Below are 1,153,433 nucleotides of genomic sequence, written 5' to 3'. Positions count from 1 at the left end.
ACCGGTCAGCCTGACATCGGTAGTGGGTAAAATGATGGAATCAATTATTAAGGATGTCATAGCAGTGCATTTGGAAAGAGGTAATATGATAGGTCCAAGTCAGCATGGATTTGTGAAAGGGAAATCATGCTTGACAAATCTTCTGGAATTTTTTGAGGATGTTTCCAGTAGAGTGGACAAGGGAGAACCAGTTGATGTGGTATATTTGGACTTTCAGAAGGCTTTCGACAAGGTCCCACACAAGAGATTAATGTGCAAAGTTAAAGCACATGGGATTGGGGGTAGTGTGCTGACATGGATTGAGAACTGGTTGTCAGACAGGAAGCAAAGAGTAGGGGTAAATGGGGACTTTTCAGAATGGCAGGCAGTGACTAGTGGGGTACCGCAAGGTTCTGTGCTGGGGCCCCAGCTGTTTACACTGTACATTAATGATTTAGACGAGGGGATTAAATGTAGTATCTCCAAATTTGCGGATGACACTAAGTTGGGTGGCAGTGTGAGCTGCGAGGAGGATGCTATGAGGCTGCAGAGCGACTTGGATAGGTTAGGTGAGTGGGCAAATGCATGGCAGATGAAGTATAATGTGGATAAATGTGAGGTTATCCACTTTGGTGGTAAAAACAGAGAGACAGACTATTATCTGAATGGTGACAGATTAGGAAAAGGGGAGGTGCAAAGAGACCTGGGTGTCATGGTACATCAGTCATTGAAGGTTGGCATGCAGGTACAGCAGGCGGTTAAGAAAGCAAATGGCATGTTGGCCTTCATAGCGAGGGGATTTGAGTACAGGGGCAGGGAGGTGTTGCTACAATTGTACAGGGCCGTGGTGAGGCCACACCTGGAGTATTGTGTACAGTTTTGGTCTCCTAACCTGAGGAAGGACATTCTTGCTATTGAGGGAGTGCAGCGAAGGTTCACCAGACTGATTCCCGGGATGGCGGGACTGACCTATCAAGAAAGACTGGATCAACTGGGCTTGTATTCACTGGAGTTCAGAAGAATGAGAGGGGACCTCATAGAAACGTTTAAAATTCTGACGGGGTTAGACAGGTTAGATGCAGGAAGAATGTTCCCAATGTTGAGGAAGTCCAGAACCAGGGGACGCAGTCTAAGGATAAGGGGGAAGCCATTTAGGACCGAGATGAGGAGGAATTTCTTCACCCAGAGAGTGGTGAACCTGTGGAATTCTCTACCACAGAAAGTAGTTGAGGCCAATTCACTAAATATATTCAAAAAGGAGTTAGATGAAGTCCTTACTACTAGGGGAATCAAGGGGTATGGTGAGAAAGCAGGAATGGGGTACTGAAGTTGCATGTTCAGCCATGAACTCATTGAATGGCGGTGCAGGCTAGAAGGGCCGAATGGCCTACTCCTGCACCTATTTTCTATGTTTCTATGTTTCTATAATTTTACTTTAAAATATCTGTTGGAATCTAATGTTCAGAAGAATGATGTCCTGCTTTATCTGATGACACAAGAAGTTAATTACTGAAACAACTGAGTAACTGCAGATAGCAATATTATCCATCACGGATGTTTGTTAAAGAATTTGAACAACTTTAAAAACAAATCTATTTATAATAAAAAGTGTATTTATTTATTATTTAAAAAATCATATGATATAGCAAAACAACCACAGAATATGTTCTATGCATGAAAATAGCACAACACACAACAAAATAAAGAAGTAATTCAATCTGAAAAGATAACAGCTCTATTCTTCTAAATGGAGCCAGTGTGATCTCTGCCTTGAATTCTAACAGAGCAGTCTTTTGTCCACTGTGAGGGGAGACTTTCGCAGTTATTTCACGCATGACTTGAGAATGTTCCAATGGCTACAAAGTATGACTAACAAACAAGTTTTAAGTGTAGTTGAAGCTGGAAAACAATTTATAGAGTTTATTGGGTCAACGTGCTTCATACTTATAAAGATTGAGCAAAGCGGTTAAGCTTACAAAGTGTAATCAATCCTGAAGTGAGCAAGCAGATTGGGTTACAAAGTTTTTTCGCATTCTAAAATATTTATTTGCATCATCTCTTTTTTCACAGAGCAGAAAACCGAAACGCAGACTACAATGGAAATGAAGGTATGTGTGCAACTCCTGTTTTGACAGAAAATGACCTTGAGCAATATCTGTCTTTGTTGAACTTGATAACTTTTACAGGTTAGCATTTGTCGATAATGAAATAACTGGTTTTTTACACTTCACAGGTTTACTCCTTTGTCACGGAATGAGACATGTGAGCTGAGTCTCTAGTTGGAAGAATTTTACTTCCTGATCAGATTATCAAAAAGCAGAAAGTGAAATACTGTGTGGGACCTGTGATATCCGAAAAGTACTGACGGTTGTCTGATGAATGTAGAACAATGGAGCTGCCTTTTCAACAAGTGTCCACAACTCTCTCAAATGAGGAATGTGAGGGCAACTACTGGGATTTTATGATGTCTCAGGTGAAGATTTTGCCATCCAGATCTTTAATGGGAAACAGTAGTTTGGAAAACATATTCCAGTTTCAAAAGACACAAAGAAGAGTCACAGGGGAGTTTAATAAAAGAGCAGCTCCACCAGCTTCACGGACTGTATCAATGCCAGAACTGTCTTGTGAACACATTATACACACACCAAGTCTGAACAACCAGAATGTAAATGGCTACAGAGAAGGACTAAATCAGTATTATTCAGGTTCTACAAAGTGCACGTCTAACCTGAACCACTCAGATACTCCTTTTACAACACATGCCCAGAGAATACAACATTCCCCAGCTTACAGAGCGGCTAATGTTGAAATTGCTTTTGGTGCAAGTATTGAGAAAGTACGAATAAAAGATTCCTGCATGCAAAGGAAAGAGTATATTACCTTAGTCACATCTGATACTGTAAAATACCGTCAATTACCCAAGCGAAGCATTGTTGCAATTTATATCATCGATGAAAACCATGGCAACAGCAAAGTGGCAGTACATTCCACAGAGGTAAGAGAATAACTACAAAATGCAGAAATTACTTCAAGAATATTAAAAATAATCGCAATACACCCACTAATCAGAGCATCATTTAAAACCTCAAGACATTTGCATTTATTTTTACTGCCACTGATTTTGGTTAGAATACATAGTTGCACATTAATGCATTGTTGGCATAGTACACCAAAGTCATGCTGCAATGTACCTGAGACAGAAATGCAGAGTGACAGGGAATAAGTCTTATCTGGAGGCGAATGGATGATCCAGGAGTTGGTGCTGGGGTGTCGTTTATGTGTACTGCTGTGACTCTATTACAGTGTTGTTGATGACCACTGGATGTTTTTGGTCACATTGCAATAGTTTTGTAACCTTCCATGCGCAGGCGGGTTAGTGCATGTTCTATTTGCTTGGAACTGGGGCTGTACAGGAATGATTTGGATATGCTGGTCAGCTGTTGACAGTAGAGCAGAGGTTGGCCTAAATTTGAAGCATTTTCCTGGTTCAGCTTAAGCCTCAGCAAGTGTATTTGCTTTCAGACTGGGCTATTTTCCAAAGTACTTTAGCATACATTGACCAGGTTGGAAATGTGTCTGCCTGCTAGCATCACAGCGGAATACACTTGAACAATTTTTCTAATCACTATCTATAATATTGTAAATGTGTTCATTCAAATGTCTAGCAAAATTGTTCTCATTCTTTCAGCTATCCATAGCAACATTTTGCTGAAAAGACCTACCGAAGAGCATTAATGGGAATTGAACTTAATGGGCTGAAAATCTGTGGGGGAAGCGCATCCCAATGTGAAATCCATTGCTGCCCAAGCAAAGCTTGTAGGGTCAAGAGGGAGAATGCTTGGTTTTAATGCTGCTGGCAAGCACCACACCATAAGGGGCATATCGAAGGAGGTGATACTCAGTAAGATAATGGGACTAAAGGCGGATAAATCCCCTGGACCTGATGGCTTGCATCCTAGGGTCTTAAGAGAAGTAGCGGCAGGAATAGTGGATGCATTGGTTGTAATTTACCAAAATTCCCTGGATTCTGGGGAGGTCCCAGCAGATTAGAAAACTGCAAATGTAACACTCTTATTTAAAAAAGGAGGCAGACAAAAGCAGGAAACTATAGACCAGTTAGCCTAACATCTGTGTTGGGAAGATGTTGGAGTCCATTATTAAAGAAGCAGTAGCAGGATATTTGGCAAAGCAAAATCCGGTCAGGCAGAGTCAGCATGGACTTATGAAGGGGAAGTCATGTTTGACAAATTTGCTGGAATTCTTTGAGGATGTAACAAACAGGGTGGATAAAAGGGGAACCAGTGGATGTGGTGTAGGTGGACTTCCAGAAGGCAGTTGACAAGGTGCCACATAAAAGGTTACTGCATAAGATAAAAGTTCACGGGGTTGGGGGTTATATATTAGCATGGATAGAGGATTGGCTAATGAACAGAAAACAGAGAGTAGGAATAAATGGTTCATTCCCGGGTTGGCAATCAGTAACCAGTGGGGTGCCGCAGGGATCAGTGCTGGGACCCCAACTATTTACAATCTATATTAACGACTTGGAGGAAGGGGCTGAATGTAACATAGCCAGGTTTGCCGACAAAACAAAGATGGGAGGAAAAGCAATGTGTGAGGAGGACACACAAAATCTGCAAAAGGACATAGACAGGCTAAGTGAGTGGGCAAAAATTTGGCAGATGGAGTATAATGTTAGAAAGTGTGAGGTCATGCACTTTGGCAGAAAAAAGTTATTATTTAAATGGAGAAAGATTGCAAAGCGGTGCAGTACAGCAGGACCTAGGCGTACTTGTGCATGAAGCACAAAAGGTTAGTATGCAGGTACAGCAAGTGATCAGGAAGGCCAATGGAATCTTGGCCTTTATTGCAAAGGGGGTGGAGTATAAAAGCAGGGAAGTCTTGCTACAGTTGTACAGGGTATTGGTGAGGTCACACCTGGAATACTGCGTGCAGTTTTGGTTTCCATATTTACGAAAGGATATACTTGCTTTGGAGGCAGTTCACTGGATTGATTCCAGAGATGAGGGGATTGAGTTATGAGGAAAGGTTGAGTAGGTTGGGCCTCTTCTCATTGGAATTCAGAAGAATGAGAGGTGATCTTATCGAAACATATAAAATTATGAGGGGGCTTGACAAGGTGGATGCAGAGAGGATGTTTCCACTGATAGAGGAGACTAGAACTAGGGGGCATAATCTTAGAATAAGGGGCCGCCCATTTAAAACTGGGATGAGGCGAAATTTCTTCTCTCAGACAGTTGTGGATCTGTGGAATTTGCTGCCTCAGAGAGCTGTGGAAGCTGGGACATTGAATAAATGTAAGACAGAAATAGACAGTTTCTTAAACGATAAGGGGAGAAGGGGTTATGGAGAGCGGGCAGAGAAGTGGACCTGAGTCCATGATCAGATCAGCCATGATCGTATTAAATGGCGGAGCAGGATCGAGGGGCGATATGTCCTACTCCTGCTCCTATTTCTTATGTTCTTATGTTATGTACTTGCCCTACAAGCTGCAAGTTACAATGGAGGTTCTTGCTTCTGGGAGTTTGAAACAAGTTTGAAGTGCCTCTAACAGCCCCATTTATAAGAAGGGCTCACATTGATATGTAAGAAAAATAGGTATCCCCATCATCATCGGTGGCATCTAGGCCATGATTTTGGGCTGAATCCTCAAGGGAACCCCACTTTAGTCATTTGGCGGTATGATACACCTGGTCTTATTAGCTGTACCTCCACTGACCCTATGTCAGGTCCATTCTAGGACTGGGAACATGGGACCTCCTGACTTAGTGAGTCTCTGCTCCAGGCTCTGACCCCATTTACACTGATGGCTTGTTTTTGATGGGCGGAGGCTCTACTCTCAACACACCAACATGGAAACTCGCATGTTGGACCGGGACCTGGCATATCGGGTCCTTGCCTTATTTCCAGCACATTCCTGGCAAAGATATGGGTCGAGCGTGCAAGAAGGGTTGTAGATTTTCAGCATCATATTGACATCAAGGACCTGACGTTAATTTCTGTGCAAATTATTGGCAGTTTTTCTGTGCAAATTATTGGCAGTTAGCTGGAGAGTGGAGAGCGAGTTGACTAATAAGTTGTTGAAAGAGATTTTTCTGGCTATGATACCCAATATTGTGGGTTTCCAAGCAATCTGTATTTTCCAACAGCAGGAAGCAACATATCCCTCAGGCTGGAGGTCTTGCAACATTTTTTTTTACTGGCAGTGGGGTTTTTTTAGATTAAAACTACTTCCCCCCCTCAAATATTGTTCATTTTAATAAACCTTTAGTACAGGAATCTTACTAAATTGGACCATGGCTTTGACTGATCCCTTTGTCAGCTTACTTGGCACACAGCCATAATCATTAATATCCCTTAGCTAATCAGCACACGCTCTATACTTCCTAGAACATCTCAAAAGGACAGATTTGTCACAATTATAATTGTGGATATGCTTAAAAGTCATTTATCATTATAGTGAAGTATTGTTTGTGTCCATTTCAACTAAATGCCCAATCTCAGAAATAGAATGTAGCTATCCTAATGTTCCAAAGACTTAGGCAGTGCCTGAAACAAAAAAACAGAAAATGCTGCAATACACCCCAGGTCTGCCAGCTTCTCTGAAGAAAAGGTTATTGCGTTGGGAGTTAATCCTGTTCAGTGGAAATCTTGTTTTGAAAATTAGATTTAATACTGCAAATTAAAATATCCATGAAATGACCTCTTAGCTTACTTAAATGTATTTCTGAAGCTGAAACCCAGTGCAGCTTTCAAAATAACATCCTCTAGACCTGCTTGTTGAAAATGTAATTATAATTTATGTAATTACTTTTCCTGGTGTCTTAGTTGGCAACTCTCTGAAACAGGCACATTTCCAACTCTCCCACTTTAAAGAAAGAAGGAAGAACTTGCATTTATATAGCACATCCTCAGTATATCTCGTATAGCTTCACAACCAATGAGTTACTTTTGAAGTGTTGTCACTGTTGCTATGTAAGCAAATACATCAGATAATTTATTGTATGATTCCATGAACAGCAAGTGAGATACATAACCAGCTAATCAGTTTTGATGGTGTTGGTTGAGGGGAAAATGTTGGCCAGAAAATAACTGGAATTCCCTGTTCTTCCTTGAATGGTTCCATGATTTCTTTTCTGAACAGGTGGGCAAAGCCTTGGTTTAATGTCCAAATCACTCAATTTCTGACCATGCCACACTCCCTCAGTACTGCAGGAAACTAGATTATGTATTTAAGCTGTTGAGTGGGGCTTGAACCCACAACATTCTGTCTTGGAACAAGAAAGTGACCACTGAGTAAAGTAATTATCTAAATAAGGCTGACCCTGGAAATTATGGTGGGGTTCATACTCGTGACAGTGGGTGAATGGAAATCCCACCCCACCACACCACCGATGCCTATCTGGGATCACGACCCCACAAAAAATCCAGGCTCAAGTTTCTGATCTAGGTTGGGTTCCCTAACCCTGTTGAGAATTGGGGATGATGTGATTTCCAAAACCAAAATTTGTCAAGCAAGTTAATTGTGGATGTCTTGTGCACCTCGTAGCCGCTGGTTACATATTTGTCTGTGAAAAGATAACCTCTCCAAATGTGAGGAACGGTTGACAGGAGATGACTGTGTCCTAAAGAGAGGAAGGAAATATTTAAATAGGGAAATATTTATAATATTGCAGGATTTTATTTTAATGAGGGAGTTTCTGTGAAATACATATATTTTCTGTTTTATTTTAATGCGATGTCTAATAACTGTAGCTAAAGCCATAGTTAATATATTTAAAGTGGAATCAAAGTGCTGTATGGATATGCAAAGATACTGCATTGAAATGATTTTAATTTTGTTTTTAACAGAATAAGAAAGTAAATGTTCCTTTTTCATCAGTCCCAATCCAAAGCTTCAAAAACAATAGAATGAGCAGCAAGAATGAAGACCAAGTTGTTCAAGGTAATTGGACAATTTGACCAAGCCTTTTAGAAAACAAAATAGCTGTGCTTGTAGAACCTGAAAGCCTTTGTCAACAGATTTCCAAGGTCAGTAGATTTTGCCGTTAGGTTGGAACAGCAAGAGAGACGATGGCTGAAGCATATTCTGCTATACTCTTATTTGGACTATTTGTATTCAGATATTCTTGTCCCTTTAAAGAATGATGCCATGCATGTGCCGTAGGTTTTGATTTATCTAACAATCTAGTGGTGGTCTGCATCTGGTTGGGAGTCCCTGCAATAATGTAATGATTAAAAATTAATCCAAACAGTCGGCTCGGAACAACAAAAGTTAAGAATTAGGAAGAAAAGAAATAACTTGCATTTTTATTGCCCCTTTCTTGATCGTTGAATGTCCCAAAGCACTTTGCAGCCAGTGAAGTACTTTTGAAGTGCACTCACTGTTGTAATGTAGGAAACACGGCAACCAATTTGTACATAGCAAGATCCCACAAACAGCAATGTAATAAATGATTAGGTTATCTATTTTAGATGTTGGTTGTGGGATATATGATGACCAGGACACAGGGAGAACTCGTTACTCTTCTCGAATAGTGCCATGGGATCTTCTATGTCCACTTGAGAAGGCAGACGTGGTTTAATGTCTTATCCGCAAGATGGCATCTCAGATAACACAGCACTCCTACTGCACTGAAGTATCAGCCTGGATTATGTGCTAAAGTCTCTGGAGTGGGTATGAACCCACAACCTTCTGACTCAGAGGCAAGAGTGCTAACACTTAGCCAAGGCATGATGCCTGAGAAAAATAAAGCCTCTAAAATGTAAAATGGTGGAAAAAGCTAGATTTTGGAAAAATATTTTCAGTTATATTCAATTGATGCTCTGTATTCCTGTTCTCATTATGAAGGATTGTATAGGAGAGTGCAAAAGCCAAGGCTGAAATGTTTGTCACCATCTTCAGCCAGAAGTGCTGAGTGGATGATCCATATTGGCCTCCTCCTGAGGTGCCCACCATCATAGAAGCCAGTTTTCAGCCAATTAAATTCACACCACGTAATATCAAGAAACGGCTGAGTGAATGGCATAGCAACGTCTTTGGGCCCTGACAACATCCGGGTTGTTGTCCTGAAGACTTGTGCTCCAAAACTAGCCGCAGCTCTAGCCAAGCTGTCCTGGTACAGCTACAACACTGGTATCTATACAACAATGTGGAATACTGCCCAGGTATGTCCTGTCCACAAAAAGCAGGACAAGTCCAATCCGGCCAATTACCGCCCATCAGTCTGTTCCCAATCATCAGCAAAATGATGGAAGATATCATCTACAAGATGCACTGCTAAGGCTTCTTCGACAGCACCTCCCAAACCCACGACCTCTACCACCTAGAAGGACAAGGGCAGCAGGTGCATGGGAATACCACCACCTCCAAGTTCCCCTCCAAGTTACACACCATCCTGACTTGGAAGTATATCGCTATTCCTTCATCATCACTGGATCAAAATCCTGGAACTCCCTCCCTAACAGAACTACGGGAGTACCTTCACCAGAAGGACTGCAGCGGTTCAAGGCGGTGGCTCACCACCACCTTCTCAAGAGCAATTAGGGATTGGCAATAAATAATGGCTTTGCCAGTGATGCCCACAACCCAGAAATGAATGTATAAAAAAAAGAAAAAATGTTGAACTTAAAAAATAGACTGAGCATATTGAACATAGTGTCATCTGTGGCTCAGTGGGTAGCACACTTGCTTCTGGGCCAGAAGGTTGTGGGTTCAGGTCCCACTCCAGGAACCTGAGCACATAAATCTAGGCGACACCAGGGCAGTACTGAGTGAGTGCTGCACTGTCGAAGGTGCCATCTTTCGGATTAGATGTTAAACCGCGACCCCGTTTGCTCTCTCTGGTGGACGTAAAAGATCCCATGGCATAATTTTGAAGAAGAACAGTGGAGTTATCTTGGGTGCCCTGACCAATATTTATCCCTCAATCAACATAACAAAAACAGATTAACTATTCATTATCTGTTTGTGGGAGCTTGCTGTGCGCAAATTGGCTGCCACATTTCCCAAATTACAACAATGACTACACTCCAAAAGTATTTACTTGGCTGTAAAGCACTTTGAGTTGTCCATGGTCATGAAAGGTGCTATATAAATGAAAGTCTTTCTTTAAATTAATGGTTTTATAAAATTAAATGAGAGCAGTAACTTACCATTATGAAATATACCCTTAATGTAATGTATTTTTAATTAACGGTTTAAAGTTTAATTATTTTATGTTGAGTTTTACTCAGAACTCCAGGAAATAATAAGGGTTCCATGGCTATGTTCTGCCATAGGTCTGATTCAGAAATTCCACAGCATTAGAGAATCATTCTATACAAATTAGAGGGAGTTAATCAAGCGGATGTTAAGCTGTCAAGGATGGGAGCGTGGCTCATAGACAGTGATATTACTGGAAATAACGAATTTGATATTATTTCAGTGGTTGTTATTTACGGTTGTTAGTTGGTGTTTGAGTGTTTTCAGAGGGTACCCTTTGTATTAATAAGTTTCTCTGTCACATGGTGCTGAGAGAATATGATAAATGTTGGTTGCCGCATTTCCTACATTACAGCAGTGACTACACTTCAGAAAAGGTACATAATTAGATATAAAATGCTTTGTGACATCCTGAGGTTGTGGACATCTTTCTTTTCTTTAAGGAGGTAAGTGAAAGTGCTATTTGTGTATTGGCACCAGTATCTAGACTTCTTTAGTGAGGTCATTGAATCATTTCTGGCACTGTGTGGCAATTCTTGGGGTGTTGGAGGTAGCACTTACTGTCTCTGCCACCTCCCTCCATACAACCTGAATGATTTTTTTCAGAGGCTTCCTGCCCTCAATGCCCAACAGTCTTGCTCTTTCATTACAACAGTGACTACACTTCAAAAATGCTTCATTGGATGTAAAATGCTTTGGGATGTCCTGAAGTCATGAAAGTATAAATGCAAGTCTTTCTTTTTTCCTTCTCTTTTGGCCCTCACTTCAGCCAGCAAAACCTCGACAGACTCATCAGAAAACCTTTGACCTCTTGCTCCTGGTGACATCCTACCAGGCCGCTGCTTCTTGCGATATCTGGCATCACCAGCTGCTGTAAAATGGCTGAGCCCCTTTAATTGGCTTCAGGCTGCATCAGAATTTAATTTCCCTTCCTTCCAGTGGTAGAAACCATTTTACTGCTCCAATCCTGCCCTTCATCCTTAATTGGGACTCCAGAAGGAAGGTTAGTGGCAAATTCACATTGGTGGGCAATATTCCCACTGTACTGCTAACCCGCCATCAGGAGGATAATCCAACCCACAGTCTTCAGGAGGGGCGTAATAAAAATAAAATGTCTAGTTTAATAATGGTTGATTGCTTCCATAGTATTTACAGCACACGTCTCTCTTCTTCCTCTCATTTCTTTGTAGATTATCAGCTTTCCTTAATTCTGTTTCCAGATCTGTATACAAGTATATTTGTATTATATATGAGCATTCTCTCGTATGGAGAGCAGAGTTGATATGCAATGTGTTGCAGTATGCGGCACTCAAGTAGAATTACCTAAGAATCCCACGCCTTACAGAAATAAACTACTGCAGGCACTTTGTCTTGCGATCTGTCTAAACCCAAGGAAAGATATATAACAAACATAACATAATCCCCATACAACGCACTAACATTAAAATTTTATTTATTTTCTTTTTTTTTAATTATGTGCCAGCACGTTAGCCAAGATGTATTCTGTGTCTGTAAGGTCAGCAGTTTGGTCAAGAATTCCCTATCACTGCCATCAATAATAATTTCCTCAGCCTCCCTCCAAGATGGAATGCCTTCCATCCCTTGTCACTTTGTCTCACAGCACTGATAAGAACTGATGAATCTCATCCAATTAAGACAAAGGCGTGAGAGTGACAGGCAGGTTGATGACCTTCTGGTTGGGAATCAAGTGCTGAGCTGCTTGAGTTCCCGGGCCATCTTGATTGCTATAATTTTTTTTAATTGCCATTGCCAAATATGCACAATTCTCATACTTGATGCAGTACTGTCTCTCGTGACTGACTCCAGTTAACCAGAGTCACATATATGGTTGAATTTATGACATAGGGATTAAATTGCACAGAACATTTTTAAAGTACTTTAGTAAAGGCTTGTGATAAATGCCTAATATAAAAATGATTTAAAGATCAATTAGTTCCTTCTTTAGCTTTTGAAAAACATGTAACCACAAGCCATGCTGTTACGATTGGTTATTTTATTTCATAAGGAAATGAGGACAAGAAAATATCAACATTGTGTAATATGTTATTTTTGAAAATATACAAAAATCCATGTTAAAGAATGGAGAATTAATTGGTTTCTGAATTGTAAAGTTACGCTCATCATATTTAAGGGGAGCTCAAAAATTGTATGCTATTATCAAAGTTAATTGCTAATTGTAAATATTTGGAACAGGAGCAAGAACATTGGGGCTGAATCTGTAGCCCCTACGGGTGCATACGAGGTGCATCCATGCCTGTAGGGACCCCACAAGTTCTGGGTTTAGGCATGCACTGCGCAGGCGCAGATAACCCCAAACTTGCGATCTGTCAAGAATCCTCTTGACAAATCTGAAAGAAAAGAGATTTCACGGGTGGAGAGTTAGGCTATTTGCCCAACATATGCCCAACATAAGGCCTGCTTTTATCAGTGTAAGAGTTTTAAAAGATTGAAAAATAAAACGTTATCACTCATTTGTACATTAAAAACCCTGTCCCATAAGGTAAATTTATTTTTAGCCACTTTAAAACATATACGGGCCAAAAACGGGACGCAAAACGTACAAAATTGCGCAGAAGTTAGCAGAGGTGTGAACACTGTACACGCGCCCCAACTGGTAGCGCCCAGAGCTGCGCCTCCGGCGATGACGTCACTGTTATGCACGGTGACCCCTTTTCAGCATCGCAGCTGAAATTGGCTAGCCCGCGAACTGGGCCGGTGACCCGTCGCTGGGCGGACCATAAAGGGGAAGTGCGCTGCGTGCCGCTATCTTGTTTTTTTTCCGAATCACCGGTGGGGCCGATCACCGCTCCTTTCTCAGGGTCCGGGCCGCCATCATGCAGCCCGGCACTCCGTCTTGGTGCCGGGCTCCGGCCACGGCACCCCTTTGCCCTGGTGATCCAGTGGAGGCCTTCAAATGACGTGCTGAGTTCGCAGCATCCCTCCCGTTTAACGGAGGGGGGAGTGGCGTTGAAATGCATCCGTGCTCTGTGGAGAAGCCATGTAGCATTGCCAAACCTGCTTGGCTAGCGCCCTCGAACCCATTCCAAAGAGAAGTAGTGCACGCAACATTGCGCTTCACTTCCTGTGAGGGATGGTAACCGCAATTTTGCGGCCGGGGTGGAACCTCCGTGCCGGTGCAGGATGTCCCGCCCTCATAAGAACATAAGAACACAAGAATTAGGAACAGCAGTAGGCCATCTAGCCCCTCAGGCCTGCTCCGCCATTCAACAAGATCATGGCTGATCTGGCCGTGGACTCAGCTCCACTTACCTGCCTGCTCCCCATAACCCTTAATTCCCTTATTGGTTAAAAATCTATCTATCTGTGACTTGAATACATTCAATGAGCTAGCCTCAACTGCTTTCTTGGGCAGAGAATTCCACAGATTCACAACCCTCTGGGAGAAGAAATTCCTTCTCAACTCGGTTTTAAATTGGCTCCTCCGTATTTTGAGGCTGTGCCCCCTAGTTCTAGTCTCTCTGACCAGTGGAAACAACCTCTCTGCCTCTATCTTGTCTATCCCTTTCATTATTTTAAATGTTTCTATAAGATCCACCCCTCATCCTTCTGAACTCCGAGTAAAGACCCAGTCTACTCAATCTATCATCATAAGGTGATCCCTCATCTCCGGAATCAGTCTAGTGAATCGTCTCTGTACCCCCTCCAAAGCTAGTATATCCTTCCTTAAGTAAGGTGACCAAAACTGCACGCAGTACTCCAGGTGCGGCCTCACCAATACCCTATACAGTTGCAGCAGGACCTCCCTGCTTTTGTACTCCATCCCTCTCGCAATGAAGGCCAACATTCCATTCGCCTTCCTGATTACCTGCTGCACCTGCAAACTAACTTTTTGGGATTCATGCATGGTGCAACGATAGTGTGTCTGACTCCAGATCAGAAGGTTGTGTGTTCAAATCAGGTTTAATGTTTATGTTTATTTTCAGGTAAACTCAAAAGAGTTTCATGCACAAGGACCCCCAGGTCCCTCTGCACCACAGCATATTGTAATTTCTCCGCATTCAAATAATATTCCCTTTTACTGTTTTTTTTCCCCAAGGTGGATGACCTCACATTTTGCGACATTGTATTCCATCTGCCAAACCTTAGCCCATTCGCTTAACCTATCTAAATCTCTTTGCAGCCTCTCTGTGTCCTCTACATAACCCGCTTTCCCACTAATCTTTGTGTCATCTGCAAATTTTGTTACACTACACTATGTCCCCTCTTCCAGGTCATCTATGTATATTGTAAACAGTTGTGGTCCCAGCACCGATCCCTGTGGCACACCACTACCCACCGATTTCCACCCCGAAAAGGATCCCTTTATCCCGACTCTCTGCTTTCTGTTAGCCTCCCCTTGGTTACCGCTGCCAAACAGGGCGCAACTGAATTTTGCCCCCCTTTTTTTTCAAAAATTACATTTTTGTTTGAAATATTTAATTACATGGCATTGTAATTAATTTTAAATATGTAATTAAACATTTTTTAATTTCATCTATTGTTTAAATGATCCCCATTCATACTTATAAGAGCTCCGTACAAATGGAAACCTGATAAGAATGAATGGGAATCCTCCTTCTTTTATTGATTGGGCCAGCCCATGTGATCCCAGGAATGCTTGTGAACTGCATGCGCCCCTGGGATATGTGGGAGAGGCCCAGGGCCGCGAATCTACGAACTTCCTGGACCACCAGGAAAATTCATAAATTTTTGCACGTCGGAGGCATTCATTCATGGGAAGCCTTTGGCTACAATTTCTACCCCATTGTTATCGTTTGGTCATTCATGTGGTTATTGTTTCAGAGATAAATCTTTACCAAAAACCTTTCCAGTCAATCGAGGTTGAAAGATAAAGTACAAGCAATCTCTGAAATACTGGCTGGAATTTTCAGGCATTGTTTGGGCACAATTGGAGGCAGGTCAGGAGGGAACTTTGAAATACCTTGGAACGGGTCGAGAACCTGCCATCATCCTGCCCCCACGTGCCTTTCCCTCGGGCAAGTTTGCCTGCGTGGCAGCGACCTGAATGGCTGAGGCGTCTGAAGTAATTTGAATCATTATTAGGTACTTGTCAGACCCTTTAACCTCTTTTTCACCCTACCTTTCAAATTTTCCTGGATGACCATGGGAATCACATAGCTCGGGAACCACGTCTGTGAGCCTAAGGCGGAAGTTGAACCAGCTGATTAATGCACAGCATGGAAAATACAATAAAAACTTCAACCTCACAGCTGATCACTTTCATAAGGCAGATGCTGTTGCTGACTGGATTGTCAGTGCAGATTTTGCTTTCTAGAGGTTGCAAGTCTTTACAGCAAAGTCGGGATCCACTGTCACCTCATTGCTACAACCTATCACACCATTGACAGATTGCTTCTGTCATCTCTACTTGACCTGCCATCTGGTATATAAGCATAGGTACTGTTTATAGTGTCTCACCTTGGTCCTCAGAATCGGACTACAATGAGCCTCAACACTAACAGCACCAGGCACACCAGCAACACCCACAGCAACATCACTACCTTCTCCTCATCAACCTGATTGATGTGCACAGGACAGAAGGCATTAGTGCAGGGCTGCATCGTGCCGGAGGCAGGGTATATAGGCAGAGGATGAGCTTCCTCAACATGATGGAGCAGCAGTGCCAAAGGGGGCTCAAGTCATTGCAGACATTTGCAGATTACTGGAGCAAGACCTGCAGCCCAGAGGAGCGGGTGGACACACCTTACCAGTGGCTGTCAAAGTCACCAGTGCCCTGAACGTCTTCAGCTCAGGTTTCTTCCAGGGATCTGCAGCAGACATTTGCGGTATCTTGCAGTCGGCTGCCCACAGATGCATCACACAGGTCACCGATGCCCTCTTTGACATTATACCAACTTTGCCATTGATGAAGCCAGTGTTACTGAGTGGATGTTGGCCTTTGCCAGTCTGGCTGATTCCCACAGTTGCAGGGCATCATCGACTGCACGCATGTGGCCATCAGGGCAACCCATCATCACCCAGGAGTCGTTGTGAACCGCAAGGGCTTCCACTCCATCAATGTGCAACTGGTCTGCAACCATAGTGAGATCGTCATGCATGTGTATGCCAGATTCCCTGGCTGCTGTCATGACTCTTTTGCCCTGTGCCATTCCGCCCTCCTTCAACTCTTTGCTACTCCAATCCGAATTTCTGGCTGGTTGCTTGGAGACAAGGGCTATCCACTGAAGATGTGAAGAGGAGGCCAAGTACTGGGGCCGAGGAGAGATATGATGAAAGCCACACTTTCACCAGATGTGTCACAGAGCAGACAACAGGCATGCTGATAATGTGCTTCAGGTGCCTTGACAGATCTGGAGGAGCCCTTCAGTATGCACCAGCCAGGGTCTCCTGAATTGGCATGGTCTGCTGCGCCCTGCACAACATAGCGCAGCAGTGAGGATTAGCGCTGCATGAGGAGGAAGGCACTGAGCACACAGCCTCTTCAGAGGAGGCGGAGCATCAGCTGGAAGATGAAGAGGAGGAGCAGGAAGACCCTGTGGTCCAGATCCCACCAGCAACCGAGCACATTGCTACCCAGGCAGGGATGGCCTCATTATGGCCAGATTTACTTAACTTCACTCATTACACCAATATGGCTGCCACATACTGTGCTAGGTTGGCAACACCCCACAGCAACACCATAAAGCATCCCTACAATGACCAAGCCATTCCTTTCACACTGACCACCATTGCTGGAGGTAACATTATCTCACACCATTCACTCCAACTCACTTCCAAAGTTGCACGCAAATTTGTCCATGAAAGTGTTGAAAATAAATATTTTTATCTGTGACATCACAGTAATGGAAACTTTACATATTTATTAAAACACCCAAGTGGCTACCCTTGTGCATCTGTGTTTCATCTTTTTCTTACGCGTGCTTCTACGATGTGCTACCCCTGTGGTTTCAACAGAGGTAGAGACAGCTTGCTGCGACAGCATAGACATTTTTGGTGGATATCCTCGGGGTTTTGAAGCCTCTGATAGTCCCACCAAAGTCTGCTCCTCTTGCGACTGTGCAGCGGCAGACTCGGCCATCGCGATCTGGGGAGGCATCTGGGGCTCTGACTGAGGAGGGGGCAATGGGGGAGAAGTTGAGCGCTTTAAGAGGAGCCCCCACTTCCATGTCCCCTCTCACCATCATCCCTCTCACGGGCCATCCGCACTTCCCTGCTGGAGAACACCTTGCTGCATAGCAGTAGCATCATGAGGACTCACGTCTATGCTGACATCCCTCCGAGAGGAGGTCTATGACTGTCTGCCATCTATTCTCCATAGAGACCACGTGCTCCTGTGAGTAGCGCCTTAACTGCTCCATGCAGGGGGCCATCCTTTCCATGGAAGAGCTTACAGTCGCCATTGCCTGCGACACGGTGGTGTTCATGTTGGAGATGGACTCCTCCATTCTCTGCACATTTGCAGACATCACAGTCACAAAACCTGTCAAAGCCTCCTGCACTTCTTGCTGCACCTCCAGGGATGCCCTCTTTCTGCATGGCCCTCAAGGCTCAGCATCTTCATGCAGCTGAGCAGGGCTGGGCATGTCCTGCGGTGTCCAGCGAGGAGTCTCCACTGATGTCCCTGTCTTCACCATCTGCTCTTGCTCACTTGTGATTTGTTAGACACCAGGTGATAACAATACTCTATCTCGCGTGGCGCCCACTGAGGTGTGTGTATCTGCGCTAGTGCTGGGTGCACTTATGTCTGGTGATGGTGTGCCCTCAGAGGCTGGAGGCTCCTCTGAGGAGTCATCTTCCTCTTCCTCCTGGACAGTGGGGGTGGGGGATGGGGGGTGGGGGAGTGAGTTTGGTGGGTGGGCGCGGGGGAGTGCTCTGGATGGACCTGTAGGAGAATAAAGAAATGTTAGAAATGTCATACAAATAATATTATGTACATGATGAACATTCACTTGCTGCTGAAATCAGTCCGCATATGAGTGACTGTTGTATGAGATGTCATTCTGTCACCAGGTTGCTGAGAGGTCCCCCTCTCTCTGTCTCCCATTTCCAGCTATACTGCAACTCCTGACACTTCCAAGGCAACCTCCTCTGCTGCAGTTAAGGTGGCCAGTGATGGAGGGCCACCTCCTGTTCTCTATCTCTCCCTCTTATTGTGGGCTCTCTTTTCCTGCAAGGAGGGAAAGAGAAGGTTGAGTGAGAGTGATGGAATGAGTCTAAAAATGGATGGGTTATACCTTTGGAGGGTAATTATAATGGAGTGGGGTGGCAATGCCAAGTAGCCACCTTGTGTGCTGTTAGTTGGTATAATTGCATTAGGATGAGGGTGAGTGTGAGGGGTGGCTAGGCGGTTGGGGATGTGATAATTTAGATGGAGAAAGAGGGATGGGTGGACTTGCAAGGTATGTTGGTGTGAGTAAGGATGTGTAGATTGGGAAGGCAGACTGATTGGGATGTGATGAGAGGCACAGCAGGATGAAGTTGAGTGAGGCTTTGCACTCGCCTTTCCTGATCTAATGAGATAATTGAAACATTTGTGGCACTGCATCCAAGTCCTCCTGAACACATCCCTGCTGTTAACTTCCTCTGCTATTTGGAGCCAGGCTCCTTTGGTCTGCTGGGGAGGTCTGCTGCGCCCATCGGAAGGGAAGAGGACCTCCTTGTGTGCTTTCACTCCCTCCACAAGCATATGGAGCGAGTCATCCGAGAACCTCGGTGCAGCCCTGTCTCTGTGCAGTCATGTTTGCCACTCTTTACAACACTCCAATGGTCCATGGCTGTAAGGAACTCCTCATGCCAGGAATTCCCACTTTCCCAGCTCAGTCAGGGCCTAGCATTGGACTGGTATGACAGTTGTTTGTTATTGCATTTGCTCCCTTGCGCAGGGAGCCAAAGGGTTTGTGTATGAGTCTGGGGGAAGCAATGGGGCTCTGGCTATGGTTGGTAGATGGCAGATTTTCCAGCTGCATGAGGTAGGCGGGTGCCAGAAATGTGCCCATAGTGTCACATGCATCCACCAGCTGTGACAGATTAGGCAGAATCCCACTGACATCGCAGGGTCAACGCTGGAGAGGGGCATCAGACACAATCTGAAGTAATCGCTAAGATTGCATCCCATGGAACATTAGGGTAAATATGTAGCTGGAGAATACACATTAGATGAGCAGTTATTCAAGCCTTCACTACAGCACAGGTTAGATTAGATTAAAACTTTCCTTCTTTTATAAACTGTACAGCAGCACTTGGCTAACTCAGACTCTGGATCATTGGGCTGAATTTTAGTACCCAAAAACGGGTGGATTGAGGTCGTGTCAAAATGTTAAAATTCTAAAAATCTGAAACCCCACCCCAACCCGTTTGCTTCCGGGTTTAATGGCGATGGGACAAGGGGCGGGCCATCTATCCCACTTCCAGGAGGCGGGTTGGCAATGAAAATATTTTAATGAAGCTGGCAGTCTCGGATTTAATCTGCTTTGCAGGTTTTACAGTGGCCAGCCAGGTCTCCCAGGTCCCCCCTGGGATTGGACCCCCCCTTCCCCCCCCCCTGACAAAGTCAGGGATCGGAATCCCTCGCTGGAATTGGGCCGCCACCCCGCCCATGTTCGGGGATCGGACCCCTGACTCCGGGATTGGGAATCGGACTCCCCGGGTCGTGAATTGGACCTCCCTTCTCCTGTGGCCTCCCTCCCCGACTGGAAGCCAAGCCTGTCAATCAGGCTGACTTCTAGGCATGGAACCTGTCAGGTACGAAAGACGCATGGAAGGGAAAACCAGACTTTCTGTCTGAAATTCTGTCTCCCCATCCTCCCCACATAAGCTACCCTGTTAATATCCAGGCCATTGTCTTTGCAAACACTGGAGAACTGAAAAGGGATGAGATCATCAGTAGCTCACCTCATTAATGTCTGCCAGTTAGTTATGACTGTGGCAGATTTAGATCCCATTTATACTGACTGTTGGTGAATCAATCCATACTCCGTACCAAATCCACACATGCCAATGTAAAAACGTTCTCTCATTTGTGCTACTTTCCTGTAGTGAAGGGCAAAGCTGCACCATGTGTCAAGTGCACATGTGTCATTGGATAACACTTTTGGTTTTAGGTTTATTTATCACCTAACTATTATGCAATAGTGGTATTCTGGTGAAGGCATGTATGCAATACCACACTGCAATTTCTCCTCATTTGGATAAAAGTAAGTGTTGATGGAAAGAATGAATGTTAAGGCAGTAAACCATACAAGCACGATATTTGCACCAAGTGTTTAAAACAAAGCAGATGCCAATATTTATTCTCATTCCAAATCCCATTGTCAAAAATAAAACTGGGGCCGAATTTCGATGCTCCATTTTTAGGCAGACAAAAGTAGTTTAAAAAAAATTGCCAATTTACTCCTAGGGGCCTACACATTGCAATTTGGGGGCAGCCCTCAATTTAGACGGCCAATGCTCCAAACTGAGAAGCAATTAGGGCCTTATTAATATATTGCGATGAAGAACCTATAATGTTTTTAGGATCCTAAAACCATTTTCATCTGACTCAGTGCTACTGTTGCTACTTCATAAACCCGCTCACAAATCATGGGTGGTATCAGACAGGGAGCAACCAGTTCCAGCACAACTTAAAGGGGCACTTATAATAACCATTTGGCAGATGGTTTGCTGTTAATTTTTATAGTAATTTTTGGGTGCTGAATTGCTATTTTTTTGATTGTAGTGTCTAGACAGCCTTCAGGAAGCTTAAGGGGCTGGTGGCTATTTCTGAAAATGGGAATCCTTTTGGCCATTCCATTCTAGCTTGAGGAAGAGGGGCAGCAGCAACAGGTGAAAGAACCATGTGGAGCTATTAGCTGCAGAGACATCATAGAGAAGGAAGAGAACTCATAGACATCCTTGCCCTCCCAACAGGGTGAATAGACCCAGAGTGACATAGCTGCTGTTCTCAGAGGAGCGACGCATAAGAAGGCTGCTCTTTTCTCGAAGAAAGCTGTCGCAGAATTGTGCCACCTCCTACAACTAGACTCACAACCCACTGCCAGAACTGGCACTGCAATGCCTATTGCAGTCAAAGTGACTACAACATTCAACATCTTTCCTTCTGGCTCCTTCCAGGCTGCAACAGGGGTTATCAGCTAGATCAGACAATCTGCAGTTCACATTTGCAAAAGCAAATGAGTCTGCTACCTTCATGAACTGCAAGGGCTTCCATTCCCTTAATGTGCAGTTGGTATGTGGTCACCATAGAGGTCTGTGCCATGACACTTTCATATTGTGCCAATTCTCCACTTATCTCACTATCTGACCCTGCACAGCAAGTGAAAGCTGGCTGCTTGTGGACAAGAGCTATCCCTACAAACTTGGCTCATGCCTCCTCAAGGCAGCCCACACTCACCGGCCATACTGCGCCTCAACCAGATACGTGGATTGACTACAGCATTCATTGCGCAGGCCACTGGAGTGCACAAGTTGGAGACAACACATGGCTGAGGACCTACAACCAGACAATGAAGACAACACAGTTAACATCAAGGATGACAAATAAGTGAGAGGGCATCAGCACCAGCCTGCAGCCAGAGCTCTTTGGTACCGTTCACTGAACAGAGCTTCAGCTGAACAATCTCTGCGCAAAGACTAACATTGATATGCATGTATATATTGAGGAGATCATGAGAGTCCAGATGTGCTCTCGTCCTAAGAGTTTGCAACATGTTCCATTTCCAGTGCATGACTGTCCCAGTTATCAGGATGTGGCTCAGCACTCTCACTGATCTGCAGGAGAGCAGACAGGAGGAGATCCATAATCCGACTGAAGCACAGCTGCACTGTGCATTGAGGTGACTACACCAATCCATGGTTAACTGCAGAGTGTTGATGCCATGTGCTAGAACACCACACCAGTTGGTAGCGGACTTCTCCACCATCTCCAACATGGCACATTAGCTCCCTGCAGTGAGTATTTTCTGGTACACATGAAGCACTTTTCTTTCGAAGGCTTAGCCTGAAGTCTGTATCTCTGTCCTCTTCAGCAGAGCTCGGAACTGAAAGCTTGTTCTCTGGTGAGTCCATTCCTGGGCTGTCCTTTCTACTTGTTCATGCTCCAGTTTAATAGTGCTGCATGCATCACCCTGTGCAGACCCCATTAACTCACCCTCTCTTACAATCAGGATGCCGACCTCTGTGCCGGTGCTTGGAAAGGTTAGAGTGAGTGACAGTGCAGCTTCAGGTCAGGATTTGTCCTCTCGTTCTAAACAGTTGCATGGCCCAAGTTATTAGAAGGATCTCAGAAATGAGCAGAGGTGTAAGCAGTAACAGATGAGTGGCAGCGCAATAGAACCATAGAAACATAGAAATTTACAGTGCAGAAGGAGGCCATTCCGGCCCATCGTGTCCGCGCCGGCCAACAAAGAGCCACACTGCCCTTGGTCAGCAGCCCTAAAGATTACATATAAACCTATGAACAATGACGGAAAGGCAAAGAGCACTCAGCCCAACCAATCCGCTTCACCAGAACTGCGACACCCCTTATACTAAAACATTCTACACTCCACCCCAACCAGAGCCATGTGATCTGGAAGAGGCAAAAACCAGATAAAAACCCAGGCCAATTTAGGGAGAAAAAAATCTGGGAAAATTCCTCTCCGACCCATCCAGGCCAGTAGATCACCCAGGCCGTATTCTATTCCTTGCAGTACTTACCATTATATCTGCTCCGTCCAACAAAAGGTCATCCAGTCTAATCCCAATTACCAGCTCTAGGTCCGTAACCCTGCAGGTTACAGCATTTCAAGTGCCCATCCAACCATCTCTTAAAAGTGGTGAGGGTTTCTGCATCAACCACTCTTCCAGGCAACGAGTTCCAGATCGCCACACCCCTCTACGTAAAGAAGCCCCCACCCCCTCAAATCCTCTCTAAACTTTCCACTAATCACCTTAAAACCAAGCCCCCTCGCAATAGACCCCTCCACCAATGGAAATAGACCCTTACTATCCACTATGTCCAGGACCCTCAATATTTTGTACACCTCAATGAGGTCTCCTCTCAACTTTCTCTGTTCCAATGAGAACAAACCCAGCCTATCCGATCTGTCCTCATAACTAAGATTCTCCATTCCAGGCAGCAACCTAGTAAATCTCCTCTGCACCCTCTCTAGTGCAATAACAACCTTCCTATAATACGGCGACCAGACCTATATTACGGCACACAATACTCCAGCTGTGGTCTAACCAAAGTATTATCCAATTTAAGCATAACCTCCCTGCTTTTATATTCTATGTCCCGGCCAATAAAGACAAGCATTCCGTATGCCTTCTTAACCATCTTATCCACCTGGCCTGCTACTTTCAGGGATCTGTGGACAAGCACTCCAAGGTCCCTTTATTCATCTACACTATTAAGTGGCCTACCGCTTAATGTGTATACCCTTTCTTTATTAGCCCTCCCTGCATCATCTCACACTTCTCTGAGTTAAATTCCATTTGCCACTGCTCTGCCCACCTGACCAGTAGATTGATATCCTCCTGCAGCCCATGACTTTCTTCTTCATTATCAACCACACAGTCAATTTTAGTGTCATCTGCAAACTTTTAATCATACTCCCTATATTCAAATCTAAATCATTGATATATACCACAAAAAGCAAGGGGCCCAGTACTGAGCCCTGCGGAACCCCACTGGAAACATCCTTCCAGTCACAAAAACATTCATCAATCATCACCCTTTGCTTCCTTCCTCCAAGCCAATTTTGGATCCAACTTGACACTTTGCCCTGTATCCCATGGGCTTTAACCTTCATGACCAATCTATCATATGGGACCTTATCAAAAGCTTTGTTAAAGTCGATATATACTACATCGTACGCACTACCCTCAACGACCCTCTTGGTTACCTCCTCAAAAAAATCAATCAGGTTAGTTAGACATGATCTTCCCTTAACAAATCCGTGCTGAATGCAGCTTATGTGTATGTGTATGTGTGAGCTCGAGAGTTAAGTGGGAAGAGTACAGGCAGGAAAATGGATCAAATATCCTGCTGGTCATGGTTCCAGCTGTGCCATCACCAAAAGCTGCATGTCGTCCCTCTGCCGATATTATTATTGGAGGTGAATTTCATTGCAGTGTGAGTTTGCAACGTGGCTGCAAATCCCCCTTGCAGTCTCGCTCCTGTTGTGCACCAGCTTGTCCTGCAAGAAGAGTGGTAGTGGGTGAGTGTGCAGCCTGTGAAAGGCTTGTCAAATAGTGTGAGACATCTTAGCATAGTGTGTGTGCTGAGAGGAAGAAGCAGCAGGTGTGTACAAGAGGGGGAATGTCTTTGGATGAAAGAAAGTGTGTACAGTGTGAACTATCAAATAATGTAAAGGAAGCACTGTTTCCTACATGTTTCTGCTGTGCCATTATGAAGAATCAGTCTATTTATCTGCCACTCCCACAACTTCCCTTTTTATGGTAAGATGCAGTCCTTTAAGAGCTGCTGCTTTGACAGATTTAGTGCTTCCCAGCCAACTGTGCTGCATGCAAAGCTCTCTGAGCAATTCAAAATGGGGAGCAGGGTGTGTATTGTAAAGTTTGGTGACCCGCCTCATCTTTCACGGCCACCGGACATCTCAAAGCGTTTTACAGCCAATGAAGTACTTAATCACTGTTGCAATGTGGGAAACACGGCAGCCAATTTACGCAAAGCAAGCTCTCACAAACAGCAATGTAATAATCGCCATATAATCTGTTTTTTTTTGTTATGTTGATTGAGGGATAAATATTGGCCAGGAGACGTGCAGGTGTGCCTGCGCATTACAATAGCCAGAATAACCACATTACTCTTGTCTTGTAAATCTGGGGCTATAATCTAAACAAGCCACAATACTAGCAAGAAGTAATCATTTGGGAGATATATAGTGTTTATGAAGATGGTTTGTTCTGGTATACAGGCTTTTAAAATAGCTGCTAACTGCAGTATTAGTACATTTGTAATTGTGTCACACTTGAGGATGACAGCATTTGCTTGATGTCCATGGGGTAGAAATTGCCCCCCACCTGAAACGAGGTGCATGCACCCCGTTTTGATGTTTTTTTTACCGCAGCTGCGGTTCAGGTCAACTCTTTCGTGAAATGCCGCGCTTTTTTTTTTCATCTGGAAGTTGGTCATATCATCATCATCATCATCATCATAGCCAGCTCTCGAACGAGGATGACTTGCTTCCATGAGTTCACAGGTGTTTCGATGAAGGATCCGATGTTCCAGTCCTAAACTCCAATTGAGGGGGTGGAAGATGCCAGTGCATGAATTTTTTTAACATGTGATGACCATTACACACCAGCCACCACACGGGCTTGACAGAGCTAGGTCTTGGTCCAGTGGTAAGGATTAACCAAGACGGCTGGAGTCCTGTTCTGCTGCATGGACCTAGTGCGCACACATATCGCAGTGTGGGCTGGCCCGTGCAGCCCCTGGGCCCTCGGTTTTTCTGGGCCCCGTACCCTCATCTGTCGCACCTCCGCCACGATCTCTCGCCGCTCCTCCGCCATAAATATTCACCGCATCTCGCCACAAACACTCACCGCTCATCTGCTCTGACCTCCCCACTCCTCTGTACCTGGGTCCTGCCAATGTTCCTGCCCACGCTCCAAAGCGACGACAAGGGTTTTGATGACGTCACCCAGGCGCCCATCTCACAAACGTCGCACACTTGGAGCAGCTCACGCTGGAGGTTGTATGCCGCTCCAGTTCTTTTATAGCCCAATCTGTGGAGCTGTTCTCTTGCATAATGGGGGCTGTGACAACACCTGAGGGGCAAAAACGCGGCAGTGACAACAACTGAGGGGCAGAAGTTGGGGGGGTGTATTACTGCCACGATGATGTCATTGCGGCGCCGCGTCACCACGGCTCTCCTCTTCACTTAAAGGGGAGAGCCTCTGCGCTTTTTAAACTTCGGTCCACTGGGCCACCAGGGAGGGTTTCGGCCAGGCCAGCAGCCGAGCACCCAAGGACTCAATTTGGTTGCCCGCTCGAACCCGCGGGCATAATTGTCGGGCCGACCTGGCAGTCGGCCGACAAAAAAAAAAATGTGGCGGCAGCGGCAATGAAACCTCCCCTATAAGGGAAGTCACACGGCCGCTGCAAAAGGTCAGAGCCTCATTGGACCACCGGGTGAAAGCTTGTTTTGGCACCGCTGGGCCGGCTGAAGATTTTCTGAGGGGAATGTCGCCGTTGGGGGGTTAGATCGGCAGTGTGCAAGGTGATGACATGCTTAATACTGATTGGCAGCAGAGGAGTGGTAAGCGGGGGGCGGGGGGGAGATTGGGGTACCGCCGGGAAAATTCAGGAGGGCAATTGAGCTGGCAGCGGCCATTCCACCGAAAGTCGGCAGTCACGCCACTGCACAGCATGGTCGCCAATTTGCGGTGGTAATAGGCCTTAAGGAAAGGGGCAATTTCAGCCCCCATTGTTGGAAGATGTTGGAGTCCATTACTAAAGAAGCAGTAGTAGGACATTTTGAAAAGCAAAATTCGGTCGGGCGGAGTCAGCATGGATTTATGAAGGGGAAGTCATGTTTGACAAATTTGCTGGAATTCTTTGAGGATATAATGAACAGGGTGGATAAAGGGGAACCAGTGGAGGTGGTGTATTTGGATTTCCAAAAGACATTTGACAAGGTGCCAAATAAAAGGTTGCCAAGATAAAAGTTCACGGGGTTGGGGGTAATATATTAGCATGGATAGTGGATTGGCTAGCTAACAGAAAACAAAGAGTAGGAATAAATGGTTCATTCTCGGGTTGGCAATCAGTAACTAGTGGGGCGCTGCAGGGATCAGTGCTGTGACCCCAACTATTTACAATCTATATTAACAACTTGGAAGAAGGGACTGAGTGTAGCGTAGCCAAGTTTGCCGACGATACAAAGATGGGAGGAAAAGCAATGTGTGAGGAGGACACAAAAAAATCTGCTAAAGGACATAGACAGGCTAAGTGAGTGTGCAAAAATTTGGCAGATGGAATATAATGTTGGGAAGTGTGAGATCATGCACTTTGGCAGAAAAAAAATCAAAGAGAAAGTTATTATTTAAATAGAGAAAGATTGCAAAGTGCTGCAGTACAGCGGGACCTGAGGGTACTTGTGCATGAAACACAAAATGATAGTATGCAGGTACAGCAAGTGATCAGGAAGGCCAATGGAATCTTGTCCCTTATTGCAAAGGCGATGGAGTATAAAAGCAGGGAAGTCTTGCTACAGTTGTACAGGGTATTGGTGAGGCCACACCTGGAATACTGCGTGCAGTTTTGGTTTCCATATTTACGAAAGGATATACTTGCTTTGGAGGCAGTTCAGAGAAGGCTCACAAAGTTGATTCCAGAGATGAATGTGTTGACTTATGAGGAAAGGTTGAGTAGGTTGGGCCTCTACTCATTGGAATTCAGAAGAATGAGAGGTGATCTTATCGAAACGTATAAGATTACGAGGGGGCTTGACAAGGTGGATGCAGAGAGTGTTATGTATTTAACCCTTGTAACCTGTATTACACTACCACCAGAGGGCCTACTTGTTGGAGTCCCAAGGGATCCCAGCATCCCTTGGGAGTATGGTATATAAACAGGCCACCCACGAGGTACCTGCACTCTGGAGTCTTATTAAAGGAGCCAAGGTCACACTTGCTCATTGTACACAGTACTCAGTTTCATCCTTTATTATGAGCACAGCAATTGGTGACGAGGTAAAGAACAACTGCGCAAAAATGAAAAGAACAGTTGGTATCCTGGAGAAGTTCTCAGAAGGGGACGATTGGGAGGCCTTCGAGGAGAGACTCGACCAATACTTCATAGCCAACGAGCTGGAAGGGGACGAGAACGCCACCAAATGTAGGGCGATCCTCCTAACTGTCTGTGTGGCAACAACCTATGGCCTCATGAAGAAAATCCTCGCTCTGGCAAAACCAACAGAGAAATCCTATGAAGAATTGTGTACGCTGGTCCGGGAGCACCTAAATCCTAAGGAAAGCGGTTTGATGGCGAGATATCGGTTCTACACATGTCAACGATCGGAGGGCCATGAAGTGGCGAGCTATGTCGCCGAACTAAGGACATTGTGAGTTTGAGGGATTCCTAGAAGAAATTCTGAGAGACTTTTTTGTACTGGGCATTGGCCATGAGACAATCCTTCGCAAACTATTGGCTGTAGAAACTCCGAATCAAAGTAAAGCCATAACGATAGCCCAGGCATTTATGTCCACCAGCGACAACACCAAACAGATTTCACAGAGTAAAGAAGTTTTGCCAGTACTGTGCATAAAGTAACATCAGTTTCGAGCAGAAATATACATGGCAGAACATACACGCCGGCCCGACCTCAGATGACCCAGAGTCCGCCATCAATCGGTAATGCGAGGCAGTTAACACCCTGTTGGTGTTGTGGAGGTGATCATCGGCCCCATCAATGCCGCTTTGAGCACTAAGCATGCAATGGTTGCAGAACAATGGGACACCTCCAGTGAATGTGCAGACGAGCTGCAAACCCTGCAAACCCTGCAAACCACCACGCTGCAGAGGAAGATTGCTCCACTGTGGATCAGGCTGAATTGGGGACTCGAACCGAGGAGGCAGAAGTGTACAGGGTACTCACATTCACTACGAAATATCCTCCAATAATGTTGAAAGTTGAACTGAACGGTATTCCAGTATCGATGGAACTGGACACGGGTGCAAGTCAATCCATATTGAGTAAAAAGACCTTCGACAGGCTGTGGGGCAAAAAGGCATACAGGCCCAAGCTCAGCCCCATTCAAACCAAACTAAGGACTTACACCAAGGAATTAATCCCTGTAACTGGCAGTGCAGAAGTCAAAGTTTGCTATGACGGAGCAGTACACAATCTCCCGCTGTGGATTGTGCCAGGGGATGGCCCCACGTTGTTTGGTAGAAGCTGGCTGGGAAAAATCCACTGGAACTGGGACAACATCCGAGCGCTTTCGTCCGTCGATGACACCTCATGTGCCCAGGTTCTGAGCAAGTTCTCATTGTTGTTCGAGCCAGGTATTGGAAGCTTCTCGGAGGCGAAAGTGCAGATCCATTTGGTTCCCAGTACGCGACCCATCCACCACAAGGCACAGGCGGTACTGTACATGATGCGTGAGAAAGTGGAAATTGAGCTGGACAGGCAGCAGCAAGGAGGCATCATCACGCCGGTGGAATTCAACGAGTGGGCTAGTCCGATTGTCCCGGTACTTAAAGAGGACGGCACGATTAGAATTTGTGGGGACTATAAAGTAACAATTAACCGTTTTTCGCTCCAGGACCAGTACCCGCTACCCAAGGCAGATGACCTATTCGCGACCCTGGCTGGAGGAAAGACGTTCATCAAGCTGGACCTGACCTCGGCCTACATGACGCAGGAGTCTTCGAAAGGCCTCATCTGCATCAACACGCACAAAGGTCTGTTCATCTATAACCAGTGCCCATTCGGGATTCGGCCGGCCACAGCAATCTTCCAATGGAACATGGAGGGCCTGTTGAAGTCGATTCCTCGCACCATGGTTTTCCAGGACGACATACTGGTTACAGGTTGGGACATCAGTGAGCACTTGAAGGAACTGGAAGAGGTTCTTAGTCGGTTGGATCGCGTGGGGCTCAGGTTGAAACACTCGAAGTGTGTTTTCCTGGCGCAGGATGTCGAGTTCTTGGGAAGACGAATTGCAGCAGACGGCATCAGACCCACCGACGCCAAGATGGAGGTCATCAAGAACGCGCTGAGACCACAGAACGTGACAGAGCTGCGGTCGTTCCTGGGACTCCTTAACTATTTTGATAATTTCCTACCTGGGTTAAGCACCCTGCTAGAACCCCTACATGTGCTACTGCGCAAGAGAGACGACTGAGTATGGGGGAATTCACAAGAGGCTGTCTTTAAGAAAGCTAGAAATCTGTTGTGTTCAAACAAACTGCTTGTCCTGTATAACCCTTGTAAAAGATTAGTGCTCGCTTGCGATGCGTCATCATACGGGGTCGGGTGTGTGTTACAATAGGCTAACAAATCGGGGATCTTGCAACCAGTTGCTTATGCGTCCAGAAGTTTGTCCAAGGCCGAAAGGGTTTGCAGCATGATTGAAAAAGAGGCTCTGCCATGCATTTACTGGGTAAAAAAAATGCACCAGTACTTATTTGGCCTCAAGTTTGAGCTTGAAACTGACCACAAGCCGCTCATATCGCTGTCCTTTGAGAGCAAAGGGATTAACACCAACGCTTCTGCCCGCATTCAAAGATGGGTGCTCACGCTGTCGGCATACAACTATGTAATCTGCCACAGACCGGGCACAGAGAACTGCGCTGATGTGCTCAGTCTGCTGCCATTGCCCACCACCAAGGTGGAAATGGCACAGCCAGCGGACTTGCTCATGGTCATGGAGGCATTCGAGAATGAAAAGTCCCTCGTTACAGCCCGCCAGATCAGGACCTGGACCAGCTAGGATTCTTTACTGTCCTTGGTAAAATACTGTATCCTCCATGGGAGCTGGTCCAGCGTCCCATCGGAGATGCAGGAGGCAATTAACTCGTTCCACAGGTGCAAAGACGAAATGTCCCTGCAGGTGGACTGTCTGTTGTGGGGCAATTGCGTGGTCCTGCCCAAGAAAGGCAGAGATACGTTCATATGTGAACTGCACAGCGCCCACCCAGGCATTGTAATGATGAAAGCCATTGCCAGATCCCATGTGTGGTGGCCTGGCATCGACTCAGATTTAGAGTCATGTGTGCGCCAGTGCAACACTTGCTCTCAGCTGAGCAATGCACCCAGAAAGGCACTGCTAAGTTTGTGGTCGTGATCCTCCAAACCGTGGTCGAGGATCCACGTGGACTATGCGGGCCCATTTAGAAACATAGAAACATAGAAAATAGGTGCAGGAGTAGGCCATTTGGCCCTTCGAGCCTGCACCGCCATTCAATGAGTTCATGGCTGAACATGCAACTTCAGTACCCCATTCCTGCTTTCTCGCCATACCCCTTGATCCCCCTAGTAGTAAGGACTACATCTAACTCCTTTTTGAATATATTTAGTGAATTGGTCTCAACAACTTTCAGTGGTAGTGAATTCCACAGGTTCACCACTCTCTGGGTGAAGAGGTTTCTCCTCATCTCGGTCCTAAATGGCTTACCCCTTATCCTTAGACTGTGACCCCTGGTTCTGGACTTCCCCAACATTGGGAACATTCTTTCTGCATCTAACGTGTCAAAACCCGTCAGAATTTTAAACGTTTCTATGAGATCCCCTCTCATTCTTCTGAACTCCAGTGAATACAAGCCCAGTTGATCCAGTCTTTCTTGATATGTCAGTCCCGCCATCCCGGGAATCAGTCTGGTGAACCTTCGCTGCACTCCCTCAATAGCAAGAATGTCCTTCCTCAAGTTATGAGACCAAAACTGTACACAATACTCCAGGTGTGGCCTCACCAAGGCTCTGTACAACTGTAGCAACACCTCCCTGCCCCTGTACTCAAATCCTCTCGCTGTGAAGGCCAACATGCCATTTGCTTTCTTAACTGCCTGCTGTACCTGCATGCCAACCTTCAATGACTGATGTACCATGACACCCAGGTCTCGTTGCACCTCCCCTTTTCCTAATCTGTTACCATTCAGATAATAGTCTGTCTCTCTGTTTTTACCACCAAAGTGGATAACCTCACATTTATCCACATTATACTTCATCTGCCATGCATTTGCCCACTCACCTAACCTATCCAAGTCACTCTGCAGCCTCATAGCATCCTCCTCGCAGCTCACACTGCCACCCAACTTAGTGTCATCCGCAAATTTGGAGATACTACATTTAATCCACTCGTCTAAATATAAACAGCTGGGGCCCCAGCACAGAACCTTGCAGTACCCCACTAGTCACTGCCTGCCATTCTGAAAAGTACCCATTTACTCCTACTCTTTGCTTCCTGTCTGCCAACCAGTTCTTAATCCACGTCAGCACACTACTCCCAATCCCATGTGCTTTAACTTTGCACATTAATCTCTTGTGTGGGACCTTGTCGAAAGCCTTCTGAAAATCCAAATACACCACATCAACTAGTTCTCCCTTGTCCACGGTACTGGAAACATCCTCAAAAAATTCCAGAAGATTTGTCAAGCATGATTTCCCTTTCACAAATTCATGCTGACTTGGACCTATCATGTCACCTCTATCCAAATGCGACATCCTTAATAATTGATTCCATCATTTTACCCACTACTGATGTCAGGCTGACCGGTCTATAATTCCCTCTTTTCTCTCTCCCTCCTTTTTTAAAAAGTGGGGTTACATTGGCTACCCTCCACTCCATAGGAACTGATCCAGAGTCTATGGAATGTTGGAAAATGACTGTCAATGCATCCGCTATTTCCAAGGCCACCTCCTTAAGTACTCTGGGATGCAGACCATCAGGCCCTGGGATTTATCGGCCTTCAATCCCATCAATTTCCACAATACAATTTCCCGACTAATAAGGATTTCCCTCAGTTCCTCCTTCTTACTAGTCCCTCTGACCCCTTTTATATCCGGAAGGTTGATTGTGTCCTCCTTAGTGAATACCGAACCAAAGTACTTGTTCAATTGGTCTGCCATTTCTTTGTTCCCCATTATGACTTCCCCTGATTCTCGGCAAAATGTTTTTGGTTGTCGTGGATGCTTACTCAAAATGGATTGAATGTGTGATAATGTCTGTAAGCATGTCCACGGCCGATATTGAAAGTCTACTAGCCATGTTTGCCACGCACGGCTTGCCTGATGTCCTAGTCAGCGACAATGGACCATGCTTCACCAGTGCTGAATTTAAGGAATTCATGACCCATAATGGGATCAAACATGTCACATCTGCCAGCCAGAACGTGCAGTTCAGACAATCAAGCAAAACGTGTGTCGGAAGGCTTCCTGCAGACCCGGCTGACCCGAGTGCTGCTCAGCTACTGCACCAGACCCCACTCACTCACCAGGATTCCCCCAGCCGAGCTGCTCATGAAAAGGATGCTAAAAAGAAGGCTCTCGCTTGTCCATCTGATCTCCATGATCACGTGGAGGGCAAGCGGCATCAACAAAGTGTGTACCATGACCGCGCAAATTTGTCACGCGATATTGAGATCAATGATCCTGTGTTTGTGCTCAAATGGCCCGCTGGCATGGTCACAGCCAAAGAGGGGAGTAGGGTGTTTTGAGGTCAAATTGGCCAATGGACAAACATAGAGAAAACATTTGGATCAAATCAAATTGCGGTTCACTAACAGCTACGAACAACCCGAAGAAGACACCACCAACTTTGACCCTCCAACACACACACAAGTGGCAACTGACATCATGGTTGACCACGAAGCCGAACTCACCATCCTCAGCAGCCCAGCAAGGCCGGCTGCCCAACAGCCCAGTGAAGAACTAACCAACTCACCCACACCCGCATTTGTACCGAGACGATCGACAAGGGAGCGAAAAGCTCCAGATCGTCTCACCTTGTAAATAAGTGTTCTGTTGACTTCACGGGGGAGTGATGTTATGTGTTTAACCCTTTGTTATCTGTATTACACTACCACCAGAGGGCCTACCTGTTGGAGTCCCAAGGGATCCCAGCATCCCTTGGGAGCACGGTATATAAGCAGGCCACCCACGAGATACCTGCACTCTGGAGTCTTATTATAGGAGCTAAGGTCACACTTGCTCATTGTACACAGTACTTAGTTTCATCCTTTTCATGAGCATAGCAGAGAGGATGTTTCCGCTGATAGGGTAGACTAGAACTAGAGGGCATAACCTTAGAATAAGGTGCCGCTCATTTAAAACTGAGATGAGGAGCAATTTCTTCTCTCAGAGGGTTGTGGATCTATGGAATTCGCTGCCTCAGAGAGCTGTGGAAGCTGGGACATTGAATAAATTTAAGACAGAAATAGTCTCTTGAACGATAAGTGAATAAGGGGTTATGGAGAGTGGGCAGGGAAGTGGACCTGAGTCAATGATCAGATCAGCCATGATCGTATTAAATGGCGGGGCAGGCTCGAGGGGCCATATGGCCTTCTCCTGCTCCTATTTCTTATGTACTTATGTTCTTATGTGTCATCGGTAGCTGCCACTTGGAAGTTGCTTGGAGGCCTGATGTAGGAAAGGGTCCATCTTCTGTTTCTACTAAATCATATCAATTTACAACAGAATGGAACCAACTCCTGTGTTGCTTTTCCTTCACACTAGCGTAGAATGATTTATAAAATTTAAACAGTTTATATTAAGAGAGGACGTGCCAGTCCCTATTCTGAAGTGGACTTTTGGAATCAATCTGCAGTTTAAAAAAAAAAGCTAACACTGTCTGAAATGTAATCTTCGATAGGGTTTTCAAGGAGTATAATATTTCAGGGCAGAAGCAGCGCTGGATTCATTCCAGCATGAAATGCTCTATGTAAAGAGGATTTATGACTGACAATCTGGAATGATTAAAAATATCTATAAAGTGAGCGAGATCCACTTTTCTTCATTTTTCTGAGCAAATACATCAAGCTGCCAAATAATGGTCCTGATTTATCCTTCTTGTGGCATTTAATTTCTTTTATAAGCTAAACTTTGTTTATACACAACAAGGGAATGAAAATTACCACTTAAAGATTCTATAACTTACAATTAGCTCAAGTGTGGATAAATTCTGTTAATCCCACTCTCAAATTCCATGCTGAATTAGAAGTGTGGAAAATATAGTATTAGTATGGAGGAACATTTTACATTAATTGTGACCATTGAAAGTTATGGAGATTGCTGTAGCACTCTTCATGTCCAGCGGAAGTGGTTTTCAACTGTTACTATCTGATTTTGTTCATCATCTTGAATATGTTTTTGTCGGATTAAAGTTAGAAATTATGGACAGATACGGACCAATTTCATGTTTATGTTATTGATCTTTTAAATTTAACATATAGAATATTAACACTTAGGGGCCGAAATTCGCTTGTTAACGCTGGCGATGGGTGGTCAACGGGCAGCAAAGGCCCATTGTTGGCAGAGAGCAGCATCTGTAGAAATTGAGTTGAGCGTTGGGGGCACCAAGAGGTAACGCCACGTGGTGACGTCAGCGAGCGTGCAATGTCCCCTTGGCGCCACTGCCACGATATTTGGTTTGTACGGCAGCCTAACGGGCAGGCGTCCGTACAGCCTGCAAAAAGTAGTCGTAACATCGGGGATCCTGGGTGGCATCGCCCAGAGAGCAAGGTAAGTTTTTTCTCTTTATTTATTTCAGCACGTATTTATAGTTGCAACAGTGGGGAAGTGTGGGTGTGGGTCGGAGAAGTTTGGGTTTTATTTTTCTCACTGTTTTAGCAGTTCACATGTCAGCAGCCTTCCGTCAGGAAATTGAGTAGGCTTCCTGAGCTCCCACCCCATTGGTGCCTGAGGATGAGTGTGCAACACCACTTTTAGCGTTGCTCTCTCTTTGGATGTAAAAATTGAATTTGGCAGTTTGAGACGGCACCTAACGCCTGCCGCTAAAATCAGCACTCAGGCGGTGACACCGTCTCAAAAATGGCCATAACCAATTTCGACCCTTTAAAATAAAAAAATGTATTCCTGTAATTCTTATTGTAACAGCCATGATCTTATTGAATGGTGGAGCAGGCTCTAGGGGCCAGATGGTCTACTCCTGCTCCTATTTCTTATGTATAATGTGACCCTACCACCAGACACTAGTAATGGAAGCACTCTACTTCCATTGACTTGAAAATATTAACAATTATTTAGATTTTAGTGATATTTACACTGCAATGCATCCTGGAGCTCATGACCAATAAAGCTTTGACTACAGTTGTTCTGACTATTTGAATACAGGGAAGTTGTACAGGTCCACACAGCTGAATAAATGATGCAAAAGAAAGACCATTGGAAAAAAATTTAATCAATTGTCTATGTCCCCACAAGAGTGGTATACAAATATATATTTAGAACTGACATTATTTGAGGATTACCTTTTGCTTAAGAAGTTTTCCGACCATGAACATTAACTTTGGATGTTTCAGTGGCAAGTATGTCAGTCTCATTTATGAACATCACCCTTTTGTTTATTCTGTCCTCTGTTGAAAAATAACTAAGTTTGAAATTAGATTTTTAAGTCTTGACTGGTTGTCAGACATTAATCTTTATGTGTCATGATATTGAGGGGTAAAAACAGCCAGCTAATCTGGCTTGACTCCCAGCTGGCGAACAGATCAGTTCATTACAAAGAAGAAGTCACTTCGATTAGATTTTCAATACCTGAAACTTAAATTTATAAAAGGGCCAGAAGTCTTGTCATGATGAATTGCGATGTAATTGTTGAGTGAGATGGACTTGGCTTACAGTTGATAATGAGGTTTCACACTAAATAATATAGATTAAAAACTGTGATACAAAGCTGTGTGCCTTTAGACTTTGCTATGTATCTATTGTTATTACATTGAATAAGTACATTCATTTTCATGACTAATATTTACATATTTTCTTCGATATTTGCCTACATTGAAAACTACATTAAAATGAAACGCATTGCCTTGTTTGAACTCAAAAGACTGCAAAACTCCATTTCAATCATATTTTTGAAATTACTTGATTTTAATTGCAGGAATCTACTCCTTGATAGTTCTGTTTCCTGTCAGAATGGATTAACAGTGATCACTGCCTGACCGATATTTGTTACATGTTTAAAATGAAAGAATTTGTGATTATCCTTACTGAATATCCCGATCCTGTTCAGAATCTGACAGAATTGTCCCCAGAAAACTCATTACCGGAGTGCTTTGGAGCTTTCTGGCTATTTTTTTGAACCAAAAGGTCACAAATTGTTATAAAGGTATCATTTGCACTGAGATTGTATGGAAAGCTGTGTTTTTTTTAAGATAGGCTTGCCAACAGAATGATGTCATCCAATTTACTGAATGTGTTTCTGAACATATTCTGAAGTGCATTAAAAAAAAACATGGCCTTGGAAAGCCTGCATTACAAAATTCACGATGGAACAGATATTTTATCTACTATTGCATAAACATTCTCGGCAACTAATATGTCATTTGAAAATCAGAGTTGTGCCAACTTTATGGACTGAGGCATCCAAAAACTTCATGAAGGTAAGCATGCCTCTTTAAGAGACACACTTTTTGCTTGTTAATTGATAAATTAATCTAGTCAGTTTGGGTTAAAATTGCTTGTGGCTGAAATTGCCCCTTTTTATAGCTCTGTTAGCGCCTCTGGGCTGTGCTGGTAGCACTCCGGGCTGGTGCACAAGTGGCGATGACATCATTGTCGTGGGCGCCGACCCCTCATCACCTCGCACCGACCCCTTTGCGTCCCGTGGGCCGCGAGGCTGATGCAGGCGGATGTCAACGCTAGCTTCGCAGTTTGTGAAGCTAGCGTGGACATCCGCCGGCAGTAGGCCCCCCTTAAAGTGGAGGCCTTTCATGTCCCAGGCCACCATTTTATTTTGTCGGCCGACTCTTGCATCAGCCCAACAGTGACAACCCTCACGTCGACCAGGCCGTCATTATGCAGCCCGGCACTCCGTTTTGGGTGCCGGGCCACTGGCCTAGTCAATCACATCCCTGGTAACCCAATGGCTGGCCACGAAAGGGCCTGCAGAGTGCGCAGCAGCCCTCCCCTTTAATTGAAGGGGAGGGGCGTTATAGTGTGTCAGTGCTGCGCTGCCTCCCCAGGACCACCCCTCGAAGGAAGCAGAGGGCCGGAGGCAGCGCTCCGCTTCCTTTGAGGGGTGCACATCCCAATTCCACATCGGGGCGGGACTTCTGGGCTGGGCGATAAAAGTCTCAGCCCGGGAAAGTTACCACCCCCAATCGGGGCAAGGGGCAATTTTACCCCCTTAGTTACTGAATGCACGTTGCAAGTTAAATGGAAGTTTGATGATATTACTGAAATATGTGTGCTATTTAAAATAAATGTATCATTACTGTTATGTATGTAAACCTGTAAATACCATGTCTAACCACCCTTGGGAGCAGCTGTATATAAGGAGGCTTCACAGGCTGGAGAGGAACTCTGAGATCTGTAATAAAGGACTCGGTCACACTTACTTTGAGCTTATAATTACAGTCTAGAATCTTTTAATATTTTCATTTCAAGGAATTAGCATTAATTTTATCAATTGAGTTTTGGTATGAATAACAGTTATTAATCTTCATTCTTTATTGCTACCACTTGAAATCATAGAATTTTACAGCACAGAAGGGGGCCATTCGGCCCGTTGTGCCTGTGCCGACTCTTTGAAAAAGCTGTCCAATTCAATCTCACACCCTTACTTTTTCTCCATAACCCTGCAAATTAGTTGTCTTCAAGTACATGCCTTTTGAAAGTTCCCATGGAATCTAATTGCACCACACTTTCAGATAGTACATTCCAGATCATAACAACCCTCTGTGTGAAAACATTTCTTCTCATTTCCCCTCTAGTTCTTTTGCCATTACCTCTATTAGGCCCCCCCTTAACCTTCTCTGCTCTGAGGAGAACAATCCCAGCTTCTCAAATCTCTCCACACAACTAAAGTCCCTCATCCCTCTATCATCCTGATAATCCTCCATTGTAGCCTCTCCAAGGCCTTGACATTATCCTAAAGTGCAGTAATCAGAATTGTGCACAATATGCCAGCTGAATAAGCCAGTTATTTATAAAGGTTTAGCATGAGTTCCTTGTTTTTGTATTCAATGTCCCTGTTTGCAAAGCCAAGTACACAATACGCTTTCTTAATCATCAGTTTGTAAATCGAATTGAATCGAAACAGAGGGTTTTCTATAAAGGAATTACATCATTATTTTTTAATTTGTTCATGTGATGTGACAAGGCCAGCATTTATTGTCCATTCCTAATTGCCCTTAAGAAGGTGGTGGCGAGCCACCACCATTGCTGTGGGTCTGGAGTCACATGTAGGCCAGACTGGGTAAGGATGACAAATTTCCTTCCCTAAAGGACATTAGTGAAACAGTGATGGGGTTTTATGATAATCCAGCAGTTTCATGGTCATCATTACTGATACTAACTTTTTTTATTCCAGATTTATTTAATTATCTGAATTTAAATTCCCCAGCTGCCATGATGGGATTTGAACTCATACCTCTAGATCATTAGTCCAGGCCTTTGGATTACTAGTCCAGTAACATAAACACTATACAATAGATTGCTGCTGGAAACATAATCAAATTTACTGTTTACTTTTGAGTAACATTATTGATTTAAGATATAAAAAGTTGTTTTAAATTCTCTTCACATGTAGCTCTAAAGGAAACAAGTTAGCCAGTTTAGGAGCCAGCTTAGGGATGGAGAATAGGACTGTCTTATTCCAATGTTCTAGTTATGTAGTCCATTATTACTTACCTTCCTAGGGGTCATAGCATGATCACACTGAACATCTCCTCAGATAGAAGATGATGGCTACATGGGGTCAACAAAATGTTTGTGTGAATTCATAATACTAGTAATGTATAATTGAAGCATTAACCATGCTCGATCAGCTCCGATGGACAGGCCACATCGTCCGCATGTCCGATACTTGACCCCCAAAACAAGCGCTCTACTCAGAGCTCCGACACAGCAAGCGAGTCCCAGGTAGGCAAAGGAAACAGTTCAAGGACACCCTCAAAGACCCCTTGAAAAAGTGCAACATCTCCACCGACACTGGGAATCCCTGGCCCATGACCACTCAAAGTGGAGGAGCAGCATATGGGAAGGCGCCGAACACCTCGAGTCTCTTCGCCGGGAGCACGCGGAAGCCAAGCACAAACAGCGGAAGGAGCGCACAACGACCCAAGCACCCCACCCACCTGTTCCTTCAACCACTGTCTGCCCCACCTGTGACAGAGACTCATCAGTCACCTGAGAACTCATTAGTGTGGAAGCAAATCATCCTCGACTCCGAGGGACTGCCTAAGAAGAAGAATAACAAAATGGAGAGTCTATCAAGGAAATAATACAAGGTGAAACTGCACCTTTAAGACCTTGCACGGGTGGCATAATGTGTTGGAGCACCACTGCAATGGGCGACACAGGTTTGATCCTATAAACTGCCAAATTTATGACCTCGTTTGGCAAGATTCTTCAATACATTGGGATGGAAAATTAGAAGCAGAGTAATTCCTGCACTTCTGTCAAGCACCTTCCTCGGGCCAGCTCAGAGCAGTACGGTAGTGCTACTCACCCTCTTGGCTACAAGTTGCGCATGAAGTGAAAAACAACTGGGACTGGACCACATTTTTATTTAAGTTACTTAAAATGAATGAATGCAGCTTTGCAGAAAGTCATAGGTTAGTTTCTCTTAGTGATTTGTTCATGGATGGTTGGATTCATCAGTTGACAAGATCATCGATTTTTATATTCAAGAGTATTACTCTCTCTTTAGTGCATTCTTCAGGACTGCCTGCAACTCCAAAGTGTTTAAGAAAATATCAGTAAGAGTATATCTACCCTGCAACATCATATTAACCTTTTAATTGAATCAATACTCAATGCTAACAAACCATCTCAATTCATTTCTAAAAAGCTATTAAAAAGGCTGTAGTTATCAGGACAGCACATTTCTCTGCTGCAAAAAATAATTTGCTGCAAGATATTAATGCTGATAAGTTTCCTAATCTTTTTAAAAAGAAACTGGTCAGGCAGAACTAAGATCTCATTAATTTTACTGCAGCCTGATTCAAACTAATATACTTTCATCTAACATCAGATGCTTGGATTTTGATAGCTTATGCAAGTCTTAAGCTTTTTTTTTTCATTATGTCAAGAAATCTGACATGAGGCTGGAGAATGGCTCGGGAAAACTAAAATGTTTGTCTCTCATATGGCATACACCTAGATGCCCAGAGTCATACCTCTCAATCTGCAAATTGATGAAAGGGTAAAATTCGAGCTGGCATTTGGGGCAGGAATGCAGTTTGCTATAGAACCATCATATCCGCTCACTTTGTCAGTTTGGGAATCTTGCGCAATTGCTGTTTTCTTTTCAGCAAAGCTCCTGTACGTCAGAAAAACCCAGTTAAACCACAGTGTAACTACAATGGAGTTCAGAAGAATGAGAGGGGATCTCATAGAAACGTTTAAAATTCTGACGGGTTTAGACAGGTTAGACGGAGGAAGAATGTTCCCAATGTTGGGGAAGTCCAGAACCAGGGGTCACAGTCTAAGGATAAGGGGTAAGCCATTTAGGACCGAGATGAGGAGAAACTTCTTCACTCAGAGAGTGGTGAACCTGTGGAATTCTCTACCACAGAAAGTTGTTGAGGCCAATTCACTAAATATATTCAAAAAGGAGTTAGATGTAGTCCTCACTACTAGGGGGAATCAAGGGGTATGGCGAGAAAGCAGGAATGGGGCACTGAAGTTACATGTTCAGCCATGAACCCATTGAATGGCGGTGCAGGCTCGAAGGGCCGAATGGCCTACTCCTGCACCTATTTTCTATGTTTTCTATGTTTCTATAAAACTATTGCAAGTACCATCCAGTGTAACTCCAACAGAATCAATACGAACAATGACGGGCAGGGTAAAGGCCCTCTGGTCCATCGAGCCTGTTTCACACAATTGCGATACCTTGTATATCACAATATATCCTCTGCACCCCACACAAAACCATGTGATCTCCCGGCAGAGGCAGACTGAAAGAGCAAAGATCTATTGTCTCATCCAAGTCCTATTAGCCAGGACTTTAAGCATTTCATCATCTCATCTCAGATGGCCAAAAACATATACATGTGGGCATGGCATGAGGTGTCTGCGGACGATATACTCCTTGGAGAGAGGGTAGCCAGTTTGGTGGACAGGCCAGCTGGCAAATTCATGTGTAGGAAGTTGTCTGGGACAATGCCAACTGCTTCCTGGAATCATCATTCTTCCCTGATCATTTATTGGCATCTCTTCTTTAAGGGGAGGCATTTGATAGCTCCCAGTCCGTTCCCAGCTGTCCATTACCGTCTGCTGCAAGGTGTGCAAGATCATTTCTCATCTCATTTTCTCAGCTCTGGAAAGTGCTTTCCTCACGTTGGAATCTCCCTAAAGTGGCTTGTTTGAGATTGTAATTTACAATAATTGGAAACATTGGTTTGAATCCACGTTTCACCAATTGAAAAGCAACAGATTTGCTTTGCAGCACATTGTGTGACTATATTATCAGTCATAGTGAGATGATTTTTTCCTCAATTGTTCAACTAAATACTTTAATTGACTATTAGCAACTCAAAATGATATGCACTCTGCATTGTATTTCCGCAAATTGAAACCTGTAGCACATTTGCAATAAGCAACATTCCACCAGGCCTCCTTTACATTAACTTGTTTTGTTTTCTAGAATTTCTATCTTTGAACTCAAATTACATGCAGTGCAATGAGGGAAAATAATTTTTTCTGTGCTGAACATTCAGTGTATATTGCAGTGCCTTAATGCAATTGCACCTCATTTTGCTCCATTTTGTTTGGTCCCTACACAGTCATAATTAGCTTTACACCCTCTCTGCTATAACTGGTAACTTCTTAACATCTTAATTAGCTTCTCTTTTACAATCCTCTACAATTTCAAGTGCTGTCAGCACCATGACACTGTTAAATCTCATTTGGGAAATATCAAACTGCACCTTCCTTCTGTTGGGAAACATCAAAGCATTATTACAATGAATTTTCCTAAACAATCACCCAGCAATTAAATTACCACATTATGCAGTTATTCACTGGCTTTATCATGGGACATCGGTAGTCTAGTTTAACAATCTGAATGCAAAACAAAACAAAACCAAAGTAGATTGTTCTATTTTACCAAGTTAAAGAATTTGCTGAAAATCTTGGTATTGGGATTTTCTGATTAACAATGCTGATGTCAGGAATTATTATTGAACAGTACCTACTTAAAAGAACACTGAGATATGATAAATGAAGTGTTTAGAAACAGTTCATCACCATTAGTGATACTGGGCCTTTCAAAGACTTATTGGAGGGCAAACATAGATTTTGTTTGCTAAATTCAGGAAAGTAATAGAAAGGTTCAGGGGTTGAAATTCGGTACCGCCGTTTTTGAGGCGGTGATAACGCCTGAGTTATTATTTTAACACTGGTCGTTCGGCGCAGCCTCAAAGTTCTAAATTCAGTTTTTATGCCCAAAGATGAGAGAGCAGCGCTAAAATGTAGCGTTGCACACTCATCCTCGGGCGGGAGCTCAGGAGGTCGACTGAATTTCTGAATGGGAGGATGCCGCCATGCTAGAAAACAAACGGGATGAAAAAAAACCTAAAACTTCTCCGCTCCACACACCCCCACTCTTAAAACTAATGAAAACATGCAGAAATAAATAAAGAGAAAATCTTACCTTCTTTTCTGGGCGATTCTGCCCGAGATCCGCTCTTTTATGACAACATTTTTCTGAGTGTACGGCCGCCTACCCGTATGGCAGCTGTACAAAACAAATGACCCAACAGAGGTGTCAAAGAGGTGTTGTACGCTGGATGACTTCACCATGCGGGTGGTGTTAGCTGGTGTAGTGTTGCCTCTTAGCACCTCTGCTAAAGAGCTGACTCAATTTAGGTTGCCGCGGCAACGCCGCTTACCGACGCCAGTAGGCCTTTGCTGCCGGTTAGCCGCCTCCCGTACGCAGTAACGGCCGGCGTACAAAACCCAATTTCGACCCCCAGTATCTTAAATTGGTGATCTGATAAATTGGTGTCCGTCAAATATATGTTTTACCATAATGACATTTAACTATTGTGAAAATCTGAGTTATGACCACTGAAATACAGTATTAGGAATCTTTTTTTATCTGTTTTTCTTCCGTAAATTAAAACATAAGGGTGCCATATTAATTGAGGACATGACTATAGCCATGGAAATGAAAGTTGTTATTGATGTTGGTGTTCAAAGGTCTCTTTAGATAGAGAAGAAAGAATAAGGGGTTTGCTAACCTCTGAAAAATAGTGAAAAATTGAGGATGAGATTTTTGGAAACTTTAAAGAGACTTTCACTACCTATCAAAGTAACCAGAGATAGACAAACATTTGATAAAATGGCAAAGGACTTCGAGAGTGCATTTAGGACTGCTTTCACAATCAGTGCTTTGCATGCCTGACAAGCAGGAATAAGACTAATACAAAAGCAAAATAAGTGGATGCTGGAAATTTGAAATAAAAACAGAAAATGTTGGAAATACTCAGCAGGTCAGGCAGCATCTGTGGAGAGAGAAGCAGAGTTAACGTTTCAGGTCGATGACCTTCCATCAGAACTGGAAAAAGTTAGAGATGTAACAGGGTCTAAGCAAATACAGAGGTTGGAAAGTCAAGGAAAGAACAAAAGGGAAGATCTGTGATAGGGTGGAGGGCAGGAGAGATTAAACGACAAAAGGGATGATGGTGCAAGACAAAAAGGAGATGGTAATGGGATAAGTAAAGAAACAAAAGATGAGTCTAGGCGGGGTGTAAATGGGAATAGCAGAATCATCAACAGCTGCCATGTGAAAAAATAGGGGCAGAGATTATGGTCTGAAATTGTTGAAATTGATGTTCAGTAAAGGCTGTAAAGTGCCTAATCGAAAGATGAGGTGCTGATTTCGAGCTTGCGTTGAGCTTCATTGGAACAGCGTAGGAGGCCAAAGACAGAAAGGTCAGAGTGTGAGTGAGGTGGAGAATTGACAGCCAACCGGAAGCTCAGCATCAAGCTTGTGGGCTTAAAGGAGGTGTTTTGCAAAGCGATCACCCAATCTGCATTTGGTCTCCCCAATGTAAAGGTGACCACAGCATGAGCAGTGAATACATTAAATTGAAAGGTGTGCAAGGAAATCGCTGTTTCACCTGGAAGGAGTGTTTGGGGTGTAAGTGATTTCCCTTGGGTGTTTTCGATGCACCCCCACTTTACAATAGTTCTAGAGCTGGGAGTGATTACTGTACTGATCAGATGAATGAGTCAGGGATGAATACCTCGGTCTCAACCGGCAATGCTTTTATTAAAGTTAAAACACACCTGCACCTAGTAAAACCCTGGTGTGTAAAACAAACAAATGCAGTACAATACACAGTCTGGCCCATCTAAACAGGCCCCTACCATGAAGTATCCATGTCTAAAACTTCCCCTGAAAACCCCTAAGATTTGGTTGGGAGAACACACAATACCCCTTCACAACGTGGCTGTGATCTTAAAATTGTGTGTGCAGAGATGATGCTCACTGATTCATTGGCTTACTTGCTGCTTCTCTTGATGAAAATATGTCTCTTCTGGTTTCTTCTCTCCGTCCCACACGGAGGGTTCCGTTCTTGTAGAGGCAAAGCAGCGAGAGCAAGAGAGTGAGATGTGGCCACATGGCTGCTTTTATACCCCCAGTTCGTTTGCCTTTCAGGCCGAATAAAGTTTGTTCTTGTTCCGAAGCTTCCTGTTTGTGTGTCTTCTTCTGGCCCAATAAAGTTTTTTCCTTTGTTTTGAGGCATCCTGTTTTGAGTCCAGTGATGGGTTTTCGCTTCCGATCGGTCTGGGCTTAATGGCTTTCTATTGTTCTGATATCTCATCCAGGTAATGGCTCAATCACTGATCAGTTCATCTGATCTACCTTTGACGAGTTCACATTGCTTAACAATGGACCCTCCATTTACCCATCACCTGTGATGAATTGCCTTATCTTGGCCATTGTCTTCCTGGACCCCCTGCCCATCAGGTGTGGATTTCAACATGGAGAAGTACCTGGGCCCCTCCCACACACAGGCTTCCAGTTTTTTCTGCAGTGAGAAAAATATGTCCAACAAATCCTTGGGGATTAAAACGCAATGTCCAGATAATGTCCAACAAATCCTTGGGGAGCCGATGCTTATAGGGGCCCTAGACAGTGGGAAGCAACAAGGTAAAAGGACAGGCATTGCATCTCCTGCACTTGCATGAGATGGTGCCGTGGGTGTTGGCAGTGATTGAATATGATGCTGGAGAGCGAACTGTCCCTTCAAAATGCAGGGAGGGGAGGGAATGATATGTTTGATGGTGGCATCACACTGGAGGTGGCGGAATTGGCGGAGGATGGTCCATTGAACATGAAGGCTGATGAGATGGAAGGTGAGGACAAGGGAACCCTCTCGTGGATCTGGGAGGGAGGGGAAGGGGTGAGAGCAGACGTGCGGGACACAGTCGAGGTCCATGTCAACCACGGTGGAGGGGACTCCTCGGTTGAGGAAAAAGGGTAGACGTATCGGAAGCACTGGTGCAGAAGGTGGCATTGTCAGAACAGATACGGCAGAGACTGAGTCTAAATTTGATTCGGGATAATAAAGCAGGACAAGTAAGCAACCGGTAGGTCGGAGAAGTCCAAGGAAATACTGACAACAACCTGTGAATCTATTGAAAACAGATGCGGATAAAGACAATGGTATTGGACTAGAAATTAGTTAATTTCAGTGAGATAAAAGTGGGCCAGCCTAGATTAATTGGCAAGAAAAAAGGTCTGATCAAACAGAAGACCAGTACTGGGAGGTATTTTAATAGATGAGATTAAAAACATTTCCTCTAGCATTAAAGAGGTTGCATTAATTTCAAATGCAATTTCAAATGGCAGTTGGCCATCACAGGGTGGGAAAGAAGTGGGTATGTCCCCTGCTCCATTTTAACTCCCCCCCCCCCCGCCCCTTCCCCTTGCCCACTCCAGCCTTCACCAAGCCAGGTTTCTGCCAGGCGAGGGGAGTTAAAATTGACCCCTAGAATTTTAAATGTAGGAGTGCAGCTAAAATAAGCAATAAAGAAGGCAAATAGGATCTGGATCTTTTGCATAGGGCATTGATTATAAAAGCGTGGAAGCGATGCTGAATTTATACAGACATTAGTTAGGCCACAGCTGTATTACAGTCTGTTCCTGTCACTTAATATTAGTTACTGGACAATTCAAAGTCAAATTGTTTTTTTTTAAAAAGCCTTGTGTCATTTTGATGAAATTGCTTAATTCAAATTACTGGATAATTTGATTTACTTGCACAAAAAATAACTTTGAATTATCAGGAGTAGACTGTACCAGAAATGAAAAGCTATATATAAGGAAGGTTAACCAAGAGAGTAAATAGTGAAAGGATGCTTCCTCTGCTTTACAAATTAGGAACAGGCCATAGGGCTCAAGTTTCAGCCTGAGTTGCTCCTATTTTTTTGGAGCAACTAGTTTAGAATGGAGTATCTTAGAAATTGCAATTCTTGGCATTTAGTTTGCTCCAGTTCTAGTGAGCTAGAATAGTTTCATTGTAGAACAGATTTTTTTTCAAAAGGGGGCGTGTCCAGCCACTTCCGCCTGTTTTGCAAGTTTAGGCAGTGAAAACTTACTCCAAACTAACTTAGAATGGAGTAAGTGTAGATTTTTGTACACTCAGAAAAATCTTGCCTACATTTAGAATAGAACGAGAGATGGGGGGTTTACAAACATTAAACACTTCACTTTTACAAATAAAGAGGCATCATCAATAATAAATGATAAATAAATCAATAAATCAACCCAAAAAAAAAAAATCAATCAATAAATAAAAAATTAAGTTTCTACTCACCGACTGCAGCACCGGGAGCCCTCCAACAGCATGCTGGGATGGGGCCCCCCCAGTGTCTCTGTTAGTGTCTCTCTCTTTGTCAGTGTCTCTCTCTCTCTCTCTCTCTCTCTCTCTCAGTCAGTGTCTCTCTGTGTTTCTGACAGCGGGGGAGGAGGGAGAGGGGGAGGGAAGGAAGGAGAGAGGGGAGAGGAGGAGCGGGAGAGGGGGAGAGGAGGGGGAGTGAGGGGGGAGAGGAAGGGGAGGGGGGAGAGGAGAGGGAGGGGGCAGAGGAGAGAGGGAGGGGGAGAGGAGGGGAGGGGGAGAGGAGGGGAGGGGGAGAGGAGGGGGGAGAGGAGGGAAAGAGGAGGGGGAGGGAGAGAGGAGGAGGGGAGGGGGAAGAGGAGGGGAGAGAAGGGGAGGGAGGGGAGGGGGAGAGGAGGGGGTTGGGGGAGAGGAGGAGGGGGAGAGGGGGAGAGGAAGGGGATTGAGGGGGGAGAGGAAGCAGAGGGGGAGAGGAGAGGGAGGGGGAGAGAGGGAGGGGGAGGGAGAGGGTGAGAGGAGGGGGGAGGGGGGAGAGAAGGGGGAGGGAGGAGACGGGGAGAGGAGGGGGAGGGGAGAAGGGAGAGGAGGGGGAGGGGGAGAGAAGGGGGAGGGAGGGGAGGGGGGAGAGGAGGGGGAGTGGAGAAGGGAGAGGAGGGGGAGGGGTGAGAGGAGGAGGAGAGGAGAGGGGAGGGGGGAGAGAAGGGGGAGGGAGGGGAGGGGGGAGAGGAGGGGGAGGGGTGAGAGGAGGGGAGAGGAGAGGGGAGGGAGGGGAGAGGAAAGGGTTGGGAAGAGGAGAGTGGAGGGAGAGGGAGGCTGAATGGGCGGGGTGGGCCCCGTCGAGGACGTAGAAGCCGGGCCGGGCCGCCGAAGACTTTGGGCGGGGCCATCCCACCCCGCACGGCATCTTGGAGGGGGGGAGCGTGAGCTAAATGGGAGGGGGGGAAGGAGGCCTGAGTCTGATCTTCGCCCTGGCAACCCATTCGGCCAGGGCTAGGGGCGGCGTGCTTCGGGCCGCTCCCACACAACCTCGGGTGCCCGGAGCTACTGCACATGCGCCCACACTCTAGCTCCTGGCTCCGCCCTTCACGTGTTCTGCTGCACTGCGCCAAAAGCCTGGGTCGACCAGACGGAGGGGAAAATATCAAGGTAAATAATAGGCGCCGTTTGTGTTCTAAAAAGTCGGCGCACCACACGGAAATGCGCCGTTCTAACCCTGGGGGCAAACTTGGACTCATAGACTCTGCATTGATGCTAGAAAAGAGAAGAGGGAAGTTAAAAGAATTTTCTTCACAAACACTAGCTGCGATTTTGCTGACCTCGTGGACCATGGCGGGCGGTGTCGGTGGCAGGTCACGGCTCCATTGCGGGCTCCATCCCGCTCGGTGAAATGAATTTCCCTTGATTGGGCTTGTTAAGCCCATCCAGCGTGTTTCCCGGCCAATTAGAGGAAGCAGGTCTGGTGACGTCAAAGGGACCATGTCCAAATTTATTTAGACAGTTGTTCTGTCAGTGTTCTGCAACACTGAGGTGCTGCAAACACTGACAAGCACTGCACAGAGGTGCAGGGTTGAACCCAGGCTTTCCCATGACTCCCTCCATATGCTTATGGAGGGTGTCACAGCACGCAGGGAGGTTCTCTTCCCTTCCCATGGGCGGAAGACATCTCTGCAGGAAATCAACGCAGCCTGGTTGCACATTGCACAAGAGGGCACAAGTAGGGATTTGGTCAGGAGGACCAGGTTGCATGACGCAAACCTTTCAATGATCTCAGTATCTCAGTGAATCATGAAACGTTACTGCAAAGCCACACTCAACCTCATCCCACTGTGCCAGTCATCACATCCCCATCACTCTGCCTTCCCTACCCTACTCCTGCACATCCTTACTCACACCAATTTACCTTGCATCTCCACCCATCCCTCTCTATTTATATTATCACATCCCCATCTCACGCGCCACCCCACACACGCAGCTTCACCCTTATCCAATCATAATAACTAACAACACACAAGGATAGGCACCTAGGTGTTTTATGCAATGTTCACGTAAAGTTTCTCTTAATGTGGTGTCAAAGATTGAAATCTTTATTTTCAACACTTTACATTCTGGGACAGATTTGTGTGCACCGTTGGAAGTGACTTCGTAAGTTGCAGTGAATGGTGAGACATAAGGATACCCCTGCAATGGTGATGAATGTGAAAGAAATGGCTTGGGCATTGCAGGGATGGTTTATGGTGTTGTGGAGTGTGCCTACCTGGTGCATCATGTGGCAGCCAGGGGGTACAGCGTCAAGTGAAGTAAATCTGGCCATGATGAGGCCACTCCTGGTCTCCCGGGCAGCAATGTGGTTAGGTGCTGATGCTCTTGGTTGGTGGCATTGTTGGTGCTGCTGGTGTGCCTGGTGCTGTTGGTGTTGGAGGGATTTGGAGGACCAAGTTTGAGAGTATAAAGGGAACCCATGTTAATGGAATAGATGGCAGGCGAAGTAGAGATGACTGAAGCAATCTGTCAATGGTGAGAGAGGTAATGAGGTCAGACTGAATGGAGACTTGTGTAAACACTTGCAGCATTCTGAATTTGTAGTGGAAATGCAGTGAGGAACAGCTTGTGGCTGAGGGATGATATCTCTAAGGTGGGAGCTTTTACTTTACATTTAAAGCTGTCAACTCAACAGCTGATTCAATGGCTACTGAACTCCTGCCTCAGCTTGACAGGAGCTGTCAAATGCAAAAGGTAAACTGCAAATGATTCTTAAGTGGCTCTAAAGAAGCCACTAATTACCTGAATTCAGGTAATTTGTGGCTTCTTTAGAGCCAGGTCTGCTCAGGTCTGCTCAGCACTGACAAACCCGACATTGGGAAAGGTCCATGGTGGTGGGTTCATGGTGGGGTCCTGACCGACTGTCCAAAAAAAACTCTTTCCCACTTGACCTGCCACCGATCCCACCCGCTGTACCCCCCTGCAAATTCAGACCACTGTTATTCGAACATGGAAGGCTTTATCAAAACTGACTAGTGAGGCAGCGATTATAATGTCATTTAAAAGGCAATTCGATCATTATTTGAAAAATTTTAATAAATGGATATGGGGAACAAGCAGTGAAATGGGATTACAGTAGATAGTGCCATATGAAAAGCTAGCACCAGCATAGGTGCAATGGACTGAATGGCTTCTCTCTGTGCTATAATTTTATATTCTGTCTTTCCAGTTCGTAATTTTAACATTGCTGTTTCCTTTCTAACTCTATACAATAAAATACTCAGAGACAATTTGTGGGTATTTTTAACCTCACTTGCCAGACGTGAAACTGACGGGGTCGGGTGGACCTGGCCAATATTACTCTCCATTCACTTCAATAAACAGTAAAGTTGGGAAGTGTGTAAAATTAGCGTTGCACCCGATCTTGTCAGTTTCCCGATGGGTGAGTTAGATTAAAATTGCCTCCAATGTCACACCTAGTTTCTCAAATTTCTAGGACTAACAAGTTGCGTGAGGTACTGACAACTCAACATACGAACGTTGCCAACCAAACAGCTATGACATTGCAGATGATGCAAATAATGGGCTTGACCAATGTTCATCCCTTAGAATTTCTCCTTTATAGATACAGCTACTGGATCTAATTAAGTACGAATTTGTAGTTGAGTAATTGCTTGACAGTTCTTTTCCATTAAAATCTGAAAACAGGTGGCTAGTTAATTTTGATGTGATGGAATGGAAACAAAGACGCTTAACAAGGTTTTGTCATTTATCTTCAAAAGAAAACCCTGAAGCCCAGAATGAGACAATGAATGATGCTGAATAAATCATTTGAGTGTTTATACTGTAACAGTGGTGTTAGCTTAGAATGGTGTTGCGAATTCTGATTCTCTGCATCCCACTTCAGTCTCTGATGGAAGAATGCACTGGCCAAGCAGACGGAAACTGAAATACCAAACTGTGTGTGGATAGTTGGCAGTTAGACATGGCATTTCATTAGCTCAACAAGAGAACTGTTTTGTTGAAGTGGTCAGTTTTAGAATAGATGCTCCACGAATGATACTGACGGCTACTTAGATAATGTAATTGTCTCTTTAAATCAATTATAACTTTCTGAAACATTTGATGTTAAATCATTTTGTGATAGAAGAATCTCTTTATTAATCTCTTAATTGATATGCAAAGCACACACATACACCTGCTTTATGTAAATTTATGAAACCTGGCTGTCTCATATTCTCTTTGTTAATAATGAAAAATACAGCAGCAGAAATTTATGTGGAACAACAGCTGTTCATTTATTATTTTAAATGCAGCGTGTTCATATGAGTAAACTCAGTCTGAATGCACATAGAAAGTACATCATAATTATGGCTTACCGTAAAAATAATCATTGATTGTGATTAACCAAAACTTGTTGAATGCAGGTTAGGTTTACAACAAAGAAAGTATTTTCACACGCTGGAATTATGATTAATGTGTTCAATCACATGACCATAATCCCCAGAGCTTGAAAGCTGGATCAGCATCTTCGTATTTTTCACTTGGTTCAACAAAAAAATCAAAACTCTTACTATGAGACAGAATTAGTTTCCGACAGTCATAAATAAAATCATCACTGGAGTAAGAACAAAAGAACATAAGAAATAGGAACAGGAGTAGGCCATTTCGCCCCTCGAGCCTGCTTCGCCATCCAATAAGATCATGGCTGATCTGATCATGGGCTCAACTCCACTTCCCTGCCCATTCCCTTATAACCCTTTATTCCCTTATCGCTCAAAAATCTGTCTATTTCCGCCTTAAATATATGCAATGACTCAGCCTCCACAGATCTCTGGGGCAGAGAATTCCACAGATTTACAACTCTCTGAGAGAAAAATTCCTCCTTATCTCAGTTTTAAATGGGCGATCTCTTATTCTGAAACTAAGCCCCCTAGTTCTAGATTCCCCCATGAGTAGAAATATCCTCTCTGCATCTACCTTATCGAGCCCCCTCATTATCTTATATGTTTCAATAAGATCACCTCTCATTCTTCTGAACTCCAATGAGTATAGGCCCAACCAACTCAACCTTTCTGCATAAATCAACCCCTTCATCTCTGGAAGCAACCTAGTGAACCTTCTCTGAACTGCCTCCAATGCAAGTATATCCCTCCTTAAATAATGAGACCAAAATTGAACGCAGTACTCTAGGTAGGTGTGGCTTCACCAATACCCTATACAGTTGTAGCAGTACTTCTTTGCTTTTATACTCCATCCACTTGCAATAAAGGCCAAAGTTCCATTTGCCTTCCTGATTACTTGCTGCACCTGCATACTAACTTTTTGTGTTTTATGCACAAGGAACCCCAGGTCCTTCTGTGCTGCAGCATTTTGCAATTTTTCTCCATTTAAATAATAATTTGCTTTTTTATTTTTTCTGTCAAAGTGGATAACCTCACACTTTCCCACATTATATCGCATCTGCCAAATTTTTGACCACTCATTTAGCCTGTCTATATCCCTTTGCAGATTTTTTTGTGTCCTCCTCACAACTTGCTTTCCCACCCATCTTTTTATCATCAGCAAACTTGGCTACATTACACTTGGTCCCTTCATCCAAATCATTAATATAGATTGTAAATAGTTGAGGCCCCAGCACCGATCTCTGTGGTGCCCCACTAGTTACTGTTTGCCAACCGGAAAATGACCCATTTTTCCTGACTCTCTGTTTTCTGTTCGTTAGTAAGAATTGACAATACAAATAAAGTTGTTCAAATGAGAACTAGAGGCAAATAACATTTTGGGAGACTGCAAGAAGTAATTGTATTGAAGAATGGAATCATTTTTTTGACAATGAAACTGAACGATTCTTGATTTGGCTGAGGACCAGTTCAGTAGCAGTCCAGGACTGCAATATGCTGTAGCAGTAGCTAATGATGAGAATACTGCTTAGTTCATTGAAATCTGACCTTGGGATAGTTGTTAACTTAAAACCTCTATTTCCACACAAAAATCAAGAAAAATGTGGCAAATTGACTGACATGAATATCATTCTACTTGAACAACCTCTAAGCTTACTGATCACTGAACTGAGAAAAAACTATTTTGACCTGGCCTATGTGGATGAGGATTTGGATATATTAAATAATAATTTGTTTTTTTATTTTTTCTGCCAAAGTGGACAACCTTACTTTCCCACATTATACTCCATCCGCCAATTTTTTGCCCACTCACTTAGCCTGTCTATATCCCTTTGCAGATTTTTTGTGCCCTCCTCATAACTTGCTTTCCCACCCATCTTTGTATCATCAGCAAACTTGGCTACATTACACTCGGTCACTTCATCCAAATCATTAATATAGGTTGTAAATAGTTGAGGCCCCAGCAACAATCCCCTGTGGTACCCCACTAATTACTGTTTGCTAACAGGAAAATGGCCCATTTTTCCCATTACTCTGTTTTCTGTTAGTTAGTAAGAATGGACAATGTGAATAAAGTTGTTCAAATGAGAACTAGGATTCAGAAAAGTGGATCAACAATTGGATATTCTAAATCCAAATCCCAAATTAAAGATAGGCTGCTACAATGGACTATCAGCATTGTATAATAGAAACAGAGGTCTAGAAATTCACATGGCACAAGGAGAAAGGGGGTGGGGGGGGAGGGGGAGAAGGGGGTTGGGGGGGAGAAGGGGGGTGGGGGAGGGGAGAAGAGGGTGGGGGAGAAGGGGGGGAGAGGGGGAGAAGGAGGGATGTAGGGAGGGAAGGAGAGAGGATGTAGGGAGAGAAGGAGAGAGGATGTAGGGAGGGAAGGAGAGAGGAGGGAGGGAGGAGGGAAGGAGGGAGAGAGGAGGGAGGGAGGAGGGAAGGAGAGAGGAGGGAGGGAGGAGGGAAGGAGAGAGGAGGGAGGGAGGAGAGAAGGAGAGAGGAGGGAGGGAGGAGGGAAGGAGAGAGGAGGGAGGGAAGGAGAGAGGAGGGAGGGAGGGAAGGAGAGAGGAGGGAGGGAGGGAAGGAGGGAGGGAGAGAGGAGGGAGGGAGGGAAGGAGAGAGGAGGGAGGGAGGGAAGAAGAGAGGAGGGAGCTCATGGTGGCAGCTCATTTTAATGAAGGCAGTGTGGGTGTAGTCAATGCCACCTTGGACCCTGTGGAAGCCCGCAATGTGGGCGAAACCTAGTGCTCTCTTGCCCTGTGTTGCTTTGTCGATTGGGACAAGAGAGCACTAAGTTTCTCCTGGTTCAAACAACCTCGGTGACCTCCCTGATACACAGCGGTGCACAGCAAACTGCGATATGTTGCTGATGTCACCTGCTGCAGCTTGGCATGAACCCATGGCATAAATGTGAAGAGCCAGGGTAACCTTGGCAGCCTTGGGCTGTGCTATCCATGCCCTAGTTTGAGGCTCCAGTTGATACTGCAGCCAGTGACATAGCTCAGTGATAGACTCTTTAGTGAAGAACTGGCAACCCACACATTGCTCCTTGATGAAGTTGAGGTATGAGAAGTACTCCCTGAAGACCCGCTGTTGTGGTGAAATAACCACTCTCGAGTCTGCGAGGTCCAAGCAAGTAAAGAGTTTATTTGAGCAAATGCAGGGGAGTAAATCTCAGTTGTCTGAGACACTACACTCAACAATATATGCAGCATATATTTATAGTACACAAGTTACCGTAACTTGGTTTTTGCGACAGTCATAAATCAGTACACACACTATTCCAACACTTCTATCACATGACAAGTTTCACAACCCAGTTAATCTGTTGAGTTATTCAGGCTCCGCAGATGTTCCCTGTTATCTCAACTTTCCAGCCTTGGGCCTCCCATTCCCATGGAAACTCCTGTCTGCCCTTCATTCTCCCTATCTCCTTGTTCTGAACATAACAATGAATAATGGGCCTAAAATTGAGGTCGGAGGCTTTCTTCGTACGAACGCCTCCAACCCGAAAAACATCTACGAAAGCACCTGGTGGTCTCGGAGGAACGTAAGATCCTGGTCGGAGGTCTAGATTCACTGTGTAGTGCATGGAGAGATGCCTTTCAGGTATGTAAGTCCAAGCTGGAGTCACATGGACCTGGTCAACCAATCACGATGCAGTATTCTCATCGATTAAAAATGGGAACTCCATTTGTACGAGTTCCCATTACTATCAATGAGAAAAACCCCTAAAACACCCAAACACAAATAAAATACCTCATATTTAAAATTACTTGAAATTAAATGTAATTAAATGTTTTAGAAAAAAAAAATTGGGGGAATTTTTTTAATGTGTTTTAATAGTGTTAAAAATAAACTTAACTTAATGGACAGGATTTTTAACTATAAAAACCTGTACATAAAATGTAATTTTTATATATTTTAAAAGTCTTACACTGGTAGGCTATGTGCCTGCTTTCACCAGGCGTAAAAGTTTGAAGGTCATTCGCTGGGCATGAGTTGGGCAAATATCCCAATCTCTGCCGCGCGGATGTCCTTCCTGTGGGGATGTGGAGGATCTGTCAAGAGAAATCTTTGACAGTTCGGAAAAGCCGGTTTTCGGCGCATGCACATCGCGCCCTGAAAACTGGCTTTTGCGAGGTCTCGCTAGGCGAGGCTGGAATTTTAGGCTCAATATGTTTTTCCAAAGCTTTTCAATGAGCTAGCTGCCTCTAAAGATACCATTGGTCAAATATCCCATCATGTCTATGCGAGGAACTTTTACTATTAGCTTGTTGTCTAGTCCTACCTACAGAGTTTAATTCAAAGAAATGCACTTTACTAGCAATTCAAGCATTGCTATTATAATGGCCCTGAAATTCCGACCACCCCGGGTCTGTACGGAGTGTGTACGGACCCGGGAAGGCATCAGAAAAGCCAGTTTTCAGCGCACAATGCGCATGCGCTGAAAACCGGCTTTTCCGATCCGTCAAGCTGGAGCTTGACAGATCCTCCGCATCTTGGAAGTGAGGACATTTGCAAGGGCAAGATTGCGGTATTTACCCATATCTTGCCCAGCAAATGTCCTCAAAACTCTTGCACCTGATAAAAGCAGGTGCATAGCTTACTTTTACAGACCTAAGAGTTTAAAAACATACAAAAATCTAATTAAATAAATTTTAAAAACACATTATTTTTTAAAAACCCTGCCCACTATGTTACATTTATTTTTAACCATAATTTTAAAAACTTTTTTAAAACTCAGAAATTTTTTTCCTCATATTTATTAACTTTAATTATGTGAGGTGTGTTTTTTATTTTTTATTCCGTGTGTTTAATGTCTGTTTTTTTTCCTCATTAATAGCAATGAGAACTCGTAGATACAGAGTTCTCATTTCTATTAATGAGAAAGCTGTGGAATACTGTACCTGATTGGCTGAGCAGTCACACGTGACAGCACTTTCTACGTGGGAACCTGGAGGACGGGAGCGCGCTTTGCAGCGCGGGAAGAGAAGGCCTCCCCACCAGAATCATAGGCTCCTCCCGGACCACCGGGTACTTTGGTAGAAATGTTTCAGGTTGGAGGCAATTGCCCGCGGGAAGCCTCCGACCGCAATTTCAGGGCCAAAGTTAGCCTCACTTATCCCACTTCAGCGTTATGGGTATGGCTTCCCACGCTCTGTCCTCCTCTCTACTCTCCCCCCAACTGCTCTGTTTCTTTGCTGCTCCTTCTACCCCGAAGGCAGGACTAACAGCGCACCCATGACAGCAATAAAACTGTTTTCAAAGAAGAAAAAGCCGTCCAGCACCAGCACAAAGTTGTTAGCAGAATTCAGTTAGCAAAACACAGAAAATAGCCAATAAAAACCCCAGAAATGAATTAGCAGTCTAAGACGACAAACCAGTATGGTGAGGCTGAGCCATTTAACTAACACTCCTGCAGGACTCTTGCTGCCTGTTGAAGCCACGATTTGCTGGGTGAGTTTAACACGTGGCAAGTCAGATGCTGGGGTAGGCTAATTTCACAAAAAGGTCATACATCAAGCACAGGACTCCTCTATAAATTTTACAATGAGATACTAGGAGGGGGTGACCAAAATCTTGGTCAAAGAAATGGCTTTTAAGGAGGGTCTTAAAGAAAATAAAGGGAGGTGGTGAAGCAGAGGGGTTTAAGAAGGGATTTCCAGAATGTGGGGCCTGGGCGGCTTGAAGGCCTGGCCTTCTGGTAGGGAAATGAAGGAGGATGCACAAGTGGCCAGAGACAGAGGACTGAAGCGTTTGCAGGGGGAGGGATTGTAGTGCTAGAGGAGGTTACAGAGATAGAGATGGGTGAACAAATGTTAATGAGCTATAGTAATTATTCCTGAAATTCATTTGTTTAAAATTAAAATGAGTGCAAACTGCTCCTTTAAAAGATCCACACCTTTGGGAATTAAATAGAATATGGAAATAATAACTTTTCCTTGACCTCCAGTTCTAAAACATATTTATAAAGCAGCAAAATGATGTTGTTGTAGCTTGCAGTCAACTTCTGCAGAAAATATTCTGAAAAATGTGTAACCAAACAAAGGAAATTTTCCCTCCAGCTTTATATATATTAGAATAGAGTAGAGTTCTCCTTATTATATTTTATAGATGTAACTAAGAAAGTTTTAAGCTATTTTAAACTCAAACCAGCCTGTTGCTGTAGGCACAGCATCATCTGCCGCTGCGATACACCATACTCTGTGTGAACTGGGCTGGAGGCTCCCCAATAGTTACATTCACCAAACAAATAACTGGCTGGTGGCTACCTCAAAATTCCTATTTAAACAAGCAATAGTTCCACAAACGTAACTAAAAAGTCAGCTTTTAAACATGCATGACTAAATTAAGTCGGGGATACTCCACCTAATGACAAGCTAGATAATAGCAAATTCTATGCATGAACTAGTTGGTGTTTTATCATAAACATTTGTAAAACGTGACTGCAATAATCATTTCAGGTTGTTCCACAAGATTAGGGCTCATGAGATTGGGGGTACTATATTAGTTTGAATTGAGGTACTATATTGGTTAATGGATAGAAAACCGAGAGTAGGAATAAACGGGTCATTTTTGGCTTGGCAGGTTTAAAAAGTGGGGTGCCTCAATGATCAGTGCTTGGGCCTCGGCTATTTACAATCTATATCAATTACTTAGCAGAGGGGACTGTATGTGATGATACACCTACCATCAAGAGCGCGACTCAGTGCCGAGCCTGCGGCCAACATCTTTCCGTAGGCAACTAGACCCATATAGTAGTGCCTGGTTTCCAGTCGTCTTGGACCCCCTTGCCACTGGATCAAGACCTTGCTCAGCTAAACCGTGTGGTAGCCGGTGTGCAATGACCATCCCATGTTAAAACAACTCATGCACAGGCATCGTCCACTCCTCTAACATGAAGTTCGGGACCTGGAACGTCAGATTTCAACAGCGACAGGCCGGAACGCCGCATCGCCATAGTTGCCCGGAAACTTAGATGCTTTGATATCGACATCGCCGCCCTAAGCGAGACCCGGCGGGCAGGGGAAGGCCAGCTCAAGGAACAAGGTGGAGGTTACACCTTCTTCTGGAAAGGGAAACCAGAGGAAGAACGCCGCCTCCACGGAGTCGGCTTCGCCATCAAAAGCGAGCTGGTCGACCGCCTCAAAAACTCTCCCTGCAGGGTTAACGAACGCCTCATGACTCTTCGACTCATCTTATCCCAGAATCAATGCGCCACAGTCATCAGTGCGTATGCCCCAACACTCGATGCAAGAGATGAAGCCAAAGAGGGTTTTTACTCCAGCCTCTCAAACTCCCTGTCCTGCATCCCTGCAGATGACAAACCGATCCTCCTCGGTGACTTCAACGCCAGGGTTGAACAGAGCAGATTCTTGGTTTTCTCAAAAGCTCTATCTTGAGTTACACCCCAGACCCAGTTGTCGCCTTTTCTGAGCAGCATGTGCAGTGGCTCTATTAAAGTGCTCAATCTAGGTAAGAAATTACTGAAGTAGTTGAGTAGCCCAAGGAATGAATGCAGCTCTATCACTTTCTGAGGCCTTGGTTTTTGAATCAGTAGGCCTGATGCCATCAGCAGCAATCTTCCCCATTAATTCAACTTCAGATGCCATGAAGACATACTTCGAACGTTTCAGCCTAAGTCCCACTTTGTCCAGATGATGTAGGACTTCAAGATTGTTCAGATGTTCAGCAATGTCGTGACCTATGATCAGAATGTCATCTTCAAACACGACGGTTCTAGGAACGGACTTCAGTAGACTCTCAATGTTCCTCTGAAATATGGCTGCAGCTGATTCCAAAAGGACACCTGTTGTAGACAAACAGTCCTTTATGGGCATTGATGCAGGTGAGTTTCTTTGAAGTGTCGACAAGCTCCTGTGTCATGTAGGCCGACGTCAGATCCAGTTTAGTGAACAACTTTTCACCAGCTAGCATGGCGAACAGGTCATCAGCTTTTGGTAGCGGATACTGATCCTGTTTCGAAAATCGGTTAATCGTAACCTTGTAGTCGCCACAGATCCTGACAGTGCCATCACTCTTTAACACAGGAACGATGGGACTAGCCCATTCATTAAATTCGACGCGTGATATGACCCCTTCACGTTGGAGTCTGTCAAGCTCAATTTCAACCTCCTCACTCATCATGTACAGAACAGACCGAGCTTTATGATAGACAGGCCTTGCATCAGAATCCAAGTGAACCTGCACCTTGGCTCCAGTAAAATTGCCAATGCCTGGTTCAAACAAAGAAGGAAACTTCTTCAGCACTTGAGCACACGAGGGGTCATTCACCGAGGACAAAGCTTTGATATCATTCCAGTTCCACTTGATTTTATTGAGCCAATTCCTGCCAAACAGCGTTGGACCATTGCCTGGGATGATCCATAATGGTAAGTCATGAACCACACCATCATACGATACCCTGACTACAGCACTACCAATCACCGGTATGAGTTCCTTAGTGAAAGTACGCAATTTGGCATTGATTGGACTCAGCTTAAGCTTCACAGCCTCAGTGTCCCACAGCTTGTCAAATGTCCTTTGGCTCATTATCGACTGACTTGCACCCGTGTCTAGATCCATTGATACAGGCACGCCATTCAGCTTCACATTAACGATTATCGTCTGGCTCTTTCCCAAGAACGAATACAAACCATACACTTCCTCCTCGGGTTGTGTATCCGGGCCAGCACTGGACTGGTCATCATCAGCAATGTGATGAGCAGCAGCATGCCTGCTCAGTTGTGGGCACATTCTCTGAAGACGCCCCACTTTCGAACAGCCTTGACAGATGTACTGTTTAAATCGACACTGATGAGGCCGATGATTGCCCCCACAACGCCAACAGGATGAAATCGGATCCGTACCGGTTGGCGGACTTTGAGCAGCTACAGGTTTCACATAAGCAGTCGAGTAGGGCCTGCCATAAGCAGCTCTGCCAGATGACGACACAATCTTGTTTACAGTACTTGCCATGGAGCTCCGACTCTTCGATGATATCTGCCTTAAATTATCATCGGTCGCCATGCATGCCTGGCCTTGCTCAAATCCAGCCTTCCTGCAGCCAATAATTTCCGAAGGATCACATCATGGTTGATGCCTATCATGAAGAAATTTTGCATCATGTCTTCCAATGCGTTTCCGAACTTACACGGCTCAGCCAGAAATCTTAGGTCAGCGACGAGTCCCGACACATCCTGGCCCTCAGCATGAACATGTGTGTAGAAGCGATAGCGTGAGATGATGATCCCCTCTTTTGGCTTGAGATGTTCACGCACCAGAGCACACAAATCCCCATACTCTTTGTCCGTTGGACGTGCAGGTGAGAGAAGATTCTTTATGAGGCCATAAATTTTTGGACCACAAACAGTGAGGAAAACCGCTCTGAGCCTAATGGCGTCACCAGCTTCCTCCATTCTGTTGGCCACGAAATACTGATCCAGGCGGTCGATAAAATTCGCTCAATCCTCGTCATCCACGAATCTCTCCAGAATTCCAATGGTGCCCATTGTGCATGCGAAGGTTCAATTACCTCATCACCAAATGTAATGTATATAATGACTCGAAAGACTTGTTACTGTAAACTCATTCAGGTGCAAACCTGGTTCAACTTTATTCGCACACAAAGTGCGCACATGACATGGTACTCGCTCTTATATACCAGGGCCCGCGCACACAGCCTGATGACCTTCAACAGTGGCGCCCCTGGTGTCTAGTGACATCAAACATCAATACATAACAGTAGGCAGTGTAGATGAAAGCATAAAATCACAAAGAGATACAGATAGATTAAATTAATGGGCAAAACTGTGGCAAATAGATTTCAATGTAGGCAAATGTGAGGTCATCCATTTTGGACCTAGAAAGGATCGAACAGGATACTTTCTAAATGGGGAAAAGCTAAAAACAGTGACGGTCCAAGTACATAGATCATTAAAATTACATGAACAGGTACAGAAAATAATCAAAAAGCTGGCTTTTATATCTCGAGGACTAGAATACACAGGGGTAGAAGTTATGCTACAGCTATACAAAGTCCTGGTTAGACCACACCTTGAATACCGTGAGCAGGTCTGGGCACCACATCTTAGGAAGGATATATTGGCCTTGAAGGGAGTGCAGCGTAGGTTTACCAGAATGATACCCGGACTCCAGGGATTAAATTACAAAGATAGATTACAAAAATTAGGGTTGTATTCCCTGGAATTTAGAAGGTTAAAGGGTGATTTGATCAAACTTATTAAGCTATTAAGGGGAACAGATAGAGTAGATAGAGAGAAACTATTTTCGCTGGTTCAGGGTTATAGGACTCGGAGGCACAGTTTAATAATTGGAGCCAGACCTTTCAGAAATGAAATTAGGAAACACTTTTACACACAAAGGATGGTTACAATTTGGTACTCTCTTCCTCAAATGGCAATTGATGCTAGATCAATTGTTAATTTTAAATCTGAGATTGATCGATTTTTGTTAACCAAAAGTATTGAGGGATATGGACCAAAGGTGGGTATATGGAGTTAGGTTGCATATTGGTCATGATCCCATTCAATGAAGGGGAAAAGGCTTGAGGGGCTAAATGGCCTACTCTAATTCCTATGTTCCTAGAAATTCACTATCTACAGAATCAGGTTATTTTGATGAAATGTTGAAAACTAGCACTAAATGGGTGCTGTGCTAATAAGCTATTTTGGTCCTAATTGCTGATTACCATAATTTGAACTTACATAGAGGTGCTAAAGCAGAGACACCTGCAGGTTTAGCACTCAAGCGCTGATTAGATGCAATTTTCGTGGAGCAGTATATGTGGGCTCCATGCACCCACTTCCACTGAAGGTATGGAGTGGGCTGGCTCAGCCACCATGGCAGGTTTCAGGATGGCTCAGGGACTGAATGAGAGGGCGCACAGGTTCTCGGACATGGCACTGGAGGTCATGGTGGAGGAGGAGGGAGTCAAACTTGCCCTCCTGTCCCTCTCTCCTGCAGCAGCTGGTGCTGCACTGCCTGGCCTCATATCCTCCTTCCATTCCTCCTGAAATCCTCAGCAACAACTAGTTTACTCCCAATCAGCTGATCGCTGTTAGCAGACGGCATTAGGTCAAGCGCTTTCCATCAAAATGCCATGCAGCCTCGTTAATGAGTGCTAGCAGGCAATTTAAGTGACAATCAGCCATTTAACGATCCTCCTGGCTGTCATTCCTTGCACAAGTTTTGACTCCTTTACCAAGATGGTGTCTTGTGCTAAACGTGGGCTAAACCAACGGTTCAGCTTAAGACCCAAGCTTGGCCACCTTGGAGGCTCTTTAGCGCCTAAAGTATCCAAGGAAAATCACCCCCTCAGTTACTGGGTTGAACCCCATGTAAGCACAGTACAATGCTGAGAAAACTTATGGTGATTATAAGCTGAAAGATGTAAAGATAGAATAACCTCTATAGTTGAATAGCTCGTAGTGCACTTGATTAAAAAGTGCACTTGCAAGAATATTCTGTGAGGAGACAGCTGGATTGTGATGCCTAGCCCCGAAGGTGAAATTGTCAACTCCCAATCTCCATGCTCACATATGAAGAATAGTCACTTGGGTGAAGGAGCAAAAGACAACCAGCACCTGCTGAGATGCACTTCAACCAGAATTAACACTTTCAGGAGTAAAGGAAGGGAGAAAATAGTCAAAAAAATTGAATTTTTTCCAAGTCAAAAATGTTAAAATGGAAAATTACGTGTGACCTTTCGAACTTCAAACTTCAATTGTATAGGTTTGATTGGCTTTCAAATCTGACATTTGAAGAGAGTAATTACAAAAGAGTCCAAAATTAGACCATCTGAATCTGACCATAAAATTGCTTGCAAAATGACTGTTAGCTATTTTCATTACATTCCTGCTTCTTAAATTGAATAATATACATTTGTATTCAAATGTGGACTGGCAGTTTGACAATGCTTAGTGTCTAGATTTTAAAGACATGCAAATGTCCAGTACTGTTCTCATCAGATTCCACTCAAGCAGAATTTAAAAAAAAATTCACTAATGCCATTTCCTTTTTATTTGCATTACCTTTTTTGATTTTTCATGAAGTGAATTGACTTTTCATTTTAAAATGCATTATCTTTCAAGCAAAAATTAGCATTTTACAGAGAGTCAGAATTCTTCCATGTATTTCTAAATTATTACAAAGACAATCTGCACAGAATTTCTGTCAACATGCATGTTAATCTAATAACTGATCTTGGTGAGTATCGTTAATATTGTATCTTAAAATTATATTGTTTTGTTTCAAATGTATTTGATTCCCAGAGGCCTTGTTTCACTTTATGGATGTATTATAGGAGATGACTGAATTCCTGATTTAGTTCACTCCACATTACATTAAGAAGTGGCTGAATGAACTGGATACAGTGATATTTATGGACCCTGACAGTTTCCCAACAATAGTTAAAACTCTGTGCACCAGAACTAGCTGACCCATCTCCCCCAAGTTAAGCGATTACAGTGTATTTATGACACTGTCATTCACCAGATAATGTGGAAAGTTACCAGGTATATCCTGTCTACAAGCTCCTATTATTTCTTGATTAATATACTCTATCCAATGGTATAGCTACTGTTAGAGGACCTATAAACTACCTTCACCACTGTTTTCTGCCCCTTGTTATTTCTGATCTCCACCCATACTGATTCTACTTTCTGATCTTTTGAGCCAAGATCGTTTCTCACTACTGTCCTTATGCCACCCTTAATTATCAGGGCTACCCCACCTCCTGTTCCAGTCTGCTTGTCGTTTTGATACGTCATGTACCCTGGAATATTTAGTTCCCAACTCTGGTCACCTTGTAACCATGTCTCTGTAATGGCTATTAGATCATACCATTTATCACTATTTGTGCCACTAATTTGTCTATCTTGTTACAAATGCTCCATGCATTCAGGTAAAGAGCCTTTAGTTTGAACCTTCTACCATTATTCCCTGCTTTCATCTTATTCGCTGATGCACGATTCACCAGGACACTGGTCCCAGCCTAGTTTAAGTGGAGCCCATCCCAACGGAACAGCTCCCTCTTTCCCCAGTCCTCCTTCTCCTTCTTAGACAGCCCCTTGGAATCGAGGATGACTTGCTTCCACACTAATATGAGTTCTCAGGTGACTGATGAGTCCAATGCGGGACCTACAATCTCTGTCACAGGTGGGGCAGACAGTGGTTGAAGGGACGGGTGGGTGGGGGGCCTGGGTTGCTGTGCGCTTGGCTTTCGCTTGCTCCCAGCGACGAGACTCGAGGTGTTCGGCGCCTTCCTGGATGCTTCTTCTCAACTTTGAGTGGTCTTGGGCCAGGGATTCCCAGGTGTCTGTGGCGATGTTACATTTTTCAAGGAGGCTTTGAAGGTGTCCTTGAATCATTTCCTCTGCCCACTTGGGGTTCACTTACCGTGTCGGAACTCCGAGTAGAGTGCTTGTTTTGGGAGTATTGTATCGGGCATGCTGACGATGTGGCCTGTCCATCAGAGCTGATCAAGCGTGGTCAATGCTTTGATGCTGGGGATGTTGGTCTGAGCGAGAACACTGACGTTGGTGCACCTATCCTACCAATGGATTTGCAGGATCTTGCGGAGGCAGCGTTGGTGGTACTTTTCCAGTGCTTTGAGGTGCCTGCTGTACATAGTCCATGTCTCTGAAGCATATAGGAGGGCAGGTACTGCTCTGTAGACCATGAGCTTGGTGCCGAGTTTGAGGTCCTGGTCTTCAAACACTCTCTTCCGAAGGTGACCGAAGGCTGCACTGGCACACTGCATGTGGTGTTGGACCTCGTTGTCAACGTCTGCTCTTGATGACTCCCGAGGTATGTAAAATTGTCCACATTGACCAAGGCCTCATCATGGATTTTGATAATCACAGGGGAGTACTGTGCAGCAGGGGCAGGTTGGTAGAGGACCTTTGTCTTACGAATGTTTAGTGTAAGGCCCATGCTCTCGTATGCTTCGGTGAAGGTGTTGATGATGGTTTGATGTTCGACCTCCGAGTGTGCGCAAACGCAAGTGTCGTCTGCATACTGTAATTCAATGACAGAGGATGGGACGACCTTGGATCTGGACTGGAGGTGACGGAGGTTGAACAATTTCCCGTTTGTTTCGTAGGTTAGCTCCATTCCAGCGGGAAGCTTATTGAGGGTGAGATGGAGCATTGCAGCAAGGAAGATCGAGAAGAGCATTGGTGCGATGACACAGCTTGACCCCGGTCCGTATGTGAATTGGGTCAGTGGTGGATCCGTTGGTCAGGCTCATGGCTTGCATGTCATCGTGGAGCAGGCAGAGGATGGTGACAAACCTTTGAGGGCAGCGAATTTGAGGAGGACACTCCATAATCCCTCACGGTTGACAGTGTTGAAGGCCTTTGTGAGGTCAAAGTAGGCCATTTACAGAGGTTGTTGCTGCTCCCTGCATTTCGCTTGAATTTGATGCATGGTGAAGATCACGTCCATTGTGCCCCTTAGTGGGCGGAATCCACATTGCAACTCTAGGAGAAGTTCTTCAGTCACTGGGAGAAGGTGATTGAGGAGGATTCTTTTGATGACTTTCCCTGTGACAGACAGCAGGGAAACTCCAGTACTGGTGCAAGTGCCCCATGAATCGAAACCCCCTTCTCCCACACCACACTTTGAGCCATGCATTTAACGCTCTGATCTGCTTTTCCATATGGCAATTTGAGCATGGCTCAGGTAACAATCCAGAGATTATTACCTTTGAGGTTCTGCTTTTTAACTTGGATCCTAGCTCCTCAAACTCTCTCAGCGGAACCTCATTCCTAGTTCTACCTATCTCATTGGTTCTTACGTGGACCACGTGGAGCCTCCCCTTCCCACTCCAAATTCTTCTCCAGCTGTGAGGAGAGATCCATAACCCTGGTACCAGGCAGGCAACACAGCCTTCAGAACTCCCGATTGCGGTTACAGAATGTTAAGTTTGGAAGAACTCCACAAGACTGAGTACTGTGACCTAAAACTGATGTGACCTTAGTCTCTTTAATACAACTCCAGAGTGCCTAAGCAGCATGGCAGACAACCTTTTATACTCCTTTGTACGAGGTGTGCAGGTGACCCTTGGGCCTCCAACAGTTGCGCCCTCTGGTGGCAAGTCTTACACAGTTACAATGTTTACATACATAACACAGAGAAGAGTATCTATCCCCTTGACTATATTGTCCCCTATCACTTACAACTTTTCTTTTCACTCTCCCCACTTAGTCATCCTGTACTATGGTGCCGTGGTCAGTTTGCTCATTCACCCTGAAGACTCACAGGTAGCAAGAACCTCATACCTGTTGGATAAGGGCAAAGGCTGGCGCTCCTCCGGCACTGCACCTGGGGTCCCCTTAACTGTCTGCGATGCAGTCACACCCTCCTGCCCCTGACCACTACCTAATCTAAGGGGTGTGGCTGCCTCCTGGATCAAAGTGTCCAGATAACTCTCCCCTTCCCTAATGCCTGGCAATATCTGCACCTCAGATTCCAGCTCAAAAACTCTGAGCTGAGGTTCCTTGAGTTACAGACACTTACTGTAGATGTGGTCGTCTGGGATTGCAATGTTCTCCACAAACTCCCATATGCTGCAGTTGCGGCACACCATTTGCACTGCCATCCTTTTATAACCTTGTTTTAATTATTTAGTTCATTAATGCTTATATATTGAATTAACTTAGCTTACAGTGTCGTTTTTAACTAATTACTAGATCTACCTTAACTTCTAGGTAGATGAAATTCAATATTTAGGTGTAACATAAATCAGTCCAAATATTAGAGGCAAAAAAGCAGCACCTCCTCCCCTTTTGCTGAGAATTCCCACTCTTTCCTAATTCCCAAGTTCAACACTGAGTTTAAGTGCACTCTGTTTAAGACACTCTGTGCAGACCACTCTGTGCAACAGCAGATACTGTTTACTCTAATCCCGGATATCCATCCCCTTTGTGAATCGCATGCATTTCCTGATGGAAGGTGGAAGAAATCAGCGCAGGAATCACCTGTCTGAAACATCAAAACATGTGTTTGAAGCACCAAATATCTCGAACGCTATCACGCTGATGTCCATGCATGTAGGATGCGGAATAATATTTATGACCATGAACAATCATTTAAAAGGCAATGTAGCAAAATTGATTCATCGATTTTAAAGCCATTTATCGAACTTTTTTTTCTGTAGGCTCTAATGAATCTTTTTGTCAATAGTTTTAATTTTTTTTTTGTCTCCTGCACCATCACTGATACCAATAGTTTTTCTGTTAAGAATCCCCCATCTGAGGTATTTTGAAAAAAGCAGTGGACAAAGGAGAGACAACTGCCAGGTCAGTATGCATGAGAGGTACTCTGTGTCCACCCACTGCTAAACACATCTGCAGACTGAAGTAAACTTGATGGCACCAGCAGGTTACATGAATACCTGATTAACCGTAATATTGGAGGCTTGTTCGGAAGCACTCCAATCACAGTATATTATGCTTTTAGTGGCACTGCATGAAAGAAGGCATGCCACGGTGATCAACAGCCAGTATACCCTGATTGACTATAGCTGCCAAGATATAACCAAATATATCTGCAGGTTATGAAACATCTACCTGTCACTAACTATGGGAAACTTGAAGTCTGGGCCAGTAATTAGGCAGATTTGTGCTCTTTGTACCCATATCAGAAAATCAATGGAATTGATATTTTGCGGAAGCTAAACAAAGTACCAACATTCTTTAATGGTTTTAATAATGGTTGCTAATAAGACAAAAAGAAGGAAATGAAAAGGACAAGAATTCCTTCTTTTGACATGTTCCTTGGAAATGCTCACATGTCTTTGTGAATCCTATTATATTGGGCCCAAATTTGCCCAGGTGTTGATCAATTTTTTTTTGGAGCAACTTGATTTTTCTGGAGTATCTTAAATATCCCCATTCTGCACATTTAATTTGCGCCATGGTAAGTGAGTTAGTTAGGATTTTTTTTAGTTTAGTTTTTTTTCAAAAAGGGGTGTTACCAGCCACCTACACCTGTTTTGGCCAGTTAAGCCAGTTTGGACAGCTAATAGTTGCTCTAAACTAACTTAGGCAAGCATATGTGGCCACTTATGGCCGCACAGAAAACCCTTGCGGAGAATTAAGAAATCAGCGCAGGTAGCCAGAGATAGGGGGGGAAGGGAAGCAGAGAGGACCTTGCAAAGCACTAAACACCTTCACAACAACATTCAAGAAAAATAAAAACCATCAATAATAAATATTTAAGTCCTACCTTCATTATAAGAAGACAGCTCGTTTCCATGGAGAATTGTTTTTCATCTGTTGTATGCTAAAAAAGAACTAATTAAAACTCATTAAACTCAATTCTATATTTGCTATAAGCAATCTCCTATATCACAGTGAAAACAATATTACGCAGCAAAACACAATCAAAATGACTGCAATAACACATTTCAAATTTCGTTTGCAAGATTTCAGGATGATGTTCTCCGCTTCAATTTTAATTCCATGACTGTTGGGGATAAACTCATCAGAGAACTGGGAGGGAAATTTGAGCTAAAGGCAGTAATTGCTGCTGCCCATTGATGTAAAAGTTTTCTGGCAATTGGTGCTAAAATTGAAACTATTATTTCAGCTGGAACACACTTATTAAGATCAATTGAGGCTTATTTGATGCACAGCCAGTTTCACAGTGGTGTCCTCCACTGATCACTTATTTTAAAAAAAACTCCAATCATTCATTATTTTCCCTCACTTTGAAATAGAGTAAAACGCTGTACAGTTTAGAAGATCAATGTTTATTTATATTTAATACAGTGAGTGTTCCCAGGTCGATAAATTGGTGCAACTACTCTGGGTGAAGTGGTTTTATTCCTGGTACGGCCACTATCAGTTCATGTTTATGGCCTGCCACTGTATGGCGCCCTTGGCCTGCAACAAGCAGAATAAAGGCAAGGTCACTATGAGGCATATTCATCATCATAGGCAGTCCCTCAAAATCGAGGAAGACTTGCTTCCATTCCAAGAGAGAGTTCTCAGGTGACTGAACAGTCCAATACGGGAATTACAGTCTCTGTCACAGGTGGGGCAGACAGTGGGTGAAGGGAAGGGTGGGTGGGACTGGTTTGCCGCACACTCTTTCCGCTCTCTGCGCTTGTTTTCTGCATACTCTCGGCAACGAGACGCGAGGTGCTCAGCGCTCTCCCGGATGCTCTTCCTCCACTTAGGGCGGTCTTTGGCCAAGGACTCTCAGGTGTCGGTGGGGATGTTGCACTTTATCAAGGAGGCTTTGAGGGTGTCCTTGAAACGTTTCTTCTGCCTACCTGGGGCTCACTTGCCGTATCGGAGTTCCGAGTAGAGCGCTTGCTTTGAGATTCTGGTGTCGGGAATGCAGACAATGTGGCCCGCCCAACGGAACTAGTCGAATGTGGTCAGTGCTTCGATGCTGGGGATGTTGGCCTGATTGAGAACACTGACGTTGGTGCGTCTATGCTCCCAGTGGATTTGCAGGATCTTGCGGAGGCAGCGTTCGTGGTACTTCTCCAGCGCTTTCAGGTGTCTACTGTATTACACATATTGGGGCCGAAATTGTGCCTTTCAATAAGACTCGGTGTGGACTGACCGACGCTCGCGACATTGCCCTCAGTGATATTTCCAACGTGTACGTCACCACTCCGCTCCTGCGTAACAATGTAATCAAACCATGCCCCGGAATCCAAATTTCCCTTAAATCGGCTTCCGGCCGCTTGTCGGGGCCAGCGACAAGTTTTTGGGTCGGTACACACTGCGGGATGAAGACCGCCAGCGGCATTTAAAGGCGAGGTGCGGCCAAGGGACTCAGCTGACATGGGTGAGCAAGATGCTGAAGGCCATGGAGATGGCAACGGTGCACAAAACAGAGAGGTGCACCAGGAAGGACCTCAGGAAAGACCCACCATCAGGAGGTCAGGGACGCAGTCCCCCAGCACCACAGAGTGAGGCAGATAGAGAGGAGGCAGCATGAACAGGAGGCACATGTTTACCAGCATCAGGCTGCAGAGGATGAGGAGCAACATCAGCAGGAGGGAAAAGTCAATCAGGCAGCTGTGAGAGGAAGATGCCAATACAGACGTGGTGGCAGAAGGCCCTATCGACAAAGGGTGTACAGACAGCAGTTCTCCTGCATGGACCTCACTGATGAGTGTCTCTGGAGACTGTGATTCCGCAAAGATGTGTCACGGAGCTGTGCAATCTCCTGCAGCCTCAAACAAGGTTTAGGACAGCCCTGTTAGTGGCATCAAAGGTCACCATCGCTCTGAATTTCTTTGCAACTGGATCTTTTCAAGCTGCAACAGCAGACATATCTAACATTTCTCAATTTGCTGCGAGTAGCTCCATCTGTCAGGTCACAGATACCCTGTATTAGAGGAGGAGGAACTACATATGCTTTACTATGAGCAGGGAGAAGCAGTTGGAGCAGCAGACTGGATTCGTAAGGATAGTGGAATGAGAGATCTGCACAGATATTCAAACCCAAAATAAAGGTGTATTACACAAGAAATAATGATGCAAAAAAAATCTACATTATCAATTCTCACCCTTGAGCAATTCCTTATAACGCCTCTTACGCCGACCTATTTTGCAACTACACTACAGTATCTCCCCTGTGGCTGCATCATGGCTCTGGGAAGGTTGCTGTGTTTCAGGTGTAGAAGCTACAGATGTCCTTCTGCACGCCCTCAACCAGCTCTGGTCCTGGAAGGGCGAGCTACAGACTGGGCCGCATCCTCCTCCGCGCCATCAGTCTGGATTGGCTGGGGCGAAGCCATGGTTCAGGACTGCTGTGATCCTGAGAGAGCACATCAGGAGCATGCTCCAATGACCTGTGCCACTCACCTGGGGCAGAACCTCATTATCCCCACCAATCTGCTGGAGCACAGGTAGGTGGGGTGGTGTGACACCAGAAGATCCCCGGTAGACCGTGGTGGACCCAGCCGCGATGGCAGCAATCAGATCTCGTGTGACATCCAGCTGAGAGAAACCATAATCTCGATGCCACCAGACACGACAGCAGTAAGATGCTCCGTGGCCTGTTGCTGAGAGTGCATGAGAGCATTCTGAGCTTCCAGGCCAGCGGCCATCCACTCCAATACAGCACTGATGTTGGGACCCTTCCGCCCATGCTGTAATGGCAGCTGCCACATTACCCACGACACACCTCATCACATCTGGATCTGCACAGTCACTCTGGAAGTCCACTACCGTCTGCACACTGGCAATGATGAACTTCATGGTGTGTGGAGAGCTGTCCGCAATGCGGGAGGCGGACTCCTCCATGCTCCGGACCACTTGCGAGAGGCTCTCGGGCACCCTTGCCACTGCCCCCAACAACTGCAAATGCATGATCTCCTTGTTTCAAAAGCCGCCACATGGAAGGGCTTATCTGAGTCCTCTCCAGCAGAACTTGCTTGTGACCTTGCCACCCCTGGAGAGCTGGCATCTGAGGTACACTTTGCCCTTCACCATGCTGCAGACTGCAATGTACACGTACTCCCAGTGTGTGAGCTGGCTTGTGCGAGTGTAGGAAGCAGTGCTCGCAGCAGTGTCCCCCCCCTTCATCGCCCTCAATGGACATGCTGCCAATCTCTGCACTTGGCTCAAGGCACTCAGTCTGACTCTGGCTCACACTCGGGGTCTCATCTGCAATCATAAATGGCACAGGCTTCTGTGAGGGTGAGGTAGCGCACTGCACCATCCAGCAAGAACTTGCACACATTCATCACCAATTGACTGATAGGTGTTTGGACTTTCAGGGAGAGTTGGCATTAAAGGAAGGCCTTCACTTACCGATGCTGCCCCCAGCAGGATCCACACAGCCTGCAGCCAAAGGGAAGGCAACATGTGGGCCCACTAGCCGCTGCACCCTCTCTTCTATATCACTGAGCTGCTGGATATCAGCCTCACTCCCACCAGCCCTCTCTTGCTCCAAATGGTTGTGTGACACGTTGGCCTGCAAAGCAAAGAAGGGTTGCTGAGCAGCAGTGTCATGAGGCATTGACAATTAGTGCAAGTGTGAGTCAATTACATAGAAACATAGAAAATAGGTGCAGGAGTAGGCCATTCGGCCCTTCGAGCCTGCACCGCCATTCAATAAGATCATGGCTGACCATTCCCTCAATACCCCTTTCCTGCTTTCTCTCCATACCCCTTGATCCCTTTAGCCGTAAGGGCCATAACTAACTCCCTCTTGAATATATCCAATGAACTGGCATCAACAACTCTCTGCGGCAGGGAATTCCACAGGTTAACAACTCTGTGAGTAAAGAAGTTTCTCCTCATCTCAGTCCTAAATAGTCTACCCCTTATCCTAAGACTATGTCCCCTGGTTCTGGACTTCCCCAACATCTGGAACATTCTTCCCGCATCTAACCTGTCCAGTCCTGTCAGAATCTTACACGTTTCTATGAGATCCCCTCTCATCCTTATAAACTCCAGTGAATAAAGGCCCAGTTGATCCAGTCTCTCCTCAAATGACAGCCCAGCCATCCCTGGAATCAGTCTGGTGAACCTTCGCTGCACTCCCTCAATAGCAAGAACGTCCTTCCTCAGATTAGGAGACCAAAACTGAACACAATATTCCAGGTGAGGCCTCACTAAGGCCCTGTACAATTGCAGTAAGACCTCCCTGCTCCTATACTCAAATCCCCTCGCTATGAAGGCCAACATATCATTTGCCTTCTTCACCGCCTGCTGTACTTGCATGCCAACTTTCAATGACTGATGAACCATGACACCCAGGTCTCGTTGCACCTCCCCTTCTCCTAATCTACCGCCATTCAGATAATATTCTGCCTTCGTGTTTTTGCCCCCAAAATGGATAACCTCACATTTATCCACATTATACTGCATCTGCCATGCATTTGTCCACTCACCTAACCTGTCCAAGTCACCCTGCAGCCTCTTAGCGTCCTCCTCAAAGCTCACACCGCCACCCAATTTAGTGTCATCTGCAAACATGGAGATAGTACACTCAATTCCTTCATCTAAATCGTTAATGTATATTGTAAAGAGCTGGGGCCCCAGCACTGAGCCCTGCGCCCATTTATTCCGACTCTTTGCTTCCTGTCTGCCAACCAGTTCTCTATTCACGTCAGCACATTACCCCCAATACCATGCGCTTTGATTTTGCACACCAATCTCTTGTGCGGGACCTTGTCAAAAGCCTTTTGAAAGTCCAAATACACCACATCCACTTGTTCTCCCTTGTCCACTCTGCTAGTTACATCCTCAAAAAATTCCAGAAGATTCATCAAGCATGATTTCCCTTTCATAAACCCAATGTTGACTTGGACCAATCCTGTCACTGCTTTCCGAATGCGCTGCTATTTCATCCTCAATTGATTCCAACATTTTCCCCCCTACTGATGTTAGGCTAACCAGTCTATAATTACCCGTTTTCTCTCTCCCTCCTTTTTTATAAAGTGATGTTACATTAGCTACCCTCCAGTCCATAGGAACTGATGCAGAGTCGATAGACTGTTGGAAAATGATCACGATGCATCCACTATTTCTATGGCCACTTCCTTAAGTACTCTGGGATGCAGACTATCAGGCCCCGGGGATTTATCCGCCTTCAATCCCATCAATTTCCCTAACACAATTTCCTGCCTAATAAGGATATCCTTCAGTTCCTCTTCTCACTAGACCCACTGTCCCCTCGTACATTCGGAAGGTTATTTGTGTCTTCCTTTGTGTCGACAGAACCAAAGTATTTCTTCAATTGGTCTGCCATTTCTTTGTTCCCCATTATAAATTCACCTGAATCTGACTGCAAGGGACCTATGTTTGTCTTACTAATCTTTTTCACTTCACATATTTATAGAAGCTTTTGCAGTCAGTTTTTATGTTCCCTGCAAGCTTCCTCTCGTACTCTATTTTCCCCCTCTTAATTAAACCCTTAGTCCTCCTCTGTTGAATTCTAAATTTCTTCCAGTCCTCAGATTTGTTGCCTTTTTCTAGCCAATTTATATGCCTCTTCCTTGGTTTTAACATTATCCTTAATTTCCCTTGTTAGCCACGGTTGAGCCATCTTCCCCGTTTTATTTTTACTCCAGACAGGAATGTACAATTGCTGAAGTTCATCCATGTGATCTTTACATATTTGCCATTGCTTATCCACCGTCAACCCTTTAAGTATCCTTTGCCAGTCTATTCTAGCCAATTCACGCATCATACCGTTGAAGTTACCTTTCCTTAAGTTCAGGACCCTAGTTTCCGAATTAACTGTGTCACTCTCCATCTTAATAAAGAATTCTACCATATTATGTTAACTCTTCCCCAAGGGGCCTCACACAGCAAGATTGCTAATTAGCCCCTTCTCATTACACATCACCCAGTCCAGCATGGCCAGCTCTCTAGGCAAGGTCTAATGAGAAGAACGAACTGAAGGATATCCTTATTGGGCGGGAAATTGTGTTAGGGAAATTGATGGGATTGAAGGCCGATAAATCTCCGGGGCCTGATAGTCTGCATCCCAGAGTACTTAAGGAAGTGGCCCTAGAAAGCCATCCCTAATACACTCCAGGAAATTCTCCTCCACCGCATTGCTACCAGTTTGGTTAGCCCAATCAAAATGTAGATTAAAGTCGCCCATGATAACTGCTGTACCTTTATTGCACACATCCCTTATTTCTTGTTTGATGCTGTCCCCAACCTCACTACGACTGTTTGGTGGTCTGTACACAACTCCCACTAGCGTTTTCTGCACTTTGGTATTCCGCAGCTCCACCCATACCGATTCCACATCATCCAGACTAATGTCCCTCCTTACTATTGCATTAATTTTCTCTTTAACCAGCAACGCCACCCCGCCTCCTTTTCCTCTCTGCCTATCCTTCCTAAATGTTGAATGCCCCTGGATGTTGAGTTCCCAGCCTTGGCCCCCCTGGATCCATGTCTCCGTGATGCCAATTATATCATATCCGTTACCTGCTGTCTGCGCAGTTAATTCGTGCACCTTATTCCGAATATTCCTCGCATTGAGGCACAGAGCCTTCAGGCTTGACTTTTTAACACACTTTGCCCCTATAGAATTTGGCTGCAATGTGGACCTTTTTGTTTTTAGCCTTGCAATTCTGTGCCCTCCACTTTTACTATTCTCCTTTCTATCTTTTGCTTCTGCCTCCATTTTATTTCCCTCTGTCTCCCTGCAAAGGTTCCCATCCCCTTGCCAGGTTAGTTCCTAGTTCCATGTTATCCCCTCCCCAACAGCACTAGCAAACACTCCCCCTAGGACATTGGTTCCGGTCCTGTAAGTGTAAGTGTAACTCGCAAATGAAAGGGGCCCTCCATTGTGAGTATGCACACATAGATATAGATGCCTCAGCAATCAAATGGTGCTTCACTGACTATATAATGAAGAAGGAAAATAAGAAAATAAGCAGCATTCGAAATAAAGTAAATGAGTTGACGGCACAAATCATTACAAATGGGTATGATTTGGTGGCCATTACAGAAACATGGTTGCAAGGTGGCCAAGACTGGGAATTAAACATACAGGGGTATCTGACGATTCAGAAAGATAGGCAAGAAGGGAAAGGAGGTGGGGTAGCTCTGTTAATAAGGGATGATATCAGGGCAGTTGTGAGGGATGATATTGGCTCCAATGAACAAAATGTTGAATCATTGTGGGTGGAGATTAGAGATAGTAAGGGGAAAAAGTCACTGGTCGGCGTAGTTTATAGGCCCCCAAATAATAACTTCACGGTGGGGCGGGTAATAATCAAGGGAACAATGGAGGCATGTGAAAAACGAACGGCAGTAATCATGGGGGATTTTAACCTACATATCGATTGGTCAAATCAAGTCGCACAGGGTAGCCTTGAGAAGGAATTCGTAGAATGCATATGGGATTGTTTCTTAGAACAATATGTTACAGAACCTACAAGGGAGCAAGCTATCTTAGATCTGATCCTGTGTAATGAGACAGGAATAATAAACAATCTCCTCATAAAAGATCCTCTTGGAATGAGTGATCACAATATGGTTGAATTTGTAATACAATTGTGGATGAGGAAGTTGTGTCAGACACGAGCGTACTATGCTTAAACAAAGGGGACTACAGTGGGATGAGGGCAGAGTTGGCTAAAGTAGACTGGAAACAAGGACTAAACGGTGGCACAATTGAGGAACAGTGGAGGACTTTTAAGGAGCTCTTCATAGTGCACAACAAAAATATATTCCAGTGAAAAAGAAGGGCGGCAAGAGAAGGGATAACCAGCCGTGGATAACCAAGGAAATAAAGGAAAGTATCAAATCAAAGACCAATGCGTATAAGGTGGCCAAGGTTAGTGGGAAACTAGAGGATTGGGAAAATTTTAAGCAACAGCAAAGAATGACTAAAAAAGCAATAAAGAAAGGGAAGATAGATTACGAAGGTAAACTTGCGCAAAACATAAAAACAGATAGTAAAAGCTTTTACAGATATATAAAACGGAAAAGAGTGACTAAAGTAAATGTTGGTCCCTTAGAAGATGAAAAGGAGGATTTAATAATGGGAAATGTGGAAATGGCTGAGATCTTAAACAATTATTTTGCTTCTGTCTTCACAGTGGAAGACACAAAAACCATGCCAAAATTTGCAGGCCACAGGAATGTGGGAAGGGAGGACCTTGGGACAATCACTATCACTAGGGGGGTAGTGCTGGACAGGCTAATGGGACTGAAGGTGGACAAGTCCCCTGGTCCTGATGAAATGCATCCCAGGGTATTAAAAGAGATGGCGAAAGTTATAGCAGATGCATTCGTTATAATCTACCAAAATTCTCTGGACTCTGGGGAGGTACCAGCAGATTGGAGAGCAGCTAATGTAACGCCTCTGTTTAAAAAAGGGGGCAGGCAAAAGGCAGGTAACTATAGGCCGGTTAGTTTAACATCTGTAGTGGGGAAAATGCTTGAAACTATCATTAAGGAAGAAATAGCGGGACATCTGGATAGGAATAGTGCAATCAATCATGAAAGGGAAATCATGTTTAACTAACTTACTGGAATTCTTTGAGGATATAACGAGCATGGTGGATAGAGGTGTACCGATGGATGTGGTGTATTTAAATTTCCAAAAGGCATTCGATAAGGTGCCACACAAAAGGTTACTGCAGAAGATAAAGGTACGCGGAGTCAGAGGAAATGTATTAGCATGGATAGAGAATTGGCTGGCGATCAGAAAGCAGAGAGTCGGGATAAATGGGTCCTTTTCCGGTTGGAAATCAGTGGTTAGTGGTGTGCCACAGGGATCAGTGCTGGGACCACAACTGTTTACAATATACATAGATGACCTAGAAGAGGGGACAGAGTGTAGTGCAACAAAATTTGCAGATGACACTAAGATTAATGGGAAAGCGGGTTGTATAGAGGACTCAGAGAGGCTGCAAAGAGATTTGGATAGGTTAAGTGAATGGGCTAAGGTTTGGCAGATGGAATACAATGTCGGAAAGTGTGAGGTCATCCACCTTGTGAAAAAAAACAGTAAAAGGGAATATTATTTGAATGGGGAGAAATTACAACATGCTGTGGTGCAGAGTGACCTGGGGGTCCTTGTGCATGAATCCCAAAAGGTTAGTTTGCAGGTGCAGCAGGTAATCAGGAAGGCAAATGGAATGTTGGCCTTCATTGCGCAAGGGATGGAGTACAAAAGCAGGGAGGTCTTGCTGCAACTGTATAAGGTATTGGTGAGGCCGCACCTGGAGTACTGCGTGCAGTTTTGGTCACCTTACTTAAGGAAGGATATACTAGCTTTGGAAGGGGTACAGAGACGATTCACTAGGCTGATTCCAGAAATGAGGGGGTTACCTTATGATGATAGATTGAGTAGACTGGGTCTTTACTCGTTGGAGTTCAGAAGGATGAGGGGTGATCTTATTGAAACATTTAAAATCATGAAAGGGATAGACAAGATAGAGGCAGAGAAGTTGTTTCCATTGGTGGGGGAGACAAGAACTAGGGGGCACAGCCTCAAAATACGGAGGAGCCAATTTAAAACCGAGTTGAGAAGGAATTTCTTCTCCCAGAGGGTTGTGAATCTGTGGAATTCTCTGCCCAAGGAAGCAGTTGAGGCTGGCTCATTGAATGTTTTCAAGTCAAAGATAGATAGATTTTTAAGCAATAAGGGAATTAAGGGTTACGGGGAGAGGGCGGGTAAGTGGAGCTGAGTCCACGACCAGATCAGCCATGATCTTATTGAATGGCGGAGCAGGCTATAGGGGCTAGATGGCCTACTCCTGTTCCTAATTCTTATGTTTTTATGTTCTTCTGAGAAGGTGAAGGAGAGGCTCGCAGAAGGGAGGTCAGGAATTTGGGGAACATGTACTCACTTTCACCATTCGAATGATGTCATTAAACCTTTTGTGGCATTGGGTGGTGGTCCGGTCATGAACTGAGGTCCCCAACACCTCAGCAGCTACCTCTCTCCACACATTCACAAACACCGCACGACTGAGTCTTCCTGTGTGCAGATACAGTACGCACCTCTTTCCTTTCACAGCTTGGACGAGGGTTTCAATTTCCACATATAGAGAAGCGGCTGGCCCTCCTTGAACCTCCTGCATTAGCCATTCCATCAGAAGCACCAACGACAAACTCAATGCTCAGGGCCTACCTGCAAAACCTGCCCTTTAAGAAGGCCAGGAAGCAGCTGCCTCATCATCACTCAATGGGAATCAGCTGAATTTCTCGGCCTAATCGCTCACTCCACCCCCACACCACGGCAAAGAGCCCATTCCCACCACCAACATTGCCCGTTCTTTTTTTTTTGCTCTAATTCCTGAATTTCACTCTGATGTCTGCCCCATCCATTGGGGCAGTAATGCACACAAAAAATCAGTGGGTGCACCCCGTTTTGGGTGAAGGGCAATTTCGGCCCCATTACTTTTTGCATATATTTAGATACATGTCTACTACTGAGACAGCTATCGGGCAACTTCTCATACAGTATTACTTTAATATTTGGAATTCTCTATAGGTCTTCTAGTAGTGCAAAGAATAGCTGCCAACTTTCAAATTACCATTTGTTCCAACAAGTTCAAAAAGCCCTCGGAGCCAAAATTGCCCCTTTTTTTAAGAGCCGTTAACACCTTAAAGAGGCAGTAATGTGGCGGAAAGGAGCTACCACTCCGTCGGGGCGGAGGGGCCGACATTTGGGACATTGACCTCGTCCCTTTTTGTGGTGGTGTAGGTTATCGCTCCCCCCGCCCCGTGTTCCCACCCCGTCGGCCATGCGCCGACCCCTTACTGACCGGCAGTGGCCCTTTTCCACCCCATGAGGGAAATTGCTCCATGGGAGCTGAGCCGCCGCCGGTCAGTGCCCCCAACAGCTTTCCTGGTGGGAAGCTGCCAGTGGCTGGGCAGTGCATCCGCCCTTAAAGGGGAGAGCGCACCATCGCGGCTGCCATTTTATTTTAGTTGTCGGCCCGACAATGGCGGCAATGGGTTCGGCCAGGCAGCCCACCAGCCCCTCTTGGATACATGGGCCTTTATGCACGTGTACACCTGTAGACCCAGGACCACAAGAGTCTGAAAGTACGGGACCAGCAGATAGGTTCGTACTTTCCTTGCAGTTCGGAGGCATTCGCCCACGGGAAGCCTCCAACCGCAAATTCAGGGCCATTGTTTATGGCAGTGTTGTGTTTTAATTATCTACCATTCAAGAAATGACAACAATAGGCGAGTCAGCTTGTATGTGATGCAACATTTCAAGCATCATTAATAGGTTTCTTTCTACTTCTGAAACCACTATAGGTGATGTTGGGGAAGTACCATGCCAGCATTTTCCATAATTAATTTATAAAAGCTATTATACAAGAGTAAAATGTCATAAAGAAATCCTTTTTAATTAAAAAAAATAAATGTTAATATAGACCAGATAGAGAATGGCCCAGACTTATTAACATTGTTCTCTACTTTTAGCGCCACGGTCATCCATGGTGCAAATAATAAAAGATAATTACCCTGTGCCCTTTGGCTGCAAAAATTGCTCCCTATGCCAGTTCTGCTAGCGGCCCCAAAAAAATCAATTAATGAGCAGGCATGTTGTTTGGCGTCTCTTAAGTGCGTTAACAGCCTTAATCATTAAGATAAAATAGCTGAGACCATTAAAGCAGATGTGGAGAGTGGAGGTTTTGATGTGCAACTGGTTCCGAGTCATACTAGAATAGCTCCATGGACAGGTCACCTTTGAGTCAGCAGGTTATATGACCGATAAGGCACCAACATCATGCCTGGGAGGAGTCCACCAAGAGAGTATATTTGGTGCCCTCAAGCAAAAAGTTAGCAAGGTAAGTGAACAGAATGCAAAATGTAATCTCCACTGTACTGCATAATGGAGAGGGGCACCTTCTTTGTTCAATCAATAGAGTTAGAAGCATATAGTATACCTAATGGGAAAAAACAAGTGAATGAAGCTGTCATCTTTATGGCATGCCGTATTACGGGGAAGTGATCTTAAACTGAATAAATAAGTATAGATTATGTAAAACCGTGGTCAAAATTGCCCTCCGCCTAAAATGGGATGCACCAACTGTTTTTTTTTGTTGTTTTACTGCCCCAATCGATGGGGTGGTGATTGGAGAGATTTTGCCCTCTTTTGTCATCTCCAATTGTTGGGGTGGTGTTTCGGGCGGCGGCAGGGTGAACGTCGGTTGGGAGCAGGGCGGAAGGCGGACAGTGTCATGAGCACCGCGCTGAGCACGTCAGCTCGATGCGGATGTGCTGCGTCGCGCTGACGTGTCACAACGTCCCTCCCCTTCAGTTAAAGGGGAGTGCCGCTGTGAGCTCTGCAGCCACTTTAGTGGTGCCCACTGGGCCACCGGGGAGTGCTATTGCAAGCGTCCTTGGGATCATGTGGGCTGGCCCAACCAATCAAAAAGGGGATCCCATTATGCTGATGGGAATTCCATTTAAGTACAGAATCCCCATAAACATGAATAGGAATCATATACACAATACAATTACACACCAGTTAAACATACATAGGATTACATAGGATGTGCGGCACAGAAACAGGCCATTCGGCCCAACCACTCCGTGCCGGCATTTCTGCTCCACTTGCGCCTCCTCCTGTCTTTCCTCATCTAAATCTTTCAGCATAATCCTCTATTCCCTTCTCCCTCATATCCTTGTCTAGCCTTCCCTTAAATGCATCTATAAATTTAAACATTTTAAAGGAGCTAACAATAACCTAGAACTAATTTTAAAGTTTCTATATGTTTAAAAATATTTTGATATTTATTTAAACTCTTACGCTGGTAAGAGAAGGCCCGATGCATGCTTTTACCAGGTGTAAGAGGTTCATGGGCATTCAATGGGCAATCATTAGACAAATAGACCAACTCTTCGCCAGAGAATGTCCATTTCCCAGGGATGTGGATGATCTGTCAAGTTGAAACTTGACAGATCGCAAATTCCAAGTTTTTGCACATGCGCAGCACATGCGGAAACCTGGAACCTGCGGGCAACTTATGGCCACGTATGCGGTCATAGACGCAGAAAATGCGGGCCAACGGATTTTTTGCTATTCATTGTGACATCATGCAATCAAACAAAAAATGGTAAAATCCTGCTCAATGTATGAAAAGTAATTGGAATTATTTTTCAAATGATATAGACACACAATGGGGCCCAAGTTTAAACTGGTCATTAGAACGGCGCACCTCCGAGCCTTGCGCCTATTATTTAGAATTAAAAGTGCGCCTAAAAAGTACCTCGCTATTCTGAAGTGTCTGCAGATCCCCATTCCAGTCGGCGCAGCGCAGCTTGAGCTGCGGGGGGCGGAGCTATCGACATGCTGTGTCTACACAGCCGGCATGGGGGCGGGGCTATGGCCCAGCGTGTCTGTGAGTGCCTGCAACATTGCGCTTGTGCGTTGGAGCGTGCGCGCATGCGCAATGGCACAGAAACATTGGCTGGGTGAGCGCTTACCCGCCCCTAGTCCCTGTCCGAACAGCCGAAAATATGCTGCTGCATGATTTTCTTTGCTGCTGGGTGAACGATTTCCAGCCACTGGCCGAACGGATAGGCGCTGCATACTGCAGTAGGTGAGGTAGGGATTTTTATTTTTTTATTTATTGATTTATTGATTGATTGATTGATTTATCATTTATTATTGATGATGGTTCTTTATTTTTAAAAGTGAAGGTATTTAGTGCTCTCTCTTCCCCCCCCCCCCCCCATCTCTGGCTAGCTGCGCTGATTTATTAACTGTACACAAGGTTTTTCCTGGCATACAAAAGTGGACACTTACTCTGTTCTAATTTAGTTTGGAATAACTTTTCGCAGTTCAAACTTGCAAAACAAATGTACGTGGCTGGACACGCCCCCTTTGAAAAAAAAATGGAACTAAAATGAAACTAAACTAACTCACTAGAACTGGAGCAAACTAAATGTGGAGAATTGCAATTTCTGGGATACACCAAAAAAAACTAGTTACTCCAAAAAAAGAGAAAAAGAGGAGCAAATCCAGTTGAAACTTGGGCCCATTAATGTAACAATTTACAAATCATTTGTCTTTTAAAAGTCCTTAGTATTCATTTCAACTTTTTCTTTAAAATAAATCAGTTTTAGCACATATGGTGGGGCTAGTTTAGAGAAACACATCTGTTGTTGGGATAAGTGCTAGAAAGCAATTAAATTCTGCCTCTCTCACATGTACATGAAATCATACCAGATGTGACTGTCCCAATTAGTATTTTCTCAAGTCACAGTGGAGCCCAGTTACTAAAATTGTCATAATTATGTTTGTAGTGGTACAGCTTTTAGCTCAATAATGTATATCTTACATGGCTGCCATAGGAATGGGTGAGGTAATGATGCATTGCAGTTGTCCCAGTGCATTTTCACCTGTTCCAAACATGTTATTTCTTATCTTTGCATCTGTTAAAGGGAGACCAAAAGGGAAAGTTAGGAAAACATACAGAGAGTGTGAATCAAAAAGTGAGTTGATAGAACCCCATGTCAAACAACATTAGCAATTTCAATTTTAAAAACTGATCTCTTTGATCCTAATTCAGCTGTAAAGCCATCAGTACACATTCTCTGAAGGCACCAGTTTCCCCATTGGTCTTTTGGGCATAGATATTTTTTGCACATTGGCAAAATAGCATTTATTCCTTATTCAAGTAATAAACCTGCTTTTGCACATACTTAGACTTTTTTCCCACTAGTGATTTGTAGCTAATTTCAGGTAAGAGGTTGAGACAAGGGCAACGAACTGTATGCCATGTCAGATGATTTTCCCTTTGGATGTGTGTTTAAATCTAATTCAGACTAAACTGGCACACACAAGAGAAAGACAACATCATCTAGAGTTGGACAAGGAGTACACAGAGAATGAAGACACAACTGACGTGGCAATTTTTATCCCTGTGCCAAATTTCAATTCATTTAAACACACATAATGATTCTAAGCCATTGAAAGAATAATGAAAATGCAAATTGCATAGGATGGTATAAAATATAATTAAGGGAATGGAAACCATAAATCCAGAATACTACTTTAAATTTAATTGTAACAGTAAGACAAGGTGGCTCATGTTCAAACAAGTAACAATAAATTTAGAACTGATAGCAGGAAGTTCTTCCTCACACAATGCGTGATCAACATTTGGGATGGACTTTGGATAGAGTAATGAAGGCAAAACTCCTGGAATCATTTAACAAACAATTAGATGTATTAATGGGAGTATAGTGGGGTCTTTTTGGATGAAAGAATTATGGCCTTCCTTATCTGTAATTCTCTTGTGATCTTGTGAATGCCACTAAATTGACAAAAACAAACTAAATGCAAATGTGTGATTTCCCCCAAAGTATGTGATTTATGTTTGGTTCAGATGTTACAGAGAAGAGCTATGGATGGGTCAGATTACTTGTCACATGTCATATCCTGCATGTGCTTGCCACCATTTCAGCCACTGCTATGACAAATTGAATTGATTAAGGGTGTGCTACGTAAAATATCTAACAGACGGTTCCTGTAAACAGAGGCCTAATTTACAGCCCTCAGGGGCTACGGCAGGAGTGTACTGGATGGGCCACGGATTTTCAGCCTTGTATTTTTTAAATATTGTGGGATTTTCATACGTCATCATTTTCTTTTCCTCCTCTGAACAGCAGAATAATGGTTAAGTTTGCATTGTTGTTTCCCTTTGTAAATTCAGTGCTGCCAGCTTGAACTTGCTCTTGCATGTTGAACTAGAACTGCAGATTTGACTAATATTTACTGATCACAGATTGCTGGAACATGCCGTGAGCAATGGGACAACCATCAGCATGAAATTCATAAGAGAATTATTCTTCCGATGGTTGCTTTTGGATAGACTATTGTTGTTAAGCCACATAAATTTAAATAAAGGACACTCTTCTAAAGGGCATCTTGTATTAGAATGCTATTACAGTATTATATTACTACCACAGCCAAATGTATAGCTGTGGAGCACTGTCATGGGACTGCTATTTTTCAGGTGTTGAGTATACCTGTGGTACATTCTGTTGACCTCGTGCTATAATGCGACATCAAATTACTATGATATATATTTGATGCTCCCAGTGCTCAGTATATGGTGAACTAGGAGTGCCACAGGGCCAGGGGAAATTGTCTCCTGCCAGCAGATCTTAAAGGGCTACTAGTCACTCTTACACCTGTCCTACAACTAAGGCAGACACAGGGTGAAAACTGTTCCATTAATGACACAGCTTTAGAGGTCCTGTAGAAAAGAATGGTTCTTTTTGGTGGTGAGGGTCATCCTGCAACAAAGAGCAGCACCAAGGCATCATGGATTTAGGTCACAGAGCAAGTAAATGCTTCTCTGCCTGAAGCGGGGAGTAGGTAAGTAAGATATTTCCTGGGCTATGCAAGGTTGCCAAGATAAATGTCCTAATACGTGGCTTCCTTGTACAATGTTGGAATACAATGCATTTGAACTGCACTTCAATTTAAACTTGGGACCCCATCACAGAAGGAGACTACACAGCACTTTAACAACTGCTCATCTTTCTAAATGCATAGTGTCATGTATTCAACCAGCATTGTAACCCATGTATAATCTGACCTAAGTTGTACACTGTGAGAACAATGGCCACTAGGTGGTGAACTTGTGGGAGACACTCCTAACCTGGACCTTCAGATATAAAAGGGGAAGCTCCACCCACTTACATCACTTGAGTGCTAAGGAATAAAGGACAGGTCAGAGACTGACCTTCTCTCAAGCATGGGCCTCGTGTGCATTTATACTGTATAGTAAGGACGGATCAATGGCGACGAGAAACTGGGATTTAAACCACGCGAGCATGGCCACTAGCAGAACAGATGAGAGGTACTGTGTCAAGGAATGGTTGGGACAGAGATTCAACATTGTTAAAGCAGCACACAGTTCTCCAGGCAGACAAGGGCAATTGGGCATGCCCCAACATGTAATCGAACCCAGAGGGGGAGTTTGTCAGAGACAATGGCAAGCTGAACAGCGATTCACGCCATTGCAAGGGACAATGCGGCCAGTAATGGGGCCATCAACACCTGTTAATGGTGCACTCAAGGACAATCACAGGGGCAGTGAGGGACGATTGACTGGCAAGGGACCTTTTGTTTCCAACAGCAGCTCATGTTGGAGGCGTGGAGGCATACATTCAGCCGGAGTTTGCAGAGATGAGCAAAATACCTGCAGAAATTGCAGAAATGAACGCTGGGGGAAATCGCTGGAAGCTGAAGTTCAGCGAGTTCATGTGGAGCACGTATACAGTTCATACACCAGGATGCCACCAATAATGATGAAAGTGCTCCTCAATGGCATCCCAGTATCAATGGAGCTAGACACAGGGGCCAGCCAGTCCCTGATGGATATCAAACAGTTCGAAAAGTTGTGGGCGTCCAAGGCCATGAGGCCAAAATTATCGCCGATTGACGCACAGCTACGGACATACACAAAGGAGATCATTCCGGTGCTAGGCAGCGCCATGGAGGTCGTCACTCACAAAGATTCGGAGAACAGGTTGCCACTCTGGGTTGTCCCGGGGGACGGTCCTGTTGGCTTGCTGTCATGAACTGGAAATGGGGCGATGTCAATGCAATTTCCTCTGTGGAGCGATACTCACAGATCCTGGACAAATTTGACTCATTATTTCAACCTGGCATTGGCACCTTCATGGGGGCCAAGGTAGTGATTCACTTAAACCCGGACACCAGGCCAGTACACCACAAGGCCACAGCGGTGCCGTACGTGATGCGGGAAAAGATAGAAGGCGAATTGGACTGCCTGCTGAGGGAAGGCATCATCTTGCCAGTCGAATTCAGTGACTGAGCGAGCCCGATTGTGCCGATGCTCAAGGTGGATGGGTTGGTCAGGATATATGGTGATTACAAGGCCACCATCAATCGGGTGTCACTCCAAGACCAGTACCCGCTACCGAGAGCGGAGGACCTCTTTGCGACGCTATCCGGTGGCAAACTTTTTTCAAAATTGGACCTGACCTCAGCTTACATGACCCAGGAGCTGGCGAGTGAGTCAAAGAAGCTGACCACCATCACGACACACAAAGGGTTGTTTGAGTTCAACAGATGTCCGTTCGGGATTCGCTCGGCCGCCGCGATCTTCCAACGAAATATGGAAAGCCTCCTCAAATCGATTCCAGGGACGGTGGTTTTTCAAGACGACATCCTCATTACGGGTTACGATACTGAAGAACACCTCCACAACCTGGAGGAGGTGCTATGCAGACTGGACCGGGTAGGACTGCGACTGAAAAAGGCGAAGTGCGTCTTCCTAGCTCCAGAGGTAGAATTCCTGGGGATGAGGGTTGCAGCAGACGGGATCAGCCCTACTGCGTCCAAGACGGAAACGATCCAGAGAGCACCCAGACCCCGTAACACGACGGAGCTACGTTCGTTCCTGGGGCTCCTGAACTATTTTGGTAACTTTCTTCCCAAATTGAGCACGTTGCTAGAGCCGCTACACGTGCTCCTACGCAAAGATCGCGAATGGGTCTGGGGGGACAGCCAGGAAAGGGCTTTTAATAGAGCATGCAATTTGTTGTGTTCCAACAATCTGTTAACGCTATATGACCCATGTAAGAAACTTGTGTTAACGTGTGATGCGTCGTCCTATGGTGTCGGGTGTGTGTTGCAGCATGTTAATGCCAAGGGTCAGTTACAGCTGGTAGCTTATGCCTCCAGAAGTCTGTCCCAGGCAGAACGGGGCTACGGGATGGTAGAAAAGGAGGCACTCTCATGTGTATATGCGGTAAAGAAAATGCACCAGTACCTGTTTGGCAGGAAATTTGAGCTGGAGACAGATCACAAACCCCTAACGTCCCTTTTGGCCGACAACAAGGCCATAAATGCAAACGCATCGTCCTGCATACAGAGGTGGGCACTCTCGTTAGCCGCCTATGACTATACAATTCGGCATAGACCGGGCACCGAAATCTGCGCCGATGCACTCAGCAGGCTCCCACTAGCCACCACTGAGGGGGCTGCCGAGCATGCTGCTGAGATGGTCATGGTTGTTGAAGCTTTTGGAAGCAAAGGCTCACCCGTGACAGCCCGTCAGATTAAAGTCTGGAAAAATAGAGATCCGCTATTGTCTCTCGTCAAGAAATATGTCCTGAATGGGGACTGGGCAGCCACGTACAGGGCATGCCCTGAGGAATTTAAACCATTTCACAGACGCAGGGATGAACTTTCTATTCAGGCCAATTGCCTACTGTGGGGAAACCGCATAGTCATGCCCCAGATGGGCAGAGAGGTGTTCATCAGAGAACTCCACAATGAGCATCCGGGCATTGTCATGATGAAGGCAATTTACAGGTCACACGTTTGGTGGCCAGGGATAGATGCAGATCTGGAACTTTGTGTTCGCAGGTGTAACATGTGTGCCCAGCTGGGCAATGCGCCCAAGGAAGCCCACCTTAGCCCCTGGCCATGGCCCGCCAAGCCTTGGTCACGCATCCATGTGTACTACGCAGGTCCTTTCATGGGAAAAATGTTTTTGGTTGTAGTAGATGCCTACTCCAAATGGATTGAGTGTGACATTTTAAATTCAAGCACATCCTCTGCCACGGTAGAAAGTCTACGGGCAATGTTCGCCGCCCACAGTCTACCGGACATCTTGGTCAGCGACAATGGCTCGTGCTTCACAAGCACTGAATTCCAGGACTTCATGGCAGGCAATGGAATTAACCATATCAGAACGGCACCGTTCAAGCCGGCCTCAAACGGCCAGGCAGAACGAGCAGTGCAGATAATCAAACAGGGGATGCTCAGAATCTAAGGGGGTTCCCTACAAAGCCGCTTATCACGACTCCTGTTGGCCTATAGATCCCGACCACACTCGCTCACAGGGGTTCCACCTGCAGAGCTGCGAATGAAAAGGACGCTCAAAACCTGGTTATCCCTTATACACCCCACCATGAAAGAAATTGTCGAGAGCAGGCGCCAGCCACAATATGACTACCATGACAGGAATGCGAGGGCGCGATGTATTGATGTAAATGACCCTGTTTTTGTCCTCAACTACGCTGCAGGGCCCAAATGGCTCGCAGGCACTGCGATTGCCAAAGAAGGAAATAGGATTCTGGTAGTTAAACTTACCAATGGACAAATCTGCCGCAAACATGTGGATCAAACAAAAAGGAGGTTCAGCAACCCCATAGAAGAAGCAGAGGAAGAACACGATATAGAGTTCACTCCACCACAGGTGACCGAACACCGGAACCAAAGGGAGGAGAGCCCAGTCACTGTGGGCAGTCCGGATAGGCTTGAGGCACCGCAAACAGCAGACACTCAGGCCAGCGCCCAACAACCGGAGCCCCAACTCAGGCGCTCTACAAGAGAGCATAAACCACCAGAGAGACTCAACCTGTGATCCCAATAAGACTTTAGGGTGGGAGGTGATGTCATATATTCAACCAGCATTGTAACCCATGTATAATCTGACCTAAGTTGTACACTGTGAGAACAATGACCACTAGGTAATGAACTTGTGGGAGACACTCCTAACCTGGACCTTCAAATATAAAAGGAGAAGCTCCACCCACTTCCATCACTTGAGTGCTAAGGAATAAAGGACAGGTCACAGACTGACCTTCTCTCAAGCATGGGCCTCGTGTGCATTTATACTGTATCATAAGGACGTATCACATAGGCACTGTGTAATGTTGCCATAACAATGTGTTGACTATACAACTCATTAAATGCAGCAAGCATAAAGCATCAAGTAAACAACATGCACAAGAAACCTAAATGCTGCATGCTTACAGACTCCTATAAGGTTGTTGATGGCTTGGGCACTTGGGTGACATAAATATTTCACATTCCTCTTTCCAACATTATAGTTGACTCCATAATGAGCCGTCACCCAACGAATAGGAGTGCTACTGATGATAAGCACCATATTATCAGCCCATATATAATGGAGTCTGTACATGTTTTATCAGAGGAGAGTAGTTTGCAGTTTGTCCATGTTGAAGTCATCAAGTGAAAGAAGATAAAACAGTGACACAGTAAAAATTCGAATTAATCCATCTTCCCCCAAAGAGTAATGCATCTAATAAGCGCTTACAATTCAGCTGCAAACAATTATGCGCCCCTAATGGGGGAATCAACTTGACGTGTAATTAGTCTAATACTATATTCTTAAATTATCTCTGTCCTGAATTTATTGTAATGAACACTCTGCAGGAAATTCCCTGACATTTTTTCACATAATCTAATTAATGTATAGCAGTGGCTTTTCCAGCATTAATAAAGGATGTAGCCTTCACCAAGTTTCAATCTCTTAAGGAATGCTCTAAGCGACTAAAGGCTTACAATAGAGCTTAAAGGCAATTAGCAAATTAAAGATATTCACCTGAATCCCAGTAGAGGAGGTTTCAGTACATTTTACGACGTCCGCCGCGCGGCCGATGCCATCGAGTCGCTAAAAACAGCTCTGGGCCCTGACTCCGTTAGGTGTATCGAGGAGGCTCAAGCACGTGGGGAGATCCCGTCCGAACTGACCCCCGTCCGGACGGAATTCCTCATCGGCGCCAAACCCCGGAACCTCCCTCGGGGGCCGACGCCTCACAACTTGAGCCGCCTCGGGGAAATCCCCTCCGTGCCTTTCAGTTCCGCGCGGAGGGGTTTCCTGTACGGGCTGCTCCTGCACACCCTCAACTTTGCCATCCTCGCCAGCCGTCCGGACACGCCATGGCGCACCATCTTGCCGTCCGGAGGAGGCGGGGGTCCCCGATGGAGGGCACTCTACGCAGGGGTCCTCCCACTATTCATCGGGGACTTGGCCTGGAGGGTGGTGCACGGAGCAGTGCCGTGCAACAAATTTTTAAGCCGGTTCACGGACTCCCAGGCCGCCTGCAATTTCTGCGGTCTGGAGGAGTCCGTGTTCCATGTTTTTATTGAATGCACAAGGTTGCAGCCCCTGTTCCACTATTTGAAGGGGCTGCTCCTGAAATTCTGGCTGCACTTCAGTCCCACTCTCCTGATCTTTGGGCACCCTGTGCGGAGGGGAGCGGGTAGGTCCGAGGGCCTCCTCGTAGGACTGCTCCTGGGCACGGCCAAGGGTGCCATCAGCCGGTCCAGGCAGCGGGCGGTCGAGGGGGTCGTTCAACCTGACTGCCTGCCTCTCTTCCGCTCTTACATCCGGTCCAGGGTGTCCTTGGAGATGGAGCACGCGGTGTCCACCGGTACGCTCGCGGCCTTCCGCGAGAGGTGGGCACCGGAGGGACTGGAGTGCATCATCACGCCCGGCAACCAAATTTTAATTTGATTTTACGTTTTAAAGTTAATTTGTTTTAATTGCCGGTGCTTTTAGTGTCCCCTTCCCTTTTATAGGGGGCACTGGGGAAAAATTGTGATTTTAGTGCCCAAAAAAAAAAACCAAAAAAAGAAAAACACAAAAAAAAAAACAAAAAAAGGTGGGGAAAAAAAGGGCCTTGTAAATGTCTGGAGTGTCACCCAGGTTGGGTGGCACCGTTATTGTTTTATGTTTTCACAGGTAGACTCTAAAAGAGTTTCAGTACATTTTACGACGTCCGCCGCGCGGCCGATGCCATCGAGTCGCTAAAAACAGCTCTGGGCCCTGACTCCGTTAGGTGTATCGAGGAGGCTCAAGCACGTGGGGAGATCCCGTCCGAACTGACCCCCGTCCGGACGGAATTCCTCATCGGCGCCAAACCCCGGAACCTCCCTCGGGGGCCGACGCCTCACAACTTGAGCCGCCTCGGGGAAATCCCCTCCGTGCCTTTCAGTTCCGCGCGGAGGGGTTTCCTGTACGGGCTGCTCCTGCACACCCTCAACTTTGCCATCCTCGCCGGCCGTCCGGACACGCCATGGCGTACCATCTTGCCGTCCGGAGGAGGCGGGGGTCCCCGATGGAGGGCACTCTACGCAGGGGTCCTCCCACTATTCATCGGGGACTTGGCCTGGAGGGTGGTGCACGGAGCAGTGCCGTGCAATAAATTTTTAAGCCGGTTCACGGACTCCCAGGCCGCCTGCAATTTCTGCGGTCTGGAGGAGTCCGTGTTCCATGATTTTATTGAATGCACGAGGTTGCAGCCCCTGTTCCACTATTTGAAGGGGCTGCTCCTGAAATTCTGGCTGCACTTCAGTCCCACTCTCCTGATCTTTGGGCACCCTGTGCGGAGGGGAGCGGGTAGGTCCGAAGGCCTCCTCGTAGGACTGCTCCTGGGCACGGCCAAGGGTGCCATCAGCCGGTCCAGGCAGCGGGCGGTCGAGGGGGTCGTTCAACCTGACTGCCTGCCTCTCTTCCGCTCTTACATCCGGTCCAGGGTGTCCTTGGAGATGGAGCACGCGGTGTCCACCGGTACGCTCGCGGCCTTCCGCGAGAGGTGGGCACCGGAGGGACTGGAGTGCATCATCACGCCCGGCAACCAAATTTTAATTTGATTTTACGTTTTAAAGTTTAATTTGTTTTAATTGCCGGTGCTTTTAGTGTCCCCCTTCCCTTTTATAGGGGGCACTGGGGAAAATTGTGATTTTAGTGCCCAAAAAAAAACCAAAAAAAAAAAAAAAAAGAAAAACACAAAAAAAAAACCAAAAAAAAAAAAAAGGGGGGAAAAAAAGGGCCTTGAAAATGTCTGGAGTGTCACCCAGGTCGGGTGGCACCGTTTATTGTTTTTATGTTTTCACAGGTGAACTCAAAAGAGTTTCAGTACATTTTACGACGTCCGCCACGCGGCCGAAGCCATCGAGTCGCTAAAAACAGCTTTGGGCCCTGACTCTGTTAGGTGCATCGAGGAGGCTCAAGCACGTGGGGAGATCCCATCCGAACTGACCCCCGTCCGGACGGAAATCCTCATTGGCGCCAAATCCCGGAACCTCCCTCGGGGGCCGGCGCCTCACAACTTGAGCCGCCTCGGGGAAATCCCCTCCGTGCCTTTCAGTTCCGCGCGGAGGGGTTTCCTGTACGGGCTGCTCCTGCACACGCTCAACTTTGCCATCCTCGCCTGCCGTCCGGACACGCCATGGCGTACCATCTTGCCGTCCGGAGGAAGCGGGGGTCCCCGATGGAGGGCACTCTACGCAGGGGTCCTCCCACTATTCATCGGGGACTTGGCCTGGAGGGTGGTGCACGGAGCAGTGCCGTGCAATAAATTTTTAAGCCGGTTCACGGACTCCCAGGCCGCCTGCAATTTCTGCGGTCTGGAGGAGTCCGTGTTCCATGTTTTTATTGAGTGCACAAGGTTGCAGCCCCTGTTCCATTGTTTGAAGGGGCTGCTCCTGAAATTCTGGCTGCACTTCAGTCCCACTCTCCTGATCTTTGGGCACCCTGTGCGGAGGGGAGCGGGTAGGTCCGAAGGCCTCCTCGTAGGACTGCTCCTGGGCACGGCCAAGGGTGCCATCAGCCGGTCCAGGCAGCGGGCGGTCGAGGGGGTCGTTCAACCTGACTGCCTGCCTCTCTTCCGCTCTTACATCCGGTCCAGGGTGTCCTTGGAGATGGAGCACGCGGTGTCCACCGGTACGCTCGCGGCCTTCCGCGAGAGGTGGGCACCGGAGGGACTGGAGTGCATCATCACGCCCGGCAACCAAATTTTAATTTGATTTTACGTTTTAAAGTTTAATTTGTTTTAATTGCCGGTGTTTTTAGTGTCCCCTTCCCTTTTATAGGGGGCACCGGAAAAAATTGTGATTTTAGTGCCCAAAAAAAAAGAAAAACACAAAAAAAAACCACAAAAAAAAAAAGGAAAAAAGGGCCTTGTAAATGTCTGGTGTGTCACCCAGGTTGGGTGGCATGGTTTAATGTCTTATGTTTTATAGGTAGACTCTAAAAGAGTTTCAGTACATTTTACGACGTCCGCCACGCGGCCAAAGCCATCGAGTCGCTAAAAACAGCTTTGGGCCCTGACTCTGTTAGGTGCATCGAGGAGGCTCAAGCACGTGGGGAGATCCCGTCCGAACTGACCCCCGTCCGGACGGAAATCCTCATTGGCACCAAATCCCGGAACCTCCCTCGGGGGCCGGCGCCTCACAACTTGAGCCGCCTCGGGGAAATCTCCCCTCCGTGCCTTTCAGTTCCGCGCGGAGGGGTTTCCTGTACGGGCTGCTCCTGCACACTCTCAACTTTGCCATCCTCGCCGGCCGTCCGGACACGCCATGGCGTACCATCTTGCCGTCCGGAGGAGGCGGGGGTCCCCGATGGAGGGCACTCTATGCGGGAGTCCTCCCACTATTCATCGGGGACTTGGCCTGGAGGGTGGTGCACGGAGCAGTGCCGTGTAACAAATTTTTAAGCCGGTTCACGGACTCCCAGGCCGCCTGCAATTTCTGCGGTCTGGAAGAGTCCGTGTTCCATGTTTTTATGGAATGCACGAGGTTGCAGCCCCTGTTTTATTATTTGAAGGGGCTGCTCCTGAAATTCTGGCTGCACTTCAGTCCCACTCTCCTGATCTTTGGGCACCCTGTGCGGAGGGGAGCGGGTAGGTCTGAAGGCCTCCTCGTAGGACTGCTCCTGGGCACGGCCAAGGGTGCCATCAGCCGGTCCAGGCAGCGGGCGGTTGAGGGGGTCGTTCAACCTGACTGCCTGCCTCTCTTCCGCTCTTACATCCGGTCCAGGGTGTCCTTGGAGATGGAGCACGCGGCGTCCACCGGTACGCTCGCGGCCTTCCGCGAGAGGTGGGCACCGGAGGGACTGGAGTGCATCATCACACCCGGCAACCAAATTTTAATTTGATTTTACGTTTTAAAGTTTAATTTGTTTTAATTGCCGGTGCTTTTAGTGTCCCCCTCCCCTTTAATAGGGGGCACTGGAAAAAGGAAAATTTGATTTTAGTGCCCAAAAGAAAAACCCAAAAAAAGGATAAAAAAGAGGGCCTTGTAAATGTCTGGTGTGTCATCCAGGGCGGGTGGCACCGATTAATGTTTTTGTTTTGCAGGTAAACTCCAAAAAGAGTTTCAGTACATTTTACGACGTCCGCCACGCGGCCGAAGCCATCGAGTCGCTAAAAACAGCTTTGGGCCCTGACTCTTTTAGGTGCATCGAGGAGGCTCAAGCACGTGGGGAGATCCCGTCCGAACTGACCCCCGTCCGGACGGAAATCCTCATTGGCGCCAAATCCTGGAACCTCCCTCGGGGGCCGGCGCCTCACAACTTGAGCCGCCTCGGGGAAATCCCCTCCGTGCCTTTCAGTTCCGCGCGGAGGGGTTTCCTGTACGGGCTGCTCCTGCACACTCTCAACTTTGCCATCCTCGCCGGCCGTCCGGACACGCCATGGCGTACCATCTTGCCGTCCGGAGGAAGCGGGGGTCCCCGATGGAGGGCACTCTACGCAGGGGTCCTCCCACTATTCATCGGGGACTTGGCCTGGAGGGTGGTGCACGGAGCAGTGCCGTGCAATAAATTTTTAAGCCGGTTCACGGACTCCCAGGCCGCCTGCAATTTCTGCGGTCTGGAGGAGTCCGTGTTCCATGTTTTTATTGAGTGCACAAGGTTGCAGCCCCTGTTCCATTATTTGAAAGGGCTGCTCCTGAAATTCTGGCTGCACTTCAGTCCCACTCTCCTGATCTTTGGGCACCCTGTGCGGAGGGGAGCGGGTAGGTCCGAAGGCCTCCTCGTAGGACTGCTCCTGGGCACGGCCAAGGGTGCCATCAGCCGGTCCAGGCAGCGGGCGGTCGAGGGGGTCGTTCAACCTGACTGCCTGCCTCTCTTCCGCTCTTACATCCGGTCCAGGGTGTCCTTGGAGATGGAGCACGCGGTGTCCACCGGTACGCTCGCGGCCTTCCGCGAGAGGTGGGCACCGGAGGGACTGGAGTGCATCATCACGCCCGGCAACCAAATTTTAATTTGATTTTACGTTTTAAAGTTTAATTTGTTTTAATTGCCGGTGTTTTTAGTGTCCCCTTCCCTTTTATAGGGGGCACCGGAAAAAATTGTGATTTTAGTGCCCAAAAAAAAAGAAAAACACAAAAAAAAACCACAAAAAAAAAAAGGAAAAAAGGGCCTTGTAAATGTCTGGTGTGTCACCCAGGTTTTGTGGCACGGTTTAATGTCTTATGTTTTATAGGTAGACTCTAAAAGAGTTTCAGTACATTTTACGACGTCCGCCACGCGGCCGAAGCCATCGAGTCGCTAAAAACAGCTTTGGGCCCTGACTCTGTTAGGTGCATCGAGGAGGCTCAAGCACGTGGGGAGATCCCGTCCGAACTGACCCCCGTCCGGACGGAAATCCTCATTGGCGCCAAATCCCGGAACCTCCCTCGGGGGCCGGCGCCTCACAACTTGAGCCGCCTCGGGGAAATCTCCCCTCCGTGCCTTTCAGTTCCGCGCGGAGGGGTTTCCTGTACGGGCTGCTCCTGCACACTCTCAACTTTGCCATCCTCGCCGGCCGTCCGGACACGCCATGGCGTACCATCTTGCCGTCCGGAGGAGGCGGGGGTCCCCGATGGAGGGCACTCTATGCGGGAGTCCTCCCACTATTCATCGGGGACTTGGCCTGGAGGGTGGTGCACGGAGCAGTGCCGTGCAACAAATTTTTAAGCCGGTTCACGGACTCCCAGGCCGCCTGCAATTTCTGCGGTCTGGAAGAGTCCGTGTTCCATGTTTTTATGGAATGCACGAGGTTGCAGCCCCTGTTTTATTATTTGAAGGGGCTGCTCCTGAAATTCTGGCTGCACTTCAGTCCCACTCTCCTGATCTTTGGGCACCCTGTGCGGAGGGGAGCGGGTAGGTCCGAAGGCCTCCTCGTAGGACTGCTCCTGGGCACGGCCAAGGGTGCCATCAGCCGGTCCAGGCAGCGGGCGGTCGAGGGGGTCGTTCAACCTGACTGCCTGCCTCTCTTCCGCTCTTACATCCGGTCCAGGGTGTCCTTGGAGATGGAGCACGCGGTGTCCACCGGTACGCTCGCGGCCTTCCGCGAGAGGTGGGCACCGGAGGGACTGGAGTGCATCATCACGCCCGGCAACCAAATTTTAATTTGATTTTACGTTTTAAAGTTTAATTTGTTTTAATTGCCGGTGCTTTTAGTGTCCCCCTCCCCTTTTATAGGGGGCACTGGAAAAAGGAAAAAATTTGATTTTAGTGCCCAAAAAAAAAACCAAAAAAAAGAAAAGGAAAATAAAAGGGCCTTGTAAATGTCTGGTGTGTCATCCAGGTCGGGTGGCACGGATAAATGTTTTATGTTTTGCAGGTAGACTCTAAAAGAGTTTCAGTACATTTTAACTTACGACAAGAATGAAGCAAATTCACAGTGAAGTCGATGCCTCTAAACAGACCAACTTTTCATATGTGGGTTTTTTTTTAAACTTCAGATAAACATTGACTGAAAATTTGAATAGCAAATCAGTTATTCACTGTCAGCCACTGAACAAAATATAAATTTAAAATGATTGACAGTAAAACTTTTTTTGTTATGACATTTGCCATGTTATGATATGAATATCACTCTTGGTAACATTCTCACTGCTAACTTCTGTATACTGTGTTCAGTGCTACTAAACTACGAGGCGATTCCCCATTGTTTTTCTGCTGAGAATATTTTTAAAAATCAATTTACTTTCATGCTGAATAGTAAATATTAAAAGGGTTGCACAATGCAACATCTTATGAACAGCAAACATTAGTTAAATATCCAGTTAATTTATTTTGGCAGTGTTCATTGAGGCAAAAATTTTGACCAGAGCAGCAGGAGAACTCCCTGCTCCTTCAAACAGTGCCATGCCAGCCTTGACATCCACCTGAACCAGCAGCCTGGGCCTCAGTTTAATGTGTGATCCAAAGGAGGGTGCCTCTGATATGGCAGTACTGTACAGAAGGAGTGCAGCATTGTGCTCAGGGCCCTAGAGCGAGACTTGAAACCTCAATGTACTTATTCACAGACTACCTAAAACACTTTTTCCTGCACAGGCCTGGCCCTTTATATGAGGCTTTCAGCTTTCTATTTGCTCTATTCCCAGAGCTTAGATTTTAAAGATAAGAATATAAGAAATAGGAGCAGGAGTAGGCCAAATGGCCCGTTGAGCCTGCTCTGCCATTCAATAAGATCATGGCCGAACTTCGACCTTAATTCCACTTTCCTGCCCGATCCCCATAACCTTTGAGTCCAAAAATCTATCCCTCTCAGCCTTGAATATACTCAACGATTTAGCATTCACAGCCCTTTAGGATAGAGAATTCCAAAGATTCACAAGCCTCTGAGTGAAGAAATTCCTCCTCATTTCAGTCTTAAATGGCCGACCCCTTATCCTGAGGCTATGCCCCCCTAGTTCGAGACTCTCCAGCCAAGGAAAACAACCTCTCAGAATCTACCCTGTCAACTCCCCCCATCCCCCTCCAATGTCAGACTACCAATCGGGTAGATGGGTCTTGGATCCAATTATTTTAGGGTTTTAGCCTATGCATACCCTCAGCGATATCATACCACACTGAGGTTTTCCTTGCATCATGTCTGGATCTGTTGTAGACTAACTGCTAGAGATTGATAGCTTTGATTGGTCAACAACTCCATTAACATTGTATCATGTGACTATCAGGATGGTGGAAGATAAACCAGATGGACATTGGTCTTTTTTTCGTCTAGCAATTCCGGTGTTCAGGCCTCCAAATATGTGCTTTGTTCCCAGATACCCACTTTTCCTCATTCCAGATATCTGTAACCACACTCTGTTTTCCTGGCATGGCACAGCTTCCCCTGAATGGGAATTAGTGGAAGCCTAATAATAAGTCTAAGGCATTACAAAACAAAATATACGCCTTTGTGCCCTAACATGTACATAAGGTTTCCCAAATCAAGATTTATATTAAATTCAATCACGAAACCAAATGGCTGGTAATGCCAACCAGGCAAGCAGGAGGCAGAAAACCAGCCAAGCAAGCCTTAGACCTGTTTTTCACCTATTGCACAGCGACGGCCATTCTTCAAAAGAGCCCTAAAGAGTACACATAGGTAACTTCATAATTAATGTTTAATGTGTTACAGGTGGCATTATTTCCTCTGTCTCATGCCAGGAATGTTGTTAAGTGCCCACTTCATAGAATCATAGAATGATACAGCACAGAAGGAGGCCATTGATCCATCGTGCTTGTGCCGGCTCTTTGGTAGAGCTATCCAAGTGAACCCACTCCCCTGTTCTTTCCCCATAGCCATGTAATGTATTTTCCTTTCAAGTATTTATCCAATTCTATTTTGAATGTTACTATTGAATCTTCATCCACCACCCTTTCAGGTAGTGCAATTCAGATCACAACAACTCGCTGTGTAATAAAAAGATTTCCTCATGTTGCCTCTGGTTCTTTTGCCAATCACCTTGAAGTTGTGTCCTCTGGTTATCGACCCTTCTGCCACTGGATACAGTTTCTCCTTATTTATTCTATCAAAACCATTCATGATTTTCAACACCTCTATCAAATCTCTTAACCTTCTCTGCTCTGCAACCCCAGCTTCTCCAGTCCCTTCTCATAACTGAAGCTCCTCATCACTGGTACCGTTCTAGTAAATCTCTTCCGCATCCTCGCCAAAGCTTTGATATCCTTCCTAAAGTGTGGTGGTCAGAAATGAACACAATGCTCCAGTTGAGGCCTAACCAGTGTTTTATAAAGGTTTAGCATAACTTTGTTGATTGTTTACACTATTAATGAAGCCAAGGATCCCGTTTGCTTTTTTTTTAACAGCCTTTTCAACTTGTCCTGACACCTTCAAAGATTTGTGTACATACATCCCCAGGTCTCTATGTCCCTGCACCCCTTTAAAATTGTACCATTTAGTTCATATTGCCTCTCCTACCAAAATGTATCACTTCACATTACTCAGCGTTAAATTTCATCTGCCATGTCTGCCCATTTCATCAGTCTGCCTATGTCCTCCTCAAGTCTGTTACTATCCTCCTCACTGTTTACTACATTTCCGAATTTTGTATCATCTGTAAACTTTGAAATTGTGCCCTGTATACCCAGGTCCAGGTCATTAATATATACCAAAAAGAGCAGGGGGACACCACTATACACTGCCTTCCAATCTGAAGAAGAACTGTTCACCACTATTCTCCGTTTTCTCCCCCTTAGCCAATTTGTTAACCATTGTCCCTTTAGTCTCACTGGCTTTTATTTTGTTAACAATACTCTTATGTGGTACTTTGCCTTTTGAAAGTCTATATACACAATATTAATCACGCTACCCTCGTCAACCCTCCTTGTTACTTCATCAAACAACTTGATCAAATTACTCAAACATGATTTGCCCTTAATAAATCTGTGCTGACTTTCATTTATTAACCCATACTTTTTGAAATGCCAATTAATTTTATTCCGGATTATTGTCTCTAAAAATGTTCCCACCAATTACGTTCAATTGACTGGTCTGGAGTTGCCAAATCTAACCTTTTCCCCTTTTTTAAACAGGGATATAGCATTTGCAATCCCCCTCATCATCATCATAGGCAGTCCCTCGGAATCGAGGAAGACTTGCTTCCACTCCTGAAGTGAGTTCTTTGGTGGCTGAACAGTCCAATACGAGAGCCACAGACTCTGTCACAGGTGGGACAGATAGTCATTGAGGGAAGGGGTGGGTGGGACTGGTTTGCCGCACGCTCTTTCCGCTGTCTGCGCTTGATTTCTGCATGCTCTCGGTGTTGAGACTCGAGGTGCTCAGCGCCCTCCCGGATGCACTTTCTCCAATTAGGGCGGTCTTGGGCCAGGGACTCCCAGGTGTCGGTGGGAATGTCGCATTTTATCAGGGAGGCTTTGAGGGTGTCCTTGTGGTGTTTCCGCTGCCCACCTTTGGCTCGTTTGCCGTGAAGGAACTCCGAGTGGAGCACTTGTTTTGGGAGTCCGTTGTCTGGCATGCGGACTATGTGGCCTGCCCAGCGGAGCTGATCAAGTGTGGTCAGTGCTTCAATGCTGGGGATGTTAGCCTGAATGAAAATGCTGATGTTGGTGCGCCTGTCCTCCCAGGGGATTTTCAGGATCTTGCGGAGACATCGTTGGTGATATTTCTCCAGCAACTTGAGGCGTCTGCTGTACATGGTCCATGTCTTTGAGTCATAGAGGAAGGCAGGTATTACGACAGCCCTGTAGACCATGAGCGTGCTGGCAGTTTGGAGGGCCTGGTCTTCAAACACTCTTTTCCTCAGGCGGCCGAAGGCTGCATTGGCGCACTGGAGGCGGTGTTGGATCTCATTGTTGATGCCTGCTCTTGTTGATAGGAGGATCCCGAGATAAGGGAAGTGGTCCACGGGTGCACAGGTCCACACCGTGGATCTTGATGACTGCGGGGGGGTAGTGCTGTGCAGTGAGGACGGGCTGGTGGAGGACCTTTGTCTTACGGATGTTTAGCATAAGGCCCATGCTTTCGTATGCCTCAGTAAATACGTCGACTATAACCTGGAGTGCAGCATCTGTCTGTGCGCAGACGTGGGCGTCGTCCGCGTACTGTAGCTCGATGACAGAGGTTGGGGTGGTCTTGGATCTGGCCTGGAGACGGCACAGGTTGAACAGGTTCCCACTGGTTTTGTAGTTTAGTTCCACTCCAGCGGGGAGCTTGTTGACTGTGAGGTGGAGCATGGCGGCGAGAAAGATTGAGAAGAGGGTTGGAGCGATGATGCAGCACTGTTTGACCCCGGTCCGGACGCCGTCCAACAGTCCTCTGGCACCACCCCCATATTCAAGGAGGATTGGAAGATTGTGGCCAGAGCCACTGCAATTTCCACCCTTACTTTTCTCAGTAACCTAGGATGCATCACATCAGGACCAGGTGACTTTTTTACAATGAAGACTGCCAACCTATCCAATAATGTTACTATCTTCTCCTTTACTGCTACATTGGTAGCATCCTCTTCTCTAGTGAAGACAGATGCAAAGCACTTATTTAGTACCTCTGCTGTGCCCTCTACCTCCTCAACAAGATCTCCTTTTAGTGCCGAACTGGCGCCACCCATCCTTTAACTACCCTTTTACTATGTTTGTGTTTATAAAATACTTTTGGGTTCCCTTTTAGGTCAGGCACTAATCTCATCATTATCATAGGCAGTCCCTCGAAATCGAGGAAGACTTGCTTCCACTCTAAAAGTCAATTCTCAGGTGACTGAACAGTCCAATACAGGAATTACAGTCTCTGTCACAGGTGGGACAGACAGTGGTTGAAGGAAACGGTGGGTGGGGAGTCTGGTTTGCCGCGCGCTCCTTCCGCTGCCTGCGCTTGATTTCTGCATGCTCTCGGTGTTGAGACTCGAGGTGCTCAGCGCCCTTCCGGATCCGCTTCCTCCACTTTGGGCGGTCTTGGGCCCGGGACTCCCAGGTGCCGGTGGGGATGTTACATTTTATCAAGGAGGCTTTGAGGATGTCCTTGAAATGTTTCCTCTGCCCACCTGGGGCTCGCTTGCCATGTAGGAGTTCCGAGTAGAGCGCTTGCTTTGGGAGTCTTGTGTCAGGCATGCGAACAATGTGGCCTGCCCAACGGAGCTGGTCGAGTGTGGTCAGTGCTTCGATGCTGGGGATGTTGGCCTGATTGAGGACACTAACATTGGTGTGTTTGTCCTCCCAGGGGATTTGCAGGATCTTGTGGAAACATCGTTGGTGGTATTTCTCCAGCATTTTGAGGTGTCTGCATCATATGGTCCACGCCTCTGAGCCATACAGGAGGGCGGGTATCACTACAGCCTGTAGACCATAAGCTTGGTGCTAGTTTTGAGCACCTGATCTTCGAACATTCTCTTCCTCAGGCGGCCACAGGCTGCACTGGCGCACTGGAGGCGGTGTTGAATCTCGTCGTCGATGTCTGCCCTTGCTGATAATCGGCTCCTGAGGTATGGAAAGTGGTCCACATTGTCCAGGGCCACGCTGTGGATCTTGATGACTGGGGGGCAGTGCTGTGTGGCGGGGTCAGTTTGGTGGAGGACCTTTGTCTTACGGATGTTTAGTGTAAGGCCCATGCTTTCGTATGAAGATGTTGACTATGATTTGGAGTTCAGCCTCTGAATGTGCGCGGATGCAAACGTCATCCGCATACTATAGCTCGACGACAGAGGATGGGACGGTCTTTGATCTGGCCTGGAGGCGACGACGGTTGAACAGGTTCCCATTGGTTCTGTAGTTTAGTTCCACTCCAGCAGGGAGCTTGTTGAGTGTGAGGTGGAGCATTGCAGCGAGGAAGATTGAGAAGAGGGTTGGCGTGATGACGCAACCCTGCTTGACCCCGGTTCGGACGTGGATTGGGTCTGTGGTGAATCCGTTGGTCAGAAACATGGCTTGCATGTCATCGTGGAGCAGGTGGAGGATGGCGTCAAACTTTTGGGGGCAGCCGAAATGGAGGAGGATGCTCCATAGTCCCTCGTGGTTGACTGTGTTAAAGGCCTTTGTGAGGTCAAAGAAGGCCATGTACAAGGGTTGGTGCTGTTCCCTGCATTTCTCTTGCAGTTGTCGCACCGTGAAGATCATGTCCGACTGCGGCAATTACAGAGGAATCTCCCTGTTATCAGTCACTGGGAAGGTCATCGCTAGAATCCTCCTCAACTGTCTTCTCCCTGTGGCTGAGGAGCTCCTCCCGGAGTCAGTGTGGATTCTGTCCACTATGGGGTACAACGGACGTGATCTTTACGGTGCGACAACTGCAAGAGAAATGCAGGGAATGGCACTAATCTATTCTCATATACTCTCTTAGCCCTCTTATTCACTTTTTAAGATCTCCTCTGTACTTTCTATGTTCAGCTTGAGTCTCTACTGTATTATGGACCTTAACATTGTCGTAAACAGAGAACATAAGAAATAGGAGCAGGAGTAGCCCATTTGGCCCCTCGAGCCTACTCCTCCATTCAATAAAATCATGGCTGATCTGATCTTGGCCTCAACTCCATTTTCTTGCCAGCTCCCCATAATCCTTGACTCCCCTATAGTTCAAAAATATGTCTATCTCCATATTAAATATATTCAATGACCCGGCCTCCACAGTTCTCTGGGGTAGAGAATTCCAAAGATTCACGACCCTCTGAGAGCAGAAATTCCTCCTCAGCTTTGTTTTAAATAAGCAAACCCTTATTCTGAAACTATGCCCCCAGTTCTAGATTTCCCCATGTGGAGAAACATCCTCTCTGCATCTACCCTGTCAAGCCACCTCAGAATCTTATATGTTTCAATAAGATCACCTCTCAGTCTTCTAAACTTCAATGAGTACAGGTCCAACCTGCTCAACATAAGACAAACCCTTCATCTCAGGAATCAGTCGAGTGAACCTTCTCTGAACTGCCTCCAATGCAAGTATATCCCTCTTAATGGGCTCAATTTTGGCCAGGAGTTGCTCTGTTTTTTTTGGAGTAACTTGATTTTTCTGGCGTATCTTAAAAATCCCCATTTTGCACATTCAATTTGCACCAGTGTAAGTGAGTTAGTTCCGATTTTTTAAGTTTAGTTTAATTTTTCTCAAAAGGGGGTGTTACCAGCCATGTACGACAGTTTTGGCCATTTAGGCCACTTTGGCCAGCTAATAGTTACTCCACATCTACTGAGGCCAGCGTATGTGGCCACTTCAGAAAACCCTTCTGGAGAGTTAAGGAATCAGCGCAGGTAGGTACATCGAAGGCTCTTTGGCCTGGGATAGGGGTAGGAAGCGAAGCGGAGAGGACCTGCACGTAAAGCACCAAGACTTACAAAGCACTAAACAAAGCACAAAAAGTAATAAGCATTCAAGAACAAACAAAAAATAAAACTAAATCCTAAATGTTGTGTATGGAGAAAGAGTCAGACTGAATACTGTGAGCTCAAAGTAATGTGTGACCATAGTCTTTTATTGCAGGTCTCCAGAGTGCCTCTTCAACCTGTGAAGCCTCCTTAAATACCTGTGCTTCTAAGGGATTATGGGATCCTTGGGATTCCGGGAATGAGCCATCTGGTGGCTGTACAGAGTAAATACAAGTCCACATATATAACAACATTCCTCCGCAAAGTCAATAGTGTAACTATTTATAATGTAAGTCGAACTGGGGCCCTTCTTGCCCCGGTTGATCGTCTCGGTGTGAAAGCTGGTGTTGTTGAATCATTTGTTGGGCACTCGCTGGGCTGCTGTGCAGCTGGCCTAGTGTATTGGGCCCTGCAGGGCTGCTGTGGATGATGGGTTCTGCTTCATGGTTAACCGTGGTGTCGGTTGCCACTGGTGTGTATGTTGGGGGATCAAAAAAGGTAGGGTCCAAGGTGGATTGCTCAGGATAGTCCGTGAATCTGAGTTTGATTTGGTCCAAGTGTTTCTGGTGAATGAGTCCATTTGAAAGTTTGACCTGGAACACCCTGCTCCCCTCTTTGGCCATGACAGTGCCGGGAAGCCACTTGGGACCTTGTCCATAATTTAGAACAAATACAGGATCATTGATTTCAATCTCGCGTGACACATTTGCGTCATTATGGTATGCACTTTGTTGAAGCCGCCTGCTCTCTATCTGTTCATGTAGGTCAGGGTGAACTAACAAGAGCCTTGTCTTGAGTACTCTTTTTATGAGTAGTTCAGCAGGTGGGATCTCAATGAGTGAGTGGGGTCTCGTGCGGTAGCTCAGCAGGACTCGGGATAGGCGAGTCTGCAGTGAGCCTTCAGTTACCCTCTTCAAGCCTTGCTTGATGGTTTACACTGCTATCTCTGCCTGACTATTGGACGCTGGTTTAAACAGGGCCAATGTGACATGTTTGATCCCGTTACGGGTCATGAATTCTTTGAATTCAGCACTGGTAAAACATGGCCCATTGTCGCTCACCAGGACATCGGGTAAGCCGTGTGTGGCAAACATGGCCCACAGGCTTTCAGTACTGGCAGCGGACGTGCTAGCCGACATTATCTCACATTCAATCCACTTGGAGTACGCGTCTACAACCACAAGGAACATTTTACCCAAGATCGGGCCTGCATAGTCGACGTGTACCCGAGATCACGGTTTGGAGGGCCAGACCATAAACTTAGCGGCGCCTCCTTGGGTACATTGCTTAACTGCGAGCATGTATTACATCTGTGAACGCAGGACTCTAAGTCCACATCGATACCGGGCCACCACATGTGGGATCTGACTATCGCTTTCATCATTACGATGCCTGGGTGGGTACTGTGGAGGTCATTGATGAAGGTGTCTCTGCCCTTCCTGGGGACCACTACTCGATTGCCACACAGAAGGCAGTGTGCCTGTATAGACATTTCATCTTTGTGCCACTGGAACAGCTTTATCTCTTCCTGCATTTCCACTGGGAGACTGGATCACCTCCCGTGAAGCACACAGCTTTTGACTAGAGATAATAAGGGGTCCTGGGTTGTCCAGGTTTTGATCTGCCGGGCAGTGACGGGTGATTGCTCACTCTCAAATGCATCCATAACCATGGCTAGATCTGTGGGCTGCACCATTTCCACCCCCGTGGTGGGCAATGGCAGCCTACTGAGAGCATCAGCGCAGTTTTCTGTGGCAGATGGCGTAGTTGTATGCCGATAACATGAGCGCCCATCTCTGGATGCGGGCCGATGCATTGGTATTTATCCCTTTACTCTCGGAAAACAGGGAGATAAGAGACTTATGATCAGTTTCCAATTCAAATTTTAGCCCAAACAGTTATTGATGCATTCTCTTTACCCCATAGACACACGCTAATGCTTCTTTCTCAATCATGCTGTAGGCTCTCTCAGCTTTAGACAGATTCCTGGATGCATAAGCAACCGGTTGCAGTTTCCCGAAATCATTAGCTTGTTGCAATACACACCCGACGCCATATGACGACGCATCACATGCTAGTACCAAACGCTTACATGGATCATACAATACAAGCAATTTGCTTGAGCATAACAATTTTCTCACTTTTACAAAGGCATTTTCTTGGCTTTTGCCCCAAACCCATTCGCCCCCTTTTCATATAAAGACATGTAGTGATTCTAGCAGGGTGCTGAGACCCTGTAAGAAATTACCAAAGTAGTTCTAGAGTCCCAGAAATGACCTCAGCTCTGTCACGTTCTGTGGCCACGGTGCGTTCTCGATTGCCTCCGTCTTTGCATTGGTGGGCTTGATGCCGTCTGCCGCAATCCTCCTTCCCAGGAAGTCCACTTCAGGCGACAGGAAAATGCACTTCAAATGTTTTAACCTGAGCCCCACGCGGTTGAGTCGACTAAGAATCTCCTCCAGGTTCTGCAGATGCTCGACTGTGTTCCGACCTGTGACCAAGATGTCATCCTGGAAGACCATGGTGTGTGGGTCCGACTTCAGTAAACTTTCCATGTTTCTCTGGAATATCACCGTCGCTGTCATGTATTCAACTGTCATTGTAACCCATGTATAAACTGACCTAAGTTGCACAGCGTGAGAACATTGACCACTAGGTGGTGAACTTGTGGGAGACACTCCTAATCTGGACTTTCAGGTATAAAAGGGGAAGCTCCACCCACCTTCATCACTTCAGTGCTGGCTAATAAAGGTAACTGGTCACAGCGTGACCTTCTCTCAAGTATGGGCCTCATGTGCATTTGTACTGCATAGTAAGGACATATCATTGGCAACGAGAAACTGGGATTTAAACCACGCGAACATGGCCACTAGCAGCACAGACGAGAGGTACTGTGTTGGTGATGATTGGGACGATTTTATTGAGAGACTACAGCAAAGTTTCGTCACTAAGGAATGGCTGGAACAGGATTCGGCCGACAAACGCAAGGCTCATCTCCTGACGGTTTGTGGATCCAGGACGTACTCCCTGATGAAGGACCTTCTTGCGCCAGAGAAGCCGGCGGACAAGACTTTTGAAGAGCTCAGTAAGTTGATCGGGGAACACTTTAAACCGGCGAGCAGCATGCACATGGCGAGACACCGGTTTTATACACATCGGCGGCGAGAAGGGCAAAGCGTTCCAGACTCCGTGGCAGACCTCCGGCAACTGGCGAGCCTATGTAAGTTCCCAGGTGAATGCAGAGCGGAGATGCTGTGAGGCTTTTTTATTGAGGGCATCGGGCACGTTGGGGTTTTCAGGAATCTGATTGAGACCAAAGAGTTGACCCTGGAAAAGGCGACTTTGATGGCCCAGACATTTATCTCAGGAGAGGAAGATACCTGAATGATATTTGACAAAAATCTTGGCTTAAACTCAGAAAATGGACAGGGAATCAACATTGTTAACGCGGCACCTAGTTCTCCAGGCAGACAGGGGCAATCAGACATTCCCGAGCATGGAGTCGAACTCAAAGGGGGAATTCAACAGAGACAATGGCTAGCTGAACAGCGATTCATGACATCGCAAGGGACAATGCGGCCAGTAATGGGGCTATCAACACCTGTCAATGGTGCGCTTAAGGACAGTTACAGAGACAGTCAGAGACGATCGACTGGTAATGGATCTTTTGTTTCCAACAACGGCTCATGTCGGAGGTGTGGAGGCAAACACCCAGCCAAAGCTTGCAGGTATCAGCAATATACTTGCAGAAATTGCAACGTCAGCGGTCACTTGGCACGTATGTGCAGGAAGCCTAAAGCCAGGTTGATGTACGAGGAGGACGGGTCCAATGTAAGCCCTACGAGGCCAAATGAACACTGGGGGATTCGCTGGAAACTGAAGTTCAGCGAGTTCATGTGGAGCACATATACAGTTCATATACAAGGACGCCACCGATAATGATGAAAGTGCTCCTCAATGGCATCCCAGTATCAATGGAGCTAGACCCGGGGGCCAGCCAATCCCTGATGAGTATCAAACAGTTCGACAAATTGTGGGCGTCCAAGGCCAGGAGGCCAAAATTATCGCCGATTTTCACACAGCTACGGACATATACAAAGGAGATCATACCGGTGCTAGGCAGTGCAACGGTAGTCGTGACCCACAAAGATTCGAAGAACAGGTTGCCACTCTGGATTGTCCCGGGGGACAGTCCCGCACTACTGGGGAGGATTTGGCTTGCTGTCATGAACTGGAAATAGGCGATGTCAATGCAATTTCTTCTGTGGAGCGAATATCATACTCACAGGTCCTGGACAATTTTGACTCATTATTTCAACCTGGCATTGGCACTTTCATGGGGACCAAGGTAGTGATTCACATAAACCCGGACGCCAGGCCAGTACACCACAAGGCCAGAACGGTGCTGTACATGATGCAGGAAAAGATAGAAGGCGAATTGGACCGCCTGCTGAGGGAAGGCATCATCTCGCCAGGCAAATTCAGTGACTGGTCGAGCTCGATTATGCCGGTGCTCAAGGCGGATGGGTCGGTAAGGATATGTGGTGATTACAAGGCCAGCATCGATCGGGTGTTACTCCAAGACCAGTACCCGCTATCGAGAGTGGAGGATCTCTTTGCGACGCTATCCGGTGGCAAACCTTTTTCAAAATTGGACCTGACCTCAGCTTACATGAGCCAGGAGCTGGCGAGTGAGTCGAAGAAGCTGACCACCATCACGACACACAAGGGATTGTTTGAGTACAACAGATGTCCTTTCGGGATTCGCTCGGCTGCCGCGATCTTTCAACGAAATATGGAAAGCCTCCTCAAGTCGATTCCAAGGACGGTGGTTTTTCAAGACGACATCCTCATCACGGGTTGTGATACTGAAGAACACCTCCACAACCTGGAGGAGGTGCTACACAGACTGGACCGAGTAGGGCTGTGACTGAAAAAGGCGAAGTGCGTCTTCCTAGCTCCAGAGGTACAATTCCAGGGGATGAGGGTAGCAGCAGACGGGATCAGACCTATTGCGTCCAAAACGGAAGTGATCCAGAGAGCACCCAGACCCCGTAACACGATGGAGCTGCGTTCGTTCCTGGGGCTCCTGAACTATTTTGGTAACTTTCTTCCCAAATTGAGCATGCTGTTAGAGCCGCTACACGTGCTCCTATGCAAAGGTCGCGAATGGGTCTGGAGAGACAGCTAGGAAAGGGCTTTTGATAGAGCACAAAATTTGTTATGCTCCAACAATCTGTTAACACTATATGACCCATGTAAGAAACTTGTTTTAACGTGCGATGCGTCGTCCTATGGGGTCGGGTGTGTGTTGCAGCATGTGAATGCCAAGGGTCAGTTACAGCCCGTAGCTTTTGCCTCCAGAAGTCTGTCCCAGGCAGAAAGGGGCTACGGGATGGTAGAAAAGGAAGCGCTTGCATGTGTATATGCAGTAAAAAAAAATGCACCAGTACCTGTTTGGCAGGAAGTTTGAGCTGGAGACAGATCACAAACCCCTAATGTCCCTTTTGGCCGACAGCAAGGCCATAAATGCAAATGCATCGGCCCGCATACAGAGGTGGGCACTCACGTTAGCCGCCTATGACTATACAAGTCGGCACTGAAAACTGCACTGATGCACTCAGCAAGCTCCCACTAGCCACCACCGAGGGGGCAACCGAACATGCTGCTGAGATGGTCATGGCTGTTGAAGCTTTCGAAAGTGAAGGCTCACCCATGTCAGATCAAAGTCTGGACAAATAGAGACCCGCTACTGTCTTTAGTCACGAAATGTGTCCTGAATGGGGACTGGGCAGCCACGTACGGGGCATGCCCTGAGGAATTCAAACCATTTCACAGGTGCAAGGATGAACTCTAGATTCAGGCCGATTGCCGACTGTGGGGAAACCAAGTAGTCATGCCCCAGATGAGCAGAGAGTCGTTCATCAGAGAACTCCACAATGAGCACCCGGACATTGTCATGATGAAGGCAATTGCCAGGTCACACGTTTGGTGGCCAGGGATAGATGCAGACCTGGAACTTTGTGCAACACGTGTGCCCAGCTGGGCAATGCACCCAGGGAAGGCCCCCTTAGCCCCTGGTCCTGGCCCGCCAAGCCATGGTCATGCATCTATGTGGACTACACAGGTCGTTTCATGGGAAAATGTTTTTGGTTGTAGTAGACACCTACTCCAAATGGATCGAGTGTGACATTCTCAATTCAAGCACATCTTCTACCACGGTAGAAAGTCTACGGGCAATGTTCGCCGCCCATGGTCTACTGGACGTCTTGGTCAGCGACAATGGCCCGTGCTTTACAAGCATTGAATTCCAGGACTTTATAGCAGGAAATAGTATCAACCATGTCAGAACGGCACCGTTCAAGCCGGCCTCAAACGGCCAGGGGGACCGAGCAGTGCAGATAATCAAACAGGGGATGCTCAGAATCCAAGGGAGTTCCCTACAAAGCCGTTTATCACGCCTCCTGTTGGCCAATAGATCCCGACCACACTTGCTAACAGGGGTCCCACCCACAGAGCTGCTAATGAAATGGATGCTCAAAACCAGGTTATCCCTTATACACCCCACCATGAAAGAAATTGTTGAGAGCAGGCGCCAGTCATAATGTGACTACCATGACGGGATTGCGAGGGCGCGATGTATTGATGTCAATGACCCCCGTCTTTGTCCTCAACTACGCTGCAGGGCCCAAATGGCTCACAGGCACTGTGATTGCCAAAGAGGGGAATAGGATTCTGGTAGTTAAACTTACTAATGGACAAATCTGCCGCAAACACGTGGATCAAACAAAAAGGAGGTTCAGCAACCCCATAGAAGAAGCAGAGGAAGAACACGATGTAGAGTTCAATCCTCCACAGGTGACCAAACACCAGAACCAAGCAGAGGAGAGCCCAGTCACTGTGGGCAGTCCGGACAGGCCTGAGGCACCGCAAACAGCAGACACTCAGGCCAGCGCCCAACAACCGGAGCCCCAACTCAGGCGCTCTACAAGAGAGCGTAAACCACCAGAGAGACTTAACCTGTGATCCCAATAGGACTTTGCGGGGAGGTGATGTCATGTATTCAACTGTCATTGTAATCCATGTATAAACTGACCTAAGTTGCACAGCGTGAGAACATTGACCACTAGGTGGTGAATTTGTGGGAGACACTCCTAACCTGGACTTTCAGGTATAAAAGGGGAAGCTCCACCCACCTTCATCACTTCAGTGCTGGAATAAAGGTTACTGGTCACAGAGTGACCTTCTCTCAAGTATGGGCCTCGTGTGCATTTATACTGTATAGTAAGGACATATCAGCCGCCGCTGATCGGATTCCAAACGGGCACCTGTTATAAACAAAAAGACCTTTGTGCATGTTGATGCAGGTGAGAACCTTCGATGATTCCACCAGTTCCTGCGTCATGTAGGCTGAAGTCAGATCCAGCTTTGTGAACGTCTTTCCTCCCGCCAGCGTTGCAAAGAGGTCGTCGGCTTTTGGTAGTGGGTATTGGTCCTGCAGGGAGAAACGATTGATAGTTACTTTGTAATCGCCACAGATTCTGATGGTGCCGTCTACCTTGAGGACTGGGACAATAGGGCTGGCCCACTCGCTGAACTCAATCGGTGAAATAATGCCCTCTCGTTGCAGCCAGTACAACTCGATCTCTACCCTTTCTCTCATCATGTATGGTATTGCTCTCGTCTTCTGATGGATGGGTCGCGCCCCCGAAATTAGGTGGATCTGCATTTTTGCTCCTTGGAATTTCCTGATGCCTGGTTCGAACAGCGAAGGAAATTTGTTTAAGACCTGGACACACGAAGTGTCATCAGCGGGCAAAAGCGCTCGGACGTCGTCCCAGGTCCAGTGTATCTTTCCCAGCCAGCTCCTGCCGAGCAGCGTGGGACCATTGCCCGGTACCACCCAGAGTGGTAGCTTGTACACCTCTCCATCGTAGCACTGCCGATTACAGGAATCAGTTCTTTTGTGTAAGTTCTTAGTTTTGTGCGAATTGGAGTTAAGACTGGCCTTGAGGCCTTGTTGCACCACAATCTTTCAAAAGTCTTTTTGCCCATGATGGGCTGGTTTGCGCCCGTGTCCAGCTCCATTGACACTGGGAGTCCATTTAGTTCAACCTTCAGCATTATCGGGGGACAATTCGTGGTGAATGTGTGCACCCCATGTACCTCTGCCTCCTTGATCTGAGACTCTGTTTCATCATGATCCTCCTCTGCAACATGGTGGTTTTCAGGCTTAGCAGCTCGCCTGCACACTCGTTGGGAGGTGTCCCATTGTTCCACAGCCCTTGCAAATGTATCCTTTGAATCAGCATGAATGGAAATGATGATCGCCCCCACAGCTCCAACAAGGTGTTAATGGCCTTGCATTCATCACCCTTGATGGTGGACTCTGAGACATCTGCGGACGTGTAGCTGCAGGTATGTGTGACCTGCCCTGTACGTTACAATTCAAAAACAACATCACTTTGTTCACAGTACTTGTAGCAGCACTTGTGTGCTGAGAGATTTGCTTAGTATTGTCACTGGTGGCAATGAACGCCTGGGCTATCACTATGGCCTTACTCAAGGTTGGGGTCTCTACAGTCAAAAGTTTGCGAAGTATGGTTTCGTGGCCAATGCCAAGTACAAAAAAGTCTCTGAGCATGTGCTCCAAATGTCCTTCAAATTCGCAATATCCTGCATCTTAGCTCAGCAACATAACGCGCCACTTCCTGGCTTTCAGACCTTTTGTAGGTGTAGAACCAGTACCTCGCCATCAGAACGCTTTCCTTCGGGTTCAAATGCTCTCGGACCAGTGTGCACAAGTTGTTGTACGATTTCTCCGTGGGTTTCGCTGGAGTGAGCAGATTCTTCATGAGGCCATACGTTGGTGCCCCACAAACGGTAAGGAGGATCGCCCTTCGTTTAGCAGCGCTCTCTTCCCCATCTAGCTCATTGGCCACGAAGTATTGGTTGAGTCGCTCCACAAAAGTTTCCCAATCATCTCTCTCCGAAAATTTCTCCAGGATGCCCACTGTTCTCTGCATCTTTGGGTTAACTATCTGTATCTCGTCGCCAGTTGTTGTGTATGGAGAAAGAGTCAGACTGAATACTGTGAGCTCAAAGTAACGTGTGACCTTCGTCTTTTATTGCAGGTCTCCAGAGTGCCTCTCCAACCTGGAAAGCCTTCTTAAATACCTTTGCTCTCAAGGGATTATAGGATCCCTTGGGACTCCAGGGAATGAGCCCTCTGGTGGCTGTACAAGTAAATACAAGTCCACATATATAACACTACCTTCATCTGAAAACTCATCCCGGGAAGGCAGCGGGCCGGCTGGTGCGGGAGGCCACTCAGCCTGGAATTGTTATGGGATGACAACGCACCGGGAGACCACTTGGCCAGGGATAGGGCGGGAGCGATTGAACTGCCAACATCGGAGCACACACAGGCTGCAGAAAGCAAACTCACCGGACAGGCTGCAACAGGCTGCAGCAAGAAAACGGCAAAACACAAGCAGTTACTTCAACAGCGGGCCAGCCCGGTGTGGGAGGCCACTCGGCCTGGGATAGGTGCGGGACGACCTGGAGCCTACTCAGCCAGGGATAGGGGTGGGAACTGCCGACATCGGAGCACACATAGGCTGCAGGAAGCAAACTCACCGGACAGCAAACACAAGCAGCTATGTTTCCTTTTAAAAATGGCTGATTGCTAAGTTTCGCCGCTACTGCGCATGCGCGGACAGCGCGACCCGACTCCAATGCGCGTGTGCAGGCGTCCCGGCACTGCAGAACGCTGGCTCTGCCCCAGACTCGACTGGCCATGCTGAGCGACGACTGAGGAGAGACCGGACAGCGGCCAAAGTGGGGAGCAATTTTTTTGGCGCACCTATGAATGGAGAAAAGTGGCGCCTCTCCGGTAAGTGCGGCGAAAAAAGGGGTGGGCCAAAATTGAGCCCTAAATAAGGAAACCAAAACTGTACGCAGTACTCCAGGTGTGGTCTCACCAACACCCTGTACTGTTGGAGCAGGACTTCCCTACTTTTATACTCCATCCCCCTTGCAATAAAGGCCAACATTCCATTTGCCTTTCTAATTACTTGCTGCACCTGCATACTAACTTTTTGTGTTTCATGTACAAGGACCCCCAGATCCCTCTGTACTGCAGCATTTAAATAATACTCTCCATTTAAATAATAATTTGCTTTTTTTATTCTTCCCACCAAAGTGGATAACCTCACATTTTCCCACATTATACTCCATCTGACAAATTTTTGCCCACCCACTTAACCTATCTATATCCCCTTGCAGATTCTTTGTGTCCTCCACACAACTTGCTTTCCCATCTATCTCTGTATCATCAGCAAATTTGGCTACAGTACACTCTGTCCCTTCAACCAAGTCATTAATTTAGATTGTAAATACTTGGTGCCCCAGCACTGATCCCTGTGGCACCCCACTAGTTACAGATTGCCAACCTGAAAATGACCCATTTAACCTGACTCTCTGTTTTCTGTTAGTTAGCCAATCCTCTATCCATGCTAATATATTACACCCAACCCCGCGAGCTCTTGTGCAGTAACCTTTTATCTGGCACCTGATCGAATGCCTTCTGGAAATCCAAATACACTACATCTACTGGTTCCCCTTTATCCATCCAAACCTCCTTTTTCTGTCTTATTTCAATCTCAATCTTTAGTCATGTAGGGAGCCCTTACTTTGGATGTGTGCTCTGAAACCCAAAGCATCTCCTCTTTGAAGGCCTCTCATTGTTCAATTACTTGGTCTACTAATTTTTGATTCCAATCCACAATTTAAAATGGGACCCCCATTGAAGTTACCTTAACTGATTTTAGAGATTGTACCTATAAGCCCTATAGTGAACCACATCTGGCCAGCAGGATCCCGATTCAACATACCATCAGAATGTTAAATCAAAGGTTCAAAGGTTTGGGTGCTTGTACTGATTACTAAAAAAAACCGTACCAGGATCTCAATGATCATTGTAGTCTGTTTGCCATTCAAAGGGGCATTATCGTTGATCAGGTTAAAGTGGAAGTCCAGCCACAACCATTCACAGAGAAGAACATTGAGAGCATGCCTGCTGAACTCCACTGCTAGCCAGAAGAGTCTTAGGGGCCGAAATTGCCCCTATTTTTAAGACCAGTTACAGGCGTAATGGGGCGGTAAGGCCTTTTCGACCGGGAGCGGGTAGATGGTCCAACCCATGCAGAATTGCCCCCGAGCCGGGAGTGACGGAAACGGGTTTTCACATCGCCCTGTGTTTCTATCCCGCCCGGTGCTCCATCCCGTTGTCGCATGGCGGGAAGCTGCCAGTTGCTGGACAGTGTGTCTGCTCTTAAAGGGGAGGTCGCACAACCGCAGCTGCCATTTTATTTTAATTGTTGGCTGACTCTGCAATCAGCCCAACAATGTTGGCCATGCGTTTGGCTGGGCCGCCAACAGGTGCCGGGCCATTGGCCTGGCCAAAGCCCTACCTGGTGGCCCAGTGGGCGCCAAGTAGGCCTCGCAGCATCCCTTCCCTTTAAATGAAGGGGAGGGACGTTGCTAAGCGTTAGCCCAATGTAGCACGTCCGCGTTGCGCTGACGACACCGCCTTCCTTCTGCCCCGCTCCCGACTTGCTTCTGCCCCTCTGCTGCCCCCAACACTGCCCCGATGATTTTTTCTGGGAAAAGAGGGCAATTTCCCTCTATTCCACACCCCATGGATCCCAACGGTAATTATCCATCTAATTCCAATTATCGGCCCCAAATGGAGAGCAATTTTTACCCCTTAAGATAAAACGCTAATCAATTCCGTGTCTTATCCATCAAATGTACAAAAAATCCTGTCCAAATGTGCCCAATAAAATGACCTCGAAAATCTTCATGAAATGATTGCAATGATAATGTCGGGATTACAGCTTCTCTTGCCTGGCAGCTGTAGTTCATGGGGTCAATGGAAGGACGTCTAATTAGTATGGGACAGGAAGTTGTAATCACCTTTAGGGGTGCATCTCAAGTGTCTGCCTTCCCAATGCAGCTGGAATATCCAGTACCTGCTTGCCATTTCGGAGGGGGGTGGGCTTGGCCAGGCCATGTGCTAAATGTAGGCAAATTTTAGATCGTCTTATCTTTCTGATTCCAGAAAATGTCCTTCTCATCTTCTGCCTACAGATTCAAAGGGCTCAATTTTGGCCAGGAGTTGCTCTGTTTTTTTTGGAGTTGATTGCTTTTTCTGGCCTAACTTAAAAATCCCCAGTTTCTTCAATCAATTTGCACCAGCGTAACTGACTCAGTTACGTTTTTTTTAGGTAAGTTTTTTTTCCTCAAAAGGAGGCGTTAGCGGCCACCTACGCCAATTCTGGCCATTTAGGCAACTTTGGCCAGCTAATAGTTACTCCATTTCTACTTAGGTCAGCGTATGTGGCCACTTGAGAAAACCCTTGCGGAGAGTTAAAGAAATCGGCACAGGTAAGTGCAAGCAGATGCCCGGACAGCAGCAGCAGGAAAGGTAAGAGAGAGGGGGAGAGAGAGGTGGAGGGAGGAAGAGAGAGGTGGGTGGAGGGAGAGGGGGTGGTGGGAAGCCTTTGACCGGGAGGGAGGAGACCACTCAGCCTGGGTTCGGGGCGGGAGAATGCATTGGCAAGCCCTTCGGCCAGGGCTAGGGGTGAGGGAGCAGACCAGGAGGCGGAAGACTGGGTAGGTAGGTGGCGGCGGGGGGCATTTCGGCCCGGGATAGATGCGGGCTGGCCCGCTGCTTATTTCATTGTCGCTGCTGTCTGACTGCGGCTGTCTGATCCTCCGCCGTCGCTTGGTGCAAGGCTCCACATCCTCACTGGCCAATGCTGCATTGCGCTTGGTTTTCTTGCTGCTCTGTACATCCTTTTGTTGCTTTCTGTTGACCTTGAAGACAGCGGGCCAGTGCGGGGTTCTTTCGGCCTGGGATGCCAGCGGTTTCAGTTTCCAGCCCAGCCTCAGCCCTTTGTTTCTTACCTCAGCCCTTCTGAGCGTCCCTTGTTCCCCTCTGGCAACATCAGTTTCTGGCGCAGGCCTTAAGCTCCACCCGCAAAGCGTAAGACCAATCTGCGCTGCTCCAAATTCAAAGTTAATTCCGGCGAAACTTGTTTTTTTTCGGGGGCCCATTTGGGCCACTAAAAAATCGTACGTACCTCTTTAACTGCGCCAAAAATCACCCATGTGGAAAATTGAGCCCATAGAAGGTAACTTTCCTTTTCTGCACCTCTTGGAGTAAAGCATCCAAAACAGCAGCCTGAAAAACAACAGTCTGAAGCCTGATTCGATTTGCTTCCATCTTCCAATACTAGTAGCTTGTCTTTAAATATTTCACTATGCAGTTGTGCTTTAATTGTGAGCAGCAGCCCTTAAAGGGCTGAATATCCTGCCCATGCACCTGTGTTTCCTGCGCAGCATTGAGCTTCAGTCACACCCGCCCCAAATTACCTGTGAGAAGGTGGAGCAGCCTCTAGCTGTTCCTGTTGAGTTGGCCCCAGGCCCTTCTGGGCTAAAGGAAAATTAAAATCCCCGAAATAGTCTTCACTGCCAGTGGAGCATTGACTCCGCAGATTAAGCTAATCGATCTCTTCTGGCACTTATTATCTTAATCCGGGAAAAAAATTGGGCCCTTTCTTAAGACCGCAATGAGACTGCCCCCAGCTCTCAGTTGAAGACTAAGGCGGGATTAATGGACAACATTTCCTGGGGAAGTCTGGGAATTGTGCCCCAAACACACCCCTTGTTATGGGGGGTGGGGTGATGGTGAGGGGGAATGTGTTCAGGCGTTTGGACAGAAGACCCGCCTATGGCCTGTCCAACAGAATATAAAGGGACAGCGCAAATGGAGTGGGATGTCCATGTAACTGGGTTCAGCCTGAAATTCCTGCTCTACTCTCGGTTAACTGGCTGCCAGTAACATGAAAAAAATTGAGTGGAAAATAAATTTTCGATTCCACATTTACAGTAATATATAGAACGCTCATTTTGAAGGCATAATTGATGGCCAGAGTTGGAAAAACCTTATTAAAAATACAGCTTCATACATTAACTATATCTTTCTAAATATTAGAAAAGGTTGCATTTCCAGTAAGAAAGATAAACTGTCTTTTTAACAGTTTCAGCTTTTATAGAAATTTGCTCTTGTGTAACTTTCTGGTTCTGCTCAGTGGCTTCTGTTTTCATTATGCTAATAAATGCCACCATGGATCTCACCATAATATCTGTTCCTAAGCAACAGGTTTTATGTTACTCAGAAATGTTTACCAAAGCATCACATGAGTGACTGTTTCTTAGGTTACAAAAAAAAACTCTTGAAAAAAGTTACTTGCTTTAATTTCTCTTCAAGTAAAGTTTATTTTTACCTTTTATCCTCAGCACTCATGAATTAACAAGTCGCAATATATTAAAAGTGGCAGATAGACCGGTAAATTGCTAAAAAAAAATGTAAAGAATCCGTACCCGTTATTGGTGCTGAAATCATTCAGGCCAGAATTCACAATTAGTTGTATTACCATTTTTCTTACATTATGTCACTTCAGTCTTGCAACCACACTCTGCATACCTAAAGTATAATGGTAAAATTAAAATGGTTAATTTTGGTTGTTAAAAGCATATATTTTACAAATATGTTTGCAACTGCGGACAGTTATAAATCCAATTTATGACATTTTCTGAACCCTGCCGTTATGTCCCTTATTCATGTGTAGCTAATGTTCTATGCAACATATTCCATTTCTCAATAGAGATAGAGAACTATTTCTCTGACCTTACTTTGTTATCATAGAAAACTGTTAATGCAGCAATCATGATCTCCTCAGCATGCGTTTTATAAGGCTCCAGCCTTCTGAAAATGTTCATTCGAATTTTCAAAGAGCTACCTGAAATGCTGCACTGGATATTCTATGAAACTCAGAAGAGAGATGATGGTTGATTACCTGATTTCAACTCTCATTTTATCTGGCAGAAATTGCTGGAGGTCCCCTGCATATTGAAAGACTGGCATGAAAAGAATTCTGTGCAGGTTTGACTACTGAAATGAAACAAATACAGCTTCTTGTACAAATCTCATAACTCAGCTCACAATTAATCCTACATCTGGGGAAAACTGCACTGACTTTCCATTTATCAAATTATTTTTAGTGGATACGTTGTGCTATAGATTGATATCCATGAGATTCATCTGAAGTGTCCAGAAAATCAATGGTGTCATTTGAAGTGTAAGCTGAACCTACTGGGAGATTCCAGGCATTACTTTTACTTGATTTGATTGAGCGCTTGACTGTGGTAAAAGCCACAAAGAGACTGACTCCCATTTTCTGAACATTAGCAATGGCACAAATCTTACTTTGCACCAGTTCATTGCTTGCATACAGCTCTATGTACACAAAAGAAAATTGAAGTTAAATTTAGAATTATATTACCGATTTCTGCACAAGTATTAATGGGTATCATCACAGTATATTTGAAGGGGGATGCGAGGGAGATTCAGAATGGACTGCTGCTCCAGTAAAGGTATTTCATTTTGATTATTTTTGATATCACACATTAAGTTGAATGTTGAGGTTGCAGAGACCGGAATTGTTTTGGGACGCAAGGGACGTAGTTGCTATAGCACAGATAAGTCTCCCATCTGCCAACATTTTAAATACTTTGCTTGAAACAAAAGAGAAGGCCTAACTACAAAACACTTCTTGTGCTTTGAGGGCTCCTGTTTTAATTAAAAATAGTCTGGCAAATCATTTTTATTCAAGGAGAGAAAAGTGCAGGAGGAACCATGTGAAATTTTCGTCATAACTTCGTAAGTCACGTGAGTTGAGGAACTACTGTTAGTAATATTAGTCGACATATGGTTCAGTTATTTGTTTAACATTCCTTTCTCCACTATTTTAATAACGTTAACCCAGTTAAAATAACTGAGTGAGCACCTGCATTAAAATAGAACCTAATTTCTGGGTTGTGATGATTTAAATACAACTTATTTCATCCGATTATGTATCTGCAAACCAATGAAAAAGGCTTCTTAAAACCTTTTCATGAAGATTATGGATGAATTTTTCTGATGCACCTTGGGAGGGGGAATTGGTTGGTAATTGGGGCTGGGGGGAGGGTGGCGATCGGGACTGGTCTGGGAACTGAGGGGTAGGCTGTCGGGAAGGCTACGGGAGAGGGAGGAGGAGGTTATCGATTAGGACTGGGGAGGCTGAAGGCTTCCTTGAGGGGCCTGAGGTGGTGTGTGGTGAGGGGGGGGGGGGGGCGGCAGTAGCACTCCTGCTCCTCCTGGCCCACGAGGAGTTCTGAAACAGCCACTTACCTTGGGGAACCGAATGCCCTCTCCTCCGTTTCGCTGATAAGTTTTCCAATCTCGAGAAATCTGCGCAGCGGCAGTAAATTTTAAAGCAGGCTCCCAAGTGCACTGTGGGAGCCCGATTTAAATATGTTAATTAAACGTCCCGTCATTCCTTGGCAGGACATTCGGACACCCCACTATCCACTGTGTATAAATGGTGGAGACCGCGTGCGCGGCGGGTTTGGATTGCGTTCTGAGCATTTCATTTTTTAACCCCTCCCCACCCTGATCCTCTCTCACCTGTTGTGGTGGGGGTGTGTGCAGTTGGTGACGAGGTGGTGGGCAGGGGTTAATATTGGTTACTATGAGACCTTATACATCATGGATGTATTATCTGAAGATCAGCAGTTCACTGCTTGCAATTTTCTAATAAACTCCACGCTGCAGGCAAGGCCTTACTGGTGCCATGGTGTCTCGGAAAATCTCAGCTGATATGCCTTCAAAAAGAGAAAAAAGTCCAAAAAGTAAATTTGGGAAGTGTATGGAATATAAGTGGGGTAACTTTAAGCTAATCCGCCCTGCGGAAACTGTCTTGGATTGCATCACTCTCTCATTTTATCCCCCTTTTACATCAGTTCCTCTATATTTCTTTGTGTGGTGATGAATGAAAAAGAAGAAGAAAGAAAGACTTGGATTTATATATTGCCTTTCACAACCACCGGACGTCTCAAAGCACTTTACAGCCAATGAAGTGCTTCTGGAGTGTAGTCACCATTGTAATGTAGGAAACATGGCAGCCAATTTGCGCACTGTAAGCTCCCACAGGAATGTGACAATGACCAGATAATCTGTTTTTTTGTTATGTTGGTGGAGGGATAAATATTGGCCAGGACACTGAGGATAAGTCCCCTGATCTTCTTCAAAATATTGCCATGGATCTCTTATGTCCACTTGAGAGAGCAGACGGGGCTTTGGTATATCATCTCATCTGAAAGATGGTACCGCATCCAATATCAGTATCGAGCACTCTCAGCCAATGCTCCCTCTAATTTTTTTTTCGTGTGCGATTCTTTTAACTGGCTGCGTGGCCCATTCAAATTTTCACGCATGCGCGGTTTCTTCCATGTAAAAGCCGGTGAGCGGCCTGCGCAGGACCTCCAGACTGCTGCAGGGTCATGTGGCCACACAGCTTAGCGGGAACGTTGATCCCCCAGCTTAGATATAGCACAGCCAAAGGCAGAGTAAAGGTCCCTGTATTCTGCCCAACAATTTGCCTTCAGGGGTGATTTATCTGACTTAATGTTCTCGGCGGGAGCCTTGTGTGCAGAAATATATATTGGTCCATAATCTCGCGATGTCTGTGATGAAAACTTGAGGTTTCTCGGTGTGCAATTTGGGTATTCCTAGCATAGAGCAGCAGTGACGTCATCAAGCTGTCTAAGCAGCCAATCAGATTGAAGAATTCTCACAGATAGCAAACCAGGAAATAAAAAACAGCTTTTATCTTCACTTTAAAAATAGTGTTACAGAGAGCAAAAAAAAAATGATTGTGACATACACATGGGGTTAAGGTAGAAGCTGAGATATCACGAAAAAACTTTAAAAAAAAAAAATTTTTAAGTGTAATTTTTATTATAATGGAGAAATTTGACATTGCACAAATATAAAAATGAATTTGCAGGGCCAGAATGGTTGTTTATCAGAAATATGCTGTTAAAACCCTAGTTTCAACTATTGCAACAAGGCTTAACATTTAAGGGGTATTTAAAAGTGATATTTGCGCGGAAAAGCTCAATTTTTCATCGGTTCCATTGATTTCACTGATTTCTCTGATTGCCAGCTATGGTGGGGGGTCCACAGTGCAGCCAGTGTCGGAGCAGTGAATGATGTCCGCCACTTCAAGATTTCCGCGTTTAGATGCGCCTGCGCTAAATCCTGAAGTTACGGTCAGTTTCAGAGGGTTTGTTGTCATTACCCACTGCAAAATACGGGCCATTGAAAATTCAGGTGTGATTGAAACTCAATTTAAATGGTTGAGAAAATCATATGCAGCCCCCGAATTTTCAATATGTTTTCCCAAAGGGTGACATTCCCCACTGGGAGTGCAACATTGAAAAATTACCTCTTTACTCTTAGTTTCAGGAGCACATGCCCTGCTGCACCAGTGTGATATAGAAGGAACGACTTGCATTTATATCGTGCCTTTCACGACCACCGGATGTCTCAAAGTGCTTTACAGCCAATGAAGTACTTTTTGGAGTGTAGTCACTGTTGTAATGTGGGAAATGCAACAGTCAATTTGCACACAGCAAGCTCCCACAAATAGCAATGTGATAATGAGCAGATATTCTGTTTTTGTTAGTGAGGGATAAATATTGGCCAGAGAACTGGAGATACCAGGACATAAGAACATAAGAACATAAGAATTAGGAACAGGAGTAGGCCATCTAGCCCCTCGAGCCTGCTCCACCATTCAATAAGATCATGGCTGATCTGGTCGTGGACTCAGCTCCACTTACCCTTAATTCCCTTATTGCTTAAAAATCTATCTATCTTTGACTTGAAAACATTCAATGAGCTAGCCTCAACTGCTTCCTTGGGCAGAGAATTCCACAGATTCACAACCCTCTGGGAGAAGAAATTCTTTCTCAACTCGGTTTTAAATTGGCTCCTCCGTATTTTGAGGCTGTGCCCCCTAGTTCTAGTCTCCCCCACCAATGGAAACAACCTCTCTGCCTCTATCTTGTCTATCCCTTTCATGATTTTAAATGTTTCTATAAGATCACCCCTCATCCTTCTGAACTCCAAGGAGTAAAGACCCAGTCTACTCAATCTATCATCATAAGGTAACCCCCTCATTTCTCGAATCAGCCTAGTGAATCGTCTCTGTACCCCTTCCAAAGCTAGTATATCCTTCCTTAAGTAAGGTGACCAAAACTGCACGCAGTACTCCAGGTGCGGCCTTACTAATATCTTATACAGTTGCAGCAACACCTCCCTGCTTTTGTACTCAATCCCTTTCGCAATGAAGGCCAACATTCCATTTGCCTTCCTGATTACCTGCTGCACCTGCAAACTAACCTTTTGGGATTCATGCACAAGGACCCCCAGGTCCCTCTGCACCACAGCATGTTGTAATTTCTCCCCATTCAAATAATATTCCCTTTTACTGTTTTTTTTTCCCAAGGTGGATGACCTCACAATTTCCGACATTGTATTCCATCTGCCAAACCTTAGCCCATTCACTTAACCTATCCAAATCTCCTTGCAGCCTCTCTGAGTCCTCTACACAACCCGCTTTCCCACTAATCTTAGTGTCATCTGCAAATTTTGTTGCACTACACTCTGTCCCCTCTTCTAAGTCATCTATGTATATTGTAAATATAGGACAGGACAGGACACCCTGCTCTTCTTTGAAATAGTACCATGGGATCTTTTACATCCACCTGAGAGAGCAGATGGGACCTCGGTCTCAAGTCTCATTCAAAAAATGGCACCTTGCCAGTGCAGCACTCCTGCAGTACTGCACTGAAGTGTCAGCCTAGATTTATGTGCACAAGTCCCTGGCTGACTCAGAGGCAAGTGTGCGACCAACTGAACCACAGCTGACATTGCCATTATCTATTGCAGTCAACTTTCTAACCTCTTTGAATGAGATTTTAATTTAAGTCCAGTCAAAGGAACAAGATCCATAGTGTAAGAGGCAACCAAGGATGATAAAACTAAAATGAAGTTGAGGTTGATCAGGAAGTGGTGACTGATGTCAAATGTATGTTTTTAAAGATTGAAGATTTTAGGACGAAGAGAGAGAAAGGATTTCAGTTTTGAGGTCCTGGGAACTGTACAGTGTATCTTGATTGGAGAATGTGATCAAGAATAAGAGAATTTGGAGTAAGTATCTTACATTTAGTGCCACTTATGCCACTTAAGTAGAGACACCCAATTATTTTAATAGATTAAAATCATTTGATCAACAAAGCACAAAATGGCATTCAATCCTAGATTGCATGTATACAATAAGGTTCTCAGATTTTTGGCATAACATGGATTGTCCAATATATTTGAATAGATTGGAGAGGTTGATAAAATGTGTGCAAACCAAGTTTGATCGCATGAGGGGAAATGCTTATGTTTCAATGTCCATAAATCTGATTAAAACATTGGTATTTCCTGAATGTAATGCTGATGCTGAAGTTTTTTCCCTGTATTTCTAGTTGCTGCTATTACTTAGTGTTTTTCGCCTTTTCTTGATATGTCTTCCATATTTATCCATTAGTTATATGTCTGCTTTCTGATCTGTCTATTTGTTCTGTTTCTTTTCTATCTATTCATCCTGTACGTTTCTGTTCCTTTCCCGTAAGGCTCATTAATAATATTGTGTGTATAGTTAACTGTGTTTGTGGACTAGATCGATGGGAATTTCCTTGTGTCATCTCTCACTCTGCCACCATAACTTCAGCAGAAACTCTGTTTAAAATAATTAAACTGAACATGAAGTGGTTGATTCTTATTCTTGGAATATTCACACCTCAGCCTTGATCAGTTTTAATATGTCCTTACTATACAGTATAAATGCACACGAGGCCCATACTTGAGAGAAGGTCACTCTGTGACCAGTAACCTTTATTAGCCAGCACTGAAGTGAAGAAGGTGGGTGGAGCTTCCCCTTTTATACCTGAAGATCCAGGTTAGAAGTGTCTCCCACAAGTTCACCACCTAGTGGTCAATGTTCTCACAGTGTACAACTTAGGTCAGTTTATACATGGGTTACAATGACAGTTAAATACATGACATCACCTCCCCCACAAAGTCTTATTGGGATTACAGGTTATGTCTCTCTGGTGGTTTAAGCTCCCTTGTAGAGCGCCTGAGTTGGGGCTCCAGTTGTTGGGCGCTGGCCTGAGTGTCTGCTGTTTGCGGTGCCTCAGGCCTGTCCAGACTGCCCACAGTGACTGGGCTCTTCTCCGCTTGGTTCCGGTGTTCGGTCACCTGTGGTGGAGTGAACTCTACATTGTGTTCTTCCTCTGCTTCTTCTATGGGGTTGCTGAACCTCCTTTTTGTTTGATCCACATGTTTGCAGCAGATTTGTCCATTGGTAAGTTTAACTACCAGATTCCTATTCCCCTCTTTGGCAATCACAGTGCCTGCGAGCCATTTAGGCCCTGCAGCGTCGTTGAGGACAAAACCAGGGTCATTGACATCAATACATCGTACCCTCACATTCCCGTCATGGTAGTCACATTGTGACTGGCACCTGCTCTCAACAATTTCTTTCATGGTGGGGTGTATAAGGGACAACCTGGTTTTGAGCGTCCTTTACATTAGCAGCTCTGTGGGTGGGACCCCTGTAAGCGAGGGTGGTCGGGATCTATTGACCAACAGGAGGCGTGATAAGTGGCTTTGTAAGGAACCCCCTTAGATTCTGAGCATCCCCTGTTTGATTATCTGCACTGCTCGTTCCACCTGGCCATTTGAGGCCGCCTTGAACGGTGCCGTTCTGACATGGTTGATACCATTTCCTGCCATGAAGTCCTGGAATTCAGTGCTTGTAAAGCACGGGCCATTGTCGCTGACCAAGACGTCCGGTAGACCATGGGTGGCGAACATTGCTCGTAGACTTTCTACCATGGCAGAGGAGGTGCTTGAATTGAGAATGTCACACTCGATCCATTTGCGTCTACTACAACCAAAAAAATGTTTCCCATGAAAGGACCTGCGTAGTCCACATGGATGCGTGCCCATGGCTTGGCAGGCCAGGACCAGGGGCTAAGGGGGGTTTCCCTGGTTGCATTGCCCAGCTGGGCACACGTGTTGCACCTGCGAACACAAAGTTCCAGGTCTGCATCTATCCCTGGCCACCAAACATGTGACCTGGCAATTGCCTTCATCATGACAATGCCCGGGTGCTCATTGTGGAGTTCTCTGATGAACATCTCTCTGCCCATCTGGGGCATGACTACTCGGTTTCCCCACAGTAGGCAATCGGCCTGAATCGAGAGTTCATCCTTGCGCCTATGAAATGGTTTGAATTCCTCAGGGCATACCCCGTACATTGCTGCCCAGTCCCCATTCAGGACACATTTCTTGACTAAAGACAATAGCGTGTCTCTATTTGTCCAGACTTTAATCTGACGGGCTGTCACAGGTGAGCCTTCACTTTCGAAAGCTTCAACAGCCATGACCATCTCAGCAGCATGCTCGGTTGCCCCCTCGGTGGAGGCTAGTGGGAGCCTGCTGAGTGCATCGGCGCAGTTTTCAGTGCCCAGTCTGTGCCGAATTGTATAGTAATAGGTGGCTAACGTGCGTGCCCACCTCTGTATGTAGGCCGATGCATTTGCATTTATGGCCTTGTTGTCGGCCATAAGGGAAGTTAAGGGTTTGTGATATGTCTCCAGCTCAAATTTCCTACCAAACAGGTACTGGTGCATTTTTTTTACCGCATATACACATGCAAGCGCTTCCTTTTTTCCCATCCCATAGCCCCTTTCTGCCTGGGACAGACTTCTGGAGCCATAAGCTACCAGCTGTAACTGACCCTTGGCATTACATGCTGCAACACACACCCGCCCCCATAGGACGACACATCGCACGTTAAAACAAGTTTCTTACATGGGTCATATAGTGTTAACAGATTGTTGGAGCATAACAAATTTCATGCTCTATCAAAAGCCCTTTCCTGGCTGTTCCCCCAGACCCATTTGCGACCTTTACGTAGGAGCACGTGTAGCGGCTTTAACAGCGTGCTCAATTTGGGAGGAATGTTACCAAAATAGTTCAGGAGCCCCAGGAACGAACGCAGCTCCGTCGTGTTACGGGGTTTGGGTGCTCTCTGGATCGCTTCTGTTTTGGACGCAGTAGATCTGATCCCGTCTGCTGCTATGCTCATCCCCAGAAATTCTACCTCTGGAGCTAGGAAGACACACTTCGCCTTTTTCAGTCGCAGCCCTACCCGGTCCAGTCTGCGTAGCACCTCCTCCCAAGTTGCGGAGGTGTTCTTCAGTATCTCAACCCGTGATGAGGATGTCGTCTTGAAAAACTACTGTCCTTGGAATCAACTTGAGGAGACGTTCCATATTTTGTTGGAAGATCGCGGCGGCCGAGCAAATCCGAAATGGACATCTGTTGTACTCAAACAGCCCCTTGTGTGTCGTGATGGTGGTCAGCTTCTTCGATTCACTCGCCAGCTGCTGGGTCATGTAAGCTGAGATCAGGTCCAATTTTGAAAAAAGTTTGCCACCGGATAGCGTAGCAAAGAGGTTCTCCGCTCTCGGTAGCGGGTACTGGTCTTGGAGTGACACCCGTTTGATGGTGGCCTTGTAATTGCCACATATCCTGACCAACCCATCCGCCTTGAGCACCGGCATTATCGGGCTTGCCCAGTCACTGAATTCGACTGGCGAGATGATGTCTTCCCTCAGCAGGCGGTCCAATTCGCCTTCTACCTTTTCCCGCATCACGTACGGCACTGCTCTGGCCTTGTGGTGTACTGGCCTGGTGTCCGGGTTTATGTGAATCACTACCTTAGTCCCCATGAAGGTGCCAATGCCGGGTTGAAATAATGAGTCAAATTTGTCCAGGACCTGTGAGCATGAAATTCGCACCACAGAAGAAATTGCAATGACATCGCCCCATTTCCAGTTCATGACAGCAAGCCAACTTCTCCCTAGCAGTGCGGAACCGTCCCCCGGGACAATCCAGAGTGGCAACCTATTCTCCGAATCTTTGTGGGTCACGACTACCGTGGCGCTGCCTAACACCGGAATGATCTCCTTTGTATATGTCCGTAGCTGTGTGTCAATTCGCAATAATTTTGGCCTCCTGGCCTTGGACGCCCACAACTTGTCGAACTGTTTGATACTCATCAGGTACTGGCTGGCCCCTGTATGTAGCTCCATTGATACTGGGATGCCATTGAGGAGCACTTTCATCATTATCGGTGGCGTCCTGGTGTATGATCTGTATATATATGCTCCACATGAACTCGCTGAACTTCAGCTTCCAGTGATTTCCCCCAGAGTCCATTTGGCCTCGTGGGGCTTACATCGGACTCTCCCCCTCGTCCATCAACCTGGCTGCAGGCTTCCTGCACATACGCACCAAGTGACCGCTGACATTGCAGTTTCTGCAGGTATATTGAAGAATATACCTCTTCTTCAACAGGTATATTCTGTTGAATATACCTCCAACCTGAGCCATTGTTGGAAACAAAAGGTACACTACCAGTCGATCGTCTCTGACTGTCTCTGTAACTGTCCTTAAGCGCACCATTGACAGATGTTGATGGCCCCATTACTGGCCGCATTGTCCCTTGCGATGGCATGAATCGCCGTTCAGCTAGCCATTGTTTCTGTTGAATTCCCCCTTTGTGTTCGGCTACATGCTCGGGCATGTCCGATTGCCTCTGTGTGCCTGGAGAACTGTGTGCTGCGTTAACAATGTTGACTCCCTGTCCATTTGCTGCATTTAAACCAAGATTTTTGTCAAACGCCATTCTGGTCTCTTCCTCCCCTGAGATAAATATCTGGGCCATCAAAGCCACTGTTTCCAGGGTCAAGTCTTTGGTCGCATTCAATTTCCTGAAAACCCCAACGTGCCCGATGCGCTCAATAAAAAAAGTCTCGCAGCATCTCCGCTCTGCAGGTATCTGGGAACTTACATAGGCTCGCAAGTCGCCGGAGGTCTGCCACAAAGTCTGGAACGCTTTGCCTTTCTCGCCGCCGGTGCGTGTAAAACCGGTGTCTCGCCATGTGCATGCTGCTCGCTGGTTTAAAGTGTTCCCCGATCAACTTACTGAGCTCTTCAAAAGTCTTGTCCGCCGGCTTCTCTGGCGCTAGAAGGTCCTTCATCAGGGAGTACGTCCTGGATCCACAAACCGTCAGGAGATGAGCGCTGCATTTGTCGGCCGAATCCTGTCCCAGCCATTCCTTAGTGACGAAACTTTGCTGTAGTCTCTCAATAAAATCGTCCCAATCATCACCAACACAGTACCTCTCATCTGTGCTGCTAGTGGCCATGCTCGCGTGGTTTAAATCCCAGTTTCTCATCGCCAATAATATGTCCTTACTATACAGTACAAATGCACACGAGCTCCATACTTGAGAGAAGGTCACTCTGTGACCAGTAACCTTTATTAGCCAGCACTGAAGTGATGAAGGTGGGTGGAGCTTCCCCTTTTATACCTGAAAGTCCAGGTTAGGAGTGTCTCCCACAAGTTCACTACCTAGTGGTCAATTTTCTCACTGTGTACAACTTAGGTCAGTTTATACATGGGTTACAATGACAGTTAAATACATGATAAGTTGTAACGTAATTGAACTGAATGTCAGCTTCCAATCCTTGAACATAAGGCACACATTCATTCGGCACCATCCAGGATAAAGTAGTCCGCTTGATCGGTAGTACAGTCACCACCTTAAACATCCACTTCCTCCACCATTGGTGCACCGTGGCTGCAGTATATACTATCCACAAGATGCACTGCAGCAATTCGCCAAAGCTTCTTCGACAGCTCCACGAAAGCATGTGACCGTCATAACAACAACTTTATTTATTTAGCACCTTTACCATAGTAAAACGTCTCAAGGCACTTCACAGCAGTGTGAGAAGACAAAACAGATAAATTCGACACTGAGCCACATAAGAAAAGATTATGGCAAATGACCAAAAGCTTGGTCAAAGAGGTATATTTAAAGGAGTGCCTTAAAGGAGGAAAGAGAGGTAGAGAGGCAGAGAGGTTTAGGGAGGGAGTTCCAGAGCTTAGGGCCTAGGCAACTGAAGACATGGCCACCTATGGTTGAGCAGTTATAATCAGGGATGCTCAAGGGGGCAGAATATGAGGAGCGAAGACATCTCGTGGAGTTGTGAGGCTGAAAGATATTACCGCCATCTAGAAAGACATGGGCAGCAGGTACATGGCAACACCATCACCTCCAAGTTCCCCTCTAAATCATACACCATCCTAACTTGGACCTATATTGCCATTCCTGCACCATCGCTGGGTCAAAATCTTGGAATGCCCTAACTAACAGCGTACCTTCACCACACGGACTGCAGGGTTCAGGACAAAGACTCACCACCTTCTCAAGGGCAACTAGGGATGGGCAATAAATGCTTGCCTTGCTAGTGATGCCTGTATCACAAGAATGAATTAATCAAAAAAAATAGTTCTTCTGATCTCTGCAAGTAGGCAGCATGTTTGTTGGAGAACTTTAATTTCCATGAAAATAACTAACAATGTTAAGGCAAGTTAGCTTTTAAAACAGCAATTTTAGGAATATGAACAATTGATTTCAGTTTACAACATCATTTTTCCAATATTTAATGGGAGTCATGCTTTTATACAGTTATGTCCAACTAGGGATCATCAATGTGATGTTTGGCAGGCAGCAACGTCCTGCATAATAGGTGTTATGTATGTAATAACTTGATAGACTAAATACTGTAAACTAACACAGGTACAAACCTGGCTCTGCTTTGTTAGGGTCCAAAATGGTTACATTACATGATGGCTTGCCTTTTTTCCCTGGGCCTCACACACGTGCGTACAGCCAATGACCTCTGACAGTGGTGCCACCTGGTGGATAGTAACCCCAAGCATACATACATGACACTATCCCCCTTTAAGATATTAGTAACAGTCTTTTTACAAATTGAGATGGTCCGGGGCTTTCCGCTCCCGAGTTGATCGTCTCAGTTTGATTCCAACCTTGGGCGAGCGTTCTGAGTCTGTTATGACTGGGGGCTGGGTAGCCGATCTGATGGGAGTGGCAATGACCATGTCAGGGATTGAAGGTCCAGATTCATTGATGACAGCGGAGTCCTCTGATGACTGAGGGTAGGTTGGTTTGTCACTGATTGTGTCTTCCTCAGACTGTTCTGGTTCATCCGTGTGCCGCAGCTTTATCTGATCAACATGTTTCCTGCATGTTTGCCCATTCTTGAGCTTGACAATAAACACTCTGTTATCCTCCTTGGCCGTAACAGTACCGGCAATCCACTTGGGACCTTGACCATAATTCAGTACAGACACAGGATCGTTAACAGAAATGTCGCGTGACACAGCAGCGCGACCATGATTAATGCTGACTTTGACGTCTGTATTCAACATGATCGTTCAAGTCAGGGTGGACAAGAGAGAGCTTGGTCTTGAGACCAGTCTTCATCAATAGTTCAGCAGGGGGGACCCCGGTAAGCGTGTGGGGTCTTGTCCTGTAACTAAGCAATATGCATGACAAGCGAGTCTGAGTGAACCTTGAGTTACACGTTTCATACTCTGCTTGATGGTTTGAACAGCACGCTCTGCTTGACCATTAGATGCGGTTTGATCTCACATGTTTGATACCATTGAGTTTCATGAACTTTTGAAACTCCAGACTAGTGAAGCAAGGTCCATTGTTGCTTACAACGATATCGGGCAGACCATGAGACGCAAACATGACACGATGGCTCTCAATGGTAGCTGTGGATGCACTGGATGACATGATTATACACTCTATCCACTTGGAATATGCATCCACCACAACTAAAAGTATATTTCCCAGGAAGGGACCTGCAAAGTCGATGTGGATCCTGGACAATGGTTTAGATGGCCACGACCACGACTTAGCGGCGATTCCGCTGGTGCTTTACTTAGCTGCATGCAAGTGTTGCACTGATGCATACATGATTCCAGATGAGAGTCAATTCCAGGCCACCATACAGGAGACCTGGCAATGGCTTTCATCATGACAATACCGGGATGAGTGCTATGTAGATCATGTACAAATTTCTCTCTGCCTTTCTTAGGCATGACAACACGATTACCCCACAGTAAACAATCTGACTGAATGGATATTTCGTCTTTGTGACGGTTGTAAGGTTTGGTCTCATCACCCATTTGCTTGGGTATGACAGACCAATCACCACTAAGGACACAACATTTCACAACTGATAATATCAGGTCCTGGCTGGTCCAGGTCTTAACTTGTTGAGCCGTGATAGGAGTTCCTTCATTTTCAAAAACATCCATAACTAACAGTAGATCTGCAGGTTGTGGCATCTCCACCTCCGGTGTGGGCAACGGCAGACGGCTCCATGCATCGGCACAATTCTTTGTGCCCGGTCTATGGCGAATGATATAATCATCGGCAGATAATATCAGCGCTCACCTTTGGATGCGGGACGATGCATTGGTATTGATACCTTCGTTTTCTGAAAACAATTAAATAAGTGGCTTGTGATCTGTTTCCAGTTCAAACCAAAGACCAAACAGGTTCTGATGCATCTTTTTAACCCCATACACACAGGCTAATGCTTCTTTTTCTACCATGCTGTAGGCTCTTTCCGCCTTTGACAAACTTTTAGAAGCATACGCAACAGGTTGTAATTTACCCGACTCATTAGCTTGTTGGAGCACGCAACCAACTCCATATGATGGAGCATCACAGGCCAATACTGGACACTTACACGGATCACAATGTACCAGCAGCTTGTTAGAGCAAAGCAGATTAGTAGCTTTCTCAAAAGCTCTATCTTGAGATGTACCCCAAGCCCAGTTGTCGCCTCTTCTTAGCAGCATGTGCAGTGGCTCAATCTAGGTATGAAATTACCGAAGTAGTTGAGTAGACCAAGGAACAAATGCAGTTCCATCACATTCTGAGGCTTGGGTGCATTTTTGATGGCCTTGGTATTTGAGTTCGTCAGCAGCAATTTTCCTCCCCAGGAATTCGATTTCCGGTGCCATGAAGAAGCACTTCGAACGTTTCAGTCTGAGTCCAACTTTCTCCAGAAGATGTAGAACCTCTTCTAGGTTGTTCAAATGTTCGGCGGTATCACGACCTGTGACCAGGTTGACATCTTGGAACACAACGGTCTAGGGACGGACTTCAGTAGACTCTCCATGTTCCTCTGAAATATGGCTGCAGCTGAGCGAATCCCGAAAGGACACCTGTTGTAGATTAACAGTTCTTTATGAGTGTTGATGTACGTAAGTTTCTTCAATGTCTCGACCTGCTCCTGTGTCATGTAGGCTGGCACCAGATCCAGTTTAGTGAACGACTTCTCCTCCCCGGCTAGCGTTGTAAACAGGTCATCAGCCTTCGGTAACGGGTATTGATCCTGTTTTGAAATATGGTTGATCGTAACCTTGTAGTCTCCACAAATCCTGACAGTGCCATCGCTCTTCAACACAAGAACAATGGGGCTGGCCCATTCGTTAAATTCGAACGGTGATATGACCCCTTCATGCTGGAGTCTGTCCAGTTCGATTTCTTCATCAGGTACGGAACTGCCCGAGCTTTATGATGGATGGGCCTTGCATCCGAATCCACGTGGATCTGCACTTTGACTCCCATGAAATTGCCGATGCCTGGTTCAAACAGCGAGGGGAACCTGCTCAGCACTTGAGCACATGGAGTATCATCCTCCGACGACAACGCTTTGATATCATTCCAATTCCATTTGATTTTTTTCTAGCCAATTTCTGCCGAACAGCATTGGACCATTGCCTGGAACAATCCATAAAGGTAAATCATGAACCGCAATATCATACGACACCTTGACTACTGCATTGCCAATCACCGTTATGAGTTCTTTAGTGTACATACGCAACTTGGCATTGACTGGACTCAGCTTAGGCCTCACAGCCTTATTATCCCACAGCTTGTTGAATGTCCTCTGGCTCATTATTGATTGAGTTGCACCCGTGTCCAATTCCATCGGGACCGGCACACTGTTCAGTTTCACATTAATCATTAGCGGTTGGCTCTTTGTTAGGAACAAATACAATCCACACACTTCCTCCTCTGTTGTCTCGGATTGCATATCCGGATCCGTGTTATACTTTTCATCATCCTCCATGTGGTGTGCCGCAGCACGCTTGCTCAGTTGCGGACACATGCGCTGGAGATGCCCCAGTCTCGAACAGCCTTTACAAATGAACTGTTTAAACCACCACTAAAGAGGTCGATGATTGCCCCCACAATGCCAATATGGTGAAATTGGATTCACTCCCATTGGTGGACTTTAGGCAGCCACAGCTTTCGCATATGCAGTCGAGTAGGCCCTGCCATATGCAGCTCTGCCAAACGACGAAACAATCTTGTTTACAGTACTTGTGAGTTCCAATTCTTCGATGATATCTGCTTTTAGTTTTTGTCCATCATCATGCATGCCTAGGCAATTGTGGTGGCCTTGCTCAAATCAAGCGTCTCTGCCGCCAGTAGCTTACGCAGGATCACTTCGTGGTTGATGCCGATTACAAAGAAGTCTCGCAGCATGTCTCCCAATGCATTTTCGAACTTACAAGGTCCAGCTAGATGTCTTAGGTTGGCAACGAATTCTGACACATCCTGGCCCACAGAATGAATGTGCTTGTAGAATCGATATCGTGAGATGATGCCGCCTCCTTCTGGTTTGAGATGGTCACGTACCAGAGCTCACAATTCCTCATAGTCCTTGTCCGTTGGACTTGCAGGTGAGAAAAGATTCTTTGAGTCCATAGATTTTCGGACCGCAAACCGTGAGGAAGACCGCCCTGCGCCTAACTGCGTCAGTGGGTTCCTCCATTTTGTTGGCCACAAAGTACTGGTCCAGGCGAGCTACAAAATCTGACCGGTTCTCTCCCTCCACGAATCTCTCCAGAATTCCAATTGTGCTCATTTTTCCATGCGAAGGTTCTTAAGTTACCTCGTCGCCAAATGTTATGTATGTAATAACTCGATAGACTGAATACTGTAACCTAACACAGGTAGAAACCTGGCTCTGCTTTATTAGGACCCAAAGTGGTTACATTACATGATGGCTTGTCTTTTATACCTGGGCCGCACACACATGCGTACAGCCCAATGACCTCCGACAGTGGCGCCACCTGGTGGCTAATAACCCCAAGCATACATACAGGACACTAAGGGGCCGAAATTGCCCCTTTCCTTAAGACCTTTTATCGACGGAAATCGGCTGCCGATTTTCCATAGAATGTCCTCCATTTTGAAAATTCCGCTCATGTGGTACCCCGGTGGTGACCCGCTACCCCCACTACCGTTCTGATGCTACCGATCTGTCCTAAGTGTGTCATCAGAGTGCACAGCGCCGATGTTACCCCCCCCAATCGCAAAATTCCGCCGAGAAAATCTTGCTGCCGCCGCTCGGTGCCATCAGCAGCTTTTTCTGCCGGTGCACTGTGCTTGGAGTACTTGCAAAATGGAGGTGCAGCTGCCATTAAAGGGGAGGACTTACTTCTGCGGCTGAAATCTTTTTTTTTGTCAGCCGACTGTCCTGTCGGACCGACAATTATGCCCCCGGGTTCGACCGGCCGCCAACAGGCAGCCTGGCACCCCTTCTTGGGTGCCAGCCCACTGGCCCAGCTGAAACCCTCCCTGGTGGCCCAGTGGCCCAAACTTAAAGAATCACACCAATCTCCCCTTTAAGTGAAAGGGAGAGACATGGTGACGCGGCACCGTGATGATGTCATCAGTGCTACGCTGATGACTGACAGCGGCGGACACTCCACCTGCCCCCAACCTCCGTCCCTCTAGTGTGTGAACTTCCGCTCACCCCCCCACATCCGCCCCCATTATGTCTGACTTCTGGTCCGCTAAAAAAAAGCCAAAGAACGTAATTACCCTCAAGAGGCCACCACATCAACTGCGCCGGTAAAAACACTCAAAACATGGTAGGTGCACCAAGTTTCCAGCGGTGGGCAATTTCGGCCCCTAAGAGTGGAGTTTTTGCATTGCACACTATAATTTGGCCTGAACCTGTGGTACTCAGAGCCTGTGAACCTACTCTGGGTTATGCGTATTTACGGCCCTGGATTTTGTTCAAATTAGGGGATCGCCCCTAATGTGCTTGGAGCACCTGAATAATGCTCCAGACACTCAGTGCCCATATGAGGTTGTTTCCAATATGGTGGGTCCTTAGCTTCACAGGACTGAATTGCTGCAAGTACTTTGTTTGTTTGCAGCTATTTCTGTAGATATTTGTATTTGGTCATTCACTTCTTAATTATATTTTTATATTTGAAAGCTCTATAACACCCCCATTTGCCTCTGCACCATCCTCAGCTTTTTTGAAATGTTTATGCTGTGACTAACAATCCTTAATGAAGTGCTAGCACCCATGACGCTGTCCTTGTCCTATGTACAACACGCTGAATATTAATTTGCTGACTTTACATTATAGAATCAGACCAGCTTCTTGCCTCCAGTTTGCAGATCTGAAGTACTGCATCCACAGTTTTCCTGTCCTCATGATCGTAAACAGTGTGTCTATAAAAGGTTTGATACTGAAGCAAACACTAGCCATACAAATTATATTTGAATCAAATTTTATCTTGCGCTGTATATGGCAAAAGCCACGAGCATTATATAACGCCTTATATAACACCATACCAAATCCTTAGAATATCCCAAAGCGATTCACAGCCAATTAAATTGTTGTGTAGGAAAATGTTATGTAGAGAGCATTAAATGATCATATAAAAATTATTTGAGAAAGGTAACATTGTAATGACCTAATAGAGGTCATTAAAATTATGAAAGGTTTTGATAGAGTAGATACAGAGAGAGTGTTTCCACTTGTGGGGAAGAGCAAAACTAGAGGCCATCAATATAAGATAGTTAGCAAGAATTCCTATCGGGAATTCAGAAGAAAATTATTTGCCTAAAGAGTGGTGAGAATGTGGAACTCTCTACCACAGGTTGAAGCGAATAGTTTAGATGCATTTAAAGGGAGGCTAGACATAGTATGGATGCATTTAAGGGGAGGGAGCATATGACGGAAAAGGGAATAGAGGGTTTTGTTGATAGTTAGATGAGGAAAGAAGGGAAGAAATTTGAGTGGAGCATAAATGCCGGCATGGACTGGTTGAGCCGAATGGCCTGTTTCTGTATCATATATCCTATGTAATCCTACGTAATATATTAGCTACTCATATTGTTTTATTATCCGTGTACCTTTTCTCAACAACTGCAATGTTTTTTCCTTCAGTACACAAATGTAATTAATTCAGGCTGCATAGGCCCATTATCTTAGACCTTCATCAGGTGTAGTACATTTGTAGTACAGCAGATGAAGGACTGAGATAGAAGACCAAAACATCCTGAATCAATCATGTTTCCACCACAGTGAAGACAAAGAGATTAAAATTCTTGAGCTTCTTTAATATACAAAGAAGCTCACTATTTCAATTTTCATTTACAAATTGGAATGCAAATGAATGATGCTTTAGATAAATTTATACAGACTAAATATAAGTCATTTTGGCTATACCTGTACTGTACTACTAATCTTTTTCAAAAGTTGGAACGACCCAATTAGAGCTCTTTTGCTGAATTAAATGGATTTAGTAACGTACTGCAATTGATATATTATATTTGTTCTAAAGACAGTAACACAATACTACAATTAATGTGTTAATTTAAAAATATGAAGTCCAATTTTACAAAGTATGTCTACTCTTTGCTTGCTTTTTGTGTTTGAGTGGGTGTTTGGATGTCAGTTTGCAATGGGACACTAAATAGGGGCCGATTTTGATCAAGGCCTCTGGCCGTTCAAATGCCACCCAAAGTGCCGCCGATGGTTACCGAGGTACCGGACGGTATTTTGGGCGGGATATTCATTGCCGAGGTCCCTTGAAGGTCGTACGCCGCCAATTTGTGCGGCAGCCGGCGGGAGCTCTCAGTCTCGGCGGCAGAGGCGCTTGCTGCCCAAGTGCCACCGAGGATGGAGTCGGGCCCACGGAGGGTCGAACAGCTGAAAAAAAACTCATCAGTAAAAAATTTAAAAACTATCGAAGACCTTCAGGAGACCCCATCCAGGTAAGTCGCTGTGGAAAAAAATATATAAAAAGTTCACTATCGCTAACCTTTTTTTCAGGATCTTCATACTTACTGTCGGGGACATACCAGCCTCCAGCCAGCGGTCCACCCCCATTCTGGCGGCGACTCCCGCCCACATCAATATGGGAGTTCGACGGGCGGGAGGTCAGTTGCACCACTCGACCGTCCGCTGATGTCAGCGGGCGGTTCCCGGCGGCTCTCCCCTCCCGCCCACTCCAGGTCACCTCGAAAGTGGTACTGGCCGGATCATCCAGAGGAATGTCGGCAGCAGTGGGCGGCAGTCAGTGGCAGTGGGCAGTGAGTTGATCAATTTCGGCCACATAGTTCTTTCTATGCCTCTGTACTAAAGGGTTGATTTGTTGAACAATCTAAGACGTTGGCCCTGAAATTGCCGCCTCTCCGGTGTACGCATGTGCCCGAAGAGGCCCCGCAAATTCCGGGTTTAGGCGTGCGCCTGAGCCCGGCACTTGCGATCTGTCAAAATGTCTTTTGCGCACGCATACCCGGGCCTTCACGGGCGGAGATTTGAGCTATTTGCCCAACTTTTGGCCAACGAATGTCTTAAAACTCTTACGCCTGGTAAAAGCAGGCATTACCAGCGTAAAAGTTTTAATAGATAGAAAAAAATAAATGTTATTACTTATTTTTATATTTAAAAACCCTATCTATGAAGGTATTTTTAACTCTATTAAAATAATTTTTTTTAATTTTCAAAAAAATAAATTTTTCTCTGAAACATTTAATTTAATGCAATTTCTATTCATTTGATTTTAGGGGTATTCTCATTGATAGTAATGGGAGATCGGAGCTTCTATTACTATGAATGAGAATACTACTTGTGATTGGTGGTCCCAGGATGCGCATACATTCCTGGAATACATGGGCCTCTATGCTGGGCTGTGCATTTAGGCCTCGGAGTGCAAGTGTTTGTTCCTCCAGGACCACCAGGTATTGTTGTAAAAAAAACTTTGGTTGGAGACATCCCCCTGCGGGAAGCCTCCGACCGCAATTTATGGCACATTATTGAGGGAGCAGCATGATCTGTAGACTCTAGTAGAAGGGTACCTCCTATTTGGTCCACCTCTCCTGTGGTGTAGCCTGAGTCTGCTTTCCTCTGTCATTTCCACTTCCTGCTGCTCCCGATCTGCCTCCATTATAAGGAAAATATGGGAGTGCCCTTGTGAACATAAGAACATAAGAACCTAAGAATTAGGAAGAGGATTAGGCCATCTAGCCCCTCGAGCCTGCTCCGCCAATCAAAAAGATCATGGCTGATCTGGCCGTGGACTCAGCTCCACTTACCCGCCCGCTCCCCATAACCCTTAATTCCCTTGATAAAGCATTTATGTGGCTAATTTTGACTTTGGACAGTGGTGCAATATTGGCTTGACCACCCATTAAACACCCCTCCCCTTAAACACCTCTCTTCTTAAACACCACCCCCTTAAACACCTCTCTTCTTAAACACCACCCCCTTAAACACCTCTCTTCTTAAACACCTCTCCCCTTAAACACCTCTCTTCTTAAACACCCCTCCCCTTTAACACCTCTCTTCTTAAACACCACCCCCTTAAACACCTCTCTTCTTAAACACCACCCCCTTAAACACCTCTCTTCTTAAACACCACCCCCTTAAACACCTCTCTTCTTAAACACCACCCCCTTAAACACCTCTCTTCTTAAACACCACCCCCTTAAACACCTCTCTTCTTAAACACCCCTCCCCTTAAACACCTCTCTTCTTAAACACCACCCTCTTAAACACCTCTCTTCTTAAACACCACCCCCTTAAACACCTCTCTTCTTAAACACCACCCCCTTAAACACCTCTCTTCTTAAACACCCCTCCCCTTAAACACCTCTCTTCTTAAACACCACCCCCTTAAACACCTCTCTTCTTAAACACCACCCCCTTAAACACCTCTCTTCTTGAACACCACCCCCTTAAACACCTCTCTTCTTAAACACCACCCCCTTAAACACCTCTCTTCTTAAACACCACCCCCTTAAACACCTCTCTTCTTAAACACCACCCCCTTAAACATCTCTCTTCTTAAACACTCCTCCCCTTAAACACCTCTCTTCTTAAACACCGCCCCCTTAAACACCTCTCTTCTTAAACACCTCTCTTCTTAAACACCACCCCCTTAAACACCTCTCTTCTTAAACACCCCTCCCCTTAAACACCTCTCTTCTTAAACACCACCCCCCTTAAACACCTCTCTTCTTAAACACCACCCCCTTAAACACCTCTCTTCCATTGAAACAAAAATCAGCAGGTGTTTAATGGGAGCCGATATCAAGTGTTTTGCACTATCGTTTGAAATCAATATTATCTCCAATGACAGAAGAGCAGGAAGAAAAAGATTTCTTTGCCTGAAACTGCTGGAAGGGAGTTTGCAGAATTGTTTCTGAGCAGACAGCTGAGAACAGATTTTTGTAATCACTTCAGTTAAAACTGATGCATCAGACAAAGTGTGAACATTCGAAGAATTTCATCGCTTGGTGCTCATGCATGTACCTTACCCCACTTTTCTATAATCTTATGTTAAGGCAAACAAAAATTCTATCATTTTGTCACATGAATGAATAGATCTAGATTTCCAAGTTAACATAGAAATTCTGAAAGTTATTCGCCTAGGGATGTTCCCCTCATAGCCTATCTTTTGTTATTTGAATTTTTTCCTCCACCTAACTAATGCTGTATTATATTATTCTGCTCTCCTTTTTTGAGGTTAATCAAAATTACCATTCACCTCTCATACAATGGAGGTGAAACACCTCTTTTAATGAAAAATGAGAGAATGCCTGTTTTTCTCTGTAATTAACAACCCATTAATGAAATTACATTCTCAGAAATCAGATTTCAAAGCCATTTGTCTTTGGGATTTCATTAGTTAGGCACTGATTATGGAGAAATCCGCCTTCTCTGGGTTTCATTAAAAGAGGAGATTTACCCTCAAGCAAGCTGGCAGGCTAGTTCTGTTTCAATTTTGTTCTTCAACTGTTTATGAAGAGGTTGGTGAAAAAGGTGTCAGTGAGCCTCTCTGCTTCTTTCCCCTCTCGTCTCAGACAGCTTGACTATGATTAATAGCTCATCATATGGTGGATCATATGGAAAAGCAGTGATGCAGCGTGTCAATGCACCAGTACATTGACACGCTGCACCAGTACATAGAATCATAGAAATTTACAGTACGGAAGGAGGCCGTTAGGCCCATTGAATCCTCGACCAGGCCAACATCCCCAGCACTGAAGCACTGACCACACTTGATCAGCTCCGCTCGGCAGGCTACATAGTTCGCATGCCAAACACGAGACTCCCAAAATAAGCGTTCTACTCGGAACTCCTTCACAGCAAATGAGCCAAAGGTGGGCAGTGGAAACTTTACAAGGACATCCTCAAAGCCTCCCTGACAAAGTGCAACATCCCCATTGACACCTGGGAGTCCCTGGCCAAAAACCGCCCTAAGTGGAGGAAGTGCATCCGGGAAGGCGCTGAGCACCTCAAGTCTCGTCGTCGAGAGCATGCAGAAATCAAGCGTAGGCAGCGGAAAGAGCATGCGGCAAATCAGTCCCACCCCCCTTTCCCTCAACAACTATCTGTCCCACCTGTGACAGAGACTGTGGTTCTTGTATTGGACTGTACAGCCACCTAAGAACTCATGTTAAGAATGGAAGCAAGTCTTTCTCGATTCCAAAGGACTGCCTATGATGATGATGATGATGTGTCCATGCCGGCTGACAAACGTCTATCCAGCCTAATCCCACTTTCCAGCTCTTGGTCCATAGCCTCAAGTGCATATCCAAGTACTTTCTAAATGTGGTGAGGGTTTCTGCCTCTTCCACCCTTTCAGGCAGTGAGTTCCAGACCCCCACCACCCTCTGGGTGAAAAAGATTCCCCTCAAGTCCCCTCTAATCCTCCTACCAATTACTTTAAATCTATGCTCTCTGGTTGTTGACCCCTCTGCTAAGGGGAATAGGTCCTTCCTATCCACTAGGCCCCTCATAATTTTATTCATCTCAATAAGGTCTCCCCTCAGCCTCCTCTGTTCCAAAGAAAACAACCCAGCCTATCCAATCATTCCTCATAGACAAAATTCTCCAGTCCAGCCAACATTCTCGTAAATCTCCTCAGCACCCTCTCTAGTGCAATCACATCTTTCCTGCAATGTGGTGACCAGGACTGCACGCAGTACTTCAGCTGTGGCCTAATTAGTGTTTTATATACAGTTCAAGCATAACCTCCCTGCTCTTGTATTTTATGCCTTAGCCAATAAAGGCAAGTATTCTGTATGCCTTCTTAACCTCCATATCGACCTGTCCTGCTACCTTCAGGGATCTGTGGACATGCACTCCAAGGTCCCTCTGTTCCTCTATACTTCTCAGTGCCCTACCATTTATTGTGTATTCCCTTGCCTTGTTAGCCCTCCCCAAATGCATTACCTCACACTTCTCTGGATTGAATTCCATTTGCCACTGTTCTGTCCACCTAACCAATTGATTAATATCTTCATGCAGTCTATAGCTTTCTTCTTCATTATCAACCACACAGCCAATTTTTGTATCATCTGCAAACTTCTTAATCATACCCCATACATTCAAGTCGAAATCATTGATATATACCACAAACTGCAAGGGACCTAGTACTGAGGCCTGCGGAACCCCACTGGAAACAGCCTCCCAGTCACAAAAACACAAATCAATCATTATCCTTTGTTTCCTGCCTCTGAGCCAAATTTGGATCCAACTTGCCACTTTGCCTTGGACCCTATGGACTTTTACTTTCGTAACCCATCTGCCATGTGGGACTTTATCAAAAGCTGTGCTTAAATCCATATACACTACATCAAATGCAGTACCCTCATCGACCCTCCTTGTTACCTCCTCAAAAAATTCAATCAGGTTAGTCAGACACGACCTTCCCTTAACAAATCCATGTTGATTGTCCTTGATTAATCTGTGTCTTTCTAAATAAAGATTTACCTCAGAATTATTTCCAGAATTATAGGAAGCTGTGTGTGCTGTGCTCTGTGAAGATATTACAGGATCCTTTTCAGAATGGCAGGAAGTGACTAGTGGAGTACCGCAAGGTTCAGTGCTGGGACCCCAGCTATTTAAAATATGCATTAATGATTTAGATGAAGGAATTGAGTGTAATATCTCCAAGTTTGCAGATGACACTAAGCTGGGTGGCAGTGTGAGCTCTGAGGAGGATGCTAAGAGGCTGAAGAGTGACTTGGACAGGTTAGGCAAATACATGGCAGATGCAGTATAATGTAGATAAATGTGAGGTTATCCATTTGGGTGGCAAAAACAGGAAGGCAGAATATTATCTGAATGGTGACAGATTAGGAAAAGGGGAGATGCAATGAGACCTGGGTGTCATGGTACATCAGTTATTGAAAGTTGACATGCAGGTACAGCAGGCGGTGAAGAAGGCAAATGGTATGTTGGCCTTCATAGCTAGGGGATTTGAGTATAGGAGCAGGGAGGTCTTACTGCAGTTGTACAGGGCCTTGGTGAGGCCACACCTGGAATATTGTGCACAGTTTTGTTCTCCTAATCTGAGGAAGGACATTCTTGCTATTGAGGGAGTGCAGCAAAGGTTCACCAGACTGATTCCTGGGATGGCAAGACTGACATATGACGAAAGACTGGATTAACTAGGCATATATTCACTGGAATTTAGAAGAATGAGAGGGGATCTCATAGAAACATATAAAATTCTGACGGAATTGGACAGGTTAGATGCAGGAAGAATGTTCCCGATGTTGGGGAAATCCAGAACCAGGGGTCACATCCTAAGGGTAAGGGGTAAGCCATTTAGGACTGAGATGAGGAGAAACTTCTTCACTCAGAGAACTATGAACCTGTGGAATTCTCTATCACAGAAAGTTGTTGAGGCCAGTTCGTTAAATATATTCAAAAGGGAGTTAGATGTGGCCCTTATGGCTAAAGGGATCAAGGGGTATGGAGAGAAAGCAGGAATGGGGTACTAAAGTTGCAAAAATGATCAGCCATGATCATATTGAATGGTGGTGCAGGCTTGAAGGGCTGAATGGCCTACTCCTGCACCTATTTTCTATGTTTCTATGTTTCTATTTTCACCCCTGCACTTTCTATACTCCACTAGGGTTTCTGCAGTATCGAGCCCTCGTTATCTGTCATAAGTCTCCCTTTTTTTCTCTCCTCGGGTACTGTCCCCCTCTTCCTCAAATCTGCTGTCATCACCCCTCTCTTCAAAAAAACAACCCTCAACCTCCGTTCTTGCAAACTACTGCCCCATCTCCAGTCTTCCTTTCTTCTCCAAATATGTTGTTGCCTCCCAATTCCGTGTCCATCTTTCCCGCAATTCCATGTTTGAATCACTCCAATACGGTGTCCATGCCTGCCACAGTACCGAAATGGCTCTCATCAAAGTCACAAATGACATCCTTTGTGACTGTGACAAAGGCAAACTATATCTCCTGGTCCTTCTTCACTTGTCTGCAGCCTTTGACACGGTTGACAACTCTATCCTCCTTCAACGCCTCTCCACCGTCGTCAAGCTGGGTGAGACTGCCCTTGCATGATTCCATTTTTATCTATCCAATCGTAGCCAGAGATCCCCTGCAATGGCTTCTTTTCCCATCCCCGCATTGTTACCCCTGGTGTCCCCGCCACAAACTCCGTTTCCTAGTCACTGAGTCCATCCCTCTTCCCAACTTCTGTCTGAGACTAAATCAAACTGTTCGCAACCTCAGTGTCATATTTGACCCTGAATGAGCTTTCGACCACATATCTGAAGCATAACTAAGACGGCCTATTTCCACCGTCTCTGCCCTTGCCTCAGTTCATTTGCTGCTGAAGCCCTCATCCATGCCTTTGTTACCCCTAGATATGACTTTTCCAAAACAGTCCTGGCTGGTCTCCCACATTCTACCCGATGTAAACTAGAGCTGATCCAAAACTCAGCTGCCTGTGTTCTAACTTTCACCATGTCCCACTCACCCATCACCCCGTTGCTCACTTCTGTCTGAGACTAAATCAAACTGTTCGCAACCACATTGGCTTCCGGTTAAGCAACGCCTCGATTTCAAAATTTTCATTCTTATTTTCAAATCCCTCCATGGCCTCATCCCTCCCTATCTCTGTAATCTCCTCCATCCCCACAACCCCCAGAGATGTCTGCGCTCCTCTAATTCTGCCCTCTTTAGCATCCCTGATTGTAATCGCTCAACTATTGTTGGCCGTGCCTTCTGTTGCCTAGGCCCCAAGCTCTGGAACTCCCTGCCTAAACCTCTCCGCCTTTCTACCACTCTTTCCTCCTTCAAGATGCTCCTTAAAACCTACCTCTTTGACCAAACTTTTGGTCACCTGCATTAATTTCTATTGAGAAATTTTATTCCTGGTCTACCTTTATCCTTTTCCATAACTGCCCTAAATCTAACTGAATTATGATCACTAGCACCAAAATGCTCGCCCACTGATACCCCTTCTGCCTGCCCAGCTTCATTCCCGAAAACCAAGTCCAAAACCGGCCCCTCCCTTATTGGGCTTGCTATGTACTGGCTAAAAAAATTCTCCTGAATGCATTTTAGGAATTCTGCACCCTCTACAACTTCCACACTAATTCTATCCCAGTTAATAAACTGGTACATCAACACACTGCACCATCAGGATACCAGAACATTGCATCACAGTATAATGGGTCACCGCTTTTATTTTTGATTCTTTCATACCACTAAACAAGAGGGACTCAGGCTATTGTGCTAACATCTGTCAAACTGTCTGTCCATCCATGAATACTAACTCAACATTGGGTTATTTATGAAAACAGATTGATGGGCTTTTTGATCTTTATTAACGTTGCATTATCAGGGGATCAAAAACATTTCAATGGTTTTACAGTTCACTAAGTATGAAACAATTTTCCCCCATCAATCAATGATCTATGTTCAAAAATAGATGTCTGCTGGGAATATGTTAGTTAAGTCAAAACATTTTTAGAAGACAACGGAAAAGTCAAATATGAGAAAATGCACTTGACTTAAGACTCAATCACTTTTCTTAATCTTTATTGTTTTATGCAGTAACAGAACATATTGTGTTGTGCTCTTCATGCTATTCACATGTTCAAGGTTTAAAGTTGAAAATTATAATTTTTTTCTGGAGCAGGGAATGAAGTTGTTAATGCTGCACTAAATAAAGCTTGTAATACTCTGCACAATTTCTATCTTTCAGGTTTGTCTGAAGAAGCTGGGAATAGAGCAAAAAGTTTTTTTTCTACGCCACTTTCTCATTTCAGAGCACCAAAATCTGAGGTAAAAGACTGATAAGAAATTATTACCGTATAAAATATAGTCGGCAACATTGCAATATAATTTGCAGCAATTTGGTAACTTGTGACCTTGAGACTTATTTGATCACAACATCTTATGATATGTAATTACAGGGGGGCTGATCTTTGTCTTGCTACCGCACATTTTTAAGCACAAACAGGGCAATAGCGGGACAAACATTTTTTTAAATTGCCAACTTACCTTTGGTAATCTGCCTATTCCAATTTTCAAGCAGACCTTGATTTAGGTGGCCAGCACTCGTGGCAGAAACAGCCAGCAGCCTCATTAATATATTAAAAGAAGGGTCAGAGGAATCGGTTAACCCAATTCAATTTTGCCTTCGGTCAGCACTGCCACCAATGCTTCCTCAACCTCTCCTACAGGTTGGGACCCTGCGACTCTATAGGAATTGGTCATTATATTTAATAGCCAAATTGCTTCAGTTTATCTCAAATGCTGGAATCAGTATGCACAAGTCCCAATAACCATCATCATTACCTGTGCTCATTAACATTAGTGAAAATTCTCTAATAGCTTTGACTGGAGCTTTTATCTTTAGTAAAGAGTGTGTGATAGAAGTATAAATGATGATATCTGTTGCTTTTTATTATGTGTTATGTCAGCTATATTAAGGAATATTAATAGGATGTGTCACTATTAAGGGATGGCATTTTAATGAAGGAATGAAAGGTAAATAAATATGACTGATGGATAGATGGATAGAGTGAATCATAGAATCATAGAATGGTTACATCACAGAAGGAGGCCATTCGCCTGTTGAGCCCGTGTCGGCTCTCTGCAAGAGCACTTCAGCTAGTTCCACTCCCCTGCCCTTTCCCCGTAGCCCAGGATGTTAGGAACAAGAAATACTAAGTTGGACTAAATATAAGGGATGAAATCAAAATAGAAGAAATATGAGAACGGAATAAAGTTATTGTATGAGACGTGTTTGCTTAGGTAATTGCCAAGTAGGTATATTGGGCCCAAATTTCCCCAGGAGTTGCTCCGTTTTTTTTGGAGCAACTTGATTTTTCTGGAGTACCTTTTTAGTTGCAATTCTGGCGATTTAATTTGTGCCAGTGTAAGTGAGTTAGTTAGTTTTTTTTTTAAGTTTCGTTTTTTTTCAAAAGGGGGCGTTACCAGCCATTTACGCCTGTTTTGGCTATTTAAGCAAGTTTAGCCAGCTAAAAGTTACTTCAAACTAACTTAGGCCAGCATAAGTGGACACTCTTGTACGTTCAGAAAAACTTTGCGGTGACTTAAGAAATCAGCGGAAGCAGCCAGAGATTGGGGGGGGGGGAAGGGGACCTTGCAAAGCACTAAACACCTTCACAACAACATTAAAGAAGCATAAATACATTTAAAGCACAAAGCACTAAACAAAGCAGTACATTTGCACCAAGCACTAAACAAAGCACAAAGAGTAATAAGCAATTAATTAACAAATAAAAAATAGAAGGAACCCTGCACCTAAAGCACCAAGACCAAAGTAATAAGCAATCAATCAATCAGCAAATAACAAATAAAAAATAGAAGTCTTTAGGGAACGCAACGGGCTGCCGATGAGGGAGCCCATTCAGCCAGGACTAGGGACGGCGTGCTTCGGGCTCCTCCCACACAGCCTGCAGTGCGCACTCACAGATTCGGCCTGCCAGGAGCTACTGCACATGCGCGCAGACTCTAGTGTGCATGTGCAGAGGTCCTGGCACTGTTTTCAGCGCTGAGACCTGGCTCCGCCCCCAATCCACTGGGCCACGCTACGCCACCACCAAGGAGAGGCTGGGGAGCGGCCAGAATCGGGAGGAAGATTTTCGGCACGCTTGGAGGCTGACAAAAGCGGCGCACCTTAGATGAGGGTGCCAGAAAATGGGGTTGGGGAAATTTGAGCCCATTGTGTTGAAATATTGTTTACCCTAAGAAGTGATGACAAGTAGAGATACAGGAGCTAATATTCCTCAACAATTCTGAAACACTTGAGTGGGAGTGCAGCAGAAGGCCAAAAAATAGACCAGGACCTGGATATGCCAGTTCCTGTGGAAGTTCCCGTGAGACTTTGTAAGGAGCGGAGCCTCAACCTGCCCAATGGGAACATCCCAGTCCTTACCCCAAGGACTCATATTTTTCATATTTTTCATAATATTTTTCCTCAGTTAATTTGAAACAGACAGATTGCTTTGCTTTTTGAAAAGCAGATATTGGGATATTTAAAGTGCAATTTCAACTATCAGAACTTTACTTATGAGCCAGCAAGGTAAATCTGTAGGGATCAATGCCACATCCACATTGGGAATCTGACATGATTCAAATGGAGGAAAATTTCAAAATTCTAGTTCAATTAAAATCCACTTGTTGCTTTAAGAACGTGTCAGTGCAGATGCACAGTGGGCCAATTTGTGCCTCTTCTCAGTTATGCCTTATGTGTTTTGTGGGTTGGAAGTGAATTACTATCTGCAGGAATTGCCAGCACAGTTGTCTCCGGTGACCTAGTAAAATTGTCTGTTTGAGTTCTCTGGCATTCTAATGAAGTGAGGAAAGGATATGCAGTAATTTCTTGGTGGTCCCTCTTGCAGTTTCTCCTGCTTGCATGTTCAGTGTTTTATTTGTCAGTTTTAATAAGAATTTGGCACATTCTCATTTTAGGGACCAATTTCATCTGAATGCCCATCCCTGTCTATCTGTAATGTATCACATCTGTTCTTTATGAAAACGACTCCAGACTGGACCAGCTTTCTACTTTATCATTTCTCTATTCTGGTCTCCAATCAATCTACTAAAAAGCTGCTCTAGAACCCAAGGGAACTGATTACTTGATAAGAATGGATACCAGATTTAAATTGGTCTTATTCCAATTTCCCATTTGGATCAGCTCTGATTTGAGATGAAAAATCAGCACCTTATTGTGCGCCGTAATCTGAAAATAAAGTTGAACATCAAGGCTAAATTCAACTCAAGCCTATTGACTGATTCTGAATTTCTACCCTAAATAAGTAATTCTGACAATACTGCAGCATTGGGCTGTAAAGTCATCTTACCTGCAGAGATGACTCTGGAGTTTGGTTCTAAACAAATCCCTTTGACTTTCCAGGCTCAGAGTAAGCAGATCACTGTCGATTGACATAGTATGCTCGATTATTTTTTTAGTTGAATATTGCAAATGCAATTTGTGTCATTACATTACAGTTTATCACCTTTTTTTGAATGCTAGTTTCATATGTGCCTTGATTTGTAATTGAGTAAGATGTGGCTTGAATAAAATGCATTATGTACATCAGGGACTGATTAATTTGGAGTGGTATTATTTATTGTTTCTGTACTCGTTCCTCTCTCCACTAAATTGATATTTACATTAATCACCGGTATTAATTAAAAAAAGGGTCATTTGGCATTAATATGGGGTGGTGCCCAAAAAGCAACGAAGTAAACAACCACTACAGATTTCTGAAGATAAATATGAGGCTATTCCTGCCAGGGACAGCAGACAAGGCAACTTAAATAAATTAATTTTGATTGATTTTTAAACCTTAATGAACTCATATGACTGAATTTTAGGATTATTTATTTGGATGCTTTGGTCATTGTTAAATTACAACACAGGCTTGAACAATACTTGAAGTCAGAGCCCTCACTGCATCCGTATAACCCGTACAAAATATTGTAATATATTGACTAGCACTGGATAAGGTGATGCAGCGCTCATCTATTTCCTTTTATCTGGAACCCTTGTGCTACCTGAGTTTCATTCTTACTTGTTTGAAGTTGGGTTGTGGACTGACTTGAAGTTAGTGAGTTTTTTCTCTCTGATAGCATTCTATTAGGGATGGTTTATAGGACACCTGAATACCCTCATGCAAGGTTCAGGAAGATTGAAAGAGAAGAGTTAGAACATTTAGAATCAGTAGAATGAATGGGTTGGATCTGAGATAATACATTGGAAAGAGATAACACACTGGCAAGAGATTTTCCTCTCTGTTGCGCTTAGCTAATAATATTTCCCAGGAACAGCGAAAAGAAAAAAGGGACAGAAACCTGTTGTGTCAGATCTCCACACCCGCAACACTGCATTGGAATTTCCTGGGGTTCTCTCCATCTGGGTCTGTACCTCCAGTAAGTGCAGGTCCAGTGTAAACATGTAACTGAGGTAGGATAGGCAATTCCCACCTCACTTTCTGCTCAGTGCATCCATGAGTTGTTCAAAGTGAGCAACATGTCAAAAAGCTGGGGGTGAGGCTTGTGTCAGGTCCCTCTGCAGACCGGATAGTCTGCAGAGGTCCTGGGGCCACCCTGAAGATCCATGGAAGCAGAAGAGCAGTGAAGGGTAGTGAACTATTCCACTCCCCCCGCCACCCCCTTGATCCCAGTACAATCTCTCAGTTGCTCCCTCAGCAGCCAGATGGCCCTAATGCCAGAGGCCAGAAGCACTGCTGAATGCATTTCAGGTCTGTAGCTGCATGCCTGTTTCTGTACCCATGTTCCTAACACAAATCCTTGCAGTACTGCACCGAGGGCACCCAGACCTTGCAAATGGCATTTATTTTAAGTGCAATATGGAGTTTTGATTGTTGGACCTAAAATGTAAACTTCTACTAAATAAGTAAAAAGAAAAAAAGTAAGACTTGGATTTATACAGTGCTTTTCACGACCACCGGACATTTTAAAGCGCTTTACAGCCAATTAAGTACTTTTGGAGTGTAGTCACTGTTGTAATGCAGTCAAATAACATGTAAAAACCTGTCAATTACCTCAATTCCAGCCCATCACTTGCCACACACTTTGAGACAAACAATTGAATGGTTTCCCTATCAGAGCACTACACCCAGCTCTGCTCAGTGTTACACCATGCATTATGGGAGGCAATTCTTTTGTGGTCAACATTGAATTCCTTTTGAAATTACTTTTGGACCTGAGGGGCTGCATATTATAATGATCATTTTTAGCCTTTCATTCTTTTTATGGAGATTTGGGAGGGGATGAATCATTCCCTAAGATGCAGTTTGAAAACAAAGGTACCTCAATATTTGGCTGTCTGTGCTGTGGTTTACAAATTACAGAAATAAACCCTGGGGCGTTTAAATTTAAATGCAATTTGAATCCCACACAAATATTTTGCTTAGATCTGCATGTGTGTTAATCGCCTGATGCATAACACCACTGCCTCTGGCTGCCAAGTTAAAGAGAAAAACAATAGCCCTGCTGCAATGCGGAAATAGTATTGCTAACATTGCAATAAAAGTACCATTAATGCAGTGAAGCGGCATGTCAGGTGCAATCTGACTGCACTGGAGGTCTTTCCCATGACCCGAACAGTAACATGTTTCACGTTTGCCTTTTTTTTCTTCAGCGCTATGGCCATAGATCTTGTTGCGCCAGTTTGTTTGGTTGATGAGCTATAGTGCATTTTCTCCTCTAGGTTCTAAATAACCATAACTGTGATTGCTAAAGCAAAAGCTAACAGATGCTGTAACATTAGACATTCATTACAGTTCATGGTTATTTCAAAATAGCAAAATCGTGCAAAAAGATTTCCCAGCTAAAGGTCTTTTCGGCTCTTCTCAGTTGGTCGCAAATAAAATCAAATCAGAGAAATGGTAATGTATCTTTCAGATATCTGCAATTTAATACAGGTTAGGTTACCCTTCAAAGATTCAACTTATTAAAAAATATATCAGGCAAAGTCAATGAAGTAAGAATGATTGAAAACATGTAGCGTATATGATATGAAAAATCATAAATCTTGATATTTGCACTCAATAGTTATTGGGTCTATTCCAGCATTATTCAGTTTACAAGAGTAACTGTAAGATATGTATTACTTTATATAATGTACACAGTACTTTAGGCGCTACTTCTCCCCTATTGTGAAATCAATCATTATACACATTTCCCTCAGTAATGCAGGTTTTACATTGAATTGTAACCACACAGTACGATATACAGGAAGGGAATTTCTTGTAAGTGCATGCCACCTAGCTGAACCAAGAGAGCCTCTACAGCTTTATATATGAGCATTAATGTAGCTGTTTGAATTCTGTAACTCAAGCCAAGCCTTCAATATTACATGCATCTTTTTTTTGCCTTATTCAATGAGATTAAAGTGCTAATATTCATTTTCATTCAATTAATAGGGATTAGGCCAGAACATTTTAAGGAACTTATGCATGGTAAACTGAAATAAAGGATCCTAGTACTCAAATTAAAAGGTTCTCACCATAATACTGTAGATACATTTTTCAATTTGTTTTTCTTTTCAGCAGTATGCATCGCCCAGCAAAGCGAAAGAAAAGATTCCATCATCTGTAATCTCACTGACAATCAGAGGAGAAGCAAGAAAAGAACATGCCTGTGCTTTGCCTAATTGTTTACAGCATGGCCAGGCTGAACGCTCCCATCAACCATTAAGAATAAACTTATCTCTCAGTAATACACCACACACAGCACTGTCAACAACACCAGTTGAGGGAAGCATTCTGGAGCCCACTATACATTGCAGAAAGGGTAAAACCTTGACTAAACCCAGGAAAGGGTTTTCTTCCATCACAATTACTGCCCGAAGAATCATGAGCCCAGTTAATAAGCTTTCTAAAACAACTGTCAGTGCTTCTACAGATGAGAAAAATGCAACAAGACATGACAGATCTGTGGACGTTCTGAAAAATTTCAAGAGTTCTGAAGGTACTGTGCACATTCATTCCCACACAGATAACGTCAATGAGTTTCCTTGTAATGGATATACTGTTACAGGAAAGTGTTCTGAGCCTCGCTCAGTGTTACATTCAACAGAAGACAGGCCACGCTCTTCAAAAATTGATAGCAAGCATCCTGAAATCTTGCTGCTAAGCAACAATGAAGACAAAACCCATCTTTTTGTTCAGCAGTTTCACTCTGCTGTTTCCTTTGCACATTTCAAAGTCTCACCAGTGTGTTTTAACAGTGCTTACTACTTAGACAAATCCCTTTCAGTTGATCTTTACTCTCTTATAAACAACAATAATTCTGGGTTAATACAAAAATCAGCTCTATCCTTAAAGCTAAGCTGCACTTCTTCCATATCATCAGCAGATGGTGGCAATGGCACATTTGAACTAATTTCGTTCATTGGAAGCTCAAAACAAAAGGTTGATTTCACCATGTTGGCTAAGAAGCCACTGGATACACCACTGAGAGCCAATGCCTTCATTCAACAACATATGTCAACAGCTCAGAAAGTTTGTAAGACTGAATGTCAACGTAATGGACACTCTCCTTCTGGTATAAAAGCTATTCCAAGTTCACCGAAAGGGTCTGCTCATCTCTTTATTTTTCTTTCAAATACGAATAAAGGAACAAATTCTGCCATAACTGAATGGAAGTATAAACAGCTTCAACATGATGTGCAGTGTCCATTCTCTGATCTTATTCGGGAATCAGGTATGTGCCAACAAATATATTATTTTCCTAAAAGTACATTGGGAGGTAGAGTTTCCATTTTGGGCGCAATTGGGAATTTGGGCGAAATTGCGCTGGTTAGGTTAGACTTCAAGTTATTGCTAAAATTAATTTGCATAATCATAAATGGAAAATCTTCCATGAATCAGTGCAATCTGGCCGCGCTAATAGAATGTAATCATTTCATTTTTTTTCTTTCCATTAAAAAGTATTCCTGCTATTTAAGAGTGGCATCCTGGTACAGTTTTATTAATACAGCTGAAAATAGGTTTAGCATGAAAAATAAACATTTTTAATAAGGATATCCAGTCCAGTCCGCCACCTGTGAGTAACCTGATTTAAAATGGCTTTAAATAACTATGCTGAGTCATTTAATAGTTTCATTGGTGTACACTAGTCAGTTTCTTAGTAAAATAAATATTTTTTATGTGAAAAATATTTTAAAACATGCCTACTGGTGGCTGTGTGTCTGCGAAATTGGGCACAATTTGAAGAGCCTTCCCAAAACCAGCGCAATTGACAGAATCTCACAATTTCGACCTGGGAACCAAGGCTAGTTTTGTGGACGTGGCCTGATCCGGGCGCATCGAATCTTGAACCAACATAAAGGATTGCAGAAAACACACTAGTCAGTGACTTTGGGCCGAACTCACTTGCATTTAAAATTTCCAGATCTTTTGCGCTGGTTCAGGCGACTCCGACCAGATTGCGCTGATATAACTGGCGGACACAATCCCTTTATATTTAGAACACAACCACATCATAACTTCCGCTGAAGAATTTAGAGTTCAGAAGAAAATAATAATAGTGGATATAAAAGGAATGAAAACTACAAATGCTGTAAACCTGAAATAAAAACAGAAAATACTAGAAATACACAGCAGGCCCATCAGAATCTGAAAGAAAAAGACTTGCAAAGCGTTTTACAGTCAATTAAGTACTTTTTAAAGTGTCGTCACTATTGTAATGTAGGAAACACAGCAGCCAATCTTTGCACAGCAAGCTCCCACAAACAGCAATGTAATAATGAGCAGATAATTTGTTTTAGTGATGTTGATTGAAGGATAAATATTGGCCAGGGCACCGGGGATAACTCCTCTGCTCTTCTTTGAAATAGTGGCATGGGATCTTTTACATCCACCTGAGTGGACTGACAGGCCTCATCAGACCTCTGACAGTGCAGTACTCCCTCAGCACTGCACTGGAGTGTCAGCTTAGATTTTTGTGCTCAAGTCTCTGGAGTGGGACTTGAACCCACAACATTCTGACTCAGAGACGAGCGTGCCACCAACTGAGCTACAGCTAATGCAAGAGAAAAGATAAATTAATGCTTCCGATATTCTAACAATTTTCAACATCAAAAATGTTAAATTGTCATTTTTCTTTCAGATGCTAATAAAACCGCTGCATATTTAAGATTTTCTGGTTTTATTTGAATAGCAGTGGTAGATGTTCATTGCATTGGGGATTCAGCACTTTAGCGTTGATGTGAAAAATTAAGCAAAATGTGAAAAAATTATCTGAACCTTTGATTAGTATGTTATAAATATATTATGAACCTAGTTCTGAATTTTAATGAATTTTGGTATTTGAAACTAAAGGCTAAAGAAATCAATTGTTCGAATTACAATATTTTAAATGTAAACTAAATTTAAAGTTGAGTGTGAAGGGTATTCGACTAGTGATACTGTAATATTTTATTATGTCTGGTTACTGCAGTGATTTATATTTTAAATTACACTTTTAAATATTTAATATAAACCGCTGCATTATTATCCCATATATTACATTTAGACAAAAATAATTGAGTTCGGGAACTGCAGCATTAGAAAAATATACTTCCTCTCTTGATAATTGTGACTGAGAATCCGAACTTTGAGTGGCATTTGAAATGATCTGCTTTCACAGCAAAGTTTTGCATGTCTCAAATGAAGCTAGTGGTTACCGCTAGTGGATTTGTGAAGTAGATGGCCAGCAATAGCAGTTACCTCATCCGGAAAAGAGCTGAACAAGTATCTGATTGGGATAGAATTGGAGGTAAGTGGGATAGGTTTAGACAGAGAAGGTCAAATACTTCATTGAATAACATGTTTCCTGTAGCCGGGAAGGAGGTAAAGGGTATGGGCCAGCAGGACAGCGTGTGATCAGTGGGAATGTGGAATTTTTGGTAATTTTGTTTGATTACCTTTGAAAATCAGGAAGCATTCATGCAGAATTTTGTCTCAGGAAATTAAATGGGTATTGTAGAGTTTGTACTGAACAACTAGGAGGTCAGTATTAGGACCACTGCACTTTTTGATTGATATTAATGACCCAGACTTGGGTATTCAGGGCATAATTTCAAAGTTTGCAGATGACACAAAACTCGAGGAGGATAAAAATGGGCTTCAGGGGGACATAGACAGACTGGTGAAATAAGCAAACATGTGGCAGATTCAATTTAATGTAGAGAAATGTGAAGTGATGGATCTTGGTAAGAAGAATGAGGAGAAGTCCAATTTTAAAAGGGATGCAGGAACAAGGAGACCTGGAGGGTGCACATATTCAAATCTTTGAAGGTGGCAGGAAAAGTTGAAAAGGCTGTTAAAAAAGCAGACTGGATCCATGGTTTTATAAACAGTGGCATTGAGTACAAAAGCAAGCAAGTTATAATGAACATTTATAAAACACTGGTCAGCTGGTGTATTGTGTCCAATTCTAGGCACCAAGATTTAGGAAGGATGCCAAGGCCATGGAGAGGGAGTACAGGATATTTTTTTAAAATATTCTTCATGGGCTGTGGACATCACTGGCATGGCCAGTATTTATTGCCCATGCCTAATTGCCCTTGAGAAGGTGGTGGTGAGCCGTTTTCTTAAACAGCTGCAATCCACAGGTACTCCCACAGCAATGTTCCCTTTAAGTTGCAAGTCTGCACAGCAATCTGCAACTCCTGTGCAGCCAGCTCACCGGCATTTGAATAGGAGAAATTGTGCACATGCAGTATTTTGAATAGGCCGTGCAGCCCCTTAAAAGGGAGGTGCACCCAAAAAGTAAGTTAAGGGAAACACTGTCCCACAGTGCTGTTAGGTAGGAAGTTTCAGGATTTGGACCCAGTGACGATGAAGGAACAGCGATATATTTCCAAGCCAGGATGGTGTGTGATTTGAAAGGGCACTTGGAGGTAGGTGGTGGAGTTCCCATGCGCCTGCTGCCCTTGCCCTTTTAGGTGGTATAGGTCGTGGGTTTGGGAGGTGCTCCCGAAGAAGCCTTGGTGAGTTGCTGTGGTGCATCTTGTAGATGGTACACACTGCAGCCACGGTGCGCCAGTGGTGGAGGGAGTGAATGTTTAAGGTGGCAGATGGGATGCCAATCAAGTGGACTGCTTTGTCATGAATGGTGTTGAGTTTCTTGAGCGTTGTTGGAGCTGCACTTATCCAGGCAAGTGGAGAGTATTCCATCACACGCTAGGCTTGTGCCTTGTAGATGGTGGAAAGGCTTTAGGCAGTCAGGAGGTGAGTTACCCACTGCAGAATACCGAATAGTAGAATGGGACTAGGGATGCGGAATTCAGTTACATGGAGAGACTATAGAAGTTGGGATTCTCTTTAGAGCAGGGAAGTTTAAGGGGAGATTTAATAGAGGTGTTCAAAATGATAAAGGATTTTGATAGAGTAAATAAGGAGAAACTGTCCAGTGGCTGAAGGGTTGGTAACCAAAGGATACAGATTTACTGTAACTGGCAAAAGAACCAGAGGCAAGATGAGGAGAATTTTTTTACGCTGTGAGTTGGTTATGATCTGGAATACACTTCCTGAAAGAGTTGTGGAAGCAAATTCAAGAATAACTTTCAAAAAAGAATTGGTAAACACTTGAAAGGGAACATTTTGCAGTGCTATAGTGAAAGAGAAGGGAAATGGGACTGATTGGATAGCTCTTTTAAAGAGCCAGCACAGACATGATGGGCTGAACGGCCTCCATCTGTGCTGCATCATTTTATAATTCTATGAATTCACCTGCACTCAGTGTGAGGCTCACGTGTGAGATTCTCTCTTTTCTACCTCAATCTCTCACAAAGGGATGATTCTGATTCCTATGTTGCAGAGTGGCATCGATAAAGCTCTATCTGTAGCATGGAATCCTTTACACAGTGTGCAACTCAATTTTGTGCATGAATTAAAAAGGATCCTACAACACATAGGCACAAATAGGCCTGTTATTTTCATGTGGGTGTGAAGTGCCTCAAATCTGGCCACTTTGGCTTCTGCCATTTTCCTCTCCACTTCAGCTTCTCTCAGTTCAACCTCTCCCTGCTCTAGCTTCTGCTGCTTCACTTTGAAAAGTTAGTATTCAAAATATCAATTTTATGATTTTCCAGCCAGCACCAGATATTTCTCTTGTGGCCAAAATCAGGAAATATTCCCATAAACAATCCCTTGCTCCCTCCAAATTGAAGTGTGATCTTGTAAGCTTAATAGCTGGTAAAATGGCATTGCTTAGGCCCTAAGCTCTGGAATTCCCTCCCTAAACCTCTCTGCCACCCTATCTCTCTCTTCTCCTTTAAGACGCTGCTTAAAACTATCACTTTGCCCAAGCTTTGGTCACCTGTTCTAATATCTCCTTATGTCAATGTTTTCTTGGTAATGCTCCTGTGAAGCATCTTGAGACGTTTTGCTACATTAGAGATGCTATATAAATGTATGTTGTTGTTGCCAAGGGTTTTAAAGAACACCCTTGTTACTATAATGTGCTCACTGGAAATGACATGAGCCCTCATGTCCTCCTTGTCTTCAATTACCAAAATACCATGTAGTTTAAGAAAGAAGGATATTCTGTCGGATGTTATGTCAGGAGTATTCATTGTTAGATCGATTTGATGTCTGACATCACTTTCAACAGAAAATCCTGGAAATGGCGGTGGGCCTCAGGGCTTTGGCATTATGGCTCCCCATCTGATTTTCCATCTCCCCCGCTGGAGTTACACCAGGAAATCCCAGTAGAAAATCCATCCTATTATCGACTGTGATCCTCCTGAAGGTAGAGTATTGGCAGCAGAAGGAGACCACAAAATGGAAAATAATGAGGAAAGTAAATTAATGAATGAAGAATAGTAGCTCTTGTGGTATTGTACCTTTTACGAAAGTGTTGCATCCATCAATAGGCTCCAGAGGGAGATACACGTGAGTTTCCTGGGTCTGCTCATTCTCATCTCCTATTGCAATTCTACCGTGCCACGTGGCACACACTTGTTAACTGCTAGCCTTACTCTCATTCACTCTGTGGATTACCATGCAGGACAAATTGGCTCACAATGCCCATCAAAAGCAGGCCAGTGCAGGGACATCACCACCTAAAACCGCTCACCCCAGGTGACTGACTGAGCATCTATACTGTTGCTCTGACAGCCTGTGAAGCACTGCGCAGCCACAATCTTTCACCCCCTTCTCTTGTCTCCTTAATTTCAAGAGGGTGATGCTCACCCCTTCTTAGCTTCTGCCCTCCTTTCCTGCAGATCTATTATAGCAATGGGCAGCACACCAGGAAGATGATGATGGTGATTAAAAAATGATGATAACCTCTTGTTGGCTGGTGCAGATACAATCGTAAGTACTGCAGGGAATCGAATATGGCCAGGGTGATCTCCTGGATTAGTTTCGATCGCCTGAATGGGTCGGAAAGGAATTTTCCCAGATTTTTATTTCTCCAATTGGCCTGGGTTTTTATCTGGTTTTTGCCTCTCCCAGGAGATCACATGGTTAGTGTATAGAATATTTTGGTGCAAGGGCCATTGCAGTTGTGTGGGGCAGACTGGTAGGACTGGGTGCTCTTTATCTTTCCCTCATTGTTCATTGTTCATAGGTTTATATTTAAACCTTCAGGGCTGCTGACCGAGGGCCGTGTGGCTCTTTGTCGTCCAGCGCGGACATGATGGGTCAAAATGGCCTCCTTCTGCACTGTAGATTTCTATGTTTCTTTGATGAGGACCAAGCCACCCTGGAACTGCAGCTTCGGGGTGCTACAAAGGCATGCCAGGCCTCCAGCCATCCCCTGCATAGCAGTGGAATGCGAGAGGTAACCCCAAGTTGCCAAGCAGGAAGCTGACAGGAGAGGGGGGCCACCTCACTCCCATGATCCTTCTGTAGAGCATGAGCAGCCAATCACCTCTCGTGATCCTGGTGCTCAGGTAGCATCTTGAAGAAGCATGAGGACATGTGCCTAATCGAGAAGCTCTGCTGGTGGGTAAGGGTGGACAGGGGTCAGAAAATCTGCCTGTGGTGAGGAGCAGTCTGAAGCAAGTCTGCAGGCAGAATGGCAAAAAAAATCAAAAATCAAAAAAAATCAAAAACATTTCCTATCTACAGAAATCTGCATTAAAGCAACTGACCCTGAAGCCAGTGCACCTCGCTGAACTAACCTGTCTAACTTACCACAGGCACCGCAGCAGTCCAACCCCAGGAAACCCGGAGCTCCTCCACCACTTTGACATATTCAAATGGGGCCAGTGGCAATTTGGCATGTAGATTGCCGGGAAGCTGCGGAAGTGCAAGGATACTCAAGGATATCTACTGAAACGCGGAAATCAAGAGGAATCGGCTTCCACTGTCTATCATATTTCATTAATCGCTAAAGTCTGCCGCTTTATGCTGCCCAAAAAATCCTAAAAATAAAAAAAAAACATTTGTTTAGCCATTCTAAAACATTAGAAAGCATTGCTTGTGAAATTAGTATATGATTGTTTAACATGGTTGAATGACCTTCCCTATTCCCGATTCTAATGGAAGCATTAACTCATTTAAAGAAATGGGTCAGTGCCTCCATTAAAATAGCAGGCAAAGGAATTTCAAACAAGCATGTTAAGTATTTGAATGCTAATGTCACAAATTAGAATTTGAAGACTTCTAGAACACAACTGAAAATACTGAACAGAAAATGTGAAATAAACGATGGCTGCGCTATATTGCTATAGGGGTTCACTGCACAATCATAGGGCCCGAATTTGGTGGACTTACTGACGGGACTCGGCGGTCTCCCTGCGGGGAGAAGACCGCTGGGGAGCGTCCGCTGGCGTGCAAGGCCGACAAACGTCCTCCCACCTGCTCCCTCACGAGATTGGTCCGGGCGGTCCTCCGCTCCAGCAGCAGAAGAGATCGCCGCGTGGAGGCAGGTCTTATCTGAACGGTAAGTATGAAGACCTGCAAGAAAAGGTTAATGCACTTGTTTTCTTCATTTCTTTTGCAGCGATTTAGATGGATAGGGTCCTCTGAAGGATTTGTAAAAGGATTTTTTTCCATTTGTTGAGAATTTTTTTTTCCTGCTCCCCCTCTCCCTGGGTCCGACTATATCCTCAGCGTTACTTTGCCGAGGATTGCATTTGCCACCCAGAATCTGACCTACCGCCTGCTGCCGCCCAGAATCAACTGGTAAGGCCCATTTTTTCCACCAGGCGTTTTTTTCCCCATTTTTCCACCAAACCTCCGCCCAAAGTACCGTCAAGATCTTAGCGGTTCTTTCGAAGGTTCATGGGCGGAACTTGGGTTTGACCAAACTCGAGCCCATAGCATTGAAAAAATCTAATGATTTAGAGAAAGTAAACTATGAGGTATATTTTCCTTTGTTCATGGGAAAAGCACATTATGACTACACTGACTTTTCATCAACTTTAATGATTGGAGGAAAATATATGCCCGTATGTCATTAGAATATTAGGACTCACATATATTCAATTAATTAATTCCTAATAATAAACACTAGCCACTCATCATTTTGCAGGTGCAAAGTGTGATTATGCATAATGTCAAAATTCAACTCTGATATGTTCTGCAAAATTATCCTTTGCTTCACACTACTATGACTGTAGACAGATTTTAATTGTTGTATAATTTTCATTGCAATCTCACACAAAACAACCATGTGGGAATTGGTAGGCCTGATGATACTCTCTTTCATTTTCCCTCCTACCCTGTGGGGGACCTCTGGCCTCCAGTCATCATCTTCCCACAGTAGTCTGGTTAAGGTGAGGAATTCAGCAGAGTGGAATCAAACCTGTGACCCTGCATTCTGTGGTACCATGTGTCAACGATTCAACCATATTAACACTTTTTAGTTGATGTGCAGTGGTTTATTGTTTGTGACCTGATATGTACAATAAGATAAGATCCTGCAAATCCCCTTGGAGGACAGATGCACCAACATCAGTGTTCTCGAACAGGCCAACATTCCCAGCATCGAAACACTGACCACACTCGACCAGCTCCGTTGGGTGGGCCACATTGTCCGCATATCCGACACAAGACTCCCAAAGCAAGTGCTCTACTTGGAACTCCGACACAGCAAGTATTCCTCAGGTGGGCAGAGAAAACGTTGCAAGACACCCTCAAAGCCTCCTTGATAAAGAATAACTTCCCCATCGACACCTGGGAATCCCTGGCCAAAGACCGCCTAAATGGAGGAAGAGCATTTGGGAGGGCACTGAGCACCTCGAGTCTTGTCATCGAGAGCATGCAGAAAACAAGCGCAGGCAGCAGAAGGAGCGTGCGGCAAACCAGACTCCCCACCCACCCTTTCCTTCAACCATTGTCTGTCCCACCTGTGACAGAGACCGCAATTCCCGTATTGGACTGTTGCAGTCACCTGAGAACTCACTTTTGGAGTGGAAGCAAGTCTTTCTCGATTTTGAGGGACTGCCTATGATGATGATGACAATAAGATACGAATGGTTGCTCATATTGATCATATCAGATCCATGTCAAATTTCAAACTTTTAGTCACTGAACTCATAACTGCCTTCTCAAGTTTAAGTGAAAGTTTAAATAGGTTTCAGATTCATTTTTACCATCGACAAGAGCAAAAGGAAGGGAATTATGATTGTTTGAGTTGGAACATTGCAAAGCTCAGTTGAATACATATGCAGATAGAACCATTCTCTTAAATTTGAGTGTTACATTAAATGGCCTATTGTATAACCAAAAAGGTATGAGGAGCCAGTTTCCTCTCTCTGTATTCATTTGCCCTCTTTCACTATTCCCCAGCCAGTAGGATGGCCACATAATCTTCTCCCAGAGGCCTAGAGGTTTCACTGTGTAACTGGCTGTCTGGAGGTACTTGAGAGGATCTAGATTGATTTGCCCAAGTCCCGTTTACCCATCACCCCTGTTCTTGCTGACCCACATTGCCTCATGATCCGGCAACATCTCAACTTTAAAATTCTCATTCTTGCGTTCAAATCCCTTCATGACCTCCCCTCACCTATCTCTGTAACCTCCTCCAGAGGTAACAGTGACCTCAGTCTTTATTAAGACACTCCAGAGTGAGGAACAGGCCTTTGGGGCCGGCTTATATACAATGCTCCCAAGGGATGCTGGGATCCCTTGGGACTTCAGGGGATGCACTCCCTGGTGGCGGAACATGGGAGTGCATGCTTTATAGATACACAACGTCACTCCCCGCCAAAGTCAAAGTGAAAACTATTTACAAGGTGAGGTGGTCGGGAGCCTTTCTTTCCCTGGTGGACCGCCTCGGTACAAATGTCTGTTCTGGTGTGTTGGCTATGCCCTCGCTGGGCTGGCATGTTGTTGGCCCTGCGGGGCTGCTGGGTGAGCCTGGCCTTGCTGGGCTGTTGGGCGTGATTGGTTCGATTTCCTGGTCCGGGGTGGTGTCGTTGATCCTTTGGGTGTGTGTTGTGGGCTCGAAAAAGGTGGTGTCTGCTGTGGGTTGTTCAGGGCAGTCTGTGAACTGCAGCCTCGTTTGGTCCAGGTGCTTTATGCAAATTTGTCTATTGTCTCGTTTGACTACAAACACCCTACTCCCTTCTTTAGCTATCACCGTGCCCATGATCCACTTGGGACCATGTCCATAGTTTAGCACATAAACAGGGTCATTCAGATCAATTTCCTGTGACACAGTGGCGCGACCATCGTTTACATTCTGTTGCTGCCGCCTGCTCTCTACCTGATCATGCAAGTTGGGGTGAACCAGCGAGAGTCTGGTTTTAAGTGTCCTTTTCATGAATAGGCACCCCTGTAAGCGAGTGGGGTCTCGTGCGGTAGCTGAGCAGTACTCGGGACAGGCGGGTTTGGAGTGAGCCTTCTGTGACTCGTTTAAGGCTCTGTTTGATTGTTTGTACTGCCCGCTCTGCCTGCCCATTGGAGACTGGTTTAAATGGGGCCGAGGTGACATGTTTGATCCCATTGCGGGTCATGAATTCTTTAAATTCGGCACTGGTGAAACATGGCCCGTTGTCACTGACCAGTATGTCAGGCAAACATGGCCCTCAGGCTTTCAATGGTGGCGGTGGCGGTGCTTCCCGACATTATTTCACATTCAATCCATTTTGAAAAAGCATCCACCACCGCCAGGAACATTTTACCGAGAAACGGGCCCGCATAGTCGATATGAATCCTCGACCATGGTCTGGAGGGCCAGGACCACAAACTTAGTGGTGCCTCTCTGGGCGCGTTGCTCAACTGAGCACACACGCTGCATTGCCATACACAGGACTCCAAGTCAGAGTCGATACCGGGCCACCACACGTGGGATCTGGCTATCGCTTTCATCATTACTATATCCGGGTGTGTGCTGTGGAGGTCCGAGATGAACATCTCCCTGCCCTTTTTTGGTAGCACTACGCGGTTACCCCACAACAGGCAGTCTGCCTGAATGGACAGCTCGTCCTTTCGCTGCTGGAATGGCTTGATTAGCTCTTACATTTCAAAGGGGATGCTGGCCCAGCTCCCATGCAGTACACAGTTTTTCACTAGGGACAGCAGAGGATCTTGGCTGGTCCAAGTCCTAATCTGGCAGGTCGTGACAGGTGATTTATCATTTTCAAACACTTCCATGACCATCAACAAGTCTGCGGGCTGTGCCACCATCAACAAGTTTGTAGGCTGCGCCATTTCCACCCCCGTGGTGGGCAATGGTAGCCGACTGAGAGCATCCGCACAGTTCTCGGTACCTGGCCTGTGGCGGATGGTATAGCTATACGCTGATATCGTGAGTGCCCACCTTTGTATGCGGGCTGAGACATTAGTATTTATCCCCTTGTTTTCAGTGAACAGGGATGTGAGGGGCTTGTGATCGGTTTCCAGCTCAAATTTGAGGCCAAACAGGTACTGATGCATTTTCTTTACCCAAAACACACACACTAGTGCCTCTTTTTCAATCATGCTGTAGGCCCTCTCGGCCTTAGACAAACTCCTGGAGATATAGGCGACAGGATACAACTTCCCCGCAACGTTAGCTTGTTGTAATACACACCCGACTCCGTACGACGATGCATCACATGTTAGCACAAGTCTTTTACATGGGTTATACAATACAAGCTACTTGTTGGAGCATAAAATGGCTCTTGCTTTCTCAAAAGCAATTACTTGTTTTTTTTCCCCATACCCAGTTCTCACCTTTACACAATAACACATGTAGGGGCTCTAAGAGGGTGTTTAACCCTGGTTGGAAGTTATCAAAATAGTTGAGGTGTCCCAGGAATGACCGCAGCTCCGTGACATTCTGTGGCCTGGGCGCGTTCCTGATAGCCTCTGTCTTGGCGTCTGTGGGCCGAATGCCGTCTGCTGCGATCTTTCTCCACTTCTGTTGCCATGAAGATGCATTTCGACCTCTTCAGCCGCAGCCCTACGTGATCCAGTCGCTGGAGGACCTCCTCCAGGTTTTGTAGGTGCTCGACGGTGCCCCAGCCTGTGACCAATATGTCGTCCTGAAAAACCACTGTGCGTGGTACCGACTTGAATAGGCTCTCCATGTTTCTCTGGAAGATCGTTGCAGCCGACCGAATTCCAAACAAGCATCTGTTGTAGATGAACAGTCCCTCTTGTGTGTTGATGCAGGTGAGGCCCTTCGAAGACTCCTCCAGCTCCTGCGTCATGTAGGCCGAAGTCAGGTCAAGCTTGGTGAACGTCTTGCCTCCTGCCAGCATCGCAAATAGGTCATCTGCCTTAGGTAGTGGGTATTGGTCCTGTAGCGGGAAACGATTAATAGTTACTTTATAATCACCGCAAATCCCTGACCGTGTCATCACTTTTGAGTACTGGAACAATCGGGCTGGCCCACTCACTGAATTTCACTGGGGAGATGATGCCCTCGCGTTGCAGCCTGTCCAGCTCGATTTCCACTCTCTCCCTCATCATGTGAGGTACCGCTCGCACCTTGTGGTGAATGGGTCGTGCCTCTGGGACCAAGTGGATCCGTACCTTCACCCCGGAAAAGTTTCCAATGCCTGGCTCAAAAAGGGAAGGAAATTTGTTAAGAACCTGGGTACATGAGGCCTCATCGACATGTGATAGCGCTCGGATGTCATCCCAGTTGCAGCGGATTTTGCCCAGCCAGCTCTTTCCAAACATCGCCTGCCATCGCCCGGGACAATCCAGAGTGGCAGTTCATGCACCTTGCCCTCGTAGTGATCTTGACCATGGTGCTGCCCAGGACAGTGATAAGCTCTTTGGTGTACATTCTCAGTTTCGTGTGGATGGGGCTCAGGGTTGGTCTGAGTGCCTTGTTGCACCACAGTCTCTCAAACATCTTTTTACTCATGATGGATTGGCTAGCGCCAGTGTCCAGTTCCATGGCTACGGATAAGCCATTCAATTTTACGTTTAGCATTATAGGTGGACATTTCGTCAAAAATGTGTGCACCCAGTGTAGTTCAGCATCTGCCTCCTCTCTCTGAGGCTCGAAATTGCTTTGATCCACCATGGACCGTTCTTCCTCTGCACGTGGTGGTTAGCAGGTTTTGCAGAGCTTGCTGCTCGTCTGCAAGCTCGTTGGAGGTGCCCCATTGTTCCACAGCTCTTGCAAACATACCCTTTGAAGCGGCATGAATAGGCTGAATGGAAGCCTCCACAACGCCAACAAGGTGTGAATTGCCTTACATTCGGCCTTTGTTGCGAACTCTGAGTTATAGGGGTCACCTGAGGCCTGCTGGCAGTTGCAGACTCGTGGTTTCTGCCCTGTACATTTCTGCTCACAAACACAGTTCCAGTTAATTTATGAACATTGCTAGCACTTGTGTGCTGAGAGATTTGTTTGATGTTATCACTGGTGGACATAAACGCCTGTGCTATCGCAATGGTCTTACTGAGGGTCGGTGTCTCTACAGTCAAAAGTTTTTGTAGGGTGGTCTTGTGGCCAATGCCCAGTGCAAAAAAGTCTCTGAGCATTTGCTCCAGGTAGCCATCAAACTCACATTGTCCTGCAAGTCGCCTCAGCTCGGCGATGTAGCTCGCCACTTCCTGGCCTTCAGATTGCTGGCATGTGTAGAACCGATACCTCGCCTTCAGCACGCTCTGCCTCGGGTTAAGATGCTCCCGAACCAGTGTACACAGCTCCTCATATGACTTATCTGTGGCTTTCACCGGAGCCAGAAGATTCTTCATGAGGCTGTAGGTCGGTGCCCCACAGACCGTGAGGAGGACCGCTCTCCTTTTTGCAGCGCTTCCTTCTCCGTCCAACTCGTTGGCTACAAAGTACTGGTCTAGTCGTTCGACGTAGGCTTCCCAGTCCTCACCCTTCGAGAACTTCTCCAGGATGCCCACAGTTTGCTGCATCTTTGTGTTGGATTCGTATACTCATCGCCAGTTATTGTGTTCCTAACACAGGTGAGACTGCACACAGGGAGGTTAAAGTAACAGTGACCTCAGTCTTTATTAAGACACTCCAGAGTGAGGAACAGGCCTTAGGGGCCGGCTTCTATTCAGTGCTCCCAAGGGATGCTGGGATCCCTTGGGACTTCAGGGGATGCACTCCCTGGTGGCAGAACATGGGAGTGCATGCTTTACAGATACACAACAAATACTGTGTAGCAGCTTGGGAGAGGGGTGGGGGCCGGCGGTGGGTTGCTATGTTAAAGGCACTATATAAATGGAAGCTGTTGTTGTTTTCTGACCATTTCTTATATTTCTGTGGGAAACTGTTATGGTTGTTTCCCATTGAACTGTATCCGGGGTAGGACACACTATCCAGATTGCTGTTTGCAAAACAATGTTGCAATCAATTTCAGTTAAAATTACATACTCCGCATCAGTTGCAATGTAAGAAAATTCCTGAACCATGCTTATTTTTAATAATTATATTCTTCCAGCCATTCAGAGTAAATGCGTTTCTAGTTTTAAGGATTCTTTTCCTCCATCCTGATCAACAGCTATTCCAAAATAATTAACACAATGTGCCCCCGCCGCCCCCCCACCCCCCTCCCGGAGATAGGATTACATTACATAGGATTACATAGGGGCTGATTTTCAGCAAGGCCTCTGCCCGCTCAAGTGCCGCCCAAAGTGCCGAGGATGGCCGCCGAGGTATCGGACGGTACGTTGGGCGGGATATTCATGAAGAAGGTCCCTTGAAGGTCGGCAGGCGGCAAATGGAAGACGTACACCGCCAATCTGGGCGGCAGCGGGCGGGAGGTCGCATTCTCGGCGGCAGAGGCGCTTGCCGCCCAAGTGCCGTAGAGGATCAAGTCGGGCCCACGGAGGGTCGAAGATCTGAAAATAAAAATCACAAATAAAAAATACAAAAACTATCTGAAGACCTTCAGGGGACCCCATGCAGGTAAGTCACGGTTGAAAATTTAAAAAAAAATGTTCACTTACCTTTTTTTCAGGTTCTTCAGATTTACCGTCGGGGACAGACCAGCCTTCAGCCAGCAGTCCACCCCTGTTCTGCCGCCCAGTCCCGCCGACTCCCACCAAAGGAATCTGGGAGCTCGGCGGGCAGGAGCCCAGTTGCACCACTCGGCCGACCGCTGACGTCAGCGGGCGGTTCCTGGCGGCTCTCTCCTCCCATCCGCTCCAGGCCACCTCCAAAGTGGCACTGGGCGGATCTACAGGAGGAATGTCAGCGGGAGTGGGCGGCAGTTGGCGGCAGTGGGCTGCTGAAAATCAGCCCCATAGGATATATGGCACAGAAACGATTCATTCAACCCAAACAGTCCATGACAGAGTTTATGCTCCACTCGTGCCTCCTCCCATCTTTCCTCATCTAAATCAGCATAACCCTCTATTTCCTTATCCCTCATATGCTTGTCTAGCTCCCCTTAAATGCATCTAGACTATTCACTTCAATCACTCCCTCTGGTAGCGAGTTCCACATTCTCACCATTCTTTAGGTAAAGAATTTTCTTTTGAATTCTCTATTGGATTTCTTGGTGACTATCTTATATTGATGGCCTCTAGTTATGCTTTTCCCCACAAGTGGAAACATTCCTTCTGCATCCACTCTATCAAAAGTTTTCATAATTTGAGATCACCTCTCAGCCTTCTTTTTTCAAGAGAAAAGCGACCCAGCTTGTTCATCCTTTCCTGATATGTATACCTTCGCATTTCTGTTACCATCCTTGTAAATCTTCTCTGCACTCTCTCCAGTGCCTCTATATCCGTTTTGTAATATGGCAACCAGAACTGTACGCAGTACTCCAGGTGTGGTCTAACCAATACAGGTTTAGCATAACCTCCCTACTTTTCACTTCTATACCTCTAGAAATATGCCCGAGGGCTTGGTTTGCTTTTTTTTAATCTGTGTCGCACCTTTAAGTGATTTGTGTATTTGTACTCCGAGATCCTTTTGTTCCTCTACACCACCTAGACTTGCACCCTCCAAGTAATAAGTGACCTCCCTATTCTTCCGACCAAAAAGTAATACCTCACATTTAACTGTGTTGAACTTCATTTAACAATTATATGCCCATTTTGCAAGTTTATTAATGTCCTCCTGTAATTTGTTGCTGTCCTTCTCAGTATTGACTATCCGCCCCAATTTGGTGTCATCTGCAAATTTAGAAATTTAGAAATTTTTAATTCCAAAATCTAACTCATTAATATAGAAACATAGAAAATAGGTGCAGGAGTAGGCCATTCAATGAGTTCATGGCTGAACATGCAACTTCAGTACCCCATTCCTGCTTTCTCGCCATACCCCTTGATCCCCCTAGTAGTAAGGACTACATCTAACTCCTTTTTGAATATATTTAGTGAATTGGCCTCAACAACTTTCTGTGGTAGAGAATTCCACAGGTTCACCACTCTCTGGGTGAAGAAGTTTCTCCTCATCTCGGTCCTAAATGGCTTACCCCTTATCCTTAGACTGTGACCTCTGGTTCTGGACTTCCCCAACATTGGGAACATTCTTCCTGCATCTAACCTGTCTAAACCCGTCAGAATTTTAAACGTTTCTATGAGATCCCCGCTCATTCTTCTGAACTCCAGTGAATACAAACCCAGTTGATCCAGTCTTTCTTATATGTCAGTCCCGCCATCCCGGGAATCAGTCTGGTGAACCTTCGCTGCACTCCCTCAATAGCAAGAATGTCCTTCCTCAAGTTAGGAGACCAAAACTATACACAATACTCCAGGTGTGGCCTCACCAAGGCCCTGTACAACTGTAGCAACACCTCCCTGCCCCTGTACTCAAATCCCCTCGCTATGAAGGCCAACATGCCATTTGCTTTCTTAACCGCCTGCTGTACCTCCATGCCAACCTTCAATGACTGATGTACCATGACACCCAGGTCTCTTTGTACCTCCCCTTTTCCTAATCTGTCACCATTCAGATAATAGTCTGTCTCTCTGTTTTTACCACCAAAGTGGATAACCTCACACTTATCCACATTATACTTCATCTGCCATGCATTTGACCACTCACCTAACCTATCCAAGTCACTCTGCAGCCTCATAGCATCCTCCTCGCAGCTCACACTGCCGCCCAACTTAGTGTTATCCGCAAATTTGGAGATACTACATTTAATCCCCTTGTCTAAATCATTAATGTACAATGTAAACAGCTGGGGCCCCAGCACAGAACCTTGCGGTACCCCACTAGTCACTGCCTGCCATTCTGAAAAGTACCCATTTACTCCTACTCTTTGCTTCCTGTCTGCCAACCAGTTCTCAATCCACGTCAGCACACGACCCCCAATCCCATGTGCTTTAACTTTGCACATTAATCTCTTGTGTGGGACCTTGTCGAAAGCCTTCTGAAAGTCCAAATACAACACATCAACTGGTTCTCCCTTGTCCACTCTACTAGAAACATCCTCAAAAAATTCCAGAAGATTTGTCAAGCATGATTTCCCTTTCACAAATCCATGCTGACTTGGACCTATCATGTCACCTCTTTCCAAATGCGCTGCTATGACATCCTTAATAATTGATTCCATCATTTTACCCACTACCGATGTCAGGCTGACCGGTCTATAATTCCCTCTTTACTCTCTCCCTCCTTTTTTAAAAAGTGGGGTTACATTGGCTACCCTCCACTCCATAGGTACTGATCCAGAGTCTATGGAATGTTGGAAAATGACTGTCAATGCATCCGCTATTTCCAAGGCCACCTCCTTAAGTACTCTGGGATGCAGTCCATCAGGCCCTGGGGATTTATCGGCCTTCAATCCCATCAACTTCCCCAACACAATTTCCCGACTAACAAGGATTTCCCTCAGTTCCTCCTTCTTACTAGGCCCTCTGACCCCTTTCATATCCGGAAGGTTGTTTGTGTCCTCCTTAGTGAATACCGAACCAAAGTACTTGTTCAATTGGTCTGCCATTTCTTTGTTCCCCGTTATGACTTCCCCTGATTCTGACTGCAGGGGACCTACGTTTGTCTTTACTAACCTTTTTCTCTTTACATATCTATACATTGTGAACAACAGTGGACCCAGCACTGAGCCTTGTGGAACACCACTACCCACCTTCTGCCACTGTGAATACCTACCTTTCAACCCTACTCTCTGTTTTCTGTCTTGAAGCCAGCTAGCTATCCATTCTGCTACTAGTCCCAACTCTGCATTCTCTGACCTTGTTCATCAGTCTATTATGGGGTACCTTATTAAAGGCCTTTTGAAAATCTAGATAAATTACATCTACTGCATTACCATTGTCTACTTTCTCTGCTACCTCTTCAAAAAAGTCAATGAGGTTGGTCAATCAGGACTTTCTCTTTTGAAATCCATACTGACTATTCATTATTATATTTTTGGTTTCTGGATGTTCTTCTATTTTTTCCTTCAATAAGAATTCCATTATTTTTCCTACCACCGATGTTAAGCTGACTGGTCTATAATTCCCTGAACATGTTCTATCCCCCTTCTTAAATATAGATATTATGTTAGCTATCCGCCAGTCCTCTGGCACTACGCCGTTTTCTAATTAATTATTAAATATGTATAGTAATGCCTCTGCTATCTCTTCCCTGCATTCTTTTAAAATGCGTGGATGCAATCCATCCAGACGAGGGGCTTTATCCGCTTTTGAGTTTAGTTTATTTATTATATCCTCTCTTTTTATTTTAAATGCACTTATCTCATTACTAATCTCATCATCTAATGTCATCTCCACCTGTTCTATCTCCCCGGTAAATACTGAAGCAAAATAATACTTGTGGTATTATCCTGTCTATCCCTTAATTACCGTATTCCCACCTCAACCTTCCTCTTTGTATTGATATGCCTTTAAAATATGTTACTATTTTATTTTATGTTCCTTGAAAATGTAATTTCATAGTTTCTCTTTGCCTTCCTAATAGTTTTTTGGAATTCTCTCCTAATCTCTTTGTATTCTCCCTTATCATGCACTCCCCTGCTGTCTATGATAGTTTTGTGAGGAAACCTGTGCATAATGAAATCAGCCAGCAAAAGGCAAAATGCTGCTGCTTATGTGGTAAAAAATGGAACATGTTAAGCTTACTATTCAGAATGCTGAGCAAATGACCCTATTTCTGAGTAAACTTTTGAAATTTATCAATTTTTTAAAAAGGGTTGTATTTTCCTTTTAATGAAGTTCCTCCCCTGACACCACGTTTTAAAGATTCTGTATACCAAACAATTTGCAGTTCAACACAGCTAGACATTAAATGACAGTAATTGCATGAATTAATGTGAGATTTTCTTCACAGCTGATATGAAATTTCCCAACTGTCATGTTTATTTAAACGGAAAGAGGAAAGACACTGTGAAACAGGGCAGACAAAAACCCACGCTCAGCATGGCAGCAAAGTCTACGACAGGATCTCCCACTATACATCGAGGGGAAGATATTGAGATCAGCCTGTCGGAGCTCACCACTGAGCATGAGAAAACTGCACTGCAGCTGCTCACATTGCGGGTAAGAGACATCATACCCTATTACTGTTACTGGATACAGGAGAAGTGGTTTGTATTATAGCCTGTGCCCTATTCAAAGTTGATACACAATGGCGGTATGGGGAACATTCAATAAAATCCACAGTGGAATAGTTTTATGATTGAATGTTAGACCATATTCTTAAATGCAGTTTGTGTAGCTAAATTAAATAATTTCTGAATTAGACCCCTTACAATGAAAAAAATAAAATAATTTAGAATCTCTCTTATCTGAAAGAAGATATTTAAATTAGCATATTGAGAAAGTATTGAGAAAGTATACTATTGGTCCATTATATGCTCTTCACCAGGCTTGTTTCACATGATGAAGTTGGAATTATTCTACTCTCGGGAAGCTACATTTTTGTGATCATTTCAGATTGAACGCACTTTCTCCAGGATATGTTTTTTAAGTCCACTATGGGGATGAGTTTGTTAAATGAGTCGTTGCGACTTTCAGATACCAGGTTCTTTCTCCAATCTGTGACCAATCAGTTGATCTCAAACAAGGAAACAGGGTGTTGGTAGTTGCAATACAATTGGCCTCTGTGCCTTTAGGTTAGGAAGATGAAAAGTGGTCAGGGTTATTGCACCTGATCATTATCCAGTGACCCTAACAGAAATGCATGAGTGTGGACAGGATTGGGCTAGGCTGTGATATCCTTCACCCCACATGGTCAAATAGCCTGCCAAAGCTCATTGTCAAAGTTCACACAGAATAATGGCCTCTTGTGTGAAGTACCAGAAAGTACTTGATGCTGTGATCGGAATTTTGCCGGTGCTCAGCGGACAGAATGGGTGGCAGGTTAGCTGTTAAATTTTAAATGATTCACAGCAGGTCAGGAAACTGAGTAGACCCAACAGGCAGCAACGGGAAAAGCAATTAAAATCATTCGTGGCTTGTTGACAACCACTTATCCATGCTTTTATTCCCAGCTTTTTGGATTTGACAGGTCGCCCACCGATTTCCCGCTGTGCCTAGATCTTGTCTGTGAAGCTGAGGTGGGAGTTCAGTAGCTATTGAATCAGCTGTTGAGTTGACAGCTTCAAATGTACAGTAAAAGCTCCCACCTTACAGAGATATCTTCCTTCAGCCACAAACTCTTCCTCACTGCATTTCCACTACAGATTCAGAACGCTGCAAGTCTTTACACAAGTCTCCATCCAGTCTGACCTCAGTACCTCTCTCACCATTGACAGATCGCTTCTGTCATCTCTACTTCACCTGCAATCTATACTATTAGCATGGGTGCTCTTTATACACTCTCACCTTGGTCTTCAGGTATCCACCATGATCAACACCAGCAGCTCAAGGCAAACCAGCAGCCCCAGGCAAACCAACAACAGCATCAACCTTCTCCGCAATCAACTGATGCTGCACAGGACACAGGGCATCAGCACCCGAAGACATTGCTGTCCAGGAGGCCATGGATGGCCTCACCATGGACAGATTCACTTCATTTGACGCTGTATACCCTGGCTGCCACATGATGTGCCAGATTGGCATCACCCCACACCAACACCATAATCATCATCGTTATAGGCAGTCCCTCGGAATCGAGGAAGACTTGCTTCCACTCCTAAAGTGAGTTCTTTGGTGGCGGAACAGTCCAATACGAGAGCCACAGACTCTGTCACAGGTGAGGCAGACATTCGTCAAGGGAAGGGATGGGTGGGACTGGCTTGTCGCGCGCTCCTCCCACTGCCTGCGCTTGACCTCTTCATGCTCTCGGCGTTGAGACTCGAAGAGCTCAACGCCCTCCCGGATGCACTTTCTCCACCTCGGGCAGTCTTCGGCCAGGGTCTCCCAGGTGTCAGTGGTGATGTCGCACTTTACCAGGGAGGCTTTGAGGGTGTCCTTGTAATGTTTCCACTGCCCACCTTTGGCTCGTTTGCCATGGAGGAGCTTCGCATAGAGCATTTGCTTAGGGAGTCTCGTGTCTGGAATGTAAACTATGTGGCCAGCCCAGCAAAGCTGATCAAGTGTGATCAGTGCTTCAATACTGGGGATGTTAGCCTGGACGAGGACACTGATGTTGGTGCGCCTGTCCTCCCAGGGCATTTGCAGGATCTTGCAGAGACATCGTTAGTGATATATCTCCAGCGACTTGAGTTGCCTTGTATACATTGTCCAAGCCTCTGAGCCATACAGGAGGGTGGGTATTACTACAGCCCTGTAGACCATGAGCTTGGTGGCAGATTTGAGGGCCTGGTCTTCGAAAACTCTTTTCCTTAGACGGCCGAAGGCTGCACTGGCGCACTGGAGGCAATGTTGAATCTCCGCATCAATGTCTGCCTTTGTTGATGAGAGGCTCCCGAGATATGGGAAATGGTCCACGTTGTCAAGGGCCGCGCTGTGAATCTTGATGATTGGAAGGCAGTGCTGTGCGGCGAGACAGGCTGGTGGAGGACCTTTGTCTTACGGATGTTAAGCGTAAGGCCTATGCTTTCATATGTCTCGGTGAACACATTGACTATATCCTGGAGTTCAGCCTCAGAATGTGCGCAGACGCAGGCGTCGTCCGCATACTGCAGCTCAACGACAGAGATTGGGGTGATCTTAGACCTGGCCTGGAGACGGTGCAGGTTGAACAGCTTCCCACTGGTTCTGTAGTTTAGTTCCACTCCAGCGGGGAGCTTGTTGACTGTGAGGTGGAGTATGGCGGCGAGAAAGATTGAGAAGAGGGTTGGAGCGATGACGCAGCCCTGTTTGACCCCGGTCCGGACGTGAATTGGGTCCGTAATGGATCCGCTGGTAAGGATCACGGCTTGTATGTCGTCGTGGAGCAGGCGAAGGCTGGTGACAAACTTTTGGGGGCATCCGAAACGGAGGAGGGCACGCCATAGACATTCAAGGATGACAGTGTCAAAGGCCCAAAAAAGGCTATGTATAAGGGCTGCGCTGTTCCCTGCATTTTTCCTGCAGCTGTCGCGCTGCAAAGATCATGTCCGTTGTGCCCCGTAGGGGACGAAATCCGCACTGTGATTCCGGTAGGAGCTCCTCGGCCACAGGGAGAAGACGGTTGAGGAGAACTCTAGCGACAACTTTCCCAGTGGCTGATAGCAGGGAGATATCCCTGTAGTTGCCGCAGTCGGACTTGTCCCCTTTTTAAAAAATGGTCACAATCACTGCATCTCTGAGAACTCCCGGCATGCTCTCCTCCTTCCAGATGAGAGAGATGAGGTCATGTATCCACGCCAACAGCGCCTCTCCGCCATACTTTAGCGCCTCAGCAGGGATTCCATCCGCACCCGTAGCCTTGTTATTCTTGAGCTGTTTTATGACTTTGCCTACCTCATGCAACTGAGTTGGTGGCAGGTCGCATGCTGTGAGATGGAGTCGAGAACACTCGAGTCAACGGCAGAGTTTCGATTGAGGAGATCTTCAAAGTGCTCCTTCCATCGGGCCCTGACAGCCTTGGTTTCATTGATGAGTGTTTCCCCGTTCTTGGCCAGGAATGGGGTGGGGCCTTGAGAGTTTGGACCGTAGGTGCCCTTGATTGCAATGAAGAATCCTCGCATATCGTGGCTGTTGGCCAGTTGTTGTATCTCCTGTGCTTTCTCTATCCACCACCTGTTCTTTAGGTCCCGGGTTTTTTGTTGGACCTGAGGCTTGAGCAGTCTGTAATGTTGCTTTGCAGCTCCCAAGTTGGGTTGTTGCTTGAGGCTCAGAAATGCTCTGTGCTTGCAATCTATAAGTTCTTGGATCTCCTAATCATTTTCATCAAACCAGTCCTGGTGTTTTCTGGTTGAGTACCAAGTGTCTCTTCACAGGCACTGGTTATAGAGGCCTGGAGGGCAGACCAAGCGCTGTGGGCATTCAGCATCTCAGGGTCATCAAGGCATGCCAGATGAGCTGTGAGGTGCTGGCTGTATAGGGCTCTCTTAGCTGGGTCTTTAAGTGCCCCGGCATTTACTTTTTTGCAACACTGCTTCTGCTGTCCCCTCTACTTTGGGGCTATGTTAATATCGATAATGGATCGGATTAGGCGGTGGTCCGTCCAGCAGTCATCAGCTCCTGTATTGGCGTGGGTGATGCGCACATCCTTGCGATCACTGGCTTGGACAATGACATAGTCGAGCAGGTGCCAGTGTTTGGAGCGAGGGTGTTGCCACGATGCCTTGTATTTGTCCCTCTGGCAGAACAGGATGTTGGTGATGAGGAGTTCATGTTCTAGACATTTTGTCAGGAGTAGGGTACCACTGGAGTTGGCTTTCCCTACCCGCTCTCTGCCAATCATGCCTCCCCAGAGGGTTGTGTCTTTGCCGACCCTAGCATTAAAGTTACCTAGGAGGATCAATTTGTCACCCATGGGGACGAGGGACAAGGCTGTCTCGAGGTTGGAATAAAAACCCTCTTTGGTCTCATCCGTTGCATCGAGTGTTGGGGCGTACGCACTGATGACTGTGACGCATTGGTTCTGGGATAGGGTAAGACGAAGAGTCATAAAGCGTTCGTTAACCCCGCAGTGGGAGTCTTTGAGGTGGTCAACCAGCTCATTTTTGACAGCAAAGCCGACTCCATGAAGGCGGCGTTCTTCCTCTGGTTTTCCTTTCCAGAAAAAAATATAACCTCCACCATGTTCCTTCAGCTGGCCTTCCCCTGCCTGCCGGGTCTCGCTTAGGGCGGCGATGTCAATGTCAAAATGCCTGAGTTCCCGGGCAACTATGGCGGTGTGGCGTTCCGGCCTCTTGCTGTTGGAGTTGTCCATGAGGGTCCTGACATTCCAGGTTCCGAATTTCATATTAGCGAAGTGGAAGATGCCTGTGCGTGAGTTCTTTTAACGTGGGGTGGCCGCTGCACACTGACAACCACACGGGCTTAGCTGAGCAAGGTGTTGGCTCAGTGGCAAGGAGGTCCAAGACAACTGGAGACCAGGCAAGCTGTATAAGCCTAATTGCCTACGGCGAGTTGTTGGCCGCAAGCTCAGCGCCGAGTAGCGCCATTGATGGTAGGTGGCCCGAGGCTTGGTGGGGGGGCAAGCATTAGGAAGGTCACTTCCAAGGTTATTTTAGAAGTTTAAAAGTATTTCCAAATTGTTTAAAGCATCCCTACAATGCACAAGCCATTTCTTTCATGCTCATCACCATTATGGGGGTTACCGTTATGTCCCTCCATTCACTGCAACTCATTAAGCCACTTCCAAAGGTGCACACAAATTTATTCAAGAATGTAAAGTGTTCAAAATAAAGGTTTCAATGTTTGACACCACATTAACAGAAATTTTACAAGAACATTGCATAAAACACCTGATTGCACTAGGATGAGGGTGAGTGTGATGGGGGGCTCGTGAGATGGGGATATGTTAATGTAAATAAAGAGGGATGGGAGGAGGTGCAAGGTAAGTTGGTGTGAGTAAGGATGTTCAGGAGTAGAGTAGGGAAGGCAGAGTGATGTGGATGTGATGCGAGGCATAGCAGGATGAGGTTGAGTGTGGCTTTGTACTAACGTTTCGTGATCTACTGAGATCATTAAAATTTTTGCGGCAGTGCACCCAGGATCCTGACGGCATCCCTGCTTGTGCCCTCATCTGCAATGTGCAATCAGGCTGTATTGATCTCCTGGAGAGGTCTCTTCCGCCCATTGGAAGGGAAGAGGACCTCCCTGGAGGGAGTGATGGGGGAGCCTGGGTGCAGCCGTGCACCTCTGTGCAGTACTTCACTGCTGTAGAACATTAACAGCACAACTGTCAAAAGAAAGTTGTTGATAGTCCCTTTAAGGAAACCGGCTGATGACGCATCATCAAATGAAGTCACCAGACTCGTTTCCTCTAATTGGCCGGGAAACGCGCTGGGTGGGCTTAACAAGCCCAATCTTGGGAAATTCATTTTGGAGACATGGATGCAGACAGCAGCGGGGTCAGGACCCGCCACTGATGTCGCCCACCATTGGCCTGCTGAGGTTCGTAAAATCGCAGCCTGTGAACTGTCCACACCTGCAGAGGGAAGGGGAGAAATAGTGTTTGAGAAATTTGGCGTAAAAAAACCTTGATTGTGTTGTGGGTTAGTACATAGTGGGGTAGAAATTCAGTGCCGCCCAAAATGTATCGCACCTACCACTTCTGATATGTTTTCACCGCCGCTGTGGACGAGGTGGCCTCCTGCACGAAATTCAGTTCTTTTGCATTTTTTTGGAATGGACAGAATGCGGCAGTAAGCACTCTAGAGGGGTGGAAATGGAGGCGGATGGAGTCTCCACCACTGTCAGTCATCAGCCTGGCGCTGATGATGTCATGATACGTGTACGTCATCACGTCTCTCACCTTTACTTAAAGGGGAGAGCCGCTGCAAGCTCTGTGACAATTTTAGTTAGGTCCACTGGACCACCAGGGAGGGTTTCGGCTGGGCCAGCGGCCTGGCACCCAAGAGGGGGTGCCAGGCTACCTTTTGGTGGCCCAGCCGAACCCGGGGGCATAATTGTCCTGGCAGTCGGCCGACCAGAAAAATTCAAATGGCGTCCGCGACACTGCGCCCTCCCCTTGAATGGCCCCCGCCCAGCCCATGTCGCACACACTTCGAACACAGTGCACCGACAGGAAAAGCTGTCGGGGCACTGCTCGGCAGCTCGAAGATTTTTGTCGCAGAATTTTGATGGCGGTGCGGGAGATCAGTAGTGCGCTCTTTGATGATGCTCTTAGGAGAGGTTGCCAGCAGCGGGGCAGAAGTGGGGACCACCGGAAAAGTCAACTAGGTGAATTTCGCTGGCGGCGGCCATTCGACCACAAATCGGCGGCCACTTGACTCCGCCGCTTGGCCGCAGCTTGGTTGCTGCTTTCCGATGGTAAGAGGTCTTTTCGGGAGGCTGAATTTCGGCCCCAGCAGTTTCACCTCTAAGAGCTGAGCTTGATTATAGCTCAGATTGATAGGATGAATATTTCCTCTCTTTGCTGGCTTTGATATATGAAATAAGTTTGATCGCATGAAACCACATCTCAGTATGTACAGTACATGTCCATAAAACAAAACCACCGATACATTCAATATTAATTAGCATTATTTGGTACTCCTCAGTGCCAGTTTATGCATGCATACCTTAACTTAGGGCCTTGGACTTGCCTATTCCTTCTTTGACGATACTGGATATTCCTACTTTGCAACTTTTTAATTGAGTTTGGGGAGTAACTGCATGAAACCTTTTGACCAGTCTTAATGATCTCAAAAAATGCACATAATTATAACTTAGGATTAAATTCTCACTGAGCCACTCAGAAATCCAAATGCTATATTTAATATATTGAAGCAACTGACAGCTAATTGGTGTTCTCTGAATTCAAGATTTCAGTGTCCTAGCTGCACATTAATAGAGCCCCTTATTTTCTTATTATTAGTAGACCTTCAAATTATATAATTGACATTTTTTTCAGTGAAGCAAAGTATAGGGGATCATTTTAGCCCTGCCCACCCTGGATCCACCAGGAGCCAACCGGCGGTGGCTTTCATGCGGCAAGGTCACCCACCCAAAGCCAGTGGGATCCTTTCAACTTACGCATGTCGGGACATGATGACATCTTGGAGAACCTAACTGCAATTTTAACTTGGCGGCCTGAGCGGGCTGCTGTAGTGAGATTCTCGCCAGACCACACCAGCAGCAAAACAGATCAGGGCCAATAGAGGCAAAAAAGGTACGTTTAACATTTTTGTTTGCTATCCTTGTCGGGACTGAAGGAACAAAAGTGTTCCTCTGGAAAGCTTAGGCCTCCCCTGCAGCAGACTCACCCCCTCCCCGATTGCAAGACCCCTGCGGAATGGCCCCTGTTAGCGAATGGCCTCCAGGCCTCCTGATGTTCCATCACTTGCCCATGACGCCCTGCCTGGAAAGGGATTTAAATGAGGCGTGGCGGTTAAAATATCCCAGGCCTCATTTCTGGTGCAGCGGGTGAGTTTCTAATTCACACCAATGCACACCCACCAACAACTGGCACGGAGTTAAAAATGAGCCTATAGTTTATTTACAAATTATTGCTAACACCTAAACTTCATGAGATTAGTAAGTTAAATGGCTTGCAGTTTTTTAAAATTAAAATATTCTAAATATAATTTTGAGTTTAATCTTTCATGTTTCTCTCCCAATAATGTGGACTGATTGGTTGGGTGATGCATTTTGCTCTTTTAAAAAAATTGGTTGTATAGCGACTGATGTTTCCTGCCCCACCGCTCCCCATTTTGCTGAGTGCTGCTTGCCCCTAATCCCCTCACTCCCACCTCCTGAATGTTGCCTGATTACAGCTTGCTGAGTGCTATCAGGCTTCATAGTGAAAAAGAAAGACTTACATTTATATAGCGCCTTTCACAACCTCAGGATGTCCCAAAGAGCTTTACAGAATACTTTTGAAGTGTAGTCACTGTTGTAATGTAGAAAACGTGGCAACCAATTTGCACAACCACAAGCTCCGACAAACAGAAATGTGATAATGGCCAGATTATCTGTTTTAGTGATGTTGATTGAAGAATAAATATCAGCCAGGACACCAAGGATAGCTCCCCTGCTCTTTTTCGAAATAGTATCATGGGATCTTTTAGTCTGGGAGAGCAAACAGAGCCTCGGTTTAACGTCTCATCCGAAAGACGGCACATCTGACAGTGCAGCACTCCCTCAGTACTTCACAAGAGTGTCAGCCTAGATTTTTGTGCTCAAGTCTCTGGAGTGGGGCTTTGCACCCACAACCTTCTAACTCAAAGGCAAGGATGCTACTAACTGAGCCACGGCTAACACTAACTATGCTTCTATATATATTTATAATATATATATATAAGCATAGTTAGTATAGTATAATAATACATTGGGCATAACGTATCATATTTTGTCATTACATTTCTGCTTATGTACCATTGAACGCTGACCTCACTTTGGAAGACCTTTAATTAATTGTTGTTCTCAGCACCAACAAAAGGCAGCTGATTCCACAAAGGTCAACTCGGGTTCCATTCAAAGGAGGATTCAGCTCAGTTTTTTCACTGGTATTCCAAGAATTACCACTTTACAATACTTTATATAAATAAAGCTTAAATCTAAGCAGATGTCTGCATGTTCTATCAAAATAGTTTCAGTTTCATTTTACCTATGTGAAAATTAAGAATTTGGATTGTAATGCTAAAAGTGAGAATCTTACTGTAAATATTCGAGAGAAAATTAAAATATTAGTGGGGTGTACTGGCACATGCTGCAGGACCAAACAGCTGAGAGGCAAGAACATTATTTTTTATACAGCTGCAACAATGCATATTTTAAAGCAGCTTAATTTTTTTTCTGCTGTTTGAGTGTGACCTTTTGTACTGTTCTTCAGCCTCTTTTTATTGTGTGTCAGCCTCCAACATTATACACAAGAATAGCTGGGATAATTGGATTTGAAACTTGCCTTCCCTCGCTGTGGGACCAAAGTGTCACCTCTGCTGAGTGCCTGCATGATGACTCAGGCAAAACTGGGAGCTCGTCACATGGGTAAAGGCCAACTAAACCCATTTTTACAATTACATAACACAAAGCTGTGGCTCCCGCAAGTTTGGTTTGTCTTTTACACTGGGTAAAATCCTGACTGAACTTCGCATCTTCCCGATGAAATACGTGAACAACAAAAAAGCAAATTTTCCTACAATAAAGTTTTATTTTTGATTAACTTGAAAAATAATTTGAGGAACTGTATTTGTATGCTGAGCAAAATGTACAACAAATGGAATTATTCTCATGAATAAAATCAATTATTTTCTATCTAACCGTTCTTGCTATTGAAAATAAAATTGCTCAAGTATATGAAAATGACTGTGAAATGCTCACACACTCCATTATCAGTTATTAGTCTTGCAATGCTCAGTAAAGGAGTTTGCATTTCAGTATAGCAAGTAAAATTGCTTTTTAGCCACTTAAGGCAGCATTTGATCACTTTATCAGACTCTACACCACGCTGGAATTATAGCGAATCAAGGAGAAACTGAATTGAGTGTATTAGCAATTTCTTCACATCTTTTAGCTGCAGATCATATAAAGTACCTAAAACCACATTTCTGCAACAATATACATAATTTTACTGGAGAATGGAGGGTGAGGAAGAGGAATTAAATATGTCAATTAAATTCACGTTGTTGAAGAATATAATTGAAACACGTTTGTAATGTAGCTTCAATATAAATCAGTTTAAGGTTATGTTTTTGCTTGGTGCGATCACAAATTCTGATCCACTCCTGGACAACAAACTAAACCATTTTAGTAGGTGGCTCTCCTTTCCTTTATTGGTCTCCATGGGCTTGCATGTTGTGCAGCTAATAGTTTGGATGGCAACGTCCTCTGCCAATGCAACTTTAAAACTGGTCTCTAGGAGACATGGGAAAGCAGCCCAGTATGACTCTTTCTTTCATTTATTTCCATCTTTATGTGTGGGGAAGAACTGAGCTTCCATTTAGCACTGCTCAGAGGTGGTATGATTTAGATTAGAAAATCAGCTTTCTGGGCTGTTGTCTGAACAAATCTATTTCTAGCTATTCTCTGAAGCAGTGTGTTCATTCTTTAATGAACTGTGCTATTTTCTTTAATTAAAAAAATGAGTGTTGCTGATCAACATTCAGTAGACAATTGGCCCAGAAATTGCGGTCAGAGGCTTGAAAAATTTCTACAAATTTACCTGGTAGTCCCAGAGGTACGGAGACTTGTGGTCCTGGGCCTCTACGCAAAGGCTTGCATAGAGGCTCACGTATCCCAGACACGTAAGCACTTCGTACGCATTCCTGGGATCATGTGGCCCAACCGTATATAAAGTACTTACCATAAGTATGAATGGGAATACCCCAAAACACACAAGCACGTAAAATAAATATTTTTAAAAATCACATATTTAAAATGAATCAAAATGAAATTTAATTAATTATTTAAAACAAACATTTAATTTTTTGAAAAATAAATGTATATATTTTAAAGGGTCTAAAAATAAGCTTACTTTACTTAATAGGATCTTAAATGTTTAAATTATTGAAAAATATATATTTTTCTGTCCTTTAAAAGTCTAACACTGATAAAAAAAACAGGCCTTATGTTTCCTTTTATCAGTCATGCTTCAGATCAGGAAGACTTCAGGTTCGGTCCCAGGTCTGTGCTGATTTACATAACAACCTCCCCCCTCCCACTATCTAAACTTCCCCAAGCCCCAGCCCTAGCCCGAATAGTCCCCAATAGGGGGTCTTAAAGACTTAAATCCCCACCCTAACCCCAACCTCTCCAATCCCAAAAGTTCAGGCCTACCTCAGGCCTCCCGCCACAACACGCATCGACGTCTCCCGGCTGGTCCTCCTGCAGCAACCCGACGCGACTTGAGCCTCCCGGCTGGACCTCCTGCGGCGGCTGGATGACTCAACGTGACCTGGACCTCCCGGCTGGACCTCCTGCGGCGGCTGGATGACTCAACGTGACCTGGACCTCCTGGCTGGACCTCCTGCGGCGACTGGGCGGCTGGACCTGACTATCGGGCCTCCACCTCCTCCCGCCCCCCATCTGAACCTCTCCTTCTCCACTGGTGGCCTGGTCCCCTCTCCTCCTCCAGCACGTGGTGAGTACAATGGCTGTGACCCCCCCCGCTCCCGCATTCTGAACCCCAGTGCACCGCTGGCCCCCCCCCCAATGCCTGCCCCCAACCAAGCCTTGGACCACCTACCATCAAGGGCGCCACCCAGTGCCGAGCCTGCGGCCAACACCTCGCTGTAGGCAATTAGGCCGATATAGCAGTGCCTGGTCTCCAGTCGTCCTGGACCCCCTTGCCACTGGACCAAGACCTCGCTCGGCTAAGCCCGTGTGGTAGCCAGCGTGCAACGATCACCCCACATTAAAATAAATCACGCACAGGCATCCAAAGCGAGCGTAATTTCAAATGTGATGCTGAATGGCAGTCAATGGCATTTAATAAAATGATTGCTTTTCTGCTCCTTGCTATAATCATTCCATAAGTTGTTACTATGATTTTTTTCTGAATTTGCTTTCATAATTTTCATAATTAGTTTGTTAACATTACCAATTTCATGCTGGTTTTCCAGCATTCTATTGTAATTTTCTGAACGCTCCACTGTAATTGGACCCACTAAATGATGTTTCAACATTAGCGCTGCACTGACAAAATCAGATAGTGATGCATTTGAAGTCAAAATTCTGCATTTAAATACTAAACAGCTTCGCCAGGTGCGTACGGAACACAATGCACATGCGCCGAGAACCAGTTTTCCAATCTGTCAAAATTTCTTCAGACAGATTCATAGAAATATTGAAACATAGAAAATAGGTGCAGGAGTAGGCCATTCGGCCCTTCGAGCCTGCACCACCATTCAATAAGATCATGGCTGATCATTCACCGCAGTACCTCTTTCCTGCTTTCTCTCTATACCCCTTGATCCCTTTAGCCGTAAGGGCCATATTTAACTCCCTTTTGAATATATCTAATGAACTGGCTTCAACAATTCTCTGCGGTAGAGAATTCCACAGGTTAACAACTCTCTGAGTGAAGAAGTTTCTCTTCATCTTGGTCCTAAATGGCTTACCCCTTATCCTTAGACTGTGACCCCTGGTTCTGGACTTCCCCAACATCGGGAACGTTCTTCCTGCTTCCAACCTGTCCAGTCCCGTCAGAATTTTACATGTTTCTATGAGATCCCCTCTCATTCTTCTAAACTCCAGTGAATACAGGCCCAGTCGATCCAGTCTTTCTTCATATGTCAGTCCTGCCATCCCGGGAATCAGTCTGGTGAATCTTTGCTGCACTTCCTCAATAGCAAGAATGTCCTTCCTCAGATTAGGAGACCAAAACTGAACACAATATTCCAGTTGAGGCCTCACCAAGGCACTGTACAACTGCATTAAGACTCCTTGCTCCTACGCATCCCCGCAGGAAGGACATCCGTACAGCAGAGATTGGGCTATTTGCCCAACTCATGCCCACGAATGTCCTTCAAACTTTTATGCCTGGTATAGCTTACTTTTACCAGCGTAACACTTTTAAAACATAGAAACATTAAATGTAATAATTCATTTTTATGTTAAAAACCCTGTCCATTAAAATAAGTTTATTTTTAATTTAATTTTTCTAAAACATTTAATTACATTTAATTTCAATTAATTTTAAATATGTGGGGTGATTTTTTTATTTATTCTGCTGTGTATCTTGTTTTAGGGGATTATTCTCATTGATAGTAATGGGAGCCAGTACAACAGAGTTCCCATTTTTATCAATCAGTGATTGGTGGTCCAGGCCCATGTGATTCCAGCAGATGCGTTTACAAATGGAAGACAGGTCCTCTTTTGCTGCGCAGTGAATGAAGGCCTCTGACTGGTATCCTATGTTCCTCTGGGACCAGCAGGTAGTTTCGTAGATTTTTTCCGGGTTAGAGGCGTTCGTATGAAGGAAGCTTCCAACCGCAATTTTCGTCTCAATATTGCAGTACAAACAGTTCTAAATGTCCCCTTTCTATTCTGGTTAATTGCTCTAATACAGTGTCGTATGTAATATAACAGGGTAAATAATTCTGTGGAAGTTGCCACTTATGCTGCAGAGCACATTGTCATGGGCTGATGACTCATCTCCCAGATGTAAAGGGAAGAACATCAATAGTGTTCTTTTTGCTAAGTCCATTTCCTTCCAATTATCTCCTTTTGGTTTTGCCTGCACTATTAATAATGTATGAAACAAATCACATGACTTGTACCATGTTGAATTTGAAAGCATTAATACCAGCATATTGAAAAAAACCCCGTAACATATTTTCATCGGTACATTTCTGATATTTTTAATAAGAAAATAATATTCAAACAAAGAACATCTGCTTTCACCTTCCCACTCTGCCTTTATTGCTGCTTAACATAATCTAGGTTGACATTTCAGTGCAGTACTGAGGGAGTGCTGCATTGTTGGAGTTGCTGTCTTTTGGTTAAGATATTGGGCTCAATTTTGCCCAAGCCCGCTTTCTGACATATTGCCAGCGTTACGTCTATTTTTCTAGGCCAGAAATGTGGCAGAAATATTTTGCCAAAGTTTCCCTGATGTATAATTCATATTTGGCGCCACACAACGTGTCCAGTCGCCTTGGGGGGTGGAGCCTGTTGTCTGCACCGAAAAAATGATGCCACACCTTCTGCGTATGCGTGAGAAAAAAAGTGACGTTTTTGACATTATTTCAATGAACGCGCATGCGCAGTACAGCTCCTAGTCGGCAATCGGCCATTTTTAAAGAGCCAGTTGCATGTGTGACAATGTTAAGTGCTGTGTGAGAGCATTGGAAAAATCGGAGCTGCAGTAATACAACTCATTGCAGTCTTATGACTTCTCCCCTTCTCCTCCCTCCCCCAAACTCATTGCAGTCTTGTGACTTCTCCCCCCTCCCCCCCCCCCCACCTCGCCAAATCAATGCAGTCTTGTGTCTAGTGCAGCAGCCTTCCGATCACCACCTCCCTGATTGGCAAAAGAACTAAAGGCGACATAAGAAAAAACTTTTTTATGCAGCAAGTGGTTAGGATCTGGAATACTCTGCCTGAAGGAGTGTTGGAGGCAGACTCAATCATGGCTTTCATTGGGGAGTTGGTTAAGTGCCTGAAGGAAAAAAATTTGCAAGGCTGCGGGGAAAGGACAGGGGAGTGGGACTAGCTAAAATGCTCTTGCAGTGAGCCAGCAAGGGCTTGTCGGGCCGAATGGCCTCCCGTGCTGTAACGATTCTATGATTATATGAGTTATTGTGATCGGGAATGCACTGCCTGAAAGGTGGTGGCAGCAGATTCTACCAAAGAGCCAGCATAGGCAATGCTCCTTTTACGTTTTTTTTTTAGGGTGCGCGGCCTATGTATAAGGCGCTGAGCCGACTACACGTGAGCTCCAGAGAGCTGCGCAGCTGCATGGGAACATTAAAGGGAACATTGGGCACAGGCACGATGGACTGAATGGCCTCCTTCCGTGCTGGATCATTCTATGATTCTATGAATTCAAATTAATCTGTTATGCATTTCCACAGCTTTCTAAATAGGTGTTGTTACAATTTGTGTTCCTAGTTAAGTTACAACACAGTAGATGTTTAGGCCGTTTTGGGGGAGTTCTGTGGCTCTTCCGCCAAAGTTACAGCGGACAAGTGGGTGAATCCCCACAGAAATTCATCCCGTGAAGTATCGGTGTACTGTGCACTGTGCAATGAAGTAGAAAGATGCAATGTTTTGTTAATAATTCTTCCCAAAGTAAGTTTATGATATTATCCAAAACAGCTGGGTGTGACGGTGCAGTGGTTATGGTCCTGGATTAGCAACCCGTAGGTTGTGAATTCACAATCCCACCATTGTGAAATTAAATTCAATACATTTGGTCATTGGTGTGTAATTTATAATTTGATGTAACACCTCAACTGCTTCACTAATGTCCCATCACCCCGACCCTACTCTTGTCCACACTATATTTGGTTGACTCTTAATGCCCTCTGAATATGGCCTTGCCAATTTTGCCTGTATCCTGAGAATAATTTTTTTAAATGATTTGGGAGAGACTGCAAATGGTTACAGAATGGCATTGCAGGAAGGGAAAGAAAATAATTTACTGAATGTATGGAGAAATGGAGAGGAATTAATTTGATGTAACGTTCTCAAGGGCAATTAGGGATGGGCAATAAATGCTGGCCTTGCCAGTGACGCCCACGTCCTGGAATGAATTTTTAAAAAATCATTATGGAGTCGATATTATGCATGCAAATAGAAAGAAATAATTTCACTTGTAATTTATAGCAAGAAAGTGATGTTCCAACTAACCAGAATGTGTTGGCAATAGATATAAGAAACTGCACAGAAAGCAATCTGAGTGAAATATGGACGCAAGATTGAGTAATCAAATGAAAGAACAGTCTTACCATTTAATTTTAGTTCCTCTGTAATGGAGGGTGCAACTGCCCTGTAACTTTAATCTCAATTTAAGTTATGGTCTGAATGAAAGCATACAAACTTCTATCCAGCCATGATGTGGATGTTAGAATCATTTTAAATGATCCACCCATTTGTCCTTTATAGAACAGATGTTGTCACAAGGAAACCTTTATATATTCAGTAGTGTATGACACTGCTACATGAAAATCATAATGTAATTATATTACTCCTGTTTTCTTTTGTCACCAGGAAGCACTGGAGATGTATAAGCCAGATTTTATCGCTCGATCACAAAAGCGTATAAAACAGCTTAAAGTTAAGGCAAAGCAGAGGAGAGTTCAGCTGCTCGAACCGATGAAGCAACAAAGGAAAAGAATGGCACCACCAATACAAAACACGGCATTACTTTCTCCAATTAAAAAGCGACAATGCACCGTACCACATCCTCTGAGTGGTAGGTTCTTTCTCATCACAACCTGACTCACTTATTACAGGGAAAAAGCAGAATATTGTATTTGCGAAAGTGGATCAAGTTTAGATACTCTCTTCACTTGAGCAAAAATCATTTCATACTGAGAGATTTGGTTTATTTGATTTTTAAATTGTCTCGCAACCTCATTTGGTTTTCTTTGTAGGGTAACATTTTTCCCTAAAGTTTCCTGTGTAACTGACAATTTAGATACAGCACTTAAGTTTGATGGAATACTTGTACAAATCTATAGCTAGCAGTGCACTGCAGACATCCAGTAATACTTATATATGGAAATGATTCCAGTTGGTAGGATGTGTGAGTGCCTTCATGAGGTAGGTCATCAGTAGCCAGGCCAACATTTTTTTGAAGGATTTTGGAAATGTTATTTTAGACACACCCAATCGAATGAAATCCAAAATGGGATTTGCTTTCAGGTCTATTCCATGCCACGTAGTGGCTTGTTAACTTATCATAACTGAAAGTATTGCAGACAGATAGTATATAATAAAAACTGACAAACGTTTCTGATTGTGAGTCGTAGTAAATGTACTTTGGTGCAATACAGTAAAAAAAAAGTTGTATGAGAAATAAGTGTTTGGTTCCCACATTGTGGCTGTAGGATCAGTGCACTGTGAGTTTTGTATTTTCATAAGTTAGGAATTGTCAATCTCATCAAATCTTCAGGGTTTGGCCTCATTTTAAATTCATTGCAAGTTCCCCACCAGGATTGAGTCTGTTGAAAGGGGGGACACAGAGGGAGGGCAGGGAATCCAGCACAGCTGCAGCTCATAAATGAGCTGCAGCCTCCATTAAAAAGGGAGGTCATTTTATTGGCAGCAGGAGTATCATAGGCATCAAGTGAATCATAGCAGCAAATGTGTATCATTGGACAGCAACAGCACAGTCCTCACAAAGAGCTCCACCATTCAATAATGCAAGTGTGGAGCTGATCCTTCAAGAAGTGGACCACAGGAAGCTTGCCCTATTTTCCACTTAAGGGCATGATACCTCCCAGAGTAATAGGTGGCCCCCAAGGATCAACATGATGTCTAACCTTCAGCGAAATTGGGAGCAGATAAGGAACAGGTTTGCCAGCTTCAGAAAATTGGCTGAGGTAAAGCTTTTAATTAGACAAAGTAGATGGGTAAAATCTGCATGCTGCAAAGAGTTCCCTCGCGAACTGTTAAACTTTGACCGCGGCTCATTGCAAAGTGTAATAACTCGTATCCAACTTCATAAGTCTACCCATACTGCAGGGGCCAAACTTACCAGCTGTTATTACATGAACATTTGTAAAGGTGAGCCCACAAACCAAGCTTTCAACTGTATGATGAATGTGTATTTACTCACACATGCTGGGATACAGCATGAGTAATTGCATGTCATTATGTGTGCTCCCTTCAAACTTGCAAATCTGCTTGTCGAGCTAATGAGCACACAACAGATGATTTCATGGCCTGCTTTGTACCCATGTTAGGAGGCATTTGGGTTTAAGGATTAAAATATATTTTGTGTGGCCCTTTGATTGAGTTGTGTTGCGGAATGTGACTGATCTTTGTCCAGTTGGCTTCTCAGCTTTACTCTGCTGCAGTGTTGGGCAGAAATGCACTTTCTCCTGGGCCAAAGTAATTTCTCCACTCACTTCTGGGATTTACTGTGACCTCCACCTTCGCCACCACTTCATACTTTTTTTGACATTAATTCTGGGGGATATGGGTGTCGCCAGAAAAGCCAGCATTTATTGCTCAGCCCTAGTTGGGCTTCAAAAGGTGGTGGTGGCTGACTTACTTGAACCGCTGCAGTCCGTGCTGTTAGGTAGGAAGTTCCAAGATTTTTGACCCAATGACAATGAAGGAACAGCGATATATGTCCAAGTCAGGATGATGTGTGACTTGAAGGGAAACCTGGAGGTGATGGTGTTCCCATCTGCTGCCCTTGTATTCTCAGCTGGATTGCCTCTGCTTCAATACCTGGTCTGCTTCTGCTGGAAGCATTTGGTCTACGCTGAGCTAGTTCTGATCTGTCTTTGCTGATTGCAACCCTGCTTTGGAACCTTTTCCCTTGCTAATGAACGATGTCTCCTTTGCTGATTTCTGCTTGCCTTGCCTGGCAGCCTGCTCCACTCAACCTTCAGTACTCCTCCATTATCCTTCACAGGGTTGGACTGGCTCACAGTGCCTGATTTATGTTCACAAATTTCAATGGGAGGAAAACCAAAGTCCATACTCCTGTAAATTTCTGACCATTCTCCCACCAGTAGCACCCAGTCAAGGAATCAGCCCCAGTGTACATACAAAAGCTGCTGTTATATATTTTTTGCATCATAAAGACTTGAAATTAAATTATTAAAATTCCACACACAAACAGTTCATCTCACCTGGGTTGTCACCAGATAGCACCACGTGGAGGCTTGGTGTCCCCCCACAGGGAGAGCGCAGTTCCATTAAAGACACCCAGACCACGCATACATTCTTTAGTCAGAGTCATATTTATTTCATAAGTCCTGAATTTCGATTGGGCAGCTTTAAAGTGCAAATGTAAGTGACTTGGGAGAGAGTTTTGTCCAGGATCAAGCACAGCAGGGAGTGGGGTGGTGGAAGGTCGGTGGTGAGGGAGGATAGGAAGTCAGAGATTGCCTTTGGAGAATAATTGGAGAAGAGGCCACATGAGATAGCAAGGTTGAGGAGATGACTGTATATATGTGCTATGTATTGATGCTTGGGGTCACTAGACACCAGGGGGCACCACTGTCGGAGGTCATGGGGCTGTACGCGCGTGTGCGCGGGCCCTGGTATATAAGAGCAAGTACCATGTCATGTGCACACTTTGGGTACGAATAAAGTTGAACCAGGTTTGCACCTGAGTGAGTTCACAGTAACAAGTCTTTCGAGTCATTAGATACATTACATTTAGCGACGAGGTAATTAAGAACCTTCGCATGCACAATGGGCACCATTGAAATTCTGGAGAGGTTCGTGGATGGCGAGGATTGGGCGGATTTTATCGACCGCCTGGATCAGTATTTCGTGGCCAACAAAATGGAGGAAGCTGGTGACGCCGTTAGGCACAAGGCGGTTTTCCTCACCGTTTGTGGTCCAAACATTTATGGCCTCACAAAGAATCTTCTCTCACCTGCACGTCCAACGGACAAAGAGTGTGGGGATTTGTGCGCTCTGCTGCGTGAACATCACAAACCAAAAGAGGGGATCATCATCTCACGCTATCGCTTCTACACACATGTTCGCGCTGAGGGCCAGGGTGTGTTGGGATTCGTCGCCGACCTAAGATTTCTGGCTGAGTCGTGTAATTTCGGAAATGCGTTGGAAAACATATTGCGAGATTTCTTTGTGATAGGCATCAACATGTTGTGATCCTTTGGAAATTATTGGCTGCAGAAACACTGGATTTAAGCAAGGCCAAGCATGCATGGTGACTGGTGATCATTTAAGGCAGATATCATCGAAGAGTCGGAGCCCAATGGCAAGTACTGTAAACAAGATTGTGTCGTCGTCTGGCACAGCTGCTTATGACAGGGCCTACTCGACTGCTTATGTGAAACCTGTAGCTGCTCAAAGTCTGCCAACTGGTACGAATTCGATTTGACCCTGTTGGCTTTGTGAGGGCAATCATTGGCCTCATTAGTGTCGGTTTAAACAGTACATCTGTAAAAGCTGTTCGAAAGTGGGGCATCTTTAGCGAATGTGCCCATAACTGAACAAGCGTGCGGCTACTCGTCACTTTGATGATGATGACCAGTCCAGTGCTGGCCTGGATATGCAACCCAAGATATCCGAGGAGGAAGTGTACGGCCTGTATTCGTTCCTGACAAAGAGCCAACCGATAATTGTTAATGTGAAGCTGAATGGCGTGCCTGTATCAATGGAGCTAGACACGGGTGCAAGTCAGTCGATAATGAGCCAAAGGACATTTGACAAGCTGTGGGACACTGAGGCTGTGAAGTCTAAGCTGAGTCGAGTCAATGCCAAGTTGTGTACTTACACTAAAGAACTCATACTGGTGATTGGCAGTGCAGTCGTCAAGGTGTCGTATGATGGTATGGTTCATGACTTACCATTATGGATCATCCCAGGCAATGGTCTAATGCTGTTCGGCAGGAATTGGCTTGAGAAAATCAAGTAGAACTGGAATGATATCAAAGCATTGTCCTTGGTGGATGACACTTCATGTGCTCAAGTGCTGAAGAAGTTTCCTTCTTTGTTTGAACCGAGCATTGGCAATTTTACTGGAGCCAAGGTGCAGATTCACTTGGATTCTGATGCAAGACCTGTCTATCATAAAGCTTGGTCTGTTCAGTACATGATGAGGGAGAAGGTCGAAATTGAGCTTGACAGACTCCAACATGAGGGCGGTCATATCACTGGTTGAATTTAACGAATGAGTCGGTCCCATCATTCCTGTGTTAAACGTGATGGCACTGTCAGGATCTGTGGAGACTACAAAGTTACGATTAACTGATTTTTGAACAAAGATCAGTATCCACTACCGAAGGCTGATGACCTGTTCGCCATGCTAGCTGGTGGAAAGTTGTTCACTAAACTGGATCTGACGTCGTTCTATATAACACAGGAGCTTGTTGACACTTCAAAGAAACTCCTCTGCATCAACATCCATAAAGGACTGTTTGTCTACAACAAGTGTCCTTTTGGAATCCGTTCAGAGAAACATGGAGTCTATTGAAGTCCGTTCCTAGAACCGTCGTGTTTGAAGATGACATTCTGGTCACAGGTCGCGACACTGCTGAACATCTGAACAATCTTGAAGAAGTCGTACATCGTCTGGACAAAGTGGGACTCAGGCTGAAACGTTCGAATTGTGTCTTCATGGCACCTGAAGTTGAATTCCTGGGGAGGAAGATTGCTGCTGATAGCATCAGGCTTACTGATTCGAAAACCAAGGCCATCAAAAATGTACCCAGACCTCAAAATGTGACGGAGCTGCATTCATTCCTTGGGCTACTCAACTGCTTCGGTAATTTCTTACCCGGATTGAGCACTTTGTTAGAGCCACTGAACATGCTGCTCAGAAAAGGCGATAACTGGGTCTGGGGTGTATCTCAAGATAGAGCTTTTGAGAAAGCCAAGAATCTGCTCTGTTTGAACAAGCTGTTTGTTCACTATGGTCCGCATAAGCATCTTGTATTGCCTATGATGCTTCATCATATGGTGTTGGCTGTGTACTCCAACAAACAAATGAGTCGGGTAAGCTACAAATTATTGCGTATGCCAGAAAAGTTTGTCAAAGGCGGAAAGAGCTTACAGCATGGTAGAAAGAGAAGCTTTGGCCTGTGTGTATGGGGTCAAAAAGATGCATCAGTACCTGTTTGGTCTTTGTTTTGAACTCAAAACAGATCACAAGTCACTCATTTCATTGTTTTTTGAAAACAAAGGTAGTAATACCAATGCAACGTCCTATATCCAGAGGTGGGCGTTGACATTGTCTGCCTATGATTATATTATTCGTCATAGACCTGGCATTGAGAATTGTGCCGATGCACTGAGTCGTCTGCCGTTGCCCACACCTGAAGAGGAATCGCCTCAACGTGCAGATCTACTGTTAGTAATGGATGCTTTTGAGAGTGAAGGAACTCCTGTCACTGCTCAACAGGTGAGGATCTAGACCAGCCATGATCCTATTTTATCAGTTGTGAAACGTTGTGTCCTCAGTGGTGATTGGTCTGTGATACCTATGGAAATGTGATGAGACCAAACCTTACAACCGTCGCAAAGATGAACTATCCATTCAGTCAGATTGTCTACTGTGGGGCAATCGTGTTGTTATGCCTAAGAAAGGTAGAGAAAAATTTGTATGTGTAGGTGAATTTGCACTCATCTCGTATCGTCATGATGAAAGCCATTGCCAGGGCTCATGTTTGGTGGCCTGGAATTGACTCTGACCTGGAATCATGTGTGCATCAGTGCAATACTTGCATGCAGCTAAGTAAAGTACCAGTGGAATCTCCGCTGAGTCTTTGGTCATGGCCATCTAAACCATGGTCGAGGATACACATCGATTTTTCGGGCCCTTTCCTGGGAAAGATGTTTTTTGTTGTGGTGGATGCATATTCAAAATGGATAGAGTGTATTATTATGTCATCCAGTACATCTACATTTATTATTGAGAGTCTTCGTGTCATGTTTGCTACTCATGGTTTGCCTGACATTGTTGTGGCCTTGGAAATAGCGGATGCATTGACAGTCATTTTCCAACATTCCATTGACTCTGGATCAGTTCCTATCGAGTGGAGGGTAGCCAATGTAACCCCACTTTTTAAAAAAGGAGGGAGAGAGAAAGCAGGGAATTATAGACCGGTCAGCCTGACCTCAGTAGTGGGTAAAATGATGGAATCAATTATTAAGGATGTCATAGCAGCGCATTTGGAAAATGGTGACATGATAGGTCCAAGTCAGCATTGATTTGTGAAAGGGAAATCATGCTTGACAAATCTTCTGGAATTTTTTGAGGATGTTTCCAATAAAGTGGACAAAGGAGTACCAGTTGATGTGGTATATTTGGACTTTCAGAAGGCTTTCGACAAGGTCCCACACAGGAGATTAATGTGCAAAGTTAAAGCACATGGGATTGGGGGTAGTGTGCTGACGTGGATTGAGAACTGGTTGTCAGACAGGAAGCAAAGAGTAGGAGTAAATGGGTACTTTTCGGAATGGCAGGCAGTGACTAGTGGGGTACCCCAGGGTTCTGTGCTGGGGCCCCAGCTGTTTACATTGTACATTAATGATTTAGACGAGGGGATTAAATGTAGTATCTCCAAATTTGCGGATGACACTAAGTTGGGTGGCAGTGTGAGCTGCGAGGAGGATGCTATGAGGCTGCAGAGTGACTTGGATAGGTTAGGTGAGTGGGCAAATGCGTGGCAGATGAAGTATAATGTGGATAAATGTGAGGTTATCCACTTTGGTGGTAAAAACAGAGAGACAGACTATTATCTGAATGGTGACAGATTAGGAAAAGGGAAGGTGCAACGAGACCTGGGTGTCATGGTACATCAGTCATTGAAGGTTGGCATGCAGGTACAGCAGGCGGTTAAGAAAGCAAATGGCATGTTGGCCTTCATAGCGAGGGGATTTGAGTACAGGGGCAGGGAGGTGTTGCTACAGTTGTACAGGGCCTTGGTGAGGCCACACCTGGAGTATTGTGTACAGTTTTGGTCTCCTAACTTGAGGAAGGACATTCTTGCTATTGAGGGAGTGCAGCGAAGATTCACCAGACTGATTCCCGGGATGGTGGGGCTGACCTATCAAGAAAGACTGGATCAACTGGGCTTGTATTCACTGGAGTTCAGAAGAGTGAGAGGGGACCTCATAGAAACGTTTAAAATTCTGACGGGTTTGGACAGGTTGGATGCAGGAAGAATGTTCCCAATGTTGGGGAAGTCCAGAACCAGGGGTCACAGTCTAAGGATAAGGGGTAAGCCATTTAGGACCGAGATAAGGAGAAACTTCTTCACCCAGAGAGTGGTGAACCTGTGGAATTCTCTACCACAGAAAGTAGTTGAGGCCAATTCACTAAATATATTCAAAAGGGAGTTAGATGAAGTCCTTATTACTCGGGGGATCAAGGGGTATGGCGTGAAAGCAGGAAGGGGGTACTGAAGTTTCATGTTCAGCCATGAACTCATTGAATGGCGGTGCAGGCTAGAAGGGCTGAATGGCCTGCTCCTGCACCTATTTTCTATGTTTCTATGTTTCTAACTGATCTTGCTTCACAAGTCTTGAGTTTCAGGAGTTCATGAAACTCAATGATATCAGACATGTAAGGTCTGCTCCACTATATGGGTAGGAGAGTTTATATGGAGACAATGGCTCCAATATTTCTGGGGAGGCAGGGATGGAGCGAGGAGCATGCTTGCAGGGGGCATTTCTGGAAATCCGGGGCCATGCTGAGTTTAGCGGTAGGATCTCATTTCTTTTTTTACTCCTTTACCCACCTAGTTGCCAGGCAGGAATGTCAGCGGTGGAATGTCACAGCCGGGGAATGTTGAGGATGGTCCCTGGCAACCGGGAAAGATCGTGGTTGGTGGGGGCTTGTCGGTCTGGCAATAGGGAGGGAGGGTTGACCGGAAAGATCGGGAGCAGAAGGAGGGTGTTGGTTGCAATTGGGAGAGACCACGAAAGAGCGGGGGGGGGGGGGGTGGGAGCAGAAGAAGTGTGTCAGACTGGCAACTGCGGGGAGGGGGGGGGTGGGGGAGAGCGCTGGGGGGGAGGGGTGGGTGGGGGGGACCGGGAGAGATCGTAGGACAGAAGGTTCGGAATCATGCATTTTGAAGGGGAGGGGGCTGATTTAAATATTATAATGAGATATCCCATCTCTCGAGAGCGGGACACAAGCACGCCATAAAAATGGCAGCAGGCGTGTATGTGGCAGGTTGGGGTTGTATTATGTGATTTTCTATTATTAACCCCCCACTTGAGCACATAATCTAGGCTTAGACTTAATTGCAGTATTGAGGGAGAGCTGCACTGTTGAAGTGCCATCTTTTGGCTGAGTCATTAAACCAAGGTCCTGCCCATGCTCTCAGGTGGATGCAAAAGATCCCATGGCAGTGTTCAAAGAAGAGCAGTTGTATTTTCCCACTGAGCTAGTCAATATTTTTCCCTCAAGCAACACCTGAAGCTGATTATCTAGTCATTTTTCTCATTGCTGTTTGTGGGAACATCTTGTGTGCATATTGGCTGCCACGTTTCCCTACATTACAACAGTGACTACACTCCATTAATACTTCATTGCCTGTGAAGTGCTTGGGGATGTTCTGAGGTCACGAAAGGTGCTTTATAAATGCAAGCATGGGACGCTAAAGGGTTACCGACTGGGCACATCGAATTCACCCGCGATGCCCGCGAACTTCCCTGGCGATTTTGCGCTGGCGTTAACACTTACTGCCTTGGTCCCTAGCACCCCCTTGATCGTGACATCATCAAATGCGCAATGCTTCGTTACCGCCCTGGATCAGAAATTCACTCTCGCCCCCTGCCTGAGCACCTGCCATCAACAACGGCAGGAAGGGGAGGCGGTATGCGTTCGGATGGCCGCTGTAGGAACAGTATTTAAAGGTATCAACTGCTGGTTTCTTTGTAATCGGCAAAAATTGCTGCCTTGTCAGGTTGAGCTAGGCAAACGGCCTCCAGCCTCAGACCAGGATGACAATGACTCTCTCAGTTAGCAGTCAAGGTCACCGTTGCCCTCAATATCTAAGCCAGCGGATCCTTCCAGTGTACAACAGGAGATATATCTAACATATCATAGTTCGCAGTGTATTGCTGCATCTACGAGGTCACAGAAGCTCTCTACAGTAGGAGAAAGGACTACATTTCCTTCCCCATCACCAGAGAGAATAGGACAAGTGTGCATGTGGCTTTGCCAGGATAGCGGACTTCCCTATGGTGCCATCATAGGCAGTCCCTCGAAATCAAGGAAGACTTGCTTCCACTCTAAAAGCGAGTCCTCAGATGACTGAACAGTCCAATACAGGAATTACAGTCTCTGTCACAGCTGGGACAGACAGTCGTTAAAGGAAAGGGTGGATGGGGAGTCTGGTTTGCCGCACACTCCTTCGGCTGCCCGCACTTGTTTTCTGTATGCTCTCAGTGACGAGACTCGAGGTGCTCAGCACCCTCCCGGATCCTCTTCCTCCACTTAGGGTGGTCTTTGGCCAGGGATTCCCAGGTGTCAGTGGGGATGTTGCACTTTATCAAGGAGGCTTTGAGGGTGTCCCTGAAACGCTTCCTCTGCCCACCTGGGGCTCCCTTGCCATGTCGGTGTTCTGAGTAGAGCGCTTGCTTTGGGGGTCTTGTGTCGGGACTGCGGACAATGTGGCCCGCCCAACGGAACTGGTCGAGTGTGGTCAGTGCTTCGATGCTGGGGATGTTGGCCTGATCGAGAACACTGACGTTGGTGTGTCTATCCTCCCAGGGGATTTGCAGGATCTTACGGAGACATCATTGGTGGTATTTCTCCAGTGATTTGAGGTGTCTGCTGGATATGATCCCGGTCTCTGAGCCATACAGGAGGGTGGGTATCACTACAGCCCTGTAGAGCACACGTTTGGTGCCAGATTTGAGGGCCTGATCCTCAAACACTCTCTTCCTCAGGCGACCGAAGGTTGCGCTGGCGCACTGGAGGCAGTGTTGGACTTACGGTGCAGGGCACCATTGACTACACCCACTTCACTTTGTGGGCACCGCATAACAATCCTGAGGTATTCTGTAACCGCAAAGACTACCACTCACTTAATATGCAGTTGGTGTGTGACCACACACAGCGAATCCTCACCGTCAATGCCCGCTATCCTGGCAGCAGTCACGATGCATTCATCCTGCGCCAGACTGGTCTGCCAGCTCTCTTCCAGCCATCACAGCAAGTTCGCAGGTGGCTGCTGAGAGACAAGGGCTATCTGCTCTCCACCTAGCTCATGACTCCCCTCCACAAGCCCAACACTCATGCCCAGCGCTCATATAATGACAGCCATGCAGCCACCAGAAACATTATCGGGGTGCTCAAGCAACGGTTCCGCTGCGTTGACCGGGAGGAGCCCTCCAGTACTCGGCTGAGCGGGTGTCCCTTTTCATCGTCGTCTGCTGCATGCTACACAACTTGGCCATCATGAGGGCACAACCATTGCCACCTGATATAGCCGTACCACCTCAGGAGGAGGAAGAGGGAGGCGAGGAGGACCATGATGAGGTCGAGGATGAGGAGGAGGATGAGGAGGAACAGGAGCACGAACAACAGCAAGGGAGGAGGCAGCCACGCAATCAGCCTTGTGGAGGGGCGGTCCATGATCACCTCATCAGACTTCGGTTCCAATGAATTCACAGCCACTTCCCGGTTGCTCAGCACATCCCCATCATTCCATCAGTTTCTCATTCTATATCACAGCGCGAAGCTGAAATGAGACACAGCACCAAATCTGCAACATTCCATTAATAAATTTATACAAATTCAGTAACCACATAATATCACCGATGGCCACGGCGCCCATCACCTGGTGCCAATGAGTCGCAGTACTCGCTCCTCCAGGTCTGTAAGAACAGGCGTCACCCCCGCCTGTTCTCTGCTGCTCCCTCCTATTGTGGGACATCTTGGCCTACAAGAGAAATGAATGTGTGTGAGTGAGAGTGCAGCTATGTGTTTGGGAGATGTGCATGCTGCAGTTGAATAGCTGTAATTGTACGCAAGGCTTGAGATGTAGATGTGAGTTTTAGTAGGTGCAAATGCTTGGTGGGTGAGGGGTGGGGGTGTGCCGGAAACAGCAATGCCCTCCTTCTTTCCACACCCGCGACCAATGCCTCCAATGCCTGGTCGCTGAAATGGCAAGCTCTCTCCCTGGGACTGGGATCACCATGACAATTACCAGATTCAGTTGCTTGCAAGTCGCATTCACAGCCAGCAATGTTGATAATGAGGATCTGCACAATGATGGAACCTCCCTGGAAGGAGCCAATGTGAAGGATCATTCCCGATTGCATTGTGTTGTATATGTAGACTTGTATTTACTCTATACAGCCACCAGAGGGCTCATCCCCTGGAATCCCAAGGGATCCCATAATCCCTTGGGAGTGCAGGTATTTAAGGAGGCTTCACAGGTTAGAGAGGCACTCTGGAGACTGGCAATAAAAGACTAAGGTCACACTTTACTTCGAGCTCACAGTGTTCAGTCTGACTCCTTCTCCATACACAGCAACTGGCGACAAGATACAGATAGTGAACCCAAAGATGCAGAGAACAGTGGGCATCCTGGAGAAATTCTCGGAGGGAGATGATTGGGAAACTTTTATGGAGCGACTCGACCAATACTTCGTGGCCAACGAGCTAGATGGGGAAGAGAGCGCTGCCAAATGCAGGGCGATCCTCCTCACCGTCTGTGCGGCACCAACGTATGGCCTCATGAAGAATCTGCTCACTCCAGTGAAAACCACGGAGAAATCATATGACGATTTGTGCACACTGGTCTGAGAGCATTTGAACCCGAAGGAAAGCGTTCTGATGGCGAGGTACTAGTTCTACACCATAAAAGGTTTGAAGGCCAGGAAGTGGCGAGTTATGTCGCCGAGCTAAGACGCCTTGCAGGACATTGCGAATTTGAAGGACATTTGGAGCACATGCTCAGAGACTTTTTCATACTTGGTATTGGCCAAGAAACCATACTTTGCAAACTTTTGACTGTCGAGACCCCAAACTGGAGTAAGGCCATAGCGATAGCCCAGCGTTCATTGCCACCAGTGACAATATGATGCAAATCTCTCAGCACACAAGTGCTGCTACAAGTGCTGTGAACAAAATTATGTTGTTTTCGAATCGTAATGTACAGGGCAGGTCACACATACCTGCAGCTACACAGATGTCTCAGAGTCCACCATCAAGTATGATAAATGCAAGACCTTGTTGGTGCTGTGTGGGTGATCATGCTGATTCAAAGAATACGTTTGCAAGTGCTGTGGAACAATGGGACATCTCCAACGAGTGTGCAGGCGAGCTGCTAAGCCTGTTAAACCTGCAAACCACCATGTTGCAGAGGAGGACAGATTCACGGAGGTTCATGATGAACCAGAGCCTCAGATCAAGGAGGCAGAGGTACATGGGGTGCACACATTCACCACGAATTGTCCCCCGATAATACTGAATGTTGAACTAAATGGACCCTGGTGTCAATGGAGCTGGACACGGGCGCGAGCCAGTCCATCATGTGCCCAGGTCTTAAACAATTTTCCTTCACTGTTCGAAACAGGCATCGGGAAATTCCAAGGAGCAAAAGTGCAGATCCACCTAATTCCGGGGCGCGACCCACCCATCACTAGGCCAGAGCAGTACCATACATGATGAGAGAAAGGGTAGAGATCGAGCTAGACCTGCTGCAACGAGAGGGCATCATTTCCCCGTTCAACAAGTGGGCCAGTCCTATCGTCGCAGTCCTTAAGGGAGATGGCATCATCAGAATCTGTGGCGATTACAAAGTAACTATCAATCATTTCTCCCTGCAGGACTAATACCCACTACCAAAGGCCGACGACCTCTTTGCAACACTGGCAGGAAGAAAGATGTTCATGAAGCTGGATCTGACTTCAGCCTACTTGATGCAGGAACTTGAGGAATTATCGAAGGCCCTCATCAAAGACCTGCATCAACACGCAAAAAGATCTTTTTGTTTATAACAGATGCCTGTTTGGAATCCAATCGGCGGCAATATTCCAGAGAAACATGGAAAGCTTACTGAAGTCGGTCCCGCACACCGTGGTCTTCCAGGATAACATCTTGGTCACAGGTCGGAACACAGTCGAGCAAGCATCTGCAGAACCTGGAGAAGGTTCTTAGTCGACTCAAACGCATGGGTCTCAGGTTAAAATGCTCGTAGTGAATTTTCCTGGTGCCTGAAGTGGAGTTCCTGGGAAGGAGGATTGCAGCGGACGGCATCAGGCCCACCAACGCGAAGACGGAGGCAATCGAGAACGCACCAAGGCCACAGAACGTGACGGAGCTGCGGTCGTTTCTGGGACTCCTGAACTATTTTGGTACCTTCTTACCGAGTCTCAGCACGCTGTTAGAACCATTGCATTTCTTACTACGAAAAGGGGATGAATGGGTTTGGGACAAAAGCCAAGATGCCTTTGTAAAAACGAGAAAATTGTTATGCTCAAACAAATTGCTTGTGTTGTATGATCCATGTAAGCGTTTGGTACTAGCATGTGATGCGTCGTCATATGGCGTTGGGTGTGTATTGCAACAAGTTAATGATTTTGAGAAACTACAACCGGTCGCTTATGCATCCAGGAATCTGTCTAAGGCCAAGAGAGCCTACAGCATGATTGAAAAAGAAGCATTAGCGTGTGTCTATGGGGTAAAGAAAATGCACCAATACCTGTTTGGGCTAAAATTCGAATTGGAAACTAAGCCACTTATATCCCTGTTCTCCGAGAATAAAGGGATAAATACCAACGCATCGGCCCGCATCCAGAGATGGGCGCTCACGTTGTCCGCATACAACTACGCCATCCGCCACAGGCCAGGCACAGAAAACTGCGCCGATGCTCTCAGTAGGTTGCCATTGCCCACCATGGGGGTGGAAATGGCGCATCCTGCAGATCTAGCCATGGTTATGGAAGCATTTGAGAGTGAGCAATCACCCGTCACTGCCCGGCAGATCAAAACCTGGACAAGCCAGGACCCCTTATTATCTCTAGTCAAAAGCTGTGTGCTTCACGGGAGCTGGTCCAGTGTTCCAGTGGAAATGTAGGAAGAGATAAAGCTGTTCCAGCGGCACAAAGATGAAATGTTTATACAGGCAGACTGCCTTCTGTGGGGCAATCGAGTAGTGGTCCCCAGGAAGGGCAGAGACACCTTCATCAATAACCTCCACAGTACCCACCCAGGCATCGTAATGATGAAAGCGATAGCCAGATCCCACGTGTGGTGGCCCAGTATCGATGCGGACTTAGAGTCCTGTGTTCACAGATGTAATATATGCTCGCAGTTAAGCAATGCACTCAGGGAGGCGCCGCCAAGTTTATAGTCTTGGCCCTCCAAACTGTGGTCTAGGGTACACATCGACTGTGCAGGCCTGTTCTTGGGTAAAATGTTCCTTGTGGTTGTAGACGCGTACTCCAAGTGGATTGAATGTGAGATAATATCGGCTAGCACGTCCGCTGCCAGTACTGAAAGCCTGCGGGTCATGTTTGCCACACACGGCTTACCCGATGTCCTGGTGAGTGACAACGGGCCATGTTTTACCAGTGCTGAGTTCAAAGAGTTCATGACCCGTAACGGGATCAAACATGTCAAATCTGCCCTGTTTAAACCAGCGTCCAATGGTCAGGCAGAGAGAGCAGTGCAAACCATCAAGCAAAGCTTGAAGAGGGTAACTGAAGGCTCACTGCAGACTCACCTATCCCGAGTCCTGCTTAGCTACCGCACGAGACCCCATTCACTCACTGGGATCCCACCTGTTGAACTGCTCATGAAAAGAGCACTTAAGACAAGGCTCTTGTTAGTTCACCCTGATCTACATGAACAGGTAGAGAGCAGGCAGCTTCAACAAAGTACGCGCCATGATAGCGCAAATGTGTCACACGAGATTGAAATCAATGATCCTGTATTTGTATTAAATTATGGACAAGGTCCCAAGTGGCTTCCCGGCTCTGTCATGGCCAAAGAGGGGAGCAGGGTGTTTCGGGTCAAACTTTCAAATGGACTCATTCACCGGAAACACTTAGACCAAATCAAACTCAGATTCACGGGCTATCCTAAGCAACCCACCTTGGACCCTATCTTTTTTGATCCCCCAACATACACACCAGTGGCAGCCGGCACCACGGTTGACCATGAAGCAGAACCCATCACCCACAGCAGCCCAGCAGGGCCCAACACACCAGGCAGCCCAGCAAGGCCAGCTGCACAGCAGCCCACCCAACGAGGGCCCAACAAATGATTCAACAACACCAGCTTTCACACCGAGACGATCAACCAGAGCAAGAAGGGTCCCAGATCGACTCACATTGTAAATAGTTACACTATTGAATTTGTGGGGGGGAGGGTGGGGGCGGGAGTGTTGTTGTTTCTGTAGACTTGTATTTACTCTGTGCAGCGACCAGAGGGCTCATCACCTGGAGTCCCAAGGGGTCCCATAATCCCTTAGGAGTGCAGGTATTTAAGGAGACTTCACAGGTTGGAGAGGCACTCTGGAGACCTGCAATAAAAGACTAAGGTCACACTTTCCTTTGAGCTCACAGTGTTCAGTCTGAGTCCTTCTCCATACACAACACATTGCACCTGAAATTTATTATTGTTCTGCTGGTAGAGCCCCTGCAGTATCCTACTGAGGTCATTCGCGCTTGATTTCGTGCTCCAGTTCTTTCTTGGAGCGTTAACAGGCAATTTACCAGAAGCTCAGAATCATCAGCACCTAGTGCTAATTTTTCAACATTTCAAAAATTAGCATCCCGTTTTCTAGCCTGTGCTTTCTTCGAGTATGGAGCGCACAAGAGGGCAGTGAATTCAGACGAGAGAGGGTAAGGTGAGTTGAAATGGAGATTGAAATCACCGAGGCTAAGGAACCATTCAGTGCGGAAGGAGGGAGAATATCTTGGTGAGAAAATCCGGTGATGCTTGGGGGTGGGAGGAGATGGTAGAGAAGGAAGATTTTAAAGGAGAGGCACGAGGGATAGTATTAGATGAGGTGCTCTAAGGAGTAGAAGGGACAAGAGAAGTAGGGGGAGAGACCAAGGTTTGGTGGTTTGGCGATGAGGGCCACACTGCCACCACAGCGATTTGGGCAGGCAGCTGGTGGAACGAACAGTCCCGCAGTTTTGTTAGTTTATTCCTTCTGCAAAATGGGAGTATTGACGTTATTGACTGTGAACCTGCCCAGCTGAAGTTGAGCAAAAATATCACAATTTACTAGACTAAACAACTTGTATTGAATAAGATTTTAACTTGCTGATTCATTGGCAAAAACTTGCAAGTAGGTCACCACCTGCCTTCTCAAATAGTCATCTATATTGAACTTAGGGGAAAAAACAGATAAAACAAATATTTATGTGTAAAACTTCAAATTATTTCCTCAAAAAAACTTTGTACCTGAATGTCGTCTGCAGTTTTTCTGCAACAATTCCTCTTCCACTCAACTAGAGAGAGATTGTTTAGTCTGGGAAATTGTCACTCTTATCGAAGTCTTCAGATGGAACTTGTTCAGAAACTCTCAATTCAAGATTCCAATTTAGCAGAACTTCAAAGCAGGAAACAAATCTGCAAACATTGTTTGCTATGAAGAAACTACAATTACACGAGTCCTGGAAGAGGATGCTTCAACAAAATTATGATGATTTGTCATTGCAAAAAGTTGCTTTCATAAAGAATCAGAATTTTTAAGTAAACAGTTTTGGTGCTGACATCGTGCGCAGATTAACCAATATGTACTGTGAAGAACAGAACACAATCCAAACTAAATTTAGCATTTGTGAAATGACAGCAGCAGGGATGTCAGCTTTGATTCAACAATAATCAACACTTTGAGCAAATGGCCTAACAGAATATGAAAAGAACTCGACAAAATGTTAAACATTTAAGCAATCTTGTTTCTTGTCAGTCTGGAAGCTGTCCTGTACAGCTGAGCATTACCCCATTAAAAAGCCATCATGGTTGGCTTCTGTTTGCAAACTATTTGGTTACTGGTTACATCCAGGAGTGGAAGCAAACATTCATTACTTAAACCCAGATCTTGTTTAAAAAAAAGAACAGTTTCCCTACAGAAAAATAATGATGACAGCAGAAGTCTGCCATCCAGAGTTACCACAAAGGATGTACTGTATTTCATTTAACAATTCAATGACCTACGCCCTATACTTAGATGCTCACCATATACAATTTTTAACTTGTGCGGATTGTAAAATTTAGGACCGCTTTTTACTGGCAATGTGCAGCAGCATACCAAGATATCTCATAAAATTAAATGTGCTGAATAAAGTAAAATTGCTGTAATAAAACCATTTAGAGAATCTGATACATTGAATGGTACTCAGTCTATCTTGCATTGTAAGATATGTATTCTCAGGCAATTTCTACCTCCAGCACAGCTGCCCTTCTCAAAAACTCGTTACATTCTTGCATTGTCACACATCTGGGAACCTCTCTACCAATATCAAATATGAAATCAAATAGATTGAGTCCACTGTGAGTTTTATATTAGATATTAGTTTGTTAATCATAAATATAAGTCTCCTAAAAAAAAACGCATTTACGACTGTCTACGTCAATGCTTAATGTAAAATAACTTCCAGCAGATTTTCAGGATATTTTTCATGGTTGTGGTAATTGTAAAGTAAATGCTTTTTGAAAATGTAGCAAAAAGCCAGAGATATTTCAAAATTTTAATCAGGTACTGGGGCAATGGAATTATGCCCGGCCATGTTAGACGGGAGAATGGATCAAGAAAATTATGCAAATTAATGCACATTTTAGTACTTAATTTCAAGACAATACAAACTAAAGCGTGGACCTGGTAGCACAGTGCATGTCCTATCCTACTTGTTATAGGTTTTAATTTTAAAAAACAGTAAAATTAATATCCAGGTAAGAATAAAATCTTGTCCTTAATGGAGCAATTGACCATGAGCAGGACAGCTATGTGAAAAAGATATATGGTGGGAAATGGGACACACACGCACATCATTCCATCATAGCCCTCAGGTTTAAAGTGAAATAATGGTCAGGATCCTTCCCTATGATCCCACCTGCAATAAGGCAGAATAACAGTGTAGATTGATGGAGAATTCAGATGGTGAGACCTATCGCTGGGTCACCATCTGACCTGCATTTCCCCCACCCCCCTGCTCCTGGTAGGACTGTTGCTGGCTGCTCTGTCCCTATATGCCGTATATAAAGTGGGGGTGGAGGGTCCAAGTCCCTGGCAGATTTTTCTTGCCTCCATCTATTACTGCCACTATACAGGGACACAATGAAGAAGAGGGACACAGGAAGTGGTGGTATTGGTCTTGAGGCCACCAATGGAAAGAGAATGCTTCTTCCTCCATTGCTGCTGAGGCTCTTTGGGACACTTCTACCCCTTTAACTCCCTGGCCACCTCTTCCAGTGCTACAGTAGCAGCCCCACTCCAACACCACCAAGATTTCATGGCTGAGTAGTAGTGGGTCCTCTCTTGGTTTTGGAAATACTGCTAGGAGCCGATCATGCATACCTGATGAATCCCGACCCAGGAAACTAGATTGGGGTTGCAGCAGTGTTGGAGAAGCGTGTGGGAATTCCACCTCGCCAGAACACTGCTGCTGGGAGGAGAATCTGATGATAAAATACAATGCATACTTTTTAATACACTTTTATGATGATTAAATCACCATGGGGAAATCATTAGTTACAGAATTATAATATGAAATTAAAGTTGCTGAAGGTTTTAGCAGAACATGGTTGGGTTGTCAGCATTTGATCAGGAGGAATATTACCAATGAAAATGCATGGAAGATTTAGAGTTCAATAAATTCTAAGACACTGAAGTGCAATCACGAGATGGCTCAAGTGTATAATTGATTAGAGCTGACACAGTTATGGGTTGAGATTGGGCTGCCATTTCTAAGATTGGCGATGGGATAGCACCATTTCAAAATGGGTTGTTACAAAAAAATTTACTGCTTCACTGGTCGATTCACTCTTATCAAACTGACAGCAGTTTTACTAAAGCTCCTTTCAACATATTGTTGTCTGTTAGATTTGTCATGTATTCAACCAGTATTGTAACCCATGTATAAACTGACCTAAGGCATTGACATGCTGCAACACACACCCGACACCATAGGACGACGCATCGCATGTTAACACAAGTTTCTTACATGGGTCATATAGCGTTAACAGATTGTTGGAACATAACAAATTGCGTGCTCTATTAAAAGCCCTTTCCTGGCTGTCCCCCCAGACCCATTCGTGACCTTTGCGTAGGAGCACGTGTAGCAGCTCTAGCAGCGTGCTCAATTTGGGAAGAAAGTTACCAAAATAGTTCAGGAGCCCCAGGAACGAACGCAGCTCTGTCGTATTACGGGATCTGGGTGCTCTCTGGATCGCTTCCGTCTTGGATGCAGTAGGGCTGATCCCATCTGCTGCTACCCTCATCCCCAGGAATTCTACCTCTGGAGCTAGGAAGACGCACTTCGCCTTTTTCAGTCGCAGACCTACCCGGTCCAGTCTGTGTAGCACCTCCTCCAGGTTGTGGAGGTGTTCTTCAGTATCGTAACCCATAATGAGGATGTCGTCCTGAAAAACCACCGTCCCTGGAATCGACTTGAGGAGGCTTTCCATATTTCATTGGAAGATCGCGGCAGCCGAGCGAATCCCGAACAGACATCTGTTGTACTCAAACAGCTCCTTGTGTGTCGTGATGGTGGTCAGCTTCGTCGACTCACTCGCCAGCTCCTGGGTCATGTAAGCTGAGGTCAGGTCCAATTTTGAAAAAAGTTTGCCACCGGATAGCGTCGCAAAGAGGTCCTCCGCTCTCGGTAGCGGGTACTGGTCTTGGAGTGACACCCGATTGATGGTGGCCTTGTAATCGCCACATATCCTGACCGACCCATCCGCCTTGAGCACCGGCACAATCGGGCTCGCCCAGTCACTGAATTCGACTGGCGAGATGATGCCTTCCCTCAACAGGCGGTTCAATTCGCATTCTATCTTTTCCCGCATCACGTACGGCACCGCTCTGGCCTTGTGGTGTACTGGTCTGGCGTCCGAGTTTATGTGAATCACTACCTTGGCCCCCATGAAAGTGCCAATGCCGGGTTGAAGTAATGAGTCAAATTTGTCCAGGACCTGTGAGCATGATACTCGCTCCACAGAGGAAATTGCATTGACATCGCCCCATTTCCAGTTCATGACAGCAAGCCAACTCCTCCCCAGTAGTGCGGGACCGTCCCCTGGGACAATCCAGAGTGGCAACCTGTTCTCCGAATCTTTGTGGGTCACGACTACCGTGGCGCTGCCTAGCACCGGAATGATCTGCTTTGTGTAAGTCCGTAGCTGTGCGTCAATCGGCGATAATTTTGGCCTCCTGGCCTTGGATGCCCACAACTTTTCGAACTGTTTGATACCCATCAGGGACTGGCTGGCACCCGTGTCTAACTCCATTGATACTGGGATGCCATTGAGGAGCACTTTCATCATTATCGGTGGTGTCCTGGTGTATGAACTGTATACGTGCTCCACATGAACTCGCTGAACTTCAGCTTCCAGCGATTTCCCCCAGTGTCCATTTCTGCAATTTCTGCAGTTATTTTTCTCATCTCTGCAAACTCCGGCTGAATGTATGCCTCCACGCCTCCAGCATGAGTTGCGGTTTGAAACAAAAGGTCCCTTGCCAGTCGATCGTCCCTGACTGCCCCTGTTATTGTCCTTGAGTGCACCATTAACAGGTGTTGATGGCCCCATTACTGGCCGCATTGTCCCTTGCAATGGTGTGAATCGCTGTTCAGCTTGCCATTGTCTCTGTCGAACTCCCCCTCTGGGTTCGACTACATGTTGGGGCATGCCTGACTGCCCTTGTCTGCCTGGAGAACTGTGTGCTGCTTTAACAATGTTGAATCTCTGTCCCAACCATTCCTTAACACAGTACCTCTCGTCTGTTCTGCTCGTGGCCATGCTCGCGTGGTTTAAATCCCAGTTTCTTGTCGCCATTGATACGTCCTTACTACACAGTATAAATGCCCACCAGGCCCATGCTTGAGAGAAAGTAAATCTGTGACCTGTCCTTTATTCCTTAGCACTCAAGTGATGAAGGTGGGTGGAGCTTCCCCTTTTGTACCTGAAGGTCCAGGTTAGGAGTGTCTCCCACCTAGTGGTCAGTGTTCTCACGGTGTACAACTTAGGTCAGTTTATACATGGGTTACAATGCTGGTTGAATACATGACAAGATTTATGATTTCATTTTTTTGTTTTTAGAATCTACTTTATTTGTTTTCCTATTTTTATGTTCTTGCACAAATTGTTTGCCTTTGTGCAGCCTTATTTACTTTGGACAGCAAGACAGCCTGGTTATAGATGCCTCCATGATTGCTATCAATTCAACTGTATAAATTCATCAACGGGAAATACTCTTGTTTGATCTTAAGAACATAAGAAATAGGAGCAGGACTGGCCATTTGGCCCCTTGAGCCTGCTCCGCCATTCAATATCATGGCTGATCTGATCATGGACTCAGCTCCATTTCCCTGCCCGCTCCCCATTACCGTTTACTCCCTTATCGCTCAAAAATCTGTCTATCTCCGCCTTAAATATATTCAATGACCCAGACTCCACAGCTCTCTGGGGCAGAGAATTCCACAGATTTACAACCCTCTGAGAGAAGAAATTCCTCCTCATCTCAGTTTTAAATGGGCGGCCCCTTATTCTAAGACTATGTCCCCTAATTTTAGTTTCCCCTATGAGTGGAAATGTCCACCTTGTTGAGCCCCTTCATTAACATATAAGTTTCAATAAGATCACCTTGGGGTCCTTAATGAGCAGGTATGGCATTTCCTAAAGGCACCTACTCTTGTGCCACCGGAGAGCCAGGATTGCGGGAAGTGGTGGCTCCTCATGTTGCACAGAAAGGTTACAGGAATACGATGACTCATGGCAGCTGGTTCCTTGCACTGAGCTGCTGTTGGCTGCATCTCAGGAGGATGCTCCTAGGGAGTCTGAACTTGGCTACAGCATTCCACCGTCCTGAGGTACACTAACATCATGCAGCTAGGTGGCTTGGTCCTCGGCATCCTCGTCACCATCATCTTCCTCCTCCTGTTCCACCCGTTGCTTTGTTGGTCTGCAAGAAGGGAGGGGGAGAAAGCAAGAAAGGATGAGCAGCAACCTCTTGAGATTGATCAGGTGGAAGGTTGTGGCTGTGTGGTGCTTCACCAGGATGCCAGGGCAATAGTGCAGAGCTCGGTCAATAACCTGGCAACTGCAAGATGGCTGCATCCATCATTGTATTTGATTCAAAATCTACAGCTTCATTGACAAATCCCTTCATTGCCTCACCCAACCCCACCTCTGCAGCTTCCTCCAGCCCTATAGCCCAGCCATATGCATCAGTCCTCTAGCTTTGTTCTCCTGTGTATCATGTTCCTACCTCTGCTTCAATATTGATGACAATAACCTCAGTCAACTCGACCACACTCCCTGGAATTCTCTCTCTAAAGCCTTCTACCTTGTTCTTTCCCTCCTAACCTTTCAAAGACTCCTCAATCATGTTTATGGTCATCGCACCGTGAAATTTTTGCTATGATGAAGGAGCTATATAAGTTGAAATTTTTGTTGCAAATTTTGGGTCTTAAACGAATTATCTGCTCAAAGGCAGACACAAACTGTACAGTTCCATTTTTCATATGATACTCCATTATAGTGTAAAATCTGATGTATTCGCCATTTTCTCATGCATACGTCTCTTTATTACCTTTTTTAGATAACCTATTTAAACCAAGGGAGAGGATGATTCCAGAGAAAGAAATGCAGATGAGATCCAAAAGGTAACGTGAAGCTGTTTTTTAAAAAGTTTTTAGATATTGCAAAGACACCTTGAACACAAAATCTTTGCTCAAGCTACCCATTCAGCATCACAATGGGGTGAACCTTCAGAGATTCTGCTCCTGACAAAGGGTTTTGCTTGACAGGAGCACAGGTTGCAGAACTGGGAACTCTGACTTTGCAGCCATTCATTTTAGTGATTGAAATTTCTGATTTCCTCAATAAATTAATTGCCACAAAATGAGAAAAGCTGTGACTTGGGTGTGCTAACCTCTGCTCCCAGTCCCTAATCGACAGTCCTATTGAGCAAAGCTCTGTTCCGGGAGTGTAGTCTGCACAAATTTACTCCCAGAGTTGCTTTTTGCTAAGACAATCTACATGTAAGTAATAATCAATAGTCTTGCAATCTCCCTAACCTTAAATCCAGCACATGTACACTAGTACATTCTGCAGATTGAGCATTGATGTTTTATTTTTTGAAACTTATGATGAATAATAGAAAAACATTCACAATCATGCACAGCAACGACAGTACATGTCTTATTTTGGTAGGAAACTGTTCATCTCGTTTTCTTTAAAAAATGTAGGTCCATACTTAATGAAAAGTTACCCTTCATCTAATTTGTTCACTTAGGCCATAATGTTATCCACCCGCTTCCTGTCTATAAGGACAGCAAACTGTCCTCAGATACAAACATTCACATTCTCAGATTGATAATCGTACCCAAAGTATGCTGAGGCAAAATGTGACAAAGGTGGGTGGAAAATTTGATGAGAAGAGTGAAAAAGGCTGGTTCCCTCACCACTGGGACATCCAAAATTTGCTTGTCCTGAACCTGACCTGAAACCACCCGTGTTTGCGGAGCTAGATCATTCGTCTAGTCTAACACATGCCAGGTATGTACACCTTCCTCCCCCCCCACGCCCCCCGCAGGGCTTGGGCCTAGAAATGGCTGTCAGCTTTGGGGCTTCTAGCTCCTGACTTACAATAGTGGCCTGCCCTAAGATTATTCCCGCTTGCTCTAAATAAACAATCATACTTGTGTTTTTTGGCGTGATATCTTTGTTGCTTTCCTTTCTCAGCTATTTCTGTTATGTATGTTAACTGGGTTTTACCTGCCACCAGAGGGCGCGACTGTCGGAGTCCTAATGGTCACTGGCAGACATGTGCAAGCCGTGTCTATAATGTTGGCAGCCATATTGAATCCTCACTTTGAGAATAAATAAACTGGAGTAAGGTCATGCCTGAATGAGCTCACTGTACTTAGCCTCGTGGAGTTATTCGATACTTAACAATTGGCAACGAGTTAAAAATACGAACTTTCAGGCAACCATGTCTGTTGGAATTTTGGATAGATTCTTGGAAGGGGAAGATGAAGGCTTTTACTGATCGCCTCGACCAGTACTTCATAGCCAACGGATTGGAAGGAACCGATAATGCAATTAAACGCAGGGTGGTTCTCCTAACTGTTTGTGGGTCAAAAATTTCTGACCTTATCAAGAACCTACTCTCACCGACTCGACCAATGGATAAGACTTACGATGAATTGTGTACGCTGATTCGGAACCACTTTAAACCGAAGGAAAGCATCATCATTGGGAGGTATCGTTTCTATACGCACAATCGCTCCGAGGGCCAGGACATGGCAGAATTTGTCGCCGACCTGAGACGTCTTGCTGGGCCATGCAACTTCGGAGCTGTGTTGGAGGAAATGCTGTGGGACTTTTTCGTGCTTGGCATTGGCCATGAGGTCATCGTTCGAAAGCTGCTGGCTGCTGAATCTCTAGACCTGAGCAGGGCCATCACGATCGCCCAGGTATGCATGTACATGGACGAAAACTTGAAACAGATATCTTCCCAGCATCGAAACTCACCGGCAAGTACTGTGCATAAAATAATATCATTGGCAGGCAGAGCTGCACATGGCAGGGCCTACTCACCCGCGTTCGTATGCCCTGTAACTGCTCAGAGTCCGCCATCCGGGGTGAATCAAATCTCGCCTTGTTGGCATTGCGGGGGCTATCATCAGGCACATCAATGCCGATTCAAGCAATATGTGTGCAAAGGCTGTGCAACAATGGGGCACCTACAGCGAATGTGTCCATAACTGAACAAGCGTGCTGCAACACACCACGTGGCTGAGGATAATCGATCCAGTGTGGATCAAGCGGCACAGGCAACTCAACCCGAGGTACAGGATGAAGAAGTGCATGGGGTATATTCTTTTACCAAAAGCCCTCCGATAATGCTGGAAGTAAAATTAAATGGGGTTTCACTATCCATGGAATTGGATATGGGTGCGAGTCAGTCAATAATGAGCCAGAGGGCTTTCAAAAAGCTGTGGGACACTAAGGCAAGAAGACCCAAACTGAGCCCAATCAATGCGAAGCTGTATACCTACACCAAAGAGCTCATACCAGTCATTGGCAGTGCGGCAGTAAAGGTATCGTACGATAGAGCTGTGCATGATTTATCATTGTGGATCGTTCCAGGCAATGACCCAAAGCTGTTCGGCAGGAGTTGGCTTGAGAAAATTAAATGGAACTGGAATGATATTAAAGCCTTATCATCAGTGGGTGACGCTTCGTGTGCTCAAGTGTTGAGCAAGTTTCCCTCGTTGTTCGAACCAGGCATCGGCAACTTCACGGGAGCCAAGGTGCAGATCCACCTAGGCCCGGATGCAAGACCCGTCCATCACAAGGCTTGGGCGGTTCTGTATATGATGATGGAGAAGGGCGAGATCGAACTGGACAGACTTCAATGGGAAGGAATTATATCATCAGTCGAGTTCAGTGAATGGGCCAGTCCAATTGTTCCGGTGTTGAAAAGTGATGGCACGGTCAGGATCTGCGGCAACTACAAGGTAACGGTCAACCGAGTCTCGATACAGGATCAGTACCCGTTACCCAAGGCTGATGACCTGTTTGCAATGCTAGCGGGGGGGAAGTCGTTCACCAAATTGGACCTGACCTCCACTTACATGACACAGGAGCAGGTTGAATCTTCGAAAAAACTGACGTGCATCAACACACACAAAGGACTGTTTATATACCACAGGTGCCCTTTCGGAATTTGCTTGGCAGCAGCCATATTTCAGAGAAACATGGAGAGTTTACTGAAGTCCGTCCCGAGAACCGTCATGTTCCAAGATGACATCCTGATCACCGGTCACGACGCCACCGAACACCTGCACAACCTGGAAGAAGTTCTACGTAGTCTGGTCAGAGTGTGACTCAGGCTAAAATGCTCCAAGTGCGTTTTCATGGCACCAGAAGTCGAATTCCTGGGGAGAAAGATTGCAGCAGACGGCATCAGGCCTATGGACTCAAAGACAGAGGCCATCAAGAATGCACCCAGATCCCAGAGTCTGACGGAGCTACGTTCGTTCCTGGGTCTTCTCAACTATTTTGGTAACTTTCTACCTAGTTTGAACACATTGCTAGAGCCCTTGCATGTTACTGAGAAAAGGTAATGACTAGGTTTGGGGCAAATCTCAAGACAGAGCCTTTGAGAAGGCCAGGAACCTGCTATGTTCCAATAAATTACTGGTACACTATGACCCATGTAAGCGGTTAGTACTGGCCTGTGACACCTCATCATATGAGGTCGGTTGTGTACTCCAGCAAGCCAATGTATCAGGCAAACCCTAACCTGTTGCATACGCATCCAGAAGTCTGTCTAAGGCTGAAAGAGCCTATAGTATGGTAGAGAAAGAGGCTTTAGCATGTGTATATGGGGTTAGGAAAATGCACCAATACCTGTTTGGGCTTCAGTTTGAGCTTGAAACAGACCACAAGCTGCTCATTTCATTGTTTTCTGAGAGCAAAGGTATAAACACCAATGCCTCGTCCCTCATCCAAAGATGGGCACTGATATTATCCGCTTATCATTATGTCATCCGCCACAGACCAGGCAGTGAAAACTGCTGATGCGCTTAGCCGGCTACCATTGCCCACAACCGGGGTGGAGATGCCACAGCCCGCAGACTTGCTGCTGGTCATGGATGCCTTCAAGAGCGAGGGGTCACCCGTCATGGCTCACCAAATTAGGACCTGGACCAGCCAGGATCCTGTCCTGTCAAGCGTAAAAAGGTGTGTCCTAAATGGAAATTGGTCTGCCATTCCCAGGGAAATGCAGGATGAAATTAAGCCTTATAGCTGCTGCAACGATGAATTGTCTATTCAGTCTGATTATCTGTTATGGAGTAATCATGTTATTATGCCAAAAAAAGGCAGGGAAACTTTTGTACGAGATTTACACAGTACCCACCCAACCATTGTCATGATAAAGGCCATTGCCAGGTTTCACGTTTGTTGGCCTGGCATTGACTCGGACTTGGAGTCATGCGTGCATCAGTGCAACACTTGCATGCAACTGAGTAACGCACCTGTGGAGGCTCTGCTGAGTCTGTGGTCATGGCCATCCAATCGTGGTCAAGGATCCACATAGACTTTGCCGGCCCCTTTCTCGGCAAAATATTTTTAGTGGTAGTGGATGCTTACTCCAGATGGATTGAATGCGTAATCACGTCATCCAGCACGTCCACAGCCACTATTGAAAGCCTCCGGGCCATGTTCGCCACCCGTGTCCTTGTCACCAGTTCGGCATTCCACGAGTTTATGACCCATAATGGCATCAAGCATGTCAGGTCTGCCCCTTTCAAACCCACATCTAACGGTCAAGTGGAGTGGGCTGTCCAAAACATTAAGCAGAGCCTAAAACGCCTGACTCACAGCTCCCTACAGACCCGCTTGTCCCGCATTCTGCTCAGTTACCGGACGTGACCCCACTCGCTCACCAGGGTCCCGCCTGCCGAGCTGTTAATGAAGAGAGGCCTCAAAAACCAGACTCTCCCTTGTACATCTGGATCTCAAAGATCATGTCGAAACCAGAAGGCAACGGCAGCAATGGTACAACGATCGCGTGGCCTTATCACATGACATTGTTGTTCACGACCCTGTGTTTGTCCTGAATTATGGTCATGGTCCAAAGTGGGTTGCTGGCCAAGGAGGGGAACAGGGTGTTTGTTGTCAAACCGTTAAATGGCCAAACGTGCAAGAGGCACATCGACCAAACCAAACTGCGATTCACAGACAACCCAGAACAAATTGAAGATGACATCATCATCAACCAAACAACACACATCCAACCATCAGTTGACCCTTGAATGGAAGATAAACCTACCATTCCCAACAATCCTGTCAGACCGACTGCTCTGCAATGCAGCAATGGTCCTACTAACTCACCCAAGCTTGGGTTCGAACTGAGAAGATCAACCAGGGAGCGGAAGGCCCCGGACCATCTCAACTTGTAAATACAACCTGTACCAAGGACTTTGGGAGGAATGATGTTATGTATGTTAACTGGGTTTTACCTGCCACCGGAGGGCGCGACTGTCGGAGTCCTAATGGTCACTGGCAGACACGTGCAAGCCGGGTATATAATGTTGGCAACCATGTGGAATCCTCACTTTGCGAATAAATAAATTGGAGTAAGGTCGTGCCTGAACTAGCTCACTGTATTTAGCCTTGTGGCGTTATTCGATGCTTAACAATTTCAATCTGAGCTGGGCTGGGTGCTGGGCTAATAGTTACTTCTGATAGTTGTTCTTCTGGAAAATAGAGCAAGAGGTGCATTTAAGTCCCTCCCATCTCATTTGCATCAGATTAGAATGACCAAGCATTCCATCTCTGCCCTGGGTGAATTCCTGGCTACCTCCAGGCAACACAAAGGGAGTGGAGACCTGGCATCATGGGTCTCTACTTCTTTTTTTGCTTTGCATCGGGGAATTGAGTATTCACTAGGTGCATAACAAAGGAATATCTTCACTAAAATGCTTAAGAAAACTTAGGCTTACATTAACAACTTCATCTATCTACAAAGCTGCTATCTGTTCAAGGATGGAATTTTGTGATCCTCTTAACAGGCTGCAGAAAAAAAAAAGCATAAACTGCTCCTGCATTTGGTGCAGTCCCAAGCTTATTCTGTGCTGAATTTCATCCTCTGCAATGTCAGAGAAATAGGGCTGGACTGTCTTTTTGTTGAGTTTCTAATGATATAAATCTATCTGAGGAGTTCATTGGTGCTGGAACTGATTATGGAGGAAATGAGAATTAGTGCAGCCAAAGCACAATTGTGTTCGACCTAATTGAGTGTGATGAAGTAATAAAGTGTTATTATATTAATATTGCTTTACTAGTTTTCTATTTTTCAGTTTAATATTCAACTCTATGTTGTGAAGGAGAGAGATGAAAATGATATGTGCAGATTCTATACAGGGATATAAGAAGAGCATTTTCTAATACTTTACAATATTCCTAAATCTTGAACATATTATAATGTACATTTTTGCAAAATCTTTAGTATTACCTGTATTAGCAGAGTAATGACTATTATAGCTGATAGCTAAGGTAGTAATATCACAGAAGAACAATATAAAAGTATTGAAGTTATGCTGAGCAAATATTAGTGTGTGAACACTTAATTCTAATAAATCTTTAAAGTAAACAGGTTAATGCCTCCATTAAAATAGAAACAATGGAATTTCATACAACCATTTTAACCACTAGTCCACTAATATCCATTGGCAATATCAACATGTAAACTAAACACTATTGTTATCGACAATCAAACATATGTAAAAAAAAAAATCAGAGGATTGAACCTGCATTAAAGTAGAGACACCTTTGAATTATCAAATAAAAGTACAATCTTGAGAAATTATACTAACATTTGATAGGAAAGTGCCTTGGGTACAAATGAATTAAATGATGGACTGAGATTTATATTGATAGAACTGCGGCTCCTGCCTTCGCACAGCCTTGGCACCCTTCAGCAATTGATATTCCAGCAGTGAAATGCATGCTCCTGGGTATAACATTTTACAGATAAATTACATAACATCAGTGTAACACTACACCATTGCCAACAATCAAATGCTAAGACAAATAGCTGAACCTGTTATTCTACTGACTTATCCTCAACTTTGATGAGCCACAGGTAAAGTCCTGAGCCTAAAAACTCTAGCCCATGGGTGTGAAATTAAGACAGTCTGGGCAGGGGCTAGGATATTAGGGTAGAACCCGCTTCTGTTGAATTTCCACCTTTTTCTAGTTACTCTGAGAATTTTACTTCTGGTACGTAATTTAACTCTAATTTATACTTCCTACTTAATATTTCCTGGTTTAGACTCTGTGAGTCTCATTGAGGATTCTTCAATCTGATTGGTTGAAGAGCCCTGCAGTGGTTTTACCTGTTCACAGATGCCATAGATGTCCAGTAGAGGGCATCCTATTGGATCAGATGCCAGATTGGAGCAAGTCTCCACTCTAAAGCCAAAGAAACCTTTATGGGCAACTGTCAGCGAGGTAAACAGCGAGCACCATTCCTTCGCTGACCACAAAACCAGCCCAATAAATTTATGTTGGCATGTACTGAATATTTTTTGATAACTGATGCTTGAAAAGAATAAGGTTTACAATTTGAAAGGTGAAACATCAGGGCCGATTTTGCTGCTCCCCACCCAGCAGAAATGGGATGGTTGCAAAGTTAAAATAACTGTGGTGAACCTGCCCTGTTCCCGCTCCTTCCACTGGGTGGCCCAGGTGCCAGCCTGAATCAGGCATGAGCCCCATGACTGTATGCAAATTGAAGTCCTATGATGTACATAGGACACCGGTGTAATCTTGAGGGACAGCTGGGTGGATTGTACAATGAGCATGCGCCACTCAATTGTACCAGGCGGTGAAAAAGAAGAGGTGCCAAAAAAGTAAGTGAAAAATTATTTTTGTGGGCCAGGAGAAGCAGGAGCCAGGCCATCCAATATTGCATCAGCCCAAAGTTTACAACTATTTTGGTTGTGCAGCTCACTGGAGGCCCGGCCTTCGAAATCGACCAAGCCACCTGCAGCAAGAAGGGGAAAGTGCTCCACACTCTGCCTACCCATTCCATGTCTGCCGTTTAAAATCTAGCCCATTGATTCCTCCAAGGAATGCAGATTCTTTTTTCCATGTGCTTCATTAATATTAAATGATATATATACATTCTTGAGGGTTTCCATAAATGAACTACGGATTATTTTTTGGTCGATCTATTTTGCCACAATTAAACCGTCATTATGAATTCCGTGTTGCATTAATGACATCAATCCCAAACACTTGGCTGCTTTATTGACATTTAATGCCAATACAAAATCTGGGCGAAAGCAGAGTAAATGTCCACATGTGGCAACCTGGTGCTGCAACATCTTGGAGCATTGATGCAGCCTGGCATTTTGTGATGATATGTGCTCCCCCCACAAACCTCCACTCTGTTTAGTTATTAATTTCAGCTATGTCATCATGTGGAGCCACTGAATGGAGGGCAGGTCCTTCCTATTTTGGGGAGGGAAAATCAATCATTCTTGCATTCCTCTTATTGGCCAATTTTGCAGTATTGGCAAGGACCTGGGAAGCATATCACCTACCCAGGATCTAGGCCGCAGCTGATGTTTGGTCCAAGGAGACCAGAAAGAAGAGGAGAGAATAAGCAGAAGATGGGTTTGTCGCATTACAAGAAAATAGAACATCACATAGAACTGAGGCAGCAGGCGTTATGGATGATGATCGCTCCAGGGAATGATTTCCAGGGCTGTAATTTAATCTTGGTTTTCATTACGATGGCTTTAAGCCACGCTAACTCCAATTTTATGATTTGTGCCATTACTTAAACCTTTTGATGAAATTACTAACTTGTAATCAATCCAAAGTAACCATTATTTCCTATATCAATCAAAAAACCATTTTAAATGAATAATTTACATTTACAAAAATGCCCAGTTAAGGGCAAAAAAGAAGAAAATGTAGTTTTAGGTTATATGTTAAATGTTCAATTATTTTGGCAAGCAATTGAAACGGAGGACATATCACTGTATATCACTGTAAGCAAACAGCTCCATAATCCGTGCCTCAGAATCATTTTTTGTATTTTTAAAAGAACACTTTTATTCTTACCAATATTCTATTTTAATTACCTGCCTCCCAATCTAGTTACTGTACACCCAATAAAGAGGTGTAAGAGAATACCCTCATAGAGTACAAAAGGGTATATGTCAAAATATTTCCAGGAGTTGGCTAACTGGATGGCTTAGAAATTTGATTGCGCCTATGGGTACAATGGGTACAGGCGGTGTGTTCGCATTTATTCTATGCCAGAGGTGCATTGCCTGTCACATTGGCTGCTCACAAGACATGCAGGGCACCTGGTGGAAGTTGCCTAGCTACAGTCTTGAAGGTCCCTTTAGTGGGTGTGCTGTTCAGGATCAATGTGGACAAGTGTAGCCTTCGTCGTATTATATATGGCAGAGAGGTAGTTTCAATGTTTTTGTGAAGTAGGTAATGATGGCAGGGTTGAAATGTCAGTGTTTCTTTGTTTCAGGCCAAATCATGGAATGTTACTAATCTAGCTTCCATTCAGTTTCTGAGATTCTTTGGGCCCAAGTTTCGGCCTGGACACCCATTTTTCGCGCCACAAAGTGCGCCTAAAAAAAACTTCCAGATTCTCTGGCTCTCTGCTGGTCCTCTGGCCCTCGGCGTGGCGCAGCATGAGCTGTGGGGGGTGGAGCTAGGTCCCTGCGCTGAAAACAGTGCAGTAGCTCCAGGCGCCCAAAACTGTGTGGGAGGGGCCCGAAGCACGCAGCCCCTAGCCCTGGCCGAATGGCCTCACTGGGGCTGCGTGAATAAGGCTCCTCCCACACCTAGCTCCTGCTTCCTCCTGATCCGACTCGACTCCCGCTCCCCTGCCCCCGGACCGGACCCGCGCTTCCCCCCCGCCCCCCGACCCGAACTGAACCGACCTCCCTCCCACCACTCGGACCGGACCCGACCCAACCTGACCTCCCTCCCCCCACACCCGACAAGAACCGACCTCCCTCCTCCCGCCGCCTCCCGGCCCCGACCCGACCCGTGCTCCCGACCGCCCCCCCACACCCGGACCGGCCCCGACCCGACCCCGACCCGACCCGCGCTCCCGACCCCGGACCTGACCCGACCCAACCCAACGCCACCTACCTGTAAATCTGGTGCTGGGGATGGGCCCTGCCCGAAGTCTTGGGCCCGGCCGCCGGGCCCGGCCCGTTCAGCCTCCCCCCATTCAGCCTCCCCCCCTTCCTCCCCTTCTCCTTTCCCCCCTTCTCCTTTCCCCCCTTCTCCTCTCTCCCCTTTCCCCTTCTCCTCCTCCCCCCTTTCCCCTTCTCCTTCTCCCCCCTTCCCCTTCCCCTTCTCCCCCCTTCCCCTTCCCCTTCTCCCCCCCTTCCCCTTCCTCTTCTCCCCCTTCCCCTTCCTCTTCTCTTCCCCTTCTCCCCCCTTCCCCTTCTCCTCCTCCCCCCCTTCTCCACACCTCCCTTCTCCCCCTCCCCTTCTCCCCCGCTCCCCCTTCTCCCCCCTCCCCCCCCCTGCCCCCCACTCTCTCCCTCTACCCCCCTCCTCCCCCTCACCTCATGTCAGAAACACAGACACTGACAGACAGAGAGTGAGAGACACACACAGACAGACAGAGAGATAGAGACACTGACAGAGACACACTGCGGGGGGCATCCCAGCACGCTGTTGGAGGGCTCCCGGTGCTGCAGTCGGTAAGTAGAAAATGTTTTATTTATTGATTTAAAAAAAAATTATTTCTTATTCATTTTTTTGATTGATTTATTGGTTGATTTATTGATGTTTTTATCATTTATTATTGATGATGGCTCTTTATTTGTAAAACTGAAGTGTTTAATGTTTGTAAACTTCCCTTTAAACCCCCCCCCCGCTCATTCCCTTTGCCTGATTTGTAACCTACGCCTGATTTTCTAAAGTGTAGACAAGGTTTTTTCGAGCGTACAAAAATCTTCACTTACTCCATTCTAAGTTAGTTTGGAGTAAGTTTTCACTGCCGAAACTTTGAAAACAGGCGTAAGTGGCCGGACACGCCCCCTTTTGAAAAAAAAATTCTGTTCCAAAGTGAAATTGTTCCAACTGACTAGAACTGGAGCAAACTAAATGTCGAGAATTTGAATTTCTAAGATATTCCATTCTGCACCAGTTGCTCCAAAAAATCAGTAGCAACTGAGGCGGAAACTTGGGCCCTTTATTTCTATAAACATTTCAATAAGCTGAAGTAATTTTCAATATAAATGCCTGTCATATATGGTTGTCATCGTGGTGACTGTTATTGGGTAATGGACATGTGCACTTTTTATTTCAAGCAACACATTGAGCTGCTGCGATGTAGAGCTTTGCCTGGAATGGCTGTAGCAGTAATATTTCTTTACATTTGTCATGCATTCAAATGTCATTGCAATCCATGTATAAACTGACCTAAGTTGTACACCGTGAGAACACTGACCACTAGGTGGTGAACTTGTGGGAGACACTCCGAAACTGGACTTTCAGGTATAAAAGGGGAAGCTCCACCCACCTTCATCACTTCAGTGCTGGCTAATAAAAGACTGGTCACAGAGTGACCTTCTCTCAAGTATGGGCCTCGTGTGCATTTATACTATATAGTAAGGACATATCATTGGCGACGAGAAACTGGGATTTAAACCACGCGAGCATGGCCACTAGCAGCAAAGACGAGAGGTACTGTGTTGGTGATGATTGTGACGATTTTATTGAGAGACTACAGCAAAGTTTCGTCACTAAGGAATAGTTGGGACAGGATTCGGCCGACAAATGCAGGGCTCATCTCCTGACGGTTTGTGGATCCATGACGTACTCCCTGATGAAGGACCTTCTAGTGCCAGAGAAGCCGGCGGACAAGACTTTTGAAGAGCTCAGTAAGTTGATCGGGAAACACTTTAAACCGGCGAGCAGCATGCACATGGTGAGACACCGGTTTTACACGCACCGGCGGCGAGAAGGGCAAAGCGTTCCAGACTTTGTGGCAGACCTCCGGCGACTGGCGAGCCTATAAGTTCCCAGATACCTGCAGAGCGAAGATGCTGCGAGACATTTTTATTGAGGGCATCGGGCACGCTGGAGTTTTCAGGAAACTGATTGAGACCAAAGAATTGACCCTGGAAATGGCGACTTTGATGGCCCAGACATTTATCTCAGGGGAGGAAGAGACCAGAATGATGTTTGACAAAAATCTTGGTTTAAATGCAGCAAATTGACAGGGAGTCAACATTGTTAACATGGCACACAGTTCTCCAGGCAGACAGGGGCAATCGGACATGCCCCAGCATGTAGTCGAACCCAAAGGGGGAATTCAACAGAGAAAATGGATAGCTGAACGGCGATTCATGCCATCGCAAGGGACAGTGCGGCCAGTAATGGGGCCATCAACATCTGTCAATGGTGCGTTTAGGGACAGTTACAGAGACAGTCAGAGATGATCGACTGGTAATGGACATTTTGTTTCCAACAACAGCTCATGTTGGCAGTGTGGAGGTAAACACACAGCTAGAGCTTGCAGGTATCAGCAATATACCTGCAGAAATTGCAATGTCAGCGGTCACTTGGCGCGTATGTGCAGGAAGCCTGCAGCCAGGTTGATGTACGAGGAGGACGGGCCTGATGTAAGCCCTACGAGGCCAAATGGACACTGGGGGAAATCGCTGGAAGCTGAAGTTCGGCGCGTTCATGTGCTAGGTGCTAGGCAGTGCCACGGTAGTCGTGACCCACAAAGATTCGGTGAACAGGTTGCCACTCTGGATTGTCCCAGGGGACGGTCCCACACTGCTGGGGAGGAGTTGGCTTGCTGTCATGAACTGGAAATGTGGCGATGTTAATGCAATTTCTTCAGTGGAACGAACATCATACTCACAGGTCCTGGACAAATTTGACTCACTATTTCAACCCGGCATCGGCACTTTCATGGGGACCAAGGTAATGATCCACATAAAACCGGGCGCCAGGCCAGTACACCACAAGGCCAGAGCGGTGTCGTACGTGATGCGGGAAAAGATAGAAGACGAATTGGACCGCCTGCTGAGGGAAGGCATCATCTCGCCAGTTGAATTCAGTGACAGGGCGAGCCCAATTGCGCCAGTGCTCAAGGCGGATGGGTCGGTCAGGATATGTGGTGATTACAAGGCCACCATCAATCGGGTGTCACTTCAAGACCAGTACCTGCTACCGAGAGCAGAGGACCTCTTTGCGACTCTATCCGGTGGCAAACCTTTTTCAAAATTGGACCTGACCTCAGCTCACATGACCCAGGAGCTGGTGAGTGAGTCGAAGAAGCTGACCACCATCATGACATACAAGGAGTACAACAGATGTCCGTTCGGGATTCGCTTGGCTGCCGCGATCTTTCAACGAAACATGGAAAGTCTCCTCAAGTCGATTCCAAGGATGTTGGTTTTTCAAGACGACATCCTCATCACGGGTTCCGATACTGAAGAACACCTCCACAACCTGGAGGAGGTGCTACGCAGATTGGACCGGGTAGGTCTGCGACTGAAAAAGGCGAAGTGCGTCTTCCTAGCTCCAGAGGTAGAATTCCTGGGGATCAGGGTAGCAGCAGACGGAATCAGACCTACTGCGTCCAAAACTGAAGCGATCCAGAGAGCACCCAGATCCCGTATGACAGAGCTGCGTTCATTCCTGGGGCTCCTGAACTATTTTGGTAACTTTCTTCCCAAATTGAGCACGCTGTTAGAGCCGCTACATGTGCTCCAAGCAAAGGTCGCGAATGGGTCTGGGAGGACAGCCAGGAAAGGGCTTTTGATAGAGCACGCAATTTGTTATGCTCCAACAATCTGTTAACGCTATATGACCCATGTAAGAAACTTGTTTTAACGTGCGAGGCATCGTCCTATGGGGCCGGGTGTGTGTTGCAGCATGTTAATGCCAAGGGTCAGTTACAGCCGGTAGCTTATGCCTCCAGAAGTCTGTCTCAGGCAGAAAGGGGCTACAGGATGGTAGAAAAGGAAGCGCTTGCATGTGTATATGCAGCAAAAAAAAATTCACCAGTACCTGTTTGGCAGGAAATTTGAACTGGAGACAGATCACAAACCCCTAACATCCCTTTTGGCCGACAACAAGGCCATAAATGCAAAAGCGTCGGCCCGCATACAGAGGTGGGCACTCACGTTAGCCACCTATGACTATACAATTCTGCACATACCGGGCACCAAAAACTGCGCCGATGCACTCAGCAGACTCCCACTAACCACCACCTAGAGGGCAACCGAGCATGCTGCTGAGATGGTCATGGCTGTTGAAACTTTCGAAAGCGAAGGCTCACACGTGACAGCCCGTCAGACCAAAGTCTGGACAAATAGAGACCCGCTACTGTCTTTAGTCAAGAAATGTGTCCTGAATGGGGACTGGGCAGCCACGTACATGGTATGCCCTGAGGAATTTAAACCATTTCACAGGCGCAAGGATGAACTCTTGATTCAGGTCGATTGCCTACTATGGGGAAACCGAGTAGTCATGCCCCAGATGGGCAGAGAGGCGTTCATCCGAGAACACCACAATGAGCATCCGGGCATTGTCATGATGAAGGCAATTGCCAGGTCACATGTTTGGTGGCCAGGGATAGATGCAGACCTGGAATTTTGTGTTTGCAGGTGCAACACGTGTGCCCAGCTGGGCAATGTGCCCAGGGAAGCCCCCCTTAGCCCCTGGTCCTGGCCCACCAAACCATGGTCATGCATCCATATGGACTACGCAAGTTCTTTCATGGGAAAAATGTTTTTGGTTGTAGTAGACGCCTACTCTAAATGGATCGAATGTGACATTCTCAATTCAAGCACATCCTCTGCCACAGTAGAAAGTCTACGGGCAATGTTCGGTGCCCATTGTCTACCGGACGTCTTGGTTAGTGACAATGGCCCATGCTTTACAAGCATTGAATTCCAGGACTTCATGGCTGGAAATGATATCAACCATGTCAGAACGGCACCGTTCAAGCCGGCCTCAAACGGCCAGGTGGAACGAGCAGTGCAGATAATCAAACAGGGGATGCTCAGAATCCAAGGGGGTTCCCTACAAAGCCGCTTATCACGCCTCCCGTTGGCCAATAGATCCCAACCTCACTCGCTCACAGGGGTCCCACCCGCAGAGCTGCTAATGAAAAGGATGCTCAAAAGCAGGTTATCCCTTATACACCCCACCATGAAAGAAATTGTTGAGAGCAGGCGCCGGTCACAATGTGACTACCATGACGGGAATGCGAGGGCGCGATGTATTGATGTCAATGACCCTGTCTTTGTCCTCAACTACGCTGCAGGGCCCAAATGGCTCACAGGCACCATGATTGCCAAAGAGGGGAACAGGATTCTGGTAGTTAAACTTACCAATGGACAAATCTGCCGCAAACACGTGGATCAAACAAAAAGGAGGTTCAGCAACCCCATAGAAGAAGCAGAGGAAGAACACGATATAGAGTTCACTCCACCATAGGTGACCGAACACCGGAACCAAGTGGAGGAGAGCCCAGTCACTGTGGGCAGCCCAGACAGGCCTGAGGCACCGCAAACAGCAGACACTCAGGCCAGCGCCCAACAACCGGAGCCCCAACTCAGGCGCTCTACAAGGGAACGTAAACCACCAGAGAGACTTAACCTGTAATCCCAATAAGACTTTCTGGGCGAGGTGATATCATGTATTCAACTGTCATTGTAATCCATGTATAAACCTACGTTGTACACCGTGAGAACACTGACCACTAGATGGTGAACTTGTGGGAGACACTGCTAACCCGGACTTTCAGGTATAAAAGGGGAAGCTCCACCCACCTTCATCACTTCAGTGCTGGCTAATAAAGGACTGGTCACAGAGTGACCTTCTCTCAAGTATGGACCTCGTGTGCATTTGTACTGTATAGTAAGGACATATCAAAATTTTTTTTAAATACTCAGCTTGGTTTGATTATGTATCTGAACTTATTGTTAAAAATGATTATCATGCCAATACAGGAAAATATCTGATTTTTAACCAGCTACAGTCACATTATGTTTATTACAGTTTTTCTGCACAAGACTATGGGGCCGAAATTCAATGTTCCTGGAGGGACTGTTAATGTGGGTTTTTGGCGGCCAATCGGAAAAATCAATCAGCCGCCATTTTCGGGTGTTTTGTCCCCTCCGAACCATATTCAGCTCGGGGGAGGGGTTCCAGCGGTGTGCACGTCCGCCGGAATCGGCGGGTCGAATCAGAAGTGAAGGGATTCGGGCCGCCGTGACATCGCAACGGTGTGCGCCGCTGCTAGGCGGCCATGCCACCCATTTTCAGCAGTTAAAAGGGAGTGTTTTTTCAGCAGTGACCCTGCCAGGTTTTGGTGTCGGTCCAATTTGCCGTGGAATGCAACACCGCTGGACAAGGTCAACGTACTATTCCTGCGATGGGGGCGATTTTTGGAGGAAAGTTTAACTTTGTTTTTTGGCTGCATTGAAGCTGAGTGTTGTTCAGAGGTTTTGTGAGACTTCTGAGGACTTTCATCTCTCAGTCTTTAGTGGAAGCCTGTAGACCTCATTCTGTGCTCCAGATGCCCGCTTGGCAGGGTGCAGCCTCAAAAAGAATGGGATCAGTGTTGGCAGGGGAACACCTGGTACACCTGGGCAAACGCAGGGCGGCACGCAGGAGAAGGCGTCACCATCAGCAATGTCTAGAGAGGCAGCGGACAAGGAAGGCAGTAGCCATGGCTGCCCAACAGAGAGAAAGGCCTGCAGATATGCACAGACCTGCAGCTAGAGAGGGTGGCCAGGAGGGAGAAGGTGTCAGGAGGAGGGTGAGGTATGCTGACCCCCCCCCCCCCACCCCACGAAATAATGGGCCAGGAGCTTTGCCAGCAACAACCACCAGAGGTGCCCGACAATCAGGTGGACCAGGGAGATGGGCATCATCCAGCTGCCATGGGAGGTGGAGGAAGGAGACCCTACCTTCAAAGGGTCTACAAACCTCAGTTCTCCTTCCTCCAGCTCAGTGATGAGCAATGCCTGCGAAGGCTAAGATTTAGGAAAAAAGTACTCAGGGAGCTCTTCACTGTCCTGCGAGAAGATCTCCAGCCTCACACAATGCTGAGGATCGCCCGGACTGTAGAGACCAAGGTGACCATTGCATTGAATTTTTATGCCACGGGGTCTTTCCAGTCTGATACTGCAGACATTGGCAACATCTCGCAATTCTGCGCATATCCGTGCATCCGGCAGGTCACTGATGCACTCTATAGGAGAAGGGTGCAGTACATCTCCTTCCCCATGACAAAGGACAAACAGATGGAGTGGCAGGCTGGATTTACCTGAATTGCAGGCTTCCCAAGGGTGCAGGGTGCCATAGACTGCACACATGTTGGGCTGAGGGTGCCACTGCATCACCCCGAGATCTTTGTGAACCGCAATGTGCAGCTCATCTGTGACCACCAGTGTCGCATCATGGCTGTCGATGCGAGGTATCCAGGAAGCATCCATGATTCCTTCATTATGCGCCAGACCAGTGTGCCAGCCCTCTTCACAAGCCCAAATCAGGATTGTAGTTGGCTGCTTGGGGATAAGGGATATCCCCTCTCCACTTGACTGCTCACTCTACTGCAGAACCCCAGGACAGCACCAGAGCATGCATACAATGCCGCTCATAGTGGCACCAGGTGCATCATCGAGCAGTGCATAGGCATCCTCAAGCAGAGGTTCCATTGCCTGAACCAGTCTGGTGGTGCCTTGCACAATTAGGACAGCCACACCGTTGAAAAATGGACTTTGGAAGCGTTCCCTGTCATTGGAAACCATTTTTTCACTTTTGGAGTTGAATATGAATCGGGTCACCGCCGAAATGTTTGGCAGTAATGGCCCCAAAAAGTCGAGAGGAGCGCCAAGTTTCCAGCGGTGCTGAATTTCGGCCCTTATGAGTGCAGCCAATCCGTAGTCAGCGTAGGCAAGTAAATCCAAGCTAAAGATTCATCTGCTTTTTTTGTGATCTGAAAGCAGGTAGCTAATGTCAACAGAGGGGAGCACAGTTTACAGTGGCAGCGAGAACACGCAGTGCTGGTGTACCGAGCAGGTCGGGCTGCAGTGCAGGGTAGGGCGAGTTGGAGTGCAGGGTAGGGCGAGTTGGAGTGCAGGGTAGGGCGAGTTGGAGTGCAGGGTAGAGCGGCCTGCAGTGCAGGGTAGGGCGGCCTGCAGTGCAGGGTAGATGGTGCTGGTGGGGCGGGCTGGAGCCTAGGGCAACATTTTTGGTGAGATGTAGATGTGCAGACTATTGAAGGGAATGGTTAAGGAGAGGAGCAAAGCAAATGGTAAATCATTGGAGCTGATGTTAAAGAGGAAAACAGTGTTAGTGGGAATATAATTAAAGTAAAGGTTGTTGCCAGAGGAGGAGAAACATTGGGCCCAAGTTTCGGGCCGCGCCTAAAACGGCGCAGCCCGGACCTGGACGCCCGTTTTTTGCGCCAGAAAGTGCGCCTTAAAAAAACTTGCCTATTCTCCGGCTCCCTGCAGGCCCTCTGGAGCAGGGCACGGCGCAGCACGAGCTGTAGGGGGCGGAGCCAGGTTCCTGCGCTGAAAACAGTGCCGGGACCTCTGCACATGCGTGCTACACTGGGCGCGCATGTGCAGTAGCTCCAGGCGCCCAAAAATGTGGGAGAGGCCCGAAGCACACAGCCCCTAGCCCTGGCCGAATGGCCTCACTGGGGCTGCGTGGACAAGGCTCCTCCCACCCGACCGGAACCGCACTCTCCCTCCCCCCCACCCCCCCCCCGGAACTTCGCGACTCGACCTCTGCTTCCCCCTGACCCCCCTGCCCCTGCGACCCGACCTCCGCTCTCCCCCCAGACCTCCGCGATTCTCCCCCCCCCCCCGGACCTCCGCGACCGCCCCCCCCCCCCGAGACCCGACGCCACCTACCTGTAAATCCAGCCCGAAGTCTTGGGCCCGGCCGTTCAGCCTCCTTCTTTCCCTTCCCCCCCCACCCTCTCTCCTTCCCTCCCTCCCTCCTCTCTCCTTCCCTCCCTCCTCTCTCCTTCCCTCCCTCCATCCTCTCTCCTTTCTCCCCCTCTCCCCCCCTTTTCCCCCTCTCCCCCCTCTCCTCCTCCCCCCCCTTCTCCTCCCTCCTTCTCCTCGCCTCTCCTCTCCCCCTCCCACCCCCACAGCCCTCCTCCTCCCATTGAAGGGAGAGCTTGATTGGGAAAACTCAAATTGAGCTGTTTGGGCATCAGGTTTGCAGTGGGTTAGTTACCTTTCGGAAAGTCGATGTACTGAATTAGGGGCATTTAGATCATAGTAACAGTGGTGCAGAGAAAATGTTCAATGATGACATTGGCCTGATTAAACTGAGGTCACTTTCAATCAAATGAAACTAAACTAAATCAAATTGAAATGAACTGAACCGCTGAATCTCAGCAATTTACTTGCTCCCCTTGCCTGGAAACGGGATCTTCCCTGCCCTGTAAAACTTAAAAGATGGTCATCATATTAATTTTCTGCAACACACACATGTATAAAGGCTGATAACTTCTAATGTCTGCTTTCATTTCAAAATTGTGTGACAGAATTTATAACATGCTGCCAGAGGTGAAAAGGAAAAAGGAGGAAGAGAAGAAGAAAGTTGTTTCTCAAACAAATCGATTGCGTGCTGAGCTTTTCAAAAAGGTAGGGCGGGGAAAATGGAGTATGAGAAGAAGCTTGCAGGGAACATTAAGACGGATTGCAAAAGTTTCTATAGATATGTAAAGAGAAAAAGGTTAGTAAAGACAAATGTAGGTCCCCTGCAGTCAGAATCAGGGGAAGTCATAACGGGGAACAAAGAAATGGCGGACCAATTGAACAAGTACTTTGGTTCGGTATTCACGAAGGAGGACACGAACAACCTTCCGGTTATAAAAGGGGTCGGGGGGTCTAGTAAGGAGGAGGAACTGAGGGAAATCCTTATTAGCCGGGAAATTGTGTTGGGGAAATTGATGGGATTGAAGGCCGATAAATCCCCAGGGCCTGATGGACTGCATCCCAGAGTACTTAAGGAGGTGGCCTTGGAAATAGTGGATGCGTTGACAGTCATTTTCCAACATTCCATTGACTCTGGATCAGTTCCTATGGAGTGGAGGGTAGCCAATGTAACGCCACTTTTTAAAAAAGGAGGGAGAGAGAAAACAGGGAATTATAGACCGGTCAGCCTGACATCGGTAGTGGGTAAAATGATGGAATCAATTATTAAGGATGTCATAGCAGTGCATTTGGAAAGAGGTGACATGATAGGTCCAAGTCAGCATGGATTTGTGAAAGGGAAATCATGCTTGACAAATCTTCTGGAATTTTTTGAGGATGTTTCCAGTAGAGTGGATAAGGGAGAACCAGTTGATGTGGTATATTTGGACTTTCAGAAGGCGTTCGACAAGGTCCCACACAAGAGATTGATGTGCAAAGTTAGAGCACATGGGATTGGGGGTAGTGTACTGACATGGATTGAGAACTGGTTGTCAGACAGGAAGCAAAGAGTAGGAGTAAATGGGTACTTTTCAGAATGGCAGGCAGTGACTAGTGGGGTACCGCAAGGTTCTGTGCTGGGGCCCCAGCTGTTTACACTGTACATTAATGATTTAGATGAGGGGATTAAATGTAGTATCTCCAAATTTGCGGATGACACTAAGTTGGGTGGCAGTGTGAGCTGCGAGGAGGATGCTGTGAGGCTGCAGAGCGACTTGGATAGGTTAGGTGAGTGGGCAAATGCATGGCAGATGAAGTATAATGTGGATAAATGTGAGGTTATCCACTTTGGTGGTAAAAACAGAGAGACAGACTATTATCTGAATGGTGACAGATTAGGAAAAGGGGAGGTGCAAAGAGACCTGGGTGTCATGGTACATCAGTCATTGAAGGTTGGCATGCAGGTGCAGCAGGCGGTTAAGAAAGCAAATGGCATGTTGGCCTTCATAGCAAGGGGATTTGAGTACAGGGGCAGGGAGGTGTTGCTACAGTTGTACAGGGCATTGGTGAGGCCACACCTGGAGTATTGTGTACAGTTTTGGTCTCCTAACCTGAGGAAGGACATTCTTGCTATTGAGGGAGTGCAGCGAAGGTTCACCAGACTGATTCCCGGGATGGCGGGACTGACCTATCAAGAAAGACTGGATCAACTGGGCTTGTATTCACTGGAGTTCAGAAGAATGAGAGGGGACCTCATAGAAACATATAAAATTCTGACGGGGTTAGACAGGTTAGATGCAGGAAGAATGTTCCCAATGTTGGGGAAGTCCAGAACCAGGGGTCACAGTCTAAGGATAAGGGGTAAGCCATTTAGGACCGAGATGCGGAGGAACTTCTTCACCCAGAGAGTGGTGAACCTGTGGAATTCTCTACCACAGAAAGTTGTTGAGGCCAATTCACTAAATATATTCAAAAAGGAGTTAGATGAGGTCCTTACTGCTAGGGGGATCAAGGGGTATGGCGAGAAAGCAGGAATGGGGTACTGAAGTTGAATGTTCAGCCATGAACTCATTGAATGGCGGTGCAGGCTAGAAGGGCCGAATGGCCTACTCCTGCACCTATTTTCTATGTTTCTATGTTTCTATGTAACCAACAGAGACCTGCTAGTCAGCACCCATCTAAATATTACTGGTGTTAAAACATGTTTTTTTGTTTCCTGCCAGAAATTACTTGACCAAATACTGCAGAGAAACAATGAGAGTGTGCAGGAATCATCATGAAGAACTGTTACCTGAGGCTACCGGAGAAATGTTACCATCGAAGCCATTGCAATTGTTAAAATGCTAATTTCTCAAATACCCACCCCTTCAAGTTTGAAACCATTAGTTTTTAAATTACATTTTCCTGTGTTTGCATAGGGATTCATATTTTGTGACGACATTGCTCATTATTATCATAATGTACTTGCAGGAGAGTTCATTGTACATTCGACATAGCTATAATTGTATCAGAAATGTAATAGTTCAAGCATTTCATTTAATCTTTATCCATTGGATTCAGCTCAACCAGGGATCCTGGCTATCTACTGCTCTTGTTGGTTAGGGTCACAGTCCTGAACTTATTTCTTATCTTGTGTTCGCCTCAGAGTCGGATTAAGAATTCTTGGGGCCCTGTGCACACCCCTTCCCTCTAACCCTAACCCCGTCCTCCGATCCATTAAAGCATAAATATGTAATAAAATGCATGAAGAAATAGCCCCGTAGAATGTTTACATACTGCATTAATATAAAAGCAAATCATATCTCAATATACTATGCTTAGTTTCCTACATTACAATAGTGACTACACTCCAAAAGTACTTCATTGGCTGTAAAGTGCTTTGAGATGTCCGGTGGTCGTGAAAGGTGCTATATAAATCTAAGCTTTTCTTTTTTAAATGAAACTGTTTAATATTACTGAGGGGCCCCATATTTGCACTCGACCCATGGAAGTTGCCCCATGTTTAGTTGGGACCCAAGGCACAGGCCCCATAGGCCCATTCATTGATCCACCTCTGGTTATGGGGAGCCGGCAGGGAAGTGGAGCTGAGTCAGCCATGATCTTATTAAATGGTGGAGCAAGCTCGAGGGGCCAGGTGGCCTATTCCTGCTCAGATTTCTTATGTTCTTATGTTCTACTGACTCATCCTCAGACGTGATTTGGCATGTTGAGTGAGCCTCCAGGAATAATTGCAAATTATTTAGCATTTACTTCATTTCAGGCGGAGGCCAAACATCACTCATTCTGATTGGAATATGTCAAATAAATGTTTTAGGAATATGATTATTGTGGAGAGGGTTGCACCATCTTGCACTTAATGAAATCTGTGCTCACCTGCATGCTAGCGAGGCTAGGCCTCACTTTCATAGTGAACAGGCACAGTAAGCAATAGACTGGGCCTGTAGAATTTGTGATTATCTTTGTGGTATCCTGATTCATCTTCCACAACAGTTGAATGCGGAGACGCAACCAGAATACCCTGCTGGCCTCACACCCTCCAGCAGTGGTCAGGAAGGGATGGTGACATTTATGAAGCATAGCAAACCCAAGAGGGCCTGAGAGCAAGTCTACGTAAAGGAGGAGGAATGCCACGAGATATGGAGACCCACCCTCCTAAAAGAACATAGGTCTCAATGCACATGTATCAACCCAAGGACCAATTATCTTACAGTTTTGCTATGCTTTATCTTTTTGAGAAATACATGCAGCTTTTCTGAAAAGGCCAAACCATTTTGAAATCATATACATTTGAGTTCATGTATTGAAGCATTGCTGCTACTTTTTACCAGTTTTGTAATGCAATAATTATTAATGAATATTCTTTGAATAGGGCTTAGTGTAGCAAACTATAGGTCACAAAGCAAGGCTCAAATTCATTCGCTATACCCTGTAACAATATAAACTGACAGGAGATGTGTAAAAATCTAATCATCTGATTAGATAGTTTAAAATTGCACAACTAATCAAAAAGAATCAACAATTTAGTCACCTAGTTGGATGTTTTGAATTTAAGAGGTTCTACACTTCCAAGGCAAACTGTTACTGTTTAGGATTAAAACTTGATTAACTGCTAACCTTTATTTTTCCTTCTTGTGTTTGGATCAGTCACCCAAAAGTACTATCAACTAGATTCTATTTTTAGCTAATGAACAATACATTATGCTCTTTGCTTTAATGTCATTGTCCTTCTGCATTACAGTGTTATTCTTGCAATTGAAGGATGATTTGCAATAATCATACTGTGAAAGACAAAATGAAGAATAGATTCCGAGGCTTTATATCCAAACATAGCGTTCATTTTACATACTTTATTGAATTATGCCCATTGTTCAGCTAAAGAACTGTTACATTGTTCCATTTAATAAACCATATTTTATTCTGTCATTTGTAATTTTTGAAATAAAAATGATTACACGTTATAAATACAAGGCAAAGCTTTAATTGTGGTACTGCACAACTGAACTTATAACACATTTCTCAGCAAATACAATCGCAACCAATTCCTCCTCCTATTAATGAAGAAACATTTGTATATAGTGCCTGAGGCATTGCCACTAAAATCGAGTACATGACCCTTTCTCCCTTATTATAGATTGTGCTTATTCTAAGTGGCATACAATGAACATATCCACAAGACCGTTCTTTGTTAAAAGAAAATACTCACTCACATAACTCTGATTGCTGTGTCAGAGGTTTTCAATAGTCTTGTGTTTTCTTCCTTTTTCTCCCTTCATTTCTTGAAGGTGTTGAATCATATGAGGTATGGTTCCATTGGTACCTTACCTAAGTGATCTTGCTTGATGTGTGCAGTCAGTATCAGCAAGCTGTTCAACAGTCTGATCCTATCTATATACAATGTCCACACAAGTACACACACATTTCTAGCAGATGTTGCTGAATGGTATTCAAGAGCAGCACCTATTTTTTTTCGGCCTATCCTTAGGGCTTCATCATCATCATCATATGCAGTCCTTCGGAATCGAGGAAAACTTGCTTCCACTCCTGAAGTGAGTTCTTTGGTGGCTGAACAGTCCAATATGAGAGCCACAGACTCTGTCACAGGTGGGACAGATAGTCGTTGAGGGAAGGGGTGGGTGGGATTGGTTTGCCGCATGCTCTTTCCGCTGCCTGCGCTTGATTTCTGCATGCTCTCGGTGTTGAGACTCGAGGTGCTCAGCGCCCTCTCGGATGTACTTCCTCCACTTAGGGCGGTCTTGGGCCAGGGACTCCCAGGTGTCAGTGGGGATGTCACACTTTATCAGGGAGGCTTTGAGGGTGTCCTTGTAGCGTTTCCACTGCCCGCCTTTGGCTCATTTGCCATGAAGGAGCTACGAATAGAGCACTTGCTTTGGGAGTCTCGTGTCTGGCATGCAAACTATGTGGCCTGCTCAGCGGAGCTGATTGAGTGTGGTTCGTGTTTCAATGCTGGGGATGTTAGCCTGAATGAGGACGCTGATATTGGTGTTCCTGTCCTCCCAGGGGATTTGTAGGATCTTGCGGAGACATCGTTGGTGATATTTCTCTATTTCTCCAGCAACTTGAGGTGCCTACTGTACATGGTTCATGTCTCTGAGCCATACAGGAGGGCAGGTATTACTACAGCCTTGTAGACTTTAGTGACAGTTTTGAGGGCCTGGTCTTCAAACACTCTTTTCCTCAGGCAGCTGAAGGCTGCACTGGCACACTGGAGGCAGTGTTGGATCTCATTGTCGATGCCTGCTCTTGTTGATAGGAGGCTCCCGAGATATGGGAAGTGGTCCACGGTGTCCAGGGCCGCGCCGTGGATCTTGATGACTGGGGGGCAGTGCTGTGCGGTGAGGACAGGCTGGTGGAGGACCTTTGTCTTACGGATGTTTAGCGTAAGGCCCATGCTTTCGTACGCGTCAGTAAATATGTCGACTATGTCCTGGAGTGCAGCCTCTGTATGTGCGTAGACACAGGTGTCGTCCGCGTACTGTAGCTCAACGACAGAGGTTGGGGTGGTCTTGTATCTGGCCTGGAGACAGAGCAGGTTGAACAGGTTCCCACTGGTTCTGTAGTTTAGTTCCACTCCAGCAGGGAGCTTGTTGACTGTGAGGTGGAGCATGACAGCGAGAAAGATTGAGAAGAGGGTTGGAGCGATGACGTAGCCCTATTTGACCCCAATCCGGACGTGGATTGAGTCTGTGATGGATCCATTAGTAAGGATCATGGCCTGCATGTCGTCGTGGAGCAGGTGGGGGATGGTGATGAACTTTTGGGGGCATCCGAAACGGAGGAGGACGCTCCATAGACCCTCGCGGTTGACAGTGTCAAAGGCCTTTGTAAGGTCGAAGAAGGCCATGTATAAGAGCTGGTGCTGTTCCCTGCATTTTTCCTGTAGCTGTCGCACTGCAAAAATCATGTCCATTGTGCCCTGGAGGGGACGAAATCCACACTGTGACTCCGGGAAGAGCTCCTCGGTCATGGGAAGAAGACGATTGAGGGGTATTGACACAATGTGTAGTGTTCCGTCATTGTCTGGCAATCAGCTACCTCAGGATAGAAAGGATCAAATAGGACCTCTTGGTCGTTTTGACTCAGTACCACACCATATATACATTTAGACACTGATGATTTGCATTTATATAGCATCTTTAAAGTGGAAAATGTTGCATTACAGAAGGTTGAATACAAAAAGGAACAGAACCATGATGGGAGAGTTAGGAAGGTGACTAGAAGTTTGGTTGAAATGATGGGTTTTAAGAATGCTTTTAAAGGTGGGAGAGAAGTAGAGAGGCTGAGTTTTAGGTAGGGAGTTCCAAAGCCTAGGGCTGAGGTGACTGAGCATTCTGCCATTAATGGATGGGTGAAGTGAAATGATGGGTTAGGAAAGAATTCTAGAGTAAGAGGACTGAAGGATATGAGAGGTGACAACAGGTTGGTTACAAAGGCAGCAGAGGGCAAAGCCATGGAGGGATTTGAAGACAAGGATGAAGAGTTTAAATTTAATGCAGTGTGGGACAGGAAGCCAGTGTAAATCAGCAAGCATAGAGGTTAATACATGTGTCGAAGATGATACGGGCAGGTACGTTTTGCATGAGTTGGAGTTTATGGATAGTTTCAATGGCATTCGGAGCAACTGTGTGGGCGGGGATGGGAAGAGAAGCCATTCCTGAAAATGCTCTGGCTCCATTGAGACAGGTAAGAGTTAAATCACACAGGAGCAGTCCCATGGAACTGGACAAGAAGAAAGGCATTGAAAGAGAATGGTACAGTTTATCTTGTTGAACATTATGGAGAGGTGAAAGAACTGCCATAACAGAGAATATTATTTGTGATATAATTTGTGACCATAGCTGTCTCAGTATTGTGAGCCAGACTGAAAGGATTCAAGTGAGTTTTGAGAGAGATTGGTACAGAACTGGGAGACAACCATGCATTCAAATACCTTACAGCAGAAAGGGAGGTTAGGGATGGGAATATTGAAAAGAAGGGGGTCCATTTTGAAGAGGGGATTGAAGATTGCAGTTTTGAAAGGGAACGGTATGATGCATATACAATTGAGCTATTAACAATGCCAATAAGCATGGGGACACGATGTTGTGTAGGCAAGGAATTGAGGTAGTTGAAGACGGGTTTCATGGAAAAGACGAGCTTGGAGAGAGTGAGGGGAGAAGACAGAGAAACTACAGAATGATAGGTCATCAGGGTTACAGTGAATTGGGGTTGAGAACAGGGAGAAAAGTAGTGGAATGTGGCAGCACAAGCCACTGTATGAATTGTTTCAGTGTTAAGCAATGAAGAAATCCACAAACACTTGGTGGGAATTTTGTGGGGTGTCAGCGGACGCGATTGGGTGGGGAAAGTTTATTTTGACAGCGGGTTGGGAATTTATCAGGTCTCCCTTGGGATCCATGCTGCTTGGGGATAATGTCAGGTAAGCAGGGCGGGGGTTTGAATGGCCATGGAATCACCTCATAGCTGCAAAAATGCTAGAAAAGCTCCCATCACACAGCTGTTCACTTTCCAAGCACAGAAGCTGTTGCTTACTGCATTTGGAAGACAGAGTGAGCTTTATGCAGGTTGCAAGTGTTTGAAGCAAACTCTCTATCCAGTGTCACCTCAATGACCTCTCTCACCATTGACAGAATGTTTTTGTCATCTCAAGTTCACCTGCCATCTATTACATTAGCATCAGTGCCCTTGAAACTATTTCACCTTGGTTCTCAGAATCCCATCACGATCAGCCCCAATACCAGCATCACCAGGCACACCAGCAGCACCAACAATAACACAAACCTTCTCCGCTACGCATGACAGAGGGCATCAGCACCCGACCACAATGCTGGGCGGACCAAGAAGAGCAATGTCAGTGGCAGTGGGCGGTGAGGTGATGAATTTTGACCCCATAGTCTCAGAAAAATGGGCTGCCCATTTAAAACTGAGATGAAGAGGAATTTCTTCTCTCAAAGGGTTGTAAATCTGCGGCATTTTCTGCCCCAGAGAGCTGTGGAGGCTGGGTCATTGAATATATTTAAGGCGGAGATAGACAGATTTTTGAGCAATAAGGGAATAAAGGGTTATGGGGAGCGGGCAGGGAAGTGGAGTTGAGTTCATGATCAGATCTGCCATGGGTAGAGTTGGGAACATTTTTGAGATTAAATAAAGCCAGGAAGGGAGGGAAGCTGGGAGAATTTAGGTTGAGAGCCAAGAGGATGGGGAATTACTCCGTGTAGATGCTGAGAAAGGAGAGAAACATAAGAACATAAGAAATAGGAACAGGAGTAGGCCATACGGCCCCTCGAGCCTGCTCCGCCATTCAATAAGATCATGGCTGATCTGATCATGGACTCAGCTCCACTTCGCTGCCTGCTCCCCATAACCCCTTATCCCCTTATCGCTCAATAAACTGTCTATTTCTGTAAATTTATTCAATATCCCAGCTTCCGCAGCTCTCCGAGGCAGCAGATTCCACAGATTTACAACCCTCAGAGAGAAGAAATTCCGCCTCACCTCTGTTTTAAATGGGCGGCCCCTTATTCTAGTATCATGTCCTCTAGTTCTAGTCTCCCCTATCAGTGGAAACATCCTTTCTGAAAGCCCCCTCATAATCATTTACATTTCGATAACATCATCTCTCATTCTTCTGAACTCCAATGAGTAGAGGCCCAACCTACTCAACCTTTCCTCATAAGTCAAGCCCCACATCCCCGGAATCAACCTAGTGAACCTTCTCTGAACGGCCTCCAAAGCAAGTAAATATGGAAACCAAATCTGCACGCAGTATTCTAGCTGTGGCCTCACCAATACCTTGTATAGCTGTTGCAAGACATTTCTTGCTTTTATACTCCATCTCCTTTGCAATAAAGGTCAAGATACCATTGGCCTTCCTGATTACTTGTTGTGCCTGCATACTATCCTTTTGTGTTTCATGCACAAGTACCCCCAGGTCACGCTGTACTGCGGCACTTTGCAATCTTTCTCCATTTAAATAATAATTTGCTCTTTGATTTTTTCTGTCAAAGTGCATGACCTCACACTTTCCAACATAAGAAATAGGAACAGGAGTAGGGCATACAGCTCCTCGAGCCTGCTCCGCCATTCAATAAGATCATGGCTGATCTGATCATGGACTCAGCTCCACTTCCCCACCCGCTCCCCATAACCCCTTATCCCCCTATCTTTTAAGAAACTATCTATATCTGTCTTAAATGTATTCAATGTCCCAACTTCCACAGCTCTCTGAGGCAGTGAATTTCACAGATTTACAACCCTCTGAGAGAAGAAATTTCTCCTCATCTCTGTTTTAAATGGGTGGCCCCTTATTCTAAGGTCATGCCCTCTAGTTCTAGTCTCCCCCATCAGTGGAAACATCCTCTCTGCATCCACCTTGTCAAGCCCCCTCATAACCTTATACGTTTCGATAACATCACCTCTCATTCTTCTGAATTCCAATGAGTAGAGGCCCAACCTAAGTCAACCCCCTCATCCCCGGAATCAACCTAGTGAACCTTCTCTGAACTACCTCCAAAGCAAGTATATCCTTTTGTAAATATGGAAACCAAAACTGCACGCAGTATTCCAGGTGTGGCCCCACCAATACCTTGTATAGCTGTAGCAAGACTTCCCTGCTTTTATACTCCATCCCCTTTGCAATAAAGGCCAAGATACCATTGGCCTTTCTGATCACTTGCTGTACCTGCATACTATTCTTTTGTGTTTCATGCACAAATACCCCCGGGTCCCGCTGTACTACGGCACTTTGCAATCTTTCTCCATTTAAATAATAATTTGCTCTTTGATTTTTTCTGTCAAAGTGCATGACCTCACACTTTCCAACATTATACTCCATCTGCCAAATTTTTTCCCACTCACTTAGCCTGTCTATGTCTTTTTGCAGATTTTTTGTGTCCTCCGCGTGGCCTAAAGGATAAGGTGTCTGATTTCGATTGTAACTGTGATCTTATCAGATGATTGCATGTTCGAGTCCGGCAGTGGTCAGCTATCGCGCTTTGTGAAATTTTAGGGACTGACCTATCAAGAAAGATTGGATCAATTGGGCTTGTATTCACTGGAGTTCAGAAGAATGAGAGGGGACCTCATAGAAACGTTTAAAATTCTGACGGGTTTAGACAGGTTAGATGCAGAAAGAATGTTCCCAATGTTGGGGAAGTCCAGAACCAGGGGTCACAGTCTGAGGATAAGGGGTAAGCCATTTAGGACCGAGATGAGGAGAAACTTCTTCACCCAGAGAGTGGTGAACCTGTGGAATTCTCTACCACAGAAAGTAGTTGAGGCCAATTCACTAAATATATTCAAAAGGGAGTTAGATGAAGTCCTTACTACTCGGGGGATCAAGGGTTATGGCGAGAAAGCAGGAAGGGGGTACTGAAGTTTCATGTTCAGCCATGAACTCATTGAATGGCGGTGCAGGCTAGAAGGGCTGAATGGCCTGCTCCTGCACCTATTTTCTATGTTTCTATGTTTCTATGTTTCTCCTCACACATTGCTTTTCCTCCCATTTTTGTATCGTCAGCAAACTTGGCTATGTTACACTCAGTCCCTCTTCCAAGTCGTTAATATAGATTGTAAATAGTTGGGGTCCCAGCACTGATCCCTGCGGCACCCCACTAGTTACTGGTTGCTAACCAGAGAATGAACCATTTATCCTGACTCTCTGTTTTCTGTTAATTAGCCAATCCTCTATCCATGCTAATATATTACCCCCAACCCCGTGAACTTTTATCTTGTGCAGTAACCTTTTATGTGGCACCTTGTCAAATGCTTTCTGGAAGTCAAAATACACCACATCCACTGGTTCCCCTTTATCCACCCTGTTCGTTACATCCTCAAAGAACTCCAGCAAATTTGTCAAACATGATTTCCTCTTATTAAATCCATGCTGACTCTGCCTGACCAAATTTTGCTTATCCAAATGTCCTGCTACTGCTTCTTAAATAATGGACTCCAACATTTTCCTAACCACAGATGTTAGGCTAACTGGTCTATAGTTTGCTGCTTTTTGTCTACCTCCTTTTTTAAATAGGGGAGTTACATTTGCAGTTTTCCAATCTGCTGGGACCTCCCCAGAATCCAGGGAATTTTGATAAATTACAACCAATGCATCCACAATCCCGGCCGCTACTTCCCTTAAGACCCTACGATGCAAGCAATCAGGTCCAAGGGATTTAGACCCATTATCTTACTACCTCCATAGTGATTGTGATTGTGTTAAGTTCTTCCGCCCCCCCACCTCCACCCACCCCATAGCCCCTTGTCTATCCACTGTTGGAATATTGTTAGTGTCCTCTACCGTAAAGACTGATACAAAATATTTGTTCAGAGTTTCTGCCATCTTCATGTTCCCCATTACTAGCTCCCCGGTCTTGTCCTCTAAGGGACCAACATTTACTTTAGCCACTCTTTTCCTTTTTATATACCGATAGAAACTCTTGCTATCTGTATTTATATTTTGTGCTAGTTTACTTTCATAGTCTATCTTCCCTTTCTTAATCATTTTTTCAGTCGTTCTGTGCTGGCTTTTAAAAGCTTCCCAGTCTTCTGTCCTCCCACTAGTTTTGGCCACTTTGTATGCCCTTGTTTTTAATTGGATACTGTCCTTTATTTCTTCAGTTAGCCACGGATGGCTATCTTTTCTCTTACACCCTTTCCTCCTCACTGGAATATATTTTTCTTGAGAGTTGTGAAATATCTCCTTAAATGTACACCACTGTTCATCAACCATCCTACATTTTAATCTATTTTTCCAGTCCACTTTACCCAACTCAGCCCTCATACCTTCATAGTCTCCTTTATTTAAGCTTAGTATGCTGGTTAGAGATCCAACTTTCTCACCCTCCATCTGAATTTGAAATTAAATCATGCTATGATCATTCATTCCAAGGGGATCCTTTACTCGGAGACCGTTTAGTAATCCTGTCTCATTACACAGGACCAGATCTAAGATAGCCTGCCCCCAGGTTGGTTCCATTACATACTGCTCAAGGAACCCGTCCCTTAGGCACTTTATAAATTCCTCCTCAAAGCTACTCCGACCAATTTGATTTGTCCAATCAATATGGAGGTTAATGTCATGTATCTTACATTATTATATATAACTGTATTTTAACATGCTATACATGACTGTAATAAGATATGACCTGTAACCACCAGCGTACCTTACCACCAGGGGTTTACTTGCAAGAGACAGGTATATAAGGCCAGGTCTCAGGCAAGTGCAGCATTCCAGAGCTGTGAAATAAAGGTGCAGGTCCAGAGTGACCTTGACTTCACTACATGCCTCGTGTGAATCTGTACTGAGGGGACAGGACTTTACAGTGGCGACGAGTTACGGGATTACAGAATCCACAGAATGGCGAACAATGGATCAGATGAAAAGTACAATGCTGGAGACAATTGGGAGGACTTTATAGAAAGGCTCCAGCAAAGCTTTGTAACCAAAGACTGGTTAGGAGACGACAAAGCAGACAAGAGAAGAGCCCATCTCTTGACCAGCTGTGGCTCGAAAACATACGCCTTAATGAAGGATCTGCTGGCACCTGAGAAACCAGCAAGCAAGTCGTTTGAAGAATTGAGCACACTGGTAAGAGACCACCTGAAGCCAGCGAGCAGCCTACACATGGCCAGACACAGGTTCTACAACTACAGACGCTGTGTGGGCCAGAGTATACCCGACTTCATGGCGGAACTTCAGAGGTTGGCTGGTTTATGTGAGTTCTCCGATGAACTGAGGAGAGAAATGCTGAGAGACTTTTTCATTGAAGGAATAGGCCACACAGGCATATTCCGAAAGCTCATAGAGACCAAGAACCTGACCTTAGAGGCAGCAGCACTGATTGCACAGACATTCTTGGCAGGGGAAGAAGAAACGAGGTTGATTTACAATGCAGGTACGACAACTAACGAAATATCGCAACAAGTAGTTCACAGCGTGAAACAAGCTGCTACCCCCACACACAGACAAAAGCAGGAGAGCAGGCCCTCGACAGCAGGCAGTGGCACCAGAAGTCATCAAGGGCCACAGGAACGGCTGTTCACACCTCATCAACCCACAATGCGAGCAATCAACTACAAACTGAGAGAAGCTCAAGAGAGATCAGCCAGATGCAGCTCATTCTTTGGAAACAATGGAAGCGGTCTGTGCTGGAGGTGTGGGGGTGGGCACTCATCAAGGGGATGTCGATTTCAGCAGGCTGTTTGCAGGAACTGTGAATATACAGGGCATCTGGCCCGCATGTGCAAAAAAACGGCAGCTCGGCTGGTATACGAATCGGATGGGTCGGAAAGCGGACCAGAAGACGGTGGGGACAGTACCCGGGACACCGATGTATAGCGGGTCAACATGATCAATGGCCGCTGCTCCTACAACAAGACGACTCCTATAATGATGAGGGTCCTACTCAACGGGATACCTGTCAACATGGAGCTGGATACGGGAGCGAGTCAATCTCTCATGGGCGCTCAACAATTTGAACAACTGTGGCCGCATAAAAGAGACAGACCAAACTCACAAGGGTCGACACCAAACTAAGGACCTATACCAAAGAAATCGTACCAGTCCTTGGCAGCGCCATGCTCTCCGTCACACACAAAGGGACAGTGAACGACTTCCCCTGTGAATTGTCCCCGGAGACCCCCCAGCACTGCTGGGGAGGAGCTGGCTGGCAAAACTAAACTGAAAATGGGTTGATGTCCATGCCATGTCGTCAGAGGAACGGACCTCCTGCTCAACAGTTATAAAGCGATTTGAACATCTCTTTCAGCCAGGTGTGGGCACTTTCAAAGGGGCCAAAGTCAAAATCTACATCACACAGGATGCTAGACCGGTCCATCACAAGGCCAGATCTGTACCCTATGTGATGAGGGAAAAGATTGAACACGAACTAGACAGGCTTCTGCGGGAAGGCATTATATCACCTGTGGAATTTAGCGACTGGGCAAGTCCCATCGTCCCAGTCATGAAGCCTGATGGATCCGTACGAATCTGTGGGGACTACAAATCTACCATAAACAGAGTCTCCTGACAGGACCAGTACCCGCTTCCCAGAGCGGAGGACTTATTTGCCACATTGACTGGAGGTAAACTTTTCTCACAACTAGACCTCACATCTGCGTATATGACGCAAGAATTGACCGAGTAATCCAAGCTACTCAAAACCATCAACACACATCGAGGCCTTTTCATGTACAATCGATGCCCATTCGGCATCAGGTCGGCAGCTGCCATATTCCAGCGCAACATGAAGAGTCTGCTCAAGTCCATTCCGGGGACGGTTGGATTTCAAGACGACATACCTATCACGGGCAGGGACACCGACTCCCATCTCCGTAATTTGGAGGAAGTACTAAAGCGGTTGGATCGGGTAATCGTATGAGTTAAGAAATCCAATTGCCTGTTTCTCGCACCGAGGTTGAATTTTTGGACAGAAGGATTGCCGCTGATGGAATCCACCCAACAGAGTCCAAAACAGAAGCAATTCGCCTGGCACCCAGGCCCCGGAATGTCTCAGAATTGCGCGCCTTTCTCGGGCTACTCAATTATTTTGGGAACTTTATGCAGAATTTAAGCACGCTGCTGGAGCCTCAGGAAGGATACTCAGGAAGGGGTGCGATTGGTTTTGGGGGGAAGCCCAGGAACGTGCCTTCAATAAGGCACGCAACCATCTGTGTTCCAACAGTGTTTTGACTTTCTTTGATCCAGGTAAAAAGCTAGTTCTTACATGTGATGCATCAGCGTATAGGGTCGGTTGCATTTTACAACCTGTCAATAGTGCAGGCAAATTACAACCCATAGCTTATGCCTCCAGGTCACTTTCGCGGGCGGAGCGCGGGTACGGAATGGTAGAGAAGGAGGCGCTCGCGTGCGTGTACGGTGTCAAAAAGATGCACCAATGTCTTTTCGGGGCCAAGTTCGCATTAGAAACCGACCACAAGCTCCTCACGTCCCTCCTATCCGAGAGCAAGGCAATAAATGCCAACGCCTCGGTGCGAATTCAACGGTGGGCACTCATGCTGGTGTCCTACGACTATACCATAAGGCACAGACCAGGCACAGACAACTGTGCCGACGCGCTCAGCAGCCTACCCCTGGCGACCACGGAAGGGTCTGATGAACAGGGCTGTGAGATAGTCATGGCAATCAATGCCTTTGAGTCCACGGGTTCGCCCATGACGGCTCACCAAATCAGAGCCTGGACGGCCAGCGACCCCACGTTATCCTTAGTAAAAAGATGTGTCCTAACCGGTGACTGGGCAGAGGCTCGCGACGCCTGCCCCGAGGAATTAAAACCCTTTCACAGGCGCATGCATGAGCTATCACTACAAGCAGAGTGCCTGATGTGGGGAAGCCAAGTAGTCATGCCTCTGCAAGGCAGAGAGACATTTGTCCGGGAGCTCCACCGGGAGCACCCGGGGATCATTCTCATGAAGGCCATAGCCAGATCCCACGTCTGGTGGCCTGGTATTGACGCGGACTTGGAGCTCTGCATCCGAAGGTGCACCATTTGTGCCCAACTCAGCAATGCCCCCAGGGAGGCTCCACTGAGCCCCTGGCTCTGGCCTACCAAACCTTGGTCGCGGGTGCACGTAGACTATGCGGGCCCATTCATGGGCAAAATGTTCCTCGTAGTTGTAGATGCATTTTCAAAGTGGATCGAATGCAGCATTTTAAACTCGAGCACAACCTCCACCACTGTGGAGAGCCTCGCAACCATGTTTGCAACGCACGGAATCCCTGACATCTTGGTCAGTGACAATGGTCCGTGCTTCACCAGCACAGAATTCCAAGACTTTATAATTGACCACGGCATAAATCACATCAAGACGGCACCGTTCAAGCCGGCCTCCAACGGCCAGGCGGAGAGAGCAGTGCAAATCATTAAACAAGGCATGCTTAAAATCCAAGGTCCCATGCTGCAGAGTCGCCTGTCGCGACTGCTGCTGGCATACAGATCTCGTCCGCACTCACTGACTGGGATCCCCCCGTGCAACTGTTGATGAAAAGGACTTTAAAAACAAGGCTCTCATTAATCCTCCCAGACATGCACAAAATCATTGAGGCAAAGCGCCGTAAGCTGACTGAGTACCATGACAGAAATTCGAGGAGGAGTTGGAATGAGATAGGGGACAAAGTGTTTGTACTAAACTATGGCAGGGGTCCCAAATGGCTTGCAGGGACAGTAACGGGCAAAAAAGGAAACAGGCTACTGGTAGTACAAATGGACAATGGCAAAACCTGCCGGAGGCATGTAGACCAAGTCAAAAGCAGATTTACCAACAACACTGCGGAACCAGAGGCAGACTACAATGTGGAACTGGTGGACAGACAGAGGGAACAACCTGAGGAAAGGGCAATCCCAACAGACAGCCCAGGCGAGTCAACAACAATCACACCAATCGAAACAGACAGCCTAGGCGAGATACCAGCAACCACACCCAAAGAAAAACAGACACCAAGGCAAACAACTGAACCACAACTCAGACGCTCCACGCGAGAGCGTAGACCACCTGAGAGACTGAACCTATAAAGACAATAAGACCTTGGGGGAGGGTGATGTCATGTATCTTACATTATTATCTATAACTGTATCCTAACATGCTATACATGACTGTAATAAGATATGACCTGTAACCACCAGCATACCTTACCACAAGGGGTGCACTTGCAAGAGACAGGTATATAAGGACAGGTCTCAGGCAAGTGCAGCATTCCAGAGCTGTGAAATAAAGGTGCAGGTCCAGAGTGACTTTGACTTCACTACATGCCTCGTGTGAATCTGTACTGAGGGGACAGGACTTTACAGTTAAAATCACCAGTGATTGTTGCTGTTCCCTTTTTACAAGCCCCCACTATTTCTTGGTATATACACTGACCAACAGAGTTGCTACTGTTAGGGGGCCTATAGACTACGCCCACCATTGACTTTTTCCCCTTATTGTTCCTTATCTCCACCCAAACTGTTTCAACATCCTTATCATTTGAGCTAATATCGTTTCTTACTATTGCAGTGATTCCATCCTTTATCAATAGAGCTACCCCACCTCCTTTTCCTTTCTGTCTGGAGGGGATATTTCTGACAGCATCCCCATGGGACTTTGTCAGATGCCCCGGATGATTTTAAGTGAGTGGCAGGAGGGTTGAAGCAGGAGAAGATGCCAGAGGAATAGGTTGAGATGCAGAAGTGTCATTTGCTGACAGGAGCTCAGCCACTGTCATGGTGATTTGGGCTGGGTAAGCGATGGAATGTGTACCCAAGGAGGCAGGCTTCGGTGAGGAGGAGTAATTGTTTGTAAGGCAGGTTTTTGTCAGCCCCAGGATTCAATAGATTTATCAACATGGATATCGAGGATCTTGTTTGCAACTGAGCGATCACTCTAGATGGCAGTGTTGTGAGGCGCAGTGATTGATAATCCACTGGTGGAATCATGAGCGACACAGTGAAAGGGATATGAGGGGTGGGAAGGAGATTCACAAGGGTAACTACTGATGTCTGAGCTTGGTGTTGTTACGCTCATAATAAAGTGATACGACTGAGTACTGTATGCACTGGGTAAGTGTGACCTTAGCTCCTTTAATTAAACTCCAGAGTGTTGGTACAGCATGGGTGCCTGCTTATATACAGTGTTCCCAAGGGATCCCTTGGGTCTCCAACAGGTAGGCCCTCTGGTGGTGGTATGATACAGGCTGCCAAGGGTTACATACATAACATCACTCGCTCCCAAAGTCAATAGTACACTTATTTACAGGGTGAGACAATCTGGGGCATTTCGCTCACTTGTCGATCGTCTCGGTACAAATGCGGGTGTGGGTGAGTTGGTTGGTTCTTCGCTGGGCTGCTGGACAGCTGGCCTTGCCGGGCCACTGGGGATGGTGAGTTCAGCTTTGCGGTCAACTGTGATGTCGGTTGCCACTTGTGTGTGTGTTGGAGAGTCAAAGTTGGTGGTGTCCTCTTCGGGTTGCTCGTGGCTGATTGTGAATCGCAATTTGATTTGGTTCAAATGCTTTCTGCACCTTCGTCCATTGGCCAGTTTGACCTGAAACACCCTACTCCCTTCTTTGGTTATGACAGTGCCAGCAAGCCATTTGGGATCATGTCCGTAGTTGAGTACAAATACAGAGTCATTGACTTCAATATCGCATGACAAGTTTGCGTGATCATGGTGCATGCTTTGTTGATGCCGCCTGCCCTCGACGTGATCATGGCGATCAGGGTGGACAAAAGAGAGCCTTGTTTTGAGCGCCCTTTGCATGAGCAGCTTGGCTGGGGGAACCCCGGTGAGCGAGTGGGGTCTGGTGCGGTAGCTGAGCAGGACTCGGAACAGGCGGGTCTACAGGGAGCCTTCCGACACACGTTTCAAGCTTTGCTTGATGGTTTGGACTGCCCGTTCTACCTGGCAATTAGATGCGGGCTTGAAGCTAGCACTAATCGTTTAATTGGGTTATACAGAACAAGCAGTTTGTTGGAACATAACAGATTTCTGGCTTTCTCAAAAGCAGCCTCTTGTGATTTCCCCCATACCCAGTCGTCTCCCTTGCACAGTAGCACATGTAGGGGTTCTAGCAAGGTGCTTAACCCAGGTAGGAAATTACCGAAATAGTTGAGGAGTCCCAGGAACGACCACAGCTCCGTCACGTTCTGTGGTCTCGGCGCGTTCTTGATGGCCTCCGTCTTGGTGTCGGTGGGTCTGATGCGGTCTGCCACGATTCTTCTTCCTAAGAACTTGACCTCTGGCGTCAGGAAAACATACTTCGAGCGTTTCAATCTGAGTCCCACGCGATCTAGCCGACTTAGAACCTCTTCCAGGTACTGCAGGTGTTCGATGGTGTCCCGACCTGTGACAAGACTGTCGTCCTGGAAGACAACGGTGCACGGAACCGACTTTAGCAAGCTCTCCATGTTCCGTTAGAAAATTGCCACGGCCGAACAATTCCCATACGGGCATCTATTGTAGATGAACAGACCTTTGTGCGTGTTGATGCAGGTGAGGACTTTCGAAGATTCCTCCAGCTCCTGCGCCATGTAGGCCGAGCTCAGGTCCAACTTGGTGAACGTCTTTCCTCCAGCCAAGGTCGCAAATAGGTCATCTGCCTTGGGTAGCGGGTACTGGTCTTGTAGCGAAAAACGGTTAATCGTTACTTTATAGTCTCCACAAATTCTGACCGTGCCGTCGCCTTTGAGAACTGGAACAATCGGACTGGCCCACTTGTTGAACTCCACCGGTGTGGTGAAGCCTTCTTGCTGCAGCCATCCAGCTCGATTTCCACGATCTCGCACATCATGTATGGCACCGCCCGTGCCTTGTGGTGAATGGGCCATGTACTGGGAACCCAAGTAGATTTGCACCTTCGCCCCCGAGAAACTTCCAATGTCCCCCTCAAACAACGACGGTTAACTGCTCAGAACCTGGGCACATCGTTGACGGACGAAAGTGCTCGGATGTCGTCCCAGTTCCAGCGGATTTTTCCCAGCCAACTTCTGCCGAACAGTGTGGGGCCATCTCCTGGCACAATCCATAGTGAGAGTTCGTGCACTGCTCCATCATAGGAGACTTTTACTTCTGCGCTGCCAATAACAGGGATCAGCTCTTTGGTGTAAGTTCTTAGTTTGGTGTGAATGGGGCTAAGCTTGGGCCTGTGTGCCTTGTTGCACCACAGACTTGCTCATGATAGACTGACTCGCACCCATGTCCAGTTCCATGGATACTGGAATTCCGTTCAGTTCAACTTTTAACATGATCGGTGGACATTTCGTGGTGAAGGTGTGTATACGTACACTTCTGCCTCCTCGGTTCGAGTCTCTAGTTCAGCCTGATCCACCATGGATCGATCTTCCTCTGCAATGTGGTGGTTTGCAAGGTTTGCAGCTCGTCTGCACATTTGCTGGAGGTGTCCCAAGGTGTTAACTGCCTCGCATTAACCATTGATGGCGGACTCTGGGTCATCTGAGGTCGTGCAGCTGCCAGCGCGTACGTTCTGCCAAATGCATTCCTGCTTGAAAACGACATTACTTTATGTACAGTACTAGCCGAAACCTCTTTACGCTGCAAAATTTGTTTGGTGTTATCGCTGGTGGACATAAATGCCTGGGCTATCCTTATGGTTTTTCTCAGATTCGGTGTTTCAACGGTCAATAGTTTGCGAAGGATAACCTCATGGCCAATGCCAAGCACAAAAAAGTCTCTTAGCATTTGCTTAAGGAATCCATTGAATTCGCAATGTCCTACAAGGCGCCTTAGTTCGGCGACGTAGCTCACTACTTCCTGGCCTTCAGACCGTTGACACGTGTAGAATCGATACCTTGCCATCAAAATGCTTTCCTTCGGATTTAGGTGCTCCCGGACCAGCGTACAAAGTTCTTCATAAGATTTGGTTGTTGGTTTCACCGGAGCTAGAAGATTCTTCATGAGCCATAGGTTGTTGCCCCACAGACGGTAAGGAGGATCGCCCTTCGTTTGGCAGCATTCTGGTCCCCTTCCAGCTCGTTGACCATGAAGTATTGGTCGAGTCTCTCCATGAAGGCCTCCCAATCGTCCCCTTCTGAGAATTTCTCCAGGATACCAACAGTTCTTTGCATTTTCGTGTGGTTGTTCGTTATCTCGTCGCCAATTGTTACGCTCAAAATAAAGTGACACGACTGAGTACTGTATGCAATGAGTAAGTGTGACCTTAGTTCCTTTAATTAAACTCCAGAGTGTTGGTACAGCATGGGAGGCCTGCTTATATACAGTGCTCCCAAGGGATGCCTTGGGACTCCAACAGGTAGGCCCTGTGGTAGTGGTATGATACAGGTTGCCAAGGGTTACATACATATCAGGTGTGATGATTACTGTGAACAGAGGATGAATTTGTTGGGGTTGCTGGTCCAGGAAAGTAAACAATGGGAGCCAGGACTGGTGTGGCAGAGAATTCTAAGGTAGGAGAAGGGGAAGCCCAAGGGCTCATTCAAGACGGACCTGAGCTTGGGATGGGAGCAGGAGAGAAGGTATGCTAGGAAGTGGTCATATGTGGGGAGAAGATCAAGGAGAAGATGATGCTAGAGAAGGAGGATATAGAAAGAGCAGAACAGGACCTGGATGTGGCCAAAAAATATAGAAGGAGTGGGGACCGCCAATATATGCAATCCAAAAATATTTGCAATCCACAAATACAAAAGCAGCTGAAAATGCAGTGGTTTGATTTGAACCTACCCCCAGGAAGAGACAAACTGACAGATAGGATCTGGTTACTGTCATGTATGTAACCTTTATATAACAACACTGCAATACTGTATATACGTAAGAAATGCACACCTTGACCACAGAGGGTGAACTTGTGGGAGACACTCCTCACCTGGTCATCCAGATATATAAAGGGAGGTCCCACGCAGGGTCAGGACTTCTTGGTCCTGTGAATAAAAGCTCAGGTCATGGAATGACCTTGTCCATAGTATGTGCCTTGTGTGGATTTGTGGTATTGTGTAAGGACTTTACATTGGCGACGAGAAACAGGAATCAACGACCCACGAGAATGGCCACCGGCAGCACAGATGAACGGTACTGTGTTGGTGAGTACTGGGACGATTTCATTGAGAGGCTCCAGCACAGTTTTGTCACGAAGGACTGGCTGGGAGACGCAGCGGCCGACAAGCGAAGGGCTCATCTGCTGACCAGCTGTGGACCTCAGGAAAGACCTGCTAGCACCCGAGAAGCCGGCGGACAAAACCTTTGAAGAGCTCAGCAAACTAATCGGTGAGCACCTCAAATCGGCGAACAGCGTACACATGGCCCGACATAGATTCTATACCCACCGACGTCGGGAAGGACAGAGCATACCGGATTTCATTGCGGACCTCCGGCGCTTGGCCAGCCTCTGTAAGTTCACAGATGCCTGCAAGGGGGAGATGCTAAGGGATTTCTTTATTGAGGGCATCGGTCATGCTGGGATTTTCAGAAAGCTAATTGAGACCAAGGACTTGATCTTGGAAACGGCGGCGTTGATGGCTCAGACTTTTATGGCGGGGGAGGAGGAAACCAAGATAATATACGCGCGCAATTCTGGATCAGGGAGTCAATATCATAAATGCAACACAGAGTCCCGCAGGCAGGCAAGGGCAGTTCGACACACCCCAGCAGTAATAGACCCAAGAGTAAGTCTCCAACAGAGACAATGGCAGGCTGAATGGACATTTACGCCCCCCCAGTGCACAATGCGACCCGAGATGGGGCCATTGACACCCACTAACAGGGTGCTCAAGAGCAGTCAAAGGGACAATCAGCGAGGAGTGCCTTGTAACAGCTCTTTTGTGCACAACAATGGGAATCTCAGTTCATGCTGGAGGTGTGGGGGTAGACATGCTGCCAGGACTTGCAGGTTTCAACAGTCCGTCTGCAGAAATTGTAACCTCAGTGGCCATTTAGCCAGAATGTGCAGAAAGCCTGTAACCAGGCTAATTTATGAGGCTGATGAACCAGATGAGGCGTCTGCGAGGCAGGATGAAGCTTGGGGCAAATCAATGGATGCTGAAGTTCAGCAGGTTCATGTGGCAAACATTCACAGCTCATGTACCAAAACGCCATCTATGATGATGAAAGTCCTATTAAACGGCATCCCTGTACGCATGGAGCTGGACACGGGGGCCAGCCAGTCACTCATGAGTGTTCAACAATTTGAAAAGCTGTGGCCACTCAAAGCCAGCAGACCCAAACTAGAACGCATTGAGACGAAATTACGGATGTACACCAAAGAAATCATTCGAGTGTTAGGCAGTGCAATGTTGGTGGTCACACACAATGGATCGGTGAACCGGCTGCCGCTCTGGATTGTCCCGGGCAATGGTCCCGCACTGTTGGGGAGGAGCTGGTTAGTTGAGATGAACTGGAAATGGGGGGATGTGCACGCCATGTCATCTGTGGAGCTAAGTTCATGCTCACAAGTCCGACAACAATTTGAGTCACTATTTCAACCTGGCGTTAGGACGTTCAAAGGTACCAAAGTAGTGATATTCATCACCCCGGACGCCAGACCAGTGCACCACAAAGCTAGAGCTGTGCCGTATGTGATGCGGGAGAAAATTGAGAGTGAGTTGGACCGGTTGCTGAGAGAGGGCATCATCTCGCCGTTGAATTCAGCGACTGGGCGAGCCCCATCGTTTCCGTCCTAAAAGCGGATGGCTCGTCAGGATCTGTGGCGACTACAAGGCCACTATCAACCGGGTGTCCCTACAAGACCAATACCCACTCCCGAGAGCAGAGGAACTTTTTGCCACACCGGCAGGTGGCAAGCTGTTCACCAAGTTGGACCTCACTTCAGCCTACATGACCCAGGAACTGGCCGACGAATCTAAACTACTGACCACCATCACCACGCACAAGGGACTGTTTGTTTACAACAGGTGTCCGTTTGGCATTCGATCAGCGGCCACGATTTTTCAAAGAAACATGGAAAGCCTGCTCAAATCCATTCCCGGAACAATCGTATTTCAGGACGACATCCTCATCACCGGTCGTGACACCGAGGAACACCTCCACAACCTGGAGGAGGTGCTACGCCGACTGACCGGGTAGGCCTGCGACTCAAGAAGTCTAAGTGTGTGTTTTTGGCTCCCGAGGTCGAGTTTCTGGGCAGAAGGGTTGCTGCAGACGGGATTCGGCCTACCGAATCCAAAACGGAGGTGATTCGACGAGCGCCCAGGCCCTGCAACACATTAGAGTTGCGTTCATTTCTGGGACTCTTGAACTATTTCGGGAACTTTCTGCCGAACTTAAGCACATTGTTGGAGCCGCTACACGTGCTCCTGCATAAGGGTTGCGATTGGTTTTGGGAGGGACTGTCAGGAATGGGCTTTCAATCGGGCGCGGAACCTACTTTGTTCAAATAAGTTGTTGACCCTGTACGACCCCTGTAAGAAATTTGTTCTGACATGTGATGCATCGTCCTATGGGGTTGGGTACGTGTTGCAGCAGGGTAACGCTGAGGCCCAACTACAACCTGTGGCTTATGCCTCCAGGTCGCTCTCTGAAGCTGAACGGGGATATGGGATGGTTGAGAAGGAAGCACTCGCATGTGTCTATTGGGTGAAAAAGATGCATCAGTACCTTGTTGGCAGGAGGTTCGAATTAGAAACGGACCACAAGCCATTAACATCCCTGTTGTCAGACAGCAAGGCTGTCAATGCCAATGCGTCAGCTCGCATTCAGCAATGGGCTCTCACGCTCGCTGCGTATGACTGCACCATACGGCACCGGCCCGGCACCGAAAACTGCGCTGATGCGCTCAGCAGGCTTCCACTGGCCACCACTGAGGGAGCAGCGGAGCAAAGCGCTGAGATGGTCATGGCTGTCGATGCCTTTGACAGCGCAGGCTCCCCCATCACAGCCCGCCAGATCAAAATCTGGACCAACAGAGATTCCCTCCTATCCTTGATTAAGAAATGTGTCCTGACTGGGGATTGGGCGCCCGCACACAGAGCATGCCCTGAGGAGATCAGACCGTTTCACAGACAGATGGATGAGCTCTCCATCCAAGCCGACTGCCTACTATTCGAGCCGAGTAGTCATGCCCCAGACAGGCAGGGAAGCATTCATCAGGGAACTCCACAGTGAGCACCAGGCATGATGAAGGCCATTGCCCGGTCACATGTGTGGTGGCCGGGGATTGATTCAGACCTGGAACACTGTGTTCGCAGGTGCACGACATGTGCCCAGCTGGGTAATTCCCCCAGGGAGGCCCCGCACAGCCCGTGGCCCTGGCCCACCAGGCCATAGTCACGTATTCACGTAGACTACGTGGGCCCGTTCATGGGAAAAATGTTTCTCATCGTGGTTGATGTGCATCATTTTGAATTCGTGCATGACATCCACCACCGTGGAGAGTCTGCACGCGGTCTTTGTGACCCATGGCTTGCCAGACATCCTTGTTAGTGATAATGGGCCATGTTTCACAAGCTACAAATTCCAGGAGTTCATGTCGGGTAATGGCATTAACCATGTTAGGACAGCACTGTTCAAGCCGGCTTCCAATGGCCAGGCGGAACGTGCGGTCCAAATTATAAAACAAGGCATGCTCCGGATTCAAGGACCCTCCCTTCAATGCCGCCTATCGCGCCTCCTACTGGCCTATAGGTCCCGACCACACTCACTCACGGGGGTCCCGTCCACGGAGCTACTCATGAAACGAACACTCAAAACTCGGCTGTCCCTCATTCATCCAGTCCTGTCCGACATTGTTGAGGGCAAGCGCCAGTCCCAAAACGAGTACCATGACCAAAATTCAAAGGGTAGATGTATAGAAATTGATGACCCCGTATTTGTTCCCAATCACGCTTTGGGGCCCAAATGGCTTGAGGGTACTGTAATAGACAAAGAGGGGAATAGGATCATAGTGGTTAAACTTAACAATGGCAGATATGTGCAAGCATCTGGACCAAGTAAAAAAAAGGTTCAGCATGGACACTGAGGAACCTGAGGAAAATCATGAGATGGTATTCACACCACTGCCAATGAACGAGCAACAAGAACATTCAGCAGCATGCACAGTCCCTACGGTCAGCCCGGACAGGCCGGAATCACCACAGGTGACAGACACGCATACCAAGGCTCAACAACCAGAGCCCCAACTGCGGCGCTCCACGAGAGAGCGTCGACCACCCGAGAGACCAAACCTATGATCCCAATAAGATGTTGAGGGGGATGTGATGTCATGTATGTAACCTTTATGTAACAACACTGCAATATTGTATATACGTAAGAAATGCACACCTTGACCACAGGGGGTGAACTTGTGGGAGACACTCCTCACCTGGTCATCCAGGTATATAAAAGGGAGGTCCCACGCAGGGTCAGGACTTATTGGTCCTGTGAATAAAGGTTCAGGTCATGGAGTGACCTTGTCCATTGAATGTGCCTCGTGTGGATTTGTGGTATTGTGTAAGGACTTTACAGTTACGACTGCTGGTAGCTCCCAGGTCGGTAGTGTATGATCTGTTTTTGGCTATGGAATAAAACTTATAAAGGAACTTTGTGCAGTGCTGTGTTTCAATGCAGGTTCTCAAACTGAAATCATTTAAGACTATAAACCAAATTGTAGAATGGTTCATAACCCTCAAATTCGATAAGTGTAATAAGGTATACCAGAGATGGGTACCTGGCATGCAGGGCATAAAGGTGTGTAACAGCAAATATAAGCAAGAGAAGTAGAGTGTATAGCCAGTGCTAGTGGGCTATGAGTGATAAAAGAATGCAATGGGCGCAGAGCATGACTGAGTACAGGTGTAATGGCCATGCAGGGCTAAGTAGCAGTCGAGCAGATAGAGGTGGTAAGAGAGATTCAGAAGACAGAACAGAGAAGTGCACAACACAAGAGCAATGGAGGATTGCTGCAGATCTGGGCTTGAATTTGATGGTGACAATAATCAGATTAAGAGGATTCCAGTGCACAAGTGTACAGGAGGTCGGCAACAGATAGGACTTGCACAGGGGATGGGAAGAGACCCACTGATCATTGCATCCCACATTTTTCCCACATCCACTACCAGAAAATATAGCTTCCAGCACCTCACTGACTCAGCCACCAAGAAGGAAAGAAACAAAAAAAAACACAGTCAACAGTGGACAGGGCAGGGAGACAGGCAATAAGAATTAGGCAGAGACACAGAGGAGAAGACATAGTAGCAGAATAGTACAGAACAGATGTGGGAAACAGCAACATGAAGATGATAGACTGATAACAGGGACTCCGAGTGAGATTTTCTGCTTCTGTGCTTGGTAGCCTGTGACTTTCCACGCATTAAAATTAATGGTCGGAAAATTGAGGATTGGCGAGCGGATAAGTGATAAGCCCCAGCCTTCACATATCTGATTTAACATGTGCAATGCCATGAGAGAGTTGCTAGTGAATAAAAGATTACTTTGAAATCTCGGTTGCACTGAAGCATGAAGTGCACCTCTGTGACTGCTGAAGTACAATAACCATAATAGGATCCTATTCCTTTTCCTTGTATTTTCAACAATTTCATTCATGGAGAATAAAGTGACACATATACGATAGCAACACATATCATGAAGTGAAATGTGAATGCATAATAAGGTTTATATCATAAGTCCAGTTTTCCATTTTTACACATATTTAAGAGGTAATGTGCATTTCTGGCATGTATTAATAATGAGGTAATTGAAATTACATCACTGTGTGGTTTGGCCAGTCACAGTAATGCAAATTACACACAGGGTGCATGGGGACCGCCCACTGCCATCAATTGCTATCCACTGCCTCGGATCAAACCGCCCAGTGCCACTTTCGTCGTGGTCTGGAGCGGGCGGGAGCGGAGAGCCGCCAGGAGGCACCCGCCGACGTCAGCAGATGGCCAATGCATGTAAATACACTCCCGCCCACCGAGATGTCATATTCATGCGAGTGAGAATCGGCGGCAGGACGGCAGTGGACCACTGAGTACAGGCAGCTCTGTCCTCAATTGTAAGTGTGAAGGTGCTGTAAAAAAGGGTAGTGAAGTTTATTTAGATTATATCTTTACAGGTACTTACCTGGATGGGGTCCCCTGAAGGTCATCGGATGTTTTTTTTTGGTTTTGATGCTTTTTATTTTTAGTTCTTCCACCCTCCTTGAGCCCGACTCCATCCTCGACGGCACTTGGGTGGCAAGTGCCTTTGCCGCCGAGAATGAGAGCTCCCGCCGGCTGCCGCCCAGATTGGCAGCATTTATTGTCCATTTGCCGCCCGCCGACCTTCGAGGGACCTGGGTGATGAAAACCCCACCCAAAGAACCATCAGGGACCTCGCGGCCATTGGCGGTCCTTTGGGCGGGCGGAGGCCTTCATCAAATTCGGGCCCATGTTGTCCCTGATATGTGTCGATCCATCCTTCAGTTGATCATCCTCAGTGATGGCAGAACCCACCTTTTTCCGAAAAGTTCTAACATTTGAAAATTTTGACCCATCCCTGGTTTGTCCAATTTAGTAATTAATTTTCTGAGACCTACTTGGGTTGACCTATAGTCAAATGTATTATTTAGAGGCGTGAAAAAAAATCCTTGTATCATGGTCAACAGCATGTGAAGGAATCTGAAATGACTTTAAATCTAACTCAACAATGTCAATATAATGAAATGAGCTGCTTTACTCAGCACATAAATGCAGGATAGGTTTTATATGTGTTAAACAAATATACTGTGGTATATCAGTATCAACCATTCTACTCACGATAGTCCTTGTATTCCCATCTCTCCATTACTTTCTGCTCCTCCTCAGTAAAGACAATAGCTTGTACTGCCAAATAATGAGACGTCTTACGTAGTCTGTCTCATTTCAATAATTTTGGCTTCAGTAATATAATCTGGTCCATCTGTAGTTTAGAACACAGGGTCTTGTATGCCTTTTTAAACATTGGAATATGGTTTCAGTTACTTGATTTAATTGGATCCGCCCTCTAATAATTGGCTAAGCTGGTGTTTTAGTCTCCTCGCTGTGATCATTTGCTGTTGTGTTAGACCTAGACTGGAAAGTGCTGAGTATGCAAACACAGCTTCAAGTATTTTTAACACCTCAGCTATATTTTTCTGCCTGGTAATAATTAGGCAGTAAAATTACCAATATGCTGAAAATGTGCCCAATATCTAAAGAAAAATTTCCTCAGGAAAGTGATGCATATTTAATTTTCTGCAGACTGCATCACTATTTATACTAAAATAATACAACTAGCTTAAAATGTTTGGTCATTTCCTCCTTCACATAAAATACAGCCTGCTTGAGGTTAATATCAGTTTGCCAGAGTGCGAATTAAATTAATTTGAATGAGGATTTGATTTTTAAAAATCTATATTCTTATTGACTACCAAGCTGCACAAAACCGATCTCTGGTTCCATTAACCCTCCCTCAACCCTTCTCTCTCGCTATCTGTTTCTTGCTTACTGTTCGTAGTTCGATTATGACTGTAATTCAATTTTTTCAGTCTCTGAATGCCCCCAGCAAAGTAGACATGTTCTTACTAATTCATTGCCTGTTATTATTGTGATATCATAACAACAATTGCGGCCATTGGTCGTTCAATCAAAAGTTCACTTGTTAGTGGAGATTTATTTGAAATGATTTTCAGGGAGGAGAATTTTCATAGAATCATAGAAATTTACAGCATGGAAGGAGGCCATTTCGGCCCATCGTGTCAGTGCCGGCCAACAAGAGGCTATCCACTCTAATCCCACTTTCCAGCTCTAGGCCGCTTACAGCACTTCAAGTGCACATCCAAGTATTTTTTTTAAGTGGTGAGGGTTTCTGCCTGTACCATCCTTTCAGGCAGTGAGTTCCAGAAACACACAACCCTTTGGGTGAAGACATTTCCCCTCAACTCCATTCTAAATCTTCTACCAATTACTTTAAATTTATGCCCTCTGGTTGTTGACTCCTCTGCTAAAGGAAATAGGCCCTTTCTATCCACTATATCTAGGCCCCTCATAATTTTATACACCTCAATAAGGTTTCCCCTCAGCCTCCTCTGTTCCAAGGAAAACAAACCCAGCCTATCCAATCTGTTCTCATAACGAAGATTCTCCACTCCCGGCAACATCCTCTTAAATCTCCTCTGTAACCTCTCCAGTGCAATCACATCCTTCCTGTAATGTGGTGGCCAGAACTGCACGCAGTACTCTAGCTGTGGCCTAACTAGTGTTTTATACAGTTCAAGCATAACCCCCCTGCTCTTGTATTCTATGCCTTGGCTAATAAAGGCAAGCATTCTGTATGCCTTCTTAACCACCTTATCTACCTGGCCTGTTACCTTCAGGGATCTGTGGACATGCACTCTAAGGTCCCTTTGTTCCTCTACATTTCTCTGTGTCCTACCATTTAATGTGTATTCCCTTTCCTTGTTAGCCCTCCCCATAAGCATTACCTCACGCTTCTCCAGATTGAAATCCATTTGCCACTGTTCTGCCCACCTGACCAGTTCATTGATATCTTCCTGCAGTCTACAGCTTTCTTCTTCATTATCAACCACACAGTCGATTTTAGTATCATCTGCAAATTTCTTAATCATACCCCCTAAAATCAAGTCCATATCATGAATATATACCATACAAAGCAAGGGACCGAGTACCGAGCCCTGTGGAACCCCCCTGGAAACAGCCTTCCAGTCAGAAAAATACCCATCAACCATTACGCTCTGCTTCCTGCCTTTGAGCTAATTTTGGATCCAACTTGCCACTTTGCTTGGATCCCATGATCTTTTACTTTCATGACCAATCTGCCATGTGGGACCTTATCGAAAGCCTTGCTAAAATCCATCTACACTACATCAAATGCACTACCCTCATCGACCTTCCTTGTTACCTCCTCAAAAAATCCAATCAAGTTAGTTAGACACGACCTTCCCTTAACAAATCCACACTGACTGTCCTTGATTAATACATGTCTTTCTAAATGTCGATTTATCCTGTCCTTCAGAATTCTTTCTAATGATTTTCCCACCACCGAGGTTAGGCTGACTGGCCTGTAATTAATCGGTCTATCCCTTTCTCCTTTTTTAAACAAAGGTAGCACATTGGCAGTCCTCCAGTCCTCTGGCACCACACCTGAAGCCAGAGAGCATTGGAAAATGGTGGTCAGCGCCTCTGCTATTTCTTCTTTCGCTTCGTTTAACAGCCTGGGATACACTGCATCCGGGTGTGGGGACATCCACTTTCAAAGCTGTTAAACCCCATACTATCTCCTCTCTCACTATGTTTAATTCAGCTAATATTTCACACTCCTCCTCCCCGATAGTAATGTCTTCATCGCTCCTCTCATATTTTGTATCGGTCTTCATGGTAGAAGACACTAAAAACATCCCAATAGTGGATAATCAAGGGGCTAAAGGGAGGGAGGAACTTATTACAATCACTATCACTAAAGAAGTAGTACTCGGTAAAATAATGGCACTAAAGGCGGACAAATCCCCTGGACCTGATGGCTTACAGCCTAGGGTCTTTAAAAAAGTGGCTGCGGAGATAGTGGATGCATTGGTTGTGATCTACCAAAATTCCCTCGATTCTGGGGCGGTCCCAGTGGATTGGAAAACTGCAAATGTAATGCTCCTATTTAAAAAAGGAGGCAGACAAAAAGCAGGAAACTATAGATCAGTTAGCCTAACATCTGTCATTGGGAAAATGCTGGAGTCTATTATTAAGGAAGCAGTAGTGGGATATTGGGAAAAGCATCATTTAATTTAGCAGAGTCAGCATGGTTTTATGAAAGGGAAATCATGTTTGACAAATTTGCTGGTGCTCTTTGAGGATGTAACGAGAAGGGTGGATAAGGGGGAACCAGTGGATGTGGTGTATTTGGATTTCCAGAAGGCATTTGATAAGGTGCCACATAAAAGGTTACTGCACAAAATAAAAGTTCACAGGGTTGGGGTAATATATTAGCATGGATAAATGATTGGTTAACTAACAGAAAACAGAGAGTCAGGATAAATGGGTCATTTTCCGGTCGGCAAACAATGACTAGTGGGGTGCCGCAGGGATCGGTGCTGGGGCCTCAACTATTTACAACCTATATTAATGACTTGGATGAAGGGACTGACTGTAATGTTGTCAAGTTCGCTGATGATACAAAAATGGGTGAGAATGTAAATTGTGAGGAGGACACAAAAAAATCTGCAAAGGGATATAGACAGGCTAAGTGAGTGGGCAAATATTTGGCAGATGGAGAATAATGTGGGAAAATGTGAGGTTATCCACTTTGGCAGAAAAAAATCAAAAAGCAAATTATAATTTAAATGGAGAAAAATTGCAAAGTGCTGCAATACAGAGGGACTTGGGGGGTCCTTGTGCATGAAACACAAAAAGTGAGTATACAGGTACAGCAAGTAATCAGGAAGACAAATGGAATGTTGGCCTTTATTGAAAGGGAGGTAGAGTATAAAAGCAGAGAAGTCCTGCTAGAACTATACAGGGTATTGGTGAGGCCACACCTAGAGTACTGCATGCAGTTTTGGTCTCCGCATTTAAGGAAGGATATAATTGCATTGGAGACTGTTCAGAGAAGGTTCACTAGGTTGATTACGGAGATGAGGGGGTTGGCCTATGAAGATAGGTTAAGCCTATACTGATTGGAGTTCAGAAGAATGAGACGTGATCTTATTGAAACTTATAAGATAATGAGGGGGCTAGACAAGATGGATGCAGAGAGGATATTTCCACTCATAGGGGAAACTAAAACTAGGGGACATAGGGCTAGATTTTCCATTATTTTTGCATGCATAATGCCCACTTAACGTCCATTTTACCGCTGAAGTGAGGTGTAATGCCCAGAAATCGCCCAGTTAGCCACAAAATGAAATCTGACGCTCATTTTTCAGACACTTATCGCCGAGCGTTACTTTCACTATGTACATAACGCTGGGGAAAAATAATACCGCACACCCACTTTTTTGGGGTGGAATTATCAGAATGGGTGAAACCAATGCCCATAATATTGCCAGCATTATTTTCGGCACGTAATTAATGGCGAGATTCAATAATTACCGATCGCCCACTTTTTTTTGTTGTAAAGATCAAATTTGCCAAAACTAAAGGCCAGTATATCGCCCAGTGTCACTTTCACCACCTCGCACACATCTCGCCCACAATATCACATGCTCAAAATACCGCTCTGATAAAGTGGAACTGTTCTGAACTAATCACAGCAGTATGGGCGCCATTTTTCAAATCACAGGTCGCTTCATTAAAAAGGCTGCTTCAACTTCTGGGGAGTTTGGATTGACTCTGGAGTTCTTCTCATGTGAAGTGACCATCTCAACAGACATCTTTTCAGGCTATCGATGATTGGGTTTTACTGTAGGTGCCTTTTAGTTTGGAAATTATTGCTTCTGATCAATCGCTATTATACTTTCATTAGAATGGGGCCAGCCATTTCTCAGCCTGCATCAATCAATACGCAGATGCTGTCGAGTGCAAAAGGCACAACGTCTAATGCATACCATTATGTGTCTGTCATGTATCTTACATTATTATATATAACTGCATCCCAACATGCTATACATGACTGTAATAAGATATGACCTGTCACCACCAGCATACCTTACCACCGGGGGTGCACTTGCAAGAGACAGGTAAATAAGCACAGGTCTCAGGCAAGTGCAGCATTCCAGAGCTGTGAAATAAAAGGTGCCGGTCCAGAGTGACCTTGACTTCACTACATGCCTCGTGTGAATCTGTACTGAGGGGACAGGACTTTATAGTGGCGACGGGTTACGGGATTACAGAATCCACAGAATGGCGAACAACGGATCAGACGAAAAGTACAATGCTGGAGACAATTGGGAGGACTTTATAGAAAGGCTCCAGCAAAGCTTTGTAACCAAAGACTAGTTAGGCGACGATACGGCGGACAAGAGAAGAGCCCATCTCTTGACCAGCTGTGGCTCGAAAACATACACTTTAATGAAGGATCTGTTGGCACCTGAGAAACCAGCAAGCAAGTCGTTTGAAGAATTGAGCACACTGGTAAGAAAGCGAGCAGCCGACACATGGCCAGACACAGGTTCTACAACTACAGACGCTGTGTGGGCCAGAGCATACCCGACTTCGTGGCGGAACTTCGGAGGTTGGCTAGTTTATGTGAGTTCTCCGATGAACTGAGGAGAGAAATGCTGAGAGACTTTTTCATTGAAGGAATAGGCCACGCAGGCATATTCCGAAAGCTCATAGAGACCAAGAACCTGACCTTAGAGGCAGCAGCAGTGGTTGCACAGACATTCTTGGTAGGGGAAGAAGAAACGAGGTTGATTTACAATGCAGGTACGACAACGAACGAAATAATGGAACAAGGAGTTCACAGCATTAGAAAAGCTGCTACCCCCACACACAGACAAAACCGGCAGAACAGGCTTTCGACAGCAAGCAGTGGCAACAGAAGGCATCAAGGGCCACAGGAACGGCCGTTCACACCTCATCAACCCACAATGAAAGCAATCAACTACAAACTGAGAGAAGCTCAAGAGAGATCAGCCAGACGCAGCTCATTCTTTGCAAGCAGTCTGTGGTGGAGGTGTGGGGGTGGGCACTCGTCAAGGGAATGTCAATGTCAGCAGGCTGTTTGCAGGAACTGTGAATATACAGGGCATTTGGCCCGCATGTGCAAAAAAACGACAGCTCGGCTGGTATACGAATCGGATGGGTCGGAAAGCGGACCAGAAGGCGGTGGGGACAGTACCCGGGACACCGATGTACAGCGGGTCAACACGATCAATGGCCGCTGCTCCTACGACAAGACGCCTCCTATAATGATGAGGGTCCTACTCAACGGGATATCTGTCTACATGGAGCTGGATACGGGAGCGAGTCAATCTCTCATGGGCGCTCAACAATTTGAACAACTGTGGCCGCATAAAAGAGACAGACCAAAACTCACAAGGGTCGACACCAAACTAAGGACCTATACCAAAGAAATCGTACCAGTCCTCAGCACCGTCATGCTCTCTGTCACACACAAAGGGACAGTGAACCGACTTCCCCTGTGGATTGTCTCCGGAGACCCCCCAGCACTGCTGGGGAGAAGCTGACTGGCAAAACTAGACTGGAAATGGGATGATCTCCATGCCATGTCATTAGAGGAACGGACCTCCTGCTCAACAGTTAAAAAGCGATTTGAACATCTCTTTCAGCCAGGTGTGGGCACTTTCAAAGGGGCCAAAGTCAAAATCTACATCACACAGGATGCTAGACCGGTCCATCACAAGGCCAGAGCTGTACCCGATATGATGAGGGAATAGATTGATCACAAACTAGACAGGCTTCTGCAGGAAGGCATTATATCACCTGTGGAATTTAGCGACTGGGCAAGTCCCATCGTCCCAGTCATGAAGCCTGATGGATCCGTACGAATCTGTGGGGACTACAAATCTACCATAAACAGAGTCTCCCTACAGGACCAGTACCCGCTGCCCAGAGCGGAGGACTTATTTGCCACATTGGCTGGAGGTAAACTTTTCTCAAAATTAGACCTCACATCTGCGTATATGATGCAAGAATTGACCAAGGAATCCAAGCTACTCACCACCATCAACACACATCGAGGCCTTTTCATGTACAATCGATGCCGATTCGGCATCAGGTCGGCAGCTGCCATAATCCAGCGCACATGGAGAGTCTGCTCAAGTCTATCCCGGGGACGGTTGTATTTCAAGACAACATACTTATCACGGGCAGGGACACCGACTCCCATCTTGGTAATTTGGAGGAAGTACTAAAGCAGTTGGATCGGGTAGGCCTACGAGTCAAGAAATCCAAGTGCCTGTTTCTTGCACCCAAGGTTGAATTTTTGGGCAGAAGGATTGCCGCTGATGGAATCCGCCCAACAGAGTCCAAAACAGAAGCAATTCGCCTGGCACCCAGGCCCCGGAATGTCTCAGAACTGCGTGCCTTTCTCGGGCTACTCAATTACTTTGGGATCTTCATGCAGAACTTATGCATGCTGCTGGAGCCTCTCCACGTGCTACTCGGAAAGGGGTGCGATTGGTTTTGGGGGGACGCCCAGAAATGCGCCTTCAATAAGGCACGCAACCTTCTGTGTTCCAACAGTGTTTTGACTTTCTTTGACCCAGGTAAAAAGCTAGTTCTCACATGCGATGCGTCAGCGTATGGGGTCGGGTGCATTTTGCAACATGTCAATATTGCGGGCAAATTACAACCCATAGCTTATGCCTCCAGGTCACTTTCGCGGGCGGAGCGCAGGTAAGGAATGGTAGAGCAGGAGGCGCTCGCGTGCGTGTACGGTGTCAAAAAGATGCACCAATACCTTTTCGGGGCCAAGTTCGCGTTAGAAACAGACCACAAGCCCCTCACATCCCTCCTATCCGAGAGCAAGGCAATAAACACCAATGCCTCGGCGTGAATTCAACGGTGGGCACTCATGCTGGCATCCTACGACTATACCATAAGACACAGACCAGGCACAGACAACTGTACCGACGCGCTCAGCAGGCTACCAACCATGGAAGGGTCTGACGAACAGGACTGTGAGAGAGTCATGGTAATCAATGCCTTTGAGTCCACAGGTTCGCCCATGACGGCTCGCCAAATCAGAGTCTGGACGGCCAGCGACCCCACGTGATCCTTAGTAAAAAGATGTGTCCTAACTGGTGACTGGGCAGAGGTTCACGATGCCTGCCCCGAGGAATTAAAACCCTTTCACAGGCGCATACATGAGCTATCACTACAAGCAGACTGCCTGATGTGAGGCAGCCGAATAGTCATGCCTCTGCGAGGCAGAGAGGCATTTGTCCGGGAGCTCCACCGCGAGAGCCTGGGGATTGTTCTCATGAAGGCCATAGCCAGATCCCACGTCTGGTGGCCTGGTATTGATGTGGACTTGGAGCTCTGCGTCCGAAGGTGCACCATTTGTGCCCAACTCAGCAATGCCCCCAGGGAGGTTCCACTGAGCCCCTGGCCCTGGCCTACCAAACCGTGGTCGCGGGTGCACGTAGACTATGCAGGCCCATTCATGGGCAAAATGTTCATCGTAGTTGTAGATGCATTTTCAAAGTGGATCGAATGCACCATTTTAAACTCTAGCACAACCTCCACCACTGTGGAGAGCCTCGCAACCATATTTGCAACGCACGGAATCCCTGACATATTAGTCAGTGACAATGGTCCGTGCTTCACCAGCGCAGAATTCCAAGACTTTATAATTGACCACGGCATAAATCACGTCAAGACGGCACCGTTCAAGACAGCCTCCAATGGCCAGGCAGAGAGAGCAGTGCAAATCATTAAACAAGGCATGCTTAAAATCCAAGGTCCCACGCTGCAGGGTCGCCTGTCGCATACAGATCTCGTCTGCACTCACTGACTGGGATCCCCCCCGCGCATTTTTGATGAAAAAGACTTTAAAAACCAAGCTCTCATTAATCCTCCCAGACATGCATGAAATCGTTGAGGCAAAGCGCCGTAAGCTGACTGAGTACCATGACAGAAATTCGAGGGGGAGATGGAATGAGATAGGGGACAAAGTGTTTGTACTAAACTATGGCAGAGGTCCCAAATGGCTTGCAGGGACAGTAACGGGCAAGGAAGGAAACAGGCTACTGGTAGTACAAATGGACAAAGGCAAAACCTGCCGGAGGCATGTAGACCAAGTCAAAAGCAGATTTACCAACAGCACTGCGGAACCAGAGGCAGACTACAATGTGGAACTCACACCACACCTGGTGGACAGACAGAGGGAACAACCTGAGGAAAGGACAATCCCAACAGACAGCCCAGGCGAGTCAACAACAATCACACCAATCGAAACAGACAGCCCAGGCGAGATACCAGCAACCACACCCAAAGAAAAACAGACACCAAGGCAAACAACTGAACCACAACTCAGACGCTCCACGCGTGAGCGTAGACCACCTGAGAGACTGAACCTATAAAGATAATAAGACCTTGGTGGAGGGTGATGTCATGTATCTTACATTATTATATATAACTGCATCCAAACATGCTATACATGACTGTAATAAGATATGACCTGTAACCACCAGCATACCTTACCACCGGGGGTGCACTTGCAAGAGACAGGTATATAAGCGCAGGTCTCAGGCAAGTGTAGCATTCCAGAGCTGTGAAATAAAAGGTGCTGGTCCAGAGTGACCTTGACTTCACTACATGCCTCATGTGAATCTGTACTGAGGGGACAGGACTTTACAGTGTCCAATCTAAGATATGCCAGAATAAGGATAAGGTCCAGACCATACACCCTGTACTTACAGGGAGAAGAGGTCTTACCTCAGCGTGTCCGAGAATACCTGCCTTCGGAGACTGCACTTCCACAAAGCGGTGATCACTGAAATATGTCCGCTCATTAGGCCAGATATGCAGCCTGCCATCAGGACATCATTGTCCGTTGACGTCAAGGTCACCGCGGCAATGTCGTTTTAGGTGTCCAATTCCTGTCGGGCCTCCGCGGTCGACATTTCCCCTCTGTCTCATCATGCCACACATCGCTGCATTCGACAGGTCATGGAGGCTCTGTACGTATGTAGGATGGACTTTGTCAGCTTCCCCATAACCTCGGAGGGTCAGACTGACAGGGCTGGTGCATGCTACCGCATTGCTAAGTTCCCCAAGGTGCAGGGAGCAATACAGTGCACTCACATCACCATGCGGGCACCTTCTCAGGACCCAGAGCTTTTTCGTAACAGAAATGAATTTCACTCCCTGAAGATCCAACTAGTTGTCGACCACAACCAGATCATAATGGCAGTGAATGTCAAATGTCCGGGCAGCTTCGATGAGGCTCACATCCTTAGTGAGAGCGCTGTCTCTGAAATGTTTAAGAGTCAGCCACAAGGACAATGCTGGATGCTTGGTGACAACTGATATGGCCTAGCCACCTGGCTGATGATCCCCCCTGCGTGACACCCACACCGAGGCCGAGAAGCAATACAACCAGAGCCGCAGAAACACAAGCAATGTGGTCCAGAAAACAATTACTGTGCTTAAGCAGTGCTTTAGATGCCTGGACCACTCAGGAGGGGAGCTACAATTCAACCCTGAGCAAGCAGCTAAATTCATGGTCGTGTGCTCCATGCTGCACAACCTGGCTATCAGGAGGGGACAAGAATTGCCAGAAGGGACTGATGGTCCACCTCGGGAGAGAGAGGAAGAGGAGGACGAGGGGCTGAACGCTGACCTAGGGCCAGACAATCAGGCTGACTATGCAACCGTACCCACGACCCCTCCAGACCGCAGGAAAGGGCCGTGGTGGCTACATAGCTGCAAGACTCTTATGTCAGGAACTCATAAATGAGTGATTTTCCTCAAAGAACATTGCTGTAATTGACAAAGCTGATACATTGCTGTGTGTATGAAGCTCAGATATAAATGGTGGGCATCACCTTGGTGCCAGTTAAAGTTTAAATTGATTCAAGTTAAGTTTTATTTAACCCTTTCATGTTAAGAAATCACCAGTGTGTAATGCTGCAGCTATCTGAGACAATGCCCAACAAGATTATGTTGAATAAAAAACATTTAATACGACCATTGGTCTGAACTCATAACTATCACGAACAAAAACACCCCACCCCCACCACACTTTTTCGACCATTGACGTCATTCAAATGGTCAACATGTCCAGCAACACAGAATACAAAGGCAAAGCAGGAGGGTGGCCCCCTCCCCCCATACATTGCAACAAATTGCATACACCCAGATGGAGATATAACACAGCCATCACCTGCGGATATGCACCTCACTTTCCTCCCCCCCTCCCCTTCCTCTCCTGAACTCTACCCCTTCCCCTCCTCGCTCCATGCCACCTGGTCGAAGAGCTCCTCAGGTAGTGCCTCATTGGCGGGGGGATGAAGGCAGAGGCGGTGGTTGCATGGGTACGGGAGCGGGGGGCTGCTGAGGTGGGAACATTCTCGGATCCAGAAGCTTGCTCTTGGTCTCGCCTCCCATGTGTCGTTGGCACGGGTGGTGTGGAACCTAGGGGTGGAGTGCCGCGCGCCGGGACCACTGGGAGTCCTGTGCCAGCAATGTTCCTGGCTATCGCCTTCTGGGCTTCCGCCATCCGCGGAACGTATTCAGTCATGGTGCCAGAGATGGTGGCCAGCTGTCAGGATATGCCCCGCAATGCATTGAGGATCTGGTCACCAATGTCTACAGTTCTCCTGGACAACTTAACCATCTCTTCCCTCTCATCTGGCGCTTGTGGACCAGACCTGCTGAATCCACGAAACCTCCGTGGGGTTGGCGCCGACCTGGGGACAAATGAGGTGCCCTGTGGCAAGGTGCTTGGGCCCGGTACCGCCAGAGTGAAGGCGGGAATGGCCGGAGGACCACTAGATGGTCTTGGGGTGGAATGCCTTCTGGAACCTCAAAGTCGGCGCTCTCATCCATAGCGAACAGACCCAGCGGATTGGCAGGCGAGAATCGGAGCTCCTCAGCAGCAGATGTAGGATCGTCCAGCGAGTCCGGCCCCGCGCCCTCACCTTCCGGCCTCTGTGGTCTTGCCTGGGGCCGTGCTGCTGGCTGAGCTGCAAAACACAAATGAGGTTATTAGAGGAGAAGGGGGTGCTAGGGTCACAAGGTGAGTCCAGCGCTACACATAGCATATGCACGACAAAAGCACCACCGCTATCAAAATCATCACAGACATCACATTTCATGACCATCAACACATTGTGCATTGCAATGATTTTCATTAGGCCAGCATTATTTATAGGACAATTTTAGAAACCATCTATCATATATTATTGTTTGGGTATGAGTGGGTGTGGCATCAATTGACTTTAGATCTCGCAATGGTGTATACTTTACTCACGTGGCATCACTTCAGGGTCTGCAGCTGCTTGCATGGCCGTCCGGGTGTGCTTCCCCACGAGTGTGAGCACCCGCTCCTCCATCTCAGTGATATCGCTGGGGACTGGTGGCCCCCCCACCCGTTCGCCTCTGCACGGACCTCATCATCGATAGCTTCTTCTGTAAAAGATGACAGGATGACATGGCATGAGATCATTGCGTGATATCATTGCTAGGTACTGTCACAGAGGCTGATATGACACATAACCGACAGATGTAATCATGATTATTATGATAATTATCATTATTTATCTAAAGACGTACACCATGAACGCAGGCTTTGACTACAACATTTTCGGTAAAAGTGAAAGACCTCACATCTGATTATAGTCACTCATGACTCTTACAAATCAAATTATGTAAATACATAAGTACATGTAAATCAATGTAATACTTACTCTTGCAGATCCAACAAGGTCGTTCCATCGCTAGCGGCATTGGTTGCCCTTGCGCACCCCTTGGTCGCCGACGAGACCACCTCTGCTATCTCGGTCCATATCTTCTGGAAGACCTTTGGGGTGGGCTTCCCATGCCCTACTTGGGTCAAATCACCCCAGCGTAACTCGACCTCCTGCAGGAGGGAGGCATTTGCCTCATCTGAGAACCTCTTCGCTCTTTTGCGCCCTTCAATGTGCTCCTCTCCCAGCTCATTTAAATGGCCACCCATTTAAAACTGAGATGGGGAGGAATTTCTTCTCTCTGAGAGTTGTAAATCGATGGAATTCTCTGCCCCAGAGAGCTGTGGAGGCTGGGTCATTGAATATATTTAAGGCGGAGATAGACAGATTTTTGAGCGATAGGGAAATAAAGGGTTATGGGGAGAGGGCAGGGAAGTGGAGCTGAGTCGATGATCAGATCAGCCATGATCTTATTAAATGGCGGAGCAGGCTCGAGGGGCCAGGTGGCTTACTCCTGCTCCTATTTCTTATGTTCTTATATTTTTATGTTCTTTTGTGAAAACAGATGCAATGTATTGGGTGTTGTGTAATGAGAGAGGATTAATTAGTAATCTCATTTTGCGAGGCCCCTTGGGGAAGAGTGGCCATAATATGGTGGAATTCTGCATTAGGATGGAGAATGAAACAGTTAATTCAGAGACCATGGTCCAGAACTTAAAGAAGGGTAACTTTGAAGGTATGAGGCGTGAATTGGCTAGGATAGATTGGCGAATGATACTTAAGGGGTTGACTGTGGATGGGCAATGGCAGACATTTAGAGACCGCATGGATGAATTACAACAATTGTACATTCCTGTCTGGCGTAAAAATAAAAAAGGGAAGGTGGCTCAACCGTGGCTATCTAGGGAAATCAGGGATAGTATTAAAGCCAAGGAAGTGGCATACAAATTGGCCAGAAAGAGCAGTGAACCCGGGGACTGGAAGAAATTTAGAACTCAGCAGAGGAGGACAAAGGGTTTGATTAGGGCAGGGAAAATGGAGTACGAGAAGAAGCTTGCAGGGAACATTAAGACGGATTGCAAAAGTTTCTATAGTTATGTAAAGAGAAAAAGGTTAGTAAAGACAAACGTAGGTCCTCTGCAGTCAGAATCAGGGGAAGTCATAACAGGGAACAAAGAAATGGCAGACCAATTGAACAAGTACTTTGGTTCGGTATTCACTGAGGAGGACACAAACAACCTTCCGGATATAAAAGGGGTCAGAGGGTCTAGTAAGGAGGAGGAACTGAGGGAAATCTTTATTAGTCGGGAAATTGTGTTGGGGAAATTGATGGGATTGAAGACCGATAAATCCCCAGGGCCTGATGGACTGCATCCCAGAGTACTTCAGGAGGTGGCCTTGGAAATAGCGGATGCATTGACAGTCATTTTCCAACATTCCATTGACTCTGGATCAGTTCCTATGGAGTGGAGGGTAGCCAATGTAACCCCACTTTTTAAAAAAGGAGGGAGAGAGAAAACAGGGAATTATAGGCCGGTCAGCCTGACCTCAGTAGTGGGTAAAATGATGGAATCAATTATTAAGGATGTCATAGCAGCGCATTTGGAAAATGGTGACATGATAGGTCCAAGTCAGCATGGATTTGTGAAAGGGAAATCATGCTTGACAAATCTTCTGGAATTTTTTGAAGATGTTTCCAGTAAAGTGGACAAAGGAGAACCAGTTGATGTGGTATATTTGGACTTTCAAAAGGCTTTCGACAAGGTCCCACACAAGAGATTAATGTGCAAAGTTAAAGCACATGGGATTGGGGATAGTGTGCTGACGTGGATTGAGAACTGGTTGTCAGACAGGAAGCAAAGAGTAGGAGTAAATGGGTACTTTTCAGAATGGCAGGCAGTGACTAGTGGGGTACCACAAGGTTCTGTGCTGGGGCCCCAGCTGTTTACACTGTACATTAATGATTTAGACGAGGGGATTAAATGTAGTATCTCCAAATTTGCGGATGACACTAAGTTGGGTGGCAGTGTGAGCTGCGAGGAGGATGCTATGAGGCTGCAGAGTGACTTGGATAGGTTAGGTGAGTGGGCAAATGAATGGCAGATGAAGTATAATGTGGATAAATGTGAGGTTATCCACTTTGGTGGTAAAAACAGAGAGACAGACTATTATCTGAATGGTGACAGATTAGGAAAAGGGAAAGTGCAACGAGACCTGGGTGTCATGGTACATCAGTCATTGAAGGTTGGCATGCAGGTACAGCAGGCGGTTAAGAAAGCAAATGGCATGTTGGCCTTCATAGCAAGGGGATTTGAGTACAGGGGCAGGGAGGTGTTGCTACAGTTGTACAGGGCCTTGGTGAGGCCACACCTGGAGTATTGTGTACAGTTTTGGTCTCCTAACTTGAGGAAGGACATTCTTGCTATTGAGGGAGTGCAGCGAAGATTCACCAGACTGATTCCCGGGATGGTGGGACTGACCTATCAAGAAAGACTGGATCAACTGGGCTTATATTCACTGGAGTTCAGAAGAATGAGAGGGGACCTCATAGAAACGTTTAAAATTCTGATGGGTTTAGACAGGTTAGATTCAGGAAGAATGTTCCCAATGTTGGGGAAGTCCAGAACCAGGGGTCACAGTCTAAGGATAAGGGGTAAGCCATTTAGGACCGAGATGAGGAGAAACTTCTTCACCCAGAGAGTGGTGAACCTGTGGAATTCTCTACCACAGAAAGTAGTTGAGGCCAATTCACTAAATATATTCAAAAGGGAGTTAGATGAAGTCCTTACTACTCGGGGGATCAAGGGGTATGGCGAGAAAGCAGGAAGTGGGTACTGAAGTTTCATGTTCAGCCATGAACTTATTGAATGGCGGTGCAGACTAGAAGGGCTGAATGGCCTGCTCCTGCACCTATTTTCTATGTTTCTATGTTTCTATTCATTAAGAACCATACCCACGTCTCCCGCCTCCAGACACAAATTACCCTCATGATCTCTAATAGGCCCTAACTTTCCTTAGTTATCCTATTGCTCTTAATATATTTATAAAACATTCTTTATTTAATGCAAGTTATTCAATATTGTCACGGTCATAGTACCACAAACAGACAGGGCAACTTTGCAATGAGTCCTTCCAGACTACATTGAATCAAAAATATTGACACATCGTTGAATTTCTGGCACTAAGTGTGCCTATTGGCCTTGTATCCATCCCCTCCATCACTGGTGCATTGTAGTTACAGTAAATATGATCTACAAGATGCACTGCAGTAACTCACGAGGGTTACTTTAAACCACCTCCCTTCCCACAACCTATACCACTAAGAAGGACAAGAACTGAATTGTCTTGGGAAACAAGACAAATTTTCTCCCAAGTCACACAGGACCTATATCCCTGTTACTTCATCATCACTTGGCCCTTAACCTTAAATTCCCTACCAAAAACCATTGTGAGATAATTAACAACACAAGGAATGTAGCAGTTCACGGAGAAATGCCGCCACCACTTTCTTGGGACAGCTAGGAATGGAAAATAAACATGGCCTTGCTAGCATTGCCCACTGCACAAGAACAAAATACCCCACAGAAAGCCTAAAAACAAAACTTAATGGCTCAGAAATTGCAGTCGGAGGCTTCCTGCGGGCAGTTGCCTCCGATCGCAATAATTTCTACGAATGTACCTGGTGGTCCCGGAAGTTCGGCGACTTGCGGTCCTGGGGCTCTACGGGAAGGCCAGTGCAGAGGTCCACGTATCCCAGGATCATACGGGTTTCGTACGGATCTCTGAGATCATGTAGGATGGCCCAACCTATCAGAGTAGAGGGATCCCCATTCATACTTTTGGTAATACCATATGTACGGAGCTACCGTAAGAATGAATGGGAATACCCCCACATATACAGAAACATTGAAAATAAATCAAAAAGCACATTACATATTTAAAATTAATTAAAATGCAATGTAATTAAATATTTTATACAAAAAATGATTTTAAAACTTTTTTTTTTTGTTTTAACAGGGCGAAAAATAAACTTACCTTAATGAACAGGATTTTTAATATATAAATGAGTGATAACATTTAATTTTTCTATTTTTTAAAACTCTTATGCTGGTAAAAGCAGGAGTAACCAGCGTAAGAATTTGAAGGACATTCGTTGGGCAGGATTTGGGCAAATAGCCCAAGTCTCCGCCTGCGGAGTCCCTTTTCCTATGCATGTGTGTGATCTTCGCATACCTAAACCCGGAACTTGCGGGACCCCATGGGCACATGCGCACTTCATACCTGCCTGTGGGGAACGCGATTTCAGGCCCATTGTTTTTTATCAAAGTCTTGGTTGTGTTTAAATGAGAATGTACTTTATGATAGAATATTGCCTGTGCACGAAATGTTAGGATCTAGTTTAAGATTGGATCATTGGAATAAGTTTCACAAATACTTACATTTTAGAAGAATCAAAGCTGAATCTAAAAACCCATTGAATTCTGTTATCCAGCACTTTCCCAGCTGTACTGACTTGCTCTGATCTTAAAGGAAATGGATACCTTTAGAATGCCAGAGTGATTGCTTTTTCACTGCTAGGAAACTGGCTGTGCATCATATCACGAGGAATTGGATACACCTCACTATGCTGTTATCGATCACACAGTGCATTTAATAAAACCTTTTAAAAAAAATATCTGTTTCCAGCCACGGGGAGTAGTTACTTTCCTAGTATTACCAGTGAAACTATGTATATGCAAAGGAATATTGCTTACCTCTGTTCATTTTTAAAGGGCCAACAGGAATCTAAATTGTCCAAATTTTAACTATTTGTGAATTAATCCGTAATTATATAAATTAGGGTTACTTCGGGTTTTATTAGTTTTGAAGAAGTGAAATATGATATATCACATTTACAATGTTTGTCTTTTTATCGAAAAAAAGACCACAAGAGTGAAATAAATGTTATTCCTGTTCCTAGTGGGATACTTAAAAATTGATGAGCGACTCACAGAATTCAAAAAGATTGGGTATAATTAAAATAAGTGCAGGATTACATATTCTGCATTGAGCAATTAGTCAAAAGCAGTGGACAAGGTAGTAGTTGATTTATTTATTATTGTACAACAGTACTTAATTCCAATTTCAGTTCAATATTATCAACACTTTGTGTGTTATCAAGTTCCATATCATGCTTATAATGTTTCTAAATAGAGCAATAACAGAAATTATTTTCATTTCACGTGTAACAACCATCTACATAGTACTTCAAGGAATCAATGGGACAGTTGCTACACTGTGGACCTCATTACAGTGAACCATGTGGCCGCTCTCAAGTAACATCTCTAAGGAACAAAACCCAATTGAATGTTTTAATTTATTTACTGGTTTTGTTTGTTGAACAATAATTTGCTAAACTATATTTCATCCAGTGAGTAACTGAGCCATACTTACCAAGAACATCCCAGGTTCAATCCCATATCTGTGTTGCTAGTTTATTTAGTTGGGTTGGGGTAGTAATGCTACAGTTGGTGTCCGCATCTCTGGTTTAGGGAGATGAAAATTAGGCAGACTTCTTGCCCTTGATCTTCATCCAATGCCTCTGTAGGACGAGCACATGTGTTGCGTGATGACAGGACTGCATTCAGTTATGATGCTCACCAGTTAGATAGCCTACTGAAACACACTCTCAAAGGTTGCAGACGAATAAAGGCCACTTGCGGAAAGTACCAGAGGGTGATTGATGTCCATGGATCTTACTTTGGAATAAATCAATAATGCTTCCATCGTCTCCCTAGGGAGCATGCTCCATAGATTGACTGTTCGCTCACTGAAATATTGTTTCTGCAGATTAGTTTTGAATTTACTTCCCCCTCCCATTAAGAGCAACCTATACACTACTATGGCTTACACACCAGATTTTTACGGTCAATATTCTTGCCATTTTAGTTAGGTCACATGTCTGAAGTCCTGTTGCATTAGTCACTGTGGAGTTGTTAACAGGCAGAAGCCTGTCAAAATCTGGCTTCAGGTCTCCCAGCTAATTCCTCTTGGCTTTCATACTAGTATTTACCTTGGAATTTGTCCTCTTTACATGTCAGGATTATTACAGCCACAATTTTCAGATTCTGTCTCCCAATGTGACCATTTTGTAGGTTTGAAAAAAGGTAGCTTGGAAACCATCTGCCTCTGTGTATGTGTCCAAGGATATGAAACAATAACATCAACAATGTAAAACTCTATTATTGTCGAAGGATATATTTTTTCATTTCATTTTGAGACAAATATTTAAAGGTATAAATCCAAGTAATATTGGATATTAACTATCCGAAACCGTTGGTTAAGTGCCATGGGGGCAATTGCTAAATTTTGCCAATACAGTTACAAGTATTCTGAATTGTTGCCATATTTCAATTGCAGGATATTGCTGCCGTTCAAATGTTGTTTCATCTGAGCGCTTACTGCCAACAACACATCTTTTGGACTTTTAGTAGGTCTTGCCATTCTCTGTTAAACTGTTTGAATTTATAAAGTAACTTGTACAGAACTATAGGCAACTTTTGCTGTTTCTTTTATATATAATACAGTGTTTAAAATACTTGAACCTTCACGAAAATGATGAGACATGTCCAACATGATGTTGTGTAACTGGGAGTCTAGCTAGCTATATATTGAACCTTGATTTGTGAGTCAGTTGGACATGGTTAAAAAAATTGATTTTATTCAGCTATAAAGATGATTTTATCAAAACCAAACCATCACTACCAGTTACAAATGTCAAATGGATAGATTACTTAGAAAATAGACACATTCTCAGATGTGATGGTGAACTTCAACTTCAGCAGGTGGGTGAATTCAATGAAAAATCAGGTACAGAAAGAGAAATAAAGAAAGGGAAAGGAAGATTGGATTAAGAGAGAGAGAGAGAAAAAATGAGGCAGAATAGAAAAGTTAAAAAAAGTTTAAATTTTACATTTTACATTTTACATTTTTAAAATCTCCAATGGCAATTAAAACCTGAAGGAATGAGACTCCACACTTATAACAGTTCATTTTCAGTGCCCTCCCTCCAGCGGTGATCTGATCGGAACACCTCCAGCGACGGCAGATGGGCCTCTCCTCCAAGACAGAGTCTGGGCCCCCTTGGCGAGGGCTTGGCCTCCCGTGGCGACAAACGACCTCCTCCTCAATGATAACCAGGTCCCCCTCTCCCACATCGGCGACTGGCCTCTCCTCCTCCTTCAGCGACGACTAGAGCTCTTCTCCCCCACTGGCGACCTGACCGCTTCTCCTCCTTCAACACGTGGTGAGTTCCATGGTTATGACCCCCTGCCCTTCCACCCTGAACCCCAATGGGCCACTGACCCTCACAATGCCTGTCCCCAACCAGGACTCGGATCACCTACCACCAAGGGCACTACCCAGCGCCGAGCCTGCGTCCAACATCTCGCCGCAGGCAACTAGGCCCATAACACAGTGCCTGGTCTCCTGTCATCTTGGACCCCCTTGCCATTGGATCAAGACCTTGCTCAGCTAAGCCCGTGTGGTAGCCGGTGTGCAATGGCCACCCCACATTAAAAGAACTCACGCACAGGCATCTTCCATTCCATTAACATGAAGTTCTGGAACATCAGGACCCTCATGGAAAACCCCATCAGTGACAGGCCAGATGCCACATCGCCATAGTTGCCCGGGAACTCAGAAGCTTTCATATCGACATCGCTGCCCTCAGCAAGACCCGGTGGGCAGCGGATGGCCAGCTCAAGGGACAAGGTGGAGGTTACACCTTCTTCTGGAAAGGGAAACCAGACGAAGAACGCCACCTCCGCGGAGTCGGCTTCGCCATCAAAAATGAGCTGGTTGACCGCCTCAAAGACTCCCCCTGCGGGGCTAACGAATGCCTCATGACTCTTCACCCTATCCCGGAACCAGTGCACCACAGTCATCAGTGCGTACGCCCCAACACTTGATGCAACTGATGAGACCAAAGAGAGTTTTTACTCCAACCTCAAAAAATCCCTGTCCTGCGTCCCCACGGGCGACAAACTGATCCTCCTCGGTGACTTCAACGCCAAGGTCGGCAATATTATGTATTTAACCCCTTGTAAACTGCATCACACCTGACCACCAGAGAGGGCCTACCTGTTGGAATCCCAAGGGATCCCAGCATCCCTTGGGAGAACAGTATATAAGCAGGCCACCCACGAGGTACCTAAACTGTGGAATCTTAACAAAGGAGCTAAGGTCTCTCTTGCTCATTACACACAGTACACAGTCTGACCATTTATTATGAGTGTAACAATTGGCGATGAGGTAACGAACAACCGCGCGAAAATGCAAAGAACAGTTTACATCCTGGAAAAGTTCTCAGAAAGGAACAATTGGGAGGCCTTCATGGAGAGACTCGACCAATACTTTGTGGCCAACGAGCTGGAAGGGGATGAGAACGTTACCAAACGAAGGACGATCCTCCTAACTGTCTGTGGGGCAACAACCTATGGCCTCATGAAGAACTTCCTGGCCCCGGCAAAACCAACAGAAAAATCCTACGAAGAATTGAGTATGCTGGTCCGGGAGCACCTGAATCCTAAGGAAAGCATTTTGATGTTGAGATATCGGTTCTACACGTGTCAACAATCGGAGGGCCAGGAAGTGGCGAGCTACGTCATTGAACGAAGGCATCTTGTAGGACATTGTGAGTTTGAGGGATTCCTGGAACAAATGCTCAGAGACTATTTTGTGCAGGGCATCGGACATGAGACAATCCTTCGCAAGCTGTTCACTGTCGAAACTCCGAATCTGAGTAAAGCCATAACGATAGCCCAGGCATTTATATCCACCAGGGACAACACCAAGCAGATTTCACAGAACAAAGAAGTGTCGGCCAGTACTGTGCATAAAGTAACATTGGTTTTGAGCAGAAATGTACAGGGCAGAACGTACACGCCGGCTGTGTGGCCCGACCTCAATTTACTCAGAGTCCACCATTATCTGTAAATGCGAGGCAGTTAACACCCTGTTGGCGCAGCGGGGGTGATCATTGGCCCCATCAATGCCGCTTTAAGCACTATGCATGCAATGGCTGCAGAACAATGGGACACCTCCAATGAATGTGCAGGTGAGCTGCAAACCCTGCAAACCCTGCAAACCACCACATTGCAGAGAAAGATTGATCCAGACGGAATTGGAAACTCGTACTGTGGAGGCAGATATACGGGGTACACATGTTCACGACGAAATGTCCACCAATAATGTTGAAAGTTGAACTGAACGGTATTCCAGTGTCTATGGAGCTGGATACGGGGACAAGTCAGTCCATAATGAGTAAAATGGCCTTCAACAGGCTGTGGGGAAAGAAAGAACACAGGTCCAATTCACACCAAACTAAGGACTTACACCAAGGAACTAATCCCTGTAATTGGCAGTGCTGAAGTCAAAGTCTCCTATGATGGAGCAGTGCACTAACTCCCGCTGTGGATTGTGCCAGGGGATGGTTCCACGTTGTTTGGCAGAAGCTGGCTGGGGAAAATCCGCTGGAACTGGGACGACATTCGAGCGCTTTCGTCCGTCGACGACACCGCATGTACCCAGGTTCTAAGCAAGTTCCCTTCGTTATTCGAGCCAGGCATTGTAAGCTTTTCAGGGACGAAAGTGCAGATCTATTTGGTTCTCGGTATGCGACACATCCACCACAAGGCTCGGGCGGAACCGTACATGATGCGTGAAAAAGTGGAAATCAAGCTGTACAGGCTGCAACATGAAGGCATCATTGCGCTGGCAGAATTTCGATTGTTCCGGTACTCAAGGAGGACGGTACGGTTAGAATTTGTGGGGACTATAAAGTAACGATTAACCGTTTTTCGCTGCAGGACCAGTACCCGCTACCCAAGGCAAACGACCTATTCACGACCCTGGCTGGAGGGAAGACGTGCACTAAGCTGGACTTGACCTCGGCCTACATGATGCAGGAGTTGAAGGAGTCTTCGAAAGGCCTCACCTGCATCAACACACACAAAGGTCTGTTTATCTATAACAGATGCCCGTTTGGGATTCGGTTGGTCACACGATCTTCCAGCGGAACATGGAGAGCCTGCTAAAGTCGTTTCCTTGCACAGTGGTCTTCCAGGACGAAATATTGGTTACAGGTCGGGACACCATGGAGCACTTGAAGAATCTGGAGGAGGTTCTCAGTCAGTTGGATCATGTGGGGCTCATGTTGAAATGCTCGAAGTGTATTTTCCTGGTGCAGGAAGTCAAATTCTTAGGAAGGAGAATTGCAGCAGATGGCATCAGACCCATCGACACCAAGACGGAAGCCATCAAGATCGCGCCGAGACCACAGAACGTGACGGAGCTGCGGTCGTTCCTGGGGCTCCTTAACTATTTCGGTAATTTCCTACCTGGGCTAAGCACCCTGCTAGAACCCCTACAAAGGGAGACGACTGGGTATGGGGAAATTCACAAGAGGCTGCCTTTAAGAAAGCCAGAAACTTATTGTGTTCTAACAAACTGCTAGTCCTGTATAACCCATGTAAACGATTGGTGTCAGCTTGCGATGTGTCATCATACGGGATCGGTTGTGTGTTGCAACAGGCTAATGAATCGGGAATTTTGCAACCAGTTGCGTATGCATCCAGGCGTTTGTCCAAGGCCGAAAGGGCCTAGAGCATGGTTGAAAAAGAGGCTCTGGCGTGTGTTTACGGGGTAAAAAAATGCACCATTACTTTTTTGGCCTCAAGTTTGAGCTTGAAACTGACCACAAGCCACTCATATCCCTATTCTCGGAGAGCAAAGGGATTAATACCAATGCCTCTGCCCGCATCCAAAGATGGGCGCTCACGCTGTTGGCATACAACTATGGAATCCGCCACAGACTGGGCACAGAGAATTGCGCAGATGCTCTCAGTCGGCTACCATTGCCCACCACCAGGGTGGAAATGGCACAGCCAGCGCACTTGCTCATGGTCATGGAGGCATTTGAGAACAAAAAGTCCCCCTTTACTGTCCTTGGTAAAAAAACTGTGTCCTCCATAGGAGCTGGTCCATTGTCCCAGTGGAGATGCAGAAAGCAAGAACCGTTCCACAGACGCAAAGATGAGCTGTCCCTGCAGGCGGACTGTCTTTTGTGGGGCAATCGCATAGTCTTGTCCAAGAAAGGCAGAAACACATTTATTTGCGAACTGCACAACACCCACCCAGACATCGTAATAATGAAAGCCATAGCCAGATCCCACATATATCGACTCAAATTTAGAGTCATGCATGCACCAGTGCAACACTTGCTCTCAGTTGAGCAATGCACCCAGAGAGGCACCGCTAAGTTTGTGGTCACGGCCAATCAAACCGTGTTCGAGGATCCATGTAGACTATGCGGGCCCATTCCTAGGCAAAATGTTCTTGATTGTCGTGGACGCTTACTCAAAATGGATTGAATGTGCAATAATGTCTGTAAGCACATCCACGGCCACCATTGAAAGCCTATGAGTCATGTTTGCCATGCACGGCCTGCCCGATGTCCAAGTCAGCGACAATGGGCCGTGCTTCACCAGTGTTGAATTCAAGTATTTCATAACCGCAACAGGATCAAACATGTCACATCTGCCCCGTTCAAGCCCGCATCCAACGGCCAGACAGAACGGGCAGTTCAGACCATCAAGTAAAGCTTGAAACGTGTGTCGGAAGGCTCCCTGCAGACCCGGTTGTCCTGAGTACTGCTCAGCTACCGCACCAGACCCCACTCACTCACAGGGATTCCCCCAGCTGAGCTGCTCATGAAAAGGGCGCTTAAAACAAGGCTCTCTCTTGTCCACCCTGATTTGCATGATCACGTGGAGGACAAGAGGCATCAACAAAATGTGTACCATGACCGCGCAAATTTGTCACACGATATTGAGATCAATGATCCTGTGTTTGTGCTCAATTATGGACATGGTCCTAAATGGCTCGCCAGCACGGTCACAGCCAAAGAAGGGAGGAGGGTGTTTCAGGTCAAACTGACCAATGGACAAATGCACAGAAAACACTTGGACCAAATCAAATTGCAGTTTACCAACAGCTACGAACAACCTGAAGAAGACACCACCAACTTTGACCCTCCAACACACACACAAGTGGCAACTGACATCACAGTTGACCACAAAACCAAACTCATCATCCCCAACAGCCCGGCAAGGCTGGCTGCCCAACAGCCCAGTGAAGAACTGACCAACCCAACCACACCAACATTTGTACCAAGACGATCGACAAGGGAGCGCAAATCCCCAGATCGTCTCATCTTGTAAATAAGTGTATTGTTGACTTCACGGGGGAGTGATGTTATGTATTTAACTCTTTGTAACCTGCGTCACACCTGACCACCAGAGGGCCTACCTGTTGGTGTCCCAAGGGATCCCAGCATCCCTTGGGAGCACAGTATATAAGCAGGCCACCCACGAGGTACCTACACTCTGGCATCTTAATAAAAGAGCTAAGGTCACACTTGCTCATTACACACAATATTTGGTCTGACCATTTATTATGAGTGTAACAGGCAAGGACACAGACCTCTTTGGGAGGCGTGATTGGCAGAGAGTGGGTAGGGAAAGCCAACTCCAGCGATACTCTACTCCTGACAAAATGTCTTGAGCACGAACTTGTCATCACCAACACCTTGTTCCGCCAGAGGGACAAATACAAGGCATCGTGGCAACACCCTCGCTCCAAGCACTGGCATCTGCTCGACTATGTCATTGTCCGAACCAGAGATAGCAAGGTTGAGCGCATCACCTGTGCCATGACAGGAGCCGACGACTGCTGGACAGATCACCGCCGAATCCGATCCATTATCGACATCAACATAGCCCCAAAGCGGAGGGGGCAGCAGGAGCAGTGCGGCAAAAAAGTCAAAGCTGGGGCACTTAAAGACCCAGCTAAGAGAACCCTATACAGTCAGCGCCTCACAGCTAACCTGGCATGTCTTGACGACCCCGAGACGCAGAATGCCCACAGCGCTTGGTCTGTCCTCCAGGCCTCCATGACCAGTGCCTGCAAAGAGACGCTCGGTCACTCAACCAGGAAACACCAGGACTGGTTTGATGAGAATGATCAGGAGATTCAAGAGTTAATAGATAGCAAGCGCAGGGCATTTCTGAGCCTTAAACAACAACCCAATGCAGGAGCAGCAAAGCAACATTACAGACTGCTCAGAGCTGAGGTCCAACAAAAAACCCGGGATCTAAAGAACAGGTGGTGGATGGAGAAAGCACAGGAGATACAACAGCTGGCCGACAACCATGATGTGCAAGGATTCTTCATCACAGTCAAGGCCACATACAGTCCAAACACCCAAGGTCCCACCCCACTGCTGGCCAAGAACGGGGAAACACTCATCAAGGACACCGAGGCAGTCCGGGCCCGCTGGAAGGAGCACTTCGAAGATCTCCTCAATCGAGACTCTGCCTTTGACTCGAGTGTCCTCAATTCAATCCGCAGCATGCTACCCGCCACCACCTCAGTGAGACCCCAACACTGCACGAGGTAGAAAAAGCCATAAAACAGCTTAAAAACAACAAGGCTACGGGTGCGGATGGAATCCCGGCTGAGGTATTGAAGTATGGCAGCACGGCACTGCTGGCACGAATACACAACCTCACCTCTCTCATCTGGGGAAGGAGAGCTTGCCGGAGGATCTCAGAAATGCAGTAATCGTGACCATTTTTTAAAAAGGGACAAGTCCGACTGCGGCAACTACAGAGGAATCTCCCTGCTATCAACCTCTGGGAAAGTCGTCACTAGAGTCCTCCACAACCACCTTCTTCCTGTGGCCAAGGAGCTCCTCCCGGAGTCACAGTACGGATTTCGTCCCCTACGGGGCACAACGGACATGATTTTTGCAGTGCAACAGCTACAGGAAAAATGCAGGGAACAGCACCAGCCCTTATACATGGCCTTCTTCAACCTTACAAAGGCCTTTGACACTGTCAACCTCGAGGGTCGATGGAGCGTCCTCCAAACCTTTCGGATGCTCCCAAAAGTTCATCACCATCCTCCGCCTGCTCCACGACGGCATGCAGGCCGTGATCCTTACTAATGGATCCATCAGAGACCCAATCCACGTCCGGACTGGGGTCAAGCAGGGCTGCGTCATCGCCCCAACCCTCTTCTCAATCTTTCTCGCCGCCATGCTACACCTCACAGTCAGCAAGCTCCCCAATGGAGTGGAACTAAACTATAGAACCAGTGGGAACCTGTTCAACTTGCGCCATCTCCAGGTCAGGTCCAAGACCACCCCAACTTCTGTCGTCGAGCTACAGTACGCGGATGACAGCTGGGTCTGCGCACATACAGAGGCTGAACTCCAGGACATAGTCAACGTATTTACTGAGGTGTACAAAAGCATGAGCTTCATGCTAAACATCCGTAAGACAAAGGTCCTCCACCAGCCTGTCCTCACCGCACAGCACTGTCCCCCAGTCATCAAGATCCACGGCGCAGCCCTGGACACCGTGGACCATTCCCATATCTCGGCAGCCTCCTATCAACAAGGACAGGCAGCGACGATGAGATCCAACAGTGCACCAGTGCACCAGTGCAGCTTTCGATCACCTGAGGAAGACCAGGCCCTCAAGACATCACCAAACTCATGGTCTACAGTAATACCCGCCCTCCTGTATGGCTCAAAGACATGGACCATGTACAGCAGTCACTTCAAGTCGCTGGAGAAATATCACCAACGATGTCTCCGCAAGATCCTCCAAATCCCCTGGGAGGACAGGTGCACCAACATTAGCGTCCTCGTCCAAGCCAACATCCCCAGCATTGAAGCACTGACCTCAGTCGATCAGCTCCGCTAGGCAGGCCACATAGTTTGCATGCCAGACACGAGACTCCCAAAGCAAGTGCTCTACTCGGAACTCCTTCATGGCAAACGAGCCAAAGGTGGGCAGCGGAAACGTTACAAGGACACCCTCAATATAAAGTGATAAAGTGCAACATCCCCACTGACAGATGGGAGTCCCTGGTCAAAGATCGCCCTAAGTGGAGAAAATGCATCCGGGAGGGTCCTGAGCACCTCAAGTCTCAACGCCAAGAGCATGCAGAAATCAAGCGCAGGCAGCGGAAAGAGTGTGCGGCAAACCAATCCCACCCACCCCTTCCCTCAACGACTATCTGTCCCATCTGTGACAGAGTCTGTGGCTCTCGCATTGGACTGTTCAGCCACCAAAGAACTCACTTCAGGTGTTGAAGGAAGTCTTCCTTGATTCCGAGGGACTGCCTATGATGATGATGACTTAGACTAGACTGAAATGGACAAGACTTAACATTCTGTGGTGAGTTTAGTTTGTATTTACAGTGCAAGTACAGCAACTTCACGCATTTCAATGTATTTCAATGAGGAGCAAGACGGTGAGATGCTGCTTTCATGAAGCTCACAGCAGAGCGATAAATCTCAGACAGCAACTTTTGGATATGTGCATTTAACCGCGCATCTGCCCCTCGCCTGAAGTTGCTGACCATTTGCGCATAAATAAAGGTGAGTGCCATTAGCCTCACCATTATTTTGACAGCAAATTATGGGTCATTAATTTTGGTATATGGAGTATCTGTTTCATTGAAGACTCATTACAAGTACCTTTAGGTGACACTGTGACAGGTTTTTCACCATTAAAGGTGCTGTGCATGACAGCTGCTATTGTTTAGTTGAGTATATTGGAACATGGACCACTCTCCATGTCTCGGGGGCCTCTTATCAGCAAGGGCAGACATCGACAACGAGATTCAGCACCGTCTCCAGTGCATCAGCACAGCTTTTGGCTACCTGAGGAAAAGAGTGTTCGAAGATCAGGCCTTCAAATCTGCCACCAAGCTCATGGTCTACAGGGCTGGGGTGATACCCATCCTCCTGTATGGCTCAGAGACATGGAGCATATACAGTAGACACCTCAAGTCGCTGGAGAAATGCCACCAACGATGTCTCCGCAAGATCCTGCAAATCCCCTGGGAGGACAGATGCGCCACCATTAGTGTCCTCAATCAGGCCAACATCTCCAGCATCGAAGCACTGACCACACTTGGCCAGCTCCTTGGGCGGGCCACATTGTTTGCATACCTGACACAAGACTCCCAAACCAAGCACTCTATTCGGAACTCCTACATGGCAAACGAGCCCAAGATGGGCAGAGGAAATGTTTCAAGGACACCCTCAAAGCCTCCTTGATAAAATGCAACATTCCTGTAGTGTATAGATGAACTTCACGAGGCTAAGTACTGTGAGCTAAACTTAGTGTGACCTTAGTCTTCTTTATTACAACTCCAGAGTGCCTAAACAACATGGTAGCCAACCTTTTATATTGGCCCTGCACATGTGTGCAGGTGACCATTCGAACTCCATCAGTCGCGCCCTCTGGTTGTAAGTATTACATAGTTACATACATAACATCACTCCCCCCGCCCCCAAAGTCTTCGGTACAAGTTATTTACAAGTTGAGGCGATCCGGAGCCATTCGCTTCCTGGTTGATCGTCTAAGTTCAAACTCTGACATGGGTGAGTTGGTCAGACCATTGCTGCACTGCACGGCGGCTGGCCTGACCAGACTGTCAGGAACGATGGGTTCATCCTCGTGATTGACAGTGAGGTCGATTGCTGGTTGGGTGTGTGTTGGTGGATCATCGATGGTGATGTCCTCTTCAAGTCGTTCCTGGTTGTCAGTAAATCGCAATGTGGTCTGATCTCAATGCTTTCTGTAAATTTGGCCATTTAAGAGTTTGATTATAAACACCCGATTCCTTTCCTTGGCCAAAACAGTGCCAGCAACCCACTTGGGACCATGACTGTAATTCAGGACAAACACAGGGTCGTTAACATCAATGTCACGTGAACATCGTTGTACATGTTCTGTTGGTGTTGCCGGGTTTCCACATGATCATTAAGATCCGGGTTGGCTAGGGAGAGTCTGGTTTTGAGGGTTCTCTTCATTAACAATTCTGCCGGGGGAACCTCGGTGAGCAAGTGCGGTTGCGTCTGGTAACTGAGCAGAATGCGAGACAAGTGGGTCTGCAGGGAGCCGTCCATCACGCATTTCATGCTCTGCTTGATTGTTTGGACTGCCCGCTCCACTTGACCGTTAGACGCGGGCTTAAACGGAGAAGACCTGACATGCTTGATGCCATTGTGGGTCATAAACTCATTGAATTCCAAGCTGGTGAAACACGGTCTATTGTCGTTGACAAGGATGTCAGGCAAGCCATGGGTGGCGATCGTGGCCCGGAGGCTTTCATAGAAACATAGAAACATAGAAAATAGGTGCAGGAGTAGGCCATTCGGCCCTTCTAGCCTGCACCGCCATTCAATGAGTTCATGGCTGAACATGCAACTTCAGTACCCCATTCCTGCTTTCTCACCATACCCCTTGATTCCCCTAGTAGTAAGGACTTCATCTAACTCCTTTTTGAATATATTTAGTGAATTGGCCTCAACAACTTTCTGTGGTAGAGAATTCCACAGGTTCACCACTCTCTGGGTGAAGAAATTCCTCCTCATCTCAGTCCTAAATGGCTTCCCCCTTATCCTTAGACTGTGTCCCCTGGTTCTGGACTTCCCCAACATTGGGAACATTCTTCCTGCATCTAACCTGTCTAACCCCGTCAGAATTTTAAACGTTTCTATGAGGTCCCCTCTCATTCTTCTGAACTCCAGTGAATACAAGCCCAGTTGATCCAGTCTTTCTTGATAGGTCAGTCCCGCCATCCCGGGAATCAGTCTGGTGAACCTTCGCTGCACTCCCTCAATAGCAAGAATGTCCTTCCTCAGGTTAGGAGACCAAAACTGTACACAATACTCCAGGTGTGGCCTCACCAAGGCCCTGTACAATTGTAGCAACACCTCCCTGCCCTTGTACTCAAATCCCCTCGCTATGAAGGCCAACATGCCATTTGCTTTCTTAACCGCCTGCTGTACCTGCATGCCAACCTTCAATGACTGATGTACCATGACACCCAGGTCTCTTTGACCTCCCCTTTTCCTAATCTGTCACCATTCAGATAATAGTCTGTCTCTCTGTTTTTACCACCAAAGTGGATAACCTCACATTTATCCACATTATACTTCATCTGCCATGCATTTGCCCACTCACCTAACCTATCCAAGTCGCTCTGCAGCCTCATAGAATCCTCCTTGCAGCTCACACTGCCACCCAACTTAGTGTCATCCGCAAATTTGGAGATACTACATTTAATCCCCTCGTCTAAATCATTAATGTACAGTGTAAACAGCTGGGGCCCCAGCACAGAACCTTGCGGTACCCCACTAGTCACTGCCTGCCATTCTGAAAAGTACCCATTTACTCCTACTCTTTGCTTCCTGTCTGACAACCAGTTCTCAATCCATGTCAGCACACTACCCCCAATCCCATGTGCTTTAACTTTGCACATTAACCTCTTGTGTGGGACCTTGTCGAAAGCCTTCTGAAAGTCCAAATATACCACATCGACTGGTTCTCCCTTGTCCACTCTGCTGGAAACATCCTCAAAAAATTCCAGAAGATTTGTCAAGCATGATTTCCCTTTCACAAATCCATGCTGACTTGGACCTATCATATTACCTCTTTCCAAATGCACTGCGATGACATCCTTAATAATTGATTCCATCATTTTACCCACTACCGATGTCAGGCTGACCGGTCTGTAATTCCCTGTTTTCTCTCTCCCTCCTTTTTTAAAAAGTGGGGTTACATTGGCTACCCTCCACTCCATAGGAACTGATCCAGAGTCAATGGAATGTTGGAAAATGACTGTCAATGCATCCACTATTTCCAAGGCCACCTCCTTAAGTACTCTGGGATGCAGTCCATCAGGCCCTGGGGATTTATCGGCCTTCAATCCCATCAATTTCCCCAACACAATTTCCCGACTAATAAGGATTTCCCTCAGTTCCTCCTCCTTACTAGACGCTCTGACCCCTTTTATATCCGGAAGGTTGTTTGTGTCCTCCTCAGTGAATACCGAACCAAAGTACTTGTTCAATTGGTCCGCCATTTCTTTGTTCCCCGTTATGACTTCCCCTGATTCTGACTGCAGGGGACCTACGTTTGTCTTTACTAACCTTTTTCTCTTTACATATCTATAGAAACTTTTGCAATCCGTCTTAATGTTCCCTGCAAGCTTCTTCTCGTACTCCATTTTCCCTGCCCTAATCAAACCCTTTGTCCTCCTCTGCTGAGTTCTAAATTTCTCCCAGTCCCCGGGTTCTCTGCTATTTCTGGCCAATTTGTATGCCACTTCCTTGGCTTTAATGCTATCCCTGATTTCCCTTGATAGCCACGGTTGAGCCACCTTCCCTTTTTTATTTTTGCGACAGACAGGAATGTACAATTGTTGTAGTTCATCCATGCGGTCTCTAAATGTCTGCCATTGCCCATCCACAGTCAACCCCTTCAGTATCATTCGCCAATCTATCCTAGCCAATTCACGCCTCATACCTTCAAAGTTACCCTTCTTTAAGTTCTGGACCATGGTCTCTGAATTAACTGTTTCATTCTCCATCCTAATGCAGAATTCCACCATATTATGGTCACTCTTCCCCAAGGGGCCTCGCACAACGAGATTGCTAATTAATCCTCTCTCATTACACAACACCCAGTCTAAGATGGCCTCCCCCCTAGTTGGTTCCTCGACATATTGGTCTAAAAAACCATCCCTTATGCACTCCAGGAAATCCTCCTCTACCGTATTGCTTCCAGTTTGGTTAACCCAATCTATGTGCATATTAAAGTCACCCATTATAACTGCTGCACCTTTATTGCACGCACCCCTAATTTCATGTTTGATGCCCTCCCCAACATCACTACTACTGTTTGGAGGTCTGTACACAACTCCCACTAACGTTTTTTGTCCTTTGGTATTCTGCAGCTCTACCCATATAGATTCCACATCATCCAAGCTAATGTCCTTCCGAACTATTGCCTTAATTTGCTCCTTAACCAGCAATGCTACCCCACCTCCTTTTCCTTTTATTCTATCTTTCCTGAATGTTGAATACCCCTGGATGTTGAGTTCCCAGCCCTGATCATCCTGGAGCCACGTCTCCGTAATCCCAATCACATCATATTTGTTAACATCTATTTGCACAGTTAATTCATCCACTTTATTGCGGATACTCCTTGCATTAAGACACAAAGCCTTCAGGCTTGTTCTTTTAACACCCTTTGTCCTTTTAGAATTTTGCTGTACAGTGGCCCTTTTTGTTCTTTGCCTTGGGTTTCTCTGCCCTCCACTTTTCCTCATCTCCTTTCTGTCTTTTGCTTTTGCCTCCTTTTTGTTTCCCTCTGTCTCCCTGCATTGGTTCCCATCCCCCTGCCATATCAGTTTAAATCCTCCCCAACAGCACTAGCAAACACTCCCCCTAGGACATTGGTTCCGGTCCTGCCCAGGTGCAGTAGCTGTGGACGTGCTGGATGACATGATTACGCATTCAATCCATTTGGAGTAAATGTCCACTACTACTAAAAACATCTTTCTTGAAAGCGGCCGGAAAAATCTACGTGGATCCTGGACCACGGTTTGGAGGGCCATGACCACAAATTCAGTGGAGCCTCCCTTGGTGCATTGCTTAGTTGCAAACAAGTGTTGCACTGATGCACGCATGACTCCAAGTCCGAGTCAATGCTGGGCGTCCAAACATGGGACCTGGCAATTGCCTTCATCATGACAATGCCTGGGTGGGTACTGTGTAGGTCGCATATAAATGTTTCCCTGCTTTTTTTTGGCAAAACCACACGATTACTCCATAAGAGACAATCCGACTGGATGGACATTTCACCTTTGCATCGATGAAACGTCTTAATTTCATCTTGTATTTCCCTGGGAACGGCCAACCAGTTCCTATTTCGGACACAACTCTTTACTAATGATTGCACAGGATCCTGGCTGGTCCAGGTCCTGATCTGGCAAGCTGTGATGCGTGACCCCTCGCTCTCAAAAGCATCCATGACCAGTAGCAAGGCTGCGGGCTGCACCATTTCAACTCCAGTGGTGGATAATGGTAGACAGCTGAGAGCATCGGCACAGTTTTCAGTGTTTGGTTTGTGGTGATAACATTGTCATACGCGGATAATGTTAGTGCCCATCTGTGGATGCAGGATGAGGCATTGGTGTTTATACCTTTGTTCTCTGAAAACAGTGAAATGAGCAGCTTGTGGGCAGTTTCAAGCTTAAACCAAAGTCCAAATAGGTATTGGTGCATTTTCTTAACCCCATATACACATGCTAACACCTCTTTCTAGACCATACTCTTGGCTCTCTCAGTCTTAGACAGACTTCTAGACACGTATGCAACCGGTTGGAGGTTGCCCGAGACATTGGCTTGCTGCAACACACAGCCGACCCCGTACGATAAGGCGTCACAAGCTAGCATTAAACGTTTACATGGGTTGTCATGTATCTTACATTATTATATGCTATACATGACTATAATAAGATATGATCTGTAACCACCAGCATACCTGACCATCAGGAGTGCACTTGCAAGAGACAGGTATATAAGGACAGGTGTCAGGCAAGTGCAACATTCCAGAGTTAGGAAATAAAGGTGCAGGTCCAGAGTGACCTTGACTTCACTACATGCCTCGTGTGAATCTGTACTGAGGGGACAGGACTTTACAGTGGCGACGAGTTACGGGATTACAGAATCTACAGAATGGCGAACAACGGATCAGATGAAAAGTACAATGCGGGAGACAATTGGGAGGGCTTTATAGAAAGGCTCCAGTAAAGCTTTGTAACCAAAGACTGGTTAGGCGATGATAAGGCAGACAAGAGAAGAGCCCATCTCTTGACCAGCTGTGGCTCGAAAACATACGCTTTAATGAAGGATCTGTTAGCACCCGAGAAACCAGCAAGCAAGTCAATTGAAGAATTGAGCATACTGGTAAGAGACCACCCGAAGCCAGCGAGCAACCTACACATGGCCAGACACAGTTTCTACAACTACAGACGCTGTGTGGGCCAGAGCATACCCGACTTCGTGACGGAACTTCGGAGATTGGCTAGTTTATGTGAGTCCTCCGATGAACTGAGGAGAGAAATGCTGAGAGACTTTTTCATTGAAGGAATAGGCCACGCAGGCATATTCCGAAAGCTCATAGAGACCAAGAACCTGACCTTAGAGGCAGCAGCAGTGGTTGCACAGACATTCTTGGTAGAGGAAAAAGAAACGAGGTTGATTTACAATGCAGGTACAACAATTAACAAAATATCGGAACAAGAAGTTCACAGCACTAAACAAGATGCTACCCCCACACACAGACAAAACCGGGAGAACAGGCTCTCAACAGCAGGCAGAAGCCATCAAGGGCCACAGGAACTGCCGTTCACACCTCATCAACCCACAATGCGAGCAATCAACTACAAACTGATAGAAGCTCAAGAGAGATCAGCTCATTCTTTGGGAACACTTTAAACAATAGAACAGGTCTGTGCTGGAGGTGTGGGGGTGGGCACTCATCAAGGGGATGTCGATTTGAGCAGGCTGATGGCAGAAATTGCGAATATACAGGCATTTGGCCCGCATGTGCAAAAAAAGGGCAGCTCGGCTGGTATACGAATCGGATGGGTCGGAAAGCGGACCAGAAGGTGGTGGGGACAGTACCCGGGACACCGATGTACAGCGTGTCAACACGATCAATGGCCGCTGCTCCTACAACAGGATGCCTCCTATAATGATGAGGGTCCTACTCAACGGGATATCTGTCAACATGGAGCTGGATACGGGAGTGAGTCAATCTCTCATGGGCGCTCAACAATTTGAACAACTGTGGCCGCATAAAAGAGACAGACCAAAATTCACAAGGGTCGACACCAAACTAAGGACTTATATCAAAGAAATCGTACCAGTCCTCGGCAGCGCCATGCTCTCTGTCACACACAAAGGGACAGTAAACCGACTTCTCCTGTGGATTGACCGCGGAGACCCCCCAGCACTGCTGGGGAGAAGCTGGCTGGCAAAACTAAACTGGAAATGGGATGATGTCCATGCCATGTCATTAGAGGAACGGATCTCCTGCTCAACAGTTATAAAGCGATTTGAACATTTCTTTCGGCCAGGTGTGGGCACTTTCAAAGGGGCCAAAGTCAAAATCTACATCACACAGGATGCTAGACCGGTCCATCACAAGGCTAGAGCTGTACCCTATGTGATGAGGGAAAAGATTGAACACGAACTAGACAGACTTCTGCGGGAAAGCATTATATCACCTGTGGAATTTAGCGACTGGGCAAGTCCCATCGTACCAGTCATGAAGCCTGATGGTTCCGTACGAATCTGTGGGGACTACAAATCTACCATAAACAGATTCTCCCTACAGGACCAGTACCCGCTGCCCAGAGCGGAGGACTTATTTGCCACATTGGCTGGAGGTAAACTTTTCTCAAAATTAGACCTCACATCTGCGTATATGACGCAAGAATTGACCAAGGAATCCAAGCTACTCACCACCATCAACACACATCGAGGCTTTTTCATGTACAAAAGATGCCCATTCGGCATCAGGTCGGCAGCTGCCATATTCCAGCGCAACATGGAGAGTCTGCTCAAGTCCATCCCGGGGACGGTTGTATTTCAAGACGACATACTTATCACGGGCAGGGACACCGACTCCCATCTCCGTAATTTGGAGGAAGTACTAAAGCAGTTGGATCAGGTAGGCCTACGAGTCAAGAAATCCAAGTGCCTGTTTCTCGCACCCAAGGTTGAATTTTTGGGCAGAAGGATTGCCGCTGATGGAATCCGCCCAACAGAGTCCAAAACAGAAGCAATTCGCCTGGCACCCAGGCCCCGGAATGTCTCAGAACTGCGCGCCTTTCTCGGGCTACTCAATTACTTTGGAAACTTTATGCAGAACATAAGCACGCTGCTGGAGCCTCTCCATGTGCTACTCGGAAAGGGGTGCGATTGGTTTTGGGGGGACGCCCAGGAACGCGCCTTCAATAAGGCACGCAACCTTCTGTGTTCCAACAGTGTTTTGACTTTCTTTGACCCAGGTAAAAAGCTCGTTCTCACATGCGATGCGTCAACGTAGGGGGTCAGGTGCGTTTTGCAACATGTCAATAGTGTGGGAAAATTACAACCCATAGCTTATGCCACCAGGTAACTTTCGCGGGCGGAGCGCGGGTACGGAATGGTAGAGAAGGAGGCGTTCGCGTACGTGTACGGTGTCAAAAAGATGCACCAATATCTTTTCGGGGCCAAGTTCGCGTTAGAAACCGACGACAAGCCCCTCACGTCCCACCTATCCGAGAGCAAGGCAATAAACGCCACGCCTCAGCGCGAATTCAATGGTGGGCACTCATGCTGGCGTCCTATGACTACACAATAAGGCACAGACCAGGCACAGACAACTGTGCCGACGCGCTCAGCAGGCTACCACTGGCGACCACAGAATGGTCTCACGGAAGGTTCGCCCATGACGGCTCACCAAATCAGAGCCTGGACGGCCAGCGACCCCACGTTATCCTTAGTAAAAAGATGTGTCCTAACCGGTGACTGGGCAGAGGCTCGCGATGCCTACCCCGAGGAATTAAAACCCTTTCACAGGCGCATGCATGAGCTATCACTACAAGCAGACTACCTGATGTGGGAAAGCCGAGTAGTCATGCCTCTGCGAGGCAGAGAGACATTTGTCCGGGAGCTCCACCGGGAGCACCCGGGGATTGTTCTCATGAAGGCCATAGCCAGATCCCACGTCTGGTGGCCTGGTATTGATGTGGACTTGGAGCTCTGCGTCCGAAGGTGCACCATTTGTGCCCAACTCAGCAATGCCCCCAGGGAGGTTCCACTAAGCCCCTGGCCCTGGCCTACCAAACCGTGGTCGCGGGTGCACGTAGACTATGCAGGCCCATTCATGGGCAAAATGTTCATCGTAGTTGTAGATGCATTTTCAAAGTGGATCGAATGCACCATTTTAAACTCGAGCACAACCTCCACCACTGTGGAGAGCCTCGCAACCATGTTTGCAATGCACGGAATCCCTGACATATTGGTCAGTGACAATGGTCCGTGCTTCACCAGCACAGAATTCCAAGACTTTATAATTGACCACGGCATAAATCACATCAAGACGGCACCGTTCAAGCCGGCCTCCAACGGCTAGGCGGAGAGAGCAGTGCAAATCATTAAACAAGGCATGCTTAAAATCCAAGGTCCCATGCTGCAGGGTCGCCTGTCGCGACTGCTGTTGGCATACAGATCTCGTCCGCACTCACTGACTGGGATCCCCCCCGTGCAACTGTTGATGAAAAGGACTTTAAAAACAAGGCTCTCATTAATCCTCCCAGACATGCACAAAATCGTTGAGGCAAAGCGCCATAAGCTGACTGAGTACCATGACAGAAATTCGAGGGGGAGATGGAATGAGATAGGGGACAAAGTGTTTGTACTAAACTATGGCAGGGGTCCCAAATGGCTTGCAGGGACAGTAACAGGCAAAAAAGGAAACAGGCTACTGGTAGTACAAATGGACAATGGCAAAACCTGCCGGAGGCATGTAGACCAAGTCAAAAGCAGATTTACCAACAACACTGCGGAACCAGAGGCAGACTACAATGTGGAACTGGTGGACAGACAGAGGGAACAACCTGAGGAAAGGGCAATCCCAACAGACAGCCCAGGTGAGTCAACAACAATCACACCAATCGAAACAGACAGCCCAGGCGAGATACCAGCAACCACACCCAAAGAAAAACAGACACCAAGGCAAACAACTGAACCACAACTCAGACGCTCCACGCGTGAGCGTAGACCACCTGAGAGACTGAACCTATAAAGATAATAAGACCTTGGTGGAGGGTGATGTCATGTATCTTACATTATTATATATAACTGTATCCTAACATGCTATACATGACTGTAATAAGATATGACCTGTAACCACCAGCATACCTTACCACCGGGGGTGCACTTGCAAGAGACAGGTATATAAGGACAGGTCTCAGGCAAGTGTAGCATTCCAGAGCTGTGAAATAAAGGTGCAGGTCCAGAGTGACCTTGACTTCACTATATGCCTCATGTGAATCTGTACTGAGGGGACAGGACTTTACATGGGTCATAGTGTACAAGTAACTTATTTGAACATAGCAGATTCCTGGCCTTCTCAAAGGCTGTGTCTTGAGATTTGCCCCAACCCCAGTCATCACCCTTACGTAGCAACATGTGCAAAGGCTCTAACAACGTGCTCAACCCGGGTAGACAGTTACCAAAATAGTTGAGGAGTCCCAGGAACAAATGCAGCTCCATCACATTCTGTGATCTGGATGCATTCTTGATGGCCTCTGTCTTTGAGTCCATGGGCCTGATGCCATCTGCTGCAATCTTTCTTCCCCAAAATTCGACTTCCAGCACCAGAAAAACACACTTGAAGCATTTCAGCCTGAGTCCCACTTTGTCTCGGCGACTTAGAACTTCTTCCAGGTTGTGTAGGTGTTCGATGGTGTCACGACTGATGATCAGGATGTCGTCTTGAAACACAACGGTGCGCGGAACAGATTTCAGCAGACTCTCCATGTTTCTCTGGAAAATGGCTGCAGCCGAGCGAATCCCGAAAGGGCACCTGTGGTATATAAACAGCCCTTTGTGTGTGTTGATGCACGTCAGGCTTTTCGCAGATTCAGCCAGTTCTTGTATCATGTAGGCAGAGGTTAGGTCTAATTTGGTGAACGACTTCCCCTCCCGCTAACATTGCAAACAGGTCATCAGCCTTGGGCAGCGGGTACTGGTCCTGTAGTGAGACTATTTAATCGTTACCTTGTAGTCTCCACAGATTCTGACCGTGCCATCGCTTTTCAACACCGGAACAGTTGGACTGGTCCACTCGTTGAACTCGACTGGCGATATGATTCCTTCACATTGGAGTCTGTCCAGTTCGATCTCGACTTTCTCCCTCATCATGTACGGAACCGCCCGAGCCTTGTGATGGACGGGCTGTGCATCGGGGCCGAGATGGATCTGTACATTGGCGCCTGTGAAGTTGCCGATGCCTGGTTCGAATAGCGAGGGAAACTTGCTCAGCACTTGAGCACACGAGGTGTCATCCACTGAAGATAGTGCTTTGATGTCGTTCCAATTCTATCTAATCTTTTCTAGCCAGCTTCTGCCAAACAGCACAATGATACGATATCTTCACTGCCGCACTTCCAATGACTGATATGAGCCCTTTGGTGTAGGTATGCAGCTTTGCATTAATCGGGCTCAGTTTGGGTCTTTGTGCCTTATTGCCCCATAGTTTCTCGAAAGCCTTCTGGCTCATTATTGACTGACTCGCACCCGTGTCCAACTCCATGGATACTGGAACTCCATTTAATTTGACTTTCAGCATTATAGGATGGCTCTTGGTGGTGAAGATATGTACCCCATATACTTCTTCCTCAGGTTGGGTTGCCTGTGCTGCGTGATCCGCGCCAGATCGATCATCCTCTGCCACGTGGTGTGTCACAGCACGTTTGCACATTCGCTGGAGGTGCCCCATTGTTGCACATCCTTTGCACACGTAGTGCTTAAATCAACATTGATGGGCCCAATGATTACCCCTGCAGCGCCAACACGGTGCTAATGGATTCACATTCACCCCCGATGGCGGACTCTGAGTCATCACAGGTCTTGCAGTTGCAGATGTATATGCCCTGCCATATGCAGTTCGGCCTGCTAGCAACATCATTTTATGCATAGTACTTGCCGGTGAGCTTCGATGTTGAGAAGATATCTGTTTGGTGTTATCGTCCGTGACCATGCTTGCCTGGGCGATCGCGATGGCCCTGCTCAGGTCTCGGGTTTCAGCAGCCAGCAGCTTTCGAAGAATGACCTCGTGGCTGATGCCCAGCACGAAAAAGTCCCGCAGCATTTGCCCCAACACAGCTCCAAAATCGCAAGGTCCCACGAGGCGTCTCAGGTCGGCGACATAATCCGCCACGTCCTGGCTCCCGGAGCGATGATGCGTGTAAAAATGATACCTGGCAATGAGGATACTCTCCTTCGGCTTGACGTGATCCCGAACCAGCGGCACAACTCTGTATATTCCTTCTCCGTTGGTTTTGTCGGTGCGAGCAGATTCTTGATGAGGCCGTATATTTTAGGCCTACAGACGGTGAGGAGAACCACCCTGCACTTGACCGCATTAGTGTCTCCTTCCAGCTCGTTGGCCATGAAGTACTGGTTGAGACACTCGACGAAGGCTTCCCAATCATCACCCTCTATGAATCTCTCTAATATTCCAATGGCAGCCGTGGTTTCGTGAAGGTTCGTATTCTGTTACTCGTCGCCAATTGTAGTGTATAGAAGAACTCCACGAGGCTGAGTACTGTAAGCTAAACTCAGTGTGACCTTAGTTTTCTTTATTAAAACTCCAGAGTGCCTAAACAACATGGCAGCCAACCTTTTATACTGGCCCTACACGTGTGTGCAGGTGACCATTAGGACTCCAACAGTCGTGCCCTTTGGTGGCAAGTATTACATTACATACATAACAATCCCCACCAATACCTGGGAGTCCCTGGCCAAAGACCACCCTAAGTGGAGGAAGTGCATCCAGGAGTGGTCTCATCGTCGAGTCTCATCGCTGAGAGCATGCAGAAACTAAGTACAGGTAGCAGAAGGAGCGTGCGGCAAATCAGTCCCACCCACCGTTTCCTTCAACGACTGTCTATCCCACCTGTGACAGAGACTGTAATTCCCATATTGGACTGTTCAGTCACCTAAGAACTCACTTTTAGAGTGAAAGCAAGTCTTCCTCGATTTCGAGGGGCTGCCAATGATGATGATGATATTACACTGAGATTGCAAAACCTGGCCACTGGGTTCGCACAAAGGTTTCAGTTTCTTTTTTTAAAATCTGTATGTGAGATTTCTAATATCCAAAATAAGGGTTTAAATATAATAGATTTTCACTTTTTACACAATAATGTAATTAACTTTACCCATCAAATTGCCTTTGTGTATTTTAATATCTTCATTAAAGTTTTTACTTGAAGGCCAAAGCCCATCTTAAAAGCCTGTCTTGAACTTAATAATTTTGTCCAGAGGTGTGTTTCTGTGAGTTGAATTTAGGTTGTGCAGACTGAGCATGTGCAGTGTGCCTAATTTCCCATGAGGCATCAGAACTGATCATTCAGCATCACTGATTGAATTAAAAAAAATCTTCTAATACTTTTTACACAAGAGCTTTCCTTCAGAGAATCGTGAGAAACTAAGGTAAAATTTAGATTAATTTTTTTAATTAAAACAGAGAGGCGTGTGTGAGAGAGAAATGAAAGTATTCTGATTACAATAATATCTAAAAATGGAATATTCTGGAAACAGTCAGCATCTGTGAAGAGAAAAAGGTAGAGTTAATGGGGCAGAGTTTGCGGTCAGTATGACGGCGTACTCTGACAGTGTGCTCATACCGCCTTTGAAATGGACCGTTTGTTCGGGATTTCCGCATGCACTTGCGCACGTTCTAAATCCCAAACTTGCGATCTATTAAGTTCAGACTTGACAGATGATCCGCACCAACGGGGAAATCCGAATTGATGGTGCAGAGTTGGGTAATTGCCCACCAACTGCCCAGCAAGTACGCCTGAAAATTTTACAGCTGATGCAAACAGGTGCAGGTCCTGTTTGCACAGGGTAATGGGATACCTCCTGACAAATGCCAAGTAATTTTAAAATCTGTATGAGGGCCGGAAATGGAAGCATTTTCGGATTTTGTCCATGAAAAGTCTTTATTGTCCACGGAAAATTTGGAGGAAGCAGTTGCTACATTGAGGGTTTTAAAAAAATAAAAAACTTACATCTCTGTGGAGCATAAGCTTCAAATAAATCCGTACTAAGAGTGTAGGGGGCCGAAATTCACTCCCACCGGAAAGCTGGCGCATCTACCGTTTTAAAGTTGTTTTTATCACTGCATCATATGAGGTGGCCTCTTTGGCAAAATTCAGCACTTTGGCAATTTTTTTGGAGTGGACTGTAAGTCGGTCATAATGGGGGCGGAAGTGTGGCGGTAAGTACTCTAAAAAGGCAGAAGTGGCGGTGAAACGGAGTTTCCGCCGCTGTCAGTCAATGGCGGAGCGGTGCTGACCTCAGTGCACATGTGCATCACCATGTCTCTCCCCTCATTTAAAAGAGAGAGAACCAGCGATTATTTAGCTTCGGTCCACTCAGCCACCAGGGAGGGTTCAGCCGGGCCAGCGGCCTGGCACCCAAGAGGGGGCGCCAGGCTGCCCACAATTGTCCGGCCAATCGGGAAGTCGTGCGGCAAAAAAAAACCATGGTAGCCGCGGCAGTGCACCCTCCCCCTGAAGGGCTGCCACGCTGCTGTGACTCACAGAGTAGAAGGTGCACCGACAGAAAAAGCTGTCGGGGGCATTACGCGGCGGATCTATGATTTTTCCAGCTAGATTTCGGTGGGGGGTGCCACAGAGGTGTGAGAGATTGGCGGTGCGCCCTTTGATGATACACTTAGCACGGTCGACAGCAGCGGGGCGCAAGTGGGAACCGCCAGAAAACCCCCCAAGCTGAATTCCGCTGGCGGCGGCCATTGGATCGGTGGCTGCTCGACTCCACCACCTGACAGCCGCTTTCTGGCGATAAGAGGCCTTTGTGGGGAGCTGAATTTCGAACCCGAGATATTTGTGCACATTAATCCTGAAAGACTCTAGTAATGAGGGTTTTTTTTTTTACCTTTCCAGAGATCATAAATGAATGAGATGCCTTCTGTTTCCTGTTTGGAGCAGCGGCCCACGTGATCCCAGGTACGTTTCCCCACATGGTGCGCCCCCTGGGATCCGTGGCCCACTACACTGCCCTCTACTATGCAGCGTCAAACAGTAAGTTCGCAAAGGAGTGTCCCTATCAGGCAAGTGCACAGTCGGTTCGGATGCTGGTGGCGTAAGTCTTAACTATGCAAAATCCGAGCCAGTGTTTCAGGTCTTATGAATCTTCGTCAGAACCAGAGGATGATAACCTGCAATATTAATCCTACCTTCCTCTCTCCAAGGATGTCACCTGACCTGCTGAATATTTCCAGTATTTTCTGGTTTTATTTCAGATTTCCAGCATCTGCAGTATTTTGCTTTGTGTTCTGGAAATATATCTACCGTACTTTATGTTTTGTGTTCTATAAAGCAAATTTGAGGGAAACAGGTAAGATGGTAGGGTAGGAGGGAGAGGAGAGAAATGAATCTGGTTGAGGACAAGAGTACTTCTGGCCTCTTGTAACACAGCCTTGGCGGGGGAGCAAGTGGGAGTGGGGTAGAGTGCTTGGAAAGATCATCATCATCATCATAGGTGATCTCTCGAATGAGGATGACTTGCTTCCACATGAGTTTACAGATGTTTCAATGAAGGACCCGATGTTCCAGTCCTGAACTCCAATTGAAGGGGTGGAAGATGCCTGTGTGGTGACCGTTACACATCAGCCACCACACGGGCTTGACAGAGCTAGGCCTTTATCCAATGGCAAGGGTTAACCAGGATGACTGGAGACCTGCTCTGCTGCACGGACCTAATGTGGATACATATGTAGTGTGGGCTGTCCCTTGCTGCCCCTAGGCCCTCAGCTCTTCTGGGCCCCGTACCCTCATTCGCCGCACCTCCGCCACGATCTCTCAGTGCTCCTCTGCCCCAAAACACTTGCTGCACCTCTGCTACGATCAGTCACCGAATCTCAGCCATGATCCCTCATCGCTCCTCCGCCTCGATCACTCGCCGCATCTCCGCCACGTCCTTCCCACTCCTCTGCTGTGCCTGGGCCCCACCAATGCTCCTGCCCAAAGATAAGGCTGAGGTGAATGACAGTGCAGCAAGGGGGAGGGGAGGATATAGGGGTTTATTGGGTCATTGAAAGAGTGGGGTTGATTGATAGGGTTATGGGTAGTGGGAAGGTGAAGGGGAGAGGATGCAGTTGAAGTGAGGTAGTGGGAGGAAGCATGAGTAGGGATGGAATGGGAAGTGGGCTGCTGACGACCATATATACCCTGCAATCACCACTCAAATGTGGTCTGTAGCCCATGGTGGCTTCTTTTCCCACCATAGCACCTGCCATTTTCTCCCCTCGTGCCCCCCCCCCCCCACAAAGGAAAGAAAATAAAGAGAGAAAGAGAAGACAGAATGAAGTAGAAAAAGAGATTAGGCGGAAAAAGCACAGAGAAGATAAAAATAATCAAAAGCAGCAAAGGACCATCAGTGACAATTAGCAACATGAAGACATCAGCGACCTTTAAAATAGTGCCCATATACTCAGTGTTGTGTATGCATGCCTGTTTACCTTGTGATGTCTGTAACACTGTTATGCCACACTGAAGGTACCCTTATACTGTACACACCTTAACTGTACACCAGAGGGTGCTGCTGCTGGAGACCTAAGGGGTACCTGCACACTGCAGGTAACCCAGTATAAAAAGGAACTCACAGCTTGTTGTCCTCACTCAGGAACTGCAAATAAAGGACAACAGGTCAACACAGTTTAAGTATCATACCCTGTCTCGTGGAGTCATTACTAAAGGTGCCTACATACACTACAACTGGCGATGGGAATACGAGGTCACGAACTACATGCTCAACATGTCTAACCTCAGCAACTTCCAGCAATTTACAGAGGGGGACGATTGGGACGCTTTTGTGGAAAGATTGGAACATTTTATAGCCACCGACCTGGATGGGGGATACATCGGCTACACTACCGAACAAACGCAGGGCCATCCTGCTTCGCAGTTGTGGGCCCCCCATCCATTGTCTCGTCAGGGACTTACTAGCCCCGGAGAAGACAACCACCAAGAGCTATGAGCAACTTGTAACAATCATACAGGAACAACTAAAACCGAAAGAAAGCATCCTCACAGCCAGGCACCGATTCTACACTTACCGGCGCCCTGAGGGCCAAGAAATTGCTAATTATGCTGTACACTTAAGAAGACTAGCTGCTCCGTGTGATTTTGGCGACCACCTTAATGAAGCACTAAGGGACATATTTGTCAGTGGAATTAGCCACGAAGGCCTCCTACACAAATTGCTCTCGGCTGACATCACGGTCACCCTGCAGAAAGCAATTCAAGTGAGCCAGGCCTACATAATTTCAGCCAGCGACTCCAGGCTAATACTGACCCAGGACTCCAAACCGGCGAGCGCAGTGCAGCTGCATGGATACTTCTAAAGGCAGAAATGCTGCCCTGAGTCTCGCAACCCTGAGTCCGCCACATGGGGCAAACCGGATGGTCCCGTGCTGGCGCTGTGGAGGAAACCATAGGGTCCACGAGTGCCGCTACAAAGACTATACATGCAAAGGCTGCAAAGAGAAAGGGCACCTTCAGAGAATGCGCAGAAAACGCTTTACTCACCACGCCTCTGATGAGTTGGCTGATCAACCGGGTTCCGACACAGATGAAGAGGAAGTTGTTCAAACCCTGGAAGAAGAGTATGGAATCTTTAACTGTCTCCTGTCCAGGCAAAGCTGCTCACCTATACCAAAGGTAAAATCCAAATCGTTGGCAGCGTAGACGTCCAGGTCTCCCAGGGCGGCGTGTTGAACAAACTGCCCCGTGGATTGTAGCCGGTGATGGTCCCACGCTGCTGGGCAGGAATTGAATGAACCCGATCCACATCAGGCGAAGTGACCCTGTGGAAGAAAAGACCACCACAGCCCACCTGCAGGAAAGCCAGGAAATGGCTGCAAAACCAGCACCACGAGAAGAAAAACTTGTAATCAAAATGGCCGCGGCCGATCCACGAGGAGCATTGGAGGAGCATCACGTGACACCGAGCAGTCAATCGGATTTGAAAGCTCCCTTAAAGGAGACCGGTAACCAAAGAAATTTAAAGGGGAAGTTTCAACTATTTGAGTACTGGACTTTAAAGCTAAAGATGCGATTAAAGGGTGCAAGTATGAAAATGTAGACAATGTAACCATGAATTGTGATGCTAGTTTAACGATTGTGACTAATGAGATGAATGCAGGTGTCAGTAAGGTTAAGAACAAGTTTATTATGCTTAACAATAATGATAGAGAATGTGAAATGCCTAATGTAACCATGTCTGTTGAAACCAGGACACCCAAAAGTGATGCAAATGCTAGAATGTATAATGCAGACTCGACTTTGTGTGGTCAGAGCCAAGGTGTCATGTATACTGGTAGGACACTGCCAAAAAACATTGGGCCCTACAGGGATCATGCCGATGCCAATGGAATCCCCCTGTGGGAGACCCCCAGGTCCAGCAGGCTACCTGACCATGTAGCCTGGACCTTTGGAACGAATGTGATGCCCCTTGCAGGGCACATACACAGCTAGTGGGAGCAGACCCACTACAGGGACAGTGGTCAATGGGCAGCCCAGCCACCACCAATGGCAACCTGCACCAGACCAGCCCTACAACCCCTGGCCATCAAGGCCAACACCAGGAGCATGAGGCCAATACCATCCAGCTTCCCTGGCAAACCCTGGGATAATCTGACCCTCATCCCAATTGGTGGACAAGGAGCCCACCCAGTCTTGTGGCCCTACCCACCACCCCACAACTACCCACATCACAGTGTATACACACCACCCACTGCTGCCGTGGCTACCTCCCCAAGGGATCCCACAACAGTGACACCCACTTGGTTTGTGTGTGAGGGAGGGGAAACGTACGAGGCCAGCCTCAAGCACAGGGGTCACACGTGGCAACCACACAACCCTCACCACAACCTCCCATAGCCCACCACTGATCACCTCCCCTGGTCATGACAATAAGGATATGAAAAATGCTTAGGGGGGAGTATTGTTGTGTATGCATGCCTGTTTACTGTGTGATGTCTGCAACACTGTTATGCCACACTGAATGTACCCTTATACTGTACACACCATACCTGTACACCAGAGGGTGCTTCTGCTGGAGTCCTAAGGGTTACCTGCACACTGCTTGTTGTCCTCACTCAGGAGCTGCAAATAAAGGACTACAGGTCTACACAGTTTAAGTATCATACCCTGCCTCGTGGAGTCATTACTAAAGGTGCCTACATACACTACACTCAGAGTTATCATGTGCAATGCCTTGACGGAATGATTAAAGTAGATAGAGAAAAATCATTCCCTCTGGAGAGTGGGTCAATAACTAGAGGTCGTAGATTCAAAATCATTGACAAAATTTCTAGAGGGGACATAAGAATTATTTTCATTCAGAGTTGTCGGGATCTGGAACATTCTACCTGAAAAGGTGGTGAAAGTTGATTCCAAAAATAGTTTTAAAAGGAAGTTGGACAGGTACTTGAGGATAGCATTAATTAAACCAATGTTTGTGGGGTCAGTGAAAGAGTGCCTGATTAGCATGGGGTATGTGGGCACAAGCAATACTACAGGCACATCTCTGGTGCCTGTCTGCCCCATGCCCTCAGAAACGTTGGTATTTGCATACCTAAGGTAAGGTTGCCAAAGCCCCCTCCCTCCACCTAACCCCAGCCATGTTCCCCTCAGCCCCATGAGTAAGCGGCTGGCTGTAAATGTCTATTTTTAAATCCTCTCTTTATGAGTCCAGGTCACTTTCCTGGCTGGACCCTATTGGTGGAACTCTGTCCTTTCAGAAGCTGGTATACCTTCATGAACTCAATATACTGGCTTCCACAGGTATGCTGGATGCCCATCCAAAACTACAGCCATAGGGAATTCCTATCACTGGCTCCACTTGCTTTGTAAAGGAGGAGGAAGCGATTTTGCCCCTTACGAGGCAATCAGAAATGACCGAGACCCAATTGTGCCAGGTCGCCACCATTTTCCTGGGAATTCTATCAGTCTCCTGCTGGAGTTCCCTCAGGAGACTGGTGGAACACCAGAGGAATTTCCAGCCCAATGACTTGCATTGATTTCCTGTGCAACTTGCCTCAGATAAAATTCCACAGTTCATGCTACATGCTGTTTTTACATTAAAAAACACATTTCAATTATCTTTACAGCTTCTAATAATGGCTTTCCTGTGGGTTTTAGTCCTAATTCCTTAGTCCGTTGTTCATCATTGATAGCAGGGGGAAGAAGTGTTGGAGGTCATTAACAGCAACTCCGGACACTCTTTGTTTTTGACCAGGCTTACCATCAATCGTTTTAAAAACTTCTGTGAGTTGTAGGGACAGATATTTTCTGTGAGTTTTAGTCTGCTTTGTCAGTCCTTCAGCTCGGGTTCTTAGAAAGACACAAGAGAATTTTTTATTAGAGAGATTTCAAACAAACAAAAGGCAGCTGTACAAGTAAGTTAAACATTTTCTTGTAAAAGTTGAATTTTTGGCTCTATTGAGTTACAAATCTTATTTCCAGTATTAAGTTTCTGAACTTAATGAGAAAAAATAGTTTGAGTGATGTTTTTCATGCCCCTTCATTTTTCATTGGTAGCTTTTGCTTGATTGGTTGCTTTCATATATTCTCCGTAATTTTCTTGGAAGTTTATGTACCGACTTTTGGTACATCATCTGTCTTTTCACTGATGATTTATTGCAGCTTTATGAATATGAAATTTGAGTCAATCAGATGCAAATAAAGATGCATCAATTTACATATACAGGTTAGAGTTAGCATAACATGCAAAGTGTGATTGATAAAACATGTCCTTGATGTAAATGTTGTATACATATACATCATTTTTTTTGCTTTCTATGTTACCTCAGGAAAACTTCATCAGCTCATGCTTTACTTTATTTATGATCTTTTATGCAAAATATATTCAAATTACCTTAATAGCTTTTAATAATGATTTCTCTGGGGATTTTTATCTCATGAAGTCCCCACCAATACAGACGAATGCAAAACCAGCTGAGCTTACAAATAGCACACCTAGCACAAGCTATGAATGGAAATTCCCATTATCAAGTTCAAGGTACAGTTGCAAGCTGGGAGCTGTGACCTGTAACTTGGTGAGTCTCTCGGCTGAAAGTGATATCTCTGGGCACCATCATAAAATCTACACAAAAGAACATAAGAACATAAGAATTAGGAACAGGAGTAGGCCATCTAGCCCCTCGAGCCTGCTCCGCCATTCAATAAGATCATGGCTGATCTGGTCGTGGACTCAGCTCCACTTACCCGCCCTCTCCCCGTAACCCTTAATTCCCTGATTGCTTAAAAATCTATCTATCTTTGACTTGAAAACATTCAATGAGCCAGCCTCAACTGCTTCCTTGGGCAGAGAATTCCACAGATTCACAACCCTCTGGGAGAAGAAATTCTTTCTCAACTCGGTTTTAAATTGGCTCCTCCGTATTTTGAGGCTATGCCCCCTAGTTCTAGTCTCCCCCACCAATGGAAACAACCTCTCTGCCTCTATCTTGTCTATCCCTTTCATGATTTTAAATGTTTCTATAAGATCACCACTCATGCTTCTGAACTCCAAGGAGTAAAGATCCAGTCTACTCAATCTATCATCATAAGGTAACCCCCTCATTTCTCGAATCAGCCTAGTGAATCGTCTCTGTACCCCTTCAAAAGCTAGTATATCCTTCCTTAAGTAAGGTGACCAAAACTGCACGCAGTACTCCAGGTGCGGCCTTACCAATATCTTATACAGTTGCAGCAACACCTCCCTGCTTTTGTACTCCATCCCTTTCGCAATGAAGGCCAACATTCCATTTGCCTTCCTGATTACCTGCTGCACCTGCAAACTAACCTTTTGGGATTCATGCACAAGGACCCCCAGGTCCCTCTGCACCACAGCATGTAGTAATTTCTCCCCATTCAAATAATATTCCCTTTTACTGTTTTTTTTCCCAAGGTGGATGACCTCACACTTTCCGACATTGTATTCTATCTGCCAAACCTTAGCCCATTCGCTTAACCTATCCAAATCTCCTTGCAGCCTCTCTGAGTCCTCTACACAACCCGCTTTCCCACTAATCTTAGTGTCATCTGCAAATTTTGTTGCACTACACTCTGTCCCCCTCCTCTAGGTCATCTATGTATATTGTAAACAGTTGTGGTCCCAGCACTGATCCCCGTGGCACACCACTAACCACTGATTTCCAACTGGAAAAGGACCCATTTATCCCGACTCTCTGCTTTCTGTTTGCCAGCCAATTCTCTATCCATGCTAATACATTTCCTCTTACTCCGCGTACCTTTATCTTCTGCAGTAACCTTTTGTGTGGCACCTTATCGAATGCCTTTTGGAAATCTAAATACACCACATCCATCGGTACACCTCTGTCCACCATGCTCGTTATATCCTCAAAGAATTCCAGTAAGTTAGTTAAACATGATTTCCCTTTCACGAATCCATGCTGCGTCTGCTTGATTGCACTATTCCTATCCAGATGTCCCGCTATTTCTTCCTTAATGATAGTTTCAAGCATTTTCCCCACTACAGACGTTAAACTAACCGGCCTATAGTTACCTGCCTTTTGCCTGCCCCCTTTTTTAAACAGAGGCGTTACATTAGCTGCTCTCCAATCCGCTGGTACCCCTCCAGAGTCCAGAGAATTTTGGTAGATTATAACGAATGCATCTGCTATAACTTCCGCCATCTCTTTTAATACCCTGGGATGCATTTCATCAGGACCAGGGGACTTGTCTACCTTCAGTCCCATTAGTCTGTCCAGCACTACCTCCCTAGTGATAGTGACCATCTCAAGGTCCTCCTTTCCCACATTCCTATGACCAGCAATTTTTGGCATGGTTTTTGTGTCTTCCACTGTGAAGACGGAAGCAAAATAATTGTTTAAGGTCTCAGCCATTTCCACATTTCCCATTATTAAATCCCCCTTTTCATCTTCTAAGGGACCAACATTTACTTTAGTCACTCTTTTCCGTTTTATATATCTGTAAAAGCTTTTACTATCTGTTTTTATGTTTTACACTAAGGCTTTCATCGAAGCACAGGCCTCTGATGGAAAACGTTGTAGCAGTCATGTATCGATAAGTGTAAGAATTTCCTTGCAAACTTAGTTCTCCTTCAGGTGTTTATTATTGTACAAATCCTATTTACAGTTTTAAATTCGCAGTTTAGCAGGAAAAAGGTGCCAGCGGAAAGTAATTTTAAAAATATTTTGAGAGATTACATTAGTTTGCCTTCTTTTTGCTAGCTGTTGCGGACAGCCCATTATTGACTTGCAGTGTTTTTATCTTCATGGTTGGTGGTTTTCATTACTGCTTGGTTCTTGCTGATTGGTAAGTTCTCTACCTGCTCAGTTATGATTTGCTGCTGTTTTATGAATAAGAAATTTGAGCTAATCAGGTGAAGTGCAACAGAAAGATTTTCATGCAAAGAGCTATGGCACCCAAAGTGTGACACCAAAGTACAATGAATGAAGTACGGCAGACGTAGGCAAGATTTTTATCCTTAATAGCAGATGTTGCTCAAAGCTGTAGTATATGCTTTTATCTGTCCATGTTGTCTTTATATTGCTGGTGGAGAGAACACCACTGCAGGTCGGGAAGATAAAGATATGGAGCGCGCCACTGCAGCTTCCAGCGCGAACCGCTCCAAGTGTGCGACAGCTTCGAGGTGGGCAACTGGTGACGTCATCAGGACCCAGGTCACCGTTTGGAGCATAGGCAGGAGCATCGGCTGGACCCTGGTACAGCAGAGGAGCAGGAAGGTCGTGGCGGACTTGCAACGAGTGATCGGGGTGGAGGAGCAATAAGGGGTCGTGGCTGAGATTTGATGGGTGATTGTGATGGAGGTTCGGTGGATGTTTTGTGCGGAGGTGCACTGAGAGATCGTGGCAGAGGTGCGGCGAGTGTTTTTGTGATGGAGGAGCGGCAAGAGATCGTGGCAGAGGTACGGCAAATGAGGGTACGGGGCCCAGAAGAGCCGAGGGCCCGGGGCAGCATGGGCCTGCCCACACAGTGATATGTGTGTGCACTAGGTCCGTGCAGCAGAGCAGGTCTCCAGTCATCCTGGTTAACCCTTGCCACTGGATAACGGCCTAGCTCTGTCAAGCCCATGTGGTGGCTGATGTGCAACGGCCACCACACGTTAAAAAAAACATCCACACACAGGCAGCTTCCACCCCCTCAATTGGAATTCAGGACTGGAACATCGGGTCCTTCATTGAAACATCTGTGAACTCATGTGGAAGCAAGTCATCCTCGTTCGAGGGAACACCTATGATGATGATGACGATGGTGGTGTCTCTTTGTCCTGTCCTTGTTCTGGACCATAATTGCAAACATAATTAGCATCCTGAAGCAACTCTTCTGGTGTCCTAACAGGTCTGGGGCATCTGGCAGTAAGTTGCAGGAAAGGTTTCCTACATTATAGTGGTGTGCTGCATTCTCCACAACCTGGCCATTGAGGGAGACATCCACCTGGAGGAGCCCTCAGAAAAGCAGCTGCTAAATGGGGTAGAAGAGGCCGAAGAAGCTTGGTGTGTTTTGGGGTACAGACTCCAGAGAACAACTGTTTCTCTTGTGCCCTTGTTCATAACCCCACTTTCCTTGCACTCTTCCCATTGTCCTATCATTCATCCCCCTAACCCTTTCATTCTTACTCATCGCCATTTGTCACCTTCCCATCTTCCCCCATCTCTCAACCTAATTTTGCCTGTTCTTGCCTGATTATCCCACCCACCACCCTTGCCCAATAATTAAGCAGGCATAACCACCATCACCAGCCCCACCCTTCCCAGTCCTCCCCGCCCCCAGATTTGTTGTATTATTATAAAAGAATATGGAGGCACTGGAGAAGGTACAAAAAATATTGACTAGAATTATATCAGAACTGAGAGGTTATACCTATCAGAAAAGATTGAATAGGCTGGGACTCTTTTCTCTAGGAAAGAGAAGGCTGAGGGGTGATCTGATAGAGAACTTCAAGATTATGAAAAGGTTTGATAGGTTAAACGTGGAGAAGATGCTTCCACTTGTGGCAAAGTCCAATACTAGGAGCCATAAATATAAAATAGTCATTATAAATCCAATAGGGAATTCAGGAGAAATTTCTTTAATCAGAGAGTGCTTCTAATGTATAGTAGTACTAATACAAGGAGTAGTTGAGATGAATAGCATAGATTAATTTAAGGCATGAGCGAAAAGGAATAGAAGGTTATGCTAATAGGGGAAGATGAAATGAGGTAGGAGGAGGCTCGTGTGGAGTGTGGATCAGTTGGGCCTAATGTTCTGTTTCTTTGCTGTACATTCAACGTACATTCTGCAGCAGCATAGAGTGGCATTCGTGAGTTTGGTAAGTGGGTGAGTTTTAAGGGTTATTCTCTTTAAACCATTTAGAGGCTTGAGTAAATTGTTAGTGGCAATTGCCAGTAGCTTCTAAGTAAGTAGCAGTTTAATTTAAAGGGGAAAAGTTAAATAGTTGGGAATCTTTCAGGTTTAAGCAGAGAAAAACAAGGTAACTCTCCAGTAGGAGGCAATTAGCAGCTAGTTAAAACTAGTTCTGTAAACAACTGACCAGTCATGAGTCATCTGACCTAGATACAGTTTAAAAATCTCATACAAACGTTAAAATTCTGACGGGTTTAGACAGGTTAGACGCAGGAAGAATGTTCCCAATGTTGGGGAAGTTCAGAACCAGGGGACACAGTCTAAGGATAAGGGGTAAGCCATTTTAGGACCAAGTTGAGGAGAAACTTCTTCACCCAGAGAGTGGTGAACCTGTGGAATTCTCTACCACAGAAAGTTGTTGAGGCCAATTCACTAAATATATTCAAAAAGGAGTTAGATGTAATCCTTACTACTAGGGGGATTAAGGGGTAGGGCGAGAAAGCAGGAATGGAGTACTGAAGTTGCATGTTCAGTCATGAACTCATTGAATGGCGGTGCAGGCTCGAAGGGCCAAATGGCCTACTCCTGTACCTATTTTCTATGTTTCTATGTTTCTATGCAATACTGGCAAATCTCCCATGACATTGCTCAGCGTGAGACCTGTGTATATTTTCTTTTCTTTTATTATTTTGTCGGTCTGAGATTTCTGCATGTCTGTGTGGAAAAAATGGTTCTGAAATTCCTGGAGCCAAGGAGACCAGCATGGTAGCACATTGGCAGTAGTGGGAGGTGTGGCAGAATCCAGATCTGACAGGGTTCTGTGCCTTTTTGGCCTTATTAGAGATCTAAGTACTTTCAAGGCAGTCGCATAATTCTCTCAACCGTAAAATGTATTCCCCTCATTTACACCCTGACCAATGTTGGATGTCAGGGACAGCCGTGAGTTTCTGGCATACAGTATTGAGAGGGCTGTGGAGAAGAGTTAGTTCCAAATTTAAAGGCTGCTTTGTGTTATATATATCGACTTGTATTTACTCTATACAGCCACCAGAGGACTCATCCCCTGGAGTCCCAAGGGATCCCATAATCCCTTTGGAGCACAGGTATTTAAGGAGGCTTCACAGGTTGGAGAGGCACTCTAGAGACCTGCAATAAAAAACTAAGGTCACACTTTACTTTGAGCTCACAGTGTTCAGTCTGACTCTTTCTCCATACAATATAACTGGCGACGAGATACTGATAGCGAACCCAAAGATGCAGAAAACCGTGTGCATCCTGGAGAATTTTTCGGAGGGAGATGATTGGGAAACTTTTGTGGAGCGACTCGACCAATACTTTGTGGCCAAGGAGCTAGATGGGGAAGAGAGTGCTGCCAAACGAAGGGCGATCCTCCTCACCGTCGGTGGGGCACCAACGTATGGTCTCATGAAGAATGTGCTCACTCCAGCGAAACCCACAGAGAAATCATACAACGATTTGTGCACACTGGTCCGAGGGCATTTGAACCCGAAGGAAAGCGTTCTGATGGCAAGGTACCGGTTCTACACCTACAAAAGGTCTGAAGGACAGAAAGTGGCGAGTTATGTCACCGAGCTAAGACGCCTTGCAGGACATTATGAATTTGAAAGACATTTGGAGCACATGCTCAGAGACTTTTTCGTACTTGGCATTGGCCCGAAACAATACTTCGCAAACTTTTGACTGTGGAGACCTCAACCTTGAGTAAGGCCATAGTGATAGCCCAAGCGTTCATTGCCACCAGTGACAATACGAAGCAAATCTCTTCGCACACGTGCTGTCACAAGCACTATGAACAAAGTGATGTTGTTTTCGAATCGTAACGTACAGGGCAGGTCACACATGCCTGCAGCTGCACGTCCGCAGATGTCTCAGAGTCCACCATCAAGGGTGATGAATGTAAGGCCATTAACACCTTGTTGGCGCTGCGGGGGTGATCATCGTTTCCAGTCATGTCGATTCAAAGAGTACGTTTGCAAGGGCTGTGCAACAATGGAACACCTCCAATGAGTGCACAGATGAGCTGCTAAGCCTGTTAAACCTGCAAACCACCATGTTGCAGAGGAGGACAGATTCACGGAGGATCACGATGAACCAGAGCCTCAGATAGAGGAGGCAGAGGTACATGGGGTGCACACATTCACCACGAATTAACCCCTTAGAATGCTGAATGTTGAACTAAATGGACTCCCGGTGTCAATGGAGCTGGACATGGGCACGAGCCAGTCCATCATGGGCAAAAAGACTTTTGAAAGGTTGTGGTGCAACAAGGTCTCAAGGCCAGTCTTAACTCCAGTTCGCACGAAACTAAGAACTTATAAGAAAGAACTGATTCCTGTAATCGACAGTGCTAGCATAAAGGTCTCTGACGACGGAGCGGTGCACAAGCTACCACCCTGGGTGGTACCGGGCGATGGTACCACGCTGCTCAGCAGGAACTGGCTGGGAAAGATACGCTGGAACTGGGACGACGTCCGAGCGCTATCGCCCGCTGACAAAACTTAAACAAATTTCCTTCGCTGTTCGAACCAAGCATCGGGAAATTCCAAGGAGCAAAAGTGTAGATCCACCTAATTCCGGTGGCGCAACCCATCCATCACAAGGCGAGAGCAGTACTGTACATGATGAGAGAAAGGGTAGAGATCGAGCTAGACCAGCTGCAACGAGAGGGCATCATTTCACCGATCGAGTTCAGCGAGTGGGCCAGTTCTATTGTCCCAGTCCTCAAAGGAGACGGCACCATCAGAATCTGTGGCGATTACAAAGTAACTATCAATCTTTTCTCCCTGCAGGACCAATACCCACTACCAAAGGCCGATGACCTCTTTGCAACGTTGGCAGGAGGAAAGATGTTCACGAAACTGGATTTGACTTAAGCCTACATGACCCAGGAACTGGAGGATTCATCGAAGGTCCTCATCTGCAGCAACACGCACAAGAGTATTTTTGCTTATAACAAATGCCCGTTTGGAATCCGATCAGCGGCGGCGATATTCCAGAGAAACATGGAAAGTTTACTGAAGTCGATCCCGCACACCGTGGTCTTCCAGGACGACATCTTGGTCACAGGTCGGAACACAGTCGAGCACTTGCAAAATCTGGCGGAGGTTCTTAGTCGACTCAACCGCGTGGGGCTTAGGTTAAAACGCTCGAACCTGGCACCTGCAGGGGAGTTCTTGGGAAGGAGGATTGCGGCGGACGGCATCAGGCCCACCAACGCGAAGATGGAGACAATCGAGAATGCACCGAGGCCACAGAACGTGACGGAGCTGCGGTCGTTTCTGGGACTCTTGAACGACTTTGGTAACTTCTTATCATGTCTCAGCACACTGCTAGAACCACTACATGTCTTAGTACGAAAAGGGGGCGAATGGGTTTGGGGCAAAAGCCAAGAAAATACCTTTGTAAAAGCGAGAAAATTGTTATGCTTAAACAAATTGCTTGTGTTGTATGATCTATGTAAGTGTTTGGTAGTAGCATGTGATGTATCGTCACATGGCGTCGGGTGTGTATTGCAACAAGCTAATGATTTCGGGAAACTGCAACCAGTTGCTTATGCATCCAGGAGTCTGTCTAAGGCTGAGAGAGCCTACAGTATGATTGAAAAAGAAGCGTTAGCGTGTGTCTATGGGGTAAAGAAAATGCATCAATACCTGTTTGGGCTAAAATTCGAATTGGAAACTGACCATCAACCACTTATATATCTGTTTTCCGAGAGTAAACGGATAAATACCAACGCATCGGCCCGCATCCAGAGATGGGTGCTCACGTTGTCCGCATACAACTACGCCATCCGCCACAGGCCAGGTCGAGAAAACTGCGCTGATGCTCTCAGTAGGCTGCCATTGCCCACCACAGGGAGGAAATGTCGCAGCCCGCAGATCTAGCCAAGGTTATGGAAGCATTTGAGAGTGAACAATCACCTATCACTGCCCGGCAGATTAAAACCTGGACAAGTCAGGACCCCTTATTATCTCTAGTCAAAAGTTGTGTGCTTCACCTTGAGCTGGTCCAGTGTCCCTGTGGAAATGCAGGAAGAGATAAAGCCGTTCCAGCGGCACAAAGATGAAATGTCTATACAGACAGACTGCCTTCTGTGGGGCAATCGAGCAGTGGTCCTCAAGAAGGGCAGAAACACCTTCATCACTGACCTCCACAGTACACACCCAGGCATTGTAATGATGAAAGCGAGAGCCAGATCCCACGTGTGGTGGCCCGGTAGCGATGTGGACTTAGAGTCCTGCATTCACAGATGTAATACATGCTCACAGTTAAGCAATGTACCCAGGGAGGCGCAGCTAAGTTTATGGTCTTGGCCCTCCAACCCAAGGTCTAGGTTTGCCACACATCGACTATGCAGGCCCGTTCTTGGGTAAAATGTTCCTTGTGGTTGTAGACGTGTACTCCAAGTGGATTGATGGTGAGATAATGTCAGCTAGCACGTCTGCTGCCATTACTGAAAGCCTGCGGGCCATGTTTGCCACACACGGCTTACCCGATGTCCTGGTGAGCGACAACGGGCCATGTTTTACCAGTGCTGAGTTCAAAGAGTTCATGACCCTTAACGTGATCAAACATGTCATATCTGCCCCATTTAAACCAATGGTCAGGCAGAGAGAGCAGTGCAAACTGTAAAGTCCGCTGTCCCCTCAGTACAGATTCACACGAGGCATGTAGTGAAGTCAAGGTCACTCTGGACCTGCACCTTTATTTCACAGCTCTGGAATGCTGCACTTGCCTGAGACCTGTCCTTATATACCTGTCTCTTGCAAGTGCACCCCTGGTGGTAAGGTATGCTGGTGGTTACAGGTCATATCTTATTACAGTCATGTATAGCATGTTAGGATACAGTTATATATAATAATGTAAGATACATGACATCACCCTCACCCAAGGTCTTATTGTCTTTATAGGTTCAGTCTCTCAGGTGGTCTACGCTCTCGCGTGGAGCGTCTGAGTTGTGGTTCAGTTGTTTGCCTTGGTGTCTGTTTTTCTTTGGGTGTGGTTGCTGGTATCTCGCCTGGGCTGTCTGTTTCGATTGGTGTGATTGTTGTTGACTCGCCTGGGCTGTCTGTTGGGATTGCCCTTTCCTCAGGTTGTTCCCTCTGAATGTCCACCAGGTGTGGTGCGAGTTCCACATTGTAGTCTGCCTCTGGTTCCACAGTGTTGTTGATAAATCTGCTTTTGACTTGGTCTACATGCCTCCGGCAGGTTTTGCCATTGTCCATTTGTACCACCAGTAGCCTGTTTCCTTCCTTGCCCGTTACTGTCCCTGCAAGCCATTTGGGACCCCTGCCATAGTTTAGTACAAACACTTTGTCCCCTATCTCATTCCATCTCCCCCTCGAATTTCTGTCATGGTACTCAGTCAGCTTACGGCGCTTTGCCTCAACGATTTCGTGCATGTCTGGGAAGATTAATGAGAGTCTTGTTTTTAAAGTCCTTTTCATCAACAGTTGCGCGGGGGGGGGATCCTAGTCAGTGAGTGCGGACGAGATCTGTATGCCAGCAGCAATCGCGACAGGTGACCCTTCAGCGTGGGACCTTGGATTTTAAGCATGCCTTGTTTAATAATTTGCAATGCTCTCTCCGCCTGGCCGTTGGAGGTTTGGCTTGAACGGTGCTGCCTTGACGTGATTTATGCCGTGGTCAATTATAAAGTCTTGGAATTCTGCGCTGGTGAAGCACGGACCATTGTCACTGACCAATATGTCAGGGATTCCGTGCGTTGCAAACATGGTTGCGAGGCTCTCCACAGTGGTGAAGGTTGTGCTCGGGTTTAAAATGCTGCATTCGATCCACTTTGAAAATGCATCTACAACTACGAGGAACATTTTGCCCATGAATGGGCCCGCATAGTCTACATGGACCCGTGACCACGGTTTGGTAGGCCAGGGCCAGGGGCTCAGTGGAGCCTCCCTGGGGGCATTGCTGAGTTGGGCACAAATGGTGCACCTTTGGACGCAGAGCTCCAAGTCCGCGTCAATACCAGGCCACCAGACGTGGGATCTGGCTATGGCCTTCATGAGAACGATCCCCGAGTGCTTGCGGTGGAGCACCCGGACAAATGCCTCTCTGCCGCAGAGGCATGACTACTCGGCTGCCCCACATCAGGCAGTCTGCTTGTAGTGATAGCTCATGCATGCGCCTGTGAAAGGGTTTTAATTCCTCGGGGCAGGCATTGCGAGCCTCTGCCCAGTCACTGGTTAGGACACATCTTTTTACTAAGGATAACGTGGGATCGCTGGCCGTCCAGGCTCTGATTTGGTGAGCCGTCATGGGCGAACCTGTGAACTCAAAGGCATTGATTGCCATGACTATCTCACAGTCCTGTTCGTCAGACCCTTCCGTGGTCGCCAGGGGTAGCCTGCTGAGCACGTCGGCACAGTTGTCTGTACCTGGTCTGTGCCTTATGGTATAGTCGTAGGACGCCAGCATGAGTGCCCACCATTGAATTCGTGCCGAGGCGTTGCCGTTTATTGCCTTGCTCTTGGATAGGGAGGGACGTGAGGGGCTTGTGGTCGGTTTCTAATGCGAACTTGGCCCCGAAAAGGTATTGGTGCATCTTTTTGACACCGTACACGCACGCGTGCGCCTCCTTCTCTACCATTCCGTACCCGCGCTCCGCCCGCGAAAGTGACCTGGAGGCATAAGCTATGGGTTGTAATTTGCCCGCACTATTGATATGTTGCAAAACGCACCCGACCCCATACGCTGATGCATCGCATGTGAAAACAAGCTTTTTACATGGGTCAAAGAAAGTCAAAACACTGTTGGAACACAGAAGGTTGCGTGCCTTATTGAAGACACGTTCCTGGGCGTCCCCTCAAAACCAATCGCACCCCTTCCTGAGTAGCACGTGGAGAGGCTCCAGCAGCATAAGTTCTGCATAATGTTCCCAAAGTAATTGAGTAGCCCGAGAAAGGCGCACAGTTCTGAGACATTCAGATGCCTGGGTGCCAGGCGAATTGCTTCTGTTTTGGACTCTGTTGGGCGGATTCCATCAGCGGCAATCCTTCTGCCCAAAAATTCAACCTCGGGTGCGAGAAACAGGCACTTGGATTTCTTGACTCGTAGGCCTACCCGATTCAACCGCTTTAGTACTTCCTCCAAATTTCGGAGATGGGAGTCGGTGTCCCTGCCCGTGATAAGTATGTCGTCTTGAAATACAACCGTCCCCGGATGGACTTGAGCAGACTCTCCATGTTGCGCTGGAATATGGCAGCTGCCGACCTGATGCCGAATGGGCATCGATTGTACATGAAAAGGCCTCGATGTGTGTTGATGGTGGTGAGTAGCTTGGATTCCTCGGTCAATTCTTGTGTCATATACGCAGATGTGAGGTCTAATTTTGAGAAAAGTTTACCTCCAGCCAATGTGGCAAATAAGTCCTCCGCTCTGGGCAGCGGGTACTGGTCCTGTAGGGAGACTCTGTTTATGGTAGATTTGTAGTCCCCACAGATTCGTACGGATCCATCAGGCTTCATGACTGGGACGATGGGACTTGCCCAATCGCTAAATTCCACAGGTGATATAATGCCTTCCCGCAGAAGCCTGTCTAGTTCGTGTTCAATCTTTTCCCTCATCACATAGGGTACAGATCTGGCCTTGTGATGGACCGGTCTAGCATCCTGTGTGATGTAGATTTTGACTTTGGCCCCTTTGAAAGTGCCCACACCTGGCTGAAAGAGATGTTCAAATCGCTTTATAACTGTTGAGCAGGAGGTCCGTTCCTCTAATGACATGGCATGGACATCATCCCATTTCCAGTTTAGTTTTGCCAGCCAGCTTCTCCCCAGCAGTGCTGGGGGGTCTCCGGGGACAATCCACAGGGAACGTCGGTTCACTGTCCCTTTGTGTGTGACAGAGAGCATGGCGCTGCCGAGGACTGGTACGATTTCTTTGGTATAGGTCCTTAGTTTGGTGTCGACCCTTGTTAGTTTTGATATGTCTCTTTTATGCGGCCACAGTTGTTCAAATTGTTGAGCACCCATGAGAGATTGACTCACTCCCGTATCCAGCTCCATGTTGACAGATATCCCGTTGAGAAGGACCCTCATCATTATAGGAGGTGTCCTGTTGTAGGAGCAGCGGCCATTGATTGTGTTGACCCGCTGGACATTGGTGTCCCGGGTACTGTCCCCACCATCTTCTGGTCTGCTTTCCGACGCATTCGATTCGTATACCAGCCGAGCTGCCGTTTTTTTGCACATGCGGGCCAAATGCCTGTATATTCACAATTTCTGCAAACAGCCTGCTGAAATTGACATCCCCTTGACTAGTGCCCATCCCCACACCTCCAGCACAGACCTGTTCTATTGTTTAAAGTGTTCCCAAAGAATGAGCTGCGTCTGGCTAATCTCTCTTGAGCTTCTCTCAGTTTGTAGTTGATTGCTCGCATTTTGGGTTGATGAGGTTTTAACGGCCGTTCCTTTGGCCCTTGATGGCTTCTGCCTGCTGTCGAGAGCCTATTCTCCCAGTTTTTTCTTTGTGTGGGGGTAGCAGCTTGTTTAGTGCTGTGAACTTCTTGTTCCGATATTTCGTTAGTTGTCGTACCTGCATTGTAAATCAACCTCGTTTCTTCTTCCCCTACCAAGAATGTCTGTGCAACCAGTGCTGCTGCCTCTAAGGTCAGGTTCTTGGTCTCTATGAGCTTTCGGAATAAGTCTGCGTGGCCTATTCCTTCAATGAAAAAGTCTCTCAGCATTTCTCTCCTCAGTTCATCGGAGAACTCACATAAACTATTCAGCCTCTGAAGTTCCGCCACAAAGTCGGGTATGCTCTGGCTCACACAGCGTCTGTAGTTGTAGAACCTATGTCTGGCCATGTGTAGGCTGCTCGCTGGCTTTGGGTGGTCTCTTACCAGTGTGCTCAATTCTTCAAACGACTTGCTTGCTGGTTTCTCGGGTGCCAACAGATCCTTCATTAAAGCGTATGTTTTCGAGCCACAGCTGGTCAAGAGATGGGCTCTTCTCTTGCCTGCCTTATCATCGCCTAACCAGTCTTTGGTTACAAAGCTTTGCTGCAGCCTTTGTATAAAGTCCTCCCAATTGTCCCCCGCATTGTACTTTTCATCTGATCCGTTGTTCGCCATTCTGTGGATTCTGTAATCCCGTAACTCGTCGCCACTGTAAAGTCCTGTCCCCTCAGTACAGATTCACACGAGGCATGTAGTGAAGTCAAGGTCACTCTGGACCTGCACCTTTATTTCACAGCTCTGGAATGCTGCACTTGCCTGAGACCTGTCCTTATATATCTGTCTCTTGCAAGTGCACCCCTGGTGGTAAGGTATGCTGGTGGTTACAGGTCATATCTTATTACAGTCATGTATAGCATGTTAGGATACAGTTATATATAATAATGTAAGATACATGACACAAACCATCAAGCAGGGCTTGAAGAGGGTAACTGAAGGCTCATTGCAGACTCGCCTATCCAGAATCCTGCTTAGCTACCGCACGAGACCCCACTCACTCACTGGGATCCCACCTGCTGACATGCTCATGAAAAGAGCACTTAAGACAATGCTCTCATTACCCTGATCTACATGAACAGGTAGAGAGCAGGCGGCTTCAACAAAGTGCACACCATGATTGCGCAAATGTGCCATGCGAGATTGAAATCATGATCCTTTATTTGTTTTAAATTATGGACAAGGACCCAAGTGGCTTCCCGGCACTGTCATGGCCAAAGAGCGGAGCAGGGTGTTTCGGGTCAAACTTTAAATGGACTCATTCACCGGAAACACTTGGAGCAAATCAAACTCAGATTCACGGGCTATCCTGAGCAACCCACCTTGGACCCTACCTTTTTTGATCCCCCAACATACACACCAGTGGTAACCGGCACCATGGTTGACCATGAAGCAGAACTCATCATCTACAGCAGCCCAGCAAGGCCAGCTGCACAGCAGCCCAGCGAGAGCCCAACAAATGATTCAACAACACCAGCTTTCACACCGAGACGATCAACCAGGGCAAGAAGGGCCCCAGATCGACTCACATTGTAAATAGTTACACTACTGACTTTGGGGGAGAGTGTTGTTATATATGTGGACGTATTTATTCTATACTGCCACCAGAGGGCTCATCCCCTGGAGTCCCAAGGGATCCTATAATCCCTTTGGAGCACAGGTATTTAAGGAGGCTTTATAGGTTAGAGAGGCACTCTGAGACCTGCAATAAAAGACTAAGGTCACACTTTACTTTGAGCTCACAGTGTTCAGTCTGACTCTTTCTCCATACACTATCGTTTGGACATGCAATTAATGACAGAAACAGGCAGAAGAAAGACATGGACTGTATTAATTATGTTTGCTTTTCCACCCAGAGCCCGGGCAAGATGCTGCAGAAAAAGTCTTCCCATCAGGTCAGGTGGCCGCATAGTAAACAGACAAACAACCAGGGCCCTCGCGATTGAGTGGGGTTGATGATAGCACAGCAGGTGAGGACTGAAATGTCCTTGTGGGACCCAGAGCAAAAAATAATAAATACATTTAAACTTCTATTTTCGGGCCTCATCTGGTCCTGATCCACTCTCGCGTTGGATAGCTCTATCGGGAACTTCGCTGCCATTTCGTGCTTAGGTTTCCTAGTAAAAATTGCAGTTGGATCCCAATGACGACCGAAAGGTCTATACTAAAAAATTAGGAACCGAAAGGCCTATATTAAAAAAGACCCCTCTGGCTTTGGGAGGATGTCCTTGCCGCCTGCTTAGGAAAGCAGGTTAAAAGACAATCCTGTTAGCTCCCAGTAGCTCCAGGCCAGAAAAATAACTTGGGAGATTTTACCTGTCCACTCATCCAGTTTCCACCAGGTGAATAGGGTTAAAATCACTCCCCCTAATATTGTTTGTGCAAATGCTTTTTATATGAGGTACCTGAATAAATAAGATGATTTATAAAAAATGCCTGAACTAGAACCAAGTTATATTTCATAAATATTTAATTGAAGTATTTTCAAACTGCCAGAATTATGAGGCTTCCAATTGCTGGAAAAATTATGCTAACAGACCATTCATTTATGAACATGCAGGAACCATTTTGTTAAATACACTCAGCAGGCCTGCTATAACACTTGACTTTACTGTGTGGTTTTCAGATTCTTGGCAGTATATTTTGTAAGTTGATAAGATGGCAATATTTGTCCTATCAGTGTGATATCCCCAGTGTGATACTAAATTTAAAAAAAAGACTTGCATTTATATAGTGTCTTTCACAACCAGAGGGTGTCCCAAAGCACTTTACAGCCAATAAAGTATTTTTGAAATGTAGTCACTGTTGTGATGTAGAAAACTCGGCAGCCAATTCATGCACAGCAAGATCTCACAAATAGAAATGAGTTATGCCCAGATAATCTGTTTTAGGTGTTATCTCAGGGGTAACTTAGAAACATAGAAAATAGGTGCAGGAGTAGGCCATTCGACCCTTCGAGCCTGCACCACCATTCAATAAGATAATGGCTGATCATTCACCCCAGCTTTCTCTCCATACCCCTTGATCCCTTTAGCCGTAAGGGCCACATATAACTCCCTCTTGAATATATTCAATGAACTGGCATCAACAACTCTCTGTGATAGGGAATTCCACAGGTTAACAACTCTCTGAGTGAAGAAGTTTCTCCTCATCTCAATCCTAAATGGCCTACCCCTTATCCTTAGACGATGTTCCCTGGTTCTGGACTTCCCCAACATCGGCAACGTTCTTCCTGCATCTAACCTGTCCAGTCCCCTCAGAATTTTATATGTTTCTATGAGATCTCCTCTCATCCTTCTAAACTGTGAATACAAGCCCAGTCGATCCAGTCTCTCCTCATATGTCAGTCCTGCCATCGCGGGAATCTGTCTCGTGAACCTTCGCTGCACTCCCTCAATAGCAAGAACGTCCTTCCTCAGTTTAGGAGACCAAAACTGAACACAATATTCCAGGTTAGGCCTCACCAAGGCCCTGTACAACTGCAGTAAGACCTCCCTGCTCCTATACTCAAATCCCCTAGCCATGAAGGCCAACATACCATTTGCCTTCTTCACCACCTGCTGTACCTGCATGCCAACTTTCAATGACTGATGTACCATGACACCCAGGTCTCGTTGCACCTCCCCTTTTCCTAATCTGCCACCATTCAGGTAATATTCTGCCTTTGTGTTTTTGCCACCAAAGTGGATAACCTCACATTTATCCACATTATACTGCACTCGCTTAACCTGTCCAAGTCACCCTGCAGCCTCTTAGCGTCCTCCTCACAGCTCACACCGCCACCCAGCTTAGTGCCATCTTAAAACTTGGAGATATTACACTCAATTCCTTCATCTAAATCATTAATGTATATTATAAATAGATGGGGTCCCAGCACTGAACCCTGCGGCACCCCACTAGTCACTGCCTGCCATTCTGAAAAGGACCCGTTTATCCCGACTGTCTGCTTCCTGTCTGCCAACCAGTTCTCTATCCACATCAGTACATTACCCCCAATACCATGTGCTTTAATTTTGCACACCAATTTCTTGTGTGGGACCTTGTCAAAAGCCTTTTGAAAGTCCAAATACACCACATCCATTGGTTCTCCCTTGTCCACTCTTCTAGTTACATCCTCAAAAGATTCTAGAAGATTTGTCAAGCATGATTTCCCTTTCATAAATCCTTGCTGACTTGGACCGATCCTGTCACTGCTTTCCAAATGGGCTGCTATTTCATCTTTAATAATTGAGTCCAACATTTTCCCCACTACTGATGTCAGGCTAACCGGTCTATTATTATTTGTTTTCTCTCTCCCTCCTTTTTTAAAAAGTGGTGTTACATTAGCTACTCTCCAGTCCATAGGAACTGATCCAGAGTCAAAAGACTGTTGGAAAATGATCACCAATGCATCCACTATTTCTAGGGCCACTTTCTTAAGTACTCTGGGATGCAGATTATCAGGCCCCGGGGATTTATCGGCCTTCAATCCCATCAATTTCCCTAATACAATTTCCCGCCGAATAAAGATTCCCTTCAGTTCCTCCTTCTCACTGGACCCTCGGTACCCGAGTATTTCCGGAAGGTTATTTGTGTCTTCCTTTGTGAAGACAGAACCAAAGCATTTGTTCAACTGGTCTGCCTTTCTTTGTTCCCCATTATAAATTCACCTGAATCTGACTGCAAGGGACCTACATTTGTCTTCACTAATCTTTTTCTCTTCACATATCTATAGAATATTTTACAGTCAGTTTTTATGTTCCCTGCAAGCTTCCTCTCATACTCTATTTTCCCCCTCCGAATTAAACCCCTTGTCCTCCTCTGCTGAATTATAAAATTCTCCCAGTCCTCGGGTTTGCTGCTTTTTATGGCCAATTTATATGCCTCTTCCTTGGATTTAACACTATCCTTAATTTCCCTTGTTTGCCACGGTTGAGCCACCTTCCCCATTTTATTTTTACTCCAGACAGGGATGTACAGTTGTTGCAGTTCATCCATGTGATCTTTAAATGTTTGCCATTGCCTATCCACCGTCAACCCTTTAAGTATCATTCGACAGTCTATTCTAGCCAATTTACGTCTCATACCATCAAAGTTACCTTTCCTTAAGTTCTGAATTAACTGTGTCACTGTCCATCTTAATAAAGAATTCTATCATATTATGGTCACTCTTACCCAAGGGGCCTCGCACAACAAGATTGCTAATTAATCCTTTCTCATTACACATCACCCAGTCTAGGATGGCCAGCCCTCTAGTTGGTTCCTCGACATATTGGTCTGGAAAACCATCCCTAATACACTCCAGGAAATCCTCCTCCACCGCATTGCTACCAGTTTGGTTAGCCCAATCAAAATGTAGATTAAAGTCGCCCATGATAATTGCTGTACCTTTATTGCACGCATCCCTAATTTCTTGTTTGATGCTGTCCCCAACCTCACTACTACTGTTTGGTGATCTATGCACAACTCCCACTAGCGTTTTCTGCCCTTTGGTATTCCGTAGCTCCACTCATACCGATTCCAAATCATCCAAGCTAATGTCCTTCCTTACTATTGCATTAATTTCCTCTTTAACCAGCAATGCCACCCCACCTCCTTTTTCTTTCAGTCTATCCTTCCTGAATGTTGAATACCCCTGGATGTTGAATTCCCAGCCTTGGTCACCTTGGTCACCTTGGAGCCAGGTCTCCGTGATGCCAATTACATCATATCCGTTAACAGCTATCTGCACAGTTAATTCGTTCACCTTATTAGGAATACTCCTCGCATTGAGGCACAGAGCTTTCAGGCTTGTCTTTTTAACACACTTTGTCCCTTTAGAATTTTGTTGTAATGTGGCCCTTTTTACTTTTTCCCTTGGGTTTCTCTGCCCTCCACTTTTACTTTTCTTCTTTCTATCCTTTGCTTCTGCCCCCATTTTACTTCCCTCTGTCTCCCTGCATAGGTTCCCATCCCCCTGCCATATTAGTTTAACCCCTCACCAACAGCACTAGCAAACACTCAAGGACAGTGGAGAGAACTCCCTTGTTCTTATTTGAATAGTGACATTGATCTTTTTCAGGAGAGGGCAGACATGTGTCCAGTGTAGTGGTTTGTGAATTAAGAATAGTGAGAACAACGAGAAATTATATCACATTATGAATGTTTAATTTTTCTCTTCAGAAGGAAAATATATAAATCCATTGAGCTGTGCCTCCATTATTGTTTTTTCCCTAAATTCCTTTCTAAATAGAAGCTCATTAAGATAGTAGTGGATTAAAATATAGTTATTTCAATTCTAGGAATTGATCTTGAATTAAGTCTAGACAGAAGGGATGAAAATATGTTTATAAATATCCTATCTAAAATAAGCTTATACAGTCTCAACTCAGTTCCCAATGGCCAAACCCTTACATAATGGCTGGACACTGGTAAGGTTCTGCAGGAATGTAAGCAGGAAAACTTACTACCTACATTTAAAATCTAACCCAATCAACTATAGGCCTAGTAGCCTAACATCAATAGCAGGTAAAATCATGGGATAATTTGAGTATGCACTTGACTCAATTTGAGCACCTGCCTCTGAGTAAGAAGGTTGAGAGTTCACATTCTACTGTAGACTTCAGCACATAATCTAGGTTAACACTTCATTTCACTATTGAAGGAATGCTGCACTGTTGCATGTGCTGTTGGCTAAGATGTTAATTACCTACTCAAGTGGATTGGAAAGATCCCATGGCACTGTTTGAAGAAGTGCAGGTAGTTCTTCTGGCGTGCTGGCCAACATTCCTCCTTCAACAAAAACACCTAGATTATTCAGTCATTTATTCATTTACTGTGTGTGAGACTTTGTGCAAATTGGCTACCATGTTTGTTTATAAAACAATTGTGGCTGCACTTTAAAAGTAATCCATTGGTTGCAAAGTATTTTGTCATGTCCTGTAGACATGCCAAGGTGCTTTATAAATACAAGTTTTTTCTTTAACAAATAAGACCTAATAGAAAGAAACAAAAAACATCCAAGAGATCAACTGAAGAGAACAAACCGAGAAGTGTACCGATAACCAGATACCATGGGAATACAAAATGGGGATAAAGAGAGAGAAAATATAAATGAGAGGCTGTGGGTAAATTGGCTGAGAAATACACTGAGACAAAAGACGTGAGAATGTCATTGAGAAATTCTGAAAGTATTTATTGACATGGTGATAAAAGCATTCATAAGTAGAAAATACTGAAGTGAAAATTGCACGGACCTTGATCAAAGTGTTACCTACAAATATTACAGATACTCCAAGTAAATTTGGACACTTTTATACTGTAATGTGATTTTCCAGGTTGATATAGGAGTTTTCATACATTTTTGAAATGGAATATTGTGATCCACCTACCATTCCTAATATATAAAATATGTTCTTCCCACAGCTTCTAGTTCTTATGAATTAGTCTTCAGCACTACAGTTGCGATGTTGTCAGGGCCTAATAGCTTTAACTGTGCCCAGTATGTACTAATGTTATGTGACATGAACTCTGTTGCCTAGGCACCAGCATCTCTGATAGTAGAGATTTTGGGAAGAGGTCAAGCAGGATTGTCCACTTGGCACATTTGGCTAAAGACACTTGAAAACACCTGTACTTGTCACATGTTGGGCTCTACCATAGTTGAGGATGGGAATGTTTATGGAGCCTCCTCTTCCATTACTTGCCTGAGTGTTTGCCGCCATTCTCAAGAGGATGTGTTAAGGCTATAGAGCTTTGTTCTGATCTGTTCTCTCCCCAGATGCTCACTGGCCCGCTGACTGTTCTTAACATTTTCTGTTTTTATTTTGCATTTCAAGTATCTGTAGTTTTTTTGTTTGTTGTTTATTCTATCTATAGTTTGCTGGTTTTAGTGCGTAGCATACAATTAGCTCTATGTTGTAGCTTCACTAGGTTGGTGCAACATACGAATGCTTCACTTACATGTTGATGTAAATTAGTTTCAGGTGCACATCAATGTGAAAGTGACAGCATTACCCAAGCGTTAGGTCCCATTTTCACACCCAAGCCCACTAAAGCTAAGTGGTCTGAGACCCCTTTCATGGTGGGCTTCACACTGGGTGGCCTGTCGCTCCATGAACTGTACAGCTGGGTTTAAAATATGCACTAGTGGACCACTGGGCCTTCTGGGAACTTTCTAAACTTAGATAGAGTATTTAGGGGGCAGACAAAAGGCAGGTAACTATAGGCCGGTTAGTTTAACATCTGTAGTGGGGAAAATGCTTGAAGCTATCATTAAGGAAGAAATAGCGGGACATCTAGATAGGAATAGTGCAATCAAGCAGACGCAACATGGGTTCATGAAGGGGAAATCATGTTTAACTTAATTACTGGAATTCTTTGAGGATATAATGAGCATGGTGGATAGAGGTGTACCGATGGATGTGGTATATTTAGATTTCCAAAAGGCATTCGATAAGGTGCCACACAAAAGGTTACTGCAGAAGATAAAGGTACGTGGAGTCAGAGGAAATGTATTAGCATGGATCGAGAATTGGCTGGCTAACAGAAAGCAGAGAGTCGGGATAAATGGGTCCTTTTCAGGTTGGAAATCGGTGGTTAGTGGTGTGCCACAGGGATCGGTGCTGGGACCACACTGTTTACAATATACATAGATGACCTGGAAGAGGGGACAGAGTGTAGTGTAACAAAATTTGCAGATGACACTAAGATTAGTGGGAAAGTGGGTTGTGTAGAGGACACAGAGAGGCTGCAAAGAGATTTAGATAGGTTAAGCGAATGGGCTAAGGTTTGGCAGATGGAATACAATGTCGGAAAATTGACCTTGGAAAAAAAAATAGTAAAAGGTAATATTATTTGAATGGGGAGAAATTACAACATGCTGCGGTGCAGAGGGACCTGGGGTTCCTTGTGCATGAACTCCAGGTCCCTCTGCACCGCAGCATGTTGTAATTTCTCCCCATTCAAATAATATTACCTTTTACTGTTTTTTTTTCCAAGGTCGATTGTGCATGAATCCCAAAAAGTTAGTTTGCAGGTGCAGCAGGTAATGAGGAAGGCGAATGGAATGTTGGCCTTTATTGCGAGAGGGATGGAGTACAAAAGCAGGGAGGTCCTGTTGCAACTGTACAGGGTATTGGTGAGGCCGCACCTGGAGTACTGCATGCAGTTTTGGTCACCTTACTTAAGGAAGGATATACTAGCTTTGGAGGGGGTACAGAGACGATTCACTAGGCTGATTCCGGAGATGAGGGGGTTACCTTATGACGATAGATTGAGTAGACTGGGTCTTTACTCGTTGGAGTTCAGAAGGATGAGGGGTGATCTTATAGAAACATTTAAAATAATGAAAGGGATAGACAAGATAGAGGCAGAGAGGTTGTTTCCACTGGTCAGGGAGACTAGAACTAGGGGGCGCAGCCTCAAAATACGGGGGAGCTAATTTAAAACCTAGTTGAGAAGGAATTTCTTTTCCCAGAGGGTTGTGAATCTATGGAATTCTCTGCCCAAGGAAGCAGTTGAGGCGAGCTCATTGAATGTATTCAAATCACAGATAGATAGATTTTTAACCAATAAGGGAATTAAGGGTTATGGGAAGCGGGCGGGTAAGTGGAGCTGAGTCCACGGCCAGATCAGCCTTGATCTTGTTGAATGGCGGAGCAGGCTCGAGGGGCTAGATGGCCTACTCCTGTTCCGAATTCTTATGTTCTTATGTTCTATGTTAAATTCCCCAGCGCGGTAACTGGCTCAGAGCGGGACTTCCTGTGGTTGGTGCAGGAAGTTCTGCCCCGGCTGCAAAATTGTGGTTACTGCCCCTCAGAGGAAGTGGAGTACAATCTCGCTGCTCCACTTTCTCTTGGGTGGGTTCCGGGATGATGCTGGGGCGCAATCGGCAGCGCTACGCAGATGCTCCATGTAACACTGACGCGGTTCAATGACACTCCCCTTCGCTTTAAGGGGAGGGCCAGTGCGCGCTCTGCTGGGCCTCTAATGGCCTCCACTAGGCATGGTGCCAAGGCCCGGACCATGCAAGGGGAGAAGAAGTTGGGCAGACTGGTGATTTGGCAAAATCGTCAAGATGGCGGCGCGGGGCGCTCCCAACCTTCCCTTTAATTTTCGCTCCGCAAGCGGATGTCTGCCGGGTTCGCGACCTGCGAGGCTGACGCTGATACCACTTGTGGCTGCCTTGTGGGGCTATATTCACCGCGGGGCGGAAAGGGGTCGGCGCGCATGCCAATGACGTCACTTGTTCTCTGCTAGCATTAAATAAATAGCTAGGGGAGCAGGGTCCTGTGCATCCATGTAAGCATGCATGCATAGAATTATGGCAGGCAAAGTACAAGTCACAGCAGGGACAACCCAATATAATAGCCAGCTGCGATTTTGACCATTCTGAGATTGGTAGTGTAATAACAAAAAGACTTGTATTTATATATCACCTCATCACATCTCTCAGAACAGTCCCAAAGCACTTCACGTAGCACGAATGACTCTGAAGTGCAGTCACTGGTGTTGTGTAGACAAAAGTGACAGCAATTTTTCATAAACAGGAAAGACCAGTTAGTTTCTTGTTGGTGATGCTGGTTGATGGAGTAGTGTTGCTCATGACACTGGGGAAACTCCCTGCTCTTCATGGGATAAGTGTTGTTCATCATTTTCTGTTTTTATTTCAGATTCCAGCATCTGCAGTATTTTGCTTTTGTGTTTGCATGGATAGGTGTCGTTCAAGGCAGCAGTATTGTGTATTATAGTCCTAATTTTGTTTTAAATGCTGTAGTTGCAAAATGCTGTATGTAAAAGTGCTGGTTGAATTTCCATAGTGTAGTTCTGCTGCCTTGGACTGCATTTACACCTTTTTGCTACATAAGTTGTTTCAATGAAATAAGAAAATATTGACACAGGCTCTGTTATTAAAAGTGTATCAAGTATGAGTGCTAGTTGAGCAATACAGGCTTTAAACGTATTATACTTTCCTACCTCGTACTGATTTGATTTGCGGGGGGAGGGGCGGGCGAGCACATTCCCTTTGTGTCAGTGAGATTACTGAGCTCAAACTTATCTCTGGTTTTCTCTGTGGAGATTGTAAAAGTTTGTTGTAGAAAGCAGAAGAACGCGCTCCTGCCCCCTTCCAAACTTCAAAAGGTGGACAAAAGCCGAACTTGTGTTATCCATTAAAGTTCGGCAGGTCTGCACACACCCCGCTCACTGCCCACCTTGTGAATGGTTGCAGCTTCACTTGACTGTGTTGAGTTATTGAAATATTACTGTGCATTGCCACCGAACCGGCGCCAACGAGCACTTTTATTTATCTTAAACATGACTGAAATCCCATTTTCTTGGAGTTTGTTGCATGTGGGCTTTGGGGAAATCTAAATCTCCCGAAGAGTTTTCACAGGACACTTGCAGTGTGCAGCCAGCCCATCGTTCTGTTCTCCTCACGGGCTAATACCGAAAGGATTTTTTTTTTGCCCACGTTACCGTTTCAGAGGGTGGCAGAATTTTTTTTTTTTGCTTACGTCAGCAGGATTGGCCCATTCATATTTTCAAACTGAAGTACGAGCAGGGCGGGCGGTAGGACCGCTCGGAAGCCTGCGTTTTGCGGTCGGGCAAGCAGCGTTACTGGGAGGAAAGAAGCTGCTAAAGTGGCATTTTCAGAGCGGGGCTTTTCCGTCTGAGTCTCGAGCACATGAATTGGGCATCTGAGCCCTGCCCAGCTTCTTTAGGAACACATGTCTTTGCAGCCTTTGTCCCAAGTGAACTTTGTGACAGTACCCGAGATCCTGCCCAGTCTGGGAGGGCTGTATGAGGCGAGTGACTGTCTGCCGGAAATCTCCCACGTCCTGATCCCGGCTCCCTCTATATTATGGTGCTGATCTCCCTCCTCCAGTCTGATGAAACGATCGCAAAGTTATCTCACAGTCTGCACAAGATGACAAGAAGACTTGGACGCAATGCTTTGGCAGCAAGACTGCAAATACTGTGTGTTTTTATCAGCGTAACTGATGCCTTTGTAGCATCGAAAGATGGTGAGATTTTTTTTTAATTGGCTCTTAGAACTCTAACTTTTGTGTATTGCTTTCTCTAGTATTTTATGCACAATGCAACCCTCTTGCTGTTGCGCCGTGCCCATTGCTGCTAATTCACTTTACTTTGAGCCATCCAATGGCCGTTAGACCATCTGGCTCCTATTTGAATTAATCAAAATACATTGGGATCAAACTTTGCTTTTGTGCACCAGATCAGTTCTACCGTTTACTGGGTATCCCGGGAGATATGCATTGAATCGACGTGATTCGTGCCCTGGACTGGTTTCCTGTCTCTTGGTTCATTTCCAGCATCAGATTATTGACTGTTGAGGTTTAGATTGCCAGGTCTAATAATTATTCTCCAGTCTAGTCGGCAACGTTTACAGTGCAACGTTTTGGTTTGTTACACTTAAATGCGTTGAATCGGAAATCTAATGACTCTTTTAAGGCGCTAGAAGTTGGAAATATTTAGCACATCGATCTTCAGTCCAACTGTTCTCATTTTAGTGTTTGTCCAGTTAACCCGTGCGCAGTGATAAAACTTGAGAACTATTCAGGATTTGACTTGCAGAAGTAACAGGAGACTTAGCAATAGCGTGACGTTTATGGCACTTTCGGATGGAAGAATACAATATACAGTGTAGACCGTTCCAGTTACTTTTGTTATCGTAATGAAATGTCAGATTAGATCATCTCTCGCCTATGTCTTCCTTCAGTGTGTGACCAGCGTTGATCAATACTTGTGTGTACTAGCCACAAGAGACCCGCCTCCAGACCGCAGTGTAAAATGTCAGTTCTCTCCCCCATCCCTCTGCCTTAATTCTCCAAAGAGAAGGCACGGTCCTTTCCTTATTCACCACAGTAAGAGTGACATTCGCTAATGTTTGAGTCCAGCGAAAGAGTATGACATTGACTTAAAACATCTTCCAGTATCCCGTGAAGTTGCTAAATTCGACAAAAGACTCCTTGTGGCACAGCTTGTTACAGAACAGAAGGCACGTTATACTTTCCTTGCTCACAATTGTATATTAAGGGTTAGCAGGAACGAGCTGGAAGTCTCCTATCTATTGAATTACACAGGCTTCATCTTTTATCAAGAGTCAAATCAAAACCTCAGCCCTCCACAGGCCATTCAGTTCATAAAATATTCCACCTTTCTTTCCTCAGTTGGATATATGATCTCAGGGCTTATCAACGAATTTGGCGTTTCATCTACAAGGCTAATTGCTTCTCCAGATCAAACAGCTGCAGTAATCAGCTGTGTTTTTTTCTTTGCACTGAAAATTAATGTAGGTTTAGAATTAGAATTGTCTCCACTTTTTTCGTCTGAGTAAAGTTGTTCAAATAATTCCACTTTGGACCTCTTTAAAGCAGAGTTCTGGACTTTGACAATATGCATGGTTCTGAATTGTTTGCACATACCCCTTTTGAAGAAGGCTATGGTTCAATTAGTTGCCCGACAAATATGTTTTTAATATTTTGCATTAGGTAGCTAAAGAGAAGGAAATATTTAATTATAGGTCATTGTCCAATTTCATTGGAAATCTACTATTAGCTGCATAGGCAGTAATGGGAACAGATGTTTTTATTTGTGAAATACAATTGGCTTTTCATTCCACTATCAGTGAGATTAATATTTAAAGAGGGAATGCCACTTTAATGTGGGGTGATGGAGCTCCACTGTGTCACAGAAGAATATATTCCCCTGACACCTGAAATGGTTACACACTGAGATAGCAGAAGCCTACCAGCAGATCGGCTGCCTGCTTTCCTAGCCAAAATATGATCTGCTTTGCAGGCATATCTAGAGAATGCAAAATAGAAACATTGGATTGCTTTGGAGAGTGAATATCATCATTTGTATTCTTTTCAACATCTCATGTTTACAAAAGAGTTAATATTAACATTAATACCCCTTTTCCTTTGGATTCTATTTCTGTTGATTTTTGAGGATTGTTCTTTAAACAGAGGATGATAGAAACATTGCCATGACACTGGCTTGTCAAGTTTTGGGGGACTATTGCTCTCTGTTAGTGACAGTTTGTTTATAACTGTGATTGCCCTCTTAAAGAGCACTGGAGAACAAATTTGGCAGAATTGTTCAGAGGGGTTATATATGGAAAGTGTTATCAGTTTTATGAATGTCCAAGATTTTGACGTTACGGCACAGCACTGACAGAAGCAGTATAGAATTTAAGGGGCTGCAGAATGATGGGGGCACTGACATACCCTACCATACTGGACATTTCCTCTATTGCCTGACTTTAGCCTTACTGACAGATCATATCTGATTGTCACTGCCACACCCAAATTGACTCCCACTCGATCAAAGCTTATTATTTGGGCTATAACAAACTAGCAGACTACTTTCATTCATTCTAGTATGGGTGTTTTATCCATAACTTAAAATTATGAATGAAACACACACTCACTCAAATACGCTGAGAGTGAATACTTGGGGACTAGAATAACTACACATAGTAGCTGATGTACGTAAGGTTCACTGAAAGCTGGGTCAGATTGGGGCAGGGTAGGTCTTCTGTTGGGAATGAGATTGGGTCAAGCAGCTGGTGTGTAATTCAGTCTGGCTGTGGAGTCATCCCTTACACATCCCCACATTTGTATCGTATGTAGCAATCACAGGTCCAGTTGAGACTCAGAGCCATTTCTCTTCCACATTCAGGCAGTAATACTGTACTTGTACTGCTTGGCTGTGATTTGGGCTATCAGATTCTGAGAGAGCAGTGTGCTTGTGTGCTTGTGTGCTTGTATGCATTTGCAGAACTCTGCTCCCTGTCTATAATTTGGAATGTTTTGAGAGCACCGGGAGGAATGTTCATGCTCTCATTCATTTAAATACACTCTGAGGTACTTCATTAAGTGTGAACAAGGTCCGACATACTCCTTGGAGTCAATGTGGGGTGGGAGAGGATCCGGGGAGAGGGTGGCAGGGGTTAAAATATTTTTAAAAAATGCATCCCTTGCCTACGTTTGTGTGCCTGTTGTCATTTCGATGGTTGCGAAAACTGTGTGGGACCCGCCTTGGAGAGGCGGGACATTTCATTATAATATTTAAATCAGGCTCCCACAGTGCATTTGGGAGCCTGATTTAAATTTATCAGTTGTCGGCCAGGTTTCCCAGATCCTGGGAAATCCAGCAGCAAAATGGAGATAGGAGCACTCAGCTGCAGAAGGTAAGTAATTTTATTTAAACACTGTTTGTGGGCCAAGAGGAATACAGAGGGCTTCCCCGCCCCCTCAAAGGAAACCTTATGCAGATCGGGTCTCTTCTTGCTGCTGCGATCGGCGATCCCCCCTCTCCCCAATCCTCAATCTCTGGCCTGCCCTGCGATCAGCCAACCAACCCTCTTCCCCACTCCAACCCTCTGTCTGCCAAACCGCCCACCCCCCCTTTCGAGTCCTTGATCTTCAGCCTGCTCTGCTATCTGCCTATTCCCTTCCCCTCACCCCCCACGAAACTACCCTTGATCTTCAGTCTGCCCTGTGATTTGCCAAAACACCCATCCCTCCCCCCACACAGCTCCCAATCTCCGGCCTGCTCCGCGATCTGCCGACGTTCTCCCTGCCCCACACCAACCCTCCATCTCTGGGTTGCCCAGTAATGTGCCAACCACCTTCACCTCCAATCCTCGATCCTGAGCTCTGATTGCTGGGGACTGTCCCCAGTGGTCGATCTGGCCGGCTGAGAAATGGAATAAAAAAATGATAATGAGGTCTTGCCGTTAAATTTGGCAGGAATTCCGCATTCTCGGGATTTCTGGGTTTGCCCCCCAGCTACCTCACTTGCACGTTCCCTCCCTGCAAACATTGGGCACTATGTCAGTTGTAGTTCACTGGTAGTACTCTCGCCTTGGCGTCAGGACGTTGTGGGTTCAAGTCCCACTCTAGAGACAGAAGAACAAATTCTAGGCTTGACATTCCAGTGCAGTACTGAGGGACTGGGGGGGGGGGGCGGGGGGCAGTGCTGTGCGATGGGGACAGGTTGGCGAAGGACCTTTGTCCTATGGATGTTTAGCGTAAGGCCCATGCTTTCGTATGCCTCAGTGAATACATTGATGATGATTTCAGCCTCTGTATGTGTGCAGACGCAGGCGTCGTCCGTGTACTGTCTTGGACCTGCCCTGGAGACGGTGCAGGTTGAACAGGTTGCCACTGGTTCTGTAGTTTAGTTCCACTCCAGCGGGGAGCTTGTTGACTGTGAGGTGGAGCATGGCAGCGAGGAAGATTGAGAAGAGGGTTGGGGCGATGACGCAGCCCTGTTTGACCCCGGTCCGGACGTGGATTGGGTCTGTAATGGATCGGTTGGTAAGGATCACGGCCTGCATGTCGTCGTGGAGCAGGCGAAATATGGTGCCGAACTTTTGAGGGCATCCGAAACGGAGGAGGATGCTCCATAGACCCTCGTGGTTGACAGTGTCAAAGGTCTTTGTAAGCTCGAAGAAGGCCATGTATAAGGGCTGGTGCTGTTCCCTGCATTTTTCTTGCAGCTGTTGCGCTGCAAAAATCATGTCCATTGTGACCCGCACCGCCTTCAGTGCGCCAGTGCAGCCTTCGGCTGCCTGAGGAAAAGAGTGTTTGAAGACCCTCAAATCGGCCGCTAAGCTCATGGTCTACAGGGCTGTAGTAATACCCGCCCTCCTGTATGGCTCAGAGACATGGACCATGTACACTAGACACCTCAAGTTTCTGGAGAAATAGCACCAACGATGTCGCCACAAGATCCTGAAAATCCTCTGGGAAGACATACGCACCAAAGTTAACTTCCTTGACCAGGCCAACATCCCTAGCATTGAAGCACTGACCACACTTGATCAGCTCCGCTGGGCAGACCACATTGTTCGCATGCCAGACACGAGACTCCCAAAGCAAGCGCTCTACTCGGAACTCCTTCACGGCATACAAGCCAAAGGTGGGCAGAGCAAACGTTGCAAGGACACCCTCAAAGCCTCCCTGATAAAGTGCAACATCCCCACTGACACCTGGGAGTCCCTGGTCAAAGACTGCCCTAAGTGGAGGAAGTGCATCCGGGAGGGCGCTGAGCACCTGGAGTCTCATCGCTAAGAGCATGCAGAAATCAAGTGCAGGCAGCGGAAAGAGCGTACGGCAACCCAGTCCCACCCACCCTTTCCCTCAACGACTATCTGTCCCACCTGTGACAGGGACTGTGGTTCTCGTATTGGATTGTTCAGCCACCTAAGGACTCATTTTTAGAGTTGAAACAAGTCTTCCTCGATTCCGAGGGACTGCCTATGATGATGATGATGATGAGGGAGTGCTGCACTGTCAGAGGTGTTGTCATTCGGATGAGATGTTAAACCGTCTGCTCTTTCAGGTGGACACAAAAGATCCCATAACACTATTTCGAAGAAAAACAGGGGAGTTATTCCTGGTGTCCTGTCCAACATTTATCCCTTAACCAACATCACTAAAAACAGATGATCTGATCATTATCACATTGCTGATTGTGAGTCTTTGGTTAGGCCACAGCTGGAGTATTGCTTGCAGTTCTGGTCGCCGTATTATAGGAAGGATGTGATTGCACTAGAGAGGGTGCAGAGGAGATTTACTAGGATGCTGCCTGGAATAGAGAATCTTAGTTATGAGGACAGATTGGATAGGCTGAGTTTGTTCTCATTGGAACAGAGAAGGTTGAGAGGAGACCTCATTGAGGTGTACAAAATATTGAGGGGCCTGGACATAGTGGATAGTAAGGGCCTATTTCCATTGGTGGAGGGGTCTATTACGAGGGGGCATATTTTAAGGTGGTTGGTGGAAAGTTTAGAAGGGATTTGAAGGGGTGGGGCTTCTTTACGCAGAGGGTTGTGGGGATCTGGAACTCACTGCCCGGAAGAGTGGTGGATGCCGAAACCCTCACTACTTTTAAGAGATGGTTGGATGGGCACTTAAAGTGCAGTAACCTGCAGGATTATGGACCTAGAGCTGGTTATTGGGATTAGACTGGATGATCTTTTGTTGGACGGAGCAGATATAATGGTAAGTACTGTAGGGAATAGAATACGACCAGGGTGATCTCCTGGACTCGTTTCGATCGCCTGGATGGGTCGAAGAGGAATTTTCCCAGATTTTTTCTCCCTAAATTGGTCTGGGTTTTTATCTGGTTTTTGCCTTTCCCAGGAGATCACATGGCTCCGGATGGGGGGGGAGTGTAGAATGTTTTAGTATAAGGGGTGTGGCGGATTGGTTGGGCTGGGTGCTCTTTGCCTTTCCATCATTGTTCATAGGTTTATATGTAACCTTTAGGGCTGATGACCAAGGACTGTTGGCTCTTTGTTGGACGGCGCGGACACGATGGGCCGGAATGGCCTCCTTCTGCGCTGTAGATTTCTATGTTTCTATGTTTCTATGAGGCCTTGCTTGTGAAAATTAGCCACCGTGTTTCTTACATTACAACAGTGATTACACTTCATAAGTACTTAATTGGTTGTATGCATTTTGGGATGGCCTGAAGTCACAAAAAGCACTATATAAATGCAAGACTTTCTTTATGTTCATTGTGAACCTAGCTTAACAATGCACTAGAGGTATGCTCCAGTGTCAAACCCAAGTCGTGTGTGACTGTCCCTTTTTGGAGGGGTGGTGCTGGGAGGAGCGGGGTAAGCTCGCAATGCTCTCCTCTCAAACCAGATTGGGACCCAAAGTTAGATTGTGATTGTTGTGCCACTGAATTGTAAATGCAACACTCTCTACTCAGAGTGGTTAGAATGTGGAACCTGCTACAACCTGGAGTAGTTGAGATGAACAGCATAGACCTATTTAAGGGGTAGCTGGATGAGGGAGAAAGGATAGAAGGATATGTTGACAGGGTGAGACAAATTAAGGTAGGAAGAGGTTCTGTGAAGCATAAACACCAGCGTAGATCTGTTGGGCTGAATGGCCTATATCTGTGCTGTAAAATCTATGTAATTCTATGTTAATGCACTCTTTTGAGGATTATTATAGGTTGATTTCAAAGCGCAAAAGATTCAACCTACTTTTCTAGTAGGGCATCCAAAATCCCAGTCAGTGAACCAAAGTTTCAAGTGGAATAATCAAAATATTTGTAAATCATCAGTTTCACACTGCACAATCGGATTAACCACATTTTTCTCTTTTATGCTAGTTACCAGCTTATTAGCTGTTGAAGTGGTGTGAGAATTGGTGTCATATCCTGATAAGCCATTTTTCTTTCATTAATGCTAAAGTATGAGTTTTGTTTTGCACAAAAAAAATGTAAAATCAGGAGCATTCATCATTTTTATGGCTGTTCAAGACAGCCAACAGAAGGGCAATTAAAGCTTTTGTGTGAAAAAGGGGGTAAAACAACAGGCTGAAAGAGCTGAATTAACAATGGGAAAGGTATAAATACTTTTAGCTTCAACACTGGCTGTTAATTCAGCTTCCCATCCTGTTTTCCGAATAATAACTCCCACAATTACACCATGTAATCAGCACTCACTGTTTAACCATAAATATTACGGTACAAAAGTATGGGTCAGACATATGTGCGGTGAAGTATATTACAGTAAATTATAATTGTATGTACTTACATTTGAAAAAAAAATGCATTTTCCAAAATACAGGTTAAGTACCTGAAATCCGGGTAATAAGTAGTATTAAACTTACTCAGTCATTGTAATACAGTGGTTCTGCTTTTTAAGTACTTTTTATGCAGATGAAAATTATCCAAATATAAGGCAGTTGATTGGTCTCATGACTTTTATTACATCATACCATAACTCAAAATTGTCTCAAAAATTGCTTGTTTGTTATCATTCTATCAGTATTCCCATTTCCTGTATAAACTTGACCAATAAATCACTGGCACAGCAATACATTGGAGCACAAAGTAATTCATATCACTATAGATCATTTAATATTTTCATCGCTTTAGTACGTTTTATTGCAAAGGATGAATTTTAAAAAACAGAATACACAATAAAAATGAAAATATTCATGAAGTAAAGTGAAACTTATATGAATGCAGTAGAAAAATTAAAGAATTAAAAATATTTATACTGCATAGTTCAAATAGTTTTCTATAAATGTTTACATCAAGGCAGCACACAATCATTACTGGTAGAGAATGAGACAGCAATAAATGAAACATAGTTCTAGCTTTGTTGGCGTTTGAAGAGGGAATCATCTTTTGCATTTGTTTCTAAGATTAGAATATGCTTCTGAACATTCCTAAATACGCGATGCAACTACGTTAAGCTTGTTGCATTGTGAGATAGAATGTTTTACATAAGTCAGTCCTTCTTACCTCTAATCTCTCTTAAGCTGTCCATTCAAGAAGTCTTCTCGTAACTTAGATCCCGATAGATTATGTTCAAAGCTTTTGGATCAATTCCAGATGTGCTAGATGTTAAACTAAAATACCAAAGTTGGCAAGCATGTTCTGCAGGGTCTAATCACTTTTGTGAAGAATAATAAATCATGAATATTAGAACCAGCCCCCTTTAAGATACTAAAATGAATGATTCTCTTGCTAGTCTTTTCAGATCTATCTTTCTATATTCATATATATATAGATTCCATTTCAAATCATTAGACAGTATGATTCCAGGTAGATCTTAAAGGGGAACTATTCTCAATCAGTGCACTAGCTACTGTTTATCTTGGAATTTCCAAATGATTAAATGTATTATTAGAAGAAAAGTAGCCCCAAATTCTGGAATATTTTGAAGAACACTGCGAATACTTTATATTTTACGTTATTTTTGGTTAAGGTTTCTGAATGGGATCTTGAAAAATATTCAATTATTGAACTTTTTCTGCTGAATTTTTCTACAAAACAAACAATGTATTGTTGGGAGATTCCTGAAATATTGTCGGAAAGTGTCACAACGATTGTGTTCCTATCACAGATGAGACTGCACACAGGGAAGTTAAAGTAACAGTGACCTCAGTCTTTATTAAGACACTCCAGAGTGAGGAACAGGCCTTAGGGGCCGGCTTATATACAGTGCTCCCAAGGGATGCTGGTATCCCTTGGGACTTCAGGGGATGAGCTCCCTGGTGGCGGAACATAGGAGTGCATGCTTTACAGATACACAACATCACTCCCCCGCAAAGTCAAAGTGAAAAGGCGGTCGGGAGCCTTTCTTTCCCTGGTGGACCGCCTCGGTACAAATGTCTGTTCTGGTGTATTGGCTGCGCCATCGCTGGGCTGGCGTGTTGTTGGCCCTGCAGGGCTGCTGGGTGAGCCTGGCCTTGCTGGGCTGTTGGGCAAGATGGGTTCAATTTCCTGGTCCAGGGTGGTGTCGTTGATCGTTTGGGTGTGTGTTGTGGGCTCGAAAAAGGTGGTGTCTGCTGTGGGTTGTTTAGAGCAGCCTGTGAACCGCAGCCTCGTTTGGTCCAGGTGCTTTCTGCAAATTTGTCCATTGTCTAGTTTGACTACAAACACCCTACTCCCTTCTTTAGCTATCACCGTGCTTGCGATCCACTTGGGACCATGCCCATAGTTTAGCACATACACAGGGTCATTCAGATCTATTTCCCGTGACACAGTGGTGCGACCATCGTTTATATTTTGTTGCTGTCGCCTGCTCTCTACCTGATCATGCAGGTTGGGGTGAACCAATGTGAGTCTGATTTTAAGTGTCCTTTTCATGAGTAGCTCAGCCAGGGGCACCCCTGTGAGCGAGTGGGGTCTCGGGCGGTAGCTGAGCAGTACTTGGGACAGGCGGGTTTGGAGTGAGCCTTCTGTGACTCGTTTAAGGCTCTGTTTGATTGTTTGTACTGCCCGCTCTGCCTGCCCATTGGAGGCTGGTTTAAACGGGGCCAAGGTGACATTGCGGGTCATGAATTCTTTAAATTCGGCAGTGGTGAAATATGGTCCGTTGTTATTGACCAGTATGTCACGCAGGCCGTGGGTGTCAAACATGGCCCTCAGGCTTTCAATGGTGATGGTGGCGATGCTTCCCGACATTATTTCACATTCAATCCATTTTGAAAAAGCATCCACCACCACCAGGAACATTTTACCGAGAAACGGGCCCGCATAGTCGATATGGATCCTCGACCATTGTCTGGAGGGCCAGAACCACAAACTTAGTGGTGCCTCTCTGGGCACGTTGCTCAACTGAGCACACACGCTGCATTGCCGTACACAGGACTCTAAGTCAGAGTCGATACCGGGCCACCACACATGGGATCTGGCTATCGCTTTCATCATTACTATACCCGGGTGTGTGCTGTGGAGGTCCGAGATGAATGTCTCCCTGCCCTTTTTGGGTAGCACTACGCGGTTACCCCACAATCAATATGTCATCCAGAAAAACCACCGTGCGTGATACCGACTTGAGTAGGCTCTCCATGTTTCTCTGGAAGATCGTTGCAGCCGACCAAATTCCAAACGGGCATCTGTTGTAGATGAACAGTCCCTTTTGCGTGTTGATGCAGGTGAGGCCCTTCGAAGACTCCTCCAGCTCCTGCGTCATGTAGGCCGAAGTCAGGTCGAGCTTGGTGAACGTCTTACCTCCTGCCAGTGTCGCAAATAGGTCGTCTGCCTTAGGTAGCGGGTATTAGTCCTGTAGCGAGAAACAATTAATAGTTACTTTATAATCACCACAAATCCTGACTGTGCCATCACTTTTGAGTACTGGAACAATCGGGCTGGCCCACTCGCTGAATTACACTGGAGAGATGATACCCTCGCATTGCAGCCTGTCCAGCTCGATTTCCACTCTCTCCCTCATCATGTGAGGTACCGCTCGTGCCTTGTGGTGAATGGGTCGTGCCTCTGAGACCAAGTGGATCCGCACCTTTGCCCCGGAAAGTTTCCAATGCCTTGCTCAAAAAGGAAAGGAAATTTGTTAAGAACCTGGGTACATGAGGCCTCATCGACATGTGATAGCACTCGGATGTCATCCCAGTTCCAGCGGATTTTGCCCAGCCAGCTCCTTCCAAGCAGTGTGGGGCCATCGCCCAGGACAATCTAGAGTGGCAGTTCATGCACCGTGCCCTCGTAGGTGACCTTGACCATGGTGCTGCCCAGGACAGTGCTGAGCTCCTTGGTGTACATTCTCAGTTTCGTGTGGATGGGGCTCAGGGCTGGTCTGAGTGCCTTGTTGCACCACAGTCTCTCAAACATATTTTTACTCATGATGGATTGGCTAGCGCCAGTGTCCAGTTCCATGGCTACGGGTAAGCTATTCAATTTTACATTTAGCATTATAGGTGGACATTTCGTCAAAAATGTGTGCACCGTATGTACTTCAGCATCTGCCTCCTCTCTCTGAGGCTCGAAATTGCTTTGATCCACCATGGACTGATCTTCCTCTGCCATGTGGTGGTTAGCAGGTTTTGTAGAGCTTGCAGCTCGTCTGCAAGCTTGTTGGAGGTGCCCCATTGTTCCACAGCTCTTGCAAACATACCCTTTGAAGCGGCATGAATAGGCTGAATGGAAGCCTCCACAACGCCAACAAGGTGTGAATTGCCTTGCATTCATCCTTTGTTGGGGACTCTGAGTCATCTGGGTCACCTGAAGCTTGCCGGCAGTTGCAGACTCGTGGGTTCTGCCCTGTACATTTCTGCTCACAAACACAATTCCAGTTAATTTATCAACATTGCTAGCACTTGTGTGCTGAGAGATTTGTTTGGTGTTATCACTGGTGGACATAAACGCCATGCTATCGCAATGGCTTTACTGAGGGTCGGTGTCTCTATGGTCAAAAGTTTTCGTAGAATGGTCTCGTGGCCAATGCCCAGTACAAAAAAGTCTCTGAGCATTTGCTCCAGGTAGCCATCAAACTCACATTGCCCTGCAAGTCGCCTTAGCTCGGCGACGTAGCTCGCCACTTCCTGACCTTCAGATCGCTGACACGTGTAGAACCGATACCTCGCCATCAGCACACTCTCCCTCAGGTTAAGATGCTCCCGAACCAGTGTACACAGCTCCTCATACGACTTATCTGTGGGTTTCACCGGAGCCAGAAGATTCTTCATGAGGCTGTAGGTCGGTGTCCCGCAGACTGTGAGGAGGACTACTCTCCTTTTTGCAGCGCTTCCTTCTCCGTTCAGCTTGTTGGCTACAAAGTACTGGTCTAGCCGTTCGACATAGGCTTCCCAGTCCTCACCCTCCGAGAACATCTCCAGGATGCCCACAGTTTGCTGCATCTTTGTGTTGGATTCGTATACTCGTCGCCAGTTATTGTGTTCCTAACACAGATGAGACTGCACACAGGGAGGTTAAAGTAACAGTGACCTCAGTCTTTATTAAGACACTCCAGAGTGAGGAACAGGCCTTAGGGGCCGGCTTATATACAGTGCTCCCAAGGGTGGCGGAACATAGGAGTGCATGCTTTACAGATACACTACAACAACAATATTTCCATAGAAATATGGAGTTGAATTATGAAGAAAACAAAAATGTTTTTGGTCTGCTTTTTTTTTATCCCCAGTGCTACGTTGTGTTTGTTTTTCATGTTTCTGTTTTCTGCTTGTTTTTCTCCCTACCAATTTGAACTTATTGACTCGTTGCTGGGTTGTGGTTCCAAAGGCATGGGGTAGTCTCCAGTATTTCATCCAAGTGGCCATTCTTCATGACTATATGAACCTAGATCATGCCCACAAGCTATTTTAGCATGAGGGCATCACAATCAAGCATAATCCTGTCCCCACCGAATATCCACACGTACATTTCCAACAGAGATCGGTCAATGGCAATCAGCAATGGGAACCCTGGTAGATTTTCTCCACTCCATACCAGGCTCAATAAGATCAATTGTAGTGCCCCATCATCATTCTGGCGGAGATCATCCAACTCAGCATATATAGGGACCAAACCTGCAATCTTTCCGGGACTGGAATTTCCACATGATTAAGCGGAAGTGATTCGCGCACATTAACTTCTTTACACTCGAGTATCCATGGGTTAGAACCTCTACTTTTTTTGCATGCTTAATGCCTAGTTAACGCTCATTTTACCGCTGAAATGACATTTAACACCCATATATCACCCATTTTGACACAAAATGAAAACTGACGGGCATTTTTCGGAAACTTATCGGCGAGCGTTACTTTCCCCATGGGCTTAACGCCGGCAAAAAATATTACCGCTCGCCCACTTTTTTGGGGCGGAATCATCAGAATGGGCGAAATTAACGCCCATAATATCGCCCAGCGTTACTTTCCGCACAGAATTAACGCCGAGATTCAATAATACCGCCCGCCCACTTTTTTTTGTCATAAAGAGCACATTTGGCGAAACTAACGGCCAGGAGATCGCCCACTGTCACTTTCATAACCTCGCCCACACATCACCCACAATATCGCTCGCCCAAAAAACAGCCCAGAAAAAGTGGAACTGTTCTGAATGAACACCAGCGGTGTGGCTGGCATTTTAAAAATTAAAGGTCGCTTCATTCAAAAGGCTGCTTCAACTTCAGGGGAGTTTGCATTGACTCTGGAGTTCTTTTCAGGTGAAGTGAACATCTCAACAAATATATTTTTAGATTCTGGACTATTGGGGGGTTTATGCTAGGTGTATTTTAGTGAGGAAATCATTGCTTCTGATCAATCGCTATTATACTTTCAATGCAATGGGGCCACCAAACAATAACTGTGCTTAAGCAGCGCTTCAGATATCTTGACCACTCAGGAGGGAGCTACAATACAACCCTGAGTAAGTAGGTAAATTCGTGGTCATGTGCTCGATGCTGCACAACCTGGCTATCAGGAGGGGCCAAGAATTGCCAGAAGGCACTGATACTCCATCTCAGGAGAGAGAGGGGAAGCGGATAACGAGGGGCTGGAGACTGACCTAGGGCCCGACAATCAGGCTGGTTATGCAACCATGCCCACGACCCCCTCCAGACCGCAGAAAAGGCCCCGTGGTAGCTACATTGCTGCAAGACTCTACGTGAGGAGCTGATATCTGAACAATTTGCCTAAAAGAACATTGATGTGAGTGACAATGCTGACACACTGCTGTGTGTGTGCAGCTCAGACATGAATGGTGCCCATCACCTTGGTGCCAGTTAAAGTTTACGTTGATTGAAGTTAAATTGTATTTAACCCTTTCATGTTACGAATCACCAGTATGTAATGGTGCAGCTATCTGAGACAATGTGCAACAAGGTTATGTTCATTAAAAAAAATGTTATACCAACATTTGTCTGAAATCATAAGTGTCACAGGCAATAACACCCAACCCTCGCCCACACCCCACATTTTCCACCATTGACATCAATCAAATGTTCAGAATGTCCAGCAACACAGAATACAAAGGCAAAGCAGGAGGGTGATCCCCAGCCCCCATACATTACAACAAATTACATACACCCAGATGGAGATATAACACAACCATCACCTGCGGACATGCACCTCACTTTCTTTCCTCCCTCCCCTTCTTCTCCCCACCTCTACCCCTTCCTCTCCTCGCTCCATGGCGCCTGGCCGAGGAGCTCCTCAGGCGGTGCCTCATTGGGGGGGATGAGGTTATTAGAGGAGAAGGGGGTGCTAGGGTCACAAGGTGAGTCCAGCACTACACACAGCATATGCACGACAAATACATCACCGCATTCAAAATCATCACAGACATCACATTTCATGACCATCAACACATTGTGCATTGCAATGATTTTCATTAGGCCATCATTATTTCTATGACAATTTTAGAAATCATCTATCATATATGATTGTTGCACGGGTACGGGAGCCGGGGGGTGCCGAGGGGGCAACATTCTCTGATGCAGAAGCAGGATCTTGGTCCTTGCTCTCATCTGTCATACGCAGTGGTGGTGCGGAACCTCGGGGTGGAGTGCCGTGCTCGGGGACCACTGGGAGGCCTGAGCCAGCAGTGTTCCTGGCTATCGCATCCAGGGCTTCCGCCATCCGTGGAATGTACTCGGTCATGGTGGCCAACTATCGGGATATGACCCAATTCCGTCGATGAGCTGGTCACCAATGTCTACATTCCTCCTGGACAACTGTACCATCTCTTCGCTCTCATGTGGCGCTCGTAGAACAGACCTGCCACATCCACGAGGCCTCCGCGGGGTCGCCGCCCTCCTGGGGACAAATGGGGTGCCCTGTGACGAGGTGCTTGGGGCCTATACCTCCAGAGTGGAGGTAAAAATGACCGGAGGACCACTAGATGGCCTTGGGGTGGAATGGCATCTGGAGCGTGGCGATGCAGGTTCCTCGAAGCCCGTGCTCTCATCCATGGAGAACAGACCCAACGGATTGATGGGTGAGAATCGGAGCTCCTCAGCACCAGAAGTAGGATCATCCAGAGAGTCAGGCCCCGCCCCCCACCTTCCGGCCTCTGTGGTCTTACCTGGGGCCGCGCTGCTGGCTAAGCTGCAAAACACAAATGAGGTTATTAGAGGAGAAGGGGGTGCTAGGGTCACAAGGTGAGTCCAGCGCTACACACAGCATATGCACGACAAAAGCACCACCGCTATCAAAATCATCACAGACATCACATTTCATGACTATCAATACATTGTGCATTGCAATAATTTTCATTAGGCCTTCATTATTTCTATGACAATTTTAGAAATCATCTATCATATATGATTGTTCAGATATGAGTGGATGTGGCATCTATTGACTTTATATCACGCAATGGTGTAAACTTTACTCACGTGGCATCATTTCAGGGTCTGCAGATATGTCCATGGCTATCCGGGTGCACTTCCCATGAGTGCTAGCACCCGCTCCTCCATCCCAGTGATGTCGCTGGGGACTGGTGGCCCCCCCACCCGTTCGCCTCTGCACGGACCTCATCGTCGATAGCTTCTTCTGTAAAAGGTGACAGGACGACATGGCATGAGATCATTGCTTGATATCATTGCTAGGTACTGTCACAGAGACTGATACAACACATAACCGACAGATGTAATCATGATTATTATGATAATTATCATTCTTTACCTAAAGACGTGCACCGTGACCGCAGGCTTTGAGTAAAATACTCCCAGTAAAAGTGAAAGACCTCACATCTGCTGATAGTCACTTATGACTGTTACAAATCAAATTATATAAATACATAAGTATTTGTAAATCAGTGTAATACTTACTCTTGCGGATCCCACAAGGTCGTTCCATCGTTTGCGACATTGGTTGCCCTCACGCACCTCGTTGGTTGCCAACGAGACCACCTCTGCTATCTCGGTCCATATCCTCTGGTAGGCCTTTGGGGTGGGCTTCCCACACCCTCCCTATGTCAAATCACCCCAGCGTAACTCGACCTCCTGCAGGAGGGAGGCATTTACCTTGTCCGAGAACCTCCTGGCTCTTTTGCGCCCTGCAATGTGCTCCTCTCCCACTTCACTGCTCTCTCCAGCGTCAGTCTCCACAGCGTGCTGTGATATCTCCTCCTCTCTCTCCATTATAGGCCAAATTCAGCCAAATATGTGGCTGGTAACAGCTAATTTTTGTTTTCCTACTTGCTGTGAAGCTCTAAAGTCTCCCTCCTTCCTCCCAAAGCAGCCACACCACACCCAGACACGCCTTCGGTCCCTCTGAGCTCCCTCTTTCTCTGTCTCCTCTTCTGCGCATGTCATGATGACCCTTGACCTCCTGAATCACGGGAATCGAGCGTTGCCATGCCATTGCTAAAGACGGCGACACTTAACGGCAGAAGGTCAAAAAAATTTAGCGCTACCACCCATTTCATATCACTCGCGGTAACGTCCATTTTCAAAAATGGAGACTAGGTGAATGAAGAATGGGTGAGAAGTCGGCGATCTGAAAACCCTTTTTTACCACCCACGCCGGAAATAATGCCCATTTTTGGGCAATAAGCACAGAAGTGTAAAATCTAGCCCCATGTTTTTTACGCTCGTTCAACATTCCCTTTGCCCGAAGCAGTCCCTGCCTAAAAAACTAGCCAAGCCCCCAGATCGGAATGGCAATTTTCTGCCGATTGCGCTCATTTGCAGTGGGGGGTTCATCACATTGCGCCCAGATTCTCGGGCGCACTGGCACCTAGATCACATGAATCCAGCATCAACCACCTGACCAGCAGGCAATTGAAGCCACTGACCAGGTTTGCCCCGCTGCTGCATAAATAATCAATTGGTTCAAAAAGTTTTTTCTGTACCTTTTATACTACCCCACCTTGAGGCCCCATTGGCCCTGTTCCAGTCACAAATCAATTATGTTCAATTACGCTGCTTGGTTGCACTGTTCTTGGGAGATTTAATGATGGGGTTTATGCTAATGAGTTTGCATGGAAACTTGAGTGCAACTTCACCTCAGTAAATCTAGCAGTGTCCAGCACAGTTTGTCAATTGCACCCCGAGCGGAAACTCCAGGCCCTGGTTTTTGTGGCTCGTGTACTGACTGTCTTAACCAATTGGGCCATCAATCAACTCCAATTTTAAAATTTTATTTAAGCCACTTTTATATCTATGTAATGGTTTGTTTTACTTAGTGAACTCACAGTCCCCCAATATTCCCATTAAAATCATATCCAGCTGATAAACTGGTTTAAATCTACAAGAGTCTCCAGTTACATGAATATGTGATGTTTTCAGGTTTTACTTTAGGCACAAATCTAAGGCAGGAAATTAAAATGCAAAAATGTGTGTTGAAAATACTTGTGCTTATTTTATCCATCAAGTAGCAGCTTGGCTCAGTTGGTAGTGCTGTCATCTGAGTCAGAAGCTTGTGGGTTCAAATCCCACTCTAGACCATAAGGATATAAGATTGGTTGAAGGAATGTTGCATTGTTAAAGGTTATCATCCTTTGGGTGTTTGCTTGTTCAGGCAGATATAAAAGATTCCATGGCACCATTTGAAGACGAGCAAGGAGTTCTCTTAGTGTCCTGCCTAACATTCTTCAGCCAATTTCACTGGCACAAAAAGCAGATTAACTGGTCTATCATCTAATTTGCTGTTTGTGTGGTCTTGCTGCGTACATCTTGGCTGCCACATTCACTCACATATTAACGGTAACCAGATTTTTAAAAGTAATTCATTGGATGTGAAGTACTTTGGGATGTTTTGAGCAATGTGTTGAAGCTGCTGTATAATGCAAGGACTTTCTTTCTCTTTTCTAATATACTTGCATTTATAAAGCACCTTATCATATTGAAATGTCCGACAATGAACTACATTTGAAGTGCACTGATTGGAAAACCTAAATTAAGTTAGTACTGCTTGTGGTTCTACATAGACAAGCAGTGCAAGAATGCTGCTAGAATTTATACTTCTGTAGTCCAGCCGCGCCCCCCCCCGCCCCATCCAATCTTGTTAGTTTTATAAGTCATATATACATTTCTGTTCTTGGTAAACGTTGGCCATAAACAAAATAAATTGTCTTATCTGTCCCAATGTCTTAAGCAGCTGCTTCTTGCAGTGGGCTCCAAATTTGACAGAATCATTTATCGATCCAGCTTACTGATGGGAACCGTTAGAGATAAGAAAATGGAGCTAGTGTCTAAACATTTTAAAACCACATATTACCATTTGTTTAAAAAGATAAAGCTTTGACATACCTGGAATCCGTCTATCCTTCCAGAGTAGGCACCTTAGCAGGTCTGTTTCTCAGATAATTTTTCAGTAGTCTGCCAAATTTCACTGAAAGAAGCACCCAGATTATTGGGGGAAAGTCTTTTGGGGGGGGGGGGGGGAAGAACATTTGTTCTGGGGGCAACTTGAAAATATTATTCATCAACAAAACCATTTCATAACCATGAAATGCCATCTATCTTATATTAAAGATCACTTTCCAAAAATCCTCTATGAATTTAAAGCCCGAAAAAGTAATCAAATAACTTTAACCAAACAGAAATTCTTATTGCTATTTTGCTAGCCTGCCAGTTAGCAGAGCCAGTAATAAACGTTAACCTGATACCGTGATTTCTATGTAACTCTTAAATGACAAAACATGGCTGCCCACAATGCACGTACGGATTAAATGGTGCAAACTAAAATGCTATTTCCTTAAATAAAAGATATTAATCGCAAACATTTTTTAAATTCTGTATCGCAAACAAATTTATTGCTTTAAAATAATTAATGTACGTGTAGCTAAAAGTAATGGTAAATCGATTTCCTACTAACTAAGTGTTGTAATTATCAAATCTCATATTAATGAAGGAACTGTTTGCAGCTTCTCATCTGGAAACCTGGCAGCAGTATTAGAGTAACATACTTCTATGTACATCGCATTTCTAAATGAATTTAAAATTTGAATATTAGTGATAAGAAGAGAATGTAACAATTACCAATAATGGTTATTTGTTCAAGAATATGGAAACAATACCCCAGATCGTTTGGGACAGTTCTGATTTGATTCAACCTGCCACAATGTCTCTAAACGTGCGTTGACACCATAAATATACAGGAAATAATATACATTAGGAACTTTTTAAATAAGGAGGCCAAACAGATGGGTTTAATGCTGCACATATTCCTTTGTGGATTAGTTGCAGTTTAGTTGCCAGCATTGGGTGTGCAAATTACATATTGTGTTATGTGTATTTAGAATGGTTAGAGTTTCTATTCCAACAAAATATTAAAGAAATCCTATTACGTTTCATGCCTGTCTTGGCTTTAGAGATAGTAACTGTAGTTAGTTTACTATATAAAGTGGAACAATTTATTTACTGTCACTGGAATGTGACCATCGCTGGAGCAATACAAGGTCAGAGGGTAACATCTGTAAGGAAGTCATTAGGTACATATTGCTGTCATGAACAGTTATGGTGTGGAGGGCGCTCTCAATTAAGGCTTGCTTACAGGTTTGTAGAGCTGTTACTCGCCTCACAACTTGAGCCTCCTCGGGGAAATCCCCTCTGTGCCTTACAGTTCCATGCGGAGGGGATTCCTGTACGGGTTGCTCTTGCACACTCTCCACGTTGCCATCCTTGTCTACCATCCAGACAAGCCATGCGCACCATCTTGCCGTCTGGAGGAGGCGGGGGTCCCCAATGGAGTGCTCTCTACGCGGGAGTCCTCCCTCTATTTATTGGGGACTTGGTCTGGAAGGTGGTGCACGGAGCAGTCCCGTGCAATCGGTTTTTAAGTCGGTTCACGGGCTCGCAGGCCGCCTGTAATTTCTGCGATCTAGAGGAGTCCGTGTTCCATGTATATGTTGAATGTGTGAGGTTGCAGCCCCTATTCCAATATCTGAAGGGGCTGCTCCTCAAATTCTGGTTGCACTTCAGTCCCACACTCCTGATCTTTGGGCACTATGTGTGGATGGGATTGGGCAGGTCGGAAGACCTCCTTGTAGGACTGCTCTTGGGCACGGCCAAGGGGGCCATCAGTCGGTCCAGGCAGCGGGCGGTCGAGGGGGTCGTTCAGCCCAACTGCCTGCCTATCTTCCACGGTTATATCCGAGCAAGGGTGTCCCTGGAGATGGAGCACACGGTGTCCACCGGTACGCTCACGGCCTTCCGCGAGAGGTGGCGCCGGAGGGACTGGAGTGCATCATCACCCCTGGCAACCAAATTTTAATTTGAACCATGTCTAAAGTTTAATTTGTTTAAGTTTGCCAGTTTTAGTGTGCCCCCCCCCACCTTTTAGCCAGGGGGCATTTGTATAATTTGTGTATTTTGGTGCCCTCAAAAAAAACAAAAAGAAAACAACAAAAAAAAGGGGGCACTTGAAAAGTTTTTGGAGTGTGACCCCCCCCACACTTTAATCAGGGGACACTTGATTAATGTTTACAACAAAAATAGTTGGTAGAGCTGTTACTCGCCTCACAACTTGAGCCTCCTCCGGGAAATCTCCTCCGTGCCTTTCAGTTCTGCGCGGAGGGGATTCCTGTATGGGCTGCTCCTGCATACTCTTCACTTTGCCATCCTCGTCTGCCATCCGGACACGCCATGGCGCACCATCTTGCCATCCGGAGGAGGCGTGGGTCCCCAATGGCGTGCTCTCTACACGGGAGTCCTCCATTTATTTACTGGGGTCTTGGCCTGAAGGGTGTTGCACGGAGCAGTCCTGTGCAATCGATTTTAATTCGATTCACGGACTCCCAGACCGCCTGGAATTTCTGAGGTCTGGAAGAGTCCGTGTTCCATGTTTATGTTGAGTGTGTGAGGTTGCAGCCCCTCTTTCAATATTTGAAGGGGCTGCTCCTCAAATTCTGGTTGCACTTCAGTCCCACGCTCCGGATCTTTGGGCATCCTGTGTGGAGGGGAGCGGGCAGGTCGGAAGGCCTTCTCGTAGGACTGCTCCTGGTCATGGCCAAGGGTGTCATCCACCTATCCAGGCAGTGGATGGTCGAGGGGGTTGTTCAGCCCGATTGATTGCCTCTCTTCAATGTGGATGCATTGGTTGTAATTTACAAAAATTCCCTGGATTTTGGGAGGTCCCAGCAGATTGGAAAACTGCAAATGTAACGTCCCTATTTAAAAAAGGAGGCAGACAAAAAGCAGGAAACTATAGACCAGTTAGCCTAACATCTGTGGTTGGGAAAATGTTGGAGTCCATTATTAAAGAAGCAGTAGCAGGACATTTGGAAAAGCAAAATTTGGTCAGGCAGAGTCAGCATGGATTTACGAAGGGGAAGTCATGTTTGACAAATTTGCTGGAATTCTTTGAGGATGTAACAAACAGGGTGGATAATGGGGAACCAGTGGATGTGGTGTATTTAGACAAGGTGCCACATAAAAGGTTACTGCACAAGATAAAAGTTCACGTGGTTGGGGGTAATATATTAGCATGGATAGAGGATTGGCTAACTAACAGAAAACAGAGAGTTGGGATAAATGGTTCATTCTCTGGTTGTCAATCAGTAACTAGTGGGGTGCTGCAGGGATCGGTGCTGGGGCCCCAACTATTTACAGTCTATATTAACGATTGGAAGAAGAGACCGAGTGTAACGTAGCCAGGTTTGCTGATGATACAAAGGTGGGAGGAAAAGCAATGTGTGAGGAGGACCCAAAAAATCTGCAAAAGGACATAGACAGGCTAAGTGAGTCGGCAAAAATTTGGCAGATGGAGTATACTGTTGGAAAGTGTGAGGTCATGCACTTTGGCAGAAAAAATCAAAGAGCAAGTTATTGTTTAAATGGAAAAAAATTGCAAAGTGCTGCAGTACAGTGGGACCTGGGGGTACTTGTGCATGAAACACAAAAGGATAGTATGCAGGTACAGCAAGTGATCAGGAAGGCCAATGGAATCTTGGCCTTTATTGCAAATGGTATGGAGTATAAAAGCAGGGAAGTCTTGCTACAGCTAAATGAGGTATTGGTGAGGCCACATCTGCAATACTGTGTGCAGTTTTGGTTTCCATATTTACGAAAGGATATATTTTCTTTGGAGGCAGTTCAGAGAAGATTCACTAGGTTGATTCCGGAGATGAGGAGGTTGACTTATTAGGAAAGGTTGAATAGGTTGGGCTTCTACTCATTTGAATTCAGTAGAATGAGAGGTGATCTTATCGAAACGTGTAAGATTATGAGGGGTCTTGACAAGGTGGATGCAGAGAGGATGTTTCCATTGATAGGGGAGACTAGAACTCGAGGGCATATTCTCTCAGAGGGTTGTAAATCTATGGAATTCGCTGCCTCAGAGAGCTGTGGAAGCTGGGACATTGAATAAATTTAAGGCAGAAATAGACAGTTTCTTAAATGATAAGAGGATAAGGGGTTATGGGGAGCGGGCAGGAAAGTGGCGCTGAGTCCCTGATCGGATCAGCCATGATCGTATTAAATGACGGAGCAGGCTCGAGGGGCCGTATGGCCTACTCCTGCTCCTATTTCTTTTGTTCTTATGTTCCGCGGTTACATTCAAACCAGGGTGTCCCTGGAGATGGAGCGCGCGGTGTCCACCGGTATGCTCATGGCCTTCCGTGCCATGTGGGCACCTGAGGGACTGGAGTGCATCATCAACCCTGGCAACCAAATTTTAATTTGATTTATTTAATGTGCAAAGTTTAATTTGTTTAAAGTGGTTGCTCCTTAAATTTTGGTTACACTTCAGTCCCACACTCCTGATCTTTGGGCATCCGGTATGGAGGGGAGCGGGCAGGTCAGAAGGCCTCCTCAAAGGACTGCTCCTGGGCCTAGCCAAGGTGGCCATTAACAGGTCCAGGCAGCAAGTGGTTGAGGGGGTTGTTCAGCCCGACTGCCTGCCTCTGTTCCGCAGTTACGTTCGTGCCAGGGTGTCCCTGGAGATGGAGCACGCGGTGTCCACCGATACGTTCACGGCCTTTCATGAGAGGTGGGCACCGGAGACACTGGAGTGCATCATCTCAACAGGGAACAACATTTTAATTTCATTTGATTTGACAAGGTTCCCTTTAATATTTAATTGTTAATTTATGATTTTGGTGCCCTTAAAAAAAAAGGGGCGCTTGATTGAAAGTTACTTTAAAATAGTTGTAGAGCTGTTGCTCGCCTCACATCTTGAACCCCTCCTAGGATACTGAAGGAAATGAAGGAAGAAATTACGGAGTTATTGGCCATAATCTTCCAATCCTCCTTAGAAACGGGGGTGGTGCCCGAGAACTGGAGAATTGCAAATATTGCACTCTCATTAAAAAAGGGTGTAAAGATAAACCCAACAACTGCAGGCCAGTCAGTTTAACCTCGGTAGTGGAGAAGCTTTTAGAAACAATAATCAGGAACAAAATTAACAGTCACTTGGACAAATATGGATTAATTAAGGAAAGCCAGCATGGATTTGTTAAAGGCAAATTGTGTTTAAACAACTTGATTGAGTTTTTTGATGAGTAACAGAGAGGGTTGATGAAGGCAATGTGGTTGACGCGGTGTACATGGTCTTCCAAAAGGCATTCGACAAAGTAGCACATAATCGGCTTGCCAGCAAAATTGAAGCCCATGGAATAAAAGGGACAGTGGCAGCATGGATACGAAATTGACAAGAAAAAGAGAGTAGTGGTGAACTAACGGTTGTTTTTCGGACTGGAGGAAGGTACACAGTGGTGTTCCCCAGGGGTCGGTTCTAGGACAGCTACTTTTCTTGATATATATTAATGACTTGGACACAATTTCAAAATTTGCAGATGACACAAAACTTGGAAGTATAGTGAACAGTGAGGAGGATAGTGATAGACTTCAAGAGGACATAGGCAGGCTGGTGAAATGGGCGGAAATGTGGCAGGTAAAAGTTAACGCAGAAAAGTGCGAAGTGATACACTTTGGTAGAAAGAATGAGGAGAGGAAATCGAAACTAAAGGGTACAATCATAAAGGGGGTGCATGAACAGAGAGACCTGGGAGTATATGTGAATAAATCGTTGAAGGTGGCTGAGCAGGTTGAGAAAGCAGTTAAAAAAGCTTACGAGATCCTGGGCTTCATGAATCGAGGTATAGAGGTAGAAATTCAGCACCGCCCGAAATGGGTCGTACCAACCGCTTCTGATGTGTTTTCACCGCTGCTGCGGTTGAGGTGGCCTCCTGCGCGAAATTCAGCTCTATGTCATTTTTTTTCGAGTGGACTAGAAGTTGGTCATAACGGAGGCGGTAGTGGGGCGGTGAGCACTCTGGAGGGGCAGAAGTGGAGGCAGGACGGAATCTCCGCCGCTGTCAGTCATCAGCCTAGCGCTGGTGATGTCATGACGCGTGTGCATCACCACGTCTCTCCCCTTCACTTAAAGGGAAGAGTCACTGCGAGCTCTGCGATTATTTTAGTTAGGTCCACTGGGTTTCGGCCGGGCCAGTGGCCTGGCACCCAAGAGGAGGTGCCAGGCTGCCTGTTGACAGCCCGGCCGAACCCAGGGGCATAATTGTCGGGCCGAGCTGGCAGTCGGCCGTCAAAAAAAAAACTGGCGGTCGCAGCTGTGCGTCCTCCCCTTGAATGGTCCCCACACAGCCATGTCGCACACACTGAAAACACAGTGCGCCAACAGAAAAAGCTGTCGGGGGCACCGCTCGGTGGCCCGAAGATTTTTGTCGCTGAATTAAAGTGTAGGTGTGGGAGATCGGTGGTGCGCTCTTTGATGATGCACTTAGGAGGGGTCGGCAGCAGCGGGGTGGAATTGGGGACCCCCAGAAAAAGCACCAAGTTGAATTTCGCTGGCAGCAGCCATTGGCCTCCACCGCTTGACCGCCACTTTCTGGCGGTAAAAGGCCTTATCGGGGGGCTGCATTTCAGCCCCATAGAACACAAAAGTGTGGAAATTATGATGAACCTGTATCAAATACTGGTTCAGCCTCAACTGGAGTATTGTATCCAGTTCTGGGCAACGCACTTTAGGAATGACGTGAAGGCCTTAGAGCACAAAAGATTGACGAGAATGATTCTAGGGATGAGGGACTTCAGTTAAGTGGATAGACTGGAGAAGCTGGGATTGTTCTCCTTAGAGAAGAAAAGAGTGAGAGGAGATTTGATAGAGGTGTTCAAGATCATGATGCATATGGACAGAGTAGATGGAGAGAAACTATTCCCATTGATAGAAGGCTTGAGAACCAGAGGGCACAGATTTAAGGTGATTGGCAAAAAAACCAAAGGCGACATAAGACATAAGAAAAATCTCTTTTACGCAGCGAGTGGTTAGGATCTGGAAGGGTGGTGGAGGCAGACTCAAACACGGCTTTCAAAAGGGAGTTGGATAAGTACCTGAAGGAAAAGAATTTGCATGGCTAAGGGGAAAGGGTGGGTGAGTGGGACTAGCTGGAGTGCTCTTGCAGAGCCAGCATGGGCCCGACGAGCCAAATGGCTTCCTTCTGTGCTGTAACCATTATATGATTCTATGAATGCTTTCTACACTGATGTTGTAGCCATAAAAGGAAGTGTTGTGTTGTTTGCTATAATACTACAATGAGAAAAGTATGAAAATATATAATATATATATGTGAGAAAGTGTGGAAAATAAATAGAGGCAGAGAAAAAAGCAGAGGAGAGAAAATCTAGTCAGGAGGGAAGATGCAGAGGGGAAATTAGAGAAAGATATATTTTTTCCTTTCTGATCAGTGAAACAGGAGATCCACTTGTATGTACAAAGTACTTTTGTTTTCTTGTTTCTATTTTAAGATATGGCTGCCTATGATTCAGATTAGATTGCTCCCAATTTCTGAGACCATGGTTTTATAACAATGGTTGCGTGACATTGGAGATGTAACATTACACTTATGAACAACAGATGTTCAAAATTACTGTAAAATAAATCCCAACATAAAGGTGTGCTGTTTTGGTGATATCATTTGACAAAATACAAACAATTAAATTGCCTTTCATAAGTTTTGATTGTATAGTGTTATAAATCGGCAGCAGAGCCATGAGGGTTGACAATTCGGTCTTAGTGCACTGAGGCTGGGACCCCTGCACTTTGGGCGCTACATGTGCCTACAGGCAACGTAAAGCAAGGTCAGATACTTTAATTAGTATTCACTGCTGCTGGTGCACATGCAGTGCGTGATGTGCTGAAAACACTGAGGGCAAAGGCTGGGCATAATTGGGTGCTAACACCTCGTAAAGGTCCCTTTTTAAAGGGGAACAGCATCAACATTTCAAAAAGCTTAGGAAAGTGGTAATTGCCTTTGTGTCCAAACAGCAAAAGACAAGCCTGGCTCTGTAGGAAAGAACCATTACTATAGTAGGAAAGAAAACAGCAGGTATTGGCAGGAATTTTAAATAATGGAGCCCTTTTTATGAATCAAGCCAACATTAATAAGGGAGCACCTCTTGCAGCAACCATTTGAAACAAAAGCCGAGGGTCCCGAACACTCTCCAGGCAATTGAATTTGTCCTAATTTAGATAAAATTCAGGACCTTATTGGGTTTTGCATGCAGTTCATTTGCAGGCTCTAAGTGTGCAAAGCACTTCCACCCTGCTTTGCCATGTGCAACGTGCATTGGGCACTGAATAGGTCTACCAACAATGCTGGATGCTGGTACAGCACCATTACAGGCAGCATGGAGTGCATAGGGTTTAGGCAAAAGCATTACTTGCATGATTAAAGTGCCTTTTAACAGAGTTGAAATCCAAGATTGTGTTACAGCTCTGGAGAACACTATCCAAGGTAGCGATTGTTTTTAAGAACTTGTTTGATGGTCTGGGCTCGTATATTGCAGTGCCACTGTTGCTATTTGCACCAGTTCACAATAACACAGCACTGTACGGCAGGAAGGAAATGTAAGAAAATTATTTTTAGCAATGCATTTCCCGGACATTGATTACTTTATGTACCATATATTACAAATCATTATGTAATTGCTGCTCAACTGTTAAGAGCAATGATTCCATGAGGGAAAATATATTACCAAGCTGTTGACAGTGCAGAGAACAAGCATATTTCATGTAGAGTGTGTCTGGTAACCATGGTAACCAGTGAATGGAGCACAATTTAGCCCCTGTGCAAGCTGTATCCCAGCAACCAATAGCAGCTTAAACATAAAGTGGGGGAAATTGGACCCGGTAGCGCCCATTTTTTGGGTAATAAATTAATATCTGAGGGACCAATTGCTGGGCATGATATTGTGCACCAGATTTCCTCCATCAGTGTCCAAGATGCCCAACTGATACAGATATTAGGCACCTTGAATATGCTAATCAGGATCGTTAAGCCTGTTTTAGAACCCCAGTCCCAAAATCGGCATAAACCGGGCGGAGCATGTGCCGCACAAACTCCACCCAGCTTGGCTTAGCCAATGCTCCTATGGCATGGGATCACTAGCCATTAGATGGCTTCACTGTTGGAGGACATTGGGCTGCACGCACGTGTGTGCAGCCCAAGTATAAAAGGCCAGCCATTTTGTATATTAGTCACTTTGGGCCTTAATAAAGCAGAGCCAAGGTCATACCTCTTGGAGTTAAACAGTACTCAGTCTAACAGTTATTGCATACACAACATTTGGCGACGAGACAACAAGATCCTTTGCATGCAAAAATCAGCATAATTGGATTGTTGGAGCGATTTGTGGAGGGAGAAGATTGGGCAGACTTTGTGAGCCGTTTGTGTTGTATATGCAGACTATGGATGCACTCTCTATGTAGTCACTGTATAGTTGCATAAGATGGAGACTTGTTTACCTGATGTACTATACATGTGTATATACATGCTGGGGCCACTAGAGGGTGCAACTGGTGGAGATCTGGTGGCAGGGCCCAGTATAAAAGGCTGCACACCATGCTTGTGCCTCACTCTGGAGTTTGGAATAAAGGACCAAGGTCACTACAGTTTGAGTACAACACATTGCCTCGTGGAGTCATTCATAAGTGCATTACAGACATAACAACTGGCGATGAAAATAAGGGCTTTCACGTGATCATGGCTACCTTTGGCACACTAAAAGACATCGCAGAGGGTGATGATTGGGATGCCTTCACGGAAAGGCTCGAGCAATATTTCGTGGCAAACGGCCTGGCAGGGGAGACGGACACATTGCTGGAGAAGCGCAAGGCTATACTGCTGACCAGTTGTGAGCCTGAGGTCTATCGCCTCGTCAGGGACTTGCTGGCATGCACTAAGGCCAAAGATAAGACATATGATGAGCTAACTGAATTAATTTGTGACCAACTAAAACCAAAAGAGAACATCCTCACGGCCAGGCACAGATTCTATACTCACTGCAGGCCTGAGGGCCAGGAGATTGCAAAATATGCTGCCGACCTCAGGAGACTTGCGGCACCGTGTGATTTTGGCACGCACTTCAATGAAGCATTGCGAGACATCTTCATTATGGGAATCGGTCAGGAGGGCCTCCTTCACAAGCTATTATCTGCCGACACCACAGTCAACCTGCAGAAGGCCATCAGCATCAGTCAGGCGTTCATGACCTCGACCTGCAGCACCAAGAAAATTATTCATCCTGTGTACTCAAACCCGGCAAGTACTGTACACAGAATGGTGCCTTTCACAGGCAAGTCTGTAGAACGTAGCTCTACCCCAGGCAGAGAGCACAGACCTCAGGGTTCCAGACATTAGAGTCCGCCGAGGGGTATTAATCGAATAGCACCATGCTGGCGTTGCGGAGAAAACCATAGGGCTCACCAGTGTGGGTTTGCTGAGTACATATAACACGAAGCCTGTAACACGAAGGGCCACCTCCAGTGTATGTTTAAAAGAAATACGACTCACCGTCTAGCAGAGGAGTTGGTAGATGACTTTGATTCTAGCGGGGAGTATAATGATTTGACCAGAGAGGCAGCTCAGCCCCAAGAAGAGGTGTATGGAGTGTATACCTGCACCACCGATTGTCCTCCAATGAAGATGGAAGTCGAGATAAACGGTGTTCCAGTCTTCATGGAAGTGGACTCGGGAGCAAGCCAGTCAGTGATGAGCCAGGATGCCTTTGAGAGGCTATGGAACGAAAAACGACCCGAGCTGGTTCCAGTACAGGAAAAGTTGCGCACCTACACCAAGGAGCTGATTCCAGTCCTTGGTCGTGCGGATGTAAGTGTAATCCATAATGGCGTGGTGTACAAGTTACCTCTGTGGATTGTTGCAGGTGATGGTCCAATGCTACTCAATAGAAAGTGGATGGGGAAGATCCAATGGAAATGGGAAGACCTCTTCACTCCAGCAATCGATGTCCCCCATGCTCAGAGGCAGAGCAAAACCTCAGCTTCACTTGGGCCAGGCACCAGAGAACAGACCATCCATCACGACTGTGTGGCAATGATCCAACTGGATCAGCCTAAAAGTACCTTCCCGGCTCCAGTGGCAGGACTCCTGTGGAGGAAGATCGAATTCATGGCAGAATCGCGGGAGAGAAGGATCAACGGTCGATCTCGAGGACAGAGGCAAGATGGCGTCCCTGCTGCAGCGAGGGGCAGCGTGGCTGAAAAAAAAGATAGTTGCGGCAATATCACGAGGTGCAACATTGAGGGACCAATACGTGGTGTCTAACAAAGGATTTGACTAGGGTAAAGCCAGCAGGGTTCGCTTAACGAAGACCTGCAACCAACTGAACTTAAAGAGACATTGTATGCATGGCAATCAATGTAACGAACCGATTAAGATTGTGAACAAAATGTTGTTGCGAATTGTCGGTGCTATTCCTAATGTAAAGAACAAAATGTTGTTGCGAGATGTTGGGAATAGAGTGCTCCCAAAAGTAGCAAGCGAGCGACCTCAGGAGGGTGAAGGCACTGATCCTGATACCCTGTCCCAGGTCTATCCCACGCTGCAGGCACCCGATGGCACTATTCGCCACCGACCCGGAAATGAAAACGGCGCCAATACGCGCAGTCGGCCGCCGTTGCCCACCACCCGGGTGGAGACGGTGCATCCCCCGACCCAGTCACTACCTCGGCCATGTCCGGGAGCGAAAGGTCAGAACCAACGAGTTCCCCAAACGGGACCTGGAACAGCCAGGTTCCCAACGTTAGAGAGCAGGCAGAAGACTGCAGCCCTCAAAGGAGGGCAGGGAGGCCACACACATCTGTGGCTCTGCCCACCACTAGGCAATGGCAAAGGCCCCGAGTCCTGGCAAGGTGAGCGAACCAAGCCCACCCCGCTAGCAGGGGGCGCAACGCCGCCATCAGACGACTAGGACCCCGTCTGGTTGTTCTGGAACTAGTGTCCTCGCATACCTGTACTGCTAAATCAGTACTGACCATGACTGAACCATGATTGCAATCTACCCAATCCTGGCGCACGACCACAAAACGTAATGAATGTAAGTCACTGAACCAAGGTGTCATGATACAAACTGTAAAAAAAAATGATTTCTTCCTTTTTTGTACTTGCACTGTGTTCGATCCTATATGTTAATGTAACGGGCCAGCTGCACGATCTCGCTGTGGGGGCGGGCGGGTGGACATGGATGCATGTAGCCATGGACACACACATGGATCACACTCATCGAACCATCCAATCTGGTAACCACCATCCAACGTTGTGGCAAAAGTACTTGGGGGTTAACAGGGAGAGAGCCAAGCCAAAGCACAGCCAAGGTGCAAGGGCTATTGGCACTTAAGTCTGGGGCGAGCTAAGCTAGAGCACAAAATGCAAAGGTAATATAGTTGCAAAGGCTGTCTGAGAGTGGGGCATCTCCAGCCCAAGTGTCCGCAGATGAATAAGCGTGCAGCGATGCACCATGTGGAGGATGATGGTCAGACTAGCGTGGATCCGGATACGCAATCCAAGATACCAGAGGAGGAAGTGTATGGACTGTACTCGTTCTTAACCAAGAGCAAACCGATAATGAAACTGGACACGGGGACGAGTCAATCGATAATGAGCCAGAGGGCATTCGACAAGCTGGGGGATACTAAGGCTGTGAGGCCCAGGCTGAGTCCAGTCAATGCCAAGTTGCGCACGTACACCAAAGAACTCATAATGGTGATTGGCAGTGCCACAATTAAAGTGTCGTATGACGATGCCCTTCACGAGTTACTGCTATGGATTATGGACTGTCCCAGGCAATGGCCCAACGCAGTTCGGCAGGAACTGGCTTGAAAAAAATCAGATGCGATTGGAACGACATCAAGGCGTTGTCATCGGAGAAAGATACATGTGCCCAAGTACTGAGCAAGTTCCCCTCGCTGTTCGAACCAGGCATCAGCAACTTCACAGGAGCCAAGGTGCAGATCCACGTGGACTCGGATGCAAGACCCATCTATCATAAAGCTCAGGTAATGCTGTATATGATGAGGGAGAAGGTCGAAATCGAACTGGACAGACTCCAGCGTGAAGGGATCATATCACCAGTTGAATTTAATGAATGGGCCAGCCCCATTGTTCCTGTGCTGAAAAGTGATGGCACAGTCAGAATCTGTGGAGACTATAAGGCTACGATCAACAGGGTTTCGAAACAGGATCAGTACCCATTACCGAAGGCTAATGACTTGTTTGCAGCGCTAGCTGGGGGGAAGTCATTCACCAAATTGGAATTGACGTCGGCATAAATGACACAGGAGTTGGTCGAGATGTCGAAGAAACTTACGTGCATTAACACGCATAAAGGACTTTATTTATCACAGGTGCCCTTTTGGAATTCGCTCGGCTGCAGCAATATTTCAGAGGAACATGGAGAGTCTACTGAAGTCCGTTCCCAGAACCGTCGTGTTCCAAGATGGCATCCTGATCACAGGTCGTGACTCCGAGGAACATCGGAACAACCTGGAAGAGGTTCTACATCGTCTGGACAAAGTGGGACTCAGACTTAAATGCTCGAAGTGCGTCTTCATGGCACCAGAGGTTAGAATTCCTCGGGAGGAAAATTGCTGCTGATGGCATCAGGCCTACGGACGCGAAAACCAAGACCATCAAGAATGCACCCAAGCTGCAGAATGTGACGGAGCTGCATTCATTCCTGGGTCTACTCAACTACTTTGGTAACTTCCTTCCTAAATTGAGTACCTTATTAGAACCACTGCACATGCTGCTAAGAAAAGGTGACAACTGGGTGTGGGGTGCAGATTGGCTTTGAGAAAGCCAATAATCTGCTTTGCTCTAACAAGCTGCTGGTACATTATGACTCATGTAAACGTTTAGTATTGGCCTGTGATGCTTCGTCATATGGAATTGGTTGCGTACTCCAACAAGCTAATGAGTCGGGTAAACTTCAACCAGTCGCGAATGCTTCAAAAAGTTTGTCTAAATTGGAAAGAGCCTACAGCATGGTAGAGAAAGAAGCACTAGCCTGTGTGAATGGGGTTAAAAAGATGCATCATTACCTGCTTGGTCTTCGGTTTGAACTGGAGACTGATCACTAGCCGCTCATTTCACTGTTCTCTGAAAACAAAGGTATCAATACCAATGCTTCATCCGGCATCCAGAGATGGGCGCTGACATTATCCGCTTATGATTATGTCATTTGCCATAGACCTGGCACCGAGAATTGTGGCGATGCTTTGAGCCATCTGCCGTTGCGCACACTGGAGGTGGAAACGCCACAACTGGCGGACCTGTTGTTAGTTATGGATGCTTTTGAGAGTGAAGGAACCCCTGTCACGGCTCAACAAGTTAAGACCTGGACCGGCCAGGAGACGATTTTATCGGTGGTGAAAAGTTGCATCCTCAAAGGTGATTGGTCTGCCATACCCAAGCAAATGTGCGAGGAGACCAAACCATACATTCATCACAAAGACGAACTGTCTATTCAGTCGGATTGTATACTGTGGGGCAATCGTGTTGTTGTGCCCAAGAAAGGGAGAGAGAAATTTGTACGTGAGCTACAGAGTACACATTCCGGCATTGTAATGATGAAAGCCATCGCCAGGTCTCATGTATGGTGGCCGGGAATTGACTTTGAGCTGGAATCATGTGTGGATCAGTGCAAAACTTGCATGCAGCTCAGCAAAGCACCAGCGGAATCGCCGCTGGGTCTGTGGTCATGGCCGTCCAAACCATGGTCCAGGATCCACATAGACTTTGTAGGTCCCTTCCTGGGGAAGATGTTTTTAGTTGTGGGGAATGCATATTCAAAGTGGATAGAGTGTATAATCATGTCATCCAGCACACCCACAGCTGCCATTGAGAATCTCAGTGTCATGTTCGCGACACATGGTCTGCCTGACATCTTTGTTAGCGACAACGGATCATGCTTCACCAGTCAGGAGTTTCAAGAGTTCATGAAACTCAATGGTATCAAACATGTAAGGTCAGCACCGTTCAAAGCTGCATCCAATGGGAAAGCAGAACGTGCCATCCAAATCATAAAGCAGAGTATGAAGCGAGTAACCCAAGGGTCACTGCAGACCCGCCTGTCGTGCATACTGCAGAGTTACAGGACAAGACTGTAACTCGCCTGCTGAACTAATGATGAAGAGAAATCTTAAGACCAAGTTATCTCTTGTACACCCTGACTTGAATAATCATGTTGAATATCGAAGAGAAAGTCAGCAAGGGTATCACGATCGCGCAGCTGTGTCAAGCGATATTTCTGTAAATTATCCTGTATATGTTCTAAATTATGGTCAGGGTCCCAAGTGGATCGCTAGTACTGTCATGGACAAGGAGGGCAACAGAGTATTTATTGTCAAGCTCAAAAATGGGCAAACATGCAGGAAGCATATGGATCAGACAAAGCTGCGGCACACAGACGAACCGGAACGTCGGAGGAAGAGACAATCGACGACCAATCGACCTACCCCCAGTCGGATTCAGTGGTCATCAGTGAATCGGGACTTTCAATCACTGACATGTTGAATGAAAATGGACTTTCAATCCCTGACATGGCCATTGCCACTCAGTCACAACAGACTCTGAACACTCACCCAAGGCTGGAGTTGAACTGAGACGGTCAACCCGGGAGCGTAAAACACCGGACCGTCTCAATTTGTAAAAGACTGTGTTAATATCTCAGAGGGGGGTATTGTCATGTACGTACTTTTGGGATCATTAACCACTAGATGGCATCACTGTTGGAGGCCATTGGACTGCACCCACATGTGTGCAGCCCAAGTATAAAAGGCCAGCCATTTTGTATATTAGTCACTTTGGGCCTCAATAAAGCAGAGCCAAGGTCATACCTCTTGGAGTTAAACAGTACTCAGTCTAACAGTTATTGTATACACAACGCGAAACGGAAATGGTCTGCCAGAAGCCATCAACAAAAAGGTAAGTGACTTCTTTTTCAAACTTACGTTTATGTGGAGCCAGTAGAAGGAGGTGTGTTCCTCCTGGTTCCACGACAGTACTGCAGGCTGTTGCTGGCCCGGGATCACCCACTCAGATTCGCCTCCCCCCTTCCCCCTCCCCTGCATACTTGCTCGGATTTGGGGCCGGCGGAATTTCCCCGAGGCTCCGACAAGCGAGCTGCATCGGGACACCCGATTGGCATCTGTAGCTCACCGGTTTTATGCAGATGAGGCCTGAAGCCCAATTTGCAGTGAGCCTCAAGTGCGGATGTGCATTTTAGGCGCGATGCCCGCGGTGTGCTGGCTTCTGGCACGAATCGAATCACTTAGCCTATGAGCAATACTTTCCGAGTTTATGTACCTCCAGTGGGGTCTTCCCTGCAGTAAATTGTGGGTGTTTTACTATCGATTTTCCATCCATTGACATTAACAAGCAACAAATTGCAAACAGAACGCCTGCAATTTTCCGATAAGTTACTGCTCAGTGCTAGGCCCTACTGAATGGCGTGAAGTCTCAAACATCCACCCACTGTATTTTACATTTCTGTAAAAAAACTGTAATAGTTGGAGATTATTACCTATTTTTAAACCTAATTCTATGTAAATATCTTCTGTGTTATCACTCAGTTTGTTTTATCTTTCTTTTATCCTCTCGTCTCCTAACCTCAGAAATAAGTACATATCAGGAAAGCCATTCCACAACCCAGCTAATTTTTCTGTGGAAACTTTTCCCTGCATGCCCTGATTGCTCCCTACCTCTGAATCTCCTCTTGCCTTACCTGCTTGTGCACATCCTCCAGGTCTCATTTACATCCCTTCTCTCTCTCTCCTTCCACTCCATCTTTAACTTTTGCATCTTCCCCAAACTCTTGAGCGCTCTCTCCCTTAACCTTTCTGCCTTGTTGCCTCTCTCCTCACATTCAGAAGCCTCATGAAAACCTACATTTTTAACCACATCGTCAGTCACCTCCTCTACCTATTCTGCTATTGCTGTGTTACTTGATGGGGATCAGAGTTAGAAATTTTGGCTGATTTCCCCTTCCCTAACCATGGGGACAGTAAGACCTACTGTAACATCTCCACTGCTGCCCACCTGAGAGCTAACTCAGCATAGACCAGTTATCAGACCAGTAAACCGACTGGCACCTTTCCTGGTGTAGATGAGACAGAACCATACCATTAAATAGAAACATTAAAAATAGGTACAGGAGCAGGCCATTTGGCCCTTCGAGCCTGCACTGCCATTCAATATGATCATGGCTGATCATGCAACTTCAGTACCCCATTCCTGCTTTCTCTCCATACCCCTGATCTCCTTAGCCGTAAGGGCCACATCTAACTCCTTTTTGAATATATCCAACGAACTGGACTCAACAACTTTCTGTGGTAGAGAATTCCACAGGTTCACCACTCTCTGGGTGAAGAAGTTTCTCCTCATCTCGGTCCTAAATGGCTTACCCCTTATCCTTAGACTGTGACCCCTGGTTCTGGACTTCCCCAACATCGAGAACATTCTTCCTGCATCTAACCTGTCTAGTCCCATCATAATTTTATGTTTCTATGAGATGCCCTCTCATTCTTCTAAATTCCAGTGCATATAAGCCTAGCCGATCCAGTCTTTCTTCATATGTCAGTCCTGCTATCTCGGGAATTAGTCTGGTGAACCTTCGCTGCACTCCCTCAATAGCAAGCACGTCCTTCCTCAGATTAGGAGACCAAAACTGCACACAATACTCAAGATGTGGTCTCATCAAGGCCCTGTACAACTGCAGTTAGACCTGCTCCTATACTCAAATCCTCTCGCTATGAAGGCCAGCATGCCATTTGCTTTCTTTACTGCCTGCTGTACCTGCATGCCTACCTTCAGTGACTGATGTACCATGACACATAGGTCTTGTTGCACCTCCCCTTTTACTAATCTGTCACCATTCAGATAATAATCTGCCTTCCTGTTTTTGCCACCAAAGTGGATAACCTTACATTTATCCACATTATACTGCATCTGCCATGCATTTGCCCATTCACCTAACCTGTCCAAGTCACCCTGCAGCCTTTTAGCATCCTCCTCACGGCTCACACTGCCACCCAGCTTAGTGTCATCTGCAAACTTGGAGATATTACATTCAATTCCTTCGTCTAAATCATTAATGTATATTGTAAACATCTGGGATCCCAGCACTGAACCTTGCGGCACCCCACTAGTCACTGCCTGCCATTCTGAAAAGGAACCGTTTATTCCCACTCTTTGCTTCCTGTCTGCCAACCAGTTCTCTATCCACATCAATACATTACCCCCAATACCATGTGCCAATTTTGTACACTAATCTCTTGTTTGGGACCTTGTAAAAAGCCTTTTGAAAGTCCAAATACACCACATCCACTGGTTCACCCTTATCCACTCTACTAGTTACATCCTCAAAAAACTCTAGATTTGTCAAGCATGATTTCCCCTTCATAAATCCATGCTGACTTGCCTTCAGCCATTGAAGGACTGCATTTTGTAATCTGCTGGAAATCATATCACAGAAAAACACAGTCCATGGCACTGCAAGGAGTGACCAGCACACGCTCAAAAGTGTGAAATAACACCTGCAGCTTCAATCAACATTATACAATATTTTGCATGCAGTGTATATAGTACAAAACCAGTCATTAGGGAGTAAGTTAAAGGATGTAACCTACTCATTGGATTCATCAGCTGAATGCCTCAATTATAGCCAAATAAATCAGCAGTCAATTATCTTACATACAATATTTATTAAATTAACAAAGATCATAATAAAAATACTTAATTGTGTATAAAATTGGCATAATCTTCTGATGCAAACATATTTCAATCCATGCTATTTCTATAAAACATTTTTGCTTTAAGTATAAGGCAAACATGTGCTCACCATGACTGATGAGTACAGATTTCCAAAGTCATATGGTTTGAATGAAACCATTTATTAGGTCCAGACTTGAGGTTTTCAATACACCGAAATTAGAAGCTTAACGTATTCAAACTGCCTAAAGTTAGGTACAAAAACTAGATGTGATACTTCCTTTTCGGGATGACTCTGTGAATTTAGAATTGTGTTTCATTTCTTTCAAAATGTTTTAAGAAAAAAATGGATTTTGAGGAGTTGAAAACTATTTTCAATGTAATAGGAATAAATAAAATTGTCTCCTTTAGGGATTAAAGCTACTCACTACTCAGTTACATGCTGGTATGAAACCAGAAGAATTTGAGAAGATGTTTAAGAATCCTTTTTTTATTATTTTACATTATGAATCAAAAGCTAACAAATGCACTGAAATAATAGGTACAGTTATATGAAAACGTTAGCATTCTCCCAGTGAAAAACAGTCGCTGGCTTTATTATATTCATTCATGGGATGTGGGGGTCGCTGGCAAGGCCAGCATTTATTGCCCATCCCTAATTGCCCTTGAGAAGGTGGTGGTGAGCCACTTCCTTGAACTGTTGCAGTCTGTGTGATGAAGGTACTTCCATAGTGCTGTTAGGTAGGGAGTTCCAGGATTTTGACCAGTGGCAATGAAGGTATGCTGATATATTTCCAAGTCAGGATGGTGTGTGACTTGAGGGAAACTTTGGAGGTGATAGTGATTCTATGTGCCTGCTGCACTTGACCTTCTAGGTGGTAGAGGTCGCGAGTTTGCATCAGAAGGTGCTGTTGAAGAAGCCTTGGCAAGTTGCTGCAGTGCATCTTGTAGATATTACTCACTGCAGCCATGTTGTGCCAGTGGTGGAAGGAGTGAATGTTTATGGCTTAGGGGAGTCAGGAGGTGAGTCACTCGCCACAGAATATCCAGCTTCTGACCTGCTCTTGTAGCCAGTATTTATGTGGCTGATCCAGTTGAGTTTCTGGTCAATGGTGATCCTCCAGGATGTTGATGGTGGGGGATTCGACGATTGTAATGCCATTGAATGTCATGGGGAGGTGGTTAGACTCTCGCTTGTTGGAGGTGGTCATTGCCTGGCACTTGTGTGGCACAAATGTTACTTGCCACTTATTAGCCCAAGCCTGAATATCGTCGAGGTCTTGCTGAAAGAGGGCACAGACTGTTTCATTATCTGAGGAGTTGCGAATGGAACTGAATACTGTGCAACATTCGTGAACATGTCCACTTCTAATGTTATGATGGAGGGAAGGTCATTGATGAAGTAGCTAAAGATGGTTGGGCCAAGGACACTGCCCTGAGGCACTCCTGCAGTGATGTCCTGAGGGCAGAGATGATTTGCCTCCAACAAGCACAACCATCTTCCTTTTTGCTAGGTATGACTCCAGCCAGTGGAGAGTATTCTCCCAGATTCCCATTGACTTCAATTTAACTAAGGCTCCTTGATGCCACACTTGGTCAAATGCTGCCTTGATATCAAGGGCAGTTGCTCTCACCTCACCTCTGGAATTCAGCTCTTTTGTCCATGGCCCACCTGATTAAAAATGTAATGGAATTGTCCTTTAAATTACTTTCAGCATTTCTCCATCAATGCATCTTGAAAATTGCAGAAATCTTACAAGTATACTTATTGTAATTGCAATTTAGCAACTGAAAGATACATGTTCCCACATTCTACAGTGTTGGTGAAGATCTGCACAGCATTAAGGCCAGAAAACTGTGGTTGAACTTTGACATTTTTGTTTTTTTGGAACGGACACTCAAAACCAAATGCTTTGAATTTATGATGACCTGAGCTTGAGCCCAAGAAAGTCAAATCAATTGAGAAAACCCTGTATTCAGATTTGAAGTTGCTCTCAGGTACTATAGTGCTATAGTGGAACTGGAATATTCACATTTCACCTTTGAATCATAGAATCATAGAAATTTACGGCACAGAAGGAGGCCATTTCGGTCCATCGTGTCTGTGTCGGCTGACAAAAAGCTATCTAGCCTAATCCCACTTTCCAGCTCTTGGTCCGTAGCCCTGCAAGTTACAGCACTTCAGGTGCACATCCAAACACCCCTTAAATGTGGTGAGGGTTTCTGCCTTTACCACCCTTTCAGGCAATGAGTTCCAGACCCCCACCACCATCTGGGTGAAGACATTTCTCCTCATCTCTACACATCTTACTAATTACTTTCAATCGATGTCCCCTGGTTGTTGACCCCTCCACCAAGGGAAATAGGTCCTTCCTAGCCCCTCATAATTTTATACACCTCAATAAGGTCACCCCTCAGCCTCCTCTGTTCCAAGGAAAACAAACTCAGTCTAGTCAATCTTTCCTCATAGCTAAAATTTTCCAGACCAGACAACATCCTCATAAATCTCCTCTGTACCCTCTCCAGTACAATCACATCTTTCTTGGAATGAGGTGACCAGAACTGCACACAGTACTCTAGCTGTGGCATTACGAGTGTTTTATAGAGTTGAAGCATAACTTCCCTGCTCTTGTATTCTATGCCTCGACTAATAAAGGCAATTACAGGTTTCCACCTCCAAAATCCGGAGCTCCAAACTCCGGAATGTTCCCAAATCCGGACATCGCGCTGATCCGTGGAGGAGTTGTCCGAAATCCAGACATTTTTAAAATGGCGATAGTTGTATTTTTTCGGCATTTTTTCGGCAAAAATACCGCTAATCACTCCGCTATTTTTTTAGAGGCCCAGCAGTAAAAATGAGCGGAAACCGCAGTCCACGCCAACTTTAATCCAAAGCCGATTACCGCTGCGAGTGGGGCCTAGGAAGGGGAGGAGGGGGGGCGAGGAGGAACACAAAAATCCCACAAAACATTCACAAGACACTTAGCTATTGAATTGCTGAAAAAGAATTAAAAAATAAAAACTTCAACTTACCTTTTTTGCAGATCTTCATACCTACCGCTGTCCCAATGGCTGCAACGCAGGTTTTTCCCAGCCGTTTTATTTCTAACTAACTACTGAGCCAATAGGTTTTTTTCACCAGTAAATAATCCCGCCCCCCCCCCCGCCCCGCCCTGCCATACGCACAGACACACACACCAAAAAAAAAAATTGCAAAATAGAAAACATTAAAAAAATCACAAAACAGTTATTGAATCGCTGAAAACGAATTAATAAATAAAATCTTTAACTTACCATTTTCGCAGGTCTTCATACCTACCACTGTCCTTGGGCCTGCATTGCAGATTTTTCTCGGGTGTTTTTTTCGCCCAGAATACAGCCAGCCGAAGGGTTCTGAAATCCGGAAATACCCGAACCTTGGCCTGGGCGTTTCCGGACTCGGGACGTCGGAAATATGTTCCGAAATCAGAAAATACCCGAAATCTGGAATGGCCTTGGTCCCGAGGTTTCCGGATTTCGGAGGTTGAACTGTATTCCATATGCCTTCTTCACCACCTTATCTACCTGGTCTGCTACCTTCAGGGATCTGTGGACCTGCACTCCAAGGTCCCTTTGTTCCTCTACACCTCTCAGTGTCCTTCCATTTAATGTGGATTCCCTTTCCTTGTTAGTCCTCTCCAAATGCATTACCTTACACTTCTCTAGATTGAATTCCATTTGCCACTGTTCTGCCCACCTGACCAGTTCATTGATATCCTCCTGTAGTCTGCAGCTTTTTTCTTCATTATCAAACCACACAGCCTATTTTTGTATCATCTTCAAACCTCTTAATTATACCCCCTACATTCAAGTCCAAATCATTGATATATACCACAAAAAACAAGGGACCTAGTATTGATCCCTACGAAATCCTACTGGAAACATCTTTCCAGTCACAAAAACACCCATCAACCATTACCTTTTGCTTTCTGCCTCTGAGCCAATTTTGGATCCAACTTGTTGCTTTGCTATGGATCCCATGGGCTTTTACCAGTCTGCCATGTGGGACCTTATCAAAAGCTTTACTAAAATCCATATAAACTACATCAAATGCACCACCCTCATCAACCCTCTGTGTTACCTCTTCAAAAAATTCAATCAACTTAGACATGATTTTCCCTTAACACATCCCTGCTGGCTGTCCTTGATTAATCTGTGTCTTTCGAAATGAAGATTTATCCTGTCCCTCAGAATTTTTTCCAATAATTTTCCCACCACCGAGGTTAGGCTGACTGGCCTGTAATTTCTCGGTTTATCCCTTTCTCCCTTTTTAAACAACGGTACAACATTAGCGGTCCTCCAGTCCTCTGGCACCACACCTGTAACCAGAGAGGATTTGAAAATGATGGTCAGAGCCTCTGCTATTTCCTCCTTTGCTTCTCTTAACAGCCTGCAATACATTTCATCTGGGCCTGGGGATTTATCCACTTTCAAAGCTGCTAAACTCCTTTATACTTCCTATCTCACTATGTTTATTTGATTGAATATTTCATTTAATATTTCACACTCCTCCTCCCTGAATGCAATGTCTGCATCGCCTCTCTCTTTTGTGAAAACAGACGTAAATATTCATTAAGAACCATACCCACATCTCCTGCCTCCACACACAAATTACGTTTTTGGTCTCTAATAGTTTCTCTAGTTATCCTCTTGCTCTTAATGTATTTATAAAACACCTTTGGGTTTTCTTTGATTTTACCTGCCAACATTTTTCCATGCTTTCTCTTTGCATTCCTAATGTCCTTTTTAATTGCACCCCTGCACTTTCTATACTCCTTTAGATTTTCTGCCATATTGAGCCCACGGTATCTGTCATAAGCCTCCCTTTTATTCTTTATCCTATCCTGCATGTCCCTTGACATCCAGGGGGCTCTAGATTTGTTAGTCCCACCCTTTTTCTTTAAGGGAACATACTTGCTCTGTACCCTCAGATCTCTTCGTTCACTGGAGTTCAGAAGAATGAGAGGGGATCTCACGGAAACGTTTAAAATTCTGACGGGTTTAGACAGGTTAGATGCAGGAAGAATGTTCCCAATGTTGGGGAAGTCCAGAACCAGGGGTCACAGTCTAAGGATAAGGGGTAAGCCATTTAGGACTGAGATGAGGAGAAACTTCTTCACCCAGAGAGTGGTGAACCTGTGGAATTCTCTACCACAGAAAGTTGTTGAGGCCAATTCACTAAATATATTCAAAAAGGAGTTAGATGTAGTCCTTACTACTAGGGGGATCAAGGGGTATGGCGAGAAAGCAGGAATGGGGTACTGAAGTTGCATGTTCAGCCATGAACTCATTGAATGGCAGTGCAGGCTCGAAGGGCCGAATGGCCTACTCCTGCACCTATTTTCTATGTTTCTATGTTTCTAATGCCTCCCACTGCTCTGACACTGAGTTACCTTCAAGTAGCTGTTTCCAGTCCACTATGGCTAAATCACCTCTCAGCTTAGCAAAATTGTCTTTTCCCCAATTGAGAGCTTTTATTCCTGGTTTATCTTTGTCTTTTTCTATAACTACCCGAAATCTAACTGAGTTGTGATCACTAGCAGTAAAATGCTCTCCCACTGCTATCCCTTCCATCTGCCCAGCTTCATTCCCTAAAACTAAGTCCAGAACTGCCCCCTCCCTTGTTGCGCTTGCTACTTATTGGCTAAAAAAGGTCCGCACCCTCTATACCTTTCACACTCATTTTATCCCAGTTAATATTAGGATAGTTAAAATCCCTACTATTACTGCCTTGCAGTTTTTGCACTTCTCAGAAATGTGTCTATATATTTGCACTTCTATCTCCCTCTGAATGTTTGGGGGGGTCTATAATACACTCCCAGCAGTGTGATCACTCCTTTTCTGTTTTTCAATTCGGGATCAAGGTTCAAATTTAATCTAGAGTAATGTGGAAGCTTTTGCATTATGAAACTGTAAATTAAGTTAGTTTCAAACAATCTTTTAATGAAAATACAAAACACAGCAGCCTGTCATTTAACCCTAAATTGATGGTTTGATTGCCAGTGTATTGAATAGAAATAGGAATAAATGTACTGTTTTAAGATTGATGCTTTGCTGTGCTACAGTCGAGATAGTTTTATTCTGTATCTAACCCATGCTACACTGTGCTTGGGTTTACTTGATAGAGTCACAGGATACAAAAAGTAAATAAATGTCCCTTTCCTCAGCTTTGATATCTTAATATTGATAAGAACAAAAATTCTTCTCCCTCCCACAAAAGGAAAGAATTTGCTTTGGACCATCTGAATTGCATCTATAGCCAAACTCAGAGCTTAATTTTCACTAAATTCAGCACATGGAAAAGGTATATAGAAAATAGGTGCAGGAGTAGGCCATTTGGCGCTTCGAGCCTGCACCACCATTCAATATGATCATGGCTGATCATGCAACTTCAGTACCCCATTCCTGCTTTCTCTCCATACCCTTTGATCCCTTTAGCCATAAGGACCACATCTAACTCCCTTTTGAATATATCTAAAGACTGGCCTCAACAACTTTCTGTGGGAGGGAATTCCACAGGTTCACAATTCTCTGAGTGAAGAAGTTTCTCCTCATCTCGGTCCTAAATGGCTTACTCCTTATCCTTAGACTGTGAGCCCCTGGTTCTGGACTTCCCCAACAATGGGAACATTCTTCCTGCATCTAACCTGTCCAATCCAGTCAGAATTTTATATGCTTCTATGAGATCCCCTCTCATTCTTCTAAATTCCAGCGAATATAAGCCTAGTCGATCCAGTCTTTCTTCATATGTCAGTCCTGCCATCCTGGTAATCAGTCTGGTGAACCTTCGCTGCACTCCCTCAATAGCAAGCACGTCCTTCCTCAGATTAGGAGAGCAAAACTGCACACAATACTCAAGGTGTGGTCTCACCAAGGCCCTGTACAACTGCAGTAAGACCTCCCTGCTCCTATACTCAAATCCCCTAGCTATGAAGGCCAGCATGCCAATTGCTTTCTTTACTGCCTGCTGTACCTGCATGCCTACCTTCAGTGACTGATGTACCATGACACCCAGGTCTCATTGCACCTTCCCTTTTACTAATCTGTCATCATTCAGATAATATTCTGCCTTCCTATCTTTGCCACCAAAGTGGATAACCTCACATATATCCACATTATACTGCATCTGCCATGTATTTGCCCACTCACCTAACCTGTCCAAGTCACCCTGCAGCCTCTTAGCATCCTCCTTACAACTCACACTGCCACCCAGCTTAGTGTCATCTACAAACTTGGAGATATTACATTCAATTCCTTCGTCCAAATCATTAATGTATATTTTAAATAGCTGGGGGCCCAGCACTGAACCTTGCGGTACCCCACTAGTCACTGCCTGTCATTCTGAAAAGGATCTGTTTATTCCTACTCTTTGCTTCCTGTCTGCCAACCAGTTCTCTATCCAAATCAATACTTTACCCCCAATACCATGTGCTTTAATTTTGCACACCAATCTCTTGTGTGGGACCTTGTCAAAAGCCTTTTGAAAGTCCAAATACACCACATCCACTGGTTCTCCCTTGTCCACTCTACTAGTTACATCCTCAAAAAATTCTAGAAGTATTGTCAAGCATGATTTCCCTTTCATAAATCCATGCTGACTTGGACCGATCCTGTCACTGCTTTCCAAATGGGCTGCTATTATGTCTTTAATAATTGATTCCAACATTTTCCCCACTACCGATGTCAGGCTAACCAGTCTATAATTCTTGTTTTCTCTCTCCCTCCTTTTTTAAAAAGTGAGCTCACATTAGCTACCCTGATCCAGAGTCAATAGAATGTTCGAAAATGACCACCAATGCATCCACTATTTCTAGGGCCACTTCCTTAATTACTCTGGGATGCAGACTATCAGGCCCTGGGGATTTATCGGCCTTCAATCCCATCAATTTTCCTAACACAAAATATTCTGACTAATAAGGATTTCCTTCAGTTCCTCCTTCTCGCTAGACATTCGGTCCCCTAGTATTTCTGGAATGTTATTTGTGTCCTCCTCAGTGAAGACAGAACCAAAGTATTTGATAAATTGGTCTGCCATTTCTTTGTTCCCCATCATAAATTTATCTTATTATGACTGCAAGGGACCTACATTTGTCTTCACAAATCATTTTCTCTTCACATACCTATAGAAGCTTTTGCAGTCAGTTTTTATGTTCCCGGCAAGCTTCCTCTCACATTCTGTTTTCCCCCTTCTAATTAAACCCTTTGTCCTCCTCTGCTGAATTCTAAATTTCTCCCAGTCCTCAGGTTTGTTGCTTTTTCTAGCCAATTTATATGCCTCTTCCTTGGATTTAACAATATCCCTAATTTCCCTTGTTAGCCATGGTTGAGCCACCTTCCCCGTTTTATTTTTACTCCAGACAGGGATGTACAATTGTTGAAGTTCATCCATGTGATCTTTAAATGTCTGCCATTGCCTATGCACCGGCAACTCTTTTAGTATCATTTGCCAGTCTATCCTAGCCAATTCACTTCTCATACCAGCAATTCTGGATTAAAGTTAAAACGGGCAGATTATTAACCCCTCAAACCTCTCGATGTGCATGTGTAAACACAATAAACCAAGAACATTATTCTCGTCATGTCATAAGTTGAAAAATGTTCAAATCCTATTAAATGTTGCCCCACGCACATCTGTCAAACTTAATAAGTTATTCAGTTCATTGTGCACTTTAATACAAAACTTATGCAACCCTGCAGTATATTTCTTGGCATTGCTGCAGCCATGTAAATGCAATATTTGTACCTTAATTAGAAAGCGATCAAAAACTGAAAACATAAAATTACATTATTTAGAAATTGTCAGAACAATAATTTGGAGAAATAATCGTTCATGATCAGGAAGGCCAATGGAATCCTGGCCTTTATTGCAAAGGGGATGGAGTATAAAAGCAGGGAAGTCTTGAGGCCACACCTGGAATACAACGTGCAGTTTTGGTTTCCATATTTACGAAAGGATATATTTGCTTTGGAGGCAATTCAGAGAAGGTTCACTAGGTTGTTTCCAGAGATGAGGGGGTTGACTTATAAGGAAAGGTTGAGTAGGTTGAGCCTCTACTCATTGGCATTCAGAAGAATGAGAGGTGATCTTATCGAAACGTATAGGATTATGAGGGGTCTTGACAAGGCGGATGCAGAGAGGATGTTTCCACTGATGGGGGAGACTAGAACAAAGGGCCTGATCTTAGAATAAGGGACCGCCCATTTAAAGCTGAGATGAGGAGAAATTTCTTCTCTGAGGGGGTTGTAAATCTGTGGAATTCGCTGCCTCAGAGAGCTGTGGAAGCTGGGACATTGAATAAATTTAAGATAGAAATAGACAGTTTCTTAAACGATAAGGGAATAAGGGGTTATAGGGAGCAGGCAGGGAAGTGGATTGAGTACATGATCGGATCAGCCATGATCTTAAGAATATAAGAACATAAGAAATAGGAGCAGTAGTAGGCCATTTGGCCCGTCGAGCCTGCTCCGCCATTCAATACGATCATGGCTGATCTTATCATGGACTCAGCTCCACTTCCCTGTCCGCTCCCCATAACCCTTTACTCCCTTATCGCTCAAAACTCTATCTATCAATGCCTTAAATATCTTCAGTGATCTAGCCTCCACAGCTCTCTGGGGCAGAGAATTCCATAGATTTACAACCTTCTGCTAGAAGAAATTCCTCCTCATCTCAGTTTTAAATGGGCGACCCCTTATTCTGAGACTATATCCCCTAGTTTTAGTTTCCCCTATGAGTGGAAATATCCTCTCTGCATCCTCCTTGTCGAGCCCCCGCATTATCTTATAAGTTTCAATAAGATCACCTCTCATTGTTCTGAACTTCAGAGTAGGCCCAATCTATTCAACCTATCCTCATAAGTCAACCCCCTCATCTCCGGAATCAACTTAGTGAACCTCCAATGCAAGTATATCCTTCCTCAAAACTGCATGCAGCTGTGGCCTTACCAATACCCTGTACAGTTGTAGCAGAACTTCTCTGCTTTTATACTCCATCCCCCTTGCAATAAAGGCCACATTCAATTTGCCTTCCTGATTACCTGCTGTACCTGCATACTAACTTTTTGTCTTTCATGCACAAGTACCCCCAGGTCCCGCTGTACTGCAGCACTTTGCAATTTTTCTCCATTTAAATAATAATTTGCTTTTCTATTATTTCTGCCAAAGTGGATAACCTCACATTTTCCCACATTATGGGCCCAAGTTTCCACATGATAAAAAACGGGTGCCCCTCCGAGCTGGGCGCCCGTTTTTCGCGTCTAAAACGGCGCCGGAAAAAAAACGAGCGATTCTGGAGCGTTCTGCAGCTCCTTGTCTGCTTGGCGCGGCGCCCACACTCGCGCCGATTTTGTAAGTGGGAGGGGGCGGGTACTATTTAAATTAGTTTTTTTCCTGCTGGCAACGCTGCACGTGCGCGTTGGAGCGTTCGCGCATGCTCAGTGTGAAAAAAACATTGGCACTCGGCCATTTTTGTAGTTCTTTGTAGCTATTTAGTTTTTGAACATTTGTTAATAAAAGTACATTGCCATCAGCACAGAGGCTTCTTGTAGCAGTGAGAAGGGTGCAGGAAGCCTCAGAAAGTTGAGGCAGCCGTTTCCCAACAACCTCCCCCTTTTGCCGTTGGGAAATGGCTCCTCAATTTCTGAGGCTTCCTGCAGCCTTCTCTCTTTCCCGCCAGCCGTCTGGAACGGCTCCATTCCCTCCCCCCCCCCCCCGCGTTCGGTCGGCTTCCTACCCCGCCCCCCCCCCACCCCGCGTTCGGTCGGCTCCCTCCTCCCCCCCCCCCCGCGTTCGGTAGGCTCCCTCCCTCCCGCGTTCGGTCGGCTCCCTCCCTCCCGCCCGCGTTCGGTCGGCTCCCTTCCCTCTCCCCCCCCCCCCCACCCCGCGTTCGGTCGGCTCCCTTCCCTCCCCCCCCGCGTTCGGTAGGCTCCCTCCCTCCCGCGTTCGTCGGCTCCCTTCCTTCCCCCCACCACCCCCCCCCCCCCCCCGCGTTCGTCGGCTCCCTTCTCTCCCCCCCCCCCCCCCCCCCCCCGCGCGTTCGGTAGGATCCCTCCCCCGCGTTCGGTCGGCTCTCTCCCTCCCACGTTCGTTGGCTCCCATCCCTCCCTCCCCCCCCCGCGTTCGTCGGCTCCCTTCCTTCACCCCCCCCCGCGTTTGTCGGCTCCCTTCCCTCCCCTCCCCCTCCCCCCCCCCCCCCGCCCGCGTTCGGTCAGCTCCCTCCTCCCCCCTGCCAGCGTTCGGTCAGCTCCCTCCCCCCCCCCCGCCCGCGTTCGGTCAGCTCCCTCCTCCCCCCCGCCAGCGTTCGGTCAGCTCCCTCCCCCCCCCGCCCGCGTTCGGTCAGCTCCCTCCTCCCCCCCGCCAGCGTTCGGTCGGCTCCCTCGTTTTGTGAGGCTTGCTGCACCATTCTCCCTGGCTGAAGCACTTCCACACAGGTAGGAAGATGGTTTATTTAATCTTTTCTTTGCTTATAAATGTTTATTCAGGTTGGATTTATTTGTATAATATTTGTAGAAGTATAAATAAGGATTTATTGTAGAATTTAATGAGTTCCCTTCCCCCCCCCTCCCCCCCCCACCTCGTTCTGGACGCCTGATTTGTAACCTGCGCCTGATTTTTTAATGTGTAGAACAGGTTTTTTTCAGTTCTACAAAAATCTTCACTTGCTCCATTCTACTTTAGTTTGGAGTACGTTTTCACTGTGGAAACTTTCAAATCAGGCGTCAGTGGCCGGACACGCCCCCTTTTGAAGAAAAAATTCTGTTCCAAAGTAGAACTGTTCTACCTGACTAGAACTGCCGAAAAAAAATGTGGAGAATTGCGATTTCTAAGATAGTCCGTTCTCCACCAGTTGCTCCTAAAAATCAGGCGCAAATCATGTGGAAACTTGGGCCTTATACTCCAACTGCCAAATTTTTGCCCACTCACTTAGCCTGTCTATATCCCTTTGTAGAATTTTTGTATCCTCCTCACAATTTGCTTTCCCACCTATCTTTGTATCATCAGCAAACTTGGCTACATTACACTCAGTACCTTCATCTAAGTCATTAATATAGATTGTAAATAGTTGAGAACCCAGCACCGATCCGTATGACACCCCACTAGTCACTGTTTGCCAAATAGAAAATGACCCATTTATCCCAACTCTCTGTTTTCTGTTAGTTAGCCAATCCTCTATCCATGCAAATATATTACCGCCAACCCTGTGAACTTTTATCTTGTGCAGTAACCTTTTATGTGGCACCTTATCAAATGCCTTCTGGAAATCCAAATACACCACATCCACTGATTACCCCTTATCCGCCCTTCTCGTTACATCCTCAAAGAGCACCAGCAAATTTGTCAAACATGATTTCCCTTTCATAAAACCAGGCTGACTCTGCAAAATTAAATTATGCTTTTCCCAATATCCCGCTACTGCTTCCTTAATAATAGACTCCAGCATTTTCCCAATGACAGATGTTAGGCTAACTGGTTTATAGTTTCGAGCTTTTTGTCTGCCTCCTTTTTTAAATAGGGGCATTACATCATCATCATAGGCAGTTCCTCGGAATCGAGGAAGTCTTGCTTCCACTCCCAAAGTAAGTTCTCTGATGGCTGAACAGTCCGATACGAGAGCCACAGACCCTGTTACAGGTGGGACAGACATTCGTCGAGGGAAGGGGTCGGTGGGGCTGGTTTGCTGCGCACTCCTTCCGCTGCCTGCGCTTGGCCTCTTTATGCACTTTGTGTTGAGACTCAAAGAGCTCATCGCTCTCCTGGATGTACTTTCTCCACCTCGGGCGGTCTTCGGCCAGGGTCTCCCAGGTGTCCTTGTAATGTTTCCGCTGTCCTCCTTTGGCTTGTTTACCATGAAGGAGCTCCACATAAAGCATTTGCTTAGGGAGTCTCGTATCTGGCATGCAAACTATGTGGTCTGCCCAGCGAAGCTGATCAAGTGTGGTCAGTGCTTCAATACTGGGGATGTTAGCCTGGTCGAGCACACTGATGTTGGTGCGCCTGTCCTCCCAGAGGATTTGCAGGATCTTGTGGAGACATCGTTGGTGATACATCTCTAGCGACTTGAGGTACCTTCTATTCATCGTCCATGCCTCAGATCCATACAGGAGGGTGGGTATTACTACTGCCTTGTAGACCATGAGCTTGGTGGTAGATTTGAAGACTTGGTCTTCAAATACTCTTTTCCTCAGACGGCCGAAGGCTGCACTGGCGCACTGGAGGCGATGTTGAATCTCCGTATCAATGTCTGCCTTTGTTGATAAGAGGCTCCCGAGATATGGGAAATGGTCCATGCCATGGATCTTGATGATTGGAGGGCAGTGTTGTGCGGCGGTGACAAGCTGATGGAGGACCTTTGTCTTACGGATGTTAAGCATAAGGCCCATGCTTTCATATGCCTCAGTGAATACATTGGCTATACCCTGGAGTTCAGCCTCAGAATGTGCGCAGACGCAGGTGTCGTCCGCATACTGCAGCTCAACGACAGAGGTTGGAGTGATCTTGGACCTGGCCTGGAGGCGGCGTAGGTTAAACAGCTTCCCACTGGTTCTGTAGTTTAGTTCCACTCCAGCTTGTTGATTGTGAGGTGGAGCATGGCGGCGAGGAAGATTGAAAAGAGGTTTGGAGCGATGACGCAGCCCTGTATGACTCCGGTCTGGACGTGAATTGTGTCTGTAATGGATCCGTTGCTAAGGATCACGGCCTGCATGTCAGGCGAAGGATGTTGACAAACTTTTGGGGGCATCCAAAACGAAGGAGAACGCTCCATAGACCCTCACGGTTGACAGTGTCAAAGGCCTTTATAAGATCGAAAAAGGCCATGTATAAGGGCTGGTGCTGCTTCCTGCATTTTTCCTGCAACTATCGCGCTGCAAAGATCATGTCTATTGTGCCCCGTAGGGGACGAAATCCGCTTTGTGATTCCGGGAGGAGCTCCTCGGCCACAGGGAGAAGACGGTTGAGGAGAACTCACGCGACAACTTTCCCAGTGACTGCTAGCAGGGAGATTCCCCTGTAGTTGCCGCAGTCGGACTTGTCCCCTTTTTAAAAAATGGTCACAATCACTGTATCTCCGAGATCTCCCGGCATGCTCTCCTCGCTCCAGATGAGAGAGATGAGGTCATGTATCCGCGCCAACAGTGCCTCTCCGCCATACTTTAGCGTCTCAGCGGGGATTCCATCCGCACCCGTAGCCTTGTTATTCTTGTACTGTTTTATGGTTTTGCCTACCTCGTGCAACGTTGGAGTTTCACTGAGTTGGTGGTGGGTGGCATGCTGCGGGATGGAGTCGAGAACACTCGAGTCAAAGGCAGAGTCTCGATTGAGGAGATTTTCAAAGTGCTCCTTCCATTGGGCTCTGACAGCCTCGGTGTCCTTGATGAATGTTTCCCCGTTCTTGGCCAGGAGTGGGGTGGGGCCTTGGGAGTTTGGACCGTAGGTGGCCTTGATTGCAATGAAGAATCCTCGCATATCGTGGCTGTCGGCCAGTTGTTGTATCTCCTGTGCTTTCTCCATCCACCACCTGTCCTTTAGGTCCCGGGTTTTTTGATGGACCTGAGCCTTGAGCCGTCTGTAATGTTGTTTTGCAGCTCCCGCGTTGGGTTGTTGCTTGAGGCTCAGAAATGCTTTGCGCTTGCGATCTATTAGTTCTTCAATCTCCTGATCATTTTCATCAAACCAGTCCTGATGTTTTCTGGTTGAGTGACCAAGTGTCTCTTCACAGGCACTGGTTATAGAGGCCTGGAGGGCAGACCAAGCGCTGTGGGCATTCAGCATCTCAGTGTCATCAAGGCATGCCTTCCCTTTCATAAAACCATGCTGACTCTGCTTGATTGAATCATGTTTTTCCAAATAACCCGCTACTGCTTCCTTAATAATGGACTCCAGCATTTTCCCAATGACAGATGTTGGCTAACTGATCTATAGTTTCCTGCTTTTTGGCTGCCTCCTCTTTTAAATAGTGGCGTTACATTTGCGGTTTTCCAATCTGCTAGGACTGCCCCAGAATCCAGAGAATTTTGGTAGATTACAACCAATGCATCCACTATCTTTGCAGCCACTTCTTTTAAGACCATAGAATGTAAGCCTTCAGGGGACTTGTCTGCCTTTAGTCCCATTATTTTACCGAGTATTGCTTCTTTAGTGATAGTGATTGTATTAGGTTTCTCCCTCCCTATAGCCCCTTTGATTATCCACTATTGGGATGTTTTTTGTGTCTTCTACCGTGAAGACTGATACAAAATATTTGTTCAACATCTGTGCCATTTCCCTGTTCTCCATTATTAATTTCCCAGTCTCATCCTCTAGGAGACCAACATTTACTTTAGCCACTCTTTTTCCTTTTATGTACCTGTAGAAACTCTTACTGTCTGTTTTTATATTTCATGCTAGTTTACTTTCATCATATATCTTCCCTCTACTTACCATTTTTTTAATCATTCTTTGCTGGCTTTAAAAAATGTCCTAATCCTCTGACATCCCACTAGTCTTGGCCACATTGTATGCCCTTGTTTTCAATTTGGTACCCTCCCTTATTTCCTTACTTAGCCAAGGATGGTTATCCCTTCTCTTACAGTCTTTGCTTCTCATTGAGATATATTTTTGCTGCGAGTTATGAAATATCTCCTTAAATGTCTGCCACTGCTCATCAACCGTCCCACACTTTAATCTATTTTCCCAGTCCACTTTAGCCAACTCTGCCTTCATACCTTTGTAGTCTCCTTTATTTAAGCCTAGGACACTGGTTTGAGAAACAACTTTCTCACCCTCCAACTGAATTTGAAATTCAACCATGTTATGGTCATTTATTCCTAGAGGATCCTTTACTGTGAGATCATTTATTAATCCTGCCTCATTACACAGTACCAGTTCTAAGATAGCCTACTCCCTGGTTGGTTCCACAATGTACTGTTCAAGGAAACTATCCCAGATACACTCTATGAACTCTTCCTCATGGCTATTCTGGCCAATTTGCTTTGTCCAATCAAGATGAAGGTTAAAAATATCCAGGATTATTGCCGTTCCTTTATTACAAGCCTCCATTATTTCTTGATTTATACTCCATTCAACAATGTACCTACTGTTAATGAGCCTAAAGACTATGCCCACCGGCGACTTTTTCCCTTTATTATTTCTTATCTCCAACAAAACTGATTCAACACATTGTCAAGAAGGACAAAATTTAGGATTGATGAATTATACTTGCATTCATCCATACATTTAGAACAAATCACAACTTATTTCCAGCTAACCAATTGACTCATTCATACAGCAAGTTTGACTCTAAGCAACAATTTTGTCTATTCTTGCAGATTGATTCTATTTTACTAATGTTTAGTATTTCTTGCACATACTTGTGGTTTTGTCATGAACCACTTCCACAGGGGCTAGTGGGACATCTATACAATTCAGGCAGATTTTCCAGAGATACCAATGAATTGTGGGTGAGACTGTAAAAGTGCTGAGGTGGTTCTGTTTGATTTCTTTATTATTAACTATTTATTGACTAATTAAGAATGAGTTTCCTATTTTTCATACATTAACATCTCTGTCTGTTTCATTGGAAGATGCAAGATGTGTACAGTATAAAAAAAAACAAAGATTTAGAAAACGTAAAAGAATCAACAAAGTTTGGCATTTCTAGCAGCAAGAAATAGAGCAAGAATATTTATAAAAACTAGACAAGAAATACTCAGGATGTATTAGAAAATAGTGTTGGAAAAATATGTACATTATCTACTGATGTGGCAATTTTTAAGTAAAAGTTTTGATCCTTTTAAGTTAACTTAAAACAAATTAATTCTTAAGTGTGTGAGTTGACCGCTCCAGTTTTTCTGCAGCAATAAACTTCAAAAAATATTGGCAATTCTATTGATCATCAGTAGTGCTTAAAGTACACAGCATGTAAATGTTCACACTAGTAACATTTTGGGAGCTCAACAGCTCATTGTATTGGAGACAGTTACGATTTGTTTGGCTACTGCACCTAGCTACTATGGTAAGCAAGTCAATACTACACACACAGACACACACACACACATATATATATATATATATATATATGTATCACACGCAGCTTATCCTGCTCTCAAATATTGACCTTTCTTTCATGACAGGTATGTAACTTATTAGGTTACACATGCATGTGCAGGAATTGACACTGATATATGCAGAAGCCATATGGCAACAGATGTAAATGAATTGCCTGTTTTTACCCAGTCTATACTGTATGTGGAAGCACCACAAAGCAAACAGCTGACAAATCCATCATTCTTTTTGATAACTGATCGACCATATCAAATTACTAGTAGTGAAATCCTCTACAACATGCAAATGGTTTGAAGAAGCCAGTAGCCTGCTTTTAAAAGACCGATTAGAAAAGCCTCATTATCCAAAGGAAACTATTAGAAAGGTTTAATTTGATAACTTCATGACTATAGAGAAAAATGGTTACTGCTTGTTACTTTTATGTGTACATCACAGGCTGGATTCAGCTCTTTTGCCCCTCTGTTTGCATCACGGCGGGATGGTACATGCTGTTTTTGGCTGTAATGCCAGGCATCCAAGTTTTAATGCCTGGCCAGTAAATTAGGCTCCTGTTTTGCGGCGGCGCATGCACTTACCGCCCCGCCCTCCAGTTTCACTGAGATCATGACGTTGATCGTCATGCAAACTTGCACTAGCGCCCCGGATGAAAAGTTTGGCGTTCACGCCTCACTTAATGTCCGCCCCAGGAAACGTCTGAAAAACCAGGCATTCCCAGGGTGCAGCAGGCGGTATTGGCGGCATTTTTAAACAGATGAATGAGGATCCTACATCGCAGCACATATTGACTGCAACAGTTGGGAATAGAACACTGCGTGAATGTCAGATTAGCAAACGCTACTTTTATCTGTCATTAAAGTCTCCTAACAATGTCAGAAAAAGAATTTAATGGGCCATTACTAGCTTGCTAGCATCTCATGCTGGTTGGCATTGTCAGGTGTCGTCAAGCTGGAAGAATGGATTCTGGCCATGTTGGGCCACGGATGAGGAGAGGCCGATGATGTATGGGGAGGAGGGCTTACCCCCCATAGGCTTACAGGCACCAACCCTCATACAGCTATCTGTGGAGAAGGCTGCGTTTCCGAAAGGAAGTGCTGACATAGACATGACATCTCCTACAGGCAGACCTCTACATTGCCCACTCTGGAGGCAGCCTTCAATACTTCCCTCAACAAGTCTCTGAGTACATTGCGCTGCACAACTTGGCACTTATCAGAGGCCAGGCATTGCCAATGGGGATTGCAAGACACCTCAAGAGGAGAAGGACAGCAAAGACAAGCTTGGAGAGGCACCCATTGGATAGCCACACTATCCATGGGAAAGACCGTGTGTCGATGCTGCCAGACCAAGAACTGCACGTCGCCAGCTCATAATGGACCAGTTTGCTTGAAAGGAGGAAGCTGAGGGATGCATCTAATACTGGCCATGCTATGTGTCACCATTAAGCACATCTACGCTGAGCTTTGCACTGATACACAAGACAGCGTCAAAGGCTAAACATTATAATTTACTGAACAAAATAGCAAAGTCGACCCCCCCCAAACAAACGTTTCGATTCAATGAACAAACAATTTAAAAACTTCATATCATCATCATCATAGGCAATCCCTTGAAATCGAGGAAGACTTGCTTCCACTCTAAAAGTGAGTTCTCAAATGACTGTACAGTCCAATACGGGAATTACAGTTTCTGTCACAGGTGGGACAGAGTCGTTGAAGGAAAGGGTGGGTGGGGAGTCTGGTTTGTCACACGCCCCTTCTGCTGTCTGCGCTTGTTTTCTGCATGCTCTCGGCGACGAGACTCGAGGTGCTCAGCACCCTCCCAGATGCTGTCCCTCCACTTAGGGCAGTCTTTGCCATATAAAGCACCAAAAGTAACACTTCAAGCCATCAAAATAAAACTATACAATAAACAGCGTCTTACTCAGGTTAAATTAAATTGTTACAAATGAAGTAACAACAGGAGCACTCATTACATTTGAATGCATTTGTATCTCGTTGTGTGACCCTTATTGGGACTTTCCCTGTGCTTTTCCACCCCTTCCCTTTACCCTCCTTCCACACCTGCTGCTCCTCCTCAATGCGGCCTCAGTGCCTACAGCAAGGCTGCTTGAGGGCTGCTATGTTAGGGGGGCAGACAGTGCAGATGACATATGACAACGCCCTGGACCAGCTGTGGGCTTGGAAAGTCCGGCCATGGACTGCGGCGCCTCATCATCGGCGGAGTCTCTGGTGGCTCAGGTGTGGACCATATTGGGTGCATGGTTGACAAGTCAGTGGTGGGAGCCGGAATGCTGTGATCCTGAGGAAGGACAACACCTTCCATTTCCTGGGAGCCACTGACACTCCGATGGGGTTGGGCCTCAACATCCGGAGCACGATGTGTCTCCACAACTTGGACAGTGGGTAGGGAACACAGAGGATAGCACCAGTCATCGACCGCATCACATCACCAAGCTGCAGCGTGGCTTGTGCCTGTGATTTGATCGATGCTGCAACATGATCAATGGCACATGCCACACACTCTGGAATGCCACTGCCGCTGCTGGGGCCACCAGCCTCTGTGAGTGGACAATGATGCCTCGCTGGAGTCCTGAGTTGCACCGACATTGCGTGACGCTGCCTCCGCAACAGTCGCAGCAAAGTTGTCGATGCTTTCTGGGATCCAACCCAATGTAGCCATGAGCTCACGGTGCATGTCTCTGTTTTCCCTGGACATTTCACCAAGTCCAGTTTCATATCTGCCTGTTGTTGAGCAGATCTACTTTGCAGACTCACCCTCCGGAGTGCTGGGCTCCGAGATTCCTCTCTTGCACTGCGTGATGTAGGCAACTGGAGCCTGGAGCCTCCGACGACTCAAAGCCAGGGAAATCGTGCCTGTCCCCAGATGTGCTTTGTGCAGATGGGCCAACTGGTGGGTTCTGCAGCTCAGGCATTATAGTATGCTTGAATAAATCATGCTTGACAAATCTTCTGGAATTTTTTGAGGATGTTTCCAGTAGAGTGGACAAGGGAGAACCAGTTGATGTGGTGTATTTGGACTTTCAGAAGGCTTTTGACAAGGTCCCACACAGAGATTAATGTGCAAAGTTAAAGCACATGGGATTGGGGGTAGTGTGCTGACGTGGATTGAAAACTGGTTGGCAGACAGGAAGCAAAGAGTAGGAGTAAATGGGTACTTTTCAGAATGGCAGGCTGTGACTAGTTGGGTACCGCAAGGTTCTGTGCTGGGGCCTCAGCTGTTTACATTGTACATTAATAAGTTAGACGAGGGGATTAAATGTAGTATCTCCAAATTTGAGGATGATACTAAGTTGGGTGGCAGTGTGAGCTGCGAGGAGGATGCTATGAGGCTGCAGAGTGACTTGGATAGGTTAGGTGAGTGGGCAAATGCATGGCAGATGAAGTATAATGTGGATAAATGTGAGGTTATCCACTTTGGTGGTAAAAAGAGAGAGACAGACTATTATCTGAATGGTGACAGATTAGGAAAAGGGGAGGTGCAATGAGACCTGGGTGTCATGATAGATCAATCATTGAAGGTTGGCATGCAGGTACAGCAGACAGTTAAGAAAGCAAATGGCATGTTGGCCTTCATAGCGAGGGGATTTGAGTACAGGGGCAGGGAGGTGTTACTATAGTTGTACAGGGCCTTGGTGAGGCCACACCTGGAGTATTGTGTACAGTTTTGGTCTCCTAACTTGAGGAAGGACATTCTTGCTATTGAGGGAGTGCAGCGAAAGTTCACCAGACTGATTCCCGGGATGGCGGGACTGACATATCAAGAAAGACTGGATCAACTGGGCTTGTATTCACTGGAGTTCAGAAGAATGAGAGGGGATCTCACAGAAACGTTTAAAATTCTGATGGGTTTAGACAGGTTAGATGCAGGAAGAATGTTCCCAATGTTGGGAAGTCCCGGGGTCACAGTCTAAGGATAAGGGGTAAGCCATTTAGGACCGAGGTGAGGAGAAACTTCTTCACCCAGAGAGTGGTGAACCTGTGGAATTCTTTATCACAGAAAGTTGTTGAGGCCAATTCACTAAATATATTCAAAAAGGAGTTAGGTGTAGTCCTTACTACTAGGGGGATCAAGGGGTATGGCGAGAAAGCAGGAATGGGGTACTGAAGTTGCATGTTCAGCCATGAACTCATTGAATGGCGGTGCAGGCTCGAAGGGCCGAATGGCCTACTCCTGCATCTATTTTCTATGTTTCTATGTATCCTCGCACGCCTCATTATCTCCCCCATGGCCAGATGTCGATGGCTTCTTGGAGGCCTGTCGTGATTGCGGCTGGTCATCTGCTAGCAGAAAACAACAGATGTGTGGTTAGCAGCAGGGGTGGGGGCAGCTGATAGCAGGAAGGTGGCATTGGAGATTAACATGTGAAGGGCCTATGCCACTTCATAATACGTCTCAATGAAGTCACATCAGTCACGCGATCCATTCATATACCCTCACTACCCGAAGGGGGCTCAACCCCAGCAACTGTCCGAGCTGGTGCTCCCATGAGGGCCGATACCCGTTCCTCCACATCGGTTAAATCAAGGAGCTGAGGCGGACTTATGCTTGTCCTGTGCTGCTCACGCCTGTTGTGTTAGTGCTTCGTCTGCAATGAAACAAATAGGAAGGGTTCAGGAAAGGTGCGCCTTCTGTTGTGCGATATATGCCTACCATAGTTCAATAGCTGCTACTGTGGTTGTGCAAATGTCTTCACTTCAATCTGTGTGGATGTTGCATGAGCTTTATGAGGGACTGGGAGGAGGTGAGAGGAAAGTAGCATCGGGATTCAAGGTGATCTTTATCAAACCCATATCAGCAATGGGAGTGTATTGCGTTGAAGGTTCTCAATGATTGGTGAACAAGAGGGTATGTGCATCTTTCATTAAGAAGCAATGACTGGAGAAGAAAGCGTTCAACTTTCTGATGCATTGTGCAACCCACACCATTGCCTGCAAGACTTTGAGAAGGAACAGATCCATGATAGACTTTGCATAATGTCTGACATTCATGTTGGAAGAATAGCAGGCATACATAAATGTGAAGGGTATGCACCCTGATGACCCTGATGGTAAGGTCGTTGAACTTTTTGCGGCATTGGATGCCAGTTCTGGCCACCGTGTCTACCGCAGACATCTCCTGTGCAATTTCATGCCATAACCTTTTAAAAATCATTGGCAGTGGCCTCCCTCCCCCAACCAGATGGAGTGATGTCCACCTCCCCTCCACTGTTTGCACTCAGGCCTCAGCAGCCTCTGTGAAAAAACATCTCCTGCTGTGCCATCTCTGCAGAAGTGCCAGACGTTGGGCAGGTCATCTGCACATGCGCGCAGGAAGCCGCCGTGCCCTGAAATACTATCTGCACCCAGGAAAACTAAAAGACGCTGCGCATGCGCAAAATGGCCCCCTTTTTAGCGCCGTGATTTTCGGCTCAGGCACACAAAGTCTGTTGTGTAACGCCTGATTTAATGCCCCCGACCATGGATCCTCATTTTTTGCCCAAATTTCCAGTCGAGGGCGCAAACTTTTTTCAGGCGGTATCTGGATCGCCCTGCTGCGATTAATGCCCCAAAATCAGGCAAGACGAAAATCCAGCCCCACATCTTTAACACGTTGGCTGCTGGTAATAAAAAAGCAACCTAATCTTGTAAAATTGTGTGCTTTGCTGGGTGCGACAGAATCCTTCAATAAGTCAGAAACAAGTTGTTTGCTTCCAGACTTGAACACAACAGAATAGATATATCATAGTTTCTTCACAGGAACAAAATCATCACCAAATACTTATTTTAGAGTGTTATGCAGATAAGGTTTCAATTGTAATTTTTTTGCAAATTGGTAACGTTCTAAAGGCCTTAAGTGTATTGAAAACCAGTGATTAGTGTGCAAAGCCCAGACGAAGAAAAGTTTCTTATCATTTTACTTCCAGCTCACCCTGACCAGTAAAAAAGAACTGCATACTGGTGTCAGAATGAATGAAGTGAAAGAACTGAGGCTTAACAACCACATTGGCACCGTTGTAAAGGCCATTAGTATCCAATTTTTCATTGACTCAATTGAGGGCACTTTATTTTGTGCTTGGCTAATTCTTGACTTTATTGGTGTATGTCTCCTGATAGCTGGACCAGTGTGTCGAAATATGGCAAAAAAAGCTATTTATATTTAAATTTTTAAATTAATGTCTTCAAAATGTTTATTGGTTTTATGAAAACATTTCTGGAAATAATATTTTCAGTGGATTTTCATCAGTTCTTTGCTAAAGTTCTTTGTTTAAAATTGTTCATCCATGAGATAGGATAGCCAAACTCACACAACTGTGCATTTGGAAAGTCTGCTTCCTTTAAACTTTCCACACAGCCAGGGATGTGACTGATTTTTTACCTGGATTTGATTACAAAGAATCAATGCTTACAATTTCCTGGAGAGCACTGTTAAAATTAAACTAGCAGATATGTTTTTGATTCATTGGGGTCTATCTTTATAGTCTGGTTCTGTTTAAGAAATCCGTTAGGAGTTTGGTCAGTTAAGGGGCCATCCACAACTATAATCTCTTTCACAAGGATACAAAGATTACATTTTTCATAATCTGCTCCAAAGGAAATACTGTATAAAGTCATGAAATTGGTGTTGCTGCATAGAATGCCTACATGGAGCATTAATTTACACCCCCCCCTGCCGAAAGTCAGTCAGGAATTAAGATGGCGTAACATAAAAGGAGAACAAATATTAAAGGGTATGGGGATCAGAGTAAATTGTTTTGGTTCTTCTCTGCCACCCGCCTCCCACCAGCTTCTTTGATGCATCAGGAGTGAGAACACAACCCCTCACATATGGGCTGGTGTGTGTTAGCGTAATGCAAAAGAGGGAATCATGGCCTCTGCTGTGGTTTTGCCATTTGTACAGCATAATCGCTGAACGTAGCGTCCGGGCATCCAACGTTCAGTGATTGGTGAAAAGGATCCAAAAAAATCAAAATGCAGCCAAAGCTGCCTCGCACTTGCACAAAAAGGAGGTTTAAAAAAAATGGCATCTTGCTAGTACCATAGATGCTGCTTGCATTACGTTGCTGCGCAGGTTCCTGAGGCCTACTCTGTCAAAACTCCACCATTTTTTCGATGGGAGTCTGGGGATTCACCACAAATCCGATAATGTACCTGAGTAATGCAGGTTGGCTGGGATCAGTGGGTAGCTCCATGACAGAAAGAAGTCCCGCCTCCTCCCCCTTGAAGATGTGCCCGAATCAAGGGGGGAGGGAGGGGGGTGCGTGGCTCATGCTTCAGCCAATTGTTCCACTGTGGAACTAACACTAAAATGGGTTTGATGGTCTGCATGTGTAGCCAAGTTTGCTGATGATACAAAGATGGGAGGAAAAGCAATATGTGAGGAAGACACAAAAAATCTGCAAAAAGACGTAGACAGGCTAAGTGAGTGGGCAAAAATTTGGCAGATGGAGTATAATGTTAGAAAGTGTGAGGTCATGCACTTTGGCAGAAAAAAAATCAAAGAGCAAGTTATTATTTAAATGGAGAAAAATTGCAAAGTGCTGCAGTACAGCGGGACCTGGGGGTACTTGTGCATGAAACACAAAAGGTTAGTATGCAGGTACAGCAAGTAATCAGGAAGGCCAATGGAATTTTGGCCTTTATTGCAAAGGGGATGGAGTATAAAAGCAGGGAAGTCTTACTACAGTTATACAGGGTATTGGTGAGGCCACATCTAGAATACTGCATGCAGTTTTGGTTTCCAAATTTACGGAAGTGTCATGTATTTAACTGTCATTGTAACCCATATATAAACTGACCTAAGTTGTACACCGTGAGAACATTGACCATTAGGTGGTGAACTTGTGGGAGACACTCCTAACCTGGACTTTCAGGTATAAAAGGGGAAGCTCCACCCACCTTCATCACTTCAGTACTGGCTAATAAAGGTTATTGGTCACAGAGTGACCTTCTCTCAAGTATGGGCCTCGTATGCATTTATACTGTATAGTAAAGACATATTATTGACAATGAGAAACTGGGATTTAAACCACGTAAGGATGGCCACTAGCAGCACAGACGAGAGGTACTGTGTCGGTGATGATTGGGACGATTTTATTGAGAGACTACAGCAAAGTTTCGTCACTAAGGAATGGCTGGGACAGGATTCGGCCGACAAACGCAGGGCTCATCTCCTGACGGTTTGTGGATCCAGGACGTACTCCCTGCTGAAGGACCTTCTAGCGCCAGAGAAGTCAGCGGACAAGACTTTTGAAGAGCTCAGTAAGTTGATCGGGGAACACTTTAAACCGGCGAGCAGCATGCACATGGCGAGCCACCGGTTTTACACGCACCGGCGGCGAGAAGGGCAAAGCGTTCCTGACTTCATGGCAGATCTCAAGCGACTGGCGAGCCTATGTAAGTTCCCAGATGCATGCAGAGCGGAGATGCTGCGAGACTTTTTTATTGAGGGCATTGGGCACGCTGGGGTTTTCAGGAAACTGATTGAGACCAAAGACTTGACCCTGGAAACGGTGGCTTTGATGGCCCAGACATTTATCTCAGGAGAGGAAGAGACCAGAATGATGTTTGACAAAAATCTTGGTTTCAATGCACCAAATGGACAGGGAGTCAACATTGTTAACGTGGCACACAGCTCTCCAGGCAGACAGGGGCAATCGGACATGCCCAAGCATGTAGTCGAACCCAAAGGGGGAATTCAACAGAGACAATGGCTAGCTGAACGGTGATTCATGCCATCGCAAGGGACAATGCGGCCAGTAATGGGGCCATCAACACCTGTCAATGGTGCGCGAAAGGACAGTTACAGAGACAGTCAGAGACGATCGACTGGTAATGGACCTTTTGTTTCCAACAATGGCTCATGTTGGAGGTGTGGAGGCAAACACCCAGCCAGAGCTTGCAGATATCAGCAATATACCTGCAGAAACTGCAATGTCAGCGGTCACTTGGCGCGCATGTGCAGGAACCTTGCAGCAGGTTGATGTACGAGGAGGACGGGCCCGATGTAAGCCCTACGAGGCCAAATGGACACTGGGGGAAATCGCTGGAAGCTGAAGTTCAGCGAGTTCATGTGGAGCACATAGACAGTTCATACACCAGTACACCACCGATAATGATGAAAGTGTTCCTCAATGGCATTCCAGTATTAATGGAGCTAGGCTCAGGGGCCAGCCAGTCCCTGATGAGTATCAAACAATTTGACAAGTTGTGGGCGTCGAAGGCCAGGAGGCCAAAATTATTGCCAATTGACGCACATCTACGGACATATACAAAGGAGGTAATTCCGATGCTAGGCAGCGCCACAGTAGTCGTGACCCACAAAGATTTGGAGAACAGGTTGCCACTCTGGATTGTCCCGGAGGACGGTCCCGCACTGCTGGGGAGGAGTTGGCTGGTTGTCATGAACTGGAAATGGGGCGATGTCAATGCAATTTCTTCTGTGGAGCGAATATCATGCTCACAGGTCCTGGACAAATTTGACTCACTATTTCAACCCGGCATTGGCACTTTCATGGGGACCAAGGTAGTGATTCACATAAACCCGGATGCCAGGCCAGTACACCACAAGGCCAGAGCGGTGCCGTACGTGATGCAGGAAAAGATAGAAGGCGAATTGGACCGCCTGCTGAGGGAAGGCATCATCTCGCCAGTCGACTTCAGTGACTGGGCAAGCCCGATCGTGCCGCTGTTCAAGGCGGATGGATCGGTCAGGATATGTGGCGATTACAAGGCCACCATCAATCGGGTGTCACTCCAAGACCAGTACCCACTACCGAGAGCGGAGGACCTCTTTGCGACGCTATCCGGTGGCAAACTTTTTTCAAAATTGGACCTGACCTCAGCTTACATGACCCAGGAGCTGGCAAGTGAGTCGAAGAAGCTGACCACCATCACGACACACAAGGAGCTGTTTGAGTACAACAGATGTCCGTTCGGGATTCGCTCGGCCGCCGCGATCTTTCAACGAAATATGGAAAGCCTCCTCTAGTCGATTCCAAGGAAGGTGGTTTTTCAAGATGACATCCTCATCACGGGTTGTGATACTGAAGAACACCTCCACAACCTGGAGGAGGTGCTACTCAGACTGGACTGGATAGGGCTCGACTGAAAAAGGTGAAGTGCGTCTTCCTAGCTCCAGAGGTAGAATTCCTGGGGATGAGGGTAGCAGTAGATGGGATCAGTCCTACTGCGTATAAAACAGAAGTGATCCAGAGAGCACCCAGATCCCGTAACACGACGGAACTGCGTTTGTTCCTGGGGCTCCTGAACTATTTTGGTAATTTTCTTCCCAAATTGAGCATGCAGTTAGAGCCGCTACACGTGCTTCTCCGCAAAGGTCGCGAATGGGTCTGGGGGGACAGCCAGGAAAGAGCTTTTGATAGAGCACGAAATTTGTTATGCTCCAACAATCTGTTAATGCTATATGACCCGTGTAAGAAACTTGTTCTAACGTGCGATGTGTCGTCCTATGGGGTCGGGTGTGTGTTGCAGCATGTAATGCCAAGGGTCAGTTACAGCCGGTAGCTTATGGCTCCAGAAGTCTGTCCCAGGCAGAACGGAGCTATGGGATGGTAGAAAAGGAAGCGCTTGCATGTGTATATGCTGTAAAAAAAATGCACCAGTACCTGTTTGGCAGGAAATTTGAGCTGGAGACAGATCACAAACCCCTAATGTCCCTTTTCGCCGACAACAAGGCCATAAATACAAATGCATCGGCCCGCATACAGTGGTGGGCACTCACATTAGCCGCCTATGACTATACAATTCGGCACAGACCGGGCACTGAAAACTGCGCCAATGTACTCAGCAGGCTCCCACTAGCCACCACCGAAGGGGCAACCAAGCATGCTGCTGAGCTGGTCATGGCTGTTGAAGCTTTCGAAAGTGAAGGCTCACCAGTGACAGCCCATCAGATTAAAGTCTGGACAAATAGAGACCTGCTACTGTCTTTAGTCAAGAAATGTGTCCTGAATGGGGACTGGGCAGCCACGTACGGGGCATGCCCTGGGGAATTCAAACCATTTCACAGGCACAAGGATGAACTCTCGATTCAGGCCGATTGCCTACAGTGGGGAAACCGAGTAGTCATGCCCCAGATGGGCAGAGAGATGTTCATCAGAGAACTCCACAATGAGCACTCGGGCATTGTCATGATGAAGGCAATTGCCAGGTCACACATTTGGTGGCTAGGGATAGGTGCAGACCTGGAACTTTGTGTTCGCAGGTGCAACACGTGTGCCCAGCAAGGCAACGCACCCAGGGAAGCCCCCCTTAGCCCCTGGTCCTGGCCCGCCAAGCCATGGTCACGCATCCATGTGGACTACGCAGATCCTTCCATGGGAAAAATGTTTTTGGTTGCAGTAGTCGCCTACTCCAAATGGATCGAGTGTGACATTCTCAATTCAAGCACATCCTCTGCCACGGTAGAAAGTCTATGGGCAATGTTCGCCGCCGATGGTCTACCGGACATCTTGGTCAGCGACAATGGCCTGTGCTTTACAAGCATTGAATTCCAGGACTTCATGGCAGGAAATGGTATCAACCATGTCAGAACGGCACCGTCCAAGCCGGCCTTAAATGGCCAGGTGGAATGAGCAGTGCAGATAATCAAACGGGGGATGCTCAGAATGCAAAGGGGTTCCCTACAAAGCTGCTTATCATGCCTCCTGTTGGCCAATAGATCCCGACCACACTCACTCACAGGGGTCCCACCCGCAGAACTGCTAATGAAAAGGATGCTCAAAACCAGGTTATCCCTTATACACCCCACCATGAAAGAAATTGTTGAGAGCAGGCGTCAGTCACAATGTGACTACCATGACAGGAATGTGAGGGCACTATGTATTGATGTCAATGACCCTGTTTTTGTCCTTAATTACGCTGCAGGGCCCAAATGGCTTGCAGGCACTGTGATTGCCAAAGAGGGGAATAGGGTTTTGGTAGTTAAACTTACCAATGGACAAATCTGCCTCAAACACATGGATCAAACTAAAAGGAGGTTCAGCAACCCCATCGAAGAAGCAGAGGAAGAACACGATGTAGAGTTCACTCCTCCACAGGTGACCGAACACCGGAACCAAGTGGAGGCGAGCCCAGTCACTGTGGGCAGTCTGGACAGGCCTGAGGCACCGCAAACAGCAGACACTCAGGCCAGCGCCCAACAACCGGAGCCCCAACTCAGACGCTCTACAAGGGAATGTAAACCACCAGAGAGACTCAACCTGTGATCCCAATAAGGCTTTGGGGGGGAGATGATGTCATGTAATTAACTGTCATTGTAACCCATGTATAAACTGACCTAAGTTGTACACCGTGAGAACATTGACCACTAGATGGTGAACTTGTGGGAGGCACTCCTAACCTGGACTTTCAGGTATAAAAGGGGAAGCTCCACCCACCTTCATCACTTCAGTGCTGGCAAATAAAGGTTCCTGGTCACAGAGTGACCTTCTCTCAAGTATAGGCCTCGTGTGCACTTATACTGTATAGTAAAAACATATTAGAAAGGATATACTTACTTTGGAGGCTGTTCAGAGAAAGTTCACTGGGTTGATTCCGGAGATAAGGGGGTTGACTTATGAGGAAAGGTTGAGGAGGTTGGGCCTCCACTCAATGGAATTCAGAAGAATGAGAGATGATCCTATCGAAACGTATAAGATTATGAGGGGGCTTGATAAGGTGGATGCAGAGAGGATGTTTCCACTGATAGGGGAAACTGGAACTCGAGGGCATAATTTTAGAATAAGGGGCCGCCCATTTAAAACTCAGATGAGGAGAAATTTCTTGTCTCAGAGGGTTGTAAATCTGTGGAATCTGCTGCCTCAGAGAGCTGTGGAAGCTGGGACATTGAATAAATTTAAGACAGAAATATACAGTTTCTTAAACGATAAGGGAATAAGGGGTTATGGGGAGCAGATGGGGAAGTGGACATGAGCCCATGATTGGATCTGCCATGATCATATTAAATGGCGGAGCAGGCTCGAGGGGCCGTATGGCCTACTCCTGCTCCTATTTCTTATGTTTTTATGTTCTCTGTTGAAATTAATTCTAAAGTTCTTCACCCCACTGTTTCTACCTTTTTTCAAATAACTACAATTATGTATGGTCCCTAACATCGATATGGGGCTGTGATCTTGACACTGTATAAATGATGATTGCTAAATATTAATAAAAAATTTCAAGATTTAAAACTCATGTCTGTTGCTAGATTTTGTTATTCAAACATATCAGCTGGACCAAAAGAATATCTATCTATTAAAAGTTATCTTAGCACTGATGATATTTAGTTATTTTTTTCTGTGAAAGTCATTTTTAGAATAGCATTGCACTGTCGCAAACTGACCTCTGCTTTTTGTTTCTGGGTTCCTGGCGTGGAGGTAAGTGGCACTGCCCCTGCAACACAAACCATGCCATTCCTAGAGTGGGTTTAGGAAGGCTGTCTTTCATCGAGAGGTTCCTTTGTGCATATCTGTGTTTTGACAAAAATATATTTCTGACTGCTATGGAGTACTGAGGTTTAAATGCAAGTATTTTAAAGTAACTACTCTGTATTTAGAAACAAAACACTAACTTTAGCATAAGTGGCTGCATTGTAGCTTTGTAGATGCACATGCAGCAACATTGTTTCGGTCTCTAAAACTCAACGTCATTTCCTTTGTTTTGTGACACAATTATGCAGCCACTTTTGATTTTGATTTATCAGATTGTGAAGGATCTCCAACTGTTTTGTGTTACGGCTGGTTTGATCCCATTGCAAATAAAATGATGGGGAAACTACATTTCCGTTTAGTGTAGAGATGTGATAAATGTTTGCTTCGATACACAAAGTGCTGAAAGTGTGCACAATTTTCGATATAATGTGAAATCGTTGTGTAAATATGGGATTTGAGAGTAAGACATCATTATCTTAAGCCTTTTGCAGCTTTTTCTAAAAGTGATTTATGTTAATGGAAATAGAACCAGACTTTTGCCACAAGAGTTGCCAAAATTCAAATGGCTGAGGTTATTATTCCTTAAGAAAACACTTTTTAAAAATCCAGTACTTTACCAGTAAAACAGATAAAATATTTTTATATTGTACTCTTGGGCTACTCCTCAGTGTTTAGACAGGAGTGGAAATTTGTGGTTAGAGTATTATTGTACAGCTGGTTTTATGACATCAGAAGGAAAATGTCTATCACCTTCTAGTATCATGTACCAAAGTCAATTCTTCTACAGATGTGATATTAATACGACAATAGGACAGTAGTTATGAAAGAAGACAATACATTATTCATAGGGCAACTTTTAACTTTTGTTGTATCACAATTAGGTATGAAATTCATGTATTAAAGGCAATGGGGGTGAAATTACCCCTTTTTATAGCTCCATTAACACAAGGCAGTTTTTGCCCGGGGAACAGGGATGCTACCGCCTCCCAGGATATTGCCCGGGAGGTTTGGGAGGCGATGTTCCAGCAGCACTGTGCCCCATGGTTAGTGCCCTGGGCCGCTGCGCAACCGGCGATGATGTCATCATCGTGCACGGTGACCCCTCACTGCCCCACGCCAACCCCTTAACACCCCACGGGGTAATTTCCCCCGCGGGCCACGAGGCTGTCATGGGCAGATGTCAACGGCAGCTTCACGGGTCGCTAAGCTGGCGGACATCCGTTCTTGGGGCACTGTTTAAAGGGAAGGCCTGCAGTGCCCCTGTCCGCCATTTTTGTTTGTCGGCTTGATCATGGCGGCCCTTGCGTGGTCCAGGCCATCATCGTGTGGTCCAGCACTCCATCTTGGGTGCTGGGCTGTTGGCCCAGTCTCATGCTGCCCTGGTGGCCCAGTGGCTGCCACCAAAGAGCCATGCAGAGTGCACAGCGGCCCTCCCCTTTAATTGAAGCGGAGTGGCGTTGTAGCACGTCACGCTATGAGGATATTGGTCTCTGCATCGCAGAAGTGTCCCAGGACCACCCCTACAGGAAGCAGAGCAACGGAGACAGTGCTCCGCTTCCTTTGAGGGGCACACGGCCCAATTCTGCGTCGAGAGCAGGACTTCCGGGCCGGGCGATAAAAGCCCCGGCCCCGGAAGGTTACTGCCCCCAATTGACGTGAGGCCCAATTTTGCACCAATATCTTCATAGAGGCATTAGCAACTTCGTCAAGTTATCCTTTATGCAAAGGCTCTTACACACCAGGTAAATGTTGGATATAAGGTCACTAAAACAGAAGCTATTGGTTCTTAATTATGATGCTTCTTTGCAAGAGACACTAGTTGATGTCAGTGTGTTTTAATTAGCATTAATAAATTTGTTTTTATAAAGGAGATGCTTTCATTTTCACTAGGATGTCCCAATTAATCGTCTTCTGTTCTCTTACATAAATAATCTCTAGCTTTAATTTTTAATCCATATTTGATTAAAAAAAAATCTCAGATCCTTATTAGGGGGTGTTTGGTAAAGCACAATCCTTGTGATACAGATACAATGCTATGGGAAGTGACTACGATATTGGGATTAGTTTTGGATTGCTCTCGACATAAATCTGAATGTGCTCCTATGCTGTAAGCTTTTATATGGTTCTATTGGAGATATCTGTGTACTTTGTGTGTTTAATGTGTTAAACGGCTGGCAACAGACATTTTGTATGGAGTTCGCTCAGTGGTGACATCACACAATTGTGCTCCAATGTCATCATTAATAAGGAGTGACAACGTGGACAGTACTCCAATTTGCATTATCACCAAAGAAGTGATACCATATTCTACTTTTGACCAGCAATTTTAAAACATAAAGCACTGGAACAATGGAAGATTGAGAAACAAAGGAAAGTGAACAGTATCTCCCTTTATAACTTTTGGGGTTAAGTAAAAATTAATATGAATACATTTTAAACTAGTCCCAAGTGAGAAATGCAATCAAGTTGCCTTTATTGCAAAGGGGATGGAGTACAGGTGCAACGTCCCGAAAACTGGAATTGTCCGAAAACTGGAATTGTCAAAAAAACGGACATATCCATAGCTGATGGAGTCATCCGGAATAATTGTCTGAAAACCGGACATTTTTGAGGCTAAACCCGAAATCCGGCACGGATTCGGTCGAGGATTCCGGATTTCAGACAAGAAAATCAAGTTTCAGGTTTTGCCGGATTTCAGACCTCGCCACTCAAAACCCGGCATGGATTCAGTCAAGGATTCTGGATTTCAGACTATAGATTTTCTTGTCTGAAATCCGGAAATATCTAAAAACCGGAACAGGCTCGGTTCTGAGGATTACGGATTTTGGACGTTGTACCTATATAAAAGTAAGGAAGTCCTGCTACAACTCTGCAGGGCGTTGGTGAGACCACACCTGGAATACTGCATACAGTATTGGTCTCCTTATTTAAGGAAGGATATACTTGCATTGGAAGCAGTCCAGAAAAGGTTCACGAGGTTGATTCCTGAGATGTAGGGGTTGTCATATGAAGAAAGGTTGGGCAGGTTTGGCCTATACTCATTGGAGTTTAGAAGACTGAGAGGTGATCTTATTGATGCGTATAAGATTCTGAGAGGGCTTGACAGGGTAGATACAGAGAGGATGTTTCCTCTTGTGGGGAAACCTAGAACTAAGGGGCATAATCTCAGAATAAGGGGTCACCCATTTAAAACAGAAATGAGGAGGAATTTCTTCTCTCAGAGGGTCACGAGTCTTTTGAATTCTCTACCCCAGAGAGCTGTGGAGGCTGGATCATTGAATATATTTAAGGTGGAGATATACAGATTTTTGAGAGATAAGTGAGTCAAGGGTTATGGGGAGCAGGCAGAGAAGTGGAGTTGAGGCCAAGATCAGATCAGCCATGATCTTATTGAATGGTGGAGCAGGTTCAAGAGGCCAGATGGCCTACTTCTGCTCCTATTTCTTATGTTCTTTATGTTCTTATGAAATTGTGTTGTGTTGTTGCTCTGAAATTATTATAACTGACATTGTCCTGGCACCATAATGTTTGTCTTTGTGAAAACCAATAATCTTTCTACTCACAAAAGAGTGCATGCTCTCTGTAAGATAGATATTGCCATTTGAAAAATATTTGACTATCCATGGATTTTGATAAATATACCTTCAATATGCTTCTAATTATTAGCAACAATAAGGTTTTCGTTTTTCACCACCCTTATAGCATGCTCTCACTGACATTACTCACAAACCTTAGATAGACAAATCATTTGGACCGATTAATTTATATCAAGGATCCTGAGGGAAAGTAGAGATGAAATAGCGTAGACTCTAAATTTCCAAAATTATAAGAAGTAGATGCTAAATGGTGAGAGAACATAGTAAGTGTTGAGAGCCTTTGTTATATTACTTTGAGCTAATCAATGGCTTTGAAGGGCCGAATGGCCTTCTTCCATGCTATAACCATTCCATTGAGTACAAAAGCTATATCAGCAGAGCTGCTCAGCAATTGTTTTAATTGTTCCTGGGATGTGGACATCACTGGCAAGACCAGCATTTATTGCCCATCCCTAATTGCCCTTTAAAAGGTGGTGGTGAGCTGCCTTCTTAAACATAGAAACATAGAAATATAGAAAATAGGTGCAGGAGTAGGCCATTCGGCCCTTCGAGCCTGCACCGCCATTCAATGAGTTCATGGCTGAACTTGCAACTTCAGTACCCCATTCCTGCTTTCTCGCCATACCCCTTGATCCCCCTAGTGGTAAGGACTACATCTAACTCTTTTTTGAATATATTTAGTGAATTGGCCTCAACAACTTTCTGTGGTAGAGAATTCCACAGGTTCACCACTCTCTGGATGAAGAAGTTTCTCCTCATCTCAGTCCTAAATGGCTTACCCCTTATCCTTAGACTGTGACCCCTGGTTCTGGACTTCCCCAACATTGGGAACATTCTTCCTGCATCTAACCTGTCTAAACCCATCAGAATTTTAAACGTTTCTATGAGATCCCCTCTCATTCTTCTGAACTCCAGTGAATACAAGCCCAGTTGATCCAGTCTTTCTTGATATGTCAGTCCCGCCATCCCGGGAATCAGTCTGGTGAACCTTCGCTGCACTCCCTCAATAGCAAGAATGTCCTTCCTCAAGTTAGGAGACCAAAACGGTACACAATACTCCAGGTGTGGCCTCACCAAGGCCCTGTACAACTGTAGCAATTCTTGAATCCCTGCAGTCCATATGGTGAAGGTGTTCTCAAAGTGCTGTTAGGGAGGGAGTTCCAGGTTTTGACCCAGCGACGATAAAGGAATAGTGATATATTTCTGAGTCAGGATAGTGTGTAACTTGGAGGAGAACTTGCAGGTGATGGTGTTCCTAAGAGTATGGATTGCTTCATTAACTGCTTGAGATTTTGCGAATGGAACTGAACGTTGTGCAATCATCAGCGAACATCCCCACTTCTAACCTTATGATGGAGGAACTGCTGCAGTGATATCCTTGAGCTGAGATAATTGACCTTTGTGCTAGGATGACTCCAGCCAGTGGAGAGTTTTCCTCCTGATTTCCATTGACTTCAATTTTACTAGGGCACCTTGATGCCACACTTGGTCAAAAGCTGCCTTGATGTCAAGGGCAGTCACTCTCACCTCACCTCTGGAATTCAACTCTTTTGTTCATGTTCAGACCAAGGCTGTAAGGAGGTCTGGAGCCAAGTTGTCCTGGCAGAACCCAAACTGTGCATGGGTGAGCAGGTTATTGGTGAGAAAGTACTGTCGACAACACCTTCCATCACTTTGCATATACAAAGGCTGAACTCCAGGACATAGTCGACGTATTTACTGAGGCGTACGAAAGCATGGGCCTTACGCTAAACATCCGTAAGACAAAGGTCCTTTACCAACCTGTCCTTGCCGCACAGCACTGCCCCCCAGTCATCAAGATCCACGGCACAACCCTGGACACTGTGGACCACTTTCCATACCTCGGGAGCCTCTTGTCAACAAGAGCAGCATCGACGATGAGATCCACCAGTGCACCAGTGTAGCCTTCGACTGCCTGAGGAAAAGAGTGTTTGAAGACCAGGCCCTCAAAACTGCCACCAAGCTGATGGTCTACAGGGGCTGTAATAATACCCGCCCTCCTGTATGGCTCAGAGACATGTACAGTAGACATCTCAAATCGCTGGAAAAATATCACTAACGATGTCTCCGCAAGATTCTACAAATCCCCTGGGAGGACAGACGCACCAACATCAGCTTCCTCGTCCAGGCTAACATCCCCAGCATTGAAGCATTGACCACACTCGATCAGCTCCGCTGGGTAGGCCACATTGTTCGTATGCCAGACACGAGACTCCCAAAGCAAGTGCTCTACTCGGAGCTCCTTCACGGCAAATGAGCCAAAGGTGGGCAACGGAAACATTACAAGGACATCCACAAAGCGTCCCTGATAAAGTGCAACATCGCCACTGACACCTGGGAGTCCTTGGCCAAAGACCGCCCTAAGTGGAGGAAGTGCATCTGGGAGGGCACTGAGCACCTCGAGTCTCAACGGCGAGAGCATGCAGAAACCAAGTGCAGGCAGCGGAAAATGTGTGCGGCAAACCAGTCCCACCCACTCTTTCCCTCAACGACTATCTGTCCCACCTGTGACAGAGACTGTGCTTCTCATATTGGACTGTTGAGCCACCAAAGAACTCACTTCAGGAGTGGAAGCAAGTCTTCCTAGATTCCGAGGGACTGCCTATGATGCTGATGATGAGTGCCTCACAACACGATGGAGGGTGTCCTCAGTGTGAAGATGGGACTTTATTTCCACAAGGACTGTGCGGTGGTTTCTGCTACCAATGTTACCATGGACAATGCATCTACAACAGGTAGATTGCTGAGGACGAGGTCATGTAGGTTTTCTCTTGTGTTGTTTCTCTCACCACCTGCCGCAGTTCCAGTCTGGCAGCTTTGTCCTTCAGAACATGGCCAGTTTGGTCAGTGATGCTACTGAACCACTCTTGGTGATGGACTTTGAAATCCCCATCCCAGAGTACATTATGTGCCCTTGCTACCCTCAGCATTTAATCCAAGTAGTGTTCAATATGGAGGAGTACTGATTCATCAGTTGAGGGAGGGCGGTAGATGGTAATCAGCAGGAGGTTTCCACGCTTGACCTGAAGCCAGGAGACTTCATGGGGTCCAGAGTCAATGTTGTGGATTCCCAGGGCCATTCCCTCCCGACTGTATAGCACTGTGCCGCCATCTCTGATGGGTATGTCCTGCTAGTGGAACAGGACATACCCAGGTTTGGTGATGGAGGAATCTGGGACATTGGCTGAAATGTATGATTGTGTGAGTATGACTATGTCAGGCTGTTTCTTGACTAGACTGTGTGACAGCTCTCCCAATTTTGGCAAAAGTCCCCAGATGTTAGTGAGGAGGACTTTGCGGGGTCGACTGGGCTGGGTGTGCCGTTGTCATGTCCAAAGCCGGTGCCGAGGTCAATGCTGGGTTGTCTGTCCGGTTTTATTCTTCTTATTGTTTCTTGTCGCGGTTTGTTACAACTGAGTGGCTTGCTGAGCCATTTCAGAGGGCAGTCAACCACATTGCTGTGGGTCTGGAGTCACATATAAGCCAGACCAGGTAAGGACAGCAGATTTCCTTCCCTAAAGTACATTAGTGAACCAGATGGGTTTTTATTACAATCTGATACTTTCATGGTCACCATTACTGATACTAGCTTTTTATTCCAAATTTATTTAATTAACTGAATTTTAATTCCCCAGATGCCATGATGGGATTTGTTGGGATTTGAATTTGCGCCTCTGGATCATTAGTCCAGGCCTCTGGATCACTAATCCAGTAACATAACCACTATGCTACTGTTCCCTAATTCGGCAATTATTTTAATTAAAAATGCTACTTTGTTTTCTTTGCAGAATATAAAATAACTTACTGCTTGAACTTAATTGTAGCAGTAAATCCGTATATTTGTAATGCGGCAGAAATTCCAGCCTCCCGGGTCCATACGGAGTGTGTACATCGCAAAAGCTGGTTTTCAGCGCACAATGCTGGAGCTTGACAGATCTTCTGTATCTGGGCAGCCAGGACATTTGCATGGGCAAGATTGTGGTATTTACCCATATCTTGCCCAGCAAATGTCCTGAAAACTCTTGCACCTAATAAAAGCAGGCACATAGCCTACTTTTACAGGCGTGAGAGTTTTAAAATACACAAAAACATTTTTAAAATAAAATTATAAAAACACATTTTATTGTTAAAAACCCTCCCCACTACGGTAAGATTATTTTAAACAATAATTAAAAACACTTTTTTTTTAAATTGGGAAAAAAAAATTATTTTATAATACATAAATAACTTTAATTTAAATTAATAAAAATATGTGGTGTATTTTTTTCTATTTTTTATTCGTGTTTGGGGGGGTTTCTCATTCATAATAATGGGAACTCCAACTTACGGATTTCCCATTATTATGAATGACAACATACTTTACCTTGATTGGCTGCCCAGAGCCATGTGACTGCAGCTCCAGCCCTGCGCACGTCCTGACGTGCACGCGCTGCGAGGCGCAGTCAGTGGAGGCCTCAGGACCGGGAACTCGCGTGGGCACAGCAGTTTCAGGTAAGTGCGCATCTTTTCGAAGTTTTTATCCGATCGCCCGCGAGAAGCAGCCGACCAGGATTTCTGGGTCATTATCTTCCCGAGCTTTAAGAATTTCCACTCTGTGAAATGTACAATGTAAAACAGAATGTGATACAACAACACCAACAACAACAACTTGTATTCATATAGCGCCTTTAACATAGTGAAACATCCCAAGGCGCTTCACAGGAGTGTTATGAAATTAAAAAATTGACACTGAGCCGCAATAAGTTGAAATTAGCGCAGGTGACCAAAAGCTTAGTTAAAGAGGTAGATTTTGAAAGAGGAAAGAGAGGCAGAGAGGTATAGGTTGGGAGTTCCAGAGCTTGGGGCTTAGGCAACTGAAGGCACGGCCACCGGTGGATTAACAGTTATAAACAGGGATGCTCAAGAGGGCAGAATTTGAGGAGCGCTGATATCTTGCGGGATTATGGGACTGGAGGAGATTACAGAGATAGGGAGGGGCGAGGCCATGGTGAGATTTGATAATAAGGATTAGAATTTTGAAATCAAGGCATTGCTTAACTGGGAGCCAATGTAGGTCAACAAGCACAGGGGTGATGGGTGAGCGGGACTTGGTGCGACTTAGGACATGGGCAGCTGAGTTTTGGATCACTTGTAGTTTACGTAGGGTAGAATTTTGGAGACCAGCCAGGAGTGCGTTGGAATAGTCAAGCCTAGAGGTAATAATGGCATGGAAGAGGGCTTCAGCAGCAAATGAGCTGAAACAAGGGCAGAGATGGGCGATGTTATGGAGGTGTACATAGGCGGTCTTAATCTTGCTACTGATATGTGATCGACAGCTCAGTCTGGTTCAGCCTCAGGCAGAAATTGGGGGGAGGGATGGAATCAGTGGCTAGGGAACAGAGTCTGTGGCAGGGACCAAAAACAATGGCTTCAGTCTTCCCAATAATCAATTGGAGAACATTCCTGCTCATCCAGAACTGGATGTCGGACAAGCAGTCTGACAATTTAGAGACCGTGGAGGGGTCGAGAGAAGTTGTAGTGAGATAAAGCTGGGTGTCATCAGCGTACATGTGGAAACTGATGCTGTATTTTTGGATGATGTCGCCAAGGGGCAACATGTATATGAGGAATAGGATGGGGCCAATGATAGATCCTTGGGGGACACCAGAGGTAACAGTGTGGGGACGGAAAGAGAAGCTGTTGCAGGTGATTCTCTGGCTCAGATCAGATAGATAAGAATGGAACCAGGCAAGTTCAGTCCCACCCAGCTGGATGGCGTTGGAGAAGGATAGAGTGGTCAAGTCGAAGGCAGCAGACAAGTCAAGAAGGACAAGGAGAGGAGGGTAGATTATTAATATTTCACGACAAAGCTTCCACCTCCTATGTCTTGTCTCTGGCTACGTACTCCAATAACACAGTCATGATGACCATTATTAGACTGGTAGTTGTCTGAAATAGCCTTATCGCTTAAAGTTTTAGAAGCGATATCTTTGTAATTGAATTCAATGGTAAAGGCAAATGGTTAGTGCCATTTGCTCAATGTAGGTGGCTGCCCGTGATAACAGTGACTAGTATAAGTGGTATGGATTGTATTTATTCAATTCCTTTTTGAAAGTAATTATTAAATCTGCTTCCACCACCCTTTCAGGCAGTGCATTCCAGATTATAACAACTCTCTGCATTAAAAACACATTCTCCTGATCTTCCTCTGGTTCTTTTGCCAATTATTATACATCTGTGTCCTCTTGTCACTGACCCTCCCACCAGTGGAAACAATTTCTCCTTATTTACTCTATCAAAACCCCTCATAATTTTGAGCACTTATTAGATCTCCCTTTAACCTTTTCTGCTCTAGGGAGATCAATCCCAGCTTCTCCAGACTCTCCATCTAAGTAGAATCCCTCATCCCTGGTATAATTGTGGTAAACCTCCTCTCCAAGGCTTTGACATCCTTCCTAAAGTGTGGTGCCCAGAATTGGACACAATGCTCCAGCTGATGCCTAATCAGGTTTACAAAGGTTTAGCATAACTTCCTTGCTTTTATACTTTATCCCTCTATTTAGAAAGTCAAGGATTCCATTTGCTTCTTTTACAGCTGATCTGGACTTAGGAATTGAGAGAATATCAAAATGTGTAGATGGTGTGGTAAATTGTTATGAGGATTGTGAAAGACTGCAGGAGGATGTAAATGGGCTAGTAGGGTAGACAAATAGGTTATTCATGCAGTTCAGTGTAAAAAATGAAGTCATACACTTTGGATGATATGGGAATGGAAATACACCTTAAATGGTAGGATTTTAAAAGGAATATTGGGATCTTGGTGTGCAGATACACAGGTCATTACAGATGGCAGGATATGGAAACAAGAAGGTACACAAAATCCTTGTTTTTATATCTTGCGGGATAGAACGCAAATGAAAGGAGGTAATGTAGAACTTGTACAATAACTTAATCAGGGGCCTCAGTTGGAGTGTCGTGTGCAGTTTTGGGCACCACATTTTAGGAGGTACATAAAATCAATGTGCAGGAGAGATTCACTTGGGTGTTATCAGGGATGAAGGATTACAGTTATGAAAGGAAGCTTGAAATGTTCGGGTTATTTTCACTAGAACTGAGAAGGTTAAGGGATGACCTGGTGGAAGGGTTAGAAAAGGTAAATAAATAGTGATAGATTGTTTCCACTAGTGAACAAAATGGTAATGAAGAGGGCACACATTTAAGATAATCACAAAAAGAATGAAAGGGAAAGCTGGAACAATAGTTTATGCAGAGGGTGATTAGAACGTGGAATTCTTTGCCTCAAAATATCACCTGAAGCAAAGTCCATAAAGTTATTTTTAAAAAGGAATTAGATAGTTGCTTGAAAGGTGGGAGTTAATGGCAATAGCACAACCTTAAGATTCAAATGTGTTGAAACTATTCAACATTTATCTTTATGAAGTGTGATGCTATCTGAATGTCTTAATTGTGGAAATGCCAAGGAACTGCTTTATTTCAATCCATTTCAGCATTCTCAAGAGTAGGTGCTTTTTCCGTATCCTTAATTGAAAGGATTAGGGTTTATATCTAAGCAGAAGAGAAATTAGATTATAAGGCACTATTGATCTTCACACAGATCACTCAAAATCCATTCTTAATGGAGATCTGATAGGGAAGAGACTCCACTCTGGTCACCCCAGTGAGAGAGTTGCTTAAGCTCATTACAAGTGTAGCAAATGCTCTGAAACACTCCATTCCTATTTTCTGGAAATAGCAATAATAATGGTATCAGATGATCAGCTGATCTTTTCTTATCCTGTGTTTCCATATGCTCGGTAATGATTGATTCCTTTATTGTTATTTTTCTGATTGTGATTATTTTATAGAAATGATGCTCAGTTCTAAAGGCAAATGGACAGCCGGTTCACATTGGTTCTCATTCCTGCTACCTAATATCTGACAGCATTGTACAAATATGTTCAAATTGATTTAAGAGCAACCAATTTTCTATTCTGATGAATAAATTCAAATGAAGTAATATGAATTTCAGCATCAGGCAGTAGCTAACCGCTGCACTGCTGACTGAGCTGGTCTGACCAGAAATATTTAATTCCTTTGGTATTAGTGTGTGTCATCACAAAGCCATCATTATGAAGTCTAACGAGATTGGAAACTGCTCATTTACAAATCTAATTTTATTAAATTAAGCACACTCAGAAGTGCTTACAAATTTCTGGATAGGTAGTAAGCCATAATATTTAAAGTTTGTGCCACTATGCTACCTTCTAAATATTTAATTTGAATAAAAATTCAAATTTTCAAATTCATTTTTGTGTTCAATACAGTAAAATATGTTGAGGCTGGGAAATATAGTATTTTTGCACTTTCTACACACACTGTAATTATCAAATATGTCTAGTTTAGATACAGCATGAACTATATGCAGGGGAAGATGCCAATACACTACCTCAGAATTGTGCCTTAAACCCAACTTCATCAGTATAATGTTTCAAATTTCTACACCAAATATTCTTAGTTCTTTCTTACTAAGATTGCCAATGTGGAGTTAATTGCTCCACGATTATGGAACTGGACTGGGATTGCCCAAACTATTACATCGACAATGTGAAGAAATGATTTCTTGCTGGTAATGTTTAAAAACAATCGGAGAGACAATTGCATTTGCTGCAAGAAAACTGTAACTTCTCAAGTGTTATAAGCTAGAGTTTGGTCTTATTTGGGGGAAAGCTGAGGCACTGCGCATTTGATTCCAAGTTGGTGAGGATCTTGGTTGCAGGAGAAGTTATAATGCATGGCTTAATATACTGCATTTTACCTACTGCTACAAGGTGTAACCTTATATTTTTCCCTCTTGACACATAAATGTATCTGAGCAATTTGCAACATTATGGTACATGTGGGAACATGGTCCATTTCCTGATCTTTAATAACAATGATGTACTTACAGGCAATATTTTGTCCAGTAAATTGTCATCGCCTAGGCAACGAGACCATCTAAAGCAGCTGCAACAATATGAGCAAGTAGTTCCTTACCTCCTGGATGGAGATCACCAGAAACAATCTAGCAACCTTCATGGAAAGGTCAGCATCTTTATTTTTCCTGTTTCTCTCATGAAAAAGTGACCTATGCTAATTCTACATAAATCATTATTCGTACAGAAACTAAGTAGACATAATCGTTACCAGGTACTTTTAATATCTTTCTAACATCTTTTACATTAGTTTTTCTGGATTTTTAAGATGAGAGATTTTAACTGAAGAAAATTAAATACTGCTTAGTTGGGTAAAACAAGCCATAGTTTTTGGACAAAAATTTTATAATTTCCAGTAATGTCAATATATTAATGTTCAATATCAGACACAGGTCATTAGACAGAAATGTTCTAATGTTCACAGGGGAAAGCATGCAGCCAAATCTGACCTCTGCAGATTTTATGCAGTTTAAGTTTACCATCAACTCTAGGCTCAGCACTGCTACTTGGTCCACTCAGTATTTTCATTGTTATTTATTATTTTCCGAGGGTTAATATTTTCCTGACATTTAAGGACCGTTACAACTCTGCTGATGATTTTATAATAAAGACCAGTACATGTTATATTGAGGTTAATGAACATGAACTTGTAGTTGGAAAAGTAAATCACATTTAATATAAAGATTTCTATTGGGTACCAGTAGCTGTACTTATTTTTTGGCCTCACAAGTGTTTTATTATTATCCATCTAATTTTAGGGCTGCGATGATAAAATGCATATTTTATTTAAAGTTCAGCAGAAGTCATGACATGGTTTACACTATATAGTCAGAACCAAAATCAACTTGAAGTTTTGTGAACATGCTTGTGTTCTTTTTTGACATAGTAATTATTTAGGATGTTTCTAGTGGTATCCCTCAGGGATCTGTACTAGGGCTGCAGCTTTTCACTATATTTATAAATGACTTGGATGAAGGAATAGAGAGCCTTATATCTACGTTTGCTGATGACACTAAGTTAGGTGACACAGTAAATAGCGTCGATCGGAACAGAAAGGTGCAAAGGGGAAATGTGGGGAAGTGTAAGGTCACTTTGGACCTAAGGAAGATAGATCTGAGTATTTTCTAAATGGCGAGAAGCTAGGAACATTGGATGAGTAGAGAGATTTAGGAGTCCAAGTACAGAAATCACTAAAAGCTAGTGGACACATACAAAAAATAATTTAAAAAGCTAATAGAATGTTGGCCTTTATCTCAAAAGGGCTGGAATACAAAGGGGTAGAAGTTATGTTCTGGGCACCACACCTCAGGCAAGATATATTGGCCTTGGACGGGGTGGGGGAGCAGCGCAGATTTACCAGAGTGATACTGGGGCTAAAAGTGTTAAATTATGTGAATCGGTTACAAAGACCAGACTTCTATTCCTTGAATATAGAAGATTAAGGGGTGATCTAATTGAGGTGTTTAAGGTGATTAAACAATTTGATAGGGTAGGTAGAGATAACGATTTCCTCTGGTGGGAAAGTCGAAAACAAGGGGGTATAACCTAAAATTAGAGCTAGGCTTTAATTCTCATCAGGGATAAGTCAGAAAGCACTCCTTTACACAAAGGGTACTGGAAATCTGGAACTCTTTCCCTAAAAAGCTGTTGAGGTTGGGTCAATTGAAAATTTCAAACTGAGATTGTTAGAGTTTTGTTAGGCAAGGGTATTAAGGGTTATGGAACCAAGGCGGGTCGAAGGAGTTAAGATACAGATCAGCCATGATCTAATTGAATGGTGGAACACGCTTGAGGGGTTGATGGCCTACTCTTGTTCCGACACTGTGTGTATCTGTACTTCCAATGATCCTACAGAAGTGATGGTGAATGCTTTGAGACGTCCGGTGGTTATGAAAGGCGCTATATAAATGCAAGTCTTTCTTTCTTTCTTTAATCACTGTTACTGTTATACTGTTACTTTTATGTCTGAACAGAACAGAAACCATTTTGCAGTGATGGAAAAGTGGCAGTTTACTGCACCTTGAGATAGGGTGGATTGCAGTGATCGGTGGAAGGAGGGCATTTTATGTTTTTCTTGTATTCTTGTGGCCATTTCTATTTACTCAGTGTTGCACTGACTGAGTGGAATATTCCATGATGATCGCAATGATTAATACCATTTTCAACAGGGATGTTCAAAGATTTTTCTTTTATGTGCCATTTAGCTGTGCTTCATGCACCCCCATGGACCCCATATAATGACAGTTACAATACAAATTATTACATTTAGAGCACACTTAAAATACCTTCTCACCCTCATTCCATGCTAAGTTACAAACTATCTGCTTCAATTTGATATGACTGTTTGATTTATTTTGCTCTGATCTGTGAGAAAGCTGTAGTCGGTTTTGTGGGCCAGATTGCCAGGGCCACACATTACTCATAGTCCATAATTTAGACACCTCTGATTTACAACAATATAATATGTGAGTATCTCCAGCTTCTTTACTTGGCTTCTTTACCATTACCGTTCCCCAAGGTTCTATTCTTAACCCTCTCTGGTGGTGGAGGTAGTACTGGGTGTCGTCTTGAATACATGTGGAAGCTGCCCCTTGGCGATATCATCTGTAGGCATAGGGTCAGCTTACACATGTATGCAGATGACACCCAGTTCTATCTCACCACCACCTATCTTGATCCCTTCACTGCCTCCATGTTGTCAGACTGCTTGTTTTGGATGAGTCAGAATGTCTTCCAAATTAATATTGGCATTGTTATATATGTAAACCTGTATATACCTTGTGTAGCCACCAGAGGGCTCATCCCCTGGAGTCCCAAATGATCCAACAATCCCTTGGTACTTAAGGAGGCCCCACAGGCTGGAGAGGTACTCTGAAGACCTGCAGTAAAAGACTACGGTCACACTTTACTTTGAGCTCACAGTATCTAGTCAGACTCTTTATTCATATATAATAGGCAAGACTGAAACCATTGCCTTCCACCCCCCCCCCCCACCGCAAACTCTGTACCTTTGCCACTGATTCCATCCCCCTCCTGGCTACTGTCTCATGCTGAACCAGACTGTTCACAACCCTGACACCCTGTTTAACTCTGAGCTGAGTTTCCAAACCCATATCCTCATGATCGCAAAGACTGCCTACTTCTGCCTCCGTACCATCAACCACCTTCTCCCTGACTCATGATTAAGACTGCAGAAGCTCATGGTTTCATAACTTATGGTGTGTGAAAGTGGTCAATTAGCAGTTAAAACATAAACTGGAAAATCTTTATAATGCTGCAAAACAACAATTTGAAGAAAGCCCATTTTGAGAAATTTGGGTTGGGGTTGGGGACTCTATAACTGTACTTTTGAGAGTCGTTTCATAAAGGGAGCAATGCAATAATTCCCAAAAGCATAATAAAGAAAAAATACTCTGTATATATCTGAATCACGGGTCCTAAATTCAATGCAATGACAGGTGCTAAATTCAGTGCGAAGTGACATATAACTGATGGGTTTGGGTGAAAAAAATCATGGTTGAATGCACAGGCATCCAATAATACAAATGGTTTGCAATGTGACTTAATAGGAAACTTATCAGTTCCATCCATCAGAAATAATAGGCTCTGTGCCTGTGCAAGAACATCCTGTATTTGCCCATCTATATCACTGTGCAGAAAGCATCATTTCTAAACAGAAAAAGGGTTCCGTTCTTTCATCCTTGGTTATGCATTTATGTAAAATGTATTGGGGATAAAATTCCTTTCTTTGCCAATTTTAATGAAAATATAGATGTAAATAAACAATGATAAAAGGTAGTTAGAAAGTGCTAACAGCAACATTTAACCCTGTGCTGATCATTCGTATTACCCCAAAATGGGAATAAGGAATCTTAACAAAACATTAGGAAAAAAAACTAGTTTTACTTGTTAAAGGCCTTGTTAAAGGCATTGACTCCAATGAATTAATCTTCACTATTATGTGAAAATGAAATATTTCACATCATTTAATTTTAAAATGTTGTAAATGTTGCATAGGGTTGTAAAACAAGTTTGAATTGTTCAGTGACACATGGGCCTATATTTTCCACTTGTGCAAAATTGGGGCACATCTTCAGAGTGATAGATCACAAAGATGTACCTCTGATCCTGGCCACTTTTCTGGACTATGGGTCGTTTGCATCACCTTGGACTGATTGCCGACCTCACAGAGGCGTCTGACTGTAGGGGAGGCCAGGGGAAAGAACGGCTTCCACAAGCCTACTACAGCATATGTATTGCTAGAGCCATAGCTTGTGCTTTCACTCACTCAATGATCAATTGCATAGGATTTCCAGTTTTTAAAATCTAATTCCATCCCCCTCCCAAATAAATGATGGAAAATAGGCAGATCAGCAGATGTATTGTATGTCACCCGTCACTTTGGGTGGGAACTAGAAGGAGCACATTTCTTGACCCATTTTCCACTCCTGCCCATCCCAGTTCCTTTTAAAAAGTTGGTGGAAGGAGGGTGGAAAGACCTTGAAATTAATTCAATTTATCTGCTTCTGAACTACTCCTGCATCATTGATTTTATTGATTGAATTTCTTTGGAATCTCTGAATCCAGGTTTCAACTCCAGATTTTAACACTTCTAACTTTGGCACATAGAAATTTAATTTTATATTTGATGCCATATAAATATTTGAAAAGGAGGAATATAAAAGAATAAAGGGAAAAAAACCCAGAGAACTCGGATCAGAATAGAAGAGTTAGCACTGTCACAGGCCTGATGACCGAATTAGCTCCTTCTGTTCTTTAATTTGATATGATTCTATGATTTATTTTGTGACTTTGGGACCTTACTGCAGTTTTTAAATGTTGGGTTAATTTTCTATACTAAGTATACACAAAACTTTAATTTGTCATTGTTACTATGCAAATGCAATTGCACAGAATATGCCGATTCATGTTTGAAATACCAGTATAGTATTTTTGCTTTCATTGTTTAAAATAGTATTTTGTAATTTGGCAACACTAATCTTATTTAAGTACTAGTCAGCTTGTTGTGATACTGCACACAGCAGGTCAACACCAAGTGCAGCCTGCAGGCCAAGTAGGGTTAGAGCGTAGAGGATAATTGAGTTGGCACGAGAAGGGGAAAGGAAATGGATGGGAGGGTGGAATAATAGGAGGCCGAGGAGTGAGAGGAAAGGGAGAAAGAGGAGGAGGGGCAGGCTCATAATCTATTTATATTCTCTCCAGAGGTTGGGAACTCCAGTAGGGGTTGGGCCTATCTTTCAATTTATCTGTCTAATTGGGGGAAAGATTTTAGTTTTCTCTTGTAATTTTTGATCAGTGAAGGGGGAGAGTTGACATGTGCTTGTGCAGTTATACAAAGTTTCTGCTTCATGGCAGGAGGGTGGTGGGGGGAGTTTGGGTGTTTCCTGGCGCCAGAACGAGGGCTTCTGGTTTAGTCTTTGTTTTTCAGTTGTGGTATTTCTGTTCAGTGGGGGGTGGGGTTGATGGAGTCCATCTGAATCTGCTCAGTTTCATGGCGAGGGTGCATGGTCACGGTGCCTCCCTTGTTTTAGCCAGAGACCTGTTCAGAGTCCTTATTCCCATTCAGCATGTGACGTTACTGTCTGTGCTTTCGCCTTGCTTTCCATCAAGTAGTTGGCATCCAGTAATGACTTTTGGACAAAAAGTCATTATGGGGGAGACGGCCATGATAAGTGCTCCATGGGGGTGGAGGGAGTTGCAGTCCGTGATCAGAATAAGGGCTGGTGTTTCAAGGTGCTGTTTTGGTCTTTGCTAGTTGAATTTATATTATGCTCCTTTTTAAATGGCTCATCTACAGGAACGCTATTTGGCAGCTCCTACTTTTTCATGCCTCTCGCCTCTTCTGGGCCCAGAGGCAGCATGGGCCAGCCCACACTGCAACCTATGGACAGTAGGAGTATGTGTGCGCATTAGGTCCATGCAGCAGAGCTTGGTATCTAGTCGTCTTGGTTAACCCTTGCCACTGGATCAAGACCTAGCTCTGTCAAGCCCGTATGGTGGCGGCTGCACAACTTCAGGATTTGGCACATGTGCAGCCTAACACGGAAATCCTGAAGTTGCGATCTGTCATTCACTGCTCCTCCACAGGCTGCACTGTGCCCCCCCCAACCCACCCTCCCTGCCCCCCCCCCCCCCCCAACACACCCAGTGCACCGGCAATCAGTGTAATCTGTCAAATCATGGAAACTGATACAAAATTCGGCTGTTCAGCGGTAATACCGCTGTTAAATACCCCATTAAAAGTTAGACTCATTTGGTTTAGGCATAACTGAGGTTTTAACAAAGTTTATGGCCCTGAAAATCTCATTTTAATTTTGTGTAGTGTCAAATTTATCCGTTTAATAAAAATCGAAATTTTTAAGAAACTTCCAAAAAAGATTTTTAAAATTTTTTTTTAAAAGTTTGTTCATCTTTATTTCAGATTTGCCTTTTCCCCATGTGAGAGCCCCAATCTTTGTTTTGCTCTCTCTAACATTTAAAAAAAATTAGGATCAAAGGAGCTTACCCACTTCCTGGTTCGCTGTCTGTGAGCATTCTACATTTCGACTGGCTGCTTAGGCAGCTTGTTGACGTCACAACATCTCTTTTTGCTGGGTATTCCCTACTAACTTTCGTTGATTTCAATTACACATCGGAAAACCCGAACTTGTCGCCGCAGATATCGCGAGATCTTTGTGGGAGGCTTACTTCGGGGCCAGCGGCGAACGCCTTTGCTTTGGCGCTGAGTGCAAATTCCAGGCTATTATGTGATGTGTTTTGTGTTTGTGGGTTGTATGTAGACATGACTGTCATTGACTGAGAAGGAATACAAGACATAACAAAGAGGTATTAGCCCTGATTTTGAAGGAGGCCTCTGGCTTTACCTTCCCTTAATCCCTTGGTGCTCCTATAGGGAAGGATATCTAATTTGGGCTCCTCAACGGCAATAAAGGGGCTTGTAATTTTGGGGCCCTCCTCCAGTTCAAGAAAACCGTCACAATGCATATGGAGTTTAACAGCCAGCTGAAGCCAGACCTGCTGTGCTGTGCCTGTTCCGATTCAGTAATATAAGTTTTGTCAGTTACAGACTTGAAATTCACACTTAAATAATCTTGTATTTGACAGTAAAAAAGTTAGATATTCATAATTCAAGAAGTCATGGTACTTCTTTTCTAGGATATAAAAAAGACTGTTCTATTTAATTTGAGGCAGTTGGAAAATCCCATGAGATGAGACAGTTTTTATCCTAATCTGTGGTTTGCCAGTTATATTCCTCATTCTGAAAAGAATATAGACAGACTGTATGAGTACAGCCTGTTAACAATAAACAGCAAGACTTGCATTCATTTAGCACTCTGTCACAAAGCGACAACAAAAGCTTGATTATGTTGCATAAACATGCAATGTCTGATGTTTGTGAACCTTTTTCTGCCCCGAGCAATTATAACTACCTTGTCCAAATACTTCCAGGATCTAATATAAACCGGGCAATTGTATAAGAGTTCAGTTCACCAAGCCCAGGTTTGTCACTGGACACCTGGGTCTCCGCTTAAAAGAGATTGAAATAGAACAATCAGTATCCCCTTTTCCAAAGGGAAATGGCGGAATCTTGTGGTTGATGCAGTTAGTTTGGAAAAACTTAGTTATAACCTTAATGGAAGATGCTCATTTTAGCAAGATGGAGCAGGGCCATAAACTACATTTATGACTCCCCTGGAGCCCATGAGCTCCTTTTGCTAATAAAGTTAATGGTTCCCATGTCATAGAAAAGGGAAGTGGGAAACGTAAAGAGAATAGAAATACTGAAATAGACAAATTTTCCTGCTTTAAAGCGACTTCATCGCTAAGACATGATTCATTAATTAATGTAAAGTGTTTTAGTGACAATGACATCTAATAAACACACCATGCAAATTTCAAAAAGACAAGATAGCTTAGAAATTAATTTGTGCAGTTAATATCGTTCAGACACAGTGCAATGGCCTGACATTCTTTTGTTCAATATTTTAAACAGTATCAACCCATTCATTTAACATGTTAAATGAACAGATACAAGAATGTCATATGACTGTGTTAAAGGTTTGTGTGCTAGCGTTAATTTCTTCAATGTCTTATTCTGAGATACTGGAGGCCCAAGTTTCCGATATCCGCTAGAATGGCGCACCTCCGAGAGGGCCGCCTCTTTTGTGGAATGAAAAGTGCGCCAAAAACTTACCTCGCGATTCTCCGAGTGCAGCAGGCCTGTTCAGCAGTCAGTGCGATGCAGTACAACAGCAGGGGGGGGCAGAGCTGCAGCCCTGGACCAAAAAGAGTGCCGGCAGCTGCGCACGTGCGCAGTGGAGTCAGCTCCTGGCTCTCCCAGCGTGTCCTGTCTCAGGCCGACCCTATCCCTGGCCGAAGGGACGTCGCGATGTTCGCCGCCAATATCCCAGGCCGAGTGGCCTGCCTGCCTCACCGTCTCTTCCTTCGCCTCGCCCCCACTGCCTTTACCTCCTCGGCGGCGGGGCCCGCCTGACCAGCACCTCTTCGGCGGCAGGGCCCGTCCGAACTCCTCCCAGTGGCGGGCCCCGCCCGAACTACTCCCCGGTGGTGGGCCTCACCCGAACACCTCCTCGGCAGCGGGGCCCATCCGACCAGCTCTTCGGCAGGCTGTTGGAGGGCTCCCGGTGCTCCCGAACGGATAGGTGCTGCAGTAGGTGAGTAGAAACTTTTAATTTTTTTATTTTTGATTTTTCGATTGATTTTTTTGGTTGATTTATTGATTTATTTATCAATTATTATTAGTGGCTCTTTATTGGCAAAAGTGAAGTGTTTAATGCTTTGGAAAATCCCCTAACTTCCCTCTAACTTCCCTCCCCGCCCCCCCCCCCCCCCCCCGCCTCACCTCTGGCTACCTGCGCCTAATTCTAAAGTGTATGCAAGGTTTTTCTGAGCGTACAAAAGTCAACACTTACACCGTTCTAAGTTAGTTTGGAGTAACTTTTTGCTGCCTAAACTTGAAAAACAGGCATAAGTGGCTGGTAATGCCCCCTTTTGAAAAAAAAAACTGAACTAAAACGAAACTAAACTAACTCACTAGAACTGGAGCAAACTAAATGCCGAGAATTGCGATTTCTAAAATACCTCAAACTAAACTAGTTGCTCCAAAAAAATAGGAGCAACTCCAGCCGAAACTTGGGCCTTACAGTACTATCCTTATGCATTAGAGTGGATCTCATAATCTGAGCCTTAAAAAGCACCGATATTAGAGTAACTTCTCATTTGGGTTGTATGATTTACCAAAGCACGCTTTAACCAAGGTTGGAGGCATTTGCATTATATAGATAAAAATACAAAGAACTGGCATTTTGTAGGATTGATTTGCCTGTGAATTAAAGTTGGAAAAATGTCACGAAAATCAGATACAAAAATTAAATGGCTTCAGGTTTTTCTGACAACTAATGTGTAATAGATACAATGGAATTTTTTGGCAGAGCAACAATAGCAAAGTCATCACAGCTACCAGGGAGAAACTAAAATCTAACACTTCTTAAATGCATTTGAAGGAAATGCCTCTGATTTGAGCATTTTTGAATTTCATCTTTTGGCAATATTCGTTTCAGAACATGCAGATGCCATAAGTTCAGCCAAGCTATAAGAAGATTTCCTCATCACTGTGGGGTTTACTCTTGAGACAGCTGTACAACTGTAAATCATCTGTTTTAGTTTTCGTGCAAGCTAAGATTGTGTCAGATACTTAGGTTCAAGTTTGTGCACTGTATATTTCAGTTAAAAGGGTAGATTTTCCTGGGTCTGCACCCAGATAACCTGGATTGCTTTGATGCTGCAGATATCAGGAAATTGGGGTCAGATATACGTCTATATACGCCTATATAGGAACCTTACCCATTTTCCTGCAGACACTTCTTGATTTTCTAATATTGACTGGGCCCAGGCCATCCAATGCATCTGAGTGCAGACCCAGGAAACTCTCCCCTAATATGTCTGAACTATATAATTTATTTATCACCAGTACAAACTTTCACTCTCTTCCTGAATTAAGGTATGCAGACATAGACTAGATTAATCAATTATATTCAGACATTGCCAAACAATAATATATTTCTCAACCCATGCATGACCAGTCAAGCAGTAGAACAATGATAAAGATATTTGTAATCAATTTCTTACACTGGGATTGTTTTGTTGACATGTCTATCCATTGATCCTGAAATTGTACTGTGTGACTATTAGGCTACAAACATTTAACATATTCATATGCAATTCGTTTATCCTCTATTGTAACAGGATCACTAATCGGTTGATTTTAAATGGGAAGAAGGTTGTGCAATGTGTCTTGGTTTCAAGATAGTAAAGATTTGGGGAAGAGGAAGGTGGCATATTTGCAGTTTCAGCAAAACAGGGCATGAAAGTTGAGAAAGATTGACCATAATAGTGCTGGTAACATGGAGCCATAAAATAGGTTGAAGAGGTGAAAAAGAGATCACCCATCAGATAACAATGTTTTTCTTGTACATTGTCCAAGACTTCAAGAGAAGTGTTAAGTGCTTCCCCAAGTATAGAATCAGTATTCAAGTCTTGGATTAACTCAGGCTTTGTGGAAAGTTAAGATTTGTTGCGAGGCAAACATTTTTATGAGGTAGCTTTAGAAACTGATAATATATAGAAGTTCTGTTTGAAGCCAGAGGAGAAAGTGAGACCAAGAATGCTGGTAGATGAATATGGACTAAATCAACAAAGATGAAAGGTGATTAGTATTGGTTTGAATTATGAAATTCATGAAGCAGCTATGACTTCAAAAAATTGAAAGAAACAAGATGTTCATTGCTCATTGAAGGGCCTAAGGGAGTTCAAGATGTAGTAATTCAACCTTTGCACTACAAGAGGACTGAGTGTTGTGAGTTTTGAGGGCATGTAATCTAAAGGAAGTATGAAAGTATCATACAAATAGGCTCATTCTTTTGGTTCCTGGATTTTCTACTGTTATAATGTTGGTATCTTCCAAGTATAAACACTGAAGTGGCATAAACTCTGAACTGGGATCCCCCAACCCTTTGGAAATTAAGATGCTGGTATGTTGTAGTCACTTCACTATATTCACTTGGCATTTCCAGTATTTCCAGCACTCATGATCTGGACTCTTGTGCCCACATATGCATTGTTATCAGCTAGGCTGCTCTGATTATAACACATACAGTGCCAGCTTTCATCATAGCCCAGCAATAGCTGGATAGAAACCACAGAGGGACCTGGTGAATAGACTAAGTGCTACCTCAATCAATCCCAGACATATACAAACAAGTTCTAATTACACCTTGCATTTTAAATACTGTATCATATGATTTTTGTATTTTTACCACAGAGCCACCCTACATGGGCCAAATTCCTAATTGAAGCTGAAGGCAAACAGTTGATCATCGAACTTGAAAGAAATGAGTGAGTAGTTCTAATATAGTCTGTGCTACAAATTAATGGCATATGTAACGCCTAGGGCAATAAGTGTGTTCTGCTTAACGATGCATAGCTTCTGGTAAACATATTGTAACTGTAATGGTCCTATTTAAATTTAAATTAGTTTCAACTTAAATAAGTATTAATCAACACATTCTGTTAAACATGCCAAGTAATATTGAACATTTATTAACATCATAGATAAAAGTTCAAATTTATTTGCAGCTTTAATTTTTATATTTGCCTTTGATGAACATGATGACAAGTCAGTGTATCCTAATAACCCTGCTGCTTTTATTTTTGATGATTAAGTCATGTAACACTATTATTTATCATCAATCAAACATTTCTACCTTGGCAGAATTGGTACTCTGCAGTAAATCTGTCTTGCCCTAATAAATTTGAACTTCAACATTTCAATTAAGCATTCTTGCTCTGAATGCTCTAGCTACGCTTGAGTGCAGACATCATGCTCAATTCAACAGTTGAAAATTACAGTTTTGACTTTAAGTCAGTCTCAAGAGGATTATACAGCCCTTAATGTGCAGAACAAAATAATCCTTTTTTGTATTACATAACTGTACTAAAAAGAGACAAATTTTGGTGTTGGCAACATATGTGCACAAGATGGAAATTAGTAAGTTATTTTGAAAAATTACACATGGTGATTAATTTTGCAAATCCAGCAGTTGCACCATGATTTTTATCCCGTGGACATTTTATGACTACAGTTATGTGAACAGTGAAAAATGTAGCCTCAGACCTTTGTCCCTGTGAGTCCCATACTGCATTATACAAAGGATTGGTCTGCTTTAGGTCACTTCAGGAGCTAGTGAGGTCATCCTGAATAGTGATGTTGAGTTCATCAAAAGTTGATTGGTAACCAGCGTTCTATTGCCACTGCAGGAAACAAAAACACAGTGAACATTGCACTGGCGGAGACTGAATTACTGCTCTAGCCATTCACAAATGTGAAAGAACAATTCTTTCCAAGAAGAACAAGAGTTACATGGCATCATCAGCTAGAATATCCTCTTCCATTATTGCTGTTCAGGTTGGGTTCAAATTGGTCCAGCTCATATACTTGCCTGGCACATTTCTCTGTGATGTCACCCGGATTTATGGAGATATAGATTACATGGATTTTATTTTTACAGCTGTGGATTAGAATAATACTTTAAAAGTGAATGTTATTGAGGATCACCAACTAAAACACAGCAGGTGTCAAATGCTGTTGAATTCTACTTAATCCCATATTACACCACAAAATGCTCTTTTATTCTATGTTTTCAGTTGCTACTGGTAATTGTGTACCGATAGTCACTGTAAGGTTTCTTTAATTTGACTTCCAATGAAACTACCAAAAATAAAGGGAATCCTACTGAGTTAACAAAACAATATTTGTTCAGTTTATTCATGCACTGTACAGTTGAAGCAGAATCCATTACATGAAAATCAAGCATTAATGCTTTCCCTTAGGAGTGGGGAGGGGGCGGAGAGCTACAAAATAGACTTCTCCAGTATACAATACCATAAGAAACTGAAATTTTACAAGTTGTAACAATTGAGTATTTACAATTTTTAAGATATACTGGGGTAAAATTTCACTTTTGGGTGCAAGGGGAGCGCAGGGTACAATCCTTACACATGATTGGTGGAGCCGAGGTGGCCCTGATATTGGGCCTCGGGCCATATTTCCATCAAGACGGCGTGGCGCGAACAGCCAGCCCGCGAATATTCAACAAAGATCTTACCTAAGGGCCGCTGATCGTGTCACATCGGTCCTCAGGTAAGTGGAGACTGGGGGGGCAAGGGAAGGGGAGAACCGGAGGCTGGGGAGGGAGATCGGAAGTAGAATTGGGAGAAACGAAGGCAAGGGGGTGGGTCGGGACATTGGAAGACAGGGCGATTGGGAAATCGGAGTCCGGCGGGGATCAGAGGTCGGAGGGATCCGGGGCCGCCGGCGGTTGGGCGGTGGCGATTGGGGGTGAAGCAGAGCAGAGATGATCAGGGGGATGGCGGCCTGCGTTCATTTAATGTGGGGTCGCTGGGAACATTCCAGCTCCTCCCAGCTCCACAGTCATAATTCAAAAATGTATCTTGTTGGTAGCAGGCAGTCCCAAGGTCTGGTCTTCCTGAGTGCAACCAGGCAAACCAGTCTTGCAGTGAGGGCCTCAAACAGGTGTTGGGTCCATTATTGTCCTTTCCTAATATTGCAGGCGGCACACTCCTGGCTTAAAATGTGTGCGTGCTTCCTTCCTGCCATGTTGGTGGCTTCATCGGCTGAAATTATAGGTTTTGGAGTTTAAGGTAACGATATTTACTATTGTTGTTAAAGACTTTACATTGACATTCATCGTATGAATGATTCTGCTCTCTTGGTCTATCAGTCTGTGGATCTATTGTTACTGAAGGACATGATTTAGCTAATAATATTACCATCACTTGTGTAGTTGCACTTCAGTACTGTATTTTCTTTTGAAAATTGACGTTAATCATGCTTTAAACTCAAATTAATCACAATTCACTTTCTTTGCATCTGACTGACGAGAGTAAGTTGTAAAAACAAACACTTGGGGGAGCTGAGTAAAATATTTACGTTTTAGAAAAAGAACAGTTGACAAGCTAGTATCTTGTAGCTTGACCCTAATGCTAGCTAATCAAAATAAACAAAAAATGTTTAAGTAAAGAAAGAATCAGCCTTACTGGATACAGTTACAACTGCAGCATGTCAGTGGAATGTCAGCAGACTGGAGCAGTCAGTTCAGTCCCCAATGTACCAAGCCAAAGCCTACAGTTAGCACTGTTACTAGGCAATCAGCTGGTGACTATGGAAGTGCTGCTCTATTGAATGGAACGTTCATTAAACTGACCCTGCTCTGTCTGCAATTAATCATGTGCTTGAATTAACTTTCTGCTCGCAGTATCCTACCAATAATGTTAACCTTGTCATTCATTATTGCCAAATTCAATATTGTAGGAAGATGCATTTAAATTAAAGCAGATTAATATTATATGTCAAATACTTAAAAAACATATTTCAAGACTTCCATTTTCAGGGAAAGCATCCATTTTGATTGCTGTTCATTGGCTGCATGTCTTAACTATAAAAATTCAAGAACAACCAGAGCTTCCTGAAGTATATTAAAGTGTTTGAAAGTGCTTTTATATTTTACATTAAACCATTTCACTATAGTGTACTGTTACAGTGGAGGCATAGAAATGACAAGTATTAATTAATATTTGGGAAATACAACTAGAAGAGCAATTGTCTTTTTAACCTGATAGCGTTTAAAGTTACATTTTTCCTTTTTCCACAATTGTAATTGAATTCAATGGTACCTGCCAAAATAAGTAGTAAAATAATATTTTGGATGAAATTCAATTTTGTATCTGGGTTATTAAAATAGTAAGCAACCATGACAACCTCCCTCCTGTCAATCATCACACTGTAGATTGTAGGGCTAGATGCAACAACAGTTCATTCCGAAGGCTCAGCAAGTTCATTCAGTAAGCAGTTGAAGCACGCAAACCAAGAAAATGAGGTGTGAGTTAGCCGGTGTCAGTCAAAGAATGGTAGGGCTGCTATAATTAGCCTCTGTGTCTCTGGAAAAGATCAGCAAGGTTTCCAGTACCCAACTGCTATCTAATGACCTCGATTGAAAAGTATGCATGTGTAGATGTGGGATGAGGACAGGATTGTGTTTGGCTGTGATGCCATGCAGTTAAATAGACTACTAATTCTCATTGTCAAAACTCATGTATGTTTAATGGTCATTTAAGCCAGGTACTGGAGGGCATCTGCCTCCCCTCGATTTGTACCACACAAATTGAGTCAATGGCCCAGAAGTTTGGGCGTGGCCATACCGTATAATGTTTTTCTGTCATTTGCATAGCATTTGAATACACTTTGAATGCCCATATTTGGGCAGATATACTCTCCTGGTGGGAAATTGTGGAAGTGGCTGGGACAAGTGTAGAACAAGCCTTTGTGCAAAAGTTTCCACCACATTCTTCTGGAGTCACAACAACTCCCTGCACAAAATTAGGGTCCATAAAATTAGTAGATTCTGGCAGTGAATTGCCATCTTTAATGTATTGTTTATCCTGTACATGTTTTCCATAATTTAGAAAAATGTATCTGTATTGTAACTCAAAAGATGATAAATTAGGTCAAGGTAGTTACACAGTCATATAGAGATTAAATGATGTCCAAACTATCTATGTTGTGCTGTTGAAGATTATGACATTATTTCAGAAGGGAATTTGATATACACTTGAAAAGGAAAAAATTGCAGGGCTATGCGGAAACAGCAGAGGAGTGAAACTAATTGGATAGCTCTTTCAAAGAGCTAGAACACGCATGATGGGCCAGTTGGCCTCCTTTTGTGTTGTATCATTCTGTGATTCTATTGCAACCCAGATTCATCAGATGTATTGTCCTGGTTGTTTTCTGTTTTCATAAATGAATGCAGTCTCCTTCTATAACCCAAGCAAATTACAACTAATGACAAGTCCAACGATATAGGTTAAAAAAAGGGATGAGGTCCTACGAGACGAATTTAAGGAGCTAGGAGCTAAATTAAAACGTAGGACCTCAAAAGTAGTAATCTCGGGATTGCTACCAGTGCCATGTGCTAGTCAGAGTAGGAATCGCAGGATAGCTCAGATGAATACGTGGCTTGAGCGGTGGTACAAAAGGGAGGAATTCAAATTCCTGGGGCATTGGATCCGGTTCTGGGGGAGGTGGGACCAGTACAAACCGGACGGTCTACACCTGGGCAGGACCGGAACCAATGTCCAAGGGGGAGTGTTTGCTAGTGCTGTTGGGGAGGAGTTAAACTAATATGGCAGGGGGATGGGAACCAATGCAGGGAGACAGAGGGAAACAAAATGGAGACAAAAGCAAAAGACAGAAAGGAGATGAGTAAAAGTGGAGGGCAGAGAAACCCAAGGCAAAAACCAAAAAGGGCCACTGTACAGCAAAATTCTAAAGGGTCAAAGTGTAATAAAAAGGCAAGCAAGAAAGCTCGGTACCTCAGTGCAAGGAGTATTCGGAACCCAGGAGAGGGCTCTGAGCTAGTTAGAGTGGGTGAGAGCTCAGATGAACAGGACCCCAAGAAAGAATGCAAAAGGCAGGAGGCAACAGAGCAGAGTAGCACTGGGGTAAGTGTAAACCACAAGGTGAAAGGAAGGGACAATATGTATGAATATAAAGGGGCTGCAGGAGGGGTCAAAACTAAAAATCATGGTTTAAAAACTAGTATTAAAACACTCTACCTAAACGCACGCAACATTTGAAATAAAGTAAATGAGTTGACGGCACAAATCATTACAAATGGGTATGATTTGGTGGCCATTACAGAAACGTGGTTGCAGGGTGGCCAAGACTGGGAATTAAACATACAGGGGTATCTGACAATTCGGAAAGATAGACAAGAAGGGAAAGGAGGTGGGGTAGCTCTGTTAATAAAGGATGATATCAGGGCAGTTGTGAGAGACGATATTGGCTCTAATGAACAAAATGTTGAATCTTTGTGGGTGGAGATTAGAGATAGTAAGGGGAAAAAGTCACTGGTGGGCATAGTTTATAGGCCCCCAAATAATAACTTCATGGTGGGGCGGGCAATAATCAAGGGAATAATGGAGGCATGTGAAAAAGGAACAGCAGTAATCATGGGGGATTTTAACCTACATATCGATCGGTCAAATCAAATCGCACGGGGTAGTCTTGAGGAGGAATTCATAGAATGCATACGGGATGGTTTCTTAGAACAGTATGTTACAGAACCTACAAGGGAGCAAGCTATCTTAGATCTGGTCCTGTGTAATGAGACAGGAATAATAAACGATCTCCTAGTAAAAGATCCTCCGGAATGAGTGATCACAGTATGGTTGAATTTGTAATACAGATTGAGGGTGAGGAAGTAGTGTCTCAAACGAGCGTACTATGCTTAAACAAAGGGAATACAGTGGGATGAGGGCAGAGTTGGCTAAAGTAGACTGGAAATACAGACTAAATGGTGGCACAATTGAGGAACAGTGGAGGACTTTTAAGGAACTCTTTCATAGTGCTCAACAAAAATATATTCCAGTGAAAAAGAAGGGCGGTAAGAGAAGGGATAACCAGCCATGGATAACCAAGGAAATAAAGGAGAGTATCAAATTAAAAACCAATGTGTATAAAGTGGCCAAGGTTAGTGGGAAACTAGAAGATTGGGAAAATTTTAAACGACAGCAAAGAATGACTAAGAAAGCAACAAAGAAAAGAAAGATAGATTACGAAAGTAAACTTGTGCAAAACATAAAAACAGATAGTAAAAGCTTTTACCGATATATAAAATGGAAAAGAGTGACTAAAGTAAATGTTGGTCCCTTAGAAGATGAGAAGGGGGATTTAATAATGGGAAATGTGGAAATGGCTGAGACCTTAAACAATTATTTTGCTTCGGTCTTCACAGTGGAAGACACAAAAACCATGCCAAAAATTGCTGGTCACGGGAATGTGGGAATGGAGGACCTTGAGATAATCACTATCACTAGCGGGGTAGTGCTGGACAGGCTAATGAGACTCAAGGTAGACAAGTCCCCTGGTCCTGATGAAATGCATCCCAGGGTATTAAAAGAGATGGTGGAAGTTATAGCAGATGCATTCGTTATAATCTACCAAAATTCTCTGGACTCTGGGGAGGTACCAGCGGATTGGAAAGCAGCTAATGTAACGCCTCTGTTTAAAAAAGGAGGCAGACAAAGGGCAGGTAACTATAGGCCGGATAGTTTAACATCTGTAGTGGGGAAAATGCTTGAAGCTATCATTAAGGAAGAAATAGCAGGACATCTAGATAGGAATAGTGCAATCAAGCAGACGCAACATGGATTCATGAAGGGGAAATCATGTTTAACTAATTTACTGGAATTCTTTGAGGATATAACTAGCATGGTGGATAGAGGTGTACCGATGGATGTGGTGTATTTAGATTTCCAAAAGGCATTCGATAAGGTGCCACACAAAAGGTTACTGCAGAAGATAAAGGTACGCGAAGTCAGAGGAAATGTATTAGCATGGATAGAGAATTGGCTAGCTAACAGAAAAGCAGAGAGTCGGGATAAATGGGTCCTTTTCGAGTTGGAAATGGGTGGTTAGTGGTGTGCCACAGGGATTGGTGCTGGGACCACAACTGTTTACAATATACATAGATGACCTGGAAGAGGGGACAGAGTGTAGTGTAACAAAATTTGCAGATGACACAAAGATTAGTGGGAAAGCGGGTTGTGTAGAGGACACAGAGAGGCTGCAAAGAGATTTGGATAGGTTAAGCGAATGGGCTAAGGTTTGGCAGATGGAATACAATGTCGGAAAATGTGAGGTCATCCACCATGGAAAAAAAATCAGTAAAAGGGAATATTATTTGAATGGGGAGAAATTACAACATGCTGCGGTGCAGAGGGACCTGGGGGTCCTTGTGCATGAAACTCTTTTTGGATCCTTGTGCATGAATCCCAAAAGGTTAGTTTGCAGGTGCAGCAGGTAATCAGGAAAGGCGAATGGAATGTTGGCCTTCATTGCGAGAGGGATGGAGTACAAAAGCAGGGAGGTCCTGCTGCAACTTTATAGGGTATTGGTGAGGCCGCACCTGGAGTACTGCATGCAGTTTTGGTCATCTTTCTTAAGGAAGGATATACTAGCTTTGGAGGGGGTACAGAGACGATTCACTAGGCTGATTCCGGAGATGAGAGGGTTACCTTATGATGATAGATTGAGTAGACTGGGTCTTTATTCATTGAAGTTCAGAAGGATGAGGGGTGATCTTATAGAAACATTTAAAATCATGAACGGGATAGACAAGATAGAGGAAGAGAGGTTGTTTCCACTGGTCGGGGAGACTAGAACTAGGGGGCACAACCTCAAAATACGTGGGAGCCAATTTAAAACCGAGTTGAGAAGGAATTTCTTCTCCCAGAGGGTTGTGAATCTGTGGAATTCTCTGCTCAAGGAAGCAGTTGAGGCTAGCTCATTGAATGTATTCAAATCACAGATAGATAGATTTTTAACCAATAAGGGAATTAAGGGTTACGGGGAGCGGGCGGGTAAGTGGAGCTGAGTCCACGGCCAGATCAGCCATGATCTTGTTGAACGGCGGGGCAGGCTCGAGGGGCTAGATGGCCGACTCCTGTTCCTAATTCTTATGTTCTTATGTTCTAGAACAGAATCATGAATCGTTGGGACATGATGAAAAACCTAATAATAAAAGTAATTCAAAAATGCTGCAGAAATATCAAACATTTTATTATATTATTTGCTTATATTTTCTATTTCCAATAAGAACTAAAGCCTACCAGTGACAGAATTGTGTTTCTTCTGAATTTCATTTTGAAGGTACTTTATCAGTAATGCACAATTTGTATACTTACAGCACTGACCCATTTTTGTTCTTGCACAAGCAGGATCAAAAAGAAGTCAGCATAATAAATAATATAAAATGCATACTGCTGATATTAATCTCTGTTGTAAAAAGTGAAATATCGTCAACATGCATTATGTAACATTATTTTATAAATAGGAAAGATGTGGTTGTGACATTCCATCTGCAACTTTAAAACAACTACATATAACTATCTGCAAAACAGCCCATCGATTGAATGTATAGAGGAGCTGTCTATTACTGTGGAAGGAGAATGACTAGTAGGGACGTATGTCATTTTCACCTTGATGGCATCATAGGGACAAGTCCAAACACCTCCCCTTGAGATTGAATGACATTGTCGTCGAATCCCCCAACAGCAATATCCTGGGGATTGCCATTGACCAAAAACTCAACTACATCAACCACATAAATGCCATGGCTACGACAGCAGATCAGAGGATGGGTATTCTGCAGCGAGTGGCTCACCTCCTGATTCCCCATACACTCTCCACCATCTACAAGGCACAAGTCAGGAGTGTGTTGAAATATTCTCCACATGTCCGAATGGGTGCAGGTGCGACAACACTCAAGAAGTCCACCCAGGACAAAGTAGTCTGCTTGATCGGCAGCCCATCCATCACTTCTTCCACCACTGGCGTACTGTGGCTGTAGTGTGCATTATCTACAGTACTAACTCACCAAAGCTTCAACTGCACCTCCCAAACGCACATCCTCCACCACCTAGAAGGACAAGGGCAGCAGGTGCATGGGAACACCACCACCTCCAAGTTACACACCATCCTAACTTGGAAATATATTGCCATTCCTTCATCATACTGGGTCAAACTCCTGGCACTCCCTACCCAACAGCATTATGGGAGTGCCTTCATCACATGGACTGCAGTGGTTCAAGAAGAAGTCCCACCATCACCTTTTCAAGGGGAATTAGGGATGGGCAATAAATGCTGGCCAGGATTCTTCTCCGCAATCCTGCTTGAAATCAGGTCAGAGTTCCAGCGATGTCAGAGGGGTGAGCCCTATCAGAACACCATCCTGTGGTGGGAAGGTCATCTCAGCTATCACATTTCTGTCTTTTTTTAAACATAAAGCGGTCATTAGTTGAAGTTAATATCACTTTTGTTGTTCTCAGTCTTTGTGGCATTTTATAAAAATTTAATCAACTGGTGAAAAGTGCTTGGTATTTCATCAGGTTGTGATCTGGATAAAGCTTCAGACAATGGTACATGATGAGCCTGTGGGGCTTCAGCATAAACTAATGTTCTGGTCGCACAGGAGATGGGCTTCAAAGACAAAAGCTTTGTCACAAAGTGGAAGGACGGTGTAATGTATGCACCCATGAGTATGCTCACAGGTTTGTAGAGCTGTTGCATTGTGAGTAGCTTAGCCAGTAGGTCCAACACCGACGACGAGATCAAACACCGCCTTTAGTGTGCCAGCGCAGCCTTCGGCCGCCTGAGGAAGAGAGTGTTTGAAGACCAGGACCTCAAACCTGGCACCAAGCTTATGGTCTACAGGGTAGTAGTGATACCCGCCATCCTATATGGCTCAGAGACGTGGAATATATACAGCAGACACCTCAAAATGTACCACCAGCACTGCCTCCGCAAGATCCTGCAAATCCATTGGCAGGATAGACGCACCAACATTAGTGTTCTCACTCAGGCCAACATTCCCAGCATCGAAGCACTGATCACACTCGACCAGCTCCGTTGGGCGGGCCACATCGTCCACATGCCCGACATGAGACTCCCTAAGCAAGCACTCTATTCTGAACTCCTACACGGCAAGCGATCCCCAGGTGGACAGAGGAAATGTTTCAAGGATACCCTCAAAGCCTTCTTGATAAAGTGTAACATCCCCACCGACATCTGGGAGTTCCTGGCCCAAGACCGCCCTAAATGGAGGAAGAGTATCCGGGAGGGCGCTGAGCGTCTTGTGTCCCATCGCCGAGAGCAAGCAGAAACCAAGCGTAGACAGCGGAAGGAGCGTGTATCAACCCAGGCCCCCCAACCACCCCTTCCTTTAATCACTGACTGCCCCACCTGTGACAGTGACTGTAGGTCCCGCATTGGACTCTTCAGTCACCTGAGAACTCTCTTTTATAGTGGAAGCAAGTCATCCTGAACTCCGAGGGACTGCCTATGATGATGATGATGATGATGAGTCACGTGATGTTCACAAGACTCAGTAAAACCCCAGTCAGTTGGGTCTAGGTCATTCATGATGAGGCATGCAGTTGTGAGCCTAGTGGATTAACTGGTAATGTGTAGTGTGATAAACTTTTGTTAATAAACCAACTAGTTCTTAATAGCAAAGAATCATGAAGCAAATACAATACAGATGGGAAACCCGGAAATCCCCGCCCGGACGTCAGCCGGATTGACAAGCTTGGCTTCCAGTCGGGTGGGGAGGTCTCCGGAGCAGGCTGCAGGAGCAGGTAGGTCTGATTTCCGACCCTGGGGGTCATTGTATGGAGGGGTCTGTTGGGGGGGAGCTTGGGGTCGGTAGGAAGTAGTCCTGTTTAGGCACTTACATTCTTCCCGAAGTTGTCCTCGCCTCCCTTCAGCTGCCGGGTTTCCCGATGCCTGGCAAACCCATCCAGCCACTGTTAAAAGCAGGTTAAATCAGAGGTTGCCAGCCTCATTAAAATATTTAAGTTCGACTCTGGGGAGCAGGTTGGCTGCCCGCCCCTTGTCCCGCCTCCATTAAACACGGAAGTGGGCGGGTTGAGGTCGGGTTTGAGATTTAAACAATTTTAACATCTGACCCAACCCTAACTCACCTGTTTTTGGGGGTTAAAATTCACCCCATTTCATATTACTCACCTTGCGTATATATTCTCATTAGAAAACCAGTTCTACTCTTCGAAGTAGTACCGTAAATTTGCCTTAGGTTTAGTACTATAGTATTACTAAAGAGTACAGTGAAAAGCACTGTTACTATGCTGCTTACTTACAAGCAAATTACTGCAGATGTTGGAAATCTGAAATAAAAACAGAAAATGCTGGAAATACTCAGCATGCCAAGCAGCATCTGTGGAGAGAGAAACATGGTTACATTAACTCTGTTTCTCTCTCCACAGATGCTGGCTGACCTGCTGAAGGCTTCCAACATTTTGTTTTTATTTGTTTACTTACATATTTCATTTGTTATCAAACCAACACAATCGATGGCCTAGTCATGTCCATATGTTCCAAACCATTTTATATGGTATCAGCAGTGTTACTTGTGTTGCAGTAGCCTAACGTACCTGAAATAAACTTGACATTCTCACCTACTTTTCTTGTGAAACCTTAGATTTAATGCCTTAGCAGTGAACAGTTTTTGCTGTTCGTTCCCTTTCCAATCTGTTTTCATAATGTTGTCCTCAAGATAGACAGTGAACCTTAGACTCTACAGATGGATCAGTGCTGCTTCTTAGGCAGTTACTAAGCATGTTTAAACAGAGAAGGAAAGGACTTCTGGTGAGGTCTGTGCGTTAGTCCCTGGCTGAGACTGGGGCATTGGTCTTCTACAGGAAGTAGAGGCAGGGGTCATAATTAGAAGTTTAGGAAACCACAAGCAGGACATGACAACCTCTTTTTCTCATGTAACTTTGTAAACTCATGGAATATATGCTACTAAACACGACTACACAATCTGTGGAAGCTTTAGAGAAGGAAACGGGTAAGTTGCTTATTAGGGACAGAAGGATACACACTTGGCACTGGTCCAGATTAGTCTGTCTGCAACATTCTGAAAAAAAGGACTTCAGCTGGAATGATTTGTATTACCTTTCTCTGTTCCTACTTTTTTCACACGAGGGATTCCATCTGTCATATCCCAGTTGGGAGTCCAACACTGTGGTGCTGGATTCTTGAATGCTTGTTGACAAAGTGAATTCAAGATACCATTTTTTTTTAAATCACAAAAATATTCCCTAACCTAACCACACACTGATTTCATTTGCATACAATTCTTCCTTTTACTGTTCTGTCATATTGATATCGAACGTTTTCTCAAACCTTTTTCTCACAGTTGTTTTACCTCCATAGTAGGCATCTTTATTTATTTTCCTTTATTCAGCTCTATTACCTGTTACTTATCTCAATATTTTGTTTGCACCTTGCTCCAATTCTTTCAGTAGTCTATATAATATAAATTTAGCTGGTAACCCGGCTTATTATTAAACATGGATTACATTTAAATCAGTCAGTAAAGCATACTGCTATTTACCATACAGTTATAATTAATGAGCAGCATTAGCATTCAAATGGATGATTGTGTTTGTCTGAAATTCCTCTGTTCAGTATTTTAAGAAAGGCAGCTAAAATGGTAAACAAAGGAATTTTATTCAGAAATATTAACCAACTCAGATGCTAATCATGCATTGTGTGCTTTCACCCCAGTGGTATCTTTCAGCCTATTTCAATTGTCTATCAACATTCTCTATAAGATCTACAATGTACCACCTTGACAATCTATTAAAACCCTAAAAGCTTTATCTGTTTTTTGACACTTAATGCTTCAAGATACCTTTTAAACTAACATAAATTTGGACTTATGTGGCACTCCTCTCATAGAAGAACATCACAGGGCCTTTTACAAGGTGGATTTCAACCACAATAGGATGAGTTTGGTGGGAGTGGGTTTGAGTGGGAGTGGGTTTGGGTGGGTGGGGAGGGGGCGGGGTGCGGAAGGAAGGCAGTGAGGAAGGTAGCAACGCTAAATGGTCTTGGAAGAAGTTTCAAGAAGGCAGAGGCATTATGACTGACACATTGGATTCCAATGGTGAAAGGAAGTATTGAGAAAATAGCCTTAAAAGAATTCTGAGGCATGGATTTAACAGGTTGGAACGTATGACTAGAGAGGATGGCTTAAACTGAGTGGATTGAAGCTATAGAGGGAATTGAAGATGAAGATAAGGGTGTTGAAATTGATTCGCTAGGGCACAGGGAGTTAGTGAAACTTAACAATGGCAGAGGTGACGGATATTGTGGATAATGTGCGGGAATAGACAAGGGGCATGGAATTCTGCATCAAACGGTTTGTAAAGGTTCGAGGCGGTGAGAAAGTATATGGAAATATCTTTGACAGCTAAGGAGAAGACCTAACTCGCAGCTACCTTAAAGACAAAAGTCTATGGATCTGTAACAGACTTGCACCATTGTGAATTGCTGCTCATTTGCTACCTTTCCTTCTCATCCATTCAGTAGGCACCAGACTGTTCTTCTTTTAAAAAACTATGCTGTCTGCAGCACATTTTAAATCCATAGCTGCATACAAGATTTCTCGTGCTTACATAGTAGCATGATTTTTTTATAGCGAAGTTCATAGTGAATCAGCTTGCTGCAGTTTTAAAACAAATATTGTTTTGAATTGGTTCAGTGGAGAGATTTGAAAGAACTCACCATCTGGCTCATTCAAAATTCAATTTATTGTAAGATTACAGTGGACTGGGTATTGTTTGCCGGTGTCTTTAATATAAATTTAAGCATACTGCTAAAGCAGCACCCAAAACCTCTGCACAACAGTGTTTGTAAACCTAAGTACATGATCTCAAATAAGGCTGAAAGAGACTTCTTTGCTGGGAATTTCCTCGGAGTTTCTCCTGCTCTGCCATTGTAATTTTGGCGGAAGTTCGGCAGAAATTTTTTTTACGTGTGGGTAAACAAGACCGCTGAAATGCCGCTAAATTTACGGCAACACCTTGCGAGTAACTCTGAGGAAATTCCCGGCAATAGTATTTCGAGCTGATTCACTCGTCAAATGTTCTGCAGCAAAATGAACAGCCACAAGCAATCTTGAAGAAAGTTTCTTCCTACAGTTTCTCTCCCCTCCCCCTGAAGGCTGATTTTTGCTGGGATATGGTTCCACATGTCTTCGCAACCCCTCATATCTCATCTAAGAGGCCATTTCTCACATGTGATGTTAGGCAGTAATTGTCATCATCCCATTACATTAAGAATGGCATCACAGTTGATCCGGAACCAATTTTTGTTTGATGTCCACAAACACACACTTTTCAGCATGGGTCACTAGCAAACAAAAATGGAAACTCTGCCAGATTTTCCTGAGGATGATCAGGCCAATTAATTATGTCTACTTCAGATTCAAATGAATCAAATATGATACTCTGCGTTGTCACATGTGACATAGGTAACATGTTACCTATGCTATCTTAAATCTAGGTATCATGAAAACTGCGTTTAATGAGTCTATAACACTGAGCAGCTGTTAACAATTCAGCTACAACGGATTACGGTTTTAGTCATTCATCTCATGCTTTAATAGTAATGATCCTTTTTTAACCAGACATTTACTGCTGTCTTGCACCCTGCTTCAATAGAGATAAAACCATTTCCCTTTATGAAAGCGAGGCTTATAGGGCTATTAGGATTATGATAAATAATAGAACTCTGCATCTTGACTCATTGTTGAGATGACACTTAGAAATGAGAAGCCTCGAATTAATACCAGTTGTAAAAACATCAACCATTTCTTTGAAATGATATTTTAGAGTCTCATAAATTTCAAATGTCTGTTTTGTCCACTGCAGTAAATGTCAGATTTTTTAAATAATATCTAGTGCTACAATCTACCTCATCCACACAAAGCTTTCTTCTTTTACAATGTGTACATGTACTTATGCAGTCTAATAGGGATTATGGTAACTCAGCAAAATTTTTTGCATCAGATTTACCTAAATTTGTAACATGTTTACACTGATACATTGCCTATTGAAATGCAGATTTCAGATAATTTTGGAGCTATTCTGATCCCCACTATGCAATTTATCTAGGATCACCAATGTTCTCCAAGAGCAATGGACCTGTCACTACTACTTGATTTGGTCTACATGTGAATCCAGTCCCACTCTTCGTGGTTGATTCTTAATACCCTCAAAGTAACAGGGGATAGGTATTAAATGCTGCCTAGCCAGTGTTGCTCACATCTCAAGAGTAAATTTAAAAAATATTTTTTGCTTCTGTGTTTTGCATTTGTATTTGGATCTCGTGCAGGCATCACAGCTACTGCAACATAATAAATCATAGTAAGACGGCTCCATCAGATGCAAACAAAATACATTGGAAACTTTTTCAGAGTATTAATTACAATGAGAATGAATTGAGAGCAGGCTTCTTATTAGGAAGTCGAAGGCGATGATAAATGGCCAAAGCTCTCTCTGAGGTGAATAGTGGAATTGAAGGTGGGGTGGGGGTTGGGGAGGAGGTCTGTTCTATGTCCCTTGCTGTTCACACTATTCCGAAACAATTTTGAGAGCACATCTTGTATATATTATAGAATTTGCTGATAATACTAAACTATGTGGCCAAAGGGAAATAAACAGCACTCATAAACATGCACACCAATTAAACAGATGGGTCAAGGAATAGCAGATGAATTTAATGTAAATAAATATAAAGTCATGCATACAGCACAATGAAGGGGTGCCCACTAAATTGATCAGCATCGGTGGAACTGCGTATCATTCACCAAAAGTTTCCAGTCAATGTAAAGCTATCATCAACAAATAGTGGTACTCAAGTATTATGGAATCTGCCCCTTTGCAATTATGGAGCAAATAGTTCAGCACTGGAACAGCAGACAGCTATGCATACATAGTTGTTTAAGTTGCTGTTTATGACTTTTATTTCTGGTCATTGACCCTTTCGCAATAGCTGGGAAGGCATCTACAGGCCAGAAAGTGAGAAAACCAGCATGCGTGGCCTGCATCTGCTCAAGTGCTCTACGGGACATGGTGATCTTTGTGCTACAAGACCCATATCTGAAGATGTTATTCTCTGAGGAGCTGTGGGTATGGATAAATATTCCAACACTTTGCTTGAGTACTGCTGTGTTTCGGTATTTTTGATCGTGTTCAGGTACAATTTATAGTGAAGTATCACGTTTATGTTGAAGTGAGTTCCCAAGGGGTTAAAGCCAGCCTAGAGCTTGAAATGGGAGTAATGTAGTCTAGCCTTATGAACCACCCCTTGTAGCTGTTACCCTTCATGATCTAGGGCAACAGGTGGTTATTATTTTGTTTCACATGCTTCTTGTGGGCATTCACAGACAGGATTTTTGGAGGAGCTGAACGCATGCATGCACACCATGAGCTGATTTGGCTGGGCCTCCTTGTGGTTCCACCCAACTTCTGTGGTAAAGTGGGAAATGCCCTGTGTATCTCCTAATTTGCGGAACAAAGGCTGAGATTTTAAAAACTATTTAGAATTTCCCCATTTAACATTGGAGTTTAAAATAACAGCTTTGTATCTCCCAGTATGTTTAATGTTTCAGGGAGCTCATGCCTGTTGACACAATACCAATTGGTCTTATAATTACTAAAGAGCAGCTCATTGGCGCATTAAACAAAGTAGGAAATTCATTGTTGTAATTTTAAACAAGATAAATTTAATGCTCCGTCTGCGTTCACCACACTAAGGCCTTCCGAGGCGGGTTCGGAGCAACCGGGGTTCGGTGCGTCTGGGGGTCCGTAGCGGGGTCCGAAGCTGCTGCTGGCTGCAGCCTGCTCTGTAGAAGTAATTTTACATAGAATGGGCTTGTTAACCCCACCCAGCGAGGTTCCCACCCAAATAAAAGGAAGCGGGTCTGATGATGTCATTTGGTGAAGCATCATCAGTCGGTTTCCTTAAAGAGACCATGCCCACATTCATTTTGATAGTTGTGATGTCAGTCTTCTACAGCATTGAGCAGCTGCAAACACCGACAAGCACTGCACAGAGGTGCACAGCTGCACCCAGGCTCTCCCATGACTCCCTCCAGATGCTTATGGAGGGAGTCACAGCAGGCAGGGAGGTTCTCTTCCCTTCCAGTGGGCAGAAGAGACATCCCCAGGATACCAACGCAGCCAAGTTGCACATTGCACAGGAGGCCACTAGAAGGGATGTCATCAGGAAGACCAGGCTGCAGTGGCGCAAACCTTTCAATGATCTCAGTAGACCACAAAATGTTACTGCAAAGCCACACCCAACCTCATCCTGCTGTGCCTCTCATCACATCCCCATCACTCTGCCTTCTCTACCCTACTCCTGTACATCCTTACTCACACCAACTAACCTCGCACCTCCACCCATCCCCCCCTCTCTCTCTCTCTCTCTACATTATCACTTCCCTATCTCACTACCCAACCCTCACACTCACCCTCATCTTAGTCCAATCATATCAACTAACAAAACACCAGGATAGGCACTTGGGTGTTTGAGCCAATGTTCATGTAAAGTTTCTGTTAATGTGGTGTCAAACATTGAATCCCTTATTTTGAACACTTTGCCTTCTTGGACAGATTTTTTGTGCACCTTTGGAAGTGGCTTAGTGAGTTGTAGTGAATGGTGAGACATAGGGGTTCCCCCCATAATGGTGATGAGAGTGAAAGGAATGGCTTGGGCATTGTAGGGATGCTTTATGGTGTTGGTGTGGGGTAGTGCCAACCTGGCGCATCATACTTCACCTACCATCTATTCCATTAGCATCGATGCACTTTATACTCTCTCATTTTGGTCCTCAGAATCCCACCACAATCATCCCCAACACCAACGGCACCAGGCACACCAGCATCACCAACAACAACACCAACCTTCTCTGTAATCATCTGATGCTGCACAGGGCACAGGGCATCAACACCCGACCACATTGCTGCTCGTGAGGCCAGGGATGACCTCACCATGGCCAGATCTACTTTACTTGATGTTGTACACCCTGGCTGCCACATGATGCACCAGTTTGGCACCACAATTACATAAAATACCCAATTGCCTGTCCTTGTGTGTTGTTAGTTGGTATGATTGGACTAGGATAAGGGTCAGTGTGACAGGTGGTTAGTAAGATGGAGAAGTGATAATGTAGATAGAGAGGGATGGGAGGCAGTGCAAGGTAAGTTGGTGTGAGTAAGGATGTGCAGGAGTAGGGTAGGGAAGGCAGAGTAATGGGGATGTGATGAGTGGCACAGCAGGATCAGGTTGAGTGTGGCTTTGCAGTTAAGTTTCATGATCTACTGAGATCATTGAAACGTTTACAGCACCCAGGTCCTCCTGATGACATCCCTGCTTGTGTCCTCCTCTGTAATGTGCAACCAGGCTGTGTTGATCTCCTGCGGAGGGCTCTTCCGCCTATGGAAAGGGAAGAGATCCTCCTTGCATGCTGTGATTTCCTCCATAAGCATATGGAGGAAGTTGTGGGAGAGCCTGGGTGTTACCCTACACCTCTGTGCAGTGCTTGTCGGTGTTTGCAACACACCAATGCTGTAGAGCACTGACAGCACAACTATCAAAATAAAGTTGGACTTAGTCCCTTTAAGGAAACCGGCTGATGATGCATCATCAAATGATGTCACCAGACCCACTTCCTCCAATTGGCCAGGAAATGCGCTGGGTGGGCTTAACAAGCCCCATCAAGGGAAATTCATTTCAGAGGCCGAGATGGAGCCAGCAGCAGGGTCGGGACCCGCCATCGACCTCACCCACCACGGAGATGTCGAGGTTCGTAAAATTGCAATTGTAATTTATAACTATCAGCACATTCAATATTTAGAAGGCAGAGCATAGTACTGAGTTTGTAGGGGTGATTTGTAGCTTGTTAATCCTCATGCATTTCACCCTTTTCACCTGGCAGGCAACTTAATTATCTACAGAAAATGCTGGAATTACCCAGCAGATTAGGCAACATCTGTGGAGAGAGAAACAAACTTGTCAAGCCGGTGACCTTTTAGAGCTGATGAAAGGTTATCGATCTGAAAAGTTTCCAAATTTTTTCTTTTTATTTCAGATTTCCAGCATCTGCAGTATTTTGCATTTGAACTCGATTATCTAACCCCATTGATTTTAGCATCTTAATCACAGCTATGTTGCAGAAACTGTGAACTCAAATGGCTTCTGCAAAACCAATTTATTACACAGCTGAGTCTAATGGAGCTAGATAATTCAGCCGCCTTGGAACAGATGAATTCTGCAGAATGCATAGGGATCACCAAACTGTTTTGTAATTATGAAATGTTTCTAAAATTAACTGAGTAGCAAGCCTGTAATATTATGTGTTTCTAGATATTCTATATTTTGCCAATATCGATATTTCAGCTATGCTGAAATTGAAAGTATGAACCATCATAATCTTGGATGACCAATGTGATTTGGACATAAAGGCATATTTGCACTGCTTTAGTTTGGGACCACTGCCATGGTGGCATCACTATACTGTCTGAAGCTTGTTTGTTGTGACACCAGTTTGGTCTGAAACATACTGTTGAGTGATGTCTGAGGCAGTGGCAAAAAAGATGCCACCATTTGGCATTACTGTGTTTTTATTTTGTGATGAGAATGTAATGCAAAACCAAACCATTATGCAAGTACACAGGTTTTCCACAAAATAGTCAAATTTTGTTGAGTTCTGTTGTATGGGCAATATATTCCAGAACCTTAATTTCTGAATCTAGAAATATGCTATCAAGCCAGATGAGAGTTTACATGCAGCGTAAACAGTTATTTATTTGCAGTTTACATAATGTGACGGAGAACTGATATTTTTTCAGTGTGAATGTGATACTTAGTGGTAAGATAAGGAAGGGTTTGCGTGGCAACTGTAGCTGTTAAGTTAAAAACACTTAACATCAATGCGAGGTCCAGTTCCAACCCAGGAGACAATGACATCCCTTTCTAGGGTCGTACTTTACACAGAAGTGTGGAGTGTCCTAAACTAAAGACACTTAAGACAGTTAGTCATTCTTCACTCAGCCAGATGAATCCCTGCCTTGATTTGTTTATCTCATGGATATTGCCAGATGCTCCAAGTTATTCAGACACTGGTGGTTCTTCAGACTAACTCACAGAATGTCACATTGTTATGCTTGTTTTATCTTAGTAGCACTGTGTTCATCAACATTAAATATTGGTGATCAGTTATTGAAAGCTAGTTGATTAATAAAATGATTAAACTTAGTTCAAGGTGATAAAATGGATTTATTTTCTCGCCTCCTGTTACCAGATTTCCTTAAGCCCCATTTGTTTGATTAAGCCTCAGTTCTATTTAGTCTTCTTAACACTTTCAGTTATCAGTTCACATCTATTGATATTTGTTTACAAAAACATTGTGAATGTGTACATTTTACTGTTATACATTTTCTACTGATATACACAGTCCCCTCTAAATAGGTAGTATAATCAAAATCTGCACAAATCACTGCAAAGGTTGGTGTAAGTATTTCACAGAAATTTATTTCAAAGTAATTGGCTTTCAAAGGTTTCTCTGAGGAAAATGACTGGGAATGAAGTCAAGTTCTATAAGCTCTGGCTATTGTCATGTTTCAATCAGTAAATTGAACTGGACAGTCAAATGGACTTGCTGTATAACCAATGTCATATTTTTGTGAGCTGAAATGCAGTGACTCCACTTCACTTCATGTAACACCATTCCCTTCCACTCCATCCCATTTCCCTTCTCTCTTGTCTTCCCTATTGTACTCCATTACAACAAATGCAATTAAACATTGTACCATGTTGCTTCTTTTCATTCCATTCAATACCACTCAATTTAGTTTGGATTTTTCTCATTAGGAAAGTTGCATTTCAAATTCCTTGTACACTTAAGGAGAACATCAATGGCATTGTGTTGCCATATTGATCTCGCTGTTGCCCAGATACGTATGCTTATGCTTATAGCAAACTTTAGGTTGACTCCCCAACTGAGTATTCCTAATGAGAACCGATGCTCCAGGGAAAGTAGCGGGAAATCATGTGTCCGTAAAGCTCGATTTTTCCATTCAATTACATACTGGCTGGAAAATCAGTCACTACTGGCCCACAATTTCCCAATTAGGTCATACTGCTGAGCATGGCTTCTCACGCAAAGCGCCCAATGGGGGAATAAGCCTTTATCTGTCTATTGCCAGACTCTAAACTTATTTAAAAGAAAATTTCAAAGAAAGGAGTGTTTATATCAGAGAATCTGGAGTATGTAACATAAGTGCATCCACCTTTGGGTCTTCTTTACCCCTGAATTAAATATATAGGAAGGATTGTTTACAATCATGTCTGAGACCTGCTGTCATCAAGAATTTGTTTCCTGCAAGAGAGAAATTCCTATTGAAGAAATACAGGGGTAAATTTTCCTCTTCGCTGACTGGGTGTAATCTGGCGAAGCGGATCACCTGCTTGTTGTAGAACCTGCCCAATTTTCAATCCATTGAAATGAATGGAATGAAAATTGGATGGGTTTTATAACGGGAGGGCAATCCTCTCCACTGGATTATGCCCAGACAGTGAAGATGAATAATCACTCTACTGAATCTAAGGTGTGGCTTATTATCCAGTTCCCAGTTCAATATCCAGTTCCCAGTTCAATAATAATAATGATAGTACAAAGAGATTGGCAAGATGTTCAGAGACACTACTGGCCAATTGTGGATGTTATTCCAGGGGATAGGAAAAATGGTTGGAGTATTACACTGGCTTTATGTTAATTCTGGACACTTCAGCAATTTTCCACCAGAAATAATGGCAGATATGCCTGCCCAAATATAGGCAGAGGTATTCAAGTAATACCACCTTAGCAACACTGGACACTAGTCATGCCGGTATTGTACTGGCATCCATTATTGCGAGGGTTGGCAGAATGGGGTTCAAATTTTAAAGGACGAAGTTGAGCACGTTAATTGGTCATGGGTCAATCATCCATCTTTGCAACTACCTCCGCCCATCTGCTGCCACAATCTGATTGCCATCCTAGCCTGCACCCTCTACAAACATCAACTCATTCATTACTCTACTGCCTGTATCTTGTCCGACCCGAGTCATCCATCATTCCTGTTCTTTCTGACTTGCAATGCCTCAAATTTAAATTTCTCATCCTTTTGTTTCAGCCCCTTCATGGCCTAGCCCCTCTCAATCTAGCCCCTCCTCTAGTCCTGCAAGACACCCCCTCCCCAAACACGCTCTTCCTTTGATTCTAGCCTCTTGTGCAGGTCCTCCTCCTTTGCCTCAGCATTGCCTTCAGCCACCTAGCACTCGCGCTCTGAAATTTCATCCCTAAAACCTTCTGCCTCTCCACCTCACTCTCCTCCTTTTAAAACCCTCTTTAAAATTCACCTTTTTTTAACCAACATCAATCAACATCACTAGAAAAACAAATGAGCTGGTCATCACATTGCTATTTGTGGGACCTTGCAAATTATCTGCCGCCTTTCCTATATTACAATAGTGACTACATTTCAAAAGTACTTCATCAGCGCACAGCACTTTGGATGTCCTGAGGCCCTGAAAGATGCTATAGAAATGCAAGTGTTTACTCCTTTTAAGGCTGTTAAAATTGCCTCAGGGACATGCCTGAGCAATAGGACCCCGATTAACATATTTTAATTAATTTGACGTTGGCCAGAATCAGGCAGATGCCTCACCGCCCTGAATTAAAAGGACCGCAGGGCCAAAGGCAGCAAAAAAATGCTGCTCAATTTTAATTCCCATTCTGCCTGATTTCTGCCAGGTGGAGAGCGTTTCAATCTCCCCTTGTGTTAATTGGGGAGAAGTTTGCCAAGAGAGGGGCATCTCTTGCTCTGCTAAGAGTGGGACTGATTGTTGTCATCAGAGCTTCGTTGGCTCACATTGTGAAACAATGCATCTTGGACTCCCCAACGGGAGATCCACTAATGTTTATTTGCGACCTCACCTTATTTAGGGAGGAGAGGCATAAGCTTGGCACATTTCTGCTTTCGTGATCTGTTAATTCTCACCAGCTATTTCACTTATGTTTTTAAATCCGCGTATACGTTTTAAGTCATTTACTTGATGGTTTACATATTGAAGCGAAGCTGAGGAGTTATTTTCTTCTTTTTATAGCACTTTTCGTGAGGAGTTGTGAGTAAAGCAAGGGAACATTATGTACTTATGAAAAAGACCACAATTATGCAAGTATGTAACTGGAGTCAGGCTTCATTCACGCTCATGACTAGTTTTGAGAATTTAATCTGAAGGCTGCACCATTTTGTATGTTCTGCTCTAGAAATGCCTCCATCCATGTACATTACACAGTTTCTCAACATAAATATTTCAGTGTACTTTGTTGGCTTTCTTCCCATTGCTATTACACCCTCCAAACCCACCACAATCCATTAAATAAATACTTGAAATGAATCTAATATATGGCATGTCACAATGCTGTACTATATTTCTCTGATTCTAGAGGCTTGTGTGTTTCAAGCAGGTAGATGGAGTTCATAATCAATGGTTCGTACTGTGATTTATACGAGGTTAATAAATTGATTATGTGGAATGACTGCTCAGGTTTACACCCCTCCATTGATGGGTGTAGGTGGATGAAGAAAAAGGGGTTGATGTGATATGGGAACAAATGTGAATTGTGGAGGATAAATGTCATCATGGACTGGTTGGGCCAAATGGCCTATTTTCATGTTGTTATTTCTATATTTCTGCGTGTTCAAATTAAGTTATTAGAATATAAGGATATCAGAATTAGTGATCAGCCTCAAAGTAGGCCAGAGATCCAAGTGACATTATTGGTTTAAACAAACTCGACCAAAACTAAAATTGTCAATGTCTGTCTTTAATTCTCAAAGAATTTCGCCTTTTTGGTAAAAGTGATAAAAGCTTGTGAGATATCATATTAGTATCATTACACTTTACCCTAATTATTTAACTCACTGATTTATAAATCAGAGAGCCTTGAGAGTTACACGGTGCGTATGTAGTATTGGCCAAAACTGGATCAGAGGTTAGTTGAGCAGAACATTTGTTCATGAAGAAATTGACACACAGATGGCCACATTAGCTGTATCCACTCACAATCCCTTAATATAGGAATCTGTATATTTGAGCCAAAATGTCAACAGCTGGAAACACTGTCGTAAGGCTGGGTTATATTCAGGAGAGGGTCTGTGTGATGCATTTTTTGAGGTTTGAAAAACACCCTACGTAGACCCGACAAAATCTATTATTACCTCTTGGATATCGCCTTTGAGTGCAGTGTGTGATTTCTAAGCTAAGCTCCGAGTACTATAAAGAGCAGAGATGACAATGTGAACATTGTCTGAGGCGAGATCTGCTACATTGCTATTATCCAGTTTCTAACTTGAATCCAAGGAATGGAAGTTTCTGGCATCAATTTAGGAATAACTACGTGTACACCAGCCCTGCATCTTTCACAGACTGTGGTCTAACATTCCTTTTTGTACTGAGATGGTCTATAGGGAATATAAGGATTTCAATGTATAATAACATCTGGAGGGGGCAATTAATGGAATTATAGATTTTTCATTCTTTTGCAGATTTTCCCACAAATATTATTTTATGTTTGTATGCATCATTGAAAACATAATTAATTTCTGCTTGTCAGTTTTGATTTGTAATTCTGTTCTGCATTTTATTTTTTGTATGAAAAAAAGCATCCGTGATGGAATCTGAGTACAAATTTCTCTTGTGGAGGTTATTCGGCAGAAATGTTTCATGAGATTGCCTTGGAATCTTTTCCACATTACGGTGTTTGCTATTCTTTTGGCAAATGTCCCTGCTGGATCAATTATTAAATGCCCAGCCTGAGGATACAGTACTTGATGGTGGGTACAAGGAGTGCGCTTCATCCTACTCATTCACATACGGCTGTGCAGACCAACATGTTTGCAGCATGAAAAGCCCCTTTGTTCTCCTGCAGTACTCATTTTGATACATCGTTCAGAAGTATTACAATAAATCAGTGATTTACTAGAGCAGGGAATTTTCCTGTACTTTGTCCTGGAAAACACGCAGTTCCCCATATGCAACACTAAGAGAAGGGGTGACGATCCAGAGCATTGAATTGCTGTCCCTTTTATATTTCACTGGGGCTTTCAGGGGAGAAGAGCTTGGCTTGGACTTGCAATTGGCTTGAGCCAGTTGGAGGAATTCTAATGAGGCAGGACAGGGTGTACCCAGCTTACCATCTTCTTTCCCTGTTTGACCGCTTGCTAGACATCACCAGGCAAGGACTCCCAAATAACCTGATGCTGTGGTCTGCCCCTAGATCCTCATTGACCAGTGGGATCTTGGGAGCAGGCCAAGGACTTCAGATGAGAGATGGCTGCAATTATTTGAATATCCAATTAGAACCTTCTGGCTGGCAATATCCAGGGGCACCACATTTTCCTGCACCTTCGCCTGGTGTTAGCCCCGCCAATGCTTTGGGTGCACTGCTCCTGGTCTAAATCTGGAATATCAACCTTTTAGCTATTAGGCAGTCTACTTTGAAACATTATGGAGGGGTTGGGGGCGGGGGGGGGAATTTAAGCCCCCGGATGAGCAGGAGTGGGGCGGGGGTTAAACTGGTAACAATGTGAAACCTGCTGTGAACGTACCTACTTCCGATTTAACTGCAGCGAGTTTGGGGTCATCTGAGGAACCCATCCTGGAGACGCAGATCCGTGATTACAGCATTTAACTGGGGTTCCTCAGATTTTGGGAGCCTTTGAATTTAACGGCTGCAGGCGTGAGCTGCCAGATCCAGCAGGTAGGTGCTTTCCCAGCACTGATTGTGGGCCAGGAGGAGCAGGAGTGCTTCCCGCCGCCGGCCGCCGGCCCACCAAACAAATTTTCTGTTGCGATCTGCCTCCCGCCCCGGCTGTCTACTCTGCAATCTTCAGGCCCCCCCCTCGTGATCAGTCGACTCCCCCGGCCATCTCTCCCTCCCTTGCTGTCGCACTCCGAGCTCACCCCCACCATGCCCTGATCGCCGATTGGCGGGCACCGTCCACCCTGACCCCGGCATACAGTCTTCTACTGCTGGATTTCCTGCCTGGGCAGGAAACAGAATAAAAAATTATAATGAGGCCCTGTCGTTCAATTCAGCACGACCTCCGCGTTCCCAGCATTTCCAGGATTCCCGGCTGTAACCACATTCCCCTGCCACCTGCAAATATTCGGGCCTATCCAATTCAATCGGGTATTAGTACATAAGGCTTCTAATGAGAACTGTAATATATTTGCTCCATGGGTTCTTTGCTTAAGAATTCATAGCAACACATTGCTATTGGAACTAGTTAGTTTATTAACAAAGGTTTAACAATCACACTACACATTAGCAGTTCATCCACAAGACTCACAACTGCATACCTCATCGTGGATGATCTCGACCCAGCTGACTGGGGTTTTATTGAGTCTTGTGACATCATGTGACTGGCTAAACCACTCACAATGCTACAGCTCTACAAACCTGAGCATACTTACAGGTGCATACTATTGTGTTCCTAACACATGAGGCTGCACACAGGGAGGTTAAAGTAACCGTGACCTCAGTCTTTAATAAGACACTCCAGAGTGAGGAACAGGCCTTAGGGGCCGGCTTATATGCTGGGATCCCTTGGGACTTCAGGGGATGAGCTCCCTGGTGGCGGAACATCGAAGTGCATGCTTTACAGATATACAACATATACATTACAAGAACAATCTAATTGTTCATATTAAAAATATTACTGCTCTTGTGGCCAAGTGCAATAACGCGGCTAGTACCTGAGGGTCCTATTGCTTTGAATATCAGGTTAGCAGCACTGACTATTTATTTGTCTACTATGATTAATTTAGATCAAACCGCAGAAACAGATTGAAAAAGCCTGTATAGCAGATGACAGCGTCAGCTGCAATTCAACTTTTCCCCGTGGCTATTGTGACACCTTTTTGAGTGAAATTCGGAGTTCTTCCAAGAATTGGGCCTGACTGAAAACTCCTAAATACTCTGCACACTGCTGATTATATAAAGAGTGGAAGAAGGTTCAAGAACCAAATTTCTGTCTGAGCAAGGGTTATTTTAACCTTATCATTGATACAATTCTAGATTTAGGTTTACACCCAGAGTGGGATTCAGTGATAATTCCGTGTATGCTGTAAACTCACTTTTAATGTAAATAAGGGAATTGATCTGATCATGTGTAGAAACACTGCAGATGCATTGAATAGTGAGAACAACAATTTCCCCTCCTCATAATTGCACAATCAGGTGATATTTTGCGAATGACATGGATGAAATGTAATAAATATTTTAACCAGATGAAAAATTAATTTGCAGCATATTGAGAAAAGCAACATTCACAGAAGCCCTCAGTGTAAGTCCTTAGTGTGTGTCTGTGAGCACCTGCCTGCTTGGGATTATTTCATTTGTTAAAGCACAATCACCTTGCCCTTGCTTGAATGTGATACCAGGAAATGTACAGACATTAAAGCCGAGAAACTTATTTAAAATAGATTAATGCCTCAGTTAAAGTACCAGACAGAGTACTGCCTTACAAATACAACAACAGAAGGAGTTTGCACTTATATAGCATCTTCAACATAGAAACTTGTCCTAAGGCACATTATAGGTACAGTAAATCAATGCAAAGCCAAGGCAGGAGAGATTAGGTGGGGTGACCAAAGATTTGGCTGAACAGGTGGATTTTAAACAGGGTGTTATAAAAAGCAAGGGAGGTGGAGGAGTGCAGAGAGGGAATTGCTGAGAGCGAGACTCAGATGGCTGACGGCATGGCTGCTAATAGTAAGATGTTAAAAGTGGCAATGTACAAGAACCCCAAATCAGGGGAAAAGTGAGGTTGGTAGTTCGGGGGAGGTTTGTAGAGCTAGAGGAATTTAAGGAGTTATTACGCAACAAGTGGTTAGGATTTGGAAAGCGATGCCTGATCGGGTGGTGATTACAATAGTAGTTTTCAAAATTTGTGTACATAGAAACATAGAAAAATAGGTGCAGGAGTAGGCCATTCGGCCCTTCTAGCCTGCACCGCCATTCAATGAGTTCATGGCTGAACATGCAACTTAGTACCCCCTTCCTGCTTTCTCGCCATACCCCTTGATCCCCTTAGTAGTAAGGACTTCATCTAACTCCCTTTTGAATATATTTAATGAATTGGCCTCAACAACTTTCTGTGGTAGAGAATTCCACAGGTTCACCACTCTCTGGGTGAAGAAGTTTCTCCTCATCTCGGTCCTAAATGGCTTACCCCTTATCCTTAGACTGTGACTCCTGGTTCTGGACTTCCCCAACATTGGGAACATTCTTCCTGCATCTAACCTGTCTAAACCCGTCAGAATTTTAAACGTTTCCATGAGGTCCCCTCTCATTCTTCTGAACTCCAGTGAATACAAGCCCAGTTGATCCAGTCTTTCTTGATAGGTCAGTCCCACCATCCTGGGAAACAGTCTGGTGAACCTTCGCTGCACTCCCTCAATAGCAAGAATGTCCTTCCTCAAGTTAGGAGACGAAAACTGTACACAATACTCCAGGTGTGGCCTCACCAAGGCCCTGTACAACTGTAGCAACACCTCCCTGCCCCTGTACTCAAATCCCCTCGCTATGAAGGCCAACATGCCATTTGCTTTCTTAACCGCCTGCTGTACCTGCATGCCAACCTTCAATGACTGATGTACCATGACACCCAGGTCTCGTTGCACCTCTCCTTTTCCTAATCTGTCACCATTCAGATAATAGTCTGTCTCTCTGTTTTTACCACCAAAGTGGATAACCTCACATTTATCCACATTATACTTCATCTGCCATGCATTTGCCCACTCACCTAACCTATCCAAGTCACTCTGCAGCCTCATAGCATCCTCCTCACAGCTCACACTGCCACCCAACTTAGTATCATCCACAAATTTGGAGATACTACATTTAATCCCCTCGTCTAAATCATTAATGAACAGTGTAAACAGCTGAGGCCCCAGCACAGAACCTTGCGGTACCCCACTAGTCACTGCCTGCCATTCTGAAAAGGACCCATTTACTCCTACTCTTTGCTTCCTGTCTGACAACCAGTTCTCAATCCATGTCAGCACACTACCCCCAATCCCATGTGCTTTAACTTTGCACATTAATCTCTTGTGTTGGACCTTGTCGAAAGCCTTCTGAAAGTCCAAATATATCACATCAACTGGTTCTCCCTTGACCACTCTACTGGAAACATCCTCAAAAAATTCCAGAAGATTTGTCAAGCATGATTTCCCTTTCACAAATCCATGCTGACTTGGACCTATCATGTCACCTCTTTCCAAATGCGCTGCTATGACATCCTTAATAATTGATTCCATCATTTTACCCACTACTGAGGTCAGGCTGACCGGTCTATAATTCCCTGTTTTCTCTCTCCCTCCTTTTTTTAAAAAGTGGGGTTACATTGGCTACCCTCCACTTGATAGGAACTGATCCAGAGTCAATACCTAAAGTACATACCTAAAGGAGAAAAAAAAATCACAGGGATATGGGAAAACAGCCAGGGCGGGGAGATGGGGGGTGGGGTGGGGTGGGGTGGGGTGGGGAGACTAACGTGATTGCTCTTTGGAAGAGCCAGCGCAGACTCTGGGCCAAATGGGCTCCATCTGTACTGTGCTAGTTTAATGATAATATGATTCTATGACATGGGGAGGTTATGAATGGATTTATAGACAAGAAGAAATGTTGGGGGATTGGGAGCCAATGTCGTTTAGTGAGGATGGGTGTGGGATAACGTACGAGCAGCAGAGATTTGGATGATCTGGAGTTTGGCGGGTAGGGGATAGGAGCCAACCAGAGTAATCAATTCTGGATTGCTGAATGCATGCATGAGGGTTTCAACAGCAGATGTTTTGGAAACTAAAGTATATTTACTCCCTGGAATAGTTGTCCTCAGCTCCTAAAGTAAATATTCCACAATCTTGAAAAAAGGTGGCAAAGTTATAGAAATTGGCGAGTACTCAGTTGTTCAACCTTACGTAGTCTGGAAGAACAGATACTATATCTGCATTCAAATGTCTGGAATTGATGAAAAACAGAAGGCAAAGTCTGGCAGAGAAGCTAATTACTCTTAGTGTTTCTTTCAGCTATTACATCCCTGACATCTCGAATTGTCTTCCAAAAACACTTTGTTTTCCTATCTCTCCCCCTGCCTTCAAAAGCCTCCTAAAAGCCTCTGTGACCGTACCTCTAGTCTCCACATTAAACTCTTATCACTTCTTGCTTGCTGTTCCTACACCTCCCCAACCCCCTCTCCCCCAAGCCCCCAACAGTAAAGTGCTCTGAATCCTTCTTTTAAGTGAGGAACATTAAAGAAATGCAAGTTGTTATTTTTGGTTCTGTCCTTGAGGACACAGAGAACAGCACTACACAAATACAAGGCCCCGCTGTGAGCATTTGTTAATGTTTGTTATTGCTATGTGCTGCCTTCTGCAACTCGCATACAATGACCAATCTATGAAAATTCATGGTGAATTCCCACACTAGGTGCTACATGTCCCGTAGAAGAACATGGCAACAACAGCAGAAGTCCTGAATCCTCATTTATGTTTTATTGCCATTACATGCACACGCAATGATATGCAAAAGACAATGGGCCCGAATTTGGTGGAAGCCAGGTTCTGCCCAAGTGCCGCCCAAAGGTCCGGTGAGATACTTGACGGTACTTTGGGCAGGAGTTTCATGAAAAAGTCATTGGAAGATCGCCCGGCGGCAGAAAAACGACTTACACCGTGAATGTGGGCGGCAGCGGGTAGGAGCTACCAATCTCGGCGGCAAATGCAATCCTCGTCAAAGTGTTGCCGAGGATTGAGCCCTGGGAGTGGGAAGCACATAGTAATAAAAATTTTGACCAAAAAAAAACACGAAGACCTTCAGGGGACCCCATAGCTATAAATCACTGAAAAAAATTAATAAATAAAGTTCACTAACCTTTTTTTGCAGGTCTTCTTACTTACCGTTGGGGTTAGACCTGCCTTCACGCAGCAGTCCTTCCCCCTGCTGCCGCCAACTCCCGCCCACACCAATCTGGCAGCTTAGCGGGCGGGAGGACACTTGCGTGCTAGGGGCCGTCAGCGGGCGGTTCCCAGCGGTACTCCCCTCCCGCCGGCGGGAGGCCTCCACGAAAATGGCACCGAGGGGAGACCGCCCAGGAAACTCAGCGGCAGTGGGCAGTAAGGCCATCAAGTTTGGGCCCAAGATTTTCCAAGCTTCCACTGAAGGTACAAAATTTAAAATACAAAATGTCTACTGTTGTAACAAGGGTACAGTTTGACAGCACTAGCAGCCATAGTTTGTATCTCAGCACGGCTGGAATAAATGCAAGCAGTGGATAGATATTAAAATCCATTCCTACAGGTTTTTTTTGGATGTGCCACCGGAAAGTAGTTGGCAGTGAAACAAACTCTCCTGACTTTTTGCAATAAATTATTTCAAAAAAGATCTTGAGTGAGGAAAAAACTGGTTCAGCCCACATATAATGGCCTAAAAATTTGGTTACGTTGTGCCCGTTGTTTGGGTGATACATGTGCCGAACTGGGACCAAAATGCTGTCTGAGCAATGTGCGCACACTTCTGGTGTGGACTGCGCCAGATGCCCTCTTGGTGAGGGCAATAGGGGCGGCCGTTAGGAGTATGAGCTAGAAGAATGGTAAGGAGGCAGATCGTGATGTCAATCAGCGAGCAATGCTGATTTGACGCCAGCACTGCCATTTTTGTCATCGCTGGAGCTAACCTCGCACAGCTGAACATGTGTTCAGCAGCAGGAAGGTCCCCCCCACCCCCCACCAGCACTATTTAAAAGGATCATCACCAACTTTCAGGTAACTTGCTTTTTGATTGTGACTGGCTCTGTGTAAGTTGGTGGAAGTGCTTGGAGCTTTCTAAAGTTATTTAAAGTTGGTGAGGTGATGTGGAGTGATGACCAATTGGAGAAGGCCTTGCTTCTGACTTCAAGGGTTCCGGTCAGACCACTTGCCCCCAGTCCAGCGTCATCCCCCTTGGTCTGTAGCATGACAGGGAGCTGGAGCAGAGGCAGCGAAGAAGCAGACAAGATGCTCACGGAGGGAGCAGGAGGCTATACCCACCTAGGGTCTTCTGAGAGCAATTCCCTTGCCTCAACCTGAGCCAGGAGCATTATATAAGGTGCCTGCGCTTCACAAAAGCGCTCACAGAACTCTGCTACTCTTGCAACCAGACCTGCAGCGCCACCCCAGGGCGAGGACAGCGCTGCCAGTGGCTGTGAAGGTGACCGTGGCCTTGAATTTCTTCGTATCGGGATCCATCCAGGCTGGAGCAGGCAACATCTGTAACATCTCCCAGTTCGCCATCCACTGCTGCATAAGGGAGGTGACAGAAGCTCTTTATGCCAGAAGAGGGGACTTGTATTCTCTCTGACCATGCTCAGCATCTCATGATGGTGAATGCCCAGTATCCTGGAAGCGGTCATGATGTTTTTATTCTGCGCCAGTCTACTGTTCCCTCAGTCTTTGAGCCACCAAGACAAACCAGAGGCTGGCTGCTGGGTGACCAGGATTATTCCTTGACCACCTGGCTTGTGACTTTTCTCTGCAAGCCAACCACACGTGGCCAGCATGTGTACAACGAGAGCTATACTGCCACATGAATCATCGTAGAGCAGACCATTGGGGTGCTGAAGCAACAGTTCAGCCTGGGCCGCTCTGGAGGAGCCATGCAGTACTCACCAGAGTGTGTGTCCCAATTCGTGGTGGTCTGCTGTATCCTCCACAACCTGGCCATCATGAGGCCACAGCCCTTACCACCAAGGATACGGCCACCAGCTCAGGAGGAGGAGGAGGAAGTGGCGGGAAGGAAGCAACCTAATCAGCCCCTTTCTGGTCAGGATATTTGGGATCAAATCATCCGCCTGTGGTACTAGTGAACATAATCCCAATTCCCTTTTCAACATTAGTACCACACCTTACCTTCCCTCTGCTACTGACCATCGCAGCGTCCTTGTGGCCACAATGCTGAAATAAAAGGCATCACAAAGCACACATTCCAATCAAATGTTATACATCTACCCATCCAATATCACCTAAAAAAAAAAAAAAAAAAATCAACTAATCACTCTTGGTAACTATCTTGTGTGCGACTTTGCCCATCTTAGTGCTCCTATACAATGCTACCCCAGTGGCTGCAGCATGTCTGGTGGAAGGCTGCTTCCTTTAAGTGAGGGAGACGGCATATAGCCTTGCAGGACAATCTCGAGTAGCTCTGGGCCTAGTAGGCCCGGCTTCAGACTGTACCACCTCAGCATGGGTGGCAGCAGTCTGCAAGGGCTGGCTGACAGGCTGGCTGACAGGCAACAGCAAGGGTACTGGCAGAGTGGCAGTCGTGGGAGGACAAATGTTGTCATCCTGACAGAGGCCACCAGCGTTGTCCTCAACGGATCGACTGCCACTCCGCCCACTGCCCCCCCCCCCCCCCCCCCCCCCCCCCGGGGCAGCACCTCTGCAATCCTAGCCATCTGCTGGAGTACAGACTGCTGTACTTCTGTGACATCCTGCAAGCCCCTTTTAACGCTGGTAAACCCAGCCATGATGGCAATAATCTGTGCTTCCGTGGCAGCAAGCTGAGCTTGCATGACTTCAGTCTGAACTTCCATTGCAGCACTCAGATGTTGGGTGGCTTCTGCTTGTGCTGCAATGGAAGCTGAGACTTCAGCCATCAGACACGGCATGCTGGTTGGGTTTCCAGTACGTTAATGGATCTGCACACCCCTTCCACCCTGGAAAGGATGAGCTCCAAACTCTGCCCAAAGCCTTGTGCAATGCTGGAACTGGACACCTCCATGTTCCTTGACATTGCATTCAGGCTGCCAATGCACCAAGCACCAAGCATTTCATTGTGCATAGCCATCAGCGTTCTTCTGTAGACCACCCCATTGAAATCTTCACAGAACTCATGTGCGACCTCGCCCTCCGGGGAGTTGGCACTTGTGTTACCCTTTTCCCTTGCCCTGGCTGCAGTCCACTCATGGCCGGTGTCTCACCACATGTCGATTCCCCGACTGACCTATCCTCTAAAGTACGCGGAGTGTCAGTATCCGAGCTGGAAGCTGGGAGTGTGAAATGGAGTAACGGTGTTTCTTCTTCTTCTTCACTCTCCTCCCTCTCCTGGTTCAACCACTGCCTGGGTAGGCTGGATTTCTAGGGTATCTGAAATTAGAAAAGTACAAGGGCAGGGTTGTGGGGAGGGGAGGGGGGGGTAAGCATGGAGTGCATGCTTATACCATATGCAGATTGTAAATCAGAAGAGATTGGGGGATGAGGGGGAAGTAGGATGTGAGAAGAAGGATGCCATATGAGGATACCGGGATATTTCATTTTTTCAGCCCCTCCACTGGCCCAAGGGCTCAGCCGTGCCCTGCCTATAAGGCTAGCACCGTCTCCTCCATGGGGGTGAGGTCATGCAGGCGAGTCCTTCCCCCGCCGGTTAAGGTCTGCAGGCGCGGTTATGCTCTACCTTTTCCTGCAAGAGGAAGGGAAGTGTCTCATTGAGTGTGGTGTAATGTGTTAGGGTGAAGTGGCTGTCATTGGTGAATAGCTGACCGTGTGTCAATCTGTGAGATGTGGGTGTGAAGCTTGCAGCGGTGGTAAATGTGTGCGGGTGAGGTGAAGCTATGAATGTGAGGTGTAAGTCGTGTTTGTAGAGATTGTGGTAGTTGAGTGATAGAGGTGTGGTGCATTGAGTATTGTGTGAGGCTGGTGATGCAGATGGTGGGATATGGCATTTGAAGATGAATTAACTGACCATGACTACACATGTGAGGTCATTAAATTTCTTCTTGCACTGAGTCCAATTCCTTGGGGTGACACTGCTAGCATTTACCATAGTGGCTATCTATTCCTGTTGCACTCTGGTCTGTTGCCTGGAATGCCCACTAGCCTCCTGGAGTTGAATTCCTGGCCTCCAGTGCTGTATCGGAGAAGCTAGGTGCATGGTTTCTCCCCTGTTGTGCCATCATAACAAATTAGTCCACTGTCTTCCCAGCCACTTCAATCACCTGTTTCAGGCAGAAAGCACCTCCCCACTATGAGGTGCAGACTGCTTTTATATAGTGTAGGTTAGCTTTAATTAGTGCTAGCCTCGCACAAACTTGAGCCCCCTGCTGAACCTTGAGCCACTCAGCAGCGCTGGGCTGATCGTTACAATCATAAATTAGCAGGCAGCACAAATTTGCCGCGCTGCCTGTGGTCCTCTGAACAGGCGAGGGTTGTTTTTCCATCGCGACCCCCGAGCTGATTTTTGGGAATACCAAATTTCTAGGCCAATGTCTATTTCCAGTAATATATTTTTGCACCACCTCATCTTTCCAACAAAAGGTAAAACATTGCAGAGAATCATCTGTCCCATGTCTCCTTTCCCAAGTCTAGACAAGGCTTTATTGTGACTGGGTTCATGGGATTGAGGGAGAAAGCTAAGGTTACTGAGGTTATGAAATGGGCTCATGCCTTTTTTGTGTGGTTGCCCCCAAGTGCAAATGTTACTTTGCTCCAAATGAAAATAGTATTCGTGTCCAAAATGCACAGGATAAAATACACCTTTAGGTGTCAATATCAGGTGATCAGTAATATAAACCACAACTTAATATTTCAAACACATGTATAGTGCAGTACTCCCACTAGCAAAGAAATATGAGCTTAAAGGCAGCATTAGGTCTTTCCAGCAGAACCCCTTGCTTCTGTAGACTAAGTGACGTTTGGACTCTCAATGCTACAATAATGATAGAAGTGATCTAATTGAGTATACATAGTACATTACATTTAAATTGATGGTTCTTGTTTTGTTTCGCGAGTTACTCTGTAAAGAGGTATAAAGGTTTGAATTTAAAATTAAACTGCTGTTGACAGGAAGTGGCTACTTACTCCCTTTCTGCAGAAATATCTACTGGTGACTCGCATTCTCCTGCAAGGAGTCGGAAAGACTTTTGGACTCTTGCACATAGATTATCACAGAATAGTTTTGCAGATGTATATTTGCATTTTTGGATTAATGGTGCTGGACTTCTAATAGGTTTAGGGAGAGAGCAGCCTCTGTTGAAGTACAAGTTAACAGTATATCCCAACCAACCTTCCCAGAACTTGTATCCCTGGCAGCTGCATTAACACCGTATAGAAAAGGCTGGTTGTTGCTGATAATCTAATATAAAACTAAGAATCCTGGAAATACATGGCATTTCATCAGGATCTGAAAGAGAAAAGACAGATTAGTATTTCATGACAATTGCAAGGAACTTTTCAATTCTAATGAAGGATCTACATCCAAAACATTGCCCCCACCCCAGCTTTTATTCTTTTAGATGCTGATAGATCTGATGTGTATTTTCATAATTTTCTGTTTTTGTTTTTGATTTGATTCCAAGGGCGCTGTTCAGAGACAAAAATAAAATTTGCCTTTCTCTCTGTTTCTGTAACTACGGAGAGGAAATTTTAACCCCTGAGAACGGGTGGGTTGGGAGAGAGTGGGAGGGAGGCTTTAAAAAAAAAAGTACAATCTCAAACCTGACTCCAACACGCCCACTTCCAATTTTAACGGGGGGGGTGGTGGGGGGCTCATGGGGTGGGTGACCAAACTGCTCTCAGGAGGTGAGTCGGTCAATTAAATCTGTTGAGGCTGCGTGCCTCCATTTTAATAGGACTTTTATTTTTAACCCATAGAGGCCGGGTTTCCCAGAGCTCGGGAATCCCTGCAAGTAAAAGGAGACGAGAAGGGCCAGATCCATGAGGTAAGGGCATTTACAGCACTGCTTGTGGGGCAGGAGGAGCAGGAGTGTTTTCGCCCGACCCAACAATCAAACCTCTTTACAGGCCCCCCGATCGCCAACTCCTGCCACCCCCTGCCTCGATCTCCGACTACCCCCACCCCCTGATCGCTGAGTGCTCACCCCCGATCTCTGAGTGTCCCCCCCCGCCCGGCCAATCTCCGACTCCCAATCTGTCAATCTGGCTGGCAGGCAGGCGGGAAACGTGTTGTGAAAATGTAAAACATCTTGCGGTTACTTTCAGCAGGATGTCTGAGAAACCCATACTTCCAGGTTTGCCGTCCAGAAATCCTCCCTCCGCTCTCTTCACAGCCCAAGTAATTATCGGAACCTATATCTTTACTTCTCTTTCACCCTTAAATTTCTTGTCTCTCTCGCTTTTTTTTCTGTTTGTTTTCCACTCTTTTAATTTCCTCTCTCCCAATCCTACTGTTAAATAAAGAGACACTTCATTCCCATGTGACAGTCTTTTTCCATATTGCCAATAACCTCTAAGATTGTCATTCAGAATAATACTGCTTTAATAAATATTATTTCACTTCACAAAGTGGTATTCATTGCTTTAAAACAAATACAGAACCCAGTGACGTTAGAAATAAAATCTATCATTCATGCTCAGTGTTTTGACCAAACTGTATTGTAGGATGAAATGAGATGAAATTAATCAAAATAGACTTTTCATAAAGTGACATCCCCAGAATAGGTGGGATACTTGAATTCTGAAAGTTGGTTGTCATACCAGAAAGCTTTGAAACCTGAATTGTTTTGGTATCTAAAAATATATGACTACATTGCTGATCTATTTTAAGAGGCTAACTTTGAGCTGCACAGTGAATTATAGCCTTTAATATTCTACTTTTAGTTTTATGATACCTTAGTCTGCTGTGTATCAAGAAGGCTCATGGGAATTAAATAACCATCTACCCTTTGTAATTAATGTTGTAATGTAAAACAGTTCAGAACTACTGCTGACAATTTATCAATTGCTGTGTTTTGGGTCGCTTCTAACCATAAGTAGACTGTTGCGGATTCCACTGCTAGTGAAAGCTCAGTTCAACTTCAGTTTAACGTTGAGATTTCCTTTTGAGAACTCATGGCCGACATTTGGGACAGTTGAGAACTGGGAGCATATAAGTGGATTTGGGGTCTTGGGAGATCAGAAGATGGGAGGAAATTGTGTGGTTCATGTGGGCCACCAGTGGAGAGAACAGGCTGTGCAGCAAAGCATGCTGTGCTGGGAAGCAGATGTGGTGAACCAGCACGCAATCACAACAAGTAGGAAAATGCGTTGTTCAGTTGTGCAAATGCAAAAGACAATTAAAGAAAAAAAGACTTGCATTTATATAGCAGCTTTCACGACCAAAGTGCTTTACAGCCAACAAAGTACTTTTTTGGCGTGTAGTCACTGTTGTACTGTGGGAAACGCGAAGTCAATTTGCGCACCGCAAGCTCCCATAAACAGCAATGTGATAATGACCAGATAATCTGTTTTTGCTATATTGATTGAGGGATAAATATTGGCCAGGACACCGGGGGATAACTCCCCTGCTCTTCAAAATAGTGCCATGGGATCTTTTATGTCCACCTGAGAGCGCAGACGGGGCCTCTGTTTAACATCCCATGTGAAAGATGGCACCTCCAACAGTACAGCACTCCCTCAGCACTATACTGGAGTGTCAGCCAAGAAAGGGAACAGTGAGGTTGTGTGGGCCTATACTCTTTTGTATGCTTTGCTTAAGTTAGGGCTCGGGTGGGTGGGGTGGGATGGACAGGGTTGTAAAGTGTCGGGGAGGGTGTAGCCAAGGTTGGAGGTGTTCATGAGATTTGGTGAGGAGAGTCAAGCACTAGTTTGTCTATGAACTCTGTTGAAGAAGGTGTAGTGCAATAACATTTGAATTTTTTTAAAGTAACTGAAACAATTTTGAGTTGTGGATTTCTAATAGCAAATAAAGAGAATGTTATTATTTTTTATACTTTTATGTCAGTTTATTTCAATACAATTTATGTTATTGTACATAACAAGTCACTGCATTTCAAAGTGATCTATTGTATATGAAGTACTTTGTTACTGATAAGTCTTTTTCATTTTTACTGATCACAAACTCTGATGTGGTTTGAACCAGCTTCTTGTTGGTTAGGGTCTTCAATGGATAATGTGAGTAGAGCATTGTGGGAAGGAAATGTTCTATAGCCCATTTTTTTTTAAAGTCAAAATGTACCAGTGGCTTTCCTTTAAGCTGCACACACTGAAGTATGTTGTCAGATTTTCCAATAGCATCTGCAGGCAGTTGGCTATATTTTCCCACTTCTGGACCCCACAGACTGCATTTACGGTCTGGTCTGTGAGTCAGTTTCCCTTCTTCAGCAGAAAATGTTAGCCTCGGGTCAGGCATCCTGCTTTCAGCTTCCCTCAGTAACTTTCAGTTACTTTGTCTTAATTTGCTTGATGGCAGTGGTCCGCATTGCCAAGAATCGTGGCCACCGTGCTGACTACTCAGCGGAAACGTGTCATTTTCTATGTTCCTTTGGGAACAACTCTCCTCATCGCAGGGAATCGGACATTGCTGGCTGTGTGTGTTGGCTGAATGTTGTCAGGCACACATGGCTACCAGGCTGACCTCTCTGCAAACTTCCTGTATGTGTAAGGCATGCTCTAAGTTAATAACACCTTTTTCTGCTAAACTGTTGTCCACATTTTCCTTCAGTCACAACAGTGAGGTTAGTTCAAATCTAATTCCTCAACTCTTAATGAAAAGCAGTATAATTTTTCAAATTAAATTTGAGGATTTTTGCTTGCTATTGGGATTGGAATCTTTCCCTGGTTCAGTTAAACTTTCATCCATGCAATGTTTGCATATTCAGTCAATTCATTGGGCATACCAAACAAAATGGTGTTGATAATCACCTCTATGTTAACAAATTAAGGGTTATAGATAAGCCTATTGGATCATTATGTTATCAGAAAATAAAGGCTTACTTTGATTTCTCTGCATTATAATCGAAGAAGTAAAATAAGCAAAAAATATGCTGCATAATTTCCTGTCTAAGGGTCAAGAAATATTGGTGCTCGTAATGTGATCTTTGCCATCTGTAGCATTGTCGTGCCAGTCCCTCATTGTGGACTGTTGAGGCCGACAGATTGCCTTTACACACAGCACTGTATAAGATTACTTTTTTAGTGCAGCAGATATTTGGAGCCAGCGCATCAGTTGAGTGCCAGAGTAATCGAACCAATCGTTTTGGATGAGCTGGAGTTTATAGAGGGTGGAAGATGGAAGGCCAGCATTGGAGTAATAGTCTTGAGTTCTATCTCTCCCCAGTCAGAATCTGCAGTATTATAGATTCTGGATTCCTGATGCAGACCCCAGAAAGGGAGCAGCTGTTAGAAAAATGAGAGTTACATTTCAGCCATGTGTTACCTTGAGAGCTGACACAACTGTTTTAATCCCTAGTGGTAGATTGTCTCTTCTGCTTTTGGATGTGAACATTTTTCACGAGCAAGATCATATCAGAGATGGAGCATTTTTTTTTGAATGAGGATCTTGAAGCTACCCGGCACACTAGATGAAACTGCAAAATGCACTTCACACGCTGCTCACAGATTGTACACTGTAGGATTAAGAAATGATAGCACGTGTTCAGATTTGATAAAGGGGGAGCTCACCAGATTGAGAAGGTAACTAAACTGTATAATGATATAGGAATGTGGTTATTGATTGCTGTTGTGGGGTTGGTCCAGGTCGTTGATTGGAGCATGGGCGGGTACAGCAGGAGCGGCGAGGTTGGGGTGCAGGAACAGCGAGTGATCATGAAGCAACGTGATCGGGGCCCAGGAGAGGCGTGTGTTCGGGCCCCAGAAGAGGTGAGGGCCCAGGGGCAGCACAGGCCAGCCCACACTGTGTGATATGTGTGCGCGCTAGGTCCGTGCAGCAGAGCTGGTCTCCAGTCCAAGACCTCGCACTATCAAGTGTGGTAGCTGGTGGTGCAATGGCCACCACAAGTTGAAAAAATCCACGCACAGGCATCTTCCACCCTTCAACATATAGTTCGGACCTGGAATATTAGGTCCTCCATTGAAACACCTGTGAACTCATCCCTTTTTGGCGTGGAAGTAAGTCATCCTCGATACGAGGGACTGCCTATGATGATGAGTGCCAGGCTCACCCATGGCTCGTTCATTTTCAAATAAAGGGGAGGTCCCTAAAAAGCAATGAATGCACACAAACAGTGTTCTACAAGCTAATGTCCCATGTAAAACAGTTGCAGCAAAGGAGATGTCCTCACTTCAGAAGGATTCTTACTTTTAAAGGTACATTGTTGTTTTTGATCTATCTATTTACAAGTTAGTGTTTCTGTTTTATTGCTGTTGCTGGACAAAGGAAGGTGAGGAAACTTCTGGGAGCCTTCCCGAAAGCTTTCTTAAAGATGTACAGCATTGTCATCTGTGCCTGTTTGTCCAGAAAATACTGATTACTGAGGTGCTTTGCTTATTCTGATAGACATACCTCTGTCTTTGCATGTTCTTGAGAGGAAAGAGAAGGCTTAGAAGGCGGCATCTCATATATGTGTGTTTGCATTTTAGTCAGTCCATTAGGACCCATCCTCATGCCACCATCTATGTGTACCAGGCCAGGCTCTTCTGTCTGTACCGGTATCAAGATATATGCACGCACAGCGTACGACTCCCCAAAGCTGCCACGACAGAACCATGCAGATTCCTGCAACAGACATGTCTGAGATGCCTCCTCTGGGACCGCTCGCCAGTTTCACATTCTGCCCCGCTTTACTCTCCATTGAACTCGCCTTCCTTTGTCAATGGAGAGTAAAATCAGACGGTGTGTAAAATTGCCATTTGACCCGATCCCCTCAGTTTCCCCCTGGGCGGTTTAGGTCAAAATTACCCCCGTTGTTTGCCAAAGCCAGTGAATTGAACAGTTTAGTTTTCAAAAGCAGTCTACAACAGGAAATAACCCTTCATTTCTACCATATGGCAGGATTGACTAGAGTGCAGGGCAAATCGACTATGCTTATAGGGCCATATGCATCCCTACCCCAATGCTACACTTTCAGGAAGAGAAAAGTTTGCTGTTCCATGAATATATAGATTTTCTGCAGCCGTAAGATCAAAATTATGCATTTGAATGTCATTACCCTGGCAACTCCAGTGATTCCTTCATCTAACGATGTGGCCCATCCAGTGGAGCTGATCGAGCGTGGTGCCAGCATTTTTTGAAGGGCCATGAAGAATGCAGGAATGGCTGTTAGGAGACCAGAATATGCACTGCAACCATAGCTCATAACCCAGGGAGAAGAGCTGAAGATGGTTAAAACGTGGCACACATGGGGCCGAGAGAAGCCCATGATTGGCATTCTCAAGGAGCAATTCAGATGCCTGGAGAGATCAGGGGGAGTGTTACAGTACTGCCTTGCAAGGGTCCCCAAGATTATTACAGTCTGCTGAGTACTGTGTATGGTTGCCCTAAAATGGGGGCATAGGCATGCAACAGGCAGAAGAAGAAAGGCAGCAGTAAGTAGAGGGAGAAGATAAGCATAATAATGAGATCAAAATCTTATTTATATTTCTTCTTCTTAGGCAGTCCCTCAGAGTCAAGGATGACTTGCTTCCACACTAAAAATGAGTTCTCAGGTGACTGAAGAGTCCAATGTGGGACCTACAGTCTCTGTCACAGGTGGGGCAGACAGCGGTTGGAGGAACGGGAGGTTGGGGTGCCTGGGTTGACGTGCGCTCCTTCTGCTGTCGATGCTTGGCTTCAGCTTGCTCTCGGCGAAGAGACTCGGTGTTCAATGCCTTTTTTTGGGAGTCTTGTGTCAGGCATGCGAACAGTGTGGTCCGTCCAGTGGAGCTGATCGGGCGTGGTCAGTGCTTCGATGCTGGGGATGTTGGCCTGAGCGAGAACACTGACCTTGGTGCGTCTATCCTCCCAATGGATTTGCGGGATCTTGCGGAGGCAACGTTGGTGGTACTTCTCCAGTGTTTTGAGATGCCTGCTGTACATAATCCATGTCTCTGAGTCACATAGGATGCGGGTATCACTACTGCTCAGTAGACCATGAGCTTGGTGCCGGGTTTGAGGTCCTGGTCTTCAAACACTCTCTTCCTCAGGCGACCGAAGGCTGCGCTGGCACACTGAAGGTGATGTTGAACCTCGTTGTTGATGTCTGCCCTTGTTGACAGTAGGCTCCCGAGGTATGGAAAATGGTCCACGTTGTCCATGGCCTCGTTGTGGATTTTGATAACCGGTGGGTAATGCTGTGTGGCAGGGGCAGGTTGTCGTCTGCGTACTGTAGTTCGATGTCGGAGGATGGGACGACCTTGGATCTGGCCTGGAGGCAGCGGAGGTTGAACAGATTCCCGTTTGTCCTGTAATTTAGCTCCACTCCAGCGGGGAGCTTGCTGAGGGTGAGATGGAGCATTGCAGCAGGGAAGATCGAGAAGAGCGTTGGTGCAATGACACAGCCTTGCTTGACTCCGGTCCGAATGTGGAATGGGTCTGTGGGTCAGGATCATGGCTTGCATGTCATCGTGGAGCAGGCGGAGGATGGTAACAAACTTTTGAGCGCAGCCGAATCTGAGGAGGATGCTCCACAATACCTCATTGGTGAGAGTGTCGAAGGCTTTTGTGAGGTCAAAGAAAGCCAGGGTTGGTGCTGTTCCCTGCATTTCTCTTGTATCTGTCGCAATGTGAAGATCATGTCCATTGTGCCCCTTAGTGGGCGGAATCCGCATTGCGACTCTGGGAGGAGCTCTTCAGCCACTGGGAGAAGGCGGTTGAGGGGGATTCTTGCGATGACTTTCCCGATTGTCTACAGCAGGGAGACTCCTCTGTAATTACCGCAGTCAGACATCACCTTTCTTGAAGATGGTCACGATTACAGCGTCTCTGAGATCTCCTGGCATGATCTCCTCCTTCCAGATAAGAGAGATGATGTCCTGAATCCGTGCCAGTAGTGCTTCTCCGCCATGTTTTAGTGCTTTGGCGGGGATTCCATCTGCCTCGGGATGCCTTGTTGTTGTTCAGTTTTCAGATGGCCTTTTCTACCTCATGCCGGGTTGGGGTTGTGCTGAGATGGTGGCGGGTGGCATGCTGCGGGATGGAGTTGAGGGCACTCACTTCGAAGACGGAGTCTCGGTTAAGGTCTAAGCGCTCCTTCCAGCGGGCACTGACTGCCTCTCTGTCCTTGATGAGCACCTCTCCGTTCTTGGCCAGCAGTGGGGTAGTGTCTTGGATGCTTGGGCATAGGTCATCTTGAATGCGCTGAAGAATCCTCGCACATCATGGTTGTCAACTAGCTGCTGGATTTCTTGTGGTTTCTCCACCCTTTCTTTAGGGCACTGGTTTTCTGTTGGACCTCGGCCTTCAGACGTCAATAGAGCTGCTTTATTGCCCTCGAGTTGTGTTGCTGTTTCCAGTCCAAGAATGCCTTGTGCTTGCGGCATATTACCTCCTGGATCTCCTGGTTGTTCTCGTCGAACCAGTCTTGGTGTATCCAGGTCGAATGACCGAGCGTCTCTTCGCAGGTGTTAATTATGGAAGCCTTGAGGGCAGACCAGGCGTTGTGGACACTTTGTCTCTGGGTCACTGGGAGTTGTCAGGTTGTTAGCGAGATGTTTGCTGAATAGGGCTTTCATAGCTGGGTCGTGGAGTGCTCCAGCATTGATTTTGCTGCAGCATTGTTTCTGTTACCATCGCTGTTTTGGGGCAATGTTGATTTTGATGACAGAGTGAATTAGGTGGTGGTTCATCCAGCAGTCTTCATCTCCTGGCATGGCGTGGGTGATGCGCATGTCTTTGTGGTCCCTCGCTTAGACGATGACGTGGTCGAACAGATGCCAGTGCTTTGAGCGAGGGTGTTGCCATGAGGCGTTATATTTGGCCTTCTGACGGAACAGGGTATTGGTTATGACAAGACCGTGTTCTAAGCTTTTTGTCATGAGGAGAGTGCTATTGGAGTTGGCTTTCCTTACCCTCTTTCTGCCGATCACATCTCCCTAGAGGTAGGTGTCCTTTCCAACTCTGGCGTTAAAGTTGCCCAGGAGGATCAGCTTGTCACCCGTTGGGACTTGGGACAGGGATTGTTCGAGGCTGGAGTAGAATTCTTCTTTGGTCTTGTCTGTAGGTTCCAGTGTTAGGGCATATGCACTTAAGACCGTAGTGCACTGGTTCCGGACTAGGGTAAGCCAAAGAGTCATGAGGCGTTTGTTTATCCCACAAGGGGAGTCTCTGAGACAGCCCACTTTTACGGCGAAGCTTCCCCCATGAAGGCGGCATTCTGCTTCAGGTTTGCCTTTCCAGAAGAAGGTATAGCCACCACCTTGTTCTTTGAGCTGGCCGTCCCCTGCCCGCCGGGTCTCGCTTAGGACGGCGATGTCTATGTCGAAGCGCCTGATTTCCCGGACAACGATAGCGGTGCAGCGTTCCGGTCTGTTGCTGTTGGGGTCGTCCATGAGGGTCCTGACGTTCCAGGTCCCGAACTTCATCTGAATGTATGGAAGATACCTTTGCGTGAATTCTTTTAACGTGGGGTGGCCGTTGCACACCAGCTATCACACGGGCTTAACAGAGCAAAGTTTTGGTCCTGTAGTAAGCGGATCCAAGACCACTGGAGACGAGGCTCTGCTGTATGGGCATAGGCATGCAACAGGGAGAAGAAGAAAGGCAGCTATAAGTAGAGGGAGAAGATAAGCATAATAATGAGACCAAAATCCTATTTATACAAAGATCAGCTGAGTCAGCAAGAGTCATCAGCCAGGAATAACTAGACCAAATATTCTCAAGTGCGCAACAGCCATCTCCACATGTGCTCAATACCCTTGCCAAATGTAGCATTGTCTTCATTGGGCCCATCAAGATCCATGAATGTCATCTAATTTCTCTCCAAGAACCTTAATCTGCAACATACCATAAGAACCATCAGGACACATTGGAGTAGCTGTGAGCGATGACTGCCTCACTTTGCACATCTGGAGATGCAGGGGTCCTCCTCCACCAAAAATTTGCTGATGTTTTTCCATAATAGAAGTCACTAGCAAATGCAGGGACTAGTGGGTAAACCAAGCTTTCCTCAATTGTCATGGAGCCATTTTGCACAAAATTAATACACTGAACAGCTGAATTAACAAACTTTTCAACATTTATTGCAATTCTGTGGCTCATTTGCTGCTTGATCAGCTTTAAAAAATCATTATTACAGATGTTAGTTTTTGTTACTACAAACTAGATTGAATTCTCATGAAGTACATGTTTCAAAACCTTAGTCCCCATGATGTTTTAGTGGGCTGTAAATTAACATGAAACTTGACATTTCTCCAATTTTTTCAAGAAAAGAAGGAACTTAACACTTTTTAACTGCTACATTGTTTGATGGTATAAGAAGTAGAAAGGAAAACATTGGTATTTCTAAAGCACATTCTCAGGATGTGCCAAAGCAAGTTACAACAAATAAATTAATTTTTGAAGTGCAGTCACTGTTATGTCGGCAGATGAAGTAGTCAATTTGTACATAGCTAGGTCCCACAAACAGCAAAGGAATGAATTACTAGACATTGGCCCAAATTTTCCTGTGTGCTGGTGCATCTATGGGGCTAGACTTTCGGCACATCATTGCCCATTTAGCGCCCATATAAGCGCTGAGATGCAGGCTATCGCCCATATTTGCTGAAAAGTGGAAACTAGCGCCCAATTAAAGCCCATTTATCGCCTGCCCAACTTTCGGCATACATGAACGAGCTGCATCGTCCGGCCTATTTTTTTTAAAATGACATCATCCTCGTGCAAGGCCGAGATTAGTGTTTATAGTGGAAACTTACGCCCGATTGCAGCCCAGATTATCGCCGAGCGCTACTTTCGGCATTTCGTCTACAATTCGCCCAAATGATCACTGGTCCAAAAAGACGCTGAGAAAAGCTGCAATCACCTGACCTTTACTCGGCACTACGGTGAGGATCTGTAGTAAAAGGCTGCTTCAAGTGCTTGTCAGGAGAATCAATTTGTGAGTGATTTTAAGGGCCCTTTTGACTCTTGCCAATCATCTAATCACATTTGTATTTGTTGAGGACAAACTAAGGGCATTTATAGTGATGCCCTTAGTATTGATCACTAATCACACATGCTACAGAATAGAGATGGGAGAAGGTTTATTGAAAAGCATTATGTGCCCAATCAAAGAGGTGGCAGACTGCTGCGGAGGAGGAGATGTTACACCCAACGCATTTACAGGGATAAGCGATCATACCTGGACTTGTCACGTACGTTAGGAGGCTACGCTTCCGAAAGCAGGTCATCAGTGAGATGTGCCAGCTAATTAAAGGAGATCTGCAGCCTACCAGCACCATTAGGACCGCACTGGCCATTGAGGTTAAGGTTACTGCGGTACTTTCCTTCTACAGACTCCTTTCAGACCTCAGCTGGCGATATTTGCAGTATCTCTCAGCATGCCACACATTGCTGCATTCGACAGGTGACTGAAGCCCTTTACGCACGCAGGATGGACTTTATAAACTTCGATATGACCAGGGAGGCACAGACTGAGATGGCTTTGGGTTTCTTGCGAATAGCAAACTTCCCCAAGGTGCAGGGAGCATTAGACTGTACGCACATCGCCCTGCGAGCACCTTTACAGGATGCAGAGGTGTTTTGGAACCGAAAGAGATTCCATTCCCTGAATGTGCAGCTCGTTGTCGACCACAAGCAAATAATCATGGCAGTAAATGCAAATTTTCCAGGGAATATCCATGTGTGCTCATCTTGCGTGAGAGCACTGTATCTGACCTGTTTAAGAGTCAGCCACAAGGTCACGGTTGGATGCTGGGGGTAAAGAATATGGCCTTGCCAGCTGGCTCATGACACCCTTGCATTAGCCCCAGTCAGAAGCTGAGAAGCGCTACAATGAAAGCCATATAGCCACACACAATATCATCAAACAGACAATTGGAGTTCTGAAGCAGTGTTTCAGATGCCTGGACCACTGAGGAGGCAACCTACAATACCACCCTGAGCAGATCGCTGAGTGGTGTGCTGCATGTTGAGCAGCTATCAGGAGACGACAACAATTCCTTTGATGTAAGTTAAAATAAAATGATTAAAGTTACATACAAGTACATTGCTGTAATGTCAGGGTTAATATTAATCATGGATTTTCCCCCCGCTGGTCCACTGTACAAGTAGAAGCAGAACTAGGGCATGTCATCCCATGAGGAAGGAAATGGAGTTCATCTCAGTTGGCTGATAGATTTTATTTTATAAACCAACAGGGGCTAGAATAAAAGAAAGGTTCATTGTTATTGATGGGGACCAGGTCCCGTGTTCTCTCTGTCACCCGCCGTGGGAAAAGTTCTTTGCCTGGAAAAAAAAACGTACATTTGCATAACCGCCGTTACTATGGACGCCAGCCTTGCACGACTGAATGCATCGTTAAGGCCCATTTCACATCGCTAAGGCTATTGCCCAAACTAAAAAGGCGAAGCTAGCGGTTTTTAAAATGGGCGATATTCCAGTGATCCTGAAAAATAAAAAGAGCCTGGAAATATCGAACATTTTTGGGCGATGGTGATCATGGTGGAAAGTCTAGCCCCATCTGGTGTTGGAACCCTTGAAAGGAAATTACGGAATAAGTGAATTATCCCACTAATTATGACACACCATATTTTCCTGGGACTTTTACCATTACAGGTTGAGCATCCGAAATCCGGAAACTGCGGGACTGAGGCCGTTCCGGATTCTGGGTATTTTTGGATTTTGGAATGTCTTTGCCTGGATCGAGGTAGGTGGGATCTGGCAGCCGAGGTTAGGGGGTGGTGGGGGAGCCGGGGTCGGGGATAGAAGGAGAGGAGCCAGGGCCGGGGCGGGCGAAGTTGCGGTGAAGTCGGGCCGGAGGTCAGCGAAGTCGGGGCGGGCAAAGTCGGGCCGCCGAGGGCCAGAGCGAGGTCAGGCCAGGGTGAGGTCGGGCCGCCGAGGGCCAGAGCGAGGTCAGGCCAATGTGAGTTCGGGCCGCCGAGGGCCGGAGCGAGGTCAGGCCAATGTGAGTTCGGGCCGCCGAGGGCCGGAGCGAGGTCCGGCCAGGGCGAGGTCGGGCCGCCGAGGACCGGAGCGAGGTTGGGCCAGGGCGAGGTCAGGCCGCCGAGGGCCGGAGCGAGGTTGGGCCAGGGCGAGGTCAGGCCGCCGAGGGCCGGAGCGAGGTTGGGCCGGGGCGAGGTCAGGCCGCCGAGGGCCGGGGCGAGGTCGGGCCGCCAAGGGCCGGTGCGAGGTCAGGCCAGGGTGAGTTCAGGCCGCCGAGGGCCGGAGCGAGGTCGGGCCGCCGAGGACTGGAGCGAGGTCGGGCCGCCGAGGGCCGGAGCGAGGTCAGACCAGGGTGAGTTCGGGCCGCCGAGGACCGGAGCGAGGTCGGGCCGCCGAGGGCCGGGGCGAGGTCGGGCCAGGGCGAGTTCAGGCTGCCGAGGGCCGGAGCGAGGTCAGGCCAGGGTGAGTTCGGGCCGCCGAGGACCAGAGCGAGGTCGGGCCAGGGCGAGGTCGGACCGCCGAGGGCCGGAGCGAGGTCGGGCCGCCGAGGGCCGGAGCGAGGTCAGGCCAGGGCGAGTTCGGGCTGCCGAGGGCCGGAGCGAGGTCAGGTCAGGGTGAGTTCGGGCCGCCGAGGACCGGGGCGCGGTCAGGCCGGGCGAAGTCGGGCCACCGAGACGGGGGGAGTCCGGATTTCGGAACGTTTTCCGGTTTCCAGATGATCCCACCACGGATCGGCCTGGTGTCCGGATTCCGGAACATTCAGAATTTTGGAACTCCGGATTTCGGACACTCAACCTGTACCCTCACTGAAAACAGTTGGAAGGAACTTGCATAGCTCCACCCCCTCATTGAAAACAATGCTGATTAGGACTTTCTTGCATGAAAGCTAGTTTTCACACGGGTGCTGGTGGCCTGGTGATTTATTGAGTTTATAATGCATTCACTGATTGCTTTTAAATAATATGCTAAATGTGTTTGCCGATTGGGACTTGTTATTACTGTTCATTTAGAGGAGGTACTTCACGCTCCAAGATATCCTAACGTCTGCCGTCATTAATAAGCCAAGACTTTGAATTATTAATAAGTACTTTGTTCCAGGCAACGTAACTGTAGTTGAACGTGTAACTTCTATGGCTTACTTACAGCCGATGTTAAAGAATTGGAAGATTCCAAATCCTTTCCTAATCCCTGATAGTAGCAAGCATTATTGATGGTTTCACAAAATGACAAATAGTGACCCTATGCTTCCAAATGCTGATGACTAGGACCAAGATTCAGTTTTGATCTAATTCTTTGCCCAGAGTTAGTTCTCAAATAGCTAGTGTAAAATAATAATTTACTGTGTCTAATTGCTTGGGTTGGATGAAAACCCCTTAACATGACAATTTAATAAGATGTAGAGAGCGGGGAAAATTTGAATTTTAGGAAATGGCAGCTGACACACCTGAGAATTTGATTGTTGGCAGTGAGGAATTCGCAAATGAGTAGGATCCGGCAACTGAACTACTAACTGGGAAAGATCTGCTGACAAAAGTGTGGTAATGTAGTTTACATCATAATCTAGGACACAACAAGGTAGTAGTAATGCAGTATTGGTTTAGTGCTTCAATTACTACCATAACAAAGAAATCACACCATTCGTGGCGGGATCAACACATTGGCCTTTGGTTGTGCCACTTCTGATTTGCCACTTTGTTCACTGTGGCGTATTCTAATTAGATATGCAGTAACACCCAGAGTAACTTATCAATGGCAAGATGAATGTGCTAGATGGCAGAATTGATGGTGTACATCGCCAATCTCACCGTTGCTGGAACAACTGGGCCAATGTGCACACATTGAGGGAGGAATGTTGGCCAAGAAATCAGGGGAACTCAATGGCTCTGAATTTGCGGTCGGAGGCTTTCCGCGGGGAAATGCCTCTGATCCGCAAATAAAATGCCTGTGGATGCCCTTTGCCCAGGAATGCGTTGGATCTATCAAGAAATTTCTTTACGGGCACGTACACACCTCGTAATCGCCCGTAGGAGCCACAAATTGCGGGCATGTATTTTTTAAATAATGCCATGGAATCTTTTACGCTCACTTGAGCAGGTAGATGGAGCCTCAATTTAACATCCTATCCAAAAGAGAGCTTTCTCTCAGCATTGCATTGAAGTATCATCTTAGATTACATGCTGGGGTTTGAACCCATGATTTTCTATTCAGAAACAAGTGTGCTGCCAACGGAGCTAACACTAATATTAGCATTTCTACTATAAGGAGATTAATAAATGCATTGCACTTCTTCAAGGACATAGCTGACTATGGCTAGTTTATTTCTGGTGCTGCATTCAGCAGACAAATGCAGGAGTCTCCAGCTGCCACATTATCTATCCTGCAAAAATAGTTAACTAAGGTCAATATTTCCTGTTGGCAATTTGTGCTTGAGCCTTGACAACATCAATCAAGGAAAATGTATTTCTCTTTAAATTTGATGACAGTACTAATTAAGCACGACTTGGTCAGATATCATGCAGGCCATTGGCAATCCCTAAGACCATTGAGGTTTCTATTCAAAGCAGTATGGGCACTATAGCCAGGATGTTTTATTCAAATGAATAGATTTTTATTCTGGACAATACTTTTTTCACTGAAGAAGAAATGCATTTTTATTCAGACTGATTCATTAGCTCCAGTAGGAATTTCCAAAGTTGTCTGTCAGTGCTATTTACATTAGTACTAAAGCCAAAGTATACAATTCATTACTTTTCCTTTGAAGTAAATGAGCAATGGATTTACAACCCATACTTCATATATGATTGCATAGTAGGCCAAAACACAGAATGATCCAAGCAAACATGATAACAATCCAAAAAAGACGTATAAACTGCAGAAAAAGCCCAATGCACACATCAGCCACAACAAAAGACACAATCCACAACACATAGAATTACATAGAATCTACAGCACAGAACCAGGCCATTCAGCCGGTGTTTATACTCCACATGAGCTTCCTTGAAAGCTAATTACCTCTTCCTACCCTGCCCCTCTCTATTTCCTTCTCCTTCAGGTATGAATCGAGTTACCCCTTAAATGCATCAATGTTATCTGCTTCAACTGCTCCACCTGGCAGCGAGTTCCACATTCTCCTCACTTTCTGTGTAAGGAAATTCCTCCTAAATTCTTTATTTGATTTGGCTATGTTATATTTATGCCCCTTGTTCTGGACTCTCACACAAGTGGAAACAATTTCTGCACATTCACCCTATCGAACTCTGTCACAATTTTAAAGCTTTTTATCAGGTCTCCAGAGAAGAGAGTTGAGCTTGCTCAATCTTTCCTGATAGTGGCAGCCGCTGAATTCTGATAACACCCGTATAAATCTTTCTGCACTTTGTCAAGAGTTTCAATATTCGTTTTGTAGTATGGAGACGAACTGTACATCGTATTCCAAATGTGATCTAACCAAGGTTGTTTACAAAGTTAACATTACCTCTATGCTTTTGTATTCTGTTTCTCTAGAAATGAACCCGAGTTCTTCGTTCGCACTATTTATGGCCTTATCAACTTGTATAACTACTTTTAGTGATTTATGTATTTGTATTCCCAGAAATCTTTGCTCCTCGATCAGCTTTAGTATCTTGCCTTTCAAGGAATAAATGTCCTCCTTATTTCTCCTACCAAAATGAACCACACTTTACTATATTGAACTTAATTTGCCATTATCTGACTACTCAACAAGCCTGTTTATGTCTTGCTATATTTTGGTGCGGTCCTCCACATTATTAGTTATACCCCACAATTTCGTATCATCTGCATATTTCACCACCTTTTGTCCAATTCTTGAGTCCAAATTATTTATGTGAACAACAGTAATCACAGCATAGATCCCTGTGGGACACATTTTCCACTTTCTGAAAGTTTGAGAAACTTCTTTTAACTCCTACTCTCTGTTTTCTGCTTTGTAGCCATCTTTCAATTCATTCTGCTACCTGGCCCCTGACTCCACAAGCCCTGACTTTTGTCATGAGTCTCTTATATGCCACCTTATCAGAGGCCTTCTGAAAGTCCATGTATACCAAATCTGCTGTTTACTCTCTTCTATTATTTCTTCAAACAATTCAGTATGGTTGGTTAAACATTACATTTTTACAAATCCATGCAGACTATTTTTTAATTATATTCACTGTCCCGAGATGTTTTGTTATCTGATGTTTTCACATATATTCTAGTATCTTTCCTACTACTGACGTTAATTAACTGTCTACAATTCCTTGGATTAGTTCTATCTCCCTCTTTGAAGATAGGAATTACATTTGCTGTTTGCCAATCATCTGGCAATATTCCTTTTCTATTGAATTTTATATATAGATACCAGTGACTCTGTTCTAGTTTCTTTGAGTAACCACAAAACCTCCTAAACTGCAACTTCAACAAAAAGCACATTATATTTCTCTGAACTAGTCAACAGAATTAATTGATAGAACTAGATTGATATTTCATGTTCTCACAAATAATATATTTAATTCTCCCAATTTTTTTAGTTTTCAACCAAATGATGCTTGTAAACTGGTGAAATAAATGAATTGAGTAATTAATCACCTTGTCAGTATCTCATAAGCATTGAACAAGTTGATAAAATAGTTTATTGTGCATAATCAGAAGACTTGAGAATTATTGACAACTAGGTGACCATGAATTGAAAAATTAGCTCACTGGCCAAGGCAATCTCAGTGTATTTACAGAGCTAAGAACAAAGCGACTGGCACCTGTTAAAACATTAAACAGGCAGCACAGAGACGTAAGACAGGACACATTATGTTGAAATGAATAGGAAATTGCTCAGTGATTTGGAATTCTACCAGTATCATAAGTGTAGTTCATTCCATGCAAAGGAATCATGTTTAAACCAACATACATTCAGACAGGAACCAATCATTCTTTAACAATCTCATTACCGCCCAAAAAACAAGCAAAGGGTTTTGACATCAAAAGTAAGGACGTGGAGATTACCAAAAAAAAAATCACATAAACTGAGCTGTAATGAGTTCTGGGAGACGAGCGGCACTTTCTGTGGTAAATTGTTATAAAAAATTGGGTGATCTGTTATTTCTGTAATTTAGATAAAGATCAGTGCTTTTATCTTAACTTTGCTGGGGTAGTTCTACTATATGTTCACAAAACCATACCTCATAATCTCTGAATGAGCCAAACAGGAATGCAATCCACAAGCATCGGGCACAACTGATCAAAATTAATCACACTTCTAGTACCACAAACTGTTGCAGTGGAAGCCATCATCACTTACACAGACTATCTAGTCATTATCATATTGTTGTTTGTGGGACCTTGCTGTGCACAAATTGGCTGCCGCGTTTTCTACAATACAACTTCAAAAGTACTTCATTGGTTGTAACGTTTTGGGATGTCCTGCGGTTGTGAAAGGAGGAATATAAATTAAAGTCATTCATTTCTTTCTTCGTGGGCACAAACCTAACACCAAAATTGCAGTATAAAATAAGCAACTGCATATCAGTACAAACTTAGTGAAGCCCCTGCACCTGGTGGGCCTCAGCTGAAGCTTAAAGGCAGCTGGTCTGAAACCCACCAAAAGAATTGAATTCCTGTAGTTCAGAACAAATTCTGGTAATACCCTGTATTCACATTAGGCCGTAAATTGCGGTCTCTCCGTGTATGTACGATGTGTGCATGCGCCCGAAGAGGCCTCGCAAGTGGCGGTTCTTGCCGTGCAATGCGCATGCGCCGAGAACCGGCATTTGTGAACTGGCAAAAATATTTTTGACCGATCGCACGCATCCCCTGAGATTTGGGCTATTTGCTCAACTCCTGCCCAGCGAATGTCCTTCAAACTCTTATGCCTGGTAAAAGCAAGCGTATAGCCAGCTTTTACCAGCATAAGAGATTTAAAAGACAGATAAATTAAATGTTATCATTAATTTTTATATTTAAAAAAAAAACCCTGCCTATTAAGCTAGGTTTATTTTTACCCTTATTAAAACATATTTTTAAAAATTAAAAAAAAATACATTATTGTGTATAACATTTAATTTAATTAAATTTCAGTTCATTTTAAATCTCTGAGATGTTTTATTTTATTTATTGTGTTGTGCTTCTGTGCTTTTTGGGGTATTCACATTGATTGTACGAGCTCCCATTACTAACAGAACTCACCACTATTATCAATGAGAATACTCCATGTTCATTGGTGGTCCAGGCCCACGTGATCCCAGGTTGCGCTTACGTTCCTGGGATGTGTAGGCCCATGCGCTGGACTGCAAATGGAGACCTTGGAGCACAAGTCTATGTTCCTTCGGGACACCAGGTACTTCCGTAAAAATACATTTTGTTCAGAGGCGTCCGCGCGCAGGAAGTCTCCGACCCGCAATTTCTGGGCCATTTTAATAATTAAGAAGGTTGCTTATCACTTACAGGAGATTAGGACAAATTTAGAGAAAGCGTGTGATTGTGGAAGCAGGAATTAGCAGCTGAGTCCATGCAAAGTGGAACAAGCATTGTTTTTGAACCAATAGATTTGGGTGGTTCAGACATTCCAAGATCCTCAAAAGTTCTACACAAAGACATGTACTAATCACTCACACACACAAATGTGAGCCTTAAATACAAGCATCAGATATCAGATCTCTGCCATTCCTCACTTGTCGTGAAGGGATACAGAGAACAGCATTGAGTATGGGTAGGGCATCTTACTTATTTGTGCATATTATTGCCATAGGGACATCTAAGCACAAAATCATTTGAATTAGAGCTCATTTAAGCAATTGAGAGTAAGCTTGAAACAAATTTGAGTGACTCCAGTTTTCAAATTGATTTAACAGTGATCTGTAATTTTGATGTGGTTGATGTTCTACAGCTGAAGCAGAAGGTAGAAGATACATGTGTATGAATCTATATTAAGAAACAGTATGAGCACCAAGTGAAAGTTAATATACATCATTCTGGTTATCATATCGGGAGGAGTATTTGTCTGCTGATCTTTGTTCAAGTAAGACAAAATATTTATCAAAACTTAAAAAAACCCACAGCTATCTGCTGACTTTGCATTCTCCACATGCTTTCATGGTACTCAGTAGAGGTTACCAGTTGTAAACTGCAGTTCAGACACACATCTCCTGGGACTGTACGTCAACTGCCAGTAATTTAATTCACTTGTGACCCTAGAAAGTTGAGCACATGTATCTCATCGTAGTAGTTCCTAAGAAAGAGGTAGTGGTTCTCTATTTGACCTTCCTAAACGATTTAAATGAAGTGTTTCCTTACGGCTTGGAGTGTGTTCAAATGAATAACGTTGAAGAGTTTTTGAAATTAGGCTTGGTTTTGTTTTACTGCATAAAATACAAAACTGTTCTCAAATTATATTGTAAAATATGGAAACAATTTTAGCAAAAATTTTGTTATTCCATTGCAACATGCAATGTTTCACAGCAAACACCAGGGACTAGAAATTGGGCTGCGTCGCGCCTGTTTTCCAGGCGCATGTGGCCTTCTAATGCCCCAAAATAACAGGCAGGAAGCCCGCCATATTGGTAGAGGAAATAACACTCACATTAGGCGTGCACGCCAGCAGCATTCTAAGTTTAAAAAACAATTTATGATGATGAAGCTCCTGCGCTTCATAGAGAACCTATTTGCCATTTTGAACCACCCAACGCTTCATCCGCCACGTGCTGACCTCATTCGGCATAATGTGGCGCTAACCAGCATGAAGGTCGCCTTGCCGGCACTATTTAGATAGATTGTGCCGTATTTACAGGTTAATTGCTGGTTTAATATTTCTGGCTAGTGTTTGACTTCCAGGCATTTTGTTGCTGAGTTCTAGCACTCTTGAAAATTCACTTTGTCTGCACAGAGAGAGGGTTTGCTGCTTTTGCATTGTTGTTACACTTTGCCTCACAAATTGTTTGGCTTCAGATATGGGTGGTCTGGGAGGGCTGCGTTTGGGAATAGAGGATGATTAGGAGCAGCAAAGAATACACCACAGAGCAGGAGAAGTTGCCAGAAGAGGGAGAAGGAGGAGGAAGAAGGCACTTAACAGGAGGCCATATGCACAGAGGGTTTTCAGGGAAAACATCTCCTAGTTCAACCTGAATGAGGAGCAATGTATGAGGCGCCTTCGCTTTACCAAAGAGGCTATTACCGAGCTATCTCTTTTTCTTCCGCCTCAAACCAGGGCAAGGACATCACTGCCTGTGGCTGTCAAGATCACCGTCAACTTTTATGCCACCGGCTCCTTTCAGACTACAACAAGTGATATCATCAACATCTCACAATTCACAATGCACCAATGTATCAGGGCGGTCACCTAGGCTTTCTACACACAATTCAATTTTTTGGCCCAGAACATATTAGTTATCCAAGGAAGTGTTGCATAGTGGTTATGTTACTGGATAGTAATCCAGAGGCCTGGACTAATATTCCGGAGACGTGAGTTCAAACTGTACCACGTCAGCTGGGGGATTTAAATTCAGTTAATTAAATAAATCTGCAATAAAAGCTAGTGTCAGTAATGGTGACCATGAACCAACAGATTGTCGTAAAAACCCATCTGGTTTACGAATGTCCTCGAAGGAAATCTGATCTGGCCTATATGGGACTCAAGACCCACAGCAATGTGGTTGACTCTTAACTGCCCTCCGAAATAGCCAAGCAAGCCACTCAGTTATGCCAAACTGCTATGAAAACAATAATACCTTCACCAAATGGACTGCTCACCACACCTTTCTCAAGGGCAATTAGGAATGGGCAATAAATTCTGGCCTTGCCAGTGATGCCTACATCCCATGAATGAATAATAATAAAAAAAACATTAACATATCTTCCTAGAGGGCTTAGTAATGTGCCTAGGCACCAAAATTGGATTCACATTAAAATACAACTCTTACTTACATGGAAAAATTGTCAGAAAATCCTGAAACATGACAATCCCTTTCAATATAATTCAATTGTAAGAGAATTAAAATAGCTTACCACAGAATGTAACTTTTACATTTCAACATTAATCACAAGAAAAAAATCATACTGGGCTGAGATCCAATTAATCATTTAATGGCCATAAGTTTTGTTAATTTTCAGAATAATTACAATACCATGTACCAAACGTATTTCAATCATTGGAAATCAGGGTTAACCTTGCAATTTTCTGCTTGTGCTATTCAAAAGTGTCAGTGTTGCTAAGTAAGGTCCTTCAATGGAATATAGAAACATGGGGTTCAATTTTTCCCCATTCTGTTTTTTGGCGTATTGCCAGAGTTACACCTGTTCTTCTTGGCTCCAGCTGCTCCAAAAAAAGTAGCAAGTTTCCCTGTTCTATTTTTTGAAATTGATGCCACGCAACCTGTCCTGTAGCGTCGGTGGGTGGAGCCAAATGTCTGCACCAAATAAACAATGCTGCCCCTTCTGCGCATGTGCGGGAAAAAAAGGACATTTTTGACGTGATTCCTATGGGCACGCATGCCCCGTAAAGCTCCCGGTCTGAATTTCACCATTTTTAAAGAGCCAGTTGTATGTGAGAACATTTAGTTCTCATTGGAAAAATTGGAGCTGCAATACAAGATGCAACACGGCGCAAGGACCAAGAATTTCTTACAGGATGAAGTGGAGGCACCAGTTACTGTGATTGAGGGCAGATGGCACAAGCTGGACAGCAGCAGAGGTCACATAAAGGTTCCACCCAAAGAAATGAAGAAACTTGCAGAAGATTACTGTGCAATGGTGATCACCCCGCGGTCTGGAGGCCAGTACAAAAAGAAATAGCAGGACCTTGGTCAAGTAGTTAGTGTAAGTAATATTCTAATTTATTCAGTTGTAAATGTGACCAGCTGTATATGTCCCTCCCAGCAGAAAGACACCTTCTCTAAAGAGTTATGTTTTCATCTTTGCAGAGGGAAGTGGCACACAACAAATGAGAAAGAACTCGAACAGGAGGAAGCGCAACAAATCTGCAGCCACTGACACCCTTGGAAGAGAGGGTCGCTGCTTTGATGGGTCCTGCCTGGAGAAAAGCACAAGCTGGGCCCACACTCGAGCGAGAGCGTAAGTCCTGCAAATTCCACAGTCTGGCTTTGCTAAATGTTATCTGCTGCGTGGGCTAGCCATGCTTCGGTTCATGGGGATGTCTCTGTCAGCTTTGCTTCAGTTGAAGCAATGTGCTATCATTCATCGTGGTCCTTCAAATCAGCCTGCTGCCTGGGCTGTGTGAGCCTGCTCATGCCACCCACACTGCTCCCTCCGCTGCTGCTAACCATTTGTCTGTGTTCTGTTATATTTTGCAGGGGTGGGTGATGAAATATTGGGACAATCGGGAGAAGTAACAACACATTCACTTTTCGGGAACATGAGGGAGGGAATATCTCAGTCAGCCAAAACAATGTCGGTGCACATGAGGGAGGGATTGTCGCAGATAGCTGATACAATGTCGGTGCACATGAGGGAGGGAATGTCGCAGGTAGCTGATGCACTGTCAGTGAACATGAGGAAGGGAATGTTTCAGGTATTTGACACACTGTCAGGCACGTGAGGGAGGGAATGTCAGAGTTGGCTGCTGCAATAAGGGAACACGCCCAGACCCGTGCCCATTGACATAATCAACTACTACACCCACTCCAATCCCCAGACCAGCCTCTGAAGACCGCCAAGCTGGGCCCTCCACGTTGCCGCCTGTCCCGCGCCCCCCCCACCTCAAGAAATGCGCATTACCCCATTACCCGAGATGTTCGAAAGAATATGCTTGGTACCAACCCGAGAAACGCTACCCACCGCCTGTGGGCAGGGGTGGAGTCACCAAGACCAAGCGCAGTGGCCGGTCTCAGAATGAGATGGAGGAGAGATGGGTGCAGCCTTTTTTTTTACTGCTGCTGTTGTTGTTGTTACTGTTGTAACTGTTCTCAAATTCAAAGTTTTATGTAAGTTATGTAAATTTACAAGTTTGTAAGTGATCTTCAAGTTTGTAAGTGATCTTAACTGAAAACTTTAAATTTTGATACAAGAATATTTTTATTTAAGTTAAGTACAAACAAATATTTGTTAAACTTTTGAATAAAATATATTTTACATTATAACTGAATCATTTACATTATTAACAACTTTTTGAACTAAAGAAGAATCATTTCCATTATTTGTTCCATTATTAACACAACTTTTTGAAGTAAACAAGAATCATTTCCATTATTTGTTCCATTAACACAACACAACATTACGGAACAGGTCCAAACAGTAAACATGGTCCAAGTGGAATAATTGCCGCTGAGCCTTCAGGCAACAAAGCGTTCACGGATGAACTGCTGGTGCAAGGCTTGAGCAATCGTTAAAGAGGCACGACGGCCCGCCCTCCTCCGCTGTTGTGTTCCGGGTTCAGGTAGTAGCATGGCTTCCTCATCCTCCTCCTCGTCATCTGCATCGTCCTCATCATCATCAGCCACTCTCATCTCAGGTGGGTCTTCTACTACCAGCTGCTGCTGCCTCATGATGGCTAAGTTATGCAGCATGTAGTACACAACAGTGAACTGACCGACAATCTCAGGAGAGTATAGCCTCTGGAATGGTCCAGGCATTGGAAACGCTGTTTCAAGATGCCAATGCTCCTCTCTATTGTGCTGCGTGTCGCAATGCAACACATTGTATTCCCGGTCAGCTTCCATCCGAGTTACGATTAGGGGCATCATGAGCCAAGTAGTCAGTAGCCAGCTCTGCCCTTCTGGCTGCTGCTGAAACATGGCAGATATAACGCTCTCGCGTAAGATGAACGCATCATGCATCAACTGACATGATGCGATGCATGTCGTCACACACGAACTGCACATTAATGGAGTGGCAGCCTTTTCTGTTCCTGTACATCTCAGAATCCTCCAAACGTGCTCGCAAAGCGATGTGGGTAAAACAATGCAGCCCTGTACTTTTGGGAAGCCAGCAATCCTGGAGAAGCCCACAGCCCTTTCATGCATTGCCTGGGCGGTCATGGGGAACTTTATGTAGTCATTCCTCCGGGCATATAGTGCAGCAGTCACCTGCCGAATGTAGATATGTGTTGCATGTTGAGAAATGGCACACACATCCCCAGTTGTGGCATGGAATGATCCAGATGCATAGAATGAAAGTGCAGCTGTAACCTTCACTTCAACTGACAAAGCAGTCCTCCTGATGCTTCTAGATTGCAGGTCTGCTTTTACTAACTCACAGATCTCAGTTACAACTTCTTTGTGGAAACGCAGCCTTCTGACACAGTCTGCATCACTCCGGTGCAGGTGCGAATGCCTGTCTCGATATATCCGACATGGGTAAGGCCTCCTGCCCATTACCCTACGTGCTCTGAGGTTCCTCATGCGATGACGCCGAATTAGTTGTCTCCTCCGCAGCACCATCATGCAGAATGCTTGCACAAGGTATGGCATTATCAGTATTGCCTCCATGATTAAATTCTACCATTGCAAGGAGCTCAAAGCAGCAGGCAGGACAAGGTTCTTTGTTTTCTCTCCGAGGTCGACGCCCTAGTATGGACCACACCCAGATCTGAGCAGGCACAATGATCGTGAATCCCCCCCGGGCTTCACTTGATGCGTGTTTTATGACATTTAAAAAAAACTAACCTAAAAAAAATGGCGCAAATCACTGGGGAAAATTGAGCCCATAGTTTTATCTCATATCAATATCTCATAAAAAAATCAAAGCACCTGAGAAAATTAAGATTTATATTGATTTTCTTTCACCAAATGCTGATTATATCATTGAAGGAACTAACAAAAGAAAAGATTGAATTATTTATATATATATAATATATTATATTTATATAACACACAAATGGAAATACATAATCACAGGATGTTATTCGCCACTCCCTCACACTGCTATGCTCAATGACTCCTACAGACTGATTCCCTGACTGATGACATTAGCGCTCACTGTTCTAACAAAAAAACCTCAAGAGAAATAGGAAAAGTAAACCACAAGATGGTGAACGTAATCATAATTCTCTTTAATTGATTCTTCTCTTTTACCTAGCAAAATATTTATAAAGCTAGCCCTGGCAATTTTCTGGTTATTTTTGTTCTGTTCTGTCTTCTTCTATTCAGCATTATTTTTCTAAATCTTATTGTACAATAGAATGTTCCCCACCGGTGGCTCAGAGGAAAATTCCACTCTATGAATTGGTACTAAACCAAAGAGATCAGGAAAGCCCTGATCTGTATTGAGCTAGCTGATCTGAGCTATGGCAGCAATGGGGGTCACCACAATTGGTCACCATCTTTTGTGACATGGAAGGGGAAAATTCCTACTTCTGATCACTATCCACTGCTAAAAGTGTTTGCTTATGGATGGTGAATGAGGATAACATTGGGCCTAATGGTTAACTAGTCTCCCAGCACTTGGGTGAGATACCAGAAGGTCACTGCTGACCATGAATTCATACTCCAGCATGAGTGACTGCCTTCAGAAAAAAGAACTGAGGGAGAAGAAAACAAAATAGTGTGGTATTTCAGAATATAGAATCCTAGGGGCCAAAATTGGCGACCGCTGGAAACGGGGCACATGCATCCCGTTTCTGTTGCATTCACTGCTGCGGTGGATGAGGTGGCCTCTTGAGCGAAATTCCGCTCTTTGGCTTTGTTTTCTGACGGTTCGGAAGTCACTCATAATGGGAGCGGATATGCGGTGGTGAGCATTCTAGAGGGGCGGAAGTGGGGGTGAGCAGAGTGTGCGCTGCTGTCAGTCATTAGCGTATCGCTGATGACGTCATCACAGTGCCGCATCACCATGACTCTCCCCTTCACGTAAGGGGAGAGCCTTCATGATTTTTAAACTTCGAGCCACCAGGGATGGTTTCGGCACTCGAGACGGGGTGCCAGGCTGCCTGTTGGTGGCCCGGGGGCACAATTGTCGGCCCGGCATGCCAGTTGTCCGACAAAAATAAACATAGCGGCAGTGCGTCCTCCCCTTTTAATGGGAGCCACACAGCCATTTTAGAAGGACACAGCCTCACTGGGCCGCCTGAAAAAAGCAGCTTTTGGCACCACCCAGCAGGAGGAAGATTTTCTTGGCGAACTCTGATGACGCACTTAGGATGACTCGGCAGCAGCGGAGCGCTGTGGGGGCGGAGAGGGGATCACCGCCGGGATACCGCAGGAACGGAATTTTGATAATGGCGGCCATTACACGAAAAATCGGCGACCATGGCACTCCGCAGCATGGCCACCGATTTCCGGTGGTAACAGGCCTTAAGGAAAGGGGGAATTTTGGCATCTAATCTTCAGGTGAGATTTAAAGGAATGTCTCCTCTAACTATGTAAGATGATTAAATTAAATTCCTACACTATCTCTTTATCAGTCTCTACCTGTAACTTAACACGTTACTGCAACAATGTTTTTTCTGTAGGGATGTACTCAGAATGAAAATCTCAGTAATTATTCTCATTGTTAATTAATGGATTTAGCAATTTATATTTCAAAATGCAGTAAGAGAATGTGCAATATCTAAAATTTTATAATGTTGAAGTGCCTATAGCTTCATTAAAGAGTCTTCAGACAGTTCAGTTGTTGGAATGTCACAAACAGCTTCCTGCAGAATCTCTCTTGTGCACTGCTATGTTGGTTGTTCAGTCAATTGGCACTGGAGCAGATTTTACATCTGATATACTGAAACTGTTTTAAGTGTGTGGGGTGTTTTAGTTCTTATTTTCCTAAAAGCTAAAGCAATAAATCAATATTTGTAACATCAGATGAGATCAGTATCTAATAGCGTTGACAAATCTGTAATGTAAAGTTATCTTTACCTTCATAATCTGGCTCCTTGAAACTGTAGAAATCTAAAGATTTTTTTTTAAATTTGAGATTGAAATGTAGTGATGATGTATGTAATGACTTCTGGCACAGTCTGAAAGGTATCCTGTTCTCAAGTACAACATTCTCCTGGTGTAATGGTGTGTGAAAGATTAACATAATGAATAGCATCAGCTGTTCATATTCTCTTTATTTAACTCTCAGACAATCTTTACGTATGTCAGAAAGTTCCACCAGACTAAATATTCTCAATAGAGACACACCGCAGATCAAAAGCTGGGGAAAAGCAATGTGTGTGTACTTTGGTAATTATACTCGTTTGTTCAAGTACATTTTGTCACATTCATAACCTACTTGGCAATTACCTTAATGTTTAAATCTGCCAAGTGTTTCTCAACACCCATGACATTCTGCATTATTATAGACAACACTTTTTACAGCTAATATTAGAATTGTATCAGCATCAACGAATTGAAAAAAGTTGGATGAGGAGAGACAATTAATAGGCAGAAGGAACAGTGTGTGTAAGGGAGCGAACCAGCCTGGGAAACACCTTTGTCAGTGCAAGAAGAATCAAAACAATTTGAAAATTTGGTGGACGGTTAAATGTTAGTAAATTATTCAGAAGTGTACAGTACCAGAACATATTACAGGTTTTTGAGATATCCACTGTTTAAGGGCAGAGTTTCAGAGGTGGATAACATAGCTAACCAGCTCATCTTTGGATAGCCATGCTGAAAACCATACTGGCAATCATGAATTGGGCCAGAACTTTTAAGATGATTGACAATTTAAGTTAAAGTTTCAAGTTAAAATGTTGATCAGGGCAATAGTTAGAAGGCCAAAAGGGATCAGTGAGAACAAGCAAATTCTAAGGAGAAAGAAAGGTGGGAGTAAGAAAGATTCAAGAGATGTCATAGGACAAGAATAAGTTCAGAGGCACTCACTTGAGGACAATAGGAGGAACACCATCAGGGTTAGTGGAATTATTTAATTTATGACCTAATTCATGCCTTTGTTACCTCTAGACTTGACAATTTCAACTCATTCCTGGCTGGCCTTCCACATTCCACACTTCGTAAACTTGAAGTCATCCAAAACTCAGCAACCCGTGTACTAACCTGCACCAAGTCAAGATCACCCATCACCCCTGTGCTTTCTGACCTACATTGGCTCCCAGTTAAACAACGCCTTGATTTCAAAATTTTCATCCTTGTTTACAAATCACTCCATGGACTTGCCCCATCCTATCTCTGTAATCTTTTTCAGCATCACAATCCCACAAGATGTCTGCACTCCTCAAATTCTGGCCTCTTGAACATCCCTCATTATAACTGCTCAACCATCGGTGGAAATGCTTTCAGCTGCTTGGGCCCTAATCTCTGGACTTCCCTCCCTAAACCTCTACACCTCTCTACTCCTCTTTCCTCCTTTAAGACATTCATTGAAACTTACCTCTTTAAACAAGCTTTTAATCATCTGCCTTAATTTCTTCTGTGGCTCGGTGTCAAATTTATCTGTTTGTCTGTAACACTGTTGTGAAGCGTCTTGGGACATTTTACTACGTTAAAGGTGCTATATAAATAAAAATTATTATTACTATTGGAGTCCTGAGAGCAGAAGATCCAAAAGACTTAGTGGGGATAAAACTCGATGTTGGTCATAATATCAAACAGATTGGAACATTAGAGGGAGACCCTTTATCAAGGCCATTGATCATAGACGAGGAAGAGAAAAGTGAGTCAAAAAAGTTAGCTTTCCCTTTAGAAAAGTTAGCAACTGTATCTTCAGGAGGGAGGAGGGAAGAGGCTCAGAAGTTGAGAGACAACACTGTCAAAGGAAAAGAAGATCTGATAGAATGTAAAATAAGCATCAATTTGCCATTGTCCATTTTTTGCCTAGTGATAAAAGTAAAAAATACCCCATACTGTGGTATAATGTAGTGGACAAAATGAACAGATAATGTTTGACACAAAATCTGGGGGGGGGGGTAAACAGCTGGAGGTCATGGTCCATATTGGGACCAACAACATAGGTAAAAAGGGGGATGAGGTCCTACAGGCAGAATTCAGGGAGCTAGGAAGAAAATTAAAGGGTAGGACCTCAAAGGTAGTAATCTCCGGGTTACTACCGGTGCCATGTGCTAATGAGTACCAGAATAGAAGGATAGAGAGAATGAACACATGGCTGGAAAATTAGTGCAGGAGGGAGGGCCTTAAATTCTTGAGGCATTGAGACCGCTTCTGGGGAGATGGGACTTGTACAAACCGGACGGGTTGCACCTCAACAGTGCTGGGACCAATATCCTCGTGATGAGTTTTGCTAGAGCTGTTGGGGAGAGTTTAAATTAGCTTGGCAGGGGATGGGAACCTGAACAAATTCAATAGGGAAGGAAGTAAAGCAGAAATTGGATAGCAAGAATCTGGAAAATGAATCTGTTAGACAGAGGAAACAAGGCTTAGCAAGTAGTAAGCAAGGAGGTCTTCCTGTGCTCAATGGTATATACTTTAATGCAAGGAGTATAGCGAATAAGGCGGATGAGCTAAGAGCACAGGTAGACACTTGGGAGTATAACATAATAGCCATTACAGAAACATGGCTGAAAGAGGGGCAGGTTTGGCAAATTAATATTCCTGGTTATAGGATTTTCAAACAAGATAGAGGGGGGAGAAAGGGGGTGGGGTGGGGTTGCGGTACTGATTAAAGAAACTATTACAGCGGTGAGGAGGGATGCTATGTTAGAGGGATCATTAAATGAAGCCATATGGGTCGAATTGAAAAATAAAAAGGGGCGATCACACTGCTGGGCGTGTATTATAGACCCCCAAACATTGGGAGGGAGATAGAGGAGCAAATATGTAGGCAAATTGCTGTGAAGTCCAAAAACTATAGGGTAGCAATAGTAGGGGATTTTAACTATCTAAATATTGATTGGGACAAATATAGTGTGAAAGTTATAGAGGGTGCGGAATTCTTGAAATGCATTCAAGAGCACTTTTTTAGTCAGTGTGTAGCTAGTCCAACACGAGAGGGGGCGGTCTTGGATTTCATTTTGGGGAATGAAGCTGGGCAGGTTGAAGGGGTATTAGTGGGAGAGCACTTGGGTGCCAGCAACCATAGTTCAGTCAGATTCAAGTTGGTTATGGATAAGGAAAAGGATAGGTCTGAAATAAAAGTCCCGAAATGGAGAAAAGCTAATTTTGCTAAGCTAAGGAGTGATTTGGCCATAGTGGACGGGAAACAACTACTTGTGGGTAAATCAGTGTCGGAACAGTGGGAGGCATTCAAAGAGGAGATTCGGAGGGCGCAGGCCAAACATGTGCCCTTTAAGAAAAAGGCTGGGAAAAATAATTCTAGAGCCCCCTGAATGTCTAGGGACTTACAGGGGAGGATAAAGAAAAAAAAGAAGCTTATGTCATATACCAACGGCTAAATACTATAGAATCTTTAGAGGAATATAGAAAGTTAAGAGGCAAAATTAAAAAGGACATTAGGAATGCTAAGAGAGAGCACGAGAAAGTCTTGGCTAGTAAAATTAAGGAAAACCCCAAGATGTTCTATAAATATATTAAGAGTAAGAGGGTAACTAAAGAAAGGGTAGGGCCTATTGGAGACCATGAGGGCAATCTTTGTGTGGAGGTGGCAAATGTTGGTAAGGTTCTTAACAAATACTTTGCATCTGTTTTCATAAAGGAAAGGGGCAATGCAGATACTGCTATCGAGACAGAGTGTGATATTCTGGATGAAATAAATACAGTGAGAGGAAGTATTAAAGGGTTTAGCAGCTTTGAAAGTAGATAAGTCCCCAGGTTCGGATGAAATGCATCCCAGGCTGTTGAGCGAAGTGAGAGGAAATAGCAGAAGCCTTGACCATCATTTTTCAGTCCTGCTTGACAAATCTTCTGGAATTTTTTGAGGATGTAACTAGTAGAGTGGACAAGGGAGAACCAGTGGATGTGGTGTATTTGGACTTTCAAAAGGCTTTTGACAAGGTCCCACACAAGAGATTAGTGTGCAAAATTAAAGCACATGGTATTGGGGGTAATATATTGATGTGGATCGAGAACTGGTTGGCAGACAGGAAGCAGAGAGTCAGGATAAACGGGTCCTTTTCAGAATGGCAGGCAGTGACTAGTGGGGTGCCGCAAGGCTCAGTGCTGGGACCCCAGCTATTTACAATATACATTAACGATTTAGATGAAGGAATTGTGTGTAATATCTCCAAGTTTGCAGATGACACTAAGCTGGGTGGCGGTGTGAGCTGTGAGGAGAACGCTAAGAGGCTGCAGGGTGACATGGACAGGTTAGGTGAATGGGCAAACACATGGCAGATGCAGTATAATGTGGATAAATGTGAAGTTATCCACTTCGGGGGCAAAAATACAAAGGCAGAATATTATCTGAATGGCGGCAGATTAGGAAAAGGGGAGGTCCAACGAGACCTGGGTGTCATGGTACATCAGTCATTGAAAGTTGGCATGCACGTACAACAGGCAGTGAAGAAGGCAAATGGCATGTTGGCCTTCATAGCTAGGGGATTTGAGTATAGGAGCAGGGCGGTCTTACTGCAGTTGTACAGGGCCTTAGTGAGGCCTCATCTGGAATATTGTGTTCAATTTTGGTCTCCTAATCTGAGGAAGGACGTTCTTGCTATTGAGGGACTGTAGCGAAGATTCACCAGACTGATTCCAGGCTTGGCGGGATGAGGAGAGACTGGATCGACTGGGCCTGTATTCACTGAAGTTTAGAAGGATGAGAGGATATCTCATAGAAACATATAAAATTCTGATGGGACTGGACAGGTTAGATGCAGGAAGAATGTTCCCGATGTTGGGGAAGTCCAGAACCAGGGGACACAGTCTAAGGATAAGGGGTAAGCCATTTAGGACTGAGATGAGAAGAAACTTCTTCATTCAGAGTTGTTAACCTGTGGAATTCCCTACCGCAGAGAGTTGTTGATGCCAGTTCATTGGATATATTCAAGAGGGAGTTAGATATGGCCCTTACGGCTAAAGGGATCAAGGGTTAGAGAGAAAGCAGGAAAGGGGTACGGAGGTGAATGATCAGCCATGATCTTATTGAATGGTGGTGCAGGCTTGAAGGGCCGAATGGCCTACTCCAGCACCTATTTTCTATGTTTCTATGTTTCTTTAGATTTGGGCATGGTGCCGGAGGATTGGAGGACTGCTAATGTAGTATCCTTGTTTAAGAAGGGAGAAAGGGATAGGCCGAGTAATTACAGGCCTGTCAGCCTAACCTCAGTGGTAGGAAAATTATTGGAAAAAATCCTGAAAGACCAGATAAATCTACATTTGGAAAGGCAGAGATTAATTAGGGACAGTCAGCACGGATTTGTTAAGGGAAGATCGTGTTTGACTAACCTGATTGAATTTTTTGAGGAGGTAACCAAGAGGGTAGATGAGGGTAGTGCGTATGATGTAGTGTATATGAACTTTAGCAAAGCTTTTGATAAGGTCCCACATGGGTAGACTGGTCAAGAAGGTTAAAACCCATGGGATGCAGGGCAAAGTGGCAGATTGGATCCAAAATTGGCTTGGAGGTAGGAAGCAAACAGTAATGGTTGATGGATGTTTTTGTGACTGGAAGGATGTTTCCTGTGGGGTTCCTGTTAGGCCACAGCTGGAGTACTGCGTGCAGTTCTGGTCGCCGTATTATAGGAAGGATGTGATTGCATTAGAGAGGGTGCAGAGGAGATTTACTAGGATGCTGCCTGGAATGAAGAATCTTAGTTCTGAGGACAGATTGGATCGGCTGAGTTTGTTCTCATTGGAACAGAGGAGTTGAGAGGAGACCTCATTGAGGTGTACAACATTGAGGGACTTGGACATAGTGGATAGTAAGGGCCTATTTCCATTGGTGGAGGGGTCTATTACGAGGGGGCATAGTTTTAAGGTGGGTGGTGGAAGGTTTAAAGGAGATTTGAGGGGGGGCTTCTTTACACAAATGGTTGTGGGGATCTGGAACTCGCTGCCTGGAAGAGTGGTGGGTGCAGAAACCCTCACCACATTTAAAAAGTACTTGGATGGGCACTTGAAGTGCCGTAACCTGCAGGATTACGGACCTAGAGCTGGTAATTGGGATTCGACTGGATGACCTTTTGTTGGCCGACGCAGTATTAGTGGTAAGTACTGCAGGGAATTGAATACGGCCAGGGTAATCTCCTGGACTAGTTTCGACCGTCTGGATGGGTCGGAGAGGAATTTTCCCAGATTTTTTTTTCTCCCTAAATTGCCCTGGATTTTTGCCTCTCCAAGGAGAGCACATGGCTCCGGTTGGGGAGGAGTGTAGAATGTTTCAGTATAAGGGGTGTTGCAGTTGTCTGAGGCAGACTGGTTGGGCTGGGTGCTCTTTGCCTTTCCATCATTGTTCATAGGTTTATATGTAACCTTCAGGGCTGCTGACCAAGGGCCGGGCGGCTCTTTGTCGACCGGCATGGACACAATGGGCTGAAATGACCACCTTCTGCAATGTAAATGTCTATGGTTCTATGTTCACATTTTAGAAGACTAAATTTCGAAGAAAAATAAATGAATTAATGAAATTGAATCCTACAATAATATGCTACTACTACATCATGACATTTTAAATTATATAGTGTTAATTATCATATACAATCCTCATTAATTTCACTTGTAGTATTCCTTAAAGGGTCTTGGTTGCACCTCCAATAGTGGTGTTCAATGCCTACTTTTTAAAAAAAAAAAAAAAAAATGTTTTTCTCTGGATGTATGCGTTGCTGGCAAGACAAATATTTATTGCCCATCTCTAATTGCCCCTTGAATAACTGACTGGCTTGCTAGGCTATTTCAGAGGTCAGTTAAGAGTCAACCACATTGCTGTGGGTCTCGAGTCACATATAGGCCAGACCAGGTAAGGACGGCAGATTTCCTTCCCTAAAGGATATTAGTGAACCAGATGAGTTTTTACGACAATCTGGTAATTTCGTGGTCACCATTACTGATACTAATTTTTTATTATTTTCTCCACTGCATTTGTAACACTTTGTGTGCAATGCCATTGCACATAAAGTGTTACAAATGCAGTGGAGAAATACCTATGGGGATGAGTGCTTACGCACAAAATGTGCACTGGCCTCATTAAGGCTACAGATTTTATGCAGTTCGTGCTATTTGGTGGTATTTGTACCAGCTCCAGTTTTCTACTGCTTTCTTTGTTCTGGTGGTCTTGATTTGTTTAGTACAAATAGCTTGTTTGCTGTTCACAATTAAGAGGTGCTCCAACTGCCTTGGACAGCTTTTCTGTGGGACTGCGGACATGGAAAAAAAGATTGGAGTGATGCAGTGCATTAAAACACCTCATATCAACTCTGATAGCTGCTGTAACTTCTGGACTATGGTGCCTTTGGTAGAAATTTAAGCCTAGAAATTACTGTTAGCAACATTATTGGGCGAACACTTGATATATTCATATGCCATTCCTCTGCTATTTTATCACAGCGATTTAAATGGGTTTATACCGCCACTAAAATACCACAAGAGAATAACATATGAACATGTCAAGCATTCATCCACTAATATCACTGACAATAATTTCTAAGCAATACACTTTGGGATGATAAGCAGATGCATGGTATAAGAATGTAAGAAATAGGAGCAGGAGTAGGCAATTTAGCCCTTCAAGTCTGCTCCGCCATTCAATAAGATCATGGCTGATCTGATCTTGGCCTCAATTCCACTTCCCTGCCCACTCCCCATAACTCTTGACTCCCTTATCGTTCAAAAATCTGTCTAACTCCACCTTAAATATATTCAATAACCCAGCCTCCACAGCTCTCTGGGTAGAAAATTTCATAGATTCACGACCCTCTGAGAGAAGAAATTTTTTTGCTCTAGCCCTGGCTGAGTAGTCTCCCGGTCTGCTCCCCTGCCCCTAGCCCAGGCCAAGTGGTCTCCTCTCTCCTGGTCAAAGGCTTCCCTCCACCCCCTCTCTTTCTCCCCCCGCCTCTCTCTTCCTCTCCCCACCTCTCTCCCCCTATCTCTTACCTTTCCTGCTGCTGCTGTCTGGGCATCTGCTGCACTTACCTGCGCCGATTTCCTTACCTGCGCCGATTTCTTTAACTCTCCGCAAGGGTTTTCTCAAGTGGCCACATACGCTGGCCTAAGTAGAAATGGAGTAACTATTAGCTGGCCAAAGTTGTCTAAATGGCCAGAACTGGTGTAGGTGGCTGGTAACGCCCCCTTTTGAGAAAAAAAAACTAAAATAAAACGTAACTGAGTTACGCTGGTGCAAATTGATTGGGGAAACTGGGGATTTTTAAGTTACGCCATAAAAAGCAGCCTACTCCAAAAAAAATGGAGCAACTCCTGGCCAAAATTGAGCCCTATGTCCCTTTGCAGATTCTTTGTGTCCTCCTCGCAACTTGCTTTCCTACCTATCTTTGTATCATCAGCAAATTTGGCTACATTACACTCAGTCCCTTCACCCAAGTCATTAATATAGATTGTAAATAGTTGAGGCCCCAGCACTGATCCCTGTGGCACTCCACTACTTAGTTTGTCAATCTGAAAATGACCCATTTATCCCAACTCTCTGTTTTGTGTTAGTTAGCCAATCCTCTATCTATGCTAATATATTATCCCCAAACCCATGAGCTCTTATCTTGTGCAGTAACCTTTTATGTGGCACCTGATTGAATGCCTTCTTGAAATCCATATATACTACTTCTGCTGCTTTCCCCTTTATCCCCCCTGCTCGTTATATCCTCAGAGAACTCTAGCAAATTTGTCAAACATGATTTCCATTTCATAAAAACCATGCTGACTCTGCTTTATTGTATTATGATTTTCTAAATGCCCTGCTACTATTTCCTTAATAATGGACTCCAGCATTTTCCCAATGACAGATGTTAGGCTAACTGGTCTATAGTTTCATAAGAACATAAGAAATTGGAGCAGGAGTAGGCCATACGGCCCCTCAAGCCTGCTCCGCCATTTAATGCGATCATGGCTGATCCGATCATGGACTCAGGTCCCCTTCCCTGCCCGCTCCCCATAACCCCTTGATCTGTTTATCGGTTAAGAAGCTGTCTATCTCTGTCTTAAATTTATTCAATATCCCGGCTTCCACAGCTCTCTGAGGCAGCGAATTCCACAGATTTACAACCCACTGAGAGAAGAAATTCCTCCTTATCTCAGTTTTAAATGGGCGGCCCCTTATTCTAAGATTATGCCCCCAGTTCTAGTCACCCCCATCAGTGGAAACATCCTCTCTGCATCCACCCTGTCAAGTCCCCTTACGTTTCGATAAGATCACCTCTCATTCTTCTGAATTCCAATGAGTAGAGACCCAAGCTCTTCAACCTTTCCTCATAAGTCAACCCCCTCATCTCCGGAATCAACCTCGTGAACCTTCTCTGTACTGCCTCCAAAGTAAGTATATCCTTTCATAAATATGGAAACCAAAACTGTATGCAATATTCCAGGTTTGGTCTCACCAATACCCTGTATAACTGTAGCAAGACTTCCCTGCTTTTATACTCCATCCCCTTTGCAATAAAGGCCAAGATTCCATTGGCTGCCTTAATCACTTGCTGTACCTGCATACTAACCTTTTGTGTTTCATGCACAAGTACCCCCAGGTCCCGCTGTACTGCAGCACTTTGTAATTTTACTCCATTTAAATAATAACTTGCTCTTTGATTTTTTTCTGCCAAAGTGCATGACCTCACACTTTCCAACATTATACTCCATTTGCCAAATTTTTTCCCACTCACTTAGCCTGTCTATGTCCTTTTGCAGATTTTTTGTGTCCTCCTCACACATTGCTTTTCCTCCCATCTTTGTATTGTCAGCAAACTTGGCTACGTTACACTCAGTCCCTTCTTCCAAGTCGTTAATATAGATTGTAAATAGTTGGGGGTCCCTGCGGCACCCCATTAGTTACTGATTGCCAAACCAAGAATGAACCATTTATCCCGATTCTCTGTTAGTTAGCCAATCCTCTATCCATGCTAATATATTACCCCCGACCCCGTGAACTTTTATCTTGTACAGTAACCTTTTATGTGGCACATTGTCAAATGCCTTCTGGAAATCCAAGTACGCCACATCCACTGGTTCCCCTTTATCTACCCTGTTCATTACATCATCAAAGAATCCAGGGAATTTGCTAAACATGACTTCCCCTTCATAAATCCATGCTGACTCTGCCTGACCGAATTATGCTTTTCCAAATGTCATGCTACTGCTTCTTTAATAATAGACTCCAACATTTTCCCAACCACAGATGTTAGGCTAACTGGTCTATAGTTTCCTGACTCCCTCCTTTGTTAAATAGGGGCATTATATTTGGGACCTCTCCAGAATCCAAGTAATTTTGGTAGATTACAACCAATGCATCTAATGGGCTCAAAATTGGCCAGGAGTTGCACTCTTTTTTTTTTTGGAGTAACTTGGTTTTTCTGGCGTAAGTTAAAAATCCCCACTTTCCCCAATAAACTTGCTCCAGAGTAACTGAGTTAGTTACGATTTTTTTCGTTTAGTTTTTTCTTTCTCAAAAGTTCCCCAGTAACCTACGCCAGTTTTGGCCATTTAGACAACTTTGGCCAGCTAATAGTTACTCCAAATCTACTTAGGCCAGCGTATGTGGCCACTTCAGAAAATCTTTGCGGAGAGTTAAGAAGTCGACGCAGGTTAGTATATTCTCTACCACAGAAAGTACCTGTGGAATTCTCTACCGCAGAAAGTAGTTGAGGCCAATTCACTAAATATATTCAAAAGGGAGTTAGATGAAGTCCTTACTACTAGGGGGATCAAGGGGTATGGCGAGAAAGCAGGAATGGGGTACTGAAGTTGCATGTTCAGCCATGAACTCATTGAATGGCGGTGCAGGCTGGAGGGGCCGAATGGCCTACTCCTGCACCTATTTTCTATGTTTCTATGTTTCTAAAACACCAAGACTTACAAAGCACTAAACAAAGCACAAAAAGTAATAAACATTCAATAACAAATAAAAAATAGAAGGAAGCAGAGAGGACCTGCACCTAAAGCACCAAGATGTACAAAGTTTTAAGGAAAGATTAAAAGAAAATAAAGGAACTCGGCAAACATAAACTCCACCTGTTTACCAAAAACATCACCTCTTGCTTTACTACTATAAGAGGTCCTGCCTGACCAAACCTGAAATGAAAAAATTGGACCAAAAAGCACCCTTATTCACCAAACACCAATGATTAAACTTTCTACTCAACCCCAACAAGGCTTAATTAAAACCTATTTAACACTACTCTTCCTGACATTGACCCTGGCCATCTTAATCACAGTAGTTTAAACCACGAACATAAGCAGCTACTTACACAGCGGGCCGGTGCGGGAGAGCTCTCGGCCAGGGATAGGGACGGCAAATGCGAGCATCGGGTTCCTCACACACAGGCTGCAGGACGCGCTGAGGCGAGGAGCTACTGCGCATGTGCACACACTCGAACGCGCATGTGCAAACGTCCCGGCACTGTTTTCAGTGCCGGAACACTGGCTCCGCCCCCAATCCACTGGCCACGCTACGCCACCACCGAGGAGAGGCCGGACAGCGGCCAAAGTCGGGAGGAAGATTTTCTGCACGCTTCGAGTCGTGGAAAAGTGGCGCACCCCGGGTGAGTACGCCAAAAATCAGCAGGGGCCAATTTTGAGCCCAATATTTCTGCAGCCACTTCTTTTAAGACCCTAGGATGCAGGCCATCAGATCCAGGGGACTTGTCCACCTTTAGTCCCATTAGTTTGCCTAGTACTTTTTCTCCAGTGATAGTGATTGTTTTAAGTTCCCTCCTCCCTGTAGCCCCTTGATTATCTATTGGGATGCTTTTAGTGTCTTCTACATGAAGACCAATACAAAATATTTGTTCAATGTCTCTGCCATTTCCCTGTTTCCCATTATTAATCCCCCAGTTTCATCCTCTAAGGGACCAAAGATTACTTTAGCTAGTCTCTTCCTTTTTATCTGTCTTGTTATCTCTTGGGACACGATGATCAAGAGAAAGAAAATCAATTGCTGGACAGTAAAGTGTATATACTTGGTGAAAAAGAATCAAACACTCCCAGGACTGCAAGTGGAGTGAGCCTAGGCTCCATGGTAGCATTTCAATCTCTGAGTCGGAAGGTTATGGGTCCAAGCCCCGCTCCAGACAGTTCTGGGGAGCAGAGACTAGAGTTCCATTCTCTGAATATGAGGATGATATCCAGCAGGGTACTCAGCTGATGAGAGTGAAGTGGTGATCCCTATATTATCTAGCCAGCTCACCATATCAGGTTAATGACCTGTCCACACAAAAAAGGGTCTTTGTTACGGAAAAAAAACAAATCTGCTAGATGTAAAAAGCAGTGGAAGAAATGGGTTATTGCATGTGCCATTAGGTACACACGGGAAAGAGAATAAGAAGTGGTGTAAGTCCATTCTTGAGCCATGCTGCTTAATAAAGTCTGCTTCACTTTCAGACATTTTGAGCATATCATTGATACTTTTTTTTCAATGCTGATAGGAGCTTTTTGATTGTCATTCAATTATGTGGCTGATGAAGCCTGGCATTTGTAACAGCAAGTGACAATTCTGTGACATGCTGCAGGGGGATCTTAGAACAATTCCTGCCAGTTCTCTCATGATTCTGATAATAATGCCTAGCGCCAAAATTGAAGTAAGTGGCATCATGAAATTAAACGCACGGGCCTAGAAATAGGTTTGCCCCCAAAACGGGCACGGGGATCTCGATGCACGATCAACCCGCGCCTGTTCGGAGGACTGCAGGCAGCATGTGAACTTTGTGCTCATTTCCATGATTGTGGCATTCTGCCCAGCGCTGAATACACTGCGGAGTGGCTGAACGATCAGCAGAGCGCCCAGGTTCGTGCAAGGCTCGCACCACTTAAAGCTCACCTGCACTACATAATGTCAATCTGCACTTCTTAAAGGGGAGGTGCATTTTGCCTGCAGCAGATCATTGAACTGGCTGGGGAAGACAGTGGAAAAGAACTAATGATGGCACAACAGGGGAGAGAGTGTGCACCAAGGTTCTTGGATGCAGCACTGGAGGCCTTGGTACAGGAGGACGATAGGAAGAGAGAAGTCCTCTTTCCACGGGGCGGGGGTGGGGGGGGGCGGGGAGCGGGCGGGGAGGGTGGGCAGGAGGACCGACAGACAACAGTGCAAAGTGCAGCAGGAGCAGAAAGCCACTGTGATGGATGCCAGTAGTGTACTCACCTGACAATAGTTGTTGATCCCTTTAAATATCTATTTGTCATAATCTATGTCCTCTACATACTTTTGGCACACACACCCAGCATCAACGCTAACACCCTCACCAAGATGCCGTCCGGCGCAGCCCGCACCAGAAGTGTGTGTGCGCTACTCGGATGCCATTTTCAACCCAAAACAACGGGCGCTATGTAACTGAATTTTTAGCCATGCTGTTTGGTTCAGTCATCCAAAATCCTTATGTTAACCAGATATTCCAAGCACAGCCAGATAAGAATTATGATGGACCAAATCTACTTATATAAACACAAAGATTGCTACTGCTAGTGCTTCTGCCAATACTGCACTGTAACTGAATGCTAGGAGGCATGTGCGAGTGGCCCAGGGTGACTTAGGCCTTTGATTTATCAATCCCCATCACTTGATTCTGCTTGGTACCTCTGTTGATGACACAGTCAACAGCTGTAAGTCGATAAGTGGAGAAATTGTAGCCTGGTATCCACATTCTACAGTGATTCACAGCACCAGCGCACTGCTGTGAAAGCAAGTTTTTTTTAATTATGTAGTTTTATTGGATTCCAGTACAGTAAATGTATCCATTGGGCTATCTGCCATTTATTTTCTGTTATATGAAGCCAAGTTTGATTATTTCAGGCCACAAGCCGCAACAATAGAAATGTGTTCACTGAAACTAATGGAGACCAAACCTGGATAGCTCTGGCCATATTCTCAGGACATTTTAAGCAGTGAGACACACTTGGGTGGCGAAATTCGTAACGCCGTGTTTGGGGGCGGTAACCGAGGGGTGGGAAAGTCTCGCCCCGGCCGCGAAATTGCGGTTACCGCCCCTCACAGGAAGTGGAGCACAATGTCGCATGCTCCACTTCCTTTTGGGGCACTACGTGGCTTCTCCGTGTAGCGTGACACATTTCAACACTTCTCCCCTGCCGTTAAAGGGAAGGAACACTACGAACTCTGCAGGCACATTGATGGCCTCCACTGGGCCACCAGGACTGCGTGGTGTTGTGGCCGCAGCCCGAAACCGAGATGGAGTGTCAGGCTGCACGATTGTGGCCCAGACCACGCGACAGCGATAGGGCACCTGCCGACTGGTGAGTCGGCTGAAGAAAAAAAATGGCAGCGTGCGGCGCAGCGCACATCCCCTTTAACCTCTGCCCCGGGAGTGGATGTTGGCCCGGTATGCGACCTGCAAGGCTGGCCCAGGCATCGCCCGCAGCAGCCTCGTGGGGCGCTGGCCAATTTCCGCCGCGGGGCGGAAAGAGGTCGCCTCACACGGTGATGATGTAATCGCCAGAGGCGCGCCGGCACGCGACGCCACTAGTGGGATGCAGCCCCACCGTGTTCGCGCCTCTGCTAACTCCCGCGCAATTTCACGGGAGCTGGCAGTGCCCTCCCCCGGGTGAAAACAGGCTCGATCCTTGTTAGCTCTCCCCAAAGGTGCTAACGGGAGGCACAGAAGAGGGGAATTTCAGCCCTTTATTGTTTATCGTGCTAATGCTATATCTCACTTTTACCAGTGATCAGAAGGTAAACCAAGAATGTTGAAAACCTAATGAGAAATGGGTTGATAGTTTGGATGACTTTCAAGCCCCATGCTCTGTTAGAAAATCAGTGTGTCTCATATTCAGTTATTAATTTCTTGCATGTCTTCATGTTCAACTCCAAATTTGATATTTTGGTCTCGTTCTGCAAACTGAACGGTCTAATTAGCCATTCAAAGAATTCTTATTTTTCCTGAAGGAAAGCCTGCTGTACAGAACTGCGCAGACAACAGTTTTTTATATAATTAATAAATAGTTGGAGGAAATTACCAGCAAATAATTTTCCATCACCATGAAGTGTGCAGTATTTTGAACAATCAAGACATATGCATTTAATTTATTGTACTCTGATAAAGATATTAAACATTCATGTGGATCAAGCCATTATGTTAACCAAGAAGAGTATGTCGAATACTACTATGGGTGTTAGAAGGTCCTTGGTCTGCTAATTGGCAGATTTGGAAAATCTGCTGGTTGAGAGTTGCTCTATAAGCCTATCAACAGCTGATACTGTTGTATAATTGTCTAAAATTCAATTGAACTTTATCCTCTTTGTGTAATGATTTTTGCTGAACTTGAAGTCTGAAAATTCCATACTTTACCCAGTATTAGGGGCCATGCATATTTCAAGTGTATTTATTTTTCTGGTTTAACACCAAATTAATTTTCCATTAGTAAAGTGTGTAAGGTTAGAGTCGGGTGCAATACATGATTATATGTGAAACCACAGAATGAAGAGAGTTAACAGATCCACATTATGGCCCCAAGTTTCGACATGATTTGCTCCTGATTTTTAGGAGCAACTGGTGGAGAACGGAGTATCTTAGAAATCGGAATTCTCGCCATTTAGTTTGCTCCAGTTCTAGTCAGTTAGAACAGTTTCACTTTGGAACAGAATTTTTCTTTCAAAAGGGGGCGTGTCCAGCCACTTACGCCTGTTTTCAAAGTTTCGTCAGTGAAAACTTACTCCAAACTAACTTAGAATGGAGTAAGTGAAGATTTTTGTACGCTCGCAAAAACCTTGTCTACACTTTAGAAAATCAGGCGTAGGTTACAAATCAGGCTACAAATCAGGCGTAGGGAATGGGGGGGTGGGCGGGGGGGGTTTAAAGGGAAGTTTTAAACACTTCAGTTTTACAAATAAAGAGCCATCATCAATAATAAATGATGATAAACATCAATAAATCAACCAATAAATCAATCAAAAAAAATTTTAAGAATTTTTTTTTTTAAATCAATAAATAAAACATTTTCTACTTACCGACTGCAGCACCGGGAGCCCTCCAACAGCGTGCTGGGATGCCCCCCCTGCCAGTGTGTCTCTGTCAGTGTCTCTATCTCTGTCTGTCTGTCTGTGTGTCTCATTCTCTGTCTGTCAGTGTCTGTGTTTCTGACAGCGAGGGAGAGAGGGGGGTAGAGGGGGGGGGAGAAGGTGGGGAGGGGGTTGGGGTGGGGAAAGGAGATAGGGGGGGGAAGGAGGCTGGGGAAAGGAGAAGGGGGAGGGAGGCTGAACGGGCCGGGCCGGGCCCGAGACTTCGGGCAGGGCCCAAGACTTCGGGCAGGGCCCATCCCCAGCACCAGATTTACAGGTAGGTGGCGTTGAGTCAGGTCGAGGGGAGCGCGGGTCGGGGGGTGGTGGGAGGGAGGTCGGTCGGTTCGGTTCGGGTTGGGAGGAGGGAGGTCAGGTCGGATCTAGTCCGGGGGGTCGGGTCGGGATGGGTCCGGTCCAGGGGCGGGGGGGATGCGGGAGTCGGGTCGGTGTCTGGTCCGGTCCGGAGGCGGGGGGCGGGGGGGGGGAAGCGGGAGTCGGGTCGGGTCCAGTCCGGGGGTTCGGGTCGGGTTCGGGTCTGGTCCGGGGGGGGGGGGAGCGGGAATCGGGTCCGGTCCAGAGGCGGGGGGTGGGCGGGGGAGCGGGAGTCTGGTCCAGTCTGGGAGGTCGAGTCGGGTCGGGAGGAAGCAGGAGCTGGCCGTGGGAGGAGCCTTATTCACGCAGCCCCAGTGAGGCCATTCGGCCAGGGCTAGGGGCTGCGTGCTTCGGGCCCCTCCCACACAGTTTTGGGCGCCTGGAGCTACTGCACTTGCGTGCCCACTGTAGCGCGCATGTGCAGAGGTCCCGGCACTGTTTTCAGCGCAGGGACCTGGCTCCGCCCCCTACAGCTCCTGCTGCGCTGCGCCGAGCTGCAAACGACCTGCAGGGAGCTGGAGAATCTGGAAGTTTTTTTTAGGCGCACTTTGTGGCGCGAAAAACGGGCGTCCAGGTCGGGACTGCGCCGTTCTAGGCGCGGCTCGAAACTTGGGGCCCTATGCATGGCCAAATTGTAGATACACTCAAAAGTTTGATTGACACTAATTATAATTAATGCTTCCATTAGTACTTGGAAAACCTAAGTGCCAGTACTTCGATCATATGAAAATAAAGTGGCAAGATTTTTCTGGCAGTACAACATTTCGAGATTAAAATGCAGAAGGCCTGAAAAATATTTGACTGTCAGGCCTCATTCCAGCTCACAGCAAATTGTTGCTAACTTGCAACTTGCTGTATTGCATCTTTAGTCAGTTTCAATGTTATTCCTTTATGTTAGCATAATTGGTTTATTGAAGAAGAAAGTAATCTTTAATTCAGTATTCGTTAAACTTTTAATGGCTGTCATCAGAAATTTCTGTGCTGGTGCTGTTGTAAGCAGAGTATTGGATGTACTTTTGAATAGTGTTCTTTAATATTGCATGGACATGTGAGGTCATTCAACGTCAGGTTTGAAATGGAAGCCTACATGTGCTATTTCCTGATGCTACATTCATTTTCCTACAACTTCCCACAGAGCACAAACTTTTTATTGACTGCAAAAAGACTGAATTCAGAAACAAAGAAGGCGGAAAAATCCTTTGAAACTTTCAGAGAATCAATAAGTGTTACATTTGGGACAATTCCAATAGTGGCAGATAAATGAAGCCAATTGATTTTTGTAACCATTGATGTCTTCCCCAGTCTCAGAAATTGGATCATCTTTTATATAAAATTGTGTACTAAGATACTGCAAAATCATGACTAACTGATCACCCTATCTTTGATATTATTAGAAGAATTTTCTCTCAGATGTATGCTAGAGGTCTTTCTAAACACGAGGGTTTTTCATTGAGTGCCTTGGCTTGAGGTATAGAGTACATAGTAAACCTTCATAAATCGCTGGTTAGGCCTCAGAATATTGTGTCCAATTCTGGGCATTGCTCTGAGAAACAGCTGGCATTACCCAGCTGCTAGGCACTCCCTTAGTATGTTCAGTGATCTGTGTGGGAGCAGATCGCTGGGTAGCAATTGAATTGTTGAACACCAGTATTGTGGCTTTCTTAATCCGATGTTCCGGACAAGCGAGACTGCAGTGTATCAAAGCCAGTGGCTCAGATATTTATGGGGAAGCCGAGGGGGGCAGGTGTAGTGGCCGGGAAACCCGGAAGTATGGACTTCCTGGAGGTCCTGCCAAATTTAACAGCAGGGCCTGATTAAAATTTTTGTACTCCATTCTCTGACCGGCAGCCAGCCAGATCGAGAGGCTGGCTGGCTGTTGGCCGGGGAGGCCTGCTGCACCAGGCCACAGTCTGAGAGCGGTGAGGAGGGAGGGAAAGATCATAGGTTGGGGCGGGGGGGTGTGGGGGGGCACATCGGGGACGGGGTGGGGTGGAGGGATTGGCTGGGAGCAGTAGATCGCGGGCCAGAGAGATTGGGGGGGGGGGGAAGGGCACGGAGAGATATCAGCCGGGGATCAATGAGATCAGAGGAGACGTCTAGAGAGATCGCTGGGGGCCGGATAGATCGCGGAGGTTCGATCGCGGAGAGGGGGGGATCCGATTGCAAGGGAGATCATGGGAAAAGGGAAACTGTTTAGCTTGAGGGGCTGGGGAGAGACAATCCTGCCCTTTCTGGCCGACAAGCAGTGCTGAAAAGGTACTTACCTGATTGAACCGGCCGTTCGCCTTCTCTTCAGCTGCTGGATTTCCCAGGGCCTGGAAAACCTGGCCCTCGACTTTAAATTGTTAACACAGCTAAAATCTGAGGCACCTAGCCTCATGGCTGCATGAAACACTGATGGTAAGCTATCAGATTCAGTTACTAGACAGGCCCCATGAGGCCACAATCCCGTGGCTAAACAAGGGGAGTCAAGCTGGGCATCTCAACAACATGTTGCTGCTGCCCTCCATTCGCAATTCCTCACTCAAGCTTAGCGAGTTCCCCCAGCATCTTCCTGCAACTCACTACCTAAATCCTTCAGAGTGGATGCACCCGGGCTGGTGCACGCAGAGGTTGGTGTGAGGTGGTGGGGCCATAGCAGACAGTAACTTCTCTTCTTTTTTTATCAGAATCGCCTATCTGAACAGGAGAACATACAGGAGAATGCTGGTAGTAAAACATTTCATAGAACAGAGCTTAGATGATAAGATCTTGTGAGTCATAAGGCTGTGGTGAATTGTCTGTTTCTTGCATCAGTGAATGAGTGAGTGAGTCAGTAAAGGGAGAAACACTGGAAGTGAAAGCATGCTGAGCGCCACTCGCTCTGTGGAGATTTCAGAGGACTGGATGAGGGGATGGTCGTTGAGGGCCCCCTCGAGTCTGCATTTGCTCTCACTGGTATGTGCAGCCTTTTCCTGTAAACGGTAACAAAACACATAAGGGTAAATTTTAATTTTCACTGCCTGGGTGGTAATCTGACAGAGCAGATCAGCTGTCTGGGAGAAATTTAGAACTCAGCAGAGGAGGACAAAGGGTTTAATTAGGAGAGGGAAAATAGAGTATGAGAGGAAGCTTGCTGGGAACATAAAAACTGACTGCAAAAGCTTCTATAGATATGTGAAGAGAAAAAGATTATTGAAGACAAACGTAGGTCCCTTGCAGTCAGAATCAGGTGAATTTATAATGGGGAACAAAGAAATGGCAGACCAGTTGAACAAATACTTTGGTTCTGTCTTCACAAAGAAAGACACAAATAACCTTCTCGAAATACTAGGAGACCAAGGGTCTAGCGAGAAGGAGGAACTGAAGGAAATCCTTATTAGTCAGGAAATTGTGTTAGGGAAATTGATGGGATTGAAAGCTGATAAATCCCCAGGGCCTGATAGTCTGCATCCCAGAATACTTAAGGAAATGGCCCTAGAAATAGTGGATGCATTGGTGATCATTTTCCAACAGTCTATCAACTCTGGATCAGTTCCTATGGTCTGGAGAGTAGCTAATGTAACACCAGTTTTTAAGAAGGGAGGGAGAGAGAAAATGGGGAATTATAGACCAGTTAGTCTGACATCGGTAGTGGGGAAAATGTTGCAATCAATTATTAAAGATGAAATAGCAGCGCATTTGGAAAGCAGTGACAGGATCGGTCCAAGTCAGCATGGATTTATGAAAGGGAAATCATGCTTGACAAATCTTCTCGAATTTTTTGAGGATGTAACTGGTAGAGTGGACAAGGGAGAACCAGTGGATGTGGTGTATCTGGACTTTCAAAAGGCTTTTGACAAGGTCCCACACAAGAGATTGGTGTGCAAAATTAAAGCACATGGTATTGGAGTAATGTATTGACATGGATAGAGAACTAGATGGCAGATAGGAAGCAGAGAGTCGGGATAAACGGATCCTTTTCAGAATGGCAGGTAGTGACTGGTGGGGTGCCGCAGGGCTCAGTGCTGGGACCTCAGCTATTTACAATATACATCAAAGATTTAGATGAAGGAATTGAGTGTAATATCTCCAAGTTTGCAGATGACGCTAAGCTGGGTGGCGGTGTGAGCTGTGAGGAGGATGCTAAGAGGCTGCAGGGTGACTTGGACAGGTTAGGTGAGTGGGCAAATGCATGGCAGATGCAGTATAATGTGGATAAATGTGAGGTTATCCACTTCGGTGGCAAAAACATGAAGGCAGAATATTATCTGAATGGTGGCAGATTAGAAAAAGAGGAGGTGCAACGAGACCTGGGTGTCATGGTACATCAGTCATTGAAGGTTGGCATGCAGGTACAGCAGGTGGTGAAGAAGGCAAATGGCATGTTGGCCTTCATAGCTAGGGGATTTGAGTATAGGAGCAGGGAGGTCTTACGGCAGCTGTACAGGGCCTTGATGAGTCCTCACCTGGAATATTGTGTTCAGTTTTGGTCTCCTAATATGCGGAAGGACATTCTTGCTATTGAGGGAGTGTAGCGAAGGTTCACCAGACTGATTCCCGGGATGGCAGAACTGACATATGAGGAGCGACTGGATCGACTGGGCCTGTATTCACTGGAGTTCAGAAGAATGAGAGGGAATCTCATAGAAACATATAAAATTCTGACAGGACTGGACAGGTTAGATGCAGGAAGAATGTTCCCAATGTTGGGGGACTCCAGAACCAGGGGTCACAGTCTAAGGATAAGGGGTAAGCCATTTAGGATCGAGATGAGGAGGAACTTCTTCACTCAGAGTTGTTAACCTGTGGAATTCTCTACCGCAGAGAGTTGTTGATGCCAGTTCGTTAGATATATTCAAGAGGGAGTTAGATATGGCACTTACGACTAAAGGGATCAAGGGGTATGAAGAGAAAGCAGGAAAGGTGTACTGAGGTGAATGATCAGCCATGATCTTATTGAATGGTGGTGCAGGCTCGAAGGGCCGAATGGCCTACTCCTGCACCTATTTTCTATGCTTCTATGTCCATTGTAGAACCTGCCCTATTTTCCTTCCATTGATGTATCTCCAATATGTAGAATAATGTGAAATCTCTGTTCTGGTGTCACTGAATGTAATTAACAATTCTACAGTTGATGAAAACCTGCAGAGTATCACAAAATAAGTAAAAGCAGCCAAAAAGATCAGTTTTGATAAGGAGTTTTATAACTAAGCTGTCTGGAAACTGTTGTCTCACATTATTAATGATGGAACCCTGATGGTACTCTGACTCTATTTCACTTCAATGGGAAAAAGGAAATTCTATAAAACGTACATTTCTGGTTATTCTTAATCTTTAGTCCTTGCTGTGCAAATCTTGCAAAGCACAGCCTATACAGCAAAAAGCCAGATAACCTATTGATTGTACTCATTAGGTGCAATTAAAGGGGTATTGTATTTGGATATTTCTGACAAGCTGGATGGCAAGCTAGACATTTCTGTAACTGAAGACTAGCCAGTTGCAGGGGTACTGGAAGTAGAGGCAGCTCTATATGTTTGCTACATTTAGAGAAAACAATATTTTAAAAGGTTTAGAGATGTGATCTGAAGAACATGTTTATGCTAAAAATCAATGGCAGATTCACAGAATCATAGAATGATGATGATCTTCATCATCATAGGCGGTCCCTCGTATCGAGGATGACTTGCTTCCATGCCAAAAAGGGAAGAGTTCACGGGTCTTTCTATGAAGGCCTAATATTCCAGGTCCCGAACTGCATGTTGCAGGTACAGCAGGAGCGGCGCGATATTGTGGAGAAATGTGATCGGTGCCCAGGAGAGGCGTGAGTTCGGGGCCCAGAAAAGGCGAGGGCCCTGGGGCAGCATGGGCCAGCCCACACTGCAACATAGAATGATACAGCACAGAAGGAGGCCATTTATCCCAATGTGTCAGTACCAGCTCTTTGAAAGAGCTATCCACTTAGTCACACTCCTCCTTGCTCTTTCCCGATAGCCCTGCATATTTACCCCCTTCACGTATTTATCCAATTGCCTTTTGAAAGTTATTATTGAATCCGCTTCCACCATCCTTTCAGGCAATGCATTCCAGGTCATACAACTTGCTGCATAATTTTTTTGGGTCCTCATAGTGCCTCTGGTTCTTAAATTTGTGTCCTCTGCCATTGGAAACAGTTTCTCCTTATTTACTCCATCAAAACCCTTCATAATTTTAAATAGCTCTGTCAAATCGCCCCATAAACTTCTCTGTTCGAAGAGCAACCCCAATTTCTCTAGTCTCTCCACGTAACTGAAGTCTTTCATCCCTGGTACCATCCCTCTGCACCCTCTCCAAGGTTGTGACATCCCTTCCTAAAATGTGGTGCTCAGAATTGGCCACATGCACTAGCTGGGGCATAACCAGTGTTTTATAAAAAGTTTAGGCATAACTTCCTTGGTTTTGTACCCTTTGGGCCCGAACTTGGTCAAAGCCAAGGCCCGCCCAAAGGACTGCCGATGGCTGCCGAGAGACTGGCGGTACATTGCCAAGAAGATCCCTCAAAAAGAGATGGCAGTACCGCCCGGCGGCAAAATGACGGCTGACGCCGTCAATCTGGGCAGCAGCAGGCGGGAGCTCTCAATCTCGGCGGCAAATGCGATCCTTGCCAAAATGCTGCCGAGGATTGAGTCGGGCCCAGAGAGGGGGGGAACACTGAAAAATAAAGGTCTTCACAAAAAAAAACACTGGAATACCTTCGGAGGACCCCATACAGGTAAAAAGCTGAAAGAAAAAAAATTAAAACATGTTCATTTAACCTTTTTGTCAGGTCTTTGTATTTCTCGTCAGGGTTAGACCTGCCTCCACGCAGCAGTCCTTCCCCCTGCTGCCGTCAACTCCCGCCCGCACCAATATGGCAGCTCAGCGGGTGAGAGGTCACTTACGCGACTTGGCCGTCAGCGGGCGGTTCCCAGCGGTACTCTCCTCCCACCGGCATCAGACCAAGAGGAATCTGTCACCGAGGGGAGACTGGTGAAAAAACTCGGTGGCAGTGGGTGGTTAGCCCACCAATTTCGGGCTCTATGTCTCTATTTATAAAGTCAAGGATCTTGTAAGCCTTTTTAACAGCTTTTCAATTTGTTCTACCACCTTCAAAGACTTGTATACGTACTCCCCCTCCCCCAGGTCTCTCTGTTCCTCCACCTGCTTTAAATTGTGTCATTTAGTTTATATTGCCTCTCCTCATTCTTCCTTCCGAAATGAATCACTTCACTCTACTCTGCCATGTGTCTGACCATTTCACCAGTCTGTATAAGTCCTCCTGAAGTCTGTTACTATCCTCCCCACTGTTTATTACATTTCTGAGTTTCATGTCATTGCAAACTTTGAAATTATGCCCTGTTTTCCCAAGTCCAGGTCATTAATATGTATCAAGAGTTGTGCTCCGAAATCTGATCCCAAGGGGACACCACTCTATACCTCTCGCGTCTGGAAAAACAAATGTTCACCACTACTCTATGCTTTCTACCCTTTAGCCATAGAGTATCCACACAGCCACTGCCCCTTTAATTCCATCGGCTTAAATGTTGCCACTATTTTAGGTGCCCATTGAAAGTCTCAATGGTAATCCTTTATTTTCATTGAGACGATAGATCCTACTGAGGTAAGCTGGAGGCCCGATGACATTTCCAATGTATTACAAGGATGTTGTACAATTATTTTGAGTTGTATCTGTAACACATACACATTAAAGCAAGTGCCCCCTTGTTTTTTTGTGGTTTTTTTTGAGGGCACCAGAAACACAATTTAAAGGATGTTGTACATCTGTGAGCATTGTCTTTTGCTGCTGTCTGTTCTCCTCCACTCCTAATTGAAGTTGCACATTCCAAGCTGTTAAGGGTCTTGTTAGCAGCTGGGAAAGCTGGAAAATATTGTCAGCACGAAGCTTCATTAAGATTAACAAAATTATGCACAGCTGTGAACTCCATAACTAATTTGGCTCATTACTGCAAGTTTCAGTACAAACACGGGTGACTTTTAAAACAAATCTTTAACAATATTTTCAATTGCTAAGCACAATTTCAATATCGATGTTTCCAAATATCAAAAGAAAGAGGAAAAATTCCGAATGCTGGAAATTTGAAATAAAAGCTGAGTTGCAATGAAGGATACACACCTGAACTGTCACAACCTGTCCTTTTCCCCCTACAGATGTAAACTGACCTGCTACTCATTTCCAGCACTGAATGTTTTCAAATTTTGCTGCTAGGTTTTAAATGTGCTGCTGCCACAACCCTTTTAGATACTTTATGTATTACCAGGTGGCAGATATTATCCTGTGGCAATATTTATGAGCCTTGGCCAGGGATGGAACTAGAGGAGTAAGGGTGGGGCTCTGAGAATCAAACTGAATACTTTTAATTAACGTAAGCTGAAATAGCCAGCATTGGGTCGGCACTTCATTGAACACTGAGGTTGCACATTGTAGAGGTCTGAAATGTTTTTTATTTGTCACAGTGGAGAAGACACTTTCATTTTCCCACTGAGGCTATGACCTTCCACACAAATATCCTGTATTGTTTTTGGTGGGTATTGTTTTTTTAGCACAAAAGCACATCTCTCTCAATTGCTTTGTTCAACTACACAGATGGTTTCATTGAAGTTGTGCCAACATGACCAGCTGGAGTTCACGATGAACAGACGGTTCCTATGTTCGTACCCCTTGGTCTTGCTACCTCGAGATGATGACATTGTGGATAATAGTTTCCAGGAGATGTGCTAAGGATCCACTCTTCTGATCTTGAGAATTAACCCTCTGTGGGTAAAGCTGAGTTCAAGGTCAATCAGAATACCTCCTGTGTTTTCTGGAGGTTCTGCTGGGCAGCTACCAGGGATGAAGAAAGTTCATGTGAACAATGTTAGAGGTTACTGACAACTCCTTCAGATCAGAGGATCTGTAAAAGGGCAGCCAACAACTTTCTGGGATCTCAGGAAAATACATTTCCCTAATCTTCGGTGTAGCAGAGCTGCAGAGTAGATGCCACCTGGCTGATTCTGACAGAAGCCACCAGGCCTAAATACTATTTGAGATATATGCTGCTACAGGCCTTTAAGATCTGCAGCAACAACAACGTATTTATATATCACCTTTAACGTAGTGAAACGTCCCAAAGCGCTTCACCGGAGTATTATGAGATAAAATATTTGACACTGAGCCGCATAAGGAGAAATTAGAGCAAGTGACCCAAAAGCTTGGTCAAAGAGGTAGGTTTTAAGGAACGTCTTGAAGGAGGTAGAGGTAGAGAGGCCAAGAGGTTAAGCAGGAAATTCCAGAGCTTGGGGCCAAGGCAACAAATGGCACGGCCACCAATGGTTGAACGATTATAATCTGTGATACTCAAGAGGGCAGAATTAAAGGAGCGCAGACATCTCAGGCGATTGTGGGGCTGGGGGAGATTACAAAGATAGGGAGGGGCAAGGACTTGGAGGGATTTGGAAACAAGGATGAGAATTTTGAAATTGAGGCATTGTTTAACCGGGAACCAATGTAGGTCAGCGAGCACAGGGGTGATGGGGGATCGGAACTTGCTGCGAGTGAGGACACGGGCAGCCGAGTTTTGGATCACTTCTAGTTTACTTAGGGTAGAATGTGGGAGTTCAGCCAGGAGTGTGTTGGAATAGTCAAGTTTAAAGGTAACAAAGGCATGGATGCAGTACCAAACAACTTCCTGGCCCTGATGTGGAGTGAGTGCTGATCTTGAATCCATAGTCCCACTTGGTGCTTGGTCAGCCCATTAAAGTGAGCTGAACCTAGAAAAAAACACCTGGATTCAGCTGAGGTCAAGCCGGACTCTGTTAAAAATGCACCCCCTAACAGATGTCAAGATGGGAGGGAGAGGAAAACCAGCCCCTCTGTTTTAATGCTTGTTGTGACAGTTCTTAGATGGCAAGCATTGTAGCAATTTTAAAATGTTGTTACTACTCTAACTGGACACAGGCTGGTGAATTGGAATACAACATTCCCTCGCTTATAATTATATAAATAGGTGGCCTTTGAATTCCATTTCTTCTCTGATGTCACTAATTTCATCCAGGGGGATAGGTAAGACAGGAGCTAGAGAGATAGTGAATGCTTGATTGTCCCATTGTTCACAGTCCAAAGAAGTGTTAGAAACAGTTTAATATGTGTCAGCGAGCTATTAAATAACAATTTTTGATGTTAGTTACAGTTTGGATTTAGTGGAAGCAAGGCCCAGTTCCATAATTCTGAAAAAAATTATTTTAATAAAATACTGTAGGCAGTAAGTACAAGTCTACTCCACTTCTGAAGACCAGGCCCTCAAATCCACCACCAAGTTCATGGTCTACAGGGCTGCAGTGATACCCGCCCTCCTGTATGGCTCAGAGACATGGACCATGTACAGTAGACACCTCAAGTCGCTGGGAGAAATACCACCAACGATATCTCCGCAAGATCCTACAAATCCCCTGGGAGGACAGACGCACCAACATTAGCGTCCTCGACCAGGCCAACATCCCCAGCATTGAAGCACTGACCACACTCGATCAGCTCCGCTGGGCAGGCCACATAGTTTGCATGCCAGACACGAGGCTCCCAAAGCAAGCGCTCTACTCTGAACTCCTTCACGGCAAACGAGCCAAAGGTGGGCAGAGGAAACATTACAAGGACACCCTCAAAACCTCCCTGATAAAGTGCAACATCCCTACTGACACCTGGAAGTCCCTGGCCAAAGACCGCTCTAAGTGGAGGAAGTGCTTCCGGGAGGGCGCTGAGCACCTGGAGTCTCATCACCGAGAGCATGCAGAAATCAAGCGCAGGCAACGGAAAGAGCGTGCGGCAAAGTCCCACCCACCCTTTCCCTCAATGACTATCTGTCCCACCTATGACGGGGCCGGTGGTTTTCGTATTGGACTGTTCAGCCACCAAAGGTCTGATTTTTAGATTCCGAGGGACTGCCTATGATGATGACTCCACTTCTGAGAAACACTTGTCCACCCACTTTCAGAAAGATATGCGAAGAAAGTCAATCATAGGAATTCAACTGACGGGTTTGTCTGTTACACTGATGCAAAACTGCTGTATTATTTAGACTGCTTTCAACAACTGGCTGTTACTGCTTGCTTCTATAAAAGCCTCTACCTGTGAATTTGCCATTGCGCTTTTGAGCTTGGTAGTTTAGTTTGTTGGTAAAGTTTCTGGAGTGACTGATATTAATTGTCTTTTGAATTTATGTGAGAATGCAGTGTAAATCCTCTGTAGAAATCCAGAGATAACAAATGAATCTCTTGTTTGCCCAGTGCACGGTTTCCCATATTGTTTCATGCAGAGGTCTCACTTCAGTTCAGAAGAAATATGGGCTTGCCTATGGGATCAGACTTTTATATTGGGCACAAGAAACAGTATCTGGAGAAGTTCAAATCATAACAATTGTCTTGAATTCTACACTGTGTGGATGTAGGGGGTAGGAAAAGCATGTGGGCCTCTCTCTCTCTCTCTCTCTCTCTCTCAAAAACATGTGAACGTTTCTCTTTCCTGTACATTCTCTATTTTATCAATATTGTTGTTGTCACTGCTGCCCTGAACTTTCCTCTCCTGCCCCTCCTGAACTGTCCAAGTAGAGCTGAACTGGCGACAGAGTTTGGTTATACCTGGCCCAAGAATCTGTGAGGTTCACTTTCCCTGGTGGTCCAGGGAGTAGTCCATCTGCAGCATTCAATTTCACTGGCAATCCTGGGGGAAGGGGGAGGCTTTCCTTCTTTGGTAGCTGATTTCCCAAGTGACCTATGAAAGCTGTCACTGTGAATCCTTCAGGCAAAAGTATGTTTTTGCAGGCTTTGGATTCAGTTGCTGTCAGTTCTTTGGGGTGGTGGGGGGCAATCTGCATCCTATTCTAAAGTCTAAAGCCACCTGATTGTTCATCCCTATTTATTAAAAAAAAAAGTTTTGTCTGTGATATTGGCAGAAGTGTTTTCCCTGATTCCAAAAACTGAAAATGTAATATTCCCTCAGTCCATCTCAGTGAAACTTTACAGCGGTTATATTTCAGGGCAGAACACAAGAAGCAGAGTGTATCTTGAAAAGGATCCAACTGTAAGCTTTAATAAAAGTACTCATGATGTAACATGGTCATGATATAAGCCCTTTGAAATATCTGAATAATTGTTCACTAATTAGACCTATTATTTTGAAACTACTTTGCAAGGTTCACTATGAGTCATAGAAACGTTGTCGTTACACTTTCTGGAAATGGAGGAAAATTAATTCCACGGAATGACCCTTCACCCACTTAAACTGACCCTGAGTGCTGTTTCATAGAAAGTGACTGGGAGACAGTTATGATGTCTTCACCAATCACTCCGAGGGGCTTAAATTGGCGAACAACTGATGTGCTATTTAAAAGCGAAATATGTGGAGCAGCTGATAGGAGATGCAGAATAACACTTGTCTGACCAACTGTTTACAGGTTTGAATTCCAGGGCTGCATATCTTGTCCTGATTTGGAGTTAATCCACTGTACTGATTGATTGACGCACCAGATTAGAGGAAGTGGGATGGGGGGGTAGTTGATAGAACTACCTATGACTAGTTTCACTCAAAGTTCAGCTCCTGTTGGTTTTCGCAAGATAGCTTGTCCTGATCCCGAACAAGTGGCTTTTGTGAGGGAAAAAAAGGGAAGCACAATTGGGGATCAAAAGACACCAAGAGGATCTATGTAATTGGCTGTTTAAATTTATGAGAATAAGTTTTTTGTTAGCAGAGCTGCAAAATCGCACTTACCACGTTGCGAGAAGTTGAGTTATTTTCCAACTCATCAGACCTCCAGAGTGGAGCAGCTTTGAGTAACACCAATAAAATTCTCAACGCCAATGTAATACTTCCTGTCATTTTTTGCTGACACCCCACTAGTTTACAGCTTGTTGTAGCTATCTGCCTCCTAAACGTCAACCACCCTATATCCCCTCCAATTTCACACTCAATGCAACATTTATTATTTTGTAGCATTTATTTCCTCTATTAACATTCTTTGGTGAGTACAAAGTTAATTTCCCATTTATTAAATGATGAGGCTTTAAAAAGTTAGATGAGAATTCTAAATTACATTGTTTCAAATTTTTTTTAATGTTTTACTTCAAATGTTTTATTTACATTCTATACAGAATTATATGATTTGACTGCTAAACCCAAATAAATGTCTTGATGATTACAGCAGTATTTTTGCAGTCTGACAAAATGATGCTGCTAGTTTATCTCCAGAAATTGTGTTTACTTTATTCGTTTTCCATTTTACAACCAGCTTTTATGTTTTGAAAAATATAGAAGAACATTAACACGATGGAACTCTAAAGAAATGTCACTTCAGTGTTAAGTACTAGGGGAGCAAAATTGCCCCTTTTTATAGCCCCATTCGCGGTGAAGCGTTAACAAGACACTTTTTGTCCGGGGGAGTGGGTGCTATCGCGTCCCTGGAAATTGTCCGAGAGTTAGCAGAGGCACTGCCATGGCAGCGCACGCCCCGCAGTTAGCACCCCGGGCCGCTGTGCAACCGGCGATGACTTCATTGCCATGTGTGGTGACCCCGCACCACCCCACACCGACCCTGCGAGGGAAATTGCAAAGCTGGCACGGGCGGATGTCAACGTCAACTTCACAGGTCGCAAAGCTGGGGGCATCCGTTCTCGGGGCGCTCCTTAAAGGAGCCCCAGGCAGCCATCTTTTTTGTCTGCTGACTCTCAGGTCGGCTCAACGATGGCAACCCTACCATGGTCTGGGCCGCCATCGTGCAGCCCGGCACTCCGTCTTGGGTGCCGGGTGCTGGCCCTGGCCGCACACTGCCCTGATGGCCCAGTGGAGGCCATCAGAGGCCTTGCAGAGTGTATAGCAGCTTTTCCTTTTAATCAAAGGGGAGAGTCATTGAAGTGCATCAACGCTACATGGAGCAACCGCGTAGCGCTTCCTTCAACACCCCAGTTACCTCCCACAAAGGAAGTGGAGCACGCGAGATTGCATTCCGCTTCCTTTGAGGGGCGGTAAGGGCAATTTTGCGGCGGGGACGGGACTTCTGCAGCGGACACTAAAAGTCCCGGCCCCAGAAGGTTACCGCCCCTAATTGGGTCGCTGGGCAATTTCATCCCCTAGTTTTATATGCAGTGGACGCCTTCACACATTTCTCATCTCAATGTGTAATTCACTCAAATGCGTAGCTTACCTCAATGTGTGACTCACTCAAAACACTTGGCTGCACTACAGATACAGTATAATCGATAATTACATGAGAATTTTATTACTGTCATGACCTGCCTCTGTCATCTGACTTTAGGGCAATGTAAAGTGGGGCTTTGTTAACATATTTAACTGATGCATTGTTTATAAGGAGACTGCATATGGGAATGTAATTTGAATGAATCTATAGTTTGTTCCCCTGTTTAAACAGCTCTTGTTCAGGGAGGTAATGCCCTGTTTGGATTAACATATCCGTCCTATGCAAGGGTTTTTTTTCAATCAGTACAAATGACCTGCACTATGGAATATTTGAATTTTCTTAGTTGACCGTACTTAACCCAAAATGGCTTTATAGTTTGATAAATGGCTCTGAGCGCTGTTGGAATGGCTAGGAAATGAACAGAATGGTTTAGATCAACAATTGGGGTGAGACAAGGATGCACGCTGTTGCCTGATTTATTTAATATAATACTGGAGGCAGTAATGAGTCTTGAACTAAAAGATGAGACTGGAGGAGTCTCCTGTGACAAGATTATAAGCAAACTCAGATTTTCTGATTACATTGACCGTATAACAATATCTAAAACAGATTTGCAGAGATTAACTGATAGTGTATGTCAAGAGTAGAATATTTGGATTACATATTAACATAAAGAAGGCAAAGGTCATGTCATTTGGGAAGCATCAGGAAGATGTGCATGTTATAATTGGAGGGGAAGCAGTTGAACAGTTGAAATAGTTTGTATACCTTGATGGGTTAGTGGTAGAGAATGGGAGTTGTGAAGAAGACATCAAAAGAAGGTTTGGACTTGCTGTGCTGGTTTTGGAAGCATAAGTAGGATATGAAAGGCTAAAAATATTTTGGTAAAAGCAAAGTTAAGAGTTTATGAAGCGATGGTTACCCCCATATTATTATACAGAGTATTGAAACATGAGAAAAATTGCTGATCTAAATATGCTAACGCAGAGATGAGTTGGTTGGGAGGAATACGGGGATGATCCAAGATTCAAAGAATCAAGAAGGATATATAAAGATATGAACAATGGTGGACAGGTAACGACCATCTGGTCCATCGAGCCTGTCTACACAATTGCGATACCTTGTGTATTACAACATATACACTCCACCCACCCGAAACCATGTGCTCTCCAGGGAGGGGCACAAAAACTGATTAAAAAACCCAGGCCAATTTAGGAAAAAGAAATCTGGGAAATTCCTCCCTAACCCATCTAGGTAATCGAAACTAGTTCAGGAGATCACTGGCTTTGAATTCCCTGCAGTATCTACCTTCTGTAAGAGGTGATCTATGCTGCAGGCAGAAACAAATCTAAATTTTGCTTGAAGGAATTCAACGAGTCTGCACACGGACCAGCAGCTTGTTCCGGAGGTCTACTATTCCCTGGGGAAAGAACGACCTTCTGATGTCCAACCTAGATCTAGCCCTATGCAACTTAAATTTGTGACCCATCATCCTGCCTAACCTATTTAATTGAAATAAACTGTCAGCTGGAACACCGTCTATTCCCTTCATTATCTTATAAACCTCAATCATATCCCCCGTTAAGTCTACACTGCTCTAATGTATAGAGTGCCAACTCCTTTAGCATATCTTGATAACTAATTTATAAGAACATGACTTGAGCAAAATATATTGCTTATACAGAAGATCTAAGAAAAAAGACTGATGGTTTGGACACATCTCAAGAATGGGAATGGCTAGGATACCTTTCATGGCCCTGCATACAGAGGTACATTGAACAAGAAGGGAAGACCAAAGGAATGCTGGATAGATGATGTCAAGAGTGACTTGTCACAGAAAGGGATACAGATGACTGAAGTGGCCAGACTAGTTCAGAACCAACAATAATGGAGTGAATTATTTTGGCCCCATGATCATTGCTCAACTGACAGACGGTAATTTAATAATAGTAGTGTGTGATTCTGTACATTGTTCACCATGTATGAATTTAATATTAGATCGCATTATTTTTAGTGATTTGATTAGATTGATAACTAATTTGTTTCAATTTCAGTTATCCAGAAGTTCTGTTGTGTATTTTTTATGTTTTATAGAGTGCAAATTGGATATACACATTTAAAATTATGGGACTACACAAGTTCCCTATAGTTTCAATAAAGTACTAACAGCGTGAAATTGATTTCATGCTAGAAAGAAATGTAATTTACATTGATTACATAATGGTCCGGATTTTGCAGCAAAAATAACGATGAGTCTCTCAGCGCACAGTTATTAAAGATAAATCGGTCAGCAACATGCACGGTTAAACACAGAGATCAGGAAGTTGCTGTCCGAGTTGCTCAAAGGATAAGGGGTAAGCCATTTAGGACCGAGATGCGGAGGAACTTCTTCACCCAGAGTGGTGAACCTGTGGAATTCTCTACCACAGAAAGTTGTTGAGGCCAATTCACTAAATATATTCAAAAAGGAGTTAGATGAGGTCCTTACTGCTAGGGGGATCAAGGGGTATGGCGAGAAAGCAGGAATGGGGTACTGAAGTTGAATGTTCAGCCATGAACTCATTGAATGGCGGTGCAGGCTAGAAGGGCCGAATGGCCTACTCCTGCACCTATTTTCTATGTTTCTATGTCTATGTTTCTAAAAGCTTCACTATACTGGTATCTCGCCAAGAGACTCGGCATTAAAACGCATAGAAGGGCGTAAAGTTGGGGTGCTTACATGATTGATACCCACTAAACACGCCAGAAAAAGTTAGTGATAAAAACAAAAATGTTGGAAATACTCAGCAGGTCAGGCAGCATCTATGGAGAGAGAAACAGAGTTTTAATGTTTCAGGTCGATGACCCTTGGTCAGACCTTTCATTGAATCTCTCTTAATCCCATCTTTCTTTCCCTCTCTTTATTTTGCTTTCTGTACATGATTCAACATTGAATTAACTATTCTAACTTGCACTTCCTGGATCAGTAAGAATTCTTCAATCTGATTGGTTGGGGAGGTATACAGTTGCTTGCCTGTTCACATAGGTCCCAAATCCCCTGTAGATGGCACTGCGCTGTTCTGGATTTCTACTCACCGCAAGTTCCACTGCAAAAGCCCATAGAAAGTTTGTGGGTAAGTGTAATGAACGGCTAGACCATTCATTTGCCGCTTACCACAAAATCCAGGCTTATAATTGTGGTATCTTTCACAGCTTTATTAGGATTAACTTCAATTGAAAGGTGTAAACCCAGCTTTCAGAACTATATTTGCTTATTAGCAAAATTGAAGTCCATGGGATAAAAAGAGCAGTAGCAGCATGGATACAAAATTGGCTAAGGGATAGAAAGCAGAGTGGGCAAAATTGCGTATCGCCCCGTCTGGGGGTGGTAACCTTCGCGAAGCATGACATCCTTCGCACGGCGCAGAGGTCCCGCCCCAGAAACTAAATTGGGGTTACCACCCCCGAGAGGATGTGGAGTGCAATGTCGGGCGCTCCACATCCTGTCGCGGGCAGCTTTGGGGCACTAACTGCGCGCAATTCGGAGCGCAATACAGCCGCTCCGCGTAGCGCTGATGCAATCACAGGGTCTTCCCCTTCCGTTAAAGGGGAGGGGATGCTACGAGCTCTGCATGGGTTTCAGGAGCCTCCAATAGGCCACCGGGGATGCAGGGTGCAGCATTGCTTCACAGACCCCGCGAAAGATGACACGGAGGCCGGACGGTAAGTCGGATCACACAACACACAGCACACAGCACCTACCCTTTCAATTTTGCCCTGCAAGCGGCGTGCAGCCCGGTTCGCGACCCGCGAGGCTGGTGCTGAAAGCGCCCGCAGTAGCCTCACGGGGCGCTGGCCAATTTCTGCCACGCGCCGAAAACTGGGCACTGTCGGTGGGAGCGGGACTCTACCGGTTTTGCGCCTACGCTAACTCCCACACAATTTCGCAGGAGCCGGTAGACTTTGGAGAGGGAACAGACGAGATTTACTAGAATGGTTCCAGGGATGAGGCTTTACAGTTAAATGGATAGACTGGAGAAGCTGGGGTTGTTCTCCTTTGGGCAGAGAAGGTTCAGATGAGATTTGATAGAGGTGTTTAAAATCATGAAGTGTTTAAAAGCGTAAATAAAGAGAAACTGTTTCCAATGGTTGAAGGATCGATAACCAGAGGGCACAGATTTAAGGTGATTGGCAAAAGATTTGAAATGCACTGCAAAATAGGGTGGTTGATACAGTTTCAATAGTAGCTTTCAAAAGGGAATGGATAAATACTTGAAGGAGAAACATTTGCAGGGATATGGGGCAAGTGCGGGGGAATGGGACTAACTGGATTGCTCTTCAAAAGAGCCGGCACAGGCCAAATGGCCTCCTTCTGTGCTGTATTATTCTTTGATTCTATATATAGCTCTTTCATTCACTGAGTGGTGGTAATCTCAATTTTTACAGTTACATTTTGAAAAAGTGGATGACATCATTGAATTAAAATCAAAATAATTGCAAATACGAAACCGCAACTATCACATTCTGTTGCTACGGTTACAGTTGCTACATAACAAATTCCATTACATCTGATATCATCAAAATTAGGTAACAGTGGTGCCTGGAGTATACAGGTGGACTGTACATGAGCATTTATGTTGTTGAATTCTGGATAGTGTGCAAGAAATCCTGGATCCAAGTACGGTCCGTGTGGTATTTTTCTCAAAAGTCATAGATTGATTTCCCAGATGTGTCATTCATAGTGAATTAATTAAACTCGAATCAAATCAGGCTGCTCACTGTTATTTGTAAAGTACACCTGATTGAATAGAAAATTTCACATTATATGATGCAGTAATGGATACAAAATCTAGATTCACTTTAAACTAATCCTCAGATGAGTGTACATAATGCCTTTCTCTCGGACTGACTTCATGTGTTCTTCATTAACAGTGGGCCTGCAAATAGATAATCATGCCTCGATTGTTGTTACTGTGCTAACAGTTTTTCAGAATTTCAGGTTTTTTTCCGTTTAATAGGGCTAGATTTTCCACTTCACATCACCCATCTATGCCCCATATATGGCCCAAAATGGACCTCTATCGCCCATTTTGAGCAAAAAGTGGAAACTAGGCCCAAAATATCGCCCGAAAAACAGGTGCCTAATTTTTCACTTTGATCGCCGAGAAGATCACCGAAATTATAGCCCACACAAGGCCCATCCCAAGTTTCAGCACCTAGCATTCACTTCGCTGGGCCGATGTAAGGCCCAAAACAGTGCTGAGAAATAGTTGCTTTTTCTGGACCCAAGAGAAGGAAAATGGGCACTACGGATGCCATTTTGACTTCAATGGAAGGGAGTTGGATTAGTTGTGATTTAATTAGAGAGTTAGTTGTACTCAGAATATTGAGACAGGGAAAATAAATGGGTATTATTACGTTATTTTTATTAAATAGGTTTTATATAGTATAATTTACTGAGAGCTGTAAGTTTTCATATAGTTATCATTACATTTGGTTTTATATAATTAGGTTTTATATAATAGAATTTAATGAGGATGAGAGCTGTAATTTTTCATATAGGTATTATTACGTTGTTTTTAATAGGTTTTAGTTAGGTTTTTAGTGAATAGGTTTTATATAATAGAATTAATTAGAAGGTGTTACTAAAGTACTCGTATATTAATAGAATGCTCAGATATGGAATAACATCTGTATAGTTGATAACTAACTAAGAGAGAAGACACACACAATTTATTGAATTAAAGAATTTTTTTTTTTATTAACAAAAACGCAAATAAAAATTGAAAAACTATCTCTCCAATCCCCCGCACCAACCCACCCTTCCCTCAAATACAAAATACAAAATCTGAACAATTAACAATTAACCAATAACAACAAACAAAACTAACAAAACAGGAACAAGAACAATTGAACAAGTGAACAAACTGTGAAAAAACTCCCCCCATCCTACCTGCGGCCACGTTTCCCTCCAGGCCCAGCCCCACCCCGTATTCGTACCCCACCCGCCCGTTTTGGTCTATGCAGACCGACACCAAGACGTTGTGCAGAGTGGGACTGCAAGACTTCCTGCCGTGGTGGAGGTGACGGAGCGGAAGCGGAAGCCTGAGGCTCCACTTCCGAGTCAGGAGGAACTGTGTCCTCCGTACTCGCTTGCGTACTCGGGGTCTCGCTGAGAGCAGACATGACACCTTGGGGTGCAGCGCCGTGTCCAGCCAGCAACGCATGCCGTAGGGCATTGGTTGCAGCTGTCTGCTGCCGAATAGCCTCCAAGGTCTCCCTTGCAGTCTGTGACTGCTCAGAAGACCAGTTCGAGAAGTTCATGCAGAACTCGCTCCAGGATGCTGGAAACTGGCTCCAATTCGCAGAGAATCCCGCGACCAATCACAACCGTCTCCCTGCACAGGGAAATCAAGCTCTCTGTCTGGCCCTCCAAGGTCGGCGATTGCTCACCACACTGACCTGACCGCCACCTGCACACCGCTTGGTCCTGGTGCTTCTTTCATCTCAACTGAGATGGCCGCAGGTTGTTTCCCCCCCACCCCACAAAAAAAATATCCTCCTCCTCCTCCTCCTGCTCTTCCTCCTCCTGCTCGTCCTCCGCCGTCTCACCCTCCTGTAAGCTGTTAGAACCAGGCTCAGCGAGTGGCACCGAGCAGTGCTCAACGGATGCTACACCTTAGAAAGATGAATGAAATTTCTAAACAACTCATAACAATACATATCAATATATTTCAATATTTCAATATCAATAATCTCAATGTAATGCAAAACATTGCAATACTTTGCAAAACCACAAATGCACAAGGGTTCATCAGCATTAACATGATCTCACTCGTAGATCAGACTACATCTGAACTAATGAATTATAATTGCATAACAAATGCGTAACTACGATATTTCACGTATGTTATTAGCAATGCTTGATACTTTGCACATTCCGCATTACTCACCAGGCTCGAGGGTGGGCTCGGCCACGCCACGAGTCGTGACCGCTTTCAGGACCCACCAGGGCCACCGCAAGCTCCTTGTATGGATTAAGAATGTGCACTGCCATGGGGCCGTCCTCCTTTGCTCCGCGTGGTTTAAACTTATCTTTGTCTGTAAATGATCATTTAACATTGCATGGCATAAGCTACCTTTCCTGACAATAAACATTGATGACTGATTTAAATGTTCCATTATTACGTAACCTCATTGCATATGAATAATTTTTAATATTATTATAATTATACACAGTAAGTATACAATACATATGTATGTATGATTTTAAATATGACTTTTAAATATCTTTAAATATTTTAAAATATTAATATTTTTAATTACAATGCAACTTACTATGGTGGCTGCATGTGAATTATTTTTAATACTATAAACATGCAACTTAGTATTATGATGAATAAATATAATTGGTAATGTAATTTTTTTCATTTAATGTAGTTTGTAAACTTCACAATTAAAATTGAGGAATTTGTTTGCAATTAATAATCATCAAATAAATAATACATAATTTATAAACATGAGTTTTATATATGTTTTAAATACATAGTAGAATCAAACTTTCTCTGGCAGCTGCCAGGAGGCTGCTTCACCTCTTGCGGCACTGGTCAGACATCCGCACCTCATGGGATGCCGATGTCACCACATCGGCAATCTCCTGCCAGATCCGCCTGTAAGCACGGGGTGGAGGTTTCCCAAGGCCACCCATGTCAAGTCCTCCCACCTTGTTGATACAACATGGACTAGTGCCTCGTTAGCCTCCTCACTTTGGCCCTTCTTTCACTTTCACTTTCATTTGGATTTTGATTAGACATGGCCATTGCTGAAACGTCTGTAATGATAACTGATAACAATCTACCGATGTACTCCTCTCTCTCCCGCTCTCACTGACCCTCCCTTTCCTTCTGAGCATGTGCGATGACCCATGAACTCTCCAAATGCGGCAAAAAAAATCGATCCAAAAAAAAAAATCCCACACATGCGCACAATATCGTTGCTAGAGAAGCTTTTTTTTTGGACTTCCGTTTCACTTACTCTTTTTTTGGGCGATCGTGAGATCGCTGAGAAATCAGATTGCCCATTTGACATCGCTGGGGTAAGGCCGAGTGGAAAATCACAAAAAAAGAATGGGTCTTATGCCAGCAATCAGCATGGACGATACATCACACATCGCTGGAATAAGGCCCATTTTTTGGGGCCTTAGCCACCTAGTGGAAAGTCTAGCCCTATACCTTTTTGGTGTCGACAAACAAAAATCTCCCACATGTATTTCTATGGAATTGAAATGTTCTGCTAAGTATATGAGATTTTTTTTTTTAAATTTAAGCACACAGTATAGAAATGCACATGATGTATAGAATCATAGAAATTTACTGCACAGAAGGAGGCCATTTCGGCCCATCGTGTCTGTGTCGGCCGACAATGAGCTATCCAGCCTAATCCCACTTTCCAGCTCTCAGTCCGTAGTCCTGTAGGCTACGACATTTTGGGCCAAGTTTCCCCAGGAATTGCTCAGTTTTGTTTTTGGAACAACTAAATTTTTTTGGAGTAACTTAAAAAATCGCAATTCTCCCATTTAAGTTGCTCCAGTGTAAGTGAATTATTTAGGTTTTTTCTTAGTTCAGTTTTTTTTTCAAAAGGGGCGTTACCAGCCATTTAAGCAAGTTTAGCCAGCTAAAACTTACTCCAAACTAACTTAGGCCAGAGTAAGTGGCCACTTTTGTACGTTCTGAAAAACCCTGCGGTGAATTAAGAGATCAGCGTAGGTAGCCAGAGATGGGGGGGGGGAAGGGAAGTTAGAGCATTCTCCAAAGCATTAAACATTTCACTTTTAACAATTAAGTAGCATAGAAACCATCATAGTTAATAAAGAATAATAAATGAAAAATAAATCAAGTAATAAGAATAAAAAGTCCAACCTTACCGACTGGAGCACACACCGGCAAAGCCCTTCGGCCAGGGCTAGGGGCGGGAGGTTCACAGCCAGCAGCAGGAGAGATTTGTGCATCTCACAGTGTAAGGCAATCAGTCACCTGTGTGTCTGGAAACGGTCCAAAACCCTGCTGATAATGAAAGCCGCCATGTAGCTTAGTGAGGTGGAGCACAAAGTCGGCTTCTGGGTCAAACGCCAAGAATGGTTTGTGTGAAAGGGCCTGCTGTCACTCAAAAGCTGCCATATATAGACTTTGATTGACAGCAATTATCCCTTCCACAGAATTGCATTTCAGTGCTTGACTTGCAAAGTTAACTTCTTCCTCTAGAAGATAAGCGAAGGTAAAGCTGAGCAATGAAACTGGAGCGAATCCAGTTGACGGACAGCTATTGCTGTCCCTTACAGATTCACACTGACTGATTTGTAGCTATCATTTTAAATATCTCTGTTGTAAGCCAGGTCTGTATAGGTCAGTGGGGATGATAGTGGTGGGTGGGGTGGTGGGGGGGGGGGGTGGGGGAAGGGGAACATTTTTATTTTTTTTAGATCCAATAAACCAATGAAGAAACTTTTTAGGCTACAAGTGCTGAAGCTGTGGAGGATTCATACTTCCAGTTAGGTGGAAGTACCCTCTTGTAATAACGAGCCAGCCTGTGGATTCTGCTCTCAATAAGAATCAAATGGAACTTGGCATCTTTATCCTTCCTGTTCCTCTCCAAATGTTTGCGGACAGCCACGGCAGTCTTGATCATATGGCGGGGAGCCCATTCGGCCAGGGCTAGGGGCGGCGTGTTTCAGGCAGAGATTTGGGGGCGAGATGCTACTGCACATGCGCGCACACTCTAGCGCGCATGTGCAGAGGTCCCAGCACTGAAAACAGTGCCGGGACCTGGCTCCACACCCCCATTCCTTCTGCTGCACTACACCATGGGCCTGCATCGTTCCAGCTGCAGGGAGAATTCCACGGTAACTTTTAGGCGCGGTTTTTGTTCTGGAAAGTCGGCGCACCTGTGGGGGCAAACTTGAGCCCCATAAGTGCACATCCAAGTATCTAAATGTGGTGAGAGTTCCGGCCTCTACCACCCTTTCAGGCAGTGAGTTCCAGACCCCCACAACCCTCTGGGTGAAGAAATTTCCCCTCGTATCTCCTCTAAACCTCCCTCCAATTACTTTAAATCTATGCCCCCTGGTTGTTGACCCCTCTGCCAAGAGAAACAGGTCCTTCCTATCCACTCTATCCGGGCCCCTCATAATTTTATACACCTCAATCAGATCTCCCCTTAGCTTCTTCGGTTCCAAAGAAAGCAGACCCAGCATCTCCAATCTTTCTTCATAGCCAAATTTCTCCAGTCCAGGCAACATTCTTGTAAATCTCCTCTGCACCTTTTCCAGTGCAATCACATCTTTCCTGTAATGTGGTGACCAGAACTGCACACAGTACTCCAGCTGCAGCCTAACCAGTGTTTTATACAGTTCAAGGATAACCACTTTGCTCTTGTATTCCATGCCTTAAAATGCCCAGTTGTCTCCCTTCCAAATATTTAGCTTATTAATTCTCCACATTGCTGTATGTGGGAGCTTGCTGTGTGCAAATTGGCTGCCACGTTTCCCACATTACAACAGTGACTATACTCCTAAAGTACTTCATTGGCTGTAAAGTGCTTTGAGACGTCCGGTGGTCGTGAAAGGCACTATGTAAATGCAAATCTTTCTTTTATAAACATGTTTGGCTAAAACCTTATTATTCACCACTGTCAGTTTCTAGGTAGCGCCTGAGTCACTCTGAAGATATTTTAATCATCCAAAACACTTTCATTACTTAATATAAAAAGTAGCATTTTTCTGAATAAAATATTTCTTGTTTTATATATTAAGTTTATGCCAGAACCCAGAATATTGAAGACAAGAGTTAAAGGGGAACTAGTTAAGCGCTTGAAGAAAAATATTAAATAGTCTTTAGAATTAGAGTAGATGTGGAGTTAGCCAGTGCAGTCATAATGGGCCAAATGGCCTCATTGACGCTGAAATTTCTACCATTCCATTCTGTACAATGATGTAATATATTTGATAACATCGTGATTTTTTAAAATCATTATGTCTGCTGCACTTTGTAAAGTTAGAGTACTATAAGGAAAACACACCGAGGAAGTTTAAGTTATGTTAGTACCTTTTTCTCCTATTAAAAACAATGAGAGTGATTGTGTAAATATGAAAGATATCCTGCCCAAAACAAGATGCAATTTCAACAACAACGTACATTTATATCGCACCTTTAACATAGTAAAACGCTTCACAGCAACGTTATTAGATAAAATTTGATACTGATCTGCAGAAGGAGACATTAGGAGAGACTTGGTCAAAGCTTTAATCTGCTCTGTGGCACTTTTATTGTTGGTAGGTGTGAATATAGAGCTGTTTCCTCTCCCATTTTTAAATTAGTTTATCCCATTTTAAGGTTTTCAGTTTCATTCCTATACTGAAAGATCAGGCATGCGATCTACAGTAGGCTTTTGCCATTGTTGCTGTGTAACCAAAGCACTAAGAGGTGAATCAGAACAGCCTGTGGTACATGCCAGTTTTCCTTCTCTTCTTAAAGGGACCTCCCCGTGATAGTACAGCTATGATTGGGATCTCAAGGTGCACACTCATCGGTATGAACTATCATTGCATGATATAACCTGTCAGAGTTGCCCCTCCAAGAATGGGCATGCTAGTTTAAAAGGTGCAGTTGTACAGTACTTCTGTAGTTCAGATCATGGGAGAGCAGTATCCATGTACTGACTCCCCAAATTTATTTTTGCTAAACCAGCTTCCTTGTCCTTGTTGCTCTCCCATAACCAAAACTACAGAGGCGCCAAATATAAAAACACCTTATGTTCTTGACATTATTTATATACTTGAGCACTGCTCTATATTGCAAACTATATCACAACACAAATAACATTTTCTTACATTACCCTGCTACCACTTTTGACAGGGCATCTCTGTTGGTGTAAAAACTGGTTGTACAAGCCATTGAAATAGGGCAAATAAATCAAAACTACGAAGAAAGAATATAAAAATAATGTTTTTTTTTCTCCATGAAAGTTATGTTTTAATTGCTTCTACTATTCCAATTGGTCTACCTGTTGCAATGAACATTCCCAGTCCAGAACACAACATTCAGTGCAGTTTTTGAAGGTGATAAGGAATGCACTGACAGTTAGCTTTATGGCAACAACCCAGGTAAGTTCAGGAAACAAGGAATTTTATATGATGTAATTGCAGCGTGCACAACATTCATTACAGCCACACTACATACTTGCTCGTGTATATAATTATAATAACGATAGTGAGATCATCAAAGAAGAAATAATGTTTGAACTTTAACCTGAGTATTGAATGGCCTTTTCTTTTTAAGAACAGTACCATGTAACATCTGCACAAATGATTTTGCATATATCGCTTCGACTGCATATGGTAATATTTGAATAAAGGTATGTCTGAAGTGTTATTTATGGAAGACACTGTTCATTATCTTGTCTTATAATTTGTTTTAGAAGTGCTATGGAAGCCCATGGAGGTTTAAATCAATATATTTAGATTTCTTGCTTATTTGAACTGAATTCAACAAACTAGAAACATGAACTGTGGTTTATTCATTTCAGAGGGAATAAACATGAGTAATATCCACACTTGTAACACAAAGCAGCTCAAATTTTAACCAAATTAGCTCTGCATCATAAATGATTAAACCATATGTTTTTTTTAGATTTGATCGATTCGGAGCTATCAAAAGATAGATCGTGATCCGTTAATTAAGGCACCAAAACTTTAATAAACCTTTCTTGTCTTTGGAAATATTACAACCTACTAGACATAGCTGGTGGTTTAACACTAATTTTCTTCTCCTGGCAAAACTAATTAAAATCCACAAAACTTGTGCCCTCAGTGATAATAGTTGGTTTTCTTCATGCTGAATTTCCGTCAATTAACTGAAGCCTAGGAGATTGTGCTACTGGCGTGTTTCCATGCCACAGTCGAAAGCACTGATTAAAAAAGAGCTATTGTTCTTCAGAATATATTTTCTTCAAAACTATTTAACACAGGCATTTAACACAAGAAGTGATTCATAGTGACCGTTCTGAGTGAGACGTTTCTTTACTCTTTATTTATCTATATAGTTCTTCAATAATCTCCAGTCCCGTTTTCATCTGTTATATTGATAAATGTATTCTTTTTTTTTGTTGTTGCAAGCACTATGTTGCTGAAGTGACTTGTCATGTATTCAGGCTATAGGAACTAACCACCAGAGCAATTAATATGCGACAATGTGTCAGGAAGTAACAGGGCACAAGTTTCTATTGCAGAATGTTCCAGAATCAGTGCAACGTGGCAGATGTTGTAGCAGTACATTGTGCACAAATCTGGGTGCTGGCCATAATGATGGAAACTGTCATGCAGACAGTACTGTCCTGTGTTTATCGGTATAAAACTCCTCCCGAGTTGTCTGTACAGATGCTACAGTTATACCATACATAATGCAAGGCAAAGAAAGTTTGTTCCTCTGTTTTTTTTAAAGGGACCACAATCATTATGTAAATCCTGCATGACCAGTCATTCCAGATAAAAGGCTGCTTATGATTATGGTCAGCTTCAATTAATATGAAGTTGTCCAGTGCCACAGTACCTGTCGTCTGCAACTCTATATGGACCATCCGGAATATTGAAGTTTATAAGGCATCAATATTTCATCGTTACGTGGCTTGACTGCACTGTGTTTTGCAGAGGTGAGCAAAACGTGATTAAGTGAGCAGCTTTCACCTCATCATTTTCTCACATATATACACATACCTCTACCTGGTAGAAGCAGTCTCTCAGGCTAGGTTCAGTTTAACATGTTCACCAGAATATTATCAAGTACTAGTCTAGGCAGATACAATATTACTTAACATAAGAAATAGGAGCAGGAGCAGGCCATTTGGCCCCTCGAGCCTGCTCTGCCATTCAATAAGATCTTGGCTGACCTTCCACCTCAACTCCACTTTCCTGCACTATCCAATTATCCCTTGATTCCCTCAATACCCAAAAATCTAACGATCTCAGCCTTCGCAGCCCTCTGGGGTAGTAGAGAATTCCAAAGATTCACAACCTCGAGTGAAGAAATTTCTCCTTATCTCAGTCCTAAATGGCAGGCCCCTTATTCTGAGACTGTGACCCTGGTTCTAGACTCCCCAGCCAGGGGAAACATCCTCCCTGCATCTACCTTGTCAAGCCCTGTAAGAATTGTGTATGTTTCAATGAGATCACCTCTCATTCTTCTAAACTCCAGAGAATATAGGCCTAGTCTACTCAATCTTCCTCTCCTCAGGACAATCCTCCCATCCCAGGAATCAGTCTGGTGAACCTTCGTTGCACTCCCTCTGTGGCAAGTATGTCTTTCCTTATGTAAGGAGACCAAACCCGTACACAATTCTCCAGGTATGGTCCTATATAATTGCAGTAAGACGTCTTTATTCTTGTACTCAAATCCTCTTATAATAAAGGCCAACATACCATTTGCTTTCTTAAGTTCTTGCTGTACCTGCATGTTAACTTTTAGTGATTCATGTACAAGGACACCCAGGTCCCTCTGAACTCCAACATTTCTCAATATCTCGCCATTTAAAAAATACTCTGCTTTTCCTACCAAAGTGGATAACTTCACATTTCTCCACATTATATTCCATTTGCCATGTTCTTGCTGAGGCCTAAGCACTGACCTGTGCGGTACCCAACTAGTTACAGTCTGCCAACACGAAAATGACCCATTTATTCCTGCTCTCTGTTTTCTGTCCGTGAACCAATCCCCAATCCCATGAGCCCTAATTTTGTTTAATAACCTCTTGTGTGGAATCTTATCGAATGCCTTCTGAAAATCCAAATACACCACATCCACTGGTTCCCCCTTATCTATTCTGCTATTTACAACTTCAAAAAAACTCTCTCAGATTTGTCAAACGTGATTTCCCTTTCATAAATCCGTGTTGACTCTGCCCAATCCTACTATTATTTTCTAAGTGCCCTGTTACCATATCCTTAATAATAGATTCTAGCATTTGCCCATTCACTTAGCCTGTCTATATCCCCTTGAAGCATCTTTGCATCCTCCTCACAACTTACATTCCGACCAAGTTTTGTATCATCAGCAAACTTGGATATATTACATTTGATCCCCTCGTCCACTTTATTGATAGATTGTGAATAGCTGAGGCCCAAGCTACTGATGTCAGGCTAACTGGTCTGTTGTTCCCTGTTTTCTCTCTCCCTCCTGTCTTAAATAACAAGGTTACATTTGCTACCTTCCAATCTGCGGGAACTGTTCTAGAACCTATGAAATTTTGGAAGATGACAACCAATGCATCCATTTTATCTGCAGCCAACTCTTTCAAAACACTAGGATGTAGGCCATCAGGTCCAAGGGATTTATTGGTTTTCAGTCCCATTAAATTCTCCAGTACTATTTTTACTAATATTAATTTCTTTCAGTTCCTCATTCTCGCTAGGCCCTTGGTTCTCCACTATTTCTGGGAGGTTTTTTGCCTCTTCTTCCGTGAAGACAGATACAAAGTATTTATTTAATTTCTCTGCCATTTCCTTATTGGAGCCCATTATAATTTTTCCTGTCTCATATATTATTGGCATCTCTAAATCACATGTAACATGAGGCAGTGACAGCACTTACAAAATGAAGACAGAATAGAATTATTTTATGACGTATAATAGATTGCTTCAACAATGTACTTCAGCCTTAATTTCAGTACAGGTGCAGTGCCTAAAATCCGGAACCCTCAGGACCTAGGCCATTCCAGATTCCGGGCTTTTCCAGACTTTTGATTTGTTTTCTGATATCACGAATCCAGAAACATCCGAGCCCAGGTTTGACTATTTCCGAATTTAGGAACGTCGGAAAGGGTGAGTGAGGGTGGGGAAATTCCTGCTGAAGAGCTGTTTGGGCCATCCGGCCCCGCCGAGGAAGATGCTGTCGGGTGGGCTCCGCCAAGGATGTTGTCGGGCGGGCCGGCCCCGTCGAGGTGGGCTTGCAGAGTCCCACAGAGGAGGTGTTTGGGCGGGTCCCGCCAAGGATGTTGTCGGGCTGGCTGGCGAGGAGGCTTTGAGGTAAGGGCAGCGGTGGCGAGCGGAGCGGGGCGAGGCGAGGCCCGAGGTCGGGCAGCGGTGGGTCCCCGAGGTCGGCAGGGTCGTCAGATCTGGATTCCGGAACATTTTACAGATTCCAGACGACCCTGCCACCGAGTCCAGATTCTGGAACATTCCGAATTCCGGAACTCCGTATTCTCAACGCTGCACCTGTACTGATCTTCATTAATGATGCAGTTTGCCATTTCCATTTTACCATGTCCTCAAACTGGAGTCACAAAACACTGTCTTAATTAAGTTAGTCTGTAATTTTTTTATCATAGCAGAGATGTTAAATCTTATTTTCTGGGATGGATTTAAACTTAAGTGGCACTGGTGAAAGGCTTGTGGTTTGGACACAACCTACTAACCAGTCTGCATTTCATTACATATCAATCACAAATAAGAAACATGCTGTAAATTGCTGCTAACAAACGGAACAATCTTGGACATTTTACATTTAGTGTTTATGTACCTTGGCTCGCCGGAGAACGAGTTCAGCGTAACACATTTTCACGGGTCTACAATTCTGCCATCAGGAAAATGGATTCAATTTAGCAAAGAGAGTGCAATTAGCCAATGCACAGCTATCACTCTCACACACTCTGAACTAACTAATAACACCTTCATCGTTACATCCTTAGATAGGAGGGATTTTATCTAGCAAGGAAAGCATTCAAAGAAATGCATTTGTTTTATAAGAAGAATTTTTTTTAATGAAATGGTTGAAATGAAAATAATTCAGAAGCTCCACAAGAAACTCTTAAAGAATAGAAATCAAGAAAGAAAGCTAAAAATTAAATTCAAGGTTTAAAAAAAAAGATGCTGCTGGTTGATTTAATCCAAGTAGTTTAATTTGTCAACCAGAGGTAGCCAGGAAATGCGTAAAGTAGCACAAAAAGATCAATGAATTACAATAGCCTCCTGCAGGAAGTTAATCATGGAATGCACAAAGCAATCAGTCTTAAAGCTTAATCAAAAAGAGGCACGCTCCATCAAATGCTCCCTCTACTCAACAGCCCCTTCCCCATTACTTTAAATGCAAAAATGTTAGCATATATCATGCAAGCTAGATCAGAATGTGGTGGATGTTTATTTTAAATGTCAGTAGTTGCACAGCAAATTTCCAAAATTACATACTAGTTGAGGTGTTTAGCTATGTAAACAGCTTCAGGCAACTGTCAGTGGCTTAAGATGCTTCATTGAAAAAAGTGTGCAGCAGCGATGTGTTAAACAAGCTGATGAAACACAATGACTCCGTGCTTCCAGTCTCCCAAAACGTCAGAAATAGTATAAAAAAAGGAAATTACAAAGAAATTAGACATAGGTTGTGAGCACTTTTGGAATGTTGATTTTTATTTTTAACAGTTTACACTGCAGAGAATAGTTCTATCCCTGTGTCCGTGGTTGGGTGGATGTAAGATTTGTGAATTCATGGAAAATGTGAAGATCAGTCCTAAAAAGACGAGATTGTTTCAATAATCAACAGGATTAAAGCAGCAGGACTCGATGGGTGCTTCTAAGAATGTTTAATGAAATTACTGTAGAAATAGGGAGCTATGGCTGTAGATTTTTGCAGCTCATTATGTATAGGGCTAGTAATCAGACTGAAGTCGCTAATGTTCCAATTTAATAAAAAGGCTAGTATTGTGTCTGTAAGCACTCTAGTAATGACTCCACGAGGTTAGGTATTGTACTTGAACTGTTGTGACCTTAGTCCATTTATTGCAGCTCCTGAAGGAGGGTACAGTAAGGTGAGCTTCCTTTTATACTTGGTTACCTAGGTCCCTAGGTCTCCACCAGTTGCACCCTCTGGTGGTACAGATATAGTGCATACAGTGTGAAGATACATTCAGTGGTCTTGCGTAACTGTACATTGAGTGTGCAGGGTATATACATATATTATACATACACAACATCACTCCCCCTAAGTCTTGTGCCACTGGCCTTTGCACTGTGTGCTCTGGTCCTAGACTTGAGTGCCCAAAGCCCTTGCACCTTGTCTGTGCTTGGGAATGGCTCTCTCCCTGTAGACTCCCAAGTCCTTATTGCCACAACATTGGGAAATGGTCAGCAGTGGACGGTTGGAGGTTGCAGTGGGGGTTGAGTGGGTTCTGGGTGTGATCCATGGCTACATACATCCATTTACTGCACCCCCCCCCCCCATACATAGGCCATGTGTGTGGCTCAACACCTGCGTGTTCATACATGTACAGAGAAAAAAAAATAGGATTAGTTACATCACTGTTTGGCTTTAGCAATAGTGGAACAAGTACATTCTACAGGTAAGGTACGTACATGGTATTACAGTCTTGCCCCTGGGGTGTAGGTGCAGGTGGGTGAGGACGCTAGTTCCAGAGTAACCGGACTGTGTCCAGGTTGTCTGATGGCGGCGCTGCACCCCCTGCCAGCTGGGTGGGCTCAGATCGCTCACCTGGCTGAGGGCCTTTGCCATTGCCTAGTGATGGGCAGAGCCACAGGAGTGTGTGGCCTCCCTGTCCTCCTTTGAGGGCTGCAGTGTCTCCCTGCTGCCCTTCAGCGGTAGTGGGAGCCTAATCATCCCAGGTCCCGTCGGGAGGGCTGGTGGGTGCTAGCCTCTTGCTCCCGGTACTGGCCCTGATGGCCAGAGATGTAGGACTGATCTGGGGCAGGGTGCCAGTAGTGGTGCCTTTGCCGTCCACTGGTCACTGGCCCTGTAGTGGGTATGCTCCCTCTGTGTGTGGCCGCACTCTTTGGGACATCACATTGGTCCCAGAGACGCAGGCTACATGATCGGGTAGCCCAATGGACCTGGATGCTTCCGATGGGAGGTTGCCCTTGGTTTTGTCGGCGTATATGTAGAACCCGGCATCGCACGTCATTTCTTCATTTACAGTCGTAATACATTGGCCCCGATCGTAATCACCCGACTCGACATTGTTAGTTGTCTTTACATATTTGCATTTGTCAATTACATCTTTTCCATGTGTACTACCGGCATCGCTGTACAAAGAGTGGAACTGTCCCTTTAATTGTGCTGGGTTGCCGGTCTCCTTTAAGAGGGTCTTGCAATCTTTACTCCAATCTGGTTCGCTGCTCGGCATCACGTGTTGCTCCCTCAAAGCTGCCCCTCGTGGTCTGGTTGTGGCCATCTTGACTTCAGGCGCTTCACCTTGTGGTGCGGGCGCAATTTTCTTTCACTCCATGAGGTAGGCTGCGGTGATTCTTTTCTCTCAGGTTCTGCCAGGGGAACAGGGAAGTTACCTGGTGTGCCAATCTTCTTCCTCCGGAGTCCTGCCACTGGAGCCTGGAAGGTGAGGTCTGGTCGTTTGGGCTCAATCATCTCGCCGTTGGGTAGTGCGGTCTGTGTCATCACCGCGCAGTCGAGTTGGACGGTTGGATTTTCAGGTGCTGTGATGGATCCAAATTTGGGGCCACATAGGACGTCGATCGTCGGGGCCTGGAGGCTTTCCCAGCTCCAACAGATTTGGATTTGTTTCATCCATCTTCTTCCTAGCAGCATTGGACCATCACCAGCAACGATCCACAAATGTAACTTGTGCATCGCGTCACCATAGGACACCTGGATATCCACACTGCCAACAACTGGGATAGTTTAGTTTGTGTAGATGAGCAGCTTCACCTGGATCGGGAGCATTTTAGGTTGTTCAATAGGATTGTCCCAGAGTTTCTCGAAGGTCGCCTGATTCATCAGCGATTGGCTCGTCCCTGTGTCGACCTCCATCGAGACTGGGACACCGTTGATTTCAACTTCCATTTTCAACGGAGAACTCTCGGTGGAGCAGGTAAACACTCCGTACACCTCTTCCTGGGGCTGAGCTGCCTCCTGGATTCTCTCTTCCTCTTCATCAACGCTGGAGCCCAAGTTATCAGCCAACTCTTCAGCGACTCGATGAGTAAAATTTCTCTTACACATTCACTGGAGATGGCCTTTTGTGTTACAGCTTTTGCAAGTATAGTCTTTGTAGCGGCACTGGTAGGCCATGTGATTTCCTCCACAGCGCCAGCATGGGGCTGGCCGGTTGGCCCCATGTGGCGGACTCAGGGTTGCGGGACTCGGGGTAGCAGTCTTGCCTCTAAAGGGCGCCAGTCGGTTCATGGTATTTGCCAGGTTAGAGTCCTGGGGGTGAGTCATCATCCTCTTGGAATCACAGGCCGAGGCCATGAATGCCTGGCTGACGTTGATTGCCTTCTGCAGGGTGACTGTGGTGTCCTCTGAGAGCAGCTTGTGGAGGAGGCCTTCGTGGCCAATTCCAATAACAAAGATGTCCCTCAATGCTTCGGTGAGGTTGTCACCAAAATCTCATGGTACAGCCAATCGTCTAAGGTCTGCAGCACATTTTGCGATTTCTTGGCCTTCGGGCTGCCGGTGTGTGTAGAACCGGTGTCTGACTGTGAGGATGCTCTCTTTTGGCTTGAGCTGTTCCTGTATCATCGTTACGAGCTCTGCATACGTTTTGGTTGTCGTCTTCTCTGGGGCTAGCAAGTCCCTGATAAGGCCATAGACGGTGGGTCCACAACTGCTGAGCAGGTTAGCTCTGCACTTATCAGCCAGCGAGGTCAGTGTGTCTTCAGCCAGGTCGCTCGCGATAAAGTAGTGTTCGAGCCTTTCCACAAAGGCATCCCAATTTTCCCCATCAGTGAATTGTTGAAAGTTGCCAAGGTTAGCCATTTTTGGCGTGGAAATTTGTAATCTCGTCGCCAGTTGTTGTGTCTGTAAGCACTCTAGTAATGACTCCACGAGGTAAGGTATTGCACTTGAACTGTTGTGACCTTAGTCCATTTATTGCAGCTCCTGAGTGAGGGTACAGTAAGGTGAGCTCCCTTTTATACTTGGTTACCTGCAGTGTGCAGGTGACCCCTAGATCTCCACCAGTTGCACCCTCTGGTGTTAGAGGTATAGTGTATACAGTGTGAAGATACATTCAGTGGTCTTACGTAACTGTACATTGAGTGTACAGGGTATATACTTAGATTATATATACACAACAGCTAGAAACATGATCATTAAAATTTAATATTTATAGTGGAAACAATTTTTAGTCCATTACGAAGGAGGTAATTCAATTCCATTTAATTAGGGTTAATTCCAAACCATAGGGATTATGTTTAATATTGTTTGAGAAGATGGGCAAATAGGCAGATAATGGTAACGTGCTGGAGATTATGGGCTGGATTTTCATTGAAGAGGCAGAGTAGTGGGCGGGGATGACAATACCCTGAACCTGATTCATTATCCTGTGTCAGGCATTATTCATGGCTCAGGGTGGTTCTCGGTGGGATTACTGGTGCCATGCAAGAGCCCTTCGCTGTGAGCTGGTGTTGCTGCAGCTGAACCACCATTTCTGCACCGGCAGAAGCAACAAGGGATCCTAAAGGCCTTTAAAGGTAGCGGCTGAATGAACTGAAATTGGGACCTTCCCTCCACTATCCCAAACTATTGCCATCTTTCTTCAACCAATCCTGAGGACTGGCGGTAAGGGAGTGGGCGGGAGAGAAATCCACCAGGAACCCAAACCCTGTCGGCATTTGCATGTGGTGGGCATGGAAGAGCAGACAGCGGCAATCCTGGTTTGGCAGGGAGAAGAATTGACGTTGAGGCAGAAAGTGGCAGTAGGCTTCACTGCCCTATTTTCCTGCCATTTGTGACGCTAACCCACCCAACTGGATAATACATTGTCAAAGTAATAGGCAACAAAAAGTATGGCAGTAGTTCTAAATGGACAGATGCAACCAGTGGAGTGCGCTAAGATTGAAGTGTGGGATCCCCGTCGTTCACAATCTATCCATCTGTTATTCTTCAGATGGCACACTTCAAACTTTAAGCGCTTTGTTACAAATGCAAATCAATCTTGCATTTCCTGTTGTTCTTTTACTGACCTTGGGCAAGATAGAGACCTAAAACAAGCTGCCAATCTACAGAGAAATAATTGACCTCAGGAAATTCCTACGATAAATGAGCCTGTAATTGACAGGGTTCTACCTATTTACAGAAATTAGACTTTATATTTTTAAAAGGACACAATTCCACTTTACTATCCATTTAATAAATTGTGTGTTCCACCAGGGAGTTGTTATGATCTGGAATGCACTGCCTGAAAGGGTGGAGGAAGCAACTCAAAACTGTCAAAAAGGAATTTAATAAATACTTGAAGTGGAGAAATTGGCAGTGGAGAGAGCAGGGGAGTGGGACTAATTGGGTGGTTCTCTCGAAGAGCCAGTGCAAGCACAGTGGGCCGAATGGCCACCTTCTGAGTTGTATGATTTTATGTTATAATGCTCCTATCATAATCAAAGACTATGGCCTCGACATTGGATGACAACCGAACCGGAGCGCGATCTACTTGCAGCACACATGAAGCCTAAGCAGGACCGCAGCATATTGGTCCACCAACCCCATTATTGGCATACTAGCAAGCTGTGGGCACCAATCACAGCCCCAGAAGCAGCTTGCCAATAGTGGGGGGGGGGGGGGGGGGGAGAGGTGAGATCAGGCGGCAAGGATACCTGACTTAAGATAAGTCCGGAGGATTGCAAATGGAAGCGGTGGGTGATTGGTGGCTGAAAACAGCCCGCAGTTTTACTGTGGGGATGGGAGGCGTGCTCCTGCCCCACAGTGAGGTAATTTTGGTGGTGGTTTACAGCAGTCACTTTAAGGACCACTGACTAGGCCGCATGTAGACCAAGTAATCCTTTCAGGGGAAACCAATTTCCATTTTGGGTTATAAAACAGGCACCTTGGGCTGAATTTTAGGCTTTTTTTTCTGGTCGAAAACAGAGACGGGAGGGAAAGTTACCAGCCGGAAATAGTTTGCACTTTGGTAAGGAAGTTTTGCCATCTGGGCCCTGCGTCAGGGGGTGATGTGCAAAGGGAGGCGGCGTCCACTTTTTGTGGCGCAAAAATGGGAAACTCGTGAACTAAATTGCCGGTCGTGTGTGCTCCAAGAGAGGCCTGGGGGGAGGGGGGAGCCTTAAAAAAAAAAACATTCCCAAAACATTGCACGCTACCACAATACAAAATTAAAAGAACAAACACTCGCTCTTACCTTTGGAGTACTTTACCTTGCTCACCGCCGCCAACATGGCTGGACCGCACTGATTTCCCCGGTGGTCATTGTGGGCGTAATTCCAGGCGGGCGGATCGGACAAAAGTCCAAACTACAGCAGGTGTCGCAACGAGAGGCGTTGCACACCCGGCACAGCTCTTCCCGGCGATGCTGCTGAGCACTGTTGCAAAAACGGACTGGAGGATCGCGAAGGGGTGCAGGAGACCTGAATGCCACCTTTCACACCGCTCCGGGGCGAAACCCAGAGCGCATGGGATCGGAAATTCCAGCCCCAGGTCCCTTATTAGCATATTCAGAGAGCCTACCACCTGCTCTTTGGGGTGGACACCAGGGACACCTCAACAGTATCGAAACCAATATGTTGTTGGCCTTAAACAACAACCCAATGCGGGAACAACCCAAAGCAGCCCTGGACACCGTGGACCACTTCCCTTATCTCGGGAGCCTCCTATCAACAAGAGCAGGCATCAACGACGAGATCCAACACCGCCTCCAGTGCGTCAGTACAGCCTTCGGTCGCCCGAGGAAAAGAGTGTTTGAAGACCTGGCCCTCCAAACTGCCACCAAGCTCGTGGTCTCCAGGGCTGTAGTAATACCTGCCCTCCTGTATGGCTCAGAGACATGGACCATGTGCAGTAGGCACCTCAAATCGCTGGAGAAACATCATCAAAGATGTCTCCGCAAGATCCTACAAATCCCCTGGGAGGATAGGCGCACCAACATCAGCGTCCTCATTCAGGCTAACATCCCCAGCATTGAAGCACTGACCACACTCGATCAGCTCCGCTGGGCAGGCCACATAGTTTGCATGACAGACAACGGACTCCCAAAGCAAGTGCTCTACTCGGAGCTCCTTCATGGTAAATGAGCCAAAGGTGGGCAGCGGAAATGCTACAAGGACACCCTCAAAGCCTCCCTGATAAAGTGCATCATCCCCACTGACACCTGGGAGTCCCTGGCCCAAGGCTGCCCTAAGTGGAGGAAGTGCATCCGAGAGGGCGCTGAGCAGCTGGAGTCTCAACACCGAGAGCATGCAGAAATCAAGCACAGACAGCGGAAAGAGCGTGCGGCAAACCAGTCCCACCCACCCCTTCCCTCAATGACTATCTGTCCCACCTGTGACAGAGTCTGTGGCTCTCGTATTGAACTGTTCAGCCACCAAAGAACTTACTTCAGGAGTGGAAGGAAGTCTTCCTCGATTCCGAGGGTCTACCTATGATGATGGTGGACCTTTTTCTGACGTTGTTTGGGCAGAAGATGTTGGACCCCTAAATTTGACAGCTTTGCACCTGTTGCCTCCTGGAAAGTTGATACACTAATGTCCAATTTCATCTTCGGTGTATTCTCCAATTTATTGTGAACAGCACCATGAACAGCATCCAGAAGTATCAAAATGTGCACCAATGAATTTGTAAGCTACCAAGTTACTTGGGTAAGTAGTGCATCAAAAGAAAATAATGAAGTGTGAAGGCACCAACTTACTGAGCAAATTGAAAAACTGAGAAATATAAGGTGACACATATATGGTACTAAGAGTATCAAACATAGTTTAGGTGCAATAGTTGACCAAACATTAGACATGTCAGCAACGAAAGGACAACAGTTGTCAAAGAAATGATAACTGACTTTCAAAGAATGCAGTACTGATATTACGTGTGGATTATGGTATATGGTATGCACTATTTATGACAAAATAGACACAGTGGAAATGATTCAAAGAAGGGTAATAAAGATTATTCCAGGCCTTAGACTATTTGGGTAAGAATAGAAGGTAAGGGAACTAAAACTATTTCCATTGTGGGGCCAGGGAGTGGGGCCGAAATTGCCCCGGGCCCAGGTTTAGGCGTATAATTTGAATTAAAAGAAAATTTAGCGCCTGGCAAGATCGGCAGCTAAATTTTGCGTAAATTGGAGTCTTAGAGCAAATAAAATTAGTGGGGCGGTAACGGGGCAGTTGCAAGGTGCGATTCTCAGTGTGGCGCTGATGTGCCGCTGCGAACTCTACAGCCGCTTTAGTGGTGCCCACTGGACCACCAGGGAGGGTGTCAGCCGGGCCGGCACCCAAGACGGGGTGCCGGGCTACATGTCGGTGGCCCGGCCGGCATTGTCGGGCCGACTGAAACGTCAGCCAACACAGAAAAGATGGTGGCGACAGCAGCGCTACCACCTCCCCTTTAAGAGCGGCTGGGTCGCCCCAGCCACCACAACTTCTCACCCCGCGAAGCTGTCGGTGGCAATGCCCTACGCCAATCTCACGTCCCGCGGGGTGTAAAGTCATTGTGCATGCAGCGATGATGTAATTGCCGCTCTTGTGCCGTGCCAGGGCTGCTAGTCACGGGACATGCCACAAAGCCCGGAGGCGCTAACGGGACTTTCTCAAAGGGGCATTTTCGGCCCCATGATCTAAATTTTTAAAGTGACAAAAGGAAAGGTAATGTAGATGGAGTGATATTTTATGCAAAGTACATCTAGGCGAGCTATAGGATATTATTAGAGGATAGTAAACTATCGAAGTAACAAACTGAACTTAACTTATCGTTTGAGCCATCGCCATATACAATAGACTGCCATTTAATGTAGAATATTTTGGATTGTTTGAAGCATTCAAGATGGAATTGGTTCAACCCAATTTCCTGCAAAGTTGAGAGGGATAGACATCGCATTACAAAAAAAATATCAACTAAAGTCTTGAAAAGGGACTGAGTATTGGGGCAAGCTAGATAGGCTGAATAAAAATTTTCACATTTTTACATTCCTTGGTTCATCCTTCCCATTTCTACAGAATTGAATGATTGCGAGACAGCATCACATTGTCTATAAATCACTCAAAGGGAGAAAACTTCCAGATTTAAACACTTTACCAGCACAGAGTAAATAACAAGCACACAGAAGTATTCTTAAAAGATAAAAAGATACATGGAGATCAATTAATTTGAGTTCTAGGAAATCAAGATGGCAGTTTGTACAAAATCCTTAATAGAGTTAGTAACCTCAATAATACTGCTCTGCATGAGGATTAAGGAAAGTTATCTGTACTAGTATTCGAATGATAGTAAAAGCACCAATCTGAGCTCAAGTACATTCAACACTGCGAGCTTTTCGAAAGAGACTTAACATTTTTGGGGAATCTAATTCGGATATGTACCTTACAAGCCTATTGACAGCTAGAAAGGCCATGCTTCCAAGTTATGAGTTACAAAATTACATCTTTAACATGTAGGCCCTGAAATTCCTAAAGATCCATGTCTGAAGAAGCAGGCCCCATCCTAAGTTGCTGGGACAGGGCAATTTGCATAGCATGGGTGAGATCATCAACTCTGCAAGAGTAATTCAGTGGCACCGATCCTAAACCAATGATCGGAATGACAAGCTGTGTCATGTCACTCCAACAATGGAGAGGAGACCCAGCAAGGACATACAGAGGAATGTTACTTTTCGGTTTTCTCCCAATGGAGCAAGTGGGTGTCCTGGTGAAGGTATTTGTTTACCTTTGTCGAACAATTTTGGTTTTTTTTTTAAAGAGGGCTGCGTGGAAACCCTCCCGCACATGCCCCCACCCACCCCACCCCCACCTCCATAATTTTCATCTATTAGTTTTACCCCAACCCCACGACCTTTACCGCCTAGAAGGACATGGGCAGCAGGTCATATAAACACCACCTCCAGGTTCCCCTCCAAGTCGCACATCATCCTGATTTGGCAATGTATCGCGTCGCTTCATCGTCGCTGGGTCAAAATCCTGGGACTCCCTACCTAACAGCACTGTGGGATTGCCTTCACCACACAGACAGCAGCGGTTCAAGAAGATGGCTCACCACTACTTTCTCAAGGGCAATTAGGGATGGGCAATAAATGCTGACATTGCCAACGACGACCACATCCCATGAATGAATTAAAAAAATCATTGGAAGCGCACCTGCAATTTTTAAATTTGCATTCCCAGTTCCAATTTTATAAAATCACTGCTATAGTTTATAGTTACTAAATATTTTTTTTAAATCTTCTTGGAACATTCTGGGTGGGGCCAAAATTTAGGCCCGCCAGAAAGCTGGCGCACCTACCTCTTTTTGAGCTTTTACCGCCGGGTGCGATGCGGCGGGCTTCCGATCGATTTTCTCCACTTTGAAGTTTTTTTCGCATCAGACCGGAAACCAGTCATAATGGGAGCAGAAGTGTGGAGGTGAGGGACGGAATTTGGGGTGGGACCAAGTCACCGCCGCTGTCATTCAGCGGCGGAGCGGTGGTGACGTCATTGCGCGTGTGCGTCACCACGTCTCTCCCCTCATTTACAGGGGAGAGAAGCAGCGAATTTGTAGGTTTCGGCCACTGGGCCACCAGTGAGGGTTCGGCCGAGCCAGCGGCCTGGTTTCCAAGAGGGGGTGTCAGGCTGTCTGTTGGTGGCCCGGCCGAATCCAGGGCAATAATTGTCCGGCCAAACGGGAAGTCGGCCGGCAAAATAAAAAATGGCGGCCGCGGCAGTGCGCCCTCCCCTTGAAGGGCCGCTGCGCTGCCGTGCTGCACACACAAAAAACAAGGTGTACCGAAAGAAAAAGCTGTCGGGGGCACTGCACGGCGGATTGTTGACTTTTGGAGGCAAATTTTGGGCAAATTGCAATCTAGGTGCGGAGAGTGGCAGAGGCCACTTTGATGATGTGCTTGCGGCGATTAGCAGCAGCGGGGCAGAAGTGTGGACATGCTGAAAAATCCCCGAGGTGAATTTGGGTCGTGGCGGCCAATGGATTGCAACACGGCGGCCACTCGAATCCACTGCATGGCTGCCGCAAAACAGCGGTAATGGGCCTTATCCGGACCCTGAATTTTGGCCCCTCCGTGTTTGCAGCATAGGTTATAATAAATCAGAAATGTTTTGGGATGGTATTAGGATCAGTTTTGCATCCAGTCATTTAATTCAACAAAAGTTGGTTCTTTGGGCAATAAAAGTTATACCATATAACAATGAAGGTGATGCTCTGTGTGGATTCTTGGGTATAGTGTATGCAAACACATTAGATTCGAATTTACATGACATTGAGCATAGTGTCTTGTTCTTAAGATGTACAGTGTCAAAGACAGCTACTATACCTGTGGTATATCCAGATTCACATTTCATTTTTTTTCAGAAGGGTTTTACTACCTCCAAATTTTGTATTTAGGATGACTAAGCATAATTTTCTCTCTTTTTTTCTACCTCCGCCTCTCAATTCTAAATCACCAATATTCCCTTCACTCCTATTTCTCAGAGCTGGTGTATGACTGTAGAGGATAATTTGAGCAGCCTGGGGTTAAATCTGGAATTAATTGAATGAGAACTATATATTTTATTGAAAAATAATTTACGTGAAATATGAATTTTCTGTGAACTATTAAAGGCTAGTGTGGATAAGGGTAAAAAAAATAGATAGGATTAAACTTTTGAATTTTTATGGCTATTTCTAATGAAAGGCGTGCCTGCAACAAAAACAATTTCCCCTTACAAGAAAACACAATAGTGACAGAATAATTTAAGAACTTGAATAAGTTGCTAGCAGCATCTGATCCCAGCAACATTATTCAGTTTGACACAAAAAAATGATCACAGTGGTTCATGAACTTTCGGTTTAATTGCAGTTAGAGTTTAGGTTTGGATGCCATTTAAAGAGAAATAGCACTCCAGAGGAGTTATCCTTAAAAGAGGTCTCAATTATTTTAAGCCTCTCTAGGAATGGATTTGCATGACGACTGCCTGTGCAGCATTTAAAAAATGTTGTCCACACAATGGGAAAACTTATTTGAACACAATTTTCCCACTCTGTACATCATTAGAAGACAGATGGTCCCTATTATCAGATTGCCAGATGAAAAATGTTGGACTCAAAATTGCAACCACAGTGGTTATATTAGGAGACTATATTATTATTTATTTGAATTGATACAATGTTTTAATCGGTGTTTACATCTGCCTAACATATACATATAAACAGACATATACACACACACAGACACACATACACATACATAAATATATATATTTTAGCAGATTTGGATTTCATAATGGGGAGGAAAATCACAGGCAGCTGAGTTCAGACATGTAAAATCCCAGCCTCTAAGTACTGAAAAGTTCATTTTTTTTTAATGTTTAAAAACTATGGGAAGCCATTGAAATAAACAGATTACAAATTCCTCATTAGGAGATAATTTACTCTTTTGTTGCAAAAAAGTTAATAACCCATTGTTCATAGATTTAAATGGCCACGATAAAACATGGAATCTGAGAAAGGTTTTCCTGTGGATAGTTTTGTGAAATATGTAACACTGACCTATCTCGACAAGTCTGTAATAATGCATTTCTTAAGCAGCAAAATTGGTCCTTCAATGATAGAGAAAGTGAACATTTCATTGAGCTGGCTGTGGACTCTAGCAAAATTATTTTGGTGATGGCATAGCACAGAATTTGTAAAACCTGACTTTCAAGCCAAGGTTCAAATGGATTGTGGAAAAAAAACCAGAATTACCTTTTTGGTACAGCAGGGCGGAGCCAGCAAAGCAAACCAGGCAACGAGCATTCTCCACTACTTCGCGGAATTTCCAAGAAGTTGGAAAGAAGTTTAACAACATGACGAAGACCACAGGATAAAGGAAGAGATTGTAAAGTCACAGCCAAGGGAAGATATGTAAAAGAAGGACAGTAGTTCAGAGGAATGAATATTATGTTGCTAAATTAGTAGGCTTATTAAGGGGAAGGACATATATTAAGATATATTTAATGGTGGTAGGTCTTAGTGACTCAGAGAAATGAATGATTTTCAATATGGTAACTCACTCAGGCTTAATAAAGAGGAGGACACATATGGAAACTCAGTTAACAGTGGCAGTTCTCAGTCAGTCAGAGAAATAAATAACTTTTAATGCACCCAAATAGCCAGGCTTACTCTTAAGGGTAAATTGTACGAATCCGCAATCCTGTCCAAGAGTTAAAATTAATGGATGTAAAATATTGACGTGCTTGCTGACCCCTGCACCAGATTCCCAAAATGCATTCCCATCAGGCAAAGCTCCATGCCAGGTGGACAATTTGTAAAATGATTCCCTTTATTTTTAAAGGCAGAAGCTGCACACAGCAACAGGACTAAGAATGAACAGGTGGTGGCCCATGACCGGAAAAATACCATTAAGTGCAGGTGAACAGAGAGACTTGTTAGACTCTTTGGGAGAGAGATTTTTTAGATGTTGGGCCAGTTAAGATTGGATGTTTATGCAGACTAAGTGGTATATACTATATTACTCATTACATTCTATGATTTGTAGCATATTACATCAGCACATCCATTCATACTGATTATGTAATGAAAATAAAATATCCAAATTGATAAGTACTCAAACAAAAGAAGATTTAGGGCTTAATTTTCACCAAAGCTTTTTTTTGGCGTGCTTAAAGAGTTATGCCCGTTTTTTTGGGGCCCAAATACAGCAAAGAAAAATGTTCTAAGGGCGCAGCCTAACCTGTCCTTTAGTTTTGAGGGTAGAGCCTTGATTTGCGCCAAAAAGATTGGGTTGCCACGGTAATCAGGGACATAATGCAAGCTGAGGCTGCAAAGTGAAACATACAGCCAGCTCCCAACACATTAAAACACATTGCATCAACTTAAAGACACAATAAAATAAATTGCAGCAACTTGCCTCCAATTATTAAAGCCGGTCCCGCTCCCCCACCCCTAGCCCTGGCCGAAGGGCTTGCCAGTCTGCTTCCCTAGCCCATCCCGAGCCCCTTGCCGGTGCCGGTCCAGCTCCAGCTCCCCCCCACACCCCATCTGCCCCCAGCCCCGAGTGCTTTGTCAGTCCCGGTCGCGTTCCCCCACTCCTAGCCCTGGCCCCGAGTGCCTTGCCGGTCCGCTCCCCTGCCCCTATCCCAGGCCAAATAGCCTCCTCCCAACCGGTCCCTGCACCTAACTACACCTGAAAGGCTTTCCCCCACTCACCCCCTCTCTTCCCGCTCTCTCTTATCTTTCCTGCTGCTGCTGTTCGGGCATCTGCTGCACTTGCCTTCGCCAATTTCCTTACCTGCGCCGATTTCTTTGACTCTCCAGAAGGTTTTTCTGCAGAGGCCACATACGCTGGCCTAAGCAGAACTGGAGTAACTCTCAGCTGGCCAAACTTGCCTAAATGGCCAGAATTGGCAGGTTACATCCCCTTTGGCTGAAAAAAAAAACTTACCTAAAAACAAAATCGTAATTAACTAATTTACACTGGTGCAAATTGATTGGCCTAAGTTTAAAACTTTCCCCAAAGAAAAGCGGCCTGCAAATCACTGGGAAAAATTGAGCCCATTTCTCATCATTATGTTAGTGGCATTATAAATATAGTGGGACAATTATCTTTGGTCACTATTTCTAAAAAGATCACAAACCACTTTTAGAATATTTTATGTTTTTTTCTGCAAATAGCCAACACAAAGTATTCCCATTTTTGGTTATAAAGTCACTAATATATAACAACCAGAGAATATCTTCCCAAGTGTCCTCTTTGCTCTTTTCACAGAACAAGGAAAAGAAAGTGATTCCCCAGTGTTCAGCAGCGGAGCCTCATCCTTTATCGGGTTCACTTGTACAATATGGATATCTTATGACATTTAGACAGTGATGTGGTTGAGGAAGCAGTGTGTGCAGTACATGACACTGGTTGAGGAAGAAGTGATTGGAGCACACAGCACTGGTTATGAAAGAGCAGAACAGGTGAAGTTTATTGAGGGCACAGTAGGTGCAGAGCAGATGTCCAATGTCTCCCTCCCAACCCCATCCCTCTGGCTTTATCTCAGGATACAGTTCTCAGTGGGCCTGCTAACAGAGGATGGTTCACCATGTGGACTGTGTTGAGCATTCACTTGTCTCCATATATTCCGTAGACAAAGCAGTGGGAAGCTGCAATGGACAGAGTGCACTGGGAAGTCATGGTTAGCTTCAACTCACTTGGAGAATGCATAGAAATAACTGTGAGGGAGGGTTTCAGAGAACTCATTCCTCCATGAGGGAGGAATGTTTTTTTTTTAAACTGCCCACTGTTCTACGCTCAGATGTGTATGGCGTACAAAGACAGTCACTGCACTGTGAATGGTAGGTTGTCTCTGCAGGTCACTGTAGACCAGGGCACAACTATCTCCACCTTCTGGCTGAGACTCGTCATGCACTGCTCCATATTAAAATGATGCCCTCTGAATTTCTTGGATGTTGTGTCCTCCAGGTCCTGCTGCACCATGAAACAATGGCGACCTCATTCAATAACAACAACTTGCATTTATATAGCATCTTTAATGTAGGAAACATCCCAAGGTGCTTCACGGAAGTGTAAACAGACAAAGGAGGAGATATTAAGTGGGGTGTGTAAAAGCTTACTCAAAGAGGTAGGTTTAAAAGGGAGTCTTAAAAAGAGGTAGCAAGGAGGAGAGGTTTAGGAAGGGAATTCCAGAGCTCAGCCTTAGACAGCTAAAGGTATGGCTGCCGATGGTGGGACAAAGGGAATGAAGAATGGACAAGGCCAGATTCGTAGGAATGCAGCATTCTCATAGGGTTAGAGGAGGTTAGGGAGGAGTGAGGGCATGGAAGTATTTGTATACGAGGATGAAATTTGAGGTGTTCGTGGATCAGGAGCCAATGTAAATCGGAATATTTTTAAGCTGAAAAATCCTGTGTGCTATTTGCATTTCTCAGTGCAGTTATCATATTATGAAATGTTACCTTCCGTACTGCTTACAAGGTATCAAATGACCTTTACCAAAGAAAATCCTTTTTACTCAAATTTTCATGAGCACAATTTAGGTTGGGAGCTTAAACCAAAGTAGCGGTAATAACCGATGAAAAGCCTGTCACCCCTTTTACCTGATTTCAGTCACCTATTTACTCGTGTTCACTTTTTCATTAGCACAGGATATTGTCCCATAATGTTTAATGGCAATGCTCCAACTTGAAAAGAGAAGGCTGACATTGGTTCACCTATTTCAGTAGAACAGAACCCTGGAGAGACCTTGTTTTGTTATCTGTTCTGTTGAAGTTTTGATCAGGATAAATAACAGCAATAGTCATCAATTGTAGAGATATCAAGTTATGAATGTGATGCTTATACTTATTTCAGCAAAGGCAACAAGATGTAGTGACTTGATCAAACAAGTTTGGCAAATGCTATACAGCATGTGATAATGTGACCTTGAACAAGACAGAAAACATTGGGAACTGTGTTACTTATTGTGAGAGTAGGGATGGATTTTACGAACCTCGGCAGATCTGAGACGGGCGACATAGGTGGCGGGTTCCAGCCTCGCTACAGGCTCCAACCCGCTGTGTAGAATGATTTTCCCCTGATTGGGCTTGTTAAGCCCACCCAGCACGTTTCCCAGCCAATTGAAGGAAACGGGTCTGATGATGTCATCTGATGACACGTCATCAGCCGGTTTCCTTAAACGGACCATGCGCAAATTTATTTTGACATTTGTGCTGTCAGTGTTCTACAGCATGGAGGTGTTGCAGACAATGACGAGCACTGCACAAAGATGCAAGGCTGCACCTAGGCTCTCCCATCACTCCCTCCAGATGCTTATGGGAGGGAATCACAGCACACAGGGAGGTTCTCTTCCCTTCCAATGGCAGATGAGACCTCCCCAGGTCACCAACGCAGCCTGGTTGCCATTGTACAGGACGACACAAGCAGGGTGTCATCAGGAGGACCAGGCTGCAGTGGCGCAAACCTTTCAATGATCTCAGTAGATCACGAAACATTACTGTAAAGCCACACTCAATCTCATCCTGCTGTGCTACTCATCACATCTCCATCACTCTGCCTTCCCTACCCTACTCCTGCACATCCTTACTCACACCAACTTACCTTGCACCTCCACCCATCCCTATCTCTCTATATCTACATAATCACTTCCCCATCTCATTAGCCACTCCTCACACTCATCCTCATCCTTGTCCAATCGTACCAATTAACAACTCACAAGGGTAGGCACTTGTGTGTTTTAGCCAATTGTCATGTAAAGTATATATTAATGTGCTGTCAAACATTGAAACCTTTATTTTCAACAATTGTGTTGTTGGACAGATTTGTGTGTACCTTTGGAAGTGATTAGTGAGGTGTAGTTAATGGTGAGACACAACAGTACCCCCTGCAATGCTGATGAGTGTTAAAGGAATGGCCTGGGCATTGTAGAGATGCTTTATGGTGTTGGTGTGGGGTGGTGCCAACCTGGCGTATCACGTGGCAGCAATGTGGTCAAGTGCTGATGCCCTCTGTCCTGTGCAGCATCAGTTGATGTGGAGAAGGTTGTTGTTGGTGCTGCTGGTGTGCCTGGTGATGCTGGAGTTCGGGCTGAATGTGATGGGATTCTGAGAACCAAGGTGAGAGAGTATAAAATGCACCGATGCTGATGGAGTAGATGGCAGGTGAAGTAGAGAGACATAAGCGATCTGTCAATGGTGGGTGAGGTAATGAGGTCAGATGGAGACTTGTGTAAAGACTTGCAGCATTCTGAATCTGTAGTGGAAATGCAGTTTAGAGAAGCTAGTGGCTCAGGGAACATTTCTCAATCAGCTGGTAGCTTTGACTTGACATTTGAAGCTGTCAACTCATCAGCTGAAACAATGGACAGTGACCTCCCGCCTCAGCTTGACAGACGAGGTCTCGGCACAGTAGGAAACCGGTGGCGGACCTGTCAAATTTAGAAAGATGGGGGGAAAGCATTAAGTGGCTGTAAACAAGCCACTAATGATGTGAATTGCCTCCCCCGCCGCTGGGTGTCGGGTCAGCTCAGCGCTGGCAGACCTGACATTTCATAAAGGTGCGTGGTGGCAGGTTGACAGCGAAAAAACACTTTCCCACCTGACCCGCCACCAATCGTGTCCACTGATTCTCCAGAAAATTCCTCCCTGAGAGTAAAAATAGAACCAACTAATTATCCTTGATTGTTCCAAGACAAGTCACATGCTGAAACTGACAATTTACTAGATTAAGGCTGTACAGTTTCAGTTTAGCTTCAAGGCTAGAAGACTTTCTTCCACAACATTCAATCTGTTTAGAATTAAAAGCTACTGGAATTCAAAGAAATAATCAATTATAAAGAAATCTTGTGTATTTCTTTGATTTGCTCTGTGCCCTATCAAAGAACATATCAACTTCGAGTAGAACAATGAGCAAGATGAAAGATCACAAAAATATTCTGTTTGCAATTGAGTAAAGTGACTAATGTAGCCCACAGATTTTTGAATGGTAGTCAATCCATTGTGCTTTCTATAGAGATAACAGTCTGATGTTCACAAGTGTTTTCTGCACAACTGAACAATTGTACAATTCTGTACAATTTTTTGTCAATGATAAGGCCAAAGGCAAGAGGTTCCTGTGCAACGTTGATGCTAGAAGAAGAGTCGCGAAAACCTGGGGCAATTATTTCTTTTTTGAAAAGAATTATTATTTTTTTTAACGTTACAAAGATAATTTAGCAATTTTTTATTTCGTTCCTGGGATGCAATCATCAGCGAACATCCCCTGTTCTGATCTTATGGTGGAGGGAAGTTAATTGATGAAGCAGCTGAAGATGGTTGGGCCTAGGACCTGAGGAACTCCTGCAGTGATGTCCTGGGGCTGTGATGATTGACCTCCAACAACCACAATCATCTTCCTTTATGCTATGTATGACTCCAGCCAGTTTCCCATTGACTTCAGTTTTACTAGAGCTTGTTGATGCCTGACTCGGTCAAATGCTGCCTTGATGTCAAGGGCAGTCACTTTCACCTCACCTCTGGAATTCAGCTCTTTAGTCCATGTTTGGACCAAGGCTGTAATGAGGTCTGGAGCCAAGTGGTCCTGGCAAAACCCAAACTAAGCATTGGTGAGCAGGTTATTGTTGAGTAAGTGCCACTTGATAGCACTGTTGCAATGTGAACTTTATCTGGCAGTTTATTTACCAAATTCGGAATAGGCAACACCTCCTTTGGTAATGTTGGGTTTTGGGTCAATTTGGCCACAAAAAGTATCCAATCACTGAACTGAAATCAGTAGCAAATTTTGTTCAAAGAATAACATGAATACTGCAGATCAGTGTCCTCGTTATGCACCCAAGTGTTTGAGAATGATTCCAGTGTGGACTCCACTCTAATGCAAATGTTAACAGATGTCTTGTTGTACTATGATGCATACTTCAAATTTACACTTATACTAGTATAATCCAGTGCAAATGTTGCAGACTAGCACAAATGAACCTAGCTGCTCCATCATTCCTTAGACCCACTCAAGTTTGTAGTCTGATGGAGACATTTTGCTGGTTCCAGTCTGACACAAGGGGGGCGAAATTACCCCTACCGATAAGGCATCTGGCCACCAGAAAGCGGCAGCCACGGGGGCGGCACGGAATGGCCGCCGACTCTCCGTGGAGAGACTGCCATTTTAGAAATTGCCTTACTTCAGGAGCGGTGCGGTGTCTGGGACCGCTCTGCCTGTTTTCCCGGCCCGGCGTGCAGGCGCGACTCCTTTCCAACTGACAGGGACCCCCTTGCAAACTTGCCCCTTACCTGAAATTGCCCCACAGGAGAGGCCCCACCGCTGGCCGGTGCACTCTGTGAAATGGTGGCACGGCTGCCCTTAGAAGGGAGGGCGCACTGCCACAGCCGCCGTGTTATTTATTTTTGGCGGCCGACTGCCAGGTCGGCCCGACAATTATGCCTCCGGATTTGCCCGGGCTGCTAACAGGCAGCCTGGCAACCCTTCTTGGGTGCCAGGCCACTGGCCCAGCCGAAACCCTCCCTGGTGGCCCAGTGGACCTAACTAAAATATCTGCATAGTCCGCAGCAGCTCTCCCCTTTAACTGAAGGGGAGACACGTTGTGACACGTCAGCACGATGTGGCACATCCGCCTCGCACCCGACCGGAACACCACACCACGGGAAAAAAAACAAAGTGCTGAATTTTTCCGGTATCTCTGCCCCATGGACTGGGGCAGAGAAAAACGTTTTAAAAATGGTAGGTGCATCCCATTTCGGGTGGAGGGCAATTTCTACCTCACTGTATGATGTTGCTTCACCCCCATCCCCTGAACATCTACTATCCCATGCTGTGACACTTCAAATACTGAAGGAATCTGCAGGAATCAATGTAAACTAGTGGCCGTGATTAAAGCAGTGCCATTTAATATGCCTTTCTTGCATTCTTACTTGATAACAGCAGGAATAATCCACACCCTATGCTGTTATTACACTTGTATGAAAACACCTCCTCTTCCTTCTGACTGTGGGCTTCATACCAGTGTGGTACTGGTATCAAATGCAATACTGTGTAAACATGAACCAAGTTCAACACTGATTAAATCCATTTGTGAATATTTTCATGTAGCTTTTATGTAAACATGGCACAAAAATCCCAGCACAGAGGTGCCAAATCCTAAGTGGCTCCAACTGTATGGGCTGCTGTGAGATGCATCCACTGTAATATTATGTTGTATGAAACACAAGGAGCTGACATATAATGCTTCATAATCCAATATACGCCATGTTATGCAATGTACATGGAGGCACTATTTCAAACTATTAGTAATGAGAGTCTGATACCTAAATTGATAAATGGTGCAGCAGAAGGTTAAAGGTGAGAGACCAGGCTTTACTTGTCACATACAATGGAAACTGTCATGTATGTATGCTTGGGGTTACTAGCCACCAGGTGGTGTCACGGTCGGAGGTCATTGGGCTGTACGCACGTGTGTGCGGCCCAGGTATAAAAGACAAGCCATCATGTAATGTAATCACTTTGGGCCCTTATAAAGCAGAGCCAGATTCGTACCAGTGTTAGTTTACAGTAGTCAGTCTATCGAGTTATTACATACATAACATTTGGTGACGAGGTAACTTAAGAACCTTTGCATGCAAAAATGAGCACAACTGGAATTCTGGAGAGATTCGTGGAGGGACAGGACTGGGCAAATTTTGTAGTTCGCCTGGACGAGTACTTCAGGGCCAATAAAATGGAGGAACCCACTGACTTAGTTAGGCACAGGGCGGTCTTCCTCACGGTTTGCGGTCCGAAAATCTATGGACTCATAGAATCTTCTCTCACCTGTAAGTCCCATGGACAAGGACTATGAGGACTTGTGTTCTCTGGTACGTGACCATCTCAAACCAGAAGAAAGCGTCATCATCTCACGATATCGATTCTACAAGCATGTTCGTTCTGAGGGCCAGGATGTGTCAGAATTCGTTGCCGACCTAAGACGTCTAGCTGGACCGTGTAAGTTCAAATCGCGTTGGGAGACATGCTTGAGGACTTCTTTCTAATCGGCATCAACCACGAGGTGATCCTGCGTAAGCTACTGGCGGCGGAGACGCTGGATTTGAACAAGGCCATCACGATTGCCCAGGCATGCATGACGACGGACAAAAACTTAAAGCAGATATCATCGGAAAATTGGAACACGACAAGTATTGTAAACAGGACTGTATCGTCGTTTGGCAGAGCTGCGTATGGCAGGGCCTACTTGGCTGCATATGCGAAACCTGTGGCTGCCCAAAGTTCACCAACGGAAATGAATCCGATTTCACCATGTTGGCGTTGTGGGGGCAATCATCGGCCTCATCAGTGTTGGTTTAAACAGTACATATGTAAAGGCTGTTCGAGACTGGAGCATCTCCAGCGCATGTGTCTGCAACTGAGCAAGCGTGCTGCGACATACCACGTGGAGGATGATGACCAGTATAGCGTGGATCCGGATTTGCAATCTGTTATGTATGTATGTAGACCTTATCCAAATGTAAGACTTGCCACTAGGGGGCACACCTGTGGGAGACCAAAGGGTCACCTGTGCATTATGGGGCAAGCAGGTAGAAAAGGTGATTCACTATGCTGCTTCCTCACTCTAGAATCTGAATAAAGAGACCAAGGTCACAACAGTTTGAGCTTGCAATATAGTCCTGTGAATTTATTCTGAACATAACACAATCCGAGATACCAGATGAGGAGGTGTATGGACTGTATTCGTTCCCAACAAAGAGCCAACCGATAATGATTAATGTGAAACTTAACAGTGTGCCAGTACTGATGGAATTGGACACGGGTGTGAGTCAATCAATAATGAGCCAGAGGACATTCGACAAGCTGTGGGACACTAAGGCTGTGAGGCCTAAGCTGAGTCTAGTCAATGCCAAGTTGCGTACGTACACTAAAGAACTCATAACGGTAATTGGCAGTGCAGTAGTCAAGGTGTCATATGATGGTGCGGTTCATGATTTACCATTATGGATTATTCCAGGCAATGGTCCAACGCTGATCGGCAGGAATTAGGTAGAAAAAAATCAAATGGAATTGGAACGATATCAAAGCGTTGTCGTCGGAGGATGATACTCCATGTGCTCAAGTGCTGAGGAAGTTCCCCTCGCTGTTTGAACCAGGCATCGACAATTTCACGGGAGCCAAGGTGCAGATCCACGTGGACTCGGATGCAAGACCCGTCCATCATAAAGCTCAGGCGGTTCCGTACATGATGAAGGAGAAGGTCGAAATCGAACTGGACAGACTCCAGCGTGAACGGGTCATATCACCGGTTGAATTTAATGAATGGGCCAGCCCCATTGTTCCTGTGTTGAAGAATGATGGCACTGTCAGGATTTGTGGAGACTACAAGGTTGCGATCAACCGAGTTTCGAAACAGGATCAATACCCGTTACTGAAGGCTGATGACATGTTTGCAATGCTAGCCGGAGGGAAATCGTTCACTAAACTGGATCTGACGTCGTCCTACATGACACATGAGCAGGTTGAAGAAACTTAGTTGCTCAACACTCATAAAGGACTGTTTATCTACAACAGGTGTCCTTTCGGAATTCGCTCGGTTGCAGCCATATTTCAGAGGAACATGGAGAGTCTACTGAAGTCCGTCCCTAGAACCGTCGTGTTCCAAGATGACATCCTGGTCACCGGTTGTGACACCACTGAACATCTGAACAACCTGGAAGAGGTTCTACATCGTCTGGACAAAGTGGGACTCAGACTGAAACGTTCGAAGTGCGTCTTCATGGCACCGGAAGTTAAATTCCTGGGGAGGAAAATTGCTGCTGACAGCATCAGGCCTATGGACTTGAAAACCAAGGCCATTAAAAATGCACCAAGCCTAAGAATGTGACGGAGCTGCGTTCATTCCTTGGTCTACTCAACTACTTCGGTAATTTCTTACCTAGATTGAGCACTTTATTAGAGCCACTGCACATGCTGCTAAGAAAAGGTGACAACTGGGTTTGGGGTGCGTCTCAAGATAGAGCTTTTGAGAAAACTACTAATCTGCTTTGCTCTAACAAGCTGCTGGTACATTATGATCCGTGTAAGTGTCTAGTATTGGCCTGTGATGCTTCATCATATGGAGTTGGTTGCGTGCTCCAACAGGCTAATAAGTTGGGTAAACTACAACCTGTTGTGTATGCTTCTAAAAGTTTGTCAAAAGCAGAAAGAGCCAACAGCATGGTAGAAAAAGAAGCATTAGCCTGTGTGTATGGAGTTAAAAAGATACATCAGTACCCGTTTGGTCTTCAGTTTGAACTAGAAACAGATCACAAGCCACTTCTTTCATTGTTTTCGGACAACAAAGGTATCAATACCAATGCATTGTCCCACATCCAGAGGTGGGCACTGACATTATCTGCTTATGATTATCATTCGCCATAAGCCTGGCACCGAGAATTGTGCCGATGCACTAAGCCGTCTGCTATTGCCCACACCGGAGGTGGAGACGCCACAACCTGCAGACCTACTGTTAGTCATGGATGCTTTTGAAAGTGAAGGAACTCCTGTCACGGCTCAACAAGTTAAGACATGGACTAGCCAGGACCCGATATTATCGGTTGTGAAATGTTGTGTCCTTAGTGGTGATTGGTCTGCCATACCCAAGCAAATGTGTGATGAGACCAAACCTTACAACCGTCACAAAGACGAACTATCCATTCAGTCAGATTGTATACTGTGGGGTAATCGTGTTGTCATGCCTAAGAAAGGCAGAGAGAAATTTGTACATGGCCTACATAGCACTCATCCTGGTATTGTCATGATGAAAGCCATTGCCAGGTCTCATGTATGGTGATCTGGAAACATGTGTGCATCAGTGCAACACTTGCATGCAGCGAGGTAAAGCACCAGTGGAATCGCTGCTGAGTCTGTGGTCGTGGCCATCTAAACCATGGTCCAGGATCCACATCGACTATGCAGGTCCCTTCCTGGGAAAGATGTTTTTAGTTGTGGTGGATACATATTCCAAGTGGATAGAGTGTATAATCATGTCATCCAGTACATCCACAGCTACCATTGAGAGCCTTCGTGTAATGTTTGCCACTCATGGTCTGCCCGATATCGTTGTAAGCAACAACGGACCTTGCTTCACTAGTCTGGAGTTTCAAGAGTTCATGAAACTCAATGGTATCAAACATGTGAGGTCAGCACCATTAAACCCACATCTAATGGTCAAGCAAAGCGGCTGTCCAAACCATCAAGCAGAGTATGAAACGTGTAACTCAAGGTTCACTGCAGACTCGCTTGTCATGCATATTGCTTAGTTACAGGACAAGACCCCACACGCTTACCGGGGTCCCCCCTGCTGAACTATTGATGGAGAGGTCTCAAGACCAGGCTCTCTCTTGTCCACCCTGACTTGAACGATCATGTTGAATACAGACATCAAAGTCAGCAGTGGTATCATGATCGCGCTGCCGTGTCGCGCGACATTTCTGTTAACGATCCTGTGTATGTACTCAATTTTGGTCAAGGTCCCAAGTGGATCGCCGGTACTGGTACGGCCAAGGAGGGTAACAGAGTGTTTATCGTCAAGCTCAAGAATGGGCAAACATGCAGGAAACATGTTGATCAGATAAAGCTGTGACACACGGATGAGGAAGACACAATCAGTGACCAACCGACCAATCTACACTCAGTCATCAGAGGACTCCGCTGTCATCAATGAATCTGGACTTTCAATCCCTGACATGGTCATTGCCACTCCCATCAGATCGGCTACCCAGCCCCCAGTCATAACAGGCCCAAGGTTGGAGTTGAACTGACACGATCAACAGGGGAATGGAAAGCCCCGGAGTGTCTCAATTTGTAAAAAGAGTGCGACTAATATCTTAAAGGGGGACATTGTCATGTATGTATGCTTGGGGTTACTAACCACCAGGTGGCGCCACGGTCGGAGGTCATTGGGCTGTACGCACGTGTGTGCAGCCCAGGTATAAAAGGCAATCCATCATGTAATGTAATCACTTTGGGCCCAAATAAAGCAGAGCCAGGTTTGTACCTGTGTTAGTTTACAGTATTCAGTCTATCGAGTTATTACATACATAACAGAAACTTCTGCTTCCTCTGAGATTCTGAACACCGCATGCATATGCATATTTGAAAGGAGGCCAATTGTGTACACCAGTATTACCTGACCACCACATCAGAGGTGGTTATTTTTTTTAGTATATTTCACTTACACGGTCAGGCTAAGCATAATAGGATTGTAAGTCAAATCTCGCTGTGCTCTCTAAATCCCACTATGGTGCCCAGATCTGTGACTGTTTAATTAGTTTGTAAAGAACTGAGATTTTAAATAGCACAAATATTATTAAACTTCACCTACGATCTGGAGTAACTTCAAGTGCCCAATGGGTTAATTCAGATTTTACAGAAGCTCACTACTCTGGCATCGATTCATTCTAAACTGACTCCAGAATAATTTGTAATTAAGCAAGTGAAAATGTTGGACCTGAAATAATTCTAGATCTAGTCCACAATCCATTGAGAGATCATGCCAGATATGGATGGCATTTCACAAGCAAATGGACCTGATGTTTCCAGCCCATTTCAAGTTTTCAGAATATTAGCATGCTGGGACTAAAAGATCCAACTGATCCAAATTCACTCAGCTTCTCTAAAATAAATATTGCTGTTGACAAAGTCTGACATTGTCATGTTAACTTAAGTCAACAAAGGAGGTTGAGAAAAGTATTTTGAAATTATTCTCCCCCTTAAGGCAGACCAAAATGCTTTGTTTCCTGTCATAAATCCCGAACAGCGATCCAATGTTGTTTCACTTACTGTACATGGTACAGCTGTGGTTGTCTCCATGGTCTAGCAATGGTCACGGCTGCACTGCTGCTTGTCCTGTCATCTTAAAATGAGAAATGAAAGCCACATTAGTTATGTTGTCCCTTATGCATTACATACAATAGAGAATAAGTCCAATGCACTGATGTAGATCAAAGGACTCTTTGCATCACTACTTTTGCCCAAAAATCAAGGCTTATTAACTGGTAATATGATCTTTGAAACAAAAGCACTAAAGTGATTAACAGGCCTCACCATTGTGGGGTTTTTTCCTTAGCCTTGGTCTCCCTTTTATGTTTCTATGATTATAGCTGAGTATGTTTTATCTTTACAAACTCACTGAGATTATTACAGACACTTAGTGTGAGTAGTCATAGTGAAGAAGACCAGCCAAATGTGTTACAGCCTTGAACTTATTCTCTAATCTGTTGTAAGGTGTACTGGTTGTTGTTTTATAGTAAATAACCATTCTAGTCAGTGTTACAGTATTTTTTAAAGTTTTCAGAAGATATATATATATATATATATATATATCCTGCCGTTGCCGAACATGGTTTTACTTTGAGTAAGAGACAGATATGGGGCACAGGGGATTTTATGGATCTTTCTCTCAAATTGAAGGATACTGTATACAGGACAATTCAATTCATAAGAACATAAGACGAACACAAGAAATAAGAACAGGAGTAGGCCATATGGCCCCTCGAGCCTGTTCTGCCATTCAATAAGATCATGGCTGATCTGATCATGGACTCAGCTCCACTTCCCTGCCCGCTCCCCATAACCCCTTATCCCCTTATTGTTTAAGAAATTGTCTATTTCTGTCTTAAATTTATTCAATGTCCCAGCTTCCACAGCTCTCTGAGGCAGCGAATTCCACAGATTTACAACCCTCAGAAGAAATTTCTCCTCCATCTCTGTTTTAAATGGACGGCCTCTTATTCTAAGATCATGCCTTCTAGTTCTAGTCTCCCCCATCAGTGGAAACATCCTCTCTGCATCCAGCTTGTCAAGCCCCCTCATAACCTTAGACGTTTTGATAAGATCGCATCTCATTCTTCTGAATTCCAATGAGAAGAGACCCAACCTACTCAACCTTTCCTCATAAGTCAACCCCCTCATCCCCGGAATCAACCTAGTGAACCTTCTCTGAACTGCCTCCAAAGCAAGTATATCCTTTCGCAAATATGGAAACCAAAACTGCACACAGTATTCCAGGTGTGGCCTCACTAATACCTTATATAGCTATAGCAAGACTTCCCTGCTTTTATACTCCATCCCCTTTGCAATAAAGGCCAAGATACTAGTGGCCTTTCTGATCACTTGCTGTACCTGCATACTATCCTTTTGTGTTTCATGCACAAGTACCCCCAGGTCCCACTGTACTGCGGCACTTCGCAATCTTTCTCCATTTAAATAATAACTTGCTCTTTGATGTTTTTCTGCCAAAGTGCATGACCTCACACTTTCCGACATTATACTCCATCTGCCAAATTTTTGCCCACTCACTTAGCCTGTATGTCCTTTTACAGATTTTTTGTATGTCATCCTCACACATTGCTTTTTCTCCCATCTTTGTATCGTCAGCAAACTTGGTTACATTACACTCAGTCCCTTCTTCCAAGTCGTTGATATAGATGGGGTCCCAGCACTGATCCCTGTGGCACCCCACTAGTTACTGGTTGCCATTTATCCCGACTCTCTGTTCTCTGTTAGTTAGCCAATCCTCTATGCATGCTAATATATTACCCCCAACCCCATGAAATTTTATCTTGTGTAGTAGCTTTTTATGTGGCACCTTGTCAAATGCCTTCTGGAAGTCCAAATACACCACATCCACTGGTTCCCCTTTATCCACCCTGTTCGTTACATCCTCAAAGAATTCCAGCAAATTTGTCAAACATGACTTCCCCTTCATAAGTCCATGCTGACTCTGCCTGATCGAATTTTGCTTTTCCAAATGTCCTGCTACTGCTTCTTTAATAATGGACTCCAACATTTTCCCAACCACAGATGTTAGGCTAACTGGTGTATAGTTTCCTGCCTTTTGTCCGCCTCCTTTTTTGAATAGGGGAGTTACATTTGCAGTTTTCCAATCTGCTGGGACCTCCCCAGAATCCAGGGAATTTTGGTAAATTACAACCAATGCATCCACAATCCCTGCCGCTACTTCTCTTAAGACCCTACGATGCAAGCCATCAGGTCCAAGGGACTTATCTGCCTTTAGCCCCATTATCTTACTGAGTACCACCTCCTTAGTGATTGTGATTGTGTTAAGTTCCTTCCCCTTTGACTACCCACCGTTGGAATATTGTTAGTGTCCTCTATCGTAAAGACTGATACAAAATATTTGTTCAGAGTTTCTACCATCTCCATGTTCCCCATTACTAATTCCCCGGTCTCGTCCTCTAAGGGACCAACATTTACTTTAGCTGTGGGTTTTGTTGAATAAGGCCATTTGACCATTGCACCTGGCGCACATGCTGTAACTGTGGCATGTTTGAAATTAAGGGGCCGAAATTGCCCCTACGTGGAAAATGCGGTGTATCTACCATGTTTCGACTGTTTTTACCACAGCAGTAGATGTGGTGGCCTCTTACGTGAAATTCCTCTCTGGCTTTTTTTTTTCGAGCGGCCTGAAAGTCGGTCATAATAGGGGCGGAAGTGTGGCAGTGAGCGGAAGTTCGGTAAGTAGAGGGGCGGAAGTGGAGGGTGGGCATAGCGCTGATGACATCATCATGCTGGCGCGTCACCACGCCTCTCCCCTTCGCTTAAAGGGGAGAGCCGCTGTGAGCTCTGAGATTCTTTAAATTAGGTCCACTGGGCCACCAGCGAGGGTTTCGGCCGGGGTGACAGGCTGCCTGTTGGCGGCCCAGCCTAACCCGTGGGCAAAATTGTCGCCGCGACAAGACGGCCGTGGCAATAGGTGTTCCCCTTTAATGGCAGCAGCACTGCCATTTTACAAGCACTGCAAGCACAGTGCAGCGACAGAAAAAGCTGTTGGTGGCACCGAGCGATAGCAGCAACATTTTCAGCGCGGAATTCCGCGTTCGGCGGGGGGGGGGGGGGGGGACGACATCAGCAGTGTGCATTCTGATGACGCACTTAGGATGGATTGGCAGCAGCGGAGCGGTGCTTGGGGGAGCAGGTCACCGCCGGGATACCGCAGGAGCGGAATTTTCAAAATGGCTTCCATTCCATGAAAAATAGGCGGCCGTTCCACTCCGCTGTGTGACTGCCGATTTCCAGCGGTTACTGGCCTTAAGGAAAGTGGCAACTTCGGCCTCTAAGAATCTTCTTCCCAAAACTATCAACATTGAAATGAGTATGAAGCATCTTGATTGAAATGTACAGCATTGGAATTTTATAGGCTATGAGCTGTGGTGGGCCCAGTGTGACACAGAAATGACATTCATTTTCTGTTTTTCTTTTGGCTTCAGCCATTAAATCATGACCACCATTTTCATCAAAGTGATTTAGTTGAAAATTGTGACCAGGTTTTATAATAAAGGAACGAAGAAGAAAAAAACTGCCAGGTTTGTTCCTAAAATAAATGCAAGTCAACATCTTTATTTAAACTCCCCGACCAAAATGTTTATCAAAACCCTCATTGCTGTAGCTCTCTTATATAATGTTCTTTATACCAAATCTCTAAACTATAGGACCAAATCTGCAGACAGTGATCGTTTTGTCAAATATATTCATAACCTCCCTGTGACCCAAATGGTAATAAGATTAGCTTATTTTCCATGTGAGTGTGGCCTAGTCCTATTTGCATTTATTACTTCATAAATCTGAGGTTGTATTTCTGCATTTATAGATGCTATAGCTGTGATGTAATGAATGAGGAGCTCGTTTGTTATATAATTGTGATTTTGCCTGTAATGCATTTGATTACGTGTACCTCTACCTTCAGGTTGCTAATATTGCTAATATTTCTCATGCAGATGTATGGGACACATTTGGACTGGGTGAAACATTTGCATCTAATAGAACGAATGAGCCTTTTCTGTCCTTTATTTTGGTCCCTATTTTGTAGTGCTACAATTTATCACCATAAATGTTACTAATACGAATATTGTTTTGTAGTAGAGTTTTGCAAGGTGCCGTAACATGATCGGTAATGTAATGATGGCATCAATGACTGCATCATTGGTATAATTGGTGTTACAGATTTGTTATTTTAAAACCTATAGTTTTATTAAGAACTAAGATATACATGCCAAAATTAAATTGTAACAAAAATTGCATTGCAGCAAATATGGCATCTGTTGCCACGCAGTCTTTCTCTGGTGGTTTTGGAACATGCTGTTCTTGTCTATTTAGGAATCTGCCCAAACTTTACACTGAAGTGATAACACCACTTGGGACATGAATGTTTGAATCAATCCCAGTTAGAGTATGAGTTTCCATAGCTTTGATCAGATTGTCTGGAATGAGAGAAGGTGATGAAAGAAGGGGTACTTCTAGTTCTCCCATGCATAGCTGTTGGTGGGGAGGTGACCAAAGTGCAGCCTCGATAGTGTCCATAGAGATTTCCGCATGCTGTCCACACCTTTATGACTCAGAAATATATGTGAATGTGGGAGAGAGACTAATGTGTGGCGAAGGCAGAGGGAAATTGATAGGAGGAGAACAATGCATATTAAAATAATTATGTTTCAGAATATGTATTTAATCAGTTAGGAATGTTAAAATGTATTGAGAGAATTATAAGTGGTGATCTGAATTTATTAAAATCCAGCTGAGGAAGACTTCAGGCAGTGAATTGAAACATTCTGGCAGAATGTCCACACATCACATAAGGAATGAAATTCAATTCATCGGGCTAGACTTTCCCGAGAGCCCCTCAACGCCCGATTGCCTGCCCAGAACAACCGCTTAACGTTTTGCAACTAACGCTGGCGAGAATTTCCATAATAAAGTTAAAAATAATTGCCCGGCGAGAAAATGGATCTTGCACCAGTATTCTCAGTGGTTAAAGGTGAAACTAGGTGAAACAGACGGTTCTTAAAATGTTATTAAAATTTACTCCGAGGCTGCGGTTGGGCCTGGGGAGGGAGGAAAACTTAAAAAAAAGATTTCACAAAAACTAAAATAAAAAGTTTAAAAAAAACATTCCCAAGACAGTTTTAAAGCTAATTGGCGTTTTACAATTAAAAAAGAAAGAAAGAACCATTAACTTACCTTTCTCTGCAGAGTACTTACTTCCCTGTTTAAGCTGCTTTCACCGGGTGGTTCCCTTGGTGATCTAGACGGGCTTCCATTGAGGCCAAACTTGTGCCCTGGCAATTTTCTCGGCAGCGGTTTTCTCCTGGGTGGGCGTTTCGGGATGTGTGTGGTACCATTCAAAACGTAAGGGGGAAACTTTTGCCGAGCGGTTTCTCTCCCAAAAACAGCCGTACCACTGAGAAAACCGACGAAAATGAAGATGAAAGTCTCCCCCTTCGTGTTTGTGCATTCTAACCCGACTTAATACTGTAATGCTTGTAACAATTGTTAGAAAAGACACTAAGGCTGAAAATCCATGGGTCACGATGCCAGTAGTTGAGCCAGGATGGTGCCCGCCAATGCTCTCCAACACTGATCCGGCCTAGCTGAGGCCGTAATCAAAAATGCTGAAGGAATTTACTGTTCAAGGCATGACCGAGCACAGATTCCATCCCATATGTAATATGAATGCTGAAGAGTTACAGCTATTTAAAATAATGTTTTATGGGCTAACTTTACTCTCTACAACTTTGAATAATTTAAATAATGTCAAATGTTATCTTTATGTTGAAAACATTGATAAAAGACCAAATATTATGGCAAAAGCTAATGAAATATTCTTGCCACCAGCTTTCCAGAAATCCATCAATCATTTAAAAAATGTTGCTTGCACAATTGTGCCTGGAAGCTTGTGACCAAGTGGTTTGATCTACTTATATCGTGTTTTCTCAGCAAATCACTTTTACCTGATTTTGACTTTTCTTTAAATACGGAGATATTTAAAACACTGGAAAAAGACACTGGGGGAATTTTCAAATGAAAAAACTGGTGAGTTGGAGGCGGTGTGATGGGTGGGGGGTTGGGGGGGTGAATTGAAAAGTGTAAAACTCTAAAATCCGACCCCCAACCCACCTCCAACCCACCCACTTTTACCTTTTACTCAGGCGGGTCGGGGGTCGGGCAGCCAATCCGCTGCCAGGAGGTAGGTTGGCATTTTAAATATTATAATGAGGCCTGAAGTTTCGTCCTTAACCTGCTGTGCAGGTTTAACTGCAGGGGTCCGGGAATCTTGGGGCTCGGTATTCCCGGAAGTGGCAGCGAGATGAGAACAGCTTCGGAGCACAATCCTTGTGGACTGGGAGGATTAGGAGTGCTTCCTCCCAGCTCCCCAAGCTCACCCACCAGCAGCCTGTCTCTCCCCAGGGTCGGAGGTCGGAACCAGACCCCCAGGGATCGCGCTACCCACCCTGGGGTCGGGCATTGGAACCCCCCGGGATTGCAGCTCAGCCCCGGGGTCGCGGATCGGAACCCCCCCCCCACCCCAGCCTCTGGGCTTGGAACCCCTTCCCCCCCCACCCTTTGGATCTAGCATTCCACAGTGCGTCGGGTTCCCCCACTCTGAGTGGGTGGGAAGTGGGAAAAGCCCAGCCACTGAATCTGACGAGAAATCACTAAAAAATAAACACTGAAACCCAAAAAGTAAACACTGAAAATTGGAAAGCCGATATATACCGAAATTGCCTTTGTGCTTAATGCTCAAAATTTCTGGGCCCGATGTCTCTGAGCTGTTTATTGACCTCTTAGTCGAAGACCTCTAATGTCATTGAATAGTTTAATGCAACATTGTAAACCTTACCGGATTTTTGGAACCAAATCTAATACACATGAGCAGATAATGGAGAGAAGGAGCAGTAATCCTAATTTACTCTCTTAACAATGTACATTAACCAGATAACAACTCAACATACCCTTCCCCCATCAGTCTGCTTCCGCGACTCCCAGATGCTATATCTCATTTGGATATGATTCAAAGTGATTTGAATAGATAAGAAACTATTTTAACCTCTTGGTTGCAGGTAACTAAAGTGTCTATTGATGTTTGTGATGTGAATGGCTGAAATTTGTTGATCATTTTAAAATTATTTTGGGGATTCCATGGCCCTCTTGTGTGTTTAGCTCTCTATCAGATATGTCTGAAAATGAATAAGAATTGTAAGAAAAATTACAATTAATTTTGGGAATTGGAAAGTCCCTTATATTAATCAGCAAATAATTGGCTGTCTAGCCCTCATCAGTTTATCCTATGTACTTTCATTGAAGAATAATACATTGTTGTGCGCCTCCTGTTAGCTCCTCCGGGAGGCAAAAATGTTTCCGCTCAGGAGTGTGGGGCGCGAGCGGCTCCTGCAAAATTGCGCGGGAGTTAGCGGAGGCGTGAAACCAGTAGCGCTGCATCCCCGCTGGTAGCGCCCCGCGGGGACCACTGTGCCTCCGGCGATGACGTCATCGGCGTGCGCGGCGACCCCTTTTCACCCTGTGGCAGCCTGTTTTTGCCCCACGGCAGAAATTGGGCAGCGCCCCGTGTGGCTGCCACGGGCAATGTCAGCGCCAGCCTCACAGGTCGCGAACCGGGCGGCACTCCGCTCACTGGTGAAATTTAAAGGGGCGATGCAAGCGGTGGCACGCCGCCATTTTTCTTTTGCCAACTTAACTGTCGGGCCTTTCTCTGCCGATTTTGCGGGGTCCGGGCCGCGATCGCAGCAACGGCATCCCGCATCCCCAATGCTCTAGTAGAGGCCCATCAAGAAACATGCAGAGCTCGCAGCGTCCCTCCCCTTTAACGGAAAGGGAGGGCCCGTGGAGAGGCCGCGTAGTGCTCCGTGTATCGCGCACTTAGCGCCCCTGAGCCCGCATTGGACATTGCTCTCCACTTCCTCTCAAGGGCGGTGACCCCAATTTAGGTCAGCGGGCACAGGAAGTCCCACCTCATGAGGGTTACCGCCCCCAAACGAAGCGCTCCGAATTTCACCCCCAGTATTTCTTTCTTACTGCAAATCTATTAAACAACACTAATCCTAGTGAACAAGTTTGTCTAAATGTAGCAAGTCATGGATAGTACATTTATATTTCTGAATGTACAGCTTACTCATTTAGTACAAGGGCAAAATACTGCGGATGCTGGAAATCTGAAATATAAACAGAAAATGCTGGAAATACTCTGCAGGCCAGGCAGCATCTGTGGAGAAAAAAATAGAATTAACGTTAACTTTGTTCCTCTCTCCACAGCTGCTTGGCCTGCTGAGTATTTCCACCATCTTCTATCTCTATTACTCATTCATTAGCTTGTATTCGTAAGAAATGAAAGAGGGGCCCATTTAGTATTTAAAAATATGATAGTTGTAACATAGTTGAAGTCATAATGGGTACATTTTCTAGCCACTGAGGTTATTCGGGTGGCATATGACAGGCCTAGAAGGCTGGTCTAAAATTCTGTGCAGTGGCTTCATTTTAATATTGATGGTAATGAAAATTATATTTAAATGCGGCTGTCGCAATTGTTTTATTTTCTCTCGGGAAAGCATAATATGCTCCTCTCGCCCATCTAAAATGGGCAATGAAGGCAGACACATTCTGAATTTTGATCAAGTTAGTTGCTAAAGCTTGAATGCAGAGTTTCTAATAAATATATTTTGATAGTGTCAGTTTCCCATTGCTGCGTTGTTGATTGCTGCAACTATTTTTGCTGCATTTTGTTAGCAAGTTTTTGATGGCTCCAATGAAAAATCAGATTGCTCTGGATTTCTTTGCCCTTCCTCCCTCCCCATTCAATGAGTTCCCAGTCCATATTCAATGTATTGAATATATAATTATAATCAGTCGATCGCGTGTAGTCATCTGATCCTAAATGGTGCTATTGCAAAGTTTTTAGTCATTGGCCCTGCAAACTTAGCACCATGATCCAAATATTTACCAGTTAATGTGTTCTTAGTCTCCATACCATACTATTAGAGAACTGGAAAGTAGTAGCCTAATACGTTGACAGTACTCGCCTCTGGGTCAGAAGGTTACGGGTTCAAGTCCCACTCCAGAGACTTGAGCACAAAAGTCTATGCTAACACTCCAGTGCAGTGCTCAGGCAGTGCTACACTGTTGGAGGTGCCATCTTTCAGATGAGACGTTAAACCGAGGTCTCGTCTGGTCTCTCAGATGGATGTAACAGATCCCAGTGCACTATGCAAAAAAGAGCAAGGGTTCTGGTCCTAGGTGTCCTGGCCAATATTTATCCCTCAACCAACATTATTAAATACAGATTATCTGTTCATTATCACATTACTGTTTATAGGAGCTTGCTGTGTGCAAATTGGCTGCCGCGTTTCCTGCATTACAAAAGTTATTACATTTTAAAAGTACTTCATTGGCTGTAAAGTGCTTTGGGACGTCCGGTAGTCATGAAAGGCGCTATATAAATGCAAGTATTTCTTTTATGTTGGAGGTAATCAAGATGTTATACTTCCTATACTTCCTGATGTAACCAGCTGATTATGTTTGGGGGCATACTTAACAGATTACACATTGTATTTTTCCTCCACGTCGTAAAATAGCATCACATTATCACATTTCCATGATATGTTTTCACTAATGAGTGTATACATTAGAGACTTTAAAAAGTACAGGAACACTGAGCAGTTTACAGGAAAAGCCTGATGATGCTCTTGGCGCACTGGAGTGCGTTACAAGATTGAAACTCAATCGAGAGATTCAGATAGCGTCATAAACCACAGAGACAATGCTTGAGGGGTTCACCACTCATCCGAACCAAAACAGTGTGTTATAACCTCAGACACACTCCAAATCATTGCATCTTTTTATAATAGGTTGATATCATTTAGTATTTCTTATGTGTTTGGAGCTTTATTACTGGAGTTTGTTGCTTCTATTACTGGCACTAACCACTGCCGTTACGGCCGCTGACTTTTTTTGTGATGGTCTGTGTCCTAAGACAGGAAATGGCAATGTTTTACAACATTATGACAGTCAACTGCAGTAATGATAGAGACAGATGAAGAGAGAGAGGGGATTTCTACTAAGGAATAATATACTCTGTTTTGGAGAGGTACAACAGTCCTGCAAATGTAATAGATATTTCAGGAGAGGAGAGGAACATAACAATAGTAAACTGAATAAGTATTGCGATTATTAAAAATATACTCCTCCTCTGAATGGATTGCTCAGTGGACAGTCTGCTAACACAGTAAGATGACTAATCTTTGCATATTTTTTTAATGGAATCCTGTAATTTTTCTGGTAACTGATTGGGTTCATTGGCTGAAGGCAAGAGGGAAGCCCTGCTTTCTGTGATCTGATTGGCCCATTAATGAAGCTGTGTAAAAGTGTACAATGGGGCAAGATTTCCTCTGGTTTCTATGCTTTAGCAACAGCATAAACATAATAGCAAACATTTTTTATGATCTTTTAGAATTAATTTACAGTATTGCTGGAATAGCTTGCTGCTATGTTTATGATGCTCCTAAAACACAGTGACCAGAAGAAGTGTCCTGATTTGCTTGTTTATGTTTGGATCATAGAGCCTCTCTCCACAAAGTTAAAGCTGAACCAAAGAGGGTTAATAATTGGTAATAGTTTTTAAAGATTTTGAGGCAGTGCATTGCACATGCACTGGCCTTATTAGCCCTTTATCAATTATGTAAATTGATGCAAAGCGGTCCCACACATCAGATTCCTGTCACTGATTTGCACAACAGCTCGATTCACTGCACCTGTATAAAACGGAGAGTGGAAGGTCTGCAAGCTGTTTGCTGAAGAAGTCCAACATTTAAAGTTAAGTTGCCACAGTCATGAGACTTTCATTCTGACTGCTGCTTTGTCTTTTTTATAAATTGCCCTGTACAGGTACAAGTTTATAATTACTTCTAATTAAATTTCTAATTGCTATAACTGCTTAGTCACAAAAAAACAATATGCTGTCATGTCCTCTCGGAATCTTATATGTTTCAATGAGTGTAAAACAAGTGTAAAATGGGTGAAAGCAGCTGAACTGCTTGGAAACTTCTCTTCAGCCTTTAAGCTGACAGTTCGCCCTGCACTCCTCTGCAAACTGTGGGGGGCCAGGAGGGAGAACTGGGTAAGAGAGGAACAGTGCTTGGCTCTTTCATTTCACTCACAAATGACTTCATTGCATGCCTTGGCAATATTTTTATTCTAGTTGTACAGAATGATGACTACTCAAGCACTCTGTGCCCAGAAGGCACCAAGCCAGAGAAGAATAATTCAAAATGAACAGACTGCTGAGTGTGAGTGCCACCAAGTCACACATAATGAATATTGTACGGCCTGGAGTACAGTATAACACTGACTTCCAACTCACTCAGCCCAGCACTGCAAAACAGTGCCGCTAAGTTTTACAAGTTCTCAGCAGGACAGGCAAAGAAAAGTACTGGACATCTCTGCCTTTTCTTCCTTTCTCATTGTTGGCACCAGCACATTCTTCAGTCTCTTACTCGATACTGTCACCCCCCCCCCCCCCCCATCAAACTACATTGCAAAGAATTAAAAAGAAGTTACAGCACAGAAACAGGCGAATCGGCCCAACAGGTTTATGCCATGCTTATGCTCCACATGAGCCTCCTCTCACCTTACCTCATCTTATATTATTACCAAATCCTTCTAGTATCCCCTTAATCTTATCTCTCTTCTGCCTTGCTGTGATGCCGAAGCTTATGATTTGGGCTGCTCTGGTGTAAAGGGCATCAGTGATCGAATGAATGAATGCTACTACTGCTCCATGACTGATATTGCAGAGATTTATCCCTTGGGTGCCTGAAATGACCCTGTGATGTCACCTTCATAGCCAGCAGATGAGTGTGGCTGCAGGTCTTTATGAAACAGGTCACAGAGATGCCCTGTTGCCTCTTTGGACAAGCATATTCTTATACACAGCTCCCCACAGAGGTCCTGATATGGCCTGTGTTGTCTGTATATTCTCTGAGCAAAGAGGTAATACCTGGTAGGTTGCATCCTTTTTCAATGGTGCCTAATTCGCCCCAGCTCTATTCTTTGCTGCTCCTCCACCACGATAATGGCATACAGTGGTCTGCCCATACAAAAGGCATACTTGCTTCTGAGTTGCCCGACTGCAGGGAGGTCTGGAAATCGTCCCGTGGGCTGGCCCTCGGAGAGTCAGTCAGAATCAAATGCAGATCCTTGTAGAAGAAAATGCATAAAAGGAAGATTCAAAAACTCCTGGGGGTGTTTGTGCACAAATCTTTGAAGGTGGAAGGGCAGGTTAACAATGCAGTTAATAAAGCACATGGGATCCTGGACTTTATAAATAAATTAGGTGATTGGCAAAAGCCAGGAAGTGAATGTTTAAGCTGGTGAATGGGGTACCAATCAAGCAGGCTGCTTTGTTCTGGACGGTGTCGAGCTTCTTGAGTGTTGTTAGAGCTACACTCATCCAGACAAGTGGAGAGTATTCCATCACACACCTGACTTACATAAGAACATAGGAAATAGGAGCAGGAGTAGGCCATTTGGCCCCTCAAGCCTGCTCCGTCATTCAATAAGATCATGGCTGATCTGATCTTGGCCTCAACTCCACTTCCCTGCCTCCTCCCCATAACCCTTGACTCCATTATCTTTCAAAAATCTGTCTATCTCCACCTTAAATATATTCAATGACAAGGCCTCCAACACACAAGAGAATTCCAAAGGTTCATGACCCTCTGAGAAGAAATTCCTCCTCATTTCCGTTTTAAATGGGCGCCCCCTTATTCTGATTTGTGCCTTGTAAGTGGGGTGGAAAGACTTTGGGGAGTCAGGAGATGAGCCACTTGCTGCAGAATAAGGGGAAAGCCATTTAGGACTGAGATGAGGAGAAACTTCTTCACTCAGAGTTGTTAACCTGTGGGATTTCCTACTGCAGAGAGTTGTTGATGCTAGTTCATTGGATATATTCAAAAGGGAGTTAGATATGGCCCTTACGGCTAAAGGGATCAAGGGGTATGGAGAGAAAGCAGGAAAGGGATACTGAGGTGAATGATCAGCCATGATCTTATTGAATGGTGGTGCAGGCTCGAAGGGCTGAATGGCCTACTCCTGCACCTATTTTCTATGTTTCTATTACCCAGCCTCTGACCTGCTCTTGTACCCACAGTATTTATGTGGCTGGTCCAGTTAATTTTCTGGTCAATGGTGACCCCCAGGATGTTGATGATGGGGGATTCGGCGATGGTAATGCCATTGAATATCAAGGGGGGGTGGTTAGACTCTCTCTTGTTGGAGATAGTCATTGCAGGGTACTTGTGTGCCACAAATGTTACTTGCCACTTATCAGCCCAAGCCTGAATGTTGTCCAGGTCTTGTTGCATGCAGGCATAGACTGCTTCATTATCTGAGGAGTTGCGAATGGCACTGAATGTGCAACTATCAGCAAACATCCCCACTTCTGACATAATGGAAGGAAGGTCATTGATGAAGCAGCTGAAGATGGTTGGGCCTATGACAGTGTCCTGAGGAACTCCTGCTGTGATGTCCTGGGAGATGATTGACCTCCAACCACCACAACCATCTTCCTTTGTGCTAGGTATGACTCCAGCCTGTTTCCCATTGACTTCCAGTTTTACTAAAGCTTGTTGATGCCACCCTTGGTCAAATGCCTTGATGTCAAGGGCAGTCACTCTCTCCTCACATCAGCACAAGGAAATTTGAGAGAAACAGTTTATAGATGAAAATTGGCTAGAAAGAGCTTCAATAAATTCTCTTGCTAAAAAAGTTCCTGTGCCATTCCTGCACAGTAAATATGCCGAAAACGGCAAGGAAATTTACGCCCATTATCTCACACTTCCCTATTATATTGCAATTGCCATTTATCTGCCTATTCTGTTAACTGGTATGTATCTTCTTGAAGTCTTTTACAATCTTCCTAGCTGTCTGCCAGGGTCCCCACTTTTGTGTTGTCAGCAAATTTTGATATGGTGCTTATGCCCTAGTGCAAATCATCCATATATATTGAGTACAAACGTTGAGCCAGCACTGGCCCCTAGGGTACAACACTTGTGACCCATCTCCAATTCGAGCAGCATCCATTAACCTTAACTCTTTGTTTACCGATCCGTTGTCCAAATTTCTATCTATGCTGCTACATTTCTATGTGCCAGAATTTTTATAATAAGCTTTCTATGAGACACTTTATTGAACACCTTCTGAAAATCCATTAACATTGCATCAAATTGCATCTCCTTTATCTATTCAATCAGTCTGTACAGAAAAATCATAACTCTAAGCCAGGAGTTCTTTCACATTCTGAAAGATGAGCTGCCTGCACTAGTTTACTGATTACTTCATCCAGACTAATTCGAGTAGTTTATTGCATTTGCAAGTGTAGTTACAATTCTCTTTGTTTCTCTCACCACTGGGCTCAGGGGAGAACCAAGTGTGATTATGAATTATGCAAATAGAAAATTAATATCAACACTTGTGTCTCCTGGTAATTAAAAATTAAGCAGTAAAATTGTATGACATAAATAATATGCTTCAGAGGGCATATAGTCTCTATAGAAAACCACAGAAGATGCCATCTGCTCCCAACACATGCAACAGGGCCTGTTAATGAGCACTTAGTTCTAATTCTCTCAATAAAAGAAACAAACATAATAAATGTGCTTGGTATAGAAACATAGAAAATAGGTGCAGGAGTAGACCATTCGGCCCTTCGAGCCTGCACTACCATTCAATAAGATCATGGCTGATTATTCACCTCAGTATCCCTTTCCTGCTTTCTCTCCATACCCCTTGATCCCTTTAGCCATAAGGGCCATATCCAACCCTCTTGAACATATCTAACGAACTGGCATCAACAACTCTCTGCGGAAGAGAATTCCACAGGTTAACAACTCTCTGAGTGAAGAAGTTTCTTCTCATCTCGATCTTAAATGGCTTACCCCTTATCCTTAGACTGTGATCCCTGGTTCTGGACTTCCCCAACATCGGCAACATTCTTCCTGCATCTAATCTGTCCAATCCCGTCAGAATTTTATATGTTTCTATGAGATCCCCTCTCATTCTTCTAAACTCCAGTGAATACAGGTCGAGTCGATCCAGTCTCTCCTCATATGTCAGTCCTGCCATCCTGGGAATCAGTCTGGTGAACCTTTGCTGCACTCCCTCAATAGCAAGAACGTCCTTCTTCAGTTTAGGAGACCAAAACTGAACACAATATTCCAGGTGAGGCCTCACCAAGGCCCTGTACAGCTGCAGTAAGACCTCCCTGCTCCTATACTCAAATCCCCTAGCTATGAAGGCCAACATGCCATTTGCCGCCTTCATCGCCTGCTGCACCTGCATGTCAACTTTCAATGACTGATGTACCATGAAACCCAGGTCTCGTTGCACCTCCCCTTTTCCTAATCTGCCGCCATTCAGATAATATTCTGCCTTTGTGTTTTTGCCACCAAATTGGATAACCTCACATTTATCCACATTATACTGCATCTGCCATGCATTTGCCCACTCACCTAACCTGTCCAAGTCACCCTGTAGCCTCTTAGCATCCTCCTCACAGCTCACACCGCCACCCAGCTTAGTGTCATCTGCAAACTTGGAGATATTACTCTCAATACCTTCATCTAAATCATTGATGTATATTGTAAATAGTTGGGGTCCCAGCACTGAGCCCAGCGGCACCCCGCTAGTCACTGCCTGCCATTCTGAAAAGGACCCGTTTATCCCGACTCTCTGCTTCCTGTCTGCCAACCAGTTCTCTATCCACATCAATACATTACCCCCAATACCATGTGTTTAATTTTGCACACCAATCTCTGGTGTGGGACCTTGTCAAATGCCTTTTGAAAGTCCAAATATACTTCTGACTGGAATTGCAAACTATAACTGGCTGAAATACTGTGATAACACAAACCATCAGCATGAATTTTGAGTTTTCCAATCCGGTCTGAAATTCTTATTTTCCCAGCTTAGTATATTGAGTAAATGTTGCGAGATGTTGCTTGCCGCAAATTGGAGTGCCAAATTCTGCACCAATCTGTATTTGCAGGTGCCTCATCTCACAACATTTACCTTGTATCTCAGCATACTGCTTGCAAATGTAATGAGTCTCCAGATTATTTCAACTCATTATGTCTCTCTAATTAGTTTGAAACATTCGAATTTGATTGTACACTGTAATGCTCCAATATTACAGAAATATTGCAAAATTCCCCAATTGTTATTTTAGCACTTTAATGCTGACTAACTATCTCTTTAAAACCAGTAACTTTATTTGATAGCAGGACACAGTGCTATTTTAGTAAGTTGATTCCTTTTGTTAAAAAATCATTGCATTTATCTGCAATAAGCACTGTTTCTGGCTCCTGCTGCAGTGCAAAGTAACCACGTTGATGTATACAAGCAGCAAGCAGAGCAGCAGCTGTGTTTGATATTCTTGAAGCATTTTGGTACGCAAAGTGCAAAATCGCAGGACAAGTAGAAAAAAGCCTTTCATACTAGTAAGATTTGTTTCCCTCAGCATTGGTAAATCTGCTTAAAGATTCCATTAAATACAAGAGCACCTTAAGATATCACCTTTATGAATAAATACAGTAACAGTATTCTCACTGCTATTATACATTCACGGTAATTCAGGCTGAACATCCACAACCCTTCTAGCATCCTCCTGCTGTTAATCGGACAGGAGGCCGCAAATTAGGCCAGAACTCTTATATGCCGGGTCCTGATCTTCCATTGGAGTTTCCTGTTGGCTTTCTAAGGGGAGTCTTCATCTGCCCCAAGCTGTCTATTGGAGCAGGAGGAGACAGAGGCAGAACCAGGAACATCCATCCTGGGAACTTTGTGGCCCTAGTCTTCAAAACACTGAGCAGATCATTGGCGACCAGTACCCTGGGTAAGAGTTGTCCTGAGCAGGTGGATGTGAGGCACACTTTGGGTCTGGACCTATGTCATAGCCTGGACTTCCAAAACAAAAATCATTTTTCTTTTTATAGTTTTGTGGCTTTTTACAAGGGACAGTTTTACTTTCCAGGCCTCCTTGCACTGGTACACTACACCATAGTATGCAGCCTCCTTTGGCAGGTGGGCACTAGTGGTGAAGATGCCCACTTATCATACCTCCTCCCTGGCTTTGTGAAGTGGGTGATTGCTGAAGGTCTTGGGCGGGCACATTCTAAGCTGGGGTGGCAGCCCCCACAGGATTTCACCCTCCATACCTTGATTTCACATACCAATCACAGGCTTGTCAAAGTTGCACATTTTTATTTCTTTGCCTGTTCTCTCCCACTTTCTGAAGATGTTGACTTCTTGCTGGGGTATGGTTCAGAGGCTGAACTCCAAGTCATAGTCAACATCTTCACCAAGGCGTACGAAAGCATGGGCCTTACACTAAACATCCGTAAGACAACCTGACCCCGCCACACAGCACTGCCCCCCTAGTCATCAAGATACATGGACAACATGGACCATTTTCCATACCTCGGGAGCCGATTGTCAGCAAGGGCAGATATCGACTATGAGGTTCAACACCGCCTCCAGTGCACCAGCGCAGCCTTCGGCCGCCTGAGGAAGAGAGTGTTCGAAGATCAGGCCCTCAAATCTGGCACCAAGCTTATGGTCTACAGGGCTGTAGTGATACCCACCCTCCTGTATGGCTCAGAGACGTGGACCACCTACAGTAGACACCTCAAATCGCTGGAGAAATACGACCAATGATGTCTCCACACGATCCTGCAAATCCTCTGGGAAGACAGACACACCAACGTTAGTGTTAGGCCAACATCCCCAGCATCGAAGCATTGACCACACTCGACCAACTCTGTTAGGTGGGCCACATTGTTCGCATGCCTGACACAAGACTCCCAAAGCAAGCGCTCTACTCAGAACTCCTACATGGCAAGCGAGGCCAAGGTGGGCAGAGGAAACGTTTCAAGGATGCCCTCAAAGCCTCCTTGATAAAATGCAACACCCCACCGACACCTGGGAGTCCCTGGCCAAAGACCTCCCTAAGTGGAGGAAGAGCACCTCGAGTCTCGTCGCCGAGAGCATGCAGTAAGCAAGCGCGGGCAGTGGAAGGAGCGTGCGGCAAACCAGACTCCCCACCCACCCTTTCCTTCAACGACTGTCTGCCCCACCTGTGACAGAGACTGTAATTCCCATATTGGACTGTTCAGTCACCTAAGAATTTACTTTTAGAGTGGAAGCAAGTCTTCCTTGATTTTGAGGGACTGCCTATAATGATGATGATGATGATGGCTCCTAGCACTTCCCAATGATCATTATTCACGTATTCGTGTGTTAGCTGCATTTTAATCTGCAGTCGTAGAGCAGAGGGGCAGTTGTGGCATAATATGACTAGCTGGCTGACTCAGGAACAGCAGAGGAAGAGTTTCTAACGACGACACAAATAACAACAAGTGTCTTGTCCATCATTATACTACACCATCCTATCCAACAGTTCAGACATAGTGAATGTCAACATCATGTCTACTGGTAAATTCCAGAGTTGGCGGCAGGTAGCAAGAAGTTGCCAGCACAGCTTGTGCCTAATTTTCTACCCAGCCCAGGAAGCCAGTAAAACTTCAGAGGGCAATTGCTATCCCCAAAAAACTTTATGGACTCAACTAAAAAATAATTAAATTGTTTGTGTGATTGTGCTGGCTTTAACAATAGAAAGATGTCATTTAATCTTGAATCGCACCATATGCATCTGATGCAGGGGTTTGTCCGTGACAATGTATTCAATGAGCTGTTTATAAACCTGCATTGTATGGATTCGTGATTCTAACTGTTTCATGCTTTTCCTTTCCTGCAGTGTGCTTTTTGCTGAAAACTACACAGAGACACACTACCTGCTTGATGGCAGTGCCGTCACAAACACACGGAATCATACGGTAAGCGACTGAAATCTCTTGTATATAATAAACCCACATTACAGTGTTTTAAGTACTGGACAAACCTAGCACTGTGTCAGTGCTGTCAAGCGAGAGATATTAGGATCTAAATTGCCCACCACTGGAAACGGGCGCACCTATCCTGTTTCTGTTGATTTTACCGGCGTGGTGGATGCGGTGACCTCTTGAGCGAAATTCCGCTCTTTGTTTTTTTTTTTGGCGCACCGGAGGTCTGTCATAATGGGGGTGAAAATGGGATGTTAAGTGAACATTCGGAGTCGAGTTGGGCAGAGGTTGGGGGCAGGCAGAGTGGCCGGCGCTGTCAGCCATCAGCGTAGTGCTGATGATGTCATCATGGCGCTGCATCACCACGGCTCTCCTCTTTACTTAAAGGGGAGAGCCTGCGCAATTTTTTAAACTTTGGTTCACTGGACCAACGGGGAGGGTTTTGGCCGGGCCAATGGCCTGGCACCCAAGAGGGGCTGCAGGCTGCCTGTTAGCAACGCGGCCGAACTCGGGGTCATAATTGTCGATCCGACACGGAAGTCGGCCGACAAAATAAAACATGGTGGCAGCGGCAATAGATCCTCCCCTTTAATGGGAGCTGCACCGTCATTTTACAAGGACTACAGTCTATTGCACCGGCAGTAAAAAGCAGCTTTTGACACTGCTCAGCGGGGGCAACATATTTTTGGTGGAATTTTGCCATCGTGGGAGGGGGGCGGGGGGGGGGGAGGGGTGCAGGGGACGATATCGGTGGTGCGCGCTCTGATGACGTACTTAGAACGAATCGTCAGCAGCGGTGAGGGAGGGTGCAGGTCACCGCCAGGATACCACAGGAGTGGAATTTTCAAAATGGCGGCCATTACATGAAAAATCGGTGGCCATTCCACTCCACTACATGGCCGCCGGGGCGGTACCAAGCCTTAAGGGAAGGGGCAATTTCTGCCCCATTCATGTTAATCACCATTGCTCACAATCCTAATCTATTTTTGATCCTTGTTAATCTCTAATTTACTAATCGCACACAGGATCAGAGTTTACTTGAAAAACTTGGGGCTGGGTTTTAGGCTTTTCTGATTTCGGGGCAATAATTGCGGCTGGGGTGAAAGTTAGCGGTCAGGAATAGTTTGTGCTTTTGCATTTAAGTTTGGGCATCTGGGCCCTGCATCAGAGGGCGCAGCGCTAAGGGAGGGATTGTACGCCTCTCTTGGTGTAAGGAAGGGAAACCCCAGAGCTAAACAGTCAGCCAGGGAGCACTTCAAGAGAGGCCTGGGGGGGGGGGGGGGCAGGAGGGGCAGGGGGAAACCTTAAAAAAAAACACAAAAAAACATTCCTGAAACATTGTCCACGCCACCGCAACACCAAATCGCACAAAAAATTAAAACAAAAAACATTTGCACTTCGGAGTCCATTACCTTCCTCTCCGCTGCCGGGATCATTGGACCGCTCTGATTGCCCAGCCGGTCATGACGGGCACACTTCCGGGCGGACAGGTCGGGCAAGACTCAGAACCCGGGCCGGTGTCGCAACCAGGGGCGTTGCACACCCGGCGCAGATCTTCCGGGCGGTGCTGCTCCGAGCCGCCAGAAAAGCCGATCGGAGGATCACGGCGGCGTGCTGGTCACTCGAACTTGCATGCCTGTGTAAGTTTCAGTTTGATCCTGTTTAGGCCACCACGTCAATTACTTCATGGAAATGATGAATTCACTTTCAAACAGATAAAAAATGATTTACATACCCTTTGCCTTGCTTGAACTGCGCCTCATGGCTGGCTGATGGCATTTGTGGAGCTAGTGTTGGTAGAGACCATCCTGCTGTCTCAATGAAAAAACTTAAGAGTGGGCCAAAAGTGATCATTGATCTAAGAAATAAACTTTTCTGATTTAGAAGCCACACAATGCTGTTTATTTTTATTGGATTCGCCTTGCTGATAATAAATCCTCTTTATTTCTGTTTTTACTCTTAACACCCTTGGTGAAACTTGATGCTGCTTCATTCCAAATGTTGGTTGATAAATGAGTTAGGATTACTTAGAGCAGTCACATAAATTGTATGTGCTGTTTGAGTATCAAGACTTTTATTCCTAAAGCAGTGTTGGTTTGACGTATCACTGCTGTATTTAAGATGTCCAAAGTTGAATTTAATGGGGAAGTGCACTTTGTGCCCTGGTACTAAGCCATACAGGGTGAGAACACTGATCTGTGTTGATTTTAATGATCTCAGCTGAATTCACTGCCCCTGGGGTAGGGAGAGGGAAAAATCATTCCCACTTCTGATCACCTTTTGGTGACCTCTGCTGAAAAGTACTCTTGTGTGTACAGCCAGCGAGGATAGGTTTCAGCTCAGTTGTGATGCCTTCCACAGACAAGTACCCTCCTGACACTTACAGTCCCACATGAAGAATGAAGAATGAGACACTGAAGAATAGCCAATGCCAGTTAAATTGTATCCCAGAAAAAGTTAGTGTGTCCGATTTTACAAATGCACACTACTAAGATCTGCACCCATGATTTCCTAATAAGTATGGCTGGCAGGTGTGATTCTCTGCTGTGTAAAATCAGCCCTTACATCTTCAGCCCAAGGAGAGAAGAAAATTAGAACAAAAATAAGTATATGAAAAAAGTTGAAAATTCCTTCAGCTGTTGCCTATGCTTTACTTTAAAAAAAAATGTTTATCTCATATTTATCCATCATGGATCATGTGTTGGCGTAGGGGGTATAAAAAAGAAATACATTTATATAGCACCTTTCACAACCTCAGGATGTCCCAAAGCACTTTACTGCCAATTCAGTATTTTTGAAGTGTAGTCACTGTTGTAATGTAGGAAACGCAGCAGCCAATTTGCACACAGCTAGACCCACAAACAGCAATGTGATAATGACCAGATAATCTGTTTTTATAATGTTGATTGAGGGATAAATATTGACCAGGACACCAGGGGTAACTCCCCTGCTCTTCTTTGAAACAGTGCCATGGAATCTTTTATGTCCACCTGAGGGAGCACCTCAGTTTAATGTCTCATCTGAAAGACAGCACCTCAGACAATGCAGCGCTCCCTCAGCACTGCACTGGAGTGTCAGCCTAGGTTTTTGTGCTAAAGTCTCTGGAGTGGGACTTGAATCCACAACCTTCAAACTCAGGAGGCGAGAATGCTACCCACTGAGTCACGATGGACAGTAGCCAGCCTGCAGCCCCAGTGCCACGTGTTAGAGTAGATATATCCAGCCTATAACCCTAATGCCACATGTGTTAGAGTAGATATATTCAACCTGAAGCCCCAGTGCTACATGTGCCCACTTCCCCAGCCCGAGCCCATACAATGTGGCCATCAAAGCCCAGATAACTAACTCCTATGTACACTTACAGATTTTTATTTGTTTGGCACTGTTGCTTCGTTGGTGGCTAACTTTTCAATCAGAACACCGAGATCTATTGATATTAATTCAAATTGAGAATTAACTGGATTATGAAAATCCATGGTATGCAGTTATTAATGCAAGACCTTGGCTAACTCTGCACTGGAACATTATATTTCATGAAATAAATGGTTGAAAGAAGAAATGCCTTATGATATAAATCATAAATCTGCAAGTGATTTTACTAGGACACTCTTTCTGAGCAATTTAATTTATAAATTTTTTAAATATTTTTAGGGTAGTAAAATTTCTTACAGATATACTGAATACTAGGTTTTAAACCCACATGTATTGTGGCAGAAAAAGGTCAATAACACAATAGATCATAGACAAAAATGTTTCATTTCCATCATATCACTTTTCCTCCTTTTGGATTCGGTAGTCATGAATGCCTGATTCCTGATTTGACACGACATTGATGTTCCTATTTTGCAAGTAATGACAATAACAATATTGTACCCTTGCAGGAAATGCTCCATTGCAATTAATGCAGTAATTCACCTGGGTAAATATGATGCAGATGCCCCTGCCCAGTGTGGGCTGTGAAAGCTCATATATAGGGCCCAAATTTGCCCCCAGGGTTAGAACGGTGCATCCCGTGTGCTGCGCTGACTTTTAACAACAGTAACGGCGCCTATTATTTACCTTGGTATTCTTCCCACCGTCCGGTCGATCTTGGTTCTTGGCGCAGTGCAGCAGAATGCGAGGGGGGGCGGAGCCAGGTCCCGGCGCTGAAAACAGTGCCGGGATCTCTGCACATGCGCGCTAGAGTGTGCGCACATGTGCAGTAGCTCCAGGCCGCCGAGGCTGCGTGGGAGGGGCCCGAAGCACGCCGCCCCTAGCCCTGGCCGAATGGGCTCACCGGGGCGAAGATCGGACTCGGGCCTCCCTCCTTCCCTCCCGTTCAGCCGTTACCCCTCCTTCCCCCCCCCTCTCTCTCCACGTTGTCGTTGGCGGGGCCCGCCTGTCTGGCCTCTCGCTGGGGGCGGGCCCTGCCCGAAGTACTCCTTGGGAGCCCGACAGCAGCAGCGGGGCCCATTCAGCCTCCCTCCCCCCCCCCCCCTTACAGCCCCTCTCCCTCCCCCCCCCCCCGTTCAACCCCTATTCCTTCCCCTCCCCCCGTTCAGCCCCTCTCCTCTCCCCCTCCCTCCCCTCCCCTCTCCCTCCCCTCTTCAAAACAGAGAGAGAGAGAGACACTGACAGAGGCAGAGAGAGAGACATGGGGAGAGGGGGGGGTGGTGGGGTAGTCCCAGCACACTGTTGCGGTCGGTGAGTAGAAACTTAATATTTTATTTATTGATTTTTTTTATTTTATTTTTAATTTTTAAACTTTTTTTGATGATTTATTGATTTATTTATCATTTATTATTGATGATGGCTCTTTATTTGTAAAAGTGAAGTGTTTAAAGTTGTAAACTCCCCTTATTTCCCCCCCCCCCCCGCCGCCCCCCCATCGCATTCCCTACGTCTGATTTTCTAAAGTGTAGGCAAGGTTTTTCTGAGCATACAAAAATCTACACTTACTCCATTCTAAGTTAGTTTGAAGTATGTTTTCACTGCCTAAACTTGCAAAACAGGCATAAATGGCCGGACACGCCCCCTTTTGAAAAAAAAATCTGTTCGAAAATGGAACTATTCTAACTCACTAGAACTGGAGCAAACTAAATGCCGAGAATTGCAATTTCTAAGATGCTCCATTCTAAACTAGTTGCTCCAAAAATTAGGAGCAACTCAGGCCGGAACTTGAGCCCATATGAGGAGAGATTCTGGTATTTTGGCAGCGGAGGGGAAGGAATTTAGGGTGGAACGTGGTCTTGCCTGGTTTACACCTTTTACTCAATTCCATGGTAAATTCCAATTAAGGAGAGGCGGGTGCTTTTTCTGCCTATACACCCCTTCTCCCCCAATCCTGACACATGAGGGCCTGTCTGGTGGTATGCCCGGTTCTCCTCGAATTTCCTATAGTTACACCACCGACATGGCCAGCAGAAAGTATGCCCGTAGGAAGCAGGTTCACCTGCTGTACAGGACTGTATGTGGGCTCCACAGTGTCATATTCAAATGACATTCAATTCCAGGGGGGTCAATTACCACTTGAATAATAGTGCAAAGCTGCCTACCCCTCCCAATTTGGTGCATCTGCAAATTGTTGGAATTGTATTTCTGATTGTCAAGTCCAAATCGTTAATGTAAATTGTGAACAACAGTAGTCCCAGCACCGATCCCTGTGGAACACCACTTCCTACCTTTTGCCAGTTGGAGTAGCTGCCCTTAACCCCTACTCTCTGCTTTCTGTTTTGTAGTTCTAGGAACTGGTTGTTCTGCGCCAGGTGTGGTTGTACTAATAATAGTGTACACCTTGTATCGTGTAATCTTTCAGTGGGCCGCCTGTTTATTGAGACTGAGTGCAGGAATTCTGCCATCTGCCTAGCCTCAAGTGTCAAGCCTCACACCCAGCCGTGTCATGCCGCACACCCAGCCGTGTCAAGCCTCACACCCAGCCGTGTCAAGCCGCACACCCAGCCGTGTCAAGCCGCACACCCAGCCGTGTCAAGCCGCACACCCAGCCGTGTCAAGCCTCACACCCAGCCGTGTCAAGCCTCACACCCAGCCGTGTCAAGCCTCACACCCAGCCGTGTCAAGCCGCACACCCAGCCGTGTCAAGCCTCACACCCAGCCGTGTCAAGCCTCACACCCAGCCGTGTCAAGCCTCACACCCAGCCGTGTCAAGCCTCACACCCAGCCGTGTCAAGCCTCACACCCAGCCGTGTCAAGCCTCACACCCAGCCGTGTCATGCCGCACACCCAGCCGTGTCAAGCCGCACACCCAGCCGTGTCAAGCCTCACACCCAGCCGTGTCAAGCCTCACACCCAGCCGTGTCATGCAGCACACCCAGCCGTGTCATGCCGCACACCCAGCCGTGTCAAGCCTCACACCCAGCCGTGTCAAGCCGCACACCCAGCCGTGTCAAGTCTCACACCCAGCCGTGTCAAGCCGCACACCCAGCCGTGTCAAGCCTCACACCCAGCCGTGTCATGCCTCACACCCAGCCGTGTCAAGCCTCACACCCAGCCGTGTCAAGCCTCACACCCAGCCGTGTCAAGCCGCACACCCAGCCGTGTCAAGCCGCACACCCAGCCGTGTCAAGCCGCACACCCAGCCGTGTCAAGCCGCACACCCAGCCGTGTCAAGCCGCACACCCAGCCGTGTCAAGCCGCACACCCAGCCGTGTCATGCCGCACACCCAGCCGTGTCATGCCGCACACCCAGCCGTGTCATGCCTCACACCCAGCCGTGTCAAGCCTCACACCCAGCCGTGTCAAGCCTCACACCCAGCCGTGTCAAGCCTCACACCCAGCCGTGTCAAGCCGCACACCCAGCCGTGTCATGCCGCACACCCAGCCGTGTCATGCCGCACACCCAGCCGTGTCAAGCCGCACACCCAGCCGTGTCAAGCCGCACACCCAGCCGTGTCAAGCCGCACACCCAGCCGTGTCAAGCCTCACACCCAGCCGTGTCATGCCGCACACCCAGCCGTGTCATGCCGCACACCCAGCCGTGTCAAGCCTCACACCCAGCCGTGTCAAGCCTCACACCCAGCCGTGTCATGCAGCACACCCAGCCGTGTCAAGCCGCACACCCAGCCGTGTCAAGCCGCACAACTGAATTCAGATTAGTTCTGGCTCTTTTCCTCGACTAACACTTGCTTGCACTGTGCCCCACTGTAACAGTTGTGTTATCTGAAATCTCTGACATCACGTCTCAAGATCTAAATTGCAGTGCACTGCCTGATTCCTGTCATGTATTCAACTGTCATTGTAATCCATGTATAAACTGACCTAAGTTGTACACCATGAGAACACTGACCACTAGGTGGTGAACTTGTGCGAGACACTCCTAACCTGGACTTTCAGGTATAAAAGGGGAAGCTCCACCCATCTTCTCCACTTCAGTGCTGGAATAAAGGTTGCTGGTCACAGAGTGACCTTCTCTCTAGTATGGGCCTCGTGTGCATTTGTACTGTATAGTAAGGACATATTATTGGCGATGAGGATGGAATTTAAACCATGCGAGCATGGCCACTAGCAGCACAAACGAGAGGTACTGTGTTGGTGATGATTGGGACGATTTTATTGAGAGACTACAGTTCGTCACTAAGGAATGGCTGGGACAAGATTCGGCCGACAAACGCAGGGCTGATGGTTTGTGGATCCAGGACGTACTCCCTGATGAAGGACGTTCTAGCACCAGAGAAACCGGCGGACAAGACTTTTGAAGAGCTCAGTAAGTTGATCAGGGAACACTTTAAACTGGCGAGCAGCATGTACATGGCGAGACACCGGTTTTACATGCACCGGCGGTGAGAAGGGAAAAGAGTTCCAGACTTCGTGGCAGACCTCCGGTGACTGGCGAGCCTATGTAAGTTCCCAGATATATGCAGAGCGGAGATGCTGCGAGACTTTTTTTATTGAGGGCATCGGGCACGCTGGGGTTTTCAGGAAACTGATTGAGACCAAAGACTTGACTCTGGAAACGGCGGCTTTGATGGCCCAGACATTTATCTCAGGAGAGGAAGAGACCAGAATGATGATTGACAAAAATCTTGGTTTAAATGCAGCAAATGGACAAGGAGTCAACATTGTAAACGCAGCACACAGTTCTCCAGGCAGACAGGGGCAATCGAACATGCCTGAGCATGTAGTCGAACCCAAAGGGGGAATTCAACAGAGACAATGGCTAGCTGAACGGCGATTCATGCCATCGCAAGGGACAATGCGGCCAGTAATGGGGCCATTAACACCTGTCAATGGTGCATTTAAGGACAGTTACAGAGACAATTGACTGGTAATGGAACTTTTGTTTCCAACAACGGCTCCTGTTGGAGGTGTGGAGACAAACACCCAGCCAGAGCTTGCAGGTATCAGCAATATACCTGCAGTTTGCAATGTCAGCGGTCACTTGGCGCGTATGTGCAGGAAGCCTGCAGCCAGGCTGATGTACGAGGAGGACAGGCCCGATGTAAGCCCGACGAGGCCAAATGGGCACTGGTGGAAATCGCTGGAAGCTGAAGTTCAGCGAGTTGATGTGGAGCACATATACAGTTCATTCACCAGGACACCACCGATAATGATGAAAGTGCTCCTCAATGGCATCCCAGTATCAATGGAACTAGACACAGGGGCCAGCCAGTCCCTGATGAGTATCAAAGTGTTTGACAAGTTGTGGGCATCCAAGGCCAGGAGGCCAAAATTATTGCCGATTGACGCACAGCTACGGACATATACAAAGGAGATCATTCCGGTGCTAGGCAGCGCCACGTTAGTCGTGACCCACAAAGATTCGGAGAACAGGTTGCCACTCTGGATTGTCCCGGGGGACGGTCCCACACTGCTGGGGAGGAGTTGGCTTGCTGTCATGAACTGGAAATGGGGCGATGTCAATGCAATTTCTTCTGTGGAGCGAATATCATGTTCACAGGTCCTGGACAAATTTCGCTCACTATTCCAACCCGGCATTGGCACTTTCATGGGGACCAAGGTAATGATTCACATAAACCCGGACGCCAGGCCAGTACACCACAAGGCCAGAGCAGTGCCGTACATGATGCGGGAAAAGATAGAAGGCGAATTGGACCGCCTGCTGAGGGAAGGCATCATATCGCCAGTCGAATTCAGTGACTGGGCGAGCCCGATTGTGCTGGTGCTCAAGGCGATGGGTCGGTCAGGATATGTGGTGATTACACGGCCCCCATCAATCGGGTGTCACTCCAAGACCAGTACCCGCTACCGAGAGCGGAGGACCTCTTTGCGACGCTATCCAGTGGCAAACTTTTTTCAACATTGGACCTGACCTCAGCTTACATGACCCAGGAGCTGGCGAGTGAGTCGAAGAAGGTGACCACCATTGCAACACACAAGAGGTTGTTTGAGTACAACAGATGTCTGTTTGGGATTCGCTCAGCCGCCACGATCTTTCAACGAAACATGGAAAGTCTCCTCAAGTCGATTCCAAGGACGGTGGTTTTTCAAGACGACATCCTCATCAAGGGTTGCGATACTGAAGAACACCTTCACAACCTGGAGGAGGTACTACACAGACTGGACCAGGTAGGTCTGCGACTGAAAAAGGCGAAGTGCGTCGTCCGAGCTCGAGAGGTGGAATTCCTGGGAATGAGGGTAGCAGCAGACGGGATCAGACCGACTGCATCCAAAACGGAAGCGATCCAGAGAGCACCCAGACCCCGTAACACGACGGAGCTGCGTTCGTTCCTGGGGCTCCTGAACTATTTTGGTAACTTTCTTCCCAAATTGAGCATGCTGTTAAAGCCGCTACACGTGCTCCTACACAAAGGTCGCGAATGGGTCTGGAGGGACAGCCAGGAAAGAGCTTTTGATAGAGCACGCAATTTGTTATGCTCCAACAATCTGTTCACGCTATATGACCCATGTAAGAAACTTGTTTTAATGTGTGATGCGTCGTCCTATGGTGTCGGGTGTGAGTTGCAGCATGTTAATGCCAAGGGTCAGTTACAGCCGGTAGCTTATGGCTCCAGAAGTCTGACCCAGGCAGAAAGGGGCTACGGGATGATAGAAAAGGAAGCGCTAGCATGTGTATATACAGTAAAAAAAAAATGCACCAGTACCTGTTTGGCAGGAAATTTGAGCTGGAGACAGATCACAAACCCCTAACGTTCCTTTTGGCTGACAACAAGGCCATAAATGCAAATGCGTCGGCCCGCATACAAAGGTGGGCATTCACGTTAGCCGTCTGACTATACAATTCAGCACAGACCGGACACTGAAAACTGCGCCGATACACTCAGCAGGCTCCCACTAGCCACCACCGAGGGGAAACCGAGCATGCTGCTGAGATGATCATGGCTGTTGAAGCTTTCAAAAGCGAAGGCTCACACGTGACAGCCCATCAGATCAAAGTCTGGACAAATAGAGACCCGCTACTGTCTTTAGTCAAGAAATGTGTCCTGAATGGGGACTGGGCAGCCACGTACGGGGCATGCCCCGAGGAATTTAAACCATTTCACAGGCGCAAGGGTGAACTCTCGATTCAGGTCGATTGCCTACTATGGGGAAACCGAGTAGTCATGCCCCAGACGGGCAGAGAGGCATTCATCCGAGAACTCCACAATGAGCATCCGGGCATTGTCATGATGAAGGCAATTGCCAGGTCACACGTTTGGTGGCCAGGGATAGATGCAACCTGGAATTTTGTGTTTGCAGGTGCAACACGTGTGCCCAGCTGGGCAATGTGCCCAGGGAAGCCCCCCTTAGCCCCTGGTCCTGGCCCACCAAGCCATGGTCACGCATCCATGTGGACTACACAGGTCCTTTCATGGGAAAAATGTTTTTGGTTGTAGTAGACGCCTACTCCAAATGGATCGAGTGTGACATTTTCAATTCAAGCACATCCTCTGCCACGGTAGAAAGTCTACGGGCAATGTTCGCCGCCCATGGTTTACCGGACATTTTGGTCAGCGACAATGGCCCGTGCTTTACAAGGATTGAATTCCAGGACTTCATGGCAGGAAATGGTATCAACCATGTCAGAACGGCACCGTTCAAGCCGGCCTCAAACGGCCAGGTGGAACAAGCAGTGCAGATAATCAAACAGGGGATGCTCAGAATCCAAGGGGGTTCCCTACAAAGCCGCTTATCACGCCTCCTGTTGGCCAACAGATCCCGACCACACTCGCTCACAGGTGTTCCACCCGCAGAGCTGCGAATGAAAAGGACGCTCAAAACCAGGTTATCCCTTATACACCCGACTATGAAAGAAATTGTTGAGAGCAGGCGCCGGTCGCAATGTGACGACCATGACGGGAATGCGAGGGCGTGATGTATTGATGTCAATGACCCTGTCTTTGTCCTCAACTACGCTGCTGGGCCCAAATGGCTTGCAGGCACTGTGATTGCCAAAGAGGGAAATAGGATTCTGGTAGTTAAACTTACCAATGGACAAATCTGCTGCAAACACGTGGATCAAACAAAAAGGAGGTTCAGCAACCCCATAGAAGCAGCACGAAGCTTCTCTCCACCACAGGTGACCGAACACCGGAACCAAGTGGAGGAGAGCCCAGTCACTGTGGGCAGTCCGGACAGACCTGAGGCACTGCAAAGAGCAGATACTCAGGCCAGCGCCCAACGACCGGAGCCCCAACTCAGGCGCTCTACAAGGGAGCGTAAACCACCAGAGAGACTTAACCTGTGATCCCAATAAGACTTTGGGGGGTAGGTGATGTCATGTATTCAACTGTCATTGTTATGCATGTAATCTTGCAATAAAGGTGCAGCAGTTATCATGGGTGACTTTAATTTGCATATAGATTGGGCTAACCAAATTGGAAAAAATATGGTAGAGGAGGATTTCCTGGAGTGCATAAAGGATGGTTTGAGACCAATATGTCGAGGAACCAACCAAGAGGGGAGGCCATCTTAGACTGGGTGTTGTGTAATGAGAGAGGATTAATTAGCAATCTCGTTGTGCGAGGCCCCTTGGGGAAGAGTGACCATAATATGGTGGAATTCTACATTAGGATGGAGAATGAAACAGTTAATTCAGAGACCATGGTCCAGAACTTAAAGAAGGGTATGAATTGGCTAGGATAGATTGGCGAATGATGCTTAAGGGGTTGACAGTAGATGGGCAATGGCAGACATTTAGAGACCGCATGGATGAACTACAACAATTGTACATCCCTGTCTGGCGTAAAAATAAAAAAGGAAGGTGGCTCAATCGTGGCTATCAAGGGAAATCAGGCATAGTATTAAAGCCAAGGAAGTGGCATACAAATTGGCCAGAAATAGCAGCGAACCCGGGGACTGGGAGAAATTTCGAACCCAGCAGAGGAGGACAAAGGGTTTGATTAGGGCAGGGAAAATAGAGTACGAGAGGAAGCTTGCAGGGAACATTAAAATGGACTGCAAAAGCTTCTATAGATACGTAAAGAGAAAAAGGTTAGTAAAGACAAACGTAGGTCCCCTGCAGTCAGAATCAGGGATATTCATAACTGGGAACAAAGAAATGGCAGACCAATTGAACAAGTACTTTGGTTTGGTATTCACTAAGGACACAAACAACCTTCCAGATATAAAAGGGGTCAGAGGGTCTAGTAAGAAGGAGGAACTGAGGGAAATCCTAATTAGTCTGGAAATTGTGTTGGGGAAATTGATGGGATTGAAGGCCGATAAATCCCCAGGGCCTAATGGTCTGCATCCCAGAGTACTTAAGGAGGTGGCCTTGGAAATAGCGGATGCATTGACAGTCATTTTCCAACATTCCATAGACTCTGGATCAGTTCCTATGGAGTGGAGGATAGCCAATGTAACCCCACTTTTTAAAAAAGGAGGGAGAGAGAAAACTGAATTATAGACCAGTCAGCCTGACATCGGTAGTGGGTAAAATGATGGAATCAATTATTTAGGATGTCATAGCAGCGCATTTGGAAAGAGGTGACATGATAGGTCCAAGTCAGCATGGATTTGTGAAAGGGAAATCATGCTTGACAAATCTTCTAGAATTTTTTGAGGATGTTTCCAGTAAAGTGGACAAAGGCGAACCAGTTGATGTGGTATATTTGGACTTTCAGAAGGATTTCGACCAGGTCCCACACAAGAGATTAATGTACAAAGTTAAAGCACATGGGATTGGGGGTAGTGTGCTGATGTGGATTGAGAACTGGTTGTCAGACAGGAAGCAAAGAGTAGGAGTAAATGGGTACTTTTCAGAATGGCAGGCAGTGACTAGTTGGGTAGCGCAAGGTTCTGTGCTGGTGCCCCAGCTGTTTACATTGTACATTAATGATTTAAACAAGGGGATTAAATGTAGTATCTCCAAATTTGTGGATGACACTAAGTTGGGTGGCAGTGTGAGCTACGATGAGGATGCTATGAGGCTGCAGAGTGACTTGGATAGGTTAGGTGAGTGGGCAAATGCATGGCAGATGAAGTATAATGTGGATAAATGTGAGGTTATCCACTTTGGTGGTAAAAACAGAGAGACAGACTATTATCTGAATGGTGACAGATTGGGAAAAGGGGAGGTGCAACGAGACCTGGGAGTCATGGTACATCAGTCATTGAAGGTTGGCATGCAGGTACAGCAGGTGGTTAAGAAAACAAATGGCCTTCATAGCGAGGGGATTTGAGTACAGGGGCAGGGAGGTGTTGCTACAGTTGTACAGGGCCTTGGTGAGGCCACACCTGGAGTATTGTGTACAGTTTTCGTCTCCTAACTTGAAGGAAGTTCTTGCTATTGAGGGAGTGCAGCGAAGGTTCACCAGACTGATTCCCGGGATGGTGGGACTGGCATATCAAGAAAGACTGGATCAACTGGGCTTGTATTCACTGGAGTTCAGAAGAATGAGTGGGGACCTCATAGAAACATTTAAAATTCTGACAGGTTTGGACAGGGTAGATGCAGGAAGAATGTTCCCAATGTTGGGGAAGTCCAGAACCAGGGGTCACAGTCTAAGGATAAGGGGTAAGCCATTTAGGACCGAGATGAGGAGAAACATCTTCACCCAGAGAGTGGTGAACCTGTGGAATTCTCTACCACAGAAAGTTGTTGAGGCCAATTCACTAAATATATTCAAAAAGGAGTTAGATGTAGTCCTTACTACTAGGGGGATCAAGGGATATGCCGAGAAAGCAGGATTGGGGTACTGAAGTTGCATGTTCAGCCATGAACTCATTGAATGGCGGTGCAGGCTCAAAGGGCCTAATTGCCGACTCTTGCACCTATTTTCTATGTTTCTATATCTATGTTTCTATGTATAAACTGACCTACGTTGTACACCATGAGAACACTGACCACTAGGTGGTGAACTTGTGGGAGACACTTCTAGCCTGGACATTCAGGTATAAATGGGGAAGCTCCACCCATCTTCTCCACTTAAATGCTGGATAAAGGTTGCTGGTCACAGAATGACCTTCTCTCTAGTATGGGCCTCGTGTGCATTTGTACTGTATAGTAAGGACATATTAGTTCCAGCGGGTGGGGACTCACAGCCTGGTTGATTGGTCTCTCCGCTTCCTCCCCTCCTTCGCAGCCTGCCTGATGGATGAAATCTGACTGCACATTTGGTAACTGGGACACACAAAGCAATCTACTCATTCACCCAACTACCTGAGGATCTTATAACCCCTGGTCAATTAAGAATATCCTTAGATTCACTTCCAGAAATTGATCCCTCAACATCAGTTGACACAGGTCCTTATAATCTGTTACATTCTCCCAATCTAGCCACAACTTCCAAATTTCCTCCATCTCTGACTAATTCTATTGAAGTACATATGTTCCTTTGAGTTTTTACCTGCAGCCAAATTGGTTAATTCTAGCTGCCTGCTTATATCTTTCAGAGGGTGCGTCGATATTTGTTTTTATTGCTACTGCTCACCTTTAAATTTTTAAAGTCTGATAGGCAGTTGGTCTGTGAGTGCTATTCTAATCCCACGTTTTATTGCCACCGTTGTTAACTGTCTTTCATTTAGATGCTTAACACCTAACCTGGTCATTTTCCCTGGTTCAAAACCTCAGACCAAGTGCCTCACTTCCTATGAACTGGGACATATCTTTACCTGCCTAATATCTAGGTAATTTCTAATGAACCGGAGTGGCGGGGGGGTGGGGGGGGTGTTGAACAGAAAACCCTTGTCACTGTATTCCACCCTACTGATTATATCGCATGCACCATCTGATCTTCCTTGGCTTTGGAAGGCAATAAAATAAATATTTCACTAGACCGTGGTTTAACATGTAACCTGCCAAAAAGGCTCATTAAACAATAAATTGATAAATCAACAGCAGCAGTAACACACTATAGATTTAAGCAGTTGCAGGTTTAACCATCTTTTTTGTGGAAGACAGAAAATGACAACCAGCCGTGTCTGCTGTGCTGAACTAAAATGGGAACTGGATTTGGCACAAGGTCCCAGAATAAGTACCTATGTGACAGTTCACTGCTGACCTGTACAGAGTCTATCTGGCCTATCTACCTCTCTCTCTTTGTTTCAGATAGGCTAATCAATTAAAAGAGGTTGAGCTATAGGACAACATTTTATTTTTTAAATCCTGCTGAGAATCCAAAGGGATTGTGCGAAATGGTGTGAGAATGGGATGGCAAGACCGACTGCCACCTCACCGCACCGGAGGTAAAGTGGGGCCCAGCCTCCCTGCCCATTTCTTCCTCTACACCCCCACCATCTGTCTGAGATTGCTGGTCTGTGTGATCACGATGGAAAGTGGAGATTGCCTGGATAGCAGCACCAAAAATTCTTCAAATGGTGGAGAGAGAACTTAATACAGCCCTTCCCTCCATCCATTTCTGACCCTCTGTCTCATCTGTTTAGGCCTCAGTCTCAGCCTCCTCTTCTGATGCTGCAGCAGTGTTCACACTCCAGCCCTACTAGGGATTTTCCTCAGTGGCAATTTTGGGCTCTCTCTTGGTGTCTGTTGTACTTGTGAAATAATCCTCGACCCAGGAAACTGGGACAGGGTTGTAGTGATGTTGGAAGTCCTGGCTTGCCATAACACTGCCATGAAGAGGAGAACTGAACCCATACTTTCAAAATAGAATGCGAGTCAAAGGAAATTTAAATATGTGTCATTTGAATTTGAACAAAGCGGCCAATCAAACACACATTCAAACATAATCCACAAGATAATTACGTTTTAATGCCTTTGCCCTCTCCCATTGGACACCTGCTGCAGATATGCCTGTTCTGGGGCTATTCTGTATCAATATAAACCAATACTATTTTGTGTGAGCAAATCTCAGTTTTAACCTTGTATGTACCATGACAGAAGGAAAGATATGACATAGACACAAATCCTTCAATTTTGTCACACTGAGATTGTCTTTAACTTCGAAGACCAACTTTTTCCTCTGGCTGTGAGTGCTTCATCCCTCATAACACTGCGCTAATGCACATCATTGACATGACTTCTATTTTTACTGCAATGATTAGAAATCTTGCTGGAGTGTGACAGTAAAAATCATCACCTTTACTGTACACCTATGAAAATAATTGGTTGGGCAAATATAATGCCCAGGATGGAATCTGCATTTGCATCTGAGCAGCATCAGTAAAGATTGGCGGCAGCAGGGAACTTATGAAAGAAGCTCAGTGGGGGCACAAGAAAAGTTTCTTTTTAATGCCTAAAATTGATTTCCAGTTCATTATTGGGCGAAATGCAATTGGTGTATTGCTGCCCTCGTGTTAGTTCTGTTTCAAAAATTGTGATTTACCTAAATCATAACTTGTACTTTGCAAATGAAGGCGGCCAAAGCTAGAGATTACAGTGAGTTTTGAAGCTTTCTGTCGGCTAAAACATTCCAGTTGCTACAAACAGACCAGTAAATAATTGCGGGTCTCTTAAAGTATTAATGAGTAGCCACTTTACTTCTCCATAATGTTACTGCTAAGAAATGGAACATTGTTTTCCAACTGTTTCACCTGCTATTGATATATATTATCCCCAAATTAGATCTAGGACCAGCTTAGGTACAGATTTGGTCTACTAAACCTGTTAGAAACTAGGGATACCTAAAATACATATGTTTATGCAACTAAAACTGTGATGCGAAGAATGCTGTGTTTACATGATGGTGTTAAACAACAAGTCTCCTCAGACTAGATAGATGCTTAGAAGTGCTATTGTTTTGGTTCTCTGCTGATGTTATAGCATTCTGCACTATTGACAGCCATATACAATTATCTGTTGTTTTCAAGTTAAGACTTCAACTTTGTTTATGCATCTTTAATTTAATCAACTAAGCTCTACAATCAAGTTATAATGCTAAGGCAGGAATTGGAGTTAGCTCAACAGAACTGCTTGCAAAAATAAGTTATAGTTAATGGGCTGGAGTTTCGGCTTTGCTGATTTTGGGGCAGTAATAGCGGTGAGGCAGTAAAGTTTGTGCCCGGGAACAGTTTGCACCTCAGTCACCTCAAAATTGGGCAGCTGGGCTCTGAGTGTGCGGCAGAGCGCTAAGGAAGGAGTTGTACAAATCTCTAAGGGCGCTAGGCCGGCTGTGCATGCAAAAATCCCGAGATAAACAGCCAGCCAGCACTCAGAGAGACTTGGGGAGAAAAAAAAACAACCTGAACAAAAACCCACCATAAACATTCGCAATACATAGCCCACGCCACCACAACATAAATCGCATAAAAAAATTAAAAGAAAAAATAATCACACTTATCAGAGGTCAGCATTACGGTTCCAGAATGGCGCACTGTGGGGCGTATGAGTCAGACGGGACTCAAAAAGTGAGCTGGTGTTGCAACCAGGTGCGTTGCATACTGGCTCATCTCTTCTGGATGGTACTGTTCTGCACCCCCGCAAAACCGGCCCCAAAAACCCCCAGCGGGTGCTGGAAGCTGACCGCCCGCCCAGAAGAGCACATTGCTGCCCCTCCAGGGTGAAAACAGAAGCGCGAATCATCCGAAATTCCGCCCCAATGTGTTACAGAAAGACTTAAAATGGAAGGAAGTTGGGGAAGTTAATGTAAACAATATCTCAGAATAGAGTAATTTGCTAGGTTGTAAAGACAGGTAACGATCAATGATTGAAAGAGTGCTGAGTTAGGCCTTGTATTAATGGTACCCAAGAGGATAGGGACTATTAATTCCAATGAAAAAAACACGGAGAAAATATAAACAGGAAAGACATGTGGACAAGATCACGAGACATCTTTAGGAAGGGCTTTGTTTCAAGAATCGAGACAAAGAACTCAAAGCCCCATTGGGTACTAAGTTTTTAGGGGAACCTCTAAAGGCCAAAAGGTTTTAATATCCTATTTCAGGCCCACCTCTAAAAATAGAATAAAAGTAACCTCCTGTGAGCTTGTCCTCACACACTGAGGAAGAGAGAGCTATAAGCTCTAGATGAAAGGAAGAGAAACCGCTCAGAGAACTGCTCATGTGTGCCAACCGTCTGATCGGATCGGTATCAGCTACTTATCACGGCCGTATGTTTTTGCTGTATAACTAATGTGTTATATTCTGTCTTAAACTTTGATAAAACACAATATACCCACCATATTGGTTTGCACTCGAACCCGATTATTTAAAGTGACCAGAGATAGCCATAAAGTGATTATTTCTAACAAAGCTCAGAAGCTAATCTTATTACACCATCATGACAATTCCATTTCCTACATTAGACCTCCTTATTGAGATCACTAATTTAGGCTCATGTGTTTCCCATGTTCAGCAAAAGAGTTACTAACTATAGAGCAGAAATTTCAGCCCGCCGTGTGGGCTGGGGAGAGGCAAGTGTTTGTTTTTCCCTCCCCCTTCGCCACGTTTCAGCCGGAGTCTGGGAGCATTCCTAGACTGGACTACCACGGGAATCCTATCAGCTGTGTCCCTGATAGGCTCAGTGGAAGTTATATCTTCCGAGAGCAACAGTAGGTCCTGTTCTGGGCCATGAAGACCCCAACAAGTGCGCAATCCAATGGAGTAGCCCTACTCTCCTGCTGAAAAGATTAGAAAACATTTCTCACCTTAATCTTCAGACCACCCTGGCCTTTAATTCTTCCTCTGGGAATGGTAGAATTTTGCTCCCAGTTTCCGCTGCCTCTGTGGGGCAGGCACCTCTGTTGTATCGTTATATTTGTGGGTGCTGCCCCTATTGTCTACATGACAATATCTCTGGAATTTGGAACAGTGTCACTCTGAAAGCATAGAAACGGTTAGAAATTCTGCACCCCCACACTGTAACACACTGTGGGATTTCTCCCCTCTGATCTTTTGCAGAATGTAATAATTGTCAGTTGAAATAGCATGTGCATGTAAGTGGACAATTTTATGAAACCTGACTTTGTTCGCAGAAAATCAAGCAATCATGAGACACCTGCAGAGATGCTCCTTCACACATTTCAAGTAGCTAAATAGCCACTTAACACGTATAACCAATATAAAGTTCTGTAATCCATCTGAGAATATGTAACACTTACACATAATGCTTCCATGAAAATGGAAGCAACCCTGAATTACTCAAGATTCAGGTGTCAAAATTGCCCTGTTTAGCAACTCCCATTAGTGCCTCCGGGGAGGGGGAGTGAGCGGAGGCGCTGCCATGGTAACACCGCTACCTATGGTAGCGCCCTGCAACCTGTCCACCCCGCAGTGGACATTGGCCAGGTCCCGCAAGGCTGCCATGAGCATTGTCAGCGCCAGCCTTGTGGGTCGCCATCCAGGCCGACATCCGCTCGCGGAACGGAAATTAACGGGGAGGTCAACTTGCTAGTCTGGCCGACTCACCGGTCGGCCCGACTTCTTCCTCTGGTGTATGGTCCAGGCCGCCATCATGCTACCCGGCACTCCAAGCCGCTCTGGTGGCCCAGTGGAGGCCATCAGATGCCTATCATTACTGCCACCCTTGTTATTAAAGCAGTAAACACTAAAGGGGGTGAAATTGGGTATCGCCCCGTTTGGGACGTTAATTTTTTAAAGTTTGAAAAATTAGTGCCAGGCGCTAATCATTTCAAACTTAAAAAAAAAATGTGGTGTTTGCACTCCAAGAAGGAAATAATATGCTAAATCAAGTGCTCCACTTCCGTCCTGGAGTGCAATCGGCAGCAGGCAGGGTGGTGAGTGGAGCAGCGCTATACACTGGGTGCCGTGCAGCGCTGCCGCGTTGAAAGGCTCACTCCCTCCTTTTTAAAGGAAAGGACCATCGCTGCAGGCTCTGCAATGGAAAAACAACTTACCTTCTCCACGTCGGCAGCCGCGATCAGCCCAATACTCAAGCAGAGTGCCGGGCTGATCGATTGCGAGCAGGAGCCCGTGTCAAAAGCTGCAAGGGAGAAGGTAAATTTTGTTTTTACTTAACTCAGCCACCTCGCCTTTAATCATCGCCCCCGAAGAGACCGGCCTCCCAATATACGCCTCCTGTAGCTGTCGGTGTTTTCCCCCGGCACTGCAGCAGGGACGGAACGCAATTTCGGCTCCGGGGTGATGCGCATGCCGATGATGTCATGATCTTCAGGCGAAGGAGATCAGGGTGCAATGCTGTAGCGCCGCTGCAAAACTCCCGCTGAATATGACGGGAGTTGCTGATCTCTAAAAGCATTTGCACCCCGTTATCACTCCCCAGGGGTGCTAACGGGAGACGCAAAGGAACCCAATTTTGCCCGCTATGTAAACATTCTATGGCTGGTACTTTGTGCTCGATTCCTATTCACTAAATAAGCTGAATGACTGACGATCATCCTTGTTTTCTGGATTAAAATGGGGCCAACATGTTAGGTATACGGTGGGAATAAAAGAGTGCGGCTTTTACCCATAAAGTTTTTATTCAGGCTATGAACACAAAGAAATGTAGAAGCGTTAAAACCTGGAATTCGGGGGAAAATTAGTTTGTACAAAGTTATATTTAGAAATACACTACTGCCGGGGTGAATATAATATGTAAAGTTAGGTGAAACCAATCTAATTTTTATCGACAAGCATCTTACTAGTAAGGATATTATGACTTCTATCCCTAATATTTACAGTATGGTTTTGAGGAGCTCTGATTCCTCTACATCAAGGAATTCCCTTTTTTATAAGTATTGCCATTTCGTGCAGGAGAATATTAAAAAATATGAAATGTTCTTTCACAAAGATTAACATCATCTCTTTTTATTTTCTTTAAATATTGAAAAGCACCATGTTTTTGCCTCAAATAATAACTAATATGTTATGAACTATTTATATAAAATCAACTGGAGGTGCATTAATCACCATGGCTGCATCTTTCTCCAGAGGGAATACATTTAAAATTAAAACAATCACAAATACATTGGCTGCTCAAAAATGGAAAATACTTTTTAATCCTACTCTTTCCATTTTACGTGGATTATGAAATTTGAGAAGATGGCCATTGCTCGTGACCTTGTCAAGGTATCCAGCTCACCAAGCCCCAGCAAACTGTCTTCAAAATCCTTGTTATAAAAACAGAAAATGCTGGAAATACTCAGCAGGTCAGGCAACATCTGTGGAGAGAGAAACAGAGTTAAGGTTTCAGGTTGATGACCCTTTTTCAGTACTCTTCAAAATCCTTTTCCTGACTTTCAATGCTTCCATGGCCTCATTCTACATTTCCTTCGTGATCTCCTTCAGTTGTTCATCCCCATCATGCACCCTCCATTCCTCCAACACTGATTTACACTATGTTGCCCACTCTCTTCACTTCACTTCGTTAATGCTTCTTTCAGCCACCGCTTGCGTTCCCTCTGGTACTTCCCCTCATATCCTGTTGCCTTGCCACCTTCCAGCTTACTTTCAGTAAGAATCCTTAAAAATCTTCTCTTTGACTGAGCATTTGATCCACTCCCCTAACTTTTTTTCTGTTTTCTCTTTTTCCCTCCTGCTTCCCATCATCCTGCACTTGAAACATCTGTTCTGTACATGGAGACTGCTATACAAATCAAACTCAGAGATGAGAGTAAGTTGTAAGCTGTTGTATCATCCAGTGGCCTATTTATACATTGTCATATGTTTTATTCTAGATTTACAATTGAAAATTCATTTTACCAATAAGTATTTTTAATGATTGCGGTACAAAATTCAAGACGCTAGTATCTTTATTACCTACTTTGTGGATTGTACAAAACTCAGTCTGCCCCTTTGATGCATCGGCATTCAGAGACTCAATATTCTCACTTTTTGATGATGATTCTATGAGAATGCTTCGTAGAGACAGATTTATACAGTGCATGATTGACAGTGTGCTGGAGTGAAGAAGATTTGCTGATGGTGTCTGAGCTCAGAAGAGCAGTTGAGAAGAAAGTATATTCACTTATTCACTGAAGAGAATGACACCTTACTGATGAATGATGCTTTTAAATGGATGGTCAGGTGTGCCCTGATGAGCACTGGGGAGAGAAAGGTAAAAGCATATTATATAGCATAGTGGACTGCAAGCGTTAGTTAACCTTCTGAGTAGTGCCAAGTGACTCACCTCCCATGGAATTTAAGAGAAAAGCAGTCTAAATCAAAACTGCAAAAATTGTTTTTTTGTGCTTAAACTCAATGATAAGATGACCACTTTATCACTAAGCTTGGTTCACCATGGGAAATCCATTGTCATGGATCAACGTCAAACTTGGCTCAGTTCTTTTGAGCAGTTGAACTTCAGATTGATTGAATTTGTGGTCAGTTTTATTTTCAAGATTTATATTGCCCAGTTTTGTAAATTATGTTGAACTACTATACAATGCTTCCTCTCCACCCCAACCACTTGACACAAGCTTTAGTACCCAGCCCAGATACCACCGTTTTGCCATTATCACTTTTGAGCCAGCTTATAGAAATTGAATGAGACTGACACTGAATGACACATTGTTTGGTTTTTCTACACAGTGTCTCACCCAGATTAGTTAAGGTCACTTAAGGAACAAGGGTGAGGGCAGGAAAAAAGAAAAGGTTACATCCTATCTCTCTACAGCTCTGTGCTGCTGAACAGTTTCCCAATTTCCTGTTGCATTTTTATCTAAAATTAATGTGTTATAATCATAACAAATTAATATTAGAGTGTTCATTAAGAAACAAGAAACTCTTCTACATATTACTACATTCTAAAAGGAAATTATAATCCTGTACTATTTTGAACATTTGTTTAAAATAAATTTCTATAGTTCTTTTTATTATATTAAATTTTATAGTCACCTATAAAAAGCACATTACAGAAAATAATGTTTCAACATTTTATTTCTTCAAGAAACTAACACAAAAAGAATAAACTTGTTCAGATCCCAGTGCTGGGCAAACAAAAGCATGCTTTATTCTTCAGAGGCTTTCATTGTTACTGCTGCTGAGTCTATTTTATAGTTCTTCTTTATAGTTCTTCTTTGCAGTCATTTCCTGATTTCCTGTTAGTAATTTCCTCCTACATACCAATGCCATGATTACGAAAAGGCAAATCAGGATGTGCTTTAAATTAAATGTGCACATGGAGATTTTTACTTTTTGTTTACAAATTATCTTTTTCCTCCCACCCCGTAAACATTGACTCTGTTACCAGATTTGGATCTGTAAGCTATCCGAGCATCTTTTCAGGAGCATGCCCAATATCTAATTATACTTTAGCATAATCCAAGGATGTAACAATAGGATCCCCATGTGATCTGAATTGTGCTCTCTTGTGCGCTGCTTCCATTTTTCTAAAGGCAGACTGAGACACTCAGTGAGACTCAACTAACTAATAAAATCTACAAAAGAGCAAGACAAATTAGAGAGATATGCCTATCACTATCACTATTGGTGGGCTCACTTAACTATTCCTTTGAGCCTTCTGGTCTTAATCAGCTTTATACTTCAGGTGAATAGGTTTGCCCTCAGTAACCAACTTTTGTCTCCAGCCCGAGCTGGATGACTGACTGCCCATGTATCTCTTTGCCCTCTGTCCCCATTTTCTTGGACAGCAGATGCTGATTCTACTATTTCCATTTACACCTCTTCTAGATCTGTCCTTTGTTTCTTTACTTGTCCCATTACCACCCCCTTGTGCCTTGCACCATCACCCCTTTTGTCATTTAATCTTTAATCTTTTCTGCCTATCACAGACCTTCTCTTTTGTTCTTTCCTTCCATCCTCCCTTTCCCTGCCTCTATTACATCTGTAACATTTTCCAGTTCTGATGAAAAGTCAGCGACCTAAAACGTTAACTCTGTTTCTCTCTCCACAAATGCTGCCTGACCTGCTGAGTTTTTCCAGCATTTTCTGTTTTTATTTCAACTCTTCACCATCCAAAGTATTTTGCTTTTGTATCTCTTTGTCCCTTTTCTCTGTATACCTAGGCAGTGGATGACCTTCTGAATACAATCCAGATCAATGACTCAACAGTACGCCTGTCAGTAAAACCAGCAAACCTTGTTTGACTCCTTAGGGTGTGGGTTAAAAAAAAATCTCCGTCACTCTCCAAATGAATAAGGAACAATCTAGCTTAATAGATCTGGAATAAGATAATTGAGCATTATTGTATCTGTCGGAAGTAAACCATGAGCTCAAAAGGTAATAATCTCTGGATTCTAGGCCCCTAACAGTAGCTATACCATTGGACAGAGTATTAATCAACAAATAATAGGAGCTTGCAAAAAAGATAATGTAATACATGTGGGGGACTTTAATCTTCATATACACTGGACAAATCAATTTGGCAAAAGTAGTTCGGAGGTCGAGTTCATGGAATGCATTTGAGACAGTTTCCTCGAACAATAAGTTGTGGAACCAAATAGGGATGAGGCTATTTTAAATCTTGTCTTTTGTAATGAGACAGGGTCAATTAGTAATCTCATAGTAAAGGATCCTCCGGATAAAAGTGATCATAATATGATGGGGCTTGAGAGTGAAATACTTAAATCCGAAACTAGAGTTTTAAACTTAAATAAAGCCAATTACGTAGGTCTGAGGGGTGAGTTGGCAAAGGTAGATTGGAAAAATAGATTAAAAGGTATGATGGTAGATAAGCAGTGGCAAATATTTCAACAAATATTCCAAAATTCTCAATGAATATACATTCCATTGAGAAATAAAACTAAACGGGAAAAGTGATCCATTCGTGCCTAACAATAAAAGTTAAGGATAGTGTTAGCTTAAAAGAATAGGCTTATAATATTGTGAAGAATATTGTGAAGAATGAAAGCTTGATAATTGGGAGAGCTTTACAAACCAAGGATGACCAAAAAATTGATTAAAAATGAAAAAACTAATATGAGAGTCAACGAGCAAGGACTACAAGTGCTTCTACAGGTAGGTAAAAAGGAAGAGAGTAACAAAAGTGAACATTGATCTCTTAGAGGCTGCGACAGGAGAAATTATAATGGGGAATAAGGAAATGACAAAGACTTCAAATAGAACTTTTGTACCTGTCTTCATAGTAGAAAACACAAACTACATACCAAACATAGTGGGGAACCAAATGCCAAATGAGAATGAGGAACTTGTGAAAGTAATTAAGATCAGTAGAGAAAAAGGACTAGAAATTCATTTGTTGAGCACCATGAAATGGCGATAAAATGGCAGTCACTGCTCTTTTGCCAGCTGATGGCGGGTCCCACAGCAACCATCGTATTTCTCTCCCACTTTGTGCTGCCGGTAACTGGGAATAAAATGGCAGTGTGATGTCAATCGGCGTGCAATGCCAACATAACATCTCCAATGTGAACTTCATAGAAACATAGAAACATAGAAACATAGAAAATAGGTGCAGGAGTAGGCCATTCGGCCCTTCTAGCCTGCACCGCCATTCAATGAGTTCATGGCTGAACATTCAACTTCAGTACCCCATTCCTGCTTTCTCGCCATACCCCTTGATCCCCCTAGCAGTAAGGACCTCATCTAACTCCTTTTTGAATATATTTAGTGAATTGGCCTCAACAACTTTCTGTGGTAGAGAATTCCACAGGTTCACCACTCTCTGGGTGAAGAAGTTCCTCCGCATCTCGGTCCTAAATGGCTTACCCCTTATCCTTAGACTGTGACCCCTGGTTCTGGACTTCCCCAACATTGGGAACATTCTTCCTGCATCTAACCTGTCTAACCCCGTCAGAATTTTATATGTTTCTATGAGGTCCCCTCTCATTCTTCTGAACTCCAGTGAATACAAGCCCAGTTGATCCAGTCTTTCTTGATAGGTCAGTCCCGCCATCCCGGGAATCAGTCTGGTGAACCTTCGCTGCACTCCCTCAATAGCAAGAATGTCCTTCCTCAGGTTAGGAGACCAAAACTGTACATAATACTCCAGGTGTGGCCTCACCAATGCCCTGTACAACTGTAGCAACACCTCCCTGCCCCTGTACTCAAATCCCCTTGCTATGAAGGCCAACATGCCATTTGCTTTCTTAACCGCCTGCTGCACCTGCATGCCAACCTTCAATGACTGATGTACCATGACACCCAGGTCTCTTTGCACCTCCCCTTTTCCTAATCTGTCACCATTCAGATAATAGTCTGTCTCTCTGTTTTTACCACCAAAGTGGATAACCTCACATTTATCCACATTATACTTCATCTGCCATGCATTTGCCCACTCACCTAACCTATCCAAGTCGCTCTGCAGCCTCACAGCATCCTCCTCGCAGCTCACACTGCCACCCAACTTAGTGTCATCCGCAAATTTGGAGATACTACATTTAATCCCCTCATCTAAATCATTAATGTACAGTGTAAACAGCTGGGGCCCCAGCACAGAACCTTGCGGTACCCCACTAGTCACTGCCTGCCATTCTGAAAAGTACCCATTTACTCCTACTCTTTGCTTCCTGTCTGACAACCAGTTCTCAATCCATGTCAGTACACTACCCCCAATCCCATGTGCTCTAACTTTGCACATCAATCTCTTGTGTGGGACCTTGTCGAACGCCTTCTGAAAGTCCAAATATACCACATCAACTGGTTCTCCCTTATCCACTCTACTGGAAACATCCTCAAAAAATTCCAGAAGATTTGTCAAGCATGATTTCCCTTTCACAAATCCATGCTGACTTGGACCTATCATGTCACCTCTTTCCAAATGCACTGCTATGACATCCTTAATAATTGATTCCATCATTTTACCCACTACCGATGTCAGGCTGACCGGTCTATAATTCCCTGTTTTCTCTCTCCCTCCTTTTTTAAAAAGTGGGGTTACATTGGCTACCCTCCACTCCATAGGAACTGATCCAGAGTCAATGGAATGTTGGAAAATGACTGTCAACGCATCCACTATTTCCAAGGCCACCTCCTTAAGTTCTCTGGGATGCAGTCCATCAGGCCCTGGGGATTTATCGGCCTTCAATCCCATCAATTTCCCCAACACAATTTCCCGGCTAATAAGGATTTCCCTCAGTTCCTCCTCCTTACTAGACCCCCCGACCCCTTTTATAACCGGAAGGTTGTTCGTGTCCTCCTTCGTGAATACCGAACCAAAGTACTTGTTCAATTGGTCCGCCATTTCTTTGTTCCCCGTTATGACTTCCCCTGATTCTGACTGCAGGGGACCTACGTTTGTCTTTACTAACCTTTTTCTCTTTACATATCTATAGAAACTTTTGCAATCCGTCTTAATGTTCCCTGCAAGCTTCTTCTCATACTCCATTTTCCCTGCCCTAATCAAACCCTTTGTCCTCCTCTGCCGAGTTCTAAATTTCTCCCAGTCCCCAGGTTCGCTGCTATTTCTGGCCAATTTGTATGCCACTTCCTTGGCTTTAATACTATCCCTGATTTCCCTTGATAGCCACGGTTGAGCCACCTTCCCTTTTTTATTTCTATGCCAGACAGGAATGTACAATTGTTGTAGTTCATCCATGCGGTCTCTAAATGTCTGCCATTGCCCATCCACAGTCAACCCCTTAAGTATCATTCGCCAATCCATCTCAGCCAATTCACGCCTCATACCTTCAAAGTTAGCCTTCTTTAAGTTCTGGACCATGGTCTCTGAATTAACTGTTTCATTCTCCATCCTAATGCAGAATTCCACCATATTATGGTCACTCTTCCCCAAGGGGCCTCGCACAACGAGATTGCTAATTAATCCTTTCTCATTACATAACACCCAGTCTAAGATGGCCTCCCCCCTAGTTGGTTCCTCGACATATTGGTCTAAAAAACCATCCCTTATGCACTCCAGAAAATCCTCCTCCACCGTATTGCTTCCAGTTTGGTTAGCCCAATCTATGTGCATATTAAAGTCACCCATTATAACTGCTGCACCTTTATTGCACGCACCCCTAATTTCCTGTTTGATGCCCTCCCCAACATCACTACTACTGTTTGGAGGTCTGTACACAACTCCCACTAACGTTTTTTGCCCTTTGGTGTTCTGCAGCTCTACCCATATAGATTCCACATCATCCAAGCTAATGTCCTTCCTAACTATTGCCTTAATCTCCTCCTTAACCAGCAATGCTACCCCACCTCCTTTTCCTTTTATTCTATCCTTCCTGAATGTTGAATACCCCTGGATGTTGAGTTCCCAGCCCTGCTCATCCTGGAGCCACGTCTCCGTAATCCCAATCACATCATATTTGTTAACATCTATTTGCACAGTTAATTCATCCACCTTATTGCGGATACTCCTTGCATTAAGACACAAAGCCTTTAGGCTTGTTTTTTTAACACCCTCTGTCCTTTTAGAATTTTGCTGTACAATGGCCCTTTTTGTTCTTTGCCTTGGGTTTCTCTGCCCTCCACTTTTCCTCATCTCCTTTCTGTCTTTTGTTTTTGCCTCCTTTTTGTTTCCCTCTATCTCCCTGCATTGGTTCCCATCCCCCTGCCATATTAGTTTAACTCCTCCCCAACAGCACTAGCAAACACTCCCCCAAGGACATTGGTTCCGATTCTGCCCAGGTGCAGACTGTCCGGATTGTACTGGTCCCACCTCCCCCAGAACCGGTTCCAATGCCCCAGGAATTTGAATCCCTCCCTGCTGCACCATTGCTCAAGCCACGTATTCATCTGAGCTATCCTGCGATTCCTACTCTGACTAGCACGTGGCACTGGTAGCAATCCCGAGATTACTACTTTTGAGGTCCTACTTTTTAATTTAGCTCCTAGCTCCTTAAATTCGATCTTAATGCTGAATTCAGCGCTGGGTCTTAAGCATGCCAGGTTAACTTGGTGTGCAAGCAGGCTGACAGTGGTGATGTCTGCAGCTCTTGAAGGGATGCACACATCATTCAAATAAGTTTGGATTTAAGGGTTTGGAATGTTTTTTTAAATTTTATTGAAGTGGTGACGGTGCAATAGATATGAAACATTTTTAAAGTGTATAGGGAGTGTTACTGCATGCTTGCAAGGGCTCAGATGGTAAATGAAGGCCTTTGAGAAGACAGAACATGCTGCGAATACTCAGTAGGTCACGCAACATCCATGGAGAGAAAAACGGAGTTCATGTCTCAGGTAGCCATGCTGCCTGACTGAGTACTTCCAGCATTTTATGCTGTAATTTTACATTTACAGCATCTGCTTGCAGAGGGAAGAGGAAGAATCAGATGGAAGGATACATCACAGACAGCCCCTTTGTGGCTGGGATATCCGGGATGGAATCATCTGCCTGCGGTCCCACTGGCTGGGCAGACTGCCTCTTTTTGCTGACCCACTGGCTGGGCAGGCTGTATTTCTTGGGTGTGTGAAATGAGGGAGGCATAAGGGTGGAGTTGTGCTGACAAGAGGGCAGGAAGCAAGAGCTGCATGCCAGAAGGAGAATAACGTACGAGAATACCCACATCTTATATCCTTTAAGCCCCGCCGCTGACCAAGGGCTCAACCATGCCCCTGCCAAGAATAGCCTGCACTGTCTCCTCCAAGGGGGTGAGGCGAGACTAGGAATGAGAGATGTGCCTTGTCATTAGTGCACATTGTTGGTCAGTGGGTGATTGGGGGTCATGTATTGAGCAGGGTGTGATGCTAGTGGTGCAGTTGATAGGAGACGGCTTTTGAAGATACATTCACTGACCTTGACCAATGGTCTGAGGTCATGAAGCTTCTTTGGGCACTGGAACCAGGTGGTGGGGGCAACACTGCTGGCAGTGACAGCCTTAGTGCTGCATTCCCACATCATTCTTTCTGGAGGGCCTCCTGGTCCCTGTGGGTAGAGGGCCACTATTGCAGTGTTGATCCCCTGCACAAAGCTGGAGTGCTGTGTGTGAAACCCTCGGTGCCCCTTCTCTGGCTTGCTGAGCCATTTGTGTTAGTGCTGAGGCAGTTTTCCCATTTGTTGAGGTTAGGAAGGTAGTTCAGCTTTAATATTTGGAATTTCTTGTAAATATTTAATATTTCTTAAAAGGCAGAAAGGAATGAAAAATGTAATGATTCACTGCATTTTATTTTGTATTGCTTTAGTGTACGTGGCCCCTTTAAATCTCAGACCTTTTCATTGCGCACAATTCCTTGTGAGCTCCCCAGCTTTGTTCACAGAGGCTGTGGGAAGCTGCAACTCCGGACTGGAACAGAAACTTCATCCCAGATCCCTCCAGCAACCAGGATGGCATTGCATGGAATTGGAGTGCTGCGCCACCTATTTCCATGCGCCCCAAACCGATTTCACTCAGTTAGCGTTGCGGTCATTTCCGGGAGGTGTTATCTGCAGTTGCCGGTGACACCGGCTGGTGAACACAAATTTTGCCCCCCAAAATACTTGAGAAACTAATGGGACTAAAAATTGACAAATCCCCTGGACCTGATGGCCTACATCCTAGGCTTCTAAACGAGGTGGCTGCAGAGATCATGGATGCATTCGTTGTGATCTTCCAAAATTCCCTAGATTCTAGAACAGTTCCAGCAGATTGGAAGGTAGCAAATATAACCCCACTATTCAAGAAAGGAGGAATAGAGTAAACGGAACTACAGGCCTGACATCAATTGCCAGGAAAATGCTGGAATCCATTATCAAGGAAGTGGTATCAGGGCACTTAAAAAATCTTAATATGATTAGGCAGAGTCAACATAGTTTTATGAAAGGGAAATCATGTTCAACAAATTTATTCATGTTTTTTGAGGATGTAACCAGCAGAGTAGATAAAGGGGAACCAGTGGATGTAGTATATTTGGATTTCCAAAAGGCATTTGATAAGGTGTCACATAAAAGGTTGTTACACAAGATAAGGGCTCATGGGGTTGGGGGTAATGTATTCGCATGAATTGGTTCACAGGCAGAAAAAAGAGAGTAGGGATAAACAGGTCATTTTCAGGTTGGCAGGCTATAACTAGCAAAGATCAGTGCTTGGGCCTCAGCTATTTACAACTTATATCAATGACTTAGATGAAGGGACTGAGTGTAAAGTTTGCTGACGATGCAAAGATAGGTGGGAAAGTAAGCTGTGAGGAGGACATAAAGAGCCTGTAAAGGGATATAGACAGGTTAAGTGAGTGGACAATAAGGTGGCAGATGGAGTATAATGTGAGGATTCCACTTTGGTAGGAAGAATAGAAAAACAGAATATTTTTTAAATGGCGAGAAACTAGTAAATGTTGGTGTTCAGAGAGATTTAGATGTCCTCGTACAGGAAACGCAGAAAGTTAACATGCAGGTACAGCAGGAAGGTAAATGGTATGTTGGCTTTTATTGCCAGGGGGTTGGAGTACAAGAGTAAGTGGGGCCAAAATTGCCCCTTTCCTTAAGACTTGTTACCACCAGAAATCGGTGGCCACGCTGCAGAGTACATTGGTCGCCGATTTATCGTGTAATGGCCGCCATTTAAAAAATTCCGCTCCTGCGATATCCCAGCGGTGACCCGCTCTCCCGCCCCCGCTCCCCCCACCACCACCGCTCCGCTGCTGCTGATCTATCCTAAATGCGTCATAAGAGTGTGCACCTCCGATCCCCCCACCCCGATCCCCGACGGAATTCCGCTGAGAAAATCTTCCTCCCGCCGGCGGTGTCAAAAGTTGCTTTTCTCAGGCAGTGCCGTGAGGCTGTGTCCTTCTAAAATGATGGTGCGGCTGACTGGCATGCCGGGCCGACAATTATAGCCCCTGGTTCGGCCAGGCCACCAACAGGCAGCCTGGCATCCCCACTTTGGTGCCAGGCCGCTGGCCCAGCCGAAACCCACCCTGGTGGCCCAGTGGACCAAACTTAAAAAAATGGCGCAAGCTCTCCCCTTTAAGTGGTGATGCAGCGCCATGATGACGTCATCAGCGCTACACCGATGACTGCAAGCGGCGGCCACTCCGTGACCCCCCCCCAACTTACGCCCCTCTAGTGTGCTCACCGCCACATATCCCGCCCCCATTATGACCGACTTTCAGTCCGCCGAAAAAAGAAAGCCAAAGAGTGGAATTTTGCTCAAGAGGCCACCGCGGCAGTGAAAACACTAGAAACATGGTGCCTGCGCCCTGTTTCCAGCAGTGGGCAATTTCGGCCCAGGAAACATAGACACATAGGGCCCAAGTTTCCACGTGATTTGCACCTGATTTTTAGGAGCAACTGGTGGAGAACGGACTATCTTAGAAATCGCAATTCTCCACATTTTTATTTCTGCAGTTCTAGTCAGATAGAACAGTTCCACTTTGGAACAGAATTTTTTCTTCAAAAGGGGGCGTGTTCGGTCACTGACGCCTGATTTCAAAGTTTCCACAGTGAAAATGTACTCCAAACTAACTTAGAATGGAGCAAGTGAAGATTTTTGTAGAACTGAAAAAACCTGTTCTAAACATTAAAAAATCAGGCGCAGGTTACAAATTAGGCGTTCAGAACGAGGGGGGTGGAGGAGGGAAGTCATTAAATTCTACAATAAATCCTTAGTTATACTTATACAAATATTATCCAAATAAATCCAACCTGAATAAAAATTTATAAGCAAAGAAAAGATTAAATAAACCATGTTCCTACCTGTGTGAAAGTTCTTCAGGCAGGCCGTTAGGAAGCGGTTTGCCGTCGGGACCGAAGGCTGAACGGGCCGGGCCCGAGATTTCGGGCAGGGCCCGTCCCCAGCACCAGAGGTAGGTGGCGTTGGGTCGGGTCGGGGCAAGAGGGTCGGTTCGGGTCGGCGGGGGCGGGGGCGCGGAGAGAGAGAGAGGGGGAGGGGGAGGGGGAGGTCAGGTCGAGGAGGGGGAGGTCAGGTCGGATCCAGTCGGGGGCGGGAGTAGAGTCGGGTGGGGTGGGAGCGGGAGTGGCAGTCGCAGACGGGTCGAGTCGGGTCCGGTCCGGGGGAGGGGGTGAAGCAGGAGCGGCAGCGACAGGCGGGTCGAGTCGGGTTCGGTCGGGGGGGGGGAAGCAGGAGCGGCAGCGACAGGCGGGTCGAGTCGGGTGGGGTGGGAGCGGGAGCGGCAGCGACAGGCGGGTCGAGTCGGGTTCGGTCGGGGGGGGGGAAGCAGGAGCGGCAGCGACAGGCGGGTCGAGTCGGGTTCGGTCGGGGGGGGGGAAGCAGGAGCGGCAGCGACAGGCGGGTCGAGTCGGGTCCGGGGGGGGGAAGCAGGAGCGGCAGCGACAGGCGGGTCGAGTCGGGTCCGGGGGGGTGAAGCAGGAGCGGCAGCGACAGGCGGGTCGAGTCGGGTCCGGGGGGGTGAAGCAGGAGCGGCAGCGACAGGCGGGTCGAGTCGGGTCCGGGGGGGTGAAGCAGGAGCGGCAGCGACAGGCGGGTCGAGTCGGGTCCGGTCGGGGGGGGTGAAGCAGGAGCGGCAGCGACAGGCGGGTCGAGTCGGGTCCGGGGGGGGGAAGCAGGAGCGGCAGCGACAGGCGGGTCGAGTCGGGTCCGGGGGGGTGAAGCAGGAGCGGCAGCGACAGGCGGGTCGAGTCGGGTCCGGGGGGGTGAAGCAGGAGCGGCAGCGACAGGCGGGTCGAGTCGGGTCCGGGGGGGGGAAGCAGGAGCGGCAGCGACAGGCGGGTCGAGTCGGGTCCGGGGGGGTGAAGCAGGAGCGGCAGCGACAGGCGGGTCGAGTCGGGTCCGGGGGGGGGAAGCAGGAGCGGCAGCGACAGGCGGGTCGAGTCGGGTCCGGGGGGGGGAAGCAGGAGCGGCAGCGACAGGCGGGTCGAGTCGGGTCCGGGGGGGTGAAGCAGGAGCGGCAGCGACAGGCGGGTCGAGTCGGGTCCGGGGGGGTGAAGCAGGAGCGGCAGCGACAGGCGGGTCGAGTTGGATCCGGTCCGGGGGGGGGGAAGCAGGAGCGGCAGCGACAGGCGGGTCGAGTTGGATCCGGTCCGGGGGGGGGAGAAGCAGGAGCGGCAGCGACAGGCGGGTCGAGTTGGATCCGGTCGGGGGGGTGGTGGGGGGGAGCAGGAGCGGCAGACAGGTCGGGGCGGGGGGGGGGGCGGAAGCAGGAGCGGCAGCGGCAGACGGGTCGAGTCGGGTCCGGGGGGGGGGGGGAAGCAGGAGCGGTAGCGACAGGCGGGTCGAGTTGGATCCGGTCGGGGGGGTGGTGGGGGGGAGCAGGAGCGGCAGACAGGTCGGGGCGGGGGGGGGGGCGGAAGCAGGAGCGGCAGCGGCAGACGGGTCGGGTCGGGTCCGGGGGTGGGAGCAGGAGCGGCAGCGGCAGACGGGTCGGGTCGGGTCCGGGGGTGGGAGCAGGAGCGGCAGCGGCAGTCGGGTCCGGTCCGGTCCAGGGGGGGGGGGGCGGGAAGCAGGAGCGGCAGCGGCAGCGGCAGACGGGTCGGGTCGGGTCCGGTCAGGCGGGGGGGAAAAGCAGGAGCGGGAATCGGCAGGAAGCAGGAGCTGGCCATGGGAGGAGCCTTATTCACGCAGCCCCAGTGAGGCCATTGGGCCAGGGCTAGGGGCTGCGTGCTTCGGGTCCCTCCCACACAGTTTTGGGCGCCTGGAGCTACTGCACTTGCGTGCCCACTGTAGCGCGCATGTGCAGAGGTCCCGGCACTGTTTTCAGCGCAGGGACCTGGCTCCGCCCCCCCTACAGCTCCTGCTGCGCCGCGCCGAGGACCAGAGGACCTGCAGGGAGGTGGAGAATACGGAGGTTTTTTTTAGGCGCACTTTGTGGCGCGAAAAACGGGCGCCCAGCTTGGAGGGGCGCCCGTTTTTTATCGTGTGGAAACTTGGGCCCATAGAAAGTAGGTGCAGGAGTAGGCCATTCGGCCCTGCGAGCCTGCACCACCATTCAGTATGATCATGGCTGATTGTGCAACTTCAGTACCCCATTGCTGCTTTCTCTGTATACCCCTTGATTCCGTTAGCCGTAAGGGCCACATCTAACACCCTTTTGAATATATCTAACGAACTGGCCTCATCAACTTTCTGCGGTAAAGAATTCCACAGGTTCACAACTCTGAGTGAAGAAGTTTCTCCTCATCTTGGTCCTAAATGGCTTACCCCTTGTCCTTAGACTGTTACCACTGGTTCTGGACTTCCCCAACATCGGGAACATTCTTCCTGCATCTAACCTGTCCAATCCCGTCAGAATTTTATATGTTTCTATGAGATCCCCTCTCATTCTTCTAAATTCCAGTGAATATAAGCCTAGTCGATCCAGTCTTTCTACAATTGTACAGGGCTTTGGTAAGTTCACACCTGGAGTACTGTGCACAGTTTTGGTCTCCTTATCTGAGGAAGGATATACTTGTCATAAAGGCAGTACAACGAAGGTTCACTAGATTGATTCCTGGGATGAGAGTGTCCTACAAGGAAGATTGAGCAGGTTGAGCCTTTACTCTCTGGAGTTTAGAAGAATGAGAGGTGATCTTATTGAAATATATACATTTCTGAGGGGGATTGACAAGGTCAATACTCTGAGGATGTTTCCTCTGGCTGGAGAGTCCAGAACTAGGGGACGAAGTCTCAGGATAAGGGGTTGGCCATTTAAGACTGAGATGAGGAGGAATTTCTCCACTTAAAGTGCTATGAATTTTTGGAATTCTCCACTCCAAAGGGCTGCTGATGCTGAGTATATTCAAGCCTGAAATAGATAGATTTTTGAACTCTAGAGGAATCAAGGGATATGGAGATAGAGCGGGAAAGTGGGACAGGGGGGGAAGTTTGCACAGGAAAAATGGATAGGTTAGGGCTGGGGGGGGCGGTGGGAGGGAGAGTGAAAGTTGCAAAAATCTAAAACCTGACCCCAACCCACCTCAAATCTGGCCACTTTCACCTTGTATTCAGACTGTCTTACGCAGTCAGCCAACAAACTGCCAGGAGGCCGGTTGACAATTTAAATATATTAATGAGGCCTGAAGCTTCTACTTTAACTGCGGGGTCGGGGATCGGAACCCTTAGGGAATAGGACCTCACCCTGGGGACAGGGATCAGACCCATCCCGGGGATCGATCTCTCCCCACCCCCCATCCCCTAGGGTCAAGGATGTCTCGGAGCGGGTGCAGGACATTCTGAAAAGGGAGGGTGAACAGCCAGTTGTCGTGGTGCATATTGGTACCAACGATATAGGTAAAAAACGGGATGAGATCCTACAAGACGAAATTAGGGAGCTAGGAGCTAAATTGAAAAAGTAGGACCTCAAAAGTAGTAATCTCAGGATTGCTACCAGTGACACGTGCTAGTCAGAGTAGGAATCGCAGGATAGCTCAGATGAATACGTGGCTTGAGGAGTGGTGCAGAAGGGAGGGATTCAAATTCCTGGGACATTGGAACCGGTTCTGGGGGAGGTGGGACCAGTACAAACTGGACGGTCTAAACCTGGGCAGGACTGGAACCAATGTCCTAGGGGGAGTGTTTGCTCATGCTGTTGGGGAGGAGTTAAACTAATATGGCAGGGGTATGGGAACCAATGCAGGGAGACAGAGGGAAGTAGAATGGGGGCAGAAGCAAAAGATAGAAAGAAGAAAAGTAAAAGTGTAGGGCACAGAAACCTAAGGCAAAAAGCAAAAAGGGCCACATTACAGCAAAATTCTAAAGGGACAAAGACAAGACTGAAGGTTCTGTGCCTCAATGCGAGGAGTATTCGGAATAAGGTGGACAAATTAACTGCGCAGATAGCAGTTAACGGTTATGATGTAATTGGCATCACGGAGACATGGCTCCAGGGTGACCAAGATTGGGAACTCAACATCCAGGGGTATTTAACATTTAGGAAGGATAGACAGAAAGGAAAAGGAGGCGGGGTGACATTGCTGGTTAAAGAGGAAATTAATGCAATAGAAAGAATGGACATTAGTTTGGATGATGTGGAATCGGTATGGGTGGAGCTACGGAATACCAAAGGGCAGAAAACGCTATTGGGAGTTGTGTACAGACCACCAAACAGTAGTAGTGAGGTTGGGGACAGCATCAAACAAGAAATTAGGGATGCGTGCAATAAAGGTACAGCAGTTATCATGGACGACTTTAATCTACTTATTGATTGGGCTAACCAAACTGGTAGTACTGCGGTGGAGGAGGATTCCCTGGAGTGTATTAGGGATGATTTTCTAGACCAATATGTCGAGGAACCAACTAGAGAGCTGGCCATCCTAGACTGGGTGATGTGTAATGAGAAAGGACTAATTAGCAATCTTGTTGTGCGAGGCCCCTTGGGGAAGAGTGACCATAACATGGTAGAATTCTTTATTAAGATGGAGAGTGACACAGTTAATTCAGAAACTAGGGTCCTGAACTTAAGGAAAGGTAACTTCGATGGTTTGAGGTATGAATTGGCTAGAATGGACTGGCAAATGATACTTAAAGGCTTGACGGTGGATAGGCAATGGCAAACATTTAAAGGTCACATGGATGAACTTCAGCAATTGTACATCCCTGTCTGGAGTAAAAATAAAACGGGGAAGGTGGCTCAACCGTGGCTAACAAGAGAAATTAAGGATCGTGTTAAATCCAAGGAAGAGGCATATAAATTGGCCAGAAAAAGCAACAAACCTGAGGACTGGGAGGAATTTAGAATTCAGCAGAGGAGAACAAAGGGTTTAATTAAGAGGGGGAAAATAGAGTACGAGAAGAAGCTTGCCGGGAACATAAAAACTGACTGCAGAAGCTTCTATAGATATGTGAAGAGAAACGATTAGTGAAGACAAACGTAGGTCCCTTACAGTCGGATTCAGGTGAATTTATAATAGGGAACAAAGAAATGGCAGACCAATTGAACAAATACTTTGGTTCTGTCTTCACGAAGGAAGACACAAATAACCTTCCGGAAGTACTAGGGGATCTAGTGAGGAGGAACAACTGAAGGATATCCTTATTAGGCAGGAAATTGTGTTAGGGAAATTGATGGGATTGAAGGCCGATAAATCCCCGGGGCCTGATAGTCTACATCCCAGAGTACTTAAAGAAGTGGCCCTAGAAATAGTGGATGAGTTGGTGATCATTTTCCAACAATCTATCGATTCTGGATCAGTTCCTATGGACTGGAGGGTAGCTAATTTAACTCCACTTTTTTTAAAAAAAAAGGAGGGAGAGAAAAAGCAGGTAATTATAGACCGGTTAGCCTGACATCAGTAGTGGGGAAAATGTTGGAATCAATTATGAAGGATAAAATGGCAGTGCATTTGGAAAGCAGTGACAGGATCGGTCCAAGTCACCATGGATTTATGAAGGGGTGAAGGGGACATAGAAACATAGAAAATAGGTGCAGGAGCAGGCCATTCAGCCCTTCTAGCCTGCACCGCCATTCAATGAGTTCATGGCTGAACATGAAACTTCAGTACCCCCTTCCTGCTTTCTCGCCATAACCCTTGATCCCCCGAGTAGTAAGGACTTCATCTAACTCCCTTTTGAATATATTTAGTGAATTGGCCTCAACTACTTTCTGTGGTAGAGAATTCCACAGGTTCACCACTCTCTGGGTGAAGAAGTTTCTCCTCATCTCGGTCCTAAATGGCTTACCCCTTATCCTTAGACTGTGACCTCTGGTTCTGGACTTCCCCAACATTGGGAACATTCTTCCTGCATCTAACCTGTCTAAACCCGTCAGAATTTTAAACGTTTCTATGAGGTCCCCTCTCATTCTTCTGAACTCCAGTGAATACAAGCCCAGTTGATCCAGTCTTTCTTGATAGGTCAGTCCCGCTATCCCGGGAATCAGTCTGGTGAATCTTCGCTGCACTCCCTCAATAGCAAGAATGTCCTTCCTCAAGTTAGGAGACCAAAACTGTACACAATACTCCAGGTGTGGCCTCACCAAGGCCCTGTACAACTGTAGCAACACCTCCCTGCCCCTGTATTCAAATCCCCTCGCAATGAAGGCCAACATGCCATTTGCTTTCTTAACCGCCTGCTGTACCCGCATGCTAACCTTCAATGACTGATGTACCATGACACCCAGGTCTCGTTGCACCTTCCCTTTTCCTAATCTGTCACCATTCAGATAATAGTCTGTCTCTCTGTTTTTACCACCAAAGTGGATAACCTCACATTTATCCACATTATACTTCATCTGCCATGCATTTGCCCACTCACCTAACCTATCCAAGTCACTCTGCAGCCTAATAGCATCCTCCTCGCAGCTCACACTGCCACCCAACTTAGTGTCATCCGCAAATTTGGAGATACTGCATTCAATCCCCTCGTCTAAATCATTAATGTACAATGTAAACAGCTGGGGCCCCAGCACAGAACCTTGTGGCACCCCACTAGTCACTGCCTGCCATTCTGAAAAGTACCTGTTTACTCCTACTCTTTGCTTCCTGTCTGACAACCAGTTCTCAATCCACGTCAGCACACTACCCCCAATCCCATGTGCTTTAACTTTGCACATTAATCTCTTGTGTGGGACCTTGTCGAAAGCCTTCTGAAAGTCCAAATATACCACATCAACTGGTTCTCCTTTGTCCACTTTACTGGAAACATCCTCAAAAAATTCCAGAAGACTTGTCAAGCATGATTTCCCTTTCACAAATCCATGCTGACTTGGACCTATCATGTCACCATTTTCCAGATGCACTGCTATGACATCCTTAATAATTGATTCCATCATTTTACCCACTACCGAGGTCAGACTGACCGGTCTATAATTCCCTGCCTTCTCTCTCCCTCCCTTTTTAAAAAGTGGGGTTACATTGGCTACCCTCCACTCCATAGGAACTGATCCAGAGTCAATGGAATATTGGAAAATGACTGTCAATGCATGTTTGACAAATCTTCTGGAATTTTTTGAGGATGTAAAGTAGAGTGGACAAGGGAGAACCAGTGGATGTGGTGCATTTGGACTTTCAAAAGGCTTTTGACAAGGTCCCACACAAGAGATTGGTGTGCAAAATCAAAGCACATGGTATTGGGGGTAATATACTGACGTGGATAGAGAACAGGTTGGCAGACAGGAAGCAGAGTCGGTATAAACGGGTCCTTTTCAGAATGGCAGGCAGTGACTAGTGGAGTGCCGCAGGGCTCAGTGCTGGGACCCCAGCTCTTTATAATATACATCAGTGATTTAGATGAAGGAATTGAATGTAATATCTCCCAAGTTTGTAGATGACACTAAACTGGGTGGCGGTGTGAGCTGTGAGGGGGATGCTAAGAGGCTGCAGGGTGACTTGGACAGGTTAGGGGAGTGGGCAAATGCATGGCAGATGCAGTATAATGTGGATAAATGTGAGGTTATCCACTTTGGGGGCAAAAACGCAAAGACAGACTATTATCTGAATGATGACAGATTAGGAAAAGGGGAGTTGCAACGAGACCTGGGTGTCATGGTTCATCTGTCATAGAAAGTTGCCATGTAGGTACAGCAGGCGGTGAAGAAGGCAAATGGTATGTTGGCCTTCATAGCTAGGGGATTTGAGTACAGGAGCAGGGAGATCTTACTGCAGTTGTACAGGGCCTTAGTGAGGCCTCACCTGGAATATTGTGTTCAGTTTTGGTCTCCTAATCTGAGGAAGGACGTTCTTGCTATTGAGGGAGTGCAGCGAAGGTTCACCAGACTGATTCCTGGGATGGCTAGACTGATATATGAGGAGAGACTGGATCAACTGGGTCTTTATACATTGGAGTTTAGAAGGATGAGAGGGGATCTCATAGAAACGTATAAGATTCTGACGTGACGGGACAGGTTAGATGTGGGTAGAATGTTCCCGATGCTGGGGAGCTCCAGAACCAGGGGACACAGTCTAAGGATAAGGGGAAGGCCATTTCGGACTGAGATGAGGAGAAACTTCTTCACTCAGAGAGTTGTTAACCTGTGGAATTCCCTGCCAGTTCATTGGATATATTCAAGAGGGAGTTAGATACGGCTAAGGGGATCAAGGGGTATGGAGAGAAAGTAGGAAATGATCAGCCATGATCTTATTGAATGGTGGTGCAGGCTCGAAGGGCCGAATGTCCTACTCCTGCACCTATTTTCTATGTTTCTATCCTGGGGATCCATCTCGCGCCCCCAACTTGCAACCCCACGGGCTTGGAACCCCTCCCCCCGCCACCTCAGCTAGATGCTGCACTTATCTGTTGCAATCAGGCTGCCTTCCGGGCGGGGAATCCGTCCATTACGTCACACACATGTACGGGGAAACCCAGGTTTCCCATCATCTAATGGGCTCCCCTCGCACTGTGCTGGTGGTAAATGGGAAAATCCCAGCCACAATCTTATTGAATAGTGGCGCAGGCTTGAGGGGCCTTGTGGCCTACCCCTGCACCTGATTATTATGTTCTCTTTTCTTAGCTGCACTATTTCCAACTCTGGCTCGTCTCATCTGCAGTCTGTGGCTTTTATTTCTAAATTTGTGTGAATTCACTTTGTTTTTAAAACATATTTAAACATGGCTCATTCCCCAGTGCTTTCCTTGAAAAATACTGAGAGGCTCCTTGCTGAGATTGTGTTTTGTGGATGCTGGTTACTTTAAAAGTTAATTCAGTGAGTACCTGAGCCATATCAACCACAAATGTGCAGTGTTTGATCTGTAATCCATGTTGATGGTACTACTGTTGGCCTCAGTGTCCCTGGATTCGAGAGGATAAAATCATCCAGGGTTCCCACTATCCAGTGACTCTGCATTTTTGGCATGTCAGACAGGATTAGACTCCACACTGAAACCCCAATTGTTAAATTGCCTGTCTGGGCTCATATCCTGATGTTTTAATTTGTATTATCTTGCTCGGTAGAGTATTCCAAGCACTTACCATTTTTAAGTAAGTTTTCTGTGATATCTTCTAAATTTGCTTTTCATTCATTTCTATTTACGTCTTCGGTTTCTTGGCTTATTTTGAAGTAATAGTTTGTTTGGGTTTCGACAGTGAGTCGGTCCTTTTGGAGCAACGACCTTTCCCGCTCACCCTCGCCAACTCAAGCCAGGTGCACAGGTAGTGTGGAAAATCTGTCCCATATATTGACTATTTCTCTGATGTAAGTTCCTCCAAATTATGGAGTTAGTAACTAGCATCATAGAATTGCCACCAGTGTAATTATAAACACTGGACATGTGCACCATGATGACCTTATGCTTGTGAGTTTTAAGGAAGACAAAAGCTAATGAGAAGAGACGCATTTTATTTTTGGTGCCTGTGCGATGAAAGCGGATAGTGGAAGAACTGTATGACTCAAAAAAGGGGATGAGAAAAAAATGAACAAAAAAAAAATATATGCTAAATAAAGTGCAATGTAAAAATGAAAGGAAAGGGAAGGCTCAGGTGCAAAGCATGTTGATCTAAGATACTAAAAGCTTCCATCTATGATTGCTGGACCTGTTTGTTCAGGTGCAGTGTCAATGAATAGATTGGTGGAAAGCACATAGCCTAATAGAATTTCACCGTCATGCTTTGTTAGTTTCCACTTTATGAGCCTGGTTAGCTGCTGCAGCTTAACTGAAGTTAATAATTATCATAATATTTGTAGAAAATGTGCACTGGGATGCAATAACTTGTATATGAAAGTCCTATTCATATAGCATATTACTTCAAAGTACCAATAGCACCAGAATAAATCAATCAGCTTGCTAAATAAGGCAATGAAATAAGGTCATAATTTAGCACTTAGTTGTCATTATCTAAATATTCTGAAGTTGATCATGTCAATTCAATTTGATAGTACTATCTAAATTTTCCTTTGTTACTATAACAATTCCATTGGTTACCATGGTCTGTACATTTCAATATTACCTTAACTGCTCCATACTTTCAGTGTGCATGTAAATATTGACACTAGTAAGTGTATTTTATTTTAATACATGTCACACAAGGATCATTCCATGCCTTATTTTTGGTACAGAAGACAAACAATTTTGTCATTGGACGTATATAAGGTACTAAACAAATCAACTTCAGCTTCTCCACACTATCCAGCTCTTAAATATTGTCTCCTCTACTATAGTGGGGAAATAGTTAAGCCAATTTAAGCTATATGTACAGCAACCATATAGCAACATGTCTTATTACATTATCGGCTTTTATCTGGAGTGTGCCATAGATTAATTGCTGGTGGAAGTAAACTGTTGACAACAAAATCCTACCAAATGTTGTCTTCCCTCTTGCACTCATATTAGTGCATTGGAATGGAGAAAAGCCATTTTGTTTCTTCTGTGAGTTATATACAATATGTAGAAACACTGTAAATTATAGTGGTGATATTCTCTACAACTACCATATTGCTGTATATAGCAGATTCTGTACAGAGAAAATTATAAATCCGACAGATTATTTTTAATTTCTCAATGAATCTAGCAGAATCTTTCAGGCAACTTTACATTGCACGTGGTAATCATCACAAAGTTTGACAAACTAAAATGTAGATGATGTAAAAATGCACCTTAGATTTTTACCTTAAATATCCTTATATATTTAACTTTTAATATCCTTATATATTTAACTTTTAATAGCTCACAATGTTTAATAGCTTTTTAAAAAAGGAGGGAGAGAGAAAGCAGGGAATTATAGACCGGTCAGCCTGACCTCAGTAGTGGGTAAAATGATGGAATCAATTATTAAGGATGTCATAGCAGCGCATTTGGAAAATGGTGACATGATAGGTCCAAATCAGCATGGATTTGTGAAAGGGAGATCATGCTTGACAAATCTTCTAGAATTTTTTGAGGATGTTTCCAGTAAAGTGGACAAAGGAGAACCAGTTGATTTTCAGAAGGCTTTCGACAAGGTCCCACACAGGAGATTAATGTGCAAAGTTAAAGCACGTGGGATTGGGGGTAGTGTGCTGACGTGGATTGAGAACTGGTTGTCAGACAGGAAGCAAAGAGTAGGAGTAAATGGGTACTTTTCAGAATGGCAGGCAGTGACTAGTGGGGTACTGCAAGGTTCTGTGCTGGGGCCCCAGCTGTTTACATTGTACATTAATGATTTAGACGAGGGGATTAAATGTAGTATCTCCAAATTTGCGGATGACACTAAGTTGGGTGGCAGTGTGAGCTGCGAGGAGGATGCTATGAGGCTACAGAGTGACTTGGATAGGTTAGGTGAGTGGGCAAATGCATGGCAGATGAAGTATAATGTGGATAAATGTGAGGTTATCCACTTTGGTGGTAAAAACAGAGAGACAGACTATTATCTGAATGGTGACAGATTAGGAAAAGGGGAGGTGCAGAGAGACCTGGGTGTCATGGTACATCAGTCATTGAAGGTTAGCATGCAGGTACAGCAGGCGGTTAAGAAAGAAAATGGCATGTTGGCCTTCATAGCGAGGGGATTTGAGTACAGGGGCAGGGAGGTGTTGCTACAGTTGTACAGGGCCTTGGTGAGGCCACACCTGGAGTATTGTGTACAGTTTTGGTCTCCTAACTTGAGAAAGGACATTCTTGCTATTGAGGGAGTGCAGCGAAGATTCACCGGACTGATTCCCGGGATGGTGGGACTGACCTATCAAGAAAGACTGGATCAACTGGGCTTGTATTCACTGGAGTTCAGAAGAGTGAGAGGGGACCTCATAGAAACATTTAAAATTCTGACGGGTTTGGACAGGTTGGATGCAGGAAGAATGTTCCCAATGTTGGGGAAGTCCAGAACCAGGGGTCACAGTCTAAGGATAAGGGGTAAGCCATTTAGGACTGAGATGAGGAGAATCTTCTTCACCCAGAGAGTGGTGAACCTGTGGAATTCTCTACCACAGAAAATAGTTGAGGCCAGTTCACTAAATATATTCAAAAGGGAGTTAGATGAAGTCCTTACTACTCGGGGGATCAAGGGGTATGGCGAGAAAGCAGGAAGGGGGTACTGAAGTTTCATGTTCAGCCATGAACTCATTGAATGGCGGTGCAGGCTAGAAGGGCTGAATGGCCTGCTCCTGCACCTATTTTCTATGTTTCTATGTTTCTATGTTTCTATGTTGTATGCATATATTCGCAGTTGCTTTCATCAGTTTCTTTTCAAAAAGCATCTGAATTTGCATTTTTATTTTTATTTCTTCCCATTTAACGTTCCCTCCATGGTACCACTCACCATATGCCATTCACAGGACAAAAGCAAAATGATTTGATGCTTCAGGAGGGCTATAATCATGCTTTGACAGTTTTACTCCCCCTCCACAGAAGGAGGGAATAAGTAGTAAATGTAATTATTCAGGCAAATGTAATCATGTTAAAATGAAAATAATTCTTAAGTCCACTTAAGAATGAAGGACATTGAGGATTTCCACATAACAATTTTTTCCCATTCTTTCTCCTCCCCTTCTAAAGGTGTTAACTCTTTGCTGGGGTATGGTTCAATGAACACCGGGCACCTCCAGTAAATTGCCCAAGTAATATTTCTCATGTGTGACCATAAACGGAAAATGCCAGTGCAACTATGGGCGAATAACACAGTTGAGCCCGATCCTGTCACCACCTAGTGTCCATGCATGTGCAGTTCCAGCAGGGGACATTGGATAGCAATCAAAACCAGGCAGCCTGGCTGATTATCATCGTCTGAACCCAGGGAGTTTCAGGATCAATTGTTGCCCCTTGGCTGCAAATCAAACTTTTTTTCATTCTCTCGCCCCCCACCCCCCCCCCCAAAAGAAACAGATTAAAATGAAGCAGAAAATAAAACAAAATCGCACCTTTTACAGGTACTTCCCCATTATACTTGGAGCCAGTGTTGCTGCTCTTGACTCTTGGTAATCTGTCGTATCCAACAAAGACGTTGATGTGCTAATCATCAATGGCATGTGTCTTCAAGTGGCTGTAGAGGCCAATTCTGGATGCACATAGTCTCTTGCATGTCGGACAAGGGAAGTTCGATGTGCCTGATGCTGACAGTACTGCCACCTGATGTCGTCTATCTCTAGTGTCCCGCAGGCGTTGACATCAGCTTTCTTCGAAGGTCTGGCAGGCAGTCCTCGTGAGGGTTCGCCACTGGATTTTATTAGCTGCTGTATTCTCGAGGTCCTTTGGTCGGATGCCACAGTACTGGAGGTTAGCCTTGATGCAATCTTTGTAGGGCGCCCCTAGTGTCTTTGACCTTCACAGAGCTCGCCGTGAAGAAGCTGATGAGGGATCCTTGACTCATCCATGCGGATGACATGTCCAGCCCACCGGAACTGGGCTCGCATGATCATCACCTCGATGCTAGTTGATTAGCAATTTAAGATATCACCTAACAAGATAGGAACATATTCAAGCATTGCAGAAGGTACTTAGAAGGGAGTCAAGGGTTATGGGGAGCGGGTCAGCCATGATCTTATTGAGGCCAACATCAGATCAGCCATGATCTTATTGAATGGCAGAGCAGGCTTGAGGGGCCAAATGGCCTACTCCTGCTCCTATTTCTTATGTTCTTATAATTGCTATAACTGAAGGACTCTGTATTCTAGTCAAACGGCAGCTCTTACTCCTATAGAGGTTCTGTTGTAGCAATATTTTCACAGATTTTGTTTGCAATTTAATTAGCATTCAACAGATAGCATTGCACATCATTTATTAAAATATTGAAGCATTTGCACGAGGAAAAATATAGTTCATGTTATATAATATTTTCTTTTAAGGGTCACTGCTACTACCATGGTCATGTGCAAGGATATTCTCAATCTACTGTCAGCCTCAGCACTTGTTCTGGTCTCAGGTATGAATTAAACCCTTTTCATTTGCAATGTGTATTATATAGTTTGTATAGAAATGGGGGCATTTCTGCTTTGGGTGCATGTGCAAAGTTGGTCACCATTAACCCTGATTTACATCTCATTCCTCAATAACAATCTGCATGTGGAATCCCTGTTTCATCCCTGGACATTTTGGTTTCAATGGGCTACAGATAGATTGAGCAGGGAATTGACCAACTCCAAGGTACACAACAGAAACGCTCCCTATTTTCACTCCCCACTGAAGGGAGGTGCCTGAACTTCACTTTGTGCCTCTCCAAAGCAATGCAAATGAGATTGGGAATTCATTGGACTGGGAATTAAAGTGACCATTTATCCTGATATTTCTTTTTTTTTTAAAAAAGCTTGTTTTTTTATTTTGACTTTTACTTCGTATGTGGTTTGCTCCTGTTTCATTGGGGATATGAATCTCATTTTCAAAACGTGCTTAATGTTTAAATTTAAAAGTGTTGAATAGCCGCTGAAGAGCTGTTATAAAGTGGCCGTATGTGTGCCAACTTCGTACTTCCCCATACAAGTGCTGCTGTGCTAGCTTCTTAAGTGCACTCGCTCTGGTGGTAACCTGCAGTTAGTATCAATAGCAACAGAACCCACATTTGGTGCGCGTAAAAATAGGTTTGATATTTTTATATTCATGCACCTGGCATAAAATTTGGGGTTGGCATGTCTTTTATGTCCAGTGAGGCTTTATCAATAAAATACACTCTATAATTTGATGTTTTAGGAGCAAGGAAACCCAATTGTGCACTATTCACAATTAGCCCACCTACTGTATTTTTATTGACCATTACACTCCACTGAAATATAAATAACATTAGATTTCAAAAAGATCTACTGCACGGAAGTATCTTCTTTTACCTACACCAAGGCTGCAGTTATACTACAGACATGAGGCTCAGAACATTATCTGTACAGTGCAATGTTAAGCCGGTAGAACTGACCTCAATGATAATAGAGCTCTGCATTTGCTCCATTCCATGGGGAGTTATTTTATAATATTTTGAGTGAGGGCAGGAGTGTTGCTTCTCTCTTAATAGTGAAAAGAGTTAAAAGTGAATTTGCAAATTTCTCAGGGTGTCCAATCGACTGGCTTAGTACTGGAGAATGTGGGTTTGCACCAGGCTGGATTTATACTGCACCTAATACAAAGTCCAAGCTGTGCGAGACCACCTACTAGAGAGGGGCTTTCAACTCAGCTGGCCTGACTCCCAAGCTATGCTACCACTTTTGCATTGATGTATTCCCAAAACCTTTTTGCATTCATCCAATAGTAGTAGTATAACTGCATCCTAATATTAAATGCTGGCTTAACTAAGACTACCCAGAATATATTGCCAAGATGAACACTACTCTTATTAACATTGCCTACATTAACAAAAGCTACTTTATTTTATAGTCTTTGCACTAATACTGCCCACCCTGGTAGTTAACAGTTAACATTTCAATCATCCAGGTTACCACCTTTCTGAACATTTTGTCGAGACATTTAAATTTAATAATTCTCATTTTATGACAGTCTGGTTTACTAAATTAATTTGGTATTAAATATGTTGACTAAATTTAATTAGTTATGTTATTGACTGTCACTATGCAATTGAACTTTTGCACAAGTGTAATAGTAGTGCTGAAAGAGTTCAAAATAGTGCTGTTCCATATAAACCAACTTAGCAAATGAGCAAAAGGTGACCAACAGCTTCATAAAACTGATAACTCTAGAACAGCTCTTACATGTGAAAACAAGGTCTATGACAGGATTGAAGGCAGGAGAGATTAAATGACAAAAGGGATGATGGTGCAAGACAAAAGTAGATGGTAATGGGATATGTTGAGAAACAAAAGATGGGTTTAGAAGGTGTAAATGAGAATGAAAATGAGAATGGCAGAATCATCAACAGCTGCCATGAAAAAAAATAGGGGCAGAGGTTATGGTCTGAAATTGTTGAACTCGATGTTGAATTCAGAAGGCTGTAAAATGCCTAATCGAAAGCTGTTCCTCGAGCTTACGTTGACCTTCGTTGGAACAGTGTAAGAACAGCTCCATTCAGTCTAAGTGTGGTCCCGAGGTTCCAGTCGCCTGTCACTTTAATTCTCTGCTTTACTCTCACTCTGACCTCTCTATCCTCAGCCTCTTACACTGTTCCAACAAAGCTCAATATAAGCTCGAAGAACAGCACCTCATCTTTCCAGCCTTCTGGACTCCGCATCGAGTTCAACAATTTCAGACCATAACCTCTGCTCTTACTTTGTCACACGGCAACTGTTGATGATTCCGCCATTCCCATTTATACCTCATCGAGAATCATAGGGGCCGAAATTCAGTAGCGCAAGAAAGCTGGTGTACCTATGATTATTTTAATTTTAGTACCCCTGGCATCCATGATGCGGTCGGATGATCGATCTTCAGGACTTCAAAGTCCCAAAGGAAATTGGTCATAGTGGGGGCAGAAGGTAGACAGGAAGGCAGGCTGAGAGGCTGAATTGGGACTGAGCGACGGAGTAGTGGTGTCGTCACCACGCTCTCTCCCCTTCGTGAAAGGGGAGAGAATTTGTCAGTTTTCATCTCCAGCCACTGGGCCACCAGGGAGGGTTTCGGCCGGGCCTGGCACCCAAGACGGGGTGCTAGGCTGCCCGTTGGCGGCCTGGCTGAACCCATGGGCACTATCTTGTCGGCCAATTGGGAAGTCGGCCGGAAAAACTATTAGATGGCGGCTGCGGCAGTGGGCTCTCCCCTTGAAGGGCCGCCGCGCTGCCATGCCGCACTCACTGGGGATAAGGTGCACCGACACAGAAAGCTGTTGGGGCATTGTGCAGCAGGGAAATCGATTTTTCGACCTGAATTTCGGTCGGTGCATTCTTAAAGTGAGGGTAGGTGGCGGTGCGCATTCTGATGATGAGCTTGGGGGCAGAATCGGGTCCAGGCCAAAAAATCCCTGACCTTGGGTCGGCCAGTTGACCACAAAATGGCGGCCACGGGATTCCGATGCATGGCTGCCACAAACGGACAGTAACGGGTCTTTCTAAGACCCTGAATTTTGACCTCCATAGAATCGTAGAATGGTTACAACACAGAAGGCGGCTATTCGGCCCGTCGAGCCTATGGCAGCTGCATGAGCACTTCAGCTAGTCCCACTCCCCCGCCCTTTCCCTGTAGCCCTGCAAATGTTTCTCTTTCAGGTATTTATCCAACTCCCTTTTGAAAGCCATGATTGAGTCTGCCTCCACCACCCTTTCAGGCCGTGCATTCCAGATCCTAACCACTCACTGCGTAAAAAAATATTTTCTTATGTCACCTTTGGTTCTTTTGCCAATCACCTTAAATCTGTGTCCTCTGGTTCTTGACCCTTCTGCCAATGGGAACAGTTTCTCTGTATCTACTCTGTCCAATCTTCTCTATCTAATCTTTTCTGCTCTAAAGAGAACAACCCCAGCGTCTCCAGTCTATCCAGGTAACTGAAGTCCCTCATCCCTGGAATCATTCTCGTAAATCTTTTCTGCACCCTCTCTGAGGCCTACTCATCCTTCCTAAAGTGCGGTGTCCAGAATTGGACACACTACTCCAGTTGAGACCTGTTTTTTGCAGGTCCGTCATAATATCCACGCTTTTGTACTCTATGAGCTGGATTTTCCGCTGCTGTCCTCCTCTGTTTTCGCTCCGGAGGGGCAGCAATAGCGGCGGTGAGCATTTCTGACTGGGGGTCAGCTTCCAGCACCCCGCCGGGGTTTTGGGGGCTGGTTTCAGCGGGGCGCGAAGCATTGCCGTCCGGAAGAGGCGAGCAACGCCCCTGGTTGCGACACCGGCTAGCTTTTTGACTCCCGCCCGACCCGTACACCCTGCAGCGCACCCTGCTGGGTCTGCCTGTGAAAACGGGCGGTCCGATCTATACGAGCTGCAGAGAGGTGAGTAATGTCCGCCTCAGGTAAGTGTGATGGTTTTTTTATTGCTATGTATTGGGAATGTTTTTGGTGGGTTTTTTTAAGTTTTGTTTTTTGTCCCCAGGCCTCTCTTAGAGCGCTCCCGGGCCGACTGTTTAGTTCAGGATTTTCGCATGCTCAGTCGGCCTAGCACCCTAAGAGAGGTGTACAATGTCTCCCTTAGCACTCTGCTCCAAACTCAGGTCCCAGCTGCCCAATTTTGCTGACTGAGGTGCAAACTGTTCCCGGGCGCAAACTTTACCGCCCCGCTGCTATTACCGTCCCGAAATGAGCAAAACCGAAAATCTAGCCCTATACCTCTACTCATGAAGCCCAGGATCCTGTAAGCTTTTTTAACTGCTTTCTCAACCTGCCCTGCCACCTTCAACGATTTGTGCACATATACCCCTAGGTCTCTCTGTTCCTTTTAGGATTGTACTCTTTAGTTTATATTTCCTCTCCTCATTCTTTCTACCAAAATGTATCACTTTGTACTTTTCTGCGTTAAATTTCATCTGCCACGTGTCCGCCCATTCCACCAGCCTGCCTATGTCCTCTTGAAGTCTATCACTATCCTCTGCACTGTTCACTATGCTTTCAAGTTTTGTGTCATCTGCAAATTTTGAAATTGTGCCCTGTACACCCATATCCAAGTCATAAATATATATTAAGAAATGCAGTGATCCTAGAACCGACCCCTAGGAAACATCACTTTAACCCTTTAACTGAAGGGGAGGGACATTGTGACGCATCAGCGTGACGATGATGACTTCGAACGTTGACTGCTCCGACCCACCCCACTTCCGCCCCGCCTGCACTTCCGCCCCTCTCCCCACACCAACACCGCTCCAACTGGAAACAGAAACCAAAGTGCAGAAAATCACTGGAATGTCCGCCTCATGCATTGGGACGGACTGTTAGAAATAGCCAAGTTTACAGCTATTTCTGGTCATTTTAAATAATCAGGTTCGAGTGCAAACCAATATGGTGGATATATTGTGTTTAATCAGAGTTTAAGACGGAATATAACACATTAGTTATACGACCGTATATTAAACATACGACCATGACAATAGTTGAAATCGATACGATCGGACAGACGGTTGACACACGTGAGCATGTCTGTTCCTCCATTCATCTAGGACTTCTTTTACTCTCTCTCTCTCTCTCTCTCTCTCTCTCCTTCTGTCTGTGAGTACAAGCTTCTGGGAGGTCACTTTTAACCCATTTTTAGGCGTGGGCCTGAACCGGAATATTGACAAGACCTTTTGACCTATAGAGATTCACCTGAAAACTTGCTATCCAATACTGTATTGTGTTATTTGTCTCAATTGCTGTTTCAAGAACGCGCCTTAACGATGTCTTACGATTTTGGCCACATGTCATTGTTTCTATCTTCTCGAAGACACTTTTCTGTGAAATTCCTTTAATCTCTCTCTATCCCTATTCTCTCGGGTACAATCAATATAAAGCCTAGTCCTATACCCTTTGAACTTATGAAGCCAAACCAGAGATTTCTCATCTTAACCGGTCGTTAACTTCTTTACGACATAGCAAACTGTCTGTGTTTACATTAATTCCTACAAACTTCCTTGCATTCCAAGTCTTTCTTTAAATAATCAGGTTCTTTATGTATCTTTAAGACACAAAATGTCTTAAAGATACATAAACAACATTGAAACTTTAACTTGAAAACCACAGATCATGGTTGTCATAGTGCAGAATGCTATAACATCTCAGCAGGGTGCCAAGACATTAGCATTTCTAAGTATTCTGAATAGACAATTCATCTCCAGTTCTAAACAATGATTTAAAACACAGCATTCATATCAGTTTTATACATTTTTAGACATCTTTAGTTTCTAACAGAATGGAGCGCCTAAAAAACAGTAGCTGCGCCCCGTTTCGGGCAGAGGACAATTTTGGCCCTTCGGTTTCCTGCCACTTAGCCAATTTCATATCCATGCTGCCACTGTCCCTTTTATTCCATGGGCTTCAACTTTTCTGGCAAGCGTATTATGTGTCACTTTGTCAAACACCTTTTGGAAATTCATGTACAGCACGTCAAACGCATTGCCTTCATCAACCTCTCTGTTGCCTCATTAAAAAAACTTGATCAATTTGGTTCAACACAATTTGCCTTTCACAAATCCGTGCTGGCTTTCCTTAATTAATTCACATTGTCCAAGTGACTATTAATTTTGTCCCTGATTACTGTTTCTAAAAGCTTCCGCACAACTGAGGTTAAACTGACTGGCCGATAGTTGCTGGGTTTATCTTTACACTCTTTTTTGAATAAGGGTGTAACAAGAACCAATGCAAAAGCCGGTAGGCAACAGAGCAGAGTAGCACTGTGTTAAGTGTAAACCACAAGGTGATAGGAAGGGACAAGTCCCCTGGTCCTGATGAATTGCATCCCAGGGTATTAAAAGAGATGGCGAAAGTTATAGCAGATGCATTCGTTATAATCTACCAAAATTCTCTGGACTCTGGGGAGGTACCAGCGGATTGGAAAGCAGCTAATGTAACGCCTCTGTTTAAAAAAAGGGGCAGACAAAAGGCAGGTAACTATAGGCCGGTTAGTTTAACATCTGTAGTGGGGAAAATGCTTGAAGCTATCATGAAGGAAGAAATAGCGGGACATCTAGATAGGAATAGTGCAATCAAGCAGACGCAACATGGATTCATGAAGGGGAAATCATGTTTAACTAATTTACTGGAATTCTTTGAGGATATAACAAGCATGGTGGATAGTGGTGTACCGATGGATGTGGTGTATTTAGATTTCCAAAAGGCATTCGATAAGGTGCCACACAAAAGGTTACTGCAGAAGATAAAGGTACGTGGAGTCAGAGGAAATGTATTAGCATGGATAGAGAATTGGCTAGCTAACAGAAAGCAGAGAGTCGGGATAAATGGGTCCTTTTCGGGTTGGAAATCGGTGGTTAGTGGTGTGCCACAGGGATCGGTGCTGGGACCACAACTGTTTACAATATACATAGATGACCTGGAAGAGGGGACAGAGTGTAGTGTAACAAAATGTGCAGATGACACAAAGATTAGTGGGAAAGCGGGTTGTGTAGAGGACACAGAGAGGCTGCAAAGAGATTTGGATAGGTTAAGCGAATGGGCTAAGATTTGGCAGATGGAATACAATGTCGGAAAATGTGAGGTCATCCACCTTGGAAAAAAAACAGTAAAAGGTAAAATTATTTGAATGGGGAGAAATTACAACATGCTGCGGTGTAGAGGGACCTGGGGGTCCTTGTGCATGAATCCAAAAAAGTTAGTTTGCAGGTGCAGCAGGTAGTCAGGAAGGCGAATGGAATGTTGACCTTCATTGCGAGAGGGATGGAGTACAAAAGCAGGGAGGTCCTGCTGCAACTGTATAGGGTATTGGTGAGGCCTGCGTGCAGTTTTGGTCACCTTACTTAAGGAAGGATATACCCTGGAGAGGGTACAGAGACGATTCACTAGGCTGATTCCGGAGTTGAGGGGGTTACCTTATGATGATAGATTGAGTAGACTGGGTCTTTACTCGTTGGAGTTCAGAAGGATGAGGGGTGATCTTATAGAAACATTTAAAATAATGAAAGGGATAGACAAGATAGAGGCAGAGAGGTTGTTTCCACTGGTCGGGGAGACTAGAACTAGGGGGCACAGCCTCAAAATACGGGGGAGCCAATTTAAAACCGAGCTGAGAAGGAATTTCTTCTCCCAGAGGGTTGTGAATCTGTGGAATTCTCTGCCCAAGGAAGCAGTTGAGGCTAGCTCATTGAATGTATTCAAATCACAGATAGATTTTTAACCAATAAGGGAATTAAGGGTTATGGGGAGCGGGCGGGTAAGTGGAGCTGAGTCCACGGCCAGATCAGCCATGACCTTTTTGAATGGCGGAGCAGGCTCGAGGGGCTAGATGGCCTACTCCTGTTCCTAATTCTTATGTTCTTATGTTCTTATGTATTTGCAATTCTCCAAATCCTCAGGCACCATCCCTGTCTTCAGGGAGGATTGGAATATTATGGCCAGTACCTCCGCAATTTCTTCCTTCACTTCCCTCAGTTTTCTAGGATGCGTCCCATCCGGTCTACTTTAAGTACAGCCAGCCTTTCTGGTACCTCATCTTTATCCAGTATCTGTTCTAACTTCTCCTTCGCTATGGCTATGGCAGCATTTTCTTCCTTGGTGAAGACAGATGCAAAGTACTCATTTATTAAAAGAAAGAAAGATTTGGATTTATATGGCGTCTTTCACGATCACCGGACGTCTCAAAGCGCTTTACTGCTAATGAAGTACTTTTTGAAGTGTTGTCACTGCTGTAATGTAGGAAACATGGCAGCCAATTTACACACAAGCCAGCACATGTGATAATGACCAGATATTCAGTTTTTTTGTTATGTTGATTGAGAGATAAATATTGGCCAGGATACGGGGATAACGCTCTTGCTCTTCTTCAAAATAGTGCTATGGGATCTTTTACATCCACTTGAGAGACCAGACAGGACCTCGGTTTGATGTCTCATCCTAAAGACGGCAGCTCCAACAGTGCAGCGCTCCCTCAGCACTGCACTGCAGTGTCAGATTTTTCATGTACATGTACATGGAGTGGGACTTGAACATACAACCTTCATGAGTGTGCTACCCACTGAGCCACAGCTGACACTCAAACACTATTACCTCAGCCATACCCTCTACCTCCAAGCATTTTGATCCCGAATCAGCTCGACCCCTCCACTTACTATTATTTATATTTATATCTCGACTCATCTTTTGATTCTTAACTTGTCCCATTACCATCTCCTTTTGCTATCATATCTTTTGTCTCCTAATCTCTTCTGCCTTCCACCCTGTCACAGAGCCTCCTTTTTGTTCTTTCCTCCCCTCCCTCCTTTCCCTGCCCCTGCACTTGCTTAAAATCTGTTGCATCTCTAAATTTCTCCCATACTGCCGAAAGTTCATCAACCTGAAACCTTAACTCTGTTGCTCTCTTCACAGATACTGCCTGACCTGCCGAGTATTTCCAGCATTTTCTGTTTTTGTTTCAGATTTCCAACATCTGCAGTATTTTAGACTTTGTAACTTAAGATGTAGATGTACACAATCATCCTTCACTTGTATTGAAGGGGACGGGTGGGGGTGGGGGGGAGGCGGAATTAGAGACAAGAAAACATAAAAGGAGAAATCCAAATGCTGACAGCGTAAAATTGGTTGTGTGTGCTCTTCTGGAAAGTTTGCATTTTTTTATTAAAATGATGAATTCTGGTTAATTTGAAGCTCTTTTATATTACATCCTGATAGGTAGGTCCTTGTGTAAGAAAATGGAAAAGCATTTTTGGAACTAATTCATTAAATGAGGTCCTGATAGTGACACTTGCTCTTGAAGATAATACTGCTAGTGGATTTTCTGTCTTTATTATTTTTATTTGGACTCGATAGCTATTTTCTCTTCTGACTTCAATATCCAAAAAGATTTAAGTTAAACATATTGGAGAGAAGAATTATTCCAGTTGCTATGTATAGCAAAGTCATTAACATATTGAGAAAGAACATGTTCACAATAGTGTAACTTTTCTTCTTCACTGCCTCGGCAGTGATCTGTCAGAACAGATCGCCCATCCGTTGTAGAATCCGCCTGATTTCTATTCCATTGATTTTCATAGCAGGAAAATCAAGAGGGTTCCACAATGGACAGGCGATCCACTCTGTCAAATCCCCACCCAAACAATGAAAAAGAGCATCTTTATGCTTAGTGAGTGGAGCAGTTCGTCACCCATAATGAGTAAAATCTGAAGATTTGAATTAATAAGAACATAAGAAATAGGAGCAGGAGTAGGCCATTTGGCCCCTCGAGCCTGCTCCGCCATTCAATATCATGGCTGATCTGATCATGGACTCAGCTCCACTATCCTGCCCGCTCCCCGTAACCCTTTACTCTTTATCACTCAAAAATCCGTCTATCTCTGCCTTAAATATATTCAATGACGCAGCCTCCATAGCTCTCTGGACAGAGAATTCCACAGATTTACAATCCTAAGAGAAGACATTTCTCCTCATCTCAGTTGTAAATGGGTGGCCCCTTATTTTGAGACTATGTCCCCTAGTTTTAGTTTCCCCTATGAGTGGAAATATCCTCTCTGCATCCACCTTGTTGAGCCCTCTCATTATCATAAGTTTCAATGCAATCACCTCTCATTCTTCTGAACTCCAATGTGTATAGGCCCAATCTACTCAACCTATCCTCATCTCTGGAATCAACCTAGTGAACCTTCTCTGAACAGCCTCCAATGCAAATATATCCTTCCTTAAATACAGAGACCAAAACTGTATGCAGTAGTCCAGGTGTGGCCTCACCAATACCCTGTAGAGTTGTAGCAGGACTTCTCTGCTTTTATACTCTATCCCCCTTGCAATAAAGGCCAACATTCCATTTGCCTTCCTGATTACTTGCTGTACTGCATACTAACTTTGTGTGCTTCATGCACAAGGACCCCCAGGTCCCTCTGTACTGCAGCACTTTGCAATTTTTCTCCATTTAAATAATAATTTGCTTTTCTATTATTTCAGCCAAAGTGGATAACCTCACATTTTCCCACATTGTACTCCATCTGCCAAAATTTTTGCCCGCTCACTTAGCCTGTCTATATCCCTTTGCAGATTTTTTATGTCCTCACAATTTGCTTTCCCACCCATCTTTGTATCATCAGCAAACTTGGCTACATTACACTCGGTCCCTTCATCCAAATCATTAATATAGACTGTAAATAGTTGACCCAGCAAAGAGATTGAGGGTGATCAATTAACATTGATGGAGATAGAGTCATTAACCTGCATTCCTTGAACTTCTATTCACCTCCAACTGCGTGTGTTACTTCAGCTCTGGTCAGGCTCACTTTCTGTTCCAAGTCAATTTCTTGATGACATCATCAGCATTTATCTTTGAGACAAAAATATTCAAAACATGAAGAGCTTTTGTAAAGTTGAAGCCTCACAATATTGCTTGAGTTTTACCAGTTCTCAAATAAAATCAAAACAGTGCAAATGTTGGAAATGTGAAAGAAACAGGAAATGCTGGAAATGCTCAACAGATCAGTCTACGTCTGTGGCGAGAAGGCAGTTAATGCTTCAAACTGGTATCATTCTTCAGAACTTAAAAATAAGCGATGAACAAGCATTTAAATAGAATCAAAAAGTGAGATATGAGGGAAAACAGACAGACATAGAGAGGAAGCATCAGTGGCTGCACCTTATGTTTCAATTTAAAACCTAATACCAATGTTTTCCATCTCTCCCATTGCCCTATCTTTTCCGTGGACTGCCTTAGCTTTTCACACATTATTTGTTCCTTTAATGTCTTTACTGTTTTTTACCATTACTTTACTTAGATTATCTGTTACATCATCCAATAATTATTCAACTGATTATTCCTTTCTGTGTTTGTCTGTTTTTTACCTTCCCCTCCTTTTCCAATTCTATTAATATTCTTGTTCAACTCTTAGTTTTCAGTTCTGAAGAAGGAAACGAGCCCAAAATCTTGACTGTTCTCTCCACAGATACTGGCAGTGCGCTTTCTGTTTTTGTTATTTCTCATCTGGGTCACTAGATAGAGATGTTGGGCCTGAAATTCAGTACCACTGGAAAGCTGGTGCTCCCCCTAACTTTTTGTGGCCATTAGCACCAAAACTATTTGTGGCTGGGCCACCTCATATTCTGCTCCAAAAGTGAACAAATGGGTTCCAGCGCTAATGAACCCTTCCAAAGTGGATTTTTCAGCGGTGTGGCTGTCTTAATTTGAGCGTTATCACCACTGAGAAATCCAGCATGCAGGTAATGGTTTCTAATGAGCCAGCTGTTCACGGGCCCTTTTAAAGGCCAGGGTTTTCAGCGAGGCCCTGACTGGGAAGGAGGTTGGAAGGATGGCTGGTGTAAGAGGTGCAAGGAGAGCCAACAGGTTCACTGATGTGGAGCTGGAGACACTGATGGACGGTGTGGAGGACAGAAGAAGAATACTGTTTCCTGACGTGGGAGACCTGGCAGACCACCAGTACATAATACATGGAGGGATATTGCAGGGGAGGTGTTGGGCACCTCCATATATGTGAGGATCCACCCTCCCAGGAGGGTACTGGCCAGTCTGCACCTGGCCCTTCCAGGGTGGTGATGGGTCGAAGCCTCCTAGCTCGGGGGCGACAGGGATCCTCCTCCTCCTCCTCCTCTTCCTGCACCTCCTCCTCCTCCTCAGGTGGTACTGCTGGCTCGATGTCCAGCGGCTGTCCCCTCATGATGGCCAGGTTGTGCAGCATGCAGCAGACCACGACAATTATGGAGACCCATTGAGGAGAGTACTGCAAGGTGCCACCAGAGCGGTCCAGGCACCGGAATCTCTGCTTAAGGATGCCTCTGCACTGCTCGATGATGCACCTGGTGCCATAATGAGCGCCATTGTGTGCATGCTCTGCCGCTGTCCTGGGGTTCTGTAGAAGAGTGAGCAGCCATAGGGGATATCCCTTGTCCTCAAGCAGCCAACCACATCCTGATTTGGGCCAGTGATGGACAGTGTGGAGGACAGAAGAATAATACTGTTTCCTGACATGGGAGACCTGGCGGACAGGGCAAACTGGTCTGGCACAGAATGAATGAATCATGGATGCTGCCTCCCTTGCCCGCTGCCTCTCTGCACGGTGCTGATGGCGACGCCTTCTCCTGCGTGCCACCCTGCGTCTGAGCAGGTATACCAGGTGTCGCCCTCCCAACACTCCTCCCATCCTCAGGGTGAACCCCGCCAAGCAGATCTCTGCAGCCCACAGGACTTCACTAAAGAGTCAGACTTGAAAGTTGTACAAAAGTACAGGGGTATGTGCAAACCTCTGAGAAGCACTCAGCAAGTTTAATGGAGTCAAAACAAGTAATAAAATGATATGAAAAGATAAATACTGCAGATGCTGGAAAATGAAATAAAAACACTAATAATGAATAAAACTATATCAAAAGATAAATACTGCGCATGCTGGAAAATGAAAAAAACAATAATAGGTAATAAAACTTTTTACCTACCAAAGGGCCCCAGCAGTGTCACGTTCGAGCACCGCATTGAAAACCGGGAAAAGTCCTATCTTTTCCTCGTTGAATTTCGCTGTGGTAGTCCCTTGCCAGCGGCCTGCATGCTGCAGAGCTCGCCGCTGGAAACTCACATATATGGAGATACCTGACACCTCCCCTGCAATCTCCCTCCATGCATTATGCACTGTCTGTCTGCCAGGTCTCCCATGTCAGGAAACAGTATTCTTCTTCTGTCCTCTACACTGTCCCATCAGCTCCATATCAATGAACCTGTTGGCTCTCCTTGCATCTCTTACACCAGCCATCCTTCCAACCTCCTTCCCCCCTCAGGGCCTCGCTGAAAACCCAAAGGCCAGGGAGCAGCTGGCTCATTAGAGTGGCTTCACCGCGCCGTTTCCGGCGGAAGTGAACACCGCTCAAATCCTCCCCAAGCTTAATATGGAGGTGAATTTCGGGCCCTCTGTATTATAGTGGGGAGAGTGGAGAAAATCAAGGAGACCAGTTTTGTTCAAAAATGCACCCTTATTAGCCAATTCCAGAGTGACACCTACTGAGTGACTATGGAAAATCTACAGCACACATTGTCCTGCTCTCCTGGACAGAGAGCAGAAAATAGATGATGGGTGACAGTGTGCCTTTATGATATATTAGCAACAAAAAAGATGCCTGTAAGCACTCCCATTTACACAATAAAGGTGCTGAGAAATGTCAGCACTTTGGTTGTGTTTTACACTTCTGCATACTTTTATGTTTCACTTGAAATTTTAGCACTGGTGCTGGCTTCCAGAGTGGAAACAGCACATGACATAATTCAGTGGTAGTCTGACATGCACCACTGGTATGGCACATTGTTAAGGTTTCTGTGCCCTTGTGAGACATTGCATCACACTGTGAGGCTATTTCCATTGTATGTATAAGGAAGCCTGGCAGTGGCAAGGTCCAAAAGTGGGGGAGAACAGGATAATATTTAGAGAAGGATCCCATCAGTTTAACGAACCTCACTAACAATGACAAAAAGATTCCATGGAAAGGACGTTTTTAAGAAATGCTCTTACAATAGCTGCAGGACAAATCCATTTTTAAAAATCTGTTTTTCTTCATTGCTTTCCATCAAGTTTCTTAACAAAAAAACATGCAGAAGGTTGGGAATTAAATGGTCTCATTGGTTGATTCCCATTTAATTTAGAATATCCAAATATATAAACTCTGTGAATAGAAAAAAATTATTAGATTGCTTCTGCATAAAAAGAAAATCTCTCTGTGGGGTCGTGCTATGGGGGAGAATCTTCGAGCTATGTATTTAGAGAAATCAAAGGAGGGTTTCATGGCGATGTGAAATTTGAACCGATGTTAACTTGTGACGAGTGTAGGAAAGTACTGACATATGAAATACAAGCAGACAGTTTGTGTTGGCACTTGCTTCACTTCTGACCATGGTGCATTACATCAAATCAATTCAAGCTCTCAAATAGTTGGAAAATACAAAAGCTCCTTTATGCTTTATGGTTTCCTGAAATTTGTTGATTTATTGAATTTAATTGGGTTCTCACTAAGGGTAAATTGCTACAAAATTAGAAAGTGCTGTGGCAAACATTTCAGTCACCACTTAACAAATATTAAGCACTGAACACATTTTTTTTAGCCGTAGTAATAATTATGAGGCAAAAACCAACTGAAAGCTTGCAGTTTCTTCAGTTTATATGAAGGCCAAAAAAACATGAAAGAATGTTATCACCTGATAATTTGAATGGTCTCCATAAGTTTCTGGTAATTCTTTTAAAATGTATTTTAATTAGTTGCCAATTTAGATTTAAATACTGAACTCTACAAATTTCCCCAAAGTCTGTACAAAAGCATTAAATAACAACAGCAGTACCTTACCTTTGCATGGTGTCTTTAATGTAGAAAAAAATACTCCTGGATGCTTCATAGAGGCATAATCAGACAAAATTGGATGGCAAAACAAAGAAGGAGACATTAGGAGGGGTGACCATACGCTTTGTAAAGAGGGTGTTAAGGAGGGTCTTATACGAGGAGAAGATAGTAGAGAGGTTTCGAGAGGGAATTCCAGAGTGTGGGGCCTAGCCTGCAGAAGGCACGTTCACCAATGGTGGGAGGAATGCACAAGAGGCCAGAACCAGAGGAATGGACAGTTCTTGGGAGAGGAGGTTGTAGGGATGGAGTAAGCTACAAAGATAAGGTGGGGTACAGTATGAAGTTATATAATCATGAGGATGAAACTTTTAAGTTGGAAAACTGGGAGCTGTATCTTTTGACCAAATGTCTCTCTTTTCTTTGATAGGGGATTTGTTTCATTTGAAAATAAAAGTTATATATTAGAACCCATTGAAGGTGCTACCGATAACACGCACTTGATCTACAGAGCTGAAAATCTTCAGGGCAATGTGGGTGCTTGTGGACACAACTTCAGAACATCAGATACCACTATGGACAGCATTGTTGAGTCCTTGCAGAGATCTTCTACAAGGGTAGGTTAATTACATTTGTTTAAGGGTATAAAATATGACATACAATGTGTGGCCAAGTAGCAATGATAGTTTAAGAACCTTTCTGAAAAGAACTTCCTAATATAATTATTTTGCAATAAATTAGCTGTCACACACTTGACAGATATCTAACAGATTTAATTTACATGACTGTTTATCCTGGCAGTCAGCCGTAGCAATGGTCCATCTTCCAGTTCTAAAAGATTTGACCAGACATAGGGAGGTTGGAGTTTAGTATTTTTCTTTTCGTACAAAGTAATATAATTTTTAAAATGTTAGCATAAACACAATTTTAAAAACATGAGAGGTTAAGGGTCTACTTCCAGTTAATACAACATTTGGAATAATATGAGACTGGGGTTCATTGCTATTTAGGTCAGCAGATGAGGAGAACATTTTGTGCCTGGCAGTGTTCTGCAGTGTCATAGGTTCATTGTTCAGTATCACAAAGAAAACATTAGATCCACAATTCGCACTTGCATCCCATTACCCATTGCTCCATGACCTGATTCACAGTTAGAGCATGAAGACTTCCCCAAGTTAAAAATTGCCAGGAGTTACAAAAAGGATGAAAATGAATAAAATAAAATAATGTATTTGATATTACATCATCTTAAACATTGTACAGCTGGCCCTTGATAGAAGGCCAGCTAAGAACCTCTTCTTCAAACGCAACCATGTTAGCTAAAGCAAGGAGCGTGGATGAGCATATGAATTAAAAATGTCTGTGTGGGCTAGTTGTGCAGAATTTGTCCTGGTCAGGGTTATTCAGTACATATTTTGTACATATTTCACATACATTTTAATATCAAAATAGTTGCCAAAAAGAAGCAAGTGTTGTCAAAATAAAGAAAGAATTTGCATTTATATACCACTTTTCATGTCCTCCTGATAACTCAAAGCACTACACAGCCAAAGAGTTACTTTTTGAAGTGTAGTCACTTGTTTTTTTAGGCAAATACAATGGCTAAATTGTGCACAGCAAGAGTCCAGACAGCATATGAGTTAAATGACCAGTTAATTTGTTATAATGATGTTGGTTTAGGAGGAAGTGAATAATGTTGGTCTGCATACCTGGAGGATTCCTTGCCCTATTCAAATAGAGCATGGGATCTTTTATATCCACATGAACAGGCAGATGGGGCCTCAGTTTAACATCACATCTGAAAGACAGAACTCGATACTGCACTGAATTGCTGACCTCGATTACATGCTTAAGGCCAGGAGTGAAGCTTGGACTCACAATCTTCTGACTCAAGAGTGCTACCAACTGCGATTGGAAATTGAATAGTACAATTTTAAATCTTACCTTTCACATGTAGCATTAGCTTTAAAACAATTCCATCCAAGTTCTTTTTTTTATCTGATAAATACTGAGAATCATGTATAATGATTATGTAGTTGTTAATGTAATAGCTACAGACTGAAAGAACTCCCAGTAATTTTATAGTGTGCTATTCATACTGTGTTATAAATCAGATACTAAGAAACAAAAACAATTCTATTTTTTAAGTCAGGTAAGATTGCAAATCTCTTGTTTGTTACCTTGTCTTTTGAAATGTTTGGCATGATTGTGACAGCATGATTGATCATAGTCCAATCATGCAATCTAACTGATTGTCTGTCTATACCCTTAAATAAAAAGTAATTAGACAGCAATGTTCAATTGTGTTGGGTTTATAAGATAATAGACTTCTCCTAAGCAATCTTGACATTTAAATTGGGACATTTAACTCTTTTTGGAGTTCACCTGCAAAAACATAAAACATTAAACGGTGCCACCCGACCTGGGTGACACTCCAGACATTTACAAGGCCCTTTTTTTTTTTCCCCCCCCCTTTTTTTTTTTGTTTTTTTGTGTTTTTCTTTTTTTTTAATTGGGACATTTATCACAAGTAGACTCCATACAACTGAATGTCATTATGGTTATAATGCATGTTTTCCCACTTTCACCTGGCTGCGAGGGCCCAGAAACAGGTGTCTGATTGGCTATTACCATATTTTTTACATTGTCATTGGGAAACTGCCTCCAGAATAAGGTTCAGTTGCAAAATTGAATGCTTAATAAGGCAATGATTCTGTATTCATTTTTTTGCAGAAAATTCAAAAAGAGCCATTTAAATATAGCTATGACAGGAAAAGGTGAAAACATGCAAATAATTTTAAAAGTGTGTGCCTAATTTTCATATGTTTTATGTACAATAAGCGAGAGAAAGGCTTTTGAGCATCCTACTGATACAAGATTCCAATGTTGACATTTCTAGTATCTCAGATGAATACTGGAAATGTCAACACATGAAGCTTTTATTAGAAATGTTAATAAAATAGGTTTTAGCTCATGATGAAAAAGAAATGAAGCCCTATGAGTGGTAGGTATCCTACACCCTGCTGACGACCACAAATATGCAGAGCTTCTAAATTCCCATGTATTCAGCCTGGCATCCTAGCATCATCTGGTGACAAAATGCTGCTGTCTCTCCAAAGCAATTAATGGCTTTGTTGTGTAAGTGGAAAATGTTTAGTTTCCAACTTGTTATTACTGTATAGAAGAACTGTACAAAAGGAGTATCTGCATAGAACTACACTTTGCAGAAGTGTAATGTGTATCAACAACTTACATTTATATTGCACCTTTAATGTAGAAAAATGCCCTAAGGTGACAAAAATTGACACTGAGTCAAAGGAGATAATAGGAGGAATATATAAAAGCTTGTTCAAAGAGATAGGTTTATAAGGAGGGCATTAAAGGAGGAGCGAGAGGTGAAAAGGCAAAGAAGTTTATGGAGGGAATACCAGACTGTAGGGTGTAGATGGCTGAAGGTAAAACCCAAAGAAGTGATCTAATCCATTCATACGTAAAATGCCTTTTGTAAAGCTCCTCTCTGTACAGACTCTGTGCTAGTTAACGGAGGAGGAGGAGGAGCGGGAGAGGTTTATGGAGGGATTTCCAGAGCTTAAGTCCTAGACGGCTGAAGGCACAGCCATTAACGGTGGGGCGAAGGGAGTGCGAGATGCACAAGAGGCCAGAGTTGGGGAACACAGAGTTCTCAGAGGGCTGTAGGGCTAGAGGAGGTTACAGAGATAGAGGTGGGTTAAACACAAGGCTGTGAGTTTTAAATTGGAGACGTTTGGGGAGTGACATCCAATGTACATCGGCAGACACATGGGTGTCCCCAGCATTGAAGCACTGACCACACTCGATCAGCTCCGCTGGGCAGACCTCATTATTCGTATGCCAGACACGAGACTCCCAAAGCAAGCGTTCTACTCTGAACTCCTTCACGGCAAACGAGCCAAAGGTGGGCAGAGGAAACGTTTCAAGGACACCCGCAAAGCCTCCCTGATAAAGTGCAACATCCCCACCGACACCTGGGAGTCCCTGGCCAAAGACCACCCTAAGTGGAGGAAGTGCATCCAGGAGGGCGCTGAGCACCTCGAGTCTCATCATGAGCGTATACAGATATCAAGCGCAGGCAACGGAAAGAGCGAGAAGGAAACCAGTCCCATCCACCCTTTCCCTCAACGACTGTCTGTCCCACCTGTGACAGGGACTGTGGCTCTCCTATTGGACTGTTCAGTCACCTAAGGACTCATTTTTAAAATGGAAGCAAGTCTTCCTCGATTCTGAGGGACTGCCTATGATGCTGGGTGATGTGTGAGCGGGACTTGGTGGAAGTTAGGATGCGGGCAGCAGAGTTTTGGATCAAGTGAAGTTTATGAAGAATGGGAGGCTGGCTTGGGGAGCATTGGAATAGGTGGGTCTAGAGGTGGGAAATGGCCAGCTCCCATGATGAACTGGCCAGCAGATCAGGCCTGAGAGGGGGCAGGCAACACCAGAGGTAGTCATGAATGGGCCAGCAGCGGATTGGATATTTATCAGAAGCCAAGGAGGAGCCTTGGCCGGATGAAATAAAACTAAAAATTTCCTGGGCCATTTTGTGTTCAGCCTCTGGTTTGTCCGCTCATCAACTGGTACAAATGAGGGGAGCATGCATAAGTGCAAGCTCTGCCATTTGCTCCTGAAAATTGCAATCGAGGACCTGTAGCCGATGTAGAACCCTGATTTGCATATTTAAGCAGCCTCTGTCTGCTTGCCCATTTGGTGGTGTCAGGTGGGCCTTGGGCATTAGTAGGGCAGCTGACATGTCCCCTGTGCCAGATTCTCAATTGCTGCCCACCTACTCTTCATGTGAAAAACGAGTGGCTGAGTGTTGAAAATCGCCTCCATTTGTTTGCAAAGTAGTTCAGTGAGAGAATAATTAGAAAACGAAAATCTGAATCACATCCGCAACAAGATATATACCAGATTAGGTCACTTTCACATTAATGAGGTTATAAAAACTTTTTTATAATCTAAATAAATACATGCACAACAATTTAATGATGCATTTAAACCTTAACTTTATCATTAGTGACATTAGATTGCGCGATTATTGTGGAAATGTGGTCTGACATAACCCCGGAGACCCTCTGGGGACGTGAGAACTTTTTAAAAACCTACCTCAAGTTGATTTAATGTGTAGAAAGTCTAGACGATCCCACCCGCCATCTCTAGAAATGTAAACTTACCCCTGGGGAGGGGGCTCTGAGCATTCCTGTATAAATGAGGTACTGCCTGGCTGGACTTAATACTGCCTTTTCTGATCACTGATTACACGGGATACGGGTTAGATTTTAATAGAAGGTTCACAAACATGATACTGTCTCTTCAAAAACACATTTTACATGGTGTCACATGGAGTTAAAAATGGTTATTTATTCAAACATAGTTCACACGCAAGCGAGAGTTATTAAAGATGTTGGTGCTTCATCCTCACAAAGAGCCTCTCTTGAACTTTGTGATATCCTCTTTCTAACCTCTTCTATTACAGTGTTGTATAAAAAAGATAAATAGATTTGGAGAGTTTTTAGAAATTAGCAACTTATTATCTGTACCTTGTTTTGCAGCACAAGAGAGATATATTGAAGACCACTAAATATGTGGAACTGATTATAGTAGCAGACAATCGAGAGGTAGGATATTGAACTTCTCTCCAGTTAAGGCTACTTCAGATCCATTTTTCAATTACCTGTAATTCTGTTATTTTTTTGTTGTGCTCCTGGCATTGCCTTAGCAATATCTTATTGTGTGAATTGTGGAGCTACAGGTCACTATGGAAATATTTTTCATGAGTGGATTTTGAAGGGATGTTTTAGCTAGTCACGTGTCATTTCTGTCCACATGGTCTATTAGTAGGGCAAGTGATTTGTTGTCATTCAGAAAACAGTATTTTTAGCTTTTCCATAACCATTTTAGGCAGCCAGTGTCACTACACAGAGCATTGAAACTCACAGATGTCACGTCATGCCGATTGCTCTAGCAATTAGTGAGCATTGATCCATCTTCTGTTTTTTTTAAATAAATAATTAGAATACAATAACTGTTCTAATTTTCCTCCAAATTCCTGAATAATCATTCCTGGTCCATGAACTACGGAAGGAGCGTGCGGAAAATCAGTCCCACCTTACCCCGACGACTGTCTGTCCCACCTGTGACAGGGTCTGTGGCTCTCACATTGGACTGTTCAACCACCAAAGGACTCACTTTGGGAGTGGAAGCAAGTCTTCCTCGATTCCGAGGGTCTGCCTATGACAGATGATGAAGATGAAATAGAATGTAGAAACATAGGAATGTACAGGCCCAGAAAAGACCATTGCAGTACCACTGTCTTAGAAATATCATATCCCACAATACCTCTCATACCCTGCTATCAAATCTTTCACCAAGCACTTATCCATTCCATAACTTCCCCATTGTCAGTGTAAGGTGGTTAGCTCTAAACTGAGGGTAATTTTTAGTTTGGGCGCATGTATAAACTGGCAGTTGCAAACCGGGCACCCATTCCACAACACCACCTCCCTCCCCTACTAATTTCCTTTCCATTGCAGTCATTGGAAAGGAAAATTGGGCAAGGCATATAATGGGCAGCCAATCTGCAACCAGCAGTTTTCCGTTTGCAACCAAACTGAAAATCACCCCCATTGTCTCTTCACCCTTCCTCTTCTAAATTTGATGCCTCCAACTGAAAACTTGAACTCTGTGCTCTGATTACAATCTTGTTTATTTCTCTGTTTCTAAAAATTTAAGAAGACTAGTTAGCTTAGTTCACAATATTAACCAGTGAAGAACATCTAACTGTGGTTGGACCAGATTGCCTTCTGCAATTAGCAGCCGGCTAATGTTACATCTCATGCTGTGATTACCAAGTTACTGATGCACAGATCGTGTTATGAACTTCTCCATATGACCTGAGATCGTGAAAATTGTCAGTGACGCTTAACATCAAACTCTAACAATGAATACTAATGCTATCCTCGTATTAAAAGATATCCCATCCGATTCAACTACCTCGTTGATTGTGGCCTCCTCACATCAGACAACCCGAGGTCTGTAATGTGTAATATCTTCTACGTACGCACAATAATCCCACCACGCTTGCATACAATATATATCCCAATAAAGCACTGCGTAAAGAAAATGGCCCTGAAAATCTGTGCAAGGGCCCATCCTGGCGCCCACGCAGGACCTCAGCCACTTGCCGCAGGTGACTTTCTGGGGTAAGTTGGAGCTCCCTTCATCTGCATGGGAATGGTGGACACCCATACCACTAGAGCACATTTAGGGTGCCTGCCACATTTGAGTGCATGGAAACTCCATTGGAGGAATGCTAGGCCAGGGGAGATGACCTCAGAAGGAATCAATAAGTGTCCCCCACTGCCTCCTTACAAAGGGGGCCGTTTTAAAATATATATATATTTTTTAACTGGTGCTTTTTCTTCGGGATTACGGCCTTGGCTCCCAGATGGGGCCAACTATCTCTGGTTATCACAAGCCTGGTCCAGCGTATCCCAACTGAGTTTCCAGCTTTGCCAGCGAACTCCTTGAACTCCTTTGGAAGTTGCAACAGGTGTATGCCGGTACAACCCTATGACTCCATGACATATTAAGTTCAATAAAAACTCAGTCAGAAACAAAAAAAACGAATGCATCATCATTTGTTGAAGTCAAGATTCGTTACAAGTCATATAGTCCTGTGTGGCCATTTAACTTTCTAGATAAGAGCATAAATGTCAGAAGAGATACAAGAAGTTTTATAAGCCAATGTAAACTTAACTATAGTAATCTTTTGTACAAATCTCAAGTTTCAGAAACAAGGGAAGGATTTGGAAAAGACTAAACAGAGACTGATAGAAATTGGCAATTTTGTGGATAAGGTAAGCATGCAGCAAGGTATTTTAAAAGCATTTTTTTCCCCAAATGCATGATAAACAGAGAAGGAAGTAAAATAAATATTGGTATGTGATAAGTGTAGTAATTTGGAAAACCATAGCCACTTGTTCTTTTTGTTTTAACTGATGTGATTGGGAGGGTTTCTCTGAATTACCGTCAGCTATGGGGTGGATTTGGGGTGGTAAAAAGAACAGGATGGGCCCTTTAAGACTACCACCTCAAATCTAAACCCAAAAAACTGGACTTGGTTACACCGCCCAAAAATACACATGTTTAAGACCCTACAGAGGTGCTTAACACAGCTAATAAATTTTGTAAAGGCAGCATAGCCAGTTCCTCAGACCCATTCCCCTCCATTTCCAACCCAAAATCACACTAAATAATGGCACTGTAAATGTGGTGGGAGAGGCTACAGCAGGTACTCCTGAGGCAGATGCAGCTTGAAGAAGACAATTTTGCACTTATATTGAAGGTTGGAGTTTCTTTGCCTGCATCATGTTCTTTGGTAGTTGAGTCAGGACATTTGCTGCAATTTTACTAAGGTGCTGCTTAGCAATCTTGATGCGGATTTCTCTATGGGAACTGTTGTACTCATAATAAATGGTGAGACTGAGTACTGTGTGCAATGAGCAAGTGTGACCTTAGCTCCTTTATTAAGGTTCCAGAGTGCTGGTACCTCGTGGGTGGCCTGCTTATATACTGTGCTCCCAAGGGATGCTGGGATCCCTTGGGACTTTAACAGGAGGGCCCTCTGATGGTCAGGTGTAATGCAAGTTACAAAGGGTTAAATACATAACAGGAACACCTTTATTTTTATGATGGGAAGAGAAGGAGAATGAGGACATGCAGATTGTCAGATTAGAAGCACTGAAAGTCAGGCATCACAGAAGCAGCTCTTCCCTAAACATGGCCACTCAGTCATCGGGGCCGAAATTGAGCCCCGTCCCAAACGGGGCGCACTTACCGTTTTTAGAAGTTTTTCTCCCCCCCCCCCCACCAATCCACGTCACCTGATGTTGCTTGGGAGGATGGAGATGCAAAGATGGTTAAGGCAGTGGTGACCTGCAGGCTGCTACAGACAATGCTGTTCCCCTACTGAAAGTGGGCTGCAGATCTTGAGCCAGCAGTTTAGTTCCCTAGTAGCCTTTCAGGCAGAGGGAGGCAGTGGAAGTTAAAGGGGAGGGCCGCTGCAAACTCTACAAAGTTTTTACTTGGGTTCAGTGGGCCACCAGGCCACCAGGGAGGGTTTCGGCTGGGCCAGCAGCCTGGCACCCAAGAGGGGGTACCAGGCTGCCTGTTGGCGGCCCGGCTGACCTGGCAGTTGGCCGACAATAAAAGAATAATATGGAGTCGCCGGCAATTCGACCTCCCCTTTAAGGGTGGCTGGGCCGCCCAGTCACATACAGCTTCCCGCTGGGGAAAGCTGTCAGTGGCATCGACCAATGGCAGCGCCGCTCCCATGGGGCAATTCCACACGGGGGTCAGAAAGGGGGTTGCCGCCGGTTGGTAAGGGGTTGGCACGTGCCTGACGCAGCGGGAAAACGGGTGGAGCGGAAACCCGTTCCCGCCGCTTCCAGCCCGGGGGCAATTTCAGACAGGTTGGCCCATCCATCTGCCCCCGGGCGGTAAGGCCCCTCCGCTCCATTCCCGCCTCTTAGAGACGGTAATGGAGCTTATAGAGGGGGGGAATTTCGGCCCTATTCAGTCTACACACCAAGAGAGTCCATTAGACTTCTCTGAATGTCTGTGCCTCAGAAGGCTGCACTTTCCCCTGCCTCCCTCTGCCTGAAAGGCTAGCAGGGAACTATGTAAACTGCTGGCTCAAGATCTGCAGCCCACTTTCAGTAGGGGAACAGCATTGTCTGTAGCAGCCTAGGTCACCACTGCCTTAAACATTTTTGCATCTGCATCCTCCCAAGCAACATCAGGTGACGTGTGTCATATTAGCCAGTTAGTAGTCCATCATTGCATCAAGAAGATCACTGATACTCTCTTCAGGAGGGCTGCACAATTCATGACCTGCCCAATGGAAGCAGAGAAGCAAAACAAACTATCCAGTCCTGTAGACTGGCTGGCTTTCCAGATGTGCAAGGTGCAATTAATGGAACCCATGTGCTAATCAAAGCCCCCTATGAAAAAACCCATTATTTTATTAATATCAAGGACTTCATTCCATCGATGTGCAGCTAGTAAGCAATGCTCATCACTTCATCCTAAAAATGCTGCTGTGACTGGGCCATCCACCATTAACGCCCTCATGACACAGGCCATATATCAAGTCAGTTAGTTGGTGACCAGGATTATCCCCTTCAATCATGGCGGATGACTCCAGGGTGGCATCCACAGACAGACAGGTAGAACAGGTACAAGGAGGTCCATGTAACCACAAGAAGTGTCATAGAGCAGACCATAGGCATTCTGAAGTTGCATTGTACATGGAGCACTGCCCAGCCACAGTCTCCGAGATTATTATATCACATTGTGTGCTCATAACATTACCATGAAGAAAGGTTTGCTGCTTCTGGAACCTGAAGGTAATGATGATGAAAATGATGATGATGACGAGGGAGATGAAGTATCTGCAGCCCCCTAGCATGAGGAGCGGTGTAGAACAGGACAGCCAGCTGTCAAAGCAAGCAAAGCACGACTAATAGCTCAGTGCTTTCAAAAGTAAAGGTTGTCTCATCAAAATAAGTCACTTCACACCTGCCTGTTCTCCCCCCCCCCCCCCCCAACCCACCACATACTCTCACAATTGCCTCACTTTCATAAAACAGAAGTCTCCATTTCCTCTGCCCTTATCCAACTTTAGGTGGCATTTGCCTCAGGGTAGCTGCTGTCCCAGAGGATCAATTCCCAGAAGCCTTTCTCACAGTAACAAAAAGGGGAGGGGCTTGGCTGCTCATGAAGGCACTGGAGGGGGTCTTAAGGAACCAGGCTCACATTCACTCTTACTGGAGAGATAGCAACATCTGTGCCTACTCCTTGAAACCCATTGGTGCAAGGCACAGGCTCACAGGTGTTATCACACACAATAAATGTTCCCCTGTTCCCCATCATCTTTTGCAAGCTCTGTGACATTGTCTCACTGAGAGAATCTATGGAAACAGTATTGGCTGCTACTCTGGAAGTCCCCAATGTTCTTAGAAGCTCTTCCTGGTGTCTTGATGTCACAGCACTCTACCAGGCTGTCATTGTCACTATCTCCAAGGACTTCAGCAGGTTGTGAGATAATTCCTGCAATGTGTTACAAATGTGGGTAGTGGACCTCTCCCACTTAGCCATCATATCAATCATATTTATGAAATCTGTCTCCATTGCCTCTACCTGAGATATATACTCCCTAATCATTGTTCTTATGAAGACTGAGCCCCTGAGACCTAGGTCCTCAGCTAAGGGTGGCCATCTCTCCCTCCTCCAGAAAGCAATGGAGCCACCTTTTCTGCCATTCCCAGCTCTTCATTCTCACTCGTGTTCAGTACTTCACCTGGCGATAACTCTTCTGCCTCACTAGTTGCACACAAGTAGATATCTCTGTGCTGTTGCTTGCACAGGCAAAATTCTATGACCGAGTTAATGAGGAAGTGACAGGAATGGTAGATCCCTGAATGGCAGTGACTATTTCTGTGGAAGTGCCTGGGTGGTCATCAGAGTGACTGACCTGTCCCTGCAAGGCACCCCGATGAAGTGAGATACAGAGAAGCCATTGCCTCGAAGAGCTAATTGCTGAGAGTAGGACATAGCAATTCTTTGAGAAAGCACATAAAGCTGAAAGGTGTCTGTTGATCTTTGCTCTGCCTTTAACAATCTTCTGCTGCCAGCTCCCCTCCAACTAAGCTGTCATCTATAGGCCCTTTTGTGCGTCTTCCAAGAATTTCTCAAGCTTTCTCTTCTTTAACAGGGCGGACCTCCCCCCAGTGATATTTCTCTGACATTGGCTCCAGGTCAAATTTTCTTTTGGAGGAAGAGAAGTAATGTTACAGGCTTGTGAGTGACATGAACACGTCTCCATATGAGTGCATGCATCCTATGATGATGATAATTAGCGATGCATTGTTCCTTGAAAACTAGGAGTAATGCTTATTGCAGGCAAACTGAGTTGAGCGAGTGGCTGGTGGATGTTGATAGTGGTTGAGTGTTTGGAGAGGTTGCCCTTTGCATTAGTGAGTTCACCTGACACCAGGGAGCTGAGAGAGCAAAAGGGTATGAGAGATCAGAGGGTGAATAAAGGCTCTATTAATGGTAAAGGGTGTGTGTTGGTATGACTCCTTGTGTGGCATTTGGGGTGTCTAGACAGCCTATACCATCCTCTTAGGATGGTTCCTACCATCAGCACCCATGAGACAGACCCTCATAACCTTGATTTCTACCAGAAGTACATCCACAGATGCATATGAACACCTTGATTCCCGTGCTGCTCCCATACCCAAGACTGCTGCTCCTTCAGCCATTGTGAAATGTCTGGAGCTGTAGGCGGAATCCTACCGGCCCTGCGAGTTTGGAGGCGGGTCCTCTGTCAAAATGGGCGCGATTGACAGCGGGGTGGAAATCCGCTCTCAACCCACCTCCTTGTGAGTTTCCCAAGTGCCAGCCCTGCCTGTGGTTTGCAGACCCGGTAGCCTTGAGGAAGAGTTCATAGAGTGCGTAAGGGACGGGTTCCTTGAGCAGTATGTAATGGAACCAACCAGGGGGCAGGCTATCCTAGATCTAGTCCTGTGTAATGTGACAGGATTAATAAACAATCTCCTAGTAAAGGATCCCCTTGGAATGAGTGATCATAGCATGATTGCGTTTCAAATTCAGATGGAGGGTGAGAAAGTTGGATCTCTAACCAGCGTACTAAGCTTAAATAAATGAGTCAATTAAGGTATTAGGGCAGAGTTGGGTAAAGTGGACTGGGAATACAGATTGAAGTGTGGGACGGTTGATGAACAGTGGTGTACATTGAAAGAGATAATTCACAACTCTCAAGAAAAATATATTCCAGTAAGGAGGAAAGGATGCAAGAGAAAAGAAAGCCATCCATGGTGAAATAAAGAAATAAAGGACGGTATCCAATTAAAAACAAGGGCATACAAAGTGGCCAAAACTAGTGGGAGGACAGAAGATTGGGAAGCTTTTCAAAGCCAGCAAAGAATGACTAAAAAATGATTAAGAAAGGGAAGATAGACTATGAAGCTGAACTAGCACAAAATATAAAAACAGATGGTAAGAGTTTCTATAGGTATACAAAAAGAAAAAGAGTGGCTAGAGTAAATGTTGGTCCCTTAGAGGACGAGACCGGGGAATTAGTAATGGGGAGCATGGAGATGGCAGAAACTCTAAACAAGTATTTTGTATCAGTTTTTACGGTAGAGGACACTAACAATATTCCAACAGTGGATAGTCAAGGGGCTATGGGGGGGGAGAAACTTAACACAATCACAATCACTAAGGAGGCGGTGCTCAGTAAGATAATGGGACTAAAGGCAGCTAAATCCCTTGGACCTGATGCTTGCATTCTAGGGTCTTAAGCGAAGTAGCGGCAGGGGTTGTGGATGCATTGGTTGTAATTTACCAAAATTCCTTGGATTCTGGGGAGGTCCCAGCAGATTGGAAAACTGCAAATGTAAGGCCCCTATTCAAAAAAGGAGGCAGACAAAAAGCAGGAAACTATAGACCAGTTAGCCTAACATCTGTGGTTGGGAAAATGTTGGAGTCCATTATTAAAGAAGCAGTAACAGAACATTTGGAAAAGCAAAATTTGGTCAGGCAAAGTCAGCATGGATTTATGAAGGGGAAATCATGTTTGACAAATTTGCTGGAATTCTTTGAGGATGTAACAAACAGGGTGGATAAAGGGGAACCAGTGGATGCGGTGTATTTGGACTTCCAGAAGTCATTTGACAAGGTGCCACATAAAAGGTTACTGCACAAGATAAAAGTTCATGGGGTTGGGGGTAATATATTAGCATGGATAGAGAATTGGCTAACTAACAGAGAACAGAGAGTTGGGATAAATGGTTCATTCTCTGGTTGACAACCAGTAACTAGTGGGGTGCCACAGGGATCAGTGCTGGGACCTCAACTATTTAGAATCTATATAAACGCCTTGGAAGAAGGGACTGAGTGTAACATAGCCAAGTTTGCTGATGATACAGAGATGGGAGGAAAAGCAATGTGTGAAGAGGACACAAAAAATCTGCTAAAGGACATAGACAGGCTAAGCAAAAATTTGGCAGATGGAGTATAATGTTGGAAAGTGGGGTCATGAACTTTGGCAGAAAAATCAAAGAGCAAGTTATTATTTAAATGGAGAATGATTGCAAAGTGCTACAGTACAGCGGGACCTGGGGGTACTTGTGCATGAAACATAAAAGAATAGTATGCAGGTACAGTAAGTGATCAGGAAGGCCAATGGAATCTTGGCCTTTATTGTAAAGGGGATGGAGTATAAAAGTAGGAAGTCTTGTTACCGCTGTACAGGATATTGGTGAGGCCACACCTGGAATACTGCGTGCAGTTTTGGTTTCCATATTTACAAAAGGATATACTTGCTTTGGAGGCAGTTCAGAGAAGGTTCACTAGGTTGATCCCGGGGATGTGGAGGTTGACTTATGAGGAAAGGTTGAGTAGGTTGGGCCTTTACTCATTGGAATTCAGAAAAATGAGAGGTGATCTTATTGAAACGTACAAGATTGAGGGGGCTTGACAAGGTGGATGCAGAGAGGATGTTTCCACTGGTGGGGGAGACTAGAACTAGAGGGCATGATCTTAGAATAAGGGGCCGCCCATTTAGAACTGAGGTGAGGAGAAATTTCTTCTCTGAGGGTTGTAAATCTGTGGAATTTGTTGCCTCAGAGAGCTGTGGAACTTGGGACATTAAATAAATTTAAGACCGAAATAGACAGTTTCTTGAGCGATGGGGGGATGAAGGGAGCTGAGTCCATGATCAGATCAGCCATATTGAATGGCAGAGTAGGCTCGAGGGGCCTTACGGCCTACTCCTGCTCCTAGTTATGTTCTTATGTTCTTATGTTCACGACACGTCAGGCAATTGAGATAATTGAGAAGCTGCTTAAAGTTATTTAAGCAGCATTTTACCAGGACCTAATGATTTTTCCAAGTTTTTTATGAGGTTCCCGTCCCTCGGGGATCATGTCAGGTAAGTGTGTTGGGTTCTCAACAACTCTGCATTGGTTTGAATAGTTAACAGCTGCAGAAGTGGTATAAAAGCTACCATTTCACAGCTGTTCAATTTCCAATCTTGGAAGCTGGAGCCTTCAGGATTTGGAATAAACTTTTCAGCTTTATGGTGGTTTGAAGTGTTTGCAGTGAACTCTCTATCCAGTGTCACCTCCTTGGAGCAATCACTCTCTCCACTGACAGATCGCTTCTGTCATCTCTACTTCAGCTGCCATCTGTTCCCTCAGCATCAGTGTCCTTGAAAAAATCTCACCTTGGTCCTCAGAATCCCACGACGATCAGCCCCTACACCAGCATCACCAACAACAATACCAAACTTCTCCGCATGTGATGCTGCACAGGACAGAGGCCATCAGCACCCGACATGTTGCTGCCAGGGATGGCCTCAGCATGGCCACATTTACTTCCCTACAATGCCCAAACCATTCCTTTCACACTCATCACCATTGGTGGGGTGGGTGGGGTACGGTTTTGGGGATGTGATGAGTGCCACAGCAGGATGAGGTTGAGTGTGGCTCTCCCTCAAGATCATTGAAAGGTTCGTGCCACTGCAGCCTGGTACTCCTGACAACATCCCTGCTTGTGCCCTCCTGTACAATGTGCAACCAGGCTGTGTTGGTGTCCTGGGGAGGCCTCTTCCGCCCACTGGATAGGAAGAGAACCTCTCTGCATGTTGTGACTCCCTCCATAAGCATCTGGTGGTAGTCATGAGAGAACCTGGGTACAAGCGTGCACCTTTGAGCAGTGCTTGTCAGTGTTTGCAGAACCTTAATGCTGCAGAACACTGAGAGAACAACTGTCAAAATGAATGTGGGCATGCTCCCTTTAAGGAAACCGATGGATGATGCATATTCAAAAGATGTAATCAAATGACGTCATCAGACCCACTTCCTTTTAATTGGCTGGGAACCTCGCAGCCCCATTCACATAAAAACATTTGGACAGAGCGGGCTGCAACCAGGAGCGAGGTTCCAGCTCACACCCGAAGTCACCCGTCTTGCTCCCGACCCAGTATGAATAATCACGGCCTTAAATGCAAGATTCCACTTTAATTGGCTGCAGTCTTCACATATCAGAACTGTATTTCCCTCCATCCCGGAGGCAGTAAGCCAATGAAGGATGGTTTGCTGGCCTTCAAAAGGCCCTGCATGGCTAATGAGGTTCTGGGAAGAACAAGGTTTCGCACAGGTTTCAAAAGGTTTGGGGGGTGGGTGGGACTGTCTCTGTTATATATCAGGCATTAGGACCGTCCTGCAAATAAAACTGCCAACAGTAGGAGAATCAATGCCTATACCTCATTAAATTATTACATTCTTAGGGCCCGAAATTCATCGACCTACCGCCCGCATACCGCCCAAAAATGCGATTTTGGTGAAAAAACACCTACATACCACTGACATACCGCTCGGCAGAATATTCATCAATGACATAACGGATGTCATTGATGAATATCAATGTGGAATGCACACTGTCCGCCATGCAGGACCGCCCGCATACCACCCAAAAAGTCCGATTTTCATCGCATACTGCCGACATACCACCGGAGCTGCATACTGTCCTGGAAAAGGTGGTTTTACGCGATGTTAAATGGGCGGAGTGCTCGGAGCCGCCATTTTTGAAATCGGGAACTGTCAGCTAAAGCAGCACCCCTGTATTTCTGAGGTGACCAGTGACTTTACAGTGTGATTTAGAGTGGAAAAGTTATTTTTATTGGTACAGAGTCACTTATTAAGATAGAAGGTATTTTAGTTCTATTTTTTTCATTGAAAAATATTGTGGAGATTTAAAAAGAATGGGGCCTGTACTATCTCAGCCTATATTGCTGACTACCTGTCCAATGGAGGAACCAGATGTGAGAAGGTTTATAAATGAATGCTTTGCTTGAATGTGAAGACCTGATGACTGTTACCCCAAAAGTTTGACACTGTACAAGATTGCTTAAATTCAATTCAAATGTTTATGTAAAAATGTCAGAAATATACAACAATTTTAAAACTTTGTAAAACTTATAACTTATAACCATAAATCAACCATAACAACTTTAATAACAACTTTAACAAAATTTAACAACATTAATAAAACTTCAATTATTCAATGAACAAATGCAACAAAAGACTCTTTACTGTCCTTGACCACGACCTCGACCTCAAACTACACCACCCTTGGGACTATTCCCCTCCTTTCCTACTCCTGCCCTTCCCTTTCCCACTACCCCTGATCCCGAATCTCCCAGTGCTGGTACCAAGCCACGGTGCAGCACCGCACCCCGAGTGCTGTTGCTGTCGTTGGAGATCAGACATTGCAAGCGCATTAAATGGGGCCTCAGGAGAAGCTTTTGATGTGGAAGGCACGGCTTCAGGGCTGAAAGATGCTGTCAGCTGCCCACCCTCAGCTGCTGTTGACCTGACTACTATGGCACGGGGGGGATACCATGCCATGTCCCGATGCCGTCAATTGTCGCATGGCATCGACGGAGTCGGCGGTTTGCTCCATCGCGGTGATCATACGCGACATGTCCTCGGATATGAGCCGCGATGTTTGCGGCTATCATAGTCATGGCCTTGAGCAGCTCTCGACTTATGTCAATGCTGGCCTGTGACAGACGCACCATGTCGTTGTACACACCTAGTACAGCAACCGACCTTTTCTGCACCAACCTCTGACGCTATGGCAAAGGCGCTGCAATACTGGGGGTGCCTTGCTGCACGACGCTTGGCCCCGCAGAATCAGAGGAGCTATGGGGGAATCCCCTGAATATAAACTCGGTGGTGGAGGATGTTCCAGCTGGCCCACATGGAACTAGTGTATCCTCCTCTGTCTCTACCCCCACCTCCACCTCCACTGGCTCCAGGATCAGCGACTCTTCCTCTTCATCTTCATCGTCTCTGGCAGGGGTGAAGTCGGGAGATGGCTGGGTGACGCCAGAGGTGGAGGCAGTGGGTCTGTCGTCTGGTCTGTCTGTGGAGGTGTGGTCTGAATCGTCCAAGTCTGGAAGTACAAAACAACATTTAAAAATGCTTGGCACCAGGAGAGGGGTCAGGATTACATGAGTACATAGTACAGTGACTTATCGCAGTCTTACTTAAATGTCCACCACTGCTATAGTACTGCAGTACATATCGCAGACAGACAATACATATATACATATATATATGCATTGCGTTACATGCCCCCAACATTGCATTACATCATATGAGGCCAACATTACAGTGCAATAAACTTGCATTACATTTCATCAGGCCAACATTGCAGTTACAGTTACATTACATGACATGAGAGGACCGCAACACAGACTGGATTGTATTCAACTGACCATCCTGTATGAGTGGGTCAACACCAATGCCGGTGGTGGCACAGTTGCTATCCCCAACCAGGGACAGGGCACGGATCTCGATTTCAGTTAGAGGCTCTTGGGTTGCGGGTCCTCCCCCCGCATGCCGCTGATCGGCTGCTATTGCAGATGTCTTCTTCTGCAGAAAGTAAAGTAAATTGAAGTAAAAATCTTCAATCCATTTAACATCGCAGACACACAGGGTCGCACACACACACATTAAAAAACACTGTGTTGATCCTCTTGTCATTGCCTGAAAGCACAAGTACATCGCCGTAACCTTAAGATAAATAACATCATCCGTGTGACACTGAACCTACATTTACATGGTACATGGCACATGGGGGGTGCATAAACAAAATCATTACTTACTCTTGCTACCCTCACCAGGTCATTCCACCTCTTACGGCACCTTTCCCCAGTATGTACCATGGTATTTGTGGAGGACACAGCCTCCCCGATCTCGTCCCATATCCTGTTGTACTTCTCTGGGGGGGCTTTCCACGACCACTCTTCATTAACTTGGAGTATCTCGCCGTGATATTCTCGAGAAGGGCAGGTAACTCCATCTTGTCAAAGGCGGGTGCCCTCAACCTCCCATCTTTTCGATGTTCCTGCACTTTGAATTTTTTTTAACATTTCTATAATATTAATGTTATGATTTTTGCTTTGTAAAATATGTCTTCTTCTTCAAGCTGTAGAATTATTAGTTGTTATGAATATTTTTTAGCTCTGCAATGTGATTTTAAAGTAACTGCCCATCGACTAGCTTGCTGCTCCTTCTTACTCTCTCTCCCTCCTCTTCAAGTCACTGCGCATGCGCGGGTGACCCCTGACCCCCGAAATCGCGGATAAAACGCTTCTGTGAAAAAAATGGGGGAAAAAATGCGTATGCGCAGTTCAGTGCCGACATAATGGTAGAAAAAAATGGATCAATTTTGTCCTCTTCGGTCTCGGCAGTATGCCAGCGGTTTGAAACGATGCACCGCCGGCATACTGCCGAGACATGGACGGACCTTGTGCATTGACCAATTTCAGACCCTAAGCGTTTGGTGTTCACAAAGACATGCTTGGGAGGGCTGAGAGTTTTGACAATGGGTTTAAAGCTGGTAGTGGTATTAGGAGAAAACTTGCCACCACCACAATTAGCAATTTTGCCTTTGTAGAAACCGAAGGATAACTTTAAAGTCATTATTATGCTTGCTGCAGCTCACTTTAACAACTCTCAGCAATATGTAGTATGCAGTCAACAGTGATTGTTCTGGCTGCTGGAGAGGCATGTCAGCCACAAACCAACCAAAGCCATTTGTTAATGTTGTTTTTGATCCACATACTTTTCTAGTTCTTCACCACTTACCTCTTGTTTACTTTATTTGAATGTTCACAATGATTGATGAGGGAAGCTCCAACAATGTCAATATTAACTAATGGGCTTCCAGCAGCTCTGTTTAAGCAGAAGGTTTGGAGAAGATTGCCATCTTTCTCAATTAAGAACATAAGAAAGAGGAGCAGGAGTAGGCATTTTGACCCTTGAGCCTGCTCTGCCATTTAATAAGATCATGGTTAATCTGATCATTCGCTCAGCTCCACTTCCCTGCCCGTTCTCCATAACCCTTTACTCCCTTATCACTCTCAAATCTGTCTATCGCCGCCTTAAATATATTCAATAACCCAGCCTCCATAAATCTCCGGGGCAGAGAATTCCATAGATATACAATCCTCTGAGAGAAGAAATTCCTCCTCATCTCAATTTTAAATGGGCAGCCCCTTATTCTGAGACTATGTCCCCTAGTTTTAGTTTCCTCTGTGAGTGGAAATATCCTCTCTGCATCCACCTTGTCGAGCTCCCTCATTATTTTATATGTTTCGATAAGATCACCTCTCATTCTTCTGAACTCCAATGAGTACAGGCCCAACCTACTCAACCTATCTTCATTAGTCAACCTCCTCATCTCCGGAATCAACCTAGTGAACCTTCTCTGAACAACCTCCACTGCAAGTATATCCTTCCTTAAATACGGAGACCAAAACTGTACGCAGTACTCCAGGTGTGGCCTCACCAATACCCTTGAATATTTGTAGCAATACCTCTCTGCTTTTACACTCTATCCCCCTTGCAATAAAGGCCAACATTCCATTTGCCTTCCTGATTACTTGCTGTACCTGCATACTAACTGTTTGTGTTTCATGCACAAGGACCCCCAGGTCCCTCTGTACTGCAGCACTTTGCAATTTTTTGTGCATTTAAATTATAATTTGCTTTTGTATTTTTTCTGGCAAAGTGGATAACCTCACATTTTCCCACATTATACTTCATCTGCCAATTTTTTTCCCACTCACTTAGCCTGTCTATATCCCTTTGCAGATTTTTTGTGTCCTCACAATTTGCTTTCCCACCCATCTTTGTATCATCAGCAAACTTGGCTACATTACACTCGGTCCCTTCATCCAAGTCATTAATATAGATTGTAAATAGTTCTGGTCTTCAGATGTCATTGGAAAGTGTTCATGGAAGATATAGAGAACAGTAATTTTGATAGATTGTTTTGGTGCAATAATGGGCAATTGTGAAGAATGAAAAGGGCCAGTATTATAAAGTATGTTGTTTTTATGTAATTGAAAACATTGTTTACATTTTGTAATAAATTATGGCCCTTTTATGACATTTGGAGGTTCAGTGCCTTATACTGGATGTAACTGGTATTAACTAATCATAATACTGAACTATTTATAGCTGATATATAGCTCCTACGTTCCTTTGGGTACAATAATTATTTTGCTATAGTTTTACAGACCCTTGAACATTCGAGTTGCCCTTGTTGGAGTGGAAGTTTGGACTGACATGGATAAATGTTCAATAACTGGAGACCCATTCACCACACTCAATGAGTTTCTTGACTGGAGGAAAATGAAACTGCTGTCCCGTAAACCTCATGATAATGCCCAGCTAGTGAGGTAGGTACTGTCAGGAATAATTCATTCTACAGTATCTGGAGTCGTCAAGACTGAAGTTGTGCTACATTCTTGCTACATCACACAGTTGCATTGTTTTCTCAGGTTACAGTAATATTGTTGATTCAGTCCCATCTGTTCCCTTGACCTTTTGATGTTGATACTTTTGTAATTCAACCAGTTGTGAAAGTCAGAGGGAACATAGGAACAGGAGTAGGCCATTCAGTCCCTCGAGCCTGTTCCGCCATTCAGTTAGAGCATGGCTGATCTGTATCTTAAATCCATCTACCCACTTTGATTTTTGTTAGGCAAGGTATTAACCAATCATTCTCCGTTTTGAAGACCACTCCAATGTATGGAAGCATCCAAATTGTTCTGGACAATCTTTTAACCGATGTTTAAATCTCATCGAGATACAAACTACATGCATTAACCAGAATGAGAGTGACATGCACTGTAAAACTAGTCTGGTATCCTGTCCACCACATCAGCACTGCAGCTCATTATACATCAAAATGCCACTTTAAAGATTTGAGTTTGAATGAACCTCCTGAAGTAAGAACGGGAAACCAAAAAACAGTTCTTAAGAAAAAGTATCTATTCAAATCTTGCCAATGCACCAGATTCAGAAGGGAATTTCTGATGGAAAATCAGTTGCTAGCTCTTGGTAATTTGATTTTCTGATGTCTCTCCACACCATAACACTTTGTATACAAACAACTATAAAATGAAAGAGGAGGTTAACACAGATTGGTTACTGAGGCACAGGAATTGAAGAAAAAGCTAAAACTGGGTTTACATCATACACCATGCGTGTGCATCGCAATGACATAATCGGACCATTATGTTGCCTCTGTAATTAGACCCCCACTTGTCTGGGGCGGTTGGCTGTCCTGAAGCCAGAAATCACCAGTTAACATGGTGAATGGGTGGGAACGGGTACAGGAAGTTCCTAAACCTGTTCCTAACATGTGTTTCCCCGCCCACCAGAGCTTATGTGGCTGACTCTTAATGATAACGAACAGTGTCATGCGTATGCCAAGAAAAAATATTTTAAAAGTACTCCACACATGTACACTGTTACGCCTCTTCCTCTCACACCAAACTCACAGCTACAGAGAGACTTTGCTCAGCACCTACAGTTCAGGCTATCTGGGGAGCAAGTACACCAAGCTCCCCAAGATACAAGTGCTGATTCTTTTGGTTGCAGTGGTTGATGGCGATTCCCATTACCAGTTCAGAGGTAGCATGTGCCCCCTTCTTAAAGGGGCACAACCAATAACAACTAACTTAAATAAAAGTATAGGAAACTGAATAAATTAAATGAAAATTCTATTTTCCGGGGTGATGATGCACTCCATTCCCATGTACACTGTCAAAACCAATCTGCACTTGCACAAAATACCAGGCGCCACTTTGCAGCTGGTTTAAAGTGAGACCAGCTGCAGTATTCGGCCATAAATGAAGAAGAGTGGTACATAAGACCAGTCCCAGCTTGCCATATAAAGGCAGATTAAATTGCTAATTATGGAGGACAAATTGTCTCTAGCAGCACTTCATCGGTTTACAAATTGCCACGACCAGTAACATTTTCCAACTAATGAAACATCTGAGCTGAATCTGAACTCAGAGATTGACTAACTGAGTTAGACCACAAGAACAGTTCTTGTGAAAGATATTTACATAAAATATTGTGTAGCTCCACATGTGCCAAATCACGACAGGGAAGAGAGGTGTTAGCAAGGAACAGCAAGCCGAAACAAGCAGCACCTCATAAATTAACTTCTCAGTTAGAAGCAAAAAATGCGTGTGTTTAATGAGAATCCTCCTTACTCGTGTTTAAACCACTTCCTGTTCATAGGAAAATATGCGATTCTGATGATAATTAACAACGGAAGCCTTTTAGAATGAATGCTGTTGCAATCAAAATAGGAACAGAAAATGCTGAAATGTAGATTAAATCAGTTTCAGGTTAATTCCTCTGTTACAAGAGCAGACAGAGGAATATTACCTGAACACATGAGGCATTTGTCTGCTAATATCACTAATGCTCATTTCTAGACTATAAAATTAAAAGGTTGCTATTTTTTTCAATGTTCTTGCTAATTCTTTCTCCTCCTCTCCCGAGTGCTCTGATTCCTTGCTGGAGTATGATTCCACAGGCAACCAGGCATGTGAGACTTAACAGAGATTATTGGCAGGCAGCTTAACCATAGGGTCACCATGGGCAAATCGAAACCAGTCCTCGCCAATTGCCTTTACAGCAAGTCACTGGATAATGATCAAGACTGGAAGTTTTGCTGAATTTTCCCACACTAACTCAAGATGGTACGGCCAATTGTAGCACATCGAGCACTGTCCTGTCAAGATCAGCTAACACAGCACAAACCAGGAATCAAAGCTGATCTTCATGGCTCAGTTTATTGAAACATCAACTGAGGCTGTAATTTGAATCTGATGGAACCAAAAGAGTAATTTATCCACATGTCTACTCACTGCCTGCTTTTTGTATGAAGTATTTTTTTATTTTAGGACTTAACACTTGCCATTTTCATTATTTACAGTCAATCTATATCTATATTATATAAGAATAAAATGTATTTTATTAAAAGGGACAGTAACAAGCTCTAAAGTCACAGTTAATTGATTATACTTTAAATTAGTATGAGTTATTTGAAAACCTGAATATGTTTAATTTGATTAAAATTCCGCAAAAGCAGAATTATCTTTTTTGTATACTGTTTATTATGTCAAACAAACAGTTTGTACAATGAAATAAAACTGGCTACAAAATCTCAGGCCTTTGCTTCTGAGCAATTAAAAAATAAATTGCCCCGTAGATTCACAGGAAGTAACTCATTAATTCTGGATCGCACTTTTTTTTTATCACACTGATAAAAACGCCTAGAGGCCACAGGGGCAAATCTGTGATCCCACACTCTGAGAGGAGTTGTGCTGACATGGAGTGTGGGTCAAAGAATCAGTAGCCCCGTTTCTTTATTCCTTTGACCACAGCTTTTCTGCTGGGAGCGCTAAAGTACCCCCACCTATGGATGATCTACTGGAGGCAGGTCGAAGTTACCAAGATAGACCTCCTTCAGTAATAATCATCAACCATCATCAGGATCTTGAAATGCAATTGGGATCTTCTGGCCACTAATTTCTATCACCAGCCAGAAGGTCCTGAGAGCAGACTCTTGGCTGCTTTCCTGAGCGGCCTGCATCTGTCCTTCCATTCCTGGCCCCTTTTTGCCATTGTTAGGCTCTGCCAGGAGTGGGCCTGTACCAGAGATGCCCCCCCTCACCCCCTAGGCTATCAAAATGGCCCAGGGGAGGAAATCCCAGTGATACTGGGGCCGGGCAGGTGCACTGCTCTTGTCCAGCAGTGGGGAAGGGTGAGTGGGCAGGCAAATGATCCCTTTTACAATCATGGCTTTAAACCATAGGTGCCAACTTTCAGAAAACATTGAGGGAGCAGGAATAAAGTATACTGTGCATGTGGAGACACACCCAATATCTCATTCCCACTCCCAGTTCTTACCCTGTAAAATATGACATCTAGGTAACCCCAACCCCTTACAAGTACAAGTTGGTCAACTTTCTTTTTGGAATCAAGACTTGTACTCCAAAGAATAACTCTCTAATTAACATTATACTTGTTTATTTATTCGATTTTTATTTGTCTACAGCAACTTATAGGACAGTGAGGTTGTGTTCTCACCCTACCACATTGATTTCTGTGAAAAGTAGACCAATAGGTAAAATATCTACAGTGATTGGTTATACTGATGGGGTTCTCAAGATATCACTGCTTATAATTATTCTGTAACGCTTTGACTCGCGAGTAACATTTACACCTCTGGCTGTACATGGAAAACGTACTGGATGTGAAATATACTAATGAACAATTCTCACAATTGAAAGCCAACATCCTTAACTGGGAGTGTGGAACACTGCTGTTTCTTATTACAGCTTCGAGGAGTATAGCCAGCAAATTTCACATTGTGCACATTCAATCCAACTGCTATCCCCAGTAGGAGAGTCTTTAAGAGTATGCTGTCCTGGAAAAAAAATATTTTAACATTAAAATGATACATTCTCATAAATTTTATAAGTTTAGCTTATAATAGAGGCGTCATGATGTTAAAAAAATAGGAAAAGCAAATATCATTTGGATTTGGATTTATTCCTATTTAACAGACCAAGATACCAGAATAGGCACTCTCCCTCCCTTTACAAAGAAGCTCTTTCCTGCTCTGCATCTCACTGCTGGTCTCAAATGTGGATTAGGGAAAAAAAGTACATTAGTTGAAAAACTCTATAGAGTAAATATATCCAAAGAGCCACAGAGTTTACTGATTCAAAGCAGGCCAGGACAACTCCTTGTTCTTCTCCATGTAGTGCAATTGGACCATTGGCATCCACCTGAAGAGGAAGGCAGAATCTTCCTGGCCTAAAAGACGGCATCTTCGACAATGCAGCACTCCCTCAGTACTGCACTGGAGTTTTAGCCTAGATTATGTACTCGTGCTATTAATTAGAATGTTTACATTCACAATCAATAAAGTGCAGGTGATAGTAATCAAAGAGTTCATGCTTACCTGAAAAACTTTCAAAATATTAGTTCTTTGTTTTGGTAAAAGCAGAAACAACTCAAATTAGACCAAGAAAAAAATCACTCACTCACACTGTACTGAGTTTTTAAAACAGGATACGACCAATGTTAAAATAACACCAATTGCAAAGACTAGGTTTCATTCTCTCTGTCTCGAACAAGCTGGCTGACTAGCTATCTCTCTGAGCTTAAAAATTCAGTTGATAATTTATGAAACTTTACCTGGAAATTTTGTCCTACAGCTTGTTTTCAAATGATTTGAATAAACTGAAAAATCCTTTTCCACCATGAAGTGATAGAGGTCTGAATCAAAACAATAACTTCAATATCATGCTCAGGCTTTTGAGATATGCTGAAGGATTGATATAAGAACATTAATTATAGAATCACACAGCACAGAAGAAGGCCATTCAGCCCATCATGCCTTTGTTGACTCTTTCAAAGAGCTATCCAATTAGTCCCGCTCCTCTGCTCTTTCCCCGTAGCCCTTCAAATGTTTCCTTTTCATGTGTGTATGCAATTCCCTATTGGATCTGTTTCCATCACTCTCTCAGGCAGTGCATTCCAGATCATAGCAATTTTGAAAACCTCTATTAAGTCTCCCACAAGCTTCTTTGCTGTGAGGAGAGCAATTTCAGCTTCTCTAGTCTCTCCACATAACTGAAGTCCCTCATCCCCGAGTAATGAAGCTACTTTAATTATGTTTTTTGTACTCATTCTTGGGATGTTGACATCAACATAGAAACATAGAAAATAGGTGCAGGAGTAGGCCATTCGGCCCTTCGAGCCTGCACCACCATTCAATATGATCATGACTGATCATGCAACTTCAGTACCCGATTCCTGCCTTCTCTCCATACTCCTTGATCCCTTTAGCCATAAGGGCCACATCTAACTCCCTTTTTAATATATCTAACGAACTGGCCTCAACAACTTTCTGTGGTAGAGAATTCCACAGGTTCACAATTTTCTGAGTGAAGCAGTTTCTCCTCATCTCGGTCCTAAATGGCTTACCCCTTATCCTTAGACTGTGGCCCCTGGTCCTGGACTTCCCTAACAACGGGAACATTCTTCCTGCATCTAACCTGTCCAATCCCGTCAGAATTTTATATGTTTCTATGAGATCCCCTCTCAGTCTTCTAAATTCCAGTGAATATAAGCCTAGTCGATCCAATCTTTCTTCATATGTCAGTCCCACCATCCCGGAATCAGTCTGGTGAACCTTCGCTGCACTCCCTCAATAGCAAGAATGTCCTTCCTCAGATTAGGAGACCAAAACTGTACACCAATATTCAAGGTGTGGCCTCACCAAGGCCCTGTACAACTGCAGCAAGACCTCCCTGCTCCTATACTCAAATCCTCTTGCTATGAAGGCCAACATGCCACTTGCCTTCTTCACCGCCTGCTGTACCTGCATGCCAACTTTCAATGACTGATGTACCATGACACCCAGGTCTCATTGCACCTCCCCTTTGCCTAATCTGTCACCATTCAGGTAATATTCTGCCTTCCTGTTTTTGCCACCAAAGTGGATAACCTCATATTTATCCACATTATACTGCATCTGCCATGCATTTGCCCACTCATCTAACCTATCCAAGTCACCCTGCAGCCTCTTAGCATCCTCCTCACAGCTCACACTGCCACCGAGCTTAGTGTCATCTGCAAACTTGGAGATATTACATTCAATTCCTTCATCCAAATCATTAATGTATATTGTAAATAGCTGGGGTCCCAGCACTGAGCCCTGCGGTACCTCACTAGTCACTGCCTGCCATTCTGAAAAGGACCCGTTTATTCCTACTCTTTGCTTCCTGTCTGCCAACCAGTTCTCTATCCATGTCAATACATTACCCCCAATACCATGTGCCTTAATTTTGCACACTAATCTCTTGTGTGGGATCTTGTCAAAAGCCTTGTGAAAGTCCAAATACACCAGATCCACTGGTTCTCCCTTGACCACTGTACTAGATACATCCTCAAAAAATTCCAAAAGATTTGTCAAGCATGATTTCCCTTTCATAAATCCATGCTGACTTGGACCGATCCTGTCACTGCTTTCCAAATGCACTGCTATTACGTCTTTAATAATTGATTCCAACATTTTCCCCACTACCGATGTCAGGCTAACCCGTCTATAATTCCCTGTTTTCTTTCTCCCTCCTTTTTTAAAAAGTGGTGTTACATTAGCTACCCTCCAATCCATAGTAACTGATCCAGAGTCGATAGAATGTTAGAAAATGACCACCAATGTGTCCACTATTTCTAGGGCCACTTCCTTCAGTACTCTGGGATGCAGACTATCAGGCCTTGGAGATTTATCGGCATTCAATCCCATCAATTTCCCTAACACAATTTCCTGACTAATAAGGATTTCTTTCAGTTCCTCCTTCTCGCTAGACCCTCGGTCCCCTGCTTTTTCTGGAAGGTTATTTGTGTTTTCCTTAGTGAAGACCAAACAAAAATTGTTCAATTGGTCTGCCATTTCTTTGTTCTCCATTATAAATTCACCTGATTCTGACTGCAAGGGACCTACATTTGCCTTCACTAATCGTTTTCTCTTCACATATCTATAGAAGCTTTTGCAGTCCGTTTTTATGTTCCCTGCAAGCTTACTCTCATACTCTATTTCCCCCTCCTAATTAAACCTTTTGTCCTCCTCTGCTGAATTCTAAATTTCTCCCAGTCCTCTTTTTCTGGCCAATTTATATGCCTCTTCCTTGGATTTAACACTATCCCTAATTTCCCTTGTTAGCCACGGTTGAGCCACCTTCCCCGTTTTATTTTTACGCCAGACAGGGATGTACAATTGTTGAAGTTCATCCATCTTATCTTTAAATATCTGCCATTGCCTATCCACCGTTAACCTTTTAAGCATCATTCGCCAGTCTATCCTAGCCAATTCACGTCACGAAAGACTTTCAGAAGGCTTTCGACAACGTCCCACACAAGAGATTAATGTGCAAAGTTAAAGCACATGGGATTGTGGGTAGTGTGCTGACATGGATTGAGAACTGGTTGTCAGACAGGAAGCAAAGAGTAGGAGTAAATGGGTACTTTTCAGAATGGCAGGCAGTGACTAGTGGGGTACCGCAAGGTTCTGTGCTGGGGCCCCAGCTGTTTACATTGTACATTAATGATTTAGACGAGGGGATTAAATGTAATATCTCCAAATTTGCGGATGACACTAAGTTGGGTGGCAGTGTGAGCTGCGAGGAGGATGCTATGAGGCTGCAGAGTGACTTGGATAGGTTAGATGAAGTATAATGTGGATAAATGTGAGGTTATCCACTTTGGTGGTAAAAACAGAGAGACAGACTATTATCTGAATGGTAACAGATTGGGAAAAGGGGAGGGACAACGAGACCTGAGTGTCATGGTGCGTCAGTCATTGAAGGTTGCATGCAGGTACAGCAGGCGGTTAAGAAAGTAAATGGCATGTTGGCCTTCATAGCGAGGGGATTTGAGTACAGGGGCAGTGAGGTGTTACTACAGTTGTACAGGGCCTTGGTGAGGCCACACCTGGAGTATTGTGTACAGTTTTGGTCTCCTAACTTGAGGAACTACATTCTTGCTATTGAGGGAGTGCAGCGAAGGTTCACCAGACTGATTCCCGGGATGGCGGGACTGACATATCAAGAAAGACTGGATCAACTGGGCTTGTATTCACTGGAGTTCAGAAGAATGAGAGGGGATCTCACAGAAACGTTTAAAATTCTGACTGGTTTAGACAGGTTAGATGCAGGAAGAATGTTCCCAATGTTGGGGAAGTCAAGAACCAGGGGTCACAGTCTAAGGATAAGGGGTAAGCCATTTAGGACCGAGATGAGGAGAAACGTCTTCACCCAGAGAGTGGTGAACCTGTGGAATTCTCTACCACAGAAAGTTGTTGAGGCCAATTCACTAAATATATTCAAAAAGGAGTTCGATGTAGTCCTTACTACTAGGGGGATCAAGGGCTATGGCGAGAAAGCAGGAATGGGGTACTGAAGTTGCATGTTCAGCCATGAACTCATTGAATGGCGGTGCAAGCTCGAAGGGCCGAATGGCCTACTCCTGCACCTATTTTCTATGTTTCTATGTTTCATACCATCGAAGTTACCTTTCTTTAAGTTCAGGACCCTCGTCTCTGAATTAACTGTGTCACTCTCCATCTTAATGAAGAATTCTACCATATTATGGTCACTCTTCCCCAAGGGGCCTCACACAACAAGATTGCTAATTAATCATCTCTCATTACACAAGACTCAGTCTAGGATGGCCTGCTGTCTAGTTGGTTCCTCGACATATTGGTCAAGAAAACCATCCCTTATACTCTCCAGGAAATCCTCCTTCACTGTGTTGTTAGCCCATCTATATGTAGATTAAAGTCATCCATGATAACTGCTGTACCTTTATTGCACTCCTAATTTCCTGTTTGATGCCATCCATAACCTCACTATCACTGTTTGGTGGTCTGTACACAACTCCCACTAGCTTTTTCTGCCCTTTGGTGTTCCGCAGCTCTACCCATACAGATTCCAGATCATCCAGGCTAATGTCCTTCCTTACTATTGCGTTAATCTCCTCTTTAACCAGCAACGCTGCCCCACCTCCTTTTCCTTTCTGTCTATCCTTCCTGGATGTTGAGTTCCCAACATTGGTCACCCTGGACCCATGTCTCCGTAATTCCAATTACATCATAGCCGTTAACAGCTATCTGCGCAGTTAATTCATCCACCCTATTATGAATGCTGCTCGCATTGACTGTCTATGCATATACATAAAGAATGATTATTTGGACACGATATTAGTGAGTTGTTGTTCCACAAGTTATCATCTTCAGGACAAGAGAAAAAGAGGAAAATAGAGTGGCAAAATAATCTGAAACTGAAACAATTTTCTTTATTGACTAATAACTGAACGGTTTTGTTTGTATAATTGTGGAGACAGCTGGTAACGTTAGTTGTCAAAGAGTGGACTCCCAACCAAAGGGCCCAAATTTCAATCTCAGTCTCAACTCTGCTGCTGTTAATGAACAAATATGAAACACTGAAATTATGGGTAAAGCTAATATACCAAATTGTTCAACTGCAGAACATGATGAAGTCTATTTGTTATCTATTTGCAGTGGGGTGTACTTCCAGGGAACAACCATTGGAATGGCACCTATTATGAGTATGTGCACAGCAGAGCAGTCAGGAGGGATCGTTATGGTGAGTAGTGATCAGAAAAGTAGTGAATGGTCTGGTCTGAACTAGAATCTGCCTATCTCTATAGGACTCATTAGTTTTGTATCTTTAAGAATGAAGATTGAATGACAGGATACCCCTTTTCACTTCTGAGACCCAAGTTCAAATGCAGTCCAATTTCTGGTTGTATGTCTCTCTCTGCTGATTGTAGATAGCTGAAGTGAAATGAATTTGGCCAGACTCAATGCAGTTTCTATTGAGAACAAGTCCACATCACAAAATCGCAAATAAACTGCCACTAATTTGCAGTTTAATTCAAAGAGGGTGCCTTGTGTGGGAAATGCGGGGCGGGAGTGGGGGGGAGGCGCAAAAAAAGACAGTTTTCTGGAGTTTGAGTTAGGAAGCACTGTTGGATTAGTTTGAAAAGCAGTTGCTGACTTTGATCTTTGAGTAGTTGATTTGACACTGGGAGCTGGGAAATTACAGTTGTTTCATTAACCCTGATGGTACAAACATTCACCTAAAAACACCTTTCATATCCTGGATTTACCAAAGAGGTAATTGTTTAATGTTACTCTGTATAAGTTGTGTTAATATGTATAGACTGACTTAAAATGTACGATTAAAACGTTCCATGTATGTGTTCTCATTTAAGATATTTCCCAATTCCTTCTTTTCAGTCCTTTCTTGGTAGAACTGGTAAGTCAATCTGTATGTACAATGGGATGGGATGTACAATCTGCTTGACTTCTGAAAAAAGGGGAAACTGTATCCTATTTAAAAAGATATATATTTTGATAAGGTCACTGTATATTTGGATTGGTCATTTATCAACAAATTGCCATGTTCTACTCTACTATATTCTGGGAAATGATTATCTGGCACTACCAGGCAAGTTATATTTCCTTTCCCCCCTGTAGCTTTCATGACTTGTTGGTGATTAGGTTTCCTAAAGGAATAAGTTAAATTTATAATGCAAAATTTAAAGCACTAGTTTCCAAAATACTTTTCTTATGATCGGTTCGTCAGAACAATATTTTGTAACCCTCATGTGTTCAACTTTCTTTTTCTTTTCTTATTTGTTTTCAAATGCACTAATTATCAAAAATGAATCATCTTACATGAATCTGAAGCCAATTATTTAAGTATCAACAGATTTCCTATATTTCCATAAGGAGTCAAATTAAAACTTTTAAAACCCTGAATCAGGTCATAATGTTCATGTCCTTTCTCTTTATAAATAACAATGCATCAACCTGTGTTTATTCTGGACTTTAGCCAGATTTTTAACTTTCACCTTAGAATTATAAATTATGTAATAATTAAAATAATTGTTACCATTTGCATGTAATTCATAAAAACCATACGAGAATTGTATTGAACTGAATTGTAGAAGAGGAGTCAAATTACTTACTTTACTAACAGGAATAGTATAAAAACTGCAGTCCTTTTGTTGAATCATTAGTTCAATACCAGTTTATTAGCTTGATGCTAAGTCATCTGCTCTTAGCCATGCTTTTAACATCTGTAAATGAATAGTCAAGCTGCAGTATGATTATCAAACCTGGTTATATTACAATATTTGTGTCAATGCAACGTGATTTCTGTGCCTAATCAATACAAAAGCTGCAGCACAGCTAAGAAATGAAGTTGCTCAGTAGACGGCTCCGAACTCTAGTAAGCAAAGAGGAAGTCTCACAATCCTTCTGCATTGCATCAACTGCAGCAGTGTAATTGTTGGGCCACTTAAAAGCTATTTAATTTTTTAAATAATTTTTTTAGCTTTAAGTCCAGTCAGTTCTTCCCTGACATTGAAATTCCACCATCAGTTGGATGACCGTGTTTGCATAGACTTCAATTTGTCTGACCATAAATTGATGCAGAGCTGATAGTATAACTCAATTGCAGCTCCAATTTACTTTAATTAGGTACCAGTCTGAAACCACAGGATTCAAGAGGCAAGGTCAAGTTGTTTGTGAAAACTAGCTGAATCCCAAGATTGCATTTCAGTTACAACTCCAATTGAACTGTTATTGTACATAATATATCGTGCTTAGGTTATGTTTATGCCTATGAGGAATTGAAAGTATAATGTGGATGTAGAGTCTATACTGTCTGTCAATATCCATCATGATGACCCTCAAAATAACAGTGGTCATCGAGATAGATTTTCCACTTTATCAGAAGGTTGGCACAGTAGGATTGTGCCAGCCTAGCTTCTCCACCATTGACCCTGGCAAATATTCTGGGGTCAGCCTGATTGCCATAACTTTGGTGGTAGAATTGGCCCAGAATTTGCTGGCAAAATAACGGCGAGTTTAATGCACACGCTGTTTTTAGTGTGTAAATTTTCCAGCAATTTGTGGCGAGGCAGAGATACCCAGTGAGTTGTGAATTGCCACAAATTGCTGGATGATTCGCCATCAGGTTCGCGAAAATGGGATCTCACTGTCAACCTCCTTGTGAGTTCCAACAAATTGCTGCATTAGCGCATTATTTAGATATGGAGGGTGGGGTGGAGGTATGGAAACAGAGAGAGTAAACAGAAGTGAACATGCTCTGTTGCTTCATGTCTATAGTGCCTGTCTCCATATAACTTGGCTCATTGATAATACTCTCACCTTTAAATCAGAGTTTGCAAGATTAAGCCCCACCTCATGATTTACATAAGAACATAAGAAATAGGAGCAGGAGTAGGCCATTCGGCCCCTTGAGCCTGCTCCGCCATTCAATGAGATCATGGCTGATCTTCTACCTCAACACTTTCCTGCACTATCCCCATATCCCTCGATTCCCTTAATATCCAAAAATCTATCGCTCTCTACCTTGAATATACTCAATGACTGAGCTTCCACAACCCTCTGGGGCAGAGAATTCCAAAGATTCACCACCCTCTGAGTGAAGAAATTTCTCCTCATCTCGGTCCTAAATGACCAACCCCTGATTCTGAGACCATGACCCCTGGTTCTAGATTCCCCAGCCAGGGAATACATCCTCCCTGCATTTACTCTGTCAAGCTATTGCACAATGCCATCAGAATATTTTTTGGTGACTATAGTTATGGCAACTCATAAATAACCATAGTGAACACTAAAATACAGTATTCTTTCTCTCTTTATTCCTCTGTGTCTCTTAGCTGATTAATTCTATTGTTCAACGTGTCAGGAGAAAATAGCTCTATGTGGCATTAGTTTTTAGTTTGTTTCATAACTTGCAAAATAAAACATAAAGGGAGAGTTACAATTAATTTTAAAAGAACAATGCTCCATTGTTCGGTGTATCCATAAATGTTATTCTTAATTAGTCCAGAGCAATGTAACAATTCTTGGGGTCATCCAAAATTTTTTTATATTGCTTGATTTCAGTAGCATTAAAAGTTAAGACTTTTTTTATGTCAGTCTATTTTTCTGTCAACTGTGAACCATGTGATGCAGTTTGTGAAAGCAATGTGTTTTATGATACGACAGTTGAGGGGGAGTTTTCTAGGAATAAACCAGTCTACTCCCAAACCAACCCCATGTAAATCTGATAGGTGTACCTACACTGTGTCAATAATATCTGTCACACTGCATGAAGTACAAACAGTCCATCAGGCCCTGGGGATTTATCGGCCTTCAACCCCATCAATTTCCCCAACACAATTTCCCGACTAATATGGATTTCCCTTAGTTCCTCCTCCTTCCTAGACCCTCTGACCCCTTTTATATCCGGAAGGTTGTTTGTGTCCTCCTTAGTGAATACCGAACCAAAGTACTTGTTCAATTGGTCTGCCATTTCTTTGTTCCCTGTTATGACTTCCCCTGATTCTGACTGCAGGGGACCTACGTTTGTCTTTACTAACCTTTTTCTCTTTACATATCTATAGAAACTTTTGCAATCCGCCTTAATGTTCCCTGCAAGCTTCTTCTCGTACTACATTTTCCCTGCCCTAATCAAACCCTTTGTCCTCCTCTGCTGAGTTCTAAATTTCTCCCAGTCCCCGGGTTCGCTGCTATTTCTGGCCAATTTGTATGCCACTTCCTTGGCTTTAATACTATCCCTGATTTCACTTGATAGCCACGGTTGAGCCACCTTCCCTTTTTTATTTTTACGCCAGACAGGAATGTACAATTGTTGTAGTTCATCCATGCGGTCTCTAAATGTCTGCCATTGCCCATCCACAGTCAACCCCTTAAGTATCATTCGCCAATCTATCCTAGCCAATTCACGCCTCATACCTTCAAAGTTACCCTTCTTTAAGTTCTGGACCATGGTCTCTGAATTAACTGTTTCATTCTCCATCCTAATGCAGAATTCCACCATATTATGGTCACTCTTCCCCAAGGAGCCTCGCACAATGAGATTGCTAATTAATCCTCTCTCATTACACAACACCCAGTCTAAGATGGCCTCCCCCCTAGTTGGTTCCTCGACATATTGGTCTAGAAAACCATCCCTTATGCACTCCAGGAAATCCTCCTACAACTAGCAAAAAAAGTCTTTGGGCCGAAATTGCCCCTCTCAGAAATGCCCATTTGTGTCTTCCGGAGGTTAAAGGGTTTTCACCTGGGCACGGCGGCAAGAGCGTCCCCCCCAGAATTGCCCCCGGGGCTAGGCAGCCATAAAGTGGTTTGCGCTGCATCCCGCAATTAGCGGACACCGGCGGGGCGCAAGCACAGTGCACGCTGACCCCTAATCGCCCCGAGCCGACCCTTTGTGCCCCTCGGGATGAGAAGTTGTGGTGGCTGGGGTGCCCCAGCTGCCCTTAAAGGGGAGGTGGTAGCGCCACAGCCGCCATCTTTTTTCAGACGGCCCGACAATGGCAGCCGCTGGTACGGCCAGGCCGCCAACATGCCGGCTGACATCCTCTCCGGTGGCCAAATGGGCGCCACTAAAGTGGTTGCAGAGTTTGCAGCGGCCCTCCCCTTTAAAAGGAGAGGGACCTTGTGACGCATAAGCGTGACATAACACGCCAGCACCGTGCTGATGTGCTCTGTGCGGCGCTGGGAGTCATATCCCGCGACTGCCCTGCAAACGCCTGGTTATCGCCCCACATATTGTTTTGCTTCTGCGAGGCCAATTCAGCACCGGGGGCGGCATTTCCCACCCCGGTGCTAAACTTTCATTTAATTTGAAGTGAGTGCCCCAAACCTAACACAGGGCAATTTCGGTCCCTTAATCTCCAACCACCGAGTCTTGCATTGAAAAAATTCCCAACAAAGCAGCTGTGCTCTTTACAAAGACAAGCTGGTTAGGCGCCAATCCAGTAATCTATGGATTTAATTTACTCTTTTTACATTCTCTCTCTCTCTCTCCCTATCTCTGACTTTCTAATAAATAATTGTTTTAATATACATTCATACTCCTGTAAATCTACTTGCCATTTTAAATGCATGTCAGTCGAATGGCAATGCATGCTGGTCCTATTACTCCTAAAATACTCTTCATTCTAGGTCTTAAACTTTAAGGGGCCGAAATTGGTGAAGGGCAAGGGCCGCCCAAAGGACTGCTGATGGCCACCGTGATACCCGATGTTACTCTGGGCGGGGTTTTCGGCAAAAGGTCCTTGAAAGGGTGGCAGGAGGCAAAAGGGGGACTTACGCCATCAATCTGGGCGGCAGCGGGCGGGAGCTCTCATTCTTGGCGGCAAAGGTGCTTGCCGCACAAGTGCCGCCGAGGATGGAGTCGGGGCCCACAGAGGGTCAAAGAGCTGCAAATAAAAAGCATTTAAAAAAAGCATCGGAAGACCTTCAGGGGACCCCATCGAGGTAAGTCGCTGTAAAGAAAAATGTTTAAAATTGTTTACTAACCTTTTTTTCAGCTCTTCATACTCACCGTCGGGGATAGACCAGCCTCCTCGCAGCAGTCCACCCCCGTTCTGGCGTCGACGCCCGCCGACTCCCACCCGCACCAATCTATATCTCGGCGGGCGGGAGGTCAGTTGCGCCAGTTTGGCTGGCCAGCTGACGTCAGCTGCCGGTTCCCAGCGGTTCTCCCCTCCCGCCCGCTCCAGCCCAAATCAAAACTGGCACTGGGCGCAACTCGAGGAGGAATATTGGCGGCAGTGGGCGGTAAGGCCATCAATTTCGGACCCGAAGTCCTTGACATAATCGTAAGGGTTAATAACAAGACCTTTCTTGCCTCACTGAAAAGTTTTGAAGACCAAACTGCTGAATTAGCTCATTTCCGCTGGTGTAGCAGCAAAAGTACTGCTGTTGGCCTCAGCATCTTGGAATAGGGCGGAGAGAAATCAGCCAAGGTTCCTTAATGCTTTCCAGTAATCTTTACGTTTTGTGTGAGTGAGTAAGTTTGTAGGGTCAAGTGATGGCAGGATCAGGTTCAATTGTGTTGCTTCCCAGGGTATAATAGCTTGTTTCAAGTATTGAAGAATGTCCACCAGGGTGAGAAACTGAGGCAGCTAACATCTCTGGAATTGTGCCCTAGCATGAGTGAGCATTTACAGTAAAGGAGGGGATAATGGGGAGAAAATTGGAAAAGAAAAGACCCCTAGGGTTCCACTTCTGATTGCTATCCAGTGATCCCCTCTATTGGAAAATACACATTTGTGGATCTTGGCCATGAAACCTTATCCCGGTATGGGTCAACAGCTTCAGGAGAGCAAACGTTTTGGCAAGAAAAGTTTAAGCAGAGGGACTTTTCTTATACGTGTTGGAAACCATTGGCTTCAGTTTGTCATGTACAAACTCCAAGTTTTTACTTTGAAATAAAAGTGCACTTTTTAAACTTGCTGCAGATGTTTATTAATAACGTAATAAAATATTGCTCCCTTCCAATTCTGGAGACGAACAGGGATGCGAAATAGACTGGTGCTCATCATCTAAGATCAGCAATGATCTTTGGCCCCAACCTGATTTAAGTGCCGACTCACCAAGCTAGATACAGCATATTTAATAACTTTTTTCCACGTTCTTGTTTTACAACAACAACTTGCATTTATATGGCATCTTTAATGCAACAAAATGTTCCAAGACGCTTCACAGGCATATTAAAGACAAAAAGAAACCATTTTTAAACAGACTTTGTTCGATCTGTTTACTTAATTCTAAAAGATTTAAACCTTGTGTGAAATAATTATTGCTACTTTGAAAAAGATCACAACAGGAACCTGAACTAAAATACAGCATCAGCATCAACTAAAATAAAACCTGCCGAATTTAGTGAGTTTTTAAAAATTCTGTTACCCAGAATAGATTAATTGCTTCAACGTAGCAACATATGTTGCCTGTGTTTAAATCCTTGCAACACCCATTGGAAACTGACATCAATCCCAAATATACGCCTGGAATTTCCACAGGGGTTCTCCCAATCTCCGTCTGTAACCAGCAACAAATTGGCATAAATGGGTGTTTACACCATTTCTCTGGCGTTTCTGCCAAACTTCCGCCAAACTTACGACAGGAGATTGAGAGAACCTTGGCGGAAATTCTACCTCCTAATCTTATCCTGACTAGATAAAACAACTGCTATGATTTGAACTGGTTCCTTTCCTGTTTCCTAAACCAGCAAACTCTAAACTTTTGAGGCTGGAGACCAGGGCCTGAAATTCAGTACCACTGGAAAGCTGGTGCTACCCCCATCTTTTTGTGGCCATTAGCGCCAACATTTTTCTTGGTTGGGCCACCCCATATTCAGCTCCAAAAGTGAACAAATGGGTTCCAGCGCTAATGAACCCTTCCAAAGTGGATTTTTCAGCGGTGTGGCTGTCTTAATTTGACCGTTATCGCCACTGAGAAATCCAGCATGCAGATAAGGGTTTCTAATAAGCCAGCTGCTCCCTGTCCTTTTTAAAGGCCAGGGTTTGCAGTAAGGCCCTGAGGGGGAAGGAGGTTGGAAGGATGGCTGGTGTAAGAGGTGCAAGGAGAGCTAACAGGTTCACTGATGTGGAGCTGGAGACACTGATGGACGGTGTGGAGGACAGAAGAAGAATACTGTTTCCTGACATGGGATACCTGGCAGACAGGCAATACATAATGCATGGAGGGAGATTGCAGGGGAGGTGTCGGGCACCTCCATATATGTGAGGACGCACCCTCCCAGGAGGGTGCTGGCAAGTCTGCACCCGGCCCTTCCAGGCTCAGGGGTGTTACAGGGCTTCCGAGAAGAACAGCTGTAGGTCCCAGACAACAACCACAACAACCTTCCTGGACCCATGGTGCAGCCACAGGGATGACAGTTAGGCATGGAGTTAGGGTATTCATGCATAACAGGTTATAGTGAGATGCACAGGGGTAAAAAATGGTAACAGTATTATATTGTTCCTTATGGTCTGTTTTTGCAGTGATTTGGATAATTGGATAAATCTTTATTTTTGGCACATAAATCTGGCCAGGTGTTTCATCTAGGAGTGGGCAATTCTGTGTTAAGGCACTCATTGTGATGGCCGTTGAAAGTGTTGCTGAAGGGTCATGTGTGGATGGGATTCTCTGAAGTGAGCAGCTATGAGACGCAGCTGCACCTCCCATTCCAGGGTTGTGATGGGAACGACGCCTCCTAGCTCTGGGGCGACAGGGACCCTCCTCCTCCTCCTCCTCCTCCTCAGGTGGTGCTGCTGGCTCAACCTCCAACAACTGTCCCTTCATGATGGCCAGGTTGTGCAGCATGCAGCAGACTACGACGATTATAGAGACCTGTTGAGGAGAGTACTGCAAGGTGTCACCATAATGGAACCTCTGCTTGAGGATGCCGATGCACTGCTCAATAATGCTACTGGTGGCACAATGAGCGTCGTTGTTTGCATGCTCAGGCGCTGTCCTGGGGTTCCGCAGTGGAGTGAGCAGCTAAGTGGACAAGGGATATCCCTTGTCCCCAAGCAGCCAACCACAATCCTGATTCGGGCTGGTGATGACGGCGGGCACACTGGTCTGGTGCAGAATGAACAAATCATGGCTGCTGCCTGGGTACCTCACATCAACTGCCAGGATCCGACGCTGGTGGTCACACACGAGCTGCATGTTCAACGAGTGGAAGGCTTTGCAGTTGACAAAGATCTCGGGGTGATGATGTGGCAACCTCAACCCAACATTTGTGCAGTCAATGGCACCCTGCACCCTCAGGAAGCCTGCCATTCGGGCAAATCCGGCCTGCCGCTCCACCTGTTTGTCCCTTGTCATCGGGAAGGAGATGTACTGGACCCTTCTCCTGCACAGTGCATCTGTGACCTGCTAGATACACCGATGTGCTGAGAATTGGGAGACGTTGCCAATGTCTGCTGTGGCAGACTGGAAAGACCCCTTCGCATAAAAATTCAAGGCAGTGGTGACTGTCTCCACGGTGAGGGTGATCCTGAGGCGTGTTTGAGGCTGCAGATCTTCTCACAGGACAGTACAGAGCTCCCTCAGTACTTCTGCCTGAAATCGTAGCCTTCGCAGGCATTGCTCATCAGTGAGCTGGAGGAAGGAGAACTGAGGTCAGTAGACCCTTTGAGGGTAGGGCCACCTTCCCCCACGTCCGCGTTGGTCACCTCCCCTGGCAGCTGCCTGCTGGCCATCTCCCTGGTCCTCCTCATTCTCTTGCTGGAAATGCTCCTCTCCCAGTTTTTGAGGTGGGAGGCAGCATCCCTCACCCTTCTCCTGATGCTCTGTCCCTCCTGACCACCCTCTCCAGCTGCAGGTCTGTGCATATCTGCACACCCTTCTCTCTGTTGTGCAGCCATGGCTGCTGCCTCCCTTGCCCGCTGCCTCTCTGCACGATGCTGATGGCGACGCCTTCTCCTGTGTGCCGCCCTGCATCTGACCAGGTAAACGAGCCCTCCCAACACTGAGCCCATCCTCAGGATTAACCCTGCCAAACAGGTCTCTGCAGCCCACAATCAGGCCTACAGGCCTCCACTAAACAGTAAGCAGGTTTAATGAAGCAAAAACAATCACTACAACGTAATACACTTTAAATTCAACTCAAAACTTAATTAAAATATTTTCCTGCCAAAGGGCCCCAACCCCAGCAACTCTCCAGCGGTGTTGCGTTCGAGCACCGACTCGAATACCTGGCGGGGGCACTACCTGAAGAACTCCCACCGTTTTCCAGTGTCCTGGCCGCTGCTTCCCTCACCGCACAAAACTTCTCCTTTACAGTGGCTTCACCCTGCTGTTTCCGGCAGAAGTGCACACCGCTCAAATCCCCCCCCCCCCCCCCGAGCTGAATATGGCTCGGGGAGGGAAAATCATCCGACCGCTGTGGCCGATCGATTTTATCGGTCGCCCGCCCAAACTCCGCGGTAGCCGTCCCTCCGGGGACGGTGAATTTCAGCCCCTATATATCATGTGAAAGGGCAGCATGATTTTGCAGAAATGCAATTGCAGATATACAGAACATTCAAGCACTCCAATACACAAAAGCACAAGGCTCCCACACATAAAAAGCAACACCACACACACAAAGGAGTCAGACCTCAATACACATGAAAAGCTAGGCCCCCAACTCAAAATGAGATCCCTGTACGAAAAACAGTTCAAACACCCAGCACAAAAATATTCAAGCACTACCTCTCTCTCCCGACCATCCTCACCCCGGGCTAGTGTTTCCGTTTTGGGCGCAATCAGCAATCTGGGTGCAAATTACACTCAAAAACTGCGCTAGCTTTCCAAAGTAAAGTTATGGTTTAAGTTTCTGCTCAAACTCATTTGCATAATCACAATATTTACAATATACATTAATGATTTGGATGAAGGAATTGAGTGTAATAACTCCAAGTTTGCAGATGACACTAAACTGGGTGGCGGTGTGAGCTGTGAGGAGGACACTAAGAGGCTGCAGGGTGACTTGGACAGGTTAGGTGAGTGGGCAAATGCATGGCAGATGCTGTATAATGTGGATAAATGTGAGGTTATCCACTTTGGTGGCAAAAACACGAAGGCAGAATATTATCTGAATGGCAGCAGATTAGGAAAAGGGGAGTTGCAATGAGACCTGGGTGTCATGGTACATCAGTCTTTGAAAGTTGAAATGCAGGTGCAGCAGGTGGTGAAGAAGGAAAATGGCATGTTGGCCTTCACAGCTAGGGGATTTGAGTATCGGAGCAGGGAGGTCTTACTGCAGTTGTACAAGGCCTTGGTGAGGCCTCACCTGGAATATTGTGTTCAGTTTTGGTCTCCTAATCTGAGGAAGGACATTCTTGCTATTGAGGGAGTGCAGTGAAGGTTCATCAGACTGATTCCCGGGATGGCTGGTTACTACAGTTACAGTAATTTCTAATGATTTCATTGGTACATTCAGTTATGGCCATTGTTGCTGGAGAAAAGCCATGGTTATGTGTTATATTTCTGTGAACTTGTTCCCAGGCTAACTCTCAGACTGTGTCCTTGACGGATACATCTGGCTCTCCTCATTTCAAAGGGGCCTTGTTTCTGCTATCTTGTGTGACTTGAACATGGTGGCCTCATTATTTCTATGAGCTGCCTACATCTATCTTGTTTGCACTCTCGGGAGTGTTATCTTATCAGAGAATTTCTCTGACCTTAGTCCTAGCCCTTGTGAGACCCGTTGTTCTGTGTTACAGCCTAATTGTTGGAATGTGGGACTCAGCTATTCTTCCATTAACACATTAAACCTTTCTCTCAGCCTTTCTTGCTTTAGATTTTAATTTTACAAAATTACTTTTCCCCAATTAAGGTTTTCGCTACTACAATCCCCCATTTGATCAGGTGGATACCCCAAATACCCACCATGAACAATAATTTTCCTTTCCCTGCCTTGATTCGTGTGTCTCCCACCCCGATTTCGTTGATCAGGCAATACACTTGAGACACTCACGACTCATATCAGGTACTCATGCCGTCTTTGTGTTTGATTACCCCTTTTTAGATCTAGCAAAGGCTTGCTGCGTTCTTTGTTAAGGGCCTTGGCCAATGTCTTCGCTCTGCGTCTCTTGTATCTGCCTGCACATTCTCCCAAGAGTATCAGCACCACTATGAGCTGCACAAGGACTAACACATGGGATATAATTCTGATCCAAGGGTGTATGCTTAAATTCAGTCCGAAATGGTAGAGTTGAGAATACCATGGCGGGTCAGTCAGTTCTTTATCAGTGTCCTTTTGTAGTTTGTCAATTTGTTCCTTTCAGACAACATATTTCCTTTGTTGGTTAAACACACTCCTTTCCAGTGCCATCTGCTCTTCCCTCAGCTTAGGGATCGATTATCCTCCAAAATCTTTACATCCCGCTTTTATGGTATCCGCCATCGTGCCGTCGATGGTCTCTTCCTTCAGTTCCAAGTATATTGTATATCCTTCGACATTGGTCTTGTGTTTAGGCTTCATAGAGAAGTCAGGCCATTTGCTGGGGCATGTTATCACCCCTCCCACCATCAGGTTAGCGACTGTTGTGCTGAAGCACCACCGTCCATCTCCTTGTAATGCCATTATAGTCGCATAGTCCAATGCCCATAGGGTGATGCTTAGGATGCATCCCTCTTTTGGCCGTATCCACAGTCATCTTTTCCCTCCTGAAACGACTCTCGACATAACACAACTTGGTTATTCTTATAACAATCTGTTATAGATACACCCTTGGTCTTATTCCCATTTTTAATAAATAGCAGCTTGTGATACCTTACTCATGTTTGGCTTCTTACTTCCCCTATGTTTATAACTTTGTATAGACTTTGTCCTTCATTAAGTTTATACTGGGGAATGCTTACTACGATCCCTATTATATTCTGGTGACACATCTATTCTCAGGGATCCTCCGAATCTGACAGTCTTGAATAGGATTTTTATCCATCATCCAAGTTTTAAAAATGCTGTTGTTTATCCAGTCCGGGACCTCCCCATTCTGTAACTGTTCCACTGAGGCCAGCATCCATGCTTCATACCCCGCACACATACCGGCCGCACTTGCCTTAGCGGTTCGGTCATTCAGCAAGTTAATGATCTTTGCATGGTCTCTTAAAGTGTGGGCTACTTGCAGTATTTCTCTTTCGGTCTCATCCCCTAATTAGGCCTGTAGCTGGTTGTCATCATCTCCTCTTTCTGACAGCCCCTTTAAGATACGGGTTAAAGTACTGACTTGCTCATTTATGGCCTGCAGGTCTACCGTGTTAACTGTCGCGACCCCGGCCGCATAGCCCACGCCTACTATTTCTAATATACCCCTTTTCCTCCTCATCTGTCGGGTTCACCACAAGTTTCATGGTGTCAGACTCTGGCCCCTCCAAAGCTCATAATGTCAGATTCTTAAATAGTGCAACTGTTCTGGGCTCGCAGAAACTGGGGATAGTTATATCCGTCAGGTTTAAAAATACTGTAATCACCCGCTGTCGCACCCCAAAGTGGATTCTGTCTTTTGCTTGTTTTATTACTAGCCCTCCTGGAGCCCCCCGGTCATATTTGGGCATTCCAGGGGTTCTGATGGGAGGGCAGTAGTAACAAGGGCTCTGGTAGTTGGTGGAGCAGTGGTGGTGGGCATACCTCGGGGAATAACCTCCCAGCACCACTCACCGCTGGTCCCATATGTGCATTTACAGGGCGGGCACAACCTTTGCTTATCCTCTCCTGGCTGAGGTACTTCTGAGAATTCAGTGACCCGTGGCGTGCACCGTAGCTGCACTCTTCTGAGCTCATTTCTCCCTCTCCCACCTCCAGTCTATCTGACATACCGAGGTCTTGTTTACCCAAATTGTCAACTTTGTATGGGTCCATGTCCATGGGTTTTTGCAAGTCCTATGTCCGCTGTTTTAGGTACAGCATTTTGACGCTGCACTTTAAGTCTCTTTCTGTTTCAACCGCCATCGTTAGTTTTCCGGTTTCACACCCAACGTCACCCGGATCCATGTAATACACGCCTTGCTGATCCTCAGTCGGTTGTCCCCGTGTTAGTGTCCTGGTAGCTTTTCCCAAGCTAGTGAGGATTAAGGTGCCTGTCAGAATCTTTGCAACAAGCCACATTCTTTTTCTGTTGAGAGATTACAGCCTGGCGTCCCAGGGATTAAATTCTTATCACTTCTATTTCAACTGGATTGTTTGCACCGTTTCTCCAATTGTTTGCACGGTTTCTCTGGGCATGTGCCCTTTTCCAGATCCATTTTATTATAGCCAGTACACCTAATATTGCAAATATACATCCTAATCCTCTTTAAAAAGTCCATCTGTCAGTTCGTCCTTCCATTCCTTATACTCTAAAGCGTATCTTAAGGAGTGTTTTACTGGGATTACCCTAGGTTCCGCCATCTGCCGTACCCTTATATTCTTTCAGCTGGGAGCAGTGCTTCCACTGGCCCCTACCTTTCATATTCACGCAAGCACACGAATCTCCACTAATTAATAGCTCATATGGTCCGCTCCACCTTGGTGCGAACCCTGGTTTCTCTGCCACTTTCTTAACCATTACCTTTGCCCCCACCTCGGGGATTATAGCCGAGGCGGTTGTCTCACGGCCTTCTTCCTCCTTCTTCTGCCTTTCTCGGACCTCCTGTCACATAGCATTCAACTGCTCACTCATTTCCCTCACATACGTTCTGATTCTGACTCGTAGGGGGCCTAAGTCAGCTCCTCCTGTCACTATTCCTTCTGGTAACCTCATTGTGCGTCCGGTCATTAATTCATAAGGGGTTAATCCCGTGTTTGGTGTGGCATGCAGCCTCATTAATATTGTCGGTAGGAGTTCATGCCTGCCCTGTTTCCTGTATTGCCTTGCTCAAGGTAGTTTTAAGGGTCCGATTCATTCTACCATCCCTGAACTCTGGGGGTGATATGGGATGTGAAACTTCTGCTTAATACCGAATATTCTACAAGTTTCTTTCATTACTTGACTCGTGAAATGAGTTCCTTGATCCGAGTCAATCATGTGGTGATAGGACTGCCTCCCATTTTGCCCGGCAGACGTTGGAGACGGCCCTGAGCTTCCCTGTATTTAGCATTTCCACCAGTGTGTGTTTTGTGTGCAGTATTATTTCTCCTGTCGGTATGACAGGCTCGCTAATTTTGACTGTCCAAGTGACATAATCCAGTGCGGCCATGCATCTGGACAGACCGTCAGCCGCTGGTGATTGCTGTGTCGAGTAGTAAGCTACGGGTCTCATCCTATCCCCATGCATTTGTGTCACCATGGCTCCATAGAAGCCTTCCTGGTTCTCACAATATATATGGAACGGGAGATCCATGATCTGGAGTCCCAGCCCTGGTGCTGACATTAGGGCTTCCTTCAGATTACCGTATGCCGCTTCTTGTTCGGGGCCTCACTCTATAGTTTCTAAGGATGGTTTTCTACCTTTCACTAGCCGTTGTATTGGTTCTGCAATTGCCTCGAAGTTAGCGACAAAATTCTTGCAATAGTTAAAGTGCCCCAGTACCTTACGCACACCTCGGACTGTTTTTGGTCGGGGCATGATCCTAATGGCCTCCTTCCTGTCATTGGACATGGTCCTAGTTCCTTGGGATATTTCGTGTCTCAGGTACTGTACCACACCTTGTCCAATTTGTGCCTTTTTGGGATTTACTTTGAATCCTGTGTCCTGCAGGACTTCCAGGATCTCTATGTACTCCTATGTGCCCCCTAACGTCCTCGGATGCTATCAGTAGGTCATCTGCCTATTGTAGTACTGTACTCCTATACGGAGTTAAATCCACCTTTTCTATGGCTCGACTCATAGTCCGGTGGAATATAGCTGGGCTATTGTGGAGCTCTTGTGGGACCCGTGTCCAGGTGTAATGATGGTCGGCGACTGTGAAGGCACATTTATCTTGGGACTCTTTTGCCAGGGGTATGGACCAGAGTCCATTGACTATGTCTAATAAGGTGAAGACCTTATGCTCTGGTTTTAATCCATTAAATATTGTGGCTGGGCTGGCCACAATGGGATGTTGACGGGCAGTATAATCAATAGTTACCCGGTATGATCTGTCAGGTTTTCGCACGGGCCAAACAGAGGAATTCGTTGTTCCCTCTACCTCTCGGAGTATACCGCTTTCCAGGAAATCCCCCACTATCTGTCTCACAGCCTGTGCGGCTTCTGGTGTTATCGGGTATTGGCAGTGGGAAGTATGCTCGGGTCCTGGAATCACCACAGGCTCGCATTTTACCAGCCCGCAGTCCCGTTTTGAGGTAGCCCAAACTCCTTTTACACTTTCGCAGATAGCTCCTCACTTGCCCAGTGCCCCCCCCCAAGTCCCTTTCAAGAAGTTGGGCACTTCCCACATTAGCATGCCCATCAAAATTACTCTGTTCCCCGAAGGTATTTCTAGATTGTATCCAAATCTTTTAGTTTTATTTCTTTTTTTTTTTTAAAAGAGATCAGATTTAACATTTTATTTTGAATGTATCTCAGTATTTTGTTGTGCCTTTTCTTAATCCGTGGTACTTGAAACCCTTCACAACAAAATTAACTCTTCACTGTCCCCATCCTAATTTCTGCTCCCCTTTTGTAGTATTTGTATTTATTTTTGGATTAAAAAATATCAAGTATTGGAATTCTCATTTATGCTTATAGTTTCTAAGTGATTCACAGATCACATAATGCAAAGTACTTGTTTTATAATTATGTGCCTAACTTCTGTTTTAGAAGCTGAACATTAAAAACTCCAATCCAAGTAGGAATAGCATAAGTAGAAAATCTTTTGCTCTGTAACTTCAAGGTATATTTTGTGATACAGTATTTCACAAATTACATCTTTTTAAGCTTCAGCTTCTGACGCAGTAGTCGAGGTAGAGTTACACAGGTCTTTTATTTAAAACTCTCTTTTTACTGAGCTAGAAGCTTTCACGTCATTTAACATAAGGTTTTACACAAAAGAAAATGGGGGAGTAACTTCCTCAGCCCGCAGCCTCGAGAGATCCACGCAGGCTTTTTTTTTAAGGCATTACAATTTCCCTTCTCAGTTCTTTATCTCATTCCTAGACTAAATTTATTATCTTTCAACCCAATGTAATCAATGATTACGTGTTTTCTTTTGACAAGTAAGTGAGCGTGTCGGAAAAATTTTTTTTATTTAAAAACAAACGGGACCACGCATTTTTTATTTTTTGTTAAACAAACCTATCCTTTGTGCATATCCTGGGTCAGTAACTTATCATCAAAATAAATCCGCACCTGCATTTCAAACTTAAAAATAACTTCTAACTCAATTCGAGGTTAACACTTTCTTAAAACTTCCACATCTAGGGCAACACTACAAAGGGTTAAAACAAACTTTCAACTCTGTCTGAAAAAGTGGGTGGAGCTAAAACAAGCAGACAGCTCCACCATTTTTTCAAACAGGCTTTCAGAGAAATGGAAAATTCATTAATTCCCACTTCAAATATTCCACAGTCAAAAATCACACAAGCACTTTTCATTTAAAGGCAAACATTCACACCAGTTCTTCATTCAACAAAGCTTATTAATTCTATTGTTTGGCCGGCTATATTTTTGGATCTCATATGTCACTTAACATTGTCACTATCAGTTTTTTATGGTCATCTGGAAAAATATCTTCCCGGCCCCCATAAGGGAGCAGTGTCCAGTATATCTTTACACGCCATACTCAGTTTTGGTACGTCTGCCCTTATATCGGTTTCACTATATTCTCAGATACTGACCATCTCCCTACTTGGTTTCACCTAAACCCGGTGTCTACAGTCTCGCTGACTTCTTATTGATTTAAACTATATTCTTAGATACTGACTGTCCCTCCAATCGGTTTCCCCTATCCCTAGAGCCTGCAATCCCATTGACACCCTTATCAATTTATCTGTATTCTAAGTTATTGATTGTCCCTCTATACAATTCCCCTTGAACTTAGTTGCAATACTCACATCGATACCTTATGATCATGTCTGTCGTGACTTCCTAATTCTCCCAAGTCTTTTACATCATAACAGACCTTTCACAGATTCAGGTACCCCAGGCAACCGACACGTCTTGTAACAGCTCACGTTGGATTATGAGTGGTAGTTTAAATATACTCACTCATGATGGATCCATATTCGCTCATCTGTAGGCCGCCCGTTGTACCCTGCTCGTAGCACCAAAATGTTGTGGAGTATTAAAAATATAACACTCGACACAAAGGTCCGTATATAGAGAAAAAAATTGTTTATTAAAACCTAATTAATCAAGGGAGAACTGGTTGCATCAGTATCCCTACTGGGTGATCTAATCGCCGGTCTCATGGGACAGGTTGCGCAGTTACATTTTATACAGTTGAAATACAGTCCAAATGGTGAAACCATGCGGGGAAATGTTCCATTGGTTATTTGCCACCAGTCCCCGCCCACCAGCTACTAATACATTGGTTAATAGAGTTTACACAATTTCATTGGTTACTACAGTTTATACCAATTTAATTGGTTACTACAGTTACAATAATTTCTAATGATTTCATTGGTACATTCAGTTATGGCCACTGTTGATGGGGAAAAGCCCCCTATAGGTTATGTGTTATATTTCTGTGAACTTGTTCCCAGGCTAACTCTCAGACTGTGTCCTTGAAAGATACATCTGGCTCTCCTCATTTCAAAGGGGCCTTGTTTCTGCTATCTTGTGTGACTTGAACATGGTGGCCTCATTATTTCTATGAGCTGTCTACATCTAACTTGTTTGCGCTTTCGGGAGTGTTATCCTTTCAGAGAATTTCTCTGACCTTAGTCCTAGCCCTTGTGAGACCCGTTGTTCTGTGTTACAGCCTAATTGTGCTGGAATGTGGGACTCAGCTATTCTTCCATTAACACATTAAACCTTTCTCCCAGCCTTTCTTGCTTTAGGTTTTAATTTTACCAAATTACTTTTCCCCTGATTAAGGTTTTCGCTACATGCTATATAATTTTGTCTTTCTTTATTTCTTTAACTGGAGCCTCTTAGTAGCAAGGTGTTCATTTATTGATTAGTTCTGTAACTGACAATATAATCAGCCTCTTGTTATCATTTTGTTTGATTTTTGTACCCTTTTCAGATGACATGATATTTTTTCTGAAGTATAAACTCAGAAATATGCACAAATGTGATTCTCTAATTTTACCAGGATCATTCAGACAATCCTCTCGGAGCGGCAGTAACAATGGCACATGAGCTGGGCCACAACTTTGGCATGAACCATGACACTCCTGAGCGTGGCTGTACCTGCAGGGCTTCATCTGACAAAGGAGGTTGCATCATGACACCATCCACGGGGTAAGCAGGATTACAATAAGATAACCGTTCTGCATTGTGAATGTGTTTGAGTACTCTTACCATTGAAGCTTGGAGGTTTTCCAAGAAAATGTTTCAAAGCTGAGGTTTTAGAAATATATTCAGGAGTGCAAGAATTTTTTTTACTGAAAAAACCCCACAAATATATATATTATCCATAAGGTATACCAAATACATAGTTAGCACAAACTAAACTCCAAAGAACTGTCTTTATTTGGTGCCCCCTCAGTTCACCTTAATTCTTTATCACTTCATAGGGGGCAGCTCTTTGCTGGGCTGGTACTGGATATTTTTTCACTATGCTATTTGTCAACAATCACTGTATTCATGTATTAAACAGTTTGTTGTTATAAGGTCCAAAAAGCCCAGCTGTGTGCTGTGGACTTGATAAATTTGTCCAGAAATAGCTAAGAGTGAATCACAAATCTCATGGCAATAGATGTTTTATTAAAAAATCATTCAGAGGGGACTCACATATATGACTACAACATTTATGATAGCCCTATATTACTCGGAGACAATGAAAACCTACAGTATGTCTCTCTGGGCTAAGGGCTACCTTATAGCTTTGATAAATGTAGTCCTTCCTCAGATTTTGCTCATACATTAAAATCCCTTTTCGCACTTTGATCAAGAGGAATAAAATAAAATGTTATAAAGGCAGTGAAAAAGCAGGCTGTAGTGCTTTTTCTGTATTTGTCTTCCCCTCACTTGGCATCCCCATCCAGATAACTGCTCCCAAAATCCTGCCAAAACCATGCTGCAAACAGCTGCTAAGAAATACACAAAAGCAGATCAGGATGAATCTGTCTCTGGCTTTGTCTTTTTCCTCCTGCAAAGACTCTGGCCTTCATTGTCACCTCCAATAATGCCCCACATGAGGCAGTAAATTTATTAGAAGGAGACACCACTAGATGGAACAGTACGTTCAGTGTCCAATGTGCTGCACCACTGGATTTAAGAGAGCTTAGGATTGGTATTTTGGTACATTCATGGAGAATTATTCTTAAAAGGTTAACTAAGTGGAGTAGAGTTCATGATAAGGTAGGTTGAATATGAACTCCTCTTTGAGTAGGAATTTGGGGTGGATTGTACATGGCATCTGCAATTTCACTAGAAATGCTAAGCATTTTCACAATGGAAATCTTCATGAATGCATTTACGATATCGCTACACATTGGAGGTAATTTTAACCTAACTCTTCAGGTGGGAAATGGACGTCCATTTTCTGCCTAGTGAGTTAGATTAAAATTACCCCCATAATGACCAGAGCAATCCTTTTCCCATTAATGGAGAAGTGTGGCGTGAACTGTACTCTATATCCACTCTAGTCTATACTTGATTGTTCCATTGACACCGCTAACCTTAGTAACTGTAAAAAAAATTATCAGAAAGAAAAAGATGGAAGTAGGTGGTAATAGAAAAAAGCGAATTGTTTGCCATTTGATTGAATGGAGAGTGCAGCCATAACAAAATCAGTTGTAGCATGTTAGTGGCTTGCTGATATTATCACTAACTCACAATAGACATGTTCCAGACAACAGGGACTGCTGCCAGCATCGTTGATACAAACTTATTATTAAACCTTAGATTACTATCCCAAACTAATGTTCAAAGATTATGGCTCAGCATGGTGATGTCACAAAGGCTTGAAAATGCCAAATGGAATTAATTATGTGCTGTCTTCCTACTGGGACCAACTACGTAACCTACAGTTTTACTTTTTCACCGCACTGCAGTCCATCATAAAATGGCTTAGTCAGTACAAGAAAACTTGGATTACTGCACATTCCTGTTTCCCAGTAAACATTTCATGAATACAGATCAACCCTATTTTCTTTGTTGGAGACTCTCATGCTGAGCTTGAAACTGTGCTTATGAAGAAAATAAGTAGTAAGAAGAACATAGTGCTTTAACCTCTGATATATTGCTTGTGACAAGCCTTGTATGGTTTTGCCAGCAGTGCAGGACTTGATGTGAAATACAAGTAGAAATATCAGCTATACCCAAGAGGTCTTCTGCTGTAATATGTGCCCATGGGTCTCTATTACTTTTCAGTAGTAAACTGTCCCAAGTGCTAACATTTGAGCTTGTCACAACATTTTAATCTCAATTTATGCTGTCTAAAGGACTAGCCTGTTGCAGGTTCTATGCCAAAACCTGTTTTGCCAAACATCACTATTAATATTTGAAGCATAATGTCTGGAGCATGGGATTTGTGAGCAGGAGTCTGTAAAATGAGGTTAAGCATGAAGTAATATTTACATGCAATACAAAGCTCATGCGGTTGCCTTGGTTACACTTACGGCAAAAATTATTAATATAGGGTAATAATCAACATGGGTTTTCTGTCCTGGTCAGAATGATGGATCAGAATTAACTAAATGGAAAGAACAGTGTTCAGAAATTTTCATTGCATTATTGTGACTATCTTTCCTTAAAAACTTTTCAGATGAAGGAGAATTCATATAGCGAATACACCTAATAGTAATCTTCATTTTATCTTGTGCTCTGTGAGAATCAATCAATTGTAATATTGCTGCCTGTTACAAATTAATTTATTCAAAGGAAAAGATCATCCATCAGGAAGTTTGACAGCTTACAGTAAATTCATGCATGGATTCCGAAGCAGAAATCGTTTTCACTTTTTTATTATTGAAGTTTCGAGTAAATTAAAATCTCACAATGACAGACAATTATAAATTAATAGCCATTCTATTCTTGAGCTAAAAAATAGACCCCCAATAGAGAGTTCTAATACGGTAATGCAAGCAAGTAAATGAATGTTTATTCAAATTACTTAAAAATGTACATGGCACTTGACCGTAAGTTGCCGCTTTTATACCTAGTCTATATTACCAGACTTTTTGAGTGCAACTTATGGTGCCTCGGGAAAAATTGCTAAAGCTTTTCTTCATTAACATTTCCTTGTGCCATATGCTAATCCCTAGTCGCGTTAGAGGGATTGTCACCTTCTTTCAATTCTCTGACAATGCTACATTTTATCCAGTGGCCTGAAGCTGTTGGCAATGCCCCATGGTGACCTGCCTTCAAAGTTTCCAGCCTCAGTGTGAGGAAGTGGCTGGCCTCTCATGGCAGCTTGCCCTGACAGGCTGTCTGAGATCAGAAAGTCACTGTATAGGGATCACAGTCATAAACCCACATCCCTTCACTCCAAAGTGAGACAAATTGTAAAGTTTTCATCCATAAGATGGAAAAACATGCATTCCTCCACATTTGCAGAATGTGCAAAATTGATGAAAGTACCCTGTACAATTTTAGGGGGAATGTGTGGATGAATTTACAGACAACTTTACCTCAGTGAAAAATGTATGTTTCTGAATGCATTTCCGAAAGAATAGAGAAGACACAATACCGAGTGGCACCAACTAACCCTATGGAGGTAATTTTAGCCCTCCAGGGCGGGCAGAGAGACGTTAAAAACTCAAAAATCTGGAACCCGACCCCAACCCACCTCCAGTTCTACTATTAGCGGAGGCGAGTTGGGAGGCTGGCGAAGAACCTGTTCTCAAGGGCCAGTTCTCTCACTAAACTAATTTAATGAGGTTGCGAACCTCCAATTTAACAAGAGTATTACTTTTAACATCCACAGGCCGGGTTTCCCGGGTCTTGGGAAACCCAGCAGCTGAAGGGAGGCATGAAGGGCCAGATCCATCAGATAAGTGTCTTTACAGCACTGCTGGTGGGCCAGGAGGAGCAGGAGTGCTTCCACCCCCATCCCCCGCCGCCACACCAAGCTTACCTGCTTCCCACCCCACGATCGGACCCACCGCGACTGATCAACCCCCCCCCCCGATGCGATTGGCCGACACCCCACCACCACCCCCCCTTAATTGGAACCCGCACACAATCGCCTGAACCCCGCTGCGATCAGACCACTCCTGATGTCCAACTTCCCTCCCTCCGATATTCGATCTGCAACTCCCTCCCTGACTTCCCCTGAGGTCCATTCCCCCACCACCACCTACGTCCAACTTACCTCTGCTCCGCTTCCCTGCTGCCTATCTGCCTGACAGCTAGCCAGCCTCTGGCTGGTGGTGGCCAGGAAACCCATGCAAAACATTTAAATTAGGTCCTGTCAAATTTAACGGATTTCCCAGCCGCTAAATCTCTCTCGACCCCGCCCCCACTCTGCTCCTTTCCTGCCTTACAATTATTATTGGAGCCTATATGATAGGCCATATACATTTCCTTGAGTAAATGGCCCAAATGTATATTCTAAAATCCAAACAAGATAAGAAATATTTTAATGGGTTTCTGTCCACCATACAATTCTGTCAGCCTATGGGAAAATAACACTGCATGTGTCTGTAGCCTGAGATAACTTGTAAAAGAAAAATAGGAAGTAGCAATCTGTAAAACACGATTCTTCATTCTGGTGCAAAGGTCTGTTCTGTTTGCTTCAATCCAAGGTCATCGGACATTGCTCTAAAACACACACGCTTTGAAAATCTGGCATGTTATGTGTTTTCTCCATTTATCAGCTGTAGAGGATGTAATGTTTCTGTTTACCAAATTTAAATGCAGCCAATCTATCTTGGCTTTTTATCAGTGGTTTTCCTGCAGACTCAGATATAATTACTTGACAACACGCAACTGTGCTCCAATCGCATTATTTTTTTACATTTCTTTTTTGTGCTCAACATTTCCCTAAATTGTCAGCGACAGGAATGCTATCACGTTCAAACAAGAGATTCGTATCTTTCACCTGTTGTAATTTATTTTATTAGTGAAACTGTAGCATAAACAGCAATAGGAGAAGGGAGATGAGCCAGCAGCGCTTAGGTTAGAGATGATTATAGCTACTTTACTTGGCTGCCTGATTTCCTCCAGGAAAAACTGTTGTCTGAGTGAAATTCCCAGTGTGGTCTGGAGACAGACCCCTCTAGAATAACACTACCAAGCTGTCAGCTTTGATGAATTAGCTCTCAAAGTTCACTTTATGCTTAGGCCACAACTTCAAAGCTTTTCTGTTACATTTATGAATTTAATATATTTTTTGTCCGTCTACTCAGGCCATGTGTCAAATCTGCCGCAGATCACAACAACATTAAATCTTTATTAACGTATGTTTTCTTTGTCACAAAGCCTTTTTATGCATCTCATGAAAATAATGTTTCAGATTGAAGCTATGTATTTTCTCACAGTCCTTTGGAAATAATAGACATTTCACAACCTAGCAATATTTAAATGATGTTTAGGCATAGGGTTAAAAAAAATAATAAGACATCGCCCTGGTATTTATGGGAGGCGAGGAGGGAGCGGGTGGGGGGGAGATGTAGCGGCCAGATCATTTAACAGTAGGACCTGATTTCAATTTTTGGACTCTGTTTCCCGGCCACAGCCAGCCAGATTGAGAGGCCGGCTGGCCATCAGGCAGGAAGGCCTGCAGCACCATGCTGTAGCCAGGGAGCAGAGAGCAGATAAGGAGGGAGGGATCGTGGGCTGCGGGGAAGCGGAGGGGTGCCCGGAGAGATCGTTCGGGAGCCGGAGAGGTGGGTCAGGAATAGGGGAGGGTGTGGGAAGGTTATCACAGGGGTCTGATCGCAGGAAGGTTAACGGGTTTGCTTGGTGGGCTGGGGACCTCCCGACCCACAAGCAGTGCTGGCAAGGCCTGTTGGATTCAGCCAGGGAAACCCAGCCCGCAGGCGTTAAATCTGAAATGGAGCTAACATTTGAAGCATGCAGCCTCATTATAAGCTATTTAAATTAGGGGCCCACCTCTGTAGAGCAGGTTCATCACCCGCCCTCAGTTAAATCCAGAAATGGGCATATTGGAGGTGGGTTAGGGTCAGGTATCCCATTTTTGAAATTTTATCCCTACTCTCCCTCACCCCCAGTTCATCCTGGGGGTTAAAACTACCCACATCGTTTTATTGTTAATTCTCTTAATGCTACATTCCCTGGAGAGTTCAATTTTTGAAGTTCCTTGCTCATACAGATATTGTCACTGAAATTTATGGAAGCAAAGATATAAATTATACGGTGCGTTCCAAAATCATCACCAGTATCACTCCACAACAGACTGACCTGTGATGTGACTCAGGCATGGAAACTAGCTGCATCTGTTACTACCTCACTCCTGGATCAACCAAAAACTGACAAAACTGTCACTAACGTTTGCAGGGGGCAAAAGGTAGTGGGGTAGTGTTCCATGAGCTGGGCATCTCTGACAAGTATGTGCTTGACTGTGCTAGCTACACAGGAAGCTAAGATTTCATTTTTTGTAACACAAAATAATTTTTAACAGTTTGAGACAATTCCAAAAGCATCATTTTTTTTTACATCGAATTTACAGCACAGACACTAGCCATTCAGCCCAACTGGTCTATGCCAGTGTTTATGCTCCACACGGATCTCCTCCCAATCTACTTCGTCTAACCCTATTAAGAGACAATAATAACGTCTATTTCCATCTGCCCTGCTATTTACTTGTTTGAGGATTCATTATACATTTATTCCGAACAGTACTTGTTAGAAAGTATTTTCATTGTTAGTAAGTTTGTAAGTTGCAAGAAAGTATCAAGTAGAAAGTATCATGTTAAGTGATAGAAAGCTGCAGTACCTCAGTGCTCCAACCTACTGTACCACAGAGTAAGGATATGTATGTTTTCAGTGCTAGCTCTTCAAACTATACGTTCCTAATATAGATTGTGATAGCAGGTAGAGGCCAGACACTTCTGTAGAGGGAGGTAAAATCAGTGGGAGACTAACCCACCATTGCACACCTTTTACTGGGTAAATCAGGAGTGGTATTTGTACAGGGATTGGAGCTAAAGAGGAGAGAATTTTTCTCAAAGTAGCTTAAATAAAGAAGAAAGAAGTAATAAGACAATGTACAACAGTTATAATCAAAAATGATAAAATATAATGGAAATTAACTCTCAATGGATTCCCCCCCCCCCCCCCGCCATAAAGGCAAAGTCAAACATCTAGTCATTCTTATTAAGCAAACACCATTTAATGTACATAGTCTGATCTAATTGGCAAGAAGTAGTCATATAAACCCTTAAAAACTAAAGCATTACCCATATGTTATAGCAGGGCTGTGGAAAACTGACCCTTGACTTTCTGTAAGACTATGTCCATGTAATGACAGTTACAAGAGGTTAAGCAAAATTTACTCACGCATATTAATGGTAATTTATCTATTTAAGAAAAAATTGCATTCATCACAATGAGTCACAGTACTTGGTTAATTAAAGACCATAATCATAGAAAATGTGTTTGGCAAACGTTTTCTCATATATTTCAAACTTGTAGAACAATGACATAAATCAGTTCATGTTGAAATACACCACAGTGCCAAAAATTACACATGACTCCTCTGATTCTTCTCTTTCCCTGAGAAAAGAAAGACCTGCCAAACAGAAGACGGTGGGAGTAACATTGGACACAAGAACATAAGAATTAGGAGCAGGAGTAGGCCACCTGCCCCCTCGAGCCTGCTCCGCCATTTCATCATCATAGGCCGTCCCTCGAACGAGGATGACTTACTTCCACAAGAGTTCGCAGATGTTTCAATGAAGGACCCGATATTCCAGTCCTGAACTCCAATTGAGGGGGTGGAAGATGCCTGTGTGGATTTTTTTAACGTGTGGTGACCGTTGCACATGAGCCACCACACAGGCTCGACTTTATCCTTTATCCAGTGGCAAGGGTTGAACCAGGATGATTGGAGACCTGCTCTGCTGCATGGACCTAGTGCGCACACATATCGCAGTGTGGGCAGGCCCGTGCTGCCCCTGGGCCCTCGGCTCTTCTGGGCCCCGTACCCTCATTCGCCACACCTTCGCCCACGATGTTCCAGGGCCTGACGCTCCAGCTCTATTTATAGCCCTGACCTGCGGTGGTGTTCTCACACAGGTCGGGGCGGCCCATGATGTTTCAGGGCCTGGTGCTCCAGCTCTATTTATAGCCCTGACCTGCGGTGGTGTTCTCACACAGACCGGGGCGGCCCATGATGTTTCAGGGCCTGGTGCTCCAGCTCTATTTATAGCCCCGACCTGAGGTGGTGTTCTCACACAGGTCGGGGCGGCCCACGATGTTCCAGGGCCTGACGCTCCAGCTCTATTTATAGCCCCGACCTGCGGTGGTGTTCTCACACAGACCGGGACGGCCCACGATGTTTCAGGGCCTGGTGCTCCAGCTCTATTTATAGCCCCGACCTGCGGTGGTGTTCTCACACAGACCGGGGCGGCCCATGATGTTCCAGGGCCCGGTGCTCCAGCTCTATTTATAGCCCTGACCTGCGGTGGTGTTCTCACACAGGTCGGGGCGGCCCACGATGTTCCAGGGCCTGACGCTCCAGCTCTATTTATAGCCCTGACCTGCGGTGGTGTTCTCACACAGACCGGGACGGCCCATGATGTTCCAGGGCCTGACGCTCCAGATCTATTTATAGCCCTGACCTGCGGTGGTGTTCTCACACAGGTCGGGGCGGCCCATGATGTTCCAGGGCCTGGTGCTCCAGCTCTATTTATAGCCCTGACCTGCGGTGGTGTTCTCACACAGACCGGGGCGGCCCACGATGTTTCAGGGCCTGGCGCTCCAGCTCTATTTATAGCCCCGACCTGCGGTGGTGTTCTCACACAGACCGGGGCGGCCCATGATGTTCCAGGGCCTGGTGCTCCAGCTCTATTTATAGCCCCGACCTGCGGTGGTGTTCTCACACAGACCGAGGCGACCCACGATGTTATAAATATAGTGAAATGCTATAGCCCCAGTACAGATCCCTGGGTGACACCACTAGTCATATTCTGCCAATTTGAGTACATACCCATTATCACTACTCTCTGTCTCCTACCTCCTAACTAATTCATGATCCAAGCCAATCGCTTGCCTCCAATTCCATGCACTCTCATTTTTGTTAACAGTCTCTTAGGTGTAACCTTGTCAAATGCCTTCTGGAAGTACATATAAATAACATCCATAGACACTCTCTTATCTACCACATTAGTTATCTCCTCAAAAAATTCAACTTGGTTTGTTAGACATGACTTACCCATTACAAATCCATGCTGACTTTCACTGATCAGCTCATATTTGTCCAAATGCTCACTCACTAGTCACTTCCCCACAACTGATGTCAGGCTAATAGACCTACAATTTCGTAGTTTATCTTCCTTACCCTTCTTAAATAGCGGAGTGACATTGGCAAATTTCCAATCCAAGGAGTCAATTCCTGAATCGAGAGAGTTTTAGAAGGTCATGGCTAACGCATCATAAATGTCCTCACCTACTTCATTTATATCCTGGGTTGGAAACCATCGGGTCATGGGGATTTTTCTATCTTTAATCTCATTAGTTTTCCAACACAATTTTTTTTTAAACTTATACTGAATCTAATTAGTTCCTCCTCCTGATTTAGTTTTAATTTTCCTTGTATCTCTGGTATTTTATCCTCATCCTGGAAGACCAATACAAAGTAGAGACTGAGTAAGTCTGCCAATTCCTCATTTCCAAATACAATATCAAAAACTTATTTGCTCGACTACACTAGTATTACCGTTCTATGATTCCGCCATTTAAAAAGATCATGGCTGATCTGATCATGGACTCAGCTCCACTTTCCTGCCCGTTCCCCATAACCCTTTATTCCCTTATCGCTCAAAAATCTATCTATCTCCACCTTAAATATATTCAATAACCCAGCCTTCACAGCTCTCTGGGGCAGAGAATTCCACAGATTTACAGCCCTCTAAGAGAAGAAATTCCTCCTCATAGTTTTAAATGGGCGGCCCCTCATTCTGAGACTAGGGGCTCAATTTTCCCCAGTGATTTGCGCCGTTTTTTTTTGAAGTAGGCTGCTTTTTTAGCGTATTGAGTCAAATTTTGGCGTATTTATTTTTTTCAAACTTTCCCCCTGCGATCTGCGCCAGAGTAACTGACTTAATTACGATTTTTCTAGGCCAGTTTTTTTTTGACGTCATAGTCTGCGCTGGTTTATTCAATTGTTCGCAGTTCGGCCAACATTTTTTTCTATTACGTTGGCGAATCTGGCTACTCACAAAAACCTCTGGTGAGTTAAGAAAACCAGCGCACATTTACAAATCTGCGCTGAAAGACGCCATTGCTTTTAAATCGAAGATTTTGGAGGGAGTCAAGAACACTCAAAATCAATAATAACGTTCAATATTTTTTTACCTGTCAATGTAAAAGTGTAAATTTGTTGGATTTCACAAGTTTTCTCATTTCTTTACTCACTCACACGCCACCAGCGAACGTCTTGAAGAAGGCCTAGAGGGTTGTAGATCTGGCCGGCAGAATTAGCCTCACGTCCGGACACAGCAGCTCGGGGTTCGGCTACAAAACAAGCCGTTGGCATGGGCGGGGGCGGGAAGAGAGGAGAGGAGGGAATGATAGCCGAAATTACGGCTTGTAGCCCGGGGAGGGAGAGAAAGAGGTCACAAGACTCAAGGTGGGGAGAGAGGAGACCCTGAGGGCTCAGCGACAACTATTCCACATGGACATATTTACTGTTTGGAGCTGTTCTGTAATGTGTTGTGTTAATGGAACATAGTTCAGTTTTAATGTAAAATATATTTTATTTAAGAGTTTACAATAACTTAACTTCAATAAAATTATTCTTGTATCAAACTTCACTTTAAGATCACTCTTTAAGATCACTTAAAAATTTTAAGATCACTTATAAACTTGTAAATTTACATGACTTACAAAAAACTTTTAATTTGAGAACAGTTACAACAGTAACAAAAATAATAACAACAACAGCAGCAAAGAAAAGCTGCACCCATCTCTCCTCCCCCGTATTCTAAGACCGCCCGCTGTGCTTTGTCTTGGACTCTCCACCACCCCTGCCCGCAGGCGGTGGCGCAGTGTTTCTGGGCTTGGTACCAAGCTTATTCCTTCTAACATCTCGGGTACTGCGCACCTCTTGAGGGTGGGGGGCATCAGCGTCAGGGGCACGTTGGAGGGCCCAGGCGGCAAGTTGGAGGGCCCGGCTTTGGGCTCTTCAGAGGCTGGTGTGGGGATTGCAGTGGGAGTGGCAGTTGATTTTGTCAATGGGCGCAGGGTCTGGGCATGTTCCCTTATTGCAGCAGCTAACTTCAACATGCCGTCCCTCATGCACCTTGACAGTGTCTCAGTGGCCTGCAACATTCCCTCCCTTATGGCCAGTGACGTGGTTTGCACTGCCTCTGACATTCCCTCCCTCATGGCCAGTGACATGGTTTGCAGTACCTCTGGCCACTATTCCCTCACAGATGGTCCCGGATATCGTTCCCATTTCTCGTGAGAGTGTTGTTACTTCTCCCGACAATCCCGCTACCTCCTCACTCACTCCACTGATGGTGTCCAGGAGTGATCGGGCAAGGTCAATGCTCTCCGCACTCAATGACATCATCTGAACCACATCTGTTAGATCCTGCACCTCAGGAGAGCGCGGTCGAGCTCTCCTTCCCCTCCTCACCACGGGTGTGGCTCACACCTCAACACTGGGACCCGCAGCCTGGGACGGTGGGGCCCTGGGTGTGCCTCGCTGCACCACACCATTGGGACCCACGACCTCGGAGGGTGGGAAACCATGGAATATCCCACCAACATTCACACCAACACTAGTCACGGAAGGGGCTGGCACCTCCATGAGCGGCACCTCCTCCATATTCAATTCTACTGTGGGAACTTCATCCAGCTCCATCCCCTCCACCTCACCCCTATGTTCTTGGTCTGGAGGGTGGGATTGGAAGATGTTCTCCTTTTCAGGCTCATCCTCGTCGGAATCTTATTCTGCATTGTCAGAGTTGGCCTCAAGTTCTGCAAAATATAACAGAACAGTCAAATGGTTAGCAGCAGAGGAGGATGGGTGGCATGAGTAGGCTCACACATCGCAGGCCAGACAGCAGGTTGATTTGAAGGGCCACGATGAATTTGCAGGACTTACCCTCTCCGTCGAGTGTGGGCCCAGCTTGTGCAGTACTGATTGCTTTTCTCCAGGTAGGACCCATCAAAGCAGCGACCCTCTCTTCCAAGGGTGTCAGTGGGTGCAGAGTTGCTGGGTCTCCTCCTGTTCGAGTTCTTTACCTTTTATTATGTGCCACTTTCCTCTGCAAAGATGAAAATGCAACTTTTTAGAGAGGGTGTCTTTCTGCTGGGTGGGACATATACAGCTGGTCACATTTACAATTGCATTGAATAAATGAAAATATTACTTACACTAATTACTTGACCAAGGTCCTGCCATTTCTTTTTACACTGGCCTTCAGATCTCGTGGTGTTCACCACTGCGCAGTAATCTTCTACAATTGGTTCCAGCATTTCTTCATTTCTTTTGGTGGAACTTTTATGTGACCTCTGCTGGTATCCAGCTCCTGCCATCTGATCTCAATCACAGTAACTAGTGCCTCCACTTCTTCCTGTAAGAAATTCTTGGTCCTTGCTCCGCATTGCATCTTGTATTGCTTCAGCTGTGATTTTTTCCAATGCTCTCAAAGCACTCCTCACACACACACACATACACAACTGGCTCTTTACAAATGGCCGATTGCCAAATCTGAGCTGTACTGAGCATGCGCATCCATTGGAATGACGTCAAAAACGCAACTTTTTTTCCCGCGTATGCACAGAAGGTACAGCATTGTTTCTTGGCGCAGACAGCAGGCTCCACCCCCCGCCCCCCCCCCCCCCCCGAGGTGACTGGACACGCTGCGCGGCACCAAATTCGGTGCATTTTTGGCCGAGAAAACCTGGCGTAACTCTGGCAATACGTCAGAAAACGGGCTTGGAGAAAATTGAGCCCTATGTCCCCTAATTTTAGTTTCCCCTATGAGTGGAAATATCCTCTCTGCATCCACCTTGTCGAGCCCCCTCATCATCTAATTTGTTGTGCTTGTTGTTTGGGCAGAAAATGGGTGCAAAGAGGTTGAATTTAAGAGGCCTACAGATATTGGAGAGGCGTTAAGCTCTTTGAATATGCTAAATTGGTTTGCCCTAAATGCAGCAGATCCCAAAAAGGATCGCTTGAGGCCACCACCAAAAAATCTTCAAAATCTAAGATTCTTTGTTTTGATTTTCTATATTAATAAAATGCTCCTCTTTAGTTTTTGATCTTCCCTCTTTTAGGGTTGCCAATCCTCCCCGATTGTTTAGGAGTCTCTCCAAACGGGTGATCTCCTGGGCTCTGCTGCTGGCAATCCAGGAGAAATGTGCTCCTCCGTTCCCGCCATACAGCATCCCTCCTGTCTATCACCAGGCTGAACGAGTCCTCTGTGGAATATCCCTCGAGGTTGGCTCCTAGTCCCGCTACAGATGGGACAGAGGCAGTTCCTGTAAAGTTACATCAGTGGCGCGGGACCGGCCACGAGGAAGTTTGTTGTGCCTGCAGCAGTTGGCCTTGCTTGCTTTATTGCCATGAGCCGGCAGGAGCAGGACAACCCATATCTGGTGGAGAAACCAAGTGGCAATGAGGATGCGGTCTCCAGCTCTGTAGACGAGTCCAGCAACTATTAATTTGCAAAATAATGATTAGATTCTCAGGTTGGCAATATAACAGAATATGCATTGCCATCCTTGAGCTTCAATTTTAGCACAAGCATTCCAGGTCAGTTGTTTAAAATTATAGCCTTCAGAAAGCAGTCAATGGCACCCTAATCAAAGCACAGATATCTTGCCATTAAGTAAATGAATGGTAGCACAGTGGTTTAAATACTAGCCTAGTAATTCAGAGACCTGGACTAATAATCTGTAGGTGTGAGTTTAAATCCCCCCACGGCAGCTGGGGAATTTAAATTCAATTAATAGAAAAGAAAGAGCCCCCCTGTTTGGGGGCAGTAACAGCCGCGAGGCTGGAGTTCCTGCTCCAGGCACGGAAGTCCTGCCCCGCGAGCTATATTGAGCTGCAGTTACTGTCGGGGGCAGGACCAGGGCGGGAAGACAAGCTGCTGACTCTGCAGGAGGGAAATGGGGCCATCGCTGGACCACCAGTGAATAGGTCACCATGGCAGCAGCATGGCACACAAGTGGTGTGCTGGGCTGCAAGATTGCGGCACAGACCCTGCAATCAAGAAGGCCGTGACTGATAAGTCAGTCATTTTTTTATTTTTTACTGCCGCACCTTCCCTTTAATTTTCGCCCCGCGAGCAGCTTCACGGGGCGGGTCGCCGCACAGCGGCCCGGGGCGCTATTAATACAAGCGGGGCACTACCGGTTAGTGCCCCGCTAAATTCCCACTAAATCTCGCGGGAGTCGGTAGCAGCCCGTTACGACCCCAATTTTTTCCCCAAAGACTTGGATTTATATAGCGCGTTTCACGACAACCAGACCTCTCAAAGCGCCTTACAGTCAATGAAGTACTTTTGGAGTGTAGTTACTGTTGTAATGTGGGAAACGCGGCAGCCAATTTGCACACCAGCATATTCCCACAAACAGCAATGTGATAATGACCAGATAATTAGTTTTGTTATGGGATAAATATTGGCCAGGACACCGGGGATAATTCCCCAGCGCTTCTTCAAAATAGTACCATGGGATCTTTTACGTCCACCTGAGAGGGCAAACTGGGCCTCGATTTCATGTCTCATCTGAAAGACGGCACCTCTGATAGTGCAGCACTCCCTTGGGATTGCACTGGAGTGTCAGCCTAGATTTATGTGCTCAAGTCATTGGAGTAGGACTTGAACCTACAACCTTCTGACTCAGAGGTGAGTATGCTACCCACTGAGCCACAGCTGTCCCTCCACATAAATAAATCTGTATTAAAAAGCTGGTATCAGTAATGACGGCCATGAAACTACCAGTTTGTCAGAAAAACCCATCTCGTTCACTAATGTCCTTTAGGGATGGAAATCTGCCGTCCTTACCTGGTCTGGCCTATATGTGACTCCAGACCCACAGCAATGTGTTTGACACTCAACTACCCTCTGAAATGGCATAGCATGCGATTCAGTTGCAACAAACCACTACAAGAAACAGTAATAAGAACAAAACCGGACAGACCACTCGGCATCAACCTCGGCACCGGCTTCGGACACGACAACGGCACACCAGCCCAGTCAACCCAGAAAAGACCTCCGAACCAACATCTGGGGACGTGCCAAAATTGGGAGAGCTGTCCCACAGACTAGTCAAGCAACAGCCTGACATAGTCATAATCATACCTTTCAGCCAATGTCCCAGACTCCGCCATCACCATCCCTGGGTATGTCCTGTCTCACCAGCAGGACAGACTCATCGAGGTGGTGGCGCAGTGGTATACAGTCAGAGGGAGTGGCCCTGAGAGTCCTCAACATTGACTCTGAATCCCTTGAAGTCTCATGGCTTCAGGTCAAGCATGGGTAAGGACATCTCCTGCTGATTACCAACTACCACCTTCCTTCAGCTGATGAATCAGTGCTCCTTCATGTTGAACACCACTTGGAAGAAACACTGAGAGTAGCATGGACACAGAATGTACTCTGGGTGGGGGACTTCAAAGAATGACTAAAAAAGCAATAAAGAAAGGGAAGATAAAAACAGATAGTAAAAGCTTTTACCAATATATAAAACGGAAAAGAGTGACGAAAGTAAATGTTGGTCCCTTAGAAGATGAAAAGGGGGATTTAATAATGGGAAATGTGGAAATGGCTGAGACCTTAAACAATTATTTTGCTTCCGTCTTCACAGTGGAAGACACAAAAACCATGCCAAAATTTGCAGGCCACAGGAATGTGGGAAGGGAGGACCTTGAGACAATCACTATCACTAGGGGGGTAGTGCTGGACAGGCTAATGGGACTGAAGGTAGACAAGTCCCCTGGTCCTGATGAAATGCATCCCAGGGTATTAAAAGAGATGGCGGAAGTTATAGCAGATGCATTCGTTATAATCTACCAAAATTCTCTGGACTCTGGGGAGGTGCCAGCGGATTGGAAAGCAGCTAATGTAACGCCTCTGTTTAAAAAAGGGGGCTGACAAAAGGCAGGTAACTATAGGCCGGTTAGTTTAACATCTGTAGTGGGGAAAATGCTTGAAACTATCATTAGGATATAACGAGCATGGTGGATAGAGGTGTACCGATGGATGTGGTGTATTTAGATTTCCAAAAGGCATTCGATAAGGTGCCACACAAAAGGTTACTGCAGAAGATAAAGGTACGCGGAGTCAGAGGAAATGTATTAGCATGGATAGAGAATTGGCTGGCGAACAGAAAGCAGAGAGTCGGGATAAATGGGTCCTTTTCCGGTTGGAAATCAGTGGTTAGTGGTGTGCCACAGGGATCAGTGCTGGGACCACAACTGTTTATAATATACATAGATGACCTAGAAGAGGGGACAGAGTGTAGTGCAACAAAATTTGCAGATGACACTAAGATAGGTGGAAAGCGGGTTGTGTAGAGGACTCGGAGAGGCTGCAAAGAGATTTAGATAGGTTAAGCGAATGGGCTAAGATTTGGCAGATGGAATACAATGTCGGAAAGTGTGAGGTCATCCACCTTGGGGGAAAAAAACAGTAAAAGGGAATATTATTTGAATGGGGAGAAATTACAACATGCTGTGGTGCAGAGGGACCTGGGGGTCCTTGTGCATGAAACTCTTTTTGGAGTTCACCTGCAAAAACATAAAACATTAAACCGTGCCACCCGACCTGGGTGACACACCAGACATTTACAAGGCCCTTTTTTCCTTTTTTTTTGTGTTTTTCATTTTTTTTTGTGGGTTTTTTTTGGGCACTAAAATCAAATTTTTTCCAGTGCCCCCTATAAAAGGGGAGGGGGACACTAAAAGCACTGGCAATTAAAACAAATTAAACTTTAAAACGTAAAATCAAATTAAAATTTGGTTGCCGGGCGTGATGATGCACTCCAGTCCCTCCGGTGCCCATCTCTCGCGGAAGGCCGCGAGCGTACCGGTGGACACCGCGTGCTCCATCTCCAAGGACACCCTGGACCGGATGTAAGAGCGGAAGAGAGGCAGGCAGTCAGGTTGAACGACCCCCTCGACCGCCCGCTGCCTGGACCGGCTGATGGTCCTTGTGCATGAATCCCAAAAGGTTAGTTTGCAGGTGCAGCAGGTAATCAGGAAGGCAAATGGAATGTTGGCCTTCATTGCGAGAGGGATGGAGTACAAAAGCAGGGAGGTCTTGCTGCAACTGTATAAGGTATTGGTAAGGCCGCACCTGGAGTACTGCGTGCAGTTTTGGTCACCTTACTTAAGGAAGGCTATACTAGCTTTGGAAGGGGTACAGAGACGATTCACTAGGCTGATTCCAGAAATGAGGGGGTTACCTTATGATAGATTAAGTAGACTGGGTCTTTACTCATTGGAGTTCAGAAGGATGAGGGGTGATCTTATAGAAACATTTAAAATCATGAAAGGGATAGACAAGATAGAGGCAGCGAGGTTGTTTCCACTGGTAGGGGAGACTAGAACTAGGGGGCACAGCCTCAAAATACGGAGGAGCCAATTTAAAACCGAGTTGAGAAATAATTTCTTCTCCCAGAGGGTTGTGAATCTGTGGAATTCTCTGCCCAAGGAAGCAGATGAGGCTAGCTCATTGAATGTATTCAAGTCAAAGATAGATAGATTTTTAAGCAATAAGGGAATTAAGGGTTTCGGGGAGAGGGCGGGTAAGTGGAGCTGAGTCCACGACCAGATCAGCCATGATCTTATTGAATGACGGAGCAGGCTCGAGGGGCTAGATGGCCTACTCCTGTTCCTAATTCTTATGTTCTTATGTTCAATGCCCTTCACCAAGAGTGGCTCAGTAGCACCACTACTGACTGAGTTGGTCGAGTCCTGAAGGACATAGCTGCCAGACTGGGCCTGTGGCAGGTGGTGAGAGAACCAACACGAGGGGCAAAACCTACTTGACCTTGTCCTCACCAATCTACCTGTCGTAGATACATCTGTCCATGACATCATTGGTAGCAGTGATCACCGCACAAATCCCATCTTCACACTGAAGTCACCCTCCATCATGTAGTGTGGCACTACCACCATGCCAAATGAGATAGATTCAGAACGGATCCAGCAGCTCAAAACTGGGCATCCATGAAGAGCTGTGAGCCATCAGCAGCAGCTGAATTATATTCCACCACAATCTGGCCCTCACACTACCATTACCATTAAGCGAGGGAACCAACCCTGGTTTAATGAGGAGTGTAGAAGAGCATGCCAGGAGCAGCACCAGGTACCAACCTGGGGAAACTGCAACACATGCATGCTAAACAGCGGAAGCAGCTTGCTATAGACAGAGCTAAGCAATCCCATAACCAACGAATCAGATCAAAGCTCTGCAGGCCTGCCTCATCCAGTCGTGAATGGTGATGGACAATTAAACAACTAACGGGAGGAGGAGGCTCCATGAATATCCCCATCCTCAATGATGGTGAAGCCCAGCAAAAGACAAGGCTAAAGCATTTGCAACCACTTTCAGCCATAAGGGTCGAGTGGATGATCCATATTGGCCTCCTCCTGAGGTCCCCACCATCACAGAACCCAGTCTTCAGCCAGTTTGATTCACTCCAAATGAAGTTTGATTAAAATAGCTGAAAATAGATTTATCACAGTGCCAATCCACCACCTCTGAGTGACCAGATTTTAAATCACTGAAATTTACTTTTAAAAACTATCTAAAAATATTTCTAGTTATATTGGATACATTGGTCAGTTTCTTAATACATTAAAACAAATATCACATTTAAAAGCTATTAAAACGTACCTTTTAGTGTCCTTGTGCCCAAAAGAATATTAACAGAGTATTTACTGCTAAACTCCCGGCCTACGAGCACCATCGGAGCAGGTCGGGGAGCGGAAGGAGCAGTGTGGCGGCATACCACTCCAGGGAGCAGCACATGCTGGAGCAGGAGAGCTACGGCAGTGAAGACGGATGTCACCAAGATCCAGGTCGGTGATTGGAGCGTGGGCAGGTACATCAGGAGCAGCATGGTCAGGGCGAAGGAGTGGTGAGAGACTGTAGAGGGACGTGATCGGGGCCCAGGAGAGGCATGAGTTTGGGGCCCAGAAGAGACGAGGGCCCAGGGGCAGCACGGACCCATCCACACTGCAATATGTGTGCACACTAGGTCCATGCAGCAGAGCTGGTCTCCAGTCGTCTTGGTTAATCCTTGCTACTGGACCAATACCTAGCTCTGTCAAGCCCATGTGGTGGCTGGTGTGCAACGGTCACCATATGTTAAAAAAATCCACACAAAGGCATCTTCCACCCTTCAAGATTTAGTTCAGGACTGGAATTTTAGGTCCTTCATTGAAACACCTGTGAACTTTTTGACGTGGAAGCAAGTCATCCTCGAGTCGTGGGACTGCCTATGATGAAGATGATGCCCAAAAGAAGCAGCTTAATTTTTGAAGGCTCCCTGAAGGCCTGCAAATAAACGCAATTAGCAGAAACTCCCAATAATGATAAATTCACTCTTGTGGCATGACCAATTTTGTGGGTGGGCCCTGCTTCCTGCGCGATGTTTTTGAAACTAATGCAAAAGATCACGGAAACTTGAGTTGCGCTGAACTCATATTGCCCTTAAAATTCACGATCTTTTGCACTGACTATGCTAATTTTGGTCAAATTGCGCCCAAAAAAATAGTGCAATAGAATGGAAACTCCAGGGCCATTGGAATCATTGCATGAATAGAGTGCTTAGCCTACTTATCTTCATCTCTCTATTATGTAAGTCCAGTTATAAGCAATTTTTCTGTGAACTTCAACCAATTTTATATAAAAATATTCCAAATATAAAATCCTTATAAACTGACCTAAAAAAATAAAACAGTAAGTTAAATTTAGGTAACGACTGTGTAGCATTTTTCATAAGTTTGAAACTGCAGCTGTACATTGCCAGCTTAACAACCGTATGATAATATAATCTTTCTGCAGTTGCCCAAGGCAAACAATATAAGTGGTATATAGTAATATATGTATATGGTCCAGATCAGAATATCTGGTAGATTTGTCTCATTAATCTAATGCTGGACTTTATTCTTCTCCCCTTCCCTTAAAGTCCAGTTAGACAATTTAAGAAAGATGTAGCATATTTGTAAGAACTTTGAAATGGAGAACGCTTACTTCTTAGCCCTTCCCCACCTATTATTTTCAATTGAAATGCCCAGCTGTTTTTAGTTGCCTTCAGGCTGGAATAGATTAAGAGGAACATTGTAGATGATCCTTCCTTCATTGACAAGCATTGTTCCTCCCAGGTTCTATTTGATGGTTTCTTTATGGTTTGAGTAAATAATCCACATCTGTTGCAATGCAAAAAAGATTTGTTCTAACTTTTCCACCAAATAGTTTACATCAATCACTTCATTTCAATCACATACGTTTCTCCTGATGGGGAAAAAGCATATACCTCGGCCAAACATAAATCCATATAACAACAACAGCAACTTGTATTTATATAGCGCCTTTAACGTAGTGAAACATCCCAAGGCACTTCTGTAGTGTATGCAAGCACTCTAATAATGGCTCCACGAGGTAAGGGTATAGTACTTGAACTGTAGTGACCTTAGTCCTTTATTGCGGCTCCTAGAGTGAGGACACCAAGAGGTGAGCTTCCTTTTATACTTGGTTACCTGCAGTGTACAGGTGACCCATAGGTCTCCAGCAGCAGCACCCTCTGGTGGTACAGGTATAGTGTATACAGGGTGAAGCTACATTCAGTGGTCTAGTGTTACAGTACATATATTAGCATGCATACATGACAACACTCCCCCCCCCTAAGCCTTTACCACGTCTTTATTGCCATGACATAAGGAAGTGATCAGTGGTGGGGCGATGGGTGGTTGTGGGAGGTTTGTGTGGGTGCCAGGTGTGATCTATGTGCTCGTGGCTGCACACATCCATTCCCCCCCCCACCCCATGCATAGACCATGTGGGTGTCACTGTTGGAGGATTCCGCAATGGTGGAGAAAGTTCTATGGGTAAGGTACATACATTGTTAAACGAGTAGGTGGTGCCGTTTAGTGGTGGGCAGGGCCATAGGGTGGTGTGGCCTCCTTGACCTCCATTGGTGGTGGAAATCTGGTCAATCCAGGTTCCACCGGGAAAGCTGGAGAGTACTGGCCTCTTGCTCCCGGTGCTGGCCCTGGTGGCCAGGAGGGGTAGGGCCAATCTGGAGCAGGTTGCCAGTAGCGCTGGCTGTGCTGCCCATTGACCGCTGCCCCTGCAGTGGGTATGCTCCCACTGGGTGTGTGTGAACCCTTCCTGGGGCATCACACTGGTCCCGGAAAGCGCAGGCTACATGATCAGGTAGCCCGCTGGACCTGGGTGTTTCCCACAGGGGGTTCCCTTTGGCATTGTCATTATATATGTAGAACCCGGTATCATTTCTCATTCTATCATTAGCGTACATGATACATTGGCTCCGATCACTACTAGCTACTTCGACATTGTTATACTTCTTTACACTTTCACGTTTGTCACTTACACAGGTTACATTTGTCACGTTAGCATTACTGGCATCACCGTTCAACAGTGCAAACTTGTCACTTACATCATCTTTTGAAGCATTCGTTACATTTCTCCCATTAGCATTGCCGGCATCACTATTCAACAGTACATTTATATACCTGCATTCATTCTTTACACTTTTATCTTTAATATCATCGGCATCACTGTGCCAAGAGTGGAACTGTCCCTTTAATTGTTCTGGGTTGCTGGTCTCCTTTAAGAAGACCTTGCAATCTTTACCCCAATCCGGTTCGCCACTCGGTGACACGTGTTGCCCCCTCAACGCTGCCCCTCGTGGTCTGGTCGCAGCCATCTTGATTCCAGGTGTTTCGCCTCATGGTGCGGGCGCCATCTTCTCTCTCTACGAGGTAGACTGCGGTGATCCTTTTCTCCCCAGGTTCTGCCACGGACGCCCGGAATCTACCTTCTGCACCGATCTTCTTCCCTCAGAGTCCTGTCACTGGAGCCCGAAAGGTGAGGTCTGGTCGTTCAGGTTGGATCATCCCGTTGAGATGCGCAGTCTGTGTCGTCGCCGTGCAGTCGAGTTGGACGGTAGGATTTCCAGGTGCTGCAATGGATCCAAGTTTGGGGCCGCGTAGGATGTTGATCGCTGGGGCCCGGAGGCCTTCATCACTCCAACAGATTTGGACTTGCTTCATCCAACTTCTTCCCAGCATCATTAGACCATCACCGGCAACAATCCACAGGGGAAGTTTGTGCATCACGCCGCCATGAGATACCTGGACCTCCACGCTGCCAATGACTGGGAATGGTGTCTGTTGTGTAGGTGAGCAGCTTTGCCTGGATTGGGGATATTTTGGGTCGTTTGGCGGGATTGTCCCAGAGTTTCTCAAAGGCCGTCTGATTCATCAACGACTGGCTCGCCCCTGTGTCAATCTCCATTGAGACTGGAACCCCGTTGATTTCTACTTCCATTTTCCATGGGGAACTCTCGGTGGAGCAGGTATATACTCCATACTCCTCTTCCAGGGGCTGAGCAGCTTCGTCTTCATCAGCGCTGGAGCCCAGGTGATTGGCCAACTCTTCAGCGACACATTCACTGAAGGTGACCTTTAGTGTTGCAGCCTTTGCAGGTATAGTCTTTGTATCAGCACTGGTGGGCCCTGTGGTTTCCTCCACAGCGCCAGCACGGGGCTAGTCGGTTGGCCCCATGTGGCAGACTCAGGGTTGCAGGATTCGGAACAGCAGTCTTGCCTCTGAAAGACGCCATTCGGTTCACTGTACTCATCAGGTTAGAGTCCAGGGGGTGAGTCCTCATCCTTTTGGAGTCACAGACCGAAATCATGAATGCCTGGCTCACTTTTTAATTGCCTTCTGCAGGGTGACTGTAGTTTCCGCAGAGAGCAGCTTGTGGAGGAGGCCCTCGTAGCCGATTCCAATAACGAAGATGACCCTTAGTGCTTCGGTGAGGTGGTTGCCCAAAATCACATGGTGCAGCCAATCTTCTCAGATCTGCAGCATATTTAGCAATTTCTTGGCATCCGGGCGGCTGGTGGGTGTAGAACCGGTGTCTGGCTGTGAGGATGCTCTCTATAGGTTTAAGTTGTTCTTGTATTAAAGTTACGAGCTCCACATAGGTCTTGGTCGTCACCTTCGCCGGGGCTAGCAGGTCCCTGACGAGGCCATGGATAGTGGGCTCACAACTGCTGAGCAGGATGGCTCTGCGCTTGTTCACCAGCGAGATCGGTGAGTCCCCAGCCAGGTCGTTCGTGATGAAAAAGTGTTCTAGCCTTTCCACAAAGGCACCCCAATCTTCCCCATCAGCAAATTGTTGGAAGTTGCTTAGGTTAGACATATTGTGTGTGGAAATTCGTAACCGCGTCGCCAGTTGTAGTGTATGCAAGCACTCTAATAATGACTCCACGAGGTAAGGGTATAGTACTTGAACTGTAGTGACCTTTGTCCTTTATTGCAGCTCCTAGAGTGAGGACACCGAGGTGAGCTCCCTTTTATACTGGGTTACCTGCAGTGTATAGGTGACCCTTAGGTCTCCAGGAGCAGCACCCTCTGGTGGTACAGGTATAGTGCATACACGGTGAAGCTACATTCAGTGGTCTAGTGTTACAGTACATACAGTAACATGCATACATGACAGCTACACAGGAGTATTATGAGATTTAAAAAATGTGACAAACATTAAGTGCTGGATTTTCGATCTTCTGCCGGCCCTCTCGGTGGTGGAAAGCACTTGCGCCCCGACAGTCAGCTTCCAGCGGCCGGCCGGGACATTCGGTGCCGGTATTGATGAGGTGGGGAGCATTACCGCTCAGAAGTGACGAGCCGGTGTGCAACGCTTCTGGTTGCAACAGCGGCTCGATTTTTGGTTGCCGCCCGACCCTTAGCACTCCATAGCGCGCCCTCGTGGGAACGTCTGTGAAAGCAGGCATTCGAAGCTGTAGCGGCCATGGTGAGATAAGTAATGCCGACCTCAGGCAAGTGTGATTATTTTTTTTAAATTTTTTTGAGATTTATGTTGTGGTGGTGAGAGCTATGGATTGGGAATGTTTTTAGTGGCTTTTTTTCGTTTTATTCCCCCCATCACCCCCTGGCCTCTGTTATGGCGCTTCGAGGCTGGCTGTTTAGTTCGGGATTTTCCCTTGCTCAGCCGAACTAGCGCCCTAAAAGAGGCGTGCAACCCCTCCTTTAGCACCCCTGCTCCAAACTCCGGGCCCAGCTGATGAATTGTGTGGCGATAGACGCAAACCATTTGCCGGCACAAAATTTACAGCTCCGCCCAGGACACCACCCCAACTGAGGCGCGACCGAATTTCTCCCCCTGAAGGTTTAGGCACCACTGGTTCAAGTTCCTATGCAGGTAAAGTGAAAATATATCTTTTGTAGTAAGTTTTTTTTTGTTATTTTTCTCTCCATTTTCCTGTTTGTATTCCTTCCCATGATAAAAGCTCTTCTTTGTGTCTTTTCTTCAGCTGGAAGCCTATAAAGTCAGGTCACAGATTGCTCTGTAAGTCCTCAGCTAATCTAACAGGAAGTTTGCTTCTCACATGAAGAGCAGCCTCCATTACATTGTGTTACATAGTATTTACAGCACAGAAACATGCCATTCGGCCCAAAATGTCCATGCAGGTGTTTATGCTTCACAAGAGCCACCTCCTACCCTACTTCATCTAACCCTGTTAACATATCCTATTCCTTTCTCCCCCATATGTTTATTTAGCTTCCTCTTAAAGGCATCTATGCTATTCGCCTCAACCATTCCCTGTGGTAGCGAGTTCCACATTCTAAGACGTTTCTTCTGAATTCCCTATTGGATTTATTAGTGACTATCTTATATTTGTGGACCTTAGTTCTGGTCTCGCCCACAAGTGAAAACATCTTCTCTACATCTACACTATCAAACACTTTCATAATTTTAAAGACCTCTATCAAGTCATCCCTCTAACCTATTCAATCTTTCTTGATAGGTATAATCTCTCTGTTCTGGTATAAGTCTAGTAAATCTTTTTTGCACCTTCTCCAGTGCCTCTATATCCTTTTTATAATATGGAGACCAGAACTATTCACTATACTCCAAGTGTGGTCTAACCAAGGTTCTATACAGGTTTAACATAACTTCTCTGCTTTTCACTACTATCCCTCTGGAACCCCAGTACTTTGTTTGCTTTTTTTATGGCCTTATTAGCTTGCATCGCTACTTTTAGTGATTTGCGTATCTGTACCCTGAGATCGCTCTGCTCCTCCACCCCATTTAAACACCTATTTTCCAGGATGTATGTGTCCTCCTTATTCTTCCTACTAAAATGTACCACCTCACAATTATAAATAATGAAGTTCATTTGCATGCCCATTCTGCAAGTTGTTTAATGTCTGCCTGTATTTTGTCCTAGTCCTCAAATTTTGAAATTGTACTTCCGATTCCCAAGTCCAAATCATTTATACAAATGGTGAACAACAGTGGTCCCAGCACTAATCCCTGTGGAACACCATTTCCCGCCTTTTGCTAGTCTGAGTATCTACCATTAACTCCTACTTTCTGTTTTCTGTTTTGTAGCCAGATTGCTATCCGTCATGAATCTACTATATGATATCTTATCAAAGGCCTCTTGGAAATCTAAACATATTACGTGTGCTGCACTACCCCACCTTCCCTTTCTGCTACTTCTTCAAAGAATTCAGTAAAGAGTCTAGCATGACCTTCCCTTTTGAAACCCATGCTGACTGCTCTTTCTTACATTTTCAGTTTCTAGTTTTTCTATTACATCTTTAAGCAAGGATTCCATTATCTTTCCTACCACTGACATAAAGCTAATTCATCTATGGTTCCCTGCACTTGTTCTATCTCCCTTTTGTAAATATAGGAATCACATTAGCTGCCCGCCAGTCCTCTGGCACTATTCCCTTTTCTAATCAATTTTTAACTATATGTCATAGTGCCTCTGCTATCTCTTCCCTAACTTTTTTTAATATGCGCGTGTGCAATCCATGCAGACCAGGGGTATTATCCTCTTTAAGTTTGATTCGTTTATCAATTATCTCCCCCCTTTTTATCTTAAATGTATTTAACTCCTTTTTGATCTCTTCTTCTAATGCTATGACCACCATGTTAATCTTCCTGGTAAATATCGAGGCGAAGTATTTATTTAATATTGCTGCCATTTTTCTGTCAATACCTGTGAGCTTATCGTGTGTAACCCTTAGTGGCTCTATCCCTACCCTGATATTTCTTTTGTTATTCGTGCGTCTGTAGTATACTTTACTATTTCTTTTTATATTCCTTGATAATTTAATTATGTCTTTTCTCTTTGCCTTTCTAACTGTTTCTTTTTACTACTTTCCTAATTTTTACATATTCCCTTTTGTCATGCTCTCTTCTGTTGTTTATTCACTTAGTGTATGCCTTTTTCTTTGGATTCAGTTTTGCCCTTATTTCTTTATTTGTCCATGGTGTGTCATTAATGGCGAGTTTGTTGTTGCTTTTTAGTGGGATATATTTCCTTGAGACTCCAATGATCACTATTTTAAATGTTTCCCACTGCTGTTCTATCTCAATGTTTGTCAGTAATTTTTTCCAGTTTACTTTCCCTAGTTCCATTGTTATCCCAATAAAATCAGCTTTTTCTCAATTTATTACTTTCAACTTTGTCTTACTTATGTCCTTCTCAATCTTGATCTTAAACCTTATTATATTTTAATCGCTATTAGAAACATAGAAAATAAGTGCAGGAGTAGGCCTTTCGAGCCTGCACCGCCATTCAATGAGTTCATGGCTGAACATGCAACTTCAGTACCCCATTCCTGCTTTCTCGCCATACCCCTTGATCCCCCTAGTAGTAAGGACTACATCTAACTCCTTTTTGAATATATTTAGTGAATTGGCCTCAATAACTTTCTGTGGTAGAGAATTCCACAGGTTCACCACTCTCTGGGTGAAGAAGTTTCTCCTCATCTCGGTCCTAAATGGCTTACCCCTTATCCTCAGACTGTGACCCCTGGTTCTGGACTTCCCCAACATTGGGAACATTCTTCCTGCATCTAACCTGTCTAAACCCATCAGAATTTTAAACGTTTCTATAAGATACACTCTCATTCTTCTGAACTCCAGTGAATACAAGCCCAGTTGATCCAGTCTTTCTTGATATGTCAGTCCCGCCATCCCGGGAATCAGTCTGGTGAACCTTCGCTGCACTCCCTCAATAGCAAGAATGTCCTTCCTCAAGTTAGGAGACCAAAAGTGTACACAATACTCCAGGTGTGACCTCATCAAGGCCCTGTACAACTGTAGCAACTCCTCCCTGCCCCTGTACTTAAATCCCCTCGCTATGAAGGCCAACATGCCATTTGCTTTCTTAACCGCCTGCTGTACCTGCATGCCAACCTTCAATGACTGATGTACCATGACACCCAGGCCTCGTTGCATCTCCCCTTTTCCTAATCTGTCACCATTCAGATAATAGTCTGTCTCTCTGTTTTTACCACCAAAGTGGATAACCTCACGTTTATCCACATTATACTTCATCTGCCATGCATTTGCCCACTCACCTAACCTATCCAAGTCACTCTGCAGCCTCACACTGCCACCCAACTTAGTGTCATCCGCAAATTTGGAGATACGACATTTAATCCCCTCGTCTAAATCATTAATGTACAATGTAAACAGCTGGGACCCCAGCACAGAACCTTGCGGTACCCCACTCGTCACTGCCTGCCATTCTGAAAAGTACTCATTTACTCCTACTCTTTTGCTTCCTGTCTGACAACCAGTTCTCAATCCATGTCAGCACATGACCCCCAATCCCATGTGCTTTAACTTTGCACATTAATCTCTTGTGTGGGACCTTGTCGAAAGCCTTCTGAAAGTCCAAATATACCACATCAACTGGTTCTCCCTTGTCCACTCTACTGGAAACATCCTCAAAAAATTCCAGAAGATTTGTCAAGCATGATTTCCCTTTCACAAATCCATGCTGACTTGGACCTATCATGTCACCTCTTTCCAAATGCGCTGCTATGAAATCCTTAATAATTGATTCCATCATTTTACCCACTACCGATGTTAGACTGACCGGTCTATAATTCCCTGTTTTCTCTCTCCCTCCTTTTTTAAAAAGTGGGGTTACATTGGCTACCCTCCACTCAATAGGAACTGATCCAGAGTCTATGGAATGTTGGAAAATGACTGTCAATGCATCCGCTATTTCCAAGGCCACCTCCTTAAGTACTCTGGGATGCAGTCCATCAGGCCCTGGGGATTTATCGGCCTTCAATCCCATCAATTTCCCCAACACAATTTCCCGACTAATAAGGATTTCCCTCAGTTCCTCCTTCTTACTGGACCCTCTGACCCCTTTTATATCCAGAAGGTTGTTTGTGTCCTCCTTAGTGAATACCGAACCAAAGTACTTGTTCAATTGGTCTGCCATTTCTTTGTTCCCCGTTATGACTTCCCCTGATTCTGACTGCAGGGGACCTACATTTGTCTTTACTAACCTTTTTCTCTTTACATATCTATAGAAACTTTTGCAGTCCGTCTTAATGTTCCCTGCAAGCTTCCTCTCGTACTCTATTTTCCCTGCCCTAATCAAACCCTTTGTCCTCCTCTAAATTTCTAAATTTCTCCCAGTCCCCAGGTTCACTGCTATTTCTGGCCAATTTGTATGCCACTTCCTTGGCTTTAATACTATCCATGATTTCCCTTGATAGCCACAGTTGAGCCACCTTCCCTTTTTTATTTTTACGCCAGACAGGGATGTACAATTGTTGTAGTTCATCCATGCGGTCTCTAAATGTCTGCCATTGCCCATCCACAGTCAACCCCTTAAGTATCATTCGCCAATCTATCCTAGCCAATTCACGCCTCTTACCTTCAAAGTTACCCTTCTTTAAGTTCTGGACCATGGTCTCTGAATTAACTGTTTCATTCTCCATCCTAATGCAGAATTCCACCATATTATGGTCACTCTTCCCCAAGGGGCCTCGCACAACGAGATTGCTAATTAATCCTCTCTCATTACACAACACCCAGTCTAAGATGGCCTCCCCCCAGTTGGTTCCTCGACATATTGGTCTAGAAAACCACCCCTTATGGACTCCAGGAAATCCTCCTCCACCGTATTGCTTCCAGTTTGGTTAGCCCAATCTATATGCATATTAAAGTCACCCATGATAACTGCTGCACCTTTATTGCATGCACCCCTAATTTCCTGTATTGATGTTGCCTAGGTATTTCCCTATGCTTATTTCTCATCTGTTCTGGTTCATTTCTCATTACTAGATCTAGCAGTGCTCCCTCTCTTGTTGGGCTTTGGGTAAGGAAGGCATCCTACACACATTGTAAAAACTCCATTCCTTGAACCCCTTTCGCTACCTCTTCTTGCCACTTTACTTGGGGGTAGTTAAAATCTCCCATGATTATTATTCTATGTCCTTTACTCATTTCACATATTTCTTTCTTCACCTCCTTTCCACTATTAGATGGTCTGTAGTATATCCTTATTCACGTGACCGGAACCAGATGTAGCAGGTATAGCTGAAACATAATTAGGCTGGATGGATTGCATCTGCGCATATTAAAAGATGTTAGGAAATAGATAGCTGCGGCACATGTAACATATATCTTTTATTTCAATCCATATGGATTCTGCTTCTACCCTTCTGTTAATTATGTCCCTTTTTGCTATGGGCATTATATTATCTTTAATTAGTACAGCTACCGAAACCTTTCTTCCTTCCATATTTTTTCTGATTATGTTATAGCCTGCAATATTTAGTTGCCTGTCCTGTTCGTTATGTAGCCATGTTTCGGCTATTCCTGCTACATCTGGTTTATCACTACAGATTATTGCCTCCAGTCCCCCATTTTATTTTGGAGGCAGTTTACTTCGTCTTTAATGGTAGTTCCTATTTTTAACAGTGCTTTTATGCTTCTGTTTTATAACTGTCTTTATTCCCTGGCCGTTTATGTTACCCTTGCTTCTTATCTAGGTCTGACCTTTATTTTATCATTATTTTAATCGTTCTGTTAGATAGTTATTGATGTTATCACAATAAAACCAGATTACTTTTGGATGTGGTTTCAGTTGAGGCTTCAGAAATTGCAGTTTTGAGTGGTCATGAAGTCAATCAAACAGTGCACATGGCTTTTTATACCTGTAGCGAACATGGGCGTATTCATTTTCCAAATATATCGTTGTAGAAAAGAAACTCTTAATACTGAAAGGTATCTGTTAAATATGGAAGAACTCCACAAGACTGAGTACTGTGAGCTAAAACTGATGTGACCTTAGTCTCTTTAATACAACTCCAGAGTGCCTAAGCAGCATGGCAGACAACCTTTTATACTCCCTTGCACAAGGTGTGCAGGTGACCCTTGGGCTCCCAACAGTTGCGCCCTCTGGTGGCAAGTCTTACACAGTTACAATGTTTACATACATAACAGTATCAGTTATAGATGTGTACACAAACTGATCAGTGTGCAAAACGTTTCAGGGAAAGCAGCTGTATCTATTTTCACCAAATAACCAAGGATCTCCCTTTCCCTCCCTCATTAGACTTCCAGAATGCACTGATGCGCATTAACCATTAGGTCACCAGGACTTGAAAAGGGCTGAAATTGCTCCCCGCCACCCCCCCTCCCCCCCCCCCCCGAAACGGGGCGCACGCATCCCATTGCAATAGTTTTTACTGCAACTGTGGTTGAGGTCGCCTCTTGAGTGAAATTCCGCTCTTTGTTGTTTTTTAAAACTCGGTTCTGGAAGTCGCTGTTGATGGGGGCGGTGACTGCACTAGAGGGGCGGATACACGGCGGTGGCAACACCTGAGGGGCAGAAGTTGGGGGCGATGCGAAGCGACCGCCATGATGACATCGTCACAGTGCCACATCACGACAGCTCTCCCCTTCATTTAAAGGAGAGAGCCTTCGTGATTTTAAAACTTTGGTCCACTGGGCCACCAGGGCGGGTTTCGGCCGGGCCAGCAGCCTGGCATCCAAGAGGAGGTGCCAGGCTGCCTGTTGGTGGCCTGGCCGAACCCAGGGATCGACAGAAGAAAAAACATGGCGGCAGCGACAGTGCATCCTCCCCTTTAAGGGAAGCCGCATCGCCATTGCAGAAGGCAACAGCTTCACTGGACCACCGGGAAAAACGAGGTTTTGGCACCGCCGGGCAGGCTAAAGATTTTCAGAGGGAAATTTTGCTGTTGAGGTGGGTAGATCAGCGGTGCGCAAGGTGATGATGCGCCTAAGACGGATTGATAGCAGCGGAGCAGTGTGGGGGGGGAGGGGGGTGTCAGGGTACCGCTGGGAAACCTCGGAATGGAAATTGGGCCATCAGCGGCCATTCCACAAAAAGTCGGCGGCCCTTCACTCCGCAGCATGGCCGCCGATTTGAAGTCGTAACAGGCCTTAAGGAGAAGGGCAGTTTTGGCCCGAACACTCCAGCACCAAGAGACCAATAAGTATATTTTTTATTTTGCTGTGGCTCTGCCACAAAGAACATCTGTTTATTTACTACCTGTAATGATAGTGGGAATCTGATGAGAAGACAGATGCAATGGTGGTGTTCATCTGAACATGTGCATCACCATTTTACTCGAACAGACAGGACAATCCATATCTTGAGTTGATTCCTTAAACTAACCTGAAAGCTCACAATCTTCATAGCTTCAGATTATGAATTTAATTCAAATTTCACTTATATTGTGCGTAAAGTTCCATTGAATTTACAGATAAATCCATTAACAACAACTTGCATTTATATAGGGCAGTGCTTTTAACATAGTAAAACATCTGTATCATCACCAAGCATTACATTTCTGCTGGCTAAAAGATTTTGTTCTCAATGTTGTCAATTGTAATTGAAATAAAATACTCAACTTAATCTATCAATACTGTGCCTACCTTCTCCAGTTCTAACAATCTGGACTGAATTAGCGGTGTACAAGGATTGACAGGAGGGAATTAGAAAGCAATAATACTATTAAGAAAAAAACCATGAAATGCTGGAAACACTTAGCAGGTCAGTCAGCATCTGTGAAAAGATGTGGAGCCTTCATCAGAACTTTAAGGTATTACAGATGAACAGCATTGAAAAAGGAACAGAATAAAGGGAAGCGGGAGGGAAAGGCATGCATATATGCACAGACAGACACACACACACATACACAAAAGTAACCTCCAAACATGGACAGGATGAAGTGCTGTGGTTGCCTTCGCTTCAGTAGAACCCTTATTGGTAAAACTGTTTACATTTGGAGTATTAAGCATTGAAAGAAAACCAAGTTATGCACAAGGACCAGTAGACTAAGGTAATGCAGAGGTCATGTATGTACAGAGGCCCACAAATATTCAGACTCAAGACCCAGTTGAAGTTCTCATGCTCTAGCAACAGAACAGAAAATATTTTAGATTTTGGAACATGGGATAGGTGTGTTTATTGGTAAGTATTAGATTTCTCCACAATAGTTTAATTATTGTGTGTTTATTATGTTACAAATTTAATTTAGGGGTATATAGTGAGATAGGTGGGGAACTAATATGGCAGCTCAAATAACTTTGATATATTTGTCCAAGATGTGGTTGATCCCAGTTTTGTGAGTGGGAATGTTATGAGAGACATAAATGTTTTTTGATTAGTTGCCTTTATATATGTGAAATTTGATCTAATTAGCATGCTTGGTGCAATTCAGATACGACAGACATTTTGCCAAACACAAATCTTTTGATTATATAGATATACAGTTCTGATTTTTTTTTAAGTTGTAATTCCAATGATGTATCAGTATTCCTTACTATCTCGGTTTTTATGGAGTTATGCTTGTGAATATATGATAAGGTACTGTGAACTGTGCAAATACTTGCAGTCTTGTAGCTGGTAGAAATTAAAATATTAGAACTGGATGTTCCGCTCCATAACACTCGGGGAATGTTAATTTCCCAGGCACTATTGAGAGTAAAAGTGGTTATGTCAGGCCCCCAGCCTTTTGACATTCCCCTGGGATTGTTCGGACTTCTACAAATGGTCACAGTTGTGCCTGCTATAGGCATAGGTCTAGCATACCCATGGAATTCCTCTACTTGTGGCCAAGAGGCATCCATTTCTAGTGGAAACCCAAGAGGCTGACGGTGGGCATGGCACATGGAGCCTATCAGAGCATCTGAGCGGACCGAGCAGAAGGTTTTCCGGGATCCACCAAATCTTTGGGCCATGTGACCTTCTAGCCTCTGTTCTTCAACACGAGCTAGAAGAACCTGTAAGGGGGTAAAAAGTATACTTAAGACTGAAATAAGGATATGGCATGAAATCAGGTTAAAGGGCGCAGCTCGTGCTTTTGTCTTATCTTTAAGAACTGCAGCCCAAGCTGGAAAAGCCAGAGCAAGGTTAAAACTGTAGAACAACACATCCTAATAGACTGAGGTCGGTTCCACATGCTATGGGGAGATGGAAATGCTGCGAAACCACACAGCAGCCAGTCTGATAAGGGTTAACGAATCAATATAGCTCCGCTGATTAGTTGTAGGCCAAACGGGTGGTCGTAGATGATTGTGCATGAGGACCTCACGCCTCAGAAACTGTATTACTGTGTGTGAAACCATCACTCGGGGAAGGTCTTGTCTTAGGCGGCTAAGACTGTGATGCTTCCCCTGCATATGCTTGAATAAAGATCGTAAAGTGAATCCAAGGTTTCGTCTGATTGATTCCGTGGTCGTTATAAGGGCTGGTGTTGATTCCTTATTTCAGGGAATCCACCTTAAAGAAAAGTCTTCTTTTTACCCCAGCAAACCCAAGGGCTGCTGCCAGGCCTGTAGCTGGAAGCCTCTTAGCTTTACTTCCGTGATGCAAAACACTTCCAGAGAGTAGGCCTGCAGGCAGTGTGACTTGATCATGCTAATGGCATTGCGCACCAATTTTGGATGCATGGCAGCCTGGACAGACTGAATGCACTTCTAGGGGGCGAAATTGCCCTGTGCCCCATTTGGAGGCGGTAACATTCCGGAGCCGGGACATTTATCGCCCAGCCTGGAAGTTCCGCCCCTAGCGCGGAATTCGTCCCTTCTACTCCTTAACAGAGGCAGAGCACTATCGGAGGCGTTCTGCGTCCGTGGAGGGGCACACCCGGGGCGGTAGTGCAGCGTTGAGCCCAGCGGTGCGCTCCAGAGCCCAGCGCTCTGCCGGCAGCGTCAGCGCTACGCGGATGCCCATCCGCTTCAATTAAAGGGGAGGGTGGTGACATCAGCCGCGCCATCCTCGCTGCCCGCGGGGAGGTGCGGGGCAGTGAGGGGTCAGCGTGCATAGCGATGACATCATTACCATGCGTGCACCAGCCCGGTACGCAAATCGCAGGGCACAGCGCTAATGACACAACGCCCCCAAAATCTGCAGGACAATTTCCTCAAAGGCGCTGTCGACTCCTTCCCCCGGGCGATAACCTCCTTGCGCCTCATTCGTGCCCCTCCCCACTCCCAGAGGCGCTAATGGAGCTATAAAAAAGGGCAATTTCACTCCCCTAATATGCTGCCTCTCTACGGTGCTAAGACATGGGAGAAGAAAAATGTAGGTGCCTATATTTAATAGCCAACACTTACCAGTCAGATATCAATGTAGAAATTTTAGATGCCAAACAGAAAATTAGACAAAGGTGGCAGAAATGTAAAGTAAAATCTTCCAGAAATTATGAATAACTTCCTGTTTTGGATATTTTCTAATTGATCTTCAGAGAATTCTGAAGTAGCTATTTTTGTGACATTCTATGGTATACTGACCAGCTACTCATATAGCACCTTAAGCAATTCCATTGTATAAATATAGCATGAGAAGTACTGTTGGCCAGTAATTTCCATAGGGATTCTCTTTACACCATTTCTTCGAGGTTTCCACCAATCTTCCACCGACATTATGGCAGGAGATTGTGGAACCACTGAAGAATTTCTGCCTTTGTATCTGCAGTGCAGCGACTCATTTACATGCGTTAATGACATTGCTGCAATTACTCCATTGACTTCAATGGAGAGTAAAAGCAGACGGTGTATAATATAAGCATTGGACCCCAACATGTCCCATCACGCCAGGCAGGTTAGGTTAAAATCGGGGCTATAATATTTGTATGAGATTCTATTGTAGTAAAACACATCAGTATGAGAAATATATTAATGTAGCTAGTGTAGTAAATATACTGATTGAGGTCTGGGATCAAAAGCTAATCCCAGAGCTGTCAGTAATTCCAATTCAGCAAATTTTAACAAGTTAAGATTTCTTCAACATGAAAGAGTATGATGTAGTAACTTCTGTAAGAATGTAAGCTGTCTGTTTCACTTTTCTCCTTGGTAGTTATGGTTTCTGATGGTATTATTTCTCTGACAGGTATGCCATTGCATTTATTAGTCAAGATGCTTTATGTCAGTAATTCCTAGTGGACTCCATTGTATGATTTTGATGTGATACTTTGGCCGAAAAACCTCTTTGCAAATATTAGCTGTAATAGTTGGATATGCTGGTAGGGTTAGATGAAGGAAGGTGGGAGGAGGCTCATGTGAAGCATAAACACTGGCGAATGGCATGTTTCTGTGCTGTAAATTCTATGTAGTTGATGAATTCCAGTCATTGCTGTGACTGAAACATGTGACCACAATCATGTCACAAAATAACTTAAATTCTTAGCTACTCTGCTATACTATTTCTCGTACATCAGAATATATAAATTAAGTAAGTTTAAAATATTGCAGCAACCATTGAGTATTGGCTCAATGTTGGTTGTAAACATTGGCAATATGTGAGATATTTTAATCTTCCACTGATGATCATAGTCCAAATTACATACATATCTGCACCATAATGAGTGCCATATATTGTAAGCAAGGTTAAACCTGGAATCTTAGGTTGCAGATCAAACAAGTTAATTCATCAGACTTTCCTCTCTTTACAATGTGTATCCTGTTGCTATTTGTGACAACTGATACAGAAAGAAGAGGATATGACAACATAATTGCATTAAGTTGCACGTTTAGGCTTAACACTGTTTTCTTTTTTAGATATCCTTTTCCCACAGTTTTTAGCAGCTGTAGCAAGAAAGACCTGGACAGTAGCCTGGAAAAGGGAGTTGGAATGTGTCTCTTCAACATGCCAGAAGTAAAAGAGCTCTATGGTGGGCAAAAATGTGGCAATGGATACGTGGAGGAGGGCGAGGAGTGTGACTGTGGTGAACTCGAAGTAAGATGACAAAATCGGGACCAAACTTGTCTCTTATTCCTTTACAATTTTGAAATTCATTCTTTGGGGATTGGTGTCAAGCGTAATTCTGAGTAGCATTTTTTCCTCACAAAATTAATGCAGAATAGCAATGCTTCGAGCCAACATGCTGAATGTAACTTATATTATGTTAAATAGTACTATAGTAAATCACTGGTTGTACAAAACCAGTAGCTGATTCAAAACCCCATGTGTATTATCAAAACATTCATACAAGAAGTGAAGTAGTTATAGCACTGACTTCCAAACCAAGCAACCACAGTTTAACAGCCTGTGGGGATTATGCATATATGAACATGCTGCTAGCAGGCGCTGATTACAGTATAGCAACATTCTCAGTTACACTTTATTTTTTAAATTAGCAGACTGAAGTGTCCACTACGATTCTACAATAAATATATAATTAAAAGTGATACTCACTGTAAAATTACAAGTGCCTGCTTTGATCCACTCTCTTTTTGCTATTAGCATGCACGTTACTACATTGTGATTCAAGAAAGGAAATAATTGTTAATGTTACTATTCTTACTATACATGCCTTTCATGAGTTATTACTGGGTAGTAATGCTGATGGTTTCAGAATTCTGTTGTCAATTTGATGGAGAGGAAAGCACACAGAGGCAAAAAGAATACCTAATAGATCTAAATACATTTACAATCTTTTAAAGTAATACTTTTTGGCACAATGTTTGGTGCCCTGTTCTGCAAGGACAATCATGATATCCTTGACTCAAATAATTTTTCTGAGCAGTTGAACTTTCAAAAGGCTTTGATAAAGTTCCACACAAAAGGCAATTACTTAAATTCAAAGCTGTGGAGATTCGGGGTAAATCCTGGCAATGAATAAAATACTAGTCTGAAAGATTTGTTGGAGTGGGGGAAGGTATTGAGTGGGGTGCCTTCGGGCTTGGTGCCGCAACCACTTCTACTTCTAATTTACATAAGTTATGTGGATTCAGAAACTCAATGTAAAGAGGTCACATTTGCAAACTAGGAGGGGCAATGGAGTCCTAGAAAGGAGACAAAATATGTAAGTGGACAGAACAATGAAATTTAATGCAGAAAAGCATAAAATGCTACACATAGGAAGAAAAAATAGATAGCATACATGGTCTGTAAACGCTAAGAATGAAGCTGAAAGATACTTAGGAGTCTAAACAGATCAATACTAAATATGTCCAACCAATCCAGAAGAACAATCAACAAAGCCAATAGAATGTTGAAATACCTAGCTAAAACAGTAGAATAAGAGGAAGTAATGGTTAAACTTTATAGATCTCTGGTTAGACTGCACCTTGGATACAGCATTCAATTCTGGTTGCCAAGAAATCAGAGAGACATTGAAGCACTAGAGGGAATGTAGAGAAGAGATACTAGACTAATCCCCAGTGATAGGGATCTAAGTTATGAGGAAAGACTGAAGAAATCTGAATTTTGCAGCAGGAGGCATCCGAGAGGTGATATTATAGAAATATATAATTGTTAAGGTTGTAGAAAAAGTTCACCCAGAATATTATTTTAAATCAAACCACATAAGCAAAACTAAAGGACAGGGGTTCAAACATGTAAGAGTTTAATTTTAAGACTCATATCCTGAAATTCCACAAAGAATGATCAACATGTGAAATAAACTTCCAGATAAAGCAGTGGAGGCAAAAGCCTTGCAATCATTGAGGAAACAATTAGCCGCTACAGCTAGGGGCATTAGGATTTAGCTGGCTGGATAAGTTAAGATGGACTGAATGGCCTTAGAATCATAGAAGTTTACGGCACAGAAGGAGGCCATTCGGCCCATCGCGTCCGTGCTCGCTGAAAAAGAGTTATCCAGCCTAATCCCATCTTCCTCAACTTTAATTATCTTGTGAAATAAAGCCAGCATGCCACCTGACCGTATCATACTAGTGGTAACATCAAGCAAAAGTGATGCCATTTGCCAACTGACATTGAGGAGATCTGTGCAACATTTTTCCAAACTGTCAGCTGTTGCGTTAGGGAAATATTGTATAGCAGGAACAAGCAAGATCATCAGCTTGCATTAGTTATCAAGGTTTTATGTGGCAGCTGAGCTAAACAAGTGCTAGTGGTGTGGCTTTTAGAAATAATGCCAGTTGATCAAATGATCCCATTTATGTTATTTAATTCTACCTTTGACCACACCAAGGCATAAATATCTGAGTATAGCACGGACAAAGGATAGCAGTCAACAATCGTATCGGGAAGAAAACCTTTTAGAAAATGGCCCATGCATGATTAATTAAGTTTTTTATATTTTGAGGTATGCAGACAGGCTTTTGTGCTTTGTTACCTAATAATAGTTCCAAGTCAAAAATGTCTTCCCATTCTAGTAACTGCCTATTGCTTTGATTATTCAGCATAAATAATCTTACCAGTTTGTTTTTCTTTTTTGAGGAATGTACCAATCCCTGCTGTAATGCAAGTACCTGCACTCTGAAGCCTGAAGCAGTGTGTGCACATGGACTTTGCTGCAAAGACTGCAAGGTAATTGAATCCTTTGGGAACTGAGGTTCCTTCTCTTACAACAAATTGACATATTTTCTATCCCCAGTTCCCAAAAAACTGATGTTCATAAATACATTCTCCAAACTTGCAACATGGAATGTAAAATGATATGGGATAGACAGTACATGCTGCATTTATCAGATAATTTATTGAAACATGTTAAAATGTAGAAAAATTACCAAATGTAGAGGGACCTCAGAAGGACTCAAACAATGGCACCCTTTGTTCAAAAGCCCAGTGGTACCATGCATTGGTGTAACAGTGTGCTCATCATGGCATTTGGATCCACATTCATGATTTCTCATAGCCTGGATCTATGACCAGGGCAAGCAACAAGCAGAGATGATTTTGTTTATATACAGGACCTTTGAACAAAGGGTGCCTTGCATGATGTCTGTCTTTAATAATTGTAGAACCCTGGATTAGTTCTCCTCTAAGTCAATGTCTCTCTAGCAAATGCAAACCCAAGGCATCAAGTCTGTCTTCATAGTTGAATGTTGTCAAGCTAGGGATCATTCTTCTTGCCCTTCTTCACACCTTTTGCAAAGTCATAATGTCCCATTGGTGCCTTCCCACCCGAAACGTGGAGGAAGAATCAATCTATGTCCTTCGCACAGTTCTTAGTGATCAATTGTGAAGCAGCATTAACAGAGGACTGGGAAGAGGCCAACCAATAACCGCCTAAGTAAAGGAATAGGGTGTGGTTTGGAATATATAAGAAAGAGAATTATGTTTCAAATGCAAAGAGGAAATAAAATGAAAGAAAAATAAATCAGCCCTGATATGTAACAAACTTATGAGGGATTTGTATACCATCGATTATAAACAAATCTCATAATCATCTTGGAAATACTCAACAGGTCGGGCAGCTTCTGTGGAGAAACAGAAGTCAGTCAGTTGATATTTCAGGTCTTAACCCTTCTTCAGGACTGGAAGATATTACAGATGAACAGCATTTAAAAAGGAACAGAACACGGGAAAGGGGGCAGGGCAAAAAGACACACAGAAAAGAAATAAAATGACCTGTGAAATGTTTGCATGCAAATAGGAGACGGTTAAATGGCAGAAGTGATATTAGTAAGAGCCAAAAGGATGCATAATGAGAAAAATAATGTTGCCTTCTGCTAATATTATTTCTTCCATTCAATGATCTCCTGTTCCCCACCCAAGCACTTTACATGCCATTATATTTATTTTATTATGTGTTTTTCCCTTCCCCTTTCCCTTCTTTTCCTTTTTAAATGATGTTCATCTGTAATATCTTTCAGTTCTGATCAAGGATCCTAAGACTAAAATGTCAGCTGACCAACCTCTATTACTCTTCAGATTCTGCCTGACCTACTGAGTATTTTCAGCTTTTCCTGTTTTTGTTTTCAGATTTCCAACATCTGCAGTGCGTTACTTTTTGCTCACATCTATCGTGTTCCTCATTCAGTTTCATTTTACATCGTTACAAGATGTGTTCACCTTCCCAAAAGTGTAAATTGCTAAAATTGATTTTTTTTTCTATAGTACATTGCTAGTCTTTGACATCACTGCAGATGTCTTCATTGTTCTAATGGCACTGTGTGAAGCTGTAGGTTACTTACTTTACTCCTCTGTGGTCAAGTTCCAGATGAGATCAATACTTAAAATTGTGTGATGTATGTGACAGGCCTCATCAAGTCTCAGCTTAGCCAGTTCTAATGGTAAAGCTGATAGGGGCCTGGGCTGAAATGGCATTGGAGCCAAAGGAAACCATTGCCCTCTTACCCACTCATTGCTGCGGGGAGGGCTATAGGTAAAGGTCAAAGATCAGTAAGAAAGAGGAAAGATTGTTTTAATTAATTTATATTCTCTATTCATTTTGACACAATAAATATAGAGCAGCAGACTGGTATGAGTGTGTTTTAGTTCTGCAACATAGATTAAGATACCAGTATGGAATTATTTTCCACCTTTATGCAGGCACATTTCCAAATTTCCAACATGCATTACCAGTATATGAGGCCCTCTGCTGGTAGTACAAAGGTGGAAAATTACCCTTTCTAAGTCTAAATAATACAAGAAAAGTACTTGGTCATATAAAATGCAACACATTGAATATCCTGGGGAAATGCAGAGGTGGGAAATGACTTCTGTTAAGTGACTGCGAAGCCTGAAGCAGCTTAAAGGGCCAGCCAGATCCCCAACTATCGCTATGTCGTTGCCTCCATTTTTTTTAAAGGAAATGGCATCGATAACAGAAGTTGCTGCATTGCCTCTCTCCAAAACAGTTTCTGCTGTGGCCATTTAACCTTTGTTTCCATTATCCTGTTGTCTCGTAACTGTGGACACCTGTTGATTTTTTTATTTCATTCTCGGGACGTGGGTGTCACCGGTAAGGCCAGCATTCTTTGTCTATTCCTAGTTGATCTGAGAAGGAGTGTGCCTTCTTCTTGAACCGCTATAGCAAGATTGATACAACTGAGTGGCTTGCTGGGTCACTTCAGAGGGCAGTTAAGAGTCAATCATGTTGTTATGGGACTGAAGTCACATACAGGCCAGACCAGGTAAGAACAGCAGGTTTCTTTCCCTAAAGAACATAAGTGAACCAGTTGGGTTTTAACAACAGCTTCATGGTCACTTTTACTGAAACCACCTTTTTATATCCAGATTTTGTAGATTAAATTCCAATTCTCAAACTGTCATGGTGGGATTTAAATTCATATTCTTTGTAGTATTAGTTCAGGCCTCCGAATTACTAGGCAAGTAACATAATACTGGCATAAGTAGGATCCAGTATTATTGAAGCAATAATTATGAAAATGTGACATATTCATGGGAATCCTACTGTTTATCCGCCGTAACTTCAGTAGAAGACCTGCAGAAACCCCAGTAAAATGGCGTTAGCGTAGTGACAGTGGACGAGTCAGAGAACTCCCGTGGAAATTCACTCTCATGATGTCACTCATTATTGCTTCATTTATATAGCGCCTTTCACGACCACCAGATGTCTCAAAGCAATTTACAGCCAATGAATTACTTTTGGAGTGTAGTCACTCTGTAGGGAACTACAGGCCAGTTAGCTTGACACCAGTCATAGGGAAAATGCTAGAATCTATTATTAAAGATGTGGTAACAGAAAATAATAATAGGATTGGACAGAGTCAACACAGATTTGTGAAAGGGAAATCGTGTTTAACAAATCAGTTTTTTTGAGGTTGTAACTAGCAGAATAGATAAGGGGGAACTAGTGGATGTGGTGCATTTGGATTTTCAGAAAGCATTCGATAAGGTGCCACACAAGAGGTTATTAAACAAAATTAAGGCTCATGGGATTGGGGATAATATACTAGCATGAATTGAGAATTGGTGAACAGACAGAAAACAGAGAGTAGGAATTCGTGTTAGCAGACTGTAACCAGTGGGGTACCGTAAGGATCAATGCTTGGGCCTCGGCTATTCACAATATATATTAATGATTTGGGTGCGGGGACCAAATGTAATGTATCCAAGTTTGCTGATAATACAAAGCTAGGTCGGAATGTAAGTTGTGAGGAGGATGCAAAGAGATTTCAAGAGGATATAGACAGGCTAAGTGAGTGAGCAAGAACATGGCAAATGGAATATAATGTGGAGAAATGTGAAGTTATCCACTTTGGTAGGAAAAATAGAAAAGCAGAGTACTTTTTAAATCGGTGAGAGTTTGGGAAATGTTGGTGTTCAGAGGGACCTGGGTGTCCTTGTACACGAATCTCTGAAAGCTAACATGCAGGTACAGTAAGCAGTTAAGAAAGCAAATGGTATGTTTGCCTTTATTACAAGAGGATTTGAGTATAAGAGTAAAGATGTCTTACTCTAATTATATAGGGCCCTGGTGAGACCTCGCCTGGAGTATTGTGTACAGTTTTGGTCTCCTTACCAAAGGAAGGATATATTTGCCATAGAGGGAATATAACAAAGGTTCACCAGACTGATTCCTGGGATGGTGGGATTGTCCTGTAAGGAGAGATTGAATAGACTAGGTGATCTCATTGAAACTTTCAAAATTCCTATAGGGCTTGACAGGGTAGATGCAGGGAGGATGTTTCCCCCGGCTGGGGAGTCTAGAACCAGGGTTCACAGTCTCAGAATGAGGGGTCGGCCATTTAGGACTGAGATGAGGAGAAATTTCTTCACTCAGAGTGTTATGGATGTAAATTTTACTAGTATGCAAGACTTGCCATCAGGGAGCACACCTGTGGGAGACCCAAGGGTCACCTGCACACACCAGGCAAGCAAGTATAAAAGGCAGTCCACCATGGTGCTTCCTCACTCTGGAGTTACATTAAAGAGACCAAGGTCACAACAGATTGAGCTTACAGTATACAGTCTTGTGGAGTTATTCTGAACATAACAATTGGCGACGAGTAACAGACCACGAACTTTCACGCGGTTATGGCTGCCATTGGTATTCTTGAGAGATTTATTGAGGGTGATGATTGGGAAGCCTTCATTGAGCGTCTTGACCAGTACTTCGTGGCCAATGAGCTGGATACGGAAGAGACCGCGGTCAAGCGCAGGGCGATTCTCCTCACCGTTTGTGGGTCCACGATATATGGCCTCATCAAAAATCTGCTAGCACCGACGAAACCAATGGAGAAGACATATGCAGAGTTGTGCACGCTGGTTCGGGAACACCTCAAGCCGAAGGAGAGCAACTTAATGGCCAGCTATCGCTTTTATACGCACCATCGCTCCGAGGGCCAGGATGTGGCGAGCTATGTCGCCGACCTAAGACGCCTTGCGGGACCGTGCGTATTTGTTGGATTTTTGGGGAAAATGTTGCGGGACTTTTTCGTGCTTGGAATCGGCCACGAGATCATTCTTCGCAAACTGCTGCCTGCCGAATCTCTAGATCTGAGCAAGGTCATCACGATAGCCCAGGCTTTCATGTCCATGAACGATAACAGTAAACAGATATCTTCTCAGCATCGAAGCTCATCGGCAAGTACTGTGCATAAAATAATGCCTTCAGCAGGCAGAACTGTACATGGCAGGGTCTACACGCCTGCAGAGGCCAGACCTAGGATGACTCAAAGTCCGCTGTGGGGCGTGAATGTGAATCCATTAACACCATGTTGGCGCTGTGGGGGTAATCATCAGGCCCATCAATGTCGATTCAAGCACCATGTGTGCAAAGACTGCGGAACAATAGGGCACCTCCAGCAAATGTGCAGACGTGCTGCGACTCACCACGTGGCAGAGTTGGCAGAAGATGACCGATCCGGCGTGGATCTCGCTGAACGAGTAAGATAGGCAACTCAACCCGAGGCTGAAGAGGAAGTTTATGGGTACACACCTTCACCACCAAAAGCCCTCCGATAATGTTGAAAGTCAAATTAAAAGGCATTCCAGTTTCCATGGGATTGGACATGGGGGCGAGTCAGCCAATTTTGAGCCAGAAGGCCAAAACTATGCCCGATTCACACAAAGCTGCACACTTACGCCAAAGAGCTCATACCAGTCATTGGCAGTGCGGCAGTGAAGGTATCGTACGATGAAACTGTGCATGATTTATCACTATGGATTGTACCAGGCAATGGCCCAACGCTGTTCGGCAGAAGCTGGCTAGGAAAGATCCGATGGAACTGGGACGACATCAAAGCACTGTCTTCGGTGAATGACGATTCGTGCACCCAAGTACTAAACAAATTCCCTTCTTTATTTGAACCAGGCATCGGCAACCTCACAGGCGCCAAATGCAGATCCATCTAGTCCCTGATGCACGACCAGTTCATCACAAGGCCCGAACGGTTCCATATATGATGCGAGAGAAAGTCAAGATCGAGCTGGACAGACTTCAACGAGAGGGGATCATGTCGGCAGTCGAGTTCAACAAGTGGGACAGTCAGAATCTGCAGGGACTACAAGGTAACGATCAACCGAGTCTCATTACAGGACCGGTATCCACTACCCAAAGTGGATGACCTGTTCGCAACGCTAGCAGGGAGGAAATCGTTCACCAAGCTGGATCTAATCTCTGCTTATATGACACAGGAGCTGGCTGAACCTTCGAAAAAATTGACGTGCATCAACACGCACAAAGGACTGTTCATATACCACAGATGCCCTTTTGGGATTCGCTCAGCTGCGGCTATCTTCCAGAGAAACATGGAGAGTCTGCTGAAATTGGTTCCGTGCACTGTTGTGCTTCAAGACGACACCCTGATCACGGGTCGCAACACCACCGAACACTTGCACAACCTGGAAGAGGTTCTAAAGCGACTGGACAGAGTGGGACTCAGGCTGAAACACTTCAAGTGTGTTTTCCTGGCGCCAGAGGTCGAATTTCTGGGGAGAAAGATTGTGGCGGACGGCATCAGACCCACGGACTCCAAGACAGGGGCCATCAAGAATGCACCCAGACCACAGAATGAGACGGAGCTGCGTTCGTTCCTGGGATTCCTTAACTATTTTGGTAACTTTCTACCGGGGTTGAGCACTTTGCTGGAACCCTTACATTTATTGCTACGCAAGGGTGATGACTGGGTTTGGGGTAAGTCTCAAGAGACAGCCTTTAGTAAGGCCAGAAACCTGCTATGTTCTAACAAGTTACTTGTATTGTATGACGTATAAACATTTAGTACTAGCTTGCGATGCATCTTCGTACAGGGTCGGTTGTGTGTTACAGCAAGCCAATGTGTCAGGCAAACTGCAACCGGTTACATATGCGTCCAGAAGTTTATCTAAGGCTGAAAGAGCCTACAGTATGGTTGAGAAAGAAGCATTAGCATGCATATATGGGATTAAAAAAAATGCACCAATACCTATTTGGACTCCGGTTCGAGCTCAAAACCGACCACAAACCGTTCATTTCGCTGTTCTCAGAAAGCAAAGGTATTAACATCAATGCTTCGTCCCGCATCCAAAGATGGGCACTAACGTTATCTGTGTATAACTATGTAATCCGCCACAGACCAGGCACTGAGAACTGTGCTGATGCCTCAGTCGGCTACCATTGCCCACCACCGGGATGGAAATGGCTGCAACCCGCAGACTTGTTTCTGGTAATGGATGCTTTTGAGAGTGAGGGGTCACCCGTCACGGCTCGCCAGATCAGGACCTGGACTAGGCAGGACCCTGTGCTATCACTAGTAAAAAGCTGCGTACTTAATGGGAGCTGGTCGGCGGTTCCCGGGGAAATGCAAGACAAAATTAAGCCATTTTACCGACGCAAGGATGAAATGTCCATCCATTCGGATTGTCTCCTTGCGTAGTTTTGCCAAAAAAAGGCAGGGAAACGTTTATACGTGACCTACACATTACCCACCCAGGCATAGTCATGATGAAGGCTATCGCCAGGTCGCACGTTTGGTGGCCCGGCATTGACTCGAAATTGGAATCGTGCGTACACCTATGTAACACTTGGTCACAGTTGAGCAATGCACCAAGGGAGGCCCCACTGAGTCTGTGGTCATGGCCCTCCAGACCGTGGTCCAGGGTCCGCGTAGATTTTGCTGGCCCCTTTCTAGGAAAGATGTTCCTAGTAGCAGTGAATGCTTACTCTAAATGAATTGAATGTATAATAATGTCATCATGTACGTCCTCTGCCACCAATGAAAGCCTCCGGGCCATGTTCGCCACCCATGGTTTGTCCGACGTCCTTGTTAGTGACAATGGACCATGTTTCACCATCTCGGAATTCAACAAGTTCATGACCCGCAATGGCATCAAGCATGTCAGGTCTGCACCGTTTAAGCCCGCATCCAATGGTCAAGCGGAACAGGCAGTCCAAACTATTAAGCAGAGCTTGAAACACATCACGGACGGTTCCCTGCAGACCCGGTTATCTCGGATTCTGCTCAGCTACCGTACGCGATCCCACTCGCTTACTGGTGTCCCCCCTGCAGAATTGTTAATGAAGAGAGCACTCAAAACCAGACTCTCCTTAGTCCACCCGGATCTCAATGATCATGTAGAAACCCGACGTCACCGACATAACGTGTATCACGATCACGCGGCTGTATCACGTGACACTGAGGTTAATGACCCTGTGTTTGTTCTTAATTATGATCATGGTCCAAAATGGATTGCTGGCACTGTGTTAGCCAAGGAGGGAAATAGAGTGTTTGTTGTCAAACTTTTGAATGGACAAACGTGCAGAAAGCATTTGGATCAGACCAAACTGCGATTCACTGACAACCAAGAACAGTTTGAAGAGGATATTACCATCATTGATCCACCAACACACACCCAACCAGCAATCGACCTCGCGGTTAACCACGAGGATGAACCCACCATACCCGACAGTCCGATCAGACTAGCTGCGCTGCAGTGCAGCAATGATCCAACCAACTCACCCATGCCAGGACTTCAACTCAGGCAATCAACCCGGAAACATAGAGCCCCGGATCGCCTCAACTTGTAAATAACTTGTATCGAAGACTTTGGGGGGAGAGTAATGTTATGTATGTAAACTTTACTAGTATGCAAGACTTGACACCAGGGGGCGCACCTGTGGGAGACCCAAGGGTCACCTGCACACCCCTGGCAAGCAGGTATAAAAGGCAGTCCACCATGCTGCTTCCTCACTCTGAAGTTACATTAAAGAGACCAAGATCACGACAGTTTGAGCTTACAGTATACAGTCTTGTGGAGTTATTCTGAACATAACACCGAGGGTGGTGAATCTTTGGAATTCTCTACCCCAGAGGGCTGTGGAAGCTCAGTCATTGAGTATATTCAAGGCAGTGATCGATGGATTTTTGGATATTAAGGGAATCGAGGGATACGGGGATAGTGCAGGAAGGTGGAGTTGAGGTAGAAGATTAGCCATGATCTTATTGAATGGCGGAGCAGGCTCGAGGGGCCAAATGGCCTGCTCCTATTTCTTACTCTTATATCACAGTTGTAATGTGGGAAAAGCAGCAGCCAATTTGCACACAAGCAAGCTCCCACAAACGGCAATGTGATAATGAGCAGATAATCTCTTTTTATTATGTTGATTTACAGATAAATATTGGCCAGGAAACCAGGGATAATTACCCTGCTCTTCTTCGAAATAGTGCCATGCGATCTTTTACATCCACCTCAGGGGGCAGTCGGGGCCTCGGTTTTGATGTCTTATCCGACAGTACTGCACGGGAGTGTCAGCCTAGATTTTTGTGCTCAAGTCCCTGGAGTGGGACTTGAACACACAACCTTCTGACTCAGAGGCAGGAGTGCTACCAACTGAACCACAGCTGACACTTTTTATAGGCCCACCTTAAATGTGTTTAAAATGTTTATTGAATCAATATTAAATATATCATTGAATATATTTAAACTAGAGATAGACAGATTTTTGAATGATAAGGAGTGAAGGGTTATGGGGAACGGGCAGGGAAGTGGAGCTGAGCCCAGGATCAGATTAGCCATTATTAAATGGCGGAGTAGGCTCGAGAGACCAATGGCTTACTCCTGCTCCTATTTCTTATGTTCTTAAGTGTAAATATTTGTTGTCACTGTAAATGTGTCTGTACCAGTATACGACCATTGTTCTATTTGCATAATTTCAAACTGCATTTGTAACTTTCAACCCGTTGATTTATTTTGTTTTTTATTTATATGTATTTGCAGCTGAAGCCTCCAGGAACCCCTTGCAGAGATTCTAGCAATTCTTGTGATCTGCCTGAGTTTTGCACTGGAGCAAATGCACAGTGTCCAGCCAATGTATATCTACATGATGGACAACCCTGTCATAAGAAGGATGGTTACTGTTACAATGGGATGTGTCAGACCCATGAGCAGCAGTGTATTACTCTCTGGGGACCAGGTAGATAATGATTACTTAAATCTAACTACAGTACAGCACAGAAAATCATATTGTCCATCCTGAATGAAGTGTATACAAGACAAGAAGTTAGAATTGCTATTGAGGATCTGAGACCATTACAGTGCTATATGTTAAGGCAAGTCAATTCATTATGCTCATAATTATTTTACTTCAACTCTCACCTTTAGTTTAATATATGGTACACCTTTAGTTTAATGTGTAATTGAAGTGTTATAAATAGCATTAATTATCATTAACCTGACCGAGAGAGGGAGCTAGCTGAACTAATTCCAAGATTCTACACATTAAGAAGTGTGCAAGGGTGGCACAGGTTATCCTAACCTTTAATTTTCCTTCATTCCCTACTTCTGTAAAAGCATGTCATCTTTAGTAGGCCAGAAAATTCCTATCGTGAAGAACCAAAGAAACAAAATCTATGTTCTACTATATGGTACAGCTTGAGTATACCTGGGTACATCCCATGAAGCTGCTTTGAGGGTATTGTCATAGCTGATACCATTTCTGGTCCAGGATCGGATGTTTGTCTGAAACATCTACCACAAAAATTAAACAATGCATGATCCTAAATTTTCCAATGCGTGACATGATTATTGGCCCTGAAATTCCAGTTGGAGGCTTTTTTCGGACGAACACCTCCAACCAGAGTATTTTTACGAATTTACCTGGTGGTCCCAGAGGAGCGTGGGATTCCGGTGGGGAGGCCTTCTCTTCCCGCGCTGCGAAGCGCGCTCCCGTCCTCGAGGTTCGGACGCAGAAGGTGCAGTCACGTGTGACTGCTCAACCAATCAGGTACAATATTCCACAGCATTCTCATTAATAGCAATGAGAACTCCGTATCTACGAATTCTCATTGCTATTAATGATCAAAAAAAACAATCACACTAAATACCATAATACAAAATAAAAAACACACCTCACAAAATTACAATTAATTGAAATTAAAGTTAATAAATGTATCAGAAAAAATATATTTTTTTCCGATTGTTTTAAAGTTTTGTAATTAGAGTTAAAAATAAATTTACCTTAGTGGGCAGGGTTTTTAACAATAAAATGTGTTATTTAATTTAATTATGTTTTTGTATGTTTTAAAACTCTTATGCCTGTAAAAGTAGGCTATGTGCTTGCTTCTATCAGGCGCAAGAGTTTTGAGGACATTTGCTGGGCAAGATATAGGTAAATACTACAATCTTGCCCTTGTGAATGTTCTCGCTCCTGAGATGCGTGCGTTCTGTCAGACTCCAGCTTGACAGGTCGAAAAAGCTGGTTTTCAGCGCATGCGCATTGTGCGCTGAAAACCGGCTTTTGCAATGCCTTCCTGGGTCCATACACACTCCGTACAGACCCGGGCAGGCTGGGATTTCCAGGCCATTATAGAAGACCGTTGAGTAAGTGGCTTATTTGATCGACTCCAATGGCTGCCTATCACTAACTTCTTCCTGTCACAGATGAGTAGAATTTCATCAGTCCTTAATGAAGCTGCTAAGTGGAGAGCTTTCAATAACGGAATGTTCTACCTTCATGGCTGATTGACAGCCTTGACAAGAACATAGGTTTTCATGAAGTGGCATTAGCTCCAGTTGTAAAAAAGTCTACAGCATATATTACCTTGGCATAAACTTGAAGTGAGTGAAGAATAGATGATTCATGACATAAAATGATTTACCTCTACATGCCCGTTATGACCATGTGTTACTTTAAATAGATTTGAGAAGCTAAGTCCTGCCCCCAATGTTGCTTAGTCAATTTTTATGTTTTACAAAATATTGTTTCTGGGTTCTTTTCTAAAGGTGAGGTGAACACTATTCTTCCATATCTCATCAGTTTGATTCTGTCACTGGCACAAAATGAGAAGAAGTTCCATTTCCTAGCATTTTTCTTATTCACCTTAAAACGTACTCATAAAACTGACTGAAATTGTTCTAACTCCTTTAGGTGCTAAACCTGCCCCTGGAATCTGCTTTGAAAGAGTAAACTCAGCAGGTGACCCGTATGGTAATTGTGGGAAGGACTCAACTGGTTTGTTTGCAAAATGTGAGATCAGGTACAGACAATCTCTTCTCAAGATACAATTAATTGACTTAAGACTCCTCTACCCCATATTCTGTACATCTGGAAACATACAAAAGTGCGGAAAACATTTAGTGAACTTTTACAAGCCTCCATTTAGCTTTTGTTTTTAATCACCTTTTACTGTTTGTTTCTCTCCTCCAATGATTATGATCTACTTCCCCATTTAACACAAGTCATTGCACATATTTATTGGGTGATTCTAATACATTTTGTCTCTTCCATGAATAGAAGAAGTCATCACTGTATTATGAGAATGTTGGATGTGTGCAGATTTAAAAGAGTAAACTACAAGCTAACTGACAGTTTTTATTTTTACTTTGCGTTGACATGTCTGTTCCACCTTATTTATTTTGTGACCCACATCAGCAAAGTATCAAACTCTATAATCTAGGGTGGACTGTTTGTCTCTCATATATCACTTCTCTGGTAACCTATGAACTTACTGGCCTATAGCAAATGCACGGCACATGCTGTGATCAGTCACAAACCAATTACACAAAGAGGCCTGAAACTGTTGTTGAACAGTGTTTAAGACCATGGGGTTCAATTTTCAAGCCATCTTGCTTATTTTCTCTGTAAATGGCATTTAATTTTCTACAGTCTTAATTCTCTGCAGTAACAATCAATTTTCCTGAATAATCAATTAAATATCCATCCACGATGTCTAGTTTTCCATCAATCTGAGTTTACTTTCCACTCATGATATCCAATTTTCCAATGGCCTAAATTGGCTCTCTATCCATAATGTCCAATTTCCTAGGAGCATAAAAGAGCTGTTTATCCATTTATTCGAGTTCCCAGAAAACTAGTATGAATGTCCAATGATAATGTCCCAGTTTCTGCAGAAGTTTAAATTGGTTATCTACATTGCACCCCAATTTCCCTAGCCGATTACATTGGATGCCCAAGAATATTATCAAATTTCTTTAGGGGCCTACATTAAATATCCAGTATGACTCATTTTCCCCCAGCAGTCCAGCTTGATGCTTTGCTCATGACACCCATTTTCTGACAATTTAAAGGGTGGAATTTCAACTTGGACGCGGATGAGGAAAGGGTTAAAAAGGCAAAAAATAAAGCGTGTTGGGAAGCCGGCTCCAACCCGCCGATGTGCGGCTTTTACTCAGGCGAGACAAGGGGCAGGCAGCCAACCCACTCCCAGGAGACTGTTTTGCATTTTAAATATGTTACTGAGGCTGGAAGCCTTGGATTTAACCTGCGTGGGATCGGACATCCTCCACCCCCCCAGGTAAAGGGATCGGCCCCCCACCCCGAGTCAGGGATCCCCGGGGTCGGTAATCGGACCTACTTGGTCCTGTGGCCTCTTCTCCAGTGCTCCCCGCCCAACTGGAAGCCATGCCTGGCAATCAGGCTGACCTGTCATGGACAAAAGACAGTCACATCTCCACAGCGTGCGGGGAAACCCAGGCTTCCTTTTGTCTTTTAGATACTTTGAATTTAAATATTGATAATCCAAAGGCCTAGAAATTGGATCATAGAAACATAGACATAGAAACATAGAAAATAGGTGCAGGAGTAGACCATTCGGCCCTTCGAGCCTGCACCACCATTCAATAAGATCATGGCTGATCATTCCCTCAGTATCCCTATTCTGTTTTCTCTTCATACCCCTTGATCCCCTTAGCCATAAGGGCCATATCTAACTCCCTCTTAAATATATCCAATGAACAGGCATCAACAACTCTCTGCAGCAGGGAATTCCACAGGTTAACAACTCTCCAAGTGAAGAAGTTTCTCCTCATCTCAGTTCGAAATGGCCTACTCCCTATCCTAAGACTGTGTCCCCTGGTTCTGGACTTCCCCAACATCGGGAACAATCTACCCGCATCTAACCTGTTCCGTCCCATCAGAATCTTGTATATTTCTATGAGATCCCCTCCCATCCTTCTAAACTCCAATGTATAAAGGCCCAGTTGATCCAGTCTCTCCTCATGTATCAGTCCTGCCATCCTGAGAATCAATCTGGTGAACCTTCGCTGCACTCCCTCAATAGCAAGAACGTCCTTCCTCAGATTAGGAGACCAAAACTGAACACAATATTCCAGGTGAGGTCTCACCAAGGCCCTGTACAACTGCAGTAAAACCTCCCTGCTCCTATACTCAAATCGCCTAGCTATGAAGGCCAACATACCATTTGCCGCCTTCACCGCTTGCTGTACCTGTATGCTAACTTTCATTGACTGATGAACCATGACACCCAGGTCTCGTTGCACCTCCCCTTTTCCTAATCTGCCATCATTCAGATAATATTCTGTCTTCGCGTTTTTGCCCTCAAAGTGGATAACCTCACATTTATCCACATTATACTGCATCTGCCATGCATTTGCCCATTCACCTAACCTGTCCAAGTCACCCTGCAGCCTCTTAGCATCCCCCTCACAGCTCTCACCGCCACCCAGTTTAGTGTCATCTACAAACTTGGAGATATTAAACTCAATTCCTTCATCTAAATCATTGATGTATATTGTAAATAGCTGGGGTACCAGCACTGAGCCCTACGGCACTCCACTAGTCACTGCCTGCCATTCTGAAAAGGACCCATTTATCCCGACTCTCTGCTTCCTGTCTGCCAACCAGTTTCCTATCCACATCAGTATATTACCCCCAATACCATGTCCTTTGATTTTGCACACCAATCTCTTGTGTGGGACCTTGTCAAAAGCCTTTTGAAAGTCCAAATACACCACATCCACTGGTTCTCCCTTGTCCACTCTACTAGTTACATCCTCAAAAAATTCCAGAAGATTTGTCAAGCATGATTTCCCCTTCATTAAGCCATGCTGACTTGGACCAATCCTATCACTGCTTTCCAAATGCGCTGCTATTTCATCCTTCATAATTGATTCCAACATTTTCCCCACCACTGATGTCAGGCTAACCGGTCTATAATTACCCGCATTCTCTCTCCTTCCCTTTTTAAAAAGTGGTGTTACATTAGCTACCCTCCAGTCCATAGGAACTGATCCAGAGTCGATAGACTGTTGGATAATGATCACTTATGCATCCACTATTTCTAGGGCCACTTCCTTAAGTACTCTAGGATGCAGACTATCAGGCCCCGGGGATTTATTGGCCTTCATCCCATCAATTTCCCCAACACAATTTCCCACCTAATAAGGATATTCTTCAGTTCCTCTTTCTCACTAGACCCTCAGTCCCCTAGTACTTCTGGAAGGTTATTTGTGTCTTCCTTCGTGAAGACAGAACCAAAGTATTTGTTCAGTTGGTCTGTCATTTCTTTGTTTCCCATTATAAATTTACCTGAATCCGACTGCAAGGGACCTACGTTTGTCTTCACTAATCTTTTTCTCTTCACATATCTATAGAAGCTTTTGCATTCAGTTTTTATGGTCCCGGCAAGCTTCTTCACGTACTCTATTTTCCCCCTCTTAATTAAACCCTTTGTCCTCCTCTGCTGAATTCTAAATTTCTCCCAGTCCTCAGTTTGCTTTTTCTAGCCAATTTATATGCCTCTTCCTTGGATTTAACACTATCCTTAATTTCCCTTGTTAGCCACAGTTGAGCCACCTTCCCCGTTTTATTTTTGCTCCAGTCAGAGATGTACAATTGCTGAAGTTCATCCATGTGATCTTTAAATGTTTGCCATTGCCTATCCACCATCAACCCTTTAAGAATCATTTGCCAGTCTATTGTAGCCAATTCATGCCTCAAACCATCGAAGTTACCTTTCCTTAAGTTCAGGACCCTAGTTTCCAAATTAACTGTGTCACTCTCCATCCTAAAAGAGAATTCTACCATGTTATGGTCACTCTTCCCCAAGAGGTCTCACATAACAAGATTGCTAATTAGTCCTTTCTCAATACAGCAAGGAACTATAGAACAGTTAGCCTAACATCTGTCGTAGGCCAAAGTGGGGCATAATCCAGGAGCAGAGCATGCTGCATGCACCTAAAGGGAACAGGGAAATGGCAGAGACATTGATCAAATATTTTGCATCAGTCTTCACAGTAGAAGACACGAAAAACATCCCAATAGTGGATAATCAAGGGGCTATAGGGAGGGAGGACATTAATACAATCACTATCACTAAAGAAGTAGTACTCGGTAAAATAATGGGACTAAAGGCAGACCAGTCCCCTGGACCTGATGGCTTGCATCGTAGAATCTTAAAGGAAGTGGCTGCAGAGATAGTGGATGCATTGGTTGTAATCTACCAAAATTCCCTGGATTCTGGGGAGGTCCCAGCGAATTGGTAAAACAAAAATATAATGCCCCTAATTAAAAAAGGTGGCAGACAGAAAGCAGGGAACTATAGACCAGTTAGCCTAACATCTGTCATAGGGAAAGTGCTGGATTCCATTATTAAGGAAGCAGTAGCGGGACATTTGGAAAAGCATAATTCAATCAAGCTAAGCCAGCATGTTTTTATGAAAGGGAAATCATGTTTAATAAATTTGCTGGAGTTCTTTGAGGATGGAACAAGCAGGGTGGATAAGGGGGAAACCAGTGGATGTGGTATATTTGGATTTCCAGAGGCATTCGATAAGGTGCCACATAAAAGTTTACTGCACAAGATAAAAGTTCACGGGGTTGGGGGTAATAGATTCACATGGATAGAGGATTGGCTAACTAACAGAAAATAAAGAGTTGGGATAAATGGGTCATTTTCCAGTTGGCAAACAGTGACTAGTGGGGTGCTGCAGGGATCGGTGCTGACGCCTCAAATATTTACAATCTATATTAATGACTTGGATGAAGGGACCGAGTGTAATGTAGCCAATTTTGCTGATGATACAAAGATAGGTGGGAAAGCAAATTGTGAGGAGGACACTACAAATCTGCAAAGGGATATAGATAGGCTAAGTGAATGGGCAAAAATTTGGCAGATGGAGTACAATGTGGGAAAATGTGAGGTTATGCACTTTGGCCGAAATAATAAAAAAGCAATTTATAATTTAAATGGAGAAAAATTGCAAAGTGCTGCAGTACAGAGGGACCTGGGGGTCCTTGTGCATGAAACACAAAAAGTTAGTATGCAGTTACAGCAAGTAATCAGGAAGGCAAATGAAATGTTGGCCTTTATTGCAAGGGGGAGTGAGTATAAAAGCAGAAAAGTCCTGCTACAACTTTACAGGGTATTGGTGAGACCACACCTGGAGTACTGCATGCAGTTTTGGTCTCCATATTTAAGGAAGACTATACTTGCATTGGAGGCTGTTCAGAGGAGATTCACTAGGTTGATTCCGGAGATGAGGGGGTTGACTTATGAAGATAGGTTGAGTAGGTTGAGCCTGTACTCATTGGAGTTCAGAAGAATGAGCGGTGATCTTATCAAAACATATAAGATAATGAGGGGGCTCAACAAGGTGGATGCAGAGAGGATGTTTCCACTCATAGGGGAAAATAAAACCAGGGGACATAGTCTCAGAATAAGGGGCCATCCATTTAAAACTGAGATGAGAAGAAATTTCTTCTGAGGGTTGTAAATTTGTGGAATTGTCTACCCCAGAGAGCTGTTGAGGCTGGGTCATTGAATATATTTAAGACGGAGATAAACAGATTTTTGAACGATAAGGAAGTAAAGAGTTATGGTGAGCGGGCAGGGAAGTAATGTATTGACGTGGATAGAGAACTGGTTGGCAGACAGGAAGCAGAGAATCGGGATAAATGGGTCCTTTTCAGAATGGCAGGCAGTGACTAGTGGGGTGCCACAGGGCTCAGTGCTGGGACCCTAGCTATTTACAATATACATCAATGATTTAGATGAAGGAATTGAGAGTAATATCTCCAAGTTTGCAGATGACACTAAGCTGGGTGGTGGTGTGAGATGTGAGGAGGATGCTAAGAGGCTGCAGGGTGACTTGGACAGGTTAGGTGAGTGGGCAAATGCATGGCAGATGCAGTATAATGTGGATAAATGTGAGGTTATCCATTTTTGTGGCAAAAACAGGAGGACAGAATATTATCTGAATGACGGCAGATTAGGAAAAGGGGAGGTGCAACGAGACCTGGGTGTCATGATACATCAGTCATTGAAGGTTGGAATGCAGGTGCAACAGGCAGTGAAAAAGGCAAATGGCATGTTGGCCTTCATAACTAGAGGATTTGAGTACAGGAGCAGGGAGGTCTTGCTGCAGTTGTACAGGGCCTTGGTGAGGCCTCACCTGGAATATTGTGTTCAGTTTTGGTCTCCTAATCTGAGGAAGGATGTTCTTGCTATTGAGGGAGTGCAGCGAAGGTTCACCAGACTGATTCCTGGGATGGCAGGACTGACATATGAGGAGAGACTGGATCGACTCGGCCTGTATTCACTGAAGTTTAGAAGAATGAGAGGGGATCTCATAGAAACATATAAAATTCTGACGGGACTGGACAGGTTAGATGCAGGAAGAATGTTCCCCATGTTGGGGGAGTCCAGAACCAGGGGTCATAGTCTAAGGATAAGGGGTAAGCCATTTAGGACCGAGATGAGGAGAAACCTCTTCACTCAGAGAGTTGTTAACCTGTGGAATTCCCTGCCGCAGAGAGTTATTGATGCCAGTTCGTTAGATATATTCAAGAGGGAGTTGGATATGGCTTTTATGGCTAAAGGGATCAAGGGGTATGGAGAGAAAGCAGGAAAGGGGTACTGAGGTGAATGATCAGCCATGATCTTATTGAATGGTGGTTCAGGCTCGAAGGGCCGAATGGCCAACTCCTGCACCTATTTTCTATGTTTCTATGTAAGTGGAGCTGAGTCCATGATCAGATCAGCCATGATCCTATTAAATGGTGGAGCAGGCTCCAGGGGGCAAATGGCCGACTCCTGCTCCTATTTCTTATGTTCTTATGTAAGAGGCCAGCGGCTGGATGACGGCAAATTGGTCCGCTGACCTTCTTTGTATGTTACTGGTGAGCTGCAGGCCTGGCCCCTGTTATGGCCCTTGAGGCTGGTCGCTGCTATAGAATCAAATCTTTTATCAAACATTTTCCCACTTAGCTACAGTCCTAGCAGTGCTAAGCAATCATCTTTGTGTAGACTAAAACAACCGATCAGTCTCAGATGCCAGTCTTTAGCGCTGATCGGCTGGCTGGAATGCCAGGCTCCTCCTGACTCCACGTTCAGGTAAGTAAAACAGTTTCAACTTACCTTTTGGGTGGCAGCCTCCAGCAGTCCATTTAAATACTGCTAGTTTGGCTACTGTGAGCCTGAGAGGACTGAACGCAGCATGCACAGCACATGCTGTGATCAGTCACAAACCAATTACACAAAGAGGCCTGAAACTGTTGTTGAACAGTTGCTGATGCAATTTGGGGACCTAACGCCAGTTTCAGGCGAGTGCTCTGAACAACTACAGGGCGCCCTAACCAATATGGCATGCGGCGCACTTCTGATGCAGACTGAACACGTGCATGCTGCACGACATTCTCAGAGATATATTTAGTCCACAATGTCAAGCGTTCATTTAAATTTGAGACAGTTTCACAAAAGGAATGTGTTCTACCAAGAATGGGCCCAGGTGGCTGAATTCCACGGCTAGTGGAAAAAAGCTTTTAACCAAGGAAATTACTTTTTGAACAGACATTGAAGCAGCAGCATCTCATTTCATTCCAATTTCAAAAAATGAAGCATCAAACAGGTTTCTTGTGAAAATGTTCCAAGCCAATTCTGGACAGCTATGCATGAATTTATGAAAGTAGTAACAGTGTTACTTTAGAGCACTCTGTTTTTAAAGATATGTGGAATAATGAAACTATATTTCAAACCAGATGATGACATTGTGAAGTGTTCGGGCTCAACGGAGCCAGAATATTTCAAGCAGAAAACAGTGATCTGACCTTGCTTTAGATTTTTTGATTAATTCAACCTTTGGGTTGACCCTAACCTAATTCCAAACTAGTTTGAGCAAGTAGATTCTGTAATGTAGGTGAGAAGTGGTTCCGTGCTAACTTCCTTGGGAAGCTGGGACTACACATGCATCTAACCCTCGGCCCAGGCAGGCATCGTTCCTTTTCATGGACTTTTATGTCAGAGCATATTTGAAGAACAAACAATATTTCTTGATATCCCTTACAAACTCGCCATGTACTTGGAGAATGCTAATTCCTTATTCGGTTAATAGCTGCAGTCCTTAATTTTTAATAAACACTTGTAAATTTCACATGGCCATGTTCAGTTAGTCACAGGAAATGGTGTCTTTGAGGGTTATTTTGGTGAAAGGGTGAAAACAGGCGCTAAACAGATGCTGTGCTAATAAGACACGCCTGTTTGAAAGTCTGTTTTTATCACGCAATTTTGATCCTAATTGCTGATTACCATCATTTGAATTTGCCGAAAGGTGCTAAAACAGACATCTGCTGGTTTAGCACGCAAGTGCTGATTAGTCGCAGTTTTCATGGAGCAGTATATGTGTCGTGCATCTTCCTTATTGACTGCTTGCAGGAAACTTAAGTTGCAGTAAGCCCCTTAACATACCTCCGGGCAGCCAGTCCTAGCGCACGTCTCTACTCTTTTGCCAAGGTGGTGTCTAGCATTAAACGCGAGCTAAATCCACGTTTCAGCTTGGCCACCTAGGAGGCTCTTTGGCATCTAAAGGGGCCGAAATTGCCCCTTTCCGAAAGGCCTCTGAGAGGCGCTAACTGAACGATAAGTACTTTTTGCCGGGCGCAGGCGGCGGAAATGGCCCGCGCGGAATTGGCCCCAGGATGTTGCGGGCGAAAATGACTTTGCGCTGCACCCCGTAGTTTTCACCCCAGGTGGCGGTGCACACAGCAATTATGTCATCTCTGTGCGCGCCGAGCCTTTATTGACCCGTGCCGACCCATGGGTGAACAACACAAAAGCTTCCCTGTTTACAGAAACAATAATGTTTAAAAAAGGTCTGATGATTGACAGACTCACAGATATATGCCAATTATTTTACAGCACTGGTCTTACCATGGAACAAAACTAATGAATAAATATTCAAAACACGTCATGACGTTAACTAGTAGCCAATTAAAACGTGCAGTACGATGTACGTACTGTATTAAAGTTCCATTCTAATGGCAAAAATACCACTCACTTCACACAACAGTAAACAGGAGAAATGCTTTTAACTTTAAAATTATTAGCCAAAACCATCTTTAAAAATTGAGCTAAATAAATCCCTCCAGCATAATACCGATAAGTACCGGAGCAGCTGAGTTTACTCAGCAAAAATACCTTCCACGCACACAAAAACAATTCCGCTTCAGGCCTAATCATTTATTCAGTGCACAGGAGCCTTGTCATGTATTTATTGCCCAGTAAATTTGGCAGCTCAGACATATATATTACTTAAATGAACCACAAGCTGAATATTTTCCAAAGATATAAACTAAGCTGAATGAGGCCTATTTGCAACTTAGTCGATCAAAACAGCCAGACTCAGGGGATGAGCTAGGAAGAGTGGTGCCATACTGAATTAGGACCCCCTGATGGCTGCATGAACAATTGTCAACTAAAATAAACACCTTTTATTTTATTGAGATTATTACAAATTAAGAATTGATCTGAATTTCTCTACTGTTCTGTCAATGCACTTTATAATGTGCAACATCAATAAAAAAACAAAACATTCTTAATGTGGTTGTGTGATCTATTTACAAAATGGATATTTTGAAATTTGTTAAAAGATATTCAGTGCTTAAAAGGTTAATTGCCACTTATTTGTAATTCCTGAAGTTAGCTGAGTATTTTGACACTATTGATGATATTTTTGTCATAACTCAATTGATTGACATAATCTAGTAAGGTTTAATTATCCTGTGGAGTCTAAAGTTAAATTTTTAGCCATCATCTTTCCACTTTACATAACTGCCTCCTCGGTTATACCATTTGTCTGTTTTTGTTAACAGAGATGCCCAATGTGGAAAAATCCAGTGTCAGGGAGGAGCAAGCCGCCCCGTTATTGGAACAAATGCAGTCTCCATAGAAACTAACATCCCTTTGCAAGAAGGTGGAAAGATCTTATGTCGTGGTACACATGTCTATCTAGGTGATGATATGCCTGACCCAGGACTTGTGCTAACAGGCACCAAATGTGGAGAGGGGAAGGTAGGAATGAGCCATAATCAATAATCTTTTGAAGATCCATTCAAGTAAACATTCAGCCATTCTTTTTAGATAGCATTTCACCTTGTGGGATGATCTTCCATTGCGGCAGAAACACTAACATCTCTATTAGAAGATTAATACCTAGAATTATATTGAAAAGATTGAACAGCTACAAAGATCTGACATTAGACATAATTAATTAATGCAGTTATTCGTTCCTTAGCACTTATTGTTTTCCTAGCACATTAATGTGATCTAATAAGATACATTGGGGTAGATTTGGCTCTGCGGAGCCAGCATGAGCCCGAACCAAGAAGATTAATGGAAATTGTTCCTCGGGCCACGTCAGCATACTCGGCTTGAGCTGCCAGTGCTGGTCACGCCACCACATTCAACTCACCCGAATGAAGGAACCAATGTCAGGCTCACCGGCAGAGGCCCTCAGGTAAGTTCCACGAGGGGGTAATGGAGGAAGCTACTATTTTTTTTTTTAATTTTTAAATTTATCTCTCATTGGCCGCGTGGGAGACACAATGCCAGGCCCGCTTATTGTTAACAAGTTTTGAAAAGCTGTCCTTTAACATACTTAAGGGGCGTAACGCCTGTTTCAGGCATCCACTTGGGCATCTAAAAAAAAGGCCCCACAAATTTAGCATTGGGACCAACGCCTTTGCAGATTGGGCGCAGGCCGTCTCATTGCGAAATTGGTATCATTTGCATCCGTCTTACGCCCCCCAAAAATAATTTCTACTCCATTTACTGCTGACCTGATTTTTCAGTCATTAGCAAAGAAGAAGGAGAAAGAAAAAAATAACTTACATTTACATTGCACCTTTCATTACCTCAGGACATCCCAAAGCATTTCACAGCCAATGAATTAGCTTTGAAGTGTAGTTTTTTTTAATTCGTTGCCAATCTTTCCAATTCTTTGTCAGATCACAAACGCCAGAGGTCACCTTGCACACATCAAGGATCACCCTGCGCCAATGCTCTTAGCCAAAAGGCCTAGAGCCAAGCACCGTTCCTGGAAGTACTGCAATACCAGGTTCGTGCCATGGAGGTGGATGGGTCAGGCCCCCCACACACCTCCGTGGAGGTGGATGGGTCAAGCCACCCCACCCACCTATTTCCAAAAAGCATAGGAGAATCACCTTCCTGATCCAGGGAGAACCACGTTGGGGTCATGGTTACTCCCCTGTCAGGTCAGTTACGCATGATCTTAGCCAAAAGGCCGAGAAGCAATTGTAGCTACTGCTGTAATGTATGGAAATGCGGCAGTCAATTTATGTACAGCAAGGCCCTACAAACAGTAATAACATGTAACCAGATAATCTATTTTAGTGAGGCTGGTTGGAGGATAAATGTTGGCCAGTACACCAGGAGAAATCCCTGCTTAACTTTGAATAGTGACATGGGTTTTACATCCACCTGAGAGGGCAGACAGAACCTCGATTTAAAGTCTCATCCGAAAAACAGCATTTCCCACAGTGCAGCTCTCCATCAGTACCGCACTGCAGTGTCAGCCAAGATTATGCGCCCAAGTCCTGGAGTGGGGATTGAACCCACAACATTCTGACTCAGATGCCACCATCGGGCTAAGGCCGACACCCAGTACAAGATTTCTGTATAAACAAAATGGAAGTATCACCAGATCTGCATCTTGCCACAAATTCAATGTTTATATTTTCAGTACAAACACCCATTTTTTTCAATGGCTAAATGAGTTGTTAATGCACAATGGGGTTTGTGCTGGCAATCCCCTGCATAGTGAGTGTCTAATCTCTGTAATGTCATGGGGATGCACTCTGGAACACTTCCCCATAAGGAGGAAACTCATTTCAGGGGCTGCTGATTCCAACCACACTTGCACATCGCTTCGTAGCCAGCTTGAGTGCAGCATGAGACAGGAGGCTGAAATTGTCCACCGCCCGACATGAAGCGCACCTACCAGTGTCAGTGTGATCTGGCCGCCCCATGCACTCGGCCTAACAATTGAAATTCAGCTCTTGGGGGCTTTTTTTCGAGTGGGGCAGAAGTGGGGGAATGGTGGAGTAGCTGAGGCTGTCTGATGATGTCATCGCGCTGTCACGTCAAAATGTCTCTCCCCTTCAGTTAAAGGGGAGGACCACTGCGAACTCTGCAGCCACTGTTGTGGCAAACACTAGGCCATCAGGGAGGGTTTCGGCCGGGCCAGTGGCCTGGCACCCAAAAGGGAGTGCCAGGCTGCCTGTTGGCGGACCGGTTGACCCTGTGGCCATAATTGTCGGACCGATATAACAGTTGGCCGACAAAAAGAAATAACATGACGGCCGCGGCGGTGCACCCTCCTCTTTCAGACCACAGAGTGTACCGAAGGCAAAAGCTGTGGGGGAACAATCGATAGCAGGGCCGCTCCAGCGGGGCAATACCGGGAAATGGGCAATTTCCCGAGGGGGTCCCCGCCAGTTAGTAAGGGATCGGTGCGTGCACGCCGTGGTTGGAAAACGAGCAGTGTGGTCCCAGGCACCGCTCCAAAACTCACAAAGGGCAATTTCCAAATGGCGGCCCCCCCGTGGCGAGTCGGCGCCCATTCCGTGCCGCCCCGTGGCCGCTGCTTCAGGCGGCCAGAGGCCTTATCGGAAGGGGCAATTTCAACCCCCTTGTCTCCAGTATATTTCTTAGCTTGGGGGTGTAGGGGGGAAGAAGAAAATAATAACAATACTGACAAACAAATAATGAATTTTTGATGCAAAAGCTTATGTTTTTGTCACATCTGGTCCGAATGAGATGACTTGACATCAGAAAGTTATGTGATTTTCCTGTCTTGTCTTTGTCGCATTAGTATCTGGAGTTGATTTTGTGTTGCTGTCTAACATTCTCTTTCCTATCCATGTGAAGATAAGAGCAGATTTCAATTAGTTTTCTATGCACTTCCTTTTGCTGCTGTATTAGTTTTATCAAAGAAGGAGAAAATTGGCTTATGAGGTGTAAAAATTGCTGCCAAATCCAGATAACTTCTGTACCCACTGCATATCGGCCCTGCTCCAGATCTTTTTACATTGCTGTGTACAGTAAGTGAATTTCCATGACTGGATGCAAGGATTGAATGCACAATGCCCTTTAACAATACCATTCAAGTTTTAAACACCACTTGTGCAACTGTGTGTGATGGAAAATCCAGCCCAATTAAATTGTTTAGTCGAACATTTTAATTTCAATTCCTCAAACCTCACTAATGTGAGAACTTGAACATTTTTCATGTAAGCCTTTAATTGCTTCCATTCATGTCTAATACCCATCAGATGTTAATTTGGCTGGAATTTAAAAAAATAAACCTGCAAATATTTTTAACCTCCATTTTAATTATTAGAATGCATTTAGAATTACACAGATTTTACAGCACAGGAGCCGGCCATTCGGCCAATATTCCCTTAAAGCTGTGCAGCTCTCTGGACCTCCCATCCAGTAGCTCGCCGGCTTTTCAATGGCAAAAACCACAAATGCGTGGTATTTGAATGGGCTGCGCAGCCCGTTAAAGGGGCCGCGCATCCGGAAAAAGATTAACAGGAACATTGCATTCGGCCGAACTGGTCTGTACTGATGTTTATACGCCACGTGAGCCTCAATCCAAAACACACAACCTAAATCGAATTAGTAACCCTAACCCTAACCTTAATTATCCTCCCACGATACTTCATCTGACCATAGTGCACAGCCTCATTAAATGTGAATGTGAATCAGAATTACAGCTGTGATACCGTAACCCCAATTCTGATCCTTTTTAGTCCCTGTGCGTTTGCTGCTAGTGAGTCTCTCCCCAGCAGCAGTCTCGCAATTGCTGCTCCTTAGCCCGTATCTTTGACTGGATTTCCTTACTGTGTTGGCAGTACCAGCTCCCCTGGCTCAGTCGTATATCAAATTTTAACTAATGCCCCCGCACACCCCTCCTCTACCTGCATTATGCATCACTAGAGCCAGAGAACAAAGGGCTTTCATCCTCAGCACCATTTCTGGGCTTTCCTGTTCTTGCTTCAATTTTAACTTTTAACTAAAAAATAAAAAAAATAAAAGACAAATGAAAGTCTTGGGTGAAATTCCAGGTCGAATGAAAGCAACAACAAATTAAGAAAAAAAATCAAGGTTGCAGAAAGTTTTGTCATTAATTTTTGGAGGGTTTCTGAGGCCATATCCTATCCTCCACCAAGTTCTGCTCACCTATCACCCCATGCTTGCTGATCTACATTGTCTCCAAGGCCCCCAGCAACACAGATTTAAAACCCTCATCCTCATATTTTAAATCCCTTCATGGCCTCACCCCTCCCGATCTCTGCAGCTACACCCTGCACTATAATCCCCATCTCCCCCTCAAATTCTTTGTCCCTCTGACAATAGCCTCTTGTCCATCCCTCTTGCTTTGCCCTACCATTGTTTTCAGCTACCTAGGTGCCATATTCAGGAATTCCCTCCACCTCCCTCTCCTCTTTAAGACCTGTCTTAAAATCCAACTCTTTGACCATACTTTTGATCACCTCGCCTAACATATCTTTTTATATTGGCTCAGTATTAATTTTTATTTGCCACATTGAAACATTTTACAATGATTTTCTACATTAAAGGAACTGTATAAATGGAAGTTGTTATTGTTCTAGCTGCTTAAAAAGGAATCTCTGGGCTCGATATTAGGACTATAAGGGAAAAAAAACTGTGCTTCACAAAGAAACTCTAAGGTTGAAGAGAGGCACCTCTCCTCGTTTACTTAAAATATGCATGGTCCACTTTTGTTCATGTGCATTTAGAGTAACACAGATATTTATGTTTTCCCAGATTTGTCTAAATCGACAGTGCCAGAACATCAGTGTCTTTGGAGTGATAGAGTGTGCCTCAAAATGTCATGGGCAAGGGGTAAGATTGTGCAGCGTTGCAGATAAAATAAATGTGTGCGCTAAAGTATTCCTACTAATCATACAAAAGATGACTGTGTGAGAAAGTTGGCTACTTTTCTTGATCAGATGGAGATTACTGAAGATCAATGCTGATATGATCACATCCCACTCAATATAAAAACACTTCCATGTACAAAACCAATTTTGATTTAATGAAGAAAGATGAGTTCTAAAGACCAAGGGCCCAAAATTGCCCCTTTATTGCCCTGTTAGCACCACTGTTAGGCACTAACAGGGCACAATAGCTTTTTCGCCCGGTGGCGCCTGGGCTGAAATTGCCGCCGAGATGTTCAGCGTGGCGCTGACCTCAGTACTGCGCTGATGCCTCGGGAGCGCCCCGCCAACAAGGTGGAGTGCCTGGGACTGCACTCCGCCTCATTTGCGGAGTGCTAAAGGGCAATTCCAAGCAGGGAGCAGGACTTCCGCTCCAGGCGTTAACTGATGGGCCTGGGGCAATTTCAGCCCCCAAATCATTCTTAATGCTTTAAAATTAATATTAGCAAAGTAAAATTGAAAATGAGAAGCCTTGTAGTGTTATGTGCAGAATTTAAGAATTATTAGGGCAGAGGTCAACACCAACAATAAAAAGCATATTTTCATCAATAATACCACCTTGGCTAAAGGGTCCCTGTGATGTGCTTATGAGGAAAGATATGAATAAGTAAGATAAAAAGCTCCATTCTCTGGTGGATATTTTCTGAGAAAAATTGTCCCGCTTATACAAAGGTAATTTTGAGTTGTGTATTAATTTTTATCAACCCAGAATCCACATAGAATAGTAACAAGAGCTTCCGTCCTAAGCATGTAGGAATGTAAGAACAGTAGAATGTAGGGCAAGAAAAGCCAATTCAGCCAATACGGCTCACTCCATCAACCAAGTGATGTTAGCTAATCTGACTATTTTGCATTGATTTTCTATCATAAAATCACATTCCTTCACTCCCGACTGATTCAAGAATCGATCCAGTTCCCTGCTGAATGCTGCAATGGATTTATTATTTTCTCCACCTTGGTGACAGATTGTTCCTTAAGTTAATAACACTTAAATGTGAGCGAATTTAGCTGAATTCAGCTTGTTGTTTCTGTAGTTTTTGTTCATGGCAGTTGGTTCCTTTATCCTGGTTCTTTATCAACTACCTCCATACATCAATCTTATCCAGGATCTCCATTATTTAAAAAATTCATATAATTACTTTTTCCTTTTTTTCATCCAATTAAAATAAAGTGGAAGAATTTCTGCAGGTTTCTTCCGATTTCCCACTGTAAATTTGGCAGATCTCCTGAAGAAACAGCATAAATGGCTATTTTTAGCCTTTTATCCCTTGAGAAGGGTAGATTTTATGGCAGGCGATCATTAGAACCCCCACAGAAATTGATCTCAGGAAAACCTGTACATCTAAGTGATACACTTATATCTACTTGTATCTGGCTCATACAGCCGCGCAAGCTTAACTTCTGTAACCTTTTCTTCACTGTCAGTGATACCCTTTCCAATTTTGTACAGCGACACCCTTCTGCATTGACCAGACACAAAACACCTGCACCTTCTCTTCAAAGACTACGAGAAGAATTATTAAAAGAACTAGAACTGAGACTAAACTTTAGCGTGAAAAACGCTCTCACATATGTTAGTTTCCAAAGACACCTCCTTAATTCTATTGATCAATCCGACTTTCACGTGTAGTAAGAGTTCAGTCCTTCTGATGTCAGTCATTTCACACAGTCCTGTCGGAACCCCTGATGATTGTCAAATCAATAAAGCAGCAATACCTAGACATGCCAAGTCATTCATTTACTCCATAGCTTCTCGAATCGGTTCCAAAAAAGGTGCTGCACAAAGGTCCAGATATGCAGAATAACTTTGTCCCCTTACCAAGCCATCTGTGGGTCTGGGGTTTTGATACTTTGTTTTCTATCTCTGGGAAGGAATGTTTGTTTGTACAAGTCTTCACAGTTTAGAAACATAGAAACATAGAAAATAGGTGCAGGAATAGGCCATTCGGCCATTCAATGAGTTCATGGCTGAACATGAAACTTCAGTACCCCATTCTTGCTTTCTCGCCATAACCCTTGATCCCCCTAGTAGTAAGGACTACATCTAACTCCTTTTTGAATATATTTAGTGAATTGGCCTCAACAACTTTCTGTGGTAGAGAATTCCACAGGTTCACCAGTCTCTGGGTGAAGAGGTTTCTCCTCATCTCGGTCCTAAATGGCTTACCCCTTATCCTTAGACTGTGACCCCTGGTTCTGGACTTCCCCAACATTGGGAACATTCTTCCTGCATCTAACCTGTCTAAACCCGTCAGAATTTTAAACATTTCTATGAGATCCCCTTTCATTCTTCTGAACTCCAGTGAATACAAGCCCAATTGATCCAGTCTTTCTTGATATGTCAATTCCGCCATCCCGGGAATCAGTCTAGTGAACCTTCGCTGCACTCCCTCAATAGCAAGAATGTCCTTCCTCAAGTTAGGAGACCAAAACTGTACACAATACTCCAGGTGTGGCTTCACCAAGGCCCTGTACAACTGTAGTAACACCTCCCTGCCCCTGTACTCAAATCCCCTCGCTATGAAGGCACAACATGCCATTTTCTTTCTTAACCGCCTGCTGTACGTGCATGCCAACCTTCAATGACTGATGTACCATGACACCCACGTCTCATAGAACCTCCCCTTTTCCTAATCTGTCACCATTCAGATAATAGTCTGTCTCTCTGTTTTTACCACCAAAGTGGATAACCTCACATTTATCCACATTATACTTCATCTGCCATGCAATTGCCCACTCACCCAACCTATTCAAGTCACTCTGCAGCCTCATAGCATCCTCCTCGCAGCTTACACTGCCACCCAACTTAGTGTCATCCGCAAATTTGGAGATACTACATTTAATCCCCTCGTCTAAATCATTAATGTACAATGTAAACAGCTGGGGCCCCAGCACAGAACCTTGCGGTACTCCACTAGTCACTGCCTGCCATTCTGAAAAGTACCCATTTACTCCTACTCTTTGCTTCCTGTCTGCCAACCAGTTCTCAATCCACGTCTGAACACTACCCCCAATCCCATGTGCTTTAACTTTGCACATTAACCTCTTGTGTGGGACCTTGTCGAAAGCCTTCTGGTTCACCCTTGTCCACTCTACTGGAAACATCTTCAGAAAATTCCAGAAGATTTGTCAAGCATGATTTCCCTTTCACAAATCCATGCTGACTTGGACCTATCATGTCACCTCTTTCCAAATGCGCTGCTATGACATCCTTAATAATTGATTCCATTATTTTACCCACTACCGATGTCAGGCTGACCGGTCTATAATTCCCTGTTTTCTCTCTCCCTCCTTTTTTAAAAAGTGGGGTTATATTGGCTACCCTCCACTCCATAGGAACTGATCCAGAGTCTATGGAATGTTGGAAAATGACTGTCAATGCATCCGCTATTTCCAAGGCCACCTCCTTAAGTACTCTGTGATGCAGACCATCAGGCCCTGGGGATTTATCGGCCTTCAATCCCATCAATTTCCCCAAGACAATTTCCCGACTAATATGGATTTCCCTCAGTTCCTCCTTTTTACTAGACCCTCTGACCCCTTTTATATCCGGAAGGTTGTTTGTGTCCTCCTTAGTGAATACCGAACCAAAGTACTTGTTCAATTGGTCTGCCATTTCTTTGTTCCCCGTTATGACTTCCCCTGATTCTGACTGCAGGGGACCTACGTTTTACGAACCTTTTTCTCTTTACATATCTATCGAAGCTTTTGCAGTCCGTCTTAATGTTCCCTGCAAGCTTCCTCTCGTACTCTATTTTCCCTGCGCTAATCAAACCCTTTGTCCTCCTCTGTTGAGTTCTAAATTTCTCCCAGTCCACGGGTTTGCTGCTATTTCTGGCCAATTTTTTGCCACTTCCTTGGCTTTAATACTATTCCTGATTTCCCTTGATAGCCACGGTTGAGCCACCTTCCCTTTTTTATTTTTACGCCAGATAGGGATGTACAATTGTTGTAGTTCATCCATGCGGTCTCTAAATGTCTGCCATTGCCTATCCACTGTCAACCCTTTAAGTATCATTCGCCAATCTATCCTCGCCAATTCACACCTCATACCTTCAAAGTTACCCTTCTTTAAGTTCTGGACCATGGTCTCTGAATTAACTGTTTCATTCTCCATCCTAATGCAGAATTCCACCATATTATGGTCACTCATCCCCAAGGGGCCTCGCACAACGAGATTGCTAATTAATCCTCTCTAATTACACAACACCCAGTCTAAGATGGCCTCCCCCTAGTTGGTTCCTCGACATATTGGTCTAGAAAACCATCCCTTATGCACTCCAGGAAATCTTCCTCCACCATATTGCTTCCAGTTTGGTTAGCCCAATCTATATGCATATTAAAGTCACCCATGATAACTGCTGCATCTTTATTGCATGTACCCCTAATTTCCTGTTTGGTGCCCTCCCCAACATCACTACTACTGTTAGTGGGAGTTGTGTACAGACCTCCTAACGTTTTTTGCCCTTTGGTGTTCTGCAGCTCTACCCATATAGATTCCACATCATCCAAGCTAATGTCCTTCCTAACTATTGCATTAATCTCCTCTTTAACCAGCAATGCTACCCCACCTCCTTTTCCTTTTATTCTATCCTTCCTGAATGTTGAATAACCTTGGATGTTGTGTTCCCAGCCCTGATCTTCCTGGAGCCATGTCTCAGTAATCCCAATCACATCATATCTGTTAACATCTATTTGCACAGTTAATTCATCCACCTTATTACGGATACTCCTTGCGTTAAGACACAAAGCCTTCAGGCTTATTTTTTTAACACCCTTTGTCCTTTTAGAATTATGATGTAGTGTGGCCCTTTTTGTTTCTTGCCTTTGTTTACTCGGCCTTCCACTATTACTTTTTACCTTTTTACCATCTGTTTCTGACTCCATATTACTTCGCCCTGTCTCACTGCATAGGTTCCCATCCCACTGCCATCTTAGTTTAAACACTCCCAAACTGCATTAGCAAATATTATCCCTAGGACATCAGTTCCAGACCGTCCCTTTTGTACACGTCCCACTTCCCCCAGAACTGCTTCCAATGTCCCAGGAATTTGAATCCCTCCCTCTTGCACCACTGCTCAAGCCACGTATTTATTCTAACTATCCTGCTCTCTCTACTCTGATTAGCACGTGTCACTGGTAGCAACCCAGAGATTACTACCTTTGAGGTCCTACTTTTTAATTTAACTCCTAGCTCCCTAAATTCAGCTTGTAGGACCTCTTCCCGCTTCTTACCTATATCGTTGGTACCTACATGTACAACGACAACTGGCTGTTCACCCTCCCTCTCCAGAATACTCTGCGACAGCGCCGAGACATCCTTGACCCTTGTACCAGGGAGGCAACATACCATCCTGGAGTCTCAGTTGCAGCCGCAGAAACTCCTATCTATTCCCCTTACAATAGAGTCCCCTATCACTATAGCTCTCCCACTCTTTTTCCCGCCCTTCTGTGCAGCAGAGCCACCCATGGTTTGCAACAACAATTTGCATATAGCGCCTTTAACATAAACAAATATCCCAAGGTGATTCACATAGTTGTAATCAGATAAAAATGGATGCCAAAACAAAGTAGTAGATCGAAGGAGAGGCGATAAATGCTTGATCAAAGAGATGGGTTATAAGGAAGGCCTTTGAGAAAAGTGAGGTGGAGCTGCGGAGAAGTTTAGGGAGTAGGTAAATTAGAGTGTGGGGCCTAGATGGTTCAAAGCACTGCAGGCAGTTAAGTTGGCAGGGTCTCCACGTCCCCGGACTCTCTGGTGTGGCAACCGCTTTCAGGCTCGTGTGCATCAATCCCGCCACCCTTTTAAAATCAGGGCCATTGTATTCACCCTCTTTGTCACCTCCGACCATGCCTGTTGCACAGCAATTCTGGTCCAAAAATGTCCACTTTCCTCTGTACAGCTTCTCCAGAAGAATGTCCAGGCTTTCTTTAGTGAAGGGAGCAATACTTGCAACTCCTTATTATTTACCCATCAGGCAATCTCCAACTAAAACTGTACATCACCCCATTAAATGCAACAGTCTTTTAAGAGCTGCCGCACTTCAAATCCCCTCCCCCCCCCCTTCCCCCGCCACTGCCCCCTCCCCCCCCCTCCCCCGACTCAGTGCTTCTTGCACTTTTGAAAAAAACACAGCGCATAGGAAAATTATTTAAATTAGCCAACTCCGCGCAATCTAGATGGGTCAGCCTATTGCAAACAGTATGGGTATGTACACAAGTGCCAGCCAAATTTTGGCCCAACTTCAGAATTGACCCTCGAGAATCATCCTTTTTGTAGTTCTCTGAATCCTTGACACACCCTGGTTACTTTTTATTAATGTTATAATCATAACTGTATACATAACTTATGTGTGGTTTCACCATTGCATGTGAAAAACATTTCCCACTTATACTCTACAGATGTATTTTATTTGCCTTTGCAGTTGCTGCACTATACTGGAATAACGCTATCAAAGTCTGATTAACTATAATATCATACTTTTTTCCTATCCCACCTTACTTATCATCTTGTCTCAAACATATGCACATATAGGCATTCTGTTTTTAATACTTTCATCACGATTATTTATAAAAATAGTGATGAGCAGAGGGCCTGCACTAGTCACAGCTGTCAAACTACAGTTACAACCATTGATCTCAACTCTTCAACTCCTATTATTTAGATCATTTATTTTCCAATAATTGCATCCTCCTATAATCAAAGAGTTTTCACAGCCATAATTATATTCTCGAATAATGCTAGGACATTTTCTAGACGTTCTAAGATAATGGGCCCAAGTTTCAGCCTCAGTTGCTCCTGATTTTTTGGAGCAACTGGTGTAGAACGGAGTATCTTGGCATTTAGTTTGCTCCAGTTCTAGTCAGTTAGAACAGTTTCACTTTGGAACAGAATTTTTTTTTCAAAAGGGGGCGTGTCCGGCCACTTACGCCTGTTTTCAAAGTTTCGGCAGCGAAAACTTACTCCAAACTAACTTAGCATGGAGTAAGTGAAGATTTTTGTACGCTCGAAAAAACCTTGTCTACACTTTAGAAAATCAGGCTTAGGTTACAAATCAGGCGTAGGGAATGGGGGGGGGGGGTTTCAAGGGAAGTTTACAAACATTAAACACTTCAGTTTTACAAATAAAGAGCCATCATTAATAATAAATGATAAAAACATCAATAAATCAACCAATAAATCAATCAAAAAAAATTAATAAGAAATATATTTTTTTTAAATCAATAAATAAAGCATTTTCTACTTCCCGACTGCAGCACCGGGAGCCCTCCAACAGCGTGCTGGGATGGCCCCCCCTCCCCCCCCCCCAGTGTGTCTCTGTCAGTGTCTCTATCTCTCTGTCTGTCTGTCTGTGTGTGTCTCCCACTCTCTGTCTGTCAGTTCTGTGTTTCTGACAGCGAGGGGAGGGGGAGGAGGGGGAGAGAGGGGGGCAGGGGGAGGAGGAGTGGGGAAGAGGGGGTGTAGTGGGGGGGTGAGAAGGGAGGGAGGGGGGGTGAGAAAGGAGGGAGGGGAGGGGGGGAGGAGAGGTAGGAGGAGGGAGGGGAGGGGAGAGGGGGAAGAGAAGGGAGGGAGGGGGGGAAGAGAAGGGAGGGAGGGGGGAGAGAAGGGAGGGGGGAGGGGGGAGAGAAGGGAGGGAGGAGGGGGGAGAGAAGGGAGGGAGGATGGGGGATGAGAGAAGGGAGGGAGGGAGGGGAGGGGGAAAGAGAAGGGAGGGAGGGGAAGGGGTGAGAGAAAGGGGGAAGAGAGAGCGAGAGAGAGAGAGAGAGAGAGAGAGAGAGAGAGAGAGAGAGAGAGAGAGAGAGAGAGAGAGAGAGAGAGAGAGAGAGAGAGAGAGAGAGAGAGAGAGAAAGAAAGGAGAGGAAGGCTGAACGGGCCGGGCCCGGCCAGGCCCAAAACTTCGAGCTTAGACTTACCGGATTGACAGGTAGGTGGCGTCAGGAGCGCGGGTTGGGGCGGAGGGGAGGGGGAGATCGGTCGGGGTGGGGGGGAGGAGATCAGCCGGGGTGGGGGGAGGAGATCAGTCGTGGGTAGGGAGGAGATCGGTCGAGGGGGGGGGCAGATCGGTCGCGGGGGGGGGAGGAGATCGGTCGTGGGGGGAGGAGATCGGTCGGGGGGGGAGGAGATCGGTCGGGGGGGGGAGGAGATTGGGGGGGGGAAGGAGATCGGGGGGGGGAGGAGATCGGGGGGGCGGCGGAGAGGAGATCGGTTGGGAGGGGGAAGGAGATCGGTCGAGGGGGGGCGGTGGGGGGGGAGATCGGTCGCGGGGGGGGGGGGAGATCGGTCGGGGAGGGGGGGGAAGGTCGGGAGCGGGGGAAGCGGAGGTCCGGTGGGGGGGGGGGTGGGAGCGGGAGTCAAGTCGAGTCCGGTCCGGTCTGGAGGAAGCAGGAGCTGGGTGTGGGAGGCAGCCTTCTGCACGCAGCCCCAGTGAGGCCATTCGGCCAGGGCTAGGGGCTGCGTGCTTCGGGCCCCTCCCACACAGTTTTGGGTGCCTGGAGCTGCTGCACATGCGCGCCCACTGTAGCGCGCATGTGCAGAGGTCCCGGCACTGTTTTCAGCGCAGGGACCTAGCTCCGCCCCCTGCAGCTTTTGCTGCGCCGCACCGAGGGCCAGAGGACCTGCAGGGAGCCGGAGAATCTAAGTTTTTTTTAGGCACACTTTGTGGCGCGAAAAACGGGCGTCCAGGGGCGCGGCCCTAAACTTGGGCCCAATGAGGGGGCTCGACAAGGTGGATGCAGAGAGGATGTTTCCACTCATAGGAGAAACTAAAACTAGGGGGCATAGTCTCAGAATAAGGGGCCGTCCATTTAAAACTGAGATGAGGAGGAATTTCTTCTCTCAGGGTTGTCAATCTGTGGAATTCTCTGCTGGGTCACTGAATATATATAAGGCGGAGATAGATGGTTTTTTGAGCAATAAGGGAATAAAGGCTTATGGGGAGCTGGCAGGGAAGCGGAGCTGAGTCCATGATCAGATCAGCCATGATCTTATTAAATGGTGGAGCAGGCTCGAGGGGACAAATGGCCTCGTGCTTCTCCTATTTCTTATGTTCTTAAAACACACGGATAGTCAAGAAGTAGGAACAGCTGGCACCTAGTCTCTCTGTAATGTGGCAAAGAACAACCTCACATATGAAAGAAAAATCAAATGGAAAGTCAACTCACACTACTCTTGTGCTTGTCCCCACAAAACTTCATTGGCAAAGGTCTTGGATCGGGCCATCTGCTTGTCCTGTGAGCTGGGGAATGCAGTGTGGTACAACGGGAAGGAAAATAACTTTCAAAATGGAAAGGAATATTTACAGTAGCAAGCGGTGTACACGGGGGCAGGGGATGGGGGGGTGCGGGGAATAGTAATATCATTATTTCGATTGGCCCAAGGCTTTGATTTTTAAAAACCTGTTATGATCAGATCTTCTCAAAATCATCATTATTCTATAAAATGAAAATTATCTTTAAAAAAAATTCGTAGCATTCATTATAACTAAATCCTGCAAATTATGAAAGCATTCTAGTAGTGCTTCCTCTGAGCCCGCCTCTTCTCTCTCGACTGACGAGCTTCATTCCACCCATGGCAGAAAACAATTAAAAAGCTCCATCTTCTACGCTGTAGAAACATAGGAACAGGAGTTGGCCATTCAGCCCCTTGATTCTGTTCCGCCATTCAATGAGATCACGGCTGATCTGTACCTTAACTCTATCCACCTGACTTAGCTCTATAGCGCTTAATACCCTTGGCTAGCAAAAAACTATCCATCTCTGATTTAAAATTATTAATTGAGCTAGTATCTACTGCATTTTGTGATAGAGAGTTCCACACTTCTAGCAACCTTTGTTTGAAGAAGTGTTGCCTAACTTCTCATCTGAATGGCCTATCTCTGATTTTAAGGTTATGTCCCCTTGTTCTAGACTCCCCACCGGCAGAAAACGTTTCTCTCTATCTACCCTATCAATTCCTTTCAAAATCCTAAAAACTTCAATCAAATCAGCCCTTATCCTTCTATATTTCATGGAATACAAGCCTAGTCTATGTATTTATCAAGATCATAATCTAACCCTCAGAGCCTGGTAACATTTTGGTGAATCTGCACATCACTCCTACCCAAGCCAATATATCCTGATAATGTGGGAAGATCGAGTTGAGATAGATCAGCCATAATCTTATTGAATGGCTGAGCAGGCGGAGCTACTCCTGCTCCTGTTAATTATGTTCTTGTCCTTTCTAAAGTGCAGTGCCAAGAACAGTACACAGTACTTCAGATGTGGTCCAACCAGGGCTTTGTATAAATGTAGCAAAACTTCCTCCCCTTTGTATTCTAGCCCTCTCGTTATAAAAGCTAACCTTTCATTAGCCTTGTTGATAATTTTTTGTACATGACTATTACGTTTTAGTGATCTGTGTACATGGACCTCTAAATCTCTTTGGACCTCAACTATTCCTACCTTTTCACCATTTAAATAATACTTGGATCTATCCTTTTTTTGATCTAAAATGAATGACCTCACACCTACCTGCGTTGAAATCCATCTGCCACAGTTAATCTTAATCTATGAACATCTCTTTGTAATTTTATGCTCCCGTCAGCAATACTTACTATGCCACCAATCTTTTGGGGCCGAAATTCATGGTCTCAAAGAGACCTGTTAATGCCCGTTTGTGGCGGCCATTCCTATGGACGCCGCTTTGGGGTCAACAGGCCGACCCGACCTAAATTCAGGTCGGGGATTTTTCGGCCTGGACCCCATTCCACCCAAGTAGTTGCACCGCCAATTTAAAGCTATAAAAAAATACTTACCAGCGATTTTCAGCTCCATCCGTCGATCCCCCGTCGCACGGTGGCTCCGGCAGGTTTTCCTGCCGGTGAACCATCTCCGAACTGAGTGCGGCCCCGCAGCGCAGCCGCTCTTAAAGGGAAGGGCCCACTGCTGTGGCAGCAATGGAGAACTTTTTGCCGGCCGACTTGCCGATTGGCCGGCAAAATACTGACACCGGGTTCAGCCGGGCCACTAACGGGTAGCCTGGCATCCCCCCCTGGGTGCCAGGCTGCTGGCCCAGCCAAAACCCTCCCTGGTGGCCCAGTGGGCAAAGTTAAAAAATAATAGCTTCTCTCCCCTTTAACGGAGGGGAGAGAGCATGGTGACGCATCACCATAGGCAGTCCCTCAGAATCGAGGAAGACTTGCTTCCTGAAGTGAGTTCTTTGGTGGCTGAACGAGAGCCACAGACTCTGTCACAGGTGGGACAGATAGTCGTTGAGGGAAGGGGTGGCTGGGACTGGTTTGCCGCACGCTCCTTCCGCTGTCTGCGCTTGATTTCTGCACTTTCTCGGCGTTGAGACTCGAGGTGCTCAACTCCCTCCCGGATGCACTTTCTCCACTTATGGCAGTATTTGGCCAGGGACTCCCAGGTGGCAGTGGTGATGTCGCACTTTATCAGGGAGGCTTTGAGGGTGTCCTTGTAATGTTTCCACTGCCCACCTTTGACTCGTTTGCCGTGAAGCACATAGAGCACTTGCTTTGGGAGTCTTGTGTCTGGCATGTGAACTATGTGGCCTGCCCAGCAAAGCTGATCGAGTGTGGTCAGTGCTTCAATGCTGGGGATGTTAGCCTGGACGAGGACACTGATGTTGGTGCGCCTGTCCTCCTAGGGATTTGTAGGATTTTGCGGAGACATCATTGGTGATATTTCTCCAGCGACTTGCGGTGTCTTCTGTACATCGTCTATGCCTATGAGCCATACAGGAGGGCGGGTATTACTACAGCCCTGTAGACCATGAGCTTTGTGGTAGATTTGAGGGCTTGGTCTTCGAACACTCTTTTCCTCAGGCGTCCGAAGGCTGCACTGGCGCACTGGAGGCGGTGTTTAATCTCCGCATCAATGTTTGTTTTTGTTGCTAAGAGGCTCCCGAGGTATGGGAAATGGTCCATGTTGTCGAAGGCTGCGCCATGGATCTTAATGACTGGGGGTCAGTGCTGTGCGCGAGGATAGGCTGGTGGAGGACATTTGTGTTATGTATTAATGCTTGGGGGTCACCAGACTGTATCATGTGGCATGTGTGCTTGGTCACCTGTATATAAGCTGGGTGTCTTTGTCACGCAGGCACTCTTGGGCTGGAATAAAGATGGTTCAGGTTGCACCTAAGTAGTTTACAGTAACCAGACTCTTGAGTCATTACAATTGGCGACGAGGTAATTTAAGAACCTTCGCATGCACAATGGGCACGGTTGGAATCCTGGCGAGATTCATGGAGGGCGAGGATTGGGCGGATTTTGTCGACCGCCCGTATCAGTATTTTGTGGCCAACAGTATGGAGGCAGAGGCCTGCGCAGTTAAGCGCAGGGCAGTTCTCCTCACCGTTTGTGGTCCGAAAATTTACGGCCTCATGCAGAATCTTCTCTCGCCTGTATGTCTGGCAGAAAAAGGGTACGAGGAATTGTGTATGTTGGTGGGTAACTATCTGAAGCCACAAGAGGGGAATCATCATATCACAGTACCGTTTCTACATGCATGTTTGTGCTGAGCGCCAGGTAGTGTCGGGATTTGCCGCCAACCTGCGACGTCTTGCTGAGTCGTGTAAGTTTGGAAACATGCTGGAAGACATGCTGTGTGATGTCTTCATGATAGGCATCAGCCATGATGCGATCCTCAGGAAGCTGTTGGCTGCAGAGACACTGGATTTAAAAAAGGCCATCTTGACTGCCCAGGCATGCATGACGATGGATGATAATTTGAGGCAGATATCATCAACGAGTCGGAGTTCCACGGCAAGTACTATAAACAAAATGGCATAGTTCTCGGGCAGAGCTGCTTACGCGAAACCTGCCGTTGCTCAGAGCCCGCCAACTGGTTTGAACCAGATTGGTGTTGTGGGAGCAATCATCAGCCTCATCAGTGTCGGTTTAGACAATACTCATGCAATGGATGTTTGAAAGTGGGGCATCTTCACAGGATGTGTCCACAACGGAACAAGCGCGGTGCGGCTCACCACATGGTTGACGAGGACCAGTTCAGTGATGGCCCGGATACTCAACCCAAGGAGGAAGTGAATGGACTGTATTCGTTCCTGAGCAAGAGCCAGCCGATAATCGTTAATGTGAAGCTGAATGGCGTGCCTGTATCAATGGAGCTGGACACGGGTGCGAGCCAGTCGATAATGAGCCAAAGGACATTCGACAAGCTGTGGGACACAAAGGCTGCGAAACTGAAGCCGAGTCCAGTCAATGCCAGGAACTCATACCGGTGCTCGGCAGTGCAGCAATCGAGGTGTCATATGACGGTGTGGTTCACAAGCTACCATTATGGATCGTTCCAGGTAATAGTCCAACGCTGTTCGGCAGGAACTGGCTCAAGAAAATCAAGCTGAACTGGAATGATGTCAAGATGTTGTCCCCGGTGGATGATACTTCATGTGCTCAAGTATTGGAAAAGTTTCCTTCTTTGTTTGAACCGGGCATTGGTAATTTTACAGGAGCCAAGGTGCAGATTCACCTGGATTCTGATGCAAGGCCTGTCTATCACAAAGCTTGGTCTGTTCCGTACATGATGAAGGAGAAGGTTGAAATTGAGCTTGACAGACTCCAGCGTGAAGGGATCATATCACCGGTTGAGTTTAACGAGTGGTCTAGTCCCATTGTTCCTGTGTTGAAAAGTGATGGCACTGTCAGGATTTGTGGAGACTACAAGGTTACGATTAACCGATTTTCGAAACAGGATCAGTATCCGTTATCGAGGGCTGTTCGCCATGCTAGCTGGTGGAAAGTCATTCACGAAACTGGATCTGACGTCGGCCTATATGACCCAGGAGCTTGTCGACAGTTCAAAGAAACTCACCTGCATCAACACCCATAAAGGACTGTTCGTCTACAACAGGTGTCCTTTTGGAATTCGTTCGGCTGCAGCCATATTTCAGAGGAATATGGAGAGGCTACTGAAGTCCGTTCCTAGAACTGTGACATTCTGGTCACAGGTCGCGACACTGCTGAACATCTGAACAATCTTGAAGTCCTACAGCGTCTGGACAAAGTGAGACTCAGCTCGAAGTGTGTATTCATGGCACCTGAAGTCGAATTCCTTGCGAGGAAGATTGCTGCTGATGGCAACAGGCCCACTGATTCGAAAACCAAGACCATCAAAAATGCATCCAGGCCTCAGAATGTGACGGAGCTGTGTTCGTTCCTTGGGCTACTCAACTACTTCGGTCATTTTTTACCCAGATTGAGCACTTTATGTATTTGAGCCACTGCATGTATTACTAAGAAAAGGCGACAACTGGGTCTGGAGTGCGTCTCAAGATAGAGCCTTTGAGAAAGCCAAGAATCTGCTATGTTCAAACAAGTTGCTTGTTCATTATGATCTGAGTAAGCATCTTGTACTGGCCTGTGATGCTTCATCATATGGGGTTGGCTGCGTACTCCAACAAGCAAATGAATTGGGCAAGCTACAACCTGTTGCGTATGCTTCGAGAAGTCAGTCTAAAGCGGGAAGAACTTACAGTATGGTAGAGAAAGAAGCTTTGGCCTGTGTGTATGGGGTAAAAAAAAATGCAGCAACACCTGTTTGGTCTTCGTTTTGAACTAGAAACGGGTCACAAGCCACTCATTTCATTGTTTGCGGAAAACAAAGATATTAATACCAATGCATCGTCCCACATTCAAGGGTGGGCGCTGACATTGTCTGCCTATGATTACATCATTCGTCATAGACCTGGTACTGAGAATTGTGCCGATGCACTGAGTCGTCTGCCCTTACCCACAACTGAGAAGGAGATGCCTCAACCTGCAGATCTACTGTTAGTAATGGATGCTTTTGAGAGTGAAGGAACCCCTGTCACTACTTAACAAGTTTGGATCTGGACCAACCATGACCCTATTTTATCGGTTGTGAAACGGTGTGTACTCAGTGGTGATTGGTCTGCCATATCTATGGAGATGCGTGAGGAGACCAAACCTTACAATCGTCGCAAGGATGAGCTGTCCATTTAGTCAGACTGTTTACTGTGGGGTAATCGTGTAATAAAGGTCGAGAAAAATTTGTATGTGAACTTCATAGCACTCATCCTGGTATTGTCATGATGAAGTCCATTGCTAGGTATCATGTATGGTGGCCTGGAATTGACTCTGATCTGGAATCATGCATGCATCAGTGCAATACTTGCATGCAGCTAAGTAAAGTATCAGCGGAATCTCCGCTGAATGTTTGGTCGTGGCCATCTAAACCATGGTCGAGGATCCACATTGATTTTGCGGGCCCGTTCGTAGGAAAGATGATTTTTGTCGTAGTAGATGCATATTCTAAGTGGATAGAATGTGTTATTATGTCATCCAGCACGTCTACAGCTATCATGTTTGCTACTCATGGTTTGCCGGACGTTGTTGTAAGCGACAACGGATCTTGCTTCACAAGTCTTGAGTTTCAGGAGTTCATGAAACTCAATGGCGTCAGAAATGTGAAATCAGCTCCATTCAAGCCTGCTTCTAATGGTCAAGCAGAGCGTGCCGTTCAAACGATCAAGCAAAGTATGAAACGTGTAACTCAGGGCTCACTGCAGAGACTGTACTGTCATGTATATTGCTCAGTTACAGGCCAAGACCTCATATGCTTACTGGGGTTCTTCCTGCTGAACTACTAATGAAGAGAAATCTCAAGACCAGGGTTTCTCTTGTTCATTCTGATTTGAACGATCGTGTTGAAAACAGACGTCAAAGTCAGCAATGGTGTCATGATCGTGTTGTCGTGTCACATGACATCTCGGTCAACAATCTGCTTTATGCACTGAACTATGGTCAAGGTTCAAAGTGGATTGCCGGCACTGTTACAGCTAAGGAGGGTAACAGAGTGTTTATTGTCGTGCTCAAGAATGGGCAAATATGCAGGAAACATCTTGACCAAGTTAAACTGTGGCACACGAATGAACTGGAACCGAGTGAGGAAGATGCAGTCAGTGACCAACCAATCATTGTTCATTCATCAGAGGACTCTGCTGACATTACTGACTCTGAACCTTCAGTCTCTGATGTGGTCATGACCACTCCCATCAGATCGGCTACTCATCCCTCAGTCTCAACAGACTCAGAAAGCTTGCCCAGAGCCAAAGTTGAACTGAGACGATCAACTCGAGAGGAAAGCCCCAGACCATCTTAATTTGTAAAAAGACTGTTGTTAAGATTTTAAAAGGGGGATGTTGTTATGTATTAATGCTTGAGGGTCACCAGACAGCAGAGGGCGCCGTGGTCAAAGTTCATTGGGCTGTACGCATGTGGCACGTGTGCTTGGTCACCTATATATAAGCTGGATGTCTTTGTCACGTAGGCACTCTCGGGCTGGAATAAAGATGGATCAGGTTGCACCTGAGTGAGTTTACTGTAACCAGACTTTTGCGTCATTACACTTTGTCTTACGGATTTTAGCGTAAGGCCCATGCTTTCATATGCCTCAGTAAATAAGTCGACTATATCCTGGAGTTCATCCTCAGAATGTGCGCAGACGCAGGCGTCGTCTGCGCACTGTAGCTCAACAACAGAGGTTGGGATGACCTTGGACCTGGCCTGGAGGCGGCATAGGTTAAACAGCTTCCCACTGGTTCTGTAGTTTCGTTCCACTCCAGTGGGGAGCTTGTTGACTGCAAGGTGGAGCATGGCAGCGAGGAAGATTGAGAAGAGGGTTGGAGCGATGATGCAGCCCTGTTTGACCTCGGTCCGGACGTGGATTGGTCTTTAATGGATCCGTTGGTAAGGATTATGGCCGGCATGTCGTCGTGGAGCAGGCGAAGGATGTTGACAAACTTTTAGGGACATCCGAAACGGAGGAGGATGCTCCATAGACCCGCACAGTTGACAGTGTCAAAGGCCTTTGTAAGGTCAAAAAAGGCCATGTATAAGGGCTGGCGTTGCTCCCTGCATTTTTCCTGCAGCTGTCGCGCTGCAAAACACATGTCCATTGTGCCCCGTAGGGGCTGAAATCCTCACTATGACTCTGGGAGGAGCTTCTCGGCCACAGGGAGAAGACGGTTGAGGATAACTCTAGCAACAACTTTCCCAGTGGCTGATAGCAGGGAGATTTGCCTGTAATTGCCGCAATTGGACTTGTCCCCTTTTTTAAAGATGGTCACGATCACTGCATTTCTGAGATCTCCCGGCATGCTCTCCCCCCTCCAGATAAGAGAGATGAGGTCATGTACCCGCGCCAACAGCGCCTCTCTGCCATACCTTAGCACCTCAGCAGGGATTCCATCCGCTCCCGTAGCCTTATTGTTCTTGAGCTGTTTTATAGCTTTTCCTACCTCATGCAAAGTTGGGGTTTCACTGAGTTGGTGGCAGGTCACATGCTGCAGGATGGAGTCGAGAACACTCGAGTCAAAGGCAGAGTCTCGATTGAGGAGATCTTCGAAGTGCTCCTTCCAGCGGGCCCTGACAGCCTCGGTGTCCTTGATGAGTGTTTACCCGTTCTTGGCCAGCAGTGGGATGGGGCCTTGGGAGTTTGGACCGTAGGTGGCCTTGACTGCGATGAAGAATCCTCGCACATCATGGCTGTCAGCCAGTTGTTGTATCTCCTGTGCTTTCGCCATCCACCACCTGTTCTTTAGGTCCCGGGTTTTTTGTTGGACCTCAGCCTTGAGCCGCCTGTAATGTTGCTTTGCGGCTTCCGAGTTGGGTTGTTGGTTGAGGCTCAGAAATGCTTTGCGCTTACGATCTATTAGTTCTTGGATCTCCTGATCATTCTCATCAAACTAGTCCTGGTGTTTTCTGATTGAGTGTGTATTCACAGGCACTGGTTATGGAGGCCTGGAGGGCAGACCAAGCGCTGTGGGCATTCAGCAACTCAGGGTCATCAAGGCACGCCAGGTTAACTGTGAGGCGCTGGCTGTATAGGGCTCTCTTAGCTGGGTTTTTAAGTGCCCCGGCATTGACTTTTTTGTGGCACTGCTTCTGCTGTCCCCTCTATGGGGCTATGATAATGTCGATCATAAGAACATAAGAAATAGGAACAGGAGTAGGCCATACGGCCCCTCGAGCCTGCTCCACCATTCAATAAGATCATGGCTGGTCTGATCATGGACTCAGCTCCACTTCCCTGTCCGCTCCCCATAACCCCTTATGCCCTTATCGTTTAAGAAACTGTCTATTTCTGTCTTAAATTTATTCAATGTCCCAGCATCCACAGCTCTCTGAGGCAACGAATTCCACAGATTTACATCCCTCTGAGAGAAGAAATTTCTCCTCATCTCTGTTTTAAATGGGCGGCCCCTTATTCTAAGATCGTGCCCTCTCCAAGTCTCCCCCATCAGTGGAAACATCCTCTCTGCATCCACCTTGTCAAGCCCCCTCATAATCTTATACGTTTTGATAAGATCACTTCTCATTCTTCTGAATTCCATTGAGTAGAGGCCCAACCTACTCAACCTTTCCTCATAAGTCAACCCCCTCATCCCCGGATCAACCTAGTGGACCTTCTCTTAACTGCCTCCAAAGCAAGTATATCCTTTTGTAAATATGGAAACCAAAACTGCACGCAGTATTCCAGATATGGTCTCACCAATACCTTATATAGCTGTAGCAAGACTTCCCTGCTTTTATACTCCATCCCCTTTGCAATAAAGGCCAAGATACCATTGGCCTTCCTGATCACTTGCTGTACCTGCATACTATCCTTTTGTGTTTTATGCACAGGTACCCTCAGGTCCCGCTGTACTGCGGCACTTTGCAATCTTTCTCCATTTAAATAATAACATGCTCTTTGGCAGAAAAAATCAAAGTGCATGACCTCACACTTTCCGACATTATATTCCATATACCAAATTTTTGCCCACTCACTTAGCCTGTCTATGTTCTTTTGCAGATTTTTTGTGTCCTCACAAATTGCTTTTCCTCCCATCTTTGTATCATCAGCAAACTTGGCTACGTTACTCTCAGTCGCTTTTTCTAAATCATTAATATAAATTGTAAATAGTTGGGGTCTCAGCACCGATCCTTGCGGCACCCCACTAGTTACTGGTTGCCAACCAGAGAATGAACCATTTATCCCGACTCTCTGTTCTCTGTTAGTTAGACAATCCGCTATCCATGCTAATATATTACCCCCAACCCCGTGAACTTTTATCTTGTGCAGTAACCTTTTATGTGGCACCTTGTCAAATGCCTTCTGGAAATCCAAATACACCAATCCACTGGTTCCCCTTTATCCACCTTGTTCGTTACATCCTCAAAGAATTCCAGCAAATTTGTCAAACTTGACATCCCCTTCATAAATCCATGCTGGCTCTGCCTGACCGAATTTTGCTTTTCCAAATGTCCTGCTACTGCTTCTTTAATAATGGTCTCCAATATTTTCCCAACCACAGATGTTGGGCTAACTGGTCTATAGATGGATCAGATTAGGCGGTGGTCCGTTCAGTAGTCATCAACTCCTGTCATAGCGTGGGTGATGCGCACATCCTTGCGATTATTAGCTCGGATGATGACATAGTCGAGCAGGTGCCAGCGTTTGGAGCGAGGGTGTTGCCACGATGCCTTGTATTTGTCCCTCTGGTGGAACAGGGTGTTGGTGATGAGAAGTTCATGTTCTAGACATTTTGTCAGGAGTAGGGTACTGCTGGAGTTGGCTTTCCATATCCCCTCTCTGCCAATCATGCCTCCCCAGAGGGTTGTGTCTTTGCCGACCCTGGCGTTGAAGTCACCTAGGAGGGAACACGGGACAGGGATGTTTCATGGTTGGAATAAAAACCCTCTTTGGTCTCATCCATTGCATCGAGTGTTGGGGCGTACGCACTGATGACTGTGGTGCATTGGGTCCAGGATAGGGTGAGTCGAAAAGTCATGAGGTATTCGTTAGCCCCCGCAGAGGGAGTCTTTGAGGCGGTCGACCAGCTCATTTTTGATCGCGAAGCCAACTCCGTGAAGGCGGCGTTCTTCCTCTGGTTTTCCTTTCCAGGAAAAGGTGTAACCTCCACCTTGTTCCATGAGCTGCCTTCCCCTGCCCGCCGGGTCTCGCTTAGGGCGGCGATGTCGATGTCAAAGCGTCTAAGTTCCCGGGCAACTATAGCAGTGCGGCGTTCCAGGCTGTCGCTGTTGGAGTTGTCCATGAGGGTCCTGACGTTCCAGGTCCAGAACTTCATGTTAATGAAGCGGAAGATGCCTGTGCGAGAGTTCTTTTAACGCGGGGTGGCCGTTGCACACCGGCAACCACACGGGCTTAGCTGAGCAAGGTCTTGGTCCAGTGGCAAGGGGCTCCAAGACAACTGGAGACCAGGCACAGCTGTATGAGCCTAATTGCCTACGGCGAGTTGTTGACCACAAGCTCGGTGCCGAGTTGCACCCTTGATGATAGGTGGCCCAAGGCTTGGTTGGGGGCAGGGGAGTTGTCCACTGGAGTTCCGAGGGATGTTTTAAAAGTTTCTTCCAAAGTTTAAAAAAAAAGTTTACCAAAGTTATTAAAACATTTTTCCAGAGGTTTAAAAAAAAATTTTCTCCAAGTTGTTTAAAAGTTTAAACGTTTTCCCAAATAGTTTAAAAAGTTTCTCAAGTTGATTAAAAGTTTAAAAGTTGATTAAAAATTTAAGTCAGTAGTCGGTTACTCCCTTGGCACTGCTCCATGGGCTCTGCCAGCCCTCTGCAGCTGCACAAAGCCCTGGCCAGACCACACCTGGAGACTGCAAGGAAGTAGAGGCCCAGTCGTCCCCGAAGGGGGCCAGAATGCCTGGAAACTGCCGGGGAAGGCCTGGATGCCGCCGGGGAGAGACCTGGATGCCACCGGGGGCCCGGATGCCTGGAAGCCGCCGGGGGGTCGAGCACAAGCTGGGTGTGTTGAGCAGCAGTTTTGGGTAGTTTCCTGTGTTGTCCTGGGCCGGCCCCGGAGTCCCTTCAGCCGGTTAAACACTGGCCCCGGAGTCCCTTCGGCCGGTTAAACACTGGCCCCGGAGTCCCTTCGGCCAGTTAAACGCAGGCTATGGAATCCCTTCGGCCACCTCGAAGCCGGCCTCGGCAGTGACCCCGGAGTCCTGACCCGACAGTGGCTCCGCCGCCGGTGACGTATACGTGCTGTGACGTCACCAAGACTCCACCACTGATTGACAGCGGTGGAGGCCCCAAGCGACCCATTTTCAACCAGTCAGCCTGGCTTTGAATCTAAGGCCCACCCCATTAGCATCCATTTCCTGTAGGACTTTGAAAAAATATCAAAGTCCTACAGAAAATGGATCTAGTTACCGTACCAGGAGTTCCCGCGGTAAGTACCACTCCAAAGCTGGTGCACCTGAATTTCGGCCCCTTTGTGTTATCCGCAAACCTGAATATATGACTTTCTATTGTGTTACCTACGTTATTAATAAACATAATGAATAGCTGAGGCCCAGCTCAGCTCCTTGTGGGACACCACTAGCCACTTCCTTCCAATTCTAGTTCATACCAATTATCCTTACTCTCTGTCTTCTACCGTCTAACCAATCTCCTAACCGGGTCAATAAGTTGCCTTCAATTCCATGAGCTTTACTGTTAGCTTAACTTGGCACATGTTTAAGTTATCCTTATTAAGTTATCCTAGAAGAATGAAAAGTTCAGATGAAAATATTTTAAATTAAGTAACAAAAGGACTTACAATTACAGTACATTTAGATACCAATAAGCACTAAGAGTGATTGACGGAAAATGCTGGCTATTACATTAATTCTATAATGAATGACTAGATAAAATTGTCTACACCAAGTTCTATTAAGTCAATGTGACAAATATTTTTAAAAGTTTTAGATAACATTTTCCACCTTAATAAATATGCAGTACTTCAGGTTGATAAGGCTATTTAAAAATAGGTAATGGTAATCCAGGTCTTATCTCAAGAGTATATCATGTATAAGCCAAGAGATAATGATGAGCTTATGTAAAACCTTACGACACCGCAGTTAGAGTACTGTGTGCAGTATTGTGGTCCACATTATTGGAAAAATGTTGAGGCTGTAGAAAACGGTACAACATAGATTCACTAGAATGAATCATCGAATCATCGAAAAATTACGACACAGAAGGAGGCCATTCGGCCCATCGTGTCCATGCTGCCTGGTATGATGAAATACAAAATATGAAAAAAGACTAGAAAAATTGAGTCTTTTATTAGCTTAAAACAGCACAGATTATAGAGTGATATGATAAAAGTGTTTACAATTATGAAAGGATGGGATAGAATAGGACACTTTTTCTAGTAATTGAGGGACCATAGTTACAAGATTAAATATAAGAGATTTAGCACAGGAATCAAGAGGAAAGTTACACAGAGGTATGAGTGTGCGGAATTCTCTTCCAGGGTTAGTGATTGAGGCAGAAACAATGTCAACATTCAAGATTAAATTAGAGAGGCGGATGAAAGAAAAAACGTTGAAGAGTTCTGAGAACTGAGTGGGTAAATGTGATTAGAACTATTTGCTTGCGTGGAGGGCAAACACCAATATGGACTGGTTGGGCTGAATGGCCTGTTTCCATGCTGTAACTTCTCGGAGTTTCAAACAAAATCATTTAGAAATATTATACTGACTTCAAAGCCACCCAACATTGCCACCTTTTGGTGTTCAGTATTATTACAGAACCGAAGCATTGAGGTCAAAGGGAACATGTGTAACCTTTACCTCACAGTTATAGGTAACACTTTTTTTATCTTTTAGATTTTTGACATTTTGTTTCTGACTACTATACCAGAGCAACCTCAGAATGCTCCAGTAAGTTGCTGTTTCATAATTCTCAAGCACTCTGATCATTGCCTGATAATCACACACAGCCAACAGAGCTTTTGTACAGTTGCAGAATTGTAACTTGATCCCCTTAGGATCAATATACAAGAGAACTCAGTAACCTTGAAATTCAAATTGGCAATACAGAAAAAAGACTGGAAAGTTTTTGATTTCAGTTTTCGAGCCAACTGTCCATATAGGACTTTTTTACATGATTCATTTTCAAAGGGATGGGGAAGGGGGTTCAGGGGGGGGCATTGAAAATTATTTTTAAAATCATTACCGAACAACAGGCAGTGAGATGGTACAGAATGTCAGAGCCATGCAGAGCATTAAGCTACGGGATTCCCTCACAGACTGGATTTCTGATTTTTGCAGCATTGCTGCGGGAGTATGCCAAGTGGAGGCACCTTCAATGCAATTTCTAGTGACTACTTTAGTTACCTTGGTAAGAGTGGGTTACTCACCTTTTTGACTAGACTTGGTATGCAGTTGAGGAAGATTGAGGAAAGATAGAGGATATTGATAAGCAAATAAAAAAAACTCTTAAAAGTTATTACAGAATATGGTAACTCATTCCAGTTTATAATTAAACAAAGGTAAATTATCACATTAAGAGCAAAGATAACCTATAATAAATGGGATTATACCATATTTTGGGATATAATAGGTCGGAATGATTTTTGTTTGCAGTGTCTTGTAAAGGAAGGAGTAAGATGCAAGTGTTCCCAGCTCAATCAACTTATGTATTCTCCGTCTCCCTGCTGGTCGTCTGCAGCCGGGCACGGCGCAGCATGAGCTGTAGGGGGCGGAGCTAGGTCCCTGTGCTGAAAACAGTGCCGGGACCTTTGCACATGCGCGCTACAGTGGGCGTCCATGTGCAGTAGCTCCAGGCGCCCAAAACTGTGTGGGAGGGGCCCGAAGCACACAGCCCCTAGCCCTGGCCCAATGGCCTCACTGGGGCTGCGTACATAAGGCTGCCTCCCATGCCCAGCTCCTGCTTCCTCCCGACTCGACTCCCGCTTCCCCCCCCCCCGGACCGGACCCCGACACCGACCCGACTCCCGCTTCCCCCGCCCCCGGACCGGACCCCGACCCCCCGGACTGGACCCGACCCGCGCTCCCCCCCCCCCCCCCACCCGACCTGACCCCTCCCTCCCTCCCTCCACCGACCCGAACCTCCCTCCCTCCCTCCCACCACCCCCCGACCCGACCCGCGCTTCCGACCCCACCTCCCCCCCGCCACCCGGACCCGACCCGACCCAACCTGACCTCCCTCCCCCCGCCCCCGACACGAACCGACCCGACCTCCCTCTCCGCCCCCACCGACCCGAACCGAACCGACCCGACCTGACCCGACCCGTGCTCCCTCCTTCCCCGAACCAACCCAACCTCCCTCCTCCCCCCCACACCATGACCCGACCTGCGCTCCCGACCGTCCCCCCCCCCCCCCCGGACCCGACCCAACCCAACCCGACCTCGCTCCACCCACCCGATCCGACCCGCGCTCCCGACCCCGGACCCCGGACCCAACCCGACCCAACGCCACCTACCTTTAAATCTGGTGCCCTGCCCGAAGTCTTGGGCCCGGCCCATTCAGCCTCCCTCCCCCTTCTCCTTTCCCCCCCCTTTCTCCTTTCCCTCCCCCCCCTTTCTCCTTTCCCTCCCCCCACCCTTCTCCTTTCCACTCCCCCTTCTCCTTTCCACTCCCCCTTCTCCTTTCCACTCCCCCTTCTCCTTTCCACTCCCCCTTCTCCTTTCCACTCCCCCTTCTCCCCCCACCCTTCTCCTTTCCACCCCATTCTCCTTTCCCCCCATTCTCCTTCCCCCCCTTTCTCTTTTCTACCCCCCTTCTCCTTTCCACCCATTCTCCTTTCCCCCCCTCCTTCTCCTTTCTACCCCCCTTCTCCTTTCCCCCCCTTCTCCTTCCCCCCCTCCATCTCCTTTCCACCCCTCCTTCTCCTTTCCATCCCCCCTTCTCCTTCCCCCCTCCTTCTCCTTTCCCCCCCTCCTTCTCCTTTACCCCCTTTCTCCTTTCCTTCTCCCCCCCTTCTCCTTCCCCTTCTCCCCCCCTTCTCCTTCCCCTTCTCCCCCCTTCTCCTCTCCCCCCCCCTTTCCCCTTCTCCTCTCCCCCCTTTCCCCTTCTCCTCTCCCCCCCATTCCCTTTCTCCTCTCCCCCCCCATTCCCCTTCTCCTCTCCCCCTTCCCCTTCTCCTCTCCCCCTTCCCCTTCTCCCCCCCTTTCCCCCAGTCCTCTCCCCCCTTTCCCCTTCTCCTCTCCCCCCCTTTCCCCTTCTCCCCTCCCCTCATTCCCTTTCTCCTCTCTCCCCCACTTTCCCCTTCTCCTCTCCCCCCCTTTCCCCTTCTCCTCTACCCCCCCCCTTCTCCTTCCCCCCTTCTCCTCCCCCCCTTTCCTTCTCCTCTCCCCCTTCCCCTTCTTCTCTCCCTCCCCCTTTCCCTTCTCCTCCTCTCCCCTTTCCCCTTCTCCTCTCCCCCCCTTCTCCTCCCCCCCTCTCCCCCCCTCTCCCCTTCTCCTCCCCCCTCTCCCCTTCTCCTCCCCCCTCTCCCGTTCTCCTCCCCCTTTCCCCTTCTCCTCCCCCTTCCCCTTCCCCCCTTCCCTTTCTCCTTCCCCCTTCCCCTTCTCCTCCCCTTCCCCTTCTCCTCCTCCCCCCTTCCCCTTCTCCTCCTCCCCCTTCACCTCCTCCCCCTTCTCTCCCCCCTCCCCCTTCTCTTCCTCCTCCTTCTCTTCCTCCGCCCCCTTCTCTCTCCCCTCCCCCTTCTCTCCCCCTCCCCCTTCTCTCCCCCTCCCCCTTCTCTCCCTCCCCCTCTGCCTCCCTCCCTCCCTCCCCTCCCCCTGCCCCCCTCTCTCCCTCTACCCCCCTCCTCCCCCTCCCCTCGCTGTCAGAAACACGACACTGACAGACAGAGAGTGAGAGACACACAGAGACAGACAGACAGAGAGATAGAGACACTGACAGAGACACACTGGGTGGGGGGGGGGGGCATCCCAGCACGCTGTAGGAGGGCTCCCGGTGCTGCAGTCGGTAAGTAGAAAATGTTTTATTTATTGATATTTTTTTTAAATTATTTCTTATTAATTTTTTTTGATTGATTTATTGGTTGATTTATTGATGTTTTTATCATTTATTATTGATGATGGCTCTTTATTTGTAAAACTGAAGTGTTTAATGTTTGTAAACTTCCCTTTAAACCCCCCCCCCCTCCATTCCCTACACCTGATTTGTAACCTACGCCTGATTTTCTAAAGTGTGGACAAGCTTTTTTCCAGCGTACAAAAATCTTCACTTACTCCATTCTAAGTTAGTTTGGAGTAAGTTTTCACTGCCGAAACTTTGAAAACAGGCGTAAGTGGCCGGACACGCCCCCTTTTGAAAAAAAAATTCTGTTCCAAAGTGAAATTGTTCTAACTGACTAGAACTGGAGCAAACTAAATGCCGAGAATTTGAATTTCTAAGATACTCCGTTCTACACTAGTTGCTCCAAAAAATCAGGAGCAACTGAGGCCGAAACTTGGGCCCTATACACCTGTACCTTACTTATGGATCCTTCATCTATGTCATCATCATAGAGTCATCATAGGCAGTCTCTCGAATCATAAGAACAAAAGAACAAAAGAATTAGGAACAGGAGTAGGCCATCTAGCCCCTCGAGCCTACTCCGCCATTCAACAAGATCATGGCTGATCTGGTCGTGGACTCAGCTCCACTTACCCGCTCTCTCCTCGTAACCCTTAATTCCCTTATTGCTTAAAAATCTATCTATCTTTGACTTGAAAACATTCAATGAGCCAGCCTCAACTGCTTCCTTGGGCAGAGAATTCCACAGATTCACAACCCTCTGGGAGAAGAAATTCTTTCTCAACTCGGTTTTAAATTGGCTCCTCCGTATTTTGAGGCTGTGCCCCCTAGTTCTAGTCTCCCCCACCAATGGAAACAACCTCTCTGCTTCTATCTTGCCTATCCCTTTCATGATTTTAAATGTTTCTATAAGATCACCCCTCATCCTTCTGAACTCCAAGGAGTAAAGACCCAGTCTACTCAATCTATCATCATAAGCTAACCCCCTCATTTCTCAAATCAGCCTAGTGAATCATCTCTGTACCCCTTCCAAAGCTAGTATATCCTTCCTTAAGTAAGGTGACCAAAACTGCACGCAGTACTCCAGGTGCGGCCTTACCAATACCTTATACAGTTGCAGCAAGACCTCCCTGCTTTTGTACTCCATCCCTCTCGCAATGAAGGCCAACATTCCATTTGCCTTCCTGATTATCTGCTGCACCTGCAAACTAACCTTTTGGGATTCATGCACAAGGACCCCCAGGTCCCTCTGCACCACAGCATGTTGTAATTTCTCCCCATTCAAATAATATTCCCTTTTACTGCTTTTTTTCCCAAGGTGGATGACCTCACACTTTCCGACATTGTATTCCATCTGCCAAATCTTAGCCCATTCGCTTAACCTATCCAAATCTCCTTGCAGCCTCTCTGAGTCCTCTACACAACCCACTTTCCCACTAATCTTAGTGTCATCTGCAAATTTTGTTGCACTACACTCTGTCCCCTCTTCTAGGTCATCTATGTATATTGTAAACAGTTGTGGTCCCAGCACTGATCCCTGTGGCACACCACTAACCACTGATTTCCAACCGGAAAAGGACCCATTTATCCCGACTCTCTGCTTTCTGTTCGCCAGCCAATTCTCTATCCATGCTAATACATTTCCTCTGACTCCGCGTACCTTTATCTTCTGCAGTAACCTTTTGTGTGGCACCTTATCGACGCTGACTTGCTTCCACGTCAAAAAGTTCACAGGTGTTTCAATGATGGACCTAAAATTCCAGGTCCGAACTAAATCTTGGAGTGTGGAAGATGCCTGTGCTTGGATTTTTTTAACGTATGGTGGTCGTTGCACACCAGCCACCACACGGGCTTGACAGAGCAAGGTCTTGGCCCAGTAGCAAGGATTAACCAAGACGACTCGAGACCTGCGCTGCTGCACGGATCTAGTGTGCACATATATCGCAGTGTGGGCTGGCCTGTGCTGCCCTTGAGCAAAACAAAATGGCGCTTTATCATTTTTCCCATGAACCTATTTTTGGATAGAAACAATCCACAATGCAGATGAATGGTGTATTCCTATATTTCTACCTATATTGCACCACTGTTCCTATACATTGAGGGTGATTTTCAATTTAGCACCGGAGCATAAAACTGGCGTCGTGAGTCAGGCCATTTTTCTTTATATGGAAACGAGCTACTTTACTGGCTTCGTATTTCCTTTTAATGGAAAGGAAAATTGGGTAGCTTCCATATTGGTTGGCCAACCCAGCCATTTTTATGCTCCAGCAGCAAGTTGAAAATTAACCCATTTATTTTCCCAGTAAAATTAGCGGCGGGAAAGCTATTTGTTATTATGGCCCATTATTTTTATGTTACAATGTAAAATTGCCAACTGTAACAATTTCAATAAAAAAACTTTTTTTTTAAAAAAAACAACAAGCAGTTTCACAAGCTGTGTAAAATCCCTTTCAGACATTCAAGGGAAACTTTTTAATGAATTACATAAAAAGCCTATTCTCATTATCAATTCGATAGTTTTCAATATTAAAACTGATATTCATGTTTTTCATCCTTTAATTTTTGCTTGTTCAAAAAATTCATTTTAGATTAGCTTTTTATCTATCAATTATGCCATCAATGTGCTTATACTTTTTTGCCATTTATCATTTATTTTCCTTCCAACCTTGCCCTTGCATAACATTACCTGACCGAGAAGACAGGCACATAACCTGCTCCGAGCCCTTTGCCTATATTGCTCTGGATCAGACTACTGGGAAATAGCTGTACAGGATTAACTATGTATAATTCACCAATCTTCTCATTCCGTTTAGAGGTGGCTAGCCTTGGCCTGAGCTACCCTTGATTGGGTGCTTTTATAAGAAATTGCATTTGTGATCCTCTATCCTACTACTTTTTGTCACAGCAGAATGGCATGTTGTGCTGCCACATTATCTAAATGTACTTTTAAATAAATGCGTGTGTCAACACATTGTCCATTAGCTAGATAAAGTGATTTTTGTAAAACATTGTTCTGGTAGTTACCAAGTCATGGGACCATTGTCAGTTGTAATTATTGTTAGAAAATTAAGCTTTCTCAATTACAATTTCAGAATTGACTAGAATTTAGTCCATTGCTCTATATTTTTCGTTTCTCCTCCACTTTTATGAAGGTGGTGACTCATGACCCATTTGCCCTTTGGTACCTCATCTAAGGGCTCATTTTGCATGGGTGAACTAGGATTGTTTAACCACGGGGGTCAGCACAACTGGGCTTTTCCTATCCTCACCTTATATCCACAGCAATTCCGGCAGTAGTCACTGGATGGCATTCAGGAAAGAGCACCCTGGATTTTTTTCACTCCCAGCTAGGGATATTAAATGGAGCTACCAACTGAGAACAGCTAACCAAGCACAAACCAAGAACTGAGCCCAGGTCTTTCTGGATATAAGACAGAGTGTCATGCCCTATGGTGCATTTACCAATTGAGCTATCAGCACGAAAGCTATTTGTTATTAACCCTAAATGTAAAATCTGAAACATTGAGCGAGTTACTGATACTAAGTTTATTTGCTTTACAATTCTTCTACTTAACATGTATTGCACATAAATTGTCAAGTAAAACAAAAAAATAAAGTTTATTCTTGTTTTAAACATGTTAATTCTTGTGGAGTATTAAAAATATAACACTCGACACAAGGTCCATATATAGAGAAAATAATTGTTTATTAAAACCTGATTAATCAAGGAAGAACCGGTTGCATCAGTACCCCTACTGAGTGCTCTAATCGCCTGTCTCGTGAGACAGGCTGTGCAGTTACATTTTATACAGTTGAAATACAGTCAAAATGGTGAAACTACGCGGGGAAGTGTTCCACTGGTTAGTTGCCACCAGTCTCCGCCCACCTGCTACTAATACATTGGTTCATACAGTTACAGCAATATCATTGGTTACTACAGTTACATTAATTTCATTGATTACAGCAATTTCTAATGATTTCATAATTACATTCAGTTATGGCCACTGTTGCTAGGGAAAAGCCCCCTATAGGTTATGTGTTACATTTCTGTGACCGTGTTCCCAGGCTAGCTCTCAGACTGTGTCCTTGACCGATCCATCTGACTATACTGATTTCAAAGGGGCCTTGTTTCTGTTATTTCGTGTGACTGGAACATGGCGGCCTCAAGCTCATTATTTCTATGAGCTGTCTACATAAATCTTGTGGATGCTCATAGAAGTGTTATCTCTTCAGAGAATTTCTCTGACCTTAGTCCTAGCCCTTGTGAGACCCGTTGTTCTGTGTTTCAGCCTAATTGCTGGAATGTGGGATTCAGCTATTCTACCATGAACGCATTAAACCTTTCTCTCAGCCTTTCTTACTTTAGGTTTTAATTTTACCAAATTACTTTTCCCCTGATTAAGGTTTTTGCTCCTACATTGATAATTACTTACAAGTTATTTTACTTGTTTATAGGTTTGCAACAACAATAAAAACTGCCACTGTGACCATGACTGGGCTCCTCCATATTGTGACAACCCTGGTTTAGGGGGGAGTATAGACAGTGGACCAATGAGGCTCGAAGGTGAGGAATGACTGTATATTTCTATAATAGCAACTTATCAGTGTTTATGATAGTCACACATACACAAACTGACATTAGCTTCTATACAAGTATGTCAGCATTTTTCTTATGTACATATAACCAAACATGATTTTAGAAACTAGTCAATGTAGCGTAAGTGATATTAATGTTAGAAATAAAAACCTGTTTTCTACATGAAAATATGCTGATAGTATAAAAATGTTAACCTGTAATCTCCCTCCCTGTATGGAACACTGACATGCCGCAGTGCAGCATAAAACAAGCTTCTTCAGCTCGAGCTACATTTTCTATGAGCTCTTTATGAATTGGACAAATATCTGTTACAAGAATGTTACTTCAAATGTGCTCTAAATATGCTGTCTGGAAATTTCATCGGGATTGATGGGGGGAAGGGGATTCCTGATTGGCGTAACTTTGGCGGAAATCCCATTTATGCGGCTGTTCCGGGGTTTATGCCGATCTTCTATCGAAGTTACAGCAGCCGACTGGGAGAACTCTTGAGGAAATTCCTGGCAGGCAAACTTTAGAAATTTGTTGAATAAATAATCAGTGACACAATTAAAGAAAGAAGAAAGACTTGCATTTATATAGCGCCTTTCACGGCCACCAGACGTCTCAAAGCGCTTTACAGCCAATGAAGTACTTTGTGAAGTGTAGTCACTGTTGTAATTTGGGAAACTAGATTAACTAGATTAATTGTTGATTAAACTTTTGTACAATTTGCCAGAAATTATTTTAAAGGCAATGTTGCTGTCATAACTGAAATTGTATTGATTCATTGAGTTTCAGAAAGCAACACCCTGTTTGTGGGCATACTAGTTACCATCTTGAGTCTTATCACTGCTGGGCTGATAATGTGTTTCAAACGGAAGACATTGCTTCAACTTCTCTTCTCACATAAAATGACTACTGTAGAAAAATTAAGGTAAAGTCTTTCAAACAATAAGTTAAAGGTTTTATCCAGTATTTGCTATGGAGACTCATGAAGATGTTTCTTCCTTGCCTTGTTAATAAGAATGCGGTATTAGATCCTGAGGGAGGGGGAGGAGCCTGGCTAATCCAGTTCCCTAATTATTGATCGTGGATGTAATCATTACTGTTTTCTTGTCTCCTACCCTTCCCCACAGAATTACAATCCTTCTTAATTTTAAAAATTCTGTCTCTATCCCTATAAATAATTCAATATAATATTCATGGACATACAGGAAATGTAATTAATTGTTGATATTCATCAAAATAAGGGATAACAGTGCTGGAAGATGTTCCAATTCATGTCCAATGGCAGCAGTGAGTACCAGTCCATCAGCTATTACACAGACAGCACTGTTACATTAAACTGAGCCCGAACACTTTTTTGTTTTCACCACCAAAGGATCTTACATGCCTGAGTTCCCATTGTTAATATGAAATCCATGAATTGAGCCTTTTATTCTATGGACCTTTGCATTCCAATGATACTGGATTGAAAGCACGAGCATGTGATCTGAGCTCCATATGCATTGCTATGCACTCAAACTTTAGCTTTATGCCACTCTTGCCCAATCCGTGCCCTGGCCCCGAGCGCCACTCCTGAGTCTTGCCCTTTTACTGCCACAATCAGCCCACCAATCCTGCTATTGGCCTTGTCCTGCCCACGATCACCACTACTTACACACTACTTGCCCATTAGTACTGCTATCAATACTAGTTGAAAGTACCGCTGATTAAATTACTCATTACCATGAACTATAATTTATCAAAATGTCAATTATGGGTAACAAAGGCCTGGAAGCATTTATTTGTAGTTAATAATGGGTGTACCATTTTTATTATAAATGAGCAAAGCAATTGGAGGTTACACTGATGTTGCAGTGGAAAAGCTGCTGACAACAGTAGTGGATAAATAGTAGTTGATGAATCTGTGCTCTCCTATTACAGGCAAGTACTGCAAAATGTTTTAAAGATAAACTCATAAAGCAGTTAAAACATGCTGTGGTTTTGTTTTTGTATTTATATTCTATTATTGTCTTCAGCCTCCCCTTTCGGTGAATTTAATTTTATTGGCATGCTCCTAGAACCAGATATTATTGATATCAAACATAAAAAGTGCAGAGAAGAGATTTCCCTTTCTCTGTAATATAGTTTTTTGCATGCATTTTTTGTGGATGGTGGACCCATTTGGTGTGAAATGATGCAGGATGTGTAACATTGTATAGAAATATATTCTATTTCAAAAGAAAACATTACACATGCTGAAAATCTGAAATTAAAAGTAGAACAAAGGGGCTGTACTCAAAACATTATGCTATATTTCCTCTTTTCCAATGCTGATGGAACTGCTGTGTTTTATCAACATTTTCTGATTTTTATTTACCGTTATGATTTATCAAAATTCTTGCTGTGTGTTCCCTTTAAGAGATTCTACTTTAACCACCACCCAGCATAGGTTTCAGCACTCCATCTGGTCCAATAGTTACCAAAGAAAATGGCACTGCAGTAGAGTCACATTACTGCTTCTCTGGACCCTAACTATTAGAGGGGAGATATTTGCATGGTTTGCGACTCCTGTTAGCCCTCCGGGGTGCAAACGATTTCTCGCCCGGGGGGCGGGGGACGCTACCGCTTCCCACGAACTTGCGCGGGAGTTAGTAGGAGTTCACGCAGCTGGAAAACCGGGAGCGCCCCGCTCCCGCCGGTAGCACCCCGGGTCCCAGCTTCACGGGTCACGAACCGGGCCACACTCTGCTTGCGGGGCGAAATTTAAAGGGGAGGTGCGCGCGGCCATTTTGTCCTCTCGGCCGACTTACCGGTCCGGCCTTCCGTTATTTTTTTCGCAGGGCGGAGTACCAGGCCGCGATGGTGCAGCCTGGTACCCCGCATCTGTGCCGGGCTGCGGCCATGGCACCCGGCAACCCCGGTGGTGTAGTGGAGGCCCCTCGTCCCACTGCAGAGCTCGTTGTGTACCCTCCCCTTTAATGGAAGGGGCGGACCCTGTGCTCATATCAGCGCTACACGGAGAGGCGCGTGGCGCAGCAACATTTGCGCGCTTACTGCCCCACTCCACCCTCAAGAGGAAGTGAAGCGCCTGACATTGCGGTCGCAGGGCTGGTCTTCCGTGCCAGACGCAGCTAGTCCCGCCTCATCGAGGTTACCGCCCCCAAACAGGGCAATACACAATTTCGCCCCCTAGGCCTTTCAAAAAGAGAGGAGACTTCTAATTAAGTAATGTGGGCTGGATTTGAAGCCAGATATCAGACATGAAAATACAGGGTGCCAACTCACAGCATGAACTGGTTTCACATACCTGTACTTCATTTTCAACTCAAGCAATGAATGCACTACCATTTCAAAGTATTTCCTCTCCTTACAAGTATCAGTAAACCATTTGACTCAGTCCTTAAAAATACAGTTGTATGCAGTCGAGAGGAATAGAAAAAAAGTGGCCTATTTCCAGACTTGTGAATCTGATAACAATAAGTCAAGACCAGCATCCCAATGGTTTAAGGTTAATGCAATGCATAGTACAGTAAAAAGGCATACAAACCAGAAAGGGACCAGTTTGATCCAGTCTGTCCGAAGTTAACTGATCTCAACGAGGCAGCTGTGGAGATGCTAAGTTGGTTTTCGTTTCCCCAGGCTAGGATGCAGAAAAATAAGCCAAGGATCCTGCTGTTGAGTGCCATCCAGTGACCCCTTCTGGAATATTCCTGTGTATTGATGTCAGATAAGAATGGAACTAGGCTTGTTTGTGTTGCTGTCTACTAAACTCACTGACCAACTGCATATAGGAGAAGAATAGCCCCATGAACAAGATATCAGAGGGCTATTGGTGTCTATGAAATTGTACTGTAACATAAGTCAGCACTTTTGGGGGTGAAAATTAGGAGAAATTTGAGGGAAGAAAGGCCTGGAATAAATTGCATCTGGTAAAGATTTGATCATATGATAATTGTGCTGGAAATGTATTTGTATTGTCTCTGATTTCATATACTATAATCATAATTGACTGTATTAAATCTGTACAAATTAACTGTACCAAGACCTTTTCTTATTTGTACGACTGTGGGTCCTACTAGATCTTCAACACCAAGCCAATCCAGCACTGCCTACACAACTCCCATCAAAAGACAAGCCAACATATACAAGGTATGTCATCAGAAAATGTATTGGGGCAAAATTGCCCTTTTTTTGGAGGCCCGTTAGCGTCTCCGGGACAGGGCGGAAGAGACTTTTCGTTGGGGGGGTGGGGGGCGGGGGCTACCAGCTCCCGGGAAATTGCACAGGAGTTTGCGGAGACCTGCCCTGGGCCGCTGTGCAACCGGTGGTAACCCCTCACCGCCCCGCACTGACCACTAATGACCCGAGGTGGGACATTGTCCTGCTGCCCGCAAGGCTGGCACAAGAGGATGGCAATGCCAGCTCCCATTAACTTAAAGGGGAGGGTACCAGCATTGCCACCTTTTTGGTTTGCCGACTCTCTGGTCGGCGCCAGTATCTGATTCCTAGCATAGTCCGGGCCGCCACCGTGCAGTCTGTCACTCTGTTTTCGGTTCCGGACTGCAGGCCTAGTCCCACGCTGCCCTGGTGGCCCAGTGGAGGCCATCAGAGGCTTTGCCGTGTGCGCAGCAGCCCACCCCTTTAAACGAAGAGGAGGGACATTGAAGCGCATCAGCGCTACATGGGGCATCCGTCTAGTACTGCAGTCCTCGTCCGAGTAGCGCCCCGGGACCCCCCCCTAATGAAAGTGGAGCGCGCAAGATTGCACTCCACTTCCTTTGAGGGACGGTGAACCCAAATCAGTGTCGGGGGCGGGATTTCTGCGCCGGGTGCAGAAAGTCCCGGCCCCAGCTGGTTTCCGCCCCAATCTGGGCCTACGGCAATTTTGCCTATATGTCTTCCAGTATTTAACAGTGGTGAGCATTTGTTCTTTGTCAAAAATATGCCCTCTATTAATGCTTTACTCAACAACTAATTAATAATTCCTTGAGAAAAGTTTCATATGATAATTAATATGATCTCAGGAAAACTATTACGTGATAGGAAAAGTTTTATTATAGTTCATTTTTGTTGTCTATTTATTTCAGCAGACAGACAATCTGCAGCCTGCCAGCTCATTCCCACCTCCTAATGTGCGAGATCAAGCTGTGCGAGGGCCAACCTGCTATCAGCCGGTTCACATCAGTAATCCACTACCGAATTCAGTCAGAAGAGCAAATTTGCACTTTTCCCTGACACCTCAGCGGGTCCTGCCACCACTGAACCACAGCATGGAGTCTAATTCTGGAGTACCAAGCAGACCACTGCCAGCCAACCCTTCCTTCAGAAATCCACAGGTAGGCATGTCTTCTGTCTACTACTGAGGTCTAAAATGACACCACATGCTTAAAAATTTGTCTATTACTTGAAAAGAGCTGTCTCTAAGATGTTTCTACAACATTTACGAATGATTCTGGCCTTTTTCACTGAAAATTTTGGAATATTATTAACTATTAAAGTATTAAAAGTAAAACAGAGGAAGTTAAGTCGAGGTTGTTGTTTTATTCAGGCTATTAATAATTAACTTTATTATGTTAGTTATCAAAGGTTACTGCTATTTAGTTTATGGAAACCAAGCCAACTTTCAAACTTCATCAAACTTCATTACTGTCAGACATGTCACTATTTCTGAAGAGTTTACTATAAAGTTCTCTTCAAAATAAACGATTCTATGACAATACTAAATATATGTAAAACACCAGTTCCAAGAGCTTCAAGCTGGCTCTTGGTTGTTTCCAATGAAATAGATTTACCGAGCTGACTTCTCTTGAGATAAAAATGGTAGCTCACAACATCCAGATTTTCCGTTAAACTTCTGTCAACGTTATGGTGACGGAGCAAAAAAAGCCTCAAGGAAGTTCTCCCATGCATGATCTCCAGCACCTGCCATCTTTGTCTTCGAAAGCTTACGTGGACATACTATAGCTCATGTGCTCTTGTTGCTTTGAATTTACAAATCAACATTTTACATCATGTTTCTGTTGCCACCTTTAAGCTATGGTAGCATTTGAGTGAAGTAGAGATAAAAGCCTGAAGAAGGCAGAAAAAAAAATCCTGTTTCTGAGAATGTGTTGAAATATTTATCAGTCGGACAAAGAGAAGGAAAAGAGTGCAGGATAAGAGGTCGGCTGACACTCCTTGTACAGTGACCAGCTGTGGTTCTTTTTCTCCAGGGGAAATCTGGAATTCAAATTCCAATTAGATTTAAATAGGGCTTTTTGCTTTAGCGGTGATCTGGTGTAAGTTTGGCTTTTGTTGACCATTTAAGGGGTGGCTTTGCTTTCGGTAAGTTTCCGTCTCTGAAAGACCCAGGCATAAACTACTTTGAAAACTGCTTCTAAAGCTGCTCCTGACCCCCATGTCTCACACAGCTGTCTGTAACCCAAAAATAAAGTTGCCAGGATTCACTAAACCAGCTAGGGTTTCAGGCAGCTGCAAGACTCCCAGATGTCAAAAGACACCACTAGTGCAACATAAAAGCAGCTCTATGGGAAACGGTAGTGCTGATGGAGGTGCTTTATCTACTCGGTGTTAACTTTTACCATGCAGGCTTTTACATAAAGTCTAATTTTAAAAATGCATTTGTAGCATCAGTGAGTGACACACGACATAATTACATCTCTGACTGCATCATTCCACTGCCTTCTGTACACAAATATCATAAAAGGTCTTGCATGCCATGTTACCATGGCAACACCAGCCTTCTGACTCGAATGTTTAGAGCTCCATTTAAATTTGCGTGATTAAATATTTGAACATCTCTAAAGAGTCCAAAATGATCTAGGTCATATAAAAAGTAAAAAGCTACAAATGCTAGAAGTCTGAAATAAAACCAGAAAATGTCAGATATACTCATAACTGTCGGTGCATGAAAAGAGAAAAGACAGGCTCACTCCCAAAATGATAACCTATCTTTTTCCTTTTGTCAGATGGTGATGGACCGGATAATATTTATTTATTTTACAGTTGCTGTTATTAGAAAATAACATTGGGATTTTATTCTATTACGTGTGGTGGAGGGGGAGAAGGGAAGGGCTTGTGGTCTTTTATGTGCAATTACTATTTTTTTTCTTTGCCTGACTGAACATGTTAAATCTCTTCCTATTAAACAAAAGTAGTAAAAGGTTATTATTTACCATAATGAATAAAACAATTATTGTTATTAAGTATGTTAGCACTTTGAAAATGAACAGCAAACAGAACATTTTACAGATTGCAAGTAATTTACACTCCCAATTATAATCATTAATCAGCAGAAGACCGATTATTATCCTCCATTGTATTGGTGGCAGCTAACCACATTCGAGTCCAAGAGTGTAATGTATCTGGAACAGTCACCATTTGACAAACAAAATGACTCCACAGCAGAAAATCACATATATGATTTTTAAATTTTTTTTAAAAACCTCACCCTCTGCAATATTGCAGCTAAAAAATTCAATTGGCACATTTAAAGTAAGATGAATATTACGCTATTAATTAACGTAAGCTTTTTCACACAAAATTGCGCCACCAACTCTTTTTAGCCACCAATTCTATCCCCCTCGCTGGCCTCTGTTTCAACCAGAACCAGACTGTCACAATCTTGGAGTCCTATTTGACCCTGAGCTTAGCTTCCGACCTCACATCCTCTCCATCACAAAAAACAGCCTCTTCCACCTTCGTAATATCGCCCGTCTCCGCTCCTGCCTCTATCCAGCTGTTGCCGAAAGCCTCATCCATGCTTTCGTTACCTTGAGACTTGATTATTCCAATGGTCCTCCCATCTTCCATAGAATCATAGAAGTTTACAGCACGGAAGGAGGCCATTACAACCCATCGTGTCCATGCCGGACAATAAGAGGCTATCCAGCCTAATCCCACTTTCCAGCTCTAGGTCCGTAACCCTGCAGGTTACAGCACTTCAGGTGCACATCCAAGCACTTTTTAAATATGGTGAGGGTTTCTGCCTCTACCACCCTTTCAGGCAGTGAGTTCCAGACTGCCACAATCCTCTGCATGAAGAAATTTCCCCTCAAATCCCCTCTAAAACTTCTACTAATTACTTAAAATTTATGCCCCCAGAGGTGATAAGGGACTTAGGTCCTTTCTATTCACTATATCTAGGCCCCTCATAATTTTATACAATGAGGTCTCCCCTCAGCCTCCTCTGTTCCAATGAAAACATATCCAGCCTATCTAATCTGTCCTCATAGCTTAGATTTTCCACTCTCGGCAACATCCTCGTAAATCTCCTCTGTACCCTCTCCAGTGCAATCACATCCTTCCTGTAATGCGGTGACCAGAACTGCACGCAGTACTCTAGCTGTGGCCTAACTAGTGTTTTATACAGTTCAAGCGTAAACCCCCCTGCTCTTGTATTCTATGCCTTCCGTATGCCTTCTTAACCACCTTATCTACCGGACCCGCTACTTTCAGGGATCTGTGGATATGCACTCCAAGGTCCCTTTGTTCCTCTATACTTCAGTATCCTACCATTTAATGTGTATTCCCTTTCCTTGTTAGCCCTCCCCAAATGCATTACCTCACACTTCTCTGGATTAAATTCCATTTGCTACTGTTCTGCACACTTGATCAGTTGATTGATATCTTCCTGCAGTCCGCAGCTTTCTTCTTCATTATCAACCACACAGCCAATTTCCATCCTTGGTGAACTTGAGCTCATCTAAAACTCTGCTACTCATATTCTAACTGGCTCCCGTTCCACCAATACCTCAATTTTAAAATTCTTATTCTCATGTTCAAATTGCTCCAATGCCTTGCCGCTCCCTGTTTCTGTAACCTCCTCCAGCCCGACATCCCTCCGGGAACTCTTGAGTTTTTCCAGCTCTGGCTTCTTGTGCATTCCCCACTTTCTTCGCAGTGAGGAATCCTAGCATTTCTGCAGTTGTATATTTATGAACAATACAACCATTTATTTACTTTTCTACCTGGTTTGCTTGATTTTCTCAAATCGCTAACCCTATTTTTTTTGTGTTGATTACAGGGGCCTTCTATACGTAGTCCTCCACAAAAACCTCTGCCAGCGAATCCCATAAACCGGCCATCCCAATTGAATGCCTCCTCCATGCAGAACCCTGAGATCCACATCAAGCCTGTCAGGTGAGTTATTTATACAATTCACTGTCAGAGAAAGCAGTGGCTTCAGCTTTTATTTGAAAGTGAGTGAAAAAAACTCATGAAAAAACAGCTAAGCTGATTACATTTGGTAGCGGAGAACAAAAATATCCTGTGTGCTTCCATACAAACAAGCATTGTACAGATTTGTTGTACTTCCAGAAACCAAGGAGGTCCTTGTGCATGAAACTCAACAAGTTAGTATGAAGGTACAGAAAGTAATCAGGAAGGCAAATGGAATGTTGGCCTTTATTGCAAGGAGGACAGAGTATAAAAGCAGAGAAGTCCTGCTATAACTGTACAGGGTATTGGTGAGGCCACACCTGGAGTACTGCATACAGTTTTGGTCTCCGTATTTAAGGAAGGATATATTTGCAGGAGGCTGTTCAGAGAAAGGTCAGTAGGTTGTTTCCAAAGGAGCTAACTTATGAGGATAGGTTGAGTAGGGTGGGCCTATACACATTGGAATTCAGAAGAATGAGAGGTGATCTTATTGAAACTTGTAAGATAATGAGGGGGCTCAACAAGGTGGATGGAAAGAGGATATTTCCACTCATAGGGGAAACTAAAACTAGGGGACATAGTCTTAGAATAAGGGGCCGCACATTTAAAACTGAAATGAGGAATTTCTTCTCTGAGGACTGTAAATCTATGGAATTCTCTGCCCCAGAGAGCTGTGGAGGCTGGGTCATCGAATATATTTAAGGCAGAGATAGACAGATTTTGGGCGATAAGGGAATAAAGGGTTATGGGGAGCGGGCAGGGAAGTGGAGCTGAGTCCATGAGCATATCAGCCATGATCTTATTGAATGGCGGAGCAGGCTCGAGGGGCCAAATGGCCTACTCCTGCTCCTATTTCTTATGTTTCTTGTGCTCATGAGCTTGTGTATGACATCTGAGTCCTCATGCTTCTACATCAACTGAAACCATCATGATATTAACATGTTGTTCTGTGGTTTACATGAAGCATGGTGGAATGGACTCAGGTACCAGAAGCCAAAACAGAGTATCTATTAAAAGTCAGTGGTGGTAGATATTACTCTCCAGACATTATTGAAACTCCGATACATAACCATAGGAATTGTAGATCAACTTGCCTTTTTTGGGGATCTGAATGTGCTGAAGCATTCATTTTTTTAAGACAACTTTCTGTCTATGTGTGATATGCATTAGATGTGAAGGTGGTTGGGGTTTAAAGAGTTCTCTTCTCTCTCCTTTCAACTTGGATCGCCTGGTACTGCAAATCATTATTTGATCAAGAGGCTTACAATCATCCACCAGTTTTACTTTTGAGCTTGTTGTTCGGAGGTTTATTAAAGTTCACTTTCTTGTCAGTTTTGCATTACTCCCTGTGAGGAAGCATGGAGACTCTGCTTGTCAGCTGCCCGACACAGCCAAAATTAAGAATTTGTATTGCAGGCATGAACATAAGAACATAAGAAATAGGAGCAGGAGAAGGCCATACAGCCCCTCGAGCCTGCTCCGCCATTTAATACTGTTGTGTATGTAAACATTGTAACTGTGTAAGACTTGCCACCAGAGGGCGCAACTGTTGGAGGCCTAAGGATCACCTGCACACCTCATGCAAGGGAGTATAAAAGGTTGTCTGCCATGCTGCTTAGGCACTCTGGAGTTGTATTAAAGAGACTAAGGTCACATCAGTTTTAGCTCACAGTACTCAGTCTTGTGGAGTTCTTCCATACTTAACAAATACGATCATGGCTAATCCGATCATGGACTCAGGTCCACTTCCCTGCCTGCTCTCCATATCCCCTTATTCCATTATTGTTTAAGAAACGGTCTATTTCTGTCTTAAATGTATTCAATGTCCCAGCTTCCACAGCTCTCTGAGGCAGCGAATTCCACAGATCCACAACCCTCTGAGAAGAAATTTCTCCTCATCCCAGTTTTAAATGGGCGACCCCTTATTCTAAGATTATGCCCTCTAGTTTTAGTCTCCCCTATCAGTGGAAACATCCCCTCTGCATCCGCCCTGTCAAGCCCCCTCATAATCTTATACGTTATGAAGCTGTGCCTTACTGCTGCTTGGTACAGCACACAGAACCACCAGCATGCTATGTTTTAAAAGATAATTTTTAATTAAAGCTCAATATCAATGTATTGCAAAGATGAATTCGGAATACTCGGATTGATTAAGACCTGATAGACATTATAGTTCAGCAGAAACAAGAGACAAAGAAATTGGATGCAAAAGCAGAGAAACAGCAATTAATTGAGGTTTCTCAGGGTCATCGTTTGTCAGATTTCAGGTGCCAACTCTGCCCATTCTATGTGTAATGTCAGATAACATCCAAAGCTACCCTGAAAAGTGATTGCATTGAAAAGCTGTATTTGAAATCTGAAGGTATGATTTGTATTCTGGAGACAGATGCAGAATATCACATTATTATTGAGTAGTGCTATTTAAATCTGTGGTATTCAATGCAATTTAATCCGGCAATGAAAGCAGATTATTTCATTTATTCTGAAGTGCTGCAACTCAGAACTGTATTGTTAAAATGCTAATAGTTTGGTGTAACTATCATGGTTATGCTCCTTCATATCTCTGTAACCTCTTCCAGCCATACAAACCCCCGAGAAATCTGCATTCCTCCAACCTGGGCCTCTTGTGCATCCCCCACTTCTTTTGCCCCACTATTCTTGGCTGTAAGTTCTGAAATTCCCTCCCTAAACCTGTCTGCCTCTCCACCTTTCACTTCTCCTTTAAGCCTACCTCTTTGCACAAGCTTTTGGCTACCTAACCTAATGGGACAGATTTTGCTCTCAAAATAACGTTGAGGCTAATGGTGCTCGCCGTTATTTATGTGCAAATGCTACAGCATCGTCAGGCAAGGGGCAGATGCGTGAATATCCAATTTGTACCCCTCAGCCGTTAACTTCATGAAAACGGCATCTCACTGTCTGCCTCACCTTTGACATGCATTGAATAGCGTAAAGTTGCTGTATTTGTGCGTAGATCCAAACTAAACTCGCCACACATAGTTAAGTCTTGTCCTTTCAAGTCTAAGCACCCTTTTAACGACGTGATAAGTGTTAATTACTGCCAGTCAACCTCTCTGGCACTGAAAATTAACTGTTACAGATAAATGTGGAGTCTCATTCTTTCAGGTATTAATTGTTGTTGGGCATTTAAAAAATTTTATATTTAAAAAAAAAATTACTTTTCCTTTCTGTCTCTTCTTCCTCTTAATCCAGTCTTTCTTTCCCTCTTTATTTCTCTTCCTGTCCCTGATTTGATATTAAATTCACCCACTCTAATTTACACTTCCTTCTCTGTCCTTGCACTGTTGATTTCACAATCCTTCGGTCTGATTGGCTAAGGAGATACTCGGATGCTTGCCCTGTTCTCTCAGGTCCCTCGCTGGCCCATTATTAGCTCGTACTTAAAGCAATTTGCCATCCACAAAATGTAAAAACCTAAACATGCAAGGGCAACTAACTAACAGCAGACGCCATTAGACGACCTGCTACAACAAAATCTGTGTCAATGTTTCCTTCTCTGGCGTGGTGCCAATTTCTTTCTCATTCCGCTTCTGTGACGTGCCATGGGATGTTCTGCTATGTTAAAAGTGCTATATAAATACAACTGGTTGTTGGTAACAATTTATTTTTGACAGATTATTTTATAAATAATTTACATGAAGTACGCTTAACTCTAGTAAATGGTGTGATTTGTTAGAGGTGTTTAAAATTATGAAGTGTTGGGGCAGAGTAGATAGAAACAGACTGCTGCCCTTGTTTTTCTAGGTGATGGAGGCCATGGGTTTGTGAGGTACTATCGAAGAAGCTTTGGTGACTTGTTGCAGGGCATCCTGTAGATAATATACACTGAAGCCACGGTACGCCGGTGGTGAAGGCGGGTGGATGTTTAGAGTAGTGGATGGGGTGCCGATCAAGTGGACTGCTTGGTCCTGAATTTAGGACATAACTTGAATGCTGTTGAAGCTGCACCCAGCCAAGCAAGTGGAGAGGATTTGGGGAGTCAGGAGCTACACCACGTGCCACAAAATACCCGGCCTCTGACCTGCTCTAGTAGTCACAGAGGCCGAAATTGCCCCTTTGCGCATTGCCAGTTAACACCACCGGTCGGCGATAACGGTGCGCACCGACCCCTTATCACCCGCACCGACCCCTTTGCGCCCCTCAGGGAAAATTGGTGTCCCAGCCGGCGTTAAAGGGGAGGTGGTAGCGCAGCAGCCGCCATTTCTTCTCAGTCGGCCCGACAACCAACATGCAGGCCCGTCCGACCCCCTCCCTGGTGGCCCAGTGGGCACCACTAAAGAGGCTGCAGAGTTCACAGTGGCTCTCCCCTTTAAAAGGGGAGGAACGTTGTGAGGCATCAGCGTGACGCGGTGCATTCGCGTCGTGCCCCGCGAGTGCTCTGTTAGCGCAACAACAATTTTTTCGTCCAAATCCGCGCCGGTGCCTGCGCATCCCGCGACGTCGCTAAAAAAACGCCTAATTCAAATTATGCTCTCCAAACCCAGTGCGGGGCAAATTCGGCCCCACAGCGGTTATGTGCTTGGTGCAATTGAATTACCAGTTAGTGCTCCCTCAGGATTTTGATGGTGGGGCACAAGATGATGGGGAAAATAGTTAGGCCTAGAAATTAGCCTCCTTCACTCCTCCCGTTATCGCCTTGGGGGTGGGGGGGGGGGGGTGGGTAATAACGGGGTGCTAACGACTTACCGACCAGGCGAGGCGATATAAATGACTCCTGCTAAGTTGGCCGGGAGGTTTGTGGCGGTAGTAAAACTTTGCGCCCGGAGATCGTGGCATCACTGCCGTGCGCATCGTCCCGGTAGCACCCCGGACCCAAACCTTGGTTCCGCCCCTGCAGCATTGCCGGGCGAAAACACCAACAGCTGCAGGAGGCATTGTTCAAGAGGCCGGGCGCTTCGGGGGCACAAGTTAAAGGGGAGGTGGCTGAGCTAAGTGTGAGAATTGTTGCAATGGTTATTTTCCGTTTTTTCACTTCTTCGCCGCGATCGATTAGCCTAGCATTCTGTTGGAGTGCATGGGGCTGATCAGGCCAGATCGCGGCTGCCGTCGGAGACCAGCTAACTGCAGCGATGGCACTTCCCTTTAAAGGATGGAAGGCACCTTGGATCGTGGCAGCGCCTTGGATCGCGGTAGCACTACACCACTACGGCCCCGCTTGCGTCCTTTAGTGCTCCAGGAAGTGGATCGCTTGTCTTAGCGCTCCACTTCCTTCCTGCAGCGCAAACACCAAATTTATAGAAAGCTGAAAATCATTCGCGCCTGGCGCTCATTTTTTCAACATTCAAAAGTTAGAGCCCCAAATGGGCACTCCTGAATTTCTCCTCCTTCGGCTCCCTCATGTTGGAGATGATCATTGCCTGGAACTTGTGTGGTACAAATGTTATTTGCCACTTAGCAGCCCAAGCCTAAATGTTGTCCAGGTCTTGCTGCGTGCAGGCATGAATTACTTTATTTTCTGAAGAATTAGTACTGGACACCACAATCGTCAGCAAACAACCCCCCTTCAAATCTTATAATGGAGGAAAGGTCATTGTTGAAGCTGCTGAAGATAATTGTACCAAGGACGCTATCCTGGGCAACTTCATCAGCAATGATCAGCCTCCAACAACAGCAAACATCTTTTTTTGTGCCGGGTATGACTCCAGCTCCTGGAGTGTTACACCATGATACCCTTTGACTTCAGTTTTACTAGGTCTCCATGGTGCCACACTTGATCAAATACTGCCTTGATGTCAAGGGGAGCTACTCTTGAATACAGCCCTTGTGCCCATGTTTGGACCAAGGCTGTAATGAAGTCTCGAGTTGAGTTTTCCTGGTGAAACCCAAAATGAGCATCATTGAGTAGGTAATTGGTAAGTGCCACTTGCTGGTGATTGGGAGTAGGCTGATTGGGCAGTAATCGCCCGGTTTGGATTTGTCTTGCTTTTTGTGTCCAGGATATAGCTGGGCAATTTTCCACGATGTTGGGCAGATGCCTGTGTTGTAACTGTACTGGAATAGCTTACCGAGTGACTCTGCTAGTTCTGGTGCACAAGTCTTCAGCACTACAACCGGGATGTAGTAGGGGCCCATAGCCTTTTCTATGTCTAGTGTACCCAGCTGTTTCTTGATGCCACATGGAATGAATTGAATTGGCTGAAGACTGGCACCTGTGATGGTGGGGACCTGAGGAGGAACCCGAGAAGAATCATCCACTCGGCACTTCTGGCTCAATATGGTTCTGAATGCTTCAGCCTTGTCTTTTGCACACAAGTGCTGGGCCCTGCAATCATTGAGGATGGGATGTCCATGGGGGCTCCTCCCCCAAGTTGCCGAATTGTCCACCACCATTCAGGACGGGATGTAGTAGAGCTGAAGAGCTTTGACCTGATCCATTGTTTGTGGGATCACTTAGCTGTGTCTCAAGCATGCAACTTTAGATGTTTAGCATGCATGTAGTCCTGTGTTGTAGCTTCTCCAGGTTTGCACCTCATTTTACGGTATGCCTGGTATTGCTCTTGGCATGCTCTTCACACTCCTCATTGAACCAGGGTTGGTCACCTGGCTTGATGGTGATGAAGCAGTGTTTGACTATGAGGTTACAGATTGTTGAGGTAAAAAGATAAAAGATTTGCAATTATTTAGCACTCTTCATGACTTCAGAACATCTCAAAGCACTTTACAATGAAGTACTTTTGAAGTGTAGTAACTGTTGTAATGTAGCAAACGTGGCAGCCAATTTGTGCGCAGCATGATCTGATAAACAGCAATGTGATAATGACCGGATAATCTGTTTTAGTGATGTAGATTGAGGGATAAATATTGGCCAGGACACCAGGGATAACTCTCTTGTTCTTCTTCAAAATAGTGCTATGGGATCGTTTACACCACCTGAGAGAGCAAATGAGGCCTCGGATTAACATCTCATCTGAAAGACGCAATCTCCGATAATGCAGCACTACCTCAGTGTCAGCCTAGATTTTTGTGCTCAAGTCTCTGGAGTGGGACTTGAACCTACAATCTTCTGACTCAGAGGCGAGAGTGCTACCCACTAAGCCACAGCTGACAAACGTTTCTGCTGGTGCTGCTGATGGACCACAGTGATCTGCGGGCACTACTGAACCACTTGTGATAGCCATTGAAGTCCCCCATCCACAGTATATTCTCTGCCTATACTACCCTCACTGCTTTCTTTAAGTGATGTTCAACATGGGGGAGCACTGATTCATTAGCGAGGGAGCTTGATAAATAGTATTTTCTGGAGGATTCTTTGCCCATGTTTGACCTGAAGCCATAAGACTTCATGGATTCAGAGTCAATGTTGAGGAATCCCAGGGCCAATTTCACCCGAATGTATACCACTGTGCCTCCAGGTTTGGGGATCTGTCCTGCCGGTGTGACAGGATACACCCAGGGATGGTGATGGAGGAGTCTAGGTTGTTTACTGATGGGTATGATTCAGTGAATATGGCTATGTCAGGCTGTTGCTTGACTAGTCTTTGGGACAGCTCTCAAAACTTTGGCACCAGTCCCCAAGTTTAGTGAGGAGCACTTTGCAGGGTCAGCAGGGGTGAATGTGTCATCGTGTCGTGATCCGATGCCTAGGTCTATCTGGTTTTATTTTTGTTATTCTTTGTAACGGTTTGATACAACTGAGTGGCATGATAGGCCACTACAGAGGACAGTTCAGAGTCAACCACATTGGTGTGGGACTGCAGTCACATAGAGGCTAGACTGGGTAAGCACTGTACTTGAGCATATAAATCTAGGCTGACACTCCAGTGCAGTGCTGAGGGAGTGCTGCATTGTCGGATGAAATGTTAAACCGAGATCCCGTCTGCTCTTTCAAGTGGACGTAAAAGATCCTATGACTATTTTGAAGAAGAGCAGAGGAGTTATCCCCGGTGACCTGGCTAATATGGACAGTGCACGCCAGCGGTCTGCTCCCCACCGGTACTTCGAAACCACCGGCGGAACTCAGCTGGGAAACTTTTCGCCGACCCGGTTCTCACCCAAAGCAGCCAATATCGTTGTGGAGCCGGGCGGTGAAGCACTGGAAATTCTAGCCCTTGGTCTACATTATTAACCTGTATTGTTGGTTGAACTTTCAATCACAAGCATGTGGATTGAATTCCTTCAGCACTGCTACAAGGCGCTGTGTAAATCTAGTGCAGTTAAAAACAGGTTCTGCAAGACTGACTTATCTCTTGTATCTATAATAGGTGGCAGAGAATAAAATAAACTTTTATTGATCAGCTATTGATGGTTTCCAAAGTAAATTAGGAAGGTTAGTGAAAGAACAAGTCCTTCTACTGGGGAAAATTGAAAGGAATAAGGTCCACTATCTTTAAGGGTTGTCAATCTAATGTATTGTAATGTAGTTTCTCTGTGAATAACTTCCTCATAGTCTATTTTCTGAAGTAGGAAGCAGGAATCTGATGGTTGAGAGAAAACACAAGAGTTTGCACAATGAAAGTGAGCTCCCAGTGGTCCTAAAGGAACTATAAAAACATTTAGCGGCAGCCCAACCACCGGGTGTCTCCAATCCGGCGAGATCGGGCGGCGAGGGACAAGGGAACCGGTAACAAACGCGGCGCAGGGGGTGGCGAGAATCGGTGGACCGGTGGGAATCGGCGGGCGGCAAGGACCAGCGGGCAGAGAGGACAGGCAAGAATCATGCGGACGGCATGGATCGAGGGAATCGGCGGGCAGCGAGGATCAGAGGACCGGCAGGAATCGGTGGGCGGCGAGGTCCCAAGAAAGGTTCAGCACGGGCCAACAGCGAGGCCAGGACCCAGGTAAAGTACAGCACTGACGAGCAGCAAGGCCAAAACCCAGGGAAGGTTCAGCACAGGCCAGCAGCGAGGTCGGGACCCAGGAAGGTACAGGATGGACCAAAAATGAGGTCGGGAGACCGAAGCCAACCTGGCGAGGTTGGGACACGAGGCCAGCAGCGAGGTTGGGACACGAGGCCAGAATACGTGTGGTCGCTAGTGTCTGCCGCAGGGAAAATCATCGCAAGAATCCTCTTCAATCATCTCCTCCCAGTGGCTGAAGAGCTCCTCCCAGAGTCGCAATGCGGACTCCGCCCACTAAGGGACACAACCGACATGATCTTCACCGCGCGACAAATCCAAGAAAAATGTAGGGAGCAACATCAACTTCTATACATGGCTTTCTTTGACTCTGTCAACTGTGAGGGATTATGGAATGTCCTTCTCAAATTCATCTGTCCTCAAAAATTTGGCACCTTCCTCCGCCTGCTTCACGATGACATGCAAGCCGTGATTCTTAGCAATGGATACACCACAGACCCAAAACAAGTGCAGACCTGGGTCAAGCAAGGCTGGGTCATCACACCAACGCTCTTCTCAATCTTCCTCGCTGCAATGCTTTATCTCACCTTTAACAAGCTCCCCGCTGGAGTGGATTTAATCTACAGGACAAGTGGGAAATTGTTCAACCTCCAGTCCAGATCCAAAGTTGTTCCAACCTCTGTCATTGAATTACAATATGCAGATGACGCTTGCGTTTGTGCACACTCAGAGTCCAAACTCCAAACCATCGTTGACACCTTCACTGAAGCGTACGAGAGTCTGGTCCATACATTAAACATCAGTAAGACAAAGGTGCTCTACCAACTGCCCCGTCCACACAGTACTGCTCCCCGATTATCAAGATCCATGACGAGACCTTGGACAATGTGGACCACTTCCCATAACTTGGGAGCCTACTATCAGCAAGGACAGACATCGATGATGAGGTCGAACACTGCCTTCAGTGTGCCTGTGCAGCATTCGGCCGCCTGAGGAAAAGAGTGTTCGTTGAATAGGTTGGGCCTATACTCATTGGAGTTCAGAAGAATAAGGAGGTGATCTTATTGAAATTTATAAGATAATAAGGGGGCTCAACAAGGTGAATGCAGAGTATATTTCCACTCATAAGGGAAACTAAAACTAGGGGACATAGTTTCAGAATAAGGAGCCGCCCATTGAAACCTGAGATGAGGGTTGTAAATCTGTAGAATTCTGTGCCTCAGAGAGCTGTGGAGGCGAGGTCAGTGAATATATTTAAGATAGACAGATTTTTGAGCGATAAGGGAATAAAGGGTTATGGGGAGTGGGCAGGGAGGTGGAGCTGAGTCCATGATCAGATCAGCCATGATCTTATTAAATGACGGAGCAGGCTCAAGGCTCCTGCTCTTATTTCTTATGTTCTTATGGGCTAGAGTTTCCAAACAATCCGCCAGCATCCGATTGCCGCCCAAAAGACCGCTAAGATTCCCAAAATTATTGCCTGCGAAAAATTCCCCCCAAAAATGAAAAAAATACGCCCAGTGAAAAAAATGGCCGTTACACCCCGATTTTCGGCGTAAAAATGGAATCTTGGGCCGACTGGATGGTTCTTAAAGAAAATGGGCGATAAATTTACAAAAAATTTACACCGAGGCTGCGGGTTGGGCCTAGGAGGGGAAAAACACAAAAAATATTTTTCTAAAACATAGTAAAAAAATCATCATAACATTCTCAGGACCTTTTTCACTTAAATCACTACAAGAGAATTTTAAAATAATTAGTAAAAAACCAATTACTTACCTTTTTCTTGCAGGGCTACTTACCTACTGCCCAGTTCCGCTGATTCTCGTGGGCATTTTTTTTTTCAACTTACCTACGGCTGAGCCAAAAATTGCACCAGGCAATCTATGGACGGTGCACGCCGGCGCTACCCTCCCCAGCGGTACTTCGACACCACCGGCGGAATTCAGCTGGGAAATTTTTCACCAACCTGGTTCTCGCCCAAAATGGCCAATACTGCCGAGAAACCGGGCACTGAAGCACTGGAAATTCGAGCCCTAGTTCTTATGTAAGACCAGAATTTCAAACCCGGCACCAAGCTTGTGGTCTACAGAGCAGTAGTGATACCCGCCCTCCTATATGCTTCAGAGACATGGACTATGTACAGTAGGCACCTCAAAGCACTGGAGTAGTACCACCAACGCTGCCTCCGCAAAATCCTGCAAATTAATTGGCAGGATAGGCGCACCAAAGTCATCATTCTCTCTCAGGCCAACAGCCCCAGCATCGAGGCATTGACCATGCTCGATCAGCTCCGATGGACAGACCACATTGTCTGCATGCCTGATACTAGACCCCCGAAACAAGCACTCTACTCCGAGCTACGTCACGGCAGGCGGGTCCCTGGAGGGCAGAGAAACGCTTCAAGGATGCCCTCAAAGCCTTCTTGAAAAAATGTAACATCCCCACCGACTCTTGGGAATCCCTGGCCCAAGACCGCTCAAAGTGGAGGAGAAGCATTCGAGAAGGTTCCGAACTCCTCGAGTCTCTTCGACGGCAGCATGCAGAAGCCAAGTACAAAGAGCGGAAGGAGCATACGACAAAACAAGCACCCCACCCACCCATCCCTCCAACCACCACCTGCCCCACCTGTGACAGAGACTGTAGATCCTGCATTGGTCTCATCTGTCACCTTAGAACTCATTTTAGTGTGGAAGCAAGTCATCCTCAACTCCAGGGGACTGCCTAAGAAGAAGAAGATAAAAACAGTGTTTCCTTATGGACACATTTCATGCCAGTCAGCTTATTAAATCAATTTTTTTCTGTTTACTACATAAAGTTTTCACATCTTATCCAGATTAGTAATTTAAATGGAAATATAACGTAAGACAGGAAAAAAAATTAAGAATTTAGAAGGAGCAAGTTTGTATTAATGACTTTAAACAAAGTGAGCCTGAAAATCCAAAGATCTTCCAGAAGAAGAAAATGATCTTCTGGAGCTCATCTACACTCTTCTGGATACTAATATGCCTCATCCCACTGGACATATTGGCCTCTAAACATACCCCAGTTGCCAATGAGGCAGGAGAAGCAGGAACTCCCAGTGTACGGAGTTCTGGCTCCACCCTCACCACGTCACTAGTCTTGTACGGGGTGCGCTGAGGCATAGGTTGTGACAATGTTCCCTGTAAGCTGCGCTTTGTCCTGCATGGCCTGTTTCTTTTAATGCACGGTCCCTTTAAATTTCTGCACATGAGCAGTATTTACAATGTAAAAGCTGGTGAGCATAGGACCTTTGAGATTACTGTACAGCTACGCACCTTAGGGGGAACTTTGGGTTGGGACCCAGCATATTTGGGTCCGTGCCATTCCACCATAGTGGGAGTCTGCTGCAACAGCTGAGTAAATTCAACACCAGTAGATTATTCCTTTCATTTTTTTTTGCGCCAATCTTCAAAAATGATTTCCTTCTTGATTACACCTGCTCTGAGATTAGATTGTGTATATTCAGACTGCTGTTTAAATGAACTGCATTCAACTGAGTTATTTACTGCAGTGTTTCCAGGTGTTTCTTACATTGAAAGTACAGGGACTGTAAATAACATTACCAACATATCCATTTTCTAAATAACTGTAGAAGGAACAGTACATCATATTTGCCATCATTTGATTACCCTCAACCTTGGGAGGGATGGAGATTATATATGGTCAGTCATACTTGTCAACATTTGATCACGCTAAACCAAAACTGGTGCAGGATGTAGAGACTTCACAGGTGACAAGATAATGGCCATAGTTAGTCAGATTTGCCAACATTTGACAGTTCTAGATATGGATAGATTGGAGAGATGAGGAGGGCAGTGATAGGGAGAAAAGTTAGATTGGTCAGAATTATGCGAGGAAGAAGGATGACCAGTATATCAGGAAAATGGTATGGGCCGGAATTTTCCTTACCTTGGTGGGTCCGGTGCGGGCGGTGTTTGTGGCGGACCCTGCTGCTGGCTGCATCCCGCTGTACAAAATGAACTTACCTTAATGGGGCCTATTAAGCCCGCCCAGCGCGCTACCCGGCCCAATTAGATAGAGCGGGTCTGGTAACGTCATTCATGACTTAGACTTGGGTGTACAGGACAAAATTCCAGAATTTGTAGATGACACAAAACTAGTGAGGAGGATAGTGATACACCTCAAGAGCACATAGACAGGCTTGTGGAGTGCACAGACATGTGGCAGATGAAATTTAACACAGAAAAGTGCGAAGTGATACATTTTGGTAGGAAGAATGAGGAGAGGCGATATAAACTAAAGAATACCATTCTAAAGGTGGTGCATGAGCAGAGAGGCTTGGCGATATGTGTACAAATTGTTGAAGGTGGCAGGGCAGGTTGAGAAAGCAATTAAAAAAGCATACTGGATCATGGGCTTCATAAATAGAGGCATAGAGTACAAAAGCAAGGAAGTTATGATGAGCCTTTATAAAACACTGGTTCAACCTCAATTGGAGTATTGTGCCCAATTGTGGGCACCGCACTTTAGGAAGGATGTGAAGGCCTTAGAGAGGGTGCAGCCAAGATCTTCAAGAATGGTTCCAGGGATGGGGGACTTTAGTTACGTGGATAGACTGGAGAAGCTGGGGTTGTTCTTAGAATTAGGGTTAGGGTTAGAGAGAAGGTTGAGAGGAGATCTAATAGAGGTGTTCAAAATCATGAGGGGTCTAATCAAGAGAAACTGTACCTATTGGCGAAAGGGTCGAGAACCAGAAGACACTGATTGGCAGAAGAACCAAAGGCGACATAAGGCAAAACTTTTTTACACAGCGAGTGGTTGGGATCTGGAATGCACTGCCTGAAAGGCATGGCTTTCAAAAGGGAATTGAATAAGTAGCTGAAGAAAAACAAATTGCAGGGCTACGGGAAAAGGGCGGGGGAGTGGGACTAGCTGAAGAGAGCTGGCACGGACTCAATGGGCCGAATGGCGGCCTCCTGTGCTGTAACCATTCTATGATTCAATGACGCATTCTAAGTCGGACTCCTTAAAGGGACCCATGGCCACGTTAAATTTTAAGTTTAATCTAACACAATGGATATTGAATCTATACTCTACAATAATATAAAAGTTATATATGAGTGACAAATAAATATTTAAATAATATTAACATTAAGTAATATGACTCCATCTACAAATACAATCAGGAACATAATTTAAAAAGTACATTCATTGGGATGTTATTGGTGCATTAGTCACAAATCTGTAGACTTTTGTATCAGTAACTGGTACAAATAAAAGATGTGTGTATAGATAGGTAAGACATAAAATTAAGCAGATTTAAATTGTAATTGTAAAGGGGTACATTTACAATCTTATGCAAGTTCAGCAGAAGAGCTGCGGAATCCCTGACACACAGTGTAAGTGGTGCTTACGTGTTTCTGGGATTTCTGCAGCTCCTCCGTTGAAGTCAACAATGGACAGTGAGAGAATCTCCGCAGAAATTCACTCTAAAATCTCAGACTGAAAACTTACAATAGTCATAGTCAGTGACTGAAAGCAAATTGAATACTGAAAGCAAATTTGGTGAATCGAATAACTAGGGCTGTAGAGAGGGCTTTAAACTAATTAGTGGGTGGGGGGGTGTTCAGGTGAGCGGAAATTTTAAAAGTCAAAGAATAAGGAGAAGGCAATAGAGCAGGGTAGCACTGGTGGAAATGAAAACCAGAGCGTGACAGGAAGGTACAGAATGTATAAAGTTAAAAGTGTATCAGAAAATGGCGTCAAAGCAGGAAAAAATGGTTAAAAAAAACAAATTTAAAAGCTCTTTATCTGAATGCATACAGCATTCGAAACAAAATAGATGAGTTGACGGCACAAATAGATACACAAGTGTATGATCTGATAGCCATTACACAGACATGGTTGCAGGGTGACCAAGGCTCAGAACTAAATATTCAGAGGTATTTGACAATTCAGAAGGACAGACAGAAAGGGGAAATACTTTGGTTCCGTCTTCACGAAGGAAGACACAAATAACCTTCTGGAAATAGTAGGGGACTGAGGGTCTAGTGAGAAGGAGGAACTGAAGGAAATCCTTATTAGGCGGGAAATTGTGTTGGGGAAATTGATGGGATTGAAGGCCGATAAATCCCCGGGGCCTGATAGTCTGCATCCCAGAGTACTTAAGGAAGTGGCCCTAGAAATAGTGGATGCATTGGTGATCATTTTCCAACAGTCTATTGACTCTGGATCAGTTCCTATGGCTGGAAGGTAGCTAATGTAACACCACTTTTTAAGAAAGGAGGGAGAGAGAAAACGAGTAATTATAGACCGGTTAGCCTGACATCAGTAGCGGGGAAAATGTTGGAATCAATTATTAAAGATGAAATAGCAGCACATTTGGAAAGCAGTGATAGGATCAGTCCAAGTCAGCATGGATTTATGAAAGGGAAATCCTGATTGACAAATCTTCTAGAATTTTTTGAGGATGTAACTAGTAGAGTGGACAAGGGAGAACTAGTGGATGTGGTGTATTTGGACTTTCAAAAGGCTTTTGACAAGGTCCCACACAAGAGATTGATGTGCAAAATTAAAGCACATGGTATTGGGGGTAATGTATTGACTACAGCCTCACGGTACTGGCAGAAAAAAAGCAGCTTTTGGCACCACAAGACTGGAGCAAGATTTTTTTCAGTGGAATTTTGCCATCGGTGGGTATCATCGGCAGTGTGCGCTCTTATGACGCACTTAGGACGGATCAGCAGCAGCTGTGTGGTGGGGGGGAGCAGATCATCACCGGAATACCACAGGAGTGGAAGTTTTTAAATGGCTGCCATTACTCGAAAAATCGGCAGCCATTGCACTCTGCAGCATGGCCACCGATTTCCGGCAGTAATAGGCCTTAAGGGAAGGGGCAATTTCAGCCCAATATCTCCTTCTTTGGCTCAGTCTTAATTTTTGTCTGATCACACTCCTGTGAAGTGCCTTGGGACATTTAACTATGTTAAATGCACTATATAAATGCAAGTTATTGTTCTTGTTGGCACCACTAACCCATTTAAGTTGGATTAAGGTTTATGCAAAAATAGCAGAAAAATAAATCTCAAGACAAACACAGCTGAGGTCCATTGAGTGCTATGTGAAAGCTTCAGGACCAAACAACTACATAAAGAAAATGTGAATGCAGCACTGGAATTAGCTCCAACCTGATTTAATTATCGTCTTTTTCTTTCTTTCAGACCAGCACCCAAGAAGCCTCAGCAATACAGTAAAATTAACCGACGTTGTTGATATTGAATGACAGAAGAACTTTACCTGCCAGCATCTGACCAAACATGTTTGCACTATATGAGAATTCTAAATGGAGTTAGTCCTCTTATTAACCAGCATTGCGAGTAGGAATGGTTCTCTATATATCCATATCTGTGCCAGCATTTCTTGACTGTCTTGGGCAAAGGATAGCAAGGTTTAGGTGATTGCCAAGCTGTTCTTTTCACCCTAACTAGTGAAAGAAGAAATAATCTTTATATGTATATAGTTGAGAGATGCTGGTACATAGACTATCAATCTGTTTTATACAATGAAAGTGATCCTGCCACCCCACGATCATTAATATCTCATGGTACCACAATGAATCTTAGCAACATGCTGTAATAGCTTCATTGTACCCCATCACTGGCTTTTTTGGTGTAATATTCTGCTTCCACACTAAAAATGCATTTTATTCATTTTTTAAACTAATATGTCATCAGAGCAAATCATTCAGACAGTCAAAGCACCAAAATGTATTAGTGCCTTCACTGTATAAACAAGCCACCACATGGACATAATGCACTTGTGTATTATGTGATCAGACCCACTCATTGTGTAAGTGTTGTATGACAGCAGAACATACACGGCATTCATTATATCAATCAAATCTCTGTGTGACTTACGAATCCACATGGCATTTTAATTTAACAGAAGTGCTGCATGTGTTAATAGTGGTTGAACCAATTGTTTGAAATGCAACCTTATACTGTAAATAAGAGGTAAGCTCACACCACAAAGGTTGTGATCAAATTAGCTGGCGCTCAACATATTCTTTGTACTATAATAGAACTGATAGATAAAGGGACTCTGAGCTCCTGTTTTTGGTGCTGTGGCTCCTTATGGTGCTGTGTACTTGCTCAGGTACGTGTAAATTATTAATTTATGTTGAATATTTATTACAATGCAGTGCACTGTGGTAGACACTTTTACAGTAGCTGAATTTTCTTAAAGGAAAAATTCTCAGTGTCATAATTGTGATCATTTTCAGTGAAAACATTCTGCCGAATTGCAACTTAGCAGAATAAATCTATTTGCTCTAAAGTTACTAGGGCACCAATAAACACAATGTGCTATTACTTTTAAACAGCAGGAATAAAAAGAACATTCAGATTCGGATGAGGAATTCAGCACAGATTGGACTGATTCACAGAATTCACGTAAATCAAATCACTGCATTGTTTCCTTTTTCAGGTCAACCATTTTGTAAAATGATTTTTAAAAATTCCAAACTTGTTATTAGTGTCTGATGTAGTTTATTGATTAAACTATACTCACATTTTTGTAGCATTTACATATACTAGAAGGTCAGCTAGCCACTCAGAGCTCTTATTTTTAAATGAAATGTATGTAACATTCCATTTAAGCTTGTTCAAGTTTGTTGTATGTTTTAGGTTTTACAGGGAAACACTTCTGCAGTTTGTTTTCCTGTGCCATTGATTCAAGATTATGCTTGTGAACTGTCCATTATTCACTAAACTCTGTGTTCAAATAATGCCCTTTGTGTCATTAGTTATTTCGTACATCATCATGCTTTAATCCTTTGAGATCACACAAGTAAGTTTATAACAAAATAAAGAACAGAATTACATTTATTCAGTTATTACCTATAACTGTGGTAGAAAGGAGATACTGCAAGAATCCCTCCTACCATATGTGAGTTATATTTATTAAATAATTATTGATATTTCCATTTATTACATTCTTGTAAAAATTTGAGTGACTACTTTTATTGCTTGAAGAGCGTTAAGAATGATCGTGTGCGACAAAGAAGGAAGCCAAGGATATTTCAACTTTCCTTATACACAGCAACCTACTAAATAAATAGCTGGAATTGGGAGAGTTGACACGCATAAGCCAACGCTCTCTCATTTTATTTTGACTATCAAACAGTCTTGCAAATTTAACAGCGGAATTAGATATTTAAACCAGCCTCATAACAACCTATTGGAATATAATCCACTGTAGTGAAGCAAGTGGTTCTGCATCAGTACTGAAATTTACAAGTTGCAATCTTTATAGCTTTTAAATAGGGCATCAGGAGTGTAGGTAAAGTACGTGGGCAGGATTTTCATTGGGCTTGTGCCTCTGTTGGTGCTCCCTGGGAGGATAGACGCACCAACGTCAATGTTCTCGATCAGGCCAACATCCCCAGCATCGAAGCACTGACCACACTCGACCAGCTCTGTTGGGTGGGCCACATTGTCGCATGCCCGACACAAGACTCCCAAAGCAAGCGCTCTACTCGGAACTCCTACACGGTAGGTGATCCCTAGGTGGGCAAAGGAAACATTTCAAGGACACCCTCAAAGCCTCCTTAATAAAGTGCAACATCCCCACAGAGACCTGGTAATCCCTGGCCAAATACCGCCCTAAGTGGAGGAAGAGCATCTGGGAGGGCGCTGAGCACCTCGAGTCTCATCGCTGAGAGCATACAGAAAACAAGCGCAGGCAGCGGAAGGAGCTTGCGGCAAACCAGACTCCCCACCCACCCGTTCCGTCTACGACTGTCTGTCCCAATGACAGAGACTGTAATAACCGTATTGGATTGCACAGTCACCTGAGAACTCTCTTTTAGAGTGGAAGCAAGTCTTCCTCGATCTCGAGGGACTGGCTATGATGATGATGATGATTTCTGGCTGGGCGGCCAGCTTCCAGCGCTCCCCCAGGAAACTTAGTGCCGGTTTTGTGGGGGCGCTGAGCAGTACCGCCTGGGAGCGCTGAAATGGTGTGCAACGCCCCCGGTTTCGACAGCGCTATGATTTTTGTTTCACGCTGACCCTGTAGCGCCCCGTAGTGGGACCAACTGGGAAAGCAGGTAGTCCGAGCTGTTTTGGCGGCAGTGAGGGAAGGAATGACTACATGAGGTAAGTGCGATTGTTTTTATTTGTTTTATTTTTGCGATTTATTTTTATGTGGGTTCGGCAAGGTATTGGGAATGTTTTTTGTGGTTTTTTTGCTCAGCCGGCCTAGCGCCCTAAGAGAGGTGTGGAACGCCTCCTTTAGCGCTCCGCTCCACACTCAGGGCCCAACTGCTGAAGTCTGTGGCTGCAAATGCAAACCATTTCCGGCACAAAATGTAAAGCCCGAAAAAAGCCTCCAACTAAAAATTCAGTCCAAAGTCTTTTATGTCTCCTATAGAACAAATCTTAACATTAAAAATAACTCAGCCCTTTATCCTCAGAATACTGAACCATAAATAGAATAAGATGCTAAGCTTTTTTGTCTCTTGTAACCTGAATCCTAAAAAAAGATACTTGTCTTTTACGTCTCCTGTATACTGAATCCTAAAATAAGATACTTGGGGCTAAAAATTCATTATAGCCCGGTTTGAGGCGGTGACACCGCCTGGTTGCTAACTTTAGTGCCGCCGATGTTTACGGCTTCCTACTGGAATATTGGTTTTTAGCGCCCCAAGAGGGGAGTGGAGCGCTAACCCTGATCCCTGGGGCGCTATTACGGGAGCGCTGCTGAAGTTCTGGCGCTAGGAAACCGGCTTCCTAACACCTAAAGAGGAGGTCAGCTGGAGCACCTGAAAACTGAAAGAAAATGCAAAGGAGATTAGAAACAGTGCTGAACACCTTTGAGAGATACATTAGTACAAATACATTCCATTTTAACCACCCACCTGCTCACCCGTGGAAATATCGCCCCGGCAGCTTCTTCAGGGCGCCTGCTTACCCTGTCGGAATAGTGCCAGGCACTACGGCAGGCGAAAGCATTCAATTTTGCGACTGCAGCGCTAAGGGGGCGTTGCACATTCATTGATGTCACCAAGTGGGTGGCGCTCGAGTGCGCAGCGCTAACGCTTAGCGCCGCCGGTAAACCTCCACTGAAGACGCTCGATCGGTAAGAGCTTAGCAGTCCATTAGCGCTCCTCTCAGATGCTAACGGGTGAGGCTAAGCAAACAAGGTTTTAGTCCTTAGTTGTTTCTGAATCCTCTATAAAAAATCCTGATGCAAAGTAGAAGTAAAAAGAAAATTATGAATGCTGCAAATCTGAAATAAAGACAAAAAATGCTGGAAATACACAGCTGGTCAATCAACATATAAAAACTGTATCGTAGTGTCCCCAAATGCATTCAGTATAAAATGTCCTCATTTATTTGAAATCAGTTTTTCTGTCAACTGATCTGCTCCTTCTTAACACAATTAAAATTGTATCTAATCATATTTTCTACTTCCTACTAAAGTCCAGAACACATTCCTTAATTTAAAAAATACAAGTCCAAAAAATGTCTTCATAATACATAACAACCGAGAAATGTCTTGCTTAATATAGTTAAAAGCACTACTATATTGGAGCACTAGCTCAAGGGATGTTCAGAGGCAGATGTATCCCAGGCCATTGTTATGAGGCTCCTATCAGCCCGCTTCAAAACAGCACTGGCAGAAGCTTGGCACACCCATCCAACTCCTCATGGACAACTGATATGTAACCCAGAAAGACCAGTAGAAAAATAAAGGTGTTTAAGAACATAAGAAATAGGAACAGGAGTGGGCCATACAGTCCCTCGAGCCTGCTCTACCATTCAATAAGATCATGGCTGATCTGATCATGGACTCAGCTCCACTTCCCCGCCCCACTCCCCATAACCCCTTATTTCCTTATCGTTTAAGAAACCGTCTCTTTCTGTCTTAAATTTATTCAATGTCCCAGCTTCCACAGCTCTCTGAGGCAGCGAATGCCACAGATTTACAACCCTCTGAGAGAAGAAATTTCTCCTCATCTCTGTTTTAAATGGGTGGCCTCTTATTCTAAGATCATGCCCTCCAGTTCTAGTCTCCCCCATCAGTGGAAACATCCTCTCTGCATCCACCTTGACAAGCCCCCTCATAATCTTATACATTTCGATAAGATCACCTCTCATTCTTCTGAACTCCAATGAGTAGAGGCCCAACCTACTCAACCTTTCCTCATAAGTCAACCCCCTCATCTCCGGAATCAACCTAGTGAACCTTCTCTAAACTGCCTCCAATGCAAAGTATATCTTTTCGTAAATATGGAAACCAAAACTGCATGCAGTATTCCAGGTGTGGCCTCACCAATACCTTATATAGCTGTAGCAAGACTTCCCTGCTTTTATACTCCATCCCCTTTGCAATAAAGGCCAAGATACCATTGGCCTTCCTGATCACTTGCTGTACCTGCATACTATCCTTTTGTGTTTCTTGCACAAGTACCCCCAGGTCCCGCTTTACTGCGGCACTTTGCAATCTTTCTCCATTTAAATAATAACTTGCTCTTTGATTTTTTTTTTCTGCCAAAGTTCATGACTTCACACTTTCCAACGTTATACTCCATCTGCCAAATTTTTGCCCACTCACTTAGCCTGTCTATGTCCTTTTGCAGATTTTTTTGTGTCCTCCTCACACATTGTTTTTCCTCCCATCTTTGTATTGTCAGCAAACCTGGCTACGTTACACTTCGTCCCTTCTTCCAAGTCGTTAATAAAGATTGTAAATAGTTGGGGTCCCAGCACTGATCCCTGCAGTACCCCACTAGTTACTGGTTGCCAACCAGAGAATGAACCATTTATCCCGACTTTCTGTTCTCTGTTAGTTTGCCAATCCTCTATCCATGCTAATATATTACCCCCAACCCCGTGAACTTTTATCCTGTGCAGTAAACTTTTATGTGGCACCTTGTCAAATGCCTTCTGGAAGTCCAAATACACCACATCCAATAATGGACTCCAACATTTTCCCAACCACAGATGTTAGGCTAACTGGTCTATAGTTTCCTGCTTTTTGTCTGCTTTTTGTCTTTGCATCCTCACAAAAAATAGAGGGAATCCTGAAAAATATTTGTACATTTTAACACTAATAATTTATTGCCAGTAACATTTCCAGCTTCAGAAGCACAATTTAGTCAGCGAATAAAAAGTGAAATGGAATTAGTTTGCCTTTGACCCTGGCAAAAGGCAGTCTCTGAATTGTCTTCCAAACTCTTCAAGCAGACTAATCACATTCTAGAGAATAGAAAGAGTACATAATCAATACATAAAAGCAAAAATTAACAATTATTTTGAAAATAAAATACTGATCCATCATTGATCACAATGAGTTGTGTAAATTACCTCTGTGCTAAAAGATTTGGCCATTTCCAGGATACTCGTGCCATACTGGAATCAAACATAGAGACAAAAGGATTTGTATGTCGAAAAACTCTGTCATATTGACATTTTTTCTTTCAATACCATTTATAACCTGCAGTGTTAATAAACATGATGCAACCGATTCAGATCTTCAGGGACATGTACACTCCCATCAACTCTTTTATGAAGGGACTGAAAAGATAATAAACATTCTTCTGAAACTTCAGAAATCCAACCAGATCCCACGCCTGCAACTGCAGCTAGGTACTGCAACTGCCATCCTGCCATCCAATACTCCTCTATTCATCTGAAATAACAACCTACACGTGTAGTCCCAGCCAGAGCAACCCAGCCTGAGAGCCCTTTTCCCCTGGCCACACCCCTTCTCATGAAGGGGACAAAAATTCCTACCCAACCTATTTCCCCAGTGTTATGCTGTACTCTCAACCGACATCATGGCAGACGTGTACCAGAAGGCCCACAGAAATTCGGGGCCTCAATATTCAGTCTCATATCATATAATTCCTCTTCCCAAGAGAGGCTGTCTATTTAAAGCATGAACATTGCAATACCTCATTTGTTACATAAGGATCAGCCCCATTTTCCAGCAGCAGTCGGACGAGGTTATCGTGGTTGTTGATCAGTGCAACCTACAATTTTGAATAAATAGTAAAAAAGAAACCTATGAAACTTCAAACTTCAATGTGAGACTTCAACAATATAGTAAAGGACATGACTGACCTAACCAGATCTGACCAGAACCAGATTTGGTCATTGCTGACTAGGTCAGATCTGCAGCAGTTGAATATGAAGAAACAAAGGTGGGCACTGTACCAGGGATGTGGCGAGGATGGGAGATTGTGAGAGCCTGGGCATCAAAACTGGGGGTAGTGGCATTGTAGAAGGTGGATGGTCAGGAGAGGGAGTTGGGAGCTAGAGTGGATGCTGGGCAGGGAGCTGTGGATGAATTTCACAGCATAGAGAGTGAATTTAAAGAGTTGGAACATTTAGGAAGATGTGGACAACAAAGTAAACAGGGAAGTGTACAGGGTGGGACTGAGTGAGGACAACAGCAAGGAGAAGTCAGAGGAGAGTAGGCAGGGGTAATTTAGATAAAAGGTCGAAATCATTGAGGCTGAGGAATAATTCAGTATAAAAACTAAACGATGACAACAGGGAGAAGATTTTAGCAAGAAAGTCACCAAGAGGATTTGGAGGGTGACAAAACAGTGAGATTTTAATGCTGCACACACTCAGTAGATTAAATCTACCATTTCCAAATCACCATCAAAGAGAAAGTAGCATATTTGAGAGTCCATTATATAGGCAAGGTATTTCTAGGCTTTTCAAAGTGGTAGTAAGAACAATCTTTGATTAATTTTCTACATTTTAAAACACAATTAGTCTACAGATCACTGGAAGCAGGGAACAGTATAACAACAACAACTTGTATTTATATAGTACCTTTAACACAGTGAAACATCACAAGGCACTTCACAGGAGTATTATAAGATAAAACAATTTAACACTGAGCAGCACAAGTAGAAATTAGCGCAGATGACCAAAAGCTTGTTCAAAGAGGTATAGGCAGGGAGTTCTAGAGCTTGGGGCCACCAATGGTTGAGCGATTATAATCAGGGTTGCACAAGAGAGCAGAAATAGAGGATCGCAGACATCTCGGGGTGGTGTTGTGGGGTTGGAGGAGAAACATAGAAACATAGAAAATAGGTGCAGGAGTGGGCCATCCAGCCCTTCGAGCCTGCACCACCATTCAATAAGATCATGGCTGATCATTCCTTCAGTACCCCGTTATACTGCATCTGCCATGTATTTGCCCACTCGCCTAACCTGTCCAAATCACCCTTCAGCCTCTTAGCGTCCTCCTCACAGCTCACACCGCCACCCAGTTTAGTGTCATCTGCAAACTTGGAGATATTACACTCAATTCCATCATCCAAATCATTAATATATATTATAAAGAGCTGGGGTCCCAGCACTGAGCCCTGCAGCACTCCATTAGTCACTGCCTGCCATTCTGAAAAGGACCCGTTAATCGCGGATTCTCTGCTTCCTGTCTGCCAACCAGTTCTCTATCCACGTCAGTACATTACCCCCAATACCATGTGTCATGTATCTCACACTACTGTACATAACTGTATCTTACCATGCTATACATGACTGTAACTAGATATGACCTGTAACCACAAACTTACCTTACCACCAGGGGTGCACTTGCAGGAGACAATGGATACCTGTCCCAGACAGGTATATAAGGACAGGTCTTAGGCAAGTGTGGCATTCGAGAGCTGTGTAATAAAGGTGCAGGTCCTGAGTGACCTTGACTTCAGCATGTGCCTCGTGTGAGTCTGTACTGCAGGGACAGGACTTTACAGTGGCGACGAGTTACAGGATTACAGAATCCACAGAATGGCGACCAACGGCTCAGATCAAAAATACAATGCTGGAGATAATTGGGAGGATTTTATAAAAAGGCTCCAGCAAAGCTTTGTAACCAAAGACTGGTTAGGCGACGATAAGGCAGACAAGAGAAGAGCCCATCTCTTGACCAGCTGTGGCTCGAAAACATACGCCTTAATGAAGGACCTGCTGGAACCTGAGAAACCAGCAAGCAAGTCGTTTGAAGAGTTGAGCACATTGGTAAGAGACCACCTGAAGCCAGCGAGCAGCCTACACATGGCCAGACACAGGTTCTACAACTACAGATGCTATGTGGGCCAGAGCATACCCAACTTCGTGGCGGAACTTCAGAGGTTGGCTAGCTTATGTGAGTTCTCCAATGAACTAAGGAGAGAAGTACTGAGAGACTTTTTTATTGAAGGAATAGGCCATGCAGGCATATTCTGAAAGCTCATAGAAACCAAGAACTTGACCCTAGAGGCAGCAGCACTGGTTGCACAGACATTCTTGGCAGGAGAAGAAACAAATTTGATCTACATTGCGGGTACGACAACTAACGAAACATCGGAACAAGGGGTTCACAGCATGAAACAAGCCGCTACCCCCACACACAGACAAAGGCAGGAGAGCAGGCCCTCAACAGCAGGCAGTGGCGCCAGAAGCCATCAAGGGCCACATGAACGGCCGTTCACACATCATCAACCCACAATGTGAGCAATCAACTACAAACTGAGAGAAGCTCAAGAGAGATCAGCCAGATGCAGCTCATCCTTTGGAAACAATGGAAGCGGTCTGTGCTGGAGATGTGATTTCAGCATGTTGTTTGCAGAAACTGCGACTATACAGGGCATCTGGCCCGCATGTGCAGAAAAACGGCAGCTCGACTGGTATACGAATCAAAAGGGTCGGAAAGCGGACCAGAAGACGGTGGGGACAGTACCCGGGACACCGAGGTACAGCGGGTCAACAGGATCAATGGCCACTGCTCTTACAACAAGACGCCATCAATAATAATGAAGGTCCTACTCAACGGGATACCTGTCAACATGGAGCTGGATATGGGAGCGAGTCAATCTCTCATGAGTGCTCAACAATTTGAACAGCTGTAGCCGCACAAAAGAGACAGACCAAAGCTCACAAGGGTCGTCCCAGTCCTTGGCAGCGCCATGCTCTCAGTCACACTCAAAGGGACAGTGAACCGACTTCCCCTGTGGATTGTCCCCGGAGATCTCCCAGCACTGCTGGGGAGAAGCTGACTGGCAAAACTAAACTGGAAATGGGATGATGTTCACGCCATGTCGTCAGAGGAACGGACCTCTTGCTCAACAGTTCTAAGTCGATTTGAACATCTCTTTCAGCCAGGTGTAGGCACCTTCAAAGGGGCTAAAGTCAAAACCTACATCACACAAGATGCTAGAGAGCTGTGCCCGATGTGATGAGGGAAAAGATTGAACATGAACTGGACAGGCTTCTGCGGGAAGGCATTATCTCACCCGTGGAATTTCGCGACTGGGCAAGTCCCATCGTCCCAGTCATGAAGCCTGATGGATCCGTACAAATCTGTGGGGATTACAAATCTACCATAAACAGAGTCTCCCTACAGTACCAGTACCTGCTGTCCAGAGCGAAGGACTTCTTTGCCACATTGGCTGGAGGAAAACTTTTCTCAAAACTAGATCTCACATCTGCGTATATGATGCAAGAATTGACCGACGATTCTAGGCTACTCACCACCATCAACACACATCAAGGCCTTTTCATGTACAATCGATGCCCATTTAGCATCAGGTCGGCAGCTGCTATATTCCAGCGCAACATGGAGAGTCTGCTCAAGTTCATCCCAGGGATGGTTGTATTTCAAGACGACATACTTATCACAGGCAGGGACACCGACTCCCATCTCCGCAATTTGGAGGAAGTACTAAAGCGGTTGGATCGGATAAGCCTAAGAGTTAAGAAATCCAAGTGCCTGTTTCTCACGCCCGAGGTTGAATTTTTGGGCAGAAGGATTTCCGCTGATGGAATCTGCCCAACAGAGTCCAAAACCGAACCAATTCGCCTGGCACCCAGGCCCCGGAATGTCTCAGAACAGTGCACCTTTCTCGGGCTACTCAATTACTTTGGGAACTTTATGCAGAACTTAAGCACGCTGCTGGAGCCTCTCCACGTGCTACTCAGAAAGGGGTGCGATTGGTTTTGGGGGGACGCCCAGGAACGCGCCTTCAATAAGGCACGCAACCTTCTGTGTTCCAACAGTGTTTTGGCTTTCTTTGATCCAGTAAAAAGCTAGTTCTTACACGTGATGCATCAGCGTATGGGGTCGGGTGCGTTTTACAACATGTCAATAGTGCGGGTAAATTACAACCCATAGCTTATGCCTCCAGGTCACTTTCGCGGGCGGAACGCGGGTATGGTATGGTAGAGAAGGAGGCGCTCGCGTGCGTGTACGGTGTCAAAAAGATGCACCAATACCTTTTCGGGGCCAAGTTCGCGTTAGAAACCGACCACAAGCCCCTCATGTCCCTCCTATCTGAGAGCAAGGCAATAAACGCCAATGCCTCGGCGCGCATTCAACGGTGGGCACTTATGCTGGCCTCTTACGATTACACCATAAGGCACAGACCAAGCACAGACAACTGTGCCGATGCGCTTAGCAGGCTACCCCTGGCGACCACGGAAGGGTCTGACGAACAGGACTGTGAGATAGTCATGGCAATCAATGCCTTTGAGTCCACAGGTTTGCCCATGACGGCTCGCCAAATCTGAGCCTGGACGACCAGCGACCCCACGTTATCCTGAGTAAAAAGATGTGTCTTAACCGGTGACTGGGCAGAGGCTCGTGATGCCTGTCCCAAGGAGATCAAACCTTTCCATAGGCGCATGCATGAGCTGTCACTACAAGCAGACTGCCTGATGTGGGGCAGCCGAGTAGTTATGCCTCTGTGAGGCAGAGAGGCATTTGTCCGGGAGCTCCACCGCGAGCACCCGGGGATCGTTCTCATGAAGGCCATAGCCAGATCCCATGTCAGGTGGCCTGGCATTGACGCGGACTTGGAGCTCTGCGTCCGACGGTGTACCATTTGTGCCCAACTTAGTAATGCCCCCAGGGAGGCCCCCCTGAGCCCCTGGCCCTGACCAACCAAACCGTGGTCGCGGATGCACGTAGACTTTGCGGGCCCATTCATGGGCAAAATGTTCCTCAGTTGTAGATGCATTCTCAAAGTGGATCGAATGCACCATTTTAAACTCGAGCACCACCTCCACCACTGTGGAGAGCCTTGAACCATGTTCGCAACGCATGGCATTCCTGACATATTGGTCAGTGATAATGGACCGTGCTTCACCAGTGCAGAATTCCAAGATTTTATAAGTGACCACGGCATAAATCACATTAAGACAGCACCGTTCAAGCCGGCCTCCAACGGCCAGGTGGAGCGAGCAGTGCAGATCATGAAACAAGGCATGCTCAAAATCGTAGGTCCCACGCTGCAGAGCCGCCTGTCGCGACTGCTGCTGGCATACAGATCTCGTCCGCATTCATTGACTCGAGTTCCCCCCGCGCAACTATTGATGAAACCTTAAAGACAAGGCTCTCATTAATCCTCCCAGACATGAAATCGTTGAGGCAAAGCGCCGTATGCTAACTGAGTACCTTGACCGAAATTCGAGGGGAGGTGGAATGAGATAGGGGACAAAGTGTTTGTGCTAAACTATGGCAGGGGTCCCAAATGGCTTGCAGGGACAGTAACAGGCAAGGAAGGAAACAGGCTACTGGTGGTACAAATGGACAATGGCCAGACCTGCCGGAGGCATGTAGACCAAGTCAAAAGTAGATTTACCAACAACACTGCTGAACCAGAGGCAGACTACACCACACCTGGTGGACAGACAGAGGGAACAACCTGAGGAAAGGGCAATCCCAACAGACAGCCCAGGCGAGACACCAACAATCATACTGAACGAAACAGACAGCCCAGGCGAGATACCAGCAATCACACCGAAAGAAAAACAGGCACCAAGGCAAACAACTGAACCACAACTCAGACGCTCCACGCGAGAGCATAGACCACCTGAGAGACTGAACCTATAAAGACAATAAGACCTTGGGGGAGGGTGATGTCATGTATCTCACACTACTGTACATAACTGTATCTTACCATGCTATACATGACTGTAACTAGATATGACCTGAAACCACAAACTTACCTTACCACCAGGGGTGCACTTGCAGGAGACACCTGTCCCGGACAGGTATATAAGGACAGGTCTCAGGCAAGTGTGGCATTCGAGAGCTGTGTAATAAAGGTGCAGGTCCTGAGTGACCTTGACTTCAGCATGTGTCTCGCGTGAGTCTGTACTGCAGGGTCAGGCACTTTACACCATGTGCTTTGATTTTGCACACCAATCTCTTGTGTGGGACCTTGGCAAAAGCCTTTTGAAAGTCCAAATACACCACATCCACTGGTTCTCCCCTGTCCACTCTACTAGTTACATCCTCAAAAAATTCCAGAAGATTTGTCAAGCATGATTTCCCCTTCATAAATCCATGCTGACTTAGACCAATCCTATCACTGCTTTCCAAATGTGCTGCTATTTCATCCTTAATGATTGACTCCAACATTTTCCCCACTACTGATGTCAGGCTAACCAGTCTATAATTACCCGTTTTCTCTCTCCCTCCTTTTTTAAAAAGTGGTGTTACATTAACAACCCTCCAGTCCATAGGAACTGATCCAGAGTCGATAGACTGTTGGAAAATTATTACCAATGCATCCACTATTTCTAGGGCCACTTCCTTAAGTACTCTGGGATGTAGACTATCAGGCCCTGGGGATTTATCGGCCTTCAATCCTGTCAATTTCCCGAACACAATTTCCCGCCTAATAAGGATATCCTTCAGTTCCTCTTTCTCACTAGACCCTCAGGCCCCTAGTACTTCCAGAGATTACAGTGATAGGAAGGGGAGAGGCCATGGAAGGATTTGAAAATAAGGATGAGAATTTTGAAATCAAGGCATTGCTTAACCGGAAGCCAATGTAGGTCAGCGAGCACAGAGGTGATGGGTGAGCAGGACATTGTGCGAGTTAGGACACGCGCAGCCGAGTTTTGGATCATCTCTAGTTTACATAGGGTAGGATGTGGGAAGCCAGCCAGGAATGCATTGGAAGAGTCAAGTCTAGAGGTAACAAAGGCATGGATGAAGGCTTCAGCAGCGGATGAGCTGAGGCAAGGGCGGAGACAGGTGATGTTACGGAGGTGGAAATAGGTGGTCTTAGTTATGCTGCGGATGTGTGATCAAAAGCTCATTTCAGGGTCAAATATGACACCAAGGTTGCAAACAGTGTGGTTCAGCCTTAGACAGAAGTTAGGGAGAGTGGTGCAGTCAGTGGCTAGGGAACAGAGTTTTGGCGGGACCAAAAACAATGGCTTCGGTCTTCCCAATATTCATTTGGAGAAAATGTCTGCATTTCCAGAACTGGATGTTGGACAAGCAGTTTGACAATTTAGAGACCATGGAGGGGTCGAGAGAAGTGGTATTGAGGTAGAGCTGGATGTCATCAGTGTACATGTGGAAAGTGACACTGTTTTCGGATGATGTCGCCAAGGGGCAACATGTAGATGAAAAATTGGAGGGGACCAAGAATAGATCCTGGGGGGACACCAGAGGTAACGATGTGGAGATGGGAAGAGAAGCCGTTGCAGGTGATTCTCTGGCTATGGTTAGACAGGTAAGAATGGAACCAGGCAAGTGCAGTCCCACCCAGCTGAACGATGGTAGAGAGGATTTGGAGAAAGATAGAGTGGTTAACCATGTCAAAGGCTGCAGATAAGTCAAGAAGGATAAGGAGAGCTAGTTTGCCTCTGTCACAGTCACAAAGGATGTAATTTGTGACTTTGATGAGAGCCTCTCCGGTACTGTGGCAGGCGCGGAATCCAGATTGGAGAGATTCAAACATGGAATTGCGGGAAAGATGGGCACGGATTTGGGAGGCGACAACACATTCAAGGACTTTGGAAAGAAAAGTGAGGTTGGAGATGGAGCGGTTGTTTGTAAGTACAGTGGGGTCGAGGGTTGTTTTTTTGAGGAGAGGGGTAGTAACGGCAGGTTTGTGGGAGAGGGGGACAGTACCTGAGGAAAGAGAGCCATGTCAGCTATAATGGCAACCAGAAAAGGAAGTTGTGTGGTTAGCATTTTGATGGGAATAGGGCGAAGGGAGCAGGAAGTGGATCTTATGGACAGGATGAGCTCGGGAAGGTCATGAGGAGAGATCGGAGAGAAACTGGAGACAGAGGTGTGGTCAGGGCTAGGGCAGGGGAGATCCTTAGAGGAAGTTTGGCCTGATAAGCTAGGGGAAGGAAGGGAAGAGGCAGAGGCGGCCGAACGGACGGTCTCAATCTTAGAGACAAAGAAGTCCATAAGTCGATGAGCTCCTCACACTTATTGTTGGAGGTGAGGGTGGAGATTGGGGAGAGCGGTTTAAAAAGGTGGTTTGCAGTGGAGAATAGAAGCCGGGGTTTTTCTTTACATTCCAGAATGATTGTGGAATAGTAAGCGATTTTGCCAGAAGAGAACAGGACCCAATAATGCTTTATGTGGTCCAGCCAGATCTGGTGGTGAATGGCTTAACCAGTTGTCCACCATATTCATTCAAGACTGCGTCCCTTGGACTTTCAAAGGGAGCAAAGATCAAGGCTGTAGCAGGGGAAATGGCCAGGGTGAGAGAGATTAGTTCTTTTAACAGGGACTAGGGCATCAAAGGTGGCGGTGAGGGTGTGATTGAGCAGATCAGTAGCTGCAGAAATGTCATTGTGGATGGAGGGACAAAGGCTGGACAATTGGGAGTTCAGACAGACAAACCTTCTTTCAGAAACTCCCAACAACAACAACTTGTATTTATACTAAAAAACTAAAAGGAAAGACAAGCCCATTCAACTGTTAATTACAAGATCCTGTTTTGTTCAAATTCTTTCCGTGTCCTGTTTCTTTTACACTTCTCTCATTACAAATGTTTATATGCAGCCGGGAGGTGTGCACATCCTGTTTGTGAGTGGGAGAATCAGTTTAACATTTAAAACATGAATGTGACTTGTAGGCAACAAGATTCATTATCCTTAATGGAGCAGCCAGTTCTTTTGTGTGTGTCTGAAGCATTGGACCATTGATTGCTGTACTCTCTGCTATCAGTTCCCCCATAGTAATCATTGTCCTCGTAATCATGTGATTATTGTTCAACTGTTGTCAAAATTGTTAAAAACTGCAGCCTGAGTTAACACGGTCTTAATGGATACAAGTGTTCACAAGATTGCAAGTTACTTATGGATGAAGTAGGCCATTCAACCCATCTTAATACATCCATCCAGCACAACTGTGCAGTTCCCCCCCCAGTGCTGCGTCTAGTTCTTTTTTAATTGATTCCGGGGTGTTCACTTGCATCACTCTGCTCAGCAGTCCATTCCAAATATTGATCACACTCTGCATGAAGAAGAACCTCCTGATATCAGTCCTAAAGTTAGCTTTTACTGGTTGGAATCTGTGTCGTCTTGTTGTACTTCCACAGTTTAATTCTGGATTAACATTTAAATGGAGGTTCAGTGGGCTTTCTGCTGTTGCCTCAAGGCCTATGGCCACTCTTCACCTACTGGTCCCTTGGGTTGACGAGATGGGGCAGAAGGTAGCAGGGGGGGGGGGGGGCAGCAGAAGGTAGGGAAATCAGCCAGGCTCTGCCACCCCACCATAATTTACATATGGCGGGGCAGTAAAGGGGCATCTGGCAGCATTATCTGTTGTGATTGGGGGAGGAAAATTTAGATCGGGCAGGGAGTTGCAGGTCGGCTTCCCTGCCTGATTTTCCTGCATTTTCTGTTGCTATACTGCCTGATTTGGTGCAGAATAGCAAAGGAAAACCCAGGCCAGGATTTCTGATACAAGAATATTGCAGTTCCCTGCTTGTCATATATTCCTTTCCTGGTGGAATGAAGTACATAGAGTCTGAATACAAAATAAATAAAAATACAAAAGCAAAATACTGCAGATGCTGGAATCTGGAATAAAAACAAAAGGCTTTAACTTCAACACTTGTTAGCGAGGATTCATCTTATTGAGGGCTCAGCTTCACATCAGAACATATGGGGCATCAGCAGTGATAATGGTTGTGTAGAAGGAGATATAGTATGCATCTTGAACTAGTATGAAGGTCTCTGATGAGATATTACATATAAAGCTCAGTATACCAACAGCTTAGTGTGAGGGCCTCTGAATATACATCACATGTGTGGTTTGCTACTAATGTTGCAATATGAAGATGTCTGTATTACGACTTCAGTATGTGAGGTTGTCCATATCACCATTGCAGCCTGAGGATGTCAGGGCTAACAATGTGGTATGAGGTGCTTTATGTCAGGAAAAAACTCCAATTCTTACCATCAGTGGTGTTTTCCCCATTTTATCTTGGATATTCACATTTGCGCCTGCTTTAATTAAAAGAGAAGCAATCTCGGCATTGCCACTCAAGGCTGCAACTCGCATTAGTGGTGTCCACAATGAGTGTCCATCAGTCATGTCAACCTATTCACAATAAACAGAAGAAATACCAGAGCAAGTATGTATGTCATATGAAAACATCCTCTTAATCAATCTTATACTTTTAAACAATTGGGGAAACTTTTAAAATCTATTATTGATCTACATCTTAGAATTAACAACTCTTAGAAACTTTTTTAAACAACTTGGGAATTTTTATCAACTTTTAACTCTTAAATAACTTTGGAAGTGACCTTCCTAATACCTGCCCCCCCCCCCACCAAGCCTCGGACCACCTACCATCAATGGCGCGACTTGGCGCCGAGCTTGCGGCCAACATCTCGCTGTAGGCAATTAAGTTTATACAGCTGTGCCTGGTCTCCAGTTGTCTTGGAGCCCCTTGCCACTGGACCAAGACCTTGCTCGACTAAGCCCGTGTGGTTTCCGGTGTGCAGCGGCCACCACACGTTAAAAGAACTCACGCAGAGGCATCTTCCACTTCGTCAGTATGAAGTTCGGGACTGGAACGTCAGGACAATTCCAACAGCAACAGGCCCGAACGCCGCACCATCATAGTAGCCCGGGAACTCAGACATTTTGACATTGACATCGCCGACCTGAGTGAGACCCGGCGGGCTGGGGAAGGCCAGTTGAAGGAACATGGTGGAGGTTATACCTTTTTCTGGAAAGGAAAACCAGAGGAAGAACGCTGCCTTCATGGAGTCGGCTTTGCTGTCAAGAATGGGCTGGTCGACCGCCTCAAAGACTCCCCCTGTGGGGTTAACGAATGCCTCATGACTCTTCGTCTCACCCTATCCCAGAACCAATGCGCCACAGTCATCGGTGCATACGCCCCTACACGCGATGCAACGGACGAGGCTAAAGAGGGTTTTTATTCCAACCTCGAGACATCCTTGTCCCGCGTCCCCATGGGCAACAAATTGATCCTCCTGGGTGACTTTAATGCCAGGGTTGGCAAAGACACAGCCCTCTGGGGAGGCGTGATTGACAGAGAGGGGGTAGGGAAAGCCAACTCCAGCGGTACCCTACTCCTGACAAAATGTCTAGAACATGAACTCCTCATTACCAACACCCTGTTCTGCCAGAGGGACAAATACAAGGCATCGTGACAACACCCTCGCTCCAAACACTGGCATCTGCTTGACTATGTCATCATCCGAGCCAGGGACCGCAAGGATGTGCGCATCACCCGCGCCATGACAGGAGCTGACAACTGTTGGACGGACCAACGTCTAATCCGATCATCATCAACATTAACGTAGCCCCAAAGCAGAGGAGACAGCAGAAGCAGTGCCACAAAAAAGTTAATGCCGGGGCACATAAAGACCCAGCTAAGAGAGCCCTATACAGCCAGCACCTCACAGCCAATCTGGCATGATTTGATGACCCTGAGATGCTGAATGCCCACAGCGCTTGGTCTGCCCTCCAGGCCTCTATAACTAGTGCCTGTAAAGAGATAATTGGTCACTCAACCAGAAAACATCAGGACTGGTTTGATGAAAATGATCAGGAGATCGAAGAACTAATAGATCGCAAGTGCAAAGCATTTCTGAGCCTCAAGCAACAACCCAACGCGGGAGCTGCAAAACAACATTATAGATGGCTCAAGGCTCAGGTCCAACAAAAAACCCGGGACCTAAAGAACAGGTGGTGGATAGAGAAAGCACAGGAGATACAACAACTGGCCGACAGCCACGATATGCGAGGATTCTTCATTGCAGTCAAGACCACCTACGGTCCAAACACCCAAGGCCCCACCCCACTCCTGGCCAAGAACAAGGAAACACTCATCAAGGACACTGAGGCTGTCAGGGCCCTATGGAAGAAGAACTTTGAAGATCTCCTCAATCAAGACTCTGCATTTGACTTGAGTGTTCTCGACTCCATCCCGCAGCATGCCACCCGCCACCAACCTAGTGAACGTTGCACGAGGTAGGCAAAGCCATAAAACAGCTCAAGAATAACAAGGCTACGGGAGCATATGGAATCCCTGCTGAGGCGCTAAAGTATGGCGGAGAGGCGCTGTTGGTGCGGGTACATGACCTCATCTCTCTTATCTGGAGGGAGGAGAGCATGCCGGGAGATCTCAGAGATGCAATGATTGTAACCATTTTTTTTAAAGGGGACAAGTCCGACTGTGGCAACTACAGGGGAATCTCCCTGCTATCAGATGGGAAGGTTGTCGCTAGAGTTCTGCTCAACCATCTTCTCCCTGTGGCCGAGGAGCTCCTCCCGGAATCACAGTGCGGATTTCATCCCATACGGAGCATGATCTTTGCAGCACGACAGCTGCAGGAAAAATGTAGGGAGCAGTGCCAGTCCTTATATATGGCCTTCTTCGATCTTACAAAGGCCTTTGACACAGTCAATCGTGAGAGTCTATGGAGCGTCCTCCTCCGTTTCGAATGCCCCCAACAGTTTGTCAACATCCTTCGCCTGCTTCACGACGACATGCACGCCGTGATCCTTACCAACGGATCCATTACAGACCTAATTCATGTACGGACCAGGGTCAAACAGGGCTGCGTCATCGCTCCAACCCTCTTCTCAATCGTCCTTGCCGCCATGCTCCACCTCACAATCAACAAGCTCCCCGCTGGAGTGGAACTAAACTACAGAACCAGTGAGAAGCTGTTTAACCTCCGCCGCCTCCAGGCCAGGTCCAAGATCGCCCCAACCTCTGTCGTTGAGCTGCAGTATGCGGACGACGCCTGCGTCAGCTCACATTCTGAGGCTGAACTCCAGGGTATAGCCAATGTAGTCACTGAGGCATATGAAAGCATGGGCCTTACGCTTAGCATCCGTAAGACAAAAGTCCTCCACCAGCCTGTCCCTGCCGCACAGCACTGTCCTCCAATCATCAAGATTCACGGCGCGGCCCTCAACAATGTGGACCATTTTCCATATCTCGGGAGCCTCTTATCAACGAAGGCAGACATTGATGTGGAGATTCAACATCGCCTCCAGTGTGCCAGTGCAGCCTTCGGCCATCTGAGGAAAAGAGTGTTTGAAGACCTGGCCCTCAAATCTACCACCAAGCTCGTGGTCTACAGGGCTGTAGTAATACCCGCCCTCCTGTATGGATCTGAGGCATGGACATTGTATAGAAGGCACCTCAAGTCGCTGGAGATATATCACCAACGATGTCTCCGTAAAATCCTGCAAATCCCCTGGGAGGACAGGCGCACCAACATCAGTGTCTCGTCCAGGCTATCATCCACAGTATTGAAGCACTGACCACACTCGATCAGCTTCGTTGGGCAGGCCACATAGTTCGCATGCCAGATACGAGACTCCCTAAGCAAATGCTTTATGCGGAGCTCCTTCATGGTAAATGAGCCAAAGGTGAGCAGCGGAAGCGTTACAAGGACACCCTCAAAGTCTTCCTGGTAAAGTGCGACATCACCACTGACACCTGGGAGATCCTGGCCGAAGACCGCCCGAGGTGGAGAAAGTGCATCCGGGAGGGCGTTGGGTTCTTCAAGTCTCAACGCAAAAAGCATGAAGAGGTCAAGCGCAGACAGCGGAAGGAGCGCGCGGCAAAACAGACCCACCCACCCCTTCCCTCGACGAATGTCTGTCCCACCTGTGACAGGTTTGTGGCTCTCGTGTTGGACTGTTTAGCCACCAGAGAACTCACTTTGGGAGTGGAAGCAAGCCTTCCTCGATTCCAAGGAAATGCCGATGATGATGATAGTTACTTTATTTTGTAATACAGCCAGTGAGGACTTGTGATAGTATAGAAAGAATACATTCAAAACTTATCACATGCGGGCATGGTGCATAAATCCAATTGCCCTTCTATTATTTATTTTGGCAAGTTGCGTTCCCCGTCACTTCCGAAAATTCTCTGCCATTGCTACTAGAATATTTGTGAGAGCAGTCTCGGGTGACACGTCCACTGATTTTTCCTTCTGCCATGTTGGCACAACCATAAAAGAACAGCTGAGATCAGGAATTTACTACGTGGTTCATTAAAGGCACTACAAGAAAGTATCGGTGCTACAATATGCTGTGCAATCAACTTGCCATTTTGATAGCTTTATTTATTTTAAATAATCTTAAATAATTAAAAATAAACAACAGGAAAAGTTCAACATTTGAATCAGCCATTACTCATACCCGGTGCTAAGCTCAAATTGAATTCACACCGAGTTCAAATTCTGAAACTCTACGGTCACAAGTATGCTAGAAGTCAGGAAACAAGGTGCAGTATTTCCAGATGTGTTATTACACTTGTGAAAAGGGAAAACAGTGAACATTTTGGGTTAATGAGATAAGGCTAAATTGGATACATGTTGGGGGAGAAATTCGGTCATGCCTCTGTTGTGGCATTAATTCAGGCAGAGTGGTACTTTTAACGCCTTGAAAAGGTTTGCACCTGCCGCCCAGAAATTCGTCAGAGTTGGTCGAAGAGCTGACAAGGGCTATAAATCAGCCGTTGCATACCAGAGCTGGAGGAGCGCTAATGAAAGTTCCCGGGAAAAGCCAAGTCTTAAAGGCACGGCACAGTAATGCACCCATTAAAGTTTTCAAAATCACTTGTTTTCACCTGTATTGTTATGTCTGTCTGCTGCTGCAAACTCGGAGGCTCACGCACCGTGCTGTGTGTAAACGTTGCACTGACTGTGATACCAAGGGTAACGCTTGCTCATACCTTTAAGGAGCCACCAGTTAACGACTCTGCAAGCCTGTACTGACTGTTTTTCCAGACGTTGTTACTGCCTGGTGCTCAATGAGGATTACGCACCGAATTTACCGACTGGGGCACAAGTGTACGCGTTGCACCAGGAATATGTCATGATCGCAGTGATTGCCAGCAGCCAGGCACTAATGGTGTGCTTCCATGGTGAGCCTCCAACAAATTTTCTGCCAGGGCACTAAAAGCTGCGTGTCCGGTCGCTAAGCTCTAACGCTTACATTAATGCCCCCTCTGGCCGCTAACTAAGGCTATCGACAACCCATTGTTTCTAATCAACCATTTTTGGGATGTATAATTTTTTGTGTTCATGAAAATTAAGAATGTCAGTGCTGGGGAGCAAAACTTTCATTTTTTACCAACCGCTGAGAATATCAACTATTTCCAGCTCATGTATATCATAACTTAGGAGAGGGAAAATCTTTGTATTCTCCACCAACTCAATGCTGCCCGATAGCTCCATCAAAACACCCCCTTAGTTCTCGTTTTATTTGACCTCTTTTGATGGCACCTTTACAATTTTAAATGAGAACTGCCACTTTTAGAGGAAATTAGAACAGTCATGTAGCAAAAACATGTGGAACAAATTAGGATTTTTATTGATTCCATTTGTTTAACAATTATAAAACGAGTTTGCTAATGAATTCCATACCTTACAACCATCATTTATCATCCAGTCAATCACATTGAGGTGCTCCCCATCTGTAGCCCAGTGCATGGCAGATGAACCGCCATTGTCTCGGGCTTTCCATGTAGCTCCAAATCTCCGAAGACATTTAACAACATCCAGGTGTCCAGCAAAACAGGCTAGCATTAAGCTGCAACATGAGAAGAGAGGGTACAAATTTTGCCTCAAAAATGTCACGTATGGTTTTCTTTTCTTTCAAGTATTTTCCACATTTCAGAAACATTATATTGAAAGCATGGTATCTAAAATTAAACTTGAAGATTAAAGCCATATGTTAACATATGATTCAACATAATCAGAATTTAATTCATCACTAGGTTAAACCAGGTTGTCCACCCATCTCCCTGATGACTTTCTACATTTGCTTTAATCTTTATTTCACCTTACCTGTCTTTACCACTGCCATTCTTCTGGTTAACATCAGCACCAAATGTTATCAGAATTGCCACCATCCTAAGGAGAGAAGTAAGCAGACAAGTATTAATTAGGATATTTATCATTGCTGAGGTTTTTTTAGCAGCTACTGCAGGACTACTTGGATTTGCTTTTCCCTATGCGCTACCCAAGTTAAGTTCTGTACTTGTTTCCCTCTATGCAACCCATATGAACTACTTCACTGGATATTGAAATGAATTTGGCTCATAGTAGCTCCTTCCATTATTGCAGCAAGGTGGTATAGATGCAAATAGCGCATATACATAAGAACATAAGAATTAGGAACAGGAGTAGGCCATCTAGCCCCTCGAGCCTGCTCCGCCACTCAACAAGATCATGGCTGATCTGGCCGTGGACTCAGCTCCACTTACCCGCCCGCTCCCCAAAACCCTTAATTCCCTTATTGGTTAAAAATCTAATTATCTGTGATTTGAATACATTCAATGAGCTAGTCTCAACTGCTTCCCTGGGCAGAGAATTCCACAGATTCACAACCCTCTGGGAGAAGAAATTCCTTCTCAACTCGGTTTTAAATTGGCTCCCCCGTATTTTGAGGCTGTGCCCCCTAGTTCTAGTCTCCCCGACCAGTGGAAACAACCTCTCTGCCTCTATCTTGTCTATCCCTTTCATTATTTTAAATGTTTCTATAAGATCACCCCTCATCCTTCTGAACTCCAACGAGTAAAGACCCAGTCTACTCAATCTATCATCATAAGTTAACCCCCTCATCTCCGAAATCAGCCGAGTGAATCATCTCTGTACCACCTCCAAAGCTAGTATATCCTTCCTTAAGTAAGGTGACCAAAACTGCACGCAGTACTCCAGGTGCGGCCTCACCAATACCCTGTACAGTTGCAGCAGGACCTCCCTGCTGTTGTACTCCATCCCTCTCGCAATGAAGGCCAACATTCCATTTGCCTTCCTGATTACCTGCTGCACCTGCAAACTAACTTTTTGGGATTCATGCACAAGGACCCCCAGGTCCCTCTGCACCGCAGCATGTTGTAATTTCTCCCCATTCAAATAATATTCCTTTTTGCTGTTTTTTTTCCCAAGGTGGATGACCTCACATTTTACAACATTGTATTCCATCTGCCAAACCTTAGCCCATTCGCTTAACCTATCCAAATCTCTTTGCAGCCTCTCTGTGTCCTCTACACAACCCGCTTTCCCACTAATCTTTGTGTCATCTGCAAATTTTGTTACACTACACTCTGTCCCCTCTTCTCGGTCGTCTATGTATATTGTAAATAGTTGTGGTCCCAGCACTGATCCCTGTGGCTCACCACTAACCACCGATTTCCAACCCGAAAAGGACCCATTTATCTCGACTCTCTGCTTTCTGTTAGCCAGCCAATTCTCTATCCATGCTAATACATTTCCTCTGACTCTGCGTACCTTTATCTTCTGCAGTAACCTTTTGTGTGGCATCTTATCGAATGCCTTTTGGAAATCTAAATACACCACATCCATCGGTACACCTCTATCCACCATGCTCGTTATATCCTCAAAGAATTCCAGTAAATTAGTTAAACATGATTTCCCCTTCATGAATCCATGTTGCGTCTGCTTGATTGCACTATTCCTATCCAGATGTCCCGCTATTTCTTCCTTAATGATAACTTGAAGCATTTTCCCCACTACAGATGTTAAACTAACCGGCCTATAGTTACCTGCCTTTTGTCTGCCCCCTTTTTTAAACAGAGGCATTACATTAGCTGCTTTCCAATCCGATGGTACCTCCCCAGAGCCCAGAGAATTTTGGTAGATTATAACGAATGCATCTGCTATAACTTCCACCATCTCTTTTAATACCCTGGGATGCATTTCATCAGGACCAAGGGACTTGTCTACCTTGAGACACATTAGCCTGTCCAGCACTATCCCCCTAGTGATAGTGATTATCTCAAGGTCCTCCCTTCCCACATTCCCGTGACCAGCAATTTTTGGCATGGTTTTTGTGTCTTCCACTGTGAAGACCGAAGCAAAATAATTGTTTAAGGTCTCAGCCATTTCCACATTTCCCATTATTAAATCCCCCTTCTAATCTTCTAAGGGACCAACATTTACTTTAGTCACTCTTTTCCATTTTATATATCGGTAAAAGCTTTTACTATCTGTTTTTATGTTTTGCGCAAGTTTACTTTCGTAATCTATCTTCCCTTTCTTTATTGCTTTCTTAGTCATTCTTTGCTGTTGCTTAAAATTTTCCCAATCTTCTAGTTTCCCACTAACCTTGGCCACCTTATACGCATTGGTTTTTAATTTGATACTCTCCTTTATTTCCTTGGTTATCCACGGCTGGTTATCCCTTCTCTTATCGCCCTTCTTTTTCACTGGAATATATTTTTGTTGAGCACTATGAAAGAGCTCCTTAAAAGTCCTCCACTATTCCTCAATTGTGCCACCGTTTAGTCTGTGTTCCCAGTTTACTTTAGCCAACACTGCCCTCATCCCACTGTAGTCCCCTTTGTTTAAGCATAGTACGCTCGTTTGAGACACTACTTCCTCACCCTCAATCTGTATTACAAATTCAATCATACTGTGATCACTCATTCCGAGAGGATCTTTGACTAGGAGATTGTTTATTATTCCTGTCTCATTACACAGGATCAGATCTAAGATAGCTTGCTCCCTTGTAGGTTCTGTAACATATTGTTCTAAGAAACAATCCCATATGCATTCTACGAATTCCTTCTCAAGGCTACCCTGTGCGACTTGATTTGACCAATCGATATGTAGGTTAAAATCCCCCATGATTATTGCCATTCCTTTTTCACATGCCTCCATTATTCCCTTGATTATTGTCCGCCCCACCGTGAAGTTATTATTTGGGGGCCTATAAACTACGCCCACTAGTGACTTTTTCCCCTTACTATCTCTAATCTCCACCCACAATGATTCAACATTTTGTTCATTAGAGCCAATATCGTCTCTCACAACTGCCCTGATATCATCCTTTATTAACAGAGCTACCCCACCTCCTTTCCCTTCTTGTCTATCTTTCCGAATTGTCAGATACCCCTGTATGTTTAATTCTTAGTCTTGGCCACCCTGCAACCATGTTTCTGTAATGGCCACCAAATCATACCCATTTGTAATGATTTGTGCCGTCAACTCATTTACTTTGTTTCGAATGCTGCGTGCGTTTAGGTAGAGAGTTTTACACAGTAAAGCGCCGCCATCCTCCATTTGTTGCTGCATTTTTGGTCAAATGTTTCGTGCTTGTTTCTTTCACGTTGCAACCCTTTTCTAAGTTGCTGGGCTCCTTATATCTTATCTCATTATATCTTGCTCCTCCCATTCAGCCCTTTCCAATCTCATCCCAGCTCAGCCCACACACCTTCCAGAACAAAGCAGTCCACTTGATGGGCAGCCCATCCTTCACCTTAAACATCCACGCCCTGCACCACCAGCACACCATGGGTGCAGTGTGCACTATCTACTGGATGCACTGCAGCAACTCACCAAGGCTTCTTCAAGAGCACCTCCCAAACCCATGAACTCTACCACCTAGAAGGACAAGGGCAGCAGACGCATGGGAACATCAGATTTCCACTCATACGGGAAACTAAAATTAGGTGACATAGTCTCAAAATAAGGGGCTGTCCATTTAAAACTGAGATGAGGAGGAATTTCTTCTCTTAGAGGGTTGTAAATCTATGGAATTCTCTGCCCCAGAGAGCTGTGGAGGCTGGGTCATTGAATATATTTAAGGCAGAGATAGACAGATTTTTGAGTGATAAGGAAATAAAGGGTCATGGGGAGCGGGGAGGGAAGTGGAGCTGAGCCCATGATCAGATCAGCCATGATCTTATTAAATGGCGGAGCAGGCTCGAAGGGAACAAATGGTCTACTCCTGCTCCTATTTCTTATGTTCTTATCACCTCTAAGTTCCCTTCCAAGTCACACATCACCCTGACTTGGACATATATCACCATTTCTTCATCATCGCTGGGTCAACATCCTGGAACTCCCTATCTAACAGTACTGTGGGAGTACCTACACCATACAGATGACGGCAGTTCAAGTCGGTGGCCCATCGCCACCTTCTCAAGGTCAATTAGGGAAGGCCAATAAATGCTGGCCTTGCCAGCGATGCCGATATTCTAACAATTAACTTTTAAAAATGTTTTAAAACTGTCACACCTTATACTATCCTTTTGCACCCAAACCTTTGTCATCACATCTCATCTTTCCCTATGCCATCCTGTTATATTATTCCACCTATTTCATCCAGTTCATTTACATTTTCTATAATCATAACCTGTCCTGTCATTTTCCATTCTGTTCTGTCTTGACAGGATTCCATTGTTTACTAAAAACATTTTTTATGGTTTTCAAAACCTCAAAACAATCCGGCAAATATATATGTTTGTGAACAATCATCACAATATTAGCCACGATCATCTTTCCCTGTGGAAAAAGTTACTTTGTGCTCGGGAAAAGAAGGCTACAAACATAAAATTGTACACAAACATAATTTAGTAATTGTGCCTGCCAATATTTGCACATTGCACACAAAATAAAGCAGATCATAAACTATTGATGGTCCAGGTGTTTGTGATTTCTTCACTACACACATTATAAATATTATCAGAAATGATTCAGAGAACCATAAATGATTGTAAGTAAGAATTGTTACATAAATGGCTGTAGAGCCATTCTAACATCAAACTCAGTGAAGTGTAAAGCTGAAGTGTGACTGTAAATGTGTTTCTTTTAAACGTACAGGTAGCAAATGTTTCTTTTCAGGTTATGATCAACTTAGTGTTTTGAGATTGTCCATCTGTAAACTGCTATGGTATCATATGAAACAAATAAATCAACTTAAACGTACTCCATTTTCAAGGTCAGGTTTTAGCTGAACTGCATAATATAGTATCACTGTAACATAAAACTCAAACCTGTAACTGCAGAGACAGACAGTAATGTGCTGCTCCAGTTCTCTCAGTACCTTTCTTCATGTGTGTTTATTCATAATAAATAGTGGGGCTGTCAAAGGGACAGATTTTTCCCACAAATGCCTCAGCTTCAGAATCCACAAGTGGTTGATTTGTAACTGGGTTGCCATGGTGACAGTCCCAGGTGGGATATTATATGTAACTGTCCAGATGATGTACTCAGTTTGTACCACAAATGAAAGTTAAATTATTGAACAATTAAAATCTTTATATAGTTTTTAAAGAACCATTTTTTTATTTTGTGTTTGAAGATCTATAATGTACAAATATAGTTCTAATGTTATCAGCTTTAGCTGCTGAATAGAAAGAATAGTATTTTGAATCCTCCTTGTTCTCTGCTGCACACAGTTACTAATATGTTGAGGGCTTGGGTAAAGACTAATTCCCTGAAATTCTGTTCTCAAAATATTGGTGAACTCCTTACCTTACATCCTATTTCACATCTGTTGATGTTCCATACATTTTCTTTCTCCAGATCAACTTTGCACCATCTGGTTTTCTACATGTGCTGCACAGCCTAGGGGGCAGTTGATATAATTTTCATCTGCAGAGTTTGAATCCTAAGAGGAATTTTACCTTCCAGTATTGTTTGAGTTGGCTCGCCATCTGAGATCTTTCTAAAACCATCAGTAAGCCGTCATGTGGCTGACTTTGTGTGATAGATTGAGGTAGGGACCACACAGAAACAAACGTGAACCACGAGGAATGCTTTAAATTATTTATTTTACACTGTACATTTTCATAAACCATAGGAATACATTTTTTTAAACAATGGTATCAATCTTTATGAATAGGTTTCACAACAATGTTATGCCTAAAATGCAAACAGGTCCTTAAATGTGCAGGCTTCCTGTTTCCCGATTCCCTGAACTACCAAGAACCAGGCATACGACTGAGACACGAAAAATGAGTTTCAAGATCACGGATTCAAATATTGAGTAAAACAGATCAACAGAATAGAAATAACGTAGTTAAAAACAGAAAATGCTGGAAATACACATGGATCTGTTAGTATCTGAATAGATAAAACTCAAGATAATGGTTTGGTTGTAAAAACCTGTAACAGAAATATCCAATATCACCAACAATTTCTGCATTTATTTAGAATTTCTACTTTTTGTACTTTTTTTTTCTTTTTCTTTTTATTATCACTGCCTAACATTTTGGTGTCGAATCTGTGTCAGTGGTAATCTAATAACAAGTTGATGGAGACTGCAGGAAATTTCTGGGATTTCAAACACAAGACTCAGGAAACATACACGTTTATTGACATATAAACTTTGAAAATTCAACAACCATGGGGCATTAAAGCCAGCGTTTTATTACTGAAAGCACTAAGAAATTGTGTGCCCATTTGCACTAATGAGTACCTGTGGTATCCTTTCTGAGCAGCTACCATAAGCGGAGGGAACCCCAGCTTATCAAGAATATCCACCTTCATATCTCTAAAAGAGTAATAAATAGGTTCACAATGAAATTCTATTGGAATTTTTATACTAATAGCAGAAAGTCTCTTTTAAAATTAAAATGTAAGAAATAAAGGTTAAATTTGAAGATTGTGTAACATATACAAACAGCATAATTAATGCACGTTCCTTTATACCTCCCACTATTTTCTGACAATGAATCTGTTGTAAGTTGCATGTATAAACCATACCGATAATATCTTTATTATCTCTGCCTCTAACTTCATCATATTCTGATTCTTTCTTCTTTTCTGCAGTCAGCTCTATGCTGATGTGATCCTTACTGTTTTTCATTATGGAAACAATGAAAATGTCTAGTGTAGGGCTCCCTCCGGTGTTGTGGTTTTCAGTCCTACAGATCCAGCATAGTTTTGACCTCCAATTTGTGCTGACTTATCTTAATCTCAGCTGGGGTGGCAGGGCCTTTGGTCCATTGAGATGAAAATCACTTGAAGTTCCTGATTCCTATCCACTGACGTTTGCTTGAAAATATGTGCATGCTGATATCAGGCGAGGACAGGATCGGGCTCGAGTTGAGGTGCCCACACCCTCACTCTGTCAAACACCTTGCTGGCACTTTATGCCCACACATGAGGAATGAGCACTTGGGTGGGCTGCTGACACCCATGGAACCACGCCTAACCTTCAGAAAAGGTGCAAAATAAAGAAAAGTCTCCTAGTAAAAGAAAAGACAGATTGGTTCTGGGGTTGTGTATATATTTGTGGCTTTGCGGGATATTATTATTTATAAAGTAATCACATTTACAAATAATTTAGAATCCAGGTTATCATTTAAGTTTTCCAGAGATAGTTGTCATATAAGTTGCTATATTTTGGCACATATATTTTAGAGTTCTTTGAATATACATCACTGATGTCTTACATTTGAGGTTGTTTCATTATTTGAACAGTGAAAACTGATGGTACAGTATTAAATGGGTTTAGAATATATAAAAATCAGTATTAATATTTCATTTAACCTACAAAGCTCAATTGTAAGTCAAACGAATATATCATCTTTACAGATCACAGCATATTATTTTTTCTTCAAATGTCCTGCTTTTCTGTGTGTGGCCCAAGTATCACCCTCCGAGTCTGGCCCCAGCGCTGCTGAAGATGAATTCTAATTGTTTCGCTCCGTGAGAAAATCCGATGCTGTCACTTTCTGCTCTGCACTAATTCTTTGGCAACCATCTCACCACTAACTCAGTGCAGGCTTTTCTTTGTTTGATATTTCTGTTTAATATATTTTGATTTGTTAGATACATCTTTTATTAAACGTGTAAATCTGGTATTATGTCAATATGAATTCCATGACTGGAAATGGTTTTGCTAATCTCCAAGTGTAACTTCAAAGGAAGTCTGAGTGCCTAACATTCTGGATACAAATTTACACCCATTCTAAGCCTGCATAAATGCAGGGAATTTGTGTTGTACACTTTTTTGGATGGAGATGGCACAATGCTAATGAACTGTGGAGGAGCTGGGCGAAGATCTCGTTGAACCATTGCAAAAGATCGAGAGAATTCGAGAATACTGTACCATGAAATGGGAATTTCCTCGAAGTTTTGCTCCAGAAATCCATTTCTTGAACGCAGATTGACAGGAAATTCCAGGCCGAGTTAATGTTTTGGTTTCATGAATGGGAAATAATCAAAAAGGCTAATGGAATGTTGGCTTTATTTCTAGAGAACTAGAATACAAGGGAGTAGAAGTTATGCCGCAGCTATACGAAACCCTGGTTAGACCACACCTGGAGTACTGGAAGCAGAGCTGGGCACCACACTTTAGAAAGGATATATTGGCCTTGGAAGGAGTGCAGCATATGTTTACCACAATTATACCCAAACTTCAAGGGTTAAGCTACAAGGAGAGAGTATAGAAATTAGGGTTGTATTCCCTAGAATTTAGACAGTCAAGGATTGAGCTGATTGAAGTTTTCAAGATATTATGGGGAATAGATAGGTTAAGAACATAAGAACATAAGAAATAGGTGCAGGAATAGGCCCTACAGCCCATCGAGCCTACCCCGCCATTCAATAAGATCATAGCTGATCATCGACCTCAACTCTACTTTCCCGCCCGTTCTTCATATCCCTTGATTCCCCAAGACTCCAAAAATCTATCTATTTCAGTCTTGAATATATTCAGGGACTCAGCATCCACAGCCCTCAGGTGCAGAGAATTCCTAAGATTCACAATCCTCTGAGTGAAGAAATTCCTCCTCATCTCTGTCTTAAATGGCCTTCCCCTTATCCTTGTTTCTGAAACGCTCCCAATCCTCAGGCTTACTACTATTCTTTGCAACATTATGCGGCCGAAATTGGTGGACAAATTGGCGCATACTGCCCGTGGACCGCCGACATACCGCCCAAAATTGCGAAATTGAACAAAAATACCTACATACCGCCCACATACCGCCCGGCGGGAAATTCATCAGCGACATACCGCCGGGCGGTATGCATACCGTCCACCTACACGGAGTGTCCTACAGACCACCCAAAAGTCCAACATTGGTAGCATACCGCCGACATACCATCGGAAATGCACACCGTCTGAAAAAAGATGGTTTTATGCCGATGGTATGTCTACAATGTTCCTCCCCACCCACTCCAACAATCTATTCTTCCCCCCAGTGATCTATTTCTCCACCCCCCCAGAGATATAATCCTCCCTTCAGGGATCTAATCCCCCCAGAGAGACCTAATCCCCCCAGAGAGACCTAATCCCCCAGTGATCTAGTCCCGCCGCCGCCCACCCCCCCCCACCGAGATCTAATCCCCCCTCAGAGAGATCTAATTCTCCTTTCCCGGAGATCTAATCCCCCCATAGAGATCTAATTCCACCCCCCCCCCTCCCCGGAGATCTAAACCCCCCCAGAGAGATATAATCGCCCCAGAGAGATCTAATCCTCCCGAGAGATATAATACCCCCCAGCGATCTAGTCTTCACCCCCAGAGATCTAAACCCCCCAGAGAAATCTAATCTCCAGAGAGATCTAATCCCCCGGGATCTATTCTGCCCGCCACCCCCGAAAAACTTGAAAATAAATAAATAAATAAATAAATAAATAACAATATAAGTATTATAAATAAATCAAAAACACTGCACAAAACAATTAAAAATCTAAACGTACCTGGAGACATTTACCTGCGATCCGACATCGACAGTCTCTGGCCTCTGGACTGCTCTTCTCGGGGGGACGGCAGGGTGGGGGGGAACGGAGGTCAATGGAAGAGCGCGCGTGCGCAGAACTCAGGACCCAAAGAGTCCCGAGTCCCAGACAACTTACAATGCACCACTGGAGCAGACCGTCCGTCACACTCCGCTGACGCATCGCTCAGGACCGCCCGGGCCAATGTTGCCAGCACTCCGCCCCAGCGGTACCGGGCGGTGAAGGTTGACCGACCACCACTAGGCCGCCGAGAATTGGGCGGTCCACCAAAGTCGGGCCCTATAAGCTTCTGCTTTCAATCTAATGCTATCCTTAACTTCTTTAGTTAGCCATGGATGGATCACTTTTCCTATGTAGTTTTGTTCCTCAATGGAATGTATATTTGTTGAGAATTATGAAATATTTCTTCAAATGCTAGCCACTGCCTATCTAGTGCCATACCTTTTAATCTATTTTTCCAATCTATCTTAGCCAACTCGCCCTTCATAGCTATGTAATTGGCTTTATTTAAGTTTAAGACTCTAGTTTCGGACTTCGGCAAGTCACTCTCAAAGGTAATGTGAAATTTATCGTACTATGATCACTCTAAGAACATAAGAACAAAAGAAATAGGAGCAGGATTAAGCCATTTGACCCCTCGAGCCTGCTCCGCCATTTAATAAGATCATGGCTGATCTGATCATGGACTCAGCTCAACTTCCCTGCCCGCTCACCATAACCCTTTATTCCCTTATCGCTCAAAAATCTGTCTATCTCCGCCTTAAATATATTAAATGACCCAGCCTCCACAGCTCTCTGGGGCAGAGAACTCCATAGATTTACAACCCTCTGAGAAAATAAATTCCTCCTCATTTCAGTTTTAAATGGGCGGCCCCTTATTCTGAGACTATGTCCCCTTGTTTTAGTTTACCCTATGAGTGGAAATATCCTCTCTGCATCCACCTTGTCGAGCCCTCTCATTATTTTATATGTTTCGACAAGATCACCTCTCATTCTTCTGAACTCCAATGAGTATAGGCCCAACCTACTCAATCTATCTTCATAAGTCAACTCCCTCATCTCCGGAATCAACCTAGTGAACCTTCTCTGAACAACCTCCAATGCAAGTATATTCTTCCTTAAATACGGAGACCAAAACTGTATGCAGTACTCTAGCTGTGGCCTCACCAAGAGCCTGTACAGTTGTAGCAGGACTTCTCTGCTTTTATACTCCATCCCCCTGGCAATAAAGGCCAACATTCCATTTGCCTTCCTGATTACTTGCTGTACCTGCATACTAACTGTTTGTGTTTCATGCACAAGGACCCCCAGGTCCCTCTGTACTGCAGCACTTTGCAATTTTTCTCCATTTAAATTATAATTTATTTTCTATTTTTTCTGCCAAAGTGGATAACCTCACATTGTACTCCATCTGCCAAATGTTTTTCCACTCACTTAGCCTGTCTATATCCCTTTGCAGATTTTTTGTGTCCTCCTCATATTTTGCTTTCCCATCCATCTTTGTATCATCAGCAAACTTGGCTACATTACACTCGGTCCCTTCATCCAAGTCATTAATATAGATCCAAAGTATTCTTTACTATGAGATTGCTAATTAACACTGTCTCAATATATAAAATAGCCTGTTTCCTAGTTGATTCCATGACGTATTATGCTAGGAAACTGTCTCGAATGCGTTCAGGTAGATAGAGAGAAACTATTTCCACTGGTTGAGGATTCTAGGGCATAGTCTAAAAATTAGAGCCAGACCTTTCAGGAGTGAAATTAGGAAACATTTCTACACACAAAGGGTGATAGAAGTTTGGAACTCTCTTCTGCAAATGGCAATTGGTGCTAGATTAATTGTTAATTTTAAATCTGTGATTGATATCTTTTTGTTAACCAAAAGAATTAAGAGATATTCACCAGAGGATATGGAGTTAGGTCGTAGATCAGCCACGAACTCATTGAATGGCAGAACAGGTTGGAGGGGCTGAATGGTCTACTCCTGTTCCTATGTGCCTAAATGTTAACGCAGTAGAACAGGGCTATAGTTTTGTGATTCTGCATTGCCCCGCGATGCCACACTGCAGCATGGTAAATAGAGCAGCCTTGACATCAACAGGATTAATAGCATGTTTATTGAATGAGTATTGCTGTAGTAGGTTTTTTTTGCATGGAAACACAGGTCAGTGTATTTACTGAAGGCACTCTGTGCTGTACGGCTCTGGTGGTTCTATCCTGCTACTGGGACAGGACATACTCGGGGATGGTGATGCAGGAGTCTGGGATGTTGACTGAGTACAGCTAGGGCAGGCTGTTGCATGACTAGTCTGTAGATCAGCTCACCCAACTTTTGCACCAGCCCCCAGATTTTAGTGACACGGCCTTTGCAGGGTCAACTGTGCTGAGGTTACCTTAGTCTTAACCTAACATAATGCTTGGGCCATTGCTGATAGATTGTCCGATTTTCATACTATTATTGAACTTTGTAGAGACTTTGTCACAACAGGTTGACTTGCTGGACCACTTCAGAGGGCATGAAGAGTCAACCATATAGTATGGGACGAGAGTCATATGGAGGCCAGACCAGGTAGGGGTGGCAGGCTCCCTTCCTTGAAAGGCATTAGTGAACTAGTTAAGTTGTAATGACAATCGGAAGATTTCATTGTTATTCTTCTGGTACCAATCCACAATTGAATTTAATTCAATTTCAAAACTTGGTGGGATTTGAACTCATGATCTCTGGGTTGCAACACCAGTACCATAACCACAATGCTACCATACCCTTTATGCATTAAAGGAGGGAATTTAATATTCCAATTTACTTGCATGGTTTGTCTACCATTAGCCAATAAAGAGACATTTTCTCAGGCTGAAGCAGGTCTCTACCCTGAGCAGGTAAGACCTCAGTTTTAAATTGATCTTCTTACATTATTAATTCCTTAAGGTAATGTCCAAAATGGCCTTTGACTGGGCTCCTACTTCAAAGCAGACAAGAGAGTATTTTGTCCCAAAAATGTGCCGTTATTAAAAAATTTAATGAAGTCCTGTCTCAAGTAATAACAGGGGTATATTGGGGTAAGCCAGCCCCTCTGTATGTTAAATTTCTACATTTCACACTTGGACTGACTAGTACATTCATAGATCCAGGAGAAATTTTTTAACCAGTAGGCAGCAAGCCCAACAAGGGAGGGGGCGGTTCTGGACTTAGTTTTAGGGAATGAAACTGGGCAGATGGAAGGGGTATCAGTGGGAGAGCATTTTGGTGCGAGTGATCATAATTCAGTTAGATTTAGGGTAGTTATGGAAAAGGAACAGGTATAAAAGTTCTCAATTGGGGGTAAGCCAATTTTATGAAGCTGAAATCTGATTTAGCCAAGGTGGACTGGAAAACAGCTACTAGAAGGTAAATCAGTGTCAGCAGTGGGAGATGTTCAAGGAGGAGATCCAGAGGGTTCAGAGCAAGTATGTTCCCTTAAAGAAAAAGGGTGGGACTAACAAATCTAGAGCCCCTTGGATATCAAGGGGCATGCAGGGTAGGATAAAAAAAGGGAGGCTTATGACAGATACCGAGGGCTCAATACTGCAGAAACCCTAGGTGGGTATAGAAAGTGCAGGGGTGAAATTAAAAAGGAAATTAGGAAAGCAAAGAGAGAGCATGAAAAAACTTTAGCACGTAAAATTAAGGAAAACCTAAAGATGTTTTATAAATACATTAAGAGCAAGAAGATAACTAAAGAAAGAGTGGGGCCTATTAGAAACCATAAAGGTAATCTGTGTGTGCAGAGGCGGAAGATGTGGATATGGTTCTGAATGAATACTTTGCATCTGTTTTCAGAAAAGAGAGGGGCGATGCAGACTTTGCAAAGAGAGAGGAGTTTGAAATATTAGATGAAATAAACATAGAGAGAGAGGAAGTATTAAGAGGCTTAGCAGCTTTGAACGTGGATAAATCCCCAGGCCCGGATGAAATGTATCCCATGCTGTTAAGAAAAGCAAGAGAGGAAATAACAGAGGCTCTGACCATCATTTTCCAATCCCCTCTGGCTACAGGTGTGGTGCCGGAGGACTGGAGGACTGTTAATGCTGTACCTTTGCTTAAAAGGGGAGAAACGGATAGACCTAATAATTACAGGTCAGTCAGCCTAACCTCAGTGGTGGGAAAATTATTGGAAAAAATCCTGAGGGACAGGATAAATCTTCATTAGAAAGACACGGATTAATCAAGGACAATCAGCATGGATTTGTTAAGGGAAGGTCGTGTCTGACTAACTTGATTGAACTTTTTGAGGAAGTAACAAGGAGGGTCGATGAGGTTAGTGCTTTTGATGTAGTGTATATGGATTTTACCAAGGCTTTTGATAAGGTTCCACATGGCAGACTGGTCACGAAAGTAAAAGCCCATGGGATCCAAGGCAAAGTGGCAAGTTGGATCCAAAATTGGCTCAGAGGCAGGAAGCAAAGGGTATTGGTTGATGTGTGTTTTTGTGACTGAAAGGCTGTTACCAGTGGGGTTCCGCAGGGCTCAGTCCGAGTTCCCATGCTCTTTGTGGTATACAGGTGCAGTGTCAAAAATCCGGAGTTCTGGAATCCGGAATGTTCTGGAATCCTGGACGTTCGGTGGCAGGGTTGTCCAGAATTTGTAAAATGTTCTAGAATCTGGACCTGACGATTCTGACGATTTCGGGGCTTCGCTGCTGCCCAACCTTGGGCCTTGCTTCTATTCGTTTCGCTGCTGTAGCTTTTAAATTGGGGCCTCATCGCCGACCCGCTCAAACACCTCCTCCGCGGAACCCCGCCCGAACACCTCCTCCGTGGGACCCCGTCCGAACACCTCCTCCGTGGGACCCTGCCCGAACACCTCCTCCGCAGTACCCCGCCTGAACATCTCCTCCGTGGTGCCCCGCCCAAACACCTCCTCCGTGGTGCCCCGCCCAAATACCTTCTCCGTGGGACCCCGCCTGAACACCTCCTATGCGGGGCCCCACCCGAACACCTCCTTCGTGGGACCCCGCCCGAACACCTCCTCCACGGGGCCCGCCCGAACACCTCCTCCGTGGTGCCCCACCCAAACACCTTCTCCGTGGGACCACGCCCAAACACCTCCTCCACTGTGCCCTGCCCAAACATCTCCTCCGTGGTGCCCCGCCCAAACACCTCCTCCACTGTGCCCTGCCAAAACACCTCCTCCACTGTGCCCTGCCAAAACACCTCCTCCACTGTGCCCTGCCCAAACACCTCCTCCGTGGGACCCCGCCCAAACACCTCCTCCACTGTGCCCTGCCCAAACATCTCCTCCGTGGTGCCCCGCCCAAACACCTCCTCCACTGTGCCCTGCCAAAACACCTCCTCCACTGTGCCCTGCCAAAACACCTCCTCCACTGTGCCCTGCCCAAACACCTCCTCCACTGTGCCCTGCCCAAACACCTCCTCCGCGGTGCCCCACCCAAACACCTCCTCCACTGTGCCCTGCCCAAACACCTCCTCCACTATTCCCCGCTCGAACACCTCCTCCACTGTGCCCCGCTCAAATACCTCCTCCACTGTGCCCCGTCCAAACACCTCCTCTGTGGTGCCCCGCCCAAACACCTCCTCCACGGTGCCCTGCCCAAACAACTCCTTGGCAGTGCCGGCCCGCCTGACGACGTCTTCGATGGGGCCAGCTGGCCCAAACACCTCCTCGGCGGGGCCCTCTCACCCTCGAACACCTCCCCGGCGGTGCCCCCCCACCCCTTTCTGACGTACCGAAATCCAGAAATCCCCGAAACTGGGTCCGGGTGTTTCCGGATTCGTGACTTCAGAAAGACAATCGAAAGTCCGGAAAAACACGGAATCCGGAACAATCTCGGCGTATTCGCGACGCTGTAGAAGTAGAAAAAGAAGTAGAAAGAAATCGAAGGGTGACGTCACAGCCAAGGGGGTAAGTGATTTGCTGGTGATTGGTAAGTAGTTTTTCTTTTTCTTTTTCTATATCAGTAAGTAACCTTTAGCATTGTTGTTGGCAAATTAAGTTAATCTATGGGTTATGTCATGGCAGGAGAGCTCGGACACGTGTTATGCTCCCCCTGTGCTATGTGGGAAATCAGGGATGCTTCCAGTGTCCCTGATGACTACATGTGCGGGAAGTGTATCCGGCTGCAGCACCTGACAGGCCGCACTGTGGCACTGGAGCTGCGGGTGGATTTACTCTGGAGCATCCGCGATGCTGAGGATGTCGTGAATAGCACGTTTAGCGAGTTGGCCACACCGCAGGTAAAGGGTACACAGCCAGATAGGGGATGGGTGACGAACAGGAAGAGCAGTAGAAGTAAGGTAGTGCAGGGGTCCGTTTTGGATACTGTTGGGGGGATACAGCAGCAGCCAAGTTCATGGCACCATGGGTGGCTCTGCTGCACAGGATAGCAGGAAAAAGAGTGGGGGAAACATAGAAACATAGAAAATAGGTGCAGGAGTAGGCCATTCGGCCCTTCAAGCCTGCACCGCCATTCAATGAGTTCATGGCTGAACATGCAACTTCAGTACCCCATTCCTGCTTTCTCACCATACCCCTTGATCCCCCTAGTAGTAAGGACTTCATCTAACTCCTTTTTGAATATATTTAGTGAATTGGCCTCAACAACTTTCTGTGGTAGAGAATTCCACAGGTTCACCACTCTCTGGGTGAAGAAATTTCTCCTCAGCTCGGTCCTAAATGGCTTACCCCTTATCCTTAGACTGTGTCCCCTGGTTCTGGACTTCCCCAACATTGGGAACATTCTTCCTGCATCTAACCTGTCTAACCCCGTCAGAATTTTAAACGTTTCTATGAGGTCCCCTCTCATTCTTCTGAACTCCAGTGAATACAAGCCCAGTTGATCCAATCTTTCTTGATAGGTTAGTCCCGCCATCCCGGGAATCAGTCTGGTGAACCTTCGCTGCACTCCCTCAATAGCAAGAATGTCCTTCCTCAGGTTAGGAGACCAAAACTGTACACAATACTCCAGGTGTGGCCTCACCAAGGCCCTGTACAACTGTAGCAACACCTCCCTGCCCCTGTACTCAAATCCCCTCGCTATGAAGGCTAACATGCCATTTGCTTTCTTAACCGCCTGCTGTACCTGCATGCCAACCTTCAATGACTGATGTACCATGACACCCAGGTCTCTTTGCACCTCCCCTTTTCCTAATCTGTCACCATTCAGATAATAGTCTGTCTCTCTGTTTTTACCACCAAAGTGGATAACCTCACATTTATCCACATTATACTTCATCTGCCATGCATTTGCCCACTCACCTAACCTATCCAAGTCGCTCTGCAGCCTCATAGCATCCTCCTCGCAGCTCACACTGCCACCCAACTTAGTGTCATCCGCAAATTTGGAGATACTACATTTAATCCCCTCGTCTAAATCATTAATGTACAGTGTAAACAGCTGGGGCCCCAGCACAGAACCTTGCGGTACCCCACTAGTCACTGCCTGCCATTCTGAAAAGTACCCATTTACTCCTACTCTTTGCTTCCTGTCTGACAACCAGTTCTCAATCCATGTCAGCGCACTACCCCCAATCCCATGTGCTTTAACTTTGCACATTAATCTCTTGTGTGCGACCTTGTCGAAAGCCTTCTGAAAGTCCAAATATACCACATCAACTGGTTCTCCCTTGTCCACTCTACTGGAAACATCCTCAAAAAATTCCAGAAGATTTGTCAAGCATGATTTCCCTTTCACAAATCCATGCTGACTTGGACCTATCATATCACCTCTTTCCAAATGCACTGCTATGACATCCTTAATAATTGATTCCATCATTTTACCCACTACCGATGTCAGACTATAATTCCCTGTTATCTCTCTCCCTCCTTTTTTAAAAAGTGGGGTTACATTGGCTACCCTCCACTCCATAGGAACTGATCCCGAGTCAATGGAATGTTGGAAAATGACTGTCAATGCATCCACTATTTCCAAGGCCACCTCCTTAAGTACTCTGGGATGCAGTCCATCAGGCCCTGGGGATTTATCAGCCTTCAATCCCATCAATTTCCCCAACACAATTTCCCGACTAATAAGGATTTCCCTCAGTTCCTCCTCCTTACTAGACCCTCCGACCCCTTTTATATCCGGAAGGTTGTTTGTGTCCTCCTTAGTGAATACCGAACCAAAGTACTTGTTCAATTGGTCCGCCATTTCTTTGTTCCCCATTATGACTTCCTCTGATTCTGACTGCAGGGGACCTACGTTTGTCTTTACTAACCTTTTTCTCTTTACATATCTATAGAAACTTTTGCAATCCGTCTTAATGTTCCCTGCAAGCTTCTTCTCGTACTCCATTTTCCCTGCCCTAATCAAACCCTTTGTCCTCCTCTGCTGAGTTCTAAATTTCTCCCAGTCCCCGGCTTCGCTGCTATTTCTGGCCAATTTGTATGCCACTTCCTTGGCTTTAATACTATCCCTGATTTCCCTTGATAGCCATGGTTGAGCCAGCTTCCCTTTTTTATTTTTACGCCAGACAGGAATGTACGATTGTTGTAGTTCATCCATGCGGTCTCTAAATGTCTGCCATTGCCCATCCACAGTCAACCCCTTAAGTATCATTCGCCAATCTATCCTAGCCAATTCACGCCTCATACCTTTAAAGTTACCCTTCTTTAAGTTCTGGACCATGGTCTCTGAATTAACTGTTTCATTCTCCATCCTAATGTAGAATTACACCATATTATGGTCACTCTTCCCCAAGGGGCCTCGCACAACGAGATTGCTAATTAATCCTCTCTCATTACACAACACCCAGTCTAAGATGGCCTCCCCCCTAGTTGGTTCCTCGACATATTGGTCTAAAAAACCATCCTTTATGCACTCCAGGAAATCCTCCTCCACCGTATTGCTTCCAGTGGTACGGGAGCTATAGTGGTACGGTATTCTATTGTCAGGGGAATAGACAGACGTTTCTGCGGCCGCAATCGAGACTCCAGGATGGTATGTTGCCTTCCTGGTGCAAGGCTCAAGGATGTCTCGGAGCGGCTGCAGGACATTTTGAAGGGGGAGGGTGAACAGCCAGTTGTCGTGGCGCATATAGGTACCAACGATATAGGTAAAAAACGGGATGAGGTCCTACAAGATGAATTTAGGGAGCTAGGAGCTAAATTAAAAAGTAGGACCTCAAAAGTAGTAAATCTCAGGATTGCTACCAGTGCCACGTGCTTGTCAGAGTAGGAATTGCAGGATAGCTCAGATGAATACGTGGATTGAGAGTGGTGCAGAAGGGAGTGATTCAAATTTCTGGGACACTGGAATCGGTTCTGGGGGAGGTGGGACCAGTACAAACCGGACTGTCTGCACCTGGGCAGGACTGGAACCAATGTCCTAGGGGGAGTGTTTGCTAGTGCTATTGGGGAAGGGTTAAACTAATATGCCAGGGGAACCTATGCAGGGAGACAGAGGGAAGTAGAATGGGGGCAGAAGCAAAAGATAGAAAGAAGAAAAGTAAAAGTGGAGGGCAGAGAAACCCAAGGCAAAAATCAAAAAGGGCCACATTACAGCAAAATTCTACAGGGGCAAAGTGTGTTAAAAAGACAAGCCTGAAGGCTTTGTGCCTCAATGCGACGAGTATTCATAATAAGGTGGATGAATTAACTGCGCAGACAGCAGTTAACAGATATGATGTAATTGGCATCACGGAGACATGGCTCCAGGGTGACCAAGGCTGGGAACTCAACATCCAGGGGTATTCAACATTCAGGAAGGATAGACAGAAAGGAAAAGGAGGTGGGGTGGCGTTGCTCGTTAAAGAGGAAATTAACGCAATAGTAAGGAAGGACATTAGCTTGGATGATGTGAAATTGGTATGGATGGAGTTATGGAATACCAAAGGGCAGAAAACGCTAGTGGGAGTTGTGTACAGACCACCAAACAGTAGTAGTGAGGTTGGGGACAACATCAAACAAGAAATTAGGGATGCGTGCTGTCATGTTTGTAACTACAATGTAATACCACTGTACTACTGTATACACTCAACTCAGATGCACACCTTGATCACAGGGGGTGAACTTGTGGGAAACACTCCTTACCTGACCACACAGGTATATAAAAGGAGGTCCCACGCAGGGTCATCACTTCTGGAGTCCTGTAATAAAGAGTTAAGGTCACAGAGTGGCCTTGTCCCTGGAATGTGCCTCGTGTGGTTTCATGCTATAGAGTAAGAACTTTACATTGGCGACGAGAAACGGGAATTCATGATGCACGAGAATGGCCACCGGTAGCACAGAGGAACGGTACTGTGTTGGGGAAGACTGGGAAGATTTTGTCGAAAAGCTTCAGCAAAGCTTCGTTACGAAAGACTGGCTGGGGGATGCAGCGTCCGACAAGCGAAGGGCTCATCTCCTGACCAGCTGCGGGCCAAAGACTTATGCGCTCATGAAGGACTTACTGGGACCCGAAAAACCGTCGGACAAAACCTTTGAAGAGCTTAGAAAATTAATCGGGGAGCACCTCAAACCGGCGAGCAGCATACACATGGCTCGACACAGATTCTACACCCACCGACGTCGTGAAGGACAGAGCATACCGGACTTTGTAGCGGACCTCCGGCATTTGGCCAGCCTTTGTAAGTTCACAGGAGCCTGCAGGGGGGAGATGCTAAGGGACTTCTTTATCGAGGGTATCGGTCATGTGGGAATTTTTCGCAAGTTAATTGAGACCAAGGACTTGACCTTGGAAGCGGCAGCGTTGTTAGCTCAAACTTTCATGGTGGGGGAGGAAGAGACGAAAATGATTTACACACGCAATTCTGCCTCTAACGCAGCGATGGATCAGGGAGTCAACATCATCAATGCTGCTCAGAGCCCCGCAGGCAGGCTGGGGCAGTCCGACATTTACCAGGCAATAATAGACCCCAGAGTAGGACCCCAACAGAGACAATGGCAGGCTGAACGGACGTTCATGCCATCACACTGGACAATGCGGCCCGGGATGGGGCCATTGACACCTACTAATAGGGTACTTAAGAGCAGTCAAAGGGACAGTCAGCGCGGAATTGCTGGCCACAGCCCCTTTGTCCCCAACAATGGAAACTTTACCTCATGCTGGAGGTGTGGGGGAAAACACTCAGCCAGATCCTGCAGATTCCAACAGTTTGTCTGCAGAAACTGCAATCTCAGTGGCCATTTAGCAGAAAACCTGCAACCAGACTAGTATATGAGGCAGATGGGCCAGAAGAGGGTTCTGTGAGGCAGGATGACTTTGGGGCAAATCGATGGACGCTGAGGTTCAGCGGGTCCATGTGGCGAATATTCACAGTTCATACACCAAAATGCCACCAATGATGATGAGGGTTTTGTTGAACGGCAAACCAGTAGGCATGGAGCTGGACACTGGGGCCAGCCAGTCACTCATGGGCGTTCAGCAATTTGAGAAGCTATGGCCACTCAAAGCCAGTAGACCCAAATTAGAACGTATTGAGACGCAATTATGGACTTACACCAAAGAAATCATTCCAGTGCTAGGCAGTGCAATGATGGCTGTCACACACAATGGATTATTGAACCGGCTGCCACTCTGGGATTGTCCCAGGTAATGGTCCCGCACTGTTGGGGAGGAGTCGGTTAGCCGAGATGAACTGGAAATGGGGGGATGTTCACGCAATGTCCTCAGTGGAGTGAAGTTCGTGCTCACAAGTCCTACAACAATTCGAGTCACTATTCCAACCGGGCGTCGGGACTTTCAAAGGCACTAAAGTAATGATACACATCACACCGGACGCCAGGCCAGTGCACCACAAAGCCAGAGCGGTGCCGTATGTGATGAAGGAAAAAATCGAGAGCGAATTGGACCGGCTGTTGCGAGAGGGCATCATCTCGCCTGTTGAATTCAGCGACTGGGCGAGCCCCATCGTTCCCGTTTTTAAAGGGGATGGCTCTGACAGGATCTGTGGCGGCTACAAGGCCACCATCAATCGGGTGTCCCTACAAGACCAATACCCTCTCCCAAGAGCGGAGGACCTCTTCGCCATGCTGGCAGGCGGCAAGCTGTTCACCAAGTTGGACCTCACTTCAGCCTACATGACCCAAGAACTGGCCGACGAATCTAAACTACTGATCACCATCACCACGCACAAGGGACTGTTTGCGTATAACAGATGCCCGTTTGGCATTCGATCAGCGGCCGCGGTTTTTCAATGTAACATGGAAAGCCTGCTTAAATCCATTCCGGGAACGATCGTATTCCAGGATGACATCCTCATCACGGGTCGAGACACCGAGGAACACCTCCACAACCTGGAAGAGGTGCTACGCCGACTGGACCGGGTAGGCTTGCAACTCAGGAAGTCTAAATACATGTTTTTAGCACCCGAGGTTGAGTTTCTGGGCAGGAGGGTTGCTGCAGATGGGATTCAGCCCACCGAATCCAAAACAGAAGCGATTCGACGAGCACCCAGGCCCTGCAATACATCGGAGCTGCGTTCATTCCTAGAACTGTTGAACTATTTCGGGAACTTTCTGCCGAACTTGAGCACGTTGTTTGAGCCGCTACACGTGCTCCTGCGTAAGGGTTGTGATTGGTTTTGGGGGGATTGTCAGGAACGGGCCTTTGATCCGGCGCGAAACCTACTTTGTTCAAACAAGTTGTTGACCCTGCACGACCGCTGTAAACGTTTAGTTCTGACATGTGATGCATTGTCCTATGGGGTTGGGTGCGTGTTGCAGCAGAGTAATGCTGAGGGTCAGCTACAACCTGTGGCTTATGCCTCCAGGTCGCTCTCTCAAGCAGAACGGGGATATGAGATGGTCGAGAAGGAAGCGCTTGCATGTGTCTATGGTGTGAAAAAAATGCATCAGTACCTCTTCGGTAGGAAGTTTGAATTAGAGACGGACCACAAGCCACTCACATCCCTGTTGTCTGACAGCAAGGCTGTCAATGCCAACGCATCAGCTCGCATACAGCAGTGGGTTCTCACGCTAGCTGCTTATGACTACTCCATCCGGCACCGGCCCGGCACTGAAAACTGCACTGACGTGCCCAGCAAGCTCCCACTGGCCACCACCGAGGGGCCAGCTGAGCAAAGCGCTGAGATGGTCATGGCTGTTGATGCCTTTGACAGTGCAGGCTCCCCCATCACTGCCTGCCAGATTAAAATCTGGACAAACAGAGATCCCCTCCTATCCCTGATTAAGAAATGTGTCCTGACTGGGGATTGGGAGCCCGCACACGGAGCATGCCCTGAGGCGGTCAGACCGTTCCACAGACAGATGGATGAGCTCTCCATCCAAGCCGACTGCCTACTATGGGGCAGCCGGTAGTCATGCCCCAGAAGGGCAGGGAGGCATTCATCAGGGAACTCCACAGTGAGCACCCAGGCATTGTGATGATGAAGGCCATTGCCTGGTCACACGTTTGGTGGCCTAGAATTGACTCAGACCTGGAACACTGTGTTCGCAGGTGCACGACCTGTGCCCAGCTGGTTAATGCCCCGAGGGAGGCCCTGCTCAGCCCATGGCCCTGGCCCACCAAGCCATGGTCACGCATTCACGTTGACTACATGGGCCTGTTCATAGGGAAGATGTTCCTCATTGTAGTAAATGCGTACTCGAAATGGATTGAGTGCATCATCCTGAATTCATGCACGTCATCCACCACCATGGAAAGCCTACATGCGATCTTTGCAACCCATGGCTTGCCGGACATCCTGATTAGTGATAATGGCCCGTGTTTCACGAGCTATGAATTCCGGGAGTTTATGTCGGGTAATGACATCAACCACGTCAGGACTGCGCCGTTCAAGCCAGCCCACAATGGCCAGGCGGAACGTGCGGTCCAAATCATTAAGCAAGGTCTGCTCAGAATTCAAGGACCCTCCCTACAATGCCACCTATTGCGCCTCCTGCTGGCCTATAGATCCCGTCCGCACTTGCTCACGGGGGTTCCGCCCGCAGAGCTACTCATGAAACGGACACTCAAAACTCGGTTGTCCCTCATCCACCCAGTCCTGACCGACATAGTTGAGGGCAAACACAAGTCACAAAATGAGTACCATGACCGTAACTCAAGGGGGAGATGTATAGGAATAAATGATCCTGTATTCATCCTCAATCATGCCATGGGGCCCAAATGGCTTGAGGGTACTGTAATTGACAAAGAGGGGAATAGGGTCATCGTGGTAAAACTCAACAATGGCCAGATATGTTGTAAGCATCTGGACATGGAGGAACCTGAAGAAGACCATTAGATGGAGCTCACAACACCGCCAGTGAACGAGCAACAAGAGCAATCAGAAGAATGCACAGTCCCTGAGGTAAGCCCGGACAGGCCGGAATCACCACAGGTGACAGACACTCACGTCAATGTCCAACAACCAGAGCCCCAACTGCGGCGCTCCACGAGGGAGCGTAGACCATCTGAAAGGCTAAACCTATGATCCCAGTAAGACTTTGGGGAGGGGGGGAAGGTGATGCCATGTTTGTAACTACAATGTAACACCACTGTACTACTGTATACACTCAACTCAGATGCACACCTTGACAACAGGGGGTGAACTTGTAGGAGACATTCCTTACCTGACCACACAGGTATATAAAGGGAGGTCTCACGCAGGGTCATCACTTCTGGAGTCCTGTAATAAAGAGTTAAGGTCACAGAGTGGCCTTGTCCCTGGAATGTGCCTTGTGTGGTTTCATGCTGTAGAGTAATGACTTTACACGTGCAATAAAGGTACAGCAGTTATCATGGATGACTTTAATCTACATATTGATTGGGCTAACCAAACTGGTAGCAATGTGGTGGAGGAGGATTTCCTGGAGTGTATTAGGGATGGTTTTCTCGACTAGTATGTCGAGGAACCAACTAGAGGGCTGGCCATCCTAGACTGGGTGATGTGTAATGAGAAAGGACTATTTAGCAATCTTGTTGTGTGAGGCCCCTCGGGGAAGAGTGACCATAATATAGTAAAATTCTTTATTAAGCTGGAGAGTGGCACAGTTAATTCAGAGTCTAGGGTCCTGAACTTAAGGAAAGGTAACTTCGATGGTATGAGACGTGAATTGGCTAGAATAGACTGGCGAGTGATACTTAAAGGGTTGACGGTGGATAGGCAATGGCAAACATTTAAAGATCACATGGATGAACTTCAACAATTGTACATCGCTGTCTGGAGTAAAATTAAAACGAGGAAGGTGGCTCAACCGTGGCTAACAAGGGAAATTAACGATAGTGTTAAATCCAAGGAAGAGGCATATAAATTGGCCAGAAAAAGCAGCAAACCTGAGGACTGGGAGAATTTTATAATACAGCAGAGGAGGACAAAAGGTTTAATTAGGAGGGAGAAAATAGAATAGGACAGGAAGCTTGCTGGGAACATAAAAGCTTCTATAGATATGTGAAGAGAAAAGGATTAGTGAAGACAAACGTAGGTCCCTTGCAGTCAGATTCAGGTGAATTTATAATGGGGAACAAAGAAATGGCGGACCAGTTAAACAAATACTTTGGTTCTATCTTCACGAAGGAAGACACAAATAACCTTCCGGAAATACTAGGGGACCGAGCGTCTAGTGAGAAGGAGGAACTGAAGGATATCCTTATTAGGCGGGAAATTGTGTTAGGGAAATTGATGGGATTGAAGGCCGATAAATTCCCGGGGTCTGATAGTCTGCATCCCAGAGTACTTAAGGAAGTAGCCCTAGAAATAGTGGCTGTATTGCTATCATTTTCCAACAGTCTATCGACTCTGGATCAGTTCCTATGGACTGGAGGATAGCTAATGTAACAGCACTTTTTAAGAAAGGAGGGAGAGAAAAAATAGGTAATTATAGGCCGGTTAGCCTGACATCAGTGGTGGGGAAAATGTTGGAATCAATTATTAAAGATGAAATAGCAGCGCATTTGGAAAGCAGTCAGCATGGATTTATGAAAGGGAAATCCTGCTTGACAAATCTTCTGGAATTTTTTGAGGATGTAAAGTAGAGTGGACAAGGGAGAACCAGTGGATGTGGTGTATTTCGACTTTCAAAAGGCTTTTGACAAGGTCCCACACAAGAGATTGGTGTGCAAAATTAAAGCACATGGTATTGGGAGTAATGTACTGACGTGGATAGAGAACTGGTTGGCAGACAGGAAGCAGAGAGTCGGGATAAACGGGTACTTTTCCGAATAGCAGGCAGTGACTAGTGGGGTGCTGCAGGGCTCAGTGCTGGGACCGCAGCTATTTACAATATACATTAATGATTTAGATGAAGGAATTGAGTGTAATATCTCCAAGTTTGCAGATGACACTAAGCTGGGTGGCGGTGTGAGCTTTGAGGGGGACACTAAGAGGCTGCAGGGTGACTTGGACAGGTTAGGTGAGTGGGCAAACGCATGGCAGATGCAGTATAATGTGGATAAATGTGAGGTTATCCACTTTGGTGGCAAAAACACGAAGGCAGAATATTATCTGAATGGCGGCAGATTAGGAAAAGGGGAGGTGTAACGAGACCTGGGTGTCATGGTACATCAGTCATTGAAAGTTGGCATGCAGGTACAGCAGGTGATGAAGAAGGCAAATGTATGTTGGCCATCATAGCTAGGGGATTTGAGTATAGGAGCAGGGAGGTCTTACTGCAGTTGTACAGGGCTATTGCAGTTGTACAGGGCTATGTTCTTGCTATTGAGGGAGTGCAGCGAAGGTTCACCAGACTGATTCCTGGGATGGCAGGACTGACATATGAGGAGAGACTGGATCGACTGAGCCTGTATTCACTGGAGTTTAGAAGGATGAGAGGGGATCTCATCGAAACATATAAAATTCTGATGGGACTGGACAGGTTAAATGCAGGAAGAATGTTCCCGATGTTGGGGATATCCAGAGCCAGGGAACATAGTCTAAGGATAAGGGGTAAGCCATTTAGGACTGAGATGAGAATAAACGTCTTCACTCAGAGAGTTGTTAACCTGTGGAATTCCCTACCGCAGAGATTTATTGATGCCTGTTCATTGGATATATTCAAGAGGGAATTAGATATGGCCCATACGGCTAAAGGGATCAAGAGGTATGGAGAGAAAGCAGGAAAGGGGTACTGAGGTGAATGATCAGCCATGATCTTATTGAATGGTGGTGCAGGCTCGAAGGGCCGAATGGCCTACTCCTGCACTTATTTTCTATGTTTCTATGTTTCTTGTACCTGTATATCAATGATTTAGACTTGAATGTCGGAGGTATGATTAATAAGTTTGCAGATGATAAAAAAATTGTCTGTGTGGTTGATAATGAAGAAGAAAGCTGTAGACTGCAGGAATATATCAATGAACTGGTCAGGTGGACAGAACAGTGACAAATGGAATTCAATCCAGAGAAGTGTGAGATAATGCATTTGGGGAGGGCTAACAAGGCAAGGGAATACACAATAAATGGTAGGACACAAAGACGTGTAGAGGAACAAAGGGACCTTGGAGTGCATGTCCACAGATCCCTGAAGGTAGCAGGCCAGGTAGATAAGGTGGTTAAGAAGGCATACAGTATACTTGCCTTTATTAGCTGAGGCATAGAATACAAGAGCAGGGAGGTTATGCTTGAACTTTATAAAACACTAGTTAGGCCACAGCTAGAATACTGCATGCAGTTCTGGTCATCACATTACAGGAAAGATGTGATTGCACTCGAGAGGGTACGGAGGAGATTTGCGAGGATGTTGCCTAGACTGGAGAATTTTAGCTATAAGGAAAAATTGGATAGGCTGGTTTTGTTTACTTTAGAACAGAGGAAGCCGAGGGGAGACATTGAGGTATATACAATTATGAGGGGCCTAGTTATAGTGGATAGGATGGACCTATTTCCCTTAGCAGAGGGGTCAACAACCAGGGTGCATAGGTTTAAAGTAATTGGTAGGAGGTCTATAGGGGATTTGAGAGGAATTGTTTTCAGCCAGAGAGTGGTGGGGGTCTGGAACTCACTGCCTGAAAGGGTGGTAGAGGCAGAAACTCTCAACACATTTAAAAAGTACTTGGAGATGCACTTGAAGTGCCGTAACCTACAAGGCTACGGACCAAGAGTTGAAAAGTGGGATTAGGCTGGATAGCTCTTTATAGGCCGGCACGGACACAATGGGCCGAAATGGCCTCCAGGCGTGCTGTAAATTTCTATGATTCTATACAATACAGATACTAATCAGCGAAAGTGTGAAATGTAGAAATTAAACATACTGGATTGCATTGTATAAAGAAAATGAGGATGCTCTGGCCAATTATTGATGTACCTGTGAGCATTCATGCATGCAAAGGAGAATGTAGCCCATTGTATATGTATGTAAAATTACAATTATTTGGGGACAGAATATTAAATTCAAAATAAGACAATTGGAATTTTATCAACCATAATCACTAGATTAAATACTAAGCCTGTATTAATAAAGGAGAATCAGTATCACACTATTGCAAGGAGATGGAAATCAGTGAGCAAATGTAAGCAGTATTAACTACCCTGACTGCAGTGCATGGCATGCTCCCTCTACATCATTCTTAATTACAGCATGGTGCAAATGCTTTCCGCTCATTGGTTCCTCTAATTATAAATGATAACAAAAAGTAACAGATGAAAACCTTCACATCAACCATGAAAGGAGAAATCAAGAATGAATATTTATTAGTACACCAAGTAATAATTGTGGAAAATAGAATTTATCCAACAATAGAACTGGAAGGAGTGAGTTGGGAGAGGTTAAGTGGTGGGATTTTACGCTCAAAGTTAATGTTGTCAATCACAGTGCTAGCACAAGAAATCCCAGATCTGAAGTAGCATGGGTTATTAGATAAATGAGAAAGCTCCTTTTATACAGACCAAAAATCAGCCTTAAGTCAGTCTTTATCAAACGTTGCCGACCGGGGAATCCCTGAAAATGTTCACACACTCCCAGGAACTTCAGCCCACCCCAGTCTAACTTCCAAAAGATAGCAACAGTTATCTAAAGGAAAACAGTGCTTTCACTGCACAACATGCTTTCATTAGAATATAACAGGAAGTATTAGAAAGTCAATAAATTCAGACAAAATGTAGAACACAGAATTTCCAAGTCTAATTGTTCACAGCACAAAGTATGCATGATCCCCAATGATATCACAGACCTTTTGGGATCTCCTTATGGACCTTTTAAGGCCTACAGACTCCAGTTTGAAAACCTCTGTCTTAAGTCCAATTTTAAAATAGCTTTCCTATCCCGGTGGAGACACTACAAATTGGGGACAAATTCTCTGTGGTTTTGTACAGTACACCGATGCTCGTAACAAACTGAGTTGAGACTGCCCAAACTAACCTCATGTAGGACCCTTATAGAATCTAAAAAGAGTCTGAGCTGGCATCAAAGACAGATCCAAAATAACAGCCAGAGATGTAAAGATGGTGTGGTAATCAAGTGTGCCATCGAGTCTCTAGGGCTAGAAATTCGGTTTTCAGCAAACATAGAAACATAGAAACATAGAAAATAGGTGGAGTAGGCCATTCGGCCCTTCTAGCCTGCACCGCCATTCAATGAGCTCATGGCTGAACATGCAACTTCAGTACCCCATTCCTGCTTTCTCGCCATATCCCTTGATTCCCCTAGTAGTAAGGACTACATCTAACTCCTTTTTGAATATATTTAGTGAATTGGCCTCAACAACTTTCTGTGGTAGAGAATTCCACAGGTTCACCACTCTCTGGGTGAAGAAGTTTCTCCTCATCTCGGTCCTAAATGGCTTACCCCTTATCCTCAGACTGTGACCCCTGATTCTGGACTTCCCCAACATTGGGAACATTCTTCCTGCATCTAACCTGTCTAAACCCGTCAGAATTTTAAACGTTTCTATAAGGTCCCCTCTCATTCTTCTGAACTCCAGTGAATACAAGCCCAGTTGATCCAGTCTTTCTTGATAGGTCAGTCCCGCCAACCCGGGAATCAGTCTGGTGAACCTTCGCTGCACTCCCTCAATAGCAAGAATGTCCTTCCTCAGGTTAGGAGACCAAAACTTTACACAATACTCCAGGTGTGGCCTCACCAAGGCCCTGTACAACTGTAGCAACACCTCCTTCCCCTGTACTCAAATCCCCTCGCTATGAAGGCCAACATGCCATTTGCTTTCTTAACCGTATGCTGTACCTGCTTGCCAACCTTCAATGACTGATGTACCATGACATCCAGGTCTCGTTGCACCTCCCCTTTTCCTAATCTGTCACCATTCAGATAATAGTCTGTCTCTCTGTTTTTACCACCAAAGTGGATAACCTCACATCTATCCACATTATATTTCATCTGCCATGCATTTGCCCACTCACCTAACCTATCCAAGTCTCTGCAGCCTCATAGCATCCTCCTCGCAGCTCACACTGCCACCCAACTTAGTGTCATCCGCAAATTTGGAGATACTACATTTAATCCCCTCGTCTAAATCATTAATGTACAGTGTAAACAGCTGGGGCCCCAGCACAGAACCTTGCGGTACCCCATTAGTCACCGCCTGCCATTCTGAAAAGTACCCATTTACTCCTACTCTTTGCCTCCTATTTGACAACCAGTTCTCAATCCATGTAAGTACACTACCCCCAATCCCATGTGCTTTAACTTTGCACATTAATCTCTTGTGTGGGACCTTGTCGAAAGCCTTCTGAAAGTCCAAATATACCACATCAACTGGTTCTCCCTTGTCCACTCTACTGGAAACATCCTCAAAAAATTCCAGAAGATTTGTCAAGCATGATTTCACTTTCACAAATCCATGCTGACTTGGACCTATCATGTCACCCCTTTCCAAATGCGCTGCTATGACATCCTTAATAATTGATTCCATCATTTTACCCACTACCGATGTCAGGCTGACCGGTCTATAATTCCCTGTTTTCTCTCTCCCTCCTTTTTTAAAAAGTGGGGTTACATTGGCTACCCTCCACTCGATAGGAACTAATCCAGAGTCTATGGAATGTTGGAAAATGACTGTCAATGCATCCGCTATTTCCAAGGCCACCTCCTTAAGTTCTCTGGGATGCAGTCCATCAGGCCCTGGCGATTTTTCGGCCTTCAATCCCATCAATTTCCCCAACACAATTTCCCGACTAATAAGGATTTCCCTCAGTTCCTCCTCCTTACTAGACCCTCTGACCCCTTTTATATCCGGAAGGTTGTTTGTGTCCTCCTTAGTGAATACCGAACCAAAGTACTTGTTCAATTGGTCCGCCATTTCTTTGTTCCCCGTTATGACTTCCCCTGATTCTGACTGCAGGGGACCTACGTTTGTCTTTACTAACCTTTTTCTCTTTACATATCTATAGAAACTTTTGCAATCCGTCTTAATGTTCCCTGCAAGCTTCTTCTCGTACTCCATTTTCCCTGCCCTAATCAAACCCTTTGTCCTTCTCTGCTGAGTTCTAAATTTCTCCCAATCTCCGGGTTCGCTGCTATTTCTGGCCAATTTGTATGCCACTTCCTTGGCTTTAATACTATCCCTGATTTCCCTTGATAGCCACGGTTGATCCACCTTCCCTTTTCTATTTTTACGCCAGACAGGAATGTACAATTGTTGTAGTTCATCCATGCGGTCTCTAAATGTCTGCCATTGCCCATCCACAGTCAACCCCTTAAGTATCATTCGCCAATCTATCCTAGCCAATTCACGCCTCATACCTTCAAAGTTACCCTTCTTTAAGTTCTGGACCATGGTCTCTGAATTAACTGTTTCATTCTCCATCCTAATGCAGAATTCCACCATATTATGGTCACTCTTCCCCAAAGGGCCTCGCACAACGAGATTGCTAATTAATCCTCTCTCATTACACAACACCCAGTCTAAGATGGCCTCCCCCCTAGTTGGTTCCTCGACATATTGGTCTAGAAAACCATTCCTTATGCACTCCAGGAAATCTTCCTCCACCGTATTGCTTCCAGTTTGGTTAGCCCAATCTATGTGCATATTAAAGTCACCCATTATAACTGCTGCACCCTTATTGCATGCACCCCTAATTTCCTGTTTGATGCCCTCCCCAACATCACTACTACTGTTTGGAGGTCTGTACACAACTCCCACTAACGTTTTTTGCCCTTTGGTGTTCTGCAGCTCTACCCATATAGATTCCACATCATCCAAGCTAATGTCCCTCCTAACTATTGCATTAATCTCCTCTTTAACCAGCAATGCTACCCCACCTCCTTTTCCTTTTATTCTATCCTTCCTGAATGTTGAATACCCCTGGATGTTGAGTTCCCAGCCCTGATCATCCTGGAACCACGTCTCCGTAATCCCAATCACATCATATTTGTTAACATCTATTTGCACAGTTAATTCATCCACCTTAGTACGGATACTCCTTGCATTAAGACACAAAGCCTTCAGGCTTGTTTTTTTAACACCCTTTTGTCCTTTTAGAATTTTGCTGTACAGTGGCCCTTTTTGTTCTTTGCCTTGGGTTTCTCTACCCTCCACTTTTCCTCATCTCCTTTCTGTCTTTTGCTTTTGTCTCCTTTTTGTTTCCCTCTGTCTCCCTGCATTGGTTCCCATCCCCCTGCCATATTAGTTTAACTCCTCCCCAACAGCACTAGCAAACACTCCCCCTAGGACATTGGTTCCGGTCCTGCTCAGGTGCAGACCGTCCGGTTTGTATTGGTCCCACCTCCCCCAGAACCGGTTCCATTGCCCCAGGAATTTGAATCCCTCCCTGCTGCACCACTGCTCAAGCCACATATTCATCTGCGCTATCCTGCGATTCCTAATCTGACTAGCACGTGGCACTGGTAGCAATCCCGAGATTACTACTTTTGAGGTCCTACTTTTTAATTTAGCTCCTAGCTCCTTAAATTCGTTTCATAGGACCTCATCCCTTTTTTTACCTATGTCGTTGGTACCAATGTGCACCACGACAACTGGCTGTATTTTTTTCGCCAAAATTACCATTTTCACTTCGCTACCATTAGTAGGCCGGATATTCGGCCTTTAATTTGTGCAGTGGTAAAAATCGGCTTTGCTGGAGGGTTCGCGGCACTAACCGTGAATTTCAGCAACTTTAGTCCGAGGCCGATAGCGCTGCAAGAGAGACCTTGGGAGGGGGGGGAAACAACAACAAAAAATTTGGAAAAAACAAAAAATCAAAATTCACAAAACATTCAGAAAACTCTTACCTACCAAATCACTGAAAAAGAATTTAAAAAATAAAAACTTTAACTTACCTTTTTTGCAGGTCTTCATACTTAACGCTGTTGGCAGAGCTGCAATGCAGGTTTTTCCCGGTCGGTATTCTAGGCGTAGAATACGGGTGCGGAGAGAGCCAAATTTCGGGTGAAAACGCAATTTCGGGTCTTGCACGGCAGCGCTCCTCTCCCTAGCGGTAACGGGAAAGTGCAGCCGCAAAACGTCACCGAATTTCCTGCCAAATATGGTGAAATAGCGCCAAAAACCCGGTCGCAAAATCGGCGCATTTCTAGCCCTAAAGAGTCATAAACATATATCACAGAGAAGTCTTACATCAAAGATGAGATTATAGAAACATAGAAACATAGAAAATAGGTGCAGGAGTAGGCCATTCGATAAGATCATGGCTGATCATACACCTCAGTACCCCTTTCCAGCTTTCTCTCCATACCTCTTGATCGCTTTAGCCGTAAGGGCCATATCTAACTCCCTCTTGAATATATCCAATGAACTGGCATCAGCAACTCTCTGCGGTAGGGAATGCCACAGGCTAACAATTCTCTGAGTGAAAAAGTTTCTCCTCATCTCAGTCCTAAATGGCTTACCCCTTATCCTTAGACTATGTCCCCTGGTTCTGGACTTCCCCATCATCGGGAACATTCTTCCTGCATCTAACCTGTCCAGTTTCGTCAGAATTTTATATGTATCTATGAGATCCCCTCTCATCCTTCTAAACTCCAGTGAATAGAGGCCCAGTCGATCCAGTCTCTCCTCATATGTCAGTCCTGTCATCCCGGGAATCAGTCTGGTGAACCTTCGCTGCACTCCCTCAATAGCAAGAACGTCCTTCCTCAGATTAGGAGACCAAAACTGAACACAATATCCCAAGTGAGGCCTCACTAAGGCCCTGTACAACTTCAGTAAGACCTCTCTGTTCCTATACTCAAATTCCCTAGCTATGAAGGCTAACATACCATTTGCCTTCTACACTGCCTGCTGTACCTGCATGCCAACTTTCAATGACTGATTACCATGACACCCAGGTCTTGTTGCACCTCCCGTTTTCCTAATCTGCCGCCATTCAGATAATATTCTGCCTTCGTGTTTTTGCCACCAAAGTGGATACCCTCACATTTATCCACATTATACTGCATCTGCCACGCGTTTGCCCACTCAGCTAACCTGTCCAAGTCACTCTGCAACCTCTTAGCGTCCTCCTCACAGCTCACACCGCCATCCAGCTTAGTGTCATCTGCAAACTTGGAGATATTACACTCAATTCCCTTATCTAAATCATTAATTATATTGTAACGAGCTGGGGTCCCAGCACTGAGCCCTGCGGCACCCCACTAGTCACTGCCTGCCATTCGGAAAAGGACCCGTTTATCCCGATTCTCTGCTTCCTGTCTGCCAACGAGTTCTCTATCCACATCAGTACATTACCCCCAATACCATGTGCTTTAATTTTGCACACCAATCTCTTGTGTGGGACCTTGTCAAAAGCCTTTTGAAAGTCCAAATATACAACATCCACTGGTTCTCCCTTGTCCACTCTGCTGGTTACATCCTCAAAAAATTCCAGAAGATTTGTCAAGCATGATTTCCCTTTCATAAATCCATGCTGACTTGGACCGATCTCGTGACTGCTTTCCAAATATGCTACTATTTCATCTTTAATAATTGATTCCAACATTTTCCCCACTACTGGTCGATAATTACCCATTTTCTCTCTCCCTCCTTTCTTAAAAAGTGGTGTTACATTAGCTACCCTCCATTCCATAGGAACCGATCCAGAGTCGATAGACTTTTGGAAAATTATCACCAATTCATCCACTATTTCTAGGGCTATTTCCTTAAGTACTCTGGGATGCAGACTATCAGACCCCAGGGATTTATCGGCCTTCAATCCCATCAATTTCCCGAACACAATTTTCCACCTAATAAGGATTTCCTTCAGTTCCTCCTTCCCACTAGAACCTCGGTCCCTTAGTATTTCCGGAAGGTTATTCGTGTCTTCCTTCGTGAAGACAGAACCAAAGTATTTGTTTAACTGGTCTGCCATTTCGTTGTTCCCCATTATAAATTCACCTGAATCTGACTGCAAGGGACCTACGTTTGTTTTCACTAATCTTTTTCTCTTCACATATCTATAGAAGCTTGCTTTCAGTCTAAAAGTCTTAGGGCTAGAACCTCCACTTTTGTGCTTAATGCCCAAAAATGGGCATTATTTCCAGCGTGGGTGTTAAAAAAGGATTTTCAGATCACCGGCTTCTCGCCCATTCTCAAAACACTTCGTTTCCATTTTTGAAAATGGGCGTTACCGTGAGCGATATGAAATGGGCGGTAGCGTTAAATTTTTTTGACCTTCTGCCGTAAAATGTGGCCGTCCTTAGCAACGGCATGGCAACGCTCGATTCCTGCGATTTAGGGGATCAAGGGTCATCATGACATGCACAGAAGAAGAGACAGAGAGAAAGGGAGCTCAGAGGCATTGAAAACATGTGTGGTTGTGGTGTGTGCTTGTCTGGCTTTTGTGGGAGGCACGACAGAGATTGACCAGTAGCAAAAAGCCTACTCAGAACCAGGAACATAATTTTCACCGAGTTTTTGTCCAACAAATAAGATTAAACATGGAAGGGATGGAGGAGGCCCTGGAGCTGGTAGCTAGGAACACTGGTGGTAGAGGGCTCCCAGTGGTCCCGGAGTGCGGCACTGCACCCCAAGGTGCTGCACCCCCATTGCCAACCAAACATGAGAGCCAGCAGCAACATCTTGCTTCTGGCTCGGAGCACGTTCCCACATCGGGACCGTCCTCTCCCGTATCTGTCCAAGCAGCGGTTCGGCCATCACCCACCCCCCCCCCCCGCCCCCCCCCCCCGCCAATGAAGCATCGCCTCAGGACCTCCTCGGCCAGGCAGCTTGGAGTCAGGAGGGGAAGGGGAAGGGGTAGAGGAGGGGAGGAGAAGCGGTGGGGGGTCGCAGGTTGGATTGTACAGAAATACTGATGATTTCAGACTAATGTTCGGTTTACATGTTTTTTATGTAACAAAACCTTGTTTCGCATTGGCTCAGATAGCTGCACCGTTACACGCTGCTGATTCCTTAACATCAAAGGGTATAATCGCACTTAACTTCAATCAACTTAATCTTTAAATATCACCAAGGTGATGCCCACCATTGATGTATAACCTGCACACACAGCAGTGTGTCAGCCTTGTAAATAACAGCAACGTTCCTTCAGGCAAAACGATCATTGATGAGCTCCTGACGTAAGGCTCTTGCAGCTATCATGCAACCATGGGTCCTTTCATGCGGTCTACGGGGGGGCAGGGGCATGGCTTCAGCATCAGCCTGATTGTCTGGCCCGAGGTCAGCGTCCACCTCCTCGTCCTCCTCTTCCTCTCTCTGGTGAGGTGGACTGTCAGGCTCATCAGGCAATTCTTGTCCCCTCCTGATAGCCAAGTTGTGCAGCATGGAGCACACTACGAATTTAGCTACCTGCTCAGGGTGATTTTGGAGCTCACCCCCTGAGTGGTCCAGGCATCCAAAGCGCTGCTTCAGCACTCCAATAGTTTTCTCCACGATATTGCGAGTTGTTCTGTGGCTCTCGGCCTTGGTGTGGGTGTCATGCAGGAGGGTCATCAGCCAGGTGCCAGGTGGCGAGGCCATATCCTTTGTCACCAAGCATCCAGCATTGACCTTGTGGCTCATTGTTAAACAAGTCAGATACAGTGCTTTCACGCAAGATGTGAGCATCATGGATGCTGCCTGGAAATTGAGCATTCACTGCCAGTATAATTTGCTGGTGGTCGACAGCCAGTTAAACATTCAGGGAGTGGAATCCCTTGTGGTTCCTGAAAACCTCAGCATCCTGAAAAGGTGCCCGCATCGCGATGTGCATACAGTCTATTGCTCCCTGCACCTTGGGGAAGTTTGCAATTCATGAGAATCCTAGAGCCCTTTCACTCTGTACCTCCCTGGTCATAGGGAAGCTGATCAAGTCCCTCCTGCCTGCATACAAGGCTTCAGTGATCTGATTAATGCAGCAATGTGTGGCATGCTGAGAAAGTCCACAAATGTCTCCAGTTGTGGCCTGAAAAGAACTCGAGGCGTAGAACGACAGTGCCGTGGTGACTTTGACCTCGACGGACAGTGCAGTACTGATGGTGCTGGCAGGCTGCACATCTTCCCTTATCAGCTGGCATACCTCAGTGATAACCTCTTTGTGGAAGCGCAGCCTCCGAAGGCAGATGGTTCGGGCAAGTCAAAATAAGAATCCTTCTCTTTGTACTTGCGGGGGGTGTAATGTCTGGTCCTCCTCATCTGTCTGTCACATCTTACATTGGGCACACAATGCAGTGGAGCATTCCTTCGGCGATGTCGAGTCTGTTGCATGTAATTGGTCACCAAGAGAGGGTGAGAAAGGACAGGCCCCATTGCAGTAGCTCTCTGTTTTCCACTGATTGGTCACAAACAAGGAATGTCCCGACGAAGACACCTATTCAATTCCAATCAGTCACAGTATGGTCAAGATGTTTTCACAGATGTTCACATCAACTCCAACGACCTGCAGAGTACATCTGAACTCCGCCGAGGTTGAAGCACAGCAGCCTTTTAAAGGACGCGACATATGATCTGCAACATGGCATCCATAACGCTGTGATTAGTTCCGGTTTGTTCCACTTTTTGTGGGTGGTTTTTTGGGCGAGCGATATTGTAGGCGATATGTGTGCGAGGTGGTGAAAGTGATGCTGGGCGATCTCATGGCCGCTAGTTTTGGTAGATATGCGCTTTACTACAAAAAAAAGTGGGCAGGCGTTAATATTGAATCTCGGTGTTAAATCCGTGTGGAAAGTAACGCTTGGCGCTAAATTTCCGAAAAATGCCCGCCAGTTTCCATTTTGTGCCAAAATGGCCGATATATGGGCGTTATACGTCATTTCTGCGGTAAAATGGACGTTAAAATGGACGTTAAGTAGGCATTAAGCATGCAAAAAAAGTGGAGGTTCTAGCCCTTAGTAATGAACACTCTCTGACGAGGGTATACAGGACCAAAGAAGCAGAGAAGCGGGCCAGGAACATTGACTTTTTTTCAATGAAAAAGGCCACCTTAGTAAACAAAGGAAGAAAAACAAATCAAAAGTTGTCAAAGAGCTGAAAACAGAAGTATTTCAATTGTGTTTCCCTACATTTTAGTCTTGTTATGTGTATTCAGGGACTGTTAACATATTATGTATCTAAGATGGGAGTACTGGTTGGTTTGATGATCAACAACAGTTTCATTCTTCCAATTTTTAACTTGTTTGCGGAGAATAAATGGCCGGTTGTTAGACAGCAAATGGAAATCTTGAAATCCAATATTGGTTCATCTATCCTTGTGAGGAGCCAAAATGGCCACCATAATCTATCTCGAACTGTTTATTAGGTGCAAAAGACAACTAAGATATCATCTCAAACAACTAATTGGACTCTATAGTAATGTGGTGCTGCTAATGCAGGGCATCACAAGTACAATCCTTTCAGTCCCTAAGTAAAAGACCGTATTCTGCTTTTTCTTGCATCTGATGCATGAGATCAAGTTGACAGCTCAATCAATATTTCTTTAGATCTTGAACCGAACCACATATACAATTAATTGAGCATCGTAATAAAAGCAAGAAAAGAGATTGCAAGTTATAACAGAAAAAGTTGTAAAGCTTGGTATATTCTTAGCAGTACATTAACCACTGAATGAAACATTGTTGTAAAAATTGTGCTTAAAGCAGTGAAAAGAACAATATTCAGCAAGACTCACGTGTAGTAGAAACAGTCACAACTGGACTGTAGGCATAGCATCCCTGCATGACTAATGATTTTTAGTCGAAATCTATATGGGGTGGAAGCATCAAGTCCCTTCACAACATGCTTTGTAGCATATCCTCTGGGAAAATAAAGGCACAAAGAATATTGGGACAACCAAAAGAATAGCACCAATTTTAGTTAAACAAATTAAATGCAAAATCCATTTTTAATAAATATTTATGGAATAGTTAAGTAACAGTGTTAAAGAGGAAGCATCTTTCAGACAAAAAAAATTACAAAAGTTGTAAAGAATTAGAATCATTTTTAATATTTATTTCTACTGAGACATAAACATTTTTCTGATTACATCCTTTGAGAACTGCCTGACTGGGTTACTGAGGCTATCAGTGGAGAAAGCCACGGGAGCTGAATTAGCATCAACATATACACTCTTCAACCTGGGATTCTTCAACTGTCTGTTCATTTAGTAAATCCTCAAAGTTAGTTGTCATTGGCCAGGACAAAAGATCATACAATCCTGTAGCAAAAGTGCTAGTGCTAGGACATAATGGTTAATATTATGGTGGTGCAGCATAAAGAATTATGGTCTCACTTACTCATAAATAAGCCAAGTCATGAATACTATATACAGCATACTAGATTTCATAAATTTAGAGATGATGGGACATTCCTCTCCTACAGTTAATGGGCCAAAAAGAAGCAGGTTATTGGTGAAAGAGAAAGACATTATTAAGTTCATCAGAGAGAAAAATTGTTTATTTTTACACTGATATGACTTAATTTTGTACAGAATGAAAGTATGTTATATTGCTGTGATCGATTAATGTCATCTAGGTGCCTGCCACTTTGAAGCCAATGCACTTCTGCCACCTAGTGGTGAAGCTTAACAGACAAGGAAATTAAATGTGAATAAAATAACAGTGAAAAGATTAAAAAGATGTTCCCGGCCTCCTGCTGTAACAGTCTCAATACATTAGTGTGGCATTACAGAGGTTACAGAACTATGATTTATAACAAACAATGATTAATAATTATTCTGTACAATTATTAGCAAGTGGAAGTTGCTTGTGTTTACAGTAAATAGTTCAAGTATCTGAGGCAGTGTAAAAGGAAGACATTCTAGATTATTCTTAATAAAGATGGATGGACTGGCAGTTTTAACAGAGCCCATACACAGAAATGTCTCTTCTGAATGAAGCAGTGAATTGTTATGTAAGCAGCCTACAGTCTAGTTGGACTGGTAACAAGCACAACGTTGTTATCGCAGCAACAAACTGAATAATAACAAATGAAAAAGGAATGTGGAAAGGAAAATGTTGAATATGAGTTTTATTGCACAAATTAGTCATACCATAGTGTAATAGCACTTAGAATTGGCAATTATTTGCCTTTCACAATACCATTTCAACAATCATAATTAAAAAGTATTTAAAAATTTTTTTTCAAGAAATCACGTGACATGAACGCAAAACACACAGTGGTTTGACCTAAATGAATGCCCACAGATGATGCCTGAATATCTTGCAAACATAAGAGAGCATACAGCATAATTTGGGCCACCAATATATTTTTTTTCCATTGACCATGTACAATCTATTCCAAATTTATTTAATCACCAGAGCAAAAATTCTGCAAAAATCTCCGTGATCCCACAAAAGTTTGTATGTGAAACTCCAGAATATCCATCTAACTTACATCGTTTAACCAAGACTGGTTACCTTAGACAAAGGACAAGAATGATGACAACTTGCATTTATATAGGATAAGAGCAGCAGCAGAGTTTTGAATGAACTGACGCCCGGAGCAGCAAAAGTCCAGACTATCCTTAATGGGCTCAAAGGAGCAGTCTTCCTCTTGACCCCACAAAAGGAAATTTAACACGTAACTTACAAGGCTTTTTCTTCCTGCAGACCAGGCTTTACTGACTAGGCCAGCTGCAGTGAGCATCCCACTCAGACGGTGTTTAAAATGCCATCGGGGTCCTATGTAAGTCATAAATGTATGAGGGCCATTTTTGTAGTAACGCTACCTCTCCAGTGTTTCAACCGAGGGCCTTGGCCGCCCCAAAAAACAGCAGCGATGAAATCACCGCAGGGCAGGTATGGAGCAGGAAATTGACCTGCTGCACATTAACTCCCGCCTTAGCCAACTGCCTCTAATGTTTCTGACCTCGTCCAACTCGTGAACAGAATTGCACATCAAGTGCAAATGGAGCGGAGATTCAGCACAACAGGTCTCTGTCTAATTTTCCGTTCACTAACACCCAGGAAGTATGCACACATAGGGAGGCCGAAATTGGCCACCCACCATTATGCATCGGGCGGCCTGTCAGAATTCAGCACTTTGGAGTGGGGCAGAAGTGGCATCATCATGGGGGCGGAAATGGGGGTGGGGTGGAGTAGCCGACGCTGTCAGTCATCAGCGCCGTGCTGATGATGTCATCACACTGGTACATCACAATGTCTCTCCCCCTCAGTTAAACGGGAGGGCCGCTACAAACTCTGCAGCCACTTTAGTGGCAAACACTGGGCCACCAGGGAGGGTTTCGGCCGGGCAAGCGGCCTAGAACCAAGAGGGGGCTGCCAGGCTGCCTGTTGGCGGCCCGGCCGAACCTGCAGCCATAATTGTCGGCCCAACCTGGCAGTCGGCCGACAAAAAAAAGATGCTGTTGCCGGCAGCGACACCTCCCCTTTAAGGGTGGCCGCGCCACCAAGCCACAGACAGCAATTCCAGGAAAGGGGCAATTTCCTGAAGGGGTCCTCTCTAGTCGATAAGGGGTTGGCATGTGCACGCCGCAGCGGGAAAACGGGCGGAGTGGTCCCCTACAACGCTCCAAACCTGAGGAGTGGCAATTTTCAAAATGGTGACCCCTCCACAGAGACTCGGTGGCCATTCCGCCAGAGGCCTTATAAAAAGGGCCAATTTTGGCCCCAAGGTGTTAGGCACAGGAAAACTGGCTCTACACTCTGCAAACTAGGGCATAAGCTTGTACTACACAAATAGGTTATTAGCCAGGTTAGGAGCTGCTTCAATTTGACAAGCTACAAAATGAGACAGGGGTTACTATTGCTGGATGAAAAGAAACCACAGACTGAGATGGGAACCGCTTAATATGTTATTAACTGAATGGAAGCTTCTGCTGAGAGTGTTTAAAATTCTGATCAACAGGGAGTTCAGGTTGGATAACTAAGATACTGGCTGAGAAGTAGGTCCTGCTCGATGAATAAGCTAGTAACTGAGAAGAGAGCTCTAATAGATAAATGAAATGATGTTACAGAGAAGAAACTATTACATTTTGGGGTCTTTATTCGTTTTTTTTCTGGTTTCCTGCAAGTGACCGCTCACTCACTATGGCCCAGAGTATGTCTTTGCCTGTCCAATATCTAGGTAATTTGTAGCAAGCCCAGGGATCAAACGGAAAATCCTCCTTACTGTATTTTAGCTTGCTGGTTACATTGCATGCCCTCATCTGATCTTCCTCGAAGGCAGTAGAATAAATTCTAGACCATAACTTAGGCTATAAACTCCCAAATGGATGTATTAGCCTATAACTGGATAATTGAACAGAAGTAATGGCACAATATAGATTTAAGTAATTACAGGTTTAAATATCCCTTCTTGGAAGACAGAAAGTAACACATCTGCTGAAGCAGAGAAGGTATCTATGCCAGACTCTAATGCCTGTTTTACGTGGCCGCTATGGGTGCCTCTATAGCACCTGAATTAATATGGCATCAGATACATTTCAGATATTGTTTGGGCACAGGAGGTTGGTCCCGTAAACTAGACCTCTGCGTCCTCGTTTTCGCACAACAGGGTCAGATTTCCCCCCACTATCTCCCTGAGCTAAATGTATTTTCTGAAGTTTATAGAATACAAAACAAAAACTAAATAGTTGTGTAATCAGCAATCACTTTTTAATTACAAATGTTAATGGAAATTTAATTTAGCGTTTTTAACTAAAGGGATAAATGTGCAAAATAAGTCTCCTGACAACAGTTATCTATTCTATGATGCTGTAGAGAACACCTAGCTTTGCCAGCCTACTAGTCTGTTTGGCCTTTATGTATACCTATATTTGGACAGGAAACTCTCTTTAGCTTTAAAGCTGTTACAGTCAACGTTGGCAAGCTGCAGCTAGCAGAATGTGTCGGAGCCGGTGAATCAATATTCCATATTCCACCTCATATTATTACCTGATGTAGAACAGCTGGGGTCTTATTGTTGGTGCTGGCCCAGCCAATTACCTTCACCTATGAATGAAATGAGCTAAGGCTTGAAAAAAACACACATTTTAGAGCTGCAAAAAACTATTTTATTAAACTGGTGGAAGAGTCAAAGGATATCTGAATATAAAAAGGAGAGAACAATACAGACTGAGTTACAAGACATGAACCTTCACAAAAAAAGTAAAATTTTAATTATTTAGCAATACAACTGTAGATTTTTCTTCAGGGAAGAGGAGATTGTAATTCAGTTTTCTCTAATGTCAGGTAAGTTATTTTAAAATAAACTGGGTAAATTAGTTATGATCCCACAAAGTTTACACCTATGATCAAAAAAGATTGCGATGGCTTGAAATTGAGTGGGACATAATGATTCCTGAGCTGTTGAAATCATTACACAGTAACTTTAAAAAAAGAATGTTTAAAAAAAAAAGTAATCTAGAGAAAAAAGATAATCAGTGTGGAAGGGTGGGAGGGTGGGAGGAAGGGAGGAGAAGGGGAAGGGGAGGGAAAGGGAAGGGGAAGGAGGGAGGGAGGGAGGGGAAGGGAAGGGAAGGGAAGGAGGGAGGGAGGGAGGGGAAGGGAAGGGAAGGGAGGGAAGGGAAGGGAGGGAGGGAGGGGAAGGAGGGAGGAAGGGAGGGAGGGAGGGGAAGGAAGGGAGGGGAAGGAAAGAAGGGAGGGAGGGAAGAAGTAAGTTTTTTAAGTGTAGTCACTGTTGTAATGTAAGAAACAGGATCAGCTTCATGCCTCTATGTTTCCAGGACTAACACAGTTGGCAGCCCCTTCACGAGATTTGCTCAGTTAGTTTTAACTATGCTGCATTCCAATGCTGCTGAAGAGAGGGTCTTCTCCATGAGTCGGCAAAATAAATCCCCTTTCAGACCTAATCTGAACCCAGAAGAAACTGGGTGGATAGAATTACTACAAAAGAGTCCTACCTCAAGATTTCCCTGTACGCAAGTTTGAACCTGTTATGTATGTAATAACTTGATAGACTGAATACTGTAAACTAACACAGGTACAAACCTGGGTCTGCTTTATTAGGGCCCAAAGTGGTTACATTACATGATGGCTTGCCTTTTATACCTGGGCTGCACACACGTGCGTACAGCCCAATGACCTCTGACAGTGGCGCCACCTGGTGGCTAGTAACCTTCAAGCATACATACATGACAATATCCCCCTTTAAGATATTAGTAACAGCCTTTTTACAAATTGAGATGGTCTGGGGCTTTCTGCTCCCGAGTTGATCGTCTCAGTTCAACTCCAGCCTTGGGCAAGCGTTCTGAGTCTGTTATGACTGGGGGCTGGGTAGTCGATGTGATGGGAGTGGCAATGACCATGTCAGGGATTGACAGTCCAGATTCATTGATGACAGCGGAGTCCTCTGATGACTGAGGGTAGGTTGGTTGGTCACGGATTATGTCTTCCTCAGACTGTTCCGGTCCATGATTAGATCAGCCATGATCTTATTGAATGGCGGAGCAGGCTCGAGGGGCCGTATGGCCTACTCCTGTTCCTATTTCTTATGTCTTTATGATCGTTCAAGTCAGGGTGGACAAGATAGAGCTTGGTCTTGAGACCTCTCTTCATCAATAGTTCAGTAGGGGGGACCCCGGTAAGCATGTGGGGTCCTGTCCTGTAACTAAGCAATATGCATGACAAGTGAGTCTGCAGTGAACCTTGAGTTACATGCATCATACACCGCTTGATGGTTTGGACAGCACGCTCTGCTTGACCATTAGATGCGGGTTTGAATGGTGCTGACCTCACATGTTTGATACCATTGAGTTTCATGAACTCTTGAAACTCCAGACTAGTGAAGCAAGGTCCATTGTCGCTTAAAACGATGTCGGGCAGATCATGAGTGGCAAACATTTCACGAAGGCTCTCAATGGTAGCTGTGGATGTACTGGATGACACTTGGAATATGCATCCACCACAACTAAAAATATTTTTCCCAGGAAGGGACCTGCAAAGTCGATGTGGATCCTGGACAATGGTTTAGATGGCCACGACCACAGACTCAGCGGTGATTCCGCTGGTGCTTTACTTAGCTGCATGCAAGTGTTGCACTGATGCACACATGACTCCAGATCAGAGTCAATTCCAGGCCACCATTCATGAGACCTGGCAATGGCTTTCATCATGACAATACCGGGATGAGTGTTATGTAGATCATGTACAAATTTCTCTCTGCCTTTTTTAGGCATTATAACACAGTAAATAATCTGACTGAATGGATAGTTCGTCTTTGCGACGGATGTAAGGTTTGGTCTCATCACCCATGTGCTTGGGTATGGCAGACCAAACGCCACTAAGGACACAACATTTCACAACCGATAATATCGGATCCTGGCTAGTGTAGGTCTTAACTTGTTGAGCCGTGACAGGGGTTCCTTCACTTACAAAACATCCATAACTAACAGTAGGTCTGCAGGTCTCTACCTCCGGTGTGGGCAAGCTCAGTGCATCGGCACAATTCTCGGTGCCAGGACTATGGTGAATGACATAATCATAGGCAGATAATGTCAGCGCCCACCTCTCGATGCGAGACGATGCATTGGTATTTATACCTTTGTTTTCCGAAAACAATGAAATGAGTGGCTTGTGATCTGTTTCCAGTTCAAACCGAAGACCAAACAGGTATGGTGCATCTTTTTAACCCCATACACACAGGCTAGTGCTTCTTTTTCTACCATGCTGTAGGCTCTTTCCGCCTTTGACAAACTTTTGGAAGCATACGCAGCAGGCTGTAGTTTACCCGACTCATTAGCTTGTTGGAGCACGCAACCAACTCCATATGACGAAGCATCACAGGCCAATACTAGACGCTTACATGGATCATAATGTACCAACAGCTTGTTCGAGCAAAGCAGATTAGTAGCTTTCTCAAAAGCTTTATCTTGAGACGCACCCCAAACCCAGTTGTCGCCTCTTCTTAGCAGCATGTGCAGTGGCTCTAATAAAGTGCTAAATCTGGGTAGGAAATTACCGAAGTAGTTGAGTAGACCAAGGAACGAACACAGCTCTATCACATTCTGAGGCTTGGGTGCATTTTTGATGGCCTTGGTTTTCGAATCCGTAGGCCTGATGCCGTCAGCAGGAATTTTCCTCCTCAGGAATTTAACTTCCGGTGCCATGAAGACACACTTCGAATGTTTCAGTCTGAGTCCCACTTTGTCCAGACAATGTAGAACCTCTTCCAGGTTATTCAGATGTTCGGCAGTGTCACGACCTGTGATCAGGATGTCATCTTGGAACACAACGGTTCTAGGTACGAACTTCAGTAGACTCTCCATGTTCCTCTGAAATATGGCTGCAGCTGAGCGAATTCCGAAAGGATACCTGTTGTAGATAAACAGTCTTTTATGAGTGTTGATGTACGTAAGTTTCTTCAACGTCTCGACCAGTTCCTGTGTCATGTAGGCCGACATCAGAACAAGTTTAGTGAACAACTTCCCCCCGGCTAGTGTTGCAAACAGGTCATCAGCTTTTGGTAATGGGTAGTGATCCTGTTTTGAAACTTGGTTGATCGTAACCTTGTAGTCGCCACAAATCCTGACAGTGCCATCACACTTCAACACAGGAACAATGGGGCTGGCCCATTCATTAAATTCGACTGTGATATGACCCCTTCACGCTGGAGCCTGCCCAGTTCGATTTCGACCTTCTCCCTCATCATGTACGGAACCGCCCGAGCTTTATGATAGATAGGTCTTGCATTCGAGTCCACGTGGATCTGCACCTTGGCTCCCGTGAAATTGCAGATGCCTGGTTCAAACAGCGAGGGGAACTTGCTCAGCACTTGAGCACATGGAGTATCATCCTCCGATGACAACGCTTTGATATCGTTCCAATTCCATTTGATTTTTCTAGCCAATTCCTGCTGTACAGCATAGGACCATTGCCTGGAACAATCCATAACGGTAAATCATGAACCGTACCATCATACAACACCTTGACTACTGCACTGCCAATCACCGTTATGCGTTCTTTAGTGTACGTACGCACCTTGGCATTGACTGGACTCAGCCTAAGCCACACAGCCTCAGTATCCCACCGCTTGTCGAATGTCCTCTGGCTCATTATTGATTGACTCGCACCCATGTCCAATTCCATCGGTACCGGCAACCGTTAAGTTTCACATTAATCATTATCGGTTGGCTCTTTGTTAGGAACGAATATAGTCCATACACTTCCTCCTCTGGTATCTCGGATTGCAGACCCGGATCTGCGCTATACTGATCATCATCCTCCACGTGGTGTGTCGCAGCACGCTTGCTCAGTTGCGGACACATGCGTCGGAGATGCTCCAGTCTCGAACAGCCTTTACAAATGTACTGTTTAAACCGACACTGATGAGGCTGATGATTGCCCCCACACTGCCAACATGGTGAAATCAGATTAATTCCCGTTGGCGGACTTTGGGCAGCCACAGGTTTGGCATACGCAGTTGAGTAGGCCCTGCCATATGCAGCTCTGCCAAACGACGATACAACCTTGTTTACAGTACTTGCCGAGTTCCAATTTTTCGATGATATCTGCTTTAAGTTTTTGTCCGTCGTCATGCATGCCTGGGCAATCGTGATGGCCTTGCTCAAATCCCAACGTCTCCGCCGCCAGTAGCTTACGCAGGATCACCTTGTAGTTGATGCCGATTACAAAGAAGACGCACTGCATGTCTCCCAATGCAGTTTCGAACTTACACGGTCCAGCTTGGGTCGGCAACGAATTCCGACACATCCTGGCCCTCAGAACAAACGTGCTTGTAGAATCGATATCGTGAGATGATGCCGCCTTCTTCTGGTTTGAGATGGTCACATACCAGAGCACACAATTCCTCATAGTCCTTGTCCGTTGGACTTGCAGGCGAGAGAAGATTCTTTATGAGTCCATAGATTTTCGGACCACAAACCGTGAGGAAGACCGCCCTGTGCCTAACTGCATCAGTGGGTTCCTCCATTTTGTTGGCCACGAAATACTGGTCCAGGAGAGCTACAAAATCTGCCCAGTCCTCTCCCTCCATGAATCTCTCCAGAATTCCAATTGTGCTCATTTTTGCATGAGAAAGTTCTTAAGTTACCTCGTCGCCAAATGTTATGTATGTAATAACTCGATAGACTGAATACTATAAACTAATACAGGTACAAACCTGGCTCTGCTTTATTAGGGCACAAAGTAATTACATTACACGATGGCTTGTCTTTTATACCTGGGCCGCGCACACATGCGTACAGCCCAATGACCTCCGACAGTGGCGCCACCTGGTGGCTAGTTACCCCAAGGATACATACATGACTGAACCCTCAAAGGATCTTCTTGTTTAAGCAAAAAAAAGCAACAAGGGAATACAGGCAAGCTCACAAGAGTGACAGCAAGTAATCATGTAAGGATGGAAGCAGGTACAAGTTGGTATCCATATTAAGCAGCATCATAGTTCCATGCAGAACTGCAGCCAGTATTGTTTTTAACGAAATTGTCATGGATTCTTCAAATTTTGCTTAATGAAAGCTGCAAAATTAATGGGTCTGGGTTTTGCAGTGGTAATGACAGTGAATCTGTCGCCGTTTCACCTCTGTGAAACTGACTGCAACTACAGGATTGAGCGCATGCGCAGATAAACAGGGAAATCACTAGGTGGTGGTCAATCATTCCCTGCTCTGCCACAGGCTGTGCTGTGGAACTCTCCAAAGCCGGCAATCAGTGAAATCACCTGAACTAATGAAAACTTTCCCCTTTCCGCTCTAATATCGCTTTTTAGAACCCCAAAAAAAGTTAAGCCTTGTTGAAAGAGGTGTAACTGGGTTGTTAGAAACATAGAAACATAGAAAATAGGTGCAGGAGTCGGCCATTCAGTCCTTCGAGCCTGCACCACCATTCGATAAGATCATGGCTGATCATTCACCTCAGTACCCCTTTCCTGCTTTCTCTCCTTACCCCTTGATTCCTTTAGCCGTAAGGGCCATATCTAACTCCCTCTTGAATATATCCAATGAACTGGCATCAACAACTCTCTGCGGCAGGGAATTACACAGGTTAACAACTCTCTGAGTGAAGAAGTTTCTCCTCATCTCAGTCCTAAATGGCCTACCCCTTATCCTAAGACTGTGTCCCCTGGTTCTGGACTTTCCCAACATCGGGAACATTCTACCCGTCAGAATTTTATATGTTTCTATGAGATCCCCTCTCATCCTTCTCAACTCCAATGTATAAAGGCCCAGTTGATCCAGTCTCTCCTCATATGTCAGTCTAGCCATCCCGGGAATCAGTCTGGTGCACCTTCGCTGCACTCTCTCAATAGCAAGAACGTCCTTCCTCAGATTAGGAGACCAAAACTGAACACAATATTCCAGGTGAGGCCTCACCAAGGCCCTGTACAACTACAGTAGGACCTCCCTGCTCCTATACTCAAATCCCCTAGTTATGAAGGCCAACATACCATTTGCCTTCTTTACCGCCTGCTGTACTTGTATGCCAACTTTCAATGACTGATGAACCATGACACCCAGATCTCGTTGCACCTCCCCTTTTCCTAATCTGCCGCCATTCAGATAATATTCTGTCTTCGCGTTTTTGCCCCCAAAGTGGATAGCCTCACATTTATCCACATTATACTGCATCTGCCACGCATTTGCTCACTCACCTAACCTGTCCAAGTCACCCTGAAGCCTCCTAGCATCCCCCTCACAGCTCACACCACCACCCAGTTTAGTGTCATCTGCAAACTTGGAGATATTACACTCAATTCCTTCATCCAAATCATTGATGTATATTGTAAAGAGCTGGGGTCCCAGCACTGAGCCCTGCAGCACTCCACTAGTCAATGCCTGCCATTTTGAAAAGGACCCATTTATCCCAACTCTCTGCTTCCTCTCTGCCAACTAGTTCTGTATCCACTTCAGTATATTACCCCCAATAACATGTCCTTTGATTTTGTACACCAATCTCTTGTGTGGGACCTTGTCAAAAGCCTTTTGAAAGTCCAAATACACCACATCCACTGGTTCTCCCTTGTCCATGCTACTAGTTACATCCTCAAAAAATCTAGAAGATTTGTCAAGCATGATTTACCCTTCATAAATCCATGCTGACTTGGACCGATCCTGTCACTGCTTTCCAAATGCGCTGTTATTTCATCCTTAAAAATTGATTCCAACATTTTCCCCACCACTGATATCAGGCTAACCGGTCTATAATTACCCGCTTTCTCTCTCCCTCCCTTTTTAAAAAGTGGTGTTTCATTAGCTATCCTCCATTCCATAAGAACTGATCCAGAGTCGATTGACTGTTGGAAAATGATTACCAATGCATCCACTATTTCTAGGGCTACTTCCTTAAGTACTCTGGGATGCAGACCATCAGGCCCTGGGGATTTATCAGCTTTCAATCCCATCAATTTCCCGCCTAATAAGGATATCCTTCAGTTCCTCCTTCTCACTAAACACTCGGTCCCCTAGTACTTCCAGAAGGTTATTTGTGTCTTCCTTCGTGAAGACAGAACCAAAATATTTGTTTAATTGGTCTGCCATTTCTTTGTTCCCCATTATAAATTCACCTGAAACTGACTGCAAGGGACCTACATTTGTCTTCACTAATCTTTTTCTCTTCACATATCTATAGAAGATTTTGCAGTCAGTTTTTATGTTCCCTGCAAGCTTCTTCTCGTACTCTATTTTCACCCTCTTAATTAAACCCTTAGTCCTCCTCTGATGAATTCTAAATTTCTCCCAGTCCTCAGGTTTGTTGCTTTTTCTGGCCAATTTATATGCCTCTTCCTTGGATTTAACACTATCCTTAATTTCCCTTGTTAGCCACGGTTGAGCCACCTTCCCCGTTTTATTATTACTCCAGACAGGGATGTACAATTGCTGAAGTTCATCCATGTGATCTTTAAATGTTTGCCATTGCCTATCCACCGTCAACCTTTTAAGTATCATTTGCCAGTCTATTCTAGCCAATTCACGCCTCAAACCATCGAAGTTACCTTTCCTTAAGTTCAGGACCCTAGTTTCTGAATTAACTGTGTCACTCTCCATCTTAACAAAGAATTCTACCATATTATGGTCACTCTTCCCCAAGAGGCCTCGCACAACAAGATTGCTAATTAGTCCTTTCTCATTACACATCACCCAGTCTCGGATGGCCAGCTCCCTAGTTAGTTCCTCGACATATTGGTCTAGAAAACCATCCCTAATACACTCCAGGAAATCCTCCTCTACCGCATTGCTACCAGTTTGGTTAACCCAATCAATAAGTAGATTAAAGTTACCCATGATAACTGCTGTACCTTTATTGCATGCATCCCTAATTTCTTGTTGATGCTGTCCCCAACCTTACGACTACTGTTTGGTGGTCTTTACACAACTCCCACTAGCGTTTTCTGCCCCTTGGTATTCCATAGCTCCACTCATACTGATTCCACATTATCCAAGCTAATGACCTTTTTTACTATTGCATTAATTTCCTCTTTAACCAGCAATGCCACCCCGCCTCCTTTTTCTTTCTGTCTATCCTTCCTACATGTTGAATATCCCTGGATGTTGAGTTCCCAGCCTTGGTCACCCTGGAGCCATGTCTCCGTGATGCCAATTATATCATACCTGTTAACTGCTATCTGCACAGTTAATTCGTCCACCTTATTCTGAATACTCCTCGCATTGAGGCACAGAGCCTTCAGGCTTGTCTTTCTAACGCACTTTGCCCCTGTAGAATTTTGCTGTAATGTGGCCCTTTTTGCTTTTTGCCTTAGGTTTCTCTGCCTTCCACTTTTACTTTTTTTCTTTCTATCTTTTGCTTCTGCCCCCATTCTATTCCATCTATCTCCCTGCATAGGTTTCCATTCCCCTGCCATATTAGTTTAACTCCTCCCCAACAGCACTAGCAAACACTCCCTCTCGGACATTGGTTCCGGTCCTGCCCAGGTGCAGACCGTCCAGTTTGTACTGGTCCCACCTCCCCCAGAACCGGTTCCAATGTCCTAGGAATTTGAATCCCTCCCTTCTGCACCACTCCTCAAGCCACGTATTCATCTGAGCTATCCTGCGATTCCTAATCTGACTAGCACGTGGCACTGGTAGCAATCCTAAGATTACTACTTTTGAGGTCCTACTTTTTAATTTAGCTCCTAGCTCCCTAAATTCATCTTGTAGGATCTTATCCCATTTTTTACCTATATCTTAACAGCGTATTGACGGTTAAACAACCATTCTGGCCCCGTAAACTAATTTTATATTTGTGGAATACCAAATTTCTCCATTATAATAAAAAACTAGATATTTAAAATAACAAAAAATATATTTTTGATTTATTTTTTAAAGTTTATTCATGATAAAGCTTCATGATTAAGCTTCTACTTTTACCCCATGTGTATGTCCCAATCTTTATTTCGCTCTCTAAAAAAATGTTTTAAGTGAATGATAAAAGCTGCTTTTTAGTCCCTGGTTTGCTGCCTGTGAGAATTATTCAAAGTGATTGGCTGCTTGGACAGATTGATGACATCACTGCTGCTGTATGCTGGAGATCCCCTATAGACAGCACTACAGTCAAATTAAGGTTGAGAAAGCTAAAGTTCTCACCACAGAGATCAAAAGATTTTTGTGGGCAGCTTTCTTCAAGCTCAGTGATGATCGCTATCACTTCATCATTGACCGTAAATTCAGAGCCTTTATTTCTCAGCTATCAGGTCCAACTAGAAGCCCAGGTTCAAATTCTCATAGCTATGATAGTATACTAAAAATAAGTAAAATGGAACATAGCTCTTTTCATGCCCTTTAATGAGCAAAATCAGAATCCAAATACAGGGGTACCTCTGTTGGTCCCAACTCTCCTTTCTGAAATAGCATTTTATCACCTCAATTAGGCTACACTAGACAATTTACTCTGTTTGTACAAGCTTTGTCAACATATTAAATGTACATACACAACTGGTAAGCTAGAATTGAAATATAAATAGAAAATGCTGGAAATACTCAGTAGGTCAGGCAGCATCTGTGGAGAGATAAACAGAGTTAATATTTCAGGTCAATGGCCTTTTGTCAGAACTGGAAAAAGTTAGAGATCTAACAGATTTTTAGCAAATGCAGAGACAGGGAAAGGGGGAGGGGAGGAAAGAGCAAAAGGATTGTGTTAGGGTGGAGGGCAGGAGGGAATTAAATGACAAAAGGTATGATTGTATAAAGCAAAAGGAGATGGTAATGGGGCAAGTAAAAAACAAAAGATGGGCCCATCTAGGACAAAGCAGCCTGCTTGATTGCCACCCCATCCACCACCTTAAACATTCACTCCCTGCACCACCGGCTCACCATGGCTGCAGTGTGTACCATCTACAAGATGCACTGCAGCAACTCGCCAAGGCTTCTTCGGCAGCATCTCTCAAACCCATGACCTCTACCACCTAGAATGACAAGGGCAGCAGATGCATGGGAACACTATCACCTCCAAGTTCCCCTTCAAGTCACAAACCATCCTGACTTGGAAATATATTGCCGTTCCTTCATTGTCAAAATCCTGGAACTCCCTCCCTAATTGCACTATGGGAGAAGGCAGTGGCTCACCACTACCTTCCCAAGGACAATTAGGAATGGGCAATAAATGCTGGCCTTGCCAGCAATGCCCATATCGCAGGGACGAATGAAAAAAAAGGTATAGCAGAATCATCAACAGCTGCCTAGGTTGAGAGGTTGGGCCTATACACATACACGTATATGTTTGAAACATATAAGATAATGAGGGAGCTTGACAAGGTGGCTGCAGAAAGGATATCTCCACTCATAGGGCAAACTAAAACTAGGGGACATAGTCTCAGCGTAAGGGGCCGCCCATTTAAAACTGAGATGAGGAGGAATTTCTTCTCCCCGAAGGCGTAAAACTATGGAATTCTCTGCCCCAGAGAGCTGTGGAGGCTGGGTCATTGAATATATTTAAGGCAGAGATAGACAGATGTTTGAGCGATAAGGGAGTAAAGGGTTATGGGGAGCGGGCAGGGAAGTGTCCAAACCTCGGGAGCCTATTATCAGCAAGGGCAGACATCGACGATGAGGTTCAACAATGCCTCCAGTGCGCCAGCGCAGCCTTCGGCTGCTTGAGGAAAAGAGTGTTCAAAGATCAGGCCCTCAAATCTGCCACCAAGCTCATGGTCTACAGGGCTGTAGTGATACCCGCCCTCCTGTATGGCTCAGAGACGTGGACCATATACAGTAGACACCTCAAATCGCTGGAGAAATACTACCAACGATGTCTCCGCAAGATCCTGCAAATCCCCTGGGAGGACACACGCACCAACGTTAGCGTCCTCGATCAGGCCTACATCCCCAGCATCGAAGCACTGACCACACTCAACCAGCTCCGTTGGGCAGGTCACATTGTTCGCATGCCTGACACAAGACTCCCAAAGCAAGCGCTCAACTTGGAACTCCTACATGGCAAGTGAGCCCAAGGTGGGCAGAGGAATCGTTTCAAGGACACCCTCAAAGCCTCCTTGATAAAATGCAACATCCTCACCGACACTTGGGAGTCCCTGGCCAAAGACTGCCCTAGGTGGAGGGTGCAGAGCACCTCGAGTCTTGTCGCTGAGAGCATGCAGAAAACAGGCACAGGCAGTGGAAGGAGCATGCGGCAAACCAGTCCCACCCTTTCTTTCCTTCAATGACTGTCTGTGCCACCTGTGACAGAGACTGTGGTTCCCGTATTGGACTGTTCAGTCACCTAAGAACTCACTTTTAGAGTGGAAGCAAGTCTTCCTCGATTTCGAGGGACTGCCTATGATGATGATGGAGCTGAGTCCATGATCAGATCAGCCATGATCTTATTGAATGGTGGAGCAGACTCGATGGGCCAAATGGCCTAATCCTGCTCCTATTTCTTATGTTATGCCTTCTGAAAAGAATGGGGTAGAGGTTATGGTCTGAAATTGTTGAACTCGATGTTGAGTCCAGAGGGCTGTAAAGTGCCTAATGAAAGAGGAGGTGCTGTTCCTCGGGCTTACATTGAACTTCTTTAGAACTGCAAGGGGCCAAGGACAAAGAGGTCAGAGTGGGAGTGGAGTCAAGAATTAAACCGACAGGCGACCGGAAGCTCGGGGTTACGTTTGCGGACTGAATGGAGGTATTCCGCAAAGCGGTCACCAATTTGCGTCTGGTTTCCCCAATGTAGAGGAGACGGCATCGTGAGCAGCGAATACATTATACTAAATTGCAAGTAGTGGAAGTAAATCGCTTGGAAGGAGTGTTTGGGGCCCTGGACAGTGGGAAGGGAGGAGGTAAAAGGGTAGGGGTTGCATCTCCTGCGCTTGCGCGGAAAGGTGCCGTGGGAAGAGGGGGTGTTAGGGGTGATTGAGGAGTGGACAGGGTCCCTTCGGAATGCTAAAAGGGGAGGGGAAAATGTGTTTGGTGGTGGGATCATGCTAGAGGTGGCGGAAATGGCGGAGGTTGATCCGTTGAATGTGAAGGCTGGTGGGGTGAAAGGTGGGGTCAAGGGAAATCCTAGAATTGACGTATGATGATGTACGGTGAAATAAATGTTACAAATTTTGCTAGTCTAGGATTCATATTTTGCACATTCAATGAGTAAACTGATGTATCTTTATGCTCCCTGATCTAGAAAAATGGCCTATGTACATTCCATCTTTAAAAAAGAATTCAGGGAAGCATGCCCAAATAAACAGCAAGGCAAGCGAATCCTTTGCCTCGAAAAATTCTTGAGAATGGTCAGAGGCTTCCTCCCTGGACACTCACTGGGCCTCGGGCAGGCTTCTGAAGCCTGGGAAGTATTGGAAAGACTATCTCACTGATTTCAGCTCTATCTCTGTACAGGTACTCAGAATGAATTTTCAATGAAAAATGCATCTCACAAACTGAATCTTACATTAACAAGTTGATCTCCCACGCCATTGTACATAAAGAATCAAGACCAAGTGCACTATTCAGGTCAAGCATGCTAGAGGGTGAAATGATCATTGAATAGGGGAAGGATAGGGGAAGAGGTGGAGGAGAGGAAGGAGAGAATGGGAAAGGATGGAAAATGGAGAAGAAGGGATGGAGGAAAATGGGGAGAGGGGAGTGGGGAAGGAAGATGGAAGAATAGGAAGAACAGAACAGGATGCAGGATGGGGTGGGGAGTGGAATGCAAGCAGAGGAAAAACTCAATGAGGAAGGGGGTTTGAGCTGACCTTCCCTACCTTAAAATTATGCTCACTAGGGAGGCTGGGTTTAATCCTTCCTCGTTGCCAGGCATGAATGTCTGCTCAATGGGAGGGGTGAGATTTTCTGCTCAGAGGAGTAAGTCATGCATTAATTTCCCTTCCAGCCAACAGCTTTCAGCGTGTATCCTGAGTGGCGGTGTTTGCTGCCTACTTTCACAACAGTCTTAATTATTTACTGAGTGGGAGGCGGAATGTAAGCAACTCTTTTGTTACATGCAGTTAATTCATTGTAAGTAGATGGCCAGCCTTCCATGTTCTATCCTCCATAAACCTGAGGTCATCCAAATCTCTGCTGCCCGTGACCTAACTCACACCAAGTCCTGTTCATCCATCTCCCCTGAGCTTGCAGATCTATTTTGGATCCCAGTTAAGCAATGTCTCGATTTAAAAATTCTTATCCTTGTTTTCAAATCCCTCTATGGCCTCATCCCTCCGTATCTCTAATCTCCGCCAGCCCTATAATTCTCCCAGATCTCTGCACTCCGCCTATTCTGGCCTTTTAAATATCCTCAATTGTAAATGCTCCATCTTTGATGGTCGTACCTTCAGCTGCCTAGGTCCTAAACTCTGGAATTCCCTCCCTGAATCTCTCCGCCTCTTTATCTCTCCTTCCTCCTTTAAGACGCTCCTTAAAACCTACCTCTTCGACCAAGCTTTTGGTCATCGGCCCTAACATCTCCTTATCTGGCTCGGTATCAAATAGTTTTTTTTATATAACACTCCTATGAAGTGATTTGGGTCATTTTATTACATCAAAGGCGCTATACAAATATAAGTTGTTGTGTAGGAGAGTTATTGTGAACCTCATTAAAATTGCTATAGGCCTTCCAAGTTATGCTCATGTGGATGGTGTGTCAACGTCATAACTTTTGTTTCAGAAGGGGAGGGCAGGATGGAACGAATGGGAAAGTTGGTTCAAGGTGGTAGTTTAGGTAAGCTGCTCCAATCACAGACACTGTCAATGGGAATGGATGTGCACTTGTGGGCTGAGAGGAGAAAAATCACCCATGATGGAAAACAATGCTATGGGCCGGGGGGCGGGGGGGGGGGGAGCGTATAAGGGTAGGAAGGAACGGCAAGCTTTGTCAAGTGGATGATGGCTCTGGCAACTGTTCAAACAGGAAAGAGGAACACAATTGCAAGTACCTCCATGGGAACAGATGTGCATCTCCGTCCTGTGTTCCACCGGATAGATGATACATGACATTGATAAGTGGGCTATATATATTAGACGTTCGTGTTTTAATTGTTGCCGTACCTTAAGTTCTCATACTAAGCTCCTGTGATTACATTTCACACATTCCTACACTCCCACCTAGTGTCTCTGTGGTGAAATATATGCTAACTGTGAGGACTACATACAGTACCATTAAGGGGTACTATAGCTAATGAAAATACTTTTAACACTGTAAAGGTCAATCACAGCACCATTCCCATCCCCTCTCTCCTTCTCATCCATCCCTGTCCTCTCTCCCCTTCTTTCCTAGCTCCCTTTCCTGCTTCCTTCCACTTTCCCGCTCCCTCTTCTCCTTTTCCCCAGGAGTGGCATTAGGTCCGTGCAAGTACACAAGGTCCCGAGCTCATCTAGTGAAAAGACACCGATGGTATGTGTGCAAATTTTACACCAGATTAAGTAGGTACTGTTCAGTATAATTGTCTGGTAAACTTTAGGGGTACCTTTGCATGGGGCCCCAACAAGGCAAAAGCCGCTCCTGCCTTTCCATCCTTTGTCACCCCTTCTATTTCTCAGTGGGAGGGGAGGGGGACTGAGCTGCTCATCTTTCCTCCAGTGATGCTGCCTTACCTAGCCAGGCCTAGATTTTAATGTCAGTGGTGGGGCGCTGTGGAATCTGATTTACTAATTTTGATCTCGTCAGACAGTGAGATTTACACTAATGCTTAAGTGAAGGTTCGCGTAGAATCAACAATCAAGGCAGAATGCTCATTTAAAGCCATCTCCTATTCCACGAAGGGAGATGGTGGCAGAGATTGGGGGTATAAGAGAAGTTTGCCGACACATTTCTAAAATAGCTTATTTGGGAAGAGAAGCATGAGGATTATTGGAGGTGGGAGCTATCTCCATTGGGGTTCCACAGGGCTCAATACAAAGTCCCTTGCTTTTTGTGGTATATGTCAATGATTTAGACTTCAATGTAGGGGCATGATTAAGAAGTTTGCAGATGATACAAAATTAGCAATGTGATTAATAGTGGGGAAGAAAGCTATAGACTGCAAGAAAATATCAACGGACTGGTCAGGTGGGCAGAAACATGGACAATGGAATTCAATCTGGACAAGTGTGAGGTAATGCATTTGGGGAGTGCTAGCAAGGCAAGGGAATACACAATAAATGGTAGGACACTGAGAAGTGTAGAGGAACAGAGGGACCTTGGAATGCAGGTCCACAGATCCCTGAAGGTAGCAGAACAAGTAGATAATGTGGTTATGAAGGCATATGGGACACTTTCTTTTATTAGCCGAGGCATAGAATATAAGAGCATGAAGATCATGCTAGAATTGTATAAAACACTAGCACTGGTCACAAACTACAGATAACACTAGAGAGGGTACATAGGAGATTTCTGAGGTTCTTGCCAGGACTGGAGAATTTTAGCTGTGAGCAAAGATTGGTTAGGCTGGGGTTGTTTTCTTTGGAACAGAGGAGGCTAAAGGGAGATTTAATTGAGGTGTATAAAATGATAAGGGGCCTACATAGAATAGATAGGAAGGGCCTATTTCCCTTAGCAGGGAGGTCAAAGAATAGGGAGCATATATTTAAAGTACTTGATAGAAGGATTAGAGGGGAGTTGAGGAGAAATTTTTCACCCAGAGGGTGGTGGGGTCTGGAACTCACTACCTGAAAGGGTGGTAGAGGCAGAAACCCTCATCACATTAAAAAAGTACTTGTATATGCCCTTGAAGTGCTGTAAGCTACAAGGCTATGGACCAAGAGCTGGAAAGTGGGATTAGGCTGGACAGCTCTTTTTCGGCCGGCATACACACAATGTGCCGAATGGCCTCCTTCTGTGCCATTATTGTGCTATGATTCTAAGATCTCAGATCACTTGTAGGGTTAAAGGGGGCAAATTTCCACATCTCGACTGGATAAGGTCGGTACCAATTGGTAGCAGAAATAAGAATTTGGTGTGGCAGTCCTTTACATGTGCTCTTTTGTACAATTCCGGGCATTCTTTTTGAGTGGTTTAAAAATATAATTTTTAGCATTCTACCACAAAGCGGAATAACAGTACTTTATTTTTACACTGCTGCACTTAATCTTTGGAGAGATTGTGATAAGGGCAAACAGCTTCCTGGGCTGCCAATAGGGCTGGGATATCTTTCTAATGGAGCTTAAGGGCAACATGCAACAAATCCTACATGAAAGGTTTATTACAATATAAATGTGAATCATAGTGCCACCTACAGGAATAATATGTACTGCACTAAGTTTGGACAATTTTAGAATGTTTTTTTCCCACTGACAAAACCTGACACAGGGGCCGCAATTTCGCTTACCTCGGCAGGTTCGGTGCGGCTGGGGTAGGTGGCAAGTCCCGACCTCGCTCCTGGCTTCAGCCTGCTGTGGAGTAATGATTTTCCATTGATTGGGCTTGTTAAGCCCGCCTAGCGAGTTTCCCGGGCCAATTGAAAGAAGCGGGTCTGATGACATCATTTGATGACACGTCATCCGCTGATTTCCTTAAAGGGACCATGAGCTAATTGATTTTGACATTTGTGCTTTCAGTGTTCTACAGCTTTGTGCTGCTGCAAATACTGACAAGCACTGCACAGAGTGCAGGGCTGCACCCAGGGTCTCCCATCACTCCCTCTATTGTGTTCCTAACACAGATGAGACTGCACACAGGGAGGTTAAAGTAACAGTGACCTCAGTCTTTATTAAGACACTCCAGAGTGAGGAACAGGCCTTAGGGGCGGGCTTATATACAGTGCTCCCAAGGGATGCTGGGATCCCTTGGGACTTCAGGGGATGCGCTCCCAGGTGGCGGAACATGGGAGTGCATGCTTTACAGATACACAACACCCTCCATATGCTTTAGAAGGAATCAGAACAAACAGTGAGGTTCTCTTTCCTTCCAATGGAAGGAAGCGGCCTCCCCAGGAGATCAACACAGCCTGGTTTCACATTGCACAGGAAGGCACAAGCAGGGATGTTGTCAGGAGGACCTGGCTGCAGTGGCGCAAACATTTCAATGATCTCAGTAGATCCCGAAACGTTACTGCAAAACCACACTCAACCTCATCCTGCTGTGCCACTCATCACATCCCCATCATTCTATCTTCCTTACACTACTCCTGTTCATACTTACTCACACCAACTTACCTTGCGCCTCCACCCTTCCCTCTCTATCTACATTATCACTTCCCATTCTCACCAGCTACTCCTCACACTCACCCTCATCCTAGTCCAATTATATCATCTAAAAACACACTTAGGTCTTCAAGCCAATGTTCATGTTAAGTTTCTGTTAATGTGCTATCAAACATTGAAACCTTTATTTTCAACACTTTGCCTTCTTGGACAGATTTGTGTGCACCGTTGGAAGTGGCTTAGTGAGTTACAGTGAATGGTGAGACATAATGGTATCCCCCGCAAAGGCAATGAGTGTGAAAGGAATGGCTTGGGCATGGTGGGGATGCTTTATGGTGTTGGTGTACAGTGGTGCCAACCTGGCGCATCATGTGGTCGCCAGGGTATACGGTATCAAATGAAGTAAATCTGGCCATGGTGAGTTCATCCCTGGCGTCCAAGGCAGCAATGTGCTTGGGTGCCAATACTCTGTGTCCTGTGCAGCATCAGTTGATTGTGAAGAAGGTTGGTATTGTTGATGGTGCTGCTGGTGTGCCTGGTGATGCTGAGCTGATCGTTGTTGGATTTTGAGGACCAAGTTTCAAGGGCACCGATGCTAATGTAATAGATGGCAGGTGAACTTGAGATGACAGCAGCAATCTGTCAGTGGTGAGAGAGGTTGTTCCAATGGGGTGACATTGGATAGAGAGATTGCTCCATACGCTTGCAACCTGCACAAAACTCAATGTGCCTTCCAAATACAATAAGCAACAGCTTTTGATCTTGGAAAGTGAACAGCTGTGAGATGGGAACTTTTATAGCACAATTGCAGCTGTCAAGTAAAGAAATGAATTCACACAACTCCCGACGGCCTTATCTGACGTGATCCCCGAGCAGTGTGAACCTCGTGGACAACTTGGTAAAATGGTAAATTCAGCTCAAAATTCTTTTTAATAGGCTCTTAATAAGGTCATAATAACCTTAAATTGCCTCCGCCACCGCTGCATGTCGGGTCTCTTCAGTGTTGACAGACCCGCCATCTGGGAAAGTAGCATGGTGGTGGGTTGACAGCGGGATCCCAACCCGCTGTCGATCATTTAAAATTTAACAGCTGACCCACCACTCATCCCATCCTCTGAGCACTGGCAAAATTGCGGCCAGGATGTTTCAAAACATCTTGAGATTAAATGTTTTGACCGACTCAGCAATTTGAATATGAAAGGTAGAGAGTAACAATTTTTTGGTTGGAGCATTTGTTTCTTTGGATTTTCTTCTGGCCATGTTTACTTGACCTAAACCTTGATCAGTAAAATTCCCCCCCCCCAAAAAAAAATCTATGAACCACTATTATTATTATCTTCAGCAGACTTTAAGAATAGTCTATATTATAGTCCAGTATTTATCAATGAATTGGCAGCATTTATTGGTAGAATGCTGCTAATTCACTGATTCTTAAAGGTATAAATATATACATAGAAGTTATAACACAGAAGCAGGCTCAACTGGTCCGTGTCGGTGTTTACCCTCCACGACAGCCAATTTGTGCACAGCAGGATCCTGCAAACATCAATGAGCTAAATGACCAGCTAATCTATTTTGTTGGTTTTGGTTGACATGAATGTTGACATGGACACCCAGATAACTGCTTTCTTCAAAAAATATTTTTTATGTCCACCTGAATGAGCAGACAGGGTTGCTGCTTAATATCTCCTTAAAACAATCTCTGACAGTACTGTACTGAAGCTTCAGCCTAGATTATTTGCTGAAATCCTAGTCTAATGTCAGTTTGCAGTGAGTTCAGTTTCACTGTATACCATTTAGGTCATATTGTCACTCATTGTTATTACCCCATGATATCACAGCTGCTCATTCTATCCTGCTCATGTTTCATCTTTCAATATTGCATTGATGACATCACAAATGAAAGGAAACTGCAATGGAACTATGACAGAAATGATGAAAGCTTAATTTTGACTTTTCCTAGTTTCAGAATCATCTGAAATTCCAACTCTACTTCTGTTCATTTATGAATTTACTGTATTTTGCAGCTGTAATTGAGGTACTAAGGGTGTTGGCAGACAAGGTTTATGGATGTGAGGACAGACAGATTAAACAGACAGTTTAGTAGGAAGCTTTTTCGGATATCACACAGAGGTAAGAAACAAATAAATTGGCCATGCACAAGATATATATCCACCAGTTTCTTATCTTTGATTTTATTTTATGCTGCATATTATTTTGAACATAAAAATACAGTAAATCCCTCAGTAATATGTTGTTCTAAACAAACAAAATGTGCTCTCTATCAGTGAGAGGCATAAAACCTGTACAATATTAGGGTTGCAATATATCAAGAATGGTATGGGACGGGGAAGAGAGGGAATGATGATTTTAAAAGGTTAAGTACTTACATGTATATGTTGCCGTATGTACGTGTTTTAATGTCCTCCTCTTCAATTGAAAAACATAGTCCTCGATTGGATGCTCCATATCCTTGCAATTGGTGCTGCTTATTCCAGTAAAGTTCAATACTGTGATGGGTCACTTTACCCACAACTGGAGGGGCTGGCTTGGGGACTCCCCCTTTTGCCCATTTTTTTTTATAAAAGAAAAAAAAACACAACATAAGATTCTGGCATTGCAAAGAGGCAGTGCCTTCTAAAGAAACCTTGTGAACTGCAACAGATCATCAATGTCCCAATTATAATTATGCAAATTACTTTGTACTGTTTCCCCTTACTATGTGGGTGAGACTGCTGCTGCAGAGATCCTTCATTGCACAATATTATATCATGGTTTATATTATTATAATCTAATGGTTAATATAGTGAATGATCATGTAAAGTCTCTATAAAGAGTAAATTGTAAATATGTGAATAAGCTAACTGTATGTATTTAGTTTAGCCTGTCATTAAGAGGTAATGGGGCCGAAATCAGGTCCCCAAAAAGGCCCGTTACCACCGGAATGCGGCGGCCAGGCGGCGAAGTCGAGTGGCCACTGACTTCCGGTCCAATGGCCGCCACCAGCAAAATTTAGCTAGGCCATTTTTCCAGTAGTGGTGGCTTCCGTCCACTTCCGCCGCGGTACTGTGGTTGCGGCCATGATGACACAATCACAGTGCACACTGCTGCTGCTGCCGCTCCGCCCCGCAACCGATATTCACTATAAAAAAAAAACTACCTTCTTCCTGACGGTGCCCCTGACAGCTTTTTGTGTCGGATCACTTTGCAGGGCTGCTCGAGACCGCCAGCGGAGGAGAATGGAGCTTTGGTGGGATCGGGATTTTTGTGTGCTAAAATTTTGCAGAGTTCTAACAAATTGTTGGGAGTTCCAAAACCTGTTGCAGACTTGTGAGAACTATTGGCAACTTTTGAAAAGTTTTTTACTTGCTGTGATTACTAGTGACCTGGGAGCCTCATTCTGTGCTCCACAGAGGCCTCCTAGTGAGGGTTGAGCCTGCAGACGCAATGGGTTCATTGTTAGCAGGGGAATGCCTGCAGCAGCAGCCTCATCCACATAGTAAGGAGAAACAGTACAAAGTAATTTGCATAATTATAATTGGGACATTGTGAGAGGCAGGGAGGAATGCAGGAGAAGGCGGCGCCATCACCGACAGATCCAGAGTCAGCGGGCAAGGGAGGCAGCACACATGGCTGTCCAACATGGAGAAGGGCCTGGAGACAGGCGCAGAACTCAAGGCAGAGAGGTTGTCCAGGAAGGAGCTAGCGTCAGGAGGGTCAGGTACGGTGATCCCCACACCAGATAGTGGGCGAGGAGCCTGATGCTTGCCAGCTTCAGCCTGCAGAGGCTGAGCACCATCAACAGGATGAGGGAGAAGGCAATCAGCCAGTTGCCATCGGAGGGGCCCAGCACAGACCTGGGAGAAGGAGGCCCTACCGTGCCAGGCTGTACCGACATCAGTTTTCCTTCCTGGAGTTAAACGATGAGCAATGTCTGAGAAGGCTCCAATTTAGGAAGGACATCCTGAGGGAGCTGTGCAATCTCCTGTGGCCAGATCTGCAGCCTCAGACAAGGCTGAGGACAGCTCTGTGTTGAGAAACAAAAGCCACCATAGCGCTGAACTTCTATGCAACTGGCACCTGCCAGTCTGCAACTGCAGCCATTTCTAATATCTCACAATTCTCCACCCATCGCTCCATCCGTCAAGTGACCGATGCTCTCTATAAGAGAAGAGTCAAATATATATTGTTCCTGATGACCAGGGAGAAGCAGGTGGAGCACCAGGCTGGATTTGTCTGGATTGCAGGATTCCCCAAGGTGCAAGGGACCATCAACTGCACACGCGTCGGTCTGAGGGCGCAATAAACCCATTCTGAGATTTTTATGAACAGAAAGGGATTCCACTCCCTGAATGTCCAGCTGGTGTGCGACCACCTGCGCAGGATCATGGCAGTTAATGCCCAGTATCCAGGCAGCAGCCATGATGCCTCCATCCTGTACCAGAGCACTGTGCCCGCCATCTTCTCGGGCCCAAACCAGGATTTTGGATGGCTGCTTGGGGACAAGGGATATGCCCTGTCCACTTGGCTGCTGACTCCCTTTCGGAACCCTAGGACTGCTGGCGAACATTCCTACAACGACGCTCATTCTGCCACCAGTTCTGCCACGTATCTTCTCATTTGTGAAACTCCAATGAGAGTGGGCAAGCACACTTTTGTGTCCATTCTCCCTTTACATGGTTACATCAAAAGAGGAGTTGGGATTGGCACCCACCTGCAACCCAGCCAAAAGTCAATTTGCTCAACATTTTAAAAAGAATCAAGATTCTCTGGCAGGAATGGCATGTCCCCCAATGGAGCAGAAAGCCACTCCAAATTTCCACCCCCACCTCCCCCACAGGTCTGAATCACACGTTTTCTGTCTTTATGCTAATGCCTATTACTGGGACAGGGTCAGTACTGGGGCACATCGGTTAGCAGAAGTCTAGCTCTATTGCACTTGTTGCGGTGCAAATTTCGGGACTCAATTACCTATCTCCAATCTAGTACATGTGGTGTACCATCTTACTTTATATCCTTTGTTTAAAACAAAAGAGATAATATTTCAATACATAAATAAAGCAATATATAAATAATAATCATCATCGTGGCCACTAATTTATAAGTTACACAAAAATGGAAATAATCATGAAATTTGATTCCCAAAATACTGGAAAATCCAGTAATATGAATTGAGTTTCACTTGTACAATAACCATAAATCATTTGCCCCAAGAACAATACATTTTAAATTACATGGCGTCAAATATTATACAACGGCAAATTCTCTTCCCACACACTCACTGTCAGCAACGTACAAGAGATTCTCTCGTATTCAAAGAAATAACTTTATTTTGACAAATAATCTATTGTATATCAATGGACTATTTAAGTATTATGCACAAAAGGAATGAAGTGACGGAGCACTGAAAATCTCATAATGACACATTAAGAATGAACACATTTAGGATTTCTTATGAAATGCTGTAGACGAGCCTATGTTTTATGTTCAGGGTAGAAAGAAGTCAAGGGTCATGCAGTATGGCTATGAGGCTTCTCGCTATATGTCCCAGGTCTGTGTAAAGTGTGGCCCAGAAGGAAGTGTGAACAGCTATTTATCAACTTCTGGCCAATAAGCACTTTTGTTATCATTACTGATCCACAGTCCTAAAATGAGTGCTGTCCCAGAAACAACAATGAGCAGTTGTATTCATTGAGAAATTAATACAGTCATAAAGATGGGGTTTAAAGAGGATTTTGAAGGAGGAGAGGTTTACATAGAATATATGGCACAGAAATAGGCCATTCGGCCCAAACAGTCCATGCCGACGTTTATGTTCCACTCGAGACTCCTCCTGTCTTTCCTCATCTAAATCTCTCAGCATAACCCTCTATTCCCTTCTCCCTCATTTGCTTGTCTAGCCTCCCCTTAAATGCATCGATACTATTCGCTTCAACCACTCCCTGTGGTAGCAAGTTACATATTCTCACCACTCTTTGGGTAAAGAAGTTTCTTCTGAATTCCCTATTGGATTTCTTGGTGACTATCTTATATTGATGGCCTCTAGTTATGCTCTTCCCCACAAGTGGAAACATTCTTTCTGTATCCACTCTATCAAAACCTTTCATAATTTTAAAGACCTCTATTAGGTCACCCCTCAGCCTTCTCTTTTCAAAAGAAAAGAGACCGAACCTGTTCATCCTTTCCTGATATGTATACCCTCGCATTTCTGGTATCATCCTTGTAAATCTTCTCTACTCCCTCTCCAGTGCCTCTATATCCTTTTTATAATATGGCGACCAGAACTGTATGCAGTTCAGTGTGGTCTAACCAAAGTTCGATACAGGTTTAGCATAACTTCTCTAATTTTCAATTCTATGCTTCTAAAAATAAACCCTAAAGTTTGGTTTGCTTTTTTATGGCCTTTCTAATCTGTGTCGCAACTTTTAGTGATTTGTGCATTTGAACTCCGAGATCCCTTAGTTCCTCAACCTCAGCTAGACTCGCCAAGTAATAAGTGACCCCTCCAAGTAATAAGTGACCTTCCTATTCTTCCTACCAAAATGTAATAACTCACATTTATGTGTTGAACTTCATTTGCCAATGATATGCCCATTCTGAAAGTTTATTAATGCCCTCCTGTAATTTGCTGCAATCCTCCTCAGTATTGACTATCCCCCCCCGCCCCCCCCCCCCCACACCCAATTTGTTGTCATCCGCAAATTTAGAAATTGTGTTTTTGATTCCAAAGTCTAAATCGTTAATGTAAATTGGGAACAGCAGTGTTCCCAGCACTGATCCTTGTGGAACACCACTACCCATCTTCTGCCACTGTGAATCACTACCCTTTACTCCTACTCTTTGTCTTTCTGTCTTGAAGCCAGATAGCACTACTACTTGCCCATGACTCTGCATTCTCTGACCTTGTTCATCAGTCTATTATGGGGCACCTTATCGAAGGCCTTTTTAATATCTAGATAAATTACATCAACTGTATTACCATTGTCTACACTCTTGGTTACCTCGTCAAAAAATTCAATAAGGTTAGTCAAGCAAGACTTTCCCTTTTGAAATCCATGCTGACTATTCATTATTATATTTTTTGTTTCTAGATGTTCTTCTTTTCTCTCCTTTAATAGGGATTCCATTATTTCTCCTACCATTGATGTTAAGCTGACTGGTGGAAGGATGTAGGCAATGGATTCGGCAGCTGAAGGCATGGACACCAACAGTGGGGCAAAGAGGGTGGATGGACAAGATGCCGGAGTCAGAGGAATGGAAAGTTTGAGGGCGGGGGCACGTCTAGCGTTGGTGAAGGTTACAGAAAGAGGAATGGTTGGTGCCTAGGAGGGATTAAAACACAACAATGAACATTTTTAATGTGAGGCATTGGGTCAGCAAGGACAGGGATGTGGTGCAGAATTGAATAAAAGCAGCATAGTTTTGGATGGGAGGTCAGCCAGAAGAGCATTGAAATATGGGCTGATTGGCTGATGTAGGGGTAGTGGCAGGTGATGTTCTGGAGGTGGAGGTAGGTGGTTTCTATTATAGACAGGATATGTGTTATGGAGCTCCGCTCAGGGTTAAATAGAACACTGAGCTTGCAAGTACATAAGAATTAGGAACAGGAGTAGGCCATCTAGCCCCTCGAGCCTGCTCCAAGAGTAGTCTGGTTCAGCCTGAAGCAGTAGCCAGGGAGAGGTTGGTGTTGGTGGCAAGCCAACAGAGTTTATTTAAGGGAACAAAGATGCTGGTTTTGTTCTTCACAATGTTTATTTGGAGAAAGACTATGGGTCCCGACAACAACCCAGTTGTCGTGCTAAAGTCCTGTGCTCCAGAACTAGCCACGCCTCCAGCCAAGCTGTTCCAGCACAGCTACAGCACTGGCATCTACCTGACAAAGCAGAAAATTGCCCAGGTATGTCCTGTCTACAAAAAGCAGAATAAATCCAATCTGATCAATTGCTGCCCCATCAGCCTACTCTTAGTCATCAACAAAGTGAAAGATGTCGTCAACAGTGCTATCAAGATACACTTACCAATAACATGCTCACCGATGTTCAGTTTCAGACCTTATTACAGCCTTGGTCGAAATAGGGACAAAAAAGCTGAATTCCAGAGGTGAGGTGAGAATGGCTGTCCTTGAAATCAAGCCAACATTTGACCGAGTGTGGCATCAAGGAGCCTTAGAAAAATTGAAGTCAATGGGGATCACGGGGCCACTCCCCACTGGCTGGAGTCATACCTAGCACAAGATGGCTGTTGGTGATGTAGGCCAATCATCTCAGCCCCAGGACATCGGTGCAGGAGTTCCTCAGGGCAGTGTCCTAGGCCAAACCAAGTTCAGCTGCTTCATCAATGGACTTCCCATCATCATAAGGTCAGAAATGGGGATGTTCGCTGATGATTGCACAATATCCAGTTCCATTTGCAATTCCTCAGATAATGAAGCACTTCATGCCCCATGCAGCATCTGGACAACATCCAGGCTTGGGCTGAAAAGTGACAAGTAACATTCGCACCACATGAGTGCCAGGCAATGGAGATATCTATCAAGAGAGAATCTAACCAACTCACCTCAAAATATTCAATGGCATTACTATTGTCGAATCCCCCACCATCAACATCCTGGAGGTCACCATTGACCAGAAACTTAACTGGATCAGCCACATAAATACTGTGACTACAAGAGCAGGGCAGAGGCTGGATATTTTGCAGTGAGTGTCACATCTTAATTTACCAAAATTCCCTGGATACTGGGGAGGTCCCAGCAGATTGGAAAACTGCAAATGTTTAACGTTCCTATTTAAAAAAGGAGGCAGACAAAAAGCAGGAAACTATAGACCAGTTAGCCTAACATCTGTGGTGGGAAAATGTTGGAGTCCATTATTAAAGAAGCAGTAGCAGGACATTTGGATAAGCAAAATTCGGTCAGGCAGAGTCAGCATGGATTTATGAAGGGGAAGTCATGTTTGACAAATTTGCTGGAATTCTTTGAGGATGTAACGAACAGGGTGGATAAAGGGGAACCAGTGGATGTGGTGTATTTGGACTTCCAGAAGTCTTTTGACAAATTGCCACATAAAAGGTTACTGCACAAGATAAAAGTTCACTGGGTTGGGGTTAATATATTAGCATGGATAGAGGATTGGCTAACTAACAGAGAACAGAGAGTTGGGATAAATGATTCATTCTCTGGTTGGCAACCAGTAACTAGTGGGGTCCCGCAGGGATCAGTACTGAGACCCAACTATTTACAATCTATATTAACGACTTGGAAGAAGGGACTGAGTGTAACGTAGCCAAGTTTGCTGATGATACAGAGATGGGAGGAAAAGCAATGTGTGAGGAGGACACAAAAAATCTGCTGAAGGACATAGACAGGCTAAGCAAAAATTTGGCAGATGGAGTATAATGTTGGAAAGTGTGAGATCTTTCACTTTGGCAGAAAAAAAATCAAAGAGCAAGTTATTATTTAAATGGAGAAAGATTGCAAACTGCCGCAGTACAGCAGGAAGTGGGGGTACTTGTGCATGAAACACAAAAGGATAGTATGTAGGTACTGCAAGTGATCAGGAAGGCCAATGGTATCTTGGCCTTTATTGCAAAGGGGATGGAGTATAAAAGCAGGAAAGTCTTGCTATATCTATACAAGGTTTTGGTGAGGCCACACCTGGAATACTGCGCGCAGTTTTGGTTTCCATATTTATGAAAGGATATACTTGCTTTGGAGGCAGTTCAGAGAAGGTTCACTAGGTTGATTCTGGGGATGAGGGGGTTGACTTGTGAGGAAAGGTTGAGTAGGTTGGGCCTCAACTCATTGGAATTCAGAAGAATGAGAGGTGATCTTATCAAAACGTATAAGATTATGGGTTCAAGTTTTGGGCCACGCCTAGAACGGCGCAGCCCCGACCTGGACGCCCATTTTTCGCGCCACAAAGTGCACCTAAAAAACTTACAGATTCTCTGGCTCCCTGCTGGTCCTCTGGAGTCGGGCGCGGCGCAGCATGAGCTGTAGGGGGCAGAGCTAGGTTCCTGCGCTGAAAACAGTGCTGGGACCTCTGCACATGCGTGCTACAGTGGGCACGCATGTGCAGTAGCTCCAGGCGCCCAAAACTGTGTGGGAGGGGCCCGAAGCACGCAGCCCCTAGCCCTGGCCGAATGGCCTCACTGGGGCTGCGTGCATGAGGCTGCCTCCCACGCCCAGTTCCTGCTTCCTCCCAACCCGACCCGACTCCCGCTTCCCCCCACCTCCCCACAACCCCGCCCCCGGACCCGACCCGATCCCCCCGACTGGACCCGACCCGCGCTCCCCCGCCCCCTCCACCGACCCGACCCGACCCAGGCTCCCTCCCTCCCCCACCCCCCCTACCCGAACCAACCCGACCTCCCTCCTCCCCCCCTGACCCGACCCGACCTCACCTCCCTCCGCCCCCCCGACCCGACCCGCGCTCCCGACCCCTTCTCTTTCCCCTTCTCCTCTCCCTCCCTTTCCCCTACTCCTCTCCCCCCCTTCTCCTCCCCACCCTTTCCCCTTCTCCTCTCCCCTGCCCCTTCTCCTCCCCCCCTTCCCCTTCGCCTCCTCCCCCCTTCCCCTGCTCCCCACTCCCCCTTCCCCTCCATCCCTATCCCTCCCTTCCCCTGCTCCCCCGCTTCCCCTTCTCCTCCCCCCCTTCCCCTTCTCCTCCCCCCTCCCCCCCTTCCCCTTCTCCTCCCCCTCCCCTTCTCCTCCCCCTCTTCTCTCCCCCTTCTCCCCCATCCCTCCCCCTTCCTTCCCTCCCCCTCTACCTCCCTCCCTCCCTCCCCTCCCCCTGCCCCCCCTCCTCTCTCCCTCTACCCCCCTCCTCCCCCTCCCCTCGCTGTCAGAAACACAGACACTGACAGACAGAGAATGAGAGACACACAGACAGACAGAGAGATAGAGACACTGACAGAGACACACTGTGGGGGGCATCCCAGCACGCTGTTGAAGGGCTCCCGGTGCTGCAGTCGATAAGTAGAAAATGTTTTATTTTTTTTTTTTAATTATTGCTTATTAATTTTTTTTGAATGATTTATTGGTTGATTTATTGATGTTTTTATCATTTATTATTGATGATGGCTCTTTATTTGTAAAACTGAAGTGTTTAATGTTTGTAAACTTCCCTTTAAACCCCCCCCCCCCCATTTCCTACGCCTGATTTGTAACCTCCGCCTGATTTTCTAAAGTGTAGACAAGGTTTTTTCGAGCGTACAAAAATCTTCACTTACTCCATTCTAAGTTAGTTTGGAGTAAATTTTCACTGCCGAAACTTTGAAAACAGGTGTAAGTGGCCGGACACGCCCCCTTTTGAAAAAAAAATTCTGTTCCAAAGTGAAACTGTTCTAACTGACTAGAACTGGAGCAAACTAAATGCCGAGAATTTGAATTTCTAAGATATTCCGTTCTACACGAGTTGCTCCAAAAAATCAGGAGCAACTGAGGCCGAAACTTGGGCCCTATGAGGGGGCTTGACAAGGTGGATGCAGAGAGGATGTTTCCGCTGATGGGGGAAACTAGAACTAGAGGGCATGATCTTAGAATAAGGGGCCGCCCATTTAAAACAGAGATGAGGAGAAATTTCTTCTCTCAGAGGGTTGTAAATCTGTGGAATTCGCTGCCTCAGAGAGCTGTGGAAGCTGGGACATTGAATAAATTTAAGACAGAAATAATCAGTTTCTTAAACGATAAGAGGATAAGGGGTTATGTGGAGCGGGCGGGGAAGTGGACCTGAGTCCATGATCAGATCAGCCATGATCTTATTGAATGGCGGAGCAGGAGCGAGGGGCCATATGGCCTACTCCTGTTCCTATTTCTTCTGTTCTTATATTCTTATCTTCTGACTCCCCTAAGCCCTTCCACCACCTACAAGGCAGAAGTCAGGAGTGTGATGAAATACTCTCCACTTGCCTGGATGAGTGCAGCCCTAACAACACTCAAGAAACTCGACGTCATTCAGGACAAAGCAGTCCACTTGATCAGCATCCCATCCACCACCTAATGGGGTCAAGTTTCGGCACGCCTGATTTCTGCACTCAAAACCGTGCCGAAAACTGACCTCGGTATTCTCTACTCCCTCAGGTCGATCCAGGCACAGCGCAGCACGAGCTGTGGGGGGCAGAGCCAGGTCCCTGCGCTGAAATCAGTGCCAGGACCTCTGCACAGGCGCGCTACAGTGGGCACGCAAGTGCAGTAGCTCCAGGCGCCCGAAACTGTGAGGGAGGGGCCCGAAGCACGCCGCCCCTAGCCCTGGCTGAATGGGCTCACTGGGGCGGTGAAGATCAGGCTGCACCTCCCTCCTCCAGCTCCTGCTCTGGCTGTGGCTCCGGATCCCCCCCCTGTTCAGCTGACGCTCCCTCTGGCTCTCTCAACCCCGCCATCTCCCGCTCCGCTGCCCGCTACCCCCCCCCCCAGCTCCTGTTCCGCTGCCTGCTCCCATCCCCCCAGCTTCCGCTCTGCTCCCCCCCCACCCCCCCCAGCTCCCGCTCCGCTCCCACCCAGCTCCCGCTCCGCCCCGGCTCCCCCGGCCACCTACCTTCAACTCCGGTCCGCTCCCTCTTCCTTCGGCGGGGCCCGCCCGCCCGGCATCTTGCTGGGTGCGGGCCCCGCCCGAACTCTTGGGCCCGGCTTCTTCACGTCGGCCGGGCCCGTTCAGCCTCCTCCCTCTCCTCTGCCCCTCCCTCCCTCTGCTCTCCCCCTCCCTCCCTCTCCTCTCCCCCTTCCTCCCTCCACCCTCTCCCTTCCCTCCCTCTCCTCTCCCCCTCCCTCCTGCTCCTCTCCCCCTCCCTCTCTCTCCCTTCCCTCCCTCCCTCTCCCTTCCCTCCCTCTCCCTTCCCTCCCTCTCCTCTCCCTTCCCTTCCCTCCCTCTCCCTCTCCCTTCCCTCCCTCTCCTCTCCCTTCCCTCCCTCTCCTCTCTCCCTCCCCTCTCCTCCTCCCCTCCCCTCCTCTCGCTGTCAGAAACACATAGATACTGACAGACAGAGAGACACTGACACTGACAGACAAAGAGACACTGACACTGACAAAGAGTGAGAGAGAGACACACTGACAGACAGAGAGAGAGAGAGACACTGACAGAGACAGAGAGAGAGGCACTGCGGGGGGGGGGCGTCCCAGCACGCTGTTGGAGGGCTCCCAGTGCTGCAGTCAGTGAGTAGAAAGTTAATTTTTTATTTATTGATTTTTAAAATTTTTATTTTGATTGATTTATTGGTTGATATATTGATGTATTAATCATTTATTATTGATGAGAGCTCTTTATTTGTAAAACTGAAGTGTTTAATGTTTGTAAACTTCCCTCCCCGCCCCCCCCGCCCCCACCCCGTTCCCTATGCCTGATTTGTAACCTACGCCTGATTTTCTAAGTGTAGGCAAAGTTTTTCTGAGCGTACAAAAATCTACACTTACTTCATTCTAAGTGAGTTTGGAGTATGTTTTCGCTGCCTAAACTTTCAAAACGGGCGTAAGTGGCTGGACACGCCCTCTTTTGAAAAAAAAAATCTGTTCCAAACTGAAACTGTTCTAACTGACTAGAACTGGAGCAAACTAAATGCCGAGAATTGCAATTTCTAAGATACTCCATTCTAAACCAGTTGCTCCAAAAAAATAGGAGCAACTCAGGCCGAAACTTAACCCTTAACTGTCCACTCCCTCACTACTGGTGCACCGTGGCTGCATTGTATACTATCTATAAGATGCACTGCAGCAATTTGCATCTCCCAAACTCGCGACTTCTACCATCTAGAAGGACAAAAGCAGGACAAATAGGAACACCACAACCTCCAAGTTCCCCCCCAAGTCACACACCATCCTGAGTTGGACATATATCGCCATTCCTTTATTGTCGCTGGGTCAAAAATCTTGGAATCCCTTTGAAAGTACCTATAGCTCATGGACCGCAGTGGTTCAAGTAGGCAGTTCACAACCACTTTCCCCAGGGGAGCTAGGGATGGGTATGAATCCTTATCCTGTGAATGAATAAATAAAAATAAATAAAAAGCAAAAATAAAAAATGTGACTCGTCCAAAACTGGATGTCAGACAAGCAATTTTCCAGCACAGAGACAGTAGAGGTTGAGAGAGGTGGTAGAGAGGTAGACCAATATAAATGGAGGAATACTCCCCAGACTCAGGAGATAAATATGCTGCTTGCATGAATATACAAGAAAGACCCCAAATTCAATGTTTGGTCTATTCAGAGTTAGTTGATCTCATCCTTGGCAGCATTACCACAATTGGCCTCAGTTTCCCTGGGCTAGAGAAGAGTAAGAAATGGCCATGCTTCCTGTTACTGATCACAACCCACTGCCGTCTGCTAGAAAATATACATGGGTGTTGGATCAGGACAGAATTGGACTTGGCTTTGATGCGCGCAAGGACAAATAACCTACTAAGTGTCAGTGTCTAGACCTCAGAAGAAATGAGAAGCGATGAGAAAACTGGAAAAATATTTATAATTTATTATTGGTTTTCAAGTCCTGACAATCAGCTGAGTCTCGGTCCTATGACTTGGTCCTGTAAATGTGTGCAAAGTAGAATGCAGGTAATATGAGAAGCTTGCCATCAAGCTAGGAATTTTGTCTGTACATTTTAGAACACACAATATCACAGGTAACTAAATCTTAAGATATCAGGTGACAACTGTGCTGTGTGATCTGTATAACATTAAATTTAAGCTAACTCATAAAGCGGTGCTATGGTGACTACATATGCTTTGTTCACTGAAGCAGTAGAGAGATCATCCGTCAGTTTAAAAATGCTCCATACTGTTAACAGAGATTCAATAAATGATAAACAACTGTATCTCTTACAGCATCTTCTTGTGAATTCTATTATATTGAACATTAAATGTAATTCGGGACTACAATAAATTGTAATACAACATTAAAGCCCACATACAGAAACAGCAGGATTTGCTGGCAAGAGCAAACACGGCAAGATTTGGAGGATTAAGTCAACAATAAAATATATTAAGTTGCTCTTGCTTTTGTGCTGATAGGCAACTTCTTTTTAATAAGGAGGGAAAAAAAGCTGGAGAAGTACTTCCCTACCCCCACATTTTTATATCCTTTTCTCCTTTTCTCTTTTTCTCCTTGCTTGGGTGCCATTGGTGCCTGCAGACAGACCTACAGTACCTCATCCAAGTGCTCATTCTTCCTGTATGCAACTTGACAGTGATTATAACTGCATGTGTGTGGACATCTGATTTAACTGAGGCCAGCATCACAGCAGAGGCCAAAAAACTGTCCTCATCTGATGTCCACACGCATGCAGTAATCAGCAAGAATAACTAGATAACAATCAGAAGCAGGATCCCAGGCTGACTGTTGCTGTCCAGTCTAAGGACATTGAAGTCAATTCAGTACTGTCACCTTGAGATCAGTTAACTCAGCACAGACTAGAGACTGAACCTAGGACCTTCTGTATGGCTTAGCACTACACCCAGTGGTCATTAATCCACTAAGCCACTGGGGGAGCTCCTTCGATAACTGCTCCTTTTTCATTAAATATGTATTGTATTTACTTTATCAGAAGAATGTTAAAGCCATGGAAAAGGTACAGTAAAGATTCACTAAAATTATACCAAGCATGAGAGGTTTTAGTAATGATCAAGGTCAAGAAATTGAGGCTATTTCACTACAGTAAAGAAAGTTAAGGGTATTCAAAAGTATGAACAAATTTGAGAGGGTAAGTAGTGAAAGATTGTTCCCATTGGTTGTCAAATTGGTAACAAGGGCATAGACAAAGATTATCACTATAAGAGAAAAAAGAGATAGAAGATTTTTTTCCACACTGAGGATTATTAAAATATATAATACTTTACCACAAGTGGCTACGAAGGCAGAAATTACAACATCATTTATAAGGGAATGAGATACGTATTTGAAAAGGAAGAATATAAAAGTCACCATTGTAACTTCGTTGGAAGTGTGGGTCACACTTCCAGCAAAGTTTTGTGTCAGGGCCATGGTCTAAACAAAAAGCAAAAAACTGCAAATGATGGAAATCTGAAACTAAACAGCTGTCTTGGGCCTGCGCTCTGGAATTCCCTCCCTAAATCCCTCTATGTCCACCTCCTTTAAAACCTTCCTTAAAACTCATCTGTTTAAACAGGTATTAGATCCCCGACTATCTCCTCCGCTAGTTCACATTCACTTTTTCCTCACACCTCTGTGAAGCGGCTTGGGATGTTTATTCTATATTAAAAGTGCTATATAAATGCAATTTGTTGTTGTTACTGTGTCTGTTCATATTATCATTAGCTGTTTGTCCATTTATCCCTTGTGCATCTGGAATGTTTTTAAATTACTATGCACATTTCCTAAAATAGCTTCATAAGAAGACTTGTTACAGATACTACATGTAAAATAAACTTTTGTATGATTCTTATTCTGTGATAAAGATAACATTATCCCTTTCATAAAACCATGCTGACTCTACTTAATTGAATTATGCTTTGTCAAATGTCCTGCTACTGCTTCCTTAATAATTATACTGCTTCCTTATTATAATAATATCTGTGATATTGCAGATCAGACTCTGAAATACGTCTAACTTGTACTGTAACTCATTACAGATTTCTTACTGCTGTTAAAGAGAGGAATTCTTCCACTGTCAGTGCTACTGTTCCTCATTTTAATTATCATAAAATGTTAATACTGGCCACAACATTCACCGGCAAGGAAAAAAATGGCTATGACACAGCAACACCAGGTCAGACTAAATCTCAATGTTAAAAATAACACTGCAGTATTTTAAAATAATGTTTATGTGCAATGAAAATAAACTCTGTGCTTTATGACATCTTCCGAACCCCTATATATTGGCCCAGCGAAGGAACACCGCTCTCCATTCACCTCACTGACAGTTGCCCACAACGTTTTTTGCGGGCTATTGAGCAGAGACTTGCTCCAACGTCTGTTCCAGCAAGATGCCCTCTGCATCGCATCTGTGGCATGTGTGAGCAGGGCAAGAAATAGCGAGGCCGTGCAACCAATCAGAATGAAGAATCCTCACTGAGCCATGCCGAGTCGAAATCAGGAAGCATAAAGCAGGAAGTATAAATTAGATTTAAATCAAGCACAGAAAGCAAAATAAAAATTGAGAAAAACAGATGTGATTAACAGAGGGAGATAAAAGAGACAGACAGAAAAAGTTAAAAGAAATGTTATCTATCCGCATTTCCTAAAATAGCTTCATTAATCAAACACTAATTAATTTCTGAAGGACTCCACACTTGTAAAATTAAATGTTATGGGCCTGAGAGGTTGCTTAGTAGTAATCACCATATATCATGTCATTGACTTTCCCAGTGGTCGACAGCAAGGAGATTCGTCTGTAGTTATCGCAGTTGGACTTGTCCCCTTTTTTGAAGATGGTCACAATTACGACATCTCTGAGATCTCCTGGCATGCTCTCCTCCTTCCAGATAAGAGGGATGAGGTCATGCATTCGTGCCAATAGTGCTTCTCCGCCACACTTTAGTGCCTCAGCGGGGATTCCATCTGCTCTCGCGGCCTTGTTGTTCTTGAGCTGACCGATGGCCTTTTCTACCTCGTGCAGGGCTGGGGTTTTGCTGAGATGGTGGTGAATAGCATGTCGGCCACTGGGAAAGTCATTGCAAGAATCCTCCTCAATCGTCTTCTCCCCGTGGCTGAAGAGCTCCTCCCAGAGTCGCAATGCTGATTCCGTCCATTAAGGGGTACAACAGACATGATCTTCACCGCACGTCAACTACAAGAGAAATGCAGGGAACAGCATCAAGCCTTGTACATGGCCTTCTTTGACCTCACAAAGGCCTTTGACACTGTCAACCGCAAAGGACTATGGAACGTCCTCCTCAGTTTTGGCTGCCCCCAAAAATTTGTCACCATCCTCCGCCTGCTCCACGATGACATGCAAGCCGTGATCCTGACCAATGGATCCACCACAGACCCAATCCATGTCCGGACTGGGGTCAAGCAGGGCTGCGTCATCGCACCAACGCTTTTCTTGATCTTCCTTGCTGCAATGCTCCATCTCACTCTCAACAAGCTTCCCACTGGAGTGAAACGAAACTTAAAAAACCAATGGGAACCTGTTCAACCTGCGCCACCTCCAGGCTAGATCCAAGGTCGTGCCATCCTCTGTCATCGAACTGCAGTACGCGGACGACGCTTCTGTCTGTGCACACTCAGAGGCCGAACTCCAAGCCATCGTCAACACCTTCACCGAGGCATACGAAAGCATGGGCTTTACACTAAACAGCTGTAAGTCAAAGGTCCTCCACCAACCTGATCCCGCCACTGCCCCCCGGTCATCAAAATTCATGGCACGGTCTTGGACAATGTGGACCTCGGGAGCCTACTATCAGCAAGGGTAGACATCGATGACGAGGTCCAGCACTGCCTCCAGTGTGCCAGCCCAGCCTTTGGTCACCTGAGGAAGAGAGTGTGACCAAGACCTCAAATCTGGCACCAAGCTTATGGTCTACAGGGCAGTAGTGATACCCGCCCTCCTATATGGCTCAGAGACATGCGCCATATACAGTAGACATCTCAAAGCACTGGAGAAGTACCATCAATGCTGCCTCCACAAGATCCTGCAAATCCACTGGGAGGATAGACGCACCAACATCAGTGTTCTCGATCAGGCCAACATCCCCAACATCGAAGCACTGACCATGCTTGACCAGCTAAATTGGGCGGGCCACATCGTCCACATGCCCGACATGAGACTCCCTAAGCAAGCGCTTTACTCGGAACTCCTATGCGGCAAGCGAACCCCAGGTGGGCAGAGCAAACGTTTCAAGGACACCCTCAAAGCCTCCTTGATAAAGTGCAACATCCCCACCGACACCTGGGAATCCCTGGCCCAAGACTGCCCAAAATGGAGGAAGAGCATCCGGGAGGGCGCTGAACACCTTGAGTCTCGTCGCCGTGAGCATGCAGAAATCAAGCGCTGACAGCGGAAGGAGTGTGGGGCAAACCAGGCCCCCCACCCACCCTTTCCTTCAACCAATGTCTGCCCCACCTGCGACAGAGACTGGAATTCCCACATTGGACTGTACAGCCATCTGAGAACTCACTTTTAGGGTGGAAGCAAGTCTTCCTCGATTCCGAGGGTCTGCCTATGATGCATCATCATCATGCCGTTAAAAATGCACTTATTCCTGAACGATCCTGTCCTAACTTTTTCTGGCGTCGTTAGTGGGTCACTACGAGGCAAGTACCGCAAGTTCATACTGTTGCATTGATTTCAGTGCCAAGTCTATCAGCGAGGACTGTTACAGCGCACCCGGTTGAGGAGCAGGGTATCTCTGGCAGCAACTTTCGGATTTCCGCAATTAACTGCGCATGTACAGGAAGTTGCTGTCCGATTAACTCTGTAATAACACTGAGCACTGTTAGCCTCACCGCTATTATCTACGCAAAATTCGAGCCAATATTTTAAAAAATCACTCGCAGAACTATTTTCAATATAATTCACATCAGAAGTAGTAATCATTCACTAGTGTCAGTTTGGCTCAGTTGGTTTTATTCTCACCTTTGCGTCAGAAAGTTATGGGTTCCAACCTTACTCTTTAAGAGTTGAGCACATAATCTAGGTTGAGGGCAGTGCAATATCCAGGGGTAGATGAAAGCTTTGTCAGTTTGTCAGGTGAATGCAAAAGATCCTATGGAACTATTTGAAGAGGAGCATAAAGTTCTCCCAGTTGCTTAATCAACATTCCTCTCTCAACCAACACCACCAAAAACAAATTAACTGATTGTTTATCTCATGTGAAAAATAAACATAGCTTTGAATCTGACTAGTGAATAAATTATTAAGCCTTGTATTTGTTCTATTCAAGGTCCATTTTAAAAGTCAGAACCAGAGCCACCCGCCACCCCAACCCCACCAACTCCTCCTGTCCCCCCTAGAAGTCTCAACAACTTGAGTGTCAGCCTTGGCTCAGTGGTAGCACTCAGAGTGGTAGCCTCTGAGCCATAACATTTTGGATTCAAGACCCACTCCAAAACTAAGTACATAATCTAGACTGACACTTCAATGCAGTATTGAAGGTGTGCTGTATTGTCGGAAGGACTATATTTTGGATGAGATGTTAACTGAGGCCCTGTCTCTCTGTTTGGGTGGATGTTAAAAGATCCCATGGCAGTATGCGAAGAAGTACAGGGAGTTCTCCCTGCAACCTGGCCAACGTTTATACTGGGTACCTTAACTAACATTATCAACAGCACCAAAACTAGTCATTTATTTGCTCTTTGTGAAATCTTGCTATATGCAAATTAGCTGCCACCTTTTTTTTACTAAATAACAATGATTATACTTCAAAAAGTAATTCATTGTTTCTGAAGCACTTAGGGACATCCTGGGGATGTTAAAAGGCTCTACAAATAGGCAAGTTATTTATTTCCATATAATTCTAAATAATTGTTTTAAACATATAATTAACTGATCCATACGATTTATACTTAAGTTAGCAATAATTAATATTTTCTACTCTTTGATGAGCATTTAATACAATGTATATGTGCTATCACTATATGTATGTTATTTGACATATGTAAATTATCATTGCGCACATGTGCTATAATTGTTGTTGTACATATATGTGTTACCATTGTACATGTTTATGCTATCATTGTCACTGGGTGCATGCCTATTACTGTGATTGTCTATGTTGGCATGAGACTTGCGTCCTTTGCAGTCTAATGTCTCTGCCCAGACATATTTCTACCGCACCAGAAGTCTGTGCTATCATGCGTTTTGATTTTTTTCCCATTCTAGGTAAACACCTTTAAAATTTACTGACACTTTGAGCCAATAAATGGAAATGGGAATCGACGAACCAGAACCACATACATTTTATCAATTAGCAATATTCATAGTCAAACTTCATGCTCAATAAATGTAACTTACCTTCTATGAATTAATGGGTGTTATTATTTTTGGAGTTCATTTTTTTCCTAAATTCAGTCTGTAGTTGCAGACTCCCAATATCTATTACTCCACGATTTCACTTACCCTGCCTGCTCTCTCCTTATTAAAATCTCTGTCCGCCCTCTCAATCTCTTCCCACCTCTGCTAGCTGCTCTTTCTCGCTGGCTAATCCCAGCTCTTTGATGTTCTTTCTTTTTCTTTCTCTCCTTCTCTATCTCTCTCTTTCTTTTTCTCTCTTTCTCGTTCTTTTTCTCTCTGTCTTTCTTTTTCTCTATCTTTCTTACTCTTTTTTTTCTCGCTCTTTTTTCTCACTTTCTCGCTCTCTTTTTCTCTTTATTTCTCACTCCCTCTCTCTCGACGCCGATCCACTGTTACCTGGGAAACACGAATCAGAGCTACTCCGCAGACAACGACGCCTCACACAACTCAAACCCGGTCTTTTGGCGTTTTGCTTTGTCGCTGCAGTGCCCGTGTTTCTGTGCAGTGGGCTCCGGATCAGTTGAGTTGTAAATTGTACACGCGGAGAATCTGAGTGCGAGGTGATCTGGTCACTGTGCTGAGTGCATTCAGTAACTGAAAAATGAGCACCAAAGGTGAGGCCTTATCAACAGCGAAACAAGTAAAATTACTTTCAAAGTATTGGCACTTCAAGTTTAACTATCCATATTTTGTAATAATCACACAGAACAAATTAAAGAATGATATAGTCAGTATGAACCAGCATGTAGAAACGTGATATATGGCCTTAGGCTTGACGTTTAAGTCTTTGCTAAGTTTAGTGCATCGTGCCACCTTCAATAAAAAAAAACATTTTATGGTATGTAAATATTTCAATAACAACTTGCATTTATAGCTTCTTTAAAGAAGCACTGACCATGCTCAATCAGCTCCGATAAACAGGCCACATTGTCCACATGCCCAATACTAAACTCCTAAAACAAGCGCTCTACTCAGAGCTTCGACACGGCAAACGAGCCCCAGGTGGGCAGAGGAAACGCTTCCAGGACACCCTCAAAGCCTCCTTGAAAAAGTGCAACATCCCCACCGACTCCTGGGAATTCCTGGCCCAAGACCACTCAAAGTGGAGGAGAAGCATCCAGGAAGGCGCCGAACACCTCGACTCTCTTTGCTGGGAGCACGCGGAAGCCAAGCACAAACAACGGAAGGAGCGCACAACAACCAAAGCACCCCACCCACCCGTCCCTACAACCACTATCTGCCGCACCTGTGACAGAGACTAGGTCCCGCATTGGACTCATCAGTCACCTGAGAACTCATATTAGTGTGGAAGCAAGTTATCCTCGACTCCGAGGGAATGCCTAAAAGAGTATTGCTCCTTTAATGTAGAAAAAGTTCCACAGCACTTCACAAAACACTAATCTGACAAAAATAGATGCGGAGCCCAAGGAGATATTAGGAGGGATAAACAAAAACTTGGTTGAAGAAGTGGGTTTTAAGAGGAGCCCTAAAGGAGGAGAGTTGGAGACATTTCTGGAGGGAATTCCAGAGCCTGGGGCCTAGATGACTGAGGCAGTGACCAATGGTGTGACGAAGAGGCCAGAATCAGAGGTGCGCAAAGTTCTGGAAGGTGGGGAAGGTTATGGGGCTGGAGGAGGTTACAGGAATAGGGAGGAACAAGGTCATGTAGGGATTTAAACATGAGGGTGAGGATTTTAAATTAGAGGTGTTGGAGAACCAGGAATCAACGTCGGTTAGTGAAGACCAGGGTGATGGGTGAGTGGGACTTGGTGCAGGACTGGATACAGGCAGCAGAGTTTTGGATGAACTGAAGTTCATGAAGGGTGGAGGCCAATCAGAAGAGCATTGGAATAGTCGAATCTGGAGGTGATAAAGGCATCGATGAGAACTTCAGATGCGGATGAACTGAGGCTGGGGCAGAGGCGGACAATGTTATGGAGATGTAAGTAGGTGATCTCTGTGGAGAGGATATGGGGTCAGAAGTTCAGCTCGGTGTCAAATAGGATGCCAAGGTTGCAAACAGTCTGGTTCAACCTGAGACAATGGCTGGATAGGGGGATGGAATTGATGGCAAGGATAGAGTTTGTGGTAGGGTCTTTCCAATGTTTAGCTGGAGGAAATTGCAACTCATATAGTGGATGTCGGACAAGCAGTCTGAATGTCAAATATTTATCGCATATTGCTCCTGAGAAGCGCCTTGGGACATTTCACTACATTAAAGGCTCTATATAAATACAAGTTGTTGTTGCTGTTGATATCACAGGCAGTGGTGGGTTAAAACAGGTGGTGAAGATTTATAGCATTGGTGTCGTCAGCGTACATGTGGAAGCTGACCCTATGTCTGCATATAGTGTCACCAAGGGACAGCATGTAGATGAAGAGGAGTAAGGGTGATAAATGCTGGTACAGCCTCATTTTTGTGAATTTTCATTGAAACTCATTTCAAGAATTTGGTTCTGCCATTAATAGATAAATAAACAAACGTAACTGGAATCCATAAACATGTTCTTGAACACAATTTGGGAAAATGGCTCACTGTGAACTTCTTCAATCAATTCAAAGAAAAAAATGTAGATGATGTTTTTGTTGCACCTTATAATGTTACAGATTTTCCACATTTTACTCCCTTCCATGCTCAAAATGCATTACCTTCCGTGAAAACCATTTATAATCTGAAATCCATTCCATGCAAAATTCTCAGTAGCGATAAATAAAAAACCATAAGACATCATGGTTTGCATGCTGTATTACAAAATGGCACCATATATTTTTGGCAGTGACTTCTAACAGAATTGATTTTTATACCAAATATATTATCATTTTGGTTTCTTTAAAGAGGCATTGTCTCTTCCTGCAAAAGTGGTTGCCATTTTTCCCTTTGGGGAACGAGATGGGCCAGAGAAATTGTGCCAAAGTTTTGGTCACAATTCTATCACTTACAATTGATGTGAAAATGCTTTTCACTTCAATATACATAATAGATTAGATGTTGGCCAACAAGTAAGATTAGAACTACTTCTATCACTTTTTCATGAAGATGATGCTCCTTTGATATTGAATACTGTAGTTAAGTTAATCAAAGTGTGTTGGATTACCTGCAAAGATTGGGATTGGGAGAATTACGCAGTATGCTATATATATAGCATTAAGGATGTATCCAAAAAGAGCGCTTACAATTTTGCTATTTCTGGTAACCATTGCAACTCTTCCCCCAGGGTTTTATTGACACAATTTCTTCATGTCCCTTCCAAGATTAACAGCTAAAGTCTTTGATATTTCCACAATTAGTCCTTCACGTTCGTGACCCACTAACTCCTTTGGCCTTAAATAGAATTCCCACACCTCTATTGCTATTGCTGTCTCCAAGATTGTTTTTTTCTGTTGTGCCAAACACCTCCTTTCTCACCAACTCTTAACTTTCTGTAAAATTTATATCTGTCTGAGGCTTAAATGTTGCTCCTCTATCAGCGGAGGCTTTCCTCGCACCCAGTTTGCACTTTTAGACAGACAAGTTACAAGTAAAACGTGCTGTCTCACTTCTGGTCTCCAGTCACTTTTTATGGATTCTGCTATGGTCAGTGCTCCTCTAAAATTCATCTTATTGCTTCCAAATATCTCGCCCGACAATCTCCGTCTCCTCACTACATCGCGACTGTGTTGAAATCAAGATTAATGGCAGTTTACTATCTTACTCAGAATCACTAAACTGTAAAATTATTTACCTCCCTTATTCCTGCAATCCTCGGGGTTTTAAATAAACTCGAACTCACTTAATCATCACTTTCGCATTCACATGGTATCTTTCATTCTTTTCAATGTTAACGATGTACCGCACCTTGGCTTCTCAATTAAAAAGTGAAAGTAAGGTGCACCTCAGGTTGATAAGTTCCCTGTGGTTAGTAAAATAAATTTGTATGACTTACAAGAGGAGAAATGTAAAGTATTAATATTATTGTTACATGAATACGAATTGCATGTTTTCTTAAATTGCATCGTGGATCTTTTAAAGATAAGTGGGAAACCAACGCAGCATATTTGGTCAGTGACTATTCCTTTTGCAAGTTTACTTTCTGGGTATGAGCAAGGCGCCCACTGTCCAGTGCCCGCTCAGATTGCGCGCAAACACAATTCAATCTGACGTGATTCACATACAAAGCAAGCAGAGAGTAATCATTCGCATTTCTCTCAGTGCCAGGGCCAGCCGGTCCTGTGACAGATGTGTTTGTGCAGCCCGGTTACTGAGAGACCAATTAGACCTTTCACACTCTGCAGTTTCCAACAAGCATTTCCCGGCCCGTATTGTCGTGAGATTAAGTGGCCACATGACCGTATTATTCTGTACAATACTCTCTCGTTTAGCCCCGACTATTCAGAGTCAATCAATAGCCCGACACGTGGGCTGGGATAGGGAGGAAGAATCCAGCAGCTTTAAACTAAAAAAAAATGATGGCAGGAGTAAATTTACTCCAAAAGCTGTAAATAGTTGATCTTCAATAGACATTACATTTCGTTTGCAGATGATCGCTGTGAAAATAGACGATGGGGAGAGTGCGAAGTGGCTGTGAATTGTAGCAGGAAGTGTTGGTGTGGATCTTTACCTCGGTACAGGAGCAGGTACTAACGGAACAAATTCGAGTAGCTTGGATCCCCGCACTGCCGACTTCGCTCTCTTTCTGCACCCTGTCGCTGCCATGGCTGCTCTTCAACTGCACACAGCAAGCCGGGACAGCGTAGCGCTCAGCCACACGCCAACTTTCCCGGAAGAGTTCGGGTCTGACAGTGGCGATGAGGTTTTACTCTGTGATGCAGACCTGGAGCTGAATCCCTTCGATGGACTGCCTTATTCTTCTCGCTATTACAAACTCCTACAAGAAAGGAAACAGCTACCGGTGTGGGAAGCCAAGGCCGCCTTCATGGAGAGTTTAGTAAGCAATCACTTTATCATCCTATCTGGAAACGCCAGGATCGGCAAGAGCAGTCAGGTAAGAACAACCAAGCTAACGGGAACATGCGATGAAAATAAACGTTTATTGAGTACACTTTTTGGGGGGCTTTAAATGAGTATCCTGCTGCATGCTGCCCAGCTATGTTTTGAAAAAGGCGCCAATATTATAACAGGTTTGTCTATACTTGAGTGGGCAATGAGGCACGGTTGCCCTCGCCAGTAAAAGACAGCCTGTAAACCTTCAAACAGGCTTTTAATTTGTACTAACGTTGGGCATAACTCGAACACAGAGCTTTCTGCTGACCTGACCTTAATGATAAGACTGTCATTCAAAGAGCAGCTTTGGCAAAGGGAAACAATACATGTGTTGTGGCTTGTTATTACCGTGCCAACATCCAGATAATGTGAACACGTGTTTACAAAATGTTAATCAGTAATGATAAAGTAACATCTTTTTTTCTGGAAATCCTTTCAGTTTTTAACTAAATATAGTAATACTTTCCATTTATCGAAACATAAAGGCGAAAGCACATTTGGAGATATTTTTACTTGGATCTTGCACATTGTCTACAATATACTATAGTTGCTACCTTCGGGCCTGCTTATTTTAAAAGGTTATTTTTAATGTGAGTAATGTTTTTTTAAAAATTCTAACTAACAGGAATGCATAGCTTAGAAACATGTGATTTTATTTCTGTTAGCAGTAACACAGATAGCAGCCAGCAAATAATCATGATGTTTCTGTGGTAATGGTCTTTTAATGTCTCTAAAGTAGCAAATGAGCCTCTTAACTAGTATGAATGTCCAAGTTTGTTAATCCAGCTGATTTTTGTGAGAAAATGGCACAACCGTCGTTGAAAAGTCAGATTTAGCAGAGCATGTGCAGGTAACCTCCACTGAGAAATACAGACAATGGGGGAGGATGGCCTCTTTATACTGCAATGGAGTTGGCATTGTTATTCAAACTACGAACTTGGTCGCAACTACAAGAACTAGTTGGAGGTCTGAAAGAAGTTGTGTGACTTATAAGAGGATAAATGTAAAGAAGGTCTCTAGGTCTCTGTGGCATAAAAGTTGAGGGCAGAATGAGCTTTACTAGTAGATGGTTGACTGTCCCTACGGTCTTTGTGGGCCAGCTGGTAAACATACCTCAGTCACAACTTCCTCATGTACTACTCTAATATTATGCCCAGGTAGCCGACTTGTTGCATGCTTGTGTGTATCCGGTGCCCTCTGTGCTTTTCGCGTTTTTCTTTAAACTCCATTTTTGCAGTAATCTTTGGAGCTCTGGTAAACCTAGATAAACAGGCTGTTGGCACTTTTTACCAAGATTACATTATTTTTTATTTCCATTTCAATTTTTGCTAAGATTAGCAAAGACAGAAATGTTGGGCTCTGTCTTAAAATTGACTAGTTTCTGTGTTTCAGCTCTTTGTAATAATTCACATTCATATGAACTTGTGTTAAAAGATTATTGTAGATAAAAACTGCTTATACGCCATGTCACAAAAAAAGAGAACATAGGTCAACATCCTATTAGATAAAGCTGAATAGCAGTATTGAAAAATAATAGTAACCTGAGGCAGCCAACAATAATGTCAAAAGATCATATTAAATAAGACGAGATGTTATGGTGATAGTCTTAAGGAGGAGAACTATAAGAGACTTATTTAGGCTTGATTTTAGAAGGAATAGTTAGGACCAGAAGAACAATGGGGGACACTTAGGCTGTTTATACTACATCAAGCACCAATGTTCCCTATAACTTTTCTTTGTATTGGGCAAGCTACAAACTCCTCTGAACACTACTTTTTTTGTCCATGGGCAGTTTACATTTAAAGCAGTTATCAAGTGATGAATTTGTGAGTTGCCTGTTTATTTCAATGTGCGGTGCCTTCTGGAATCGTACGCATCTTAGAAGAAACGTCTAACATCCCAGTTAAGATCGACTATCGCCATAGATCAAAGTAATTTCCAGGACACAACTGGTCTCTGTGATTCACTACTGCACTATGCATTTAGCCACTGATCTATTAGAAGAACTATCTGAGTTGTAGGAATTAGTGTCTTGGCTTATGGCCATCCATTTTATTCCATATGTAATAACCAGGAGTGTGCACACATAACATTTATATATGTAAGTACATATTGAAACATACATACATGCATCCATGCAGATGTAGGCCAAGGGTTTATTCGTTAATGTCTTGTTTCTTCTGAAACTATTTAACTTTGTTTCTATAAGTGTCCAGTCTTGCCTGACCAACAGTGAAGCATCTTGCTAGAAGGCAGTGGTGCCCTGATTGTTTCCTTTGTTATCTTTTGTAGATCCCCCAGTGGTGTGCGGAACATTGTCTTTCTTCCAAGTATCAGCATGGGGTTGTAGTGTGCACACAGACGCATAAGCAGACGGCTGTCGGCCTTGCTCTCCGCGTGGCAGATGAGATGGATGTCAACATAGGGCATGAAGTGGGCTACATAATTCCATTTGAAAACTGCTGCATCAATGACACAATCCTGAGGTCTGTGTGCACGCATCTACTTCTGGTGACCCTTGCAGAACCGTCACTCAAATGCAAATAGGAAACAATATGTAGGAGGCCTGCAGCTGCAGACCCCTCTTCAAGCAACTGACGCCATATGCTGCTCCTTATCATTTACATTACGCTTTACAAGGATTGACAATAGAATGTAATGATAGTGACAGGACAAAAAGAAAGGATTAGAATGAATAAGATGAGTTGCAGGGGAGCAAGATAAAAGGAAATTTGAGTGAAACAACATTTGAACAAAGGAATAAAGACAATTTAACACCAAAATAGTAAATGAAGTGTTTGATAAATACTGATTAAAAGTAATTTTATACACATTTTCTCATACAAACTATAACTGAACTAAAGCCATAAGAGAAATACATGGGAATAACTGTAATTAATACTTAAGTGCAAGTACCATTTACTTCCATGAGGTCTGAAATAGACATTATGGAAGGATTGCTGACCAACACCCATGCTGCACACATGCACACAATAGATCATGTTTATAACTTTAGAAAGCAAATGAACATTTGGGGGAGGGTCACCACTTAACTATAACAATGCCAACACTATCCCCATGCAGGGCCTATGGTTTGTACTTTCATAATTTAACCTGTGACTACTGTCCTTTTTCCAGCTATTTATATGTATGCGTGCATGTTTATATCTAAATGGAATTCAAGAAAATTTGTAACAGCTCTTTCTTCCCCCACCCCACACAATTTTATTTATTTATTCCACTCTTTTACATTCAAATACACTATTATTCCCTGTCTGACAAGGCAGGAACGGTTAATTTATCACAGATTTCTGCTTGTAACCTGCTGCTTGGGATGAACTAGAGGAGTCTGGTGTAGCAGGGGTAGCTCACTCCCATCTTCTCTGCCTCCCTGGAGAAGAGCCTCATCTCCAATCCACAGGTCTCAAATATATTTTGGGCTAAATGTAAAATAGAGCTGTTGGTGCTCTGCACTCCCATTGTATATTCCCATTGCACACTCCCATTGCACACTCCCATTGCACACTCCCATTACACACTTCAAATGCACACTCCCATTTCTCACACCAGCAAGCTTTAAAACCCCTAAGTAATAATGCCAAATTATGGTCCATTACTCACTGGGTGCTGGATTCAGCATGTCAAATTTCATTTTGCATATGATCAAAAGTCACCAGGGAGAGTAGACTTTCAACCTATCAATCTGGGCTGGAGTCTAGCCCAAGTCCCAAAGGTGAAAGAGAACTGTGTCACCCACTGCTCAACAGAACATTCCCTAATTCACAGATTTCTTTAAATTTAAAACTCATTATAATTTTACTTCAAAAAAATCTACTGCAAACCTCAAAGGCTTAAAAGGTATGTGTGTGAGGTGAGGAAAGAAACTCTGTTATAGGGAAAAATAAATTAAGTAAAAGTCTGAGTAACTTTTAACTAATTTCTTTTTTCCTTTAAGCGAGCTCGGATCGAGACAGCTAAATAACAATCTCTTCATGTTGTAGGTACAGCACAGATGATATGCTACTACAGGAGATGATGTCAGACCCTCTACTGGAACACTATGGAGTTATCATCATAGATGAAACTCACAAAAGAACTGTTTCTACAGATGTGCTACTGGGTCTTCTGAAAGACATTGTGAGACAGAGGCCAGAACTAAAAGTCGTAATAATAACCTCCCCTCATATGTCGAATAAGCTGCACACCTATTATGGCGATGTTCCTCTAATACGAGTGGAGACTGAAGAGCCCATTGGGTGTCCACTTGAGGTTGTTTACAGTTGCAAGCCTCAAGAAAATTATTTCCTACCAGCGCTTAGGCTATTATTTGAGATTCATCATACAAGGGAGAAGGGAGATGTTGCAATTTTTCTATCCTGTAAAAAGGTAAGCACATTGCTTGCATCTTTTACAATCATCATCATCATCATAGGCAGTCCCTCGGAATTGAGGAAGACTTGCTTCCACTCCTGAAATGACTTCTTTGATGGCTGAACAGTCCAATACGAGAGCCACAGACTCTGTCACAGGTGGGACAGGTAGTCGTTGAGGGAAGGGGTGGGTGGGACTGGTTTGCCGCACGCTCTTTCCGCTGCCTGCGCTTGATTTTTGCATGATCTCGGCGTTGCGACTTGAGGTGCTCAGTGCCCTCTCGGATGCACTTCTTCCACTTAGGGTGGTCTTGGGCCAGGGACTCCCAGGTGTCAGTGGGGATGTCGCACTTTATCAAGGAGGCTTTGAGGGTGTCCTTGTAACGTTTCCGCTGCCCACCTTTGGTTTGTTTGCCACGAAGGAGCTCCGAGTAGAGCACTTGCTTTGGGAGTCTGGTGTCTGGCATACGAACTATGTGGCCTTTTACAATATATCCCTCCTAATAATACAATATAGAAAAGTTGGTGAATGCACCACTAGCATAGCAGCTAAGAACGACCAAAGAACTCTTGAGCCATATCATTGGCTGTGAATAACCGAGACAAACTATATATTCCAATGTTTGCCTTTTTGTTTAAAACAATGATTATATGCGTATATATTTCCAATTGAAGCAACAGCTTCAGATACAAGGTTTGTATGTAATACTTTTTTTTGTAAATTACCTGAACTGTTTAGATGGAGCTATAATGAAGCTGTGACCTTTTCTCTTAGTCAATGTATTTATTCTACATCCTTTTACAAAAAATTAAAATCAATAATGTGCATTTATTTTGATATGTTTTAAAGGTAGTCTATTGATAAGCATTCTGGAATTTAGTAATTTCCTTCCGAAAGCTTTAAGTATTTGATACATTACTAGGCCAAGTTCTTCAATTGTTAATGATTTGTTCCAGCTTTGAAACGGCGTCATTGTCTTGGTATTTACAATGTGTGATCTTGATACAATATGCAGGATTTATGGATATTGTATGTATTCACTGTGTAGTAGCATAGCACAGTACCCTGTGGCCAGGAGTCCCCAAGGACTTATCCTTGGCTTCCACCTCTTCCATACCTATATGCTACCCCATGGTGACATCATGCAAATTTTATATCTTCCGTTACAGTTACCGTGTTTTTTTCTTCTGCCATTATGACTGGGTACAGTTTCAGAAGTGCCACTGGTGCTATAGTGCCTCTTCATTTGTGAGCCATAACAGTGTTGTTAGACTTTCTGATCATGGAGCATCATAACTATGCTCAATCTGCACATGTATGTACTTTCAGCAAGGATCACTGCAGGGTAAATGGAACAGTAGCTTTTTTGTTTGTCTTCCAGTAAATCCATCGATATCATTGTGACTGTACAGTTACAAAACAAATGTTCAAATGTAAAACTGATGAGTCTGGAACATTAGTCAGGCCATGGATCAAACCTGGAATCTTTGTGGTCTATATGATTGACAGTCTGATCTTTTGTAAGGATGCAAAATCATTTTTGCTGTGAGTTATCAGAATTTACATGACATATTTATATACTTGCAGGAAATTGATGAGGCATACAATATAATCAGCCGAGAAGCTTCCAAATTGCACCCAATGCTGGGAGAGCTAGTGCCAATTCCCTTTTACCCAGAACAGAGTAGGGCCATTGACAGATCAAGTGACATGTTGGAGAAGAACTCCAAACGGTACAGAAGGAGAGTGGTGTTGACCACTAGTGTGGGAGAGTCCTTACTTTGCATCGAGAATGTGAAGTTTGTCATCGATGTGGGCATGGAGAGAAGGAATGTAAGTACACCATTTCTATAGCTGATTTTGTTTAATAAGTGCATATTAAAAGTATGATCACTATATTCCAAAATATAGAACATTACAAACTACATATTACCAGTTCATCCACTATACTCACAACTGTATACCTCATCGTGGATGACCTAGAATCAATTGACTGAGGGTGCCCCACTTCTCCCTTGAACAGAGGCCCAACCAGTCCCCAATGCAGATTGTTTACAAACTTATTCAGACCAGGAAATTCTCATATTCTCTTACATAAGAACATAAGAATTAGGAACAGAAGTAGGCCATCTAGTCCCTCGAGCCTGCTCTGCCATTCAACGAGATCATGGCTGATCTGGCCGTGAACTCAGCTCCACTTACCCGCCTGCTCCCCATAACCCTTAATTCCCTTATTAGTTAAAAATCTATCTATCTGTGACTTGAATACATTCAATGAGCTAGCCTCAACTGCTTCCTTGGGCAGAGAATTCCACAGATTCACAACCCTCTGGGAGAAGAAATTCCTTCTCAACTCGGTTTTAAATTGGCTCCCCCGTATTTTGAGGCGGTGCCCCCTAGTTCTAGTCTCCCCGACCAGTGGAAACAACCTCTCTGCCTCTATCTTGTCTATCCCTTTCATTATTTTAAATGTTTCTATAAGATCACCCCTCATCCTTCTGAATTCCAACGAGTAAAGACCCAGTCTACTCAATCTATCTTGCACCAGAGCAAAAAAGAGAGCCTAGAAGGTCAGCACAAAGTAGAACCAGAGGAAGAGCATACACAGATAGATGTTCTCCCAGGTTCCATTCCACAAACCCTTCATCACAGATGGATGTTTACTTCCTTCATTTCCGAAAACGCACAACTTCATCTTTTTATGCAGAAACAGCCTGGTTCTCTTATATTTTACAATGTTTTTATTGGGTTCTCAAGTGTACATTCACATATATATTTTATGACACCATTATGAATTTTGATTGCAGTGCTTACAGGAAAAATGCATTGATGCATCAAGTTTCTTAGCATGATTATGTTTGTAAAGTCAAGGAATTGTTTGTTCTCTGTCTCTGGAGTCAGTTGGAAAAGGAGACTGTGCTTACTAACTGCCGTGTTGATTTAGGATTGTTGCCTTTCACTGTCGATGGGTGAGCTGCTGTGTTTGGCAGGAATGGGGAGAGATTGTACTAATGGGCCTAGGGTTGCTTGGCATTTCTTGATCTGATTTGAGATATGTGCTTTAGCCATGTTTGTTTTGGGGAGGACTGGACTTAAAAAAAATATATAGCTTGTATTTCCTTTCAGTATATTTTTCGAGGATTCATAAATGGTTTAAATTGTTTAAAATTGTTGGGGTGCAGAGGATGGTGGACAGATGGGATGGTGAAGCAGGAGAACAGCAGAGGCTCAGCCCAGGTCCAAGTGGATCAATTGCAGGGCTCTACTGCTGCAGCCGGAGTCCACGTTTGAGTGATTGATCAAAGGTTTAAGCCCCACGTGGAAACATAGATTGAGATGGAAAACAAATATTATCATCATCATCATAGGCAGTCCCTCGGAATCGAGGAGACTTGCTTCCACTCTTAGAATGAGTCCTTGGATGGCTGAACAGTCCAATACAAGAGCCACAGTCCCTGCCACAGGTGGGACAGACTGTCGTTGAGGGTAAGGGAGGATGGGACAGGTTTGCCGCACGTCCTTTCCGCTGCCTGTGCTTGTTTTCTGCGTGCACTTGGCGATGAGACTCGAGGTGCTCGGCGCCCTCCTGGATGCACTTCCTCCTCTTAGGGCGGTCTTTGGCCAAGGACTCCCAGGTGTCAGTGGGGATGTTGCACTTTATCAGGGAAGCTTTGAGAGTGTCCTTGTAACGTTTCCTCTGTCCATCTTTGGCTCGTTTGCCATGAAGGAGTTCAGAGTAGAGCGCTTGCTTTGGGAGTCTCGTGTCTGGCATGCGGACAATGTGGCCTGCCCAGCGGAGCTGATTCAAGCATTCTGCTGACAGGAGCATGCTCAAATTCAGACAATTTCTCATGAAGATCTTTGTTTGATTTACATATATCCTGATGTTTGAAAATCTCGATGGATCTTTAAGAAAAAGCCCTAAATCCAGGTGTGTCAAACCTTGCACCTCACTGAGGCAGGTTCAAGCCCCAGTTTGAAAACAGCACTGTTGTCAGGAAAACATTTTAAAAGGGTGTGAGATGCTGTTTCCATGCAGCTAGGGTAATTAACTATAGTATTTAACACCTCTACTGCAATTGTAAGCAAAGTGGTGGCGATGGTAGATTCCACCACAGGAATTGCCAGACAGTGTTCTGTAATCATTCCGTAATCGTGGTCACTCAACCAGGAAACACCAGGACTGGTTTGATGACAATGACCAGGAGATTCAAGAGCTAATAGATCGCAAGCGCAGGGCATTTCTGAACCGAAAACAACAACCCAACTCAGGAGCAACAAAGCAGCTTTACAGGCGGTTTAAGGCCGAGGTCCAACAAAAAACCCGCAACCTAAAGAATAAATGGTGGGTGGAGAAAGCACAGGAGATTCAGCAGCTGGCCGGCAACCATGCGCCGAAGCACCCACCTGCTGGCCAAGAACGGGGAGACACTCATCAAGGACACCGAGGTAGTTAGGACCCGCTGGAAGGAGCACTTCGTAGGTCTCCTTAATCGAGACTCTGTCTTTGAAGGGAGTGTCTTGTGCTATGTGGGAAGTTAGGGACGCTTCCAGTGTCTCTGACCACTACGTGTGCAGGAAGTGCACCTGCCTGCAGCTCCTGACTGCATTGCGGCACTGGAGCTGCAGGTGGATTTACTCTGGAGCATCCACGATGCTGAGGAGAACGTGAACAACACGTTTAGTGAGTTGGTCTTACCGCAGGTAAAGGGTACACAGCCAGATAGGGAATGGATGACCAATAGGAAGAGAGAACCAGTTGATGTGGTATATTTGGACTTTCAGAGGGCTTTCGACAAGGTCCCACACAAGAGATTAATGTGCAAAGTTAAAGCACATGGGATTGGGGGTAGTGTGCTGACATGGATTGAGAACTGGTTGTCAGACAGGAAGCAAAGAGTAGGAGTAAATGGGTACTTTTCAGAATGACAGGCGGTGACTAGTGGGGTACCGCAAGGTTCTGTGCTGGGGCCCCAGCTGTTTACACTGTACATTAATGATTTAGACGAGGGGATTAAATGTAGTATCTCCAAATTTTCAGATGACACTAAGTTAGGTGGCAGCGTGAGCTGCGAGGAGGATGCTATGAGGCTGCAGAGACTTGGATAGGTTAGGTGAGTGGGCAGCTGCATGGCAGATGAAGTATAATGTGGATGAATGTGAGGTTATCCACTTTGGTGGTAAAAACAGAGAGACAGACTATTATCTGAATGGTGACAGATTAGGAAAAGGGGAGGTGCAACGAGACCTGGGTGTCATGGTACATCAGTCATTGAAGGTTGGCATGCAGGTACAGCAGGTGGTTAAGAAAGCAAATGGCATGTTGGCCTTCATAGCGGGGGGATTTGAGTACAGCGGCAGGGAGGTGTTGCTACAGTTGTACAGGGCATTGGTGAGGCCACACCTGGAGTATTGTGTACAGTTTTGGTCTCCTAACCTGAGGAAGGACATTCTTGCTATTGAGGGAGTGCAGCAAAGGTTCACCAGACTGATTCCCGGGATGGCGGGACTGACCTATCAAGAAAGACTGGATCAACTGGGCTTGTATTCACTGGAGTTCAGAAGAATGAGAGGAGACCTCACAGAAACGTTTAAAATTCTGATGGGTTTAGACAGGTTAGATGCAGAAAGAATGTTCCCAATGTTGGGGAAGTCCAGAACCAGAGGTCACAGTCTAAGGATAAGGGGTAAGCCATTTAGAACCGAGATGAGGAGGAACTTCTTCACCCAGAGAGTGGTGAACATGTGGAATTCTCTACCACAGAAAGTTGTTGAGGCCAATTCACTAAATATATTCAAAAAGGAGTTAGATGTAGTCCTTACTACTAGGGGGATCAAGGGGTATGGTGAGAAAGCAGGAATGGGGTACTGAAGTTGAATCTTCAGCCATGAACTCATTGAATGGCGGTGCAGGCTCGAAGGGCTGAATGACCTACTCCTGCACCTATTTTCTATGTTTCTATGTTTCTAAGAGCAATGCAAGGAAGGTAGTGCAGGGGTCCCCTGTGGTCATCCCCCTGCAAAACAGATACACCGTTTTGGGTACAGATGAGGGGGATGACTCATCAGGGGAGGGCAGCAGCAGCCAAGTTCATGGCACTGTGGGTGGGTCTGCGGCACAGGGGGGCAGGAAAAAGAGTGGGAGAGCGATAGTGATAGGGGATTCGATTGTAAGGGGAATAGATAGGCGTTTCTGCGGCCACAACCGAGACGCCAGGATGCTATGTTGCCTCCCTGGTGCAAGGGTCAAGGATGTCTCGGAGCGGGTGCAGGACATTTTGAAAAGGGAGGGTGAACAGCCAGTTGTCGTGGTGCATATAGGTACCAACGATATAGGTAAAAAACGGGATGAGGTCCGACGAGACGAAATTAGGGAGCTAGGAGCTAAATTAAAAAGTAGGACCTCAAAAGTAGTAATCACAGGATTGCTATCAGTGCCACGTGCTAGTCAGAGTAGGAATCGCAGGATAGCTCAGATGAATACGTGGCTTGAGGAGTGGTGCAGAAGGGAGGAATTCAAATTTCTGGGACATTGGAACTGGATCTGGGGGAGGTGGGACCAGTACAAACCGGATGGTCTGCACCTGGGCAGGACCGGAACCAATGTCTTAGGGGGAATGTTTGCAAGTGCTGTTGGGGAGGATTAAACTAATATGGCAGGGGGATGGGCACCTATGCAGGGAGACAGAGGGAAGTAGAATGGGGGCAGAAGCAAAAGATAGAAAGAAAAGTAAAAGTGGAGGGCAGAGAAACCTAAGGCAAAAAGCAAAAAGGGCCACATTATAGCAAAATTCTAAAGAGGCAAAGTGTGTTAGAAAGACAAGCCTGGAGGCTCTGTGCCTCAATGCGAGGAGTATTCGGAATAAGGTGGAAGAATTAACTGCGCAGATAGCAGTTAACGGTTATGATGTAATTGGCATCACGGAGACATGGCTCCTGGGTGACCAAGGCTGGGAACTCAACATCCAGGAGTATTCAACAATTAGGAAGACACTAAACTGGGTGGCGGTGTGAGCTTTGAGGAGGACGCTAAGAGGCTGCAGGGTGACTTGGACAGGTTAGGTGAATGGGCAAATGCATGGCAGATGCAGTATAATGTGGATAAATGTGAGGTTATCCACTTTGGGGGCAAAAACACGAAGGCAGAATATTATCTGAATGGCGGCAGATTAGGAAAAGGGAGGTGCAACGAGACCTGGGTGTCATGGTACATCGGTCATTGAAAGTTGGCATGCAGGTACAGCAGGTGGTGAAGAAGGCAAATGGTACGTTGGCCTTCATAGCTAGGGAATTTGCGTATAGGAACAGGGAGGTCTTACTGCAGTTGTATAGTGCCTTGGTGAGGCGGCACCTGGAATATTGTGTTCAGTTTTGGTCTCCTAATCTGAGGAAGGACGTTCTTGTTATTGAGGGAGTGCAGCGAAGGTTCACCAGACTGATTCCCGGGATGACTGGTCTGACATGAGGAGAGACTGGATCAACTGGGCCTTTATATACTGGATTTTAGAAGGATGAGGGGGGATCTCATAGAAACATGTAAGATTCTGACGGGACTGGACAGGTTAAATGCGGGAAGAATGTTCCCAATGTTGGGGAAGTCCAGAACCAGGGGACACAGTCTTAGGATAAGGGGTAGGCCATTTAGGACTGAGATGAGGAGAAACTTCTTCACTCAGAGAGTTGTTAACCTGTGGAATTCCCTGTCGCAGAGAGTTGTTGATGCCAGTTCATTGGATATATTCAAGAGGGAGTTAGATATGGCCCTTACAGCTAAAGGGATCAAGAGGTATGGAGAGAAAGCAGGAAAGGGGTACTGAGGGAATGATCAGCCATGATCTTATTGAATGGTGCTGCAGGCTCTAAGGGCCGAACGGCCTACTCCTGCACCTATTTTCTATGTTTCTATGTCCTCGACTCCATCCTGCAGCATGCTACCCGCCACCATCTCAGCAAAACCCCAGCCCTGCACAAGGTAGAAAAGGCCATCCGTCAGCTCAAGAACAAGGCATCGGGAGCAGATGGAATCCCCACTAAGGCACTAAAGTATGGCGGAGAGGCACTATTGGCACGAATGCATGACCTCATCTCTCTCGTCTGGAAGGAGGAGAGCATACCTGGAGCTCTCAGAGATGCAGTAATCGTGACCATCTTTAAAAAAGGGGACAAGTCCAACTGTGGCAACTACAGAGGAATCTCCCTGTTGTCAGCCACTGGGAAAGTCATCGCTAGAATCCTCCTCAACCGTCTTCTCCCTCTGGCTGAGGAGCTCCTCCCGGAATCACAGTGCGGATTCTGTCCACTACGGGGGACAACGGACAGACATCAATGACAAGGTTCAAAACCGCTTCCAGTGTGCCAGCGCAGCCTTCGGCCGCCTGAGGAAGAGTGTTCAAAGATCAGGACTTGGCATGTGGAGTATGTTATTTGGGGAAGAAGTGTGTGCACTGGATATTAGAGATCCTCTACTGGCGTGAATTGCTCATTAGCTTTGTTTAGAGGTTCATTCTGTATATGTTGGATATGCAGCTGGCCAAAGAAAAAGTATCTGTCTTTCAGATGGCCTTCATTTTTACCTATAGATTGGAATTTTGTTCTCTCTATTTAATCCTAGGTTTACAATCCAAGAATACGAGCAGATTCTTTAGTGATGCAACCAATCAGCAAAATACAGGCCATGATGCGCACACAGATCATGGGTACAGCTAGATTGGGTAAAGTCTCTGATATTATTTGATATACACACGGTGTTTAAAATGAGAGATTATATGCATACATCAGTGCTTTATATATGAAAAAGAACTAAAAACTGTAACTACTGAACCTGGCATAGCTGTTGAGATGTGGATATGAGAAAAGGTGAAAGAAAATCTCTTGCTGCACAGGGGCAGAACAACTGTTTAACAATATGTTCATTTCTTGACACCAAGGATAAGAAACACACTTTAAGGTCTGGCATTTTCTTTATTGGACAGTGCAAATATTGTTTTTGCCTCAAATTTTATAATAACTGCTAATGTATCCTGTTATTTTGTACAACCATAAATTTCAAAATGCATAACTAAGCTATTGATAACTAATTGGTTTCTTCAGGCAAATGTTTCCGATTATATACCGAGGAGTTTCTAAAGAAAGAGATGACTGAACTTTCACCAGCTTGCGTGCTAGAATCCAACCTTACTCATATGGTTTTATTTCTGAAGAGAATGGATATAGCAGAAATGGGCCAATGTGACTTCATTGATAGGCCAGGTAATACTGTAGTTACAATATGTAACAAATGAGTGAAATAATCCATTTCTGAATTGAATATTAGATGTTAAATTGTCTAAAATATCAAAATAGGCTTCAGTTCTCTCATTCTGAGCATCAGTTACAATCTTTCCAAAAGCCTCTGACCAACCTTACTGCAGCTGACAAAATTTCTAAGTAATTTATCATTCATAAATTTAAAACAGAAAGATAGTTTCTTAAACGATAAGGGGATAAGGGGTTATGGGGAGCGGGCGGGGAAGTGGAGCTGAGTCCATGATCAGATCTGCCATGATCTTATTGATTGGCAGAGCAGGCTTGAGGGGCCATATAGCCTATCTGAGGAAGGACGTTCTTGCTATTGAGGGAGTGCAGCGAAGGTTCACCAGACTGATTCCCGGGATGGCTGGACTGACATACGAGGAGAGACTGGATCAACTGGACCTTTATTCACTGGAGTTTAGAAGGATGAGAGGGCATTTCATAGAAACGTATAGATTCTGACGGAACTGGACAGGTTAAATGCGGGAAGAATGTTCCCGATGTTGGGGAAGTCCAGAACCAGGGGACATAGGAGCAACTGGTTTAGAATGGAGTATCTTAGAAATTTGAATTCTCGGCATTTAGTTTGCTCCAGTTCTAGTCAGTTAGAACAGTTTCACTTTGGAACAGAATTTTTTTTTCAAAAGGGGGCGTGTCCAGCCACTTACGCCTGTTTTCAAAGTTTAGGCAGTGAAAACTTACTCCAAACTAACTTAGAATGGAGTAAGTGAAGATTTTTGTACGTTTGAAAAAACCTTTGTCTACACTTTAGAAAATCAGGCGTAGGTTACAAATTAGGCGTGGGGAATGGGGGGGGGGGGGGGGGTTAAAGGGAAGTTTACAAACATTAAACACTTCAGTTTTACAAATAAAAGAGTCGCGGAGGTCCGGGGGGGGGAAAGAGTGCGGGGGTCGGGTCGGGTCCGGTCGGGGGGGAGGAGCCTTATTCACGCAGCCCCAGTGAGGCCATTCAGCCAGGGCTAGGGGCTGCGTGCTTCGGGCCCCTCCCACAGTTTTGGGCGCCTGGAGCTACTGCACATGCGCGCCCACTGTAGCGCGCATGTGCAGAGGTCCCGGCACTGTTTTCAGCGCAGGGACCTGGCTCCGCCCCCTACAGCTCGTGCTGCACCGTGCCCAGCTGCAAACGACTTGCAGGGAGCCGGAGAATAGGTAAGTTTTTTTTAGGCGCACTTTCTGGCGCGAAAAACGGGCGTCCAGGTCCGGGCTGCGCCGTTTTAGGCGCGGCCCGAAACTTGGGCCCGTAGTCTTAGGATAAGGGGTAGGCCATTTAGGACTGAGATGAGGAGAAACTTCTTCACTCAGAGAGTTGTTAAATTCCCTGTGGAATTCCCTGCCGCAGAAAGTTGTTGATGCCAGTTTATTGGATATATTCAAGAGGGAGTTACATATGGCCCTGATGGCTAAAGAGATCAAGGGGTATGGAGAGAAAGCAGGAAAGGGGTACTAAGAGAATGATCAGCCATGATCTTATTGAATGGCGGTGCAGGCTCGAAGGGCCAAATGGCCTACTCCTGTACCTATTTTCTATGTTTCTATAATTCCTAACAAATTTATCACACAATTTTTTAGATACGACTGTATTTCTAAAAACTTAGTTCCTAACATTTTTAGCCAATGTGCGATAATCTAACCCTAAAAGCTTTAAAAATAAAATGCTTATCTATTAATAAATATCATAAGCATATTTGATCTGCAGGTAGATTATTCAATTGACCTGAAAGAAAAGGAAATGATCATTGGAGACATCTGCTTTGTACTGAACCAGTAGTTATTGAAATCTCACAAAATACACTGGCAGACAGTATTTGCATTGTATTTTAATTCTGATGGCTGAATTTTAGCTTTCTCTGCATTTTTTATTAATTCTATTTCCACAATGCAGCCTTGTTTGTATTGCACAAATCCTCTGACGCTTTCCACATAACCAAAACATGATGCAATGCTGAAAATCAGAAATTTTGATTAGCTGCAAGTTTTGAAGTAAAATTATATATGAAACATTTCTAAGTGTGCAAAAGCAATGTTGCCTGATTTAGACAGACTGATTCAAGCCTGTTATAGCCTATTGAAAACTGTGTCTTCTATTCTGAAAATTTATAGACTTACTTTCATTAAATTCTGTCAGCTGCACCCTGATTGACACAGCAGTACTAAAGCCATTGTTATGAGTGTATTGGCTTACTTTGTCTGGGCCAGCTGAGCATATACTGTACCCTCTATCTATGACGTATGCCAAGTCTTTCAAATTGTTAAATGCAGCAGAAATTAGAAATGATTGCATAGGTTCACAAATTGTACACAGAGTTAAGACTTTAAGCTGCTGAATATACCCCAAGATACCAAAAAATGTAAGTTAGTAGTTTCCTGCACAACTGCATAAAATGATCCAATTTACCTAATAATTGCACATATAGCTTGAGAGGGAAAATGTTACGAGAATAATCCTAATCACTTGTAGAAAAAGTGAAAAGGTGAATTATATTGAGTTTATTATTTTTAAATGAAATGCTTTTATTGCTTGATGTTGTTTAGATCAATCCCCCCCCCCCCCAATTAGATTTTGATGCTGCATAGTTAAATGTCATTGGTTCTGGGATTGGGTCTGGTGCAAACTGAAATGTTATGGCTTAAATCTCAATCAATTAGCATTCACAAACACCCTTGTGAGTGGTTGATTCCTGGCAGTTTCATTTAATTCCCAGTAACCGATTAGCTGTTCACATTTTGCAACAACCCAGCAAAAGTAATTTACTATCACCAGCTCTCTGACTTGGCAGATTAAAATAAGGCTTTGGTGAGATACTTATCATTCATCATAGAACTGTAGAAAGAGATGGCTGATGGGCACATAGATTGTAGAATGCTATATGAATACAATGTCTAGGATTTAAAATGAATTTGACAGCCAATACATAATGATCTACTAAATTGCCTTTTCTAACAGCTCCTGAAGCTCTGATGCAGGCATTAGAAGACCTTGATTACCTTGCAGCCTTGGATGATGATGGAAATCTGTCAGAAATTGGAATCATTATGTCAGAATTTCCATTGGATCCCCAAATGGCAAAAGCTCTTGTTGCATCCTGTGAATTTGACTGTGTGCACGAAATGTTAACAATAGCTGCCATGGTAACAGGTACTTTAAGCAACCCGTTACTCTTTTTTCCCCCCTTTTCAGTTTTATTCTTATTGATTTATGTTGTGGATAAAAATGTTGGAATAGTAATACCAAATCAAAAATATTTTAGCCTTCAGATTGAACAAGTATGGGTCTTTTTTAAAAAAAACATTTGATTACATTACTTTTATTTTTGGAAGATTTATAGACATGACAATCAAATATTTTTTGTACTATAGTAAGCTATTGTAACACATTGTCTTATAGACTCATTCTGCTTTAAAAAGTTCAAGAAATTAGACATTGCTATTTAATTGTATTATCGGCTTTCATTTGCCATTTCAAAGGTGTGCTAGAAGATAGATGTACAAAACATTCATACAATATATGGAAGAATGTATCCAATTTCAAATTTTGAAAAGATATTTAAATATATTCTTGGAAGATTTAAACAAAGCTTTAATGTACTTAAAACAGAATCATTAACATAACAGAATGACAAATTGCACCAAAAAGCAACTGCTGTAAATGTTTCCTGTATTTTCTCTTTTGTAAAGCTCCCTTTTGTTTCTTGGATCCACCTCCTGGTTCAGAGGAAGTTGCACGCACTTGTCGGCGGAAATTCTTGCATCCAGAGGGTGATCACTTTACCCTCATAAATGTTTACAGTACATTCAAGCAGAGCAAGCTGATCTCATCAAGCCAATGTAAGTAAACTATAAAATATTTGAGGGAACAGTGTTGGGAGGAATCCTTTAGCTAATCCTTGAAAATAATTCTCTTTAGCATAAAATTTTCTTTTTAAACTTGTTTTACATATTGAAGAAATTCTTTATTTTGATATGGTTGACTTGACTCCCTAGCCATCTTCTGTCATACTTAATTCTTTAAAAAAAAACATCCTGCTGTTCTAATGGATCTGGTTTCACTCTCGTGTAGTCAATGAAGATGAAAAATGGTGCCATGACAACTTTTTGAACTGCTCTGCTCTGAGGACAGCAGATGCCATCCGAGCTGAGCTACTGGACATTATGCTGCGTATTGAGCTCCCCATTTCAAAACCTTCTTTTGGCACACACAAGAATTCACTGAATGTGAAAAGAGCTTTGCTGTCTGGCTATTTCATGCAGGTAAAGACTTTTTTCACCATCATTCTATAATTGCATTACTGACCTCTTCTAAAATGGAATTTTATATTTAAAAGTACTGGGTGAATTGTGAGATTCCTATAGCATTGTGACAAGTAATAAAGTGATATATAGCTCCTCTCTATAGTTAAGGACTGCAGCAATACTTTGTATTTCCCTTGGACTTTTGCGTAAACCTCGCTGCATCCTTTGTCATGTCACTGTACTTTTGGTTTTGGTTCACTTGCTGTATGTTGAGATACAGCTAGTCAATTGTTTATTTTCCTCCTAAAAGCCTGACCAATAAATGACCAAATTCCTCTTCACATATATCAAATGTGTTTGAATATTGCTCAGTTTTGATACACAAATTGGCAATATTTATGTGTTGAAGTAAAAATGTTTTCATGACTGAAACTGTAGGCTAGAATTGCATTAGTCTATTTGTACATCACATTTAGTGATGGTGTAAGGATTTTTAATCCAGTTGAGAATTGCAGAAACTCATCAGATTAATGTAACCCTCCTATTTCCAGACTGCTCGAGATGTTGATGGATTAGGGAACTATGTCATGCTAACACACAAACATGTAGCACAGCTGCACCCTTTTTCAAGCTACTGTTCCACAAGATTAAAACCAGAATGGGTTTTGTTCCATGAATTTACAATATCTGAGAACAACTGCATTAGGATCATCTCAGATGTGTTACCTGAAATGTAAGTGTAACTTAACTAAATTCCTGATGAGTCCAGAGTACTTGTTTATATACCGTATATACTCACATATCATGCGACTTTTGAAGACCTAAATTGTAACCTAAATTTGGGGGGTCGCATGATACGCGAGATACAAAATTTGCGGGTGTGAAGTGCTGGCCAAGATTAGGCTGTTAGGCTGTTAAGCAGACAGTATCCACGCTGAATCTCGGCATGCTCCAACAATCCTCTATGTAAAGACATTTCTCTTGGTTTCTCCTCTCACTCTCCATGATGGTTGTAAATCGAATATCCCTGGTTGATATTAGTTCCTCGATACACATGACCAAATCATTAGTTTATGTGGAAAACAAGCCAAGTTCCTGCAGCACGCCACTAACTACATCCTCCCAATGCAAAAAAAAAATCCATTTGACTCCTGCTGAAATTCTTCTCTTCAGGGGGAGAGAGTGTCGCGGAGGTCGGGGGGGGGGGGGAAGAGAGTCGTGGAGGTCGGGGGGGAGAGAGAGTCGCGGAGGTCGGGGGGGAGAGAGAGTCGCGGAGGTCGGGGGGGGGGGGGAAAGAGAGAGTCGCAGAGGTCGGGGGGGGGGGGGGGGAGGAGAGAGTCGCGGGGGGGGGGGGGGGAAGAGAGTCGCGGAGGTCGGGGGGGGAGAGAGAGAGTCGCGGGGGGAAGAGAGAGTCGCGGAGGTCGGGGGGGTAAGAGAGAGTTGTGGAGGTCGGGGGGGGGAAGAGAGTCGCGGAGATCGGGGGGGGGGGGGAAAGAGAGAGAGTCGCGGAGGTCGGGGGGGGGGAGAAAGAGAGAGTTGCGGAGGGGGAAGAGAGAGTGTCGCGGAGGGGGAAGAGAGAGTCACGGAGATCGGGGGGGGAAGAGAGAGTCGCGGAGGTCGGGGGGGTGGGGGGGGAAGAGAGAGTCGCGGAGGTCGGGGGGGGGGGGGGTGGGGAGAGAGAGAGTCGCGGAGGTCGGGGGGGGGGGGGGGGGGAGAGAGAGAGTCGCGGAGGTCGGGGGGGGGGGAAGAGAGCACGGAGAGAGAGCACGGAGAGAGAGCACAGAGAGAGAGCACAGAGAGAGAGCACAGAGAGAGAGAGCACTGAGAGAGAGCACTGAGAGAGAGCACTGAGAGAGAGCACAGAGAGAGAGAGCACAGAGAGAGAGAGCACTGAGAGAGAGCACTGAGAGAGAGCACTGAGAGAGAGCACTGAGAGAGAGCAGAATCCACTCGATGTTTCATGTTAAGGTCTGTATTCGATCTCAAAAAAGTGACTCGCATGATACATGAGATATATGGTAAAATCATGTTTTGGGGACGAAAATTTAGGGGTCGCATGATACGCGAGATCGCAGGATACGCGAGTACATACGGTACATGTATTATAATTGGGTGTGTCACATCTGTATTGCCTTCAAATAGTAATTTTGGCATTTAATTGTACAAGTTCACCTGCACTATTCAAGGGGTTGAAAGGAAATAAACTGAGAGCAAAGCTGGAATCGCTCATCAATAGCCCCTCAACCTCAAGATGCATTGCTGCCTCAGAACAAAGATTTCTTGGTTTTCTGCTGATTACTTTGAACAATAATGTATGGGAAACTCCCAGAACTGAATCTTGATTTCACAATCTGCAGTTAACCATTACTTCCCAATCATAGTAAAATTTGACAACTATTTCAAGAGCCGGAGAGCTTCCGACATCCTCAGTTTAGAACTGCTAGCAATCCAAAATAAAGGCCATTTCACCTCCATCTACTCGTTTCCCATTGTCTTGATCTCTAGTCCTCCATCCCTTATGCTACATCTTCTTTCTCCTCCCCAACCTTAGTACCGTAGTCATGCCCATGACACTCACACCTCCTGACCATTTCAACAAAAAATCTTAGTTTCTCCATTCTTTCCAACGACAACTCTTATCTTCAAGCTTCCCATTCTTTCCAAAGTCTCTATGCATTGCTGCCTCAAAAATACATTTCAATGTAGCTTCTATCCTATTAATTGCACTGAAACTAATCAGTCAAAAACCTTGTGTGACTATATATAATCGCTGCTCAACATCTCTCATTCTTGACATCCCTACTGCCTTTGAAACAGTCAAATCACTTCACCTTTATGGTGTGCACACTCTTTCTTTCCACTATATCTGTTGCAGTGAATTGCTTCCAATGCCTCCTCCTCCTGTGGCTGCAGGCACCTGCAGAATCTTTCATGGTCTGCTCCTCTTTTTAGAAACTGACTCAGATTTACTCCTCCCCATCTCCATTGATCCAAAGGCTATTGAGACACTAATATACCTGTTCAACATCAAGACCAGGATGAAACCCTATTCCCTTGCAACTTAATCGTGACAAAAGGAAGGAATCCTCTTCAGTTCCTGTTTGTACTGTGGCTTTGATTCTATTACGTTTGGTCTAAGTCAGAGATATACAGCTTGGCCAACTACTCAACCCCAAATGGACCTTCCTCCCCACGCGTCCCTCTGTTCCCCCCAACCCCCACCACCACTGTTGTAATGTAGGAAATGCAGTAGCCAATTTGTGCATAGCAAGGCCCCACAAACAGCAATGTGATTATGACCAGATAATCTGTTTTCGTAATGTTGATTAAGGGATAATATTGGCCAGAACACCAGGAAAAACTCCCCTGCTCTTCTTCGAAATAGTACCATGAGATCTTTTACCCAAAAGAGCAGATGGGGCCTCAGTTTAACTTCTCATCCAAAAGACAACATCTCCGACAGTGCAGCACTGTGTTAGCCTAGATTTTTGTACTCCAGGCTCCAGAGTGAACTTGAACCCACTACCTTCTGATAGAGGCAAGAGTGCTACCCACTGAGCTATAGCTGACACTAGTCACAGGTTGAAAGCTTCAGAGATAGCTAATAATGGAATGCCTGCTTGTGCAGAGGAATAGTCTTACAAAGATAAAAATCTTATCAAAGACCCTAAAGAACATCATTACTTCAGTATTGGAATGTATTGCTAATTGGAGTGTGGATTGCACAAAATTAGATCATTGTAATTTTTTTAAGCTAGCTGCAGGTTAAAGCAGCCATTACCATAACTACTGCTAAAAAAGTCCATCTTTTACAATGTGAGAGAGGGATTGAAGCTTTTTCACTTCCCTCACTAATCATCTGTATGCTTCCTAGCAGCCAATGAAAGAACAGAGATCGCACAATTGAGTGCAAAGACTTGGTTAGGATATGAAAACCCTCTCACCAAATCAAATTTACAAGCACTTGCTCAAACCACCATATTGCTTGAGTTAAATAATTTAATTTCAAGCCAAAAGTTATTGTGTGATATTAATGCTGTTTTACACTCCATTACGAAGAGATTTAAAAAACACAGCCCTACTGTGCAATGTACCCATATTTCAAAGTGCACATTAAAATCTACGATCCACAATAAGTTATAAACATTTCTAAAATTCTGCATTTGTCACGAATGAATACTCCCTAAATTATTCCCCTCCCATCTCTGCACTACAACCCTTCCTCATTTTATCTGATGGGCTCACAGACCTGTTTTTATAAACTAGATGACTTTCTGATTATCTCCAAGAAGGGGTCTAGCACATTATCCTTGGCTCAGTTATTGGTCCATGGAACCAAAATGTCATCGTACTGCGCTGAAGAGTCAATCAATCATAGGCAGTCCCTCGGAATCGAGGAAGACTTGCTTCCACTCTTAAAATATGAGTCCTTAGATGGCTGACCAGTCCAATACGAGAACCAGAGTCCCCATCACAGGTGGGACAGATAGTCGTTGAGGGTAAGGGAGGGTGGGACAGATTTGCCGCACGCTCTTTCCGCTGCATGCGCTTGTTTTCTGCATGCTCTCGGTGATGAGACTCGAGGTGCTCAGCGCCCTCCCAGATGCACTTCCTCCACTTAGGGCGGTCTTTGGCCAGAGACTCCCAGATGTCTGAAGAGTAACACCGTCTCCCGTACCACACCACAACACAAAATTCATTACTCCTACTAAATCAACTACTCCACCACTGGTGGTGGTGGGGGTGAGAGGTTTCCAGCCTTCTCTCTCTTGCAGTGTGCAAGCTGAGGTTTTGTTTTAAAAAGGTGACTCCATGTGGTTTCTGGGTGGCCGCGAGGTCTACACCACTCCTGAGGGAACCTTGATTGTGGTGCCTGAAGGGCTCCCTTTGTTAAAAGATCTCATCTGATCAGGCAATATGCCTGAATAGTTGCAGTCGGCAGCGACCGATAAGTTCAGAGATAGTTGCTTGCGCTGTGTGCCTTCAGATCTCTGATTAACAATTTAGTCCCAGAAATTAAACATTTTGGTGGAGCAAAGCCGCCTCAAAACACATAACTACTTCAAGGCGGGTTTGTGATATCAGTTTCCTAATCTGGCACTTGCAAAAATTTTTTCTGCAGGTTTGTGCAGCTGGCTCCTCAGTACTACTTCAGTAACCTACCCCCCAGTGAGAGCAAGGAACTCCTGCAGAAAATTATTGATCACTTCTCAAAATTGCCAACAGATGGAGAGGAGCAACATGTAACAAGCAAAGAGAACGAGAAACCAGAAGAAAACCTTAGCCACCAGAATGAAGACAGATGTGCCATTCAATGATAAGACTAACTTTCACGATTTCTGGATTGGGCAAAATGATGCAAACAATAATAAGGGCCAAAAGCTTACTATGTTTACATGTTGTGGTGTAAAGTCGCACAAAGCCTCACCAGGGATTTGAAAGGCTTTAATCTTGTTTAGAGCTGACTCCATAGTTTCTCTATGCTGGTTAAATTTTAGCCCAGATGGATTACTTTGTCTAAAAGTTTTAATATTCCTTTGTCTAAATAAAATCTAGATCGAAACATCACAAGTAGTTATTTATTTTTCTATTCAAAGGTTTCATTCACATCTCAATACTAAAATAGGATAAAATAATTGCACAATATTTACAGTTTGAACCTTCATAGTCCAATTTATTTACCCAAAATGAATGATTTCTATAGTTACAGTTGGTTATATCGATAGGTATTCTTTGAGTTTGTCCATAACTGCATTTATGCGGTCAGCAGGAATTAGCATAACTGTGCGAAGAGGTTTCATCGGAACATCACTGAAAGACCAGCGTCCAGACAGACAGCTGTCGGTCTCCTCTTCCACGGAGTAGCTGAATTTCATAACAGCTTGCTAGAATGAAAGCAGATCATTTAGAACTGGAAAGTCAAAACTAACAATACTAAAATAAACAAAATAAAAATGATGCATTTCTTCAGTTTAAATAAATGGTAATGGAAACATCTCCATTGTTAAAATGTTTTCCTCATTTGCAGATCTCGTTAAACATGAAACTCAGCCATGCACTAAAAACATTTGTGATAACCAGCTTCAACATACAACTTCATTCACTTCCTTGCTAAGCTTGATCTAACCTACCAAATACAAAGTTTTTTTTAGGTCAAGGGGGGAGGAACTCACCTCATAGAAGAACTCATCTTCTGCATTTGCAAACAGTAATTCTTCTTTCTGCTTGCCCTTTTGCTGTGGCTTGTTTTTCTTTCCTACTTCCACACAGGCTTTGCTAATCATAAGGTAATAATGGCTCTTGCCACAAGGTTTATTGGTCTTCTGGGCATCAATCAATTCAGCCCTAAACACATTCAAAATAGTATGGGAATCAAAAAACAACAATACGAGGACAAATTCCATGAGCTAAATACACTATATACAAATGGGATGGCAAACTAAAGTGCAATTCTTTTAACAAGGCATTACAATACAGCAGTGTGCTATCTTGCAAATAACATTATACATAATTTTTAAATTCTCCCTCACCACCAGCCTTAATTCACTAGTATCACCATAGGATTAGCTAGTAGATTTTTGGGCTAGTGAGGAGTGGGCGAGCGAGAAAGAGAAATATTTTTCCTACATGCAGATTTGCATTAGAAAGCATTCATCAATTGACTGTCTTTGGTGACGTTTACTCTACCTTAATCAGAAGGCGCAGGGAAGATGGGAGTAGTTGAGTTAAAAATGAGCCAACACACACTTAAAAAATACTTAAACAGCTCCTTTAAAGTTACAAAAATTAAATCTAATCCCTATACATCAGTAATACATTGCTGGTCCACATTCAGATATAGCAGCCTAGAGTTAAGAGTGCAAAGTATAGATTTAGGCCACCTAACAAACATGCCTTTTGTCTTAACTGCTTACAAGTTCTTATGGAATGCATATCATTATCTAGTAAGTACAATTATCACAGTATTTTCTGAACAGCAGTCTACTCCAAACATGAATCAATACATTGTTTCTGTTAATGAGACACATCTCATTTAACCAGTTCTACTGTATTAATTTATGTCACTAGATTAGAAATTTATCAGGTTCCCCCCCTCAGATTGTTCACAAATAGGCCTTTTATTACAACATAATAGCTCAGTATGGGGTCCTTACTGGAGTTGCTTGTGCAAGGGCAGAGAGATCTGAGGTGGCACATTAATGAAACGCTCACTGATGAGAAAGCTGACCGGCTTGCTGTTGTCATTTAGTATTTTGTCCAGCTGCTCAGCTGCACTCTGGTGATGGGTCTCACACTGGCTCTGAACCAATTCTTTAATCTGTTCAACAGACTCAGTTCCCTAGAGATCACAAAAAGGCAGTCAGCCATACAGTGATTTATACTGTTCCTGTATATTAAAAAAACAATTCACAAACTATAAAAAAGCATAATGAAATGGTGCACAATGTTCAGAAAAACTTGCAAACAAATCATTCAAGTTATTGAAAAGGTTACTATTATTCGATATGCAGTGGCTTGGAAAGTTTATTGTAGCAGTTACATGGAAGAAACACTATGCTTATTTTGAAAGCTATTAGGGAAATAAATAGTATTGAAGACATTTATATTATTGGTTTCTGCTTTCTATTCATTTAACATTACACTTTCATGACGCATAGAGCACAGAAAACCTTCCCCACTGGAGTGCATACAGTGGATGTTAATTTAGCTTTGGAGAATGCGCAAATCAAAATGATGAGTGCTGCGACCATAATTTAAGCAAATTTATTCAATTTGGTCAGACTGGTTTTTAATAATTATAATGTCTTTGTAAATGGTTTATTATTTCATGAACATCTGAAAGGAAAATCATCACATCTATAAGTAGGTAATAAAAGTTAATCGGTACAATTTAAGTTTTCACAGCACCTACCTCACATAGCGTTCTCCAACCCATCCTTAATTCTCAGTCTACTTCCCCTCGCTTCCTAGTTTGAGAATTTTCTTAAAGACTCACTGTCCATTTATTCCTCCACTCGCATCATTTCTTCATAGCAGTACATTTCTTGAACTTAAGAATCTAGCTAGATTGAGCTTCTACTGTGTGTCATTTCTGAACTAGTTTGTTTTTGTACTTTGAACTGCACAAAACCAATTGTTCTTGACTATTTTCCCGAAATACAAGAACATAAAGTTAATTACATTGGTCATGCATTACCTGCCTTTACAAATCTATGTTGACTGTCCCTAATTAGTCCATGTCTTAAGTATTCACTAATTTCATCCTAAATGAACTCTAGAAGTTTACCTACAATGAAAGTAAAACCAATTGACTTATAATTTCCTGTCTTATACTTTTCTCTTTCTGAACAGGGATGTAACATTTGTAGCCCCCAGCCCTTGGCACAATTCTAGTTTCCAAAGATTTTGCCAAAATTAAGATCAGTTTGCATGCTACAGGAGGAGAGAACAGCACTTTACAAAATAGTTGCATTGTCTGTCTCCAGGGCAAAGCACCAAGGAAATTTCGATCACAGCAACTTGATACATGCCCTATATTCCATGAACCTAAAGATTGAGCTTAGTCACGGTCTCCAATAATTGAGAAACAAGTAATAACTGGCTAACATAAAAACTTCTAAGCTATCATTTACATGCAAATCCAGCATGATGAATAACTCAATCCCAAACATAATGCAGCTTTCTGGTCAACTCAGTTATAGCATGATGTACTTGCCTTTCTTTCAGTCAGATTTAAAACAGTGATGAACCCAAAGACATCATCATCTTCGTCGTCTTCATCACTACTTCCATCCAATATCTCAGCTTGCTTTAAAATATAAAATGATCCAGTTATAACATACAGTGAAGCCTATATCCATGCTAAGCCAAACATACAAATACAAAGCTTTTATTTCCATTTTTTTAATTGCCATTACAGTTGTGGTACATTTTTCCACTGTTGAAGTGCTGATTCTAAATAAATTATGCATTTACTTCAGAAAAATATTTTTAGCTACATAACAGTAAATGTGAACAGTTCCTTACTTTGTAACATTATCGTTGAAAAAGGTAATGTCGACTAACTAAGAATCTAAATTTATCTGAAAGTCAAACTCAACTCTGTTCGAGTACATCAACCTATTCCAGCAATGCAGATGAAGATCAAAAACAAAAGCAGTATTTTGTGAAACAAAGGCTTTGTTCTTTCCCTCACTTCTGATCTGGTATATTGTAATAGAATTTAAGAACTTGTGTTATTACCATACTGTGGTTGCAGCTGCCTTACCCGAATAACACTTCCGACATGATTTTGCTGTATAATGATGCCAGCTAGTTCAGCGATGTTTACATTGGCCTTGAGAAATAACTGCAAACAAAAAGATAACAGAATGCATCATTATAACTGTGGTAAGCATACATTAATTTACTACTTGAAAATATTTTCACATTTTCCAAGTTACCTGTAGTAGCAGTCTCTTGATTCCATTATAATCATTGTCAGATATGGTATGTGCTTCAAAATCTACTTGCACCTCCTGTAGAGCCAATGACACCAATCGTTAACATTTTATAAAGTATCACTGCAAGCCACAACCAAATTCATTGCAATAAATAGTTAAATCAGGAGAAGCCATGGAAAGGAAAAATGCTGTGTCTTTGTAGGCCAAAGTTCAAATTAATGTTTCCATTAATCCACATACATCTCAAACTGCTGATACTAGCAGATGCTCTGATTTAGAATGAGAGGACAGTGCTAAAAACAGCCCTTTCCACATTTCCACCAGTGACAAAGAAATATAAGCACATATACAAGTTATCTCAACTTCTTCGGCCAAACTGCCAGGTCACGAGGGCTGGGAATGAATCACAGGTCATTGTTTGGACATCCTGAAATAATACCCAGCAGTACAATCATGGTTATAAATCTAAATAATAAATGATGAAGTCCTTCCATCGAATGAGTCTCAGTTGTTATGGGTGTGCTAATGGGAGAACAGCCCAATCTTGAATGTATATCTCATGATCTTGACAAAGCCCTCCCCAAACACAAGATGTCATGTCACAGTGCAACCCCATGTCCACCTCTTCTGCCGCCCCCCCCCCCACCCACCCACCCCACGTGTGTGTGTGTATCGCTCTCTCTCTCCCTGAGAGTGTATCTCTTCCCTCCTCTCCCCACCACCTCTTGCCAAATGTGTCTTATCTCTCTCTCTCCCCCCACCCATCCCAATGTGTGTGTGAATGTAAGAAATAGGAGGAGTAGGCCATTTGACCCCTCGAGCCTGCTCCGTCATTCAATAAGATCATGGCTGATCTGATCATGGACTCAGCTCCACTTCTCTGCCCGCTCCCCATAATCCTTTACTCCCTGATCACTCAAAAATCTGTCTATCTCTGCCTTAAATATATTCAATGACCCAGCCTCCACAGCTCTCTGGGGCAAATAATTCCATAGATTTACAACCCTCCGAGAAGAAATTCCTCATGTCAGTTTTAAATGGGCGGCCCCTTATTCTGAGACTATGTCCCCTAGTTTTAGTTTCCCCTATGAGTGGAAATATCCTCTCTGCATTCACCTTCTCATTATCTTGTATGTTTCAGTAAGATCACATCTCCTTCTTCTTCACTCCAATGTGTATAGGCCCAACCAATCTTCATAAGTCAACCCCTTATCTCCAGTGTGCGGGTGCATCCCTCTTCCCGCCCACCGTGTATCTCAGGGTGGCCATAAGTCCCTGTTTTGTGGGGACAGTCCCCAGATGAGTTACTGTGACCCCGTGCAATGTCCCCAGAAGAGTCCATGGGTCACGAAACTCATCCCCAAATACCCTAGCTGTCATTTTATTTGAAGCAGCTCCATTCATCCTAATTTCAGCTTATGTAAATCCGCGCCCACACTCTGACTCACAGGGATCAACAGATTTGCTGCCCATTGGCAGAGATGGACCAATGAAAGTGCGGATCACAGTTTGTTGCAGCTGAATTACTTTGACCGGATTGGATTCAGTTTGACCTAATGAAAGGGCGTATCACGGTTTGTGACCACAGTTTGGCTTTGACCGAATTGGCTTCGGTTTGGACCAATGAAAGGACAAAGTGGAGGGCGAGTGCTGGCCAATGGGGCGGCTGTGTTTGCGCAGGTGTGATGACTGTGTAGTCTATTGGAAGCGGAACTCGGGGACAGGTAACACATCTCATTGGTCGATACCGGTTTGCCCCAGGGCCACCCCTCACTGGGCACACTTCTCCAATTTCCCGCTTGGGGAGAGGGGGGAGGAATATAATGCGTGACAAAAATAACGGTGTTATGTATGAATAAAGAGTCTGACTAGATACTGTGAGCTCAAGGTAAAATGTGACCTTGGGATCCCTTGGGATGCCAGGGGATGAGTCCTCTGGTGGATACACAAGGTATATACAGGTTTACATATATAACACTCCCCCGCCCCCCTCCCCCCTCCCCACCAAAGTCAAAAGTGTAACTATTTACAAGGGGAGTCGATCTGGGGCCTTTCTTTCCCTGGTTGATCGTCTCGGTGCAAATGCTGGTTTTGTAGAATCGTTTGTTGGGCCCTCGCTGGGCTGCTGTGCAGCTGGCCTTGCTGGGCTGCCTGGTGTGGTGAGTCCTGCTGGGCTGCTGCGGGTGATGGGTTCTGCTTTGTGGTCAACCGCGGTGTCAGTTGCCACTGGTGTGTATGTTGGGGGGTCAAAGAAGGTAGGGTCCATTGCTCTGTATAGTCCGTGAATTGATTTGGTCCAAGTGTTTCCGGTGGATGAGTCCATTTGAAAGTTTGACCCGAAACACCCTACTCCCCTCTTTGGTCACAACAGTGCTGGGAAGCCACTTGGGACCTTGTCCGTAGTACAACACAAATACAGAATCATTGATTTCAATTTCGCGTGACACATTTCCGCTATCATGATATGTACTTTGTTGAAGCTGCCTGCTCTCTACCTGTTCACGTAGATCAGGGTGGACTCACGAGAGCCTTGTCTTAAATGCTCTTTTCATGAGCAGTTCAGCGGGTTGAATCCCAGTGAGCGAGTGGGGTCTCGTGCAGTAGCTAAGCAGGACTCGGGATAGGTGAGTCTGCAGTGAGCCTTCAGTTACCCTCTTCAAGCTCTGCTTGATGGTTTGCACTGCTCTCTCTGCCTGACCATTGGATGCTGGTTTGAACGGGGCAGATGTAACCTGTTTGATCCCATTACGGATCATGAACTCTTTGAACTCGGCACTGGTGAAACATGGCCCGTTGTCGCTCACAAGGACATCAGGCAGGCCCTGCGTGGCAAACGTGGCCCGCAAGGTTTCAGTGGTGGCAGCGGACGTGCTTGCCAACATGATCTCACACTCAATCCATTTGGAGTACGCATCTACAACCACTAGGAACATTTTAACCAAAAACGGGCCTACATAGTCGACATGGACCCTGGACCACGGTTTGGAGGGCCAAGACCATAAACTTAGTGGCGCCTCCCTGGGTGCATTGCTTAACTGCGAGCACGTGTTAGATTCCTGCGTGCACAAATGTAAGTCCACATCGATACCGGCCCACCACGTGTGGGTTCTGGCTATCGCTTTCATCATTATAATGCCTGGGTGAGTACTGTGGAGATCATTGATGAAAGTGTCCCCGCCCTTCTTGGGGACCACTATCCGATTACCCCACAGAAGGCAGTCTGCCTGTATGACATTTCATCTTTGCGCCGCTGGTACAGCTTTATCTCTTCCTGCATTTCCACTGGGACCAGCTCCCGTGAAGCACACAATTTTTTACGAGGGACAGGTTCTAATCTGTTGGGCGGTAACGGGTGATTGCTCACTCTCGAATACTCCCATTACCATGACTAAATCTGCAGGCTGTGTCATTTCCACCACCGTGGTGGGCAATGGCAGCCTACTGAGCATTGGCAGAGTTTTCTGTGCCTGGCCTGTGGTGGATGGCATAGTTGCATGAGGACCACCCATCTCTGGATGCGGGCCGATGCATTTGTATTTATCCCTTTACTCTCGGAAAAAAAAAAGATATATCAGAGGCTTATGGTCAGTTTCCAATTCAAACTTGAGCCCAAACAGATATTGATGCATTTTCTTTACCCCAATAACACACGCTAATGCTTATTTTTCAATCATGCTGTAGGTTCTCATCCTTAGACAGACTTCTGGATGCATAAGCAACCAGTTGCAATTTCCCAGATTCATTAGCTTGTTGCAATACACACCCGACCCCGTACGATGACGCATCACATGCTAGTACCAATTGCTTACACGAATCATACCACACAAGCAATTTGTTTGAGCATAACAATTTTCTAGTTTTTACAAAGGCATTTTCTTGGCTTTTACCCCACACCCATTCGTCTCCTTTACACAGTAAGGCGTGCAGTGGTTCTAACAGTGTGCTGAGACCCAGTAAGAAGTTACCAAAGTAGTTCAGGAGCCCTAGAAACGACCGCAGCGCCATCACATTGTGGCCTCGGTGCTTTCTCAATTGCCTCAGTCTTCGAATCGGTGGGCCTGATGCCATCCGCCGCGATTCTTCTCCCCAGGAACTCCACTTCAGGCGCCAGGAAAACACACTTCGAGCGTTTTAACCTGAGCCCCACGCGGTTGAGTCGACTAAGAACCTCCTCCAGGTTCTGCAGATGCTCAACTGTGTCCGAACCTGTAACCAAGATGTCGTCCTGGAAGACCACCGTGCACGAGACCGACTTCAGTAAGCTTTCCATGTCTCTCTGGAATATCGAATTCCAAATGGGCATCTGTTTTAAATAGAGACCTTTGTGCGTGTTGATACAGATGAGGCCCTTCGGTGACCCCTCCAGCTCATGTGTCATGTAGGCTGAGGTCAACGTCTTTCCTCCCGCCAGCGTTGCAAAAAGGTCAGCTGCCTTTGGGAGCGGGTATTGATCCTGCAGGGAGAAACAATCGATAGTTACTTTGTAATCGCCACAAATTCTGACGGTGCCGTCTCCCTTGAGGACTGGAACAATCGGACTGGCCCACTCGTTGAATTTGATCGGCGAAATGATGCCCTCTTGTTGCAGTCGGTTCAGCTCGATCTCCACCCTTTATCATGTACGGTACTGCTCTCGCCTTGTGATGGATGGGTCGCAACCCAGGAATTAAGTGGATCTGCACTTTTGCTCCTTGAAACTGCGATGCCTGGTTCGAAAAGCGAGGGGAACTTGTTTAAGACCTGGACACATGAAGTGTCGTCAACGGACGAGAGCGCTCGGAACGTTGTCCCAGTTCCAGCGTATCTTTCCCAGCCAGCTCCTGCTGATCAGCGTGGGACCATAGCCCGGTACCACCCAGAGTGGTAGCTTGTGCAGCGCTCCATTGTAGGAGACCTTAACAGTCGCACTGCCGATTACAGGAATTAGTTCCTTTGTGTAAGTTCTCAGTTTAGTGCGAATGGGAGTCAGGACTGGCTTTGAAAGCCTTACACCACAATTTATCGAAAGTCTTTTTGCTCATAATGGACTGGCTCGCGCCCGTGTCCAGCTCCATTGACATCGAGAGTCCATTTAATTCAACCTTCAGCATTATTGGGGAGGACTTTGTGGTAAATGTGTGCACCCCATATATCTCTGCCTCCTCGGTCTGACGCTCTGGTTCGTTGTGATCTGCCGTGGATCTGACCTCCTCTGCAACATGGTGGTTTGCAGGATTAGCAGCTCGCCTGCACATACGTTGGAGGTGTCCCATTGTTCCACAGCCCTTGCAAATGTACCTTTGAAGCGGCATGAATGGAAATGATCACCCCCGCAGTGCCAACAAGGTGTTAATGGCCTTGCATTCATCACCCTTGATGATGGACTCTGAGACATCTGTGGACGTGCAGCTGTAGGCATGTGGGGCCTGCCCTGTACGTTGCGATTTGAAATCATCATTTTGTTCACAGTACTTGTAGCAGCACTCGTGTACTGAGAGATTTGCTTAGTATTGTCACTGGTGGCAATGAACACCTGGGCTATCGCTGTGGCTTTAATCAAGGTTGGGGTCTCTACAGTCAAAAGTTTGCGAAGTATCACTTCATGGCCAATGCCAAGTACGAAGAAGTCCCTGAGCATGTGCTCCAAATGTCCTTCAAATTCGCAATGTCCTGCAAGGCGTCTCAGCTCGGCGACATAGCTCGCCACTTCCTGGCCTTCAGATCTTTTGTAGGTGTAAAACCTGTACCTCGCCATCAGAACGCTTTCCTTCGGGTTCAGATGCTCCCGGACCAGTGTGCACAAATCATTGTACGATTTCTCTGGAGCAAGCAGATTTTTCATGAGGCCATACGTTGGTGCCCCGCAAACAGTAAGGAGAATCGCCCTTTGTTTGGCAGCGTTCGCTTCTCCTTCCAGCTCGTTGGCCACGAAATATTGGTCGAGTCACTCCACGAAGGTTTCCCAATCATCTCCCTCCGAAAATTTCTCCAGGATGCCCACTGTTCTTGGCATCGTTGGGTTCATCGTCTGTATCTCGTCGCCAGTTGTTATGTACGAATAAAGAGTCTGACTAGATACTGCGAGCTCAAAGTAAAGTGTGACCGTAGTCTTTTATTGCAGGTCACCAGAGTGCCTCTCCAGCCTGTGAGGCCTCCTTAAGTACAGGTGCTCCCAAGGGATTGTGGGATCCCTTGGGATTTCAGGGGATGAGCCCTCTGGTGGCTACACAAGGTATATACAGGTTTACATATATAACACAGGAAAAGTAGCAAAGCAACACCGCAAATCCACTACCATCTCGAGGGACTGAAGCACAAGCCATTGAATAAAAGCCTTGGCATAGGTCTTGGGAATCGCCAACCCAAGTTCCTGACACCCTCAGCCTAAATTCCATACCCCATCACAAGTTTCTGACCTTACACACACCATCCCCCCCGCCCCCGCAGCCATAGATGGGTATTGTGTGGGGGTCACGGATTGTTAACAGGTTTATTGGGTATGAAGTGAATAGTGACAGTTCATGACTTCCGGATTTCATCCACACCAATGATATCCCTTGTCACACACGCACCGAGCTTTCCGAGATATCGGGTGTGGGTGTAAAGGGGTTTGGAAGAACGTGATCCATCTTCCCGGAATGATCAGCCATGATCTTATTGAATGGCGGTGCAGGCTTGAAGGGCTGAATGGCCTACTCCTGCACCTAATTTCTCTCCTCCCCCGCCATCTCTCTCTCTCCCACCCCACTTTCTCCGATGTTTTCTCTCCCACAGAAGGCCGCGAAAATGTTCCAAATAATGCAAAAGCTAGAAGCAAATCCAGTTCCACGTGGCTTGTTGCATGGCTCCCACTTCCGACTTCCTTGTATGTCGCTCCGCACATGCGCGGCCGAATCGAGGGCCTATGCTCAAAGGGCATGCGCATGCGCAGACACACAAAAAAACGAGTGCAAATAGTCACTCTGGCAGTTTAACACCTCATCCGAAAGATGGCACCTCCGACAGCACAGCACGCCCTCAGTACCGCACTGGACGATCTGCCTAGATTTTTGTGCTCAAGTCTCTGAAGTGGGTCTTGAAGCCACAGCCTTCTGACTCAAGAGGCAAACGTGCTACCCACTGAGCCACTGCGGACATTTGCAGTGTATGTGGTGCAACTGTTAAAATGCAAGCAGCTAAAAAAAAAATTATTGCTGGGCTGCATGACCTACATTTTTCGTTCTGGCTACTTTGTTGCGCTCCCACCACCCTGTGTGTCCCCGGATTGGACCTAGAAAATACAGTCCCCCAAGTGCATCTCTCCCCACCCACCCTCGCCGTGCGGGCTACTCTCTCTCGCTCTGCGTTGTGCCACGCGTTCCTGCCCACGTGTTTATGGATCTCGCGGCCGCTGCGCTCGAGCTGCTTCTCGCGGTTGGACGCGCGCGGGCCCGCGAGAGGCGGCGGTTGAGCGGCTCCCCTCAGCGCCTCACCTCCTGTAGGTCTTCCACCGATTCCTCGCTGCTGACCTCGGACCCTTCCCCCGACTCGCTCTCCTCCGACTCCTCGCGCCGTGGCTCGGTCGCCCGTCGCTTCGTGCACGACGCCATCTTTCAGCGCGCAAACGTCAGCGGAAGTGGGTCTGTTCCAGGAGCCTCCTGGTCGCGGAGCGAGTATTTACCGCAGCCAATCCGTCAGCCAGTCTCGTTTCCACTGAACATGATCCTTTGATGCAACGCGCTCCCAATTATTAATGACTGATTAACTCTTACGATTACGATTTGGAGAAGAGCACCGCCCGCGAACTTCGACCCCAAATTGAACCAGCGGCCTCGCGAGACCCTGCATCCCGGTGAGGTCATAGGCCAGCTGTCAGTGAGTGAGAAACACACACACATACAGAGTGACAGGGTCAGTGAGTGAGAAACACACACACATACCTACAGAGTGACAGGGTCAGTGAGTGAGAAACACACACACATACAGAGTGACAGGGTCAGTGAGTGAGAAACACACACACATACCTACAGAGTGACAGGGTCAGTGAGTGAGAAACACACACACATACAGAGTGACAGGGTCAGTGAGTGAGAAACACACACACATACCTACAGAGTGACAGTGTCAGTGAGTGAGAAACACACATACATACAGAGTGACAGGGTCAGTGAGTGAGAAACACACACACATACCTACAGAGTGACAGGGTCAGTGAGTGAGAAACACACACACATACCTACAGAGTGACAGGGTCAGTGAGTGAGAAACACACACACATGCCTACAGAGTGACAGGGTCAGTGAGTGAGAAACACACACACATACCTACAGAGTGACAGGGTCAGTGAGTGAGAAACACACACACATACCTACAGAGTGACAGGGTCAGTGAGTGAGAAACACATACATACAGAGTGATGGGCCAGTGAGTGAGAAACACACACACATACAGAGTGACAGGGTCAGTGAGTGAGAAACACACACATACAGAGTGACAGGGTCAGTGAGTGAGAAACACACACACATACAGAGTGACAGGGTCAGTGAGTGAGAAACACATACCTACAGAGTGACAGGGTCAGTGAGTGAGAAACACACATACATAGAGTGACGGGCTAGTGAGTGAGAAAAACACATACATACAGGGTGACAGGGTCAGTGAGTGAGAAACACACATACATATAGAGTGACAGGGTCAGTGAGTGAGAAACATACATACATACATAAAGTGACCGAGTCAGTGAGAAACACATACATACAGAGTGACTGAGTCAGTGAGAAACACATACATACATAGTGACAGGATCAGTGAATGAGAAACACATATACATACATAAAGTGACAGGATCAGTGAGTGAGAAACACATACATACAGAGTGACAGGGTCAGTGAGTGAGAAACACATACATATAGAGTGACAGAGTGAGTGAGAAAAACACATACATACAGAGTGACATGGTCAGTGAGTGAGAAACACACACACATACATACAGAGTGACAGGGTCAGTGAGTGAGACACACACATATATACAGAGTGACAGGGTCAGTGAGTGAGACACACACACATACATACAGAGTGACAGGGTCAGTGAGTGAGAAACACACATACATAGAGTGACAGGGTCAGTGAGTGAGAAACACACATACATATAGAGTGACAGGGTCAGTGAGTGAGAAACATACATACATACATAAAGTGACCGAGTCAGTGAGAAACACATACATACAGAGTGACTGAGTCAGTGAGAAACACATACATACATAGTGACAGGATCAGTGAGTGAGAAACACACACACATACATACAGAGTGACAGGGTCAGTGAGTGAGAAACACACATACATAGAGTGACGGGCTAGTGAGTGAGAAAAACACATACATACAGGGTGACAGGGTCAGTGAGTGAGAAACACACATACATAGAGTGACAGGGTCAGTGAGTGAGAAACACACATACATATAGAGTGACAGGGTCAGTGAGTGAGAAACATACATACATACATAAAGTGACCGAGTCAGTGAGAAACACATACATACAGAGTGACTGAGTCAGTGAGAAACACATACATACATAGTGACAGGATCAGTGAATGAGAAACACATATACATACATAAAGTGACAGGATCAGTGAGTGAGAAACACATACATACAGAGTGACAGGGTCAGTGAGTGAGAAACACATACATATAGAGTGACAGAGTGAGTGAGAAAAACACATACATACAGAGTGACATGGTCAGTGAGTGAGAAACACACACACATACATACAGAGTGACAGGGTCAGTGAGTGAGACACACACATATATACAGAGTGACAGGGTCAGTGAGTGAGACACACACACATACATACAGAGTGACAGGGTCAGTGAGTGAGAAACACACATACATAGAGTGACAGGGTCAGTGAGTGAGAAACACACATACATATAGAGTGACAGGGTCAGTGAGTGAGAAACATACATACATACATAAAGTGACCGAGTCAGTGAGAAACACATACATACAGAGTGACTGAGTCAGTGAGAAACACATACATACATAGTGACAGGATCAGTGAGTGAGAAACACACACACATACATACAGAGTGACAGGGTCAGTGAGTGAGAAACACACATACATAGAGTGACGGGCTAGTGAGTGAGAAAAACACATACATACAGGGTGACAGGGTCAGTGAGTGAGAAACACACATACATAGAGTGACAGGGTCAGTGAGTGAGAAACACACATACATATAGAGTGACAGGGTCAGTGAGTGAGAAACATACATACATACATAAAGTGACCGAGTCAGTGAGAAACACATACATACAGAGTGACTGAGTCAGTGAGAAACACATACATACATAGTGACAGGATCAGTGAATGAGAAACACATATACATACATAAAGTGACAGGATCAGTGAGTGAGAAACACATACATACAGAGTGACAGGGTCAGTGAGTGAGAAACACATACATATAGAGTGACAGAGTGAGTGAGAAAAACACATACATACAGAGTGACATGGTCAGTGAGTGAGAAACACACACACATACATACAGAGTGACAGGGTCAGTGAATGAGACACACACATATATACAGAGTGACAGGGTCAGTGAGTGAGACACACACACATACATACAGAGAGACAGGGTCAGTGAGTGAGAAACACACATACATAGAGTGACAGGGTCAGTGAGTGAGAAACACACATACATATAGAGTGACAGGGTCAGTGAGTGAGAAACATACATACATACATAAAGTGACCGAGTCAGTGAGAAACACATACATACAGAGTGACTGAGTCAGTGAGAAACACATACATACATAGTGACAGGATCAGTGAGTGAGAAACACACACACATACATACAGAGTGACAGGGTCAGTGAGTGAGACACACACACATACATACAGAGTGACAGGGTCAGTGAGTGAGAAACACACACACATACACAGTGACAGGATCAGTGAGTGAGAAACACATACACACACAGTGACAGGGTCAGTGAGTGAGACACACACACACACATACATACACAGTGACAGGGTCAGTGAGTGAGACACACACATATATACAGAGTGACAGGGTCAGTGAGTGAGACACACATACATACAGAGTGACAGGGTCAGTGAGTGAGAAACACATACACATACACACACAGAGTGACAGGGTCAGTGAGTGAGACACACACATACATACAGAGTGACAGAGTCAGTGAGTGAGAAACACATACACACACACATACATAGAGTGACAGGGTCAGTGAGTGAGAAACACACACATACAGTGAGTGACGGGGTCAGTGAGTGAGAAACGCACACAGAGTGATGGTCAGTGAGTGAGAAAATCAGTGAGTGAGAGGGTCAGTGAGTGAAGGGTCAGTGAGTGAGAAACACACACACAGTGAGTGACATGATCAGTGAGTGAGAAACACACACACAGTGAGTGACAGGGTCAGTGAGTGAGAAACACACACAGTGACAGGGTCAGTGAGTGAGAAATACACACAGAGTGACGGGGTCAGTGAGTGAGAAACACACATACACACAGAGTGACAGGGTCAGTGAGTGAGAAACACACACACACACAGAGTGACAGGGTCAGTGAGTGGCAGGGTAAGTGAGTGAGAAACACACACAGTGAGTGAGAAACACATACACAGTGAGTGAGAAACACATACACAGTGAGTGACAGGTTAATCTACATATAGATTGGGCTAACCAAACTGGTAACAATACGGTGGAGGAGGAATTTTCTGGAGTGTATTAGGGATGGTTTTCTGGACCAATATGTCACGGAACCAACTAGAGGGCTGGCCATCATAGACTGGGTGATGTGTAATGAGAAAGGACTAATTAACAATCTTGTTGTGTGAGGCCCTTTGGGGAAGAGTAACCATAATATGGTAGAATTCTTTATTAAGATGGAGAGTGACACAGTTAATTCAGAGACTAGGGTCCTGAACTTAAGGAAAGGTAACTTTGATGGTATGAGATATGAATTCGCTAGAATAGACTGGCAAATGATACTTAAAGGGTTGACAGTGAATAGGAACTGGCAAACATTTAAAGATCACATGGATGAACTTCAACAATTGTACATCCCTGTCTGGAGTAAAAATAAAACGGGGAAGGTGGCTCAACCGTGGCTAACAAGGGAAATTAAGGATAGTGTTAAATCCAAGGAAGAGGCATATAAATTGGCCAGAAAAAGCAGTAAGCCTGAGGACTGGGAGAAATTTAGAAATCAACAGAGGAGGACAAAGGGTTTAATTAGGAGGGGGGAAATAGAGTATGAGAGGAAGTTTGCCGGGAACATAAAAACTGACTGCAAAAGCTTCCATAGATATGTGAAGAGAAAAAGATTAGTGAAGACAAACGTAGGTCCCTTGCAGTCAGATTCAGGTGAATTTATAATGGGGAACAAAGAAATGGCAGACCAGTTGAACAAATACTTTGGTTCTGTCTTCACAAAGGAAGACACAAATAACCTTCCAGAAGTACTAGGGGACCGAGGGTCTAATGAGAAGGAGGAACTGAAGGATATCCTTATTAGACGGGAAATTGTGTGAAGGAAATTGATGTAATTGAAGGCCGATAAATCCCCGGGGCCTGATACTCTGCATCCCAGAGTACTTAAGGATGTGGCCCTAGAAATAGTGGATGCATTGGTGATCATTTTCCAACAGTCGACTCTGGATCAGTTCCTATGGACTGAAGGGTAGCTAATGTAACACCACTTTTTAAAAAAGAAGGGAGAGAGAAAACGGGTAATTATAGACCGGTTAGCCTGACATCAGTAGTGGGGAAAATGTTGGAATCAATTATTAAAGATGAAATAACAACGCATTTGGAAAGCAGTGACAGGATCAGTCCAAGTCAGCATGGGTTTATGAAAGGGAAATCATGCTTGACAAATCTTCTGGAATTTTTTGAGGATGTAATTAGTAGAGTGGACAAGGGAGAACCAGTGGATGTGATGTATTTGGACTTTCAAAAGGCTTTTGACAAGGTCCCACACAAGAGATTGGTGTGCAAAATTAAAGCACATGGTATTGTGGGTAATGTTCTGACGTGGATAGAGAACTGGTTGGCAGACAGGAAGCAGAGTCGGGATAAACGGGTCCTTTTCAGAATGGCAGGCAGTGACTAGTGGGGTGCCACAGGGCTCAGTGCTGGGACCCCAGCTATTTACAATATACATTAATGATTTGGATGAAGGAATTGAGTGTAATATCTCCAAGTTTGCAGATGACACTAAACTGGGTGGCGGTGTGAGCTGTGAGGAGGATGCTAAGAGGCTGCAGGGTGACTTGGACAGTTTAAGTGAGTGGGCAAATGCATGGCAGATACAGTACAATGTGGATAAATGTAAGGTTATCCACTTTGGGGCAAAAACACGAAGGCAGAATATTATCTGAATGGTGGCAGATTAGGAAAAAGGGAGGTGCAACGAGACCTGGGTGTCATGGTACATCAATCATTGAAAGTTGGCATGCAGGTACAGCAGGCGGTGAAGAAGGCAAATGGTATGTTGGCCTTCATAGCTAGGGGATTTGAGTATTGGAGCAGGGAGGTCTTACTGCAGTTGTACAGGGCCTTAGTGAGGCCTCACCTGGAATACTGTGTTCCGTTCTGGTCTCCTAATCTGAGGAAGGATGTTCTTACTATTGCAGGAGGGCTGGGAAGGTTCACCAGACTGATTCCCGGGATGGCAGGACTGACATATGAGGAGAGACTGGATCGACTGGGCCTGTATTCACTGGAGTTTAGAAGGATGCGAGGGGATCTCATAGACACATAGAAAATTCTGACGGGACTCGACAGGTTAGATGCAGGAAGAATGTTCCCGATGTTGGGGAAGTCCAGAACCAGGGGACACAGTCTAAGGATAAGGGGTAAGCCATTTAGGACTGAGATGAGGAGAAACTTCTTCATTCAGAGAGTTGTTAATCTGTGGAATTCCCCACTGCAGAGAGTTGTTGATGCCAGTTCATTGGATATATTCAAGAGGGAGTTAGGTATGGCCCTTATGGCTAAAGGGATCAAGGGGTATGGAGAGAAAGCAGGAAGGGGTACTGAGGTGAATGATAAGCCATGATCTTATTGAATGGTAGTGCAGGCTCGAAGGGCCGAATGGTCTACTCCTGCACTTATTTTCTATGTTTCTATGTCAGTGAGTGAGAAAGGCACACACAGTGAGTGACGGGGTCAGTGAGTGAGAAACACACAGTGAGTGACGGGGTCAGTGAGTGAGAAACAGACTGAGTGATGGGGTCAGTAAGTGAGAAACACACTGAGTGACGGGGTCAGTGAGTGAGAAACACACAGTGAGTGACGGGGTCAGTGAGTGAGAAACACACAGTGAGTGACGGGGTCAGTGAGTGAGAAACACAGTCAGTGACGGGGTCAGTGAGTGAGAAACATACAGTGAGTGATGGGGTCAGTGAGTGAGAAACATACACATTGAGTGACGGGGTCAGTGAGTGAGAAACATACAGTGAATGATGGGGTCAGTGAGTGAGAAACATACACACAGTGACAGGGTCAGTGAGTGAGAAACATACACAGCGAGTGACAGGGTCAGTGAGTGAGAAACAGTGAATGGCGGGGTCAGTGAGTGGGAAACACAGTGAGTGACAGGGTCAGTGAGTGAGAAACACACACACAGTGAGTGACAGGGTCAGTGAGTGAGAAACAGTGAATGGCGGGGTCAGTGAGTGGGAAACACAGTGAGTAACAGGGTCAGTGAGTGAGAAACACACACACAGTGAGTGACAGGGTCAGTGAGTGAGAAACACACACACAGTGAGTGACAGGGTCAGTGAGTGAGAAACACACACACAGTGAGTGACGGGGTCAATGAGTGAGGAACACAGTGAGTGACGGGGTCAGTGAATGACAAACATACAGTAACACAGAAGCAATGAGAGGCGGACACATAGAGTAACAAGAGCATTGTGAATGACATATACAGTATATGTAATGACAAAAGGTGATGGGTACATACAGAATGATGTAGGAACAAAGTGTGAGTGAAATGCACACTGAATGACACAACAACAGATACATGCAGAATAATACCGAGTGACTAAGAGGTACATACCGAGTGAGTGGCCAATACACAAGAGTGGCACAAGGATACAGAAACAGTACAACTGTCAGCTACATGCAGAGCCACAATCTATGAATGACACATATGTAAAGAGACACATACTGAGTGACTGTTGCATACTAAATGACAGGAACATGCAGAATTACACAGGGACAAAGAAATAGTGTGATTGACGTAAACAGGGTAAGAAATAATCTGCTGCGGTTACATATACACATTTTATATGAAACAGACAACATTATAGAAACACTGAGGAGTGACATGAGTAGCACAGCGACTTAAATACTGTGAATGAGCAGCAGAAACATGGATATTCATATGCACAGAGTGAATCACAGATGGAAACATTGAGATAGTGATTTTGTCTTTCATTCAGGATCTGAATCACTCAGACAGTTTAGACAGTGAACTGGAATGGTTCAATATTATCCTTCAACACATACATAAGAACATAAGAAATAGGAACAGGAGTAGGCCATACAGCTCCTCGTGCCTGCTCCGCCATTCAATAAAATCATGGCTGATCTGATCATGGACTCAGCTCCACTTCCCCGCCCACTCCCCATAACCCCGTATCCCCTTATTGCTCAAGAAACTGTTTATTTCTGTCTTAAATTTATTCAATGTCCCAGCTTCCACAACTCTCCGAGGCAGCAAATTCCACAGATTTACAATCCTCTGAGAAAATAAATTTCTCCTCATCTTTGTTTCAAATGGGCGGCCCCTTATTCCAAGATCATGCCCTCTAGTTCTAGTCTCCCCCATCATTGGAAACATCCTCTCTGCATCCACCTTTTCAAGCCCCCTCATAATCTTACATGTTTCGATAAGATCACCTCTCATTCTTCTGAACTCCAATGAGTAGAGGCCCAACCTACTCAACCTTTCCTCATAAGTCAACCCCCTCATCCCCGGAATCAACCTAGTGAATGTTCTCTGAACTACCTCCAAAGCAAGTATATCCTTTTGTAAATATGGAAACCAAAACTGCACGCAGTATTCCAGGTGTGGTCTCACTAATAAGTTGTATAGCTGTAGCAAGACTTCCCTGCTTTTATACTCCATCCCCTTTGCAATAAAGGCCAAGATACCATTGGCCTTCCTGATCACTTGCTGTACCTGCATACTATCCTTTTGTGTTTCATGTACAAGTACCCTCAGGTCCCGCTGTACTATGAGACTTTGCAATCTTTTTCCATTCAAATAATAACTTGCTCTTGATTTTTTCTGCCAAAGTGCATGACCTCACACTTTCCAACATTATACTCTATCTGCTAAATTTTAGAGCACTCACTGAGCCTGTCTATGTCCTTTCGCAGATTTTTTGTGTCCTCACACATTGCTTTTCCTTCCATCTTTGTATCGTCAGCAAACTTGGCTACGTTACACTCAGTCCCTTCTTCCAAGTCGTTTATATAGATTGTAAATAGTTGGGGTCCCAGCACTGATCCCTGTGGCACTCCACTAGTTACTGGTTACCAACCAGAGAATGAACCATTTATCCCGACTCTCTGTTTTCTGTTAGTTAGCCAATCCTCTATCCATGCTAATATATTACCCCCAACCCTGTGAACTTTTATTTTGTGCAGTAACCTTTTATGTGTCACCTTGTCAAATGCCTTCGGGAAAGTCCAAATACGCCACATACTTGCATTGGAGGCTGTTCAGAGAAGGTTCACTAGGTTGATTCCGGAGATGAGGTGGTTGACATATGAAGATAGGTTGAGTAGGTTGGGCCTATACACATTGGAGTTCAGAAGAATGAGAGGTGATCTTATCGAAACATATAAGATAATGAGGGGGCTCGACAAGATGGCTGCAGAGAGGATATTCCCACTCATAATGGAAACTAAAACTAGGGGACAATCTCAGAATAAGGGGCCGCGTATTTAAAACTGAGATGAGGAGGAATTTCTTCTCTCAGAGGGTTGTAAATCTATGGAATTCTCTGCCCCAGAGAGCTGTGGAGGCTGGGTCATTGAATATATTTAAGGCAGAGATAGACAGATTTTTGAGCGATAAGGGAAGTGGAGCTGAGCCCATGATCAGATCAGCCATGATCTTATTAAATGGCGGAGCAGGTTCGAGGGGCCAGGTGGCCTACGCCTGCTCTTATTTCTTATGTTCTTATGTTGGCAATGATACTGTTAAAGGTTGGTTATGTTTTTAAGCAGCATTCATCTAACCCAAGTATGAAATGCTTAATTGTAATAATATGATTCTAATACACACACATGCATTGTACAATTATTTCTTCAAACATTTGCTTTTTTAGTAATGATACACAGTCATCCCACTCAGTATCTGAAGCAAAATTTACTAGAAAGATAGACTGAGGCAGGCACTAACTGAACTGTTGGTCTCAACAATAAAGGCTTATCTTAGAAGACATTTGTTGAAATGGGTGGTTTACTGACTGCAGTGAAAATCTTGATGCTTTGAATTCGAGTGAGACCCTTAGATATTGTTATCCATTCCTTACGAGAGGGTGTTGCTACAAAAGAAGACATCGATGCCTGACTATTTGACATGTTGTTATCTTCTTACAGTGACATATGGGTTTGTAAGTTTCAGTTTGCGCTCCAAGCAGTTTAGTTATTTGTAATCCCATTCTGTTGATATTAGCAGTACAGATGAAGTGTGAGAAATGAAAGTCCTTTTGCTTAAAGATCCCAAACAAGAAGAATTGGGACTTGATCCATATGTTCAGGTGAGTGGCCTGAAAAGTATTAGTTTTGCTATTATTTTATATCACTATATCCCAGTTGTGTTTGTGTATAATGCCAAGTAACCGAAACCCTGAAACTGTTATTATAGAAGGATTGTTCATTCAATGTAACACAAATTTTATTTTAGAAGATCAGCTTTTTGCTGATTATCTTACAGTAAAATATCTCGATTAGTCACTATGTATTTAGTGTGATATTGGAGTGGGCAATTCTGGTGGAAGATTTTACTTGAATAAGCTACAGGTCGAATCTATATTATGCAATTTCATATGAAAAAAATTAGAATTTCTGTGATGTAATCTAATTTGGACTGTTTTTGTTATCAGGAATTTGCTTCACTTGGCCTTCAAGCAGCTTTAATTCCTGTTTTATCATTTGAATTTGTATCACTTCAAGACTTATCAAGGAAGGTAAAGAGGGCAATGAAAAACTGAATGTTTAAAAATGATTAGCTATGTATTAGTTGTCAGATACTGAGATGATATAGTGTCTGTCCAGTAAGACATACAAATTATAGCACAGCAAATACAGAAGTTGATGCAGTGTGTCACTGATGGCTTGCAGAATGTTGTATTGGGTTTGTAAATTTGTAAAGAAAGAATCATATTTTAATTGACAGTGCAAATCGATGTTTATGCAAGTAGATGCATTATGCAAAAGAGCAGAAAAACAGGCAAATCAAGATGATTAAATAAACAACTTATTTAGAGAAAACAGTAAGAAACTCAAATTTATAATTGCAGTTTATTAAATCTATATCTTTGCATCACTTTTTCCAAAAGGATAAAGTTGCATACATTTTTATTTTTGAATAATAAATGTTATAAATATGAAACCAAATAGAAGCAGGAGTTAACTGTGAAGTAATTGTAAAATGTTATGATATCTATTGTACTATATTTGAATGCATTACATGTGCAGTATTCCTGAAGTGAATTGACCCATAACTGATGAACCGTTGTTGACTTGTGGTTCTTTAGAGCTTACTGTTTTGGAGAACAATTGAATGTTTATTCATATAATATATCAATAAGGTGGACGCTGACTATTACTGTACCACATTTTGAGAATGAAAATAACAATTGAAATATAGTTTTTAAAAATTTACATATACACAGGGACATGATTCAGATTTCAACTTTTACCTTACGAATATTTAATTTTCACAATAATAATTTTACACGGTGATTAAACAGTAGGTAGGTTGGGGTTGCTAATATAATATAGATTAATATTTTTGTAACAGCTGTTATAGAATATAACTGTTACTCTACACCAATGATTTTATTTTTATTTTAAATCTACAAAGCCCTATGCCCAATTATCCTGTGAGGCAAAGTGCAATAAATATGAACACTTATACTTCGTAGTCTAAACAGTTGAGTATGAACAGAATTGTACTTGATTCCTTTGAACATTGAGTAAAATTTGCATTCTGCAACATACAAATAATCTGTTCATTTCATTGCATTGTATTGTGCAAACGAACTTAATACCTTTGAGGATTATAGCATTTAAAAATGTAGCAAAGTGAAAAAAAATGTTCATGAGATATACTACAGGTTGAGCATCCGAAATCCGGAGTTTCAAAATTCGGAATGTTCCGGAATCCGGACACCGGGCCGATCCATGGCAGGGTCATTCGGAAACCGGAAAATGTTCCAAAATCTGGATTCCCCCGCCTCAGCGTCCCGACCGCTCCAGCCCTCGGCGGTCCGACCTCGCCCCGGCCCTCGGTGACCCGTCCTCGCTGCGGCCCTCGGCGGCCCGACCTCGTCCCGGCCCTCGGTATCCCGACCTCGCTGCGGTCCTCGGCGGCCCGACCTCGCCCCGGCCCTCGGCGGCCCGACCTCACCTCGGCCCTCGGCGGCCCGACCTCGCCCCGGCCCTCGGCAGCCCGACCTCGCCCCGGACCACAGCGGCCTGACCTCGCCCTGGCCCTCGGCGGCCCGACCTCACCCCGGACCACGGCGGCCCGACCACGTCCCGGCCCTCGGTGGCCCGACCTTGCCCCGGCCCTCGGCGGCCCGACCTCACCCCGGACCACAGCGGCCCGACCACGTCCCGGCCCTCGGCGGCCCGACCTCGCTGCGGCCCGACCTCACCCCGGCTCTCGGCGGACTGACCACGTCCCGGCCCTCGGCGGCCCGACCTCACCCCGGACCACAGCGGCCCGACCACGTCCCGGCCCTCGGCGGCCCGACCTCACCCCGGACCACAGCGGCCCGACCACGTCCCGGCCCTCGGCGGCCCGACCTTGCCCCGGCCCTCGGCGGCCCGACCTCACCCCGGACCACAGCGGCCCGGCCCGACCTTGCCCCGGCCCTCGGCGGCCCGACCTCGCCCCGGACCACAGCGGCCCGACCACGTCCCGGCCCTCGGCGGCCCGACCTTGCCCCGGCCCTTGGCGGCCTGACCTCACCCCGGACCACAGCGGCCCGACCTTGCCCCGGCCCTCGGCGGCCCGACCTTGCCCCGGCCCTTGGCGGACCTGACCTTACCCCGGACCACAGCGGCCCGACCACGTCCCGGCCCTCGGCGGCCCAACCTCGCTGCGGCCCGACCTCGCCCCGGCCCTCGGCGGCCCGACCTCACCCCGGACCACAGCGGCCCGACCACGTCCCGGCCCTCGGCGGCCCGACCTCACCCCGGACCACAGCAGCCCGACCACGTCCCGGCCCTCGGCGGCCCGACCTTGCCCCGGCCCTTGGCGGCCTGACCTCACCCCGGACCACAGCGGCCCGACCTTGCCCCGGCCCTCGGCGGCCCGACCTTGCCCCGGCCCTTGGCGGACCTGACCTCACCCCGGACCACAGCGGCCCGACCACGTCCCGGCCCTCGGCGGCCCAACCTCGCTGTGGCCCGACCTTGCCCCGGCCCTCGGCGGCCCGACCTCGGCGGCCCGACCACGTCCCGGCCCTCGGCGGCCCGACCTCACCCTGGACCACAGCGGCCCGACCACGTCCCGGCCCTCGGCGGCCCGACCTCACCCCGGACCACAGCGGCCCGACCACGTCCCGGCCCTCGGCGGCCCGACCTCACCCCGGACCACAGCGGCCCGACCACGTCCCGGCCCTCGGCGGCCCGACCTCACCCCGGACCACAGCGGCCCGACCTCGCTCCGGCCCTCGGCGGCCTGACTTCGCCTAGGACGCCCATCGCCCCCTCTTCCCCCCTCACCCCCTTACCTCGGCGGGCTGACCTTGCCCCCTTACCTCGGCTGCCCGAACTCACCTACCTCGGCCCAGGCAAAGATGTTGCAAAATCCGGACATACTCGGAATCTGGAACGGCCTCAGTCCCAAGGTTTCCGGATTTTGGACGCTCAACCTGTACTAATTTCATTAATATTTGTTTTCATTCATTTTGATAATGTTCAATGCTGTGCATTTTACAGCAGTGTTGTACAATAATTTAGCCGCTAGTCATATGTAGCTAATTGGGAATCCAGATGGGGCTAATTTGTTTTCTGATTAGAAGATAAAAAATGAGTAATAGTCTTCAGGCATATGAGACCAATACTCATTTGCACGATGCATGCTTAGGTACTTTAACCTTTTTGTGCATCTGTTGGTAAAATATTAAGATGAAAAGCAGAGCGTTCTTTGATCGTTGACAGTGCTTTATTTGAGTGGTTACTGAATGATGACATTTATTAAGTAAATATACACATGAAGTACATATACCTGTATTGTGTGAGTGTATGTAAGGAGTTTTTCTACTAAAGTTAGTGGATGTGGCTAAAATGGTGTCGCCGTAGCCACACCTGTGGCTAGTCAGCAATTTCTTTTGGACAACTCTGTTGTACAGAATCATTGTACATCAGTATCCAAAGAGAGATATTAACTTTATAAATTATAAGATACAAGTGAGATTCAGTGCTGAAAATACTGCTGATGAAGAATGATAAAATTTGAGATTTTTATAACAATGGTCGTCTGAATAGTTTGAATAATCAAATAACAGTAAAATTCACAGTAGAATTTTTATACCATCATGTTGTAATAGTCATTGAGTTGTATTTTCCATATTATGTACATATACATGTATTATAGACCTCTTTATTTTTGCAATAGAAATATTTACAACATGCAACCCAGGAAAATATTATTACAGTGAAAATAACTGGTTTTGTCGAATGTGCTGTGAGGCAGAGATTGATTCGTGATTGCAAATTTAACAGCTGAATAGGCAATCACTGTCATCCAAAATGTTTATTGTAAGCAATTAATTCTATAATAATACCATTTCATCCTAATATTCATTTAGCTTTCACATCCTGAAGCTTATGGTGGTCTGATATTTACCAGTCCCAGAGCAGTTGATGCTGTCAAGTTATGTTTGGGTGAGAAGGCTGTCAGAGAAGGTAAGTGAGTTATTAAATGGCACCAATAATTTCTCATTTCTTTAATGTATTTGTGAGACATTACCTTTCACTTAGTAAGTCACCAGGACTGGATGGGATGCATAGATAAGTCACCAGGACCAGATGGGATGCATCCTAGGATGCTGAGAGAAGTAAAGGTGGAAATTGCAGAGGTACTTGCTATAATCTTCCAATCCTCCTTGGATATGGGGCTGGTGCCAGAGGACTGGAAAATTGCAAATGTTTCACCTTGTTCAAAAAAGGGTGTAAGGATAAATCCAGCAACTACAGGCCAGTCAGTTTAACCTTAGTAGTGGGGAAGCTTTTAGAAACAATAATCAGGGACGAAATTAACAGTCACTTGGATAAGTATGGATTAATTAAGGAAAGCCAGCATGGATTTGTTAAAGGTAAATCGTGTTTAACTAACTTGATTGAGATTTTTGATGAGGTAACAGAGGTGTGGTGTACATAGACTTCTAAAAGGCGTTTGATAAAGTGCCACATAATAGGCTTGCCAGCAAAGCTGAAGCCCATGGAATAAAAGGGACAGTGGCAGCATGGATACAAAATTGGCAGGGTGATAGGAAACAGAGTAGTGGTGAATGGTTGTTTTTCGGACTGGAGGAAGGTGTTTCCTAGGGGTTGGTACTTGGACCATTGCTTTTCTTGATATATATTAATGACTTAGACTTGGGTGTACAGGGCACAATTTCAAAATTTGCAGATGACACAAAACTTGGAAGTATAATGAACAGTGAGAAGGATAGTGATAGACCTCAAGAGGACATAGACAGACTGGTGGAATGGGTGGACACGTGGCAGATGAAATTTAACACAGAAAAGTGTGAAGTGATACATTTTGGTAGGAAGAACGAGGAGAAGCAATATAAACTAACGGTTACAATTCTAAAGGGGATGCCTGAACAGGGTGACTTGGGGGTATACATGCACAAATTGTTGAAGGCAGCAGGTTGAGAAAGCAGTTAAAAAAGCTTACGGGATCCTGGGCTTCATAAATAGAGGCATAGAGTACAAAAGCAAGGAAGTTATGATGAACCTTTATAAAACACTGGTTCAGCCTCAACTGGAATATTGTGTTCAATTCTGGGCACTGCACTTAGGAAGGATGTGAAGGCCTTAGAGAGTGTGCAGAAAAGATTTACAAGAATGGTTCCAGGGATGAGGGACTTCAGCTACATGGATAGACTTGAGAAACTGGGGTTGTTCTCCTGAGAGCAGAGAAGGTTGAGAGGAGATTTGATAGAGGTGTTCAAAATCATGAGGGGTCGAGACAGAGGAGATAGAGAGAAACTGTTCCCATTGGCAGAAGGGTCGCGAACCAGAGGACACAGATTTAAGGTGATTGGCAGAAGAACCAAAGGCAACATGAAGAAAAACTTTTTTATGCAGCAAGTGGTTAGGATCTGGAATTCACTGCCAGAAAGGATCCTGAAATGGTTTTGGTGTTTCACTTTTAAGTTAACCAATTATACATTTTACTATTTTACTCCTTATCAGCATTGTGGGAGCATCTTTACCACACAGACTGCAGTGGTTTAAGAAAAAGGCCTTTTCACCACCTTCTCAAGGGCAAATAGGGATGGGCAATACATTCCAGCCTTGCTAGCAATGCCCAAATCCTGAGAGTGAATAAAATCATAGTGTTGCAGTACAGAAGGAGGCCATTCAGGCCATCATGCCTGTGTCAGCTCTTTGAAAGAGTTATCCAATTAGCCCCAATCCCCTGTTCTTTCCCTAAAGCCCTGTCATTTTTTTTCCCTTCAAGTATTTGTCCAATTCCGTTTTGAAAGTTACTGTTGAATCTGCTCCCACCACTCTTTCAGACAGTGTATTTCATATCACAACAACTTGCTTAATAATGTTGGCTCTGGTTTTTTTGCCAATCACCTTTAATCTGCGCCCTCTGATTACCAACTCTTCTGTTACTGGAAACAGTTTCTCCTTATTTACTTTATCAAAACTATTCATGATTTTGAACACCACAATCAAATCTCCTCTTAACCTTCTCTGTGTTAAGTAGAGCAACCCCAGCTTCCCCGGTCTCTCCACATAACTGAAGTCCCTCATCCCTGATAGTAAATCTCTTCTGCACCGTCTCTAATGCCTTAATTTAAAAAAAATGCTTGTACACATGATAGAGTTGCTGATATTACAAAAGTTAGTTTGACTTACTGTTGTTGAATCAGTGAGAAAGGATTGATCAAAAATTTCTGAAAAATTCAAGGGCTACTCTTCATTTCCAAACCCATTTTACTGAATTAATGAAAACACTATATTACGCAGGGATTAAAAGAAAAATTACGAGTACTGGAAATCTAAAAAAGTAACAGAAAATATTGGAAATACACAACAAGTCAATAAGCATCTAAAAGCAAATGAAAGGTTAACATTTCAGGGGTGACCCTTCATCAGTACTGGTTTAGTCTGTTTCATGTTTTTATATCCCATTTTGTTTGATTGGTTATTTGATTTGCTTTTGAATGTTCCAGCCTTGTACCTGTAGACTCTGAAAACCACCCAAAATGGAGCCAGAAGACAAAACATGGCAATTTTCTCTCCTTCCCCTTGTGGAAAGTTTACATACCTGTACAGTAGTTTTTACATCACTTAACCTTTATCACTCAGTGAAGACTAAATAAATAAACAATGCTTGTGAATACAATTAGGTATTTTTTTTAAACTGTAAATATTATTTAAGTTAGCCATCATGCATGGTATGGAGAAAAACACCTGCACAGTGGTGGAAAGTGGCCAGCAAAGGAGCGAGCAACTGCCATATTTTTTGGCACTGAGTGTTTCTGAGTGAAACCTGTGTCCTTGCTTAGCAGTCAATACAATTCTGAATTCACATGCATGGAATGTTTAGTTTTCTGAAAGGATGTCAAATTCAGCAATCTAGATTACAAATCTGATATCCTATTATAACCATAAATGGAGTTTAAATGGTTTCAAATGAGCAACCCTCCAATGTTGTTTTATTTCAAGCATCATTGAATAATAAAATATGTATAATTTTTACATTCGGCAATGTACTTAGTCAATGCAATACTATTTGAAAAAATGTTAACAAACTTGTTAAAAACAAGGAGACATACAAGCAATATAATTTAATAGATCAGTAGGAATAGGCAACAATTATTTCAAACAGCGATTATAATTAGGTCGCATCTACACCTTAACGTAAATGGCTCAGGGAGTTAAGCCCCTACTGTCATCAGCAATTTCTTGCTTGCAGGCAATACATTTATTCCGACAGCCATAAAGTGAGTCCCTCATTATAGAGAAGCAGTTTTACTCATTTCTAATATGGTAAGAGCCCACTGAATGATGAGTAGAATTTTATAAATTATAAAAAGAAATAAGTTTGGAAATAACAAGTAGCATATTGTTGATTCTATTATAATAAATGTGTTAACCAATTCTTTATTGGGTCTATTCTGTAGATTTGATAATGAATAGGAAATGTAATGAAAAAGGAAAAAATAATTTTGAATTAAAAATCTTTAATGTAATTAATCATATTTCCTAATCTTTTTCCTTTTTAATAGAATGGAATAATAATTCTTTAAAAGAACAGTGGAATGAAAAATCTATCTATGTTGTAGGAAGATCTACAGCCAATTTAGGTGAGAAAAGTTAGTTTCATGTACATCGCAGATATATGTGCTGTCATAATTGGGCAAAATAAGAGATAAATTAATCAGAAGATTCTGGTAAAATTATACACTAAGAATGAAGCTTGAGTAGTTATTCCTGAACTTGCAGATTGTGTTGCTAATTCAGAACTGTTCCTGCCTTTTTGTTATTTTTGTTTACTAGTCCATCTCCCAGTGTTTTTCACAGGATCGGAGGCCTAACAGTGAGTAATTGAGACTGGTTAAGAAACAAGTAGCAAGATGAGACCTGGAAGTAGATGGGAATATGGGTAGAGGCATGGCTTCAGGCAAGGGCCAAGGTCTATCACAATGCAGGAGGTCTAGTAGTGAGCAATTGGGAAGGAGGATAGTGGAGATACACCTGGAGAGGAAGCATCAGGCAGTGCATATGCAGGTAAATTACAACTTAGTATTGTTGGGCCTTAAACAGAGAATGCTTATGGTGGTTGAAGGAGAGCTGAATTGTTTTTGTACTATTTTTGATTAATTGGCAGTACAAACAATCAGAACAGGTAACTGACAATTTTCCAAAGCATCTGATTGGTTGATACTGAACTGTTGGGGGAGCATTCGCCTCTGAGGAGTAGCCAGAGAACTACAGATGAAACTTGGCAAGGCCTCATTTAAATAAAACTTCTCAGAATCCCACGCGACACCCAGCCAAATTCACTGCATAGTCGATGGGAAAAAGTGGGAATTTGGCAGCAGGAGGCCACAGCCGGGGACCAGTGAGAACGGAGGGTTGGAGATTCCCTCATGCTGCGCAATTGGGCAGAGGCTGCAGCTGGGGAAGCCCAAGGACTCCTTGAGGGGATTGGGGTGAGCATTCCTCCTGCCCCTGGCCCACAAGCAGTTCAAACAGAAGGAAGTTTTTATAACCTGCCTTGGCCTCTTCTGGCCAGTCCGCTCCTCTCGCCATGTTTCTGTTGGCCTGCGGCTGACAGTACGTGACTCTCCCTGCCTTGACGTTAATATTATGTCTCAGCCTCTCCCACGGAGCCAAGGCCGCTCTGCTGGGGCGGCACTTCAGAACTCCCATGGATCTGCGCGAGAACAAAGTGAAAGATTACCTGTGACGCTTTGAAGGCCCCTGTCAACATTGGCACCCAGAGCCAAAATAGCTGCCATCTGAGCTTCCATGGCAGCAGTCTGTGAAGGAAGCTGTCAGCAGAGGCTTCATTATGGTGGGTGCCTCTGTGTTGTTAATGGAGCTGGCAGCTTGGTCCATGTTGGACAGAATGGTCTCCGTGCTCTACACGAAGCCTTGAAACAAGTTAGAGCTGGACTCCTCCATGCTTTGTGACATTGTGCGCAAGCTCTCGGATAGGCTGTCCAGTGCACCTAGTATTTCCTGGTATATGCCCATAACCCTTTGTCAGTAGCCAGAGCCCTCAAATTCAGCATCCAAGTCCACTGCAGGAACTAATATGCGACTTCTCACTCCAGCAAGCTGGCACCTGTGACGTCCTATTCCCCTGTCCTAGGGTCTGCGCATTTATGCCTGATGAGTCACCACGTGTAAACACATCCTGTAACCTAGCCTCTAAAGTATGCATGGTGCCAGAACCTGAGGCGGAGCTTGCGAGGATTGGATCGAGTAACAGAGCATCTTCAGGAAGGCTCGCCTCTTCTTTCTCCATTGGCAAAGAGATGTCCACATTCTCAGCACTTTCAAGGGAGTACAAAGAGAGAGAGGTAGGTGGTGAAAGCTTCTGCAGCTTATCGTGCTGAGTGTGTCGGGTGAGATAGAAGTCAGAAGGAACAGAGACAATTAGGTGTGTATAAATCCTACATGATGCCTCCTCCAGCATTGTCAGTTGTCACGGCCTCGACTCTGCCCTGCCCATGATAGCCAGCATGGTTTCTTCATTGGGGGTGAAGTTCCTCCTCAGGTGCAAGCCTGCTGTCTTGAATTCTGTGCGACCTGCCTGCAAGGAATAAGGGAGTGTGTTAGTGAGAGTCTTGTGAGGTGTTTAGAGAATGTGCCTGTTGTGGTAGAATAGCTGATAGTCAGTGTGTAAGATGTGGGTAAGTCAGGATTGCAATAATGGTGAGTGAGGAGAAGGTGGTATAGTGAAGTGAGGTACAGCGATTGTAGGAGATGTGAAGGAAAGCATGGAGGGAAGTCTTGGCATGTTAAGTCTTATGATTAGTCCAGCTGAAAGTGGTGGATGTGTTAACAGAGAGTAAGAAAGTCGCCTCAGTGCTTGCGGCCAATGTGTTCACACTTATGAATATACAGAATACTTCCACAGGTTATTCTGCAAATTTATGTCATGATATTTTCTTCAGGTCCATTATGCTGATTGATGTGTAACTGCAACCAATTAAAAATCTTTTTTTTTCTCTTTGTAGTGAAGGAAATTGGTCTTGCAACAGAAGGAGAAGACTCAGGAAATGCAGAAAAACTAGCTGAGCACATCTGTAGCAGTAAGTGAGCAAACATACCTTTGGAATTTGTGAAATCTCTTTTTAGCAAACATTTCAAATTCAGTTCATACATTTTATTGGTATAGTCATTTTTGAATATAGATAACTTTACAGTCAGTAATTAGCACAAAAGACATTAATATTTAAGAAGGTACAAAAATAAATATACTGGGCTACTTCTTGACTCCTTTCTTATCAAAGCATGCCCTACACGTCAGACGTTCTACTAGATTAGTATTTAATAGCAAACAGGAAATGGTCAATAATGTTCTATGCAGCAACAGTTAGACAGAAACAATTATATTAGGTATGAGATAGAAATGAGGATTAGTGCCTTAGAACATAAGAAGTAAAGGCTGTAGTTGTACTGCAGCTACTAGTCTCAGACTAGTATCTGTGGAGTGCAATGTGCAGTTGCCAGACCAAAGCTACACTGCCCACTGCACATTGCTGTGAGTCAGAGGTCAGCCATAAAGGAGCTCTGTCAATATCGGTCAGGGCACATAAGCAGAGCTCTACCACTTGGCCAGCTAATTTTTTATGTTAGCAGAGAGCAGGCTGCAGCATTGGCTTTCACATAACAATGAAACATTTAAAAGTAAATTAAGAAAGTGCCCAGGAGGTTGAGATTTTAAAACTCATATGATGTGTGATAGCCTCCTAGAGGGAATTTCCCATCTGCTGGCCTTAGTATACTTGATCAGATGCTGACTCCCAAGTTATACTACCAGTTTCCCATCGATGGCACCTGAAAACAATTTGTATTGACATGGAGCTGGCAGTGTTAGACTTCACAAAATATATATCCTATATTACGGAGATGAGTTAGAGGAAAAACTCAAAGCTAAAGTTACACTAGAATTGTTACTTTATGTTGCTTCTTTACAGTGTATTACATAGAAAGTACAACGCAGAAACAGGTTGTTCAGCCCAACCAGTCCATATAGATCTGATTTTTCTGGTGCAGGCTTTTTGATTTTGGATTTGCATTTTTTACAACACTGATTATGCTTTGAAGTGCCATGCACAGAAAAAGGATTGTGTCAGAGCCTTTAAAAAAAATATTATCTTGCTTTCTGCAGAAGAATCTTCAAAGTCCCTGCCTCTTCTGTTCCCTTGTGGTGCACTAAAAAGAGAGATACTTCCCAAATGTCTAAGAGAAAACAGTACGTATTAATTTTCTGAGGTAAAAAGAAAACTATTAGCGCTGGAAATGTGTAATGAAAATAGAAAATGCACAGCATATCAATCGGTATCTGAAGGAGAAAGATAGGTTAATGTTTCAGATATGATGTTTCATTAAAACCCATTTCTAATGAAGAAATGGTAACATTTTTATGTTTAGATGCAGATCAAGCTGCTATACATTTATCGTATTTTTTTTAAATCAGAAGCTGTATCTCTTTAATGTAAGTCTGTTCTTACTTGAAGTACAGAAAGAATAGCCTTAAAAAGTGGCCTGTGGTCACTGCTGTTTGTGCATTCTTCATAAGGAACTAATTAAGTTACTTAAAAAAATGCATTATGCTAAGCTTGTGGTAAAAGATTGGGGGGCCGAAATTCATCAGCCACCGCCCACTGCCGCTGACTGCCGCCCATTCCCGCTGACATTCCTCCTGAAGATCCGGCCACTGCCACTGCCACTTTTGGGGTGGCCTGCAGTAGGCGGGAGGGGAGAGCTGCTGGGAACCGCCCTTTGACTTCAGCGGATGGCCGAGTGGTGCAACTGACCTCACGCCTGCCAAGCTCCCAGATTCCTGTGGGTAGGAGTCAGTGGGACTCGGCAGCAGAATGGGGATGCACCGCTGGCTGGAGGCTGGTCTGTCCCCGACGGTAAGTCTGAAGAACCTGAAAAAAAGATAAGTGAAAAAAAATGTCAACAGCCAATTACCTGCATAGGATCCCCTGAAGGTCTTCGGACAGTTTTTGTATTTTTTATTGGTGATTATTTTTTTCAGGTCTTCGACCCTCCGTGGGCCCAATTCCATCCTTGGTGCCACTTGGGCGGCAAGCGCCTCTGGCGCCGAGAATGAGACCTCCCGCCCGCTGCCGCCCAGATTGGTGGCGTACGTCGTTCATTTGCTGCCCACCAACCTTCAAGGGACCTTGGCCATGAATATCTCTCCCAAAGTACCGTCCGGTACATTGCCGGCACTTTGGGCGGTACTTGGGTGGGCGGAGGCCTTGATGAAAATCGGCCCCTGGGTTTATTTTAAACTATTGCAATTGATCATTACTGGTCAATAGTAGATGCAATCTTTGTTTTTCATATTCCTTTTCATTCTCGCCACCTCACCCCAGCGATACTTACCTTTCACAAAAGTCTACAGTGTACTATGATGTTCATCTATTTATGAAATGAGATAGAATGTGCATAAGCAGAATTTTATCCTCCCTCACACTCTCACTGGAAAGCCTTCCCAATCTGGCTAATTGCCATAGTAGGATTCAAACTCAGGCTGTATTTGGGAGTCCAACTCTCCAATGTTGAATCTACTGGACTGTTTCTAAAACTACGTTGTGTTTATCATAGCGCCCATATAACACTGTGGGGTAAATTATGAGTTTGGCACAATGGGAATGCATGCCAGATATTCGATAACATCTGATTCGCAGTTTACATAATGTTCATCCATTAATTTAATTATAGCATTTACCCCTGTATGTATTGTTGTTTACCCACCCGAAACTTATTTTCAAATAAGAGGAGCTTCACAGCAAGTCAATGTAGGAGATTTTCATCCCATCAGTCGGGGCTGGATTAAAACCTAGATCTCAGAAATGCAAGCCTAATTTCTACTCACAGCTTTCCTTTCAGAAATTTCTATTCATTTTTGTATTTTTGCTATAATATGCAAGTGTGTCTTGTAACCTTGTTAAGAATTGATTCTTGTTGATGTAAGGAAATAATGTTCATGAAAATCTGTTCTATTTTTGTGGAAACAGTCTGCACAAATAGGTGATGTGCATCCGTTAGAGCTTTTGCACTGCCAGCTACATATTTTTGCTTTACATTTACAAAAGTCTCCACTAATTTCAGATGTGCCTTTGGAGAGCATCACTGTCTATCAGACATCTCAACATCCTTGCTTCCAGCAGGCTTTGAATAATTATTTTTCAGAACAGGTATGTGATTCAGGTTATACTGCACCAGATATAATGATATTATGTAAGTGAATTGTTCAGTGGACTCTATTAGCCAAAGTCTCCACTCACAAACATCAGTACGTAAAAATAACCTATCTGCTTTAACTGGAGTGAATGTCTTTTCTTAAGGGCTTAATTTGCTCTAAGCACACTGTGCTTAGATGAGTTTTTTCCCCGTTTTTCTTGACATATTCTCAGAAATACACACGTTTACTCAATACATGCTTGTACCGCGGATTTAATTAAGGTAAACGGATTTAATGAAGGTAAACAACTGTGAGCAGCCACTGGTGGTAGGGGCGGGGGGAGAACTTCAATAATAGTGCTCTATTACATTAACCCTGTTTATATACCAGCTATGGCATGTTCAGATTGGCTACAGTCAACATAGAAAGGCCCGCTTTACTGTTTCGGCCCTTCCAATTATTGTAGATAACATGAGCAAATGGAGAAATACCAATCTACAGGTTGGAAGAGCAAACGTCCACTAACAAGAGTCCCCAGCAGACATGGGAGACAATCATATGGAATGTCCATAACCCACGGTACAAAGTGGGGTGCACAAGAAGGTGTAAACTTTGGAGAAATGTGCCAACATAAACAGTGGGGCACATTGGCAGTTAAGTCACAATTAGTATCAGGGATGAATTACCATGAAATGTGATAAAAACAACTGGTTGACTTCTGTCCTTCTGGGAAACTGCCACTCTTTCCAGTCTGTGACACATGTGACTCCAGTCCCACACTATGTGGTTGACTCTAAATGCCTTCAGAGGAAGTAGGAATGGGCAGTAAATGCTGCCCAAGACTCAAAAATATAGGTATGATTGTCAAATACTTTATATTGACCTATATGGATGTGAGAGGCAGTTATCTTACAACTCTTTTGGGTTGAAGACAATTAAACAATTAAATCAAGTGCCCCCTGATTAAAGGGGGGGACACTCCAAAAACGTTCAAACAAGTGCCCCTTGTTCAACAGCTCTACAACTATTTTTATTGCAAACAAAACAAACATTAAATCAAGTGCCCCCTGATTAAAGGCGGGGGGGGGGGGGGGGGGGACACTCCAAACAGTTTTCAAGTGCCCCTTTTTTTTTGTTTTTTGGGGTTTTTTTGTGGGTTTTTTTGGGCACTAAAACCATTGCTGTTCAAGGGGCTCCAGCTGTGAGCCATGTTTGCCTGAAACTCTGCTGCCTATGTCACATCTACATTGTCCTATACTAATTCCCACTCAACCATCACGCTCATATAACACTCTCTAGCCTACATTGGCTCACCATATACAACATATAAAACAGGACAAGAAAAGACCAACTGGTCCATCCAGCCATGGTGCACCACCAACACACCCTCCCAGTCACACAATCTCCTGCGAAAGACAATCTAAAGCAAAACTTTAGACCAGTTTTGGAAAAACTATCAGAAATTCCTCTCCGACCCCAAAATTTATTTCACACAAGGAAATTACAATAATACCTATCTAGGAGTCATGCTCGATTGCATCATGTCATATAGACAGCATCTCCTGAACCTTGGGAAAAAAACTAAAGAGTAGGGTCAACATAATCCAGAAACCTGCTGGGTCCACATGGGGAGCAGACGCTCAAATCCTCCGTATGGCAGCACTCGCCCTGGCGTACTCTACAGCGGAGTACTGCTGTCCGGCATGGCTATCAAGTCCACATGTCAAATCCATTGATGTCCAGCTGAATTCTACTATGAGAATTATCACTGCTACGCTTGTATCGACACCAACACCTTGACTGGCCATGCTACACCAGCAAAGACATGCTGATCCAGGCCAACTTGAACAACCTACCATCAACCCGTCTTGAATCTCGAAGGCCATTTTGGAACGTCACCGAAGCCCTTCAGCAATCTCCCTTCAGCCTTGATGATGAAATGCTTGGAAGAACTGTGACATGCGGAATGGATTCCTTATAGATGACCCCGCAGTACAACCTGAAGGATCAAACCTTCCTCACAAACTGTGGACGATCATTAACTGCCTCAGAACCGGTCATGGTAGATGCTGCCACCTTCTCCATAGGTGGAAGGTTAAAGCATCCCCATCATGCAATTGAGGAGCTCCTAATCAGACACCGGAGCACATCATTGAGCACTGTCCTCGGAGGAAATTCGCATGCAGCCTACAAGATATCCTCGCTGTTACACCGGAAACTTTGGCCTGGATATCTTATTTCGATATTGACATTTTATTTGCTTTGCTACTACCAGTACAAGAACAAGAACAAAATAATATCCTCACGCAGGAACTTGTCCAGTTCCCTTTTGGAGGCCTGTAGAAAATCCAGCCTCACGGAACATTTTAGCACAATATTTTAGAAATTGATGACTTTGTTCGAAAGAAGTACTTCCTGGCATCTATATTTTTTTATTTTGTACTGATGTCCATTCGTACCCCTTCCCTATCTAACGCAAATGACCTATCCACCTGAACACAATCTATTCCTTTTAAACACCTCAATTGTAGACCTTGAAAGTCTACGACATGACGAATGCAATCAATGATGCATTGTAGTGTCAGCTGTGGCTCAGTGGGTAGCACACTCACCTCTGAGTCAGAAGATTGTGGGATCAAGTCCCACGCCAGGGACTTGAGCACATAAATTTAGACTGACACTCCAATGCAGTGCTGAGGGAATGCTACACTGTCGGAGGTGCCATCTTTCAGATGAGACATTAAACCGAGGCACCATCTACTCTCTCACATGGACATAAAAGATCCCATGGCACTATTTCGAAGAAGAGCAAGGGAGTTATCCTTGGTGTTCTGGCCAATATTTATCCCTCAATCAACAAGCCTCAAAAAACTTGGGTTTTGATCTCCCGGACTTGTTGCCCCTCTTTGTGAATCTTTGGAATTCTCTACCCCAAAGGGCTGTGGATGCTGAGTCGTTGTGTATATTCAAGGCTGAGATAGATAGATTTTTGGACTCTAGGGGAATCAATGGATATGGGGATCGGGCGAGAAAGTGGAGTTGAGGTCGAAGATCAGCCATGATCTTATTGAATGGCAGAGCAGGCTTGAAGGGCCGTCTAGCCTACTCCTGTTCCTAATTCTTATGTTCACAAACATAGGGACAGTGGTAGGCCATTCAGCCCCTTAAGCCTGTTCCACCATTCAATGAGATCATGGCTGATCTGTGACCTAACTCCATATACCCACCTTTGGCCCATATCCCTTGACACCTTTGGTTAACAAAAAGCTATCAATTTCGGACTTAAAATTAACAATTGATCTAGCGTCAATTGCCGTTTGCGGAAGAAAGTTCCAAACTTCTACCACCCTTTGTGTGTAGAAGTGTTTCCTAATTTCACTCCTGAAAGGGCTGGCTCTAATTTTTAGACTATGCTCCCTAGTCCTAGAATCCCCTAGAAGCAGTAATAGTTTCTCTCTATCTACCCTATCTGTTCCCCTTAATATCTTGAAAACTTTGATCAGATTACCCCATAACCTTCTAAGTTCTCGGGAATACAACCCTAATTTGTGTAATCTGTCCTCGTAACTTAACCCTTGAAGTCCGGGTATCATTCTGGTAAAGCTACGCTGCACTCACTCCAAGGCCAGTATATCCTTCCTCACGTGTGGTGCCCAGAACTGCTCACAGTACTCAAGGTGTGGTCTAACCAGGTTTTGTATAGCTGCAGCATAACATCTATCTTCTTGTATTATAGTCCTCTAGATATAAAGGCCAGCATTCCATTAACCCTTATGATTATTTTCTGAACCTGTTCATGATATTTTAATGATCTTTGTATCTAGACACCCAAGTCTCTTTGGACCTCCACTGTTTTTAGTTTTTCATTATTCAATTCCGTGGGCTTCTACTTTAGTTAACAGCCTCTTATATGGGACTTTATCAAATGCCTTCTGAAAGTCCATGTAGATAACATCCATAGACACTCCCCCGTCCACTTCTTCAGTCACCTCTTCAAAAAATTCAATCAGGTTTGTCAGGCGTGACCTACCCTTTATAAATCCATGCTGGCTCTCTCTGTTCAACTGAAAATTTGAGATGTTCAGTCACCCTATCCTTAATTATAGACTCTAGCAACCTCCCGACAACAAATGTTAGGCTAACTGGTCTACAATTCCCTGGTTTCCCTTTCTCACTATTCTTAAATAGTGGAGTGACGTGCGCAATTTTCCAATCTAATGTTCTTGTGTTCCTCCAAAGTATTAAACATTGACAAAATTGGTCAACACCCATGCTGGGTTCTTTATGCAAGATCTCAATTTGTCAATTCCCTCCAGGTTTTTAATACCAGTTTTAAATGGGACAAATCAACATGATTTGGGAATGAAGTAAATTTGTATGTTCCAGATTGATTATTGCTAAACAAGAGAGTAACAAGTCAAAAGAAGCTTTAATGCCAGGATTGTGCATTAATGTGCATTTAGACATATTGGGCTAGAAATTCGGTTTTCAGTGAAAACTGTATTTTTTTGCCAAAATTACCGTTTTCACTTCGCTATCAGGCCAGAAATTCAACCATTAATTTGCGCAGCGGTAAAATTCAGCGTTGCAAACCGCTACCCTCGACAACTTTAGTCCGAGGCCAATACCGTTGTGAGGGATAAATTGTACGAGTTGCAAATAGGTGGTCAGAATTATGCTGAAGGTAGTGAACTAATCAGTATTAGGAGGGTCTGAGAAATTGCCTATGTATGCAACACTTGCTTATATAGGTATAGCACACTTAAAACTTATTAAATCGTATCCTTAACCTTAGTAACACTCAAACAGCTGAAGTCAGCAGTTTTTGATTAGAAGTCTGAGGAAGAGATAAGGAAGCTAGTAGTTTGGTACAGCCACATTGGGCGTCGTATAGACTGGGTAAGAGGGCAAAATGGAACAACACAATAATGGGAGATGGGCAATTGCATATACCACTCAGAGCCAGTCTGATAAGAGTCGACAAATCAGTGTAACTCCGCTGATAGCAATAGACCTATCAATGATTTTGTAGGAGGGTAGCTCCTCTCCAAAAACTATATAAATTATACTTGAAAACTCTTGTATTTCGGAGGTTTAGACTGAACCTACCCGTGCATTGCTCGTAATAAAGCTGGTAAACCTGAGGTTTCGTTTGTTTACTTCCGTGGTCGTTATACAGTGGGAGCTGGGCGAGGTGTCGATTAACTATATCAGTTAATCCACACCGAGGAAGAGAAGCCTTCTTTTTACCCCAACAGATTGGCGAGGTGTCGACTACCGATATCAGATAGTCCGCCCTGAGGGAGAGAAGCCTCCATTTTACCCCTACACGCGGAAAAACACCAAAATATAAATTGGAAAAAAATTAAACTTCATAAAACATTTAAAGACACTTATCTATCGAATCGCTGAAAAAGAATTAAAAAAATAAAAACTTTACTTACCTTTTTGCAGGTTTTCATACTTACCACTGCTGGCAGGACTGCTACGACAGGTTTTTCCCTGTTGGTATTCTGAGCGCAAAATACGGGTGCGGTGAGAACCAAATTTTTGGCGAAAACGCTATTTTGGGTCTTGCACGGCGGCGTCTTCTGCCCAGTGGTACGTGGAAAGCGAAGCCCCAAAACTTCACTGAATTTTCCGCCAACCGGGTTTTTACCAAAAAAGATGAAATAGCACCAAAAACCCTGTCGCAAAATTGCCGAATTTCTAGCCCATTAACTCCCAAGTGCAAGAGCATGGATGAAATATGATATTGTTTCTTTAATGCTAATAGACAAAATTACTATCTCTTGATGCACACTTAAATATGTATACTGGCTCTAACACACAAATCAAATTAACCCTCTAGAAATAACTGTTGAGAATGTTAGTGTTTAATATATTCATATGGCATTCCAATGTCCACTGTTTTAAGGAAGATGTTAACCCATCTAAAATAAATAGGATTACAACTCTATTAAATTGTGAACATTACAATTTCGTATAAACATATTACGTATTTGTATATTAATGTCGCTCAGACATTCTAATACATCTATCATGACAAAAAAACAACAGTTCATGATCCTATTATATAGGCTGTGCTTCAACCAAAAATCAGAATCCACATGGTGTAATTTTTCATGTTTATAAATGAACAGTATAAATAGAATATATAATTGTAATACTGTTCATTTTCACTGATTAGGATGATTGATATAAGATTGCAATTAATGATACTACTCTTTCAAGTGATATTTTCTCAGAAGTACACAATTTGGAACTGGAGAGAAAAACACATTTATCTATTTTCCTTTTTTCCACCAGGGAATCCCAGAAAGCATCACCTTTTTCAGTCCTTCTGGTGTCAAGTTTTGCCTGGAGACTATTAAAAAATTGGCAGGAGATTTCATTGATCAAATTAAGGTAAATTTAAGGTGAAATGCCTCTCGTGTTGTGATCGAGTGAGCTTATCCCATTGATAAAGCTCATATTGATAGGTACCATAGAGCCGATTCAGCAATTGCATGTTCACAGAGCACATCCTTGCATTCTGGGAGCATGCCTCACTGAATAAGGTAAACAAGCCCAAGCTCCCGATTCACAATGCATTAAATTCAGTGAGGAAAACATTTTCTCATTTTTTGGAGCCCTAGCACAGAGTGTATGTAACCTTATTAGATCTCTTTTTTTAGTCGATTCCATTTCAATTTTATTCAAATTGATCCCACATCAAAATCAGCGATCTTCTTCACCTGTTTACTAATTCAGCGCGAGTTGTCCATTTATACTAAGCATTACTGGAATCTCATGCTCTGGGTGTTATAAGATTGATTCTTAAAGGTATGGCTGACAGTTCAGTACAACATTGAAAGTTTTATGTTTTGTAATTTTCACATAGCTGTATCTGAATTATTTGTTGCTGGTGTTTATTGCTGCATTTCCCATTGCAAGACCATTTTTGCAGATAAGTTTTCCGACAACAGTATTGCTTACAGCAAATGCTTCATTAACATGCAAAATTCTATTTTGTATTACAATGGCAGTGGTGGATTTGCAAAAGGAAGAGGAGTTTATGGAGAAGGAATGAAGGCTGGTGCAATTACTCCTCAGGCGTTTACACCCACTCGCTCTCAATCCAGGAGCCAAATCTTCAGACATTATTAGTACACCTAACAGGAGGTCTGAAGAGTCATGCCTCCACCATTTATGCTTCACAAGAGAGACTATCAAGGCGTTATGCGATCTCCCAAGCTCGACCTACGCACAAAGTCTACCATAGGAATAGCCTGCCCATGACTGGGACAACCAGGGGGCAGGCTATCTTAGATCTGGTCCTGTGTAATGAGACAGGATTACTAAACGGCCTCCTAGTAAAGGATCCCCTTGGAATGAGTGATCATAGCATGATTGAATTTCAAATTCAGATGGAGGGTGAGAAAGTTGGATCTCTAACCAGCATACTAAGCTTAAATAAAGGAGACTATGAAGGTATGAGGGCAGAGTTGGCTAAAGTGGATTGGGAAAATAGATTAAAGTGTAGGATGGTTGATGAACAGTGGTGTACATTTAAGGAGATATTTCACAACTCCCAAGAAAAATATATTCCAGTGAGGAGGAAAGGGTGTAAGAGAAAAGATAGCCATCCGTGGCTAACTAAAGAAATAAAGGATGGTATCCATTTAAAAACAAGGGCATACAAAGTGGCCAAAACTAGTGGGAGGACAGAAGATTGGGAAGCCTTTAAAAGCCAGCAAAGAATGACTAAAAAAATGATTAAGAAAGGGAAGATAGACTATGAAAGTAAACTAGCACGAAATATAAAAACAGATAGCAAGAGTTTCTATAGGTATATAAAATGAAAAAGAGTGGCTAAAGTAAATGTTAGTCCCTTAGAGGATGAGACCATGGAATTAGTAATGGGGAACATGGAGATGGCAGAAACTCTAAACAAATATTTTGTATCAGTCTTTACGGTAGAGGACACTAACAATATTCCAACAGTGGATAGTCAAGGGCTTATAGGGAGGGGGGAGGAACTTAACACAATCACAATCACTAAAGAGGTGGTACTCAGTAAGATAATGGCAGATAAATCCCCTGAACCTCATGGCTTACATCGTAGGGTCCTAAGAGAAATAGCGGCAGAGATTGTGGGTGCATTGGTTGTAATTTACCAAAATTCCCTGGATTCTGGGGAGGTCCCAGCAAATTGGAAAACTGCAAATGTAATGCCCCTATTTAAAAAAGGAGGCAGACAAAAAGCAGGAAACTATAGACCAGTTAGCCTAACATCTGTGGTTGGGAAAATGTTGGAGTCCATTATTAAAGAAGCAGTAGCGCGACATTTGGAAAAGCAAAATTCGGTCAGGCAGAGTCAGCATGGATTTATGAAGGGGAAGTCATGTTTGACAAATTTGCTGGAATTCTTTGAGGATGTAACGAACAAGGTGGATAAAGGGGAACCAGTGGATGTGTATTTGGACTTCCAGAAGTCTTTTGACAAGGTGCCATATAAAAGGTTACTGCACAAGATAAAAGTTCATGGGGTTGGGGGTAATATATTAGCATGGATAGAGAATTGGCTAACTAACAGAGAACAGAGAGTCGGGATAAATGTTTCATTCTCTGGTTGGCAACCAGTAACCAGTGGGGTGCCGCAGGGATCAGTGCTGGGACCCCAACTATTTACAATCTATATTAATGAATTGGAAGAAGGGAGTGGGTGTAACGTAGCCAAGTTTACTGACGATACAAAGATGGAAGGTAAAGCAATGTGTGAGGACACAAAAAATCTGCTAAAGGACATAGACAGGCTAAGTGAGTGGGCAAGAATTTGGCAGATGGAGTATAATGTTGGAAAGTGTGAGGTCATGCACTTTGACAGAAAAAAATCAAAGAGCAAGCAATTATTTAAATGGAGAAAGCTTGCAAAGTGTTGCAGTACAGCGGGACCTGGGGATACTTGTGCATGAAACACAAAAGGATAGTATGCACGTACAGCAAGTGATCAGGAAGGCCAATGGAATCTTGGCCTTTATTGCAAAGGGGATGGAGTATAAAAGCAGGGAAATCTTGCTACAGCTATACAGGGTATTGGTGAGGCCACACCTGGAATACTGCGTGCAGATTTGGTTTCCATATTTACGAAAGGATATACTTGCTTTGGAGGCAGTTCAGAGAAGGTTCACTAGGTTGATTCCAGAGATGGGGGGGTTGACTATGAGGAAAGGTTGAGTAGGTTGGGCCTCTACTCATTGGAATTCAGAAGAATGTGAGGTGATCTTATTGAAATAGCAGCACATTTGGAAAGCAGTGATGGGATCGGTCCAAGTCAGCATGGAATTATGAAAGGGAAATCCTGCTTGACAAATCTTCTAGAATTTTTTGAGGATGCAACTGGTAGAATGGTCAAGGGAGAACCAGTGGATGTGGTGTATTTGGACTTTCCAAAGGCTTTTGACAAGATCCCACACAAGAGATTGGTGTGCAATTTTAAAGCACGTGGTATTGGGGGTACTATACTGTCATGGATAGAGAACTGGTTGGCAGACAGGAAGCAGAGAGTCGGGATAAACGGGTCCTTTTCAGAATGGCAGGCAGTGACTAGTGGGGTGCCGCAGGGCTCAGTGCTGGGATCCCAGCTATTTACAATATACATTAATGATTTGGATTCGGGAATTGGATGTAATATCTCCAAGTTTACAGATGACACTAAGCTGGGTGGCGTTGTGAGCTGTGAGGAGGACGCTAAAAGGCTGCAGGGTGACTTGGACAGGTTAGGTGAGTGGGCAAACGCGTGGCAGATGCAGTATAATGTGGATAAATGAGAGGTTATCCACTTTGTGGGCAAAAACACAAAGGCAGAATATTATCTGAATGGCGGCAGATTAGGAAAAGGAGGTGCAACGAGACCTGGGTGTAATGGTACATCAGTCATTGAAAGTTGGCATGCAGGTACAGCAGGCGGTGAAGAAGGCAAATGGTATGTTGGCCTTCATAGCTAGGGGATTTGAGTATAGGAGCAGGAAGGTCTTACTACAGTTGTACAGGGCCTTGGTGAGGCCTCACCTGGAATATTGTGTTCAGTTTTGGTCTCCTAATCTGAGAAAGGACGTTCTTGCTATTGAGGGAGTGCAGCGAAGGTTCACCAGACTGATTCCCGGGATGGCAGGACTGACATATGAGGAGAGACTGGATCGACTGGGCCTGTATTCACTGGCGTTTAGAAGGATGAGAGGGGATCTTATAGAAACATAAAATTCTGACGGGACTGGACAGGTTAGATGCAGGAAGAATGTTTCCGATGTTGGGGAAGTCCAGAATCCGGGGCCATAATCTAAGGATAAGGGGTAAGCCATTTAGGACTGAAATGAGGAAAAACTTCTTCACTCAGAGAGTTGTTAACCTGTGGAATTCCCTACCGCAGAGAGTTGTTGATGCCAGTTCATTGGATATATTCAAGAGGAAATTAGATATGGCCCTTACGGCTAAAGGGATCAAGGCGTATGGAGAGAAAGCAGGAAAGGGATACTGAAGTGAATGATCAGCCATGATCTTATTGAATGGTGGTGCAGGCTCGAAGGGCCGAATGACCTACTCCTGCACCTATTTTCTATGTTTCTATGAAACGTATAAGATTATGAGGGGGCTTGACAAGTTGGATGCAGAGAGGATGTTTCCACTGATGGGGGAAACTAGAACTAGAGGGCTAAATCTTAGGATAAGGGGCCGCCCATTTAAAACTGAAATGAGGAGAAATTTCTTCTCTCAGAGGGTTGTAAATCTGTGGAATTTGCTGCCTCAGAGAGCTGTGGAAGCTGAGACATTGAATAAATTTAAGACAGAAATTGAGTTTCTTAAATGATAAGGGGTTATGGGGAGCAGGCAGGGAAGTGGACCTGAGTCCATGATCGGATTAGCTATGATCGTATTAAATGGCGGAGCAGGCTCGAGGGGCTGTATGGCCTACTCCTGCTCCTATTTCTTATGTACTTATGTTCTTATGACTGAATGTTACCACAGCATTGTATTTTACACACCCAGATCCTTCTAAGTTAGCATTGGTGAAATTTGCCACATCAGTCAGCCTTCAGTCCACCATTGCATAAACAAGTGACAGAAGCCTTCTTTGAGAAGAAAACACTTCATGGAAAGGCAACTACAATATGAAAAGGTGCAGAACTTTATCAGGTGTCAAGGCTTCCAAAAGTGCAAGGGCTCAATAATGACATACACCTTTGCCCTTGCACTGGCTGCTATTGTCCACTAACTGCCACTTCAGTTTTCTGAGGGCTAGCTGGATTGGGCTCATGTAGCATTACTTAGAAAGATACTCCCTCATCTGTACATCCACTTGCAATGCCTCAATTGCTGAGATTCTCTTGCAGATGGTCAGCGTGGGCACAAACTCTTGGTCACCACTTAGGTGCGCAAAGCCAACCTTCAAGGTTTTCTTAAGCCAACACCCTAGCCTCCAAGCCAGAAGTGAGAGCCTTGTAAATTAAAATCTCAGATCTCACTAGCAGAAGTCAGTGTCTGTGAAGGAAACTGCATCTGTGCTTTGGACCGCTATCTCACGAGCCCCTGCCCCAAGTATATCCCATTGAGCTACCACTAGTTCTATGGTGGTCTGCAGGTTTCCCAGTTTATTTTGTAGTACTGCACAGGTGTCAAAGCAGCACTTATGCACAGTTTATGACATACCATGCAGGAAATTCTGAACATTCTCAAAGGACTGCAAAAAGTGCTTCATTAATGAGCTCCTCTCTGTAGGAAACCCTGTAAGTTAAGAATCTGCAAGCTCTGCACCAGGACCTGACCCTCAGATCAGGTTGTTCATGCTTCTCTACGCCTATCTCCACTTGTCCCTTCTCACTTGAGCTCCTCCTAACCCAGCAACTAAATTGAGTGAAGGATTTTATATTCATTCAGCTGTGTTAGGTGAAAATTAGGACATTGTTATATTGTTTTATTGTTTTTGTTACAGTTTGCAGCAATAGGACCAACAACAGCTGAAGCCATGGCAACAGAGGGACTGACTGTGAGCTGTACTGCTGAAAAACCTACACCACAAGATCTGGCCGCTAGTATAAGAAGAGTGCTCTAGCAAAGCACAGAGTACAAATTAGTAAACAGTTGCTTATCTCCTAGGGATAAACTATTTGCTTAGTTATCATCTGTTCTTGCTTTAGATTGCATTGTATTTCCTTTCATTGTAAAATTACAAATCATGACAGTTCCATCTGATTTTGAACTGTTTGTAATCAATTCCCTGAAAACACATCTGTGATGGTGCAGTTTCTTAACATGATTTTCTCAATGTATTTATATAATTAAGTCGAAATTTGCTGAAAAAGTAACAGAGTGTGAACAACGCACGCGGTTATTAACGTACAAATTGGCCAGCAACTTGTGGCATGGAAGAGATACCCCATGAACTGTGGATCACCACAGGTTGCTGGACAATTTGCGCCACTCTGCCCTTAGCCTCGTGAAAACAACAGCACACCCTCAACCTCCCCATGCGTTTCATGAAGTTGCTGAATTTGCACATTAATAACATAGTAAACTCACCGCAGAAAGTTAAGTCTAGTAATTAAAAACGTAAGTACTCTTTTAATGAGATTGTAATTGTTAATGACTGCCAATCAATCTCTCTGGCCCAGAAAGTAAACAATCAAAGTGTGGAGTCTCATTCCTTTAGGTACTGAATTGTAGTTGAAGTTTTTAAAATCATCAAAATTTTAATTTTTTTTAATGCACTTTCTTATTTTTTCCTTCCTGTCTCTATTTTCTCTCTCCCCTAGACTAATTTTTCATTCCTGCTCTTTATTTCTCTTTCTGTACCTGATTGGACATTGAATTCGCTCACTAGTTCATGTTCCTTCTCAGTCCTTCCTCTGTTTCTTTCTCAATCCTTAAATCTCATTGATTAAGCAGATACACTGTTGGTCCTACTTTTCACCAAGGTCACAAGTGCCCTGTTGCCCTCACCATTACCAGCTCGCACTTCAAGGGGAAATATTTTTGGAGCTTAAAGTCCAACTAACCAGGCCACTCCAGCAATTTCCGGCCCATTATATAGCAAGCGGCTGAATCAAAAGCTGATAAGATTGGTAAAAAAAATCCTGCATGTGTGAATCCCTCAGAAATTGCGTGTTGGTTAGTCCCAATGATACAAAGATATAAGAAATCCCTTTTAAAGGGCTGTATAATAAGTAGTATCAAGTCTACGATGCACAATCATTTTATATATTTGCAATATGTTTTGAGAAATCTTGATTATTAAAATCAATGTGAGAGTCTTGCAGTGCTGTAATACAGACAAAAAATGTTATTGGTCTGTAACCTTTACCAGCACTTCACAATCAGAAGAGGAATTTTAGTGTAGTGGGGATAAGGTGTCAAGGAAGTATGTGTGGGCAATCTCTCTGTATGTAACTGAATGAAATGCTTATAAATGAGTTTGATGGTAACATTGTTAAATTATATACATTAATAGTATAAGGTTTAAGCATTGAGATTCAGGGCAGAATTCTATATTGCAGTCGGCTACTATATATGACACGGTGAATAATTGCTTCCCATTAGGCAATAGTCCATGTTTCTATTTACAAGTGTAAATCTTTATTCATGGTTCCTTTTGCTTTCCTATGACATTGTCTTGTTCTTCTGTGTTGCCCTTGGAATGGCAGCCAGAGCAAAGATATGTCTGGGTTATTTCATTTCAAAAAACATTCTGGGCTGAATCTTAACTCCCAAGGGTTGGGATTGTGTCAGGTTAAAATGCAAAAATTCTAAAACAGGAATCTCGAACCCGTCCACTTCTGGTTTTAATGGAGACGAGAGGCAGGCAACCAATCAGCTCATGAGAGGCGAGTTGGCCATTTAAATATGATAATGAGGCTGCCTGCCTTCATTTCAACAGTCATTCTGTTTTTAACTCATGTCGGCCGGGTTTTCTAGGCCTCGTGACCCTGGCAGGTGTAAGGAGACAAGAAGGGCTGCATCCATGAGGCATGGAGGAGCAGGAGTGTTTCTTCCTTGCCCAACAAATTACACAGTAAACCCCACCGCCCCATGATCTGTCTGCTCCCCCCGACGACCACCAGACCCCCTCCCCTTCTCCGACCACCATGGGATCCTCCACCCCCCCTTCTTGGGTTTAAGCCCCAATACAGATTTGATTGCATAATCTAGGCTGACACTTGAATTACTGAGGGGGTGCTGCACTGTCAGAGATGCTGTCTTTCAGATGATACATTAAACCGAGGCCCTGTTTGTCAGTTTAGTTGAAGAAGAATCTCATACTATTCAAAGAACAGGAAGTGCTTCCATTGTTCAAGCCAATTCCGCTCCCCGCCTCAGCCGACACTGATAAAAATTATCATTCATTCATTTGCTATTTATGGGAAATTGCTGTATGCAATTTGGCTGCTGCAATTGCTTACAGAAAAACAGTAACTACGCTTCAAAAAGTAATTTATTGACTGCAAAGCACTTTGGGATAGCATCATTTATGTCTCCATGATGATATACTTTTTTGAACGTGCAAAAGGAAAGGAGAAAAGACAATCCAATCCATCCATGCTCACTCTTTCCAACACTGCGTGAGCAACTGCTGGTAATGCTAACTCTTAGGGGTGGCAAAAAAAAACCCTCTGGCCAATTTCACTTAAAATTCTTAGAGGACATAGTTTCAGAATAAGGGGCCACCCATTTAAGACTGAGATGAGGAGGAATTTCTTCTCTGAAAGGGTTGTAAATCTGTGGAATTCTCTGCCCAGAGAGCTGTGGAGGCTGGGTCATTGAATATATTTAAGGCAAAGATAGACAGATTTTTGAGCGATAAGGGAGTAAAGGGTTATGGGGAGCGGGCAGGGAAGTGGAGCTGAGTCCATGATCAGATAAGCATTGATCTTATTAAATAGTGGAGCAGGCTCGAAGGGCCAGGTGCTCCTATTTCTTATGTTCCAGACTCCCCAATAACAAAAGGTTGAACTTGCATCATGGATAAAGCTGTAGATAATTTACCTGTAGATATTTTGCAATGAACTTTTATTTTTTTCCTTTTTGAGTTTGCCTTTCCCACTTTTTAAATATTTCTGTCTGTCTTTTTCCTTCTCTGTTTCATTGGGGCCTACCAGTAACTCTTGGTAAGAAAAGGTGCTTGCATGCTGTCCTTGTACCCTCCAAATTTTACTGCAGTTTTGCCAAAGAAAATGATCACAACAGGCTGCAATCTTGCAGAATAGTTTGGTCAACGCACCTTCTGCTGAAAACCTCTGTTAGATATACGTAAGCTGAATAGAAACTGGCACTGATTGATTTTAGAAAAATAAAATTTAAGTGCTAAAGGTAATGTTTAAAGAATACTTATGAACCAGAGTTAGAACAAATTAAATGCTACTTACAAACGTGGGAACAAATGAACAAATTGGCATTTCACAACCAATTAAATACTGTTTGAAGTGTAGTCACTGTTAACCAACATCATTAAAAAAAACAGATTATCTGGTCATTAATACATTGTTGCTTGTGGAACCTTGCTGTGCGCAAATTGGCTGCTGCGTTTCTTACATTAAACAATGACTACACTTCATTGGCTGTAAAGCGCTTGGGGACATTGAGGTTATGAAAGACACTACATAAATGCAATTTTTTAAAATAAAAGCATGGCCCCATAAACAACAGTGAGATCATTGACTTGAATCTGATTTAGTGGCATTAATTGAGGGATAAATTTGGTGAGGACATCAGAAGAACTATCCTGATCTTCAAAAGTACTCCAGGATCTTATGTTCACGTAAACAGGAGGCAGGGCCTCAGTTTAATATTTCATCTGAAAGACAGCACGTTCAACAATTACATACTCTCAATACACGGTAAAGTGTATTGGCACATCCTGAGGTTGTGAAAGTCACTATATAAATGCAAGTATTTCTTTCTTTACTGCACTGAAGATTCAGCCCAGATAAGGTGCACAAGTCCTGCAATGAAGCTTGAACCAATGGCTGTCTGACTCAGATAAGAGCGCTACCACTGAGCCAAGCTAACACAGTGGTTACAGGGAGTTCGGGACAGGAAATCTGGAAGTTTTGATTTTCCAAACAGGATGTCTTTTTAATTTTAGTGGTTCCCCATCTGGCAGCCAGCCTGATTGACAGGCTGCTTAGCTTAGGGTGGGGAAAGCCTGCAGCATAAGGCCGCAACCAAGGAGCAGAGATCAGATAGGGAGGAAGGGAGTAGTTATGTTTGGGGTATCAGCATGTGGACGCATGGATGTCATGGTTGCAGGGGTTCAGGTCGTGGTTGTGAGGGAGATTGGGGCGGGTTGATAGTCGGCGATCACGGAGCTGGAAGTAGGTAAGCTTGTTGGGCATGAAGGAAATACTCCTGGTCCACAAGCAATGTTGTAAATGCATTTACCTTATGAATTCAGCCCTTGTCGACTTATTTTGCCTGCCGGGTTTCCAGCGGCCTTGGAAACCCAGCCAAAATGGGTAAAAATGAAAAGCCTGTAAAAATGCCTCAAAAGATTTTACCAACTAACCCGCTTCCTGAGAGCAGATTGGTCGCTTGCCTCCCAGTCCGCCTCCATTAAAACCGGAAGTGGCTGGGGGCACGGAGCAGGAGTTCTGGACGGGAAACCCTGAAGTACGGTTCAATGCAGGTTGGGGTTGTCCCAACTCGACCGACGCACCCGACCCAAACCCACCCGTTCTTGAACGTTAAAATTACCCTGTGTTAAAATCCTGTCATCTTGTTTACTAGTTTTGAGAAATAGTCATTGGTTACCAAGTGTGACAAAGATAGTAAGACAAAATATCCTGGTACAATTCAGGTTCTCACCAGATACTTTTACTCATGCTCAGTGCAAAAGATGACTCCCGTAAGCACGTTCCTGCTCCCTATGAACCAAAGTGTGACTTTATGCACTAAGCTTTGATAATGTAAAGTATCAAGGGTACACTTCATGCTTCTCTGTCCTTTTAACTAATGGACAAATAACACTAAAAAACAAAATATTTCAGACTAAGCTATAAATCTGGTTTATTAAAATTAGATGAAAGCAAGAGAATATTTCACTTGATTACAATGTTATGTTTTCGATATGACATCACAAATACACAGGCTGTAAGATGGCTAATTACTTCAGGAAGCCTGTCAGGTGACCTGACCTGTTCTTGTAAATAGCAATGGCTTCAATGCCACAATAGTCCACTAGGTGGAGCTATATATATATATATATATATATTACACTTCTCCCTCCTTAAAGAAGAAGTAATTATAACAAACAATCATCATACATAACTTGCATGGTTATACATAACAAAGGATATGGACTTATTTTGCCATATTTACAAATCAAGCTTAACCACTTGTTTTCTGTTTCGAAAAGGATACCTTCGCTCTCGAACAGAACCTTGGAAACGTGTCGAACTTAGACTCATTCGAGGCTAATCCTGAGGAACGTTTTCCTCCAAGGGTTGCCCTTGATTTACATTTGAACTCTGCAACTTCAGAATGTTTGTCTGCCTGACTCGGACTCAGACTTAAATTCTGACTTTCTCTTGGACTTGTTTCCAGTACTTTTGATGTAGGATATATTACTGGTACTTCACTTGTATCAAAACTATCTGATAGTCAGAAATAATCGAATCATTCCAACCTTCAACTCCTTCCACATCTGTAAGGAAAATGTGATCAATGTGAACAAACCTAACCTGTCCATGATCAAACATCTTGACCAAATATGTGCGAGGAACACATAGCTTCACCACTCTTCCTGGTAACCACTTCAACCAATTATGGAGATAATTCCTTCACTCACTTTCTGATTTAATTTCACACTTCTCTCTTTTACTCTATCTCTTTTTGCCTTAATTGTTTCTCTTCTATGGACTGTGCTAAGTTTGGTTTTAACAACGAGAATCTGGTTCGTGGCTGTCGTTTGAGAAACAACTCTGCTGGTGTATGAGGAGTATTACGATACGTAATTTAAAAATTAGCCAATTTGTGGTCCAATGACAACTGTCATTTCTTTGGATTTGGATCCAACATCTGTTGGATGAGGGTAGTTGGTGAGAGGCGGGAGCAGCGTCAGAGCGGCCTATAAAGGCCCAGCGGGAGCTCGAGAGCCAGCGGCAGTTGGTGAGAGGCGGGAGCAGCGTCGGAGCGGCCTATAAAAGGCCCAGCGGGAGCTCGAGAGCCAGCGGCAGTTGGTGAGGGGCGGGAGCAGTGTAGGAGCGGCCTATAAAAGGCCCAGCGGGAGCTCGAGAGCCAGCGGCAGTTGGTGAGAGGCGGGAGCAGCGTCGGAGCGGCCTATAAAAGGCCCAGCGGGAGCTCGAGAGCCAGCGGCAGTTGGTGAGAGGCAGGAGCAGTGTCGGAGCGGCCTATAAAAGGCCCAGTGGGAGCTCGAGAGCCAGCGGCGGTTGGTGAGAGGCGGGAGCAGTATCGGAGCGGCCTATAAAAGGCCCAGCGGGAGCTCGAGAGCCAGCGGCAGTTGGTGAGAGGCGGGAGCAGCGTCGGAGCGGCCTATAAAGGCCCAGCGGGGGCTTGAGAGCCAGCGGCAGTTGGTGACAGGCGGGAGCAGTGTCAGAGCGGTCTATAAAAGGCCCAGCGGGAGCTCGAGAGCCAGCAACAGTTGGTGAGAGGCGGGAGCAGTGTCGGAGTGGCCTATAAAGGCGGACTTGTGCAGCTACAGCGGGAGAGAAAGCAAAAAAGTAGTAGAAAGAATCAAAAGGTGACGTCACAGCCAAGGGGGTAAGTGATTGGCTGGTGATTGGTGAGTAGCTTATCTTTTTAATTTTTATATCAGTAAGTAAACTGTAACATTGTTGTTACCAATTTAAGGGTATCTAAGGGTTAAGGCATGGCAGGAGAGCTTGGTCACGTGATATGCTCCTCCTGTACCATGTGGGAACTCAGGGACACTTCCGGTGTCCCTGACGACTACGTGTGTGAGAAGTGTATCCGCCTCCATCTCCTGACGGACCTCATTGCGGAATTGGAGCTGAGGGTGGATTCACTCTGGAGCATCCACGATGCTGAGAATGACATAAGTGGCACGTGTAGTGAGTTGGTCTTACCGCATGAGAAGGATCCACAGCCAGCTAGGGAATGGAAGACCAGCAGGAAGAGTAGTACAAAGAACGTAGTGCAGGGGTCCCATCTGGTCATCCCCCTGCAAAATAGATACACTGCTTTGAGTGCTGTTGAGGGAGATGACTCATCAGGGGAGAGCAACAGCAGCCAAGTTCATGGCATCGTGGCTGGCTCGTTGTACAGGAGGGCATGAAAAAGAGTGGGAGAGCGATAGTGATAGGGGATTCAATCATAAGGGGAATAGATAGGCGTTTCTGCGGCCACAATCGAGACTCCAGGATGGTATGTTGCCTCCCTGGTGCAAGGGTCAAGGATGTCTCCGAGCGAGTGCAGGACATTCTAAAAAGGGAGGGAGAACAGCCAGTTGTCGTGGTGCACATTGGTACCAACGACATAGGTAAAAAAAGGGATGAGGTCCTACGAGACGAATTTAAGGAGCTAGGTGCTAAATTAAAAAGTAGGACCTCAAAAGTAGTAATCTCGGGATTGCTACCAGTGCCACATGCTAGTCAGAGTAGGAATCGCAGGATAGCACAGATGAATACGTGGCTTGAGCAGTGGTGCAGCAGGAAGGGATTCAAATTCGTGGGGCATTGGAACCGGTTCTGGGGAAGGTGGGACCAGTACAAACTGGACGGTCTGCACTTGGGCAGGACCGGAACCAATGTCCTAGGGGAAGTGTTTGCTAGTGCTGTTGGTGAGGAGTTAAACTAATATGGCAGGGGGATGGGAACCAATAAAGGGAGACAAAGGGAAACAAAAAGGAGACAAAAACAAAAGACAAAAAAGAGATGAGTAAAAGTGGAGGGCAGAGAAACCAAAGGCAAGAAACAAAAAGGGCCACTGAATATAAAAGGGCTGCAGGAGGGGTCAAAACTAAAAATCATGGTTTAAAAACTGGGATGAAAACACTCTACCTAAATGCACGCAGCATTCGAAATAAAGTCAATGAGTTGACGGCACAAATCATTACAAATGGATATGATTTGGTGGCCATTACAGAAACATGGTTGCAAGGTGGCCAAGACTGGGAATTAAACATACAGGGGTATCTGACGATTCAGAAAAATAGGCAAGAAGGGAAAGGAGGTGGGGTAGCTCTGTTAATAAAAAATGATATCAGGACAGTTGTGAGGGATGATATTGGCTCCAATGAACAAAATGTTGAATCATTGTGGGTGGAGATTAGAGATAGTAAGGGGGAAAAGTCACTGGTCGGCGTAGTTTATAGGCCCCCAAATAATAACTTCACGGTGGGGAGGGCAATAATCAAGGGAATAATGGAGGCATGTGAAAAAGGAACGGCAGTAGTCATGGGGGATTTTAACCTACATATCGATTGGTCAAATCAAATCGCACGGGGTAGCCTGGAGGAGGAATTCATAGAATGCATACGAGATTGTTTCTTAGAACAGTATGTAACAGAACCTATAAGGGAGCAAGCCGTCTTAGATCTGGTCCTGTGTAATGAGACAGGAAAAATAAACGATCTCCTCGTAAAAGATCCTCTCGGAATGAGTGATCACAATATGGTTGAATTTGTAATACAGATTGAGGATGAGGAAGTTGTGTCAGAAACGAGCGTACTATGCTTAAACAAAGAGGACTACAGTGGGATGAGGGAAGAGTTGGCTAAAGTAGACTGGAAACAAGGACTAAACGGTGGCACAATTGAGGAACAGTGGAGGACTTTTAAGGGGCTCTTTCATAGTGCGCAACAAAAATATATTCCAGTGAAAAAGAAGGGCGGCAAGAGAAGGGATAACCAGCCGTGGATAACCAAGGAAATAAAGGAAAGTATCAAATCAAAGACCAATGCGTATAAGGTGGCCAAGGTTAGTGGGAAACTAGAGGATTGGGAAAATTTTAAGCAACAGCAAAGAATGACTAAAAAAGCAATAAAGAAAGGGAAGATAGATTACGAAGGTAAACTTGCGCAAAACATAAAAACAGATAGTAAAAGCTTTTACAGATATATAAAACGGAAAAGAGTGACTAAAGTAAATGTTGGTCCCTTAGAAGATGAAAAGGGGGATTTAATAATGGAAAATGTAGAAATGGCTGAGACCTTAAACAATTATTTTGCTTCCATCTTCACAGTGGAAGACACAAAAACCATGCCAAAATTTGCAGGCCACAGGAATGTGGGAAGGGAGGACCTTGAGACAATCACTATCACTAGGGGGGTAGTGCTGGACAGGCTAATGGGACTCAAGGTAGACAAGTCTCCTGGTCCTGATGAAATGCATCCCAGGTTATTAAAAGAGATGGCGGAAGTTATAGCAGATGCATTCGTTATAATCTACCAAAATGCTCTGGACTCTGGGGAGGTACCAGCGGATTGGAAAGCAGCTAATGTAACACCTCTGTTTAAAAAAGGGGGCAGGCAAAAGGCAGGTAACTATAGGCCGGTTAGTTTAACATCTGTAGTGGGGAAAATGCTTGAAACTATCATTAAGGAAGAAATAGCAGGACATCTGGATAGGAATAGTGCAATCAAGCAGACGCAGCATGGATTCATGAAAGGGAAATCATGTTTAACTAACTTACTGGAATTCTTCGAGGATATAACGAGCATGGTGGATAGAGGTGTACCGATGGATGTGGTGTATTTAGATTTCCAAAAGGCATTCGATAAGGTGCCACACAAAAGGTTACTGCAGAAGATAGAGGTACGCAGAGTCAGAGGAAATGTATTCGCATGGATAGAGAATTGGCTGGCGAACAGAAAGCAGAGAGTCGGGATAAATGGGTCCTTTTCCGGTTGGAAATCAGTGGTTAGTGGTGTGCCACAGGGATCAGTGCTGGGACCACAACTGTTTACAATATACATAGATGACCTAGAAGAGGGGACAGAGTATAGTGCAACAAAATTTGCAGATGACACAAAGATTAGTGGGAAAGCGGGTTGTGTAGAGGACTCAGAGAGGCTGCAAGGAGATTTGGATAGATTAAGCGAGTGGGCTAAGGTTTGGCAGATGGAATACAATGTCGGAAAGTGTGAGGTCATCCACCTTGGGGAAAAAAACAGTAAAAGGGAATATTATTTGAATGGGGAGAAATTACAACATACTGTGGTGCAGAGATACCTGGGGGTCCTTGTACATGAAACTCTTTTGGAGTTTACCTGAAAAAACATAAACATTAAACCGTGCCACCCGCTCTGGATGACACACCAGACATTTACAAGGCCCTTTTTTTTCTTGTACATGAAACTTTTTTTGGAGTTTATCTGCAAAAACAAAAAACATTAAACCGTGCCACCCGCCCTGGATGACACACCAGACATTTACAAGGCCCTTTTTTTTCTTGTACATGAATCCCAAAAGGTTAGTTTGTAGGTGCAGCAGGTAATCAGGAAGGCAAATGGAATGTTGGCCTTCATTGCGAGAGGGATGAAGTACAAAAGCAGGGAGGTGTTGCTGCAACTGTATAAGGTATTGGTAAGGCCGCACCTGGAGTACTGCGTGCAGTTTTGGTCACCTTACTTAAGGAAGGATATACTAGCTTTGGAAGGGGTACAGAGACGTTTCACTAGGCTGATTCCAGAAATGAGGGGGTTACCTTATGATGATAGATTGAGTAGACTGGGTCTTTACTCCTTGGAGTTCAGAAGGATGAGGGGTGATCTTCTGGAAACATTTAAAATCATGAAAGGGATAGACAAGATAGAGGCAGAGAGGTTGTTTCCATTGGTAGGGGAGACTAGAACTAGGGGGCACAGCCTCAAAATACCGAGGAGCCGATTTAAAACCAAATTGAGAAAGAATTTCTTCTCCCAGAAGGTTGTGAATCTGTGGAATTCTCTGCCCAAGGAAGCAGTTGAATGTTTTCAAGTCAAAGATAGATAGATTTTTAACCAATAAGGGAATTAAGGGTTACGGGGAGAGGGCGGGTAAGTGGAGCTGAGTCCACGACCAGATCAGCCATGATCTTATTGAATGGCGGAGCAGGCTCGAGGGGCTAGATGGCCTATTCCTGTTCCTAATTCTTATGTTCTTATGTTCTTATGGTACGTTTCACAATTTGTACTGTGTGCTCTGCTGCACCATTTGAAGCAGGGTGGTACGGTGGAACCTTGGTATGTTTCACACCATTTTTGCTCATGAACTGTGCAAATTCTTCTGAACAAAATTGTGGTCCATTATCAGAAACAATTCTGGGAGGCCAAATGAAGAAAATAATCTATGTAACCTTTGCCACACCCTGGGAGGCCATTTCCATGGTACTGATAGTGGTTTCTTACTTACCGATTGACATGTTGTACATTGACTGACGATGTACTCTATATCTTTATCTAGACCTGGCCACCATAAGTAACTGTGTGCAAAACTCCTGGTCAAGCACACTCCCAGGTGCTGGTCATGAAGATCTCCTAATAATTTGGACCTGAATTTATTTGGTATAAGCACTCTTGCACCCTATATGATACAATCTTTATCGACTGAATGAATATTTTTGTTACCTGGTTTGGCCAGCCAGTTGTGATGTAATTATACATCTTTGACATAATTGGGTCACGTTTGGTTGCTCTACCAATCTCTTCAGCTGTGACTGGCAGTTCATCAATGTATGAAAAATAGAACACTTCTTCCCTATCGGGTGTAACTCATGATGGGGAAGGCAATCTAGACATAGCATCAGCATTACTGTGATCAGCTGATCGTCTGTATTCAATATCATAAGTATATGCTGACAAAATCAAAGTCCATCTCTGCATTCGGGCTGCAGCTAATGTTGGAACTGGGGACTTTGGATGGAAGATTGCTGTCAGGGGTTTATGGTCTGTAACGATGGTAAACTTACGGCCATACAAGTATTTGTGGAATTTCTTGACCCCAAAAATTAATGCCAAAGCTTCCCTTTCAATTTGCGCATAATTACGCTCACTTGCCCTGAGAGTGCGTGAAGCAAAAGCAATTGGTCTCTCCTCCCCACTGTGTAGTACATGAGAGATCACTGCCCCAACAGTGCTAGCTTGATCTCCTTAGATACGTCATAGTGAACTAACATGGTGCTCCCTAACAATTAGCTTTTACACTCCTTGAATGCTGTGTTGCATTCTTCTGACCACTTCCAATGGACCTGTTTTTTCAATAGTTCATTCAGTAGATGTAAAACTGTAGCCAAATTTGATAGGAACTTCAAATTCCTATCAAAAGACCCAAAACTGATCGAAGTTCAGTGACATTCTTGGGAGAGGGTGCATTTCTGATTGCATCCAGCTTTCCCTTGGTTGGATGTAAACCATCTTTGTCTACTCTGTACCCTAAGTACTCCACTGAGTTTTGAAATAACTCACACTTGTGAGCAATCGCTCGTACTCTGTGCTTCTCTAGCCGTTTGAGGACTTCATTCAATATGTTATGAATTTGCCTGTTTGGTGCTGAAATTAGTATGTCATCTAAATAACATACTACCCCTTCAATACCTTGCAAAATCTGGTTCAACACCCCTTGGAATATGGCGGGGGTGGAAATGGTAGCCTATTAAATTGATATAGACCTGAATGAGTATTTATAGTCAAGCATGACTTGGACTCCTCATCTAGTTCAAGTTGTAAGTAGATCCAACTTTCGTAAGATCCAACTTTGAGAAGATCTGACCACCTGTCAGTGTTGTGAACAAATCTTCTACATTTGGCAATGTATTGGGGAGATTACCCTCTAGAACCTGGTTTACGGTTACTTTATAATCACCACACAACCTTACCTTACCATCTGACTTAGGAATAACAACAATAGGTGTAGCCCAATTACATAGATCTAACTTAGAGATAATGTTCTCAGTCATTAGCCTTTTGAGCTCTTGCTCAATTTTCTTCTTGAGTGCATATGGTACTGGATGTGGCTTGCAGTAAACTGGTCTAGCTTCCTTCTGTACCCTGACACGCGCCTTGAAACCTTGGATCGGACTGCCTGTTTCGCAAAACACCTGTGGATACTTCTTGATGGCATCATTCTTTGATGCAAATCTCGTTTCAACACAAAAAATCTCACTCCAATCCAGCTTTAGTGATCCCAACCAATTTCTTCCTAGTAAGGTAGGCTTGTCACCTGTCACTACTAAGAGAGGCAAGCTCTGAAACTGATCCTTGTATATCACTGTTACGGTGATACGACCTACCACAGGAATATTCTCTCCCAAGTAGCCTCGCAGCTCTATCTTGGATTTCTCCAATGGGAAATCACGCAATTTGTCGAGGTATAGCGATTCCGGTACTACACTCATGGATGCACCAGGGTTGATTCCATGGGTATCTTGGTTCCTGCAACATCTACGTGGATGATGATACTTTTTGAATCGCTGTTAGATACCCTCGTGCTCCTGATGATGTGTAGCTCTAAAACCTCCTCATCCTGTTGTTTTTCTTCCATGCTATGTAGTCTGTGGGGATTTCTATTTATAGCTTTAAAAGTTGGTTTACTCTTCAGTCGGCATGCTTTCGCAAGATGCCAAGTTCTCCTGCAGAAGAAACATTCTGCCTTCACATATGGACAACTTTGTCCAATGTGCTGTCCCAGGCACTGATAGCTTGTTTTAGAAACATAGAAAATAGGTGTAGGAGTAGGCCATTCGGCCCTTCCAGCCTGCACCACCTTTCAATATGATCATGGCTGATCATGCAACTTTAGTACCCCATTCCTGTTTTCTCTCCATACCCCTTGATCCCTTTAACCATAAGGGCCACATCTAACTCCCTCTTGAATATATCTAATGAACTGACCTCAACAACTTTCTGTGGTAGAGAATTCCACAGGTTCACAATTCTCTGAGTGAAGAAGTTTCTCCTCATCTCGGTCATAAATAGAAACATAGAAACATAGAAACATAGAAACAAATGGCTTACCCCTTATCCTTAGACTGTGACCCCTGGTTCTGGACTTCCCCAACATCGGGAACATTCTTCCTGTATCTAACCTGTCCCGTCCCGTCAGAATTTTATATGTTTCTATGAGTTCCCTTTCATTCTTCTAAATTCTAGTGAATACAAGCCAGTCGATCCAGTCTTTCTTCATATGTCAGTCCTGCCATACCGGGAATCGCTGCACTCCCTCAATAGCAAGAATGTCCTTCCTCAGATTAGGAGACCAAAACTGTACACAATATTCAAGGTATGGCCTCACCAAGGCTCTGTACAACTGCAGTAAGATCTCCCTGCTCCTATACTCAAATCCTCTCACTATGAAGACCAACTGCCTTCTTCACTGCCTGCTGTACCTGCATGCCAACTTTCAATGACTGATGCACCATGCCACCCAGGTCTCATTGCACCTCCCCTTTTCCTAATCTGTCACCATTCAGATAATATTCTGCCTTCCTGTTTTTGCCACCAAAGTGGATAACCTCACATTTATCTACATTATACTGCATCTGCCATGCATTTGCCCACTCACCTAACCTGTCCAAGTCACCCTGCAGCCTCTTAGCATCCTCCTCACAGCTCACAATGCCACCCAGGTAAATGTCATCTGCAAACTTGGGAGATATTACATTCAATTCCTTCGACTAAATCATTAATGTATATTGTAAATAGCTGGGGTACTAGCACTGAACCCTGCGGTATCCCACTAGTCACTGCCTGCCATTCTGAAAAGGATCCGTTTATTCTTACGCTTTGCCTCCTATCATCCAACCAGTTCTCTATCCACGTCAGTACATTACCCCCAATACCATGTGCTTTGATTTTGCACACCAATCTCTTGCGTGGGACCTTGTCAAAAGCCTTTTGAAAGTCCAAATACACCACATCCACTGGTTCTCCCTTGTCCACTCTACTCGTTACATCCTCAAAAAAATCCAGAAGTGTTGTCAAGCATGATTTCCCTTTCATAAATCCATGCTGACTTGGACCGATCCTGTCACTGCTTTCCAAATGCGCTGCTATTACATCTTCAATAATTGATTCCAACATTTTCCCCACTACCGATGTCAGGCTAACCAGTCTATAATTCCCTGTTTTCTCTCTCCCTCCTTTTTTTTTTAAAGTAGGGTTACATTAGCTACCCTCCAATCCATAGGAACTGATCCAGAGTCTATAGAATGTTGGAAAATGACCACCAATACATCCACTATTTCTAGGGCCACTTCCTTAAGTACTCTGGGATGCAGACTATCAGGCCCTGGGGATTTATCAGCCTTCAATCCTATCAATTTCCCTAACACAATTTCCTGACTCATAAGGATTTCCATCAGTTCCTCCTTCTCGCTAGACCCTCGGTCCCCTAGTATTTCTGAAAGGTTATTTGTGTCTTCCTTAGTGAAGATAGAACCAAAGTATTTGTTCAATTGGTCTGCCATTTCTTTGTTCCCCATGATAAATTCACCTGATTCTGACTGCAAGGGACCTATGTTTGTCTTCACTAATCTTTTTTTCTTCACATATCTATTGAAGCTTTTGCAGTCAGTTTTTATGTTCCCTGCAAGCTTACTCTCATACATTATTTTCCCCCTCCTTATTAAACCCTTTGTCCTCCTCTGCTGAATTCTAAATTTTTCCCAGTCCTCAGGTTTGCTGCAATTTATATGCCTCTTCCTTGGATTTAACACTATCCCTAATTTCCCTTGTTAGCCACGGTTGAGTCACCTTCCCCGTTTTATTTTTACACCAGACAGGGATATACAATTGTTGAAGTTCATCCATGTGATCTTTAAATGTCTGCCATTGCCTATCCACCGTCAACCCTTTAAGTATCATTCGCCAGTCTATCCCAGCCAATTCACACCTCATACCATCAAAGTTACCTTTCTTTAAGTTCAGGACCTATAGCCTTTGAATTAACTGTTTCACTCTCCATCGTATTGAAGAATTCTACCATAATATGGTCACTCTTCCCCAAGAGGCCTCGCACAACAAGATTGCTAATTAATCCTTTCTCGTTACGCAACACCCAGTCTAGGATGGCCAGCTCTCTAGTTGGTTCCTCGATATATTGGTCTAGAAAACCATCCCTTATATACTCCAGGAAATCCTCCTCCACCGTATTACTACCAGTTTGGTATATGTAGATTAAAGTCACTCATGATAACTGCTGTACCTTTATTGCATGCATCCCTAATTTCCTGTTTGATGCCATCCCCAACCTCACTACTACTGTTTGGTGCTCTGTACACAACTCCCACTAGCGTTTACTGCCCTTTGGTGTTCTGCAGCTCTACCCATCATCCAAGATTGCACATCATTCAAACTAATGTCCTTACTATTGCGTTAATCTCCTCTTTAACTAGCAATGCTACCCCACCTTCTTTTCCTTTATGTCTATTCTTCCTGAATATTGAATACCCCTGGATGTTGAGTTCCCAACCTTGGTCACCCTGGAGCCATGTCTCCATAATCCCAAATATACCATATCCATTAACAGATATCTGCTCAGTTAATTCATCCATCTTATTACGAATGCTCCTCACATTGAGACACAGAGCCTTCAGGCTTATTTTTTTAACACTCTTTGTAATGTGGCCCTTTTTGATTTTTGCCTTTGATTTCTCTGTCCTCCACTTTTCCTTATCTCCTTTCTACCTTTTGCTTCTGCCCCCATTTTACTTCCCTCTGTCTCCCTGCATAGATTTCCATCTCCCTGCCATATTAGTTTAAACGTTCCCTAACAGCACTAGCAAACACTTCCCCTAGGACATTGGTTCCGGTCCTGCCCAGCTGCAGACCGTCCGGTTTGTACTCGTCCCACCTCCCCCAGAACTGGTTCCAATGTCCTAGGAATTTGAATCCCTCCCTCTTGCACCATTCCTCAAGCCACGTATTCATCTTAACTATCCTATTTCTACTCTGACTAGCACGTGGCACTGGTAGCAATCCTGAGATTACTACCTTTGAAGTCCTACTTTTTAATTTAACTCCTAACTCCCTAAATTGTAGGACCTCATCCCATTTTTTTACCTATATCGTTGGTACTTATATGTACCACAAGAACTGGCTGTTCACCCTCCCCCTCCGGAATGCCCTCCAGCCGCTCCGAGACATCCTTGACCCTTGCACCAGGGAGGCAACATACCATCCTGGAGTCTCGATTGTGGCTGCAGAAACGCCTATCTATTCCCCTTACAATCGAATCCCCTATCATTATAGCCCTCCCACTCTTTTTCCTGCTCTCCTGTGCAGCAGACCCACCCATGGTGCCATGAACTTGGCTGCTGCTGCCTTCCCCTGATGAGTCATCTCCCCCAGCAGTACCCAAAATGGGATATCTGTTTTGGAGGGAGATGACCGCAGGGGACCCCTGCACTACCTTCCTTCTAATGCTCTTCCTGCTGGTCACCCAATCCCTATCTGCCTGTGTAACCTTTACCTGCGGTGTGACCAACTCACTAAACGTGTTGTTCACGTCCTCCTCAGCATCACAGATGCTCCAGAGTGAATCCATGTGCAGCTCCAGTGCCACAATGTGGTCTGTCAGGAGCTGCACCTGGACACACTTCCTTCACACATAGTAGTCAGGGACGATTTCCCACATTGCACAGGAGAAGCATGACACGGGTCTGGGCTCTCTTGCTTTAAATTAACTTAATTTGGCAATAATGCCAAAGTTTACCTACTGATAAGAAAAGAAAAAGATGAAATACTCACCAATCCACCAGCCAATCACTTACCCGCTTGGCTGTGATGTCACACTTCTATTTCTTTTTATTTCTTTGTTTACCTTCTGCCCCTGCGCCAGTTGATTCCTCCGACTGCTGATCCCCTTTTATGGGCCTCGCTGCTCCCGACCTGCTCTGCTCTGACCTCCACCGCTCCCGACTGTTGGGCCCCTTTTATGGGCCTCGCTGCTCCCGACCTGCTCTGCTCCAACCTCCGTCGCTGCTGACTGCTGAGCCCCTTTTATGGGCCTCGCTACTCCCGACCTGTTCCACTCCAACCTCCGTCGCTACTGACTGCTGAGGCCCTTTTATGGGCCTCACTGCTCCTGACCTGCTCCGCTCCGACATCCGCCGCTCATGACTGCTGGGCCCCATTGCCAGTTGCTGCTCCTGACCTGCTCCGCTCCGACATCCGCCGCTCATGACTGCTGGGCCCCATTGCCAGTTGCTGAGACCTTGGGGTCCAACTGCCATTTACTTTTAACCTGCAGGCGATTTACCTCGGTTGTCTGACAACTGGAAATGGTATAAAATTCTCAGGAATATTGGTTGGCAATGTCCATTGACATAGCTGTCTGACAAGCTAAATCAAAAGTCAAGTTACGAGTTGTCAATAACTTTCTTCTGATCATATCATTTTTCATCCCACAAACAAAGTGGTCATGCAATGCTCGATTCTGAAAGTTTCCGAAATTACAGTTAATAGATAGCTTTCTTAATGCTACAATGTACTCACTGATACTTTCATCGGTTAACTGATCTCGTATTGCGAAACGATAACTTTCAGCAATTTCCAGAGGCTCAGGACTGTAGTGCTGTTCTGATTAAGTGATGTGTCCTTTGGCTTGACAGGCACAAGCAAATTCTTCAGGGTTTCATACACCTCGGGCACTGTTTCAGTTAAGAAACTAGCCTGTTTTCTTTCCAACACCACTGGTTACGGTTTTCATCATCGGCAACTTTGATGATACTATTTGTGGTGAAAAATATTTCTAGCTACTCCACATATGCTCCAAAACTTTCACAGTTGTGTTGAAACTCCCCCAAGCCCCCTATTATTCCCATAGGCGCGGCCATCTGGGGCTAGTCTTTCCACTTCACATTGTTGGAACATCACCCATATATCACCCAAAATGTCCTGCTATCGCCCATTTTGATCAAAAAGTGGAAATTCAGGCTGGAGCGTGGCTGGAAAATTATCCTCCCAACTTTTGGCTCACATCGCCGAGCTGATCGCTGAGGTGATCGCACGCACATCGCCCAGTGCAACTTTCGGCACATTGCCGGCATAGCGATAGGCTGATTGCTCACCAAGAACATTGCTGGAGAATAGTTGCTTTTCCCGGGCCTTCCTCACAAAACTGGGCACTATGGGCGCCATTTTGAATTTTGGAGGAAGGGGGGAGCAGCTAAAAAAAACTCGAGCTCATAAATTGTGAATTATTTAAGGGTCTTTTACAGATAGATCCACTCACATTTATACTTATATTTAATTATACTAATATTAGTTTAGTAGATTAGGCATTTTTTTTTACTAAAAAGTGCATTTATAGCAAGTGAAAATAATATTATTGATAATGATGGGGCCTATGGCTTCTCTACCATTACTTGTAACTGCTCACATGTTGGCTTCTGAAAGGATCAATCGAAGAGGTGGCAGAGTAATGCGGAGAAAGAGGAGGCAAATGTACAGCCAACGGAGGTACAAGGAAAAGCAATCTTACCTCACAACTTGTCTGAAAACCCGTGTCTTAGGAGGCTGCGCTTCTGGATGGAGGTCATCAATGAGCTCATCAAGGGGGATTTGCAGCCTACCAGCACCATCAGGACTGCACTGCCCGTTGTGGTAAAGGTTACTGCTGCACTATCCTTCTATGCATCTGGATCCTTTCAGGCTTCAGCTGGCGACATCTGTGGTATATCTCAGCATGCCACACACTGCTCCATTCGACAGGTGACTGAAGCCCTTTACGCTCATAGGATGGACTTTATAAACTTCCCTGACCAGGGAGGCCCAGACTGGGAGGGCTTTGGGTTTCTCGAGAATAGCAAACTTCCCCAAGGTGCAGGGAGCTATAGACTGCAAGCACCTCACCCTGAAAACCCCTTTACAGAACCCGGAGGTGTTTCGTAACAGAAATGGATTCCACACCCTGAATGTGCAGCTCGTTGTCGACCACAACCAAATAATCATGACAGTAAATGCTACATTTCCAGGCAGCACCCATGATGCGCACATCCTGCATGAGAGTGCTATCCCTGACCTGTTTGTCAATCAGCCAGAAGTTCACGGTTGGATGCTGGGGGCCTTGCGAGTTGGCTCATGACCCCCCCTCTGTGTAATCCCCAAACAGAAACCAAGAAGCGTGACAATGAAAGCCACATAGCTACACACATCATTGAAAAGATAATTGGAGTGCTCAAGCAGTGTTTCAGATGCCTGGACCACTCTGGTGGCAGCCTACAGTACCATCCTGGCCAGTTTATGTTACATGTTGCATAACCTAGCTATAAGGAGAGGACAACAAATGCCAGATGGGGCTGCAGGTCCACCTCCAGAAGGAGTGGAGGTGGAAGAGGCAGACGAGGAGGAGGAGGAGGCTGAAAAGGACCTCGGGGAGGACAATCAGCCTGGTGATGAATCCATGGTCCCACCACCACTCCACCGCCGCCCCCCACCGCCCCCCCCACCCACCACCCCAGAAGACTGGAGAAACCCCGTGGGAGTTACGCGGCTGCAAAGCTGTTGCACCAGCAGCTCATAAATGAACACTTTGCATGAATTTACATTGGGGACAGTCACGGTTACAGTTACAGTTACAGTTAGACAACAGTTGCATTTGCATTGAGTTACGTTTTAGCCTTGCCTGCTCTGCCCTGGCCTGGTCAATGTTGTACGACAGTTGCATTAATGCTATTAACTTATGTTATTATAAGACAATGCACAACAATTATTAAATTCAATAAAAAAATTTATTACTTTAACAAGAATTTTATTGTAATTTTTAACAACATCCCCCCCACCCAGGATAACCACCCGCCCCCCAACTATAAACGAACATTAACGGTAACAGTCATCATTATCATAGACAGTCCCTTGGAATCAAGGAAGACTTGCTTCCACTCTTAACATGAGTTCTTAGGTGGCTGAACAGTCCAATACGAGAAGCACAGTCTCTGTCACAGGTGGGACAGATAGTCGTTGAGGGAAAGGGTGGGTAGGACTGATTTGCCGCATGCTCTTTCCGCTGCCTGCGCTTGAATTCTGCATGCTCTCGGCGACGAGACACGAGGTGCTCAGCACCTTCCCGGATGCACTTCCTCCACTTAGGGCGGTCTTTGGCCAGGGACTCCCAGGTGTCAGTGGGGATGTTGCACTTTATCAGGGAGGCTTTGAGGTGTCCTTGTAACATTTCTGCTGCCAACCTTTGGCTCGTTTGCCGTGAAGGAGTTCCGAGTAGAGCGCTTGCTTTGGGAGTCTCGTGTCTGGCATGCGAACTATGTGGCCTGCCCAGCGGAGCTGATCAAATGTGGTCAGTGCTTCAATACTAGGGATGTTGGCCTGGTCAAGGACGCTAATGTTGGTGCGTCTGTCCGCCGAGGGGATTTGTAGGATCTTGCGGAGACATTGTTGGTGGTATTTCTCCAGCGACTTGGTGTCTACTGTACATGGTCCATGTTTCGAGCCATACAGGAGGGTGGATATTCATCATCATCATAGGCAGTCCCTCAAAACAAGGATGACTTGCTTCCATGCCAAAAAAGGATAAGTTTACAGGTGTTCCAATGAAGGACCTAATATTCCAGGTCCTGAACTACATCCTGAAGGGTGGAAGATGCCTGTGCATGGATTTTTTTTAACGTGTAGTGGCCGTTGCATACCAGCACCACACGGGCTTGACAGAGCTAGGTCTTGATCCAGTGGTAAGGATTACCCAAGATGACTGGAGACCTGCTCTACTGCACGGACCTAGTGCGCGCACACATCGCAATGTTGTCTGGCCCGTGCTACCCCTGGGCCCCTGGCCCTGAACTTACACCTCCCCTGGGCCCTGATCACATCCCTCCACAGTCTTTCGCCGCTCCTTCACCCCGACCTCGCCACTCCTACTGTATCTGCCCATGCTCCAATCACTGACCTGTACCTTGACGACCTCACTCTTCGCTGCCATCGCAGCTCATGCTGCTCCCTGGAGTAGTATGTATGCCTCCATGTTGTTCCCAGGCCGCAGCTAGCCGCTCCTTTTATGGCCCCGACCTTCCGCTGGTGTTTTCATGCAGGCCGGGGCCTCCACGCAGGGCGGGCATTACTACAGCCCTGTAGACCATGAACTTGGTGGCAGTTTTGAGAGCCTGGTTTTCAAACACTCTTTTCCTCAGGCAGCCGAAGGCTGCACTGGCGCACTGGAGGCGGTGTTTAATCCTGCTCTTGTTGATAGGAGGCTCCCGAGATAAGGGAAGTGGGCCACGTTGTCCAGGGACGCGCCGTGGATCTTGACAACTGGGGGACAGTGCTGTGCGGCGAGACTAGTGGAGGACCTTTGCCTTACTGATGTTTAGTGTAAGGCCCATAGTAACAGTAGCAGTAAGATAACAAAACAATAAAAAAATAAATTTTTTTAACAAAAGCACCTCCCTCCCTACCTGGACCTGAGGCCATGTTTCCCTCCAGATCCTTTCCCCCCTGTATCTTAGGCCCACCTGCCCGTCTTGGTCCCCGGAGACTGAGTCGAAGCTGGCGTGCAGCGGGCAATGGAAAGACTTCGTGCCGTGGTGAGGATGTTGGAGTGGAAGACGAAGCTGTCGGATCATCTTCCGAGTCAGGAGGAAGTGGTTCCTCCGCACTCGCTTGAGTGCTCGAAGTAATACTCCGACGTAACATGACACCTTGGGGTGCAGCGCTGTGCTCAGCCAACAGCGCATGCCGAAGGCATTGGTGGCGGCAGTCTGCTCACGCATCTCTTCCAGTGTCTGCCGTGCTACTCCAGTGAAAAGTCACGCGTAAACTGAATAAAATCCTGTTGAAGCTCGCGACCTATCGCGACCGTCTCCGAGCAAAGGGAGATCAAGCCCTCCAACTGCCCATCCATGGGAGGCGATTGCAGACCTCACTGACCCGATCTCTGTGGGGTCGGCGTGTGCAATATAAGGCGCCTTGGCGTTGCCGGCTGCACGCCGCTTGGTCCCGGTGCCTCTTCTGTCTCAATTGAGATGATTGCAGGTTCATCCCCTCCGTAAGTTGTTGCTCCTCCTCCTCCGGTTCAGTGATGGTGTCGTGCTCCTCCTGTTCCTCCTCACCACCCGTAGGGGCAGTTTTCAGGTGCCACCTCCACTAGCGTCCCCGGTTGGCCTTAAAAGCACATTTCAGCTTATTACAGAGCTTATTAGAACATAAGGGTACACATTACTGAGAGACGTTACATATTAATACATGGATTTCACTACCCCAGAAAGCTGTAGCGGCTGCATCCCCTGCTCTTATTGCTTCCTATGCACAAAGGCTACATGCATGACATGACATGACATCATTCGTATATTGCATTATAATTACAGGACGGTACATTACTTTTTAAAACTGTTTGACACATTTCTCATGAGACGCATAGCTGGGCTCCGCCAGACTGCAGATGGTGGCCGAACGGCTTTCATGGCCCACCAGCGCGGCTGCACGCTCCTCGAGTTCAGTAAGTGGTTGCGGCTGATCAGTGCCGCCTCCGGTGCGCCTCTGCTCACTGCAGTTGCTAGATATCTTCTTCTTCAAACGAGAAAAGAGCACAGCATAAGCTAATTGACTAGGTAGTATCATGGAAACACAAACGTTACATGCAAATAGGATCATGCACGGTTGAAACAAAGCTCAGCAGGTTTCGGAGCTACAGCTTGACACATCTCTATATACTGCAGCAACCACAGAGACTTAAAAAGGGCACTGGTTCATAGCCCTGTCCAGACACTAGCAGGGAATATATATATATATATGTATATGCATGTATGTATGTATGCATTTATGTATGTATGTAAATAATTTACAACATTTACAATAATTAATTAAATCAATACAATATAAAATCTGTACTTACTCTTGCTGGTGACACTAGGCTGTTCCAGCATTTGCGGCACTAGTCAAGCCCCCTCGCCTTGTGTGACGCCGAGGAGACGACGTCAGCTATTTGAGCCCAAATCTTTCTGTAGACCCGGGGTGGAGGTTTCCCACTGCCACCCCGGGTTAATTCAGCCCACCTTGATTGGACCTCTTGTACGAGTGCCTCATTGGCTTCATCTGAAAAGGGCTTTGCCCTCTTATGATCACCCGCCACATTTTCTAAGGAAGAAATTTCATTATTATAAGTAATTAACTAGTATTATAAGTAATTAAGTAGTATAATAAGTAGTCTGTAAATCCCTTTCTGCTTTCCTCCTCTCCTCTCTCTCTCTCCCAACAATCTTCTGCGCATGTGTGGATGACCCCTGACCTCCTGAAACGCAGGAAAACCAATCACCAAAAAAAAAGTCACATGCGCAGAAGCCCATTGCTAGGGAAGCTATTGCCTTCCACATCGCTGGCAGTTCACTGGGCCCATGTTACATTGTTGACCTTTTGCATCACCCATTTCACATCACTGGCCTATCGCCGAGTGGAAACTCACAATCCAAAAAATGGGTGATGTTCCAGTGATCGGTAAGGCTGAGACATCGACCATCGCTGGAACATCACCTATTTTTTGGGTGATAGCCAGCAAAGTGGAAAGTCTAGCCCCTGGACTCTGGCAGTTCAACTGTGTGCTTGTAATTTACCTTGAATTTTGAGCTGTTATTCAAAACAGACAAGCTCTCAAAGTCCCTCTGTCAGTTGGCTGAATCATCCACCAACAAAAATTTCAGCTAGGTTATCCGATTATCCCATCCTGGTCACCAATGTTATATTTTTGGTATGACATCACAAACACACAGGCTGTAAGATGGCTGATAACTTCAGGAAGCCCTGTTTATTCTTGTAAACAGCAATGGCTGCAATGCCACAGTAGTCCACTGGGTGGAGCTATCTATAATTACATACAGAATTCTTGATTTCCCACCAATATGTTATAGTCATAGATTGTTTCAATAGTCCGACTGGTTCAACTATTGACAAAGCAGAAATCAACCGACGAATCTAAACTACTAGCCTAAGTTCTTCTTGGCCATTTAAAGTCCAAACGATATCAAAAGATGACATATCACTCAGGATTAATAAAAATTGACACATTGCAAAACAATTACTGCAGTATCAGACCCATCAAATCAAATTAGCTTTCACAAATATAAATGAGGCTGCTCAAGTACAAGCCATCGACCATTCACCAACCTGTAGGATAATACAGAGCTGAATGTCTGGTAAATTGGACCGCAATCCTTCACCCCCAGTTAGTGCAGACAATCTCAGTTAATAACATGCCTTTTTCACAAGATCCAAACTAACAAACATGTCTGATGAAGAGTCCACATCTGAAACATCAACGTGTTTGTTCTCTCCAAAGATCCTGCCTGATCTGCTAAGTGTTTCCAGCATTTTCTGTTTTTCTTTCAGATTTCTAGTATCTTCAGTTTTTTTCTCTCAGGAACATGCTTTCTCAGGTTTCTGATGAGTAATTCTTTGTAAACAAACCATAGGAATAGAGGTGAAAACAATTCCTTTTGAAGCAGCTACTACATCGGAAGAGTAATCAAATTAAAATGGGCACAATGCTGACACACCTACAAGACCATAATAATATATAAAAATGTAGTAGATGATTAATGCTGTGTATTGGATGCTAACCACACCTGTATGGCTATAAACTGACTTTGACCAATAATACAAGATCAGCTTGTTTAAATTATTCGATGGCACTCTCAACAAGCAGCTCATAATTTGCTGAGAGATCATGGGGGGGGTACTGTTGGGCAACAACTGCTGGTAAGGGGCTGCTTGCTGCCCTTTAAGCTGTGCCTAGTTTTTTTTATATCGCAGTGGGAAGAAAGGCACAATTCACAGATGAGGTGTTGGAGGACATGCAGCAGAAGTCTTGTGACAAAGGATAGCGCTGTGTGCTGGAACAGGCCACCCAACAATTCAGTATTTAGATTTTAAAACCCTAGAAACACCTGAAACAAACAGGCTCCATCACGAGGCGTACTCCAATTTAATTAACATTAGTCTTCTTAAAATGATCTTTAAACACAGTGAATGTGCAGGCTGAAAGCATTTCCTGGTCATAATACTATGCATAGTCTTCGCTTCTTAGGCAGTCCCTCGGAGTCGAGAATGACTTGCGTCCACACTAAAAATAAGTTCTCATGTGACTGATGAGTCCGATGCAGGACCTACAGTCTCTGTCACAGGTGGGGCAGACAGTGGTTGAAAGAACGGGTGGGTGGGGTGCTTGGGTTGCTGTGCGCTCCTTCTGCTGTTTACGCTTGGCTTCAACTTGCTCTCGGCGTAGAGACCTGAGGTGTTCGGCGCCTTCCCGAATGCTTTCCTCCATTTAGTGCAGTCTTGGGCCAGGATTCCCAGGTGTCGGTGGGGATGTTGCACTTTTTCAAGGAGGCATTGAGGGTGTCCTTGAAGAATTTCTCTGCCCACCTGGGCCTCGCTTGCCGTGTTGGACCTCCGAGTAGAGCACTTGTTTTGGGAGTCTCGTATCGGGCATGCAGACGACGTGGCCCACTCAACGGAGCTGATCGAGCGTGGTCAATGCTTCGATACTGGGGATGTTGGCCTGAGTGAGAATGCTGACATTGGTGCGCCTATCCTGCCAATGGATTTGCAACTGTCTGCCCTTGTTGACATCAGGCTCCTGAGATATGGAAAATGGTCCACGTTGTCCAAGACCTTGTCATGGATTATGATAATCGGGGGCAGGTTGGTAGAGGACCTTTGTCTGACGTATGTTCATCCTGTGGCTGAAGAGCTCCTCCCAAAGATGCAATGCGGATTCTGCCCACTAAAGGGCACAATGGACATGATCTTCACTGCATGGCAAATCCAAGAGAAATGCAGGGAACAGCACCAACCCTTGTACATGGCCTTCTTTGACCTCATGACTGTCAACCGTGAAAGATTATGGAGCGTCCTCCTCAAATTCGGCTGCCCTCAAAAGTTTGTCACCATCCTTCGCCTGCTTCACGACGATATGCAAACTGTGATCCTGACCAACGGATCCATCACAGACCCAATTCATGTTTGGACCAGGATCAAGCAAGGCTGTGTCATTGCATCAACGCATAACACTCTTCTCGATATTCCTTGCTGCAATGCTCCATCTCACCCTCAGTAAGCTCCCCACTGGAGAGGAGCTAATCTACAGAACAAATGGGAAACTGTTCAACCTCCACCACCTCCAGGCCAGATCCAAGGTGCTCCCATCCTCTGTCATTGAATTACAGTACGCAGACAACGCCTGCACCTGCGCACATTCAGAGGCTGAACTCCAAGCCATTGTCAACGCTGAAGCTTACGAGAGCATGGGCCTTACACTAAACATCTGTATGCATAGTAAGAAAGAAAAGAGTATTGGCCAGAATACCTGGGATAACTCCCCTGCTCTTCGAAATAGTGCCATGGGATCTTTTACGTCTACCTGAGAGAGCAGACATGGCCTTGGTTTAATGTATCACCTGAAAGACATCAAGCATGCAGCAGGCCTTCTAAGTAACACTTAGAGCACCTCCAATTGTGTTATCAACCCTATAGAGGCACATGATTTAAAAGAAAGACTTATATTTATATAGTGCTTTTCAGAACTTCAAGACGTCTAAAAGGCTTTACAGCCAATGAAATATTTTTTGAAGAGTCGTCACTGTTGTAATGTAGAAAGACAGATCTCCAATCTGTCACATACCCCTTATATTACAGTTTTATATCACCTACTACAATCAAGCGGGTTTACATCAATAACATATTTTGAATGAGAATAAAGATTTAAGAGAATAAAATCTTCATGCTCAAATTATTTTTCTATCTTTTAAGTGCTGTATACTTGGGTATAGCAAGGGCATACCTGGCTGAGATAATCAAATGTTTCATTTCTTTTTTCCTTTGCTCTTTTCTACGTTGTAGAATTTTGAATTAAACCTCCCATATCTCCTTGGTGCGACACAGAGCTATATTTAAAAGACACTGCAGTCAAACACGGCGCTCTCTGAGTGATCTTTTAAGTGATTTACAAAAAAACGAAACGTGAGATTGGATTGATCGACACTTTCCCCGTCAGCTGAGCAAATTAACCTTTAAATTGCAGTCAACACTGACAATTCACAGTTTGCTTTTATCAGCATCCTGAAATATTCTACAGCTTTGTTCAGCTGTCAATGAATATTTACTGAAAAATTCACAAACTACATCCTTCCGGTGGGCGATTCTCTAAACGTTTTCTCCGTTTTACCGAAAGGCGAAATGACAAACATTTAATTACTTAAAATGATATTTACCAATTATTGTCAGTAAGAGCAAGAATGGGGTAAGTTGACATTGTTTTCGTCTAAAAAAAAGTCAGGTTAAAATGTAAAACAAAATCTTGAAAGTTAAGTAAATTCGAAAAGGCGAAATTTAATTTAATTAAAGTCAGTTTCCGACATTGAGCTTAGAATCTCCAGATGATTCAAGCTGTAAAATTTGCATAACTTAAATATGTGTTTACCAACTGCAGAAGTATAAACAAGGGGTTGACCTCATCCTGCTGACAAATCTCAGCATGTCACCCTTGCAAATGCAGAAGGAAAAGGACACAGCATCTGTGTATTCTTTTTACGAAATGATATTCCTGCAAATATATCATTGGTCTGTTAATAAATAAACCCAAGAACTCAGAGGGTTTATGTCCTCTGCCGGTGGGGTTAAAAAGAAAATTTGCGAAACTTGAGATTATTTGAAGTTTGGTTGAAGGTGGGTTGGGACGGAAAATCTGGGGACTTGAGTTACATAAATCCCAGCTCTTGACAGGTCGGCCAGAACTCGACAGAAATCAGCAGCATGCGGCTGGCTTTCCAGCTGAGCCTGTTCTCGGTTACCTTCCTTACCTGGGCGGATTGCGAGAAACTCTTCCATAATCGCGACCACTCGGACATCGCGTTATCCTCACAACGTTGGGCACGACCCATCCTCGATCAGATGGCAGCGGAGGTAGGAAAGCACGCTCCGCAGCTTTGGGCTTCAGCTTCATTGATGCACTGAAATATATTTGAGTAGCGGGTGCTTAGTTCTTTGTTGCTTACTTGGAGAATACTCCTATTACTGGGGGGTCGGAGCAGTTCATATCCCTCTCGAACTGGCCGCAGTTTTGGGTCAGGTGTATTGAGATGATACACTTTTCTGCCTACCAACGATGAAGAATCTGTCATTTATCTACAGTTTGAGTCGATCCCTCTATCCGAAATACAAGACGCACTAGTATTTTTCTATTCATTTCAATTCCCTTGGCTCAAGTAGACTGGGAAAATAGACTAAAGTATGGGACAGTTGATGAGCAGTGGCAGACATTTAAGGAGATATTTCATAACTGGCAACAAAAATATATCCCAATGAGAAGGAAAGACTGTAAGAGAAGGGATAATAATCGGTGGCTAACTAAGGAAATAAGGGAGGATGTCAAATTGAAAACAAGGGTATACAATGTGGCCAAGACGAGTGGGAGACCAGAGGATTGAGAACTTTTTAAAAGACAGCAGAGAATGACTAAAAATATTAAAAGTGGAAAGATATGAAAGTAAACTAGCACGAAGTATAAAAACAAATAGTAAGTGTTTCTACAGATACATAAAAAGGAAAAGAGTGGCTAAAGTAAATGTTGGGCCCCTGGAGGATGAGACTGGGGAATTAATAATGGGGAACAGGGAAATGGCAGAAATGTTGAACAAATATTTTGTATCGGTCTTCATGGTAGAAGACACTAAAAACTTCCCAATAGTGGATAATCAAGGTGCTATAGGGAGGGAGAAATTTAATACAATCACTATCGCTGAAGAAGTAGTACTCGGTAAAATAAAAGGACTAAAGACGGACAAGTCCCCTGGACCTGATGGCCTACATCCTAGGGTCTAAAGAGAAGTGGCTGCAGAGATAGTGGATGCATTGGTTGTAATCTACCAAAATTCCCTGGATTCTGGGGCGGTTCCAGCGGATTGGAAAACCGTAAATGTAACGCCCCTATTTAAAAAAGGAGGCAGACAAAAAGCAGGAAACCATAGACCAGTTAGCCTAACATCTGTCATCGGGAAAATGCTGGAGTCCATTATTAAGGAAGCAGTAGCGGGACATTTGGAAAAGCATAATTCAATCAAGCAGAGTCAGCATGGTTTTATGAAAGGAAAATCATGTTTGACAAATTTGCTGGAGTTCTTTGAGGATGTAACAAGCAGGGTAGATAAGGGGGAAACAGTGGATGTGGTGTATTTGGATTTCCAGCAGGCATTCGATAAGGTGCCACATAAGAGGTTACTGCACAAGATAAAAGTTCATGGCGTTGGAGATAATATATTAGCATGGATAGAGGATTGGCTAACCAACAGAAAAAAGAGAGTCGGGATAAATGGGTAATTTACCGGTTGGCAAACAGTGACTAGCGAAGTGCTGCAGGGATCGGTGCTGGGTCCTCAACTATTTACAATCTATATTAATGACTTGGATGAAGGGACCGAGTGTAATGTAGCCAAATTTGCTGATGATACAAAGGTGGGTGGGAAAGCAAACTGTGAGGAGGACACAAAAAAATATGCAAAGGGATATAGACAGGCTAAGTGAGTGGGCAAAAATTTGGCAGATGGAGTATAATGTGGGAAAGTGTGAGGTTATCCACTTTGGCATAAATAAGAGAGAAGCAAATTATAATTTAAATAGAGAAAAATTGCAAAGTACTGCAGTACAGGGAGACCTGGGGATCCTTATGCATTAAGCACAAAAAGTTAGTATGCATGTACAGCAAGTAATCAGGAAGGCAAATGGAATATTGACCTTTATTGCAAGGGGATTGAGTATAAAAACAGAGAAGTCCTGCTACAACTGTACAGGGTACTGGTGAGGCCACACCTGGAGTACTGCATACAGTTTTGGTCTCCGTATTTAAGGAAGGATATACTTGCATTGGAGGCTGTTCAGAGAAGGTTCACTTGGTTGATTCTGGAGATGAGGGGGTTGACTTATGAAGATAGGTCGAGTAGGTTGGGCCTGTACTCACTGGAGTTCAGAAGAATGAGAGGTGATCTTATTGAAACATATAAGATAATGAGGGGGCTTGACAAGGTGGATGCAGAGAGGATATTTCCACTCATAGGGGAAACTAAAACTAGGGGACATAGTCTTGGAAAAAGAGGCCACCCATTTAAAACTGATGAGGAGGAATTTCTTCTCTCAGGGGGTTGTAAATCTATGGAATTCTCTGCCCCAGAGAGCTGTGGAGGCTGGGTCATTTAATATAGTTAAGGCGGAGATAGAGATTTTTAAGCGATAAGGGAATAAAGGGTTATGGGGAGCGGGCAGGGAAGTGGAGCTGAGTCCATGATCAGATCAGCCATGATTTATTGAATGGTGGAGCAGGCTCGAGTGGCCAAATGATTGATTCCTGCTCCTATTTCTTATGTTATTATGTTCTTATCTGCTCAAGAACATTAAATCACTGTATATCTAGAAGCCCTGAATAAGCAGACTTGAAAATCAGTGAAGTTTTCAGTTACTTTTTTTTATATATAAATGTTAAATTGCCACACAATCGAGTTTTTCCAACCCCCAAACAGGAAAGTGATTGAATAATGTATTGATTTTTCTTCGCTGAAAAATAGTGCAACTCAAAAACAGTGAGTCAACTACGGTTTTCCACTGGCAACAGAAGTAGTATTAACTTCCTGCTGCTATCCCCATTTTTGATCAACGCTCTAGGTTGAGTTTGATAGATTCAACTTGTCTGTCCTCTTCACAAATGTTGCCTGACCAGCATTTTCTGTTTTTGTGACTATTCTTCATGCCTGGCCAGTGAGTGTCCATATTTGACTTACTTATAGAGGAAGAAAAAAAAAGAGAAGCAGTGAAGATTTCCCTGCTGTAAGATTATGTACCTGGTCACTAGGTTAGAACAGGATCAGGCTCACCTGCCACAGTCTTCAGAGTTGAGCAGTTCAAATCCATTGGCTGGACATAAAAAATAGTCATTTGGATTAAATAATAAGGACTAATACACCTGTCTTGTGGATGCGCAAGAAAGACTTGGATTTATATAGCTGGACATCTCAAAGCGCTTTACAGCCAATGAAGTAATTTTAAAGTGTAGTCATCGTTGTAATGTATGAAACGCGGCACAAGCAAGCTCCCAGAAACAGTAATGTGATAATAAAAAAAACACAGATTATCTGGTCATTAAGTTGATTGAGGGATAAATATTAGCCAGGACACCCCTGCTCTTCTGCAAAACAGTGCCATGGGATCTTTTACCTCCAACTGAGAGAGCAGACAGGGCCTCAGTTTAACTTCTCATCTGAAAGACAGCACCTCCAACACTGCACCCTCAGCACTACACTGGAGTGTCAGCTTAGATTTTGTGCGTAAGTCCCTGGAGTGGGACTTGAACCCACAATCTTCTGACTCAGAGGCAAGAGTGCTACCAACTGAGCCACAGCTGACACTGAGAGTAAGGGGAGAGAAAGAAACGTGGATTCAAAATTTAATACAATTCTGTAAGTTAAAATAGTTAGGTTTTGGTCTTTTACCTTAGGTTGAAATTTGGGTCATATTATTCTTTTAAGTCTTCCTCTGTATAGTTTTTTACTTATCAGAACTAACTCATTTGCAAGTTTATTTGTTAAACTTTGGCACTTCACATTTCTTGAATCTCGGAAATTATTTTGTTTTTTTGAAGCAATACTTGTCTAAATATGGATGGACTCAACAAATAAACTGGGAGAACATCGAATACCAGAATGCAGAGAATCTTGCAGATGAGCATCCAGCTCCGAAAGATTTGTTGGATCTTATCAAAGAAGGATCCTCTGCTTCCAAACAAAGGGAACAACCTCAGGCTGAGTCCACTAAAAACACTGCCTATATAGAAGCTTTAAAACAGTTCCAGAAGGTTAATGACATACCTGTGACAGGAGTACTAGACAAAGCCACTAAGGGAGCTATGAACAAACCGCGATGTGGGGTCCCAGATAAAATTCTGTCCAACGATACCTTGATGGATAATGAGACATCCATTGCCAACCAAACCATTGATTTCAACAAAAATACAGCTGATAAGAATGGCGGTACCAATGTGACCGTAAATTCCAATGTTCGCAAGAAGCGTTTTTTGCAGTTATTGTTTGCTCCCAGACGACAGAAGGTGTCTGTTCGGCCTGATGTGTTTAATAAGGCACCGAGAATGGCCTTTTCCAAACGAAAGCTTTCATGGCGTCTGATGGGAGAAGGTTATAGCAACCAGCTCTCGATTGAAGACCAGAAACATGTGCTGATAATGGCTTTTAGGATGTGGAGTGAAGTCATTCCTTTACAGTTTGAAGAGAATATCCACTCTCCTGCGTCAATGATAGACATCAAACTTGGCTTTGGGACAGGTAATGTTGATGGCTATACAAATGCATGTCACATTTTATTAATGCAGACTATTGAAAACTTATTTACTCAAGAGCATGAAACAGTAGTTTTTATGTGCCAATGAAATAAAGATTTGGATAAACAAAAGATTCAGCTTTGATATTTTGCTATAGAAAAATATAACTTGATTTTATACATATCAATTGCTGTACATATTATGATGTGTATTAGCCTAAGGAAAGATCAGCTAACATGTTGTGCGAAATATAATTGAAGATCCATTTACATTTTTGCTCAAGGTCGACATATGGGCTGTTCTCGGACATTTGATGGCAATGGACAGGAATTTGCTCACGCGTGGCAATTAGGTGACATTCATTTTGACGATGATGACCATTTTACCACCCCAAGCAATGCGAATGGAATAAGTCTGCTGAAAGTAAGAATCTTTAGTTGCACTCTTTAATCCTCACTTATTTCTACCTTTTGTTTCCTATTTTTTTTGAAATTTGCAACAAGGTGATTACAAATTTTTCAAGCTGTAACATTTTATAGAATATTGTGTTATAACTACTGTACTATCTTTCAATTTTGTCCACTTGAAGGCACTGATTTGTGCGGGGGCACTATCGCCTTGGTAGAGTCAGTCCCTCTAAACCATGTGTAAGTGGCATTGTCACATATTACAGTTATTTGACATTGGTGCCTGCTTTTAGAGACAGACAGCACGGAAAATTGTGCTGTACTAACATCACTCTCTAGTCGGGCGGGAAGCAGAATTCCGTGTACATAGAAACAGAGAAAATAGGTGGAGTAGGCCATTCAGCCCTTCAAACCCGCACCACCATTCAATAAGATCATGGCTTTATACTTTAAATGGTTTGTAGAAATATCCCAAAAACTGCAGGGAGGGACCAGATTGAGGAAAATTACAAAAGTGTTAAAGGAGATATTAAATTGCATGCATGTCAATGTCTGTAGTATAACTAATAAGGTTGGTGATCTGTAGGCACAAATTGCCACATGGGATTATGACATGGTTGCATTAACAGAGACATGGCTCAATCAAGACCAGGAATGGGTTCTTAATATTTCTGGTTACCAAGTATTCAGGAATGATAGAGAAGGTAAAAGAGGAGGGGGTGTGGCAGTATTAATTAAGGATGATGTTACAGTTCTAAATAGAAAGGATAAACTAGATGGTTCTAGGACTGAATCTATTTGGCTTGAGTTAAAGAACATCATCATAGGCGGTTCCTTGTATCGAGGATGACTTGCTTCCACGCCAAAAAAGGATGAGTTCACAGGTGTTTCAATGAAGGACCTAATGTTCCAGGTCCTGAACTACATCCTGAAGGGTGGAAGATATTTTTAACGTGTAGTGGCCGTTGTCACCGCAGCCACCACACGGGCTTGACAGAGCTAGGTCTCGTCTTGGTCCAGTGGCAAGGATTAACCAAGATGACTGGAGACCAGCTCTGCTACACAGACCTAGTGCGCACACATATATCACAGTGTGGACTGGCCCGTGCTGCCCCAGGGCCCCCAACTCACGCCTCTCCTGGGTCTCGATCACGTCGCTCCATGATCTCTCGCCGCTCCTGCTGTACCTGCCCACGTTAAAGAACAGAGGGGAAGCAGTTAAGCAGTTACATTGCTGGGAGTTTAAAAAAAAAATAGAACTCCAACCAGTGAGTAAATTTGTTAGCAAATTTTAAAAGGCATGTAACAAAAATAAAGTAGTAATATTAGGAGACTTTAATTACCCAAATATAGAGTTGGAAAAACAGTGGTAAGGTTAGGGAAGGAAAGGAATTTCTGATATGTACAGGAGAACTTTCTAGATCAATATGTCTTCAGTCCAACAAGGTAGGAAGCCGTGTTGGATCTGGTTTTGGGAAATGAAGTAGGGCAAGAGGAGTGTGTTACAGTAGGAGATCATCTAGAACACAACATCATTCGGTTTAGAGTAATTATGGAAAGAGACCAGAAACTATTGAAGGTAAAAATGCTCAACTGGGGAAGATCTAATTAAAGTGATTTAAGAAAGGACCTAGCACCTGGGTAAGGACCTGGAAAATGTGATTGCAGGATAAAGCAGTAACGGAGCAATGGAGGACATTCAGGGAAGAGAGTGTTCAAGTACAAACTGGGCATATTCCTTTGAAGGGAAAAGGTAGAGCATCTAAAGCTAATGCACCATGGATGACAGTGGAAATAAAAGTTAAATTAAAACAGAAAATGGAGGCTTATGATAAATGTCAGGAGCAAGATTCAGTTAATAACCAGGAAGATTATAGAAAGTACAGGAGTGAATTGAAAAAGTTAATATGGGAGGCAAAGAGGTTACAAGAAAAGATTAGCGGGCAACATTAAATTGAAACCTAAAACATTTTATAAACATGGGAAAAAGTTGAGCCTATTAAAGACCCAAAGGTAAATCTTAATGTAAAGGCAGAGGACATGGGCTAAAGTATTAAATGAATACTTTGCATCTGTCTTCACAAAGGAAGTAGATGGATGTGTGCTTACACTAAAAAAAGAAGAGGGAAGTTATGGACAGGATAATAAGAGAGAGAAAACATAATGGCCCTGAAATTCCAGTCGGAGGCTTCTTTCGGACGAATGCCTCTGACCGGAGAATTTTTACGAATTTACCCGGTGGTCTTGGAGGTGCCTGGGATTCTGGAGGGGAGGCCTTCTCTTCACGCGCTGCACAGCACGCTCCCATCCTCGAGGTTCGGATGCAGAAGGACAACCAATCAGGTACAGTATTCCACAGCATTCTCATTAATAGCAATGAGAACTCCGTATCTACGAGTTCTCATTGCTATTGATGAGAAAAAAAACACACTAAACACAATAAAAAATAAAAAATACACCTTACAATTAAAATTAATTCAAATTAAAGTTATTAAATGTCTTCAAAAAAAAAATACTTTTCCGATTTTTAAAAAAGCTTTTTTAAATTATGGTTTAAAATAAACTTACCTTAGTGTGCTTTTTAAATTTTATTTTACAATGTTTTTGTGTGTTTTAAAACCCTTACGCCTGTAAAAGTAGGCTATGCACCTGCTTTTATCAGGCGCAAGAGCTTTCAGGACATTTGCTGGGCAAGATATAGGTAAATATCGCAATCTTGCCCATGCGAATATCCTGGCTGTGGAGATATGGAGGGTCTTGACAGATGGGAAAAGGCAGTTTTCAGCACATGTGCATTGTGCGCTGAAAACCGGCTTTTGCGATGTCTTCCCGGGTCCGTACACACTCCGAACGGACCTGGGGAGCCTGGGATTTCCAGGCCATTAAGACCATTTACCTGGTCTGGATGGAATGCATTCCTAGGTTGCTGGAAGAAGCAAAGGTAGATATAGAAGAAGCATTGGTCACAATCTTTCAATTCTCATTGGATACAGGAGTAGAGCCGGTGAACTGAAGTGTTGCTCATGTTGTAGAAAAGGGAGAAGCCAGAAAACTATAGGTCAGTCATGATAACATTGGTGGTGGGGAAGTTATTGGAACCATTATCAGGGACAAAATAAACTTTCATTTGGAAAGGCATGGGTTAATCAAGGAGAGCCAGCATGGATTTATTAAAGGCAAATTGTGTCTGTCTAACTTGATTGAATTCTTTGATAAAGTAACAGAGAAGGTTGATTAAGGTAGTGCAGGAAATATTGTATATATGGACTTTTGGAAGGCATTCAACAAAGTGCCATACAGGAGGCTCAGTGACAGGAAGCAAAGGATTTTTCTCAGCCTGGGAGGTGGTTTGCAGTGGTGTTCCCTAAGGGTCAGTTTTGGGTCCATTACTTAATGTAGGGAGCAGCATTATAAAGTTTGCAGATGATACAAAACATGGTAGGTAATGATGAGGATAGTTGTAGACTTCAGGATGGTGAAATGGGCAGAAGCATGGCAGATGGAGTTCAATGTGAAGAAGTGTGAAGTGATACTCTTTGGGAGGACTAATATGAAAAGACAATATACTATTAATGGCACAGTTTTTAAAAATGCAGTTGAGCAGAGAGATCTTGGTGTCCATATACAAAAGTTCCTAAGGGTGGCAGGGTTAGTTGATAAGGTGGTTTAAAAAGCATAGGTTACTTGGGTTTAAAAATAGAGGCATAGAATATAAAAGCAAAGATGTCATGCTAGAACTTTATAAATCACTGGTTAGGCCTCACAGCTGAAGTATGTGGACAATTATGGGCTTCACACTTCAGGAACAATGTAAAAGCCTTAGAAAGGGTATAGATGAGGTTTACCAGGAATGATGGACTGCAGTTATGAAGAGAGGTTGGAAATGTTAGGAACAGAGAAGGTTAAGAGGAGACCGGGTAGAGGTTTCCAAGATGATGAGGTTGTGATAGAGTAGCGAGAGTAGATAAAGAAAAACTATTCCCTCGGTCGAGTGGGTTAATAATCAGAGGCCATAGATTTAAAATCATTGGCAAAAGTTCTAGAGGGGAGATGAGGAGAAATTATTTTCATTGAGAGTTGTCGGGATCTGGAATGCTCAACATGAAAAGCAGAAGGAAGCTAATTCCATAAATCATTTTAAAAGAGAGTTAAACAGGTTCTTGAGGATGAAGAACTTGCAAGGTTACGGACAAAACTTGGGGATCTGGGATAAAGCACGACTGCTTTTTGAAAGAGCCAGCACGACGAGCCGAAATGGTTGCCTTCTGTGCTATAAGTTTCTATAATTCTATGAAGTGAGACTGGACAGTGATTTTCAGCAGGCTGACTGTAAGGAGCATTACAGCCAAGTGAGTTCTGCTTCTTATTCAACATTCAGTTGCATTTACCATCAGGGGCAGTCAACAGATGGCAAGAGTGGGAACGGAATTTTTCCCTTACTCCAGGACGGTAAAGCTAATTGTAGTATCTCCACTGTTGGGTCATTCTACTATTTGAATCAGCTAACAGAATAGATCAAGGACTTTCCTGGTTGGGTACCACACTAGATATTGCATCTGCCCACATAATCTGGGTTTTAATGCAAAGCAGCTCAGAAGACAATGCTGCACGTTATTTTAATGTAACAGTTTAGCCAGTGTTGAAATATGAAAGGAAACAGGTGCTATATGGAAAGGACCAATAGGCCTTTGGTCAGTTTACTTCATGGAGTATTTCAATCTGCCCAACTGTACAGGTGGCTGTTCATGAAATAGGTCACGTACTGGGTTTGTCTCACATCTACAGAACAGGTTCAGTAATGCAGCCCAGCTACATCCCACAAGATTCAACGTTTGAGCTGGATTGGCTCGACAGAAAAGCTATTCAGCAACTCTATGGTAAGAATAAAACATTCTAATTTAAATTCCAACAAAATCTGATGAATCCTTTACAGGTATTTAAAACATTCAAGACATTTTCCTTGAACTGTGAACAAATGCAGTCTGCTACTCATAAGTAATCAAGGAGTGAATGATCAATTAACAGTAATACTGCAGTGAGTATATGGTGTTGGGGCCTGCTTTTAGAGTACAGTGACCAAACATCATAGAAACTTCGACAGCCTAGTCTCTCCGCTATCTAGTCAGGGAGTGTATAATAAAATACTTGTACAGCGCTGCATCCTTGGTCTGATTGTCAATGAAACGTCCGATTTTAGAGAAGAGCTGATTCAACAATTTATTTCTAGGTTTAGAAACATAAGGGCGAGCCAACCGACCATTCAAATTAAAAATTTAAGATGTGATGTTTATATTTACACCATCACAACAACGTGCATTTAATAAAATACTTTAATGTAGAAAAAACATTTCCTTGGGTGTTTCACAGAGGAATAGGAAAAAATAGATGCCGTCAAATGTTTGGACAAAGAGGTGGGTATTAAGGAGGATCTTAAATGAGGAGATGGAGGTGGCGATGCAGAGGCTTAGGGAGGTAATTCTAGAGCTTAAGGCCTGGACAGGTGAAGGCAAAGCTGCCAATAATAGGGATAAGGGAGGGGGGATAAAGGGAGGGAAGACAAAAACATACAAAAACGATGGACAGGAAAAGACCAGCTGCTCCATTTAACCTGGCCACACAGTTACGATACCTTTAGCATCATGATTCACACACCTCCCACAGCCTATTAATCTCCTGGGAAATAGGAAAAACCTGATTTTTTTAAAAAACAAGGCCAATTTAGGGAAAAATAAATCTGGAAAATTCCCCTGAGGCAATCAAAATTAGCCCAAGAGACCACATTTATGTTATTTAGTATCTCATTCACCTTTTGTACACTATGAATTCTGCCCCAGCCAGGAATTGACCCTGTTCTCTTTTGAAGGTATGCAATCAGCAGTCACTGAACAAGCCGGCAAATTGTTCCATAATTCTACATTCCTCTGCGAAAAGAGAATCTCCTGACATCTAATCCAGCTCTACTCTTGTGTAACTTATGCCCATGACCCCTTGATTCTCCTTAATGTTTCTAATTGAAATAATGGCCCAGAAATTGTGGTCGGAGGCTCCCTGCGGGCAGGCGCTTCTGACCAAATTTTTTTTTTATTTACAAAAGTGCCTGGTGATCCCAGAGGGACGTAGACTTGTGGTCTGAGGCCTCCATTCACAGTCCAGCGAATGGGCTCACGTATTCCAGGAGCGTATCATAGGAAGTCCCTCGGAATCAAGGAAGACTTGCTTCCACTCTTAGCATGAGTTCTTAGGTGGCTGAACAGTCCAATACGAGAACCACAGTCTCTGTCACAGGTGGGACAGATAGTCGTTGAGGGAAAGGGTGGGCAGGGAGCCTGGTTTGCCGCACGCTCCTTCGGCTGCCTGCGCTTGATTTCTGCATGCGCTTGGCGACGATACTCGAGGAGCTCAGCGCCCTCCCGAATGCAGTTCCTCCACTTAAAGCGGTCTATGGTCAGGGACTCCCAGGTGTCAGTGGGGATGTCGCACTTTATCAGGGAGGCTTTGAGGGTGTCCTTGTAACGTTTCCTCTGCCCGCCTTTGGCTCGTTTGCCGTGGACGAGTTCTGAGTAGAGCGCTTGCTTTGGGAGTCTCGTGTTTGGCATGCGAACTACGTGGCCTGCCCAGCAGAGCTGATCAAGTGTGGTCAGTGCTTCAATGCTGGGGATGTTGGCCTGAACGAGGACGCTAATGTTTGTGCGTCTGTCCTCCCAGGGTATTTGCAGAATCTTGCAGAGACATCGCTGGTGGTATTTCTCCAGCGACTTGAGGTGTCTACTGTACATGGTCCATGTCTCTGAGCCATACAGGAGGGCGGGTATTACTACGGCCCTGTAGACCATGAGCTTGGTGACAGTTTTGAGGGACTAGTCTTCAAACACTCTTTTCCTCAGGCGGCCGAAGGCTGCAGTGGCGCACTGGAAGCGGTGTTGGATCTCGTGGTCGATAGGAGACTTCCAAGATAGGGGAAGTGGTCCACGTTGTCCAGGGCCACGCCATGGATCTTGATGTCTGGAGGACAGTGCTGTGCGGCGAGGACAGGCTGGTGGAGGACCTTTGTCTTACTAATGTTTAGCGTAAGGCCTATGCTTTCATATGCCTCGGTAAATACGTCGACTACGTCCTGGAGTTCAGCCTGTGTGTGTGCACAGATGCAGGCATCATCCGCGTACTGTAGTTCAATGACAGAGGTTGGAGTGGTCTTGGACCTGGCCTGGAGACGGCAAAGGTTGAACAGCTTCCCACTGGTTCTGTAGTGTAGTTCCACGCCTGGGATCACGTGGGCCGGACCAACCAGTGTATCCCCATTCAGTGTTATTTTTCTATCTTTTAAAACTCTTATGCTGGCAAAAACAGGCCATAAGCCTGCTTTTACCAGGCATAAGAGTTTGAAGGACATTCGCTGGACAGAAGTTTTGTAAATAGCACAAATCTCTGCCCGCGGATGTCTTTCTCCCAGGGATGCATGTAATCTGTCAAGACATTTTGACAGTTCGCAAATGCTGGTTCTCGGTGTATGCGCATTGCGTGGCGAAAACCGGCATTTGCGGGGCCTCTTCGGATGCATGCGCACCCGGAAAGGCTGCAATTTACAGCCCAATCTATCTAGAAGGAAACCGTCTAGCATGTAAAGCTGTTCCAGCAAACTGAGAAAAAGATGTACAGGAGCCCAGAGCTGGAAGACAATAGGGTGTGGTCCGCAACATATGGCTGGAGGAGGTTGCAGAATTAGAATGAAGCAAATCCGTGGAGATTTGTAAGCTAGGGGAAGGGTTTTGAACTCAGTGCATTAGGAGATATGGAGCCAGCGGTGATCAACAGGAATGTGAGTGTTCGGCAACTGAGACCAAGTGCAGGACAGGATGTTGGCAGCAAAGTTTTGGATCAGTTGGAGTTCGTAGAGAGAAGTATGGAAACTGACGAAGAGGGCATTTGAGATAATCAAAGCATGGATAAGGGTTTCAGCAGCAGAGGGTGGGATGGGGCAAAGGTCAGCAACTTTGCAGGAAAGAAAGTATGCAATCTCAGTGAATGATAGGATACGGGATTTGAAGCTCAGCTCAGGATTGAACAGGACAATGAGTATGTACACTATTAATTTCATTCTGCATGAGCAACTTTTTAAAAAATGTGTTCGTGGGCTGTGGGCGTCACTGGCAAGGCCAGCATATAATGCTCATCCCTAACTACCCAAGAAGGTGGTGGTGAGCTTCTGCCTTGAACCACTAGTCTATGTGGTTAAGTTACTCCCATAGTGCTGTTAGGGAGGGAATTTCAGGATTTTGACCCAGCGACTATGAAGGAACGGCGATATATTTCCAAGTCAGGATCGTGTGCAACTTGAAGGGGACTTGGAAGTGATGGTATTCCGATGCACCTGCTGCCCTTGTCTTTGTAGGTGATAGAGGTCGTGGGTTTGGGAGGTGCTGTTGAAGAAGCCTTGGCAAGTTGCTGCAGTGCTGGTGGTGGAGGGAGTGAATGTTTAAGGTGGTGGTGGGGTGCCAATCAAGTGGGCTGCTTTATCCTGGATGATGTCGAGCTTCTTGAGTGCTGTTGGAGCTGCACTCATCCAGTCAAGTGGAGAGTATTCCATCACATTCCTGACATGTGCCTTGTAGATGGTGGAAAGGATTTGGGAAGTCAGGAGGTGAGATACTCACTGCAGAATAGCCAGCTTCTGAACTGCTCTTGTAGCCACAGTATTTGTGACTGGTCCAGTTAAGTTTCTGGTCAAAGGTGACCCCCAGGATATTGAAGGTGGTAAATCGGTAATGGTAATGCCATTGAATGTCAACGGGTGGTGGTTAGACACTTTCTTATTGGAGATGGTCATTGCGTAGCACTTGTGTGCTGCGAATGTTGCTCGTCACTTATCAGCCCAAGCCTGAATGTCGTCCAGGTCTTGCTGCATGCGGGCATAGACTACTTCATTGCAAATGGCATTGAACACTGTGCAATTATCAGTGAACATCCCCACTTCTGACCTTATGATGGAGGGAAGGTCATTGGTGAAGCAGTAGGAGATTGTTGGGCCGATCACATTACCCTGAGAAACTCCTGCAGCGATGTCATGGGACGGAGATGATTGGCCTCCAACAACCACCTTCCTTTGGCTAGGTATGACTCCAGCCAGTGGAGAGTTTTTCCCATAATTCCCATTGACTTCAATTTCACTAGTGGTCCTTGATGCTACACTTGGTCAAATGCTGCCCTGTCAAGGGCAGTCACTCTCACCTCATCTCTGGAATTCAGCTCTTTTGTCCATGTTTGGATCAAGGCTGTAATGAGGTCTGGAGCCAAGTGGTCCTGACGGAACCAATCTGAGCACCGGGGAGCAGGTTATTGGTAAGTGCCACTTAGCACTGTCGATGACACCTCCATCACTTTGCTAATGATCGAGAGTAAACTTTTGGGGTGGCAATTGGCCAGATTGGATTTGTCCTGCTTTTTGTGGACAGGACATACTTGGGCAGTTTTCTACGTTGTCGGGTAGATGCCAGTGTTGTACCGGCACTGGAACAGCTTGGCTAGAGGCTTGGCTCGTTCTGGAGCGCAAGTCTTCAGCACGGCAGCCGGGATGTTGTCGGGGCCCATAGCCTTTGCTGTATCCAAATGGCCCAGCCGTTTCTTGATATCACATGAAGTGAATCAAATTGGATGAAGACTGGCTTCTGTGATGGTGGTGACCTCGGGAGGAGGCCGAGATGGATTATCCACTCGGCCCTTCTGGCTGAAGATGGTTGCAAATGCTTCAGCCTTGACTTTTGCACTCGTATGCTGGGCTCTGCCATCAGAGGATGGGAATGTTCATGGAGCCTCCTCCTCCTGTCAGTTGTTTAATGGTCCACCACCATTCACTAGATGTGGCAGGATTGCAGAACTTGGATCCCACACCCAGTGTACATTCTGTACCCTTGCTATCCTCAGTGCCTCTTGCAAGTAGTGTTCAACATGGAGGACTACTGATTCATCAGCTGAGGGAGGGTGCTAGGTGGTAATCAGCAGGTTTCTTTGCCCATGTTTGACCTGATGCCCTGAGACTTCATGTTGAGGTCTCCCAGGGCCACTCTCTCCCGACTATATACTACTGTGCAGCCACCTCTGGTGGGTCTGTCCTGCCCGTGGTACAGGATATACCCAGGGATGGTGATGGAGTCGCCGCAGACATTGGCTGAAAGCGATGATTCTGAGAGTATAACGCATTAGGCAATTTGCTTGACGAGGGGATGGGAGAGATTGTTGTGAGCAAAGGTATGTCTTTGGCAGGAACTAAATAAGATGGCTTCAGTTTTCTCAATCTGCAACTTGAAGTTCTGACTGATCTACAAAAATGTTAAATACGCAGTCTGACAGCACAAAGATGATTATGGAAATTGAGGGTCATCTTGAACTAAAGGAATGGCTTTATAATTCTGAGAGAGAAGGTAAATTCCATTTTTGTGAACAGAAGTCTTCTGTTGACCAAATATGAAGCATTAACACTGGTATAGACCTGTTGGGCCGAATGGCCTGTTTCTATGCTGTAAAATTCTGTTTAATTCTACGTAGCAGCACAGCAATTCATGGTCTAAAATAACTGGTAACAAACAGCCGAGAATTGGGGCAAGCAAGTGTGCATGAATAGAAGAGAAATAAACTTTAAAAAACAATCGAAGTGCAGACTCTGCTTTTGAAAAGGCTTACACAAAAGGTACACTCCAGTATTTCACTGTAATACAACGATGCTGCAACACGTGGCCTACTCGTCACCACAGTACAATAGTCTAAAGTATAATGGCTTGTATTCTATGGCTATGACTGAACAAATAATAAGAAAAAGTGGTAACAGATTGACATCCATTATTCTTTTTTAGGTGTATGTGCAAGTCCTTTTGACACAGTATTTGACTGGATTCATAAGGAGAAAAATCAATATGGGCAGTTGATGATTCAATTCAACACATATTTCTTCAGAAATGAATTGTACTGGCTTTATGAAAATCGTAATAATCGAACACGCTATGGAGATCCCATTGCGCTCTCAATTGGTTGGCAAGGAATCCCAAGTAGCGGCATTGATGCTTTTGTACATATATGGACGTGGACAAGAGATGCCAGCTATTTCTTCAAAGGTGATTTAATACTTAAATTAAAAAGCAATTAATTTGTAGAATGTTTTTTTAATGTGAACTTGTCCTCATACAGGTATTCAGTATTGGAGATATGACAATGAAAATGATCAAATATACACAGAGGACACAAAGGGAAACAAATATCCCAAGTTAATTTCTGAAGGTTTTCCAGGTGTTCAGAGTCCAATCGATACAGCTTTCTATCACAGGAGGGACCAAAACATATATTTCTTCAAAGGTTCAAATGTAAGTTTTTTTATTTGTTCTTGGGATGTGGATGACTGCGGAAAGGCATTTAAAAAAAAAAACTTATCCCGAGTTATTTACCCTGAGGGCATTAAGAGTCAAGCATATAATGTGGGACTGGACTTGGAAGTAAACCAGATCAGATAGGGGTGGCAGATTCCCTTCCCAGTTTAGAGACTATAATTCTGGACAAAATTATTTGGCATTTACAAAAGTATGGCTAATAAATGAAAATTTTCATAGATTTGTTAAAGGCAAATCATGTTTCACTAACTTGATTGAATTCTTTAAGTTTAAAAAAAGGGTTGATGAGGGTAGTGCTGTTGATGTGTATATAGACCTTCAAAAAGGCTCTGGCAAAGCATCACAAAATGGACTTGTTAGTAAAATTTAAGCCCATGGAATTAAAAGGGACAGAAGCAGTATGGATACATCGGCTAAGGGACAGGAGGCAGAGTAATGGTAAACATTTATTTTTCAGACAGGAGAGGGGTATACAGTTGTGTTCCACTGGGGTCGGTATTAGGATCACTGCTCTTTTTGATATATATTAATGACCTGGACTTGGGTATACAATGCATCATTTCAAAGTTTGCAGATGAAATGGAACTTAGAAATGTAGTAATGGAACTTAGAAATGTAGTAAACAATGAGAAGGATAGCAACAGACTCTTCTGGAAAACATAGACAGATTGGTGAAATGGACAGATACATGGTGGATGAAATTTAATGCAGAAGTGTGAAGGAACCAAGAATGAGGAGATGCAATATGAACTAAATGGTACAATTTTAAAGGGGGCGCAGGGACAGAGAGACCTGGGTGTGTATGTACACAAATATTTGAAGGTGGCAGGACAAGTTGAGAAGGTTGTTAAAGCATATGGAATCCTTGGCTTTATTAATGTTAAACCTTTATAAAACACTAGTTAGGCCCTCAGCTGAGGTAGTGTTCAATTCTTGACATCACATTTTAGGAAGGATGTCAAGGGCTTGGAGTGTGCAGAAGAGGTTTACTAGAATGGTCCCAGGGATGAGGGACTTCAGTTACATGGAGAGACTGGAGAAGCTGGGGTTGTTTTCTAGAGCAGAGGTTAAAAGGAGATTTGATAGAGATGTTCAAAATGAATGGTTTTGAGAGTAAATAAATGAGGAACTGTTTCCAGTGACAGAAGAGTCGGTAACCAGAGAACACAGATTTAAGGTGATTTTACAGTGTGCTGTTGTGATCTGGAATGCACTATCGGAAAGTGGTGGAAGCAGATTCAATAGTAACTTTCAAAGGAGAATTGGATTAATACTTGAAAGGAAAAACATTGCAGGGGTATGAGCAAAGAGCAGGGGAGTAGGATTAATTGGGTAGCTCTACCAAAGTCAGGACAGGCACAATGGGTTGAATGGCCTCCTTCTGTGCATTCTATGATTATAGGACAGATCTAAATATAATTAATGTTAACCCGAGACACTAAGTGCACTACTGAGGATTACTATCTAAACTTTATCGCAAGTACATGCCCATAGTCAACATAGCAATTAGAAATTCAGCCAGTTGATTGGGTATACAAGATTAGAATTTCATATGTTGAACATCGAAAATATTAAAAATCTTACATCCACACACTCCATGTCCACATTTATAATGTAAAGTGCCTTTGCATACTGGTCACTCTGTGTCCTATTGGACACTGAGCTGAGCTTTTGACAAAGACAGCCTTCCCTCTCCGACCTTGTATCAACTTATCTGCTGTTGAAACCCTCATTGTTTTTACCTCCAGACTTTGCTCTTCCAATGCTCTCCTTGCTGACTTCCCATCTCCCACCTGCATAAATTTAAGCTCATCCAAAACTCTGCTGCCCATTTCCTAATCCGCACCAAGCCCCATTCATCCATCATCTTTGCGCTTGCTGTCTAATATTGGCTCCCGGTCCATGAACTCCTTGATTTTAAAATTCTCTTATCCCTCCAAGGCCTCGCCCCTCCCCATCTCTGATCTCGTCCAGTCCAAGAACTCTGTTTCTCCAATTCTGACATCTTCTGCAGCACCCCCCACCCCCCCTCTCCCCCCACCCTTTGCTTCACCATTGGCGGCCATGCTTTCAACTGTTTAGGTCCCAAGCTCTGTAATTCTCTCACTATAACTCTCCCCACTTTAAGACCCCTTAGCCACCCATCCTTATGGCCCAGAATTTTCTGGTGAAATAACGCCAAGTTTAATGTATACGCCATTATTAGTGTAAATCATCCAGCAATTTGTGGCGAGGAAGAAATGCAAATCACCACAAATTGCTGGACGGTTTGTGCCGCTCCACGGTTAGCCTCACGAAAACGGCAGCTCGCTGTCAACCTCCGTGAGTTTCAATAATTTGCTCTATTTGCGTAGTAATGATGAATGAAACTCCGCGCACAAAGTTAGGGCTGATACTTAACAGCGCAAGGACCTGTTAAATGATACTTATGTTCCTGCAATGTCATTCAACCACTTAGGCCTAGAAAGCGAACTGAAACTGGCATTTCATTCCTCCAGATAGTAAATTGTTCTGGGGAGATTTTAAAATTTTGCCTGTCTCTTTTCTCTGTCAATCCAATTTTTCTTTCCCCCTCACCATTTCTCTTTCTGTACCCAATTTGAGTCTAATTAATTCTATTTTCTTTGTCATTCCTGCTTCTTTATTTTTAAATATCATTAAGGACATAGACTTTGTCCCATTGTTCACCAAGGTCTCAGATGCCCCGATTACAGATTTTAAAAAATCAATATTAACAATGCTGCTACATTGGATCCGTTTAAAGTTAAATGTCATTAGTCCTGCTTGTTTTGAAATGTGGCTGCATGCACCTTCTATTACTACTAAGCATCTACTAATACTGGATTAGTACATCATTACATTGCTGTTGGATGTGCAACACATGAATCATTCGACAGATGTGAAGATAACCATTTTAGTAGAACAAAACTTTATTAAATTGTCTTAAGTTTATGAATCAGTAAAGTGGTAAAAAAATAAAGAGAAGGCAGTAATTTAAGATTTGATGGTAACTTTATTTGAATGAAATGATAGTGATAGCTCTGGTAATGGTAACTGAGGCTTTGTGAGGATGACACAACAGTACCAACAAGAGGGAAGCACTCGAGTAGATATGAATAGGAGGGGTTGAATCACAAGGCTGGTCCAATTTCCCCCCATCTAATTATGGTAGAGATACTTTATTTCAACGTAAACAAAAAGTGACTGATATTAAATCATATCCTGTGTTACTACATTCATTTTCTCTATAGGTGACTACTTTCAATATGCATACTAACCAGATTAATGGATATCCAAAAAGAATTATTGATGTATTTCCACCAGTGATACCGAATGATCATCCCATTGAAAATCTGAATGCTGTATACTACTCCTATCACTACCAATCCATCTTTTTCTTCAAAAACAATTTATTTTGGAAAGTGGTCGATGATTGGGATAAAAAGCAGAATCCATTATTGCCATTGAATGGATTATTGCCCAAGAGAAATATATCAGATCAATGGTTTGATATTTGTGATGTTCATTATTCAATGCTGAACAGGAACTAAATTTGCTACAAAATGTCTTCATAACAAATTGAAAGCATATGTGCAAAAGTTAAGTGACTATAAATTGGATTAAGGCATGTATGACAATGGCTGTTTTGGATTGCAAATTCATCATTAGCCTGCTTTTTAAGCTTAATGCTACAGACTTTATAGAAACATAGAAATTTACAGCGCAGGAGGCGGCCATTTCGGCCCATCGTGTCCGCGCCTGCCGACAAAGAGCGCAAGCCCTTGGTCAGCAGCCTTAAAGGTTACATATAAACCTATGAACAATGACGGAAAGGCAAAGAGCACCAGCCCAACCAGTCCACCTCACACAACTGCGACACCCCTTATACTGAAAACATTTACATTCCACCACAACCGGGACATGTGATCTCCTGGGAGAGGCAAAAACCAGATTTAAAAACCCAGGCCAATTTAGGGAGAAAAAAAATCGGGGAAAATTTCTCTCCGACCCATCCAGGTGATCAACACCAGTCCAGATCACCACCCTGGCCATTTTCTATTACCATTATATCTGCACCGTCCAACAAAAGGTCAGCCAGTCTAATCCCAATTACCAGCTCTAGGCCCTGCAGGTTACTGCACTTTAAGTGCCCATCCAACCATCTCTTAAAAGTGGTGAGGGTTTCTGCATCCACCACTCTTCCAGGCAGCGAGTTCCAGATCCCCACAACCCTCTGCGTAAAGCCACCCCTCAAATCCCCTCTAAACCTTCCACCAACCAACTATGCCCCCTTGTAATAGACCCCTCCACCAATGGAAATAGACCCTTACTATCCACTATATCCAGGCCCCTCAATATTTTGTACAACTCGATAAGGTCTCCTCTCAACTTCCTCTGTTCCAATGAGAACAAACCCAGCCTATCCAATCTGTCCTCATAACTAAGATTCGCCATTCCAGGCAGCAATCTAGTAAATCTCCTCTGCACCCTCTCTATAGTGCAATCACATTCTTCCTATAATACGGCGACCAGAACTGCATGCAGTACTCCAGCTGTGGCCTAACCAAAGTATTATACAATTTAAGCATAACCTCCCTGCTCTTTATATTCTATGCCTTGGCCAATAAAGACAAGCATTCCGTACGCCTTCTTAACCACCTTATCCACCTGACCTGCTACTTTCAGGGATCTGTGGACAAGCACTCCAAGGTTCCCTTTGGTCATCTACACTATTAAGTGGCCTAACGCTTAATTGTGCATACCCTTTCCTTATTAACCCTCCCAAAGTGCATCACCTCACACTTCTCTGAATCAAATTCCATTTGCCACTGCTCTGCCCACCTGACCAGTATTTTGATATCCTCCTGCAGCCCATAACTTTCCTCTTCATTATCAACCACACAGTCAATTTTAGTGTCGTCTGCAAACTTCTTACAATCATACTCCCTATATTCAAATCTAAATCATTGATATATACCACAAAAAGCAAGGGACCCAGTACTGAGCCCTGCGGAATCCCACTGGAAACATCCCTAGAGTCACAAAAGCAATTATCAATCATTACCCTTTGCTTCCTACCTCCAGGCCAATTTTGGATCCAACTTGTCACTTTGCCCTGTATCCCGTGGGCTTTAACCTTCATGACCAGTCTATCATGTGGGACCTTATCAAAAGCCTTGCTAAAGTCCATATATACTACATTGTATGCACTACCCTCATCGACCCTCTTAGTTACCTCCTCAAAAAATTCAATCTGGTTAGTCAAACACGATCGTCCCTTAACAAATCCGTGCTGACTGTCCCTAATTAATTCTTGCCTTTCCAAATGCAGATTTATCCTGTCTTTCAGGATTTTTTCCAATAATTTTCCCACCACCGAGGTTAGGCTGACAGGCCTGTAATTTCTTGGCCTATCCCTTTTTCCCTTCTTAAACAAGGGTACTACATTATCTCAGGCATGCAAAAATTCAATGACTAGAAATCAGAGTAAAACAAAACTATGTGTGACAAAGTCTGTACCAGACTGTTGCAGAAATAATTCCATTGATTTAAAGATTCTTATATATGCTAAATATTTTAATACAGCATATTAAGGTTGTCATATTTATATCATGTAAACAGTAGACATGTGTAGTAAAAAGGATACTTAGTCTGTTTTCCATAAAGGTACTGCATCGATAGCTTTTCGTAATCCAAGTTACACATTTGCTCAGCACCAATAGACATTGATTGACCAAAGGACAACACATGACAGATAGTTGCGTTCATATTTTTATTAAATATATTTTGTTTAAAAATGTCACATGGTAGTCCTTTTTTGTCTATTGGCAGCAGGATGAACATTCTTCCAAACAAAATGTAATGTATTTTGAACAATCAAACTCTGCAGTCTTCAGATATGGAGATCTGCCCTTTTTGAACAGGAATTGTTAAAACCAGGCTTCTAATTATAAAAGTCACAAGAATTCAAGTTTCAGATCTTGAAACATTTTTGTAGTAAACTATAAATAAAATATCCAGCTTCTTCATTTAACTGCCAATATTTCTAGCAAGTCTCCTTTTCTTCCGTGAAGGTTAACTTTTTTGAGCTCTGCCTTCCACTTAACAATTTTTTTCACCTTCTGTCAAATCTCAAGGTCAATTCATGTACAGCTGTTTCCTCTAAACAAAATTCTCTCATCAAACCCAAAATACATATTAAAAAAAGCTCATAGCAAGACAAGGGAATAAAACTATACCTGAATATAACAGTCAGAATCTTCATCCAGGCATCAGACAGCCACAGCCAGGTTCTAAATATGTGCATACATATTTCCACTCCTTACATATTTTTAAATTTACAGTACATAAATCAATTTCTAAATTGAACCCTGATTTATAGTATAATTTTTGCATTCCAATTCACCTATTGGAGAACATTGCACATTCTTCGTTTCAAAATATATACAGAATTATGGTTACAAACTTTACAAGTTGTTAGCAAAAATCCTGCAATGCCATTATACAATATATACACTGTAAACCTTGAAAGGCTCGAATTCATACTGTTGAATTCATTTTATTAAAAAAAAATCTGCTTCTCATGAAACTGCAGATATTTAACCTACTGACCAATGAGGATGTCATCATGTGTAACACTATTTTTTCCCCGATCAGCTACAACTTGTAAAATGAGCTAAATAACTTTAAAATCTTGTCAAAATTGATTGAATGGATTACCTGCATGTTTCTTTCACAAAGTTACCAATAATAGTAAACATGAAAAATGTGCACTTTGAAAATATTCCCATAATTCCTTTCTTGCATCACCATCAGTGGATTCTTTGAATGTCAATAATGAAGCAGTCTGTGCCCGCATGCAACAAAACATCCAGGCTTGGGCTGATAAGTGGCAAGTAATATTAGTGCCACACAAGTGTCAGGTAATGAGCCTAACCACCTCCCCATGACATTACCACCGGCAAGTTCCCCCACTATCAACATCCTGAGGGGCACGGGTCACCATTGACCAGGAAATCAACTGAACCAGCCACATTAATGCCTTGGCTACTAGAGCAGGTCAGAGGCTGGGTATTCTGCAATGAGTGAGTGGCTCACACTCGACTCCCCAAAGCCTCTTCGCTACCGAGAAGGCACAAGTCAGGAATGTGGTGGAATACTTTCCACTTGCCTGGATGGGTATAGCTGCAACAGTCAAGAAACACAACACCATCCAGGGCTAAGTCTACTTGATCAGCAATTCATCCACTAGCTTCCAACATGCAGTGTGTACCATCTACACGATGCACTGCAGCAAATTGCCAAGGCTTCTTCAACAACCTTCACCTAGAACGACAAGGGCAGCAGGTGCATGGAAACATCATCACCTCCAAGTTCCCTGCCAAGTCATACATTACCCTGCCTTGGACATACATTACCGTTCCTTCATTGTTTCTGGGTCAAAATCCTAGCTAACACCATTGTGGGAATAGCTTCACCACACGGACTGCAGTTGTCAAGAAGGCGCCCCACCACTGCCTTCTCAAGGGCAACTGGGGATGGACAATAAATACTGGCCTTGCCAGTGACACCGACATTCTAAGAAAGAATTAAAAAATCATCCTCATGCCTAATCAGTTATCAAGATCATAGATCTTTAAAGGACTAGTTTACTTTCTATTTTGAAACTAACCCATTAACACTTTTGTCTATAAACAAAGTGAACAATGAGTTTAATGTAGTGAATGTCATCCATTACAAACAAGGGTAAAATGCTGGCTCACAGTCATGTATGAATAGTGTGTTTAATAACTAAAATGCAACTCCTAATCCCAATTTGTGACAGATTGTCTTGCAAGTTATTTCTGAGGAAATAAAAAAAGGATCCATTACTGCACCTTTTTCATTCACTGATCGAACACATTAATCTAAAGAGTGTCATTTATATTGCCTGTATTTACAAAGTACACAGTAAGAAAGTACTTCATATAGTAATTCACTGAAAAACCTTTAAATGCAATTTGCATACATATTATTGCAATTAATAACATTTAAAAGAGCAATATTAACAACTGAAACCAAAGTTTATTCTTGTTACTAATTTTCTCCTCTTCTCCTTTGATGGCCGTGACCCATACTGAGGTACAGATCTCCTCAGTTGTTCATCAAGTAGTCATTCTTCATGTGTGACAAACTGAGGTAGTGAGTTTCAAGAAACTATTCAAACGTGAAACTGCCAAGCCTAATCCTGCCCTCACCAGACATCTGCACATATTCACTTTCTAGCGAGGGTAACTGAAAAGCCATCAGAAATACGGATGATGAATAATTTTTCCCCTCCTTAGCTCAGGGATGTTGTGGTAATCTGCAGCACCTTCACCGCCAGCTTGGCTGAAATGAGGTTACTCAGCACAGGGTTTGAACCTGGGAACTTCTGAGTCTATATGTCTCAGTATGATATCCATTGGGAAGTTAAAGTATTGCTTCAAAGAACTAGCTTTTAATTGGTGCTAATTATTAGTTACTGAAGTCTATACTGATAACTCCAAATGATTTACTTAAGATTTATCCATAGATGATAGAAGCCTTTTGAAATTTGCCCATTTACCTTTGAACAAATTACTTCAACTGTCACAGTTCAAATAAGACCTTAGTCAGAAAACAAACTCAAATTTTATAATGGTGCTTTCAGTATGATAACAGTGGGAGGACATCTGGTGGTCACACAGATCCAGTCTCATCAACTGACAGTCCAGATGATAATTGTTTTAGTAAACTCAGTATCACCTCCACTCTCTGTATTAGAGGGGTGTCCTTATCTGCTGTTGCCCGCAGCAATGTTGAATAAGCATGCTTGTAGTTTTTCAATATTATTTGATCATCACTATTGCCACTGTAAAAACACAAAAGAAGAAGATTAGTTTGAGAAATGCAAAATCCATACAGAATCTGAAGAATTGAACCCTGTTCAAATATCGTGGCGCATTTAATCACAATGATTCCCGCAATAAACTAAGAACAATGTCACCTCCAATTAAAGTACTGTTTTTCTTGAATTTGCATGTAGTTGGATATGAACAGCAGCATTGGGACTACAATAGGCAACATTAAGGCATTAAGTTAGATCTCACCTCTAAGATTATAGATATAGGACAAGACAGAGAGCAGAACTTAATAAATTCAGGTTTCTCACCTTCTCCATCTCAACAACAGACAGAATTGAAAGCCTTCGCAGATGTCAGTACTAGCAGGCTTTTAACTTTTTGACAATAGAAAATACCCTCCATACATACACTTGTGTTGTAAAGTAAAAGTGAATGTTGCAATGCAAATATACCTGGGGAAATGGGCACAAATCAGAATATTGGTGAATAGAGAAAGGTAGTGCTTTACCTGCCCTTCCTTTTTGAGGTCAGCAGTTTGATGAGCTGAAACAACAGAAAAGAAAGTCGAGCTTCAAACATGCTGACAAGTTTTACGATCTCTTCTTCATTAAGGCTGGAAGAATCATTTTCGGACACATTTCCATCATGGTGTGCATGACAATTTTCTTGCTAGATGAATCAAAATAAAAGGGAAATTTTAGCACAAGATCACTTTTCTTCTAAATATTCATGATGTTATAAATACATTTTTGTCAACGTCCATTATCCATGCATAGTAAAATTTAAAATAACATGGCAAATGTTTACACAATTGAGGGCTAACAAATAGGGCCCTGATTTTAACTTGGCTAATTTTCGGCAGGTGTCAGTTCAAAACTGACTCGCTGCAGTCAAAAACAGGCCTGGTATATTTTAACTCTTCGCCTCACTATCTCATCAGTGGAGTTCCCATCTGATTTGCTGACAATAGTAAGAGTGCAATTTCCAGCCAGAGGCCGATTTAAAGCAGAAATACAGAAGGGTGCATTCCCTTCTGTAAGACTTCAAAGTTGAGAGTGGGGCAGCAAGAAACAGACAGCATGTCATAGGCAAGCCTCCAGGTTTTCAGAGACCTCCCTGGAGGTTCTGCTGGAAAAGATCAAGACGAGGTTGCATCAGTCTGCTCTACTGCAGATCACGGGAGTGGCAGTAGTGAACAGGAGCGATGCATGTTGCCCTCTCTCAGGTTTTCAGCACATCGGTTTCCTCGCCATCCCCTCAACCAATACCAACCATGATGTAGCTGAAGTGCTGCAGTCTGCAGCTGGGCCCTCATAGGCTTAAGCACTCAGAAGTCACTGGCCACAAGCATCCCATGAGTAACAGTAGCCTTCCACCAGCTCTGCTGAAGACACTTGAGAAGCACCTCGTAAGAGTAGTTAGTAACATCTCTTCAAAGAAAAACTCTATGGGTTGATTACTTGAGGAACAAAATAATTTACTATAATATTGTGTTTGAAATTAAAATCAACACCATTAATACATTTACAACTTTGGTCTATAGTTTCTTCTAATTACAGCTTTTTAATCTGCGTTGTCAAAATCATTAATGTAGAAGTTGGCTGAATGGTTTCAATGTTGTTCCAATGCAAAATTAGGGGAATGGTAACGATAAGGGCTTTTTATGCCTTTTCAGGTAAAGGATTGAGGTGGTCACCAAATGCACCGCTCTATCAACTGCTCCCTGGCCTGCCGAGCTGCAATGAGTTCTGCTGGCTCTTGCTGTGGTTCTTCCTTGCTTTTATACAATTGTTCTTCATCTGTCACAGCCTCTTGTTGCTGTACATCCTCCAACTCCAATCTCTTGCAGAATGTAGCAAACTACAAACCACCTTGTCTGGACTACATTTTAGGGAGCTCCCACAGCAATAAAGACACCCGAATATTTGCTGCAAAATCCTAATGGTATGTTCTATGATGCTCCTGGTGTGCCCCATGGCTCGCACTATAACGGGTGGAAAAGTGGGGGAAATGGACAAGTGTCGCAGAATGAAGGCGGCGTGACAGCGCAAGACCCTTCTTGCGTTGATCACACACTAGATGAACATTAAGGATGTGGAAGCCCTTCCTGTTCACTTAAAGCAACTGGCTTGTCTTCTGGTGCCAATAGCTTCATGATAGTAGTCTATTATGCCCCGAACACGAAAAGCTGCCCACTGCTGCAAATCTCAAGTCTCTTACTCTGGCTGTTCACACCCATTGCAAAGATAATGTTCTAGTTTGCTTTGGCAAGGAGGGCATTGGTGACTTGTTTGACGCAGCTGTGTACTGCAAAATGTGGGTGATGTCCCTTGTAGCAGCCTAGAAGGAGCCTGTGGTGAAAAAGTTACGGATGTTGGTGATGGAGCCACTGGCAAAGCATGGCCCCCTGGTCCAGCAAGCACTAGGTCCTGCTGCAGCAACAGGCTGCCTGGGTAAGAACTTCCATGTGCAGTACCTGCCCCACACTTACCTGTTGTCTCCCAACAGGGCCAGCAGCCGCCTGTCCTGGTTCTTCAGGCTGCAGCTGTTGCTCCCCTTTTCGAACAATTTGTCTATCAAAAGGCATGAAGCAAAAATAGCACCCATGATAATTAACGAGTGCTCGAGGATAGTTAAGGGTGAGAAAAATCAAAGAAGCAAACTGGAAGCTCAGAACTGACATACAAATGAATTACTCATAATGGAACACAGATCCTAATGACCTGAGTGCCTGTAGGCAAGAGCCCCTTTAAATGTAGCTTCCAGTCATGTGAGTCAGTTAGTGAAGCCAATGCAGCTTAAGTTTCACTCAGCTGGTTTGCCACAAGATGGGCCCAATTAAAATCCCACTGTCCATATGACACCTATTTGAACATACTCATGAGGCACCCGCCTCTTTTCCTCAGTCAACCACAGAGTCAAAATAGTGGTCAGCGTGTGTCCAGCAGGAACGGGACGATAAGTCAATTTTTCTCATTTTAGCCGTTTATGCGCCCTGTTCAGCTAAAATCGGTACCTAGAATTTGAATCTTAGAATTTAATTTGTTAACGAAAATAAAACAATTGTACAATACTTGAATGTAATTAAGAAACTGAAAACCTCTGGGGGGGGGGGGGGGGGGGGGGGGGGGAAAGGAAAGAGAGGTTGCAGGAAGGTGTTTTTGAGGAATGTCAGAACAAGGGAATGGAACACTTACTTTTGAAACCCAGTGACATCACCTAGAATTCCCAAGTCAGGTACAAGATAAGCCCAGATACAGAACATAGCTCCTCTTCCTTGGTCTCCATCATGATTACACAAAAGCACACCTCACTGCACTAGTACGATGTTTGCATTTCTTACACCCGTTTTTCTTCAGCCGTAATATTGTCAATTGTCAGTTGAGTGCTGTCGACTGCACTTACTAGGCACCGACTACCTAAAGCCATTTCATGTAGGAATGTTTCAGCCAGCGGAGGGAAGACTTCCCGTATCCCTAGTCCTTTCTTCCCATGCCCCACTAAAATAGTTTGAAAATAGTTACCTGAGCTTGGGCACATGAAAGTTCACTCTGGATAAGCTGAAATGAATACTCTGAATCTATGATTATATCCAGTGCTCCTGAAAGAGTTTTCAGTTTTGATGCATTGCTGTTCTGATCTGCAAAACAAGGAATTTTTGAAAAAAAATTTCTTCATCTAGGTGTTATTTTAAATAGGAAGCATACAGCAATATGAAAATGAATTAAATTCTGGATAGGCCGGTCAACTTTTACTTTGCAATCTTCTTGGCAACTGTGCCTAAAGTTTTAATTTTGAATAATCATTGCTTTAAAGGGAGCAGTTTACATTTGAACTAAAAACACCCTATTAGTTGAAAGCAACCTGAAAGACAAACACTGCACGGCAATCTCCCTACAGTGGCATACAAGTTAGTCTGCCTACTAAACACGGAGAAAAAAACCTGTGCAAGTCTGTGGGTTGAGTTATGGTTTTGATCCTAAGGGCTGGAAATTCCCCAAACTTGTGCTGGGCTTTTTGGTGGTATTTCGCCATTTTGGGCGTAAAACGGTGCGGTGGGAAATTCCCTGAAGTCTTGCGCCGGTGGTTTTGAAATACCGCTGGGGAGCGGACCGCTGGCGAGCAAGATTAGAAAAAGCGCTTTTGCTCGATATTTGGCTCAGCGGTGACCAAAAAACCCGCTGGGGAAAAACCTGCATTGCAGCCCTTGGAACGGCGATAAGTATGAAGACCTGCAAAAAAGGTAAGTTAAAGTTTTTATTTTAAAATTCTTCTGCAGCGATTCACTAGAAAAGGGTCGTGAATGTTTTGCAATTTTTTATTTTTTGGAATTTTGTGTGTTTTCCCCCCTCCCTAGGCCCAACTCGCAGCGGTATCAGAAAAATTGCAGAAATTTTGCGGTTTGTGCCGCGAATCCTTGTGCAATGCTGATTTTTCCCACTGGGCGCATTTTTTCCCGAATGTTAGGCCTCGAAATCATAGCGGAGTCATAGCGGTATTTTGGGCGGAAAAAAACCGCTATGCCTCAAAACCGAATTTCTAGCCCTAAAACTTTTAAACAATCTTTCCACCCACTAAATACCACAACTTACCCATAGTGCAGAATATAGTGAATAATAAAAGAAGTGAGCCTGAAATTTCCACTCGACTGCACTGTTTTTTTTCAGCGCAATTCCCTCGATATCGGCATAGCTGGCGCATAAAATTGTGGAATTTTAAGCTCAAATTACTTTCAGTGCAGTTCGAGTTTCCACGATCTTTTGCGCTAGTTTTAAAAACATCATGCCAGAAGCAGGCCACATCCACAAAACTGGCCACACCCCAGGATGAATTAATCACCATTGGGAGTTTCTGCTAATTATGCTCGTTTACAGGCCTTCGAGGAGGCTCCAAAAATTAAGCTGAGTCTTTTGGGTGCAAGGACACCAACAATCTCTCGGGGCTGAATGGTCTACTCCTGTTCTCATGTTCTTTTAATTAATTATGGCTTATCTGACTGGGAGTGATTGAGGCCAACACTGGATGACAAAATTTGAAGTGCCCAATCTCCAACAGTAACACTTCTTGCCTTGATAAAATATAAAAATTCACAGAAAAAGAAAGATTTAAAAAAATGACTTGCCTTTTGACTTATGGTTTCTTGAAGTCACCACACTCAGGGCTAGTTGTGTCAAGGCAAAATAAATCTAATTAAAGTCACTAGGGGTATTATTTTTTTATAAAAAAGGTGGGGAGAGGGGGAGAAGGGAACAAAGGCGAAAAAAATGTACAAATCTAATTTACAGAGGTCGGTACAATGTTTGCCATTGGACCCATCAAAATTAACATCTCCAAGTAGATCTGTGATTAAGGATCAAGCTGCAACCTGTCCAACTAGTTCCTCGTTTTCACTTTTAGTACTTTTTTTCATTGCTTGAATCCATTTTTTCATGTTTAATTATTTGTTGGTTATTCTAGTCCTCTTACTTTTCTTTTCTCTTTCCTCTGTCATCAGTGTGCTTATATTATCTCTTGCTGTTCTAGCTTTAATTCATCTGCTCCAATAATTCCCTAACTTTAAAAACATTAGTTCCTGGGAGGCGGGAGCTCGGAGCAGCGCGAGTCCGGGGTCGGCGAGAGGCCTATAAAGGCCAGCGGGAGCTCGGAGCAGTCAGTCGAGGAGGCGGGAGCTCGGAGCAGCGCGAGTCCGGGGTCGGCGAGAGGCCTATAAAGGCCAGCGGGAGCTCGGAGCAGTCAGTCGAGGAGGCGGGAGCTCGGAGCAGCGCGAGTCCGGGGTCGGCGAGAGGCCTATAAAGGCCAGCGGGAGCTCGGAGCAGTCAGTCGAGGAGGCGGGAGCTCGGAGCAGCGCGAGTCCGGGGTCGGCGAGAGGCCTATAAAGGCCAGCGGGAGCTCGGAGCAGTCAGTCGAGGAGGCGGGAGCTCGGAGCAGCGCGAGTCCGGGGTCGGTGAGAGGCCTATAAAGGCCAGCGGGAGCTCGGAGCAGCGCGAGTCCGGGGTCGGTGAGAGGCGTACCGGTGCAGCTACAGGGAGAAGGCAAAAAAACAAAGGTGACGTCACAGCCTAGGGGGTAAGTGATTGGCTGGTGATTGGTGAGTAGTTTTTCTTTTTCTTCTTATATTGGTCAGTAACTTTTAACATTGTTATTACCAGTTTAAGTGTATCTAAGGGTTAAGTCATGGCAGGAGAGCTCAGTCGGGTGTTATGCTCCTCCTGTACCATGTGGGAACTCAGGGACGCTTCCGGTGTCCCTGACGACTATGTGTGCGGGAAGTGTATCCGCCTCCAGCTCCTGACGGTCCGCGTTACGGAATTGGAGCTGAAGGTGGATTCACTCTGGAGCATCCACGATGCTGAGAATGACGTGAGTATCACGTGTAGTGAGTTGGTCTTACCGCAGGGAAAGGGTCCACAGCCAGATAGGGAATGGAAGACCAGCAGGAAGAGTAGAGCAAGGAAGGTAGTGCAGGGGTCCCCTGCGGTCATCCCCCTGCAAAACAGATACACCGCTTTGGGTACTGTTGAGGGGAATGACTCATCAGGGGAGGGCAGCAGCAGCCAAGTTCATGGCACCGTGGCTGGCTCTGCTGCACAGGAGGGCAAGAAAAAGAGTGGGAGAGCGATAGTGATAGGGGATTCAATTGTGAGGGGAATAGATAGGCGTTTCTGCGGCCGCAACCGAGACTCCAGGATGGTATGTTGCCTCCCTGGTGCAAGGGTCAAGGATGTCTCGGAGCGGGTGCAGGACATTCTGAAATGGGAGGGAGAACAGCCAGTTGTCGTGGTGCACATTGGTACCAACGACATAGGCAAAAAAAGGGATGAGGTCCTACGAAACGAATTTAAGGAGCTAGGAGCTAAATTAAAAAGTAGGACCTCAAGAGTAGTAATCTCGGGATTGCTACCAGTGCCACGTGATAGTCAGAGTAGGAATCGCAGGATAGCGCAGATGAATACGTGGCTTGAGCAGTGGTGCAGCAGGGAGGGATTCAAATTCCTGGGGCATTGGGACCGGTTCTGGGGGAAGTGGGACCAGTACAAACCGGACGGTCTGCACCTGGGCAGGACTGGAACCAATGTCCTCGGGGGAGTGTTTGCTAGTGCTGTTGGGGAGGATTTAAACTAATATGGCAGGGGGATGGGAACCAATGCAGGGAGACAGAGGGAAACAAAAAGGAGCCAAAAGCAAAAGACAGAAAGGAGATGAGGAAAAGTGTAGGGCAGAGAAACCCAAGGCAAAGAACAAAAAGGGCCACTGTACAGCAAAATTCTAAAAGGACAAAGGGTGTTAATAAAACAAGCCTGAAGGCTTTGTGTCTTAATGCAAGGAGTATCCGCAATAAGGTGGATGAATTAATTGTGCAAATAGATGTTAACAAATATGATGTGATTGGGATTACGGAGACGTGGCTCCAGGATGATCAGGGCTGGGAACTCAACATTCAGGGGTATTCAACATTCAGGAAGGATAGAATAAAAGGAAAAGGAGGTGGGGTAGCATTGCTGGTTAAAGAGGAGATTAATGCAATAGTTAGGAAAGACATTAGCTTGGATGATGTGGAATCTATATGGGTAGAGCTGCAGAACACCAAAGGGCAAAAAACGTTAGTAGGAGTTGTGTACAGACCTCCAAACAGTAATAGGGATGTTGGGGAGGGCATCAAACAGGAAATTAGGGGTGCATGCAATAAAGGTGTAGCAGTTATAATGGGTGACTTTAATATGCACATAGATTGGGCTAGCCAAACTGGAAGCAATACGGTGGAGGAGGATTTCCTGGAGTGCATAAGGGATGGTTTTCTAGACCAATATGTTGAGGAACCAACTAGGGGGGAGGCCATCTTAGACTGGGTGTTGTGTAATGAGAGAGGATTAATTAGCAATCTCATTGTGCGAGGCCCCTTGGGGAAGAGTGACCATAATATGGTGGAATTCTGCATTAGGATGGAGAATGAAACAGTAAATTCAGAGACCATGGTCCAGAACTTAAAGAAGGGTAACTTTGAAGGTATGAGGCGAGAATTGGCTAGGATAGATTGGCGAATGATACTTAGGGGGTTGACTGTGGATGGGCAATGGCAGACATTTAGAGACCGCATGGATGAAGTACAACAATTGTACATTCCTGTCTGGCGTAAAAATAAAAAGGGGAAGGTGGCTCAACCGTGGCTATCTAGGGAAATCAGGGATAGTATTAAAGCCAAGGAAGTGGCATACAAATTGGCCAGAAATAGCAGCGAACCTGGGGACTGGGAGAAATTTAGAACTCAGCAGAGGAGGACAAAGGGTTTGATTAGGACAGGGAAAATGGAGTACGAGAAGAAGCTTGCAGGGAACATTAAGGCGGATTGCAAAAGTTTCTATAGGTATGTAAAGAGAAAAAGGTTGGTGAAGACAAACGTAGGTCCCCTGCAGTCAGAATCAGGGGAAGTCATAACGGGGAACAAAGAAATGGCGGATCAATTGAACAAGTACTTTGGTTCGGTATTCACTAAGGAGGATACAAACAACCTTCCGGATATAAAAGGGGTCAGAGGGTCTAGTAAGGAAGAGGAACTGAGGGAAATCTTTATTAGTCGGGAAATTGTGTTGGGGAAATTGATGGGATTGAAGGCAGATAAATCCCCAGGGCCTGATGGCCTGCATCCTAGAGTACTTAAGGAGGTGGCCTTGGAAATAGCGGATGCATTGACAGTCATTTTCCAACATTCCATTGACTCTGGATCAGTTCCTATGGAGTGGAGGGTAGCCAATGTAACCCCACTTTTTAAAAAAGGAGGGAGAGAGAAAACAGGGAATTATAGACCGGTCAGCCTGACCTCAGTAGTGGGTAAAATGATGGAATCAATTATTAAGGATGTCATAGCAGTGCATCTGGAAAATGGTGACATGATAGGTCCAAGTCAGCATGGATTTGTGAAAGGGAAATCATGCTTGACAAATCTTCTGGAATTTTTTGAGGATGTTTCCAGTAAAGTGGACAAAGGAGAACCAGTTGATGTGGTATATTTGGACTTTCAGAAGGCTTTCGACAAGGTCCCACACAAGAGATTAATGTGCAAAGTTAAAGCACATGGGATTGGGGGTAGTGTGCTGACGTGGATTGAGAACTGGTTGTCAGACAGGAAGCAAAGAGTAGGAGTAAACGGGTACTTTTCAGAATGGCAGGCAGTGACTAGTGGAGTGCCGCAAGGTTCTGTGCTGGGGCCCCAGCTGTTTACATTGTACATTAATGATTTAGACGAGGGGATTAAATGCAGTATCTCCAAATTTGCGGATGATACTAAGTTGGGTGGCAGTGTGAGCTGCGAGGAGGATGCTATTAGGCTGCAGAGTGACTTGGATAGGTTAGGTGAGTGGGCAAATGCATGGCAGATGAAGTATAATGTGGATAAATGTGAGGTTATCCACTTTGGTGGTAAAAACAGAGAGACAGACTATTATCTGAATGGTGACAGATTAGGAAAAGGGAAGGTGCAACGAGACCTGGGTGTCATGGTACATCAGTCATTGAAGGTTGGCATGCAGGTACAGCAGGCGGTTAAGAAAGCAAATGGCATGTTGGCCTTCATAGCGAGGGGATTTGAATACAGGGGCAGGGAGGTGTTGCTACAGTTGTACAGGGCCTTGGTGAGGCCACACCTGGAGTATTGTGTACAGTTTTGGTCTCCTAACTTGAGGAAGGACATTCTTGCTATTGAGGGAGTGCAGCGAAGGTTCACCAGACTGATTCCCGGGATGGCGGGACTGACCTATCAAGAAAGATTGGATCAATTGGGCTTGTATTCACTGGAGTTCAGAAGAATGAGAGGGGACCTCATAGAGACGTTTAAAATTCTGACGGGTTTAGACAGGTTAGATGCAGAAAGAATGTTCCCAATGTTGGGGAAGTCCAGAACCAGGGGTCACAGTCTGAGGATAAGGGGTAAGCCATTTAGGACCGAGATGAGGAGAAACTTCTTCACCCAGAGAGTGGTGAACCTGTGGAATTCTCTACCACAGAAAGTAGTTGAGGCCAATTCACTAAATATATTCAAAAGGGAGTTAGATGAAGTCCTTACTACTCGGGGGATCAAGGGTTATGGCGAGAAAGCAGGAAGGGGGTACTGAAGTTTCATGTTCAGCCATGAACTCATTGAATGGCGGTGCAGGCTAGAAGGGCTGAATGGCCTGCTCCTGCACCTATTTTCTATGTTTCTATGTTTCTATGGGACGTGGGCGTCGCTGGCAGGGCCAGCATTTATTGTTCATCCCTAAATGCCTAGAGAAGGTAATGGCGAGCTGCCTTCTTGAACCGCTGTAGTCCCTGTGGCGAAGGTACTCCCATAGTGCTGTTAGGGAGGGAGTTTCAGGCTTTTGACTCGATGATGAAGGAAAGGTGATATATTTCCAAGTCAGGGTGGTATGTGACTTGGAGGGGAACTTGCAGATGATACTACTCTACAAGCTACCAGTCACACAAAATAGCATATACGGACGAGAAATTCCAATTCTGTAGCATTTAACCAAGTATAATTATAAGCAGGTGCCCCGATATACTGCTTCCCCGCCATGATTGCGCACTACACCTTCTCAGAGATCAATTAGGAAAATCTGAATCAGAATTGTGTGCACGCATACATTAAACAAAAGCATGCATGTGAGGACAATATGTGTATACATGCAGGACAGCTAGACAAATGTAAAGGAAATATACTGCAATTTGGATTGATTAGGGCCAGTTGATATTTTTCAATTATTCTTGACATTAGTCCAGTTATTTTTCATATCCTTACTTTAGGCATTGTATCCACTACTTAGAGAATTGCTACTTTTAAAAAAAAGACCAGTATCAAAATGTAGTAATTTAAGAACCTTATATTTACTTACTTGCCATCTGAAACTCTGAAAATGCAACCCGTTCTAATTGAACTCGCAGCAGCTCAGAAGGTGCATCTTTCAGGAACTGAAACAATTTCACAGCCTTGTTGTAATGGAGATCAGCCAAACTGCGGTACTGCTTACGAAAATGGTCATCACCAACCTGTGTTTAAAAAAAAATGACTGCACATCTCTTTCCAGTTCAGACTTAAAATAGCATTCCCACCCTTCCTCAGCTTTGTAAAGATATAAGAAAAATTTTTTTTTGCCAGGTTTGTTGATTTACTTAAGATAGTCACTGTATAGGTTTATTAGATTAAATAATCCAATCAATTGACCAGAGCTTGCTGCTGGGTTTCTAGTTTACAAAACCAGAAAGTTGATTTCGGCAAAGTGAGATATGCTTGAGACTTAATAAAAGAATGTTCAAGAGCTCAGGAAGTCCAAAGCAGTTCACAGCCAAAGAATTACTTTTTGAAGTGTAGTCATTGTTGTAATGTAAAGAAATGGGACATTCAATTTGCGCATATACAGAAAAGAGATAAGCCTGGCAGAGCTAGGTACAGCCAACTGGGAGTTCAAACTCAGATTTGGCCAAGTTGGCAGGAAGAGGACCGAGCTGATAACTGGGGAATGCTGACTTACCTAGTTCGAAAGCAGAGCCAGGAACCACCCAGACTTTCAAGCCACATCTGGAGGCCAAAGGCGGTGACAGAGGTGCCTGGGAGCAAAATGGAGGCAGTACTGCAAAGGCGCTTTGGCCGATCTCAAAATGATTGAGGGGTTCCACCGGAAATGTGACCAGATAATCTGTTTAGTGTGATGTTGGTTGAGGGATAAATGTTGATAGGACACCAGCAGAACTTCCCGACTCTTGTTCAATTAGTGCCATGGGATCCTTTACATCCACCTGAGAAGGCGGACAGGACTTTGGTTTGATGGCTCATCTGAAAGACAGCACCTATAACTGTGTAGCACTCCTTAGTTATTACACTGAAGTGTCATCCTAGATTATGTGCTCAAGTCTCTAAAGTGGAGTTTCAACCCACAACCTTCTGACTCCGAGGTAAGTGTGCAATCACTGAGCCAAGGCTGACATTCAATATATTCAATCAATGCAGAACAAAGCTAACAGAATATTTAACTATGTAGCCCAAATAACACAATTTAATTCAGAGGAAGTCATAATCAAACTGCAGTGCTGTGGTCAGACCACACCTTGAGAACAGTGTTCAATTCTAGTCACCGACACAAAAGGAGATAAAGCATTGGAAACAGCAGAGTAGATAGACGAGGCCAATTGCTAGTGTTAAGACATGGGTTATAAGAACGTAAGAAATAGGAACAGGAGTAGGCCATACAGCCCGTCGAGCCTGCTCCGCCATAAAATAAGATCATGGCTGAATCTGATCATAGACTCAGCTCCACTTCCCCGCCTGCTCCCCATAATCCCTTATCGTTTAAGAAACTGTCTATTTCTGTCTTAAATTTATTCAATGTCCCAGCTTCCACAGCTCTCAGAGGCAGCGAATTCCTCAGATTTACAATCCTCAGAGAAGAAATTTCTCATCTCTGTTTTAAATGGGCGGCCCCTTATTCGAAGATCATGCCCTCTAGTTCTAGTTTCCCCCATCAGTGGAAACATCCTCTCTGCATCCACCTTGTCAAGCCCCCTCATAATCTTATACATTTCGATAAGATCACCTCTCATTCTTCTGAATTCCAATGAGTAGAGGCTCAACCTACTCAACCTTTCCTCATAAGTCAACTCCCTCATCCCCAGAAAGATTGGAGAAACTTGGACTGTTCAGTTTCAAAAGGCGATATTTGATAGGTGATCTTATGAAGTATACAAGATAGTAAACTGTATGAAAAAGGTAAATCTGGAAAATTATTCTGAGACAAGAGGCCATAGGTTCAAGCTAGTAAAAGGTAAATTTAGAATGTATTAGGAAGATTTCCTTCATATAAAGAGTGACCAATAAATGGAATGGACTTCCAGGTGAAAACCCTGGAATCATTTAAGAACTCATTGGTTGCTGTAATGAGGGAGGTTTAGGGTATTTCTGGATGGATGAACAAAGATGGGGCAAATGGCCTTCCTCATTTGTGATTATCTTGCGATCTGCAGTGCCACCTATTACTTTTTTTTTTAAATTAAGAGATACCATGAGAACATTAGCTCCTATTACTCTACTTCTGGGTAACATTTAGTTCCCACTTGCAATCGTGTTGAGAGAAATGCAAAATATGGTACTCTATTAAATGTTTTATAAAGTAGTACTAGGTGGAAAGCATAATTATATATATCTCCCTGAAAACCATTTCATCAATACACACAGTAGTGCAATTAAAAAAAATCAAATGTCATGTACATATAGTATGAATAGAATAGATGTCAATGATTCGATACAATATATGTTCCTTTTGCATATATAATGGATTCAATAGAGAGAATCATATACTATGTATTAAAATAAAGTACACTTAATATAAATTACAAAAAGTTAAAAGTCTTGATTTTTAAGATGACTGTCTTAGAGGAATGTCTGTTTCAATTGCTTTGCCTTTGCGAAACTTGGATTATAGTTTATAAAATAATGACATTTCAAGAGTAAAGACTTTTAGTAAGGTGCAAACTAAATGTTGCTGTTGTAATATCTGTGATTATGTCAGGTCTGCAGCTTTAATCAATACAAGTATATATTTTCATTGTTTCTGATTACCTGGTTTCTAAGGGAATTATGATACATGGAGGCAAGTCTATGATGAATTGTTGCAGCCCGATACTGACACAAGGGCTGTCTTGCTGATTCTGTATGTATATCGCAGTACTTCAGGGATTTCATCATGGAATCAGCGACTTCCCTCTCAATCTGAAAAATGATAATACAATCAATCACTTGCATTATTTAACAAGATCTCGTTTATACCTCAAAGTGGCCAGGTAAATACATTACTAATGCATGCCAGCAAAGGTAAAATCCAAAATCGTGGGAAAAACAGCAACTACTTGCTATATTTGACTATCAAATCATCATGATTGCTTGCATTAGAAGAAATGGGGACATTTGTCTTCTACTATTACAACTCAATTACAGGTTGAACCTCCTTTATCCAGCACCACCCCTCATCCGGCACCATTCCCGGCCGCTCCGACATGAACAAATTGAAGTCCTTCCTCGCTGCCGACTCCCGCAATCTCACTGGCTTGACCCCGCGATCCACCGCCTCCCCCATGATCTCTCTGCCACACTCCCAGTCCCAAGCCAGCCAGCCCGGATATCACCTTGCTCAGTACCTGTACCATCCAATTTAACGTGATCACCCCTCGTCTGGCAAAATCCCTTATCCGGCACAGGCCAGGTTCCGAGGGTGCCGGATAAGAGAGGTTCAACCTGTATCTTTAAGTGACTTTTGAAAGGACAGCAATAAGAGAGATATGCATGCATTAGCAGGTCATTCTGGAGTTCTTTATCTACCCTGTTCATTACATCCTTAAAGGGGAACCAGTGGATGTGGTATATTTGGACTTCCAGAAGGCATTTGACAAGGTGCCACATAAAAGGTTACTGCACAAGATAAAAGTTCATGGGGTTGGGGATAATATATTAGCATGGATAGAGGATTTGGCTAACTAACAGAGAGTTGGGATAAATGGTTCATTCTCTGGTTGGCAACCAGTAACTAGTGGGGTGCCGCAGGGATCAGTGCTGGGACCCCAACTATTTAAAATCTATATTAATGACTTGGAAGAAGGGACTGAGTGTAACGTAGCCAAGTTTGCTGACGATACAAAGATGGGAGGAAGGGCAATGTGTGAGGAGGACATAGAGGCTGCAGGAGAACATAGACAGGCTAAGTGAGTAGGCAAGAATTTGGCAGATGGAGTATAATGTTGGAAAGTGAGAGGTCATGCACTTTGGCAGAAAAAAAATCAAAGAACAAGTTATTATTTAAATGGAGAAAGATTGCGAAGTGCTGCAGTACAGCAGGACCTGGGGGTACTTGTGCATGAAACACAAAAGGTACAGCAAGTGATCAGGAAGGCCAATGGAATCCTGGCCTTTATTGCAAAGGGATGGAGTATAAAAGCAGGGAAGTCTTGTTACAGTTGTACAGGGTATTGGTGAGGCCACATCTGGAATACTGCGTGCAGTTTTGGTTTCCATATTTACGAAATTGCTTTGGAGACAGTTCAGAGAAGGTTCACTAGGTTGATCCGGGAGGATGAGGGGGTTGACTTATGAGGAAAGGTTGAGTAGGTTGGGTCTCTATTCATTGGAATTCAGAAAAATGAGAGGTGATCTTATCTAAACATATAAGATTATGAGGGGGCTTGACAAGGTGAATGCAGAGAGGATGTTTCCACCGGTGGGGGAGACTAGAACTAGAGGGCATGATCTTAGAATAAGGGGCCACCCACTTAGAACTAAGATGAGGAGAAATTTCTTCTCTGAGGGTTGTGAATCTGTGGAATTCGCTGCCTCAGAGAGCTGTGGAAGCTGGGACATTAAATAAATTTAAGAACGAAATAGACAATTTCTTGAGCGATGGGGGGATAAGGGGTTATGGAGAGCGGGCGGGGAAGTGGAGCTGAGTCCATGATCAGATCAGCCATGATCTTATTGAATGGCGGAGCAGACTCGAGGGGCCTTATGGCCCACTCCTGCTCCTATTTCTTATGTTATTTTGACTACTAAGCTACAATCACCACCATTGTTTCCCCATATTTCTCCCCTTACACATCACTCCTGAATTTACTGGCTTAGGTGGTAATATGGTTCAAAGATGGTAATAGCAATCCATATCTCACTCAGATGGCTTCTCTTCAAATATGTCAGAATGCTATTCAACTACAAAAAGTATCTTAACCAACCACAATCCAGTCTTCATTTGATATCCACATATCCAACTGATGGTCCCTGGACAGCAATCTTGGCTTCATGAAAAAAAGTTACATTCCCTACCATGGCATCCCAACTCTAGTATTTTTCTTAAAAAATAGACCAAACTTCTTCCCTAAAAATAAGATTATAGTGACTAGGCTGTTTGAATACCACAAAGAATCAGGAATCAGAGGCAAAGCTTTCCACTGGCTGGCACAAAGGACAATGGTTGTGTTTGTTGGAGGTCAAATATCTCAGCCCCAGGACACCACTGCAGGAGTTCCACAGGGCAGTGTCCTAGGCCCATGTCCTGGGCCCAACCATCTTCAACTGCTTCATCAATGACTTTCCCTCCATCATAAGGTCAGAAGTGGGGATGTTCGACGTTGATTACACAGTTTCAGTTCCATTTGCAACTCCTCAGATAATAAAGCAGTCCATGCCCGTATGCAGCAAGATCTGGGCGACATTCAGGCTTGGTCTAATAAGTAGCAAGTAGCATTCGCGCCACACAAGTGCCAGGCAATGACTACAGTGTGACGTCCAAAATCCAGAAACCCTGGGACCGAAACCGCACCAGATATTTCCGGATTTCGGAACGTCTTTGCCTGGGCCGAGATAAGTGGGGGGTTGGGGTGAAAAACAGGCAAGGTCGGGCCGCCGAGGACCGGGGCGAGGTCGGGTCGCCACGGTAAGGTTGTCGAGGGCCAGGTCGGGCCGCCAAGGCGGGGGTGTCCGGATTTTGGAACTTTTCCGGACGAACCCGCCACGGATCGGCCTGGATTCCGGAACATTCAGAATTTTGGAACGCCGGATTTTGGACGCTCAATCTGTATCTCCAACAAGCAAGAGACTGACCACCGCCCCATGACATTCTACAACATTACCATTGCCAATTCTCCCACCAACATCTTGAGCGTCATCATTGACCAGATACTTAACTGGACCAGCCACGTAAATACTGTGGCCACAAGAGTAGGTCAGAGGCTGGGTATTCTGCGGCAAGTATCTCACCTTCTGACTCCCCAAAATCTTTCCACCATCTACAAGGCACAAATCAGTTGTGTGATGGAATACTCCACACTTGCCTGGATGAGTGCAGCTCCAACAACACTCAAGAAGCACACCATTCAGGACAAAGCAGCCTGCTTGATTGGCATCCTATGCACCACCTTAAACATTCACTCCCTCCATCACGCGCGCATCATGACTGCAGTGTGTACCATCTACAAGATGCACTGCAGCAACCCGCCAAGACCTCTACCACCTCGACAAGGACAAGGGCAGCAGGCACACGGAAACACCATCACCTGCAAGTTCCTCTCGAAGTTACACAGCTCTTGACGTGGAAACATACTGTTGTTCCTTCATCGGGAACTCCCTTCCTAACAGCTCATCCAAAACTCTGCTGCCGTATCCTAACTCGCACCCATGTTCCATTCACCCATCACCCCTACGCTCGCTAGCCTACATTGGCTCCTGGACCGGCAACGCTTTGATTTTAAAATTCACATCTTTGCTTTCAAATCCCTCCATGGCCTCATCTGCCCCCCACCACCACCCAGCTATAACTTCCTCCACCCCCCAACTCTAACCTCTTCAAACCTTACAACCCTCAAAGATCTCTGCACTTTTCCAATTCGGCCCTTTGCGCAGCCCCGATTTTAATCGCTCCAATATTGGCGGCTGTGCCTTCAACTCTGGAATTCCCTCCCTGTAACTCTCTGCCTCTCTCTCCTCCTTTTAGATGTTCCTTACAACCTACTTCTTTGACCATGCTTTTGGTCACCTATCCTAATATCTTATGTGGCTTAGTGTCAAATTTTGTTTGAATAAGCACCTGTGAATCGCCTTGGGATGTTTTACTATGGTAAAGATACTATATAAATGCAAATTTTTGTTGTTGATGATCTCTACACTGAGCCAGATAATCGGCAACAAGTTGAAATGGCGACATTACAATTGGGCTCAATTGCTCAATTTTCTTAAGTGGGGTGGCATTCTGCTAGGATTCCTGCTCCTACACACTAGCTCCTTGTGGAAAGCAAGTGTGTGTGGACCTTATCATCTCCTGTTGTTATCCTTCAATAATAAAATACAAATATCTATTACCAAGCTCAAACATGGTTATTTGGGCAACATACTGAAATGCTGCTGGCAGACATGGAACCATACCCCAGCATGGGTCAGTATATTTAGAAGGAAAATAATGACAAGTTTGAATACTAAGCAAAACCAAATACCATGGATTTTAATGTCTTTATAACACCTCTCAAAATGTAGAAAATACATCACTTATCCTTAATTAAACTGAATGAAAAAGGGCAAGAATAAATCACAAGATCACAGACTGCATCTTGTTCAATACCTGTTCCTGAGCTTTTCTTGATAACGGAGCATAATCTTGTTCTATTGTTGCCATAGTAAAATAGGTTGTTGATAGCTCCCATTTCACAGAATCCCAAACAGCTGGATGTTTCTCCCATCTGGTGAGTGATCTCATTGCCTTTAGATAGTAATCCACAGCCTAGATGTAAAATAAAGACTTTTCAGGTAAGACCTAACCATGCTCATGAACTCTGCAATTCCACAGAATGTTGAAATGCTAATTTGCATCCCTACAAATGGACCCATGGAAGTCACTCAGCGGAAGTGTTTGCTGCAGCATCTGCATGAACAAAGGAGTTTAAAAATTTAAGCAGAGTATCTGTCAGCATATTGTTATAGGTTAACATGACAAATGTTACAGATTTATGCAGGAACATCCCATCATATATGCACAAACCTATTTACTAAGTGGTCTAATGCATTTACTTTTGAGTTTAATAATTGAATTCACATCTCCAGTGGCTCAACTGGTTATAATGGAGTTGCTGAGCCGCAAAAGATGACGAGTATCCCAGATTTGATCCTTGGCCTGTGTTAAATTAGCTGTGGAGATGCGACAAATGTTCTAGGTACTCATGGGCTCAGGGAAGGGGGGGGGGGGCGGAGAAGGGGGGGAAATTAAACATAAGCTAAGACTATTGACCTGTATCCAGTGCACGCACATGTGTGGACATTAGGTGAGGACAGGATAATCTCATCTGTATTATGCATCCCAATCCCAAGTCAAATAGCCAGAGGGCACTTATTGACTTGGTCTGCACATGATAATCAGCCATTTATGCGTGGTACGAGGGGGCACCCGGGCATGATTTCAAACACTAAATTGAGGGAAAATGAGAAATATATTGGAAGAAATAAGATCAAAATGATAATTGCCTGGATGTTGAGGTCAGCAGCAAACGAACATTCATTGCACTCACTCAAAGACTTTCTATGGGCTTTGCACTGCGACTTGTGGCTATTAGACTCAAAAACAGCGCGTGCCCTCTACAGAGATTCTGGGACTTGTGAACAGGACAAGCAACGAGTGTGTGCCCATAACCAATCAGATTGAAGAATCCTTACTAAGATGTGGAGTGTCAAAACCAGGAAGTTAAAAAAAAATTATTAGTTCCAGGCATCGCTGGTAAGGCCCATCCCCAATTGCCCTTGAGACAGTGGTGGTGAGCCACCTTCTTGAACCGCTGCAATCGTGCTGTTAGGGAGGGAGCTCCAGTGATGCTAAAAGTACAGCAAAATATTTCCAAGTCAGGATGGTGTGCAACTTGGAGGGGAACTTGCAGCTGATGGTGCTCCCTTGCGCCTGCTGCCCTTGTCCTTCTAGGTGGTAGAGGTCACGGGTTTGGGAGGTGCTCCTGAAGAAGCCTTGGCGAGTTGCTGCAGCGCATCTTGTAGCTGGTACACACTGTAGCCATGGTGCGCACGTGGTGAAGGGAGTGAATGTTGAAGGTGGTGGATAGGGTGCCAATCAAGCGGGCTGCTTTGTCCTGGATGGTGTCGAGCTTCGAGTGTTGTGGGAGCTGCACTCATCCAAGCAAGTGGAGAGAATTACATCACACTACTGACTTGTGCTTTGTAGATGGTGGAAAGGCTTTGGTGAGTCAGGAGGTGAGACGCTCGCCACAGAATACTCAGCTTCTGACACGCTCTTGTAGCCACAGTATTTATGTGGCTGGTCCAGTTAAGTTTCTGGTCAATGGGTGACCCCCAGGATGTTGATGGTGGGGGATTCGGTGATGGTAATGCTGTTGAATATCAAGGGGAGGTGGTTAGATTCTTGCTTGTTGGAATTGGTCATTGCCTGGCGTGAACGTTACTTGTCACTTATTAGCCCAAGCCTGAATGTCGTCCAGGTCTTGCTGCATGCAGGCATGGATGGTTTCATTTTCTGAAAAGTTGCAAATGGAACTGAACACTGTATAATTATCAGCGAACATCCCCACTTTTGACCTTATGATGGAGGGAAGGTCATTGATGAAGAAGCCGAAGATGGTTGGGCCGAGGACACTGCCCTGAGGAACTCCTGCAGCGATGTCCTGGGGCTGGGATGATGGACCTCCAACAACTACAACTATCTTCCTTTGTGCCAGGTATGACTCCAGCCAGTGGAGTGTTTTTCCCGTCCCCAATTCCCATTGACTTCAATTTTACTAGGGCTCCTGGATGCCACACTTGGTCAAATGCTGCCTTGATGTCAAGGGCAGTCACGCTCACCTCACCTCTGGAATTCAGCTCTTTTGTCCATGTTTGGACCAAGGCTGTAATAAGGTCTGATGCTGAGTGGTCCTGGCGGAACCCAAACTGAACATTGGTGAGCAGGTTATTGATAAGTGCTGCTTGATAGCACTGCCGGTGACACCTTCCATCATTTTGCTCATGATTGAGAGTTGACTGATGGGGCGGTAATTAGCCAGATTGGATTGGTCCTGCTTTTTGTGGCCAGGACATGCTTGGGCAGTTTTCCACATTGTTAGGTAGATGCCAGTGTTGTAGCTGTACTGGAACAGCTCGGCTAGAGGAGCGGCTTGTTCTGGAGCACAAGTCTTCAGCATGACAGCCGGGATGTTGTCAAGTTCCATAGCCTTTGCTAAATCCAGTGCGCTCAGCCGTTTCTTAATATCACGTGGAGTGAATCGAATTGGCTGAAGACTGGCTTCTGTGATGGTGGGGACCTCAGAAGGAGGCAGATATGGATCTTCCACTTGGCACTTCTGGCTGAAGATAGTTGCAAATGCATCAGCTTTGTCTCTTGCACTTTCATGCTGGGCTCCACCATCATTGAAGATGGGGATATTCATGGAGCTTTCTCCTCTCATTAGTTGTTTAATTGTACACCATCATTCACGACTGGATGTGGCAGGACTGCAGAGCTTTGATCTGATCCGTTGATTGTGGGTTTGCTTAGCTCTGTTTATAGCATGCTGCTTCCGCTGTTTAACATGCATGTAGCCCTGTGTTGCAGCTTCCCCAGTTTGTTACCTCATTTTTAGAAAGGCCTGGTGCTGCTCCTGATATGTTCTTCTGCACTCCGCATTGAACCAGGGTTGGTCCCCTGGCTTGATAGTAATGGTACTGTGAGGGATATGCCGGGCCATGAGGTTGCAGATTGTGGTGGAACACAATTCTGCTGTTGCTGATAGCCCACATCGCTTCATGAATGCTCAGTTTTGAGCTGCTGGATCTGTTCTGAATCTATCCCATTTAGCATAGTGGTAGTGCCTCACAACATGATGGAGGGTATCTTCAGTGTGAAAACGGGATTCCGTCTACACAAGGATAGTGCGTGATCACTGCTACCAATGCTGTCATGGACAGATGCATCTATGACAAGTAAATTGGCGAGGACGAGGTCAAGTAGGTTTTTCTCTCGTGTCGGGTCTCTCACCACCTGCCGCAAACCCAGTCTGGCAGCCATATCCTTCAGGACTCAGCCAGCTTGGTCAGTAGTGGTGCAACCAAGCCAATCTTGGTGATGGACATTGAAGTTGCCCACCCAGAGTACATTCTGTGCCGTTGCTACCCTCAGTGCTTCTTCCAAGTGGTGTTCAACATGGAGGAGCATTGATTCATCAGCAGAGGAAGGACGGTAGGTGGTAATCAGCAGGAGGTTTCCTTGCCCGTGCTGGACATGAAGCCATGAGACTTCATGGGATCCGGAGTTAACGTTAAGGACTGCCAGGGCCAAGCCCTCCTGACTGTATACCACTGTGCCACCACCTTGGGTGGGTCTGGCCTGCCTAGAATATACCCAGGAATGGTGATGGAGGAGTCTGGAACTTTGGCTGAAAGATATGATTCTGTGAGTATGACTATATCAGATTGTTGCTTGACTAGTCTGTGGGATATTGCTCTCAATTTTGGCACAAGTTCTCAGATGTTAGTGAGGAGGACTTTGCCGGGTCGACTGGGCTGGGTGTGCTGTTGTCGTGTCCGAAGCCGGTGCCGAGGTCAATGCTGGGTGGTCCGTCTGGTTTTATTCTTATTATTGTTTCTTGGAGCGGTTTGTAACAACTGAGTGGCTTGCTAGGTCATTCCAGAGGGCAGTTAAGAGTCAACCACATTGCTGTGGATCTGGACTCAGATATGGGCCAGACCAGATAAGAACGGCAGATTTCCTTCCCTAAAGGACATAAGTGAACCAGATTGATATAATAAGGGATAATATTTAATTCAATGCCAAATGATGTACAGAAAGCAAAATAAACGGATGGAAAGAAAGATGGAATTGAGAAAGAAAAGTTTTTCAAATCTCCAACAATAATTAAAATCTGAAGGAATGAAATTCCACACTTTTAAAAGTAAATTAACACTCAACACCTTGTTAAAAATTCACTTACACCTGAATGGACAAGCCCTAACTTTTTCTGGTACGTTTGTGGACACACCATTCACGTATTTGAATGCAGAGTCTCTCGGCGAGATATTGGTGCAGTAAAGCTTCTGGAGGAGCAGGGCAACTCGGACAGCAAATTGCTGATTTCCGCATTTAACTGCGCTTGTGCAGACGCCGGAAGGTACTCTCCAATTTACTCCTTAAAAACAGTGAGTGCTGATACCCTCACCGTTATTTCTACCGCAAAATCCGAGCCATTAAAAATCTTAGTGGAGCTCAATTGGATAACATGAACAATTTCTTAATTTATTGTATTTGGCTCAGAATTTCTAATTTTCAGTTCAATTGCTTAGTAACAATTCCTGTATGTGTGACTAAGAATTGTTGGGAAATCAAGAATTTAACTATAGGGATTTTTATAAAGGTATCTAGCAAGCACTGGACTTACCATACTGAACATATAATTGCAACATTCTAAACATGGATCAGAATTGTACATATACTTGTCACAGCTTGATTAGAATATATAATGGAAGGTAACCTGGTACATTAAGATTGTATACTTTGTTCATACATACCTTTACCTGAAGTCAACTACTGAATAATTTTGAAAATATAATTCAAGACTTTGAAAAATAGTCACAGATATAGCTAGAAAAGTAAACCATAGAAGACATGCCTTGTTATAATACAAGGCTTCCTCAGGTGAAAATTCTCCTCGTTTCAAATTGCTTCCGGTAGTAGCATGTGCCTGTGCACAAAGTCTCATCAATCTCCCAGTGTTGCAAAGCAGTAAGGCAGCATTGGTTTCATCCTCTATAGTCTCAAAGTCTTGAATACCCTTTTCAAAGTAAGAAAAGCTTTTCTTCCAAAGCTCTTGTTCTACCGCTGTTATGCCTTTGCTTGCTGCATGGTAGAGAAACATTGTAAGTGTATTAGTTTCATATTAAAAATTTTATCACATTAATTTCCAAAGAGCTTTAATTTCCCACAAACTAATTTTTCACTACATTTTTCTATTACCTGAAGGCAGCAACAAGTTTGTTTCAGACAGTTTTCAGTTCATCAGAAAGGTTTATAGAAGAGCATATTAATCTAACAAGCTTATTAGTTCAAAAGTTCTTACCTGTTCCCTCAGTCTGCACAGCAGCAGCCTGATTCATGTAGAAAACTCCAACCTCATTTCTGCTGTTGCCTAATCTTTTTAACACTTGTGTATGTTGCTCTACAACATGAACTTTCTGATCACAGGAATGTAGCAGTTCATTTGCTGCCTCATAACATTTGCAGCTAACCGAAAGTTGGTATTCCAGGTCCATATAAAGCTCTGTAGCCCAGCTGAAAGCTAGAATAATAGCATTGTTACTACTCAAATTGGGGAGAAGGAAAAGTGAAAGAAAAAAATTAGACACAAGACAATCAAATATTACTGACAGAACTTTAGATACATCCAGTAGCAAGGGGCAAGGAATGTGCTATGTAGCAGTTATTTGTTTATCCTCTCCAGTTCTCCACACCCCCCCACCCCCAACCATACACCCTCAACTGACAATGGTGAAATTCTGGGGTATGATTCCACAGCTTACCACAAACTCTCTGTGATCAAATAGTCATTCTTCAAGCATACGCTTCGACGGAAAGTGCAGGTACTCTATTCAACTATAGAAGGGGACATAATAGCCAAGCCCAATCACACTCTGAGGAGAAGTCACGAGATGGTAATCAAACCCAAGTGAATTTTTTTCCTCCCACTGTTACCACTGAGATCAAACACAGCAAAGATCAGGGATACAACCTGGTTCAGTGCAATACCATGTGGTGCATTTACTCCCTAAACATTCAGAGAACCATGAATGTAGATTTTATGAAAAAAGTTAGAAGAATCTGCCCACTCCTGACAAAGCCAAACCCATGCAGGACACTTAGAATAGTGCAATTTGACACTCAACTTTTGCAAGTCATTTGTCCTGAAAACAAAGATTTGATGGTCTCAATTGATTTCAAAATGAAACATTCTCTGAGTCATGCTTTCACTGGCATGCCACTGTTGACTGGCCTATGCAATGGAGTAGTAATGGGAACTGCAGTGATTTGCAGCTGCAAATGTTCTACTGCAGAAGGGTGCAAAGATGCATTCTACCGTGTTGCTTTGCCTGGGAGAAATGCACGGGTGTATGCTGATGTGAATTATTCAGCTTCTGTGTACAATTTTGCAGCAATACAAAGTAAATGTAATAACTAACCTTGGCAGCTGGACTCTCTGTGGAGGCTATGCAAAATTTCTTGATCCTCTCTAGTTTGGTAGTTATATTCCTCTTGATAAGCTGCTCTATTGCTGGCATTCTGAGCTAACATTAACTGAATGTCACCATTAAGTGTCAAACACTGACTAAGAAAGAACAGGACTTCAGGTGACAAATTGTTAATAAGGCAGCAATAGGCATCTGTCAACAGAAAAGAAGTGCAAGTTAACACACCATGTTTGGATTAGAAATATTGTATATTCCAAAAGATCTCTTGTAACATTGCTCGCACCTGGGGTGCAATACAGAAAATAATGTTCTAATGTTTACCACAGTTCCTGTTGCAGCCTAATTTCCCTAGTTTTCCCATTGCTATAATATTAATAGTTAACTAACTTGCTTATCTTCCACCATCCCTCTGCAAAACTTCCTTCCTAGTTCTTTTATGATTATGAGATATATTTTTTCTCCCCCAAACCTCCCAAGGTTTATCCCATTGTGGAGTCTCCAAAAATGTCAAGCACCTCAAACAGGAGAGCATTTGCCATTGTCCAAGCCTGACTGCTGAGTCTAGCTGCAATGTCTTAACTTAATATCAAAGCATCTCATAAGCACATTCTCTGGCCCCGTTTCAAATACAAGTAGCCTTCCCTTAGTGGAGAAAAACCTCATCTCAAACGTCTTCAGCACAGAATGATTATTTAATCCATTAAGGGAGTGTTTGAATTATGGCCTGCGGTTCAGAACATCAGTTACCTGCCCTGTCCCAGTCTAGGCAAAACATGCTGGAGCACTAAACATTCATTTCTTCACTTATCCGTTTACATTTTTGGATTTCCTAGGACTGGAGTGTTGGAAAAAGGTACTCACTCATTAGTTGAAAAAGGTTGCTCCCTCAGGTGAAGAATTTGGGACCAACATCCAATGATGTTGGTCCCAAATTATTCAGTTGCTGTAAATTTGTACGCATAAGCTGAATAACCTTTTTCAATTCTTCAGTCTGGAAAATCCCCACAAAATGAAACCAACAGGGAAGCAAAGTGAAGAGCATCAACTCAATTCAATCTAAGAAAAGGTAAGTGGACAGCATCAGTTGAAGTTGGGAAATGGAGAGAAGTGGGTTCCAGCCAATAGAAAGGCGAGGGGTGAGCCGGTAGACAGCAAATGTTTATATGTGGCTGATTGAATTTTTAGTACAGGTTGAACCTCCCTTATCCGGCCCCTCATCTGGCACCATTCCCGACCGCCGGGTGGTGCATGCGCAGAACTCCGACATGAACAAATTCCTCGCTGCCAACTCCCACAATCGCTGGCCTGATCCCGTGATCAACTGCCGCCCCCACCCCCCTACAATCTCTCTGCCACACTCCCAGCCCCAAGCCAACCAGCCCTGATAGCCCCTTGGCTAGTACCTGTACCATCCAATTTAATGTGACCTCCCCTCGTCTGGCAAAATCCCTTATCGGCACAGGCCAGGTCCCAAAGGTGCCAGATAAGAGGGGTTCAATCTGTACTGACAATCAGGAACAGTGCACAAGGCCAGGTCAACACTTTTAGATCATATGATGGAAGTATTTGTTTCAATTCCTGTACATCTTATGGGAAATTAAACACAACTAAGTATTTACATTTCTTCCATGAATTGTGAATGTTTTAAAAAAAATTCTAACAACTACAGGGCTCAAGTAAATTGCAGTATAGGAATGCTGAGTTAAGAACAGACCCACTGAACAATTCTACAATCTGACGTTGAAACTGCCACGAATTGCTGGGTTACTGGAATTGACAAATCATGTTATCAATGTTGCGGATTGTGTTGCTACATTACCAACACTCCACTTTTGCTCTTATCAGCAATTTTACTGTCAGTGAAAACAGCAAGGGCAAGAAACAACACAGATCAGGAGACTGCATTTTTCAAGATGGATGGACAGATCAGTATTGTTTAGTGGAACACATGGCCATGAGTCTTATACATCACAAACAATATGCAATGTTTTGAAAACAATTATTCATGATCTAAAATTGGATCTTGGGAACATGTGTATACGTTGAAGCTCCAGCATCCCACCTATGTAATGCTTGTAGCTTCACAAGTATAACTGACATGAATGAAACTATATAATGCACATAGCGTGCTCTCTGAATGTTTTTTTTCAGCAGAGAGAAGTGAACTGCCATTTTTTGTACAGCTGGAGGCAATTTTTAGTCTAACCCTCATGCCTTCCCCTTCCCACCCCATTCCTGAGCCAGAAACCATGGTAGAACTTTCCAACAGCTGCCATTAACTATTTTTTTTTATATACAACTTTTCCAGGGTTAAACTGAACTATGTCCTGATCAAAATATAATCAATTCAGCTAATTTGTCACATATCACTGCAGGTCTCGCCACGTGTATGCGGATTTGGATTGGAGAACCTGATATACAAAATTAACGATCAAGTTTAAACATTCTATTCCTGCCCATGTTTTCTCAGATCTAAATCTCAGAATGAAAAAATAGGCTTACATTAAACAAAGTATCTTCTATTTAAAAGTTAAATTATATTAATAGCAAATTTTGAGAAAGCGTACTGATTTTCTTTCACATCACTGGCAATTTGAATTAGAAAAGCAAAAAATTGGCAGAAAAAACAAGCTTCAATGGACCATCAGAAAAGATAGCATTTAAATATTCTGTATTTAATTTCTTACTGCGCAGATAACTGAATGTCAATGATCCAATTAGTTGAAAACAAGCACTTATTAAGTGGTAAAAATCTGTGATCCCAGAAAGAATACAACTATTTCCTAACAGCTGTTAATTAATATTCCTGCATAAAACATGCTGGAATAAGGGATTTCAAAATGAACTGCAAGTAGTTATATTAACTCTTTAAATATGGTCTGTTATTTTCCAACAAAACTTAGCATACGTAACAATAACTATGTAAGCCACTTACCAAGAGACTGTAAAGCAAGTTTAATATATCTTAATGCTCTACCATACTTTTGCAGAGTAGTAGCTGCATCCGAGAGAATAAAGTAGGCTCTTGAAGCTTTAAAGATGAGGTTCAGTTTCATTTGATATTGCCAAGTATCTGGTATCATCCCAGACTGACTAGGAAGTTTAAGTGTTTCATGAGCTGGGCCCACTGTGAAAAGTAAAAGTATTAAAATGAAAGTGACAATACTTTGTATTATTGGCAGAAGTTAAGAATTCTAAAAGCCAAAAACTTTATTAAAAAAGCCTTGAATGTACACAACACATTCAATTAGGTAAGTCACGAGACACCGAACTTGGATTTCAGACAAATTAATTTGAAGTGGGTGCATTGCCCTCCACAACAAAAATTAAAATGAGCTTAATTTTTTTATTTTTTATTTGAAAGTACATTCTGATGACAGCAAGGAAATAAGATAAATCGTGCACGCACAACAGAAAGATATAACATGAAAGAGAGCAACTATTTATTACATATTGCATAGTATGCAATTGACCATAATCAAACATAATCTTACCACTGAATTCAAATTGTTTACTGATGTAGACACAAAAAATTTACTCAGAAATCTAACACTCCAAAAAAACATTCATTTCACAAATGCATATTAAGAACACAAGAAATAAGAGTAAGCCATATAACACTTCAAGCTAATGTAAGAAATTTGCATGCAAATTTAATATATTTGTGAGCACTGTTAAAATGCAATTCTGTAATATTGTAACAGTGAACTTGGAATTTAGAGGAAGATAATACTGTGAAATGATGCAGCATTTAAACATTATTGGGGCTTTGTCATATCAATACTGCAGCACTATCTTTTTAAAATACTTTTAAGAGCATTTAGGAAATAAATAGCTCTTGGGGATAAACTATTATAAAACAAATGAAGAACTGTGAATCAAACAGAAATTATAACTTAGAAAAATAAAGCATTACATGCGATATTCAAGCTGATGGTTTCTTAACAACTAATTACCTTTATCTAAAAACAGAGCAATTTGTTTCTTAAGAGCTTTGTGACCCGTGCATTCAGATTCATCTGCATACTTCAGAGGGATTGGAATACTGGGATCAGCAGCTGGGAGATCACTCTCCTTTTTAATACTCCCATCAACAACCTTCAACCCCTGAAAGAAACAATTAACATAATTAAGATTAGCATAATCAGTTATTACAGTGAAGACAAGTGACAAAGGCTATTCAAAGATTTTTTAATAATTTGATCTTTATATTTACGATCAAAGAGAATGCAACATGAAGACAGGGAACATACATTTTCCTAGACAACGGATAATAAAACATCAACATTAACCACAGATTGCAACATGCACATGATCTGGAACAACAGCTGACAGCCAGATACAAATAATTTGATTACTGACAGAAAATGTTCAAATTTGTTGATGCCTGCTGTACCTATGTTTTTAAAAAAAAAAGAAAACAGAAGCCTTCAAAACATAAAATCGGCAACTGGTAACATTACCAAAAAACCACTAACATCTTAACCAAAAGTTTTAACCCATACGTCATAGAAATAAGTGTAACCTCCAGTGCAGTTCCCTGACAAGGGATGACACGGGCCCGATCACCAAGAACCTCACCCGAATGTATAGATCTGTACAACATATACGACCCTCACTACAGTTAACTGCAAGTATTGTGAAATGTGCATTACAAAATATGCTCTATATGACACCATGTCCTGAGAACATGTAAGCATTTGTATAAATATAATTATGAAACAAACTCTAATGCAAGTTAGTGAATTACCTCAAGAACGTAACTGAGAACAACTCTACATCGCTCCTCTGTGTCATGGCAAACTGGAAAAGCACAGCTGGGCTTTAAAACAAAAGTTGAGTGTAAGACACTCATTTTATTTAAGTTCAGTTACTCGAAAAGCAATCTCACTCTAAATTTTGAAACCAACTTCATATTACTCTGGAGGATAGATCATCTGTCCCCACTGTAAGCAAATCTGTTTTGGGAGAACCCAGATTTGTTAATATAAATTTCTACATTTAACTGAGAATAATAGATTAGTCAAATTATTAAATTTGATTATAATCTACATTTGTAATCAACATTTATAAGATTTGGAATATACATTTCCTTACAACAAACTTAATGAAGATGGGTTCATACCCTTATCTGGTGTGTCGATTTATACTTCTCAGGTACAGACAACTCGCCAACAGATTTAATGATAGCAACAGCTTTATTATCATCTGAAGGATCAGATCCGTTGCTGAAAGAACCATTTTCATCACTGTCCACTGGAAGATCCTCATCTTCGCTATAACTATCAGAATTGTCATTCAGAGTTGATCCATTTTCATCTTGTTTTGGTGGCTCGTCGAGTTGGAAAAGTTCTGAGATCATATAGTTGGCTGAAGCAATAATCTGCACAAACTAAAATTTTTGTTGAAGAATTAATGAACTATGAACTTATATGGAAACATGTTTGCTTATTTAGTGCAGTGGTCAATTCTTGGATATTAAATATTTAATATTTGCAAGCCATCTAGAAGATTTGTAAATGATTAGATACACTATCACTACAGCTTCTCAACACTGAGAAAAAAACGTTTCAGTACAAATGTTTCATAGGAAGTATAAAACATCAAAAATAAATGGTAATCAACATTTTGCAAATATTTAGAATTTGAAAAAATATTTTTTTTTGAAAAGGGAAATGCTTACAGCATCCACTTCTGGATAGTTCCATGGTGGAATCAAACTTTAACTACTTAATTTTTGGCAGTCTTAAAAATGTTCGTGATTTTCCTGAATTATAACAAATGAGAGAGCTAGGATCAATTACATGCTTAAACCTCCAAGGCTTTCATTGAAAGTTTTTAGGTTTGATAATTCAGGATATAACCATCAACAAAATTGTATTATAATCTGCAATTTCTATGCAATTGCATAGATACTTAAAATATAGCTTAATATGTATTATTGATTAAATACATTTCTGGCCTAGAAAACAAACATTTGACAGCTTTGCTGTAAACATATAAAGATGTTAAATTGGTCAACAGTGTGCTAATTAACAATTAGTAATTTCACTGCAATTTAAGAGTCTGCAATGACCAATAAAAGTACCGACTGCATAAAATGAAGCAATCAAAAACTCAAAATTAATGAAGTTTGTACCTGGGGATGTCTTTCTTTGCCCAGTAATTTAATACAATTTAACAAGAGTGTCCTTATGATCCCATGATGTTTCCTGTTCTGAACTTTCTTCATCATCATGTTGCTAGCGACCCTGTAAACCACAACATATTTTAATGCAAGAGCTTGAGGAGGATTGTACATATAATTGGGTACAAAAATAAAATAATTTGCATATTGTTAAATAACTATTTTGCAACAAACTGATTTTCTATAGTACTGCACACAATAGTTGGAGAATATGGCTGCCCTTGTCTTTATGCTTCTATCTCACATCTTCTGCCTCTCTCCTCCCGCTATATTTCTTCTATCTTTCATTTTATCCCTTTTGTGTGGGAGATGGTGGGTGGCATGGCACGTCAGAGAAAGGAGCCACCAAGGTCTACAAGCAGCATTTTCTATTGGAGGATGGCGGCAGGGGGAGGAAGAGAGGGAAAATGTGGCCAGCAACCCTCAGCAGCTCCGTTCCCACATTGCACATGCTCCGCTCAACTACTTGTTCCCATTGCGATGTCGACCCTTTAACTTCCCACTATCGGTTCTCCTTTGAAGTACCTATTTGAACCCTATATTCTCTCCTCCCTCAGCTCACCTTTAATCTACCATCCACCCCCCCTTATCTGCTTTCCACAGAGGCTTTGTTTGCTATTAAAATTAAACTAACTTAAAAAAAAATCAAATCTGGACGACAAGATATTGCCTGCCTCTCTCTCCTCAGATGTCAGTATTTAGATTACTTACGTTTTCCAACATCAACAAACCAGTTGAGATAATTAGAAGCTGTTTGTTACATCTCAACTTTGAAAAATGAACTGAACTGGGATGAGGAAGGACACACTCGCTGCTTAATATGCCTTCTGAAGTATACAGAACCCAAACCAAATATTACAAAAAAAGTGTATTTTCTATCTATATCTTTGCAGTTTTGTTAATAAAGTTATTGAACTAAATTATTGTCGTGAGCCTGATTATCTGCTGTCAGTATTCATAAGGCTCCTATCACAGACTTCACTACATAGATTTTCACAAGGAACACAAGTTATTGATCTGAAAGCAACTTTAAAAAAAAAAGTGACCCTGTAACAAGTACAAGGGTGTAGTTCACTACAATCAAGATTTTCATAGTGAAGTGCAAGACAGAACCGTGTGGTGAGCAGTCATCAACACCTGCATGGTCTATGTTAATAAAGATTCAAAATGAGTAGTTCAGAGTTTTTAATACACTGATTAGTATATTCAGGTTATATAAATGCTAATTAAATGGAAGTAAAATTCACATAGTACTAGGAATAAGTTCAGGAAATCAACAGGGAGAACGATGGAGTAATAATACTTTGAATCCCAGGATGTCACTCAAGGTGATCATTGTTCTGTTGTTGAAACAAATAAGGTAACTCTTGGTGAAGTGGTTCTATTGGAGGAGAACAAAACAAAAACTAATTAAAGCATCAAAATGATTATTATTATTTGAACTGACTGAAAGGAATAAAATGGGGTGATATGAGGCATGGAGGTGTTTCTATTTCAAAAATGATCTTAAGACAAGTAAATAATATTCTGATGAAGGGTCGTCGACCCGAAACATTAACTCTGTTTTTCTTGCCATAGATGCTGCCTGACCCGCTGAGATTTCCAGCATTTTCTGTTTTTATTTCAGATTCCAGCATCCGCAGTATTTTGCTTTTGAAATAATGTTCTTTTTCATTTTATTCATCATCCACATTACGTAGGAGAAGGCTGAATCTTTCAAGATAAAAACCAATCTTCTAAACTTATCAAAAAGCATAGTGATCCATACAGTAATGCTCCAATTTTCAGCTTTATGGATGCAATGCAAACTAACCTGCTTAGGATTTAAAAATTGGCCGATGGCACGAAGTTATGTGGCCAGATGAGAAGTATGAGATAGACTGGTACCATTTTGATTAATTAGATGGACCATAGATAGCTAAGAGTTTAGTGGACTGAATCTCAATAGCATTTGACTACAAGTTGAACAATTCTAACTTTGCAATGTCATACATACTTGCAATAATATGTGCAATCTTACACATAGAAACATAGAAAATAGGTGCAGGAGTAGGCCATTCGGTTCTTCGAGCCTGCACCACGATTCAATATGATCATGGCTGGTCATTCACCTCAGTACCCCTTTCACGCTTTCTCTCCATACCCCTTGATTCCTTTAGCCGTAAAGGCCATATCTAACTCCCTCTTGAACATATCCAATGAACTAGCATCAATGACTCTCTGCGGCAGGAAATTCCACAGGGTAACAACTCTCTGAGTGAAGAAGTTTCTCCTCATCTCAGTCCTAAATGGCCTACCTCTTATCCTAAGACTGTGTCCCCTGGTTCTGGATTTCCCCAAAATCGGGAACATTCTTCCCGCATCTAACCTGTTCCGTCCCGTCAGAATCTTACACGTTTCTATGAGATCCCCTCTCATCCTTCTAAACTCCAGTGTATAAAGGCCCAGTTGATCCAGTCTCTCCTCATATGTCAGTCTAGCCATCCCTGGAATCAGTCTGGTGAACCTTCGCTGCACTCCCTCAATAGTAAGAACGTCCTTCCTCAAATTAGGAGACCAAAACAATATTCCAGGTGAGGCCTCACCAAGGCCCTGTACAATTGCAGTAAGACCTCCCTGCTCCTATACTCAAATCCCCTAGCTAAGAAGGCCAACATGCCATTTGCCTTCTTCACCGCCTGCTGTACCTGCATGCCAACTTTCTATGACTGATGTACCATGACATCCAGGTCTCGTTGCACCTCCGAATCTGCCACCATTCAGATAATATTCTGCCTTCGTGTTTTTGCCACCAAAGTGGATAACCTCACATTTATCCACATTATACTGCATCTGCCATGCATTTGCCCACTCACCTAACCTGTCCAAATCACCCTGTAGCCTCTTAGCATCCTCCTCACAGCTCACACCGCCACCCTGTTTAGTGTCATCTGCAAACTTGGAGATATTACATTCAATTCCTTCATCCAAATCATTAATGTATATTATAAAGAGTTGGGGTCCCAGCACTGACCCCTGCAGCACTCCATTAGTCACTGCCTCCCATTCCGAAAAGGACACGTTTATCCCGACTCTCTGCTTCCTGTCTGCCAACCAGTTCTCTATCCACGCCAGTCCATTACCCCAATACCATGTGCTTTGATTTTGCACAACAATCTCTTGTGTGGGACCTTGTCAAAAGCCTTTTGAAAGTCCAAATACACCACATCCACTGGTTCTCCCTTGTCCACTCTGCTAGTTACATCCTCAAAAAATTCCAGAAGATTTGTCAAGCATGATTTCCCTTTCATAAATCCACGCTGACTTGGACCGATCCTGTCACTGCTTTCCAAATGCGCTGCTATTTCATCCTTAATAATTGATTCCAACATTTTCCCCACGACTGATGTCAGGCTAACTGGTCTATAATTTCCCGTTTTCTCTCTCCCTCCTTTCTTAAAAAGTGGTGTTACATTAGCTACCCTCCAGTCCATAGGAACTGATCCTGAGTCGATAAGACTGTTGGAAAATGATCACCAATGCATCCACTATTTCTAGGGCAACCTCCTTAAGTACTCTGGGATGCAGACAATCAGGGCCCGGGGTTTTGTTGGCCTTCAATCCCATCAATTTCTCCAACACAATTTCCCGCCTAATAAGGATATCCTTCAGTTCCCCCTTCTCACTAGCCTCTCGGTCCCCTAGTACATCCGGAAGGTCATTTGTGTCTTCCTTCGTGAAGACAGAACCAAAGTATTTGTTCAATTGGTCTGCCAATTGTCAATCTTCAAGAATATTGATGCATGGGACAGGTTTCACAGAAGAATTGCAGGGATGATTCTGGAACCTGGCTTGCAATTTAAAGGTCATTTTGTTGGACTGGGAGAAAATTGTAGGAACAAAACTAGCATTTCAAAGAGCCTCAGGGATGAATGATGTTAATATACACCACCATTGATGCAATAGTAGAGGTTCCTAAATCAAGTGGAAGGCACGTTGCTCTGCCAGAGGCAGAGGGCACTCTCAGTATAAGAAAACCATTCGCACTGCAAGGAGTAAGGTGGTTGAAGGATAACTACAGTCTCTAAACATAGTGAACTGGAAAAAGTTGACAAGTTCCAGTAAAAAAAAATATATAAAGGTAGTGCGATTAATTTTAGATTATTCTAGCAAAAAACTGGCATACAAACAATGGACTAAATTGTCCCTTTCTGTGCTGTAAACTTCTATGGTCCTTTCGGTTACTATCTCATAACATGTATAAAGGGAGGATAATTTGCATGATGTTCCAACATGATGAAAATAACTATCCTTTTAATTCTTCCTGTTGATTGCCTGGGCATTTTCCCCAGTGGTACAAAGAGGACAATTAAAATGGAAGAAAAGATTCCCTCTATTGATTTACTGAGAAAACTTACTTGTACAGTAAGACAGCCACAGGCATCGTGAAAGGGTTTTGGTATTTGTCTTCAGTTGTTTCTTCACAAAGTGTCGTCAGATCATAGAGTTTTACAATGTCACTTCCACTTGCTGGAAGAAAGAAAGGCATCAGCCGCTGTGGACACACACTTTAAACAGCTGTATTTCCCTCAAAGGTGATTTATTATGCAATATATCAAAATATACCTACACATAACAATTTCACAGCACTGCAAGTCACACTTCAAGAGAGGATTTTATTGGCTCATGAATCTAGTGACATGACTAATCATTTTTGTGTTTGAAAATCGAATCTCAATTGATAGGCAAATCTAAAACAAATCGTAAGGTCGATTTGTGAAATATTTAGGTTGGAATTTCTCCTCTCCTAGCAAAATGGGAGGAAAAAAAAAATCTAGCATCGACATTAAAAACTGTTTCTTCATAGTCAGGTGAAGCAGTTACAAGGTAGAGCAAAACTATGCCTGCCCATCCACCAGTTTGAACAAAAAATGTTAATCATTTTAGACACACAGAGCAATAAATAAGATGCCTATGCAACACAAACAGTGAGAAACAATTGCATTATAAAAATAATGTACATTTGTTAGGTGCAAGTTAAAAAATGAATTATTCACTAACAGGATAATGTTGCCCAGAAGGCTATAAAAGGCATTTGTAAATCTACACTAATTATGCCAAAATGTAATAATCCTTTGAATAAAAGGCAACTGTACATCTCTTGCTATATAAATCAGAACATACCTTGAAATAAATCTGCCTGCATAACATTGTCTTAAAAATCAGAATTCTAATTCAATACTTTTGCTCACCTTTAAAAAGCCAATATGTATGTCCTTCTTTGGTACAGTTCGCCTTCAGAAATGAAAGGATATTCTGAGCAATATCCTTAACGACTTTTGTGGAGAAGCTGGAATTATCCAAATTAGGGATGTCTTCTGTCTTTATCATTTCATATCTCTGTGTAAAACATACATCAATTACAACAGAAATTGCAAACTGGAATAGAAAATTGAAACCCTCAGGTTACTAAAGGGACCAAGACAACATTGGGGCAGAATTTCCAGTCAGTATAATGGCATATTCTCAGAGTATGGCGCCATACCATCTTTGAAATGGGCAGCAAGTTCGAGATTTCCACATGCGCTTATGATCTGTCAAGTTTCAACTTGACAGATCATCCGCTCCAACTGTGTAATCCTCGTTGTTGGTGCAGAGTTGGGCTAATTGCCCACCAAAAGCGCAGGAGCCTGTTTGCACAGCATAAGGGGACAACCGTCATGATAAAAAATCTTCACCTGATGCTTTTTTGTTTAAATATATATATATGAAAAAGTGATCTACTTGTGTTACATTGGTACACCATATAGCAACATGCAATGCATTCATTACAGTCTGATTTGAATTATTATAAATACCTTTGCCCTTTACATTGAGCCTGTCTGAGCGACTAGCAAACTCCCATCCGAATGTACATCTCTGCTTGAATAAAGTAATTAAGCAGCCTGCAGTGTAGTGTGATTGCTTTGGGTCCATTGATAATTTTCCCCACAATTAATTTTTAATTCTAAGAATGTAAATCCAGCCTGTGGTGAGTGAGAGACTGGGGGTATATTAGAGACCTTCTGTTTCCCGATTGGAGTACCGCCCCATGTAATCCCAGGTACGCTTATGCACCCCAGGGATCCGTGGTCCACTACGCTGCAATCGATTCCACAGCATCTGACAGCTTCTCGAAGGAGGGTCCCCAGCAGGTAAGTGTGCATTCCACTTGGAGATCGGCGGCGTACTCCTTAGCCACGTCACTGACTATAATTTCAGGGCTGTTATGAAGCAAATCTGGAAAATATCCTTTTTAAACAAAGACATCTAAACTGAACCATCTTCATTTGACAGCAGCTCCCATTTGTGGACAAACATCCACGTGGACTAGGTTCATCCTCTGCCTCTCCCATCCAAGTACTGCTTCCTATTTCTTCTCCTGCCCCAAAGCACTGCTTGGAGAAATGCAGCTCTTGTCACAATTGTTAAAAATGATTAAATGCTGCTGCACACTGTAGGCAAGAACTCTCGCAAGAATAAGAATTCCGACCTAGTGCGTAGCTCTATGAATCACTTAACAGCAGTGATAAGAGGTAGGTGTCTGAAAACAGATACACCGTTTTGGGTACTGTTGGGGGGGGGGGGGGGGGGGAAATGACTCATCAGGGGAGGGCAGCAGCAGCCAAGTTCATGGCACCACGGGTGGTTCTGCTGCACAGGAGGGCAGGAAAAAAAAAAAGAGTGGGAGAGCTATAGTGGTAGGGGATTCTATTGTAAGGGGAAGAGATAGGTGTTTCTGCTATCGCAACCGAGACTCCAGGATGGTATGCTGCCTCCCTGGTGCAAGGGTCAAGGATGTCACGGAGCGGTTGCAGGTCTTTTTGGAGGGCGAGGGTGAACAGCCAGTTGTTGTGGTGCAAAGAGGTACCAACGATATAGGTAAAAAACGGGATGAGGTCCTACAAGCTGAATTTAGGGAGCTAGGAGTTAAATTAAAAAGTAGGACCTCAAAGGTAGCAATCTCAGGATTGCTACCAGTGCCACATGCTAGTCAGAGTAGAAATAGCAGGATAGCTAAGATGAATGCGTGGCTTGAGGAATGGTGCAGGAGGGAGGGATTCAAATTCCTGGGACATTGGAACCAGTTCTGGGGGAGGTGGGACCAGTAACTGCTGTACCTTTATTGCACGCATCCAACCCCCTCTCGGAATCAGTATGAACCAGACGGTCTGCACCTGGGCAGGACCGGAACCAATGTCTCCTAGGGGGAGTGTTTGCTAGTGCTGTTGGGAGGGGTTAAACTAATATGGCAGGGGGATGGGAACCTATGCAGGGAAACAGAGGGAAGTAAAATGGGGTAGAAGCAAAAGACAGAAAGAAGAAAAGTAAAAGTGGAGGGCAGAGAACCCAAGGCAAAAATCAAAAAGGGCCACATTACAGCAAAATTCTAAAGGGACAAAGTGTGTTAAAAAGACAAGCCTGGAGGCTGTGTGCCTCAATGCGAGGAGTATTCGCAATAAGGTGGACGAATTAACTGCGCAGGCAGCTATTAACGAATATGATATAATTGGGATTACAGAGACGTGGCTCCAGGCTGGGAAGTCAACATCCAGGGGTATTCAACATTCAGGAAGGATAGATAGAAAGGAAAAGGAGGTGGGGTAGCGTTGCTGGTTAAAGAGGAAATTAAGGCAATAGTAAGGAAGGACATTAGCCTGGATGATGTGGAATCGGTATGGGTAGAGTTGCGGAATATCAAAGGGCAGAAAGCGCAAGTGGGAATTGTGTACAGACCACCAAACAGTAGTAGTAAGGTTGGGGACAGCATCAAACAAGAAATTAGGGATGCGTGCAATAAAAGGTACAGCAGTTATCATGGGTGATTTTAACCTACATATAGATTGGGCTAACCAAACTGGTAGCAATATGGTGGAGGAGGATTTCCTGGAGTGTATTAGGGATGGTTTTCTAGACCAATATATCGAGGAACCAACTAGAGGGCAGGCCATCCTAGACTGGGTGATGTGTAATGTGAAAGGACTAATTAGCAATCTTGTTGCGCGAGGCCCCTTGGGGAAGAGTGACCATAATATGGTAGAATTCTTTATTAAGATGGAGTGACACAGTTAATTCAGAGACTAGGGTCCTGAAGTTAAGGAAAGGTAACTCCGATGGTGAGACGTGAATTGGCGAGAATAGAATGGTGAATAATACTTTAAGGGTTGGCGGTGGATAGGCAATGGCAGACATTTAAATATCATATGAGGAACTTCAACAATTGTACATCCCTGTCTGGAGTAAAAATAAAATGGGGAAAGTGTCTCAACTGCAGCTAACAAGAGAAATTAAGGATAGTGTTAAATCCAAGGAAGAGGCATATAAATTGGCCAGAAAAAGCAGCAAACCTGAGGACTGGGAGAAATTTAGAATTCAGAAGAGGACAAGGGGTTTAATTAGGAGGGGCAAAAGAGAGTATGAGAGGAAGCTTGCTGGGAATATAAAAACTGACTGCAAAAGCTTCTATCTATATGCGAAGAGAAAAAGATTGGTGAAGACAAATCTAGGTCCCTTGCAGTCAGAATCAGGTGAATTTATAATGGGGAACAAAAAAATGGCGGGCCAGTTAAACAAATACTTTGGTTCTGTCTTCACGAAGGAAGACACAAATAACCTTCCTGAAATACTACGGGACTGAGGGTCTAGTGGGAAGGAGGAACTGAAGGATAACCTTATTAGGTGGGAAATTGTGTTAGGGAAATTGATGGGATTGAAGGTCGATAAATCCCCGGGGCCTGATAGTCTGCATCCCGGAGTACTTAAGGAAGTAGCCCCAGAAATAGTGGATGAATTGGTGATCATTTTCCAATTGTCTATCGACTCAGGATTGGTTCCTATGGACTGGAGGGTAGCTAATGTAACACCACTTTTTAAAAAAAGGAGGGGGAGAGAAAACCGGGAATTATAGACCGGTTAGCCTGATATCGGTAGTGGGGAAAATGTTGGAATCAATTATTAAAGATGAACTAGCAGCGCATTTGGAAAGCAGTGACAGGATCGGTCCAAGTCAGCATGGATTTATGAAAGGGAAATCATGCTCGACAAATCTTCTCGAATTTTTTGGGGATGTAACGAGTAGAGTGGACAATGGAGAATCAGTGGATGTGGTGTATTTGGACTTTCAAAAAGTTTTTGACAGGGTCCCATGCAAGAGATTGTTGTGCAAAATTAAAGCACATGGTATTGAGTGTAATGTATTGACGTGGAAGACAGGAAGCAGAGAGTCGGGGTAAATGGGTCCTTTTCAGAATGGCAGGCAGTGACTAGTGGGTTGCCGCAGGGCTCAGTGCTGGGTCTCCATCTATTTACAATATACATCAATGATTTAGATGAAGGAATTGAGTGTAATATCTCCAAGTTTGCAGATGACACTAAGCTGGGTGGCGGTGTGAGCTGTGAGGAGGATGCTAAGAGGCTGCAGGGTGATTTGGACAGGTTAGGGGAGTCACAAATGCATGGCAGATGCAGTATAATGTGGCTAAGTGTGAGGTTATCCACTTTGGGGGCAAAAACGTGAAGGCAGAATATTATCTGAATGGCGGCAGATTAGGAAAAGGGGAGGTACAACAAGACCTGGGTGTCATGGTACATCAGTCATTGAAAGTTGGCATGCAGGTACAGCAGGTGGTGAAGAAGGCAAATGGCATGTTGGCCTTCATAGCTAGGGGATTTTAGTACAGGAGCAGGGAGGTCTTACTGCAGTTGTACAGGGCCTTGGTGAGGCCTCACCTGGAATATTGTGTTCAGTTTTGGTCTCCTAATCTGAGGAAGGGCATTCTTGCTATTGAGAGAGTGCAGCGAAGGTTCACCAGACTGATTTCCAGGATGGCAGGACTGACATATGAGGAGAGACTGGATTGACTGGGCCTGTATTCACTGGAGTTTTGAAGTATGAGAGGAGATCTCATAGAAACATATAAAATTCTGACGGAACTGGACAGGTTAGATGCAGGAAGAATGTTCCTGATGCTGGGGAAGTCCAGAACCCGGGGTAGCAGTCTAAGGATAAGGGGCAACCCATTTAGGACTGAGATGAGGAGGAACTACTTCACTCAGAGTTGTGAACCTGTAGAATTCTCTACCGCAGAGTGTTGTTGATGCCAGTTCGTTAGACATATTCAAAACTGAGTTAGATATGGCCCTTATGGCTAAAGGGATCAAGGGGCATGGAGAGAAAGCAGGAAAGGGATACTGAGGTTAATAATCAGCCATAATCTTACTGAATGGTGGTGCAGGCTTGAAGGGCCGAATGATCTACTCCTGCACCTATTTTCTATGTTTCTAAACAGTCTTTTGGGTGACAGGGGAGGTTAAAATGAAACATGCCTACATTAAGAGGGTTAGGCAAAAGAGAAATGAGAGAGAGGATGATTTGAATAGGAGATGGAGAAAAAGGTCAGCTTGAATTGAGGTGGAGGGATGAGAAGGATGTGGAAGCTTGAATTGTAGGGGAAGGGGACAAAAAGAGAGGGGTGCACCAGTGCGAACTGTGAGGAAGGTGGGGTAGAGTTTCCGCTTTAAGCGCAATCAGTAATCTGGGCGCAAATTGTGTTCAAAACTGTGGTCGTTTTCCAAATTGATTTTATGGTTTAAGTTTCTGCTCAAACTCATTTTCATAAACAAACGTAAAATCCTCCATGGACCAGCGCAAACGGGCAACCTTTTAAGAACGTATTTATTTATTTTTCCACCTTGCATTAAAAAATATTCCTTGAAATATTTAAGTGTTATTTTATTAATACAGCTGAAAATAGGTTGATCACAAAAAATAAGCATGTTTAATCAGAGTGTCTAGTCCACCACCTATGAGTAACCAGATTTAAAATAATTGAAAATGACTTTAAAAATCTATACTGAACCATACTAGTTTCATTGGTGTACAGTAGTCAGTTTTAGAAAATTAAACATATTTTAATATTCAAAGCTTTAAAAAGGGTAGTGCACCTAAAAAAAAGCTCAATTTTAAGAGCCTCTTCGAAGGGCCGCAAACAGGCGCAATTAAGAGAAACTTGCCATGGTGATGAATTTGATCTGGGGGCATGGTTAATTGTGAGCAGGGCCGGCTCCCAGCTCAATATATATTTTTAAACCAGCGCAAAAGATCACAGAAACTCTATTTGTGTGAACTTAACTTGTGCTTGAAATTCCTTGATCTTTTATGCTGGTTTGGCAAATTTTGGGCAAATTAATTGTGCCCCAATGCAATTAACAGTGGGAAATGAGTATCTTTATAAACTGTGTATGGATACAGTGTCTTTGAACTGGGTCTTGAGGGAGTGGAGTGTCTCTATCAACTGTGGCAGGGGAAGGGGGTTGAAGGAGGGTGATTAACTGTTGGGGTAGCTTTTCTGGAAGCTGGGTCGAGCTAGTTTGTTGTGAACCCAAATGCATCTGATCTTCCCTTTTTGGGTATTAAAAAGCTACCAAATATGAAGTATACCAAGAGTTTAAAATTAACCTGACTATATAATCTTTGTTAAATTTCATAATTTTCTACGGGAGCATGATCCTGACCGCACCCCTGAAAAAAATGCACCATCAACTTGGAGTGAGAGGGAGGCAATATTTCAAAGACATGTACACAATTCTAAATTTGCTGTCTAGCCATGCCTAGAATGATCCCATGATCAACAATCCAGGGTTCAAAATCCCTATTTGTTATTAAGCAATTTCTTTTAAACAAGCGAGTTAATTAAAGGTAGTGGTAGAAGTTTTGTATTCTGAAGAAAAATGAATTAATTCCCAAATGCCAGAGAGAGCAAATGTCCTTTATGTCAACAAATGCAATGCTCATGTTTGGGGAGTTCAGGCTGCCATGACTAAAGGTTACTGAATTTTTCAGATCATTTGCCCTACTGTATTAGGAAGATGCATTTTTCTTAAAAAGTGGATCACATGAATCAAAAATGAAGATATTATAAAAGGTGGAGCTACTAAAAACAAAGATTATATTATCTAAACAAAAAATTAAAGTACAAACTTTTTTTTACCTGTACAATCCCATTAACGTGAAAGCACATGACAAGTTCTGGAACATTGCACATTAGATTGTCGAGCCAATAGTCAATCCCTGTTAATATGTTAATTGGTTTGTTGCTATCTCTAAAAAAAAAAGAAAAACGTCACGAGTCAAAGTATGCAAAACTTACAACAATTGTATTGATCAGTTTTTGCTAACATGAGAATGCACGACCACAATAAAACAAATTTAAAAATTTTGACATAAACTGCTTTTTAAGATTAAAGCAGATAGGGTCATAATCTTCCCTGGATCAATATAGCATTTCATAAATTCTGACATTAGGTCTTGGATGAACCGGAACATTCTCCAGCTTCAGCCATTCTATTTGCTTGATGCCAGAAACTGCACTCATGGTTTCCGATTCCATTCCTCTCCCTCAGTTGGGCTAAACGCAGTGGAGCATAACACTAGCGTTCTATTCAGCTCTAAACTAAGCTTCAAGCTCATGAAGCCCGAATACTTTCACTTCAGTAAGGGTAGCCCTCATGTCAAAAACAAAAATCACTGATAAACCCTTATATACCTATGTTACCTCTAGTCACCAATGACTTGGCTAACCATCCGCCCTAGCTCTAATGCCCATTTGTACCCTTTGCTTTTTGGACTTTGGCCTACTGTGGATGCTCTCCTTACTGCTCCAGGTTCGATGGCAGAGCCTTCAGCCATCATAGCCCTGCACAATGGAATTCTCGTCCGAAACTTGTGTGCTTGGTACATCTTCACTATCATCAAACCTTTCAAAAGTCTCTTCAAAATCTGTATCTTTTCAGCCTTGCTTTCGGCTACAACTTAATTTTTCCAGCACCTTTTGGGTAAAATGACATCTATCTTTTCAAAAGGAAAACACAAGTTCACTAACTAGATGAAAAGCTATCTTTTTTCGGAATTAAATTTTATACACTCAGAAGGTGCAACATCTGCCTTTTACCTCCTCCCTTTCCATCGTCCAGGTGAAAACGATTTACTTGTACTTCTTTCAATTTAGTGTACTGTATTCTCTGCTCATTATGTAGTCTCTTCTACATTGGGGAGACCAAACATTGACTGGGTGACCTCCACTCACTGGCTTTTCAATGGAAATAACTGTACATGCACGAAAAGTTTAATGGGCCACGCAGCCAAAGGACCCGGGCACCAACAAAATTTTTTTTTTTACAGGGAACATTGGTGACCACTTTGCGGAGCACCTCTGTTCAATCCGCAAGTGTGACCCAAAGCTTCCAGTTGCCCATCATTTTAATTCTCTGGACTACTCCCACTCTGACCTCTCTGTCCTCAGTCTCTTACACGGTTCCAAACAAGCTCAAAGTAAGCTCGAAGAATAGGCGCTTTACTTCTGGACTCCGAGTTCAACAATTTCAGATCATAACCTCGGCCTCCATTTTTTTCCAGATGGCAGCTGTTGCTGATAATTCCGATATTTCTATTTACACCTCCTCTAGACCGATCTTTTGCTTCTTTACTTGCTCCATTACCAACTCCTTTCACCTGTACCATCATCCCTTTTGTCATTTAATCTGTCCTCGCACCCAATCACAGACCTTCCCTTTTGTTCTTTCCTCCCCTCCCCCTGCTCTGTACTTGCTTAAAACCTGTTACATCTCTAACCTTTTCTAGTTCTGACGAAAAGTCATCGGCCTGAAATTATTAACTCTGTTTTTATTCAGCATTTTAAGAAATAACACTGATTTTTGTTAGAAAGTCCAGAAAAGCTCCAGGTCCATACCAGTTAGCTCTGGACAGTTATGGCCCCAGTTGAGGCACTACAATTGGCCTCTGCAGACATGATCGGGACAGGGGTGGCGGGGGGGGGGGGGGGCGGGGGGCAGCGGTCACCAGAGTGAATAACCTGCCAACTCTCATCATAAACAAATATTGCCACTTGGGCAAGGTAATAGATGGCACCTGCGGAATTGGATCCAACAAGGAGTCAATGTCTTCAGGAGAGGGAGAGAGCAGAAAATCTGTGAAAAAAAGCACTTCCAATATTGCATGGAGAAAGGACTTACCTGAGTCTTAAGCTTACAGCTGGATATTTTCCACCACCAAAAATAGGCATATTTGAACCCACGAGCATATGAATATCTTCGAACGTCCAAAGAATGTTCCTGACAAAATCATTTTTAAGCCCCTTTGGAATGAGAGACAAGTTATTAAAGCTATTTATTTTTAAAATACAGGAATGAATAAAGGACACTTGAACATAAGCAGTTATCAAGGAAAGTGTAGCAAACTTAATAATACCAATTTGATTTATTAAAAAGCCAATTGGGACCTATTATAAAAGTTCCCTTCGTTCAGGGAATTATTTGGAAATGGTCATCTTCACCATACCTGACTGTTTTCCCCTTCATTCAAAAAAGTAGTCAGGTTTTGTTCTTTCGGGGTAGAGGCCACCTGCTCTAATACATATGTGGCTCCCAGAGGAACATTCCCCTGCAAAAGGTGCAAGCATGTATATTTTTACCCAATACACACACTATTTTATCATTTGAAAAGAGAGTTAAAACATTAATACAGTAGAGCCTACTTAAGATCGGGTACCACTGATTAGCTCACCCTCACTCGCTCATGTACAAAACCATTTCAGATCAATGTAATGCAATTAGGCTAATTGCTGGCTCATCAAGCCCTGCTTCCGATCAAAATTTAGACAGTACTTTGATGCTCAAGTTCATTTTTCTGGGCCTTGTTCTGCAACGGCTTAATAATGTCATTAACTTTGACAGTTTAGCTTGAGAAATAAAATTCATCAAAATCCACCAGATGTTTGACTAGCACTGAAAACACAGTAGTCTGCACTACAGAAATTAAACTCTCATCTAGTGGCAAGAAAGTCAGTAGTGCATGAACATTTTGTAGTAAATTCATAAAACCCCATTTAAAAATCAGTGAAACTGATCTTGAAGACTCCACTGTAATGGATTTACATAGATTTAACCCAATGTAATGATATTCTTATCAGAAACACAATTCAACAGATATTGGACCATTGGATTTCCTTTAAAAGCTGCTCCTTTATTAGTACATTATAATGAGAGGGATGGCCTTGTAACCCATTAAATTACTTTGAAGCCATTTAAGAAAATTAATTAATACTCGCTACCAAATCTGCATTCTTAAAATGTGGTTGAATCCCAATCCTGAGTGCTTGGATCATGATTTGTAGAAACACATTTCCCTTTATAACTAGATAAGCAACAAATGTTGTGCTTTGATATTTTTATATCATTTCAAATATGCAACTTGCAACTCCATCTAAAGAAATACAATTATTTTGCATAAAAGATCAGCTTTCTAAAATATGCTAGTTAGACATGAAAATTGACAATAAAATTATACTTAAATATAAAAAAAATACTGTAACAAAAAGGATAACTGGGAAACATTTTATGCTTAATTCAATAACTCTACAGTGGGAATAAATGAATAGTCTGATACCAGAAATGTGTGGCTTTTATCAATTGTTTGCCGGGCACTGACTATATTTCCAAACCAAATTTTACAGAATGCCACTAAATGTCATTCCAAACTCAGAGTGTAAATATTATCACCATAGACTGAAATGTTCTCACTGGACACAAATAGAAAACTAATTAACATGTGAAAAATCCTATCTCAACAGTATTTAATTTAATTTTATCTTAAGGAGCTATGATGGGATATGTAGATTTCACACAGATTTACCTGTTGCTGAGGATTTCCATCTTCAGGTACAGAAGCAGGGGTTCTCAGGGGTGCAGGCCAGGAGGATTCCTCTACTTCTATTGGGTTTTCCTGGGAATGGGTGTCAGCAGGTTGCACGATAGGAGTTGGAACTGCTTCTGCTCCACAATCTCCATTGATGCTAAAATTATTCAACAGAGGAAAAAAAAATCAATACTATGTTTACAACTACAAAAACATAACACCTGATTAAGTTCTAGGGAAATTGAAAAACGAAATGTCCCTCCAGATCTTAAGTATTTTTATATAAAAACGGAACACCCCCATCACAATCAGAGTTCAGCACAGTAAACTAACAACTGAATTAGAAAAATACAAGTTCTGTTCCAAATTCTTTAACTAAACCAATTGAAATATTTAATAGTTCAGTGTATATAGACTCTAGCTTCTTCAGGGCATTCCATTATATTTCAAAAATGTTATTCGATAAACGTAAGAAAAGAACAGAATAGGAGCTGGAGTCGGCCATTTGGCCTTTCGAGCCTGCTCCGCCATTCAACAAGATAATGGCTGATCTTCTACCTCAAATCCACCTTCCCGCACTATCCTTATAACCCTTAATTCTCTTTGTACCCAAAAATGTATCAACCTCTGTCTTGAATATACTCAACGACTGAGCATCCACAGCTCTCTGGGGTAGAGAATTCCAAAGATTCACAACCCTCTGATTGAAGAAATTTCTCCTCATAAGAACATAATAGGAGTAGGTCGTACGGCCCCTCGAACCTGCTCTGCTATTCAATAAGATCATGGCTGATTTGATCATGGAATCAGCTCCACTTCCCTGCCTGCTCCCATAACCCCTTATCGATTAAGAAACTGTCAATTTCTTTCTTAAATTTATTCAAGGTCCCAGCTCCCACAGCTCTCTGAGCAGCGAATTCCACAGATTCACAACCCTCAGAGAAGAAATTTCTCCTCATCTGTTTTAAATGGGCGGCCCCTTATTCTAAGATCGTGCCCTCTAGTTAAGAGTCTCCCCCATCAGTGGATCCTCTCTGCATCCACCCTGTCAAGCCCCCTCATAATTTTATACGTCTCGATAAGATCACCTCTCAGTCTTCTGAATTCCAATGAGTAGAGGCCCAACCTACTCAACCTTTCCTCATAAGTCAACCCCCTCATCCTCAGAATCAACCTAGTGAACCTTCTCTGAACTGCCTCCAAAGCAAGTATATCCTTTCGTAAATATGAAAAAAACTGCACGCAGTATTCCAGGTGTGACCTCACCAATACCTTATATAGCTGTAGTAAGACTTCCCTGCTTTTATACTCCATCTCCTTTGCAATAAAGGCCAAGATACCATTGGCCTTCCTGATCACTTGCTGTACCTGCATACTATCCTTTTGTGTTTCATGGACAAGTACCCCCAGGTCCCGCTGTACTGCGGCACTTTGCAATCTTACTCCATTTAAATAATAACTTGTTCTTTGATTTTTTTTCTGCCAAAGTGCAAGACCTCACACTTTCCAACATTATACTCCATCTGCCAAATTTTTGTCCACTCACTTAGCCTGTCTATGTCCTTTTGCAGATTTTGTGACCTCCTCACTCATTGCTTTTCCTCCCATCTTTGTATCGTCAGCAAACTTGGCTACGTTACACTCAGTCCCTTCTTCCAAGTCGTTAATATAGATTGTAAATAGTTGAGGTCCCAGCACTGATCCCTGCGGCACCCCACTAGTTACTGGTTGCCAACCAGAGAATGAACCATTTATCCCGACTCTCTGTTCTCTGTTAGTTAGCTAATCCTCTATCCATGCTAATATATTACCCCCAACCCCGTGAACTTTTATCTTGTGCAGTAACCTTTTATGTGGCACCTTATCAAATGCCTTCTGGAAATCCAAATACACCACATCCACTGGTTCCCCTTTATCCACCCTGTTTGTTATATCCTCAAAGAACTCCAGCAAATTTGTCAAACATGACTTCCCCTTCCATAAATCCATGCTGACTCTGCCTGACCGAATTTTGCTTTTCCAAATGTCCTAAATGGCTTACCCCTTATTCTGTGACTCTACTCCCGTGTTCTAGATTCCTCAGCCAGAAGAAACATTTTCCCAGCATTAACCCAGTCAAGCCCCTTAAGAATTTTATATGTTTCAATTAAATCACCTCTCATTCTTCTAAACTCTAGAGAATATAAGCCTAATGTACTCAATCTCTCATCATGGAGCAATCCCCTCATCCCTGGAACCAGTTTAGTGAACCTTTGCTACACTCCCTCTAAGGAAGTATATCTTTCCTTAGGTAAGGAGACCAGAACGATATACAGTACTCCAGGTGTGGCCTCACCAAAGTACTATATAATTGTAATAAGACTTCTTTACTCTAATCCCTTTGTAACAAAAGCTAACATACCATTTGCTTCCCTAATTGCTTGCTGTACTTGCATGTTAACTTTGTGATTCATGTACAAGGACACCCAGGTCTTTTGAGTGCAAACATTTCCCAGTCTCTCACCATTCAAAAAATATGCTGCTTTTTTGTTTTTCCTACCAAAGTGGATAACTTCCCACGTCTCACATTGTATTCCATTTGCCATGTTCTTGTCCACTCAATCAACCTGTCCATAACTCTCTGCAGTTTCTTTGCATCCTCTCCACCTAACTTTATATCAGCAAACTTTGATACGTTATACTCATTCTGTTCATCGAAGTCATTAATATAGACTGTAAATAGCTGAGGCCCAAGCATTGATCCTTGTAGTACCCCGCTAATTACAGCCTGCCAACCTGAAAAAGTCCCGTTTATTCTTACTCACTTTTCTGTCCATTAGCAAATCCTCAAACCATGCTAATATATTACCCTCAATACCACGAGTCCTAATTTTGTGTGATAACCTTGTGTGCCACCTTATCAAATGCTTTTTGAAAATCCAAATATACTACAGGTGCAGTGCCTAAAATCTGGAACCCTCAGGACCAAGGCCGTTCCGGACTTCGTGTTTTTCTGGACTTTCAAACGTGTTTCTGATGTCCGAGCCCAGATTCGGGTATTTCCGGATTTCGGAACGCCAGAAGCACATCCAGAGTCTGGAAATGCCTGGGCCCAGGTTCCGATATTTCTGTTTCTTTGACATCATTTTTTTAAGTTCTTCTCTTCGCAGGCCTTGTAGTCCTCGCTTCTTCGCAACACATCGTAAGTCTACCTCTCTGGTTTTTGTACCTGTATGTTTTGGAAGGTAGTCTGATACTCTGTACAACTGTACTTGCAAAGTTCTTAGGAACATTTTCTGGGCTAAAAGAGGCTTCTACTCTGTACTGTATTTTCACCGTGTGAGCTTCCCAGCGCAGCGCAGCCTTGTAGTCCTCACTTCTTCGCATTGCATCGTAAGTGCCTCTCGTGTTTTGTACAGTGTACCTGCATCTTTTGGAAGGTAGTCTGATGCCCTGTACCCCTCGGTACCTGTAGACTATACAGTACTTGAATGCAAAGTTCATAGGAACATCCCCTGGGTTAAAAGAGGCTTCTATTTTCACCATACTTCATGTGAGCTTCCCGGCCTGTATCTTTTGCTACCATCTTCAAATTTGAAAAGGAATGTACAGTACTCAAAGCATGAAATACAATAAAGCTTTTTATTTGTAAAACAGTAAAGTTACAAAATATAAATCAGTAAATGAAGGCTTTTATTTGGTAAACAATGTAAAAATAAACAGGTACAGTTACAATTGGTGGAGGTTGTGCTTGAGGTAGAGGGCTCAGCTATGATGTCTGGGGCTGATGATGCGCCAGCAATAGGATCAAATGTGGAAATTGCTGATGTAGTTGCACACTGTAGGTCTTGGGCCTTCTGATGCAACATCTTTTGAAATATATTTAATATTGCTGTTTGTTTAAATAATTTGAGCTTTTCTTTCACTAATTTTTCCCGAATTCTGTAGACCTGCAGTATTTCCTCTTCACTTACGAAGCTTCATTGCCCTAAGGTGTTAATTAATTCTTGACAAAGAATGATTGCTTTGTCAATGGGCACTTTTTCAACTTGATCACAGGCAAAATCATCCTCACTGCTTTCATCCTTTTCTTCTGGATGCAAAACCCTCTGCATAATTTCTTCATCTGTCACTGCATGCACAATGGGAGCATATGTCCGTGACTTCTGCGACATCATCCTCATTCAATTCCTGCGCAGCTTCGCAAGTCAGTCCTCTTGCATATTCTAAAAGTTGAACAATCATTGCTTTCTCCCTGGTCACATGAAAGCCTTGAACGTCCTGAGGAGCATCATCAGCGTCATCTTCAGCAAACATAGTTGATGGCCAGATGTTATACCAAGGATTGACCAACGCGTTTGCAGTTACCAAGTTCCATGCATCCGCAGCTGCCCATATGGCGTCCTTGACCGAGAAAGCTTTTATTCCCATGCCTGTGTTCACAGCATTAAGCAAACACCTCAAACTATTTTTTGTAGAGACACTTCATCAATCTCAAAATTCCTTGGTCCATCGGCTGTATCAGTGATGTAACATTTGGAGGCAAGTAGATTCCATGGACATTATCCTTTACCAAAAGCTCAGCACGGGATGTGCTGAGCAATTGTCTAGCAGCAATTATATTTTGCAGTTTTCCCTCAAGGCCAGCTTCCATGCAATGAGCACACGCCCGAGGAACAAAATGCTTCTCAACCCAATTCAAAAAGATTACCCCAGTTATCCATGCTTTCTTATTGGCATAATAATGCACTGGCAATACTCTCAAGCCCTTAAAACATCTTGGACGCTGGCTTCTCCCAATGACCATAAGCTTACACTGGTATCCCAATCGCATTTGCAGCAGCAAGCACAGTCAACCTATCTTTGGTGTCTTTTACACCTGATGGCTGAGTTTCTTCTGCTGCTGTTAATGTCTTTCGCGGTACATAGCGCTAAAACAGTGCTGTCTCGTCAGCATTGTACATTTGCTCAGGCGAAAGGTTTTCATCAATTAGTTTGATGAATTCATCGATATAATTTTCAGATGCCTCATGATTTGCTGAGGCTTTTTCACCACATATTTTAATTGCCTGAGGCCATGACACCTTTTAAATTAGGCTAGCCAACCAGAAGAGTACTCACATGGAGTTTCAATCCCTAGTTGTGCATGAAATATTTTAGCTTGTTGCACCACCATTGGCCAAAGAAACCTTTTCACTTCGCCTGTTGCCATCATCATCATAGGCAGTCCCTCTGAGCCATTATCATCATCATCGGCGATCACTCGAACGAGGATGACTTGCTTCCACATGAGTTCACAGATGTTTCAATGAAGGACCTGATACTCCAGTCCTGAACTCCAATTGAGGGGGTGGAAGATGCCTGTGAATAGATTTTTTAACGTGTGGTGACCGTTGCTCATCAGCCACCACACGGGCTCGACAGAGCTAGGCCTTTATCCAGTGGCGAGGGTTGAACCAGGACGCCTGGAGACCTGCTCTGCTGCACGGACCTAGTGCGTACACATATCGCAGTGTGGGCTGGCTGTGCTGCCACTGGGCCCACAGCTCTCCTCATTCGCCACACCTTCGCCCACGATGTTCCAGGGCCTGGTGCTCCAGCTCTATTTATAGCCCCGACCTGCGGTGGTGTTTTCACACAGGTCGGGGCGCCCAATGATATTCCAGGGCCCGGCGTCCAGCTCTATTTAATCTGGGGGATAGCATGCCCATACAGGAGGGCGGGTATCACTACAGCCCTGTAGACCCTAAAGCTTGGTGCCAGATTCCATCACTGCTCGATCCACATCATCACATTCCTGCTTTTTTACTTACTCATTTCCTTATGAACATCACTTTCTACATAAAACTTCATGAACTGTTCTGTTATCATAAATGGTGGAGAGTCCAACACCATACTCTTCACTCAATCTTCTCACTGAAACACCTTTATCTAATCTCTGGAGTAACTCCATTTTCTTGGCAATTGAAAGTGAACTATGCTTCCTCTTTCCTTTATCTGAATCCATTGGGGTATCTGTTGTCCTTTTTGACATGTTTTCAATGACGCAACACAAATTCACAATCTTTACCTGTGTAGATGTTTAAATTGGGAAAAACATGACAGCGATTGAGTCAGGTTGGGTGCCATCATGGGATGTAGGTGGGTCAGGTGGGGTAGCCCTATAATGTTTAATGCCACTAAAATATTTTTTTAAATGCTGAATTTAGAAGTGCATGTGCAGTACAGGTATTTTTTATTACAGGTACAGTGTGCAAACTTAAAATCTAAATCTGGTCGGGTCAGCTTCACTCGGGGTCATGGGGAGCTGCGATCCGATGGCACAGTTGCTGCTTTGGGGAGCTGCAATGTGTTGTGCAGAGTTTGATTTTGGCCGCGGACTTGTGTGCGGAGCTTGGTTGGTTCTGGCTGAGGGACTTGCGCACGGAACTTGGTTGGTTCTGGCCGGGGACTTGTGTGTTGTGCAGAGTTCGTTCTGGCCGTAGGGACATTTGCAGACCCAGGATCAGCGGTGCGGTGACTGTGAAGAACTGGCCTGGATTGGAGTTCTTATTCCTGTAGTTGGATTTCATTTTTTGACTTTTCCCTGGGCCCTGCTGGCAGAGATAACAATTTGGCAGGGTGTCTGGATTCCGGAACATTTTGCAGATTCTGGACGACCCTGCAGCGGATCGTCCCGGAGTCCGGAACTTTCTGGATTTTCGACGCTGCACCTGTACATCCACTGGTTCCCCTTATCCATCCTATTAGTAATATCTTCAAAAAACTAATACATTTGTCAAACACTATTTCCCTTTCATAAAACCATGTTGACTCTGCCTAATCATATTATGATTTTCCAAGTGCCCTGTTACCACATCCCTAATAATAGATTCTAGCATTTTGCCTTCTAATGTCAGGCTAACTGGCCTATAGTAGCCCATTTTTTTCTCTTCCTCCTTTCTGAAATAGTAGGGTTATGTTTGCTACTTTCCAATCCTTGGGAACTTGTTCTGGAATCTAAGGAATTCTGGAAGATTAATATCAGTGCATCCACTATCTCTAGAGCTACCTCTTTTAAAACCCTAGGATGCAGGTCTTCAGGTCTAGGGGATTTGTCGCCACTTAGTCCCATTAATTTCTCCAATACTTTGTCTTTACTTATACTGATTTCTTTCAGTTCCTCCATCTCTCTAGATCCTTGGTTCCCCATTATTTCCAGAATGTTTGTGTGTCTTCTACTGTGACGACAGATACAAAGTAGTGTTTAATGTCTCTGCCATTTCCTTATTGGCCATTATAATTTCTCCTGTCTATGCCTCTAATGGGCCCACGTTTACTTTTACTAATCTCTTCCTGTTTACATACCTATAGAAACGTTCACAAACTGTTTTTATGTCTCTTGCTAATTTACTCTCATTCTTTTTTTCTCTTTCCGTATCAATTTCTTGGTCCTCCTTTGCTGCATTCTAAAATCCTCCCAATCCTCAGGCTTACTGCTCTTTTTGCAACATTATAAGCCTCTGCCTTTGATCTAATACTATCTTTAACTTCTCGTTAGCCATGGTTGGACCACTTATCCTGTGCGGTTTTTCTGCCTTAACGGAATGTATATTTGTTGTAAATTATGTATTAATTCTTTAAATGCTAGCCATTGCTCGTCAACTGTCATACCTTTTAATGTAGCTTTCCAATCTACCGTAGCCAACATACCTATATAGTTTGCTTTGTTTAGATTTAAGATCCTAGTTTCGGTTTTAACCAAGTCAATTTCAAACTCAATATAAAGTTTTATTATGGTAACTCTTCCCTAAAGGTCCCTTTATGACATCAGCAACTAAAAAACCAAGATTAATACTGTAATATAATTTCTGAAGCCAGTTCTGTGATATTAATCTCTGAAAAGCTTGTTAAGTTTTGGCAGTAACTGCCATAATCTCTGAACAAAAAGTTTAAGAGTAAGATTTGGATTTTTCTGCACTCCCATCAGTTTTTGTTTAAAGTACTCAATTATAGCAGCGCCCTTTTGAACATTCTAGGGCTTTACCAATTAATTATTGGGACTTTCATACACTTGACTTTAGCTTCAATGATAAAATGCAACAATGGATACTTGGTGCCAACAAGGGAATTGACCGGACTGTGATTACACATTTTTTGGGTCTAAAATTGGTTCATGAACGAGTGTGCGCTGGTTGGATAGAAGAGTGTTTTCAGGTAAATTTGTGGCACTCTGAAAATCCTTTTCTGCTTTGTAGATATAGGAATATCATTAATGTCAATGTGATGGCACACACCAGCATGAAAGCCTATTCACATAGTAAACTTACCAAAGCATGATGCAAAGTGCAGTGGACATAGTCGACAGTATAAACTACTTTTTGGGGAAAAACACTTTATAAGCTCTGCTCCTGGTATGCACTCCTTTAGTGTGTTGCTTGCACCTAAACTCAGTCAAGCTGGATTTATACTACAGTCTGCATACAACAGTGAAGAAGTGAAACTATCTAATGGAGATGGTTTCACAATCCTCCCCCGAAAATGCATTTGGGAGTCAAAATGCTGATTCATTGAGTTAGTCCACATCTCTGAGCCATATAGGAGGGTGGGTATAACTACTGTCCTGTAGACCACGAGAGCTTGGTGCCGGGTTTGAGGTCCTGGTCTTCAAACACTCTTTTCCTCAGGCGACCGAAGGCTGTGCTGGCGCACTGAAGGCGGTGTTGGACCTCGTCGTCAATGTCTGGTCTTGCCAACAATAGGCTCCCGAGGTATGGAAAATGGTCTACGTTTCCAAGGCCTCGTCGCGGATTTTGATAATCGGGGGGCAGTGCGGTGTGGCGGGATCGGGTTGGTGGAGGACCTTTGTCTTACGGATGTTTAGCGCAAGGCCCATTCTCTCGTACGCCTCGGTGAAGGTGTCGATGATGGCTTTGAGTTCGGCCTCCGAGTGTGCGCAGAGGCAAGCGGTGTCTGCGTATTGCAGTTCAATGACAGGATGGGACGACCTTGGATCTGGTCTAGAGGTGGCAGAAGTTGAACAGATGCCCATCTGTTCTATATACAGCAGACACCTCAAAGCACTGGAGAAGTACCACCAGCGCTGCCTCCGCAAGATCCTGCAAATCCATTGGCAGGACAGACGCACTGTCAGTGTTCTCGCTCAGGCCAACATCCCCAACATCGAAGCATTGACCACGCGCGATGAGCTCCATTGGGCAGGCCACATCGCATGCATCCCATTTCCTTGAACAGTACGTTGCGGAACCAACCAGGGAGCAGGCTAATTTAGATCTGGTAACGTGTAATGAGACAGGATTAATAAATGATCTCCCCAGTAAAGGATCCTCTAGGAATGAGTGACCATAACATGATTGAATTTCAAATTCAGTTGGAAGGTGAGAAAGTTGGATCTCAAACCAGTGTCCTAAGCTTAAATAAAGGAGACTACAAAGGTATGAGGGCAGAGTTGGCTAAAGTGGTCTGGGAAAATAGATTAAAGTATGGGACGGTTGATGAGCAGTGGCAGACATTTAAGGAGATATTTCATGACTCACTACAAAAATATATCCTAATAAGAAGGAATGACTAAGAGAAGGGATAACCAACCGTGGCTAACTAAGGAAATAAGGGATGGCATCAAATTGAAAATAAGGCATGCAATGTAGCCAAGACAAGTGGGAGGCCAGAGAATTGGGAAATGTTTAAAAGCCAGCAAAGAACGACTAAAATAATGATAAAAAGAGGGAAGATAGATTATGAAATGAAACTAGCATGAAATATAAAAACAGATATTAAGAGTTTCTACAGGTACATAAAAAGGAAAAGAGTGGCTAAAGTAAATGTTGGTCCTCTAGAGGATCAGACTGGGGACTTAATAATGGAGAACAGGGAAATGGCAGAGACACTGAACAAATACTTTAACATAACATAAAAAAATAGCAGGAGTAGGCTATAAGGCCCCTCAAGCCTGCTCTGCCATTCAATAAGATCATGGCTGTTCTGATCATGGACTCAGCTCCACTTCCCTGCCCGCTCCCCATAACCCCTTATCGTTTAAGAAACTGTCTATTTCTGTCTTAAATTTATTTAATGTCGCACCTTCCACAGCTCTCTGAGGCAGCGAATTCCACAGATTCACAACCCTCAGAAGAAATTTCTCCTCATCTCAGTTCTAAATGGGCGGTCTCTTATCCTAAGATCATGCCCTCTAGTTCTCATCTCCCCCATCAGTGGAAAAATCCTCGCTGCATCCCCCTCATAATCTTATACGTTTCTATAAGATCACCTCTCATTCTTCTGAATTCCAATGAGTAGAGGCCCAACCTACTCAACCTTTGCTCATAAGTCAACCCACTCATCCCCAGGATCAATCTGGTGAACCTTCTCTGAAGTGCCTCCACAGCAAGTATATCCTTTCGTAAATCTGGAAACCAAAACTGCCGCAGTATTCCAGGTGTGGCCTCATCAATACTCTGTACAGCTGTTACAAGACTTCCCTGCTTTTATACTCCATCCATTTTGCAATAAATGCCAAGATTCCATTGGCCTTCCTGATCACTTGCTGTACCTGTATACTATCCTTTTGTATTTCATGCACAAGTACCCCCATCGCTCTTCACGGTAGAAGACACTAAAAATATCCCAATAGTGGATAATCAAGGGGCTATAGGGAGGATAAACAAGGGGCTATAAAGTAGTACTCGGTAAAATGAGACTAAAGGCGGACAAGTCCCCTGGACCTGATGGCTTACATCCTAGGGTCTTAGAAGAAGTGGCTGCAGAGATAGTGGATGCATTGGTTGTAATCTACCAAAATTCCCTGGATTCTGGGGCGGTCCCAGCAGATTGGAAAACCGCAAATGTAACGACCCCATTTAAAGAAGGAGGCAGACAAAAAGCAGGAAATTATAGACCAGTTAGCCTAACATCTGTCGTTGAGAAAATGCTGGATTCCATTATTAAGGAAGCAGTAGCAGGACATTTGGAAAAGCATAATTCAATCAAGCAGAGTCAGCATGGTTTTATGAAAGGGAAATCATGTTTGACAAATTTGCGGATGTAACAAGCAGGGTGGATCAGGGGGAACCAGTGGATGTGGTGTATTTGGATTTCCAGAAGGCATTCGATAAGGTGCCACATAAAAGGTTACTGCACAAGATAAAAGTTCACGGGGTTGGGGGTAATATATTAGCATGGATAGAGGATTGGCTAACTAACAGAAAACAGAGAGTCGGGATAAATGGGTCATTTTCCAGTTGGCAAACAGTAACTAGTGGAGTGCCGCAGGGATCCGTGCTGGGTCCTCAACAATCTATATTAATGACTTGGATGAAGGGACCAAGCGTAATGTAGCCAAGTTTGCTGATGATACAAAGATGGGTGGGAAAGCAAATTCTGAGGAGAACACACAAAATCTGCAAAGGGATATAGACAGGCCAAGTGATTGTACACCATCTGCCAAATTTTTGCCCAATGTGGGAAAATGTGAGGTTATCCACCTTGGCAGAAAAAAATAAAAAAGCAAATTATAATTTAAATGGAGAAAAATTGCGAAGTGCTGCAGTATAGAGGGGACTTGGGGGTCCTTGTGCATGAAACACAAAGTTAGTATGCAGGTACAGCAAGTAATCAGGAAGGCAAATGGAATGTTAGCCTTTATTGCAAGGGGGTGAGAGTATAAACGCAGAGAAGTCCTGTTACAACTGTACAGGGTATTGGTGAGGCCACATCTAGAGTACCGCGTACAGTTTTGGTCTCCGTGTTTAAGAAAGGATATACTTGCATTGGAGGCTGTTCAGAGAAGGTTCACTAGATTGATTCCGGAGATGAGGGAGTTGATTTATGAAGATAGGTATGTACTCATTGGAGCTCAGAAGAATGAGAGGTGATCGTATCGAAATATATAAGGTAATGAGGGGGGTCGACAAGGTGGATGCAGAGGAAATATTTCCACTCGTAGGGGAAGCTAAAACTAGCGGACATAGACTCAGAATAAGAGGCCACCCATTTAAAACTGAGGTGAGGAGGAATTTTTTCTCAGAGGGCTGTAAATCTATGGAATTCTCTGCCCAAGAGAGCTGTGGAGGCTGGATCATTGAATATATTTAAGGCAGAGATAGACAAATCTTTGAGCAATAAGGAAATAAAGGGTTATGGGGAGCGGGCAGGGAAGTGGAGCGGAGTCCATGATCAGATCAGCCATGATCTTATTAAATGGCGGAGCAGGCTCGAGAGGCCAGGTGGCCTACTCCTGCTCCTATTTCTTATGTTCTTATGCCCAACACGAGATTCCCAAAGCAAGCGCTCTACGTGGAGCTTCAACATGGCAAGCAAATCCCAGGTGGGCAGAGAAAACGCATTCAAGGACACCCTCAAAGCCTCTTTGGCAAAGTGCAGCATCTCCACCAACTCCTGGGAATCCCTGGCCCAAGACCGCCCAAAGTGGAGGAAGAGCATCCGGGAGGGCGCTGAGCACCTTAAGTCCCATCACCGAGAACAAGCAGAAACGAAGCGTAGACAGCGGAAGAAGCGTTTGTCAAACAGGCTCCCCAACCACCCTTTCCTTCACCCATGGTCTTCCCCACCTGTGACTGAGTCTGTAAGTCCCACATTGGACTCCTGTCACCTCTGAACTCACTGAGTGGAAGCAAGTCACCCTCGACTCCGAGGGACTGCCTATAATGATGATCATTGAATTATATTTTGTATTTATGTGAACCAGAATCTACGAAAGTGGTAGTAGAAGTTGAACTTGTCCAATCAACTAATCATTGGCCCTAAAAGGAGACAGCATAATCAACCTTTTCCGATTACAATAAATAACTTAACTAGAAAAGAACTGAATCCCCAGACCAAATTACATATTATTTTGTATTGCATATAACCAGTCTTTCAACTCCAATTTCTGCACAATATTGAAAAAAAAATCAATCACTGCTCTTAAATAGCTCATGAAATTGTGTCAGATACACAGATATATTAAATTGTATACTGTCATATAACAGGATTAGTAGTGTCAAAGTTGTCAACTCATCTACTGATAAATAAGTTAACATGTGCACTTACCTATAGTATAGAAATTTGGAAAGAATAGCTTTCTGGTAAAACTGTTCTCTGCTCTTCTTTTTTCGCTGCCATTTTGGATCCACAAGTCTTTGGTATAATTCTTTTAACCAATTCCAGTCTCCTGTCTAAAAGGAAGCAGGTTATGTTCATTCACAAAAAAATCTTATACAAGAACATAAGAAATAGGAGGAGTAGGAGATGCGGCTGCTCGAGACTGCTCCGTCATTCCATAAGATCATGCTGATCATCGACCTCAACTCCACTTTCCCTGTCCGATCTCCATAATCCCTTGATTCCCCTAGACTCCAAAAATCTATCTATTTCAGCATTGAATATACTCAGAGACTCAGCATCCACAGCCCTCTGGGGCAGAAAATTCCATAGATTCAAAACCCTCAGTGAAAAAATTCTCCCTCATCTCCATCTTAAATGGCCTATCCCTTATCCTGAGATTGTGCCCCCTAGTTCTAGTCACTCCAGCCAGGGGGAACACGATATGACAGTTAACTGCACAAAAAACCCAAATGACCAAGGTTTAGATAAGTGAACTACTTTCCATTGCCACTACAAAGAATTAAAACATTTCACGGAGTTATTTCAAATATAAAATAGTTTGTGACCAAAAGGTATGTACTCTGGGAAATCATAAAACCTCATTGTAGAGATTTCCCTATGCGTTACAACCAATATTTCCTCTAATTTTTTTTGGTGCGCAGTTTCTTCCATATAAAGGCAGGTCCTCCAGACTGCTGCGTGGCCGCGCAGTTTCGCGGGAACATTGGTTGCAACCCTCATAGGCTGCATCACAGAAATGTACAATGCAGTTTCACACATGGAATTACTAGTCATTCCCACGGTATTATGGGAAGGTGTTGAGCTGAGTTCTGGTGTTCCTATTCCTTGCTAGATTATTGGTTGGCTGTCTCAGGCCGAAGGGACCCCGTGCTGGCCGCTTCTGTCCCGGGCCGAAGGGACCCCGTGCTGGCCGCTTCTGTCCCGGGCCGAAGGGACTCTGTGCCGGCCGCTTCTGTACCGGGCCGAAGGGACCCTGTGCCGGCCGCTTCTGTACCGGGCCGAAGGGACCCTGTGCCGGCCGCTTCTGTACCGGGCCGAAAGGACATTGTACCGGGCTCCGGACCAAAAGGACTCTGCACCGGCGGAGCCCATCCTGGGCCGAAAGGACTCTGCACCTGCCCATGCCTGTCCCTGTGGTCGCACAACAGCTGTTCATCGCGCTGACAGATTCGGGGGTCGTCGATCCAGCTGAAGGGACTCCGGGGACGGTGTTCAACCTGCCGAAGGGACGCCTGGCCAGCGCTGAACCGGCCGAAGGGACCTAGACAGCGGCGTTCAACCCAACGTCTTATACTCCGAACCCACTTTTAATTAATTTTTAAACTTTTAAACAATCTGCGAGAACATTTAAAACATTTTAGACTCTTTAATCGAAATACTTTTAAATATCTATTATTAATCTACAACTTTGATTTTTTAACAACTTTTAGAAACCTTTTAAATTGGGGAAACTTTTATAATCTATTATTGATTTACATCTTAGACTTTTTAACAACTCTTAGAAACTTTTTAGACAAATTGAAAATCTTTATCAACTTTTAACTTTGAAAATAACTTTGGAAGTCACCTTCCTAATGCCTGCCCCCCAAGCAAGCCTTGGGCCATCTACCATCAATGGCGCTACTCGGCGCCGAGCTAGCTGCCAACACTTCGCCGTAGGCAATTAGGCTTATAGAGCTGTGCCTGGTCTCCACTTGTCTTGGACCCCCTTGCCACTGGACCAAGACCTTGTTCAGCTAAGTCCGTGTGGTTGCCGGTGTGCAATGGCTACCCCATGTTAAAAGAACTCACGCAGAGGCATCTTCCACTTCGTCAGTATGAAGTTCGGGACCTGGAACGTCAGGACCTTCATGGACAATCCCAACAGCAACAGGCCGGAACGCCGCACCGCGATAGTTGCCCGGGAACTCAGACTTTTTGACATTGACATTGCCGCCCTAAGCAAGACCCGGCAGGCAGGGGAAGGCCAGTTGGAGGAACATGGTGGAGGTCACACCTTCTTCTGGAAAGGGAAACCAGAGGCAGAACGCCGCCTTCATGGAGTCGGCTTTGCCGTCAAGAATGAACTGGTCGACCGTCTTAAAGACTCCCCTTGGGGTTAACGAACGCCTCATGACTCTTCGTATTACCCTATACCGGAACCAATGCGCCACAGTCATCAGTGCGTACGCCCTGCACTCAATGCAATGGATGAGGCTAAAGAGGGCTTTTATTCCAAGCTCGAGACATCCTTGTCCTGCATCCCCACAGGTGACAAATTGATCCTCCTGGGTGATTTTAATGCCAGGGTCGGCAAAGACACAGCCCTCTGGGGAGGCGTGATTGGCAGAGAGGGGGTAGGGAAAGCCAACTCCAGTAGTACCCTACTCCTAACAAAATGTCTAGAACATGAACTCATCGCCAACATCCTGTTCCGCCAGAAAGACAAATACAAGGCATCGTGGCAACACCCTCGCTCCAAACAATGGCACCTGCTTGACTATGTCATCGTCCAGGGATCGCAAGGATGTGCGCATCACCCGCGCCATGCCAGGAGCTGACGACTGCTGGACGGACCATCGCCTAATCCGATCCATCATCAACATTGCTCCAAAGCAGAGGGGACAGCAGAAGCAGTTCTGCAAAAAGGTTAATGCTGGAGCACTTAAGAGACCCAGCTAAGAGAGCTCTATACAGCCAGCGCCTCACTGCCAATCTGGCGTGCCTTGATGACCCCGAGATGCTGAATGCCCACAGCGGTTGGTCTGCCCTCCAGGCCTCTATAACCAGTGCCTGTGAAGAGACACTTGGTCACTCAACCAGAAAACATCAGGACTGGTTTGATGAAAATGATCAGGAGATCGAAGAACTAATAGATCGCAAGCGCAAAGCATTTCTGAGCCTCAAGCAACAACCCAAATCGGGAGCTGCAAAACAACATTACAGACGGCTCAAGACTGAGGTCCAACAAAAAACCCGGGACCTAATGTTGAATCATTGTGGGTGGAGATTAGAGATAGTAAGGGGAAAAAGTCACTGGTCGGCGTAGTTTATAGGCCCCCAAATAATAACTTTATGGTGGGGCGGGCAATAAACAAGGGAATAATGGAGGCATGTGAAAAAGGAACGGCAGTAGTCATGGGGGATTTTAACCTACATATCGATTGGTCAAATTAAATCGCAGGGGGTAGCCTGGAGGAGGAATTCATAGAATGCATACGGGATTGTTTCTTAGAACAGTATGTAACAGAGCCTACAAGGGAGCAAGCCATTTTGGATCTGGTCCTGTGTAATGAGACAGGAAAAATAAACGATCTCCTCGTAAAAGATCCTCTCGGAATGAGTGATCACAATATGGTTGAATTTGTAATACAGATTGAGGATGAGGAAGTTGTGTCAGAAACGAGCGTACTATGCTTAAACAAAGGGGACTACAGTGGGATGAGGGCAGAGTTGGCTAAAGTAGACTGGAAACAAGGACTAAACGGTGGCACAATTGAGGAACAGTGGAGGACTTTTAAGGAGCTCTTTCATAATGCGCAACAAAAATATATTCCAGTGAAAAAGGGCGGCAAGAAGAGATAACCAGCCGTGGATAACCAAGGAAATAAAGAAGAGTATCAAATCAAAGACCAATGCGTATAAGGTGGCCAAGGTTAGTGGGAAACTAGAGGATTGGGAACATTTTAAGCAACAGCAAAGAATGACTAAAAAAGCAATAAAGAAAGGGAAGATAGATTACGAAGGTAAACTTGCGCAAAACATAAAAACAGATAGTAAAAGCTTTTACAGATATATAAAACGGAAAAGAGTGACTAAAGTAAATGTTGGTCCCTTAGAAGATGAAAAGGGGGATTTAATAATGGGAAATGTGGAAATGGCTGAGACCTTAAACAATTATTTTGCTTCCGTCTTCACAGTGGAAGACACAAAAACCATGCCAAAAATTGCTGGTCATAGGAATGTGGGAAGGGAGGACCTTGAGATGATCACTATCACTAGGGAGGTAGTGCTGGACAGACTAATGGGACTGAAGGTAGACAAGTCCCCTGGTCCTGATGAAATGCATCCCAGGGTATTAAAAGAGATGGTAGAAGTTATAGCAGATGCATGTGTTATAATCTACCAAAACTCTCTGGACTCTGGGGAGGTACCAGCGGATTGGAGAGCAGCTAATGTAATGCCTCTGTTTAAAAAAAGGGGCAGGCAAAAGGCAGGTAACTATAGGCCGGTTAGTTTAACATCTGTCGTGGGGAAAATGCTTGAAACTATCATTAAGGAAGAAATAGCGGGACATCTGGATAGGAATAGTGCAATCAAGCATGGATTCATGAAAGGGAAATCATGTTTAACTAACTTACTGGAATTCTTCGAGGATATAACGAGCATGGTGGATAGAGGTGTACCGATGGATGTGGTGTATTTAGATTTCCAAAAGGCATTCGATAAGGTGCCACACAAAAGGTTACTGCAGAAGATAAAGGTACGCGGAGTCAGAGGAAATGTATTAGCATGGATAGAGAATTGGCTGGCGAACAGAAAGCAGAGAGTCGGGATAAATGGGTCCTTTTCCGGTTGGAAATCAGTGGTTAGTGGTGTGCCACAGGGATCAGTGCTGGGACCACAACTGTTTACAATATACATAGATGACCAAGAAGAGGGGACAGAGTGTAGTGCAACAAAATTTGCAGATGACACTAAGATTAGTGGGAAAGCGGGTTGTGTAGAGGACTCAGAGAGGCTGCAAGGAGATTTGGATAGGTTAATCGAATGGGCTACGGTTTGGCAGATGGAATACAATGTCGGAAAGTGTGAGGTCATCCACCTTGGGAAAAAATAAACAGTAAAAGGGAATATTATTTGAATGGGGAGAAATTACAACATGCTGTGGTGCAGAGGGACCTGGGGGTCCTTGTGCATGAATCCCAAAAGGTTAGTTTGCAGGTGCAGCAGGTAATCAGGAAGGCGAATGGAATGTTGGCCTTCATTGCGAAAGGGATGGAGTACAAAAGCAGGGAGGTGTTGCTGCAACTGTATAAGGTATTGGTAAGGCCGCACCTGGAGTACTGTGTGCAGTTTTGGTCACCTTACTTAAGGAAGGATATACTAGCTTTGGAAGGGGTACAGAGACGATTCACTAGGCTGATTTGAGAAATGAGGGGGTTACCTTATGATGATAGATTGAGTAGACTGGGTCTTTACTCCTTGGAGTTCAGAAGGATGAGGGGTGATCTTATAGAAACATTTAAAATCATGAAAGGGATAGACAAGATAGAGGCAGAGAGGTTGTTTCCATTGGTGGGGGAGACTAGAACTAGGGGGCACAGCCTCAAAATACGGAGGAGCCAATTTAAAACCGAGTTGAGAAAGAATTTCTTCTCCCAGAGGGTTGTGAATCTGTGGAATTCTCTGCCCAAGGAAGCAGTTGAGGCTGGCTCATTGAATGTTTTCAAGTCAAAGATAGATAGATTTTTAAGCAATAAGGGAATTAAGGGTTACGGGGAGAGGGCGGGTAAGTGGAGCTGAGTCCACGACCAGATCAGCCATGATCTTATTGAATGGTGGAGCAGGCTCGAGGGGCTAGATGGCCTGTTCCATGTTCTTATGTTCTTATGTTCTAAAGAACAGGTGGTGGATGGAGAAAGCACAGGAGATACAACAACTGGCCGACAGCCACGATATGCGAGGATTCTTCACTGCAGTCAAGGCCACTTACGGTCCAAACTCCCAAGGCCCCACCCCACTCCTGGCCAAGAACGGGGAAACACTCATCAAGGACACCGAGGCTGTCAGGGCCCGATGGAAGGAGCCCTTTGAAGATCTCCTCAATCGAGACTCTGCCTTTGACTCGAGTGTTCTCGACTCCATCCCGCAGCATGCGACCCGCCACTAACTCAGTGAAACTCCAGCGTTGCACGAGGTAGGCAAAGCCATAAAACAGCTGAAGAATAACAAGGCTATGGGTGCGGATGGAATCCCTGCTGAGGCGCTAAAGTATGGCGGAGAGGCGCTGCTAGTGCAGATACATGATCTCATCTCTCTCATCCGGAGGGAGGAGAGCATGCCGGGAGATCTCAGAGACGCAGTGAATGTGACCATTTTTTTTAAAAAGGGGACAAGTCCGACTGCGACAACGACAGGGGAATCTCCCAGTTATCAGCCGCTGAGAAAGTTGTCGCTAGAGATCTCCTCAATCGACTTCTCCGTGTGGCCGAGGAGCTCCTCCCGGAATCACAATGCTGATTTCGTCCCTACAGGGCACAACAGACATGATCTTTGCAGCGTGACAGCTGCAGGAAAAATGCAGAGAGCAGCACCAGCCCTTATACATGGCCTTTTTCAATCTTACAAAGGCCTTTGACACTGTCAACCTTGAGGGTCTACGCAGCTTCCTCCTCCGTTTTGGATGCCCCCAAAAGGTTGTCATCCTTCGCCTGCTTCACGATGACATGCAGGCCGTGATCCTTACCAATGGATCCATCACAGACTCAATTCACATCCGAACCGGGGTCAAACAGGGCTGCGTCATCACTCCAACCCTCTTCTCAATCTTCCTCGCCGTTATGCTCCACCTCACAATCAACAAGCTCCCCGCTAGAGTGGAACTAAACTACAGAACCAGTGGGAAGCTGTTTAACCTACGCCGCCTCCAGGCCAGGTCCAAGATCGCCCCAACCTCTGACATTGAGCTGCAGTATGCGGACGATGCCTGCGTCTGCATACATTCAGAGGCTGAACTCCAGGATTATAGTCAATGTAGTCACTGAGGCATCTGAAAGCATGGGCCTTACGCTTAACATCCGTAAGGCAAAGGTCCTCCACCAGCCTGTCACCGCCGCACACCACCACCGATGCCCTTCAATCATCAAGATTCACGGCGCGGCCCTTGACAACGTGGACCATTTCCCATATCTCGGGAGCCTCTTATCAACAAGGGGAAACATTGATGCGGAGATTCAACATTGCCTCCAGTGCGCCAGTGCAGCCTTCGGCCGTCTGAGGAAAAGAGTGTTTGAAAACCAGGCCCTCAAATCTACCACCAAACTCATGGTCTACAGGGCGGTAGTAATACCCACCCTCCTGAATGGATCTGAGGCATGGACGATGTATAGAAGGCACCTCAAGTTATATCACCAACGATGTCTCCGCAAGATCTTGCAAATCCCCTGGGAGGACAGGCAGACCAACATCAGTGTCCTCGACCAGGCTAACATCCCCAGTATTGAAGCACTGACCACACTCAATCAGCTTTGCTGGGCAGGCCACATACGAGACTCCCAAAGCAAATGCTTTATGCAGAGCTCCTCCGTGGTAAAACGAGCCAAAGGAGGACAGCGGAAACGTTACAAGGACACCCTCAAAGCCTCCCTGGTAAAGTGCGACATCACCACTGACACCTGGGAGACCCTGGCCGAAGACCGCCCGAGGTGGAGAAAATGCATCAGGGAGGGCGTTGAGGTCTTCGAGTTTCAACGCAAAGAGCATGAAGAGGCCAAGCGCAGGCAGCGGAAGGAGCGCGCGGCAAACCAGCCCTACCGACCCCTTCCCTCGACGAATGTCTGTCCCACCTGTAACAGGGACTGTGGCTCTCGTATCGGACTGTTCAGCCATCAAAGAACTCACTTAGGGAGTGGAAGCAAGTCTTCCTCGATTCCGAGGGACCACCTATGATGATTCCTTTAACAGCATTGAGTGTTAAAAAAATTCAAGACTGCTCTTTCACACATCATAGGATAGTACTGTTATGAGACCTCGGTGCAGATTACCGAGCTACCCTGTCAACTGGAGATGGTGTCTGGCATGGAAAGACCAAAGATTAGAAGGGGGAAAATGTTAACATTTTATTAATAACATTTTCATTTTCTAAATGGGCTATGAATAGTAGAATACTTAAATTTTCAGTTAGAATTTGTTGAGACTTCAGCTATCAGAATTTCTGCTGACACCAACCGGTTGGCTTACGCGGATTCAGAACCAACTCCCCCCCCCCCACCCCCCACACACACACCAAGAAACATTCTTATGTGGTTGCATTTTTTCCTCACAGAATTTGTTTCTGTTGCTTTCATATATTTAAAAAAAACTTTTCTGCTGTATGATTGCTTTGTGCAGCAATTGAAGTTACAGCAAAGTGCTCAAGTTTGGAATTCCTCTGGGGTATCCTGGAACGCTCCATTTAGCAAAAAAGGCAAGTTTATGAGGAAGTATCAGATACACAAGAGGCATTGGAGGAAATTTTAAACACCAAAAGCAGGTGGGTTTGATTCGGGTGGGAAATTAAAATGTTAAAATTTTACAACACAAACCCAACCCACCTCGTACCCACCCACTTCCAGTTCTAATGGAGGCGGGACGGGCGTCAAATCTGCTCTCAGAAAGCGGGTCCCTCATTTAAATATTTTAGTAAGGTTGCGTGCCTCAGATTTTCTCCCTGTTCCAGTTTTAACACTGGCCGGCTGGATTTCCCAGGCCTCAGGAAACCTGGCAGCTGAAGGGAGGAATGAACTGGGAAGTACATTTCCAGCATTGATTATGAGCACCCTTGACCCTGGCCTCCCAAGCTAGGCCGGTAACCTCCCCACGATCAGATCCACACTTTCCGAGTCCTGACCTATCTCTCCGGCCCATCTGATGTCTCGGATCCCCTGTTCTCTTAGGGCACCCCCACCAAGTCCACCTCGACAAACGAGCTCACCCCTGGCATTACATCCATTATCTTACTCCTGATCTTCCACCTACAATCTCCCGGCCCTACCCCCAGCCTTTCCGATCTCCCCAAACCATCCTACCCTCCTCCACGATCTCTCCCTCCTCTCCCTGGTTGCGGCCTACCAGCAGAGGCCTTTCCGCATGGCAGCCAGCCAGCCCGTCAATGTGACCGGCTTCCGAGCGGGAAACGGAAAAAATATTTTTCAAAGTTTCGTACTTCCAGGTTTTCCAAGCATAACTCCTGCTCCCCACTCAGATTGTGCCACAGTAAATATTGGGGCCATTATGTCCACACCTCTGATTTCCCTGTGTCCTTCCCTGTATATAAACCCCGAAACTCAATACCTGGGCATGTTAAAGGAGACCTGCTTGTTGTCACCTCCACTGCACTAGAGAAGCAGTTACCGAATTATGTCATCTGTTCCAGACATACACAGACCCCCCTACAGATCCTACCAAGCAACCACAAGAAATATCTGGCAGATCAGCCAATCTCCGTCAACAGATGCATCAAGCAAATGACAGACACCATGACCTGATACTTACGGGGAGGGAGGAGGGTGCAAGGGAGACTGAAAACAACCAAAGAATCCGACAAGGCTGGGGATGTGGAGGTCCTGCCAAATTTAATGGCAGGACATTATTAATTTTTATTTTCTTCCGTTTCCCACCCAAATTGACAGCCTGCTGGTGCCTGATGGGAAAACCAGCAGCAGGAGGCTGCAGCTGGGGATCTTTGGGGACGATCACGATCGGGGTTTGGTGAGAGGTAATTTGCGTTTTTGGGGGTGGTGGGGGAGAAAGAGAGATAGAGGTTGGCAGCAATCAGGGCTTTGTGAAAGGCCATCGGGGCTGGGGGTGCAATTGACTGTCATGGCAATGGGGAGAAAGGCTGCAATTGCGGCAGGGTGAATATAGTGAGGCCACAATCGGTAGGGGGAAGGCCGAAAGCTTCCTCGAGGGGCCAGAGGAAGCACTCCTGCTCCTCCTGTCTCTTTTTCACTGCCAGGTTTCCTGACCCATGGGACACCTATATTAAAACTGTTAAATTTAGATCAGACTCCAAATTGCACTGTGGGAGTCCAATTTAAATAGCTTAATGAAGTGACCAATAAACATCAGAAATACATTAAATAAAGCTAACCTTTTAACACTACTGGCAAATGACTAAAATGGTCACTAAGAGGATGAAGTGGATCATTAAATTTGCATCCTTGGTGTTAACCTGAAAAACTTATACTGAACAAGTTTTTGCAAGTAAGTTAAGGACACTTAGTTGTTTAGATGAAGTACTACAGCTTCATTCAGGAAAATCATCAACTGAGATCAGGGTACTTTCTCAAAGTTGGGGATAGGGGAGGAAAGGCAAAACAATCCAGGCTATTTTTGTATATATTTGTGCAGCCAATTACTGAGCTGCACAGGCAGGAGACCAGCAAGCAATTCGAGCAATTAGTATGCGGACCAGAAGATCTAACAAGGGTAAAAAAAAGTTACGTAGGATCCCTTTGCTAGTTTTTAAGGAAAGTGCTCTCTGAAATGTCTAGATCAAATTAGCATCAATGACACAGAATTATTTTGTGATTTAATGTATATCGCAAATAAATTAAGTGTTCAATATCTGCAAATGTAGCAGATAAGCCACAATATCCAATTCTAGCCCTTTCCCATTGCACCCCCAATATATTAACTAGTCCATAGAATCGTACAAATTTACAGCATGAAAGGAGGCCATTTTGGCTCATCATGTTTGCGCCGGCCGATAAAAAGCTATCCAGCCTTATCCCACTTTCCAGCTCTTGGTCCATAGCCTTGTAGGTTACAGCACTTCAAGTGCACATCCAAGTACTTTTAAGTGTGGTGAGGGTTTCTGCCTCTACCACCCTTTCAGGCAGCGAGTTCCAGACACCCAGCACCCTCTTGGTGAAATAAATGTTGCCTCAAATCCCCTCTAAACCTCCTACCAATTACTTTAAATCTATGCCCACTGGTTGTTGCCTCCTCTGTTAAGGGAAATAGGTCCTTCCTCTCCACTATATCTAGGCCCTTCATAATTTTATACATCTCAGTAAGGTCTCCCCTCAGCCTCCTCTGTTCCAAATAAAACAAACCCAGCCTATCAAATCTTTACTCATAGCTAAAATTCCCCAGTCCAGGCAATATCCTTGTAAATCTCCTCTGCACCCCGACTAATGCAATCACATCTTTCCTGTAATGTGATGACCAGAACTGCATGCAGTACTCTAGCCGTGGCCTAACTAGTGTCTTATACAGTTCAAGCATATATGTTCCTGCTCTTGTATTCTATGCCTCGGTTAATAAAGGCATGTATTCCATTTGCCTTCTTAAGCACCTTATCTACCTGGCATGCTACCTTCTGTGGACATGCACTCCAAGGTCCCTTTGTTCCTCTACACTTCGGAGTGTCCTACCATTTAATGTGTATTCCCATGCCTTGTTAGCCATCCCCAAATGCATTACCTCTCATTTCTCTGGATTGAATTCTATTGTCACTGTTCTGCCTACCTGACCAGCTCATTGATATCTTCCTGCAGTCTAAAGCTATTTTCTTCGATATCAACCACATAGCCAATTTTTGTATCATCTGCAAACTTCTTAATCATACCCTCTACCTTCAAGTATAAATCATTGATATATACCACAATAAGCAAGGGGCCTAGTACTGAGCCCTGTGGAACCCCACTCGAAACAGCCTTTCAGTCAGAAAAACACCCATCAACCATTATCCTTTGTTCCCTGTCTCTGAGCCAATTTTGGATCCAACAGGCAGGAGAGATTGTCTCTCTAATCTCTCCTGCTTTCCACCCTAGCACAGACCTTCCCTTTTGTTCTTTCTTCCCCTCCCCTTTCAGTGTTTGTTAAGAATGTGTTCTTTTCGAACACTCTCCAATTCTGACTAAGGGTCGCCGACCTGAAACATTAACTCTGCTTTCTCTCCACAGATGCTGCCTGACCTGTTGAGATTTACAGCATTTTCTGTTTTTATTCCAAATTCCAGCATCCACAGTATTTTGCTTTTGTATTTTGGATCCAACTTGCCAATTTTCCCTGGATCCCTTGGGCTTTTACTTTCGTGACCAGTCTGCCATGTGGGACCTTATCAAAAGCTTTGCTAAAATCCATATACACTACATCAAATGCACTACCCACATCAACCCTCCTTGTTACCTCCTCAAAAAATTCAATCAAGTTAGTCAAACACGACCTTCCCTTAACAAATCCATGCTGACTGTCCTTGATTAATCGGTGTCTTTCAGAATTTTTCCAATAATTTTCCCACCATAGTCCAATATACCACTTTATGGATTTATATAAAAGCACATTCATGGTTAAAACAATGTGTATATTTTGTTAACTTTCACTTACTTGTGACGAGGTCATAAAGAGTTCCTGAATATCTAATTCATCAAGCAGGAGGGTCCTTCCAATGCGATGAACACCCATGCTGACGTGTGATTTGCTATATGGTATCTTCAGCAACTTTTTAATGTTCTAATTTTAACAAAATGTATGGTATTACAATTCATTGTCACCATAAAATGAAGTATTTTTTTAAAAATCAAATTAAATATTCATTCAGCAACAGTGGGTACAATGAACTAAGTCATCCAAAAGCAGAAAGCAATTGACATCGTTATTTAATCTAATTTGTGAAATAAATGGTGACCGTTACAGATTACACATAAAATAAATTGAATGGACAATAGCTTAAACAATACTTCATGCTATGCCACAATATTCAAAAATATATTATAGTTTTTCTACAATTATTTATTTAAAATGTCATTCTTTTAGATAGATTGAACATATTTCACTTAAATACATTTAAAATGTACACATTTTTGTTTGAGTAAATGTGCTAATCTTTAAAAAATTTTGAATGTGCTTCAAAGCGATATACTTTATTTTTGGCACTAGATGGATTTTTGGTGCAAACTGCTCATTTTTACCAGATCTTTTACATTGGCAAAATGACAAAACTTTGACTGGTCATGATCCAAATATTTTATAAATTTTACATGGACTTACGAGTTCTTAATTCCATACACAAAAAACCCATAAAAAGTTAAACAAACGCTAAATAAATATTTTCAGTTAGGTGCACAAACTATTAAGCAGAATAGAGAATACTCAAATGTAAATCATGAAATAGAGAATTCCTCCTACAAGCAAGTGTTCCATTTACACATTCAATGACTTGTCACAAAGTATTCCATTTACAATGCAAATGTGGTAGCAACATACATTTTATTTGACTTCAATTAGAATTTTAAGCAAAATGTTCCACATTCCTTTATGAGAGGGCCCAAAAGTGTATAACCATCATATTGCAAATCTCACTAGCAGGAATTAAATTGGAAATTCTAGTTAACCACACACTCCAAAGACAACTAGGATACACAAAACTGTGACACTACACCATTAGTAGTGGGACAGTTTTATTCTGGCATGAAAAGTTCATGAATGCAATTTCCATTATAAATGTGGATATAGGATTGTCTAACAGAAAAAGTTGACAGGAAATGCACGCAAACAAGATTTTTTTAATACATTATATATAGCTCTAGCTCTGCAGTCTTATTATTATGTGGCAGTAACTTGGAACACATTAACCATTGCAGCTCCACATTAAATGGTAACAATCTATATACCAAATAGGGAATGAATTGAGTAGTCTAACAAAATTAGTCAATATACAGCCACAAGTGGCAAAATTCATTTGCATGGCTATGACCTTGATCCAAAAGGTACAAGACAGAAATATTACCGTGCCGATACGTCAAGCCACCAGTAAAAATGCAGCTTGCCAACTAACTACTTGAATGGATATTACTCACATCGTCAGCTAGCAGTAAATCCAAGAGGGCAATGAATAGCCACTATACTTGTTTCACAGTTGCTTTTCACAAGCTTTCCTGAAGCAGATATCTATAGGTAATATATGCAAGGCAGCAATGTGGGATAATCCACACAGCCTTTAGACATTCATGTTTGTAATTAGCAGTGTGGGAGAGAGGTGGTGCTGGGTGTAGAATCTGCCAAGATTCCCACACCTGACCATTATTCAGTGATCCCTACTGAAAAGTGTGTATCTGTAAACATTAGGCAAAGACCAGGGCAGGCTCAGATACAAAGTACCCCATATCAAACAGCCCAATAGTATTCACTGTCAAGGCTCACACATGAACAGCTACTGGGACAAGACACCAGAGGTGCTGCTACATCCAATTAATTGTAAACCAGTATGAATCACCATATTTGATGAGGAAAGAAATGGGAAGAAATCTAGGGGGAAAAGTTACAAAAGAATTCAGATTCAAATGTATTTTAATCTGGAACATATCTAAATAGTAGGTTTACTTGAAGCAGTGTTATTAAGACACGCTTGCAAGTTTAGCATTGGTGCAAAAGTGATTTCAGCATCGTAATAATGCTAAACCTATGCAGTGTAAATTGAGTAATGTCTCACTGCAGTGCTCTTCAGTATTAGGATTCAGGCTGCATTTACATTATAACTGCGAAATTAAACCTCTTTGCACCAATATTAAATGCACCCTTAAACAAACAGTGTAAGGGAACGAAAGTATCAGCAGAAAGTCAATCAACAATGCTTCTGCAATTATATTATTTGTTGTATACACCTCCAAATGAGTGGCTCAGTAACTCTTTCCAGCCAGTTTTACCAATGAGATCATTAGCTTTTGTTGATATGAATTAAACTATAATTGCTTTAAAATTGTATTTAAATAGAGGATTGATGGAGAGATTCTTATTTTTTGAAAAACTTTCAATTTTGATATACTGTTTATAGACAAGCTGGGGCTTTACACAAATAAATTCTAACTAGTCATTAAATGCACATCAATATGAATACAGTACCTCAGAATCGGACACAACATCAACATCATTCCCAATGCAGTCAATGAAGTCATATGCCATTCCAAAACTTAAGGAAAAATAAACAAAGTTTAATATTCTTAATAAAGAACTGATATATTTATTTTGTGTATTTATCAAGCTAAACGGGAATAATTCTGATGAAGGGTTGTACATTAACTTCTCTTTCCTCTTTATAGTTAGTGTATTCCCAGCATTTTATTAGCAAGAAGAATTCTCAAAAAGTGATTTTTACATTTTATTAGCACTAGTGAAACCAATGGCACATTTTAAACAGCCATACTTCCAGTTACTGATCATAAATCATTCAGCAATTTATTTCTCAAAAGGAGCATGTGTGCACATAGTGGAAAGGAGGGGACATTTTGTATTCTAGTGGATTGCCAATAGCTGAGAAAATAGATGTAGATGCAAATAGTGAGAGCCACAGACAGTACGTAGATAGAGTTTTGAATCAAGGACATCTTTACATACATTTACTATTCATTTTTGATTAATTATGTATATATGTGTAAGACTTCCAAATGGTACACCAATACTCATTTAAAAAAAACTAAAAAGTCTAATTTTACAAGTCCCACCAATTAGGTTGGGGTGAAACGGGTGAACCAACCATGATTACTTCGCCTGATAGTCATCCATTCCCCTCCCTACCACCCCCACCCCACCCCGTTCCAGATAAAAAACTGCATATGGCCATTGGGAGATAACACAATTGGGCTCAGTTGTGATGCAGCCCCACCCCCCCGGTTGATGATGACTGCATGGGTCAACGCATTCAGAACAAAATACTGTAGTAGAAAATTGGAAGGGGTTGGAAGAAAGAACACCGATGATTCAAAATAATATTACATTCCTTATGCATAGAGATTACCAGCTGGCTTGCTGCAGAAAAAGTTTAAACTTTACTTGAAGTTATTTTACATTGAAACATCAGTGAGCTGAGACCAACACCATCTAAGTGCAGTGATCATTCGCTTCATGAGAAACACTTTCACTGCATTGTGAATTATAGGCCCTTTTCTTGTATGAATTAAACCCACCAGGAAACTGTCAATGCAATAACCTTATAAATCACAAAAAAGATATACATCAATAAAATGCAAAATTCATATTGCAATAGAAAGCATAAATTAATCACAGGTAAATCTGCATTTGTTAACAATTACAAATCTAAAATACGTCACCTGGAAAATGGCTTGCTCTTTTTGCTTGTACCAAGAGAGGTTGCACCCGTTTGTCCAAGCTGACTAATCCTACGCAACCAATTTGCAGGTGGCAATTTAAGGTCTGTTTTTTCTTGAAGTCGTGCATAAGCTGCAGGAGGTGGGGCAGCGGAGTATTTTACCACCGCTGTGCTTTTCACTTCATTGCCTCCAAGAATGCTTTCCTATTTTAAAATGAAGCATTTAATCAATGAATGTGAAACAGGAGAAACAACTGGCACACAGCTTTGTTACTCTTTTACTATGAAGATCATTTGAATTAAATTGAAAAGACTACATTCTACACAATGTGTCTCACTCTTACCAATCATCTAATTATACAGTAGCTTTAATACAGCAAGTATTCTACAATTACAACAAATATTCTTCCCTACAGTATTGATACTTATCACAAATCATGGAATACATCGCAGGACTTGACCAAACACAATCTTGGCTGGCACTCCAGTGCAGTACTGAAGGAGACAAAGAAAGCAGAGGTCCCATTTGCCTTCTTAGGTGGACTCTTTTTGAAGACTCTCCAGTTCTGACGAAGGGTCATCGACCCAAAACATTACCTCTGTTTCTCTCCACAGATGCTGCCTGACCTGCTGAGATTTCCAGCATGTTCTGCTTTTATTCAAGATTCCAGCATCCGTAGTATTTTGCTTTTGTTTTAACAAAGATTCCTTTGCATTATTTGAAGAAGAGCTGAAGAGTTCCCCTGGTGTCTTGGCCAACATTTATCCCTCAAGCAACAGCACAAAAAATAGTTTAATTGGTCATTTGTCACAAATTGGCTGCAGTATTTCCCTACACTATAATAGCGACCACACTTAAAAGTAATTAATTGGCTGTGAAGTGCTTTGGGATGCCCCGAGGTCATGAAATGCATTATAAAAATGGAAGTTCTTTCTTTTTCTTCTTCGTGAAAGCAAATGGATATTTGAATAATGTAATGTTTATAAATAGATCGTGTTTATTTAAGACAATCATTAGAGTGTGAACAGCAGATTTGAAGTCCAACATTCAGATTTAAGTTGTGACATACTCATTAAAGCACGATGTCTACAATTTGCAAGACTAATCTCTTAGGTTTAGCAAAACATTCACTAACCTATTGGACCCTTCCCTTTTGGTTTATTCATCAAAGCAAAGGATCACTGTGCTAGGGAATGGAAGATTTTCTATTTTTAACAACCTACATCACTATCAAGCCATGCCAGCCTCGCACAGCATGATCAAATGCAGAGTAAACCTTCCATTACTTTACTCCAAAAGTGTGTAAATCCCAATTTCAGATCAGTTCCTCATTGACATTATTTTTCACACAAGTAATTTATATGGCCCCTGAGTGAAGCAATCAATTTAGTAGCAATTTATGAATAGCAGTGTGTTGTGAGGTTGTTCTCACTACTTGAAACTACAGACATCAAAACCTGAAGGTGAAAAGTCTTCATGTCAAGAACACTACCGACCATAACAAGTATTGACAGGTGCAAATGTCAATCTACATTATATACGTTTTTTTTTTAAAACTACCGCAGCTAACAACTAAAAGAAAAAATGCATTGAACAGTACCGCAAATCATTTGACAAAGTTTGGATGCTACGGAGTGGGAAAGACTTTTATATAGTGTCGGAGTAATAGTACCATGTGGGCAACACTATCATCTGACATCACTTAACATTGTTAGACTCCGGATGTTGGCAACACCTAAAAGGGAGGATGCTCCTTATTTGGTTTCCCCAAAATCTGATTGAGCACGGGCTCAACTTCAGCAGTACGTGAATGATTAACAAAAATATTTATTTCATCAATAAGGGTCAAATTTTTGGCATTACTGCACATTTGCATGGATTTCATCTGCAGTAGAAAACTGGGAAATAACACTGGCAGTACTATCTACCTTCTAAGATACATCCCTCCACATACCACTGGAGTGAAGTGGCTCTGGGTCATGTTCCAGGGGGGAAAAAATTCAGGGATGACATCGCCTTTCAGGATTTAAAAGTTTGATAATGCCAGGATATTGCCCATACATAGTCTCACCCTACATAAACCCAGATTCCAAATAAAAGCTCAAATTTATTTTTGGCTGGAAATTAATGAAAATGTATTCTGTGAGGGAGGGTGGGAGAGCATGATGTGTGGAGAATATTCCTTAGAGGAAAGTGGAATGCGCTACAAGATAGGTCATCTTTATTCCACATCCTTCACGCACTGCTAGAGACTGTCAAGTAGGAGAAAGTTTGCAGAAAGGAGGATGTTCCAGTTGCAAAAAAGAACACCCCAAAAGAGCAAGAATTCCTGCCTATATAATTTCAATCGCTTTTGTAAAGTAGCCACGAGAAAACAAACAAGGCATTAAAAGAGAAAATAATTTTCCTCAGGATGTGCTAAAGCACTTTACAGCCAATTAATTACTTCTCATCCGAAAGATGGCATCTCCAACAATGCAGCACTCCCTCAGTACCACACTCGGTGTCAACCTAGATTATGTGCCCAAGTCCTTGAACCAACAATCTTCTGATTCGGAGGCAGGATTGTTACGACTGAAGCAAGCTGATTCTTTCTCGAGAAGCCCTACTGAAGGAAGCTCAAGGCATAACTGTGGACTGGGGTCAGGGGTGACAGTAACAGGGGCTCACAATTGGCCAGGAGTTGCTCAGTTTTTTTTTTGAGCAACTTGATTTTTCTGGAGTATCTTAAAAATCCCCATTTTGTACAGTTTCTCGCTTCCTTTTGTGTGTTTTTATTCACACTGCCCGAGATCTATGTATACAATAGTGAAGGCTATAACAATGAAACCTCCTGTGCGGATTTCGTCCACTATGGGGTACACGAACATGATCTTTATGGCGCGACAACTGCAAGAAAAATGTAGGGAACAGCACCAACCCTTGTATATGGCCTTCTTTGACCTTACAAAGGCCTTTGACACTGTCAACCGCGAGGGACTATGGAGAGTCCTCCTCCGTTCCGGCCATTCTCCGCAACGACATCCAAGCCGTGATCTTGACCAACGGATCCATCACAGACCCAATCCACATCCGGACCGCGGTCAAGCAGGGCTGCGCCATCGCGCCAACCCTCTTCTCGATCTTCCTTGCTGCAATGCTTCATCTCATACTCAACAAGCTCCCCGCTGGAGTGGAACTAAGTTACAGAACCAGTGGGAACCTGTTCAACCAAGACTTTAATTCCCATATTGGACTGTTCAGTCACCTAAGAACTCACTTTTAGAGTGGAAGCATGTCTTCCTCGATTTCGAGGGACTGCCTATGATGGGATGAATGAAGGTATAACAATGAAACCCCATGATCGTGACTGCATCTCCATGTGTTTCGCAATCTTTCTGAAGGCACGCCAAGTTAACACCAGATGAGATGAAGCTTGATTTGAATTGATAAGCAGCATTATCAAGGTGAAACATAGAGCAACAGTTGTGATCAAATTCACTTAGTTCAACTGATACAACCCTATATTCTTGCAATGAAAGAAAAGAACATGCCAAGCATTCCCCTATCAGTGGTTTATCTTACTTGATTTAAGCAAGAGGTTTCCTAACTATCGTCCTGCATTTCTAATCTCTTCGTTTCAGTGAAGACCCTTACATCTTTTTCTTTAACAAAATTTGACTGCCTTTGCAGCCACCCTGTTTAAAAAGTCTCTCCCTGTGATCCTGTCTCTCTCTTCGCGTTCCTCTGGAAGGAATCAAAGGGTTGTTCAACCCAATGGGGGAGAGGTGTTTTCTGAATATGCAGACATATTCTACTTTATTTTAAATTATTTTAGCAAATAACCAATAAGCAATACCAAGGAAGTAAAGCACACACAACCACCAAAGAAAACCTGCACACTCTGCTTTTCAACACCATTTTACCAACACATAAAAAGGATAAAGTACACGTGCATATGCCATATGAATGAGAATTAAGATCACTTGGCAAGCTGTGTCCATTATTCATTTTTATTTACTAATCAAAAATGTAATTAGCTGTATTTGGATTCCCAAACGTGTAGCTGGTGGTGATTATATTGGACAATACCTCGGGGACCTACTATCAGCAAGGGCAGACATCGATGACGAGGTCCAACACCACCTCCAATGTGCTAGTGCAGTCTTTGGTCGCCTGAGGAAGAGAGTGTTTGAAGACCAGAACCTCAAATCTGGCACCAAGCTTAAGGTCTACAGGGCAGTAGTGATACCCGCCCTCCTACATGGCTCAGAGACGTGAACCATATACAGTAGACATATCAAAGCACTGAAGTACCACCTCCGCAGGATCCTGCAAATTCACTGGGAGGATAGACGCACTGTCAGTGTTCTCGCCCAGGCCTATATCCCCAGCATCGAAGCACTGACCACACTCGACCAGCTCTATTGGGCGGGCCACATCGTCCGCGACTAGTAAAATAGAAATTGATCAAGAAAAAAGGACTTGCATTTAAATAGCAGCTTTCACAAACACTGGATGTCCCAAAGCGCTTTACAGCAAATTAAGAATTTTTTTGAAGTGTAGTCACTGTTGCAATGTAGGAAACATGGCAGTTAATTTGCGCACAGCAAGCTCCCACAAATAGCAATGTGATAATGTGTTTGTGATGTTGATTTAGGGATAAATATTGGCCAGGACACTGGGATAACTCCTCTGCTTTTCTTTTAAATAGTGCTATAGGATCTTTTATGTCCACCTGAGAGCAGATGGGCATTCGGTTTAACATCTCATCCAAAAGACGGCACCTGACACTGCAGCACTCCCACAGGACTGCACTGGAGTTCTCTGGAGTGGGACTTGAACCCATAACCTCCTGACTCACAGGAGATTGTGCTACCCACTGAGCCACTGCTGACAAGAGTTGTCCAAGAAGCTGACAGATAAATTTAGAGAAGAAACAAGGCACACTCGAGCGTGAGAATCATTAATTTGAAACTCACCCTTGGGAAAATCAAAAAAAAATGCAACTATTGGAAATCTGAAACAAAATCAGAAGAGTGCAGGTCGTCAATCAGCAGCAGTAGAACGAACAGACAAGTTGACATTTTCGGTGTTTTCTATGCGTCCTGGGAAAACCAACCTGGAGCCTAAGGGATGGGGTTAGGGTGCATAGGGGGTGGGTGTGCAAAGGACCACGTGAGGCACACTTCCGTGTTGAGACGGCAGGCGAACAGTGCTGGGGTCTGGAGACAAACGAGGTACACGTTTCAACAACAACAAAAGTTGGAAGAAGCACAGCGGGAGGTCCTACCTGTTTGTAGTCACAATCTTCCCTGCAGCTGTCCCTGTTCTCCGCGGTCCGAGGGGGGGACTCGCTGGCTCCTGCTGCACCCTCCCTGGCATCCATCACTGCACGGAGCCGCTCGGGCAGGAGAAGAGTTAACTTGGTCCGAAAACATGAAACTATCCCTACCCAGAACGTTCGAGAAACGATTACAAAAACAACAAAATTACACGCGATGTTAAATATGCGCTTTCACGGCTGGGGTGGTGATGGTGGGACGGCCGGGACCAGGAACTCGGCTTCCCCCTCCTGCCCCGCTGGAGCCAGTGATCCCAGGCGGGTCCGCTCAACGGGACAAACCGTCGTCCAGGGTCTGGAAGGTGCGCTCGCTCGCGAGTCCCTCTCACCAGAAACTTCTGCCGCACAAGCCGGCTGGCTACCACCCCGGAAGTGATTGAAACAAGCGACTTCCGGCGTGGCTCGGGACGTTGGTTGGAAACAGTTGCGCAGCCCGCGCGCGGCGGCGGCGGAGGAGGAGGCGTTGTCGTCGTGCGGCTCCGCGGATGGGGAGTTAGATCCGGTGTCAATCAGTCACTTCAAAGCTTTTCCGTTTGCTTACATTTTGCTCCAGCTGTCTCCCGCCGACCCGCATTTTTAGAAAACAGAGGCGTCCACGCCAAGGAAATATTTTGGGGGGTGAGAGTAGATCTCCACTGCATTGAAGCGCGTGGAACAAGAAAGGACTCGCATTTATATAGCGCCTTTCACGACCGCTGATTTGTTTTTTTTTAGTGATGTCGGTTGAGGGATCATTGTTGGTTAGGGCACTGGTAGAAGTCCTCTGCTCTTCAGTCAATGTTCTTCGGCATGTAGAAACCGAATGGAAGGATAATGAGCTCCCAATTTTGAAAAAAAAATGTTTAAAACTTTGTGAACGAAGACCAGCTCTTGGAGACAATCGGTCTGTGGTGCTGTGAATCAGAGCTGTCGATGTCCCTAAGCGCCTTATATTTTTTTTAATTACCTGAAAGGGTGGTGGAAGCAGATTCAGTAATAATTTTCAAAAGAAAATTGGATATAGTGGAGAACCAGATGGCTATCGAGAATGAGGAACTGAAATCAATTAGTATTAGTAAAAAAATAATACTAGAGAAATTAATGGGACTGAACGCCGGTAAATCCTCTGGACCTGATTGCCTACATCCTAGGGTTTTGAAAAAGGTGGCTATAGAGATTGTTGATGCACTGGTTGTCATCTTCCAAAATGCCATAGATTCTAGAACGGTTCCCACGGATTGGAAGGTAGCAAATGTAACCTCGCTATTTGAGAAAGGAGGGAGAGAGAAAACGGAGAACTACAGACCATTTAGCCTGACATCAGTAGTCAGGAAAATGCTAGAATCTATTATTAAGGACATGGTAACAGGGCACTTGGAAAAGAATAATAGGATTGGGTAGAATCAACACGGATCAAAAGGGAAATCATGTTTAACAAATCTGCTAGAATTTTTTGAGGTTGTAACTAGCAGAATAGATAAGGGAACCAGTGGATGTGGTGTATTTAGATTTTCAGAAGGTATACGATAAGGTGCCACACAAGAGGTCATTAAACAAAATTACGGCTCATGGTATTGGGGGTGATTTACTAGCATGGATTGAGGATTGGTTAACGAACAGAAAACAGAGTAGGAATAAACGGATCATTTTCAGATTCGCAGACTGTAACTAGTGGGGTACCGCAAGAATTATTGCTTGGGCCTCAAGCTATTTACAATCTATATAAATAATTTGGATGAGGGGTCCAAATGTAATATATTTAAGTTTGCTGATGATACAAAGCTAGGTGGGAATATAAGTTCTGAGGAGGATGCAAAGAGACTTCAAGGGGATATAGACAAGTTAAGTGAGCGGGCAAGAACATGGAATATATCGTGAGGAAATGTGAGGTTATCCACTTTGGTAGGAAAATTCAAAATGCATTGTATTTTTTAAAGGTGAGAGATTGAGAAATGTTGGAAGTTAACATGCAGATACAGCAAGCAATTAAGAAAACAAATGGTATGTTGGCATTTATTACAAGAGGATTTGAGTACAAGAGTAAAGACGTCTTACTGCAATTATAAAGGGCCCTGGTGAGACCGCACCTGGAGTATAGTTTTGGTCTCCTTACCTAAGGAAAGACATACTTGCCATAGAGGGAGTGCAACGAAGGTTCACCAGACTGATTCCTGAGATGGGGGGATTATCTTATGAGGAGAGATTGAGTAGACTAGGTCTATATTCTCTAGAGTTTAGAAGAATGAGAGGTGATCTCTTGAAACATACAAAATTCTTACAGGGCTTGACAGGGTAGATGTAGGGAGAATGTTTCTTCTGGCTGGGGAGTCTAGAACCAGGGGGGTCACAGTCTCAGAATAAGGGGTCAGTCATTTAGGACTGAGATGAGGAGAAATGTCTTCACTTAGAGTGGTGAACCTTTGGAATTCTCTACCCCAGAGGGCTGCGAAGGCTGAGTCATTGAGTATATTCAAGACAAAGATCAATAGATTTTTTGATATTAAAGGAATCGAGGTATGGAGATAGTGCAGGAATGTGGAGTTGAGGTAGAAGATCAGCCATGATCTTATTGAATAGAGGAGCAAGCTCTAGGGGCTGAATGGCCTACTCCCACTCCTAATTCCAATGTTCTTATGTAAATGCTTTAAGGGGAAAAATGCCAGGCTATGGGGAGAGAGCTGGAGAGTGGGTCTAATTGGGGAGAGAGCTGGAGAGTGGGTCTAATTGGATAGCTCTTTCAAACAGTCTGCACAGGCACGATGGGCCAAATGGCCACCTCCGGTGCTGTATCATTCGATATGATGCAGCCAATGAAGTACTTTTGAAGTCACTGTTGTGATCTAGGAAAACGCCAATTTGCGTACAGCAAGGTCCCACAAACAGCAATGAAATAATGCCCAGATAATCTATTTTAGCAATGTTGGTTGCAGGATAAATATTCAGGACACCGGGAAGAACTTTCCTGCTCTTATTCGAATAGTGCCATGGGATCTTTAGACATCCACCTGAGATTACAGATGCTTTAATGTCCGAAAGACGCCACCTCCTACAGTGTTGCACTAAAGTGTCAGCCTAGATTTTATGCACAAGTCTCTGGAGTGGGATTTGAACTCACAATCTTCTGACTTGGATGCACTAAGCCACAACTGATGGAGAATTTTTTTTCTTCTCCAATGTGGTCTCCACAAGCCTCTATCTCACCTGTGGCAACTGTTAATCTGTGAGTCTAGACTGAATGGCAGCTTATGATCACAGAGGCAACACAACAAAGCCAGTCATCACCCAAGGACTAATTCCAGCATCAATTCAGATTTGGATCTGGAGCCTGAGTCTTGACAGATTTTCCCATTTCCCTGCATAAGGGAATTAAAACCAGTTATAGCATCCCTACTGCTGACTTGTCTGATCAGCTAATTACATAGAATTTACAGCATAACTATTCAACCCAACTGGTCGATCCTGATGTTTGTGCTCTACACGAGCTTCCTTCCACCCTGCTTCATCCAACCCTATCAGTATATCCTTCTATTCCTTTCTCCCTCATGTACTTATCTAGCTTCCTCTTAAATGCTATTCACCTCAACTATTCCATGTGATAGCAAGTTCCACATTCTAACCACACTCTGAGTAAAGAAGTTTCTCCTGAATTCCTTATTGGATTTATTTGTGACTATCTTATATTTAAGACCCCTGGTTTTGGACTCCCCACAAGTGGAAACATCTCTACATTTAACCTATCAAACCCATTCATAATTTTAAAGACCTCTATTAGATCACCCCTAGAGTCAAGGTTAACATTTCAGCTCGATGACCTATCATCAGAACTTATAATTCAAAATTGCTGTTTTGCAATCAAACTTTGAATTATCTAAAAATTTGAATTAACTAACAAATACAGCAAAGTGGGAATTTAGTGCTAAAAATGTGAATTATCAGATAATTTGAATTAAGCAACTTTAAATTAAGGATTATCTGTGCCCAACTTTCATGTACTTGGAAAGGATTTCATAGGAGTTCCAAGGGTAAAATGTTTACTTGTTTATCAACAGATGGAATCAATAATGGATTACTAACAACAATAAAGAGCTTCTGTAAATTGAGCAAAATGCCAGTTATATTATTGGTCAACTAAGTGGCTGGTTGCATTTTATCAGGCAAGTTAAATAACACGATTGACTTATAGATTCATAGAATCTTACAGCACACAAGTGTCTTTGCCACTCTTTGAAAGAGGTACTTTATCAAATGCCTTTTCTACACTACTATCATTAACCTGCTCTGTTACTTCAAAGAAGTCAGTCAGGCCACTCAGACACGATTTGCCTTTAAAAAATCTGCTGGCTGTCCCTTATTAACCCATGCTTCTCCACGTGAATATTAATTTTGTCCTTAACAATGGTCTCTGGTAGTTTCCCCACCACTGATGTTAGACTGGCCTGTCGTTACCAGGTTTATCCTTTTCCCCTTTTTTGAATAGGGGTGTAACATTTGCAATCCTCCAGTCCTCTGGCACCATAGGATTGTGGTCAGAGCTTCTGCTATCCTAGCTTTCCTCAGCAGCCTAATGTTAGAAATTAGGGTTACCTGAAAATAATACTGTGATTGTATGTTTCTGCTCAAGACAAGTAAAGGGTTAATGTATAAGCTATGTTTTATCCGAGAATGCTTAAGTTTCGCTTTCCTGAGACAGTGTTTTTAGTGAGTAAGATTTGTGAATGCATAACATTTCGACTTAGTCTTTAATTTGGCCAATGAAGGCCCATTCTAATGTTTCTTCCGTTATTACGAATTATAATGCTACAGTAGAATTTGGAGTTTGTTTAATGGATATTAAAAGTTAATTGGAATAAAAGACATAGAATAGAAGGAATGAGAGTTAGGGTATCCATGACGACTGGCTGAAATAAGATAGTTCTAGCCTGGGGCCCCTGATTTAATGGCCTAAAGTTGCCCTGAGACATGCACCAGTTGGAGTAGGGAGGACAAGGCGGGATGCGATAAGAGACTATAGCTATGAGGGAACTGGGCTTGACAGATGAGGGGTCCAGATGGATGGATTGGTCTTCAAAACTATAAACTAGAAAGATGCATAATGGTTGTAAAGATCACTCCTTCGGGGTGGGTCTTCATCGACAAGTGGAGACAAAGAACTAAAAGTACTATTGGGTAATAAGTTTTTAAGGGAGCCTCCATAGGTCGAATAGCCCAGTCAATAATTCAATCCCAGGCCCATCCCTAAAAAGAGGATAAAAGGGCTCATTCAGACAGATCGGGAATGCTGGTTGAATGCTCTTGAGAGTGGAACCTACTCATTGAAGTCAACCACTAGACTAGGGTTCTAGACGAAAGGAAGAGATGATATATGCCGGAGAACTGCTTGTCACGGTCGTATGCTTTTGCTATATAACTCGTGTGTTATATTCCATCCTGAACTGTGAATAAACACAATATATCCACCATATTGGTTTGCACTTGAATCCGATTATTAAGGTAACCAGAAATAGCCTGTGGAGGCAGTTTCTAACACTAGAATGCATCCCATCTGGACCGGATGACTTCTTAACTTTGAGAGATGACAACTTATTTAGCACCTCCTTTCTATCTCTTTTTATGGTATCCAATATCTCTACTTCCTCCTCCTTTCATGTGACATTAACTTCATCCTCTTTTATAAAGATAGTTGCAAAGTACTAATTCATAACCTCAGTCATGCCCTTATCTCCACAAGATGATTCTCTTTTTTGTTCCTAATTGGCCCCATCATTCTTTTAACTTTCTTTTTACTTTTTATATGTTTATAAAATATTATTTGGTTGTCTTTTTTTTTCTCATACTCTCTCTTTCAATTTCAATTTCCCCCTGCAGTCTTTGCATTCTGCCTGATTTTCTACTGTATTCTGTACCTGGCGTTTGTCATAAACCTCCTTTTTCGGCTTCATTTTAACCTCTATTTCCTTTGTCATCCAGGGAGCTATAGTTTTGGATGCCTTATCTTTCCTCGTTATGGGAAAATGCTTGTACCCGCACTATTGCCGCCTTGAAGACTTGCCATTGCTCATTTACTGTTCTTTCCTGGCCAATCTTTGTTTCCAATCCATCTGTGCAAGATCCCTTCCCAAATCACTGAAATTGGGTCTTGTGATCAGTAGATTTCTCTGGGACACTGTCTTGACAGCAGCAGCACCACTTGTTTATTGTTAGTGATAGATATGCATCATCATCTGTAGTAATGAACAGATTGTTTTACCTCATTGCAATGGATATACACTAGTAAATGCAAATGGATAGGTAAGAAATTATTATTTTGGTATATATACGTATCTGATAAATAAGATACTCATTCATTAAATTACATGATAAAATTTAAAAATAAGATGCTATGGAATGTAAATTATGTATTTTATACAGAATCAATTACAAAGAAAAACAGGCCTAACAAATGCTGATGGTTCTTTCAAAATATGCTAACTATAAATATGTTAAAAAAATGGTGCACATCTCAAAAAATGTAGGTAAATATGGGTGCCACGTGTTTTACTGCACTATGGACCTTCTAACTCATATGGTTCACATATTGACATTACCTGTTTTCATAGCAACCCAACTATCCTTCAGATGTTCAACTATCCTTGGTTTCTCCGAAGTTGGTTGTTAGGGCAAAATTCCCGAGTAGCAAGGCACACAAATAGAGCTAAGTTTCAGTCAAAGCCAGGGTGCTAATGCAATCATCCATAATAAGGTTGTGGATGGCAAGAACCTTGTGAAAGGACATTCTGGAGGGAAATCCATCCAAACACAGCTGGCAACTATGCAGAAGTATAACGGTAAACAGAAAGTCGAAGGCTGAATAGTTGAGAGTTTGAAGGTGATTTTTTTCCCCAAGGATGGTTGCAGAAGGAAATTGGGTTGGAAAGGAGTAGGGGATTGTAACTGGGGAGGCACACAATGAAAACAAGAGGGCAGTAATAGTGGAGAATTTCAATTACTCCAATAATAACTGGGATACTATCAGTGTAAAAGGTACAGAGGGCACAGCATTCCTAAATTGAATTCTGGAGAATTTTTTAGCAAATACGTGGTAAGTCAAAAAGAAGGGTTGAAGATCTGGATTAGTGTTAGGGAATAAAGCTGGGCAGGTGGAAGGAGTAGCAGTGGGAGAGCATTTTTGTGGCAGTGAACATAATTTAGTTATGTTTAACATAATAATGGATAAGGACAAAGAAAAAACAGGAGTTAAGGTTCTAAATTGGAGGAAGGCTGTCATATATATACATGCTGTTTGTAGCCACCAGATGGTGTCATTGCTGAAGGCCACTGAGCAGCACGCACATGGTGCTGCTCTGGTATAAAAGGCCAGCCATTTTGTGAATCAGACACTTTGGGCCAAAATAAAGCAGAAGCAAGGTTGTACCTTGCTTAGTTAAACAGTACTCAGTTTGAACCTTTATTGCATACATAACATTTGGCAATGAGAATCCAAGAACCTTTGTTTGCAAAATGAGCACGTATGGATTTTTAGAGCGATTCGTGGAGGGAGAAGATTGGGAAGACTTTGTGAGCCGTTTGAACCAGTACTTCGTGGCCAACAAAATGGAGGGGGTCGACGAGACAGATCAGCGCCGGGCCGTGTTCCTCACTGTGCGGTTCAAAGATCTACGTCCTGATAAAGAATCTACTCATGCCTAGTGATCCAACAGAAAAAACGTACGAGGAGTTGTGTACATTGGTACGGGAGCATCTTAAGCCAGACGACGGTATCATCATCTCGAGATACAGGTTTTATACACACGTTCAATTGGAGGGCCAGAGCGCGGCGGAATTCGTTGCCGACCTGAGACGTCCAGCAAGACCGTGCACGTTTGGGATGGTGTTGGCAGACATGCTGCAGGACTTCTTTGTTATCAGTATCAATCATGAGATGATCCTATGCAAATTTCTGGCAAATTTCCCAGTTAATATTGGAGTAATTGAAATTCTCCACTATTACTGCCCTATTGTTTTTGCACTTGTCAGAAATTTGCCTATAAATTTGCTCTTCTATCTCCCTCGGACTATTTGGGAGTCTGTAGTGCACTCCCAGCAGTGTGATTGCCCCTTTTTTATTTACACCCTGCCCGCTATACACCCGCCCGTTATACACCCCGCCCGTTATAAACCCACCCATTATACACCCCCCGCCCCCCATTATACACACTGTGCGCGCACTAGGTCCGTGCAGCGGAGCAGGTCTCCAGTCGTCCTGGTTCAACCCTTGCCACTGGATAAAGGCCTAGCTCGGTCAAGGTCGTGTGCACCACACTTTTTTTTAAAAATCCACGCACAGGCATCTTCCACCCTTCAATTGGAGTTCAGGACTGGAATAGCGGGTCCTTCATTGAATCATCTGTGAACTCATGTGGAAGCAAGTCATCCTCGTTCGAGGGACCACCTATGATGATGATGATGATACAATGAAGTGGTCAGTGATGGCCTTGTTAGTGACCGGGACATGAGACTGGAAAGACCACAGGGCTTATTCATGGGGGATTCATGCTTGGGATGGCATTAGCATAGCAGGAAGGCATAGGAGTAATCAGTTGTAGTAGGATGGGGCAAAGTACGAGAGGGAAAAAATGAAAGATTGCACAACTGGATGACAGTAAAGGGAAGAGACAGGAGATAAAGGTTTGATCATATTAACATACGAAAAGATGAACAGGAAATGCTAGTGTAGCTTATAGGCATGGCCCGTTGTTTTCCTTAAACTATCTAAAGAAAGACTTGCAGTTATATAGTGCCTTTCATGATCTCAGGACGTCACAAAGCGCTTTACCACCAATTAAGTACTTTTTGAAGCATAGTCACTTGTAGCTCAAATAGTCTGCCCATACACACAGCTTAGGCCATTCACTGTTTTAAATATATCAATTAAGTATATGTTTCCCCAGAGTAAAAAGTCTATCATTATAACTAAGGCCTTATAAGCTAGGGATACTTCTCCATCATCATAGGCAGTTCCTCGAAATCAAAGAAGACTTCTTTTCACTCTAAAAGTAAGTTCTCAGGTGACTGTACAGTCCAATACGGGAATTTCAGTTTCTGTCATGGGTGGGGCAGACAGTCGTTGAAGGAAAGGGTGGGTGGGGAGTCTGGTTTGCCGCACGCTACTTCCACTGTCTACGCTTGTTTTCTGCATGCTCTCGGCGACGAGACTTGAGGTGCTCAGCGCCCTCCCGGATGCTCTTCCTCCACTTAGGACAGTCTTTGGCCAGAGATTCCCAGGTGTCGGTGGAGATGTTGCACTTTATCAAGGAGGCTTTGAGGGTCTCCTCGAAATGTTTCCTCTGCCCACCAGGGGATCGTTTGCTGTTCCGAGTAGAGCGCTTGCTTTGGGAGTCTCGTGTCGGGCATGCGGACAATGTGGCCCGCCCAACGGAGCTGGCCGAGTGTGGTCAGTACTTCGATGCTGGCCTGATCGAGAACACTGATGTTGGTGTGTCTATTCTCCCAGGGGATTTGCAGGATCTTGCTGAGACAGAATTGGTGATATTTCTCCAGCAATTTGAGGTGTACTGTATTAGTCCACGTCTCTGAGCCATATAGGAGGGCGGGTATCACTACAGCCCTATAGACCATAAGCTTGGTGCCAGATTTGAGGTCCTGGTCTTTGAACACTCTCTTCCTCAGGCGACCAAGGCTGCGCTGGCGCACTGGAGGTGGTGTTGGACCTTGTTGACGATGCCTACCCTTGCTAATAGTAAGCTTCCAAGGTATGGAACATAATCCACGTTGTCCAAGACCATGCCGTGGATTTTGATAACCGGGGGGGCAGTGCTGTGTGGCGGGGTCAGGTTGGTGGAGGACCTTTGTCTTACAGATGTTTGGTGTAAGGCCCATGCTTTCGTATGCCTTGGTGAAGATGTTGACAATGGCTTGGAGTTCAGACTGAATGCGCGCAGACGCAAGCGTCATTCGTGTACTGAAGTTCGATGACAGGTTGGGAGGGTCTTGGATCCATGCCTAAAGGCGACGAAGGTTGAACCGATTCCCACTGGTTCTCCAGTGGGGAGCTTGTTGAGCGTGAGATGGAGCATTGCAGTGAGGAAGATCGAGAAGAGGATTGGCGCGATGATGCAGCCCTGCTTGACCCCGGTCCGGATGTGGATTGGGTCTGTGGTAGATCCATTGGTCAGGATCACGGTTTGCATGTCGTCGAGGAGCAGGCGGAGGATGATGACAAACTTTTGGGGCAGCCAAAATGGAGGAGGACGCTCCATAGTCCTTCACGGTAAACAGTGTCAAAGGCCTTTGTGAGGTCAAAGAAGGCCATGTACAAGGGTGGTGCTATTCCCTGCATTTCTCTTGCAGTTGTTGCGCTGTGAAGATAATGTCCGTTGTACCCACTAGTGGATAGAATCCACATTGTGAGTCTGGGAGGAACTCTTCAGCCACAGGGAGAAGACGGTTGAGGACGATTCTAGTGATGACTTTCCCAGTGGCCGACAACAGGAAGATTCCTCTGTAGTTGCTGCAGTCGGACTTGTCCCCCTTTTTAAAGATGGTCATGATTACGGCATCTCTGAGATCTCCAGGCATGCACTCCTCCTTCCAGTGAGAGAGATGAGGTCATGCATTCGCACCAATAGTGCCTCTCTGCCATACTTCAGTGCCTCAGCGGGGATTCCATCTGCTCCTGATGCCTTGTTGTTCTTGAGCTGACGGATGGCCTTTTCTGCCTTGTGCAGGGCTGGGGTTTTGCTGAGATGGTGGCAGGCAGCATGCTTTGGGATGGAGTCAAGGACACTCGTGTCAAAGGCAGATCTTTGAGATCTTTGAAGTGCTCCTTCCAGCGGACCCGGACTGCCTTGGTGTCCTTGATGAGTGTCTCCCTGTTCTTGGTCAGCACTGGGGTGGGGCCTTGGGTGCTTGGACCATAGGTGGACTTAACTGCTGTGAAGAATCTTCACACGTCATGGCTGTCGGCCAGCTGCTGAATCTCCTATGCTTTCTCCACCCACCATCTATTCTTTAGGTCGCAGGTTTTTTGTAGGACCTTGGCCTTCAGCCGTCTGTAGAGCTCCTGAGTTGGATTGTTGCTTTAGGTTCAGAAATGCCCTGCGCTTGCGGTTTATTAGATCCTGAATCTCCTGGTCATTTTCATCAAACCAGTCCAGGTGTTTCTTGGTTGAGTGACCGAGCGTCTCTTCGTATGCACTGGTTATGGTGGCCTGGAGGGCAGACCAGGCGCTGTGGGCACTCTATGTCTCGGGGTCATCGAGGGTCGCCAGGTTGGCAGTGAGGCGCTGGCTGTATAGGGCTCTCTTAACTGGGTCTTTGAGTGCCCCGGCGCTGATTTTTCTGCGGCATTGCTTCTGTTGCCGTCGTCGCTTTGGGGCTATATTAATATTGATGACGGAACGGATTAGACGGTGGTCCGTCCAGCAGTCATCGGCTCCTGTCATGGCACGGGTGATGCGCACGTCCTTGCGATCCCTCGCTCGAACGATAATGTAGTCGAGCAGGTGCCGGTGCTTGGAGCGAGGGTGTTGCCACGATGCCTCTGCAGGAACAAAGTGTTGGTGATGACAAGGTCATGCTCTAGACATTTTGGCGGGAGCAGGATACCGCTGGAGTTGGTTTTCCCTCCCCCCTCTCTGCTTATCACGCCTCCCCAGGAGGTCTGTGTTCTTACCGACTCTCGCCGAGGAGGATCAGTTTGTCGTCCGTAGGGACGCGGGACAGGGATTGTTTGAGGCTGGAGTAGAATAGCTCTTTGGCCTCATCTGTTGCGTCGAGTGTTGGGGCGTACGTGCTGTTAACTGTGGCGCACTCGTTCCGGGATAGGGTGAGCCGGAGAGTCATGGGACGTTCGCTAATCCTGCAGGGGGAGTCTCTGAGGCGGTCGACCAGCTCGTTCTTGATGGCGAAATGATCTTCATGGAGGATGCGTTCTTCTTCTGGTTTGCCTTTCCAGTAGAAGGTGTAACCTCCACCTTGTTCTTTGAGCTGCCCTTTTCCTACCCACCGGGTCTCGCTTAAGGCAGCGATGTCGACATCGAAGCGTCTAATTTCCTGGGCAACAATGGTGGTGCGGTGTTCCGGTCTGTCGCTGTTGGAGTTATCCATGAGGGTCCTGACATTCCAGGTTCTGAACTTCATTTTGAAGGGTGGAAGATGCCTGTGTGTGAGTTATTTTAACATGGGGTGGCGGTTGCACACCGGCTACCACTCGATCTTAGCAGAGTAAGGTCTTGGTCCAGTGGCAAGGGGGTCCAAGATGACTGGAGACCAGGCACTACTGTATGAGCCTAGTTGCCTACGGCAGGGTGCGAGCTGAGTGCTCAGCGTTGAGCAGCGCCCTTCGGTGAATTGGTGAGAAAACTGAGGCCTGGCTGAGGGCAGGCATTGGAATGGTCAGAGGCCCATTTCGTGGAAGGAGGAGAGGTCAGAGTGGCCACAGTCATTGTGCACACCACATGCTCGACAGACTCCGCTGTTGAGTGGGGCCGGGGGGAGGCCAGGACATCGGCAGAGGGAGGAAGGCCCGAACGTCGCCGGAGGGAGGAAGGCCCGAACGTCATTGGTGGGAGGAAGTCCTCAGCGTCGCCGGTGGGAGGAAGGCCCAAATGTCGCCGGAGGGATGGAGGTAAAAGGGGGGAAGGCTCGTGCATGAGGGCGAGGAGTGAAGGTAGGGCCCAAACCTGTGGTTGGAGCTGGTCGGAGGCTCACCGCCATTGAGACCCCCTAAGTATTTTCTTACTCCTAAAACCCGTGCTGCAAGGGCCCACTGCCTATTCCCCAAGCAAGACTTACCTTCCAGATCGACTCTGCTGCCACGTCCCTCCAACTGGATCCTTCTAGTAGCCTTCCTTTGAACCTTTTCCAGGGCTTCAATATCACTCGCCATGTGAGGGGCCAAGAAAAAAAGGAGCATAGATGTAATGCAGCAACAGCCAAAATGCACACACAACTGGTAACAGAATTCATAGGGCGGCAGAGATTAGAAGGACAGAGGGCCTTTCCCCTTACTCCAGGCGCCTTGTATCAGATGGGTTAAAATGTTACACACAGTACCTTAATGTTACAATAAATGCTATAATGTCTAATTAAATGTGAGAAACATTCGAGAAGGCACAGAGCACTTTGAGTTTCTTTGGCGGGAGCATGTGGAAGCCAAGTACAAATAGCGGAAGGAGCGTACGACAAACCAAGCACCCCACTCACCCATCCCTTCAACCACCTCTCTGAGGTTCCAGGCCCTCCGATAAGGTGCGAAAGAGTCTGCAGATCCTGCATAGGACTCATTCGTCACCTTCGAACTCATATTAGTGTAGAAGCAAGTCATCCTTAACTCCGGTGGGCTGCCTAAGAAGAATTAAATGTGCCAAACTTCACTGAATCAACACTCCGCCATTGTTGCCTGTCAGTCTCTCTGATTCGGTTCAGCACTGTCTTTCTCTGTGACTCTCGATTTTCAGGACAAAGTTTCCCAAACCCCAACTGTTCCCAATGTTGATTACAACAGCTAGTACGTTTACAAACAGTGGCAAAAATACTTGCATGAAAACTTTTTAAGTGCGGCTTTTCAATGTTCCATGTTACTGCTAACTGCGAGAATTGTGTGTGTTTTAAGATAAATCCATCACACAGGAGAAATCTCATGAACGTTTCTGTGTCATGTTCAAAAAAAGTATAACAGAATGAAAGCAATTAGCCTATATTTGACATCACGATGTGCCTGATCACAGCAATTAGATTAGTATCCTAAAGGAATGGGGCAACAAATAGCTTAATTTTAGCAACAGAATACATAACACTCCTGTCCTTACCATGAACATCACCGCCACAGGACATCCACTGCTGGTTTTCTAAAACTCCGGAGATCAGAATTTCAAATAATTCGATAGCATTAGTGTTGGATAAAAAAATACCAATTGCATTGTTCAATCTCCACTCAGTTATGGTATGCAAATCGCTGGAGTGAACAGTCATTGATTTTTAAGAAATGTAGACAAAAATTCCAGTCCTGTGGGACGGTTCAATAAGGGGACTCCAGAAAGAAATTAGATCGGGATAGTGTTAGCTGTGGAGGGCGTGTCTGAGACTTGTGTTGCTATAGTTTCTGTAAACTATTCAAGCTGAACCCCAAGGACCTAAGTAAACGGCAGGACTGGGCAGAGTGAGCTCCGGAACATTAGTATCTAATTGATTACATTTTACTGTTTATATTTATATTGATTCGTTTACATTGCTGTAACACCTATTTACCATTATTTTATCTGTTTGTTACTAGTGCCAAGGAAGCGTTCTTTCAGTTGTTCGGAGTCCTGCGTACCCAACCGCTCCAGTAGAAGCGATGTCGCCTTGAAAAAAACATCTCAACTGTTGATACAAAATAGCAACGGGCCTTGGGATAGAATGCCTAAAGGAAGGAACTGTAACCCGTGCACACGAAGGGATGGTCAATGGGTAGGAAATTTAATAGAAATAAAGAAACAACAATATCTCGGAGATTTACTTTTCCACAATTTAAAAAAAACAATGGACGAAAATGAAGTTATGATTACTATTGTTTTAAATCGGCGTAGTCGCCGTTTTTATTACAGTTTTAAAAATATATAAAAATAGCTAGTTAACGCTTCTTCACATAACAATACTTTTTATTTGTAATTTGTTTCTAAAACTTCCAAATACAATGGCAGGAATCCAAATTAACTTTCTATCTTTTGTTGGCTAATGTACATTAATCTTCAATGTAGTACCACCATTAATACATGTTTTAGTGAATGTTTGTAGCCAATGTATACTTTTATGCCAATGCGTATCTTATAAAAGGTTCATTTAAAATATTTTGTACAACAGCAAAGATACAACAAATAGTTGAAAAGGTGTTGAATTAGATCCAGTTTCATTAAGCAAAGCCAAACACTGAATTGTTTGTCAGCTTTTCAAGTGAATTAACTATCAAAATCGATACAATATAGCAAGACGGATTTTTGCGTTTTTTTATTAATACACTTGGCTGGATACGATTTTTGAACACGTGGCTAGTGAAAATGTTATTTCATGTAAACAAATAAAGATGTTATTTCACATCTGTCATATAACATGATGACCAAAAATATTTCAACCATAACAGATTTACAGTATCATCTGCTTTTCACATTCCACAGGCTATATGTTGGACTTCCTCACCTTTCTTTAATCACAGATAAGTCCCAATGCAGTTAAGCTGATGTTGGCTGAGATACATTCAGTTTTCCCTTATGGTTCAGATCTCCTTGGCATATAATGGACGAGCTCCATCTGGCTGAAACCAAACAAGTAGAATACTAGGAACAGAAAGACAAATGATTGCTCTATAACGGTCATACTTGATGTGTAGGTCTTTTCCTTTACAGAGCAAGATAATGATCCCTTCCTTCCATCCACTGGCATCATCCCAGAAGTTAAAACCTGAACAAAGAGTTGATGTAGTGCAGAGCTTATGGGACCAATGGTCCACTTCAGAAATTAAAGGATTATACGATTGGGTCCAGAAGATGTCCTACTTGTTCGGCTTCAATCACTCTAATGAAACATTGACGCCCTGAGCAATCGTGTTTCACCAATGGGTGATCTACAGTGGGTGCCATACTTGCTCTACGCCTATTGTCTGAGATTCATCACAAATTCAACTGCCCTCTGGCAGTCACATATGTAGACGCCAAGGCAGCCTTTGATTCTGTTGACAAGAGTGCCTTGTGGAAGGCTCTACCTGACATAGACATCCTCCTGAAGCTAATTCAAAATCTACATAATGATCCAGGAGTAGGGGTCCAACTGGGGAACTACAAGTAATAAAAAAAAGACTTGCATTTATATAGCACCTTTCATGACCTCAGGATGTTCCAAAGTGGTTTACAGCCAATTTAGTACTTTTGAAGTGTAGTTATTGCTGTAACGTAAGAAATGCAGCAGCTAATTTGCACACAACAAGCTCTCAAAAACAGCAATGACCAGAAAATCTGTTTTTAATGGTGTTGATTGAGGGGTAAATACTGGCCAGGACATCGGGGATAAATCCCCTGCTCTTCTTCAAAATAGTACCATAGGAGCTTTTATGTCCACCTGAGAAAGCCTCAGGGCCTCGGTTTAACGTCTCATCCAAAAGACAACATTTCTAGCAGTGCAGCACACCCTCAGTGTCAGCCTAAATTTTTGTGCTCAAGTTTCTGGAGTGGGACTTGAACAGACAACATTCTGCATCAGAGATGAGATGCTACAAACTGAGTCATTGCTGAGAGGTTAGTAAGGCATGGGTGCCAAACGTGAGAAAATTGAAATAAAAACAGAAAATGCTGGAAATACTCAGCAAGTCAGGCAGCTGAGCAGCTCTGTGGAGAACTGCGAAATGTTAAAGTTGTAACAGGTTTTAAGCAAGTACCAGGGCAGGGAAAGGGAGAATGGGGGGAAATAACATAAGGGAAGATCTGTGATAGGGTGGAAGGCAAGAGAGATTAAATGACAAAAGGATTTGTCCTTTTGAGAAGATTGAAGTCATCATCAGGGTTTATTTCTAGAGAGATAGAATTGAAAAGTAGAGAAGTTATGCTAAACTTTATCAAACCATGGTTAGATCACACATAGAGTACTGTGCACAGTTCTGGTTGCCACATTATAAAAAGGATATAGAGGCACTGGAGAGGGTGCAAAAATGATTTACAAGACTGATACCAAAGCTGTGAGGTTATACCTATCAGGAAAGGATGAACAGAGTAGGTCTCTTTTCTCGTGAAAAGGGGTAACCGAATAGGGGTCTTATGAAAGGTTTTGATAGAGTAGAGACAGAGAGTTTCCACTTGTGGGGAAGAGCAAAACTAGAGGCCATCAATTTAAGATAATCACCAAAAAATCAAATAGGAAATTAAGAAGACATTTCTTTACCCAGAGAGTGGTGAGAATGTGGAACTCGTTACCATAGGGAGTAGTTGAGGCAAATATTATGGATGCATTTAAGGGGAAGTTAGATAAGCATATGAGGAAGAAGGGAACAAAAGGTTATGCTGGTAGAGTTAAATGAGGAATGATGGGAGGAGGCTCGAGTGGTGCATAAACACTGGCATGGTCTGGTTGGGCTGAATGGCCTGATTCTGTGCTGTGTATTCTATATAATCATTAAACATCACCAATGGACACTCTGGTCACATCACCCACCTTGGAAACAAAGTTCCTGTAAACTGGGCACTGAAGATTCAAATTGAGGTCAGAAAAGGACACTATTGGAGGCAGTCATGGAGTCTTCCTTGGTTAACTTGGTTATGTCAGTTCAATAACGATCTATTGGAACTCGCTAACGCTTGGAATGAACCCATGCAGCACAGTCATGGACTGTTGACAATACGGACCTCTGATGTCCAAACATAATTGCTTGTTGGCTTGCCTCCTCTGGCCCATGTGTGAGATCCAGAATCATACTTTGAAGTGAATTTGTGACAAAAAGGAGAAACGGTTGGAGAGAGGACTCGAGAGAATGCTGACTTATCACTGAGCATTGGGGGAGTCAGACTCACAGCAAGAATGTCTCTTTGCCAAAGGCCTTCATCGAAAGGCCTGGATTAGGCGATTTGTGACAAATAAGCCTGGTATTTGGCACTGAACTTGCACTTTAAGGTGGCTAGCATGTCGCAAGCTGCCTTGTGTATATCCTTCCACCATGCTGAAAACAGATGCCAGTCATATAGTTGATGAGGAATTTTTGAGACTTAAGTTGTCAGCAGGCGTTATCTGGAGGCTGGGTGTGAGAACACACACTCATATTTGCAGGGTTTGGTTTCTATTATGATTCGGTTGTAGAGCCAGTCAAGGTGCTGCTGAAATTCTGTACATCGAACAGTTGGAGTCATCATTGGGGTATGGGGTGAGTCCAATAGGATGGTTAGGAAGTTGGTGTCAATGCACTTACATATGTTATGGTAAGCTATGCTCACCATGCTGTGCATGAGGAGCTCCTGATACCAAATGTCTGCTGAGACAATTTAAATTATATTATGACCAACTACTGACTGTCCAGCTTGGTGGAGTGGGGGGCAGACAGGACGAATTTGGAACTACGCTCTGTAGTAGATGGTATCTGAAAGCTGAACCAGGAAAGTTCACTGTATTCCAGGGCCATTTTGGTGTTTGACCAACCCAAATGACTCATTAATGGAACTTGGAGGGGTAAAGTGGTCACAAGAGGCTGGATTCATTTTATTTGGTTCCATGTAACCCTGTTCTCCACTGGCTTAATTGCTAAGATGATATTGGCTGGACAAACACCAAAGCTTACCAGTGCTCTGTGTTGGTAGGATGTATGCTGATTAATCTCCAGCAGTACCTCTGTGCATACTTGAGGTTCCTGGGTTTTGGCTCTGCTTCGAACATAGGTAAATGGTATCCCTAAGGAGAGAGTTGTGCACTCTATATCTAAATAACAGAAACTCTCTGTGTAGATTTCTCAGGAACTTGGTTTAGAAATTCTTAAAATTTGTGATGGTTTTTTGCATACGATAGAAACCCCTCTGACCAAAAAAAGGTTATTCTTAACCGCTAACTGATACGCAAAATAAAACAATTCCATGTTATGTGGTGTATTAGATTAATAGAACTTTACAGTTTTCTTCATTTTATCCTAGTGGAGATCAGACAGTTACTCCTTCACACCCCAATCTCGCAGTTGCCCAGTTCCAAAGATTTGGAAAGCTGTGGGAAAGTTTTCTTCATTCAATTCCAAATACACTATTAGCAAGCCTTGCTCTCCCCACCCTAATCCTATGTACCAGTCTCTTGAAGCATCTCCACTCACTACCTGCTCCATTTAATGGAGTCAGGATCATTTTTTCATTACAGTGAATAACAGTGAGTGTCAGAGGATTGAGCAAGTTACATGATCTAGTCCATGTAGCAGAATTAGGTTCTCAAAGCCAAAGAGCAGTGGTGCGTTATTTGCAATTTGCTGCCCATTTGACAAGTATATTGACTTTTTTTTCATAATTGTTAAACATAGGATTTGTCAGAAAAAAGAAAGACTTGCATTTATATAGAGCTTTTCACGACCACCAACATCCCAAAGTGCTTTACAGCCAATTAAGTACTTTTTTGAAGTGTAGTCACTGTTGTAATGTACGAAACGCGGCAGCCAATTTAAGCACAGCAAGATCACACGAACAGCAATATGGTAATGACCAGACAATCTGTTTTAGTGATATTGATTGAGGGATAAATATTGACTAGAACACTGAGGATAATTCCTCTGCTTGTCTTTAAATTGTGTCATAGGATCTTTTATGTCCTTCTGAGAGAGCAGACGGGGCCTTGGTTTAATGTCCAATCCAAAAGACGGCACCTCAGTACTGCACTGGAGTGCAGTCTAGATTTCTGTGCTCAAGTCTCTGGCGTGGGACTTGACCCACAACCTTGTGAATCAGAGGCCAGGGTGCTACCAACTGAGCCACGGCTGACTTCAGAGTCAATATCCTCTCTATGGTACTTCCAATATAGGAATTAAATCCATTAATTGGCTAGCCTCACCAGTGGAAGAAAAACATGTTACTTTATATAATCTTTGGCTCCAAAAATAGATTATCTAATTTTATTTTAGAACCAGAAAAACACATGATAATACAGTACCTCTATGATTTGAAGCTATAGGGGTCATGTGTAGATATTGCTATCTCCACATGTAGGGCCCAAGTTTCCACATGATTTGCGCCTGATTTTTAGGAGCAACTGGTGGAGAACGGACTATCTTAGAAATCGCAATTCTCCACATTTTTTTTTCTGCAGTTCTAGTCAGGTAGAACAGTTCTACTTTGGAACAGAATTTTTTCTTCAAAAGGGGGCGTGTCCGGCCACTGACGCCTGATTTCAAAGTTTCCACAGTGAAAACGTACTCCAAACTAAGTTAGAATGGAGCAAGTGAAGATTTTTGTAGAATTGAAAAAACCTATTCTACACATTAAAAAATCAGGCGCAGGTTACAAATTAGGCGTCCAGAACGAGGGGGGGGGGGGGAGGGAAGTCATTAAATTCTACAATAAATCCTTATTTATACTTCTACAAATATTATACAAATAAATCCAACCTGAATAAACATTTATAAGCAAAGAAAAGATTAAATAAACCATCTTCCTACCTGTGTGGAAGTGCTTCAGGCACGGAGAATTCTGCAGTCAGCCTGAGGCGCCCGGGGGGGGGGGAAGGAGGAGGCGCCCGTTCTTTCCCGCGATGGGGGAGGAGGCGCCCGTTCTTCCTGCGGGGTGGGGTAGGAGGCGCCCGTTCTTTCCCGCGGGGGTGGGGGGAGGCGCCCGTTCTTCCCGCGGGGGGGGTGGGGGGTGAGGAGGCGCCCGTTCTTCCCGCGAGGGGAGGAGGAGAGGAGGCGCCCGTTCTTTCCCGCGGGGGGGGGGGAGGAGGTGCCCGTTCTTCCCGCGGGGGCGGGAGGAGGCGCCCGTTCTTCCCACGGGGGGGGGGGTGGGGAGGAGGCGCCCGTTCTTCCCGCGAGGGGGGGAGGAGAGGAGGCGCCCGTTCTTTCCCGCGGGGGGGGGGGGGGGAGGAGGTGCCCGTTCTTCCTGCGGGGGGGGGAGTAGGCGCCCGTTCTTCCTGTGGGGGGGGGGAAGGAGGCGCCCGTTCTTCCCGCGGGGGGGTGTGGGAGAGGAGGCGCCCGTTCTTCCCGCGGGGGGGGGAGGAGGCGCCCGTTCTTCCCGCGGGGGGGTGTGGGAGAGGAGGCGCCCGTTCTTCCCACGGGGGGGGAGGAGGCGCCCGTTCTTCCCACGGGGGGGGGGGGTGGGGAGGAGGCGCCCGTTCTTCCCGCGGGGGGGAGGAGGCGCCCGTTCTTCCCGCGGGGGGGGGGGGGAGGAGGCGCCCGTTCTTTCCCGCGGGGGGGAGGAGGCGCCCGTTCTTCCCGCGGGGGGGGGGAGGAGGCGCCCGTTCTTCCCGCGGGGGGGGGGGAGGGGAGGAGGCGCCCGTTCTTCCCGCGGGGGGGGGGGAGGAGGCGCCCGTTCTTCCCGCGGGGGGGGAGGGGAGGAGGCGCCCGTTCTTCCCGCGGGGGGGGGAGGGGAGGAGGCGCCCGTTCTTCCCGCGGGGGGGGGAGAGGAGGCGCCCGTTCTTTCCCCCGGGGGGGGGAGGAGGCGCCCGTTCTTCCTGTGGGGGGAGGGGGGGGAGAGGAGGCGCCCGTTCTTTCCCGCGGGGGGGGAGGAGGTGCCAGTTCTTCCCGCAGGTGGGGGGAGGAGGAGACAGTGAGAAGGCTGCAAGTGCTGATGTGCTGATGGCAATGTGCTTTTATTAAAAAAAATTTCAAAAATTAAACAGTTACAAAGAACTACAAAAATGGCCGAGTGCCAATGCTTTTTTCACACTGCGCGTGTGCGAACGCTCTAACGCGCACGCGCAGCGTTGCCAGCAGGAAAAAAACTAATTTAAATAGTACCCACCCCCTCCCACTTACAAAATCGGCGCGAGTGTAGGCCCCGCCCCCCTGGGCGCCGCGTCAGGCAGACAAGGAGCTGCAGAACGCTCCAGAATCGCGATGTTTTTTTTAGGTGCTGTTTTAGGCACGAAAAACGGGCGCCCAGCTCGGAGGGGCGCCCGTTTTGTATAGTGTGGAAACTTGGGCCCCTAGTCTTATCTTGTATCAAAAGAATAAATTGACCAATTGAACAAATACTTTGGTTCGGTCTTCACTAAGGAAGACACGAATAACCACCAAATACTAGGGGACCGAAGATCTAGCGAGAAGGGGGAACTGAGGGAAATCCTTATTAGTCAGGAAATGGTGTTAGGGAAATTAAAGGAACTGAAGGCTGATAAATCCCCAGGGCTGTATCCCAGAGTACTTAAGGAAGTGGCCCTAGAAATAGTAGATGCATTGGTGGTCATTTTCGAACATTCCATGGACTCTGGATCAGTTCCTATGGATTTGAGGGTAGCTAATGTAACCCCACTTTTTAAAAAAGGAGGGAAAGAGAAAACAGGGAATTATAGACCGGTTAGCCTGACATCGGTGGTGGGGAAAATGCTGGAGTCAATTATTAAAGATGTAATAACAGTGCATTTGGAAAGCAGTGACAGGATCGGTCCAAGTCAGCATGGATTTATGAAAGGGAAATGATGCTTGACAAATCTTCTAGAGTTTTTTGAGGATTTAATGAGTAGAGTGGATAAGGGAGAACTA

General features: G+C 44.6%; 8 protein-coding genes and 1 pseudogene across 15 annotated transcripts; 5 read left to right on the top strand and 4 right to left on the bottom strand.

Moving 5' to 3' along the window:
• The first annotated feature begins 190,315 nt into the window (after positions 1-190,315).
• c3h10orf90 (chromosome 3 C10orf90 homolog) lies at positions 190,316-235,344 on the top strand. The gene is made up of 4 exons (XM_070875019.1): positions 190,316-190,448; positions 213,430-213,493; positions 232,945-233,044; positions 235,039-235,344. Exons 1-4 carry the CDS (start codon positions 190,349-190,351, stop codon positions 235,093-235,095), a joined length of 321 nt encoding a protein of 106 aa, XP_070731120.1. The 5' UTR covers positions 190,316-190,348; the 3' UTR covers positions 235,096-235,344.
• Positions 235,345-335,377: 100,033 nt separating this feature from the next.
• Positions 335,378-818,320, top strand: LOC139260303 (disintegrin and metalloproteinase domain-containing protein 12). Of its 3 annotated transcripts, none has more exons than XM_070876752.1 (23): positions 335,378-335,669; positions 415,910-416,043; positions 427,297-427,370; positions 583,781-583,859; positions 630,483-630,559; positions 645,868-646,054; positions 651,020-651,085; positions 653,255-653,326; positions 666,644-666,813; positions 676,536-676,620; positions 695,527-695,675; positions 731,613-731,790; positions 734,239-734,328; positions 743,911-744,106; positions 746,060-746,168; positions 756,038-756,236; positions 761,040-761,117; positions 791,470-791,578; positions 792,389-792,524; positions 795,655-795,724; positions 796,663-796,911; positions 800,601-800,716; positions 816,756-818,320. In XM_070876752.1, exons 1-23 carry the CDS (start codon positions 335,507-335,509, stop codon positions 816,805-816,807), a joined length of 2,838 nt encoding a protein of 945 aa, XP_070732853.1. In that variant the 5' UTR covers positions 335,378-335,506; the 3' UTR covers positions 816,808-818,320. The 3 variants fall into 3 exon arrangements, with proteins under 3 accessions (XP_070732853.1, XP_070732852.1, XP_070732851.1); XM_070876751.1 differs by having other exon boundaries at positions 792,383-792,524; positions 796,666-796,911; XM_070876750.1 differs by having other exon boundaries at positions 792,383-792,524.
• On the bottom strand, positions 757,245-757,479 carry LOC139260602 (U2 spliceosomal RNA; annotated as a pseudogene).
• Positions 818,321-822,722: 4,402 nt separating the features above from the next.
• On the bottom strand, positions 822,723-917,347 carry fank1 (fibronectin type III and ankyrin repeat domains 1). Its single transcript, XM_070874012.1, is given in 12 exon segments — positions 822,723-822,797; positions 822,906-822,950; positions 823,496-823,573; positions 833,764-833,907; positions 839,235-839,400; positions 839,658-839,723; positions 846,040-846,114; positions 867,712-867,793; positions 878,174-878,210; positions 878,212-878,299; positions 902,329-902,500; positions 917,221-917,347. Coding segments are annotated over 12 exon segments (1,155 nt in total).
• Positions 917,348-925,564: 8,217 nt separating this feature from the next.
• Positions 925,565-949,229, top strand: LOC139260300 (putative pre-mRNA-splicing factor ATP-dependent RNA helicase DHX32). Its single transcript, XM_070876745.1, has 11 exons — positions 925,565-925,818; positions 928,110-928,303; positions 929,819-930,203; positions 931,776-932,021; positions 938,800-938,899; positions 939,279-939,437; positions 942,445-942,636; positions 943,176-943,325; positions 943,567-943,748; positions 944,282-944,463; positions 948,853-949,229. The coding sequence occupies exons 1-11, from the start codon at positions 925,750-925,752 to the stop codon at positions 949,046-949,048; spliced, it is 2,055 nt and encodes a 684-aa protein (XP_070732846.1). The 5' UTR covers positions 925,565-925,749; the 3' UTR covers positions 949,049-949,229.
• Positions 949,230-949,383: 154 nt separating this feature from the next.
• bccip (BRCA2 and CDKN1A interacting protein) lies at positions 949,384-960,885 on the bottom strand. The gene is made up of 7 exons (XM_070876747.1): positions 960,625-960,885; positions 953,174-953,248; positions 952,999-953,079; positions 952,447-952,539; positions 950,885-951,069; positions 949,904-950,075; positions 949,384-949,615 (listed from the first exon to the last, which is right to left on the bottom strand). Exons 1-7 carry the CDS (start codon positions 960,739-960,741, stop codon positions 949,445-949,447), a joined length of 894 nt encoding a protein of 297 aa, XP_070732848.1. The 5' UTR covers positions 960,742-960,885; the 3' UTR covers positions 949,384-949,444.
• uros (uroporphyrinogen III synthase) lies at positions 960,548-997,155 on the top strand. Of its 2 annotated transcripts, none has more exons than XM_070876749.1 (10): positions 960,548-960,983; positions 970,863-970,944; positions 971,290-971,373; positions 975,232-975,328; positions 978,901-978,978; positions 981,364-981,438; positions 982,521-982,604; positions 984,479-984,564; positions 990,861-990,959; positions 996,523-997,155. In XM_070876749.1, exons 2-10 carry the CDS (start codon positions 970,882-970,884, stop codon positions 996,640-996,642), a joined length of 786 nt encoding a protein of 261 aa, XP_070732850.1. In that variant the 5' UTR covers positions 960,548-960,983; positions 970,863-970,881; the 3' UTR covers positions 996,643-997,155. The 2 variants fall into 2 exon arrangements, with proteins under 2 accessions (XP_070732850.1, XP_070732849.1); XM_070876748.1 differs by having other exon boundaries at positions 960,549-960,983; positions 970,860-970,944.
• Positions 997,156-1,025,226: 28,071 nt separating this feature from the next.
• Positions 1,025,227-1,045,120, top strand: mmp21 (matrix metallopeptidase 21). The gene is made up of 7 exons (XM_070874006.1): positions 1,025,227-1,025,376; positions 1,029,098-1,029,794; positions 1,030,074-1,030,213; positions 1,034,933-1,035,074; positions 1,041,042-1,041,299; positions 1,041,373-1,041,545; positions 1,044,821-1,045,120. Exons 1-7 carry the CDS (start codon positions 1,025,227-1,025,229, stop codon positions 1,045,118-1,045,120), a joined length of 1,860 nt encoding a protein of 619 aa, XP_070730107.1.
• Positions 1,045,121-1,047,328: 2,208 nt separating this feature from the next.
• Positions 1,047,329-1,131,648, bottom strand: edrf1 (erythroid differentiation regulatory factor 1). 5 transcript variants are annotated; one of them, XM_070876741.1, is made up of 25 exons: positions 1,131,236-1,131,648; positions 1,125,964-1,126,166; positions 1,124,759-1,124,825; positions 1,122,245-1,122,370; positions 1,110,095-1,110,219; positions 1,097,066-1,097,225; positions 1,095,713-1,095,814; positions 1,095,388-1,095,509; positions 1,093,347-1,093,458; positions 1,086,570-1,086,717; positions 1,085,736-1,085,847; positions 1,081,291-1,081,402; positions 1,080,277-1,080,543; positions 1,079,902-1,079,973; positions 1,079,108-1,079,258; positions 1,078,087-1,078,278; positions 1,075,143-1,075,343; positions 1,074,026-1,074,244; positions 1,073,579-1,073,805; positions 1,068,547-1,068,705; positions 1,064,016-1,064,165; positions 1,061,299-1,061,452; positions 1,053,958-1,054,073; positions 1,050,942-1,051,102; positions 1,047,329-1,050,441 (listed from the first exon to the last, which is right to left on the bottom strand). In XM_070876741.1, exons 1-25 carry the CDS (start codon positions 1,131,329-1,131,331, stop codon positions 1,050,270-1,050,272), a joined length of 3,726 nt encoding a protein of 1,241 aa, XP_070732842.1. In that variant the 5' UTR covers positions 1,131,332-1,131,648; the 3' UTR covers positions 1,047,329-1,050,269. The 5 variants fall into 5 exon arrangements, 4 of the variants coding, with proteins under 4 accessions (XP_070732842.1, XP_070732843.1, XP_070732844.1 ...); XM_070876742.1 differs by lacking the exon at positions 1,079,902-1,079,973; XM_070876743.1 differs by lacking the exon at positions 1,095,713-1,095,814.
• Between the last annotated feature and the right edge of the window lie 21,785 nt (positions 1,131,649-1,153,433).

This window comes from Pristiophorus japonicus, chromosome 3 (assembly GCF_044704955.1).
Source record: "Pristiophorus japonicus isolate sPriJap1 chromosome 3, sPriJap1.hap1, whole genome shotgun sequence".
Taxonomy (NCBI): domain Eukaryota; kingdom Metazoa; phylum Chordata; class Chondrichthyes; family Pristiophoridae; genus Pristiophorus; species Pristiophorus japonicus.
Note: the sequence above shows the minus strand (reverse complement) of the source record. Positions and strands in the feature narration are given on the sequence as shown.

Bases quoted from the DNA above. Each gene is read 5' to 3' on its own strand.
- LOC139260303 (XM_070876750.1), top strand. From the start codon at position 335,507: ATGGTGCTGATCTCCCTCCTCCAGTCTGATGAAACGATCGCAAAGTTA. The intron at 427,371-583,780 runs GTGAGTAGTTCT...CCTTTCCTGCAG, and splicing joins ATCGAACTTGAAAGAAATGA to TGTGCTTTTTGCTGAAAACT. The intron at 744,107-746,059 runs GTAGATAATGAT...TAACTCCTTTAG, and splicing joins TATTACTCTCTGGGGACCAG to GTGCTAAACCTGCCCCTGGA.
- bccip (XM_070876747.1), bottom strand. From the start codon at position 960,741: ATGGCGTCGTGCACGAAGCGACGGGCGACCGAGCCACGGCGCGAGGAG. The intron at 952,540-952,998 runs GTAAGGCAGCTG...TATATTTTAAAG, and splicing joins ATGTCGGAAGTGTTATTCGG to CAAGCTGAGATATTGGATGG. The intron at 949,616-949,903 runs GTGAGTTCCTCC...CTTTCATTCTAG, and splicing joins AAGATGAGTTCTTCTATGAG to CAAGCTGTTATGAAATTCAG.
- c3h10orf90 (XM_070875019.1), top strand. From the start codon at position 190,349: ATGAAGCAACAAAGGAAAAGAATGGCACCACCAATACAAAACACGGCA. The intron at 213,494-232,944 runs GTAACGTGAAGC...ATTGTGTGACAG, and splicing joins ATGCAGATGAGATCCAAAAG to AATTTATAACATGCTGCCAG. The intron at 233,045-235,038 runs GTAGGGCGGGGA...GTTTCCTGCCAG, and splicing joins GTGCTGAGCTTTTCAAAAAG to AAATTACTTGACCAAATACT.
- uros (XM_070876749.1), top strand. From the start codon at position 970,882: ATGAAAGTCCTTTTGCTTAAAGATCCCAAACAAGAAGAATTGGGACTT. The intron at 975,329-978,900 runs GTAAGTGAGTTA...CCTTTTTAATAG, and splicing joins TGAGAAGGCTGTCAGAGAAG to AATGGAATAATAATTCTTTA. The intron at 984,565-990,860 runs GTATGTGATTCA...TTTTTCCACCAG, and splicing joins ATAATTATTTTTCAGAACAG to GGAATCCCAGAAAGCATCAC.
- edrf1 (XM_070876741.1), bottom strand. From the start codon at position 1,131,331: ATGGATGCCAGGGAGGGTGCAGCAGGAGCCAGCGAGTCCCCCCCTCGG. The intron at 1,073,806-1,074,025 runs GTAAGAACTTTT...TCTACCATGCAG, and splicing joins TGTGCAGACTGAGGGAACAG to CAAGCAAAGGCATAACAGCG. The intron at 1,068,706-1,073,578 runs GCATGTCTTCTA...TTTTACATCTAG, and splicing joins AAGCCTTGTATTATAACAAG to GCTGTGGATTACTATCTAAA.
- LOC139260300 (XM_070876745.1), top strand. From the start codon at position 925,750: ATGGAGAGTTTAGTAAGCAATCACTTTATCATCCTATCTGGAAACGCC. The intron at 930,204-931,775 runs GTAAGCACATTG...ATATACTTGCAG, and splicing joins TTTTTCTATCCTGTAAAAAG to GAAATTGATGAGGCATACAA. The intron at 939,438-942,444 runs GTAATACTGTAG...CTTTTCTAACAG, and splicing joins TGACTTCATTGATAGGCCAG to CTCCTGAAGCTCTGATGCAG.
- mmp21 (XM_070874006.1), top strand. From the start codon at position 1,025,227: ATGCGGCTGGCTTTCCAGCTGAGCCTGTTCTCGGTTACCTTCCTTACC. The intron at 1,029,795-1,030,073 runs GTAATGTTGATG...TTTTTGCTCAAG, and splicing joins CAAACTTGGCTTTGGGACAG to GTCGACATATGGGCTGTTCT. The intron at 1,035,075-1,041,041 runs GTAAGAATAAAA...ATTCTTTTTTAG, and splicing joins AGCTATTCAGCAACTCTATG to GTGTATGTGCAAGTCCTTTT.